Genomic DNA, 1146810 nt, shown 5'->3' with positions numbered 1-1146810 from the left:
AAAATGAGTGCTCAATAATGTACAGCAAATTAATGTAATACTTGGGACTTCAAAACAAGTCATCTGATTTTACCCACCCTGCCTCCCTTTTTCTTTTGTTTGAGTGACTCAAATTACTCCAACCTCCCTTTGTTTTTCCTTCTACTTCACAAAAAGGAAAGAATGATTCGCTATTAAGGGTGAGACTACAAGCCAAAGGGATTCACAGTTTTGGAGAACAAGCATAGCTGCTCTGAAGCCCAACAGTACTGACTGTCCGGCTTCCATCATTCAGCCTGGCTTCAGAGCTCCTCCAAACCCAGATCTACTAAAGAAAGTCCCACCCCAATGACCCTCATCCAACTTCAGAACAGCTTGAAGTACAGTTTTGGAAGGGCGAAACATAGAAGGATGAAGGAGGAGAAAATTCATAAGACCAGGCTGTCATTACCAGTCTGCTGTCAACTCATGGTACAATATCAAATGACAATCTCCTTCTTTAGGCCTCATTTGGTCCTATGCAAGTTAAATCATGTACACTAGAATATAGATTTTTGGGATTTTTCTTTATGGATTGGAAGCTTCTCTTCAAATTTATCCTATTATTTTTTATCTGTAAAAACACATGAAAGTAGAATTTCTCTGGGCAAAGAGGAAGGATCCTGACCAGAGACCTCTTAAGTCACCTTTCCACACTATTCCTAATCCATGGTTCCTCCTGAGCCTTTTCCAGGAAATTCTGGGGTTCCTCAGATAACAATCTGGAAACCTCTGAATTACATGATCTCTAAGATTCCATTCATCTCTAGAAGCTAGAATCGTATGAATTTGGTCTGTCCCCCAAGATTTTACATTTTCAATGGACATACATATCTGTCACACAGGAGAGTATCAGCCATGTGGGGGAAAGTAGAAGAAGAGAGTGATTGGACATGAGAGAGCACTTGAAAGCCATGTCCTGGGGAGGAAAGGGATAGTACTATCGGAAAATGGAGACCTAGGGAATGTGGTCACTGTCTTCAAACATCTGAAGGGTGACTTGGTATCTCTTCACCTCTGTGTCCCCAGTACTTAGCATGACTGCTGGCACTCAGGACATGCTTGCTGAATGATTAACAAATCAATGATTCCACTAGTAAAAGAAAAGCAAACATGTAGTCACTTGCTATGACCAAGGTCAGCTTAAAAAAGGATACTGGAAATGCAAGGTTTAGAATGTTTTATTCTTTTATGTCATACATGTATTTTGTGGTGTGATTCCATGGGTACATATTAGAAGGCCAGTGATTCTCTTTCAAACTGGATGAACCATTATCAGAGCTACTATAGGTTTCCTGCCCTAGGTGGTAGTTTGGGAAAGGATGATCTCTGAGTTTCTTCTGGCTCTGAGATTGTCTGGGTCTCTTCTATATATTTCTTCAATAGGAAACTTATTGAACATCTATTATGTGAGTTTCCTAATGCTTATACACAGAAATCCCTTAAGTAATTTGTTAAATAGCAGGAATAATTACAGCTGACATTTATCAGGGGCTTATTCTGTGCTATCTAAAGCACTAACTGATTTACATGCATATTATGATAACCTCATATCTACCTATAAGAGGCAGATCCTATTTTAGTTCCTTGTTTGAAAACAAGAAAAATAAGGCTTAGGCAATTTTCTCCCCAGGCACTCTTCCAATAAGGGATGATGCCAGAAACTTAAACTCAGGCCAGTGTGACCTCAGAGCCAGCAATCCTAGCCACTAGGCTGGACTCAGTGGAGTTTGCAATTACAACATTCACTTGAACTCAACCCAGTCACACTGAGCTTGAGCACCAAAGTTTAGAGGTCTTATAATACTCTTTTCAGTCCCCTCTTTCCCAGTCATCATTTTGCTTCTTAGTTTAACACTTCTTGGACAAGGACCATCTGCTCTTTCCCATACACACACAAAATCTTCATGTCCCCACCCATTCACTCTTATTGTCCTGTTCTCTCCATCTCCTGCTCAGAAATAGCCCATTTTAGAACCAAGGAAGATATACAAAAATGATCATGACAACTAGGGAGCCGATAGAAACCATTTCTTGGCCCACATTCGAAGGACTTTTGAGTAAATTAAAAGTATTTGGTGAAGAAAGGCCATGTGGCTTTGCTGAGCTACCTGAAACCATTCCAGTCGCCTGGCCATGGGCAGGACTATCAGACTATAATTTATTGTGAATGCAGCAAATTTATTGTGAATGCAGTAGGAAAGACTCTACAAAGCAGGAAATCACTGGAAGTCTCTGTTCCTTCCCCTCTCCTCCCAGAAAATTCTATACCTCCTGTTCTATACCTCTCTAGCTCATGCTCTTCTTCCATTGACCATCTCAACTATTTCACATATGCACATGCACCACACACACACCACACACACAGATTACTCCTCATTTTCTCTAGAGCTCATCTGTAATCTTCTCTTAACCAGGTGAACCAGATACTATATATTAATTGAGTACTGTACTTTTACCTTATTATATTGTTTATATTCTATATTATTGTTGTAATTGGTATTTATACAGCATCTGTTCACTTACAAAGCACTTTTCAGATATGTTCATTCACTTGACGTGCACACATTCTGATGAAAATTGTACTGTATGTCCCTCCTTTTTCCATGAGAAAAATAAAAGGGGCACAAAGACCTTCCAAGAAGGAAGCAAAGTTTCCCTTGTAAGTCATTAAACAGGAACTAGAACCCAAATCCTGGTCTCTTTCCACTAATTCTCCTGATCCTAAGAATCTGATTCCTGTCACTCATATAATCCCCCAGTCATTCAAGATGTTGTAAAAGTTGTCATTTCTGGGTTTATTCTGTTAGCAAATATCTAATAGGCAGAGAGGTAATACAGTATAATGGTTAAGACAGAGACTAAGAAGCCAAACAAATGAGATTTTAATTATTGCTACTTACTAGTTATATAATCTTGAGCAAGTTCTTGACCATCTCTGTAATAACACATTTTCCTCATCTGTATAGTGATAGAGTAATTATGAAGATTAAATCATCATACAGTGCCTAGCACATGGTAAATACTCTCTGAGGCACCTGTCACAAAGACAATGGTGAACTAGGTATGTGATGTTGAGCAGCCAGACAGGTTCCCTGCCCTTCCAGAACTATATCCTGGGCCTTTTCCATGTCAATCATGTCTCATGTGCCCTTCCTACAGGGTCAAACCACTTTGGTCCAAAGCTTCAAGCACTTTGGGGATAAAAGTGATGCTTTAGGAACCTATGCTGCTTAGGAAAGTTCCTAGAGGGCAAAAATACTATGGATTCTCCCCAGCAATTCAAACAATTTCATTAAATTACTTTGAATACCAGAAAATAAAAAATGAAAAATTGGTATTCAGGTTTCCCTAGGGTGTGGACTTGTCACTTACTTTTCCTTACAACCTTTCTTCACCCTTTCTCTGGGCCACTTGACAGACATGTGCAGGCTACTCCCTGCTTTCTGCTCTGGAACTCATCCTGCCTGGAGGCAATCATGGACATTAGGAAGCCCAATCCAGGAACACAGTGGGCTCAGCATCAAGTCACTCTGGCTGATAGCCAGGATCTGCTCCTGGGCCAAGGACAGGTAATTATTTCTGATCTTATCCCTTTACAACTGAGTCCCTGCCTTGGGAGATTGCTCAGCAGAGCCACAGTCTGTTCCTTACTGGGACTGCTTTGTGCTCTCTGGATCTTGTCCCTCTGTACACATTTCTAGGACAAGAAGTCCAGTTCCTGAAGGCCAGCACTTTTGCTATCCAATTCTTTCAGCAGTACCTGCACCTTTTATATAGTCCTTGTGCTTAGATGACCACCCTGCACCTCATGAGACTCCAATCTACTGTCAAGATGTGCCACCTGTACTTCTGTCAGGACGTTGCTTAATGCCATTCTCCTCATGAAACAAAAAGTTCAACTAAACCAACCAAATCAGAGGGAAGTCCTCATGTACTCCCTCTCCCAGAAGCTGTTCTTCCCCCATGCCACACTAGTTCTGTATTCCTGGGAGACTGTGAGACATTCCAGATCCATGGCCTTCTGATCTGAGTGTTGCTTACACAAAGTCCCAAATTCCATTTCCACAAATTTTTCCCCAAACAGGTTGGAGCTAGGAATATCATCGCCAGCATATGTATATGTATGTATGTGTGTATGTATGTATGTATGTTTTCTAGAGAAGAAGTTAGATTCTTCTGACATCCATAACTAGGAAACCTAAAAAAGAGAGATATCCTGCCCAAAACAGAAGAGTCTGAGGTTGAATTTCATGATTCCTGTCTTTATAGATGAGCAATATGAAAGTTCAGGAGGTGAAGTAATTTCATTCTCACAGTGTAAATCAGTGACAAGACCAGAATGCGAAGCCAGTCCTGTGTGACATCAAAACCTATACTCTTGTCAACCATACCAGTCACTCATAGAAAGTTCTTAACAACTAGTGACCCCAAAACAGGTGACACACCTAATGTTTCTTGATATTTTTCTACTTGCAGCTCAGCAATGCCACAGGGAAACCAAAGCCACATCAATGAATTCCTCCTTCGGGACTAAGCAGTGACCCCAAACAGCAGGTGTGGCTCTTTGCAATCTTCCTGGCCATGTACTTGGTCAATGTGGTTGGCAACTCAGTCATCATCGCAGCCATCATGGAGAGAAACCCTGTCTCCACACTCCCATGTACTTCTTCCTTCCAACCTTATCTTTCAGTGGACATCTGCTTTACCAATGTCATTGTGCCAACGATGCTGGCAAACATGGTGAGCAAGAGCAAAATGTCCCCTTTGCCCAGTGCCTCACCCAGATGTATTCTTTGTGACCTGTGCAATTACAGACAGCTTCCTCCTGGCTGCCATGGCCATTGACCGCTACATGGCCATCTGTAACCCCACTGCATTATACCACAACCATGAGCCCCAGGCGCTTGTCTCCTGCTGGTGATGGCATCCTGGGTGGTGTCCCACCTCCACTCACTTACCCACACAATTCTCATGGCTCGCCTCTCCTTCTGTGGGCCCAACATCATCCACCACTTCTTTTGTGATGTCCAGCCACTGCTAATACTCTCCTGCTCTGACACCTCTGTCAACGAGCTTTTGGCCTTCACAGAAGGCTCCTTTGTGATCTTGAGTCCCTTTGCCTTCATTATTGTCTCTTATTTCTACATTGCCCATGCCGTTCTGAAGGTCCCTTCAGGAGAAGGCAGGTACAAGGTCTTCTCCACCTGTGGATCCCACCTCACAGTTGTGGCACTATATTATGGGACTGCCATCTCAGTGTACATTCGCCCATCATCACCTACTCAGTGACAAAGGACCGTGTGGTTACTGTCATTTATACTGTGGTTATCCCCATGCTGAATCCTTTTCATCTATAGCCTTAGGAAACAGGGAAATTGAAACAGGCCTTGAGAAAGCTGACTAGGAGGGCAGAGTAGAATATGTATATTTTGCTTACCCCTAGGAGTTTAATCATTGATTTGACAATCATATGTTAAGTGCCTACCATCTGCAGATATTATGCTAATACATGAAGAAGGCAAATAAATCACAGCTTCTTCTTCCTGAAAAGTACTAATACAGTCTCATAAGCAAAAAAGAGAACAGCTTGCTATAAGAAGTTGTCTTATTATGAAAATAAAATGAGTCATGGTTATAAATATCTTAATAGATTATAAAATGCTGCCCCAACTTCTCCCCTGTTCCTCAGTCTGTTATACAATGCTAGAACCTAGTGGGACCAGAAAAAGGGCCTCCATGCAAGGGAGAAGCCCAGTGTGGATAATCAAAAGCCAAGCAGGTGAGACAGGTGACGACAATGTCAAGGTGCAATACGGTATGGGGAATCAGATCTCAGATGGAATGAGAAAGGTGTCCATGCTTGGGGAAAATCCAACATGAGGTGCTGAAGCACATGCAGGGTGAGGTGGGCAGCAGATTAGGAACATATCTAAATTAGGGTACATAATCCAATCTACAACATATAAATTTATAAAGAAACAACTGATTCCAGGACTGGAGCATAGAAAGTACAAGAAGAGCCTGGAATATCTGTGCGTATTGCTGTGAATCAAGAAAGTGTTCAAAGAACAATGGGAACTATGACAAAAGGACAGAGAAGTAATAAATTATAACCCACTGAATAAAATAAGATACCCATATTTAAATAAGTAAATGAGTAGATGGAAATTTAATGAGAAACTGAGTATTTACATAATTTCAAGATACTACTTCATAAAATATTTCTTACTTACAAAGGGAAAAAATAACTTTATAAAAGCGAAGCCCAGAAAACACCAACTTAACCAAGAAATCAAAATTAACATCATCAGCAATGGAACAATTAAAAATCATCTGTCACTTGAAAGGATGCCTGATAGAATGCAATGAGAAAAAAAAGTATCCCCTCTGAAACAAAGTTTCTCTTATATAATACTCCTGCCTGACATGCAGAGCCTGAATCAAATAGTAAGAAAACAGCAGATAAGCCCATATTGACGGACATTATACAAAATAACTGGCCTGTAGTTTCAAGTGTCAAGTCTATGAAAGTCAGGAAAAGTTTAAGGAATTGTCCCAGACTGAAAGAAACTAAAGAGATGAGTTAAATGTAATGCATGATTCTGAACTGGATCCTTTTGCTATTTCTTTGGTCATGATGACATTATTGGGACAATCAGTGACACTTGAATGGAATCCAAGGATTATAGGTAGTAATTTATCAATGTTAATTTCCTGATTTTGATGGTTGTATTGCAGTTATGCAGAAGAATGTCCTTGTGTGTAGGAAATACATACTAAAGTGTTTGAGGAAGATAGGGTATCAGGCTATTAACTTACTATTAAATGTTTCAGGAAAAGTTCTTTGTACCATAAGTGCAATGTTTCTCTATAAATTTAAGATTATTTCAAACTTCTAAAATATTATTTAATCTGCTCAAGATTTCAATGTCACAAAAAGGACTATCAAATCTGGTGAACATTTCTAAAGAAAATTAAATGTCAGAATATGTATTGACACTGTTATAAAAATTTATTTCCATGAAATAAAGATGTGGTAAATATTTTATAGCAATTATTGTGTCCTACTAACTTTGACTTTCTATTACAATTAATATTCTGTTAAGTTAAATAATTTTATTTACATAATGTGCTAGATCAACTACTGTCAACTCAATTTTACTGCCATTCTGGGAATTACATTTCCCAAAATACCTTTCTCTCTGTGGTTCTGGATTAGAGTTTCCCAAAGTAAGGTACTTGTATGATGTCTGGAATGCAGAAGTGTAGTCAGTGGACGACATTATTACCTGGAGATATATTCAGCCAGATGTATGGACAGATGAAAGATTTACAACAGCTTCCTGGCAAACTCATGAAACCACCTGTTTTGCTACTACAGACTAAGACTGGGGGTGGAAGCTTCTCAGAGATTCTCAAAAGCTAAAGCATCTTCCAGACAAGCTTTTAAAAATCATCTGCCTTGATGTTTCAAGCAAACATCTTCAGTATCAACGTCGCTTACCTCTGTCGGCCACTTCTCTGATCTCTGCTCCTCTTGTTCTTCCAACAATTCTGTAAGCCCAAAATTCCATATTAAACTCATGATATCAGGAACACAGGGTAACATCTGTTTCTCTAACTGACTGATGCAATTTTTAGTGCCAGAAGTGGTTCTAGAAAAACAGGAACTTAAATATGAGAATCTGGAATTGTTTCTACAATCTACTTAAATCTGAAAGTAGTAACGACCTCATCGCTAGTGGAAAATGAGACACTCTTAATCCATGGTTAATCCACGGTATCCAGGTGCAATGAAGTTATAATCACTGCAGTTGCCTGAAAGGGAAGGAAAGGCTTTGGGAGACCATGTAGTTTTAGCAATAAAATGTTATAGTAGAAAGTAAGAGTGGGGTGGACTGGCCCCTTCAGAGTATAATAGAAAACTGAAACAAATGAGAGAGCACGCTAAACCCAATGCTTTAAATTTCCAGTTCAGGAAATGGATAGAAAAACCAAAAGATTTTATGATTTCCCTGGGGAGGAAAAATCCCTTATTTCTTTCGTTACAGAGTTGAGACTTCTAAAATACTAAACCCAAAACCTCACCAAAGGTGAATTACAGTAAAAAAGATATAAACATGTCTTGTATGTTTATATCTATATTAAAGTTAGGGCATTGCAAGAGAGAGAATGGTTCCTGGAGAACCAAAACAAGGATATTACAGTAGATTTGAGTACATGTTAGTCCCAAACACTATTTAGCCTCCTTTGCCACTATATAGTCCTTCCTTTTCTCTCTGAAGAGTTTATCTCTCTTTTGCCCTAAGATGCTATTACAATTTTTACTGAAGTACTCACCTTACAGAAGAATGCTGATTCTCCTCAAGGCCAACTGCCACCACCCCTCCAGACCCATAACTAGACTTGAGTCATGGCAGAAGTGGTGGGGGGTGGGGGGAGTACAATTCTGCACTAAGAGATGCCATACATAACCAGAAGACAAGATGTTACCTATTATATCAGCCAAAAAATGCGGAATATTTAAGGGAATGGATTCTAACGGTACTGGACAAGGGAGGAGGGAAAATGATTTGGGATTGAGCTGAATTTATTCATATGGGTGTACTAACCAGAGATTTTGGATTCAATGTCTTTGCTTAAGTAGGTAAAGGTGGCTCTAACACTTTTCTTGGCTGGTTAACTGAAACCTTGACTCAATGGTAACCAACATTATGTGAAGTTAAGAACTTCCTTGGTATATTATAGAGGAAACCTAGAGATAGGAATGCTAGAGTATATTTGTATGTGCCACCTCCCTGCCCTTAACTATATCCTCTGGGAGTCTGGAGGACATTCCCTTCACCAAGGCTTTGAGAAACACATTGGTTAGGAATGGCTCTGTACTCTGTAGACAAGTATGGCAGTGAAAGATACCATCACTGAAATGGGCTCCCTGAAGTCAACGGAGAGGATGGGATCCCAGAGCAGGAGAGTATTGATGTGCCAGAGACAAGGTGGGTATGGTTACTGTAATCAAGAAAGCTGGAGCAGAAATCAGAATCCACTGGCCTGAAGAGATATTTGGCAATAGCTAAATGATTATGGTGTCCCCAGAAGTGAAATAGATAGGTAGCCTACTAAATTCTTATTTGATTTACATAAGAAAAAATCTCAAGGTCTAGTAAACCAAAGATTGTCTTAAATCATCACAATGCGCAGTCATAGCCAATTCTAAGTTTAGAGCCAAAAGAAAACTGTAAACTATAAATATTCCTAGTAGCCATCCCCAAAGGAATCTGAGAAAGGTGAAATACCCAAATTTTAGGAGATTACTGGACCATGTCTTTTAACTGATACTAATTCCTAGGAACCCAAATACCACTGTGGTAGACCACTCAGGCCAATGCGCTATGGAGATCAGAGGATTACTGGGTTTTTGGCCTATATCCATCTCACAGTAAACACAGCAGAAAGTGAAAACAGGTTTTGCCAACTTAGTGGGAAGGAAATATTGCACAGTGGTTGTGGCGGGCTGATCATGACCCCCTACAGTTGTCCAGGTCCTAATTGCTGGAATATGCTACCTCATATACGATGCAGATGACATGAAGTTAAGGATCTTAAGATGGGATATTATCGTGAATTATCTGGGTAGGCCCAATATAATCACAAATACACACACACACACACACACACACACACACATATATTAAAGGTTATATAAGAGGGAAGCAGGAAGATCAGAGTAAATAGTAGGAGATGTGACAATGGAAGCAAAGGGTTGGAATAATTAAGGGAGAAAGGGACCATGAGCCATGGAATATACGCAGCCTCTAAAAGATGAAAAAGGCAAGGCAATGGATTCTCCCCTGAAGCCTCCAGTAGGAATGCAGCCCTGTCAATACCTTGAACTGAAACTTGTGACCTCCAGATCTGTAATTTTAATTTGCAGTTCTCTCTGTTTGAAATGCCTTTCCCTCAGATACATGCATAGCCATACTTCCTCCCTTAACATATTCAGGTTTGCTCAAATAACACGCAAAACACATGGTCTCTGCCTCCTGGGAACACAGCTAGTCCATATTTTCCAGCCTTTCTTAGAGTTACAGAATGTGGTGGAAAGGATGCACACCACTTTCAGGTCTGGCCCACACAAATCCCCCACCTGCAGTCTTCTCTCTCTTTACCCAGCCACTAGCTGAATAGAGAAGACACTGAAGAACGAGAAGAGGTGTTCTAGTTTGCTAATGCTGTCTTTTCACAAAACACCAGAAATGGATCGGCTTTTATAAAGCAGATTTATTTGGTTACAAAGTTATAGTCTTAAGGCCATAAGCGTCCAAGATAAGCCATCAACAATTGGGTACCTTCACTGGAGGATGGCCAATGGTGTCCAGAAAACCTCTGTTAGCTGGGAAGGCACGTGGCTGATGTCTGCTCCAAGTTCTGGTTTCAAAATGGTTTCCTCCCAGGATATCCCTCTCTAGGCCGCAGCTCCTCTTCAAAATGTCACTCTCAGTTGTTCCTGGGGTATTTGTCCTCTCTTAGCTTCTCCGGAGCAAAAGTCTACTTTCAACAGCCATTTTCAAACTGCCTCTCATCTGCAGCTACTCTCTCAATTTCTGTGCATTCTTCAAAGTGTCCCTCTTGGCTGTAGCAAGCTTGCTCCTTCTGTCTGAGCTTATACAGTGCTCCAGCAAACCAATCAAGGCCCAAGCTAATGGGCAGGGCCACACCTTCATGGAAACCACCCAGTCAGAGTTATTACCCACAGTTGGGTGCGTCACATCTCCATGGAAACACCCAATCAAGGAATTACCATCTAACACTAATAAGTCAGCCCACACAAGATTGCATCAAAGATAATGGCATTTGGGGGAACATAACATATTCAAACTGGCACAGGACGGATCACAAGGAGGAGAAATCCTGGGTCCCTGAATGCCTGCACGGAAACCACATTCACATTGGACTTTGTGTCATCAAGAAATAAACTTTTATTGTGTTCAGCCTACCTCAATGTGCTACTGTAAAGACTGAATGTAATGATGCTTAATAAAGCAATAAGCATAGGACCTTAGAATGTGCTCGATACATGTAATTGATGGTGGTAAGGGAGGGCATGAAACTGTGAAAAAAATAACATGTGACTGATGAGCATTCAATGTGCCTTGATTTGTAAACTCATGATTCTAAGGAATGTGCAAAGTCATTCTTCTGAGTCAAACTGAATTAAAACACTATTCCCGGTCTAAATGGTTTTCTCAATCATCCCTCTCTCCATAGTACCACTCAAGCATGAATTCAGTGGTCCTTATTCTGTACACCAAAAATTTTTTACACATTCCTATTTTATAAAACTGACCACTCCATATTATAATTGCAGGATTACATGTCTCTCTTTCCCTCTCATTAGACTGTGAGAACAAGGACTTGGTGTGATTCACTTTCTTACTTCTAGCATCTAACTTTGTGTTGAATGAGTGAATGAACTGAAGGTTTTAAACAAAACAGTAACATAATGAAAGACAAAAAGCTCTTTCGGGATGTTTTCCAGCTTTCTCATTCTAAAAAGCTGATTCATACAATGGCTGCCTTCAATCAGACATGACAGGAGAGTCTTTAGGTTTCTCTGTTTGCTATTTCTGGCCATATGTATACCTTTATCTTAAGTCTTAAAACACCTTATAAACATAATTATTGTTTTCATAGCACAGGAACAAGAACTGATTCTATTTTGGAATTACTTTTAAAATTCTCTCAAGGCCACTAGCCTTGGAGCGGGCAACAGGTAAAAGAATTCAGTTACAATGGGGAACATTTTTGAAAAGCTGTTTAAAAGTCTATTTGGGAAAAAAGAGATGTGGATTCTTATGGTGGGTTTGGATGCAGCTGGAAAAACCACCATCCTGTATAAACTGAAGCTGGGAGAGCTCATGACTGCCATCCCTACAATAGGGTTCAATGTACAGATGGTAGAATATAAAAATATCAGCTTCACAGTCTGGGATGTTGGTGGCCAGGACAAAATCAGACCTTTGTGGTGACATTATTTACTGAACACTCAAGGTTTGATTTTTGTGGTGGACAGTAATGACAGAGAGCAGGTCAATGAGGCCTGAGAAGAACTAACCAAAGTGTTAGCAGATGAGCTCAGAGATGCAGTTTTACTGGTGTTTGTAAATAAACAGGATATTCCCAATGCTATGAATGCAGCTGAGATAACAGACAAGTTTGGCTTACATTCCCTGCACCAGAGAAACTGGTACATTCAGGCTACTTGTGCCATCAGTGGAGTTGGGCTTTATGAAGGCCTGGACTGGCTCTCCATCCAGCTCAAAAACCAGAAGTGATTCATTCCCCATGCACTGTGGCAAAATCTGCTGGCGTCTTCTGTGTGCATGTGTGTATGTGAGGAGCCAAGCGTGGGTGCGTGGCTAGAAGTGGGAGCAGCTTTCTCACACTATGCCTTATACATGCTGTAAGAAAACCAGTGTTACATTTTAAGAAAATCCAGTGTTACATTTTAAATGCTACTTTCCATTTCAATGGCTTTGATCATTTTGCAGTTGATGGAGGAGGCTGGAGGGCTTACAGGTCTGGAGCATGACAGCTAGAGGGTCTTCAAGGTGGAAGCAGGATGGGAATTGGAGTGTGGATGGAGTTCACTTTGTTGCAGTCCTATGTCTTATATCTCTGCATACCTGGAGTCCTTTTAGACTTTGGTGTCCTTTTTCAAAAAGGAAGAAAATGTCATTCTTGTCCATCACTGCCAGAGCTAGCACCTCTCTTTTCAGTGCTTTAAAGCAAATGATCCTCAAAAAACAAGAGATACCTGCTTGCTGCAGGTGTGAAGAGGTTCAGAATTGAATGTTCCCCTTAAGTTATATTTTAGCCCAGACTTCTGGGTTTAACATGCTTTATTTAAAGGAATCAAGTAAAGTATCAAGACTCCATAACACTAGAAAATTATCCAATCCTTCCCTATGCTGGTTCCTTCCCTTATTCGCTTTTCTTGGGTGGAGACTGTTGGAAGAGTAACCTGGAAGAGGCTGAGTCTCTTTACCAGAGCACCACAGTCGAGCAGAGGGTCCTGCTAAGGAAGTGAGGTGATGGGGCATGTGTGCGTCCTTGCATCACCATCTCAGGTTTCAGGCTTCTGAGACTGCTGCTCCCACTTCTCTGCTCTGTGCTGAATATTCTACACTCAAAGCAAGAGGTTCACCCCTGGGATAGGATCATCACCGTGTACAGTTATCTTCTTCAACTTAAGGTTTTGGTTGGTTTCTATTTCCAGAACCACACACCTGTGAGTTCTGAGAGTTTGTGAGAGAATCAAGAGGTTAACTGGAGGACAAAACTTCTGGCAACCCCTGGTATTGCCCCCAAGTTGGTGCTAAATTTATGAAAAATGCCTCTCTAGTATAGATCACTCTGTGGCACTGACTCCCTCTTCTGGATGGCAATAATATCTTATGAACTCTTTGGAAATGCTTTACGTTGTCCTCAAAGCATTAATAAAAATGGCCTGGGGTTGAGCTAGTTCATTCAGTAGTCTAGAGCTCTTTTACTCAGACAACTGTAAGCCAACCCTAACCACTTCCACTGTTTAACCTTTTTAAATTTCTTTTTCAAAAAAATCTTTACTCGAACTACAGAGGAGGAGAATATGAAGGATGAATTTTAAGAAAAGTAAACATTTATTGATAACAATAAAGTTGACATTTCTAGGAAAAAGTTTCTTACCGTGATAAATGTGGAATGTAGTGCTCTTCTTTAAAATACTGACTTGAAACAATATTCATTGCAGTAATACTGGCAACTAAGTCCAGGTTTGATTTTAACCATGGAGTAATTCCTGAGAAACATTTAGATTGTATACCTCAAACTGGCAGCATCTGTGTCTTATACTTTTGTATTATGCTTAGTACAATGTACCACGTACTGTGCTGGGTCTCATTAAACATTTGTTGATTGGTTGGACAATAAAGAACTTGCTTTGGAAGGAAAAAAAATTCTCTCAAAAATTTTAAAAAGGAATTCTATGTCTGGTACATTCATTTATTAACTTAACAAATGACAATGCAGACCCATGAAGGGCCAGACTGTGATAGATGCTAGGGGATGCACCAGTGAACTGAAAAGAAAACATGACCCTACCTTCATGGAGCAGACTGGCTATATGGGGTCAGCATTACCAGGGTTGGGGAAGTAGTTGGGTCTGTAGAATATCTAAAGATGAGCTAGTACCTTGGAGAAGAAAGTGAGAGGGACCCATCAGAGACACTTTCCCAGTGTAGTCTTTGCACAGCCATGTGGAATAAATGTGGACTTTAAGAGCAAGACAACCCTGGATTTGAATCCTAACTCCAGCACTTCCTAGCTATGTGACTTTGAGCAAGTTATTTAATTGGACTGAGCCTCAATTCCCTCATCTATGAAGCAAGGACACTGTACTTGCAGAGCTACACATACAGTGGCACATAAGCATTCAATAAACACTTATTATTATATGAACAGATTCTCATCCGTGAACTTATTTAATTCTCCAGACAGCCCTCTTTGGTATACAGGTTCTACAAAACACATCTTATAGATGAAGGCACTAAAATTTAAACAGGTAAAGAGTTTGCCCAAAGTTGCAATCACTCATTGATGGAGTGGAATCCAGGAATCTTCAATCCCAGCCCTGAATCCTTTTCAGGTGCCACACTTCTTCTCCCAACAGCCCAGAGACTGCCCCAGGCCCAAACCTTCTCTATCGACCTGTCTTAACCTCCTTCAAAATCACAATGATTAACAAGCTGCTAATGATTTTAAATCTAGAGAAACTTGTCACCATGGAATCCGGAGTTTCCATGGTCTCCAACTCCTCTCTCAAGCCTCTCCCTCTTTAATGAGCTCCCTGGGGATTGTGGATGGAAAGACTGTCTATCTCCTTGGGGTGAGGTTACATGAAAGGCAATCACCATGGTCCAGCTATTCCTTCCTTATCACTTGATGAAACCTGAAGGGGACAGTATGGTAGCTGGGGACAACAGAAAGCCTCATGTTCCCAATGACTGGGACTACACTGAAAGATTACTTCTCTAAAGGAAAAGAGAGAAGTGGCTGAAATGACGCACACAATTCCCAGGGTTAGCAAGCCCTGTCACCTCCCACACCTCCTTCTTTGCCTGATAGGAGAGCTCCACCTATCTACCTAGCCTCCATTTCTCCTCTAATCACCAGGACCACTGAGGTTGAGAAGATGTCTGGACCCTCCAATGACTACCCCGGAAGCCATCATCCCTTTCCTGAGTAAGCAGCCATAATCTTCAACTCTATCACTGCCCCCAAGTCCTAGAATCCTGGAGGCATAGTAACTGAGAAATCATTTTTGTTGTTAGAGAAGTTGTCAGTTTATTTTAAAAATCATACATAAAATACAGGATTCCTGTACACCACCCAACCACCACCACCACCATGCATTGATGTGGAACATGTTACTATTAATGATAGCACTTTTTTCATACTTGTAATATTTTCTTAAGAGTAGCTGCTTTTGTTACAGTTGATGAAAGATCATTAAAACAATTCTATCTAGAGTCCATTATATATGTTATGTGTATTTCTCCCATATATCACTGTTATTACTGCCTTGTATTAGAATCATAAATTTGTTATAACCTATGTAAGAACAATCTTATACTTGTACATCATCTACAGTAGGGTTCACTATGCTGTACAGTCCTATGTTTTATCTTTTACTTTTTATTCCAGTAATATATATGGCCTAAAGTTTCCTCTTTTAACCACATTCACCCATATAGTTCAGTGTTGTTGATTACACTCAAAATAATGTGCCACCATCACCACTATCCATTTCCAAACATTTACAATCAACCTTATTAAAAACTCTGTACAAATTGAGCATCAGCTCCCCATTCTTTGCCTTCATTCTATCTCCTGATCTCCTGGTAAACTATACTCTAGATTTTAACTCCAAGAGTTTGCTCATTATACTTAGTTCATAACAGCAAAATCATAAATATTTGTCCTTTTGTGTCTGGCTTATGTTACTCCAGATAATGTCCTCAAGGTTCATCCATGTTGTCACATACATCGGGACTTCATTCCTTTCTACAGCTGAATAATATTTCATTGGATTTATATACCACCTTTTGTTTATCCATTCCTCAGCTGATGGTTGCTTCCATCTTTTTGCAGTTGTGAATAATGCCGCTATCAATAATTGGTGTGCAAATGTCTGTTTGCATTCCTGCTTTCAGTTCTTCTGCGTATATAGCTAGAAGCAGGATGGCCAGATAACGTGGCAATTCTTACTTCACTTTCTCAGGAACCATCAAACTGTCTTCCACAGCGGCTACACCATTTTACATTTTCACCAGCAGTGTATGAGTGTTCCTCTTACTCCACCTTGTTTCTAACTTACTGTTTTTTTTCCTAGTAGCCATTCTAGTAGGTGTGAAATGATATCTCATTGTGGTTTAGATTTGCATTTCCCTAATAGCTAGTAATGATGAGCATCTTCTCATGTGCTTTTTGGCCATTTGTATTTCCTCTTTGGAAAAATGCCTACTCATATCTTTTGCCCATTTTTTAATTGGGTTGTCTGTCATTTTATTGCTGAGTTGTAGGATTTCTTTATACATTCTGGATATTAAACCCTTATCAGATACGCCGTTTCCAAATATTTTTTCCCATTGAGTAGGTTTTCTTTTTACTTTTTTGACAAAGTCCTTTGATGCACAAAAGTTTTTAATTTTGAGGAGGCCCCATTTATGTATTTTTTTCCTTTTGTGGCTGCGCTTTGGACGTAAAGTCTAAACCACTGCCTACCACACGGTGCTTCCCAACATTTTCTTCTAGAAGTTTTATGGTTCCAGTGCTTACATTTAGGTCTTTGATCCCTTTTGAGTTGGATTTTGTATATGGTGTGAGGTTGGAGTCCTCCTTTTTTTGTATATGGATATCCAGTTTTCCCAGAACAATTTGTTAAAGAGACCATTCTTTCCCAATTCAGTGGTCTTTGCCATCTTGTCAAAAATCAGATGGCCATAAATGTGAGGGTTGATTTCTGAGCTCTAAATTCTATGTCTGCTCTTGTGTCAGTACCCTGCTATTTAATTACTATGGCTTTGTAATAAGTTTTAAAATTGGGAAGTGTGAGCCCTCCAACTTCTTTTTCAAGTTTAGTTATTCAGGGCCCTTTACCCTTTCATATAAATAGGATGATTGGCTTTTCCATTTCTGAAACTAAGGTTGTTGGAATTTTTATTGGGATTCCATTGACTCTATAAATTGCTTTGGTAATATTGACATCATAATGATATTTAGTCTTCCAATCCATGAACATGGAATATCCTTCCATTTATTTAAGTCTTCTTTAATGTCTTTCAGCTATGTTTTATAGTTATCTGTGTACAAGTCCTTTACATCCTTCATTAAATTTACTCCTAGATACTTGGTTCTAGTGTAAATGGAATTTTTTTCCTTGATTTCCTCCTCAGGTTGCTCATTACTAGTATCCTTTTTTGTATGACATCCTTTTTTTTGCAAGGATGAAATCTGAGGTTCAGCATGGCCGGGACTACAAGCCAGGTCATCTGATCCTTAGCACGCTGCCTCCCTTATTTCTTTGCTTAAACTCCCGGTGCCATCTTCTCCTCCACACACTGTTTTTCCTTCCCCACTTTCAAAATGCAGAAATGATTTGGTGTTGGTGGAAAAGAGTCAAAGGAAGGGGGGTTGAAAATTGGAGACAAACAATTAAAGCTGCCCTGATGCTGACAGGTAGAATCCAATCTCTGTTGGCCCTGCCTGGATCCTAGGTGTCCCAAAAGCCAGACCTGCTGAAGTCTTCTCCACCTGTGGATCCCCACCTCACAGCTGTGGGCACTATTCTATGGGACCATCATATCTCTGTACATTCACCCCTAGTCCACCTACTCAGTGACAAAGGATCATGAGATCACTGTTTATCTATACAATAGTTAACCCCCATGCTTAACCCTTTCATTTATAGCCTTGGGAACAAGGACATAAAGCACGCTTTGAGAAATCTGATTGGGAGGGCAGAACAGCATAACTATATTTTGACACTTCTCAGCACTCATTCATTCAGCCATGAATACAGCAGGTACCTGTACTCAATTATGAAAAGAATGCAAAGAAATACCAGTCCATTTCTGTCTTCAAAATTAATTATCTTTCAGTGAGTAGAGATGAGACAACTGCAATCAAAGGAAACTGTACTTTTTAGTAAAAATAAATAAAATGAGTCCTAGATAGAGACACTTAATTTTAAATAGCCATATAATACATATGAAACCTGAATGATACACTTTGGTGCCTCTTGGTACTCCCTTCACAATTGTTACTGAGTGGATACATGCAGCAATCCTGGCCTGAGAAAAGTATCCTTATTAAAGTCACAGATGCCTTAAGCGGGAAATCTGGGTCACACAACTAGGTAGACACCCTAGGACCTGCCAAGTGAAAGGAGAGAGTGAGAGGAATTTAGAATGGATAGTGATAGTGGATGAGGGTGAGGATGAGAACTAACTGTGACCTTAATACCAACTGCGGCAAAGGGGTGTGCATTTCACCCAAACAACTTCTCTCTTACAGTTTTCCCCTGAAGAAGAGAGGATCATGGAGGATCTGCTCACCATACTTGTGTGGAGAAGTGGCTTTGTGCAGCACAAAAGGTAGACAGTGGCAGCTATGAAGATGTACCATTCAGATGTCCTATGGTTGGGAGAACATCTGTCTGAAGACCCAACTACTGGCTCTCTGGGTCTACCACCATGTTTGTGCAAAGTCCATGCTTCTATAGGCTGCTCCCAGGCAATGAATGAGCATGGCAGGGACACCATGCCAAACCCTCTCAGAGAGAGCCAGGACTCCAATGGACAATTTTGTTTCAAGGACTCATTATTAGCCTGGCCCAAACTTTCTTGGTATTTTGCTGCAGTTTGAAACTCTTCCTACCCTAATCATCCTTTCTTTCCTCTTTTCTTCCTCAGGTGTCAGGACTGTATCATAGTCTGAAGACCTTCCCTGATTTCTCCTGCTCCTTCCCAATAAATCTCTTACACACCTAATCCCATCTTGGCATCTGCTTGGAAGACATAATCTAATGCACTAACCATAATCCAGCAAACAACTCCCCTCCTCGGTACATATTATAGAGATACTTGAACAGGTACACCAGGAGTCTGTCCACATTCATAGTAGTATTTCAAAATGAAAATTTAAAGAATAAAAAGAGGAAAGGGCCATTCTAACTTCATTTATTATGATTTTTTATTTTTATATAACTTAACTTGATATAGAAGGAATAGGAAACAAACTTCATTTCCCCAGCTATTTATGCTGAAGTAATGAAGGTTAGGCTATTACTAAAGTAGCAGTAATAGAAAAAAAGAAATGATAAATGATTGCTATTGTGGAGATGTACACCTGAGAGTAATGACGGTATCAAAATGTCTCTCTAACTTTCAAGCAGAAGACTTTTTTAAAAGACAAATAAGCAACAGTTGCAATCCTCAAATCCAAAAATCAATGAAAGTCAAGAGCTGATTGTGGGGATGACTGCACAACTATGTGATGATAGTGTGAACAGCTGATTGTACACTGTGGATGACTGTATGATATGTGAAGAAACTCAATAAAACTGAAGAGGGGAAAAAACACACACAAAAGAAAATCAATGAAAGGTATTTTGTAGAGATTCAGGTAACTCATTTTGTGGCAAAACCTGTCCTGGATTGACATGTAACTATTTAAAAGTCTTTATTTATCTCACTTAGTATGACTATCCATGCATTTCACTTGCCAAAATATCTGTGTTTGATTATGATCGGTAGCCCCTGAACCCACTGGTAGTATCACATAAGAGACAATATATTTACAGTATTACTCTCAAATATTGGAAACATTCCTCTTTCAAAAATGAAAAACCCTAAAGATATTGGATGGGAATATGTGAAACTTTAGCATACAGCAATGAAAAACAGTGTCCTGTAGCAACAAGTATCAACACAAATGAATGTCAAAAACATAATATTGAGTGAAAGAAGACAAATTATTCCATTTACAGAAAGGACAAAAAATAGGCAAATATACTTGATTATACATACATGATTATACATACATATATGGACGGTAACTTTAAGGAAACTGTTCCCATATGTTTTATACACTTTTTAAATATATTACATATTTCACAATCTCATGTATTTCACAATTTTAAAAATCAGAAATAAACAATTTTAAGGAGACTCGGTCAGTGCCCCTATAGCTTCTGCAGATTTTACATATGACATCACTTATCTGAGCCGGCACTTTGAATATGTCATCTCACTGATTATCTACAATAACTATAAAAAGTGTGCACATACTTTACAGATCAGGAACATGTAGCATCTGGAGTCACAGGGGACAAGTGTGTTCACTTTTTCCACATCACATAACTGTAGGAATTTAAAGGCAATGATTGTGTTGATCATCCCACACAAAATCTGCTCTATTCATTTATTATTTACGTGCTGGGAAATTATGGGTTTTCTGGAATTATTAGAATGTGTAGACTCCATGGCAGGTAAGGGTGGAGGAAGGCAGCCCTCTCATGCTCTTGCCCAGGGGAGGGGTACAATGAGCAGGCTCTCAGGGTTTCCAGATCTGGTCACTCTGACACTGCAGGGGCTCACGACTCCAGGGACCAAAGAGGACAGCTGAGAGCTTGGACACTTGCCCCATCTTATTTCTAACTAGGAGGTCTGGGATTGGGTCCCAGGAGACACTCCATGTGAAAAGCCAACAGCTCTTCCTGGCTCCTGTGCCTGAAGTCTTCAGTCTGTGCTGCTGCACCCTGCGGCTCCAGTCAGTAGGACAGGCAGACCAAGAAAGAAGCACACTTAATCTCCATGGTGATCACAGAATCTGAGGTTGGCCAGAATTTCCAGGTAAGGGCTGAGGGGGACATTATACACACACACACACATACACACACACACACACACATGCACACAGAGAGAGGGAGAATTTCTCTCTTATTCCTTTCTCCTTTCTTCCCCTTCTTCACTCTCAGCCAAAACCATCCTGGCTATTCTGATCACCATGAGAAGAACCTTGACTCAGTATTCATAAACTCCCTGAGAATCCAGCCTCAAGTCTCAATGCAGATAAGCCTTCCCCAAACCTTTGGCAATGGCCAAGATATTGTAACTGTGCAATGACAGGGCCCAAGGCTCCTGTACTATGCATGAACAATTCACTCTCAGGCCACACAATCATGAATGGCTTGCAGTACCACTCTTTGCCACCACCCAAGGACAATAACAATTCCCACAGCAAGTAAAGGTTCACCAAGCCCTGTTTTGTTTTGTTAACTTGAGTCTCAGAATAATTGTAGGTAGAAGTTAAATGATTTTACAAGATAATATAGCTGGAAGCTTTGTCATGGTACTACAGAGTCAAGTCATCATTGCCCAATGGTCACGATGATGATATTGATGACAATGGTAGTAAGGAATCTTTAAAAGAAACTTTACAATTTTCAAAGCTCAACTCCCCACAGATAGCGACTAGGAAAAAATAGCATATAAGCTGATGAGCCATTCTAGTTTTCCCAGGACTGGGACTGTATTAGTCAGGCTTTAGTAAAAATTGAGATTATTCTTTCTGACTGCTGAAATCATCAGTTCTTCCTTTAAGACCTTCAATTAATTGGATGAGACTTCTCTCACTGCTGAAGGCAATCTCCTTTGTTGATAAAGATGTAACAAGCCATTGATGCAATAATTGACTAGTGATTTAAATACACAAAATACTCTCACTGTAACATTCAGGCCAGTGCTTCCTTGACCAAACAACTGATCACCATAACCTAGTCAAGTTAACATGAAATTAAGCATGCAGGGACTTTTCAGTTTTAAAACCAGGAAATTCCTGGGCAAACCCAGGGGACTTGGTTGGTTACCCTAGAAGTCACTCTCATTGTTTTTAAATTTCAACAAGAGAAACAATAATATAAAGAAAAACATTTGACAAGCATTTTATATGAGCCACCCATTGCTCTAGCTCTGTACAATCCTTACCTAATTCAATACTCAAAACAACCCTATGAGTTGGATATTATTATCTCCTTCAAGCAGATGCAGAAACTGAAACCAAGAAAAACTGAGCAACTTATTCTATGTCACAGCCCATAAGTGGGCTAGTGTCAAATGAAGGTTTGTTAGATCCCACACAGGGAGTGTGTTTTATCACTACATCAAAGAGCATGGCATAAGCCCATGTTGCCACTGCCTGTTCATGTGTTCATCCTTCCACGCAGTTCCAAATGCAGATGTTAGAATCTCTTGTTTTAATTTCATATAAAAGGTCCTGAAGAAACCTTCAACTAATTCTGGCACTTTGATCCTTTCCACAGTCCTACATGGTAGGTTTATATCCACATCTTACAAGTAAAGAAAATGAAGCTTAGAGGAAGTAAATAATTTCCCAAAATATAAAAGGCAAGTGAGGTTTAGAGCTGGGAAGCATGGTATCTATCATTTTGCAGTGCATCAGGCATCTCAGGTTCCATTTTTACCACTATCACTAACAATATTAATAACTTTTATAACAATTTATTGAAGGCCCACTCTGTGTCAGTGCTCTGAATATGTCATCTCAACGATTATCTGCAGTAACTAAATAAAGTGTGCACATATTCTACTGTCTAGGAAACTGAAGCTCAGAGAGGATAAGATATATAAGTTGCAGAGGAATGCACAGGGAGTAACAGCAGAGAAAAGACACCAATCGAGTCTATAAGACACCAAAGTCAACAGTCTTAATAACAAATGAACTTGATAATGTTGATGATCATGATGGAACCTTTTATTTATAAAATACTTTTGAGTTTATAAAGTTATTTTATCCACATTAACTCATTTGATGTGTCTTCAAATGAAAAATAGGGCAGCTACTCCATCAAACCAAGAGTGATGGAGTCCCAGCTATGACCTATCTGTGTAAACTGTTATCGCTTCTATCTCCCAAACACACACCCACGTGCATGCCTCTGCAGTTGGCTAGTAAGTGCATAGCCCCAAGATTATCTTACTCAAACTTTGAAAGGCTATGAAATAGCTTTTCTATTTAAAAAAAAGATCCTAATACTTAGGATCTTCCCAGCTGATCCAAGTTCAACCTCTTTCAGGAGGGCTACAAGATAATTCAATAGACTACTAGAATGCAAACTTCACCCCATCTAAATCTCTCATTGTCATCAGAGTTCTCACCTCTGAACACAGTTACATGCCTACCACCAACAGACACCAATGCATCTCTGTGACCTTTGAAAAGAATGTGGAAAACCAGACCAAAGACCTCAAATGATGTAACTCTTTTGGGAATCAACCTATATTTAAGCAGGATTTTCCTCCAATTGCTCTGCTATAAATGGGAATCAGAAACCAAACCACCATCTCAGACTTCCTGCTCTTGGGTTTCCCTCAGCACCCACGGCAGCAGCCTCTCCTGTTCGGGCTCTTCCTGGGTATGTACCTGGTCACCATGCTGGGAAATCTGCTCATCATTCTGGCCGTCATCTTTGACTTGCACCTCCACACCCCCATGTACTTCTTCCTGGCCAACCTCTCCTTCACCAAGACTTGCTTCACCTGCACTGTTGCACCCAAGGTGCTGGTGAACATCCAGACGCAGCACCACACCATCTCCTACACTGAGTGCCTCATGCAGATGTACTTCTTCATGGCATTGACCCTGCTGGATGACTTCCTGCTGGCTGTGATGGCATATGACCGCTATGTGGCCATCTGCCTTCCTCTCCACTACACCATGGCCATGCAACCCCAATGTTGCCTGCAGCTCCTGTCTGCATCCTGGCTCTGCTCCTACCTCCTGGCCTTCTCACTAGCTCTCCTGATGGCTCAATTCTCCTTATGTGCCTCCCATTCCATCCCACACTTTTTCTGTGATGTACCCCCACTTCACAAGCTTGCCTGTTCAGACACCCATATCTTTCAGATCACCATGCTAACAGAAGCACTTCTCTCAGGCATGATTCCTCTCACCTGTGTCCTGGTATCTTATGCCCACATCATCCACATCATCCTCAGGGTCCCCTCTGCTGAGGGGAAATGCAAAGTCTTCTCTACCTGCGGCTCTCACCTGACAGTGGTCACTCTCTTCTATGGGACCCTCTTTCTGGTGTATTTCCAGCCCTCATCCTCCTACTCAGCAGGGACTGGAATTGTGGCATCTGTGATATACACAATGGTCATCCCCATGCTGAATCCCTTTATCTACAGCCTGTGGAAGAGGGACATGAAGGGAGCTTTGTGGAGACTCCTTGACTGCAGAAAATGTTCTACTCCATAAAGAGGCCTTCTCCAGTGTAGAAACCCACACTTTTCATAATGACTTTCTCACTAGATTTCTCCATTGTACTTTTGAAAGGCTCACATTCAAGGCAGGATGAAAGCCTGACATGGCCTGACTAGAATAGAACCAACTGGCCAGAGACAGAACTACAGCCTGGAGAGAGGGAGTGGCCAGCAACCCTTACAGGGTGACCTGATTTAGTGGGTATAGGTACCCAAGAAGATTCAAACCAGAGAATTGGGAACCATCAAAACAATGAAAGTAGAAAAAACTTAGATTCTAGGAGGAAACCCAGTCAGCAGCTCAGTCTAACTACAAAAAGTGCTGTCAAGACCCAGGAAGGGTCAAGTACTCCAAAGTGCAGGGACCATTTCCAAATCCAGCTTTGGAAGAAACTTTTCAGGAGGATTGTCCTCCACATGGAGAAGGCTATTTGCTGGAACTAAAAGACAGCAAGAATAATTCTACAGGCAGAAACTAGGCACAGATATATCAGGAGACTGGTCCAAAATCACACAACTGGAATTAGTTCTAAGATCCTGGCAGTGAATGCTTGTTAGTTATCACGACAACTTTTTCATTCTTTAGCTTTTATACTCTGACTTATTATTTGGCCTCTACTGAAAAACAATGCATGTCTATTTTAATAAATTAGTAAAACACAAACAGGTAGGAAAAAGGAGAAAATACTCAGATACTTCCATTTAAAAACAACCACTGTTAGTATTTTAGAACATTTCCCTTCTGTTTTTCTAATTGCTCTTTTACTTATTGAGAAAACACAATAGGTACATTATATATTTTTAACTTAATCTTATAACATGAGTTGTCTCTATATTACTATTAACTCTTACGAACATTTGGCTCCCTAAGATTACATCAGAAGCAAGATTCATGATATATATAACTGTTCGGCTATTCTTGGATGATTAGGGAATGTCTCAGTTTTCACTCTTACAAACAACAATACAAGGAAGTCTCTAAGAAGAAATCATTTTTATATTTATAGTACATTACCTTTAATATTTTCAGAAGTAGAATGCATCGGTAGAACATTTGTTGGGTTCTTTATGCATGTTGCCAAAATGCCCAAATGAGAGTGCCCTTTGTCTACATCCCCTGCCCTTAAAAGTCCATAACTATTATGATAGATAAAAAAGCATTTCTTTGCTTTAGTTTTCATTTCTTTTTTTTATTGGTGAGTGGACCATGTTCCTGAAATGGTAAATCAATTTTTAATTCTCTTATTAATTGTCATATTATCTTCCCATTATCTCCTGGAGCTATTTTATTAACCTGTATAAGCCTCTCTATATTGCACATATTATATCTTTGTTTTCTTTGTCTTGGTAATTAAATGTTCCCAGTTAATTCTTTTTGTTTTGTTTCATTTTGGATTTTTTTTCCTGAAGAATTTTCATTTAATTATATATACATAAGAGGAAATAAAACATTTTCACAAACATTCTCAAGGCTTACAACTATCAAGAAAATGACAACATAAAAGCAGGAGAAATATTAAACACATGGTGGGAGGTCAATTTCTTTTTTTTCTTAAAAAGTAAAAAAAAATCACCATATAATTTAGTAAAAAAAACCTGTACTGAATAACAATTCCTGGTGTATGTACTTGATCAGAAATGAAGACCAAGAATATAATAAAGCCATATGACAATACTCATCTGGCACACTCTATCATGCTACAGATACTACAGTGTTGGCAAAGTTTCTGAAACATCAGCTTATATAAACATGGGAGTCCCTGGTTAGCTGTGCTAAATGTAATGCTCTCTACTAAAATGTCCCCACAATTTAGTTTCACTTAGAAACTCCAGACTAGTTACTGCTTCAGAAAAATATTTGTTTGGCATCTCCTGGACTTTATTCCATTGGACAATATGGACATATTATTTTGCTACCATTAAACATTTTATTCAGCGCATCTCTTGATATAATACAACCACAGAATAATTTCACAGGTGGATTTGCTATCTGTTGAGCACTGACAAAGAATGGAACAGGAAAATATAGAGTGATACCAGCACTTTTCACCAAGGTCCACTTCAAAAGATAATTCATCTTTCTGGTTCCAAACTCCAGTGCACTGCCTCTGTTTAATCAAGGCTTTGACAAAAATTAAAGTTGGCAGCGCCATGCAACCTGCTGAGAGGGGACCCCATGGAGAGCCCCAGGAGGGCATAGGCAACCCATGTAAAGATGTCACAAATGCCAGCCCACTGATTTGCATCAAGCAGGTGAACATACAGTGAGTTCTCAATTCCTTATCTCAGATACGCGAGGCTTCCCATCAAAACCTAATATCTTTTTGATGGTTTAGGGCAAATGGTTGACCATTTTTAGCATATTGTAATGCTTCTTGCTGATTTGTAGTGCCACACAAGAACAAGATAATAAAATACAGTCTGTGTAGCATAAATTCCAAAGAGCTCTTCTGGGCTATGAACATTTCTCAGTTTGATACTGCTCACTCGAGATGGCCTCAGAACTCCGACTTTTCATGCTTCTAACACTAGATTTAGTGCCACAAATGGTTCTTTCTGACTTAAGTCTACAGAAAGATCAGATTCCTGGCAGAGTTCCTCAGCTACATCCAGCATTCCTTATCAAAAGAAGTCTGCCACTACCTCGTTAAGAAGGTTCTGGCTAGCTGCCTGCCAGCAGCCATCTATGTGGACACTGTTAATGTCTGAACCAAGAATTCCTGTCAATGATTTTTACAACCAGAGAATCACTGCTGTGAATGCCTTTGTGGTCCAAGGCTAATTTTTGAAGAGTCCTTTATTCTTTTACAGCACTGTTTCAAAACAAGTGTAAGTGTCCCTGATAATTCAGCATCTTTGCCCTGGCTCTGCAGGATCTTGTGACTGAGACCACCAGCATAGTCGCTGTCACTGAGCTCCTCCAGGCTGGCACAGTTGCCCAGAGCTGGAGGTCTTGTGCAGCACCTTCTCCAACTTGTGCTCCACTATCACACGATGGTCCATGTGGGCAGAGGTGCTCGGCACCCTGGGCTAAGCCAAGACCACACACTGTTCTCTCTCCCTTCCCTAGGCGTGGGGCTCCCCTGCGTCCCAGCTACCCCACGTGCCGGCCCAGCTCGCCGCATCTGGCTGTCCCAGCGACGCCACCGATTCCCAGTTAATTCTTGATCTCTTACCTCTGCAATTATTTTTAATGTAAGGAAGTTTTCAATCTATGTATTACCAAATCATGAGGACTTCCTCTTTGTAACTTCTTTGGCTGAAATTATAATTAGAAAATCCTTCTCTCTGTAGAATTCATGCAACTAGCATTTTTTCAATTTCTTGTGGGACATACTTTTTCAATGATACCATATATAACTTTATAATGAACTCATATAATTGAAGTGGCTCTCTCCTAACACATCCCTGTCATTTTCTGCAAATGATTCCTCTCCATTTTTATGTTGCACATTATTAACAAATATAAATGCTGACTACCTCTTAACTGTCATTCGCTTAAATATACATCGAACACTTTCATTCAGATCCTTTACTCACATTATTCTCTCTCTGGGGCATCTCACCCTTCTCCAGACCCAGTTTAAGTCTCCTCTCCTCTATAATATTAACCCACTCACATGGTCCACACTGATCATACCTCTCCCCCACCCACTTCCACTCTCCCTCTCCCTTTCCCTCACTAGCTCCCTCTCTGTATCTCTCATTAGAAATACTAATTCTTTATGTCAATTTTTTAATATGCATTAAATGTATTAAATGCAGCTACTTCATATCCAAACAGAGTAACACAAACAGACAGGTACACTTTGAAATTCTCCCCTGTCCCCATTCATTTTTATCTTCTGCAGACTACCTTGAAAGCCCTGTCACCTGCAATAGAGACTTTTATGTCTTCTTAATTCATGGTTTCTCAAAGTTGGCACTATTGACGTTTTGCACCAGATAATGATTTGTTGCAGAAAGTGGAGGGAGCCTGTCCTGTGTGTAGTAGGAGGTTTAATAGAATGTCTGGCTTCTATTCACAACCTCTACTTCTTTGTCTGATCTCTTTTCCCTCATCCTGGGGTGGGGAGTGGGTTGGGACACAGAAAAAAGGAATTGGGCCTCTGTCCCTGTCTTTTCATCAAAAGACACAAAGAGAATGAAAAGGCTACTCAGTTAGTGGGAAAAGCCATTTGTAAGACATATATGTGTAAAAAAAAGACTTGTAATCAGAATATTAAAATTTATACAAATCTATGAAAAAGACCAACAAGCAAACAGGCAAAAGCCTAGAAGGGACACTCTTCACCCCCCCCAAAAAAAAGATAAACAAGCGGTCAATAAACATATAAAAAGTTCTTAACCTCATTAATCATCATGGAAATTCACATTAAAATCACAATACAATACCAGAAAACACCCACCTAATGACTTATATAAAAAAACAGTGCTATGTATTGAAAAAGACATGGAGCAATGGGAACATTTATACACTGCTAAAGGGAGTATAAATTGGTACAACAGCAGAATTATTTGGCAGGATCTACTACAGCTGAACACATGCACACCCTATGATCCATTCCATCCCTCAGAATACATTCAAGTGAATTGCGTAAAAGACAGGTGCAAGAATGTTCACAGAGGTGCTACTGGTAATAGCCAAAAATCAGGAGGTGGGGGGAGAACTCAAATATTCATCAACAGAGGAAAGGATAAATTAATTATGGTATATACATATAATAAATTCCTACACAGCAATGAAAATGAACATATGACTGTTATATGTAAATTTATGAATTACTCATATCAACATAACGTTGTGGAAAAGGAGGCAGACACAAAAGAGTATGTTCTGTATGATTTCATTTATATAAAGATCACAAACAAGGAAAACTACCCTTTGGAGTTAGAAATTAGGTGACAGGTACTCTTTGGGAGGGACGAGGAGGAAGAAAGTATCATTTAAAAGGAACCCAAACAGAGTTTCAGGGTTGCTGATCATACTCTGTTTCATAATCTGGGTACTAGTTATATGGGTTTATTCACTTTGAGGAAATTCATCAAGCTATACATGTATGATTTTGTGCATTTTTTATAGTCTGATAAATAATGTGTCGATAAAATGTTTATTCAACAAACATACAAAATATAGAAAGATTAAAAATAAAAGAGTTGAAAACCATATGCCAAAAAATATTAGCATTGCTCTACTATTATCAAACAAATAGACTGTAAGGAAAAAGCATTATTATAGATAAAAGAATGCATCTTATAAAATTGAAATCTTTCATTCACCAGGAAGATATAACAACTCTAAATTTTTTCAGTGTTGAAAAAGCCACAAATAAACATTAAGAAAAATTAACAGATGGATGAGGAGAACTAGACAAATCTACAATGTTAGTGGGAGATTTTAACACACTTCTCATGGTAGTTGATGAATAAATTCACAAGAAAATCAGTAAAGAGACAGAAGATTTGAAAAAAGCAATTAAAAATATTAACTAATGGACACATATAGAGCACTGCACTCAACAATTGCAGAGAAAACATCCTTTGCAATTCCTCAAAGGAAATTTGCAAAATCTGCCTGTTTACTGATCCATAAAGTAAACCTCAACAAATTTCAGAGTTAAAATCATACAGACCACATACAATAAAGCTACAAACCACAACAAAAATATAACTAGAAAATCCCCCACATATTTGGGAATTGTGAAACTCACCTAGGAATAATCTAGGAATAAAAGAAGAAATCATAATGACTATAAGAAAATATTTCTTCTTAATAAAAACCAACACAAAACATTTACAGGAAATTTATAGATTACATGCAAATATTAGAAAAGAAAAAAGGCTGCAAAATAATGAGCTAAGGATCTATCTTTAGAAAAACAACAGAAATTTCAATCCAAGGAGGATAAAAGAAAGGAAATAAAACAGATGAGATTAAAATACATACTAGAGAAGGATCAATGAAGCTAAAAAATAATTCTCTGAAAAGGTGAATAAAACTTAGACACCTCTGGTGGAAATAATCATGCAAGAAAAACACCAATAACCAATAACAAGTATGAAAGAGTGATATCACCCCAGATATTAAAAGAGAAAGGATATTAGGAATCATGTTACACAGATAAATTTAAAATTTTAGAATAAACAGATAAATTTCTGAAAAATACAACTAATCAAAACCAATTTAAGAAAAAACAGAAAACCTGACTAGGTATGATGTTTGATTGATTTGCAGTTGAACACTTTACTAGGCCTTTTAAGTTAGTTTGCTTGGGCCAAGGCACTTTCCTAAAATTTCAGGCCCAATACTTTCTTTAGGAGGAGAGACGTTTTCATCCCCAATTATTTAACAAAATATATATTGCCTCTCTTCCTCTAGTTCTAGTCTCAGGTAGAAAATCCTGTGTATAAATAGTATCTCTATTCTTGTGCATACTCATCTCCCTTATTGTTGTATATATATTTTGTGGTTGCTCAGTAGTGTCAACACTGTTATTGTTGTTTACTGCTTAACTAAAGGAGCCTCTTAAGGAGTACAGATTGTCATTTACTGCCAGATATATAGGTTCCAGTGATCTGGTCTCTGCCTAACTCTTCTCTCTTTTCCATTCTTTGCCTTGCTTATCTACCATTCTCCCCAATGATGCACTATTTCTGATAGCTTTTTCTTAAGCAAATCACACTTCTCCAAGATTTGGAGATGTCACACATGCTGTTGCTTTGTCGGAATACTCTTCCCCTAGGCCTGCATGGCTTGCTACCTCACTTTATTGTTCCACACTTCCTTTGTTTCATTGAGCTTCATCAGTGTCCTTACAGTGACATTGAAAATGCAATCTCCCTTCTTTTTTTCCTTATTTTGTCCTCTTCCTTAAAGGCACTTTACCTCCCTCCCAACTACTTTCTTCCACTAAGGAAATTGAATCAGTAGCCAAAAATCTTTCCTCAAAGAAAATTATTCTGTAAAAAATTCATGAAAGAAATAACTTCTACCTTGCAAAAGTTCTTTCAGAGAATAGAAAATAAGGGAACACTCACCAATGCCCTTTATGATACTAACAACCTCAATACCAAAATCTGGCAAGAACAGGCAAAAAAGTTCAATAACAGACAAATCTCATTCATGGATATAAACATGCCAATCCAAAGTAAAATATTACCAACAAAATTACAACAATGTATAAGAAAAGATAATATATTATGACCAAGTTCAGTTTTCCCAAGAATGTTAGACTGATTTAATATACAAAAATCAAAGTCACCGTATTTACAGAACTAAGAACAAAAATCATATAACTATCTCAATAGATGCAAGAAAAAGCATCTGATATAATTCAATATCCATTCATAAAATGGGGAAAAAGAAAACTTAACCTGATCAAAGACATTTTTTTTCAAATGTACACCATAAATATTACTTAATAGTGACATTTAAATCTTTCCTGTATAAATGAGGAACAAGACAAAATATCAGCTTTTACTTCCCTATTCCACATTGTACTAGAGGTCACATCAGTGCAATAGATGAGAAAAAGAAGTTAAAAATATAAGTACTGTAAAGGAAGAAATGAAATTGCACTTTATTCACAGATGACATTTTCATATAATCATGGTAAGAGTTCATAATGAGGAGTTGTTGACTCATATGAGACAGCAATGAAGGATATCCTTCAGCTAGGGTTCAACATGTTTAGGTTCAACATGAACGAACCAAAAAAGAATAAGTTTGAGAAAAATAAGCAAGTTATAAAGAACATAAAAACAATTCCATTTACATAGGGGACAAACAGGCAAATTCAGAGAATATATAGTTTAGGCAGACATGCACATGTGGAAAAATTAGAAAGAAAAATAAAGGAACAGTACGGAATATTCAGGATAGTGGTTTTCTCTAAAGGGGAAAGAAAGAAATGTGACTGAAAACTGGCACACACGGACTTTTAAAGGTTTGAGCCATATACTACTATATAAGTTGAGCGGTGGAAGAATGGGTATTCATTTTATCATCATTCCTGAAACAGCACATAGATGTTCTATACACTTTTTTACATATAGTTACAACAAAGTAAATAAATAAGGCCAGAGATACCCAGAGCAGTACCCTGGGCCTTGTATACATTTTACATATTAGTATGTCTGCTCTCTGGAGTCACAGAGAACAAGAATGTTCCCTTTTCTACATTACATTAAAAGGTAAGGATTGTTACATGCAATCTATTCTTATTCCTTCCTTTTTACTTATTTTCAGGAACAAACCATGAGTCATCAATAAGAACTGGGCTCTATATTAGAATGCGTGGACAGATTGTCAAGGACTGACTGATTCTCAGGGTAAAGGCTGTAGAGGACAGATCCAACCTGCACCTCACCCAAGGGAAAAAATACCAGGAGCTCTGCCCCCATGGACCTCAGCCCTGGTCACTCTGAGTGGAGGCATTGATGCCACTGCCAGGACACAGAGAACCAGGGCCCAGAGGGGACAACTGGGAGGTTGGACATTTGCCCCAATTTGTCTCTAATTAAGAGGTCTGGGATTGGGTCCCAGGAAACACACCAAGTGAAAAGCCTCTAATCCTGAGTCTTTAGTCTGTGTTGCTGCTGCAGAGAAGACAGGCCTCTGCAGATCCAACCATGGCTTTGTGGAGAGAGAAAGGGCCAGTGAATCCAGCTCCTTGATGGTAACAGCAAGATGTGGGACTGGTCAGTATCTCCAGGTAAGAACTAAGAACGGGGACAGAGAGCAGAGGCTACCTAAGGCACACAAGCAGGTGCATACACACTCATGCAAACTCACATTTCCACATACACACACAGCTCACAGAGCTTCTCCTTTTTTCCTTTATCCATTCCTTTCCTTCCTCCATCTCTGCCAATCATTTCCTCACTCTTCTTGCACCATGAGAATGTCTATCTCTGGGGTTCATCAAGTCCCTGAGAGTCCAGCCTGAGGTCACTGTGGAGAATGGGTCTCAGACCATCCTTCCTCAAGCTCTATCAGTAGTATTACAGTTAATTCTTAGGCTGTGATAGTTAAGTTATTTGGTCAAGTTTACACATGATTTCTCAAGGGTGATTATGATGATGATGATAACGACGATGACGACTCTTGATATGACACCTCACAATTTACAAGCCCACCCTCAGGCAGTGACTGGGACATGAAGACACAGGACAAGTCATCCATTTATTAACAATAACAATAACAGTTAATATTTATTGAGCACTTACTATGTGCCAGCCATGTTCTAAATATTTTACAATCATTTTCTGAATTAATCTTCATAACCACTCCACACACTAGACACAATTATTATCACTTTTTAAAATATGTGGAAACAGAAGCCAAGAAAGATCAAGTGACTTTCTCAAAATCACACAGAAAGTAAAGAGTGGAGCAAGTTGTTAAGACTCCAGAGGGGATACTTTTAATCACTACACTAAACAAGTGTGACAATAGCACACCGTTCCCATTGATGGTTCATTGCATTTGTTTGTGCACACCATCAAACAGGAACATTGAAATCTCTCATTCTGATTGCACATCATGATTCATGAAGAAACCTAACTGATTCCAGCATTTGGTCACCTCAGCAAACCTATCGGGTAGGTTATTATCTTCATCTCATTGATAAGGAAAGCAAGGCTCACAGAAGGCAACCATTTCCCAAGGTTTAAAAGGCAGGTGAGGAACAGAGCTGGAAAGCACTTTTTCTGACGCTATGCATTGCGTTCATGTTTCATCAGCTCCTACTAACAATGACAGTAACAATCACTACCCTTATTGAAGGCCTGCCCTCCATCCATGGGGTCTCAATAATATTAACTTTAACAACTCTATGAAGTAGGTCCCCATGTACAAACTACGTATGTGAGATTCAGAAGGTTAACGTTAAAATGGGTAAGAGAAAGGATTCCAAACCAGTCTCTAGATACTAAAGGCCATGATCTAAACACGGCTGATGCTGATGCGAAAGATGATGATGAAAATGAAAGTAATATGCTCCTTGTTGATAAAGTGCTTTGCCATTTCAAAGTTCTCATATCCACATCAACTTACTGGAATAGTCTACAAAAGCAAAAAGGGCAGAGACCTCCCAACACACACAGAAACCCATAAGTCTCATCATACTCCTTTCTCAAGAAGTTACTCCTTCTTCCATCTCTGTCAATACACGCACACACACCACACACACAAAGGAATACCCAGTATTGCCCACAAAATCCTATTATATGCATGATCCCAAAATAAGGCAATGAAGTTGAAAGAAAAATTCTAAGATTTTTGGGTTTCTTTTTATTAAAAGAAATTAAAACTTAAAGAGATTCATTATAAGTAAATGCAATTTCATCCTTACTAAGGAAATCTATGAGGAAAACCTACCATATTACAGGTGTCTAGAACTCAGAGTAACCCCCATCAAGATGCCTCATTATCACAGTCCACACTCCTCATATTTGTAATATTTGCAAACCTGCAGTTTCAGCCACTTGTGAGTCTCAGTGACCTCCTCAGGGAACAGAGGAAAACAGACCAAACTCTCTGAAATCTATTTTTTAGAAGCTAGTTTTTTTAAGCAGGATTACTAATTCCCTCCCTTCGAAGGAAATCAGAAACCAAACAAGCGTCTCTGACTTCCTCATCATGGGCTTCTCTGAGCGGCTGGAGAAGCAGCCTCTCCTGTTTGGGCTCTTCCTGGGCATGTACCTGGTCATCGTGCTGGGAAATCTGCTCATCATCCTCGCCATCGGCTCTGACCTGCACCTCCACACCCCCATGTACTTCTTCCTGGTCAACCTCTCCCTCATCGATACCTGCTTCATTTGCACCACTGTCCCCAAGGTGTTGGGGAACATCCAAACACAGAACCACACCCTCTCCTACACTGGGTGCCTTGTGCAGATGTACTTCTTCATGGCATTCGCTCTGCTGGATGACTTCCTGCTGGCCGTGGTGGCATATGACCACTATGTGGCCATCTCCCTTGCTCTCCACTACACCATGGCCATGCAACCCCAATGCTGCCTGCTGCACATGGGTGCATCCTGGCTCTGCTCCCACCTTTTGGCCTCCTCACTAGCTCTCCTGATGGGTCGATTCTCCTTCTGTGCCTCCCATTCCATCCCATACTTTTTCTGTGATCTTGTCCCACTCCTCAAGCTTGCCTGTTCAGACACCTATATCTTTCAAGTTATGATGTTCATAGAAGCAACCCTCTCAGGTTGAGGGGACAAAATAAATTCAAACCGGCACACTCATTGAAGGTAACACTGAATTCCCCAGGAGAAGGCACAAATTTGGGGTCTCTGAAGAAGGTGACGATGAATTCACCAGGAAAAACTGGCAGTCAACAATAAAGATAAAAATTGGTCTTTCTGACTGCTGAAATCATCAATTCTCCCATTAAGGCCTTCAGCAGTTTGGATGAACAGATGTCTCATGCTGAAAGCAATCTCCTTTTTTGTTCATAGATGTAATCAGCCAGAGATACAATCAACTGACTAGGGGTTAAATCCATGAAATACCTTTGACCAAACGACTGGACACCATAACCTGGCAAAGCTGACACACGAAATTAACCATTACATGTGGCAATTAGTAACACACTCCTAAACAGCCAATGAGTCAAAGAAGAAATCATCCAGGAAACTAGAAAACACATTTAGATGAATGAAAACGGAAACAAAATATACGAAAATTTACAAGATTCAAGTAAAGCAGTGTTCGGACAAAAATTTTTAGCTGTAAATACCTATGTTAATAAGAAGGATATTAAATTAATAACCTAAACTTCAACCTTTGGAAACTAGGCAAAAAAAAAAAAAGAGAAAATTAAATCTAAAACAAGAAGCAAGAAGGAGACATCAAAGATTTGAACAGAAAAAATTACGGAATTTTTTTAAAGAGAAGCTCAACAAAACCAAACATTGGCTCTTTGAAAATATGATGTAGAGAGAGAGAGAGATACCTACTTACAATTGGTAGGGAAGTAGAATGGTGCAGTCCCTCTGGAGGGCAGTGTGGCAGTTCCACAGGAAGCTAAGTATAGGGTTGCCACATGGTCCTACAATCCAGTTACTAGGTATCTACTGGGAAGAGCTGAAAGCAGGGACACGAATAGACATTTTCACACTGGGGTTTATGGCAGCATTATTAACGATTGCAATGGAGTGGCCCAAGGTATATCAATGGATGAGCAGACAGGCAAACTGTGGTGAATACATATGAGGGAATATCGTGCAACTGCAGAAAGGAATGAAGTCATGAGGCATGCAACGATGTGCATGAACCTTGAGGACACTATGTTAAGCAAAATGAGCCAGAAATGAAAGGAAAAATATTGTATGGTCTCACACATATAAACTAACTATGATGAGCAAACTCTGAGAAATAAAATTGAGAGCATAGGTTATCAGGAGATAGAAAGTAGGCAGAGATTGGGCAATCAATGAATAAGGAGTACAGAATGTTCAATAAGGCTCACTATAAAGGTTCCTATATTGTAAGCTCTTACAGCAGTCACATTTATTCCTGAGTTTTAACTGTTATCTCCAAATACTGAGATACTGCGCTCCTTGTGTATAATCTAGTAGTTCCGTGGAACTCTGGGTTTCTGTGTGACACTTGAGACTTAGAATTAGAGTTCTGAAAGTCATCATTACTCCATACAGCAACTGCTAAAGAAGCTGAAGAAGAGACTAGACTTCAATTAGAGATATGAATGAAGCTGATCTGGTTAGGACTAAGGTGAATCAGAATACAGGGTAAAGGATGATACTGTCTGTATTTGAAAACTTCAACTTCTATATGAGAACAAAGGAAGAGATGTTAATTTTGTCCAAAATTTAAATTTTCTACAGCACACTATCTAATTTAATCTGTCTGGTCAGTTTATTTAAACAACCTAATTACAAGGAACCTAGAATAGGGAATGAGATCTTGTTATTCTGTACAGGTTATTGTAATACCCTGATATATTCCAGAGTATCTGGGGGCAGTAAATAAAAAAGTATTTGCAAAGTCCCTTGAGGGACTGGAGAAAACATGTGGAACTATTAAACTTCCCCACTTGGGGAATTCCTGATATTCTCTCAAGCATTAGGAACTCCCAATTTAGTAAGTCAAGTCCTCAATCTTGAGGCTTGCTGTTATGAAACTTATTTCTGTAAAGGTGAAGCTAAGCCTACTTATAATTATGCCCAAGACTCACCCCCAGAGAATCTCTTCCGTTGCTCACATGTGGCCTCTCTCTAAGCCAAACCCTGCAAATAAACTCACTACCCTTCCCTCTACATGGGACATGACTCCCAGGGGTGTATAAGTCTCCCTGGCAACACGTGATATGACTCCCAGGGATGAGCCTTGCCCTGGTATCATGGGATTAACAATGCCTCCTTGACCAAAAGGGAGAAGAGAAATGAAACAAAATAGTTTCAGTGGCTAAGAGATCTCAAATAGAGTTAAGAGATTATTCTGGAGATTACTCTAATGCAAGCTTCATCCATATATTGCAAATTGCCACAGTATGCCAAGTCCCAACCAACAGTATTCCTGAAAACCCTAAGAACAACCTGGGCTCTGTCTAAGGCTCTATAAAAGTTTTACCTATTTAAGTTTATTTTTTCAGAAACGTAAAGCCTCCAGATGGCTCCTATGCCAGATAAGCCCTGAAACCCAGAGGTAACGGTCTCTCCAAGAACATCAATCTGTTTCATTCCTCTACCCCATAATGTCAACACCCTTTTTCAGCAGGAAGTATTTAGAATGGTCACTGCTCAGATATTCCTAAAGATTCCGAGAATGATCAAATGAGAGGGAGGCAGTTTTAACTGAGAAATTAGGATTTAACAAATGATCATGACTACTGACTCATTAAATAGATATCTCTTTTTAGTTTCTAGTGTATTAGAACAGTCACAAAGAAACAACTGAAATTGTTGAACTGTAATCCAGTAGCCTTGATCTTTGATAATTATTGTATAACTATATAGCTTTCATCTTGTAACCGTGTGATTGTAAAATCTTGTGACTGACACCCCCTTTATCCAGTGTATGGGTAGACGAGTAATAAAATACAGACATGCATGAAAATAATAATAATAATAAGTTGGGAATATGGGGGAAAATATCCCTACATAAACTATGGACAATAACCTTTAATAATCTTTCATCAATTGTAGCAAATGTAACTACTGTTAAAAAACTGTAAAATTACCAAAGAAAAAGTGCTATGATCAATTGCAACAAATTTTCCTCAATGCAAGTGTTGGTGGTGGGAGGTGGATGGTAATCCTGTATTTTATGCATGATTGTTCTGTAAACCCACAACTTCTCTAATAAAAAATGTAAAAGAGAGACGTTCAACAAAACCAAACATTGGCTCTTTAAAAATATCAACAAAATTAACAAACCTGTAGCTATAATGGTCAAGAAATAAGAGAGAAGGCTCACATTACCAAAATCAGGTATGAAACAAGGGACATTACAACTGATCTTACAGAAATGAAAAGGATTATAAGGAAATATTATGAAAAAAACTGTATACCAAAAAATTAGAGAAGCTAGATGAAATGGAGAAAATCATAGAAAGACACAATCTACTAAAAATAACTCAAGAGTAAATAGAAAATCTGAATAGAACTGAAAAAAGCAAAGAGATTGAATTAGTAATAAAAGAAAAGAACTTCCCACACAGAAAAGCTTGGGACCAAATGGCTTCAGTGGAGAATTCTACCAAACATTTAAAAAAGAATTAACATGAATCACTCGTAAACTTTTCCAAAAATGGAGGAGGAGGTAACACATCCTAACTCATTCTAAGACCAGGGTTACTCATACCAAAACCGAACAAGACATCATATCTAATCAGAGCAATTAGGCAAGAAAGGGAAATAAAATGCATGTAGATCAGAAAGGAAGAAATAAAACTACCTCTGTTTGAAGATATATGATCTTGCATAGAGAAAAACCTGAAAAATCTATACACAAAAAATATTAGAGCTAATAAATGAATTCAGCAGGATCGCAGGATACAAGATCAATTTACAAAAGTAAGTTGTATTTATATACACTAGCAATGAATTAAGAAAAAAATTCCACGTAGAGTAGCATCAAAAAGAATCATATACCTGAACCACTACCTCATACCAGATATGAAAATTAACTCAAAATAGATCAACTATCTAAATATAAAAGCTGAAACCATATCTTTCTGATGTAAGGAAAATGTTCAGAGATAGATTGTGGTGATGAACGCATAACTATGTTATCATACTGTGGACAGTGGATTGTATATCATGGATGATTGTATGGTGTGTGAATGTATTTCAATAAAACTGAATTTAATTTAAAAAAAAAAGCTGAAACCATAAAGCTCTTGGAAGAAAACATATGTATAAATCCTCATAAGCTTGGATTTGGCAAGGATATGATGCCAAAAGCACAAGGAACAAAGAAAAATAAATAAATTGGACTTCATCAAAATTAAAAGCTTTTATGTAGCTAAGGACATTATCGATAAAGTGAAAAGGCAAGCTACAGAATTGGAGAAAATACACTTCACACCCAATAGGATGGCTATTATTTTTAAAATGGAAAATACGTGTTGGAGAGGCTATGCATCAAAGCACACTATAAGAAAATGCAAAAAGATAGCCCACAGAATAGTAGAAAATATTTGTAAATAATACACTATTATAATACGGGTCTTGTATTTAGAATATATAAATGGCACTTACAAATCAATAAGAAAAAGACATATAATCAAATTTAAAAATGTGCAAAGGACCTGAACAGACATTTCTCAAAAAAAAATATGCAAATAACCAAAGGGGACATGACAAGATGCTCAGCATCATTAGCTATTAGAGCCACAATGAGATACTACTTCACACCCACCAGGAAAGCTATAATCAAAGACACATAATAAGAAGTGTCGGTGGGGCTGCGGTGAAATCAGAACTCTTGTACACCGATAATGTAAATGTAAAATAGTAGAGCCAAAATCTGCACTCGCATTTCCTCAAAAGGTAAACAGAGTTACCATATGACCCAGCAATTCCATTCCTACTTATATACCCTAGAGAAATGAAACCATATTTTCATACAAAAACTTGTAAATGAATGTTCATAGTAACATTATTTATAATAGCCCAAAATGAAAACAACCAAACTGTCCATCAATTTCTGGATGCCTAAACAAATGTGGCATATATCTATACAAAGGAATATTAATTATTTGGCAACAAAAGGCCTGAAGTACTGATACATACTAAAACCTGGCTGAACATTGAAAATATTATGCTAAGTGAAAGAAGCCAGTTACAAAAGACTGTGTGTTGTATGATTCCATTTATATAAAAGGTCAACAACAGGAAAATCCAATAGAGACAGAAAGTAATTTAGTGGTTGCCTCAGGATAAGGGCTTGGGTCAAATGGAGACTAACTGTTAATGGGAACAAGGTTACTTTTTGGGGTAATGAAAATGTTCTAAAATCGATGGTGCTGATGGTTACACAACTCTGAGAACATACAAAAATCGCTGAATTGTCTACTTCAAATGGGTGAACTGTATGGTACATAAATTATATCTCAATAAAGCTGATAAATAAAAGAGCAGCCAAAACTAAAATATAATGTTAGAAATAGGACAATGATTAAATTCTGGGAGGAGATGTGGGTAAAGATTGGCAGGAGCATACAGAGAACTTCAGGGATACTGGAAATTTTCCACTTCTTGATCCGGGTAGTATCATATGGCTGGTTACAATAATTCTTTGGGTGATATATTTATCTTTTGTAAGGTTTTCTGTGTGTTTTGCTTCACAATTTAAAAAAATAATTTTAAATATACACAATGAGATACCACTGCACACACACCAGAATATCTCCAGTTATGATATCCAAAAGCTCTGATGACGGAAAAGTTTTTCAAGGTTTTCAGCAAACACTTTTAGCAGCAAAATATAATCTGAATGGGCATAAGCCTAGTGATAGACTTTATGAGTTCCATTTAGTGTGACTATCCATTCATAATGTTGGGGAAATACTGTATGTTTGATTATGAAGTGCTACCCAGAATCTGCTGGGAGAGTCATAGTCAACATACAAACAATTCCACATACTATTCTGAATACAAAATACAGTCGGCAATGAGTATTTCCAAAGGGGGATTGTTGACTTGAAACAGACAGCACTGAACATGAATGCCTTACAGTTACATGGAGCTACAAAATGAATAAACATCAAAGCAAAGTACTGAGAGAAATAGGCAAATTACAGAAAAATAAGTATTTAATAATTCCATCCAAACAAAGGACAATGACAGGCAAATTCGGAGAGTACAGTTTATACATATATACATAAATGATAAAATTATTCTAAAATAAAAGAATGGTACAAAATATTCAAGTTAGTGTTTTCCTCTTGTGGAGGGAAAATGAATGTGATCAAAGTGCAGCAGAAGGGGGCTTCTAAAAGACTGAGTCATATGTTATTTAAGCTAGTCATAGGCTATTTAAGCTAAATAGTGGGCACATGGAAATTCATTCAGTTATCATCTATTAAACAGTACTTACATGTTTTATACACTCTTTTGTATGGAAGATGTATTTACAACAAAAGTAAATATATTCATGGGGAGAGCATAAAAAATATATTTACAACCACCCCCCCCCACCCCACCCCAAGGAGCTGGGGGAAGGTGCAGAAGTGTGGGACTTCCTCACTTGGACTGGTGTTGATGTTGTCACAGACATTGGGACTGGTGGTTTGATGTGCCAAGCCCTCAATCGTGGGACTTGCCCTTATGAAGCTGGTTACTGCAAAGGAAAGGCTAAACTTGTGTATGGTTGTGCCTAAAAGTCTCCCCCTGAGTACCTCTTTGTTTCTCAAATGTGGCCCTCTCTCTCTCTAACTGAGCCAGCTCAGCAGGTGAACTCACTGCCCTCCCCCCTACGTGGGACCCGACTCCCAGGGGTGTAAATCTCCCTGGCAACACAGGATATGACTCCCGGGGATGAATCTGGACCTGGTATCATGGGATTGAGAATATCTTCTTGAACAAAAGGGGGATGCAAAATGAGACAAAATAGTTTCAGTGGCTGAGAGATTTCAAATGGAGTCGAGAGGTCACTCTGGTGGACATTCTTATGCGCTATATAGATAACACCTCTTAGGTTTTACTGTATTGGAATAGCTAGAAGTAAATACCTAAAACTACCGAACTCCAACCCAGTAGTCTGGACTCCAGAAGATGATTATATAATAATGTAGATTACAGGGGGTGACAGTGTGATTGTGAAGGACTTGTGGATCACACTCCCTTTATCTAGTATATGGATGGATGAGTAGAAAAATGGGGATAAAAAGTAAATGACAAATAGGATGGGACGGGGGGATGGTTTGGGTGTTCTTTTTACTTTTATTTTTTATTCTTATTCTGATTCTTTCTGATGTAAGGAAAATGTTCAGAGGTGGACTGTGGTGATGAATGCATAACTATATGATCGTACTGTGAACAGTTGATTGTATACCATGGATGACTGTATGGTATGTGAATATATTTCAGTAAAACTGAATTTCAAAAAAAAAGTAAATATATTCAAAAATACTCAGAGTGGCACCCGAGATTTTCTGTAGATTGTATATATTAGCCCTACCTCTGCTCCTTAAGGACATGAAAAACAAGAATGCTCTCTCTTCTAATAACATTTGAAGGCAATGATTTTTACATTGGATCTACTTTCTTTAAAAAACAAAAAAAGCTTATTTCCTAGAGCATAAAGTGTTTCATCCATGAGGACTGGACTCAATTTAGACTTTGTGGACTCCATGACAAACACAGGCCATTCTCAGGGTTATGGATGGGGATGATGGGTCCAACGTGCACCTCACACAACAGTAGTGCCTCCATGGATCCCAGTCCAGGACACTGATTAGAGGCATCTCTGACACTGATGGGACTCAGGGGACCCACAGCCTAGAGGAGACATCTGAGAGGTTGGATAATTGCTCTATCTTGATTAACTAGGAGGTCTGGGATTGGCTCCCAGGAGACTCTCCATGTGCATAGTCTACAGCTTCTCCTGGCTTCTATGCCGGAGGTGTCGCTCCAGTCCTAAGTATTCACTCAGTTCAGCTGCTGTAGAGAGGGGAGGGCTCTACATCTCCAACCACATCTTTGTGGAGAGACAAAGGCATGATAAATTCAATTTCCCTGGTGACAGTGTCAGGGACTGAGGCTGATCAGCATCTCTAGGTAAGAACTGAGGCATAGAGATGGAAGGCAATGAGCAGAGTCTTGGCCAGGCATGCACACAACACACACATACACCTCCCATAGAGCTTCTACCTTTTTCCTTTTCCCCTTCATTTCCCTCCTCCCTCACTGCCAATCATTTTCCGGCTCTCCTGATCATCATAAGGGGTGCCTAGCTCTGGTCCCTCAGAGTCCAGCCTAAAGTCATTGTAGAAAATGCATCTCAGATCACCCTTCCCCACACCCCATCAGTGAACAAGAACTATGCAATAATTTACCCCCAGTCCACTCTGACTGGGATGGATCAAAGAATCACTCTCAGCCACGATCCTAGGTCAATACTAGTAATTAACTCCTCTATAACCATTTACATATCTCAACTCATTCATGCTCTTTCTTTTTAATTTGTGCCTCTGAATAAATGAATGCAATGGAATTATACCCAATTTACTGTTAATGATACAGGGGCTTTGATAACTAAGTTCTTTAACAAAGTTTACATTTGATTTGAGATGCCAAAGTCGATGCTTTGTCACTGGTAGTTATAAGTAGAGATACGCTTTCAAGGGCAGTGGTGGTGGTGACAACAACAACGACAATGATGACTCAATATGACACCTCACAATTTGTAAGCCCAACCCTCAGGCAGTAATCAGGACACAATGACACAGGACAAAGCACCCTCATTTTATTAACAACAGTAACAACAGTAGTTAATATTAATTAAGCATCTGCAAATATTTTACAAATATTATTTAATTTAATCCTCCTAACCATTCCAAACAGTAGATTCTATTATTTCCACAATTAAACACGTGGAAACTGAGCCCAGAAAAGTTAAGTAGCCATTTCAAAAATATAAAGAAAGTAAAGAGTGGAGCAAGTCTGTCAGGCAGGAAGGGAATACTTTTAATTCCTACACTAAACAAGCATGACATTAGCACATGCTGCCACTGGCGGTTCATTTGCATTTGTTCCTCCATGCCATCAAACAGGAAAGTTGGAATCTCTCATTTTGTTGCACGTTATAGTTCACAAAGAAAATTCAACTGATTCTAACATTTGGTACCCTCAATAATCTATAAGGTAGGGTTACTATCTGCATCTTACAGATAAGGAAAGCAATGATCAAATGGTTAACGTTTCTCAAGGTTTAAAAGGTGGTGTGAGGAACTGAGCTGGAAAGCTCTGATACTATCCATTGCATCGTGTGTCCTAGGTTCACATATGTTATCCAATTATAACTTCCATGACTCTACAAAGTAATAACTTGCCTCACTTAAATAAGAGGCAGAGAAGGGATTCCCAACCAGTTTCTATGATGCCAAAACCAGTGATCATAAAACTAATAATGTTGAGATTGAGGTTGATGAAGAAAATAGAAACCATGTGCCCTTGATGATACAGTGCTTTTCAGTTTTCAACGTCCCCATAGCCATATTAACTCATTGGAATGGTCTTCAAATGCAAAAAGGGCCAGGGCACTACAAACACAGAGCAAGACCCCAGAGTCTCAGCTGTCTCCTCTCTGCAGGATGATTCCTCTTCCATGTCCCTCAATAAGCACACACACACTCTCACAAATGCACAGGACCCTGTATGCCCTCTAAATACTGTACATGCAGGAACTTAAAATGAGCTCCACAATAAAGCAGTGAAGTTCAAACAGTTATTCTAAGGTTCTGTTTTTATTTTTAAGAAGAGGAATTAAAACTTGCAGCAGTTCCTTCCAAGTGAATACCACTTCAACCTTATTCAGGCAATCTCTGGGGTAAACTTAACACATTACAGGAGTCTAGAACCCAAACCAACCTCATCATAATACCTCATTGTCAGAGTCCCATACTCCTCATGTTTATACATATTTTCACACCTACAGCTACAGTCATTTGTGAACCTCAGAGACCTCCTAGGGGAATAGAGAAAAACAAACTAAAGAGCTTAGACTCTTAATTTTTAAAGCCTAGATTTATTTAAGCAGGACTTTTCTCTAATTTCTCTATCTTGGAAGGATATTAGAAACCAAACCAGCACCTCTATCTTCCTTCTTATGGGCTTCTCTGAACAGCCAGAGCAGCAGCCTGTCCTTCTCAGACTCTTTTTGGTCATGTACCTGGTCACCATATTGGGAAACCTGCTTATCATCATGGCCATTGGCTCTGATACTCACCTCCATACACCCATGTACTTCTTCATGGTCAACCTGTCCTTCATTGATACTTCCATTACCTGTACCATTGCCCCCAAAGTGCTGGTGAACATCCAGACATAGAACCACACCATCTCCTACACTGGATGCCTCATGCAGATGTACTTCTTCATGGCATTGACCCTGATAGATGATTTCCTGCCGGCCATGATAGCATTATGACCGTTATGTGGCCATCTCTCTTCCTCTCCATTACACCATGATCTTGCAGCCCCAACACTGCCAGCTGCTGGTGGCTGCTTCCTGGCTGTGCTCCCACCTCCTGGCCTTCTCATCCACTCTGCTGATGGCTCAATTCTCCTTCTGTGTCTCCCATTCCATCCCACACTTTTTCTGTGATCTTCTCCCACTCCTCAAGGTTGCCTGTTCAGACACCCATATCTTTCAAGTTATGATGTTCTTTAACTCAGCCCTCTCAGGTGTGGTCCCTTTCATCTGTGTTGTGGTCTCTTATGCCAACATCATCCACACCATCCTCAAGATTCCCTACGCTAGGGGGAAGCACAAAGTCTTCTCTACCTGTGGCTCTCACCTGACAATGGTCACTCTCTTCTATGGGACCCTCTTTCTGGTATATTTCCAGCCCTCATCCTCCTACTCAGCAGGGACTGGAATGGTGGCATCTGTGATGGTCACCCCCATGCTGAATCCCTTTATCTATAGCCTGCGGAACAGGGATACAAAGGGAGCTTTGTGGAGACTTCCTGGCTGGAGAACATGCTCTGCTCCATATGGGATCCTTCCCAAACTAGAAGCCCAGGCTTTTAGACATGCCATTCTCTCTGGATTTGTTGATTATAAATTTGAAAGGCTCACATTCAAGACAGGATGGATGCTAATTGTCACAAGCAGATAAAAGGAGACTCTGACTTGGAAGCACTGGAATAGAAGCAATTTATCAAGGACAGAGCCTCAGCCTGGTGAGAGGGTATGGCCAGCAATTTCTATAGGGTGACTTGATTTAATGGGTACAAGTATCCAAGCACATTCATACCAGAAAGTTAGGAACAACCAAAAACATGACATTAGCCAAGTTAGGAACAACCAAAAATATGACATTAGCCAAAACTTAGATTCTAGGAGAAAGTATAGTTACCAGTTCAGAGTATGAGTAAAAATTCCCATCAACTACAAGAACTGCTGGCAAGACCTGAGCAAGGTCAAGTGCTCAGAGTTTCATGGGCCATTCCAAGCACGATTTTGGGATAAACTCACTGGGAAGGATTGACCTCCATATGGAGAAGGCTAGATCCAAAAGATACAATATTTGCTGGGATCAAGACAGTCACAATAAACCTAGAGGAGAAAACTAGGCACATATAGATCAAATGACTGACCTAAAATGACACAACTGGGATTGTATCTAAGACTCTAGCAGTGAGTGTTTATTAGTTATCATGACTAATCTTTACTCTTTAGTTTTTAAACTTTAGTTTATTTTGTCTGTCTCTAATGAAAAACAAAACATGCTCATATACTAAGACTGTAGGATATAAAGAACTAGGAAAAGGATTACTCACCATTCCTCCATTTAAAGATAACCACTGTTAATATTTTGCTCATTATCTTTTTTCCATTAGTAATACTTTATGTTGATGACATATTAAAAAACCTTTTGAAATAGTGGGTTAAATAAATATACTATTATAATGTCACATGTCTCTTTTCACTTTTCAATGTGGCTACTAGAAAATTTTAAATTTACAAATACTGCTCACATAATATTTCTGTTGGATGGTGCTGCATTTGACAATGAGCTTCATGGCTGTAGGCACTGAGTTGCTTCTTAATATTGTTTATATTCTTAGAGATGATTCTTTAAATGGTATATAACTAGTAATGGAATTGCTGGATCATATGCAGCAATTTTAGTCTCTTCTTCCTTACTTTGCATTTACTGTAGAATTCATTGAAATCGGACTCCTGTCTTTATCAATTACAGTGTATCATCTCAAGAAATATATATAATTATAATTCACATTGGTTTTACAATATATAACCCTCAATTCTCAACTAACAGACCTTCCAATGGCACTGAGTATTGCAATCAACACTCCCTGAAAACTATTCCTTTGGGTTCTGTGACACTACTCTTTGTTGACTGTCCGTTTATATCTCTAATATCCCTTTCTCTATCATATTCATGAATTCATCATTCCTACCCTAAGGGATGTTTGATTTCCTTGGTTTTGTTTTGTTTTATTAAAGAAGTTATAGGTTTACCAAATACTCTGGCATAAAATAGAGCTCCCATATACCACCCTAATGTTAACACCTTGCATTCATGTGTAGTAAGTTTGTTACAATTCATGAATCATTACCTTTTTATCATAAAATCAGAGGCATTGGTCCAAAAGCTTGTGAGGCTTTGTGCGAGCTATTTAATCTTCCACGGGTTACTTCATTTGGATTTCTAGAGTTTGGTGTATAATGACACAAGAATTTTTATAATAAGTGTTTTGGAGGTTCTTGTTCTTGGTGCTTTAATACATTGTCTCATCTGTTCCTGAGAGCTGCCCAAAGTGAGAAGACTGAGATAAAGAAACTTGAGTAGCTCTCTCAGGTTTGTAAGCTGGTAAAAGGCAGATTTCAGATGTGAACCCAAGTATCCTAATTCCGGGAGTTGAGCTTTTAACTATTTTGTTGAACTACCTCCCATAGGTTGTTGTGATGATTAAATAAATTCATGTAAGTAAAGCACTTAGAACAGTAGCTCACACAGAGCAAAAAGTACATAACTATTAATATCTCTGAGAGAAAGTATATCTTAGTGGTAGGGAGCAAGACCCTGTGTTCCGATCCCATATTCTACCACTTGCTCTCTGTATGACCTTAAGCAGGGTCTGTGGTGAGGATTAGACAATTTAGTGTTTGGAGAGCTTGGAATAAGCTTCAGTACATGGAAGATGCTATATAAGTGTGTGCTTTGATATCAAACAAAGGAAGGATGGAAGGTGGGAAGGAGGGAGTCTGGGAGGAACACATGAAGGAAAGGAGAGAAAGAGGGAAGGAAGGAAGGGAGGAAGGAAGGGGTATCATCCTATTTAGTTAGAGTGCAGAGTGTAATCAGGTGAAGAACAGTAAAAAATGAATGAGGTTAGGAGCTGAAAGCAGACAAGATTAACTTTGGTTCTCTAAGTATTTGGGTTCCTGAACAGGAAAGTGACTTGCTAAACTTCAAAAAGAACTTTAAAGGTTGTTTAAACAGTGTGTGGGAAGGGGAAGGAGATGGAAAAAGAGAAGACATTTAGGAGGTAATGAAAAGTTATACCTCCATGGAAACATTCAATCAGAGGTCACACGCTAACCAAAGGTATCACTCACATTCACAAGGTTCCAACCTAATCAACACTAATACATCTGCCCCACAAGATTGCATCAAAGAACATGGAGTTTTGGGGGACATAATACATCCAAACTGGCACAGATGTTTCAGGGGGAAAATACAATCAATGCAAACTAGAGTCTATAGTTAATGGTAACATTGTAAGATGCTTCCATTAATTGTAACAAAGGCAATATACCAGAGCTAATTGTCTGTAAGAGGGACATGTAAGGGAGGGATATGGTATTCTCAGTGGTGGTGATGTTATCTGACCTTTTCACTGTATTTTATTTTTATTTTTCTCCTATCTTTTGTATTTTTATTCTTCCTTTTTTTTCTTTTCCTCTTTTTTGGGGAAGAGATGGAAATGTCCTCATATAGATTGTGGTGGTGAATGCCCAATTATGTGATTATACTGGAAATCATTCATTATTTACTTATGGTGGATTGTATTATCTACAAACAAAACTGTTAAAAAAAATAATAAACAGAGGGATACGAGTGCTGGAGAAAATGTGGAGAGAGGGATGTACCTATTCCCTGTTGGTAGGGAAGTAGAATGGCACAGACCAGCTGGAGGGCAGTGTGATGGTTCTACAGGAAGCTAACTATGGGGTTGCCATATGGTCCTGTAACCCTGTTATTGGGTACGTACTTGGAAGAACTAAGAGCAGAGACATGAGTGGACACTGCACACTAGTGTTTGTGGCAGCTATATTCACGATTTGCAATGGATGGAGGTGGCCTAAGGGTACATCGACTGATAAATGGAATGCGTGAACTGTGGTGTATACATACAATGGAATACCGAGTGGTGGCAAGAAGAAATGAAGCTGTGGGGTATACACCTAGGTGAATGTATCTTGAGGACAGTATGTTGAGTGAAATAAGCCAAAATCGAAAAGACAAACATTATAACACCACACTAATATTGACTAACTATAATGTGCAAACTCAGAGAATTCAATCTGAGAGCACAGGTTATCAGGGGATAGCTTATGGTAAAGGTTCGTAAATTATAAGCTCTTAAAGAAGTCACATCTATTCATGAGTTGTAATGGTTATCTCTAAATTCTGAGATGCTGAGCTGTTTGTATATAACTTAAGTTGGTCCCTGTAACTTCAGGTATCTGTGTAACACCTGAGACTCAGAGCCAGAGTTCAGCAGTTATGAATGTGAGCATTATCCTATAAAGCAAATGTTTTTTTAAAAAGCTGAAAAAGAGATCAGACTTCAATTAGAGATATGAATGAAATGGAGTTGATTAGAACGAAGGTAAACCAGACTAAAGGGTAAAGGATGATATTGACTGTGTTTTTAAACCTCAACTTCTGTGTGAGACCAAAGGAAGAGATGTGTATTTGGTGCAAAATCTATACTTTCTGTATCATGCCATATAATTTAATTTGTGTGGTCAGTTTACTCAAACACCATAATTACATGCTATACTTTCTGTATCATGCCATATAATTTAATTTGTGTGGTCAGTTTACTCAAACACCATAATTACATGGAACCCTGAATAAGGGGTGAGTGCTGGTTGGTTTGTATAGGTTACCACGAAACCCCGATACATCCCAGAGTAATGTGAGCAGAGAGTAAGGATTATTTGCAGAGCCCCCTTGAGGGACTGGGGAAAAAATGTGGAAACATTAAATTTCCCCACCTGGGGAATTCCTGATATTCTCACAAGCATAGGGGACTACCACAGTAGTAGGCCAAGTCCTCAATCTTGGGGCTTGCCTTTATGAAGCTTGTTACTGCAAAGGAGAGGCTAAACCTACTTACAATAGTACCTAAGAGTCACTCCCAGAGAACCTCTTTTGTTGCTCGAATGCGGCCCATCTCTCTCTAAGCCCACTCAGCCGGTAAACTCACTGCCTTCCCGGTTACATGGGACATAACTCCCAGGGATGTGGATCTCCCTGGCAACATGGGACATGACTCCAAGGAAGAAGCCTGGACCTGGCATCATGGGATTGAGAAAGCCTTCCTGACCAAAAGGGGGAAGAGAAATTAAACAACATAAAGTTTCATTGGTTGAGAGATTTCAAATGGAGTCAAGAGGTCATTCTGGAGGTACTACTTATGCATTATATAGATTATCCCTTTTTAGTTTTTAGTGTACTAGAATAACTAGAAGGAAATATCTGAAAGTGTTGAACTGCAATTCAGTATCCTTGATTCTTGAAGACTAGCATATAACTATATAGCTCATACGGTATGACTGTGTGAAAATGTTGTGGTCACACTCCCTTTATCCAGTGCATGGACAAATGAGTAGAAAAAAGGGGGACAAAAAGTAAATGAATAACAGGGGTAAAAAGGCAGTATGAGATTGGGCATTCTCTTTTGCTTCTAATTTTATTTTTATTCTTATTCTTATTTTCTGGGGTAATGAAAATGTTAAAAACCTGATATTGAGGGTGATCTTAATGATATGGCAATGCTCAGGTATGACTGGTTCATTAATTTTCTTTTGGTACAGTAGGAGTATATTAGAAGGAATGAAGTTATCTCAAGATTTTGTTTTGCCCCATTGCTTTGCTTTGTTTGGTATTTTTTTAATTTGATAAATAAATGAATTTTTTAAAAAAATTTAAAAAATAGATTTTGGTGATGAATGAGAAACTATGTGATGATATTGTGAACAACTGTTTGCACACTTTGAATGACTGTATGGTATATGAATATATCTCAATAAAATTGAGTTTAAAAAAATAAAAAATAAAAAACAATCAAAATCTAGGAATAAATCTAACCAAGGATGTAAATGACTTGTACACAAAAATCTACAAAACACTGATGAAAGAAATTTAAGAAGACCTAAATAAATGGAAGGAAATCCCATGTTCACAGATTGGAAGACTAAATATCGTTAACATGTCAATACTACCCAAAGCAATTTATAGAATCAGCGCAATCTCAATCAAAATTCTAATAACCTTCTTTGCAGAAATGGAAAAGCCAATCATCAAATTTACATGGAAGGGTAAGGGGCCCTGAAAACCTAAAGCCATTTTGAAAAAGAAGAATGAAGTTGAAGAACTCACATTTCCCAATTTAAGAACTTATTACAAAGCCACAGTAATTAAACAGCAGGGTATTGGCACAAGGACAGAAATATAGACCAATGGAACAGAATTTAGAGCTCAGAAATCAACTCTCACATTTATGGCCAACTAATTTTTGACAAGATGGCAAAGACCATTCAACTGGGGAAAAAAAAAAAAGTCTTTTCAACAAATGGTATAGTAAAAACTGGGTCCCCAGATGCAAAAAAAAAAAAAGGAGGACCCCAATCTCACAACATATACAAAAACCAACTCAAAATAGATCAAAGACCTTAATGAAGAGCTAGAACTATCAAACTCCTAGAAGAAAACATAGGGAAGCATCTTCAGGACCTTCTGTTAGGCAACGGTTTCTTAGACTTAACATCCAAAGTACAAGGAACAAAGGAAAAAACAGATAAATGGGACTTCCTCAAAATTAAAAGCTTTTGTCCCTCAAAGGTCTTTATCATGAAAGTGAAACTACAACCTACATAATGGGAGAAAATATTGGGAAACCACGTTTCAGTTTGCTTAAGCTGCCAAAATGCAATATACCAGAAATGTACTGGCTTTTAACGATGGGGATTTACTAGGTTACAACTTAAAATTCTAAGGTGGTGAAAAAGCTCCAAATTAAGGCATCAGCAAGAGGATACCTTCTCTGAAGAAAAGCTCCTGTCATCCAGGGTCCCTCTGTCACATGGGATGGCACATGGCCAGCATCTGCTCATCCTTCTCTCCTGGATTCCACTGCTTTCAGGTTCTGGCTCTTTCCATTTCTGAGGGTCCTTTTTTGCTTAGCCAGGGTATTTCCCTCGCATCTCTCTACAAATGTCTCTGCCTTTTATTCTCTCATAAAGGACTCCAGTAAAGGATTAAGACCCACCTTGAATGGGCTGAGTCACAGCTCAATTGAAACAACCTAATCAAAAGGTCCCACGCACAGCACATCTACCTTCACAGGGATGGAATAAAAGAACATGGTGTTTTCTGGAGTGCATAACAGCTTCAAACCAGCACACCACATATCTGATAAAGGATTACTATCCAGAATATATACAGAAATTCTTCAACTTAACAACAAAAAGACAAACAACCCAATTTAAAAATGGGCAAAAGGCTTGAACAGACATCTCTCCAAAGACGATACACAAATATCCAGAAAGCATGTGAAAAGATGCTCAATATCCTTAGCCATCAGGGAGAGGTAAATCAAAACCACAATGAGATACCATTTCAACACCCATTATGATGGCTGCTATTAAAAAAAAAAAAACAGAAAATAAGTGTTGTAGAGGGTGCAGAGAAACAGGATCACTCATTCATTGCTGGTGGCAATGTAAATGGTGCAGCTGCTATGGAAGTTAGTTTGATGGTTCCTAAGAAAGCTAAGTATAGAATTACCATACGACCCACCAATCCCACTACTAGGTATATACACAACAGAATTGAAAGCACGGACTTGAACAGATAACTACACACCAGGGTTCACAGTGGCATTATTCACAACTACCAAAAGATGGAAGCAACCCAGGGTCCATCAACCAATGAACACATAAATAAAATGTGATATATTCATACAATGGAATATTATTCAGCCATAAGAAGGAATGAAGTCCTGGTACATGTGACAACATGGATGAACCTTGGAGACATCATGCTGAGTGAAATAAGCCAGACACAAAAGGACAAATATTGTATGATCTCACTGTTTTGAAACAATTAAAATAAGCAAACTAATAGAGTTAGAATCTAGAACATAGATTACCAGGGGACAAGAGGGGTGTGGGTGGGAAGTAGAGGAGTAGGACAGGGAATGGGAAGTCAAGGCTTAAAATGTACAGGGTTCCTATTTGGAATGATGGAAATGTTGTGGAAATGGATGGTGGTGATGGTAGCACATTATGAATGTAATAAATGGCACTGAAATATATTTCTGAATACAATTAAAGGGGGAAATATTAGATTATATATATGTTAACAGAACAAAAATTTTTAAGAAATCCATGGAAACTACACTACACAAACAGTGAACCCTAAGTTAAACCATGAGCTTTAATTAACAGTATAATTATAAAATTGTGTCATCACCAATTGTAACAAATACTCCACACTGATAGAAAGTGTTGGTGGTGAGGTGATATATGGGAATACTATGTTTAATGCATTGTTGTTCAGCAAACCCACAACTTCTCTAACAAAAATAAAATAAAAAGTAACTATCAAGTTCTTTTCAAAGGCTTAGTCATAAAGTAAGTTATACAGTGGTTAAGGACATGGGATTGAGTCACAGTGCTCTGGATTTTAAGGCCAACTCCACCTTTACTGCCTTAGGGACTTTGGTCAACTTAGAATCTCTCTGTACATGAATTTCTTCATCTGTAAAATGAGGATGGCACTAATGGTGACAGCTATATGATAGGGTAGTTCTGCAAATTAAATAATATAATGTCTGTAAAGAGCTTATAAAGAAGAGGGACATACAGAAATACTTCAAAAATGCTAAAAATAAATAGAGAGAGAGACAGACAGGCAGGCAATACCAATAAATGTTGGCAGGATATGAAGCAGAAGTTTCTTCAAAACACTGCTTTTGAGAGTGTAAATTGGTGCAACAGTAGAATTATTTCACTATATCTGCTAAAGTTGACATCTGCATTGTCCTAGGATCCAGAAACTCCACTCCTAATGATATATCCCCAAAATCCAAAAGACAGGTACAAGAATGTTCACAGCAGTCCTATTTGTTATAACCAAAAGCTGAAAATAACTCAGAAGCCATCAACAGCAAAACAGATAAATAAATTGTGCAGTATTCCCAAAATGCAATCCTACATAGTAATTAAAATAAGTAAACTACTGTTAAATGTAAATATATGGATGAATCTCACAAATGTAATAATGTTGGACAAAAGAACTACGATATAAAAAAAGGCATGAACTAGAAGATTCTATTTATGTAAAATTCAAAAACAGGCAAAATTAGTGAAAAGAGTTAAAAGTTGGTTTTTGCGGGAATGGGGGAAGAGTAGGAATTTAAAGGAGACCCAAACGGGGTTTCTGGGCAGCTGCTCATGTTCTGTTTCATGATCTGGATGCTGACTATGTGACTGTGTTCACATTGAGAAAATTCACCAAATTATACATTTATGATTTCATATACCTTTCTGTATACCTAAACAATTCTTCAATAAAAACTTTAACTTGAAAACATAAAAATACAGAAACATTGGAAATGAAAAGTTTCCATTAAAAATATAGGCCTAGCTATATTATTATCAAATGACTATTTATTTCAACTCTAAAATTTTGAGTGTCTTAGTTTCCAGGCTGCTATGACAAAATATCACAAAATGGGTGGCTTTAACAACAGGAATTTATTGTTTCTTTGTGGAGCTATGAAAATGTTTCAATAATGGATGGTGATGATCGTAGCACAACACTGCAAAAATAATTAAGAGCACTGAAATATATAACTGAAAGTGGTTAAAGGGGGAAATGTTAGGTTGTATACATTGTACTAGAATAAAAAATATTTTTTAAAAATCTATGTAACTGCACAACACAGTGAACCCTAAGTTAAACCATGGATTGTATCAATGGTACAATTATAAAAATATGCTATCATCAATTGTAACAAATGTGTCACACCTATGCAGAGTGTTAACAATAGGGTGGTATATGGGAATCTTGTATTTTATGTGTGACTGTACTGTAAACCCACAATTTCTCTAATAATTTTAAAAAGTAAAAACTAAAATAAAATAAAAAAGAAACAAATAGAAAAATATTTTACAATAAAGTACTGATTTACTTTCAACTATATTCTCTGGCAGACAATTGGGAGAAAGGCTGATATTTCGTTGTTAATTTTAGGGCAATTTTTTCTTCCAATGGTGAAATAATAGGTAATAGATGATCCTTAAATTAGCGTTACACAATAGATAGATGATTGTCTGGCATTGCCAGAGTGAACTCACTTTTATACTGCTCCTATTCCAATGCAACATGATCAGTTATGGATAATACCTATGCTTTCTATATTAAATTAAGAGGTGTCCACTTTTCTTTCATCTTCACATTCTAGGACTACCTTGTAAACTCAATTCAGAATGGTCAAGTTTAGGAGGAGCAGAGTCAGGTGCTACATTAGTCACTAAAAGAAACTAAATGATTGGCATTTAATAAAAAGAGTTGATGACTTGATTTTGCTGGTTTGAAGTTCTCAAAAAGAGACTGGAACCTGCAATCTAAAGTTGTAATCTAACAGCTAAGACAGCATCATGATAACTCTTCTTTCTTTGATTATATCTCTACCACATGAATCCCAGTTCCTAAAATTACCCACTTTCCTCTTACCCCCAACCGCCCCTTTTAGTTCTAAAGACCTTTATAATGGATATATAAAAGTAAATTTTCTGTGGGTTCTATTGTGGCTAATTTTATTTTATTCTTTACACTTTCTATATTTTCTATTCTTTTAACAAGCATTTATATATAAATAAAAGAATGTTATTTCCATTTTGAAACAAAAGTTTACCTGAAAACATAAAAATACAGAAATATTGGAAATAAAAGCTGAAAACCCATACACCATTAAAAATATAGGACTAGCTATATTAGTACTAAATGACTATTCATTTCAATTCTGAAGTTTTTGAGTGTCTTGGTCTCTAGGCTGCTATGGCAAATATCATAAAATGGGTTGGCTTAAACAACCGGAATTTATTAACTCACAGTTTAGAAGGCAAGAAAGGCTTCCCTCTTCCCATGGATAGCATTCTGGCTGGCAATGCTTGCATTTCTCTGCTTTCCCGACATATACCAACTTCCTCGTCTTTAACAGATTCGCCGCTGACCTGCGACATCCCGCTAACTTCCGGCCTCTAGCTTCCGGTTTCTGGTGCCTCCCATCGCTTTCTCTTTATAAGGCCTCCAGGAATTAAGAACCCCCCCTGGCGGCTGCACCTCATGTGTGTATCTTCGCACCTCAGCCAGCCCGCCTGCAGGAGCCCAGGTAAGCCGGGCCGCACCTTCCGGCGACGCGCCCTCGGGACCTGCCCCAGGTAGCTCAGGGCGGGGGTGGTGGACGCGTGGGGCCTGGCGCCGGGCAGGTGGTGCGGCCACTTGCGGTCTGGGGCTCCTCACAGATGCTGCGACTGCTGCGGACAGAGAGGGCAGGGCGGGCGCCTCCTGACTGTTCAGCGCCTGGGAGCTAGCTAGTGAGGAAAGGCCATGTCGTGACCCCTTGAGGGATACAGAAATGAGTGAGCTGCGCTGGGGAGGCTAGCTTGGGCGAGGAGGAGGAGGCTGCTTCCACCTAAAGAGCCAGTAGCGCTGCTCCACCACGTGTGGCATTTGGGCTCTTTTTGGCAGCGATGATTGCCTCTCTATTCAGTGCCTGAGTGCCATGAAGATTACACACCGGGGTCCAGATGGATTTCGTTTTGAGAATGTCAATGGATACAGAAACTGCTCTTTGTGTATGGATGAATAAACTACTGTTGGCAGTAGTCTAGCAGCTGTTTGGAATGCAGCCAATTCCAATGAAGAAATATCCTTATTTGTGGCTCTGTTAGAATGGTGAAATCTACAATCACAAAGAGATGCAATACTGTTTTGCATTTGAATTACCAGCCCAAAGTAGATGGTGAGATAATCCTTCATCTCTTCCTGGGAAGAGATACCTATGGAGTCAGACCTTTGTTCAAAGCCATGACAGAAGATGGATTTTGGCCACGTGTTCAGAAGCTAAAGTTCTTCTTAAAGTGAAGCACTCCTGGACTCCTTTATTTGAAAGTGGAGCCTTTTCTTCTAGTGATATTATGAAGTTTGGGATATAAAGCCCAATGGTCAAGTTGCATCAGTAGAAATGGTTAAATATCATCACTGTAAAGATTATATTCTGCATGCGCTCTAAGAGAGTTGTGGAGAAACTGTTGCCAGGTTTTGAGATAGAAACTGTGAAAAGCAACCTCCAAATCCTTTTTGACAATGCTATTAAGAAACGTTTGATGACAGAGAGAAGGATTGGCTGACTTTTATAAGGGGACTGGATTACAGCTTGGTTACTGCCACCTTGTTGAAGCAGCTAAAAGAGGTCCAAATATAGTACCCTCTCCAGATATTTGCATTTGACATGGAAAACAGTCCTGATTTACTGGCTGCTAGAAAGGTGGCAAACCATATTGGAAGTGAACACCATGAAGTCCTCTTTAATTCTGAAGAAGGTATTCAGGTCCTGGATGAAGTCATATTTGCTTTGGAAGCTTATGATATATTACAATGAGAGAGGCATTTGAGAACTCTAACTTGATACAGAAATTCTCTTATGTCCAAAAGAAGCCTTCGGTGATAGAATAGCCTCAGTGAAGAATTCCTGGTTTAGAATTTCATGGCAATATATTGAACATCAGGTTGATAATACAATGATGGCAACTGCAGCACAAAAATTTCCTTTCAACACTCCTAAAACTAAATAAGGTTATTACTACCGGCAAATCTTTGAATACCACTAACCACGTTGGGCTAACTGACTAACCCGTTACTGGATGCCCAAGTGGATCAATGCCTCTGACTCACACTCAGACCAATTACAAGTCAGCTGCCAAAGCTTAGGTGCTCTCTTAAGTATGGAGTTGAAGGAAATGTTTCTTCTTCTTGTGAAGGATAAGGGGGTTGAGGGTGGGAAGAGGGGCAAGGAGAGCCTATCACCCAGGTTTACTTGGGCATGAAAAAAATAAAACTGTCCACTTAAATTAAAAAAAAAAAAAAAGAACCATCCCTATTTAGTTGGTCACAATTTACCTAAAAGTAACATCTTCAAAAGGTCCTATTTACAATAGGGTTCACAACTACAGTAATGGGATTAAGAACATGTTTTTTCTGGAGTACATAACAATCTACCATTTTCCACTTAGTGAAAGATTTTAATGCACTTCTCTGGGTAATTGATAGAACAAGTCGAAAAAAATCAGTAAAGATACAGAAAATTTGAAACACAAATGCATAGATAGATGACCATTCATATAGATGACCATATAGATCAGACCATTCAACACTTGCAAAGAACACATTCTTTTTCGGCATACAAGGAACATTTGCAAAACATGAGCCGAAAAGAAAATCTCAACAAATAACAAAGGTTTGGTATCAGACAGATCAAAATGCAATTAAGCTAAAAATTAATAACAAAAATATAAATTTAAAATCCCCATATAATTAAGAAATTAAGAATAATTAAGAATTAAGAAACACAGCTAGGAATAATCTAGGATTAAAAAAATAATGTTAAAAATAATTTTTATGTCAATTGACAATAAATATGCTGTATTTCAGAACATGTGGGATGCAACTAAAACTTTATTTGGAGGAAATGTATGGCCATATGTGAAAATGAAAAATATATATATAAAAATAGCTTTCAAGTAATGAACTAAGCATCCATCTAAAGAAGTTAAAAAAATAAAAGCAAAATCAATGCAAGGAGCAGAAAAGAAAATAAGTGATAAACATGAAAGCAAAAAATACTGAAACAGAAAAACACACAATAGAGAATCTCAGAAAAGCTAAAAGATTATTCTTTGAAAAGATGAACAAAATTTAAACCTCTTTGGTGAAACCAATTAAGAAAAAAGTCCACTAATAACAAAAACAGGGATAAAATATGACATCTCTTCAGATATTAACATAAAATAAGAGAATGTTATAAATAATATTATGTCAGTTAACTTAATTTTTAGGTTAAATTGACAAATTCCTTGGAAAATAAAATATAACTTATCAAAACTGATATAAGGAGAAATTGAAAACCTTAACAGACATATAACCATTAAGAAAATTAAATCATTAGTCAAAAACCTTTCCTCAAAGAAAATTCCTGGCCCAGACAGCTAAAAGAGTGGAATCTAATTTTAAAATATTTTTCAAGAAAAAATTAATGCCTATGTTAGAAAAACTCTTCCATATAATAAAGAATGAAGGACATTCACAAACCCCATTTACAAATTGAGCCCGACTTAAATGAGAAAAGCCAACAAGGTCATTACACAAAAATATAATTAGAGGCAGATCTCCTTCATGAATACAGACTCACAAATTCCAAACAAAATATAAGCAAATCAAATCCAGCAATGTATAAGAAAAGGTCATTTATCATGACTGAGTTGCATTTTCCCACTAATGCAAGGTTGATTTAAAATTCAAAAATTAATCAGACATTTTTGTCTTCCAAGTATTTGTCCAGAGGCATCCAAAATGGTCCAGCATTTGACATACCATCAAAAGTTATCCTACAGAAGAAAAAAAAAAGTAATTTATAGTGCCAAATGAAGAGACCTTGTGTGCCTCAGAAGTTCAGAAGGAGAGAAAAGGGTACCGATAGGAAGAATTATTGAGGATATATAGGAAAAAAATTATCCTACAAAAGAACATCTAACAAAACTAGACTGTCCTGAACCCTAGGTAATAGAATTGGTTTTTTGTTTTGTTTTGTTTTGTTTTTTATGCTAAGAAGATTGGGGAGCAGGACTATTCTGGGTATCAACGGGATGGATATCAGCAGAATTTCTGGTGAGGCTCTCGGCAGAGTGGACCACAGGGAACCCCACAAGGTTGTGGAGGGCCCCAAAGACCCAACAGAGGGATGCCACAAATGAACACCCAGCAAGTGAATAAATCTGATTCACAGGATTATGTTTAATCATCAAAAACACACTGGCCAGTGTACCATAATATGTTACCAGAAGAGTTAGTATCTATTTTTCTCCCTTTCAGGAAACTTATTGTAAAGGGACTGTTTTCATCCCATAAAGACAGGACCATAATTGTCAGCTTTATATTACCTGTACATGGAAGGAAACTTTTTATTCTGCATCTTCTGTCCTAAGCATCATTTTGAGCCTTGCACTTGATAGATTCCTCACCCTTGCCTAGGAGTAAAACATACTTTATAGGGTGATAATATCTCTTTAGTGATTTGAAGTAGTTTGGAAAAAGTGAGATTGACTTTTCTAACATTGGATAAAATCTAAAAATCAGCCCTAGGGTTGTTCAATGGTAATTGACAAAACTAAATTATACCCCATGAAAGGAAGATGGAAAGAGTGGAGTGTCGTTTGGCAAAACAACTGCATTTCACAGTTTTCCAGTTAAATTGGAGCACTGAACATTTAGTTGCATACTGTATTAGTTAGGGTTCTCCTTGGAAACAGAATCAATGAGAGATGTCTCTGATTATCAAATTGTAAAAGTGACTCACGCAACTGCGGGAGCGCACGAGTCCAAATTCTGCAGAGCCGTCAACAAGCTGTCAACTCCAAAGAAGACGTCCAACGAACTCCTCGGGAAACGAACCGACAACTTTGACGAACTCCTCAGGAAACGAACCGGCAACTTTGACGAACTCCTCAGGAAACGAACCGACAACTTTGACGAACTCCTCAGGAAATGAACTGGCAACTTCGACAAGCTCCCCAGGAAATGCTTCACTGAGCAGCTGAAGAAAGAAGTGAAGGTTCTCTAACCGTCCGGCTTATAAGCCTCCAATGATCACCCGGACCAAATCCAGCCAATTGCATTCTCTCACTGTGGAAGCACACCCCTTGATGAGTCATCAGTCAGCTGCAGTCAATTGACTGATGATCCGACAAACCAGCCCGTTGGATTATTAACCAGCCTCAAATATCCTCACAGCAATCGTCATGCCACACCACCTAGCCAAGTTGACACATGAACCCAACCATCGCAGTCCACCCCTTGTCAACTTGGCAGTTATACACATCACCTAAAACCATACCTTCAAAATGAACATTACAGCTTATGCCTTATGATAAGGGGATAAGACAGAGAAGAAAGCAAAAATATTTTCTTTACAGACAAATACAAACATAATCATAACAAAACGAGGAGGAAATATTCATGTCATCATAGTCCTCGTTGGTGGCCAGGTGGCAGCCTTAACTTCCAGTTCAATGGGATTATTTTTGTGTTTCCTGGTGGAAGCACTCCTCCTTTTGGAACCAAGACTTGTAGACCAGCAGAGCTTAAACTTGCAGGGACAGGAAGCAAAAATTTCCCTAGTGGACCACTAGGAGTGATAGTGAGTGGTGCTACTCCTGTTTCCACCCCTTGATTCCTGGACCCATGAATCCTGGCTATGGGAGAAACAGCACCATAGAGTGGATGCTGATTCAGAGCATACACAGCCTCCTGGAGAACACTGCCCCAACCCTGCAAGGTATTTCCACCTAGTTGGCACCATAATTGAGTCTTCAACAGGCCATTCCACCGTTCTATCAACCTAGCTGCTTCTGGATGATGGGGAACATGGTAAGACCACAGAATTCCATGAGCATGTGCCCATCCCCTCAATTCATTTGCTGTGAAGTGGGTTCCTTGGTCCAAAGCAATGCTGTGTGGAATACCATGACGGTGGATGAGGCATTCTGTAAGTCCACGTATCATAGTTTTGGCAGAAGCATGTCATGCAGGGAAGGCAAACCCATATCCGGAGTATGTGTCTATTCCAGTAAGAACAAATTGCTGCCCTTTCCATGATGAAAGTGGTCTGATGTAATCAACCTACCACCAGGTAGCAGGCTGATCACCCCGAGGAATGGTGCCATATCGGGGACTGAGTGTGGGTCTCTGCTGCTGGCAAATTGGACACTCAGCAATGGCTGTGGCCAGGTCAGCCTTGGTGAGTGGAAGTCCATGTTGCTGAGCCCATGCATAACCTCCATCCCTACCACCATGACCACTTTGTTCGTGAGCCCATTGGGCAATGACAGGAGTTGCTGGGGAAAGAGGCTGATTGGTATCCACCAAACGGGTCATTTTATCCACTTGGTTATTAAAACCTTCTTCTGCTGAAGTCACCCTCTGGTGAGCATTCACATGGGACACACATATCTTCATGTTGTTTGCCCACTCAGAAAGGTCTATCCACATACCCCTTCCCCAGACTTCTTTGTCACCAATCTTCCAATCATGTTCCTTCCAAGTCCCTGACCATCCAGCCAAACCATTAGCAACAGCCCAGGAATCAGTATACAGACGCACCTCTGGCCAGTTCTCCTTCCAAGCAAAGTGAACAACCAGGTGCACTGCTCGAAGTTCTGCCCACTGGGAGGATTTCCCCTCACCACTGTCCTTCAGGGATATCCCAGAAAGGGGCTGCACTGTTGCAGCTGTCCACTTTTGGGTGGTGCCTGCATATCGTGCAGAACCATCTGTAAACCAGGCCCGAGTCTTCTCTTCTTCAGTCAACTGACTGTAAGGAACTCCCGAAGATGCCATAGCTGTGGGCTGGGAAAGAGAAGGTAAGGTGGAAGGAGTGGGGGCCATGGGCATTTGGGCCACTTCCTCATGTAACTTACTTGTACCTTCAGGACCTGCTCAAGCTCTATCTCGTATATACTATTTCCATTTTATGATGGAGTGCTGCTGTGCACGCCCAACTTTATGGCTTGGTGGGTCAGATAACAGCCAGCTCATGATAGGTAACTCAGGTCTCATGGTAACTTGGTGGCCCATGGTTAAGCGTTCTGTCTCTACTAAGGCCCAGTAGCAGGCCAACAGTTGTTTCTCAAATGGAGAGTAGTTATCTGCAGAGGATGGTAAAGCTTTACTCCAAAATCCTAAGGGCCTGCGTTGTGATTCTCCTGTAGGAGCCTGCCAAAGGCTCCAAACAGCATCTCTATTTGCCACTGACACTTCCAGCACCATTGGATCAGCTGGGTCATATGGTCCAAGCGGCAGAGCAGCTTGCACAGCAGCCTGGACCTGTTGCAGAGCCTCATCTTGCTCTGGTCCCCACTCAAAACTAGAAGCTTTTCTAGTCACTCGGTAAATGGGCTGGAGTAGCACACCTAAATGAGGAATATGTTGTCTCCAAAACCCAAAGAGGCCAACTAAGCGTTGTGCCTCTTTTTTGGTTGTAGGAGGGGCCAGATGCAGCAGCTTATCCGTGACCTTAGAAGGAATATCTCGACAGGCCCCACACCACTGGACACCTAGAAATTTTACTGAGGTGGAAGGCCCCTGTATTTTTGTTGGATTTATCTCCCATCCTCTGCCACACAAATACCTTACCGACAAATCTAGAGTAGTTGCTACTTCTTGCTCACTAGGTCCAATCAACATGATATCATCAATATAATGGACCAGTGTGATGTCTTGTGGGAGGTAGAAATGATCAAGATCCCTGCGGACAATATTATGACATAGGGCTGGAGAGTTGATATAACCCTGAGGTAGCACAGTGAATGTAAACTGCTGGTCTTGCCAGCTGAATGCAAACTGTTTCTGGTGGTCCTTGCTGACAGCAATTGAGAAAAAAGCATTTGCCAGATCAATAGCTGCATACCAGGTACCAGGGGATGTGTTGATTTGCTCAAGCAATGATACCACATCTGGGACAGCAGCTGCAATTGGAGTCACCACCTGGTTAAGCTTACAATAATCCACAGTCATCCTCCAAGACCCATCTGTTTTCTGCACAGGCCAAATAGGAGAGTTGAATGGGGATGTGGTGGGAATCACCACCCCTGCATCCTTCAAGTCCTTAAGAGTGGCATTAATCTCTGCAATCCCTCCAGGAATCCGGTATTGCTTCTGGTTCACTACTTTGCTAGGCAGGGGCAGCTCTAGTGGTTCCACTTGGCCTTTCCCACCATAATAGCCCTCACTCCAGGAGTCAGGGAACCAATGTGAGGATTCTGCCAGTTGCTGAGTATGTCTATTCCAATTATGCATTCCGGCACTGGGGAAATAACCACAGAATGGGTCCGGGGACCCACTGGACCCACTGTGAGACGGACCTGGGCTAAAACTCCATCAATCATCTGACCTCCATAAGCCCCAACTCTGACTGGTGGACCAGGGTGACGTTTTGGGTCTCCGGGAATTAATGTCACTTCTGACCCAGTGTCTAATAATCCACGAAATATCTGATCATTTCTTTTTCCCCAATGCACAGTCACCCTGGTAAAAGGCCGTAGGTCCCCCTGGGGAAGGCTGGGAGGAAGATTAACAGTATAAATTTTTGGCAGTGTGACAGGGTCCTTCTCCAAGGGTACCCGGCCTTCCCTTCATTCAAGGGGCTCTGGATCTGTAAACTGTCTCAAGTCTGGGAATTGATTAAGGGGCCGTGACTCTCTGTTTTTGTAATTCAAGGGAGATTTTTGTTCACGTGGCCTAGAATTCTTCTGCTTATATAGTTCAAACAAGAATTTAGTCGATTGCCCATCTATTTTACTACTTGGTATTCCATGATCCACTAGCCAACGCCATAAGTCTCTGCGAGTCATATTATTTTGATTGCTGGTTTGAGCCTGTTTTCCATTATGGTAGCCATGCCCACCTTGTCTGTGGCGATTAACTGCAGCCACTTGGCTTCTGCTGACTCGGAACCCAATTATCCCCATTGTGTTTAAGGATTCCAGTTCAGTGACAGCAGTTCCTACAGTAATATCTGACCTACAGAGAAGGGCGACTACAGAGCTCTTCAGGGATGATGGAGCTAGTTTCACAAATTTATTCCTTACAGTCCTGGTAAAAGCTGTGTCCTCTGGACATTCCAGGGCTGTATGAGCAGGTCTTCCATGATAAATCCACTATAACATTCCAATCTCTCTAAGCCTTTGAATCCCCTCCTCCACATTGTACCAGGGCAGTTCTGGCATTTCAACCTCTGGTAATGCCGGCCACCTTTTGATCCATGTTTCAGGCAGCCACCCAAACAAACTGTTAACACCCTTTCTAACCCCTCGAGCTACAACATTGAATGCAGAATCTCTGCTTAGTGGGCCCATATCAGTAAATTCAGCCTGATCCAACCTTATATTCCTTCCACCATTATCCCACACTCTCAATATCCATTCCCACACATATTCCCCTGGTTTCTGTCTGTATAAATTGGAAAACTCATACAGTTCTTTTGGAGTATAGCATACTTCCTCATGGCTCACACTTGGTACCTCACCCTTTGGGGCTTGTTGGGATTTGAGCCTAGTTATAGATCTTGAAGCAAAAACTGGTGGGGGGGGGGGTCATGAAAAGAGTTAGAATTATCTCTCAAGCCATTCACCTCAGGACACTCTGTTGCATTTTCATCTCTTAAAACAGGATTAATCTCTCCAGACAACAGAGTGAGGGCTGCTTCCTCAGGGGAGGTGATTACAAGATTAGCAAGCATTGAAGGGTTAATCTCCTTAGGTGCGGGTTGGGTGGCAGGCTCCTTAGGGCAGACTGGAGGCAGAGAAGCTGTTTCCCCAGGACAGCCCTCTACAGGTAAATCTAACAATGACCCAGCAGAATCCAGGGTTCCAATGTCCTCACTGTCATTATTATCAATCCATATGTCCCCATCCCAAGTTTCTGGATCCCATTCTTTTCCAATCAATGCCTTTACTTTAACAGCAGACACCCTGAGAGGTTGAGATTTTAGTTTACGCTGTAAATGTGCTACTCGCACAATAAGAGACTGCATCTGATTTTCAGAAACCTCCAGTCTGCGGGCACAGGATATAAGATTTTCTTTCAGGGCACAGATGGAACCCTTTATATCTGTCATACGGCGTTCAAGTTTTGAATTTGAAGCTTTTAGCTCATCCCTTTCTCTTACAACTGTATCCAAAGTATCTAAGAGCAGCCAGCCAACATCATTATACTTCTTAATACTGCAAAACTCCGTGAACGTGTCGAAAACACTGTCACCCTGAGCCTCACTTCATACTAGAGCACAATTAGGAGAATCAAATGGTGCTATTTTGTGTATTTCCTTTGCCAACTCCTGCCATGGACTGTTAGTACCCTCTTGATTATTGGAAATAGAGTCATTAGTGCTTCTGAATCTAATCAGAGTAGAAAACAAATTGAAAAGCCCATTTTAAGATTCCGTTTTTCAAGAACCATTCCTGGTACCAAGTTGTATTAGTTAGGGTTCTCCTTGGAAACAGAATCAATGAGAGATGTCTCTGATTCTCAAATTGTAAAAGTGACTCACGCAACTGCGGGAGCACATGAGTCCAAATTCTGCAGAGCCGTCAACAAGCTGTCAACTCGAAGGAAGATGTCCGACGAAATCCTCGGGAAACGAACCGACAACTTTGACGAACTCCTCAGGAAACGAACCGACAACTTTGACGAACTCCTCAGGAAACGAACTGGCAACTTTGACGAGCTCCCCAGGAAATGCTTCACTGAGCAGCTGAAGAAAGAAGTGAAGGTTCTCTAACCGTCCAGCTTATAAGCCTCCAACTGATCACCCGGACCAAATCCAGCCAATTGCATTCTCTCACTGTGGAAGCACACCCCTTGATGAGTCATCAGTCAGCTGCAGTCAATTGACTGATGATCCGACAAACCAGCCCGTTGGATTATTAACCAGCCTCAAATATCCTCACAGCAATCGTCAGGCCAGTGCCACCTAGCCAAGTTGACACATGAACCCAACCATCACACATACCAAATCATGCATGGGCCCTTGATCACACATTTAAGGCTGGCTGTCAGCTTTGACACGGCACTGTTCATCATCTGGACAAACTACCATTGTTAAAAACATATAAATTGCTTTTAACAGCTGATACTGTATAAGACAAAGCCAAAATGAAAATTAGGCTTTGACTGGCAATTTGTGAAATATATGCAAAAAATATTGCATGTAATCTGGATGGCCATTTCTGTATTTAGTGTGAAGTATTTAGATACCTTTGAACACTTAACAGTTTCTTTAACAATGAATTTTGTAAGGATTGGTACTCTATATCATTCCTTATGACATGTACATTGTCTTTCACAAATTATTGGATCTTGCTGTAAGGTCACCTAAATTGGTACAGGTACTGATGAAAATCTTTAATGGATAATCATAACTCTTTCGCAGCCTGACGGTTTTTAAAAGAAAAAGAGATCAAATGCCTGCTGCCACCACCCTTCTAAATTACTATCTTTAGGAAAGCACCAGTATGTGCTTTAGATTGATTTCCCTGTTTAGGGAAATGACAGTCAGTAGTTTTCAGTTCTGATGCTATAAGCAAAACAAATAAAACATGTTTATAAAAAAAAAAAGGAAAAAGAAGGTTGGGAAGGCATCAAAATCCACATGTGACATGTGGCCAGGCCAACTTTGAGAGGGTTCCTTTTGTGAGACTTAAGTTATTGTGAGGTTGTCTAAAACAAAACAAAAACAAACAAAAAAGCATGTCATTAGATTCTGTGGTTCTTCTGTGTGTGCTACATTGTCCATGAGAGGATCAAGCATGCTTTCCTTATTGAAGAAACAGAAAATCATTATAAAGAGTTGAAGTCGCAAGCATTTTTTTAAAATGATGCTCTTTTGAATGATAAAAAAAATTAAAATGCTTTTAAAAAATCAAAGTAATTTACCGTATTAACAGAATAAAGGAAAAAAATCATATAATCTCAACAGACAGGAAAAAAGACATTTTATATAATTCAACATTCAATCACAATAAACTCTTTAACCAAATGAAAATAAGAAGAAATTTCCTTAATCTCATTTATAGAACATATCTTTAAGAAAAACTACAGCATATATAACACTTAATGGTGAAATACTTGAATCTTTGCTGTCAAAATGAGGAATGACACAAGAACTGCTGTCAGCACCACTATTCAAAACTTATAGTGGAGATCCCAACAAGTGCAGAAAGAGAAGAAAAATAAATAAAAGATGGATATGTTTTGTAAAGAAATAAACAAAACTGCCTTTCATTCACAAATGGCATGATTGTATAACCAAAATTCCAAATGCGTCTAAACATTAAAATTAATAAGAAATTTAGCAAGATGCAAAAGCAATCCTTAAGTGTATGTCTCTGTATCAGTAACAAAGAGAAATTAAATACTTAAAAATATCAGGTTTAAAATATCATTTAAAAATATCAAGTACACAGAAACGAATCTGATAAAATATGTATAAGACCTCAACATAAAAAGGAATAAAACATTGTTGACATGTACTATTGTTATATCCATAAATGAATATATAACAGGAGTTAGAAGACTAATATTACAAGAGCCTCCTTTCTGAACTGATTATTTGAATCAGTAACTCCACTTAAAAATTCAACAAGTTTATGTGTGCATGCCCAATCAACATACAAATATTGGAAATCAACATACAAATTTAAAAATAAGAAAATTGCTAAAGAAGTAGCTAAGAAATGTTTGAGGTAGTACAAAGTGGGAGGACTTTCTCTGCCAGATATAAAAACCTACTACCAAGCTATAATTAATAAGACAATGAGGGATTGGCAAATGGAGTAGAGGAGAAAGCTCACATATATGACACTGTCGACAGAGGTAGCCCTGCAGATTAATGGGGAAAGAATGGAATTGTCAAAAAGGAGTCTAGAAAACTTGGATATAAACAAACTTGTTGTTCAACAACAACAAAATTAAAAATGAAAAAAAAAAAAAAAAAAAACCGGACCCCTTACTTCACAAGAAGCAGCACAAAATCAATGCAAGGTGAAATAAAAGCCTAAATGTGAAAGGCAAAATTAGAAAGCTTTCAGAAGAGAGTACTGGAAAATATCTTCCTGTCTTCCAAATTAGTTAAGTTGGATTTTAAATTTGTGTCCGGGTGTAGGTCAGGTGTGGCACAGTGGGAAACCCAGGCCATAATGCATGAGGAAAGATAGTTTATTACTCACAGGTCCCAGAGAGAGTGGGGTGACATGAGGGGTCGAAGGGTAGTGCAGTCAGCTCCAGTGGCTCAACCGCCTGTGGGGAGCACACAAGCAGAGGAAGAGGGACCCGAAGGTATATGCCTTTCTTGTGGTCCAGGGGTGGAGGTTTGTAGATTTCCCATGGAAGTCAAGGATTGGTTAGCTTAAAGCAAACTCACAGGAAAAGGGAAGTGGACTGGGGTCTGAGGGCAGTGGGAATAGTAAGTTATCATTTGGGACTAGCTGTGGGTTTTGGGTGAGGTGTGTGTGTGGTGGCCGCAGATGCAGGTTTGGACTCTGGGGGAGTTTATGCCCCAAGACTGAAAAGCTGCTTATTAAATAGGCCAAAGGTTAGTGTTGAGGCAAGTTGGCTTAGCCAAAGTAAGATGGATCCCAAGGCAACATTCAAAAAATTTTGATAGTTGTACACTGACCTTGGATAAAAAGGATTTCTTAAACCAGAAACAAACTAAGCAAAACAAAACAAGCTAAACAAAAACAAAAGTATTTAGGAATCAATCAAATTAAAACAATTCTCAAAAAGCACAATTTTTAAAAGACTGAAGAGACAAGCTGGAAAAAAAAGAAATTATTTTGAACGCATATAATCAACAAAGAACTTAAATCCAGAATATTTAAAGAATTAAATAAATCCAGAAGAAAAAAACATAAATAAATGGAAAAATAGACTCCAAAAATTGAATAGGCACTTACAAAAATAGAAAATAAAAAATAAAAAATATTAAAAATGCTAATCTCATTAGTAATCACTGAATTTCAAATTAAAACCATCAGGAGATACCATCATAAACCCATGTTTTGACAGAATAATAAACCGAACTGCAAGGCAACAAAAGTATTTATCTGAGGTCTTAGAATTGCAATTTGGGGAGCATAGATTCAGGTACCAACTCAAACTGTGTCCTATTTTGGGGCTTTCAAGCAAGGGTTTTTAAAGAAAAAGAGGATTACATAAATTGTTTGTAAAGAAGTATGATTTGTGGATATCTGGAACTTTCCAAATGTCCTTCAAGTTAGACAGTTTTCTTATTTATCTTGTGGTTGGTTCATGGTGTCCAGATGTCCTCAGAAACATCATTGCTTTTGATTTTGCGTACCTTGGCAGTTTGTGATATCTGGTTGAGATGTGCATACAGCGGCCTCTCAATTCCATTTTAAACCTCTTAGGCATAGTAACTCCGTTCTGTTTTATCATTTCTCACATCAGAATGGCTCAACTGAAAAAGACTCATTGTTAGGGGCAGGCCAATACTCTAAGTGAGGGCTGGAGAGGACAGATCCAACCTGCACTTCACCCAAGGGAAAGATACCAAGAGCTGTGCCCTCATGGTCCCCAGCCCTGGCCACTCTTAGTGGAGGTATCAGTGTCACTGCTGTGACACAGGGAGCCAAGTCTATAGGGGACAGCTGGGAGTTGGACATTTGCCCCAACTTGTTTCTAACTAGGAGGTCTGGGATTGGGTCCCAGGAGATACTCCATGTGAAAAGCCAGCAGTTTGTCTTGGCTCCTGTGCTTTGAATCAGCTACCTCCAGCCCTGAGTCTTCACTCTGAGCTTCTGCTGCTGAGAGGCAAGATCTCTGCAGATCCAACCATGCCTTCTTGGGGAGACAAGGGGACAATAACCAACTCACCTTGAAGGTAGTGGCAGGGTCTGAGGTTAACCCATATCTCCAGGTAAGAACTGAGGCATGAGATTGGGGGTACTGAACAGAGTCTCTCTCAGGCACACACTCACATACAACACATGTACACAAACACATACACACACACACACACACACACACCATAGTGTTCCTATTTTCTTCTTCTTTCCTTCCTCCCTCTCAGCCAGTAATTTCCTGGATCTTTTGATCACCATGAGTGGTTCCTAGCCCTGGTGTTCATCAGATTCCTGAGAGTCCTTCATGAGATCATTGTGGAGAAATGGGTATCAGACCATACTTCCTCTAGCCCCAGCAGAGATGAATACTTAGCACCTATGCAATAACAGAGTACAATTCACTCTCTGTGCACTCAGACAGGGGTGGTTCTCAGAATCACTCTCAGCCACCACTTAGATCAGTACCAGTAATTTACCCCTCTACATCTATTTAGAGTTTGCCAAATCATTTCATATCCTTTCTTTTTTTAATTTGAGTCTCTGAATACCTGTATATGATGGATTTGTTTTTACTTATTTTAATGTTAATACAGGGGCTTTAATAATTAAGTTACTTGACAGAGTTTACACTTGTTTAAAAAAAAAGGAATTAAAACTTGAAGAGGTTCTTTCTAGGTTCAGCCTCTCAGGCAATCTACAGGGAAAACCTACCATATACAGGTGTCTAGAACACAAACTAACCCCTATCAAGAATCTCGTTATCATAGCCCACTCTCCTCATATTTGTACATATTTGCACACCTGCAGTTATAGCCACTTGTGAGTCTCACTGATCTCCCCAGAAAATAGAGAAAAACAGACCAGGCTGCTGGACTCTGTAATTTTTAGAGCCTGGTTTTATTTAAGCAGGATTACTAATTTCCCTACCTTAAAAGGAAATTAGAAATCAAACGAGCATCTCTGACTTCCTCCTCTTGGGCTTCTCTGAGCAGCTAGAGCAGCAGCCTCTCCTCTTCGGGCTCTTCCTGGGCATGACCTTGTCACTGTGCTTAGAAATCTGCTCATCATCCTGGTCATCGGCTCTGACACTCAACTCCATACACCCGTGTACTTCTTCGTGGTCAACCTGTCTTTCATTGATACCTGCATTACCTGTAGCAGTGCCCCCAAGGTACTGGTTAACATCCAGATGCAGCAGCACACCATCTCCTACACTGGGTGCCTCGTGCAAATGTACTTCTTCATGGCATTGACCCTGATGGATGACTTCCTGCTGGCTGTGATGGCATATGACCGCTATGTGGCCCTCTGCCTTCCTGTCCACTACACCATGATTTTGTGGCCCCAATGCTGCAAGCTGTTGGTGGCTGCATCCTGGCTCTGCTCCCACCTCCTGGCCTTCTCACTCACTCTCTTGATGGCTCAGTTCTCCTTCTGTGCCTCCCAAGTCATACCACAAATTTTCTGTGATCTTCTCCCTCTCCTCAAGCTTGCCTGTTCAGACACCCATATCTATCAAGTTATGATGTTCATTGAAGCAGTCCTCTCAGGTGTGATCCCTCTCACCTGTGTCCTGGTCTCTTATGCCCGCATCATCCACAGCATCCTCAAGATCCCCTCTGCTGGAGGAAAGGACAAAGTCTTCTCTACCTGTGGCTCTCACCTGACAGTAGTCGCTCTCTTCTATGGGACCCTCTTTCTGGTATATTTCCAGCCCTCATGCTCCTACTCAGCAGAGACTGGAATGGTGGCATCTGTGATATACACGATGGTCACCCCCATGCTGAATCCCTTTATCTACAGCCTGCAGAACAGAGACATGAAGGAAGCTTTGTGGAGATTTCTTGGCTGGGGAACATGCTCTACTCCATAAAGGGTCCTGCCCAGACTAGAACTCCAGGCTTTTAGACATGCCTTTCTCTCTGGATTTGTTGATTATAAATTTGAAAGGCTCACATTCAGGGAAGGATGGATGCTCATTGTCACAAGCAGATGAAATTAAAGGAGACTCTGACTTGGAAGGACTGGAATAGAAGCAACTAACCAAGGACAGAACTTCAAATTGGTGAGAGGCATGGCCAGCAATTTCTACAGGGTAATTTGATTTAATGGGTAAAGGTAACCAAATGGAGTCAAACAAGAGAGTGGGAAACTCCAAAAGAATGGTATCAGACAATACTTAGCTACTAGGAGGAAGCTCAGTAGCAGTATAAGGTAGAACTACAAAGTTGTTCCCAGTGACAAGAAATGCTGGGAAGCCTGGCAGTTATCAGGAATTCAGTCAAGTGAGCTGGGGTCAGAGACAAATGCCAAGCTCCTAGGGATTGGCCTCAACATAGGGAATATGGCAATGAGTAGGCAGACTGTATGCGCTGCCCGAGAGAGCAAGCATAATTCTACCAAAGGAACCCAGAAGCAGAAAGATTAATAAGAGACTTGTCCAATATCACACACTTGGTATTTTATCTTGGACTTTGGTAAGTCATTTGGTTTTTATTTGTTAGTTGTGACAAGTCTTTATTCTTTACTTCTTAAAATCAGGTTTATTTTTTCCAAAAACATCATTCATGCAAATTAAATGTCCAAAATATTTTAAAAATCAGTAAAATAATCTCCTTTAAAAGAAACCTCTGTGAATATTTTACACTAATTCCTATCATCCTACTACACTAAATCCTATAAGATTATTTTAACTCTATCTTATAATATTACTGTTTTCCATATTTTATTAATATTCATGAATATTTGCATAATTAATATTATATCAGAAGCGTGTGCCATGACTTATACAACCATTCTACCATTTTGGATCATTGGATGTTTCTAATTATTTTTAGAAAATTATGTTTCTAATTATAAATAATCATACAATGAAAGTTTTTCTGAATAAACCATATACATAGGTTTCCCCCTCCTACAATAAATTTTCATAAGTGGGGTTCTGGGTGGAACATTTTTTAATCTCATGATACGTGTTGCCAAAATACTTCACAAAACTGTTAATGAGTTACATTCCAACCAGCTGTCCATCGAGAGTGCTCTTTGCTCTGCAACCTTTGCAGTCTTTTGTGTTCCCATTTTTTACTTAATTATTAATATAAGCAAAAGACGGTATCTCTTTGTTTTATTGGAATCTCTTTGATTCCTAAGTTGATTGTTTTCTTAAGTCTGAGAATCAATTTTATTTACTCTTCTGTTATCAATTTCTTCAACGCATTTGATCGTATTAAGGATTATGTAAGTCCTTTATTTATTAATGACTTAAACTTTACTCTGTCCTACTTGTAGTACAAATTTCTCCTAAATAACACTTCATCTTTTTTTTTGACAAAAGTTTTCAACTTACATGTTATTGAATCAATAAACATCCTCTTTGTGACCTCTTCTGCCAGTGTTATAACTAGAAAATCCTTCTCTATGCAGAGTTCATATGAATAGTCCTTTTTTTTTTTCATTTTCTTATGGGGTGCTGTTTTTTAATGGCAGCTCTATTGAGGTATAATTCACATGTCATAAAATTCACACTTTTAAAGTATACAATTCAGTGGTTTTTTGTATATGATGTGTTATTTTTTGATAAAACAATATATTGCTGCTTTTAGAATATCAGATAATTGAAGTGGTTCTCTCCCTTCATATCACTTCTATTTTCTACAAGTGTTCTACAGGTGTTTTCTTTCCATTTCATGTCACATAATTATTTAAAATTAGGATGCTGTATACACCCTACACATTCTCCCTCGGGGCCTTTCTTTCTAATGCTGTTATCCCCTCTGTGGCACCTTCTTCTCCAGACCCACAAAAATTATACCCCACACCATCTGTGACAAATACCTTCTCACACTAGTCTGCTTTAATCACCTGGACATGATATATCTTTCTTCTGAGCTCCACTACCCCTTTATCTATGTATCCTTTTACTAACATTCAAGGGAATAAAGGAAACTGCAGTCAGGCAGGAACACTTTGGAATTCTCCCACTATCCCATTCATTGTAGGGGATCTGGCAGCTAGCTTTGGCAGACTAACTTGAATGCCTGGTCACCTTCAAATAGACGTTTCCTTCTCCCTTCCTTTAGTCTAGGAAACTGTTTTAGGGTTTCCCTATTAGTGACCCCAAACCTACCTTGCCGGTAGCTTTTTAGGGCCCTAATAGGCACCTAGATTCCCTTTCTGATATTAAAAGGTATTTGTTCTTCCTGTTTCCTCCCCTGGAATAATTTTACCCCCAGTATTCTCAGGTCTTGCTCCCTCACTCACTTCCTTCAGGTCTTTCCTCAAGTATCATATTCTCAAAGAAGCCTTCTTTATGCTTGGAAACTAGGTAAATACTCAAGAAATACTTGCTGAATAAATAAATTTAGGATATTCTAAAATTAGATGCTCAGTCTTAACTCAGAAATTCTGGAAGTTCCCTTTTCTGTGAATATAATAAAGAGTATATGTTTATTAAAGGGAATCATGGTAAATATTTCAGAAGAGTATTTTTAGGACCTATAAAACTGAATCAAATTTTTCTTGTTGGAGATAAGTTTAACAATTCATTCCTCTCTCCTCTTCATGAAGATAATAAAATTGACACAGGGGCGGGGCAAGATGGCAGACTGGTGAGCTGTATGTTTTAGTTACTCCTCCAGGAAACTAGGTAGAAAGCCAGGAACTGCGTGGACTGGACACCACAGAGCAATCTGACTTTGGGCATACTTCATACAACACTCATGAAAACGTGGAACTGCTGAGATCAGCGAAATCTGTAAGTTTTTGCGGCCAGGGGACCCGCGCCCCTCCCTGCCAGGCTCAGTCCCGTGGGAGGAGGGGCTGTCAGCTCCGGGAAGGAGAAGGGAGAACTGCAGTGGCAGCCCTTATCGGAAACTCATTCTGCTGATCCAAACTCCAACCATAGATAGATGGAGACCAGACACCAGAGAATCTGAGAGCAGCCAGCCCAGCAGAGAGGAGACAGGCATAGAAAAAAAACAACACGAAAAACTCCAAAATAAAAGCGGAGGATTTTTGGAGTTCTGGTGAACATAGAAAGGGGAAGGGCAGAGCTTAGGCCCGAGCTCAGGCCCTGAGGTGCATATGCAAATCCCGAAGAAAAGCTGATCTCTCTGCTCTGTGGACCTTTCCATAATGGCCCTGGTTGCTTTGTCTCTTAGCATTTCAGTAACCCATTAGATCTCTGAGGAGGGCCCTTTTTTTTTTTTTTTTTTTTTTTAATCCTTTTTTCTTTTTCTAAAACAATTACTCTAAGAAGCCCAATACAGAAAGCTTCAAAGACTTGCAATTTGGGCAGGTCAAGTCAAGAGCAGAACTAGGAGAGCTATGAGACAAAACGCAATAATCCAGTGTCTGAGAAAATTCACTAAACACCACAACTTCCCAAGAAAAGGGGGGTGTCCGCTTACAGCCATCATCCTGGTGGACAGGAAACACTCCTGCCCATCGCCAGCCCCATAGCCCAGAACTGCCCCAGACAACCCAGTGTGATGGAAGTGCTTCAAATAACAGGCACACACCACAAAACTAGGCGTGGACATTAGCCTTCCCTGCAACCACAGCTGATTGTCCCAGAGTTGGGAAGGTAGAGCAGTGTGAATTAACAAAGCCCCATTCAGCCATCATTTCAGCAGACTGGGAGCCTCCCTACACAGCCCAGCAGCCCAAAACTGCCCTGGGGGGACGGCACTCACCTGTGACATAGCATAGTCATCCCTCAACAGAGGACCCGGGGTGCACGGCCTGGAAGAGGGGCCCACTTGCAAGTCTCAGGAGCCATACGCCAATACCAAGGACTTGTGGGTCAGTGGCAGAGACAAACTGTGGCAGGACTGAACTGAAGGATTAGACTATTGCAGCAGCTTTAAAACTCTAGATCACCAGGGAGATTTGATTGTTAGAGCCACCCCCCCCTCCCTGACTGCCCAGAAACACGCCCCATATACAGGGTAGGCAACACCAACTACACACGCAAGCTTGGTACACCAATTGGACCCCACAAGACTCACTCCCCCACTCACCAAAAAGGCTAAGCAGGGGAGAACTGGCTTGTGGAGAACAGGTGGCTCGTGGATGCCACCTGCTGGTTTAGTTAGAGAAAGTGTACTCCACGAAGCTGTAGATCTGATGAATTAGAGATAAGGACTTCAATTGGTCTACAAATCCTAAAAGAACCCTATCAAGTTCAGCAAATGCCACGAAGCCAAAAACAACAGAAAATTATAAAGCATATGAAAAAACCAGACGATATGGATAACCCAAGCCCAAGCACCCAAATCAAAAGACCAGAAGAGACACAGCACCTAGAGCAGCTACTCAAAGAACTAAAGATGAACAATGAGACCATAGTACGGGAGACAAAGGAAATCAAGAAGACCCTAGAAGAGCATAAAGAAGACATTGCAAGACTAAATAAAAAAATGGATGATCTTATGGAAATTAAAGAAACTGTTGACCAAATTAAAAAGATTCTGGACACTCATAGTACAAGACTAGAGGAAGTTGAACAACGAATCAGTGACCTCGAAGATGACAGAAGGGAAAATGAAAGCATAAAAGAAAGAATGGGGAAAAAATTGAAAAAATCGAAATGGACCTCAGGGATATGATAGATAATATGAAACATCCAAATATAAGACTCATTGGTGTCCCAGAAGGGGAAGAAAAGGGTAAAGGTCTAGGAAGAGTATTCAAAGAAATTGTTGGGGAAAACTTCCCAAATCTTCTAAACAACATAAATACACAAATCATAAATGCTCAGCGAACCCCAAATAGAATAAATCCAAATAAACCCACTCCGAGACATATACTGATCACACTGTCAAACACAGAAGAGAAGGAGCAAGTTCTGAAAGCAGCAAGAGAAAAGCAATTCACCACATACAAAGGAAACAGCATAAGACTAAGTAGTGACTAGTCAGCAGCCACCATGGAGGCGAGAAGGCACTGGCACGATATATTTAAAATTCTGAGTGAGAAAAATTTCCAGCCAAGAATACTTTATCCAGCAAAGCTCTCCTTCAAATTTGAGGGAGAGCTTAAATTTTTCACAGCCAAACAAATGCTGAGAGAATTTGCTGACAAGAGACCTGCCCTACTGGAGATACTAAAGGGAGCCCAACAGACAGAGAAACAAAGACAGGACAGAGAGACTTGGAGAAAGGTTCAGTACTAAAGAGATTTGGTATGGGTACAATAAAGGATATTAATAGACAGAGGGGAAAAATATGACAAACATAAACCAAAGGATAAGATGGCTGATTCAAGAAATGCCTTCACGGTTATAACGTTGAATGTAAATGGATTGAACTCCCCAATTAAAAGATATAGATTCGCAGAATGGATCAAAAAAAATGAACCATCAATATGTTGCATACAAGAGACTCATCTTAGACACAGGGACACAAAGAAACTGAAAGTGAAAGGATGGAAAAAAATATTTCATGCAAGCTACAGCCAAAAGAAAGCAGGTGTAGCAATATTAATCTCAGATAAAATAGACTTCAACTGCAGGGATGTTTTGAGAGACAAAGAAGGCCACTACATACTAATAAAAGGGGCAATTCAGCAAGAAGAAATAACAATCGTAAATGTCTATGCACCCAATCAAGGTGCCACAAAATACATGAGAGAAACACTGGCAAAACTAAAGGAAGCAATTGATGTTTCCACAATAATTGTGGGAGACTTCAACACATCACTCTCTCCTATAGATAGATCAACCAGACAGAAGACCAATAAGGAAATTGAAAACCTAAACAATCTGATAAATGAATTAGATTTAACAGACATATACAGGACATTACATCCCAAATCACCAGGATACACATACTTTTCTAGTGCTCATGGAACTTTCTCCAGAATAGATCATATGCTGGGACATAAAACAAGCCTCAATAAATTTAAAAAGATTGAAATTATTCAAAGCACATTCTCTGACCACAATGGAATACAATTAGAAGTCAATAACCATCAGAGCCTTAGAAAATTCACAAATACCTGGAGGTTAAACAACACACTCCTAAACAATCAGTGGGTTAAACAAGAAATAGCAAGAGAAATTTCTAAATATATAGAGACGAATGAAAATGAGAACACAACATACCAAAACCTATGGGATGCAGCAAAAGCAGTGCTAAGGGGGAAATTTATAGCACTAAATGCATATATTAAAAAGGAAGAAAGAGCCAAAATCAAAGAACTAATGGATCAACTGAAGAAGCTAGAAAATGAACAGCAAACCAATCCTAAACCAAGTAGAAGAAAAGAAATAACAAGGATTAAAGCAGAAATAAATGACATAGAGAAGAAAAAAACAATAGAGAGGATAAATATCACCAAAAGTTGGTTCTTTGAGAAGATCAACAAGATTGACAAGCCCCTAGCTAGACTGACAAAATCAAAAAGAGAGAAGACCCATATAAACAAAATAATGAATGAAAAAGGTGACATAACTGCAGATCCTGAAGAAATTAAAAAAATTGTAAGAGGATACTATGAACAACTGTATGGCAACAAACTGGATAATGTAGAGGAAATGGACAATTTCCTGGAAACATGTGAACAACCTAGACTGACCAGAGAAGAAATAGAAGACCTCAACCAACCCATCACAAGCAAAGAGATCCAATCAGTCATCAAAAATCTTCCCACAAATAAATGCCCAGGGCCAGATGGCTTCACAGGGGAATTCTACCAAACTTTCCAGAAAGAACTGACACCAATCTTACTCAAACTCTTTCAAAACATTGAAGAAAATGGAACACTACCTAACTCATTTTATGAAGCTAACATCAATCTAATACCAAAACCAGGCAAAGATGCTACAAAAAAGGAAAACTACCGGCCAATCTCCCTAATGAATATAGATGCAAAAATCCTCAACAAAATACTTGCAAATCGAATCCAAAGACACATTAAAAAAATCATACACCATGACCAAGTGGGGTTTATTCCAGGCATGCAAGGATGGTTCAACATAAGAAAATCAATCAATGTATTACAACACATTAACAAGTCAAAAGGGAAAAATCAATTGATCATCTCAATAGATGCTGAAAAAGCATTTGACAAAATCCAACATCCCTTTTTGATAAAAACACTTCAAAAGGTAGGAATTGAAGGAAACTTCCTCAACATGATAAAGAGTATATATGAAAAACCCACAGCCAGCATAGTACTCAATGGTGAGAGACTGAAAGCCTTCCCTCTAAGATCAGGAACAAGACAAGGATGCCCGCTGTCACCACTGTTATTCAACACTGTGCTGGAAGTGCTAGCCAGGGCAATCCGGCAAGACAAAGAAATAAAAGGCATCCAAACTGGAAAAGAAGAAGTAAAACTGTCATTGTTTGCAGATGATATGATCTTATATCTAGAAAACCCTGAGAAATCGACGATACAGCTACTAGAGCTAATAAACAAATTTAGCAAAGTAGCGGGATACAAGGTTAATGCACGTAAGTCAGTAATGTTTCTATATGCTAGAAATGAACAAACTGAAGAGACACTCAAGAAAAAGATACCATTTTCAATAGCAACTAAAAAAATCAAGTACCTAGGAATCAACTTACCCAAAGATGTAAAAGACCTATACAAAGAAAACTACATAACTCTACTAAAAGAAATAGAAGGGGACCTTAAAAGATGGAAAAATATTCCATGTTCATGGATAGGAAGACTAAATGTCATTAAGATGTCAATTTTACCCAAACTCATCTACAGATTCAATGCAATCCCAATCAAAATTCCAGCAACCTACTTTGCAGACTTGGAAAAGCTAGTTATCAAATTTATTTGGAAAGGGAAGATGCCTCGAATTGCTAAAGACACTCTAAAAAAGAAAAACGAAGTGGGAGGACTTACACTCCCTGACTTTGAAGCTTATTATAAAGCCACAGTTGCCAAAACAGCATGGTACTGGCACAAAGATAGACATATAGATCAATGGAATCGAATTGAGAATTCGGAGATCGACCCTCAGATCTATGGCCGACTGATCTTTGATAAGGCCCCCAAAGTCACTGAACTGAGTCATAATGGTCTTTTCAACAAATGGGGCTGGGAGAGTTGGATATCCATATCCAAAAGAATGAAAGAGGACCCCTACCTCACCCCCTACACAAAAATTAACTCAAAATGGACCAAAGATCTCAATATAAAAGAAAGTACCATAAAACTCCTAGAAGATAATGTAGGAAAACATCTTCAAGACCTTGTATTAGGCGGCCACTTCCTAGACTTTACACCCAAAGCACAAGCAACAAAAGAGAAAATAGATAAATGGGAACTCCTCAAGCTTAGAAGTTTCTGCACTTCAAAGGAATTTCTCAAAAAGGTAAAGAGGCAGCCAACTCAATGGGAAACAATTTTTGGAAACCATGTATCTGACAAAAGACTGATATCTTGCATATACAAAGAAATCCTACAACTCAATGACAATAGTACAGACAGCCCAATTATAAAATGGGCAAAAGATATGAAAAGAGAGTTCTCTGAAGAGGAAATACAAATGGCCAAGAAACACATGAAAAAATGTTCAGCTTCACTAGCTATTAGAGAGATGCAAATTAAGACCACAATGAGATACCATCTAACACCGGTTAGAATGGCTGCCATTAAACAAACAGGAAACTACAAATGCTGGAGGGGATGTGGAGAAATTGGAACTCTTATTCACTGTTGGTGGGACTGTATAATGGTTCAGCCACTCTGGAAGTCAGTCTGGCAGTTCCTTAGAAAACTAGATATAGAGTTACCATTCGATCCAGCGATTGCACTTCTCGGTATATACCCGGAAGATCGGAAAGCAGTGACACGAAGAGATATCTGCACGCCAATGTTCATAGCAGCATTATTCACAATTGCCAAGAGATGGAAACAACCCAAATGTCCTTCAACAGATGAGTGGATAAATAAAATGTGGTATATACACACGATGGAATACTACGCAGCAGTAAGAAGGAACGATCTCGTGAAACATATGACAACATGGATGAACCTTGAAGACATAATGCTGAGCGAAATAAGCCAGGCACAAAAAGAGAAATATTATATGCTACCACTAATGTGAACTTTGAAAAATGTAAAACGAATGGTTTATAATGTAGAATGTAGGGGAACTAGCAATAGAGAGCAATTAAGGAAGGGGGAACAATAATCCAAGAAGAACAGATAAGCTATTTAACATTCTGGGGATGCCCAGGAATGACTATGGTCTGTTAATTTCTGATGGATATAGTAGGAGCAAGTTCACAGAAATGTTGCTATATTAGGTAACTTTCTTGGGGTAAAGTAGGAACATGTTGGAAGTTAAGCAGTTATCTTTGGTTAGTTCTCTTTTTCTTACTCCCTTGTTATGGTCTCTTTGAAATGTTCTTTTATTGTATGTTTGTTTTCTTTTTAACTTTTTTTTCATACAGTTGATTTAAAAAAGAAGGGAAAGTTAAAAAAAAAAAAAAAGAAAAACAAGGAAAAAAAAAAGATGTAGTGCCCCCTTGAGGGGCCTGTGGAGAATGCAGGCGTATTCGCCTACCCCACCTCCATGGTTGCTAACATGACCACAGACATAGGGGACTGGTGGTTTGATGGGTTGAGCCCTCTACCACAGGTTTTACCCTTGGGAAGACGGTTGCTGCAAAGGAGAGGCTAGGCCTCCCTATGGTTGTACCTAAGAGCCTCCTCCCGAATGCCTCTTTGTTGCTCAGATGTGGCCCTGTCTCTCTAGCTAAGCCAACTGGAAAGGTGAAATCACTGCCCTCCCCCCTACGTGGGATCAGACACCCAGGGGAGTGAATCTCCCTGGCAACGTGGAATACGACTCCCGGGGAGGAATGTAGACCTGGCATCGTGGGACGGAGAACATCTTCTTGACCAAAAGGGGGATGTGAAAGGAAATGAAATAAGCTTCAGTGGCAGAGAGATTCCAAAAGGAGCCGAGAGGTCACTCTGGTGGGCACTCTTATGCACACTTTAGACAACCCTTTTTAGGTTCTAAAGAATTGGGGTAGCTGGTGGTGGATACCTGAAACTATCAAACTACTACCCAGAACCCATGAATCTCGAAGACAGTTGTATAAAAATGTAGCTTATGAGGGGTGACAATGGGATTGGGAAAGCCATAAGGACCACACTCCACTTTGTCTAGTTTATCGATGGATGAGTAGAAAAATATGGGAAGGAAACAAACAGACAAAGGTACCCAGTGTTCTTTTTTACTTCAATTGCTCTTTTTCACTCTAATTATTATTATTGTTATTTTTGTGTGTGTGCTAATGAAGGTGTGAGGGATTGGTTTGGGTGATGAATGTACCACTATGTAATGGTACTGTAAACAGTCGAAAGTACGATTTGTTTTGTATGACTGCGTGGTATGTGAATATATCTCAATAAAATGAAGATTTAAAAAAAAATTGACACAGTTTTACTGCAAATCAGTAGTACCAAAATTTAATCACATTGCTGGAATCCAACCTAGCAAATTGACATCTCTTCCAGTGTGAGGTAAAGGAAAGGAGCCAGGAGTAAGGTGAAATCATGGGCCAGAACTCTCCTTTCTGCCCTTTTATATAAAGCAGTTCATAAGATAATAGGGAATGTGAAGACCTTCCTCAACATGATAAAGGGCACCTATGAAAAAGCAGCTGATTTAAAGTCCTACTTAATTGTGAAAGTTTTCCCCCTAAGATTAAGACTCTCATCACTTCTATCCAACATTTTACTGGGGGTCCTAACCAGGGAAATTAGGTAAGAAAAGGAAATAAAAGGCTTCCATACAAGAAAGGAAAAAGTAAAACTGTCTCTATTCTGAGATGACAGGATGATTTATATAGACAATCCTAAGAAATCCACACATAAACAATTATTAGAATTACTAAACAATGCTATCCCTATCAAATTTACAGCTATCTTTTTTTGCAGAAATTGACAACCTAATCCTAAAATCCATATGGAAACTCAAGGTACACAATCTAGCCCAAACAATCTGGAAAAAAGAACAAAATTGGAGGACTCAAATTTCCTAATTTCAAAACCTAGTATAAAACTACAGTAATCAAGACAGTGTGGTACTCGCACAAAGATCAATGGAATAGAATTGACAGTCCAAAAAGAAGCCCTTATGTTTATGGACTATTGCTTTTCTACAAGAGTGCCGGACAGTTTAATGGGGAAAGATAATCTTTCCAACAAATGGTGCTGGAGCAACTGATTAGCCACATGCTAAAGAATGAAGATAGACTGCTACCTCGCACCACATACAAAAATCAATTCAATTTGGAAAAGAGACCTAAATAAACGTAAAGGCTAAACTACAAAATTCTTTGATGAAAACATGGAAGCAAATTGTTATAATCTTGGATTAGGCAATGGTTTCTCAAATATAACACAAAAAAGCACAAACAACAAAAAAATGATAAATGGAACTTCATCAAAATTAAAACCTTTTTGCTTCAGAAGACACCATTAAGAGAATGAATATACAACACACTGAATGGCAGAAAATATTTGCAAATTATATATCTCATAAAAGACATATATCCAGAACATATAAAGAACTGTTACAATTCAACATTTAAAAAAAATTGAACATGGCAAGAGATTTGAATAGACATTTCCAAAGAAGACATACAAATGGCTAAAAGCACATGAAGAGACACTAGGCATCTGTGGTGGTTTGAAATTGTACATACCCCAGAAAAAAATGTTCTTAAATTTAATGCATTCCTGTGGATGTGAACCCATTGCAAGTACAACCTTTTGATGAGGTTATTTCGGTCAAGGTGTAGCCCACCTCAATCAGGATGGGTTTTAATCCTATTAGTGCAGTCCTTTGTAAGCAGAATGAAATTCAGACAGAGAAAAAGCCACAGGAAGCAAAAAGCCGAACATCAGAACCCTGAAGAGAAGGGATAGACCAGGAGACACTGCCATGTGCCTTGCTGTGTGACAAGCTAATGACCAAAGATCACCAGCATCCAGCCCTAGCACACCACAGTATTCAGGAAGAAAGCATCTCCTTGACATTTTCCAAGCCTCAAACTGTGAGCAAATAAATTCCCACTGTTTAACCCAACCCATTTCATGGCACTTGCTTCAGCAGGTAGGAAAATAAAACATCATCATTAGTCATTAGGGAACTACGGATCAAATATACAATGAGATAAAACTTCAGCCCCATGAGGTTGGCTATAGTAAAAAAAAATGGATGATAACAAGTGTTGGGCTCACCACCTGGTGCACGGGCAGGTGAGAAGGCTACAGGCACCCACAGAGCCCAGAACCTTCTTGTCAGCCATACTTTCTGCACTGAGGAGCCACAGGGCAGTGCCACCATGTCCCTGGGTCCCAGGGAACCAGCCTCAAAGAGGAGTCACTGTATCACTCTGAACCTAAAAAAGTGTCATCCTGAAGGTCTCTAAGGACAACAGGGAGCACGCTTCTTGGTGGCAAGATATCCCTGACCCCAGAAAAGCTATGGCTTGGAACATCAAAACAAGGAAGTTTGACCCAACCCCTGCAATCAGACCTCACCATGGAGCATTCATGGACCACCCCCCTCACCCCACCACCCTAAGCAGCAAACCCTACTATCTGTCAGAAACTTTAAGAAACCAGCAATGATATGTCCTAGGACACCTGTCTACAGAGAGAAGGAAGGTACGTATGACAAGATTGTTGAGTTGAAGAAGTCATTACACATGCAGAGAGGTGATGGGGATCTGATGAGAACAAAGTTTTGATGCCTTGAAGAAGAAAATATCAGGGAGGATCCACAGATAGAACAGCTTTTAGAACCAACTCAAGGCCTGTATTTTGTTCGGACTTAGAGAAAGGCCTGATACTTTCTGGGTTGTTAACGGGCTGAAACAAAGTTGGAGCAGCAGTGCAAGGAGAAGGACAGTACCATTAACAAACTGCAGACTGACATGGAGACCACTAACCTGGAGGAGATAAGGATTGCCATGAAGACATATTACAAGGAGATTCATCCTCTCCAAACTCTTTTGGCAAGTTCTGAAAGAACAGGAAAGAAGCCCCTAGTGGAGAGGAAGATGGACCTGAAGAGGCAGAAGAAAATGAGAAGCACTCTCTTGACCTTGTCTAGGAGTGTCCAGGAGTTGACCAAGGGGAACCAGAGTGTGAAGGAGGACATGGACCAGGTGCTGAGCAATTCACCCACCATCTCCAAAATAAAGGGTTACATGGAGTGGATTAAGCTCAAGCTGCTGAGGTGGATTGCAGAGCTGGGGAAAAAATAAATTTGATGGAAAGCCCCAAGCTGCATGCTTCAGAACTGGCCAAGTGAAGCCCCATGGCTCAGCCTGTGTCCAGCTCTGTGGTGCAGACACCACTGCACCTGGACAGCCCTGAGGAGTACAAGCACCTAAGGAGCCTAAAGGGTGAGTGGGCTACCCTGCCCACCCAGCTGCTAGACAGGGACTTGGAACTGATGCAATTAGTGCAGACAAAAGCTGATTTGGAGAAGGAGCTGCAAAATGTGAAGAAAAGTGAGAAAAGAAAGAGAAGGCTTTGAGAGAGGAAATTCAGACACTTACCAAAAAGTTTCAAGAACTGGAAGAAATTAAGAAAGAAGAGAAAGATGGTCCTATAAGTCATGAGACCCCAGAAGATCTCCCAACGTCCCGTCCTACCGGCAGTCATGCTCAGCAATGTGGTATTCCCTGGGCGTCTCTCCCCCTGTGCTGACAGGTGAGGAGAAGATCAGAGAAGAGGGGAGGCTGTCAGAATACTGCAGACTCAGTGGAAGGTGTACAGACCCAAGAAAAGAAGCTGTTCTGGATGAGGTGTGTTCTAGTTTGCTAATGCTGCAGAATGCAAAACACCAGAGATGGATTGGCTTTTATAAAAAAGGGGGTTTATTTGGCTACACAGTTACAGTCTTAAGGCCATAAAGTGTCCAAGTTAACACATCAGTAATCAGGTGCCTTCACTGGAGGATGGTCAATTGCGTCTGGAAAACCTCTGTTAGCTGGGAAGGCATGTCGCTGGCATCTGCTCCAAAGTTCTGGTTTCCAAATGACTTTCTCCCAGGACATTCCTCTCTAGGCTGCAGTTCCTCAAGAGTGCAGTCACTCTTAGTTGCACTTGGGGTATTTGTCCTCTCTTAGTTTCTCCAGAGCAATAGTTTGCTTTCAACGGCCATCTTCAAACTGTCTCTCATCTGCAGTTCCTGTGCTTTCTTCAAACTGTCCCTCTTGGCTGTAGCTGCTCTTCAAAACGTCCCTCACAGTTGCACTGAGTTCCTTCTCTTTGAGTCAGCGCATTTATATGGCTCCACTGCTCAAGGCCCACACTGAATGGGTGGGGCCATGCCTCCATGGGAATATCTCATCAGAGTCATCACCCACAGCTGGGTGGGGCACATTCCAAGCGAATCTAATCAGCACCAAAACATCTGCCCACACAAGATTACATCAAAGATAATGGCGTTTGGGGGACATAATACATTTAAAACTGGCACAAGGTGGCTGTTGTACTTCAGGCGGCTTTCAGGGGACATCTAGTTCAGGGTTAAGTTATTATCAAGCAAAGCATGTGACTCAGACTCACCCAGTATGCTATACTTTCCAAATAAGAGCTCCCCCATACCCTGTGTTCAGAGCCCAGTCTCCCAAAAGGGGGTGGCACTGAGCATGAGGAGGCCATCACCATCATCTAGTCCGTCTTCTGGGCCCCCCTGACTCAGACCTGGCAAAGTGCTACAAGTAAAAGAACAACCACTGCCACTTCTACCAAGAGGAAATCTGTTTCAGCAGCATACAAAGGAGCCTCTTCTTTCACCTCTCCTTCCAGCTTCTCCCATTTGTGAAAACAGTGAAGGGAACAGCAGAGATGCCATGGGGGGGTCAGCCACCAAGGAGTAACCTCCAAGACCTCTGGAGCCAACTACTCCATAAGCCCAGCAGCCCTGCTCAGAGTCCTCTCGTGGCTGCCATTCCACTGCTCCCCCCCATCTTCATGGATGAAGTCAACTCCAATGACCTTGATGACGTTATCATCTCCTCCATCTCTGCCCTGGAAAAGAAACTCCTCCCCCTCTAGGCCTCCAGTGGTTGTCCATCAGACAGTGAGAGATTGTTCGGGACAAAGTTAGGGTTTAAAGACGAAGCCCATTCCAAAGAACATAATAACTAAAGTTGGAAAAATAATTTATCTTGTTAAGAAAAGAACAATAACTATTTAACACATTTAAAAAAGTCTTTGCAAAGAAGTAGAGATAGTGGAAACTTCATACGTTGCTAGTGGGAATGTAAAATGGTGCAGCCTGTGCTGATCTGGATATATTATGCCCCCCAAAAAGCCATGTTCTTTAATGCAATCTTGTGGGGGCAGCTTTATTAGTCTTTTGGTTAGGGTGGAAACTTTTGATTGAGTGTTTCCATGGAGATGGGATTTACTCAACTGTGGGTGATACTTTTGATTAGCTTATTTGCATGGAGGTGTGGCCCCACCAATTCAGGGTGGGTCTTGATTAGTTCGCAGGAGTATTTAAGAGAGAAGCTAAGAGCCAACACAAACCTAGATGCTTGCTGATGCTTAGAGATGGTTGGAGATGCAGACATTAGGACATTTGGAGACGGTAAGCTAAGAGATGAATCTCAGTTTGCCCTGGAAAAGCTAAGAGAGGACCCCCAGATGCTTAGAGAGAAAGAAACAAGGACACACAGGAGCTGACAGAGAAGAGCTGAAACACAACCCAGGACCACCAGATGCCAGCCACGTGCCTTCCCAGCTGACAGAGGTGTTCCAGACACCATTGACCTTTCTTCAGTGAAGGTATCCTCCTGTTGATGCCTTAGTTTGGACACTTTTATGGTCATAGAATGTAAATTTGTAACCTAATAAACCCCCTTTATAAAAGCCAATCCATTTCTGGTATTTTGCATAATAGCAGCTCTAGCAAACTGGAACACAGTCCCTTTTCAAAACAATTTGGTGGTTTCTCAAAAAGTTAAACAGAATTACCACATGACCCAGAAGTTCCACCCTGAAATAAAGATCAGGTTGAATAAAAACATTCTCAGGTTCATGTACAAAGATTGGCACAATAAATTCAATAATAAAAAGACAAATAACCCACTGAAAAATAGCCAAAGGATTTGAATAGACTTTTCTTCAAAGAGGATATACAAATGATCATAAACACATGAAAAGATTATCCAAATCATTGCTTATCAGGGAAATGCAAATCAAAACCATAGTAAGATACACTTCACCCCTACTAGGGGGTATATAATAAAAAAAGATGGACAAAGTGTTGGCAAGGAAGTAATGAAAGTAGAACCTTCTTACATTGCTGGTGGGAATGTAAAATGATGCAGCCACTTTGGAAAACAGGTGATTCCTCAAAAAGTTAAACATTGAATTACCATATGACCCAGCAATTCCACACCTAGGTATATACCCAAGAATACAGATAACATAGGTCCATGCAAAAATTTGTACAATGCTAGAATGTTCATAGCATTATTCATAATATCCAACCTGAAAATTTCAGTACACATTTTTGAATATTTCTATTAACTATTACATAGCTCAGGTCCTCTAAGAAACAAACGCCAAAACAGAATTAGAGTGCATAGAATATCAGCCAAGGTGAAACATATTCTAGACCCTAAAACAAATTTCATCCAATTTTTAAAAGATTGAAGTCATATAAAGTATGTTCTTGAACCACAGTGGAATTCAGTTAGAAGACAGTAACAGAAAGATATCTGAACAATCCCCAAACATTTGGAAATTAAACAACACATTTCTGAATAACTCATAGGTCAAAGATAAAATAAAAAGGGAAATTAAAATCTATTTTGAACTGAATGAAACTGAAAACACAATAGATCAAAATTCATGGGAAGAAATAAAGTAATGCTGGGACGGAAAGTTATAGCAGTGAATGATTCTGTTAGAGAACTGCGGGATACTGATTACGTGCTTCAACTTGGCGGGCCTGGGCCGGGGGACCTGATCAGCCCCTGGGGAGGGTGGTGGGCACGGGCGATAGCGCCCTCCACAGCCCCCCGGGCCTGAGAAAGTGGAGCTGGAGGCAGGCCCCATTTCCTCACCCAAAAACCAACCGTTAGAGGAAGCTTGCCGAAGAGAACCGCTGCCCTTATCTTGCCCGCACACTCCCTGTTGCCAGAGCAACTCCCCCACCGCCAGTGCGCATGCACCGTTGCCAGAGCAACTCCCGCCCGCTGCAACAGCTTCCGCGTCCTCTCAGAACCAATCCTAGCCTTTCTCCCCTCAGCATTACCATTTAAGGCCCTTACACCCCTACACCAACCCCGCCCTCTATGCCAGCCTATATAACTTGTGCTCACCCCTGAATAAAGGCTTTTTGTTCTACCCCCCTGTAAGGAGAGTGTCTCGTTTTTCTCCCTCGCCACCCTCCACACCTTGCACGCCTCCGCCGGGGACTCGGCCAAGTCCCCCGCCTCGCCCTCGCCTCCGGGAAGAGCCTCCGCCGGTACCCACAAAGCAAACCTAACAGCAGAAGGTTCCGTGGGTGCCCGCCCCTACCTAGCTGCGACCGCAGAGAACAAGTGACTCAACTCACTGAGCTAAGATTCCATCTTATGAACCCCAGAAAAGGAGAACAAATTAAGGCAAAGTAAGCAGAAGAAAGGAAATAATAAAGATGAGAACATTCAGTCAAATCCAGTAAAAAAAACAAAAATAGGAAAAATGCTTTGTGATCTTGGATTAGGCAAATATTTCTTAAATAGGACACAGAATCACAATTAGAGAATGAAAAATTGATAAATTGGACTTCATCAAAAATTTTAGATATTTGCCCATCAGAAGACACAATTAATTAAAAAGACAAGCTGAAGACTAGGAGAAAATATTTGTAAGATACATATCTGATGTAGGACTTCTTTCCAGACTACATAATGAATTCTTTAGTCAACTACAGTAATAAAAAGACCAAAAAAAAAAAAAGTAATGGGTAAAAATACTTGAACAGACACTATACCAAAAGAAGTTATATGAATGGCAAATGAGCACATGAAAAGATGCTCAACATCCTGGGTCATCAGGGAAACACCAAATAAAACCATCATGAGATACTACTACACACTCTGTAGAATAGCTGAAATTAAAAAGACTGACAATAGCTAGTGCTGTTCAGGATATGGAGCAACTGAAACCCTTCTCATTGCTGGTGGAAATGCTAAACGGTACAGCCACTCTGAAAAATAGTCTGGAAGTCTCTGATGAAGTTGAACATACATTTTTGACTTCTAGGTATTTAAGCAAGAGAAGTAAAAGCATATGTCCACAAAAAGTCCTATATGCTAATGTTCATAATATCTTTAGGCCTAGTAGCCCAAAACTAGAAACAACCCAAATATCCATCACCTGGTAAACAGGTAAATTGTATTATATCCATACAATACAATACTACTCAAGAACAAACTAATAATGCATGCAAAACATGGATCAATCTCAAAAGGACTATGCTTCATGAATAAAGACAGACACAAAAGACTATATGCTCTATTTCAATTGTATGATATTCAACAAAAAGCTAAATTACAGGGACAGAGAACAGATTAGTAGTTCCCAAGAACTGGGGATAGGAGGAGATCACTGACTGCAGAAAGGCACAACAAAGTTTTTGGAGTGATGAAAATGTTCATCTTGATTATTGTCATAGTTACATGACTGTGCAGATTTGTCAAAACTGTATAATTTGGGGAGGATCTAAGACACATAGAGAGGAATGGAAGCTAGTTAGTCCCCCTGGAACAACTAATGAAAAACCAGGAACAACTAGTAAATAATCTGGAATAACTGCAGGGGGACAACCATGACCATCCACTCATCATACACCAACCTGACTTGGGAGCAATTCCTGAGGTCACAGCATAAAATCCATAAGTAAAAACTGTGGATCCAAGCCAGGAGACCCCTCCCCCCACAGCCTGAGCTGCAAAGCCTTGTGGTGCTACAGAGAAGCTCTCTCCCAGCAAGTGAATATACCTCAGCTGAGCTCCAGCTGGGGTTTTAATTAGTGACTGTGGACTGCTCACTACAAGCTCAAATCCCCAAAAAGCAGAAAGAGGATTTGGGTGACAACTGTGCTTGGAGAGCCAGAGGGTCACCACGGACTAGCCCTGAAGGGGACTTTCTGTCCCTGTTTTGGGTCAGTGGAGAAAGCCTCAGCCATTTTCAGTTCCCAGTGCTCTGACCCAGAAAAGGGTAGAGACAGCACAGACAGAAAGAGACCACTGAAATGCTAATGACCTCTCCCTAGGGGGTCTATCTTCTCTAAGAGGAAAGGTGTGGGGCCCAGCTCTACTACCTGTCTTCCATTCAGAACCAGATCCCAGAGCCTGGGGGAAAACAGTCACGGGCCACACCTCCTTACACCAGTCTGGAGTTACAAGCTGAGAGGTACCACCTGCCGGACAGAAAAGCACAGTGACCTGAGGCATCACAGGGTATATCAATTCTCTAAGACACACCCTTAGTGAAACCAGATATGGAATATTTCTTCCTTCTGGGACCTGAGCCCATTCTGGTCTTGGAAAACCTGATTGGGGTAACCAAGGAAACCATGCCTAGAAAACAGAAATCTACAACCTACACTGAGAAAAATGAAGTTATGGCCCAGTCAAAGAAACGAACTTACACTTCAACTGAGAAACAGGAATTGAAACAACTAACAATAAGTCAATTCAAAAAGTTTAGGGAAGATATGACAAAAGAGATGAAGCATATAATGGAAACACTGGCTGTACATAAGATAGAAATTGAAAGTTCAAAAAACCAACTGGCAGAGTCTCTGGAAATGAAAGGCACAACACAAGAGATGAAAGACAAAATGGAAACATACAACAGCAGATCTCAAGAGGCAGAGGAAAACACTCAGGAACTGGAGAACAAGGCACCTGACACAAAAGAACAGATAGGGAGAAGAATTGAAAAATATGAGCAACATCTCAGGGAATTGAATGACAACATGAAGCACATGAAGGTACATGTCATGGATGTCCCAGGAGAAGAGAAGGGAAAGGGGGCAGAAGCAATGATAGAGGAAATAATCAATGAAAATTTCACATCTCTTATGAAAGACATAAAATTACAGATCCAGAAGCACAGCATACCCCAAACAGAATAGATCTGAATAAGCCTATGCCTAGACACTTAATAATCAGATTATCAAACATCAAAGATAAGAAGAGAATCCTGAAAGCAACAAGAGAAAAGTGATCCATCACATTACAAAGGAAGCTTGATAAGACTGTGTGCAGATTTCTCAATAGAAACCATGGAGACAAGAAGGAAGTGGTGTAATATATTTCAGATACTGAGAGAGAAAATCCGCCAATCAAGAATCCTATATCCAGCAAAACTGTCCTTCAGATATGAGGGAGAGCTTAACATATTCTCTGACAAACAGACGATGACAGAGTTTGTGAACAAGATACCTGCTCTACAGGAAACACTAAAGGAAGCACTGCAGACAGAAGGGAAAAGGCGGAGTGAGAGGTTTGGAACACAATTTTGGAAGATAGTAGCACAGCAATGTAAATACACTGAACAAAGATGACTGTGAATATGGTTGAAAGAGGAAGGCTGGGACCATGTGGGACACCAGAACAAAAGACGAACAATAAAGGCTGGGACTGTGTAGCTCAGGGAAACCTAAGGTGCTCAACAATTATAATCAAAGGTACAAATATGTTTTCACATGAGATAGAATAAATGAATGTCAGCATTGCAAGGTGTTATAAATTGGGTGGCATTGGGGGAAAATACAATCAATGCAAACTAGAGACTATAATTAACAGAAACATTGTATTATACTTTCTTTAATATAACAAAGGCAATATACCAAAGCTAAATGCATATGGGGGGGTAGGGGAAGGGTGTGGGACTCCTGGCATTGGTGATGTTGTCTGACTCTTTATTCTCCTTTAGGTTAATGCTATCTTTCCTTTTGTCGCTTTCTAGCTATCAAGTTTTGTTTTCTTTTTTTGTTTTTCTTTTTTCTTTCTTTCTCCTTTCTTTTTCGTTTGCCTCTCTGCCTTCTTTGACTCTTCCTCCATCTTTGTGGAAGAAGTGGAGATGTCCTTATGTAGATAGTGGTGATGGTGCTGGATACATAAATATGTGTTTATAAAGGGAAACAACAATTGTTTACTTAGGACAGAATGTATGGTGTGTGAACAAAACCATCTTAAATGGGTTGATGAAGAAAGCTTGAGGGCAGTATGTTGAGTGAAATAAGACAGACACATAAAGGCAAATATTGCAGGTTCTCACTGATATGAACTAGTTATAATATGTAAACTCATAGACATGAAATGTAAGTTACCAGGATATAGAATGAGTCTAAAGAATGGGGAGTGGTTGCTTATTATGAGCAGAATGTTCAATAGGGTGAACTTAAATGTTTGGCAATGGACAGAGGTGATGGTAGCACATTGCAAGAATAACTAACACTGCTGAAAAGTGTGTGAAGGTGGTGTAAAGGGTAAGCTCAGAGTCACACATGTCACCAGAAGGAAAGTTGGAGGTTAAAAGATGGGAATGTATAAAACAGTGAATCTTATGGTGGACAATGTCCATGATTAACTATACAAATATTATTAGAAATCTCTCTCACGAACTAGAACAAATGTATGACACTATAACTAGAAGTTAAAAATAGAGAGGCATATAGGAAAAAATATATACCTATTGCAAACTATACACTACAGTTAGTAGTATTTTAACATTCTTTCATGAACAGTAGCAAATTTAATATTTCAAAATTATGAATCAATATGCAGGGGGGCATGGTTAGGGGTATGGGAGGATCTGAGTTTCCTTTTTTTGTCTTTATTTCTTTTCTGGAATAATGAAAATGTTCTAAAAATTGAAAAAAAATTGTGTTGATGGATGCACAGCTGTATGATGGTACCATGGGCAATTGATTGTACACTTTGGATAACTGTATGGTACCTGAACAATCTCAATAAAAAAAACATATAAAAAACTGGAAAAAAAAACTGTATACTTTTTAAAGGTGAATTTTATTGTATGTAAATTACACAATAACCTTTCCCAAAATTCTTCAAGGCAACATAGTTTTGATATATCAATTCTCTGTGTCACAGCTCTCCTTTCTTCTTTTCTTGGCCAGAAATTTAATAATAGCTTTGTTAATTCACAAGCCTCCAAACCTTGGGCTGGTTATAGCTTCTGTAAATGTAGGTATAGTTGGGAAAGATAAAGAATATCTGGAGAGACAGGAAAATGGTGGATTAGGAGAGACAGGGCAAAAAAAAAATCTCCATGAAAAATACTAGATAACAGACAGAGAGTGCTCCAGAACACCAGTTCCAGCAATGCACCAACTGGGCAAGGTATGCTAAATCCACAGGGACTGTGCACTTGGTAAAACCAGAGGTCTGCATTCTGAAATGAGTGAGTGTGCCTGCTGAAGAACCAGCAGCCATGCCATGATCAGGACAAACCAGGGTTTGGCATTTGCAGATGGATTAGTTTAAAAACCAAAAAGTGGTTGCAGATCCAGCAGCGAGAGCTACACAGTGAAATGCAGGAGGAACGGCTTCCCCACAACCCATGGGCATGCCTCAATATCTGGTGTGGACAATGGCCTTTCACACACCCACAGCTAATTGTCTCAGAGCTGGGAAGGTGGAGGTCAGCAAAAAGGGGGAAATAACCATGCCCCATACAGCCATCTTCTGGGTGGGCTGGGAAGTCTCCTGCCAGTGCCGCAGCCCAGAGCTGCACCACACAACCCAGTGTGGAGGAAAGTGTTTCCTGCAAAACACCCACACACCTCCATATCTGGTTTGGATGATAGCCTTTTTCACAGCAGCAGCTAACTGTCCTGGAGCTAGGAAGGCAGAGGTGTGCAGAAAGGGGAAATTAATACGCCCCATACAGCCATCCTTTCAGCAGTCGGGGAATGCCCCTACACAGCCCCATGGCCCAGAAAATTGGAGAATGGTGCTTACCTGTGACATAGAACAGTCTTCCCTCAGGAGAGGCCCTAGGAGGGCACAGCTTGAAAGACGGACCCACTCAGCAGTCCCAGGGACCATACACAAACACCAAGGACTTGCGGGTCAGTGGCAGAGACAAACTGTAGTGAGACTGAACCAAAGGTTTAGAGTCCTGCAATGGCTTTAAATCTCCAGTAACACCTGGGAGTTTTGATTATTAAAGCCGGCTTCCCTTCCTAACTGCTCAGACACATGCCCCACATTCAGGGCAGGCATCACCAACTACACATGGAAACTTGGAGCACCAATTGGACCTCCACTCACCACAAAGACAAAGTTTGGGAGAACTGGCTTGAGGGGAGTAGGTGGCTCGCAGATGCAACCTGCTGGGTAGTCAGAGAAAGTGTACTCCACCAAGCTGTAGACTTGACAAATCAGAGATAATTGTTCTAATAAGCCTACATATCCTAAAAGAACCCTATCAAGATAAGCAAATGGCAAGAGGCCAAAAACAACAAAAAATTGTAAAGCATATGAAGAAACGAGAAGATATGGATAACCCAAACGCAAACACCCAAATCAAAATATTAGAGGAGACACAGTACTTGGAGCAATTAATCAAAGATCTAAAGATAAACAACAAGACCATGGCACAGGATATAAAGGACATAAAGAAGACCCTAGAAGAACATAAAGAAGAATTTGCAAGAGTAAATAAAAAAATAGACGATCTTATGGAAATGAAAGAAACTGTTGACCTAATTAAAGAGATTCACAGTATTAGGATAGAGGAAGCTGAGCAGTGAATCAGTGACCTTGAAGAGGACACAATAGAAAGTGAAAGAACAAAAGGAAGAATGGGAAAAAAAACCTGAAAAAAATTGAAATGGACCTCAGGGATATGATGGACAATATAAAACACCCAAATATAAGAGTCATTAGTGTCCCAGAATGGGAAGAGAAGGGTAAATGTCTACAAAGAGTATTCAAAGAAATTGTTGGAGAAAACGTCCCAAACCTTCTAAACAACATAAATACAAAAATCATACATGCCCAACAAACTCCAAACAGAATAAATCCAAATAAACCCACTCCAAGACATACTCTGATCAGATTGTCAAACGCTGAAGAGAAGGAGCAAGTTCTGAAAGCAGGAAGAGAGAAGCAATCCATCACTTACAAGGGAAACAGCATAAGACTAAGCAGTGACTGCTCAGCGGCCACTATGAAGGCTAGAAGGCAGTGGCATGACAGATTTAAAATTCTGAGAGAGAAAAATTGCCAAGAACTCTTTATCCAGCAAAGCTCTCCTTCAAATTTGAGGAGGAGCTTAAATTTTTCACAGACAAACAATTGCTGACAGAATTTGCTAACAAGAGACCTGCCCTACTTGAGATAGTAAAGGGAGCCCTACCAACAGAGAAACAAAGAAAGGAGAGAGAGAGATGGAGAAAGGTTCAGTATTAAAGAGATTCAGTATGGGTATGTTAAAGGACATTAAGAGAGAGGTGGGAAAAATACATCTGACAAACATAAACCAATGGATAGGATGGCTGATTCAAGAAATGCCTTCACAGTTATAACATTGAATGTAAATAGATTAAAATCCCAAATTAAAAGATACAGATTGGCAGATTGGATCAAAAAATATGAACCATCAATATGTTGCATACAAGAGACTCATCTTAGACACAGGGACACAAAGAAATTGAAAGGGAAAGGATGGAAAAAATATTTCTTGCAAGTTACAGCCAAAAGAAGCAGGAGTAGCAATATTAATCTCAGATAAAATAGACTTTAAATGCAAGGATGTTATGAGAGACAAAGAAAGCCACTACATGCTAATAAAAGGGACAATTCAACAAGACGAAACAACAATCATAAATGTTTATGTACCCAATCAAGGCCCCACATACTATATGAGACAAACACTGGCAAAACTAAAGGAAGCAATTGATGTTTCCACAATAATTGTGGGAGACTTCAACACATCACTCTCTCTGATAGATAGATGAACCAGACAGAAGACCAATAAGGAAATTGAAAACCTAAACAATCTGATAATGAATTTGAATTAACAGACATATATAAGACATTACATCCCAAATCACCAGGGTACGCATTCTTCTCTAGTGCTCATGGATCTTTCTCCAGAATAGATCATACACTGGGACATAAAACAAGCCTCAATAAATTTTTAAAAAAATTGAAATTATTCAAAGCACATTCTCTGATCACAATGGAATACAGTTAGAAGTCAATAACCATCAGAGACTTAGAAAATTCACAAATACCTGGAGGTTAAACAACACACTCCTAAACAATCAGTGGGTTAAAAAAGAAAGAGCAAGAGAAATTGCTAAATATATAGAGATGAATGAAAATGAGAACACAATGTAACAAAATCTACGGGATGCAGCAAAAGCAGTACTGAGGGGGAAATTTGTAGCTCTAAATGCATACATTAAAAAGGAAGAAAGTGCTAAAATCAAAGAACTAATGGCGCAACTGAAGAAGCTAGAAAATGAGCAGCAAACTAATCCTGAACCAAGTAGAAGAAAAGAAATAACAAGGATTAAAGCAGAAGTAAATGACATAGAAAACAAAACAAAAAAAAAATTAGAATAAATAATACCAAAAGTTGGTTCTTTGAAAAGATCAACAAGATTGACAAGCCCCTAGCTAGACTGACAAAATCAAAAACAGAGAAGACCCAAATAAACAAAATAATGAATGAGAGAGGCGACATTACTGTGGACCATGAAGAAATTTTTAAAATTATAAGAGGATGCTATGAACAACTGTATGCCAACAAACTAGATAATATAGAGGAAATGGACAATTTCCTAGAAACACAGGAACAACCTAGACTGACCAGAGAAGAAATAGAAGATCTCAACCAACCAATCACAAGCAAAGAGATCCATTCAGTCATCAAAAAGCTTCACACAAATAAATGCCCAGGGCCACATGGCTTCAAAGGGGAATTCTACCAAACTTTCCAAAAAGAACTGACACCAATCTTACTCAAACTCTTTCAAAACATTGAAGAAAATGGAACACTACCTAACACATTTTATGAAGCTAACATCACTCTAATACCAGAACCAGGCAAAGATGCTACAAGAAAGGAAAACTACAGGCTGATCTCCTAATGAATATAGATGAAAAAATTCTCAACAAAATACTTGCAAATCAAATCCAAAGACACATTTAAAAAATCATACACCATGACCAAGTGGGGTTCATTCCAGGCATGCAAGAATGGTTAAACATAAGAAAATCAATCAATGTACTACAACACATTAACAAATCAAAAGAGAAAAATCAAATGTTCATCTCAATAGATGCTGAAAAAGCATTCAACAAAACCCAACATCCCTTCTTGATAAAAACAATTCAAAAAGTAGGAATTGAAGGAAACTTCCTCAATATGACAAAGAGTATATATGAAAAACCCACAGCCAGCATAATACTCAATGATGACAGACTGAAAGCCTTCCCTCTAAGATCAGGAATGAGACAAGGATGCCCGCTGTCACCACTGTTATTCAACATTGTGCTAGAAGTGCTATCCAGGGCAATCCAGTAAGACAAAGAAATAAAAGGCATCGAAATTGGAAAGGAAGAAGTAAAACTGTCATTATTTGCAGATGATATGATCTTATATCTGGAAAACCCTGAGAAATCAATGAGACAGCTACTAGAGCTAATAAACAAATTTAGCAAAGTAGCGGGATACAAGATTAATGCACATAAGTCAGCAATGTTTCTATACAGCAGAAATGACTGAAGTGAAGAGACACTCAAGAAAAAGATACCATTTTCAATAGCAACTAAAAAAATCAAGTACCTGGGAATAAACTTAACCAAAGATGTAAAATACCTATACAAAGAAAACTACATAACTCTACTAAAAGAAATAGAAAGGGACCTAAAAAGATGGAAAATATTCCATGTGCATGCACAGGAAGACTAAATGTCATTAAGATGTCAATTCTACCCAAAATCATCTACAGATTCAATGCAGTCCCTATCAAAATTCCAGAACCTACTTCATAGACTTGGAAAAGCTAATTATCAAATTTATTTGGAAAGGGAAAATGCCTTGAATTGCTAAAAACTCTCTAAAAAAGAAAAATGAAGTGGGAGGACTTACACTCCCTGACTTTCAAGCTTATTATAAAGCCAAAGTAGTCAAAACAGCTTAGTACTGGCACAAATATAGACATATTGATCAATGGAATCGAATTGAGAATTCAGAGATAGGCCCTCAGATCTACTGTTGACGGATCTTTGCTAAGGTCCTCAAAGCCACTGAACTGGGACATAACAGTCTTTTCAACAAATGGGGCTGGGAGAGTTGGATATCCATATCCAAAAGAATGAAAGAGGACCCCTAACCTCACACCCTACACAAAAACTAACTCAAAATGGGTTAAAGACCTCAACATAAAAGACAGTACCATAAAACTCCTAGAAGATAATGTACGGAAACATTTTCAAGACCTTGTATTAGGTGTTCACTTCCCAGACCTTATACCAAAAGCACAAGCAACAAAAGAAAAAATAGATAAATGGGGATTCCTCAAAATTAGAAGTTTCTGTACCTCAAAGGAATTTTTCAAAAAGGTAAAGAGGCAGCCTATTCAATGGGAAAAAATTTTCGGATTCATGCTCTTGTATATGCATATCCAAGACGTGCAAAAGGAAAGACTGCCTTTGCCACAGAGGCAGGAAGATATTCCTTCAGAATGCAATATTTGAGCTGGTTCAGAAGCAAAAAGAAAGAGTTTACCTGGTAGACAAGGGAAGGATGGACATTTTAGGGAAGAGGAAGATTATGAAGTGTTAGGAGAACCACAAGAAGAATTGGGGTTTGTTTGGATGGGCTTCCAAGACCATAAAGCATGATAAAAGCATTGAGTCCCAAGGAATGGATGGAGAAAGTGAGCCAACAGGACTCCTCTCATTGAGAAGCTTGATTGTCTTCCTCATACAGATCCTGGGGACTCAGCCAAACTTTTCCAATCTCTCTAGATACCAAAGAGTGAGTCATCCCGGAATTCCCATCTCACCAGCTGTCACAGAGTCCCCAAAGGATGTGGAGAGTCTCCATGGACTCTGAGACAGCAGAGAGGGAAAGAGGAGGCAGGAGGAAAACAGAAAGAGGCTATTCCCTCAGAGCCCAGGAAGAGTATAAGTCTTCCTCTTCCTAACTCTGGGATGGGGCACGTCCCTGCTACCTCCACCTTGCCGTTCTCACCATCAAAGCTGGACTGGAGCTGCTCTGCTGGAACAACTCCCCACCTACCACCACCCTCTAGGTAGGTCCTAACAACCCAATAACCACACACCATCACAGTGACAGCAGATAGATATCTCTGGAACAAGGCATATTAAATGTCTGTGTGCTGAGAGGAATGAGCTAAGAACTCAGGGTTGTTAGGAAATAGACAAGCCCCATATTGAGAAATGTCAGGAGGCCAGCCTCGCCAGACTTAAATGTGTTCATGAGTATATTGGGGCCTGGAGAAAGGATGAGAATCAAAAACCAAGAGCTCAGCAGAGAAAAGGGAGTTAGCAGGAAGAGATCTGTAATACCAGAAGCCTAGAGAGCCTTATCAAAAGTTGGAATCCTAAGATGTCAGAGCCAGAAATACTGTCCAATATTGTGTAGGGTTTTGATACTCCAAGTGTAGTGCAGGACCAGCTGCACTGGCATCACCTGGGAGCTTATTAGAAATGCAGAATCTCAGGCCTCTGTCCAGTACTACTGAGGCAGAATCTGTGTTTAACAAGATCCCCAGGTGATTCCTTTGCACATTAAAGGTGAAGAAGTGCTGCTTCTGCTTCCCAAATCAAGCTGCACATCAGAATCACCTGGAATAGTAGTCAAACATTCCGCCTAATTCTACAGTCAGGATTTCTGGGGATTCTGCACAGCAACCTATATTTTCGTGAACTTCCACAGGTAATCCCAGTGGCACCAGTGCATTTAAAGATAGGAACACTGAGGAAAGGCAGTAGCAACAACTAGCTATGCACTCTATTAACAGACCTACTTAGGGTCTCTACCTAGGGACAGCTTTTAAGGAAAAAGAACTGGATTTGGAGCCAGGTGATCTGGGTTCAAGCCCCAATTCTACCCCTTCATGGCTGAGTATCTGGGGACAAGTCTCTTTCCTTCTTCAGAATTCAGTTTTCTTACCTTCAAGGAAAGATACTTCTTTTCAGAAAAGTAAAGGGACTTCAGAGGGAGCTGAGGCTGGAGCCAGAAGAGCTGAATGGGAGCCCCAGTCCTGCCACCCACCAACTGTACTACCTAGAGCAAACCCTCAAGGGATGGCAGCAGGGGGAGAAAGGGAAGCTAGAAGCCAACATATATTGATCCAGACTAGCCCAGGCTGTACTCAACAGATTTCAATAGGTAGAAAACACACATGAAGGCAAATCTTTCTTCAGTTAGAGAAGCTGATCCTGTTATTGGGTTCCCCAGGTACGTGGTTCTCATGTTTCTATAAGAATTATCTTAGGTAGGTGATCAATCACCCTGGTTTGTCTGGGACTGAAGAGCCTACTGGGACACAGGACTTCCAGATTTAAAACTAGGACAGTTCAGGGGAAACTGGGACAGTTGGTCTCCCTAATCATAGGTGTGGCCTGAAATCCCTTTGTTGCAAAATGGGATGTATAATGGACTTCAGTCAGCTCCAGTGAGCAAGCAAGGAAACTGCTTTGATTATTCCACAAGAATTCATTGAGCACCTACTATACTCCAGACACTACCAGATGCTTGCATGGTAATAGGAAAGAGATACTGCCTCAGCCCTTGTGTAGCTCATAGCCCAGAGGAGGAAATTCCTCACAATCTTACTACAAGGTTAAACACTGAGCTATCTTCTGTGTTAATTTTTTTGGGGGGTGAGGGTATGTTTAATTGAATCCTCAATTTACAATTTGCACCAAAATAAATTCCACACAACAAATATTTTACCATAAAAAATGAAACCATAAAAGTACTAGAATAAAAATGTGAGAAAATATTTGCTCAAATTTTCCAGTAGGGCTACCCTTGCCAATGATTCTTGACAAAGGTGGAGAAGGAATGGTGGCAGCAGCCACCAGTTAATGATCCAATGGATCTGTAAGTTGTACTCTCCTGCCTAAGACAATGGAATGTGTAGAAAGAGCACTGAGTTTAGATTCCGGAGAATGGGGTTCCAGCTCTCATTCAGCCTTACTGCTATGTGTGCTGGAGCAAATGGTTCCCTCTCAGAGTCTCTATTTCTTCATTTTTGAAAAAATAAGATATTTGTTATTTCCCTACCTTGCCATCATACACATCAAATGGGTTAACATATATTCAAAAGCACCTTGCATTGCTTTTAAAATGGGTTATTATTATCAATATTATTATTAAAGAATCTTAGCTTCAGAAAGAACACAGAAACAGAGTATTCTAGCTCCTTCATTGTCATTATTTGTTTTTATTATAATAAGGAGGTATATGGTTACAAAAATGCAAATATCTTATGAAGATATAACACTGAAAAGAAAAGTTATACATAATCCCACCCTCAGAGATTATCACTATTAAGAATTTGGTGTATCGCTCTCTCTCTCTCTCTCTCTCTCTCTCTCTCTCTCTCTCTCTCTCTCTCTCTCTCTCTCTCCAGACACCACACATACACATGCGCATATATACACGTGTGTATTTATGAATGTATGTATGTATTATGTATTTTTGCAAAATGAAATGATACTCATCACTTCTACAACTTGTTTGCATTTAGAACTATACCTTCAACATCTTCCCATGTTAAGATATATAGTTCCACCTTATTCTTTTAAACTGTTGCACAACATTCTATGGCATAACTATGCCACAATTTACTTATCCACAATTTATGGCAATATGCTGTAATTTATTAATTCCATATTGATGGATTCTTTCCATTTTTTTCAGTATTACAAAAATACTGGCATAGCCGCCCTTGCATACATATATTTTTATGCCTGTGTAAATATTCCACATAAGCCCCTTTAAAGAATTCCCCAAGAGGAGCCATGCATTAAAGGGCCCAAATTTCTTTCCAGACTAAGCCAATCTAGCCAATATACTTGGCCTATCCCTGAGCAGCTAGAAACAGCTTTGGAATCAAGCTTGAGTGTGATCCTGGCTCCATTCCTTACTCCCTAGATGACCTGACCAAACACAGATCTTTGCTGAAACTTCCTTTCTTTAGAAATGGATTACTCAGTAAATTGTGTTGGAACAACTAGTAAGCCCTCTGGGAAAAAAATTAATTTGGACCTTCACTTTACAACTTGTACCATAGTAAATGCCAGCTGTACCAAATATTTAATCATAAAAATGAAACCACAGAAGAAAAATGTGGGAGAATATTTTTTTTTAAATCTTCATTTTATTGAGATATATTCACATACCACGCAGTCATACAAAACAAATTGTACATTCGATTGTTCACAGTACCATTACATAGTTGTACATTCATCACCTAAATCAATCCCTGACACCTTCATTACCACACACACAAAAATAACAAGAATAATAATTAAAGTGAAAAAGAGCAATTAAAGTAAAAAAAGAACACTGGGTACCATTGTCTTTAACACTTTCTTTTGCAGTGGTATTAATTGAAGGGCAACTTCCTCTAATTGTATCTGTGACCAAATTAACAAGTCACAGAAAAGGCCTCAGTTATGGAGCCCCTGTTTGCATGACAGAGAACCGCTTTCTAGACCATGTGATTCCATCCACTCCTTTCTGTCCAGACACGTGCACTTGCCGCCTGCCCCTTGGCGCAAGCACAGAGGCGGGAGACTGCAAAATCTCTGAGACTCTTTTTCCAACTTGCAGATTTTCTTTCCACTTGACCTGATTCTCTAACTCTAATTCACCACTTTTTGTAGCCTACCATGTATAAAAGTCATTTTACAGTAAATTGCTTAGGATTACACACTAACCACTTTATCAGGCTTCCACGAGTTTTTTTAACCTGGCTTTGGCCAGAGGCTTTTTAAAGAGCCTATTCCTTTATTCACTCTGGAAAATGTTTAAAGACTTTAATATGGAAAATTCAAATTTAGACAAAAGTAGTATAAAATAAAATGAAGCCGATGTACCTATCACCTGCCTTCATTACCAGCCAACTCAAAGCCAATCTTGTTTCATCTATACCCCACCTGCTACCCCAAACACACATACTGGATCATTTTGACACAAATCCCAGATACCATAGCATTTCATCAATAAATATTTTAGAATGTGTCTATAAAAGATAAGGTCTCTTTCTTTTTAACATCATCACATTACCATTATCACATCTAAAAATAAAAGTAATTTTTTAATTTCATCAAATTGTCCAGCCAGGGTCTCAGAATTTGTTTTTCTTTCTTCTTTCTACAATGGTTCACGCATTGAATTTGGAAGATTTGTCTCTTAAGTCACTTTTTAAAAGCAAAAAATTTGGAGTCATCTTTAATCTACCAGAATTATGCCTTATTATTTTTTGTTATTTATATTATTAGAGAAGTTGTAAGTTTACAGAAAAATCATGCAGAAAATACAGAGTTCCCATATACCACCCCTCACACACACAATTTTCCCTATTATTAACACTTTTGCATTGGTAAAACACTTTTGCATGTGGTAACATTGTTACAAATGGTGAAACAATATTATAATTATACTATTCAATATAGTTCAAGGTTTACATTAGGGTTCACTGATTTTATTGTACAGTTCTATGTATTAAATTTTTATTCTAGTAACATATAAACACGTTAAAAATTTCCCTTTCAACCACAATCAAATGTATAATTCAGAAGTGTTACATTCACAGTGTTGTGCTCCCACCACCACCATTCATTATCAAAACTTTTCCATCACCCCAAACAGAAACTGTGTTGCAATTAAGCATTAACTCCCCATTCCCTTCCCCCATCCCAGTCCCTGGTAACTTGTATTCTGGTTTCTGACTCTGTGAATTTGTTTATTCTGATTATTTCCTATCCATGAGATCATACAATATTTGTCCTTTTGTGTCTGGCTTATTTCACTCAGCCTGGCGTCTACGAGGGTCATCCATGTTGTTACATGTATCAGAACTTCATTCCTTTTTATGGCTGAATAATATTCCATTGTATGGCTATACCACATTTTGTTTATCCACTCATCTGTTGTTGGACACTTGGGTTGCTTCCATATTTTGGAAATTGTGAATGATGCTGCTATGAACATTGGTGTGCAAGTATCTGTTCAAATCCCTGATTTCAATTCTTTGGGGTATATACCTAGAAGTGGAATTGCCAGACTGTGCGGTAATTCTAGACTTAACTTTCTGAGGAACCACCAAACTGTTTTTCATAGCAGCTGCACCAATTTACATTCCCACCAACAATGAATGAGTGTTCCTATTTCTCTACATCCTCTCCAATACTTGCAATTTTCAATCATTTTTTGAAATAATATTCATTCTAGTTGGTGTGAAATAGTGTCTCATTGTGGTTTGGATTTGCATTTCCTTGATGGCTAATGATATTGAACATCTTTTCATGTGCTTTTTTTTTCCATTTGTATATCTTCTTTGGAGAAATATCTATTCAAGTTGTTACAGTTTGCTAATGTTGCCCATTATGCAAAATATCAGAAATGGATTGGCTTTTATAAAAGGGGTTTATTTGGTTACACAGTTACAGTCTTAAGGTCATAAAAGTGTCCAAGCTATGATATCAACAAGTATACCTTCAACAAAGAAAAGCCAATGGTGTCTGGAAAATGTCTGTTAGCTGTGAAGGCACGTGGCTGGCATCTGCCGATCCCAGGTTGTGTTCCAGCTCCTCTCTCAGCTCCTGTGCATTCTTCAAGGTGTCCCTCTTGGCTGTAGCTTTTCTCCAAAATGTTGCACACACCTGCTCTGAGGTCCCTCTGTTTGTGAGCTCTTTTTATAGGACTCCAGTGATTTAATTCAGACCCACCGGGAATGGGTGGGGTAACACCTTCATGGAAATTATCTAATCAGATGTCTTGCCCACCGTTGATTGGGTCACATCTCCAACAAAATACTCAATCAATAGGTTCCAACCTAATCAACACTAATACGTCTGCCCCCACAAGATTGCACCAAAGAACATGGCATTTCGGGGGATATAATACATCCAAGCTGGCACACAAGTCTTTTGCCTATTTTTAAATTGGGTTGTTTGTCTTTTTCCCCATTGATCTGCTTTTTCTTTTGTTGCTCATGCTTTGGGTATAAAGTCTAAGAAATTTTGCCTAACACAATATCCTGAAGATGCCTTCCTATATTTTCTTCTAGGAGTTTTATAGTTCTCATTCTTATATTTAGGTCTTTGATCTATTTTGAGTTAATTTTTGAATATGGTGTGAGGTAGGGGTCCACCTTCATTCTTTTGCATGTGGATATCCAGTTTTCCCAGCACCATTTATTGAAGGCACTGTTCTTTCCCAACTGAGTAGATTTAGCACCCTTGTTAAAAATCTGCTGGGCATAGATGTGAGGGTTTATTTCTGAACTCCCATTTGAATTCCATTGGTGTATATGTCTGTCCTTGTCCCAGTACCTTGGTGGTTTTGATTTCTAACTTTATAATAAGTTTTCAAATCACGAAGGGTAAACCTCCACTTTGTTCTTCTGTTTCAAGAGGTTTTTGGCTATTTAGGGCTCATTATCCTTCCATATAAATTTTTTTTTTAATCTTCATTTTATTGAGATATATTCACATACCATGCAGTCATACGAAACAAATCGTACATTCGATTGTTCACAGTACCATTACGTAGTTGTACATTCATCACCTAAATCAATCCCTGACACCTTCATTAGCACACACACAAAAATAGTAAGAATAATAATTAAAGTGAAAAAGAGCAATTGAAGTAAAAAAGAACACTGGGTACCTTTGTCTGTTTGTTTGTTTGTTTCCTTCCCCTATTTTTCTACTCATCCATCCATAAACTAGACAAAGTGGAGTGTGGTCCTTATGGCTTTCCCAATCCCATTGTCACCCCTCATAAGCTACATTTTTATACAATTGTCTTCGAGATTCATGGGTTCTGGGTTGTAGTTTGATAGTTTCAGGTATCTACCACCAGCTACCCCAATTCTTTAGAACCTAAAAAGGGTTGTCTAAAGTGTGCATAAGAGTGCCCACCAGAGTGATCTCTCGGCTCCTTTTGGAATCTCTCTGCTACTGAAGCTTATTTCATTTCCTTTCACATCCCCCTTTTGGTCAAGAAGATGTTCTCTGTCCCATGATACCAGGTCTACATTCCTCCCCGGGAGTCATATTCCACGTTGCCAGGGAGATTCACTCCCCTGGGTGTCTGATCCCACGTAGGGGGGAGGGCAGTAATTTCACCTTTCAAGTTGGCTTAGAGATTTCGCTGATCTCAGCAGTTCCACATTTTCATGAGTGTTGTATGAAGTATGCCCAAAGTCAGATTGCTCTGTGGTGTCCAGTCCACGCAGTTCCTGGCTTTCTACCTACTTTCCTGGAGGAGTAACTAAAACATACAGCTCACCAGTCCGCCATCTTGCCCCACCTCCTCCATATCGGGAGAATATTTTTATAATTTTAAAATGGAAAAGGGACTTCTACGTATAACATACAACCAAAAATCTATAAAGTAAAAATTGATAAATTCAATTACATAAAACAAAAATATGTTTTTGTAGAGAAAGAGACTCTTAAAGTTAAAGCTCTAATGACAAACTGGAAATATATATGTAATTTATATCATAATGAGCTGATTTCCACAAAATATACAGAACTTCTTTAATATACAGAACAAAGACTAAAAATTTGACAGAAAAAATCAGGCAAAGAATATGAACAGAGATTCCCAGAAAAAGAAATACTAATTATTCCTAAGCTTATGAAAAGATGTTCATTCTCACAATAAAATAGATGTAAATTGAAATAAGCCAGACACAAAAAGACAAATACTGTATGATCTTGCTTATATGAAATACCTAGAATAAACAAATTCATAGAGACAGTAGATCAGAGGCATGGGAGGGGTGAGGAGAATGGGGAGTTACTGTTTAATGAGTGCATCTCTGATGTTGGAATTGGTTGTTGGTGATGGTAGCACAATATTGTGAATGTTATTAATACCACTGAATTATATCATTGAATCATACACTTTAAAATGGTTAAAATGGGGAATTTTGAGTTGTATATATGTTAGCACAATTTTTAAAACTATAAGGAGATAATTTTACCTATCAGTTTAGCAAAGATCAAAAAGTCTAAAAACAGTATTGTAGAGAGGGTTAAAAAGCATGTTTTCGTATGCATTGCTAGTGGGAGTATAAATTGGTTCAGCATCATAAAAGAGAAGTTTGACAATCTATAAAATAAAATGCATATACTCTTTGGACTAAAATGTCCACTTCCAGGAAATTATCCCATAGATATTTTTGTACATGTACAAAATGACATATTATAATAGTTTTAAACACTGACTTAATGACAAAAGACTTAAAACAACAGCTATAATAACAAAAGACTTATAACAACTTAAATGTCCATTGGTCATAGACTAGTGAAATATGGTATGGTACATCCATATAATAGAATACTATGCAGCCTTAAAAACTCTTTGTACCCTTCTAGTATGATCACCAAGATACATTGTTAAATCAAAAAAAAAAGCAAGGTAGAGAAAAGTATACAGTATGCTAACATATATGCTTTTCTAGACTATATATTCTTATGTCTGTATATTCATAAAATATTTCTGGAAGGATACTCAAAAAACTGGCAGCAGTAGTCCCCTCTAGGGAGAAGAAATAGAGGACACAGGGACAAGGTAGGAGGGAGACATTCTTTTTGTTGAGTATCTTCTTGGAAATTTTGAATTTTATACAGTGTGGTATTGTTAAAAAAGTAAATTCTTAACAAAAGAAAGAGCAAAAGGGAAAACACTGACCTCTAAAGTTGCAATCCTAAATTTGACTATTGATATTTAAATTTAATTTCTAATGATTTTTTTCTTTGGGAAGTCTATGAGAAATTCAGGGTTGAAACTCGTTGCAAAAGACATGTGCCTAACCAAAGGACAGCAAATGTGATTCATCTGTCCCACCAACCCCAACACTCAGACAGTGACTTCCACAAGCACTTAGATGAGAAAGACTCTAAGGCTAGCCTGTGTTCATTGAGAATGAGTAGCATGATGAATTAGCACTGTCTCCCTTGATCACAGGATGGGAGTATAGCATCAATGTTTCTATACATTCCCCATCCCTGGCCTAACGGCTCCAACCAGAGACTGTTATACCACTCCCATCTAATGAAATTATATGTTCATTTGCAGAATCCTGTGGGAAACTGAGTCTTCCATGCTGCCTGAGGCATATCTAGGGTGGTGGCTGAGAATGCTGAGCCGCAGGCCTGCATAGAATGCCATGCAGGCCTGCCCTGTAAAGATGTAAGCCTTGTGACTATGATAACGATATACACCTGATGTATGTGTCTTGTGACTATGATATACACCTGATGTAACTTGTGACTATGACGTTCCTGATGTAAACAAGATGTACGCACCTGATGTAAATGCATCTGATGTAAACGTAGGTATCTGGTGGGCTCTCCCGAGCCCAAGGATCTTTAGCATATGCACGTGATCTGCTTTAATAAATAGCTGGAGCAAAAATGCATTGGCGTCCACTTGCCCTAGAGGCAGTGGGCCACCTGCTCCCTTAAATCTTAGCTTTGTGTCGTGTCTCATTCCTGCGTCGCCCTGTCAGCAATAGAATCCAATTTTTTTGAAGGGTTAATACCTTTTAGGAAGGTGAATACACAAAATGTAAGTGACTCTGTGGCAGAAAATATCACAAGTCCCTTAACATTTCAGCCAGAGTAGATTGTGATGGCCAGCAATAGATTCATAGAGAAGACAAAAATTGAACTGGGCATTAAAAGATGGCTAGGACTTGAATAGGGAAAGAAGATGAAAGAAAATTTCTGACAAGGGCAATTATTTGAAAAGAGGTACAAAAGGTAGGAATAAGCAGACCTAGCTTTGGAGGCAGGGTCTCGAGAGGAGTAAATAATGAGAAGACTGGACTAGAGCAGAAGGATTTGTACAGAAGAAACAGTGTCAAAAAAGTGCTTTGAGGAGACCCTTGGCTGAGGAGTTTGGACTTATCTGATGCACAGTGGGAATAAAATGTTTTGACTTGGCTTTAAGAAGAAGCAGCATGAGAAAACCCACAGGAACCTGACTAAAATGGGAGGGAAAAGATTCAGGGCTCCATCCATCAACAGAAGCTTTGAACAACCAGTAAGAACAGGCAGAAACAGCTTTCTCAAAGCTCCAGAAAACAGTTCAAGTATTGCAGTGATAGGGCAAGTGCATAATCAAGAAAAAAGTCAACTTAAAAGCAGTAGGATCTGCTGGCACCCTGGCTGGTCCCTGTCCCATCCCTCACTGGCTTGGCACAGAGTCAACCCACACTCTCAGTGCAGCTCCCTGGTCCCATTCCTGAGGGAGCAGAGTAACCCTCAGGTCCATACTGTGCGCGTGTAGTCTGGCTCAATCTGTCTAGTGGGGGGCTGAGGAACTGAACCTGGAAGCTCATCACAGGCTTGCCATCCCAGAGCTTGCATGTGTGTAGAAGGCAGCTCACAGGCTCTCTTACAGAACTCTGTGTAAGAGCATATCAAGTTGAGGCTGCCACGAGTAAGGGATTGCTGGCTGTAGGGCACAGAGTTCAGTGCTTGGACCATGAGGAAACTATTTCCTAGGAAAGAGGTTAGATTCATATCCATGTAAATGGGGAAATTCCTAGGGCCACAGGGGCATGCCCAGGACAAGACACATGTTCAGAAAGGATCAGGAAGGCCCCAACACTTTGGCCTTGAGCTATTCTCTATATTCATTGTGTAGATAAGCTTTGAAAGACAGCACTCCTGCAGGTCAATCTGCAAAGACCAGGAAAGGTGTTTTCTTTTTTTCCTTCTTTTTTTTGTTTTTGTTTTTGTTTTTGTTTTGTTTTGATAGCTCTTGGAATTCAAGGAAAGCTGTCATAAAACTAGCTGGATACAAACTTAAGAAACAAATGTGTTGACATCTATGTTCCAGTAATAACACATTAAAATATTAAAATGTCCAGATTTCAATAAAAGATTACAAAACATACAAAGAAAGAGGAAGCTATGGCCCAAGTAAAGGAGAAGATTAAGGAATTAGAACACATTGATGGGGAGTACCAGACCTGGGACATGCTAGACAAAGACTTTCAAAAAACGGTCCTAAATATGCTCAAAGAGCTAAAGGAAAACATGGACAAAGAACTAAAGGAAATCAGGAAAATAATAAATGAACACAAAAAGAATATCAATAGAGATGGAAATTATGAAAAGAAATCAAACAGAGCTGAGGGCCACAGAAACAGAAATTAAAAATTCCCTAGAGGGGTTCAGTGGCAGATTAGAGCTGGCAGAAGAATCAGTGAACTTGAAGATAAGACAATTTAAACCATCCAGTCCAAGAAGCAGAAGGAGGAAACAATGAAGAAAAGTGAATAGAACCTGAGGAACCTGTGGGGAACCATCAAGAGTACCAATAGGTATACATTGAGGTAGTCCCATAAGGAGAAGAAAGAAAGGAAGGGGCAGAGGGAAATATTCAATGACATAATGGCTGAAAAATTCCTTATTAGACAAAAGACATGAATATACACATCCAAGGCACTCAATGAACTCCAAACAGGATAAACCCAATGAGACTATATAATAAAAATGTTGAATGCCAAAGATAAAGAATTCCGAAAGCCACAGGAGAGGAGCAACATGTCATATCCAAAGGAACCTCAATAAGATTAAGTGCCAATTTCTCCTCAGAAATCATGGAGGCAAGAAAGCAGTGGGATGACAAATTTAAAGTGCTGAAAGCAAAAAACGTCAATTTGAGAATCCTATACCTGGCAAAAATGTCTTTCAAAAATGAGGGAGAGATTAAGACATTCCCAGATAAACAAAAGCTGAGGGAGTTCATCACCACAAGACCAGCCTATAAGAGAGGTTAAAGACAGTCCTGCAGGTTGAAAGGAAAGGACAATAGATAATAAATTGAGGCCACATGAGGAAATAAAGCTCTCTGGTAAGGGTATTGACGAAAGTACATATAAATGCCAGGACTGTTGTATTGTGGGTTTGTAACTCCTTTTTTTATTTTTTACAGGATTTAAAAGGAAAATGCCTAAAATGTAATGATAAATCAGTGGTTTGGAGCTTATAGTGAATAAACATGTAATTTTTGACAAGAGCTGTATTAAAGTGGGGGGGATGGAGGAGTATAGGAACATAGTTGGTGTGTACAGTAGGACCTCATTTTTACTTGACCAGTATGTTCCAGGACCCTTTATGTAAGTTGAAAATCACGCATAATAGCAAACCCCATTATTTAGTATTTCTTATATGAACATACCTATCACGCATGGAGCATCATAAGCCACTCCATAAACTGAGTAGAAAGAGAGATAAAGACAAAAATATGTTCCTCTCCTCTCCTCAGATCACATATATGTCAGTTCATAATTATATATGTGAGATTATTTGATAAAGAGCTCTCCCCTCCCACCAGACTGAAAGTACAATTTGGGCACCATATTTACACCTATATCCCGTGTGGTCATACGATGCTTGTCACAAAGTAGGTGGTTAATAAATACTTCTTGAATAGATAGAGATGATAGATAGATAGGTAGGTAGATAGATAGATAGATAGATAGATAGATAGATAGATAGATAGATAGACAAAGTAGATAGCGATGATTAGACTGATTGATCAATCAATCAACAAATAGATACAGATAGATAGTTGATAGATAGATGTTAAAGGCATTAAGCCCAGAAACTGAAAGATGAAAGTGGAAATCAGACAAAAATAGGGATGTTGGAAGGATTATAAAAGACAATACAATCAGTTTTACCCTAAATGGAGCCAGGAGTCTGAAAGCCCAGGAACCTAGTCTTCCATTTCCTTTCTACTGTTGATTAGCACTTAAGAACAAACACAGAAGCTGTTCCTTATGGAAACCTGAGTTCTCCAGTCTCAGTGGCAAACCCCACACTGAACTACACTCCCCAACACCACAATGCCAGGCTTGCTCCTTTTGAATAGTAAGGCAAAAGAAAGAAGTTAATAGCGAATTAATTCCATGTTTATACACACACACACACACACACACACACACACACACACAATAATACCTGCTTAGCTGAATTTTGGGATCCTTGCATACAAAAATTTCAAAACATCTTAAAAGCCCTGAAGTCTCATTGTTCCAATCTTACAGATGGAGAAATGGAGAGGCCCTCAACGCAGCTCTTCTCCTCACTTTGTGAAGGTGAGTAGTGTTTGCTTTCCAAGTGAAGGGACAAAAACACAGAAGGGGTTGGCCAACAACTGTGCTCTCGATGCATAGCTTCAGCCAGCCAGCTGACTTCATTCATGGAGAGCATGTAGTTGGGGGAAGCTGGAATCCCACTGTTTTCTTTATCCCTAGAAACTGGCTGACTTCCACAATTCACCCCCACCGAGGAGAAAGAGACGATACCTAAAATAGGCATGGTCCCAGACCTCAGGATGCTTGGTTAGGTGAGGAGAGACACTCAGATAATTATAAAATAATGGAGTACGGCCATGACACAGAGAGTCCAGTATGTGAGAATCCAGCATGAGAGGCTTGGGACTGGGGTGTTCAGATAAGTCTCCTTATAAAAGATGACCTCTGAGTTGAATCTTAAAGAAGGAACAACTCTGGATTTGGGGAGGGGGCAGAGTGATGAAATGAGATGCCCTGGGGCCCCTTTTTTGTTTTGATTGGAGCAACCAGCAGTATGTTGTGTATGTGTGCGTGTGTGTGTGTGTAAATGTTTTGTGTTTTTTCAAAAATCTGTATTTTTTCTGCAAATTAATTTTCATCTCAATGGGCTTTTGAGATTTCTCCATATTGATACATATAGGTTGACTCCATTCCTACTATTGATAAACACTGAGTCTATTAATAAACATTTAGCTTTAACTAATGTTTGGCTATTACAAACAGTTCAGAAGTATACATCCTTGTGCATGTCTCCTAGTGTACAAATGTGAGAGTTTCCAAAGGTAAACACCAAGAAGTGGAGTTACTATGGTAGTAAAGTTTGGGGTAGTTAACTGTCAAACTGTCCTCCAAATGTCCCAATTTACATTCCCACAGCATAACCTCACCAACAGGTGATATCAAGCTTTTTCTCATTTAAGCTATGCTTTGTAGGAAGGCCTTTATCATCCTCACCAGGCACAGGTATGTCCAAAATATCTAAATTTCTCTTAAAGGAAGGAGAAAGAGCATTTACTCTGCTCCAGCCCCTGTGCATATACCTATTGCCTCTTAGAACTCTCCAATATAGATAATAGGATTCCGACTTTACAATGAGAAAACTGAGGCAAAAAGAGGTGAAGTGACTTGCCTGAAGTTACACACTAGAAAGTGGTGGAAGCTGGGATCAAAACCAAGTCTGCATACTGCTTAAGTCCATAGTCTTTTCATTGTTTCATCCATTCAACTAACATTTATTCAGCACTGATTATATACCAGATCCTGGAGATACAAAAACAAATTGCATATGTGTGTGAATGTTGTTGATAGGGGAAGTTTAGAGTCATATATGTCATCAGAAGGAAAGCCAGAGGTTAAAACATGGAACTCTATAACTCAGTAAATCTTGTGGTAAACAATGACTATGATTAACAAGACAAATATAAAAAATTTTTTCCGTGAACTAGAGCAAATGTACAAAACTATTTCAAGGAGTTAATAATAGAGTAGTATATGGGAAAAATACACCTATTGCAAACTATGAACTATAGTTAACAGTAATATATTAATATTATTTCAGCAACAGCAACAAATGTACCACATCAATGCTAGGGATCAATGATGGGGGGGTGGGATAAGGAGTATGGGATGTTTTGGGTTTTCTCTTTTTTTTGGGTAGGGGTGGTGGCAAGTAATTAAAATGTTCTAAAATTGATTTTGGTGATGAATACGCAACTGTGTAATGATCCTTTTAACCACTGATTGTATACTTTGGATGGATTGTATGGTGTGTGACTATATCTCAATAAAATTGCATTAAAAAAGGAAAACACATATAGACTGATAATCACAATTAAAAGCATAGAAAAATGAATTGCAGGATCATTCTTAGCAACAGTAATACTTGATAAATGTTTGTTGAAGAACAGACAGACACATAAAAAATATTTCAGTAGAATGGCCAAGTGTCACAATCGATAGATGTTCCGGTACAGCAGGGCTCAAACAAAGCAAAAGTTAAATTTTCTTTGGGTAGACCAGGGAATGCTTCACATTGGACACAGCTTTAATCAAACACAGAAAGAGGAAACAGGTTCTAGGCAGCGGGAATAAGTGCAAAGGCACAGGAGTGTGAAGCAACATTGCGTTTTCTGTGGTTTACCACTACTTTTGATTGCCTTAGAATTGCTTCCTTCCAGCTTTCAGGCAGGGCATGTAACACAATTCAATTCATTAGACCTTTGTTAAATTCCTGTTGTGTGCCAGGCCCTGTTTGAGGTGCTTTATAAGCATTATCTAATTGAATCCCTGCAAAAAACACTTCCGCAAGCTTTTTATTCACATTATACAGATGAAAAAATTGAAGCTCAAAGTGGTGAAAAATCCAGCCCAGAAATACATTCAAATCCTGTGTTCTTTCCACTTCTCACTGTCACCCCAAGATATCAGGCCACTGTCGCACTCTCCATTTCCAGGTCTTATTCCAACTGGAAGATGTCCTCCCAGCAAATATCAAGACCCATAGCTATTGTTTGGATCAAAGAGACTCTCCCCATTCCATTGAATCCCTTTCCTTCCCTGGGAAACTGGAGAGAATATATAGAGAGCCATGGAGCTTTCAGTCCTTGACCAGACTTCATCATCTGTTTAATAAATACATATCGAGCACCTACTTTGTGTCTGGCAGCGTCGTCAGTGCTATTGATACAAAAGTGGATGACAGACAAGACTCCTGTCTTCACGAAGGTTAAATTTCAGTCACTTTGCAGAGTTAGAAACAAAGATTTTGAGATGCTAATTCCCTTGTCTAAAATCACTCAGCAATTTTATGGCATATTTCAATACTCCCAGTACAATGTGCTTTCTCCTCCACCAAAGTCAAGACCTTTCTCTCATCTCCCTCTTGCTTTGCCTCAGTCTCTGTTCAGCAGGATGAACCCAGATAACCTGACCTGGGCCAGGATGGCCCCTGCTGAATTCATCCTCCTGGGCATCACTAATCACTGGGATCTGTGCATAACCCTCTTCCTGGTCCTCCTGCCCATCTACCTGGTGAGCCTGCTGGGAAATGTGGGCATGGTGCTGTTGATCCACATGGATACCCAGCTCCACACCCCTATGTACTTCTTCCCAGCCAACCTCTCCCTGCTGGATGCCTGCTATTCTTCAGCCATCAGCCCCAAAATGCTAGTGGACCTGCTGCTGCCCCGCACCACCATCTCTTACACAGCCTGTGCCCTGCAGATGTTTGTCTTTGCAGGACTGGCTGATGCTGAGTGTTGCCTGTTGGCAGCCATGGCCTATGACCGCTACATGGCCATTGGGAACCCTCTTCTCTATGCAACAGCCATGTCATGGCATCTGTGCCTGGCCTTGCTGGGAGCATCAGGCCTGGGTGGCACAGTCAGCACCTTTGTCCACATGACCTTCACCTTCCGCCTGAGCTTCTGCCACTCCCATGAGATCAACAGCTTCTTCTGTGATATCCCTCCACTGCTGGCCATCTCATGCATGATATTAGTCTCAATGAACTCCTCCTCTTTGCCATCTCTGGCTTCATCCAGATGGCCACAGTGTTGGCTATTGTCGTGTCTTATGGATTCATTGCTGGGGCTGTGATCTGCATGCGCTCAGCCGAGGGCCGTCGGTGAGCAGCCTCTACCTGTGGCTCCCATCTCACAGCTGTGGCTATGCTATATGGGACACTCATTTTCATGTACCTGCATCCTAGCTCCAGCTATGCCCTGGACACCGACAAGATGGCATCTGTGTTCTACACACTTGTCATCCCAGCTCTCAACCCGCTCATCTATAGTCTCCACAACAAGGAGGTCAAGGATGCCCTCAGGAGGACCTGGAGCCATCTCTACTGTCAAGGGCAGGAGCACCAATAAGAGATTTGGGGAGGCCAGTTAGGATGGGCTATGAAGAGATTCAGAGGACACTGTTTCTGGTCCCTGTCACCATGGGTAAAAATGGATGTTCCTCTGGCTTGAATGTCTCTTGTCATTGTTTAAGGGCTACAAAGGGAGAGGAAAGGGAAGCATATAGAAGAGAGGCCAGAACCTGGGGATAATATAGTGATAGACCTGGAGTCAGAACCAAGTTGAGGTTAATGTTGTTGCACTGCCTTAGATTCCCAGTGTCCAAAGCATAAGTTTCTAGATGTTACTAGGTGAAATAACATCATGTTTATGTGCCACCTGTACTTATAACCAGGCCAATTCCCTGAAATGCCAAATGAAAGCTGTGTTGGTTCAAAGTGCCCCCTTTTAGATTCTTCATGGCCAGAGAGTCTGCTGCTACTCTCCTTGATCTCAGGAGAGTATCTTCAGAACTTACTCATGCCAAAGAATGGGACTGGATCTGATTAGGCAAATATCCCTCCCTTGAACCCTATGGATTCCATCCCTCAAGGAAATGGCAGAACAGCATCAAAATGTACACAAGCTCATTCCTAAAATGCCAACAGTTGAATTAGGATTTGGCCAAAGTTAGATTAGTTCAGACATAGGATAGGGTCAGAATTGTGGTTACGGTTAGAATAGGATTAGAATTAAGGTTTAGGTTATGGCTGAGACTAAGAGTTAGGGCTAGGGTAAAACCAGAATTAGGTTTAGAATTGAGCAAATAGGCAATTTTAGGATTGAATTAAAATTATGTAAATTTTAAGGATTTGGATTGTTTTTAATTAGAAGTAGATTTGGGATAAAATTAGGAGTGAGTCTGAGTTTGGGTAAACCTCACCTCATATTAGAAATGTTAGAAATATTTTAGGGTTAGTGTTAGAGTACGAGACTAAGATTCCCTGATCAGGTTTCATTTTTATTGCTAGTTTGAAAGTGGTTAGAGTTTAGATTGAATTAGAGCTCTGCTAGATTTAAGGAAAGTTGGTGTATGGATTATGTTTGTGATAGGCTTAAGTGACAGTCTGTTTATTATTATTTTTAGGCTATAATCAGAACTAAAGGAAAGTTAGGGATACGAAGAGCATTTTAAGTTTCAAATTGACATACCTTGGGTCACTGTAAGAGTTAGTCAGAATTATAGATAATGGTTAGTGTTTCTTAAAGCTTAAGGATACAGACTGGTTACTGGTGGATTTAAGTTTCATTCAGAGTTATGAATATGCTTGGTTTGCAGGGTTAATATATGACTGGTTTGTGTTAAGATTACAACATCCAGAAATAGAGTTGGGGTTAGGAAAGAAAATGCCATAATGCAGAACTCTTGCATAATGGTAACCACAGTGCTCCAAGTCTTGGATCACACTGGACCTTCCAAACCCAGTGCTCTTGGGACTTCTGTCTACCAGAGTTCACAATTTTGACAGAATTTCCTTTATCTCCATGACACAGTTACACATGGGCAAGGTCCAAGGCACTGCCTTCTGCCTAGGAAAGTTTCTCCATGCAGGAGCACAACAAGAGTGGGCCCTGGGAGTTATATGCAGAAGTTTCCAAGGAAAGGTGAAGCATGGCTAAGTGTTAGCTCCAGCCTGACCCTCCTTCCAGTTCCCCTGATTATGGCCAAGATGAGGCCAAGGGTGGACAAGGTATGGGACTCAAACAATGCCTCAATATCACCACCCAGTAGGTTCCCCATGGAGTCTCTACCTTGGGCCCCAGCCAGAGACTAGCCCTGTCCTCTAACCTCCCCTTCAAGGAAAAATAAACTACCTGACACTTAGGCTACAGGAATACTTAAGGTTTTAGCCAGCCTTAGAGTCATGATGTCTTTTGTTACCAGGACCCTCCCTCTTAGTAACTATTACCTTCTTGGAGGTTGAATGGAGAAAGAGATGCAGACAAGACCATATCCTCAAATCTTAGGAAACTTTGTAGGATTCATAATAGGATGACCAACCGTCATGGTCTTCCCAGGACTGAGGGAGGTTCTTGGGATGTGGAACTTTAGGTTTTAAAACTAGGACAGTTCAGGGTAAACTGGGATGAGTTGGTCATCCTGTCAGGAAACCCATTTCCTGATGAACCAGCAGCTTGAGAGCAGACAATGCAATATCCCAAACTCAGCCCAAAGTAGCACATTTTGATGAAATCTTAAATACATTCATTCTGCTTCTCTCTTTCACAAGTTTTTATAATACTTTCCCAGTTCACCATCTCCTCTTACCTCTTATCACCATAACAACCAATAGGCCATGACAAGGATCGGAGGCATTATCAGAAGAGGTGGCAACTGCCAGACTATGAATGTGAGCTTTCTCCCAGTTCATGATGTTTACACTCAAAGAACACCTGCTTGGCCTTTTCTTTTCTCTATGGGTTCTTGGGTTCTCAGCATCCACCGTGCTTAGGGGAAGTTTACAGACAGAGACGGTCCCTCCCATTATCGTGGCTCTGCAGGATGTCCATGTGTCCTTCCACATGTTTAGTATCAGTAGATTAACCAGGCACAACAAATCCTATATAAATCTGACAAACCAACTAGAGGAATCATTAAGTTACATGTTATTATGCTGGGCCTGTTTAGTAGATAAGGAAAAAAACAGAGGAGATGGAGGAACTAGAAGAGAGTAACAGAGGCCAACCTGGAGAATGAAGGAAGAAATCTAGCCTCCTAAAGTGATCTAACGTTCAGTAGAGCTCACTGAATTCTCATAAAGTATTTCCCTTTTAAACTTCCTTCAACACCATTTACAAAGATAGGTAAAGTGCTGAAACATGGGTGGAGTTTGAATAAGCAGAATTGAGGGAAAAGGGCATTCCAGGGGGAAGGATTAGAATACAGAGAGGCAGGAAGATAAAATGAAATTGATGTATGCAAGAGATGCTAAGAAGGCCAATTTACCTGGCTTGAAAGGGGTGTTTAGGAAAAGAAGTAGAGGGAAATTTGAAGATTGAGGATTTAGGAACCAGAGGAACATTCCATGGCTTGGAATATTGAAAGTTCATATGTGCAAAATCCCCTCTGTGGTTTTCTGACATTGAGTCATGCAAAGATATTCCCATATGGAAAGCTACACAAAGGCACAATTCCCTCATACCATAATACACCCACGTCAACACAGTCTCCTTCAAACACAGACCCAATCTCATATCAGAAACATGCATGCACAAAAGAAACACTCATAAGCATGACCACCTGCAGAGACACAGATACAGCTGCACACTCACACACTCAAGTTCAAGAACACCAAACATATACGGTTGCACAGAGACACAGTCACTCTCCACACCCAGGCATACAATCCTACACACTGTCTCACAAAAACACACAACCACATGCAGTGTCCCAGTCACCATAGGCACATTCCCTCCCACACTCCTACCCTTCCTATGAGAAGCCAGCAGACCACTGTTAAGGGGGCAGTAAGGTTGGTCCCTGAAGCTACCCCTGTGAGCCCTGGATTCTGCTGTCCCTGTCTCTGGTCACCCTGCTTGGGGTTCAGGAATTAGTCAGACCCTCTCTCTGGCCCCCATGAGCAGGGCCTGGGTAGCAGCAGCTTCACCATGCATGGGGCTCCTGAATGTCACTCCTACTCCAGACAAACTGGTCCCCAGAGATGGAGGGAGCACCAACCACCTCCTCCATCATTAAATTGGGCCCTAGAGAGGAAGAAGAATAAGGCCCAGAGCTGAGCTGCTTCCTGCCCCAGGGGTGAGCGCCAGGGGAAGTGGAAGGGGTTGCCTCTGGAGAGAAGCTAAGATGCTCCCGAGGCCCCAAACCCTGTACGTGTGGCCATTAACTCCATCCTCACACCCTCTGGTGATGGCATACACCTGGTCCTTGCTGCTGTGCCCACCTGTGATGTGGAGAGAGGCCTGAGGGTACACCTGGAGGTAAAAGGCCAAGCCGGAGAGTGTGTTGCTCTATCTTCGTGTGTGTGAAGTTCTGCATGAGTCATACATGTGAGTATGAGAGTGTGTGTTGTGTTTTTGAGGCTGTGATTGTGCATCACCATCACTGCATGATGGGGTCATTGTGTGGGGGGACAGTGTGTAGGTGGATGTGTCCCTCTAGGGTAGTGGATCCCTGCTGTCATCCATCACGAACCCACGTGCGTGTAGCCATGTAAGTGAAAGTGTGAGGCTGTGGAAACCTGAGACCACGCACAGGATGTGATTTTGTGCTCCACAGTGATTGGGTGTGACTGGGTGTGCATGAACAACCTGGTAGAGTGCTTATCACACAGTAGGTGTTCAGGGAAAGCATGAGTGCACATGGTGGGCCAGTATAGCTGTGATGGTGGCGTGTGCCTCCCTGAATGGGAGTATGTGCATGATTGTCACCCCCAGCCTCTGCACACTTGTGGGACTGCATGTGACCACATGATTACGTGTTTGATTATGCAGATCTGTGGGTCTCTGTGGTTGTGCTTGTCTGTGGGTTTACTTAGGTGTGAATGTGTGTGCTGTGTCCACATTTCTGTATATGATTGTTTGTGCCTGTGTGTTTGATTGTGCCTGAATGTTTGTAGAGTCCAGCTTGAGGCTGTACATGTCTGCATGCTTGCACATGTGTTTTTGTTTGTGACTACATTTAAGTGTTTCTGAAACAGCCCATATATTTGGATATTCTTTGAGACCAACTTAGATACATGTCACAACAGGTCCAGTTTCCAAAAGCAATTTTATAAATTGGCTCCCACCCTCCATCCTACCCACTCATGTGGATCCACTTTCCCTCCTGGAAGGTGGGACATGATTGGAGTTGGGGAAAAGATGCTTTACAGGGAGCCAAAGCCAGAAGATTCTTCTTAACAAACAGAGGAAAGACAGGAAGAGACTAGGGTGGGAAGGTCCTTTGTCTGACTTTGTATTTTCTAAATAGAAGACATAAAAAGAAGCTGGGATCAGTGGCAGAGAGATTCCAAAAGGAGCCGAGAGGTCACTCTGGTGGGCACTCTTACGCACACTTTAGACAACTCTTTTTAGGTTCCAAAGAATTGGGGTAGCTGGTGGTGGATACCTGAAACTATCAAACTACAACCCAGAACCCATGAATCTCGAAGACAGTTGTATAAAAATGTAGCTTATGAGGGGTGACAATGGGATTGGGAAAGCCATAAGGACCACACTCCACTTTGTCTAGTTTATGGATGGATGAGTAGAAAAATAGGGGAAGGAGACAAACAGACAAAGGTACCCAGTGTTCTTTTTTACTTCAATTGTTCTTTTTCACTTTAATTATTATTCTTGTTATTTTTGTGTGTGTGCTAATGAAGGTGTCAAGGATTGATTTAGGGGAAGAATGTACAACTATGTAATGGTACTGTAAACAATCGAAAGTACGATTTGTTTTGTATGACTGCGTGGTATGTGAATATATCTCAATAAAATGAAGATAAAAAAAAACTCAGTGAAATATAATAAGAAATTTGGTTACTTTAAAAAGTTGGGTTATATGTAATTTTTACTTTTTCTCATTGAAACTTTTATATGTTTTCCAAATTTTATTCAAGGAGCATATATTTGTTTTGTAATCAGAAAATAAACAATAAACATTATTTTTACTGTTATCTCTAAAAAAAAAAAAATTAGTATTGTTGATATTCTACCTTTGCATCGTGCTCTTAAATGGCTTGGCATGGCACCATTACCAATGTTATCTGTATTTGAAATTTTGATATTTTGTTCACTATGGACTTTTTGCATTACTTTTGATTTTTTAAAACCTTGCATTCAAATACTATTTCCTGAGTTTTTTGGTGCCCCTTAAATTTGGGGCCCAAGGCAAATGCCTCACTATCCTTCCCTGCTTTAAAACCTGAAGCACACTTTTTCACTTTAATTATTATTCTGGTTATTTTTGTGCGTGTGGTAATGAGGGTGTTGGGAATTGATTTTGGTGATGAATGTACAACTATGTAACAGTACTGTGAACAATCGAATGTATGATTTGTTTTATATGACTGTGTGGTATGTGAATATATCTCAATAAAATGAATATTAAAAAAAAAAAACAATCAAACAAACAAACAAAAAAAAAAGAAGCTGGGAGGTTATTCCTCTGCAGGGATGGTCTCCACATAGTCCACAGCAAGGTCCCCAAATCTGCATCATGAAACTCCTCTTCTTTTAAGATCCCCTCTTAGAGACTTGTCCAGGGTTTATACAATGGGATTCCAACAGGGGGAAAATGTAGGCATTGAAACAAGTTGCCTCTGTTCTTAAGAATTAAGTCTCTACAACTTTGGTAGGTGTGTCCGTCTGTACACAGGTGTGTCTGTCTACATGAGTTTCTCACAAAGAAGTGTGCATTTGCTAGGTGCTTAATAAGTGTTTGATTTCATGAGGAAAGGTTTCTGGGGATATGGGGAGTTAACCAGACTTTTTTTTTTTGTTCTAGTTTTGCTTAAAATCACAAAATATCAAACTTGGAAGTGGCCTTAAAGATCTCTTAGTTCAGCCTCCTTATTTTACAGATGGGGAGCCTAAGGCCCAGAGAGGAAAAAGACTGTGGGAGGTTAAATGACTTGTGCACAGTCACTCCTGTATGCAAAGTCAGTATTTAAATAGTCAGGTCTATTTGATTCCAAATCCATGGTTTTTCTCACTGCTAGGAAGCCTTGAGCAATATAGTTGACCTCACCCTCTTCCTTAGACAGTAGGGAGATGACCCTACAACAAAGAAACAGCTTGGTTATGGACACTTCCAACAAGTCTTCAGAAGAAGCCCCATTCATCCTATTGGGAATGACAACATATCCCAGCCAGCAGCGGTCCCTCTTTGCATTGTTTTTGGTATTGTATGTGGCAGGCATCCTGGGCAATGGACTTATTGTGGCCACCATCCGGGCCAGTCCAGCCCTTCATGCACCCATGTACTTCCTGCTGGCCCATCTGTCCTTTACTGACCTCTGCTTCACCTCTGTTACTGTGCCCAAGATGTTGGCCAACTTGTTGGCCCAAGACCACTCCATCTCTCTGACCGGCTGCCTGACCCAAATGTACTTCTTCTTTGCCCTGGGTGTAACTGACAGCTGTCTCCTGGCTGCCATGGCCTATGACCGCTATGTGACCACCCAGCACCCCCTCCACTATACCACGAGGATGTCCCGGACCATGTGCACAGCCCTAGTGGGGACTGCATGGCTGGTATCCCATGTCCACTCCCTCCTGCACATCCTGCTCATGGCCCGCTTGTCCTTCTGTGCCTCTCACCAGGTGCCCCACTTCTTCTGTGACCACCAGCCTCTCTTAAGGCTCTCGTGCTCTGACACCCACCACATCCAGCTTCTCATCTTTACTGAGGGTGCCGCAGTGGTGGTCACTCCCTTTCTGCTCATTCTTGCCTCCTATGGTGCCATCGCATCTGCCGTGATCCAGCTGCCCTCAGCCTCTGGGAGGTTCCGGGCTGTGTCCACCTGTGGCTTCCACCTGGCCGTGGTAGGCCTCTTCTATGGCACAATCATTGCAGTCTACTTCCAGCCCATATCTCAATATGAGGCAGAGCAGGGTCGTGTGGCCACCATCATGTACACCATCATCACTCCCATGCTGAACCCTGTCATCTACAGCCTCCGGAATCGTGATGTGCAGGGGCACTCCAAGCCCTTTTCACTTGGCAAAGGATCTCAGCTAGTGACTCCTAAGGGTAGACCACATCAAGGCAACCCTGCAACACCCACTCTTTGGTGGTTAATTTTATGTATGAACTTGACTAGGTTATGGTGACCACATGTTTGGTCAAATGCGGGCCTAGCTGTTGCTGTGGAGGTATTCGGTACATGGGATTAACATCTACAATCAGTTCACTTTAAATTAAGGAGATTACCTTCGATAATGTGCATAGGCCACAACCAGTAATTTGGCAGTCTTAACTGCAAGAACTGAAGGTTCCAGGGGTCAAAAGGAATTCTGCCTCAATACTACACCCTCTGCTCCTTCTTGAGTTTCCAGCCTAAGGAATACTCAAGACTTCAATATCACTCTTACCAGAAGTTCCTGTCTCCAGCCTGCCCTACAAAATTAAAACTTGCCAGCCCAACCCTCACAACTGTGTGAGCCAATTCCTTATAACTTACATAAATCTTGTTGGTTCTATTGCTCTGGAGAACCCTGACTGATACACACAGTGACAACTCATGAATTTGATCAGCTCTTCTGTGCTTTTAAAAAAAAATCATAATAGCTATCATTTTCTGAGCACCTACCATGAAACAGATCCTTACCTGATCGTATTTTATTCTCACAACCACCTTTGAAGCAGCCATTATGCTCCAGTTTTACAGAGAAGGTGACTTCCCCAAGTTGACGTAATTCTTATGTGGCAAAACTTGGGTCTTGCCTGCCACATCATGTGCTCTTCCAACAGTCAGTCCCAGGCACTGAGAGAGCATTTTACCATTTTCTAAGGACTTGGAGCTATGTGGGAGGGTGTACATCTCTAGGACTGGCTTTGTGAGAATTGTCACTTTATTTCCCATTGCCAGATATTCTCAAATAAATTAGTGTTTACTTCTCAACTGTCTGGGACAGGAATAAAAGTTCACATGCCCATGGATGAAGGGCTGAGCTCTCCCATTGAACACAGAGTCTGCCATGTGGGAGGCACTCTGGACGCCTGAGATGAATAAATGATTATATATTTTATGCTAACAAGCATTTAGAAGCAGTGCATTTTCTTATTCTCTGCTATGATGACACCTATTCAACTACATGTGACATTCTGTGGACAAAGCCTGCCATGGACATGAACATTAAAACAGTAGCAAAGCAGAGAAGAGCAGAGGAGGCATGGGCTTTGGGGGCAGCTAGAGGAAGCTTTTATGTCATTACTGTATGCAAGTGCTTCACTTTTTTTTCTTCACAAAACACCTGGGTATTCTTATTGCCATTTTATGGATGAGAAAACTAAGGCTCAAGACTGGGAGTCTAGTTGGTAGAGGAGCCAGAACAAGCCTTATACTATTCAAGTCACTCAGGTGCATTTAACTGGGCCTCAGTGAAAGGACCTGCAGGAAGAAATCTCAGACTCTGGCAGGTGCAGCATCTCAGGCCACTGTGGAGACATTTCTGGGTCTTAAAGGCCCTCATGGTGTGCCCGAGTTTTTATTCAACAGGTTTGTGAGGCAGGAGCTTTTATGTCCATGTCTCTCTCCAAGAAAGCCACCCTCAGTCTCCCTGTCCCTCCTACCCCCTACCTCCAGAGAGGAGAACTCAGCACTCCTGGAGCTGGCTTAGCCACGGGCCTTTTCAGCTCCCACAAACAAGCCTGCTGGTAACTAGTTCCAGAACTACCAGGGCATTACCCTTCTGAGATCTAAAAGGATCTTGAAGGTCCTTAGTCCAGTGGCTTTCAAATTTTTTATAAGCAGGAAAACCTTTTTTTCTAGTGAAATCTTACACTGAAACCCAATAAATAGAAGGAAAAAAAGAGCAGTACCCTGTGAGTGAGGTGAGGGTCAGAGGCCTTGAGCCCACCTTCTCAGCCTTCCCCAAGGCTTCTATCCCCACCCTGCAGGGTCCCTGATCTAACACAACTCTTCTTTGACAAATTGGGAAACTGAGTCCCAGAGTGTTTTAAGGGAACTGCCCAAGACCACACAGAGACAGTGGCAAAATCCGGGCTTCCTGCCTGAGCCTGCCAGCACCCTGTAGCTCAGCCCTGCACTGACATTTAGGCCATCCTTTCCTGGTCACCCTTCCTCCACCCCTCAGCCATGTATCTGTTCATGCTGGGAAGCCCGATCCTTGTTATTCTATCAGTAGCTTGTGCCCTATACCACAACCCATGACTTCCTCTGTCTTCTCTAATGCCGGTCATGGTGTGCATCGACCACGCCATACACACCTGTACCATCAGTCCTACCCTATGGTAGGGTCATCTGCTGACTGTCAGGGACCTTGACTGAGTTGTCCCTGCATCTCTAGAGCCTGGCACAGAGAATATGCTGATGACATGTTGTTCACCTTGTCTGTCTTATGATCTTATTTTAAGGTGTCTGCATCAGCAAGGGAGGGACACAAAGGGGTCAGAGGAATTGTCAGTGCTTCATTCTTCTGGGTTGCCAGCCCTTCCTGGCTCATCCTGCTCATCTGACATCTGTCAGCCCAAAGACGAGGCCACCTCATTGGGGGGTGGCTTACTCTCACTGGTCCCCACTGCCCACGTTGCAGCCCAGCCCATCTTCTGCCCTTGGCCTCTGATCACCAGCACTTTACCTGGGCAGGGTCAGTGACTTTGGCAGTGCAACCATCACTGGCATCACAAACGCTATCAGGCCTCACTTTTAACTCTCACAATGGCCCAGTGAGAGATTCCCATTCTGAATGTGGGGAAACTGAGGTGCAGAGAAATGAAGAAACTTGTCCTAGTTTATTTCACTTAGCCAAGTTAAGTCCCAGTTCTCCTGACTCTTGGTAGAGAACTCTTTCCTTCCCCACACCACCCCCACTGTAAACCATCACTGAATTCAAGTTAATAGTGACTGTGCTATGTGCCAGGCCTCCATGCTCCACCTACTTCCACTAGGTCAGGCAAGAGACAGGAATGATGGTCACTTAAATTACCTCAATCACTGCTCCCTGGGCCACCTTCCTACTACACCCTCAATTAGATCTGCCCTCAGGTAGCCTTAAAAGGAGGCATTGACCAGAGACAAGAGGATGGATCGTTACCCTGTTTCCAGTAAAGAGTTCATAAATCCACTGAGCCTTTTTCACAGTTAAAATAAAGTGACCAGTTGTTAACCCCTTAATCAAAACAAATGTGAACAAATGACTGGTTCACTTCGTGGCAGCCAATGTGAAGCTCTTATACTTCTCCCAGTGAGGCTGCTTTGACTCAAGAGGTTTTACAGTCCTTTTTTGGAGGACCTCTGAGCTGCACAAAGAGATCTGCCTCATTCTCATACACCATATTCCCTGAGCTTGTTCTCAAATGACTTTTCACTATTTCAGAATAAACTAAGCCCACTCTCCTAGCATCAAAATTTTCAAACCTTCAGTTTACTCAAAATAACGTGTAGCACTATGAACCACCTCTTCCAGAAAAAAAAAAATTGCATTTCAAGAAAAGAATCTCAGAGTCAGTGTATAAAACCTCATTTCTAATGTAATCTTCATGCATTATAGAGTAAGGCAGACTTTGCTTCTCAAATACAAAAGGGTCCAGCAATTGGAAAGATCTTAGAAGCAAGATTCAGATCATAGATGGTAAATTGATTTCTCCTTCTAAAGGTACAAAAAAATTTCTATAACCCAAATCGTTCATGCAAGGTTTCTTTACACAGAGAAAAATGCAGCCCTTAGATCTGGAAAACAAAAGCATGGAGACTTACTCTCAATGCTGTCTTAAAGTACTCGGGATGGATGAACAGTCCAAGAAGCTGATAGAGCAAGCATTTTAGCTCACTCTTAAGCACTGATTCCTCCTCCTACTCACCTCATTCCCATCTTTCTTCTCCCATCTCCTTCACTCCCTCTATTCCTTCCTCTCCCCCAAGGGCCTGCCCTGTTTTCTCCTTTTTTGCTGCTTATGTTCCTACTTTCTGCCCTTTTTGCTCTCTTTTCCCTCTCGTTTACTATTATCTACCAGGTGCCAGACTCAGCGGTACTAATACTATAGACCCGGTCCTTGCCTTCACATGCACAAATGTAAGAGATTATGATCAAAGCCAGGAGAGAAGTATCAAGTGCTACAGACATGTCAAAGAGGGAGTAATGGCTTGAGATCACAAGGGGAGAGTTGAAATTTATGGAGAAGTGTGATGGATTACATGACCTCAGTTCTGTACTCAGCCTTGAATCCATGTCCTTGGCCACATAACTTGATAGTGCCCTTCAACCACAACTCTGGGCTCAGCATATTAGCAGGCATGACACAGGCAAGCTTGAAAAGAACCTGTGATGTTGGGCTGGTTCACTTGTGTTTCTTTCATTACCATGAGAAGGACATTCCCAGCTAGCCTATTGGTCCCAGGAGGAGGAAAGACACATGGATCAGATCTGCTCCAGCTGAGGTGACTCAGTATGGTGGTTTGAAGCTGTTACATACCCCAGAAAAGGCCATGTTCTTTTAATCCATTCCTGTGGGTATAGACCTATTGTGAGTGGGATCTTTTGTTTATGTTATTTCAATTGAGATGTGGCCCACCCCATTCAAGGTGGATCTTTTTTTTTTTAAATTAAATTCAGTTTTATTGAAATATATTCACATACCATACAATCATCCATGGTGTACAATCAACTGTTCACAATACAGTCATATAGTTATATATGCATCACTACAATCTATTTCTGAACATTTTCCTTACATCAGAAAGAATCAGAATAAGAATAAAAAATAAAGGTACAACAGAACACCCAAATCACCTCCCTATCCCTCCCTATTTTTCGTTTAGTTTTTGTCCCCATTTTTCTACTCATCCATCCATACACTAGATAAAGGGAGTGTGATTCACAAGGTTTTCACAATCACACTGTCACCCCTTGTAATCTACATTGTTATACAGTCGTCCTCAGGAGTTCAAGGTGAGTCTTAATCCTTTTACTGGAGTTCTTTATGAGAGGATAAAAGACAGAAAAGTCTGAGAGAGCTTACAGAGAAAAGACCTGGAGAAGCAAAGACAGGATCTACAGAAGCTCAGAGAGAAAGTCACTGGAACCAGAAGCTGAAAGCAATGAAACCCAGGAGCAAAAGATCAGCAGACGTCAGCCATGTGCCTTCCCGTATGACAGAGGTATCCCAGATGCCAGCGGCCTTTCTTCAGAGTCCAGGTATCATCCTGTTGATGCCTTAATTGGATCCTTTTCACAGCCTGAGAACTGTAATTTGTAAGTGAATAAATCCCCATTGTAAAAGCCAACCCATTTCTGGTTTATTGCATTCCGGCAGCTTTAGCAAACTGAAACACCCAGTCAAGCCCAGCCCAGAATCCCCAAAACCTGCAGATGCAAGATCCATAAGAAACGGTTTCTGTCACAAGCCACTGAGTGGCGGGTGGCTTGTTATATAGTAATAGCTCCCATAACTACCTCTGGTATTTGCCTTTTTGTCCAGGGCAGCATGTCCTGGACCCTTCAATGTCCTGAGGACTGCTCTACCAATACCTACTTGCTTTATCTGTTTGCTTCTTGGGATTTAAATCTTGTTCTGAGCATGCTTCTGCCCTCAAGCCTAGCCAATCTGCCGAGGATTCTGTAAGGTATGAATCATGTTTTTTCTATTAGTCTGGGAGCGTGTGAAACTAAGAGTCACGGATCCCCCTTTTAGACCTAGATACATTTTCTTTTCATAGAGGCTCATTTTCCTTTCTTGATTGTCTTCTTTGTAGACTTCACAATCACTCCCACATCCAAATTCAAGCTACTGGAACATTTTCAGCTCTTCTCTTTAGGAAGGGAAATTGGAATTGGCAAAGGCAGTGGATGCTGGAAGGATGAGTCAAATAATTGTCTTTTTTGACAAGTAGACAGACCCACACACACAGAGAAACACCACAACTCTATCCCTTCCTCTCTCCAAAGACCACAGAACAACTGACAGCTGGTGAAATCATAACCAAGACTGTCATCACCCAACCACACATCATGAAATCAATTAACCACAGACCTCGGAAACCATGAGAGCATGGTAGAAAGTCAGCTAAACATAGACCAATTTGGTACTGGTGGCTTTGCTTTCATTGTACCATTTAATAGTAAAAAAAAAAAAATCGTATGTATCACACATTATTAGCCCCATTTTATAGATCAGGAAATTGCAGCACAGTGAAGTAACTTGCCAAAGGCCACAAGCTAGAAAGTGGTGGAACCAATATCTGAAGCTGAAGTAAGAGAGAGTAAAAGCCCTCCCACCCCCAGTTCTTATTCCAGATCCAGGCTTGGATTCCTCAGAGAACAGTGGAGGTTGGACCCAATGGGAAATTAGGTGTGATGCCTGCTTTGCATCATAGTCTGCTTAGAATCCCCAAAAGTTAAGAGGTCAAACTTGAGGATCTCATGTAGGCTTGGGGAACAGGGAATCTAGAAAACTGAGCACCCAAACCAACATTTCATCACCATAGTCCTAGACTATGTGATAAGTGAAATTTTAAGCCATTGAAGTATAGGCCCCCATGGTCCTGTGAAAATCCCCAAAGTGGGACTAATCACAGGATGTCAGTGACATCAGGCCTCCCTCCTGTCACTTCTAGCTGGCATCAATGACATCTGCAAACTTTGTCCCACCCATTCTCTGAGTCCCTCTTTACTAAAGTGTGTGTATAGAGGGTGTCATTGGTGAAGGGGGTAGAAAGAGCAATTGGTGACTTCAGCTTCACAAGGAGGTACAGATTAGAAGAATTTGTACTTGGTATACGAATGAGCATGTCTGCCAATACACTGGCCTTCCATGGACACTAGCATTGGTTCAGATCACTGTGTGTGGGATCGGGTTGCAGAAGTGAGTGGAGGGGAGGCGGGGCAAGATGGCAGACTGGTGAGCTGTATGTTTTAGTTACTCCTCCAGGAAAGTAGGTAAAAAGCCAGGAACTGCGTGGACTGGACACCACAGAGCAATCTGTCTTTGGGCATACTTCATACAACACTCATGAAAACGTGGAACTGCTGAGATCACCGAAATCTGTAAGTTTTTGCGGCCAGGGGACCCGCGCCCCTCCCTGCCAGGCTCAGTCCCGGGGGAGGAGGGGCTGTCAGCTCCAGGAAGGAGAAGGGAGAATTGCAGTGGCTGCTCTCATCGGAAACTCATTCTACTGATTTAAACTCCAACCATAGATAGACTGAGGCCAGACACCAGAGACTCTGAGAGCAGCCAGCCCAGCAGAGAGGAGACGGGCATAGAAGGAAAACAACACGAGAAGCTCCAAAGTAAAAGCAGAGGATTTTTGGAGTTCTGGTGAACACAGAAAGGGGAAGGGCGGAGATCAGGCCTTGAGGCGCATATGCAAATCCCGAAGCAAGGCTGATCTCTCTGCCCAGGGCACCTTTCCTTAATGGCCCTGGTTGCTTTGTCTATTAGCATTTCAATAACCCATTAGATCTCTGAGGAGGGCCGTTTTTTTTTTTTTTTTTTTAAATCCTTTTTGCTTTTTCTAAAACAATTACTCTAAGAAGCTCAATACAGAAAGCTTCAAAGAATTGAAATTTGGGCACGTCAAGTCAAGAGCAGAAATAAGAGAGCTCTGAGACAAAAGGCAATAATCCAGTGGCTGAGAAAATTCACTAAACAACACAACTTCCCAAGAAAAGGGGGGTGTCCGCTCACAGCCACCATCCTGGTGGACAGGAAACACTCCTGCCCATCGCCAGCCCCATAGCCCAGAGCTGCCCCAGACAACCCAGTGTGACGGAAGTGCTTCAAATAACAGGCACACACCACAAAACTGGGCGTGGACATTAGCCTTCCCTGCAACCTCAGCTGAATGTCCCAGAGCTGGGAAGGGGGAGCAGTGTGAATTAACAGAGCCCCATTCAGCCATCATTTGAGCAGACTGGGAGCCTCCCAACACAGCCCAGCAGCCCAGAACTGCCCTGGGGGGACGGCACTCACCTGTGACATAGCACAGTCATCCCTCAACAGAGGACCCGGGGTGCACAGCCTGGAAGAGGGGCCCACTTGCAAGTCTCAGGAGCCATACGCCAATACCAAAGACTTGTGGGTCAGTGGCAGAGACAAACTGTGGCAGGACTGAACTGAAGGATTAGACTATTGCAGTAGCTTTAAAACTCTAGGATCATCAGGGAGATTTGATTGTTAGGGCCACCCCCCCTCCCCGACTGCCCAGAAACACGCCCCACATACAGGGCAGGCAACACCAACTACACACGCAAGCTTGGGACACCAATTGGGCCCCACAAGACTCACTCCCCCACTCACCAAAAAGGCTAAGCAGGGGAGATCTGGCTTGTGGAGAACAGGTGGCTCGTGGACGCCACCTGCTGGTTAGTTAGAGAAAGTGTACTCCACGAAGCTGTAGATCTGATAAATTAGAGATAAGGACTTCAACTGGTCTACAAACCCTAAAAGAACCCTATCAAGGACAGCAAATGCCACGAGGCCAAAAACAACAGAAAATTATAAAGCATATGAAAAAACCAGACGATATGGATAACCCAAGCCCAAGCACCCAAATCAAAAGACCAGAAGAGACACACCTAGAGCAGCTACTCAAAGAACTAAAGATGAACAATGAGACCCTAGTACGGGATATGAAGGAAATCAAGAAGACCCTAGAAGAGCATAAAGAAGACATTGCAAGACTAAATAAAAAAATGGATGATCTTATGGAAATTAAAGAAACTGTTGACCAAATTAAAAAGATTCTGGACACTCATAGTACAAGACTAGAGGAAGTTGAACAACGAATCAGTGACCTGGAAGATGACAGAATGGAAAATGAAAGCATAAAAGAAAGAATGGGGAAAAAAATTGAAAAACTCGAAATGGACCTCAGGGATATGATAGATAATATGAAGCGTCCGAATATAAGACTCATTGGTGTCCCAGAAGGGGAAGAAAAGGGTAAAGGTCTAGGAAGAGTATTCAAAGAAATTGTTGGGGAAAACTTCCCAAATCTTCTAAACAACATAAATACACAAATCATAAATGCTCAGCGAACTCCAAATAGAATAAATCCAAAAAAACCCACTCCGAGACATATACTGATCACACTGTCAAACATAGAAGAGAAGGAGCAAGTTCTGAAAGCAGCAAGAGAAAAGCAATTCACCACATACAAAGGAAACAGCATAAGACTAAGTAGTGACTACTCAGCAGCCACCATGGAGGCGAGAAGGCAATGGCACGATATATTTAAAATTCTGAGAGAGAGGAATTTCCAGCCAAGAATACTTTATCCAGCAAAGCTCTCCTTAAAATTTGAGGGAGAGCTTAAATTTTTCACAGACAAAGAAATGCTGAGAGAATTTGCTAACAAGAGACCTGCCCTACTGGAGATACTAAAGGGAGCCCTACAGACAGAGAAACAAAGACAGGACAGAGAGACTTGGAGAAAGGTTCAGTACTAAAGAGATTCGGTATGGGTACAATAAAGGATATTAATAGAGAGAGGGAAAAATATGGCAAACATAATCCAAAGGATAAGATGGCCGATTCAAGAAATGCCTTCACGGTTTTAACGTTGAATGTAAATGGATTAAACTCCCCAATTAAAAGATACAGATTCGCAGAATGGATCAAAAAAAATGAACCATCAATATGTTGCATACAAGAGACTCATCTTAGACACAGGGACACAAAGAAATTGAAAGTGAAAGGATGGAAAAAAATATTTCATGCAAGCTACAGCCAAAAGAAAGCAGGTGTAGCAATATTAATCTCAGATAAAATAGACTTCAAATGCAGGGATGTTTTGAGAGACAAAGAAGGCCACTACATACTAATAAAAGGGGCAATTCAGCAAGAAGAAATAACAATCGTAAATGTCTATGCACCCAATCAAGGTGCCACAAAATACATGAGAGAAACATTGGCAAAACTAAAGGAAGCAATTGATGTTTCCACAATAATTGTGGGAGACTTCAACACATCACTCTCTCCTATAGATAGATCAACCAGACAGAAGACCAATAAGGAAATTGAAAACCTAAACAATCTGATAAATGAATTAGATTTAACAGACATCTACAGGACATTACATCCCAAATCACCAGGATACACATACTTTTCTAGTGCTCACGGAACTTTCTCCAGAATAGATCATATGCTGGGACATAAAACAAGCCTCAATAAATTTAAAAAGATTGAAATCATTCAAAGCACATTCTCTGACCACAATGGAATACAATTAGAAGTCAATAACCATCAGAGACTTAGAAAATTCACAAATACCTGGAGGTTAAACAACGCACTCCTAAACAATCAGTGGGTTAAAGAAGAAATAGCAAGAGAAATTGCTAAATATATAGAGACGAATGAAAATGAGAACACAACATACCAAAACCTATGGGATGCAGCAAAAGCAGTGCTAAGGGGGAAATTTGTAGCACTAAACGCATATATTAAAAAGGAAGAAAGAGCCAAAATCAAAGAACTAATGGATCAACTGAAGAAGCTAGAAAATGAACAGCAAACCAATCCTAAACCAAGTAGAAGAAAAGAAATAACAAGGATTAAAGCAGAAATAAATGACATAGAGAACAAAAAAACAATAGAAAGGATAAATATCACCAAAAGTTGGTTCTTTGAGAAGATCAACAAGATTGACAAGCCCCTAGCTAGACTGACAAAATCAAAAAGAGAGAAGACCCATATAAACAAAATAATGAATGAAAAAGGTGACATAACTGCAGATCCTGAAGAAATTAAAAAAATTATAAGAGGATATTATGAACAACTGTATGGCAACAAACTGGATAATGTAGAAGAAATGGACAATTTCCTGGAAACATATGAACAACCTAGACTGACCAGAGAAGAAATAGAAGACCTCAACCAACCCATCACAAGCAAAGAGATCCAATCAGTCATCAAAAATCTTCCCACAAATAAATGCCCAGGGCCAGATGGCTTCACAGGGGAATTCTACCAAACTTTCCAGAAAGAACTGACACCAATCTTACTCAAACTCTTTCAAAACATTGAAAAAAATGGAACACTACCTAACTCATTTTATGAAGCTAACATCAATCTAATACCAAAACCAGGCAAAGATGCCACAAAAAAGGAAAACTACCGGCCAATCTCCCTAATGAATATAGATGCAAAAATCCTCAACAAAATACTTGCAAATCGAATCCAAAGACACATTAAAAAAATCATACACCATGACCAAGTGGGGTTCATTCCAGGCATGCAAGGATGGTTCAACATCAGAAAAACAATCAATGTATTACAACACATTAAAAACTCGAAAGGGAAAAATCAATTGATCATCTCAATAGATGCTGAAAAAGCATTTGACAAAATCCAACATCCCTTTTTGATAAAAACACTTCAAAGGTAGGAATTGAAGGAAACTTCCTCAACATGATAAAGAGCATATATGAAAAACCCACAGCCAGCATAGTACTCAATGGTGAGAGACTGAAAGCCTTCCCTCTAAGATCAGGAACAAGACAAGGATGCCCGCTGTCACCACTGTTATTCAACATTGTGCTGGAAGTGCTAGCCAGGGCAATCCGGCAAGACAAAGAAATAAAAGGCATCCAAATTGGAAAAGAAGAAGTAAAACTGTCATTGTTTGCAGATGATATGATCTTATATCTAGAAAACCCTGAGAAATCAACGATACACCTACTAGAGCTAATAAACAAATTTAGCAAAGTAGCGGGATACAAGATTAATGCACATAAGTCAGTAATGTTTCTATATGCTAGAAATGAACAAACTGAAGAGACACTCAAGAAAAAGATACCATTTTCAATAGCAACTAAAAAAATCAAGTACCTAGGAATCAACTTAACCAAAGATGTAAAAGACCTATACAAAGAAAACTACATAACTCTACTAAAAGAAATAGAAGGGGACCTTAAAAGATGGAAAAATATTCCATGTTCATGGATAGGAAGGCTAAATGTCATTAAGATGTCAATTCTACCCAAACTCATCTACAGATTCAATGCAATCCCAATCAAAATTCCAACAACCTACTTTGCAGACTTGGAAAAGCTAGTTATCAAATTTATTTGGAAAGGGAAGATGCCTCGAATTGCTAAAGACACTCTAAAAAAGAAAAACGAAGTGGGAGGACTTACACTCCCTGACTTTGAAGCTTATTATAAAGCCACAGTTGCCAAGACAGCATGGTACTGGCACAAAGATAGACATATAGATCAATGGAATCGAATTGAGAATTCAGAGATAGACCCTCAGATCTATGGCCGACTGATCTTTGATAAGGCCCCCAAAGTCACCGAACTGAGCCATAATGGTCTTTTCAACAAATGGGGCTGGGAGAGTTGGATATCCATATCCAAAAGAATGAAAGAGGACCCCTACCTCACCCCCTACACAAAAATTAACTCAAAATGGACCAAAGATCTCAATATAAAAGAAAGTACCATAAAACTCCTAGAAGATAATGTAGGAAAACATCTTCAAGACCTTGTATTAGGAGGCCACTTCCTAGACTTTACACCCAAAGCACAAGCAACAAAAGAGAAAATAGATAAATGGGAACTCCTCAAGCTTAGAAGTTTCTGCACCTCAAAGGAATTTCTCAAAAGGTAAAGAGGCAGCCAACTCAATGGGAAAAAATTTTTGGAAACCATGTATCTGACAAAAGACTGATATCTTGCATATACAAAGAAATCCTACAACTCAATGACAATAGTACAGACAGCCCAATTATAAAATGGGCAAAAGATATGAAAAGACAGTTCTCTGAAGAGGAAATACAAATGACCAAGAAACACATGAAAAAATGTTCAGCTTCACTAGCTATTAGAGAGATGCAAATTAAGACCACAATGAGATACCATCTAACACCGGTTAGAATGGCTGCCATTAAACAAACAGGAAACTACAAATGCTGGAGGGGATGTGGAGAAATTGGAACTCTTATTCATTGTTGGTGGGACTGTATAATGGTTCAGCCACTCTGGAAGTCAGTCTGGCAGTTCCTTAGAAAACTAGATATAGAGCTACCATTCGATCCAGCGATTGCACTCCTCGGTATATACCCGGAAGATCGGAAAGCAGTGACACGAACAGATATCTGCACGCCAATGTTCATAGCAGCATTATTCACAATTGCCAAGAGATGGAAACAACCCAAATGTCCTTCAACAGATGAGTGGATAAATAAAATGTGGTATATACACACGATGGAATACTACGCGGCAGTAAGAAGGAACGATCTGGTGAAACATATGACAACATGGATGAACCTTGAAGACATAATGCTGAGCGAAATAAGCCAGGCACAAAAAGAGAAATATTATATGCTACCACTAATGTGAACTTTGAAAAATGTAAAACAAATGGTTTATAATGTAGAATGTAGGGGAACTAGCAGTAGAGAGCAATTAAGGAAGGGGGAACAATAATCCAGGAAGAACAGATAAGCTATTTAACGTTCTGGGGATGCCCAGAAATGACTATGGTCTGTTAATTTCTGATGGTTGTAGTAGGAACAAGTTCACTGAAATGTTGCTATATTATGTAACTTTCTTGGGGTAAAGTAGGAACATGTTGGAAGTTAAGCAGTTATCTTAGGTTAGTTGTCTTTTTCTTACTCCCTTGCTATGGTCTCTTTGAAATGCTCTTTTATTGTATGTTTGTTTTCTTTTTAACTTTTTTTTTCATACAGGTGATTTGAAAAAAGAAGGGAAAGTTAAAAAAAAAAAAAAAAAAAAAAAAAAAGAAAAAAGACAAACAAGGGGAAAAAAAAAAAAAAAAAGATGTAGTGCCCCCTTGAGGAGCCTGTGGAGAATGCAGGGGTATTCGCCTACCCCACCTCCATGGTTGCTAACATGACCACAGACATAGGGGACTGGAGGTTTGATGGGTTGAGCCCTCTACCATAAGTTTTACCCTTGGGAAGACGGTTGCTGCAAAGGAGAGGCTAGGCCTCCCTGTATTTGTGCCTAAGAGTCTCCTCCTGAATGCCTCTTTGTTGCTCAGATGTGGCCCTCTCTCTCTGGCTAAGCCAACTTGAAAGGTGAAATCACTGCCCTCCCCCCTACGTGGGATCAGACACCCAGGGAAGTGAATCTCCCTGGCAACGTGGAATATGACTCCCAGGGAGGAATGTAGACCTGGCACCGTGGGACGGAGAACATCTTCTTGACCAAAAGGGGGATGTGAAAGGAAATGAAATAAGCTTCAGTGGCAGAGAGATTCCAAAAGGAGCCGAGAGGTCACTCTGGTGGGCACTCTTATGCACACTTTAGACAACCCTTTTTAGGTTCTAAAGAATTGGGGTAGCTGGTGGTGGATACCTGAAACTATCAAACTACAACCCAGAACCCATGAATCTCGAAGACAGTTGTATAAAAATGTAGCTTATGAGGGGTGACAATGGGATTGGGAAAGCCATAAGGATCAAACACCACTTTGTCTAGTTTATGGATGGATGTGTAGAAAAGTAGGGGAGGGAAACAGACAGACAAAGGTACCCAGTGTTCTTTTTTACTTCAATTGCTCTTTTTCACTCTAATTATTATTCTTGTTATTTTTGTGTGTGTGCTAATGAAGGTGTCAGGGATTGATTTAGGTGATGAATGTACAACTATGTAATGGTACTGTAAACAATCGAAAGTACAATTTGTTTTGTATGACTGCGTGGTATGTGAATATATCTCAATAAAATGATGATTTAAAAAAAAAAAAAAAAAAAAAAAAAAAAAAAAAAAAAAAAAGAAGTGAGTGGAGATGATCATTGCTGGAAACATCCAGGATGCTGGGACCAGCAGACAGTGGGTGTTCAAATTAATAATTGTCAATGTTTACTATTAAGTAACCAAATAAATTAATGAGTGAGCTACCAATTTTGTGAAAAGCGTGAGGCAAAATGGAAGGTGTTCCCTCTTCCAGAAATATCTTTTCCCATTCCACCTAGAAAATTCCTACTCACATTTAAGGGCCAGTAAAAGAGTCATGAGGCTTTCACTGTTACGCAGAATGCTACAAACAAGGCTATTGCTTAGAATGCCACAAACAAGTAAGAATACTTTAGAATTCACCCTGTGCCTTATTTGCCAAGACAGACATGACAGTTATTTATGACAGTAGCTTGAATAGCCAGACACAGACCTAGAGATTTTCATTTTATTTCCAACCAGTGTCAATGAGGGTGCTAATTCTTGGTTAGGCAGGATTGTCCTGTGCATTGTAGGATTTTTAATGTACCTGATCTCTATCTTCTAAATAACAGTGTAAGTCTCTAATCCTTGTGACAAACTCAAAAAGCCCTCTAAGAGGTGTTATGCCTCTGCCCCTTGTACCCCAACATTGAGAACTTGGCCTAAATAATTTAAGATAATTTTAGGATGATCTTGCTGGGCTCTCAAGTCCTTCTTGTCTCTAGTTTTCTATATCCCAGATGGGGGCATAAAGTCCCTTAAGACACTGGTGCTCAAGCTTTAGCACACATCAGAATCACCCAGGATACTTAGGTCAAATGCATATTCCACCCCCACCTTCACCCCAGAAATTTCAGAACCAGTAGGTCTGGGAGGATTGGGACTACATTTTGAATGAGCAGCCTAGGTGATTTGGATGCAAGGTGGTCTCCACACTTATTGAATCGCTGACCTAAATTGTATAAAAGCCAGACAACTTGAGAATGGCAAAATGGCGATGGCATCCTTGACTTCAGCAGTTCTGAGCTGGTTGGTGTTCAGAGGTGACAGGAATGCTGTAAGGAATATATGACCATGAAAAAGATGGACAGCAAAAGCTTATCATGAACACTTGGAAGAGGAGGTTTCTGTGATTCTTACCAACTTTCCTTTGAGATAACTTTGAGATATCATATTTCTCTCTTCTCTCTTGACTTTATAAAATTAGCAGGAACCAGCTTGATCTTTTCTCCTTTAGTCCAGAACCCTCATGGTATCTAAGGAGAGTGGTTCTTAGTCCATAACAACCCTCTGAACCCCTCCTCTGTGCAACTCCAGCCCTCTGTGTGCACCCCTGCCCTAGTATTCATCACACCCCCTTAGAACTCCTGGTTTGTGTGTCTCTTTCTCTCTCTCTCTTCCAACCACCCCCAACGTACATCACATAAAAATTCCTTCAGGGCAGAAAGTATGCCTGATTTCTCTCTCTGCCTATAAATACCAAGCATGGGGCATGGCCCAGAGTGGACAGTTAGAGAGGAAAGACTGCATGGGCTGGAGATACTTCCAGGTAGATAGAGAATCATTTAGAGTAACAAGATGGTGATATGATCTGATGCCTTTGAGAGGAGAAGGAGAGCTGTATGGAATGAACAGCTGAGAACGTGAATAACTGCAATTTCCTGATCACTGACCATGGGACAGACACCCCTCATCTCTTTCCAAAGCCTTCTTGGGTAAATACTATTATCCTCTGTCCACAGATGAGGCTGCCAATAGGCTCCTGAGTTCTGAGCTTCAAGTTTCTAGGATTGAGTCCTGACTCTACTACCTGCTAGCTGGTTGACCCTGGGCAAATTGCTTAATTATAAAATGAGGATAATAACTATCTGGGCTGATTGTGAGAATTATCTAAGAAAATATATAGAACAATGACCTGGCATGTAGGACGTTTCAGTACATTTTGTTTGAAAGTAGGAGAGACAAAATGTGGAAGAGGGAGGGATCCAAGATGGTGGCATAGAGAGGAGTGAAAGCTAGTTAGTCCCCCTGGAACAACTAATAAAAAACCAGGAACAACCCATAAATAATCTGGGATAACTGTGGGGGGACAAATGTGACTCTCCATTCATCATACACCAACCTGACTTGGGAGGAATGCCCGAGATCACAGCATAAACTCTGTAAGTAAAAACTGCAAATCCAAACCGGGAGACCCCTCCCCCTACAGCCCGAGCTGCAAAGCCTCGTGGTGCTAGAGAGAAGCTCTCTCCCAGCAAGGGCATATAGCTCAGCTGAGCTCCAACTGGGGTTTTAATTAGTGAGTGTGGACTGCTCACTACAAGCTACGAATCCCCAACAAGCAGACAGAGGCTTTGGGTGACAACTGACCTTAGAGAGCCAGAGGGTCACCGCGGACTAGCCCTGAAGGGGACTTCTGTCCCTGTTTGGCTCAGTGGAGAAAGCCTCAGCCATTTTCAGTTCCCAGTGCTCTAACCCAGACAAAGGTGGAGATAGCACAGGCAGAGAGAGACCATTGAAATGCTAATGACCTCTCCCTAGGCGATCTATCTTCTCTAAGAGGAAAGGGGTGGGGCCCAGCTCTACTACCTGCCTTCCATTCAGAACCAGACCCCAGAGCCTGGGGAAAACAGCCACGGGCCACACCTCCTTACACCAGCCTGGAGTTACAGGCTGACAGGTGCCACCTGCTGGGCAGAAAAGCACAGTGACCTGAGGCATCACAGGGTGTAACAATTTTCTAAGACACACCCTGATACTGAATATTTCTTCCTTCTGGGACCTGAGCCCATTCTGGTCTGGGAAAACCTAACTGGGGTAACCAAGGAAACCATGCCTATACAACAGAAAACTACAACCTACACTAAGAAAAATGAAGTTATGGCCCAGTCAAAGGAACAAACTTACACTTCAACTGAGATAAAGGAATTGAAACAACTAATAAAAAGTCAATTCAGAAAGTTTAGGGAAGATATGGTGAAAGAGATGAACTGTATAATGGAAACACTGGGCATACATAAGGTAGACATTGAAAGTTCAAAAAACCAACTGGCAGAATCTATGGAAATGAAAGGCACAACACAAGAGATGAAAGACACAATGGAATCATACAACAGCAGATCTCAAGAGGCAGAAGAAAACACTCAGAAACTGGAGAACAAGGCACCTGAAAGCCTACACACAAAAGAACAGATAGAGAAAAGAATAGAAAAATGTGAGCAACGTCTCCGGGAACCTAAGGACAAAACGAAAAACAAGAATTTACATATCATTGGTGTCCCAGAAGGAGAAGAGAAGGGAAAAGGGGCAGAAGCAATAATAGAGGAAATAATCAATGAAAATTTCACATCTCTTATGAAAGACATAAAATTATGGATCCAAGAAGTGCAGCATACCCCAAACAGAATAGATCTGAATAGGCCTACACCAAGACACTTAATAATCAGATTATCAAACATCAAAGAAAAAGAGAGAATCCTGAAAGCAGCAAGAGAAAAGCGATCCATCACATACAAGGGAAGCTTGATAAGACTATGTGCGGATTTCTCAATAGAAACCATGGAGGCAAGAAGGAAGTGGGGGTGATATATTTAAGATACTGAAAGAGAAATACCACCAACCAAGAATCCTATATCTGGCAAAACTGTCCTTCAAATATGAGGGAGAGCTTAAAATATTCTCTGACAAACAGACAATGACAGAGTTTGTGAAAAAGATACTTGCTTTACAGGAAACACTAAAGGAACCAGTGCAGACAGAAAGGAAAAGACAGGAGTGAGAGATTTGGAAAACAATTTTGGGAGATAGTAGCACAGCAATGTAAGTACACTGAACAAAGATGACTGTAAGTATAGTTGAAAGAGGAAGGTTAGGAGCATGTGGGACATCAGAAGGAAAGAGGAAAGATAAAGACTGAGACTGTATAATTCAGTGAAACCTAGGGTGCTCAACGATTGTGATAAAAGGTACAAATATGTTTTTACACGAGGGAGAACAAATGAATGTCAACATTGCAAGGTGTTAAAAATAGGGTGGGATTGTGGGGAAAATACAATCAATGCAAACTAGAGACTATAATTTATGGAAACATTGTGTTATGCTTCCTTTAATGTAACAAAGGTAATATACCAAAGCTAAATGCATATGGGGGGGGTAGGGAATAGGGGAAGGGTATGGGACTACTGGCATTGGGGATGTTGTCTGACTCTTTATTCTACTTTAGGTTAGTGCTATCTTTCCTTTTGTCGCTTTCTAGTTATCAAGTTTTGTTTTGTTTTTTTGTTTGTTTTTTCTCTCTTTCTCCTTTCTTTTTCTTTTGCTTCTCTGCCTTCTTTGACTCTTTCTCCATCTTTGTGGAAGAAATGGAGATGTCCTTATATGAATAGTGGCGATGGTGCTGGATACATAAATATGTGATTATACAGGGAACCAACAATTGTTTACTTAGGACAGAATGTATGGCGTGTGAACAAAACCATCTTAAAAGAAATGGGTTGATAAAGAAAGCTTGAGGGCACTATATTGAGTGAAATCAGACAGACACATAAAGGCAAATATTGCAGGGTCTCACTGATATGAACTAGTTGTAATATGTAAACTCACAGACATGAAATATAAGTTACCAGGATATAGAATGAGGCTAAAGAATGGGATGCGGTTGTTATATTATGAGCAGAATGTTCAACTAGGATGAACTTAAATGTTTGGAAATGGACAGGGGTGATGGTAGCATGTTGTGAGAAAAAGTAACAGTGATGAATGGTGTGTGAATGTGGTGGAAAGGGTAAGCTCAGAGTCACGTATGTCACCAGAAGGAAAGTTGGAGGTTAAAAGATGGGAATGTATAAAACAGTGAATCTTGTGGTGGACAATGTGTGTGATTAACTATGCAAATATTAGAAATCTCTCTCATGAACTATAACAAATGTATGACACTATAACTAGAAGTTAATAATAGAGAGGTATATAGGAAAAAAATATGTACCTATTGCAAACTATATACTATAGTTAGTAGTTTTTTAACATTCTTTCATCAACAGTAACAAATGTACTATACCAAAACTATGAATCAATAATGGAAGGGGTCATGGTTAGGGGTATGGGAGGATCTGAGTTTCCTTTTTTTTGTCTTTATTTCTTTTCTACAGTAATGAAAATGCTCTAAAAATTGAAAAAAAAATTAATCATATTGATGGATGCACAACTGTATGATGATGGTACCTTGGGCAACTGATTATATACTTTGGATCTTTGGATAGTTGTATGGTATGTGAACAATCTCAATAAAAATATATATTAAAAAAATAAAGTAGGAGAGACAGTCATCAGGGATAAATGGAATTGGGATTTAAGTGCAAAATTGGTTTTCTTAACCACTGAACAACATCCTCCTCAACCACCTCACAGCATCTTATCCCTAGTGGTCACCTCTGCCTTCTTTTTCTCTCCCTCGGCCCATTTTTCTCACCCATAACTGAAAGCTAAGTGTGTGTGTGTGTGTGTGTGTGTGTGTGTGTGTGTGTGTGTGTGTGTGTGCATGTATGAAAGTTAAGGGTATGTTTATGAAAGTTAATTGTATGTATGTTGTATTCATCAAATAACATTTTGTTTTCCTTGTAATTCATTTTAATTATTTAATACTTTCTTTCCTAAAAACGAATGCTCTAAAATCACTCCTATGCAGTGCTAGATATCACCCCTCAGCTGCAAATGTGAGGTCTGGCCCAGCTTCTTAACGGGAAAGAAAAAAAAAAAAAAAAAAAAGATATATATATTCCTTCTCTTCTGCTGCCACCCTGTGGGCACATCAGGTTATAACCAGCATTTCTACATGGGCAGGGCTGGCTGGGGATTTAACTTGATTTTAACTGGTTTTGAGTGAACTCAGATAGCACATCTGAATAGCTATGCGACATTTATGGAAAAGCAAGATAATAAATGCTATTTTGCCCTATTATGGTGAACTCCAGCCTCCTCATACTGCTTTGGGGATTTTCCTCCCTAAGTGGCAAACATTTACTTATGTCAGCTCAGATCAGACATCAGAGGTGACTGGGCTGAACTGTCCCTGCCCCAGAGATGTCATAGTCTAATGTGCAAACAAATACTTGCAGCTCAACTCTGGCAACCATACATGCTCAAGACGGGATTACCCTAGAGGAAAGTGAGACAGGGTCATTCAAGTCACCTGGACTTTCATATTATGGCATGATGACAACAGATAACTTATTGAGATCTTTCTGTGTTCTAAGAAAAATGCTGGATGTTTTGCAGGTATTAACTCATTGATCTTTCATCCTGCCTGTTGTTATGGAGGGAAGACAAAAGCACAGGTAGTACTTGCTGGAGTCAGGCTTTGAGCCCAGTCTGATCCCTCAGACCATTTCTTCACCAACGTTGCCATAACCTCTAGGATCCACCTGAATGTTCTGACTGCTTCTCTCTGGAGACAGGAAAGCCTCATTAAGGATCTGGAGAGGGGGTGAGATTTGAGCTAAATCTCAAAGGATAAATGGGGTTTTCCTGAACTGACAAGGAGGCTCCAGGGTCTTAAATAAAGCTCTGTTCTAACAAGTGGGATCAGGGTTTTGTGTAGGATGGAGACTAGATAAACAGATGACGTTTATGGAATATTTACTATGTACCACACTGTGTTAAGACCTGTAGTTCATTGCACTCGTGTGGCAATCCTCTGAGATAGTTACTACAATTATCCTCATTCGGGAGACCAAAGCTCAGGGGAACAAAGAAATTTATCCCTGATCATCCTCATAATCAAAAATAAATTCTTGGGGTGGAAGGAATAAGGATATGTGGAGAGTCCTCTGTGAATAATTTTTTTATATCATATTGGCTTTCAGACTCAGTAAATGTTTTACAAGCTCAAAAAGTTAAATCAAAAAGGATGGGGCAAAAAGCAGACCCTAAATCTGAATCATACAGAAGCAAATGAATCTACTATAACAAACTGATAACCACACAGAAAGAATTAATTCAAATAAATTTTTAACTCAGGAGGCTACACACCCTTAGCAGGATACACTCTAAAGGACCAAAAAAGAATGGCAAAGAAATCTTGGAAGCTTTAGAGCTGTTGTTGCTTAGTATTATAGACATAATAATGAAACTATTAGGTATTAAATGGCAGTAAAAATCTGTAAATGCTGAGATGAATACTGAATCTGTATATAATTTTCCTTTTATTAGTTGCTACGGTATAAGAATAGCTAGAAGGAAAGAATTGAAATGGTAGAACTGTAACCCACAGCATCCTTTGAAATTTGTTCTATAGCTACTCGTTAAATTGTAATGTGAAAGTTATCACCTTTTTGTATATATGTTATATTTCACAATAAAGAAATAACTGAAACTATGGTACTGTAACTCATAACAACTTTGGAAATTTCATATATAACTACTTGTTAAATCATAAAAAAAAAAATCTGTAAATATGTGGATGTTGGGAATCGTGTTTTCACTGTGGGAGGAGGGAGAATGGGGGAAGGTAAGGAAGAGGCCCATGGCAACTTTAAATGGGAAGTCTCATTATGAAGACATGATTTTTAAAATATATATATTTTTTCCTACTCTGTATACTGAAAGGGCATAGAAACAATGACATCTCAGTAGCAATGAACATATCTAGCACCCAGATTTTACTTCTAACTGCCATTCTCCCCTAAAAGAAACCAGAGCTTCTTGGAAAAATGACTAATTCCAAGTCCTAAGCAGCAAAAGTGCCATGTGATCCTGGGGCGACATATGCCAGAAAGAAAACAAGTGCTCAAAGACGAAGGGGTCAGGACACAGGAACTGGCTAGAAAATGCTCTTGCTGGCCAAACGTGAGACAACTGGAGAATCAAAAAGAATGAAGGCAATTGACACTGGATTTTTAAAAATCTACTCAGAATTAATGATTCTCAGAGAGAGAAGGGAAGATAGAGTTCTTTGCAAAAATTGTCAAGTAGTAAATGTAAAAGGAATGATAGAATTAGAAATCACCTTCTGCATAGCCTGATGCAATAATTTGGTTCAGGCAAGAATCATCCATGGATGCTAAAACTATCAGGTGAAAGGTTATTGGAAAAAAGGATATCCATACAGTCTCAAAGTAGCACATCACAGATACTACTAACAAAGCGGAAAATAATTTTGCAATGTAGAGAACTGGCACTCACCAATAACCAAATGATTAAGCTCAGGATCAACAAATATGGCTTTCCCCTGACTTGAGGCAGCAAGAATTACACAATAACTCTGGTCATATTAGTGCCAGAAATGAGGAAACACCCAGAGAAATCAGAATGTGGGGCATTCTTATAAGAAAATGGGCCTGGACTCTTTGGAAAGCCTCTGACATGAAACACCAACACAGAAACAAAGGTAGCTAAAAATAGACTAAAGGGTCAAAAATGCAAGGTGTGAACCTTCATTGGATCCTGGATTTTTTAAATCTTAAAAGGAATTTTGAGAACAAGTAGGGAAAACTGTATGACTTGTATTTTTGATGTTGTTGAATTCTTGTTAATTTTCTTAGGTGTGAGAAGGGTATTGATTGTTTTTATGAGGGAGAATGACCTTATTCTTAGGAGATGCAGCTGAATTTAGGGGTGAAGTTAAGATGTCTACAACATACTTCCAAATGGTTCAGCGAAACTCAGAAGCAGCAAATGTAGCAAAGTGTTAACTATTGATGAAGCTAAGTGAAATGTATACAGGTGTTAACTGTAGTGATCTTTCAGTTTTTCTATAGGTTTTTAAGTTTTCAAAATAAAAAGTGGATTTTTAAAAGTTCATTGACTCATAAAATGTGAGCTCCCAAGGGTCTTAAAAGATGCTCTAATCCAAACCCTCATTTTACAAAAGGGGAAATTGAGGCCCAGGGAGAGGAAGAGACAAGAACATATGGCTGGTTACTGAGAATGCTAGAGTTCGTGTTAACTATTCTCCCAACTGCTGTTACCCATAGAAAAACCCACCTGCTATTATGTAGGGAGGGAATACAGAGGGACTTTGGGAGGAAAACACTGGAGTCATGTTAGAAAGGGGGTCCCCTCAGCAGGAGCACATTGAGGTCGCAACCACAGCCCAGACACAAGGAGATTCTGATCCAAAACACAGGCAGACACAAGACACTGAGGCTCCATTCAGCTTAATTACATTTTCTCTTCTTTACATTCATTCCTTTATAAGGAATGAAGTTACCACTATATTTCCTACCCTGCAAGGATATGACATTCAATGAGCCAACTTATTTTCATTCTTCACCACTGTTTATTGATCTCCTACCAAGGGCCAGGCACAATTGAGGACACTGGGGACAATAAAAACAGACAACACTTATTTCATGGCTGACGGTGCACTAGGCATTGTTCTAAGGAAAGGGTTCAGCATCTTACCCAAAAAGCTAGTAAATGTCAGCCAGTTCCCAGAGTCCAAGTCCTTTACCACAACATTCACCAGGGAGGAAAACAAAGTCACTGCTTTCATGGAACCTTCATTTCAGAGGAAAGTGAAATATGGAAAACTACTGCAACATAGTTTATGACAGACCTTAATCCATAGGTCAGTGGTTCTGAAACTCAGAATTGCCAGGAATTGTTAAATCACAGCCACAATACTGACTGTTTCAAAACTTCAACTTCCATGTGAGACCAAGGGAAGAGATGTTTATTTGGTGCAGGATCTGTATTTCCTAAACAATTTAACTCATACAGTTTGTTCAAATACCATAATTACATGGAACTTTGAATAGGAACTGAGACCCGGTAGGTTTGTATAGGTTAGTGTGAGATAGCAAGACATCCCAAAATAATTTGGGCAGAGAATAAAAATATATATGCAGGGCCCCCCTGCGGAGCTGGGGGAAAATGCAGAAGTCTTGGACTTCCTCACCTGGATTGTGGCTGATGTTCTCACAAACATTGAGGACCAACAGTCTGGTATGCCAAGCCGGGGCTTGCCCTTATGAAGATCGTTACCGCAAAGGAGAGACTAAATCTGGTTATAATTGTGCCTTAGAGTCTCCCCTGAGTACCTCTTTGTTGCTCAGATGTGGCCCTCTCTCTCTAGCTAAGCCACCTCGGCAGGTGAACTCACTGCCCTCCCCACTATGTGGGACCTGATTTCCAGGGGTGTAAATCTCCCTGGCTACACAGGATTATGACTCCCGAGGATGAATCTGGACCCGACATCATAGGATTGAGAACATCTTCTTGACCAAAAGGGGGATGCGAAATGAAACAAAATAAAGTTTCAGTGGCTGAGAGATTCCAAATGGCCACTCTGGTGGGCACTCTTATACACTATATAGATAACCCTTCTTAGGTTTTAATGCACTGGAATAGCTAGAAGTAAATACCTGAAACTATCAAAATCCAACCCAGTAGCCTTGACTCTTAAAGACGATTTATAACAATATAGTTTACAAGGGGTGACAGTGTGATTGTGAAAACCTTGTGGATTGCATTCCCTTTATCCAGTGTAGGGATGGATGAGTAGAAAAATGGGGACAAAAACTAAATGAAAAATAGGGTGGGATGGGGGGGATGATTCGGGTGTTCTTTCTTACTTTTATTTTTTATTCTTATTTTTTAGTCTTTCTGGTACAAGGAAAATGTTGAAAAAATAGACTGGGGTGATGAAAACACAACTATATGATGGTACTGGGAACAGCTGATTGTACACCACAGGTGACTGTATGGTATCTGAATATATCTCAATAAAACTGACTTTAAAATGAATAAAAAACAAACACAGCCACCCCCAGAGTTTCTGATTCAGTAGGTCTGGGGTGCAGCTCAAGAATCTGCACTTCTAACAAGTTGCCAGGTAATGGTGACACTGCTGGTCTGAGGACCACATGCTAGAACCACTATCAGAGAAGAGCCCCATGAAAAAGGTACTTTTGTTCCCATTGTAAAGATGAGGAAGCTAAGCCTCAGGAAGTGTCGCTGCCTTGCCAGAAGCTACACCACTGGTAAGTGACAGACGTGGGATTTGAACCAAGGTCTCTCTGACCCCAAAGCTCATACTATTTCCACTACAGCTAGGTGATGGATTTCACTTTCTAGGATTTCCCATTACATGTCTTTTCACTTTATTCTAGAATTTCTGTTAGTGAAAGGCAAAGCCAGGTTTTTGTGTTTGTGTGCATAATTTATTTTCATTTTCACTGAGAACAAAAGATTGTTTTTAAACACTATTTTTAAGTGCTTCATTTGTCCAATAATTCCTCTTCTAGAAATCTATCCTATAAGAAAGATCCAAAATACGGCCCAAAATACAAAGATGTTCATTACATCTTTTAACAAAAAAATGAAAACTTAAATATTCTACATTAAGGGACTGGTTAAATAAAATACGATATTTCCAAATGATGGAATATTATGAAGCCATTGAATATGATTTATTTAGAATTTTTATAACATAACAAAATATTTCCAATATAATGTTAAATAAAGCAGAACACAGAACTAAATTTAGTAAGCTCTCAATATTATTAAAAACATTGATAAAAGACCAAAAGGAAAAAACCAGAACACTCACAATATTATGTTTCTAATAATTAATGTATTTTCTACACTTTCTATAAGCACATAATGCTTTTAAATCAGAAAAACCAAGTATTTCTTTTTGTTTAACTACAACAGATATTTTCACAATTCCTCTGCAGAACTTTACTAATTAGTCAGTTCCTGAATAGCCACGATAACTGGAACTGTGAATTTTAAAGCTAATTATTCAATTCCAGACTACATTTTCCCTAACTCCACAATGTACATTTTTAAAATAATAAACAAGACTAAAATGAAAATCATTATTATAAACACCCAGAAAAAAAATATCAGAAAGACACCTGTAAAAAGGTAAAAGGTATTATTTTTGGTTGGTGGAATTATAAGGCTTTTATCAGCTCCTTTTAGCTTAACAATTTTATTACATTTTCTGTAATGAACATCTATTAATTTTGTAATAAAAAAAGCCTTTGCTGTTTTTAAGAGATAACCTCTAAATTACAGTACATAATAGAATATCAATAGCCTAATGTTTCAGAAAAGTATTTAATAACATGAAAAAAAAGTTTATATTAGTTGAACACACTATAAAACAGTATGTCCAGAATGTTCCCATTGTTTTGTTTAAAAAAAAAAACTGTCTATGTATACACGGAAAACACCTTAGAAGGAAATATACCAAAATATTAATAGTATTTAGTTTAGGTGGCAAAATTAGAAATTACTCTAAATTTTCTTAATTTTGCTTCTGTATTTTGGTAAATTTTCCTCTAATGAACATGAATAACTCTTCCAATATGCCAAAAAAATTGTTTTAACAATCTACCTTAAAACTAAAAAGTTACCTTATTAAATAAAAAGATAGAGAAAGAGATAACCAGGAGTATCTTACTGAAAAATCCTCCTTTGAGCGTTCCAGCTCCACCCCAGCTCCACCCCAGCTCTGATTTTAAGATCAAGCCAGATTACCCGAACACAATTTCTAGGACACTGTCTTAAGGATGCTATGTAAATAGTGACTGGAAACAATAACAGATATGTCATGCTAGAGAATCTTAAGTAAACAGTTCAAAAGCCTGGCTTCCTGTTTACACAACTCTAAGTCACTTTACTGCTAGCTACAAGGTGACTCAGCATTCTGATTTAAGCTCAGAATTTCTTGACTTTACACTTAATAAAAGGGACTACAAAGAACAGCTGAACAGACAGAAGACACAGGAAGAAACAAAACTAGACACATGGACATGTGTCTTCTAGCGCAAACAATGAGAAACCTGCAACTAGACTGTCAGTCTATTTCCAGATCGCTATCCTCACTGTGACAGACGGCAGAGTTACATACAGATGTCAGCACCAAGACTTCCTTTTCTGGGAGTAATCCAAATTCCTGTAGAAAAGCTTCCAGGTCCACAGCAAAGAAATCTTCTCCCAGCTGGTCAATGACACGAACAAAATTGCCAATCAATTCACCCCCCTTGTAGATCAGCAGGGCAGGAAGGGCATTCCTGGTGAACTGAGTGCTGGCCCCAATAACTGAACTCTTCACCCGGCAGAATTTGACGGCTGGGTACTCTGTGGCGAGGCAGATCATGCAACCATTCATGGCTTCAGTCCCTGGAATGCCCTCCTCATATATATGGACCATGATGAGGGTGCTTTTCTGCTCTTTATCAATCATGTCTAAAAACCCTTCTCCACTGGGGATCTCAAAAACCTGCTTGAATTGGGGGCCCTTATGAAGCTGCTGCCGCATCTCTTCCATTCTCTGCTTCCGGTACTGCTGCAGAAACTCTTCGTCATCTCGGTCTTCATTCATCAGCGCAAACTCCTTAAGAGTCATCTGCCAGAGAACCCACAAGCAAAGAAGACAAGGAACAAGACACTTGCGATAACAGACAACATGTACTGTGCGCTTACTACATGTGAACCAACATGCTAAACACTATCTATGCAATATACCTCATTGAATTGTTATTACTCCCCATTTACAAATGAGGTTCCCAGACTTTGATCAGGATTCAAATCAGATTTCTCAAAATCCAGATTTAACTATTGTATCATTGCCTCTCAATTCATATAGGCAACATCAGATAATATCACTTCATGAGCTCTTTTTCTTTTTTTGTCAGTTGTGACAACGGAGTAATTATTTTATCCACTCGCAGGTTAAAAAAAAAACAAAAAAAACAAAAAACAAAAAAACAGAAAGACATTAGGAACTTTAAAAAGAACATTTCATAATCCCTACCCTGCATCCTGCACCTACACGAAAACAAAATACTCACACACAGTCACATACACTATCTAAAAATTTATTTTTCTTTTTGATATATCATCAGCCACGTGATGAAATAGTTTTTGCTTTTATCACAGCTGTCATCATGAGTATACCAATTAAGCTGTAGCCTGCTTTTGCTACTTAGTATTATTATATCATAAATATTTCCTCATATTTCTAAATTCTTAGAATAAAATTATATATAATGTGCCACACTTTAACCACTTCCCTATTCCTGACATTCAGGCAGTTTCCAGTCTTCTTCTAATGCAGATAACTTGGCAGGACAAGGAAAGCCTCCCTCTAGACTGACTCATGTGATACGTTGCTTCATTCTGGCCTTTCACCTCGGTATAAAGTAGTAGCTGTTAGCAGTGTGCACACTGCCTGGCGGCTAGCTTAAATTCCTGCCCCGATGCAGCAAAACATCCCTGGCTCCTATAATAAACCCCCAGCTTCGCCTAACTTTGCAAAGAATGGGGTGTGAGGGGTGGGGAAGGAGATTAGAAGAAAACAGACATAATTGTATTATAACACACACCATTCTGAGTTTACCGTTTTACTTATCATTCACAATTTTCTTCCAGTCTCATAGCTCTCCACTCTTCCTCAGCTTACCAGAGTGGCTCTTTCTGACCTATTAAAAGGTCTGATCTATTAAAAGGTCTTTGCTTGAGTCTAATGCCAGAAATAATCCTCCTAGTCAAGGCTAATGAGGCCTTGCTTAATTCTCTTATCTGCTCCCTGATCCTGGCTAGGGTTTCAGCCAACAGCTTGCTTTGGGCCATAGCTAAATGATCTCAGGCACTCCCAGACATCATCCATGGTCAGAAGGGATGAGGAGAAATAGAGATGAGGCTCCTTTTAATTTGGGGAAGGCAGAGAAGGGAGTCAGGGACCAAGTTGCAAATATTTCCAGAGTGTCTCTTTGTTTCTACTGTATTGCCTCACTAGAATAAATTCTCATGATTAGGCTTCAGACGAAATGGAGCAACGTCACAAAAGCAAACGAAAACCCAGGTGAGTATCCTCACACCTCCACTCACTAGCTGTGTGAACCTGAGCAAGTCACCTCCCCTCTCTAACACCGATTTCTCATCTGTAAAACGGGAATGATATTACCACCCTCAGAGGATGATTTTAAGTTTCTAGCCCAAGATAAGTACTCCCTAAAGGACAGGAAACTAACATTTACTGAGCACATTCAATAAGCTAGGCACTGAAAGAGGCATTTTACTCACACAGACCTGTGAGGCAGGGATACTGACCTCTTTTAAACAATGAAAAAAACACACTTAGAAGAGAAGAGGTGATCGTGACAGTGCTGAGATTCAGACTCGGGTACGTCTGAGTTAAGACCTGTCTCTGCACTTTTCCCTGTGCTACACAGCTTCCTGGAGGTCAAATCAAACATCCTCTAGCTCTGAAGAGCTAAGCCAAGTCCTAGCAGCCAGGACAGCTTCTGAGAAAAGCCTGGGTGCCGTTCCTTACCTTCCCACTGATCTTCTCTTGAAGGTCCTTCTGTTTCTGCTGCTCCTCCTCCTCATCCAGAGGGGACCTGCAAGTCATTGCCAGCTTCTTGATCAGCCTTTCCATCTCCCGGCACTGCTCCTCCCTTTGCTCTGTCTCCAGCTGCTTGAAACGGCGCCAGTCATTGATCACACCTTTTGGACCTACACGGGGGTGAGCAGGGAAGAGACAGAGAAGAACGGGGACTGAATTACGGACCAGCTGCTAGGAACTCACATCCATCTAACACTCGCTTTATCTGTTGCATAGTAACACTCAGACGGGGCAGAGTGGTCTACACACAATGATGTCCACTGCAGCATGGTCTGCAATCATTAAAGGACCAGACTAATGCACAACATTAGGAGATAAGTTAAATAAATTCCAGTAGATACTCAAAAGAATATAATTAACTCTTAGAAAAAATGAGGCAGCTCTATATTCCTTTAATGAAAGATATTTGAAATACACTATTCAGTTAAAAAAAGCAAAATGCAGAATATCATGTTATCATCCGATTTTTATAAAAAGAATCCTATGTGTATACATGAATATTAATGTACACTGATATATATATGTGTGTGTGTATACTTGTATATTCATAGAAAAAGGGTTAGAAAGATATATAAACTGTTAACCATGGTTGTCTCTAGGTAGTGGGATCTAGGGGGACTGATAAAAGAGAACTTTTTTTTTTCTTTCTGTATATTTGTATTACATGAAATTTTAATAACAAGATTGTGGCAGGTGGAATGATTGTTCTGTTATTCATGCTACCCACCACCAACACACCCTGAAAGAGGATTATACATTCCTGCCCCTTGCCATGTGGCCTGCAGCACCTCCTGTGGGGTAAATACATACAGCCCCAGCCCACTAATGTCGGGCTTGGCTACATGACTTGCTTTGGCCAGTGGAATATGAACAAGCATGACATGTACCAGGTCTGAGCAAAAGCTTTATGAGTCACTGCATGTCTCCACTAGTCCTCTCTTGCTTCTGTGCTCTACCATGAAAATGCTGTGTACCAAACAGGGGTTACTCCTTCAGCCTAGTTCCTGGAATGAGAGGACATATGCAACAGAAGCAGAGCCACCACTGACCCACAGCCAGCATGTAACAGAATGAGAAATAATCTTCTGTTATCATAAGAAGCTGCAGAGACTTGTGGGTCATTCATTACTGCAAAAAACTAACACAAAAAATCTATATGAAGAAAATGCTAAAACACTATCAAGAAACACTAAAAAAGACTTGAATAAATAGAAAAGCAACATCATGTTCTTAAACATGAAGACTCAACATCACAAAGTGGTCAATTTTCCCTAAATTATTCTATATATTTAATGCATTCCTAATAAAAATACATGGATATACATATGAGTACATCCTCCTAAATTAGCTTCGGAAAAATAAGAAACCAAAAGTTGGAAAATATTGACACCAAAGAGTATTGAAGGGAGACTAGCCTTACCAGATACCAAAACATAAAACACTACAATAATTTAAAACGGTGGGACACAGCCCAATAATAGACAAATAAGAAGAGATACAAAGTACAACTAAAGACCCAAATACAAACAGAAATTCAGTATGTGACAAATCTACATTTCAAAACAATGGAGAAATTATGGATTATCCAGTAAGTGGTACTGAAACAAATAAGCAGCAATATGAGAAAAAGTTAAGTTGGATCCCTTTTCACAAAATGAATTCCAGACAACTAAAATATTTAAATGTAAAAACACAATAAAATCATAAAAATACTAAGAAAAAACACAAGACAATCTTTTTGTAATCACAGAGTGAAGAAAGACATTTTAAGAGGAAATTAACAATCTATAAAGTAATACTTTTGAGTACATAAAACTTAGTATCTTCTGCCAGGAAAACATAAAGGTAAAAGACAAACAAACTAGTAGATATATTTACAACTCATATCACAGATTAATTTCCTTAACTCATAAAGCTCCCCGAGAAGAAAAAGATCAACCACCCAATTTAGAAAATGAACAAAGGATATGAAAATCTCTCTCAAACTTATGAAAGGAGGTTCAATCTCACTCTTAAAAAAATAAAACTACAATAAGTTATCATTTGTCATCCATCAGAATGGCAAAGATCAAAGTTTGATCACAGTACAAGGGCAAGAGTATGGGTAAATAGCATTTTGTTGGTTAAACCAGAAGGCAGTGCCACCTTAACTGACAATTTGGCAATATCAAAATATAAAAATGACATTTCTAGGAATTTATACTACCAATATATGCACACCTGCAATTCATGTGGTATCAAACAACTAGTAATTTGAAGAACAGGATTCAAACCCAGGCCAGTATGGGTTTGCTACCATGATGCTATGGTACACATTTATACTGTGAAGGAAAAAAGCTGGAAGCATGCTTAATGAACTGTTAACAATGGGTTGTCTCTGGAAGCCAGATTACAATTAGGGAGAAGTGATGGATACATTTTTAATGGACATTTTTAAAGCCTGTTCACAGGGTTCAGAGTTTTCCAGTACCTGTGTTAACTGAGATGCCTTCGCCTACCGGATCAGGCTCTGCAGGGATCGAACTGCCAGCCAGGGCACCCCTGCCCCTGTCTTTGTCCTCTGGGTCGCTGTCTTCATCCTCACTGCTGCTATAGAAGTACTGCAGCTTCTCACCCAACAACTTATCATCCAGGGTCGTCATGATACCTGGGAGAGGGCAACAAATCAGGCTATCTGCTGCACTGAATCAAACAGACATGAATCTGAGAAGTAGGTAGGGGGCTCACTTGTGCTGAGGTCCTACTATCTACAGGACCCTAAAAATGATTTTCTTCCCCCATAAAGTTCTCAACCAATTCATACCATGATCCTATAAGATGGGGATTATCATGCTCAGATAAGAGAATTTTCTTTGCCAAGCTCTACAGCAAATGTTGGAGCTGGGACCAGACTCCAGGGCTGCCTGGCTGAAGGTGTGAGTCGCTGTCTTCTGAACAACTGTATATTTGTACATGAGCTTGGAAAAATCTACTTTAGTGACTGGAGATTTTATCGACTCTTATTTTTAGTTTTCCTACCAGCTAAGGCTGCTGAGTAACTGAAAAATTAGGTAAGCATCCTCGGGAAAAACTCAACTCCAAAAAGCAGCATCAAGAATATGATGCTAAGTCGCAGTGTACCTAATCCAATCACCTACCTGTCTCCTGGCTTCAGCCTCCAAATCAGCACACCTTGAGGGTTTGGATGGATAATCACTGAAATCCTATAGACTATGACTGGCTAAAAGAAGGTTCCATGACAAGATTTTTAATAACTCCCAGGTGTTTAAAGAACCACAGATTCGGACCAGGCTTCTATATCTTAAGAAACTGGGCACATTTTGGGAGAAAGGTGCAACCAACTTAGCTCCTCACAGGACTGCTTGAGACCCCAGTAGAATGGTAGAAAAGTCTAGTACTCCTTCCTCTAAGGACCCCAACACTGTGCAGCCTTCATTAGAGACTTATCACCCAGGCCTGTGGCCTGTCTACAACGTGACTCTCCACAACGTGGCAGAAAGCTCTTGAAAGCAAGGACTTCTAATCTCCACCCTCAATGCCCAGAACAAGGCCTCTGCACAAGGTATAAATACAGCCAGGATGAGTGGAGGAATCCGAGGGCACCAGCAGCCAGATAGGGAGAGGGGTGCAAACGAGGTAAGGATTACTGGGAGAAAGGGACAAGTACAAGAAACCACAGGGCAAGACCTCAGGTCGGGATCCATCATGTACCGACCAGGAATGGGCCAAGGGGGCGCAGAGTAGGCGGAGCGAGACTGGGTGGAGGTGCGCTCGTGAAGGCGGGGCCGCAGAGGGTCGGCGGCGAGGGCGGGACCACCCCAACAGCGGCGGAGGGGCGTGCGGACCCCTTAAGAAAGCACAGGGAAAGTGGGGCCAGCGAAATCGCGGAGACCTTAAAGTCACTGGGGTGCGCAAACAATGCCGTTTAACCCAGGCTCGCTGACCACCCTCCCTTCCGCATTCCACGCCAGCTGGTTCTTCTCGACTGACCCCGTCCCTCCCAGTGTATTTACCCGGCTTAGCTCGGTCCGGTTCACTTCGGGCTGGCAGCTCCGGGAACCAAAAGAAGGGAAGCGGTAGGTTAAAAGACAAAAAACGGATCCGCGCTTTAAGCTCTAAAAGCTGCCGGAGTCCCTGCTGCGGGAACCAATGAGGCGGCCTTCTTACGTCATGGCAAACACCCAATTAGAAGAAGCTTCTCTCGGCGGTCGAGGGAGAAGCTACGGGTCCTACTTTGAGACAAAACATCTCGGCAATAAAAGTACGCTTTTGTTTGCTTTTTTTTTTTTTTTTTTTTGATGTCCAACTTTGAGCAATACCAAGAATTTATTTACTCCCCTTGGAAGTTTCCAAAGCCATTCTACATTTTTAAATCGCTTTTTCCACCACATCTATTAATAAGAAAAATCCAGTCTCAGAGAGGTTAATATTTCACCGAAATACACAGCCCTTAAATACAAGACTTGGATTTTTTTTTCTTTTTTTTTTCTTTTAAGCCAAGCCCATGACAAACACAATGTGAACTTCTGGATTGGATTCTGGAACACAAAAAAGGACAAGAGTGGGACAGTTGACAAAATTTAAATAAGGCCTATTAACTAATGTTAGTACTGTATCAATAACTTCGATAATTGTACTATTGTGAGAATTAGATTAAGTTTAGTTTTCACACAGGGTGGCGGCAGCTCAGGGAAACGGCAGAGGGTCAAGAAGCCAAGGTATAATTGGTGGCTGGTCCTCCTGTTTATCCACCTACTGTCCTTGCAAGGTGGAGACTGGGTGGCGGAGGTGGGTAGAGATTCCTAAAATAGCTTCATAAGTTGTTACCAAACTAGCTCAGACTGGCGCTGCAGTTAAAGAACAAAGGAGAGGGGTGGAGACTTGTTTCAAATGTTTCAAGTTTTCGCAGGAGACTTTTTTCAAATGTTTCCAATTTGGGCTGGCTGCATGTTTCAAATTTGGGTGGGCTAGTTAGGCTTGTGCAATAGACTGTAACCTCTGAAGTATCCAGCCACTGGAGAAACAGGGCAGGGACTTGCCGTTAGGTGTAGGGAATAAATACTGCTGGGTCTATTGTTCTGTGCACCAACCCCCCCACATTTTGGTTGGGTGCCCGTTCTTGCAAGATTGTGAATAAATTATTTTCTTCTCCACAATTGGGTGAGCGTATATTTCTTTTAGGAATACTGCTTGTTTCTCACACTATGATTATGTAAAATGTTAACCTTTGGGACTTCTGGGTAAGGAACTCTATACTAGTTTTGCAACTTTTTTAAAATCTAAAAGTATTTCAAATTCAGATATTTTTAAAAAGGTCTAATCCCTGAATTCTTATTGAGGTGTCCAATATGCAACCATGAAGTAGCTCATAGAAAGCTGTGAAAGTTGAATCATCTAAAATATACTAGGAAGACACACTGTTTAAAATAGGGCTCTAATTTGGGTTAGATGCTCTTCATTTATAGTTCTAGGACCCCCTGAAAATTGTCTGCAAATTTGTGCATGTGCATATTTTTCCGAGAAGCTGTTTGTTGAGGTTATCAAGGGGATCAGAAGTCCCTCCAAATTTAAGGACCATACATCCAAGGAGATCCAATGGTGACTTTTTGTATTTTTGTTTGCAGAGTGAATAAACTTATATTAAGCACCTTTGGGTGTACAGCAGACTTGAATAGCAGGCTCATGTGAACAAGCAGACTTTTGATGTGCTTTAAGTGACACAGCTGGCATCCTGCTACAGTGCCTCTGCATAGGAGATCCCTATAAATATTTGTTAAATGAATGTACAGTTAATGCTTTGTTTTAATTTTGTTTTTACTCACATAATCCTGAAGTGGAAAGTGGGGGAGAGGGTCTCTCCCTCCTTGGTGGTTGCTCCTTGTCCTTCAAAATTCACATTAGATTTATGACTTTAATCCTTGAGTAGGCCCTTGGTGCTGCCTAACAATCCTACATTTCCCTGGGTAGATTACTCTTACACCTCATCTCAAATCTTCAACATTTCCTCCTCTCCCTCGACTCAGCTGATGACCTTGATTTGTACTTCACCTGATAAATAGAAGCAATCAGAAGAGAATTGCACTTGCTCCCACCCCCAAATGTACCAAACCACTGCCCACACAGACACACATCTGCACTTATTAAATGACCCCACTAAAACAGGGGATCCCATTCCTCTAGCCTAGTGAAGGACTCTGCTCCTGCAATTGTCTCCTCTCTTGCATTATCAGGTTGTCTTTTTACAGCAAATTAATATGCTTTCATAGTTCTTATCTTTTAAAAAAAAGACCCATTATGATGCTATTTACCAACTTTCAGATTGTTAGAAATCTAAAAGTCAATATTGCACTCAGTGACACTGTGTAGGATACACTGATTGCCGGCGAGGGTGTAAATTGATACAACTTCTATGGATGGTGTGCTGGTTTGAATCTATTATGACCCCCACAAAAGCCATATTCTTTAATGCAATCCTGCGGGGGCAGATTGATTAGTCTGTTGATTAGGGTGGAACCTCTGACTGAATTATTTCCATGGAAGTGTGGATCTGCCCATTAAGGGTGGGTCTTAATTACATCACTGGAGTCATTTAAAGAGAGCTCGCATGGAAAACAGAGTAAGTTAAAATGCCCCAGATGCTTGGGAGCAGACAGAGATGCTGAGAGATACTTGGAGACATTTGGAGGTGCTAGCACACTTTGCTATGGAGAAGCTGAGAGGAACCCAGATGCTTACATGCACAGGAGATGCTAAGCTGAGACAAGCCCATAGAAATGTTGGTTAAAGTCACTTTGCAACTAGAACCCAGGAGCAAAGGATCAGCAGATGCTAGCCACATGCCTTCCCAGCTGCCAGAGGCACTCCAGACATGATTGGCCATTGTTCAGTGAAGGTATCTGTGCTGGTTTGAGTGTATTGTGTCCCCCAAATGCCATTATCTTTGCGGTCTTGTGTGGGGCAGAAGTTTTGGTGATGGTTGGATTTGCTTGGAATGTGCCCCACCCAGCTGTGGGTAATGATTTTGATGAGATGTTCCCATGGAGGCATGGCCCCGCCCATTCAGGGTGGGCCTTGATTGGTGGAGCTATATAAATGAGCTGACTCAGGGGGAGGGAACTGAGTGCAGCTGGGAGTGATGTTTTGAAGAGCAAGCTTGCTAGAGAGGAGCGTCCTGGGAGAAAGCTGTTTTGGGGCCAGAGCTTTGGAGCAGATGCCGGCTGCCTTCCCAGCTAGCAGAGGTTTTCCGGACGCCATTGGCCATCCTCCGGTGAAGGTGCCCAGTTGCTGATGTGTTGTCTTGGACACTTTGTGGCCTTAAGACTGTAACTGTGTAGCGAAATAAACCCCTGTTTTATAAAAGCCTATCCATCTCTGGTGTTTTGCATTCTGCAGCATTAGCAAACTAAGACAGTATCGTCATGTTGATGTCTTAGTTTGAACAGTTTTATGGCCTTAGGATTGTAAATTTGTAACCACATAAACCCCTTTTATAAAAGCCAATCCATTTGTGGTATTTTGCATATGGCAGTATTAGCAAACCAGAACAGATGGTAATTGAGAAATACCAATATTGCAAAAACATGTTCTTTGACCCAGCAATTCCACTTTTGGAAGTTCATCCTATAGATACACTTGAATGGATATCTTGTTTAGTTAAAAGAAAAAAAAAAGAGCAAGGTGGAAAACAGTATGTATTAGTCTCCTGTTTGCATAAAAATGGGGGCAAATAGCATTCTTACTTGCTTATATATGCATGAAGAAAGTGTGGAAGAATATACACTAAATGAAATCATTACCTTTGCTTGGGCAGATGGAATTCAGGAGTGGGAGGGAGACCTTTCATATATAACTTTATATATGTAATTTTTAGTCATCTGAAGGTATTATCAATTCTGTTCCAAAATTAAATTTTAAAAAAGGAAGCCCTCACTTTACTCCCCATCCCTTTCCAACCACTGCCTCACTTCTCCGATCTTACAAAGTGAAATTTCATTGTTTATTTTCGTTTCTCTGATAACCAAGTGTTTTAGTTTCCTGGCTTCTAAAGTAAATACTATGCAATAGGTTGGTTTAAACAATGGGAATTTACTGGCTCAGTTTTGAAGCTAGGAGAAGTTCAAAATCAAGGTGTTATAAAGGGGGTATTTTCTCTCAGAAGTCGTGGCATTCTGGAGTTGGCTGCTAGTGATTCTTGGTCCCTGGCTTTTCTGTCATGTAGAAGTATACATAGCAGCTTCTCCTGGCTTCTCTGGATTCTGTGGACTTCTGGCTTCTTCCCCTGCCTTTCTTGATATATGTGTTTGAATTTCATTCTGCATATAAAGTACTCTAGTAATAGGATTAAGACACATTGTTCTGGTTTGCTAATGCTGCTATTACGCAAAATACCAGAAATGATTGGCTTTTATATAGGGCATTTATTTGGTTACAAATTTACAGTCCTAAGGCCATAAAAGTGTTCAAACTAAGACATCAACAAGAAGATACCCTCACTGAAGAATGGCTGATGGCATCCAGAACACCTCTGTCAGCTGGGAAGGCACATGGCTGGCATCTGCTCTTCCCAGTTTGCATTTCAAAATGGCTTTCTCCAAAATGTCTCTAGGCTTGTCTCTCTCAGCCTCTTCAGCTCTGGTGCATCTAACTGTCTAGGGGTCCTCTCTTAGTTTCTCTAGAGCAAACTCTGGGCTAGCGTCTCTTAGCATCTCCAAACATTCTTCTTCTGTCTGCATCTCCAAGCATCAGCTTTCAATGGCTGTCTCCAAAATGTCTCTCTCAGCTGCTGCTCTTGGGGCACTTTGTCCTCTCTTACTATTAGCAGCAGTCTTGGCCTGTGATGGTTTCTTTTTTTTTTTTTTCAAAAAAATTTTTTTATTGAGATTGTTCACATACCATACAATTATCCAAAGATCCAAAGAGTATAATCAGCTACTCACAGTACCATCATACAGTTGTGCATCCATCAGCACAATTATTTTTTTTTCAATTTTTAGAACATTTTCATTATTCCAGAAAAGAAATAAAGACAAAAAAAAGGAAACTCAAATCCTCCCATACTCTAACCACACACCCCCTCCATTACTGATTCATAGTATTGGTATACTACATTTGTTACTGTTGATGAAAGAATGTTAAAATACAATATATGCAATAGGTATATATTTTTTCTATATGCCCATCTATTTCTAACTTCTAGTTATAGTGTCATACATTTGCTCTAGTTCATGGGAGAGATTTCTAATATTTGCATAGTTAATCACGGACATTGTCCACCACCAGATTCACTGTTTTATACATTCCCATCTTTTAACTTCCAACTTTCCTTCTGGTGACATATGTGACTCTGAGCTTACCCTTTCCACCACATTCATAGACCATTCAGCACTGTTAGTCATACTTATAACATGCTACCATCACCTCTGTCCACTTCCAAACATTTAAGTTCACCCTAGTTGAACATTCTGTTCATAATAAGCAACTACTCCCCATTCTTTAGCCTCGTTCTATATCCTGGTAACATATTTCATGCCTATGAGTTCACATATTATAATTAGTTCATATCAGTGAGACCATGGAATATTTGTCCTTATGTCTCTGCCTTATTTCACTCAATATAGTGCCCTCAAGATTTCTTCATCAACCCATTTTTTAAAGAAGGTATTATTCACACACCATACATTCTGTCCTAAGTAAATACTCAATAGTTCCCTGTGTAGTCATGTATTTATGATTCACCACCATCACCACTATCTATATGAGGACATCTCCATTTCTTCCACAAAGAAGGAGGAAGAGTCAAAGAAGGTAGAAAGACAAAAGAGAAAAAAAAAAACAAAAACATGACAGCTAGGAAGCAACAAAAGCAAAGATAGCTGTTCCAGTTTGCTAAAGCTGCTGGAATGCAAAACACCAGAAATGGACTGGCTTTTATAAAAGGGGGTTTATTTGATTACACAGTTACAGTCTCAAGGCCATAAAGTGTCCAAGGTAACGCATCAATGATTGGGTACCTTCACTGGAGGACGGCCAGTGGTGTCTGGAAAACCTCTGTTAGCTGAGAAGCACATGGCTGGTGTCTGCTCTGGAGTTCTGGTTTCAAAATGGCTTTCTGCCAAGGCATTCCTCTCTAGGCTTCAGCTTCTCTCCAAAATGTCAATCTCAGTTGCTCTTGGGTGGTTTGTCCTCTCTTAGCTTCTCCAGAGCAAAAGTCTGCTTTCAAAGGCCGTCTCCAAAATGTCTCTGTAAACTGCAGTTCCTCTCTCAGCCGCTGTGCATTCTTCAAAGTGTCCCTCTTGGCCATAGCAAGTTCTCTCCTTCTGTGTGAGCTTATATAGTGCTCCAGTAAACTAATCAAGGCCCATGCTGAACGGGTGGTGCCACACCTCCAAGGAAACTATGCAATTAGAGTCATCACCCACAGTTGGGTGGGTCACATCTCCATAGAAACACTCAAAGAATTACAATCTAATCAATACTGATACATCTGCCCACACAAAATTACATCAAAGATAATGGTGTTTTGGGGGACATAATGCATTCAAACTGGCACAATAGCATTAAACCAATGTAGAATAGAGTCAGACAACATCACCAATGCCAAGAGTCCCATATCCCTCTCCTATGTCCCCCCACCCATATGCATTTATCTTTGGTATATTGCCTTTGTTACATTAAAGGAAGCATACTACCATGTTTCTGTTAATTATAGTTTCTAGTTTGCATTGATTGTATTTTCCCCCCAATCCCACCCTATTTTTAACACTTTGCAATGTTGACATTCATTTGTTCTCCCTCATGTAAAAACATATTTGTACTTTTTATCACAATTGTTGAGCACCCTAGGTTTCATTGAGTTATACAGTCACAGACTTTATCTTTCCTCTTTCCTTCTGGTGTCCCATATGCTCCTAACCTTCTTCTTTCAACCATATTCACAGTCATCTTTGTTCAGTGTGCTTAACATTGCTGTGCTACTATCTCCCAAAATTGTGTTCTAAACCTCTCACTGTCTTTTCCTTTCTGTCTGTAGTGCTCCCTTTAGTGTTTCCTGTAAAACAGGTGTCTTGTTCACAAACTCTGTCATTGTCTGTTTGTCAGAGTATATTTTAAGCTCTCCCTCATATTTGAAGGACAGTTTTGCCAGATACAGGATTCTTGGTTGGTAGTTTTTCTCTTTCAGTATCTTAAATATGTCACCCCACTTCCTTCTTGCCTCCATGGTTTCTACTAGAAATCCATACATAGTCTTATCAAGCTTCCTTTGTATGTGACAGATCACTTTTCTCTTTCTGCTTTCAGGATTCTCTTTTATCTTTGACGTTTGATAATCTGATTGTTAAATGTCATGATGTAGGCCTATTCAGATCTATTCTGTTTGGGGTATACTGCACTTCTTGGATCCATAATTTCATGTCTTTTAATAAAAGATAGGAAATTTTCATTGATTATTTCCTCTATTATTGCTTCTGCCCCTTTTCCCTTCTCTTCTCCTTCTGGGACATCCATGACATGTACATTCCTGTGTTTCATGTTGTCATTCAATTCCCAGAGATGTTGCTGATATTTTTCCATCCTTTCTCTGTTCTTTTTTGTGTAGGCTTTCAGGTATCTTGTTCTCCAGTTCCTGAGTGTTTTCTTCTGTATCTTGAGATCTGCCAAAGTATGTTTCCATTATGTCTTTCATCATTTGTGTTGTGTCTTTCATTTCCATAGATTCTGCCAGTTGTTTTTTTGAGGTTTTGATTTCTACCTTACGTATGCCCAGTGTTTTCGTTATATGCTTCATCTCTTTTGCCATATCTTCCCTAAACCTTTTGAATTGATTTAGCATTAGTTGTTTAAATTCCTGTATCTCAGTTGAAGTGTAAGTTTGTTCCTTTTACTGGGTCAAACTTTATTTTTCTTAGTGTAGGTTGTAGTTTTCTGTTATCTAGGCATCTGATTGCCTTGGTTACCCCAATCAGGTTTTCCCAGGCCCGAATGGGTTCAGGTCTTGGAAAGAGGCAGTAGTATCCAGTTTCCCTGAGGGTGTCTTAGAAGATTGATACACCCTGTGAGGCCTCAAGTCACTGTGCTTTTCTGCCCAGCAGGTGGTGCCTGTCAGCCTGTAGCTCCAGACTGGTTTAAGGAGGTGTGGTCCGTGGCTGTTTTCTTCCACGCTCTGGGGTCTGGTTCTGAATAGAAGGCTGGTAGTAGAGCTGGGCCCCACCTCTTTCCTCTTAGGGAAGATGCACCCTCTGGGGTCGTATCATTTGCATTTGAATAGTCTCTCTGACTCTGCTATCTCCACCCTTGGCTTGGTCAGAGCACTGGGAACTGAAAATGGCTGAGGCTTTCTCCACTGAGCCAAAAAAGGAACAGAAAGTCCCCCTTCAGGGCCAGTCTGTGGCCACCGTCAGCTGCACCCTTCAGCCAGAGATAGCACCTGGTCCTCTGGGCTCCCCTTCCCTCCCAGACAGGTCCTCCAGCTCTCCAAGGTCAGTCATCACCAAAAACCTCTGTCTGCTTGTTGGGGATTTGTAGCTTGTATTGAGCAGTCCACGTTTCTTAATTAAAATCTCAGTTGGAGCTGGGCTGAGGTATATTTGCTTGTTCAGAGAGTGCTGCTCTCTAGCACAGCAAGGCTTTGCAGTTTGGGCTGCTGTGGGGGAGGGGCTCTTGGCTTAAGCATGCAGTTTTTACTTACAGATTTTATGCTGTGCTCTCAGGCGTTCCTCCCAATTCAGGTTGGTGTATGATGAGTGGACAGTCACGTTTGTCCCCCTGCAGTTATTCTGGATTATTTACTAGTTGTTACTAGTGGTTTATTAGTTTTCCAGGGGGACTAACTAGCTTCCACTCCTTTCTATGCCACCATCTTCTTCCAACTCCTCAAATCTCCAATGGTTCATTTTAAAGGACTCCAGTTAACTAATGAAGACCCATGCTGAGTGGGTGGGACCACACCTCCATGGAAATAATCTAATCAAAAGTATCACCCACAGTTGGGTGAGTCACATGTCCATGGTAACAACCAAATCCAGATATCCCACAAGATTGGATTAAAAGATCATGGCTTTGTAGAGGACATAATATATCCAAACCGGCACACCCATCCAGATTCAATTGGGCCACACCTTAACTGAAGTAACCTCATCAAAAGATCCTATTTACAATGGGTTCACAGCCACAGGAATGGATTAAGAACATTTTTTGGGGGGTACATAGCTCCAAGCCACCATAGATGAGTCCAGAAAAAAAAATAATGAATTTGAAGTTAGTCTGTTTCTTTTTCATTATAAAAGTGGGTGCAATCCTCTTTTCTGGCTCTCTATATCTCAGGGAAGAAACTAAAAGTCCCTGTCACTGGTCGTCTTTTTTATTTGTAGAATCTTGGCAGGAAGCTATCTACTTCTGGAGGTTGTCTGTTTTGGGAGGCCTTTTAGACAGACTTGGAGTCAGATACTGAGACTGGATATTTAGATTGTAGGACCTTACCCATATTCATACTGGGATATATGTCCTCATGGGTGTATGTTCGAGAGTTTAAGAATAGTTTTTTTCTGTGTGGTAAGAATACCTGAAATTGATATTTGGGAATGCAGCATGCATCTGTTGGGAATATGACTGAAACATTACAATAGCCAAGAGGATCACTCATTTGGAATTTTGGAATGATAGGATAATGAAGTTTTTGTTTAATGAGAGTACCATGTATAATTTATAGTTTTCAAAGTAGTCTACCAGTAATGTGAGATTTTTGTTTGTTTATCTTTAGAGTGTACTGAAGGCGCTCCCTAGTGAGAAAATCCATAAGCTGTTTTGTAACTGTTAAAGCATTAGTTATTTAGCAAGGGAAAATCTAAATCCAATCAAAATATTTACAAACTAGTATTAAAACATATTTAAAGCTTTGAAATAACTGAATGAAATTCATATAAAAATGTTTTAATGCCTTAAGGCAGGGGTTCTAATGCTTGCTTTACTCTTACAGTGTTTCCAGTTATTGTAAAGATAAAACAAGATTTGATCTTCCACTGAGTTTTTCATGTAAAAAAAATTCCAACAATATTTTTGTAAATTAAGTAAAAATTTGTCCCTGTTACTTGGGTTATTTTTTTTATGTAAATATTAAAAGTCTAGAGATGGTTTTGAATGACATCAAGCAATACAAGTGGTCTTTTCCTCCCTCCCTCCCTTCCTTCCTGGAGGTGGGGCAGTTTGTTGAAATCAGACTGCATGTTTAGAAGCCAGATTAAACTACTATTTTTATTGTATTAAAGAAGATTAAAACAGAAGATTAAAACAGTAAGGGCTGCTTCATTATATAAAAGTCAGATGCTTTTTTTTTTTTTTTTAAGTTTTAAAATGTCATCCTCAGTATGGGCTTTAATTTTGTTTTCTGAAACTTTCTTCAGATGATGGATTTTCTTTAACAAGCTGGCATTAAATTTTTCACATTTTTGATCAGTGCATCTGAGGAAATTAGAAAGACTCTTTGCTTTCATAGATTTAGTAATAATATATTTAGTAAATACATTTTTCTTTAAACAGTTCACTGATTTAAAATGCAAGGAGTAAAATTTCATTTTAAGAGACACTTGAGTTTCTCTTATTTTACATTATACAAATGCTTATTATTCTCCATAAGCCAATAAGAATGGAGCTCCATTAATTCTTGAGACTTTATAATCACCTTTATTCTTTTAATATGGTGCATTACACTGATTTTCAAATGCTAAACCAACTTGCCTTCCTGGGATAAACCCTAATTGGACATATGTATTAAACTTTATGTGTGTGTGTGTGTGTGTGTGTGTGTATATTGCTGGATTTGCTAAAATGTTAAGGAGTTTTTCATCTACATTCATGCGATATATGGATCTGTAGTTTTCTTTTTATTTTTATAGTCATTGTGCAGGTTTTGGTGCCAGGGTTATGTTGCTATTAAAAAAACAAAACAAAACAAAACACCTAGTTGAGAATTTCCCTCCTGCCTGCCTTCTGCCTCTGGGGCAAATTCACCCTTTCCACATGCATGAGTTGCTCTGCTCTCTTTGCCTAGATTTCTTGGCTTCAGACCTTGGCTTCCATAGTTCCACCTTTTCTGAAGAAATTTGTCCTTCAACCTGTCCCTTTTCTCTCCCTTTTAGCCCAGACTGGCAGTGGTTCCATTTATACAGATCTCACACAAAAAACCTGTTGGCTTGGCATGCAGCATACAGGGGCCAAAACCATCAGACAACAGGACTTTCCACAAATCCTTTCTAGATAACTCCATCTCCAATCCTGGCTTATACTGAAATGGCTGAGTGATACCAGGTTTCGTTACATGCCCACATGGGACTGTAGCCTTTGGGTATCACTTTCTGGAAGCCCAGAGTTTTCCAGACCATCAATTTCTGGTTTCTTTGAACCCAAACATTCAGTTCTCAGCTTATCTCTTTCCTCTCACATTTTACTATAAGCTGCAAAGAGAAGCCAGGCTGCATTTTCCACATTTAATTTGGAGATCTCTTCAGCTAAGTATCCCAGCTTGTTGCTTTCAATTTCTGCCTTCCATCTGACACCAGGACTCAATTTTACCAAATTCTCTGCCACTTTAAAAAAAGGATTGCCTTTCTTCCAGTTGGCAATGACACATTCATCATTTCTGTGTAAAGCCTCATCAGAAGTATCTTTAGAGTCCATATTTCTACCAACAGTTTCTTCAAAGCAATCTAGGCCTTTTCTATCAAGCTCCTCACAATGCTTCCAGAATCTTCACCTTATCCATTTAAAAAGCTGTTCCAACACATTTGGTATTTGCAAATTCACCCCCCCCCCCACTTCTCTGGTACCAAAATCTGTTCTGGTTTGCTAATGCTGCCATTACTCAAAATACCAGAAATGGACTGGCTTTTATAAAGATTTATTAGGTTACAAATTTACAGTTCTGAGGCCATAAAACTGTCCAAACTAAGGCTTTAACACCAGGATACCTTCACTGAAGAATGGCCGATGGCACCCTGAACACCTCTGTTAGCTGGGAAGGCATGTGTCATCTGCTGGTCCTTTACTCCTGGGTTGCATTTCTCTCTAAGCATCTGGGGGTCCTTTCTTAGTTTCTCTGGGGCAAACTCTGGGCTTCATCTCTTAGCTTAGCATCTCCCAATGTCTTTCTGTCTGCATTTCCAAAGTATCTCCAACATCAGCAATCATCTGGGTCAGCTCTGGAGCTCTCTTAAGTAGTCCAGTGAACTAATCAAGACCCACCCTGAATGCATGGGGTCCACACCTCCATGGGAATAATTTAATCACAGGTTCTATTCTAATTCACAGACTAATCAGTCTGCCCCAACAAGACTGCATTACAGAATATGGCTTTTCTGGGAGACATAATATATCCAAACCGGCCCAACAACTCCTCCATTTTCTGAATGAGCTTCCATAAAAGAGGTATTATTTCTTCCTTAAATGTTTAATAGAATTCACTTGTGAAAATAACTGGGTCAGGAGTTTTCTATGTGGGAGGATTTTTAATAGCAAATTCAATTTCTTTAATAGAGATAGGGTTGTGGTAGGCAATGTCTGAAATGGCTCCTGTGCCAATTATTATTACCTCAGCTCCCAATTCACTCTCCAAAATATGCTCTGCAATAATGGGCAGAATTCCTTTAAGCATCTCTCCTTTGTAGTGAGCACAATGATCAGCGGTAGAGGGTGCTAGAGAGGCATTGCAGGAGGTGGAGTTTTCCTGCTGTCTCTAAACTGCTGCAGTGATGTGGATGTAAGCATATCTGGCAGAGTTCTTCTCAGCCAGGTATCCAGCACATGTGGCCTCTTGGTGACCTTGCAACCTTGGTCTGCCCTAGCAATAATCTTCCCATGGCCCTTGACATGGAAATCGGTATACTGAAGGCCTCCTGTCTGCACTGACACCCAAAGGCCTATCAGTGCTGGAGCCACAGTTCCCTCTGCAGGTCCCTGCACAGTTCGCCTCCAGGCTTGGGGGCTGCTTCCTGCTTGCCAGCAACTAGTTCTGGCCTAGGCAAGCTAGCAGACTTCTCTGCTGTCCAGTGGGCTCTAATGAGGTCCCAGCCTTGGCAAAGGGGCTCCCTTCCAAGTTTGTCTTTCCTTAGGTACCCTCCCTCAGGCATAGCATTCCATATGGAATTTCCTTTTATCCTACAGTCATTTAGTTTAATAATTCTTTATATTTAACTTTCCCTGTTTAACCCACCGTGTGGTTTCTATCTCCTGATTGACCAGACTGATATAGTTCCTAATGATCCCCACCTCCTGGTATTCATGCCCTTGTGGAATCCCCTCCCCTTGACTGTGGACTGAAACTAGTGACTTGCTTCTGAAGAACAGAACACGACAAAAATGATGGTATGTCACTTCCAAGGTTAGGTTGTAAAAGGCTGTGACTTTTTTCTTGCTAGCTTTCTCTCGGGCTCTTCTACTTTGCTGCTCAGATGAAGCAAGCTAACCTATTGGGAGCTGCCCTATGGAGATGCTCATGTGGCAAGAAACTGAGGGCAATCTCCAACCAACAGCCAGCAAAAAATTGAGACCCTCATTCCAAGGTTCCCTGAGGAATTGCATACTGCCAACAATCATGGGCGTGAGCTTGGAAGCAGATCCTTCCCTGTTGGGCTTTGAGATGACTGCAGTCCTGGCCAACACCTTAACTGCTGCCTAGTTGAGAAGCCCTGAGCAGAGGACCCAGCTAAGCCACATCCAGATCTACAGCAACTGTGAGATAATACATGTTGTTTTAAGCCACTAAGTGTTGGGGTAATTTGTTATGTAACAATAGAAAACTAGTACAAGGTTTATTCCAATTTGTCTTTTCATCCTACATCAGTTTTGGTAAGTTTTATTTTTTCAAGGAATTTGTCCATTTCATTTAAGGTCTTATATTCTGAGGTACTAACTACCTTCACAGGTAGACAAAATATGCCAATTCATTTGCTCAAAAAATACTTCAAAATTGTCCACACAAAAACATGTATACAAATATTCATAGCAGCTTTATTTGTAATAGTCAAAATTTTGAAATAACCAGAATGACCATTCAATGGGTGAATGTTAAACAAATTGTGGTATATCCATACTATGGTATTACGACTCAGCAATAAAACGCAACAAACTGTTAACACATGCCACAATCTGAATGGATCTCAAAGAAATTATGCTGAGTGAAAAAAGTCAGTCTCAAAAGGTTACAGACCATACAATTTCATTTATACAACATCCCTGAAATGACAAAATTATAAATGAAGAACACATTAGTGGTTGCCCGTGATTAAGAATGGGAGAATGGGGGAGGAGAGTGGGCATGACTATAAAGGAGTAGCCTGAGGGATCTTTAAGGTGACAGAACAATTCTGTATCTTCATGGTGGTTACACAACTCTACACATGACAAAATTCCATATAACCACACACACACACACACACATGAGGGCATGTAAAGCCAGTGAAATATGAATAAGTTCTGTGGATTGTACCAGTATCAATTTCCTGGTTTGGATATTGTACTATAGTTAGGTAAGATGTTACCACTTGAGGAAACCGGATGAAGGGTCCATGGGTCTTCTCCATTCTGTGTTCACAACTTCCTATGAATCTATAATTATTTCAAAATATAAAGTTAAAAAAACCAATTCAATTAATCCTATCTATTTCCATGGCTTTAAATATCATTTTAAATAGCATCCCCCCTCCCATTATTTCCCATCCTACTCTCATTGAGGTTGACTTTTGAGTAAAGAAAAACCTGAGGAAAGTGAGAGATGTAGTCATGAAGTTATCCTACGGGGGCACGAAAAGCCTTCTAGCCTTAGAGAACAGAAGTGTAAAGACCCTAAGATGGGAGCATGCCTGGTGTGCTGAAGAACATCAAAATAGCCAGTATGGCTGGAGCATAGTAAGCAAAGTACTCAGGCTTTTACTCTGAGTAAGAAGAGAAGCATTAGAAGGGTTTTGAGCAGCGGACTGAAATGTTCAGATTTTACTGTTAACAGGATCACTCTAGCTGCTGTGGTGAAATGAGATCAAAAGGAGAAAAGGGCAGAAGCAGAGAGAACAGGAATCTATCACAACTTAGGTGACGGATGATTGTGGCTTGGACCTATATGGTGAGAAGTGGTCAAATTTGGAATATATTTTGAAGGTAGAGTTGGCAGTTATTTGCTGATGGACTAAGTGTGCACAGGAGTAGTCAAGGGGAACTAACTGAGACGGGGAAGTCTTGGAGGAGGAGGTATAATTTGGGGAGGGAGGGAATACCAGAAACCCAAATTTGGTCATGTTAAGTTTAAGGTGTCTATTAGAGATACAAATAGAGATACTCAGTAGACTGCCCTATCTAAAACAGTCCACATAATGAAAAGGTTAAAAAAATGATTTTGGTGATGGACACACAACTGTATGATGATACTGTGAACAATTGCTTGTATGCTTTGTATGACTGCATGGTATGTGAACGTTATCTCAATAAAATTGAATTATAAAAAATAAAAAATAAAGCAGTCCACAATGCTGAGAATTACCAGCTCCACCTTACACAATCTCATCATTTAGTTGATTATCTCCATGCTGGTTGTATTACTTTTCATTATCTAAATACAGCTTTTACTTACTTCTTGTCTGTCCCTCCAACTATAACGCAAGTTTCATGAATTAGGGACTAGTTCACTCCTGTATCCTCTATCCCTAATGCCTGGTACATAGTAGGCTCTCAAAATATATTTGCTAAAGGAATCACTCAATGCCTGGACATTTGAAGATGGATACTAGTTGATGCACCTGTGCTAAGGACAAGTATGGTTCCCAAACTTTACTGCACACTGGAAACACCTACGGAGCTTCAGAAGTACTGACGCCTTAGTCCCACTCTGAGATTGTGATTTAATTAGTCTGGGGGAGTGATCTGGGCTTTGGATTTTTTTTTTAATATAGTATTTTTATGCAGTTTTGAGATATATTCACATACCACAGAATCATCCAAAGTGTACAGTTGTTTACAGTATCATCATAGTCGCGCTTTCATCCCAACAATCAATTTTTGAACATTTTCATTACTCCAAAAAAAAAAAAAAATGAAAAGTAAAAAAGAACATCCAAAACATCCCATACCCCCCCCCCCCATACACTGAACAGACTTTGGAATTTTTTAAATTCCAGGGGACTGTAACAAGTAGATGTTTGGGAACCACTACACTATGGAGCTTTCAATTATTTAAAAAAAAAAAAAATCTTATAAGTCTTCGTTAAAAGTGCATAGTAATTATTTCAGTAGGTATTAACTATAAAGGAAATAAACTCTTCCTGTAATTTTAGATCCTTCATTAAATTTCCTCTCCTTTGCCTGGATCAACTATCCATGGTTTTTCTCAATAGTCACTTACTCCAGGGTTTCACAAATATGTCTCTTTTCAGCAAGTGTCCAGTATTCTCAGCTAAATCTAACCCACCATAAAGTGTAGATGTCTAATATACTCCCTATGTGCAAGTAACAAGAAATTCTGGTAACTGCTCTCTCCTGCCTTTCAAATCCACCTCTTTCCCTCCATCCCCACTTGGCTATGTTCTCAACACTTCTCACCTAGATTGCTGACCTGGGCTTTTAGCTTGTTAAATCTCAGCTTTGCTTTTCAGACCGCTGCCAAAGCAATCTTTCTAAAACCACAAGCTTGTTTAGACTTTTTAACTTCCAAGATTCCCTAGTAGTCTCTTTGTGTGGTATTCAATGTCCTTCATAGATGGTCCCTATCTACTCCTTCTAGCTTTATAACCCTGGGCAAATTCTCTAAGATCTCTGCCCCAGTTTTATCATTTATGAAATGGTGATAATGATGGTACCTAAATTTATAATATATCTTCAACACTTAGAACTATGGCTGAACATAGTAAATGCTCTAAGAGTTAGCTATTTATATTATTACTGAGTAAATTACTGTTCCTGAAATACCCCTTACATTGTACCACTTATGGTTAAATTTAAGTTCCATACACCACAACCTTCCCCTCTGAGGTGGAAAGAGGGCAGACTTGAACCAAAATTCTGACTCCACTACTTCTAGGTATGTTGACTTGGGCAAGTTACTTAAACATCTCAAAAAAAATCTCAAAAAAAAAAAGGACCATAGTATCTGCAGTGAAGGACTGTTAACATAGAGTGGATTGCTGTGAAGACAGGGTAGGTGCTCAGGGTATTTCCTCCCCTAATCTCTAGTTGGTAAAATTTTATTCAGCCTATAAATCCTAGTCAGAAGTCATTTCTGAGAGAAGTACCTCCTCTGGTTCAACACTCCACTCCTACCCGCCCCATAATTTCCCTTTTGGAGTATCCATACACTCTATTAGAACATAACTCACCGAGCTGGTTATTCAAATTTGTCCTTCCAATGTTCCATACTGTGAGCTTCTAAAGACCTTTAACCTTAATGTGAAGCACAGATAAAGGCTTAAATATGCCACATGAGGGAATGCATAAACCTACTCAAGAGCCAGTGAAAATGGTGTCCAGATCCACTCAGGCTGTTCTCTTCTCATATTCTGAGCCCCCAGAGAACTGTCTTCTACTTCATCTCATACAATGTTCTGTACTAGTTATTTGTCCTATTTTCTGCAGTGGACTGTGAACTCGTAGCATTATCTACATCCTCTTCTCCCTCATAGAAAATGCTCTACATTTAATTAATGAAGTGAGTGACTGACAGAATGAAGGGGCATTTCAACCTCCCTGAATCTATTCATTTTCAAATCCTTCCCGATGGTAAAAGGATGAGGCAGGTGATCATTTCAATCCCAACTCAAGGAGTATCCTGGTAGCTTTGTATACCAAAAAATATACCAAGAAAATCAAGATAAAAAATGCCATAAATTTAATATTGACACTAAACAAACATTTAAGGTGGACAAATAATTTTATTTTGTGCATGCAAATACATGTCAAGTACTGCAAACTTTTTCCATCAATTTTCTCTCTAACACTGAAAATCATGATGCTCTATTCTGTGAACAGCCAAAGCTAATTATCTCTTCACTTCAGTGCTACAGCAAAAACACACAGAATTCACTCTTTGCTATTCACTATCATCACAACCCTCATTGTTTCATCTCTGCCCTCCCCCCATACACAGGTCTTATAAATCCTAGCCTTCCCCCATGTAATCCTATTCCTATAGCACAAAGGGAAACATTACAATTTGGAAATTCAAATTGAAATAAATGGAATAGAATTTATTCCCATATATATTCCCCATTTCATTGTACAGAATTATTTTAAATTATAGTTTTAAATAGAAGCTGAGTATATGCCTTAAAAATGAGCATTAAATCCATCTTAGAGATGGTGCCTTCTTTTTACATGATGGGTGTACACCATCTTTAATTTCATTTACATTTCAATCGAACAATAGATTTGCAAAGAAAATGTCTAATACAGACGTAAAAATATTCACACTAGAGCTTCACAATCGGTTGTACAATTGACAAACAGGCCTCTTTTCCCAAACTTTCCAGCTAAGCAAATTTATAAAATGTAATCAATGCAACAAGAAAAACATTTCTCTTTCACTTCCAGGGAAAAGAATATGCAATAAACAGTATAAATGCAGACAGCAGTTGCTGCAAGCTAACCACGATACTCTCAAGTGGCTGTACAGTGGATATGTGCAGTACGAATAAAAGCCACATGTGTTGTATCACAACTACAGTATAATTGTTTGCCCAGCTAAGAGAATGCATGCACTTCCATGCCTTGGGTTATAATGTGAGGCCTAATTCTTGACAGATTGATGGCATATGTGCAAATGACCTTGGCTTTTGGCAGTACTAAGTGCAGCCAGTGTCTGTGTTCTACTAACTGTTTGGGGATATTTTTAAATTTTTATTAAAAAAAAAGAAAGAACTGCTAATTTCAAACTTGGGGGGAATAACTGCTCTTGGAGTAAAAATAAGACTACACTCAAATGTGGGGTGTTCTGATCTGTGGCTTGGACTCCTTGTATTCCCTTGCCTGCAAAGGGATACAAAGAAACTGCTAGTATAAGGAAGTTACCAGCAAATTTATTCAATTTATCCAGAAAACGGGATACTCCTCGAGCATGTTCATTTGTGTTCTGCTTACCGAAGGGGTCCCTATGTAGAAGTAGTTTTAATAAGTGATCCCATCAACACTCTTCATTCACTAAAACACAAGAAACTAATATATAGTTGCAATGCAACTTTTCCCTTTAATGTTTTGTTACCAATACTGGTGACAACCTGCTTAGAAAATGACTGAAAGAAGCTAGGGAAGAAATACTGAGATTCAAACTGGAAATCACACACTGAATCTATTAACAAGAGAACATAGGCTTTAACATCTAAATCACAATCTAAATTGCAAAAAGCAAGCTAGATGGTTTTTAAAACAATTTTTTTCAAATGTTTAAAAGACCCATTTTAAATTTCTACAAATTGCTATGCAACCTGTAATTTTCTCAAGGCAGTATATAAAATTTGGATGTGCTTTATATACTTAGCATCAACTCAAAATTTGAGTGAAAGTGAGTAGGTCCATACAACTGGAAAACTTCTGTTCTAGTATGGGAGGTTTCATTTATTATTCTTTTACTATAGTAAATAGCTACTAGGGAAAAAAAAAAGTTGGTGTTGTTGACTTAATGAACCACCTTCTCTCAAAAACTAACAATGCATAACTTTCATGCATGACACTGGTTTATCACATGCCACTGAAAGTAAGTTATAGCAGCAAAGACAAGGGACTCTGCTTTGTTCAGGTACCAACTAGAAGAAATACATATGTAACTTTCTCAGAATTCATAAAATGAAATGAGATCATAAAAGAGAACTCCTGATACTATGTCTACAGTATCTGAATGAGGCACATGGACTTTGAAATGAGGCTTAGAAATGGGCGGGGGGGGGGGGGCAAAAACCACAAACAAAAAGAATGAAAGAAAGAAAAAAAAAAAACAAAAACACACCTTTCCTGCTCTCCAGACTGCAGTCCAGTTTTCCCTGATTATTAGACCATATGCAATGTTAGTTACCAACATTATAAATTTCCTCTTCTATTGTTTTATATCCTTTGATTCCAAGCATGTGTGTATCACAATGTGTTGATAAAAGCGTCAAAAAATGCCCCCAAATTTAAAAAACCATAATGTAGGTCTGATTTGTAACTTTTTCCTTTATGACATTAGTAGATAACCCTTTTGAAGAAGGATCATATAATCTGCTCTCTCTTAAGTGGCAGAGAACAAATGTCTTCATGTGACAAACAGAAGGGGGCCACCACACAGGAAAACGATTCAATACAAAATAATGCCAACCCAGAAACAGTTCCTATGTTGTTAGTGAGAAAGAGTGATTTTTTAAGAAAAAGGAGGTATTGTTTTATGGGATCACCTGCTGCAAGACCAGCATTAAGTTGGCAGGTATATACAGACAACTGATGCAAATGTAATTTCACTGGTAAGTAGGCAAACACCTAGGCAGTTTATCCCAACCCCTTCCAGCAGAGCACAACCAAGTTTCAAAATTTCAATTTTAAAATTAAAAAGATATGGTTAAATACACAAGATCAATTTATGTAGTATATATTCACCCTCAGAACGTGCTGAAGATGTTTTGTGTAGTTCTGTTGCACAGAGGGTTCTTTCCCTGAGGGCACATAAGGAGTTCTCAAACTGTTAATAGGTCTCTATTTTGTAACAAAATAGCAATTTTAAAATCTTAAAAAAAAATACATTACCTTCAACATGGAAGATCTCACTATTTAAATATCCATGAAATAGACACACTGGTTTGCATATCCTTTTTGGAATTACAAACAGCAAATAAAGTACATTGGAAGCATTTCAAATGTAATAAGCGCATATTTATAGAAAGGTCCTGATATAAATTATATGACAATCGTGTTCCTGTAACATCCTAGACTAATTTATAATGTCAGAAATAAGTTAATGCAACATGGTTTAAAACTCTTGTTCCTATTCATTTCAGAGTGAAATAAATAAAATGTCTTTGTAGGGATGGGGAGCACTGGCCATGGCAAAAGTTACAGTACTAACCAAATGAAACTAAGTCAAGGCTACTGTGCTGTTATGTTACAAACAAACATCTTCATACACTTGAGTATTAAATAAATGTGTAAGATCTTCCATACTGACACCAGAATATCAAAACTACCCCTTTGTTTCTCAGGTATATTTACAACTTATCAGTCACCTTATGAGCATGTTCATTAAGACAGGTATCAAACACCAGTATTTACTCATTCTGATCAAGAAATTTCAGGGAAACATCAACCCTCCCACCCTGGAAATGTGCACAAAACTTTTTATCAAAACCTTATCTGATATAATGCTGTGATTTTGTAAAACAACTAAATAGCTCAGACGACCAATAACATGATCCTGTTTAAGCATCTTGCTAGCAGGAAAAGCCCTTACATACAGTACACCTGGTGAAAGATCAGCTTGGCTTAAAATATTCCAGTACAATTTTCAGAGTAAACAACTTCACAGAAGTTAATTAAAAAAATAATAATAATAATAAAAGTCAAACTAATCTTAAAGAAACAGGAGAAAAACAGACAAACTGTAGGTAAGGTCACCACGAAGGAGTGCCCAGCTTTTGGTTTCAAAATGTTGACTGAAATTTAGGCTTCATTAAAATACCTCCCACAAATCCTGGACATGACTGGTTGATGCATACTTTCATATGCCAAGTCAAAACAATTTTCAGTCACATTTTAGCAGGGCATAAATTATTCATGTTTTAAAGTGTGAATAAAGTTCAGCCAATGTTCTCTCTTATCACATGGTTTCTAGTCTTATCAAACTAACAATGAGAAAACAAGCAAAATTAAACCTGAACATGAAGTAACAATAAACAATATTTAACCAAGATAATGCAGAGAACATCCAAATTAATTAGTTTAAATTAAAAACCCAGCAATACCATCTTGTTAGTCAGTGCAAACGCTCCATACAGGGTTTTCTCAAGAAAGCTGAAAGCACCTGATTCTTTTGCCAAGTCATCAGATTCAATAATGTACAGGCTTAAATCTGCATTTAAAAAACGGCCATTACATTAGTGCATAATTTATCAAAATTGTAAAAACGATTCTGCATAACTTAGAAGAATTTAATATCTAGTACATCAGCTGAAAGACTTAGGCACTTGGTTATATTTTTAATTACTTACTTCAACAAGTAGCCTGTGTATAAAGGTTAGTAGTAATAAAGCAGAAACTATTCTTGAAAAATGGAAAATTAAAACAAAATTTCAATACTACAGATAAAAGCACTGCACCACACTCCTACATATAATGCAGTAAAGAAAGCTAGTGTATAACCCTGTAAAATTCTATGATAAGAATGCCTAACTTCACTCTCCAAAGTAAAAAATTAAAAAAAAAAAAAAAAAAAATTTAAAAATCCATGCAAAGTCTCATGACAAAAGATAAATAAAGCAGCTGGAATGAGATGGAAATTTTTTCTCAGTGAAACATAAAATAGAAATAAATAAGTTAATTAAGTCTACTTTCACTAGATGTATCATTGTAGGATCCTGCTAGTTTAATAACTGAGTTGTTAATTTTCTATAGAAGCCATTTAAAATAGGAAATGGCTCAGTTACTGCACCGGATTGCTACAAACTCATAAAAAGCTGCTTGAAGCTTAAGTTAAATGTTGTCCAAATTCCAATCACTTCTGGAAAGTGAACATGTTATCCTAGTAAAGTAAATTTTTTTTTTCAGAATGCTAATGCAAGAGGGCTTAAAGTATCAAAGAGTCCACAGGAAATGGATGCCCCCAGTAATATCTTTTTTTTAAAAAAAATATACATTATATAATATATATTATATATATATATATATAAAAAGCTAGTGTAAATGCTTCCATGGTGTGGTCACAAATTTGAAAGATGAACCTCCTTTCAGCTGTTAACCATCTTCCCATTTGCAACCGGTTTTAAAAAGTCGTTTTTATCTTCAGACATAACATGAGTTTTCAGAATCAGGTTGCCAACACTGACAGATGTGGTGATGGAGAGGCAATTTGCATTATTAATGGACACTGGAAGTGGCTGGCTAAAGCAAGAAGTTACTGGCAGAACTGTTTTTTGCTCCTCCCTGTGGGGGGGGGGAGAAATGACATTGAAAACAAATTAGCTTTCAGTGAAAAATTTTAGAGTAAACATGCATGCTTAAGAAAAGTTTCATCAAAATTTCAGAGCTCATAGCAAAGGCACGGCTTTATTCATCAAAAGTATCAGGTCACTAAAAAAGTCCCATTTTCCAAAAATTATAATAAGAAATTGAAATACTGCTAATTTAAGGCCATATAAACTAAAAAGTTCAAGATTAAGCCCATAGAAATACCTGAAGCTGTCAAACTGCAACCCAGTGACCTTGATTCTTGAAGACGAATGTATAACTATGTAGCTTGCATAGTGTGACTGTGTGACTGTGTGACTGTGAAAACCTTGTGGCTCTTACTCCCTTTATCCAGTGTATGGACTGATGAGTGGAAAAATGGGGAAAAAAATTAGATGAAGAATAGGGTGGGATTTAGGTGTTCTTTTTTGCTTTCATTTTTATTTTGGAGTAAGGAAAAGGTTCAAAAATTGATTCTGGTGATGAATGCACAACTGTATGATAGTGCTGTGAATAACTGATTGTACACTGTAGATGATGGTACACTGTGGATGATGACTGTAGGGTGTGTGACTATATCTCAATTAAACTGTATTAAAAAAATTAAATGAACAATGGGGGAAGAGGGAAATGGGATATTTTGGATGTTCTTTTTTATTTTAATTTTATTTTGTGGAGTAATGAAAATGTTCAAAGTTTGATTGTGGTGATGAAAGCACAACTATATGACAATGTGAACAACTGATTGCACAATTTGAATGATTCTGTTACGTGATTATATCTCAATAAAACTGCATTAAAAAAAAGAGATTAAGCCCATAATAGGACTTAATTTTTGGTAGCAATTACAGAAAACGGCAATATTAAAGCCACAAAAATCTTAACATGATTTTTTTAAAAAGGAAAAAGGATTTTTTGTAGTCTAGAGGTTTGGCTACCAGATTGAAGAATCTGATGTTGGAGTGCAAAAACTAACTTGTAACCCAACAAAGAGCAAGTTTCAGGCTACTAATATATATATATAAAATAGGCAATGATTTGACTAATCTGATATATAAATTCCTTTCACAGCATAAAGTAAAAAATGAAATTGAACACTACATCTATTACCCACTGGTCATGAATTGTCTGTCTAACACTCACAGAATCACAGGGTCTTCACCTAAACTCTGTCTCTTCTGCTCTAGCGGTTCCTTTGGATGCTGTTGGACTGGATGCCCATTTTCTACTGCCGTCCCATTCAGCAACTGATCATTTTGAGGACTGATACCAAGTTGTATGTCCAGGATCTCCTTAGGAAATAACATCTATTAATCTCTCAGTTTAAATGTATTTCATACTTCATTTTCCAATGGACAAAAAACACCTAAATATCTAATTGTGGTACTTACTTCGATTTGTTCACCTTGTCCATCAGGTTCATCAGTATCAAGTGCTGAAAGCTCTAACTCAATATCCCTATCAGGCTTAGTATCATTTGTATCTTCTGTATAATCATTCTGTAAATTAAAACAATACTGATTTTATATCTGTAGAAACTGGGATTTCCCTTCTAAATTAAAGTGGAACCCTGACAATATAATTAAATAATTATTTAAGAAATCTGAGACCACAACTTATTTTTACTCAGGTTTTAAAAACAATTATCCATCAGAAAAAGGTATAATAAATGCAGCACTATCATATAAACCAAAGTACAGAAGCATCAAATAAAACAAATACATTAAGCATGAATTTGAGAGGTTCAGTTCTTTACCTCTCCATTTCTCAATTCAATTTCCTTGCTTAGAAGATTTAAAGAAAGGTGTCGGCCTTCATCCAGGGAATTCCACTTCTGTTGCATGGCCAGAGCATTGGCCTCCCTTTGAAGAAGTAATGAGTTACTCTTGGCCTATGGGGGGAGGGTGGGGAGTAACAGCTTTCAACCACAGCTTTCAACTACAATTCTATTTTTAAAAAATTCAAGTCTGAGAAACATAGAGCCTACCTGCTGAAGTTCAATGCTCAAAAGGTCTCCAGTACTGGAATGCTTTCTATGACCAGATAAATCAGTAACAATGAATCTGTCCCTTTAAAGAGAAGTATTTTTATTGTAGTAAAATTTAAATGAAGCAACTAAAGCAGAAGATAATATATTTTATGTAACATATCGATCCTGAAAGCTTCATCATTATTCCAAACGTAAAAAGTAAAATTTTTCAGAAATCCTACTGGGAGTATACATACAAGTCAGAATACAGAATTCTAAAGAATTAAAAACATCTTTACCTTTCAATATAGTGTGCTGATGGTGTGGCCTCATTGCCATATGAACTCCACCTTGAATCAACAGCATTGACATAAGGGACATAGTCTATGGAAATGCGGAAACAATGGTCACATCAGTATATAGATGTGAATGTATATTACTTTTTCTTTTTTTTAATTAGAGCAGCTGTAGGTTTACAAAAAAACATGCAGAAAGTAAAGACGTCCCATATACCCCACCCATCACAAATACAGTTTTCCCTACTATTAACATTTTGCACTAGTATGGTACCTTTGCTACAAATGATGAAACAATATTATAATTATACTATTAACTAAAGTCCATACTTTACATTAAGGTTCACTCTTCATGTTGTACAGCTCTATTTTTTATTTATTTTAAATTTTGAATGTATACTTTTTTTAAAAAGGTCTGTATTTTATCCCAGTAGCCATGTGATCCCGATTAAACCATTTAATTCTGAGTTTACTGTGGATGTTAAATGCAGGGGAAAGGTCATAATTCACAGGGTGAGGATGAAAAAGCACAGTGCCTTTCACATGTCAGGCTAGGTTAAATGGATTACCTGATACACTGATGGGCTTAGTTGCACTTCCTTGGGAAGCAGTTGCTTGAACGGGATCTGTGGTGTGGTAACCTGTACGGGAAGATCTGGAAATTGCGCCCCATTTTGAGATGATAGGTCCATCACTAAAAGGAATAATTGGGTCTTCTTCTTTTGTCCTTCTCTGAGTTTCAAATAAATGCACTCTTCTTTTAACATCTCCACTGTCCAGGTCCTACATAAGCAAAAAAAGATCAATGAAAGGACTGCTGGGACTTGTTTCAGCTAGTAAATCAAGTATATGCTATTAAAAGATATGTAATTAAGTCTTCTGGTAAATTTAACAGTAGCTCTAGATCACAATGATAATCCAATATCTATTTTTAAACCACTGAACTATGCTCAAATAGTTTAAATGTTAAATGCAATTTATTTCAGACTTACCCAAACATAACCCTGCTGCTTACAGATGAGTTATATAGCAACAATATGCAGATGAAAGCATTCAATTATTCTTAGACTTGAGTCAACATGCATTATTCCCTCCCCCACAAAATCATACCATTAACACAGCATTTGAATTAGCAATTACATCTTTGGGCTCTGAATCGATGGCATTTATGCAGGAGCCTATGGTGCCACAAGACCAAGGAGAATAATGGGAAAGATGATCTTCTTCATATTTTGTACCGCTCACACTATCAGAGAACTGATTGGAGGGGAAAAAAGCATAGGCAATTAGTAAGAAACTTAAATTTATAAACTTGTATCTGATGTAAAGTCAACTATGATAGTATACACAGGAGTTCATCGTGAACAATTATACTCTGTCAATAACTACTATTAAAAAACCTCTCAAACAACAAACAGTATTTACACTATTCGTGTATTGATATTATTTATTAGTAGAAAATAGCATGCCTTCTCTTTTTGCTTTGTCCTTTAAGTATTCATAAGGAACCCTTAATTGATACTATCAAAACCAGTCAAGTTTTTATAGCAGTACCATTTCTAACATGAAAAAAATGAAAACACACACACACACACACACACACAAACACACATCACAGTCCCCAGCCTAAAAGAGTTTATAATATTTTTGAGAAAAGAATAATAATATGTGTACACAAAAGAATAATGTGTATATAAAGGAACCTAACTGAAAAACCATGTAGTGTTTAAGTAAAGCACAAAAGGAATTCAGAGCAGGCTCTGGTACCGGAAGAGGATAAATTTTAAAGAGATTTTGAGGAAAGATTACTATAGGACTAGAATACTAAAGCTGTATGAATCATTAAATTTACTTTACTGATTATACAGACAAAAGAACTTAAGACCAAAAAGGCTAATAAATAACTTATTCCAATTCATTTTGCTAGATCTAAGTCTCAGGGAAAAAGTTACCTCCTAAAGCATAGTATGAAAATTGGAAACACATTTTCTAACAGGCAAGTGTCACTTTACTATCAAGATGTTTAGCTGTTTTGAAGAAGTGTAAGTTTTAAGAGATGTACGTAAATCTAGTTTAAGATTTAATGATTTACTGAAATATTTATGAAGTAATATAATGTCTAAGATTATTTCAAAATAATTCAGTAGGAAGATGGGGTATGAAATGAAAAAAACACTGGCCATAAGTTGATAACTATGGAAGCTAAGCAACAGGTACATGGGATTTATTATACTATTCCTTCTACATTTGTATATGTTTGAAAATTTTCATGAAAAGGTTTAAAAATTTTATTTTAGAACCATTAGGGGTGGGGAGTGGGAAATAAATCAGAGGAAACTATTTAAAAAATGTAATGTTCTGAATATAACATATTAACAGTAGTGAAAAACACCAGGGTAAACAGAAATCATCCTGATAAAAAAACTGGTCTGGTTTTGCAGTGTGAAGAGCAATAATTAACAGGGGTATAAGCAGCATGAATAATAAATTAGGCATTTCTGTACCTCTTGTGAAGTAGGGAGGGAAGAAACGCCTCAGAGAGACCAGGATTCAAATCCTAGGTCAGCTACTTACAAGCTTGAGCAAATTACTTAACTTCTCTGAGTAGAATATTTTCATCTGTAAAACAGGGATAATACCTACCTCCTAAGGTTTCTGTGAGAATTAAAAAACAATAACATTATGTAAATGCTTAGTACAGTGCCTGTCATGAGTAGGTGCTCAATAAATCTTATTAACAAAAATCATAAAAATAGTGAGAACTACACTGCTGGAAAGATTTTGAATTCTTGGTGGAAAAAGGACTGTCTTAATGGACTTTAGCATCTCACAACAAGTCACAGTGCTTACACACTCAATGTTTATTGAACTAAACTCAACCAAACACCTAACCATTGGGAAATATCTAACATAGCTAATCCTGGTTTAAATGAGTGCTCTGAAGCCAGTTGTCTGACCTATCCCTAAAACATTAAGTGATTAAAACCTTTCTTACATCAGTGCGAAAGTCTACACTGAATAGAGGAGAAGGCGGTGTTGGTGACTGTGCTGCCACAGGAAGAGTTGAAGAGACAAGAGGTGCTTTCTGAGTGTGATATTGTGCCCACTGCTCTGGCTTTCTTCTTATCTGCTCTTCGTAACTGGTCTTCAAATGACCACAAGGTTCCTAAGCGGGGATAAAAGAAACAATCTTAATCATCTAGGGAGCAATGAATAAATTTATCTAACCTTATGTGAACTAATGAAAACAAATTATTGTTGTTGGGACAAAAAAAGAAAATCATAATACAACCAAGGAAGTCACCATAGCCTATTACCTACACACTTAAAAAACAGTTAATTATTTACTCAATTGATGTTAAAAGTAAAAGTGGATCACTCATTTTTCCAGTTTAAGAAGGTCATTTGTAAATATGTGGGGATACTGAAAAATAGGCACTGTGCTTACATTTTGAAGATTTTTTTCTACCTCCCCATCAGTTTCCTATTCAAATATAATATTTATTGAGCATTAATATGTATCAGGCTCAGTTCTAAGAAGTTGGATTTTTTTCTGATTTCATCCTCATCACAGCTTTATGAGGTAGGTACTACAACTATTTCCATTAAATGGATGAATAAACCGAGGCTTGAGAGGTCAAGTAACTTTCCTAATCATAGAATTAGTAAGTGGAGTGATTTGCTCCAGAGACTGTGCTGCTTTTAACCACTACACTATAATAGCATTCCTATTTCTATCATCACTTACCCTTGGTAAAGGCACAGTTGTCCTTGGCTCACTTGGTGGCTGACAAGCCACTGAATAATACCCATCTAATGAGTTATATCTTTCCCTCAAAGATGTCTGATAGACAGATGAATGCATCACATCCATTGGAGGTAAAGAATTGCTTCTAATAATGTCATCTCGTTGGTACATAGGTGGGCGCCAGATGCGCCTGCTGTCATACACAGGAGCATACATTCCAGAAGGTACTGGAGGAACTGGTCCATACGGCTGCGGAGGAGGAGGCTGGTAAGGAGAAGAATTCATTCGATCTCGAGGGGAAAATGTACTGTAATGATCGGCATATGGCACGGAAGCAGGAGGGAGGGAGGACTCTGGAACATTATTGGACCTCACAAAGCGAGGAACACAAGGAGCCACACCAGCTGGTACCGTTGGAGGTGGTGGGTAGTACCCTTGAAAATTGGAAAGAGGAATATTTAATGTGATCTTAGTAAAATCCAACATTTTATAATGGTTTAAGTCTAAAGTAGCCTTTAATGTGGGAAAATAAAATAAGCTTTGTACCTTACCTTAGTTACCCTGCTTTATGAGGAAGTTACATATTTTCAAGACACCACTATATGAAATCATTAACTTCAATATCTTGTTAAATTACTCCTTCAAAACACACGACAGAACTATTAACAGACAGTTTGTAAATTTCTTTTAGGACACCTATTGCCACAGATTTTGGATTTAGATAATTGATTCTTAACCTTTTTAGGGGCAGAGGTTAAAAACCTCTTTCAAAATCTATTATAAGCTGTGCATTGTCTTACTAAAAACATACATGAGCATATCTAAACAAAACATTTTGCATACCATTTCAGGGGATTTACAGAACCCCCTGAAGCTCATTCATAGACCATATATACTGGATTCATAGGAATGACAACCTTAAAAATACTGGTATACAGAACTCACAGGTTCTTAGGGCAGAAAAGAAACTTGGGGGCCAGGTAGTCCAAAGGATTAGTTTCTTTATTTTGACATTCTAAGTAGACAGAAATGATTCACCCACTTATCTAAAAACAACAAATGTTAAATCACAATTTTTTCTTTTAGAATTACTTAAAAAGTCTAAAATTGTCTAAAATTACTTACCTGTCTGCGGATACTGTGGGACTTCAAACGGTATCTGAGTCCTTGGATCTTGAAAATACTGAAAGTTTTCAGAATGCTGAGGATATACTGGTACTCTAGTTACAAATGCACTGGATTTTGGAGGCACAGAATTCAGCTCTGTTCCAACATTAGGGGGCCCAGCTGAGGTAGCCGCTACATTACTTACAGGAGTCTTGGGTGGAGAACCAACTTTACTGGGAAGAAAATTTAACAAAGGGCAAAGGACAAATCACTGTGACTGTTAAGTCTCTCCCAGTAGGATTTTTTTTATAAAATTACATCGTGAAACCGTTTACAGAAAACACTTTAGACATTTCTATACTGACACAAAAGGCAATGAATTTCACTGTCACCTTACACCGGTAATTCGCAGGGTCACAAAACAGATATATTTTGGTGAGGGCAACAGGAAATGCAAACAAATCCCAGGCACTAATGTGTCCCATCCTCAGTCCTTTTTTACCCCTTCTTTAAATAATTTTCCTGTTCAATAAATTCCCAACAGAAACAATACAGTCTGTCAGTAGAATTCCTTAGGACAAAAAAGACAGACTTGGAAAGAAAGGGTTATTCTATTAAGAATTAGATTCGCTTAAACATAAACTCCTTGAAGAAAGGCCATTTTTGTCTATTTTGTTAACCACTATATCCCCAGCACCTAAAGGCTTCCTGGAACCAAGTAAGTTACTCAGTAAATATTTGTTGAACAAATACAATAGTAGTAGTACCTGGTAACTCATTAAATTGATACAAAATGCAAAACCTTTTATCTTAGTCACAGTAACCATTTTAAAAAATGAAACACACAAATGGATATTCTTTGTTGAATCACTAAATAATCAGCCCCAGATTATGGCTTTATTATTCCCTTTTAAGAAGTCAAACTTTAGTCGAGTTTTAGATTTGTAGTGACTCAAAAAAAAAAAAAAAAAAAAAAATCTTGTTAATGACACAGAAATTCAATACCTTAAATCTCAACCAGATTAGAGGTTTTTTTCCTCAAACTAGAGAAGCCCTTTTCAAACTATAGTATAAACAATGAGGAGTATGGGCTACCCTTAAATTTAGCCCAGGAGATTAGTCTAACAGAGGTTTAATTTTATGTACAGAACTCTACTAAGGTTCTTTGGGTAATAAGAGTAGGTACAAATGTACTACTAACTTAAAGTTTAGAGATACTTATTCTTTGAAGTTAAATAGAGGCAACAAGGAAAATGATTAGGATTTCCTTATAACAATAATAACTAACATTTATTGAGCAGTGACCACATACCAAGCAGTATGCTAAGTGCTTTACATAGATTATTAGGACTTTCCATGTCAAATGTTGTACACCATAACATCTGGATTAGTACTTTGAAGTGGCAAATTCTTAGAATTATCAAGAAAAAAAGGCATCAAAATCCATGGCAGGGTAAGCATTGTCTCATGAAATCATGCAAATTATAAAAATATTCAGACTAAAGGAAAAAGCTAATTTTCAGACACATCCTAGTCAGACAATCAGATTACTACAACTATATCCTAGATGACTTTCAGGATTCAGGCTCTCCTTCCCAACAATCACCCTCATACTTCTGTCCTTTATCTGTGCAGCTTCCTCTATCTGGAAGGTCTCCTTACCTACTACCCACGCTTTTGGAACTGGATCAGGTATCATCATCTCACCTCTAAGAAGCATTCAACAGCACCTCCCTGTAGAATTAGTCATCCTTTTTTCTGTGTTCCCATAACATTTGGAACACGATTCCATTACCGTACCCTTTGGAGTATATTACTTTATCTGTTTACATGTTTGTCCCCCCAACTAGACTGGAAGACCATTAAAGACAGGGACTTATAGTTTGCCTGGTGTTTACCACATAGTAGATGATCCATAATTTCTGCATGAATGAATAAATGCTATGTTCAGATTCATTTTTAAAACATGTTCCTTGGTCTATCATTTAAAAAAAAAATAGATATAATTCATGTACCATAAAATTCACCCTTTTTATAAGTGACTTTTGATATGTATTCACCAGGTTTTACAACTATCACCACTATCTGATTAGGGAACATTTTCATCACCCCAAAAAGAAATCCCATACCTGTTAGTATGCATTCCCCATTCCTCCCTTTCCACAGCCCTTGGCAACCACTAATCTACTTTCTGCTTCTATGGATTTGCCTATTCTGGACATTTCACATAAATGGAATCATATAATATGTAGCCTATTGTTTATGGCTTCTTTCACTTAGCATAATATTTTCAAAGTTCATCCATACTGTAGCATGTAACAGTACCTCATTCCTTTTTTTTTTTTTATTTGTATGGCTGAATAATATTCCACAGAACGGATATAAAAGTTTTACATTACCTTGAGACAACACTTCAAAAGCTCTTCCTAAAGATTATATATATATATATCACAAGGTCTTTGTAATCTGGTATCAACCTATCTATCTAATCTTGTTTTACTCCAGTCCGTAACACAAACCTTCAGTTTTAAAAGGCCGGTCTCCACAATAGTCCATAAAATTACCTACAAACTTGACCTAAGTTTTGCTATTTCCTTTTCTGAAAACTCTCATTATTTCTCTCAGCTATATCACATTTTCCTACCTTTTAATCTAACTCCAGTATTGCTCCATTTGTATAAATGTTGTTCCCATAACTCTATCATAAGTTCCTTAATGGCAGATTATTATTTTATACTTCTTACATATTTCAAACAGTGCCAAAAACAGAATGAGTGAAAAACTAACATTTGCTATCTAGACAAGGATTTCTGATATATCTTTTCTAAAATCTCTCCCAGGGAAAATCATAGGGGCCCTTTGAATAAACAATTTCCCACATCGCATGCTGACTACAGAAGCAGAAATATTAATGCTTACCTAGTCATCATTTATTACATGAAATCAGTATGTGTGCCTGGCACAACGTTTTGTTCCTAGCAGGCATATAACAGATGCTGACAGACTATTCATGGGCAACAGAAATTAAACATGCATTCAACTTATATTTAATATAAGACCCCAAAAGAATATCAAAATATGAGATTTCAGAGTTAAAAGTAACTTTTCAGTTCCTTTCAAAGTTTTCACACTCTATTTTTAAAGCACCAATACCCTTTTCCCAAATGAAATCTTATGCTGAAACCCAATAACAAGAATAGCGACAATATTAATAAAGGTGGCAAAAATATTAATAATAATAGAAGATATTTATTGAGTGCTTACTGTGTGGCAGGAATTGTTCAAAGCACACTGCATGTATTAACTCATTTAATCCTCACATATAACATGCAGAAATGGGTACTATCGATACTCTAATTTTATGAATGAGTAACATGAGAAACAGCACGAAGAGATTAGATTACGTAACTGATGTAAGATCAAACATCTAGGAAGAAGTGAGCCACAATTTGAACCCAAAGTTTGGCTCCAAAGTTTCCCATCTTAACCAGTTCACCTCATTAGAGAGTACGAGTGAGGTGGATGGAATTGCTCTGAATAAAACAGGGGCTGCAGGAACAACATCTCACCTGCTTAGGTAACTACTGAGTTCCTTTCCAGCACCTCTATGGAATTAATTCTAAAGTTCAAGGAAAAGGGGTGTGAAAAAACCCTAACCTGGTCTAACCCCTTTAGTTTACAGTTGAGGAAAACAAAAACCAGAGTTGAAGTGACTTTCCAAGGTCACAGAGCTAGCAATTTAGTTGCACAGTCAGTACTACAACTCAAATTTCTTGGTAGTACTTTTTCTACTACATCAAACATTCTGTATAAAAATTTGGAATACTTTTTACTCAGGATAAATAAAAACACTCAAGGATTTCTAAAAAGGATAAAGAGCTCACATTAATTTATTTTTACCTAATACCTACTTTTCAGTTACAGACTCTGCAGAGGGCCCAGCAGCATTTTGACCATTAGTGCCAACCTTCCCCACTTTCTTCACAGTCTCCAGAGCTCTTAAGGTACTGTCAGTACTACGTGAGATTAGCTGGGATACACTGTTTTCTGCATTTGAAATCCCGTTTGTACTTGGAACAATTTTCCCAGTTGTTTCAGTACTTCCTATGACAGAAATGACATTTCCGGCTGTGGTTGTAACAGTGTTGTTTACACCAACTTTATTTAGAAGAGGAAACGTTCTTACAGTCGCATTGATTTTTTTGTTCCTTAACCGATACCTGTTTCAAAAACAATCAACATATCAGTGAATATTTCACTAAATCTTACTCTGAAGAAAAAGATAAAGGCAATGAGAAAAGATTTTAAAAGGAGGGCACAGCTTTTTAAAAAGTTTCTTCAGCTAAATATCAAATATACTCTATATCAAACTCTGCTGTGATGGATGCCACATGAAAATATGATAAATGCCATTTATATATGTACATAGTATACATATGTATGTAGACACATAATTATTTTAGCAAACTGCACACATATTCAAAGAAGCCTTCTGAGAGAATGGGAAGGGATCCTCTTGAAAACTATGTATAATTAGAATATAAAGTACACTACGTGAAAATGATAGGAACTGGTACCAAATTTAGTTGGGAACACAATTAACAGAAAAAGAATGTAAGAGTTGAAAGCATTTTCTGTTGTTACCAAAGTGTTAAAGTAGCATATAATTTTCAAGAAACAGAAAGCCACAATTCATTCTTAAACGATATGTTCAGTATTATATTTAATATTGTACTTTTTAGATTAGTTTATGCATAGAATAAAAAACATTCACATTAAAGACTATTTTGATATTAAGTTTTTAGTTTTATTTAAGGTGACCAGACATGATACTCTAACATATGATATAATTTGATACTGTATTCCAAGAAAATTTGTTTCCACCTGTATAACAAAAATTTCAGTATAATATAGTCCCTCCAATATTTTAAAGTGGTGAGCAATTACATTACATGAACAGAAAGACACACATTTGGGGTCATAATTACATATACATAAATTAGTCTAATTAACTTTATACATAAACATACAGCAAATACATATAAATAGTGTTTGTTATTATCGATTCTTTCAGAATAGTTTCCCCATTTTATTCCTTCAGTATCTATCAACGCTTTCATTATTCATTCCTTCTCCGTCTCAAACAAACACTCAGTGAAACACAAGCATTTCTACATCAGACTTGCTGAAGGTGGAGTGAGAAAATGAAATTAAAACAACAACAAAACAGGTTATGGCCAGTTACATGTGTCATCTTGTGGGCAGTGGGGAACCAATGACTACTTTATAATTAAGGAGGACATGCGCAGACCTGTATTTTAGAAAGTCAATATGGAGGCAAGGAAGGGCCCAACGATCCTGGGCTTTCTTCAAAATGCTCTCTGAAACCTGCTCTTCATTCTTCACTTCAAAGATTTTTACACAAAATGCCCAGCTGCACCCTGCTTTCCATCCTCAAAGGACAAATTGCAGATATCCTTAAGGTAGTAAAAACACTCTAGCAAGCAAAAAATAAGGTTTGTGAGCCTAACAGAATCACCAATCAAAAGAAAGGGGTTATGAGAAGTAAAATCTTAACCAAGGGAGGTACAGTACATGACAAGTAGGGATATATAGTGGACCCTAGCATCAGAGTAGTTAAAGGCATTTCCCACTAAGGTAAAAACACTTGTACTTAGTTTCTGGGCCTCAAACTTAAAAAACCTAAGTACCCCCTATTCTTTTAAAATAATCATGAGCTCCCGTAAGTACTGACTCCCTTCTTTACCCAGTTTAGAATCCACTATCCACCATTAATTCCTCTCTTGCAAAATACCTTTCACTCCCTTGGTCTACTCCCCCTACTGAGTGTTGTCAACCGGTAAAAACCCTAATTTTGGTTAAACACAATTCTTCACATGCTCAAACTTCATATAGCCGAAAGAAAACTACTGATTTTCTATCGAAAAGCATTTTCCATCTTAGCAAAAGACGCTACCCAGGAAAGTAGGCCTCAAACCTTGACTCCTCTCTATTCTTTATACCCCACATTCAAGCTGACAGTCCTGTCAGCTCTACTTCCAACATATATTCTAAATCTGACCACTTTTCCTCATTTCCATTGCTATAGTCCTAGGACCAAGCTACCAACCTCTGGACCAGTGCAGCTGTTTCTTAACTGGTCTATATCCATGGAGAAGTCAGAGTGACATTTCTAAGACAAAATTAAAATCTCACCACTCCACTTGAATAAAACCTTGTAATGGCTTCCTGTTACAACCAGAATAAAATCCAAATTCCTTATTTCCATTGCCAATCAGACCAACGTGATCAGGCCCTTGCCTACCTCTCCAAACTTATCTTTTACCATTTTTCTCATTCACCATCCTCCAGATGCACAGGTCTTCTTTTCATTTCCTGAACATGACAAGCTTGGTTCCACCTCAATCACTTCTGGAAAGTGAACATGTTATCTGTGCCAGTTTGGACATACTATGTCCCCCAGAAAAACCATGTTCTTTAATGCAATCTTATGGGGGCAGACTTATTAGTCTGTTTATTAGGGTGGAATCTTTTGACTGCATGTTTCCATGGAGATGTGACTCACCCAGCTATGGGTTAATACTTTTGATCAGATTATTTCCATGTAGGTGTGGCCCCACCCATTCAGGGTGCGTCTTGATTAGTTCACTGGAATATTTAAGAGAGAAACTAAGAGCTGATATGGACCCAGATGCTTGCTAACAACTTGGAGATGCTTAGAGATGAAGAAATAAGAACGTTTGGAGATGCTAAGAGATGAAACCCAGATTTTGCCGCAGAGAAACTAAAAGAGGACCCTCAGACACTTAGAGAGAAATGCAACCCAGGTGCAAAGTACCAGCAGACAGATGCCAGCCATGTGTTTTCCCAGATGACAGAGGTATTCAGGAATGCCATTGGCCATTCTTCAGTGAAGGTATCCTAGTGTTAATGCCTTAGTTTGGACACTTTTATGGCCTTATAATTGTAAATGAGTAACCTAATAAATCCCCTTTATAAAAGCCAGTCCATTCCTGGTATTTTGCATAATGGCAGCATTAGCAAACTGGAACATTATCCCAGTAAGGTAAATTCTTTTTTTTTTTCCAGAATGTTAATACAAGAAGGCTTGAAGTATGAGAGAGACCACAGGAAATGGAAGTTCTAAATCACTTATGTTAAGCATGTTCCCACATAAGCAACAAGGCATGGTTTCAGAAGAAAACTATTTGGCAATATAAGAACTCTACTATGCGAACTGACTTGCATCTCTGAAATTCATCCAAAACTTTAAGATTGTATATGATACTTCCATAATAACTAAAAATTAAACCTTTATGAAAGAGAATTCTTGTAACTTACTTTTCAAGTTCTTCTTGGGAATGGGCAAATGTACAATTTGTTCCTCGTGGACACCCCCCCTGCTGTCGCAAATCTCTGCACATGCTAGTCTTGTATTTGCTGTTTGGCTGAGGCTACAAAAAGGAAAACATCAGATGTATGGAAAAGTAAAGATTCCAGCTGTTACCCTTGGAATTTCAGAAGTTCATGATTATATCCTTAATTCTCTTTCACTTGGATAAGTAATTCTTACACTGGAGCAACTACCCTTCCATTATAATGGTATTTCTGTGTGAGCTATATGGTATAACCCAGAGTTGGTATTTTAGATATTTCTTCTCAGGATTATCTGAAACTGGCTCAAATGTTATGTTAGGCAACACAATGCCCATGAATATAAATCAGTTTATTGCTGTCTTAAAATTCTGATAACAAAATCAAACAATTTTTAAAAGCATAAAAAAGATAAGCCATAAGGTTTGTTCACTTAAATTTCCCAAGAAAAGTAGTACACAGTTTCCACTGAAAGTAAAAAATTAAGAAATACCAATTCATTTGACAACTTCAGGATACAGAGCTCAGAGCTGTTTAAGTTTACACAATGAAGCAGAATACTAAAAATGTATTGTAATATATATAATTATATTGTTGCAAAACATAATTTGCAACAAAATCTAAAAGGTCATTATTATTTTTGTGACACTGGTAGGACAAAAACATTTATGTTTCAGTGAATATTTGAAAATTATAATATCTTATAGTACAATGAGGATAGAAGAGTGGAAAGATCACAGACTTTGGAGTAGTTTTGATCCCAACTTTCTCACTTAGGCCAGCATGACCTTAGAAATGTTATTTAACCTCTTTAAACTTCAGTTTGAGAATAGCAATTACCTTGTAGGTGACTGTAAGGATTAGAAATAATATATGTAAAATACTGAACATAGTAACTAGCTCATAGTAACTTAATAAATGGAGATTATTATTAAAATAAAAGATTAAATCTTAACTCCTGAACTTGACAATTCAAATTCCAAACATTTACAAACAAATTCAGTTGGGTGAGAGCAATGGAGAAAAAAAGTGACTATTTCTCCATATCAGGAAAAAATTAGACAAAATGTTTGGAAGGAATCAATTATTTATACTTGGTTCAAAACATTATGCAGTGCATTGAACTCATATCCAAGATACCCTCCAAACTCTTGCTGTGCTTTGAAATGCTTATCAGGTACACTAAAAGAAGAAAAACAGTAAAAACTTATGATGGAGAAGAAGCACGTAAGTCTATTAACCAAACAGCTTTTTTAAACGTTTAGGATGAAACTATGTTACAGATAATAGCAGTCAGAAGTGCAATAAATTTACTTACTTGAGGTGTCTCATGGCCTTTTCTACTATAATTTTGTATGAAGTCCACAAGGCCATGAACCACTGTTTTAACAGCTACCATTGCATTTTCTAGCTGCTCCCAAGTTGGTGAAACAGCATCTAAAATAAGGCACCGAGAGGGTGGGGTGGGGAGAAAAATTTGTTAGCAATAATTCTCTTGTGCTATTTACCTTGAAGGTAGAAAAAGTATAAGCAATTGAGCATTTTCCCACATACCTGGATTAGGGTCTATGTTTGCAAGAAGCTCTAAATGAGGTCTCAGTCTATTTAAGTTAGCTGGATCACCTGTTCGCTGCAGAACAATTGTCAATTCCTGGACACTCTTTGCAAATGATTCTGGAGACTGGAGCTATCAAACAGAAAAGAGAATGGCTTTTACCCTGGTTTTTATGACGCATCTGAATTCAAATGCTTTCATTTAGTCAATATAGCAGGTTTTCAAGTGTCTTCAGATTCCACAATACAAGTATCAATGATGAATTAAATTTTCACCTCAGAATCTGCCCTATGAAATTCATCACTAGACACTTGGAAAACTTATTCATGAGCTTTATTATTTTATCAGTATGCTAATAAAGAATGTAGATAAACCTGAGACTCTGTAAGCATGACTTCCTTTATACCAATATCTTGTGTTTCCTTCTTTGTTGCCTCCCCTAGTTGGTTTCGAAAGTTAAAAAAAAAAAGGAAAAAGACAAGTAAGATCATTTATAAGAATCTGATATTTTAAAATGCAGGAATCTCCAATTAGTTGTCTCTTTTGTCCTTTTAGAAAATTTCATTCTCTTCAACATAAAAGAAAATCAACATCTCTTAATTTCACAAACCTTATCAATGATAGACTGCATGTGTGATTTATGTGCCAAGTCACCATACAGAAGTGAGGACCACTGCTCAGGTGAAATACGAAGCCCTGCTTCCATAGCAATATGAACAATCTGGGCATCATGTTCTCTACGTAATGCCTCATAACTCCGAAATTCCTCTTTCAGCTGCATCAGGGAAGAGTCTTCATCCCTTTTGGTGACCTTAAAAAACAGAATGGAGAGAAAAAACCCATCAGAATTGGACTGCTCTTTTCACCTAAACCAATTCATTCCTTCATTTGGTGTGGAGGGAGTACACTTACTACATATCAGATACCATGCAAAGAAGGAGCAAAGAGAATAGGATAATGTTCTCACACAAATCCTTTTGGGGACTTACATAATTAAACACATAGTTCTTGCTTTCCATGAGCTTAGTTGTGGTAGAGAAAATAGACTTGTAAACAGAAAATTACAGTATAAATTCTATTTATTATAAGGCTCTATGGCAACACAAAGGAGAGGCAATTAAATCTGACTAGTGAAGGCAAGGGGTGATATCAAAAAAGGCTTCCCCCAACTGAAGGCTACAAGAACTGAGTTTAGAAGAATGCATAGGAGTTCCCCAGAAAAAGAAGGGTGATGAATACAATTCTAAAAAGTCACAAACATAAGAAAAAGAAACATAAAAGACCAGAATGCATAGAATTAAAGGCTAAGATGTAGGCAGAAGAATCACAGAGGGTCTTACAAATTATGGTTAAGGAAATTGGATATTATTTTGAAGGGAATGGGGAACCACTTAGGACTTTTAAGCAGGGGAGTGGCATGATCAGATAAAATGTTTAAAAACCATCAGTTTGGAGTTTCACAGGTCCACAGCTAGAGGGGAATTTTGCCTTAGGACAGACCACACATGTGACTGATTTTGATGGGATCTTGTACTTTCTTATTGTTACTGAAATGATTTAAGTTTTTGTGGTATTGTATTAGGATGTTTGTATTTTGTATATGGAAAGAACATGTTTTTCTGGGGTCCAGGGGTTGGAATGTATCGGTGTGTATAAATTATGTCCTCCAGAAAAAGCCATGTTCTTTGATGCAATCTTCTGGGGGCAGATGTATTAGTGTTGATTAAATTGGAACTTTTGGATTAGGTTGTTTCCATGGAGATATGACAACCCAACTGTAGGTGATAACTCTGATTAGATAATTTCCACGGAGGCATGGCCCTACCCATTCAGCATGGGCCTTGATTTGTTTACTAGAACTCTACAGGAGAACTCAGACAGAAGGAGATTGCTGCTGCAACATACTGAAACATTTTGAAGACAGCCATTGAAAGCAGAGTTCTGTTAATGCTTTGGAGCCCAGAGTTTGCCCCAAGAGGCTGATACAGAGACATTTTGGAGAACACCATTTTGAAATGCAACCTAGGAGCAAGCAGACGCCAGCCACTTGCCTTCCCAGCTAACAGAGGTTTTCCGGATGCCAATGGCCTTTCTTGTGAAGGCATACTATTGCTGATGCCTTACCTTGGACACCTTATGGCCTTAAGACTGTAACTGTGTGACCAAAGAAATCCCCTTTATAAAAGACAATCCATCTCTGGTGTTTTGCAAACAGCGGCATTAGCAAACTGGAACACAGGGTGATAAAGTCCTTAATCATTTTTATTTAATGTATATGTGGATTTTCATGTAACATTTTAACCATTTGAGGGAAAAGATCCTGTTTAATATGGTTATAACTGTTGGGTTACACAATTTATATGTGTTGTTTTAAAACTGTTTCATGTTTTTTTACTTGAAGGCTGTGAAGTGCCAAAAAACAATATAAATTCTGTTGCGCTAACTTCTAATCTGAAAATAGGAAACAGCGTGTCAGGTTTTCACTGCTTTCAGTATCAATACTAAATAATGGTATAGTATCTAAGTAATATATTCTAAAGATTCTTATGAGTTCTTCAATTTCTTTAAAGCATAATATTTCTGACAGCAAATGACAGTCATGTCTAGTTGCACAGCATGCACTAAAAAATGCTTCAGGTTGAAACACATTCTCTTAAATGTGTCTGTAGGTATTGAGTCTTTTTACTTCCTCTCAGCCTTATGTTCTCAGCTGTCATTCTGTTTAAGTACTTGTGCATTCTCTTTAAGTACTTTGTCATTTTAATAAACAGATAATAAAAAGTTTTAAAAAATTAAAAAAAAAAAAAAAAAAAAAACCCATCAGTTTGGCAGCAGAGAATAGACTGAGAGCTACAGATAAGCAAGAAATCCAGTCAACTGGTAGGCATACCACATGGTGATTAAGAAATTTTCTGCCATCACAGAAATATCACTAGGGTAGTTATACAGCTTTAATCTATACTTGACTCAAGTGATATTAAGAAAAAAATTCAAAAGTTACAGTGTTTCACAAATTTTAGTGAAGTTGTTTAATTACCCATTCAGGTATGTGGTTAGATTTCTACAACAGATGATACACATGTATTCCTGAACTACTAAAACTTCCAAATGGCCACAATGAAATCTGAAACTTGCTGAGGACCCAGAACACCTAGGACTAGTCTAGGATCTGACTAGATTGTTCAAGTCATTCAAAATATTTGAAAAACAGTTTCCTCAACTATAAAATGAAAATATTTCCGGAATACCTTACTGGTTGTTTCTATTGCTGTTGTTGGCATGGAAGCCCCTGAGAACATGAACATAGGAAAATCAAGTTACAATGTGAGCATTAACAAAGAATATCAGTTTACCATTGATGTAAATAAATCTCTTTGGGGATCTATAAATTTGTTACAGAAAGTTTTGGATGCCCAAAATTCCAAACAATACAATCTTAGGTATGACCAAAGAGTAGAATTTGATTACTTCATAACTTAGAAGTCACAAAAATCTATATTTCACTGTAATAAACACTGAGGAAACAAAAGGGGAAATTATCAACCTAAAGAACAGGAAAAAAAAAACAAAAAAACAAACAAAAAAAACCACACACACCAAAGAACCAAAGGATAGTGGCACTCATCCAAGTACCATCCAGAGTACAGAATTCCCCATGGGCAGCACAAGCATCTCCTTATCTGAGTGAAGATGGACATAGGTGGCTAACAGAGCCTGGTACTATTAAAGTTCTAATAATACAAATCAAAATCATCTGTGAAGCTTTGAAAAATGCAATCTCAGGGCAAAAGAATCAGAAGTCCTGTATTTGAAGGCCATGTAACTGAAAGGTATATATGGTCCGGGAAGATGGCCAATAAGGAGAGACAGACCAAAATTCTCCTCCATGAATAACACTAGATAAAGGACAGAAAGTGCTCCAGGAATAGTAGTTTCAGGGTACATTAGCCAGGAAGGACTTCTACACCACATAGTGAGGATGTAGCTGGAGAGGCCAAGAGACTGCGTTTAGGATGGGTGAGTATTTGGCCCGGAACGCCGCTGGGGATGGGAGGTTGGAGCCAGCTGATGAGCGCAGAAGAGAGCAGCCTTCCAAACCCCGTGCACCCTTCTGTTGGCTGGGGTGATAACTCATTCACAGCCCCACGGCCAGGAGTCCCCATGCTGGGGACTGGTGGTTGGAGAAGGCAGACAAGCTTGGAAGAGGGCAGTTTTCCATGCCCTGTGTATCCATCTCGACAGTTGGCTGGGGAGGTAACTCTTCACAACCCCATGGCTGAGAGCTACTGAGCTGGGGACTAATGGCTAGAGCCAGCCGCCAAGTGCGGAGTGAGCAGCTTTCTAAGCCCCATGTGCCAATATCAGCAGCTGGCATGGGAGATAACACTTCACAACCCCATAATCCCATGAGGGAACTCAGGATTCAGAAGTCTTCTGATGCAACCACTCTTCCTCGACAGAAGCCCACAGTGTGCACAGCTGAGAGGCAAGGATGTTGCACAGAAGTACCAGGAACCCCTACCCAACCCTCCAGGGACTTGCAGGCACATGGTGGACAGGGACTGTGGAGCATTTGAGCTGGAAAGTGAAACACACAGCTCCATAGCTCCAGAGAAGTCTACCTGCAGCCCTGGGAACTGCCAGGACCACTGTGCCCTGGAGCAGATTCCCTGCCACACTGCGCAAGACCTGCTCCCCTCTTACAGGGCGGGTAATCCCCAGTACACACGAACAATTGGCGCACTGAATGGATTTACACCTGGTATGTACCCCGCTCAATGCAGACGAAGTTAGGAGAGAACCGGCTTGAGGGTAAGAGGTGGCTCAAGAGTGACATCTGCTGATAGGACAGTGAAAGTATACTCCAACCAAGCTGAAGCTCTGTGAAATTATAGATAAATTTTCAAATAATCCTGCACATTCTAAAATAACTATCACGATAAGCAACTGCCATGAGGCCAAAAACAACAGAAAATTATAAAGCATATGAAGAAGCAAGAAGATATGGAAAACCCAAATAACCAAACTAAAAAGTCAAGGACACAAAGAACTTGGAGCAATTAATACACAGATCTCCAAAACAACTTCAATGTGATGGCTAAGGACATAAAACAGCAGACACTTAATGGGAATCAAATATACTGCTGATCAAATTAAAAAATATACTTAAGACACACAACAGCAGATTTGAAGAGGCAGAGAAAAGAATCAGCAAACTAGAGGACAGCTCGATGGATTGTGAAAGCACAAAAGAACAAATGGTGAAAAAAACTGAAAATAGTGAAATGGATTTCAAGGAAATGATGGACAACATGAAGCACACAAACATAGGAATCTTTGGAGGTGAAGAGAAGGATAAAGGGTTAGCAAGAGTATTCAAAGTCATTTTTTGGGAAAACTTCTCAAACCTTCTAGATGACATAAATATGCAAATAAAAGATGCACAACGGACTCCAAATAGAATAAATCAAAACAAACACACTCCGAGACATACTGTCATCAGATTGTCAAATGCTGAAGAGAAGGAGAAAGTTCTAAGAGCAGTGAGAAAGAAGCAATTCCCCACATAAAAGGGAAACCATATAAGACTAAGTACTGACTACTCAGTGGACACCAGGGAAGAGAGAAGGCAGTGGTATGACATATTTAAGATTTTGAAAGAGAAAAATTGCCAGCAGGAATTCTTTATCCAGCAAAGATCTCCTTCAAAATTCAGGGAGAGTTTAAAACTTTCACAAACACTGGGAGAATTTATTATCAAGAGCCCTGCCCTGCAAGAAATACTAAAGGGAGCTCTACCAGCTGAGAAAAAAAGAAAGGAGAGAGAGAGGCCTAGAAAAGGGTACAAAACTGAAGTGTATTAGTAAGGATAACTTAAAGGAAATAAAGCAAAAGAGGGAAAAAATAGATCTGACAACCAAAAACCAAAGGATAAGATGGCTGATTCAAGAACTGCCTTCACAGTAATAACATTGAATGTGAATGGATTAAACTCCCCAATTAAAAGATACACATTGGCAGAATGGATTAAAAAATATGAACCATCAATACGCTGTTTACAGGAGACTCATCTTAGACCCAGCAGCACAAAGAGACTGAAAGTGAAAGGATGGAATAATCCATGCAAGATACAATAAAAAGAAAGCAGGGGTAGCAATACTAATATCAGATAAAACAGACTTTAAATGCAAAGATGTCAGACAAAGAAGGACACTATATAGTAACAAAAGAGACAATTCACCAAGAATAAATAACAATCATAAACAATTATGCACCCAATCAGGTTGCTCCAAAGTACATGTGACAAACATTGGCAACAGACGTTTCTCAAATAATCAAGGGAAACTTGAATACACCACTCTCCTATAGACAGAACAAACCACACAGACGACGAATAAGGAAACTGAGAACCTAAACAATGTGATAAACAAATTAGACTTAGCAGACATATATAGAGGGTAACATCCCAAATTACCAGGTTATACATTCTTCTCTAGTGCTCATGGAACTTGTTCCAGGATAGATCATATGCTGGGGCATAAAACAAGCTTCAATAAATTAAAAAAGACTGAAATTATTCAAAGCACATTAACTGACCACAATGGAATGCACCTAGAAGTCAATAACCATCAAAAAATAAAACTATTCACAGATATGTGGCGGTTAAACAACACACTCCTAAACAATCAGTGGATGAACAAAGAAATTGCAAGAGAAATTGCTAACTATCTAGAGATGAATGAAAATGAGAAAACAACATATCAAAACTAATGGGGGAGGCGGGGCAAGATGGCAGACTGGTGAGCTGTATGTTTTAGTTACTCCTCCAGGAAAGTAGGTAGAAAGCCAGGAACTGCGTGGACTGGACACCACAGAGAAATCTGACTTTGGGCATACTTCATACAACACTCATGAAAACGTGGAACTGCTGAGATCAGCGAAATCTGTAAGTTTTTGCGGCCAGGGGACCCACGCCCCGCCCTGCCAGGCTCAGTCCCGGGGGAGGAGGGGCTGTCAGCTCCGGGAAGGAGAAGGGAGAACTGCAGTGGCTGCCCTTATCGGAAACTCATTCTACTGATTCAAACTCCAACCACAGATAGACTGAGACCAGACACCAGAGAATCTGAGAGCAGCCAGCCCAGCAGAGAGGAGACAGGCATAGAAAAAAAACAACACGAAAAACTCCAAAATAAAAGCGGAGGATTTTTGGAGTTCTGGTGAACATAGAAAGGGGAAGGGCCCTGAGGCGCATATGCAAATCCCGAAGAAAAGCTGATCTCTCTGCCCTGTGGACCTTTCCTTAATGGCCCTGGTTGCTTTGTCTCTTAGCATTTCAATAACCCATTAGATCTCTGAGGAGGGCCCATTTTTTGTTTTTTTTTGTTTTTTTTTTAATCCTTTTTTCTTTTTCTAAAACAATTACTCTAAGAAGCCCAATACAGAAAGCTTCAAAGACTTGCTATTTGGGCAGGTCAAGTCAAGACCAGAACTAGGAGAGCTCTGAGACAAAACGCAATAATCCAGTGGCCGAGAAAATTCACTAAACACCACAACTTCCCAAGAAAAGGGGGGTGTCCGCTCACAGCCATCATCCTGGTGGACAGGAAACACTCCTGCCCATCGCCAGCCCCATAGCCCAGAACTGCCCCAGACAACCCAGTGTGACGGAAGTGCTTCAAATAACAGGCACACACCACAAAACTGGGCGTGGACATTAGCCTTCCCTGCAACCTCAGCTGATTGTCCCAGAGTTGGGAAGGTAGAGCAGTGTGAATTAACAAAGCCCCATTCAGCCATCATTTCAGCAGACTGGGAGCCTCCCTACACAGCCCAGCAGCCCAGAACTGCCCTGGGGGGACGGCATTCACCTGTGACATAGCACAGCCATCCCTCAACAGAGGACCCGGGGTGCACGGCCTAGAAGAGGGGCCCACTTGCAAGTCTCAGGAGCCATACGCCAATACCAAGGACTTGTGGGTCAGTGGCAGAGACAAACTGTGGCAGGACTGAACTGAAGGATTAGACTATTGCACCAGCTTTAAAACTCTAGGATCACCAGGGAGATTTGATTGTTAGAGCCACCCCCCCTCCCTGACTGCCCAGAAACACGCCCCATACACAGGGCAGGCAACACCAACTACACACGCAAACTTGGTACACCAATTGGACCCCACAAGACTCACTCCCCCACTCACCAAAAAGGCTAAGCAGGGGAGAACTGGCTTGTGGAGAACAGGTGGTTTGTGGACGCCACCTGCTGCTTAGTTAGACAAAGTGTACTCCACGAAGCTGTAGATCTGATAAATTAGAGATAAGGACTTCAATTGGTCTACAAATCCTAAAAGAACCCTATCAAGTTCAGCAAATGTCACGAGGCCAAAAACAACAGAAAATTATAAAGCATATGAAAAAACCAGACGATATGGATAACCCAAACCCAAGCACCCAAATCAAAAGACCAGAAGAGACACAGCACCTAGAGCAGCTACTCAAAGAACTAAAGATGAACAATGAGACCATAGTACGGGAGATAAAGGAAATCAAGAAGACCCTAGAAGAGCATAAAGAAGACATTGCAAGACTAAATAAAAAAATGGATGATCTTATGGAAATTAAAGAAACTGTTGACCAAATTAAAAAGATTCTGGACACTCATAGTACAAGACTAGAGGAAGTTGAACAACGAATCAGTGACCTGGAAGATGACAGAATGGAAAATGAAAGCATAAAAGAAAGAATGCGGAAAAAAATTGAAAAAATCGAAATGGACCTCAGGGATATGATAGATAATATGAAACGTCCAAATATAAGACTCATTGGTGTCCCAGAAGGGGAAGAAAAGGGTAAAGGTCTAGGAAGAGTATTCAAAGAAATTGTTGGGGAAAACTTCTCAAATCTTCTAAACAACATAAATACACAAATCATAAATGCTCAGCGAACTCCAAATAGAATAAATCCAAATAAACCCACTCCGAGACATATACTGATCACACTATCAAACACAGAAGAGAAGGAGCAAGTTCTGAAAGCAGCAAGAGAAAAGCAATTCACCACATACAAAGGAAACAGCATAAGACTAAGTAGTGACTACTCAGCAGCCACCATGGAGGCAAGAAGGCAGTGGCACGATATATTTAAAATTCTGAGTGAGAAAAATTTCCAGCCAAGAATACTTTATCCAGCAAAGCTATCCTTCAAATTCGAGGGAGAGCTTAAATTTTTCACAGACAAACAAATGCTGAGAGAATCTGCTAACAAGAGACCTGCCCTACTGGAGATACTCAAGGGAGCCCTACAGACAGAGAAACAAAGACAGGACAGAGAGACTTGGAGAAAGGTTCAGTACTAAAGAGATTCGGTATGGGTACAATAAAGGATATTAATAGACAGAGGGGAAAAATATGACAAACATAAACCAAAGGATAAGATGGCTGATTCAAGAAATGCCTTCACGGTTATAACGTTGAATGTAAATGGATTGAACTCCCCAATTAAAAGATATAGATTCGCAGAATGGATCAAAAAAAATGAACCATCAATATGTTGCATACAAGAGACTCATCTTAGACACAGGGACACAAAGAAACTGAAAGTGAAAGGATGGAAAAAAATATTTCATGCAAGCTACAGCCAAAAGAAAGCAGGTGTAGCAATATTAATCTCAGATAAAATAGACTTCAAATGCAGGGATGTTTTGAGAGACAAAGAAGGCCGCTACGTACTAATAAAAGGGGCAATTCAGCAAGAAGAAACAACAATCGTAAATGTCTATGCACCCAACCAAGGTGCCACAAAATACATGAGAGAAACATTGGCAAAACTAAAGGAAGCAATTGATGTTTCCACAATAATTGTGGGAGACTTCAACACATCACTCTCTCCTATAGATAGATCAACCAGACAGAAGACCAATAAGGAAATTGAAAACCTAAACAATCTGATAAATGAATTAGATTTAACAGCCATATACAGGTCATTACATCCCAAATCACCAGGATACACATACTTTTCTAGTGCTCACGGAACTTTCTCCAGAATAGATCATATGCTGGGACATAAAACAAGCCTCAATAAATTTAAAAAGATTGAAATTATTCAAAGCACATTCTCTGACCACAATGGAATACAATTAGAAGTCAATAACCATCAGAGACTTAGAAAATTCACAAATACCTGGAGGTTAAACAACACACTCCTAAACAATCAGTGGGTTAAAGAAGAAATAGCAAGAGAAATTGCTAAATATATAGAGACGAATGAAAATGAGAACACAACATACCAAAACCTATGGGATGCAGCAAAAGCAGTGCTAAGGGGGAAATTTATAGCACTAAACGCATATATTAAAAAGGAAGAAAGAGCCAAAATCAAAGAACTAATGGATCAACTGAAGAAGCTAGAAAATGAACAGCAAACCAATCCTAAACCAAGTAGAAGAAAAGAAATAACAAGGATTAAAGCAGAAATAAATGACATAGAGAACAAAAAAACAATAGAGAGGATAAATATCACCAAAAGTTGGTTCTTTGAGAAGATCAACAAGATTGACAAGCCCCTAGCTAGACTGACAAAATCAAAAAGAGAGAAGACACATATAAACAAAATAATGAATGAAAAAGGTGACATAACTGCAGATCCTGAAGAAATTAAAAAAATTATAAGAGGATACTATGAACAACTGTATGGCAACAAACTGGATAATGTAGAGGAAATGGACAATTTCCTGGAAACATATGAACAACCTAGACTGACCAGAGAAGAAATAGAAGACCTCAACCAACCCATCACAAGCAAAGAGATCCAATCAGTCATCAAAAATCTTCCCACAAATAAATGCCCAGGGCCAGATGGCTTCACAGGGGAATTCTACCAAACTTTCCAGAAAGAACTGACACCAATCTTACTCAAACTCTTTCAAAACATTGAAGAAAATGGAACACTACCTAACTCATTTTATGAAGCTAACATCAATCTAATACCAAAACCAGGCAAAGATGTTACAAAAAAGGAAAACTACCGGCCAATCTCCCTAATGAATATAGATGCAAAAATCCTCAACAAAATACTTGCAAATCGAATCCAAAGACACATTAAAAAAATCATACACCATGACCAAGTAGGGTTCATTCCAGGCATGCAAGGATGGTTCAACATAAGAAAATCAATCAATGTATTACAACACATTAACAAGTCAAAAGGGAAAAATCAATTGATCATCTCAATAGATGCTGAAAAAGCATTTGACAAAATCCAACATCCCTTTTTGATAAAAAACACTTCAAAAGGTAGGAATTGAAGGAAACTTCCTCAACATGATAAAGAGCATATATGAAAAACCCACAGCCAGCATAGTACTCAATGGAGAGAGACTGAAAGCCTTCCCTCTAAGATCAGGAACAAGACAAGGATGCCCGCTATCACCACTGTTATTCAACATTGTGCTGGAAGTGCTAGCCAGGGCAATCCGGCAAGACAAAGAAATAAAAGGCATCCAAATTGGAAAAGAAGAAGTAAAACTGTCATTGTTTGCAGATGATATGATCTTATATCTAGAAAACCCTGAGAAATCGACGATACAGCTACTAGAGCTAATAAACAAATTTAGCAAAGTAGCGGGATACAAGGTTAATGCACATAAGTCAGTAATGTTTCTATATGCTAGAAATGAACAAACTGAAGAGACACTCAAGAAAAAGATACCATTTTCAATAGCAACTAAAAAAATCAAGTACCTAGGAATAAACTTAACCAAAGATGTAAAAGACCTATACAAAGAAAACTACATAACTCTACTAAAAGAAATAGAAGGGGACCTTAAAAGATGGAGAAATATTCCATGTTCATGGATAGGAAGACTAAATGTCATTAAGATGTCAATTCTACCCAAACTCATCTACAGATTCAATGCAATCCCAATCAAAATTCCAGCAACCTACTTTGCAGACTTGGAAAAGCTAGTTGTCAAATTTATTTGGAAAGGGAAGATGCCTCGAATTGCTAAAGACACTCTAAAAAAGAAAAACGAAGTGGGAGGACTTACACTCCCTGACTTTGAAGCTTATTATAAAGCCACAGTTGCCAAAACAGCATGGTACTGGCACAAAGATAGACATATAGATCAATGGAATCGAATTGAGAATTCAGAGATAGACCCTCAGATCTATGGCCGACTGATCTTTGATAAGGCCCCCAAAGTCACTGAACTGAGTCATAATGGTCTTTTCAACAAATGGGGCTGGGAGAGTTGGATATCCATATCCAAAAGAATGAAAGAGGACCCCTACCTCACCCCCTACACAAAAATTAACTCAAAATGGACCAAAGATCTCAATATAAAAGAAAGTACCATAAAACTCCTAGAAGATAATGTAGGAAAACATCTTGAAGACCTTGTATTAGGTGGCCAGTTCCTAGACTTTACACCCAAAGCACAAGCAACAAAAGAAAAAATAGATAAATGGGAACTCCTCAAGCTTAGAAGTTTCTGCACCTCAAAGCAATTTCTCAAAAAGGTAAAGAGGCAGCCAACTCAATGGGAAAAAATTTTTGGAAAACATGTATCTGACAAAAGACTGATATCTTGCATATATAAAGAAATCCTACAACTCAATGACAATAGTACAGTCGGCCCAATTATAAAATGGGCAAAAGATATGAAAAGACACTTCTCTGAAGAGGAAATACAAATGGCCAAGAAACACATGAAAAAATGTTCAGCTTCACTAGCTATTAGAGAGATGCAAATTAAGACCACAATGAGATACCATCTAACACCGGTTAGAATGGCTGCCATTAAACAAACAGGAAACTACAAATGCTGGAGGGGATGTGGAGAAATTGGGACTCTTATTCACTGTTGGTGGGACTGTATAATGGTTCAGCCACTCTGGAAGTCAGTCTGGCAGTTCCTTAGAAAACTAGATATAGAGTTACCATTCGATCCAGCGATTGCACTTCTCGGTATATACCCGGAAGATCGGAAAGCAGTGACACGAACAGATATCTGCACGCCAATGTTCATAGCAGCATTATTCACAATTGCCAAAAGATGGAAACAACCCAAATGTCCTTCAACAGATGAGTGGATAAATAAAATGTGGTATATACACACGATGGAATACTACGCGGCAGTAAGAAGGAACGATCTCGTCAAACATATGACAACATGGATGAACCTTGAAGACATAATGCTAAGCGAAATAAGCCAGGCACAAAAAGAGAAATATTATATGCTACCACTAATGTGAACTTTGAAAAATGTAAAACGAATGGTTTATAATGTAGAATGTAGGGGAACTAGCAATAGAGAGCAATTAAGGAAGGGGGAACAATAATCCAAGAAGAACAGATAAGCTATTTAACGTTCTGGGGATGCCCAGGAATGACTACGGTCTGTTAATTTCTGATGGATATAGTAGGAGCAAGTTCACAGAAATGTTGCTATATTAGGTAACTTTCTTGGGGTAAAGTAGGAACATGTTGGAAGTTAAGCAGTTATCTTAGGTTAGTTGTCTTTTTCTTACTCCCTTGTTATGGTCTCTTTGAAATGTTCTTTTACTGTATGTTTGTTTTCTTTTTAACTTTTTTTTCATACAGTTGATTTAAAAAAGAAGGGAAAGTTAAAAAAAAAAAAAAGATGCAGTGCCCCCTTGAGGAGCCTGTGGAGAATGCAGGGATATTGGCCTACCCCACCTCCATGGTTGCTAACATGACCACAGACATAGGGGACTGGTGGTTTGATGGGTTGAGCCCTCTACCACAGGTTTTACCCTTGGGAAGACGGTTGCTGCAAAGGAGAGGCTAGGCCTCCCTATGGTTGTGCCTAAGAGCCTCCTCCCGAATGCCTCTTTGTTGCTCAGATGTGGCCCTGTCTCTCTAGCTAAGCCAACTTGAAAGGTGAAATCACCGCCCTCCCCCCTACGTGGGATCAGACACCCAGGGGAGTGAATCTCCCTGGCAACGTGGAATATGACTCCCGGGGAGGAATGTAGACCTGGCATCGTGGGACGGAGAACATCTTCTTGACCAAAAGGGGGATGTGAAAGGAAATGAAATAAGCTTCAGTGGCAGAGAGAATCCAAAAGGAGCCGAGAGGTCACTCTGGTGGGCACTCTTACGCACACTTTAGACAACCCTTTTTAGGTTCTAAAGAATTGGGGTAGCTGGTGGTGGATACCTGAAACTATCAAACTACAACCCAAAACCCATGAATCTCGAAGACAGTTGTATAAAAATGTAGCTTATGAGGGGTGACAATGGGATTGGGAAAGCCATAAGGACCACACTCCACTTTGTCTAGTTTATGGATGGATGAGTAGAAAAATAGGGGAAGGAAACAAACAGACAAAGGTACCCAGTGTTCTTTTTTACTTCAATTGCTCTTTTTCACTCTAATTATTATTCTTGTTATTCTTGTGTGTGTGCTAATGAAGGTGTCAGGGATTGATTTGGGTGATGAATGTACAACTATGTAATGGTACTGTGAACAATCGAAAGTACGATTTGTTTTGTATGACTGTGTGGTATATGAATATATCTCAATAAAATGAAGATTACAAAAAAAAAAAAAAAAAAGACATAATGCTGAGCAAAATAAGCCAGGCACAAAAAGAGACATATTGTATGTTACCACTAATGTGAATTCTGTGAAAAATGTACAATGTTTTATACTGTAGAATGTAGGGGACCTAGAGATACCAATTAGTGGAGGGGGAATGATAATCTAATAAGAACAGATAAACTATGGAGGGTAATCTCAATGTTATGGGAATGCTCAGGAATGATTATGGTTTGTAAACTTTCTTGGATATAGTAAGATCATGTTGGAAGCAATAGAGTTATTTTAGGTTTTTTTTTCTCTTATTCCTTTGTTTTCTTAGGGGTTGTTAATTTTCTTGGGGTATGGTAGGAACATGTTGGAAGCAATGTAGTTATTTTAGATTATTTGTTTTTCTTACTCCTCTGTTTGGACATGGTTTATTAATTTTCTTGGGGTATGGTAGGAACATATTGGAAGCAAAGTAGTTATTTTAGGTTATTTGTTTTCCTTAATCCATTGCTTTGTTTGAAATGTTGTGGGGTTTTTTGGTTGTTGTTTGCCTGTTTGTTTTTAATTTTTTGATAAACAAAGTTAAAAAATTGAAAAAAAATCAGTGGAAAAATGGGAGTAAAAACTAAATGACAAATAGGGTGGGATGGGGGGATGGTTTGGGTATTCTCTTTTCACTTTTATTTTTTATTCTTATTCTGATTCTTTCTGATGTAAGGAAAATGTTCAGAAATAGATTGTGGTGATGAACGCATAACTATATGATCATAGTGTGAACAGTTGATTGTATACCATGGATGACTGTATGGTTTGTGAATATATTTCAATAAAACTGAATTAAAAAAATAAATAAATAAATAAAATAATGGGATACAGTGAGGGCAGTACTGGGGGGGGGAATTTATAGCAATAAATGCATACGTTAAAAAGGAAGAAAGAGCTAAAATCAAAGAACTAACGGAACACCTGGAGAAGAAAGAAAATGATCAGCAAACTAATCCTAAAGCATGTAGAAGAAAAGAAATAACAAGGATTAAAGCTGAAATAAATGATAGGGAGAACAAAAAAAAACAACAGAGAGAATAAATAAAACCAAAAGTTGGTTCTTTGAAACAATCAACAAGATTAACAAACCCTTAGCTAGACTGAAAAAGTCAAAAAGAGAAAAGACCCAAATAATAAAATAATAAGTGAGAGGGGGGACATTACTGCAGATCCTGAAGAAACTTAAAAAATTCTAAGAGATACTATGAACAACTGTATGCCAACAAACTAGACAATTTAGAGGAAATGGATAATTTTCTGGAAACACACTGACCAGAGAAGAAACAGAAGACATCAACAAACCAATCACAAGTAAGAATAGCCAATCAGTCATCAAAAAGCTTGCTACAAATAAAAGCCCAGGGCCAGATGGCTTCACAGAGGAATTTTACCAAACTTTACAAAAAGAACTGACACCATTCCTACTAAAACTCTTTCAAAAAATTGAAGAAAACGGAACTCTACCTAACTCATTTTATGAAGCCAACATCACTCTAATATCAAAACCAGATAAAGATGCTATTTAGAGAAATACAAATCAAGAACACAATGAGGTATCTCCCACCAATAAGAATGGCAGCCATTAAACAAACAGGAAACTACAAATGCTAAAGAGGATGTGGAGAAATTGAAACTCTCATTCACTGCTTGTGGCACTGTATAATGGTACAGCCGCTATAGCAAACAGTTTGGAGTTCCTCAGAAAACTAGATATCGAGTTACCCTATGATCCAGCCATTTCACTTCTTGGTGTATACTCAGAAGACCTAAAAGCAGTGACATGAACAGACATTTGCACATCGATGTTCACAGAGACGGTGTTCACAATAGCCAAGAGATGGCAACAATCCAAGCATCCTTCAACAGATGAGCGGATAAAGAAAACGTGGTATATACATACGATGGAATACTAAGCAGCAGTAAGAAGGCACAAGGTCTTGAAACATTAGAACATGGATGAAACTTGAAGACATAATGCTGAGGGAAATAATGCAGGCACAAAAGAAAAGACATTGCATGTTAACACTAATGTGAACTCTGAACAATGCAAAATAAGTGTCTTATAATGTAGACTAGAGGGGACCTAAGATAGACAGAAGCCAGTGAAGGGGGAATGATAATCTAGTATGTGCAGATATATGATATGAGAGTGAAATTAATGGTATGGTAATGGACAGGTATGATAATAGTTCAATCATGGTATTATAAGGATAAGTGCACTGAAGGCAAACATGTTCAAAAGTGGTTGTTTAAAGGCACATAACCCACAGAGTAGCACTAGAAACATAAGTGATAGCATGAAATACTTATAAGGTATGACACTGGTACAGTAGTTAAAAAGAGTGGTATACGGAAAAACTATCTATTATATATTATAGACTATATTTAATAGGACTATCTTACCAGCACTACACTAATACTAGGGATGAATAATTAGTGGCTGATAAGAGCTTTTTTATATTATGATAATTGTTTAAAATTCAGAGTGACGATAACTGTACAACTAAGTGAAGATAATGTGAGAAACTGGCCATTCATCTTGACACAGAATATATGTTATGTGAAATTAGGAACCCACTACTTAATAAATCAGGCCCTCAAGCTTGAGGCTTGCTCTTCTAAAACTTGGGGCTATACTTCCCTCTACATGGGACCTGACTCCCAGGGGTGTAACTCTCCCTGGCAAAGCGTGATATAACTCCTGGGGATGAATCTGGACCTGGCATCATGGGATTGAGAACATCTTATTGACTGAAATGGGGAAAAAAAATGAAACAAAATAAAGCTTCAGTGGCTGAAAGATTTCAAATGGAGTCGGGAGGTCACTCTGGTGGACATTCTTACGCACAATATAGATAACCCTTTTTAAATAACCCTCTTTAGGTTTTAAAGTATTGGATAGCTAGAAGTGAATACCTGAAACTACCAAACTCCAGCCCAGTAGCCTTGACTCTTGAAGATGATTGTACAACAATGCAGATTAAAAGGGTGACAGTATGATCGTGAAAACCCTGTGGATTACACTCCCTTTATCTAGTGTATGGATGGATGAGTAGAAAAATGGGGACAAAAACTAAATGAAAAATATGGTGAGATGGCGGGGATGATTTTGGTCTTCGTTTTTACTTTTATTTTTTATTCTTATTCTGATTCTTTCTGGAGTAAGGAAAATGTCCAAAAATAGATTGAGGTGATGGTACTGTGAACCATTGATTGTACACCATGGATGACTATATAGTATGTGAATATATCTCAATAAAACTGAATTAATTAAAAAAAACAAAACAAAAAAAAAACACAAAAAAACATGGAGCTGTAAAAGGGAGGCTAGGGCATGTAACGGTGCCTAAGAGTCTCCCCCTGAGTATCTCTTTGTTGCTCAAATGTGGCCCTCTCTCTCTCTAACTGAGCCATCTCGACAGGTGAACTCGCTGCCCTCCCCGCTATGTGGGACCCGACTCCCAGGGGTGTAAATCTCCCTGGCAATGCAGAATATGACACACAGGGATGAATGTGGACCCAGCATTGTGGGACTGAGAGTATCTTCTTGACCAAAAGGGGGATGCAAAATGAGACAAAATAGTTTCAGTGGCTGAGAGATTTCAAATGGAGTCGAGAGGTCACTCTGGTGGACATTCTTATGCACTATATAGATAACACTTCTTAGGTTTTAATGTATTGGAATAGCTGGAAGTAAATACCTGAAACTACCAAACTCCAACCCAGCAGTCTGGACTCCTGAAGACAATTATATAATAATGTAGATTACAAGGCGTGACAGTGTGATTGTGAAGACCTTGCGGATCACACCCCCTTTACCTAGTGTATGGATGAGTAGAAAAATGAGGATAAAAACTAAAGGACAAATGGGGTAGGATGGGGGGATGATTTGGATGTTCTTTTTTCATTTTCATTTTTTATTCTTGTTCTGGTTCTTTCTGATGTAAGGAAAATGTTCAGAGATAGATTGTGGTGATGAACGCATAACTATGTTATACTGTGGACAGTGGATTGTATACCACGGATGATTGTATGGTGTGTGAATGTATTTCAATAAAACTGAATTTAATTAAAAAAAAAAATAAGAAGGGAGGCTAGGCCTTTCTAAGATTATGCCTAAGAGGCACCTCCAGAGAACCTCTTTTGTTGCTCAGATGTGGCCTTCGTGTCTCTAAGTGCAACTTGGCAAATGAATTCATTAACCTCCCCTGCAACATGGAACGTTGACTCCTAGGGGAATGAATCTCCCTGGTGACATGGGACATGACTCCCAGGAATGAGCCTGGCCCTAGCAGCAAAGGATTGAAAATGCCTACTGGACCAAAAGGGGGAAAAAGAAAGGTAGCAGACAGAACCTAAGATGGCAGCTAGGTAAGACAGGGGAAAAAAACACCTCCGTGAAAAATACTGGATAAAAGCCAGAAAGTGACCCAGAACACCAGTTCCAGCAATGCACCAGCTGGACAAGGTCTGCCAAATCAACAGGGACTGTGCACTTGGTGAAACCAGGAGTCTGCATTCTGAAATGAGTGAGTGAGCCTGCTGAATGTCCAGCAGCCACGCTGCGGTGTAGGGAAACCAGGGATTGGCATTTGGAGGCAGACTAGTTCTTTTTCAAAAAAAAAAAAAACAAAAAGCAGCTGCAGATAAGGCAGCGAGAACCACACAGTAAAGCGCGGCAGGAATGGGCTGTGCGAATGCCTCAATATCTGGTGCGGAAGCCTTTCATACACCCACTGCTAACTGTCTCAGAGCGAGGAAGGTAGAGGTTAGCCAAAAGGGGGAAAAAACCATGCCCCCTGCAGCCATCTTCACGGCGGGCTGGGAACGCTCTTGCCCGGCACAAGCGCCACAGCCCAGAGACGTGCCAAGGGACCCAATGTGACAGAAAGTGTTCCCAGCAACACGAGCACACACCACAATATCAGGCATGGACAACAGCCTTTAGTGCACCCACAGCTAATTGTCCCAGAGCTGGGAAGGTGGAGCTTTGTGAAAAGGGGGAAATTAACACGCCCCATCCAGCTGTCCTTACTGCAGTCTGGGAACGCCCCTGCATGGCCCGGTGGCCCAGAACTTCTCTTGAGGGACGGCACGCACTTGTGAAGTAGCACAGCCTTCCCTCAGCAGAGGCCCTAAGTAGGGTATGGCTGGGAAGAGGGACCCACTCCGAAATCCCAGGGACCGTACGCCAATACCAAGGACTTGTGGGTCAGCGGCAGAGACAATCTCTGGCGAGACCGAACTGAAGGTTTAGACTCTTGGAACAGTCTTAAACCTCCAGGAACACCTGGGAGGTTTCGTTATTAAAGCTGCCCTGCCTCCCTAACTGCTCAGGCACACACCCCACATTCAGGGTGGCCAGCACCAACAACACACCCAAACTTGATGCAGCAATTGAACCCCACAAGAATCAGATCCCCACACACCACAAAGACAAAGTTGGGGAGAGCTGAATTGAGGGGAATAGGTGACTCACAGACGCCATCTGCTGGTTAGTTAGAGAAAGTGTATGCCACCAAGCTGAAGATCTGACAAATCAGAGATCGGTGTTTTTTATAACCTGAAAGAACCCTATAAGTAAAGCAAATGCCAAGAGGCCAAAAACAACGGAAAATCTTAAAGCATATGACAAAACCAGACGACATGGAGAACCCAAACCCAAACACCCAAATCAAAAGAACAGAGGAGACACAGTACTTGGAGCAATTAATCAAAGAACTAAAGACAAACGAGAGCATGGCACAGGACATAAAGGACATGAAGAAGAGCAAGGCACAGGATATAAAGGACATGAAGAAGACCCTAGAAGAGCATAAAGAAGAAATTGCAAGAGTAAATAAAAAAATAGATGATCTTATGGAAATAAAAGAAACTGGTGACTAAATTAAAAAGAGTCCGGATACTCATAGTACAAGACTAGAAGAAGCTGAACAACAACTCAGCAACCTTGAGAAACACAGAACAGAAAATGAAAGAACAAAAGAAAGAACGGGGAAAAAAATCGAAAAAATCAAAATGGATCTCAGGGATATGACAGATAAAATAAAATGTCCAAATTTAAGACTCATTGGTGTCCCAGAAGGGGAAGAGAAGGGTAAAGGTCTAGAAAGAGTATTCAAAGAAATTGTTGGGGAAAATTTCCCAAACCTTCTACACAATATAAATATTCAAAGCATAAACGCCCAGCGAACTCCAAATAGAATAAATCCAGATAAACCCACTCCGAGACATATTCTGATCAGAATGTCAAATACTGAAGAGAAGGAGCAAGTTCTGAAAGAAGCAAGAGAAAAGCAATTCACCACATACAAAGGAAACAACGTAAGACTAAGTAGTGACTACTCAGCAGCCACCACGGAGGTGAGAAGACAGTGGCATGACATATTTAAAACTCTGAGAGAGAAAAATTTCCAACCAAGAATACTTTATCCAGCAAAACTCTCCTTCAGATTTGAGGGAGAGCTTAAATTCTTCACAGACAAATGCTGAGAGACTTTGCTAATAAAAGACCTGTCCTACTTCAGATACTAAAGGGAGCCCTACCAATGGAGAAACAAAGAAAAGAGAGAGAGATATAGAGAAATTTAACAGTCATATACAGAACATTACATCCCAAATCACCAGGAGACACATTCTTCTTTATTGATCATGGAATTTTCCCCAGAATAGACCATATGCTGGGACATAAAACAAGCTTCAATAAATTTAAAAAAATTGAATTTATTCAAAGCACATTCTCTGACCACAGTGGAATACAAATAGAAGTCAATAACCATCAGAGACTTAGAAAATTCACAAGCACATGGAGGTTAAAATGAGGGGGAGATGAAAACATTCCCGGATACTCAAAAGCTGAGGGACTTCATCACCAGTAGATCAGTCCTATAAGAAATGCTAAAGGGAATTGTGTAGGCTGAAAGGAAGGGACACTGAAGAATTGACTGAAACCACATGAAGAAATAAGGATTTCCAATAAAGATCACATGGTAAATATAAATACCAATTCTACTGTATTTTTGATTTGTAACTCCACTATTTACTTCCTACAGGATCTAAAAGACATAAAGTGTAATGATAAATCAGTGGTTTTGGACTCAATGTAAAATATGTAATTTTTGACAAGAACTACATAATCGTGGGGGAATGGAGGTGTATAGGAACGTAGTTTATGTGTCCCATGGAAGTTAAGTTGGTATCAAAGAAAACAAGATTGTTACAGATTTAAGATGTTAAATTTAAGCACCGCAGTAAACACAAAGAAAGTATCAGAGAATATGATCATAGAGATGAAAAGTAGAGTATGGGTTACGAGAAGTGGGGGGAAGGAACATTGGGGAAATGAGTGTAGGGTTTCTGTTTGGGGTGTGGGGAAATTTGATGGGAAGGTGATGGCATTGCAACATTGTGAAAGTGATTAATCCCACTGATGGAATGCTTGGGAGGGGATGGAATGGGAAGATTTAGGCTGTATATATGTTTCCACAATTGAAAAAAAAAAGGACAGTCTAAATAGATAATGACAATTAAATGCCAAGGATGATCCTGGATGGGATCTGAGGATGGAGGACAGGAGGCTCAAAGAGACACAGTTGGGACATAAGAAAAAAATGAAATATAGAATGTAAGCTTTCTATCAATGTTGAATTTCTTGAACTTCTTAGCTGCGCTTAATGTGATGGCATACAGGAATGTTCTTGTTCATGGGAAATGTATATGTGAACTATATTGTTTGTTCAAGAATGTGTGCAGCTTGCTCTCATATGTTCAGAAGACAGAGCAATAGATGATGGATGATAGACAGGAAGGGAAGGAGGGAGGGAAAGAAAGAAATGGTGGAGTGAGAGGATGTTAAAGTTGGTGGATCTGGGTATAGGTGGAGGGGGGTTGGGGTACACTGGAGTTCTGTGTATGGAGTTTGTATTGTTTTTGCAACTGTTCCTTTAAGTTTGAATTTATTTCAAAATAAAATTAAAAAAAAAAAAAAAAAAGAAAGGTAGCAAAATAAGGTTACAGTGGCTAAGAGACTTCAAATAGAGTCAAGAGACTATCCTGGATGTTTCCTTATGCAAGCTCCAGCTAGACATCCCAACTAGCCACAGTATGCCATGCCTTACCAACAGTAATCCCGAAATACCTAGGTTCCTATCTGAAATTCTATAAAAGATTCACTCACTAAGTTTCATCTCTCAGAAACTTAAATCCACCAGAGTGTTCCTATGCTGGACAAGTCCTAAAACCTAGTGGCGACAACCTCTTTAAGAACAATTAGATGCAGCCATCTTCCCCATAATGTGTTCACCTCCTTCCAATATGAACAAATTAGCGTGGTCGCTGCCTACACACCCCTGAAGATCGAGAAAGTGATTAAGCAAGAAGGGGTAGTAACAGACAAGATAAGATTTAACCAAGGATTACAAATACTGAAACTTTACATAAATATATATATATATTTCAGATATTAGGGTATTAGAATAGCTAGAAGGAAATAACTGAAATGGTGGAACTGTAACCTATAACATTCTTTGAAATGAGCTCTATAGCTATTCACTGAATTGTGCTTTGAAAGTTGTCACCTTTCTGTATACATCCTATATTTCACAAGAAAGAAAGAACTGAAACTGTGGAACTATAACCCATAACAGTTTTTTCAATTACCTGTATAATTGCTTGTTGAGCTGTACTTTGACAGTTAATACCTTTCTGTATGTATGTCATATTTTACAATGATGGAAATAGCTGAAATTGTGGAACTGTAACCCATCATAATCTTTGAAATTTGCTCTCTAACTACTTCTTAAATCGTACTTTGAAAGTTACCTCTGTTAGACGTATATACACATACACATATATACACATATAAATGTACATATATGTTAGAGTTTGCAATAAAAAATGCATTGAAAAAAAAGTATGTAAGAAAGCTAACGTTCTACTACAGATATGCTGAATCAAGATGGAGCCAAGAAATACATACTTTTAAAAGCTCATAGGAGATTCTGATATGTGCCATTCAGCTGAGAAGCACCACACTAAACATTAGAATCATTAACTTTCCTTGTTCTGATTCCATGCTCAGCAAGCGAAGGTCTGATGGTCCTTTACAGGAAAATATCCGCCCATTTGAGAATTCAGATAATTTAAGAATTGCATTTCTCATTACAAATTAGTAAAACTGATAATCTGGTATATCTGACCTTGGTTAGGGTGAGTCTGTTCCTGAGGAAAGAATTTATTGTATGTTCCCACAAAATTCAGGTCTCCGAGCCTATAAAGTTGAGGACCAGACCTTGGACAATGGTGAGTTTACTAAAGTAAATGCCAACCAAGTGAGATCTGTTAGCAGTTAAAGTTAGTACAATATCCTTTTACACTTCCAAAGACTATGCTTTAACATTTTAAACTACAGTGCTGTGAGGATGAAATGACAGCATATAACTGAAATAACTTTCCAAACTTTAGTAAATAATACTTTTTAATACCTTTAACAGATAATAAATACTCTCTAGTATTATTCAAATATCAGATATTAGTAACTTATAGATGTATGACAACCATAAACCACAAATCAGTATGATACCTATGAGGAAAAACCATCCAGTAATAGACAGTGTGAGAACCTAGTCAGTTACTTAAGGATTACAAATGATCTCTGCAATTTGGGAGCTCAGCCAAAAACATTTTTGAAAAAATAGAGAATCATTTCAATTGTTGACCTAAGGACATGAAATCAAGCACTATGACAATCACTGAGATAGTGTCTAAGCCTCATTAATAGAATTATGTGAATTCATTTGAACATACTTCCATCATCAATTACTCATTATCACAAACTGAGCAGTCCACCAAAAAAAAAAAAACACAAAAAACTTCCTGTTTGTCTGTACCAATCTCACTCTTAGGGCCATAAAACCAGCAAAAAAACTTAAATAGCTTTGGTTTCAAATTTAGATGTTCTACTTTCTATTTCCAAGTTCCTGGGCTTTTCTCAAGCCACAGCCAGCAACCAATACTCTTCTAGCATGCAGTAACTTCAAGGATTCAGCCTTCTTTCCACTTTTCTCAGTACCTGTTGCCACCCACTAGCTTTAGACAATGAAACTACACTTCTAAATGTCTTGGAGTTCCTCTTTACTCTCTTTACCAAACAATAAACAACACCTAAATGCAGAGTGGGGCAATCTCCTCAGCTTTTCACTTCCTTATTGCCCCTAAGACAACTTAAACACCATGTTGAGATTAAGGGCTTTAATTCAAATCATTACAGGGAATGAGCTAACAAAAATAATGAGGAAATTACAAGGATTACCAACTCATAAGAAGTTTTCAGTATAGTTCCTTACCCCCTTTTAAGATGGTAAATGTAAATGAATTAGACTTCTGTAGTTCTTTTTACTATTATGAGTTAATTTTAAACTATTTCTTCAGGTTCTCCTCTGTGTTACTGACACCTCCACATTTGTGCTCCTATTACCAATAGGTAGTTTCATAGACATAATCAATGTAGAGGTGCAATGTTTCCTCTCAATTCTAGTAAGCAGTCTGCATTTCTGAGCCATCCAGACTGGGTAACCCCTATCCTAAGAAGACTCTGTCTTACATACATGTGAGTAATTTGTTTCTTAGTACTTACCTTAAAACAAGAAGCTCGATACAGTAGTTGTACAACATGCCCAATACTTGTTTTTGATGCCTGAGGAAATCTTGGTTCTAGTCTTTGCACAACAAAAAGTACCAGAACTTTCCTTGAGAGAGCAGAACCATCTTCTAAGGCCAGTAACACTAGCTTCAAGGCTTCTTCTTGCATAGCTAGAAATATTAAAGTAAGGAACATGAATTTAAGATAAATGAGGAATCTTTTGGCAAAAGTGAATAATGCTGCTATGAACATTGTTGTACATCTACCTGTTCTTGTTTTCAATTTCATTGGGCATATACCTAGCAGTGGAATTGCTAGGTCATACGGTAATTGTATGTTTAACTCTTTGAAGAACCACCAAACTGTTTTCCACAGCAGCTAAACCATTTTATATTCCCACCAGCAATGTACAAGGGTTCCAACTTCTCCGAATCCTTGCTAACTCATTAATTTCCTTTTTTTTTTTTTAATAATAGGTAACCTTTTGGGTGCAACTGGTATCTCATGGTTTTGACTTGCTTTTCCTTAATCATATTGAGTATTTTCTTATATGCTTATTGGCCATTTGTATATCTTCTTTAGAGAGATGTCTACTCAAGTTATTTGCTCACTTTTTGATTGGGTTGTCTTTTTCTTGTTTAATCACAGAACCAAAGATGTCTGATACCTGGCCTAGTGCCTTTCAGGTAAAGGCAAATAAATATGAGGAGACATCCAAAGGTAACATTCTTGAATTATATATAAATGAGGATTTTAAAAGTTATTTTAAATTTTAACTTTGTTTTATGGAAAATTTTTAAAACATACAAAAGTAGAGATAACATGAACCCATAACACAGCTATTACTAGTCAAGTTTCACATACTCCATGCACTTTTTTAGTTTGTTTTGGCTGGAGTATTTTGATGTAAATCTTAGGAAAAGTATTACTTCACTCTTTTGTAGTTTGTTTTGGCTGGAGTATTTTGAAGTAAATCCCAGGCAAAGTATTACTTCACCCTTAAGTAGTTAAGTATGCACTTCCAACAGATAAGGGCTTTTTGTGGTTTGTTAATATAATGCCATTATCACACCTAACAAAAGTAATAATTCCTTAATATCATCCAATATCCAGTCCATGTTCAATTTTCCTGTTTTTTCACAATGTCTTCTTATACTTGGTTTGTTTGAACTGATATCCAAATAAAGTTCACACATTACTTTTGGTTGATATATCTAAGTTTAAACATATACATAAAAAACTATACTAGCTCCCTACCAACTTCCATCCCTGCTTTTAAAAGAAAATCCATTTATTTCTCAAAGAAACTGAACCATTTTTCTGAGGAATTTTGCATTCTGAATTTGGCCAATTCTGTATTTGTAGTGTTTTAAAAATGTGTTCCTCTATCCCTCTTCCTGTAAAGTTGTGTTAGATTCAGAATCTGTTTTGTTTGTTCTTTGCCAAGTGTGCTGGTTTAGATGTACTATGTCCCCCAAAATGCCGTTATCTTTGATACAGTCTTGTGTGGGCAGGAAACATATTGGTATTGATTGGGTTGGAGACTTTTGATTGGATGTTTCCATGGAGATTTGATCACTCAACTGTGGTAGAGATCTTTCATTGGATAATTTCCATGGAGGTGTGGCCTCGCCCATTCACCATGGGCCTTGATTAGTTTACTGGAGCACTACATAAGCTCAGACAGAATGAGTGAGCTTGCTATAGCCAAAAGGGACTCTTTGAAGAATGCACAGGAGCTGAGAGGAGCTTCAGCTTACAGAGACATTTTGGAGACAGCCTTTGAAAGCAGACTCTTGCTCCAAGAGTGACATTTTTGAGGAGCTGCAACCTAGAGAGGAAGGTCCTGGGAGAGTCATTTTGAAACCAGAACTCTGGAGCAGAAGCCAGCCACGTGCCTTCCCAACTAACAGTGGTTTTCCAGACACCATTGGCCATCCTCCAGTGAAGGTACCCAAATAAACTCCCTTTTATAAAAGCTAATCCATTTCTGGTATTTTGCACAAAGGCAGCATTAGCAAACTGGAATACCTAGCATATATCTTACTCCATGTATCACACAGATACATAAGATCTAGCTCTCTCATTTTTAGTAATATTAAGACTGGTCAGTGGGTTCAAACCTTATCCATTCATTATAAATTTCCCCATCAATCTTTCACCTAATGGTTTCAACGGCTACTAATAATTCTTCCCTAGACCCATTAATTCATTTGGGGCTGCACAATTGTGATTTTCTGTCATTTTTTTCTAAATTTATTAGCTGGAATCCTGCTAAAAGAGGAACCATCCCTGAAAAAGTTTGCACAGGAAAGGCAAGAAAAAAAACAAACCGCTTGATTTTTCCCCCACCCTGCCATTTCAATTTTCAGAATTATGTGTTGGAGCCACATAACTGCCAAAAATAACCAATGTTTTCTGCACTACTGTTACGAATTCAAATATTTTTATATATTTCATGTGTTTCAATCCATTACAGTGAATATTTTTATGCTCAAACTGTCCCATTTATGGCCAATGGGAGTTCACTTCTACATCTTTGTCACAAAACTCCAGTAGTTTTGATAGCTTTTTTTGCTTTCTAGCACAAGACTTCCCAGGCTCATAGTATATATTTTTTTACCCTAGAACCCTAATAAGGCATTTGTCCAAAGAGCCCTCCTTTTTAGCAGACAATGGCATTTATTTATTAATGACCATATTCTAGGTGCTATGGTTATTCACTGCTTCTAGGACTTTTCAGGGGACAGACCTAGGAAACAGGCATTTTTAGAAAGAGAAAAGTAAGTGAGTTCGTACTGACATTGCCAATTCAAGCTTAAGACCTGTATGGTTTTTACTTAAATTCTTTGATTTTATACTTGCATCTTTTTATAATGCTGAAAATCTTAGTTCCTGATAGCATTAGCAAAATTTATTTGCTTTATCCTATTGCACATCTGTTTCAAAACAATATCAATAAAATAACAAAAAATATTATTAGCGAATACAATTTAGGATTTATTTTATTACCGACCAGGGTAAAAATAAAAATATTGTGCTCTAATGTTACTCAAAATAATTACTTTCTTTATGGATACATACTTACTTAATGGATGTTTTAGTTTGTTTGTTTTTTTTGTTTTTAGGGATTGCTTCATTTTATTCATTTTTATTAAAATATTTTAAGTTTATTTTCAATGAAAACTGCTTTATAATTACAAAGGACATTTACATGGTTCCAAAGTCAAAAGTACAAACAAGGGTTCATTCAGAGAAGTCTGGCTTCAGTCCTTGGCCTCTTTGCCTTGGTTCCTTCCTCCTCTATGCAATTTTTATTAGTTTTTAAAAAAATTTTCTTGCCATCAATTCTTTTGGAAAATATAACCAAGTATGGAGATACAATCGTATCTCCCTCCCCTTCTTCTATACAAGGTAATATACAAAGCACAATATTCTGTACCTTGCTTTTTTCATTTAACAATGTATCAATGTGAGCACACGCTAGCAGAATATATACATGTTCCTCATTCCTTTCTACACCTGTGTTGCTCCCCTGGTAAGATATACCATAGTTTATTATACCAGTCCATAAACATTCAAGTTGTTTCCAGATATTTACTGTTACAAAGAGAGCTTTATAACTTCATGTATTTTCTACCTTTTGATATCATGTATCTGGGATAGATATCTAGAAGTGGGATTGCTGAGTGAAACAGTAAAGGCAGGCATAAGTAATTTTGCTAAATTTTGTCAAGTTCTTCTCCTTAAAGTCTGTACCACTTTGCATTCCTCCCATTACTGGATAAAAAGTACCTGTTTCCCCACAGCCCTGCCATCAGAGTATACTGTCAAACTTCTGGATATTTGCAAATCTGAAAGGTGAAGAATGGTACCTCAGCTTAATTTTAATATACATTTCTCTTAATATGAGAGAGGTTGAGTATCTCTATATGTTTGAGGGTCATTTGCATTACTGCTGCATGTTGAATTTTCTGTTTATGTCTCTTTTTCAATTGGATTATTGGTCTTTTTTCAATGAATTTTTAAAAGCTCTTTAATAATAGCTATATTGGCCCTGTGTCTGTGATGTAATTTACTAATATTTACCCCAGTTTATCTCTCTTCTTATTGCTTATGATTTTTGTACTGCAAATTAAAAATAAATTATGCAGTCTAATATCAGTCTTTCCCCCATTGCGTCTGCATTTTGAGTCAAAGTTAGAAAAGTGTTCCCTACTCCCAGTTTATAAAAGCTTTCAGTCTTTTATTTGTTTTTAATATTATAATTTATTATTTTTACACATAAGTATTTCTGACCCACTTGGAATTTATGTAGCTATAAGGTACAAGAATGCATCCACATGACTATCTAGTTACCCTAATGACACTAATTAAAATGGCTTCCTTTACAAAAATAAATTCTATCTTGTTTGTAATTCTAAATAAGAAAGGTAAAACAGCAAAATTCCTAGAAGATAACATGGGAAAATACTTCATAACTTTGGAATAAAGATATTTTAAATAGAACATTGGCAGCACTAACCACAAAGGAATCATCCACTGATGATTTTTATTTTCTTTAGAATACTCTAAGTTTTAAAAAAAATCAAGAGGTTAAGAAATTTTTCCTGACCAAAGTTTATTTTTCCTTTACTTACTATGTATACTCTTGGGCCTCCTTGACTCAGTTTCCTAATTTGTAAAATTGGAGCTGTGTCAACAACCATCTTGAAGGCAGTTGAGGATTAACTGAGAAATTTGTTCTAAAAACACTAAAACACTAAAGCATTATCATACAGATTATGATTAACAAAAACTAGTTTATCTCTAATTATGTCAAGATCTGTAAATAAAGAAGATAGGTTGGGTATGGAGATTTTTACCTAGCTCTAGAAATAGGCACTCTCAGGTCCTCAAAGAGAATAACAAAGGCAGACAATCAGTGTAATATTAGTTGTTACCTGGTCCTAGAAACTGGCATCCTCGAGCCCTGACAGCAGCCCATAGATTAGCAGACAATTGCTGAGGGTTCTGGTGCTGTAGTATTAGTTCTGTAACAGTTCTTTCTCCAAGTGAACGGGCTGCTCGCATGGCTCTTACACGACCTTCTTCCTCCACTAGCTGACAGTTTACCAGTGTCACCAGTTTCCTTTGCATTGGACGGCTCAGTGCACTCTGGTTCAAACTAGCTACACCTTTAAGAAAAAAGGAAACAGAGAACTGAACTTTAAAAAAAAAAGGCAGTTTTCATTAACTAAATTTTAACTGTTAAGTTACAATTCCTAAAGAGTCCCTTTTCAGATACTTTCATTTTTCCAACGAGTTCTGTCTCTGTTTATTACTAGTCTGTGATAAAAACGAGCCTTTTTAGTTGCTTCAGATTTTATTTAGGTACCTTGTTCTATGGGTTTATGTGGTCCTCAAAACAGAGTACTTAGGATTTATTTAGTTTGTTCTCTAACTTCACTAAAATGATTGAAATTAAATTTAAAACAGATTGAATGAAATGTTTAACCTTAAAGTATTCATTAATACCTGTTCTAGTTTTTTTTTTATTGTACACAGGACACTCAGAACACTATTTAATAGCAAGCTCTTAGATCCTATTATTTTCTTTTATCTACTCAAGAACATTGTTCCAGTAATTCTCCCTTCTCTGGACGTCACCTACTTTTCCCTCTCTACTTGATAATTTCCATCAACATACAATAAGAACAAGCATGCTGTTATTTCATCCACTTTCCTCTGCCAGCTCTGCCCCATTTCTTTCCTTTTCTTTTGTAGCAAATCCTCAAGAGTGCTCAATACTCACTATCTCCAATTCCTTGTTTAAAAAGCTCTAAAACCTATTCCAGTGAAGTTTTTACCCCTGCCAAAACTGCTCGTCAAGATAACAATTACCTCTTCTTTCCTAAGTCAGTGGTCAATTCTCAGCCTTTATCTTATTTGACCTCTCAACATCATTCAATACAGTTGATTACACCTTACTACTTCAAGCACCTTCTTTTCTTGGCTTCCAGAACACCCAATTCTCTTGGTTTTCTTCCTTCCTTCTCCTTTTCTTCTAATCTTTTTTGCTGGCTTTATCATTTCTCCCTGACCACTTGATGTTAAAAGGCCTTATGACCCAGTCCTTGTTCTCTTCTCTATTTACACTCATTACTTAGGTGCTCTCATCCATTCTTGTTGCCATAAATATCACCTATATGTCAATGACTTCTAAAGTTACAGCTCCTAGACCTCATTCCTTAACTCAAAACTCATATATACAACTGGTCCCTTGATATAGTATCCAAGAGAAGACTAAACAGCCTCAAAACTTAATATGAATAATTGTGCCTAAAAGCCTCCTCCTGAATGCCTCTTTGTTGCTCAGATGTGGCCCTCTCTCTCTCTCTAGCTAAGCCAACATGGCAAGTGAAAGCACTGCCCTCTCCCCTACGTGGGATCTGACACCCAGGGGAGTGAATCTCCCTGGCAACGTGGAATATGACTCCCAGGGAGGAATCTAGACCCGGCATTGTGGGATGGAGAATATCTTCTTGACCAAAAGGGGGATGTGAAAGGAAATGAAATAAGCTTCAGTGGCAGAGAGATTCCAAAAGGAGCCAAGAGGTCACTCTAGTGGGCACTCTTATGCACAATACAGACAACCCTTTTTAGGTTCTAATGAATTGGGATAGCTAGCAGTAAATACCTGAAACTATCAAGCTACAACCCAGAACCCAAGAATCTTGAAGATGACTGTATAAAAATGTAGTTTATGAGGGGTGACAATGTGATTGGGAAAGCCATATGGAACACACTCCCCTTTGTCCAGTGTATGGATGAATGAGTAGAAAAATGGGGGCAAAAAGAAAAAAAAAAAGCACCCAGTGTTCCTTTTCACTTTAATTTTTATTCTTATTATTTTTGTGTGTGTGGTAATGAAAATGTTCACAAATTAATTCTGGTGATGAAGGCACAACTATATAACGATACTGTGAAAGCTGAATGTACGCTTTGCATGACTGCATGGTATGTGATATATCTCAATAAAAATGAATTTAAAAAAAAACAAAAAACAAAAAACTTAGTATGACCAAAATTGATCATGAATGAATGATCATGAATGAATGAGGAAGACATGTTTCTATGCCCAAAATACTCAATGTTTAGTTCTTCCTACCTAAATCTGATATACCTACAGTATTCCCTGTTTCATTTTATAGCAACCCCTCTTTCCAGATGCTCAGCACTCCAGCCAAAAAAACAAAAAAAAAAAACAAAAAAAAAAAAACAAAAAACTTGACTCTGTTCTTTCTCTCATACCACATCCAATCATTTAGGAAACTCACTTGGCACCACCCTCCAAAATATATCCAGATTGACCAGTTCTCACCACCTGCATTGCTACTAACCATGTCACATCAGCCTCTTAACCACACCCTACTTCTCTCCTACTATGACTTCCCAACAGAGCAGTCAGTGATCCTTTTACAACATCAGACTGTGTCACTCCTCTGTTCAAAACCCTGAAATAACTCCCCAATTTCACTCAAAAAAAAAAATCTCAAGTCTTTAAAAAGGCCCATAAGATCACACATTATCTGGACTCACCATTTCCTCTATCCCTCTCACTCATACTGTTCTAGTCACTCTCCTGGGGACACTAGGCATGCCTTGGGGACTATGCACTAGCTATTTACTATGCCGGGAACACTCTATTCCCAGGAACCTACATGACTATCTCACCTCTTTCAAGTCATTGCTCAACAGTCACCTTTTTTAATAAGGCCTATACTGATCACCCTATTCAAATCGAAACCCACCTTTCCACTTTCTTCCTGACATTTCTGATCTAACAGTATTCTTTTTTTCAAAGCAATTATCATTTATAGCATACAATTTGCTTTTTTATTGTATTTATTATTTATTATTTCTTCCTTCACTAAAATATAAGTGTAGGGTTATATAGTGTCCGGCACTTAGTCCATGCTCTACACAATCTGTTCAGCATGTCAGTGAATGAATGAATGAGTGAATGAAATAGACATATTTCTATGCCAAAAATATTCAAAGACGCAAAGCACAGAGCAGGTACAAAATAAGTACTTGATTGATTGATTCTTTCATTCAACAAGTATTTATTAGCCATACAATGTCCCACTGTATATACACTGAAAAATAAAATTCCACTTCTATCACAGCACTTAAAATAATTTATACATCTGTCATCTGTCTCACCAAATAGACTATAAGGTTCATGAAAGCATTTACTTTAACTACTGTAAGTGCTTAATAAAGTTTAATGAATGACGGAATGAATAAATGAATATATGAAGTTGTCTTAATAGGACTTGTAAACTAATATCCTGCTATAGCACTATTGCTTTAATCAAGGAATACAAATATTGTATCAATCTCAATTTATAGCATGCCTAATGAAGTCTTAAATTAGTAACGATATTGGTTATTTTCAGAAAATAGTACAATATTATGTTCTCACTCAAAGAATGTTTCAAGATTTCTCAGGCAAATTCTTTTTCCAAAACTTGTATCATGTAATAGGACATCAATATCAAGTCTTCCAAAGCAAATGAATAAACAAGTCCTACCTTTTCCGCCACTTAGTGGTTTTAAGTAGAGTGCCAAATCCTCAACGCATTTCTTTGCAACCTCATAGTGTTTGTTCTCACCTAGATTACTTAACTTTATTGACTGATGATCTGGTACCTTAAAAAAAAAAAAATTGCAGAAATACATTTATCTAGCTCACAAAAGTATTAAGTATTAAGTATTATTTATATATTTGATGGTTATCTAGGTGAGTATAAAATTATAATATAATATGGAGATAGTATATGCAAAGCCCCTTAAGTGAAAACAAATGCAAAAACCTAGCCAAAATGCTTTCCAAGAACCAAGGACATTATACTTAATAGTAGGGACTGGGTGGATTCATGAAGTGGGGGAGAGAATCATAGTTAATAGCACTGTATCAACGCTAATTTCTTGGGTTTAATAACTGTGCTATGGTTATAAATGATAGTAACATTATGGGAAGCTGTGAAGATTGTACAGGTTCTCTGTGTACTATTTTTATAAAATTTTTTATTATAAATTACTTCCAAATAAAAAGAAGCAGAAAAAAAGGCAGGGATTTTTTTTCTACAGCACTTAGCACCTTCTTACTATATTATTTACTTATTGTTTATGGTGTGTCCCCCCTTTCAAAAATATAAGTAGAAGACACAAGTGTTCTCCATCAAAATCAAAACATGGGTATAAACTGTAGCTGTCACTTCTGTGACTAATCTTGTCCAGTCATAGTTTCCATATCTGCAAAATGAAGATGAAAATCCCTATTTCAGTGCCATTTTGAAATCTAAAAACTGAATTTAATTCAGCAAATATTTATGGTGTACTTACCACGTGACAGGCAGAGTGTAAGGCACTAGGATATATCAGTGATCAAAACACTGCCCTTGTGCGTAGATTTTAGTAAAGAGGAGGGGAGACAACCAATAAATAAAAAATACATAGTATGTTAGAAGGTCATCATAAAAACTATATAGCAAGAATAAGGAAGGTTAGGAAGGCTGGACAGGGGTTGCAATTTTAACTGAGGTGGTCAGGAGAGGCCTCCTTGAGAATTATGACATTTGAATAGGCTTGAAAAAAAAGTGAACATGAGCATTCTAGGCAGATTTAATAAGTCACTACCAAGGCCCTGATATGGGAACATATCTGGCAATTTGAGAATTGGCTAGGAAGCCAGTATGGCTTAAGCAAAACAAGTGAGGAGAGTAGTAGAAGAGGTTGAAGAGGTAATAGAAGCCACATTGTATAGTCCTGTAGGCTATTTTAAGGACCAAATAAGGCTATTTTAAGGACATTTATAAAAGGACTGACACAATACCTGACCCCCAGCAGACAATAAATAAATGGTGGCTAGTATTATTATAAAAAGTCTATAATTTATCAAATCAGAGATGCAATGTTTCCCAAGAGACACCAGTATTTTACACACCACTAAGAAAGAATGCTGCCAATTAAATCATAATACTGAGTACAGATGTACCCGGATTTCAGAATGACTAACTCGATTATAAACCTTGAACAGACATTTTGTGCTTTAAAAGGAAAACTTCTAGTATCAAGATACTGACAAAATGGAGTATTTTAGTTCACTGAATTTTCTAATTAATGATTAATCAGAAAAATCCTTACTTTACACACACACACACACACACACACAGTGTATGAAGTACAGAATCTCATTGTCTTCCTCACCTGTAAAATGGGTGAATTTTACATTTCACCTGTAAAATGAGGAATGTCTTCCTCACCTGTAAAATAACTACTTTAAGAGCTATGGTAAGAATTAGTAATATTAGATGTTGAATGCTTACTATCATACCTAGCACAAAGTCCCTAATTAAATGGAAGTTATCATAAACCTAGGGTCTTGTTCTGATTCAACAAAATGATTAAAAACATGGAATACTCACTATATAGCACGCAGCATAAGAAACTGCAAAATTTGTTACTGACATATACCTCCCTAAATAGACCATAAAAAGGAATGAAGTTCTGATACATGCTACAACATAATGAACCTTGAAGGTATCAAGTTAAATGCAATAAGCTAGGTACAAAAAGACATATACTTTACGATCTTACTTATATGTGAAATACCTAGCAAAAGCAAATTTCATAAAGACAGACAGTAGATTATAGGTTACCAAGGGCCAAGGGAAGGGAAAAAGGAAGTAATACTTAATGGGCACAGAGTTTCTGTTTAAGGTAATGAAGAAAGCAGGAGTGATGAATGTTGATGGTAGCACACAGAGTTTCTGTTTAAGGTAATGAAGAAAGCAGGAGTGATGAATGTTGATGGTAGCACAATATTGTGATTATAATTAATACCAGTGAATTGTGCACTTGAAACTAGTTAAAATGGCAAATTCTGATTTGTGTATATGTTACTACAATAAAAAGTTAAAAACAAAACAAAACAAAAACAAAAATCCTCTAATTGAGGGTTCTAATAGATTGAATTCTGGTCAAAGCTTTGAGTACATTTCTTTTCATATCACATAATGAATAAATATTTATGTACGCTGACATAAAATGTATGTATTTACCAAATGTATGTAGTATCTACCAAAATCACTTATAAATTTATTACTCTAAAATTTATTATTTTGACCACAGAATTGAAAACAAAAATACAAAACTGTAATGGCATTTATAGTTTTGCATAAGGATTTATGACATTATCAAAAGAAAATCTTTCGCAAAATAGTCATGAAAATAAGGTATATTGATACTATTTTTTATTTCTCAAATATCACCAAATATATTTTGTACTGCTTAATAAACAAAGTTCAGTAATTATGACATATACCAAATTAGTAAAATATTGAAAGCTTACCTGGGCTCCAACTAACTGGAGAAGTGCAAAGTTGACAGGAAGCACATCAATATCTGTGTTGATAGCCGTCTGATCAAAAGGACAAGCCTTTCGGTGAAGTTTATTCAAGCAGGTCTTGCAAACTGTGTGTGAACAACCTAAACTGATGGGTTTATGCACATTCTCATCAAATTCATTATAGCAGATTGGACAGGACAGAAATTCTGTCCATTGAGCTGCCTGCACAGGCATTGTGGAAGATGGATGCGCAATCTAGCAGATCATTATTTTGCTGTGTAGTGTTTTGTAAGCTGGAAATGGACAAAAGTAAGAATTAACCACATATTCATCATTTACATTTCAGGAGTTAACTGCTAAAGCCAACTATCATAGCTTCAAAACCTAAAATACATATGAATAATTTGTTTTATTTTAAATCTATTAGCTGAATTAAATTTCTAAAACTTTGTCCAGAAATAATGCCCTAATAGTATTCCTTTCAATTAAACTTTATACTTACATCAGTTGCACATAACAGTATCAAAGCTTTCATGTATTTTCCTTAAAAACCATATCAAACAAGCAAATTTAGTTCAAATTCCATTTTTAGGAACAGAAACTACTTCTGGATTGCTGGGGTTTTTATGTTTGTTTCCCTTGGATAAACACTACTGCAAAAGATAGGCCTAAGAATTAGTGAACTTTGGAAACTATTAGAAACTATTAGATATGAATAATACTATACTGAGTCAAGTGTGAAGAAACAGTTTTGCCACCTGAATGCCCAAGTCAGTCAAGGACATTTTTAACTTGGCAGCTTCCTGAAGGAGGAAATCTCCCAGAACTTGACTAGGAGGCTAAGTGAGGTACTGAAAATCACTCCACAAGATTGTGAAGATAGGGCTATTTGTTTTGAAATGCTGAAGAATGAAAAACTCATAAATGAAAGAATGATGCTGACTACAAAATATGGTACACCGAAGAAAAACAAAGAAAATATTTACTTATTCACATTGTCCTAAAAGTCTTAAACGTGGTTCACAACAGTACTTTTGACAAAACTGTATCATTTAGTGATTGGTATTTTTATTATATTACCAAAAACTGTCAGAACCAAAGAGGACACTATAGAAGAATAAAACATTATTCTCATCATTCAATTCTAATAAAACATTATTCTCATCATTCAATTTTAAAGTAGAAAAAAAGCAAAATATAAATTTCTATCTATGCTATGAATACAATTTGAGAACGATTATATAAAATAAAAGATTTAGTATCAAGACTATACTGTCTTCTAATTTTAAATCTTTAGATACATAACTTGAATATTCTATATTTCACAAATCTTCCTGATCTTCCAATTCAAAATTTATATAAGTCTGACAAAAGGCTCTCTGGTGAAAGAAAAATTTAGGTATTTGGGGCAATTAAACAATCAATAACTTTATTCACAGAACTGTTTACCAATTACAGTATAAATGTAGTCAGATTCAGGTGAGAAAAGTATACAACTGAAAGCATTCTCCATTATCTCAACATCCAAATGAAGAATCCTATTAGCCTTTATTCGAGCTTTTACGTTCACAAAAACTAAGATTCTAAAAACACTTTGGTAAAACTGAATTACAGTGTTTGTTAGGTAAAAAGCACCCTATACAAACTTTTTCTCAAATAGCTCTAATGTAAAATATCTGTTATTTTTTCTTTGTAATTGAGCCCAATCTTGAAAGTCATAATTTACTCCTTCATCCTCACATTGCTACACTTATTGATACCAATATCTAAAAACCAGTTAGTTTGCCTCGAAGTTTAAGCACTAAGTGGATAAACATATTACTTTTAACGTTCACTTTTCTAGGCTGCAAGAAAAGGAAACGGCCTCTGAGGAAAAATAAATTTTATCTTAAATTGACTACTGAGATTCCCAATTTAGTTACTAACTTGAACCAATAAAATGCTTATCAAAAAAAGACCTGCATTTCCACCCCCCACCCCCCCCATAATGGTCACCTATTTGAAAAGCTAATTCAGTGAGTCTGGCTATCTTGGGCCCCCAGGTAACAGGAAACTAGTAGCAAATACATTTTCTTTACTTGATTTTCCAAGATTATCCTGAAATGCTTTACATTAAAAAGTAATTATTGGGAGGAAAAAGCCAATCAAGTTTGAACAACACATAAAAATTTTAATCTCTCATATTTTCACCTACTATATAGTTTTGAAGTGTTTCAAACTATTCCAGAATATACTTGATAGTTTTATATTACAATATCCCACATATGTTTTTAGGAAGAAACTACCAAATTTTCCTCCTGCGAAGTGTTATATTCTAACTTTCTGACACCAAAATTATGAAGCAAAACTTTCCCTATACAATGAGCTATATAGAATATTTCGACTTTCTACAATGTTTTCTTCAGTTACCTTTATCAATAAATTCATAAATTCTAGGTTCTTCAATTAAGAAAATGACAAATTAAAATGAAACATCTAAATCGTGGAAGATGTTTATGTAAGCCACCAAAATGTTTGGTGATAAAATTAGATTTTCATTCCTTTAAGAGATACTTAAAATTTCATCTAGAAAATATTTTTGTAACTATCAAAAAATACTAAAAGTCCTATCATCTTTCTAATTTATTAAAAAAAAGAAATGGATCATGGAAATCTAAGAACATACATCAATTTGTAAAACTTATAGATTTATACTAATATGTTTTATATTACTTGTTAATAAATAAATTTATAGTTAATACTGATAGGTATTCATTCTAAAGATACTTCTCAAACATTTCAAATTGAGATTAAATGGATATGAAAGCCCGTAACTCTAGATACCTAAAGGGATTACTTAAGAGAAACATTCTAATAATATTTATTAACTAATTTTATTTACAAGTTACTAAGATTGAAGAAGGATCGCAAGATAAAGCAAAGGAGTGAGAAATGCTAAATTAGAGGTGGGACCTTAAACTGATTTTTATTCAAGTAATTTTTCAGGCTGTAAGTTTTTTGCCATGAGAGCTAACTCATAATATAGGAAGAATAACAGGCACCTTTCATATGATTCAAATTACAAACTGCTTTATTAAGAGCAAATTACATATACGTAAGTACTGTCATTTTATTACTAGTCCACTATATTGTGCAGTTGGTTCAGGACTATGTCACTTGATTTTAAAATGCCAGAATAAAGTTTATAGCTCTTTCACAGCTGTGTAAGAATAAAATATACAGTATTTTACAATTCTCTGTATAAAGATATAAACACTGTACTACACTTAGGGCTCAGATTTGTCAATTAAAACAATCATTTTAATTCCAGATCACCTGTTTGAGGAATTGAAATTACTGAAAGGGATATTAACAGCACTTCTTGATTCAGAAACCTTAAGAATAATTATTTTGGACTTAGAATTACATCTAAAGCATCGTAAGTGCAAGTTAGACCCTAAGCTAAAAAGACAAAAAAAAATGGAAATATTCTATAACCTCTAAAACTCAGCATCCAAATCATTTCAAAAGGATTGGAGAAAAAGACTCAAATTACAATTTTAACAACTGCTATTACATGTGACTTCACTGTAAGTTAAGGAAGATGTATAACAAGTTTTATTTCTTAAATCCACCATGGGTTCCCTTAAGTATGAGATTTAACTTTCAATACATTCTAAGATGGCAGTAAGATAACTTCCTATTTTAATTAATATAACCAATGTTTTGCTTCTTTAGTGATGACTAGACATTAAAAATACTTATTTTTGAGAGAGCAATTAATTACTCATTTTTGCCTATCAATTAAGAATACCTTTATCCTTCATATTACCAAAGTGTCCTTAGTCCTCTGATTATTCTGGTTGTAAGAGGATACTCTATCAAGATGTTTTTGGTTTTCATGTATCTACTCTTATTCAGATGAATTATTTCTTGGAAGAGTACTTCTGCTCTAGAATAACACTATCCAATAGAAATATGTCACATATGTAATTAAAAATTTTCCTGTAATCATATTTAAAAAGGGAAAAAGAAACAACCTGTTATTTAATCCAATTTATCCAAAGTATTTCAACATGTAGTCAAAATGAAAAAGTATGAATACTTTAAATAATTTTTGGTGTGTATTTTACAGTTACAGCACACCTCAATTCAAAACAGCCATATTCAATGTGTTCAGCTGCCACAAATGGCTGGTACTGGACACAGCAGTACCAGATTGTAAAGTAAAAAAAGTAACTCGAATTTGAGGTGAAAGTCACATTAAGAAGGCTTTCATAAAAACTAGAAACTCTGAGGATCATAAGCATCTAACAGCATTTATGAACCTGGTGCAAAACATTAACTTATTTTTAATTTTCCATTAGCTTTATTTTACCACATGCTTCCTTTCGCCATCATTAGAAAGTGAAACTTCAACTCCGTCCAACCAAAACAATAAGCAAGCATTTATTGTGACCTTGTTGTAAGTTTATTTAACATTCTTAAGTATTGCATACTATTTTTGAATGCAAAATCTTTAGAGAAAAATGCTTTCCCAAAAGAATTTTTTATTTTTCCAAACTGGAAGCCACAAAAGTATAAAAGCAGAAAGTGAATTAATGAAAACATATGTACAAAAAAACATAAGTCTTCTTATGTCAGGTTAACACAGTAGTAAGGATCAGGAGCAACTCAAAGGATCTACTAACGAGCACACTGCAATTAAATCCTCAAAGAATAGAAGACTGTGTAAATTATAACATCTGCTTTTGCTATAAATGACTGTAATACATGTTTAAAATTTTATTCTACTAGCAATTTTCCAAACTTTAACATTTGGAAAAAACAAATCCCCAAATCAACAAAAATGGCAATATTGAAAAATGGTCTTTAACAAGGTATAATGGCCTCTTATTTCGCTCTTCAAAAACTGAATGTGGAAGTAAACAACACAAAAAAGGGATGAGTTAGAACAGCCTCCTAACTTTTTAGACAGATAAAATAAGGTAATAATAGGAAAATACATGAGCTATTCTCAATGCCTCAAAAAACCTTAAGTAAATTTATACACTTAATCATAATAAGGGTGACCAGGTTTACTAACTGTTTCTTTGCTTTTGGGTGATATTATTATCAATTTGGTGTAGTGATATTAGCTTATTCAGGTTAATCAAAAGTTTCTACTGGAACTTAAAATTGTGACCAACACAAAAATAGTAAAAAAGATTTAAGATAAGCACTTGATTTGGAATTCAAAGTCGTTCCAATCACACTGGGATTAGAGGGCTACGGGGAAGAGGAGGAACAGGGGTAAGAGTGGGAATTAAAAGAAGAGACCTAGGTAGGGAGAAAGAATTAAAAGAAGGGAACCTAAGTAGTTTTAAAAACAAACAACAACAAAACAAAACAACAACAACAAGAAGTTGGAATCATTGAATTAGATCTACTTTATGTCCGAGATTAGTTGAGACTATTCTGGTGTTAAGGGTCTATCTGCAGGTATCTTAAAACTCTTCTTCTGTGAATCGAAAGATGGAAATGACAGCTACTCTCATCTCCCCTCTTCCTGAAAGCTAAGGAAATAACAAAGTAGGGCTGCTTCTCTAAGAAACAAAGATGCTTTCTAACATTCTTCTAAGATGGTGGAAGTCTCTTCAAGAGGCTTCCCCAAGAAGGAAAAATGAAAGAGAGAAAGAAGTCCATAGCCTAGGTCCCCTGGCTCTGTTTCATACCATTCATTGCTCCTAATCACATCTTCTGTGCAACCACTTTGGTCCAGCCCTGTATCTCAAGGGAAGTTAAGCCCTCCCAAGGCATTGTTTGGCAGGGTCCCTCTTTACCACTCAGATTGCCTCCACCATCCCTGCGATGGGTCTCGGGAAATTCCACGGAAAAAAACAGAAAAGCCAGGAGAGGATTGGATTCCGAAGACCTCCTGCAAAACCCCTCTTAACTGGTATAAAAATAGAAGGGAGTCTGGCCTTTACTAGGCTGGGTTCTTCAGGGATCGGAAACGTCCACCTCTGCCGGTGTCGACGAGAGGTAGCCATTTGCGCTGCTCGCTCCGCATTGAAAAAGCCCTGCCTGGGTGAGGGGCCTCCTCAGGCCCCTGGCTCACGGTCCGGGTATCAGGTGCGGCCCTCAGTTCCCGACCCTCGGGGCACCAGCAGAGACACAAGTCTCAGGCTGAGGCCAGTCTCCCGCCCGAATGCCGGGGACCGGGGACCTGGGTTGGGGCCCAAGCTGCATCGCTCCCGCCCCCGCCCTACCTGAGGGGGCCCGGGCGGGGTCGCTAAGGGCCGCTCCCGGGATCCCCGCGACGGCGCGGCTCGGCGACGGAGGCGCCCCGTCTCGCCGGGGCAGAGCTCGGCGGCGGTTCTACGACCTCAAGCTCCATCGGGAGCTACAAGGACAGCCCCGTTGGCGGCAGCGGCGGCGGAGGCCGCGACGGGGCCTCCTCCTCCTCTCTCCGCCTCCTCCTCCTTCTCCTTCTCCTCCTCCGCCTCCGCCTCCACACCACGGAGGCGGACCTGGAGGGATCCCGAACTAGCTCTCGCGAGAATATGCTCCTCACCTCACGCGTGATTACACAAGCCCGGGAGTTGGAGTATTAGAAGAGGAAGGCAATAAGCTCCACTGGTCAACTAAATTGTGCATCAGCTTTATTTTGGTAGAGACGAGTCACCTTCGTCACGTGACGAGGGAGCTCCGGCGCATTGTGGGAGATACTGCTAGAACTAGGCAAGCCAAAGGGGTTGACGGGAAACAATCTACACTTTTCATTTGCGCTTTAAACCAGCCACCTAGACATTGGTTCGAGGATCCTGTGTCTGACTCACCCCGTGAATGCGTGGTATCCTTTGGGCAGCATCTGGAACATCTGTGTTCTATTCGGCTTCATTCCCCCCTAGTCAAAAGCTGACCGATCAGATCCCTCAATCCCTCCACATAGATTGCCAAGCAATCTCCCAATTAAAATAAAAATGGAAGCATTTATTTAGCAGGTGCTTCCACATACCTTTACCTCTTACTAAAGAGAAAACTGAGTTCTGCAAAACCCGAAAGAGATCAAAATTCGAGCACAAGAATATTGAGAATAAAAATAAAGAGAACAAATTAAGGGACCATTCGGTGAATCTGAAAACAAAACGAACTCTAAGCACTGATTTAAAAAAAAAATCAAGCACAAGTTCTGCCATTAATATCTTAATGAATATTTGTTTAACCATATTTTCACAGCAAACTGGAAGATGTAATCTTGTTTTTATATAAGGTAGTAACCTTGTTTTTATAGATGAAGAAACAGACTGACAATAGGGCTATGGGAATTAAAATTTATGGACTACTGTGTTAGGTGATAAACTTCAATTTTACTATTTATTTATTTTAGTTTTATTTAGTTTTCATTTATTCCTTAAGGTAATCCTAAAAAACAGATATCCTTTTTTACCGAGAAACCGAAGAACACAGGTTAAGAAAATAACCATGAAGGCTAATTAAACTCAATGCACTTTCCAATATGAAAACAGATGTCTAACAAAAGCAACTGTGGAAGCAAATTTACCACAACTTAGAAGACATATGGAAAAGTAGCTTATACACTAACATGAACTTAAAAAAAAAAAAAAATATATATATATATATATATGTATGTATGTATATATATATATATATATATGACTATTACTGCCAACCTGACAGGGAAAAATCAGTGTATGTTTTCCCTAACATTCATTACTCACACCAAAGGCTTTTCTTCCATGCATTATCCTTTCCATTTTCTTTAAGAAATATACCACGACATTCCAAGAGAAAGGTTCCCGACAATGGTTCATTTGTTTTAATGTTTACCAATCTACTGGATAATGTTGGATGCTGCATATATAAATATATATACTTGATATACACTTGATAATGGGATTTTTCTAAGGTGGCCTGTGTTTACAATTACAATTCCACCCTGGCATTCCCATCACTCCCTATTCTTGCATCATTTTTCTCCAAACCCGTTTTCAAAATCTGACATACACTGACTTTATGTATTTACTGTTTATCTTCCTCCACTAGAATATAAGTTTCATAATGGCAGGGATTTTTGTCTGTATACCTAACTTCTAGTACAGGTACATATTGTAGGGAGCCAGAAAATATTTGTTTAATGAATGATTAAAGGAACAGCCAGCAGAAATTGTTTCCTCCTTTAAAATTCACAGATGTAATCAAAACACAAAGATCTCCATTCCCACCTCCAGTTTATTATTTTGAAGGCATAAACTAGTAACATCCAAAGAAAGAGGGCAAGGATTTTCTCTTACAACGAAGTAACAAGTACCTTGTCAAGATCTTTTATACATCAATGCAGTAAAGGATGAGCTTGAATACAAACATATTTTGCATTTTTCTCGTATCAGAAACACAAACAACTAAAAGAGTATTTTAAATGTATAAATTCTATACTTTACCTTGCCATACCTGCATTTTTAAAAATTCCATTTTCCTGAAACTATTTAGAAACATCATGCAAACAGACACTCTTCTGGGAATGTTTTCAGATCACTCTGTGCTACTGAACATAAATAAATAATAATAAATAACATCCATCAGTTTCACAAAACACCCCTCCCACCACACAAAAATCTCAAAGTGCATTACAAAATATTTCACAACATCTTACAAGGCACACATAAAACTTAAACCGAGTTTCAACCATGAATTTTTTTGAAACATCCAAGATAGTAGGTGCCAGTTTCTAAAAAAGAAAAAAAAACTCCTTTTACTTTTCCCTCTTCTCTGCTCTCAGGAACTCATAAAATCATATAATTTTAGGCCTGGGATTATTTTTAAAATTATCAACAACTAAACTATTATTTTATATGTGAAGCTAAGAGGTCAATGCCCAATGTCATTAAGTAGTGACCTGTGTTATGAAGTCAGTTTTCTCATCTGTAAAATTTGAGAACTGGATTCTATAGTCTCTTCTAGAGTTAAAACTACATGGAAAGTACATTTTTCACAAAGGTATCACAAAAAGGACATATAACATATATAACAATCAACATGATTCTTCACTAAATTCTTATAAATGGTACGAAGTATATTACACTAGAAAATATGGAAGGGCTTCAACAGAAACTAAATATAGCTGAAAACCTACATATAGCTGAGGTGATTAAGGGTGGAATAGAACCTCACAAGTAAGATGTACCCATATCAGGCTTTTTTGCTGAAAGTAGTTAAGTAGTTACTGTTTTTAGAATATGATTTGCCCTGTAATAATTTTATTTTTCATTCTAACATCAAAAAGTTTTGTATTACATGTAGTTAGGGATATTATAGAGCTATGGCTCATGACACAATCTGAAATGTTACTCTCATTTAAGTAATTATACCATCATGGTTTTGCTTGTGGCAAATTTCTGGAAATAAATAATAAAAGTCTAGGTAATGGAGTACCTGCAATATGATTCCATTTATACAACATTCTGGAAAAGGCAAAATTATAGCAATGAAGAACTCATCAGAGGTTGTCAGAGATGTGGGTAAGAAGAGGGGCTGACTACAAAGGGGCAGGATGAGGGAGTTTCTTGGATGATGGAACTGTTCTGTATCCTGATTGTGGTGGTAGGTGCAAAAGTCTATACATGGTTAAAACTCAAAACTATACAGAAAGGTTAATCTTACTGTATGCTATTTAAATATAAATAAAAGGAATAAAAAAGAGGTAGAACAAATATCTTTGGTAAAGTTGAAATTTCTAAGAAATGTAATTTTACAGAGCTTGATCCCAATGATATAATTTTACTGGCCACAAAATTATTAAATGAAACTGTTTTAAATAAAATCAAGAAACTTGGGCTCAATTAATCATTTCTAAAATATGCATACTGGTAACTCATAGAAATAAAATTATTCTAAGGAATATCGGTCCATATATTAGCAAGTTCTGCTACTCAAGTGAATGTGAATTGTGTGCCTTTACAGTTTAAAACAATAGGTACCTTACTGTTTAGTTTAGAATTTAAAAGCAGTTAGTCAAAGTTAAAAATTAAAAATAAAAAATCTCATCTCATCAGCTCTTAAAGGTAGTTACTAATAACTGTGTTTTTAGATTCATTTTCTCTTCCTGTTATTCAAATGCATTAAACATATTATATGGTTGGATTTTACACTTAAATCAGTTATCTAGAGAATCCAAATCAGAATCTGGAAATACTGCTGGTTCCCTTCCATCACAGAATCAAAAATACTTTAAAAAGAACACTATTTCTCTAGGTATACTACTGGAACATAAACATAACATATGAGATGAGAGAATCTTATCCGTTTTTCCATGGCTCCCACAACTCTGGAACTGTTAGAAGTTCAGGAAGAATAACATGTATTGGCAGACCTAAAGATGGAGGGGATGCAATACTACAGATGCTGCATTTCTACAAAAAGACATGGCTAACAAAATGATATATATCAAATGTGTGAATCTAATTACAGTAGATTTTGCCTTTTAAGATCAGGCCTGGGTAGTTTTTCACCACTGTTTCTGCCATGGACAGAGGTTAAATGTTTTTTGAGGGCAGATTTGTGCTTGAAATCCATATCACAACAGTGGCATTTGTATGGCCGATCCCCACTGTGTATATTCAAGTGGTCCTGAAGAGTGCTTTTAGCAGTAAATGTCTTCAAGCACACACTACACTGAAAGGGCCGTATGCCCATGTGCCCTCGAATGTGCCGGTTGAGATTTTTCTTCTGTGTAAATGTTTTCCCACACTGTAAACACAAGAATAGTTTATGCATCTTAAGATGGCGCAAATAGTTTTCAATGTGAAGAAAGCCTCGAGGGCACCTGGGGCACTGGTGCCTCAGTGAATAACCCTCCTCCAGATTCTGAAACTCATTCACTGTACCATGACTTCCTTCCGTATTCTCACAAAATAAGCCCTGGCCTTGATTCCCAGGAACTTCTGCCACTTTGCTCTCAACTGTAGAATTGATCAGTGAATGCTGTGTTTCAGAGAAATACATGCTTGCCTTTGAAGAAGTACAAGGCTGTGAAAATTGACCCTTTTCTACACTGGCTGTACTGATAGATTCCACGTGGAGGATACAAATTTCATTATCTTTAAAACCTATATCTACTGTAGACAGCTCTGGTGACTTCATTTCCTTTCTCTCTGATGTCAAGCTCTCTACTGTAGACTGTAAAGCATGGCTCTCCTCTTCTTTAACACTGAAATCCATGTTTACAGGACTATCTTCTGAAATTTCAATTATCTCACAGTCTTTATCTGAATTTTCTTCTTCATTCTTTACATCTAGATCAGAGGATTGACACAGGTCAGTATGCTGGTTGTTGTTCTTCATAGAAAGATCAATTTCAAGATACTTTGACAAAGCTTCTGTGCACTTTTCCACAATGTGAACCATCTGAAGATAACTAGCAGCAGTCAAATATTTCAAAAGCTCTTTCCTTTTAACTTCAAGTGCTCCAGTATAACAAGAGAGCAACAATTTTCTGCCAACTTCTGCACTTTGCAAGATAGTGATTCTGACATGTTTTGACTGGGTAAGTAAAAACTGATCTCTCATAAAAGTAGAGCAAGCAGCCAAAATCACCTTGTGTCCCTGGAACTCGGTGTCATTAATATAAATTGATACATCACAAAATAAATTCTGCTGTCTCAAGAGATTCATTTGCTGCAAGACCACATCCCCTTGCTGTTCAAATTGGAAGTGCAGAACATCAGACTCTGTAGCCATGGTCACAATCTAAGCAAAATAAAACACAAACATTGACGTAAGTATAGAGAATGCTTTCCTGTACTGAGTTAGTAAAGAACAAAAACAAAAACAAAATCCAAAACTGAATTGGGAAAAAAGAAGACCCAAACTCTAATCTGGGTGCTGTGAGTGAACCCCTATGCCACCATCTTAAAAACCCAGCAAATTATAATGGAATTCTTTATGATCTGATAGCACACTTTTTCATACTTTGTTACAGCAATTATCACACTGAATTATAATTAACAGTTTGTTTGTGTTTTTTTGGTAAATTTTATATGTCTTTTGGTCAAGGACACTATAGATTTTGAACATCCATTAAAAAGCACGGTGCCCACCACAAAAGGAATTTAACATAGTATCCCACTCCCCACCATTACTGCAGATCCTCATTGCCTTAAAACAGGTCTCCTTGATACCACACTCTTCTATGTTCCAAACCATACTCCTGGGTGCCACTAACATTAACTTCCTTTAGAACTTTTGATTTTTAAATTTCGACCTTCTACTTCGAATCTTCCACGGCTCTCCTTTACCTCCAGGACAAACTGACTTCCTTAGCACAGTATACAAGTTCGTTCACCATCTGGCCCTCACACACCGGTATGGCTTTACCTCCCACTCTTCTCTATTTCATACTCGAAGCTTCTTCGATTTTAAATTTTTTATCATTGCCCAGACAGTAACGACCGAATACACCTTTGCATATATATTAGATTCGCGTTTCCAATCCATTTTGGCAGCTAGCGATTCGGTTCTTTAAAGCCCAAATCAAATACCACTTCCGTGATTCCTCCTCCCGTCTTTCCCACAGAATCTGTTGCTCCCAAAGCACAGCGAGATGGTGCCTGATTCATCTGTGTTCCTGCACCGAGCACGGGGACAAGTAAAAAGCAGAAGAGCTTAAGAACATCCGCTGAAGTTAAAAATCGGACACCAGGCGACCTTAAAGATCTCTGCAGCTCGGCACACAGGTCTCCCCGAGCCAAGCTGCCTGGGCCAAGGCCCTCTCGACCAGGTGGTGGCAGCACCAGGTTAGGCACCCGAAGCGGCGCTTAGCCGCCCTCCTCCTCCTCTTCCTCAGACCTCTCAGCCTGCCGGAGTCTCCTTCGGGCTCACTCACCGACTCAGAAACTCAAGACGAAGCTTCCGCAGCAGCGGTGGCCCAAACCGGAAGCCGGACTCAGTCTAGAAGGAAACACATCCGGTATTCTTCACAAGGGGGTGGTCTGAGCGCCCCGGAAGGACATCTTTAGGCGCCTTCCTCCCTCACTTGGCCCCCACCCTTGGAATATTAGAAAGGCGTCCACATTCCAGTGAATCCTGTCTCTCCTGTCCCAGTTTCGGCATGCAAGCCGTTCTTTTTCGTGAGTTCTCCGGGATACGAGTCAGAACCGGGTGTGAAGTTGGTGTACAGCGCGTCGAGACAGGGTACCCATCGCCGGGACCGCTGGGAGGCCTTTATTACTATGGAGGGTGGCGCAGTGCGGCGGCTCTCCTTACTATGGCCATGTACAACGTCAAGGGTGGCTGAGGAGAGGGGAGAGATTATCATAGGAATCTGTATTTGAGATTGCCTAACAAGTGCCCATCAAGATCTGACTCCAACCTCTGGATCTAACTTCATCCCTTCTAATCTGTTGCCCCCTACTTACCGGACAAACCCAGCGTCTGAAATTGTGGCCCTGCTGTTTCTTCTGACATGCCCTATCCCCCCTTCCTCTTTTCTTTCAAAAACCTGTCATAAATCACATCATCCCTGAAGCCTCCCTGAACTGCCCCTAAATTAGCTCCCTCTCAGTTGCGAGCCTGAAATCCCTTTTCCTGCATTCATTATTGCACCTACCACACCTGTATTGAAACTATTTGTGACCCATGTAATTGGAGGTATTTAGGACAGTGATCATGGATTACACTCTTTGCATTCCCCAGTGTCTACACTTAGTATGCAGCTCAAATATTTGCCGAATGAACTTGAACTATTCCTTAAAAGCAATTACTCTACCTCAACCGCAATCAAAAGGTTCTCCAAGAAGTACCTGATTCTAGTAACGAATAATTTCTGGTTAACCCAAATTTTCTTCTGAAGGCAACCCAAGCATTCTTGATTAATAGTGTTTTTAAAAAGAGAAGTGAAGAGAGTATTCCTGAATTCAAATTCAAGCAATTGAAAAGGAAAAGAGAAGGGGAGAGAATGAGAAAATAAATCAGACACTAGAGCTTTAATTGTCACACTTTTATTATGGAAACTTCCCCATAATAAGTGAAGAGGTAGTTCATAGTATGTCTAACATACAACAGATTTAGAACAGCTATTCATCACTGAAATAAGATGTTCTGGGTTGTTTGTTTAGGACAGTATTTTCGAAGCAGTGATACTGATCACCCCCGATTTATAGATCTAATAAAGAAACAAATACAAATGAAAACCACATCTGATTTACCTCAAAGCCAGTTTGGAGTTTGTCTTTAAGATTAAATAATAAATAAATAACTGTGGCACAGTAATTTGTTTTTAAACCAAACTATGGTAAAGAAAGTCGTCTATCTTTTTTAGTTATCCTGGGATCCATAAAAGACAAATGGTGATAACTAAAGTTTCAAAAATTCTCCTCCTCTACAAGAATCTGACTAGTTTTAGAAGTCATTTTCTCCTATAAAACATATTTGATATCAGTAATTTAACTATTTTGCAATACAATGTAAGAAACATGTAAAAACAGGAAAAAAGCCAAGCCCTATCAAAATTAAGAAAACGTCTCACAGAAACTAAGAACACCTCTCCAGCCAAGAAATGGAGGAGACGGTAAATCACTTCAGTGATTTTTATTTGGAAAATGTGAGAACTAAACATTTTTCGGAGACAAAACCATCAAGGTGATCTTTTAAAATGATCAAAGAAAGCAAGGCAATTTTCTTTATTATTCCTAGTATAAAATCAAATTGAGTCCTGTCTCACATGAGATTATGAACTCCATAGGTACAAGGACTATATCAATCTTACCTTCATATCCCTAGTGTTTAGCATAGTACCTGACAATAGTAGGTGCTTCGTAAATATTTCTTAAATGACTGAATGAACCAAGAAACAGTCTCCAACCAAAGAGACCAACTTATTGGAACCCACACTTGTCAGTCTTCAAACCAGTAACAAAAACCGGACATGAATGTTAGCAAAAGAAGCACTCCAAATTGAAATTTCCCTGTGATGCAATGATGTTCTCAGAAAATACCAAAAACATTGCTTGATATGTTGCATAGAACTGGTGCTCTGGTACTCTTTGGCTGGATCATTTAAAAATGAGAATGCTAGGAAGCATCATTAGAGCAAATAATGAGTGTCCTTAAGCATAAGGACTTATCACTCAATGGTATTCTCATTTTAAATCTTTGAAAGAATGAAAGAAACTATGCCTCAAATCAGATTCACATGCAAATGCATCAAATTATAACAACTTCAAAAATTCCATCCTACTACACAAGTGAAGCCTAATTTTTGGTTTATCTACGCATGCACTCTCAGTTTAAAACTGCAACAGAAAAACTTGACGGAGAACTAAATACTGTTTCCAGACAAAATCAGTTTCACATTTGGATCCTTTTCACATTATTCTTACTTGCCATTAATGTCCTTTCCCTCCCTAACCAACACCCAGCAAATCAGTCACATGCTAACTCACTCTATCCAGAAATCAATTAACCAACAAATAAATCCCTTTGTGATACTTGATGGTAAAGTCTAGGCTGTATTAGAGAGCCAACAGGGATACACAAAGGTGGAACACAAAGCTGGGAGCTTTTTGCTAGTATATTATTTTTGATAATGTACTAGATCTTTTTAAGGCTGGGGATAGTGGGAGGAAATGAAGAGACATTAGCTCATATTTAGTCACTCATCTACCTTGGGCAACCTTGGTGAGGTCACCTTTTTGGGCTATGGATGCCTCAATGAAGAAGGTGGAGAAATGACCTCTGAAGGTTCTCTGAGGACCCTAGCACTCTTCATACTTAAACCTAACTCATGGGTCAAAAACAAGTAAGGCTGAAAAGTATTTTTCTTAACTATAACACATGCTTTAGGAAAAATAGTTGCTTGATTTTTCCATATTGGAAGATCAACTTCGTATTAATGATCTATCACTAAGAGATTGCAAGGTGGGACTGTATATCTTCAAGAGGAAAATCTGAACACAAAAATTCCTATTGCTCCTCTCTGATCCACTTAACTTTATTCATCCATTTTAGAAATGAAGGTATGCTAAGAATGAGAATTCAGAGACTCTCATAATACAATGTATAAAAACTGATGGATAAACTCATGGCTAACCTCTGAAGTGAAGTCCAAAGACTACCAAGTAGCCCCTTTTTAGAAAGACTATTATACTTCTGCACATTTTAAGTGTGCCTAGAGCAATCTTGACTTCAAAAACATCATAAATATATTACACATTACTTAAAATTATCTGGCCACCTCTTAGTGGGATGGCCAGGAAAACATTTCCATGTTAAGTGTTACTGAATAACCATAGTTCTGTTGTTTGTATTTTTATGACTATGGTCCTTAGGGTGATCCCTAAATATTTGTCTGCAGGTGTTGCTAAACAATTCAATGACATGAAGTTGGCCATAATACTGTTGAAAAGAGTACCAAACAAACCAAAATACTTTTTTTTAAACCAGTTCCAACACAAGTGCAGATGGTAGGAAGCAGATTCATTCATTTATCAGACACAGATGAATTATCAATAGGCAACCAGAAGTTCTATCATGTATTCAGGTCAACAGCAATATTTATATTTCAGCCTATTTTCTGCCAAAGAAACATACTATGCACTTAGCATAGCATCTTTTAGTGTTGAGTAGACGATGCTATTATCTTGTTTGTACCTTCAGAATGTGCCCGGTGAAAAGCCTTGAATAGTGTCAGTATGAGATACAAGTCAATGATAGGTAAACAAATGGCATACTCCCTTGGGAAATGAAAACAGACACAAAAGCATAAACAATTCAAAACAGAAAATGGGAGAGGGAAAAAGGAAGGCAAGATCACTCCAAGTGGTAAACTGCCTGATCTATTAGTGCTTTGATTCAGCCCCTACAACTGCACAGAGGCTTTGGAGAAGTCAAACTAGCAAAATCACTCCTACAAAGACTCAAGGCTATTGCCCCATTCTCAGTCAGTTCTAATTCTGAGCATGAAGCCCCTGTTCAAGTCACACAAGCACTGTCATTCCTTAAGTTCAGGACTGCTTGGGCTAGTTTACCTGCATCCAGGACCTGTGCTGCATCAGACTGTGACTGACAACCTTTAGAGTCTGTGACTGTTGTACAAGCAAAAGAATCAAAATCCACTGTGAGATCTTGCACATTTCTTTCATTGGCATTATCAAAGCTGTTTTTACCATGCAGTTGTTTAAGGTGTTTCCTTAAAACTGGCTTATGTGCAAAAACCATATCACAATAGTTACACTTATGGGGCTTATCTCCACTGTGAAGGTTAAGATGATCCTGTAAGGAACACTTCTGAGAAAAGGTTTTCCCACAGATCTTACACTGGAAAGGTTTAATGCCGGCATGCACACGCATGTGTCGATGAAGGTTGCCTTTCTGAGTAAAAGTCTTGCCGCAGAGTAGACACATAAAGAGTTTGTGCATTTTTAAATGGTTGGCGTAGTTCTCCAGGTGACGAAACACCCTGGTACATTTTGGGCACTGGTGATGCCACTGTAGGCCTTTGTCTACACCTCGGATATTAGGCCCAAAGACATCTTTTGAGGCCATGATGATGTTATCACTGCCTGCATAAGAAAGGGCATAATTGTGGAGATGATTTTGTTCTATTTCACTTACTCTGTTTTCCACAGTTGAATTTATCAGGGAGTGCTGGGGCTCTGATGAATGTAAAGCAGTGGGTTCAGAAGAAATAAACTGGTTCTGATCTTTTTTACTTCTAACCTCTGAGACATCCCCAATAGATTCTACCTTAACAATCTGAATATCACTGTCCTCCATATCCAAACTGTCTTCAGATGGATGAATACAAGGTGAGTCCTGCTTTGGGGAGCCTCTGGCATCTCCCTGTTGTTCTTTTGACTGGGGAGAAGCACTCTGCTGTTCACATCCCTCTTTACTATCCATTGGCTGTTTTGGCTTTATAAACTTCCACAGGGCCTGCGTGCATCGTTCTACAATGTGGCTCATCTGAAGAAAACTTGCAGCAGTCAAGTAATTTACCAGTTCCATCTCAGGGAATTCCAGCACACCACTATAACAGGATAAGAGCAATTGTCTCCCCACTTCCGAACTCTGTAATATGGAGATTTTCACCTCTCTGGAATCATTCAGTAAAAACTGGTCTCTCAAGAAGGGGGAACCTGCAGCAAATACAATTTTATGCCCCTGTACCTCAATATCATCTATGAGAACTGTAACATCACAAAATTTATTCTCTTCTCTTAATTTGTTCATTTTTTGTAACATTGAATCTCCATAATTTTCAAACTTGAAGTGAAGGAGATCTGATCTTTCAGACATTTTGGCAGACCTAAAGAACAGAAATGTAAAAAGGTTGAATTTAAGGAAATTCAAACAATTAAGAAACTTGGATTTATCTTCCAAAAATAAATTTGTGTTGTCACATCTGCTTATATGTATCCAAATGCAATTTTTCCTTGAAAGAATAAGCTACCATAACAGCTTTCAAAGGCAGTTACAAAAACTTTTACCAACTTCAAGTGTCAATTGCACTAAGGAGTGAACATGTATCAGTGTAAATAGCTTGGCATTCATTCAATTTTTAAAGACACTTAATACAAGAACAATGCTTGCCAAGAGTATTTTATCTCTTCTCAAAGGAGAATTCTATCAGGTTTCAAAATGAAACTAACCCATCCTGAAGCAAAAAAAGTAATTTCCATGAAACTGGGAACTTGATTGTTTTACAAAGGCAAAACACTCTTTTCCTTTGCTTTGTATTTTAAAGAAGTGCAGCCACATTGCTTGCTCCATTCCTGGGCAAACCCTCTTCTGTTTAAACTGATGTGAATTTATTAAATCAAGTATTTCTATGATAAAATGCAAGTCACAGACCTAAAGGGTCAAACTTTGGATAGTGTCAAAGACAGAAGTCTTTATCTTGTGCATTCTGGACAAATCTAAACTCCCTTAAGAAGCATTCTTGATATAGAAAGTAAATACGTAAGTAAATACGTGATACAGAAAAATCAGATGAGCAGTTAGTGGGTACCTGACTAAGAACAGGGTGGATCTAATCAATCCCTAATTGTTTCAGTTCTTTCCTCTTTATTGTAATACATTCATCATTACTCATAATCTGGACTACTGGAAATGCTTCCTAAATGTTTTCCTAGCTTCCAGCTACTATTCCTTCTAATCCAACTTCTACAGCACCACCAGTCATTTGCAGAAACACAGATCTAATTATATCCTGCCTCTTCCTAAAGTCCTTCAGTGTCTTCCCATTACCTAAAGTATGAACTCAAGATTAGGATTAAGATTAAGAACTAGGATTAAGTAAACCTAGTAATAAACATTGGCATAACCTAGTGAAGCATGGAGAGGTAGATGTCTTTGCCAAGAAAACAAAACAAAACAAAACAAAACAAAAAACCCTGTATATTACTCCCTTTATATAGTGAATCCTTTGGAGAAACTTTCCATCATCTGATTCCATACTCTCCAAATGATTTTCTGATCATAACTTGGCTTCCTGTGTTTGTCCCTAAAGGGAAGGATGAGTTAGCCAAGCCATCATGATAATTCCAGTACACCAGTCATTGTAAAAATAATAAACTGGCATTCTGTGTTTATATACTAGTCTTCTATGAGATCAGCAGATACATATGATCTGTCTTTGAGAGACAGCTCTACAATCTCAGAGTTCCAACAAATTCATCTTGAACTTTATGCATTCATCAACCCTTTAGCTGAGAGTCAGATGAGGCAGTCAGCTGTTTCTGGCCACATCTGGACCCTGAAGCCCAATCTTAAATCCTCAAACACAGTATTGTAAAGGCTCATAGAATATTAATTCCTGAAGGCAAAGCCCAGGTCTTATTCTTATTCCTCAGTGCTTGGTGCATGATAACACCCTTGAATTCAACCTTAGCACACTGGTTTCCTCAGTCTGAATACCACCTCTTAGCCATATGTCTGACTTGCCCTCAGGTTTTACTTCCCTGAGAGGTCCTTCCCTGACACCTTAGACTAGAATAGTTGTCACTATTAGGACTATAGCACCCTGTACTTCTATCACAACACTCAAGACACTTCATTAAATACTTGTTTAATTATGAGCCTTCCCCTCCAAACTGAAAGTTCTATGACATTAGGGGGAAACATCTCTATCCGATTCAGTGAGGCTGCAACAGGGAACCTACATCTTCTAGGGCAAAACATTCCTTTTGCTTCAATTCGACTTTACTGCAGCCAGATTGCTTGTCCCATTGCTTGTCAACCCTCTTCTGTTCAAATGGTATGTATCCCCATCACCTAATATTGTCCTAAATGCTCAGCAGGTGCTCACTTTGCATTTGTTGAACCTATAGGATTAGTTTGACAATGGAAAGGAAGAACTTTTGTTAGTAAGACCAGCTTAATGTCTGCAGGAGCATTAGAGACTTGAGACCATGAAGGTCTAGAAAGGAATGAAAATGAGAATAAGGAGTAAGGAAAAGCAATAAAAAAGATATTTCAAAGAACTCAATGACTGGAGATAAAAAATGAAAAACAGGGATAAATAAACTTAGGAGTTCAGCTGAATGAGAATGTCATTGAAAGGTGAAATTTAGCAGGGGGAACTGGTATGGCACAGTATATTAACAAAAAATACATGCATAAAGTATAAATTTTTCCCTTTTATGATATTCTAAATGTACAAATAACGAATAATCACAATAAAGATAAAAACTGCAATGAGAGAGGAGGCATGTTGAGAAGCAAAGGCAGCATCAGAGAAAAGACAAAACTAGTTTCTATCAAGATAGTGAATATCAAATAAAAAGTAAAAATCTAAACGATGCAAGGAATCTATCAGTAATTTCAAGCAGCAAAATTGCATTATCACTGGTCAGTTTTAGCAGTTACAGTAGCTTGACATATTCATTCTGTAAATGATGAATGTTCCAATTTATAGCCTTAAGTTATAACAAATGTAATTGTTTCAAGTGGCCAAAGAAGAGTAGTGTTCTTTTTGAGAGTTTAGCTGGTCCCAAGTGCATTAAAGTTCACTACGATTACCCTCTGGTGAGTATTTTCCTCCTCACACCCAAAAATGAGCATTAATTGCTTCCACAATATTAGGACAGCACTTGCAATGCTTTAGACAACTATCCTCAGGGATACAGTACATTGCTGCTCCAAAGATGAAGCTTTGGAGATTAAGGTTTAGTTTGCTTCTTATCTTATCCATCAATTCACAAGAGATTAACCAAATATTTAGTCAGAGGAGGAACCAAACAGGTATCCAAAGAAAGGCTTGCTTTGATCCGAGGAAAATTTATTGTTTATTTTAGGAAGCTTTCCCTAATGTGTCAACCCTTTAATAATGACTTATTTCCAGGCCACAGTTTATCCTTCAACTGTTTCCTGTCACCAGTTTCTCTTCCCAAAAGACTGTTAGTTATTTGAGGGCAAGGACCAACTGCTATTCTTTACACAGTTCATTCAACAAAACATAGCATAATAATTCCCTCTTTTTTTGTAATTAATTCTTAATGATCCCTATGAGGTTATTTTTGAGCCATGCCAGAGATGTTCTTTATTATCATGATATCCTCTTTTGAGTGTCCTAGGGCAAATATTTTTCTGGGGTTTATTTCCAAAATAGTTTTTACAACCTAAAACCAAATTAAATTTTAAACGAACTTTTATATTTACCTTTTTAACTAACTAAAATAAAAAGGAATCATTTTGTCTCTTATGAGCTGGCTTACTTTTATTTAAAAATAAGAAAAATGATAGCTAACTTTACTGAGTTCTTGCTATGTGCCAGGTATAGTACTAAATGCTTTATCTAAATTGACACATTTAACCCTCAAAATCCCTGAGGTAGGTATTATCATCCCCATTTTGCATACGAGGAAACTCAAGTTTGAAGAACATAAATAACTTGCCCAACTTAACAGAGGCAGAAAGTGTTATGTGTTAGAGCTAGGACTTGTGCCCATGCATTAAACTACTAGGCTAGCTGAAGTTTTATCTTATGGCTAATGGTAAATGGGTAAAGGTTCCAATTTACCTCCTCATATTGAGTATTCCAAACACAGAACCAAGAACATCCACTGAGCTGTACATGTATGATTCGTATACTTTTAAATATTTGTTATGCTTCAATAAAAGGTTTACATTAAGGAAAAAACAAAAAGAACTACTTAGAGCAAGATTTGTGTTACTGAGCTGTATAGTTGTGATTTGTATACTTTTTGGTATATCTGTTATACATCAATAAAAGATTCATGTTTTAAAAAAAACAAAAGTACAACTTAAAGCCAAATACGTGTCAAGTATAGAGGACTTTAATGGTAAGCCATTTATGCATTAGTTCACATTCCTAATCGCATTTTTTGCCCCATCCTTTTTTTCCCTTCCTTTCTCACTTATTTTAACTTTACGTTATTTTATCATCTTTTGCGTATTCATCTTTGTAGTCTGAAACTTAATACCATTTGGAAATAAAACAATATAAATAATGTGTATACTTAATATCAGAATCCTCAAGTGTAGGTAATTCCAAAGATAGTAATAATTATTCATAATATTCATAAAAAATCACTCACATAATCCTAGATTATAGCAGAGCTTCTGGTAACTGAAAGAAAGTAAAGAATTAATCAGGTAGAATAGAGACTTGGTCACCATATTCGATTCATTCTATCCTCAAAACAATTCCCAAATTCTCTCCATTCTTACTATCATTGCAATGGTTCAAGTCCATATCATCTATTGCCTGGATTAATGCAAGGGCACACTAACTCTTCTTCTGTTTCTCTCCCTCATCAAGCCCCAATAATACTACCCCGTTACATTTCCAGAACAGATTTGATTATGCCACTGCCTATTGCTTCATCACAGAGACAAGCAATTATTTCAGAAAACTCACTAAATTCTTTTCAAATTATTGTTTCACCTGGGCATTCAATGCTCAAAGCCTAAGAGATCATGAGATTGTCCAATTTGTCCTCAAAAGAAACTTAGAGGGCCGCTGAAGACAGAAATAGAACACATTACCAGCTGAGTTCCTGACAAAGGGAAACAAAATAGAATGGCACTATACTAATCATCAGGAAAGAGACCTAGGCTCTTAGACTCTGCCTCTGAAAATGCTGCAAGACCCAGTAAAGATGATTATACCTCTCAGCATCTACATAATTATTAAAGTCTCTTCAGACCCTACGTTTTTAAAATCCTTACTTGAAGAGACAAATGGTATATCCTGAATATCAAACTAGAAGGAGAGAAAAAAGTGGGAATCTATCAACTGGATAATAGAAATCAGAAAAGTAGTTGCCTGGCAGTAGAGATAGGGGAGTGATCACTAGAAAAGGGTATAAGGGATCTTTCTGGAATGATGAAAATGTACTAATATCTTGATTTGTATGTTGGTTACATGGGTGTATACATTGTTCAAAACTCATCAAACAATATATTCAAGATCTGTGCATTTTATTGTAAGAATAATGCAAAAAAGGAGGTTAAGGCAAAAAAAAAAAATCCATTCAAGAGATATTTCTAGTAGCAATTTCTGAATATACCACTTCTCAAACATCAATGCAATAGGAATATTCTCACTTAAGATCCCTTTATCTTTGTTTATTTTTAGTTTTCCCATAATTATGTTCATAATAAATGTGCCAACTGATTCAAAAATTTTCCTTTGTTCAAACAGGAGTAATCAAAATTGACCGGCAAGTATTCCAGGTCAGAAAATGTTTATTGCTGTGCTATGGGCAATGAGAAAGGAACCATGGTTTTTGTTTTTTGTTTTTTGTTTTGTTTTGTTTTTTTAATCTCAAAGCCTGTAATAACTACTGAAAAAGAAAGCTTTTCTATTCTGTATCTATTCTGCATAATAAACTCCAAAGTTGTATGCCAGTCTGTTTCCTCATCTACCTCATAAAAGTGCCGTTTTAGAGTGTAGGTCTCTTTCCTAATGCTTAGTCTCATGCCCTTTTATTTCCCTTTGTCAGGAACTCAGCTGGTAATGTGTTCCATTCCTGTGTTCAGTGGCACTACAAGTTGAAAGAAAAGGGGACTTTTATACAGAATAGAAAACTGTTTGTCCCTCAACACCATAAATCATTTTTCAAAAAGGTTGTAATACACTACAGCCTTTCTTTCTATAAACCTCAATTCTTTTTTTTTATGTTGGTTAACTTTCATAACACTACACTCCAAGTTCCCACTCTTTTGTTTTTATTTTCAGTTATAGATAATATATAGAGAAATATATCCTTCCTTGAACTTTTTTGAACATTGTAAATAAAGTAAAGGTCCCCTTTTCCAACTGCCTTTTACTCAGTACACAGTGTGTTCTAAGTTTGGTCCTTCCAGACTTTCCCTCCCACCCATTTTTTTAAATTAAATTCAGTTTTATTGAGATCTATTCACATACCATAAAATCATCCATGGTGTATACTCAATTGTTCACAGCACCATCATATAGTCATGCATTCATCATCCCAATCTATTTTTGAACATTTTCCTTATACCAGAAAGAATCAGAATAAGAATAAAAAATAAAAGTAAAAAAGAACACCGAACTCATCGCACCCATCCCACCCTATTTTTCATTTAGTTTTTGTCCCCGTTTTTCTACTCATCCTTCCATACACTGGATAAAGGGAGTGAGGTCCACAAGGATTTCATGATCACACTGTCACCCCTTGTAAGCTACATTATTAAACAATTGTCTTCAAGAGTCAAGGCTACTGGGTTGCAGTTTGATAGTTTCAGGTATTTACTTCTAGCTATTCCAATACATGAAAACCTAAAAAGTATTATCTATATAGTGTATAAGAATGTCCACCTGAGTGACCTCTCGACTCCATCTGAAATCTCTCAGCCACTGAAGCTTTATTTCGTTTCATTTCACATCCTCTTTTTGGTCAAGAAGATGTTCTCAATCCCACGATGCTGGGTCCAGATTCATCCCCTGGAGTCATATACTGCATTGCCAGGGAGATTTACACCCCTGGGAGTCAGATCCCATGCATGGGGGGAGGGCAGTGAGTTCACCTGCCGAGGTAGCTTAGCTAGAGAGAGACAGCCACATCTGAGCAACAAAGAGGCAGTCAGGGGGAGACTTTCAGGCACAATTGTAAATAGGTTTAGCCTCTCCTTTGCAGTAATGAGCTTCATAAGGGCAAGCCCCAAGATAGAGGGGTTGGCATACCAAGCCATCAGTCCTCAATGTTTGTGAGAACATCAGCAACAATCCAGGTGAGGAAGTCCCCTCCCCCATTTTTAAAGTAACATTTCTATATGCCTAGTCATAGAAAATATAAAGTAAGTGGATGTTTCTTATAAACTGTACCTATTGTTTTATTAACATTTTTTTTCACTTATTGTATTTGAGAGAAATTTATGTTGAATAAATATAGACCAAGATCATTCTTTTTACATTGTTGTATAGAAGTAGGCAAGTTATTTAACTATTGGCCTTAGTTTTCTACCATTCTTTTGCTGGTCTGTTCCTCAAGGTTTCACTAAATTGTGCAAATGTTAGTGTATCCTTCAAAGTTCAGTCCTTGCTTTTTTTTTGCTATAGTTTTCCAAACTTACTTCCCCAGACAGCCAATATGGTGTTTCAACATTTTATTATCACTCTTGTTAAAAACTCCTAAATCAACATCTCCATGAGCAACCATACCCAAAGGTAACCTCAATTCAAGCTAATGAAAAATATCTCCACTAATGTATCATGCCTAAAAATCTTTCATTGTCTAAAACTCATTAAGTCAAAATTCAAATATATGGAGAAAGGCCCAGAGAACAGTGGATGTGAAGGCAAAGAGACCTGTTAATACACTTTTACAGTAACAGATAAAGATGGAATGATGAGCATTGATAATATAAAATTCGAGGGATATTTCAAACTAAGAACTGATGGACTTGGTGAACAAGGAGGGGAATGAGAGAGGAATGGTCAAGATGACTGCAAGATATTTAGTTTGAGTAACTGGGTATCTTTGGTGTCATTCACTAACCTAGGAAATACTGGAGGAGATGATCATGAGTCTGGTCTTAAAAATATTGAATCTGAGAAGCCAGTATGATATCAAGGTTAAGATCCTTTAGCTAGTTGAATACAAGGGTCTGAAGCTGAAGAGGAGACTTGATTATAAATAATAAGTGATAGATCGAAACATGAAAGTAGAAGTTGTTGACCTAAATTGGCATAGAGCAGAAGAGGGCCTAAGATAGGAGGAAATAAAATAAAAAACAAATATTTAACATAAATATAAATCCAAAACTTACCTTCTTCCCAACCAGGTCTCCTCCCAAGCCTCTCCATTTTTTTATCTACAAGCCTATCTGCCCTTGGGTTTTTCCCACTCCTTTGACCCCCCCTATTTAGTCACTGCATAGTGTAGTGGGTAAAACCATGGACTGTGAAACCAGATTTCTTGGGACCGAAATCTGGTCAACCACTTACTAGCTGTGTGACCTTGGAAAGTTACTTAACCCCTCTGTGCTTCAGTTTTCCCATCTAACAAATAGTAATATTACTTTATAGGTTTGTGGTGGAAAATTAAATGAGTTAGTATTTTCAAATGGCTTAGAATAGTGCCTGGTACATGCTCTATATGCTTTTGTCAGGTAAAGAAACAAACTAAGCCTGTCAATTTTTTTGTGTGAAAACCTTATATGAGACTTCTCTCATTTCTATTTAGACAAAACCAGTTGAGTTCCCCATTATTTCATATACCATAACCTTATCACTTTATTATTATTCCACTGAAATTGCTTTCCAAAAAGTCACTAATGACCCCAATAAAATAATGCTATCTTTTTTTCCCCCACATTCCTCAAATACTCTGTATGCATTCACCTAGTAGACCTTCCACAAAATTCTCTTCTCTTGATTTCTGGGACCTTCTTGGTTGCTGGAACCCTGCACTCTTATGCTTCATCTTCTACTCTGTTCCTGATGCCACCTCAACTACACTACTACCACCTCTTCCTCTTTCTGCCTCAACAATTCAATCATCCCTTCTAAATATTTCCTTGTTTCTCAATAGTCTCTTCCTGAGGTCAGCTATTCCCATGGCTTCTACCTCTATGCTGATGACACAAATCTTTACCTTTCTCCTGAGCTCCAGATTTGCATTTCCAAGTCCATGCTGGACAGCTCCAGCTGGATACCCCATTACATCTTTAATTCAACATATCCAAAAAACGAATTTGTAATTTACACTAAGCTTATGGTTTAATTCTGATAATGGCATCACTGTTCTTTAAATGGCAAAGGCCTAAAGCTAGAAATCATCTTTGATACATCTCTCTCCCTCAACATCCAGTTAATCATAGAGTCTGGACACTATTCACTTTGGCATACTTGCCTCCTTTCCAATAACTCTGTCATAATTCTATTTCAGGACTTCATTACTTCTCACAAGGCTGATCCCCTTCAAAATCATCTTCAGTGTAAGTCCCTGGGCTTTAGATAAAGAATCCAGAATCAGTTTATGAATATCCCTTTTCCGTAGGCTGACCTCCAAAAAAAAATGAATTTCTACAATACAAATCTGACCATATCAGTCTCCTGCTCAAACTCTTCAAAAACTTCCTATCTCTTTTAGGATTAAGACTTTCACTATCTGGATATCAGTCTATTTTCCCAACCTCATACTCTATTCTATGCACAAAACACCCCTATTTTCTCCATTTCACACACAAGTTATGCTCAGTCATTTTACCACGGCATTGCAACTGTTCCTTTAGCCTGAAAAATTCTTCACCAATTTATCCTCTGCGGGAAGTACAATTCAGATGTCATTTTCTGAAGCATTCCGAGCAACTGCCCCTTGGGCAGTTCATACACTTATGATTAATATATAGATCGCAGGAGCACTTATTTGTTATATATGATTCTCCAACTTGAACCCGAAAATTGGAACGATATCTTACCAAATCCCAAGTGCCTGGCATAGCCCCAGTAATATAAAAGGTGCTATGGTAACAGGCCAATTTAAGGAAAAGCCCCGGCAAAAGGCTAGAATCTAGGTCAGCACTCCTAGTGACTATCGCCTGCTACACTGAGGTCTTGGGCCGGTTCCCGGGGCTCGTTTTCCCAGGCCTTCTCCAAAATTCCAGAGTTGGGCATCCTAGCCCACTCCTGGGACTTCGGCTGGGGTCCCAGGAGGCGGTCCCTCGGGCATCCTCAGGCTCCCTACTCCAGGAACGAGGAAGGGAAAGGGGCGGGGCGCAGCGTGGGCCGGGCCAAGGGCTCCTGAAGTACCCCCGGTCTAGGCCAGCCCCACGGCCCCCATCCCATTGCGGGTCCTGGCCGTCCATGGCCCCAAAGGGGCTCCATCTTGAGAGACCCCACACCCCCGACCGGCGCGCCGGACGCCTCCGCACTTACGGACCCCGGGGAAGGCCGCAGTCAGGATCCCGCACTACCTGGAGCTCCGGCCCCTCGGGGCTCCGGGAAGGGGGAGGGGCAGGGAACTCGAGCCAAAAGGGGACCCAACGGAACCGGAAGGGCAGCCCTCGGCGGACAAAGACAACTTCCAGGTCCCATGGTCCTCTCCGCCAATCGGAGGGCGACGGGGCCCCGAGAGGGTCTTTACGCGCCGTGGGCGGGGCGTGGGCTGAGTGACCTGAAAGGAGGGGGTTTCGCCGCAGGCGGCTCAAGGAATGGCCTTCAAGGTGCGGCGACCCCTGAGCTTGTGGGATTACTCCGTCATTGCATTGCGAGCCCTTGCTTTGCCGGGTCCCCTTCTCAGCGGCTCCTCTTGAGATGGACCTCGGCAGTCGGCTACCTACATCGGCCCGCAGGGCGCCTCCGCTACTATGATTCTCTGAGCCCCTCCCTTCGAGGTGTGTGGACTTGCCGCGCTGGCTTTTTCAGAACAGAAGGCACATTAACTCTTTTCGCTTTGGGCGGTTGGCGATTCCCAGGAATCCTGCCTCCTCCCGACACTCTCCCAGGGCTATCTTACTTTCCCGCGGCTTCTGTTTCCAAAAACGTGCAGACAGTTCACAAAACTCTGTTGCCAGCCCAGACATCTTTCTTGAGTTCCAGAGCTAACTGCCTAGAAGACATCTCCAATTGGTTGTCCCAGTGTTAATGTACTGGTTGTCTCAAGTTCATCTCCAAACATGTTTCTACTTCTCAACTCTAGTCCTTGTGTTGGTGAACGCCATCATCCACGAGGTCCTCCCGATCAGAATACCTGACTGTCGTTTTAGAGTCTTTTTTTCCTCTCTTCCCCAATCCACCGGATTTTTGCTGTTTCTTTTAAAATACCCCTAGAACACTGTTCCCTTTTTTCCCTTTCTACTGCCCTAATTTAAGTATTTTTCATCTTAGGCTGCCTCCAAACTATTGCCTCCTCCACTGATAACAGAATGAACTTGTAAAAAACTGAAATCTGATGTTTTCTAAGGGCACCCGTGTGTCTACAGGGTGAACTTCAGTTTCCTTGTTTTAACATTCAAAAACTTTCCATTCTGCTCCTGCCTACGTATGACTTGATAGCAGACCAGCAGATACACACCTGTTCAGGCCCAGACTGACTTCATGCAAAGCACAGGCTGGTGTTGCTGTGAGACCAAAAAATATATCAGACACAGCAGTAGCTATGGATTTATTAGGACTTAGGAACAAGACAGATATCTCCAGTGGTGGCCAGTCCAGTGGGATAGCGCTCCACAAGGGATAGGAATGCAGGAGGCAATATGTATATGACTTTAGAACAAAGACATTCCATATAGTATGAGGACATTTGACCTTTAGTATAATCATTAAAAGGATTTAAGACCTCACGTTTTATTAAGATTAATGTTTAAGACTAAGATACAATCAATGCTGTTTTACATCCATGATTGCATTCTTTTCCCTCTGGGAGGTTGTTTACTTTCTTGACCTTTGTCCTGGTTAAGCAGACTTGTACATGCTCAAGGACTTACTCCCATTTAGGAGGCAGCCTGGGCCTGGGCTGCCATAACACTCTAACCATATGTTCTTTGGTACAAAGTCACATGCTGTAAAAGCATTAGGCATATTTGGAAACCAAAATTAATTTTCTATGAATGAATAAGATATTAGGATATATGGCATTAGCAAGCAGTAAGCATTGAAATGGGCTCTATAAATCTATATATAAAATGGAGCCTATGATAAAAACAGTATATATGTCATCACTTGTTTCAGAGGTCAACATTAGCACCACTAACAGTGTATCAAGCACATATCATGGATTGCATCTAACATAATGAAACATGAAGTATAACACTTTACCTATGATGTGTGTTGGCCCGAGATATTTGACTTGAATCCACTGAGTCTTGAGATATAACATCCAGTTTCAAGGAAATATGAGGTCTAGAGGAGCAAATTCAATGACCTTTGGAAGCAATCAGTCACATCCAGAAGGTGGAAATTTTGTACTTCCAAGTGGCCTGGTCTCCTCAATAAACCAGTGTCTTTTTATTTTTCTTTCTTAAGAGCTAGATTTAAAAAGACTTAAGGGATATAGCCAGATGCAATTTGTGGCTCTGGATTTGATACTGATTTGGGAAAACTAGCTGTAAAAAATACCCTTGAGTTGGAAGAAATTTTGATTATAGTTAGATATTAACGAGAGGGAAATGTATTGAAATGATACTACTGATTTGTGAAGTCCAGCAGTAAAGAATATTTTTGGGTTGACAGAAAATTTGAATATGACCTGAGAATTAGATGAGAAGTTTTACTGAAATGAAAAGGTAGCTATTGTTAACTGAAAAACAAAGGCAGATTACTAAATAGAGTGATCACATTTTGTAAAAATATATACACACAACACACAGAAGATTATGCACTAAAGTATTAACAGTTGTGATCTCTGGGTGGTAGGAATATGGTGTTTTAAATTTATTTTAGCTTGTCTGTATTTTCTATTTTTCTCCAAAGCATATGTACTGATTCTGTAATAAAGTTTTATTTTAAAAATGTATGTTAATATTTAATAAATATTTGGTGTCTACATATGAATAACAAAACACATGAACGAATGGCTATCAAAATATTTAAATAAACATTAAAATATTTTGCCAGGATTTCAGATTTTACTTTTTTCCTAATATTTTATCTATTATTTTAATACTTTAAATAGGTATGTATTATTTATTATTTAACTATATAGTGACAATATAAAAACAAAGCTATTTTCATGGGGGAGAGGCATGCAACCAAGTCTATTGATACAGGAGTCACAAAGAGAGACTGAATAGAGCACAGCTATTTTTTGTTTGTTTTTTTAGTTTTCTCTGGTTCATTTCAAATGACTCATTAACCAGGAAAAGAGGATATTCCACTTGAATAAAGAATGGTGAAGAGTAATGAAGAGTAAATATATTAAGATTTAAGTTGCACCATCAATAATTATTGCCTTTGTTATGGATATATCCTTTTCTTCCCAGCTACACTGTAAATTCATTGACAGGCATTTTAAACATTATATTGCCAGTGTTCTGTATTTTCACTTTTGAATGATTTCTGAATCAAATCCCAGCCTCATCTATGAGTAACACTCCAAAACAACCTTGATCATTTCTGACCTCTTGCGTGTCTCAAGTACCTGAAGGCAGCTGTGTTGTAGGCAGTGGCCTGGACTTGGGAGTTAGAAGTTTTGACTTTGATCCCGATGAAATGTTGGGTTCTTTGCCTGATGCACCTAACAGTCAGGAATGGTATTAGAAAGCTCAGAGGAGCCTGGGGTGCCAGCAGGGTAGAAGAAAACACGGTTGTCAAGTCTCTAGACTGAGATGGGTCCAGGGGCCGCAAAAGTCTTCATTACCCTGCTAACCTGTCCTGCCAGGGCTCCAGAACTTCGGACAATTGGACTCCTTATCCTTTAAGGACATCCAGGTTCCACCAGAGTTGCCAAATGATACGGATCAAACGTGGGGTTCTCTGCCCCCACGTGTTCAACAGCCAATTTATGACCCTGGGGTTTCAAAAAGAGAAAGTTTATTGCTACACAAAGCAAGGAGAGCAGATGACCTATTGTCTCAAAATCTGTCTCCCTGAGCCTAAGAAGTTCAGGGTTTTTATGGATTCAAACAAGGGGAGATGGAGTTCTTACCATTAAAACAAGTATCAAGGATTACAATTTACAAATAAAAAGGAGCAGAGCTAAGCTAGAATTAAGAATAACCTTGACGATAACAATACTATGGTCAGCCTTTAGTTCTGGGCTGACTCAAGTTCCTTCGTTAACATTAGGGGGTTGTCTTTGCGATTAAAAGATTGTAAAGTTGTAAAACAGGATAAGGGGGTACAAGCAGGAGCAGTCAAGAGATTTTACAATTTGCAATTCAGTGGGTTTCAGTAATTTCAGGTTATTTCCTTTCGGGTATTGTACAATATATTAGAAAGAAAAAGGCATCTATATAACGATTCAGTAACCATAATTATTTGTTAAGTCTAATTTCTTAGTTACAACTTCTAGACTGAATTTTTAAATTTATGCACAACTCCTTTGTAAAACAAGAAAAATCATACCAGTCTCACAGGTTTGTGGTAAAGCCAAAATGAGATATCCGTAAAAAGACCTTTCACAATCCCTGGCACGCTGCGCCCTCTGTTAAATGCTGCTTGGCAAACAGCTCTTGAACATGAAAGTTGAGCAGGGAGAGACCTTGCTCCACCTCGTCTACTCCTTGGAGTCGTACCCTCCCCTTAGATTCTACAGGTGCCACCAGAGAACTTAGCTCCCATCGCCTGTCTTGCTCCCAGTCTCGGCGGCAGTCACTTAGCTTCTGCCTGTCCAGGAACAGACACTGACGGAACACAACTCCACTCACACTTCCCAAGTGTACACTACACGCAGGCGCAGAATACTGGGGCGGGCTAAAAGCTTAGGCGGGGCTTCGAGGAAAGGAAGTCCCCTCGGATTCTGGTGTTAGGCCAATGAGACCTCTCGGCTTAGCCGAGAGCCTATGAGATGGGGCAGAGGGCGGGGCAGAGGGCGGAAGGAGCTGCTCTCACGTGAGTGGGGGGCGGGGTGGGAGGGGAGAGGGCGGCTGGGGAGGCCAAGGCGGTGGAGTCTCTGGGACGGCGAACGGCGGGCGGCGGTGGAGGAGGCGGCTGGTCGGGTAGGGCCGCGTTTTCCCTGCTTCTTCTCTCACCCTCCCATCCAGCAACCCCGGGAAAGTGGGGTCTTCTGTCGGCTCTGTAGGGAGCCAAGCGTTTTTCTCATTCTGCGGTCTGGGCCAGTGAGGCTGCGCTCAGTTCCTTCGACGGCCGGGGTTCTGAGGGGAACCGTGATTGGGGGGAGGGGGAGGAGGAGCGAGAGCTGCGACGGAGGGGGAGCGCGCATGCGCAGGCGGGAGCGCTCCTTGAGCCCCTGCCCAAACCGGTTCCCCCTGTCCGGGTGGGTGGGTGTCTTCTGAGTCCTGCCTCTGCGGCTGTTCCTCTGGTCCCCCAGGAAAGCCGGTTTGCTCTTCGGCTTTCATGTTCTGAGCCCACTCCTATTGGGAATCTGGCCGTCCCCTCCGCCTCAGTTTCTCCCCATTGCCCTCTGGGCCTGTATCTACGACTTAGGCTGGCTTGGGCCTCAGGCTAGCCTCCTTGGCTGCGCCTAATTTGAAATACAATTCTTGCAGGTTCGTTCTGCCATCTCATGATGGTCTTTCTCATTTTCTCTGCTTGCAATAAAGTGTACCTGGTATTCCATTCCTCCCATCTGCTTTAAGCATTTACCTTCCAAACCTCATTGCTGTTCCCATCTTTTGATTCTCAGTAGACTTCGGGGTTTTAGGTATTGAACCCGAGGATAACCTCGGACTTCCAGGAGTTCGCTGTCCACTGCCCGCTAGTACTTTGGCCCCACTCTTCTAAGATCCAGGTTATTTATCGTCTATTCCTGCTCTTAAAAAATCTCCATACCTTTGGTTACTTTTATTTATCTTAGAAGCAAATGTCCTAGGAGACCTTGTTAAGTGATCATGGTGGTAGTGCTCCGTTGTTTTAAAATCATGTTCCAACTTGATTTTGAGGTCTTTAGGCTTTTGTCGTTTTCTTGAACAGTCAGAGGGGAAAAAATGGCAGAAATAGGGTTTCACAATTCATTTGATGTTTTCATTCAGATAAGCACCTGTATTCTTATATACGTGTTTGGAGTAGTAAGTCGTTGTGTGTGTTTCCGGCTGTTTATTTAGGATGAAAAGTACAGTGGAGGGTGAGTGGAACTGTGGCACATTGAACTGGTCTTTGAATAGTTTTTTTTTTTTTTTTTTTTTTTTGTAAGTTACGTACCAAGGAACTGCGCGTCCACTTTTTTTTTTTTTTTTTTAAACAAGGACCTGTTGCTTTCATTCACTTCTGTATTGACTGGGATTTTAATAATATGTTGGAGGCTTTTAAGTTGAGCTTACTTAAAAAAAAACTAAAAATGAATAGGAGAGAAAGTTATTTATGATCTTTTGTAGATTTCAGTTTGCATGAATAAATTTGAATCTATGATTGATTTGCATGTATTGGTAACATTTAAAATTCCTAAGTAGTTGTAAACAAAACTCAAATTCATGTTAATGTGGTGTACACTCCTTTTCGTTGTGTCAGTTTATAACTCATTTTACAGTTAATTACCTCAACATTGGCATTAATAAAATATATATTTGTGTAGGAAGTTAACCTATCCACTCTACATTTTGGCATAGTGTTTTATTAGCAGTTTACTGATACAAGTGCTTAATCTGGATTACATGGTACTATAATGGGACTCTAAAAGTGAAGACATCTGTTTCCTACCGTTTTTACTACACATTGAGAAAAGTGTATTATGCACACCTGATTATCTATTTGAGAGCACTTGATTTTCCACACAACATAACTGAACTTTACAGCTCAGATTCTTTTAAAGAGGTCATTGTCTTTTATTGAGTATATTTCCAGCTACAGTAAAGGCTACTTTGAAGGTCTCATAATTTCACAGTAATTATTTTAACCAGTAACCTTTGAATGCAGGCATCAGAAAATGATTAAATTGGTGCTGCTGGTGTGCTAAGATTCTGCCATAGGCTGCGTACAATGTTATCTTTGTAATTTTTATTGTAATCAGATATCATTATACCTTTTAAGCATGTGGAATAAATGAATACAGAACTCTTAATTAATCTTTCTTGGAGATACAACTCAAATATTATTAAAGAAGTGGTAATTTAACTAAAGTATTTGAAGCAGAGTTGGTGTGACATTTTAGTGATTTGTGTGTAACTGCCTTGTTTTATTGATTTTCCATAGTCAGATCCTGAAGAAAGAAAATTCAGGGCTAAGGACTTGATGTCCATGGATATACCTGAAAAAACACCACATCAACTTAACAGCTGTTTCTTTTTCGCATAGGCTGATTGCCTAGCTTTTTCCTTTAGTTTTGTGTTGCCTTTAAGATCTTTGTTCTTTTAAAAACTTATATGTCAAAACAGTATTGCTAGACATTTAAACTTACTGACCCTAACAGTTTTGTTGACCCTAACAGTCTTGTTTCTCACTACATGCAAAGATTATCTGAGTAAATATGGCAGGATGCAGGTCATGAACATGTTGGTTTATAGAATTTGGCCTGGAAAATTTCCCCCCCTTGCCAAATCAACTATAATGCTGAAGTAGTAGTCATTAGTCACTGGTTAAGTGAGAATTTTTTGAAGATTATTCTTTCTATCATAAACGAGTTCTGTAAGGCCTACCTTATCCCTTTCTCTGTGGATCAGTAAAGAGTAAAATAAAGCCCTAAATCTGTTTTTAAGTTTGTGTTTTACATTAAATATATGTGTTATCTTGATTCTAAAACATGAGAATCATGTCTTAATTATATGGCTGTGCTGCCAGATTTGGGAGTTATACCTCTCTCCAAGAGTTCATGCATGGTTGTTATGTATCTCTAGTTCAGTTTGCATCAGCTCTGTGTTATAAAACACTACTCCTTGAGATCTATAAATCTTTGTGCCAATAAATTTTTCTGTATAATAAAATCTGGCATTGTTAAGGTACATTAGTAAGTTAGTTTCTGTAGTAACTCCAACAATTTAACTCTTAAAGATTAATAATAATTTGACTCTTCTTAAACTTTCTCTTTTCGAGAAAAGAGAATCTGTATTTACTGTATTTATATTTGACTTTACTCATCTATGGAATGATTTGCTTGCTTGACATTAAATTTGCATAGGTTAAGGAACAGTGAATAAAGCAAACATTACAGATATAAATAATAGGTGATATTCTAAATGGAATAGACTCATTTTATCAGCTGTGAAAGAGAAGGAATATGTTTACTTATTTCCTAAAAGGAGGAAAACTCTTTAGAAACCATAGATTGCTTTAAAATACCTATATTTTAAAATACCTATATTTTAAAATATATTATACATCAGAAAATCTGTTCCAGGAAAAATAAAAGATAAGGACACTTTTTAAAATGTATACTATCAAGGTCAGAATATAATTGACCTTGTAAATGAGTAGTGCATTAACATTAAGCTACACTTACCCTGTGTTCCCAGGAATAGGTTTCTCTTGTGGAAATGGCATCCAAATAACAATATAAATATTTAGTTTCAGAGATACCATGTTGAAGTAGCATAAAACCAGCTTATCTAGAGATATGGAAAATATTAACCTGCTGCTTCATGAAATATTCACAGGGACGTGGGAAAGCCATTTATATGGTTTTATTTTTTCAGGTATCAAGAGTATTGCTCTCAAATAATCAACACAATTAAAGGTGAATTTTTTTTAATTAAATTTTATTGAGATGTATTCACATACCATGCAGTCATACAAAGCGTACATTCACTTGTTCACAGTACCATTATATAGTTGTGCATTCATCACCAAAAGTAATTTTTGAACATTTTCATTACCACACACACAAAAATGATGAGAATAAATATTAAAGTGAAAAAGAACAATTAAAGTAAAAAAGAACACTGGGTGCTTTTTTTTCTGCCCCTATTTTTCTACTCATACATCTATACACTGGACAAAGGGGAGTGCAGTCCATATGGCCTTCCCAATCACACTGTCACTCCTCATAAGCCACATTTTTATACAATTGTCTTCAAGATTCAAGTGTTCTGAGTTGTAGTTTGACAGTTTCAGGTACTTACTGCTACCTATTCCAATTGAAAAGGTGAATTAGTTTGTATGCATTTTATTCTTCTTACCTCTTGTACTTTTATTAGAAGTATCAAGGTATAGTGGAGAAAGTATAAACTTTGGGACCAGGAAAACATGGCTATCCTAAGTCTTCCATTTAGTGTATGACTGAAGGTAAGCTACTTGATGACTGAGACTCAATTTTTTCATTTGTAGAAATGGAACTAATTATGCCTTCCTAATGGAATTATCCTGGAAAGCACTTGGCAATCCACCCCCTCACCCCCCTGCCCCTTTCCTGGATACTCATATTCATAAAAGAATTCAAATGGTTAAGTCCTCTCATTTTACATATGAGAAAACTACAGCCCCCAAATCTTCCAAGTCAAATAAAAAGAGCCAAGGATTTCAACTCCTCGTCTAATGTTTTTTCTTATAACGGATTGTTAATTTTAAAAAGTCCTGATAAAACTTTATTACCATGAGAAAGTGAGAAATGATTCTTAAAAAGTTGGCTTTTTTGTCTTACAAAATCTTATATTCCTTAAATTAAGGTAACTTTTAATTAAAGTGGAATTGAACTAAAAGAGACAATAGTTTAAATAAGTAAATTGTCACAGGCATTGTAGATTAAAATTTGCCTTAGAGTGACTAATTTGCCTTAGAGTGATAAGCTGATATTTCTTGTCTTTAAGTGCAGTAGGCCGAAGATGATTAAGTTTTGTTCTCTTTTGTTTTAGTTTTTTTTTTAAGCTAAGCTGAAATTAATCAGAATGCTTAAATTAATATGGTTATTTTAGCGCACTAAAAAAATTCAGTGAAACAGCTCCCAAATCCAGAGTCAGACTTAAAACAAAGACACATCTATTAGTGGTGGTGGAAAGGAATTTATTTTTATAAAGAAGGAATGGTTTTCCATTGAGTTTTGTTAGATTTGTCCCACCCTTCCTAGGGATAGGCTATAAGGAATTCATGTGAAAATCAGTGCAGGGAAACAGAGTACAGAGATGGGGGCAGGGAGCTAAGACCAATACTGTGTGATTTTAAAATATTTTTTTAAAAATAGTTGTCTTTGTAACCTGATTTTTTAATTTGAAAGGGCTACAAGCCCAAGGAATTAGCCTTCTAGAGCATCTTTGAGACTTGATTCTTTTGCTGGTTCTTGTTCTTTTTCTGAACAGAGTAATCTTATCAGATCTGTGTTTTAGAAGGATAAAACTCAGAGTAGCATAGAGGATGGATTGAAATGGGGAAAGAATGGAGATAGGTACACCAAGGAGAAGGCATTCATAGTCCAGAAAAGGACAGCACCTAGATATACTGGGTTTGGATTGGGTTCTACAATTTTTCTCTGTGAACTAAGCAAGTTGTTCCATCTGTCTAAGCCTCAATTTGTCTGTAATATGAAGTTACTCCCATCTGGCAAGGTTGGTATGAAGATTAGTAATAATGTATATAAAGGTTCTTAGTACCATGTTGGGCTTATAATTGGCACTCAGGAACTGTAAGTATTGTCATTAGGTTTAGCAAGATGATTTCAGCTTCCCGCTTATGTTCACTAAAGCTGTACTCATTTGCTCACTAGTTGAGCAGCAAGAATGGTAAGTAGGGAATGGGGGAGGTTGGGCCGGAAGTGAACAGAGTTTTAGAATCCAGGGTGTGTTTTGTGACTCTGTTTAACTCTTTCAGTTGAGGACTTGGTTAAGAGTCAATCAGGCACACTCAAGGAGAATCCTTTTCATATCACATCATTCCAGTCATCATCCACATCTGTATCCCTAATGACATGCATATAGTGTAGCATGCTCACATTACTTAGACCCTACCAGTTAAATACTGGTAAAAGAGTTTTATTCAGACAACCACATTTATTGAGCACTGCCAATAAATAAGAATATGAAGATAATATGAATAAGTCATAAGATCCCTGTCCACAAGTAGTTTGGAAAAACTGTGTGTGTGCCATTGTATTCCCAGAATTTAGCATGATGGTTTTATACTTAGTAATTACTTCTGGAATGAATGGATCAATCAGTAGGGAGGTAGAAAAGAGGTATAACATATTACTGTGTGGTGTGTGTATGTGTGTGTGTGTGTGTGTGTGTATAATGTAATACATACAATTCTGTGATAGAACTAAAAAACAAAAAACCTTAGGAGCCCTAGATGGAAGTAATGAGTATTGGAAAAAGTGAAGGAGGAGTTTGAATATTTGTTTTATCACTAAGTTGCTGTTGGAGAGAAGAGCTAGTTGGAGACTTGAAGACATTCCTGTCTTAGGGAACAACATGTGCAAAGGCTTGAAACCATAAAAATGCAGGACATATTTGGTGGTTTGTCTGGTGTGATTAAGTAGAAGGAAAGACTAGAATGGTAGATGGACTCCAATGTTTGAAGAACTTTAAATGATACAAGGAGTTTGGATTTTATTTTATTTTATTTTTTTAAATTCAGTTTTATTGAAATACATTCACACACCATACAATCATTCATGGTATACAATCAACTGTCCACAGTATGATCACATAGTTATGCATTCATCACCAGAATCTGTCTCTGAACATTTTCCTTACATCAGAAAGAACCACAACAAGAATAAAAAATAAAAGTGAAAAAAGAACACCCAACCATCCCCCCCATCCCACCCCATTTGTCCTTTAGTTTTTATCCCCATTTTTCTACTCATCCATACAGTAGATAAAGGGGGTGTGATCCACAAGGTCTTCACAATCACACTGTCACCCCTTGTAATCTACATTATTATATAATCGTCTTTAGGAGTCCAGACTGCTGGGTTGGAGTTTGGTAGTTTCAGGTACTTACTTCTAGCTATTCCAATACATTAAAACCTAAGAGGTGTTATCTATATAGTGCATAAGAATGTCCACCAGAGTGACCTCTCGTCTCCATTTGAAATCTCTCAGCCACTGAAACTATTTCGTCTCATTTTGCATCCCCCTTTTGGTCAAGAAGATACTCTCAGTCTCACAATGTCAGGTCCAGATTCATCCCTGGGAGTCATATTCTGCATTGCCAGGGAGATTTACACCCCTGGAAGTCGGGTCCCACTTAGGGGGGAGGGCAGCGAGTTCACCTGTCGAGGTGGCTCAGTTAGAGAGAGAGAGGGCCACATCTGAGCAACAAAGAGGTACTCAGGGTGAGACTCTTAGGCACAATTATATGCAAGTTTAGCCTCTCCTTTGCAGTAACAAGCTTCATAAGGGCAAGTCCCATAGGATTTTATTTTGTCTTCAGTCGGAAGCAATCACTGGTTTGAGAAAGGGGAAGGGGTGGGATATTTGGAGAAATTAATTAAGGGGGCTTGATAATCAGTGGACTACAGAGAGTCTAAAAAGGGAGACTTCTGTTACAGCCAGGTAGAAAGAGAGCAAAGTACTCCCAGTGATGGGAGGGATGGCGAAGAAGAGATAGATTTGAGGTTATGTTTTGAAATAAAATCCATTCGCTTTCCAAGGGAAAATGAGAAAAGGAGTCAAGGATTATTTTGAAGTTTTATCTTAGGTCAGTGATAGGGAACCTAAGAGAAAGAATATATGCTTGTGTGATGGGAAAGGGGTTAAATGGTTTGGATTTGGACATGTGGAATTGGTTTCAAGATGGGTGTGGTGGGACACATGGAGCATAGCCCTTCTGTGTGTTCTCATAACACCTTTTCCATATCTGTATTATTGCAAGCACTATAGTGTATTTGCTTGTTTTCTTTTCCATTTTCTTTACTATAAGTCTGTCAAAGAGTACCTTTTATTCCTCACAATAACCCTATACCTAGAGCCTAGCATATCAGACACTCAATACTGAATAGAAAAGAAAGAAAACTTGAGACAAATATCCATCAGGAGAAAGGACAGCTAGAGCATCATCAGCATACAATTGAATGTTGTAGCCAGGTTAGCTGAGGAAAATGTGGAAAGAAGATGCGGAAGAAGAAAAAGAGGAGCAAAGATGAAATTTAAGGAGTGGGCAAAAGCAAAGGAAACTTAACATGACCACTGCGTGAAGGTAAGCAGAGGTAGAAAATGGAAGGAAAAAGATAACAATTTCAGGATAAGGAAATGATCAGCATTTTCATTTACCTCAGTGGGTAGAAGTTAAGATGAGAACTGAAAAGCATTCTTTTGGTTTTGAAATTTTGTATCCTTGCTGGCTTTTGAACTAGGAGGTTCAGTGAGGGTTTTTGAGATAGGGAAGCTAGACTTTTGAGAGGGACTGTTCAGTGAGAGTGGGGAGTCACACTGAAGTGGTGGAGATGGATGTAGTTATTACTGCCCCTTCAGAAAGAAATTCTCAAGAAAACCAAGGACGTCAAGATTAACCAGAGCCCTGGACTAGTGGCTGGGAAATAGTACATTTTGTTATCTCTAGCATGTCAAGTTTAATTATAAGTGTCACATCTTTTTTATCAAGCTAGGTCACTTATTGGGAGATGACTTTTACCTTTACCTATTGCACAATAGCAAATCCATGCCACCACAAGTTCTCTATTTATGTTACTGCTCAGAATGATGTTAATAACTAGAAACAGTGCAAATACCCCATAGTGCTCTACCCCTTAACAAAATTCAAGTTTTTAAAAACACTGATAATCCAGGAGCCAAATGCTTTCAAAAGACTATCAGAAGAGCCTTTTTCATGCAGTTCTTTCTATTTCACTCCCCATTAGCTGGGTCTAGTGTTTAAGAGGCGATTGAGAAAAGAAAATGAATCTTCATTTGGTAAGACTGAGGTACGTTTTTTGCCATGGCCTTTGAAGTCCTTAGTTGAATATAAAATTGTCATTTATGGTACAGAATAGTGAATTTAGGTATAAAATTGTCACTTACGGTACAGAATAGTGAATTTAGGTAAAAAGCAGTTCTCAGTTTTATTATCATTAGACTGATTTTCAATGAGGAAATTTCTACTGATCTTTTAAATGTCAGCTGGGACATCTCTGAACTTGCACTGGTCCATTTGGCCTGTTGATAATAGTTTAGGCTCCAACACTTTTGTAAAAGAAGGAAACAAACTGAGTGCTTACCAAATATCAGGGGATTCTTAGGTATATTATCTTATTTAAAATGGATAAAAATCCTTACTGTCTACATTATATTGATAGGATGATCAAGTGAGATAAAGCTTGTGTACATTTTAATCTGTCAAGTACTGTACAAATATAAGGCATATTTATTAATTCACAGTATTCCTTTGGAACTTTTTAAACAGATTAGAATGTAAAATTAGGAAATTGATGTTTTTGCCCCCAAAATGTGTTTTCTAAAAGTCAAATCACTTAAATCAATAAATATACTGTTTTTTAATTGGAAGTTAGTTTTTGAAAAGCTATATATAGCTATTGGGTGCTTATAATGCTTTATGTGTATTGGTAAATGCTTTATATATATGTAGTCCTTAGTAATTCTTACAATAAGCTCTATGAAAGTAGATAGTATATCATTTTCAGTTATGGAAACTGAGGCTCAGTGTGACCAAGCTCTTACTATTAATAAGTAGCAGAACCAGTATTCTAACTGGTTTTTCCTAACTCCTAATTGCATGTTTCACTATCACAATGATTACTCTTCTTATGCTAGTCTATATAAGGTAGGCTTACCTTTTCATTGGGTAGCTCTTTCTTCTTTCCATTTTTGTTTGCCATTTATTCTACTTTAATATTTGAGTACCTTCTGTGTGCCAGGCATTGTTCCAAGTGCTAAATGTACAGCAGTTAATGAAACAGGTAAAAATCTCTGCCCTAATGGAGCTTAGGTTCTAGTTTACATGATATTTAGAAACAAATGACTAAAATATAAAGTATGCTAAATGGTTATAGGTACTATGGAGAAAAGTAGGAAGGGGGGTGGTAGTGCAGAGTGTCTTAGGGAGGGAGCTCCTACTTTATTGTCCATGGGCATTAGCATTAGGGTATGAAGCATGAGGAATTAGAGTAGGGGGCTTTTTATGATGACTGATGTTTAAGTAGAGATTAAAAACAAAACAGAATTAGTCCTGATAGTCTCAAGACGGAGATTGTGAATACTCTAGTTTTGCCAGTAGTATACTAAGTTCTCGGGCACTTCTTCATAGTGGAGGCCAGGAAAGGAAAGAGGATTTTATCTAGAGCATTTGGAGTTCATGGACTCCTTTTTCACATCTGCCTATGGAGGCCGGAGGAGTGTTATTGTATGCTTTTTCCTGCAGTACTTAGTGCTTTGACAACTTCACTTCCACTGAGCTATTCAGTTACTTTCAGTTGCCAAAACAAACAGTAAAGTATCTCCTAAAAGTGTATTTTTTTTATCACCTCCTCAAAGAAAATAGGTGGAACTTTAAGCCAGCCAAATCTTCTCGGTTCCATAGTAGAAGTACTGAAGTATATTTTTGAGTCCAGAGTATTATAGAAAGTTGTTAGTGTCTCTGAGATCATAGCTTTAGGGGACTTTCCCAGACTCTTGCTATCCTACTCTTAATCACATTTTTAAAGACGGAAAAAGGACTAATAAAGCGTGAAAACCTCATCTAAAATCCAGGTCTACAAAAGATACCGTTTCCTTTACCCAGTACAGTGTTTTGAAGTAAGCTCTAAATTTGTGACATTAGAACAGCATCATAATCTAAGGATTCAATTTTATGAATTCATAATCTAAGGGTTCAATTTTTGACTTTGTCTCTAACCAGTTACAATACCTTGAACAAGTTACACCATCTCTGTAAGCCTCAATTTCCACATCTGTGAAATAGAGATGTGAAGATTAAATTAAGAGACTCACCATCTAATTGAAATACAACATGTTAGGTACCAGAGAAAAAGGTAAATGCTAGGGAAAAAAGGGAGGCAAATCACTTGGCTCTGGAATGAGAATGAGCAGTTGGATTAAGAAGGCCTACTAGGAAAAGAATGGTTAGATCATGAATGAGTTGAAGTTGATCAAGTACAGAAACAAGTAAACCTCTCTAGGAAGAGGATATTATGAGGGCAAATACCTGGAGGTGTTAAAGTATATATCCTCAGTAAAGACATTAACCCCTTTAAAATGCTCTCCAAGTCTACATTAGCCCCTCTCACAATATGTTCCCATAAATTTCTTTACCCTACATCAGTACCTTTTAGTCTGTATGATTTGTCTCTGTTGGCCAAAGATTTAATGTCTCTTGTTCACCATATTCTGCCCTTTGATACAGTGGACATTATTCATTGAATGGAAGAATTAAAGCTACATTTCTTTCCTTAAAATTTTCAAAACTGCATTTTGAGGTGTTTCTGAAGGCTACATTATGTATTTAGAGTTGGTCCTATGAAATGTAGAGTTGTGATAGCCATTGAACGGGGTATTAGTTTAAGTAAAAAGCAGCAAAATGTCCAGGATTCTCACTTTAGTGGTGCCATTAACTAGTTAAGTGACCTACTTTCTCTACTGGGGTTGCCATTTCCTTACCTATTGTAACCTTATTGATAATTTCTAAATTTTCTTCCAACTATGATACTCAGAGATTGGGTAATTCCTGCTGCCAGATGTTTATCTAAATGCAGACCTTATGCTAAAACATATGTTCGGTAAAAAATTCAAAGCATAAATCAGGACATCTTAACTGGAGAGATTAGGACATCTTAATTGGAGAGATTAAACTCAGAATCACACCTCTCTGAGGTGCAAGATGAACAAAGAGACAGAGCTACTTTTGTTAATTAGTTAAAGCTCCCTTAGTATAATGTTGGATTGTCCTGTTGCTATTTTGGCAACCAAATGGAAACATTGTCTCAGTATGCAGAACCAGATTTTAAAACAGTAAATGAGTTTGAGTTTTATTCTAGGAGTCAATAACAGAATAGCTTTTCACAAGTGACATACTGTTGTACTTTTTGTTGGAGATTTGTGTCTCAAAACTCTCATTGCTAATTTTCATGTTGAATTGACTTCTAAGAAACCATAGAGTGGGAAGATTGAGTTATAAATGGACTTCTGATTTCTTGCTGTGTAAGATATACCCAGCTCTAGAATTGATGCTTGCCCTATCTTGAATTTTTCTGTTTGGTGTTAATGTGAAATTTTGTTTTTAAAAACCTATTGTTAGTTTTTATAATTTAAAGATGAATAATGTTTGGAAAGTTTTTTTGTCCTTGGTGCTTTCAATTTCATATATGTGTACAGCTTTACAAGTTTAGGGATAGAAAACAAATCTAGTACTTCATTATTTTTTAAGCCAAGACTAGAGTTGCAATATATGCCAAAGAAATCACAGGGGCAGGGTTATTCTGAAGGGAATATGTTTTATTTATTTAGTTTGTTTTTGAGGTCTGAATTTTCTTGGCCCCGAATAGTATAAAATTCCTTTAAATCTGTAATAAAAAGCCTAAACTGTAAACAGTGATACTCTTTACAAAATATTTTTGGAATTTTTGTTTGTTTGTTGTTACATTTTTCATGGGTGTTTTGTAAAAATTAGAGCATAATTGAGTATCTAGTAGATATTCCATATGAGTATGTTCATGGTTTTTGTTTTTCAGGCATTTAAAAAATATTTAATCATTCATGAGTTGAGCCCATTCTTGAGTCATGGATGACAAGGCTTCTGTTGGAAAAATCAGTGTCTCCTCCGACTCAGTATCAACTTTTAATAGTGAAGATTTTGTCTTGGTTTCCAGGCAAGGAGATGAGACACCATCTACAAATAATGGAAGTGATGATGAAAAAACGGGACTCAAGGTAAGATTCCATAGCTTAAATTTATTTTGCTTAGCCTTTTTGTTATTTTCTGATTTTTAAATTAAATGCAATTTTATTTAGGTTTATTCATATACAGTCCTTCAAAGTCTACAATCAGTTGTTCAAAGTATCATCTTATAGTTGTGCATTCATGACCACAGTCAATCTTTGAACATCTTCATTACTACAAAAAATAAACTACAAAAGAACATCCAAAACATTCCATTCCCCACCTCCCACCATTGTTCATTTACTTTTTTTTTTACACTCATTCATTGTTTTTTTAACTTTATCAAAATAAAAAACAAAAGATAAAAAAAAGTCAAACAAAACCAAAACAAAGGAATAAGAGAAAACAAATAACCTAAAATAACTATATTCCTTCTGACATATTCCTAACCATACCCCAAGAAAATAAATAAACCATAACCCAACAGAGGAATAAGAAAAACAAATAACCTAAAATAACTACATTTCTGTGAACTTGTTCCTACCATACCCCCCAGAATTAACAAACCATAGTCGTTCCTGAGCATTCCCATAACATTAAGTTTACCCTCCATATCTTACCTGTTCTTATTAGATTACTGTTCCCCCTTCATTATTTGCTGTCTATCGCTGGGTCCCCCTATATTCTACAATATAAATCATTTCTTTTACATTTTTCACAGTGTGCACATTAGTGGTAACCTACAGTATCTCTCTTTTTGTGCCTGGCTTATTTCGCTCAGCATAATGTCTTCAAGGTTCATCCATATTGTAACATGTTTTCACGACCTTGTTCCTTCTTACTGCCGTGTAGTATTCCATCATGTGTATATATAACATTTTGTTTATCCACTCATCTGTTGAAGGACATTTGGATTGTTTCCGTCTCTTGGCAATTGTGAGTAATGTTGCAATGAACATCGGTGTGCAAATATCTGTTCGTGTCACTGCTCTCAGATCTTCCAGGTATATACCTAGAGGTGAAATCACTGGATCGAAGGGTAGCTCTATATCTGTATCTAGTTTTCTAAGGAACCGCCAGACTGTCTCCCAGAGTGGCTGTACCATTATATGGTCCCTCCAGCAATGAATAAGAGTTCCAATTTCCCCACATCCTCTCCAGCATTTGTAGTTACCTGTTTGTTTAATGGCAGCCAATCTAATTGGTATGAGATGATGTCTCGTTGTTGTCTTAATTTGTGTCTCCCTAATAACTAGTGAAGATGAACATTTTTGCATGTGTTTTTTGGCCATTTGTATTTCCTCTTCAAAGAACTGTCTTTTCATATCTTTTGCCCATTTTATAATTGGGCTGTCTGTACTATTGTCGTTGAGTTGTAGGATTTCTTTATGTATACAAGATACCAGTCTTTTGTCAGATATATGGTTTCCAAATATTTTTTCCCATTGAGTTGGCTGCCTCTTCACCTTTTTGACAAATTCCTTGGAGGTACAGAAGCTTTTAAGTTTGAGGTGTTCCCATTTATATATTTTTTCTTTTGTTGCTTGTGCTTTGGGAGTAAGGTCTAAGAAGTGACCTCCTAATAAAAGGTCTTGAAGATGTTTCCCTAAATTATCTTCTAAGAGTTTTATGGTACTGTCTCTTAATGTTGAGGTCTTTGATCCACTTTGAGTTAATTTTTGTGTAGGGTGTGAGATAGGGGTTCTCTTTCATTCTTTTGGATATGGATATCCAGTTCTCCCAGCCCCATTTGTTGAATAGACTGTTATGTCCCCATTCAGTGGTTTTGGGGGACTTATCAAAGATCAGTCAACCATAGATCTGGGGATCTGTCTCCAGATTCTCGATTTGATTCCATTGATCAATATATCTATCTTTGTGCCAGTGCCATGCTGTTTTGACTACTGTGGCTTTATAATAAGCTTCAAAGTCAGGGAGTGTAAGTGGGGAGAAACATGGGGTCGGCATTTGGGGACGGATTTGTTTAAAAACCCTGAAAGTGGCTGCATATCCGGCAGTGAGAGCCATGTAGTTGAGCATGGTGGGGAGTGCCTTCCACACCCCGGGCACCCACCTTTGTGTCTGGCGTGGACGATAGTATTTTGCACACCTGCAGCTGATTGTCCCAGGGCTAGGAATGGCCCACTGCAGCAGGCGGAGTTCCGTGGAAGTGGGAAGTTAACACGGTCCCGTACAGCCGTATTTTCAGTGGGCTGGGAGACATCCCTTTACAATGCCGTGGCCAAGGGCTTCCCTTGGGGATTCCACTCACCTATGACATTGCACAGTTTTCCTCCGCGGAGGCCCAGGGAGTGCGTGGCTTGGAGGGGGGGTCCTGCACCAAGGTCCCATGGACCCTACACCAATCCTGGGGAGTTGTGGGCCCGGGACAGAGAGACTGTGGGGAGTCTGAGCTGAAGGTTTGGACTCGTACAACAGCTTTAGGACTCCAGGAAAGGCTGGGAGTTCTGGATCTTAAAGCCATCTTCCCTGCCTAACTGCTCAGGGCACACTCTCCACCTTCAGGGCCTTTGGTCTCCATTGCACATGGAAATTTGGTGCACTGATTGGACCTCCACAAGGTCCAAAGAAGTAATCAAAAACAACAAGACCGTGGCTCAGGATATAAAGGACTTGAAGACTCTAGAAGAGCATAAACAAGAATTTGAAAGAATAAATAAAAAAATAGATGAGCTTATGGAAAGAAAAGAAATTGTTGCTCAGATTAAAAACATCTTGGAAACACGTAGTGGCAGATTAGATGAAATCAAGGAACGGATAGGCGAAGTTGAAGAAAATGTTCTGGAGAGTGAAAGTACAAATGAACGAATGGTGAAAAAAATAGGAAAATTTTGAATTGATCTCAGGGATATGATGGACAACATGAAGTGCACAAATACAAGAATCACTGGTGTTCCAGAAGGGGAAGAGAAGGGTAAAAGGTCTAGGAAGAATATTCAAAGAAATTGTTGGGGAAAACTTCCCAGCCCTTCTAAACAACATAAATATGCAAATCATAGATTCCCAAGAACTCCAAACAGAATAAATCCAAATAAACCCACTCTGAGACATAGTCTGATCAGATTGTTAAATGCTAAAGAGAAGGAGCAAGTTCTGAAAGCAGTAAGAGAGAAGCAATTCACCACATACAAGAGAAACAACATAAGACTAACTGGTGACTACTCAGTGGCCACCATGGAGGCAAGTAGGCAGTGGCATGACATATTTAAAATCCAGCAAAGCTCTCCTTCAGATTTGAGGGAGATCTTAAAATCTTCACAAACAAATGCTGAGAGAATTTGCTAACAAGAGACCTGGCCTACAAGAGATACTAAAGGGAGCCCTACCAGCAGAGAAAAAAAAGAAAGGAGAGAGAGGTGCGGAGAAGGGTTCAGAACTAAAGAGTTTTAGTAAGGGTACGTTAAAGGAAATAAAGAGAGGGTAAAAATACGTCTGAGAAATAAAAACCAAAGGATAGGATGGCTGATTCAAGACATGCCTTCACAGTAATAACGTTGAATGTGAATGGATTAAACTCCCCAATTAAAAGATGTAGATTGGCAGAATGGATTAAAAAATATGAACCACCAATATGTTGCTTACAAGAGACTCATCTTAGACACAGAGACACAATGAAATTGAAAGTAAAAGGATGGAAAAAATATTCCATGCAAGCTACAGCCAAAAGAAAGCAGGAGTAGCAATATTAATCTCAGGTAAAATAGACTTTAAATGCAAGGATGTTATAAGAGACAAAGAAAGGTGACTATATACTAATAAAAGGGACAATTCAACAAGAAGAAATAGCAATCATAAATGTCTGTGCACCCAATCAAGGTGCCCCAAAATACATGAGGCAAACATTCGCATGACTGAAGGAAGCAATGGATGTTCCCACAATAATGTGGGAGACTTCAGTACATCACTCTATCCTATAGATAGATCAGCCAGACAGAAGACCAATAAGGAAATTGAAAACCTAAGCAATCTGATAAATGAATTTCAATTAACAGACATATATAGAACATTATATCCCAAATCACCAGGATACACATTCTTCTCTAGTGCTCATGGAACTTTCTCCAGAATAGATCATATGCTGGGCCATAAAATAAGCCTCAGAAACTTTAAAAAGATTGAAATTATTCAAAGCACATTCACTGATCACGGTGGAATACAATTAGAAGTCAATAACCATCAGAGACTTAGAAAATTCACAAATATCTGTATGTCAATAAAGTAGCTAATGTGGAGGAAATAGAGTGTTTGCTGGAAACACATGAACAACCTGGACTGACTAGAGAAGAAATAGGAGATCTCCACAAACCAGTCATAAGCAAAGAGATCCAGTCAGTCATCCAAAAGCTTCCCAAGTAAATGCCCAGAGCCAGATGGCTTCACAGGGGAATTCTCCCAAACTTTCCAAAAAGAACTGACACTAATCTTACTTAAACTCTTTCAGAACAATCAGTGTAATACAACACATTAACAAATCAAAAGGGAAAAATCAAATGATCTTCTCAATGGATGCTGAAAAAGCATTTGACAAAATCCAGCATACTTTTTTGATAAAAACACTTCAAAAGGTAGGAATTGAAGGAAACTTCCTCAATATGATAAAGGGCATATATGAAAAACCCACAGCCAGCATAGTACTCAATGGTAAGGGACTGAAAGCCTTCCCTCTAAGATTAGGAATGAGACAAGGATGCCCGCTGTCACCACTGTTATTCAACATTGTGCTAGAAGTGCTAGCCAGGGCAATCCGGCAAGACAAAGAAATAAAAGGCATCCATATTGGGAAGGAACAGGTAAAGCTGTCATTATCTGCAGATGATATGGTCTTATATCTGGAAAACCCTGATAAATCAGTGACACACCTACTTGAGTTAATAAACAAATTTAGCAAAGTAGCAGGATACAAGATTAATGCACATAAGTCAGTAATGTTCTTATACACTGGAAATGACCTTATTGAAGAGACATTCAAGAAAAAGACTCTATTCCCAATAGCAAATAAAAAAATCAAATACCTAAGGATAAACTTAACCAAGGATGTAGAAGACCTATGCATAGAAAACTACATAACTTTACTAAAAGAAATAGAAGGGGACCTACAAAGATGGAAAAATATTGCTTGTTCCTGAATAAGAAGGCTAAATGTCATTTAGATTCAGTTCTCCTTAGCCTTTTATATCCATTGCAGAACTTGACCTTAGCAGGAAAGGTGTGCAGGGACAGTGAGAACATGGATATAATATACTTCTTTTTTTTAAATGCCAAAAAGTTTTATTTATAGTTACTGATAATGAAAAATTTATATTTGATTAAGAATTTTCTGTTTAATTAGCATCTCCTCAATCTTCTAATATCCCTAACTGGCAAAACTAGTAGTTATAGTCTAAACACTTTTCATTCTTTTAGTATTGTTTTCACGTTCCCATGGAATTAGAGGTGCTTATTTCTTTTGGGCCTGATATATTTAGAACAGGGACACTAGCAGATCACTAGTGCTATGTGTAAAAGTAAGTTTTAGGATTATTGAAACAGAACTTTAAATACCTGGCTTTTGATCACTTCTATTTGTTTATCTTCTGACAGCCAAATAGGTAACTACTACTTTCTTTTTCCTTTTTCTGTTATTTTACTGCTTTTTATCAATATAAATAAAAACAAAAGAATAGCTGTTAAAAGCTTCATTTAAAATACAGTAATTTTAAAACATTCCTGTTCTTGTTTTATATTAGTTATTCAATAAGTGTTTATTTAGTACCTTTTATGAGTCAAGTACTAACCAAGTTGATAGGGTTACAGTTGTAAACAAGATAAATAAGTCCCTGTTCTTTTATTCTGGAGCTTTTATTCTAATGGGGGAAACAGACGCTAAGGAAATAAGAAAATAAATGATATGTCAATAAATTTAGGTACCATGAAGAAAAATAAAGCAGGCTAAGTGGATAAAGAGTGAAGGACAGGTATTATTTTAGAGAGGAACTTGAGAAGATGTCATTTGAGCACAGATCAAAATGAAGTAAGGAAGAAAGCCACGGGGAGATCTGGGGAAAGAACTTTCCAGGAGAAACAGCAAATACAAAGACCTCAAGGAAGACCACCCTTTTAAGCCAGAAGCTAGAGCAGAATGAGAAAATTGATAAATAATGAGAATATCCTGAGATGGGCAGTGGCTAGATCATATAGAACCTTATAGGCCATAATAGGGATTTGGATTTTATTATAAGTATGAAGGGGCTTTTTAGAGAGTTTTAAATGGAGATATGATTTAATTTAAGTTCTTAAAAGCTCAGTGGCCAAGAGAGACTTCAGCATGAGAACTTAGGGATCTTTGTGGACCTGTTCCCCACCAAAACTGATGACCATTATTAAAAAAAAAACAAAAACAAAACACATTTAAACTCTCTAGAAAAGGTCCCAAGGACATATAGCAAATGAAGAAACATTTACACAAGAAAATTTCTAAAATTCTGTAAAAGCAGTGAGAATCTGTGGTATTTGAACTGAGACCCACTCTTTCCTTCCGCATCATACCTAGCAAGATAGTAACTCCACTCCAGACTGGTATAGCCGAAAACAGGACTCCAGCTCCCAGTCAGCGGGCTGTCTTTCTAGGGAGCAGGGTGTCAGCATTCTCATCCTGTCCCCAGCTACCTTTTGCTGGGTGACTGCAGACGAGAATTTGGGTTTCTCTTCTTCTATCTATCCCCCACTCTTGGGTCAGAGGCTGTACAATGAGCGAGCGCTGCTGAGAATTCTGAGACCCTGTTCACCCTTTCACTGTTTCGTAAAGTGGTGGTTCTGGCTTGTAGAGGCAAGGTGAGAAATCCTGAGTCTACACAAAGTTATCCACAATCATGCACCCCATAGTAAAATGGCTGAAAGCCACACACAAGGAGAAAATCTTGAAAGCAGCAAAAGAAAGACAGTTTATCACTTACAAGGTAACCCCAATAAGATTGACATCTGACTTCTCAGCAGAAACAATGGAGGCCAGAAGGCAATGGGATAATGTTCAAAGTGCATAAAGTAAAACAACCACAAAGAAACATGCCAACCAAGAATCATATATCCAGCAAGGCTATTCTTCAAAAATGAAGGTGTATTTAAAGATATTTTCAGGTAAAGAAAAACTGAGAGAATTCGTTGCTACCTTTAAAAAAAATACTAAGGAACCTTCTTCAGGATGAAATCAAATGACTCCAGGTGATAATTCCAGTCCACAAAACATCAAAGAGCACCAGTATAGGTAATTATGGACTTGTATAAGACAGTATAAATGCTTATTTTTTCTCCTCTTAACTGATATAAAAAGTAGTTGTATATGCAATATGTAATCTTGTGTCTGTAACGTATGGAAATGTAATGTCATTGCCAATAACAGCAAAAAGGAGGTGGTGGAAAAAAAGCTATGTTTGGACTAAGAAAATGACTTCATATAGTAACTGAATCTACAAGAATAAATGAAGAGAACCAGAATGATAACTACAAAGGTTAATATTAACAAAAGCTGTAAATATATATGTGCTCTCCTTTCTTCTCTGAGTTTCCTTAAAAGACATAAAATTATACAAAGTAATAATTATAACAATGTATTGTTGGGTTTGTAAAATTTTTATATGTCATAGGCATAACAATAATGCCATAAAAAGGAGGAAAAGGGAATAGTGCTGTCCTAGTTTGCTAATGCTGCAGAATGCAAAACACCAGAGATGGATAGGCTTTCATAAAATGGGGGTTTATTTCACTACACAGTTACAGTCTTAAGGCCACAAAGCATCCAAGGTAACACCTCAGCAATCGGGTACCTTCACCGGAGGATGGCCAATGGCGTCCGGAAAACCTCTGCTAGCTAGGAAGGCAGCTGGCATCTGCTCCAAAGCTCCGGCCTCAAAACGGCTTTCTCCCAGGACGTTCCTTTCTAGCAAGCTTGCTTCTCTTCAAAACATCACTCCCAGCTGCACTCAGTTTCCTCCCCCCGAGTCAGCTCATTTATATAGCTCCACCGATCAAGGCCCACCCTGAATGGGCGGGGCCACGCCTCCATGGGAACATCTCATCAAAATTATCACCGACAGCTGAGTGGGGCACATTCCAAGCAAATCCAACCATCACCAAAATGCCTGCCCCACACAAGACCACAAAGATAATGGCATTTGGGGAACACAATACACTCAAACCGGCACAAGTGCTATATAAGGGTAATGTTTCTATATCTCACTGAAATTGAGTTACGATAAGTCTACAGTTGATTCTGATATGTTAATATATGCATAGAAAGTTCTAGAGCAATGACGAAAAGATATAACTCAAAAATATATATAATGAAAAAAATCTATAAATGTAAAGATTTTTCTATATTAAAAAATTTCTGCATTACACATTTCTACGTTAGAAAATATTCACTCAGTTCAAAAGAAGGCAGTAAAGAAGGAATAGAGAACAAAAAAGACATGATACATGGAAAACAAAAAGTAAAATGCCATATGTAAATCCAACTTTATCAATAATAACATTAAATGAGAATGGAATAATCAACCTAATGAAAAGGCAGAGATTGTTAGACTGAATTAGTAAAACATGATCCAGTTACACGCTGTCTACAGAGACAGACTTTAGATTCAAAAATACGAATAGCTAGGTAAAGGGATGGAAGTAGATCTATCATGCAAATAGCAACCACAAGAAAGCTGGAGTGGCTGCACTGGTATCAGTAAAATCCACTTTAAAACAAAAATGTAACTAGAAATAAAAGGAACATTTTATAATGATAAAAGGGTAATCCCATCAGGATGACCGATCTAACAGATACATACATACACCTAATTACAAAGCACATAAATATTTGAAGCATGAAGCAAAAACTGACGGAAATGAAGAGAGAAATAGACAATTCAACAATAATTGCTGGCAACTTCAGTACCACTCTTTCAATAATGGATAGAAAAACGAGCAGAAGATCAGCAAGGAAATGGAAGATTTGAACAATACAATAAACCAACTAGAAGTAACAAATATCTTTAGGACGCAATTCAAGAGCAGGAGAATATAGATTCTCAAGGCCACCTGGAACGTTCTCCAGAATAGAACATCTGTTAGGCCGGAAAACAGGTCTCACTAAATTTTTTTTTTTTTTTTTTTTTTTGGATAAGGTATAATTTATTTGAAAAACAAGTTTGAGCCATATTTAGATAATATATGATCTTTTGGCTTTTTATAACTTTGGCTTTTCATTCAGTGGCAGTACATTTAAACATGTTAGTCAGAACAGAAAGTACTTGTGCCTTTTCTTGGGGGTAGGGTGGGAAGGTGGAGATCTGATTTTTAAAGTCTGTCAGTATCTGTCATTCTATCCTTTTTGGGGAGTAAGAGGAATGTAAGAGTACATTTTATTTTATTTTATTTTAAATCAGTTCTTTTTATTTTATTATTCAATTTTATTGAGATATATTCACATACCATACAGTCATCCAAAGTGTACAATCAGTTTTCACAGTACCATCATATACTTGTGCGTTCGTCACCCCAATCTATTCCTTGACCATTTTCCTTGTACCAGAAAAAGTAAAAATAAGAATAAAGACTAAAAGTAAAGAACACCCAAAACACCCCCCACCCTATTTTTCATTTAGTTTTTTGTCCCTATTTATCTACTCATCCATCCATACACTGGATAAAGGGAGTGTGATCCATAAGGCTTTCACAATTACACTGACACCTCTTGTAAACTACATTGCTATACAATAGTCTTCAAGAGTCAGGGCTACTGGATTGCAGTTTCATGGTTTCAGGTATGCACTTCTAGCTATTCCAATGCTGTAAAACCCAAAAAGGGTTATCTAAATAGTGTGTAAGAGTGCCCACCAAAGTATCCTCTTGACTCTATTTGGAATGTCTCAGCCACTGAAACTTTATTTGGTTTCATTTCACATCCTCGTTTTGGTCAAGAAGATGTTCTCAGTCCCACGATGTCATGTCCAGATTTCATCCCCTGGAGTCATATCCCATGTTGCCAGGGAGATTTACACCCCTGGGAGTCAGATCCCATGTAGCGGGGAGGGCAGTGAGTTCAGCTGCCGAGTTGGTTAGCTAGAGAAAGAGGGCAATGTCTGAGCAACAAAGAGGTACTCGGGGAGACACTTAGGCACAATTATAAGCAGGTTTGATAGTTTCAGGTATTTACCTCTCGCTATTCCAATACATCAAAACCTGAACAGGGTTATCTATATAGTGTGTAAGAATGTCCACCAGAGTGACCTCTTGTCTCCATGGTATATTTAAGATACTGAAGGAGAAGAACTGCCACCCAAGAATTCTATATCCGGCAAAACTGTCCTTCAAAAAATGAGGGAGAGATTAAAATATTTCCAGACAAACAGACACTGAGAGAGTTTGTGAATAAGATACTGGTGCTACAAGGAATTTAAAAAAAAAAAAAAAAAAAAAAAAAAGAACATGTTCTTTAAAGAAACAGAAGTTTTGAAAGAATAGAGAAAAATAGCACATTTTAGAATTGTGCCACCATTAGAAATAGTAATAATCAGTTGACATTGAGGAATGATATTTTTAAATTGCATTGACTTTAGAAAATACTTTTAAAAAGTGAGTTATTCTTCCAACTCAGAAGCCCCAGTTGAGTGTTACTTGTACAGACTTTAGTTGACCACTATTAGTCTGCCAAGTGCTATTTTACACCATAAGGATAAGGACTCCCATTTTGGAAATGTTATGGCCCAGAAAACCTAAAAATATCCCTAAACATGTGAAAGCTGGCAAAAATATAGCGAACATCCTTTTAATTGCTTAGCTATATTCACAGGATAGTGAAGAATATCCCCCAGGGACAAAAACAAAGAGGGAACTGAAGCAGTAACTATACATGTGAGCTGACATTGGGGCTATACTATGGGAATTTACTTTTCTTTATAATGAAGGCTCTTGAGTTTTGATAGCTAAATTGGGGGTTAGGTTTAAGAGAAAAAAGGTGTTGGAGATTAAATCATGTCCCTACAAAAGACATGTTCAGGTGCCAACTCCCGGTCCTGGGGGCATGAACCCATTTGTAAATTAGGATCTTTGAAGAAGTTATTAGTAAGGTGTGCTCCAACTAAATAAGTGTGGGCCTTAATCCAATTTGGATTAAGATTTTATAAGCAAAGGAAATTGGACATAGCAAAGGAAGCCTTGGGGAGTAACCAGAAGCTGGAAGTCAAGGGATCCCAGAAGAGAACTTACCACCATGTACATTGCAATGATGATAAAAAAGTCAAGGAACTCCAAAGATTGCCAACCAAGCCAGAAGGTGCCGGCCCCAGGAGGAAGCAAACCTAACCTCTGAAACCATGAGCCAGTAAATTCCTGTTGTTAAGCCAACCCATTGTATGGTATTTATTTTTTGCAGCTAAGTAACTGAAGCAAGACATGTTGGAACTGAGATCTATTCATAATGCTGGTAGTATTATCATGGGCTGCATCTTGACTGATAGGATAGACTGAAAAAATATAATCTGCTGACAATCACAGAGAGAAATAAAAAAGCTTGTATGTCTTAAATTGGACACTGTTTTGGAGGGTAGTATTGTCTGAGAATTTATATCCACAGGCTTGTCTTCATGTGTGTTGGGATTTTTGTTTACACTACCTGCACGTCCTTGGGTGGATAATACTCTTGAAGTACCTGATAGACAAAATTCCCATACTACTTAGAAGGGAAATACTCACAGAACAGTCTCCATGGCATTGTGCTTCACAGATAACTCTGCTAAAGAAGAGTGTACAATCCAAACATCTAAAAATATATACAGAGAACAATTCACCATGAGCAAAACTAGTAAATCCCAGCAAGATTAAGAACCACCAAAACTTCAGGTATTAGAATTATTGGGTGTAAGCTATAAGATAAATATATTTTGAATGAATAAAGACTTAAAGAAAAAATTGAAAACATTAGAAAAGAACAAAATTGTCAAAAAACTTAGAAATATCAAGTTAATAGCAACTTCTATAAGTGAAAATTTGAGTCAGTGCAATTGAAAGTGTCTCAGATATCTTAAAGAGCAGATTAGACATGGCTGAAGAGAGAATTAAATATGTGGAACGTAGCTCTGAGGAAATTACACAAAAGATAACATTGAAAGATGAGAAACTATAGAAGTACGGTTAAGAGATGGAGATGCGTAAATCAGAATCACTGCAGTTTTTGAAAATGAGACACAAAGGAATTAGAGATCACAGAGCAAGTAAGTAAACATATTTGAGATTGTTAAATACAGTCCAGTATCCAATTTGGGCTTTTGGTTCTGCTTTTGTGCTGTGCTCCATGACAAACCCAAAATTTATAGACATGTTTCCTGGTGGTTCATTTACATTGAAACTGAGCAAAATTACTCAGTTTGAACTGTTTTCATTAGGCTATCACTGCAGTATGAAACAAGTAGTGGGAATTGCAGATTATCAAGAATTTGTCTTTAATTTTCACATCATCTAAGGATTTCTCAAGCACAAACTGTTAGTTTCTAAGCGTGCTTTCTTGAAGAATTAAATCTCTTCCAGAATAGGGTCCCAAACTACCTGAAGTAGCTTTCTTTGTATAACTGGTAGGACCTAATGGATATTGTTGCAGTAAAGGGAAGTAAGGACTATAAAATTAGAAGTTGAAAATTAAGACCAGGAAATGACTCTGGATATTGCGTTTAGAACATTTTGTTCTTTGATTCGTAAAAGCAGTTTTGCCCTCCAGGAAATAGTATTGTAGCCAATTTTACCATATGCGTTATTACCTTTACTTGATATATTTAGAAACTGCAAATGTTATTGCAATAATGCTTCTTTTGCATGTAGATGATAGTTATGTTCTTAGCTTTCTCTGAACCATGAAAGTGGAAGAAGCATTTATTTTTTAAATTATTGTTTCCTCTTTCAAACCTCAGCTCTAGTAGGTGGATCAGTGTTCATTTAGAAATAGCTGAGAGTGGGTGGGGGTGTACTATCACTTACTGGATGCTTAGTAATTAATGGGTACTGTGAAGTGAGAATGAAATTGGACAATCCCTATAAAAATTATCAGATACAGTGCCTAGAATACATATAATAAGTGCCAATAATCAGATAATTGTTTTCTTATTGAACCTGCATAACAACCCTGTGAGATAGATGTTAACATCCTCAGTTTACACGAGACAGTTTTTGCCCACAGTCACATAGTTAGTGTGTGAGTCACGTCTCAAACCCAGGTCTGTCTTAACTGTGGAGCCCAAATACAGCTTCTAATTACACCTACATAGGTACAACCCCATAGAACGCTATTGGAGTCTATGATGTGAATGGTGCCCCTGGGTTTGTGTAATATGCTAGCTCTGAGCCTCAGTTTTCTTTTGTTTTATCACCCAAAATTATAGGTAAATAATTCACCATGCACTCTCTTGTTGAAAACTTTTATGTCTGTGTTTACAGTCACTGCTAAATGGGCTACTTTATGTTCATTGTTTTTCTTTCTCAATTTAGAACTGTGTCTTAATGAACTCTCCCTTCTGTTTTTTTTTTTTTTAATGCCATTTTCTTGAGATATATTCACATACCAAACAAACCATCCAAAATGTAGTCACTGGCTTACAGTATCATAACATAGTTGTGCATACAATCCCATTATCAATTTTAGAACATTTTCGTTTCTCCATAAAAGAAATAAAAATAAAAAAGGAAATCCAAATCTTCCTGTACCCTTTATCCCCGTTAGTGACCAATAGGGTCACTTGTTACTTTTGATGAAAGAGTATTAAAATATTACTGTTAAATATTAGTCCACAGTTTGCAGTAGGTACTTTTTTCCCCATATACCTCTCTATTATTAACTCCTTGTAATAGTGTTGTACATTTGCTCTAGTTCACGAAAGAACTTTTAATATGTGTACAGTGAATCATGGACATTGTCCACCACAAGATTCCCTGTGTTATAGCTTCCCGTATTTTAATCTCCAGCTTTCCTTCTGATGATATACATGACTTTAAACCTCCCACTTCATTCTTCGTTTTCAAGATAATTTTAGGTATTTGAGGTAACTCAAATAAAAAATGGTAACTAGCTTTTTAGTTGCTACTTGAAATGGAATTTTTTTCTTGATTACCTCCTCAGGTCATTACTAATGTAATTAGTCATTACTTTTAGTTTGCCAATGCTGTTGGAATGGCTACTATATCAAAAATGGGTTGACTTTTTTTTTTTCATTGTTTATTGTGGATTATGTCATATATGCATAAATGTGATAACTTTCAAAGTGCAATTTAACATTGTTAGAGAGTCAGTTAAGAATAATGTTATGGGTTACAGTTCTTCAATTTCAGTTATTTCCTTATTGTGAAATATAGCATATATGCAGAAAGGTGATAACTTTCAAAGTACAGTTTAACAGGTTGTTAGGTAGGACATTTCAAAGAAAGTTATGGGTTACAGTACCATGGTTTGTTATTTCCTTGTTGTAAAATATAACATATATACAGAAAGGTGTTAACTTTCAAAGTACAATTTAATGAGTAGCTATAGAGCACATTTCAAAGAATGTTATGGGTTACAGTTCCACCATTTCAGTTATTTTCTTCCAGCTATTCTACTACACTAGCAACTAAGAGAAAAAAATTGTATAAAGATTGAGTATTAGTAATCCTTTGTTAAATCCTACCTTGTCTGTTACTACCCCTTTATTTTAATCACTTTCTCAGTCTTCAGAGATAACTGGGCAGTGACCATCTTGAATTGTTCATATTGAAAAGGGATGTCAGCATTATGGGGAAGGGGGATGCATCTAGTTGATGTTCTTGGAGAGTCCGTTGCCTCTGGGTTTTAGGACTTATCTGTCATAAGAACACTCTGGAAGATTTAACTTTCTGAAAAATAAATTTAGAGAGTGAAACTTTGGTAGTGTCTCAGATAGGGACCAGGGCATTCTTTAACATTTTTAGGATTACTGTTGATTTGGGCTTCTCATACTTTGGCCATTTGGCATATCTGTCTGAAGCTTGTATATGAGTAACCACCATGACAGCCTCCTGACTCTGTTTGAAATCCCTTAGCCACTGAAACCTTACTTTGTTGCCTTTCTTTTCCTCCTTTTGGTCAAAAGGGCACTCTCAGTCCCTCAATGCCGGGGTCGGGCACATTCCTTGAATCCATGTCCCATGTCACCAGGGAGACTCCAGTTCAGGAAACATGTATTTTAGATATTTTCGGTACCAGTGAGTGTTCAGAACCTTGTGGATATAAAGATAACTTAAGAAGCAGTCTTTGCTAGCTAGTAGTTCTCAGTTGGTTCAAGGGGCCTACCAAGCATACATTCTCCCAAATAAGTAGCAATCTTAGAATATCTAACAGGTATGCTAGTGTCATGATAGCCTTGAAGAGAGTGATTAAACCCTGTTGAGAAGGGTTACAATCTCTGAGAGGAGGATACAATTTAAACTTGGTTTTAAAGGATATACTAGAAAAGCAGAGGAGGAGGGCTTTCTAGGAAAGGGGACAGTCTGTGCCAAGTTTGAAAGCTTGAAAGTCTATGATGTGTGCTGGGAAAATTGAGTAGTTTGATATGATTGGTAGAAGACTGGATATGTAGGTTGGGCAGAGTTGTGAAAGACTCACAATATACTTATGAATTTGAGCTTTATCTTGTGGGCTTTGAAGAACCAGGGGACTATTTAAAAATAAGGGAGTGCTCAATCAGAACTATGATTTGCAATTTTAAATAATTTCAAAGTCTATATGAAGGATATATCGGAGGGAGAAAAAGAAGGCAGGGATACCACGTCCTTTACAGTAGGCTGAAGTGAAATGAAAGAGCCTGTACTCTAAGGTATTAGCTATGCAGAGAGATAGGAGAAGGGGAAAATGCATGAAAATTGAGCAATGATCAGTAGGTTTGCCATCTGTGTATTTTCTTTGGTGAAATATCTCTTCAAGTCTTTGCTTCCCCTACCGCCTGGTTTTTTTCTTGGTTGGCTTGCTTGATTTTTTGCTATTGTTATTGTGGGAATTCTGCATATATCTGGGATATACAAGTCCTTTGCCAGATACGTGTTTTGCAAGTCATATTTTCCCAAAGTCTATTAGCTTGTCTTTTTGTTCTCTCTCTCTCTCTCTCTCTCTCTCTCTCTCTCTCTCTCTCTCTCTCTCTCTCTCTCTCTCTCTCTCTCTCTCTTTTTTTTTTGTAACAAGAAGGTTATGTAAACAAGATACTTAACTTGAAGGGAATACTATCTGTAAAGACAGATTGGCCTGCATGTAACAGCTACATATAATGGCTTTACAACGATAAATGGAAAATATTAAAATTCTCCAATTAAACAAAGTATGTGAGGATATTTTACGTTGTTGGTTCTTGTTAAACAGTGAGAGCAAAATTACTTACTGGAATATAAAGATAAGAGCTTAAAGATCATGCCACTTGTTAGTGGACACCTCCTGTCTGCTGCTGGAACACTCACTTGTATCTTTACCTCCATTTCCAACTGTGTAGGTGTGTCTGTCAGAATCTGAATCTCCATTTCCATCTGTGTAGGTGTGTCTGTCAGAATCTGAACCACCTCATTGACAAACCCTGTTGTTGACAGTTGGCTTTCATTAGTATACTAAGTGGTGTATGCCTCTTAATCTTAAACTGCATCACAGAACCTTCCTGTCCCACTGCCTTCAAATTAATGATATTTCTCACTCTTGATTCCTTCCTTGGGTTTTCCATCAACTGGGGTGTCCTCAGCTGCCGCTTCACAAAATAGGTTAACAGGTGTGCACCAAATGCACTCACAAGCAATATCTGGAGCAGCAGAAGGCAGCAGTGGCGCACCCATGTCAGGTGCTCCTTCCCTCTTTCTTGAGTGCCTTAACAATGTCTCTTTTTTTTTTTTAATTCTGCTTTATTGAGATATATTCACAGAGCATACAGTCATCTACAGTATACAGTCTTGTTCACAATACCATCATATGGTTGTGCATTCATCACCACAATCAATTTTTGAACATTTTCATTACTCCAAAAAAAAGTAAAAAAGAACACCTAAAAATGCCATCCCCCCTCTTTTTAATTTAATTTTTGTCCCCATTTTTCTACTTATCTGTCCATATGCTGGATAAAGTGAGTGTGAGCCACTGTGTAAGCTACATAATTATATAATCGTCTTCAAGAATCAAGGCTACTGGGTTGCAGTTCGACGGTTTCAGATGTTTCTTTCTAGCTATTCCAATACACTAAAAACTAAAAAAGGATATCTATATAGCGCAGAAGAATACCCTCCAGAATGAACTCTCAACTCCATTTGAAATCTCTCAGCCATTGAAACTTTAATTTGTTTGATTTTTCTTCCCCTTTTTGGTCAAGAAGACTTTCTCGATCCTGTGATGCTGGGTCCAGGCTCATCCCTAGGAGTAGTTTGATAAAGTCCATTTAATTAATTTTTTCTTGTATGGTTGATTCTTTTTGTGCTCTAAAAAATCTTTGTGTACCAAGATCACTTTTTTCTTCTGTAAGTTTTAAGATTTACATTTAGTTCTGTGATCCATTTTGAGTTGATTTTTATATATTGTGTGAAATATTGGTAGAGATTCATGTTCTTGGATATGGGTGTCCAGTTAATTATTTCAGCTCTATTTGTTGAATTACCTTTCAAACTTTTTCAAAAATCAATTGACCAGCTCGGGGCAAGATGGCAGCATAGAGAGAAGTGGAAGCTAAGTAGTCCCCCTGGAACAACTACAAAAAACCAGAAACAACTAGTAAATAATCCAGAATAACTGCGGGGGGACAAACGAGACCATCCACTCATCATACACCAACCTGAATTGGGAGGAATGCCCATAAAATCTGTAAGTAAAACCTGCAGATCCAAGTCATGAGATCCCCTCCCCCATAGCCTGAGCTGCAAAGCCTCGTGGTGCCAGAGAGAAGCTCTCTCCCAGCAAGGGAATACAGCTCAGCTGAGCTCCAACTGGGGTTTTAAGTAGCGAGTGTGAACTGCTCACTACAGGTACGCATCCCCAAAAAACAGACAGAGGATTTGGGTGACGACTGACCTGGGAGAGCTGGAGGGTTGCCTTGGGTCTGAAGGGGACTATCTGTTTCTTTTTTGGCTCAGTGGAGAAAGCCCCAGTCATTTTCAGTTTCCAGGGCTGTGACTCTGGGAAGGGTGGAGACAGCACAAGCAGAGAGCAAGACCATTGAAATGCTAATGACCTCCACCTGGGGGTTTGTCTTCTCTAGGAGGAAAGGGGTGGGGCCCTTTCCACTCAGAACCAGACCCCAGAGCCTGGGGGAACATACCTCCTCACACCAGTCAAGAATTATAGGTTAACAGGCGTCACCTGCTGGGCAGAAAAGCACAGTGACCTGAGGCATCAAAGGGTGGAGCAATTTTCTAAGACACACCCACAGGGAAACCAGATACTGAATATTTCTTCCCTCTGGGACCTGAGCCTTTTCTGGTCTGGGAAAACCTGATTTGGATAACCAAGGAAACCATGCCTAGACAACAGAAAATTACAACCTACACTAAGAAAAACAAAGTTATGGCCCAGTCAAAGGAACAAATGTACACTTCAACTGAGATACAGGAATTTAAACTAATGCTAAATCAAATCAAAAAGTTTAGAGAAGATATTGCAAAAGAGATAGAGGCTGTAAAGGAAGCACTGGACATGTATACGGCAGAAATCAAAGGTTCAAAAAAACAACTAGTAGAATCTATGGAAATGAAAGGCACAACACAAGAGATGAAAGACATAATGGAAACATACAACAGCAGATCTCAAGAGGCAGAAGAAAACACTCAGGAACTGGAGAACAAAACACCTGAAAGCCTACACGCAAAGGAGCAGATGGAGAAAAGAATGAAAAAATATGAGCAACGTCTCCAGGAACTCAAGGATGAAACAAAGTACAATAATGTACGTATCATTGGTGTCCCAGAAGGAGAAGAGAAGGGAAAGGGGGCAGAAGCAATAATAGAGGAAATAATTAATGAAAATTTCCCATCTCTTATGAAAGACATAAAATTACAGATCCAAGAAGCGCAGCATACTTCAAACAGAAGAGATATGAATAGGCCTACGCCAAGACACTTAATAATCAGATTATCAAATGTCAAAGACAGAATCCTGAAAGCAGCAAGAGAAAAGCGATCCATTACATACAAAGGAAGCTTAATAAGACTATGTGCGAATCTCTCAGCAGAAACCGTGGAGGCAAGAAGGAAGTGGTATGATATATTTAAGACACTGAAAGAGAAAAACCGCCAACCAAGAATCCTGTATCCAGCAAAGCTGTCCTTCAAATATGAGGGAGAGCTCAAAATATTTTCTGACAAACAGACAATGAGAGACTTTGTGAACAAGACACCTGTCCTACAGGAAATACTAAAGGGAGCACTACAGGGTGATAGAAGACAGGAGTGCGTGGTTTGGAACACAATTTTGGGAGATGGTAGCACAACAATGTAAGTACACTGAACAAAGGTAACTATGAATACGGTTGAGAGAGGAAGGTGGGGAGCATGTGAGACACCAGAAGAAAGGAGGAAAGATAAAGACTGGGACTGTGTAACTTGGTGAAATCTAGAGTATTCAACAATTGTGATAAAATGTACAAATATGTTCTTTTACGAGGGAGAACAAGCAAATGTCAACCTTGCAAGGTGTTAAAAATGGGGAGGCATTGGGGGAGGGATGTAATCAGCATAAACTAGAGAGTGTAACTAATAGAATCATTGTATTATGCTTCCTTTAATGTAACAAAGGTGATATACCAAGGTGAATGCAGATAGGAGGGGGGGATAGGGGAGACGTGTTGGACGCTTGACATTGTGGTGGTGTCTGATTCTTTATTCTACTTTGATTTGGGGTTATTTTTCCTTTTGCTGCTTCCTAGCTGTCATTTTTTTTTTTTTTCCTCCTTTTTTTGCCTCTCTGCCTTCTTTGACTCTCCCTCCTGCCTTGTGGAAGAAATGTAGATGCTCTTATATAGATAGTGGTGAAGGTGGTGAACACTTAAATGTATGACCATGCAGAAAACCATCAATTATTTACTTGGGATGGAATGTATGGTGAGTGAACAAAACCATATTAAAAAAAATGGGTTGATGACAAAACCTCGAGGGCAATATACTGAGTGAAATAAGCCAGACACATGAGGACAATTATTGCAGGGTCTCACTGATAGGAACTAATTATAATATGTAAACTCATAGACATGAAATATAAGGTACCAAGATATAGGACAAGGCTTAAGAATGGGGAGTGGTTGCTTAGTATGAGCAGAATGTTCAATTAGGATGAACTTAAATGTTTGGAAATGAACAGGGGTGTTGGTAGCAAGATGTGAGAATAACGAACAGCGCCTAATGGTGTGTGAATGAGGTGGAAAGGGGAAGCTCAGAGTCATATATGTCACCAGAAGGAAAGTTGGAGGTCAAAAGATGGGAATGTATAAAACTGAATCCTATGGTGGGCAGTGTCCATGATCAACTGTACAAATACTAGAAATCACTTCCATGAACCAGAACAAATGTATGACAATACAATTAGAAGTTAATAATAGAGGGGCATATAGGGAAGAACTATGTACTTATTACAAACTATATACTACAGTTAATAGCATTTCAACATTTTTTCATAAACAGTAAAAAACGTACTATATCAATACTATGAGTCAACAATTGAGGGGGGTTGGTTAGGGATAGGGGAGGATTAGAGTTTCCTTTTCTTTTTTTCTTTTTTCATCTTTCACTTTATTTCTTGTCTGGAGTAATGAAAAGTTTCTAAAAATTGAACAAAAATTAGGTGTGATGGATGCACAGCTGTATGAGGGTACCCAGGGGCAAGTGATTATACACTTTGGATCTTTGGATAATTGTATGGTATCTGAACAGTCTCAATAAAAATGAAAAAAAAAAAAATCAATTGACCATATATGTGTGGGTCTATTTCTAGACTCTGTTTTGTTCAATTACTCTATAATCTGCCCATTTGCTATACCACACTGTCTTGTACTTTGTTACTTCACCTGAAACTACATTTATTTTAGAGATGTTTAAGGCGTCTGTCAGGAATACTGTTGAAAGCAAGGAACAGAAACCCCTACTAGTGATTTTAGTTTTCTCGTATAACAAGAACTGTGGAGATAAGCAGTTGCTGGTTGGTATACCAGGGTCCATAAATTAAGCCCACTGGCCAAATCTGGCCTGACACCAGCTTTTTTTTTTTTTTTAATTCACTTTCATTGAGATATATTCACATACCATACAGTTGTCCATGGTGTACAATCAGCTGTTCACAATACCGTCATATAGTTGTGCATTTGTCACCTCGATCTGTTTTTGAACATTTTCCTTACCACCAGAAAGAATCAGAATAAGAATAAAAAATACAAGTAAAAAAGAACACCCAAATCACCCCCCCACCCCACCCTATTTTTCATTCAGTCTTTGTCCCCATTCTTCTTCTCATCCATCCATACACTGGATAAAGGGAGTGTGATCCCCAAGGTTTTCATAATCACACTGTCACCCCTTGTAAGCTACAGTGTTATGCAGTCATTTTCAAAGTCAAGTCTGCTTGGTTGGAGTTTGATAATTTCAGGTATTTACTTCTAGCTATTCAATAGATTAAAACCTAAAGAGGGTTATCTATATAGTGCGTAATAATGTCCACTAGAGTGACTTCTCAACTCCATTTGTGATCTCTCACCTACTGAAGCTTTACTTCGTTTCATTTCACCTTCCCCTTTCAGTCAGGATGTTCTTAATCCCACGATGCTGGGTCCAGATTCATCCCCGGGAGTCATATCCTGCATTGCCAGGGAGATTTACACCCCTGGGAGTCAGGTCCCACATAGGGGGTAGGACAGTGAGATCAACTGCCAAGGTTGACACCTGCTTTTGTAAATAAAGTTTAATTTGAATATCACCACATTCCTTTGTTTACATATTGTCTATGCCTGCTTTCATGTTACACAGGCAGAGTTTAGTAATTGCAACAGAGACCATGAGGCCTGCAAAGCGTAAAATATTCGTTATATGGCCCTTTACAGAAAAGATTTCCCAATCCCTGATCTAAGCCGTTAAGAACCCAATTTTTTTTTTGTTATCCACTCCATCACCTTTGGCTTTTTCTTCTGAAGCCCATCATCTCATGGTCATAAAACATCCACCTTGGTTCCATGCATCATATTCTTTCCAAGGCAAGAAGAGGGGAAAAGTAATGTCATCAGCCATGCTTATTTCTCTTATCAGAAAAAGCAAAAAACTCTTCTAGGAGTTTCCGCAGCAGACTTTGTTTAAACCTCAGTAGCTTAAATTATGTTACATGGTAAACCATAATTGTCAGGGAGGCTTGAAAAGCCAATTACTCACTTGTCCAGCCTGTCTACTGGAGGTAGGAAAATGCCAAAACTGTGATCAATGGCAGCCAATGCTTTTATCATGAATAGCCATTCATGTTAGAAAATAAATTAGGTGGGTAAATCCTAGCCCAGTGGTTCTCAAACTTTATTGTATGTAAAAATCACATGGAATGATTCTATGAAATGGAGATTATTAGTGCCTATGTGCAGACGTTCTTTTTGGGTGGGGCATTTTCAAAAAGTACCAGAGATTCTGGTTCTTATGGGGATCCTCTGAGAAACACTGTTGGCATTTTAGTTTAGGATTTTGATTTGAGGTAGTGTTTTTCAGTACTGGCAGTGCATCAGAATCACCTGTGAACTGTTCTTAAAAATGCATATGACCAGGCTCTGTTCTCTGAAACTTGGATTTAGTTGGTGGATTGGAAGTGAGGAGTGGAGATGGTGATAGAGGGAGGATCAGTATTTGAATTTTTAACAAACTTTCTAGTAATCTTGATATTTCTTTTATATAGCCAGGATTTAGAACCATTGATTGGTAAGATTGGTTCCCAGAAGGTGATCCCAGACTAGTTGTATTACCATCTGTGGGAACATTGTAAGATATGTAAATTATTTGGTGCTACCCCAGATTTCCTGGGATAGGGTCCTACAGTCTGTGTGTCAGCAAGCTCTACAGGTGATTGTGATGCATGCCAAAGTTTGAAAATCTGGAAAGGCATTTCTGAATGTTTCCCAGCTTGGCCTAGGCAAGATTAATTGACTGTCTTTAAAAAACAAACAAATAGACTTAGTTGATTTGAGTTATATGTATTGTAACGTCACAGATAGTAATTTTAGTGTTGCATTGAAGATTCACAAATGAAGTAACTTAATTATTGCTGAGTATTGTGTCTGACCTAATTATGCAAGGCATTTGTGAGGTTGCTGTTTTTAAATAGTTTAAAAAAATCAGGTGTGTGAACATTACTTTTTTCTTGTCTTAAGGTGGAGTTAATTAAATAGAAGATTTGGTTCTTTATTGGATTTATAAACTAGGAAAGAATGCAAGATAAACATGTATAAACACAAAAGACTAACATATAAACATGTTTTCTTTCAGGGAATAGGTGTATTTTCTGTGTTTGGTGAATCTGTTACAATGTAGGTAACCTCATACTCAAAAACCAAAGAAGAAAACACGTAGTCTTCTGTTTAGTTAACTCTTAACTATAGCCTTCACACCTGTAATTACTCATTGCTTAAACATGGAATATAATATCTTTTCTCCATCTTTTTCAGGAAGCTGTAACTATCCTACTATGTGTTATTTCCCTTTCCCCTTGGGAACAATTACTTTAGGTTCAGTTAGGCTATTTTTTGTTCACTCCAGGTGATACAGTATTTCTTGTCCAGTTTTGAAAGAATAAAAGATGTTCTCAGTCCCACAATGGTCAGGGCTCTTTTTTGCATTCATCTCTCTAGTTTCTTTTTCTAGGTGCTTTAAAAAATTTTTTAAATCAGAACTTCTGTAAAAAGAAATTTGATTATACGTGTGGATGTGTAGAAGGAAGCATGGCAAACACTTAAAATTGCTTTGACCCACTTATAGTTCTGTTAGCAATTGCATCAAACATAAAGTGAAATTCACAGAAACGGAAGTTAGCATTGAAGTCAAGAGCCTGAACACCTGCCTGGCTTTTATTTCCAAGGCAAGAGTAGCTGAAGTGTTAGAATTTCCTTCGGAAGATGTATGCAAAAAAGGCTTAAGACTGTTTCCCAGTTATAATTTATAGCCAAAGGCACTTGAAGTTTATAGAGTAATAAATAATCAAAACAATAAAAGACGTTTGAACTGGGTTCCTTGGTAATCTAGAGGTACCTCTGTTACTTGAAATAATCTTTTTCAGGCTTTAGTCTTGAGAAAGACTTCAAATCAACCCCCCTTTTTTCCTCATGATTTCTTTTTTCCTAATTTAATTCTTTTGTTAATGTTTCTAGTATTTTTTAAATAAGCATTTAGTGACTCTGCTGAGTTGTGTCACTTGTAGTTTTCCTTAGCACTGGGCAGTCTCCACTTGATTTTTTCACTTGTTTACTTCCTTGTTGAGCAACTAATAATAAACCATCATGATTCCAGAAAAATAGTTATCATTATTGAGATAGGTTGATTTTTGTAAGGGCTCTTTTTTTTTTTTTTGGTGGTTGTTCAGTTGACTTTGCTTTGTTTTTACCTAAATTGCCTTTTTTTAAAATTCAGTTTTATTGAGATATATTTACATATCATACAGTCATCCATGGTGTAGTCAGCTGTTCACAGTACCATCATATAGTTGTGCATTTATCACCTCAATCTATTTTTGAACATTTTCCTTATACCGGAAAGAATCAGAATAAGAATAAAAAACAAAAGTAAAAAAGAACACGCAAATCACCCCCCCATCCCACCCTATTTTTCATTTAGTTTTTGTCCCCATTTATCTACTCATCCATCCATACACTGGATAAAGGGAGTGTGATCCACAGGGTTTTCACAGTCACATTGTCACCGCTTGTAAGCTACATTATTATACAGTCGTTTTCTAGAGTCAAGACTTACTGCACTATAGTTTAGTAGTTTCAGGTATTTACTTCTAGCTATTCCAATACATTAAAATCTAAAAAGTGTTATCTATATAGTGTGTAAGAATGTCCACCAGAGTACCTTTCAACTCCATTTGAAGTCTCTCAGCCGCTGAAGCTTTATTTAATTTCATTTCACATCCCCCTTTTGGTCAAGAAGATGTTCTCAGTCCCACGATGGTCAGGGCTCTTTTTTGCATTCATCTCTCCATCCTCACTCAAGTGACTCAGACCTTTAAAAATCTGTTAATGTCAAAGAAGTCTCCCTAAGAAACATAAGAGACTGACTGACAGCAGGTATGGTAAAATTTATTACCTACTAGGTATGTTTTTGTTGGTAACTTTTGGAAGCAGAAACGTTTTTTTCTTTTTTTTAAAAAAAAAGCAAGAGTAGCCACTAAAGGTATTTCTAGTAAAAACGTTATTTCTCATCAGATGAGTAAAATTACAAATATTTTAATTTTTGTTAGTTTTGGACATTATAGAAGACTTTAATAACATTGACAATAACATTAACATTAATGTATATTTTTGGATTTCACTCAAATTCACTACAGTTTTTCATGAAAAATTATATGAATTAAGAGAGCAACTACAGCTGTTACTGCAGATCTTGATGTAATCTGTTTTTTTAAATATTCAAAAGTTATCTTTGTATCAAAAGAAATGCTGACAATTTTCTTAAGAATGTAGGCCCATTTTAATCAGTACTGGCCTCTCTTTCTCACTTTGCTGATTGTATGTATTTGTGACCCTTAGATTGTAGGGAATGGAAGTGAGCAGGAGCTGCAAAAAGAACTAGCAGATGTGCTGATGGATCCTCCTGTGGACGACCAGGTGGGGGACAAGGAGCTTGTGGAAAGGTTACAACTGGATGGTGATGGAGATGCTCCTCTTTCTAATCAACTCTCAGCTTCATCCACCATCAACCCCGTGCCATTAGTAGGGCTCCGAAAACCAGAGATGAGCCTGCCAGTGAAACCTGGACAAGGAGGTTAGGATTGCTGTATTGCTTGTATAACTGAAGATTATTGTTTTTAATATTTGAGTGCCATCTCTGAACTAGATTTGGTTCAGAGCAACCAGAAAACATTACTTATGTTCTCTGAACTGGGGGATGAGGAGTCAATACATATGCCGTTATAATTTCCCTTTACATGTATTTCATTTATACCAAAAAAAAAAAAAAAAAAGTAGTTCAGTGACACTGGGGGAATTTTTTTGTAGGTTTTTCCAGGATAGAAGGAATTTGAAGAGTATGCTGGAGAAATGGAGTGGTGACTCGTGGTGAATAGATGTTTGTTCCAGGCTTGTGTTGCACTATGAGAGTGGTTACCAAGTTGAAAGAGGTAGACGAAGGGAAAATAAAGGAGTGAGAGGCATAGTAGGGAAGGAGGAAAAGACCAATTTTAGAAGACTCATTGGGGAAAAAATAGGGTGTTGATAGTATAGATATTCACTGGGAAAGGGAAAGCAGGGGGACAGAGAGAACACAATAAAGTGGCTAAAATGATGAATAAGAAATAATTGTAGCAGTGCAAATAAAGAGACAGATCAGATATAGGATTTTTCAGAGTGGTGAAATACCAAATTTATATTTGGTCTATATCCAAATTATAAAGTCAAAATGAATTAAAAGGCAGGAAGGTGAATCAGATCCAAATCTTAGGTCACTTTTAAGGTTTGGGGCTAATGTTAGAGCAATACCTGAAAAATTTGGTGTTAGTCACAAGAGTTCTAGTATGAAATTTTTGGCTTTCATGGAACCTTTCTTCTGAGGTATGGTGTATTATCTCATTAGTACTTAATTTTAGAACGTAAATGTTACTTGTAGATTTCTACTTGCTAGTCCTATCAACAAAATATGCAAAAAAATTTATCTCAATTGTTTCTTTCAGATTCTGAAGGGTCAAGTCCTTTCACACCTGTAGCTGATGAAGACAGTGTAGTTTTCAGTAAACTTACTTACTTAGGCTGTGCCTCAGTAAATGCCCCCAGGAGTGAAGTTGAAGCCTTAAGGATGATGTCCATCTTAAGAAGCCAGTGTCAGATTTCACTAGACGTAACCCTTTCAGTGCCGAATGTATCTGAAGGAACTGTGAGGTAAGGTCAGCTCCTTAAATCAGACTTCTGACTTGTTTTGGAAAGAAGCATTAATGAACAAAAAACAATTATTTTCTTCATGTAATGGTATTTATTGAACGTTTATGTTGTTTTCCAAGAATTGTAGCCTTCGTAAAAATGGTCACTGATTTATAATAATCTTTTGTAAATATTCTCTCCAACCCTAATTATGCTCAGCACATTAAAAGTTTAAATGTTTTGGAGATAATTGAAATATGTTGTCCTGTGAGTCTATATAATAAGTTAGTTTATATTTTCCATGTTCCTCTAATACAAATACTAGTGGACACATTAATTAAATATGGAGTTTCATGCTGATTTTGGAAATGACAAAAATCTGTTGGTAAACATTAACTATTGTAGTCCAGTCCCTTAATTTTTAATATGAGGAAATTGAGTCCTACAGAAATCTCCTGAACTGACTACCTAGAACAAATAAAAATAGTTAAAAATAGCCAGTCAGATATTTATATCAACCAACTAATTGCTAATTAGCTGAATGGAGCTAACATAAAATAACTCTTTTCTGTTACAAAAGATATATGCTTATTTGAGAAAAATCAGAGAATACAAACAAGCAAAAAGTCAGGAAATACTCTCCCATTGGTAGATACGGTTAACATCTTGGTTTATTAACATTCTCTTTATGTATTTGTATATGTTTATGTCTGTATAAGTGTGTATATAACACATATATGTGTGTATAATTATACATCTTGCAGAGTCGATATTTTTAACAACAAAAGAACTATACATGCCATCCTATAGCATGATTTCTTCACTCAATTTTGTGTTGTGGCCTTCTTTCCATAATAAGAAATAAGACTAAAAATCTTAACCTATAATAGCTACATGAATGGATTGTAGATAATTAACCAATTTCCTTCATTAAACAGTTGTTACTTTTTTATGAGACAAGCACTAGTAGCATATATTAAGCAAGCTCTTAAGGCACTAGCATATAAGGGCTTTACTTATAATTTTCTTATGAATAGATATTTCTTAGCTAAATCTTTGCATATTGTTTTTATTTCCTTAGGATAAATTCCTAGAAATAGACTTATTGGGTCAAAGGTTTGTCTGTTTTTATTACTTTTGATAAATTACCGAACAGTAGAAATACTGATCCAGTTTATACTTTTATCAGTATTATGTGAGAAGAATTCTTCTGATTTCTTTTTTCCTAAACAGACTGTTAGATCCTCAGACAAACACTGAAATAGCAAACTACCCCATCTACAAAATCCTCTTCTGTGTCAGAGGGCATGACGGAACGCCTGAATGTGACTGTTTTGCTTTCACTGAAAGTCATTACAATGCAGAGCTCTTTAGAATACATGTCTTCCGGTGTGAAATACAAGAAGCTGTAAGTCCTAAAGAGAAAACTGCCTGCAAGTAAAGTTTACCAGTGCCTTCCTAGGTTGAAATGTTAATAGTATTTATTGTGCTTACTCCTAAGCCAAATTAAATTATCTAGCTAGTGTTTTACTGATTCCAGCCTTGTTGGACTTAAGTATAAAACAAAGTAAAAGTTTGGTTAAGCAGAACTTTGTTTTTGCTAAGAGTGTTAGAGCAAACAAGTTTACTGCTTTTTGATTGGGTTAGATAGGCATCGTGGTTCCAACAACAACACTTTTGCAAATCATTTGTTTGGAGCTAAACTTAAGACTATTTTTACTGCATAATTTCGTAAGTCTTTTTTCATTTGGATTTCAAGTGTGTATAACCATTTCTTTTTAAAAACCCCTTTTAGTATTGCTTGCTTTGTAGGCCTACCAATTAGATAATTACCGAAAGAAATAAGTGGGGGAAAGATGTAAACACCCTGCCCCCAATCTCCTGACAAAGCAAGACACCTAGCTTTAATAAAAGAATTTTATATTTGTGATAACAGCCTATTTATCTTGTTATTGTGACTTTAGGTAAGCCGGATACTTTATAGTTTTGCCACTGCCTTCCGCCGTTCTTCCAAGCAGACTCTACTTTCAGCTGCTGCTGCACCCCAGACTCCTGACAGTGACATCTTTACCTTTTCTGTTTCTTTAGAAATAAGAGAAGATGATGGTAAAGGTTATTTTAGGTAGGGTATCTTATTTTATTCATTTTCTTTGAATTGATATTAAAGTGATATATTATCTGTGTTGTAAGGGAAACTCTAGGTCAGATTATATAACTTTCATACTATAAAATGATTGCTTTATCGCTAGTTTTTAAACTGTAAGTGATAAAAAGAAATAGGCAAATTTGCAGAGGCAGGATTTCAAGAATTTAGAAATCCTTTCTTGTGGGGAATTTTGTCATGTTATGTTCTTTTAGTCAAACTCAAAGGAGCTGTCTGCTCATTTGAAAGTCAATTGGATTTGTAGCTGTATTTGTTATGTTGTTTTTGTTTGGTTGGTTTATTTAATAACCTAAAAAGCTTAAGACTTTCAAAATCATAGGAAGAGGAGAAATGAAATCTCTGCTGGAAGTCTAACCTTCTATATAAGGTTAGAAATAACTGGTTTTGGTTTTTAAGTAAAATGATACTTCTTTGAATGGTGGAAAGAACCCTGGAATAGAAATCAAAATTTAGGTTCCTTCATCACTACTATTAACTGTGACCTTTTCCAAGTCTCTTTATATCTCTTGACAGTAGTTTGTTTATTAAATGAGGTGGCTAGACTCTAAGGACCTTTCTAACTCTAAAATTCTGTGGTTGCAAAATGACTTGACTTTTTTTTCCTCCATAGTCAAATCACAAAATGAGTGCTTCTTGGGATCATAATCAGTGGTTTTATTTAGAAGTGTCTTTCCTTCATGACTACATCATAAAATGTATGAAATGGATCTTTATCAAAATATGAATGCTTTCTAATATTTCGCTTTTCAATTAAAAAGTACAGTGACTGGTTCATTTATTTTGCTTTTCAATTAAAAAGTACAGTGACTGGTTCATTTGTTAGGAAAACTGCTAACTCTTGATTTCCCTTCAAAGGCTTTGGATTTGTCATGCCATCTGGTGGCTAATTTAGTGTACAGTGCAACGTCAACTTTGATTAGAGCACTAAAGTGTGAGGCATTGTGCTTTCTCCTTAGATACACTTGTTTTCACAGCAACACTGAGGTAGTACTTCAGTGTGCATTCCTTTCCTGGGAAGTGGAAATTATAATCTATAAATTTATTTTTTTTCTTTCTTAAAAAACACAGTAGTTTCTTAATACTGTATTTTTTTTCTTTAACTGAAGATATTTATGTAGTTCTTGTCTGTAAATTCCAATTAAGAATAGGAAAGATTTCTAAAATCTTTAAGAAGAGAGGCACTAGGGTAACTCTTCTCCTTTCTGAGATCAGGCATATTTAAGGTAGAATGGTCACAAAAATCCCTGTTCCATTCACCCTTATACCTAGGAAATACTATTACAGAAAATCCCTGGATAGCCAGATTTGCTTTTCACCTATGTTAGGGCTTTGCTCTCTTTTCTTCATGTGGTTTCACTGAATTTGCAGTTTGCAGTAAAAAAAATAGTATTGTATTAACCTAATACAATGACAAAATTTTTGAAAAGTATATCTTCCTTTTTCATATTTGAACTTCCTGTCAAATGCAATTATATTATCCAGTAATCCTGTACATGTCTGTGAATTTATCTACAGAAATAATCATTGAGGCACCCAAAGAGTTATCAACATGAATATTCTTCTTAACACTACATATAATAACAAATTAAAAAATGGGACTACATTAAATGTTGAACATAATAGAATGATTAAAGTATGATGGTATATGTATAAGACTTACACCTATCCAAGAGATGTATGTATATGTAATTAACCACAATAAAAGATAGATTGTAGTTTTACTGTAATATAAATGCAGACAAAGTACTGTAGGAGGCAGTAATGCACCCATTTTGATTCCTGAAAAAGTATAATTCTTACATTATTACAATTAGAAGCTTGCATGTCCATTTAGCCCTTGGGAAGATGGACTTTTTCCTTTGCATGCCATTCAAAGCATGCCATTCAAACTTTTCTTTTTTCTCCCTTTAATCTACCAAGCAACCCAATGAGATAGGATGGTTGATTTATATTGTCCCTATTTTATATATAAATGCAGGGAAGTGAAACTTAGAGCTTAGTGTTTCTTACTGTATACAGTGGGAATTAAATGCTAAATTACCTCCTTGAATCTAATCATTGAGACTTTAACAGAATCATAAATATAATCTAGATACCCTGACATTCAGTGAATGTCACTTCATTCTACTTTCTGTTAATGTAACTTTTCCTTGCCCTTTAGACTCAGGACATCAGAGACATTTTATATCCATCGTTCTTGTATCAGATACTGCTATGAGATGAGATTATATTTATTTATACTTGAGCATCCATAGATCCTAGAAAACCAGTGTATCCATAAGCAGTTTAAGTTGAAAATTGAGAACGCTCTTTCTCCTCATAGGTAAAAGTTCTGTCAGCTACAACTATTTAACATTTAGTGTGCAAAAGTTTTCTTTGCAAGTGTTTGTCATTTCTAGACTACTTTGCTGAGATTCTTTGATTTTTTAACTCAGGTGTTATAAAATGTTTCTGAATATAACTGCTGATGGACTTTATATTATTTAATTTTATCTCTTCATAGCCACTTTTTAAAATGCAATTTTATTGAAATATATTCATATACCATACAGTCATCCGAAGTATACAATCAATTGTTCGCAGTATCATCACATAGTTATGCATTCAACAATTTTTTGAATATTTTCATTACTCCAAAAAATAAGAATAAAAATAAAAATAAAAGAGAACACCCAAAACATCTCATACTCCTTTTTCCACCGCTATTATTCATTTTCTTTTTGTTCCCCTTTTTTCTCCTCATTTGTCCGTACACTGGACAAAGGGAGTGTTAGCCACGAGGTTTTTTATGATCATACAATCACACTGTATAAGCTATATAGTTATACAGTCTTCAAGAATTAAAGCTGCTGGGCTGCAGTTCAACAGTTTCAGGTATTTCCTTATAATTATTCCAATACACTAAAAGCTAAAAAGAAATATTTATGTAGCACATAAGAACAACCTCCAGAATGACCTCTCAACTCATTTGAGATCTCTCAGCCATTCATACTTTATTTTGTTTGATTTTCTTTCCCTCTTTTGGTCAGGAAGGCTTTTTCAATCCCATGTTGCCAGGATGAGGCTCATTCCCGGGAGTCATGTGCCATGTTGCCAGGGAGATTTACACCCCTGGGAGTCATCACATGTAGGGGTAGTGCAGTGAGTGTACCAGTAGAGTCGGCTTAGAGAGAAACAGGCCACATCTGAGCAAAAAAAGAGGTTCTCTGGGGGTGACTCTTAGGCACTATTATAAGTAGGCTTAGCCTCTTCTTTGTAGTAACAGGCTGATAAGGGCAAGCACCAAGATCGAGGACTTGGTCTACTACAGTGATAGTCCCCAATGCTTTTGAGAAAATCAAGAATTCCCAGGGTGGGGAAGTTTAATGTTTGCACATTTTCCCCAGGTCCTCAAGTGGGCTTTGCAAATACTTTTTATTCTCTGCCCAAATTACTCTGGGATGTATCGGGATTTCACACCAACCTGTACTAATGAATCAGATCTCACTCCCTATTCAAGGTTCCATGTAATTATGATGTTTAAATAAACTGACCATACAAGTTAAATTATATAGCGTACTACAGAGAGTATAGATTTTGCACCAAATAAACATCTCTTCCTTTGGTCTCACATAGAAGTTGAGGTTTTAAAACACAGTCAGTATCATCCTTTTCCATTTAGTCTGGTTTACCTTAGTTTTAATCAAGTCTGTTTCGTTATACCTCTAATTGAAGTCTAAACTCTTTTTCAGCTTTTTAAATATTTGCTGTATGAGGTAATGCTGACATTCATAGCTGCTGAACTCTGGCTCTTGAGTCTCAGGTGTCACACAGATACCCGAAGTTACAGGAACTGATGAGCTTAGCATCTCAGAACTTAAGAGATAATCATTACAACTCATGATTTGATGTGACTGCTCTACAATCTAGGAACCTTTACCATAAGCCTTCCCCTGATAACCTATGCTCTAAGATTCAATTCTCAATGTTTGCCCATTATAGTTAGTCCAAATTAGTGAGGCATTATAATTTTTGTCTTTTTGATTCTGGCTTATTTTACTCAGCATACTGTCCTGAAGGTCCATTCACCTAGGTGCAAACGTCACAACTTCATTTCTTCTTGCTGCTGCTTGGTATTCCATTGTGTATATTCCATTTGTCAGTCGATGTACCCTCAGGCCACCTCCATCCTTTGCGAGTTGTGAATGTGGCTGCCATAAACACCAGTGAGTAATGCCCACTCATGTCCTTGCTCTTAGTTCTTCCAAGTATCTACCCTTGCAGGGTTGCATTACCATATGGCAACCCCATGGTTAGCTTCCTGTGGAACCACCAGACTGCGTTCCTGCTGAGCTGTGCCATTCTAATTCCCTACCAACCGGGAATAGGTGCATTCCTTTCTCCACATTTTCTCCAGCACTTGTATCCCTCTGTTTATTTTTTTAATAGTTTTAGTCACACATCATACAGTTTACCCTAAGTAAACAATGAATGATTCCCAGTGTAATCACATAATTAAGCATTCACCACCATAATCTATATGAGGACATTTCCATGTCTTTCCCAAAGAAAGAGGTAAAGGAGGGAAAGAAATGAAGAATGAAAGTACAAAAGATAAAAGAAAAATAAATAAAATACAATGAATAGGTCAGACAACACCACCACCACCACCACTGAGAACCCCATATCACTTGCTTATATCCCGCTCTTGTAGACATTTATCTTTGGTATATTGCCATTATTACAGTTATTGGAACATCTTACATTAACTATAGACTCTAGTTTCCATTGATTTTATTTTTCCCCCATACCATCCAGTTTTCAATATCTTGCAATGTTGGCATTCATTTGTTCTCCCTCATTTAAAAACTTTCTTGTGTTTGTATATATAATCACAATCATTGACTGCTCCAGGTTTCACTAAGTGATACAATCCCTGTCTTTATCTTCTGTCTTTCCTTCTGGTGTCATACATGCCCTTAGCCTTCCTCTTTCAACTGTACTCATACTCATCTTTGTTCAGAGTATTTCCAATATTGCACTACCATCACACTATTATGCTATCCATTCCATTTGTGGATCTATGCAGTCAGTCCTGTTGAAACTTATGTACTCCTTCAGCATCAAATGGCCGATCTCTAATCTCTGTCTCCTGATAACCTGTGTTCTCAACTCCCAAATTTTGCTCATCATTGTTACTCCATGTTAGTGAAACCATACAATATTCATCCTTTTCTTTCTGGCTAATTTCACTGAAGGTGATAGTGTCTTTTGTCTACCATTTTTTTGGATTTTACATGTTTTGTTTTTATTTTTTCCTCTTTCTGTCTTTTTTTTTAATGGCTCAAGCAATACAAGAATTTCTTTTGCTCCCATCCAACTGTATAGAGGTGAGCAACAGTGTCAGCCTGGTAGGCAGCTCTGCTCCACAAGCTCATTCGGGGACCCAGGTTCCTTCCATCTTGTCCTATATTTTACCAAGGTGGCGTGCTCATATCTATGGTCAAACTGGGTTACTGACTGTTTTGATTTGCCAAAGCTGTTGGAATGCCGTATGCTAGAAATGGGTTGGCTTTTTCAATAGGGATTTGAAGTTTAGATTACAAATTTACACTTCTAAGGCCATGAAAATGTCCAAATTAAGGTATCAAGAGGAAGATACCTTCTCTGAGGAAAGGCTGCTGGCATCCAGGGTTCCTCTGCCACATGGGAAGGCGCATGGCTATGGCTGCTGGTTTCTTCTCTCCTGGTTCTGGTTTCAGTGGCTGCCTCCAAATGTCTCTGAACATTTCTTTCTCAGCTCCTGTGGGTCCTTGCTTGTTTCTCTTGGGGCATCTCTCTCTCTTTCTCTTTTTACCTTTACAGATAGCCTTCATTTCTACACTCTTTTCCAAATCTCTATCTCCTGCCTTTACCTATCTACCTGTAGTGCTCCCTTTAGTATTTCTTAATTGAGCAGGTATCTTGTTCACAAACTCTCTCAGTATTTCTTTGTCTGAAAATATTTTAAACTCTCCTTCATTTTTGAAGGACAGTTTTGCTGGATATAGAGTTCTTGGTTGGCAGTTCTTTTCTTTCATGATCGCCTCTGTGGTTTTTCCTGAGATATCTGTACATATTCTTATTGAGCTTCCCTTGTATGTGATGAATTGCTTTTCTCTTGCTGATTTCAGAATTCTCTGTCTTGGACCTTTGATCTTCTGATTGTTAAGCATCTTGGCATAGATATATTCAGATCTATTCTGTTTGGGGTACGCTGCACTTCTTGGATCTGTAATTTTCTTTTTTTTTAATTAAATTCAGTTTTATTGAAATACATTTACACACCATACAATCATCCATGGTATACAATCCACTGTCCACAGTATGATAACATAGTTATGCGTTCATCACCACAATCTATCTCTGAACATTTTCTTTACATCAGAAAGAACCACAACAAGAATAAAAAATAAAAGTGAAAAAAGAACACCCAAATCATCCCCCTGTCCCACCCCATTTGTCCTTTAGTTTTTATCCCCATTTTTCTACTAATCCATATACTAGATAAAGGGGGTGTGATACACAAGGTCTTCACAATCACACTGTCACCCCTTGTAATCTACATTATTGTATAATTGTCTTCAGGAGTCCAGACTGCTGGGTTGGAGTTTGGTAGTTTCAGGTATTTACTTCTAGCTATTCCAATACATTAAAGCCTAAGAGGTGTTATCTATATAGTCCATAAGAATGTCCACCAGAGTGACCTCTCGACTCCATTTGAAATCTCTCAGCCACTGAAACTATTTCGTCTCATTTTGCATCCCCCTTTTGGTCAAGAAGATACTCTCAGTCCCACAATGCTGGGTCCACATTCATCCCCGGGAGTCATATTCTGCATTGCCAGGGAGATTTACACCCCTGGGAGTCGGGTCCCACATGGGGGAGGGGCAATGAGTTCACCTGTTGAGATGGCTCAGTTAGAGAGAGAGAGGGCCACATCTGAGCAACAAAGAGGTACTCAGGGGGAGACTCTTAGGCACCATTACATGCAAGTTTAGACTCTCCTTTGTGGTAATGAGCTTCATAAGGGCAAGTCCCATGCTCGAGGGCTCAGCACATCAAACCACCAGTCCCAATGTTTGTGACAACATCAACACCAGCCCAGGTGAGGATGTCCAACACATCTGCACCTTCCCCCAGATCCTCGGGGCTGGGGAGGGGGAGGCTGTAAATATATTTTTTATTATCTGCCCAAATTACTCTGGGATGTGTCACTATTTCAGTCCAGCCTATACTAACCTACCGTATCTCACTTCCTATTCAAAGTTCCATGCAATTGTGGTGTTTGAACAAATCGACTGTAGAGTTGTACCATTTAGAAAATTTAGATCCTGTACCAAATAGATATCTATTACCTTGGTCTCATATGGAAGTTGAAGTTTTAAAACCCAATCAGTTTCAACCTTTACCCTTTGGCCTGGCTTGCCCTGGTCTTAACCAGACCTGCTTCATTCATATCACTAATTGAAGTCTGGGCTCTTTTTCAGCTTTTTTTTTTTGACAGTGGCTGTATGCGCTAATACTGAGATTCATATCTGCCGAGCTCTAGCTCTGAGTTTCAGGTGTCTCAGAGATATGCATTGTTCCAGAGACCAATCAGGTTATACGCTAGGGGATCAGCATCTCAAAGTTAGAGATAGGCATTACAATTCAGGGATAGAGTTAACTGCTGTAAGAGCTTACAACCTAGGGACTATTACAATTATTATGTCCATGTTAGGCGATGTTCTAAGATTCAATTCTGAGTTTACACATTGTAGTTAGTCCATATTGGTGAGGCATCATCCCTCTCACCATGTTTTCTCCAACACTTTTACTCCTATATATATGTTTTCCTGTAACTTTATAGAGTTATATTCACATACCATACATTTATCCACAGTGTACAATCAGTTGTTCATGGTATCATCATAAAGTTGTACATTTATCACCACAATCAGTACTTGAACATACTGATTACTACAAGAAAAAAAATTTTTTTTTTTTTAGCAATAAGAAAAAAATGATAAAAAGAAAAATAACATGTCATACAATACAATATACTAGTAAGGACAGCAAATAACACTGCTACCAAGAATCCCATATTCCTCCCCTATATCCCCCTCTCATATACATTTAGCATTGGCATATTGCCTTTGTTACATTTAATGGAGGTATATTACAATGTTACTGTTGACCATAGACTCCAGTTTGCTTTGATTATGTTTTTTCCTGAATACCATCCCCTTTTCAAATTTCTACATGGTTGACATTCATTTGCTTTCCCACATGCAAAACCATTTTTTTATTTGTATATTTAGTAACAGTCATTGGCCACTCCAGTTTTTGCCACGTTATACAGTCCCAGTCTTTATCTTTACCTCTGGTGTCATACGTTCTTCTATCCCACCTCTCTCAGCTTTACTCACAGACATCTTTGTTCAGTGTACTTACAATACCGTGCTACCATCACACAGTATTATGCTATCTATTTCTGTATCTATGCAATCAATCCTAAACATTCTGTAGTCCTTCAGCATCAAATGGCTGATCTCTGCCCTCTTTCTATCTCCTGGTCGCCTATGTTGTCAGCTTTTAACTCCCAAAGTTTGTTCATTAATGTCTTTTCATATTAGTGAGACCATACAGAATCTGTCCTTTTGTTTCTGGCTAACTTCACTCAACATAATGTCCTCAAGGTTCATCCACATTATTACATCATCCATGTCTTTGTTCTGTCTTACAGCTACATAATATTCCATCATGTGTATATACCACAGTTTGTTTATCCACTTGTCCTTTGATGGACATTTGGGCTGTTTCCATCTCTTGGCAATTGTGAATAATGCTGCAATAAACATTGGTTTACAAATGTCCATTTATGTCTTAAGTTTCAGTTCCTCTGAGTATATACCCAGCAATGGAATAGCTGGGTCATATGGCAAATCTATATTTAGCTTCCTGAGGAACCTCCATACTGTCTTCCAGAGTGGTTGCACCATTCTGCATTCCCACCAACAATGAATAAGTGTGCCTCTTTCTCCACATCCTCTCCAGCACTTGTCATTTTCTGTTTTTTGGATAATGGCCATTCTGGTAGGTGTGAGATGATATCTCATTGTGGTTTTGATTTGCATTTCCTTAATAGCCAGTGAAGTTGAGCATTTTTTCATATGCTTTTGAGCCATTTGTATTTCCTCTTCAGAAAAATGTCTGTTCATGTCTTTTGCCCATTTTTTAATTGGATTGTTTGTCTTTCTGTTATTGAGATACAGGATTCCTTTATATATTCGGAATATTAAACCCTTATCTGATATGTGGTTTCCCATTTTGTAGGTTGCCTTTTTACTTTTCTGACAAAGTCCTTTGATGTACAAAAGTGTTTAATTTTGAGGAGATCCCATTTGTTTATTTGTTCTTTGGTTGTTCGTGCCTTGGGTGTGAGGTCTAAGAAACCACCTCCTATCACAAGATCTTTAAGATATTGCCCTACATTTTCTTCTAAGAGTTTTATGGTCTTGGTGCTAATGTTTAGGTCTTTGACCCACTTTGAGTTAATTTTGGTATAAGGTGTGAGATGGACATCCTCTTTCATTCTTTTGGAAATGGATATCCAGTTCTCCAAACACCATTTATTGAACAGGCTGCTGTTTCCCAGTTGCTTTGGCGTCACTGCCTTATCAAAGATCAGTTGTCCGTAGATGCGAGGGTCTACTTCTGAACACTCAGTTTGATTCCATTGATCAGTATCTCTGTCCTTATGCCAGTACCATGCTGTTTTGAGCACTGTAGCTTTGTAGTATGCTTCAAAGTCAGGTAGTGTGAGACCTCCCACTTCATTCCTCTTTCTCAAAATATTTTTGGCTATTCGGGGCACCTTACCCTTCCAAATAAATTTAGTTATGGGTTTTTCTATTTCTGTAAAGTAAGTTGTTGGGATTTGAATTGGTATTGCATTGAATCTGTAAATCATTTTAGGTAAAATTGCCATCTTAACTATATTTAGTCTTCCAATCCATGAACATGGTATGTTCTTCCATTTTTTCAGGTCTTGTTCAGTTTCTTTTAGCAGTTCCTTATAGTTTTCTATGTAAAGGTCTTTGTGTCTTTGGTTAAGTTTATTCCTAAATACTTGATTCTTTTGGTTCCTATTGTAAATGGGATTTTTTTCTTGATTTCCTCCTCTTGTTGCACATTACTTGTGTATAGGAACACTACAGATTTTTGCGTGTTGATCTTGTAGCCTGCTACTTTGCTGTATTCATTGACTGGTTCTAGTAGCTTTGCTGTAGATTTTTCTGGATTTCCTACATATAGAGTCATGTCATCTGCAAATAGTGAGAGTTTTACTTCTTCCTCTCCAATTTGGATGCCTTTTATTTCTTTTTCTTGCCTAATTGCTCTAGCTAGAACTTCCAGCACAATGTTGAATAACAATGGTGATAGTGGGCATCCCTGTCTTGTTCCTGATCTTAGAGGAAAAGCTTTCAGTCTCTCCCCATTGAGTGTGATGTTAGCTGTGGGTTTTCATATATTGCCTTTATCATATTGAAAAAGGTCCCTTCTGTGCCTATCCTTTGAAGTGTTTTCATCAGGAAAGGATGTTGAATTTTGTCAAATGCCTTTTCTGCATCAATCGAGATGATCATTTGGTTCTTCTGCTTTGATTTATTGATGTGGTGTATTATATTAATTGATTTTCTTGTGTTGAACCAGCCTTGCATACCTGGAATGAATCCCACCTGGTCGTGGTGCATAATTCTTTTAATGTGCTGCTGGATTTGGTTTGCGAGTATTTTGTTGAGGATTTTTGCGTCTATATTCATTAAAGAAATTTGTCTATAATTTTCTTTTTTTGTAGTATCTTTGTCTGGTTTTGGTATTAGGGCGATGTTGGCTTCATGGAAAGAGTTAGGTAGCTTTCCCTCTTCAATTTTTTTGAAGAGATTGAGCAGGATTGGGACTAATTCGTTCTTGAATGCTTGGTAGAATTCACATGTGAAACCATCTGGTCCTGGGCTTTTCCTTTTTGGGAGCTTTTTGATGACTGACTCAGTCTCTTTACTTGTGATTGGTTTGTTGAGGTCATCTATTTCTTCTTGAGTTAATGTTGGTTGTTTATGCTTTTCTAGAAAATTATCCATTTCATCTAAGTTGTCTAGTTTATTAGCATATAGTTGCTCATAATATCTTCTCATTATCTCCTTAATTTCTGCAGGGTCGGTAGTTATATTTCCTTTCCCATTTCTGATTGCATTTATTTGCATCTGCTCTCTCTTTTTTTTTGTTAGCCTAGCTAGTGGTCCATCGATTTTATTGATTTTCTCAAAGAACCAACTTCTGGTTTTGTTGATTCTCTCTATGGTTTTCCTGTTCTCAATTGCATTTATTTCTGCTCTAATCTTTGTTATTTCTTCCCTTCTGCTTGCTTTGGGGTTAGTTTGCTGTTCTTTCTCTAATTCCTCCAGGTGAGCAGTTAACTCTTCAATTTTTGCTCTCTCTTCTCTTTTAATATAGGCATTTAGGGCAATAAATTTCCCTCTCAGCACCGCCTTTGCTGCATCCCATAAGTTTTGATAAGTTGTGTTTTCATTGTCATTTGCCTCGAGGTATTTACTAATTTCTCTTGTAATTTCTTCCTTTACCCACTGGTTTTCTAAGAGGGTGTTGTTTAGCCTCCATATGTTTGTGAATTTTATGACCTTCTGCCTTTTATTTATTTCCAGCTTCATTTCACTGTGGTCTAAGAGAATGTTTTGTATAATATCAATATTTTTACATTTGTTGAGACTTGCTTTGTGACCCAACATGTGGTCTATCCTGGAGAATGTTCCATGAGCACTTGAGAAAAAAGTGTATCCTGCTGTTGTTGGATGTAGTATTCTATAAATGTCTGTCAAGTCTAGTACATTCATCATACAATTCATCATCTCTGTTTTAGTGATCCTCTGTCTAGATGTTCTATCCATTGATGAGAGTGGTGTATTGAAGTCTCCAACTGTTATTGTAGGGGTATCTATTTCTCCTTTCAGTGATCGCAGTGTTTGCCTCATGAATTTTGGGGCATTCTGGCTTGGTGCATAAATATTTGACTTGTCTGATATTAATATAGCTACTCCCACTTTTTTCTGGTTGTTGTTTGCATGAAATATCTTTTTCCAACCTTTCACTTTCAGTCTATGTTTGTCCTTGTGTCTAAGGTGAGTTTCTTGTAGGTAGCATATAGATGGGTCCTGTTTTTTAATCCATTCTGCCAGTCTGTGTCTTTTTATTGGGGAGTTTAATCCATTTACGTTTAGTGTTATTACTGTAAGGGCAGTACTTTCTACTACCATTTTGTTTTTTGGAATTTATATGTCATATCTTATTTTTTCCTCTCCTTTTACCTTTCCTGATAATCTTCATTTCTGCACTCTTCTCCAACTCTCTCTCTCTCCTGTCTTTTCCTATCAGCCTGTAGCACTCCCTTTAGTATTTCTTGTAGTGCCAGTCTCTTATTCACAAACTCTCTCAGTGTCTGTTTGTCTGAAAATGTTTTAATCTCTCCCTCATTTTTGAAGGAAAGTTTTGCTGGATATAGAATTCTGGGTTGGCAGTTTTTCTCTTTCAGTATCTTAAATATATCATGCCACTGTCTTCTTGCCTCCATGGTTTCTGCAGAGAAATCTGTACATAGTCTTATCGACTTTCCCTTGTATGTGATGGATCGCTTTTCTCTTGCTGCTTTCAGAATCCTCTCTTTGTCTTTGACATTGGACAATCTGACCAGTAAGTGACTTGGAGTAGGTCTATTGGGATCTATTCTATTTGGGGTACGTTGTACTTCCTGAATCTCTAATTTTCTGTCTTTTATAAGAGTTGGGAAATTTTCAGTGAATATGTCTTCTATTACTCTTTCTGCCCCTTTTCCCCTCTCTTCTCCTTCTGGGATACCCGTAACATGTATTTTTGTGAGTTTCGTGTTGTCACTCAGCTCCCTAAGACCCTGCTCATATTTTTCCATTGTTTTCACCATCTGTTCTTTTGTGTGTATGAATTCGAATGACCTGTCTTCCAGTTCACTGATCCTTTCTTCTGCCTGGTCAAATCTACTGTTGTGTCCCTCCATTGTGTTTTCCATCTCCATTGTGGCCTTCATTCCCATGAGTTCTGCCATTTGTTTTTTGAAGTTTATGAATTCTTCTTTATGGTCAGCCAGTGTCTTCTTTATATCCTTCAGCTCTTTTGCTATATCTTCCTTCATTTCATCAAATTTATTTAGCATTAGTTGCCTCCACTCCTGTGTCTCTGCTGAGCTATTAGTTTGTTCCTTTGGCTGGTCCATGCTTTCGTGTTTCCTGATATGGCTTGTTATCTTAAGTTGTCTAGGCCATCTGATTTTCTTGATTAGTTTATTTTGGAGCTTGTTTTCTATCTTTTACCTAGTGGTTTTCTTGTTGGTTGGCTTTGTTCTCTGGCTTCTGTTATTCAGTTCAACTTATTCTAGACCTCTAACTTAGGTTCTATTTAGTTGATCAGATTTTTTCCCCTCTTGTTTTTTCTGTTTCTTGCTCTGCCTCTACGTAACCTTTTTGTGAGTGGGTCTCCTCAGATATGGTCGACCCTAGTCAGATTTTCCCAGTCTAGTGAGGCCCAGGTCTCATTGGGAGGGTATGGAGTTTTCCTGAGAATGAGACTCTCCTATGAAGCCTTTAGAATTGGTGCTTTTCCTCTCCTGTCCAGCAGGTGGCACTTGCCAGCCCGCAGCTCCCCCACCAGTGTAAGCAGGTATGTACACTTTAGTTCTCCTGTTGACTCTGATCCTGTCGGGGGCGTGACTAATTGAAGGGGGAATCTGAATTCCAGCCCCTGGGGTCTGAGTTCCCAGAAAGAGGACTGCCAGTTGAGCTGGACCTCCCTCCACTCTCTCAATCCTCACAACTCCAGTTGTCTCTCAGGTGCACTATTCTGTTCTCCTCTTTGGGGCATCTCCAGGTAGATTCCTTGGTCAGCCTGAGTTGCCAAATAAAGACGGGGGTGGAGACCTTCAGTAGTGAATACAGAACTCAAAGACACTGTGGGTACTCTGTCTCCCCCCAAACCCAGCCTAGTCCCTCAACCTGGGCTTTCCAATAGAAAATAACCACATATATTACTTTCACATTTAAAAAAAAAAAAATAGAAAAGAAAAACAAGAAAAAGAAAAAAGAAAAAAAAAAAGAGTCTCTTTTAAAAGTCTTTCCCAGCCTGGAAGGTCTGTCAGTGTCAGAATAGAGCATTTAAAGATATGCTTTGGGCTATTGTCTGATAATTACTCTCCAACAGCTGCAGTTCCACCCCTGCTGGGGGCTATTGAAATGCAAAAAGATAAGGGATCAGTGAGAAGCCAGAAGGGACAAAATGTAAGGGAAAAAAAAATGGCTTTTTTGGAGTCTGGGAATGGGTGCCCGCTTTTACGTGCCCCCACTTCTTGGAGCCCAGCCCTTCTTTAGCTCCCCAGCTCCCAAAATTAGTTAATTAATTTGTTAATTAATTCTCAGTTGAGGCTGTGTTGAGCCTCCCTTCTTGCCCTCAGCAGATCGCTGTTTTTTGGTTTTTTTCTCCCCCCCCTTTCAGGGAGCCAGCAGCAAGACAGTCTGTGGTGTCTGGGTGGGGAGGGGCGGCAGACCCCTGGTCCGGGGAACTTACAATGTTCGCTGCGATCTCAGCTTTTCCTCCAATTCCAAACTTGCATCCGATGTGTGACTGGCTACTGGAGACCCGGAAAGCACTGTTTCATATAGTTCTTGGATAATTGCCAGCTGCTCTAGGGGAGAGATGAAATTCTGCTCCTCACCACTCCGCCATCTTCTGGATCTGTAATTTTATGCTTTTCCTATCCTGCCCAGCAAGTGGCGCTTGTCAGCCCACAGCTCCCTACCAGTGTAAAGAAGTGCAGTGTATTTAATTTTCAGTGGACCCTGTTCAGGCAAGGAACTGAGGGTGTCAGAAGCCAAGCTTAGGCTGTTTCTATTTCCCATTCCCCCAGGCCCTGGGGTCTGAGTTCTCTGAGGAAGGGCCACCACATGAGCTGGGTGCTCCCCTCTCTTTTCTTTGGGGAGATAAGCCCTTTAGGGAATTGTCTCCTACCTTCTACATTTGAGTTTTTCCTTTGACTATCTTAACTCCACCCTTGCCTGTGTAAGAATTGACAATTGAAATTGCCTGAGGCTTTCTCTAATGAGCTTAGAGAGAGAAAAACAAGGGAAAACATCAAGATGTCCCCTTTACAGAGCCAGTCCCTGGCCCTCCACATCACCAGAGAAGAACTGGAGTCGGTACCCAGTTCTTTGTGCCCCTTTTCTTGTTACACAGCCCTTTTCCAGTATTCTGAGCTCAGCAGTCTCCAATGCCTCTGTTTTTATTTATTTATGTCTATATTTTTTCCATCAGCCCTGCCTCCTGCTGCTGGACAAACCTCTGGGTTCCTTTCCTGTTTGCTCTGGGATTATCTGTGCTCATAACTTATATTCAGTAGTCCAAGTTTCTTAATTAGAACAAATAAGTTTTCGTGGATAAATTTAATGTTCTGGGAATCCCCAAGAATGACTATGGTTTGTTAATTTCTGGTGGGTATGGTAGGAAAAGGTTCACAGAAATGTTATCTTAGGTTGTCTGTCTTTGTTATTCCTTTGCTGGTTTATAGTCTCTATATTTTCTAGGGGTAGAGTAGGAGCATACTGGAAGTAATAGTTATTTTAGGTTAGGTATCTTTTTCTTATTCCCTTGTTTTGATTTGTTTGAAATTTTTTTTATTGTATGGTTTTTTAATTTTTTGATATAGTTAATAGTTACTTAAAAAAAAAAAGACAGTGAAAAAATATGCAGAGCCCCCCTGAGGAGCTGGGGGAAAATGCAGAGGTGTTAGGCTTTCCCACCTGGATGGTTACTGAGGTGTTCACAAACATTGAGGACTCGCAGTTTGATGTGCAGAACACTCTATCAAGGGACTTGCCTTTGGGAAGCCTGTTACTGCACAGGAGAGGCTAGGCCTGCTTATAATTGTGCCTAAGAGTCTCCCCCTGAATGCCTCTTTGTTTCTCAGATGTGGCCCTCTATCTCTAGCTAAGCCAACTTGGCAGGTGAAATCACTGCCTTCCCCTCTACATGGGATGTGACACCCAGGGGTGAAATCTCCCTGGCAACATGGAATATGACTCCTAGGGAGGAATCTAGACCTGGCATCTTGGGATGGAGAACATCTTGACCAAAAGGGGGATGTGAAATGAAAAAATAGTCTCAGTGGCTGAGAGATTCCAAAAGGAGCCAAGAGGTCACTCTGGTGGGCACTCTTATGCACAATATAGGTAACGCTTTCTAGGTTTTAATGAATTGGAATAGCTACTAGTAAATACCTGAAACTATCAATCTACAACCCAGTAGCTTGAATCCTGAAGAAGACTGTGTAACAATGGAGCTTGCAAGGGGTGACAATGTGATTGTGAAAGCTGTGTGGATCACACTCTCCTTTATCCAGTGTATGGATGGATGAGTAGAAAAATGGGGGCAAAAAAACTAAAGGAAAAGCAGGGTGTGGGGGTTACAATTTGGGTGTTCTGCTTTTACTCTTAACTTTTTATTCTTTAACTTTTTCTGGTACAAGGAAAATGTTAAAAAAAAATAGATCAGGGTGATGAATGAACAACTATATGATGGTAATGTGATCAGTGGATTATATACTTGGATGATTGTATGGTATGTGAATAAATCTTAAAAAAAAAAAAAACCAACACAATTGGAGCTTGGTTGAGCTACATTCCCTTGCTCTCCACAGTAACTGCTTCTTTTTCTCACAGTGAAATTTTGCAGCTCAGCCTGCTGTGCCTGTGGGGAAGGGGTGCCAGCTCTGCAGTTTGGGGAGCTTTCCTTACAATTTTATGCTGTAATCTCAGCTGTTTCGCCCATTCAGACAGCTGTACGATGTTGTCTGGTCACGGATGTCCCCCCCATTAGTGGCTCCAGACTATTTCCTAGTTGTTCCTGGCTATTTACTAGTTGTAACTAAATTCCACACCTCCTGATTTGTCGCCATCTTGCCCCGCCTCCTGCCTGAAAAGCCACTTTTTTAGTTTGAGTAGGTACTCAGAGCTTTCATGTAACCATTTATAGTATATACTAATGATTCTGTTGCCATTATCTTAAAGTTGCAGAAATAAGATGCAAATTAGATTTTTAGCATATTGGCTGATTGCTATAGGCAGATGTTTGCGTTGAAGAACAAAGAATCTAGAGAAAGTAGTTTGTGGGATACAAGATTATTTGGGTAAACTGACATTTTAAGGAATATTTTTGACTTTTTTATTAAGATAATTTATATTACATATACCACTAGTATTGTTTTCATAATTATTACATAGGTTTATAGGATTATCATTTTCTAATGGAAGTGTTAGGTAACTGCTTGATGTTAGCCATAACTTCCTTATCCTTAGAATTTGTAAAGACAGCTTGTGTTGAAATTCGAAGAATCTGTGTTTATCTTTTTCTTAATTATTCAAGCAAGGCAATCATGTATTTGTGAACACCAGTGACCAAATATGAAGGAAACTAACATTTTTCTTTTGAGTTTCCATGTGCCAGATGCCTGCTAGGTGCTTTACAAATATACAATTTAATTTTTGCCACAACAAAACAGAAAACTAAAACCACGTTTTAGGAGGCATAAGAAAGGTTTTTCTAGCTTTTATAAATGCTTTAGTGGATTAAGTGCTGAAGTGAGATGTTACGCAGCATGTTTCCTGTGAAGAGGCAGATGATTTCTTTCATTTTCTCTAAATTATTCCTTGAAAGCCAGGCACAGCAAGGAATCAGATGTTTTAGGTCTTTGCTAAGAAAACTGTTCTAGTACGTTTAATAAGAAAATACTATGCAAAATTAATGAAACCTGTTGCTCTGCAGTGCAGTTCCCAAAGATAAAGATAGACAATGCTTTAAACTGCGCCAGGGAATTGATAAGAAGATTGTCATCTATGTGCAGCAAACAACTAATAAAGAACTTGCCATTGAAAGGTAAGCCTTTTTATTAAGTAGAGCTTAACTCTCAGTTTTTTGTTTTTTGTTTTTTTTTTTTAAATCAAATTGGAATAGTCACATGCTGTATTCAAAAAAGAATTTGCAAAGTCTTTTGTTCCCTAGGGAATGCTTTGGTTAATAAGGGGATAATTGCTTCATCCATTTTGAAGTAGCTCCTATAAATCATCAGCAACTATGCTGACTTCAACTAAGTGATAGTTTTAGGCAAAACATAGAATGTTCTTATCTCAGTTACTGTATTACACTTGATCTTAGCCCAGAAAACCAAGAAGTGATTCTAATTACTATAAAGTAAGAATTATTATCTTGGCAACAGTGATTTATGGAATTCTAATGTATACTTTTTTTTCTATCAGTTCAATTTTTAAGTGGCCTAAGTATATACTCCTTTATGTTACCTTTTTTCCAAATTAATGTCAGATCTTATTTTACAGGTGTTTTGGTCTTCTCCTTAGCCCAGGAAAAGATGTACGAAATAGTGACATGCACTTGTTAGATTTGGTAAGAAATTTTTTTTTATTCTTATTTTTTTGCTGTAGTGTGTATACTATTTCCTCATTAAAGGTTGTTTACTTTGTCTGCTCTGAACCTATTACAAAAACATGATTATAAAGGTGTTCTTGTAAGGAATATACAAAGATAAGGGAATTTCCTTGTTTCTCACTTGCTGTTTATTAGTTTAACCTGGGGTAAGTAACTGCTTAGTCTGAGACTGGTTTCTTGACATACCGTGGTGATCAGTCTTGTTTATCACATAGGGTTGATATGAGAATAAAGGAGATTTATGAGAAAACTCTTTGCAAACTATGATATGCTTAACAAATGGTAGGAGGTATTAGGATTGCTGCTATTATATGAAAATCTTTATAAATTATAGGATTATGTGGTAGTTGTTCACTTGACAAAAGAATTCACTCTAGGATTTAGGTAGAGAATTTCTCTAATATCTTAAAATTTTTATTTGATCTACGAACATTTACTTTACATAAAACTTTTCAGTGACAATTTTATGAATAATTGGTGTATCTTTAATTTTAACTGTAATCATTCACATAGAGTACTACTTTTAAAAAAAAAGTATCTGATCTTTTTTCATATTCTTATCTTTTTATAACTCCTACAGTTGTATTTTTTTAGGCCACAAAATGGGAATTAACTGTTGTTGACTTGGCTTTAACTTAAGGTTTGTTTTTCTTCTTCTTTAGGAATCTATGGGCAAAAGTTCAGATGGAAAGTCCTATGTTATTACTGGGAGCTGGAATCCAAAATCCCCACATTTTCAAGTTGTAAATGAAGAAACTCCTAAAGGTGATGACATACAACTGTGCGATTAGTTTCCCATAATAATATTCAGATTGCTGACATCATACATTTCATGACAACATAAAAACAGAAGTTTTAGTTCCAAGAAGATACCCAAACATTAGGACCACTTGTTTGACCAGTATCCACTGTTTTTGAAATTCTGGTAAAAGCAAAGAATTTGAATAGATGTTTGAGTTTATTATTCAGTTTAACATAGTATCATTTTTTCCCACTCTCCCCTTCTATTTCCCCTTCTCCTTTTTATTTCTTTTTGTTTGTTTTTTAATTTATTTATACATTTTTTGGGAGAAATCTTTTTTTATTTTGAACTTTAACATATGTACATAACAGTGATAACTTCAATGTGGTTTCACGAGTCGTGAGCAAATTTCAAAGAATGTCATGGGTCACAGTTCCTCACCTTTAGCCATTTTCATTATTACAAAATATAATGTACATACAGAAAGGTGTCATCTCTTATGTGCAGCTCAACAAGCAGTCATATAGATAATTTCAAAAATTGTTAGGGGTTACAGTTCCACAGTTTCAGTTCTTTCCTTATTATGCAATACAAGGTATATACAGAAAGGTGAAGACCTTCAAGGCACAATTCAACAAGCAGCTATGGAGCAAATCCCAAAGGATGTTACAGGCTATAGTTCCACCATGTCATTTTCATCCTTCCAGCCATGCTAACACCCCAGCATCCAAAAAATATATATAATTATATAAAGTTTCATTATTCATAGACCTTTGTTCAATCTTATCTTGTTTGTTGCTACCCCTTCCTCTCACTTAATCCCTTACTCCCTCTTCAGGGGTGTCTAGGCAGTGAGCACCCTAACTTGTTCATATTGAAACGGGGTGTCGACAGTATGGGGAAGGGGCTGCATTGATAGTTGGTCTTAAAGGGGTTGTTGCCTCTGGGTTTTAGGACTTGTCTAGTGTAGGACCACTCTGGTGGATTTAAGTTTCCGAGAGATGAAACTTAGTGAGTGCATCTTTTATAGAATTTCAGGTAGGGACCTAGATAATTTCGGAACTACCTTTTTAAAGGCATGGCATACTGTGGCCAATTGGGATGTCCAGCTGGATCTTATATAAGAAAAACCTCCAAGATAGCCTCTTATCTCTATTTGGGATCTCTTATCCCCTGTTACCTCACCTTTTTACCTTTCTCTTTTTTTCCCTTTTGCTCAAGTGGGCATTTTCAATCTCTTGCTGCCAGGGCCAGGCACATTCCTTGGAATCATGTCCCGTGTCATCAGTGATATTCATTCCCCTGGGAGTCATTTCACTCATGGGTGGGGGAGGTTAATGAATTTATTTGTCAAGTTGGGCTTCGCAAGAGAAAGGCCACATCTGAGGAACATAAGAGGTTCCCTGGAGGTTCCTCTTAGGCAGAATTATAAGAGGGCTCAGCCTTCCTATTTACAACCCTAAATTTCACAAGAGCAAGCCTCAAGTTAAGTGCTTGATTTATTAAGTAGTAGGTTCCTAACTTAATATGTATTCTATCCCAAGATAAACAGTTTCTTACATTATCTTCACTTAGTTGTATAATGGACATCTCTCTCAACTTTAAACAATTGTCATAACATAATACATCCCAGAGTTCTTATCAGCTGCCAGTTATTCATCCCTAGCTTTAGTCTAGAGTTGGTAAGATATTCCTATTAATTATAGTCATTAATCCTTAATGGGTAGTTTTTCCATACCATTCTGTTGTTAACCCTCTGCACCAGTGTATACCTTAAATGTATATTGTGCTAACACTCATTTAGGTTTGTGGTGCTGCTCTATGAGTTACGTGCCTTTAACCAACCATTTATGAACGTGTTCGCATTCAGTGAGTCAATGATACTTACAAACCCATTAATGGACCGTAGTCACTCCACCATTCCTATACCATTAAGATCTCCCTTATTATCATATGTGTGCATATTAGATTAAAGTTCCCCCTTCACTAGCTTCTGACTATCTCTAGGTCCCCTGTATTCTACATTGTAAAACACTTATTTTACATTTTTCACAGAGTTCACATTAGTAGTAGCATACAATATCTCTCCTTTTTTGTCTGACTTACTTCGCTCAGCCTTATGTCTTCAGGGTTCATATATGTTCTCACATGTTTCACGACCTTGTTACTTCTTATCGCTGCATAGTATTCCATCATGTATATATACATTTTGTTTATCCACTCATCTGTTGAAGGACATTTTGATTGTTTCCATCTCTTGGCAATTGTGAACAATGCTGCTTTGAACATTGGTGTGCAAGTATTTGTTTGTGTCACTGCTTTCATATCTTCTCAGTATGTACCGACAAGTGAAATTGCTGGATTATAGGGTAACTTGCTGTCTGGTTTTCTGTGGCACCACAAAGCTGTCTTCCAGAGTGGCTGTACCATTATACTGCCCCACCAGCAATGAATAAGTGTTCCAGTTTCTCCACATCCTCTCCACCATTTGTAGTTTCCTGTTTGTCTAATGGCAGCCATTCTTATTGGTGTGAGATGATATCTCATTGTGGTCTTGATTTGCATCTCCCTAAAAGATAGTGAAGCTGAACATTTTTCTCATGTGTTTTGTAGCCATTTGAATTTCCTCTTCGGAAAAAAGTCTTTTCATATCTTTTGCCCATTTTATATTTGGGCTGTTTGTACTATTATCGTTGAGTTTTAGGATCTCTATGTATGCAAGATATCAGTCTCTTATCAGATACACGGTTTCCAAATATTTTCTCTCATTGAGTTGGCTGACTCTTTACCTTCTTGACAAATTCTTTTGAGGTACAGAAGCTTTTAAGTTTGAGTACTTCCCATTTATCTATTTTTTTCTTTCATTGCTTGTGCTTTGAGTGTGAGGTCTAAGAAGCAGCCTCCTAATGCTAAGTCTTGAAGATGTTTCCCTACATTATCTTCTAGGAGTTTTATGGTACTGTCTCTTCTTTTGAGGTCTTTGATCCACTTTGAGTTAATTTTTTACTACAGTGTGAAATAGGGGTCCTCTTTTCTTCTTTTGGATATGGATATCCAGTTCTCCCAGCCCCATTTGTTGAAGAGACTGTTATGTCCCTGTTCAGTGGTTTTGGGGCCTTATCAAAAATCAGTCAACCATAGATCTGGGGGTCTGTTTCCAAATTAGCAGTTTATTTCCATTGATCAGTATGTCTATCTTTGTGCCAATACCATGCTGTTTTCACCACTGTGGCTTTATATTAAGTTTCTAAGTCAGCTAGTATGTCTTCCCACTTCGTTTTTCTTTTTTAGAATATTTTTACCAATTAGAGGTATCTTTCCCTTCCAACTAAATTTAATAACTGTCATTTCCTAGTTTGCAAAGTAGTTTGTTGGAATTTTGGTTGGAGTTGCATTGAATCTTTAGGTCATTTTGGGTAGGATTGACATCTTAATGTGGTTTTGCCATACTAACCATGAACATGGAATATCTGTCCATCTCTTTAGGTCCCCTTTTATTTCTCTTCATAATGTTATGTGATTTTCTGTGTAGAGGTGTTTTATATCCTCAGTTAATTTTATTCTTAGGTACATGATTTTTTTTAGTTGTATTGAGAATGGAGTCTTTTTCTTGAGTGTCTCTTCAGTTAGGTCATTTCTAGTGTATAGGAACATTACTGACTTATGTGCATTAATCTTGTATCCCTTCTCTTTTCTTAATTTGTTTATTAGCTCAAGTAGTTGAATCGTAGATTTCTCAAGGTTTTCCAAGTGTAAGATCATATCATCTGCAAATAATGACAGCTTTACTTTTCCTTTCCAATTTGGATGCCTTTTATTTGTTTTTCATGCCATATTGCTCTGGTTAGCACTATGTTAAATAATAGTGGTGTCAGTGGGCATCCTTGTCTCATTCCTAATGTTGGAGGGAATGCTTTCAGTCCCTCACCATTGAGTACTATACTGGCTGTAGGTTTTTCGTATATGCTCTTTATCATATTGAGGAAGTTTCCTTCAATTCCTGCCATTTGAAGTGTTTCTATCAAAAAAGTTTGCTGAATTTTGTCGCATGCTTTTTCAGCATCTATTGAAATGATTATTTGATGTTTCCCTTTTGATTTGTTAATATGTTGTATTACATTGATGGATTTTCTTATGTTGAACCACCCTTGCATGACTGGAATGAACCCCACTTGGTCATGGTGTATGATTTTTTTAATGTGTCTTTGGATTCAATTTGCAAGTATTTTCTTGAGAATTTTTTTATCTATATTCATTAGGGAGATTGGCCTGTAGTTTTCCTTTCTTGTGGCATCTTTATGTGGCTTTAGTATTAATGTTGGCTTCATAAAATGAGCTAGAGAGTGTTCCATTTTCTTCAGTTTTCTGAAAGAGTTTAAGTAGGATTGATGTCAGTTCCTTTTGGAAAGTTGGGTAAAATTCCCCTGTGAAGTCGCCTGGCCCTGGGCTTTAATTTGTAGGATGATTTTTGATGACTGGGTTTCTTTGCTCGTGATTCCTTTGTTGAGGTCTTCTGTTTCTTCTCTGCTCAGTCTAGGTTGTTCTTGTGTTTTCCAGGAAAATATCCATTTCCTTTAAATTATCTAGTTTGTTGGCATACAGTTGTTCATAGTATCCTCTTACGATTTTTTAAATTTCTTCGGAATCCGCAGTAATGTCCCCCCTTTCATTTATTATTTTGTTTATTTTGGTCTTCTGCCTTTTTGACTTTGTTATTCTTACTAAGGGTTTGTCAATCTTGTTGATCTTCTCAAAGAAGCAACTTTTGGTTTTGTTTATTCTCTATTGATTTTTTGTTGTTGTTCTCCATATCATTTATTTTTGCTTTAATCCTTTTTTTTTTTTTTCTTCTACTTGCTTTAGGATTAGTTTGCTGATCATTTTCTAGCTTCTTCAGTTGTTCCACTTTAGCTCTTTCATCCTTTTTAATGTATTCATTTAGAGCTATAAATTTCTCCCCTCAATACTGCCTTTGCTGCATCCCATAAGTTTTGATATGTGGTGTTCTTGTTCTCATTTGTTTCTAGATATTTAGCAGTTTCTTTTGCAGTTTCATCTTTGACCTGTTGATTGTTTAGGAGTGTGTTGTTTAACTTCCACGTAAGTGTGAATGTTGTAGATCTTTAATGGCGATTCACTTCTAGTTGCATTCCATTGTGATCAGGGAATGTGTTTTGAATAAGTTCAGTCTTTTTACGTTTATTTAGGCTTGTTTTATGCCCTAGCATCTGATCTATCTTGGAGAAAGTTCCATGAGCACTAGAGAAGAATGTACATCCTGGTAATTTGGGATTTAAAGCTCTATATCTGTCTGTAATGTCTAATTCATATATCACATTGTTTAGATTCTCCATTTCCTTTTTGATCCTCTGTCTGATTGATCTATCTGTAGGAGAGAGTGATGTATTGAAGTCTCCCACAATTATTGTGGAATCATCTATTGCTTCTTCAGTTTGCCAATGTTTCCTCATACACTTAAGAGCACTTTGATTGGCTGCATAAACATTTATGGTTGTTATTTCTTCTTGATGAATTGTCCCTTTTATTAGTATATAATGTCCTTCTTTGTCTCTTAGGATATTTAAAGTCTATCTTTTATGAAGTTGGTATTAGTACCCCTGCTTTCTTTTGGCTATAGCTTGCAGGGAGTTTTTTTTTTCTTCCATCCTTTTACTTTTAATTTCTTTGTGTTGCTAAGATATGTCTCTTGTAAACAACATATTGACAGTTCATATATTTTAATCCATTCTGCCAATCTGTATCTTTTTCTAATGCAGTTTTATTGAGATATAATCACATAACATACAACCATTCAAAGAGTACAATCTGTTGTTAACGGTATCATATATTTATGCTTTCATCACCACAGTCAAACTTTGAACATTTTCTTTATTGCAAAGAATAAAATGAAAATTAAAATAAAAAAAGAATATGCAAGACATCCCATTCCCCTCCTCCCCCCATTGTTCATTTACTTTTTTTAATGCAGTTTAATTTAGATATATTCACACACCCTGTAGTCATCCACAGTGTAGTCAGTTATTCACAGCAGTGTCGTACAGTTGTGCATTCATCACCAGAATCAAATTTTGAACTTTTCCTTACTCCAAAATAAAAATAAAAGCACAAAAGAACACCTGAATCTTTCCATCCCCTCCATCCCACCCTATTCTTCATCTAATTTTTGTCTTAGTTTTTCCACTCCTCTGTCCATAGACTGGATGTAAGGAGAGCGAGCCACAAGGTTTTCATAGTCACATAGTCACACTATGCAATCTATATAGTTATACAATCGTTCTCCAGAACCGAGGTCACTGGGTTGCAGTTTGACAGCTTCAGGTATTTCCTCCTAGCCATTCCAACACACTAAAGACTAAAAGGTGCTATCTATATAGCACATAGGATACCCTTCAGAGTGACCTTTTGACTACATTTTAAATCTCTCAGGCACTGGAACCCTACTTTGCTTCATCTCTCTTCTCCCTTTTGGTCAAGAAGATCATCTCAATCCCACAGTGTTGGGTCCAGGCTCATCTCCAGGAGTCATTTCTCTCATTGCCCAGGGGATTCACACCCCTGGGAGTCACATCCCATGTAGTGGAGAGGGTAGTGAGTTCACTTGCCCAGTGGGTTTAGAGAAAGGGGTGCCACATCTGAGCAACAAAGAGGCTCTCAGGGGGGACTCCTGGGCACAGTTATAAGTGGGCTTAGCGTCTCCATTGCAGCAACTAGCCTCACAGCAACTAGCCCCCAGATCAAGGGCTCGGCCCACTAAATTGGGAGTCCTCAGTGTTTGCCGGAAAATCAGCAATAGCCCAGGTGGGAAAGTCAAAACATTTCCACATTTCTCCCCAGCTCCTCGGGGGGAGCCCTGCAAATACACTTAAACTTTCTGTCCATATCACTGTGGGATGTGTCGTGATTTCACCCCAGCCTGTACAGACTCAACAAATCCCACTTCCCATTCCCTGTTTCCTGCACCTATGGTGGTCAAACAAACTGATTGTACAAGTTAGATTATCTAGTGAGCTACAGAAAATAAAGATCCTGCACCAAATAAACATTTCCTCCCTTGGTCTCACACATAAGTTTTAGTTTTAAAACTGAGTCAGTATCGTCCTTTGCCCTTGGGCCTGATTTGCCTTAGCCCCAACCAGATCCTCTTCATTCATCTCTCTAGTTAACATCTGAATTCTTTTTCACCTCTTTCAGTGGTTGCTATATGGGGTAATAGTGATACTCATAGCTGCCAAGTTCTAGCTCCGAGTCTCGTGTCACACAGATGCCCAAAGTTCTAGAGACTGACCAGGTTATACACAAGGAGCTCAGCATCTCAGAATTTAGAGATAAGCATTACAATTTGGGAATAGATGTGACTCCTGTAAGAGCTTACAATTTAGAGACCATTACAATAAGCATTTCTCTGATAAGCTGTGCTTTTAAGATTCAGTTCTCAGAGTTTACACATTATAGTTAGTCTATATTACTGACGCATCATAATGTTTTTCCTCTCCTTTCTTCCATGCTTCACTTAAAATGCTGTGCTCAAGATTCATTCACCTAGTTGTGTGTCTCACAGCTTCATTTCTTCTTGTAGCCTCTCGGTTTTCTATTATATGCATACACCACAGTTCACCATTCTGTTCATCAGTCAGTGTACTCTTAGGCCACTTCCATCTGTTGAAAATAGTGAATACTGCCACCGTATATACAGGTGCTTAAATGTCCATTCGTGTCCCTGCTCTTCGATCTTCCGTGTATATATTCCGTACTGAGGTTGCAGGACCATGAAGCCCACACATACCTAGCTTCTTGTGGGACTACCATACTGTCCTCCAGATAGGCTGCACCATTCTGCTTCCCCACCAACAGTGAATACATATATCTTTCTCTCCAATTTCTCTCCAACACTTGTGTCCCTTTGTTTATTTTTTTCCCTGCAACTTTATAGGGATACATTCAAATACCATACAGTCATCCACAGTGTACAGTTGTTTACAGTATAATTATATGGTTGTGCATTCGTCTCCACTATTAGTACTTACACATTACTCAAAAAAAAAAAAAAAAAAAAAAAGAAACAATAGAATAATAAAAAGTATAAAAGTAAAATAAAATGCAGTGTTTAGGTCAGTCAAAAACACCACTATCAAGAATCTTATACCTCTCCTCTATACCCCTCCCTCCCAGAAATTCAGCTTTGGTATATTGCTCCATTTAATGGGAGCATACTACAATTGTTATTGTTAACCCCAGACTCTATTTGTATTGGTTATATTCTTCCCCCCAGTACCCTCCCCTTTTCAACATCCCTCAAGTTTACCATTCATCTGTTCTCCCTCATGTAAAAACATTTTTACATTTGTGTATTTAGTCACCATCACTGACCATCTTAGGTTTCACCAAGCTACAGAGTCCCAGTCTCTATCATCCATCCTACCCTTTGGTATCACACATGTCTCCAGCCTTCCTTCCTCAACCCCACTCACAGACATCTTTGGTCAATGCACCTACAATACTGTACTAACATCACACAGCACTGCACTCTCCATTTCTGGATCTACACAGTCAATCCTGTTGAACATTCTATAATCCTTCATTATGAAGTGCCTGATTTCTAACAACTTCTGTCTCCTGATAACCTGTGTTCTCAATTTTAACTCTCAAAGTTTGTTCATTAATGTTAGTTCATCTTAGTAGACCATACATTATTTGTCCTTTTGTTTCTGGCTAAGTTCGGTGAACATAATGTCCTCAAGGTTCGTCCACGTTATTATACATTCCGTGACTTTGTTCTGTCTTACAGCTGTGTAATATTCCATTGTGTGTTTATACCACAGTTTGTTTATCCACTTGTCCATTGATGGACTTCTGGGCTGTTTCCATCTCTTGGAAATTGTAAATAATGCCACTATAAACTGTAAACATCAGTTTACAAATGTCCGTTTGTCTCTTAGCTTTCAGTTCCTCTGGCTATATACCTAGTAAGGGAATTGCTGGATCATATGGCAGATCTATACCTAGCTTCCTGGGAAACCACCACACTGTCTTCCTGAGTGGTTGCACCATTCTGCGTTCCCACCAACAGTGAATAAGTGTGCCTCTTTCTCCACATTCTCTCCAGCACTTGTAATTTTCTGTTCTTTGGATAATGGCCTTTCTGGTAGGTGTGATTTGATATCTCATTGTGGTATTGATTTGCATTTCCCTAATAGCCACTAAATTGAACATCTTTTCCTATACACAAGTAATGAGCAAGAGGAGGAGGTAATTGAGGAAAAAATTACATTTACAATAGCAACCAAAAGAATCAAGTATTTAGGAATAAATGTAACCAAGGCCACAAAAGTCCTATACAGAGACAACTATAAGAAACTGCTAAAAGAAAATGAATAGGACCTATAAAAAAGGAAGAACATACCATGCTCATGGATTGGAAAACTAGACATAGTTAAGATGTCTATTCTACTTAAACTGATTTATAGATTCAATACAATACCAATTAAAATCCCATCAACTTACTTGGCAGAAATGGAAAAACCAATAACAAAATTCATTTGGAAGGGCATGGTGTCCCAAATAATGAAAAGTATCTTGAGAAAGAGGAAGGAAGTGGGAGGTCTCTCACTACCTGACTTTGAAGCATACTGCAAATCAACAGTGGTCAAAACAGCTTGGTACTGGCATAAAGATAGATATACTAACCAGTGGAATCATATTAAGTGTTCAGAAATAGAACTCTCATCTACAGACATTGGATCTTTGGTAAGGTAGTCAGGTCAAGTCAACTAGAGCGAGCAGCCTCTTCAATAAATGGTGTCTGGAGAACTGGATTTCTATATCCAAACGAATGAAAGAGGACTCCCCCGACACTTTATACAAAAATTAACTCAAAATGGTTTAAGGATCTAAACAGTGCTAAGATAATAAGATGTGAAGAAGAAAGTATAGGGAAATATCTTACGAATCTAGTGATAGGAGGTGGCTTCCTATACCTTATACCCAAAGCACAAGCAATCAAGAAATACATAAATTGGATCTTCTCAAAATTAAACACTATTGTACATCGAAGGACTTTATCAGAAAAGGCACCCTACGCAATGGGGATAGTATTCGGAAACCACATATCAGATAAGGGTTTGATATCCAGAGTATATAAAGAAATCCTACAATTCAACAAGAGAAAGACAAACAACCCAATTAAAAAATGGGCAAAAGACATGGATAGACACTTTTCTGAAGAGGAAATACAAATGGCTCAATCTATGTCTTTTAACTGGGGAGTTGAATCCATTCACGTTTACTGTGAAGGCATTTCTTGAATCAGCCGTATTATCCTTAGGTTTTTATTTGTCAGATGTATTTTTCCCCTCTCTCTTTATTTCCTTTAAGGTAACCTTCCTAAAACTCTTCAGTTTTGTGCCCTTTCTCCAGCCCTCTCTCTCTCCTTTATTTTTTCTCAGCCATTATTACTCCCTGTAGTAGTTCTTATAGGGCAGGTCTCTTGTTAGCAAATTCTCTGTTTGTCTTTGAAAATTTCATGCTATTCCTCAATTTTGAGGTAGAGCTTTTCTGGATAAAGAATTCTTGGCTGTTAGTTTTTCTCTTTCAGAATTTTAAATATTTCATGCTACTGCCTTCACACTTCCATGGTGCCATCTGAGTAGTCAGATGTCTGAGTAGTTCCCCTTGTATGTGTTGAGTCACTTCTCCCTTGTTGCTTTGAGAACTTTCTCCTTCTCTTCAGCATTTGACAATCTGATCAGAGTATATCTCGGAGTGGGTTTCTTTGTATTTATTCTATTTGGGGTTCTTTGGGCATCTTTGGTTTGCATGTTTATGTTGTTTAGAAGGGTTGGGAAGTTTTCCCCAATAATGTCTTTGAACACTCTTCCTAGCCCTTTACTCTTCTCTTCCACTTCTGGAACACCAGTAATTCTCATATTTTTGCCTCTATGTTGTCCATCATTTCCCTGAGATCCATTTCAAATTTTTCAATTTTTTTTTTTACCATTTATTCTTTTTTTATATATATTTTATTTTATTTTTATTATTATTTTTTTTCTTTTTTTTTGTTTTTTTCTTTTTTTTTGTTTTATGGTACTTTCTTTTATATTGAGATCTTTGGTCCATTTTGAGTTAATTTTTGTGTAGGGGGTGAGGTAGGGGTCCTCTTTCATTCTTTTGGATATGGATATCCAACTCTCCCAGCCCCATTTGTTGAAAAGACCATTATGGCTCAGTTCAGTGACTTTGGGGGCCTTATCAAAGATCAGTCGGCCATAGATCTGAGGGTCTATCTCCGAATTCTCAATTCGATTCCATTGATCTATATGTCTATCTTTGTGCCAGTACCATGCTGTTTTGGCAACTGTGGCTTTATAATAAGCTTCAAAGTCAGGGAGTGTAAGTCCTCCCACTTCGTTTTTCTTTTTTAGAGTGTCTTTAGCAATTCGAGGCATCTTCCCTTTCCAAATAAATTTGATAACTAGCTTTTCCAAGTCTGCAAAGTAGATTGTTGGAATTTTGATTGGGATTGCATTGAATCTGTAGATGAGTTTGGGTAGAATTGACATCTTAATGACATTTAGCCTTCCTATCCATGAACATGGAATATTTTTCCATCTTTTAAGGTCCCCTTCTATTTCTTTTAGTAGAGTTATGTAGTTTTCTTTGTATAGGTCTTTTACATCTTTGGTTAAGTTTATTCCTAGGTACTTGATTTTTTTAGTTGCTATTGAAAATGGTATGTTTTTCTTGAGTGTCTCTTCAGTTTGTTCATTTCTAGCATATAGAAACATTACTGACTTATGTGCATTAACCTTGTATCCCGCTACTTTGCTAAATTTGTTTATTAGCTCTAGTAGCTGTATCGTCGATTTCTCAGGGTTTTCTAGCTATAAGATCATATCATCTGCAAACAATGACAGTTTTACTTCTTCTATTCCAATTTGGATGCCTTTTATTTCTTTGTCTTGCTGGATTGCCCTGGCTAGCACTTCCAGCACAGTGTTGAATAACAGTGGTGATAGTGGGCATCCTTGTCTTGTTCCTGATCTTAGAGGGAAGGCTTTCAGTCTCTCACCATTGAGTACTATGCTGGCTGTGGGTTTTTCATATATGCTCTTTATCATGTTGAGGAAGTTTCCTTCAATTCCTACCTTTTGAAGTGTTTTTATCAAAAAGGGATGTTGGATTTTGTCAAATGCTTTTTCAGCATCTATTGAGATGATCAATTGATTTTTCCCTTTTGACTTGTTAATGTGTTGTAATACATTGATTGATTTTCTTATGTTGAACCATCCTTGCATGCCTGGAATAAACCCCACTTGGTCATGGTGTATGATTTTTTTAATGTGTCTTTGGATTCGATTTGCAAGTATTTTGTTGAGGATTTTTGCATCTATATTCATTAGGGAGATTGGCCGGTAGTTTTCCTTTTTTGTAGCGTCTTTGCCTGGTTTTGGTATTAGATTGATGTTAGCTTCATAAAATGAGTTAGGTAGTGTTCCATTTTCTTCGATGTTTTGAAAGAGTTTGAGTAAGATTGGTGTCAGTTCTTTCTGGAAAGTTTGGTAGAATTCCCCTGTGAAGCCATCTTGCCCTGGGCATTTATTTGTGGGAAGATTTTTGATGACTGATTGGATCTCTTTGCTTGTGATGGGTTGGTTGAGGTCTTCTATTTCTTCTCTGGTCAGTCTAGGTTGTTCATATGTTTCCAGGAAATTGTCCATTTCCTCTACATTATCCAGTTTGTTGCCATACAGTTGTTCATAGTATCCTGTTATAATTTTTTTAATTTCTTCAGGATCTGCAGTTATGTCACCTTTTTCATTCATTATTTTGTTTATATGGGTCTTCTCTCTTTTTGATTTTGTCAGTCTAGCTAGGGGCTTGTCAATCTTGTTGATCTTCTCAAAGAACCAACTTTTGGTGATATTTATCCTCTCTATTGTTTTTTTATTCTCTATGTCATTTATTTCTGCTTTAATCCTTGTTATTTCTTTTCTTGTATTTGGTTTAGGATTGGTTTGCTGTTCATTTTCTAGCTTCTTCAGTTGATCCATTAGTTCTTTGATTTTGGCTCTTTCTTCCTTTTTAATATATGCGTTTAGTGCTATAAATTTCCCCCTTAGCACTGCTTTTGCTGCATCCCATAGGTTTTGGTATGTTATGTTCTCATTTTCATTCGTCTCTATATATTTAGCAATTTCTCTTGCTATTTCTTCTTTAACCCACTGATTATTTATGAGTGTGTTGTTTAACCTCCAGGTATTTGTGAATTTTCTAAGTCTCTGATGGTTATTGACTTCTAATTGTATTCCATTGTGGTCAGAGAATGTGCTTTGAATAATTTCAATCTTTTTAAATTTATTGAGGCTTGTTTTATGTCCCAGCATATGATCTATTCTGGAGAAAGTTCCATGAGCACTAGAAAAGTATGTGTATCCTGGTGATTTGGGACGTAATGTCCTGTATATGTCTGTTAAATCTAATTCATTTATCAGATTGTTTAGGTTTTCAATTTCCTTATTCGTCTTCTGTCTGGTTGATCTATCTATAGGAGAGAGTGATGTGTTGAAGTCTCCCACAATTATTGTGGAAACATCAATTGCTTCCTTTAGTTTTGCCAGTGTTTCTCTCATGTATTTTGTGGCACCTTGGTTGGGTGCATCGACATTTACGATTGTTATTTCTTCTTGCTGAATTGCCCCTTTTATTAGTACGTAGTGGCCTTCTTTGTCTCTCAAAACATCCCTGCATTTGAAGTCTATTTTATCTGAGATTAATATTGCTACACCTGCTTTCTTTTGGCTGTAGCTTGCATGAAATATTTTTTTCCATCCTTTCACTTTCAGTTTCTTTGTGTCCTTGTGTCTAAGATGAGTCTCTTGTATGCAACATATTGATGGTTCATTTTTTTTGATCCATTCTGCGAATCTATATCTTTTAATTGGGGAGTTTAATCCATTTACATTCAATGTTATAACCGTGAAGGCATTTCTTGAATCAGCCATCTTATCCTTTGGTTTATGTTTGTCATATTTTCCCCCTCTGTCTATTAATATCCTTTATTGTACCCATACCGAATCTCTTTAGTACTGAACCTTTCTCCAGGTCTCTCTGTCCTGTCTTTGTTTCTCTGTCTGTAGGGATCCCTTGAGTATCTCCAGTAGGGCAGGTCTCTTGTTAGCAAATTCTCTCAGCATTTGTTTGTCTGTGAAAAATTTAAGCTCTCCCTCGAATTTGAAGGAGAGCTTTGCTGGATAAAGTATTCTTGGCTGGAAATTTTTCTCACTCAGAATTTTAAATATATCGTGCCACTGCCTTCTTGCCTCCATGGTGGCTGCTGAGTAGTCACTACTTAGTCTTATGCTGTTTCCTTTGTATGTGGTGAATTGCTTTTCTCTTGCTGCTTTCAGAACTTGCTCCTTCTCTTCTGTGTTTGATAGTGTGATCACTATATGTCTCGGAGTGGGTTTATTTGGATTTATTCTATTTGGAGTTCGCTGAGCATTTATGATTTGTGTATTTATGTTGTTTAGAAGATTTGGGAAGTTTTCCCCAACAATTTCTTTGAATACTCTTCCTAGACCTTTACCCTTTTCTTCCCCTTCTGGGACACCAATGAGTCTTATATTTGGACGTTTCATATTATCTATCATATCCCTGAGGTCCATTTCAATTTTTTCAATTTTTTTCCCCATTCTTTCTTTTATGCTTTCATTTTCCATTCTGTCATTTTCGAGGTCACTGATTCGTTGTTCAACTTCCTCTAGTCTTGTACTATGAGTGTCCAGAATCTTTTTAATTTGGTCAACAGTTTCTTTAATTTCCATAAGATCATCCATTTTTTTATTTAGTCTTGCAATGTCTTCTTTATGCTCTTCTAGGGTCTTCTTGATTTCCTTTGTCTCCCGTACTATGGTCTCATTGTTCATCTTTAGTTCTTTGAGTAGCTGCTCTAGGTGCTGTGTCTCTTCTGGTCTTTTGATTTGGGTGCTTGGGCTTGGGTTATCCATATCGTCTGGTTTTTTCATATGCTTTATAATTTTCTGTTGTTTTTGGCCTCGTGGCATTTGCTGAACTTGATAGGGTTCTTTTAGAATTTGTAGACCAATTGAAGTCCTTATCTCTAATTTATCAGATCTACAGCTTCGTGGAGTACACTTTCTCTACCTAACCAGCAGGTGGCGTCCACGAGCCACCTGTTCTCCACAAGCCAGTTCTCCCCTGCTTAGCCTTTTTGGTGAGTGGGGGAGTGAGTCTTGTGGGGTCCAATTGGTGTACCAAGCTTGCGTGTGTAGTTGGTGTTGCCTGCCCTGTATATGGGGCGTGTTTCTGGGCAGTCAGGGAGGGGGGTGTGGCTCTAACAATCAAATCTCCCTGGTGATCCTAGAGTTTTAAAGCTGCTGCGATAGTCTAATCCTTCAGTTCAGTCCTGCCACAGTTTGTCTCTGCCGCTGACCCACAAGTCCTTGGTATTGGCGTATGGCTCCTGAGACTTGCAAGTGGGCCCCTCTTCCAGGCCGTGCACCCCGGGTCCTCTGTTGAGGGATGACTGTGCTATGTCACAGGTGAGTGCCGTCCCCCCAGGGCAGTTCTGGGCTGCTGGGCTGTGTAGGGAGGCTCCCAGTCTGCTGAAATGATGGCTGAATGGGGCTTTGTTAATTCACACTGCTCTACCTTCCCAACTCTGGGACAATCAGCTGAGGTTACAGGGAAGGCTAATGTCCACGCCCAGTTTTGTGGTGTGTGCCTGTTATTTGAAGCACTTCCGTCACACTGGGTTGTCTGGGGCAGTTCTGGGCTATGGGGCTGGCGAAGGGCAGGAGTGTTTCCTGTCCACCAGGATGATGGCTGTGAGCGGACACCCCCCTTTTCTTGGGAAGTTGTGGTGTTTAGTGAATTTTCTCAGCCACTGGATTATTGCGTTTTGTCTCAGAGCTCTCCTAGTTCTGCTCTTGACTTGACCTGCCCAAATAGTAAGTCTTTGAAGCTTTCTGTATTGGGGTTCTTAGAGTAATTGTTTTAGAAAAAGAAAAAAGGATTAAAAAAAAAAAAAAAAAAAAGGGCCCTCCTCAGAGATATAATGGGTTATTGAAATGCTAAGAGACAAAGCAACCAGGGCCATTAAGGAAAGGTCCACAGGGCAGAGAGATCAGCTTTTCTTCGGGATTTGCATATGCGCCTCAGGGCCCTTCCCCTTTCTATGTTCACCAGAACTCCAAAAATCCTCCGCTTTTATTTTGGAGTTTTTTGTGTTGTTTTTTTTCTATGCCTGTCTCCTCTCTCCTGGGCTGGCTGCTCTCAGATTCTCTGGTGTCTGGTCTCAGTCTATCTATGTTTGGAGTTTGGATCAGTAGAATGAGTTTCTGATAAGACCTGCCACTGCAGTTCTCTCTTCTCCTTCCCGGAGCTGACAGCCCCTCCTCCCCCGGGACTGAGCCTGGCAGGGAGGGGCGCGGGTCCCCTGGCCGCAAAAACTTACAGATTTCGCTGATCTCAGCAGTTCCACGTTTTCATGAGTGTTGTATGAAGTATGCCCAAAGTCAGATTGCTCTGTGGTGTCCAGTCCACACAGTTCCTGGCTTTCTACCTACTTTCCTGGAGGAGTAAACAACTGTGGGTATGCACGAGTCCAAATTCTGCAGAGCAGTCAACAAACTGTCAACTCCAAAGAAGATGTCCAATGAACTCCTCAGGAAACGAACTGGCAACTTCGACGAACTCAGGAAAAGAACTGGGGTCTTCGACAAATGTGTTCGATGAACTCCTCAGGAAACGAACTGGCAACTTCGACGAACTCCTCCGGAAATGCTTCACTGGGCAGCCGAAGAAGAAGCCAAATTTTATTTTGAAATAAATTCAAACTTACAGGAACAGTTGCAAAAACAATACAAACCCCATATACAGAACTCCAGCATACCTCGGCCCCCCTCCCCCAATACCCCGATCCACCAACTTTAACATCCTGTCACACCACCATTTCTTTCTTTCACTCCCTCCCTCCCTATCATCCACAATCTATTGCTCTGTCGTCTTTTTTTTTGTTTTTTTAATTGCTCTTTTTCACTTTATTATTGTTATTTTTGTGTGTGTGGTAATGAAGGTGTCAGGGATTGATTTTGGTGATGAATGCACAACTATGTAATGGTACTGTGAAGAATCGAATGTACGCTTTGTTTTGTATGACTGCATGGTATGTGAATATACCTCAATAAAATGAATTAAAAAAAAAAAAGAAAAGAAGTCATAAGAGGCTGGCCTGGCAAGGCAACAGAATTTAAGACCTGGCTGCAGTTTCTCTGAAAAGTAAGGCTATGTCTTATTACCATTGGCTCCCTAGCAATTAACAGTAAATTCCCTTGAATAGATAAATGAATGAGTGAGTAGTAAGTACATGCATGAATAAGTAATAAAGCAAAGCTGAAGCTCTCAAAAAAAAAAAAAAAAAATAACTCCTGGTAAAATGTTTTAAATATCTGTACTTAAATATATGCAACCAGTATTTGCATGAGGCTGGCCTACCTCACTTCCTTTACTCCTTTGACTCATTAAATTAGCAACTGTAGTGATAGAATGCCTTCTTGCCAATCCCAATTGTGTTTTTGTTTATTTTTATTTTGAAATAAATTCAAAGTTATAGGAACAGTTGCAAAAACAATACTAACCCCATACACAGAACTCCATCATACCCTGACCCCCTCCCCCGATAGCCCTGTCCACCAACTTTAACATGCTGTCACATCGCTATTTCTTTCCCTCCCTCCCTATCTATCATCCTTCATCTATTGCTCTGTCTTCTGAACATATGAGAGCTAGCTGCACCCATCCTTGAACAAACACTATAATTCACATATACACTTCCCATGAACAGGAATATTCTTTTATGCAATCCCATTAAGCGCAGCTAGGAAGTATAAGAGATTCAACAATGATACAAAGCTTACATTCTATATTTCCTTTTCCTTATGTCTCAACTCTGTCCCTTTGAGCCTCTTGTCCTCCATCCTCCAATCCCATCCAGGTTCATCTTTGGCATTCAATTGTCATCTATTTCGACTGTTGTTTTTTTTTGTTTTTTTTCAATTGTGGAAACATATACAGCCTAAATCTTCCCATTCCACTCCCTCCCTAGCATTCCATTAGTGGGATTAATCACATTTAGAATGTTGTAATGCTCTTTCCCACCATCCATTACTAGAAATTTCCTTTTACCTCAAACAGCAACCCTACACTCATTTCTTAATTCCCCATTGCCCTTTCCCCCATTTTTCTTAACCCATACTCTACTTTTTATCTCTGTGGTCATAGTCTCTGATAATTTCTTTGTGTTTGCTGTGGGGCTTAAAATTAAACTCTTAAATCCATATCAATCTTGTTTGTCTTTGATACCACCTTCACTTCAATAGGACATGTAAACTATGTTCCTTTACTCCTCCATTCCCCCGCCTTTATATAGTTGTCTAAAATTACATATTTTACATTGAGTTCAAAACCACTGATTTGTCATTAGAGTTTGTGTATTTCATATCATGTAGGAAGTAAATAGTGGAGTTACAATTCAAAAATTATTGACTTCTATTTGTATTCCACTGTGGTCAGAGAATGTGCTTTGAACAAATTCAATTTTTTTTTTTTTTTTTAATTTATTGAGGCTTGTTTTATGTCCCAGCTAATGGTCTCTTCTGGAGAAAGATCCATGATCACTAAAGAAAAATGAGTGTCCTGGTCATTTGGAATGTAAGGTTCTATATATGTCTGTTAAAATTCTCTATATGTCTTTCTCCTTTCTTTGTTTCTCTGTTGGTAGGGCTCCCTTTAGTATCTGAAGTAGGGCAGGTATTTTATTGGCAGAGTCTCTCAGCATTTGTTTATCTGTGAAAAATTTAAGCTCTCTCTCAAATTTGAAGAAGAGTTTTGCTGCATAAAGTATTCTTGGTTGGAAATTTTTCGCTCTCAGAATTTTAAATATGTCATGCCACTGCCTTCTTGCCTCCATGGTGGCCACTGAGTAGTCACTACTTAGTCTTATGTTGTTTCCTTTGTATGTGGTGAATTGCTTTTCTCTTGCTGCTTTCAGAACTTGCGCCTTCTCTTCAGTATTTGAGAGTCTGATCAGAATATGTCTCCGAGTGGGTTTATTTGTATTTATTCTATTTGGAGTTTGCTGGGCATTTATGCTTTGTGTATTTATATTGTGTAGAAGGTTGGGGAAGTTTTCCCCAACAATTTCTTTGAATACTCTTTCTAGACCTTTACCCTTCTCTTCCCCTTCTGGGACACCAATGAGTCTTAAATTTGGACGTTTTATTTTATCTATCATATCCCTGACATCCATTTCGATTTTTTCGATTTTTTTCTCCATTCTTTCTTTTGTTCTTTCATTTTCTGTTCTGTGGTCCTCGAGGATGCTGAGTCATTGTTCAACTTCCTCTAATCTTTTATTATGAGTATCCAGAGTCTTTTTACCTTGGCCAACAGTTTCTTTTAGATCTTCTGTTTTTTTATTTGCTCTTGCAATTTCTTCTTTATGGTCTTCTAAGGTCTTCTTTATGTCCTTTATATCCTGTGCCATGCTATCATTGTTTGTCTTTAGTTCTTTGATTAATTGCACCAAGTACTGTGTCTCTTCTGATCTTTTGATTTGGCTGTTTGGGATTGGGTTCTCCATATCATCTGGTTTTGCATATGCTTTAAGATTTTCTGTTGTTTTTGGCTTCTTGGCATTTGCTTTACTTGGTAGGTTTCTTTCAGGTTATAAAAAATACTGATCTCTAATTCGTCAGATCTTCAGCTTGGTGGCATACACTTTCTCTAGCTAATCAGCAGATGGCGTCTTCGAGACACCTATTCCCCCAAGTCAGCTCTCCCCAACTTTGTCTTTGTGGTGTGTGGGAATCTGATTCTTGTGGGGTCCATTTGGTGCACCAAGTTTGGGTGTGTTGTTTGTGCTGTCTGCCCTGAATGTGGGGCATGTGTCTGGGTGGTTAGGGAGGCAGGGCAGCTTTAATAATCAAACCTCCCAGGTGTTTCAGGAGATTTAAGGTTGTTGCAAGAGTCTAAGCCTTCATTTCAGTCTTGCCAGAGATTGCCTCTGCCTCTGACCCACAAGTCCTTGGTATTGGCATAGGGTCCCTGGGATTTCCAAGTGGGTCCCCCTTCTCGGCCGTGTTCTTCCAGGACCTCTGCTGAGGGAAGGTTGTGTCACGTCACAATTGTGTGCCGGCTCTCCACGGAAGCCCTGGGCCGCCGGGCCGTGCAGCGGTGTTCCCAGCCTGCTTTAAAGGTGGTTGAATGGGACAAGTGAATTTCCCCCTTTTCTCTCAGCTCCGCCTTCCCAGCTCTTAGACAATTAGCTGTGATTGCACTAAAGGCCACTGTTGTGGCTGATATTGTATAGTGTTTACAGTGCTGCGGGGTACCCTCCCCGTCAAACAGGGTTTCTTAGTCCGTCTCTGGGCTGTGGGTCTGGCCCCGGGCAGGAGCGTCCCCAGCCCGCCGGGGAGATGGCTGCAAGGGGCACAGTTTCTTTCTCCTTTTGGCTCCCCTCTGCCCCTGTGGCCCTGAGATAATCAGCAGTGGGCGTGGGGGGGGGCTGTCCTCCATGCCAGGCACTGAGGCATTGGTACAGCCCGGTCCTGCCGTGCTTCAGGCACTGAGGCATTGGTACAGCCCGGTCCTGCCGAGCTTCACTGCACAGTTCTCCCCGCAGCCACTCCCAGGTTTTTTTTTCTGTTTTTTTTTTTTTAAAGAATTAGTCCGTCTTTAAACCCCAACTCACCGTTTCCCCACACTGCAGCATGGCTGCCGAACTTTCAGCTGGCTCATTCACTCGTTTCAGAATGCAGACTCCCAGTTGCACCAAATGCACAGTCCCTATGGATTTAGCAGACCTTGTCCGGCTGGTGTATCGCTGGAATTGGTGTTCTGGGTCACTTTCTGGTTTTTATCTAGTATTTTTCATGGAGGTGTTTTTTTTGCCTGTCTCACCTAGCCGCTATCTCAGGTTCCTCCCCGACCATTCGTTCTTTTGTGCTTTCCTCAAGTTTGCTAATTCTTTCCTCTACGTCTTCAAATCTGGTGTTGTGTGTCTCAAAAATCTTTTTAATTTGATCAACAGTATCTTTTATTTCCATAAGATCTGCTATTTTTAACTTACTTTTACAAATTCTTTATGCTCTTCTAGGGTTTTCTTTATGTTCCTTATATCCTGAGTCATGACATTGATATTTTTGTGTACTTCCTTGATTAATTCCTCCAAGTTCCGTGTCTCCTCTGGCTTTTTAATTTGGATGTCTGGGTTATCCATATCTTCTAGTTTCTTCATATGCTTTGTATTTTTTTTTTTTTGTTTTTCTCTCTTGGCGTTTGCTTATCTTGATAGGGTTCTTTTAGGATACACGTGCTCATTTGAACATTTATCTATAATTTTGCTGAACTAGAGCTTAGTGAATGCACTTTCCCTGATCTAACAGCAGATGGTGCTCCTGAGCCACCTGTTACTCTCAAGCCAGTTCTCCCTAACTTCATCTGTACCCCGAGTGGGGTGCCAATCCATGTGGAGGTCCAGTCAGTGTACAACTTTTCACGTGCACTTGGGACCAGCAGTCCTGTGGATCAGGGGGTATCCCTGCATGGTTTTTCAGGGAGTCCACTCAGGACACAGTGGTCCTAGCCATCCCGGGGCTGTGGGTTGAGTATTCTGGGGCTGCAGAGCTGTGCATCTCACCTTCCAGCTAAAATGCCCCGCAGGTCATCTCTGCTGTGTGCCCACAAGTCCCTAGGAATGGGGGAGAGCTCCTGGTACTTCCGTGCCGCACCCCGGCTTCTAGGCTGTGCATACTGTGGGTTTCCATGCAGGCAGAGTATTCACTGTCACAAGTCCGCCAAATCCCAAATTCCTTCAAGGAAGCTCTCAGCCGCAGAGCTCTGAAGAGTTGTCTCCCACTCAGCTGCAAAGTTGGATGCATGGGGTGTGGAAAGCTAACCCCTTCCCCAACTGTCCATCTGCTCTAGTAGCCAGTTCAGGCTCAGGGGCTCCTTGCCATGGGTCTGTGAAGGATTTTCACTCACCATTGTAATCGGGAGGGTGCCTGGGGCATGGAAGGTTACTCCCCTCCCACTGTCAGCTGGCTTCAGCCACCCTTGCCCCAGTGGCTTTCCGGGCCAAACATTCACCCATCTCTAAACACAGCTTCTTGGTTTCTCCAAGTGCACACTCATTGTGGGTGTAGAAGTTCCAGCTGGTGGAACCCTGGCATTGCTGTTCTGGAGCACTTTCTGTCCTTTATCTAGTGTTTTTCACACGGCAGAATTTTGCGCTCTCTCTCCTAATCTGCTGTTTCTCCTCATCCGCCATCTTGGATCCTCCTCCTGATGGACTTTAAAATTTAATTATTTTTGTGGAGAGGTTTTACATACACTCCTAGTTAAAAATTCGAAGAGTCCAAAAGATGTGTAGGGAAAAGTAAGTCTACCACAGTGCCAAGGGCTCCTCCCTAAAGGGAACCTCTGTTACCAGTTTTTTGCGTAGCTTTTCAGGCACAGTCTATGTATAAGCACATTTTTCAAGATATTTCATACTTTTCCTGTATGTCATTTTATGGCTGCATGATATTCCAACCTGCAAATGTAACGTTTGTTTAACTAATGGTGTTATGGAGCATTTATTGTTTTCCCTTCATTTTTCTTTTCTTATTATTAGCTCTATAAATGTCTTAGTTTGCCAAGCTGCAAATACCAAAAAATGGGTTGATTTAAATAAGGGAAATGTATTGATTCACAATTCCAGAGACTATAAGGCTTGCTTCTTCTGGTGTTGGTAGTGTTCATATACTGGCTTTCCAAAATCCCTTGGGCTTCAGTTTCTTTTGGGTCACATAGCAACGTCCTCTCCTTTCTCGGTGTTCCCATGGACTTCCTGCTTCGTACTCCTCCCTATGACTTTCTCTTTATGAAGCCTCCAGTAAGCCAGATTAAGGCCCACCTTTGTTCAATGGGGCTACACCTTAATTAAAAATAACATCTTTAAGAGATCTTGTTTATGACGGGTTCACACCCACAAGAATGTGGATTAAGTTTAAGAGCATGTCTAAATTTGCGTACCTATCTCAGTCTACCTCATTAAATAAATGCATAAAGGATATAAATAAATAGTTCACAGAAGTGATTAGTAGATATGGGGAAAACTTGATGTTAGTGGAAATTAAAAATTTAAAGTATGATACAATTTTTAACCAAGATTTTAAAAGTTGAGAATTCGCATTGATTGTTGATGAGGTTGGCATAAAGAAACCACATCCCACTTTTGAAAAATAATCTAACTGTACATTTCATAAGGTTTAAAGTATATACCACAGTCACTTACTAATTCCACTTCTACGAGTCTACCCAAGGAAAGAAGTCTCAATGCAGCATCTTTTTTTCTCAAAACAGCTCTTTGTCTCATTGCTTTGGATTTTTATTTGCTTGATGATTTTCCTTAAGATATCTTCAAAGTCTGTAATAAAAGTAATGATTTTTACATTAATTATATGAGTAAGTATATTTCTGTCTTTACTATTTGCTTCTCTCCTCTCTTTACAGATAAAGTGCTGTTTATGACCACAGCTGTTGATTTGGTAATAACAGAAGTACAGGAACCTGTTCGATTTCTTCTAGAGACAAAAGTCCGTGTGTGCCCACCTAATGAAAGATTATTCTGGCCCTTCAGCAAACGTAGTACTACTGAAAATTTTTTTTTGAAACTAAAACAGGTACTGTACTTTTCTATAAATGTGTGGAGGGTGGGGATAAGAAAGGAGAAATCACTTTCGGGACTGATTGATCATTTATTGTAGTGTATGTATTAATTAAATCTTTTAAACAGTCGTGTATCTTAAATATATTAAGAGGAGGTACTATCTTTTATATTTACCTATCTATTTAACATTTTTGTTGCTCATCATTTCTTTCTAAAGATCCAGGTTTTTCATCTGGTATCATTTATCTTTGACCTGAAAAATTTCTTTCAGTATTTCTTTTAGTGCACATTTTCTTTTCTTTATCTGAAAGTGTCTTTATTTTGCCTTCAATCCTGGAGGATATTTCACTGGATATAGGATTCTTAGTTGACAAGTTTTATCTTTATCTAAATTTGGGTATATAACTCAGTCCTTTATGTTTAAAGGTGTTATCCCACAGTCTCTGGAAGCATTGATTTTTTTTTTAATTTTTTTCATTGTGGGAAAATAAGTGGAACATAAATTTTGCTATTTTAGCCATTTTAAGGTATATACAGTTCTGTGGCATTAGTTACATATATGATGATTTCCAAAACTATTTCCAAAACATTTTCATCACCCCACACGGAAGCTATATAACCATTTAACAAGAACTCACCATTTCTCCAGTCCTGTTTACCTAACCTGCTTTCTGACTGTCTGAATTTGCCTATTTCTAGTTATTTTATGTGCATGGAATCATAAAATATTTGTCTTTTTGTGTCTGGCTCATTTCACTTAGCCAAACATTTTCAAGGTCCATTCGTGTTGTCACTTGTGTCCAAACTTTAGTCCTCCTCATGACTGAATAATATTCCATTGTATGTATATATGATAGTTTGTTTATCCTTTCATTTGTTGATGTCACTTGGGTTGTTTTTGCTGTTGTGAATAATACTGCTATAAACATTTGTACACAAATATCTGAGTCTTTGTTTTCATTCCTTTTGGATGTATGCCTAGAAGTGGGATTGCAAGGTCTTGTGGTAATTCCATGTTTAACTTTTTGAGGAACTGCCAAAATGTTTTCCACAGGAGCTGCACCATTTTATATTTCCACTTCCGATTTCTCTGATTCTTGTCAAACTTGTTATTTTCATTTTTAAAAAAATAATAGCCATCCTTGTGGGTAGGGGAAGTGGTTTCTTATCTTGAGTTGCATTTTCCCGTTTGCTAATGTTGTAGAGAATCTTTTCATATGCATACTGGCCACTTGTTTTTGTTCTTTATGGAAATGTCTATTCAAGTCCTTTGCCCATTATTAAATTGGTTTCTTTGCCTTCTTGTGGTTGAGTTGTAGCATTTCTTTCTATATTCTAGATTTTAAACCTTTGTCAAATATATGATTTTCAAGTACTTATATTCTGTATATAGTTTTTTCACCTTCCTGATAATGTCTGATGTTTAGAATGTTTTAATTATGATAACGTCCAATTTATCTATTTTCTCTGTTATTCATGCATTTGTTGTTATATCTAAAAATCCATTGCCGGACAGAGAGAGGCGGGGCAAGATGGCAGACTGGTGAGCTGTATGTTTTAGTTACTCCTCCAGGAAAGTAGGTAGAAAGCCAGGAACTGTGTGGACTGGACACCACAGAGCAATATGACTTTGGGCGTACTTCATACAACACTCATGAAAACGTGGAACTGCTGAGATCAGCGAAATCTGTAAGTTTTTGTGGCCAGGGGACCCGCACCCCTCCCTGCCAGGCTCAGTCCTGTGGGAGGAGGGGCTGTCAGCTCCGGGAAGGCGAAGGGAGAACTGCAGTGGCAGCCCTCATCGGAAACTCATTTTACTGATCCAGACTCCAACCATAGATAGACTGAGACCAGACACCAGAGAATCTGAGAGCAGCCAGCCCAGCAGAGAGGAGACGGGCATAGAAAAAAACAGCACAATTATAGGGAGGCCTAGCCTCTTCTTTGCGGAAACAGTCTTCCCAAGGGCAAGTCCTGTGGTAGAGGGCTCAACCTGTCAAACCACCAGTCCCCTATGTCTGTGAGCACATTAGCAACCATCGAGGTGGAGCAGGCCAATACCCCTGCATTCTCTACCAGCTCCTCAAGGGGGCTCTGCATATTTTTTTCCTTGTTGTTTTTTTTTTTCCTAAACTTTTTTTTTTAAATCAACTGTATAAAAAAATTAAAAAAAATAAAAAAATTAAAAAAAACGTACAATAAAAGAACATTTCAAATATTGTATTTTTAAATTTCTATTTTCTTAAGAGATTTCCTGTTTGGGCTTTTTATTTATTTATTTATTTTTGGGGGGTGGTGTAGATTTTCTTTTGCATCCTCAACCGTAATTATAATAGTTTTCGAATCCTTCAGTGCTAATGATAATGTCTGATTAGTCACATTTTTCTGTTTCTTTGTCTAACAATTTTGGATTATGCCTTGGGCATTTAAAATAATATTTGTAGGAATTCAGAGTTCTCTGTTCTAAAATGTATTGATTTATTCATTATCTGGCTTATATCTTGACCAAAATCAAATTCATACTCTTATCTCTCCTCCAGTGTGCAGCAGCTGAAATCTCTGTTCTGTTCTTTCAGTTTTTCTTAGATCCCATTGTCATACTATTACTGCCCCCTTTTTGCTTTCCTTTGTAGCACGATTCCTTGAAAGTAGTAGTCTGTTTTCTCTGTCTCTAGTTCCTACTTTTCATTCTCTTTTATAACTCCTCCAGGCACAGTTTTCCTCCCCGCCTCCCCGAGACTCTGAGACTGCTGTCATTGTGGTCACCAAGGTCATTTCTAAATCCAGTAGACAATATGAGTCCTCTTCTTAATTGATCTGTCAGCAGCATTTGATTCTTTCTCTCAATTACCCCTCTTTCATTCAGCTTTGAGGATATCCTACACTCTTGATTTTTATTCTGTCTCATTATTTACCTCTTCTCAATCTTCTTTTCTGATTTCTTCTCTTATTTCCATAATTTTGGAGTTCCTTGGTGTTAATCTTTGGATCCCTTCTTTGTCTATAGTCACCCCCTTTGTGAGCAACTTTAGTTCCATATTGTCATCTATGTGCTTTTCGCTCACAAATTTTTCTTTCCGGTGCACACCTCTCTCCCAAATTGTAATGTCTTTTATGTAACTGCCTACTCAGCATCCCTGTTTGGTTTTTGATGAGACGTCTCAAAATTAACATGTATCCAAACTTCCTGTTTCTTCCTCTATCCTCAAGGTGGTCTACCTCCCTGCCATTACTATCTCCATTCATGGCATCTTCTCCTAATAGTTACTTAGGCCAAGCATCTTTACTCTTTGCTTTCTCATACCTGACATCCAATCTGTAAGGAAATTCTGTTTACTTTCAAAGCATATCCAGAATCTGATGACTTCTTGCTACCTAGACTTCTTTCACTCTCATCTGAGTTGTCATTTTTCACCTGGATTACTGCAGTAGCCTTTTCACTCATCTCCCTGTTTCTCTCTTTGCCCACTTGTGATCTAATCTCAACATAGCAGACTGAGATTAAAGCTCTCTGACACTTTTTCACTCAGTAAAATCCAAAATCTTTACAATGGCTTAAAAGGCCCTACCTGATCTGATGCCTTTTAATTCGTTCCTGTCTTATTTTTTCCTCATTTGCTCAGTCTTCTCTAAATATACTTTTTTAGGACATTTGCTTTTAACTCTTCCCTCAGCCTGGAATGCTCTTTCTCTAGATCCCACTTCTTAATACTCACCTCACTCAAGTTTTTGCTGCAGTTTACTTCTCAATATTCACCAAACTGTCCCATTTAAGTTTGCAATTTACCTACTCTCCTACACTAGAATTGCCAACCCCAACTCCCCACCTCCCCTGCTCCTTAACTGTTATAACAGGCTGAGTTAGGAATAGAGATTTCTTTTCAGAAATCGCTTGTTCAGTAAGAAAACCAATTTATAAGCATCACTTTGAACATTTTGGAGGTGGGAAAGGACGAGTCTCTGAAGTTTCTAGACTGAGAGATGGTAAATACAAATTAATTGTAAAATATTTTTAATACCAATTTGTATGTTTATGAATCATAGATATTTTCTTCAGTTAGAGTTCTGTCTCTTTAATATTCTTTAAGTGAATATAAATTAAGTTCACCAACCTTGCTTTTCCCTTCAAGTTTTATGTTTCCCAGTCTTGGATTAAAAAACTGGATTTTAGAAACCTACTTCTATTAATCTATCTTTTCATACAAATAAATTAAATGTGTTTAATTTTAATTGCAAGTTTTAAAAAATTCTCTAATATAGTATGTTGTTCTAGCTGCCTTTATTTTTATTTAATTAAAAAATGACTTTATAGTGGAAAGTAGCCAAAGATCTCTTCGTACCTGATCAACTATAAATATATATAGCCTGATATACTACTCTAGACTCCTCTGTTAAGGTTACAGGGTAAACATAGGCTGAGTTGTCAATATTTGTAAAAAGCAGAAGTGTACGTATGGAAGCTGGGAGGAGGGCAGGAAATTCCTGAGAATAATCTTTCGTTTTTCTCCTTATTTGGATGAATCTTTTGTTGTGTTGGGGAATAAGGGGTGGGGGTTACAGTGTGAAAAAATTGAACAAGTTTTTGCTGTTCAGTATTTTGTCTGTGAGCGCTGTTAATCTCATCCCTTGTAACTTAATGAACCAAATTTATTTATTCTGTCATTTATACTCATGGCATTAAAAAGTAATAGAAACTATCACCAATTGAGGACCTATTATGGATATCACTGTACTAGCCACTTTCACTTTTACTGTCTTACATAATTTTCATAGTGACCCAATGAAGTTAAAATAGTATTCTCATTTTATAGATAAGGGGACAATCCCAAAGATGTCAAATAGTAGAATTTATGGGGTGTTGTGGTAGAGAAGATTTATACCTAAGCCTGGTAAGAGTCTCAGTCAGGGCTCTTTCTATAGACTCATGCTACTTTTGCCTTTCTTTTTGTGAGTATTTTTTGGATTTACCTAAAACAAAGTAAGCATAATTTAAAATTTTAACCCCTTTTTTAGGTTTCATTAGTCTGAAAAGGAAACTGTGCTACAGGGCATTGTTTTAAAATAATAGAGTGTTTCTGTTTATTGCCATCAGTATGGGAAAACAATTACAGAAATGTTTTTAGAAATACAGGTTTAAAATTTGATACTTTTCCTTTAACTAAAACTATCTGGTGACTCGGTAACTCCTTTTTAGCCTGGAAGCATTTTATTTCCATGTGTGGGATTGTTAAATTAAGATAGCATCATATTAGAGAAGAATCTCTTAAAATTAGTGAGGAAAGAAAGATTGCTTTCTTGAATTTAAATTTTCAGATAGCGTTTACTAAAAGTGGAAGAAAATAGTCTAAAGACTAGATTTTCCAACTATAACATAGCATATAAATAAACATAACATAGCTTAAAGTAAGCATTCTCAGAACTAAAAGAATTTTTATAGCCAAAGAGACTGTAGGGAGCTAATAATTTATTATAAAATTATTATTTTAGAAATAATAAACATGGCATCTGAAAGACTAAGTGATGTAGTTAAGGTCATCTAGACAAGTTGTTAGTATAACCATAACTACAATCCTGGGCCTTTTACTCTTAATTTACTGTGGGTGCATGTCTTATCTGTGTTTGCACGTGTCCGCTATACAATGATACTTCTTAAGATAAAAATATCAAAATACTTTTTACACCAGAGCTTTTCCACTGCTAAATCAGGAGGCCTTGACATCAAGTTGTTCACTATTCCTGTTGCTAAAGGTGATCACTTGGTTAAGGTGGTGAACACTGGCTCTTTGCTTTGTGAAAGGAGGGTTTTCTTTTTGCAATTAGCAAATAACCTTTGGTGTGATACTGTGCCTACTTCAAAATGGCCTGTTCTTCAACAGCATTTTAACTAATGGTTTTAGCATCTGTTAATGATCTTCCCTGAGTCAGTTGAGCTCATATAAATGTTTTCAGTAGTAATTAACATTAAAGGATTTTCTTCTTTTCTTTTACATTTGTATTTCTTTTATAATGAAAATCTTAATTACAGTAACACTAATGTATTTAATTTATTTGGTTTATCCTGTTTCATCAAAAAATCCAAAATATCCTTATTACAATTAATAGTAAAACTTTTGAGTGAAGTGTAAGATATTATGGAGCTTCTTTTTGTACTTTGACCATGTTCCTTATAAGATTATAAAATTGGGACTTCGTTCAGAATTTATTTGAAATAATTTCTTTTTCATTGTAGTTAACATTTGACATATAATTAGGTTCATCTGTCTCCATTTATTTTCTATTGGGGGCTTTGTTTTTTTTTTCCTTTTTGATTTGACTTACTTGTAAAATACTTACATGGTATAAAAGTCAAAATTATGTAAAAAGGCATATGCAGAACTCTTGTTTTCATCTGTATCTCCTGACCACCTGAACTATGGGTATTGATTATTATTAGTTTTTGGTTTATCTTTCCATTGTTTCTTACTGAAAGTAAAATATTCCTCTGTAAGTTTTAGCTTCCTCTTTACATAAAAATCAGCATAGTGTATATAATGTTCTCTACCTTGCTTTTCTAAAACTAATGTACCCAGTAGATCATTCCACATCAGTATCTAGAGATCTTCCTCATTCTTTTTAGTGGCTATATAGTACTTCGTTGTTTGGATGAATCATGGTCAATTCAACCAGACCTCTGCTGATGGACATTTGAATTTTTTCCCATCATTTGCTATTCCAAATAATGCTGCAACATAGAACTTTGTGCAGGTATTGTTTTGTTTTTTTCAAAGCGCCTCTTATACTAGATTCCTGTTAGTGAAATCACTGGTACATATGGTAAATACGATATAATTTTGTTGTATTTACCAAATTTCCCTCCTTGAAGATTGTAACCATAGAGTTTCACAGTATGTGTAGATGTCTGTGTCTCCTTAGGTTTGCTGAGTGTGGTGTCAAACTTCATCTGATAGGCCATTCCACCCATTCCAGACTGGTTTTCAACATCTGTCAGTCACAGAAGTCCCCCAAACAGATGTTCCAGAGAGTTCCTGGCTGTTTACTGGCTGCCCTAGAGGAGTTACTGAATTCCACACCTCACTATGCCGTCATCTTGCCCCCAGCCTGTGATAAAATTTTCATATCAAGAATATATAAAGAGGAGAACCTAAGATGGCGGCTAGGTGAGACAGGGCAAAAAAAAACACCTCCGTGAAAAATACTAGATAAAAACCAGAAAGTGACCCAGAATACCACTTCCAGTGATGCACCAGCTGGACAAGGTCTGCTAAAACCATAGGGACTGTGCACTTGGTGAAACTGGGAGTCTGCATTCTGAAACGAGTGAGTAAGCCGGCTGAAAGTCCGCAGCAGTGCTGCGGTGTGGGGAAACTGTGGGTTGGCATTTGGAGATGGACTAGTTCTTTTTAAAACAAAACAAAACCCGGGAGCGGCTGCAGATACGGCAGTGAGAACCGTGCAATGAAGCACTGCAGGAGCGGGCTGTAGGCAACGACTCGGTGTTTGGCGTGGAGGATAGCCCTCCCCACACCTGCTGCTGATTGTCCTGGGGCCAGAGGGACAGAGGGGAGAGCCAAAAGGAGAAAGAAACTGCACCCCTTGCAGCCGGCTTCCCACGGCACCCCTCACACACCACAATATCGGCTGTGGACAGTGGCCTTGGGTGCAACCACAGCTAGTTGTCCCAGAGCTGGGAAGGTGGAGCTGTGCTAAGGGGGGGGGGGGTTGAGACACCCCATTCAGCCATTTTTGCCCATCAGGCTGGGAGCACCTCTGCACGGCCCGGCTGCCCAGGGCTTCCCTTGAGGGACGGTGCGCACTTGTGACGTAGCACAGCCTTCCCTCGGCAGAGGTCCTGGAAGATCACAGCTATCAAGCAAAGCAAATGCCAAGAGGCCAAAAACAACAGAAAATCTTAAAGCATTTGCTAAAACCAGACAATGTGGAGAACCCAATCCCAAACACCCAAATCAAACGATTGGAGGAGACACAGTACTTGGCGCAATTAATCAAAGGAATACAGTCAAAGAATGAGAGCATGGCACAGGATATAAAGGACATGAAGAAGACCCTAGAAGAGCATGAAGAAGAAACTGCAAGAGTAAATAAAAAGATAGAAGATCTTATGTAAATAAGAGAAACTGTTGGCCAAATTAAAAAGACTCTGGGTACTTATAATACAAGATTAGAGGAAGTTGAACAACAACTCAGCGTCCTAGAAGACTACAGAACAGAAAATGAAAGAACAAAAGAATGAATGGGGAAAAAAATCAAAAAAATCGATATGGATCTCAGGGATATGATAGATAAAATAAAACGTCCAAATTTAAGACTCATTGGTGTCCCAGAAGGGGAAGAGAAGTGTAAAGGTCTAGAAAGAGTATTCAAAGAAATTGTTGGGGAAAACTTCCCCAACCTTCTACACAATATAAATACACAAAGCATAAATGCCCAGTGAACTCCAAATAGAATAAATCCAAATAAACCCACTCCGAGACATATTCTGATCAGACTGTCAAATACTGAAGAGAAGGAGCAAGTTCTGAAAGCAGCAAGAGAAAAGCAATTCACCACATACAAAGGAAACAACATAAGACTAAGTAGTGACTATTCAGTGGCCACCATGGAGGCGAGAAGGCAGTGGCATGACATATTTAAAATTCTGAGACAGAAAAATTTCCAACCAAGAATACTTTATCCAGCAAAGCTCTCCTTCAAATTTGAGGGAGAGCTTATATTCTTCACAGACAAACAAATGCTGAAAGATTTTGCCAATAAAAGACCTGCCCTACTTTGGATACTAAAGGGAGCCCTACCAACAGAGAAACAAAGAAAGGAGAGAGAGATATAGAGAATTTTAACAGACATATATAGAACCTTACATCCCAAATCACCAGGACACACATTTTTCTCTGGTGATCACGGATCTTTCTCCAGAATAGACCATATGCTGGGCCATAAAACAAGCCTCGATAAATTAAAAAAAAAAAAAAAAAATTGAATGTATTCAAAGCACATTCTCTGACCACAATGGAATGCAAGTAGAAGTCAATAATTTTTTATTTTTAACTCCACTGTTTACTTCCTACAGGATATAAAATACATAAACTCTAATGACAAATCAGTGGTTTTGGACTCAAAGTAAAATATGTAACCTTTGACAAGAACTATATAAAGGCACGGGAATGGAGGAGTATAGGAACATACTTTACAGCTCCTATTGAAGTTAAGTTGGTATCAAAGAAAACCAAGATTGTTATGGATTTAAGAGGTTAAATTTAAGCCCCACAGTAAACACAAAGAAATTATCAGGGAATATGACCATAGAGATGAAAAGTAGAGTATGGGTTAAGAGAAATGGGGGAAGGGGGCAATGGGAAGTTAAGAAATGAGTGTAGGGTTGCTGTTTGAGGTGAAGCGAAATTTCTAGTAATGGATGGTGGGAAGGTGATAGCATTACAACATTCTAAATGTGATCAATCCCACTAATGGAATGCTAGGGAGGGTGTGGAATGGGAAGATTTAGGCTGTATACTTGTTCCCACAATTGAAAAAAAAAAAAAAAAGTCTAGATAGATGACAGTTGAATGCAAAGGATGATCCTGGATGGGATCTGAGGATGGAGGACAGGAGGCTCAAAGGGACACAGTTGGAACATAAGGGGAAAAAAAAAGGGGAATATAGAATGTAAGCTTTGTATCAATGTTGAATTTCTTGAGCTTAGCTGCGCTTAATGGGATTGCATAGAAGAATGTTCTTGTTCATGGGAATTGTATATGTGAGTTACAATGTTTGTTCAAGGATGTGTGCAGCTTGCTCTCATATGTTCAGAAGACAGAGCAATAGATGATGCATGATAGATAGGGAGGAAGGGAGGGAGGGAGAGAAAGAAATGGCGGTGTGACAGCATGTTAAAGTTGGTGTATCAGGGTATCGGGGGAGGGGGTCGGTATGCTGTATATGGGGTTTGTATTGTTTTTGCAACTGTTCCTGTAAGTTTGAATTTATTTCAAAATAAAATTTAAAAAAAAAATCAAAGTAGAAAAAAAAAAAGAATATATAAAGAAATATTTCAACTTAAGAGCAAAAAGACAAACAACCTAATTTAAAAATGGGCAAAACGCTTGAATAGATAGCTTTCCAGAGAAGATATACAAATGACCAGAAAGCATGGGAAAAAAAAAAAAAAAACCTTCATCTGATAGATTTGACAATGGTATCTTAGGGCAGTTTTACTTTATCTTCTGATATGTGAGGGCATCAAGCATTTTTTTTTTCATATGTAGGGTCATTTTCTGTGATTTGTTGATGTCTTTTGCACATTTTTCTCTTCAATTTTGGCTTTTCCTCTCAATTTTTAGGAGCTCTTTGTATATCCAAGAGATTAACCCTTTGAGATATGTTGCAAATATTTTCTCCCTGTTTGTCATTTGTCTTTTGTCTTTTGACTTAAATTAAGGTTGGTTTTTGTTGTTGCTGTTGTTATGTACTTAAATTTATCATTTTCTTTTCCTTTAAATCTTTTGCGTGCCACTACTCCCATAAAGGAAGGAATTTACACATTTTCTTCTATATGTATATGTTTTCATTTTAATGTATTTATTTCATTTAATACATTTAGATCTCTGATTTACTGGTATATTATTCTGGTGTGCTGTCTTAGCACATTCCTGCCAGCAAGCATGTTGTCGCATGTATCAGAACTTTATTCCTTTTAGGGCTGAAAATTGTTCCATTGTATGTATATACCACATTTTGTTTATCCATGTATTGATTGATGAGCACTTGCGTTGCTTTCATATTTTGGCAAATGTTAATAATGCCGCTGTGAATCAGTGTGCAAAAGCTGGTTGAGTCCCTGCTTTTACTTCTTTTGGTTATGTACCTAGAGGTGGGATTGCTGGGTCATATGGTAATTCTAAATTTAACTGTCTTCCACAGTGGCTGTGTCATTTTACATTCCTGCCAGCAATGAAAAAGTGTTCCTTATTTGTTTATTTTTTTAATATAAATTTTAGATTCATCTTATCTAGCTCTGAAAAAATAGTTGCATATTTATTTGGGGAAATTGACATCTTTATGATGTTGAGTAATCTTATCCAAGAACATGACTGTCTTTCCATTTATTCAAGTTTAATTATTTCTTAAAACTTTTTATAATAGAAAATTCCAATCATATACAGAAATAGAATAGTATAATGAATCCCCATGTACTGTTTCCCAAATTCAACAATTAACATTTTTAGTAGCCAGAGTTCTTGATTTACAGGCTGGATGCAGCTTATGACTCTGTTTTTATCTAACTTTAAAAGGTAGTATTGCTCCAGCCACTGTTATTCAGAGAGAGTTTCTTTTTAGGTGAGCAAAATTGTTACATGTATATAGTATATGGTGAAAAGTTTTAAAAGATAGCTATTTCTGATCTTTGCATCGTTTCAGATAGCAATTAAATAATGCTTCTGAGAGCTCTATAACAAAAAATTAAAATCCTATGCCCTGTCATAATTAATACAAATATACAGTCAATGTGTGTCAAATATTTTAATTCAACCCTTCAATGAGAGAACCGGTAAGATCATAAAACTAGTCCTGAGTATTTGAGTAACTTGTATTTATATAGTCCTTTAAAAAAAAAAAAAGAATGTTAGAATAAGTTTTCTAGGTTAAATACAAAAACTGTTTAATGTCCTATAGGTAACCTTTGGGTTATCTTTTCTAGTGGCCAGAAACCATTTGCATACCTACTAGATACAAATCTACAGCTTATCATGTAACTTCCCAGAGTCTGAGACCTTAACTAATAGCAAGTAATTAAGTAAAAAATGGCTTATTCACCTCGAATATTAAATAATCTTTGGTGAACCTGTTATATCAAAGTTGGCAGACCATAGCCCAAGGGCCAAATATGGCCTGCCACCTGTTTTTGTAAATAAAGCTTTATTGCAACACATCCACACTCATTTATTTTCTTATTGTCTGTGCTGCTTTTACACTACAGTGGCATGGGTTGAGTTGTTGCCACAGAGACTACTGTCCCGCAAAGCCTAATATATTTACTGTTTGGCCCCTTACAGGAAAGCTTGCCAGCTCCAATTTAAATAGTCATTCAGGATGATTTTGAAAGGGTTATGTTGCCACTCTCTTGGCCTTACTTCAGGTTTGGGATAGTTTTTCTTAAGAATCCAGTTGAACATTGAGATGATATTTGCTCTGCCCAGTATTTCAGTACCTAATGAAATTCTTATTCTCCCCTTTCTATCCTTTCACATGCTCATATGTCTTTTCTACTTATGGCATTTGAAATTAACCTCCTTTCTGGTTTTCTATGTACTTTTTCTTACAGTTCTCCCTTTTCCTCCTCTGTATTTCACTCTAGTTTTTTTCTTCCTCCTGCTTAAACTGACTATAATATGGGATGTGAGTGTATTTAAAATATTTATTATACCAGTAAAGTTTTATCTTCCCTCTTCTTAATTTTTAATTGAGGTTTCTTTAAACTTTTATGTGCTTGCCTCAAAACAAAAGTAAAATACAAGCCAATTTGAGTTAACAAAATTTTTGTGTTTTTTTTTGTTCTCTTCTCTGCCACCCTGTTCTCTCCCCTCCATGAGTTGTAGCTTTCAACTGAACAGTTTCCAATACTGTTTTAATTAAGGTAAAAGAGTGGAAAAAACCATGGAAGTAAAGAGGTCTTTCTTTGTCCTAAACTTTATGTTTTAGAAATTTTTTAAGCATTTTTCAGTTGTAGTTTTATATGTACCATTGAAGGATACCTTAAAGTAACGTGGAAGATAAAGAACAGTTATGCACACTTAATAAATATTGAGAGCTGGCTGTTTGATGATACAGTGTGAACACCATAATCAAATTGCAGACCTGGAGTCCTGCTTAGTAATTCCTACTTTGCTAAGGTTTTTAAATTTAAACATATGGTTTTCTGTTTAGAAAAGGTTACATTTAGTGTAAGTATTCAAAATAGCACATTTTTATTCTCATATTCTTTATGAAATCAGAAAGAGTTTAATTTTAAGAATTAAGAATTTTACCATTTAATGAATGATTTTTTTTCATCCTCAAGATAAAGCAAAAGGAGAGAAAGACTAATACTGACACTTTATATGAAGTTGTGTGCTTGGAAAGTGAATCTGAAAGAGAGAGGAGGAAAACTACAGCCAGTCCCTCAATTCGCCTGCCACAATCTGGATCTCAGAGTTCAATGATACCTTCTCCTCCAGAAGATGATGAAGAAGAAGGTAAATTGTAGAAAGAGTTTTGATTTGTATTTTCAGGTGGAATACTATGCAAACTATTATAATTTTATCATGGAATTGATAATGGGACATAGCATTAGGAATTCTTAAATAATAATCATGCTGTAATATATGCAAGGAACTGTGAGGAATTTAAAAAAAATGATTAACATTGGCCCTTCCCCATCTGATGCTTGCAATCAAATTGAAAAAGTGAGATTTATAATTAGTGCTTTTTTTGTATCAGTCTAGGACTAGCTTGGTGTATTAGACAGTTTTTAGAACAGATTTGACATAGCTTTCTCCTACATAAATGTTCCTATCTCAACAATTTGATTGGATCAAGTTCACTTTCCAGAATGTGGCTTCCACATATGACCCTTTAACCAAGTATACGTATGTGCCGGTTTGAATATATTATGTCCCCCAAAACACCATTATCTTTGATGTAATCTTGTGTGGGCAGACATATCACTGTTGATTAGATTGTAATTATTTGAGTGTTTCTATGGAGATGTGCCCCACCCAACTGTGGGTGATGGCTCTGGATAGTCTCCATGGAGGTGTGGCCCCACCCATTCAGCATGGGCCTTGATGAGTTTACTGGAGCACTGTATAAGCTCAGATAGAAGGAGCGAGCTTGCTACAGCCAAGAGGGACACTGAAGAATGTGTCTACACATTCTGTATAGACTCTATTCCTGCATACTCTATTCCTACATACATGGTGGGTTCCTTACTTCTGTTTAGTCCATCCTCTTACCCATCTCAGCATCAAATCTGATGATAATGTCCAAGGTATAATAATGTAAAGAAGTTTAATAATGAGTATCATGGATTTCTTAGCCTTTTAAAATCATTGCTCTCGGATAATTATCTTTAGTAGCAGTGCAAATTCATGATGTAATCATCAGAGGTGTAAAGATCTAGACTTTGTTTGGGCAAGTTAAGCCAAGAAATCAAACACAAATAAAAACAAGAAACATTGTTGAGGGCACAAGGAGGCAGATACTGTTGTATGGAACAGGTGGAAATGCAGATTGTTAAAACCGTTTTGGGGGACATCTAGGTAGATGGCGGAATAGGAAAGGCAGAGCTAACTTCTCCACCGTGGAATAACTAGAGAAAAGGCAGAAAACGACTGGGACAGTGGTTCCAGGGTATGAGTGGCCAGAGAGGGACTTCTGCATTGTATAGGGAGGACCTGAATGAAAAAGCAGAGAAATTGTGACTGAAAGGATTGGGTGAGTTTTTTTAGTTGTGACTACCTCTGGGGCTGTCTGCCATGTGCCGGTTGGAGTGGGCGAGAGAGAAACTGTGTACTACTGCACTCCCATCTCCACAGCCAGCTTGGGAGATCACCTTTCTCAGTCCCACAGGCAGCAGCTCCCATGTGGGAACTTGGGAACCAAGAGACTTGTTTTAGCCATGTACAGAGACCTTGCTGCGGTGCTCAGTGCCTACCCCCCAACCCTGAGGCAGGCCACTGCAAACAGCTGGTTTGGAGGAACACTGCGGGGCCCTCACCTCAGGAGGAGAGGGAATGTAGAGCAGAGCTGACCCAACAATTAGCAGGCAAGAGAGACATTCTTTGTTCCTCTGCCTGTATCCTTTCTCCACGGAGACCGAAGGTGCTCATGGAGTACCTGGGCGGAGAGGTGGGGACAAGGGATAGAGCCATGGAAGCACCAAGCGTTCCACTTCTGAGCTAGCTCAGGCCTGGGGAAAGTGAAAATTTCAGTCCCTCAGCCCAAGGTTATTCCACACAGAAACCTGAAAATCACCAGACCCATCGTGCCCTCAAGTTCTCTGCTGAGGTGCACAGTGCCCACCCCTACTTCCGGGACCGGTGAGTTTCAGCATGCATGGAGACCTGGTACATTGACTGGATTTTCACCTGATTTGAACTCCTCTCAGGGCTGCCACAGTCAGGGAGAAGCTGGCTTGAGGGGAGGAGGTCGCCCAAGAGCACCATCTTCTGGGAAGACAGGGAAAGTGTACCAGGCATACTGCTGTTCTGCCAAATCTTCTACAGATGTTCAGATAGACTTGCATCTCCCTCAGGAGGCCTTGGCCTTGGTCTCACTGGGAATTAATCATAAACCAAGTGCCAAAGGAGAACTTCAATGCAAACCCAAGGAACTATAAAGTCTTAGACAAGTGAGGGAAATCAACTTTCAAAATAACCTTGTCAAGTTAATCAAATGCTGAGAAATCAGCAGAAAATCACAAAGCATGTGAAGATGCAAGAAAATATGGCCAAGCCAAATGACCAAATTTAAAAGCCAGAGGAGAAAGAGTTGGGAACAACTAATTAAAGAGATACATATAAATCTCCAAAACAACTTCAATGAATTGGCTAGGGACATAAAGGATATCAGGAAGACACTAGAAGAGTATAAAGAATTTGAAAGAGTAAATAGAAGAATAGCAGATCTAATAGGATTGAAAGATACTATAGATCAAATTAAAAGTAAACTAGAGACACACAAAAGCAGATTTGAAGAGTCAGAAGAAAGAAAAGGTGAATAGATAATAGGGCAATTGAATGTAAATGCACAGAAGAACAAATGATGAAAAAGATGGAAATTTGCAGTTGAATCTTAGGGAAATCATGGACACGATGAAGGGCACAAATGTAAGAATCATTGGTGTCCCAGAAGGAGAAGTATAAGAGTAAAGGGCTAGGAAGAATATTTGAGAAGATAATTGGGGAAAACTTCCAAATCATGCAAATCAGAGAAGCCCCATGAACTCCAAATAGAATAAATTCAAATAGAACCACTACAAGATACATTCTAATCAGGTTGTCAAATGCTGAAGAGAAGGAGAAAGTCCTGAAAGTAGCAAGAGAAAAGTGATTTCACCACATACACAAGGAAAGCCGCATAAGACTAAGTACTGCCTACTCAGTGGGCACTATGGAGGTGAGAGGCAGTGGTAAGACATGTTTAAGATTCTGAAAGAGAAAAATTGGCAGCCAAGAATTTAGCAAAGCTGTCCTTCAAAAGTGAGGGAGACTTTAAAATTTTCACAGAGAAACAAATGCTGAGACAATTTGTTAACAAAAGACTGGCCTGCAAGAAATATTAAAGGGAGTTCTGTTGGTTGAAAAAAAAAGATAGGAGAGGTCTGGAGAAGGGCACAGAATTGAAGAGTATTAGTAAAGATAACTTAAAAAGAGAGAGGGAAAAAATAAATCTGACAAATAAAAACCAAAGGGTAAGGTGGTTGGTTCCAGTACTCCCTTTACAGTAATAACTTTGAATGTGACTGCATTAAACTTTCCGGTTAAAATGTACAGAATGGCAGAATGGATAAAAAAGCTGTTTACTAGAGACTCATCTTAGAACCAAGGAAGCAAATAGATTTAAAGTGAAAGGATGGAAATAATATTCCACACAGCTGTAATCAAAAGAAAGCGGAGGTAGCTATACTAATAGCAGACAAAATAGACTTCAAATGCAAAGATGTCATAATAGACAAGGGACATATTAATATAAGGGACAAGTCACCATGAAGAAATAACAATCATAAATGTTTATGCACCGAATCAAGGAGGTCCAAAGTTCATGAGGCAAACATTGGCTAAACTGAAGACAGCAATAGATGTTTCTACAATAATAGTGTGAGACTTCAATACACCACTCTCTTCTATAAATAAAACAACCAGACAAGGATCAGTGAGGAAACAGAGAACCTAAACAATGTAATAAATGAGTAGACCTAACAGACATGTATAGACTGTTGCACCCTAAAACACCTGGATATACATTCTTCTCTAGCACTCATGGAATGTTCACCAGGAGAGATCATATGCTGGAGCACAAAATAAGTCTCAATAAATCTAAAAAGATTGAAGTTATTCAGAGCACTTTCTCTGAACATAATGGAATGAAGATGGAAATCAGTAACCACCAAAGAACCAGATCTTTCACAAATATTTGGAGGTTAAACAACACACTCTTAAACAGTCAGTGGGTCAAAGAAGAAATTGCAAGAGAAATCAGTGAATATTTGGAGACGAATGAAAATGAGAATACAACATATCAAAACCTATGGGATCATCAAAGCAGTGCTGAGAGAGAAATTTATAACTCTAAATGCATACATTAAAAAGGAAGAAAGAGGTAAAACCAAACACCTAACTGAACAGCTGAAGAAGCCAGAGAAAGAACAGCAAACTAACCCTAACGCAAGTAGAAGAAACAAACTAACAATGATTAAAGCAGAAATAAGTAAACGGAGAAAAAAAAATAGAATCAATGAAATCAAATGTTGGTTCTTTGAGAAGATCCAAGATTGACAACCCTTAGGTTGACTGGAAAAGTCAAAAAGAGAGAAGATGCAAATAAACAAAATCAGAAATGAGAGGGGGCCATTACCATGGTGTTCTGGTTTGCTAATGCTGCTGTTAAGCAAAATACCAGAAATGGATTGGCTTTTATAAGGGGGATTTATTTGGTTACAAAGTTACAGTCTTAAGGCCATGAAGTGTCCAAGGTAGTGCATCAACAACAGAGTACCTTCACTGAATGATGGCCGATAGTTTCCGAAAACTTCTGTTAGCTGGGGAAGGCAGGTGCTTCCAGGTCAGTTTCAAAATGGAGTTCTCCAAAACTTCAGTGTCAGCTTCCAACGGTTGTCTTCAAAATGTGTGTCTCAGCTGCAGCTGCATCAGGGGCCCGTAACTCCAAGCCCGTAACTCCAAGCATCAGTGTCAGCAAACTCCTTCTGTCTGAACTCTTACATAGGGCTCTTGTAAACTAATCAAGGCCCTTGCTGGGTGTTGGGGCCACACCTCCATGGAAATAATCTAATCAGAGTTATCACCTACAGTTGGGTGGGTCACATCTTCATGGAAACAGCCTAATCGAAAGGTTCCAACATAATCAACACTAATATGTCCGCCCCTATAAGATTGCATCAAAGAACATGGCGTTCTTTGTTTGGACATAATACATCCAAACTGGCACACATGGATCCCAAAGAAATAACAAAAAATCATTAGAGGATACTATGAACAACTGTACACCAACAAATTAGTCACTTAGAGGAAATGGTCAATTTCTTAAAAACGCATGAACAACCTATACTGATTTGAGAAGAAATAGAAAACCTCAACAAACCAATCAGAAGTAAAGAGATTCAATTAGTCATCAAAACTTTCCTACAAAGAAAAGCCCAGGGCCAGGTGGCTTCACAGGAGAATTTTACCAAACATTCCAAAAAGAACTGACATCATTCTTGCTCAAACTCTTCAAAAAAATTGAAGAAAAGGGAACACTACCTGACTCATTTTATGAAGCTATCATCACTAATACCAAAGCAGATAAAGATACTACAGAAAGGGAGAAGTATAGGCCAATTGACGTAATGAAACTAGATGCAAAAAATCTCAACAAAATACTTGAAAATTGAATCTAAAGGCATATTAAGAGAATTATATACCACGACCAAGAGGGGTTCATTCCAGGCATGAAGTGGTGGTTCAATATAAGAAAATCAGTCAATGTAATACAACTACATTAACAAATTGAAAAGGATAGATTCCATGATCATCTTGACGCTGAAAAAGCATTTGACAAAATTCAGCATCCTTTCATGATAAAAACACTTCAAAAGGTAGGAATCGAAGGAAACTTCCTCAATATGATAAAGGGCATATATAAAAAAACCCACAGCCAGCATGATACTCAATGGTTAGAAACCGAAAGCCTTCCCCCTAAGATTGGGAATGAGACAAGAATGCCACTGTGCACACTGTTATTCAACATTGTGCTAAAAGTTCTAGCTAGAACAATTAGGCAAGAAAAGGAGATAAAAATCATCCAAATCAGAAAGGAAGAAGTAAAACTTTCATTATTTGCAGATGACATGATCCTGTATTTGGTTAATCCTGAGAAATCTATGACAAAGCTACTTGAGCTAATGAACAAATTCAGCAAAGTGGCTGGATATAAGATTAATGTGCAAAAATCAGCAGTGTTTCTATACACTAGTAATAGCCTGAGGAGGATATTTAGAACAAAATTCCATTCACAATAGCAACTAAAAGAATCAGGTATCTAGGAATTAACTTAACCAGGGATATAAAGAACCTCTACCCAAAAAAAATATAAAATTTTGCTAAAAGAAATAAAAGAAGACCTAAATAGGGGGGAAGATATTCTGTGTTCGTAGATAGGAAGGCTGAATGTCTTTAAGATGTCACTTATACCCAAATCAGTCTACAGATTCAATGCAGTACTGGTCAAAATTCCAACAGCCTACTTGCAGACTTGTTAAAGTTAGTTATCAAATTTATTTGGAAGGGAAAGGGGCATTGAATTGCCAGAAACATCCTAAAAAATAAGAACAAAGTGGGAAGACTTACACTTCCTGACTTTAAAGCTTATTAAAGTGGTCAAAAGAGCATGGTATTGCCACAAAGACAGACATATTGATCTGTGGAATCGAATTGAGAGTTGAGAAATAGAGCCCCAGACCTATGGTCAATTGATTTTTGACAAGGCCCCCAAATCCACTGAACTGGGACAGAATAGTCTCCTCAACAAATGGGGCTTGGAGAACTGGATATCCATATTTAAAAGAATGAAAGAGGATTCCTACCTCACACCCTGTTCAAAAATTAACTCAAAGTGCATCAAAGACCTAAATATAAGAGCCAGTACTGTAAAACTCTTAGAAGAATATATAGGGAAACATCCTCAAGATAGATAAATGGGAACTCCCCCAAATCAGAAGCTTCTGTGCCTCAAAGGACTTTGTCAAAAAAGGTGAAGAGGCAGCCAACTCAATGAGAGAACATACCTGGAAACCATATATCTGTTAAGAGTTTAATATCCAATATATTTAAAGAACTCCTACAGTTCAACAATGAAAGAACAAACAACCCAATTTAAAATGGGCAAAAGGTATAAATAGACATTTTTGCAAAGAGGAAATACAGATTACTAAAAACCGGAACACTTATTAACTGCTGGTGGAATGTATAATGGAAGACGGTTTGCAGTTCCACAGAAAACTTAAATATTGATTTGCCCTATGACCTGGCAATCCCACTACTGGGTATATACCCAGAAAATCTGAAAGCAGTGATACGAACAGATATTTGCACACGATGTTCATAGTAGCATTCTTTACAGTTGACAGAAGATGGAAATAATCCAAGTGTCCATCAACAGATGAGTGTATAAACAAAATGTTGTATATACATATGATCGAATATTATGCAGCAGTAAGAAGGAATCTCTTCCTGAATCATGTGACAAAATGGATGAATTTTGAGGACATAATGCTGAGTGAAATTAGCCAGACATAGAAAGATAGATATTATATGTTTTCACCAATATGAACCCCCTAAAAAATGTAAACTCAGAGTCTTTAAATGTAGAATATAGGGGACCTAGAGATTGACAGAAGCTGGAGAAGGAGGAGTCCTTACCTAATATGTACAGACTGGTTAACAAGGTTGAAGTAAATATGTGGGAACGGATTGAAGTGGGCTAGTTCATTAATGGAATTACAAGTAATGGTGCCTTATTGAAGGGGAATATGATTGATAGGGATTGTTTGAAGTCATGTATTCACCAATTAGCATTACACATATAAGTCAGTTCTTGCATGAACTACTTCAAAGGTATGACACTTCTACAAAGAGTTAATAATAGAGTGATGTTCCAGTTTGCTAATGCTGCCATTTTGCAAAATCCCAGAAATGGGTTGGCTTTTATAAAGGGGGTTTATTTGGTTGCTATGTTACAGTCTGAAGGTCATGAAAATGTCCAAATGAAGGCATCAACATGAGTATACCTTCACCAAAGGAAGGCTAATAGCATTCCGTAAAAACTTTCTTAGCTGGGAAGGCACATGGCTGGCGTCTGCTGATCCCAGGTTGTGTTCCAGCTCTACTCTCAGCACCTGTGCATTCTTCAGAGTGTTCCTCTTGGCTGCAGCACCTCCTCCTGTCACTTTTCTAGGACTCCAGTGATTCAATTAAGACCCACCTTGAATGGGTGGGGTAACACCTCCTTGGAAATTATCCAACCAGAGGTCTCGCCCACAGCTGATTGAGTCACATCTCCATGGAAACAGAGAATTCCAACCTAATCAACACTAATACATTTGCCCCCACAAGACTGCAACAGAGAACATGGCGTTTGGGGAGACATAATACATCCAAACTGGCACAAGTGGTATATGGGGAAAACTACCAACTGCAGAGCTCTCCTGTTGTTGTACATTTAGGTGGTTTGTAATTTTATTAACTCTTATAAATAATACTACTAAATATTTTCATACATAAAGCTGCTTTCTTTGGAAAAGGAGGTAGAATGCAACATATTTTGAGTCTCATAATTTTATAATTAAATAGCTCTTCTCTGTGATTAAATAACATGGACCTATATGGAACACAAAAGAAAATTGTAGAAGTTACAATATTCTACTTAGGACCATTTTTGTTTTCTTTTTTGTATACCTATATACCAAAAGAAATTATGGCTTTATGTTCTCAAGCAAGTCGTTTAAATTTGACTCGTACATTCCCATGTCATTTTAGGGTTAGCATAGCCACCTCTTTTATCCTTTTTTGTGTGTTTTGTTTATTAAAGATAATGATGAACCTCTCTTGAGTGGATCTGGTGACGTATCCAAAGAATGTGCAGAAAAAATTCTTGAAACATGGGGAGAACTGCTGTCAAAATGGTAAGTTATAATAGAATAGTTCTTTTCATGTACAAATCTCATTTTATGTGTTGGGAATCTTACCTAACGACAATATTCAATTTTAGAACCAGTAATAGAAACCTAAGCATGAGGTTCACACTCTGTAACATTCTTAGAGATCTATAAGGGTAGAAGTAACAATTTGAAATCAATTTTAAGAATATCAGAAAGCATTACCCATGCAAAACCTAAAAAGTTCCTGTCAAAGTTCCCATTGCTGGAGAAAATATTTATGCAAACAAAGTTTATGGGGAGGATAAGAGGTCCTTTATATTGTTGACGTTGGAAACCACTGACTGCTCATTCTTAAGACAAGACAGAATAATCAGACAAGCTTTGAGGTTGCTCATGCAATGAAAAGGCGCACGGTACAGACCGTAGGCGGAATGTTTCCTTATCTGCATTATGTACCTAAAGTGACAAAGTAGAGTGTCACAAATACAATGCAAATTACCTGCTTTTCCTACTGATACTTATAAATTCAGGAATTTACCATTAGCTCAAGAGAGAGCTTGACAACGGTGTTATGAAGCACTATCCTATAGGATGTCTAAAAAGAGTACTTTCTCTTCAGGTTATTTATTAATATAACCAGAGACTCCCTAGTAAGTCAAGTTGGTGAGGCCCTTTCTCCCTGTATATATACTGAAAAAAAAAAAATGAGCTTGAAAGTGATCCAAACATCATATAGGCCTGTTCATTTGGGGTTTGATTTTTCTCAGAATTTTTAAGTCATGAAGCCTTTCACTTTATTGTTAGTAAAACTGTATTAGGATTTTAAAAAAATTAGTTCATGCCCTTGAGGAATGGGACTACAAATGGCCTATTAACTGCCTCTAGCACTCTCACAACACTTTACACTTTTAGTAAAACATCTCCACATTAGGAAATGTCAGATATGTAGAGGAAAAAAGGCTAACCAAAGCATGGTTTGTCTTGACACAAGTGGTTTAATAATCGAACTCTGCAAAGACCGCCTCACCTCCACCCCCAGGGGAATAGTTCTCATATATTTTAAATATTTTTAATATTCCTTTAGCAATCAAGAGACAAACCTACTGACTTTCTTGTCTCAATTATATTTTCAGTTAAGTGAATTTGGGGTGTTTGCATTGCTACTGGCAGGAATTTCATCTGTATGAAAAACTTTCTGCTCAAAAACAGAAATGTAATTGAGCCTTGACATGGTTACTTAGTAGTGTATTTTAAATCGTTTAAAGTCAGCATTTAGATTCTAGAATTAGATTTTATTAGATGAATATGTCAGCATTTTACACAATGACTCATTTATTTTACTAATATCTTTTTCCCATCCCTTGAATATATTAGCTGGTTTTCTTTCTTTCTAACTGTCTTTATGTGTTTAAAACTGTTTTTGCTGGTCTCAGTCATATTTTTGGAAATGATACTTTAGTCTCTCTTCTTCATTTCATTTCAGCATTATTATATGTGTATTCTACAGATAGGAAGCACTGCAATATCCTGGTATTTTAGAGCCTTGTAGACCTGTCTTCAGTTACTACCTCTACTACTTCTAAGCTGTATGATTTTTAGCAAGTCACTTAACTCTTCTGAATCTCGTTGTTTAGAAAATAGATGTCTATAAAACCACCATTCACTATTGTAAATTAAAAATAATGGCTGTCATAATTTTAGTTGTAGTACTAGTAGTAGTAAGTTATATGTACTATCTCCACTGTAATAACCTTATGAACAAGTTTCCATTTTTACAAATGAGGAAACTGGCATAGAGGTTAAGTCAAACATTCTAGTTAGTAAATGGCAGAACCAGAATTTTTAGCCCAGTCAAGTCAGATCCCAAAGCTGATTATCTTAACTTGACATTAGATTTTACTGGCAGTACTAGTTATAGTAGCATTGAGCTCTAATTCTCTAAATTCATTTTAGTGTAACTCTTCTTATTGGATACTTAATGTCAGTTTAAAATAGTATGCTTAGTTGGATAGGTAAAGTTAATATTATCAATGACATAAAGTTCTTCTGAAAATAATTTTATCAGGATAAATTAAGCTAAGGCTTAGCAAACCTTTTCTGTAAAATGCCAAATAGTAAATATTTTAGGCTTTGTGGGCCCTTAGTCTCTTTAGAAACTATTCAGTCTGCCATTTTAGTGCAAAAGCAGCCATATGTAATGTATAAAGAAATAAGCATGATTGAGCTTCAATAAAAGTTCATTTATAAAAACAATTGGCAGGCCAGATTTGGACCACAGGTCTTGGTTTGCCAACCTCTGAATTAAATAACGGAACTATTTTTGTTCATCTCCCAACTCTCTAAAAAAGACAATATGGAATTGTCTGTAGTTCTAGCATTGGAGTAACAGCATCGCAGAATTTATTTATTTTTAAATGTGTTGTGCATTATTTTCCTGTATTTCTGAAGAAATTTTGAGAAAAGCCTCAGTCCTTTTTACAATTTGGTAATGATCATTTGGTATCAGTAACTTCCACTTAAATCTAATAATCACAGGATTTCTTCCATGTCAGAAGCCTGCTTTATGGACTCAGTAATGGGGGCTCTCAAATCACAAAGCAGCTGTGATGTAATAGATAGAGCATTCATTGTCTTAGAGTTTGAGGACTACCTCAGTCATTTAATTCACCTCCCTGAACCTCTTTCTCTATCATGAAAGATACTACTGCTTACCTCAGATGTTTATTTTCGGTATAAATGAGATTTGTATGCAAAAGCGCTTTGTAGATTTATACTATAAATATTGCAAGATAAGTTTTTCCCCCATTTTATAGATATGATAAATGAAGGCCAAAGAATTTAGTGACTTGTTTTGATGTTACGTAAGTATGGAGGAAACTTTCTTATATACTGCAGTCATTCAGATATGTGAGTTGAAGTGTAAAGTATCATCAAAAATGATGAAAACATACTTCAAATAGTTTAGTTTAGAGCATACAAATATTCAATTCATTTGTCACTTTTTATGTAGGACCAAGCCCTTGTCTTTTTTTTTTTATTCAATTTTATTGACATACCATACAGTCATCCAAAGTGTACAATCATTATTCACAGTACTGTCATATAGTTGTGCAATCATCACCCCAATCTACTTTTTGAACATTTTCCTTGTACCAGAACAAGTGAAAATAAGAGTAAAAACTAAAATAAAGAAGAAGTAAAGAACACCCAAAACACCCCTCCCCTCCCACCCTATTTTTCATTTAGGTTTTTGTCCCCATTTTTCTGCTCATCCTTCCATACACTGGATAAAGGGAGTGTGATCCATAAGGCTTTCACAATCACACTGTCACCTCTCCCTTTATTATTAGTATGCCACTTGATCATAGTCTTTCTAAATCATTTAGTTTCATTTTCATAAAAATAAATCTAGAAAATCTTCCTTTTACATACTTATGGGTTATGGCTTTATTTTCAGGCATCTCAATTTGAGTGTGAGACCAAAGCAGTTGTCATCTTTAGTAAGAAGTGGTGTCCCGGAAGCTCTTCGAGGAGAAGTCTGGCAACTTTTAGCAGGATGTCACAACAATGACCACCTGGTGGAAAAATACCGAATTCTCATCACAAAAGTAAGGGGATGATAATTCAGTTTGAGCATTAATTCTGTTAGACATTTGTAATAAAAATATCATTGTGGTTATTTGATTTCTAAGAGTTTTTTATAATTGCTTTTGGTTATTCATCTAGTCCACAGTTGTTTCTAGTGATGCCAGAAAGGAGAAGGCATGCTTTTCTTCCTTGAAAGACTTTACTTCAGAGGCAAAGGAAGTCCTCTAGCCTATTGTGTATCTAATTCCTTGTTGACCATAATTACTTTTTCAGTCAGATCAGATGTGCTATATGATATGTAAAGCCTTTTGTTCATTTTAATCCAATTCATACTTCACAGAAATGTGGTCTTGGTGGGAAGGCCTAGTTCTAGTTTCTGCAACTGGAGGAGCATGATTTATAATCTCAAACCATATTCCCTTTTAGCCTGTTCTTCTAAAGTGAAAAGTCATTATCTTTACAATATCCCTTTCTCATGTTCACATATTCCTCACAGTTTTGCAAGTGCAGCAACAAAAACTATTCCTCTTATAAGCATACAAGGACTTAAAGTAATTTTATGCAAGGGTAGGCAATGCTTTTTGCTTTTGTGCCTATGTTATTGGTTTTTGTCCTTGGTTTTTTTTCTTCCTCAACATTCTTGAAGTATATATCTTTAGAAAGCAGTTTTTCCAATGGTATGCAAATCCAAAACCTGTGAATAAATTACTCAAAACCTTCAATAATACATGAGAATTTTTCAATGTGACAAAAAGTAGAACCTCTTTTAAAAATGTTAGAAACTTACAGGTAATAGATAATATCTCTGTAAAGCTGATAATGTGTGTGTATGTTTTAAAGCACTTATAGGGCACGAACAGCATTTGAATATGAAATGGTACCTTTCCTCATCAGGAAATGGCTTTTATTTGCTCGGAATATTAGTGTTCCTTTTGACCATCTTATTTCCAGATAGATGTTTTAAATTTTTTTCAAGAATTAATATTCGGATTCCTTCCATTATATTGATATAATTATTTAACTAGCGTTTATTGATTGCCTGTTAGTACCACAATTCTGGAACTAGGATGTCAAATGCAAAAGCATTTAACTGTCTGTCATATGATAATATGTATCTGAGAAAGCATATGAGAGCCATTAGAAGGAATAATTAATTCTGCCTGGGAGTCTTTACCAGGAATGTAACATTTGAGACAGATTCCAGAAAAAAGCTCCCCAGGCATGGAAGGATGAGAAGAGCATTACTCCAAGTATGAACAGAAACATAGAAGTGAGAGTATGTATAGCTAGCAAGGGAACACCTAGTTGATTATTTTCTTTTGTTGGTGAATTATATTTGGGAAATATAATTATGAATTGTGATGCTATCTTTCTAGTTCCTCTTCAAGTTCTTTGAAATGTTTAGTGGAAAAACATCTAAAGAGTTTAGAGCTTTAAACTGAATGTTTTTTGATATCGCTATTCATACATATTTAGAGACATAAAGTCTCTGTGTTTGATTGGGTTCTGTTTTTCTGGTTCCATGAAAATAGTGACAACTCTTTCTAGAATAGAAACCCAGTAGTTACATGATGTGTAAAAGATTTGCTATTAAACTCTGATATATTTGATTAATGTTTTCTATATGCTGATGTCATGTGCTTTATTTTCACATTAAGCTTTTACTGTTGTACTTATGGCTAGAACCCAAAAAGGTATTTTTTAATCCAATTTTATTGAGATATATTCACACACCATACAGTCCATCCAAAGTATGCAATCAGTGGCTCACAGTTATCATTACAAACTTTCATCATCACAGCCAATTTTAGAGCATTTTCATTACTCCAAAAAAAGAAATAAAAATAAAAAAGAAAACCCAAAGCATCCCATAACCCTGTCTCCCTATTATTGACCCTTAGTAGTGATGTGGTACATTTGGTACTGTTGATGACAGAATATTAAGATATTACTGTTAACTGTAGTCCATAGTTGGCAATAGGTTCGTTTTTTCCAACATACCACTCTATTATTGACTCCTTGTAATAGTGTCGTACATTTGTTCTATTTCATGAAATAACTTTTTTGTATTTGTACTGTTAATCACAGACATCATCCACCACAAGATTCACTGTTATGCATTCCCTTCTTTTAACCTCCTGCTTTCCTTCTGGTGATATACATGACTTTAAACTCTTCCCCTTGTTCACCACACAAAAAAGGTTTTTTATGGGTGAAGATTAGTTGAAATTCCTTGCATGTTATCAGAAAATACAAATTATTTAACCATCAAAATATCAGTGAATGCTTTTAAAAGAAAAAACATTAGTGTTATCCAATACAAGTTGGTATTACTTTTCTTTCCTTTTTTGTCTTCCTGTGATAATAACTAATTGTGTGGAAATGGTGATTGATATTTTTTAACTTATTGTAAATTTTTTGGGGGGTAACCACATTCTAAATTTTTAAAGATTAGTTTTGAGTGAACTATAATTTACATATAATTTACATAACAACTTTGAAGTGTAAAGCTCAGTGACATATTACATATAAATATACTTCTGTGACCACCACCCAGAGCAAGAACATATATCCATCACCTTGAAAAGTCACCTTTTTAGTTGTAACCACCCCTCCTACACCCGAGGAAACTACTCTTCCTTTCTCTTTATAGATATGGTTTTGATTGTTAATGAACTTCTTATAAATGGGATCAGACAGCATGTACTTGCTTGGGTCTGACTTCTTCTGCTCATCTATTTTGGTAGTATTCCCTTGTATGAATAAACCATAATGTTTTTATCTATACTTCTATTACAGATTTTTAGTTTTTTTTCCAGTTTTGGCTATCATGAATAAAGCTGCTATGAACATTCTTGTACATAGCTAGATTTATATATATTATTATACTTATGTGGACACTAGTATTTACATATTTAAACATAATTACTAGTTTCTAGGAGTTATTTATTCTGAACACTGAACATGAGTTTTTGTCAGATGTATACTTTGTAGTCTTAAATTTTACATGTTATACTACCTTAGAGAGTTTTTTTTTGCTTAACTTCTTCTAAAACTAAATTTAAAGCAAGAAAGAGTGGCTTGATTTAGAGAGTAAAGGCCAAAAGAAATTAACTTGGCAAACAAATCTGATGATGTCTTTGTCATCATCTTGCTTTAATTGTCAAGCCTGTCTTCTAAGAGATATATATAGGATTTTTTCCATGTACCTTTTGTAATTCATGGACAAATTGGTCTTTCAGGAATACAAAAAATACGCAGGTATATATTTCTAAGGTGGATCTTATTTTTGTAAGCAGTGGAATTAGTTCAGAGACACTCTTCTCCCTGTTTTCCTCTTTAAATTTCAAAATTGTCAGATTTTTTATCTCTAGGAGGAGAATAATAAAACAATATATACCCTTTTTTGAGCACTTATATGTGCCAGATGCTGTGCTATAGTATTTTATATCTATTATCTCAATCATAAGAAAATTCCCATTTTAGAGTTGAAGAAACAGAAGCTCAGTGAAGTGGAGTAATTTGTTCATGATCACTCATGTAAGTAATGGTACAGACAAAATTTGAACTCAGTACTGTGACTCCAAAACTGGTTCTGTTCCATTAGTCTATATGTCTTTCCTTGTACTCAAATTAAAACTTCTTTATACAGGTATGTACTCATTTAGAAATTTATGTATATGCACAAATGTGATTATATACTTACTAGTCTTTACTTATGTCATTTGTTTTTAACTGTAGTCTTTTATTCAGCCATTCTTCTCTTGGTGGGCATTAGGTTCATTTCCAGTTTTCAGCCTCTAAACAGTGCTTATATGCATGGTTTTAGGTTATCAGTATTTATTTGGCAATTTTAACTTAATCTAAGTGATTTTCTTCTATCTCTGACTTCTCATTTCTATTAGGAATGTCTACTGTATTTTATCAAGAGTTTCTTCACCACTTGTTAAATATGATTTTCTTCTTAATTTGTTATTGGAGTAGATACATAATCTATCGACATATGATAGACTTCTTGATAAATTTTCATGGAATAAATTTCTACAGACCAAGTAATTCCTAATATTTTGTTTTCTGGACTTTCTTGTCTTTGACCTTAGGTTCCCCAGCACGGGTCTGTAAATGAAGTTCTGTAATTAGACCATTCATTTTCTCTTCTCTGAATTGAGGTTGATGAAATAAATGTTTGATCTTCATTTAGCTGTATCATCCTGGAAAATCAGGTAGTGGGTTTGAATCCTGCCCCCTAAAATAGGCCATGATTCTGCTGTTCTATAACTGCGTACTCTTGCTATCTGGTTCTACAAGAAAATAGAGCTATATTGTCTGCTCCCATAAGAATTTGCTGTAGCAGGAATTAGGTGTTATTTGTGAAAATAATTTTAAGTCCTCACAATCCATCCCTGTGAAGTCATTTCCCCCTCTAGTGAGTTTCCATAAGTCTTATCTGTCAAGGGAATTCTAAAGGTGTCCTTGTAAGAGGAGATATTAGTGAAGTTATTATTAAAATTACTATTTGTGTTTTTGACCTACAAATCAGCAATTTCATATATATCAACCTAACAATTACAGGTGAATTTTACAGTCACTTTGCTTGAAAGATCTTCCAATCTAAAAGCAGAATCACCTGGTATTTTATTGGGCATTTGTTTGTACATTCAATCAAAAATATCTTTTGAAAACCTGCTCTGTGCAAGGCCTCATAGATATGACCAAGAATAAAAAAAAAAAGACATTTTCCCTGATTTGTGGGACTCCTACAGTATAGTGGGGGAAACACACAATTAACTAAATAATTACAATGAAGTTATGAGTTATAGAAGAGTAAATACAAATTGCTATGCTGAAAATGTCAGGACGGACTTATAATCTAAGAGGTCAAAAAAGTCTCTTATTCAGAAACTATCCAGGAAAGGGGATTATTGGAGTGGGGAAGAGTGTAGCATGACAAGTGTTGTGTTAAAGTAAGAGGGAAAAGCATGTGCTTAAGGGTGAAAGGAGATATGAAAGGAGTGTGAAAAGGGGAAAAGGCCAAAGAGGTAGTTAGGAGCCATATCTAAGAAAGCCTTGGAAGCCATGTTTAAAATTTTGGGCAATGGAAAGTCATTGAAGCTTTTTAAGCAGACAAGTCATATATTCAGATTTAGAAGGCACTATAATAAAGTGGTTTAGAGTGTCCTTCTCAAATCAGATTGTCTTGGTTCAAATCCTATTTCTACTTTGTTTTAGCTATTGATATTAAGCAATTTAACATCTCTAGGCTTCAGTTTTTTAATCTGTAAAAGGGGATAATAATATTACATTATTTATCGAGTTGTTAGAATTAACTTAGATAATGCGTAAAATAATTAGTACAATTCATAGCCCATAGTAAGTGTAAATAACTGCTTAGCTATTGTTATTATTTGTTTTATTAGTTTTAGAAACATCATTCTGGTTACTTGGATTAGAATGGAGTAAGATGAATTGCAGGAAAACCTATTAGCAATTCAGATGAGGGATAATAGTGACTTGAATTAGAGTAGTGGCAAAGGGGAAAAAGAGATTCTATTTTAGAGAAATTTCAGAGCTAGATCCTTGGCACCAGATGATTGGATGAATGTGGCAGATAAGGGAGAGGGCAGAGTGAAAGATGATCAAACTACTTCAAATCATTTTTGGAATGAGACGGATAGAAATAAACCACAACTGTACTAAAACATTCTATCAGTTAAATAAATCAATACTTAACGCTCGTTCTTACCAGATAATAAATGATAGATAATGCCCAGAAGTGAGCCATATGAATTTGAAGAACCGAGATTCAGCCTTTCTTATCTATAGTAGTTAACCCTCTGAGTAGGTTGGGAGAGGAATAAATAGAATTTGAGCAACGTTTTCCTTTCTTTTCTTTATGTTTCCTTTCTCTTGTTTTGCTTCCTTTTTAATTCTATCATTTTCTTGTTATTTTAATCTTTTAGTGTTAGGTTGAACCATGTATAAAAGTTGCCAGTTTTGTAGGTTAGAAATGGTTAAATATTAGCAATTTCATATGGTTCAATCTTTTATATTCTAGTTGCCTAGGATTTTTAACTAGGGTTATGAGGGTTCATTTTGTGTTAGGTTGACTGAAGGAATTTTGCTGTGATGATGGTAAAAACAAGAGGAACCAAGCCCCTTGAAGTTAGCAACTTCAACCTGCCAATCATTGGCTCTTCCCACATCAATGTAGTTCTGGGAGGACATCGTGTGGCCAGATCTGCTATTGCCTTTACCAAAAGAGATGATATTATTTTAGCCTTTTAAAAACCTGATTATAAAAATAATACATAGAAATTGGAAAGTTCAGAAAATATAGGAAGCAATAAAGAAGAAAATAAAAAATTATGTAATTCCACAATCCAATAAGTAGAGTTGATTTTTAATGTATTTCCTTCTTATCACACACACACAGTCTCTGTTTTTATTTTTATTTTTTTAATTTTTAAAAAATATATCATGACATTTGTGGGACTAAATTTACTGCACGCCCCCTCCCGCCCATGTCATTAATAGTTTGTCTCTTGTAAGGAAACTGTTTTTCTTTAATTCAAAACAAAACATTTAACTCTGACTGATTTGACAAAAACGGCTTTCAGACTTGTTTGTTTCCTTCCTATATGAATATTTTGTAGCTCCTAGAGTGGTTATAATAAAATAAAAATGAAGTTGAAAGAACTGTTATTGTTCTAATAATAATGTAGCAGCTTATAGTTTTATTGTATTTTTATTACATTTTTAATTCTTTCAAGTTATCATCCATTGTAATATCTGATTTTATCAGCATAAATGTCTAGTTTTATACTTGAGAAACCTGAAAAATAGAATGTTATGTACCCAAATTCATAAGTAAGTAGTGGAAAAGCCTGAACTCATTCTTGACTTTCATGATTGCTTTTTCTGTTTACTAGAATAATTACTATCAAAAATCATCCGTTTATTTCTTAAAATGTATTAAGCACTCAATAAATGGGAATAAAAAATAAATAGGGGTGGTAGAGCTGAAGGGCTGGGCTTTGCTGCCTGTGTCTGGTGCCTGCAGAACCCAGAGCCCTCTTGCAGACACTGCGGCTTCTGTATCTTCTGTGAGTCAAGCCCCTTGTCTTGGACTTTACCTGCCCCCTTCCATACCTGACCTCCATCCCAGCCCTGCCCTTTCTTTGCCTTAGAAACATTAGTGTCTCTGTGAGAAATGGCACAAATGGCCGTCAAGGTTGGATAATATATATATATATATATATATATATATATATATATATATATGTGTGTGTGTGTGTGTGTGTGAAATACTAAAGATATTTTTGCCCACTCTGGCTTCTACTCACTGAGCTTTCCCTAGTTTTCTTTTGTAATTTACTAGCTTAGCATTAGGACCTGAGGACAATTCTGTCAACAGAATGAATCCTGGACTCTGGCTTTATACACCCACATTCATTATGGGATCTTTTCACATCTTGTCAAATTGTACTAAGATAAAATAAAATAAATGGGTGGCAAGTGTATAGAATAGTAAGTAGCTCGGTTATCTGGGAGGGCAAAGTGTTTGTGGGGTAGGGGTGCAGAGTTGTGAGATCAGATTGGAAAGCAGTAGGGAACCATCTTTTGGACAATGGAATGCCACAATGAAATGTGTACTTTTAGATATTTAATCAGGCAGAAATGAGCAGATTAGAAAAATGAAAGAGACTAAAAGAACAGATGATAATTAATGGTGGCTTAAAGTAAAGTATCAAACACTGAAAGAACGAAATGAATTTGAAAGCATTGTAGAAATAAGATTCCCAAGATTTGTTGACTAGGAACAGTGCATTGAGGGAGACAGTGGTCAAGAAAATTCCCAAGTTTCATACCTGAGTACTTGAAAACACACTGGAAAGAAAAACAGAATCAAGAGAGGCTTATTTGGTGGGAAAAATCTGTGGTTGAAGTCTCTACAGTACATGCAAGTGGAAGATGTGTGATTAGCAGGCAAATTGTATATTGTAAGGGGAGGTCAGAAGTGAAGACCTAGGCAAAGAAATACTTGTGTAGAGACAATAATTGATGCCAAATCATCATTCCTTTTTTCCAGGTACTTTCACTGCCTTGCATTATGTGTAGCCTCAAAGTATTTGAGGAATACACGACAGCATTGAGTGCCTTAGAACTAGGCAGTCACAGTAAGATGGGGTGCTTTGGGATTTAGAGGAGCCCAGCCTCAAGCAATGTAACACGGTTATGGATTGGTGAGAAAACACTTGGACAGATAAAAGCTTAGCTGTTTAGAAAGGCTATTTTAGTTGTATGTGAAGAAAGTGAGTAAAGATTTATATCTGCTGTGTGCTAGGTATTGTAAGTCTTGTATACGTTGTCTCCTTTAATTCTTAACAACTCTGTGAAATAGGGAGTATTATCCTCATTTTATAGATGATGAAGCTAAGGCAAAGAGAGACTAAGTGATATTAGAGCAAAGATTTGAACCCAGATCTTTGTCTCTTCCATGCCTTTGGTCTTTTTTATTGTGCTACACTTTTCCATGTTTTCCAGTGAGACCTGTCAAATATAGCCATCAGGCTTCTGCTCTAATAGGTTTTTGAGTTCTTTACCATCATGTAATAAATTCAGTGCTTTAAATCTTAAGATCTAATTCATTGAATTCTGGTAATGTGTGGCCATTTGCCTGCAATGGAAAAGCAGATAAACTGTAAAAGGTTGGATCACATAAAATATATCTCCACCTAAGTATGTAGACCTTCTGGAATGTTTACAGATGCCAAAATTAATTTTTTTTCACTTGCTGGGTGGGCTAGTTTGGATGTATTATGTCCCCCAAAACACCATTATCTTTGATGCAGTCTTGTGGGGGCAGATGTATTAGTGTTGATGAGGTTGGAACCTATTGATTCAGTGTTTCCATGGAGATGTGACTCAATCAACTGTGGGCAAGACCTTCCATTGGATTATTTCCATGGAGGTATTGCCACACCCATTCAGGGTGGGTCTTAATTGGATCACTGGAGTACTTTAAGGAGAGCCACACAGGCCCAGATGCTTGCTGCTGATGAGAGACATTTTGAAGATGGCCGTTGAAAGCAGACTTCTGCTCCGGAGAAGCTAAGATAGGACAAATGCCCTAAGAGCAACTGAGAGTGACATTTTGAAGAGCACCTGCAGCTAAGAGGGGACAAAACGCCCCAAGAGCAACATTTTGGAGAATGCCATTTTGAAACGCATCTGAGAACAAGCAGACGCCAGCCACATGCCTTCCCAGCTAACAGAGGTTTTCTGGATGCCAATGGCCTTTCTCCATTGAAGGTACCCTTTGTTGATGCCTTTCCTTGGACACTTTATGGCCTCAAGACTGTAAGTTTGTAACCAAATAACCCCCTTTATAAAACCCAATCTATTTCTGGTGTTTTGCAAAAGAGCAGCATTAGCAAACTTGAACACTGGGTATGCATGATACTTTATTTAGGAGGATGAATTGAGAGTTCAGGTGCACCTGAAGGAAAAAATACTAAAATTACCCATTTTCCATGGCACCCCACTCCCAATTAGTCCCAGTTTTACATTGTTTGCAATAGGCACAAGCAGGATTATGTATTCTAGAAAAACAAAAGCTAATTTAATATCTTGAAACTTCCTGTAATTATCAAGCCTGGGTGGAAATGGGTTTATTTACTTTTCCATTCTTTGCACATTTGTGTACCACTTCTTAGCGCAACTTGAAGAAAGAAATGGCGTCTCAAAACTTTGGACAGTGTCAAATACAGGAACAATGTAATTCCTCTTTTAGATGTGTGCTATTTTTGTAATATTCAGAATGTATGAGATTTTCTTTATTTTTCTCTTAAAAAACTGATTTTAAAGTTTGCTTGTTATTTTGATCATCTTTCTTAATACTTGGTGATATCTGGTAGATCATGAGGAAGAGTTAATGCTGAATTTTTAGCCTTCTAGTTAGAACTTCGTGTGCAACTGAATTATTCCTCAGTTGCTATGCCTGTTCAAATGTACTTTTTATTTTTTAATATTGCTTTGTTCCTTGGGAAAATGCCATAAGAAAATAGGAAGTTTCCCTTTACTGTCATCCCTCTGGCAGTTGTTTCTTTCTAATTCCTGGCACTCTGTCCTGGTTTCTACCCCAGCTTGTTGCTAGCAGTCTCAGTTCTGCTTTTCTGCTAAAAAGGGGATTCCAGACAGACGAGGAAACAGTTTTCAAATGCTGCACTGCAGGTTACAAGCATATTAAATTATTCCCCTACTGTGCAGTCTGGAAATCGGGGAGCACTTCTCTGGTGATGCAATCTATCAAGCTGCTCAAGTTGCCAGAGTATGTGAGCTCATGTGTTTTCTTTCCCTTCCCCCTTTTCTCTCTTTTCCCAAACCCCCTCCTTTCCCTGTTTCCCCTCCTACTCCTTTATCCCCTCCCTCTGTGTCTCAGTCCTGCAGTAAACGGGGCTGAAGCACATTCCTGCTTTGCAAGGCTTTCTGTTAAGGATGTATTGTGGCTTTTGTTTGGATTTCATTGTGCAAAATTACAGGTAACACTCTGAAATTGATCTAGACAGATAAATACCATTGGAATATTTCAGAGAGTCAAAATATTACATTGAAATCAATGATGAAAATAAGTTATCTCAGCTAATGGTAATTATGGTTATATGTTTTCAGAAATTCTAAGCTAATGTGGAGGAATAAAAACTTAAGCAGATTCCTTTTCTTCCCTTAAAATGCTCAAATGAAAGGAAATAGGTGTAGATTGATCAGACTGCAGTTGATTTTGTTTTATGTTGATCACGAAGGCTTGTTGCTGCACCTCCTCTGTAAAGTAAGGACTAGTTTTGGGGGATGCTGCCGGGGTGGAGCTAGCCATGGATAGCAGTACCTGGTGGGGTGGGATGGGATGGGGTAGGGTGGGAAGGGTAATACCAGTCTGACCTAGCCAAGTTCTTTGATAAGGGTTTGTTGGATGTGAAATGTAAAATGCTCTTTCCTTTTCTTCTATCAGCTGTTCAGAGGAGACTCATTGCAACTCTTGCTGAAGCTTCTAATTTTCCTCCCTTCTCTTCTGCCCCTTTCCCCTACCCTTATATGACCTGGAGACATTCTCCCCAGAGTTTGCCTTACTCCCCTGGTGCTATGTATGTGGTGAACCTGCCACTATGGCTGCATCTGGAACTGGCCACACACAACTGCCCTTGGCTCTTGGCTCTTACTATTCCAAGGATTTAAAGAGGAACTGCACTGCAGACAATGCACCAGAACAGCAGCATCAGGAGCTTGGAGACTAAAGCTCCTCTGACATTATTAAACACACACAGAGCTGACAGCAATGACAGCAGCTGCTCCTTGGAACTGCTGGCAGCAGCCAAGCGGCAGCATCAAGTGAGAGAACACTCACAAGCTCAAGATGAACTCCACCTTGGATGGTAATCAGAGTAGTCACCCCTTTTGCCTTTTGGCATTTGGCTATTTGGAAACTGTCAATTTTTGCCTTTTAGAAGTGCTGATTATTATCTTTCTAACTATATTGATTGTTTCTGGCAACATCATTGTGATTTTTGTATTTCATTGTGCACCTTTGTTGAACCACCATACGACAAGTTACTTTATCCAGACTATGGCATATGCTGACCTCTTGGTTGGGGTAAGCTGCCTGGTCCCTTCTTTATCACTCCTCCACTATCCCCTTCCAGTAGAGGAGTCCTTGACTTGCCAGATATTTGGTTTTGTTGTATCAGTCCTAAAGAGTGTCTCCATGACCTCTCTAGCCTGTATCAGCATCGACAGATACATTGCCATCACTAAACCTTTAACCTATAATACCCTGATTACACCCTGGAGACTTCGCCTGTGTATCTTACTGATTTGGCTGTACTCTACCCTGGTCTTCCTACCTTCCTTTTTCTACTGGGGCAAACCTGGATATCATGGAGATGTGTTTCAGTGGTGTGCAGAATCCTGGCATACTAACTCCTACTTCACCCTGTTTATCGTGCTGATGTTATATGCCCCAGCAGCCCTCATTGTGTGCTTCACCTATTTCAACATCTTCCACATATGTCAACAGCACACCAAGGAAATCAGTGAAAGGCAAGCCCGTTTCAGCAGCCAGAATGAGGAAGCAAGGGAAGTGCAAACCTGTCCGGATAAACGTTATGCTATGGTCCTGTTCCGAATCACTAGTGTATTTTACATCCTTTGGTTGCCATATATCATCTACTTCCTGTTGGAGAGCTCCTCTGGCCACAACAATCGCCTTGCATCCTTCTTGACCACCTGGCTCGCTATTAGTAACAGTTTCTGCAACTGTGTCATTTATAGTCTCTCCAACAGTGTCTTCCAAAGGGGACTAAAGCATCTCTCACAGACCATATGTACTTCTTGTGCAAGTCAGACCACAGCCAAGGATCCTTACACAGTTAAGAGTAAAGGCCCCTCAAATGGATGCCCTGCCTAAAATGACTCAGATATTGAGTCATTCTTTGTGTATGTGTGTGTGTGTGTATGTGTGTGTGTTTTCCTTTATATCTCTTTGAATTTCTAGTTCACTAGGAAATCTGTTTGAGCAATAACAAACATCTATTCAAAGTACCTTCTAAGTTTGCAGAAATGATTTTCTAAACAGTATTTTAGAACCAGAAGAATCAGGACGATGAACATAAATTGCTCTTGGTTCCAGTTTTTGAAATGTCATAGAAGTGATTCTGCTTTTCAGATTTAAAATGAATAAAGCCATAGCTCACACCCCTTTCCTGCTGGCATGACTGAACCTTTAAAAAGTCATCATGTTGTCACTTTTCTGGGTTCTTTCCAGCTGTTTGGGCTTCATGTGCAATTTGTTTCTTTTAACTGAATGTTAATATACAGTGATGAATTTAACAGGGTTGAAAATACATATATTTTATATGTGTATATATATGTATATGTATGTATTTGTATGTTTACATATATGTCAAAGTATAACTGCACTGCAAGTTTCAACGCTGTCATTTAAAAAGCTAAATGTTTTATTCTCTTGAGATAATTTTTAATAGGGTGAATAATGTGAACACTTAAACATTAATTTTAGAACTCTGCAGTGAACCATGAGGCAAAAGTGCAATCAAATCATATAATTTATGAAAAACTGAGCTACTTTTTGTGCCCTACTTCGTGGAGAGCTAAAAGAAATGTGTGCATAGAAGCCAATCATGTTGTAATATTTGTGCCTGGGCCTTTGTGTATGTGTGTATTGAGAATATTTGAATTGAGTTGGATTTCTCTTGTCCAGCCAATGTGTTTTAATAAGCTAAAATATTAATTAAATGATAGGGTGATCACTGCCATTTTTATAATGGTGAAAAAATATAAAAATGCATCATTAGTTTTCTGTTCTTAATTTATCTAAAGACTTTTGAAATATTAGAACATCAGGGAGAAGGGTGTCATAAGCAACTGAGTCAGAAGATATACTGTGCATTAACTAGCTCTTTTTTAAAATAGAAGGGAGTTAATTTGTGTTTTCTTTGTGGCTAAATAGTTTCAATTAATATAGTAGCAGTATATTATACAAGTATAATTCTTTTTGTAAAACATATTCTTAGTGCTAAGGAAACCATATTTGAAAAGGGACTAACCATATTCTGGTTAATCAAAGCTTCTTTTATTGCCATGCTGTTTCTGGGAAAATATCCTGTAGGATAAAGTTCTTTCCTTGGGAGCAGTCTGTTGTTTTGTTTGTTTGTTTGTTTGTTTTAAGCCAAAGTACTAACAAAATGTATAGCATTTATTATTGTTCTATAGAATTATTACTAATTGAGAGTGGTGTGTGTCTGTGGTAGTGATGTTTTTGTTCTTAAAAGTGATTATCTTTTTTAGCAAGTGATTTATTTTTCTTCCCAGCAGCTCTGGGCATGAGAGTATATTTATCTCTTTTCTACTGGTTTTAATGTTTTGAAAATCTTCAGGGGACTTATTTGATTTCTGCCTTTGCCTAGATGTTGTAATCTGAATGTGACAGTGGCATTCACTGAGATGGAAGATGGAAGAAACCCAAGGGACATGGGTTAAGTGGATTTCTGAATCCAAGAAAGGAAATGGATGTTTATAAAACAGATATGCTCCCCCCCACCATACACACACACATGTATGACAGCATTCTTACGGTTTTAGGTTTTAGGCATAATTTGACTTTATGTAAGCTTTTTAATTTTAAATAAATAAGTGTAATGTAAACATCCAAATTTCATGTTTGGAGTTCTTTCCAAGAGCTTGCTTGCTTGTCCTTATATTTAGTGCTAGAAAATTTGATTCTAAGCTGTTTCAAAATTTGAACTCATACTGAAATTGCAAGTTATGCTAGAAATGGCTTTGTTAAAATTGCTATTTCAAGCCGAAAACCTTTTCTGCTGGGATTCAGAAAAAAGATTGAACACATTTCCCCTTTATTTTTAAGTGGTAAAGATCTAAAAAACTAAATTTACCTTTTTCATCTATGTTAGAGATGCAGCTTTTCAAATTTGCAGTTTCCTTGTGAATTTTTAGCCCAATAAATATGAGAATCCTAAAGACTTTTAGTTTTTATGGAAAACTGATGTTAAATCAGTAGATTTTACTTTCTTTGGGGGCTGGGCTCTTTTAATGTTTTCCTCCAGTAAGAGTCCATCTTGTGAGAATGAAAAAGACAAAATACCTGTTTAATTTTCAGGTAATGGCCAACTGAGCTGGTCTTCTTTTAATGACTAGAAAGATGAGAACTCACTTTAATAAGAACTTTCATTTATAGATTTTCTACATTCCTTCCCTAGTACCAGATTCAGATGTAATTAGAGACATTTTTTTTTTCACATTGGAATCTATATGAACATCTCAGCCTAAAACGGAAGTAGGGACTAAATAGATAACAGTAATTAAATATATATAAATATCCTGCCTCTTGCAACTGATGCTTACTTGATACCAGGTGTCTTTTCAGTTTATCTTGTCTTCATTGTGCTGTATTAGCTCTAGGTTTCTTCCAGGTATTAAATCCTCCTGTTCCCACATTCATTGTCTATAATACCTTTTAATTTTTATTTTTGGCGTATATGTTATGCTGGGAGGTGGCAATGGCAGAGAGTTATACGGGCTCCTGTGGCTAGGGGCAGTTTCATTGTGATACATTTTAAAAGTTTGTGTTTTCTGTTTAAGTAAAATTTTCATCCTGGCATATTTAATGTAACATCTGATGATGTTTGGCTTACATGCCATTCTGACTACTTCAGAATGAGGAAAAAAAGGTATTTTTAGACTCAGTTACCTTGGGCGTTGGCAGAATGTCTCATTTAACTTTATATGGTACATGACTGATGTCAGAGGAGACAAGCTTTTGGTGATTGTGTTGAAATTATTTCATACAAATTTTGAAATAAGATTATATCATTTGTTGCATTTTTTAGAGAGAGTGTGTGTGTGTGTGTGTAAAATGATTTCAATGAAGATGTTTTTCTTCTTTAAGGAGAAAGGACAAGTGTTCCACTTTGGTGAAACTACTGTCTTACACCAGAATGAGTATTTGAATTTTGGAGAAATTTTGCATTTGGGAAAAAGGTTTTCTTTAAGCTTTATTGCTGGATAAATTCTTTTTGAACCGTTTATAAAGGCTGTTCTTTTTTACTTGAATAATGGTCTCAGAAGTTTAAGGATTTGGAAAACTTGAATTTTTGTAGAATAAATCCATTGTATTGTATTCCACATTGTATTGTAGAATAAATACTCTTTGAACTTGAAAACTAAGCGGCAGGTATACAAGCCTCCCAGATAGCAGAATAGTTTCTCTGAGGGTTTCCTCAGCTTTTCAGGTTTAATTGAAAATCTGCACAGTGGCTTTGTAGGAAATGTCTTCATTTCACTGATGATGTGTTTTTGTATGAGAAGAGATTTGTGAACTAAATTATTGATAATTCAGAATTTATTGTTGTGAGCAGATTTGGGGAAGTTTAAGGATAGAGAATTGTGACACTGAGTTTTTTTTGTCTTCATAAATCATTTTATGTGATTTTTGCATAATTTTTCCATTTTAGGTTGAAGAAGTATTTATAATGAATGTACATATTATTAATATATTTGCAGACCCTGATAATAGTCTAGAAATTTATTACGACTGTAAATGAGTTATTCAGCTTTTCTTCAAAATTTGTGTGACAAAAGGGGAACATGATAAAAATAAACTTTGAGCTGAGAATCAAATCTGGGTTTCTGTTACTGCTTAACTAGTTTTGTAAGTTAGGGCAAGTCCCTTCTCTAAACACTTAATTTCTTCTATTAAAGGAGATAATCCCTTCATACCTCTTAGGGTTACTTTAAAAATTGAATTAATTGATTAATGGATGTTAAAGTACTCTGTAAATTGTAAAGTGCTGTGCAAATAAAAATGATCACTGTTATTTGTATCTGCCATGCTTTACATGTAAGGGAGTCATACATAGTGATGCAGTGCTCTCACATTTTGAGATCTTTGAAACTCAATGATAGATCGCTGCTTCATGTTATTACTAATCCCAAACTTGAGAAGAGAGGCAAAAGAAATCCTCATCCATCTAAAAAGACAGTAGCTTCAAATTAAGCCTAAAACTGCTTTCCTTTATTTCCTTTATTTTCTGCAGACACTCTGAGGGTAAGGGACAGTGTTTCTTCATAAATATCTCCAAAATCTAATGTAGGACTTGACTCAGAAGAGAAGTGTTAGTAAATTTTACAGACTAAATGAATGACCTTTGCTAATTACTTATAGTTCCCAGCCTTTTCTTTTCTGTAAAGGACTATAGGGCAGTGATGCTCAAAAGGTAGTCCAAGAGATTCACAAGCAGACTTCCATTTGGTCTAGACCATTCCAGATGCTGAATAATGAATGGAATTTCTTTTTAGTACCAAGAGACCAGATTGTGGGAATATGAGTGCTCTATATGCTAGGTAAGTTTACTACTCTTGGAAACCCTGTAGCCATGGCCCAAGGAGCATTACTTAATGCTATCAAGTTGCCACCTTGCCACAGTGTGGATAACAAATACATAACTGGATGAGACTTTTTTCTTGGCTCTGAATCCAGATAAGGGAGGCTGTAAAAACAATCACAAGGAAAGAGGAGCTATGGAAAGCCTTGCTGAAAGAAACTGATTCTAATTTTATAGTATTACTTTGTCTCCTTTTTAGTCTTTACCAGTTTTCCAGCTCTTTCTTCTTTTTCCTAACACACTGCTGCAAAGATAAAGTAGCCAGAGGGAAGTGCTTCAAGTGATATTGCCCTATGGTGGAGAAAATTGTTTTATGCAAGGCAGTGGCTTCTAGGGAAAGATTAAGAAGCAGTCAAGAAGAAGCACTTACCCAACAGGCTCTGCTGTTGGTACAAGTATAGCTGACCTCAGAGATACAAAGAAGTATCATATGATCCCTTTCTTGTAGATAGTTTTTAGACACTTCATAAGAAAAAAAATTTTTTTTATGATAATCTTTCAGTAAGCCTCACAAAGTGTCTTTACCTGGAGGAATTTACAAGGCCTGCTGGTGGGACATTTGGCATAAGAGTCCATGTTCTGGGGTGAGTTCATATAGCACCAGTGTATATAATCATAATGCCACTTTATTAGTTTAAAATAAGAAATAAATTCTAGCAATGGGTGGGGAGGGGTGTGTTTCCCTACTGATAGATCCTCGTGGGAAGCCAAATAATATTCTGAAGGTTGCTTAGCGAAGATGGATTCTCAGAACATGGTTCTGTAACATGAGCATTAACTGGTACAGACTAAACCTGATTTGCCATCTCCACACTTGGGAAGCTTTGTCATTGAGATCATAATAAAAATTGAAATCATCTCTGCTTCCAGTACTGACCAACTTACCTTGTAATCGACATATTATTTCTTTAGTTAAATTAAGGTATTTTTTACTTGTCTTTTAGTTCAATTTCTTGAAAGTCTTAATAGTCTTACAAACCTGCAACACATTCTTTTTCTTTAAGTTGGTTTTATATATTGCTGTCCTTATCTTTTATCATAAAAGATAGTGATTTCAGGATTTAATACTCAAAGAGCTTATTCCTTTATTCCTAAAGGTTTGGGAAACAGCTCAGCTTGGTTTTTGCATGTAGAGCCTATACACTGCCTAGTTGGAAAAGCAAGATATAGGAAAATACCTATAAAAATAAACAGTATCAGTCAGATAATTAGGACTGAGACATTAAATATGTAATATGTCAGATCATGTCTAGCAAAAGGGGGCGGAGAGGGGCATTTGAGCTGAAAGGGACCTTAGGAAACTGAAGTTTAGAGTTGCCCGAGTGACAGTGCTAATAAGTGGAATATCTGGGATTCAAATCTGGGTCTTTCTGACTCCAAAGCCTACGTTCTTACCTTGTTTAATTCTCAGAGCAACCTATTTTTATTTAATTCTCAAAGCAACATATTTTACAGATGACGCAATTTAGGCTTAAAGTTGTTAAGAAACTTCCAAGGTTACACTTTTAGAAAGTGACAGTGTTAGAATTCAGATCCAGTTCTTTGACTCTAAAGCCTTATTCTTTACCAATATATAAACTGTCTCCTAGATTTGAAAAATATAGGGCAGACTTCCTTTTAAATATATTGGATTGAATATGCATGTTTAATTCTGTTAACCCCATTAAAAAGAACAGCAAAGATATAATCTGAATGGACAAAGAGAAGTGGAGTAGAGATGATGGCAGATTAATGATGCCAACAAAATTTTGGAATATAGAACCCCAGTGGACAAGTGGTAACTGATGGAGCAGAATGGACAAAGATGAATCCTAAAGTTGGCAAGGGATGAGGGGAGGGGTTGTGCCAAAAGAAGCAAGCTGATGTGCCCATAGAATCTTGGAAATACTTGGGAATTGGAGTCCAAAAATGCCTCTGAAAGTAGGGAATAATATGAGGCTGAAAGCAGAATTGATAGAAAGTTCACATAAGACACATTTAGATACCATGAACTCCCACTCCCCCTCTTCATCTCACTGTTATCCCCATCCCAAGCTGGCTTAAGCAGGCAACTGGGTTTTCACCATTCCAGCAAAAGATGGGATATTTACTGTTTGGAGAGATTGAACCAAAAATACTCTGGATAACAGACATAGCTGAGGATGGGAATAAGGTGCATTGTTAAAAACGTGTCAAGAGAAAGTCTGAATATTAAATAATCAGTCCCTTATCCACTTTACCCCCAGAATGTACTTAGCCAGTCTTACACCCTCTCAGCAGGAGATAAGAGGAGTGTAGTCTGAGGACTGACATTGAGGGTTCCCAAACAAAACAGCCATGTTCCCTGCTTGATCACCTTATGGTGATGCCCATCAGTCATATCCCACTCATGCATACAGAGCTTCTAATTCATTTTATTACTGCCTCTCTTTTAATATTAACAGACAGCCAGAAATCACTGGACTTTTGGGAAAAGCTTCTCACATAAAATACAGAACTCAAAACAGAGGAAATCAAAGGAAACAAAAATAATGTGGGATAGAAGAAAACCTGTGCTCCGCCCTCCCCCCAAAAAATCCCTCTGTAACTAGTTAGAGAAGGTTTTGTATCTGTTAAAGGAGAACAGGATGCCATAAGAAGGAATATTAAGAGAACAAGAATGATCTCTTGAGATTTCAAGTATAAAAAAAAAGACATTTACAAAAATCGACAGAAGAGTTGGAAAATAAAGTTGAAATATGCTAGATAGCAAAAAAGAAAGAGATTAAAAATGGTAGATGAAAAGCAAGAGAATTAGAGGCTGAATCAAGGCAGCCCAATACCTAACAGGATATCCAGAAATAGATTAGAGAAAAAGGGAGGAGGAAATTCTCAAAGAAATATAAGAAAACTTTCCAGAAATGGAGGATGTGAATTTCCATAATGAAGAGGCCAGCTCAAGGAAAGAAAAAGACTCATACCATGGCAAATCATCATAAAATTTCAGAACATTAGGGATAAAGAAGAATCTTAAAAGCTTTTTGGACTGGGGTGGAAGTGGGAGAGTAGACACATGTGCAAAGTATAGGGATTTGAATAACATTGGACTTTCAGTCACATTGAAGTAAGACAATAATGGGGAATAATGTCACAGTTTTGAGGAAAAGTGACTTCCAATCCAGAATTTTATACCCAGACTATCGTTGATATATAAGGTCTCAAAGCATTTACCTGCCTTACATACTTTCTCAGGAGGTTACTGGAAGATATGCTTCCCCAGAATGAGGGATGAAACCAAGAAAGGTGAAAATACAGAGCTGAACAAACAAGAACTCCAATACAGGTGAGAGGTGAAGAGAATTACCATGGTGACAAGGACAGAAAGCCCTAGGAAGAATGCTGTGTGGCAGATCTAGAGAGCAACTAGTCCAAATTGGAGCAGAAAGAAGGGGGGATACTAGGAAGTGTGTATCTAGGAAAAAATAATAGAACTTTTAATAATATTGAGAGGAATTTTACAGTTCTGTCAGGTTTTTAGGGCTAGATACCTAGATACCTAGAAATCCAAACAAAAGATAAAAGCAGTAACTTCTGAAAAAAAGGAGGAAATTGAAGGAGGAAATCTAATCACGAGACATGCACTGTGACTCAGTTATGAACACTATTGATTTAATTAAAAATTTCAACAGAACTGTATTGACAGGATGAAGAGAAGGGCAATGTGATGTGAAACAGCAATAGTATCATCCTCCGTATTAGGAAGTTGGAAGATAATGTCTGAAATTGAAAAAGAAGAAAGCTCTTAAAGCATTTTATTCAGAAATAGGAAGAAAATTCCCCTGAAGAAACAGCCTAAAAAAGATGGAAATGGTTGCCTCTGGGGAGCAGGGAGCAGTGTGGGAGGGGGAAGGATCTGCTGTTTTTCATTATAAGCCTTGTATTCTTTGACCTTTACAACTGTTTAGGTGGAGGAAGCATAGATGGTGATCATATTACTGAGGTAGGAGAACCAGGCATAATAACACTATTTATCTATGGTTCTTTATGGAGCAATTTCCTGTTCATCATCTCATCATCCTCCTAGGAAGATAGGCAAGGTTGATATTATCTCTCCTTAAAGTTGTGGAAACCAAGCTTTAGGGCTGTAAGACCTTTTGATTCCTAATCCACTATGTCACCATGCTCAGAGGAATCTGTTTGAATCTTTTCAGATTTTTAAATTTGGATTTTTACCAAGAGAAGATAGCAGGTACTGGAAAGCATTTTCTTTGACATCATGGGAAGGAATATATGATAATAAATATATGTGTGTATATGCACATGTATAGGTACATATATATATTTTTTTATATATGTAATGAGTATGTGTGTGTCCTGGTATGCAAGTATCTATAATGTATGACCTGTTATGACATCAAGAGAGAAAAGCGGAGTGCTATGTGTTAGGAGGGGAGGGGGCATTAGATAGATTTCCTTAGAAAACAGTATATGAGATGGTCTGGGCTCTGGGTAGAATAGTATTTTGATAGTCTCATATCCCACCCCACCCCCCCCAAACACAAACACATACACACAGATACCCCTTAAATCAGATGGGCATAAAGTATCCAGCTGGACAGGATAAAAGGAACCCAAAGGATCAACAGACAAATGGCCCTGATAAAATGACCTACAATTATCAAACAATGTATGACATGAGAAAGGCAAAGTAAAAAGCACATCTTTATGTTAAATTATCATGATTGCAATCATTTAATGAGAGATATATTAGCTTGTTAAAAAAGAGAAATACAAAAGGAATAGTCTTTTCAAAGTAAACCTTTAAATTCTCTATCAGCTTTCAGTAAATACTTGTTGAATAGCACTGAATTGAATTAGTAAGGTAACATTTGGGGAGAGAGCAGCATGATTTATTTCTGGAATTTCTTCTGTATAAACTGAGGAAACCCCCACTGCGAAAGCCATTTATAGCTAGACTCCCTGCTCCCCACCCCCCACCCCATCCCCCAAAAAAAACTGTTTAAAGGCCATATGCAGGACTCTGTCTCATTGCCTCCTAGGGAGCAGAACATGACCTTAAAGTCTTTTTCATTTTAAAAAGTTCTCGTTCTTCATGATGTGATATTTGTAGGAATAGAAACCATTCCTGCTTAGGTTGTTAACATCATGAATTGTATTGAGGATGTGTGTTGTAGCCTCTAGAGCACTCAGAGTTGAAACAGAATTTACATCCTAGTTCTGGCAATTTATTAGGTAATCTTAATCTGTCTGAATTTCGGAAGAATTCTCTTTTTTAAATGAAAAGACACCAACATTAGAGGAGTCTGCTCAGGATCAGAAATGTGCTACATTAATAGTAAGGGTCTCGTTGTTTTGTTAACTTTATAATCTTGGAACTTTTTTTCCCCTGAGATAAAGTAGAAGCTAGTGAAAAGAGCATGGGTTTTAGAGTCTCCGACCCTTGATTTTCTACTCTGTAAAATGGGATAATATCTCTTCATTAGAACTACTGTGAAAATTAAATACTATCTATCTTATCTAAAATATCTAAAATTATGTTGCGTGCATTGTAGCAGCTCAGTAAAAGATTGCTGCTGTTATATATTTGTCACACAGAGGCCCGAATCTCCCCATGACTTCTGGTGCCTGCTGCAAATTGGCACATAACCTCAGAGAAAAAGCCCTGGGTGAATGGGGAGCTGCCTGGTATGCTTCCTTCTCTCAGGGATTTTAACCCCTCAATCTTGCTGGTGGTGGCTTGCCTCAGTGCCTTCAAACCGAGTTTTATGTTATTGTCTTGCTCTTATAGTGTGTTCTGTAGGAGGGTTAGTCCTATCCAACTCTTAGACTTTAAGATTATTTCATCAAGGAACAGGTCATTGGGGCTTACAGTGAAAGGTTTAATACTTTAGAGGTGGGAAGCATATTTGGGGCTGAAGTGGCAAATAAATGTCACCTTAACTGAACATCTTAAATGAGTTGGTTTTAAGAGAAAAAATTTATGGCAAAAGGCATTTTGAGCTGCAAAGAGGTACTGTTTATATATTTAAGGAATAAAGAAACCATGTAATGTATACTGATTAAAAGTATGTACCCATGAGGCATAAAGACCTGGATTTGAATCCTAGCCCTGCCACTCACTAGCTGTGAGACCTGGGGCAAGATACGTCTCTCTCTTTGTCTCAGTTTTCTTAGCTCTAAACAGGAGTTAATAATCTCATAGGATTACTGTAAGGATTAAACAAACTAATACATGTGTAGCTCTCAGTACAGTGTTTAGCATGCAGCAAGCAATCAGTACTTGTTAGCTGCCGTTGCTCTCTTCCTTGTTAATAGAATAAGTAGAATGGGTGAACCAGGGATTTCACAATGAGGTGTAATGGAGAGTAAGATCAAAAAAGATATAAACTGAGTCCAGAGTAACTGGCTAAGAGGATTGAGTTTAATTAGGAAATGGAGATGGGCTTAATATTTTTGAGTGGATAAATGACATAAATACAGAGTAGTCCTAAAGTGACAGAGCTAGAAGATAGATCCCTTAGAGGTCGTAATCTAGATTCCTTTCACAAATGGGGAAAAGGAGATGCGAGTAGTAACAAAGTTAATGTGTTGTAAAACTGGGACTAGAACCTGGGACAGACTTCTCAGTCTGATTCTCAGTCATGCCACAAGAACAAGTCCAAAGGATTGTTCAACATTTGTCAGGTTGAAATTCGAGTTGCTAGTAGGTTTTGGAAGGAAAAATAAAAAAAAGCACAGAACCAAGTGGAATACGTAATATAGAGAAACAGGTATTCAAGTTTTGGTACTTTCAACCAAACAAATTAGATAAAAAGTTATTTTATTCACTGACAACAACCTGAGAGATGTTTGTTAGGGAAAGTAAAAATAAATGGAATGGTTGGTTCTGGAATGCCTTCATTAGTATTTATATTATTTGTACTGCTAGTGAGATTGGAGGGCACAGTTTTTGCTTAGATAAAATTGAAGATCATTGACTGTCCAGTAACTTTTAAAGGTGCTGAATTTTAGATAGAAAAACATAGAAAGAATTTAATTCCAGAAAAGTCCTTTGAGGCATGTTTTAAACCTTTCCTTATGACATAGACATGAATAGACTTTGGTTGGAATTATTTCCTATGTGTTGAAAAGTTTTAAGTTTTTAGGTAAATAGAGAAAGATATTTATTTAAGCTTTATACATTAATGATAAATAAGATAGGTTTTAAATATTTAAGTATTTGTTTCTTGGTAAGGTTACTTAAGATTAATTCTTTAGTAGAAAAGTTAAACTCTTAAACATGTTTTTTATATATTAGAGCTCCAGAAAACTTCATTTTTGCCTGAAAGCTATATAAAAAAACATAATTTATATATATATAGAATGTTTATGAATGCAAACCTCTTACAGAATTCTAAATTCAGTTCAACAGTTCTAGCAGTTCTCTGATGGACATGTTTTATGACCAATATCATTTAAACATAGATTCTCAATGTCTGATTGTTATAAGGGCAAGAAGTTTCCATAGAATTGTAAAGTTTTATTTCAGTATATCTGGTCATTCTATAGCTGTTATACATTCTTGCTACTCAATAGACACACTTAAATCTCTTGACTTGAGACGTATTATCAGAAAAAAACTAACCTTTTTGAAGTAAACTGTATTACGCATTATGAAACATTCATAGCATTTTGTTGAAAATCATAATTTGATTGGTTAGGTAAAAGTGTAGCTTGAAGATGTGGGGCTTGGTTCTGTGTGTGTGTGTTGTGTATTGAGAGATTTTTGAGAAGCTCATGTTCTTAGCATGTAATACATTGTAAAACTTTAAAGAGAATAATGAATCAAATAATATAATCAGTATTAAGCTGTCCTAAGAGCATGTAATATGCAATTTTACTTAGTAATATAAATAATACAATTGAAGTAAGTATTTGGAAGTCATCACAGTTATCAGAAACATTTGTTCAGAATATGACTTTGTATATAATAATTTTGTGTTTTCTAATTTAGCTGACTCATAAATTATCCCACCTCCACTCCACTTTTTTACTCAGAATGACACTTTGTGTGTTCACTTTAGTCAGGTAAAAGCTCTTGGGTTTTCTTGAACCTGTTTTATGATGGATTGCTGTAAACGAGAATCAGCGATTGTGAAGCAGGAAGGGATTGACAGTGCAGTTAGCATTTATTTATACATGATTTGAGACAGTTTTGCCAAACATTGAGTAATTTTCCTGTGGGAAACTTGAGCCCTAAAAGGAAATGAGCATAGCTAAAGGGTTGCATATCACATGGGATTCAGATTTATTTTTAGACTGGCACCATAATGCCATATTTGGATTGAAACAAAGTGATAGTGGTACTTTATTTTAGTAGAGTCATCTCTTCTGAAGAGACTTTCTGCTCTTCTGAAGAAACCATCATTACATTGTATGCTGTAGATTTAGCATAGTAAGTATATAGCATTGTTTAAAAGTGTATATTAGAGGCAGTTATTTAGCAAGCATTTCTGGAGCAGGCTCTTGATTATAGTTTCTGTAATAAAAGATTCTGTAGCAGTTCATTGATTACATTACATGGTTTTTTTTGCTTGCTTTTTTTGAGGTAAGTTGTTTTCTTTGTTGAGAGGGAAAAGGAGAGGAAATTTGGGGTTGTTATAGTTATTTTATTGTCTTGAAATGTATTCACTCCTTACTAAAGGAAACCATGATAATAGAGAAACCCAAATGGAGAGTTTGGTCTCTGAGAAATGACTGAACAAAAGAAAGATAACCAGCCAAGGTATTTTATATTGAGCTGTATACATTGTTTTGGTTAGCACAGTTTACAGTTTTAGAAAAAACAAACAATCTTGTTGCACCATTTATATTTTAAATACCAGTTTTTCTGCTGTTTTTTCTTTATAATTTCATTGAATTAAAATCATTTATGCAGTTGGTAATATATAATGGCTTTCTGAATTGTTTACGTCTACCATTGCAGATCCTCTACAGAGCACTAACTCCCAAACATAGGAAAACCTATATATGCCAACCATCATAAATCTCAAGTCCGGTGGGAAAGAGCTACTACCGAGGTACCAGGCCTTATGCTACCTGCTGTCTGTGCATTATCTCATTTGCTTCCCATAAACCGTGGGAGGCAGCAACCGTTACATCCGTTTTACAGACAGGGCTATTAAGGATCAGACAAGTTAAATGACTTACCCAAGGTTACACAAGTTAGTTAGAAGCGAAGGCAATGTTCAGAGCCACATTGCCTCACCCTAGAGTTTGTGTTCTCTCCATTACATTGTGCTCTAGGTTGAACACTAAATTCCTTCTTCTCCATTCTTTGTCAGAAGCCTACCTCCAGTCTTTACACAGGTGTGGCCAGATTCTGAAATGCCAGCAGCTCCCTCCATGATTATAGAAATATAGTTCCATTCTGTTCCGTGCTTGATGTGTTGGAACTTTGGAATGGAAGTTTTTAAATAGTAACTACCGATTATCTATACAATATTTGATTTATAGATATCTTGAAGATAAGTTTCTTTTCTCTTTTTGGTCCAGCTTTTGAAGTCTGTTATTAAGTGTTAATCATAAACAATTTTACTAAATTATAGTTTTTGCCTCCAAGAACAAATCACCAGAATAAATACTCAAAGTGCAGTATCTACCCACAAATCCAGTGTTCACTAAAACCCTTGCTATTGCATTGTTGTAGAAGAACAGTACTGCAGGACAAAGCATAGTTCCTAGTAGAAAGGAAAATACTGACTGCTAGTCACAGAGATGAGTGACGGTGTGTTTGCATGGGTATAAACGTATTGTGTTCTTGAAAGTTAAAATTAAAATGAAGATGTTTTTGTATTGTCAGTATTAAATGAGCTCTTCCATTAGATATTTATTTGTAGAATTCTTGTTGATAGGACAACAGATTGACTTGAGGGGCTTTATACAAACACACTATGCCTAAGATATTATGGTACCTTATAAGAATATTTATAATTCAATAACAGAAGAATGTAAATAAGGATGCAATTTGGAAAATAGAGATAGAATGGGAAGATAATACCTACACAGATATGCAGGCCGTGAGATCTCACATAGCGTAAGATCGGACTGTGACTTTGGTTCTGAGCTTCCTTGAGGCCTAAGCAGAAATGAACTCTCGATCATTGTCTGTGAGGAAAAAAAAAACGCATGTAATTTTTTAGGAGAAACAGACTTTTTGATAGAACACTGAGTAATATGGTAGGAGGTCTCCTCCACACTATGAAATGTAAGGTTTCTAAGGAATTTTTTTTGCAGGGTCCCAAAACATGCCAGTTAGCACAGTTTAGGGAAGGTAGTTCTATAAGAGGCCAAGATGCTGTACTTTAAAAGTACATCTATGTAGCAGTAAGATCAAATCAAAGAGTAAAACCCAGGATATTTCAAACAATACTTTTTGTTGTTGTGTTTTGTATTTTTTTCAGATCCAGAATTATTAAGATATGTTGGCAATGCCTGGCATTTAGGGAAAATGCCTTTTCTTTGAATAACTAATGTTTTTAAACTTTATAAAAAAATTTAAAAAAAACATTTCAAACAAAACAAAGGAATAAGAAAAACAAATATCCTAAAATAACTGCATTGCTTCCAGTATGCTCCTACCATATTTTTCAAAAGTATTTTAAAAAAAAGAATAACTTATGGAAGAGCCGCATGGTTTTGTTTTGCTTTTTTCACTTTGTTTTTATGTTTGAGAGCATCATATATTTCTCTGACCACATGTTATTAGGGCCTTAGTTATTTTTGCTTTTTTTTTTTTTTAAATAAATGGTGAACAACCTTCATCCAAAGAAACACTTTTCATACAACTTAAAATAAAATACCCATTTTGAAAGTCTATGTCTTGTCATTTTTAGCTACAAAGAGGCCAAAGGCAAAAACATTTTTTTTATATCAGGAATTACAAATGCTACTCACTACTGATAAGGGAATTTCTTCACTTCTACAGCATATTTATTTGGATTAAGAATGTGGGCTAGGAAGCTAGAACATTTGGGTTCCAGCTCCTAGTTCCTCTACTTTCTAGCCATGTGTGAATTTGAGCCAAAGTGATTTCAAGCTCTTTCTTCATTTGTCAACTTTAAAAGGAATATATAATCTTTCTATATATAAGATGCTTAGAAAAAAGATTGCCAATAGTAAGTGCTATATACATGTTAGCTCTTATTATTGTTACTTAAGTAATTATTTTTAATTCTGTAAAAATGAATTTGTTAGTAGGGAACTTCTTTTAGATAAATGCTCTTAACCTTATTGTTTGTCTTATATTCTCTTAAGAATTTATTTATTCAGAAGTATTTATTGGGCATCTGTCCTGCGTCACGCACTATTCTTGGTGCTGGAAATACACGTGAACAAAACAAGACAGAAATCTCTGCCATCATGAAGCTAACATACTACTGAATCTGTTGAAAGCCCTAAATATTCTTCTTAAGAAATACACAAAACTTTGCTTAACAGTGTTAGAGAATTTATGGTGACCCTGAAGTTAGGCTATACATCTCAGGCCCTGAACCTGCCTTCTTTTTATTTTGCAGAATTCCTGTAATGCATTCCTTAAGATGGTTACAACATTTGATTTTATGAGACAAACTATTTTAATTGTTACTGCTTTTCTTGATCACCCTTTTTGGCTCTATCAAATTAGAAATGCTGTTCGATTTAGCTTGAGCAATTGAAGTACAATTTCCAGATTTTGCAGATTTTTGTAGGAAAATCTTAGCATTTTTCAAACACAAGAGCATCTGTTTTCATAGACTTAAAAGTCTTATTCATTATCTTGGTCATTTAAACAATTCTACTTCTAAAACTTAGGAAATTAAATTATAAATGACTAGAATGATACATACTTGAGAGAATTATTTTACCTCAGGGAGGTTTTCAGTCCTCATTCACTTGCTGTTAAGCATAGCACCTCTTGAATTTCATTTTCCTTCTTTTGGAGTTTTCATACTATCTACTTGGGAGATTTCGAAAAAGGTAGTCTTTAAAAATCACTCTCACAGCCTGTAACTGACTTTTTCAAAGTAAAGTGTAACCCTCCAAAAACCACATTGTTTTATTTCTGTGAAATATATGGTGTAATGCCTTGGAGTAGGGTTTTTGGTGGTACTTCTATTTTATTGTTTTCTTAAGTTTTATATGATTACTTTGTATAGCCTTGTGGGCTAGTCTTAAGAAGAACTAACTTTTATTTGGTAACAAGCTACTCTGGGAGTAATAAACTTCCCTATACTGGTTTTATTTCTCATGGCAGCCTTCCACTGCATTTTCTTTGTTTGGGTACTTTCTTTTTCTTCCTGCCATTCTTAGCTTTCCATTTTTCAGCTTGAGTTTACAAAGGGTGGGTATTCAAAGGGTTTCCTCCGGTTTCCAGTGTACCTGTTAATCCTGAGAAGTTATCCAGTGGGCCAATTCTCACAGTAAAATACAAAAATAGCCACCCAGTAAGATTACAGAATGTGGTACCACTGTGGTTTGAACTAATAGAGACAGCTTTCAAACCAAGATGAGAAGAAAACAGCACAAATGTTATTATTTCCTTAGGTTTTTCTCTGCAAAAGATTTTTTAGAAGAGCCTTAAAAAAAGGTAAGAAAAGCTTCACATTGTTTTTATCATGGACTGTAAAAAAAGCATCAGAATTGAGACCGTAAAATAAATCACCTAGAAATCAGTCACATGAGCAGAGCCTACCTTTGATGGTACTTAATGTTTTTATCACCAGTTTTATTCCACAATTTTCTTAAGTCCAGCATTTTCTTAAGTACCTAATAAGTGTAAATCATTACTGGCACATGAACTTCAAGTGGCTTAACCTCTCTAAACCTAAATTTCATCAATATTGTATAATAAGGTATTAATGCTCTTTTTTTTCCCAATAAACTTTACTTTTTAGAATAGTTTACATATACAGAAATGTAAAAACAGTACAGAGAGTTCCCATATATCCTTCATCTAGTTTCCTCTAATATTAACATCTTATATTAGTATAATACATTTGTTGCCATTAATGAACGAATATCGATAACATTATTAACCAAATTCCATACTTCATTCAAATTTACTTAGTTTTTACCTAGTGTCCTTTTTCTGTTCCAGGATCCCATCCAAGATAACCACATTTAGTTCTTTTGTTTCCTTAGGCTTTTCTTGACTACAACAGCTTCTCAGACATTCCTTGTTTTTGATGAGTACTAGTCATGTATTTTGCAGAATGTCTCTTTGGGGATTTGTCTGATGTTTTTCTCATGGATTATGGTTTTGGGGGAAGAAGACCATAAAGGTAAAGTGCCATTTTCATCATATCATATCAAGGTGTGATGGTTAGGTTCATGTGTCAACTTGGCCAGGTGATGGTGTCCAGGTGTCTGGTCAAGCAAGCACCCCCTAACCGTTACTGCAAGGACATTTGTAGCTGGTTAATAAAGCTGAAGGCTGGTTTATTAAATCATCAGTCATTTGGCTGCAGCTGTGACTGATTACATCAACAAGGGGCGTGTCTTCCACAATGAGAGAATGCGGTCAGCTAGATTTAATCCAATCAGTTGAAGACTTTTAAGTGAGACAGAGGACATTCACTTCTTCGACTACCCAGCGAAGTGTTTCCTGAGGAGTTCATCAAAGTTGCCAGTTCGTTTCCTGAGGAGTTCATCGAACACGTTCATCAAAGTTGCTGGTTTGCTGCCTGAGAAGTTCATCAAACATGTTCATTGGAGTTGCCAGTTTGCTGCCTGCCTTATGGAATTTGGACTCGTGCATACCCACAGTTATATGAGATGCTTTTATAAAATCTTATATTTATAGATATCTCTTGTTGATTCTGTTTCCCTAGCAAACCCTACCTAATACAACTTCATACCGGCAGTGGTTCTTGAGAAACAGAATCTTAAAATGGGCTTTTACAATTGGTTTTCTACAGTGATTAGATTCAAAGGCACTAATGACTCCATTTCCAATAATCAAGATGGCACGGACAGTCCATGGCATGAGTTGGCAAAGGAGATACGCAAAATATCACCATTTGATTCTCCTAATCATACTCTTGTACCAAGCAAGGCTCTGGGTGACAGTGTTTTTGACACCTTCACAGAGTTTTGCAGAGTTAAGAGGTATAATGATGTTGGCTGGTTGCTCTTAGATATGCTGGATAAAGTTACAACAGAAAGGGACGAGCTAAAGGCTTCAGATTTAAAACTTAAGCACCGTATGACAGATGTAAAGATTTCTGTGTGCCCTGAAAGAAAATCTTATTTCTTATGGCCGCGGATTTGAGATTTCTGAAAACCAGATGCAGACTCTCATTGTGAGAGTAGCAGATTTACAATGTAAACTAAAATCTCAACCTCTCAGGGTGTCTGCTGTTAAAGTAAAGGCATTGATTGGAAAAGAATGGGATCCTGAAACTTGGGATGGAGACATATGGATTGGTGCATCCCATAGATTTTGATATGTTGTGTTCTCATTATCATTCGTCTCTATATATTTAGCAATTTCTCTTGCTATTTCTTCTTTAACCCACTGGTTGTTTAGGAGTGTGTTTAACCTCCAGTATTTGTGAATTTTCTAAGTCTCTGATGGTTATTGACTTCTAATTGCATTCCATTGTGGTCATAGAATGTGCTTTGAATAATTTCAATTTTTTTTAAAATTTATTGAGGCTTGCTTTTATTTCCATAAGATCGTCTGTATTTATTTACTCTTGCAGTTTCTTCCTTATGCTCTTCTAGAGTCTTCTTCGTGTCCTTTTTATCCTTTGCCATGCTCTTGTTTTTTGTATTTAGTTCTTTGATTAATTGCTCCAAGTACTGTGTCTCCTCTGATCTTTGATTTGGGTGTTTGGTTTTGGGTTATCCATATTGTCTCATTTTTTCATATGCTTTAAAATTTTCTATTGTTTTTGGCCTCTTGGCATTTGCTTAACTTGATAGGGTTCTTTTAGGATATGTAGGCTGATTGAAACACTTATCTCTAATTTGTCAGATCTGCAGCTTGGTTGAATACACTTTCTCTAACTAACCAGCAGGTGGCATCTGTGAGCCACCTCTTCCCCTCAAGCCAGTTCTCCCCAACTTTATCTTTGTGGTGAGAGGAGGTGTGAGTCTTGTGGGGGTCCATTCGATGCACCAAGTTTGCATATGTAGTTGATGCTGCCCGCCCTGAATGTGGGGCATGTGTCTGAGCAGTTAGGGAGGGAGGGCGGCTTTAATAATCAAATCTCCCAGGTGTTCCTAGAGATGTAAAGCTGTTGCAATAGCATAATCCTTCAGTTCAGTCTCACCACAGTTTGTCTCTGCCGCAGATCCACAAGTCCTTGGTATTGGCAAATGGTCCCTGGGACTTGGGAGTGGGTCCCTCTTCCAAGCCATGCCCTCCTAGGGCCTCTGACTATGCTACCTCACAGGTGAGCACTGTCCCCCAAGGGAAGTTCTGGGCTGCAGGGCAGTATAGGGGCATTCCCAGCCTGCTGAAAGGATGGCTGAATGGGGCGTGTTAATTTCCCTCTTTGCACACAGCATAGCCTTCCCAGCTTCGGGACAGTTAGATGCAGGTGCTTGAAAGGCTGTTGTCCATGCCAGATATTGTGGTGTGTGCGGGTGTTGCTGGAAACATGTCCTGTCACACTGGGTTGTTTGGGGCAGCTCTGGGCTATGATGCTGGCACCGGGCAGGAGCGTTCACAGCCCGCTGGGAAGATGGCTGTAAGGGGACACCCCCCTTTTCTTGGGAAGTTATAGTGTTTAGCGAATTTTCTCAGCCACTAGACTTATTGCTTTGTCCCTCAGAGTTATCTTAACTCTGCTTTTGCCTGGGCCCAAATTGCAAGTCTTTGAGGCTTTCTGTAATGGGCTTCTTAGAGTAATTGTTTTAGAAAAAGATAAAAAGATTAAAAAAAAAAAAAAAGGAAAAAAAGAAGGGCCCTCCTTGCCGATCTAATGGGCTATTGAAATGGTAAGGGACAAGGAGATCAGGGAACAGTCAAGAAAGCAGAGCAGCTCTTCAGACAAGGGTCTTTGCCCTCTGGCTTTGCATATGTGATTGATTCTGCTTTGAGTCCTGCCCTTCTTTGTTTCATGTTCACTCCAAAAAGTCTCTGTTTTTATTTTTGAGTTTTTTGTTTTTTGTTTTTGTTGTTTTGTTTTTTGCTGTTTTTGCTAGCCCTATCTCTTCTCTGCTGGCTGGCTGCTCCCAGATTCTCTGGTGTCTGGTCTCAGTCTATCTATGTTTGGAGTTTTTGGTCAGCAGTTTGAGTTTTCAATCAGAACTGCAACTGTAGTTCTCCCTCCTGGTTCCCAGCACCGACGGTCTTTCTTCCACAGGACTGTGTCTGGCAGGGAGGGGCATGGGTCCCCTGGCCATAAGAACTTACAGATTTCACTGATCTCAGCTGTTACACGGGTTTGGGAGTGTTTATGCAGTATGCCCAAAGTCACATTGCTCTGCGGTGTCCGGTCCACGCAGTTCCTGGCTTTCTACCTACTGCCCTGGAGGATTAACTAAAATGTACACCTCACCACTCTGCCATCTTGCCACCATCTCCTGGATTGGTAATAATGGCAGTGAGGACATTGAAACCATGGATTCTGCTGAGTCTTTGTTAGATATAACTTTAGTGGCCTTTCCTGAGGAAACAGCACCACCCCCCCACACACACCTCCAGTCTGCCCTGAGGAGAGAGCTACTCAACCTCCAGCTTGCTTTGAGGAAATAGCTTCCCAACCTCCCAGTCTGCCCTAAGGAGCTTGCCATCCACCCCCTACCTAAAGAGATTAACCCTTCAGTGCCTGCTAAACCTGTACTCACCTCCCCTGAGGAAGCAGCCCTCACTTCTCTGTCTGGAGAGAGTAATGCCGTTTCACCAGATGAAACTGCAACAGAATGTCCTGAGGTAAATGGCTTGAGGGATAATTCTGATTCTTTTCATGACCCACCCGCACCACCGGTCTTGGCTTCAAGACCTGTAACTAGACTAAAATCTCAGCAGGCCCCGAAGTGGGAGGTACAAAGTGTGACCCATGGGGAAGTATGCTATACTCCAAAAGAACTGTATGAGTTTTCCAACTTATACAGACAGAAATCGGGAATATGTGTGGGAATGGATATTAAGGGTGTGGGATAATGAGGGAAGGCATATAAAGTTGGATCAGGCTGAATTTACTGGTATGGACCCACTAAGCAGAGAGTCTGCATTCAATGTCGTAGCTCGAGGGGTTAGAAAGGGTGTTAACTGTTTGGGCGGTTGGCTGAAATGTGTATCAAAAGGTAGGCGGCATTACCTGAGGTCAAAATGCCAGAACTTCCCTGGTATAATATAGAGGAGGGGATTCAGAAGGCTAAGAGGTTGGAATGTTACAGTGGATTTATCATGGAAGACCTGCTCAGTTGACTGAGGAAGAGCAATCTCAGGCCTGGTTTACAGATGGTTCTGTATGATATGCAGACACCACCCGAAAGTAGACAGCTGCAGCACTGCAGCCCCTTTCTGGCATGTCCCTGAAGACTTTTAAGCGAGACAGATAGAGGACCTTCACTTCTTCTTCGGCTAACAAGCGAAGCGTTTCCTGAGGAGTTCATTGAAGTTGCCAGTTTTTCCGGAGGAGCTCATCAAACTGGTTCATCGAAGTTGCCAGTTCACTACCTGAGAAGTTCATCACACATCTTCATTGGAGTTGCCAGTTTGCTGTCTGTCCTATGGAATTTGGACTCATGCATCCCCACAGTTGCCTGAGACACTTTTATAAAATCTTCTATGTATAGATATCTCTTGTTGATTCCATTTCCCTAGAGAACAGTAACTAATAACACAAGGGTACATAATATCAGTATGACGTGACATGATGTTGGCCTTGATCATCTAGATGGCCGAGGTAATGTTTGTCAGGTTTCTCCACTGTAAAATTTCTTTCCCCACACCCCCTTCCATACTGTATTCTTTGGTAGGAAGTCACTGTGCACAGCCCACACTTAAGGATTGGGACATTATGCTCCCCCTCCTTGAGAGCAGAGTATCTCCATTAGTTATTTGGTATTCATCTCCATGAGAGATTTGTCTCTTCTCCCCCAATTATTTTTTATTCATGTATTTATTTATTTAAGTATGGAATCATGGCTGTTTATTTTATACTTTACATTACAATCCAGTACTCTTTATTTATTTTGTTGCTCAAAGTATTCTAACTTTGGCCATTGGGCATTCTTTCAGTTAGCTCCCATTCCAGTTTGCTAATGCTGCCATTATGCAAAATACCAGAAATAGATTGGCTTTTATAAAGGGGAATTATTTGGGTGCAGATTGACAGTCCTAAGGCCATAGAAGTGTCCAAACTAAGGTATCAATAAGAGGATACCTTCACTGAAGAAAGGCCAGTGGCATCTGGAACACCTCTGTCACCGGGAGGACATGTGACAGGCATCTGCTGGTTCTTTGCTCCCGGGTTGTGTTTCTAAATGGCTTTCTCCAAAATGTCTCTGGGCTCCTCTCTCTCAGCTCCTGTGTGTCCTTGCTGCTTTCTCCCAGGGCATTTCCTTCTAAGTATCTGGACATCCTGTCTTAGCCTCTCCAGGGCAAACTCTGGGCTTCATCTCTTAGCTTAGCATCTCCAAACATCCTTCTGTCTGCATCTCCAACCATCTCCAAGAATAAGCATCTGTTTTGGCTCTTGAGTTCTCCCGAATAGTCCAGTGAACCAATCAAGACCCACCCTAAATGGGTGGGGTCCACACCTCCATGGAAATAATTCAGAGTTATCACCCACAGTTGGGTGAGTCACATCTCCATGGAAACAATCAAAAGGTTTTACTCTTAGATTCGGTTAAAAGATCATGACTCTCCTGGGGTCCATAACAGTTTCAAACTGGCACAGTTCTGTGTCCTTTTGACATATGCCCATCATTGAGGGTTTGTTTTCTTTTGGGTTGGCAGGTAAGCACTTCTTTACTTTCTGATACCACAAGATATTCAGGCTCATCTTGGGTATTTCATGTGCCAATCCTAGAATCAACCATTTCTCCAAGGATCCCTGTTTTTTTATTGATAAGTGCTATAAGAAGCCAAGATCTGGACACTAAATGTGCTCATTGGTGCTGTGCATTATTGCTTCTAGTCTCCCTCAGCAGGCAAAGCAAGGAAATATAGGTGTGGCAATGTCCTTTTTTTTTTTTTTTTAAATCAGGTGACTGGTAACTTCAGCAAACCATGCATTGGAGGTATGATTCAGTAAAGTTTATATGCAAAGCACTTTGCAAAGGGCTTGGCATACAGTAAGGGCTCAAGGAGTAAGGGCAGAGTGGTAGCTGCTATTCTTGGCATACAGTAAGGGCTCAAGGAGTAAGGGCAGAGTGGTAGCTGCTATTCTCTTCCTCTTTAATATTATTGAGATACAATTTTTAGTTATGTATAGACTAGAAGGAGGCTAGGAGAAGTACGTAAATGATTATATCAAAACAGAGCAGGGTAGTTGCTGTAAGAATGGTACCGATGTGGTGTATATATTGGTACAGCTTCTCTGGAGGACAAATTGGCATTGTAACTCAATCCAGAAGACAAAAATCATGCTACATCTTAGGGGCAGTGGAGTGATTGTGGAAACTACTCCTTTTCCTGCAAGAATTATTGTTCTTTGTTAAAGCTTTGTTCACTGCAAAAGAACTAGAACAGCCTGAGTATCCCAAACTAGATTTGCTGTGTAACAAGTTACAATGCATTAAAAATGATAGGGTAAGATAATTGTCAAATAACATGAAAGGATGTTCCCAATATTTTGTGGTGAATAAAACTAAAGTTCAAAACTGTCTAAACCCATTTGACAAAAAAAAATTATGTAAATAGTTAGCTTTATACCCACCAAACATAGTCATAGTTAATTTCTGAGAGGTCAAATTACAGATTCTTTTTCTTTCTTTTCCCCCCCATTTTTTAATAAGAAAGCATAGAAGTTTTCTTTTTGAAATAAGATAAAAAGTTTTCATTATTATACTAAGAAAATAAGAAGTGTTTTTTTCACTTTTAAAATGCAATAAATTGTATCATTAATTTGGGTTTTGTCTGGAGAACAGTTAGTAGCCTGTTTGCTAGCAGTATGGGAAACATGAAGGTAAAATTAAAGGGATTTGAATCCTAACATGAGGTATTCTCAGTGTTTGTTTAGTGAATACATTTTAAAAGTGCTTTGTTTTTAATGAAATTACTTCCAGCATTGCCCACATTCTACCATGCCAGTTACCCCTTTTTCTCTTGAATTTTTAAAGGAGATACATACAAAGGACAGACACGCAAAAGAAAAGTAACAAATGGAGAATAAGGTTTAACTTAAATTGTTAGCATTGGGCTTGGAACATATGACCAGGGCTCAAGCCCTTTCAGTTCTTAATGCACAATCTTTCCACCAGCTACCCACCAAATCCTAAGGGATAGGTAGGTGGGAGCATGCATTTTAGATAGAGCAAAATGTTCCAGGCTGCCCTTGACCCTATTGGTATCCTGGGGTCAGGTTAGTGATCCCTCTATTCATAGAACAGTGAGCATGGAGAAGGAGACATGGGCCTCCTCCTGGTGTAAACAGTAATAGGGAACCAATAATGGTTTTTGATTAGCAAAATGATCTGATCTGGTCATGTTTCAGTAAAATTAATCTGACACAGTAGTGTTGTAGCAACAAAGAGATACAAGAAGATCTGTTAGGCCATTGTATTAGTCTTAGTAAGGAGAAAAGTAGGTATGACCTTGAATGATGTGTGGAAGAATGATGAAAGAAAGAGATAATTCAGACTTGGTAGAGGAAGGATCTCCAGATCGGTAACCATTCATGGGAGCTAGAATCAGGTACCAGTTGGGTTCTGAGCCCAGATGACAGAGAAGTTGGTAAAAACTGCTACCTTTCACAAAAATAGGGAAGTCTTGAGAAACATGACTGGGGGTGGGAAATAGGATTAGTATTTTTTGTAGTGAAGTATGATTTATATATAAGAAAATGTATGCATCCTTTGTATTCAGTTTGGTGAGTTTTGACAGTTGTATATACCTGTGTAACCACCAGCCAGACATGATACAAACATTTCCATCATCCCAGAAAGTTCCTGGGTGCCTGTTTCCAGTGGCTTTTCTCCTTTCCCCAGGTAACCACTTTCTGTTTTCTCTCACCATAAAAAAGTTTTTCCAGTTCTAGGTCTTTTAATAAATGGAATCATCATATAGTATGTACTCTTTTAGCATCTGAGCTTTTGCTCAGCATAATATTTTTGAGATTCATCTATGTTGTTTCATGTATCAGAGGTTCATTTTTATTGTGGTGTATTATACAACTGTATGAATATACCATAATTTGTTTCCCTTTGATGTATGCTTGAGATTTCCAGTTTTGGATATTATGAATAAGGTTATTATGAATGTCCTCATACATGTTTTCTAACCATCCCCCACTGGACATAGGCTTTCATTTCTGTTGTGTAATTCTTACGAGTAGAATTGCTGGGTCAGGATAGATAGATATTTAATTTTATTAGATTAAAAACTGCTATGTAATTCACCAAGGTTGTCGTATCATTTTACACCCCCATTAACAATGTATGTTAGTTCAGTTGTTTCATATCCTCACTAACATTTGATATTGTTTTTTTTAAAGAGTTTTTTCACTTTAGGATTATATAATTCTCCTGAACATAGTTATAATTTTAACAAACACATATAAAGTGAAGTGGCAGCATACAGAGAGAACCTTAGCTGTATATTACTTGCTGGGGATTAAGAAATCTTTATTTTTAATAAATCTCTAATCATTTAATGAATAGCTCGCACAACCAGCAACAGACCATAAACAGTCCCAGCTTCAGTCCTGAAACTGCAGCATGATCACAATGTATCTTACTCTCAAGAGAAAATAAATGATAAACTGGATTTCATTAAATTTTAAGATTTCTGCTTATAATATATATATATATATATTTCTTGCCTATTTTCTTAATGGTTTCTTTTATAAACAAAAATTCTTTAACCCACATTAATATATATTTCTGATATATAGGCTCCCTTTTCTTGTCATTCCTTTTTTTTTTATTTTGCTTTGGTAAATATTTTTTAAATTCAGTTTTATTGAGATATATTCACACATACAGTCAGTTGTTCACAGTACCATCATATGGTTGTGCATTCATCACCACAATCAACTTTTGAACATTTTCATTACTCCAAAAAATAAAAAAATAAAAATAAGAATAAAAATTAAAGTGAAAAAGAACACCTAAAACTTCCCATCTCCCCTATTTTTCATTTATTGTTTTCCCCATTTTTTAACTCATCTGTTCTAACACTGGATAAAGAGAGTGTGAGTCACAAGGTTTTCACAATCACACAGTCACACCGTGTAAGCTACATAGTTTTACAGTCGTCTTTAAGAATCAAGGCTGCTGGGTTGCAGTTCATCTTGTCATTCCTCTTGATAAATTGCAGGATGGTTCATGCTGCGTTTTTTGTTTTTTGTTTTAATTTTATTTTGAAATAAATTCAAAGTTATAGGAACAGTTGCAAAAACAATACAAACACCATACACAGAACTCCAGCATACCCTGGCCCCCCTCCCCCGATATCCCGATCTACCAACTTTAACATGCTGTCACACCATTTCTCTTTCCTTCCCTCCCTCCCTATCATCCGTCATCTGTTGCTCTGTCTTCTGAACATATGAGAGCAATCTGCACACATCCTTGAACAAACACTATAATTCACATATACAATTCCCATGAACAAGAACATTCTTTTATGCAATCCCATTAAGCGCAGCTAAGAAATTCAAGAAGTTCAAGATTGATACAAAGCTTACATTCTATATTTCCTTTTTTTTTTTTTCCACCGTTATGTCTCATCTGTGTCCCTTTGAGCCTCCTGTCCTCCATCCTCAGATCCCATTCAGGATCATCCTTGGCATTCAATTGTCATCCATTTAGACTGTCTTTTTTTTTTTTTTTTCAATTGTGGGAACATATATACAGCCTAAATCTTCCCATTCCTCCCCATCCCTAACATTCCGTTAGTGGGATTAATCACATTTAGAATGTTGCAATGCTATCACTTTCCCACCATCCATTACTAGAAATTTCCCTTCACCTCAAACAGCAACCCTACACTTATTTCTTAACTCCCCATTGCCCCTTCCCCCACTTCTGGTAACCCATATTCTACTTTTCATGCTGCATTTTGAACTCAGAGACTCATAGTCTTTATATGCAATCCATGTTCTATTTCATTGTGATAGTATTCTTCCTGTTGTTTTATACATTTTAGTTGTTATTAATCATTCAATATTAGGGCATTGTTTTTTATTTCATATCTTTAGTTGGAATGTCGTTTAAATTATTCAGTTAATAAGGTTCTTTACATATTTCATTTGGTGCCTTATTCACCTGGGTCTTAACTTGAATTAAACAGATAGCATCAGAGTTTCTGGTTTGACCACATGACTATTGCCATTACTTAGTCTGAAAGGAGCTTTTAGACTTTTATTAGGTATATTTATCAAGCACTGACTGTGTGCTGTGCATTGTGCTAGGCTTTGTGGAGGTTACAAAACTGAATCACAGTTTCTATCTTTAAGTGAATAATTTTATAGGTAAGATAAGATATACAAAATAATATATATTCTGTATGCTCTGTGTGCTATTTATTAATAGCTGTTTATCAGCATGCATGTGTACGTGAGTGTGTGTCTTCAGAAAGAAGACAGCCCCAGATCTCAGTAGTGCTAGGGACTTTGCTTCCTATTACTTCTACAAGTGTCTTCTATATACATGTCAGATACTCTATTGGGACTCTTTATGTATTTGAAATTTACAGATATATAGACATATATAATAAATATGTATTTTATGTAACTCTCACTATGGTTTGAAAGGTATATGGTGATACCTTGTAGGGAAGAGAAGATCAACTTGCCTAAAATTGTTTGGTTTAGTTAGAGACTGAACTAGATTTTAAACCCAGATCTGTCAGACTCTTGATTTATGCCCTGGTTTTAAGTCCTTTAATGTAAATGTGGATTGTGTATGTGCGTGAAGATAGGTAGGTAGGTAGGTAGGTAGGTAGGTAGGTAGGTAGATAGATAGATAGATAGATAGATAGGCAGGCAGGCAGGCAGGCAGGCAGGCAGGCAGGCAGGCAGGCAGGCAGGCAGGCAGGCAGAGTAGTACTGAGAATATTTAAAATCAAAAGGGCTTAATTTATCCTGGGTCTCTTCCATTTTCTGAGTATCTTTTTTTTCCATTTCATTTTTATTCAGAGGTAATTTATATACAATAAAGTTCACCAATTTTAAGTGAACAAGTCAATGAGTTTAACAAATGAGTATAGTAGTGTAACCACCACAAACATGATAGACAGTTTCTGTGTCCCCTCAAAAAGTTCCCCTGGTGCCTCTTAATCATTTCTCTCCTTTCACCCATGGCTCCTGCCAGAAACTGATTTGCTTTCTATAACATTGTTTTGCCTTCTTTAGAATTTCATATGCTTGGAATTATAGAATACGTAGTCTTTTGTGTCTGGCTTCTTTTCACGTAGTATAATGTTTTTGTGATAATCTGTGTTGTTACATGTATAAATGTTTTTGTTCTTTTTTAATGTTTGAGTAGTATTCTGCTATATGGATACACCACCATTTGTTTATTTCTTCACCTGTTGAAAGACATTTGGGTTATTTCTACTTTTTATTATTATGAATAAAGCTGCTATGAACATTTGAATTCAAGTCTTTGCATGCATTTATGTTTTCATTTCTCTTGGGTAAATACTTAGGAGTAAACTTACTGGGTTGTTTGGTAATTTTATGTTTAACTTTATAAGAAACTGCCAAACCATTTCCAGAGTAGTGGTACCATTTTGCATTCCCACTAGGGTTGTATAGGAGTTCCAGTTTCACATCCTTGCCACAGTTGGTGTCTTCGCTCTTTTTAATTTTAGCATTCAGTGGGTATGTAGTAGAAGTTCATTGTGGTCCTAATTTGCATTTCCCTTATAACTATGATTTGACATCTTTTCATATGTTAACTTGCCATTTGTGTATCTTCTTTTGTGAAGTTATATAACTCGGATACAACTCCATTATCATATATTTTTTTATGTATTTTATTTTGGTCTATGCCTTTCCTTTTCCTGTTTTTAACTGTGGATTTTGAATAGTGAAAGTTTTTTATTTCAATGAAGTCTGATTTATCATTTTTTCTTATGATTTATGTCTCAGGCCCCACAAGGTGCCTCTTCAGCCCTCTCTTTGTTCAGCTTCTTCTTTTCCAGTATTCTGCCCCACAAATTCTAGCCACTTTGGTCTCCCTGTATGCTGTTCTCTCTCTCCTCAGCTCAGGTAAAGACCCCACCCCCGCCCTCAGGTCGGTTTCGGTTCCCTTTCCATGTGCCTGCAGCCTGGAAGCTCCCACCAGGCTGCGAGCTGATGCAATCCTAGGTCTCACCTTGGATTTTTTCCTTTTATCAGGTATCACACTCCTGAACTGCCTTAACTGTTGTTAAGACTGTGTTGAAAACTAGTAGTACTATGTACCAGCACAGCTCTTTGGAAAGTAGTTTGGCAAGGTCTTTGAATGTATAATTAGTTTACTGGTAAAAAAAAAAAAAAAAAAAAGAACATAGGTTTTATAGTTAGTATTCATTTCAAATCATGGCCCTGGCCTGGGAACATGATAGACTAGAGGACTTCCTGGACGGGAGAAGAGTATCACTTTTTGTTTTTCTTCTTGAAGCAGGAGTATTAGGCTCTTTGATAGTATGCTGAATATGATATAGAATCACTAAGGAGTCAACTCTATTGTCTTAGCTATGAAGACAGTGAATTGTAGAAGGTTATGTTTCTGTGCACCAGTTCTTTAGCATGTAAGCAAATAAAATTTAATCAAGCAAAAGGTATTAGAAATAGCTGGATGTTTGGTGTGTTTTATGAAGGATTGCTGACATTACTGACACTTGTTCAGTTTTAGTTAACTCATTATAGAAGACAAAACTGTTTTCTCCATTGGCAAATGCTAGGAATATTTTCCCATAGTCTGTTTGGAAAATTCCTTTGATATTTGGTGTTGTAGTTTTCATATTGAGTAGATTGTTATGTGCATTCTTATACCATTTGCCCATTCTTATGCCATTTCCCCATAGAACAAACCCCAGTTAAGAAACTTGTCCTTTCCATTTGAGAAGCTGGTACATGGGCTTCATGCCAAAGGATCAATTAAAACAGAACGTTTTATACCCAGTTTTCCTAACAGGAGCACTTTATCTCCTTCCTTTAAGGTTAGGTTGAGTATTTTCCTATGTGACATTTTCCCAAAGCACATTTCCACTCTAAAAATAGAAAGTTCTCCAGCTGCATTTCCTTGCAACAGGGTGGAATATAACTTGAATTATATTGAATGAAACCGGTAGCTTTTCTTCCAGTTTTTCCCCCCTTACATTTATTTTTGTTTTTACTTGAGTGTTTGGTCTCTGAAGAGGCATTAACCATGGGCATGTGTGTCTGTATGTCCTGGCAACAATTTTTTTTAAGAAATTTTATTGAGATATTTTCACACACAATATAATCCATCCAGAGTATACAACCAGTGACACAGTATCATCATATAGTTATGCATTCATCGCAATTTTAGAACATTTTCATTACTCCAAAATAAAGGAAAAAATAAAATAGAAAGGAACACCCAAACCATCCCATATCCCTTATCCCCCCCTATTATTTATATATATTTTTTGCCATTATTTTATTACTCATCTGCCCATACACTGGATAAAGGGAGTGTCAGTCACTAGGTTTTCACAATTACATGGTCATCTGATAAAAGCTATGTAGTTATACAGTTAGTAAGAATCAAGTCTAATGGATTACAGTTCAACAGTTTCAGGTATTTCCTTTTAGCTGTTCTAATATACCAGAAACTAAAAAGGAATATCTATATAATTCATGAGAATAACCACCAGAATGATCTTTCTACGAAATCTCTTAGCCTCTGAAACTTAATTTTGTCTCATTTCTTTTCCCCCTTTTGGTCAAGAAGGCATTCTCAATTCCATGATGCGAAGGCCAGGCTGATCCCTGGGAGTCATGTCCTACGTAGCAGGGAGGGTAGTGAATTTATTTGCAGACTTGGCTGATAGAAAGAGGCCACATCTGAGCAACAAAAGAGGTTCTCTAGGGGTGACTCTTAGGTATAATTGTAAGTAGGCTTAGCTTTTCCTTTGCAGGAATCAGTTTTATAACAGCAAGACCCAAGATTGAGGGCTTGGCTTATTAAATTGGGAGTCCCTAATGCTTGCAAGAATATCAGGAATTCCCCAGGTGGGGAAGTTTAATATTTCCACATTTTCCTCAGTCCCTCAAGGTGATTTTGCAAATATTTTTTTTATTTTCTGGCCAAAATACTCTGGGGTGAATTGGGGCTATCACATTAACCTATAGAGTAACAAGGTCTCATTCCCCATTCTAGGTTCTATGAAACCACATTGCTTAAATAGACTGACCATACATGTTATATTAAAAAGGTTGCTACAGAGACTATAAACTTTGTACCAAATATTAACATCTCTCAAATAACAATCAAAACTCAGGAACAGATGTGACTGCTGTAAGAACTTAAAATCCGTGAACCTTTATAACAAGCCTCATTGAACACTGCGTACTCCTGCATCAATTGTCCAGTCTCTGTCCACGTCCTATGCCGATACCTGTGCTCTCAAATTCAATTCTCAGCATTTGCTCATTATAGTTAGTTTATATTAGCAAGGTCTTAGAATATTTCTTCTTTCATTTCTGGCTTATTTCACTCATCATAATGTCCTCAAGGTTCATTCATCTAGTTGCATGCCTCACAACTTCATTCCTTCTTGCAGCCATTCAATATTCTGTTATATGTATACACACACAGTTCACCGTTGAGTTCACCCACTGAGGTACCCTTAGGCTGCCTCCATTCATTGCAGATCGTGAATACTGCTGCCATAAACACCAGTGTGCAAATGCCTATTCGTGTCCCTGCTTTCAGTTTTTGCAGGTATGTACCAAATAACGGGGTTGGAGGATCATTTGGCAGCTCTATACTTAGCCTCCTTTGGAACCACCACACTGCCCTCCAGAGGGGCTGCACCATTCTACTCCCCTACCAACAGTGAATAGGTATATCTCTCTCTCCGCATGTTCTCCAGCATTTGTATCTTTCTGTTTATTTTTTAAACAGTTTTATTTGCACACATGCAATCCATCTTTCGCAAAGTATCAACATCTCTCAGTATAATCACACAGTTATGCTTTCACTGCTGCAATCTACATGATAACCATTTCCATTTCTTCTGTAATAAAAAAGAGGAGGAAGAAAATAAATAAATAAAATAGGAGAAACAACAAGATTCCCGCACCTGTCCCTCCTGGTAACATTTTAAAGCATGTAAATGAGAAGACCTTGCTGTGTAGACACGAATAAGTACATAGTTGACCGTTAAACCCTCGCTTTTCCTTATGTTTGCACAGGAGTCTCCCCAAGATAGTGCTATAACCAGGGATATTAACCGGACATTTCCAGCCCATGACTATTTTAAGGACACAGGAGGAGATGGACAAGATTCATTATATAAAATATGCAAGGTAATACCTGTTTCCATAAAAGGACTCAGTTTTGAATGATGGTTTTGGTTCTTTGAAATTGTATAAAAAAACAACTGTAAAGTGTAATTTGTATTTGTATGTTCAAGAATGCAAAAAAGAGAGAAAGACTTCCTTAGATCAAAGGTAACAACACAACGTTAGACTCATTAAAGAACAGGAAATAATTAGAAAATAAAATGGTGGGGGTTTCTTTTCCCTTGTAATCTGAGGATTTTCAGATGACAGTACCCTGGCTCCACATTAAGACTTTCAAAAATTGGTTTTATGTTAAAGAGGCTGTGAGTCCTTTTACATTGCAAACTCCTTTTCAGTATTTACATGGTTAGTGATTAATTTGGCTCCTTGTACATTGTCCAACAGTGGGACATGCTAGTGCCCATCCAGGTGGAACCTTAGGCACTACAGCATAATAAGTAGTGGGAAATGCTTATTTCTGTCAAAGGTCTGTATCTGAACTGTAAAGGAAATGACCACCTGTTTAATTTCAGTGATCCGTTTATTAGATTTTGGTACTTCAGAGTCACAGGGCTAAAAGGAGGAGTTGGGAACAGATTTCTTCCACCTACCTCTATCCTCAGAACTAATCTTTAGTCTTCTGCCCTGAAACTAATCAAGTACTCATTGAGCATCTATTATGTAGTAATTATGGGCAAAGCATGAGATATGTCCTTAAGGAATTTACATACTATTTTTGAGAAGGCAAAACTTACAACTAGTTTTAGGACAGGCTAGCAGTAAAGCTGAGGCTCTCCAGTGATAAACTGGATGCTTTAAATTATAAGTGCAGTTTGAGTTTAGAGAAACATTTTTGGATTTAATTTCCTCGTGGAATTGCACAAAGCTGTGATTTCTATTTTAATCCTATTCTCTGATTATTCTTTCTTAGCCACTTCTCAGTTGTGCTTCCCACTTAAGTGGCCATTCCAGCTATCCCTCATTTACTGCAAAATTTTCCGGAAAGAAATGCTCTGGTTTCTCATCACATATGCCTGCACTCTTCTCTGTCTCATGAAGATCTTTCTTGGATCTCTCTCTGCTCTTGACTCTCCTCTTGCTGGTTATGCTGTTACCACTCACTACTTTACTGATTCCTTCATTAGTTTATCTCTTTCTACCTGGCTTTCAGACAGAGGTCTTCTCCTAGGTGCTCAGCCCATAGTTCCTTTAGCTCTACACTGTCTCCCTGGGCAATCCCTTCTACCCTTAAAGCTTTAGCTGTCACTACTATGTAGATGTTCCCAAATGGACATTAGCTAAGCTCTAAATTTTCAAATGCCAGTTGCTCTCCATGTAAAAGTCTGTTGACAAAATACATCAAACAAAACATGTCTAAAAATAGTTTATTTAAAAACACGTTTTATTATGAAATTTTTTGTATATATACAAAAAATAGTAAAATGAGTTCATATATATCCTCCACCCAGATTCAACATTTATCACCATTTTGCCACAATTGCATCATCTATCCTTTTTCTCTTTTTCCTGAAGTACTTTAAGGCAAATCTCAGACATCGTGATCCTAAATTCTTTATGCATCTCTAAAAAAATAAGGACATCATAAATAACCATAACCTCCTTATCCATATAATAAAATTAACAATAATTCTTTTAATACCATCCAATGGCCATACCATATTCTGATTTCTCTAAATGTCTTTTGTACAGTTTGTTAGAATCAGGATCCAGCAAGACCCACATTCAAACCCATCAGTCCCATCTGATTAGGATCTACCCTAATCCAGTTCAGTCTCATCCTAACTAATAACAGCTTCAAAGATCCCATTTCCATCTGGGGTCACATTTATGTGACTGGGAGTTAGAGCTGGAATATATCTCTTTTGGGGAAACAATTGGTAACATCTTATGCGCTGAGTACTCAATTTAAGAGGACTGAATGAGAAGAATACACCAACTTGGTGAGATAAATACTCTTGATTATTCTCATCCTAAAAATAAGGAATTTAAGTAATGTGCCCAAGATTCAGACCTAAACATAAGAAGTTGTGGGATTTGAACCCAAATCTGACTAATTGTACAGAGTATGCTCTTACTTAACCAGTAAACTCTTGATTAGTAACTTCAAAAATATTGCCAAACTGCTTTCCAAAGAGCTGTGTTGGCATACATTACTATTAGTTTTTAACATTGTCATAACATTACTGTAGTATTTGTTAGTTTTTACTGGTTTGGTAGATGTAATGTGGTACCTCACTGTATCATAAATAGATCATTTCTAAAGCCCTCTATGTACATCTTGTCTTTAGAAAAGTGTATGTGTTTCTTCTGGTCCTGTGGTCCTCAGCCTATAAACATTGATGAAATCAGGAGTATAATTATTGAATTCTACCTGAATTTCTGAAAGTGTGGTTATAACATGTATTTTAAACTATAGTTTCACCAGATATGTGCATTAACCAGGTTGTCATCTAATAACCATTAGCATCACATGTGCCTAAGTGATCTGAATTCTGAAATACCCAATTCTAAATTGATCTCTTGGAACACAGAGGGACCTTGGCACAAAAAATAAATGGAGGATAAAGGGAGATTATCAGAAATAAATTTGTCAAACAGGTAGTAACCTCAAATCTGTAGAAATTCCCTACAGCTTACATGAGAACTGTAAATATTAATCATAAAAACAGGGCTCTGAAATAAGAACTAAAGAACCAAAGAGCAAAGCATAAGAAATGTGAGGTGTCCATATTCTATTAAACATAATATTCAGAGGAGAGTAATCATCTGCTGCCAAGAAGAACACAAAATAAGAATTCTAGAGGAACCCACAAATGTTTTAGAGTAATCTTGCTTATCAGAAAAGTTATTACTGGTATTGTGGAAAGAATTGTATTTTAGTGTCTTTGCCAAAAAACTTTTTCCCAGAAATGAAAATGAATGACATTTACAGTGTTCAGTGAGAGCCTGCTATGTGTGAGGTGCTGGCTAGGTTGACTAGGATAGCACCCCAACCCTTAAGAAGGTTGCAGTCCTGTAGAAAAGATGGACATTTAAAATGCAGTGTGGCAAGTACTGTAATAAACACAATGTTTAACAACTGCCATCAAAGCAGGGGAAGAGAGGGATTAATTCTAGAGGAATTGGAATGTTTGGAGTCTGAAGGAGGTACGGGTTTTCCAGGCACAAGAGGAAAAAGAACATCCCAGGCAGAGGTAACAGCATGACCAAAGACAGGGAAATATGGGAACCTTTTTGAATACCAAAGTAATTTTCACTTAACCTTCCTCGCCCCTTACCTACAGTTCTGTTTAATTTTGTAAAGAAAAAAATCGGGATTGGGGGAAAATGTTGCCATCATTCACTGACCATCAAAATGCTACAGTGGAGTATGGGTAGCATCTGCCAGGCCCTGTGTTCAAAGCCTTGTAGGATGATTGGTCCACAAACAGCCACATTCATTTTCACCTCTTGCATTTTTTTCCTAGGCTTATTCTGTGTATGATGAAGAGATTGGCTATTGCCAGGGCCAGTCATTTCTCGCTGCTGTGCTGCTTCTTCATGTGAGTAGTTAGGTCTCTTTTGTTACCTACACATGGCCTTCCTCAGCTTGTATTAGTCTTAGACTTGAGCATGGTTTAGCCAGACTCTTGAGCTTGAATTTTAACTCCCAGTCTGGAAGCTTTTTACTTAACTTCATGTCGTCACGGAAGAGAAACATGGTGAGAATAAATGACAGTGTTGAAAACTAGTACAACGATAGACTTCATTTTTATTAGTAGGAAAATTGTATAGACTTTAGTCTTGGTTGGACCCTTGGGGATATTTTTGTAAAGTAGCCACTATCATTAATATTTGTTTTGGGATGTGTGTATTGGGGGGGAGAAGGTAGAGAAGTTAGCTTCTTTAGTGCCATTTTATTCATTCATTCATTTATTCACACATTCAGCAAAGACTTTTTCTCTCCAACTTTTTTATTTTGAAAACTTTCAAAGCTGTAGAAAAGTTGAAAAAATACAGTAAATACCCATATATACTTCACCTAATCTGCCAGTTAATATTTTTCCACATCTCTCTTATTCTCTCTGCCCCTTTCTTTTTCTACTCTCTAAACACATAAACACACACATTTTATTTTTACTGAACCATTTGATGTAAGTTGCAAACATCATGATTCTTCACTCTTAAATACTTGAGCATGCATTTCCTAAGGATAAGGGCATTTTGCAGAATACCAGAGTAATACCACAGTCACATCTGAGAAATTCCACATTGATTCAGTGATATCTGATACGTAATCCACATTGTTTTTCCCAGTTGTCTAAGTGAAGTCCTTTATAGCTTTTTTTCCTAACCAAGATCCAATCAAGATTCAGACATTGCATTTTTTTCTCATTTCTCTTTATTTTCTTTTACTCTAGCCTAGTCCCTTGCCTTTTTTTGTGTGTTTTATGCCATTGACAATTCTGAAAAATTCAGACCAGTTGTCTTGTAAAATGTCCCACATTCTTTTGATTTGTCTGATTGTTTCTTCGTTGTTAGGTTAAATGCTTGGCAATAATACCACACACATGATGTCAGCAAAGAGGTTTTGAGCACCTGTTTTGTCTATACTGTCCTGAAGATCAGGGAGCAATAAGATAGATATGGTCCCAGTCCTCATGGATACAGAGCTTAGTGAAGTTGACTAGCTTTAAGCAGATAATTACCAAGTATTTCGTTATTAATGTTTATGGTGCTATCAAGGTATAGTAAAAAGTGTGATACAAGATCGTAACAAGGCAGCTTTTTGTTGCTTAAGGAGCTGGGAAAGGCTTCCCTGGAGAGGTGTCCTTTAAGTGAACCCTGAAGAATGAGAGAGGTATCCATTCTCTTTTGTACTTTTCTTTATCAGGTAATATTTCTAACATTGTTTTAACAACAGTAAAACTTTTAAAAGCAAAAGAGTGTGGAGCAGAGCATTATCAGCAAAGAGTATAGTGCAACATATAGAAGCCCTGAAATGGGGAAGAACTTGGCATATGGAAGGAACTGAAAGAAGGGAGGTGTGACTTGAGCATCATGAGTGGTAGGGAGTAGGAGGGAGAGAAACAGAGGTAAACAAGGACCAGCCCTGAAGGCCAGATGAAGGTGTCTGGATTTTGATTCTCTAAGGAAGGGGAAGTTTTCGAAGGGTTTTAAGTCATTTTATGAAGGTTGCAACACAAGTAAAATAAAAAGCACTTTGTATTTTCTTACTGTGAATCTAGCTTGGTGGTGTTAGTAGACATGTAAAAATGTGATAAAGCTGTGGCATTAATAAAGAGGTCAAGTTTTAAAATTTTGTTTTTTTATTTTAATCAGATTTTATACTTAGAACCTCACAGCCTTTGTCTTTGTTCTCAACTTTAGACCAAGGACATTTATCCCAAGTAGCATAACCCCTTGAAAATGGGTTTCTTGATCAAGTTCTTGATGTTCTGTTTTGAACTCTGTGCTCCTTTGTAGAAGCTTCTTTATAGTAGTGTTATTTGGATAACATCAGTTATGTGGCAGTGTTATCAGTAAGAATAAATGTTTATTTCATAGTGAAGGAAGATGGGGTACAGAAATGCCATCCTAGGCCAGCCCATGTCTCCCTCTGCCTGGAGGGCCATGCAGTTGCCCTCTGTGACAAAGACCCACAGATCTGGCCCTTTGCCCCAAATACCCTTGCCTTTCCAATAATAATCTGTAATGTTTCTGTCATTTATTATTTAATCTGATTTGCTCTTTAGCCCTGCTTTATTTCCAGGGATATTTTTGCTCAACCCACCTCCATCATCTTGCTGCACAGAAGTCCACCCACCTTCTTGGCTTTTTTGAAGGCTTGCTACAGTCACACCAAGCTTTAAATAACATTCCCAACACTTTTTTGTTCTTTTCTCTTTTGAAAACTAGACATCTTGCTAGGTTCAAAGGAAGTATTTTTCCATAAAGCCGTGGAGGATGTAGGTATTATTTTAAACGGGTAACATTTGTAAATGTAAGTGAAGTAGAGTTTTTGTAATACTTGAAGCATTATTGCAAATTTAACTATTCCTTAGAATATGTAACATTCTTCTATAACCAGCTATGTTTTTAACAACCAGCGGAAAAAATATTTTTACTCAAATGAAAATATGTTATTAGAAGGAAACAACAACTTTGCTTGAACAAAGACCTCTTGACAATTTCAGAAAGAACCTTTATGTTCTACACTTTGTGTTCTATTCCTACTCAACTCAAACTATACTCCTTCCAGAGTCTGTTCCTGACTCCCTTAGCAGCCTGTCTCTCCTGCTTCTATGTTCCCGCCGATCTTTCCACCCTAATTCAAGCTCCTTGAGAAAAAGAACTGTTTCTGACACAGATTAGGCATCATTAAATATTTGTTGGTTGAGTGAATGAATGTTATGAAAACAACTATAGGCCCAAGTTGCTACCTACTATTAAATTTTCTGGTGTCCAGATAAGACAATAGAAGGAAAAGTCTAATTTACTAAGAAAACATCTGCACATGTTTTGTTATTTTTTCCCATTCCCTGTTACAGATGCCTGAAGAACAGGCATTCAGTGTTCTGGTCAAGATCATGTTTGATTATGGTCTCAGGGAACTTTTCAAGCAAAATTTTGAAGATTTGCATTGCAAATTTTACCAGTTGGAGCGCCTCATGCAGGTAAAAAGGGAAACCCGTCTGCATCTGACAGAGTGCAGGACTGGGAGAACTGGATTTATGAAACGGTGCCAGGGAGCAGTGGTGATTGCCTTTGCCATCCATGGTTAAGGCGGATTTTATTGTTATCATAACTCACTATGTGGTGATGGTGCCAAGATTAATAAGGTGTGAACCTGATGGGTGTAAGCTGGGTTTTCAATCTTTTAAACACCAGGAAAGTCAAATGACTTTGTAGGGGCTTAACCGCTACAAACTCAATCAAGAAACATTCACCAAGGCTCTGAAGCTGACTGCTTAGGAATCTCATAGCAAAAGTAAAACAGACTTTCCCAAACATTTCATGTTGGAAAGAAAAACTGACCTTCCAAATACTTGTCACCATTTTGGGGATTCCTCTTTTTTTTAGAGCTAGAAAAGACTGGAAAAGAGCTGAGTACCAACTTAATTCCAGATGATAAGTATTTCTTCCCAGCACTCTGGAGGTTTTTAGAAAAACACAAGTATGTAATTTTTTTGGCCTATTCCTGGCAGATTTATAAGCCTCCTGAATGGGAGCTGGACAGCTGGATATGTGCCCAAAACTAATTAGTTTGCTGTTTCAGGAATACATTCCTGACCTGTATAACCACTTCCTGGATATAAGCCTTGAAGCACACATGTATGCCTCCCAGTGGTTTCTTACACTTTTCACTGCGAAATTCCCTCTCTACATGGTCTTCCATATCATCGACCTGCTTTTATGTGAGGTATGTATCAGAAGCCATAGCATTTTGGCTTTCGTTTATAGTGTCCTTCTTGTGTCAACTCTAACAAAACGAAATTTGTACTCCTCAGTTATATTTCAATGCTGGAAAATCCATGTTTGGGCACCTCTTCCTTGGACAACAGCTAATGATCACGTTTTGTCAAAGGTGCTCTCTGCTAAGAAAATAAATATTAGACATTTGTATTAGTTGGTATTAGGTTTGGCTGCATTTAATGAAGAAACTCAAGATAACCCAAAATAGAAGTTTATTTTTCTCTCATGTGAAATAAGTCAGAAGTTCGGCAGCCATCAGCCTTCCATAGTGTATCACTCTCATCCTTATGGCTGAGTTGAACTGCAGCCATCACGCCTGTATAAAGGAAGGAGATTTAGGGGAGGAAGGAGAGTGCTTCCCCTTTTTTTCTTAAAGCGTTTTTTTTACTTTGAACTTTAATATATATACTTAACAGTGATAACTTTTGAAGTATGATTTCACAAGTAGTTTGAGGGCAAATTTCAAAGAATGTCATGGGTCCCAGTTCCACAACATAAGCTTTTTCCATCATTGTAAAATATACATTCAGTGTACTGCTCAACAACCAGTTATACAGGTAGTTTCAAAAATTGTTATGGGTTACAGTCCAGTTTCAATTCTTTCCTTAGTATGCAATATAGGATATATACAGAAAAGTGAAGACTTTTCAAAGCACAATTCAACAAGTAGCTATAGAGAAAATTTCAAAGCATGTTATAGGTTATAGTTCCATCATGTCATTTACCTTCTTCCCAGCTATTCCAACACCCCAGCATCTAAAAATACATATATATTTATATAAAGTTTCAGTATTCATAGACCTTTGTTAAATCTTATTTGTTGCTACCCTTTCCTCTCACTTAATCCCTTTCTCCATCTTCAGTGAGCACCCTAATTTGTTCATATTGAAAGGGGTGTCAACAGCTTGGGGATGGAGGCTGCATCTAATTGTTGTTCTTAAAGAGGATGTTGCCTCTGGGTTTTAGGACTTTTCTGGCATAGGAACACTCTGGTGACTTCAAGTTTCTGAGAGATAAAACTTAGTGAGTGAATCTTTTATACAATCTCAGGTAGGGACCTAGGTGTTTGGGGACTACTTTTGGTAAGGGCGTGGCATACTGTAAGCATTTACTTCCCCTCTTTTTTGTAGAGACTACCTGGAAGTTCTGCCTAGCATTTTCATTTATCTCTTATTGGCCAAAACATAATTACCTGGCCACACCTAATGGCAAGGTAGATTTTATTTTAGCTAGGTAGGAATGTGCTAAAACTTGGGGGTCTACTACTAAATAAAAAATAGATATTGGAGTAAATAACATTCTTTGCCCATTTGAGTTTTGTTTCGTTTTGTTTTGTATGTACTTAATTGCAGAAATAATCTATATTTATTATAGAAATTGTAGAAAATTTAAGTAAAAATAATTTAAAATGCTGTAATCCCATTGTCTAGAGGTATAAATACTATTAATAGTATCAATAATCCCTCCCCTTGTCTGTCCTTTTCCCCCACCACTTCCAGAAAGGTATAGATGAAGAAAGGCAGATTAAAGGGAGCTCTGTGCAGATGTAGTTCAAGCATAAAGGACTCATGACAGAGTAATTGCTGTATTTGGAGAGAGACAGTACAAAGTAAAAGTCTACCAGGAGTTATTTCCTGATAGGTCACAATTTTATGACTCTAATGTTTTAATTTGGAAGCATGGAATACTTTTGAAAAGCATGCTTTCTGGTTGAATATGAGTGGAGGGTAGACAGAAAAATGGAAGAGTGGCCCTACTTTAAGTGGTTTTTTGTTTGGTGACTTTTCAATTTTTATTTTCCAAGATATTCCATTTCTCTACCTATGTTTTCACAATTTCTCTAAAATTGTGGGGTATTCTGAGGATGAACAGCATAATAATACTGATATTAACATTGAAAATGTTATTTTTGTGTTTTCTCTTTTAGGGAATAAGTGTTATTTTTAATGTTGCCCTCGGATTATTAAAGGTAAGCTCAATTACCCGGCATTCTCTGTTCAACATTGCAATATTTTGGTCTTAATCTCATTCTAAGCAGCCATTTATTGCACTCTAGCATTGTCCCTGTGAGTGAATGGATATATGCGAATGGCTCTGACAAAGGCTAAGTATCTTCTAGGGGATTATAAAGAAGCTGAATTTATAAGAGGCTTCTTGTACGTCTTCATAGCAATTTTTTTTCTAAGTGTGGTTGTATTTTCTTACTTTCCTCTTTAAGACTTCCAAGGATGACCTGCTGTTGACAGACTTTGAAGGTGCCTTGAAGTTCTTCAGGGTTCAGCTTCCTAAGAGGTATCGCTCAGAAGAAAATGCAAAAAAACTAATGGAATTAGCTTGCAATATGAAGGTAAAATAATTTTCACATTAATTCAGATTGTTTTACTTAATGTATTACTATTTGTCATCAAGCTATTAATATTAATAGTAGGCAAACATTTTCTTTTGTATTGTGGAACTTCTTACCATTTTTTTTTTTTCCAAAATGCTTTCATATACATTATCTCCTATGAATTAAATCTCATTGCCCCCTTAAACTCCAGGAAAGGTATTATTTTCCCCATTTTAAAGAGTCTGTAGCCCACTGAGAGTCATACAGCTATTTAGTGACAGAACTCAGCTTTCATGATTTCATATGCTATCTTCTAACTTTCAACTTTTATTATGGTCGGAAATTCTCTAAAATAAAAATACTTTGTGAAGAAAAGCCACTCAATTTTATCACTTAAAATGGCATTTATGATGTGTTCAATTCTCTTAAGGTATAAAGATATAGGATCTCCTTGTGATTATGTTATAATAAAGTTGTCTTTGTGCCTCCAGAGGGTAGAACTAGGATCAGTGTGTCAGGGGTGTTGGTGGGGGGATAAGCTTCGCTACCTATTAAATAGAATCCAGACTGGGAATCAAATACTTGAGTTCGAAGATACTTCACATATTTAAGGCTCAATTTTCTCATCCGTAAAATAATATTGAACTTCTCTTCTGGTTCTGGTTATATGTCAGACTGTGCTAACTCAAACGAGCTTTCTTCCTTTAAACCCAAAAAGAAGCTGGGTGAAATATAACCTAAGAGATGTTTAAATACCTGAATGAACTTGAAAGAAAAAAGAGAAATGCCCAGTTACTTTCAGCAAAGTAGTTCAAAGCTGGTGTGCATGTAAGCTGATAACCAACAGCAGATCAGGGGAATATAGAGCCATGTATAGATTTTTAATCATCACGCAGATATAGTGTATATGACTTTGGGCCTTTAGAAGTCAACTGTCACTGAGACCTCTGCATAAAGCTAGAACCTTGGAATGGTTCCTCTATCTTTGAAAGAGGGAATACCTGTTAGCCCAAAATCATAATATAAAATGAATGAGGGATTTGAAAAAGAAGGAAATAGAACTCCTAGAAATTAAAATAATCATTAGTTAAAATTAAAATACTACCTACTTCATAGGTTTTATGGCTGACATTTAATGATAGTTTACCATGTACCAAGCACTTCTTTTATCTGCATTTACATGTCAGGATTAACTACAATATCAGTGCTTAAAATAGTGCCTGGCAATTAGGAAGGATTTAAGAAATGATGGCTACTACTATCACTATATCCTCTATGGTCTTTCCAGTAGATGTCAAACACATACTTTCCAATAATATATTCAAGAATTGTGCACATAGCATAGAACCAAGTGGTTTTGAAATTCTTTGAGTCACCCTTCCCACTTCAGCCTGGTTCAGCCCACAGGAGGATGCCACTTCTTATTTGCTCATGATTTTTTCCCCTCCAAAACATGTTCCTTTTTTAGTGTGCCCATTTCAGTTAGTGATACCTGGCTGTTTAGGCCAAAAACCTTGCTGCCCTCCTTGATTCCTCTTTATTTCACTCTCCACGTCTTGCAAGCCCTATCTTCAGACCATATCCCAAATCTGATCACTTCTTGCCACCATCAGCACTAATACTCTAGTCTTACACACCATCATCATTGCTTTTCTGGATTATTCCAGTAGCATCCTAAATGGTCTTAGTGTTTCCCCTCCCAGTCTATTCTTGATTATCTCTCTCCCTTGTTGAAAACCCTCTAATGATTAGCTTCATATCTCAGAATAAAACTCAGGAATTCTTGCCATGGCTTAATAACCCCTGGCCACCTCTCTGATTTCATCTCACACTGCTCTTCCCACTTCATACACTCTGTCCTCCTTGCTGTTGTCAAGCATGCCAACCAGGTTCACCCCCTGAGGTCTTTGCATTGGCTGGTGTCTCTGCCTGTCTGCATGGCTTTTTCTTCTAGATGTCTACATAGCTTCATTAACACCTCATTCAGGCTTCCACTACATCATGCCATCAAAGAAAGCCTCTCTGTGTACAGTAAAGCAAAGTAGCAGCTCCCCCAACCCTTTTGCACTCTTATCTCCTTACCCTATCTTTTACCGACCTTCCCTCATATCACTTATTGCTATATATTTTTTGTTTATTTGCTTATTGTCTGTCTCCCTCCAGTGGAATGTAAGCTCTGTGAGAGAAAGAACTTTTTTTCTTTTGTTCACTGCTAAATCCCAAGCACATAGAACAGGATCTGGTATATAAATATTTGTTGAATCAATGAATGAATGAATATGTTGTTGAGTTCTACAAAGTGTTTTACAAAGAAGAGTTAACATAGATTTGGGCAAGGCTTAAAAAGAGTTGAAAGTTTTACTTTTTGGGTTTTCAATAGCTTGAAACATCTTAATAATGTATAGATTCTTTATTTCCATAGTCCAGGTGGGAGGTGTCCAATGTCTATTTTTTTTCCTTGCCTATGCTTTCAATGAGTTAAGGCCAACAAGACTGCCTTCCATATATCTGCATAGCACATATACTTTGTGCCTAGATATGTAATTCCTGCTAGCCCTGGAAGGCTTGGCAAGGTTGGGGGACACCTTGGATGATTCCTCTTATTTGCACATCATTTCAGGTGAGAAATTAATTTTTCTAGAAACTGACTCACAGCATGGGAAGCCTACAGATTCGCAGGATATGAGAGAACAAGATTTTTTGCTTAACAGTTAGACAGCATGTATATTTTCATTAGTGATAATTGGGTATACTATGACAGCTATACTTAATACCAAGGATATTAAGACAGTTATCGACAATAGTTAAGCCAATTATCCAGTGATAATTTGCCAGACGAAAAATAAGAAAAATCATTGGCAAGCTGTGTCATGAGCCCTGGATTTTGTGAACTGCATGAGATATGAGTGTTATTAGCACAGAGAGTGTATATGATTAACAGTGGTTTCAAAGCCCCCTTTAGATATGGCAGAGTGGGTTCCTGCTACATGAATGGTTTGGAAACAAGTGAATGGTTTTGGTATAGAATTTAGAAAGGAAACATAAGCTCTGCAACTCATTTAAATCCCATTCCATGATCATCATCATTATTAGACAATCCACAATTGCCACTGGGTATTTTTTATTCAATTTTATTGAGATATATTCACATACCATACAGTCATCCAAAGTTGTTCACTGTACCATCATATAGTTGTGCATTCATCACCGTAATCTATTTTTTGAACATTTTCCTTATACCAGAAAAAGTGAAAATAAGAATAAAAAACTTAAAGTAAAGAACACCCAAAACACCCCTCCCCACCCTATTTTTCATTTAGTTTTTTGTCCCTGTTTTTCTACTCATCCATCCATACACTGGATAAAGGGAGTGTGATCCATAAGGCTTTCACAATCACACTGTCACCTCTTGTAAGCTACATTGCTATACAGTCGTCTTCAAGAGTCAAGGCTACTGGGTTGCAGATTGATAGTTTGAGGTATTTACTTCTAGTTGTTCCAATGCATTAAAACCTAAAAAGGGTTATCTATATAGGGCATAAGAATGCCCACCAGAATGACTTCTCAACTCCATTTGAAATCTTTCAGCCACTGAAACTTTATTTTGTTTCATTTCGCATCCCCTTTTGGTCAAGAAGATATTTTCAATCCCATGATGTCAGGTCCAGATTCATCCCCTGGAGTCATATCCTGTGTTGCCAGGGAGATTTAGACCCCTGGGAGTCAGAGCCCATGTAGGGGGGAAGGCAGTGAGTTCACCTGCCGGGTTGGTTTAGCTAGAGAGAGAGGGCCACATCTGAGCAACAAAGAGGTACTTAGGGGGAGACTCTTAGACACAATTATAACCAGGTTTAGGCTCTCCTTTGCAGTGACAAGCTTCTTAAGGACAAGTCCCATGATAGAGGGCTCGGCACATCAAACTGCCAGTCTTCAATGTTTGTGAGAACATCAGCAACAGTTCAGGTGAGGAAGCCCACCACGTCTGCATTTTCCTCCAGCTCCTCAGGGAGGTCCTGCATATATATATTTTTATTCTCTGTCCAGATTGCTTTGGGATGTGTCACTATTTCACACTAACCTATGCAAACCTACCAGGGCTCACTTCCTATTAAAAGTTCCATGTAATTATGTTATTTGAATGAACTGTGTGAATTAAATTGTTTAGGAAACATAGGTCTTGCACCAACTAAACATCTCTTCCCTTGATCTCACATGGTGTTTGAAGTTTTAAAACTCAGTCAGTGTTGTCCTTTACCCTTTGGCCCGATTTGCCCTAGTCCTAACCACATCTGATTCATTCATATCTCTAGTTGAAGTCTGGATTCTTTTTCAGCTTTTGTAACAGTTGATGTATGTGCTAATACTGACATTCATGTCTTCTGAGTTCTAGCTCTGAGTTTCAGGTGTCACACAGATCCCAAAGTTCCAGGGATCGATCAGGGTGTACACAAAGGGATCAGCATCTCAGAATCTGGAGACAGCCATTACAATTCAGGAATAGATGTGACTGTTGTAAGAGCTTACAATCTAGGGACCATTACAAAAAGCATTCCCCTGATAAACTGTGCTCTAAGGTTCAATTCTGAGTTTACACATTGTAGTTAGTCTGTGTTGGTGAGGCATTATAGTGTTTGCCTCTGTTCCTGATGTAGTTCACTCAAAATACTGTCTATAGGTTCCATTCACCTCGTTGCATGTCTCACAGCTTCATTCCTTCTCGCAGTAGATCAGTATTTCCTTGTATGCACACATCACAGTTCACCATTTTCTTCCTCAGTCGATGTACCCTTAGGCCACCTCCACCCATTGCATATCATGTATACTCTCTCCATAAACACCTTTGTGCAAATGTCCATTCATGTCCTTGCTCTCAAGTCCTCCAAGTAAATGCCTCCTAATGAGGTTGCAGGACCTTATGGCACCCACATGCTTAGCTTCGTGTGGAACCACCCCACTGTCCTCCAGAAAGGCTACACCATTCTGCCTCCTAACCAACAGTAAATACATACATCCCTCTCTCCATGTTTTCTCCAGCACTTTTATCCCTGTTGATATTTTTCCATACAATTTTATAGAGCTGTATTCACATACTATATAATTATCCACAGTACACAATCAGTTGTTCACGGTATCATAATACAGTTGTGCATTTATCACCACAGTCAGCACTTGAACATATTGCTTACTACGGGAAAAAAAAAAAGTGTTTTTTTTAAATGAACAATAAAAAAGATAATAAAAAGAAAAAGAAAATATCATACAATACAATAGTAGGGTCGGACAACAACACCACTACCAAGAATCCCATATCCCTCCCTTATATACCGCTCTCATACTTACTTACCTTTGTTATATTGTCTTTGTTACATTTAATGGAAGCATATTACAATGTTACTGTTGAACATAGACTCCAGTTTGATTTGATTATATTTTTCCCCACTACCATCCCCTTTCTAACACTCTGCATGGTTGACATACATTTGTTCTTCCACATGCAAGAACAGTTTTATATTTGTACATGTAGTCACAGTCATTGACCACTCCAGTTTTTGCTAAGTTAAACAGTCACAGTCTTTATCTTCTATCTTTACCTCAGGTATCATACATGCTCATAGCCCACCTCTTTCGGCTTTACTCATGGACATCTTTGTTCACTGTAGTTACAGTATTGTGCTACCATTGCACAGTATTATGCTATCAATTTCTGGGTCTATACAATCAATCCTGCTGAACATTCTGTAGTCCTTTAGCATCAAATGCCCGATCTCTACCCTCATTCTATCTCCTCGTAGCCTCTGTTATCAGCTTTTAACTCTCAAAGTTTGCTCATTAATGTTAGTTCATATTACTGAGACCATACAGTTTTTGTCCTTTTGTTTCTGCTAACTTCACTCAACATAATGTCCTCAAGATTCACCCATGTAATTATATGTTCCACGTCTTTATTCTGTCTTATATTCTGTCTTAATATTACATTGTGGGGAGAACCTAAGATGGTGGCTAGGAGGGACAGGGCAAAAAAACACCTCTGTGAAAAACACTAGGTAAAAGCCAGAAAGTGACCCGGAACACCAGTTCCAGCAATGCACCAGCTGGACAAGGTCTGCTAAATCCACAGGGACCGTGCACTTGGTGAAACCGGGAGTCTGTGTTCTGAAACAAGTGAGTAAGCCGCTGAATAGCCGGCAGCCATGCTGTGGTGTGGGGAAACTTTAGGGTTGGCATTTGGAGGTGGACTAGTTCTTTTTTAAAACACCCCAAAAGCAGCTGCAGGTATGGCAGTGAGAACTGCACTGTGAAGCACAGAAGGAATGGGCCATGTGAACGCCTCAATATCTGGCATGGATGATAGTCTTTTGCATACCCGCTGCTAACTGTCTTGTAGCAGGGAAGGCAGAGGTGAGCCAAAAGAGGAAAAAAACTACACCCCTTGCAGCCATCTTCCTGGTGGGCTGGGAACGCTCCTGCCTGGTGCCGGAGCCACAGCCCAGAGCTGCGCCAAAAAACCCAGTGTGACAGGAAGTGTTTCTAGCATCATGTGCACATGCCACAATATCAGGTGTGGACAGTAGTAGCCTTTCGCACACCCACAGCTAATTGTTCCAGAGCTGGGAAGGCGGAGCTGTGCAAAAAGGGGGAAATTAACACGCCCCATACAGCCATCCTTACGGCAGGCTGGGAACACCCCTACACGGCCAGGCAGCCCAGAACTTCCCTTGAGGGACAGCGCGCACTTGTGATGTAGCACTACCTTCCATCAGCAGAGGCCCTAGAAGGGCATAGCTGGGACAGCAGCAGAGACAATCTGTGGCAAGACTGAAATGAAGGTTTAGACTCTTGCAACAGCCTTAAATCTCCAGGAACACTTGGGAGGTTTGATTATTAAAGCTGCCCTCCCTCACTAACCGCTCAGATACACACCCCACGTTCAGGGCGTACAGCACCAACGACACACCAAACTTGGTGCACCAATTGGACCCCACAAGAATCAGACCCCCAGGCACCACAAAGACAAAGTTGGGGAGAACTGACTTGAGGGAAACAGGTGACTCATGGATGCCATCTGCTGGTTAGTTAGAGAAAGTGTATGCCACCAAGCTGTAGATCTGACAAATTAGAGATTTGTCTTTGAATAATCCTACATATCCTAAAAGAACCCTATCAAGTAAAGCAAATGCCAAGAGGCCAAAAACAACAGAAAATTTTAAAGCATATGATAAAACCAGACGATATGGAGAACCCAAACCCAAACACCCAAATCAAAAGATCAGAAGAGACACAGTTACTTGGAGCAATTAATCAGAGAACTAAAGACAAACAATGAGAGCATGGCACAGGATATAAAGGACATGAAGACCCTAGAAGAGCAGAAAGAAGAAATTGCAAGAGTAAATAAAAAAATAGATGATCTTATGGAAATAAAAGAAACTGCTGACCAAATTAAAAAGATTCTGGATACTCATAGTACAAGACTAGTGGAAGCTGAACAACAAATCAGTGACCTCGAGGACCACAGAATGGAAAATGAAAGAACAAAAGAAAGAATGGGGAAAAAAATTGAAAAAATCAAAATGGACCTCAGGGATATGATAGATAAAATATAACGTCCAAATATACGACTCATTGGGGTCCCAGAAGGGGAAGAGAAGGGCAAAGGTCTAGAAAATGTATTCAGAGAAATTGTTGGGGAAAATTTCCCAAACAATCTACACAACATAAATACACAAAACATAAATGCCCAGCAAACTCCAAATAGAATAAATACAAATAAACCCACTCCAAGACATATTCTGATCAGACTGTCAAATACTGAAGAGAAGGAGCAAGTTCTGAAAGCAGCAAGAGAAAAGCAATTCACCACATACAAAGGAAACAACATAAGTCTAAGTAGTGACTACTCAGCAGCCACCATGGAGGTGAGAAGGCAGTGGCATGACATATTTAAAATTCTGAGGGAGAAAAATTTCCAACCAAGATTACTTTATCCAGCAAAGCTCTCCTTCAAATTTGAGGGAGAGCTTAAATTTTTCACAAACAAATGCTGAGAGATTTTGCTAATAAAAGTCCTGCCCTACTTCAGATACTAAAGGGAGCCCTGCCGACAGAGAAACAAAGAAAGGAGAGAGAGAGATGGAGAAAGGGTCAGTACTAAAGAGATTCAATATTGGTTCATTAAAGGACATTAAGAGAGAGAGGGAAAAATACATGTGACAAACATAAACCAAAGGATAGGATGGCTGATTCAAGAAATACCTTCACAGTAATAACGTTGAATGTAAATGGATTAAACTTCCCAATTAAAAGATATAGTTTGGCAGAATGGACCAAAAAATATGAACCATCAATATGTTGCATACAAGAGACTCATCTTAGACACAGGGACACAAAGAAATTAAAAGTGAAAGAATGGAAAAAATATTTCATGCAAGCTACAGCCAAAAGAAAGCAGGTGTAGCAGTATTAATCTCAGATAAAATAGACTTTAAATGCAAGGATGTTAGGAGAGACAAAGGTGGCCACTACATACTAATAAAAGGGGCAATTCAACAAGAAGAAATAACAATCATAGATGTTTATGCACCCAATCATTGTGCCACAAAATACATGAGACAAACACTGGTAAACTAAAGGATGCAATGGATGTTTCCGCAATAATTGTGGGAGACTTCAACACATCACTCTCTCCTATAGACAGGTCAACCGGACAGAGGACCAATAAGGAAATTGAAAACCTAAACAATCTGATAAATGAATTTGATTTAACAGACATATATAGAACATCACATCCCAAATCACCAGGATACACATTCTTCTCTAGTGGCCACGGAATTTTCTCCAGAATAGAGCAAATGCTGGGACATAAAACAATCCTCAATAAATTTAAAAAAATTGAAAATATTCAAAGTACATTCTCTGACCACAATGGAATCCAAGTAGAAGTCAGTAACCATCAGAGACTTAGAAAATTCACAAACACCTGGAGGTTAAACAACACACTCCTAAAGTAAATGGTTTATAACGTAGAATGTAAGGGAACTAGTGATAGAGAGCAATTAATGAAGGGGGAACGATAACTCAATAAGAACAGATAAGCTATCATGGGTAAATTTAATGTTCTGGGAATGCCCAGGAACGACTATGGTTTGTTAATTTCTGATGGGTATGGTAGGAACAAGTTCATGGAAATGTTGCTATATTAGGTTATTTTCTTGGGGTAGAGCAGGAACATTTTGGAAGCAAAGTAGTTATTTTAGGTTTTCTGTTTTTCTTAATCCTTTGTTTTGTTTGAAATGTATGTCTTTTGTTGCTTGTTTTAATTTTTTGATAAACTTTAAAAAATTAAAAAAAAATACGTAAACATTTAAACAAAAGAAAAAAAAAAAAACAAGGAGTCTATCTGCTCAAGTCGACTTCCATTTGATCCTTGGATGTAAGAACCATGTAATTACATGTAAAATTAGATTTTTCTGCCTTAAGAATGAATGTCCTATGTAAAATATCAGATGCAGCATGTAAGTTATCTCAGCAGTCACTTCCGCTTTATATTTATTATTAAAGTCATTTACATTTAAAAAAAAAATTCTGCCAACTTTGTTAGCAAGGAAAGCCATTCGATTATTAGTTGTTCTTAAATTGTGACTTGGTTCACTTAGTTATACTTCCTGATTAAGGTGTGAATTGGAAATACTTTGGCTCACATGCCAGTCCAGGAATCAAATACGTATTTTTATTGCCATTGTTCTGTTTTTATTTTAAAATAACTTTTTGATGTTGTAATGTCCAATTGTATAGCCTTTACAAGCATCTCATTTCTTCTTTGCCGTACCCTGTGAGGTAGGTAGGGCAAATCAAGTGTGGAAACCAAGGCTTATATGTGACTCACCCAAGTGCTACCTGGCTGTGTACCGAGAGGCACCCTACTTGAGCCTCAGGCCTTCTGATTCTTCATTCCTAGTGCTTTCCACTCCACTGCACTGCCTCCTCTAATTGCAAAAGTGCAACAAGAATTAAGTTTGGCATGGTAGTATCTGGAATGGCTACAAGATGATGTGTTGCTCAAAAAAAGTCTGTTTTCCTCTCTGTGTCCATGGTTCTTCTGTCTCTAAATCTTTTTCTTTGTCTATCCTTACTTTTCTTTCTCTGCTTCTCTCTTTTCCCGGGCTGTTTACATCTTCCCTTCTCCTTCTTTCTCTTTAAAGGGAGTTTAATATGAAACCGAAATATTTTATTTATTTGTTGAGGGGTTTTAGGTCTCCTCCTCTTAATCTAAAATTTAACATACATCAAAACTCATTTAACTGTCCATTGAATTTCTCACCCCTTTGGATCAGTGACCTTTGACAGAAAAATTGTTTCCACTTCTGATATAAGACCTAAAAGAAGTTCCACTTTGGATAGATTGCTTCAGGAGATCATGAATCGTCTGGGGCTCCCAAAGCTTTTCATACTCATAACTTGGTCATACATGGTCTTTCGAGGAAGAAAAGAAAAAAAGAAAATTGCTAGGTCTTCTTAAATTTTGATTCAAGAAATACATGAGGGCAAGAGTTTGTTTTTTCATGTCTACAGAGGGATTTTTGAGAACAACTCAAATATTTGAGACTAGTTTGGGAAAAGCAAGAACCATGCTAAAAGAGATGGTGTAGACTTTACCCTTTTGCTATAAAATCCTTTTCCTGAGGTTCATTGTAATTTCTGAACCGTTGCTCCTTTGGAATTTATTTCAAACATAAGGTAAATGTGGCAGACTTCAAAGTACCTACAAGAAATTACAAAAATCAAATAGCAATATCTCCACATTAATGTAATTCAAATAATTCAGTATTTGGAGAAACTGAAAATCCCTTGGCATTCAGAAATATTTGCCCTTTGGAGGGATAGTTTCATTTGTGAGCTAAAAACAATACTAGCTTGAACTTCATTCTCTGCTAACATCATTTTTGTAGTCAGTGTTTAACTGTTAGGATTTTCAGCTCTGTGAGGCACTTTCATCAACCTTGTTTCTTGATGTTTTCACAAAATTGTACATTGTGTCTATACACAGTGAACTCGTCTTCACCATGACCATCTGAGATCATTTTACCTATGTTTATACTAAAGCTTAGAAAAGTGTAAGGATATAAAGTTAAGTAATGGCGTTGGGATTAGGTCTCAGGAGTTTGAGATTCTGAAGTCAATGCTTATAGTCTTTGTGCTTTACTATATATGAGGTATTAAATGAGTGGGATAAGAGCCACTTACATTGTTCCATTTTTGGTGATGTTCATTGTTTAAATGATAGGTAACTCATTGTCTGTATCAGAGTTGAAAACTTACTCTCTGTACATCGTAGCTAAGTTCAGCTTTCCTCATAATTAGTCCAGGCGATAGTTTTATTTCTTTGCTTGTTCCTGTCTTTTAGAATTGCATTTCATGGGGAAATTTCTGAATGAGGCTCTGTTTCTCTATAATAGACCCTAAATTTTGCCAGTTGTTGCAAGGGTAGTGGTGGGCACTATCTTCTTATTTTAATAAGTTGGTTTTTGTTGGTCTTATCTGTTTGGTTCCTCTGCTTCTAATTTGCTAAGAAGTAAATTCATTTTAGGAAAATACTATGGTGATAGAACTAGAATGCTAAAGTCTGTTGAGTGGTCTTTGAGTTTGAATCTGAACTATTTGAACAAATTAAATTAAAAGGCTTAGAAATTAAATAGAATGTTTGTCTGTTTAAAGTGGTTAGGAGTGCAGGTCTTGAGTTGCACAGACCTTGGCTCTGATTCTAGCTCTGCCTCTGCTGTGTGGCCCAGGGAAAGTTAATACAACAGGGTTGAATGAGAAAGAAATAAGATGATACCTTTAAAGTAACTACAGCTCTTCTTATGTTGATCATTTTCACATCCCTCAAACACCAGTGCTGTTTTGATGCCTCTGTCCAGGCATCCAGAGTACTCTACTTAAGTCAGTTTATGTCAACAAACATTTATAAATTTTCTTATTTGCCAAGAACTGTGCTCAGTACTGGGCATGCTACAAAAATAAGTAAGAAACAAGAATCAACCCAAATTTGCATTCTTGTGCAGGTATTGCCACTTAACAGACTGATTGTTTGACTTTGGACAAGTCACTTTACCTAGGTAAGTCTCAGTTCCTCAACGGCAAAATAAGGGTGACAGTCCATGCCCTACCCATACTAGAAAGTCTTATGTAAATCTCAGGTACTTTTAATCAGTAACTGAAAAGCAAAGTCCCTGCTCCAGATAGTTTACATTCTTAAGGGGAAGATGGACTTGTCTCAGATTTCATTTAGCTTCCTGTTAATCCTACCATACAAAGCGATGAGGACTGTGGGGTCAGAATCTCCTTAGGATTCCAAACCTCCTCCCACCCCCCAACCCCACTATCCACCCACTCAACCTATACATCTTATTACCAGACACTCTGCTGGGCAGTATATATTTGTTTTATATCATTTGATCCTCATAACAGTATCCTCCTAGGGACTGCTTTGATTTTTACAGATAAGGAAACTGAGTTTTAGAGCAATTAGGCAGCTTGCCTTTGTACACAGTAAACCATCAGAAGAGCCAGGACCAGAGCCTTGGTCTGTCCAGCTGTAGAGCCCAATTTCTTAGTCAGTAGCTGAACCACCTCACTCCTGCCCAAGTCGGCAGCCACACTCACTCCTCCTCCACGTGGGCCATGGCATCACTGCCTGTTTGGGAGGCTGATCAGGGACCAGCTTCCCTGGGGTAGGTAGCACATATTTCAAGAGAGAGAAGTGTCCAGTTCTGTGACAGATTAATAATAAGTGAGTGACTAAAGGGGGGTGGGAGGGGTTGGACTAAATTTGTGCTTCTACCAAAATACCACACTGGAATGTGCCCAGTCTCCACCTTCTTTCTAATTCAAGGTTTCTTAACCTGGGACCATCGATGGGCCTCAGGGGGCCTATGAGTCTTCAGAAATGGTATGTATTATGTTTTATTCAGGGACATGGGAGGGCAACTGCCTCTTATGCTCTTTGATGGGGAGAAGCCGTATGTCTCAGAAGACTCTCAAAAGTGATGCTGTCCCTAACAGCAGTGAGAACCACTGTGCTGATTTTATAGTAGGGTTTGTTTTACCTAAATTACAAACCCAGTTTTATGCCAGGAGATTGTTAACATCCCTGCCTTCCCCAAAAATACATTTGAAAAGAACAAAGATTAAATTTAAATTAATGTTCTTCGAGGGCAAAAATGCCTCTACTTGAAGCTGCAATTTCCCCAGCCTTCTTATAGGAATCAGCCAACAGCGGGTGTGACATAATTCAGAGCTCATAGCTTCCTCTGCTTCCTGAATTCAGTTAAAATGTCATTTGTATAAGTAAGAGAGAGACCCAATGAACTTGGACTTTTAAGAATGAGGACTATGTCTTCATTCGTGCTTATATCATGGATTATTTCATGCTCACTGTGTCCCAGGCCTTAGTAATTTCATAATATAAGAATTACTGTCCTCTTGGAGTTTGCATATTGTGATCCATATACATCTGTGTATCACTAACGCCTAGCAATGAACACTGCACATAATAGTTGTCAACTGTTGGAATATATACATGCCTTATTATGCATCCTTATTCGGAGAAAAGGAAGGCATTGGGCTTGATTCATTCCATGTCTGTTTATTGGGATCATGATTATGTTCCAAGCATTGAACTAGACACTGGAGATACATTGGCAAGCAAAACAGATGTTGATCTATTATATAGTAGGAAGAAAGACCATCACGTTAGCACATAAATTAATTATAAACTCGAATACGGAGGAAAAGGACTTGGCGCTCTGATAATATGTAACAGAAGGACCTTGCTAATAGGGGGAAAGAGGTATCAGGGAAGGATTCTCTAAAGAAGTGATGTCAGATCAATGTTCTGAAAGGTAAATAGGAGTTAACCAGGGTGGGACTCTCCAAGTAGAGGGAAGAAGTATTGTATGGCCACTTCGGTAGCCATTTCCAGTCAGAAGAAAGGTCAAGGCAGGGAAGAGAAGGTCCTTTCTCATGAATTTATCAAGCATTTCTGGGTACTCCTATGGACATGGGCAGGGCAGCAATTAGTGAAACACAGTTCTGGCCTGGAGAAAACATCCGTAATGTGACAGACAGGCTGAGAGGTGCTAGTCTCCTGTAGGTGCCGCCTTATAAGGAGACCTGAATCTTTGCTTTTGCTGCTGGCATCTCCAGGTTCCCCAGCCAGGTGTAGGATGTCAGTCTTTTTCATGGGCTTGTCCCTCAGAGGCAGTCTCAACTAGTTGGCTTTGGTATGCAGACACCCATGCTCCAAAAGTCAGGATCATCTGTGAACCCATTATAAGCTGTGTTGTTTTTATTCATTTATTTTGTGTTGGTGGCAGGGGATTGAAAAGAGGAGGGGAGGAAGAAAGAGACTGAGAATGAGTGAACAAAAGAGGTAAAGAGTGGGGAGAGGAGATTAAGCTAGTGGAAAAGTCAGAACTCTGAACCAGCAAGTTCTGGCTGTGCTGGGCTGCCAAAGATGGTGGAGCTGTGTCTGTGTCCAGTCCTGAGAGGTGACTCCTGAGGACTGATGCAGACGCACAGTGGAGACCATCATCATGAGAAGTGAGCACAGTGCTGTCTTATGCCCAGAGAAGTCCAGAATAATTATGAGAATTGTTTTTAAATAGCATTTATGTTTTTCTTAATTATAAAAATAATTCATACTCAATATAGAAAACATAGGAAAAGAAATGCACATAATCCCATCAACAAATTGTAAGAACCAAATGAGAGAGCAAGTGTAAACCGTCTAGCATTTATCAGGTACTCATTATAATTAGCTGTCATTACAAGGCTGAAGGATAATCAATCCCAGAGCATTGAGAATGAGGCTATTATAATAAGGTATAATGAAATACAGGAGTTACTTTGTAATTAACCTTTTTTTTTTTTTTAACTATTAAAACGTTTATTGCAAAATGGAGTCTAAGAGCAAAGAAAAGTACACATCAAAATGAAATGTATGTCACCAACTTGGATTTCTGAATACATTGTGGAGTTTGTACTGGAATATCAAATTCCAACTTTGAAGTCAATAGCTTACCACGCAAGAGTAAAATTTAAACTTCCATACAAACATCATACAAGATATTTGGCATAGGACTTGCCAGAATAACACTGCAATAGAATCATTGAGAAAAAGTTTTTGTTAAAAAACACACACACACACAATAAGGTGATAATGCCATCTATTCAAAGCTCACACTCTAAGAATATAAACATTTTCTATTATTTGGTACAAAATATTTAAAAGAGTGCAAAAGCAATACGTGCAGGGTATCATATCTGACATTAAAAATTATACTATTCTGCACACAACATAAAATAATTAATGCAGGTGCTTGGAACTCTTGTTTTAAAGTAAAATAACCACATGCCATAAAGTTCCTCATGCGCAATATAGCGCAAACTAAGTTGGAATCCAAGGAAACATCTGGTGCTCCAGATTTCCCTGGTAGACTCTCATTTTTTTTTTCATAACAGAAAAGGCTGCATCTACAGCTATCAGGCAGTGCTACAATCAAAAGAATAGAACAGATTCTTCTCTCTGGTAATGCTTAAAATCTAAACAAGGTAACAGTCATTTGAAAGCAGCAAAAGGGGCCTGATTATAGAAAAATTATACTCTAATATATATGTGATGTGGTGAGACTGCTAGTTTCAGAATGCTACAATGATGTCAAGTGTATCGAAATTCAAAAAATGCATCAATATTTAACTCAGAAAAAAATTTATTTTTTATTTTGAAATACTTTCAAGCTTCATAAGATAGTTACAGAAATAACACAAATCCCATACTGGGAACTCCAGTATACCCCTGTCCCTCTAGATAGCCAGATCTATCCAATTTTAACATTTTGCCACATTTGCCATATTTATCTGTCCATCAGTCTGTGATCCATCTGTCTGTCTGCCAATCCATTTTCTGAACACATAAAGGTGGATTGTGTACATCATGCTCCTTTATATATCGTCATGTACATTTCCTTAGAACAAGGCTATTCAGTTATGTAACCACCTTAAGTGCAGTTACCACGTTCAAGAAATTTAACACTGATACAAAGCTTACAGTCTATATTCCAATTCTTTTCATATGTCCAAAAAATGTCCTTTTGAGTCTTTTCTCCTCCCTTATTGAAATCCTATCCAGGATCACAAATGGCATTTAATTGTCATTCTTTTTAGCTCACTCCTTTTTGTTTGTTTAATTGTGGGAACATATAAACAGCATAAACTTTTCCATCTCAGCCACTCCCAAGCATACCATTCAGTGGGATACGCATATTTACACTGTTACGGTACCCTCATCACCTTCCATTACTAAAAGTTTCCCCAAACAGATTCCTTGCATCCATTATGCATTAACTCCTCATTTTTCCACGCTTCCCACAAACTGTATTCTAATCTCTGTTTCTGTGAGCTTACATATTCTCCAGTATTTTCTTTAGGGCTTCAATTTAACATCCTAAATCTATAACTATCTCATTTGCCTAGATACTAACTTAACTTTAACAGTATACACAAACTATGTTCCCATATCCCTGTATCTCCCCACTTTATGTAGTTCTTGTCACAGATTGCATGTTTATACATCATGAGTCCAAAACCACTGATTTATCATTACATTTTATACATTTGCTTTTTAGAGCCTATAGTAAGCAAAAAGTGTTGCAGTAGTACTGGTAATTTTTTATTTACCCATATTGTTACCCTTACCAGAGATCCTTTATTACTTCATGTGGCTTCAATGTAATTTCCTTTAAAAAATTATGAGAATAAGAATGGGGGGAAGTAATTGTTCTTTACCCCAACAGGAGAATGAAAAATTGGAGAATTCCAAAGATTTGGGAAAATATTTTGTAGGATTTGGTATCAATTTTTTTTTCTTTTGTAAAACACTAGGGGGAGCCTCATACCCACTCCCTCCCTTGTCACTTATGCAGACCAAGGGCAAAGAGCCCAGGAAGGAAATGTTGGCTGCCCACAGCCTCAGTTATTTTCTGTTCCTCTACTATTGATCTATTAAGATTCTTATAAACTACTGATGAAACAGACATTCTATTTAGGCACTTTCTTTGCAAATCACTTTAGGTACACAATAAAAGTTGACCCTGGCATTGGCCTTAAACCACAGAAGATCTGGATTTAAAGATGGCCTGACTTGCTCAAGTTTTTTACCTCACCCCAGGCGTTTAATGGGTATCTTTCCAAAGACTGCAGCCAGGGCATAGTGTTATCTTCCTGCTGCCTTCTCTTGGGCAGCTGCCAAAATCCTGTAATAGAGTTCAGGAGGAGGCAGATCTGTAAGCATCCTGACTAGTGCAGGTGTTTGCAGACTCAGTCAAAGAGCAAGATGTAAAGGGAATAATGGATTAAACATGGAATTTGGCTGACACCAACATGCTGCAGACTTGGGCCTATGCCATCCCTTGTAGATCTCAGATTCTTCATCTATAAAATACAGAAGTTAGACCAGAGTAGCTATGACAGTGCTAATTACCTGGAACAAGGGCTAAGAGACAGCATGGTCATGCAGATCATTGAAGCTTTAAGAATGGATCAACAGAGTGTTAGCTTGTTAATTGTTTAAATTGCAGTTATCTGTTTTATCACTTTCCTATTTGTTGTATCATAATTTTTATAAATATTTTGTAATATGAAAAGCATTGTAGAGAATGGGTTAGCAGATTGGGAGAGGGATGCCCTAGGTTATGGTTTAGATTAAAGAAACAGATGGGGCCAGCCAGAAAAAGAGGGGAGGGGGCCTCTTAGGTAGAAGGAAAGCCAAGAGAATAAAGGAGAGTGAGAGAGTTCCTAAAAGGAGGAATAGATGGGTAATGTTAAATCATGAAAGTTAACAGATTTTGAAATCTAGTTGGGGAAAGGTAGGACCACTGAACAGAGTGGAAAAGGAATAGCTGGCACCCTTCAAGAGAATACCTTTCCAAAAAAAAACAGAGGATACCTTCCATAGACTATAAAAGAGGGAGAGGCCATGTAACAATGGAGGTGAAAGGTATAGACCTGTGGTTTGCATTGGTTGGTGAAGAAAGGCTTTAGAGAAAAAGGACAGTAGTTTGATGAGGTATAAGGGCAGCTAAGTGGAGTAGTCAGCAGAGCTATGTTTTTAAAGGGAGAGAGAATTGTGTCTATTTGAAAGCAGCACAGGAGGAACTAGTGGAGAAGAAAGGTGATAGAGAGGTGGGTGGGATAGTAAGGCACCTACATGCTTGGTCTGAATGGAGTCCAGCTGCATGGGCTCAGTCTCAAATCCACCAGTCCCTAATTGAGTGATCTTGGGCATGTTACATAACCACTTTATACTTCAGTTAACTTGTCTGTAAAATAAGGATAATAGCATATTTTGTAGAGGTATTGTGAGATCACGGGTTTAAAGCTATTAGCAATAGTTTGGTGTATGCTAAATAAAATAGTAGCTTATTATTATTAGAGATAAATCATACCCAGAACTCAGGTAGGAGTGGTTATCTGTGAAATATTCTTTTTAACACTGTCAATAAAAATTTAGGAACCAATTGTACTCAACAAAACACTGTACACAATAGTTATTTTGGGTCCTGGATTCTGATGATTTCCCTCCAAAAATAAGAAACACCACTTTTAAAGTGACTAGAGATAGCAGAGGTCTTGGTTTTATGTGCAGGCCCTGAAGCACCCATCACTTTCTGATACCTTTTAATTTGTGTTCGTTTATCCTGCAGATTAGTCAGAAGAAGTTGAAAAAATATGAAAAAGAATATCACACCATGAGGGAACAGCAGGCCCAGCAAGAAGACCCCATCGAGCGATTTGAGGTTTGTTTACTTATGTTATGAATGATGAGAGGAGCTTTCAGCCTTTCATTTCATGTAATTGTGCCTATAACTAGTTTTATCAAATTTCAGTCCCACTGTTTTCTAGGTTCATGTTTCAGTTTGCAAATGAGAAAGCAAGATCTGCTTTGCTTCAAACCAGCTGCCTAGTTTGTTGCAGTTCAGTGACCTTTCATCACAGTTAATAAGAACTAGCTGCTTGACAGGGTCATTTGAATCAGTTAAGTATTTCTTTATGTAGATAGAAGATAAGTTACTTGTTGATTAGAAGTACATCAGGACAAGCCACATCTCCCAGTTTTTCTATAGGACTCAGAAATTAACTTTTGATGTTTAGTCCTCTAAGAAACTGTCATTTCTGTCTAGTTTGTATTTGTCCATAACTACTTTCTTTCTACTCTTCAGCGGGAGAATAGACGTCTACAAGAAGCTAATATGAGACTGGAACAGGAAAACGATGATTTAGCCCATGAGCTGGTGACTAGCAAGATCGCACTGAGAAAGGACCTAGATAATGTGAGTCTAAACTGGTCCTAAATTAGAAAGGTCATATTAAATACTTGATTTCCCTTTTAATCAAGTGAAGTCCTTGAATTTTAGTGATTGTTGTTCTAGTTGGCTACCTACAAAGTTTTCATTTTGTGATACAACTTGTATTACATCTCTCCATTCATGGTTTTATCAATAATCTCACTACAGTCTTCTCTTATTGGGCATGCAGTCTTTGAGATCCTTTCTCAAGCTAGTTAGATTGAGACACCTTTGAGCTAATTTTTATGCTATCATAATTGGCAGTAGCATTTTATTTTTATAATTTCCTTAACCTCTCCCTCAACAGAGGATTCCTAAAATGGGAAGAGATTTAGTTATCCTGCATATCATGTCTCCTGAACAAGCATTGCTGATTGCAGTGTAGCTGAGTTCCTTACAACTTACAGTTGCATCAGTAGTTTCTGTTGGCAAATGTTCTGTTTTTCTTTGCTTCTCCTAATCTTAAAAATTTTGAAATGATGGTTTTCCTGGCAGGGTTCTTGTCCATTTTCTGTACTACAGGTTTCCCTTAGAAGTGTAATCTCTTTCGTGGTTTAAGCCAGGAGTCAGCAAACTTTTTCTATAAAGGGATAAACAGTAAATATTTTATGCTTTGTGGGCCATATGCAACTATTCAACTCTGCTACTGGTACAAAAGTAGCTATAGACAATATGTAAATGAAGACTATGGCTGTCTTCCATTAAAGTTTTATTTGCAAAAATAGATAGACCAATTTGGTGTGTGGGCCATAATTTCCCAACCACTGACTTAGAGTCTTCTACCAGTGTTGGCTCCTAAGATTGCTTTTCTGCTCCTTGGTTTCCTAACGTTCTAGGGATTGGCTCAGACGGTCCAGGGTTTACAGGGGATTTACATAATCCATTGGACCCTATGGAGTCAATGAATTTCTGGAGAAGGTCCTTGACATCCACTAAAATTGTGTGAAAATTTTGTGCGCTAGTGTATTTCTTTGGGTAGAAAATATGTGCTTTCATTAGAGTCTCAAAGTGTTTCATATGTCAGATGGAGAGAGAAAGATGGGAGTATCTACTACTGGTTGTTATTACTTCTCTTTAGAAATAGAATAATGTGGAGTGGAAAATTTTGGATGGACCTGAGTTCTAATACCAGTTACTCTTCTTTAAAGCTCACCTTGGAACCCTGTAACTGTTGGAAGGTAGAATAATAGCTATGCCACAGGGTAATCATGAGAATTATGTAATTTGATGTATTATATAAAAACCAGAACCAAAAAAATCAGGCATAGGCAGCGTTAGTTCCCCCTGCTTCTCTGATTGTCAGCTACAAATAGCTGCATATAACTGGAAGGCTTCTTTTTCAAGTTTTTGCAGGGAGAGTGTTTTTTTTTTTTTTTTTTTTTTAATTCAGTTTTATTGAAATATATTCACATACCATACAGTCATCCATGGTATACAATCAGCTGTTCACAGTACGATCATATAGTTATGCATTCATCACCACAATCTATTTCTGAACATTTTCCTTACATCAGGAAGAATCAGAATAAGAATAAAAAATTAAAGTGAAAAAAGAACACCCAAACATCCCCCCCATCCCACCCTATTATGTCATTTAGTTTTTATCCCCATTATTCTACTCATCCATCCAGACACTAGATAAAGGGAGTGTGATCCACAAGGTTTTCACAATCTCACTGTCACCCCTTGTAGTCTACATTATTATATAATTGTCTTCAGGAGTCCAGACTACTGGGTTGGAGTTTGGTAGTTTCAGGTATTTATTTCTAGCTATTCCAAAACATTAAAACCTAAGAGGTGTTATCTATATAGTGCATAAGAATGTCCACCAAAGTGACCTCTCGACTCCATTTGAAATCTCTCAGCCACTGAAACTATTTCATCTCACTTTGCGTCCCCCTTTTGGTCAAGAAGATATTCTCTATCCAGGAAGAGTGTTTTAAGGTCATTAACTAACCTCAATGTCTAGAACCTGGAGATCTCACTGCCTTTTGGTTTACCACAGTCTGCTTACCAAGTTTGAGGTTTGAGTTTCCTCCCTGTGGTGTGAATTCCCAGTCTATCCTCTGATCCTCTTTCTAGAAACTCTTTATTGAGGCATTTCTTCCATAGTGTTGAGGCATTTCTTCCATAGTGAGTAGAGGGAAGGGGGATGCACATTGAGTAGTGATTACTGAAGTAGGATCAGAAATGTACACCTAAGATGGCCCCCATAGCAACTGTGGATCATGCAAAAAAGACAAAAAGAAAAAAAAGAAAATGGGAACTGGGCAGGAGCCTTTGTGTTCTACAGTGAAATTGAAGAGGCGCCTTAGGCAGCTTGGAATTTTAGTTTGAGCTGTTGGGTTTTCCAGTCTGACAAGCCCAGTAGTAACACTGACATCCCAGTAGTTTAAAGGTAGATTGTAGGCATCTTATGTTCTTGAAGGCAAAACCATTCTTCAGCTTGTCTTATCCTGACACAGCAATCAAAGAACTAGGTTATGCTTTTGATATCAGAACTGAGAATAAAAATAATAGGAGCTCCCATTTACTGAGGTTCTTTGTGCCAGAAACTAGAAGCATTTTACTAAAATCCAATATATTGTATCCTTACCTCAGCCTTGTAAGAAAAGTAATTTGAGCCTCATTTTTGGATGGGAATTTTTTTTTAACATCATAAAACTTGTGACTCAGAGAGGTGAAGGCACTCAGGAAAAAGTAGAACTGGAACTCTAGCCCAGTTCCAGCTGACTGGAATACCCAGTATTGTCTCCATGGTCAATATGGAAGAAAAAGCTATGGATCGATGTCATAACTACATCAAAAACATAAGTCAAAGAGAATTAGTGATTCTGATACTTAATATCTATAGCTCATGTCTTGAGCACTTACTGAGTGCTAGGCACTACTCTTAAGTGCTTTGTATTATCTAATCCTCAGAATAACCCCATATTGATGAGGGATGTAATTATGATCCCCATTTTACTTATGAGGGAATAGTCAAAAAGAGGTTAAATATCTCACACAGGTCACACAGCTAGTCAGTGGCAGAGACCTCAGATGGAAACCCAGATGACCCGACCCCAGAGTGCATGCCCCTACCCAGGCTGTTTTGTCTCCTGAGAGGAGCAGGGCTTCTGCTACCTTTAGGGCTCAGGAGCTTCAAACTTGGGTACCAATCCCACCCCTAAGCTATTTAAAGTGCTGAGAAGACAGGTCTTCTTCCAAGCCAAAGTGCTGTCTTCTCTTTTCTTTTGAATCATCACTGAAAACTGACTCAGTTCTTCCTTGCACTGAAATTAATAATGTAGTGGCTTCTCACCTTTGCTACCGTTTGGACTTCAGGGACTAGGCAGGTTTTTAAAAGGACTTCATTCCTTTCGACTCTTCTTGCATCCCAGAGAAAATGGTTTCTCTGTTATGTGGCTTATAGAACTTCCATAGCCCTCCTTGTATTTCCTGTTGATGTTACATTACTTTTATTATTCATCATCTGTCACTTTTGTTATTCTTCACACAGTAGTTATGGAGGAATTTCACGTCAGCCGTTTACTCCTTGCGTGACCCCAACCAAACTTTCTCCTCTATGAAATGGGAGTAATAACCAGACCTGACGTTATGCTGAAGGGATTAGAGGGAACCTTTGTAGGTTACCTGGCACAGGGCATGTCTGAGTTCCCTCTGTCATAACTGCTTCCCCCTCTACATTAAGACAGTATTACGTGAGAGGGAAGGAAACAGACTCAGGAGTCCACCTGCCAAGATTTGAACTCTGGCTCTGCTAGCTAGTTCTGTTACCTTGAGCAGGTTACTAAGCTATTCCCATTGAATCACCTTGGCGCCTCTATCAAAAATCAATTGACCCTATATGTGTGGATCTGTGTCTCAATTTTCTGTAGTGTGGCATCTATCTATATATCTATCCATATGCCAGTACCACTGTAGCTTTAAACTAAATCTTAAAATCGGGTCATGTGAATCTATCAACTTTGTTCTTTTTCAAAATTGTTTGGCTATTCTAAGTCCTTTGCATTTCTATTTATTAGAATCAGCGTGTCTATTTTCGAAAGAAAATCCTTCTGGGATTTTATGTGAGGTTGTATTAAATTTATAGATCAATTTAGGAAGAATAGACATCTGAACAATACTTGAACCTTCCAATCAACAGATATGTTATAATTTTCCATTTATTTAGGTTTTCTTTCATTTCTCTCCAGTGATTTTTATTTTTCAGTTTATGAGACTTGCACATATTTTAATCTGTTGTAAATGGTATCTTCTTAATTTTATTTTCCAATTGTTTGTTCCTCATGTAGAAATTCAGTTGGTTTTTCTATGTGACCTTGTCTCCTGTGACCTTGCTAAACTCAGTAGTTCTAGTAGCATTTTTGTATATTCTTTAGACTTTTCCACATACATCATATCATCTCTGAATAAAGACAGTTTTACCTCCTTTCACATTTTATGGATTTTTTTTCTTGCCTTACTACATTGACTTTTTAAAACCTTCAGAACAATGTTGAATAAAAATGATGAGAGTGGACATGATTATTTTGTTCCAGATGTTAGCTATAGGTTTTTTGCAGGCCAGGTTAAGGAAGTTCTCTATTTCTATTATGCATCGAGTTTTTGTCATGAATGGGTGTCAGACTTTGTCAGGTGTTCTTCCTGCAGCTGTTGAAGTAATCATGTGATCATTTCGTATTTCTCCTTAATTCTGTTAATATGGTGAAGTAAATCAATAGTAAACCAACCTTGTATCCTTAGGGATAACCTCATTTGGGATGTCTTTTAAAATATTCTATTGAAGATTTTTGTGTTCATGAGGAATGTTTCTCTAGAGTTTTCCTTAATGTCTTTTTCTGGTTTTGGTAGCAGGGTAATACTGGCCTCATACAATGAACTGGGAAGTGTTCTGAAAGATCTTAACTGTACAACCAGTGGCTCTTGGCATAGTTACATTCACCACTACAGTTAATACGAAAATTTCACATTTCTTCCAAAGAAAAAAAATCCCATACTCCTTATATCCCCCTATTATTGACATTTAGCTTTGGTATAGTGCCTTTGTTACAATTAATGAAAGAAAATGACAGTGTTACTGTTAACTATAGACCTTAGTTTCATTAATTGTATTTGTTTCCCTTATAATACCCTATTAATAACACCTTGAAATAGCAACCTATGTTTGTTCTAGTTCATATAAGAACTCTCATATTTATACATTTAATCACCATCATTGTCTACTCTGGATTTTGCTAAGTTTACAGTCCTAGTTTTTATCCTTTAGCTTTCCTTCTGGTGACATAACACAACCCTAGCCTTGCTCTTTCAACCATACTCACACTTCGCTTTGTAATTTTTACAGTACTGTGCTACTACCACACAGTATTGTACTATTCATTTCTCCTTATTCTTTTAATGTTTATAGGATCTGTAGAGTTGTCCCCTTTTTCTTTTCTGATATGGATAATTTGTGTCTTTTCCGTTTTTTCCTTTAACAGTCTAGCTAGATTTGGTTGCATTTAATCTGTTTTTTAAAAACAGCGTTTGGTTTCATTGATTTTTCTCTGTTGTTTGTTTTCTATCTTATTGATTTCTGCTTTTTATTATTTCCTTCCCTTCTACAGTCTTTAGGTTTAATTTGCTCTTCTTTTTCTAGATTCTTAAAAAAGAAGCTTAAATAATTGACTTTGGACCTTTCTTTTCTAAAATAGGATTTTAAATTTATATACTTGAACTTTTCTTTTTTAAAATAGGATTCTAAATTTACAAACCTCCCTGTAAAGCACTACTTCATCTGCAGCCCACATATTTTGATGTTATGTTTTCATTTCTAATTTAATTATGATCAGAGAACATATCCTTTCTTATTTTAATCCTTTAAAATATATTTATATTTATTTTATGGCCCACTATATGGCCATATTTTGGTGAATGTCCCACATGCACTTAAAAAGTATGTATAATCTGTTGTTGTGGGTGGAGTATTCTATAAATGTCCATTATGTCAAGTTAGTTGATAGGATTGTTCAAATCTTCCATTTTTCTCTCTAGTTGTTCTGTCACTTAGTGAGATACCAGTATGAAAATCTCCAACTTTAATTGTGCATTTATTTCTCCTTTCAGTTATGTCAGTTTTTGTTTCATATATTTTGGCTTTCCACACAGCCAAAATTCACATTATGTCTTCTTAATGAGAAGTAACTCTTCTGTCTTTATCTTTTAACTTTTTATCTTTTATCATATATTCCCTAGTAATGTTCCTTATTCTGAAATCTACTTTGTTTGCTATTAATAGAGTCGCTCAAGCTTTCTTAAAATTAGTGATTGCATGGTATATCTTTTCCCACCCTTTTATTTATAACATATCTGCGTCTTTAAAATGGTTCAAAGTGAGTTTTTTTAGCTGGAATAAAATTGGGTTAGCTTTTTTATTGTCTGACGGTCTCTGCCTTTTAGTTGGAGGGTTTCAACCAATTACCATTAATGTAATTATTTATATGGCTGGATTTTAGTCTACCACCTTACTATTTTCTATATTTGCTTTTTGTTATTTTTTTTCTCTTTTTCTGCCTTCTTTTGGTTTAATTGGGTATTACCATGATTTCATTTTATCTCTGTAGCCTTAGTAGCTGTTCTGGAGCTCCCTCCTTCTCCGGAGCTCTGCACTGCACCATCCAGTCACCTTAGCTTCCCTGACCTCCAAATTCTGCCTCCTTAACCCTTTGACACTTCCATGTTCTGCTTGGTCCAAAAAGCACCTTTAGGCAGAAAGCCAGGATGGTAGTTGGACTCACCTTGTGTTTTCTCTCAGGAACCACAGTCTTGCACTTACTGCTTTAAATGGCTGTTTACTGGAGGGGTGAATGTGGTTCCTGTTACTTTTTCATCACCGTTAGTGGAAAGCTGCATTTATGTTTATTATCACCAGATGTTTTCTCCTCACACTTATGCAAATAGAATGACTGTGTAGTCAGTGAGTGTGAAGCCATTGGAGTATCCTGGTTGGGTCAGCCCAGTAGCCCCTGGGCACCTTCCTATTGGCAGAACATTGAGAGGCAGCTCTTGGAGTGGTGGCACAAATAAATGCTGAGCTCAATGTCAGGCAAACTAGTTTCAGATTCTAGCTGGGCTTCATGCATTGTGAGACCTTTGGAAAATCTCTTCTCTTCCTTGATGGGACAGAAAAACCACCTCACTTTTTCATAATTTGGGGAGTCAAGGTGGGCAGGGAAGTTGGGATCATGGTAAAACCACAGACTCTTGAGTCAGAAGACCCAAGTTCATGGCCTGGGTCTCCCATACTTCTTAGAATCAACCTTGGTATAATCACTATCTACTGTGGTAGCAATAATGATTAAATGAGAGTACATAAACATGGGCATGTGATCCAAAGTAGTGCTCAAAAGATGTTAACTGAGTCCAAGGGAGAAATAATAGGTTGTTCTATTGATATAAAGTAAAGGAAAACCATTAATAGGAATTCCTTTTCCTTCCTAGTATTTCCCGCCATATGATTCTCTTCATTTCCCTTTTGATTGCTTTTTGGGTTTGAGCTAAGAAGGAGATGATAAGCCACTCCTCCAAAAGGGCAGACCTTAACTCTAGGACCCCATTTAACTACATGCAGGTACAGTTTGCCAGTAATTAATGGCCTTTCACGTTTGCATATCATGCCATTCTTAGTTCCCCATTTGAGGCTTGGCTCAGTTACACTAATTTAGCTAGGTGACATCAAAAACACTGTTTAATTTCAGGGAAACCATCATCCACCACCAAGGGAGGTTGTATATAAGCCCAGCAAGACCTTCTTTCTAAACTCTCTAAGAACTTCCACCCCATTTCCTTGACTGCTCTCTGGCACGGTGCAGTCACTCACTCTTCAGTTATGCTTGGAATGTCCATTGTCAGGAATTCTTATGTCAGACACAGGTATATCATTTTCACCTGGAAACCCACAGATCTGCCCACTAGACCTTTCCATGCTTTAGAAAAAGACTTGGGTTGGAGGGTGTCCATTTCAGATAATAAAGGGAGAATGCCAGGAAAGGAGCAGTCTCCTTTATAAGGTGACAAAAACAAAATGCAAAACTTGGTTGATGAAGAAGAGGAAACACTGAGAGTTTGCAGGAAGAAAACCAGAATTTATTATTGCTATTAATAATAATGACAGCTACCTTTTATCGAGTGTTTACTATATGCCAGGCACTATCCTGAGTACTTTTCATGCCTTTTTCTCAGATGAAGAGCCTGTAGCTCAGAGAGGTTCACAATGACTAGTCTAAATGGCACAGGGTCAGTAACCAATGGGAGTTAAACATAGGCTTTCTGATGCCAAAGGCTAAGCTCCTAGCCACTGCCCAGCACCATCTCTGTGCAGGAAACTGGGCCAGGCATTGCTGGATGAGTATAATTTCAGTTCTGATATGAACTTGCTCTGTGACCTTGGACATATTATTTCCTTTATATGGATCAGTTTCCCATCATCTAAAAATGGGATTGTGCTGGGTAATTTAATCCCCTTTTGATTCTCAATTCTTGTGTGACAGCGTATCTCAAATATATGTGTGTTTCAGGCCGAGGAAAAGGCAGATGCACTGAATAAGGAGTTGCTTATGACTAAACAGAAGTTGATTGATGCAGAAGAAGAGAAACGACGATTGGAAGAAGAATCTGCCCAGGTATAGGGAACTTGCCCCTCCCTCACATTTCTATGTGCATTGCAAGTTCTTGAGAGTTAGGAGTTCAGCTGGTATCTTCCTGTTTACAATGAAGAACCTGGAGATAGCTGGCTTCAGTTTCTCTCTAAAGGCTCTTTTATTTACTGTGTAAGCATAATGGTTCTTAATTATTAAAGCCTAGGAGGAGACAGTGGGTCAAAGCCCATCCTTTATTGGGACAGGAGAAATTCCTATGTATCAGCATCGGAGTGTAACAAAGAAGAGGGTTAGCATTTCTGCAGAAGAAAAGCAGATATCATATGTCTGGCTCTTCCTCTACTTACCCTCTGACATCTCCCCCATAGAGTAAACTCTGGAAGTCTGACTCTGAGTCAGCTCTCCACAGCCACTGGGGACACAGACCAGCAGCCACGGGAAGAGTTGTGGGTGCTGTGTGTACTGGAGCAAGCACCTCTCCCCTCTCCCCTTGGTTCTGTGATGGTAACCCCTCCCCTCTCTGTCAGAATGGCCAGAGCATTTCTCCATAAACTGTGAAGGGCTGGAAAGACTACAGTCCTCAGTCTATTTTTGGCTTGGGCTCCCTCCTTAGCCAAGGTTCACAGGTGAAGTTGCACTGATAGGAACGAATTACAACAAAAGCCCCAATATGAAATGGGGATTAAGATTTTCAGAAGGTTTTGACTGTTCTTTCTTTCTCCTGGCATCAAAAACAGGGGATTAGTGCTGCCAAGAGTAAGGGAAGAAGACAGGTGAATTAGAGCCCTTCCAGAATTAGATCAGGTGATTTTTGGAAAGCCCAGCACTAAGCAGTTAGTTCCAGAGCTTCCTTTACTTTTTCCTTAAAATACTGCCTTTTGCTTTTTCATGTGTGCAGTTAAAAGAAATGTGCCGTCGGGAACTTGACAAGGCAGAATCTGAGATTAAAAAAAATAGTTCTATCATTGGTGACTACAAGCAGGTGAGTTCCATGTACCCTGGGGATAGGGTCATATACTCTGGGTGCCCTGGGTGAAATGCATGTATACCCAAACACTTACAGCACTTGCAATGACAAGTTATTTCACTTCATTAGACAAGCTACTTCACATCTCTGATTCTCAACCATAAAATAAGGAAAATCTCTGTCTGGCAGGACTGCTGTGAGGATTCAAGCACATCATGTTTATAGGGTGCCTGGCAAAGTGCATATCATAGCACTTAATAAATAAATCTAAGTCACAGTATTTTATTGGGAGTATTTCACTTTCAGAATTATAGACTTCTATTTACATTTAAGTCATATGACATAGAACCATTTCTCTCCTTGACTGGGTTTTAAGAACATAACTGAATTGGTATTGTTCCTTTCTACACCCTGGATCTTGTGCTGGCTTGTGACTCTTGACAAGCCTCCATGACTCTGGTTGAGTATGGCACCATGGTGGGTTCCTGCAAGTCCCAGGCCAGTGAATGGAGAGATGGCACAGGTGGAGAAACCTCTGCTCATCTGTCAACTCCACACCCCATCCTGTGCTGTAGTAGTCTATTTTGTACTATGTCAGTTCTACTTAGCATATTCCAGCTTCCATTCTAGAATTTATCCTGAACCCAAATTATGCAAATGATTACACTGCTAAAGAGATTATTGTTTTTTATTATGTTTGTTTAGATTTGCTCTCAATTGAGTGAAAGATTGGAGAGGCAGCAGACAGCTAATAAAGTGGAAATTGAGAAAATTCGGGTAAGTCCTTCAACCTTCCTTTGTAAAGAGACATCCTACTTACTTCACTTAATGGCTGTATTCAGCACAACAGATTTTGGGAGGGGGGCAGTTTTACCTTGATTTCAAAAGTAAGAGAAGCCAACAGGTACCAGATAAGGTGTTTGTCTTTTCCAGAAGGGAATACAGACTAGACTAAAGGTGCTCTGGCTTTAGATCTCAGACTACATGTGCTCCATAGCTTCTCCAGGATTTCCAAGTTTTCACTATGGTGGTTGATCACTGCAGTGTACTGAAGGGCCAGACTAAGGTTAAGGAGTCTTGCAAGTAATATATGTGGCTTGAGGTGAGGGTGCAGATCCAGGATCACAGACTATGATTTATCATTTCCCAATGTTGTTCTGTAGAACAGAGAAAACCCCTGTGTGAACTCCTCCCTTCTGCCATAATGGATCCAAATACAATGAGAAGAACTGCTAATGATATTTTCCTGTGTGATTTTTTAAATGTATTTGGTGGGTTTTATAACTTGGTGCTTTCTTTCTTTGACCCATTCCTATATTAGCATACTTGTCAAATTTTACTAAGGGGAGTAATTTACTGACATATGCTTCACTAACGTATTTACAATTTAGTGGACAGGAACATAAGAAAGTACTTTTGACTTAGGTCTATTCTCATGGCCTTATTTACACAAAGCAACATTGCAGGAGAGGCTATGGAGCAAAATTATACCTGGCTTCCATCTTAATTAGAGTTTAACAAGTAATGTCTATTCTAAAATTAATAATGATCATTGCAGGAAATTTGGAAAATAAGAGTAAGAAAAAAATAATTTGTAATCCCATTATCCACAGATAACATCACATGGTGATGCTATTAACACCTGGTGTATATCCTTTCAGACTTTGTTCTGTTTACCTTTAATATAAGAAATTTCATTCATTCTAAGATACATACTTTTTCATATTTATAGCTCTGAAATTGAGACATGTTTTATAATGGAGGGCTTTTTGTGATTTAATTGGTAGAATTTTTTCTTAGAGGAACATAAAATAATGGAGTTTCTTACTTTGATGAAATGATATATATTTTATTTGAGACCATTCTGTATCCTTTTTCTTTCAACTAGCACGTAACCATTTTCCCATGTTATTAAAATTTTTTCAAAAACGTTTAGAATTTGCATACGTCCACGTATAAATACAGCACAATATTATGTAATTGCTTTTCCCATGTTATTAAAATTTTTTCAAAAACGTTTAGAATTTGCATACGTCCACGTATAAATACAGCACAATATTATGTAATTGCTCCCCAACTGTTGGATCATTAGTTTATTGCCCTTTTTTCCTATCTCTAATTCTACAATGAAAATCCCTGTACAGAACTGTTTATCTAGTCATTCTTCCAGAATAGGTTCCTGGAAGTAAGATTACTGTGTCAAGACATAAGAATATTTTTATTGCTTTTGGTATATAATACCAGGTAGCTTTCTCAGCAGTTATCTACCACTTTACAAAGACAAAACAGTTTTTTCAGAAGTTGTAATGCTCAATAGAGAAGCCATCTCTTGGCTCTCTTGGCCTCCCCCAAAAGGAGATACAGTATCCTAAAGGGCCCGTTTCTCTTCTTTCCTCCTTCACATCTGACATTCAATTTCAGCAAAAAGTGGATGACTGTGAGCGCTGCCGGGAATTTTTCAACAAAGAAGGGCGTGTAAAAGGCATCAGCTCAACCAAGGAGGTTTTAGATGAGGACACAGATGAAGAGAAAGAGCTGCTGAAGAACCAGCTGAGAGAGATGGAACTCGAACTGGCACAGACCAAGCTCCAGTTGGTGGAGGCTGAGTGTAAGATACAGGTAAAAGCCTTGGACTTTGGACCCTCACCCTTGATAAGCAAAATGTTCTCTCTTCTGTTGGTGCACTGGGACTCAGACACATGCATGTGGGGCTAGATACCTGATACTATCAGGACACCCCAGAAATCACCTTTATGGTTTGACATTTTTTTTTCCCTTTTAAAACTTTGACCATAATCCTCAATGGGATTGGACTTTGTCATATTGAGAATTACTCACAAAACTTGGAATCTTTGTGGTAGAGAAGAGCACATGCTTTGAAGTCTTTGACCTTACATTAGTTTTGTAACATCTTTGCTCAAATGTGGATGATGAGACTCATTAGATTACGATTAAGCTCGTAATTATCATATGCCCTCCACCTACATCAACATCCTATCCCTCTCTGATAGGATTATTTTGAAGGCTAAAGATAATACATGGCAAGAGCTCAGCACAGTGCCTGAGTCATAGTCAGGGCATTATAAACACAAGCTTTTATATCCCAATTCCCATAACTTACTAGCTCTGTGACCTTGAGCACATTACTTAACTGAGCCTCCATTACCGATGAAGAAATTGGGGCTATTTGGGTCATCCTTAGACTACTGCCTTGCTAGTTTCATCAGCACCAACACTTAGCACAATATTGGCACTAAGTGCTCTTTATGGAAGGAACAAAGTTCAGAACTTCAGGACTAAAGCTTAGGGCCTATGGTCTCCCTTATTCGCACACATTCACTGGGCATCTGCTCTTTGCCAGGCCCTATTCTAGGTGCTGGGACTGCAAAGCTAAGACATGGCTTGTGTGACTGTCCAGGACAATCAGGAAAGGTGTCACCAAGGTAGCAGTATCTGAGCTGTGATCGAAGGCTGAACAGGGATTTGCCAGCTGGAGAAGAGAAAGAACAGTCAGCATTCCAGGCAGAGGGAGTGGCATGTTCAGCAGCACAGCGGGACAAAAGGGCCCTATTAGGGAATCTCAGGAAAATTCCTTCCATGTGGTAGGGGTGGAGATGGGCGCTAAGGCTGGAGAGAGTAGGGGGGTCAAGATTGTGAAAGGTTTTTGTTGGAAATTAATGACACAGTCAGAGCTACAGCATTAGTTCTGTCTTCCCTGTGTGCAGTGGGTAGAAAGGAGAGGGAGACACTAAATTAGGAAGCTGTTTTAATAAATAGGCAAAAAATGAGGAGGAAAGGTCCCAAATCTTTAGGCTTTCCAGACCTTTCTATGCCTCTCAAGAGTAAATAGACTACAAATTATTGCCTTGGCTCGGCTACGGGGAGGCAGTGTCATTGGCACAGGAACCCAGCATCCTCATGTGCATCGTTCCTCTTGCAGGACTTGGAGCACCATTTAGGCCTCGCCCTCAATGAGGTACAAGCAGCCAAGAAGACATGGTTTAACCGAACACTGAGCTCCATAAAGACGGCAACTGGGGTTCAAGGAAAAGAGACTTGCTGAGAGCATCTGCTGCCTCCAGACACCTTCAAAAAAAAAAAAAACCACCTTTTGTTGCCTTCATTGGCCAGATGTGTGATTCTGTGACTTGTCCCAGGACCAGAATGTATCTAAGTCAGATCCATAGAAGCAAGTTGGTAGGTCACTGGACCAGAGTTCATGAAGCAGGCAGCCTTTGGGGCAGGGCTCTCCTAACTACTGATACTAAGACCTGCTAGCTCAGAATGCTCTGGACGTTCTAGAATAAACACTCCTCAGTCTGACCTTCCAGGCCTTTTCTCAGTGTAGGTCACCACTTTACCCAGCCTCAAAGGCTGAGTTTACATTACCAGAGTTTGGGTATCCTTTGGTCTGTTGTTTTTTTTTTTCCTTAACCTTTAACCTTTCTTTTAAAAAAAAAAAAAATATATATATATATATATATATGTAGCGGGGAGCTGAGGATCAGTAACTCAAATAATTCTTAATCTGCTTCAGTGCCAGCAGCCCCCCAGGTAGACATGGAGAAGCACTTTGTTTTAATAGGAGGGTTTCATGGTTATAGCTGAAGCCATCTAGTCTTGTTAAGCTATACGATGCACAGTTTTTGGTTTGGCATTATACACGTTTCTGATCAATTCTATGCAACTCTCATCATTCTTGTTTTTTTTTTTTAGCATTAGCTGCCAAAATGACTTCACAGTGCTGGGATGAGTGACTTGACTGTGAGACTGGATTAGTCGTAATGTGGACAAACCTTATTTTGCTTCGTGTGTCATGTATATACATATATATATATATAAAAATATCTTTTCCCAATATACTCCCTTGACAGTGTTTAAATTCCAGACTAGGACTGCTAATCTGCACAATTTAATTATGTGGTTATTTGGGCACTTAATTTCAAGGTTTGTTGGACTCTGCTCTCCTCCCTGTTGTCATGGGAGCTGTGAAGAGCTCCCTCACTCAAGTTTCCTAGTGTTTTTGCACAACAGGCCATACAAGTGAGAAAGACACTGAGCTGTGTGTTTGTGTAAATGTGCATACATGCAAGGTGCACATACCACCAGGCCACCATCCTCCTGGGCTGTGTTCCCTCCCTGCCTGAGCCTCTGGGTCCTCCCCAGAGTATGGCTGGGTGCAGATCTTACTGTTCAGATGGGTTGCAAGTTCTCACTTTGAAGCTATGGAGTGGAAATTGTAGCACCTTTTCTAAAAAGGAAAAAAAAAAAACTGACTTCTAATTTATATAGTGATAATGCTGACTTAAGCTGTCTCGCAGATAATTTTGTTGTCTTCTCTGCGTGCAGTGTGGAGGTAGCTGGTTACAAGAGGCACTGGTTTGTACATAAAGACACTTGAATTCTTTTATATCTCTTCTTGTTTGCTGTACTAATGCTTGCTTAGGTCATCTGTGATAAGGGAGGTAACAAAGGCAACCCTCTCCCCTAAACCATCCCCTCTGCTGCTTTCTGTCTTTCTTGTTCGGTTACCAAAACAGCTGTAAGCCCATCTAATACGAGGCGTGTGGACATTGTGCTAGGGTAGTTTCAGTGTGTCAACTGTATGAATTGAAATATAAACCAGTAAAATTGTGTTACAGTTTCTTTTGTTGTTTTTATTTTAACAAGCATATTCATTAAATATTTTGGTACAAACAGTGTTTGCTTTGTAAAAACTAGTTTTATCATTATGTGGTCCTCTCCTCCACTCTTTTTCCCCATCTCCCCCTGCCCCTCCCCTCCACCCCCCCAAGCAGAATAAAAAAAGGCCACCCCTTTGTGCTGTCAGATAGGTTTGTGTACACTCAGGCAATGCCTTGACATTCAGACACTTACTGAGCAGCTAATGTGTGCCAGACCATGCAGGACAAGAGAAGATGCAGGTTTTGTCCTTTCGGAGACTGATACCTGTGTATTAATTGTGAGCACTGCCCCTCTCTAAGAAATAAAGTGCTATGATAACAAAGGTGAGACATTATTTATGTATTTGAGGTTTAGGGACGTCCTAGAGGAGTTAAGAATGGAGTTAGGCCTTGAAAGACAAAAGCATCTTTCCGGGCTTTCCAGAGATGGGGGAGGAAAGTCTAGGTCCCAAAATGTGAATGTGGAGAAAAAGCTGAAGTACAGAAAGGCTGTCAGAGTACCCAGGGGCCCAGTTATGCCCTGCCTCGAGTTTTAGGAAAAGTAGTGGCATGGGCAGATAAATCCTAATTTAGAAAGCTGATTCTGGTGAACAGTACATGCACATTGCTACTCCATAGGCATGTAGCTCCCAGACCCTCTACGTCCTCTTCGTTCCATCCCACCTTGCCCCCATTCTCTGCAGCAGGACGAAGAGTCATGTTTCCCTAATCCTCCAGCACTCCACCCATGCCCAACCCTTGAATGGAAGCAGGCCAAGATGCAGACCATTGGCCACATGTCTGCAGGAAGAAGGAAAGATGGTAAGTGGGGAGGGGCCCCTGCCATCTCCCCACTGCACTGAGGCTGGGAAAGTGCCCAGCAAGGCACCTGGCTCATAGCATGTGCTAAGCAGAGGCCAGCACAGGGGCTCTAGGGCACAGCAGGTATCCCTTTGCCAGGCTGGAGGGCGTATTTCTGGGATCCCACACTCCTGGCCAACCCCTTCTCAGGGTAACAAGGGCAAGAGTCCAAAAGGAGCAGCCTGTTCAAGGCCTTTCCAGTCCTGAGGGTCCCTGTATTCAGGAGTATAGGGTTTCAACAGAAATCCTCATCCCTGTTGTGCCCTAGCTCAGAGAAAGGGACATCCATGTTGGAGATACCCAGACTCTAAAGCAGCTCAGTAGTTTCATGGGTATCTCTAGCACAGGGATTATGAACCTTGACATTATTTGAGTCTGGCTATCCTGTGCAATGTAGCTGTTTAGCAGCATCCCTGGCCTCTACCCACTCAATACCAGCAGCACAGCTGCTTCTCCCCCCTCCCCCCCAATATTGCCAAACATTTCCTTGAAGGCAGAAATGCCCCTTAGTTGAGAAGTACTGCTCAAAGAAGTACTGCTCAAGCGTGTAAGCTGAAGCTGTAAAAGTGGATGAGACTGTCCAGAGAATGTACAGATTAAGTAAGGGCTAGATGCTCAGGCACCACCATTCAAGGGAGAGAAGAGGAAAGAGAGGACATGGAGAATGGAGTGAGGCTGTGGGCATCCAGAGAACATAAGCAGCACTTGACCTTAGGTAAGGGCGGGACCTCAAAAGGCTCCTGGGATTTAGCAATTGGGAGATTGCTGTGGCCTACTGAAAACAGACTGAGGTTGGTGGGGTGCAGTGGGGAAGCCAGACTGCAGGGAGTCGAGGAGTGGGAGGTGAGGAAACAGACACAGCAAGTGGAGACTTTGAGAAGCCATGCTGGGAAGGGAAGTGGAAAAAGAAGATGGGTGCTTAGAGGGAACTGTGGTAGGGAAAGAGCAAAGAGCATGAGGCCTGGTGTTGAGACAGCCAGATTCTGGATCTGTGACCTTGGGCACAAATCTTCCCTGACGACTCTCAGGGTTGCTCACAAGGGCAGTGGAAACAGCTGACAGGCGAGTGGACTGTCTACAAAGTCCTGCTGTGGCCTGTGCTCATTTCTCCAGAGCCTTGTTAATAATTCTCAGGGAGAAGACAGCAGCTCAAAGTGAAAGAAAGGAGACAGTCTAGCTCAAAGTCTTCCTAGGACTGCTGCCTCCTCATCTCTTCTGAATTCCAAGTCCCAGAGGCAGGGGGTGAGCAATGAGACAAATGAAAGAAAGAAAAATCCACAAGAGCAAAATTAAAAGCCCAGAACACCACTCCCAGTGATAAAACTGACCTGTTGTGTTGTGAAAAGCAGACCCTATGCAGAGAGAAGTGCAGTACGTGACATAGGCCCCTCCTGGCCTGGGAGAGTCAATTCACCTTTCAGTGCCTACACCTCACTGTCTGGTGGCTGTTTAAGGGATTCTAGTGCCTCAGTTGCTTAGAGCTGTGCCTGTTTTTTAAAATGGAATATAAATCCTCTTCTAAGATTCATTTGGGGATGATGGGGGAACAGGGGAGATGAAGACAGACCCGAGACTTGGAAGCAGACAGAATGAGTGAGGCAGTTGCTCCTAGAACAAAAAGACTGAGCACCAAGTTCTTACCCACCTATCCCCCCACCCCCATTTTGTAGGTGAAGAAATTGGGGCCCATAGAGAAGATCATGAACAGCCCACACTGCACAGCTGGGATGTTAACTCAAACCTCTGACTCCCAGCAACCAGCTGGCTCCTGCTTTAAAATAACCTTGTGGGTAGCAGGTGGAGATAACTATCACATCACTTCATTACAAACAGCACACATAGGAACCCAGAGCCAAGACCCTCAATTCAAAGCCAAGCCATGGACCTTGGATGCTCGACTCACTCAAGAAAGCTAGTTAACCTCTCCAACTTCTTTCCTTATCTACGCAAGGGGTTCAATGCCTAACCCTAGGAGTTCCTAGGTTACTGTTAAACCCTCTGCCTTTGTTCCCACAGCTATCCACTTACCTGGAGGGCAACAGCAGCAGGCCCTGAGCTGGATCCCTCTAGAACCACCTTCCCAGACAGGCTGCATTTTCTTTCCTCATTCATCCAGGTGGGCTGAGGCCTCACTGTAGTCTCAGGTTCTCCAGGCTACAAGGGCAGCTTGAGCACAGTGACCTTACAGGGTGCAGCAGGCACAGGAGGAAGAGCTTCAGCTTTGGATTCAAACTCCTGCTGCCACTTAGAAGCTCTATACCCTTGGGCAAGTCATTTTAGATGAGCCTTAGTTTTCTTATCTGCAACATGTGGGTCAATGCTAATCCCTGAGAAAAGGTATGAGAGGACTGAGAGGGGGTATGTGAAAAGCACCATTAAGTACTGAGGTCTAGGTTTCAGCATTCACTCAACATAACTCACCACATCAGGCTGTCAAGGTTAAACTTATACATTGATAAAACTTTCCCTCACATTAGCAGAGAACCATAGAAATTTAAGGATCACAGACAGGAACACTGTCTCCACCACCCAAACCGCTGGCCATCATCAGGAGCCATGATGTCCTCCCGTCAAGCTTTCTCAGTCCCTCATCTTTGCATGCCTGAGCTGGAGAATCCTAAGGGCCGGGAAAGGGGGACCTACACTTGAATCTTTCATCAAATTCAGATCCTTCACTTAACCAGAGTGAGTCCTGCACAGAACAGTTCAGCCTCTTGCTGTTTAAGACAGAAGCTTTTATTTCTATTCATCCAAATAAGGAAAATGCAACATGTCAGGGCATTACAAACAAACTGCAGCGGCCGGACAAGAGGTTCGGTCTATGGCAGAGTCCAACATATTCAGTGCGAAGGAGCCACAGTGTGGGCGCTGCCTGAGGAAGCTGGGGCAGCAGAGTCCCTTTGGGTGAAGGCCAGGCATCTCTGGGCGAGGAACTGGTGACAGTCCACACATGAAGGCGGCGGCGGTGGTGGTGGCTGCTGCTGCTGCTTCAACAATGCCGGAGGTTTAAAGTTCAGAGTCCTACATGTAATCATTGCCCCAGAGAAGAAGGTTGCGTTTTCCAATTTTTTTGGGTAACAATATACAACAAAGTTATTGCCAAGGACTTTGCACTGCAAATTATACTATTTACACTTGTGTATTCAGAAAAACACAGCAAATACAGATATTTTAAATAAGATTTCTAAAAACCAACCTGACCATCACCATACCATAGTGAGTTACAGCCAAGAGTCCAATGTCATGTATGTACCCATACAGTAAGGGAAGGTTTTCTACCCACAGCTATACCCAACTTTCTCTTAACCTCCCATCCTGGGCAAAGGAAGGGCTAAGGCTGAGCCAGGGCCACCTTACTCCTTAGTGAGGGAGCCCCTTTCTTGAACTGCCCAGGGCTTCAGGTTTAGACTGGCTAACTCCTACCTCCATCCCAAACAATGAATTCTGCTGGGAGAAGCAAGTCTTCAGCCCCTCTCTTCCAGGAACACCATGTACCAGAAAGACCGGGATGCATGGGCTTGGGTGGTGGTACCAACAGGCTGAGCCCGGCTCCAGGCCCACCCGGCCAAGGGCACCCTGAGGAGCAGGCCCATCAGCCTCACTGTTCCCAGAAGTGCCCTCGCCCTAATTATGGCCATCTCAGGAGACCTGTCTTCTCCAGAGGATGTAGCTAGGCCCTGACCAGCACCTCAGAGACCAAAGATTCAGCACAACAAGCCAGACAAGGGGTCCAGAGTGAAAGAAAGGCCTGAGTTCAAAGATGCTTTGGGGAAAACACGATAAATGCTACTGAAGGCTCAAGTATGAGAAGTCTGCCCAAAGAAGGCAGCTCATGACTCAGAAGAAGAAAAGCAAGGCCAAGGCAGAGGTATTCCTGCCTTCACCAAGCATTCACTTTGCCTCCTCAAGCCCAGATGTGATGGAAAATAAGTTCATCTGGAAGCTAGAGGTAGCTTGCAAGATAGCCATAGCCACCCTTGATCCCTGTGAGACAGAAAAGACAGAGCCTTGAGATGCCTGCAATTTGATTCCCCATCTGAGTTTCTAAAAACCTTCCTCTACAGGAAAGGTCACCATAAATGGCAGCTAAGCCACCTCCCACATGGCCATTGCAGGTCCCATCTCTGAAAAAAACACCATATTAAGTGAGCAGGCGAAAAGCAGCACTGAGTAACTCCTCTCAGAAATTAGGACCCTGCCTGATAGGGAAGGACGGTCTAAGCAAGAAATGAGACCACGGTTAGAGGAAGGGAGGCACTGAATTTCTGGTATATCATCAAGTGAAAGAAGAGGTATCTTTGGAACCAGAGCTTTCTGGGCTTTCAAATCACACCTCATGCACAGGCCATCATCACTACTTCAGGGGTCAAGGCTGCAGCCTTAGGGAGCCAGTGAGATGAGGTACACAAGGAGGCTTAGAACGTTCCACATGCATGTCAAGAAAATGAATCTATCTGGACTGATGTGTCTTAGCAGTGACCCACCATATCAGAGGCCTCCTCAAGCCCAGGAAGTGTTTGTGACCAGCAGGAGGAGGGGAGAACACAAACTATCCAGACGAGAGGAAAGAAGCTGAAGAAACAACTTTCTTAATTACAAGTGGAGAGGGAACTTAGGAACAGTCTTCCTAGAAATCTGAAACTCCTATCCCTATTCTTGATTCATCTCTACCCACAGTAAAACAATTCTGATTCCCCAGAGCAGCAGGAATACTTAGGTTCAAGTCAAAAGAGAATTTCCTATCATCTCTTTTCAAAACTAAGCAGAAAAATGAGACAGATAGAACAGAGCCTGGCCTGGGCAAGGCTCTGGTTCCATAAGTGACTTTTGGTGCCCGGAGCCATGCCAGGGCTCGACTGCCTGATGAAAGGCCACACCTGGCATCATAGCTAATGGGACAAACTCCACCTTCTTTACCAAAGGTGGGGGCTGAATCTCCATCTGTGCTAGGCTCACGTTTGTCCTTTTCCCTTCCCTGAACCCAGAAACACACTCCCCAAGAGAGAGCCAGACAAGCCTCAAGACGGCAGCCAATGCGCTGCACAAGCACAATTTCTCTGACCCTTTTTCCTTCCATAACCTTCACCTGAGTTTCAAAGATTAGAAAACAACTTCACTGAGAGCAAGCAGCATCCAGTTTCCTAAGTTTTTAGTGGTTTCCTGCCTATGCACCCACCCTTCCCCCAGCCCCCACCATCACCTGCCATCAAGAGTCCACCTCCCACCAGACCACTGCTCCCCTAGGGCCTGGCAGTAGTCACCCAGCTAGGCACACCTCCCAGGGCTCTTCCCACACCTGCCCCAACTCCCCTCCTGACTTGGTACCAGAAGACAAAAAGCCTCCACAGGCCAGGTGGAAGCTGATTCACAGTGCTGGACCACCAGCCCACAGTGCCTACCTCCTGTCAGCATCACGTTGACTGCAAGAACTGCATCGGGAAGAGCCAAGGGGGGGCTGGTGCCACCACTTCTCAGCTGTGTGATCTTGGGCAAGTGCCTTTCCTTCTCTAAGCTGCATGGGATCCTCACCTCCTCCCACAGGGCTGTTGGGGATTAAATGAAACGGCTCTGCAGGCACTTGTACGTCTTCTTTCTCCAGGCCCTCCGAGGAGCCCCTGCCATGGCACCCACTGTACTCCGTCACTGCACAGGCAGCACCCACTCCTAGCTTGTGTTCAGGTTAAAAGACAATGCTGGCATCTAGCGCCATCCCTGGCACTTCACAGACACTCCCTTCAACCAACCTGGGGACTCTCCTCTGAGGGCAAGGACCCTTGGAGAATATAAAGCACTATATACATTTATGGGTTTTTTTAATTGTCCCAATGACACCAAGTCCACCTTGGGGCACGCATCATGTCTGACTCAACCTCAGTCTTCCCAACACCCAAAAGAAGGCCTGGCTCAAAGCAGTTTTTGATGTACTGGAGCAGCATTTGCTTCTACCTGTTATGCACATGCAGCCTGCCTTAATAGTTGATAGGCTACTTGAAAGTGCAGACCACCATCTCTCAACTTCTCTGAAGGCCTCCCATGTTCACTGCACCCAGGCACATGCAGATAGGAAGAGAATATAAACACCACCATTCTCTCAGATACCCCCTCAACATTAAACTAGAAGAAGCAGTTCGTAGGCCCCATTCTCCCTGGTGGGCACATCCCCTGGCCCAGGGCTGGATGCCATCAGGCGCACCCCTCCTGCTCAGCCAGGCCTGTAAAGTCTCCATCCCTGCTTCTCCACTCCTCTGCTGCAGCCCCATCAGCCTCCCTCATTCCTCACCTGGCCATTCACAACAGCCTCTTCCCCACCAGTCTTCCTGCCTCTCGCCTTTCCCCATCAACTTTCCAAATCGATCCTCTAGAAATCTCTCACCACTGTAGATGTCAGTAATAACTGAAGGGCACAGCACCCAGGGTCTTGCACAAAGTGGCCCCAAACTACACAGTTCCAGCTCTAGCCACTTCAACCCTCCAAACCAAGCCTGGACCCACTAACAAGGAATTTTTTGCTGTCCTGAGTAGGTCATGCTCTTTTGATGCATACTGTGCTCCCCCTTCCTGAAATGTAAATGTAAATGACTCAGCTCTAAGCACTTCTCTTCCTGTATATAACTGCCTCTTTACAGGCCTGGCTCCTCCCCTGGACTGAGTGGCAGACCTGGGAATGGGCCAGCAAAAAACATCCCTATCAGGGAGGGAGGAACTGGCCAAAGTGCTTACTCTGTTCAAATCCCCTGAGCATCTTCCCCTCCCTTCCTGTGCTCTCCATCTTGATCAGAGGCTTCACCTTCTACTCAGTTGTCTTAAGCTAAAATTCTTGACATTTTCTCCAACTGCTCCTTCTCTCCCAACGCAGATCCTGGTAAAAAGTCGTAGGTATAGTGAATGTTTTCTGAATAAATGCATGTACCTAAGAGGGGAGAAGTGGTCTTGACACTGTCACCAATCTCATCAGAGTTCTGTCCACACTGACGTCCTACGGAGGAACTCCCTCTACAGTATCCAAACAATTGGCTTCTTGCTAGAACAATTCTGGTAACATGGACCTCACTTGTTAACATACCTGCTTCCCCAAGGCAACCCAGTTTATTATTAAAGGGGGCAGATTTTAGCTCAAATTGCACAACTGGCGTTCCATAACTGTGTTCTTCCCTCCTGGAGCCGCATACAACAAATAAAAATAGTTCCTTAAAATAGCTGATGGAAGCGTCCATGTTCTTCCCAAGTTTTCCCTTTGCTAGTCTCAACAATCTCATTTCAAGGTGCATTTAGTTTTCCTGAGTCCCTCAGCTGCCAACCTCCACAGACTTTTCAGCTCCTGATGATGACCACCAACTTTCCCTTACCTCCAAGGCCATGAGAGATTTTAGAAAACTAAGCAACCTCTGTGGGACTAATTTATAATGGAAGAAGACTCCAACGAGATCCCAGGCATTGGAGTGCTCTGGAAAGTCTAACTGTGAGGGTGATCCCCTCTTCGGTTAAAGTACATTTTGAAGGCCCAGCCAGGAACAGATGGCAGCAGACAATCAAAAAAATGTTGGTGAGGCTGAATATAAAAAGCAAACTTTCAACAACACATCCCCTCCTTCTAACCCGAGTATCTCTCCAAATGGCAACGGCTAAATTTGCACTTTGTCATAGGGTTGAGTTGTAGTACAAACAAGATGGTTTGTGAAAACTGACTGACTGCAGCTGGCAAAAAACATGGTGCCCGCCTAAGGCTGACCAACTAGACACCTTGCCCAGGAGCAAGCAATCAATCCGTTCTTCCAAAGGAACCAGAGAAAGAATGAGCCAGGAAAGTTTGGATTGAGGGTCGGGTGAGAGGGGACCAGGGGAAGCTGGGCTGGTTTATGTTTCTTTTGTTACAAGACCAAGGATAAATCCCAGAAGTCTGGAAGAAAGATGAGCAGAATGCATCATAGAAGAACTGTTACCACCTGCTTTTGTAAAATAGAATATCTAGATATCAGTCTAGACTACTAATACAAACCACCCATATCAAGCACAGTGCTATCAGAATGTGTGGGCTCTGCCACTTACTAGCTGTACAATTTTGGGCAAGCCTTCATTTTCCTCAACTGTAAAAGGAGAAAATTTCTAGATCCCACAGTTGTGGTGGAGTTCATAACTGATTCCTAAGAAAGGGCTCTGTTAACTCTAAAAACAAAACAGTATAAGATGTGTTATTTCTTCAGTGTGGTTTAAAACCTCACTAATTAAGAGCCACAATGTTTTGCCACAAGCAAGCTAGGTGGTTTGGAAGTCTTTGGACTTCAATTTCCTTGTATGTAGAGACAACAATCCATGCATTGCTACTTCTCCAAAATTCTATGAGTAGGGTAGGAAATGAAATAATGAATGAGAAAGGGTTTTTCAAAGTGTTATATTCTACAAATGCCCAGGTACTCATTCTCCCTCACACACAAGTCAGTGCTCTAAAAATATAACCTGGGTTTCAAAGAAGGTCCTTTCTTCCTGCTCTTCTCCAGGGGTAAGGCTGGTTGGGTAGAAAAATTGCAGATTGTCAGGAAAGATGATGACTTGGGGAGGGTGAGGAGTATCTTTTCTCTGAAAAGGATTCTGTAATCCATCCCCACACCCACTGGCTCCTAAGCAGAGACTCAGCTGGCATCAATTAGCAAAGGAGCTAGCAAAGTAGTTTGTGGAAACGACATAATCAGGCAAGTTCTGCAGACTTGCAACAATTCTGAGATCTCAAAGCCCTCCAAGCCAGGGCTCAACACACTTGGGGCAGACTTAGGGGGAAGACTCCTGTCTCCAGGTCGTCAGCCATTCCCTGAAGCCTGGTCTAGGGGAACCTCCTAGCAATCAGAATAGGCCTCTGCAATGTGCCACCTACCCATCTCTGCGATCCCCAGTCCCCACCCCTACCCCATTTACCGGAAGACATCTCCATACACTCCAAACTTGGGTTGTTGCTCCCCTTCCATGCTGCTTACTTTTACCCAATAAGCCAAAGCCTCACTAGCCTTCAAAGCCTGGCTCAAATCTATTATGGCATCTATCTCAGGCTGGGCAGAGAGCAGGCACTCAGAAAACATTAGCTAAACGAAAATATGCACCTTGGTTTCTCATTGATAAGCAGAAAAACAAGCTTCAAATACAAAAACAACAAACAAACACTTCTGCTTATTTATAAAGCCTTCCAGTCTACCGTTTCAGTTTGTTTTTCCCATCAGACTAAAAGAAAATATCCCAATCCTTAAGACAGGATTACCTGCTCTGAAATGACTTCAAGTCAGAGGGCCTAGATTCCAGCACACTGTCAAGAATCTCCCCTTAAGCCTGGAGCCAGGGACACAGGAATTCTGATCTGATTCCTGGCAGAGCCAGAAGATCCTGTGACAGTTCTGCTTGAGACTCCTGGCTGGCGTTCAGGCCCCTCTTTTAGCTCCTTTTGGCCCACTTGGCCTTAAGCCCCTTTACCTGCATACCTCCTATCTGTTGCCCGACGTGCTCCTCACCTTCATTCCCAGCCTTTTAATCCATAGCAATGGTGTAGTAGAAAGAGGCTTTGGCGTTGAACAGAGCTGGGTTCATTCTTGGATGGATCTAGCCTTAAACAACTCCGAGCCTCAGTTTTTTCATCTGTAAAATGGATAATACCACCTCCAAGAAGGCTGTTTTGAGAATTAAATCAGAAGAATGTCCAACTGCCTGGCATACAAGTGATACCAATTTTAGCACCTTTCCTTCCACTCTTTTCTTTCTCCCATCCCTGCTTATTAAATAAACTGCTGCCCACAGCCCAAAGTGACCTAAGTTGAAGGCTACTGTTAATTAGCTGGGGCATTCAGTTGACACTTTAATGCAGAGAGGCCATTAGGCCAAACTATACAAAGGGTTCAAGGAAAAAGAAACTAAAACAAAGCACAGAGAGACAGGGCTCCCAGGCAGTTCTGAGAGAATGTCCTAACAGCAGCTAGGCTAATCCCATTACCTCCTGCTGACTTTCCAGCAGCCAAGAAGATCGCTCTGGAACCATGTATCTCCAGCTAGTCTGTGCTAGTCAGATATTAAGTCACCTGCAAAGATGGAGGCCATCTTCACCCTACCCACCAGCACAGGCAGCATAGTTTGCAGAAATGCAAACTTCTGTCAAGAAAAGCCAAGACCCTCCTTAGAAGGACCAAGTGATTAAAAGATTAACAACTGATAAAGGCAAAAAAAAAAAAAAACACAACATGCTCTCTTTCAACCTTGGCTGAAAAAGCCAATGATTCCATCAAACAGCCACTGATGAGGAGGAATGGGGTGACTTCTGCAAGGACTTTAGTCATACAAATATCTCCTGGATTTAAGAAAAGCCTCTTGACTACGATGCAAGTTTATCTACTTGCCTTCTTAAAGGTATCCTCAGTCCTTGGCTACAGCAGTTTTTACAAATTTACAGCATACAGAACTCAAACTGTATTCCTCATTTAGTTCACCTCTTACCAACAGACTGGGATACATCTGTCCACTTTTCTTCAGAGGCTCCCGAAGTCTATGGGAATCAGGAATGGACAGTAAACTCTGTGACCTTTATTCAATCCAACCTGGTAAATTTCACCATCTATACTTTTTTCCTCTTGTTTAAAAGTAACTGTCCAACTGTGTCTAGATAGAGGGATAAATAGGTAGACATTGTTTCTAAAGTTAAAAATAGAAGGGAGGCTTCAATGGGGTGGTGAGTACAGATTTTTTTTTCCCAAAGAGACAAAGCTGCAGGGATGCTATTCAGAGAAGCTTCTGAGTCAATAGCCTTCTAAGCATGCCACACGGTATCCTCCTTTCCTTTCTGATATTTCTAAGAACTTGCTTTCTACCTACCAATCACTACTGAGCCCTGAACATTGGGTACCGGGGGTAGCTGTAATCAAAACACACTTTTTTATTATTAGTGCATTGGCAGAAACTTAGAATCAGCAGGCAGGTGTCCTTTTGAAGTTCTAAGCACCCTGAAAACCCAAACCAAGTATTTACAATCCCCTGGCAGCAGACTAGCCAGTGATTTAACTACCACAGCAGAAATGTGAGCAATTTAGCTCAGCTTGAATCTGCAACAACCTCACCACACTACCTCTCACCAGGTCTTTGGTTTATGTTTCTCATCTAACCCCCAGAAGCTAGGAGTCCTCTCCCAAAGCCTGGGAGCTGCCCAAACCAGTCAGCACGAAGGAGCCAACACAGCTCCACCCCAGCAGGCCACATACCTGCTTCTCAACCAACTATGGGGACATTCTTGTCTCCCTCACATGCTTCCTTTTCACCTCAACCAAACTTGGCACGAATAGTCAACATTTACTGGATACTTACTATGTGCCAGGTACTCTTTGAAACAACTTGACGTGTATCAACTCATCTAATTCCCAAGCCCCGTGGGGATTTGCTGAGGAAAAGAATTAATTTGGCCCAGATTCCCACATGGTTTCTATTCCTTATTTCTAGCTGTGCTGTAAATCTTACATAACCTAATTTGCATTATGGTGCTATTTTAAAAAACCTCCAAAGATCACTGCTTCAAGCATCAATGGAAGCTGTTGGTGCCTACCTAAAACTGATAATGTGGGAAAGGATATCTATTCTTACAACTAACTCAACTTGAATTCTTGACTTAACAGTTTTTCTGGAAGATGCTAATACAAAAGGAGAAACTCATTCTTATATAAGAAGTACCATCTCTATGTCCTGAAAATAATTGCTAGAGAGAAGCACATCGGTATTGAAACTCACCTCAGCAGTTTCTTGGCTATGCAGCTGTTACTCATTTACCACCCATCTCCCTTCCAGGCCTCCTAGTAAAAGCTAAGAAATCTATGGTCACTGATGACATGGTATCTTACAAAGTATGGCAACAGAACCTTTCTTGTGCTGGTTGACTTGGGAGCCACCCCACCCCCACCCCCTTCAGGAAGCACTGGCATAAGAGGAGAGAATTACAGAAGACTAGCCACAGAGCAGCTGTTTGCAGGTGTTTTCAGCTTTAACTGCTATTAATGTTTCTGGTTTTGAATCTGCCAGGGTAGGCCCCACATACCTAGGGCTCTGTATTGCTAGAAATCTACCTGCTGAGGAAATAAAAATCCCCCAACTTCTTTCCTCAAACATACTACTGAAAATTTTTTTATCCACTATAGTTATTAATGAAATCTAATAAACAAGGAAATTACAGTGAGTGATTGATTTTAACAGTAAAATTCTTCATCATTGGTCAGAAAAAAAAAATGTGGTATTTAAATTAACTACTCTGTAAATTGCTATACTATAAAAAAGGATTTAAAAGGACTGGAGTATTTGTAATTCATTTCATTCAGTTCATTTTATTGGATTGAGGTCCATAAGCATAAACCAAAGTTAGTTGCAGGCTCTCAAAACTGCCAGAGAAATATTTTAAATGAGTGAATTTCCAAATGATGCCCATTTCAGTGATGTCAGAGGGCTCATATTATTAAACAGGAAAAATGATTAGCCTTTGCCACTGCTAATGCTCTATTTGTCTCCCAAACTAGGATATTTATAATAGGCTCAATTCCACCAACAAGCCTGTTTCCCTGGTACCCAGGAAAGGACCTGGCACATAACAGGCACTCAGCTGCTTGAGCAGATCTGGATTGCACTTGATACTAGTCAGCAATACCTCATACAACCTTTTATAAATGCCAAAGCCATATTAAATGCACATACAGATTCTATATGGGGGTGGGGTGAGGGGAGTTGTTTCAGCAACTTTCAAGTTAGTATAAAAGAAAACTGCTACTCAGAAACAAATATAAAACATAAAATTCATTTAAATCTACATAGATATATCAAATACAGCCTTACTAAAGAACATCTAACACATATGAAATGCATTTATGGGACACCAACTAAACAAAGCATATCCTTTTTAAAATATTTGGCCTAATGCTCACATCGTTTAAAATGAACTCCATGATGCTTTAGGTAAGGTGGGAAATAAAATCTTCTAGCTACCTAACCTGGAAAAGACAGATAACAATAGCCTTTAGTCTATTTGGTCTCTGCAGATTAGGTATTCACCATTCTGAGTCTTGCCAAAGTTGGTTCTGGAAATAGTTAGCTAAATTCAGGCAATTATATATTTTTCCATAGTTACCTTAAGGTTTTGGTTGTTGGTTTTTTGTTGTTGTTTTCATTTTCTATTGCTTTTTTTTTTTTATGGCTTCTTGCTGCTGTTGTAGTGGGACATACAACACAGATCAGAGATCTTCATTTCTCAGAGAAGTTTCTTTCCTTGAGAAACTGGCACTTTGATCCCCAGTTTGTATAACAGCTACCTATATAAATGGACCCCACCAGCAGCACTGTTACCAATCTTGCTGCTTATGAAATTCCAGCACTTTGGCCAAAAGAATGCCCTGACATTAAAATCTTCGTAGGTGAACTGTTCCTACCACTGAATTCTTATATTTAAACAGGTAAATGTATGCATGTAATTTACATACATGTTATATTTTAAGTTTCCATACACATACACACATTTAACCCAGCAAAAGAGAAATTTCTCTCTTGAATAAAAAATAATTACATAGGCATTAAAACAAAAGCTAAAAATAACTATTTTACATTTAGACCATAAAATCTGAAAGGTAATGTGATGACATAAGACCTAAGGGATCAAATACATCATATATGATTGTCATATATGCATGCTGTGTGTAAACTGACTCTTAATTATTTTTCTCTTTAATCAGAAAATAAAAGAGCTTACCTTTTTATACTGAGATCACAGCTTACAGTCACTATATTTCAGCCTATTTTATACAAGTGATATGGCTACGAAGGTCCGAGGAGAACGAGAATAAAGTGAGATAAACGTGCTGAAAACTGCTTAAAAGTATTAACCTGAAATACACAGAGGGTCCAACACCAGTTTTAAAAATACATTAAGGAGGTATTCCCAGCTCTTCAATTAATAACGGTGACTGACTGATTCATGATTTTTAAACATTCACCCAAAATTTTTAAAGAAGAAGAAAAGAAAAGGCTAATACCAGCAAGATCTATCAAGTGGTCTGTTCCCCAGGTTAACGATTTGAGACAGACCACGAATGACTTCAGGAACCATGTAAACCCGACTCCTTGCTGAATTCACTGATCCATGCACTGCATCTTGTCAGCATGAGGTATGTTGGAAATCTACTAGACCAATTACTGTGCACAAGAGACAGGGTGCTCCTGCAGCCTGAAGAAACAGACTGCAAGCTACATCCCTGGCTGGGCATCAACCCCCATGCAGAGGATATGGCTTCAAGGAGGACCTCTGTCTCTGAGAAATTATAATAGCACTAACTGACACAGTTAGGAAAGCAACTATTCAATTCATGTGCTAAAAAAGTTTAAAAACTGTCCGAAGATAGCACAGCTCAAACGCTAATTCTAAGTTCTACATTGGTCTGTAAACTCCTGACAAGAGACTATGCTAAGAGGGGTTAAGTATAGATATTGCTAGGTTTCCAAAGGAAAAGTTTTAAAACAGACATCGTGGCTTTGAATAAAGTATTGCTCTTCTTTAAAATGCTCAGTCACTGCTTTCAAAAAGAAGGTGTCAAAGTGGTATATCTGAAAGCTGGAAAGCCTCAGGGGGTCACATTTCTTTTAAGACCAAGATATAGAAATTGCCATTTCAAGCCAGACAACCTGATGGTTCTAGAAGTCAGAGAAGAAATCTTGAGGGCCCAAGTGAATAATAAATGGTGCGACGCTCAGAGGCTGGCAATAGGGGCTGTCAATGAAAAAACCACCTACAGTGGAGAAAAGAGCAGAGAAGCAAAACTTTATGTTAATTTTACACAATTTGGTGAAGCCAACAGCTTCATTTATATTTCTCTGCTCTTTTAGCTGTAAGTGGAATTTTCATTACAAAATGGAGGGGTGGGAAGGCCAAGGGAGGGACACTTAATTCATTACAGAATTTAAACAGTTGAACTTGCATGGTTACCACTTCTAACAAAGGACTGACAGCTCCATTATTTTAAGTAAAGCAGAGAAATGTAAAAGTTTGCAGCAACTGGGCAGGTTTACAACATGGTTAGTAACTTCCAACAAACAACAAAATTAAAGAAAAAAAAAAAAGACTTAGTAGAAACCATTTGAAATGACTGCCATCATGTTGGAAAACAGCACAGCTCCCTTTTTGCCATTATAGAGGGGTTGAGTTATGAAGCAGAGTCAGCTACTTCAAAAGAATTTGCCAAAGAGAAATCTCCAAAGAGATTCCAACTTGGAATGCAAATTTGAAGATCGTTTCAAGTAACAATACATCTGCAGCTGCCAATTAATAATATTCCAAAAACAAAGAGAAGGACTATTGTAAATATTGAATTAATAAAAACTGGACACTATTAGCCATGCTTTTTCTTCTCAGTGATGGCTCTGTTTCATCCATAGGTCAGCAAAATGAATCAATGAAACATGAAATCTCCCAGCTGAAATGGGCCCTCCTGTTTTTATGTCTAGTCACTAATACACAGGATGAGAATGATAAGTTCACAGCTATTTCCAGCAAGTGATGAGGTTTTATTCAAGTATCACCCACCACCAAAAAAGGAAAAAGGTTAGAGCAGAAGAAATAAACAAATTTTGGGGTAATATACATCTGAGAAGATTTAAACAAATTTAAAACATTTGTTTTAAATTGTCCATTTCACCCTCGTTTAAAGGTCCCAAAGAAATATGGTTCACAAATTTGCCATATTTTGTGAAGCCCATTCTCACTGATAGGTAGTGATCGGCTCCTAAAAATGGAATTTTTACGATGGAAAAAGGAAGCTCAATCACAGTAAAAACAGACATTCATAAGACACATTTGACTTTTAAATATTGACATGGGACCATACTGTTCACTTCATGGGGGTGAGTACCTTAATGAAACCATTCCCTTCTGGTAACATTATAGGCTTTCCAAACAAGGTGACAATGCAAGTGGAAGACTTAAGTCTGCACCCTTTACAGAACAGCACAATGTTACTGACTGATAATTTTTCACCAGCTTAATCAGGTGTCTTAAAAATAAATGCTGACCCATGGCTGAAACCTGTCACTTTTCACAGCAGCACTCAACAAGAACTGGGACAATTGAAGAGCAAGTTTTTATGGGGACCCTGTTGCTGCTTTAGATTCTGATGTAATTGAAGAGGAAAGGAAACCCTTCAATGAATCCCCAAAAAAATCGCTAATCTTTTATCTGCATGAAAAAGCCAGGGAGTGAACACAGTATCTTACAGAGTGAAGAAGGCCACAAGAACAAGAGGGTGATTGATCGATTAATTTATTATTTTTTAAAACTTGGAAATTCAGAAACTAAAATAATCACATTCCTCCTTCCCCATCTCTGGGTAATGCCATCATTTTAATAAGCAGCACTCTGAAAACAGAAGGTAACCTTTTTTATGGGGATGCCCTTGTCCAACAGAAGTACCAAGGGCTTACAAAGTAAGTACACTGGCCCAAGCTAACAATCATCTTTGCTTTGTTTTAGCAGTTTGCATCAAATGAAGGGGTTTCTAGGACTAAGTTGTAATTAGTTTTCAATTCCTTGTAATTTGATACCAAAACATATCAAAAATAATAAGCTAAAACAATATTCAAACCCATATTTTATTGGCTTTAATTACACACTTCAATATTTACAAAGTTAAACTTGAAATGAAAAGTCTCTATAGTATTAAAAAAAATAACTACAGCCCAAATTAAAGTGCCCTGGGCATATACATATCAGTCTGCTAAGAATCAGTGACTGCATCAGGAACCAGGCAGTACTCTGTGTTACAACAAAGCAGTTTATTTGTGATCAGTGTTTGAGACTCTATACATCCTTCACAAATTTAACTTTACATAATCTGATACTTCTCTTAAAACTTAAACTTGGAACTGCTAGACTTTTATTTCCTTAGAACAGAAGGGCTGGTGTAAGTAATTTTCCAGAAATGAGGTACCGTTTCACAGAACTGGTTTCTTTTTTTTGTTTTGTTTTCAAGTTTTAGAGAACTAAATTTGCATTTGTTAAAATCAAAAAGTAGGAAAGATGTTCTTTACAAATAATTTTGATCAAGTATGTGTTCAAAGAAAGCAGGATAAAAAGGCTTTTTCTCTAACATTCTGTATTGTACTGTATAGTTGTTCAATAGGAATTAGCTTCTGTCATTGGCTAAAAGAATGAGTAGTGGGGAACAGGATATGTTGGGAATTTCATAACGGGCAACAGAACCATTCTCTTGGGTAAACCTACAGAGAAAAGAAACGGAGAGGACTCCAAATAAGTTTAATAATCCAATAAAAATTTCAGGTAAAAAAATCTTACAGTAATTATCATTAACCTTTTCCAGATTAGTCAGTCAACACGTACCATTTTGAAAGAGGCCCACAACTCTTTCAGTGATCTATTTTGAAATTGCTCATAATATTTTGATAAATAATAACTTTCCCTCAAAATTAAGATGGCTACATCATAGGAAGAACAATCATCAGAAAGCAATTTCATTTGAGTGACCTGCCATGAATTCTAAAGATCAAAAACAATGCTACTGGATTAATATTCTGACGTGACTCTAAAAATCCATACTGGTTCTCAGTTTGGCACATCACGTATTATAGGAGAAAGAAGAGGGACTGTCAAGATTCAAAGCACAGCTTTGCTGGGCAGGCCTCAGCTCCCCAGAAAGACAGCTCCAACTGGAGCCGTCACAGGGAATGTATCTTCTTAATGGCTATTGCCAAGATTGGCATGGCAAATCTGGAAAGATTAATTACTTCCCTAATTTCATAATTAATACGTTCTTGTGGCCTCACAAACTTCTGCATACTCAAGGATGATTTGAAATCTTCTCCTATTTCTATTCTAATATTTAACCTATGGAGAAATCACAAAGCAGCAACAGCAGGTATTCAAGAGCACCAGATGATCAGAGGGAAATTACCCCACATGCAACAGCTTTACAAAGGCCAAAAGACATATTTACCTTACAGCCAAAATAAAGCATTGTTTTAGTAGGTTTGCATCACAGTAACATTTAAAAACCCAAATCTTTATGTGAAAAATGGGGGGCATCAAATTTCACCAGCTTTGGAAGTCAGTTATATGATACATGGAAGAGAGAAGCCTTTTGAAGTGGTGGGGGTGGGGGCCCCTCAGGTGCCACAGGGTGAAAATAAAATGTTAAAGGAGGAAAGGAGGAACTAGAGAGAAAAATTGAAAAGACTAAGGAAAACCATGAATCTAGATATACAAATCCTTTAAAGGGATAAAACTGGAGCAAATCTATACTAAAGAACCTGAGACCTACTGTATGTGGCCTAAAACCAAAGAGACCTTAAAAACCTACCCTAGGAGGCAGATGACTTGGTGTCACAAAAGACATATATCACAATGAGTCTAGTGAGTCAATACGTATTTGGATATAACGACCAGACCTAATTCACAGGAAGGATGAGTTAGGAAGTCTAGAAGTTGCCTATATGGTAAAAGCAACAAACCAATCAAATGGCTAGAATTTTAGAAGAAATTCTGAGTGAAGGCATATTCAGTCTCCAATTCCTAATCACCCCATATTGCTCCACCTCAGATTATGGGAAAGCCTTTTGACCAAAACTGAATGTACCATAGGGAACATTGAGCTAAAGGATGTAACTTGAGATCTGCCTTAAAGAAAACTCATTTGACCCTTGCAGCTACCCCCAATCTTCCAGGATATAAATTCTCTACTTAGGGGACTAAGTGGTCAAAATGTTCACTTTCTAAGTATTTCCACAGTTATGAAATGAGATGAAGCTACAGTTTAAACAGTATCTTAAGGATGCCTAATTTTCATCCAAACAAAAATGGAAAGCGGACTTATGAAGAGAAAAAAGCATAACGCAAAGGTCTTGAGGCTCATGTGGGGGACTAAAGCCACAAATCACCAAAACAGTGAAAGGTCTTTTTCCCTTCTGTGTACATGCATGTCCAGGTGAGGTTCAACTGACACACATGCACGCACACTCTCTCACACACATGCACACACACACTTCTCGTCTCTCAATGGCAACATCCTGCAGATGGCTGATTCTATAAATGTAGTATCTGAATTAGGAAAAATGTCTAAGCATATCACTGACTCCAAACCTTATTGCCTCCATTGCCACATAAACCTCATTCAAAAGTTATCAAAGGGCCACTAAGGATCTTTCGCATTTGCTTTTATTTTATATTTTTGGGGGGGAGGGGAGACACTCCTACACAATTTTCTAACATATACTGCAGACTTTCTGCAGTAAGCACTCTGATAACACTGCTGGAGACACCCCTTATCAAACTTCTCTCTAGGATCAATGATACCCTGTATATTCCACCCCCAAAGCAAATTTAAGGAAAAGGATGATGACCACAAATTTGAAGTGAGCATTTCCTGTCCCTGACTCAATCATCCACAGTGCACACAGTTCCAAATCAGAAACTTAAATGTAATTATATAACTGGCAGGCAGCCAAGCTAGAAACTGGGTATGGCCCTTCAGTAGTCTTTGAATGGAGTATAAGTTGGCTGTAAGAAGAAACTACTTAAAATCTTTAATTTCAATCTGGTCAGAACAGGCAATTAGAACAAGCAGTCCTTCAATCAGGCAAAAGCAGAGAAGAGCAACTCCAACCAAACCAAGAACCACAAGGTTGTGGCATTTTCAAAGGGAATTTAAGTTGGGTCACTAGAATGAATAGGTCTGAGATCCCTTGAGTCATTTAACAAAAATCCTAGATACAAACTGTGGTTTGGATTGCTGTGGCAATCCAATCAGTAAGAGATATCAGTAAGAGTGGTGTACATACCATAGGCAGGGCAGCTGTGCTGTAAACCATAAGGTGTTCCGTAGCCTAATGCAAAGAAGAAGAAAGCAGATCAGTCCAGGACAAAGGGCAATGGGCAGTGGCCCAACTGGCATGAAGTACCACCTGGCCTGGCGCCCAGGGACCTATGGACTCCTTGCAGATGTTGGACATATGTGTACCATTCCCAGAGTAGTCCTAGCCTAGCTGATCCTTCCATGCCTCTTAGATGCAAAAGCTTCTTTAGAAACGGCCTACAAAGATCTCCTTGACGTATTAGAATATCGTATGTCCTCTTTCTCACTGCACTTACAGGGTTGTATTGAACTCAAGTCTTGTCTGTCTTCCCTACCAGAGGGGAACAGACAAAGTCGTACTCATCTTTGGGTGACCTGAACCTAGCAGAATGTCTTGGCATATAGTAAACACCTCACTAAATATAATTTTATTGAACAAAAATTGTTGGAACCATTCAAATGACCATTTTCTCAAAGTTGGAAAAACAGAACTTTTCCAACTCTCTTTCAGAAAACAGCAGACAGAGCAGGCTAAGGCCTCATGCCCACTAAAGAGGGGGCAACATGATTAGGTTTGCGGGCTTAGGTGCAAGGTTTCGACTTGTTTATATGAATTTCTGGGCTCCAGCACAGTATCTGACAGAGGAAACCCAATACATAGTGAAAACTGACATAAGCCTCAGGTACCTATGAGAAGATTATTTTGTTTATAGAAAAACTAGTACAAAGAGCATGAAGCTTTTGAGACCAATCAGTTCTGGCTCTAGTTTCTCATATGTCTTTAGACATAGAACATCTGAGTCTCCATTTCCTCATCTGTAAAATGGGGAACATCCCTAGATACTTTAAAGTGTTGCTGCAGGGATTAGAAATACATTTCAGTAAAAGCTGCTACCTTTAATCTTTCACTAAAACAACTTAAAATAGATAATAAATAAAAATCACTTGGGTAACCTCCAGGAAAAAATAGGTTTTTAAGGCACAAAATCTACATGGGCCCTTCACGCTACTAGTACTCAAGCAAATCAAGTCCCTTTTTCTTATATATACCCTTTTGTTGCTCAGAATGACTTCTTTCTCCTTTCTGTCTTTGACCACTATTCATCCTTGAGATCAGGGTCAAATATCACCTCTTTTGTGAGCCTCCCCAGGCTTGCTGCTCACTCCTCTGCCCATCCCATGTTAATACGGCTTGCACCATAGTGCTTTGTGTTTATTCAAGCATCTGTTCCTACTCCATCAGACCACGTATATTCTTTGGGGCAAAGTCTTGGTCTTAGTCATCTCTGAATGGCCAGTTCCAAATCTGTTTGGAATGAAGCACTCAAATGTATGCTGGAATAAGTGAACCGCTTTTAGAAACTGACTGAAACATTTCCTAAAGGATGAAGATTTTCCACATTTTTAGTCTAAACAGGCATACCTCGTTTTATTACACCTTTGCTTTATTGCACTTGATTGCATTTTTTTTACAAATTGAAGGTTTGTGGAAACCCTGCGTCAAGCAAATCTATCAGCATCATTTTTACAACAGCATGTTCTCACTTCATGTCTCTATCACATTTTAATTAAGGTATGTACATTGTTTTCTGTTTCTTTTTTTTTTTTTTTAGAAATAATGCTATCGCATACTTAACAGACTACAGGATAGTGTAAAAATAACTTTTATATTCACTGGGAAACCAAAAAATTCACGTGACTTGCTTTACTGCAGTGGCCTGGAGCCAGACATGCATTAACACCAAGGTATGCCTGTACTTAAATCATATAAAACTGGGGGTAGTATAACTAGTCTTGGTGCTTGTTAAGTCATACATTTCAAGAGGATACAATGCAATGGAAATAAGTAGTAGGAATAGAAGATGGAGCCAGAGGTAAAAGAGAAATTAATGCTTAAAAAAGAACTTTGAATATTAAATCTATTTCAGGAAAAGGCAGCTGTTCAGCTAAGGCTACAATTTAAAGCATTTCATCAAAACCTCCATAAAAAGAGATGAAACAAAAACTACTAAGCTGGCCACTGATCAGATGATTGAGGTTCTAATGCTGACTTCACCTTTGACTAGCCAGCTTGACTTCTGAATTTTACCTGATATTTAACCTCTCTGAGCCTCAGAGTCTTCTGCCACAATTGAATTGGTAGGGGAAATTAATTATTTCGTGTAAAAATACCTACTATAGTCCCTGTTGCAATGAATATATTCCACAAATGACATATAATCTATTCATAACCTGAACTGACCTAATGTGGATCTTCTCTGGGCCACAAAAGATCTTCATTTTTAAAAGCTTCAGGAGCAGGCCTTTCACAGAGGTCAATGCAATGACATAAAAGAAGAGAAGCCACTATTGGGCAAAAGAGGCTAGCAAGAAACAGGATATAGATGATTCTTTTCAAGATTACTGCCTCTGATCCAATACCTATTTACCGCTCTAGCGGGAGGTAAAATTTCCAAACTATGCCAACAACAGATTAAACCAGATCAAGCCCAGTGGAATCCATTATCAAAGACAAGAAAGGTCCATCTCAATAACATGCCTATTACTTAATGAAACCTTTTCCTTTTAAATAATATATTGAATGAGGCTAGAAATATTAAATTTCAGTAGAAAATAGTGAGATGCACAGAATATCTTAATTTTTGACGCAAAAACTAGATCAAGCTATGAGAAAGTCATGATCTTTTCTGCCTAGCACATCTTTCTTTGGCCAGTTTCTCTAGCTAAAACTCCCAGGAAATATCTTTGAAACTTCACTTTTTTCATTCTCTATATCTATCATTTTCACTTCCTAAAAATCCCTTCAATCTATCCATTTCTTGCCATCCATCTACTTCCCTACATCCACTGAAGATACCTCCATTGTCTCTTGACTGGCCTACCAGTTTACAATAGCCTTCTAACTGGTCTTGACATACCCACTCCTGCCCCTAAAATCTCTTCTTCATACTACAGGAAGAGTAGCCTTTAAAAAGTAAAATCTGAACTTGTCAGTGTCACTACTGTCCACAGAACTCTTCATGACTTCACACTAAGGATACTAAGAACAAAATCCAAGCCATGGGCCGCCAAGCAAGGTTGGAGCTGTACTGCTTAGCTCACATCACTCCCCACATCCATTCCCCAGGCTCTCTGTCCTCTGGACATTTTGGCCACCTTCTGCTTCTTCAAATGAGCCAAGTTCCCCACCACCAGCACCACAGGGTCTCTGCAAATTCTGTTCCCTCTGTGAAAAACACTCTTCCGTCAAGTGTTCTCTGAATTTACTGCTATTCATTCTTCAAAGGGTCTTTTCTTCAGTGAAGCTTCTGGGGCCCACTAAAGTTCCTCTCTTACATGCTCTCATAGTAATTGTGTCCTCCTTCATCACATTCATTTTACTTTATAATTGTATTTAATTATTTGAGTACTATGTCTTACCCTTTAACTATAAGCCATGTGAAAGCAAAATCCATGTCTGTTATGTGCCAAAACTGGCACATAATATTTGTTGAATAAGTCAATGTACTCTTGATAAGAACCATCTTGAGCACTGCACTTACATGGATCAGCTTGTAGAAGTATAATTTCAAAGCCACATCATTCATACGGCTTCCCAAATGGCCTGTTCTAATTCTTTCTTAGAGGGAAACACAATCTAAGCAAACTCTTAGAGGTATTCCCTAAAACACAGTGACTGAGTAACACCCAATCTTCTGACAACTTCATTTTGATCAACAACTGTAAGCAGTTTACTTTTTCTGATGAAAGTTCTACACGTTCAATACTGCCAAAAACTTGATTTTCACAAGTTAGATGTACATCAACCTCTAAAATAACACAAGGATTAGAACAAAAGACAGGGAGAGGGTATCTTTCTTCATCTCCTGAAGCCATATAGTGAAAATGGAAATATAAACTTCAGAATTGCAAATACCTACACTCAAATCTCAGTTCTGCTATTTACTATTGTTTCACCCTGGGCTAGTTGCCCTAGCTCCCTAAACGTCAGTTTCCTCCTCTGAAAAAATGGAAATAATTTCTACCTTGAGGAAACAACATGAGGATTAAAACCAATCAAGTGAAATAACTTATATGATATCTAGCATACTACTAGTAAGCTCTGGGTAAATAAGATTCCCCTTTCTTTCTTTTTGCATTCCTTTAGCTTTTGATGATTCTCAAACACTAAAAATGGCAGGCTTCACCCCAACTAAGTGGCCTCTTAGCAACTTTTTCTCTCCTATTATACCCACCTTGTCTTCTATGTTCCCACTGAATACACCCTGCTCAGGTGTCCAAACTCCTCAATTTGGGGGACATCTTTTAGATTCCTCATTGTCCACATATGCCCCCTCAACCAAGTACAATATTGCTCATCTGTCATCTCCCTCCAGGAAGCCTCTAGACCCTAGGAAGATTCTGTGAGAAAACTTATAACATTCTATCAGTTCTCTTCTTTTTGAATTTCTGTGTATTTCCATCTTATACCTGTGCTACATTTCCAGAAACCCTGGCATAACTTTGGAAAATGAAAGAGATGCTATTCTTCAAATGTGGCAGAACCTTACAGGTTGTAGCCTACCTGGAGCTATGTAGCCAGGAGCAGCTGTGGCCCCAACAAAAGCTCCCCGTGTTAGAGTTCCTCTTCCTCTGCCCCGAACAGCTTGCACTGCTGCAGACACAGCTGTGTTCACAGCACCCTTTGCCTGTTAAAAATAACACACATTCTCACTACTGAGAGAAACAAGAACCATCATCTTATCTTTTCTTTATTATACAACTTCTGTGAGAAACTTGAGCCCACAGGTGAGACACTGAGCCATTTTGTGACCTTGAACCTTCAATTTAGCAACTATAAACTGAAAATGACACCTATCTAATAGATTATTCTTGGAGAATAAATTGGGCATATAAAAGCATACAGAAAACTTTTTCATTTGAATGTTACCCAGAAAGAGTTGATTTTCTACACACAAATTTCAGTAGTCATATTATATCCAAAGTTATTTTAAACCTGACTAAAGTAATTATAGACAGTTGGTACCTAGGTTCGAAAATCCACTGAATTCTCTGCCCAGAAGCAGGAAGCACCCCAGCAACAAGCCACCTAAAATTAACTTGAATCTGAGTGGGTTTTGTTTTTTCTTTGTTGTTGTTGTTGTTGTTGTTGTTGTTGTTGTTGTTTTAACGATACTAAGACAGGAAGGCCAAAGGTGTCAGTTCCTGCTCCATAAGTAACTGTGACCTCAGGAAGGTCATGTTATTTCTTTAGGCCTGTTCGTCTGCCGTATGTATGTATGCATGTATCATTCATTAAATAAATAGTACTTCTAAAGCCTCTTCTTGCTCTAAAATGCTTGGAACCCTGATGAAATCATGTAACCTCTCTCTAAGGGGGTCTCCCCAATTGTAAAAAGTGGATAATGATACCCACTTTGTAAAAAGAGGTGTGAAAACAGGGTGAAAAGTAGAATAGATAAATCAAGGAGTAACAGAACGAAGGACTGCAAAAACACCCCTTTCCCAAACTGAAATTTTAAGAAAATCAAAGGATGTCTAGTTTTATACATTATACTTATTTTTAAAAGTAAATATGCAACGAAAACTCAAGCTAGAAACTATTAAATTCCCCTACCATAATAAGGTGCAAGCAAAGTGGTAAATTTAACAATATTTCAGACAGCTTTAACAATCAAAGTATACACACCTTTATTGCACATTAAAAAATCTTCATCTTTTATTCCTCCCAGGATACTATCTCTAGTATGACTAAGCAGAAGACAGTTTCAAGGTCGAATGCACAGTGCACAGAGAACAGCCATTTTTCTATTTGGCTGAAATAAATCCAACCCACATATCCAAAATAGACAGCTTCTTGGCTGTCAAATGCATTGAACACACAAGTTTACAGCTTCTGTATGGAAAGTTTCTAAAAATGAGTGAAACTTCATGCAGACTTTTCTTTTTAAGTACAGCCTAGTTAAAAGTAGTCAGGAAGCAACAATCTAGCAGTAGCATAGTGACTCCACACAAATCTAGCCCAAGTCAACTAGAACCAAAGTTAACTGCCCAATCAATACCTACATACATGCTTTTTAAACACTAAAATTAACTGACCAAGTACAAGATGTAACTCTTTCAGAATTTTAAAATATATTTTGTCCTATGTTTACTAGCTGATTTTAGGAAAAGAAAATCCACTTATTCCCTACATGTGTATCTCTGCAATTAAGAAGGGCTTATTTTTATTTCATCTAAGTAAAAGTTATTTTCCCCTGTTTATATTTTAAAACATAGACTTTAAGCAGTGTTTATTATAGTAAATACAAGAAGTTAAATGAACACAAAAACACATTTATATTTTTGATGTGATATACCATAGGAGAATGATCATGGCCTTTGGAAAGAGAAGAACCTGGTGTTAAAGAGAAGCTCCACTATCAATTAGCTATGCTACTATAAGCAAGTATCTTAATTTCTTTGGGCTTCATTTCCTAATCTGTAAAATGAGATCCATTCTACCCTCTTTGAATGGACTTAGCATATGTAAAAGAAACTAAGCGTAATATTTAATACAGAAACTTAATCTAAGTTTCTTTCTATTGGTCTAAGTATTTTAATTGATTTGTTTCTATCACATAATATATTCAGATATTATTACACCAAAACTCTCCATGAGGCAGAGAATGTGTCTTTATATTTACTTATATATCGCTTTCCCTTGCCATCATGCAATGATTTCCCTTGCAATCATTATGAATATATAAATGAGTAGATGAAAGAATCTGATATCCAAACGTATGTAATTCAGAGACCATTATTTCTAAGGACCTTGCTATCATCCTGAGCATTCAGCAACACTGACATTCCCAATGACAGTAAACCCAAATATTCATGGACAGCTCCCCTAAACTAAACAAATGCTAACACCTCATTGAAGTGTGTATCATCTCAACATCTTATTAATCAAGACTGATCAGATGCTAATGGCCTTTTTTTTTTAATTTGCCTAGAAGGACCACATAATAGAGAAGCTCTGACCAGATTTATAGAATTCATTGACCTAACCCAAAGAAACAGTTGCCAAATCTAAGAAAAATAAACTTCAGAAAAAGCTAAAGTGGCATAAAGACAAGAAAAGAAATTTAATTCCTATCACAATTTTTAAGTTATTTCAAAGGTTTAAAGCTTAACTTATACCTGAGGGATAATCTTCTTTTTCTTATTATTTGCTGCATTGGGTCCAGAAAACAGCTTCTCCAGAGCAGCTAAAGCTGCGCTTGCCTTTGCCACTTTCTTATTTGGACCTGCACCTCTGAATTTCTGTCCATCTACTTCTACCTGAAATTGAGAAGAGTGCTTTGCAATTATTCCATGCAATTCCTGTATTTAATTTTAATTTAAATGTATCTCATAACATAGAAATCACCAAAAGTCAAACAGCATCACAACAATTGCTTCAATCTAAAACTTCTTAAAAATATATGTTCAGGATATTATATATCTTTGAGGGGAAAAAATAAGGATGGCTTGGAACTAGATACACACCTCCATTACAAAGCGTTTGTCATGGCTTCCACCAGTCTCCGAGATGAGTTCATACTTAAGACCTCTTCTTTTTTCATTAAGCTCCATTACAGGATTTTTGCCACTTGCTGTGAGAATAGGGCCCTGAGTTCTTACCTAAAAGAGAGAAGGAATGTCAGGGTTCAATCAAGTAATATTTTAGAATATTAAATTTCATATTAATACAATTGTGCTCTGTCTCTGTTGAAAAAGAGACTCAAAAATTCTACTTGAAAGCATTTAGGAGCTTGAATGAGTGATTACCTCTATACAGGAATGGTGAAATAATTTTTTAAACCTGAGGAAACTCTACAAACAGTAAACAATACAGCTGGTAATCTACCTGGCCAGCCTGCTTTCAAAGCAGAGCTGTCCAGCAGACCAATATTCAAAACCAATGTATCCTCACCACTACATGGCACTCCGGGGTCTGAGCTTTGGTGTTCATTATCAAAGAATAACACTCTAAACATTGAGTATAGAATAGCTGGAATTCTGATGACAACTAGGGGTTCATTGTTACTCATTTTTAAGGTCAGGAAGAACTAATTCTCAATTTGGGGTAGGGGAGTGGAGGAAAATATACCTGGCACACCCTTCTCCAGTCTCTTAAAACACATTCAAGGGCACCTAAGGTAAAGACAGTGAGCTAAATACCGTGGTTTCTGAAATGAAAAAAATAATAAAGAAGGCAGTCATTCCCTGCTCTCAAAGAGCTAGAAATCTAGCAGGAGGAACAGGTTCAATATATAATCACTACAAAACAATGTGAGAAGAGTTAGAACACACGTATGTTATGGAAACACAGAAGAACTGCTTTCTATAGCCATCAGGATAGTTTTCCTGAAGGTGACCTGTGAGCCCAGTCTTGAAGGGTAAGTACCAGATCATCATCAGGTGGAAATAAAGGAGAGGGCAATCTGGACAGAAGAAATAGTGACACAAAGGCCTAAGAGAGTGAAAGAACATTTGTTTGGGGAATAGCAAGAAGTTTAATTTGGCTGTTTAAGGAGCGAGGAGAGAGAGGAAGTGTAACACGATCTGATTACAAACGACCTCAATGGTGCCAAATTGTATAGGACTTTGTATGCCAGGAAAATAAACTTTTACTTTATCCTGGACCATTGAAAGACTTTAAGCTGGAAAACAATACAATTAGATTTGTGTTATTGAAAAACCAGCAGAGGTAGGATAGAGAAGTAATTCATCTAAGAGTGTGAAGGCCCAAATGAAGAGAGCCTAGCAAACAAAAGAGAACAAAAATACAACAACTGTAATTTTGAAAAAGGAAAGATCAAAAGATTGCCCTCTCTCTGAGGTCAGAGACCATGCCTGTAATTCCAATACAGTAATTGTTTAATAAATGCTAAAGAAAGTAAAGGAATGCCCAAAAGAATGATTTTGTATATGATTCTGATAATGAAGTTCTTTTAATAATATAGTCTATGCTGATTTGCAAAGTAGCTGATGCTGCAGAAGTAAAACACCGAATAATTTTTAAAGACAATTTAATAAACATTCCTTGGTCTTTTGCAACACATATCACTCTTGAAGAGCTTTTATAATCTACATTTTAAAAATTTCAGGGCAAGGTTCCAGTCCACATTTTTAAAAGGTAAGAGTAATTATTAAAATTATGTCTACGGTAATCACTCCCTACTTTGCAAATCTGGAATCATTTTTATAAAAATGAGTAAAGATAAAAAAATTTGAATTTCTATCCAGTTTTAAATGAAGAATAAGTAATTTTCCCCATTACTACAATAAACAGAAATAAAATATAGATATATATCCACTACCCAAAACTCCATATACTCATGTGACTGTTATGCGCATAGCCAACAGTTTTATTAGCACAGACCTAATAGTCTAAGCCTCATAATTAGTGAGCCCTTTCTTCTCTTAGTATATATATAACAGTTACCAAAACAACATTTTGCCCTGTGATTACCATCTGTGAATGGCAATCTCAAAAGCCAGGCAACATGTCTTCTGTACTCCACAGTATCACAGAGTCAGGCATGGCATTCACAGGCCACAGGGCTCATCAGTTCTCTTCATACTGTTCCACTTGGCACTTCCCAAACATGCACCTTACAACTCCAGGTCATTATACCTCCTATTCTTTCTGCCCACAATGCATTTCCTATACCTCTACACCAAAACACAAAATCCTACTCATCATCTAAAACCCAACTCACAATTCACCTATGATTTGATATGTGTGTTATGTGCTCTGTGTGTATAAGTGTATGTGTGTAAGTCTCACAGTCACTTCCTCCTTTGAGATTTTACATTATAGTATTCATTTTGCAATCATGATGCTTATTATGTTACCTTATCGTCAGTTATATCTTTGGCCTTTCTAGCCCGGGAGCATCTTGAGAGTCTGGACAAAATTTCTATAGCTCCAGGCACTGAACAGACACTGAAAAGAGTTAATGAACTAAAAAAATGAGAGACTACTAAGACCTTATACTGTGATGAATAATGTTCTCAAAAATGCATGGCCACCCAGAACCTCAGAATGTGACCTTACTTGGAAATAGGGTCTCTGCAGATGTAGTTAGTTAACATGATGTTATACTGGATTAGGGTGGGGCCTACATACATTGAGACTGGTATTCTTACACAAAGAGGGAAATTTGGACACAGAGATACAGACACTAAGGGAAAATGGCTTTGGGAAGACAAAGGCAGAGACTGGAGCTACGCTGCATAAACCAAGGAATGCCTGGGGCTACCTGAAACTGAAAGAGTTAGGGAAGGATCCTTTCCTAAAGGATTCAAAGGGAGCATGGCCCTGCCAACACCTTGATTTCAGAACTTTAGCTTCCAAAACTGTGAAAGAATAGATGTTTGCTGTTTTTAGCCACCCAGTTAATGCAGCCCTAGGAAATGAAGGCAGTCCTTAATAAATTCTTAATCTTATTACTAATAATAGTCAAAGCACAAATTAAATTTTTTTTAAAGTACGCTCTTGCTGTACTTTAAAGCCAATTTTCCTTATGTAGAATGCAATAAATGAAGGTTCTGTGAATTCTCAAATGTGCTGTATATACTCTGTATTTGGTTCTTGTCTCATTCTCTTATCTGTGGGAATAAACTCACAGAGCAGGACTTACTCAGAGTTTGAGGTACCTACTGAGTCAGGCTATGCCTTCCTTCATAGCTGGACCAACAAAACGATGACCCATGATATCTCAGATCTTAGCACGAACTTCAAATTTTCCCCACTAGACCCTATAGATTTTCATCCTTCCTCAGTTATTGCTGACAACCCTTAATACATAATAATCGTGAAATACTGGGAGCAGTTTCTGTGACCAGCAATTGGAAAACGGCTAGTTAACTTAGGATGCACTCCTGCAATGGTGTGTTGGGCAGCTATATGGTTTGTTTACAGATTTCTTTTAGAATTAAGTGAAAAGCCAAGATAAAAAAAGTGCATGAAAATATGACTGACTTCATTAAAATACAGAAAAGAGGCTAGAGGAAAATAAACCAAAATATTAATAATGGCTGTCTCTGTGAAATAGGTTTGATTTTATTTATACTTTTCCATATTTCCCAAATGTTCCATAATGCACACACATCATTTTTACCTAAGGAAAAAAATATATTACTATACCTCTAAGGTACTGGAGGTTTCAGTTGTGGAATTTCCAGTATTATTGCTTGAGTTTGAAGACACTATTTCATTTTTGCCTTCATTATCTGATTTTTCATCGGAACTCATACATTCAATATCTGCATCAAAGCCCGTTGGGTATCCCATTGCCTGCAATACCTGTACAAATTAATTAAGATTCAGTCTTATTCAAACACCAGAATTCAGAGAATTAGATGAAACTTTTATATTAGAGGATAAATTGGTACATTCCTAAAGTCGCTTATATTTGTTTCAGCTTTTAACAAATTTTTTTTAAGCTCCTAGAGAGTAAAAGCAACATCATATTTCTGTACGATCCAACTGTACAAATAGGTACTCAAAAAACTATTTGAGGTGCCACATAAATGAGAAGCCAGGCAACCCAGCCTTTATAAACAGTGGCATCCTGTATACAGGATTCTGTCAACACAAATAAAATAGTATTACAAAATATGGATATAAGTAGAATTCTGTACCAAGATACCATGAAATCAATTCATCCAATTCATAAGGAGAATTTGGCATTCTGCTTAACATTTTAAATCAAAAATAAATTCCTTGTATTTATAAGGAGTAAAGCTAATAAGCCTTTTTTTAACATCTTAAGTTTTAAAAGTACTTAAGTAGTACTTTATACTAAGTACACTACCATCATTTGGTTATACCCTCATCAATATTTTGTAAAGAAAACACCTTCTCCACTGCCTGAGTCCTGAAAATATGCTCTGAGAAATCTAATCCCTGGGAGAACAGCTATCAGTCTGGAATCAACATTAACGCTTTAAGTCAAAAGCAAAGCGTCACCAATACATTTGATTTGTTTATTCCAATAAAAACTAAGGACATGTGGTGTTTCCCAATTTAACATATATAGCTATAATAATCTAATGTCAATAATTAGTAAAGATCACTTTTCTCTACCCTTTTCTCACATATTGGATTCATTTATTTACTTGCTATTATAGCAACATATTTTTAATATATTTAAATATGTTTTATATAACTGATGATAATCTTTCAAGGGATACAGTATCCATTTGTAATACAGCATAATTAAAAATATTTCAAATTAAGTCATTTTTCTATGAACACTGTCTAAGTGCTCATAGTAAATGCCAAAAAATTAAAGAACTTCCAGACCTCTGGAACCAAAGTTTTTTTTGGAATCAATATTAAGGACAAAATAATGATGATACCAAAGAAAAGTGAGTTTCAAGTGTGTAGCAAACAAATTCCAACCTAATAAACATATCAACTGAGCTGAAAAAATCACAAGTTGAATCTTGGAAACAAGTGACTGGGAAATCCAGTTGTATGTAAACATGCACCTATCCTCCTGAGCAGAAAGATGATCCTCTCAAAGACTAGAGGCCGAAAGTGAAAAGAAAACTCATGGCACTCTACCCCATGGCTCTCTAATCAAAAAAGAGAAATTCATGGCTTCTGTACAATACATATGCTCAGGGAACCTGATGGCTCCAAGAACCTCCTATCCTCCTGCCAAAGAACCTTCACTCCTTGACCCTCTAGCTGATCTTTTCCTCACAATTACTAACACGCTTTTCAAAGAATGGGAGGGTGACTGTTGTGAGAAGCTGTCATGGGAAAGAACTGGAAGAGGAAAGGGAAGACTGGCCACCAATCTCCATCACTTTAGGATGCCTGCTGCTGGGCTGCCAAGCTAACAAGACAGGAACTGATTCCTTGTTTTGATTTAATTCTTTAGTGTGATCTGTCACAGGTACAGACCCACAACATGAAGTTACTGAGTGAAGAATGCAAGAGTTTTTGTCTTTTGGGACCTACCTTCATAAACAGATATCAGATATAAAATTCTCACACAAACTCAGTTAAGGAACAGAACCTGGTAAAATGTGGAAAAATATGCCTGGCATTTTACACACACACACACACACAGACACACATACATCGATACATATTTTAGTGAATTAATCATTCAAGTGTGTTTTCCTCTTGACCTAGTTATTCTATCTCTAGAATTTTCAGAGTTTAAAAATTTAATACAGTACATATACCATATATTTTGCAATTTCTCCAGTGGAATCTCAAAAGTTTCCTTGTTTCTGCTAAGAAATATAGTTAAGTATTCACACTAAATGACTAAAAATAGCTCCACGTCAATTCAGGTCAGATTTTGCCACCCAGTGAATCTGCATCACTGCAAAGAAATAATATTAAGTATTCACACTAAATGGAATAATAAAGACTAAAAATAGCTCCACATCAATTCAGGTCAGATTTTGCCACCCAGTGAATCTGCATCAAACTTAGAGAAAACTTTTTCATTTTCAGTGCTTTCTGAATTTTGGAGTTGCAGATAAAAGACAGTGGACTTGCATACATTTGAAAAAAAGCTTAGAAAAATACATATCAAAATGCTAATGGTTATTATTTCTAAGTGTTGTAATTTTGGGGATTCTCCCCCTCATTTTCTAAATTGTTTACAATATATGTTACCCATTTATAATAAGAAAAGAAAAGTCAAAAATATTTATGTAAAATAATATTTTAGCTTTTAGAAAACCAGATATAGAATAAAAACTCTGTGAGGGTCCTTAGGGAGACCACCCCAACACAGGAAGGAAATTCTAGAATACAGTTATCTAACATATAAATCTGGGGAGTGAAACTGTGAAGGCCCAGGAAATACTGCAGGCTACTTCTGACTGCGATCAAGTAACAGGCCCTCATAACATAAAACTGATTAAAAATCTTAAGCCAATAAAATATCCAAGGATATGCCTTCACCTCCAGAGCTATTTACTCTGATTCTTAATTTATTCTACCTGGGTGAATCAAAAGTCCAGTTTATCCCATTTCTTAAAAAGGGCAAATCTCAATTCTTCTCAAATCTAAAACTTACTATTCTATCCAAATATCCAAACTCATAAATTCTACCCAAATTGCAAGTCAGGGCAACTAGAGGTATGATGGCCATCTACCCCACACAAGTTGTCAGAGGAGGTCATTAACTGTTCCCTTAGATTCAATGTCATTTAACTGGCATCTACATTCCAGATGTTTGCCAGAGAATTTAAACCCATGTGTACAGCCCCTCTATGTTTACCAAAAGCTAAGTTGAACAAAAAATAATATTCAGAGTGAACTAACCAAAGCATGCCCAGTCTAAGTTCCATTATATTATAAAAATATATTGCTTAAATCAAATAAGAGGAATAGATTGCTTCTAAATCTCGTCTTACTATAAAATTTGCCACTCTACTAACCCCCTTCTCCATATTTTACTGAATTGCAACTTGCTGTGAGGCTACTAGATTACTGTAAGAAACAATCTCACAGAATTTATCACTATTATCATGAATGCCTTTAATGGAAATAATTAAGAATATCTCTCATTATGAAGACTTACCCAAGAAGAGATGACCATCTGATATATATACCAAAACAACTGTGATTCTCATACTCAATTGTCTGTTCTTACGTTATAAAGCATGAACTATATATTTTACAAGATTTTTGACAGTTGCTAGAGCCCTTAGGTCTAAATTTGTGACTCATTCTCAGTACTCATTTATAGCTATGTTATTAAACTGTAACTTTAGTCTTATTGCTGGATTCATTTTCCCCCTCATTCTTGATTCTCTTTCTATCCCACTTTTAACTCGTATTATTTCATCATACTTTACGTACCTCTTTTGTAAACAAGGCAGAACATAAATAATAAATTGTTTGATATTTTTACAGCTTAACAATTTCTATTTTGCTGCACTGTTCTTATCACTACCTGGCATAGTATATATTCATTTGTATATTTATTATCTGTCTCCCAACCCTAACTACACCAGAATGTAAGCTCCATGAGGATAGGGACTTTGTTTTGTTCACTGCTGTACTCCCTAGCATCTAGGGATGGTGCTTGTGTGCTACCTTGACAGTAATTGCAAAATGGAATAATGATGAAAATCAATTATATCATATGCCATTTACTCTCACATACCAGAATTTTTCTTAAGTGAAAACTGATCTTTAATCTTCATGATATTTGATATTTGGGCATTAGACTGAATGAGGTCATGTGTATTATAGAGAGATTCCACTATTTGGGAATGTTCTACAAAACTATATGCAAGATTGAATGGTCCAATCCTGGATGTCATCCCCTATGGAAATATTCTGAAATACAGAAAAAAGGCCATAACACAAAAGGTATTGATCAAATTTATTTACAACAGAAAAAAATCTAGAAACAGAAAAAAAAAATACAATAGGGGAATATTTAAAAAAATAATAGTATGTTCATATTATGTAAATCATATAGCCATTAAAATTATCTATGAAGATTTTAATAACATGGAAAAATACTGATGACATAAATGTTAAATAAAAATGGAAGAAGATAAAATTACATAAACAATTGAGAATGCCTTCTTGACCAAAAGGGGGAAAAGAAAGGTTAAGAAAATAAGGTTTTAGTGGCTAAGCGATCTCAAATAGAGTCAAGAGGCTATCCTGGAGGTCACTCTTAGGCAAACTCCAGCTAGATATTCCAAATGCCCCCAGTATATCAAGCCCTAATCAACAGTAGTCCTGAAAATATTAAAGCATACGTAGGTTCTTATCTGAGACTCTACTAAGTTTACTTTTCAGAAACTGAAATCCCACAGAGTGTTCCTATGCCAGATAAGTCCCAAAACCCAGAGGCAAGAGCCTCTCCAAGAACATCAACCAGATGCATCCTCTTTCCCCATAATGTCAACACCCTTTTTCAATATGAACAAGTTAGGGTCGTCACTGCCCAGATATCCCTGAAGACTGAGAAAGTGATCAAACGAGAAAGAAAGGTAGCAAGAGACAAGATAGGATTAAACAAAGGATTACGAATATTGAATCTTTATATAATTTTTTTTTAGTTTCTAGGGTACTAGAATAGCTAGCAGGAAATAACTGACATGGTGGAACTGTAACATATATCATGCTTTGAAATTTGCTCTATAGCTACTTGTTAAATCGTATTTTGAAAGTTATCACATTTCTGTATATGTTATATTTCACAATTTAAAAATGTTAAAAAAAATTACATACACACTGTGAGCTCAATTTTAAAACAAAAACAAACAAAAAAAAACAGGAAAAGGTTAGAATAAACTAAATACTGTAACTATAAATGGTTTCTGCCTCACAGATGTGCAATTGAGATATTTCTTTCCTTTCCTCTGTACTTTACAAATTCTGTATAAGTAACACATGTTATTTTACAACAACAAAAAGAAAAATTCTGTTATCCAGAGGGGACAAAAGTCTTTATCATAAAAATCTTGTAAAACATTCTGTTAATTTGCTCTAGGAAAATAAACACCTTATTTTCAACATTTAATTAAAAAACAAAAAACAAAAAACAGCATTACTAAGTAAAATAAATACTTTACCTTCACTGCTACGTGAAGTTTTGCTGTTTTCTTGGATGGTCCTGAGGCTTCGTATGTTGTGCCATCCACATCTACTGACATTGTGAAAACTGGGGCATGAACAGGGCCAGACTGAGATAAAAGCTTATACTGAAGCCCAGGCCGGATCTGATTTAGCCTCATTAGTGCATTCATAAGGTCTATTGCTTTACTGTCTAGAACTGTTCAAAAAAAAAAGAGGAATGAGATCATAAATAAACTAGAAAACCATTCTGCTTTAACCTACACATTCTTTGACCAGTATAAATTCATCAGGCTTTTAAAAAAGCAAGAGTTTCAAAAGATGTACTCATATTAATTTCACTTCATAAGTAACTCTAAAATTACTTTTTAAATTATTATGCTACTATCTTGGTAAAATAATCTGCATTGCTGTGTCTATATATTAATTTTAACTTTTCAACTGTCAACTTCTCAGTTAAAATCTATTCTTACAGCTGGAAAGAATACTAAGAGGAATAAAGATTTTACATACTTTTCCTTAAGTTTCGTTTCATCTTCTTACTGGGATCTTTATCATCCCCTAATCCATCTTCAAATGGCCTCTTTAAAGCTGAAGACCCAGCACCTAAAAAAAAAAAAAAAAAAAAAACTGAGACTCTTATCAGTCAAAATAATGCTTTTATTTATTCTGCCAAATGTAGCTAATATGTTTGGTTAGGAAAATCTTAGGTATCATAAAGACCATACAACTTTTTCAGTGATCAATTATCAGACATATGATCTTACAATTTTGAAAATTTTAAAAGCAAATCTTCTTGAAACAATTTATAGTATAATCCCCCTTTTTAAATGTGTTTTTCTATTTTTTCACAAACATATATACAAACATCTATGCACATATTCACACATCTGTGTTTACACATGAACAAAAAAAGTCTGGAAGGACAGTATATAGCAAAATGTTGTAAGTAGTTATCCTTGGTAGGATTTCTTTTTACTTTTGTCTTTTCAAGTATTTACAGAATTTAACATTTATTAATTGTATAAATTTTAAAAGTTTACAGGTTAAAACTTATGCTTTTGAAAATCTGATTATTTATCAAACTATAAAATGTTCTCCTGACTGCCTATTCAAATCGTATTCAAGATTTTATTTACAGTTCACCTCCTCCATGAAGCTTTCTACAGTTTTTCTCTCATATAAACCTAAAAGACTTTCCACAATATCACAAATATAAAGTATAAAATGTGGTCTTGTATTTTTGCTTATTTCCTATGTATACAGATTTTGTACATCCTTAGTGCTCTTTGAAAGTCAAAGATCTTTTCACATTTTCAAACTAACACAAGATTTAAAAACAACCTAATGGGTATGGAACAAAAACTAACTGAACTGATATTAATCAATTTCTTAGATAGAGAGCTGGTTAATAACACTGCATAAGGAAGGAACTTTGCTATTCAAGTTACAAACAATAAGAGAAAAGACATCTGTCCAAGTAGTTTAAAGAACTCTCTGTATCTTCACAGACACAGTTGCAGACACTCCTAACTTAAGCCTCTCTTAAAAATTAGCTGTTGGTTTTTTTCTAAAGGAAAGTTATGCTCAAGAGATTCATGCCTCAAGATTTCCAGATACTTCTAGTGAAAGCTTGTAATAATCCTGAGATTAAATACATATTCTCTGATTATCAAGATTTATTGCCCCTTGGGGTAAACATCGACTTCAGCTTTTGCTTGGGTCAATACTTACCACTCAGGTCAATCAATCTTGATGTTCTCTTCAACAGAAGGCAATATCTGTTAGTATTTTATTTCATTTGCATTACATAAAATTGTGAGTGTGCCCGTCTCCCAGAATGCAGTCTTTAAGAGATAAAAGTTAAAAAGGAACTATGTCTATTCAATCACTCTCCTGCTCATCAAGTTACATTAAAAGCAGCTCCCTGATTCCCTGGAAATCACAAGCTAGCTTAAACCCACAAATTTATCCTCTAAACATCCCAATTATATAGAGAGAATTCCATGGATTAAGCATCATTCTACCATCCCAGTCACTGGAAAAGGGCTGTAAAGTCAGGGGCTAATCATAATAGTAAACAGAAAAAAAAATGGGCTTGCTTTACAAAAACAGGCTTGGTTTTCAACCTCTACAATAATCTAGTAATGAGAAGTGCTCATTTCTGAGACAATTTTTTAAGAAAACATTTGAGTGCTCACCATATGCCTGGCACTGTTCTTAGTATTTTACATATACTAACTCATTTAATCCTTAAAGGTACTGACTGGCTTCATAGAATGCTTATATCGATTCCATTATAAATTCATTATTCATGCACTTGTTCAACAACAAATATTAATTGAGCATCTGCTATGTGCAGGACAATTTAAGGAGCTGGACATTTAACAGGAAACAAAACAAAGTTCCTGTCCTCAAACAGCTTATGCTATAGTGGTACAAACTAATTATAATATGTCAGATGACAGTGAGTGCAATGTAGAAAAATAAGAGAGGCCTGAAGAGGGAGGAGGTGTTGCTATTTTATATATAGTGCTCAGAAAGGGTTCAGTCACTGATGAGGCGACCTTTTAACCAAGACCTGAAGAAAGTAAAAGTAAGCTATTCAGCTATTTGGGGAAATAGAGTTCCAGGCAGAGAAAACAGCAAGTACAAAGGTCTTAAGGCAGAAACATGCTAACTAACAGCATAAAGGCCTGAGTGATTGGAACGGTGTGAACAAGGATGGGGTGGTAGTAGAAGACAAGAAGAGCCAGATCATAATAAGGGATCAGTTCACAACCATAGAAGGGTTCCTCACCAGAGGAACTTTTATGAAGTATCAAGGTTTCACTTACAGTATGTTAATGTAACTACATGAGTAGAGTAAGTAAATCCTATGAAAGCTACTAGAAAAGCTGGTTAACATGTAAAATAAATATGTGTTTCTGGATAATAAAGAATCATAGCGACAAGATTCAGGAGATTAAGGAAGACCAGCATTGGCTTCCACTATGGGCATCTTCCAAATGCAAAAGGGGCCACCAAGAACTGAACAGAGGACTTTCAACAGGCTCCCAGACCTCAGGGGCCCAAACCAAAGTTCAAGGACCACCAAGAAGAGAAAGACCTGGTAAATCTCCCACATTCTGGGTTGGAGCTCTGAAATGCTATACACTAGCAATATAAGGAACTGGAAATAGTGTGAACTTCATAAGGCCTGAAAAGCCCTGCTTTAAAACATCTGCCATCAAAGTGATCTGTGATTGCCAGTTCTATTCATCATCTTCCAGAAGTAAATATAAATCCTCTATAGAGGAAGATAATATTACTCTAGGCTTTAAATTCATTGCAATTTTTCATTTAGAATTTCCAAGACTCATTATAACCAGACAAATGAGAAGACAAGACACTGATAAAAAATCAAGAAAAACAGTGGACACCAATGACAGACCCAAAAGGGAAACAGATAATGGAACACTCAAAAACAAACTTTATTAAAAAGAACAATTAGAACGTTCAAAACAATAAAAGACAAGAGAAAGAATTCTGGCAGAAAATTTGAAACTACTGAGGCAAATGCAAATTTTAGAAATAAAAAATACAATATAAACTAAAATTTGGCAAACATACAAAGGGAAGTAGACAAATCCACAATAGAGGGGAGTTAACATACCTCTTTCGGTAATTAACAGAACAAGCAGACAAAAAAATTAGTATGGGTATATAAGATTTGAACAACACAATGAACAAATGTGACCTTACATATAAAGTACATTCTGATCAATAACTGCAGAATATGCATATTTTTTAAAAGCATGAATCATTTACAAAAACTGACCATGTGGTGGACCATAAAACAAGTCTCAGCAAATATCAAAAGAAAGAAATTATACAAAGTATGTTCCCAGATCACAGAAGAATAAGCAAGAACATACAAAAAAAGAGTTAACTAGAACATCCCCCATCTGGAAACTAAGCCACACCATCTAAATAGCTCATCGGTTGAAGAACTGTTAACAAGAGAAAATTAAAAAAATATTTTTAGATGATAATGGAAATACTAATGTTAAAAAAGTATAGTGCAGGTAGATCTATATTTAAAGGGAAATTTACAGTCTTAATAGTATAAACAATAAAATAAGAGGTTGAAAAATCAATATTCTATTCTTCTACCTCAGAAAATTAAAGAATAGCAAATTAAACCCAGAGAAAGTAGGAAGAGCAACTAAGGATAAAAACAGAAGTTAATGAAATAGAATTCAAGCTTATAACAGAAGAAGATCAACAAAGCCAAAAGCTGATTTTTTAAAAAGGCTAATAAAACTGACAAAATCCTATTGAGAATGCTCCGTATAAAAAGAAGGTACGAAACAAATAAAAGAGGACAACACAGATATTCCAGACAATAAAAAGATAGCAAAATCTTATGGAACTATTTTACTCCAAATATTTTTTTACTCCAAAATATTTTAAAAATTTAGATGAAATGGACAAAAGGACAAATTCCTAGAAAAACACAATTTACCAAAACTGCCATAAGAAGATGATAGTCCTATGACTATTAAGGAAATCAGATCCATAATTTAAAACTTTCCCTCAAAAAAATCCCATGCTTAAAGGTTTCACTAACAAATTCTTGCAAATGCTTAAGAACGAACTAATGTCAATCTTACACAAAATCTTGCAGAGAACAGAAAAAGAAAAACACTTTCCAACTCTGAGGCCAGCATAAATGTGAAGCCAAAACTTTACAAACACATTACAACAAAGAAAAATTACAGGCCAATCTAACCTGCGTTTTTGTGAACTGCTCATAGGAATCTGTATGTAATTGTTCATATAGCAGCTTTACTTGTAATAGCCAAAAACTGGAAACAAACAAAACGGTTAAACAAACTGTGGCTTATCCATACCATGGAATACTACTCAGCAATAAAAAGGAAGGTATTGACATATGCAACCAACTTGGATAGACTCCAAGGGCATTATGTTGTATGGAAAAAAAAAAAAAAGAAAACTACATTCCCAAAAAGCCACATGCTATATAGTTCCTTTTATCATTTATATGAAATTCTTGACATAACAAAATTATAGAGATGGAGAAAAATGGGTGATTTTCAGGGTTTAGGGATGGTGGGAGAAGACGATTGGTTGTGACTATAAAGGGGTAGCGTGAAGGAGATCTTTGAAATGACATCTTCTTTGCAGTGGCTGTTACAGGAATCTACCATATGATAAAATGGCATAAAATGTATACATATACATTGTGACAATGTCCATTTCCTGGTTTTGCTGTTGTACTATAGTTACATTAAGAGTAAGCATTGGAGAAACTGGCCCCTCTATTACTATCTTTGCAACTTCCTGTGAATTTATAATTATTGTGAAAGTAAAAATTAAAAAAAAAAAATCTCTGCTTCGTAGAGAATAAACTACAAGGGTAAGGGCAGAAGCAAGAAGACCAAATAGGACGTTACTATAATAATTCATGTGAGGGATGATGGCAGCTTAAGTAAGGATGGTAGCAGTGAAGAAGTTAAAGAAGTAGCTGAATTCTGGACATAACTTAAAAGTGAAACAGACAGAATTTGCTGTTGGTTTGGTACTGTGAAACACAGAATCCAAGGATGTCCCCAAGTTTTTTGGCCAGAGTACATGGAAAATGGAGTTTCCAATGACTGGGAGGCGGATAACTATGGGAAGAGCAGGTTGGAGATAGAATTAAGGATAGGAATTTGGACTTCAGACATCTTAAGTTGAGAAGTCTACTAGACATCCATGTGAAGGTACTGAAGAGGCACTGAGTCTGAGTTCAAGGGAGGCAGTCTGGCTAGAGATATAAATTTGGGAATCCTCAGTGTACACAAGTTATTTAAAGACAAGAGGCTAGATGAGATCCCCAAAGAGTCAATGTAGATTAAGAAGTCTGAAGACTGAGCCCTGGGAAACTTTAATATTTATATGTCAGAAAGAAGAGGAAGAACACAGATAACTGAGGAAAGGACAGTAGAGCTAGAACCACCAAGAGAAAATGTTGACCTGGAAGTTGAGTGGGGAAAAAAAATTTCAAGTCAGAAAAAGTGTCCGACAAAACTAAATATTGTTGAGGATATAATGCAACAGGAACTTTCCTACACTGCTGGCTACTTCATGTACTGGACTAGGATAACTCCCACATGTGCTGCAGGAGGCATGTATAAAAATGTTCATGGCAGCACTGTTAGTAGTTGCCAAAACAGAAAAGAACCCAAACTTCCTTCAAAACCAGAATGGAAAATTATAGTCTTTTCATAATGGATTAAAATGAACAAAAAATAGCTAAATGCAACAACATGAATGAATCCCAAACAATGCTGAATGGAAAGAAGCCAGTCACAAAAAAATAAGCTCTGTATAATTTTATTTTTATAAAGTTACAGGCAAAATCAAATTAAGTTGTTTAGGATGCATATACAGATGGGAAAGCTATAAAGAAAATCAAGGAAATGATCACTGAAAGCCCTTGGGATGGGGGGGGCGGGTTGGTGGGAGGGATAAACAGATAGCTTCTAAGGAGTGATAATGTTCTGTTTCTTAAATGGGATGGTGATTATACAGATTTACTTAATTATTTTTAAACTACACATTCTTTTACTTTTCTATATATGTGCTACATCTCATAATAAAATAAATATAGAAGGAAAAAGAAGAGTCACCTGTGTCAAATGCTGTATTAAAAAAATTGACTAAGATGAGGACAGAAAAACTGACCACTGAATTTATCAACATAAGGGTCACAAGAGGCACTCTGGTAGAGAAGCAAGGAAGAAACCTGACTGGAACAGGCTCAAAAGAGAACAGGAAGTGAGAAAAGGGAGGAAAAAAGTATAAGCACTCTTTCTAAAAGTATTGCTATAAAACAAAGAAAGGGGCTCTGTTGGGGGAGCTATAAAATATGGCAGGGTTTGCTTTGGTTTTGTCTTTCAGATGGAATATATTATGGCAGGTTTTTATGCTGATAAGAACCAGAAGAGAGGGAGGAATTGATGCTGATGAGGGGAGAGAGAATTGCTAGAATAATGACCACTAGCAGTACAAGTAGAAAGCTGGGTCTTAAAATAAGAGCCTAGACAGTTTATCCAAAGTCAAGGGAGAACAGGCAAAGTGTATGAGGAGATGCAGATGCAGCTGGGTTGATAGACAGAATGGTGACGACACGTAGAAGTTCTCTCCTGAATTACCACTTATCCGGAAAAAAAAACAGAAGTAAACAAGGTCATCAGATGAGACTGAGAGGGAAAAAGTGTGAGATGAGAGAATATGTGCAACAGATATCTAGGAAAATTGGAGAACTCTAAAGTATAGTCTACTTGAGGTTAGTGTCACAGGCTTAAAGGGAGAGCAGTCAAGATGGCTCTCTATCTTTTTCGTCAACCATGTTGAGGAACTTGGTACAGGCACTGAGTAGGCAGAGATTAGATTTCAGTCAGAGTTAGAATTTTGCCAGGAAGAGAAAATCAAGGAGGTAAATAGTAATGCAAGGGAGTCATTATAATGATGGATCACGGAATATAAACAGGGTAAGAACAGAAGTGAAAACATGAGAAAGATGAGGACTGTGAGATGATGACAGTATCCATAGAGAAGTTCAAAAATTGGAGTAAGGTTACCAGACAGAATCACAAGAGGTGACTAGAGAGTGGGATTCTTTAAAGTGAGATTATGGAATGAGTATGGGTACAGTTACTAGTGACAACAAGGTCTAGGGTATGACCATGGAATGAGTAACTGAGGTAAGGTCGTAAAGAAAGTAATTGAGAGAAGTCAAGGAACTGAGAGATCAGGGTTCTGGAAAAAAAAAAAAAAAAAGCAAGAAAAGAAAATCTGTACGCATATTGAAATCACCAAGAATTACAGGAGTAAAGTCTAAACGTGAGTGTTGGGAAGCTAGGTACTAAAAACATGAAAGTATGAAGGAGAACGTAGTAAGAGTCTGGAGATAGCAGCTTTGGTTCCATCATTTTATAGCCAAGGCATAAAATGGTTACGTGACTTATCAAAGTCAAGCAACAACAAACTGTTAGAGCTAAAATGGAAACACTGGCAGTCTCTATTTTACGCTTTAATTAAGACCAGTGGTTTCCAAACTTTTGAAAAATAACTTTAAATTTAAAAAAAAATCAAAATCACAAAGTAGGTTACCTTTTACTAACTAGTGTCAGAGAAAATACAAAGCAAAAAAGGCTATTCAGTGATTGAAATAAAATTTTGTTATTAATCATAAGAAACAGTTTATATATATATATATGCATTTTGAAAATGTTTTTCAATCATTCAATCAACAAACAATGCTTGACACCATCATGTGCATTTATAAATCCACTTCAATAATTCTTTGCCATTGTGTAAGGCCCATACCTCTGGAGAAAACAAAGTTCATTACACACATATTTTTAAAGCATTAATATGTTTGTAATAATGACACAGAAGAATCTGCAATAATCCTTGTCCCTGAGGAATTTATAGTCAAGGTAGCAATTCTCAAACTTTTTGGTCTCAGGATCCCTTCACAAAAGTATTGAGGACCCCAAAGAGCTTTTGTGTTATGAGCTTTATCTATCAATATTTAGCATACTAGAAATTAAAACAAAAAAATTGACATTAGAATACACAAAAACAACATTCCACTGGTCATCAGAGTGATGATGTCATTGCATGTCATATATGGTAGCCTCTGGAAAACTGTACTATACACTCATGAAAGAAAAAATGGAAAAGACAAAAACTGTCTTACTATTATCACAGTTTTGATCTTGTTGACTCAAGTCTTTAGATCCACTGGATTTCTATTGTTTAAATAAATAAACGAATTGGACCACTGTACTATTTTTGAAACAGAAATTATTAGAATAATATTAGTGGAATAGTAATATTAGTAGAATAATATCAATTGTAGGAGGTAGGTTGGGTCATAGAATATATGGTGTTAAATATCCCACCTTCTAATGTAACAAGAGATGGAGGCTAAAACTAAAGGGAGAGAGGCGGGGCAAGATGGCGGACTGGTGAGCTGTATGTTTCAGTTACTCCTCCAGGAAAGTAGGTAGAAAGCCAGGAACTGCGTGGACTGGACACCACAGAGTAATCTGACTTTGGGCATACTTCATACAACACTCATGAAAACGTGGAACTGCTGAGATCAGCGAAATCTGTAAGTTTTTGCGGCCAGGGAACCCGCGCCCCTCCCTGCCAGGCTCAGTCCCATGGGAGGAGGAGCTGTCAGCTCCGGGAAGGAGAAGGGAGAACTGCAGTGGCAGCCCTTATCCGAAACTCATTCTACTGATCCAAACTCCAACCATAGATAGACTGAGACCAGACACCAGAGAATCTGAGAGCAGCCAGCCCAGCAGAGAGGAGACAGGCATAGAAAAAAAACAACACGAAAAACTCCAAAATAAAAGCGGAGGATTTTTGGAGTTCTGGTGAACATAGAAAGGGGAAGGGCCCTGAGGCGCATATGCAAATCCCGAAGAAAAGCTGATCTCTCTGCCCTGTGGACCTTTCCTTAATGGCCCTGGTTGCTTTGTCTCTTAGCATTTCAATAACCCATTAGATCTCTGAGGAGGGCCCTTTTTTTTTTTTTTTTTTTTTTTTTAAATCCTTTTTTCTTTTTCTAAAACAATTACCCTAAGAAGCCCAATACAGAAAGCTTCAAAGACTTGCAATTTGGGCAGGTCAAGTCAAGAGCAGAACTAAGAGAGCTCTGAGACAAAAGGCAATAATCCAGTGGCTGAGAAAATTCACTAAACATCACAACTTCCCAAGAAAAGGGGGGTGTCCGCTCACAGCCATCATCCTGGTGGACAGGAAACACTCCTGCCCATCTCCAGCCCCATAGCCCAGAGCTGCCCCAGACAACCCAGTGTGACGGAAGTGCTTCAAATAACAGGCACACACCACAAAACTGGGCGTGGACATTAGCCTTCCCTGCAACCTCAGCTGACTGTCCCAGAGTTGGGAAGGTGGAGCAGTGTGAATTAACAAAGCCCCATTCAGCCATCATTTCAGCAGACTGGGAGCCTCCCTACACAGCCCAGCAGCCCAGCAGCCCAGAACTGCCCTGGGGGCACAGCACTCACCTGTGACATAGCACAGTCATCCCTCAACAGAGGACCCGGAGTGCACAGCCTGGAAGAGGGGCCCACTTGCAAGTCTCAGGAGCCATACACTAATACCAAGGACTTGTGGGTCAGTGGCAGAGACAAACTGTGGCAGGACTAAACTGAAGGATTAGACTATTGCAGCAGCTTTAAAACTCTAGGATCACCAGGGAGATTTGATTGTTAGGGCCACCCCCCGTCCCTGACTGCCCAGAAACACGCCCCATATACAGGGCAGGCAACACCAACTACACACGCAAGCTTGGTACACCAATTGGACCCCACAAGACTCACTCCCCCACTCACCACAAAGGCAAAGCCGGGGAGAACTAGCTTGTGGAGAACAGGTGGCTCGTGGACGCCACCTGCTGGTTAGTTAGAGAAAGTGTACTCCACGAAGCTGTAGATCTGATAAAATAGAGGTAAGGACTTCAATTGGTCTACAAATCCTAAAAGAACCCTATCAAGTTCAGCGAATGCCACGAGGCCAAAAACAACAGAAAATTATAAAGCATATGAAAAAACCAGACGATATGGACAACCCAAGCCCAAGCACCCAAATCAAAAGATCAGAAGAGACACAGCACCTAGAGCAGCTACTCAAAGAACTAAAGATGAACAATGAGACCATACTACGGGATACAAAGGAAATCAAGAAGACCTTAGAAGAGCATAAAGAAGACATTGCAAGACTAAATAAAAAAATGGATGATCTTATGGAAATTAAAGAAACTGTTGACCAAATTAAAAAGATTCTGGACACTCATAGTACAAGACTAGAGGAAGTTGAACAATGAATCAGTGACCTCGAAGATGACAGAATGGAAAATGAAAGCATAAAAGAAAGAATGGGGAAAAAATTGAAAAAATCGAAATGGACCTCAGGGATATGATAGATAATATGAAACGTCCAAATATAAGACTCATTGGTGTCCCAGAAGGGGAAGAAAAGGGTAAAGGTCTAGGAAGAGTATTCAAAGAAATTGTTGGGGAAAACTTCCCAAATCTTCTAAACAACATAAATACACAAATCATAAATGCTCAGCGAACTCCAAATAGAATAAATCCAAATAAACCTACTCCGAGACATCTACTGATCACACTGTCAAACACGGAAGAGAAGGAGCAAGTTCTGAAAGCAGCAAGAGAAAAGCAATTCACCACATACAAAGGAAACAGCATAAGACTAAGTAGTGACTACTCAGCAGCCACCATGGGGGCAAGAAGGCAGTGGCACGATATATTTAAAATTCTGAGTGAGAAAAATTTCCAGCCAAGAATACTTTATCCAGCAAAGCTCTCCTTCAAATTTGAGGGAGAGCTTAAATTTTTCACAGACAAACAAATGCTGAGAGAATTTGCTAACAAGAGACCTGCCCTACTGGAGATACTAAAGGGAGCCCTACAGACAGAGAAACAAAGACAGGACAGAGAGACTTGGAGAAAGGTTCAGTACTAAAGAGATTCGGTATGGGTACAATAAAGGATATTAATAGACAGAGGGGAAAAATATGACAAACATAAACCAAAGGATAAGATGGCTGATTCAAGAAATGCCTTCACGGTTATAACGTTGAATGTAAATGGATTAAACTCCCCAATTAAAAGATATAGATTCGCAGAATGGATCAAAAAAAATGAACCATCAATATGTTGCATACAAGAGACTCATCTTAGACACAGGGACACAAAGAAACTGAAAGTGAAAGGATGGAAAAAAATATTTCATGCAAGCTACAGCCAAAAGAAAGCAGGTGTAGCAATATTAATCTCAGATAAAATAGACTTCAAATGCAGGGATGTTTTGAGAGACAAAGAAGGCCACTACACACTAATAAAAGGGGCAATTCACCAAGAAGAAATAACAATCGTAAATGTCTATGCACCCTATCAAGGTGCCACAAAATACATGAGAGAAACACTGGCAAAACTAAAGGAAGCAATTGATGTTTCCACAATAATTGTGGGAGACTCCAACACATCACTCTCTCCTATAGATAGATCAACCAGACAGAAGACCAATAAGGAAATTGAAAACCTAAACAATCTGATAAATGAATTAGATTTAACAGACATATACAGGACATTACATCCCAAATCACCAGGATACACATACTTTTCTAGTGCTCATGGAACTTTCTCCAGAATAGATCATATGCTGGGACATAAAACAAGCCTCAATAAATTTAAAAAGATTGAAATTATTCAAAGCACATTCTCTGACCACAATGGAATACAATTAGAAGTCAATAACCATCAGAGACTTAGAAAATTCACACATACCTGGAGGTTAAACAACACACTCCTAAACAATCAGTGGGTTAAAGAAGAAATGGCAAGACAAATTGCTAAATATATACAGACGAATGAAAATGAGAACACAACATACCAAAACCTATGGGATGCAGCAAAAGCAGTGCTAAGGGGGAAATTTATAGCACTAAACGCATATATTAAAAAGGAAGAAAGAGCCAAAATCAAAGAACTAATGGATCAACTGAAGAAGCTAGAAAATGAACAGCAAACCAATCCTAAACCAAGTACAAGAAAAGAAATAACAAGGATTAAAGCAGAAATAAATGACATAGAGAACAAAAAAACAATAGAGAGGATAAATATCACCAAAAGTTGGTTCTTTGAGAAGATCAACAAGATTGACAAGCCCCTAGCTAGACTGACAAAATCAAAAAGAGAGAAGACCCATATAAACAAAATAATGAATGAAAAAGGTGACATAACTGCAGATCCTGAAGAAATTAAAAAAATTATACGAGGATATTATGAACAACTGTATGGCAACAAACTGGATAATGTAGAAGAAATGGACAATTTCCTGGAAACATATGAACAACCTAGACTGACCAGAGAAGAAATAGAAGACCTCAACCAACCCATCACAAGCAAAGAGATCCAATCAGTCATTAAAAATCTTCCCAAAAATAAATGCCCAGGGCCAGATGGCTTCACAGGGGAATTCTACCAAACTTTCCAGAAAGAACTGACACCAATCTTACTCAAACTCTTTCAAAACATTGAAGAAAATGGAACACTACCTAACTCATTTTATGACGCTAACATCAATCTAATACCAAAACCAGGCAAAGATGCTACAAAAAAGGAAAACTACCGGCCAATCTCCCTAATGAATATAGATGCAAAAATCCTCAACAAAATACTTGCAAATCGAATCCAAAGACACATTAAAAAAATCATACACCATGACCAAGTGGGGTTCATTCCAGGCCTGCAAGGATGGTTCAACATAAGAAAATCAATGTATTACAACACATTAACAAGTCAAAAGGGAAAAATCAATTGATCATCTCAATAGATGCTGAAAAAGCATTTGACAAAATCCAACATCCGTTTTTGATAAAAACACTTCAAAAGGTAGGAATTGAAGGAAACTTCCTCAACATGATAAAGAGCATATATGAAAAACCCACAGCCAGCATAGTACTCAATGGTGAGAGACTGAAAGCCTTCCCTCTAAGATCAGGAACAAGACAAGGATGCCCGCTGTCACCACTGTTATTCAACATTGTGCTGGAAGTGCTAGCCAGGGCAATCCGGCAAGACAAAGAAATAAAAGGCATCCAAATTGGAAAAGAAGAAGTAAAACTGTCATTGTTTGCAGATGATATGATCTTATATCTGGAAAACCCTGAGAAATTAACGGTACAGCTACTAGAGCTAATAAACAAATTTAGCAAAGTAGCGGGATACAAGATTAATGCACATAAGTCAGTAATGTTTCTATATGCTAGAAATGAACAAACTGAAGAGACACTCAAGAAAAAGATACCATTTTCAATAGCAACTAAAAAAATCAAGTACCTAGGAATAAACTTAACCAAAGATGTAAAAGACCTATACAAAGAAAACTACATAACTCTACTAAAAGAAATAGAAGGGGACCTTAAAAGATGGAAAAATATTCCATGTTCATGGATAGGAAGGCTAAATGTCATTAAGATGTCAATTCTACACAAACTCATCCACAGATTCAATGCAATCCCAATCAAAATTCCAACAACCTACTTTGCAGACTTGGAAAAGCTAGTGATCAAATTTATTTGGAAAGGGAAGATGCCTCGAATTGCTAAAGACACTCTAAAAAAGAAAAACGAAGTGGGAGGACTTACACTCCCTGACTTTGAAGCTTATTATAAAGCCACAGTTGCCAAAACAGCATGGTACTGGCACAAAGATAGACATATAGATCAATGGAATCGAATTGAGAATTCAGAGATAGACCCTCAGATCTATGGCCGACTGATCTTTGATAAGGCCCCCAAAGTCACTGAACTGAATCATAATGGTCTGTTCAACAAATGGGGCTGGGAGAGTTGGATATCCATATCCAAAAGAATGAAAGAGGACCCCTACCTCACCCCCTACACAAAAATTAACTCAAAATGGACCAAAGATCTCAATATAAAAGAAAGTACCATAAAACTCCTAGAAGATAATGTAGGAAAACATCTTCAAGAACTTGTATTAGGCGGCCACTTCCTAGACTTTACACCCAAAGCACAAGCAACAAAAGAGAAAATAGATAAATGGGAACTCCTCAAGCTTAGAAGTTTCTGCACCTCAAAGGAATTTCTCAAAAAGGTAAAGAGGCAGCCAACTCAATGGGAAAAAATTTTTGGAAACCATGTATCTGACAAAAGACTGATATCTTGCATATATAAAGAAATCCTACAACTCAATGACAATAGTACAGACAGCCCAATTATAAAATGGGCAAAAGATATGAAAAGACACTTCTCTGAAGAGGAAATACAAATGGCCAAGAAACACATGAAAAAATGTTCAGCTTCACTAGCTATTAGAGAGATGCAAATTAAGACCACAGTGAGATACCATCTAACACCGGTTAGAATGGCTGCCATTAAACAAACAGGAAACTACAAATGCTGGAGGGGATGTGGAGAAATTGGAACTCTTATTCATTGTTGGTGGGACTGTATAATGGTTCAGCCACTCTGGAAGTCAGTCTGGCAGTTCCTTAGAAAACTAGATATAGAGTTACCATTCGATCCAGAGATTGCACTTCTCGGTATATACCCGGAAGGTCGGAAAGCTGTGACACGAACAGATATCTGCACGCCAATGTTCATAGCAGCATTATTCACAATTGCCAAGAGATGGAAACAACCCAAATGTCCTTCAACAGATGAGTGGATAAATAAAATGTGGTATATACACACGATGGAATACTACGCGGCAGTAAGAAGGAACGATCTCGTCAAACATATGACAACATGGATGAACCTTGAAGACATAATGCTGAGCGAAATAAGCCAGGCACAAAAAGAGAAACTATTATATGCTACCACTAATGTGAACTTTGAAAAATGTAAAACAAATGGTTTATAATGTAGAATGTAGGGGAACTAGCAATAGAGAGCAATTAAGGAAGGGGGAACAATAATCCAAGAAGAACAGATAAGCTATTTAACGTTCTGGGGATGCCCAGGAATGACTATGGTCTGTTAATTTCTGATGGATATAGTAGGAACAAGTTCACAGAAATGTTGCTATATTATGTAACTTTCTTGGGGTGAAATAAGAACATGTTGGAAGTTAAGCAGTTATCTTAGGTTAAAAAAAAAAAAAAAAAAAACTAAAGGGAAAAGGCTAATTTTTTTGTGGCATCAAAAGGAAAATAAGTGTATTCACACTTGAGTATGTGCTGCATTACAGGCATTTCAGCTAGTCATGTTAACCTGAAAAGAGCCAATAAAGGTGGGGGGGGATATCCTTACCAAGAGAGATAAACTAATTTCATGAAGCCTAAAACTAGCAAATAGTAAAGCTGTGCTTGGGATCCAGGTCACACTGACCCCAAAACTCAGGTTCTTTCTGCTGAAACTCTGAGTTAAGACAGAGTTGTACAAATGGAAGAGGGTGCTGAATTTTACGGTATGCTTTTCTACTCCCTTATATTTCCATTTTCTCTTTCTTGGCTACATAATAGTTCCAAGTATGATAAAGATCATCAAACTGTGACAATAATAAAGTCTACTTTGCTTATCTCTTCTCCTTAGACCAGGTGTCCTCACAGTAGGATCCCATAGTTTATGCACTAATGGAATCTGGCCCACAGAGCAAAATAAGTTCATTACTAATAAAAATAAATGAGAGCAAGCTGATGTGATGTCAGTGATGAGGACAGAAGAGAAGAAAGTCAGAAAACAATAAACTTTCTCATAAATCTCCACCACTGCCAATCCCCATTCCCAGTAAAAAAAAACTTTCATACTCACCTTCTTTATCAGTAACTGACCAGGAATATTTCTGAAAAGGCTTACTGGATGGAAGGGGGTCCATCTCCAAAACTTTATAAATCTGGCCAAAGGCTGATAGTCTGAGTGCATGCTAAAGAACAAAACATTTTATTTTTTCAAATTTCACTAGCCATTCATAAAACCCTTCGAACATCTAGCTAAGAAGACATTAAATGTTGATATTATGACAGCAAAAGTCTCTAACAGGCAAGAGAAAAAGTGTTTAAATAGAATAATTCAGAAAATAAAGTTACAATATCCCTCTCATAAATCACAGTATTCTACCTGTGCACTGTGGGTAATATCTTCTTTTTGTTGAACGGTCATATAGCTCAGAGCATCTGTTGGGTCTCGCTCACAAGGATCATGAAGACCAGGACCCCCTTTGGCAAAAGCAAAACACAAGTAACATTAAGAACTTAGTTTAAAATTCAGTAAACTAACTCAAGAGAGAGAAAAAAACAGCTCCTCAGCTGAGGAGCTAAGTTCAAGTCTGCTCTATTAAGTGGAGGAAAAAGGACACATTCATTCTCACTATGTTTAGCACTTAAATGTACTTATTTTCTGGAAGTCACCTGCATATCTAAGGACAAAATTGGGTTTACTCTGAAAATTTAGAAATGATGAATCATCCAAATTTTTAAAGGGATTACATATGAAAGATCAGACCAAATTTAATTTTTCTAAATTTAACACCAGACTGCAAACAGAATGAACTTCATACATTTTAACCAAACATCTGCATTTTCAAATTCAGAGTTCTAGGTAAAGCAAATTCACAGGAGACACAATATCTTATTAGTACCTTTTATGTTAGTACATATAAAACACAAATTACAATTACTGAGTTTTATAACACTTTTCCAATACTCATTCTAGTTGCTAAAAATTCCAAGTGCAATAACTCCTATGCATCATTTTCCTGTACAGAAGACAAATTTAGCATATACTTAGAAAAATAAACTAAAAAATGAGATTTTTCTGATTCTTCTGCCTCCAGAGTTTGAAACCCTTACCAGGAAGTAGTATTCCAGATGCCAAACACTCCATTACTCGTCTCAAGGCCTCCCCAGCGCCCAAAGGTCTATTACAAGTACCTATAGACTTTTCACATATAAGCTCTAGTGGCTAGAAGATATTAAATTACAAATTAGTACATGCACCAAGTGTTAAAAGGATTCCAGTTAAACGTGAGCTGACATTTCTATCTACAAGGGAGGCCAAAAAGTAAAAGTCAATTTAACATTTAGGGTCCCCTTAACTTTGCCCCCATAGATGTGATTATCAACATTTACCCTAGTCACAGTTTTTAAATCGAGCATTTTTAGATGACATTTTCAAAAAACATTTTTAATATCAAAACTTTATTTTCAGTTATCTTGAAAGGATCACTAAAGAAACTATGGTCACCTAATTGATTTAACAAAGATTTCATAAGACTTTACATAAGTTATTAATAGCTAATAACTAATCAATGTACAAACCCAGCCCACTTATCTCCCACTCAACTTAAGAAACACTCAAACCACAAACACCTCAATGTAAGTTCAAGACTTCATTTCAGACAGTATGTCCCAAATACCACAATTTGAATTTACAAAGGACCAAATCTCCATATTTAAAGAACTAAAAACTCATAATACTATATCAAAGGAATATCTGCTAGATCAATTTATAAATGATCTTTACAGCTTTATTTAACTTGTTTTATAATGTTAATTCTGTCTTGATTGGGTCAGGCAAAATAATTTCCAAATAAGTTTTATAATATACATTTTATACTATATCCATATTCAGGTTAAGTATACTGTTTGACTTTACTTACTAACATGAATTTATTTTAAGTGTCTACATTAAAAGAGAAAAGAAAAGAAGGTATAAGGATTCTTTTACTGGCATAACAGGTAACTTTTGTTGCAAACAGAAGTAGGCACTAAAAGAGAAACGTGCCATTCAAGCAAGCTTTCATGGGCAGTAGGTGAAAAGTGACTATACAAAGTAAAATGTAGGAATATATTTGCTTCTAAAAGTACAGAACCTTTTTGTCATTAAAAATATCTCAGGCTCTGTTACATGAATATGACGAGATAAAAGAGACAGGTTGTATGCACACAAAAAAATAATTAAAAAGTTGCTTCATTTTTTTCCTAGAGCAATAGATAATGCATACCTTAGTTAATTCAGAACAGCTATTTTACAGTAACATAATTTCTATAGGGTTTCTTCTGACTACAGCTTCAGAATTTGCTGTCAATCATGTTTAAGTACATACCCATCCTTTTAATGGTGCCCACGTGGGAACTCTGTTGCACAAATCACGCAGAATACGCAGGACAATTACACATGATTTTAATCCATTTGCCCTTGCCTAAAACAAACAAAATGATTCCAATATCCCTGTGAAGTTTATTTTTCATTTTAAGCACAATGATCAAGGATAAGTTCTTCAAAGTGAATACTAATCTGCCAATCATTCATCAATTATCAAGCAAACCAAAAATTCAAGTTATTAAAAGTAGTAAAATTTTAGTTTATAAAAGGCAGATTTAAAAGTAAAAGAATAATATTAAAATACAGCTTTTTAAACCTTGTGAAAACCCCTACGTATCTTAACTTTGAGCTTTTCTCACCCATGTTTTTATTTTATAAGGCATTATGTAAAATTCAGAGTACTAAGCCACAAAGTATTATATGATAATAAAATATCATTGACTATAGTAGAAGCTAAAGTAGACACTTTACCTAAACTAATTCATTTACTCCTACAGCAACAACCCTATGAGGTAGAAAGTACCCCCAATTTTATATATTACACAGAACCCATTAAGTGGCAAGTCCTCGAAATAAAACCTACCCCAGGCTACAATAACTATAAGATAATAACAAAGAGCCAACCTGAAACCATTTGGCATGTCGGAGCGATGCCAAGGCGTTCAGGCATTTCTGCCTGTCCAATAAATCCGGAGGATCTTTCATCGCAACATTTTCTGATGGTAAAATAGGACAAAGAGAGACATATACAATTTGACCAAGGGGTTCCTGTCAAATTGCCAACAACAAAAAATAAAAAGAACAGCAGCATTTGAGTGAACTAGTAAGACTCCCAGAAGATTCCATGATTATTGTGTTTAATGCTTTTTTTTTTTAATTACATATACTATGATTACTTATGTTAGCCGTTAGAGTATTCTGTGCCCAGATACAACAGGTGCACAAAGGCATTCATTTAGTAAACAAATCAATGACCAATGCTACATGCAATCTGGGATCTTATTAAGCAAGTACATCACAGGGCACAAAATAAGTACACAGCACTTTTTCCTTTGGCGGGGTGTGAAGAGGGGAAATCCAGGACCAAAGGCACAAACAGCTTTTTTTTTTATAGAAGGGAGTTTGACCGCTGATCAGTTCCTAAGGAAAACTGGGGCTTTTTAACATAATAATCAATTTGAGATGTATTCACTCAGAAGACATTGAATATGGCAATTTCTTTTTAACAACTAAATAAACTCATCCAATAAGATGACCATTAATAGAAGCTTTGCCTCAGTGATGAGGAGATAAATCCCTCAAGTATCACTTTGGAGTTCTCTCATCATTTCTTTTCTAAACCAAACTTATTTAAACTACAAACATAAAACATATTTCAAGTGTTATGTACCTATTTAAAAGGCAGCAAGAATATTGCCTAATTACAGCTATCTGAATTAATTTAGCAGTCTAAAATTGGATTAGATCACCCAAAGCAGCGAACTTAAAAATCCAAACATCTGATTAACAATAAATACCCATACTTAGAGAAGATATCACATAATACTAATCCAAACTTGGAAATCCAAATTTATTTTCTCTAAGCTACTTGAAAGTAGGTTTTAAAATTTCTGAAGACTTGGGACATTTAAATGCATACAATATACAAATGTTTCTTGGGGAATAATTCTTTGTCTAATCCAATTAAGTCAGATTCACTGTTTTCTTTTAAGAATGCTCTTAAATGTAGGAGAGCCCACCAAGATCTCTTCCCAGCATAATCATGATAGCAAGAGACATGGTAATAGGTTTGTGTGGATCAACTTATATCATGCAAACCTTTTTAAATGGGAGACAGGATCACTAATACTTATTGTTTTCCTCAGTTATTACAGGACTCTATTATGGCAATTTCAATGTACATTCTAATTGATCAAATGTTATTTACTAAAACTGATCTATTAGAGGAAGAATTGTGGTTCTCTTAACTGGCTACAACACTCTCAAGGCTGAAGTGCTACAAACTTATTTTCTGACCAGATGAGCTCTACAGCAGATATTTGCATTGTTTCCATTTGCCCCTACCAACAAATCACAATACAGGGTTTCATTTCAATATCCCCTTTTCTCATAAAAGGGAAGCCTCAAAAAGAACTGCGCAGATTTATTTATAAAAAAAATAATAGGGGTATTCAATTCATAGGTGATCTAGCTCTTTGACTTAATAATTTTGTGTTTACAGTGACACAAAATACACAACTAACTCATTTAATGTTTTCATGACAAAATGTTTATCAGTGGTCAATACAATCATCTATGTAAAGCTCACATACCAGGTAAAACTACCATAAATGAATGATTAGAATCTTTTTAAAAATTAGACATGGCAAAGGTTGACTGACTGCTAAGTAATATTAATCCCAAGAAAAGGTATGGATCATGCTTATTTTTAAGACATCAATTTTTAAGTTAACACTGAGGCAAGCTAAGTTTTATTCTATCATTTAACCAAGTATGGATGTCAGGAAAAGGAGAGTGGGGCAGAAATTTGGATAGGAAAAGACAAGGCAAAACAAAGCATTTTTTTACTTTCAGTGTCCAAGTGTATAATAACATCTAACTCATTCTGACGTAAATATTTTTAAAGGGGGACAATGGGAAAAATAGCGAGACAAATCTTCCCATCCCAAAGTGTGATGATAACTACAACTGTTCCAAAAAAAAAAAAAAGGAGGTAAGGAGGCTAAGGGGGAACATCAGCCACAGACAGTCAACATTTGGAAGCAGTAGATTCTATTAAAAAGAGATGAAAGGGACAGGCAGTGAACAGAAGACTTGTACCAGATTCCCTTTTACATCATCATCAGAATGAACTTGTTTCTTCATGCTCCGATAATCAAAAAGTCAAAAGATTCAAAATATTTCAATACTCATGTGGTGGCAAACAGCAGAGGAGATATAATAATTCATCTTATTTTATCTTCCTCAAAGTTTCTTACATTGAAACAATAAAAATTCATATGGTACTGCAGTGTTATTTACAAGCCCAGCTTGTCTATTTATTTTATATGATTAGTAACATACAGTTTTGTATATTTCTTTCAGTTAAAAAAAATAACTTCCTTAATGTGGGATCACAGAATTGCTATTGGGACAACTACTACTTTTGGTAGCAGAATCTCAAGTTTAATATTTCTGAATTAACTTTATGTTTCAAGTGCGTGAGGAAGCAGAGTTTTTCTGATTAAAAAGGGATCTTGAAGTCCTTACTAATTAAGAACAATGGAACTGTGATTCATTCAATTTATTCCCACAGTGACCACTGAAATAGATAAGAAACAGCATAATGTGCCAAAAAGTAGGTGGGGAGTAGGGGTGGGGACAGGCAAATAGCAATGAAAAATAGTTTTAAAAGTGTATTACTCAGTAACATGGCATCAGGGCATGAAGGTACATACAACATTCTGAATAATGGAAGCACTGTGAAAAAGAAGTCCATTAGGCCTAACTTTTTATTTGGCTAAATAGTTTATTTGGCTAAAGGTTAGATCAGTGACCAGAATCACGCCATACTGAAGGAAATGTTGGTCAGTTTCTCATGCAAGCTCTGCCCCCACTAACAAAAACAATATACTGGAGATGAGGTTGAAACAAAGCCAGAACATAACTGTGTTAGGCAATAGCTACATGTATGTGGAACCTGGACTCTTCAAAATAAAATAACTAAGTTGGATTATCATAAGGGCTCCTTGACAATCTGGATAAAGCTGAGCTACTGAGTTCAGGCTGAAAGAACTTCCTGATTGGCCTGAAGACCTCCTGGTAACCCCTTCTCTTGAGACCCCTGAGACTTTCCGGAGAGAAAGACATAATGCTCCAAGCCACTGTCTAAGTAAAACATCAGGACACAATAGTATGGACAGGAAAATGCAGCAATAAGGTGGAACAGAGAGAGCACATTAGTAATGTCACTCGGTATGACTTTTTTCTTCAATACCTCAATAGAAAATCAACCACTGGAAAGATAATGGTTAAAAATTTGCCCTGGATCGTATCAGTCTAGCAGCTGTGGAAGGTAGGAAAATAAAGCATGAAGCATCATTATAATCCCAGCTGTCATTTCTAACTTTGAGAAGCTACTGCCTTGACCCCAGCTGGATTCATGCTAGTGAACGTGGATGTTGCCAGTGTGAACTTCTAATGCAAGACACAAAAAAGTACATAAACTCAGGCAACTTCTCCGTGACCCCCTGAAATCTTTCCCTATCCACCTGGCTTTAAATTGCATTATAAAAATAATTAACAGCTGATTTATCACCCCCAATACCAAGAACAACTTCTGGTTTAAAATGACAAGCACCAAAAGAAGCTAAGATTGTGTGATGCTCAGAATAACTAAATCACCTAAAGCATTCATACACTCATTCCAGAGAGTAAAAGAAAAATAGACTGCACTTAAGAGTCAGAGGAGCTGGGTAAAATCAGACTTTCCTCATTTATAAAACAGGGCAATTATCTACCTCACAGAGTTGCTGTGAGAGTTAAATAATGCATGAGGAAGCACTTGGTTATAAAGTACCTTAACACTATTCAATCAATGTATATTGTTTGAGTTCTGAGATGCCCGTTGTTAATGTTTTTTACATACTAGGGATAAGTCCTTTTTTTTTTTTAAATAAATAAATCAGACAATAAGATTGCTACCTAAATTCATTTAACAGACTCTTTTATTCATCACCTCCAATGTACAAAGTACGATGCTAGGTTCTAGGGATAAAGGGATGAAAAAGACACCTACTCTTCAACAAGTCATAAGCTATATAGTAAACCAGCTTATTAATAGCACTGCAGCAAATTCAGTATACCAATTACAATACTACACTTCAGTGGATGTTTAAGAGTTTAACCACCATCTTTAGGGTCAGTTCTTCAGACCTGTTACATACACTCTATTCTCACTGTTAACACAAGGCAATGTGAGTAGGTTGGGTATGCTCAAGAAATCTTTCAAGTACATTGAGGAACTTACCACTATTTATTGAACAACTACTTTGTGTGGGTATTATACAAGTCACATTACATAACTTCTCTCACTTAACCTCAGCACAACTCTTTGAGGTATTTATTAACCACATTTTAAAATGAAGGAACCTACTGAAGGTCACACAGCAATAGCAACTAACAAGAGTTTAAAATCCAAATGCCAAGGTTTTTTCTTCTATGCCTTCTTTAGCAGGAAAGAGGTAGTAATGGGAAAATGGGACCTTCAAGTAGAGGGCTAAAATATGGAGAGAAGATTTACAGCATAGGAGGCAACTTATCTGAGAAATAGTAAACAATACTAAAGAGATTTACTATATAGTCTGGCAATTTAAAATGTAAAGGGTGGTTTGAAATGAGTAGATTCACTTCTGCAGACATATCCCTTAGGAGGTAAGTTTGATGGCTCTTAATATCACACAGTCCTCCAGTTCTGCCTGCTCTCAACCATGCTTTTTTACTTTTTCCAGGTTTAAAGAGAAAGATGTGAAGCATATATGTATGGTGCCTTTGTTTGTTTCCTTGTTTTGGAGGGGTGTGTAGGGAAGTTGGGATACTATATTTTGTGTATTTCTTTTTTCAACTTTGAGAAAGAAAAGGAGTAGAGATGAGAAAAGGGAGTATCTTCCAGTCCTAGAAATTCCTGGAACCTGAATGAATCTTGTGCTTTCATCCCATGCAGCTGAAAAGAACTATACCATTTCTATATAGTGGTAGAAAACAAAGTTTTATATAATTACATAGCCCAGGTCTCAAACACACAATGATGCTTGATCCTCCAAGTTGCCAAAGAACACACAAAGCTGCTAGCACAGAGCAAAAAAAATTGTCTTTGACAAAGCCCAGGTTAGACTGAATGAGCAAACTACAAAAGGTACCAAGTGAGTTAACAGGACAGGGAGGTTAAGGACAATGCAGAAATGGCAAAACAAATCTTTATGCTATTCAAAGGTAAAGAAAGTAACAGGTGTAAAACATTAGACCCAAGGTGATTTTTTCACCTTACCTGGTCCCATATAATGGTATTTGTCAGCTTGTGAGATCCAGTTCATAAAGAGGTTTTAGATCCTTTAGTAACCCAAACAGCTTGAACAGAAACTATGACCGCCTCTCCTTTATTTCAAATTCCATTCTATAATAAATAGTGCTCTAGAAAGGGTGCAGTATGCTAAGAATCTGTTTTCAGCTTCTCTGAATAGAAAGCAAAGTGATAAAGGCAATAGACCAAGCTTAAGGCTGTTGCTGAATGCTATGACAAAATCCCATGTAAATATACAAAACCATAGACAAAAAAGAAGCCTGATGTTCCCTTAATATTTTCAAAGAAGTAATGTAAAGGATGCCTACAAGTAAACATATAATTAACCTAGTCTTTGGCAACTTCAGTCTTTTTCCTGTTCCCCCTAAACTCAAGCAGTTTTGAACAATGCCTATAATTATAACTATACTTAGAAATGGTTGGTTTTACACTAGAGGGGCACGTAGAATACAGTTTATCAGAATAAACATTTATCTTGACACTGCAGGTATCCTTTTGTAGTTCTCCAGTTAATGGTGAACAGTAAAGCTGTTAAAGAAATTAAGCCATTTAAGACTGGTTCTTCAGAGGTACTATAGATATATACAACAAAAAAAAAATAAAGGCATAAACCCAATTATAGATGATATGTACTTTGATTTTTAAAAATGACTCATAAATGTGTCTGGTTTGTATCTCTTGGAAATGGTAAGCTGATTTTAGTTAGTTCAAAAAACTTTTTTTTAAGGAGTCTATCACTTTTAACAAGAGTGACACGAGTCATGTCTACCAAACTCAAAACTGTAATTTCGCTAGTAAATGTCTCTACCCTTATCACCTATATGAAATAAACTAAGAAACTGACCAATATTTCTTACCGCACTGGTATTTCAGGTAGGGGAGGAAGCAATGGGACTTGTTGAAAGTCTACTGGTGAAAAAATAGCAACAGGGATTCCCCACTGGCCCAGATAGGCCGAAGTGCCTCTGAATTGTCATGACAAAGAGTGGCCAGTTGGTCAAAGATCGGATGACACAGGAGAAATATCACATGGCAAGTTTCTAGGGACAGGACTGAGAGGCAGAAACAAGTTAACTTGACAGGATAAAAACATCAGGAAAAAAAAGCCCAGCACAGCTCCATCACTACTTTATAAAACTAGTCATAATTGAATAGATTTCCCATTCTACTTTTATAAGGATGCCAGGACAATACAGCAACTCTTTTTAACTTTAGAGGAAAGACATTTTAAAGCATATTTCCACATATATCATACTCAAAATGTTAATAGGATAAAAACCTCCTAGAAAAAAAATTACTAAAAGTTATTTACTAAAGCAAAAACAATCTCCCAATTTACATCTTTTACTTATAAGGCAAAGCTACACAGGGGCAATTAAGAACACCATAAATCCTACAAAGTTATGTACTGTTAGAAATCAAGGGCAATGAGCAAGTGAGCAATTTTGAAACAATAAATGAGTAAATATGAAAACAATACTGTTTTGGAGCCATTTAATCCTGAAATCTGACCATTAAAGCAAACTACACAGAATATCTTGACTGTTACCAACAATTTAACATAATACCAAAGTAAAGTGAACAGAAATGTTACAGAAATTAAGAGTTGAAACCAACATGATAAGCACAGCTTTCTGAATTAATATTTTATATTTTGAAGTTATACATCTTTGCAAAATATACTGATTAAGTAGAAAGAGAGCCATTAAAAGTATTATGGTGGCATTGAACAAATAAAGGCAGTTACTTCCTAAAACCATAACGCATAGCTAACATAGCATTCAAGAGAGGTCTCAGATGAACAAAATAAAAAATTATATACATGTACCTCCATCTTTCTTCTCCAATTCGTCCCTAATTAGAGGGGAAGTAAGTATCACCTTCAAAGTTAGCGTGGGTTCCTTTATATTCTGAATTATGATAGATGCCTCATTTACACATTGCTCCACTTGGTATTTCTCTTCTGTGAGTTTCTGAAAGTCATCAAGATTTGAAAACAACATCCAGTTAATTAGATTAAAATTTTAAAAAATGAATGTTTGCCCCTCAGTTCTCAAATGTTATTAACTATCTGAATTACTATGCCAAAGCACTGAAGTCCTTAACTAGTTCTTTAAGTTGGGGATAATAATTCTTTCTCCTCTCAACTCAGAAATAAAATCTCTTTCTCCATCTCTCAAAAAGCAACTGTAATGTAAACCATCTATACAATTATTAAACAATATTTAACACTATTCTTTCTAGTATTTGAAAGAAAAATGCCAGCAGCATCATTTATGTGATAAAGGGTACATTGTTGTTCCTGAAATTACTATACAGAACTACTGTAGAATAATAAACAGCTGGGAGTGTTCTCTAAAACAAGCAAGAGAGCAGCTTAAACAAAAACTCCTACTTGGCAAAGATTTACTAATATAATAGTATCTCAATTTTTTAAGAGAATCAAGTAAGCACCATGAAAAAGGATCTCTGCACAGTTACTCACCAGTGAAAAATGAATATAAACAAGTAACTTTCCTTCTCTGATGACAGCTTTCAAGAGATAATTAAGAACTACCATTATGGGATGAGTCATTTGACATCCACAGGGAAACTTAAGTACATTGCTTCATTTAGCATACAATTATAAATACATAATTTAAGGGCCTTCCACAAAATAATCACCCAATTATGGTTATATATCATACAGGGCCTTTCTTGGTGGTGAAATTTAGTATCTATTACCTGACATAAAATAGCCAAACAGAATGAAGACCCTACTAGATCTCTGCCCATCACTGTGCATTAAAACAACTCAAAGCCATTTACATAAAAAATAGCATTTCACCATTAAACATTCCCACGAAGGGATAGGAAAGAGAAAACCCATTATCCTAATTTTGAATATAAGAAATCTAGAAAAGGAAAGGCCACACAGTGAAATGAAAGAAGCAGAACTAGGATAGAGAAAAAACAGAAAACTGTTTACTTTCATTTTGCCACTCAGAGCAAAATGTCTATCAGAGAATAAATCACTTAATTTTTCAACTATGAATGCAGATCATAGTTGAACAGACACAAAGTAATAAACATATGGTATGAGATATGAGCTAGACTAATTTTAAGTGATTTCTTTTTTTGAACATTCTTCTCCTTTGTTCAAGGAAGTTCTAAAATCACCCTGGAAAAGACTATGTAGGAAAAAGGTAAACTACAGCCTCAATTAATTAAAGGTGCTCAAATAACTGAAAGTTTTGCTATGGTAAGTACTCAAGAGAAAGATCTTTAATTCGTAAGAAAACAAGATAGTATCAGAAACTAGTTTCAAAGACCTAAAGATATTTACATCTACTATTAGTTTTCTTTTCTCTGGCCTAAAACAGCTCAGTCTCTTCAATTCTGAGATGGTTTACACAGCCTGCACTGGATCGCCCCCACCCCCAAACATTTGCTGGCTCATTAAGAATATTTTAAAACTGATGGTGCCCAAAAATAAAGACTCTCACTCAGGAGATAATGCAGAATTCACACAGTTGTGATCTGCACAGAGAAAGCTCTATTAATGCAGATTCAAGCTTGGCACAATATCCTGGATCTTCAATACTGGAGAGATGTGACAGACTTTCTGAATGAGAATTCTGACTTATTATAGTACTGTTTCTTAACCGTTTTCAACCCTGACACTCCTGAGGAACATGCTCACTTTCATGGGAAACAGAACTTAACTACAGGGAACAGAAAGTGAAAAGGTTGAAAAAAACCTTTAGGTTGTCATTCTATCATGCCCCTAATATTTCTGACCCTTTGAGCATCACTTTCTTTTGACCCCAAAGAAACAAAGTTCACTATACTATACCTAAAGCAGAAATATAGATTAGATTTTGTGCTGGTTTGAATCTACTATGTACTCCAGAAAAGACAACGTTCTTTTAATTCATTCTTGGGAGGGCAGACCTATTGTGGGTGGAACCTTTGGGTTAGGCTATTTCAGTAGAGATGTGATCCAGTCCATTCAACGTGGGTCTTAATCCTCTTGCTGGAGTCCTTTATGAGAGGATGAAAGACAAATGAAACAGACAGAGCTCAGGGAAGCTAAGAGAGAAACGCCCAAAGATATTTGGAGACAGTCAGTGAAACCAGAACCAAGAGAGAAGGATCAGCAGACATTGCCATGTGCCTTCCCATGTGATAGAGGAACCCCAGATGCCATCAGCCTTTCCTCAGAGAAGGTATCTTCCTTCTGATGCCTTAATTTAGACATGTGCATGGCCTTAGAACTGTAAATTTGACACCTAATAAATTCCCATTGGAAAAGCCAACCCACTTCTGGTACACTGCATTCTGGCAGCTTTAGCAAACCAAAACAGATTTGAAAACAATACAAAAGAGAATTGAAACAAGAGAAGTTTTAACATTCCAAGAACAAAAAGTAGAGTTGGCCAAAAGCTCAACACTGAGCTTACCATTTCTTAAGACTTTATATTGTACTACATAATGCCTATCACTTTCCTTCCCCAAATGATAACAAAAGCACTGAAAAAAGGCAAACAAAACAAGAACCTTAACCCTATGAAAAGACCATAAAACATAATTCTCCATCAAAATTGAAATGGGAAAGCAAAATATGTTCAACCATTTAGAAAAACTTACCTTAAGATATAAGGCAGAATGATAAAAAATAAATAATAATAATGATATAAGGGAAGGTGTCAATAGTTTCAGGAATCACAGACAAAAAAATCAAGTAGATGATCATGAAGGTCAGTTGGTAAATATGAAGAAAATGATACAGTAACAAAGCTAACAAAAACTAATTTAGAATTCTAATTACTTGGGGTAAAAAAAGAACCCTTTTACAAGAAACACAAATAAAAGAAACCAATAGAAGAAAAGGGAGCATTCAACAACTTAAAATTTAGATTTTGTGGGCTGACACCTGTTTTATGCAAGGACATAAGGACTAACTGATGTGAAGTTATCAAAAAAGCTGTAATCTAATTAGACTAATAGCACAAATCTAAAACTGAAAGATGATCTCGGTTTCCCAAGGAGTCCTGCAATGAGCCCTTTACAGTAGGCAGGCTGGCAGGGCAGGCTCTAGGGTAACCAGAGCCCATACTGGCTGCTGCCTTCAGCCCTGAGGCAGCCTTCAGCAGCATCCTCCAGGAAGCATACCCACATTAAAATGTTCTAAATGCATCACGATGTGAAAAAAGTTGGAAACAAGGAAATCAGTAGTGACTTTTCATGAATAGAAAGGCTGGGATAACTGTTATTTATTTTAGAAGTTATCATCTATGAAAGTTTATCTAGGCACTTTTCAATCTTTCAATTCCTTTATGCATTATACCAACCCCTTCAAGAGTTTTATAATGCTGAAAAACCTAGTGTGAAAATCAGGAAGACTCAGCAAGACACAGCTAAAAAGTATAAGAGTTTACCTTAACAGCACCTTAATTTGGTAAATATATCCTGAGTATTAATTCCCAGAGTTTGGTTGAAATGTCACGGATTAGTCACTGACTCAGAGTAGCAGTACTCCTTTTTTCTGTACCTACCCTTACTATTATCTTTCTCTTGCTATTGAATTCATCAAGGTCACTGCCTTTTTACAAATTCTCCTAGAGGTGCAGTTCAACACTGTACTCACCTGAATCTGAATTGGAAGATTATCTTTGACTGTGTTTAACAGGGTCTCTGTGGGTTTGTCTTTGCACATTAAAACCAGCTCCAAGTCCATATCATCTTTAATCAGCAAGCCTTTTGCAACCAGGCCAATCCTCATTACACCACACAATGTCCGACCACCTTGATCCCTAAAAATAAAAGTCTGAATGATTACTTTTACTAACTATTCCCCAAACTCTAACTTAATCACCACTGACTAGATTAAAAAAAAAAAAAAAAAAAAAACAACCCACAAACAAAAAAAACTAAAATCCACAAGTGTGGACTTTATGTACAAGTGTGCATATCCTAGATACACAAACGAAATAAGGGAGTATGTAAATCCAGACATCTAGAAAATCCATGGAAGTCGGTTTCAGATTTAAGGGTCAGAAAGCATCTCTCTTCCCTGAGGGATCAATAGGTTGTCTATTTCAGACTACATGGATTTTTTAATTCTTTACTACATCTATATATTGCTTAAGAAAAGCCAAAATATGGTATCACCACGAACATTTTGTCAAATTGTTTTTCTTAAACCTTCTATTATATTTTAATAGCAATTAAAGAGCATCAGAGAGGAAATCTAAAAACCTGCATCCTACTCCTGATGGTGCTTGCTGGCTCAGTATCCACAAACTATAAAATGGCTATTCGCTATATGAGCTATAGTCCCTTATAACCACATCATTCTAGAAATCCACAAAAGCTTATGGGGAAAGCAGAATAATATGGTACCAGTACACAGCAGAGGAAGAAAGGAACACACCAAAGATATCTGCCAATATTTGCATTTCAAACCCAGTAGTAGCTAAAAGAATAGACACTCAACAACCATCAAGTCATGAATGGTACACAGCAAAAAATGCTCATCCATTCTTGGTATTAATTCTAAAAGTTTCTTGTTGGTTCATTTCCCTTAATTACAAGTGAAAATGTTAACCAACAAATTATTTGTCAGTCAACAAATAAGCAAGCGCTTGAGTATGGAAAGCATACTAAAGGTGATCCAGTCTCTCCACTCCCAATTTACATACACTGCATTTAAGAAACAGGACAAAGCACTAGCAGATTAAGCATCACAAAACTCTGCTTAAAAAGAGAAGAGAAAGTAACACATGAGAATGGACTGCATGCTATATATTCTCATTAAAACCTCACAACAAACATTCATATGGAATACAGAAATGTGAACTTCCTGTAATTGTTCAAGTTCACAAGGAGAGTAAAATGGTGAAGCCTAAGCCTGGATTAAAACACAAGTTGTTTGACTACAATGCTCAGGTTCTTTACATTATACGGCTGCTTCCAAAGTTCAGACGTGGGAGAGGTCAAAGTTGGAGAGATCAAAGCAAAGCAACCTCAAAGTGTGACTTCAGCAGAGTCTTGATTTGGTTACGTAGAAAAAATCATTCTATCTGGAGGTAAAGATTCAGCAGAGTTGGCAAAAGACAGCAGCATAGAGAATGAAATGAAGAAGCGAAGGAAACAAAGTGGCAGTGGAGATAAAACAAAAAGTTATGAATAATCCAGCCACTAGTTCAGTGCCTGGCACACATTAGGGACTCAGTAACATTAAATCAATGAAAAATTATAAAGGTGGTACATGTATAGAAAGAAACAGGATTTTAAAGCAAGTGACCCACGTGTAGGAAATTATTTTAATATTAAGAATAGTCACTTTTCATCATGAAGAAGTTAGCATGGTCATTGTCAAAATATCCCTGAAGACTGAGAGAATGATCAAATGAGGAGTTGTTGTAACAGAGAAGACAGGATTTAACAAATGATGATTACTGAATCATTATATAAATAGTTCTTTGTAGTCTCTAATGTATTAGAACAGCTAGAAGGAAATACCTGAAAATTGTGGAACTGTAATCCAAACCATACTTCAAAATTTGCTCTATAACTACATGTTAAACTGTATTCTGAAATTTATTACTCTTCTGATACATGTTATATTTCACAAAAAAATGTTAAAAAAAAAAAAAGTCATCTTTGATACTTCCTTCCTCTGTACCCATGCCCTCTCATCCTCTCATTCCCACAAATTGTGTACACGTTTATAAATTTTCCCCTCCATAATCACTATCAAAGCACTGCCTTCAAACTAGTTTCTTTTCAGGCTTTTATTACCTTCTCCTCCTAGATTACCTCGATAACCTCCTCTTCGTTGGCCTTCCTGAATAACCTCTGCCACCAGAATAATCTTCTAAAGACACTCATCAGGTGTCAGTCCTCTGCCTATTATTTTCCTTGGCTAACCAACAGATGCTTAAGACATATAGCACACTGGGGGAACAATTTAGAACAGACTACCTTTCGTTCAAATCCTAGCTCTGCCCCTTGTTGCGTAAAGCCAGACGAATTACAAATTTAACTTCTTTGAAACTGTTTCTTAATTTGTAAAACAGCAATAATACTCCCCTCATAGAACGATACTGAGAATTATCACTCAACTTACTGTAAGTTAAAGAATTTAGCCCAGAGACTGGCATAAATTGATAGCTCAATAAACAGCTATTATTCCTTAAACAGCCCCTACACTTTCTCACACCCTGATCTTTGCTAAAGCTTATTTTCCTTTTGCTTTCACTGTCTACCCAAACTGCCTATCCTCTGAACCTATTCCAAATGCTACCTTCTTCTTAAAGCCTTTTCTGATCCCATAACCAGCATATAATTTCCCCTGCTCTGTACTTTCACATCTTATCCTTGGGAAATGGAAGCCTAGATGCTAAGAAAATTGGATCTGGAGCCAGCTAGACATGAGTATGAATCCTGGCTCCATCACACACTTATGGTTCCATGATCTTAAGACATTTAAAGTTTGTCAACCATCCTGAATTACTCTTTTTCGCTAAGTAAATTTGGAGCAGTGAAAATTTCATAAGTAAAATCTGGCTGGGGTGGTAATAATAGAGATTAGCAGGTTTAATGTAAGATAATGTGAAAAATAATATGGTATAATATCTGGCACTCAATAAACTATAGCTATTATTAGCTAGCCAATATTAGCTAGCTTACCAAATTCCAAATCATAATTATGATATACTTGGTCTCATCACCCCTATGTAGAAGACAGCATGATCAAGTGGAGAAACTAAGTCCCAATCAGTCTCAAGTTTGAATAGCGAATCTTAATATCGAAGGCATTGTTAAGCAATACCCCAAACATAGGGAATAACTTGAAAGTAAGAACAGAGGTGTAATATTCCTAATAATACAAATTGTGGGGACCTGTGCAAGTTATTTGACTTCTGAGTCAGTTTATTTTGTATAAATGGGATAATAGCAAAACAAGGTAACACAGTTGTAAAAGCTGTCTAAGAGTGCCTGGCAATAGGTGTATAATAATATAAGCTATCCCTCATATATCATTTTACCCTTTGTAGTACTTAGCACACACCAGGAGCTCAATATATTACCTAACACAATTTTGTTTTTGAAAGATGTGTCTACCTCTGTTTTATACAAAATAAGAATAGAATCAATCTGTACTCCTTGAGTTCCACGACATGCGAAGAATCATAAACAAATGCTAAACTTGAGACTGTTCCACAAAATGGAAAGACTCTACACAGACAACCAAGAGCATCCATAGATACAGCTGTATCAAATATACAAATGAAAGTCTAGAGTACATTATCCTTTAAAAATCTTTAAAACAGTGACCTCACCCATTTAAGCAAAAGTCTATAGGAGTGCTTTCCAAAAGTCTGCCAGCATTGAGAAGAAACAACATTAGAGAAAGATGTATTAAAAAGGCATGAACACATACGCAAGTGTGATTTAAATAAGGAGTACATGATTATTTAATTTGCACAGGAACTCAAATATATACAAGTCAAATTATTAGATAATATTGCTAAATGACATGAACCCCAAATTTACCAGTAAATTTGTAAAGCCATCATCTATATTTGATAATTATTGAATAAATTCATCATATATATTTAAGAAGAAATGATTTATCAAACTAAGACCAAGATTAGATACAATATATTAAGACTTCTTTAAAAAAGTTAAAGAATTATCTTCTTTAGCTAAAAACTGACACTATCTTTCACCTGAAGATGAAAAGGTTAAACTATCTTTTGTTGAAGAAAATCAATTTATCAATACTTTCCCACTATTCTTTATCTACTGTATCACATTGCTTTAGAACTGAAAACTGAAGAAAAATTCCGTAATCTCTGTCCTCAATTTACGAGCTTTGGCCAAAGTAATGTTTTTAAACCTATTAATATAAAACAAATAAGTGTCACCTTTCAAAGTAAGTTATACACTTATTCCAATCATAGTGGCATTACTCAAAACAATAACTTGAAGCTTAGCCTAGCATAAAAAGTTTCATGATCTGACTCCATTATCATTTCAGTTTCGTCTCACTAATCACTACTACTATTAGAAAACTCAGAATACTCGACTATAATTGCTGAAGGGTCTGGTTCCCTCCCATTAGACCTTCATTCATTCCACAAAGATACAGTGAGTATTTACTATATGCAGGCGCTGTGCTAGATCCTGGGAAACAACAAAGTAGACAAAGTCCTTTACCTTACAGAGCTTACACTTTTATCTGGGATATAGAGAGGAAAAATGCACTGTCATAAGCACCCTTAGAAGTAACAATGGGCATAACATTCCAGGATCCTGACTCCTACCTAGTCCAAGTTTAATATGGATCATCCCTTCAAAAATATCTTTAAAATATATTTTCCTGCACGTTTTTTCTACACTAGGATTTTAAAATGCCTAGATCAAAAACACTAGTATTTATTTCAGAATTTAGGAGGCTGAACTAACACAGGAAAGAGATGACATATCAAAACCTTCAAATGTGAAGATTTTAAGAGGCTTAGTACACCCTCAAAAAGGATCCCAAACAGGTCCATCTTCTTTGTCTGACTCCAATCATTATTCCTTTCTTGCTTTCCTTTCAAATTACCTCAGAAAAAAAAATCCACATGACACCTACTTCCTAGTTATAGCCATACATACATGAGAAAACCCAAAGAATCATAATCAAACTTAATCCACTGGGACCCCTCAGGTTTTACCGTGTACTACAGTAAAACATCACAATGGTCAGTTAGTACTTACTTGGAGTAGTTTTCTACGGCCTCATCTTTCTTCACTTCCGTCTCACCCTCTGTTTTTGTGCCTTTATTTGTTTCATCCAACCAATCTGAGACATGTTTAAGAGCACATTCAACAGTAGACACCATATTCTGAACAGCTTCAAGTTCCTCTGGAGATGGATAGATCATTGAATGTTTCACCATAACATGGCGGTCATCATTGGCAAAAGATCGAATAGATCTCTATTAGAAGAAAAAAAGTTAATTATTACTTCAATGAAAGAAATGTTACCTGAAAAGGATTACATATAAATATATTTAAGTCAACTCATAGCATGAATTGTCAAACAGATGAATGTTGCAACAATAAAAAAACTGCTCAGAATGGGAAGTAAAATCCATTCTATTTAACTCTACATCAAAAAATTAGAGAGATTTCATTCATTGTTTTGGTCAAGGTTCACGCAGGTCACAATCGGAGTTCCATACTTGCTATCTTTTAGCTGAACCTAGGCATTCTGAATATCACTTCAGAAAGGGTCATTCATCTCACACATCATCTGCAAGAAACAGACTCTTCCTAGCTTCAAGAGAATGTCTAGTAATATATGATGGTAACTCCAGCCAGTTCTTTCCAAACTGCTGGAGACGTCTGCACCTTGAAAAACTGAAATTTCATAATAGTAATAATGCAAAATACAAAGTTAAATGCAAACACCATAGGAAAACTATGGATCATATTAAAATATTGTTTAATATTTGACATTCAAACCTTTGTGCAAGGTTGTAGTTTTAAAAATAGATTAGCAGGAGACAGCCTAAATTACAGAATAGGGAAAATACACATTGCAAAAGATTCAAATTCCCAAGCTAATTTATAGATTTCATTTTCAATCAAACTCCCCTCAGGATTGATTTACATATACTCAACAAACATAATTTTAAAGCTCATTTGGAAAAAAAAAAAAATCAATGAGAGTATCAAGAAACCAAAACCAAAAAAAGGCAACAATTAAAATAAAATGCTGGCCCAGGAAACTGTAGTACACAGAGCCCAGAAATAGAATGAATTTCATGAGAATTTAATACAGTAGATCATCACACTCATTAGCTACACATTAAAAATCTTTGAATATTTCCAAATTTACAGATATCAAGAAGACATTTATATCATTACACAGCAGAATGAACAAAGATAACTTTGTGCGTTTTCCATAAAGCTGGAAGCACTCAATTTAAAGAGTGTGTCACAGTGTCTTTACTGACGTGAAATTATGTGCTAGTAGATGATAAATACTTTGCTTTTAAGTATTTACTGCCAAATAAAAATTACCAATTATTTACCAGTCTTGCCCTTTTTGTTTTCTTGTTATTTGAGTATCAGTGTTTAAAATCATGACTTTGGAAACTAGCAAATTAACACTACAGTAACATTGTACCCTGTAAGTGAAGAAACTGAAAAGGTATATAATCCTTTAAAATCTTTAATCCCATTATTAAACACAGGACTAAAATCAATCAAAAAGCTTTTTTCTTCCCCTGAGATAAAAACAATCTCTATCTAGTTATTTTTCCTGATTAACTTCCATGACAGGTTTTCCAGTTGGAAACTGTCACAAAGAAACTCACTTTCAATCACTTCATGAGATTTATCAATATATCCCAAAACAAGGAACAAGAAAACAGAAAAGCCATATAATGAATTGAAGATGCAATGTTGTTTGCTAGACTCATGCACTAGCTATGTTTCTCAGTCCTGCACAATGGGGCCTCACCTTAGCAGAGTGACATGATGCTGGGTAACACAAACCCCTGGAGTTTCTCACAAATAATAAAGACTGCCAATGTTAAATCCAAAAATGTTTAATGTAAGAGTCTACTGAATGTGACAGGTCAAGCATCATAAAACAATGACGAAAGGAAGAACTGAATAAATGGTATTAGAAAAAATTGGAGCACAGTCATACTTGCCCATATAAATTCCAAATGGATTTAAGTTAAATATTAAAAATTAAATTGGAAGAAGTAGGAAAAAACAGAAAGCTCTCTCTCAAATCTGAAACCTAAGAATGAAAGTAATAAATGAAATTGGAAAAAAACTGACCAACTACATAAAACACAAAATTCCTATGCCAGGAAATCTAAGCTCAATTTAAAAATAAACTAGGGAAGGAAGTTTCACCAACTATGGCAAATAATACATATATAAGGATTTATTCAAATTAAAAAGAATTTCAAGACAATAAATAAGTGAGCTTGAAGAGGCAAATAATTTATATGGGAGAAAACAGAAGTAACAGTGGGTTGTTTTTCAAATCTCACTGTGCTGGTTTGTATATATTATGTCCCCCAGAAAAAGCCATATTCTTTAATGCTATCTTGTGGGGGCAGACATATTAGTGTGGATTAGGTTAGAACCTATTGGTTCAGTATTTCCATGGAGGTGTGGCCACGCTCATTCAGTCTGGGCCTTGATTAATTTACTATAGCCTTATGTAAGCTCAGACATAAGGAGCTCACAGCTGTAGCTGAGACAGACATTTTGAAGACTGCTGTTGGAAGCTGATGCAGACATTTTGGAAAACGCCATTTTGAAACGCAACTTGGGAGCAAGCAGATGCCAGCCATGTGCCTTCTGAGCTAACAGAGGTTTTCCAGACGCCAATGGCCATCTTTCAGTGAAGGTACCCTATTGTTGATGTCTTACTTTGGACACTTTATGCCTTAAGACTGTAACTTTGTAACCAAATAAACCCTCTTTATAAAAGCCAATCCATTTCTGGTGTTTTCCATTCCAGCAGCATCTGGAACCAGCAAACCAGAACAAATTTTGGTACCAAGAGTGGGGTGCTGCTGAGTTTGCAAATACCAAACATGTTGGAATGGCTTTTTAAATGGATAAGGGGAATATTCTGGAAGAACTGTGAGGAGCTTGATAGAAAAGGCCTAAATTGCTTTTAAGAGACTGTTTGTGGAAACTGGATTCTAAAGATACTTCTGATGAGGCCTAGAGCAGAAATGATGAATGTGTCATTGCCAACTGGAAGAAAAGTGATCCTTGTTGGATACTTCTGATGAGGCCTTGAACAGAAATGCTGAATGTGTCATTGCCAACTGGAAGAAAGGTGATCCTTGTTTTAAAGTGGCAGAAAATTTGGAAAAATTGAGTCCTGGTGTTGGACAGAAGGCAGAATCTGAGAGCAACAACCTGGGATACTTAGATGAGATTTCAAAACTAGCCTGGCTTCTCCTTGCAGCTTATAGTAAAATGCAAGCAGAAAGGGATAAGCTGAGAAATGAACTCTTGGGTTCAAAGAAACCAGAAGCTGACAGTTTGGAAAATTCTGGGCTTCCAAGAAGTGAAACCCCAGAAATTACAGACCCACATGACGATCTGTCCAAACATGGAATCCAACCACCATTTCAGTACAAGCCAGGATTGGAAATGGAGTGACCCAGAAAAGATTTGCGGAAAGTCCTATTGTCTGATGGTTTCAACCCCTGTGTAATTCATGCCAAGCCAACAAGACTTTTGCAAGACCTATTTAGACAGAGATACTGCTGGTCTGGACTGGAGAAGGGACAAATTAAAGGAAATATTTCTTCAAAGACAGCACCATGGAGATTGAGGTCTGGAGTCCAGAGGTCTCAGGCTGTGAGAGTGGAGCAGCCCATGCACGTGGAAAGAGTGAGTTTGTCCCAGAGGCAGAGCACCGGCCTTCTGCCTCAATGCTCAGGAAGAGTGCTGCCACCCCAGACCCCAGAGAGGGTGGAGCACATTCCCCAGGGATTGGGAAGACCCTGGCTACCACCCCACTGTTTGGAGAGGGGAGAGCCTTTGACCCAGAAAGGCAGAGTCGGCTAGCACCCCGATGTTTGAGGACGGTGGGGCCGAAAAGAAGGTGGTCTCCCCAATGTGTGGATATGTTGGAGCACTCACCCCACCATTTGGAAAGAAAACGGCTGCCACATAAGTCTTTGGAAAGGGTTGGACTGCCACTCTCTTAAGCCCCAAGGATACAACCTTGCTCTGTGAATGACTCTCAGACTTTGAAATCTAATGGAGTTTGCCCTGTGGGTTTCAGCAATTGTTTAGGTCCCTTAAACCCTGTTTTCCTTACTGTTTCTCCTTATGACAATGGTAATGTTTATCCTATGAATGTCCCTCCTTGGTTTATTGGAAGCAGATAACTTGTTCTTAATTTTCACAGGTCCAGAGCTAGACGGGAATTTTGCTTTAGCACAAGATCACACATGTACCTGATTTTGATGGGATCTTGTATTTACCTATTGTTACTGATATGATTTAAGTTTTTGTGATAGTGTGATGGGATGAATGTATTTTATATATGGAAAGATCATGTCATTTTGGGGTCCAGGGGATGGAATGTGCTGGTCTGTGTATTATATCCCCCAAAACACCATGTTTTGTTTTGTTTTGTTTTCATTTTTATTGAGATTGTTCAGATAGCATACAATTATCCAAAGATCCAAAGTGTACAATCACTTGCCCCTGGGTACCCTCATACAGTTGTGCATCCATCACCACACTTAATTTTTGTTCAATTTTTAGAAACTTTTCATTACTCCAGACAAGAAATAAAGTGAAAGATGAAAAAAGAAAAAAAGAAAAGGAAACTCTAATCCTCCCCATCCCTAACCAACACCCCTCAATTGTTGACTCGTAGTATTGGTATAGCACATTTGTCACTGTTTATGAAAAAATTTTGAAATACTACTAACCGTAGTATATAGTTTGCAATAGGTATATATTTCTTCCCTATATGCCCCTCTATCATTAACTTCTAATTGTATTGTGATACATTTGTTCTGGTTCATGGAAGCAATTTCTAGTATTTGTACAGTTGATCATGGACACTGCCCACCATAGGATTCAGTTTTATACATTCCCATTTTTTGACCCCCAACTTTCCTTCTGGTGACATATATGACTCTGAGCTTCCCCTTTCCACCTCAGTCATACACCATTCGGCACTGTTAGTTATTCTCACATCTTGCTACTGACACCCCTGTTCATTTCCAAACATTTAAGTTCATCCTAATTGAACATTCTGCTCATACTAAGCAACTGCTCCCCATTCTTAAGCCTCGTCCTATATCTTGGTACCTTATATTTCATGTCTATAAGTTTACATATTATAATAAGTTCCTATCAGTGAGACCCTGCAATAATTGTCCTTATGTGTCTGGTTTATTTCACTCAGTATATTGCCCTCAAGGTTTGTCATCAACCCATTTTTTTTTTTAATATGGTTTTGTTCACTCACCATACATTCCAACCTAACTAAATAATCGATGGTTCTCTGTATGGTCATATATTTATGTGTTCACCACCTTCACCACTATCTATATAAGGGCATCTACATTTCTTCCACGAGGCAGGAGGGAGAGTCAAAGAAGGTAGAGAGGCAAAAGAAAGAGGAAAAAAAAAAATGACAGCTAGGAAGCAGCAAAAGGAAAAATAACCTTCAATCAAAGGAGAGTAAGAATCAGACAATACCACCAATGTCAAGTGTCTAACATGCCTCCCTAACCCCCCATCTTATCTGCATTTACCTTGTAATATCACCTTTGTTACATTAAAAGGAAGCATAATACAATGATTCTATTTGTTACAGTCTCTAGTTTATGTTGATTGCATCCCTCCCCCAATGCCTCCCCATTTTTAACTTCTTGCAAGGTTGACATTTGCTTGTTCTCCCTCGTAAAAGAACATAATTGTACATTTTATCACAATTGTTGAATACTCTAGATTTCACCAAGTTACACAGTCCCAGTCTTTATCCTTCCTCCTTTCTTCTGGTGTCTCACATGCTCCCCACCTTCCACTCTCAACCGTATTCATAGTTATCTTTGTTCAGTGTACTTACATTGTTGTGCTACCATCTCCCAAAATTGTGTTCCAAACCACGCACTCCTGTCTTCTATCACTCCATAGTGCTCCCTTTAGTATTTCCTGTAGGGCGGGTGTCTTGTTCACAAAGTCTCTCATTGTCTGTTTGTCAGAAAATATTTTGAGCTCTCCCTCATATCTGAAGGGCAGCTTTGCTGGATATAGGATGCTTGGTTGGCAGTTTTTCCCTTTCAGTATCTTAAATATATCACACCACTTCCTTCGTGCCTCCATGGTTTCTGCTGAGAAATCTGCACATAGTCTTATTACGCTTCCTTTGTATGTAATGGATCACTTTTCTCTTGCTGCTTTCAGGATTCTCTCTTTGTCTTTGACATTTGATAATCTAATTATTAAGTGTCTTGGCGTAGGCCTATTCAGATCTCTTCTGTTTGGAGTACGCTGAGCTTCTTGGATCTGTAATTTTATGTCTTTCATAAGAGATGGGAAATTTTCATTAATTATTTCCTCTATTATTGCTTCTGCCCTTTTTCCCTTCTCTTCTCCTTCTGGGACACCAATGATACGTACATTATTGTACTTTGTTTCATCCTTGAGTTCCCGGAGACGTTGCTCATAGTTTTTCATTCTTTTCTCCATCTACTCCTTTGCATGTAGGCTTTCAGGTGTTTTGTTCTCCAGTTCCTGAGTGTTTTTTCTGCCTCTTGAGATCTGCTGTTGTATGTTTCCATTATGTCTTTCATCTCTTGTGTTGTGCCTTTCATTTCCATAGGTTCTACTAGTTGTTTTTTTGAACTTTCGATTTCTGCGTTATATATGCCCAGTGTTTCCTTTACAGCCTCTATCTCTTTTGCAATATCTTCTCTAAACTTTTTGAACTGATTTAGCATTAGTTGTTTAAATTCCTGTATCTCAGTTGAAGTGTACATTTGTTCCTTTGACTGGGCCATAACTTTGTTTTTCTTAGTGGAGGTTGTAATTGTCTGTTGTCTAGGCATGGTTTCCTTGGTTATGCAAATCAGGTTTTCCCAGACCAGAACAGGCTCAGGTCCCAGAGAGAAGAAATATTCAGTATCTGGTTTCCCTGAGGGTGTGTCTTAGAAAATTGCTCCACCCTGTGATACCTCAGGTCACTGTGCTTTTCTGCCCAGCAGGTGATGCCTGTTAGCCTCTAATTCTTGACTAGTGTGAGGAGGTGTGGCCATGTTCCCCCAGGCTCTGGGATCTGGTTCTGAATGGAAAGGGCCCCACATTTTTCCTCTTAGAGAAGATAGACCCCCTAGGGGGAGGTCATTAGCATTTCAATGGTCTCTCTCTCTGCTTGTGCTGTCTCCACCCTTCTCTGAATCACAGCCCTGGAAACTGAAAATGACTGGGACTTTCTCCACTGAGCCAAAAAAGAAACAGATAGTCCCCTTCAGACCTAGTCCAAGGCGACCCTCCGGTTCTCCAAGGTCAGTCGTCACCCAAAGCCTCTGTCTGTTTTTTGCGGGATTCATACCTATAGTGAGCAGTTCACACTCGCTACTCAAAACCCCAGTTGGAGCTCAGCTGAGCTATATTTGCTTGCTGGGAGAGAGCTTCTCTCTGGTACCACGAGGTTTTACAGCTCGGGCTATGGGAGAGGGGGTCTCGCGACTTGGATCCGCAGGTTTTACTTACAGATTTTATGCTGTGTTCTTGGGCATTCCTCCCAATTCAGGTTGGTGTACGATGAGTAGACAGTCTCGTTTGTCCCCCTGCAGTTATTCTGGATTATTTACTAGTTGTTTCTGGTTTTTTGTAGTTGTTCCAGGGTGACTACTTAGCTTCCACTCCTCTCTATGCCGTCATCTTGCCCCCCCAAACACCATGTTCTTTGATGCAATCTTGTGGGGGCAGATGTATTGGTGTTGATTAGATTGGAATCCTTTGATTGAGTGTTTCCATGGAGATGTGACTCAATCAACTGTGAGTGAAAGGTTTGGTTGGATAATTTCCATGGAGGTGTTACCCCACCCATTCAGGGTGTGTGTTAATTAAATCACTGGAGCCATATAAAACAGCTGACAGACAGAAGGAGCAGAGAGCAACTGAGAGTGACATTTTGGAGGAGCTGCAGCTGGGACAGACATTTTGAAGATGGCTGTTGAACAGTGATGCTTTGAAGAACACCATTTTGAAACACAACCTGGGAGCAAGCAGATACCAGCCACATGCCTTCCCAGCTAACAGAGGTTTTCCGGATGCCAATGACCTTTCTCCAGTGAAGGTATCTGATTGTTGAGGCCTTACCTTGGACACTTTATGGCCTTAAGACTGTAATTTTGTAACCAAATAAACCCCTTTTATAAAAGCCAATCCATTTCTGGTATTTTGCATTCCAGCAGCATCAGCAAACTGGAACACTCACTATAAAACTAAATAACAGAGAGAAATCCTTGCTTAACATTTTTTCCCCACCATCCAGAACTAAAATATTAGTAAAATTTCTTCTCTAAGGAGCAAGTCAACTAAATTATAATAGCACAAACTTTAAGAAATCAAGTATTGCTTAAGGAAACACCAACACTTTTCTAAGCAACATATTCCAAGCATACTGGTGATTAATATCTTTGCGCATTTCTCCCACTTATAAACTCTTTTTTAAACCTTTTCTCACTTAGGGAAAAAATTCACACAACATCCTCCACAAACGAAATACAAAAGGAAAAAATTCAGCACATTTTACCAATTAAAAAACCAGGCACCCAGAGGTTATGAGCCTCATCAAACATCACAAATTCAATTTAAGTCTGAACACCCAATAAAAAGCAACTTTCTTTGATATTTAGTGCCCCTAATATACCTAACACTTGATGCTGACCTTATTATTTTTAAAGATGTGGGAAAAGTGGGGTTTTTTAAAAACACTCACACATTTTACTCTTATTACCAGTCGTATCACTAATTATATAGTATTGGTTTTGGATTTTCAATTTTCAAAGGAAAAACTGAACTTCAGGTAGAAGACTAGAGAAAAATGACATAATTTCAAGTTCACAGTCACTTAGATTTTTATATAGGTTGCTAAATGTCAGTTTATTAGGAAGTATTATTTATGAACATTTCCTCCTTTGTGTTTAATAATTTATGGTCTGTAGGCCCATGGGGCTCCATCTTGTGGTTTAAAGGGCTCATAATAAATCTGAACTCATTTGCTTTGCTTAAATAGTAGAGTGCCATCTTTATCTGATATACTAGAGCCAAAAATTAACACCATTGTTTTTCACTTGCCCTGACTGGTAACACTTCCAATTTTAGGCTACTGGAATCTTTTAAATTAAGGCATTGTAAATAGTAACCTACCATGGTTTTCTATAGTACTTTAGCTTCTTTTTCCTATCCTTTCCCCTCTTTCTTGTCGTCTTCACTAGACACTGTTTTGTGTGACAGAACCTCCTCATAAGCCTGAGTCCCCTGACAGCTCAGAGTCAATACGGCAAAGATGTTTGAAGACCTGTTCTCTGGAATATACCTGAAAGAGAAGAGAAAAACAACTTTTCAAAAATGCTAATGTACAGTTAGTTTCAAAAGAGTGTGAAGCCCATAAACATGTTATTGATTATAAAGAAATGAACTTAAAGAGAAAAAGTATCTCATTTCAAACAAAAACTTAACAAATACATCCTTGGAAGGTCTAGGTAGAAGAGCCTAGGTAAGGTTAAACAAAGGTGATACAGCCAGAAAAGTAACCCTGCTGGTAAGCAACAAGCTGGCAGCTGGATGACTTGCATTCAATAAGATAAACCCTTTAGCAGACAAAAAATTCAGTCATGAAGCACCACCTGAGAAAGTAATCTACTCTTTGTGGCAACAATGTTACAATTCTGCAGATAAAAAATATCTGAAAATATAACGCCACCATTGGTTGTAACCTTGATGCCATGATCAGAAGGCTTTTCTCATTTGATACTGAAACTAGACAGATAATATGCTGGCATGCTGTTTGTTTTTCAACGCTTTTCATGCTTAAAATTCAAAATGCTTTTTTGGCTCTGTTCCCCTTCATCCTATATGCACTGTTATACCAGACTCCTGAATATTCACTAGATCTTCACTTCTGTGCCTCTGGAATCCCACAGTATATTTCTTCCCATAGATCTAATCATCATTCTTTTACCCACTTTGTTCCACCTTTATGAGATTTTATTTAATTTCAGATAGGATAAAAGTAAGCTCTCCTGAGCACTGATGAGATCTTTATATATTATAAACCCTGATGTTAAAAAAATAAAACAAAATTAGAAAGCTAAAACCAAAACAGAACAGATGCTTTAACTACATGTATATCAGCAGTAATTTACATAACATTTATAAACTCATAAGGCAAACAGTTTCCTCTTCAACTATATATCTTTCCTTTAAATTAGTGGGGGAAACTCCCTCTAAGACTATTACAACAACAATTTCCTAACTCTATCCTAATTTGAAGAGCTGCTCTCTTAAAGAAATACCTTTTTAACTTTCAGCACTAGGAAAGTTACAGGTGTGACATTCAACTGTCCTCAACCCTTCAAATGAAAACAAATATCCACAATATAGTCAAATGATACTCAGCTGTGACCTACAGGCAATTTATTCATCTCCTGTAACCAACTTCCCCAACTTTGGTTTACAAAATCCACCTGAAAAAAGATAGTAATGTTTGATTTTAAAAAATGTTATGTAATTGAGGAGGTTCTAATAAATGGAACTTACTTTGCTTATTACACATATCACATAAAGGTAAAAGAGGAAATGCACATATGCTGCATTCCTAGGGTCTTTCTGTACAAGTAAATTAAGAAAAAGAAACTAAAGCATGATCCTGTCCATGTAAGAGACACCACAAAAATCTTTTCGCTAAAACTGTGCCTTTGGTGTAAAGACTGTATTACACATTTAAAGTCTTAAGCTTCTTCCATCCCCAGCCTATTCCATTCTAGGGGGTTTTCAACATTTCATTGCTTACCTATGAATCCAATAGCAAAGACTGCTATGTGTTCAGTTGATAAGGAAACAAAGTCTACAAACTCTACTCTGTAGAAAGGGTGAAGAAATAAATCAGCCATATTAAGAAAATAGAACAGCAGAAAAAGAAGGAACAATGCTAAGGGAAATCTTTTGATGTGGTGGGGAAATCTTGGACCACCAACATAAAAGTATGCAGTAGAGAGTAACTACCGTAACACACAGATCAATAACCTCTGGGAACTTCAGAGCATTATATAATTATATAATTCCCAAATCATATTCTGTTGGTACTGGAAAGGTATTTAAAAACCACCTGGTACACCCCTCATTCAGTTTACAAATGAAACAGAATCAGTGATACTAAGGTCACACAGCTACTCAGGGGCAGGACCTGATGTAGAACCTAAATCACAGCCCAAGCTTTTTCCCCACTTTATCAATCTGACATAAAGCTATGTTTGGTATGCTCTACTTAGAGCACCTTAGATAGGGAAAAACTGTAATTTTTAAAGTTTCTTTAAAACAAATGGCTACTTTAGTGGATAAAATTCTGGTCTTGAAATTTAAAAACAAAACAAAACAACAACAACAAAAAAAACCCTCAGTTCTGCCACATTAATAATGTGACCTTAGAATGCTAAGTGACTCAGAAAATTACTTAATTTCTCTGGGTCTCAGTGTCCTATCCCTATAAAAGGGGAAATTGTTCTACTCTTATTAATAGCTAATATTTATGAAACTCATACCATATATATCAGGCACTATCTAAATACATTAATTCATTTAATCCTCACAATCTCAATTATTGTATCCTTTTAACATATAATGAAACTAAAGCACAAAGAGGATAAATAACCTAATTAAAATCACAATGCAAGTAAACAGTAGAGCCAAGATTCAAAGCTAGGCAATCTGCTTTAATAATATTTTAGCTCTAAAGACGATGATACTTCAGCTATTTCAAAAAATATGTCTATGTGAATTACAGGGGCCAGACAGCTCACAAGCTTTGGAGTCAAACAGGCCTAGATGCAAGTATCAGTTTTCCACTTAACTTCACTGAGCCAGAGTTTTCCCACCTGTAAAATAGGTGAATAGTTTCTACTCCAAATTAAATGAAACAGGTTTTACAAAAATATCTAATACTATCTGCCAAATAGTATGCATTCAATAAGTGCTTTCTTTAAAAAGGAAAAAAAAAAAAAAAAAAAACCCTCAAATTTCCTGAAGGCATACAAAAACATTTTACTTCTCTCTATAACAGATATTTGTAGACTTCTCTGAGAAACTGAGCTCAGAAAAATGTTAGCCATGCTCTACTTATTAGTAAGACCAGCTATATGTAGCAGGTGGAATACATACATATAGGCACATGTACCATATTTTTTAACCGATCTTTAAAGGTGAAAGGCTAAATTTAGATGTCAGATTATCAAGCTTGTAAAGACAGTTTTTTAATGTATGAATATTAGACCCTTTCCCCAGAAGCAAATCTCAAAACTAAAGAATGGCTATGTTTGCTACATCCAAACTATGAAACATAATCAAATATTTAAGGACTTTTTCTGAACTTGAGTGAAGAGAGAATATTAAAAATTAAGGTAAAAATTATTTAAATAGGCCCTCTTAAAAATTTCAAGTAACATTTTGTAAATAGTTTGGCACAGAATCCAGGAAATCATTTACTCTCAAAACAATAACTGAATAAAAAACTTAAAGATGAATCAACTCAGAACACATAAAGGGAAATAAGAGCAAATAATTATGAATTCCATTACTCCCCCTCCAAATCCTTTCAAATAAATTAAACTTTCTCTATACATTGGCATTAAGTTTCTGCATAAAACTACAAGAAATGAGAAATAATGAGAAAACAATACTGAATTTCAGTATTTTCCTCAGGAAGTTCCCTTTATTCCTAATATAAAAAAGCTATCTGCCAGAAGGCTAAACAGAAAAACTATAAATTATGTATTAATAGCCTATAAAAAATCCTTATCCAGTTCAAAAATCCAGCTATTCATTCCTACCCAAACCCATACAATAGAAGAGCTCAATCCCACCATATCATTTGAAGCCCTGCAACACTAGGCACAAGCCAAAAGGTCCTTTCTCAATTAACAGCATGAACAAGGGTGATGCAATGGCTGCAATCCTAAAAGAAAACGCACTGTGCAATCTGGCTAAGTCATACCAGAATGCTTTTTGAGTACTTAACTGTCGGTAAACAAAATGGAAAGGATCTTATCAAGCAACCAATCAAAGAAGGCGGTAACAGGAAAACACACCTCCACACTTAAATAAACAAACACTAGCCCTTCCCAGTCCCCTGACACACCTTAAGATTTGTCCATATGGCTGGTCACTAAGGAGGGCAGAAAATATTCAGCCAGTTAGAGGACTCATTAGATGAAGAACCGATAATTCAATGCATTTCAACAATTATTTAACGAGCACCTACACCAGGCACCGTTCTAGGGACTTAGAATACATCAGTGAACAAAGAGACAATAATGCCTGCCTTTGTGGTATTAAGTCCAGATGGGAAAAACAACCAAGAACAATAAATATAAAAATAATTAAATCAGATAGTATGTTAGAAGGTGTGAAGTGCTAAGGAAAAGAGAAAGAGCACTCCCGAACAGAAGTTATATGTGGAAAGGAATGCAATTTTAAACAGGATGGTCAGGCCTCATTGAGAAGGTGACATCTGAACAAAGACTTGAAGGAGTGAAGGAGTCAGCCATGCAGATATCTACGGAATTAGCACTCCTGGCAGGGGAACGAGCTAAAGCAAAGACCCTAAGGAAAACTGTGCCCAGTAAATTGGAGAAACAGCAAGGCCAATGTGGCTGCAGTAGGGTGAATGAAGGGGAGAGTAATAGGAGATAAGGGCAGAGAGGAAAGAGAGGAGAGGTGGGGTTGGGGAAACCATAGCACACAGGGTAGAGGTAAGCAATCTTTCTCAAAAGCAACCAAAGGTGATATACATAAAAAAGGGGGGGTATGGCTGTTTTCCAATAAAACTTTATTTATAGGCGCTGAAATTTGAATTTCATACAATTTTTATATTACAAAATATCATTCTTTTTATTTTTTCAACCATTTAAAAATGTATAACCCATACTTAGCCCACAGGTCATACCGAAATAAGAGTGGGCCAAATTTGGTCCACAGGCCATAGTTCGTCAACCCACTAATATGGGGTCCTTCCAGACACTTTAAGGACTCTGACTGAGATGGGAGCCCTTTGAGAGTCTTGAGTAGAGAAGAGATAAGCTCTGACTCATATTTTTAAAAGATCACTATGATTCCTATGTTAAAATACCCTGCAGGGAGGGGAAGCAGAGAAGCAAGAAGACCACTTAGGAAGCTACTGCAAGAATCCTGCTGAGAGACAATGGCTTCAGCAAGGACTTTTACAGTATAGGACATGAGAAAGTGAACAGATTCTAAAAATATTCTGACGGTAAAGCTCACAGGACTTCCTAGCAGACTGGATGTGAGATGAGAGACAAAAGGAGGCATAGGGGTGACTTCTAGGATTTTGGTCTGAGCAAATGAAAGGATAGTGTCACCACTAGAAATAGGGAAGATGCAGGAAGAGGAAGATAAGGAATTCAGTTTTGGACATGCTAAGTTTGAGATATAAGATACCCAAGAAGGCAGTTGGATATGAACCTGGAATCCAAGAGAAAGATCTGGATTAGAGAAATAAATTTGGTAGTCTTCATCATACAGGTAGCAAATAAATTCACAAGACCAAAGGTGATTCCCATGGAGTGGGTGTACCAACGAATGGGACGAAGTTGGAAGAAGGAAGCATATCTACAATCAGAGAAAGACTGGTCTGAGAGTTAGGAAGAAAACTAAAGACTGTGCTGTTCTGAAAGCCAAATAAAACTTAAAAAGGAGAGCAAGACCGTTGAATTAAAAACAAGACCTTTTTGAAAAAAAAACACAGGAAAAGGGGCACAGCATGAGTGGGCATGGAAATCCTGAGTTTTAGTCCTCATTTTACTACTACAGATAATTATAATTCAAGGATGCCTATGTTTGGAAATCTTGTATACTGCTGTATGAAGCAGTTTTACCAGACCAAGAATTTATCCCTTCCTACACTATTTTAGCCCCACTTAGGCCCATCTCTGGGAAAACCTTAACTTCTGAGCACAACCATCCCCCTTCAAAAACTTCAGTTAACTTTTCCTTACCTAAACAACTGGAATTCCATTCAGATATTTGGTCTGGCATCCAAGGTCCTCCATAATACACTGCTAATGTAATTCTTTTCCTGTCATTTCTCTCACCACTGTTGCTCCCGTCAAAACAGAATAATGACTCTTTCTCAAACCACCTTGCAATATGCTACCCACTAGCTTTAAGTTATAACATCCCCTTATCTGGAATGCAACCCCTACTCCATCACAATTTGTCAGCATACTACACATCAAATGCCTATCTCAAATCTACCCTTCCATGAAACACCTAATACTTTAAGTCTGACATTATTTCTTCCTCTTTTGAACCACTCAGCACTTTTTCAACTTCCTTGCTGACATTCATAATACAAAGTTTTAGTTACTTTTATCATAAGCTTTTTAATTAAATGAATTACCTTTATCTCCACAGCACAGGAGAGGCTCACTAAAAATTTGAATTTGACACTAAAACTGTCTTTCCTTAAACAGTGTCATAGCTGCAAAATCTAAGGAGGTTCACATTTGAGAGGTCACCATCTCATCCCACTTATTTCCAGGCAGTCAACATCACAGTACATGCAGCATGTACAGAGAATTTCTGAAACTTGTCCATAAGCAGGAATTCCAACATTTATTTGAATTACTTCCCCTATCTTGGATTATTTCACCTTCTCCACCAGCTCCCCCCATTCCTTCAGGACTGTACTACTTACCTCACTGACCTACTCTCAACAATATTCCTGGCAAAATTCTTGGCTATTTCAATAATCACATAGATGGCCCTTCAAAAATTCTGCCCTCAGAAATGAGAGTACAAGTATTGCATAGTGTCACTAAAATAAGCTAACGATAATGAGCAAACACTGAGAACCGAATTCAAGAGCATAGGTTATCAAAGGATAGAATGTTGGCAAAGACTGGACAACTGATAATTTAGGAGTACAGAATGTTCAATAAGGCTCATTGTAAAGGTTCCTAGATTGCAAGCTCTTTCAGCAGTCAAATATATTCCTGAGTTTTAACTGTTATTTCTAAATTCTGAGATGCTGAGCTCTTTGTATGTAACCTGGTAGCTTCCTGGAACTTTGGGTATCTGTGTGACACTGGAAACTGCAGTGTCTGAACTCTTTCAGAGTTCTGCAGCTCTGAAAGTCAGCATCACTCCATAAAGAAATTACTAAAAAGCTGAAAGAGAGATCAGACTCCAATAGAGAGATATGAATTAAATGGAGTTGGTTAGGAATTAGGTAAATCAGAATACAGGGTAAAGGATGATACTGACTGGATTTTAAAACTTCAACTTCTGTGTGAGACCAAAGGAAGAGATATTTAGCATGAAATTTAAATTTTCTGTAGCACAATATCTAATTTAACCTGTATGGTCAGTTTATTTAAACAACATAATTACATGGAACCTAGAATAATCTGTTATTCTGTACTGGTTAATGTAATACCATGATACATCCCAGAGTATTTTGGACAGAAAGTAAAAAAGTATTTGCAAAGTCCCCCTGAGGGACAGGGATAAAATGTAGAAATATTAAACTTCCCAACCTGGGGAATTCCTGATATTCTTGCAAGCATTAGGGACTCCCAGTGTAATAAGCCAAGCTCTCAGTACTTATGAAACTTATTCCTGCAAAGGAGAAGGTAAGTTTCTCTTTTATTTATAATTATGCCTAAGAGTCACCCTCAGAGAACCTCTTATGTTGCTCAGATGTGACCTCACTCTCTCATTCAACTCTGCAAATAAACTCACTACCCCTCCCCCTACGTGGGATATGACTCCCAGGGGTGTTAAAATCTCCCTGGCAACGTGGGACATGACTCCCAGGGATGAGCCTGGCCCTAGCTTTGTAGGACTGAGTTGCCTTCTTGGCCAAAAAGGGAAAAACAAATGAAACAAAATTAAGTTTCAATGGCTAAGAGAGCTCAAATAGAGTCGTGAGGTCATTCTGTAGGTTATTCTTATGCAATATATAGATATTTCTTTTTAGTTTCTAGTGTATTAGAATAGCTAGAAGGAAATACCTGAAACTGTTGAATAGTAATCCAGTAGCCTTGATCCTTGATGATGACTGTATAACTACATAGCTTTTATTGTGTGACTGTGTGATTATGAAATTCTTGTGACTGACACTCCCTTTATCCAGTGTATGGGCAGATGAATAATAAAAGAAAGACATAAAAATAAATAAATAATGGGTGGGGAAATAAAGTACGGGATGTTTTGGGTGTTTTTTTTTATTTTTTTTTTCTTTACTTTGGAGTAACGAAAATGATCTAAAATTGATTGTGGCGATGAGTGCACAACTATATGATGATAGTATGAGCCAATGATTGTATACTTTGGATGGATTATATATGGTGTATGAATATATCTCAATAAAATTGCATTTAAAAAAAGAAGAAAAATTCTGGTGTCTCAGTTCCTTGTATTCCTTCCCTCCAATGTTATCTTGTTTCCTACCTTAGACATCAGGGCCTACAATCCAGTAATCCCTTCACAGTCCCTCTCTATTTTCAGGCCCTCACTTCTGTCCTTAATCATCTGAAATTATATGGTGCATCATTATATCACTCCCTTGCCAATATCAGCAAGTCTCACTGCTATTCTCACTAGGCAAAAACCCAACTTTGGTTAAAACCAACCGTCTTGACTACACTACACCTGTAGCCCTAGAAAGCTGAATAAGGCTGGAGGGAGGGAGGGAGGGAACACACACAATCATGTTAGTCTTTTTCTAAATTCATGATTGTTGACCTCAAAAAGGCCAACTTCCTATCAGTAGTTCTCAACCAGTGGTGGTACTGGGGATTTGGAAATGTGAAGTGAAGTTTTCTGACTGTCACAATGACTGTTGGGTGATCCTAGCATTTGGTGCCCTGGGATGCTAAACATCCTACCATGTCCAAGAACTGCCCCACTCAAAGTACAAGTAGGACCCCCACTGCAAAAAAAAAACAGTATTCATTTACTCTCCCCTTCTCTGTATGATTATTTCACAAGTCTTCTCTTATCTCTTCAAACATCTGTACCACCTTCCCATCTCCTCACATTTGACTGCCCTGTTTCCTATTTCATGCAAAATACCAACCTTGACACATCTTTATCCATATAGTCTATGAACATGTTGAATTGCTACTATGAATAAATTGTCCCTATTCCTACCTAAAGCTAACCCCTCAATTCAAACCCCATTAGATCCCATCCCCTTCTGCCTAGTCAAGGACATCACTCCAGCAACCATCCCCTCTCCCTTCCAGCATCATCAATTTTCCCCATTCTACTAGATCATTTCTGTCAGCAGTCTCACATTTTAAGAGCACCCATTTTTAAAAATAAAAAAGGAGGAAATATTTTTAAACTTTCCTTGATCTCTGCTTCCCTTTTAGGACATAATTCTTTTAACAAGTTTCTTACAATTCAGTTTCCATTTCGTCTTCTCCTGTTCTCTCTCATCAGACTCTCATCCCCAACAATGCTTCATTTTAACAGTTACACTTAAGAGCCCCTAGGACTTCCATGATATTTAATGCTATGTACAATTCTCAGCCTTTATCTATTTGACCTATCAGCAACAGGGCAAATAACTGCTCCCTACTTTTTCAAATTCTTTACTTACCTTGGCTTCCATTCAAGACAGCACTCTCTCAGTTCCCTTCCTACTTCTCCCCTTATTTCTGCTGTGTCTTTTCTTTCTTCTAAATGCTGGAGTGTCAGACCTCAGCTTTCAGGCTTCATCTCTTCACACATTTCACTGGCAATGCCATTCAAGCTTGAGGCTTTAAATATCATCTGTGTGGTTTGAAACTGTATGTCCCCCAGAAAAGCATATTCTTGAAGTTAATCCATTCCTGTAGCTGTGAATTCATTTTAAGTAGGATCTTCTGATAAGGCAATTTCAGTTAAGGTGTGACCCACCTCATTCAGGATGCATCTTAATCCTTTTACTGGAGTCCTTTATAAACGGGATGAACACAGAGAAAGAAAGCAAGGGAAGCAAGAAGCTGAAAGCAACTAAACCTGGAGGAGAAAGGAAAAGACCAGCAGATACCACCACATGCCTTGCCATACGGCAGAAGAGTCCAGGATCATTGGCAGCCAGTCTTCAGGAAGAAACCATCACCTTGATGATGCCTTGGTTTGGACATTTTTCTCAGCCTCAAAATCGTAAGCTAATAAATTCCCATTGTTAAGCCAACACATTTCAAGGTATCTGCTTTCAGCAGCCTAGGAAACTAAAACACCATCTATACACTTAGGACTCCCTACATATATATCTAAGTTCCTGGTTTACATTCAAATACATACTCAACATCCACTTGGATGTTTAATGGGCATCTTAAACTTAAATGTGTCCCAAAAAAACTGTGACCACCACCACCCTTTCCTCCAAAAAAACAACTTTGCCCCTCTCTTGAGAAGCCTGCCTCTTAAGAAAAGGCAACTCCATTCCTTTAACTGCTAATACCAAAAAACTGGGACCCCTCTCTTACTGCCACATCTCACATCATCAAAACCTGTATCACTTGTACCTCTAACTCTATCTAATATATGACTACTTCCAACTACCTCCACTAGTACCATCCTGGCTTGAGTCACCATTATCTCTCACCTGGATTATTAACTGCCTTCCAAATGGTTGCCTTGCTTCCCCCATGCAGTTTATTCTCTGCAACACCATCTGTGCCAGTTTGAATGTATTGTGTCCCCCAAATGCCATTATCTTTGATGTAGTCTTGTGGGGCAGACGTTTTGGTGCTGATTAGATTTGCTTGGAATGTGCCCCACCCAGATGTGGATGATGACTCTGATGAGATATTCCGATGGAGGCATGGCCCCACCCATTCAAGGTGGGCCTTGATCAGTGGAGCCATATAAATGAACTGACTCAAAGAGAAGGAACTCAGTGCAGCTGTGAGTGATGTTTTGAAGAGGAACAAGCTTGCTAGAGAGGAACGTCCTGGGAGGAAGCCATTTTGAAAACAGAACTTTGGAGCAGACACCAGCCATGTGCCTTCCCAGCTAACAGAGGTTTTCCGGACACCATTGGCCATCCTCCAGTGAAGGTACCCGATTGCTGATGTGTTACCTTGGACACTTCATGGCCTTAAGACTGTAACTGTGTAGCCAAATAAACCCCCTTTTTATAAAAGCCAATCCTTCTCTGGTGTTTTGCATTCTGCAGCATTAGCAAACTAGAACACCATCCAAAGTGTTCTTTTAAAATCTAAATGAAGTCATGTCATTCCTCAGCTCAAAACCTTCCAACTGCTTCCTATCTCTGAGTAAACACCTCATAATGGCTTATAAAGCCCTATAATCTAATTTCCATTAACTTCTTGGCCTCATCTATCACTCTACTCACTCATTCTGCTCCAGCCATGCTGGTATCCTTGCTGTTCTTCAAACAATTCATGCATGCTCCCATCTCGGACCCTTTATATTTGCTGGTTTTCTCCAAATAGCCAAATAATTCCTTCCTCCACTTGTTCAGGTGTCTGCTCAAATGTCACCTTATCATGAGCCCATTCCTGACCACTCTATATAAAATAGTAACCTGCCCGGCAGTGCATCTCTTGCCCTGTTCTACTTCTCTCCAGAGGATTCACCAATGGTATACGTTTACTCCTTATTTTCCCCAACCAGAAGGCTGGACAGACTTTGTTTTGCACTGTACACATAGAAAAACGACTAGAACAATGGAAATACTTTCTTGTACAGCATCTCATTTAATTCTAACAGCCCTGAAACACAGTGAAGAACACGATCAATGGTATAAATTTCTCTCGTGATCTTTTAAAATATAAGAACACAAACGGAGAAAGATGTAATATCATTTGTCTACGATCGCACACTGACAGAGTTGTCCATACAGTAGGGGTCGCCAGCATTTTTTCTAATCCACATCACCGTCCCCATGAGTAAAGCAAAGGTATATATATAATTTTGTAAAGTGATCTTTAAAAGCTTAATTTGAAATGTATTCCTTTAATCCATGACAAAACATCACGCAGCACCAGAATTGTACATATTTAGTAGCTATTTATTTTCTTCTCACTCAAAGGCATGACAGAGGTCATCAGACTATGTTTAGAATTTACAGATCTCATGACAATTCTGACGAAAAAGAAAGACATGATGTACCAACAAACAACTAAGTATTCAAGTATTCTTTGTCCTCCTATGCCATGCAACACACTTAACACTGAAGGGTAAACTAGCACAAGCTTCAAACAATGCCTGATTTTCAAAAGGCCTTCTATTGCCATTCTACAGAACAGAGCCGGACAAAGAAATGAAACTTGGAGAGAGAATGGACACCAACTATTTCTCTTTATTAGGTAGGTTTGCAAAATGACAGCAGAACCTGCAATCTAGTTATAAACAAAAAGCAATGTTAAAAAATCACAAATTTTAAAACAAATGGAAGTCATTTTGTTTTTATCTTGGTAAAATAAACTACAACAAGTTTTAACTGCAAAAAAAATGCATAAATTCATCAAGTAGTAGATCAATACAGTACAGTTTTCTTACATTATACAACAGTGCTAAAAATTAAGATATTAGATTCTTCGGTAATACAACAATTTAATTTCCAGACTCTTGCCACACTCATTCTCCTCTTTCTGGCATCATCTGCCACAGTTGGAAACTGTGTCTCTAGGTCAGAAAAGACAAACAGCTTTTCAGATCAGCTCAATATCTCTGGCACAAATGTGATATTACAATTCAACTCCTTCAGAAACTCCTTTTAGAATATACCCTGATGTAAATCACAAATCACAAGATTAGTACCACTGATACTTATGAAAAGTTATTAGAAAAAATACTTAAATGCTAGATTTAGAAAACTGATAGAGGTAAGGGTAGAGGGGGAAATATGAGATAGGAGATACAATGTAATTAGTGTAAGAGCAATGGATTTAGGGTCAGAAGATTTGCATTCTAGTTCCTGCTCTGGTACTAATGAGCACAAATGAGTGGGCCAATTTTGAACAAATTTCAAACTCTCTGAGCCTCACTTCCTACATTTATAAAGTAAAAGTTTTAGAGTATATCGAAATTACTTTTGAGGCACCTTCTGTTTTCACATGCTTCTGTCATAAACCAGAAATATACAAGTACATTTCTATGAGACAGACTAAACCTAAATTGCAGAAACATCAACTTTTAAGGAATAATCACATTTTAATGATCTACATAAAACTAAGAAAAGACACAACTGGGGAAATTTGACACTGAATATTTGATAATATGGAATTATTTCTGTAGTGTGATAATGGCATTGTATGGGTGTTTGTTTTGGTTCATATCTTTTAGAGATACATACTAAAGTGTTTACAGATGAAATTATATGATCTCTGGGATTTTTCTTTAAAGAAATCTAGTTCGGAGGTTTGAGGGTGATAAAAGTGAAATAAGATTGGCTATATGTTGAAAATTACTGAAGACATATGGGAGGGGTTCTCTTTCTTACATATGTTTGAACATTTTCATAATAAATGAAACAGGCACAAATTTATCAGGAATTTTAAACAGCCACAAATTCATCAGGACTCCAAACAACCAACTTTCAAATTATCTGTAGTAAAATTAGATTTTCATATGTCATATTTTCATTCGGCACAATATATATCCTTTAGAAAAATCCATTACGTAACTGTACAAAACCAAAGCAGGTGAAAATGTAAAAGGATAAAACCACCTTAGGGAACAATTTAGTAATAAAAGTCAAATATATGCATACTCTACAAGCATCAATATTATTTCTGGTTACAGTGTCTAGAGAAACTCCAACATCTAAATGCAAGATGATATCACCAACGTTCACTGCAGCACTGTTTATAATCACAAAATGTTAGAAACCTAAACATCCATCAACAAGATGCAAAAAAGATATCAGTTGTGGTATATTCACAAACAGCATAATACGGCAGGTGAAATACAGAAATACATTTCATCATGGCTAAATGCAAAAACAATGATGAGTGAAAAACTTAGTTGCAGAATAATAGGTATATAAGCCTTTTATATAAGCTTGAAAATACACAGAATAATGTTATATATAATGTACAAATTTTTTTAAGTAATAAAAAATTCAAGGTAATGACAAAATTGGGAGAGTAGTTACTTCTGGGAAAAGAAGGCATAGAACAGGAACAGGGAAGATACACAGGTAGTACATATATGAACTGCTTTTTCGTGGGAAAAAAATCCAAAGCAAGTATGGCAAAACATCAGGGTTTTAAAAAAGCTATGTAGTGACTACACAGCTATTTATTATACTCTTTTTTGTCTATATATTTTAAACAATTTATAATTTCAAAATATTTTAAAAATTATGTCCACATGTGCAAAATATTCAGGATCAAAAGGAACTTTAGTCCTTTTAGGCAAGAAACTACTTTAGCACCTTAGCAAAGTAGCTATTCAATGTAAATTACAAATGATTTTGGATAAAAGACACAAGAAACTTCCCTCATCAAAGATTACAAAATGTTTAAAAAAAAAAAAAAAAGTTTGATGAGACATAGTCCTACCCAGAATTATCTAGAGGAGTAACCAACAACATATGAAGTTATATACACATTTCTTTACCCTAAAATGCATCTCATTCTGCTTTCATTTTCAAAAAATACCTTCTTTCCTTTTCTAAAATTGTTCTACCTCAGAAATCTCAGGCCTTTAACTAAAAATCAAATGTAGTATAAATAAATATTGGCACATAAAATGAGAAGAAAAGAATTTCTTAAAGAAACGAAAATATTGACTATAAAATAAAATTTGAGTATATTAAAATTAAGAACTTATGGTCACCAAAAACACTCTGAAGAAAGTGAAAAAATTGCAACTGATAAGATTTTTGGAAAACATACATCCAACAAAAGATTTAGCTTCAAGAATATATAAAGAGACTTCAATACATCAATCTCATCAATAGACAGGATATCTAGATAGTGGATCAATAAGAAAACAGAGACTTTGAATAGTATGATAAATGAACTAGACTTAACAGACATTTACAGAACATGGCACCCCAAAACAGCAGGATACACATTTTTCTCAAGTAATCATCATTCACAAGGATAGTCCACATGTTGGGTCACAAAGCAAGTCTCAATAAATTTAAAAAGATCTAAATTACCCCAAACACTTTCTCGAATCATAATGGAATGAAGGTGGAAATTAATAATAGGCTCTTAAACAACCAGTGGAAGAAATTACAAGAGAAATCAGTAAATATCCCGAGGCAAATGAAAATGAGAACACAACATATCAAAACTTATGGGATGAAGCAAAGGCAGTGCTGAGAAGGAAAATTATTGCCCTAAATGCCTATATTAACAAAGAAGAAAGAGCAAAAATAGAGGCCTTAACTGCTCACCTAGAGGAACTAGAGAAAGAATACCAAACTAACTCAAAAGCAAAGAGAAGGAAAGAAATAACAAAGTTTAGAGCAAAAAGCAAATGAAATTGAGAACATGAAAATAGAATCAACAAAACCAGATGCTGGTTCTTTGAGAAAATCAACAAAACAGTTGGACACTTAGCAAGGCTGACAAAGAAAAAAAGAGATAAGATGCACAAGAAGAAATAGATAAATGGGATCGCCTCACAATTGAATGCTTTTGCACATCAAAGGACTTAATCAGGAAACAAAAAGGCAGCCTATACAATGGGAGACAATATCTGGAAATCACATATCAGATAAGGGTTTAAAAGCCAGAACATATAAAGAGATCCTACAAGTCAACAACTAAAAAACAAACAACCAAATTTAAAAATGGGCAAAAGACAGACACTTTTCCTTAGAGGAAATACAAATGGCTCAAAACATAAAAAGATGCTCAACTTCACTAGCTGTTAGGGAAATGCAAATAAAACCACAATGAGATACCATCTCACACCTATTAGAATGGCCATTTAAAAAAAAAACAGAAAACTACAAGTGTTGGAGAGGATATGGAAAAACAGATACACTTACTCAATGTTGGTGGGAACACAGAATGGTGCAACTACTCTGGAAGGCAGTTTGGTGGTTCCTCAGGAAGCTAGGTATAGAATTGCTGTATGATACAGCAATCCCATTACTAGGTATATACTCAGAGGAACTGAAGGCTAGCTAGGACATGAACAAACATTTGTACACCAATGTTTACAGAGGCATTATTCATGATTGCCAAGAGGCGGAAACAGCCCAAATGTCCATCAACGAACGAGTGGAAAAACAAACTGTGGTATACACATAATGATGAAATATTATATAGCTGTAAGACAGAATCAACTTATGACACATGCAACAACATGGATGACCACTGAGAACATTATGTTAAGCAAAATTAGCCGAAACAAAAGGACAAATACTGTATGGTCTCACTAATATAAACTAAATATAATGAGCAAACTCTGAAAGCTAAAGTTATCAGGAGGTAGAAAGAGGGTAGAGATTGGGCATTTGATGCTGAAGGAGTACAGAATGTTTAACAGGATTGTAAAAATCAAGAAATAGATAGCACAATAATATCTGATGGTAGCACAATACTGTAAGTATAATGAACAAAGCTGAGTGTAAATATGGTTGAAAGAGGAAGGCTAGGGGCATGTATGACACCAGAAGGAAAGATAGAGAATAAAAACTGGGACTGTAAATTTAGCAAAACCTAGAGTAGACAATGATGATTAAATGTAGAAATATAAGAAAGTTTTTACATGAGGAGAATAAGTGACTATCAACATTATAAGGTGTTGAAAATGGTATGGTATATGGGAAAAAATACAATCAATACAAACTAGGTTCTACAGTTAACACTAACATTTTAATATTCCTCCATTAATTGTAATAAAGGCAATAGACCAAAGTTAAATGTCAATACAGGGAGATATAAGGGAGGGGTATGGGATTCTCATTGTTGTTTCTCCTTTTTTATTTTTTATACTTTTTTTTTTCCTTCTTTGTTTGTGGAAGAAATGGAAATGTTCTCATATCAATTGTGGTGGTGAATGCATAAATATGTGATTACATAGAGGGGACAGAGAGTATGGGATATTTTAGGTGTTATTTTTTATTTTTTTCTTTATTTTGTAGTAATGAAAATGTTCTAAAATTGATTGTGGCGATGAATGCACATAGCATGAGCCACTGCTTGAATACTTTGGATGGATTATATGGTGTGTGAATATACCTCAATAAAACTGCATTTTAAAAAACTGCAGCACCACGAGTCAAGATATCTGGATGGTAGTCTGTATCCAATGCTAGGCAAATCACTTCTTTCTCTTTTTCAACAAAATTCTCATTGATAATACTGATGCCTGTTTTACATTCTTCACTGATTCACTGTGATAACCAAATATAGCAACATAGGAAATGTAAAAAAAAATGAAAACATATATCAAGAGAGAGGATTGTGGGGAAATGGCAGAGTAGGAACCCCCAATAATCAGTCCCTCCACCAAAACAACAATTTAACCAGAAAGAACTGTTTTAGTCAACTATTTTAGAACTCTAAAGTGTAATAGAAGACAGTGCAGCACCCAGGGAAAAGCGACAGAAGGAGAGACTGGTGAATTGTGGTAAATATCAGTGAATTTCACCATTCCTGCAGCAGCTACCATTGTCCATACCCCCGTGCCAGTTTGGATATATTATATCTCCCCAAAATCCAGTCTTTAATGCAATCTTGTGAGGGCAGACATTAATCTTTTGATTGTTTCCATGGAGATATGACTCAATCAACTGTGGATAATATCTTTGCTTAGATTACTTCCAAGGAGGTGTTACCCCGCCCATTCAGTGTGGGTCTTAATTAAATTGCTAGAGTTCTATAAGAGCTCACAGACAGAAGGAACTCGATGCTGCAGCTGAGAGAGACATTTTGGAGACGGCCATTGAAAGCAGACATTTGCTAGCCCAGAGTTTGCCTGGAATAAACTGAGAGAACACCCCCAGATGCTTTAGAGAGAAATATCCTGGAAGAAAGCCATTTTGAAAACAGAACTCCGGGGCAGATGCCAGCCATGTGCCTTCCCAGCTGATAGAGGTTTTCGGGATACCATCAGCCATCCTTCAGTGAAGGGTACGTACCCTATTGTTGATGACTTTGTTTGGACACTTTTATGGCCTTATGATTGTAACTTTATAACCAAATAACCCCCCTGTATAAAAGCCAATCCATTTCTGGTATTTTGCATAACAGCAGCATTAGCAAATCGGAATATTGCCCCCCCCCACGCCCCATGCCCCTACTGCATGGCAGGCAGCAGTGGGGACTGCAGCCCAGGATCCTGACACAGCTTGCTGGTGCCAGAGTGGGCAATGAGGACCTAGTCCTCCAAAATACAGTGATGTGCGATCTGATTGTTGATCACTGCTTTTGATTAGCTACTTCAGATAGCTGGGGAAGTCTGCTCTGAGGGTGGCCATTGTTCCAACCCCTCTCACACAAAAGCAGCAGAGGAGTCTGAAAGAGGCAACTCCTGTGGTTTGTGGGGTTTTTTCCTCTTTTTCTATTTCCTTTTTGGGAACAAAAATAGTTTGGAAAAGTCACAAACCAACAGATCAGCCCTCAAAAACAAAAAAAAAGCAATCCTAGAGGAATAAGAGAACTAGACTTCCAGAGTTATAACAACATAATATTCAGTTCTCAACAAAATAAATAACACAACAACACAAAGAAACAGGAACATATAGCCCTTTTACAGGAAAAAAAGAATTTGCAAGAAACCATCCCTGAGGAAGCTCATACATTGGAACTATTACTAAACAACTTTAAATCAATTGCCTTAAATATGATCAATGACCTACAGGAATCCACGCACAAAGAACTAAAAGAAACTAAGAAACTCTTGCCTGAACAAAATAAAAAGATAGAAATTGTAAAAAGGAACCAAAGAAAAATTTTGGAGCTGCAAAAATATAGTAACTGAAATTTTTAAAAAACTCATTATATGGATTCAACTGTAGATTCAAACAGGTAGGAGAATGGATCCTCAAACTTCAAGACAAAATAGTTGAAATTATCCCATGTGAGGAACAGAAAGAAAAAATAATGAAGAAAAATGAACAGAGCCTGAGGGATCTCTGGGACACCATCAAGTGTACCAACATAGGCATCATTAGAATTCCAGAAGGATGAGAAAGAAAAGGTCATGCCAAAAAAAAAAAAAAAAAGCATTTGAAGAAATAATGGCCTAAAACTTACCAAATCTAATGAAAGACATGAATATACACATCTAGGAAACTCAACAATCTCCAAGCATGATAAACTTGAAGAGATCTACACCAACACACATTATTGCAAAACAGTTAAAATCCAAAGACACAGAGGATTCTGAAAGCAGCAAGAAGTGACTTGTCACACATAAGGTATACCCAATAAGATTTCTCATCAAAGACAGGGGGTGGCATATTCAAAATGTTTTAAAAAAAAAAAATCAAAAAAGAGTTTTATATCAGGCAAAACTATCTTTCAAAAAAGGAGGAGAAATTAAGACATTTACAGATAAACAACAGCTGGAAGAGTTCATTACCAGAAGATCTGCCCTACAAGAAATACTAAAGGGAGTGCTTCTATCTGAAATAAAAGGACATGAGACAATAACTGGAAGCCAAAGAAAAAATAAAGAACACTAGTAAAGGTAACCCATAGGTAAATATAAAATCCTGTTTTATTGTACTTTTGGATTATAACTGCTTTTCTCCTTAAATAACAAACAGGCAAATATGTAAAATAACAATTAAAATCAATGTTAATGAGAATGCAATGAATAAAATGTAATCTGTGACAATAAAAACATAAAGGGGAAGGTACGGAGATATATGGGACTAGTGACATTGTATACTACTGAAACAAGGTTGGTACTAGTAAAACTAGGTTATTATTAGCTTAAGATGTTAATTATGATTACAAAGGTAGCCACTAAGAAAATAACTAAAAAATATAAAGTACAGGAAAGAAGAAGGGAATCAAAATTCTACACTACAAAAGAGCAAATAAATACCAAAAAAAAAAAAAAAAAAAGCAGGAATGGCGTAATTGGAAAACAAAAAACAAAAAAACATATAAGACATACAGGAAACACAAATAGCTAAATGGCAGAACTAAATCTTCCCTCTCCAATTAGTATCTTAAATGTCAATGGGTTAAACTCCTCTAATAAAAGGCAACTGGTATATTGGATGAAAAAAGTATGATCTGTCTATATGCTGTCTACGAGATTCATTTTACATGCAAAGACACAAAGAGGTTGAAAGCAAAAGGGTAGAAAAAGATGCTCCATCCACAAACAGTAATAAAAAGAGCTAAAGTGGCTATATTAATGTCAGAAAAAATACACTTTAAGTCAAAAAAGATTACAAGAGGAAGAAAGATGTTATATATTGATAAAATGTGCAATCCAACAAGAAGATAAAATGTTTATAAACATATATGCACCTCACAAAAGAACCCCCAAATAGAAGCAAACACTGACAGAATTGAAGGGAGAAATAGATAGTTCTACAATAGTTGGAGATTTCAATATACCACAATTGATAGAACATCTAGACAGAATATCAATAAAGAAACAGAGGACTTGAACTAAGCTATTAACCAATTAAACCTAAGGAACATATATAAAACACTCCAGCCAACAACACGTTCTTCTCAAGTGCACATGGAATATTTTCCAGGCAGACCATATGCTACTCAACAAACCAAATCTTAATAAACTTAAAAATTTTTAAATCATACAAAGTATCTTCTCACACCACATGGAATAAAGCTAGAAATCAGTAACAAAAGAAAACAGGAAAATTTACAAATATGTGAAAATTTAAACAACAAACTATTAAACAAACAATGGGTCAAAGAAGCGACCACAAGGAAAATTAGGAAATATCTTGAGACAAGTGAAAACATAAACACAACACATCAAAACTTAGGGGCAATGCTCAGGACAAAGCCTATACCTCTAAATGCCTATATCAAAAAAGAAAGATCACAAATCAGTAACCTAACTTCGCACCTAAAGAAACTAGAACAAGCAAAGCAAATTAAACTCAAAATTAGTAGACAGAAGGAAATGGTAAAGATTAAAGCATAGATAGATGAAATAGAGACTAGAAAAGTAACAGAGAATCAACAAACCCAAAAGTTGATCTTTGAAAAGATCAATAAAATCACAAACCTTTAGCCAGACTGACAAAGAAAAAGAGAGCAAGAATACTAAGAACGGAAGTCAAGAACGAAAGTGGGGACATTACTAGTGAACTTACAGAAATAAAAAGGATTTTAAGAGGGTACTAACAACAATTATATGCCAAATTAGAGAATTTCGATGAAATAGACAAATACCTAGACACATACAAATTACCTAATCCGACACAAGAAGAAACAGGAAACCTCAACAGACCTACGACAAGCAAAGATAATGAATTTCTTATTAAATAACTTCCAAAAAAGAAAAGCTCAGGTTTCATTTCTGAATTCTACTGAAAATTTAAAGACATGTCACCAATCCTTCTCAAATTCTTCAAAAAAAATAGAAGAGGGAGGATTATTTCCTAACTCATTCTATGAGGCTACCCTGGTACTAAAGCCAGATAAAGACAGCACAATAAAACAAAATTACAGACCAATAACCCTTCTGATATAGATTCAAAAATCATCAACAAAATACTGGCAAACCATATCTGATGGTATATTAACAGCATTATACATCATGACCAACTGGGATTTATTCCAGAAATGTAAGGATGTTACAGCATAAGAAAATCAATCAACGCAATAAATCATATTAATAGAAAAAGGAAATAAACCATAATTACCACAATTGATGCAGAAAAGGGATTTGACAAAATCCAACATCCTTTCATGATAAAAACCCTCAGAAACCTGGGATAGAAAGGAACTTATAACATGATAAAGGGCATTTACGAAAAAACCCACAACCAATATCATACTCAATGGTGAAAGCTTGAAAAGTTTCCTCCTAGATAAGGAACAAGACCAATGATGCTTGCTTGTCAAGACTGTTATTCAACATTGTACTGGAAGTTCCAGCCAGAGCAACCAAACAAAAGAAAAATAAATAAAAGGCATTGAAATTGGAAAGGAAGAAATAAAACTTTCCCGATTTGCGGGTGACATGATCCTATATATAGAAAGTCCTGAAAAATCCACAACAAAGCAACTGGAGCTAATAAATTCACCAAAGTTGCAAAGTACAAGAAAAACACAGAGAAGCCATTTGGGTTTCTATACACCAGTAATGAAAAACCTGTAAAGGAAATCAAGAAAACAATTCCATTTACAATAGCATCTAAAGGAATAAAATACCTAGGAATAAATTTAACCAAGGAGGTGAAAGACTTGTACACTGAAAACTACAAAACAGTGCTGAAAGAAATTAAAGAAGACTTAAATAAATAAGATAGCCCATGTTCATGGATTGGAAGACTTAATATTGTCAAACTGCCAACAACTGCCTAAAGCAACCTACAAATTCAATGCAATCCCTATCCAAATTCCAGCAGTTTTTTACAGAAATGGAAAGCTGATTCTCAAATTCATATGGGAATTGCAAAGGATCCCAAACAGCCCAAAAGGATCTTGAAAAAGAACAAAGCTGGAGAACTCACACTTCCTGATTTCAAACTTACTACAAAACTACAGTAATTAAAACCATGTGGTACTGGCATGAGCACAGATATATAGTCCAATGGAACAGAATTGAGAATCCAGAAATAAATCCTTATATCTACAACCGGTTAATTTTTGACAATGGTGCCGAGTTCCATTCACATGCAAAACAATGAATGTGGGGAGAGGATCTAAGACAGCAGCATACAGAGGAGTGGAAGCTAGTTTCTCCCCCTGGAACAACTAACAAAAAAACCAGGAACAACTAGTAAATAATCCGGAATAACTGCAGGAGGACAAATGTGATCGGCCATTCATCATACACCAACCTGAACTGGGAGGAATGCCTGAGATCACAGCATAAAATCTGTAAGTAAAAACTGTGGATCGAAGCCAGGAGACCCCTCCCCCCATAGCCCAAGCTGCAAAGCCTCATGGTCCTAGAGAGAAGCTCCCACCAAGTGAATATAGCTCAGCTGAACTCCAAATGGGGTTTTAATTAGCGAGTATGAACTGCTCACTACGAGCTGCAAATCCCCAACAAGCAGACAGAGGCTTTGGGTGGACGACTGACCTTGGAGAACCAGAGGGTCGCCGCAGACTAGCCCTTAAGGGGACTTTCTGTCCCTGTTTCAGCTCAGTGGGGAAAGCCTCAGCCATTTTCAGTTCCCAGCACTCTGACCCAGACAAGGGTGGAGATAGCACAGGCAGAGAAAGACCACTGAAATGCTAATGACCTCTCCCTAGGGGGTTTATCTTCTCTAAGAGGAAAGGGGTGGGGCCCAGCTCTACTACCTGCCTTCCATTCAGAACCAGACACCAGAGCCTGGGAGAAAACAGCCATGGGCGACACCTTACACCAGTCTGGAGTTACAGGCTGACAGGTGCCATCTGCTGGTCAGAAAAGCACAGTGACCTGAGGCATCACAGGGTGGAGCAATTTTCTAAGACACACCCGCAGGGAAACCGGATACTGAATATTTCTTCCTTCTGGGACCTGACCCTGTTCTAGTCTGGGAAAACCTGATTGGGGTAACCAAGGAAACCATGCCAAGACAACAGAAAACTACAACCTAAAATAAGAAAAATGAAGTTATGGCCCAGTCAAAGGAACAAACTTACACTTCAACTGAGATACAGGAATTTAAACAACTAATAAGTCAATTCAGAAAGTTTAGGGAAGATATGATGAAAGAGCTGAACCATATAATGAAAACATTGAGCATATATAAAGTAGAAATTGAAAGTTCAAAAAACCAACTGGCAGAATCTATGGAAATGAAAGGCACAACACAAGAGATGAAAGACACAATGGAAACATACAACAGCAGATCTCAAGAGGCAGAAGAAAACACTCAGGAACTGGAGAACAAGGCACCAAAAGCCTACACACAAAAGAAAAGATAGAGAAAGGAATGGAAAAATACGAGCAATGGCTAAAGGAAATTAAGGACAAAATGAAAAGCAAGAATGTACATGTCATGGGTGTCCCAGAAGGAGAAGAGAAGGGAAAAGGGGCAGAAGCAATAATAGAGGAAATAATCAATGAAAATTTCTCGTCCCTTAGGAAAGACACAAAATTATGGATCCAAGAAGCACAGCGTACCCCAAACAGAATAGATCTGAATACACCTGCGCCAAGACACTTAATAATCAGATTATCAAACATCAAAGATAAAGAGAGAATCTTGAAAGCAGCAAGAGAAAAGTGATCCATCACATACAAAGGAAACTTGATAAGACTATGTGCGGATTTCTCAATAGAAACCATGGAGGCAAGAAGGAAGTGGCGGTGATATATTTAAGATACTGAAAGAGAAAAACCACCAACCAAGAATCCTATATCTGGCAAAACTGTCATTCAAATATGAGGGAGAACTTAAATATTCTCTGACAGACAATGACAGAATTTGTGAACAAGATACCTGCTCTACAGGAAACACTAAAGGAAGCACTGCAGACAGAAAGGAAAAGAAAGGAGTGAGAGGTTTGGAAAAAAACTTTGGGAGATACTGGCACAGCAATATAAGTACACTGAACAAAAATGACGGTGAATATGGTTCAAAGAGGAAGGCTGGGACCATGTGGAACACCAGCACAAAAGATGAATGATAAATACTGGGACTGTGTAACTCGGTGAAACCAAGAGTGCTCAACAATTGTAAAAAAAGGTACAAATATGTTTTTACATGAGGTAGAACAAATGAATGCCAACATTGCAAGATGTTAAAAATAGGGTGGGATTGGGGGGAAAATACAATCAATGCAAACTAGAGACTATAATTAACAGACACATCATTATTAAGCTTCCTTTAATATAACAAAGGCAATATACCAAAGCTAAATGCAGGTGGGGGTGGGGAATAGGAGAAGGGTATGGGACTCCTGGCTTTGGTGATGTTGTCTGACTATTCTACTTTAGGTTAACGCTATCTTTCCTTTTGTCGCTTTCTAGCTATCAAGTTTTGGGTTTTTTTGTTTGTTTTTCTCTCTCCCTTTTTTCTTTTTCTTTTGCTTCTCTGCCTTCGACTCCTCCTCTGTCTTTGTGGAAGAAATGGAGATGTCCTTATATAGAGAGTGGTGATGGTGCTGAATACATAAATACGTGACCATACGGGGAACCAACGATTGTTTACTTAGGACGGAATGTATGGTGTGTGAACAAAACGGTCTTAAAAGAAATGGGTTGATAAAGAAACCTTGAGGGTATTGAATGAAATAAGACAGACACATAAAGGTGAATATTGTCAGGTCTCACTGATATGAACTAATTATAATACGTAAACTCAAAGACATGAAATATAAGTTATCAGGATATAGAATGAGGCTGAAGAATGGAGAGTGGTTGCTTATTATGAGCAGAATGTTCAACTAGGGTGAACTTAAATGTTTGGAAATGGACACGGGTGATGGTAGCATGTTGTGAGAATAACTAACAGTGCTGAAAGGTGTGTGAAGGTGGTGGAAAATGTAAGCTCACAGTCAAGCATGTCACCAGAAGGAAAGTTGTAGGTTAAAAGATGGGAATGTATAAAACAGTGAATCTTGTGGTGGACAAAGTCCCTGATTAACTGTACAAATATTAGAAATCTCTCTCACGAACTAGAACAAATGTATGACACTATAACCAAACGTTAATAATAAAGAGGCATATAGGGGAAAAATACATACCTATTGCAAACTATATACTACATTTAGTAGTATTTTAACATTCTTTCATCAATAGTAACAAATGTACTATATCAAAACTATGACTCAATAATGGAGGGGGGCGTGGTTAGGGGTGTGGGAGGATCTGAGTTTCCTTTTTTTTTTGTCTTTATTTCTTTTCTGGAGTAATGAAAATTTTTTAAAAAATTAATTATGTTGATGGAGGCACAGCTATATGATGGTACCACGGGCAATTGTACACTTTGGATCTCTGGATAGTTGTATGGTATGTGAACAATCCGAATAAAAAAGAATTTAATGAGGGAAAAAAAAATGAATCATCAAGAACTCCCACTCTCAAATCAATTCAATGTCATTCTCTGCTGAGAAGATGCATGGTAACTCTGTAACTTGATCTTGGTTTCCAGCTTAAAAAAAAATTAAAAACTGAATTTCACCACTTCAAAAAACTTAACAATTTAAAGCTTTTGCTCTTCAAAAGAATCCTGGGCCAGATTTGTTAAAACAAATCAAATACTGGCTTTGCATTTTCAGATATATATAGCTATACAACTCATAGTCATTTTTTTCAGTCTTATCTGGGGTGTCATAATAAAGTACAATATCACTGGGTCCTCAATTTTTGCTGAGGGAAAAAAAAAAAAGAATCAATGTGGCTCCCCACTTCTCACCATATGCAAAAATAAATTCAAAATGGACCAACAACCTAAATATAAGGGCTATTATTATAAAACTATTCTTGAAAACATAGGGAAATCTCTACAGGGCCTTGAGGTAGGCAATGGATTTCTGGATTTTACAAAAAAAAAAAAAAGGATGAGCGATGTTCTGGTTTGTTAATGCTGCCATTATGAACAATACTGGAAATGGATTGGTTTTTTATAAAGGGGGTTTATGTGGTTACAAATTTAGAGTTCTAAGGCAAACCGGATCAAGCAACAAAAGAAAAAACAGATAAAATGGACTTGATCAAAATTGTTAAAAAAAATTTCTATGAAAGGACATTATCAAAAAAAGCTAAGAGACAAGCTAAGGAATGGATGAAACATCTGGAAACCATATACCTGATAAGAGTTTAATATCCAGAATATATAAAGAAACCTTATCTCCAAATAACAGACAAACCAATAAAAAAAATGTGCCAAGGAAATGAATAGATATTTCTCCAAAAGAAGACATTTAAATGGCCAATAAGGAAAAGAAAAGGTGCTCAACATCATTAGCCATTAGAAAACTGCAAATTAAAACTACAATGAGGAGTTGCTCCTCCAGGAAAGTAGGTAGAAAGCCAAGGAACTGCGTGGACTGGACACCACAGAGCAATCTGACTTTGGGCATACTTATACAACACTCATGAAAACGTGGAACTGCTGAGATCAGCGAAATCTGTAAGTTTTTGCAGCCAGGGGACCCGCGCCCCTCCCTGCCAGGCTCAGTCCCGGGGGAGGAGGGGCTGTCAGCTCCGGGAAGGAGAAGGGAGAACTGCAGTGGCAGCCCTTATCCGAAACTCATTCTACTGATCCAAACTCCAAACATAGATAGACTGAGACCAGACACCAGAGAATCTGAGAGCAGCCAGCCCAGCAGAGAGGAGACAGGCATAGAAAAAAAACAACACGAAAAACTCCAAAATAAAAGCGGAGGATTTTTGGAGTTCTGGTGAACATAGAAAGGGGAAGGGCCCTGAGGCGCATATGCAAACCCAAGAAAAGCTGATCTCTCTGCCCTGTGGACCTTTCCTTAATGGCCCTGGTTGCTTTGTCTCTTAGCATTTCAATAACCCATTAGATCTCTGAGGAGGGCACTATTTTTTTTTTTTTTAAATCCTTTTTTCTTTTTCTAAAACAATTACTCTAAGAAGCCCAATACAGAAAGCTTCAAAGACTTGCTATTTGGGCAGGTCAAGTCAAGAGCAGAACTAGGAGAGCTCTGAGACAAAACGCAATAATCCAGTGGCTGAGAAAATTCACTAAAGCCACAACTTCCCAAGAAAAGGGGGGTGTCCGCTCACAGCCATCATCCTGGTGGACAGGAAACACTCCTGCCCATCGCCAGCCCCATAGCCCAGAACTGCCCCAGACAACCCAGTGTGACGGAAGTGCTTCAAATAACAGGCACACACCACAAAACTGGGCCTGGACATTAGCCTTCCCTGCAACCTCAGCTGATTGTCCCAGAGCTGGGAAGGTAGAGCAGTGTGAATTAACAAAGCCCCATTCAGCCATCATTTCAGCAGACTGGGAGCCTCCCTACACAGCCCAGCAGCCCAGAACTGCCCTGGGGGGATGGCACTCACCTGTGACATAGCACAGTCATCCCTCAACAGAGGACCCGGGGTGCACGGCCTGGAAGAGGGGCCCACTTGCAAGTCTCAGGAGCCATACGCCAATACGAAGGACTTGTGAGTCAGTGGCAGAGACAAACTGTGGCAGGACTGAACTGAAGGATTAGACTATTGCACCAGCTTTAAAACTCTAGGATCACCAGGGAGATTTGATTGTTAGAGCCACCCCCCCCTCCCTGACTGCCCAGAAACACACCCCATATACAGGGCAGGCAACACCAACTACACACGCAAGCTTGGTACACCAATTGGACCCCACAAGACTCACTCCCCCACTCACCAAAAAGGCTAAGCAGGGGAGAACTGGCTTGTGGAGAACAGGTGGCTCGTGGACGCCACCTGCTGGTTAGGTAGAGAAAGTGTACTCCACGAAGCTGTACATCTGATAAATTAGAGATAAGGACTTCAATTGGTCTACAAATCCTAAAAGAACCCTGTCAAGTTCAGCAAATGCCACGAGGCCAAAAACAACAGAAAATTATAAAGCATATGAAAAAACCAGACGATATGGATAACCCAAGCCTAAGCACCCAAATCAAAAGACCAGAAGAGACACAGCACCTAGAGAAGCTACTCAAAAAACTAAAGATGAACAATGAGACCATAGTACGGGAGACAAAGGAAATCAAGAAGACCCTAGAAGAGCATAAAGAACACATTGCAAGACTAAATAAAAAAATGGATGATCTTATGGAAATTAAAGAAACTGCTGACCAAATTAAAAAGATTCTGGACACTCATAGTACAAGACTAGAGGAAGTTGAACAACGAATCAGTGACCTGAAGATGACAGAATGGAAATGAAAGCATAAAAGAAACAATGGGGAAAAAATTGAAAAAATCGAAATGGACCTCAGGGATATGATAGATAATGAAACGTCCAAATATAAGACTCATTGGTGTCCCAGAAGGGGAAGAAAAGGGTAAAGGTCTAGGAAGAGTATTCAAAGAAATTGTTGGGGAAAACTTCCCAAATCTTCTAAACAACATAAATACACAAATCATAAATGCTCAGCGAACTCCAAATAGAATAAATCCAAATAAACCACTCCGAGACATATACTAATCACACTATCAAACACAGAAGAGAAGGAGCAAGTTCTGAAAGCAGCAAGAGAAAAGCAATTCACCACATACAAAGGAAACAGCATAAGACTAAGTAGTGACTACTCAGCAGCCACCATGGAGGCAAGAAGGCAGTGGCACGATATATTAAAATTCTGAGTAAGAAAAATTTCCAGCCAAGAATACTTTATCCAGCAAAGCTCTCCTTCAAATTTGAGGAGAGCTTAAATTTTTCACAGACAAACAAATGCTGAGAGAATTTGCTAACAAGAGACCTGCCCTACTGGAGATACTCAAGGGAGCCCTACAGACAGAGAAACAAAGAAGGACAGAGAGACTTGGAGAAAGGTTCATACTAAAGGGATTCGGTATGGGTACAATAAAGGATATTAATAGACAGAGGGAAAAATATGACAAACATAAACCAAAGGATAAGATGGCTGATTCAAGAAATGCTTTCACGGTTATAACATTAATGTAAATGGATTAAACTCCCCAATTAAAAGATATAGATTCGCAGAATGGATCAAAAAAAATGAACCATCAATATGTTGCATACAAGAGACTCATCTTAGACACAGGGACACAAAGAAACTGAAAGTGAAAGGATGGAAAAAAATTTCATGCAAGCTACAGCCAAAAGAAAGCAGGTGTAGCAATATTAATCTCAGATAAAATAGACTTCAAATGCAGGGATGTTTTGAGAGACAAAGAAGGCCACTACGTACTAATAAAAGGGGCAATTCAGCAAGAAGAAATAACAATTGTAAATGTCTATGCACCCAACCAAGGTGCCACAAAATACATGAGAGAACACTGGCAAAACTAAAGGAAGCAATTGATGTTTCCACAATAATTGTGGGAGACTTCAACACATCACTCTCTCCTATAGATAGATCAACCAGACAGAAGACCAATAAGGAAAATGAAAACCTAAACAATTTGATAAATGAATTAGACTTAACAGACATATACAGGACATTACATCCCAAATCACCAGGATACACATACTTTTCCAGAGCTCATGGAACTTTCTCCAGAATAGATCATATGCTGGGACATAAAACAAGCCTCAATAAATTTAAAAAGATTGAAATTATTCAAAGCACATTCTCTGACCACAATGGAATACAATTAGAAGTCAATAACCATCAGAGACTTAGAAAATTCACACATACCTGGAGGTTAAACAACACACTCCTAAACAATCAGTGGGTTAAAGAAGAAATGGCAAGACAAATTGCTAAATATATAGAGACGAATGAAAATGAGAACACAACATACCAAAACCTATGGGATGCAGCAAAAGCAGTGCTAAGGGGGAAATTTATAGCACTAAACGCATATATTAAAAAGGAAGAAAGAGCCAAAATCAAAGAACTAATGGATCAACTGAAGAAGCTAGAAAATGAACAGCAAACCAATCCTAAACCAAGTACAAGAAAAGAAATAACAAGGATTAAAGCAGAAAATGACATAGAGAACAAAAAAACATAGAGAGGATAAATATCACCAAAAGTTGGCTCTTTGAGAAGATCAACAAGATTGACAAGCCCCTAGCTAGACTGACAAAATCAAAAAGAGAGAAGACCCATATAAACAAAATAATGAATAAGGTGACATAACTGCAGATCCTGAAGAAATTAAAAAAATTATAAGACGATACTATGAACAACTGTATGGCAACAAACTGGATAATGTAGAGGAAATGGACAATCTCCTGGAAACATATGAACAACCTAGACTGACCAGAGAAGAAATAGAAAACTTCAACCAACCCATCACAAGCAAAGAGATCCAATCAGTCATCAAAAATCTTCCCACAAATAAATGCCCAGGGCCAGATGGCTTCACAGGGGAATTCTACCAAACTTTCCAGAAAGAACTGACACCAATCTTACTCAAACTCTTTCAAAACATTGAAGAAAATGGAACACTACCTAACTCATTTTATGAAGCTAACATCAATCTAATACCAAAACCAGGCAAAGATGTCAAGATACAAAAAAAAAAACCGGCCAATCTCCCTAATGAATATAGATGCAAAAATCCTCAACAAAATACTTGCAAATCGAATCCAAAGACACATTAAAAAAATCATACACCATGACCAAGTGGGGTTTATTCCAGGCATGCAAGGATGGTTCAACATAAGAAAATCAATCAATGTATTACAACACAAAAAAAGATGTAAAAGATGTAGTGCCCCCTTGAGGAGCCTGTGGAGAATGCAGGGGTATTCGCCTACCCCACCTCCATGGTTGCTAACATGACCACAGACATAGGGGACTGGTGGTTTGATGGGTTGAGCCCTCTACCACAGGTTTTACCCTTGGGAAGACGGTTGCTGCAAAGGAGAGGCTAGGCCTCCCTATGGTTGTGCCTAAGAGCCTCCTCCCGAATGCCTCTTTGTTGCTCAGATGTGGCCCTGTCTCTCTAGCTAAGCCAACTTGAAAGGTGAAATCACTGCCCTCCCCCCTACGTGGGATCAGACACCCAGGGGAGTGAATCTCCCTGGCAACGTGGAATACGACTCCCGGGGAGGAATGTAGACCTGGCATCGTGGGACGGAGAACATCTTCTTGACCAAAAGGGGGATGTGAAAGGAAATGAAATAAGCTTCAGTGGCAGAGAGATTCCAAAAGGAGCCGAGAGGTCACTCTGGTGGGCACTCTTATGCACACTTTAGACAACCCTTTTTAGGTTCTAAAGAATTGGGGTAGCTGGTGGTGGATACCTGAAACTATCAAACTACAACCCAGAACCCATGAATCTCGAAGACAGTTGTATAAAATGTAGCTTATGAGGGTGACAATGGGATTGGGAAAGCCATAAGGACCACACTCCACTTTGTCTAGTTTATGGATGGATGAGTAGAAAAATAGGGGAAGGAAACAAACAGACAAAGGTACCCAGTGTTCTTTTTTACTTCAATTGCTCTTTTTCACTCTAAATTATTCTTGTTATTCTTGTGTGTGTGCTAATGAAGGTGTCAGGGATTGATTTGGGTGATGAATGTACAACTATGTAATGGTACTGTGAACAATCGAAAGTACGATTTGTTTTGTATGACTGCATGGTATATGAATACATCTCAATAAAATGAAGATTAAAAAAAAAAAAGACATAATGCTGAGCAAAATAAGCCAGGCACAAAAAGAGATATTGTATGTTACCACTAATGTGAATTCTGTGAAAAATGTACAATGTTTTATACTGTAGAATGTAGGGGACCTAGAGATACCAATTAGTGGAGGGGGAATGATAATCTAATAAGAACAGATAAACTACGGAGGGTAATCTCAATGTTATGGGAATGCTCAGGAATGATTATGGTTTGTAAACTTTCTTGGATATAGTAAGATCATGTTGGAAGCAATAGAGTTATTTTAGGTTTTTTTTTTTCTCTTATTCCTTTGTTTTCTTAGGGGTTGTTAATTTTCTTGGGGTATGGTAGGAACATGTTGGAAGCAATGTAGTTTTTTAGATTATTTGTTTTTCTTACTCCTCTGTTTGGACATGGTTTATTAATTTTCTTGGGGTATGGTAGGAACATATTGGAAGCAAAGTAGTTATTTTAGGTTGTTTGTTTTCCTTAATCCATTGCTTTGTTTGAAATGTTGTGGGGTTTTTTTGGTTGTTGTTTGCCTGTTTGTTTTTAATTTTTTGATAAACAAAGTTAAAAAATTGAAAAAAAATCAGTAGAAAAATGGGAGTAAAAACTAAATGACAAATACGGTGAGATGGGGGGATGGTTTGGGTATTCTCTTTTCACTTTTATTTTTTATTCTTATTCTGATTCTTTCTGATGTAAGGAAAATGTTCAGAAATAGATTGTGGTGATGAACGCATAACTATATGATCATACTGTGAACAGTTGATTGTATACCATGGATGACTGTATGGTTTGTGAATATATTTCAATAAAACTGAATTAAAAAAAAAAAAAAAAAAAAACTACAATGAGTGCACCCGCTTCTGGGCCCACCTCCAGGGCTCTTAGCGCCTCCGAGGCGCGTTTAACCAAAGTCGAGAAGATGCAGAACTGTTCTTATCTTTTGGTCTCTGGTGCCATGATGTCAAAGCTGCTAGGTGGGGCAAGAAACAGTTGGGGTTGAGCCCCAGCTGGGCTGATGGCTCGCAGTCTTCTGTCTCTTTGGCACACTTAACCTGAAGAAACAAGTAGTGGATTGGCTCCAAGTACAGTATATTTTCCAAGTATGGCAAAGTTGTAAAAGTTACTATAATGAGAGATAAAGATATCGGGAAGAGTAAAGGGGTTGTGTTTATTTTATTTTTGGATAAAGAATCTGCGCAAAACTGTACCAGAATAATAAATAATGAACAGTTATTTGATAGAGTGATAAAAGCAAGCATTGCTATTGACAATGGAAGAGTAGCTGAGTTCATCCGAAGGCAAAACTACTTTGATAAATCTAAGTGTTATGAACATGGGGAAAGTGGGCACTAAGTTATGCCTGTCCTAAAAATAGGCTTGGAGAATGTGAACCTCCAAAGAAGGAGAAGGAAAAAAAAAAAGAAAAAAGAAAACTCCTGAACCAGAAGAAGAAATTGAAGAAGTAGAAGAAAATGAAGATGAGGGGGAAGATCCTGCCCTTGACAGCCTTGGTCAGGCCATAGCTTTCCAGCAAGCCAAAATTGAAGAGGAACAGAAAAGATGGAAACCCAGTTCAGGGGACCCTTTAACATCAGATGATTCAAGTCGCCGAAGGATAAAGAAAAGCGCATATTTCAGTGATGAAGAACTCAGTGATTAAAATTAATATTTATTGTGTAAATATTTTTAAAATAAAAAAAATCTTAAAGTACGAAGTTCACTTGGAGACTAAAGATTACTTTTAGAACTTTTAAGCATAAGAACCCTTGATACCAAATAGTTTTTTTACTATAAAATAGTTCACAGGAAATTGAAAAATAATTTTAAATGTTTCTATCTTAGAGTAATACAAATCAAGATTTGCTAATAACCTTTAATCCCAAAAACAACTAATTTTAATAAGAATAAGAAAATACTATTGCAGAAATACTAGTCTCATCTCAACAAAGAAGGTAGATATTTAAAAGATTTATTTGAGGCGCTCATTATAAAAGCTTTATTCACATCTGATTGGTTTACATGAATACTTTTGAAATATGTTTAATCTTTAAAACAAAAACTTGATAAAAATTGTAAAAAAAGTTGAGTCATTTTTTTATTAAATGTTAATAAAGTTTTCAAGAAAATTTTGTTTTTTAAAAAAACTACAATGAGATATAAGTTCACACACACTAGGACGGATATTATTTTTATAAATGAAAATACTAAGCATTGACAAGGATAAGAGACAAAGAAATCCTCAAGCATTGTTGGTGATAATATAAAACAGTACAAGACAACTGAGGAAAAAAGTTTGGTGGTTCCTCAGAAATTTAAACATAGTATTATCACATGTCCCAGCAATTTCACTCCTAAGTATATACCCAAAATAATTTAAAGCAGGAATTCAGACAGATAGTTTTACCCCAATATTCACTGCAGCATTAACAACATCCAAAAGGTGGAAGCAATCCAAGTGCCCAGAGGATGAATAGATAAACAAAATGTGGTATATCCATAAACTGGAAGGTATATCCATACAACGGAATATTATTCAGCCATGAAACAAAGTGAAGTTCTGGTATATGCAGCAACATAGACAAACCCTGAAGACATCATGTTGAGTGAAACAAACCAGATATAAAAGGACAAATGTTGTATAATTTCTCTTACACAAAATACTTAGAATAAGCAAATCAATAGGGACAGAAAGCAGAATATTAGTTACAAGGGGTGATGGGGGAAATGGGGAGCTATTACTATATCAGCATGAGTTTTAGCTTGGGGCAATGAAAATGGTCTGGAAATAGATAGCTGAAAGCAACGCTGTATTCTCCATGGAGATAATGTGAAAGAATTTTCCACTTAAAATGGTTAGAATGACTTTTTATGTATATTTTACCAAAATTAACAATGAATTGTTAATTATTTTAAAATATATGGGAAGATGGCAGAGTAGGTGAGGCAGACAGGCTTCTCCTCCATCAGAGTAACTAGAAAGGGGCCGCAGGACACCAGAGACCGTGGTTCCAGGATGTGACCGGCCATAGAGGGTCCCCCACAGTATGTGGAGGGGGCACCCGACAAAAATGGAGGAGAGACAACACCTGGAGGGACATGGTGAGTGAGTTCCACATCAGGACCACCCACCCCACCCCAACCCCTAGGCTGGCAGCAAGGAATAAAACTGCCACCAAGCAAGGGAGTTAGCAGCAGCTCTCCGCTCCTGTCCACCTACCTTGACAGTTTACTGGGAGGTGATCCTCCACAGTCAGACAGCAGGGAGCTCCCGTGAGGGAACCCAACAGGCTATGATTGCTCTCCCCCCATGGAAGTCTAGGTGTATGCAACAGTGAGAAGTGGGCAAGGGAGAGGCACCATACCAGGAATAAGGAGCCCGTCCCACACCCAGAGACTCACTGGTGCAAGGCAGGGAGGGCCACATCCCACCTGTGGGGTGCCCTTGATCAGGCTCCTTGCCTACCTGCTGAGGGCCCGCATTTGCAACCCCAGAACTGGGATTCCCAAGAGCACACAGAGATCCGGTGCAATGATTGGTTCCCCACCGATGTGGACTCCACCCACCGCACAGAAGAAATTCGAAGAACACCTACTTAAGAGTGCCACGCGCCAGTAAGTTAGGGAAACTTCACTCCAGCAAGCTATACCTCAATAATGCCACCTGCTGATAGGTTAGGGAAACTGCACTCCAGGAAGCTGTGCCTCAAGAGCACCACCCTGCTGGCAGAATTGGGAAACTGCACTCCAGCAAACCAAATTACACATATAATACTCGATTAATTCTGTACTTCCCAAAATAACCCTATCAACACAAGCACATGCCCCAAAGCCAGCAGAAAATTACAAAGCACTTAAAGGATATAAAAGATATGGACAAGCCAAAAAAACAAATTAAAAAGCCAGAAGAGACACAAAATTTGGAGCAATTAAAGAAGTACACACAAATATCAATAATTATGGCTCAAGATATAAAGGACAATAAGAAGACCCTAGAAGAGCATAAAGAAGAATTTGCAAGAGTAAATTTTAAAAACAGAGGATCTTATGGAAATAAAAGATACTGTTGATCAAATTAAAAATAATCTTGAGAAACATAACACCAGATTTGAAGAAGCAGAGGAACAAATTAGTGACCTCAAAGATAGGGTGAAGGAAAGCAGAAGCACAAAAAAAATGGTGAAAAAATAAATTGAAATGGATCTCATGGAAATGGTGGACAACATGAAGCACAAAATATAAGAATCACTGGTGCTCCCAAAGGGGAAGAGAAAAGGGCTAGTAAGAGCATTCAAAGAAATCATTGGGGAAAACTTCCCAACCTTTCTAAATGATATAAATATCCAAATTAAACATGTCCAAAAAACTCCAAAAAGAATAAATCCAAATAAACTTATTCCGAGACATATACTGATTAGACTGTCAAATGCTAAAGAGGAGAGATGTTTGAAAGCAGCAAGAGAGAAGCAATTCACCACATACAAGGGAAACAACAAAAGACTAAGTAGTGACTACTCAACAGGCAACACAGGGGTGAGAAGGCAGCAGTATGACATATTTCAGATTCTGAAAGAGAAAAACTGCCAGCCAAGAGTTCTTTATCCAGCAAAGCTCTCCTTCAAAATTGAGGAAGAGTTTAAAATTTTCATAGACAAAAAACACTGAAAGAATTTGTTAACAAGAGACCTGCCCTGCAAGAAATACTAAAGAGAGCTCTACCAACTGAGAAAAAAAGAATGGAGAGAGAGGTCTGGAGAAGAGCACAGAACTGAAGAGTTATTAGTAAGGGTAACTTAAAGGAAAAAAAGAGAGAGGGAGGAAAAAATAATAGATCTAACAATTAAAAACCAAAGGATAAATGGCTGGTTCAAGAACTCCCTTCACCATAATAACTTTGAATGTGAATGGACTGAACTCTCCAATTAAAAGATACAGACTGGTAGAATGGATTTTGAAACAGTGATATGCTGTTTAGAAGACTCATCTTAGACCCTGTGACACTAAGAGACTGAAAGTGAAAGGATGGAAAAAGAATATTCCATGCAAACTGCAGTCAAAACAAACCTTGGGTAGCTATACTAATATTGGACAAAATAGACTTTCAATGCAAAGATGTCATAAGAGATATAGAAGGACACTATATATTAATAAAAGGGATAATTCACCAAGAAGAAATAACAATTATAAATGTTTATGCACCCAATCAAGGAGCTCCAAAATACATGAGACAAACATTGGCTCAACTGAAGGGAACAAAAGACTATCTACAATAATAGTGGGAGACATCAACACACTACTCTCTTCTGTAGACAGAACAACTAGACAGAGGACCAATAAGGAAATTGAGAACATAAACAATACAAATGAATTAGACTTAACAGACATATATAGATCGTTATATCCCAAAGCACCAGGATACACATTTTTCTCTAGTGCCCCTGGAACATTTTCCAGGATAGATCATATACTGGGGCACAAAACAAGTCTTAATAAATTTTAAAAGACTGAAATTATTCAAAGCACATTCTCTGACCACAATGGAATGCAACTAGAAATCAACAACCACCAAAGAACCAGATCTTTCACAATTATATGGAAGTTAGACAACACACCCCCAAACATCCAGAAATTGCAAGAGAAATTGGTAAATATATAGATAAGAACAAAAATGAGAACACAATATATCAAACCTGTAGGATGAAGCAAAGGCAGTGCTGAGAAGGAAATTTATAGCTCTAAATGCATACATCAAAAAGCCAGAAAGAGCTAAAACTAAAGACCTAACTGAGCAACTGAAGAGACTAGAGAATGATCAGCAAACTAACCCTAAAACAAGTACACAAAAAGAAATAACAAAGATTAAAAGCAGAAATAAATGAGCTAGAGAAAAAAACTAGAATAAATAAAATCAAAAGTTGGTTCTTTGAGAAGATCAACAAGACTGACAGACCCTTCAGACTGACAAAGTTAAAAAGAGAGAAGACCCAAATTAACACAATCAGAAATGAGATGGGGATAGTTACTACAGATCGTGAATAAAAAAAAAAAAAATCATAACAGGATACTATGTTTGTATGCCAACAAACTAGACAATTTAAAGGAAATGGACAATTTCCTGGAAATATATGAACAACCTAGACTAACCCAAGAAGAAATAGAAGACCTCAACAAACCAATCATAAGCAAAGAGATACAATCAATTATCAAAAATCTACCTACAAATAAAAGCCCAGGGCCAGAAAGCTTCACAGGGGAATTTTACCAAACTTTCCAAAAAGAAATGACACCATTCCTGCTCAAACTGTTTCAAAAAATTGAAAAAGGAACACTACCTAACTCATTTTATGAAGCTAATATCACCCTGATACCCAAACCAGATAAAGACATTACAAAACAGGAATACAATAGGCCAATCTCCCTAATGAATACAGATGAAAAATCCCTAAACAAAATACTTGCAAATCAAATCCAAAGGCACATTAAAAGAATTATATACCATGACCAAGTGGGGTTCATTCCTGGCATGCAAGGGTGGTTCAACATAAGACAATCAATGAATGTAATTCAATACATTAACAAATCCAAAGGGAAAATTCAAATGATCATGTTGACATGCTGAAAAAGCACTCGACAAAATTCAATATCCCTTTTGGACAAAATATGTGAAGAACTCACAAAAGCAAAGCACAAACAACTCAGGAGGAAAAAAAGACATGAACAAGCTTTTCAAAAAAAGAGCAAAACATATGACCAATAAAAATATAAAGACACATTAACATCAAAAGTGATCAAGAAAATGCAAAAAAAAAAAAAAGTTACACACATTCAAGCTGCAAAAATTTTAAAGTCTGATAATAACAAGTGTCGGAAATGACGTGGAGCCCTAAGGGTCTCTTACACATTGCTAGTGGGAGAAAATATTTTGCATTTTTAATTCCATACCCTACAATTCAGGGATTTTACTTCTACGTATATATAAAGAGAAATTTACATATATATAAGGCACATGCATTAGAATTAGAAAGTTCATAGCAAAACTGTTCACAACAGCAAAAATCCTGAAAACATTCAAAATGCCTATCAACAGGAGAGTGACAGAATAAACTATGGTACGATAACACACTGCATTATAATTACATAAAGTAAATCAACTACAGTGGCATGCAAAATATGAAAGAATCCTAAAATTTACCTAATATTTAATACAATATTAGTATTAAGTCCCAAATGATTACAGATAGAACGGTACTCATTTTATTAAATTAAAATAAAAATCAAGATTTACTTTCTAAGAATACATAAAGATGTAATAATGCTATAAAAGAATTTTTTTGAAAAGGAGGGCAAGGTGTTGCCTGCCCTGTATATGGGGTGTGTTTCTGGGCAGTCAGGGAGGGGGGGGTGGCTCTAACAATCAAATCTCCCTGGTGATCCTAGAGTTTTAAGGCTGCTGCAATAGTCTAATCCTTCAGTTCAGTCCTGCCACAGTTTGTCTCTGCCACTGACCCACAAGTCCTTGGTATTGGCGTATGGCTCCTGAGACTTGCAAGTGGGCCCCTCTTCCAGGCCGTGCACCCCCTGGTCCTCTGTTGAGGGATGACTGTGCTATGTCACAGGTGAGTGCCGTCCCCCCAGGGCAGTTCTGGGCTGCTGGGCTGTGTAGGGAGGCTCCCAGTCTGCTGAAATGATGGCTGAATGGGGCTTTGTTAATTCACACTGCTCTACCTTCCCAACTCTGGGACAATCAGCTGAGGTTGCAGGGAAGGCTAATGTCCACTCCCAGTTTTGTGGTGTGTGCCTGTTATTTGAAGCACTTCCGTCACACTGGGTTGTCTGGGGCAGTTCTGGGCTATGGGGCTGGCGATGGGCAGGAGTGTTTCCTGTCCACCAGGATGATGGCTGTGAGCGGACACCCCCCTTTTCTTGGGAAGTTGTGGTGTTTAGTGAATTTTCTCAGCCACTGGATTATTGCGTTTTGTCTCAGAGCTCTCCTAGTTCTGCTCTTGACTTGACCTGCCCAAATTGCAGGTCTTTGAAGCTTTCTGTATTGGGCTTCTTAGAATAATTGTTTTAGAAAAAGAAAAAAGGATTAAAAAAAAAAAAAAAAAAGAAAAACAAGGAAAAAAAAAAAGATGTAGTGCCCCCTTGAGGAGCCTGTGGAGAATGCAGGCTACCCCACCTCCATGGTTGCTAACATGACCACAGACATAGGGGACTGGTGGTTTGATGGGTTGAGCCCTCTACCACAGGTTTTACCCTTGGGAAGACGGTTGCTGCAAAGGAGAGGCTAGGCCTCCCTATGGTTGTGCCTAAGAGCCTCCTCCCGAATGCCTCTTTGTTGCTCAGATGTGGCCCTGTCTCTCTAGCTAAGCCAACTTGAAAGGTGAAATCACAGCCTTCCCCCCTATGTGGGATCAGACACCCAGGGGAGTGAATCTCCCTGGCAACGTGGAATACGACTCCCGGGGAGGAATGTAGACCTGGCATCGTGGGACGGAGAACATCTTCTTGACCAAAAGGGGGATGTGAAAGGAAATGAAATAAGCTTCAGTGGCAGAGAGATTCCAAAAGGAGCCGAGAGGTCACTCTGGTGGGCACTCTTATGCACACTTTAGACAACCCTTTTTAGGTTCTAAAGAATTGGGGTAGCTGGTGGTGGATACCTGAAACTATCAAACTACAACCCAGAACCCATGAATCTCGAAGACAGTTGTATAAAAATGTAGCTTATGAGGGGTGACAATGGGATTGGGAAAGCCATAAGGACCACACTCCACTTTGTCTAGTTTATGGATGGATGAGTAGAAAAATAGGGGAAGGAAACAAACAGACAAAGGTACCCAGTGTTCTTTTTTACTTCAATTGCTCTTTTTCACTCTAATTATTATTCTTGTTATTTTTGTGTGTGTGCTAATGAAGGTGCCAGGGATTGATTTGGGTGATGAATGTACCACTATGTAATGGTACTGTAAACAATCGAAAGTATGATTTGTTTTGTATGACTGCGTGGTATGTGAATATATCTCAATAAAATGAAGATTAAAAAAAAAAAAGTCATTCTTAGTTGCACTTGGGGTATTTGTCCTCTCTTAGCTTCTCTGGAGCAAGAGTCTGCTTTCAACGGCTGACTTCAAACTGTCTCTCATCTGCAGCTCCTGTGCTTTCTTCACAGTGTCCCTCTTGGCTGTAGCTCCTCTTCAGACGTTCACTCTCAGCTGCACTGAGTTCCCTCTGTCCATCAGCTCATTTCTATGGCTCCAGTGACTCAACTTAGACCCACCCTGAATGGGTGGAGCAACACCTCCATGGAAATTATCCAATCAGAGTCATCACCCACAGCTGGGTGGGGCACATCTCCAAAGAAACACTCAAAGAAATCTAATCAACAATGATAACATCTGCCCACACAAGATTACATCAAAGATAATGGCGTTTGGGGGACACAATACATTCAAACTGGCATAGTGTGTGAGAATTTTGTGAGGACTTGCTTTTGCTAAAGTCAGGTGCTTGCAGAATGGCTGCTGCCCCAATTTCTCTCCCTTCTTTTCCCCGTCTCCATTCACCCTTGGCATCATCCATTGGTCTTAATTTGAGTTCCCCAGAACACAGATTCAAGCGAAAGTAGTTTTTTATTTGGGAGATGAAGAAAACACCAATAGGGGAGAGGGTGAGTGAGATGGGGAAAGAAGGGAAATCAATTAATGGAACATTATCAAGCAAGTAAGCATCGTGGGCAACTGGAGCTCAAACCCTCAGGAGAACTCTGGGAGACAGTGTACAACACCGGATTCAGAGTTATCTCACCTGGGAAGTGAGGGAGCTGGGGTATTTATATACCAACTCCTGTCACACAAATTGGCTGAGGGATGCTCCCAGAGGGTGTTAATTCCCCAACATGGCTGTCCTGTTCCATGCATGGGCAGACAGGGCTCCAGCCACCACACAGAGCCTTCAGGAAGGGAAAAGCAGATGCTGTGAAGATTGAGAGGACACAGGAGGGGCATTGTCAGCATCTGCTCCATCTTTTCCCCCAAATTTGCTATTCTGATGGCAAAAGATCACAGACGGCTGAAACATTTTCCTGTTGGCCAATTTTCCAAGTTTTTTTTTGCTATTAAGGTTGCAGTGAAAATCCTTATACATGTTCCCAAATTTCCTATCAATTTTATTGTGGTATAATCATACAATAAAATGCATCTGTTATAAAGTACTGTTTGATGAGTTTTGACAAACATATACACCCATGTAACTACCGCACCAATCAAGATATAGAACATTTCCATCACTTCTGAAAGTTCTCATGCCCTATCATAGTCAACCCCTCTTACTCTGGCCTTAGGTAATCACTGAACTGCTTTCTGTCTTTATAGATTAGCTTTGTCTTTTTTTTAGAGTTTCACATAAATGGAATCAGATGGTGTGTACCCTTTTGTGTCTGACTTCTTAACTCACCTACTGCTCTTGAGATTCTCCATGTTGGCTTTTCATTGCTCAGTAGTGTTCCACAGTACAGATATATCACTATTTGCTTATTCATTCACTCACTGATGGACATTTGGATTGTTTTCAGTTTGGAGCTATACGAATAATGCTGCTATGAATGTTCATGTAAAAGTCTATGTTTTCATTTGTTGTAGGTAAATATTTGGGAGTCTAATTGCTGGGGAATATAATAAGTGTGTGTAACTTTATACACTGCTAGATGGGTTTTCAGAGTGATTGTGCCATTTTGCATTCCCACCAGCAATGTGTGCATTCTAGTTGCTCTACAGCTTTGTCAATGTTTGAGATTGTTAGTCCTTTTAAATTTTAAAATTAAATAATATTTTCCGTTTAACTCAAAAAAAAAAAAAAAGAAAAGAAAAGGAGGGCAAGGAAGCAATTAACAGAATTCAGGCTGATGATTATCTCAAGTTGGAGGAAGGTGTGTAGAAAGAAAACCTGGAAGAATCTATACAGTCAGATGTAGGTAATTTTCAAAGACCCACCTTTTGTTCTGGTGGTGGGTTCACAGGTGCTTATCAAAGTATTAAAAATAAATGTCTATATCAAGATTTTGGCTAATCCATTATCCAATTCTATGCATATTAGACCTACTTTTTGGAAAAGCTTCTTAGCCTACATTAAATTTTTTATTAAACTGAGTTTTAGTCTTCGTGATGGGGGTATAATATTTTTATACAAATCAAATCTACTCAACTGTAAACAGTGATTATACTATTTCCCTGATATGGATTATAAAACTGAACACTGATAAATATAGTATTATAAAACAATATGTATGAGTAATTTGGAGACTACAATTTGACTCCTGGTGTAATATACAAAAGTATTCATGAACTACAATTAATTTAGTAAGTACTCAGCTTTCTATGTACTACAAAGGAGAACAGAAACCTCCATAATCCTTAGAAAATATTTTTTCTTTTTACAAGATGACTTGTTCCTCACCTAAACCCTAAATACAGAGACCAACTGAAAAAAATCTCCCAACTCATAACACGCGCAAGTCAATGCTAGTATTTTTTTCGCACCTCTGGAGCAAATGTAACATGCAAAAATTCTTCCTCAATGCAATTTTTCAATTATAAGAAAACTTAAAATTAGGTTTTTTTATAACTAACTGAGCCACTTAATAAATACACATGTACATATTAAACACTTCAGAAGAAAATAAGATTTAAATAAAAATTTGTTCTAAGAAGTTGCAATTTCTGTGTTTTACTATTTCCAACAATGTGGTATTCACAGAACTTTACTTATATTCACCTATCTCTGAGAGAGGTTTGTGGGAAAACTGTATATAAATAAGAGCTAAGCTTTCAAGAAGAATGGTCTTCAACTGTAATGGGGTCTCCTTGTCTGAATTTCCTATGGGAAATAGATTTCAAATTTTTTAAAGGATGTATTTATTGGCTGCAGGGCTTTAAATTGTCCAGCCATCTAGGTATTATTGAGCAAAAAAAGAGACAAAAGAGAAAGAACAAGTAACACAAGTAATGATGTGAAAAATGAATTCAGTTACTTTGTACACTACAGGTGAATTATTCACCTATCAAACACTCCTAGATCTCCTTGGCTTTCCTGAGATAAATTCTTCACATCACTACCAAGGATATTATCCCCAATAAGCAGGATAAGAACATTAAGGACAATCTAGAAATTGGAATGTTTCCTACCTGCATTGTCTCCAGGCAGGCAAGACACCAATTAGTGAATATAACTGAGACTTAATACACATTCCTGTACAGCAATATATATACAATGCAATTCTTATAAAGCATGATGTAAAGCAAATTCAACAATACAGACAATCCTGTGTAGTTCCAAGTACAATCATTTGACAGATGGAAAGACAGACTCATAAATTAAACAACTTTTATAAGCTCACACAACTAACAAATGGCAGAGATGAAATGCAAACTCTGCTGATTGTACTTCTAGTCACAGAAAATTAAAGGAAAAAAAAAAACAGAATATAAGCCAGAAGCCCAGGGATACAGTATTTAAATAGCTACCCACAACCATAAAGGCCATTCTCCTGGACCTGTGGATTCTGCTAATTGAAAAATAATACTCCTGTCCTATGTGCTTCACAGGGCTACTGTTAGGATCAACTGAATAACAGATATGGAAGTATTTGAAAAGTACAAAGTCTTTCATAAACAGGGGACATTATTCTTCCAACCCAACCAATGATAATGAGTCCTGAACTCAAGAGACAGCAATACAATACCATGAGCTTGTGACTGGTGTTTTCTCTGTCTGCAACAAATCCTGCAATTCAAGAAGAATCCTGACTAAATCTCAATTGTTCAGATTGTGTGATTCATAAATTGAAAAATGCAACCTGGAGGTTCACGTATCAAAACTAGATAGCTTATCAAGACAGAAAAACTGAATAGGTGTTCTGCCTGAAATGGCCTCCCTTCCCATCTCTAACAGCAATAATGATAATGCCATAAATAATAGCAAGTGCTTGCTGCATGCCAAGCGCTTTACATGCATTACTTCATTTAATCCTCAAAAACCCTCAGTGGAATTTACAATTTTATCAGTTTTACAGAGGAAACAACAATTTAGAGAAGTAAAACAACTTAGCTGAGATCAAGCAGCTAGACAGTGGCAGTCAGGATTGGAACCAGACCACCTGTCAACAAAGCTGGAGCTCTCCATGACTCACTCTGCTAAAAAGCCTCTGCCAAAAATTCCCACCCATTGTTTAAGAGGCAGCTCAAATGCCTCCTCTCTCCAGGAAGCCTTTCCTCGACCCATCCCAAGTATAAAATTAATTCTCTCTCTTTATTCTCAAAACACTGTTTTACTTCCTATTTGCTGACACATGTGCCTATCTACCCTACATTCATATGAGTATGAAGGAACATGAAAATCTATAATCACATTATGAATCTTGACTTTATATTTTATATGTACACTTTACTTATTTATTTTATTATTACTTATTTATTTTATTTATTTATTTATTTATATGTACACTTTACTTATTTATTTACTTACTTATTTATTTACTTATTTATTTAATCCTGGCTGACTTTTTAAAAAATTTACTTTAGTCCCTGGGCATAGAGATTACTTTATAATTCTGGTGTCTACATTTTATTCTGTTCCCTTTCCAATCCATGCTAATAACCAGAGACGTTTGTCTGAATATTGACTCCACAATTCCTGGGTTAGTGGTCCTGAACAGGCATGTAACTTCTCTGAGTCCTGGGCTCCTCAACCTTGAATAGTTGTTCTGAGACTAAATAATAACGTCTACTAAGTGCTTAACAGAGAAATTAAATAATTTGCCCAAAAACAGCACCAGTGAGTTACAATGCCAAGATGCAAATTCATGTTTATGTTTGATAACCTATGTGTTATTAACTCAGCTGCCTGATTCCAAAGCCCAATGTTTTTAGCACTATGCTACATAGCCCATCCATTCATTTAGCCTCTCAGATTTTAATTCCTGAGGATGGAGTCAGGGTAGGGACCAGAACCCTGTCAATCCTATTTACTATTTAGTCAGGCAACAAACATTCATAGCATACAAAACTAAAAAAACAAATATATTACTGGCAATAATAAAAAAAGATCCATGAGGGAGAAGACCCTCACCTTCCAAGTGAGACCCTGGCCTCTTGTATCTCCCGTACACAAAGTTAGAGCCACTCTGTTTTGGTTTGCTAATGCTGCCATTATGCAAAGTATCAGAAATGGATTGGCTTTTATAAAGGGGATTTATTAAGTTACGAATCTACAGTTCTAAGACCATAAAAGCGTCCAAACTAAGGCATCAACAGATGATACCTTCACTGAAGGTTGGCCAATGGCGTCTGCAAAACCTCTGTTAGCTGGGAAGGCACATGGCTGGCATCTGTTGATTCCGGGTTATGTTACAGCTCCTCTCAGCTCCTGTGCACTCTTGATTCTTTCTCCCAAGATGTTTCTCTCTAAGCACCTGGGGGTCCTGTCTTAGCATATCCTGGGGCAAAGTCGGGGCTTCATCTCTTGGTTTAGCATATCCAAATATCCTCTGTCAAGTGTCCCCAAGTGTCAGCATCAGCAAGCATCTGGGCATGTGTGGCTGTTTTTAAAGGACTCCAGTAAACTAATCAAGACCCACCCTGAATGGGCAAGGCAAAATCTCCACGGGAACATTTAATCAAGAGGTCACACCCTAGTCAAGAAGATTAATCAATCTGCTACCACAAGATTGCATTAAAGAATATGGCTTTTTCTGGGGGACAAACCGGCACACACTCCTACTACAGTTTGGCAAAGAAAGGATTTCTGAAATCTGATGCCACTTTTCTGCTGGAGATTAGACTCGAGCATGCTTATTCAGTAACCTACTCTCACAAAAGAAATAAGATGCTCAACTATTAGACTGAATTTTTTCAAAATACCATCTTTAACTTCTTAAATTCTCCAATCTCACCATGCTTCCTCCAGGAAGCCTTCTCTGATCTTAACCTCCACCTCTACCTCTTCCCAATCCTCTCTCTGCCCAATTAGGACATATGTCCTCCCAGATGTTCCCACTGCACTAGTTTAACCTTATGTTTCACTGCCTAACTTGTTCTATAACTACATGTTCCTTGAAGGCAGATATTGTATCTTGTTCCTTAAATCAGAGTGCCTCAATAATAGACTCTCAAATATTTATCAAATGTATAAACAAATGAATAAATGAAGAAGATGTAATCATGGCTCTTAGAACTTCTAGTGGGAAAAAATGTGCAGCTCCTCATCATTCTCCATAGTTATAGCACAGCTAGACTTATAACTTAAAGTAGGCAGTCTTGCTATAGGGTTGTCTATCAGGCTCTAGGGAAATAACTGCTATAACCAAACTTGCTTTGCTTACCACCCTTTGGTTGCTGAGAAGCAAATTCAAGCTCCTAGAGTGCGCTTCAATGGGGATGCTTATCAAGATTCATTAAAAAGATACTTTATAACCAGATAATTCATTTAAGGGAATCACTCATATAAATAACAAACACTGCTACCATATAATGCATAATTATATTACCAATCTCACAAAACCACAATGAAATATCACTTCACGCCCACTAGAATGGCTATTTTTAAAAAATGAAATAGTGTTGACAAGGATGAAAAGAAATAAGAACCCTTCTACATTGTTGGTGAGGATGTAAAATGGTGCAGCCACTGAGGAAAACAGGTCAGCAGTTCCTAAGAAAGTTAAATATAGGATTACCACATGACCCAGCAATTTCCACTCCTAAATATACACCCAAAATAATTTAAAGCAGGGATTCAGATATTTGTACACCAATGTTCATCACAGCATTATTCACAATAGGTAAAAGGTAGAAGCAACCCACGTGTCCAACCACAGATGAATGGACAAATTGTGGTATATCCATGCAATGGAATATTAGTCATAAAAACAAGTGAAGTGCCAGTATATGCTACAATATGTATGAACCTAAAGACATCATGTTGACTGAAATAAGCCAGACAGAAAAGGACAAATATTATATGATTTCTCTTATATGAAATACTTAGAAAAAGCAAATTCACAGAGACACAAACTAGAACAGTGTTTACCAGGGGTAGGAGCAAGGAGGACTGGAGAATTGTTGCTAAATGAGTATGACTTTTGGTTTGGAATGATGAAAACAGTCTGGAAATAGTGATGAAAGTTACACAGTGTTTTCAATGTACTCCATCCAAAGATCTGTTTACTCAAAAGGATTTAAGTGATTTTTATATTATATATATTTTACCGCAATTAAAATAAATTAATCAAACACAGTGGCAATGACTTCACACCCACCAGAATGGCTGTTATTTAAAAAAAGGAAAATAAGAAGTGTTGACAAGGATTTGCAGAAATTGGAATCCTTATGCATTGCTGGTAGGAATGTAAAATGGTGCAGCCACTGGAGAAAACAGTTTGGCTATTCCTCAGTAAGTGAATCACAGAATTACCACATGAAACAGCAACTGCACTTCTAGGTGTGCACCCGGAAGAACTGAAAACAGGGACTCAATAGAAACTTGTACACCAATATTCGCAGCAGCATTATTCACAATAGCCAAAAGTTGGAAACAATCCAGATGTCCAGCAACAGATGAACAGATAAATAAAATGTGGTATATGCATGCAATGGAATATTATTCAGCCATAAAAAGGAATGGAGTTCTGATACATGCTACAACATGGATGAACCATAAAAACATGATGCTAGGTTAAGTAAGCCAGGCACAAAAGGCCACATATTATATGATTCCACTTACATGAAATAGCTAGAATTAGCACATTCATAGAGACAGAAAGTAGGTAAGAGGTTACCAGGGGCTGAGCAGGAGCAGGATGGGAGGGGAATTATTACTTAATGGGTTTAGAGATTTTGTCTGAGGTGACGAAAATTTCTGGAAATAGACACTGCCAACGGTAAAACAACATTGTGAATGTATTTAATGCTGTGGAAAACAGTTTGGCAGTTCCTCAAAAAGGTAAACAGAATTACCTTATAACCTAGAAATTACACTTTTAGATATATACCCAGAAGAATTAGAACAAAGGATTGGAACAGATACCTTCACACCAATGAATGTTCATGGCAGTTTTTCCACAATAGCCAAAAGGTGGAAATAACCCAAGTGTCCACTGACAGATTAGTATATTAACAAACTGTCATGTAATCCTACAACGGAATATTACTCAGCTGTAAAAAGGAATGAAGTTCTGATGCATGCTACTACATGGGTGAACTCTAAAATCATTATGTTGAGTGAAATAAGCCAGACTCAAAGAACAAATATTATATGACTTCACTTATACGAAATATCTAGAGTAAGCAAATTCATGGAGACAGAAAGCAGATTAGAAGTTACTAGGAACCAGAGGAGCACAGTTGGGAGTTAATGCTTAATGGGTACAGAGTTTCCGTTTGGGTTGATGAAAAAGATTTGGTAACTGATGGTGGTGATGGTAGCACAACATTAAGAATATAGTAACACTACTGAATTGTACACTTAAAATGGGAAATTATGTGTTACATATATGTTACTATAATAACACTGTGTATATATATATTTTAAAGGATTAAATGGTAAATTTTATGTTATGAACTTTTTAACTACAATAAAAAATAAAATTTTTTAAAAATGACATAGTGGCAAGGCAACAAGACTTGATCACAGAGATCAAGATAACAGAGTAAAAGTAACTTCTTTCAAAAACACTCTCATTATTTGCAACTGAAAAGAGGCCATGATTTGAAGTTTTTCATTTCACGTTTACCTTTTGCAAGTTGTACTTATGCTATAAAAATAAAACTCCAGTCCAATAGCAAAAAAAGATGATCACCTTGGCATTTAAGCCTCTCTCCATTTTTTTATTTCCCCATGTTCCAGAGTGTACAAGACACTTTACACTAATCATCTAATTTAATATTTACATCAGCCCTACAAAGTAAATATCATATGTTCAATTCCCATTTTAAGGTTGAGGAACTGGGATTCAGATGGTTACGTAACTTGTCCAAAAACACATAAGGGCAAATCTACAATCTGAACCCTAGTCTATTAGATTCCAAAACCTGTGGCTCCCTACATTAAAGTGCCTCTTTACAGAGGCCTTAACTGCTTCATAAGGTTGCTATGAATCAGAACTAAAAACAGATCTAAGGGGCAGGAAAAGAGGATCATCCTATAGCTTAAAATATAAGGTTAGACTTCCCATTTACTATGGGATACAAACTCAACTGAAAAGATACAAACTCAACCCCAAAGATAGGTCACTGTTAGAAGTTGACATTTTTCAAAACAAACTTATTCAAAACAATGGAAGAAAAGGATAATTTTGATCATCTGTTAACAGGGTGGGGTTAAAGGTTGGAAAAGTAGATGGGATAGAGGAAAAAAAATGTCTCTTCTTCCAAGAACAGATCACATGCAAAGTTACTCCCTTTTCAATTGAAAAGGAACACAGAGAACACAGAAAGGAAACAGGAAAAACCACCTGACAGTATTTAAAGCAATTGCTCTTCTAAAAAAAAAAGTTTGCCAATTAATACAAAAAAGCTGAACTCATTATTAGACCACACAAGACCTGAAATATAATCTAAGAAACAGTGCATGTGTTTAGTTACTCTATGCTTACAGCATGTCCACACAAGGCAATTTCTCTACTGAAATTATTCCAATCACTGCATATCTACATGATTCTCAATAAAGAGTCACTAAAGTTGAACCTCACTTAAAAGTGTAATTAGCTACTTGTTAGGTTATCACTAAAGGTGCACTTGATTTAATGCTGACTTATTCTAATCTTAAAAGAAAGAAACACAAAAGTGAAGTTCATTCTTAAATTATTTCCCGTTGTCCTTTACTGATAGTATCTGAAGATACCGGCATTTTAATATTGCAAATCCACACTGGCTTCTCTGCCACATGTTTGCTTTTCAACTTCTTAAAGATTAATGAACCTTCATGTAAAGGTATTTCCAGCCTGTCAATCCTGAGGCCCCAATGGCTTTATAGAATTTTCCTAGGAATAAAATTTTAAGAAGGCAATTTTTTATTCTTTATTCTTATGGAGGAAGCATAGTTAGCATCCCCAGGTTGCATACAATTTACTAAACAGATCAAATTAAACAGTACCCTTAGATGATATTTTTAAATTCAGCAACCAGCACAATTCCTTCATCTTTACAGCGTCCTTCTATGATACACTATTTTATCACACAAATTTAACTAACACTACCTCCTTCTCTCTTTTCTGATTAGCGATCCTTAACATAGAAAGTTTTTTTCATTTTTATTTGCTATTATTAACACCTTGCATTAGTGTGGTACATTTGCTCCAATTGATGAAAGAATGTTTTTATAACTGTACCATTACCTAGAGTCCATAAGTTATTCTAGGGTTCACTCTTTTGTGTTTTACAGTCCTATGGATATATATTTTAATTTTTTTTTCTAGTAACGTATTTAACCTAAAATTTCCCCTTTTAACTGCATTCAAATATATACCTCAGTGCTGGTAATTAGGTTCACAATGCTGTGCTACCATCAACACCATCATCACCAAAGCATTTGATTTAATGCTGACCTATTCTAACCTTAAAAGATACACATGTGGTGTCCATTCTTAAATTATTTCCCATTATCCTCTATTGACAGTATCTGAAGAACTAGAAAAAGAGCAAACTAAACCAAAAGCAAGCAGAAAGATTAGAGCAGAGCTAAATGAAATAGGGAATTAAAAAACTAATAGAATGAAAAAAAAGAGAAGTCGGTTCTTTGAAAAGATCAATAAAATTGATAAATCTTTAGCTAGACTGACAAAGACAAAGAGACAGAGTGCAAATAAATAAAATCAGAAATGAAAGGGAGGCATTATTACTGACCCCAATGAAATAGAAAGGACTACAAGAAGATACTACGAATAACTGTACACCAGTAAGTTAGATAAACTAGAAGAAATGGACAAATTCTCAGAAACGCACAAACTACCTAACTGACTCAAGAAGAAATAGAAGATCTCAACAAACCAATAACTAGTAAAGAGATTGAATTAGTAATCACAAACCTCCCACCACAGAAAAGTCCAAGGCCAATTGGCTTCACAGGGAATTTTACCAAACATTCCAACAAGACTTTAACACTAATCCTGTTCAAACTCTTCCAAAAAATTGAAGAGGAACACTCCTCAATTCATTCTGTGAGGCCAACATCACCCTCATACCAAAACCAGATAAAGATACCACAGGAAAAGAAAATTACAGATTATCTCTTATGAATATAGATGCAAAAAGTCTCAACAAAATAAAAGCAAACAGAATCCAACGGCATATTAAAAGAAAGTTAGACCTCCATTTAGTATGGGGACCTCTATCTCATACTTACATAAAAATTAACTCAAAATGGATCAAAGACCTAAATATAAGAACCAAAATTATAAACTCCCAGAAGAAAAGAGGGAAGTATCTTCAGGACCCTGTTGTAGGCAATGGTTTCTTAGACTTTATACCAAAAGAGCAACAAAAGAAAACAATAAATAAATGTGACATCATCAAAATTTAAAACTTTTGTGCATCAAAGGACTTCAACATTAAAGTAAAAAGACATCCTACAGAATGGGTGAAAATACTTGGAAACCACATATCCAATAAGGGTTTTTAATATCCAGAATATATAAAGAAATCCTACAACTCAACAAAACGACAAACAACCCAATTTAAAAATGGGCAAAAATCATGGGATGGAGAACATCTTCTTGACCAAAAAGGGGGAAATGAAAGGAAATGAAATAAGCTTCAGTGGCAGAGAGATTCCAAAACAAGCCAAGAGGTCACTTGGTGGGCACTCTTACGCACAATATAGACAACCCTTTTTAGCTTCTAATGAATTGGGGTAGCTGGTGGTAGACACCTGAAACTATCAAACTACAACCCAGAACCCATGAATCTTGAAGACAATAGTATAACAATGTAGCTTATGAGGGGTGACAATGGGATTGGGTAAGCCATAAGGACCACATTTCCCTTTGTCTAGTTTATGGATGGATGAGTAGAAAAATGGGGGAAGGAAACAAACAAACAAACAGACAAAGGCACGCAGTGTTCTTTTTTACTTTAACTGCTCTTTTTCACTTTAATTATTATTCTTGTTATTTTTGTGTGTGTGGTAATGAAGGTGTCAGGGATTGATTTTGGTGATGAATGTACAACTATGTAATGGTACTGTGAACAATCGAATATACGATTTGGTTTGTATGACTGCATGGTATGTGAATATATCTCAATAAAATGAATATTAAAAAAAATGGGCAAAAGACTTGAATGGACATTTCTCCAAAGAAGATATACAAATGGCCAAAAAGCACACAAAAGGATGTTAAGCAGCATTAGCCATTAGGGAAATGCAAATCAAAATCACGAGATACTGTTTCACACCCACTAGAATGAATACTACTAAAAAAAAACAAAAAAAACTACAAGTGATGGAGAGGTTGTGGAAAATCAAGAACACTCATTCATTGCTGCAGGGACTATGAAATGGTGCCACCTTAGCAGTTAATATAGGGTATATGGGAACTCTGTTATTTTTTGGATGATTTTTCTGTAAACCTACAAATAAAAAAAAAAAATGTGCACCACATTTTATGATGAACAAACTAAGAGATTAAACTGACCAAATTCTCACTGACCTATGCCTTGTCTAATCTGTCTCTAAGCACAGGCCAGGCACACTTTTAAACAAAAACACGATTCCTTATTCACAGAACAAAGCAAAGCTTTCAATAACACTCTCCCAGATCAGGAACTAAATAGGCTATCTGCTACAAATGGAATCATACTAGATTCCATCTGACAATTCAACCTTATCAGTCATTATTTCCAATACACTATCACTTCTAAATCCAATAAGACCAGTGAATTCTCACTTTCAGAAAAAGCTAAACTTATTCCAGCCTGCAGACATGCTCTTCATTTCATTTTTTCACACCAACTTTCACTGAGCATTTACTCTATATGTCCTATATTCTGTACTTAGTACTAGGAGGCTAGAGATAAATAAACATGGATTCTGACCTCAAGGAGTTAATAATATAACAGAAGAGAGAGATACTTGGAACTGATTAGGTAGAACCAAACACTTTTGTACTGAAGTACAAAATCCTAATGTAAGCATGGAGAATGAAGTCAAATACAGATGCAGTCAACTGGAACTCCCATAAACTGCTGGCAAGAGTGTAAAATGGGAACACTACTTTAGAAAAATGTTTGGCAGTCTCTCTCAAAACTGATCATAGCCAGTAATAAGAAATATAATTACAGCCTCCCCCTCCCCAGCCTCGAGGATCTGGGGGAAGGTGCAGATGTGTTGGACTTCCTCACCTGGACTGGTGTTGATGTTGTCACAAACACTGGGACTGGCGGTTTGATGTGCTGAGCCCTCGATCATGGGACATGCCCTTATGAAGCTCGTTACTGCAAAGGAGAGGCTAAACTTGCATATAATTGTGCCTAGGAGTCTCCCCCTGAGTACCTCTTTGTTGCTCAGATGTGGCCCTCTCTCTCTCTAACTGAGCCATCTCGACAGGTGAACTCGCTGCCCTCCCCCCTACATGGGACCCGACTCCCAGGGGTGTAAATCACCCTGGCAATGCAGAATATGACTCCCGGGGATGAATCCTGGACCCGGCATCATGGGACTGAGAGTATCTTCTTGACCAAAAGGGGGATGCAAAATGAGACGAAATATTTCCAGTGGCTGAGAGATTTCAAATGGAGTCAAGAGGTCACTCTGGTGGACATTCTTATGCACTATATAGATAACACCTCTTAGGTTTTAGTGTATTGGAATAGCTAGAAGTAAATACCTGAAACTACCAAACTCCAACCCAGCAGTCTGGACTCCTGAAGACAATTATATAATAATGTAGATTACAAGGGGTGACAGTGTAATTGTGAAGACCTTGCGGATCACACCCCCTTTAGCTAGTGTATGGATGAGTAGAAAAATGGGGATAAAAACTAAAGGACAAATGGGGTGGGATGGGGGGGATGATCTGGGTGTTCTTTTTTCACTTTTATTTTTTATTCTTGTTGTGGTTCTTTCTGATGTAAGGAAAATGTTCAGAGACAGATTGTGGTGATGAACACATAACTATGTTATCATACTGTGGACAATGGATTGTATACCATGGATGACTGCATGGTGTGTGAATGTATTTCAATAAAACTGAATTAAAAAAAAAAAAAAAAAAACTGATCATACCCAGAACCCATGACCCAGTAATTCCACTCCAAGTTACATACCCCCAGACACGTGTACATATGAATACATATATATAACAAGAGACATGTGCAAAAATGTTCATAGCAGGACTTCTTTATATTAGTCAAAAAAGGGAATAACTTATAAGTCCATCAATAGAATGTAGTATTATATTGATTTAATGGAATACTAGACAACAATATGAAATCAACAAACTATTTCTACACACAAGACCACAGAAGAATCTCACAAATGTTGAAAGAAAGAAACCAGACACACAAAACATAACATACAACTTTGGTTATATATATTCAAAACCAGGCAAAACTAATAAATGTCAGAAGAGTGGTTACATGGGATGGCAGGAGATGGGGAGAGTGGGCAATAACTAGGAAGGGATATGTGAGTCTTCTGGGGTGCTGATAATGTTCCACTTCTTCTGGGTAGTGGCTAAAAGGGTAAGTTCCCTTTATGAAAATTCAACATACTGAATACATTTATAATTTATTTACTTTATTATACTTTAACAAAAATTTACTTTAAAAAGATAAGACAGGGAAGAGGAAGACAGGGAAGTAAACTAATATTTTCATTCTACTAAGTAGGAAGCACCTAATAAGGTTTAGGCACTGTATTATATACTCTATTTGGGAATTATTTCATCTAATCACAATCACCTCAGGAGGTAAATATTTGTAGTGTATATGTGTCATTTCTTTTGTCAGCCACACATCTGAACCCCTTTCTGTGCCTGGGGGAATCCTCCATCTTATAAGGCAGAGACCACCTTCAGATAATGATTCAGAAGCTAATGACTCAAAGAACCTGTGTCCTTAATGTACACTCTGGCAAGTGATAGCAGCACAACAGTTCTATTTACAATGTCTAGCATCCACTGCTGGTGTTGACAGTTCAAATTTCAGTGTCTGTGCCTACCAGCAGCAGAAGCAATAATATCTTCCCTGGACTGGTTCTGCAGTATAATTCAGGATAATGTTCCTGGATACAAAACTTCTAAGCCTGTCTCTCCACCCCCCCAAGAGATTCTGTGAGCTACCTAATATCCTTCCTATTTGTACCTTCCTTTGCCAAAGACAATTTCTGTTGCTTGCAACTACAGACTAATATCCCATTTGAGAAATGTGAAAAAAGACTCAAAATTTTGAAAAAGTTTGACAGATTTTAATATAGTTCAATTCACTTACCATATGATCCAGCAATTCCAGTCCTAAATATTTACTCAAGACAAATGAAAATGTATGTCCATCAAAAAATAAAAACATGAAAATGTTTATACCAGCTTTATTCCTAATGGCCAAAAACCAGCAACAGCCCAAAACTCCATCAACTAGTTGATGAATAAACAAACTGTGGTATATCCATATATGCTGGAATTCTACTCAGCAATAAAAAGAAATGAACCCCTGATAGCTGCAATAACAAAGTGACTTTCAAGAGCATTAGGCTAAATGAAAAAGGCAAGACTCAAAAGGAGTCATACTTAGTAACTTCATGCATATGGTATTTTGGAAAACTACAGGGACAGAAATCAGACCAGCTGTTGCCAAGGACTGGAGGAAGGGAACTGATTACAAAAGGGCCCAAAAGAACTTTCTGCAATGATGTAAATATTCTGTATCTTGACTGTGGTGGTGGTGATGGTTACATGACTGAATAAATCTGTCAAAATATATAAAACTGTATACCCAAAAAAGATGAATTCTACTGGATGTAAGGTATACCTCAATAAACCTGACCTTTAAAAAAAAAAAAAAAGACTCGAAACGGCCAAAACTCTGGCTCAAGGTCACATATACATCAAAAGGCAGATTCAAACTCATATTCTAATTCAAGTGCCCACAGTCTTGAAAGTTACAAGAGATTATGCTAAAGGCACAGAGAGGAGGGCAGAGGAAAAGAGATTCCAAGTTGTCCTTTTCTCCCAAAAACTTTGCTTATCCAAATTTTCCAAGGCCTGCCTCAGACACTACCTCTCCCATAAGGTCATCCAATCATTTTCCAATACACAAATATTACTTGAATGGCTACTCTGTGCCATGCACTGTTCTTGACACCAAGGACACATCTGAGAACAAAATAAAAATTGCTGCCCTCATGGAGCTTTCAGCCTAGCCAGAGAGAGTGGACTGGAGGAATAAGCCAATATTCTTAAATATTCATAAATAAGTTAATAGTGTAGGTAATCAAGTATTAGAAGGTGTTAAGTGCTACAGGAAAAAAGTAGAGCAAATTAAGAGGAACACAGAGTGTGGGAGGGACAGTTTACAATATCAAATTAAAGATAACTAGGGTAAGCTTAAATTATAAAGTAAGTTTTAATCATACTTCAAAGAGGTAAAGGATATTCCAAGAAGAAGGAACAGCAAGTGCAAAGGCCCTGAGTCTAAACCATACCTATCAAGTCCCCGGGACAGCAAAGCAGTGAATGAAAGGGGCCAGGGAAAGTAAGAGTTAGAGGAGGTCAAGGAGGTAACAGGGCCAGATGAAGTAGGGCCTTGTTTAACTATTACTGAGTGAAACTGGGAATTAATGCAAGGTTTTGAGTAGAAAAGGAACATGATCTGACATATACCTGAATCATAACACTTCTCACCACCACCATGCTGCCATCATCCTGGTCTAAGCCACCATCTCTCATTGGGATTATTGTAATAGAATCCTAATCAGATCCCCTGTTCTACCTTTGCCTCCCAACAGTCTAGCACAAAAATACAGCAGCCAGAATTATCTGTCCTTCTTTCAAAGCCAATCTCTTTATTTGTGCACTAAATACCATCCCTTCTCAACTATTAAAGAATATAGCTCCAAGAATTCCTCCTCAATTATTCTGCATCACCAATATTTTGCCTCTATTGGTACATTTCCCTGAGCATAAAAACATGTTATTGCTCTCAACTTAAAATATTTTCTCTTGATCCCACTTTCACTGCCAGCTGCTGTCCCATTTCTTTATTCCCCTTTGTAACAAAACTTCTAGAAAGAGTTGTCTGAAGAACAAGATTACTAGAGGAGAACTCAAGGAACTTGGAGGCCAGGGTGTCAGAAGAATCATGTAGTGTAAGTCATCCCTAAATGAATCATTCCAGTCTCTGAACCACAATTGAATTCTTACAATTATCACATAATTTGGCATTCAGTTGTCATTTATAAGCAGCCAATTCAAATACTGGCATACCTAGCACAAGTTCCACACATTTTAGCCTGTTTATTTTATCTATTTATTTATGTAGTAGGTTATATAAATTTCTGAATACACTTCCAGGCAGATAGGATGTACTAATAACTTATTGATGGATGCAGTACCCTGATGAGTTACAAAACTATGCAGCAATAGAATGAAAAGAGGAATGGGTGAGCAACTGTCCTTCCTATATCACATTTATCAAACACAATTTCTCACCATTTACAACTGACTGCCTTTCAGGCTACATCACAAACACAATTCATTTACCAATCATCCTTCATAGTTACTATTCAAAGACACTGCGGCTGATGAGGCAATTTTCTATGTTTGGCTGCAAAGACCAAACACTATTAGAGAAGACAGAGACATTTCAGTTAATCAAAGGAAAGCTTCTGCTTCAAAATTCTTTTAACTAAATTGTACCTTCACATATATTTCTTTAAGAACAAATGTGCACCATTATTTTAGCAAAAAGCATAGATTTTTAAAAATTTATTTCAGGTATTAACAGGGAAAAAGGCACAAGGACCATGTTGAAGGAAAAAAAAACCTATGTTGAGGTCTAAAGCAATTACAAAATCCTCTTTGCCGAACTGTACCTCTCAGTCACAGAATATAGAGAATAAGTGATCTTCTAACCCAGAGGTTCTCAACTCTGGGCATTAGAATCACCTATGGACAATTTTTTTTTTTGGTAATTTTTTTTAAATTAAATTCAGTTTTATTGAGTTATATCCACATACCATACAATCATCCATGTGTACAATCAATTGTTCATAGTACCATCATATAGTTATGCATTCATCAACTCAATCTATTTTTTAAGATTTTCCCTATACCAGAAAGAATAATAAGAATAAAAAAATAAAAGTAAAAAGGAACACCCAAACCATTCCCTCCCACCCCACCCTTTAGTTTTCTGCCCCATTTCTCTACTCATCCATCCATATACTAGATAAAGGGAGTGCGATCCACAGGGTTTTCACAATCACACTGTCACCCATTGTAGGCTACATTGTTATACAATCACCTTCAAGAGTCAAGGCTACTGGGTTGGAGTTTGATAGTTTCAGGTATTTACTTCTAGCTATTGCAATACATCAAAACCTAGAAAGGGTTATCTATATAATGCATAAGAATGTCCACCAGAGTGACCTCTTGACTCCATTTGAAATCTCTCAGCCAGTAAAACGTTCTTTTTTTTCATTTTGCATCCCTCTTTCAGTCAAGAAGATGTTCATAATCCCAAGATGCTGGGTCCAGATTCATCCCGGGAGTCATATCCTGCGTTCCCAGGGAGATTTACACCCCTGAGAGTCAGGTCTCACATGGGGGTAGGGCAGGGAGTTCACCTGCCGACTGGCTTAGCTAGAGAGAGAGGCCCACATCTGAGCAACCAAGAGGTACTCAGGGAGAGACTCAGGCACAATTACAAGCAAGTTTAGTCTCTCCTTTGCAGTAACAAGCTTCATAAGGGCAAGCCCCAAGAGAGAGGGCTCAGCATACCAAACCATCAGTCTTCAATGTTTATGAGAACATCAGCAACAATACCTATGGAGATTTTTAAGCCAGATGCTGAACCCTCACACCCCCTGAGATTGATTTAATTAGTCTGGGGTAGGGTCCAGGTTATCAGTGTATTTTTAAACTCGCCTGAAGATCCCAATGTGCAGAGAGGCTTGAGAACTACAGACATAACTTCTTTCATCTATATCAGCAGTCCATATCTCTCTCCTGTACTTCAGATTTCATATCCAACTGCCTACACATCTCCGTCTGAGGGTCTCACAAATATCCCAAATGCAAAAGTTCAATCCTAAAGTCATATCTGTTTTCTCAAATTTATTTTCTCCTCTGCTTTTTATTCCTTAACATTTTAGATTGTGAAATATAATTTACATACCGAAAAATGAATAAAATATATAAGTAAGGTTTAACAAAAAGTCCTTTTAAAAGTACCCTTGTAACCATGACCCAGATCAAGAATTAAAACACTACTAGCAGAGATGGAAGAAGATAGCGGAATAGAGAGGAGTGGAAGCTAGTCAGTACCCCTGGAACAACTAATATACAACCAGGAACAAATAGTTAATAATCTGGAATAACTGTTGGGGGACAAACATGACCGTACACTTATCATACACCAACTTGACTTGGGAGGAATGCCTGAGATCGCAGCATAAAATCTGTACATAAAAACTGGGTATCTGAGCCAGGAACCCCCTACCCCTACTCTCGAACTGCAAAGCCTCACAGAGCTGGAGAGCAGTACTGTCCTAAACCGCAAAGCCTCACTGTGCTACAGAGCAACACACTCCCAGCAAGTGAATGTAGCTCAACTGAGCTCCAACTGGGGTTATAATCAGCAAATGTGGACTGCTCAATACAAGCTACCAATCCCCAAGCAGACAGAGACTTTTGGTGACAACTGACCTTGGAGAGCCAGAGGACCTCTCTGGGAGGGAGGGGGAGCCCAGAGAACTGGGTGCTGTCTCTGGCCGAAGGGTGAAACTGAGGGGGGGTGCAGAATAACCCTGAAGGGGGGGTCTTTCTGTCCCTTTTTCAGCTCAGTGGAGAAAGCTTCAGCTATTTTCAATTCCCAGCACTTAGACCCAGACAAGGGTGGAGACAGCAGAGTCAGAAACTATTCCCATGCAAATGACCTCTCCCCGGGGGGTATATTTTCCCTAAGAGAAAAGAGGCCGTGCCAAGCTCTACTACCCATCTTCCATTCAGAACCAGACCCCAGACCCTGGGGGAAAACAGCCACAGGCCACACCTCCTTACACCAGTCAGGAGTGACAGGCTGACAGGCACCACCTGCTGGACAGAAAACCACAATGACTTGAGGCCTCACAAGGTGTACCAATCTTCTGAGACACACCCTCAGGAAGACCTGAAACTATTGCCTCCTTCCAAGACCTGAGCCTGTTCTGGCCTAGGAAAACCTGATTGGGGTAATCAAGGAGGCCAGATGGCTAGACAACAGAAAACTACAACCTACACAAGCAGGGGCGAAGTTATGGCCCAGTCAAAGGAACAAACTTATACTTCAACTGAAACACAGGAATTTAAACTACTGCTGGATCAATTCAGAAAGTTTAGGGAAGATATGGCAAAAGAGATGAAGCGAATAATGAAAACACTAGGGCATACGTAAGGTAGAAATCGAAAGTTCAAAAAAACAACTGACAGAATCTATGGAAATGAAAGGCACAACACACGAGATGGAGGAAGCAATGGAGACATACAATAGCAGATCTCAAGAGGCAGAGTAAAACACTCAGGAATTGGAGAACAAGGCACCTGAAAGCCTACATAAAAAAGAAAAAATAAAGAATGGAAAAATATGAGCAACATCTCCGGGAACTTAAGGACAAAACGAAATGCAAGAAAGTACATGTCATGGGTGTCCCAGAAGGAGAAGAAAAGGGAAAGGGTGCAGAAGCAATAATAGAGGAAATAATCAATGAAAATTTCTCATCTCTTAAGAAAGACATAAAGTTATGATCCAGAAGCGCAGCATACCCCAAACAGAATAGATCCAAATAGGCCTATGCCAAGACACTTAATTATCAGATTATCAAACATCAAAGATAAAAAGAGAATCCTGGAAGCAGCAAGAGAAAAGCAACCCATCACATACAAAGGAAGCTTGATAAGACTATGTGGCAATTTCTCAATAGAAAGCAAGAAGGAAGTGGGGTAATATATTTAAGATACTGAAAGAGAAAAACCACCAAGAATCCTATATCCAGCAAAACTGTCCCTCAAATACGAAGGACAGTTTAAAATATTCTCTGACAAACAGACAATGACAGAGTTTGTGAACAAGACACCTGCTCTACAGGAAACACTAAAGGGAGCACTGCAGACAGAAAGGAAAAGACAGGAGTTAGAGGTTTGGAACACAGTTTTGAGAAATAGTAGCACAGCAATGTAAAGTACACTGAACAAAGATGACAATAAGTATGGTTGAAAGAGGACGGTGAGGAGCATGTGGGACACCAGAACGAAAGATGAAAGATCAAGACTAGAACTGTATAACTCAATGAAACCTATGGTGCTCAACAATTGTGATAAAAGGTACAAATATGTTTTTCATGAGGTAGAACAAATGAATGTCAACATTGCAAGGTGTTAAAAATGGGGTGGGATTGGGGGGAAAATACAATCAATGCAAACTATAGTTAACAGAACCACTGTATTATGCTTCCTTTAATATTACATAGGCAATATAACAAAGCTAAATGAATACGGGGGTGGGGACATAGGGGAAGGGTATGGGACTCTAGGCATTGGTGATGTTGTATGACTCTTTATTCTACTTTAGTTTAATGCCATCTTTACTTTTGCTGCTTCCTAGCTGTCATTTTTCCCCCTCTCTTTGTTTTTTCTTTTTCCTTTGTGTCTCTACATTCTTTGACTCTTCCTCCTCCTTTGTGGAAGAAATGGAGATGTCTTATACAGATAGTGGTGAGGGTGGTGAATACATAAATATGTTACTATACAGGGAACTATCGGGTGTTTACTTAGGATGGAATGTACAGTGTGTGAACAAAACTGTCTTAAAAAAATGGGTTGATGAAGAAACCTTGAGGGCACTATATTGAGTGAAATAAATCGACACATAAGGACCAAATATTGCAGAGTCTCACCAATATGAACTAATTATAATATGTAAACTCATAGACATGAAATGTAAGTTATCAGGATATAGAACAAGGCTAAAGAATGGGGAGCATTTGCTTATTATGAGCAGAATGTTCAACTAGGGTGAATTTAAATGTTTGGAAATGGACAGAGGTGACGGTAGCACATTGTGAGAATAACTAACAGTGATGAATGGTGTATGAAGGTGGTAGAAGGAGAAGCTCAGAGTCATGCATGTCACCAGAAGGAAGATTATATATATTATATAATTTGGAGATTATAAGATGGGAATGTATAAAACAGAGAATCTTGTGGTAGACAATGTCCATGATTAACTGTACAAATATTAGAAATCTCTTTCATGAACTAGAACAAACGTATGAGACAATAACTAGAAGTTAATAATAGAGGGGCATACAGGAAAAAAAATATATACCTATTGCAAACTATGTACTACAACTAGCAGTATTTTAACATTCTTTCATCAACAGTAAAAATGTACTATACTAATACTATGAATCAATAATAGAGGGGCAGTGGTTAGGGGTATGGGAAGATTTGAGTTTCCTTTTTTTGTGTGTCTTTATTTCTTTTCTGGAGTAATGAAAATATTCTAAAAATTGAAAAAAAAAATTAACCGTGGTGATGGACACACAGCTGTATGATGGTATACCATGGGCAACTGATTGTACACTTTGGATCTTTGGATAATTATATGGTATGTGAACAATCTCAATTAAAAAAAATAATATATACACATACATACACACACACTCAGAGAAGACCGACTTTAAAAAAAACACTGCTAACCCCTCAGCCTTCTCTATTTCCTCTCTTGCTGGTTTCCCAATTCACCAGTCATCCAGATCAGAAGGTCAGGGGCATCATCTTAGATTCCTCCCTCTCCCTCCAATAAATCATAATTACTGAATATTTACTTCCTAAATATCTCCCTTCTTCTTTCTCACTGCCATTTTCTTAGTCCAGGCTCTCAAGAGGTTTTCTTGTCTCTGAATGAACTGGAGGCAAGTAGGACAATGAAATGATCTCTCAAGGAAACAAATCTGATTGTTTCCTACCCTTCCTTGCTTCCCCATCTTAGCAAGATAAGGTTCTCCATAAACTGGCCCTGATCTCCTGTTGGGGACGATTAAGGTAGCATGTATAAAATCCACCCTCAGCGATGCTGGAGATATGCAACATAATAGCTGGGGCTAATGTAACAACAGTTTAAGTTGCCCTCAGCCTTCTATGGAAGTGATAGCCGTTTGCGCCTAAGATTCACATCTAGGGTGCTAGCTTTACTACCTGCCTTCTACCCGGCAACAGCATCTACCAATCCTGTGCTAGCCTTACATCTGCCATCCGCCCTAGCAACAGCAGCAGCCAATCCTAGGCCGCCACCCGTTCGTACTAGCCACTCCCTCTACCTTAGGGTATATATACCCTGCCTCTTCAATAAAGTTTTGCAGCTTGATCAGAAACCTGTCTTGCTGTCATTCCTCGTGTCTCTTGTCCCATACCATTCCTCCCTCACAGGACTTGGAGCTTCCGTTGAACGTCCCGCCGGCTGGGACAAACTGGCGCCCAACGTGGGGCTCGGAATTCTGTGAGAGACGGAACGCCGCACTCAAGGAGAGAGGTACCTCACACTCACCGCACCCGGGATCGCCGCGAATAAACTCAGTCGTGAGACAAATCCGTTCAGCAGTCAAAGAAAGAAAGAAAACCACACCAGGGATCACCGCGGGGAAGCGCGCTCGCGAGACAGATCCGTTCACCAGTTGATCAGTGTCGGCGAAAGGAACGAAGAAGAAGAAAAGAAAGCAACAAAAGGTAAGCCCCCCCACCCTTATCATGGGACAAGGAATTTCCCAACACGAATTATATGTTAGTCAAGTTAAGCAATCACTCAAGGCACGAGGAACACGAGTTAAGAAAAAAGATCTCACGCGCTTTTTTAATTTTCTGTTACAAACCTGCCCTTGGTTCCCTCAAGAAGGTACTATAGATCACTAGTGCTGGCAAAGAGTTGGAGATTGTTTAAAAGATTATTTTCGAACCTTTGGTCCTGAAAAGGTCCCGGTTACTGCGTTTTCTTATTGGAACCTAATTAATGAAATTCTAAAAGTCCACTCTTCAGCTCCAGACGTTCAAAACCTCTGTAAATTAGGAGAGGAAGCTTTGAGAGAGCACTCTCGCCCTGCTTCAGCATGCGGCTCAGTAATTATTAACATGCCTGAATATCCTTTAAACGAAAATTCTAACAGGGATAGGCCAAATACCCCAACCAGTCAAGTCAGTTTGTCACCCGATCAGTATGAAATCAAACCAAAGGCTAAAATTTCTCCCTCTTTGGAGGGACCAGAGGTTAAAATTTCTCCCTCTTTAGAAAACAACTCCCTTCCTCCGTTTCGGCCACCCCCTTATGCACCCGATTTTTTCAAACCATATTCTCATTTTTATCCAGTCATGCCCTTATCTCAGTTTCATGCTTTAGAAGAAGCCACAGAAAATCTCCGGCTACACGCCGATAATTTTAGAGAAACTTTTAAACAGGAGCGGCAGCATACCGCTGATCTGCTCGCCGACCTCCGGTCGGCAACTCAAAGCATTGCAGCCCTTTCGCTTCCAGAAAATGCCCGCTCATCGCGCCTCCATTGTACTCGCCGCGCCTATGCTTTTCCGGTTACGCGTAGTCAGACTCGAGATTCTCAAAATGGCGTCGCCGGCTCCCAAAATGGCACTGCCGGTTCTCAACATGGTGTCGCGGGCTCCAAAAATGGCGATTCTGGTAGCGATAGTGAAGAGAGTAATAAATCAGATTCCCCCGACTCTAGCGAAGGAGAGCAGGAGGAAGCTAGTTCCACCTCAACTGCTAAATATAAAAAACTTAGTCTAACATATCTAGAGAAATTAAAAAAGGCAGTGAGTGATTATGGCGCTACCGCTCCCTTCACGCTCGCCCTACTGGAGAGCCTTAGTGAAAAGGAACTTATTCCTAATGATTGGTTCCAGCTAGCCAGAGCTGCCTTGTCTGGTGGTGATTTCCTGTTATGGAAATCTGATTATGAGGAGCATTGTAAAAAATATGCCGCCCGTAATGCCCGTAAGGCCACTTCTAAAACTTGGACCTTAAATAAATTTTTAGGTCAAAGTCCCTACCATCAAAGTGATAAGCAGGCTCAATTCCCCCCAGGTCTCTTAGCGCAAATACAAACGGCCGCGCTTAAAGCATGGAAAAAACTTCCGCAAAAGGGCGCTGCCACTGCCTCTCTCGCTAAATTAAGACAGGGGCCTGATGAGCCGTATACTGATTTCCTTAGCCGCCTGCAAAACATGGCTGAGCGCTTATTTGGGGCTAGCGAAAACGAAAGTGATTTTATTAAACACCTGGCCTATGAAAATGCTAACGCTGCCTGCCAAGCAGCAATCCGTCCCTTTCGTAATACTAGCCTTAATAATTACATAAAGCTCTGTTCTGGCAAATGGACGTCACCCATTTTGCCGGTTTTGGGCAACTTAAATATATTCATGTTTGCGTTGACACATATAGTGGATTTATTCAAGCTAGTTTGCAAACAGGAGAAGCTTCGAAGCATGTTATTTCTCATTTACTACATTGCTTCGCTGCTTTAGGCCAACCTAAAATCATTAAAACAGACAATGGGCCTGGATATACTGGAAAAAATTTTCAAACCTTCTGTCAACAATTACAAATTAAGCATATCACGGGAATACCGTATAACCCCCAGGGGCAAGGAATGGTAGAACGAGCACATCGCACCTTAAAAAATGCCCTGTGCCGTTTAGCCGAAAGCACTCTCAATCTCACCAAACAACGACCTCGAGACCTTTTACATCACGCTCTTTTTGTTCTTAACTTCCTAACTCTGGATGATGAAGGACAATCTGCAGCTGACAGACATTGGCATCCCAGAATGCAAACGCAACAAGCCACTGTTATGTGGCGTGACCCCTTAATGTCAGAATGGAATGGGCCTGACCCCGTGATTATTTGGGGACGAGGCTCTGCTTGCATATACGATCAAAAGAGAGAAGGTCCTCGCTGGCTTCCAGAACGGCTGATAAAACACATTAATTCTTCATTGCCGAAACAAACCCCTGAGACACTTCCTTCCCCTCCTCTTAATAATAACCTTTCCAGGGTAGAAGCCTCTCCCTGAGAAAAATGTCTTTCTTTTCTCTTTCAGCGCATCAATAACTCCTGCTATAACCCATCCGGAGACAACCAGCCTGCGCACAACCGGAAGTGGAAAGACGTCCTGCTTACAGGTTTATTCCATCACTAATCACATGAATTACCACTTGAATTACTATTGGCTTTTCTTAATTGGTCTTCTGGCTTTGCTGTTTGCAGCCGGATTAGCAACTGTTGCCCCAAAAGATTGGAATCTGTTAGAAAGATTCCTGCTTGCTATAGCATATTTGTGCATTGTAGGGTGTATTACTTTGCTAGCTTGTCTCCCTTAACAGGGAAGAACCTATAGCCTCTATTAGTATGGCTTTGTTATGCCTACTGCCATTTAAAGTTGCCGCCTTATATTTTCTCCTGCAAAGTGTGCATGCCACCTTCAGCAACTCCAACCCCCATCAGCCTTGGAAATGGACCTTGGCACGATGGGAAGATTCCACAGTTATACAAACCCAAATTACAGCAGGACACCCCTCCTTCCTTGTTTATGCCAGTGATCTAATTAAATGTTCAAACGGCACACCATGCCTTAACAAAGCCCAATATTACATGTGCCCGGCCTCCAACCCCAGAAAACAATATTGCAATACTCCCAACCAGTACTATTGTGCATACTGGGGGTGTGAAACATTAGCCACTAATTGGAAACCTTCCGCCCCTGATCACTACCTAACTTTAAAATGGTCCCCCCTTGGCTGCACACTCGGTAAACGCACCACCTTATCTACATTTGGTGACTCAAATTGTGAAAAATTAAATCTCACCGTACAACTCCCCACTGATAACTCTTGGTTAAACGGTCGGACATGGGGCTTTAGAATCTACTTATTTTCATCAACCGACCCAGGAAGCCTTATTCTAATAAAGAAGGAAGCAGTACAGCAAAAACCTTCTGCCATTGGACCAAATGTAGTGCTCGCGCCTCCAGCTACCCCTCCTATCCCGAGCACGCCAAGCAAAAATCTTTCCAAAATTCACCCCACTACTCCCCCTTTTATTAGCATTCCAATATTGTCGCCCTCAAGCCCGTCCATATCATTTGACAGCCCGCTTTGGCCACTACTCCAAGCCACCTTTCTCTCTCTAAACTCCTCCCAGCCTAATTTTACTCGTAGTTGTTGGCTGTGTTTCTCTGCCAAGCCTCCTTATTATGATGCTATAGCTCTTAATGTTACATTTAATACTTCTAATGAAGACAATCCTTCCCAATGCCCTTGGAATGCAAGAAAAATCGGTCTCACCATGCAATCCGTTCTTCACTCTGGGCATTGTATTGGTAATATTTCTGCCTCCTTAAAAACAGTCTGTGCACAGTCGTCCTCTCCATCGCCTGGCAAATTCTATATCCCCCCAACAGGGGCAAAATGGCTGTGCTCTTCCACGGGGCTTACTCCTTGCGTATCAGCAAAAGCCCTAACTGAAACAGGGGAAATGTGCCTCTTAGTGGCTGTGTTACCCCATGTCCTCTTTCATACAGAGGAAGACCTTTATCACCACTTGGTCACGCAGTCTCCAGCCATACTAAGAAAGAAAAGAGAACTTGTTACGGTTGTTACTATTGCTTCTCTTTTAGGTATTACTGGCCTAGGCACCGGAATTGCCTCTATCGTTCTCCAAAACCAAGGCTTCTCCCACCTAAGAGCTGCTATAGACGAAGATTTAGCCCGCATTGAAACCTCCATTACCCATCTTGAAAAATCCCTTACGTCCCTATCGGAGGTTGTTCTCCAGAACAGGAGAGGCTTAGATCTGCTTTTCCTTAAGCAAGGAGGGCTTTGTGCTGTGCTAGGTGAGGAATGTTGCTTTTATGCTGACCATTCTGGCATAGTTAAGGATTCTATGACCAAACTTAGGGAAGGAATTGAAAATCGCAAACGTGAGCGAGAAACCCAAGGGGGTATCTCCTGGGGACTTAATGGAATCCTCCCTTACCTCCTTCCTATATTAGGCCCCTTAATAACCATAATCCTTATAATATCTTTTGCTCCTTGGGCCATAAAAAGAATAATACAGCTAGTTAAGGATCAAATTGACTCTGCCCTAAGCAAGCCTATTCAAGTGCATTATCACCGGCTTCACCTCGCTGACCAGGGTTTGGATCCAGATCATTTGACTGCTACCCACCCTTACGGGTAAGAAACCCCCTCCTACGGGAGCAGCATATAACTCGAAAGTATGCTTCTAGCGTATGCTATGATTGGTACCGCTGGGTGCGAGGCAAAGCACTGCAAAGGAGGGCCAAAGCAACTAAAGGCCATTTTCGAGCTCCTTGAGAAATATGCCTCATTTGCATAGGGGTTTTGCTCTGCCAAAAACTCCCCTCCCCAGAAAAACAGAGCCACAAACAACTTGGGGAATGAGGCCTCTATTTCCCCCAGCAGGTTAATGCCAAAAGAGTGCTCGATCAGCATTCTTCCTCCATCCTTTTGAAAAACAAAGGGAGGAGATGTTGGGGACGATTAAGGTAGCATGTATAAAATCCACCCTCAGCGATGCTGGAGATATGCAACATAATAGCTGGGGCTAATGTAACAACAGTTTAAGTTGCCCTCAGCCTTCTATGGAAGTGATAGCCGTTTGCGCCTAAGATTCACATCTAGGGTGCTAGCTTTACTACCTGCCTTCTACCCGGCAACAGCATCTACCAATCCTGTGCTAGCCTTACATCTGCCATCCGCCCTAGCAACAGCAGCAGCCAATCCTAGGCCGCCACCCGTTCGTACTAGCCACTCCCTCTACCTTAGGGTATATATACCCTGCCTCTTCAATAAAGTTTTGCAGCTTGATCAGAAACCTGTCTTGCTGTCATTCCTCGTGTCTCTTGTCCCATACCATTCCTCCCTCACAGGACTTGGAGCTTCCGTTGAACGTCCCGCCGGCCGGGACAATCTCCCTTCTCTTTCTTTCTCTCTCTGGCCTCTGATAACCCTCCCCACTTAAAAACTTATACTGCAATGCACTAACCTGCTTACAGTTACCTAAACCTACTACGCCACTTCATATCTTTTTACTGCTGCTCTTAGCTATGGTATATCCTTCCTCTCAGCTGCTGGACTTGCAAATTCATAATTTATCTTTCAAAATCCAACTCCAATTTCTCCAGGAAGCTGTCCCTGACCCCTACTCCATCCTGAATAGTGACTCATTCAAGCTTTGCTATTTCTATACCCTGTTCTTGTTTATAGAATTATTTATCACACATGTAGTTAGAAACATTTTTCTGTGTCAGTCTAGCTTACAAAAGCCCCACATCGCTCTGCGAACTCTCTTCTATCTCACACAGTTCCTCCATCCACAATAGGAGATAAGTTCTTCAAAACCGTGTCCTCATGCACAACTGAACCAGGACAGGACCAGTCAGATTCTATCTCCCAGGAATTTAAATTTAAATTAAGATAGCAAATTGGTGTCTCTGCCACAGCTGTGAACTGTTAAATACAAAACTGAAAGCTGTGCGGGCAGCCATATTCTACCACATATACTGAAAAGAGGAGAAAGCAGCTCTTAAAAAGAAAATTAAACTGATAGGAAGAGTGAAAGAGGGTTAAAAGGAGACAAATTCCTGAGACGGCCTTCCAGGTTTTTGGTTCCAGTCATTCCTAAAACCCCTCTGAATTCCTGCCCTTTGCTTTTGTAAGCAAGACCAGTCTCTTTAGAATATAGCTGGTTTCTAATATTTGCAATGAATGGTCTAAATAAAACAATATTCTACTGAATTTACTTTCTTACACACATCTCTCCTAATTACCCTATTAGTACCATGAAGGCAATGTCTTACTCATCTGCAGGACTAGCACAGACCCTGAAAAACACCGATGCTTAATTAATGACAGCCATCCATGGAACTCTTAAGAGTTGTACATTTTTACATACGTAAATTTTAACTAAAGCGTGTAAATAAGTATTATATCCCAACCAATGATATGCATACCAAAGTGTTTACAGGTGAACAGTAAGGACATAAGCAACTTTTTTGAAATGCATCAAAAATGAGATGGGAAATCAAGAAAAAAATTCCATTCACCATAGCAACTAAAAGAACCAAATATATAGGAGTAAATTTAACCAAGGATGTAAACAAAGAACGTGTACATAGATAGCTCCAAAACATTGATAAAAGAAATCAAAGAACACAGAACAAATAGAAGGACATTTCACGTTCATGAATTGGAAGACCAGATATTGTTAACATGTCAATCCTACCTATATTAGTTAGGGTTCTCTAGGGAAACAGAATCAACAAGAGATATCTATAAATATAATATTTATAAACCTGTCTCACACAACTGTGGGTATGCATGAATCCAAATTCCGTAGGGTCGGCAGGAGACTCCAACTCCAAGATGTTCGATGAGCTCCTCAGGCAGCAAACTGGCAACTTGGATGAATGTGTTCAATGAACTCCTCAGGCAATTAACTGGCAACTTTGAAGCACTCTTCAGGAAATGCTTTGCTGGTCAGCCGAAGAAGTAGTGAAGGTCCTCTATCTGTCTCACTTAAAAGTCAACTGATTGGATTAAATCCAGCTGATTGCATTCTCTCATTGTGGAAGACACGCCCTGCGTTGATGTAATCAATTGCAGCTGCAACCAATTGACTAATGATTTGATAAACCAGCCTTCTGGTTTATTAACCAGCCACAAATGTCCTTCTAGTAATGGTTAGGCCAGTACTTGCTTCACCAGACACCTGGGTACCATCACCTGGCCAAGTTGACACATGAACCTAACCATCACAGTCCACCCCTTGTCAACTTGGCAGTTATACACATCAACTGAAACCAAACTTTATCTCTAAGTAGAGAACAATAACAGACAAATATTTCACCTAACAATATTCTGCTGCCTGAGTACAACCGGAAATGCACTAAATCTCTCCAGAATAGGGTGCAAGTCCTTGGGTGACATTAACGCTTAAAATTGATTTCCTTTAACTTAAATACTGCAAAATGAACAACAGAGCTTATGTCATATAATAAAGGTATAAGACAAGAAAGCAAAGATAATTGCTTTACAAACAAATACAAACATACTCATAACAAAACAAGGAGGAAATATTCATGCCATCATAGTTGTCGTTTCTGTAGCTGGTCATGTGGCCATAGTTCATTTATCACTATCTTCTTCCACTACCCATTCCATTGTTCTCTTTACCCTCAGCAAGCACTTCAGCTGGTTGTGGTTCTTTGTCTGATGCGGTGACCCAAACCTTCATTCCTGAAGTTTCTTGGCCATTGGTAGTCCGCTCTGGATTGGTTTGTTGCAGTTTTCCATCGACTTTAATCACAGGGCATGGTAGTACTAAGAGATGCCCTAGAGGATCTCCTGTATTCCAGGAAAACTCTTCTTTACTTTCACTGTGTAGTTGCAGTGCTATTTCCCCTTGATAGTCAGGATCAATCACCCCAGTCAGTACAGTAATCCCCTTCCTTGCCTGTTGATTCACAGGCATAAGAAGCCCAAAGTGGCAAGGTGGCAATCTTAACTTCAAGGTCAATGGAATTATTGTTGTGTTTCCTGGTGGAAGCATTCTTCTTGTTGGAACAAAGACTTGTAGACCAGCAGCGCTTACACTTGCAGGGACACGAAGCAAAAATTTTCCTAGTGAATCACTAGGAGTGATACTGAGTGGTACCACTCCTGTTTTCACCCCTTGATTCCTGGACCTGTGAATCCTGGTGTTCTAGTTTGCTAATGCTGCCAAAACGCAAAACACCAGAGATGGATTGGCTTTTACAAAAGGAGGTTTATTTGGTTACACAGTTACAGTCTTAAGGCCATAAAGTGTCCAAGGTAACACATCAGCAATCGGGTACCTTCACTGGAGGATGGCCAATGGTGTCCAGAAAACCTCTGTTAGCTGGGAAGGCACGTGGCTGGTGTCTGCTCCAAAGTTCTGGTTTCAAGATGGCTTTCTCCCAGGACGTTCCTCTCTAGGCTGCAGTTCCTCAAAAATGTCACTCTTAGTTGCATTTGGGATATTTGTCCTCTCTCAGCTTCTCTGGAGCAAGAGTCTGCTTTCAACGGCCGTCTTCAAACTGTCTCTCATCTGCAGCTCCTGTGCTTTCTTCAAAGTGTCCCTCTTGGCTGTAGCTCCTCTTCAAAACATCACTCACAGCTGCACTGAGTTTCTTCTGCCCATCAGCTCATTTATATGGCTCCACTGATCAAGGTCCACCCTAAATGGGTGGGGCCATGCCTCCATGGAAATACCCAATCAGAGTCATCACCCACAGCTGGGTGGGGCACATCTCCAAAGAAACACTCAAAGAAATCTAATCAAAACTGATAACATCTGCCCACACAAGATTGCATCAAAGATAATGGCATTTGGGGGACACAATACATTCAAACTGGCACACCTAGCTACTGGAGAAACAGCACCATAGAGTGGATGCTGATTCAGAGCATCCACAGCCTCCTAGAGAACACTGCCCCAACCCTGCAAGGTACTGCCACCTAGTTGGCACCATAGTTGAATCTTCAACAGGCAATTCCACCATTCTATCAACCCAGCTGCCTCTGAATGATGGGGAACATGGTAAGACAAGAGAATTCCATGAGCATGTGCCCATTCCCTCATTTCATTTCCTGTGAAGTGGGTTCCTTGGTCAGAAGCAATACTGTGTGGAATACCATGAGGGTGGACAAGGCATTCTGTAAGTCCACGGATGGTAGTTTTGGCAGAAACATTTTGTGCAGGGAAGGCAAACCCATATGAGGAGTATGTGTCTACTCCAGTGAGAACAAATCGCTGCCCCTTCCATGATGGAAGTGGTCGAATATAACCAACCTGCCACCAAGTAGCAGGCTGATCACCTCAGGGAATGGTGCCATATCAGGGACTGAGTGCCAGTCTCTGCTGCTGACAGACTGGGCAATCTGCAGTGGCTGTGGTCAGGTCAGCTTTGGTGAGTGGAAGTCCACGTTGCTGAGCCCATGCATAACCTCCATCCCTACCACCATGACCACTTTGTTCATGAGCCCACTGGGCAATGACAGGAGTTGCTGGGGAAAGAGGCTGATTGGTATCCACCAAATGGGTCATTTTATCCACCTGGTTATTAAAATCCTCTTCTACTGAAGTCACCCACTGGTAACCATTCACATGGGACACAAATATCTTCATGTTTTTGGCCCACTCAGAAAGATCTATCCACATATTTCTTCTCCAGACTTCTTTGTCACCAATCTTCCAAACATGTTCTTCCACATCCCTGACCATCCAGCCAAACCATTAGCAACAGCCCATGAATCAGTATGCAAATGCACCTCTGGCCAGTTCTCCTTCCAAGCAAAGTGAACAACCAGGTGCACTGCTCAAAGTTCTGCCCATTGGGAGGATTTCCCTTCCCCACTGTCCTTCAGAGACATCCCAGAAAGGGGCTGCGGTGCTTCAGCTGTCCACTGTCGGGCGGTGCCTGCATATCATGCAGAACCATCTGTAAACCAGGCCCGAGTATTCTCTTCCTCAGTCAACTGACTGTAAGCAACTCCCCAAGATGCCATAACTGTGGGCTGGGAAAGAAAAGGTAAAGTGGCAGGAGTGGGGGCCATGAGCATTTGGGCCACTTCCCCATGTAATTTACTTGTGCCTTCAGGACCTGCTTGAGCTCTATCGCATATATACCATTTCCATTTTATGATGGGAGTGCTGCTGTGCACTCCCAACTTTATGGCTTGGTGGGCTGGGCAACACGCAGCTCATGACAGGTAACTCAGGTCTCATGATAACTTGGTGGCCCATGGTTAAGAGTTCTTTCTCTACTAAGGCCCAGTAGCAGGCCAACAGCTGTTTCTCAAATGGAGAGTACTTATCTGCAGAGGATGGTAAAGCTTTACTCCAAAATCCTAAGGGCCTGCATTGTGATTCTCCTATAGGAGTCTGCCAAAGCCTCCAAACAGCATCTCTATTTGCCACTGACACTTCCAGCACCATTGGATCAGGTGGATCATATGGTGCAAGTGGCAGAGCAGCTTGCACAGCAGCCTGGACCTTTCACAGAGCCTCATCTCGTTCTGGTCCCTACTCAAAACCAGAAGCTTTGCTGGTCAATCGGTAAATGGGCTGGAGTAGCAACCCAACCCAAATGAGGAACATGTTGTCTCCAAAATCCAAAGAGGCCAACTAAGCGTTGTGCCTCTTTTTTGGTCATACGAGGGGCCAGATGCAACAGCTTATCCTTCACCTTAGAAGGGATATCTCGACATGCCCCACACCACTGGACACTTAGAGATTTTACTGAGGTGGAAGGCCCCTGTATTTTTGTTGGATTTATCTCCCATCCTTTGCCACACAAATACCTTACCAACAAATCTAGAGTAGTTGCTACTTCTTGCTCACTAGGTCCAATCAACATGGTATCATCAATATAATGGACCAGTGTGATGTCTTGTGGAAGAAACAACCAAGATCCCTGTAGATGATATTATGACATAGGGCTGGAGAGTTGATATACCCCTGAGGTAGCACAGTGAATGTAAACTGCTAGCCTTGCCAGCTGAATGTGAACTGTTTCTGGTGGTCCTTACTAACAGCTACTGAGAAAAAAGCATTTGCCAGATCAATAGCTGCATACCAGGTACCAGGGGATGTGTTGATTTGCTCAAGAAATGATACCACATCTGAAACAGCAGCTGCAACTGGAGTCACCACCCCGTTGAACCCACATCCTTCAAGTCCTTAAGAGTGGCATTAATCTCTGCAATCCCTCCAGAAATCCAGTGTTGCTTCTGGTTTACTATTTTGCTAGGCAGGGGCACTTGGCCTTTCCCACCATAACAGCCCTCACGCCACAAGTCAGGAACCAATGTGAGGATTCTGCCAGTTGCTGAGTATGTCTATTCCAATTATTCTTTCTGGAACTGGGGAAATAAACACAGAATGGGTCCAGGGACCAAGTGGACCCACTGTGAGATGCACCTGAGCTAAAACGCCATTGATCACCTGACCTCCATAAGCCCCAACTCTGACTGGTGGACCAGAGTGATGCTTTGGGTCTCCTGGAATTAATGTCACTTCTGAACCAGTGTCTAATAATCCATGAAATACATGATCACTTACTTTTCCCCAAAGCACAGTTACCCTAGTAAAAGGCCTTAGGCCCCTGGGGAAGGCTGGAAGGAAGATTAACAGTATAAATTTTTGGCAGTGTAACCGGGTCCTTACCCAAGGGTACCCAGCCTTTCCCTCATTCAAGGGGCTCTGGATCTGTAAACTTTCTCAAGTCTGGGAATTGATTAAAGGTCTGTGACTCTCTGTTTTTGTAATTCAAGGTAGACTTTTGTTAACTTGACCTAGAAATTCTTTTGCTTATACAGCTCAAACAAGAATTCAGTAGGTCAATCTTACTGCTAGGTACTCCATGATCTACTAGCCAATGCCATAAATCTCTGCGAGTCAGATTATTTTGACTGCTGCCTTGAGCCTGTTTTCCATTATGGTAGCCATGCCCACCTTGACTTTGACAATAAACTGCTGCCACATGGCTTCTGCTGACTCGGGATCTGATTATCCCATTGTGTTTAAGGATTCCATCTCAGTGACAGCAGTTGCCATAGTAATATCTGACCTACACAGAAGAGCGACTACAGAGCTCTTCAGGGATGACAGAGCTAGCCTCACAAATTTATTCCTCACAGTCCTGGTAAAAGGTGTGTACTCTGGATATTCCAGGAGTGTGAGAGCAGTCTTCCATGATAAATCCACTCTAACATTCCAATCTCTCTAAGCCTTTGAATCCCTTCCTCTACATTATACCAGGGCAGTTCTGGCATTTCAACCTCAGGTAATGCCGGCCACCTTTTGATCCGTGTTTCAGCTAATCACCCAAACAAACTGTTAATGCCCTTTCTAACTTCTTGAGCTACAACACTGAATGCAGAATCTCTGCATAGTACGTCCATATCAGTAAATTCAGCCTGATACAACTTTATATTCCTTCCACGATTATCCCACACCCTTAATATCCATTCCCACACACATTCCCCTGATTTGTCTGTATAAGTAGGAAAACTCACACAGTTCTTTTGGAGTATAGCGTACTTCCTTATGGGTCACTCTTTGTACCTCACCCTTTGGGGCCTGTTGGGACTGCAGTCTAGTTATAGGTCTTGAAACCAAGACTGATGGTGGGGGTGGTCATGAAAGGTATCAGAAGTATCCCTCAAGCCATTTACCTCAGGACATTCTGCTGCAATTTCATCTGGTGAAACAGCATTAATCTCTCCAGACAAAGGAGTGAGGGCTGCTTTCTCAGGGGAGGTGATAACAGGTTTAGCAGGCACTGAAGGGTTAATCTCATTAGATGGAGGTTGGATGGCAGGCTCCTTAGGACAGACTGGAGGTGGGGGGGCTGTTTCCTCAGGACAGACCACTACATGTATATCTAACTGACTCAGCACAATCCAGGGTTCTACTGTCCTCACTGCCATTATTGTCAATCCATATGTTCCCATTCCAAGTTTCAGAATCCCATTCTTTTCCAATTAATGCCTTTACTTTACCAGCAGACACTCTGTGAAGTTGAGATTTTAGTTTACGTTATAAAGCAGCTACTCGCACAATGAGACTCCGGGTCTGGTTTTCCGAAATCTCAAGTCTGAGGCCAAGGCACACATAGAAACCTTTACATCTGTCACATGGCACTTAAGTTTTAAATTTGAAGCCTTTAGCTCGTCCTTTTCTCTTATAACTTTATCCAGCATATCTAAGAGAAACCAGCCAACATCAATATACCTCTTAACTCTGCAAAATTCAGTTAACGCGTCAAAAACACTGCCACCCAGAGCCTTGCTTCTTACACGAGTATGATTAGGAGAATCAAACAGTGATATTTTGCATATCTCCATTGCCAATTCACGCCATGGACTGTCAGTGCCATCTTGATTACTGGAAATGGAGTCACCAGTGCCCTTGAATCTAATCAGAGTAGAAAACCAATTGTAAAATCTCATTTTAAGATTCTGTTTCTCAAGAACCACTCCCGGAACCAAGTTGCATTAGTTAGAGCTCTCTAGGGAAACAGAATCAAGAGATTATAAATATAAGATTTTATAAAAGTATCTCACGCAACTGTGGGTATGCACGAGTCCAAATCCCATAGGGCAAGCAGCAGACTGGCAACCCCAATGAAGATGTTCGATGAACATCTCAGGCAGCAAACTGGCAACTCCGATGAACACGTTTCATGAACTCCTCAGGCAACGAACTGGCAATTTCGATGAACTTCTCAGGAAATGTTTCACTGGTCAGCCGAAGAAGAAGTGAACGTCCTCTATTTGTCTCACTTAAAAGTCTTCAACTGATTGGATTAAATCCAGCTGATTGCATTCTCTCATTGTGGAAGACACACCCTTCATTGATGTAATCAGTCACAGCTGCAGCCAATTGACTGATGATTTAATAAACCAGCCTTCTCATTTATTAACCAGCCACAAATGCCCTTGCAGTAACAAGCTCGTACTTGCTTGACCAGGCGCCTGGGTACCATCACCTGGCCAAGTTGACGCATGAACCTCACCATCACATTACCCAAAGCAATTTATAGATTCAATGCAATCCCAATCAAAATTCCAACCACCTTCTTTGCAGAAATGGAAAAGCCAATCATCAAATTTATATGGAATGGTTAAGGGGCCCAAAATATCTAGAGCCTTCTTGGAAAAGAAGAATGAAGTTGGAGGACTAACACTTCCTATCTTAAAACATATTACAGAGCCAGAGTAATCAAAACAGCATGGTACTGGCACAAGGACAGGCATACAGACTAATGGAATCAAACTGAGAGCTCTAAAATAAACTGTTACATTTATGGTCAACTAATTTTTACCAAGGGGGCAAAGACCACTCAACTGGGAAAGAGCAGTCTCTTCAACAAATGTGTGGGAAAATTGGATCTCGATTTGCATGAAAAAAGCAGGACCCCTACCTCACACCATATATAAAATCAACTCAAAATGGATCAAAGAGCAAATATAAGCACTAGAACTTTTCAACTCCTAGAAGTAAATGTAAGGAACATCTTCAGGACCTTGTGTTAGGCAATGGTTTCTTAGACTTTACACCCAAAGCACAAGCAACAAAATTAAAAATAAATAAATGGAATCTCATCAAAATTTAAAACTTTTGTGCCTCAAAGGATCTTAAGAAAGTAAAACGACAATCTATACAATGGGAGAAAATATTTGGAAACCACATACCTGATAAAGGTTTAGTATCCAGAATACACAAAGAAATCGTGAAACTTAACAACAAAAAGATAAACAATTTAAACATGAGCAAAAGACCTGACTAGACACCTCTCCAAAGAAGATAAACAAATGGCCAAAAAGCACATGAAAAGATGCTTGACATCATTAGCTATGAGGAAAATGCAAATTAAAACTACAGTGAGATATCCTTTCACACCTACTAGAATGGACATGACTAAAAAAACAGAAAACTGCAGGTGTTTGAAGAGGATGTGGAAGAATAGGAATACTTATTCACTGTTGTTGGAAATGTAGAATGGTGTAGCCACTGTGGAAGACAGTTTGGTGGTTCCTCAGGAAGCTAAAAGTATGGAAATACCATACATGACCCAGCAAACCCACTAGTCAGTATATACCCAAAGAACTGAATGCAGGGACTCACAGAGATATCTGCACCCTAATGTGCAGAGAGGCATTATTCACAACTGCCAAAACGCAGAAGCAACCCATGTGTCCATCAACCAATGAATGCATGGATAAAATGTGGCATATATATACAACGGAATATTTTTCATCAGTAAAAAGGAAAGAAGACCTGATATACACAACATGGATGAACCTTGAAGACATCACACTGAGTGAAATAAGCCAGATATAGAAGGGTAGATATTGCATGATCTCATTGATTTGAAATAAGAATAAGCAAACTCAGAGAGTCAGAATTTAGAACAAGGGACAGGGTGAGGATAGGCAACAGAAAGTTAAGGCATAAAATGTAAATGGTTCCTATTTGGAATGATGAAAATGTTTTGGTAATGGATGATGATGGCAGTAGCACAATAGTGTGAACACAATTAACATCACTGAATTACATACTTGTATGTGATTAAAAGGAGAAATGTTAGATTGTATATATGGTTAAACCATGGACTATAGTTAATAGTACAATTACAAAAATGTGATCACCAATTCTAACATGTTCCACACCAATGCAAGGTGGTGGTTGGGTAAATGTATAGGAATCCTGTTTTTTATGTGTAATTGTTCTGTAAACCCACAACTTCCCTAACAAAGAAAAAAAATGCATTGATGGATGGACAGTGGGGTGAATAAATGGGTAGATATTTGATAAAGCATATTCAACAAGATGTTAACTGTATAATCTAGGTTGTAATAACTGCAGAATATATGGGTATTCACTAATACAATTCTCTCAACTTTTCTGCATGTTCAAACTTTTTCATAATAAAATGTTTGGATAAAAATGTAACATCATACATCTGCACTGACTTATGGAAAAGATTTATGTAAATACACATGCTCTTATATTAACTGATGTCACTGCTCTCTGCCTTAAAACGGAATTTGAAAAACTTTAATAAGTACAATAGACAATTTCCTTTCACTGAGTGTTCAAAGTATGTTCTCTCTCTTTCCAGTTCACATGCTTATTTTACAGTGACAGCAGTGAGGCACAATTAAAATGCAAAACTAAATACTTCTAACTGCATGCTTCCTTTAAAATTAGTTTTAGAAAACATAAGAGTTAGTTTGGAAAATTTAAATCATATTTTCTAATACCAAGACCATTCATCAAGACAAAAGAAAAAGTTTGCAGCTTTATACTATTAACTTATTCTTGACAGGAAACAAAAACAAATCAGGAGTAAAACAATCACAGGCTGCTAAAACTGGTCAACAAGACTAATATATGATCCTCTCTCAAAGGGATAACCAAGTCCCAAATAGGTATAGCATCTTGACCAAGGTCAACACACATCTTTTTAGCAAGGCTCAGATTCAAACCCTGGACTTGTGACTAGAAGTCCAGTGCTCTTACTACACTGGTTTGTAGTCTTGTGTCCTTTTTTTTTTTTTCCCCCTTTTTGAAGAGTAACATTACATGAAATGCCTCATCTCAGATAAATAGTTCGTATTTATTCAATTGGCTTAATTTTTTTGTACCAGGAATTCACTTTACAAATACAAGTGAATTCAGGAATAATAATTATGACCAGGATTCAAATGACATATCTTATAGTTCAATGTTAACCGAACTTCATTATAATGACCTGAAGTATTGCCCCATCATTTTAGGCAAAGAGGCATTAATAGAATTTTAATAATACACTTGCCTACACTCCTTTGTCTGTGATAGAAGGCCAAATTTTACATCTGCTTTTCAAAAAAGTGAATAAGCTATAGAAATTGAAGGATAAACCTTTTTTTCTCAATTCAGTGCTTTTAGTTTGTATGTTAAAATAGATTTTTGAAGATTTAGATAACTATATTTATTGTTGCAAAGAGTGCTATTCTAAGTCATATAAAGATCCCAATTAGGCTTCAGTGAGTTTATGATGCAACCACTGTATTTCTACTGATATCATCAGGCAACTGAAAATCTAAGACAAGACTGAATCACTTAAGTACAAATTCAGCAGAACACATTATCTCAGCAAGCTATAAGCCATCAACCAGGTACAAAAAGAATGGTATTTCTTTGTCTGATCTCTACCATTTCACAGCAAAACTAAAGCCATAGGAATGTCTAAAGGGTACTTTACTATATGGAAAATAACTTTAAATTATGCTGCTTCTCTCTATTAAAATTCAGCTACACTAAAGTCAACTCTGTAATGATTTAAGAGTAGAGTGCTCAACAGAAGATAGGGTTCCAAGAAAAATAAAAAATAAGAAAACCAGAATGAGTTTGCTGCCTTTGTTATATTAAAAAGAGAATATGCAGAAGTCTCCATCTTACTTTCCTATTAATAATCCATCTGTACAAATACTTACATTGTCTCATAGTCCTCAGCTTCCAATTCCTCAATCAGATTACCAAAAACGCTGCAGCTTAACATGTACTACACCAGGAACATTTCAAGACTGATGAAATACTCAAAATACCTTAGAATGACACCTTACATCCTCGAGTCAGTGACAAGAAAGGACTCCTCCAACTGCTAACATTTCCAGAGAAAATGTTCCCAATTTCTGGAGTAGCATGTACTAAAATTGTTTTACCACACAGCACTGTGAAATTAACGTAGAGATGACTGCACTGCACAACATTTTTTTATTAAGAGAAAATACAACTGCCTAAGTATTTTAATTCTATTGCCATTTTTTTTTTAAATTTCTGTGACTCGTTTTAAGGTCACTTTATCTACTGGAAGCAAGGGTATAATTAGTTTTAATTCTAAAGAATTAAAATCTGTTAGTGGTGTGATGGTTTGGAACTGCAGCACCCCAGAAAATCATGGTCTTAATGCAAATCTATTTCTGTGGCTATAAACTTATTCAAAGTAGGACCTTTTGATTAGGTTACTTCAGTTAAGGCACGGCCCACAGTGGGTCTTAATCCTCTTACTGGAGTCCTCTATAAAGGGGATGAATAAAGAGAAAGACAGACAATGCCAGGGAAACAAGAGGCTGAAAGCAACGAAACCCGGAAGAGAAGGAAGAGACCAGCAAACACCACCACGTGCCTTGCCATGTGGCAGAGGAGCCAAGGATTGCCAGCAGCTGGTCTTCAAGGGAATCGCCTTGATAATGTCTTGATTTGAACAGTCTCACGGCCTCAAAACTGTAAAACTAATAAATCTCGTTGCGAAAAGCCAACCCACTTCATGGTTCTGCTCTGAGGAGCCTATCAAACTAAAACGCCTGCTATTCCATTAACTGACATGTCTAACTATCATGTCATTTATGAATGTAACGATGACTATGAGGCAATGCGAGTTTTTGAAGTACTTTCTCAATCTTCAAAATAAGATCAAATTATGCCCATGAATTTGGTAAGTCAGTAATATTATATTGGACACACTGTTAAGGGAGGATACAAGAACAGTGACTACAGTAAGCATAAAAATTATTGGATAGAATTTTCTGCCAAAAATGTGTTATGCAAATTGCACTGAGTTTGGAACCATGAGATCTGGATTAAGTCCCAGCTGCGCAACATTCTAGCTGGTTTCCTTCAACATTTAACCTCCCAAATCTCAGTTCTCCCATTTACAACTGAAATACCGTTACTTGTTTTATCTTAATTCACAGGATTGACTGTTATAAAAATTAAGAATGGAATACAAGCAACAACACATTGTAAACTATAGCATGGGGCTGTTCCAGCAGTCCTACTGAAATATATAGTATTACAGCCGTGATGGAGATGGAGACTGCTAATTGTTCACCAAAACACACCCTTTCTCTTTCCTACAAAGTTAAGGAGTTGTGGCTGGGATGAGGTTCCCCACCTTCCAACTGCATTTCCCAAACTCCTTCCAGCTAGATGAAGCCATAAGACCAAGCTCTCAGCAATGCAAGTAAGCAGAAATTATATTTGCAAAGCTTCACATCAGCTACTTGCAAAAGAAAACTTCTTGCCCAGTACTTCCATCTAGGACAATCTAGGAAGTCATCTGTTGCACATGGCAGAGTCTCCACCAGCCTACATCCCTAAAGACCTAAGGGAATGACAGTCACAAACTGATCTGGAACACGTGCCCTGGACTATTATGCACTGTATGATGGGATTTTATCAATTGTATTTCAGGGTTTCAAATTCAGCAATTAGGGTTAATTAGGCTTACCTAATACAATGGCCAACTCCTCATACAAGGTGATGAGTACAACTATAAAATCCGAAACAAGAACTTAACAAGTTTCAAAGGCCCTCACACAAGGTAACACATAAAATATAAAAAATCAAATTCCCAATAAGACAAGTTTCCCAGAAAGGCACTATCTGAGGAGACTGTAGTGCAGTGGATAAGAGAATAGGCCCTGAAGTTAAACTGCCTGAGTTCAAATCCCTACGCCACTATTTCTGTACTCTTGGACTAGGAACTTAACCTCTGTGTCTCACTGATAAAGTAGGAATAAAAGCAGTACTCACCCCAGCTGTCGTGAGGTATAAATGGAAAGAAAAAAAATCTGTAATTTAAGCTGCTTAGCAGACTGCATGGCATAACAATAAGTACTCAGTAAATGTTAGCTTTTAGAATTAAAATTATAAAATCCATCATGATGCTGCAGAATTTCAATGAGCTAGTCATGTATCAAAAAGGAAGACTACTGGAATGCTACCAAAGATTCTCTATAGCCCAATCCATGGTACAAAGTGTTCTAGTAGATATAATTCCCTTAAAGGCAAATTAAGAGCATCTAAGTTTCAGGCTGCATAAATGAAGCATGACCTAAGATCTGGGTATTTACAAAACCATGACAGTGACCAAGAGAGAGCAGCATATTGTACTGAGACAACTCAATTGCAGCACTGGCTGCACAGGGACTCTAATAGCAACGTTTTCACAACAAAAAGAGCCATCCTAGCAACTCACATATGCACATGAATTTATGAACAGTTGAGAGTTAAATAATCTAATGATGTGAAGGGAGACTACCCAAGGAAATTTCAGAAATTTGCTCTGTCTTTCTAACAATAAATCTTACAACATGAAATAGAGCACTATTATTTAAACATACAAAAGAGAATAGCCCCAAAAGATATCAAACATAGGTATATCATAAAAGCACTTCGTATTTTAAAAAGAACAACCCCAAAATAAATTCTATACTAAAATGCCATCTGAAGAGCAGGCATAAGTTCAATAAATTGTGCAGGCAGAAAGGTAAATTCAATTATACTACTACTAAAGTTTCAGAATGAGAATCTTCAAATGTTACTAAAGATTTCCTCAGCAGTGGTAGTAGCATTTATGCTTTAATGCCCCTAAAATTAAGCAATACATAAAATAAAATAAATAGCCTCTAAGTATGGAATGCCTATCTTGCCCTCCCTGCCTATCCAAATCTTACCTTTTTTTTTTTTTCTAGGCCACATTTAATCTCATCTCTGCAATGAGGCCTGCCTCAATGAAGAAGACTACCTGTCTATCTGTACCACAAATTGTTGCACTTTGGCATAAACTGCCTTGCACCCACCCCACCCCCATTTATTAAGAGTATGACATCATCGAGCGCAAAAACTCCTGAAGGACAAGGAGTGTCACCTCCTTTTGCTACACTATTCTTCTAGCAGGAAGAACAACAATAATCAGAGTAGTAACAATGATATCATTTACTGATATCATTATTACTGAGCTAGGCACTATAGATAAAACTATTTTTAGAAAAAAGTTATAAAATATTTGATAAATACAAATTAGTAAGTGAAACATTTGCATTTACGAAGTATGTTAATAAAATAAATACCTGAGAACCAGCCACCCAACTTAAGAACTGTTCTGGTTTTTGGTTTGCTAAAGAATGCAATACACCAGAAATGGGTTGGCTTTTAACAATGAGGATTTATTACCTTACAATTTACAGTTCTTAGGCTGTGAAAATGTCCAACTCAAGTCATCAAAAGGATGATACCAGGACTCTGAAGACAGGCTGCTGGCATCCAGGACACCTCTGTCACATGGGTCAGTGTCTACTGGTCCTTTCCTCTCAGATTTCATTGCTTTCAGCTTCTAGTTCCAGTGGCTTCCTTTCTGAATTTCTGTGGGTTGTCCTCTCTTACCTTCTCTGGGGTTTTTCTCTATACTTCTCTGGGGCTTTTTCTGTGAGCTTCTCTTAATTTAATCTCTCTGCTTCTGTGTGTTTTATCTTATAAAGGACTCCAGCAAGAAGATCAAGACCCATCCTGAAAAGGCAGGTCACATCTCAACTGAAATAACCTAATCAAAAGGTCCCACCCACAACAGGTCTACACCCACAGGAATGGATTAAAAGAACATGGCCTTTTCTGGTCTATATAACAGCTTCAAACAACCGCAACAACTAACATATTACCATTAATGTTGAAGCTACCCATACGGTCTTCACCTTCACAATGGCCCAATGAGGCACTGTGAAGTATGTCCCCAGGGACATACAGGATCAAAGAAGTTAAGGAATTCACCCAAAGTTACAAAGCTATTAAGTGATAGAGCCCACATTCAAAACACCTCTTCTGACCAAAAAGGCCCTTTCCTTCTACCATACCTAACCTCTATTGCCTGGATTTCCTCTACAACTTTGCTACTTAAGTCCAACTTATTTTTCAAGCTTTAAGTCCTCCGAGAAATCTTCAACTACTATAGCTCACACTATATTATTCTTTTTACTTCTCTTTTCATCAGGTTCAATGAAAGCAAGGTCTAGATCTTACACTTCCTTTACTGTCTCCCACAACTATGCTAGAGCCAGAAGAGTGACTCAATCACTTAATATAAACAAGATGCCTTCTTGAATAAACCATTATATTGTTACATATAAAATTCCTAAGTATTATCTGCCCACCACGCCAAAATCTAGGGATTCTGCATTTTCTGTAATGTTATAAGCCTATGAATTCAAGAGGGCAAACTAAAAAGAGACAGAACAACAGAGGATGTGCTTTTACTAGCATTTGACTAAAAGTAAACATCACTAATTTTCAACAGAAAGGAGCCTCTACTATTTGTCTCATCTTTTTTTCCCCTTCATCAGGATTGATATAATCAATGGATATCACAAAATTTTCCTAAGTTTCAGCGAGAGTACTTAAACAATTCATTTTTCTATTTTGGATATAGAAAAATAGTAATTGTACCAATGGCTAAACCTTTCTGGTCTTTGCCTGTTCTGCCTCCATCACTTCCACATCTCACAATGTTCCAGTGTTCCAAGGTTCTGTCCTAGGCCCAGTTGTCTTTTATCATATCCCCTAAGTGACCTCCCTCCCAGTTTTCATGACTCTAAATAACATCTATATACAGATCACCATACTATATCTCCAATCTTGGCCTCTAACTGAACTCAAATAGATGACTGACATCATCAAAATCATAAAGAGATCAAAACAGGACTACAAATTTTTTTCCTAAAACCTGCTCCTCTGCCAAATCTTATCCACCTAATTAAAGAACAATAACAATCAACCCAAGCTTTGGGGTGGAGGAGGGGGGTGCAGGGGAACAAAGAGACAAAGAGAGGCATTATCATTGACCCCTCTTTCAGCCCTCACATACATGCTGTCAACTCTGTCTCCAAAATATATCCTGAATCCTTTCCATCATCATTTTTCACTTGGGCTGCAGAAACAGCCTTCTAAATTCATATCCCTGCTTTTGTTCTGGCCCCTATTTACAGTCCTTTCTCCATACAACAGCTCAAGTCATCTTTTTAAACACTGAACCTTTTTACTTGCCTATTCAAAACCTTCCAATGGCTTCCTGTCATCCTCAGAATCCTCAGAATAAAAATCATACTCCTTACTCCTTTTCCTGGCTTACAAAGTCCTAGCTGATCTGGCCCCTGCCTATCTCACAGACCTCATCTTGTACCACTCCCTCTCTCTCACTTATTACCCTCCAGCCACCCTGTTCTCTTTTTCTGGTTCCTTGTACTCACCCGATTTTGTCCCCTGCACTGCTCTAGCTGTTTCCTCCTCCTCCTGGAATACTCTTCTCCCTTTTCTTTCTAAGGCTTGACATTCAGATCTCACTATAAATGAGATTTCTTCAGAATGGCCTTCCATCAAGTAGCCCACCCACTCTATGTTAATATCAACCTATTTTAATTGACTGCATAGTACTTAACTATGTATTTTCTTGATTATTTGTTTACCATCTGCCCACTGAAACATAAGGCTCAAGGAGGGCAGGGAACATGTCTGATTTTCTACTGCTATATTCACGTACCCAGAACAGTGCCTGGCCCGTAACAGATACTTATAAGGAAGCTGAGTGAATAAAGTAATAAACAAAGGAACATTTGCTTCCATTTCCAGTGCTCTTTTATTAGTGGTGCTTTTTAGGGTCAAAAAGTGGGGGAAGATGGTTTAAAAAGTTTACATTTTGCTAGTTATAAACAATTCTCTCAGTATAATATAAGTAAGTTTACTTAGTTTGAGTACTTTCTCTACAGAATTACTTCTCTCTTAGCTCATTTCCAATCTATTAACATCCAATGGTAAATATTCACCACAGACATAACATAAAGAATGTCAATGTTTCCCAAATTAATCTATAGATTTAATGACCTTCCTCTCAAGGTTTTCTACAGACCAAGACAAACTTATTCTTAGATGTATACGGAAAGGCACAGGACCCAGACTAGCTAAAAAAATTTTTGAAAATTAGAATAAAATGGGAGAAATCACTCCACCCAATCTAAAGACTTATTATACATCTATAGTAACCAAGACTGCATGACACTGGCAGAGACATAAACATATAAATCAATGGAACAGAATAAAGAACCCAGAAATAGAACTGCACAAGTATGCCCAACTGATTTCTTACAAATATGCAATAGCAGTAAGTGGAGAAAGGATGGTGTTCTCAACAACAACTGATAATGAAACAACTGTATATCCATAAGCCAGCACCCTTTCTTCCAAATAACAAGAACTCTGACCTAAATCTCATAGCTTACCAAAAACTAACTCAAAATGGTTCATGGCCTTAAATAACAAAACTGAAGAACTTTTAGGAAAAACATATAGGAGAAAATCTTCAGGGCACAGGGCTAGGTGAATTCTTAGACTTGACACTGCAACCACGATCCATAAAAGGAAAAGCTGATAAATTAGACCTCATCAAATTAAACTTCTGCTCTATGAAAGATCCAGTTAAGAGGATAAAAAGACAAGCTGCAGACTGGGAGCAAATATTTGCAAATTACATACCCAATAAAGAACTTCTATCTATAATATACAAAAAACTCTGAAAATTCAACAGTAAAAATACAAGCAATCCAATCAGAAAATGGGCAACAGACATGAACAGATATTTCATTGAAAAGTATATACCAGTGGCACATAAGCACGAGAAGATACCCAACATCATTGGCCATCAGGGAAATGCAAATTAAAACCACAAGATATCACTACACACCTATCTGAATGGCTAAAATTAAAAAAATACATATTTCATTGCTGGGAGGAAAGCAAAATGGTACAACCACTTTGGAAGACAAGTTTGGCAGTTTCTTACAAAGGCTAAACATTGTCTTACCATACGATCCACGAATCTCACTTTTAGGTATTCACCCAAATTAGTTGAAAACTTACATCCACGCAAAAATCTGCACACAAATATTTATAGCAGCTTTATTCATAATTATCAAAAACTAGAAGCACCAAGATGCCCCTCAAAAGCTGAACTATGATACATCCATACAATGGAATATTATTCAGCAATAAAAAGCAAAATTTTGATACATGCTACAATATGAATAAAACCTTGAAAATATTGTGCTAAGTGAAATAAGCAAGATGCAAAAGGACAAACACTGTATGAGTCCACTAATTTGAAATATTGAGAAAAAGCAGATTCATAGAGAGAGAAGATAGATCATAGGTTATCAGGAATGGGACTGGGGAGAGTTATTGCTTATAATGGTACAGAGTTTCTGTTCAGGGTGATGATAAAGTTTAGTAACAGATGATGGTGGTGGCGGTAGCACAACAGGAGAAATTAATTAATGCCACAGAATTGTATACTTAAAATGGTTAAAACAGCAAATTTTATGTTATACTACCACAATACACTTTTTACAAACCTACCAATAGTAGCCTATCTGGAAGACAGTGTGGTGGTTCCACAAGAAGCTAAGTATGTGAGTGCCATAAGGTCCTGCTTGCAACCTCATCATGGGTTATATACTTGGAAGATCTGAGAGCAGGGACACAAATGAACATTTGCACACTGGTATTTATGGCAACAGTACTCACAATCTGCAATGGATGGAGGTGGCCTAAGGGTACCTCAACTGATGAACAGAATGGTGAAATGTGGTGTATGCATACAATAGAATACTGAGCACCTGCAAGAAGGAATGAAGCTATGAGACATGCAATTAGGTAAATGGATCTTGAGGACAGCATTTTGAGTGAAGTATGCCAGAAAGGAAAAGACAAACATTAAAATGCCTCACTAATATGGACTAACTATAATGTGTAAACTCTGAGAATTAAATCTTAGAGCACAGCTTATCAGGGGAATGCTTATTGTAATGGTCCCTAGATTATAAGCTCTTACAGCAGTCACATTCATTCCTGAGTTGTAATGATTATCTCTAAATTCTGAGATGCTGTGCTCTTTGTGTATAACCTGGTCAGTCTCTGGAACTTTGGGTGTCTGTATGACACCTGAAACTCAGAGATAGAGCTCAGCAGCTATGAATGTCAGAATTACCTCATAAGGCAACTGTTTAAAAAGCTGAAAAAGCGTTCAGACCTCAATTAGAGATATGAATGAAGTGGATCTGGTTAGGACTAAGGCAAATTAGGCCAAAGGCTAAAGGATGATATTGAAGGCATTTTAAAACTTCAACTTCTGTAGGAGACCAAGGGAAGAGATGTTTATTTGGTGCAGGATCTATAGTTTCTGCAGCACACTAAATAATTTAACTTGTACGGTCAGTTTATTCAAACATCCTAATTACATGGAACTTTGAATAGGAACTGAGATCTGGTAGGTTTATATAGGTTAGCGTGAAGTAAATTCTGATATGTCCCAAAATAATCTGGGCAGAGAATAAGGCTATATTTGCAGGGGTCCCCCTGGGGAACTGGGGAAAAATGCGGAAATGTTGGACTTCCCCATCTGGGTTATTATTAATAGTCTCACAAACATTGAGGACTAACCATTTGGTAGGATGAGCCCTCAAAATTGGGGCGTGCCCTTGTGAAGCTTCTTGCAGCAAAGGAGAGGCTAAGTCTACTTGCAATTGTGTCAAAGAGTCTCCCCCAGAGAACCTTTTTGTTGCTCAGATGTGCCCTCTCTCTCTCTCTAAATGCACACGGCAGGTGAACTCATTGCCCTGCCCCCTAAGTGTGTGGGACATGATTCCCATGGGTGTAAATCTCCCTGACAACGTGAGACATGATTCCCCAGACCTGGCATTGTGGGATTGAGAAAATCTTCTTGACCAAAAGGGGGAAGCAAAATGAAACAAAATAATGTTTCAGTGACTGAGTTCAAATGGAGTCAAGAGGGCACTCTGGAGGGCATTCTTATGCACTATATAGATACCCCTTTTTAGTTTTTAGTGTATTGGAATAGCTAGAAGGAAATACCTGAGGCTGTCGACTGCAACCCAGTGGCCTTGATTCTTGAAGACAACTGAATAACTACCTGGCTTACACAGGGTGACGGTGTGATTGTGAGGACCTTGTAGCTCACGCTCCATCTGTCCAGTGTATGGACAGATAAATAGAAAGATACGGACAAAAAGTAAATGAAGAATAAGGGGGGATGGAGGGAATGGAATGTTTTTACTTTTTGTTTGTTTGTTTGTTTGGAGTAAGGAAAATTTTCAAGGGTCGATTCTGGTGATGAGTGCACAACTATGTGATGGTGCTGTGGATGGTTAATTGTATACTGTGGATGACTGTAGGGTATGTGAAAGTATCTTAATAAAACTATTATTTAAACAAAGCAAATACAATTTAAGAATGTAAGTTCATTTAAATCAACTTTTTCACTTCAAAAAAAAAAGCCTATCAATAACAATCCTCCTAAAAACAAAACAAAAAGATGAAATGAGCTATCAAGTCACAAAAAGACATGGAAGAACTGTAAATGCATATTGCTCAGTGAAAGAAGTCAGTCTGAAAAGGCTACACACGGTACAATTCCAACTATATGACATTCTGAAAAAGGCAAAACTATAGAGTCAGTAAAAAGATCAGTGGCTGCAGGGGTTTGAGGGTCAGGGGAAAAGGGGAGCAGGGATGAACAGGCAAAGCAAAATGGATTTTTAAGGCAGTGAAACTATTCTTTTTGCTACTATAATGGTGGATAATAACACTATGTCAAAACTCATAGATTTATTATATATATATATATATATAAAACCACAATAATTATTTTTTAATCCATAGAAATATACAACTATACAACACAAAGAGTGGACCTTAATTGCATAAACATCACATAGTTGTGCACTCATCACCAGAATCAGCCCTGGAAAATTTTCCATACTCCATACAAACAAACTATGGGCTTTAGTTAATAATAATGTATCAATATTGGCTCATCTTTGCAACAAATGAACCACACTAATGCAAATATGAATAAAAGGGAAAACAGTAGGGGAGTGGGGGAGAAAGAGAGGAAATAGGAATTCTCCATACTACCTGCTAAATTTTCTGTTAACCTAAAAAAATAAAATCTACTCATTCTTTTTTTTTTTAAATAGTGAAAACATCAAATGCTGACAAAGATGCAGAGAAAATGGATCACTCATTCATTTCTGCAGGGAATGTAAAATGGTACAGCCACTCTGAAAGAGTATGGCACTGTCTTACAAAATCAAACATGTTTATCATACAACCCAGCAACGGCATTGAAAAATTGGGTTTTTATCTCAGAGAAACGAAAATACATGAACATAGAAAAGCTTGTACATAAATGTTCATGGCAACTTTATTTGTAACAGCCCAAAACTGGAAACAATCCAAATGTCTTTCAACACATGAATAAACAAAAACTGTGGTATATGCATACCATGGAATACAACTCAGCAATAAAAAGGAATAAACTATTGATACACGCAACAACTTGGATAGATCTCAAGGGAATAATACTGAATTAAAAAAAAGCCAATCTCAAAAGTTCACATACTGTATGATTCCATTTATATAACTTTCTTGAAATGAAAAAATTAGATTATTGTTGGATATATTATTTCTTACAACTGCATGTGAATCTATAGTTTTCTCAAAGTAATGTTATTTAAAATTCCAAATATATGTTCTCTGAAATCAAATATTTCTCCTGAAGGGGGCTGACAAATTTCCCAGAGCAGTGGTTCTCAACCTCAGATGCACATTAGAATCACCTCAAAAAATCCTGATGCTTAGTCAGTCTCTCAGACCAATTAAACTAGAATCTCTCAACGTGAAACCCAGGCATATATATATATATATATTTAGCTCATTTAGCTCCCAGGTAATACCAATGTGCAGCCAAGATTGAGAATCAGTATACTCCAAAGCATGAAAGTCAGCCAGATTTTAAAGCAACCCTTATTAGCATGCCAAGAGCACTATTAACAGATGTTAAGGATCTCGTCATTCACAATTTGCTAAAATCTTAGCCACAAAAAAAAGACAATAGTTCATTATGGTATGTTTTTAACTAAAAGTCTTACTTGGCAAAGGGGTTTGAGTCAGAAGTTAAACTCTAGATTCATTTTTATCTATGAAACTTATATAAATACAAAAATGGAACTATTAATCTGTCTTTCCAAAACCTTTAAAGCATAAGTTACCATATTCCATGTAGGATTTAACCTAAAATCAAAAGTATGTACAATAATCTCATGACTTTCACAAATTTAACTAACTACACACAAACCTTGAAAACAGGTACTGAACAAAACCATTTCAAGTAAGTGCCCTTTTCCACCTGCATATGAGAAGGCAACAGTGATAGCAACACAAAAAAAATTGATTTAAAACTAAATGTCGGTGAGGAGGAAGAAGATGGCAGCATAGCGAGGAGCAGAAGTAAGTTAGTCCCCCCCCACCAGAGCAAATAATAAACCACCAGGAACAACTAGTAAATGATCTGGAATAACGGCTGGGGGATGACCGTGATTATCCACACATTGTGCATTGACCTGAACTGGGAGGAATGCCTGAGATCACAGCATGGAATCTGTTAGTAGAAACCACGGATTCAAGCTGGGAGGCCCTTTCCCCCACGGCAGCCTGAACAGCAGAGCCTCGCTGTGACAGAGAGCAGCACTCTCTGAACAAGCAAATATACCTCAGTCCAGCTCCAACTGGGGTTTTAACTGACAAACATGGACTGCTCAATGCAAGCTGCAAATCCCCAACAAGCAGACAGAGGATTTTAGTGACGACTCAACTTAAAGAGCAAGGGGACTTCTCTGTCTCACAACGGGGAGCCCAGAGGACTGGGTGCTACCTCTGGCTGACGGGTGAAACTGAGGGCCGTGGACTAACCCTGAAAAGGGGCTTTCTTTCTCTTTCTCTCTCTCAACCTGAGTGGCTCAGTGGAGAAAGCCTCAGCCATTTTCAGCTCACAGCGCTCTGCAGTGGAGAAAGCCTGGGTTATTTTTCAGCTCCAGTGCTCTGACCCAGACAAGGGTGGAGATAGCAGAGTCAGAGAAAAAAAGAACCTATTTAAATGCAAATGAAATCTCCCAGGGGGTGGGGGAGGGAGGAATCTTCCCTTAGAGGAAACAGGTGGTGCCCAGCTCTACTACCCACCTTCCATTCAGAACCAGACCCCAGAGCATGGGGGAAAACAGCCAGGAGCTACAGGCTGACAGGCACCATCTGCTGGGCAGGTGAGGAAAAGCACAGTGGCTTGAGGCCTCACAGGGTGCGTCAATCTTCTAAGACACACCCTCAGGGAAACCGGATACTGAGTATTTCCTCCTTCTGGGACCTGAGCCTGTTCTGGTCTGGGAAAACCTGATTTTGATAACCAAAGAAACCAGATGCCTAGACAAGAGAAAACTACAACCTATACTAAGAAAAAGTTATGGCCCAGTCAAAGGAACAAGCTTACACTTCAACTGAGATACAGGAAATGAAATGACTAATACTAAATCAATTAAAAAAGTTTAGAGAAGATATGGCAAAAGAGATGAAGGCTATAAAGAAAACACTGGGCGTACATAAGGTAGAAATCAGAAGTGCAAAAAAACAAGTGGAAGAATCTACGGAAATGAAAAGCACAACACAAGAGATGAAGGACACAATGAAGACATACAACAGCAGACCTCAACAAGAAGAAGAAAACACTCAGGAACTGGAGAACAAGACACCTTAAAACCTACACACAAAAGAAAAGATAGGGAAAAGAATGGAAAAATAAAAGCAACCTCTCAGGGAATTCAATAACAATATGAAATGCATGAATGTACGTGTCATAGGTGTCCCAGAAGGAGAAGAGAAGGGAAAAGGGGCAGAAGCAATAATGGAGGAAATAATCAATTAAAATTTCCCATCTCTTATGAACGACATAAAATTACAGATCCAAGAAGTACAGAGTACCCCAAACAGAATAGATTTAAATAGGCCTACACCAAGACACTTAAAAATCAGATTATCAGACATCAAAGACAAAGAGAGAATCCTGAAAGCAGCAACAGAAAAGTAATCCATCTCATACAAAGGAAGCTTGATAAGACTATATGTAGATTTATCAACAGAAACCATGGAGGCAAGAAGGAAGTTGTATAATAGATTTAAAATAATGAAAGAGAAAAATCGCCAACCAAGAATCCTATATCCAACAAAACTGTCCTTCAAATATGAGGGAGAGTTTAAAATATTCTCTGACAAACAGACAATGACAGTTTGTGAACAAGAAATGTACTCTATGGGAAATACTAAAGGGAGCACAACAGACAGACAGGAAAAGACAGGAGTGAGAGGTTTGGAAAACAAGTTTGGGTGATGGTAGCACAGCAACTTAAGTACACTGAACAAAGATGTCTATGAACATGGTTGAAAGAGGAAGGTTAGGAGCATGTGGAACTCCAGAAGTAAAGAGGAAAGATAAAGACTGGGACTGTATAACTCAAAAACTGTGATAAAAGGTACAAATATGTTTTTTCATGAGGGAGAACAAATGAATGTCAACTTTTCAAGGTGTTAAAAATAGGGAGGTACTGGGGGAAAAATACAATCAATGCAAACTAGAGACTATAACAGAAACATCGTGTTACGCTTCCTTTAATGTAACAAAGGCAAAAGCTAAACACATATACGAGGGGGGCCATAAGGAAGGGGTATGGGACTCTTGGCATTGGTAATTGTGCCAGTTTGAATGTATTATCTCCCCCAAAACGCCATTATCTTTGATGCAATCTTGTGTGGGCCAACATATTAGTGTTGAATAGTTTGTAATTCTTTGATTGAGCATTTCCATGGAGATGCGACCCACCCAATTGTAGGTGATAACTCTGATGAGATAATTTTCATGGAGGTATGGCCCCGCCCATTCAGCATGGGCCTTGGTTAGTTCAGTGAAGCCCTATAAGAGCTCAGACAGAAGGAGCAAGCTTGCCACAGCCAAGAGGGACACTTTGAAGAACACACAGGAGCTGAGAGAGGAGTTGCAGATGAAAGACACTTTGAAGATGGCTGTTGAAAGCAGACTCTTTCTCCAGAGAAGCTAAGGGAGGACAAACGCCCCAAGAGCAACTAAGAGTGACATTTTGAAGAGGAACTGCAGCCTAGAGAGGAACATCCTGGGAGAAAGCCATTTGAAACCAGAACTTGGAGCAGACGCCAGCCACGTGCCTGCCCAGCTAACAGAGGTTTTCCGGATGCCATTGGCCATCCTCCAGTGAAGGTACCCGACTGTTGATCAGTTACCTTGGACACTTTACGGCCTTAAGACTGTAACTTTGTAACCAAATAAACCCCCTTTATAAGTGCCAATCCATTTCTGGTGTTTTGCATTCTGGCAGCATTAGCGAACAGGAATGGTCATGTTTTCTTACTGTTTATTCTACTTTAGTTTAATGCTATCTTTCCTTTTGGTGCGGCCTACCAATCATGTTTGATTTTTTTTCCTTGCTTTTTTTTTTTTCCTCTTTCTGCTTTTTTTTTTCTTTTGTCTCTCTACCTTCTTTGACTCTTCCTCCTGCTTCATAGAAGAACTGGAGATGTCCTTATATAGATAGCGGTGAAGGTGGCGAATACATAAATATGTAACCATACAGAGAACTATCAAGTGTTTACTTAGGACAGAATGTACAGTGTGTGAACAAAAGCATCTTAAAAAAAATGGGTTGCTGAAGAAAACCTGAGGGCACTATATTGAGTGAAATAAGTCAGACACATAAGGACAAATATTGCAGGGTCTCACTGATATGAACTAATTATAATATGTAAACTCATAGACGTGACATATAGGTTACCAGGATATAGAACAAGGTTAAAGCATGGGGAGCAGTTTCTTATTATGAGCAAAATGTTCAACTAGGTCGAACTTAAATGTTTGGAAATGAACAGAGGTGATGGTAGCACGCTGCAAGAATAACTAACAGTGCTGAATGGTGCGTGAATGTGGCAGAAAGGGGAAGCTCAGAGTCACGTATGTCACCAGAAGGAAAGCTGGAGGTTAAAATATGGGAATGTATAAAACAGTGAACCTTGTGGTGGTCAATATCCATGATTAACTGTACAAATATTAGAAATCTCTTTCATGAACCAGAACAAATGCATGCCTCTATAAACAGAAGTTAATAATAGAGGGGAATATAGGGAAAAAATACACATATTGCAAACTATGTACTACAGTTAGTAGTATTTTAACATACTATCATCAACAGTAACAAATGTTCTATACCAATACTGTGAGTCAACAATAGAGCGGGGGTGGTTAGGGGTATGGGAAGATTTGAGTTTCCTTTATTTGTCTTTATTTCTTTTCTGGCATAATGAAAATGTTCTAAAAATTGAAAAAAAAGAATTAATTGTGGTGATGGATGCACAGCTGTATGATGGTACCCGGGGCAACCGATTGTACATTTTGGATCTTTGGATAATTGTATGGTATGTAAACAATCTCAATTAATTTAAACAAAAAAAAATTTTTAATTAAAAAAATTAAAAACTAAATGTCATTCAGGAACAATAAACACACCCAAACAAACCCACATACCGCATAATTCAACACATCCAGGCAGCAGTAGCTAAGGAATGGAACATCATGGATATTTCAAGGATCTTGGCAGACTGAGAGACACACAAATTTCCTTTGCTTGTTTATATATGCTTGTTACATTACCAAAGTTGTTTTTGGTTTTTTGGTTTGTCTGAAGTTTTTTGGGGAGGGAGGGATTCCAATTATACTATATAAATTATTAACTTAAAAGAGATTCTCAGCCCAGGAAAATTAAGTACAACAACAATAACACTATATAGCACAACATGTGACAGCTGTCTGTTGGTTAAAACACTAAAGTGATAAGGTCATTTTTAAATATGTATAATCTTTTTACAAGTTCAGATAAACCTCCAATTATGGAGCTACAAACCACCAGCTATTCAAAGGAAAATTGCAGATAAAATATTGGCTGTCTGTCAGTACAAATGAATGTTTTTTCCCTCAAACAAGCTTTGTAAGCCACAATACTCTTTGAAAAGTGACTATAACTGTATTATTCAATCAAAGAGTAATGTTATTAAAAAGTAAAGGAAAGTCAACTCCTGGCCTAAAACAACCTGTAAAAGCCTACAAACTGTTCCCTGCCAATATAGTAAAGACAAAACCAAAAATGTCACTGTGGAAAGATCTGGAAAATTTTAATTCATTACTATTTTACAATAATTTCATCAAGCAATTAAGTGCCTCAATAATTAAAAAAAAATAAGCTTTTGACTCCAAATACCAATCAATACAGTAACAAAAAAAAGAAGTAATCAACACACACACACGCACACGCACACACACAAGCTGTCCTTCAAAAAATAGTAAAATCCTATTATGGTCCCAAAACATTTTCTTCAACTTACTACCAAAATAGGAAGTTAAAGGAAAGCATTTTGGAGAGAGACATGGGTTCAAATCCCAGCTCTACAACTTCTTAGCTAGTAAGTGATCAACTAACCATTCCAGGCCTCATTTTTCTCATTTATAAAATATTAACACCATCATTCACCTCACAGTGAAACTGTTGTAAGGATCTAAAGAGGTAATGCATGTAACGTGCTCAGCACAGTGCCTGAAAGACAGTAATAAGCACTCCATAAATGGAAGCCAGAATAGCTCAATTACTACATTCAACAAAATATTAACAAAGAATCTGGGTATTTTATCTAACTGGTAGATTAGAGATAACTCTAAGTTGAACAAGCTATAACAATAATAATAATAATAGCAACTGATATATGAGTGCTAGGAACTTTGTAACTTTTTAAATCCTTGTAACAATTCAATAAGAGAATAACAAAGCACAAGTTGTAAAGAAGGTACATCAGGAAGCATTAAAGTATTTCTACAAAGTCTTGGGTGGAGATGTTTTCTCTGGATATGCATATGTATGTACATATTTCCCAAAATATTTCTCACATTTTATTTTATAATATTTTATTATTTCCCTGGATATTTTTATTCTATTAGGAGAATTTTTTTAATATAAGCAAATGGCATATTACTCATTATCTATGATCTTGATAGATTTAACTTAACCTTGTTTCTCATCTATAAAATTGGGATAACATTCTAAACCTACCCATTGCAGTAAACAGTGTTTTTTTTTAAAAAAGGGCAAAAAATAACTTGTAAAATTACTGGAAACTGAACATACAGCCCTATAAAAATAGGGTAACAATATGAGAATAAAAATAAAAACTATAACGTAATTTTGCAAGCCTAGCTTAATTACTCTATTGAATTTTCTAATCTAACCTCACTGATGTAACTGAAGAAACACTCCACTTAACCCATCAACAGAACAGCCTCCTCTCTCTCCTTCACCTACTTAAAACTCATCTTACTTAGCACCACACGTCACACTTGTTAGAGAACATTGCATTAGCTACCTTTCAAAATATTATATATATATAATTATATATATACATACATCTCTTATCTCTCCAGCTAGATTAGAAACTACTGAAGAGAAGGAACCTTTTTTCATAATTCATATCTTTAACAATACCTTCATGCAACACCTTGAAGCACTCAAATATTCAATGCATTTCATTTCAAAATTAGGCTGCTTTTTATTTCAAGGAATAAGATGGTTTCAAAGACTTAGACTTGTACACTAGTCCATTCCCTACAGTAATTTCCAAGTTACCTAATATTAAAACTGAAATCTGCAAACCAAGTCACTCCCTTTAGTTCATCAATTTGTCTAAGTCTACAGTTCTAACTCTGCCAAGTGTGGTCCAGGGACCCATGGAGTGCAAAACCCTTTCAGGAGTCTGCAAAGTCAAAACTATTTTCACAGTAATACTAAGGTGCTATGTACCTTCTGAAATTCTTGTTCCCTCATGAGTGTAGTTTTCTAGAGGCTACATTATGTGTGATGATATTATATAATGAAACGGGTCACATTTTAAGATCAACATAATTCAGCTGAACCAGTATTTTCCAAAAGACTAATGCATAATGCTATAAAATCATAAAAGGATAAAAGATTCATTCAAAATCCAAGATGGACAATGGATTTTAATGTAACAGAAGACATGAAGTTCATGTATGGTTTCAGATTCCATTAAGAAATTACCATTGGTCAAGCTTTGGTGTAGATTAATATCCACAATTATCTGAAAAGGCTATGAAAATATTCCTCCCTTTTCCAACTACAGATCTGTATGAAGCCAAATTTTCTTTTTCTTATACTTCAACCAGAACAACATATCACAACAGACTGAGTGAAGCAGCAGCTATCAAAACTCAGCTGTCTTCTATTAAACTAGACTGTAAAGAGGTTTGCAAAAATATAAAGCAATGTCACTCTTCTCATCAAAATTTTCTGTCTTGGAAAAGTTATTTTTCATTAAAAACACCACCTGTTTTAACACATAAGGGCTTATTTCTCTGATTTTTAAATAAATTAGTAAATATTTAAAATTTTTCTCAGATATCATTTCTAATAATATAATTATCTACAGATAAACACAAGATCTTTAGGATCCTCAGTAATTTTTAAAAGTGCACAGAGGTCCTGAGACAAAAAAAGTTTTTAAGAACTGCTGCGTTCCCCATACCAGTATGCTCTGACCATTTCACTAGAGAAATGCAGAGATTTCCCATGAAGGAACTATGTGAACACTGTACCACTTTGAACAGTAGTCACTAAGCTCCTGATGAACATTCTCTGCAGAAAGCAGGCCTCCTCAAATGAACCAACAACTTAGGTTTTTCAGCTTTGGCAAAAACATCAACCATACTCATTGATTCCCACTTCATAAAGAATAATCACTTAGCCATAAGACCTGTTCTAAGTAATCAAGAGAAACAGGACAACACAAAAGACAAGCATGTATTGAGCCAATAGCATTATGCCAAGCACTGTGCTTAACCTGCATTATCTCATAATCCTCATGACCCTGGAAACAATGTATCGCAGATCAGGAAACAGACTCAGACTTAGTTGCCAAAGGTCACACAGTTAATAAATAGTAGAAATCAGGATTCAAAATCAGGCCTGTGTAACTCCAAAGTCCAGTGCTCACTCCACTCTACTAGGATACCTTCCTAACACTACACTGGTAATCACACCTGTCACATTCTGTATGTCCTCAAGTAAGTCATAACCTGTCTCAGCCATTTTTCTCCTCTATAAGAGAGTTAGTCTGGCTGATTTCAGAGTTCCCTCCATGGTCCATCACAATCTCAACCTAACAGTTATAGAGAAAAGGCCCTTTGTACACTTTTCTGAACTGAACAAGAAAAACAATACAAATAATGGGGAAGTAATGAGTAAAATTAATAGCTTTTCATGCTTTAAAATTAGCAATCACCATAAAATATATGATAAGACTGAGCAGGCATTGTGCACTTCTTTCATACCAGGCAACCAAAGCTTTCCTCTTTGATACAGGCTTGGGCATTAGGCCAGCAGACATCTGTGAAGGTGAATAATCACTTGTTAGCATGCTACACTGGAACACCTAACTGAAGGGATTTCTATAGGGGAACAAATGCCTCATGGCTAGCTTCTATAGGAAGCACCACCTATTCTTTGAGGTAAATTATACAATATTCAATGGAAATATCTGCCAAGCATCTCTGAGCAAAGAAGGGCAAGCTGCAGGAAAGAGTGGAACACAAAAACAAAAACTCCAAGAAGAAATGTATTGTTTGCAGGATGGTATACATTATAAGATGAGGTTTTACTATATTTGCACTATGTTGATATTTGTCTAGGGTATTCAAATCTAGTCTTCTTCCTTAACAGATACAATCTGAATACCTACTATGTGCCAGACACTGTGCTGAGCTCTTTACAGACATCCAATTCTACACTGCAGAGTCGTGAGATATCATATCATTTGTAAAAGATAAAAGCAATGAGATTTAAAGAAGTTAAGTAACTTTGCCCAAGGTCTTACACCTAGTAAGTGGCAGAGAAAGGATGTGAAAACAAATCTGACCAATTGCAAAGGCTACAATATATTTTTGCTGGTTCAAGAGAGAATGGAGAGAGAACCTAAGATGGTGGCTAGGTGAGACAGGGCAAAAAAACACCTCCATGAAAAATACTAGATAAAAAACAGAAAGTGACCCCGAACACCACTTCCAGTGATGCAACAGCTAGACAAGGTCTGCTAAAACCACAGGGACCATGCACTTGGTGAAACCAGGAGTCTGCATTCTGAAACAAGTGAGTAAGCCAGCTGAAAGTCCCACGGCCGCGCTGCAGTGTGGGGAAACCGGGGGTTGGCGTTTGGAAACGGACTAGTTCTTCTTAAAAAAAGAACAAAAAACAAACAAAAAAAACCCAGGAGCAGCTGCAGTTACGACGGTGAGAACCGTGCAGTGAAGCACAGCAGGAGCAAGCTGTACCAACCTCTCGGTGCCTGGCATGGAGGATAGCCCGCTGCTGATTGCCTCAGGGCCAGGGGGGCAAGGGGAAGAGCCAAAAGGAGAAAGAAACCGTGCCATTTGCAGCTGGCTCCCTGGCGTGCTGGCAACACTCCTGCCCGGAACCGGACCCACAGCCCAGAGCCACTCCAGGAAACCCAGCCTGACGGGGAGTGAATCCCGCGGCACCGTGCATGCGCCACAATATCGGCTGTGGACAGTGGCCTTGGGTGCACCCATAGCTAGCTGTCCCTGAGCTGGGAAGGCGGAGCTGTCTGAAAACTGGGGGGGTTGAGACGCCCCATTCAGCCATTTTTGCATCAGGCTGGGAGCGCCCCTGCATAGCCCAGCAGCCCGGGGCTTCCCTTGAGGGATGGCACACACTTGTGACATAGCATAGCCTTCCCTTAGCAGAGGTCCTGGAAGATCACAGCTGAGAAGGGGAGCCCGCTCAGAAATCCCAGGGACCCTACATCAATGCCAGGGACTTGTGGGTCAGCGGCAGAGAAAATCTGTGGCAAGAATGAAATGAAGGCTTAAACTCTTTCAACAGCCTTGAATCTCCAGGAGAACCTGGGAGGTTTGATTATTAAAGCTGCCCTGCCTCCCTAACCACCCAGACACAAGCCCCACATTCAGGGCGGACAGCACCAACAACACACCCAAACTGAGTGCACCAGTTGAACCCCCACAAGAATCATTTCCCCATACACCACAAAATTGAGGAGAACTGACTTGAGAGGAATAGGTAACTCGCAGACATCATCCGCTGGTTAGTTAGAGAAAGTGAACACCACCGAGTTGTAGATCTAAAAAATCAGACTGGCATTTTTTATAACTTGAAAGAACCGTATCAAGCAAAGCAAATGCCAAGAGGCCAAAAACAACAGAAAATCTTAAAGCATATGATAAAACTAAATGATATAGAGAACCCAAACCCAAACACCCAAATCAAACAATCTGAAGAGACACAGTACTTGGCACAATTAATCACAGAACTACACTCAAAGAACAAGAGCATGGCACAGGATGTAAAGGACATAAAGAAGACCCTAGAAGAGCATAAAGAAGACATTGCAAGAGTAAATAAAAAAAAATAGAAGATCTATGGAAATAAAAGAAACTGTTGGCCAAATTAAAAAGACTCTGGATACTCATAATACAAGATTAGAGGAAGTTGAACAATGACTCAGTGTCCTAGAGGACCACAGAACAGAAAATGAAAGAACAAAATAAAGAATGGAGAAAAAAATAAAAAAAATCGAAAAAATCGAAATGGATATCAGGATATGATAGATAAAATAAAATGTCCAAATTTAAGACTCATTGGTGTCCCAGAAGGGGAAGAGAAGGATAAAGGTCTAGAAAGAGTATTCGAAGAAATTGTTGGGGAAAACTTCCCCAAACCTTCTACACAATATAAATACACAAAGCAGAAATGCCCAGCGAACTCCAAATAGAATAAATCCAAATAAACCCACTCCGAGACGTATTCTGATCAGACTGTCAAATACTGAAGAGAAGGAGCAAGTTCTGAAAGCAGCAAGAGAAAAGTAATTCACCACATACAAAGGAAACAACAGAAGACTAAGCAGTGACTACTCAGCAGCCACCATGGAGGTGGGAAGGCAGTGGCACGACATATGTAAAATTCTGAAAGAGAAAAATTTCCAACCAAGAATACTTTATCCAGCAAAACTCTCCTTCAAATTTGAGGGAGAGCTTAAATTTTTCACAGACAAATGCTGAGAGATTTTGCTAATAAAAGACCTGCCCTACTTCAGATACTAAAGGGAGCCCTACAGACAGAGAAACAAAGAAAGGAGAGAGAGATATAGAAAATTTTAACAGACATATATAGAACCTTACATCCCAAACCACCAGGACACACATTTTTCTCTAGTGATCACAGATCTTTCTCCAGAATAGACCATATGCTGGGACATAAAACAAACCTCAATAAATTACAAAAAAAAAAAAAAAATCAATATATTCAAAGCACATTCTCTGACCACAATGAAATACAAACAGAAATCAATAATTTTTGATTTGTAACTCCACTATTTACTTCCTACCGGATATAAAATACATAAACTCTAATGAAAAATCAGTGGTTTTGGATTCAATGTAAAATATGTAATTTTTGACAAGAACTATATAAAGGTGGGGGAATGGAGGAGTATAGGAACATAGTTTACGTATCCTATTGAAGTGAAGTGGGTATCAAAGAAAACCAAGATTGTTATGGATTTAAGAGGCTAAATTTAAGCCCCACAGTAAACACAAAGAAATTATCAGAGAATACGACCATAGAGATGAAAAGTAGAGTATGGGTTACGAGAAGTGAGGGAAGGGGCAATGAGAACTTAAGAAATGAGTGTAGGGTTGTTGTTTGAGGTGAAGGGAAATTTCTAGTAATGGATGGTGGGAAGGTGATAGCATTACAACATTCTAAATGTGATTAATCCCACTAATGAAATGCTAGGGAGGGGGTGGAATGGGAAGATTTAGGCTGTATGTATGTTTCCACAATTGGGGAAAAAAAAAGACAGTCTAAATAGATGACAATTGAATGCCAAAGATGATCCTGGATGGGATCTGAGGATGGAGGACAGGAAGCTCAAAGCGACACAGTTGGGACATAAGAAAAAAAAAAAAAAAAAGGAAATATAGAATGTAAGCTTTCTATCAGTGTTGAATTTCTTGAACTTCTTAGCTGCACTTAACAGGATTGCATAAAAGAATGTTCTTGTTCATGGGAATTGTATGTGAATTATAGTGTTTGTTCAAGGATGTGTGCAGCTTGCTCTCATATGTTCAGAAGACAGAGCACAGATGATGGATGATAGAGAGGGAGGGAGGGAGGGAAGAAAAGAAAGAAATGGCGGTGTGACAGCATGTTAAAGTTGGTGGATCGGAGTATCGGGGGAGGGGGGTCAGGGTATACTGTGTATGGGGTTTGTATTGTTTTTGCAACTGTTCCTGTAACTTAGAATTTATTTCAAAATAAAATTTAAAAAAAAAGAGAGAGAGAATGGAACTTCATCCCCAGGTCAAAATGGAAAAGCAATATGTAATATTAGAGCCAAGTTACAAGGGGCTTTTACAATTTTTAAATAAAAGTTTTTAAAAGCTTGAAATTCATTTATGGAATATCTACTGTTTAGATATTGGCAAAAGTTACAAGGTCACTGTCAAAAATCTATACTCTTGGGTAATTATCAATACACAAACTTAGCATATCTGTAGTTGGCTGCTATTGCTATAGCTAACATTCTTATTATGCTCACATACCCTAAAAAAAAAAATCTCTTATGTCCAAAATAGCCACGAAGCTATTTTTTACATGATAACATCCTTCCTTACCCAAAACCTAGCAAGTTGCAGCAAATTAATCCAGGGCCTCTTACTCAAGAGAAGAGAAGTCATGTCTTTCAGGACAAAACACAGGAGACTTTTGAAGAGACAAGGTTTAAGAGGTGTCTTACTAGCCACTTTCAGAGTAATGACTGAAAATTAGTTTGCCAAAAGTTCTTTCAAGCTTTAAATGAGCTAAGATGATTGTTTTTAGAAAATACAGGCAAAGTTTAATTACAAAATCCTTCTACACAAACAATACGAGTTTATTCATTGGAATTTAACCACTACTCCTTTTTTGTTAAGAGAAATTGTAAGTTTACAGAAAAATCATGCAGAAAACTCAAAGTTCCCATATAACTCCCCCCCACACACACACACATAGTTTTCCCTATTATTAACACTTTGCATTAGTGTGGTACCTTGGTTACAACTGATGAAAAATTATTATAATTATACTATTAACTATATATTTTTACATTAGGGTTATTTTCAAAAAGTATCTTGAAATGGGAAATCAATCAAGTTCCAATACTGTTAAGCCTAATCATTACTCAAGCAACTTAACTTATGAATTTAAAATAAAAACAAAGATCCACTAAAAATAAATGGGAAGCAAAAAAGAAATGAAGAATTTCTAACAGTAATTCTCAGAAGCTACATTCCAATATCTCCTAATTATTTATAATAATATCCATTAAAGAGTTTCAAAGATTATTTCCTATGTTGCCTTTCCCCCTATCACATACAAATCACAATTGGTCAGGGAAACATGGCTGCTATTGGACAGATACTGAAAGGACCAGAAAATTCGAATTCCCTTTATTCATACACTTTCCTCCTAAGACAGTACCATGTCACCCATATAAGCTGATTCCCTCCATTTGTTGCTTTTTACCTGTTCACTGTCAGATTTAGTGACGAGAATACCCAACTTTCAGAGCCAAATGGACATGGATTTGAACTCTAGATCCAGCACTTACCAGCTAAGTGATTGTAGACTTACTGAACACGTTTTTGTTTTCTCATCTGAAATACAGTAACCATTTTGAAAGGCTAATGTGAAGATTGGAAATAACATGTGTAATGGTCGTCTACTATTAGTATTATTAATCAGTGTGTTCCTAGCACCTTCTTTTTTACTGTTGCTATTGTTTGTAAGTGTAATACATCCATTACTAAATAACAAATGGAGGATTTTATTTCTCATCAACAAATCAGAGATGGGTGGTGAAGCAGTAGAGGCAACCTCTCATACAAACCTGCCATATAGTCGACCTTACTAGCCACAGTGAAGATTTTTTTTTTAATTGCTTAAAACTTTCTGAGAGGGAATGAGAAAAAATAATCTAATTTTTCCTATTTAATATTATGAGGTGCTAGCCATGTATGCTGGTTTGAATCTGTTATGTACCCCATAAGATTTAATCCAATATTGTGGGGGCAGACCTATTGTTGGGTGGGACCTTTTGATTAGGTTGTTTCCATGGAGATGTGACCCAGCCCACCCAAGGTGGGTCTTAATCACCTTGCTGGAGTCCTCTATGAGAGCATAAAAGACAGATGAAACTCAGAGAGCTCACAGAAGCTAAGACAGAACCCCAGAGACATTTTGGAGAAAGCCACAGAAACCAGAAGCTAAACCTGGGAGAAAAGGACCAGCAAAATCCAGCTATGTACTCTTCCACATGAGAGAGGAACCCCAGATGCCACTGATCTTTCTTCAGAGAAGGTATAGTGCTGTCATTGCCTTACTAGGGAGATTTTCATGGCCTGAGAACTGTAAATTTGTGAACTAATATATCCCCATTGTAAAAGCCAATCCATCTCTGGTATATTCCATTCTAGCAGCTTTAGCAAACCAAACACCATGTGACCAGCTAACCTATGTTTATTCAAGGTTTTCTGGTTCACATTTCTGAAGAAGCTGCCTGATACGGTGGAAGGAGCCCAAGAATGGTGGTCAGGAAATCCAACTCTAGCCCCAACTCTGCCACTAATTAGGTGTGTGATTTTTGACAAGTCCCTTTACCTCTCTGGATATATCTTGGATTCTGCATCAGAGAAAGAACAAAAGAGGCCTAAAAGAATTACAAAAATTCCTCACAAGATTAAGATTTTATACTTTATATTCTTTCCAAATTAATCCCATGAAATAAAATTACCTAGAAAAAATGTTTAATTTTTTGCTTAATCTGACAAACTGAAATCCACCACATTCCAATGAGCTGAAAAATATAAATTATTCTAAACAGAGAAATTTTCTCATTTCAGGACAACTGGGTCCTACTGACTTCTATTTTCTGGAAAACAAAAAAGAATCCACAGTGACAGTGCCAAAATCATATTCACTGACTCTATGATCTAAGTACAAAAGAAAAGATTTAATGCGGAGATGACTAATATGAAAAGTTCAACGTCACCCTTCTAAATCAAGCTGGTGAGCTGTAAGTTTTTAATTAATAAACTCAATGATGCCTTTTTAGTCAATGATAAAGAAATGCCAAGTATAAATATGCATCAGTAGCCTATAAATTTTGTATACATTAATCAACATTATTTTGCAAATAATTTGTTTTTTTCTGTGTTGCTTAAAGTACATAAAAATGCCTCCTGCTACACTCTGAAAAGATACAAATCTAAAAGAACCTCATTCTGTTCTTGAGTTTGCCTAGAACAGAAGCTAAATCCTCTGATATCTTCCGGTATTTTGTTAAGTACAGACTGTTAAAGAAATGTTTTGGCAACTGTACTGGTTTGTATATACTATGTCCCCCAAAACTCCATGTTCTTTGATGCAAACTTGTGGGGGCAGACATATTAGTGTTGATTAGATTGGAACCTATTGGGCACAACCTTTCACTGGATTATTTCTATGGAGGTGTTGCCCCACCCATTCAGGGTGGGTCTTTATTGGATCACTGGAATACTTTAAAAAGGGTCACACAGGCCAGACACAGAGCAGCTGTGAGTGACATTTTGGAGATCAACCAAGAGTGACATTTGGAAGAGCAGCTGCGGCTAAGAGAGGACAAAACACCCTAAGGGTGACATTTTGGAAAACACCATTTTGAAACGCAACCTGGGAGCAAGTGGACACTAGCCACGTGCCTTCCCAGCTAACAGAGGTTTCCCGGATGCCAATGGCCTTTCTCCAGAGAAGGTACCCTCTACTGATACCTTACCTTAGACACCTTATGTCCTTAAGACGGTAACTCTGTAACCAAATAAACCTTCTTTATAAAAGCCAATCCATTTCTGGTATTTTGCATTCCGGCAGCATTAGCAAACCAGAACAGCAACTAATACCTTAACTACCATTAATTAGGTTAGAAGCCTTGTCTTCCTCCAACCTGCCTCAATGTCCTAAGGGGAGAAAAAGGGTTTGGCATGATCATGCCTACCTTTCAACTCAAATAAGCACTGCTTTCATCTCAACAAGGTGATCAAGGTTATTAGATGGGAAATTCCATCTAGTGTCTTCAAAGAAGTGTTAAGACAGACAATGCTTAGATATCCAAAGCCAATGAAGCTCTAGTAAGTAAAGAAGAACTCAAAGGATAACACAAATTGTATCAACCTACTGAGAATTCATAAAGTACTTTACAAGGTAAAGCAACTTATCTAGCAAACTTTAGTGAAACAAGTTGAGTCACCTACAAATCAGGAAAAAAGTTCACATGCCTTAACAGTTTTGTAAGATCAATTTTCTAGATTCAGACCCTGCAGATAAAAGCTATCAAATCTTACTTCTCTTTCTGGCAGTTAGCTATATTAAAATGAAGCAACTAAAACCACAGATCTACATATTTCCTAACGATTCCTAATTTTCTTTTCATTAGAACTACAACCTGGATGTCCCACCACCTTTGCAAACTCAATACCAAAACTAACCTAAACTTGCCTCCTCATCCCACTTCTCTTGGGTCTCTTGGGTCCCCTACTTCATCATGCCTGCCCATCAACCATACTTCAAACCTTGTAGTTGTCAGATTTATAATTCAGCCCTCGTACTCACTTAGCAAGTTCCATCAGTTCTAAAGCATCCTTTCTATACTCACTTTCACTACCATTATCAGTTTTTTCCCAAATTATTACAATAGCACCTTAATCACTGTATTATGTATTTTCAGTCTCTTTTCACACAAAGTTGCCAAATTCAAAAGGATACTCCTGATAATGTCATTCTTCCACTCTTGCTCAAAAACCTTCATTGAAGCTTACTGTTGACAGAATAAAGTTCAAATTACTTACATTCACATTCAAGGCATTTTATCAGCTAGCTCCAACACTTCTCTAAACTTATACTCTATGAATTCCTTTCATGTTCTCTCATCTTTACCTAAAATGAACCACATGTTATTTCCCATACAAATCTTGAGCAATCTTATTTTGCTAATGCTATTCCCTCCATATGGAATTCTCTTCCCCATTTTCTCATAATTGATTCTCAGCAGGATGGCTCAACACAAATATCACATATGACATTCTCTCTGAAGCCTCTTCCTTATTCCCCTCAGCTAGAAATAATTTCTCCCTCTTCTGAATTCCTAGACCAGGTTATATCTAAGGCACTTACCACTTTAAAAAAATATACATGTATCATACCATCACCTGATTTAAAAGAATATAAGCCTTTAAAGATCAGGGTCTATCTATGATTTACCTTTGTATCCTCCAATGCAACTAGCACAGTACCTTAAACATAAGAAGGCCAAAAACTATGATGAATAAATTAACAATAAAAACTATTATTAGTCTTTAAAAAGGATACTCATGAAGATGAAAAACAGAAATACACCAAAAAGACTTAAAGGCACATAGTATTCCAAAAGAAAAATTGAAGTTCCAACTACAGCACTACAATAGCATTCTTTACCAACTAATAGATTACAGTTAAGAAAATAAAACTTCAGTCAACAAATAGTCACGTGACAACTAAGTGCCAGGCACTGTTCTAGAAGCTTGGAATTTACAAAAAACAAAACCAACAAACACCCTTGCCTTCGTTAAGCTTATACTCCAGTGGAAGGAAAAAAACAATAAGCAAAGTAAATAAGTAAAATACATTGTAAGTTAGATAGTTTACGTGATATAAAGAAAGGGTAAGAAATAGGAGTTAGGGAGAGCCATAGAAGGAGGAGCTGTCATTTTAACAGGGAAGGCCACTCTCAGGAGGGGACATATGAGCAAAGACCTTTTGAAAAAGTTTGACAGAGCCAAACAAATATCTGAGAAAGAACATTCTAGGCAGAGCAAACAGTAAGTACAAAGGACCTGAAGCAGGAAAATGTCTGGCATGTTAACAGAACAGTAAGAAGGCCATTGTGCCCAAGATGGAGTAAACAAAAAGAAGAGAAATAAAAGGAGAAGTCAGAGAGGATATGAGAAGGGATCAGATGATATAAAGCCTCAGTAGGACTTTATTCTTTACTCTGAGCAAGATAAGGAATCACCAGAGGGTTTTGACCAACAGACAAAATCTGACTTACTTTTTTAAAAGGATCTTTCTTGCTACTGTATTGAAAATATACTATAAGGAGCAAGCATGCAGAAGAATGAAATTGGACCGTACCTCACACCATATGCAAAAGTTAACTCAAAATGGATTAACCATAAAAGTCTTAGAAAAAAATACAGGGGAAGTCTTCAGGACCTTGTATTTGGTAATAAATTCTTAGATAGGACACCAAAAGTATGCGCAACAAAAAGAAAAACAGAAAAATTGGACTTCGCCAAAATTTAAAACTTTTGTGCACCAAAGGATATTATCAAGAAAGTCATAAGACAATCTACAGAATGGGAGAAAATAGTTGTAAATCATTTATCTGACAAGGATTTAATATTCAGAAATATAAAGAACTCCTACAACTGAACAAGAGACAGAGAACCCAATTTTAAAAATGAGCAATTAGAACAGACATTTCTCCAAAGATATACAAATTGCAAGAACATGAAAAGATGCTCAATATCATTAGCCATTAGGGAAATGCAAATCATAACCACAATGAAATAGACAGTACTTCACACATACAAGGATGGCTATTATTTCAAAAAGGGAAAAGAACAAGTGTCAGTGAAGATGCAGAGAAACTGGTACACCTGTGCATTGCAGGTGAGGATGTAAAAATGTGCATCAACTGTGAAAAACAGTTTGATAGTTCCTCAAAAAGTTAAACACAGAATTACCATATGACATTACAATTCCACTCCTAGGTAAAAAGGTACAATTCCACTTCACAGCCAAAAGAACTGAAAGCAGGGATTTAATCAGACGCTTGTACATCAATGTTCAAAGAAGCAATATTCACTAGCCAAAAGATGTCTTAACTGTCCATCAGTGGATGAATGGAAAAACAAAATGTGGCATATACAAGCGTGATGGTTAGGTTCATGTTCTAGTTTGCTAATGCTACTGGAATGCAAAACACCAGAAATGGATTGGCTTTTATTAAGGGGGTTTATTTGTCCAAGAGAACTCATCAACAATCAGGTACCTTCACTGGAGGATGGCCAATGGTGTCCAGAAAACCTCTGTTAGCTGGGAAGGCATGTGGCTGGCTTCTGCTCCAAAGTTCTGGTTTCAAAATGGCTTTCTCCCAGGATGTTCCTCTCTAGGCTGCAGTTCCTCAAAAATGTCACTCTTAGTTGTTCTTGGGGTGTTTGTCCTCTCTTAGCTTCTCCAAAGCAAGAGTCTGCTTTCAACGGCCATCTTCAAACTGTCTCTCATCTGCAGCTACTCTCTCAGCTTCTGCGCATTCTTCAAAGTGTCCCTCTTGGCTGCAGCCAGCTCGCTCCTTCTATCTGAGCTCATATACTGCTCCAGTAATCAAGGCCCACGCTGAATGGATGGGACCACACCTCCATGGATATTACCTCATCAGAGTTATCACCTACAGTTGGGTGGGTCACATCTCCATGGAAACACTCAAAGGATTCCAATCTAATCAGCACTAAAACATCTGCCCCACAAGACTGCATCAAAGAATATGGCTTTTTCTGGGGGACATAATACATTCAAACCGGCACAGTTCATGTGTCAACTTGACCAGGTGATGGTGCCTAGCTGTCTAGGTCAAGCAAGCACTGGCCTAACCGTTACTGTAAGGACATTTCATGGCTGGTTAATAAACCAGAAGTCTGGTTTATTAAATCATCAGTCAATTGATTGAATCTGTGACTGATTACATCTACAATCAACTAAGGGAGTGTCTTCCACAATAAGAGAATCTAATTAGTTGGATTTAATCCAATCAGTTGAAGACTTTTAAGGGAGAAGAGAGAACTTTCACTTCTTCAGCCAGCTAGCCTCCTCTGGGGAGTTCACTGAAGACTTCTTCGGAGGTGCCAGCTCGCAGCCTGCCCTACAGAATTTGGACTCTCGTGGATCCCCACAGTTGCATGACACACTTTTATAAAATCTCATACTTACAGAGATCTCCTGTTGGTTCTGTTTCCCTAGAGAACCCTGACTAATACAACATGCAATGGAATATCATTCAGTCTAAAAAAGGAATGAAATTCTGATACTTGCTACAACATGGATGAACCTTGAAAACATTATGCTAAATAAATTAAGCCAGACACAAAGAACAAATATTATATGACTTCATTTATATAAAATATCTAGAAAAGCAAACTCATAGAGATAGAAAGTAGATTAAAAGTTACCAGAAGATGGGGGTAGGGGAGAATGGGGAGTTACTGCTTGATGAGTACAGAATTTCTTTTTTGGGTGACGAAAAGTTTTGGTAATGGATGGTGTTGATAGCAGCATAACATTGTAAATGTAATTAATACTACTGAATTGTATACTTAAAAGTGCTTAAAATAGCATATTTTATAATATATACACATGCTCCCAAAATAAAATAAAATTTATATATAGATGAAGAAATGCAAGATTAGCTCCAGTCTAGAGCTAAAAATGTGGGAGTCAACAGCACATACATGGCATTTAAAACCATGAAACTAGATGAGATCACAAAGGGAATGCAACCAAAGAGCAGAGAGCTAATGGGGCATTCCAATATTAAGAGGGAGGAGTAATGAAAAACAAAAGACACTGAGAAGAAGCCAAATAGGTAGGAGAAAAAACAGAAGAGTGTGGTATTCTAAAAAACTGTTTCAACAAGTGGATCATCCACTGTACCAAATGCTGCTAATAGGTCAAGTAAGAATTTGCTGGTTTTGACAAGAGCAGCTTCAGTAAAGTGGCAGTGGTGAAAGTCTCACAGAGTGACTACAGGAGCGAACTGAACTGAAGACAAGTAGAAAAAACTTTTTCAAGATGTTTTGCTATAAAGGAAAGCAGAGAAATGGGGTACTAAATAGAAGAAACAGTGTGGTCAAAAAAGAGTTGTTTTTTACAAGGTAGTTGAACTACAGCATGTTTGCACTGACTGAAATGAACCATGAGACGGGGCAAAATGATAACGCAGGAGAAGGGCGGGAGAATGATACCAGATACTATTTCAACCGTTATAGAATTTCACTAGAAGTGTCAAATAGCCCAATGAAGGGAAGTTTCAAAAGGCTAGTGAGCTTTAATTCCAGAGCCCTGTTTCTCTTTTTAATACTAAAGAAGGGAGAAAGGCAATCCATAATTCTAATTCACATGTCACAGGAGACTCAGAAGAGAGGTTGGGCCATACACGAAAAACTAGTAAGCATTTTATATCTATTATTTCATTTAAGCTCAAAATAACTTCATGAGGTATTATCTTTATGATCTAGATAAGGAACCAGAAGCTCCGAGAGAGCAAGTAACTTGCTTAATGCACAAAGCTGTTAAGTGGTACAGCTACAATTTAAATCCAGGTCCTTCTAAGTATTAGATATAGAATTATTATTACTTTGGGAGGTTTATAGTTTTTTTTTATTATCTGTTAGAGATACATAGTGAAATATTTATAAATGTATGTATATGATGTCTAAGACTTGCTTTAAATACTCCAGCAAAAACAAGGAAAGTAATTGTGAGTTGGGGATAGATACAAGAGTGACAAAATGCTGGTAATTGATGAAGCTGACTGATGGGTACTTGGAGGTTCACTATACTGTTCTTTTACGTATATTTGAAAACTCCATAATAAAAAGTAAAAATCCAGGTCCTTCTGAGTCATATTTCCTCATCACTCCCAACTTCCCCTAAATTTCCACTCAATTCCCCCTTCAAAAACAATGTTATGTGAAATCAAGATATGAAGTGAGAAGTTTCAGGACTACATACCCCCAAAGAAGCTTTGAACCAGCAAACAGATAGAAACATCTTTCTCAAAGCTCCAGAAAACAGTCAGAGGACTGCATTAACAGGGAAAACGTTCATCAAGAACAAAGCAATTTACAAGCGGTAGGATCTTCTGGCACCCTGGTTGGCCCCTACCCCACCAGGTGGACACATAGCCAGCCAGCACTCCCAATGCAATCCCCAATGCATGTTCCAAAGGGATAGCAACAAAAACCCTTGTGCACATACTGGGAGCATGTAAGTCCAGCTTGACGGACTCATCCCAGAACTTGCCCTAGGTGTAGAAGGTGGATCACAGGGTTCTCCCACAGAACATAGTGAGAGTGCAGTCAAGCGGCTAACTGGGGCAAGGGACTGCTGGCTGTAGGACATACAGTGCAGTGCATGAGGCCATGAGGATACTATTTCCTAGAGAAGAAGGGACATCTGTATCCTTGTAAATGGGGGGAATTCCTGGTGTCCGCTGAGCATGCCCAAGACAAGAAACAAACACAGAAAGGGTCAGGGAGGCCCCTACTCTTTCGCCTGGAGCTGTTCTCAAAACTCACTGTATGGATAAACTCTAAAGGACCATATTCACACAGGTCAATCTGTAAAGACTGGAAAACGCATTTTCTTTTATTCCTTCTTTTGTTTTTCATTTTTTTGTTCTGCTTTTTTTTTTTGGAGGTTTTTTTTTTTTCCTTTTGTAAGCTTCCAGCATTCAAGGATTCAATGAAAGCTTTGTCATAACACTAACTGGATACTGTGCTGGTTTGAATGTATTATGTCCCCCAGAAAAAGCCATATTCTTTGATGCAGTCTTGTGGGGCAGACGTTTTGGTGCTGATTAGATTTGCATGGAAATGAGTCCCACCCAACTGTAGGTGATAACTCTGATAGGATATTTCCATGGAGGCATGGCCCCACTCATTCAGAGTGGGCCTTGATCAGTGGAGACATATAAATGAGCTGACAAGCAGAGGGAACTCCGTGCAGCTGTGAGTGACATCTTGAAGAGGAGCTACAGCCAAGAGGGACACTTTGAAGAAAGCACAGGAGCTGCAGATGAGAGACATTTTGAAGACAGACGTTTAAAGCAGACTCTTGCTCGGGAGAAGCTGAGAGAGGACAAATATCCCAAGTGCAACTAAGAGTGACATTTTTGAGGAGCTGCGGCCTAGAGAGGAACATCCTGGGAGAAAGCCATTTTGAAACCAGAACTTTGGAATAGACGCCAGCCACGTGCCTTCCCAGCTAACAGAGGTTTTCCGGACACCATTGGCCATCCTCCAGTGAAGGTACCTGATTGCTGATGTGTTAACTTGGACACTTTATGGCCTTAAGACAGTAACTGTGTAACCAAATAAACCCCCTTTTATAAAAACCAATCCATCTCTGGTGTTTTGCATTACGGCAGCATTTGCAAACTAGAACAGATACAAACTTAAGAACCAGACACCTAAAACTCTAAATTCCAAAAATAACACATTAAAATACCAGAATAGATTGAGACCAAAGAGGGAGCAGCAGCCTCGGCCTGCAAGGCAGCCGTGATGGATCCAAGATGGCGACGGTGACCATAGCTGTAGAACCTGAGTCGCCCTTCCAGCAGGCTTCCTCTCTACTGGTGGGCGCGGGTCGCTGGCCCCAGCAGTGGCGCCAACAATAACCCAGAGGCGTGGCGACCGCTACACGGAAAGGAGTGGGCGCACGCAGCCCTTTGTCAAGGGGGTTGATGGGGCCCGGTGGTAGTGCTTTGGCAGCACCTGCCCACAGATACCAGTAATGAAAGTGTTCGAAGATTGATTGTAGCGGTGAGTGCACAGCTGTATGGTGGTGCTGTGGACAGCTGATTGTGTACTTTGGATGACTGTATGGTTTTAATGTTGATACTATGCAAATATCACATGCCCTGGAAAAGTCTGCATACATTGGAATTATCTGTTCCTAGAAGGTCTGAAAACATTGACCTGTGAAACCATCTGGATTTGTCCATCATTTGGGGAGATTCAATGAAAAAAAAAAAAGACAATTCTGACTGTTTAAAAATCTGGAAGAGGATATAGCCTGGAGACCCTGCAAATGCCAAACTGAAGACAAGAAATATCAGGTAGGAATTTTCCATCCCAGACCAGCCAGCCACCTCCCCTCCCCCTCACTTGGTCTCCATTTGGGAAAGGCACAGAAACAGCAGCAGACTGGAACCCTCCCACCAGGGACACAGATTTTAAAGTCTCACAGCAGTGAAAAATACCCTCCCTATTTGAACACCCAGTGGCAGGGGAGGCCATTTCAAGGCCCAGATCTGTGAGGGACAAAGACACTAAAAAAATGTGGACAAAGGAGCATTTCAGCCCTGGGTCTAAAAGCCCTTCCCCCAATGTTGAGGGAAGCAGCAGCCGGCAGCATTTCCTTGCCTAGGAGACAGCTGGAGTGCTGGGTCACAGAGGAAGTACTTTGCCACAGGTGGAGCCCCACATTGAGCCAGATTTTAGCCAATAAAATGAGGGCATAGGAATCCTGTAGTTTCTGGCCTGCTGGATCATACAAAGCCTGTGCTCAGAGGCAAAGCAGCCCCTGAGGACAATTAAGTTACCAAACAGCACCATCTTCTCAACAGTATGGAAAGTGAAAGGAAAGAAAATACTTTCTAAAAGAGGATTCATAACCTTTAATAAGAGCACAGAAGATGGTCTACATGCCCTGTATGGAAACCCAGCCCTCTTTTGGCTGAGAAATTGGGAAGATCCAACTGTTAAAGCAGGACCCCAAACCAAACCCAGGTATTGCTATCCAGTGGAACATAGAGCACCACTGGAAGCTAGCAGATTTGTATTTCCATACACACGGATCTTGCTCAGGGGGGTGCCCAGTGCCTACCTCTCATCTCTGTGGCAGAAAACAGTGGACACTTGATTTTGGGGGAAAGACTGGGGGGCAGAGGCAATCTGACAACTGGCCAGAGAGGGAAAAAAAGAAGAGAGAGAGGTCAAAGTCAACCAACATGAAAACCTTAGGCAAAAGAGGGAAAACAACCTCCAGAATAAACCAATCAAGAAAATCAGATGCCTAGACACCAGCAAAAAATCACGAGCCACATCAAGAAATGAGAAGATATGGCCCAGTCATTGGAAGAAACTAACATTTCAACTGAGATTCAGGAGTTGAAACAACTAATTATAGATGTTCAAACAAATGTGTTTTTTTTTAATTCAATTTTATTGAGATATATTCACATACCAAGCAGTAGTGCATTCAGTTGTTCGCAGCGTCATTATGCAGTTGTGCGTTCATCGCCAGGGTTAATTTTTGAACATTTTCATTACCACACACACAAAAATAATAATAAAAATTAAAGTGAAAAAGAACAATTAAAGCAAAAAATAAAATAAATTAAAATAAAATACGAAAATATCCAGGTTTCAACAAAAGATTACAAAACATACAAAGAAATAGGAAAAGATGGCCCAGGCAAAGGAAAAGATGAAAGCATTAGAGACCATCAGTGAGAAGGATCAGACACAGGACATCCAAAGACTTTTAAAAACTGGCCCTAAATATGCTCGAAAGCTAAAGGAAAACTCAGACAAACAACTATAGGAAATCAGAAAAAGGACAGATGAAAACAAAGAGAATATCAATAGAGGGATGGAAATTATGCAAAAGAGTCAATCAGAACAAAATGAGAACAACAGAAATTAAAAATTTCCTAGAGGGTTTCAACAGCAGATTGGAAATGGCAGAAGAAAAAAATCAGTGAATTTCAAGAAAAGGTAATTGAAATATCCAATCTCAAGAGTGGAAGGAAGAATGAATAAAAGGGAATCGAGTCTGAGAAACCTGTAGGACACCATCAAGCATGCCAATATACAAATTGTGGGAGTCCCAGAAAGAGAACAAAGAAAGGGGCAGAGAGAATATTCAAAGATATATTGGCTGGAAACTCCCAAATTTAATGAAAGACATGAATATACACATCCTAGATGTTCAACAAAGAAACACACACACTACCTACACTAACTCAAGAAGAAACAGAAGATCTCAGACCAATAACAAGCAAAGAGATTGAATCAGCAATTAAAAACCTCCCACATATGTCCATCAACTGATGAACAGATAAATAAAATGTGGTATAAAAACTCCCAACAAAGAAAAGCCCAAGACCACATGTCTTCAATTGGTAAATTTTAAACATTTCAAGAAAAATTAACACCAATCCTGTTTAAACTCTTCCAAAAAACTAAAAAGGAGTGACTACTCCCTAACTCATTCCATGAGGCCAACATCACCCTAATACCAAAGCCAGATAAAACTACCACAAGAAAATTACAGAAGAACATCCCTTATGAATAGTGATGCAAAAATCCCCAACAAAATACTACCAAACTAAATCCAACAGCATGTTAAAAGAATTGCGTACCATCATCACGTATACAAGGGTAGTACAACATACAAAAAAATCAATGTAATATACCACATTAATGAAATGAAGGGAAAAACCAAAGGACCATCTCAATTAACACAGAAAAGGCATTTGAGAAAATCCAGCACCCTTCTTTACAAAAACACTTAGAAAATTAGGAATAGAAAGAAACTTCCTCAACAAGATAAAGAGTATTTACAAAAAACCCACAGCTGGCATGCTACCTTAACGGTAAAAGACTGAAAGCTTTTGCTCTAAGATCAGGAACAAGACAAGGATGCTCACTGTGACCACTATTATTCAACATTATACTGGATGTTCTAGCCAGAGCAATTAGGCAAGCAAAAACAAATAAAAGGCATCCAAATTGGAAAAAAAAAAAAAAAAGCACACCTCTCCCTATTTGGATGTGACATGATCCTATATATAGAAACCCCTGAAAAATCCACGACAATGTTATTAGAGCAAATAAATGAATTCAGTAAAGTGGCAGGGTACAAGACCAACACCCAAAAATCAGTAGTGTTTCTGTACACTACTATTGAACACTCTGAAGAAATCAAGAAAAAAAAAGTCCATTTATGATAGAAACTAAAAGAACCAAATATCTAGAAATGAATCTAACAACAGAAAACTACAAAACATTGCTAAAAAGAAATCAAAGACCTAAATAAACAGAAGGACAGTCCATGTTCATGGATTGGAAGACTATCGTTAAGATGTCAAGTCTACCCAAAATCATTTACAGATTCAATGCAATCCCAATCGAATACCAACAACCTTCTTTGCAAAAATGGGAAAAGCCAATCATCAAATCTATACAGAAGGGTAAGGCACCCCAAACAGCCAAAACCATCTTGCAAAAGAACAAAGGTAGAGGGCTCACACTTCACAATTTTAAAACTTGTAACAAAGCTACAGTAATCACAACAGCAGGGTTCTGGCACAAGGACAGTCATACAGACCAATGGAATTAAATTAAGAGTTCAGAAATAAACCTTCACACCTCCAGCCAACTGATTTTTGACAAGAGTGCCAAATCTACTTTATTGGGAAAAAATAGTTTTTACAACAAATGATGCTTGGAAAACTGGATATCCATATGCAAAAAAATGAAGGGAGACCCCTATCTCATACCTTGTATAAAAATTAACTCAAAGTGGATAAAAGACCTAAATATAAGAACCAAAATTATCAAACTCCCAGAAGAAACAGGGAAGCATCTTTAGGACCTGTGTTAGGCAATGAACTTCTTATTCTTAGACTTTCTATCAAAAGCACAAACAACAAAAGAAAATACAGATAAATGTGACTTCATCAAAATTGAAAACTTCTGTGCATCACAGAACTTCAACATTAAGGTGAAAAGACATCCTACAGAATGGTGAAAATATTTGGAAACTACATATCCAATACGGTTTTAATATCCAGAATACAGAAAGAAATCCTACAACTCAACAACAAAATGACAAACCACCCAATTAAGAAATGGGCAAAAGACTTGAATAGACATTTCTCCAAAGAAGATACACAGATGGTCAAAAAGCACATGAAAAGATACTCAACATCAGCAGCCATTAGGGAAATGCAAATGAAAACCATGAGATACCAATTCACATCCACTAGAATGGCTACACAATTTAAAAAATGGAAAATAAGTGTTGGTGAGGATGCAGAGAAATAGGAATCCTCATACACTACTGATGGGAATGTAAAATGGTGCAGCCACTGTGTAAGACAGTTTGGTGGTTTGCTAAAGCTGCCAGAATGCAAAATGCCAGAAATGGACTGGCTTTTTCAAAGGAAATTTATTAGGTTACAAATTTGCAGTTTGATGGCCATAAAACTGCCCAAATTAAGGCATCCAGAGAAAGATACCTTGACTCTGAAGAAAGGTACCCGGCATCCAGGGTTCCTCTGTCACATGGGAAGGCACCTGGTCACGTTTGCTGGTCCTTCTCTCCAAAATGTCTCTGCCTTTTATTCTCTCATAAAGGACTCCAGTAAAGATGATTAAGACCCACCTTGAATGGGAGGGGTCACTTTTCCATGGAAATATCTAATCAAAAGGTCCCACCCATAATACATCTGCCCCCCAGAAGAGTGGGTTAAAAGAACAACAGTCTTTTATGGGTTACATAACAGATTCAAACCAGCACAGGGAAGTTAATACTTAATTGGTATAGAATTACTGTTGTGATGGAAAAGTTTTGGTAATGAATAGTGGTGGTGGCAGCACAACATTTTGAATGTAATTAACACCACTGAATTATATATTTAAACGAAGTTAAGAGGGGAAATTTTAGGTTGTATACATGTTACCAGCATAAAAACAAAAAAAAAAGAAGAAAAAGGACTACACAACACAAATAGTGAACCCCAATGTAAACTACGGATTGTAGTTAATAGCACAATTATAATATTCTTCTTTCATCAATTGTAACAGAAGTATCACACTAATGTAAAGTGTTATAATAGGAATGGTATATGGAATTCTGTATTTTCTGCATGGTTTTAATAAACCTACAGCTTCTCTAATCAAAAAATAAAACAAAAAGATGCTCAATGTACTCCAAACAAGATAAACCCCAATAGACCCTTGCCTTGCCATGTTATAATAAAACTGTAAAAAACCAAACAGAGAATTCTGAAAGCTTCAAGAGAGAAGCAACTTGTCACACACAAGGGAGCCTCAATAAGACTAAACGGGAAGATGGCGGAGTGAAGCGTAACCAGCTTCCCCTCCATCAGAGTAACCAGAATGGGGGCGGAGGACACCAGGGACCGCAATTCCGGGGTATGACCAGCCACAGAGGGTACTGAACAGTACATGGAGGGGACACCCAACAAAAAACAAGGAGAGCTGGTAGCTGGAGGGTCCCGGTGAGTGAGTTCCCGTTCCAGATCGCCCCCAATCCCCAGGCCAGCAGTGGCAAAACTGCTGCCGGGCAAGGGAGTGAGCAGCAGCTGTCCACTCCCGTCCACCTACTTTGATGGTTTGCTGGGGGTGATCCCCCAGCCAGACAGAGGGGAGCTCCCATGAAGGAACCCAGCAAGTGGCAATTGCACTCTCCACATGGAAGTCCACGGGAGTGCAATGGCAAGAAGGGGAAAGGGAACAGGCACCATACTGGCGACTGGGAGCCCCTCCAACACCCGGGAGACTTGCTGGTGCAAGGCAGGCAGAGAACTGGCAGGAAGGGCCCACGTTCCACCTGCGGGGTGCCTTTGATTGGGCTCCCTGCCTACCTGCAACATGCGCCCATGTTGCAGCCCCAGGAACCGGATTCCCCAGTGCACACCAAGATCAGTGCACTGACTGGTTCACTGACTGGTTCACCACCCCGTCTGGACTCTGCCCACGGCAAAGGAAAAGTCTGGGGAAGACCTACTTCAGAGCTCCACCTGCTGGTAGGTTAGGGAAACTGCACTCCAGAAAGCTGTGCCTCAAGAGCACCACCTAGCGGGTAGAATTGGGAACCACACTCCAGCAAACCAAACTATACACAAATGTTCAATTAATTCTGCACTTCCCAAAACAACCCTATAAAGACAAGCAAATGCCCTGAAGCCAGCAGAAAATTGCATAGCACTTAAAGGATATAGAAGACATGGACAAGTCAAATGAACAAATTAAAAAGCCACAAGAGACACAAAATTTGGAGCAATTCATCAAAGAGGTAAACACAAACATCAATATTATGGCTCAGGAAATAAAGGACATGAAGAAGACCCTAGAAGAGTATGAAGAATTTGCAAGAGTAAATTTAAAAATAGAAGATATTATGGAAATGAAAAATACTGTCGATCAAATTAAAAATATTCTTGAGACACATAACACCAGATTTGAAGATGTAGAGGAATGAATTAGCAACATCAATGATAAGATGAAGAAAAGTGAAAGCACAAAAGAATGAATGGAGAAAAAAATTTTTTTAATTTGAAGTGGATCTCAGGGGAATGATGGACAACATGAAGTGCACAAATACAAGAATCACTGGTGTTCCAGAAGGGGAAGGAAAGAGTAAAGGGCTGGGAAGAATATTCGAAGAAATTGTTGGGAAAAACTTCTCAACCCTTCTAAACAATATAAATTTGCAAATTAAAGACCCCAACAAACTCCAAATAGAATAAGTCCAAATTAACCTACTTCAAGACATACACTGATAAGATGGTCAACTGCTGAAGAGAAGGAGAAACTTCTGAAAGCAGCAAAAGAGAAATAATTTACCACGTACAAGAGAAACAACAAAAGATTAAGTACTGACTACTCAGAGGGCACCATGGAGGCAAGAAGACAGCGGTATGACATATTTCAGATTCTGAAAGAGAAAAATTGCCAGCCAAGAATTCTTTATCCAGCAAAGCTCTCCTTCAAAATTGAGGAAGAGTTTAAAATTTTCACAAACAAATGCTGAAAGAATTTGTTAACAAAAGACCTGCCCTGCAAGAAATACTAAAGGGAGCTCTACCAGCTGAGAAAAAAGACAGAGAGAGGTCTGGAGAAGAGCACAGAATTGAAGACTTATTATTAAGGGTAACTTGAAGAAAAAAAGAGAGGAAAAAAAAAATAGATCTAACAACTAAAAACCAAAGGATAAGATGGCTGGTTCAAGAATTCCCTTCATGGCTATTATATCCTCTCAACACAAGAATTACTATATCATTTTAATGTGTTGTGGCTTCCATTGTTGCTATTGAGAAGTCACCTGTGCTGGTCTGAATGTATTATGTCCACCAGAAAAAGCCATGTTCTTTGATGCAGTCTTGGGCAGATGTTTTGGTGCTGATTAGATTTGCATGGAAATGCACCCCACCCAACTGTACATGATAACTCTGATGAGATATTTCCGTGGAGGCTGGCCCTACCCATTCAGGGTGGGCCTTGATCGGTGGAGCCATACAGATGAGCTGATGGGCAGAGGGAACTCAGTGCAGCTGTGAGTGACATTCTGAAGAGGAGCTATAGCCAAGAGGGGCACTTTGAAGAAAGCACAGGAGCTGCAGATGAAAGACATTTTGAAGACAGCCGTTTAAAGCAGACTCTTGCTGTGGAGAAGCTAAGAGAGGACAAATTCCCCAAGTGCAACTAAGAGTGACATTTTTGAGGATCTGCAGCCTAGAGAGGAACATCCTGGGAGAAAGCCATTTTGAAACCAGAACTTTGGAGCAGACGCCAGCCACGTGCCTTCCCAGCAAACAGAGGTGTTGCAGACACCACTGGCCATCCTCCAGTGAAGGTGCCTGATTGCTGTGATGTGTTTACCTTGGACACTTTACGGCCTTAAGACTGTAACTGTGTAACCAAATAAACCCCTTTTTATAAAAGCCAATCCATCTCTGGTGTTTTGCATTTCAGCAGCATTAGCAAACTGGAACATCAACTATCTGTAGAATTGCTGTCTCTTTGTAGGTAATATGTCTTTCTCTGGCTTAGGATACTGTATTTACCTTTGAGGTTTTTTTAGTTTCACTGTGGTGTATCTAGGTTTGGATTTTTTATTTACATTGCTTTAGAATGAGAATGGGATTCCTCATTCTCAGGATAGATATCTTTCCTCAATTCTGAAAAATTCTCACCTGTTATCTTTTCAAATATTGCCTTTTCCATTTTCTCAATTATTTCCCCTCATTTCCATTAGATTTATGTTGGACTATCTGACTATAACCATCATGCCTCTTATTGTTCACGTTGTATAAAATCATATTTTTATTTATTTAACTTGCAAAAAAGAGCATAAAGTTGGCATGGAAGGACTCATTGAGACTCATCTAACTGCCATATTGGCTAAATTACCAAAAAGATGACACTAGAATTTTAATTTCTCCTAAGGACTATTAAAGAAGTAAGTCCTTGAGCAACTGGTTAAAATGTGGCTCTCTTAGAACACATCATTTTTTTACCTACTCCCCCCAAAAGACCCTAGCCCACCATAAGTCGCTTAAAGATCAGTGCAAAATCAGTAGAACCCCCAGAGCATGGGATTATTTATTCAGGAAGATCAACAAAAGTACCTTCAAAGTACAAAAATGATAAGGTAATCATTTCTAAGGAAACTTCTTTTTAAAATAGAAAAGTTGAGAAGATACTACAGAGTTCTCCTATACTTCACACTCACTTTCCCCATATTATTAACATTTAACGTTAGCATGTGTTTTTGTTTTCTAGGCTGCTCAAAGCAAATACCATGAAATTGTTTGCCTTGAACAATGGGAGTTTATATGCTTATGGTTCGAGGCCAGGAAAATGTCCAATTCAAGACGTCACAAGGCAATGCTTTCTTCCCAAAGACCAGCTTCTGGCAGTCCTTGGCTCCTCTGCCACATGACAAGGCACATGGCGGCATCTGCAGTCTCTCCCTTCTCTTCCAGGTTTATAGTATGGTATATTTGTCACAAGTAATGAATCAATATTGATACATTTTTATTAACTTAAGTACACTTTATTCAGATTTCCTTAGTTTTACCTAAAATCCTTCTTCTGTTCAAGGATCTCATCCAGGATACCATGTTACATTTAGCTGTCATGCCTCCTTAGGCTCCTCTTGGCTGTGACAGTTTCTCAGAATTTCCTTGTTTGTGATGCTCTGGACAGTTTTGAGGAGTACTGGTGGGTATTTTGTAGAATGCATCTCTATTGGAATTTGATGTTTTTCTTATGGTTAGACCCGAGTCATGGGTTTTGGGCAGAGGGAAGACTACAGAGGGAGCATCATTTTCATCACATTGTAGCAAGGGTATATACTATCAACATGATTTGTCACTGTTGATGCTAACCTTGATCACCTGAGACAATGCTTATCAAGTTTCTCCATGGTAAAGCTATTCTCCCCACTTTTCCATACTGTAATCTTTGTAAGGAAGCCACTATATACAACCCATACTTAGGGAATGGGGAGTTATGCTCCCTCTCCTCACAAGCAGAGTATCTACATAAATTATCTGGAATTCTTCCGCATGGGAGATTTATCTCCTTTCATCCATTAGTTTATTCAATCATTTATTTATATCAGTATAGACTCATGGATTTTTTTTTATAATTTGGGTTATAATCCAGTACTACTTCATTTATCTTGTTCCTCAAATTGTCCCAGCTTTGGCTACTGGGAGCTCGTTCAGTTATCTCCTGTGTCCTTTTGACCATCTGTGTGTGTGTGTGTGTGTGTGTGTATTTTGAACACTTACTTTCTGGCACTACAAAATGCTCCAGGCTTACCTTGTATTTTTATTGCCCCAGTTCTGAGATCAGTCATTTTTCCAAGAAGCCCTGGTTTCTTTTATTAGAGAACGGTACTGCAAACCAACATATATGGGTGCCAGATGTGCTCATTGCTACCGGGTGTCATTGCTTCTAGACCCTGTCAGCTGACAGAGCAATGAAATATATGTGTGAAAACTATTCTGTGTATCCATGTATCTACACATATTTATAAATATTTCTATATATAACCATACTGCTGAGTTTTAAGAGTTCTTTGTATATTCTGGATAAAAGTTCCTTATTAGGTATGTGTTTTGAAAATATTTTCTCCCAGTCTGTGGCTTGTCTTTTCATCTCTTAGCAGTGTCATTCCCAGAGCAGAAGTTTTTTTGTTTAAAATAAAGTCCAATTTATAATTTTTCTCTCTCATGGGGAAAAAAAAAAAAAAGAAACCCTTCACAGTAATACCTTTGAATGTGAATGGATTAAATTCTCCAACTAAAAGATACAGACTGGTAGAATGGATTTAAAATCTATTGTTTACAAGAGACTCATCTTAGGCCCTGTGATTCTAAGAGACTGAAAGTGAAAGGATGGAAAAACATATTCCACATAAACTGCAATCAAAAGAAAGCTCGGGTAGCTATAGTAATATAAGACAAAATAGACTTTCAATGCAAAGATGTCATAAGAGAAAGAAAAAAGACACTATATATTAATAAAAGGGATAATACATCAAGAAGAAATAATAATTCTAAATGTTTAAGCACCCATTCAAGGAGCTTCAAAATACATGAAACAAACACTGGCTCAACTGAAGGGAGCAACAGACACATCTAAAATAATAGTGGGGGACTCAATACACCACTCTCTTCTATAGATAGAACAACTAGACAGAGGAACAATAAGGAATTGAGAACCTAAACAATATGATAAATGAATTAGATTTAACAGACATTTATAGATCGCTACATCCCAAAGTACCAGGATATACATTCTTCTCTAGTGCCGATGGAACATTTTCCAGGATGGATCATATGCTGGGGCACAAAACAAGTCTTAATAAATTTTACAAGACTGCAATTCTTCAAAGCACATTTTCTGACCACAATGGAATGCAACCAGGAATCAACAACCACCAAAGAACCAGATCTTTCACAATTATATGGAGGTTAAACAACACACCCCCAAACAACTAGAAATTGCAAGAGAAATTGGCAACTATCCAGAGACGAATGAAAATGAGAACATAACATGTCAAAATCTGTGGGATGCAACAAAGGCATTGCTGAGAGGGAAATTTATAGCTCTAAATGCATATATCAAAAAGCAAGAAAGAGCTAAAACTAAAGACCTAACTGAACAACTGAAGAGACTATAGAATGATCACCAAACTAACCCTAAAGCAAGTACACAAAAAGAAATTAACAAAGATTAAAATAGATAAAATAAAACACCGAAATTTAAGATTCATTGGTGTCCCAGAAGGGGAAGAGAAGGGTAAAGGTCTAGAAAGAGCATTCAAAGAAATTGTTGGGGAAAACTTCCCAAACCTTCTACACAATATAAATGCACAAAGCATGAATGCCCAGCGAACTCCAAATAGAGTAAATCCAAATAAACCCACTCCGAGACATATTCTGATCAGACTGTCAAATACTGAAGAGAAGGAGCAAGTTCTGAAAGCAGCAAGAGAAAAGTAATTCACCACATACAAAGGAAACAACATAAGACTAAGTAGTGACTACTCAACAGCCACCATGGAGGCGAGAAGGCAGTGGCATGACATACGTAAAATTCAGAGAGAGAAAAATTCCCAAGCAAGAATACTTTATCCAGCAAAACTCTCCTTCAAATTTGAGGGAGAGCTTAAATTTTTCACAGACAAATGCTGAGAGTTTTTGCTAATAAAAGACCTGCCCTACTTCAGATACTAAACGGAGCCCTACCTACAGAGAAACAAAGAAAGGAGAGAGATATATAGAGAATTTTAACAGACATATATAGAATATCACATCCCAGGTCACCGGGACACACATTCTTCTCTAGTGATCACGGATCTTTCTCCAGAATGGACCGTACGCTGGAACATAAAAACAAGCCTCAATAAAAAAAAAAAAAAAAAAAATTTGTTCAAAGTACATTCTCTGACCACAATGGAATACAAATACAAGTCAATAACCATCAGAGACTTGGAGAATTCACAAACACCTGGAGGATAAAAATGAGGGGAAGATGAAAACATTCCCGGATAGTCAAAAGCTGAGGGACTTCATCACCAGTAATCAGTCCTATAAGAAATACTAAAGGGAGATGAGCAGGCTGAAAGGAAGGGACACTGAACAACTGACTGAAACTACATGAAGAAATAAAGATTTCCAGTAAAGATCACATGGTAAATATAAATACCAATACTACTGTATTTTTGATTTATAACTCCACTATTTACTTCCTACAGGATCCAAAATACATAAACTGTAATGATAAATCAGTGGTTTTGGACTCAATGTAAAATAGGTAATTTTAGACAAGAACTACATAAAGGTGGGGGAATGATGGAGTATAGGAACATAGTTTATGTGTCATATTGAAGTAAAGTTGGTATCAAAGAAAAACAAGAGTTACAGATTTAAGACATTAAATTTAAGCCCCACGGTAAACACAAAGAAAGTATTAGAGAATATGACCATAGAGATGAAAAGTAGAGTAGGGGTTCTGAGAAGTAGGGGAAGGAGCAATGGGGAGTTAAGAAATGAGAATAGGGTTTCTGTTTGGGGTGAAGGGAAACTTCTAGAAATGGATGGTGGGAAGGTGATAGCACTGCGACATTCTAAATGTGATTAATCCCACTAATGGAATGCTAGGGAGGTGGTGGAATGGGAAGATTTAGGCTATATATATGTTTCCACAATTGGAAAAAAAAAAGACAGTCTAAATAGATGACAATTAAATGCCAAGGATGATCCTGGATGGGATCTGAGGATGCAGGAGAGGAGGCTCAAAGGGACACAGATGGGACACAAGAAAAAAAGAAAAAGGAAATACGGAATGTAAGCTTTATATCAATGTTGAATTTCCTGAACTTCTTAGCTGCACTTAATGAGATTGCATAAAAGAATGTTCTTGTCCATGGGAAAGGTATACGTGAATTATATTGTTTGTTCAAAAATATGTGCAGCTTGCTCTCATATGTTCAGAAGACAGAAAAATAGATGATGGATGACAGATAGGGAGGGAGAAAGGGAGGGAGGGAGGGAGGGAAAGAAATAAACGGTGGTGTGACAGGATGTTAAAGGTGGTGGATTGGGGTATCGGGGGAGGGGGGTCGGGGTATGATGGAGTTCTATGTATGGGGTTTGTACTGTTTTTGCAACTCTTCCTGTAAGATTGAATTTATTTCAAAATAAAATTTATTAAATTAAAAAAAAAAAGAAATAAATGAGCTGAGAACAAAAAAAAAAAAAATAGACAAATCAAAAAAACAGTTGGTTCTTTGAGAAGATCAACAAGATTGACAGACTGTTAGCTGGACTGACAAAGTCAAAAAGACAAAAGGCCCAAATAAACAGAATCAGAAATGTGACAGAGATAGGTACTACAGATCCTGAAGAAATAAAAAAAAATCATAGAGGATACTAGGAACAACTGTATGCCAACAAGCTAGATAATTTAGAGGAAATGGACATTTTCCTAGAAACACATGAACAATCTACACTGACCGAAGAAGAAACAGAAAACGTCAACAAACCAATCACAAGCAAAGAGATCCAATCAGTCACCAAAAATCTACCTACAAATAAAAGTCCAGGGCCAGAAGTCTTGACAGAAGAATTTTACCAAACTTTCCAAAAAGAAGTGACACCATTTTCCTGCTCAAACTGTTTCAAAAAATTGAAGAAAAAGGAACTCTACCTAACTCATTTTATGAAGCTAATATCACTGATACCCAAACCAGATAAAGACACTACAAGAAAGGGAAACTATAGGCCAATCTCCCTAATGAAAATAAAGGCAAAAATCCTAAACAAAATAGTTGCAAATTGCATCCAAAGGTACATTAAGAGAATTATACACCACAACCAAGTGGGGTTCATTCCTGGCATGCAAAGGTGATTCAACATAAGAAAATCAACGTAATTCAACACATTAACAAATCAAAATGGAAAAATCAAATGATCATCTCTACAGATGCTGAAAAAGCATTCAACAAAATTCAATATCCCTTTTTGATAAAAACACTTCAAAAGGTAGGAATTGAAGAACCTTCCTCAATATGATAAAGGGCATATATGAAAAACCCACAGTCAGCATAGTACTCAACAGTGAGAGGCTAAAAACCTTCCCAAGATCAGGAACAAGATAAGGATGTCCACTGTCACCTCTAATATTCAATATTGTGCTAGAAGCTCTAACCAGAGCAGTTTGCCAAGATAAAGATATAAAAGGTATCCAAATAGGAAAGGAAGAAGTTAAATTGTCATTATTTGCAGATGATATCTTATATTTGAAAAATCCTGAGAATTCAACTGCAAAGCTGCTTGAGTGAATAAACAAATTCAGCAGAGTGGCGGGATATAAGATTAATGTCTTAAGTCGGTAATGTTCCTATACACTAGTAATGACCTAACTGAACAGGCAATCAAAAAAAAAAAAAAAATTCCATTCACAACAGCAACTAAAAACATCAAGTACCTAGGAGTAAACTTAAACAAGGATGTAAAAGCCCTCTACATGGAAAATTACAAAACTTTACTAAAAGAAATAAAAAAGGACCTAAATAAGTGGAAAAATATTCCATACTCATGGATAGGAAGACTAAACATTTTTAAGATGTCAATTCTACCCAAATTGATATACAGATTCAGCGCCATTCCAATCCAAATTCCAACAACCTACTCTGCAGACTTGGAAAAGCTAGTTTCATATTTATTCGAAAGGGAAAGGGGTCTTGAACTGCCAAAAACATCCTAAAAAAGAACAAAGTGAGAGGACTTACACTTCCAGACTCTGAAGCCTACTATAAAGCCACAGTTGTCAAAGCAGCATGGTATTGACATAAAGATGGACATATTGATCAATGGAACTGAGTTGAGGGTTCAGAAATAGACACCCAAATATACAGTCGACTGATTTTTGATAAGGCCCCCAAGTCCACTGAACTGGGACAGAACAGTCTCTTTAAAAAATGGGGCTGGGAAAACTGGGTAGTCGTAACAAAAAGAATGTAAGTGAACCCTTACTTGACACCATATATAAAAATTAACTCAATGTGGATCAAAGACTTCAATATAAGAGACAGTACCATAAAACTCCTAGAAGATAATAAAGGGAAACATCTTCAATATTAGGAGGTTGCTTCTTAGACCTTATACCCAAAGCATAAGCAATGAAAAAAAAAATAGATAAATGGGAACTCCTCAAAATCAAAGGCTTCTGTACCTCAAGGGAATTTGTCAAAAAGGTGAAGAGGCAGCCAACACAATGGGAGAAAATATTTGGAAACCATGTATTTGATAAGAAACTGATATCTTACATATATAAAGAAATTCTACAACTCTACAGTAGTACAAACAGCCCAATTACAAATGGGCAAAAGATATGAAAAGACATTTCTCTGAAGAAGAAATACCAATGGCTAAAAAACACGTGAAAAAATTTCATCTTCACTAGCTATTAGGGAGATGCAAATCAAGACCACAAATGAGATATCATCTCACACCAATAAGAATGGCTGCCATCAAACAAACAGGAAACTACAAATGCTGGAGAGGATGTAGAGAAACTGGGACTCTTATTCATTGCTGGTGGGACTGTATAATGGTACGGCCACTCTGGAAGACAGTTTGGCGGTTTCTCAGAAAGCTAGATATTGAATTACCCTATGATCTGGCAATTCCATTTCTCAGTATATACCCAGAAGATTTGAAAGCAGTGACACAAACAGACATTTGTACACCGATGTTCATAGCAGCATTGTTCACAATTGCCAAGAGATGGAAACAATCCAAGTGTCCTTCAACAGACAAGTGGATAGACAAAATGTGGTGTATATATATACACGATGGAATACTACGCAGCAGTAAGAAGCAACAAGGTCCTGAAACATATGGCAACATGGATGAACCTTGAAGAGATAATTCTGAGTGAAATAACTCAGACACAAAAGAAGAGATATACTGTATGTTACCACTTCTATGTAGTATCTGCACAACATAAAATCAATGTCTTATTTTAAAACTTCAAATTCCATATGAAACCAAGGGAAGAGATGTTTAATTGGTGCAAGATGTATATTTCCTAAACAATTTAACTCGAACTGTTCGTTCAAATACCATAATTACATGAAACTTTTAACAGGAAGTGAGACCTGGTAGGTTTGCAAAGGTTAGTGTGAAATAGCAATGCATCCCAAAGTAATTTGGACAGAGAATAAAAATACATGTGCAGGGTCTCCCTGAGGAGCTGGGGGAAAATGCAGAGGTGTTGGGCTTCCTCACCTGGATTGTTGCTGATGTTCTCACAAACATTGAGGACTGGTGGTTTGATGTGCCGAGCCCTCTGTCATGGGACTTGCCCTTATGAAGACCATCACTGCAAAGGAGAGGCTAAATCTGCTTATAATTGTGCCTACGTGTCTCCCCCTGAGTACCTCTTTGTTGCTCAGATGTGGCCCTGTCTCTCTACCTAAGCCAACTTGGTGGGTGAACTCACTGCCCCTCCCCCCACATGGGATCTAACTCCCTGGCAACACAGGATATGACTCCCAGGGATCAATCTGGACCCAAAATCTTGGGATTGAGAACATCTTCTTGACCAAAAGGAGGATGTGAAATGAAACGAAATAAAGTGTCAGTGGCTGAGAGATTCCAAATGGAGTCAAGAGGTCACTCCGGTGGGCAATCTTATGCACTACATAGATAACACTTTTTAGGTTTTAATGCATTGGAACAGCTACATGTAAATACCTCATACTATCAAACTGCAACCCGGCAGCCTTGACTCTTGAAGACAACTGTATAGCAATGTAGCTTACAAGAGGTGACAGTGTGATTGTGAAAGCCTTATGGATCACACTCCCTTTATCCAGTGTATGGATGGATGAGTAGGAAAATGGGGACAAAAAACTAAATGAAAAATAGGGTGGGGGGTGTTTTGGGTGTTCTTCTTTACTTTTACTTTTTATTCTTATTTTCACTTTTTCTGGTATAGGGAAAATGTTCAAAAAATAGGCTGGGGTGATGAATGCACAACTATACAATGGTACTGTTAACAACTGATTGTACACTTTGGATGACTATGGTAATGTAAACATATCTCAAAAAAATTGAATAAAAAAAATCAATCTCTTGTAAGAAAATTGGGGATCTAGTGATAGACAGTAGGGAGGGAGGGGGAATGATACTCTAATATGTTCAGATACGTTAATGATGGTGAATTCAAAGGTATGATAATGGATAGGGGTGAGCATTGTTTGTTAATCAGATTTTAAGTATCAGAGATGTATGGAAGGTGAATAGGATTGAAAGGGGTTGTTGAAAGGCATGTTTCCCACAGATCCACACCACAAATATAGATAGGTGCTTGCATGATATACTTCTAAGGTATGACACTAACACAGAGAGTTGACAACAGAAGGGGATATGTGAAAAATCTACATATTGCATACTAGGGACTATAATTAATAGGAATACCATACTAGTAATACACAAATACTAGGTACCAATAATTAAGGGTTGACAAGAGCTATGAGATGTTTGGGGTCATGAGAATTGTTTAAAATGGAGATTCATGAGGATTGTACAACTAAGTGATGATAATGTGAGAAATGGATGGATTATCATGGACATAATACATGCTATGTGAACTTAGGAACCTCTTACTTTATAAGTCAAGCCCTTGATACTAAGGCTTGCTCAGTTGAAACTAATGGTTGTAGAGAGGAGGCTAAGCTCACCTGTAATTATGCCTAGGAGTCACCTCCAGAGAACCTCTTTTGTTGCTCAAATGTGGACTTGCTCTATCAAGCCTAATTCTGCAAATAAATTCATCACCTTTTCCTCGATGTGCGACTGGACCCCCAAGATGAATGCGCCTTCCTGGCAACATGGGACATGGATTCTGGGAATGAGCCTGACCCTGGCATCAAGGGATTGAGAATGCCTTTTTGACCAAAATGGGGAAAAGAAAGGGAACAAAATAAGGTTTTAGTGGCTAAGCGAATTCAAATAGTCAAGAGGCTGTCCTGGAGGTTACCCCTATGCACGCTTCACCTAGATATGACAAATGACCACAATATGATAAGCCCAAGTCAACAGTAGTCCCGAAAACCTTAAAGAGTGCCCAGATCCCTATCTGAGACTCTATAAAGGTGTCACTCACTAAGTTTATTCTTCAGAAACTTAGATCCTTCAGAGTGCTCCTATGCCAACTAAGTCCCAAAACCCAGAGGCAATAGCTTCTTCAAGAACATCAACTAGATGTGCCCCTTTTGCTCATAAAGTTGATACCCATTTTGAACATGAACAGGTTAGGGTGGTCACTGCCTAGACATCCCTAAAGATCGGGAAAGTGATAGAATTAGAGCAAGGGGTAGCAATAGACGAGATGGAATTTAATAAAGGCTTATGAATACTGAATATTTATATAATTTTCTTTTTCTTAGTTGCTCGAGTATTAGAATAGTTAGAAGGAAAGAACTGAAATGGTGGAACTGTAACCCATAGCATCCTTTGAAATTTGTTCTATAGCTACTTGTTAAATGGTAATTTGAAAGCTATACCTTTTTGTATATGTGTTGTATTTCACAATAAGGAAATAACTGAAACTAATGGTACTATAACTCATAATAATTTTGGAAATTTCCTATATATCCTACTTGTTAAATCATACTTTGAAGGATAATACCTTTTTGTATATATGTTATGTTTCATAATAAGGAAACAACAAACTGTGAAATTGTAACCTATAATATTCTTTGAAATTTGCTGTCTAACCACTTGTTAAATTGCATTTGGAAAGTTGTCACTTTTATGTATATGTGTTCTATTCCACAATTTTTTAAAAATGAAAAAAAAAAGATTAAATGTCTATTTCTCATTGGAAGTCATGGAGACAAGAAGGTGGTTGGAAGACAATTCAAAGAGCTGAAAGCAAAAAATTGCCAACCAAGAACTCTATATTTGGCAAAACTGTCTTTATATAAAATGAAGGAGTGATTAAGACATTCCCAAATAAACAAAAGCAGGAGTTTGTCACCACTAGAAGAGCCCTATAAAAAATGCTACAGTAAGTATTGCAGGTTGAAAGGAAAGGACAGCAGACAATTGACTGAAGCCACAGGAAGAACTAAAGATCTCCAGTAAAGATGATGACGTGGGTAAATATAAAGATCAGTACTACTGTATTTTTATTTTTAACTCCACTTTTTACTTCCTACAAGGATCTAAAAGGCAAACACATAAAATGTAATGATAAACATATGGCTTTGGACTTATAAAGTATAATGTGAGAAGCACTACATAAATTGGGGCAGGGGACAGAGAAGTAAAGGAACAGTTTGTGCATGCTAGTGAAGTTAAATTGGTATCACAACAAATGAATCTGTCACAGATTATTTACGATATCAAATTTAAACCCCATAGTAACCACAAAGAAAATATGAGAGAATATGCAACTCATAGAGACAGAAGTAAAGTACAAGTTGCCAGGGGTAGGGGGTAGAGGCAATGGGGAGTTAATGCAAAATGAATGCACTGTTTCTGTTTGGAGTGAAATGAAAGTTCTACTAATGGATGGTGGTTAGGGTACTGCAACATTGTGAATGTGATCAATTCCTCTGAATGGTATGCTTGGGAGGGGTTAGGATGGGAAGATTTTTGTTGTATATATGTTTCCACATTTAAAAAGAAAGAAAAGCTAAACCAAAGAGATAATGACAATTAAGGGTGAAAAAACTAAGATGGCGGCTAGGTGAGACAGGGCAAAAAAAACACCTCTGTGAAAAACACTAGATAAAAACCAGAGGGTGATACAGAATACCGGTTACAGCGATGCACCACCTGGACAAGACCTTCTAGTTCCAAAGGGGCCGTATACTTGGTGAAATCGGGAGTCTGCATTCTGAAATGAGTGAGCGAGCTGACTGGAAGACCCGCAGCCGTGCGGCGGTCTGGGGAAGCCGGGGTTTGGCATTTGGAGACTGACGGGCTCTTTTTCTTTAAAAAAAAAAAAAGGGAAAAATCCCGGAGTGGCTGCAGCAGCGACAGTGGGAACCACACAGTAAAACATAGCAAGAGGGGGCTGGGCCAGCCTCTTGGCATCTGGCCTGGAAGATAGCCCACTGCAGATACCCCTGGGGCCGGGGGAATGGAGGGGAAAGCCGGAAGCCGAGAGAAACCCTGCAGCTAGCAGCTCATTCCCGGGAGGGCTGGATAAACTCCTGCCCAGGGCCGTGCCCACAACCCAGAGCCCCACCAGTTGTCCCGGAGCAGGGAAGGAGGAACTGTATGAGGAGGGGGGTGTGGAGACGCCCCGTTCGGCCATCTTTGCATCAGGCTGAAAGCAAGCTGGCACAGCCCGGCGGCCCGGGGCTTCCCTTGAGGGATGGCGCACACTGGTGACGTAGCACGGCATTCCCTCAGCAGAGGTCCTGGAGGATCGTGGCTGGGTGGGGGGACCCGCTCGGAGAACCCAGGGACGCTACGCCAAGTCCGGTGGTTTGTGGGACAGTGAGAGAGAGGGTCTGGGGCTGAAACGAAATGAAGGCTTAGACTCTTGCAGCAGCCTTGAATCTCCAGGAACCTGGGAGATTTGAATATTAAAACTGTCCTTCCTCCCTGGCCACCCGGATACACGCCCCACATTCAGGGCGGACGGCTCCAGCAACACACCCAAGCTGAGTTCTCCAACTAAACCCCACAAGAATCATTTCCCCACACACCGTGGGGACAAGGTGGAGAACTGACTTCAGGGGTATAGGTGACTCACAGATGCCATCTGCTGGTTAGTTAGAGAAAGTGTATGCCACCAAACTGTGTTTCTGAAAAATTAGATAGGTATTTTTTTTTCAACTTGAAAGAACCCTATAAGGCAAAGCAAATGCCAAGAGGCCAAAAACAACAGAAAATCTTAATGCATATGATAAAACCAGATGATATGGAGAATCCAACTCCAAACACACAAATCAAGATATCAGAAGAAACACTCTACCTCACACAATTAATCAAAGAACTACAATAAAGGAATGAAAACATGGCAAAGGATTTAAAGGACATTGACAAGACCATGGCCCAGGATATAAGCGACATAAAGAAGACCCTAGAACAGCATAAAGAAGACATTGCAGGAGTAAATAAAAAAATAGAAGATCTTATGGAAATAAAAGAAACTGTTGGCCAAATTAAAAAGACTCTGGATATTCACAATACAAGACTAGAGGAAGCTGAACAACGTCTCAGTGTCCTAGAAGTCCACAGAACAGAAAATGAAAGAACAAAAGAAAGAATGGAGAAAAAAATCGGAAAAATCGAAATGGATCTCAGGGATAAGATAGATAAAATAAAACGTCCAAATTTAAGACTCATTGGTGTCCCAGAAGGGGAAGAGAAGGGTAAAGGTCTAGAAAGAGTATTCAAAGAAATTGTTGGGGAAAACTTCCCCAAACCTTCTACACAATATAAATACACAAAGCAGAAATGCCCAGCGAACTCCAAATAGAATAAATCCAAATAAACCCACTCCGAGACATATTCTGATTAGAATGTCAAATACTGAAGAGAAGGAGCAAGTTCTGAAAAGCAGCAAGAGAAAAGCAATTCACCATATACAAAGGAAAGAACATAAGACTAAGTTGTGACTACTCAGCAGCCACCATGGAGGCGAGAAGGCAGTGGTACGACACATTTAAAATTCTGAGAGAGAAAAATTTCCAACCAAGAATACTTTATCCAGCAAAACTCTCCTTCAAATTTGAGGGAGAGCTTAAATTTTTCACAGACAAACAAATGCTGAGAGACTTTGCCAATAAAAGACCTGCCCTACTTCAGATACTAGAGGGACCCCTACCAACAGAAAAACAAAGAAAGGAAAAAGAGATAGAGAGAATTTTAACAGACATATATAGTACCTTACATCCCAAATCACCAGGACACTCATTTTTCTTCAGTGATCATGGATCTTTCTCCAGAAGGGAACATAAGCTGGGACATAAAACAAGCCTCAAGAAATATTTAAAAAAAAAAAAAAAAAAATTGAATATACTCAAAGCACATTCTCCAACCACAATGGAATACAAATAGAACTGACTAAATTTTGAACTGTAACTCCACTATTTACTTCCTACATGATATAAAATACACAAACTCCAATGACAAATCAGAGGTTTTGAACTCAATGTAAAATATGTAATTTTAGACAACTATATAAAGGTAGGGGAATGGAGGAGTAAAGGAGCATAGTTTATGTGTCCTATTGAAGTTAAGGTGGTATCAAAGAAAAACAAGATTGATAGGGATTTAAGAGGTTAATTTTAAGCCCCACAGTAAACACAACGAAATTATCAGAGAATATAACCATAGAGATGAAAAGTAGAGTTTGGGTTAAGAGAAATGGGGGAAGGGGCAATGGGGAGTTAAGAAATGAGTGTAGGGTTGCTGTTTGAGGTGAAGGGAAATTTCTAGTAATGGATGGTGGGAAAGAGCATTACAACATTCTAAATGTGATTAATCCCACTACTGGAAGGCTAGGGAGGGGGTGGAATGGGAAGATTTAGGCTATATATATGTTTCCTCAACTGGAAAAAAAAAAAAAAAAGACAGTCTAAATAGATGACAATTGAATGTCAAGGATGAGCCTGGATGGGATTGGAGGATGGAGCACACGAGGCTCAAAGGGACACAGTTGAGACATAAGGAAAAGGAAATATAGAATGTAAGCTTCGTATCATTGTTGAATCTCTTGTACTTCTTAGCTGCGCTTAACGGGATTGCATAAAAGAATGTTCTTATTCATGGGAAGTGTATACATGAATTATAGCGTATGTTCACGGATGTGTGCAGCTAGCTCTCATATGTTCAGATGACAGAGCAATAGATGATGGATGACAGATAGGCAGGGAGGGAAAGAAATAGCAATGTGACAGCAGGTTAAAGTTGGTGGATTGAGCTATCGGGGGAAGGGGGTCAGGATACGATGGAATTCTGTGTATGGGGTTAGTATTGTTTTTGCAACTGTTCCTATAACTTTGAATTTATTTCAAAATAAAAAATTAAAAAAAAAAGAGATAATGACAATTAAATGCAATACATGATACTGGATTGGATCTAAGTACAGAAGAGAAAGGCTCAAAAGGACATTACTGGGACATAAGAAACAAATAGAATATAGAATATAAGCTTTATATCAATGTTAAATTTCTTGATAACTGCACTTAAGGCAATCACTTAAGTGAATATCCTTATTCTTAGGAAATGTACACAGAAGTATTTCGTGTTCAATGATTATGTGTGCAACCTGTTCTCAAATGGTCAGAAGATGGATGGATAGATGGATGGATGGATGGATGGATGGATGTGAGGGAGGAAGGGAGGAGAAAGAAGGGAGAGGGGGTAGGCAAGGGTGGCAAAATGTTAAAATTGGTAGACATGGGTATCTAGGGGGGATGGGGGGATGTTGGAGCTCTCTGTATGGGGTTCATATTATTTTTGCAACTGTCATTTAAATTTGAAATTATTTTAAAATAAAAAGTTTAAAAAAAAAGTTATGTACTTCACAGCTACAAACTTTCTTATCTTTAATCCTCACTCTAATACTTCTAGAAGTACTCTAATATTTCTTTCTGTAAGTTAGAAGTATTATTACAATTTCGCACATGAGGAGAAAGATCACGCAACTAGTAAACAGCAGGATCAGATCTCAAAGCCAAGTCTTATAGTGTCAAAAACATTCTTCTACCACCCAGAACAGCAACTGAGGTTACAGGCATACCTGTAAGGAAAGTCCATCCCAGTGCCAGTCCTTATTCTGATTCAATAATACTCCATAATCCTGGGACCCTGACCATCAATGGGGAAGGAAGAGAGATAAGCATTACCCTACCAGTCCTTGAAAAGACTTGTACTTAAGAGCTTGACTGAAAGAGACAGGTTTCAATAGTGTTCAGTCATCAACCTTCCTTGCCAAATTCAGAGACTAAAAGGAATTTGGTATACCTCTTCTGAAAGGGTATTCTAAAGTCTGCTTATCTCTATTCTAGGGTCAACTCCTTGTGCCTCCATTTCTCTAAATGTAATATTCTGCTGTTCATCTATATTATATAGCTATGTAAACCCTTTGCTCTAGAAATAAAGGACACTACTAAACAATAACATTGACCAAGTTCAAAAGCCAACTCTATAATTTCACATTTACCACAAAGCTGGCAGATCAGAAAACATCAGAGTTAATACTTAAGATACCATCTTTTTAAAAGTCTCATCATTAATACACTTGATATCTGTTCTTCCATGCTAACCTTGACATTATCAGCTCATTTCACAGCTTACTTTAAAAACAACTGAGAAATATGCATAACTAGGGCTCCAGATGTGTATTCTCTGTAGCTGCTAACCTAAATTATCAAAATTGCAACAAATTTCTCCCCTGGTTCACTAGCTTTGCTAACTAAAACTGAGTTATCAAGAGTTATTTGAGAGTTATTCAGTATTTAATACTTCATTATGTTAAAATGTACATTACCTAAACTGTACTGATTAGATGGAATGTTTGATGAGTTTCAGATTTACTTGGAATTATAAACATTATAAGAATGAACTGCCTCCATCTTAACTTCTGGAAACAACTTCCTTATCAGGTCACCACCTAGCTGTCTTAAAACTGACCGATTTTCAGTTAGGATGACCGAACACAGGTAATCAAAGTTATTCACTTCATTTTCACATTAAGGACCAATCTACCTACGAAGGATCTATTCTTTACTCAAAGCAGTATTATCGAGCCCTACAAAGAAATCTTAGGTCTGGCATAAAATGAGATATTGAGCCTAAATGTCAATGAATGTTTGCTGAATTAAACTGGCAAAACAAGTTAGCACAGTGAAAAAATCTAGATAAAGTCTTTTAGGAAAATTATGATTGCTATTATGTCAATAGAACTAAAATGGTTAAATTAAATTCATAAACAAAAGGCTGATCTGCCCAATAGAATACTGTGAAAAGCCCTGGCACCTGGAAAACTGCGAAGAACAGGAATTTCTGCAGGTACAGTAAGAAACTACATCTTATCCATGACCCAGAAATGCCTTAGAATTTATTACACAACCTGCTGCAGAATTCTCACTTTTCAAATGGAAATGAACCATGAAGTCAGAATGCAAAAGGCTGTGATTTTTGTTATTGATATAATCAACAGCACTCTTTCAAGTTGTGATAAAGTTAACTAAAAAAAGCAGGTGTTTTACATAGTGTTCATTATGTCAGAAGTTAAGAGGATCTGAACATCAAATAACTAAAATTTAGGAGAGTTTCATTCACTCAGCCACACACATACATGGAATATCTTTTGTGAGGTAAGCAACATACTTCTCAAAAACAAAGCACTTAAAGGACACTTAGGGCAAGAAATAACTTAAATTAGGCATAAAAATAACAAACAGGTATTTGGTCACTATTAGTGCACGACCTAAAAACTGGATTAAAGATTTACAAATCTTTCAGGCTCAAACCATTTAATTATTTATATCACCATTAATCTGGTCTCATTACTTTACTCTTTTCTATTTTAATTGACGTAAATCTAAATTACATCTCTCAATAAAGTTTTCTAAAATTAGACTGGACTATGAAGTCTCTCCTAATTACCCATCAGAAACAGTTTTTTTGATAGCTGAGCAAATTTTGAAAAACAATAAATCTTCCAATAAAAGGATCTATGCAAAACAAATGAAAACAGAACAACAGTAAGATGGGTAATAATGTCCAAAAGTTATATAAGAGAGTAAACTATTACAGTAGATTAGCTAACACAGAAAGACTACTATCAGAAATGGGTACTACTAAGCTCAAGGCAAATTAAATGTCTAAGAAAACAATATTTACATTTTTGCAATGTCAATCATGAAGAGTACCTGGATGCTTTATACACCTAGTAAACCAAACTACAATATTTAAAAAGCATTTAAAAATCATTCCCCCTCAGACAGAGCATAACCTTCCAATGAGTTTGGAAATGGCAAATTAATGGGCAATTATTTGATAACTAAAACTTAAAAAAGGAAAAAATATTCAATAAATAGAACAAGGAAACATTCCCAGTGAAGGGATAGTGTATTTTTCGCTTTAAGTCACTGAGAATCAGTGAAGTTTCTGAAAAATACAAAGGAAAATGTATTACATTATTATTCATGATTTAAGAATTGAATTCACTGAGCTAGAAAAGACAGTACTCTGTCTCATGGAAATTCATGTTTGGAAACAATCTTAGGATACAGCTAGAATTCGGAATGCCTCTCACAAGCTTTTGCTCAGACTGAAGAATTCAAATCCGTACCAACAACTCAGCTACAGACATATGCCAAGAAAGATAAGCAGACAATAGGGCAAAGAATGAACAAACTTCAATTTGCAGACATCTCTGATATTCAAAGAAGTTTCATCTCTATCCAAATTTCTCACTACAAACTAATGGTACTAATTATTATTCAACCATTCTAAATGTTGGGGGGGGGGGGAATAAAAGAATAACATCTATCCCCTATATTTACATAATTCTAGTCTTCCCGAAAGACATAAACTTGTTTTATATAAACCATCTGAATTCTCATGAGAGGCAGATAAAGAGTCAGGTTTCTGGAGGAAAAGCAAGCACAAAGGGATTAAGTATCTTATTCAGCAAGTCACCAGTGAAAGTAAAACCAGAACCCAATTATGTAGCCTACAAAACCTAAATAACCTGTTTTCCTTGGTTCATAAACTCAGCAGAATATTTTAGAGTGCCTAGAAATTATCCCAAGCCAAAGAACACCTTGACACAAGGCACAAAATCAGAACACTATGCCAGAATTGAGTATTTTGAGCAAGAAAGTACTGCTTGCTCCAAATCAATAAAAGGGCTAACACAATGAACTTTAAAAATACAAAGAGGATCATGGAATTGAGAAAGTCTTCTTGACCAAAAGGGCAAAGCAAAATGAAACAAAATAAAGTTTCAGTGGCTAAGAGATTTCAGATGGAGTCAAGAGGTCATTCTGGAGGGTGTTCAAATGCACTCTATAGATATCCCTTTGTAGTTTTTAGTGTATTGGAATAGCTAGAAGGAAATACAGTAGCCTTGATTCTTGAAGGCTACTGCAACCCAGTCGCCTTGATTCTTGAAGACGATTGTATGTATATTACATGGTGTGACTGTGTGATTGTGAAAACCTTGTGGATCACACTCCCTTTCTCCAGTGTATGGACAGATGAGCGGAAAAACAGGGACAAAATTCAAAAATAGGGTGGGATGGGGAGGATGGGATTTTTTAGGTGTTCTTTTTACTTTTATTTTTATTCTTATTTTTATTATTTTTTTTTTGGAGTAATGAAAACATTCAAAAATTGATTGTGGTGATGAAGCACAACTATACAATAGTACTGTGAACAACAGATTGAATATATCTCAATAAAACTGAATTTTTTAAAAAATGTCTAAAAAAAATATGAGGAAACAAGGGTCATGTGGAGAGAACTTTCATGTCACCCTATTCATTTTATATCTTACTACTCAAATTCTCTGCCAGGGTGCCAAGGGGGTCAGAGACATGCCCTATAATTATATTCGATACATACACTGAAACTCAAAATCCTGCTAAGAGTTTCAATCAAAGGCATATTATACTTTAAAATCTTTCCCTCCAAAAATAAGATCTTATAGCAATACTATCAGGGCATTATATTGCTGCCTGCAATGATATACTCCAAATTCAGATACAAAAATCATTAGCTTCCAGTTTATTTTTACAACCTTATATTTACAGATTCAGATTACTTAGTTTGATGCTCTGTTCAGTTACCATTATATTTAGGTAAGATTTCCACTTCCACTCAAACTTACTATTTGAAGGTACAATAGGTGCATTAAGGTAATACCTAAATTGGCAAAAGAAAAAAAAAACTAATCAACCCACAAAATCCTCAAGTTACCAAGGAGACCTTTTACTTGAAATCATACAAGTACTTCATTACACATTATATGAAATCCACCACAGGGCAATAATTGAAGTTATTTCTGCACCATGATTAATTTATTTTCTAACCAAATCTTAGAAGACTGACTTTTCAACTGTCAGAGGAAGTTTTCCAAAATTCTAGGAAATCCTGCTTACTGAGGCAGTCTCAAAGCAGTGTCCTCAATCCTTCCAAATCCCAAAGAATCTAACACAAGCCTCAGAACACGGAACGAGACTTGTGCTGAAAGTGTGTGCTCAAACCCCTAAAGGTTATTTCCCATGTGCCTGGCAAGCTGAGGACTGTATGTCCACACAATCCTAGAAGTCCTTCCTCAGTAACACTAAAATTACACTACCCAACTCAAATCAAAATACCAGAGAAACAAAAAAGTACCTGGGGATTGGGGTGGGGGAGGGAGGAGGCCTCTAACCAATTTTTACTTAGACTTTTTGGGAGACAAAGCTGACAAACCAGTATCAGTTATTCACACTTTGAACAAATTAGAGTTGAAGGGCTCTACCTCTGCCGCCTTCAGAAACTAGGTGTATATTACACTACTGCTGTCTGCCTTTAGCATGGGAGATATTACATCACCCAATGCCTGAAAATCTCCCCATGACCCAAAAAGCACCAGGTATCTGAGACACAGCACCAAAGTATTCCTTCCTCTCTCTCACACAGTCTTCAAAGGCTGGGCCTTCTCTTTTGCAGTATGTTCACAGAGATATCTGCCCTGCACCTGCTACAATCCCATTTCTATTCATTCTTGGCACTCTACCCATAATCTTGTATGGTGCTTCTATCTGCCCACTTGTCAGGCTAATGGGCTAGGATAAAATCCCACCACACACCTCCCTCAAACCTGGGAGTATGCACTCGGCTGTCCCTTACCTCTTCCCCATTCACTGGGATCTGAAACTAAAATCAGGTTTCATGGTATCTCTGATTCTAGAAGTATGAACTTTCAGGTATGGTACAGGGCATAATGTTGTCCCTTTTCCATTAACATCATTCCAGGATCCACATCTCCCCAGACTCTCCAGTTCTTTTTAGTTCAGAATTTTTCCCTCCCTTCAGTTTTTTTCCCCACTTTTGCACTCTATTTCTTATACTTTCAGTGATGTAAAAATTTTGGTTCCTTTACTCTCTGAAGACTCAAAATTTTCCACTCCCTCCCCACACTCCAGCACCCTGGGCCTTCCATACTCTCACCCCCAACTTAAGCAACCTCTCCAATCTAAAGTCATTTCCTCCCCTAGACCTGGACATCCTACTTCCCCTACCACCACTCCAACCCAACAGAAAACCTATCCCTTTCTAGTCACAGACATTCCCACACACATCCCTACTTTGCCCTTCCTTACCCCATTATAAGTACTAGGCATTCTTCTACATCCCCTACCCAAATATATTCTGTCTTCCCCCCATATCTTCCACTATTCCCTGCCTACCCTCTTCTCCCTACCACACAAAATCCAGTGCCCCAAACCCGTGTGTTCCCTACCTCCACATACTATACTTCAGACCTGTACATCTTTTCTTCCAATCTATCCCCTTTTGGCCTACTTACTTCTCTTCACACACATACAGACACTCACACCCTCCATCTCTCTCCTCCCCTACTTCCCGCCACACTTCCTGTCCCAAAAACATTTCCTTCCATCTGTCCTCACACCTCACCTGCCACTCCAAGAACATTTCCTTCACCCCCTACACCTTCTGCCCTCCATCTCACACACACTCCATGGCCCCAACCACCTCCCCATCCCCATCACCCTACTCCACTGACCCTGCTACTTTCTTAAACCTCTCAAACTCAGTCCCTGCGTCAATCACCTTCCACCAAACACTCATCTATTCTGAGCATCACCACCAGATACCCACCATTCTCCTTTCACATGGCCCCTGTCCATCCTGTTTCAAACTCTCCTGCCTCTCTTCTGTCTCCCTTACACATCTCCTGGCCAGACACTTTCCCTTTCACCCTCCTCACCTGTATCCTGAAGCCTCTGGGCCTACCTTCCTCCTGCCTGAACACCCTCCATTTCCATCACCATCACTCAGGAGACATCTAGATACCTTTCTCTCTTTGCCCTTTTCATGCTCACCCTGCCACATCTGCCCCTACCCGAACACCCTCCTCCATCTTTTCCCTTCACGTTCATCCACTGGCCTTCTTAATGCCTGCCCCCTCTCCCTCTCACATGCAGCCATAACCGGGGACATCCTCTCCTTCCATTCCTCCCTCGAATCCCCAATCTTCTCCCTCCATTCCCATCACACTCGCCCCTACCCTCCCCAAAGCCCTCTCACAACCTCCAGATCCCTCCCCCCAGTGTACCACCCCCACATCCGCCAGAATGTCCTCCATCCCTCTCTCACTTACCCTGCCCCCGCCCCCACCCTCACCCCACACACCTGCCCGAAGGTCCTCACCCTCCATTGAACCGGATCCCCCCACCCTCCATTCTCCCTCAAAGCTGCCCACACCTTTTGCCTGCCACCCCCACCCCCACCCCAAATCCTCTCCACCAGCTGCCCAGAGCCCCTTACCCTCCATCCTACCCAAAGCTGCCGGAGCCCCGTCCTCCCCCCCCAGCCCCCACAGTGCCCACGCCCTCTCCTTGCTCCGGGCCAGGGCCCCGTCCCCCACGAAGGTGAGGAAGGCTGCTCGCTGCCCTTGCCCGAAGCGGCCGGGGCACCGCAGCAGCGGCAGTGGCGGCCACAATGCTGGAGCTACGGGAGCCGGGAATGCTCGCTGCTCGCCGCCTCGGCCGCCTCGGCCGCCGCGGCTGCTAAGGACGCACAACAAACAATGCGGGGCCCGGGCCGGCACTGCCAACCGCCTCAACCGCCGCCTTAACCGCCGCCCGCCCCGGACGGCCCGCCGCGCAGGCGCCAGCCCCACCGCCGCAGCCTACCCGCGCCGCCGCGCTCTGCCCGTGCCCGGTCCCAGCTCCCGCTCCGCCGCCGCCGCCACCTCGTCCGCCCGCGTCTCCGACTCCTCAGCCCAGCGACGGCGGCTGCGGCGGCTGCTGCCCTGGTGGCGCTCGCCGCTCGGGTCTCCGCTTCGGCGGCGGCGGCGGCGGCGGCCAGCACGTGACTCCACCGAGCGCGCCCATTGGCAGGACCAGGGGGCGGGCCCCGCGGCTGCCGGGGAACGGAAAGCCCGCCCCCTTGTTCGCCGCGCGCCCCCTCCACGCGCACTCTGCCGCACCTGAGAGCGCCGGCCAGCGCCCGCCGCCGCCGTGCCGCGCAGCCGCCTGCGCCAAATGCGCACCTGGGGACGCGCAGGGCGCACACGCTGGTGATGGCCGCATGCACCTGCGAGCGGCCTCTTACGTAAACTGCGTCCCCACCTTCCTCCCCTAGTCAGGCCTCCGCCCGGTGCAGCACCTGAGGACCGCTGCGCTAGCGGCGTAGCTCCTGCGGGGCAGGGACGAGTTATCCTGGAAGGCGAGAGAAATGCACGGAAACTTCGTAACTTCCGAACCTGGAAGAAGCTCCCCGCCGCTGCCGCGAGCCAGCCACCCGGGGTTCAGTGACCCAGTGCTCGGTGTTCCGGTCCGCACACCAGCGACTAAGCAAACGGAGTGAACTCCACAGTGCCTCCAGGATGGAGGAGGGGGAAACCAGTGGACCCTTACATATTAAAAGGTTCGGGTCCCCCAGACTTCGTCCTCCCTACACTTGGCAGCTGTATGACCTTGGCCACGTTACCGAACACTCCGAGCCTCTGTTTCCTCGTCTGTGAAACTGAGACAATAATTTCGACATAAAGAGTTTGGGGGAAGATGGAATAAGACAATAGGCGTGAACTCGGCACCTAACAGGAGCTGAACAAAGTTGCAGCTTAGTCAGCAATCACCTCCTCTTCCTCCAACCCTAATGGACCTCCCTAGGATTGAGTTTGGGGCCAGGAACTGTCTGATCTCCTTATGGTTGGTTCAGACTTTGGCTGACCACCTACCCGCATCGTATCTGGGAAGGTGCTGGGAGGAAATGAAGGTTTGCTTTTTATTTTAGAGTCGCTGGCAGGCCCCTTCTTGGTGGGAGGGAGCACAGACCCATTCTTTCATTCATGCAACGGGCACCTTCTGAGAACGAGCTACAGGCTAATTGCTGGGATGCACAGGCGAATGAGACAGTCTTTGCCCTAAAGTAGTGCCCAGCATGGGGAGGAAAGACCTGACTACCTAGTGCCAGAGCAGAAGATCTCAGAGAGCCAGGGATGGAGAAGAGATTTCCCACAACAGCCTCCTTGGGTTACCCCCACTCACCTTCCTACCATCCCAGGCTCAAACATTTTAACAGCTGTGCTTTAGTCGCAGTATAAACACTCTAACACAACTTTAGAAGCCTTGATGATCTGGCCATAAGCTTCGAAGTACACCTCGCCAGCTTCATCTCGCAGACCAAGCTTCCCTTTGTCCCTCCTTCAGGCCAATCTGACTCTACTGCCAAACTGAACCACAAAACTGTAGTTCCCAGATCATGCCCAAGTCTGTAATACCTCTGGGCATCCTGAGCCAGGTTCTAGGCTCCAAATCCTTTCTACATCCCCTCCCCACCCCTGATGGCCACACCTTCCCTTATCCCCCTGACAAACTTGACTGCCTCAGGAAAGTCCCTCTGCTTTACCCATATCCAAGTTAAACCAGTATTCTTGTCACTCTAGATCATAATTGTCATTTCACTGTCTGTCTCCTCCCTGGATTGTAAGCACCTTGAGGACAGGGTTGTCTGTCTCCCTGAGTGAATAAAGGAAGGCTGCACATAAGATGAGATCAGTAAAACTGGGCCCTGCAGTATAAATATGAGTCTGCCAGGGAGAGAAGAGATACTATTATCTATGTGTGTGACCTTGGAAAACTCAGTCTCCCTAGATCTTAGTTTCCTCAACTGTCAAATGAGACACCTCATAGGATTGTTGTCAGTATCAAGTAAGACAATACGTCTAAGGTAGTAAGGGGCCTGGCACTTTGTAATTATTTAATTATTATTATTATTTTAAATAGGACCACAGAGCATTAAACATTCAATGGTATCTCATTTCAATATCTTTATTTGGGTTTATAATTTCACTCATGACAAAACAAAAGCATGCAAATGATAGAAAAGTTGCAGGAAAAAAATATATTTCTATAATGTGTATGTTAGATTCTGCCTAAAAAAAGGTCTAAAAAGATTAGACACCAAATGCTACTGGTTATGCCTGGAAAGTAGAATTGGATGTGGGGACAGGGACTTTAAACACTTCTGCATTATTCTAATTTTTATAACAATAAATAAATATATTTATATTTATATAAATACATATAAAATACATTTTAACATTATTGAGGTGTATTTTACATATCATAAAATTCACCCAGTTCAAGTCTACAATTTAATGATTTTTAATAACTACCAAATGGTTAAACTATCACCATAAATCAGTTTTAGAACATTTTCATTTCCCCATAAGATCCCGCATGCCTAATGACAGTTAATCCCCCAATTACAGGCAACTACTAATCTACTTTCCATCTCTCTATTTTTGCTTTTTCTGGGTATAGTTGATACATTTTTTAATAGAACATTTTGCAAAAAATAGTAAAATATAATCTAATCCCACCCAGTGATAATAATCACTAAATATTTAGGTTTATTGTTCCAACATTTTTCTATGCATAGAAACATGTATCTTTTACAAGATGAGATTATAATATATCTTCTTTTTGGATTTTTTTCACTTAATATAAAGTAAAGATGCCTCTTTTTGTGTGACTAAGTACACTTCTGCATAATGTTACATCTTAAGTATCATTTAATTAAACCCAACCCCTATCTTGGGTATTTGGGTCTTTCGCATTATTTTGCAAAGGTAGTAAATATTTTGCGGAAGGTAGTAAGTATTCTAAAGCCCTTGAGCTTTGTGAGCTAAGTCTGAAAGCCAGATCTCCTGTTTCATCCATTCATTGCACAAATATTTATTAAGTAGCTACTATGTGCCAGGCCCTGTGCTAGTCATTAGAAACACAAAAGTGAGCAGAAAGCTACACTACCCTCATGGGATTAGACGCCAGTGGGGGAGACACGCAGCAATCAAATAATAACATTAAATAACATGAAATGGCCCACGAAGAAGGGAGTGGCCAACTCTCACAGGAGGGGAGGGTCTGGGTCCTCAAAGGCTTCTCAGAGGAGGTGCCTGTAGAGCATTCTCAAGCACAGCACTGAGCCATTTGTATAAAAGGCCCCAGAAAAGGATGATGGATTGCCTGCCCTGCATCTGTGGTGCACAGCGCTTCACAGTTCCTAAAGTCTTCACATCCTTAGCTCACTTGGCCCTCCCATCTTCCTACTGCGGTGAAGAAAAAGAAGACACTGAGACCCAGAGAGTGGACATGAATTGCCCAAGATTACCCAGTCAGGAAAGAGCACAGCTGAAGGTGGACTCTGGTCTGACTCCAAGTCCAGTGCTCTTGGTCCCAAACCACACTGTCCTCTGTAGAGGGTTCTCATCTGAAGAACCACACTGAGACAGAGATGGAAAACACCTGGAGCTGCACTCTTCCAATACAGTAGACACTAGCACATGTGCCTCTTTAAAGTTAAAATAATTGAAATTTAATAAGAAAAAATTGGGGTTCTTATTGCATTAACCACATTTCAAGTGTTCAGTAGCCACATGTGGCTAGTGGTCACCATATTGTACAGCACATTTTCATCATTCCAAAATTCTCAATTCATCAGCACTGACATAAAGGAACAACAATAATATAATAATGATGATAATAACAGTAATATACCTTATTTGTATATTATTTTCCAAAGCACTTTCTCTTGGAGGTAGAGCACTCAGTCTGGGCTTCTTGCCTCTTCATTTCCCCACCCATCCTCCAAATGTTGGCTACCTCTATAGGAAGAAGCTGAAGACAGAAAGGAGGCTGGTTGTACCATGATTGGGGATTGGGACATGAGGAATGTGGCATCCCTCAACTTCCTGCCATCAGATTTCTAAATCTACCTGTACCTCCATCCATTCTGTCTTCCTTCCTTCCTTGTACAAAAACTGCCTCCTCTCAGCAAAGGCCACCTCCTTCCCCTGTGCCTGGATGCCCTCCCTTCCTGCCCTCTAAGGAGTTTTACTCCTTAGTTAGCCCCTCTCCAGTATGGTTAGCCTCTCTCTCTCTCCAGAATTCTTGCCAGTATTATCCAGTCTCTTCCAACATTAAAACACTAAATGAAACAAGATCCCAGGTGATTTATTTGCACCTTAAAGTTTGAGAACCATTGACCCAAATCAACAGCTATAGGTGCCAGCTGATACAGGTATATTTTGTTGGCAATGCAAAAGCCATAAGCAGCATTGCCGTTGCTGACATGATTCTCTGAAATGGTGAATACCTCTTGGCAGCATCGACAAAACAAGATATAATTTTCATTTGCTTTGCATAGTATTTTACTCCCTGGAATATTAAAGCCATGCTAAAATGTTTTTTGTCTATATGAAAAAGGATTAGTTGTTAGACTCAGGTAATTGCCCAACAACAGGACTTTGACCTACATAAATGTGCAGTGGGACATTCAAGAATCATGTGTTACTGTCCATGCATTGCAGGACACTTAGCATTCCTGGCTTCCCCCCAGAAAACATCATTATGACAATCCAAACTTAATCACAAATGTCTACATGTCCCCACTGAGGACTAAGGCTCTAGACCCACTTTCAAATACTCAGGATCTCTATTTGGATGTCTCTTATGCTGCTCACTCTGTCCATACTACCAATGTTATCCCTAAACCCCAAACCCCAAACCCATTCCCCTCACTGTTCCCCATTTCAGTTCCTTTATTGGGACAATAGTAGCTACTGACACTGAATGATCAGTATACTGTAGGTTCCATGGGGCAGGATGTTTGTTTGATTTGTTATAGCAGTACTTAATAAATATGTGTTGAATGAATTTTACCATTCTCCTTTCCCACATAATAAACCCCAAAACATTTTAGTGGAGGGCCCTGGGAGAATCGGCAAGAACAGAGCAGGGATCCCTGGTCGGGAAACCCATTTCTTACAGAATTTCTTCTAATATTCCTAATACTTCTGTCAGTCCAAGATGCAAAACAACCCAGAGCTTCTACTGAAACATTCCCATGGAAGTATTGTCACCAGAGAGCAGAATGAGGGAGCCCCTCTGGGGCTTTCTTTGAAGTCTCACATTTTATCTTTAAAATCCATGCAAATTTTTCATTTTAGTCCCATGTTCATTTTAACATGAAAAGAGGGTTTTTAATTACTTCCCATTAGGAGGAAAATCCAAAGCCTGTTTTCCCAACTCCAGCCTAAATTCACACTCTGGGAAGATGTTCCTTGTTTATCCTGTGGCTGAGTATTTCCTGGCACGCCACCAAAAGTCAACATTTATTAAGCACTTATTGTGTGCCAGGCAGTGCATTAAGCACACTTAACATGCATTATGTCTTTAATTCTCACAACAATCCTATGAAGTAGGTATATTTTTATCTTAATTTATAGATGAGAAAACTAAGGCTTCAAGAAGATAAGTAATTTGCACAAAGCTAGTAAGTGGAAGACCTGGGATCTGGGACTCAACTCAATGCTCTCAATCACCGTGCTGCAAGTTCCTAGACTTTTAGAACAGGAAGGCTTTAAGAAAGCAGGAAAGCCGTAAGAAATCATCCAACCTCAGTATTTCACACACCGGCAAAAGTACCAAGGTATCTGTGGGCCTCTGAGCGGACATTTTTCAGAGGTCTACAAATTTGGAGAGAATTTTTAAAATGTATGTCTTGGTTTCAGTTATAACCTATAATAATAATAATAATAATAATAATAATAATAATAATATAAGCATTTTCTGGCTCTCCAGAACAACCACCTTGTAAATAATTCAAGGCATCCAAATGTAGTGCTCTCGGTGAAAGGTAATTGCATAAAGTGAGAGAGTTTAATGTTAATGTTAATTACAGTTATCTTAGACTGGGGGTCAAATTCTCAGGAGTTAGCAAGAAATTGTTTCCTTTAAAACAATGGCAAGGGATGCTAGTGTTGGCTGAGGAACTCAGCTGAGATGTCAACTGGAGTCCTCACATGTAGCCTCTTTGTATGTCTTGGGCTTCCCACAGTGATGGCTGCCAACCCCCTAAAGGCTAGGCTTGGGACTGGCCCAGCGTCATTTCCCCCATGTTCAATTGATCGAAGTAGTTGAGGGCAGCCCAGATTCAGGGGGTGGAGGAAAAGACTCAGTGGGAGAGTGTTATGAATGTACAGTGTCTTCGTTTCCCATGCTGCTATGTAGCATACAATGGGTGGGCTTCAACAACAAGAATTTATTGGCTCATGGTTTTGAGGCTAGGAGAAGTCCAGAACCAAATCATCAGCAAGGCAATGATTTCTCCCAAAGACTGTGGCATTCTGGTTCTTTTAAACGGGTTCACACCGTCAGGGGTGGATTAAGATTAAGATTATGTTTTTCTAGGGTACATAACTCAATCTACCATATACAGGGATGAAAGAAATTGATAGCCCATACAAGGAAAGAGACAAGCTACCATAGATGGGTACAGTGACAATTCTGGAGCATCAGGAAATGTCTTCTCCCCTTTGTTCATTACACCTTATAAACACCTCTCAAATCCATCCCCTTCTCTCCAACCCTTCCACCATTATCTTAGTCCATTTCTGGGAGAGAAGCGCCCTCATCTTCCCTATTCTGTTATTGGATAATTGTCACACATTCTCTGAAAGTTTTCTGGAAGACCAGATAGCCAAGATAAAATGAGCCACTCAGTAAGGTGAAACTACTCACTGACTCACTGAAACATTTAAAGGGAAGAATTGCCAGGTCCTCAGAGTCTGCCACTGCTGGTCACTGTATTCCTTTCCTAAGCTTACTTCTTAAAAACAGGTCACAGAGACTGCCCTTGCTGAGTCCTAGTGAGTTTGGGTTTCTTTAAAAATAGCTTGTTTGTCAAGTACAAAAAAATAACATCTGAGACATTTGTTTAAGTGTGAAATACACCTTTGTCATGATTCAGTACTGGCTGAACAGAAGTTTATTAAACTTTGCAAAAAGAAAATTTTTCTCTTGCACTAAGAAAGCCTGAGAGATGACAGCTTGGGAATGGGAGGGGTGGAGGGAGAGTTAGGAAGAAAAGAGACAGGTGGAGCAGAAAGAAGAAGCAGTGAACAAATCTCTCTCATCTCTGTAGCTTTCCCGTGCTGTTCCTTCTACCTTGAACGACCTTCCTTGCCTCACATGCTTGGTAATGGCTAGTCCTCCTTGAAGCCTAATTTAAATTTCACCTCTACAAAACCTTCTCTGACCCCTTCAGGCAGATGTATTCAATCCCTCTTTGTTCTCAGAGCACTTTGTACACATCTTTATTATTAGCACATTGTATTGAAGTTGTCAGTTTGCAGGTCTGTCTCTCTGCCTAGACTGTGAACTTCTCATCAGCAGGGACACTGTGAGTCGTTTGTGAACCCTTCTACCTGAGCCTGGTACAGAGTGGGTGCTGGGAAAGGTTGTTGATGAGAGAGGATCTCGATGCTTTAAATCATGAAATGACTTCTTTCTTTCCTTGTTCTACTTTCCAAATGGCTCTTGACTCTCCCCACACTCTGCTAACACCATATCTTTCAATCTACCTACATCTGAGCTCATATGCCCCACCTTCATTCCGGATACAATGAATGAACTGTCCTAGTTGCTACCTAAGGCCAGCTGCTCCCCGTGTCCACTGGATCACATGCCCTTTGTTCCAGCAATTGTCCCCCTTTCTCTGCATCACTGATGTTTTCTCCTTTCCAGTAGATTATTTCCACCACTATACAAATACACTGTACTTTTTCTCATCTAAACACACACACATACATATACACACATGCCTTCCCTTTAACCTACATTCTTCCCAGCTACTACTTCATTTCTGTGCTGTTATTTCATTCTCTCCTCAACCCACTCCATTCTGTTCCATTTAATTTTGCCAGAGTTACCAGTGACTTCCGTGTTGCTAAATCTAAGTAGTCCATTCTTCTGCCTCAGCTTGCTTGACTCCTTGGCAGCAAAGGACGCCGTTGATCCTGTCCTCTTCTGGAAATAATTTCTTCCCCAGGCTTCCAGGATTCCACATCTTTCATCTTTCCACCTCACTGGCCACTCCTTCTCAGTCTCCTTGACTGGATCCTCCCTGTCTCCTGATCTCTAAGTGTTGCAATGTCCCAGGGCTTCCTCTTCAGACCCCCTCATTTTCAAACCCACTCACTAAGTGATTCCATCCAGTCTCATGATTTTATGTAACCATCTTTATGTCGATAATGCCCGAATTTCTATTGGCAACCCCAACCTGCACCCCGTACTCCAGAATCAATGGCTAACTTCCTACTCAGCATCTGTGCTTGGAAGTCTAATAGGAATCTCAAACTTATATCCAAAACCAAACCTGTGATCTCCTGTACCCACCTGGTCCTTCCCCAGGGTTCTCCATTTCAGTAAATGGCACCACAATTCACCCAATTGCTCAAGCCAAAAGCCCTGGAATTCTTACTCTCTCTTTCTCCCATGACCCATATCCAATATTTTAGGAAACTTTGTTGGCTCTGCCTTCAAAATATACCTAGAATCTGACCTCTTCTTACCACTTTCCCTGCTACAATTATCCTCTTGTTGATGCCTGAGTATGCTCAATAAATATTTGTTGAATGAAAATCTGACTGAATATCTCTTCCCACTCCCCCTAGCTCTAAGGCTATAAATTTGTAACCTAATAAACCCCCTTTATAAAAGCCAATCTATTTCTGGTATTTTGCATAATGGCGACCTTAGCAAACATGAACACAACCCATTTCTGGTATTATTGCATTCCAGCAGCTTTAGCAAACCAAAACATCCCCCATGCCTAGAAAAGTGCCTGAAACACAGAAAGGTATTTTTTGTTTGTTTGTTTGTTTTTCCCATTTGCTTTGTTTTGTTTGGAAATGTTTTCTTATTTGATAATTAAAGTTTTTAAAAAAGGAACTTAGGTAAAAAAAAAACTGGTGAAATTTGAATAAGATCTGTAGTTTAGTTAAAAGTACTCTATGGATTTTAATTTCCTAGTTTTGTTAATGCACTATGGTAATGTAAGTGGTTAACATTAGATGAAGGATATATGTGAAATTTCTGTACTATTTTTGCTACTTTTCTGTAAGTCTAAATTTATTTCATAATAAAAGTTTGTTTTTTTTTTTTTAAAGAAAGTGCTCAATAAATATCTGTTGAATGAAAATCTGACTGAATATCTCTTCCCACTCCCCCTACCCTAGGCCACACTTCAGCACTTTACATCTGGGTGGTAGACTGCAAAATAGGGCCACAAATTCTTCCCGTAAAATGCACGCCCCTCTGCAGTGTGACTTTGTCATGCCTCCTATCAAGAGGTGGAATTTATCCCCCACAACCACCCCCCTTGAATCTGTGCTGGCCTTATGACTTGTTCTGGCCAATAGAAAGAGGCAGAAGTGACATGATATGACTTCCAAGGCTAGGCCTTAAGAGACGTCTTGCAATGTCTGCCTTCACTCTGTAAGAACACTGCCCCAAGACCACCATGCTGAAAAGAAGTGAAGGACGAAAGACCCTTTGGAGAGAAAGGTCAAGCCATTCCAGCTGAGCCCAGCCTCTAGCCAATACACCAGTTGAATGCAGCTGCCCAGTCCACCCGTAAAATCATGAGAAATAATAAATCACTATTTTAAGCCACTAGATTTTGAGGGTATTTTGTTATGCAGCAACAGATAACTGATGCAATCTGGATGGTTTCAGTAGCCTCCACTCTGAGTTCTCTTCATCCAGTTTTACCAACTCCAGTTTCACAGAGTGATCATTCTAACTTGAACCTACACTGGCTTAACAATTTTATTAAAATTCTTCAGTAGTTCCCCATCTTACAGGACAATATCAAGCCTCCGTATAGTAATGAATGAAACCCTCCCTGATCCAACCTCTGCAGACCTCTTCAGCTTCATCTCCAAATTCAGATGGTATCCTCTGTGGGTTAGACCCTGCCTGGGAGTAGCAGTTTTCAGACTCTCTGCTCATCAGCATTACCTGGGGAGCTTTGAAAAATTCCAGTGTTCAGGCTTCTGCCCCAGAGACTTAAATCTAATTGACCTGAAATGGGACCTCAGCAACAGTATTTTTTCAAAGCTCCCATTTGGATTCTAATGTGTAGCTAGGGTTGAGAATCATTGAGCTAGCTGATCCAAAAATGTATTTTAAAAGTGCTGATCTTGACTTCAAGGAAATTCTGAAGCTTCAAGGAAAGATTGAATTATGCTCAGTGCCCTTTTAGCATTAAGTAAGTGATATTGTTCTAAGTTTTGGGAAATTGGTAATAGACTATATGAGAGCATTCTATATTATTTGAAACATTAAATTATCAATACTTTATTTCCTCAATTCTAATACACACCTTTTTCATATTTTAATGTTTATGAAGTCAGACTCCATCTTATCAACATATGCATATATTTAATGTTTCTTTATGAAAAAACAGTCATTAGACTAATGATGTATCTTTTTGCCAGCAGTGACTTACAATCAAGGAAACAACTTTCTAGAACATACCATTTTTTAGTTTGCAAAGTGCTGTCACCTCTTTGATCTCAGTTGATCCTCCCATCAACCTGGAGAGGTGTAGTTTTTTTGTTTTTTAAATTTCATTTTACGGTTTATTGAGCATTTAACTTGAATCAGGCACTGTTCTAAGTACTTTGCAAATACTCTCATTTAACCCCCAAATAATCTCATTTAAACCCCACAGCAACCCAAAATGTGACCACATTTTATGCACAGGGAGGCTGGGGCCTGGAGATGTTAAGTAACTTAGCCATGGTCACACAGCTGGGAGGCTTGGGGAATGTGCAGTATACTCTCAGCACAGCATGGGGCTGTCAGGAGGTGGTCCTTCCTGCTTGTTTCGTTTCTCGGAATAAAATGCAGATGCCTTAGCATGGCATTTAGGCCTTTTACAACAGTCCCAAACCTATATTGCAAATGTAATGAAAAATCCAGAGAACCCTTGCAGAGAAAGGTCATCAGCTGAGAATAAGAATCCCAGCAACATTAAGGGCCCACCATGTGCAGACACTTTACAAACATCATCTCTTATTCTCCTAACAACCTGTGTGAGGGTATTTGTAGGCGGTCACTAAGTGCCCTTCACCTTTCTTCTGTTATGAGCACCTTGTACTCCGCTTGGGATATCACCTCTCCCCCACAGTTTGTAGTCTTACTGGGACTGTCAATCAAGATGCTCCTCCCTCCCCTGGCTAAGGGATGGTCAGGTGACCCTAGCTAGGCCATCAAATTCTCCAGGGACTTAAAACTTGAAGAGAGTCATGCATGGTCAGAAGAAAATGGAAAGAGTTCAAAGACTTGAATAATCCCAGGAACAAGGCGGATAATAATAACAATATTTACTGAGAGTTTACAACTTATGAGGCATTGTAATTAGTGCTGTACAGACATTAATTCATTTAATTCCTGCAAATTCCTATGGCCCAGGTCCTGAAACACTCCCTGTCTTCCCTACCAGATGGTCAAACCAAGGCAACAAGGCAAGGTCACACAGCTATCACGTACAGTGCACAGTCCGATTTGAACGCAGGCAGCCTGAGTGCCTCAGTTATATTCTTCTTTATATTCTGTCCCTTGGGTCTTTTCTTTCTGAGCCTGGTTCTTTGTCCTTCCCTCTAATTCAGTCATCTATACCTCAGCCTTCCTAAAAATCCTCCTTTTACTCATGAGCAAGAGTAGGTTTCTGTCACCTATGACTAAGAAACTCTAACTAATGGATGTATTATTATTCCTACTTGAAGGTGAAGAGTCTGAAGCTCTGGAGAGGTGAAATTACCAGCTAATAATAGTAATCATGATGATGATGATGACGACGATAGCAGCTAGCATTAATTGAGTGCTTACTAGTAGGCTCAAGCTAGGAGATTTACATAAATTATCTCACTTAAAGTTCACAACAACCCTATGAGGTAGAGCTATTTTTAAAATTTGAGATATAATTCACATCCCATAAATATTCACCCTTTTAAAGTATACAACTAAGTGGTTTTTAGTATATTAACATAGTTGTGCACTCATCTCCCCTATCTAATTCCAGAACATTTTCATCACCCTAAAAGAAAAGAAATGGAGCAGTCCTCACCATTTCCCCCTTCCCCCAGCCCCTGGCAACCACAAATCTACTTTTTGTCTGTATAGATTTGTCTATTCTGGACATTTTATATAAATAGAATCAAATAATATGTGGTCTTCTGTAACTGGTTTCTTTATCTTAGTATAATGGTTTGAGTTCTTCCATGTTACAGCATGAATCAATACTTCATTCCTTTTTATGGGTAAATAATATCCCACTGTAGGATATACCACATTTTGTTTATCCATTCACTAGTGGATGGAGATTTAGGCTGTTTCCAACTTTTCGGCTATTATGAATAATGTTGTCATAAACGTTTGTGCACACGTTTTTTTCATGAACGTTTGTCTTCATTTCTCTTGGGTAATTACCTTGGCATGGGATTGCTGGGTCATATGATAGCTATATGTTTACTCTTTTGAGGAACTGGGTAGGGCTATTATTATCTTCTTGTACAGATAAGGAAATGAGGCTCAGAGAAGTTCGATTGCTCAGAGGCACACAGCTAAAAAGCAGCTTTTGAGTGTGATCTGGCTGTCTCTGGTCCTGGGAACAGACATCACAGCCCTCCCTGAGAGCAGTGTTCCAGAAACAATCACTAACAGGGTGGGGATTTACCAGCAATTTTGACACCTTAGGAATTAATGCCATCCTCAACCCTCAGCAAGACACACATCCATTATTGTTATTATTGATAGTAATGACTGCCATTTGACAATGAGTCTGTTTTTATACACTATCTCTAAGCCATAAAACAGGGAGGCCTAGTAGGGACTTGGGAGTCAGACAGCCCCCAGGTCTGTGTCTTGCTTCACCATGTACTAGCTTTAGACTTTGGACTTTTCTGAGCCTCAGTGTCCTCATCTGTAAAATGGGGACACTAACGGTAACTATCTTATAGAATTATCATAAGTTTGCACAAGTTGGCTCATGCAAGAGCCCAATAAATGCTAGTAATACCAATTAATTGTAAAAGCCCTCTAATGTAGATGTCACCCACCCCTTCACCCATTTTACAGATAAGAAAACCGAGGTGAAAAGATTTGAAATAACCTAACCAGGATCCTGAAGATAGAGGCAAAGCTATGCTTTTCCATCTCTGCTGTTTCTGCTACTGTTCTGTCCCTGGCTCTTCCCACTCCACCTGTGGATCACTTGGACACCTGGGATTTCTCCATCTTGTTCTCCTTGTGAAAACCAAGTGAGCAGAACTCACTGGGGTCCCTACTGATTCTCTGCTTATATCTTCTTCCCACCTAAATCTGGCTGTGTGTCTCCAGGACATTCCTCCCCCAGGAACTCTAGCCAGAGATCAGTGCCTAGCAGCTTGGCATGCTCCATAAAGACAACCTGATGAAGTAGAAAAAGCATTAGCTTTAAAGTCCTGAGTTCAAATTCTAACTCCATCACCTAGGCAAATGGCTTAATCCTCCTGATCCTCAACTTCCTCACAAGTCAAGGGGATAATTTTTATACTTTGCAAGATTGCTAGGAAGATTTGAGAGTGTGTGTAAGGCATCTGGTACAGGTGCCTGGCACACCAGAGTTACTCAATAAATGAACACCTTCTCTATGCCTGTTCCCTTGAGGGGTGGCAAAAAAGATTGAAGTTGAGGCTACTGGGAGACAAAGCTCAAAGATGGAATCCACAGGGCTGGGAAACAGCATGGCAGCTGGAGTGAGAGCAAGGGAGGCTTCAGGGGTGGCAGAGATCAAAGACTAAATTATGCAGACTATTCCTTTGTTCCTTGTGGTTTGCACTTGCCTCAGTGCCTCCTGGGGTGTGAGGAGAGACAAACTCACACCATATGTGCACAGATACACAAAGGCACACATGTACAAACATGCACACAAACCTAGTTGCAAATAAATACACCCAATCACACTGCACTCACAAACACACACACAAAGATGTGTATGTTCACTCACAAGAACGTGTGTATAGGCTCCAAACACATACTCTTCTATGTGCTCGGGCAGGCATTTGGATGCTCACGAACCCACAAATGTATAAATGCACAACCAAACAAGTTCATGCAAGCACGCATGCATGCACAGACACACATGTTTACACCACAAGCCCACACAGGCATGCACACAAATGCTTGTCCATGTGTGTGCATACTCCCTTTTCAAATCCCTAACTCTAAATAGAAGCATAAGTTGCAACATATGTGCCTCCCTGTCCTTAAGAGAGAGGTGGCTTTAGAAAGACAGCTTTTCAAAAGGATGTAGGGAAACCAGCAGGGATTCCCGGTGCTGCAGGGAAGGTTGAAGTGATGGGGGGGTGTCCAGCAGCTGGGTGAAGGAGATAGGGGGAAAGTGGGTCTCTTAGGGAAAGGAGATGACCCTGGAGCCACCTATCATCAACCTGAATCCAAATCCACTAAAAGTTTATATGAGGGGCCCTGAGACCTATTGATCATAATGTCTATTCACATCCAAATAAGGCTCAAAATGAGCACTTAGCATCTCCTATAGGTCAGGTACTGTTCTAAGCCCTTTGCATACGTTAACTCATTTAACCCTCACAACAATAATAAGGGAGGTAGCATTATTCTTAATTTTCAGATTGGGAAAACTGAGGCACAGTACTCTCCCTCTCTCCCACTTTCCAAATGATGGGCTACACAAATTCTGGCTAGCTCCCCAATTTTTGAGTACTTCTCTGGATTTGTTCAGATTCTTCCATTGACTGTTCCCCTCCTCAGTACTGAATACTCTGCTGCTCTTTATTTTGTCCATCGCTGGGGGTCCCTGCCCTCTGCCCACAGGCTGAAACTCCTCTGCCTTTGCTCATTCATTCATCATCATGCAAGGCATGAATCATTAACTCATCCTTGGGAGGGCTAATTATGTTTCAGGGGTTGGGGTGGGAATGGGGGAAGTTTAAGACATGCCTCACTGGGAAAGAAACTTTTTTTCTACAGCTTTTTTGAGGTATGATTAATATACAATACGCTGCACGTATGTTTAAAGCATACGATTGGATGAGTTTTGAGATAGGTAGTCACCCATAAAAACATCACCACTATCAAGATAATGGGTAACCACTGTCTCCAAAAGTAGGAAGGGACTTTTAAGATAAAACATGAAGCAGAAGTTTTCCAGGTGAAGGGGACAAGAGGAAGGGAAGAATATTCCAGAGAAAAGGGACCCACCAGCTGTTCATGTAAGACAAAGTAAGTTTCCACTGAGAAACTGAAAGAGGCTCCAAATTGCTGGTGCACAGTTTCAGGGGCAGCACTGGCTCAGTCTCAGGCCTCTCCCAGCCTCTCCATCCTGCTGCCAGGCCGGGGCTCAGGATGAAGGAAAATGGTAGAATTTTTCCCATGGACTGGGGCAGCATGGTTCTCACCATCTAGGGAGGCTCTTGCAGCCTATTTCTGGAGACTGAACCTGCAGAACCTACAGAGGCACACGCTCTTGACTGTGTATTCAGTCAGCCTCTTAACCGTTTTTTTGTTGTTATGGGTTTTTTTTCCTGTAAATATTTTTTTAGTTGGTTTTGATATTACTATTTTGAATGTATTTTAAAATAGCCATAATCCCAACTACCCAGATACAACCAACTTTAACCTTCAGGTATACATTCTTCCAGACCTTTTCTACACCTAATTATTATATTTTTATATTATTTGCTTTTTTTTAAAGGGATCATACCAAATGTGGCATTTTATCTATATTTAAAGTTTTAACAATGTATTATACACACGCTCCCATTTCTATAAATACAGTTCTATAACAATATTTTAAACATCCTTTTACTACTGTATTAAAAAGAGTGCTGTGATAGACTTTCTTGCAAGTGCACCTGTGCACAACTCCTTACTTTTTCCGTAAGCTATCTCAGGAATAGACTTCAACATTTTAAAAATCAGCTTTATTGAGTAATTGCACATTCTAAGGATTTTTTTTATATATTGCCAAATTGGCTTTCAGAAAGACTGAACAAAATTACACTCAAATTGGCAGTATTTGAATGTTACTTTTACCATACTATTGCCAGTACATATTGTGTACTACCAAGTTTTTCTCTAGATTATTTGCTAAAACATAGCACCGCAATGCTGCTTTAATTTGCATTTTAACTAATCAGCAAGATTGAACATTTTTCATGTTTACTAGCCATTCGTATCATCATTTCTATGCTCATCGATTTCCTTTACCTTTTTTTAACTTACAAAAATAATTTCATGCTTTTTCTAGTTATTAAAACACTAAATGCTCATTGTAGAAAATTTAGAAAATAATAATAAATATAAAGAAGAAAATAAAAGTTAGTCAGAATTCCACAACCCAGAGATAGATACCTATATTGTAGATTTCTTTTCATAAAGAGATTATTTCTTTAGTATAAATTCTGGGAGGCAAAATTTCTAAAGCAAAAGACATGAAGTTTTTTTTTTTTAAGGCTTTCGATATATATTGTCAAACCCTGTTCCAATTTGCAGTGCCATCAACCATATAAGAAAGGCACCTCTTTTCCACACTCTCACCAACACTGGGTATTAAAATATTAGGTGAAATAAGTCATTTCATTGTTATTTTCTTTTTTTATTATTACAAATGAGCTTGAGCAACAGACTGTTCATGTACCTTACTTTTCCAATCCCACTGGCAGTGGTAGAGATGGAGGAAGTACATTTTCAGTACACTCTTTCTGTCTTTCTCCACCACTTACAGACTGGGCACAATGGTTTTTAAACCATGGTTGTTGATTAATCAGAATTTTAAGATAATTTTAGTAATATTAATAATCTCAGTGAAAAATCTACTAGTCTTTTCTTCCTCCAGCTTTGCCCTCTTGCAGTTGCTCTCTACTAGCCCTCAGCGCAATCCTTTTAAAACCCAAATCTGATTGTGCCACCTTCTGCCTAAAACCTTCAATGGTTCCCTATCATCTGCAGGATAAAGTCCAAGCTCCTCGGCCTGACATTCAAGGCCCTTGATGGTTTTGTCTTCACCTTCTTTCTAACTGTGTCTCCCTTGGATCCCCCAAACCCCACCTCCCTGACCCCACGCCTAATGTCTTAGCCACATTGGACTCCTACGTGCTGTTTCTATTCTGATGTACAGCCTTTTCCTACACTATTTTCCTTGCCTGGAATCCCTTCTTCCTTAATCACCTGGCAAAGGCATCCTGAGCCTTTGAGCTCCAACTCAGTGTCCACTTTCCTGATTCCGCCAAGACAGAGAGAGCATCACTCCCATCCCTGTGCCCCGTAACACAATATTCACATCTCATCATGATTTGTTCGTCTACCCAGCTCCTCTGCTGCACTGTGTGTGAGTCCTTAAGGAAAGGAACTTAGTTTTACTTGCATCACCTCCCCAGTGCCCAGACTAGGGCCTGGCACAGAGAAAGGGCTTGATAAATGTTGGAGTGGGAGAACTGTGTCTCAGCTAATTTAATATTTGATTATAGAGTGCACACTCTGACACAAAAGCTGTCACTGAAGATGTATAAATTAAAACACAAAACTTCTCATCAAAATGTCCCCCAGGAACGGCTAGGTCAGAGCAGTTGGCTAGCTGCTAAGGTGTTTAATAAAACCCCAGTTAATTAACAAGAAAAAGATTCCTTTGTGATTTGCTTCACAGCGGAAGGAAGCAAGAAGCTCCTGCTGAAAACGAATCCATGTTTCGTTCCAGGTTTCCTTTAGAACTTAGAGTTAAAAGTATTAAGGAGAGAGAAGGGCTATTTCTGACCCAGGCTGCCCTAATTCCCCTGAGTTAGGCATTGAGACACATATCCTGCACTGATGCTGGGAGAATAAATGGGTACGATCTCTTTGGAGAGCAATTTGACAGTATGACAACATCTATACCTCTGACCTAGCATTCCACTGCTAGGAATCTAAACTACAGAAAAACCAGTTCAAATGTACAAGAGTAGGCATAAAGGATGACTTGCTACTGTATTGTTTGGGGAGAGAAGTAGCAAATGATGCTTTTTAACCAGCCATAGAATGACAAGCAGATGTTAAAAAAAAGTAAACCACATCTGTATGTTCTGAGATGAAAGTGAAATCCTCTAAAGATTCCATTTTGCAAAACAACAAAACTATGTACATGTATACATACATGTATAAATACACACACATATGGCTTATAAAGGAATAAGAAAAGATCTTGCAGGATACACATCATGCCTCTGCGGAGAGAACTGTGAGGAAGGTAAAGGAGTACTTTCTCTTTTTATTATCAGAACTGTGGGTTGTTTTAGTTTTTACAGGCATATATTAATTTTATATTTAAAGGGAAAATAAACAAAGCCTTTTACAAACCAGGCGCCCAACTATCTTTTCAGCCTTTATTCACAGGGTTTCCTGATTCCAGAGATAATAATCACTAAGAACTACAAGGTTTTTAAAAAAATTTTTTAAGACATATCATGCCCATTATGTGGTTTGATTTATCACAACAAACCCATGATAGATGCCGTTATTATCATCTCCATTTTACATATCAGGAAACTTGGATATCCATGACTTCTGGTCTTTAATTTGCCAAATTCACAAAAAAAATATCATATCCAACATTACTGCAAATGCTAGAAAATAGGCAGTCTACGTTTCTGCTAATGGGACTGTAAATTGGTACAAGCCTTCTGGGGGAGAAATTTGACAATGCACATCAAAATTATTTAAAATCTGCATACCCTTTATCCTAGCAATTCCTTCTCTAGAAATTCATCCCAAGGACATAATTAAGGATGTGTACAAAGATTTAGCTACAAGGGTGTTCATTTAGAAGATCTCATGATACTGAAAAAATTGAAACCACTTAAATATCTAAGAATAGAAAATTACTTAAATAAATTATGTTCCATTCATATGAAAGAAAGCTATAAAGTCATTAAATAGTAGTGAAGAAGCATACTTAATGACAGAGAATACAATTCACAATGTGCTTCTAAAAGTAGGTCACGAATGGTATATACTACTTGAATTCATTTTTTGAGAAGGAAGGAAGGGAGGGAGGGAGGAAGGAAAGAAGGAAGGGAGGGCAGGAAGAAGGAATTAGGAATGATGGAAGGGAGGGAGGGAGGAAGGGTGGGAAAGCATCTGTGATATATATGAGTGGATAAAAGGTGGGAGAAAGCACACCAAAATGCTAGTACTCTGGGAGTGAGACCACAGGGTATTTTTTTTTCATTTCTTCCTTTACTTAATTGTGTTGTCACAACTCCCTCCTGCTAAATTTCTTACAGTGAAAGTGTATCACTTTCAATAAGATAATATTGTATTAAAAACTTTTAAGAAGATTCATTTCCTTACTCTTTCCCTTGAAGTGAGTTTTGTGGTCCTGTCTCTGTGCCTTCCTCCCTCTCAGATCCCTGCCCTCTCCAAGCCCCACCCCCAACAATGCCCATTCTGCAAGACCAGCTCCTCCAGGAAGTTTGTCATGATCTCCACCGGCTTCTGGTATCTATCTTTTGCCTTTCTGACTTGCTTGTCTAGTCATGTGACACCCTGTCAAAGCATGCTGATACTTGGCTCATGAGCCCAGAAATAGGTCTGACTATTTACAGAGCAGGTATTTGGATGCCTAAAAGTCCAGCAGCCATCTAAAGTCCCTGCCTCTGGCATTCACCAAGAGGCTCTCCTGCTCACCAGTCTCATTCTGTTCCTTGAACTTGGCTCACTAATCCCGTGGCTTTGTCCCAAAGCTCCTGGCACCACTTGGGCTCAATTTTTACTGACCACTGGTCTGCACATGATTTGGCGTCACCTTCTGGTGGCATTGATGTTCTGGGAGATAATCAAAGCCACCTTCTTTTGGGCCCTCAGGCCCTGTACCAATCACCTACACTAAGGCAGGGGATGATGAAAACCACAGCTCTCATTTACTAAGCATCTACTATATGCTAGGTGATTTATATATCAATATCCTTTAATCTGCATAATAATAACTATAACTAGCTCTTACTGAGCCCTTACTCTGTGCAAGCTACTGTTTTTACCCTTTACCTGTACCCCATTATAGGAAAAAGAGACACAGAATGGTAAGTTGATTTGCTCTAGGTCACAGAGCTAGTAAGAAAGGGTGGTGCCTCTTGCCTGACTGCCAAGTTCATGCCCTTAACCACTGCTCTATGCTGCTTTTACAACCATCGTCTGGAATAGGAATGAGAGATGAGAAAACCAAGTTTTAGCAAGGTTAAGTCACAGTTCAAGTTTCCTTCAGCATAGCCTCAGAGGGAACTGAGAGCTCCACATATGCTGGTTTTGTGCAGAACTGGGTAAATAGGAGGCTCACCAAAGGGTGAGTCTGGTGTGGGCCAGAAATGGGGTCAGGATTTCTGCCAGAAAGACAGGGATACAGGGCTAGCCTCCAATCCTGGTAGGAGAAGTGAAAGCTGGGTAGGGAAGCTTCCCAGGCTCCCTCCACACCAGAAATCTACTTACCTGTCTGGGACAGCACAGCCAGTCCTACACCTCACCCACCACTGATGGCTTCCCTTGGCCCATGTGAGGCTGTGTCTGCTTGGAAAGTCCATGGCCATCACTGTTCACCTATGAGAACCATGACCTGTGGTGAGCAAGAGCAATGCTATTTCTCACCTCCAAGGGACATAATAAAAACCCAGATGATTGATCCTGGGTGCCTAAGGCAGCACAGTTTGGACCCCAGAGTTCTTGGCTCAGGTCTTGTTTCTTCCACTAACTTGCACTGAGCACATCACTTTCCCTCCTGGTGCTATAACAGCTCAGGGATGTGGAGTGACAGCATGTGGGGACGTGTTTTGAGAACTAGCAGCAAGAATAGCTGGCATCCTCATACCCTACTGATAAGAAAGTAACATGGTGCAGCCATTTAGGAAAACAGTCTGGCAGTTCCTCAAAAAGTTAAACACTGACTTACCATATGACCTAGTAATTCCACTCTAGGTATATACCCAAGAGAATCAAAAACATACTTTCTCATGAAAACTTGCGCACAAATGCCCATAACAGCATTAGTCACAGTTGCCAAAAAGTAGAAACAACCTAAATGTCCGTCAACTGATGCATGGATAAACAAAATGTGGTATATCCATACAATGGAATATTACTTGGCAATTGAAAGGAATAAAGTACTGACACATGCTACAACATCGATGATCCTTGAAAACATGATGCTAAGTAAAAGAAGCCAGACACAAAAGGCCAAATATTGTATGATTCCATTTATATAAAATATCCAGAATAGGCAAATCCATAGAGACAGAAAGCAGATTAGTGGTTGTCTGAGGCTGGGGAAGTTGGGGTGAAATGGGGAGTGACTGCTAATGGGTACTGGGTTTACTTTTAGGGGTGGAGAAAATGTTTTGGAATTAGATACTGATGATGGATGCACAATCTTGTGAATATACTAAAAATCAATGAAATGTACACTGTAAAATAGAGAATGTGATGGTATGTGAATTAAACAAAAAAAGGATAGTTTGCATTTATTTGGTTATCACTCTCTTCCAGGCTCTGTGCTAAGGTCTTCCCATATATTACTTTACTTAATTTCATAACAATCCTATAAGGGAAGAACTCTCTGTGTCCGTATTTTGTAGATGAAGAAACTTAGGCAGGAGAACATTCAAAACCTTGTCCAACATAGCAAGGCTACAGTGCTGTGCAAATGCATGCACCATCTTGGAGATGCCACAGTACTTTATATAACATTTTCATATGACAATCTCACTGTCCATCTCCCCAACCAGGCCATGGGGCCTGGGAACCAGATGTCTTATTCACTGACTCTCCAGCTCAAGGCCTGGTCATAGGCCTTTGTTGAATGGATGGAGCATTATGCTTGTCTTTGCCCTCTCAGCTGGTTAGCAGAAAAATCGACTTTTCACAAAAGCACCGCATCCGCTGGGAATCTTAAGGCTGCCATGTGCCGCCTCCCTTTCACCCTGAGGTTACTCAGACAAGAAGCAGGAACCACCTCAAATCGAGACAAAATGCATTTGTGGTTTTGCAGGAAAGTCGTTGGAAGACAAAGTCTGTCTTCCAAGGCCAAAGTTGCTCCAATTCCGTTTACTTAAAGTAGAAAGAAGACAATCTCTGCCCCGGTGGGTCTGAGCCAGCTTGCAGGAAGGAGGGTTTTTGCTGAGCATCCACAAATAACCACAAGAAAGAGCAGACGGGAGACAGTGGGAGCCAAAGCAAACATTCTGAAGGCAGAGATAATGGGAGAAGGTGGAGGAGTGGGAATAGGCCTCTTTGGAGGCCAAGAAGGAAAGAGATCTGAAAGAAAGGGTGGGATGGCGGGAAGCACCCCAGCATTTATAAGAAATCTGGTAGGAAGCCCTGGAGAGCCGGCACCGGCCAAGACTGAACTGAGCTGAGTTCCAGAACCACAGCCGGGCCCAGCCTAACTCCCCCTATGGCCTCCGCATGGGCCTTCCAGAGTCCAGCCTTGCCCCTTCCCCATCATTCGCTACTTGAGCCCCAGAGATCCTTCTAGAACATAGAGTGCTCCTCTCTCTCCGCTGCTCAAAACCCTTCCATGGCTTCCCATGGCTCCCCATGGCCTAGAGTTTAGAGAACCACCCCCGACTTGGCCTTCCAAGTTCTGTGTTCAAATGCTGGCCCCGGCCCACCCATCAGCGTTCCTTCCCCTCCTCTCCCTGGAATCAAACTACACCAAACTTCTTTCCTAAATGAACACTGCCTTTCCCTTTTTTTCTTCAAAAAATTATTTTCTCTTTTTCACAGATATAAATTTTGCCTCCTCAAATAGATCCTTGAGGGACTATTTTTTCCACTTCGACTCTCCCTCGGTACCTAGCCTGGTGCTGGCCATGGGATAAATTCTTTTTTTTTTTTTTGATTAAATTCAGTTTTATTGAAATACATTCACACACCATACAGTCATCCATGGTATACAATCCACTGTCCACAATATGATAACATAGTTATGCGTTCATCACCACAATCTATCTCTGAACATTTTCCTTACATCAGAAAGAACCAGAACAAGAATAAAAAATAAAAGTGAAAAAAGAACACCCAAATCATCCCCCCATCCCACCCCATTTGTCCTTTAGTTTTTATTCCCATTTTTCTACTCATCCATACACTAGATAAAGGGGGTGTGATCCGCAAGTTCTTCACAATCACACTGTCACTCCTTGTAATCTGCATTATTGTATAATTGTCTTCAGGAGTCCAGACTGCTGGGTTGGAGTTTGGTAGTTTCAGGTATTTACTTCTAGCTATTCCAATACATTAAAACCTAAGAGTTGTTATCTGTATAGTGCATAAGAATGTCCACCAGAGTGACCTCTCGACTCCATTTGAAATCTCTCAGCCACTGAAACTATTTCGTCTCATTTTGCATCCCCCTTTTGGTCAAGAAGATACTCTCAGTCCATGGGCTAAATTCTTAATTGCTGGGAGAATTAAGTTGCCAGAATGATGACTAACAGAAGGATTCTGGACAGCTGACCTGTCTGGTCCATTTTTATACAGCTTGATGTCTTAGGCTGGGTTCATGGTCTTCAGCTGGGATCCCAAGAAACAGAACCTGAGAAAAGGATTGGGGTCCAAATGGTTTATTTGGGAGGGGAGCAGCAACATGAGGACATTCACGAGCAGGTCACCATTCTAAGCAACTGGGGTTGGGGACCTCTGGGAGAAGGGTTGAAACACAACTGTGGGTTGAACCCACCCCAAGGGGCAAAGCAGCTGGAGTATTTATCACTTATCTCCCACTCATCTTGGCTGAGGGCGGCTCCTGGGATTTAGGTCCCAGGCTCTTGGGGCCGGCTTCTGACTCAGGTGATAGAAACCCTGCAGGCTGAGAGGGACAGGTTCTGCAGCAGGACCCCACTGGCAGCTTCCAGATGTGTGCTAGGGGATCGGGCCAGGCGATGACAGCAGCCGAGATGCTTGTTGGTCTCTGTCTCCAAATGTGGGCCCTCCTCTCTTAGCCTCTCTGCCTTTGCTTGTGCTGTTTCCATGCCTGGATGGCCCTCTCCCAGGTCTCTTCTCCATTAGCAGTTAAACTCCTATCCTATGCTTCCCTCATGACCCGGCTCAAACATTCCTCTCTCAAGGAGGCTCCTCCTAACCCACCCAAGAGGAGTTTGTGCCTCTCTCCTCCTGGCTCCCGGATACCCATCCTCTGCTATCAGCTGTACACAGACAGCCTGTGGTCATATCTGCCTGCCCCTCTGGACCATGAGTTCCGTGAGGGTGGAGTCTCCGCCTGATTTATCATCTCACTAGCACCCAGCAGAGTAGAGATGTCCAGTGAGTGACTTCCGAATGAATAACTGAACGAATAAGCAACAAAAATAAAGATAAAAATAACATTTATTGAGTGCTTACTACATGCCAGATACTGATCTTTACATTCTTTACCTGTGATAACTTATTTAATTTCACAGCCACCTATGAGGTAGGAACTATTGTGATCACCAGTTTACAGATGAGGCATCTGAGGCTCAGAGAACTTAAGGAACTTGCCCAGGGCCCCACAGCTATACGTGGCTGAGGGTGGAAGTGATTGAAAGGTGCTCCCCCGTCCCTCAGGAGCACCACACCCCTTGCTGTCAGGCCAAGGACCAGAGGCCACCGGCTTGCCCAAGATGCTCTGAGATGTGGTAGGTGTGAAGGAAAAAAACGGGGGCTACAACGCTATGTCAAGCCCCAACCAACAGCATTCCTGAAAACCCTAAAGAAAACCCCGGGCTCTATCTAAGACTCTATAAAAGTTTTACTTATTAAGTTAATGTTCCAGAAACTTAAAACCTCCAGATTGTTCCTATGCCTTGCAACTTAGAGTATTAGTCTCTCCCAGACCACCGACCAGTTGCATTCCCCTATCCCATAATGTCGACACTCCTTTTCAACATGAAGAAGTTTGAATGTTCATTGTCCAAATATCCCTGAGGACTGAGAAAATGAACAAATGAGAGGGAGGAGGTGTAATAGAGAAGTTAGGATTTAACAAATGATTATGACTACTGAAACATTATATAGTTATTTTTTTTTAGTTTCTGTTATTTGAACAGCCTGAAGAAATATCTGAAATTGTGGAACTGCAACCCATAATATACTTTGAAATTTGCTCTATAACTACCTGTTAAATTGTATTTTGAAATTTATCACTTTTCTGGGAAACATGGCCTGACCTTGCACCAGTGAGTTTGAGAGGAGCTGGGAATGGGATCCTATGAGGAACAGCTGGGGAGGGAGGTGGGGGCTGTGCAGCAGGTCACACGGTTGCCTTGAGAGCAGTTGTGACAGCAGACTCTCCCAGCCACACAGCCCCTTACAGGTTTCTAAGGTGCTTCTTACCTGTGATCCCGTGTGCTCCTCAACTTACCCTGACCCCAATGATGTGGGAAGATGTAGGTTATACGAGTCTGTACAAGGTCACAAATCAGAGCTGGGACTTCAGATTAGGTATGTCTGCCCCCAAGTGCATTGCTCTTTCCACTGCCTCTTAGTTCACACTCCTGCTATGATGCCAAGCAGATCAGACCTTGCTTTCCTTGAGGGTTGGGGGAAGAGAAGACAGGAGATAGAACCAACATTAGTCAAGCTCTCACTATGTGCCAGACAAATCTCATTCCACCCTCACCATAGCCTTACTAGAAAAGGATCATTACCCCTTTTCAAAGTTGAAGAAACAGAAGCTCAGAGAAGTCAAATAACTTGGGCAAGGACACACAGCAAGTGTGTGGCGAGCTAGGACTGGGACCCAGATTTGATCAGGCCTTAGAGCACAGAGTCTAGTAGGCTGGTGGGGAAGAGGGTATTAGAGGGATTTATGAATTAGATTTTGACAAGTTGCATTTGGCAACTTCACTGTTTACCTACAATCTACCAATCTTTATGCAGTTCATACATAGAAATCCTTCACTCCATAGAACAGCAGACAGGCTGCCTGAGAGACCTGTAATCAGGATGATTTGCCCTACAGTAGGCAAGAGGCACCCAGCAAAGGTCATGGGTAAAAGGAGGGCACCCATTGCTTCTGTGGCCAGGGGCTGCCAGATGGACTGGCACAAACTGTCCCCAAAGCTTGCACCTCAAAAGATAGGGGGCTTTGTACAGTTCTGCCAGGGGTTAGGAATGGGCAGAGATGCACAGAGGCATCTCAAAGGACGAGAAAGGATTTTGTTTGCCTTTGGAATCCTGCCTGTTTCATGAAATTTTACTTGGCCTCTGGGGAAAGAACTAGCTGTGATGCAGAAGGAAAAAAAAAAAGTTCATCTCTTAAAATGTGAAGACCTGAAGGTGCTTTCTGGGGATTGCACCAAGATAAATTCAATGGTAAAAGAGATGTCCATTCAGAAAGGATGAACTTTGCTTGGGAACCACAGGACAGGTTTAGGGATGATTTTTTTTTTAAAGAAACATGAGAGTGAGCTTTTGCAGCGACTGTTTATGTTAGCTTTTAAAGAGAGCTGGAATTCTCTTTATGACATTAGAAATTGTTAGGGTTTCTAATTGAAAGCACATACTAAAAGACACTTAAAAATTAAAGACAAAAGGTTATAATTTGTTTTTTTCTTGCAGAGTTGTCCAAACACATTCATTTCCACTGTCTTACATGATCTGTGCAACCCTAATATGGAAGAAGAGTGGCAAGGATTACATTTATTTTTCTTTTTAATGGCTTTATTGAAATGTTATTCATATATCATACAATGAAATCATTCAAAGTGTACAATTCAACGGTTTTAATATGTTCACAGAGTTGTACAACCATCATCACTATCCAATTTCAGAACATTCTCAAAATGAAAAACTATCCATTAGCAGTCATTCCCAATTCCCCCCATCCCCTACCAACCAACAATCTACTTTCTATTTCTATGGATTTACCTATTCTGGACATTTCACGTAAACAGACTCAAATAATATGTGGTCTTTTGTGTCTAACTTCTTTCACTTAGCATAATGATTTCAAAGTTCATCCAAGTTACAGCATATATCAGCACTTCATTTCTTTTTATGGCTGAATAATATTCCATTGTATGGATATACCACATTTTGTTTATCCATTCATCAGCTGATGGACATTTGGGTTGTTTCCAGTTTGGGGCCATTATGAAAAATGCTGCTATGAACATTTTTGTGCAAGTTTTTGTGTGGACTTGTATTTTCATTTCTCTTGGGTATGTACCTACATTTCTGTTTTACAGGCATGGAAACCGAGCCCCTGAGAGGTGAGCTGCTCTAAATTACCAGGTAGAGCACAGAAGAACTGTCCTGCTAGCCTAGATGTGCTTGATTTCAAATTCAGTGATCTTTCAACTACATTAGGCTTCACACTCATACTCATGCAAATTCATTCTCACACACATCAGCACATGCACAAACAATAATACTTCTCTGAGCACACTGCTTTGCCCAGAGTGCACAAGTTCAACAAAAGCAATCAAACAGAAGTGGTATGATGCTGAGGGAGATAAATGAGACTTCCAAACAATAAATAAGTCAAAACATTGATTTGAATATGACTGAGGGATAGACCAAAAACATTTAAAGGGGTATAAAGAGGTTAGTGAAGAACAGATGGCCCAAACTTGGCCTTCAGTAGCATGAACACAACTTCTATTGATTGCGACGAGAAGATTGCTGGAAATGAATGCACTTTACCAGAAGAATAGTAAGCAAGTCAGAGATGTTTACGTAAAGAGAGCCGCATTTGAAATCCGTACAGGGTTCTCCTCTCAAAAGGCTTTAACCACCCAGTTCCTCCCTGAGGGCTGGAGAAGCTTACATAAGCAAAGTTGCTTAGAACTGGGGTTTGTGCAGGAAGATTTGATTTCACCATTTCTGTGAGTGAGCGGGATCAGAAGCTATTCTGAGTGGCCTCTAAGTAAAAACACCCAAATCATAAATAAAGAAGTCAAGCGTGTCCAGTGGCTATATCAAATGTGACATTCCTGAAGAATGTGTGAACATGGTATCTTTCAAGCTGCCGATTCTTAAAAGAAGAAAAAAAAGCAATAGAAAATACCTTAGTCCCAGACAATCATAGAATCTACTACAGTTAAAACCTAATATAAGATGATGTATTCTAGGATGTAAGGGAAAAAGTAGCATTGATAGAAGTGCTAGATTCAGCCATTCATATTTATCGTTTGACTCTCTCTGTCCCTATCATTCTGTCCCCACTGTTCTCTAGCCCCTCAAACTGCTTCATTTTTTCTTGCTTTCCTATTGTTCCATGAATAGATGTGTATTGTTTACTTACTTATTGCCCATCTCCTCTACCAGACAGTAAGCTCCAGGAGGGCAGAAACCTGTTCTATCTTGGCCACTCTCCTCTCCGACTCAGATGATGGTTCCAGCCTCCCAAATCATCTCCCTGATTTGCTCCTTGCCCCTCTCCAATCCACTTTCCACAAACCGGGTCATGTCATTTCCCCACTTAATGTCTCTAGGGTTTCCCTTTGACCATGAGACATGGAAGGTCATATAATGAGGGGTGTGTGGGCTCCCCGTGCTGGGTCCCTGACATCAGGCGGCCACGTATGGAGACCCTTGCTGAACCCCTCTCTTGCTTAGGGGATCTGACTTTTCTCCAGGCACACCCCTGATTTCAGCACCCCTCCTTTGGATAGGTTTCCTCTGATCAGTCCTGGAATAGTCTCCAACCAAGCTGGGCCACTTTCCCTCTTGCCTCCTCACCTCCCTCTAAAAACATAGGCTTCAAACTGGCTCAGGCTCAAGCTTACCAGCAGGTCAGGCCTGTCATCCAAAGCCTGACAAATGAGCTAAAGTATGCAAGTTACTTAGCTCACCTCCTGCCATATGTGAGCACTCAAACCATGGTAGTACCTAACTTTTTTAAAAACAGCTTTAATGAGATACAATTCACAGACCATAAAGTGCTCCCTCTTAAAGTGTACAATTCAGTGGTATGTTCACAGAGTTGTGCAACAATCACCACTGTCTATTTCCAGAACATTTTCATCACTCCAAAAGAAACTCCATTAGCAGTCACCCCCCATTCTGCTTCTCCCAGTCCCTGGCAACCTCCAATCTACTTTCTGCCTCTATGGATTTGCCAGTTCTGGACATTTCATATAAATAGACTCATATAGTATGTGGTCTTTTGTGTCTCACTTCTTTCATTTAATATAATGATTTCAAGGTTCATTCATGTTGTAGCATGAAACAATACTTCATTCCTTTTTATAGCTGAATAATAGTCCATTGTGTGGATGTACCACATTTTGTTTATCTACTCATTAGGTATTGGGCATTTGAGTTGTTTTCACTTTTTGGCTGTTAGGGTAAATGCTGCTGTGAACATTTGTGTACAAATTTTCATGTGAACACATTTTCAGTTCTCATGAGTAAATACTTAATAGTAGAATTGCTATTTCATATGGCAGCTCTATGTTTAACTACTTGAGGAACTGTCAAACAGTTTTCCAAGGTGGTTGCACCATTTTATAATCCAACCAGCAATGAATGAGGGTAACAATTTCTCCACATTCTTGCCAACACTTGCTCTTGTCTGTCTGTTTAATTTGAGTCATCCCAGTGGGGGTAGCACTTAATATTAATTGTGCATTCTCGGGTAAATTCTATGCACTTGAGGGTCTATCCACCCTATGTGTTGTCCATCTACCACCATATTGGACCTCTACCTCGCTCCCCCCCCTAGCATCCCAGGTCCTTTTCCTGGCACTATACCTACCTTTTTATGCACTGAGACACCCCTTCCTCCTTGTGCTGTTGGTGGCTGTCCCATGGCAGACTAGACAAACAACCTCTAACTATATGGGGCCATCTGCCTGATGAGGAAAACTGCTGCTGTCTGGGGACCAAGGCCAGCTCATGTTGAGCCCAAGTTACCTGTCCTTCTAGATACTACCTGGGGCAGTCATAGCTCTGATCTAGGTCAGTCCAACAAGCAGTTATTGATGCCTGGTGATAATGATGTGGGCTAACATTCATTCAGTGTCTGCCTTAGGCCAGATACTGTGCTAAACTCTTATATACATGCTGTTTATTAATCTTTACAACAATCTCACAAAGGAAACATTGTTATCATTTCCATTTTCCTGATGAGGAAATCGCATTTCAGAGGATGTCATTTGCCCAGGGACTCACAGCTTGCAAATGCTGAGATATAAATCCCAGATTATCTGAGGCAGTATCTCAATGTTTAATCAATAAGCCATATCCTGCCTCCCCTGTGCTTCTGAGAAGAATTAGGTACAGCCTGTGCCCCTCTTCCAGGTACCAAAATCGATATTAGTTTCCTTTTGCTGCTGTTACAAGTTACTAGAAAATGAGTGGCTTAAAACAACACAAATTTATTATCTTACAATCTGGAAGTCAAAAATCCCACATGGGCCACACTAGGCTAAAATCAAGGTGTTAGCAGGGCTTTAGAGGAGAATCTGGAGTTCCTTTCTGGATGCTTTAGGGGAGAATCTATTTTCTTGCCTTTTCTAACTTCTAGGGGCTGCCTGTGTTTCTTGGCTCATGACCCCATTCCTCCATCTTCAAAGCCAGCGATGGTCAGCTGAGTCTTTCTCACATAGTCACTCTTACCTCTTAGCCTCCTTCTTTCACTTATAAAGACCCTTGTGATTACATTATCCTGGATAATACAGGACAGTAATTGCTCTCTCTCTTAATGTCAGCTGATTAGCCACCTTAATTCCTTCTGCTACCTTAATTCTCCTTTGCCATGTGACCCAACATTTACAGGTTCTGGGGATTAGAGCGTTAATATCTTTGGAGGTCATTATTCTGCCTACCACAGGGAGCTCGGGGTCTAGGTAGGAGATAGATAGGAAAACAGATCTTTTCAGGTGAGGAGGCTCTCAATAGAAGGAGGATGTGCTGACATCAAAGCTATTCTAGTTAATAATTTCACCATTTTCCTCCTGGACTCCCGCATCACCTTATTGATTCCATAGTCCACCTGGGGACAACCCTTTTATCTTAGAGTGTTTTGCCTCCTCTCTCCCTGGCTGATACCCAGGATGTAAGTGATTTTGATATCTGCCTGATCTCTTGGTGATAGACATGGGGGAGGGACACTCAGGATAACGTTTATGCCAGAGAGAGATGGCCATAAAGCCTGGATTCTTTCATATTTGTGGGTGGGCTGCCTCAAGAGTCCAAGACCTCTAATGTTGACTTAGGAAGACCCATCTCAGGACAAACAGCCCCGAGTTGAGGGCAAAGATATTGTAGAAATTTGACACATACTATCATTAGCAACTATCACCATTTGGGGAGGGAGCTGAAATTTGATGTGAGGCTGTGAAATGTGAGAATGGAGAAGTTTCATTTTTGCTTGTTTATTTGTAGTTAATAATCTTTCTAGGATGACCACTTTGGGGCTAAACTAGAGGAGAGATAACATTCTGCAACCATATGGGTCTCTCTTTCATTTAGCTCACCCTAGGAACAAAAAGGACCAAAGCTACCAAATGGGGCACCAGGTTCTCAAAACACTTTTTAAAAATGTGGTAAGTGTGCTGATACATGCTGCAACATAGATGAACCTTGAAGCCAATGTGCTAAGTGAAAGAAGCTGGTCACAAAAAAACACATATTGTATGATTCCATGCATACAAAATGTCCAGAATAGGCAAATCTATAGAGACAGAAAGTAGGCTATGGTTGCCTAAAGCTGACATGTTGAAAGGATTGGGGAATGACTGTTAATGGATATGGGGCTTCTTTTAAGGGTGGTAAAAATATTCTGAAATTAGATGGTGACTGCTGCACAATTCTGTGAAAGTGCTAAAAACTACTGAATTATATACTTTAAATAGGTGACTTGTCTGGTATGTGAATTATTTATCATTAAAGTCATAATTTTTAAAATGCGGATAAAGGTCAACTAAGACAGTGGTATAAGATACTCCAGGGTGCTGCTTGTCTACAGTCTCTTTGAACAACTAGTAAAAATTGGCGGCACAATCTTCCTCAAAACCCCAGAAATCAGTTAAAGGGATGCAATAACTGGGTGAGTGCAAAATCAAGAAAATAAAGTTTTAAAAATGGTAGGAAAAGCTCCTGGGGCCAGCATGGTATGGTGCCAGCCTGTGTTCCCATTATGGGTCCCAGGCACTGTTCTAGAGGGAGCAGAGCAACCCCTATGTGCATACTGGGATGCTTATGTGTCAGTGCCAATCTATCAGATAGCAGCCTGAAATACTGAACCATTAAACTTTGTCTCTGGTTCACCCACCAGAACTTGCCCTGCAGAAAGAAGCAGCTTATGGACAGCAAAAACAGTATAACAAATAATTAAGTTATAGTGGCCTGGGGCAAAGGATTACCTTCTCTTAGTCAAGCAATAGAGCACCTGGGAGGGGGAGAAAGTCAATTTCATGGAGAATAGAGGGGACATTCAAATTCCCATAAATGAAGGAATCCTACGGCCATGAGGAAATGCATGCTCAGGACAAGACACAGGCTCAGAAAAGGTAGAGAGGATCCTGCATGTCACATTTGCCTTGGGCTGATCTTTTAGATAGGAGGGCCAAACTCTGAAGAAGAGCACCAGGCAATGCAGAGATAATTTATGAAGGTGTGTTTTGCATTATTTGTTATTGTTGATGATGTTGTTAGCTCTTGGCATGCAAGGCAATCTCTGTCATATCACTAGCTGAATACAATATTAAGAAACAGACATCACAGTGAATAATTCCCAAGGTTAACATCTTAAAATATTAAAACGTACAGTGTGCAGCCAAAGATTACAAGACCAACAAAGAAACAGGAAATGATGGCCCATCCAAATGAATAAGATAAAAATCCAGAAACCATCAACAAAGAAGACCAGACTTTGGATACACCAGATAAACATTTTTAAAAAATGGTCTTAAATATGCTCAAGGAGATGAAGGCGAATACAGAGAAAGAACTAAAGGATATTATAAAAAAACAGTGATTGACCAATATGAGAATCTCAGTAAAGAGATAGGAATTTTTAAAAAAGGAGCCAAACAGAAATACTGGAGCTGAGGACCACAGAAACTGAAATTAAAAAATTCCCTAGAAGGTTTCAATAACAGATTGGAGCTGGCAGAGGAGAGAATCAGTGAACTCAAAGACAAGACAATTGGAATGATTCAGGCTGAGGAGCTGAAAAAAAAAAAAAAGAATGAAAAAAGGAAAAGAGTCAAAGAGTCCCGTGGGACACCATCAGTGTACCAATATACATATTATGGAAGTCTCAGAAAGAGAAGCAAGAGAGAAAGGAGAAGGAAAATTCAGAGAAATAATGGGAGAAAACTTCCCAAATTTAATGAAAGAATATGCACATTCAAGAATCCTAATGGGCCTCAAACAGGATAAATACAGAGAACCATGCCCAGACACAGAGTAGTCAAACTGTTGAATGCCAAGGACAAGCAGAGAGCTCTGAGAGCTATAAGACAAAAGCAACAGCTTATGTACAAGGGAGTCCCAGCATGATCAATGCTGATTTCACATCAGAAACCATGGAATCAAGAAGGCCATGGGACCAAACATTTAAAGTGCTAAAAGAAAACAATTGCCAAACCAGAATTTTATATCCAGTGAGACTGTCTTTCAAAAATGAGGAAGAGATTAAAGACATTCCCAGATAAACAAAAGCTGAGGGAGTTCGTCACCATCAGACCTGCCCGACAAGCAATGCTAAAGGGAGTTCTTCAGACTGGACACTAGAGAGTGGATTGAAGCAGCATAAAGTAATCAAGTCCCTCAGCAGAGGTAACCATATGGCTAATTATAAATGCCAGTACTATTGTATTTTTTAGTATGTAACTCTACTTTTTACTTCTTACAGTTTCTGAAATTCAAGTACATAAAAAGTAATGATATGTCTATGGTTCTGGATATAAATGTATAAAGATATAATTTGTAACAAAGACAACAGAAAGATGGAATGACAGAGGGGTAGTGGAACAGTGTATGTGTATGCTATTGATGTTAGGTTGGTATCAAATCAAACATGACTGCTGTAAGTTTAGGATGTTAAATTAAAACTCCATGCTAAGCACAAAGAAAATATATGAAATATATATACAGAAAGAAATGAGAAGGTATTCACAATGCTACAATACACAAATAAATATGGAAGTTGACTTTAACAGAAGAATCAAGAGACAAAAAAGGCATAAGACTTACAAAGACAAAATATCAAAATGGCAGAAAAAAATTCTGCATTATCAGTAGTTACTTTAAACGTAAATGGATTAAACTCTCTGTGCTGATTCAATCTCTTATGTACCCAAAAAAAGACTATGTTCTTTTAATCCAATCTTGTGGGGACAGACTTATGGTGGGGGGACCTTTTGATTAGATGATTTACATGGAGATGTGACCCTGCCCATCCAAGGTGGGTCTTAATCACCTTGCTATAGTCCTCTATGAGAGGATAAAAGGCAGAGATGTGTTGAAGAGGGCTCAGAGACACCTAGACAGAAATGCCCTGGGAGAAACAAGCAGAGAGCTGAGAGAAGCTAAGACAGAAGCCCAGAGACATTTTAGAGAAAGCGACGGAAACCAGAAGCTAAACCTGGGAGATGACCAGCAGGCTCTGGCCATGTGCCTTCCCGTGTGACAGAGGAACCCCAGATACTATTGGCCTTTCTTCAGAGAAGGTATCATCCTGTTGATGCCTTAACTGGGACATTTTCATGGCCTTTGAACTGTAAATTTGTGAACTAATAAACTCCCATTGTAAAAGCCACTCCATTTCTGGTATATTGCATCCCAGCAGCTTTAGCAAACCAAAACACTCTCCATTCAAGAGGCAGAATAGATTTAAAAAAAAAAAAAAAAAAAAAAAAGCACGATCCAGCTATTTTCTGTTTATAAGAGAAACACTTTAAATTCAAAGACACAAGAAATTGAAAGTGAAAGGATAGAAAAAAATATACGATGTAAATAGCAACCAAAAGAGAGAGGAGGTAACTATGCTAATATTGGATAAAAAAGACTCTGAGTCAAAAACTGTTAGGAGGGCTGTGCTGGTTTGAATCTGTTATGCGCCCCAGAAAAAACATGTTCTTTTAATCCAATCCTGTGGGGGCAGACCTATTGTGGGTGAGACCTTTTGATTAGATTGTTTCCATGGAGATGTGATGCTGCCATTCAAGTTGAGTTCTAATCATTTACTGGTGTCCTTTAAGAGAGTTTACAGAGAGAGAGAGTTCAGAGAAGCTGAGAGAGACACTTTGGAGAGAAGCTAAGATATGTAATCCAGAGTTTGCCCCCAGGAGAAGCTAAGAGAGAAGCTAAGACAGAAGTCCAGAGACCATTTGGAGAAAGTCACTGAAACCAGAAGCTAAACCCAGGAGAAAAGGTTCAGCAGAACTAGCCATGTGACCTCCCATGTGACAGAAAAACCTCAGTTGCCATCAGCCTTTCCTCAGAGAAGGTATCTACCTCTTAATGCCTTAATTAGGACATTTTCATGGCCTTAGAACTGTAAATTTGTGAGCTAATACCGCCCCCCCCCATTGTAAAAACCAATCCATTTCTGGTATTTTGCATTCTGGCAGCTTTAGTAAGCCAAAACATGGGCCAAGGAAGGTCACTATATACTGATAAAGGGGCCAATTCAGCAAGAAGACATAACAGTTATAAATAGAATAACAAATAAATATGCATCTAATAACAGATTCCCAAAATATGCGAAGTCACTGCTAACGGATCTGAAGAGAGAAATAGATTGTTCTACATAATTAGTAGGAGAGTTCAATACACCATTTTCAGTAATGAATAGAACATCTAGACAGAAGATCAATAAGAAAATAGACTTCAGTGATACTGTAAACCAACTAGACCTAACAGATACATACAGAATACTTCACCCAAAAGCTGCAGAAAACATATTCTTCTCCAATGCACTTGGATCATTCTCCAGAATTGACCATGTGATAGGTCACAAAACAAGCCTCAGTAAATTAAAAAATATTGAAATCATGCAATGTATCTTCTCCGACCACAATGGAATGAAGCTAGAAATCAATTAACTGAGAACTAGAAAATTCACAAATATGTGGAAATTAAACAATATACGCAAACAACTAATAGTTCAAAGAAGAAATCACAAAGGAAATTAGGAAATATCTTGAGATGAATGAAAATGAAAACACTACATACCAAAACTTATGGAATGCAGCAAAGGCGGTCCTGAGAGGGAAATCTGTTGCTCAAAATGCTTACAATAAAATAGAAAGATCTCAAATCAGAGACCTAACCTCATAACTGGAGAATCTTGAAAAATAAGGGCATACAAAACCCAAAGCAAGCAGAAGGAAGGAAATAACAAAGATTAGAGCAGAGATAATTGAATAGGGAATTAAAAAAAAAAAAATAGAATCAAAGAAACCAAAAGTTAGTTCTTTGAAAATATCAATAAAATCAACAAGCCTTTAGCAAGACTGATGCAGAAAAAAAGAAAGCAGATGCAAATACCTAAAATCAGAATGAAAGTGGGGACATCACTACCAACTCCATAGAAATAAAAAGGATTATGAGGATACTATGAACAACTATCTGCCAACAGATAACCTAGATGAAATAGACAAATTCCTAGCACTCACAAACTACCTACACTGACTCAAGAAGAAACAGAATATCTCAACATAACAATAACAAGAAATTGAATCAGTAATCAAAAACCTCCCCCAAAAGAAAAGCCCAGGGCAACATGGTTTCACTAGTGAATTTACCAAATATTCCAAGAAGAATTTACACCAATACTGCTCAAACTCTTCCAAAAAAATTGAAGATAAAGGAACATTTCTTAACTCATTCTATGACATCAACAGCACTCTAATACCAAAGCCAGAAAAAGATACAATATAAAAATAAAATTTCAGACCAATATACCTTACGAACATAGATGCAAAAATCCTCAACAAAATACCAGCAAACAGAATCCAATAGCACATTAAACTAATTATACAACATGATCAAGTGGAATTTATTCCAGGTATGCAAGGCTGGTTCAACATAAGAAAATCACTCAATGTAATATACCACATTAACACAATGAAGGGAAAAAAACGATCACCTCAACTGAAGCAGAAAAGGGATTTGACAAAATCCAGCACACTTTCTTAATAAAAATACTTTAAAATCTAGGACCAGAAGGAGAATACCTCTACATGAAAAAGGGCATATATGAATACCCCCTGCTAACATCATACTCAATAGTGAATGACTGAAAACTTTCCCTCTAAGATCAGGAAAGAAGACAATGATGACCACTATCACCGCTGTTATTCAACAATGTATTGGAAGTTATAGCCTGAGCTATTAGGCAAGAATAAGAAATAAAAAGTATCCAAATTGGAAAGAAAGAGGCAAAACTGTCCTTATTTGCAGATGACATGATTGTGTATACAGAAAATCCTGAAAAAAAATCTACAACAAGCTCCTAGAGCTAATAAAAATACAGCAAAATGGACTTGGGACAAGATGGCGGCATAGAGAGGAGTGGAAGCTAAGTAGTCCCCCTGGAACAACTACAAAAAACCAGAAACAACTAGTAAATAACCCAGAATAACTGCAGGGGGACAAACGAGACCGTCCATTCATCATACACCAACCTGAATTGGGAGGAATGCCCGAGAACACAGCATAAAATCTGTAAGTAAAACCTGTGGAACCAGGTCGGGAGACCCCCTCCCCCATAGCCCGAGCTTCAAAGCCTCGTGGTGCCACAGAGAAGCTCTCTCCCAGCAAGCGAATACAGCTCAGCTGAGCTCCAACTGGGGTTTTAAGTAGTGAGTGTGAACTGCTCACTACAGGTACGCAGCCCCAAAAAACAGACAGAGGCTTTGGGTGACGACTGACCTGGGAGAGCCGGAGGGTCGCCTTGGACTCCGTCTGAAGGGAACTATCTGTTTCTTTTTTGGCTCAGTGGAGAAAGCCCCAGTCATTTTCAGTTTCCAGGGCTGTGACTCTGGGAAGGGTGGAGACACCACAAGCAGAGAGTGAGACCCTTGAAATGCTAATGACCTCCACCTGAGGGGTCTTTCTTCTCTAGGAGGAAAGGGGTGGGGCCCTTTCCATTCAGAACCAGACCCCAGAGCCTGGGGGAACATGGCCATACCTCCTCACACCAGTCAAGAATTATAGGCTAACAGGCATCACCTGCTGGGCAGAAAAGCACAGTGACCTGAGGCATCAAAGGCTGGAGCAATTTTCTAAGACACACCCACAGGGAAACCAGATACTGAATATTTCTTCCCTCTGGGACCTGAGCCTGTTCTGGTCTGGGAAAACCCGATTTGGATAACCAAGGAAACCATGCCTAGACAACAGAAAATTACAACCTACACTAAGAAAAACAAAGTTATGGCCCAGTCAAAGGAACAAACGTACACTTCAACAGAGATACAGGAATTTAAACAACTAATGCTAAATCAATTAAAAAAGTTTAGAGAAGATATTGCAAAAGAGATAGAGGCTGTAAAGGAAGAACTGGACATGTATACGGCAGAAATCAAAAGTTCAAAAAACCTACTAGTAGAATCTATGGAAATGAAAGGCACAACACAAGAGATGAAAGACACAATGGAAACATACAACAGCAGATGTCAAGAGGCAGAAGAAAACACTCAGGAACTGGAGAACAAAACACCTGAAAGCCTACACGCAAAGGAGCAGATGGAGAAAAGAATGAAAAAATATGAGCAACGTCTCCGGGAACTCAAGGATGAAACAAAGTACAATAATGTACGTATTATTGGTGTCCCAGAAGGAGAAGAGAAGGGAAAGGGGGCAGAAGCAATAATAGAGGAAATAATTAATGAAAATTTCCCATCTCTTATGAAAGACATAAAATTACAGATCCAAGAAGCGCAGTGTACTCCAAACAGAAGAGATATGAATAGGCCTACGCCAAGACACTTAATAATCAGATTATCAAATGTCAAAGACAAAGAGAGAATCCTGAAAGCAGTAAGAGAAAAACAATCCATTACATACAAAGGAAGCTTAATAAGACTATGTGCAGATCTCTCAGCAGAAACCATGGAGGCAAGAAGGAAATGGTGTGATATATTTAAGATACTGAAAGAGAAAAACCACCAACCAAGAATCCTGTATCCAGCAAAGCTGTCCTTCAAATATGAGGGAGAGCTCAAAATATTCTCTGACAAACAGACAATGAGAGACTATGTGAACAAGACACCTGCCCTACAGGAAATACTAAAGGGAGCACTACAGGGTGATAGAAGACAGGAGTGTGTGGTTTGGAACACAATTTGGGGAGATGGTAGCACAACAATGTAAGTACACTGAACAAAGGTAACTATGAATACGGTTGAGAGAGGAAGATGGGGAGCATGTGAGACACCACAAGAAAGGAGGAAAGATAACGACTGGGACTGTGTAACTTGGTGAAATGTAGAGTATTCAACAATTGTGATAAAATGTACAAATATGTTCTTTTACGAGGGAGAACAAGCAAATGTCAACCTTGCAAGGTGTTAAAAATGGGGAGGCATTGGGGGAGGGATGCAATCAGCATAAACTAGAGACTGTAACTAATAGAATCATTGTATTATGCTTCCTTTAATGTAACAAAGGTGATATACCAAGGTGAATGCAGATAAGAGGGGGGATAGGGGAGGCATGTTAGACACTTGACATTGGTGGTATTGTCTGATTCTTTATTCTACTTTGATTTAAGGTTATTTTTCCTTTTGCTGCTTCCTAGCTGTCATTTTTTTGCTTCCTCTTTCTTTTGCCTCTCTACCTTCTTTGACTCTCCCTCCTGCCTTGTGGAAGAAATGTAGATGCTCTTGCTTAGTATGAGCAGAATGTTCAATTAGGATGAACTTAAATGTTTGGAAATGAACAGGGGTGTTGGTAGCAAGATGTGAGAATAACTACAGCGCCGAATGGTGTGTGAATGAGGTGGAAAGGGGAAACTCAGAGTCATATATGTCACCAGAAGGAAAGTTGGAGGTCAAAAGATGGAAATGTATAAAACTGAATCCTATGGTGGGCAATGTCCATGATCAACTGTACAAATACTAGAAATCACTTCATGAACCAGAACAAATGTATGACAATACAATTAGAAGTTAATAATAGAGGGGCATATAGGGAAGAACTATATACCTATTACAAACTATATACTACAGTTAGTAGTATTTCAACATTTTTTCATAAACAGTAACAAGCGTACTATATCAATACTAGGAGTCAACAATTGAGGAGGGTTGGTTAGGGATAGGGGAGGTTTAGAGTTTCCTTTTCTTTTTTTCTTTTTTCATCTTTCACTTTATTTCTTGTCTGGAGTAATGAAAAGTTTCTAAAAATTGAACAAAAATTAAGTGTGATGGATGCACAGCTGTATGAGGGTACCCAGGGGCAAGTGATTGTACACTTTGGATCTTTGGATAATTGTATGGTATCTGAACAATCTCAATAAAAATGAAAAAAAAAAATACAGCAAAGTGGCAGGTACAAGATCAACATGCAAAAATCAGTAGTGTTCCTATACACCAATGAACAAGCTGAAGAGCAAATCAAGAAAAAACTACATTTACAATAGTAACTAAGAATTAAATAGCTAGGAACAAATTTTTTTAATTTAAATTCAGTTTTATTGAAATATAGTCAAATACCATACAATCTTCCATGGAATACAATCAGCTGTTCACAGTACGATCATATAGTTATGCATTCATCATCACAATCTATTTTTGGATATTTTCAGCTAGGAACAAATTTAAACAAGGATGTAAGGGACTTACACCTGGAAAACTACAAATCATTGCTAAAAAAAAAAAAAAAATCAAAGAAGGCCTAAATAAATGGAAGGACACTTGTGTTTATGGACTGGAAGACTAAATATTGTCAATATGTCAATTCAACCCAAAGTGATTTACAGATTCAATGCAATCCCAATCAAAATTCTAACAGCCTTCTTTGCAGAAATGGAAAAGCTAATCATCAGATTTACATGGAAAGGTAATGTGATGGTTTGGAACTCTATGTACCTCAGAAAAGTATTTTTTCAAGTTAATCCATTTCTTTGGATATGGACCCATTGTAGGTAGGATCTTTAGGTGAGGCTACTTTAGTTAAGGTGTGATCTACCTCATTCAGTGCGAGTCTTAATCCTTTCACTAGAGTCCTTTAAAAGAGAATAAAATTCAAATGAAGTGAGAAAAAGCCATGGAAGCAAGAAGCTAAAAGCAAGAATAACCAGAAGAAAAGCAGATGCCGCCACGTGCCTTGCTATGCGACAGAGCAGTCCAGGATCTCTAGCAGCTGGTCCTCAGAAAGAAAGCATCATCTTGATGATGTCTTGATTTGGACATTTTCATGGTTTCAAAATTTTAAGCTTGTAAGCTAATAAATTCTCATTGTTAAAGCCAAGATATTTGATAGTATCTGCTTTGAGCAGCTTAGCAAATTAAAGCAGATAAGGAGACAGGAACAGCCAAAATCATCTTGCAAAAGAAGAAAGAAGATGGAGGAATAATATCACACTTCCTGATATTAAAACTTATTACAAAGCTACAGTAATCAAAACAGCCTGGTACTGTTAAAAGGACAGTCATATAGACCAATGGAATCAAATTGAAAGTTCAGAAACAAGCCCTCATATCTATGGCCGACTGATTTTTGAGCAACCAAGATCACTCAATAGGGAAAGAATAGTCTCTTCAACAAATGGTGGTGGAAAAACTGAATAGCCTTATGCAAAAGAATAAAGGATGACCCCTACCACAGATCATATACAAAAATTAACTCAAAATGGACCAAAGACCTAAATATAAGAACCAAAACTATAAAACTCCTGGAAGAAAATATGAGGAAGCATCTTCAATACCTTGTGTTAGGCAATGGTTTCTTGAACTTTACACCAAAAGCACAAATAACAAAAGAAAAATAGATAAATGTGACTTCATCAAACTTTAAAAGTTATGCACATCAAAGGACTTCATCATGAAAGTAAAAATATATCCTACAGAATAGGAGAAACTATTTGGAAACCACATATCCAATAACACTTTTAATATCTAGAATATATAAAGAAATTGTGCAACTCAACAACAAAAAGACAAACAACCCAATTAAAAAATGGATAAAAGACTTGAATGGACGTTTCTCCAAAGATGATCTACAAATGGTCAAAAAGCACTTGAAAAGATGCACAACATCATAAGCCATTTGGGAAATATAAATTAAAAATACAATGAGATAACATTTCATATCCACTAGAATGGTTACTATTAAAAATATATGGAAAATAACAAGTGTTGGAGATGATGCAGAGAAACAGGAACACTTGTTCATTTTTGTTGGGAATGTACAATGGTTTAGCTGCTGTGGAGGAGAGTTTGATGGTTCCTCAGAAAATTAAACATAGACTTATCATATAATCTAGCAATCTTAACTGAAGCACGGATTTGAATAGTTATTTGCACACGGATGTTCACAGTGGCATAATTCCCAACTGTCAAAAGATGGAAGCAACCCAAGTGTCCATTAACAGAGGAATGGATAAGCAAAATGCATAAACACACAAGATATTATTCAGCAATAAAAAGGAATGATGCATATGACAACATGGATGAACCTTGAAGACATCAGGTTGAGTGAAATAAGCAAGACACAAAAGGACAAATACTGCATGATCTCACTGATATGAAATAATTACAATAAGCAAAATCGTCAAGTCAGAATCTAGTATATAGGTTACCAGGGGACGGAATGGGGATAGGGACTAGGGAGTTAAGGCCGAAAATGTATAGAGTTTCTATTTGGGATGATGGAAAAGTTTTGTTGATGGATGGTGGTGATGGTAGCACAATACTGTGAATGTAATTAACAACACTGAATTAAATATTTGAATGTGACTAAAAGGGGAAAGTTTAGGCTGCATATATGGTACTAAAATAAAAATTAAACAAAAATCCATGGAACTGCACAACACAACAGTGAATCTTAAGTTAAATCATGGACTCTACTTAAATAGTACAATTATTAAAATATGCTTTCAACAACTGTAACAAATGTTTCACACCAATGCAAGGTGTTAATAAAAGGGTGGTATATGGGAAGACTATTTTTTTTAAATTCAGTTTTATTGAGATATATTCACACACCATAAAATCATCCATGGTGTACAATCAACTGTTCACAGTACCATCATATAGTTGTGCATTCATCACCCGAATCTATTTTTGAACATTTTCCTTATACTGGAAAGAATCCAAATAAGAATAAAAAATAAAAATAAAAAAGAACACCCAGATCATCCACCCAGTCCCACCCTAATTTCCATTTAGTTTTTGTCCCCATTTTTCTACTCATCCATCCATACACTGGATAAAGGGAGTACAATGCACAAGGTTTTCACAATCACACCGTCCCCCCTTGTAATCTACATTGTTAAACAATCATGGAAGACTATTTTATGCATGATTGTTCTGTAACCCCAACTTCTCTAATAAAAAATAAAGAAAAATTCTAAAAGCAAAAATAAAAACAAAAACAGAGGAACATATAAACAAAATGTAGTATTTACATACAATGTAATACTATTCATCTGCTTCAGAAAGGAATGAAGTTCTGATACATGGGACAACATGGATGAACCTTGAAGACATCATGTTGAGCGAAATAAGCCAGACACAAAAGGACAAATCTTGTATGATCTCACCGATATGAAATAATGAGAAATACAAAATCAAGAGTCAGAAACTAAAATACAGGTTACCAGTGTCCAGAGTGCAAGTAGGGAAATAAGAGTTAATTTTTTTACAGAGTTTCTATTTGGGTTGGTGAAAAAGTTTTGGAAATGGATGGTAGTGATGGTAGCATAAAATTGTGAATATATTTAACACCACTGAATTATATATTTCAATGTGGCTTAAAGGGGAACTTTTAGGGTTTATATGTGTTACTAGAATAAAAATGAAAAAAACAGGACTGTACAACACAAACAGCTAATGTAAACCAGGAACTATAGTTAATATATAATTGTAATAACATTTTTTTCATCAATTATAACAAAGTTATGACACTAATGCAAAGTTTTAGAAATTGGGAAAACTGTGTGTGTTGGGGGGTTGGTACATGGTAACTATTTTCTGCGTGCTTTTTCTATAAACAAACCTACACTTTCTCTAAATAAATAAATATATAATTTTCTAAATGTGGTAAGTGTGTAAACGTGCTCTGGGGACAGAGTAGGCATCTGTTAGTCAAGATTGGGCTTTGGGAAAGGCTTTCCAGTGAAGATAACTCTATGGCTCCTGATGAAAGATGAGTAAGCATCAAGTAAAGAAAGATGGAAAAGGCATTCCAAGCAGAGGAATTGGCATGAATAAAGATATCCTTGGAACTCTCCTTCCAGTCCCAGTCTGCTTGGATCCAGGGCTTGATATCTGATTGTTGACTGATCAATATATGATCAATGGAACGATGGGTGGATGGATGGATGCAGAAGCAATGTAGGCATATATAATCCAATTAATACTTATCTCAGTCTTTATGGAGCACTCCCTGGGTGTTTTGAGTTATGTTGGCAGCTTGGAGAGTGTCATAGAAAAACAAAGGATGCCTTCCAGGGAGTTTGCAGTCTATTTGGGAAGAGTCCCAGGGCTAGAGCAAAGGGCTCAGTTGTGGAGCCACATTGCCCTTGTTGCTAAGGGACTTCAGGCGAGAGGGAGATCATTTAGGGGGTGGGCAGAGAAAGAGGAATGAGAGAGGTAGCCTGGAGTAGCCTCACCTCTTAGCCCTGCAGGGAGAAAAGAGCCTCAGAGCAGGCCCTCAGAACACCTGCAAGGCATCTTGCTTTACAAGGGAGAGCCCCAGGCCGAGATTTAGGAGACCTGGGTGCTCATCCCTTTGCCACAGAACTCCTGTGTGAACGTGGACATGTCACTCCCCCTCTCCAGACTCAGCTCCCTCATCTGTGTAACGAGGAATGCGAGCTAGAAAACTCTAAAGTCTCTTGGATGAGGCCACGTTGGTGGGGTGAAGGCACAAATAGCATTTACATTTCATACCAGGCAGTGTGGTGCAGAGGAAAGAGAATTTCTGGATTCTCATCCAGCTGCACCCCTTCCAGATCCAAGACCTTGGGCAAGTGCCTTAACTTCCCAAGCCTAGTTTCCTTCATTTGCAAAATGAGATTATTAATACTTATCTCCCAGGGTTGGTGTGAACATTGAAATAAATAAGAAAATGGACATAGCTATAAAAGAAAAAGTTAATTCCTTTTCCTTGAGTTTATTTCTCACTGCTTCATGTACACATTTTAGGGTCTTGGTCCATGCCATATTCCCTTTTCCTCTGAGAATCTCTAGCTCCCAGGACCAGTGGCCATATTAATACCATGTAACCCTGCTCCCTTGGTGATAGTTGATTGACTCAGAGGGCATCACCTGACCCAAACTGAGCCAATCAGATTGCATTCAGAATTGGGACAGAAAAGCCCAACAGCCTCTGTTGGATGCTTGCGTCAGCAAGTAATTCCTTGGAGGGCCAAGTTTGGCTGAGGAAACACAGGAAGGAAGGGAGGGGGTGGAGGAAGAGGGAAGGAGGGAGAAAGGGAAGAAGGAAGGATTCCTTCACCATGCCTTGACTTAATTTAGCCTGCTACTAACTGATGTAATCAAGAAGTTAGGCTTTAAGAAACAATTATGATTACTGAATCATCATATAGGTATTTCTTTTTACTTTCTAGTACATTAGAATAGACATGGAAACACCTGAAATTTCTGAACTGTAATCCTTGATCTCTGATGATGACTGTATAACTATATAGCCTTTATCTTGTGATTGTAAAAACCTTATGACTGACCCTCACTTGTACCCCTTTATCCTTTTTTCATCTTTAGAGTCTTATGATCACTAAAGACAGCCCCTAATGTTTATTAATGAAGAGCTTTGAGTCAGCCCAGAACTAACCCACTCCAATTCCAAAGCTACCTTGCTACACAGAACTGGATCTAAGTAAAATTGGCCTGCCTGACACGCACAGCAGCATAAACTTTAACCCATAAGTGACCTATACCTCATTATAGTACTAAAAATCATGCCCATCATCATATTAAGGCCGCCGTTTTCTTACATGCATTCTGTGACTAAGCATATAATCGATCTGCACATGCTCAATAATTAAATCATCATCTCAAGCCATTGTGCTCATTATCCTAAAACTTGCCTATCTTTTGATACAATAAAACTCTCGGAATTACTGCAGTTCGAGGAGACAGATTTTTAGGCCAATAGGCCATCTGATCTGCTTCATGCCTAGCAATCAACTCTTTCTCTCTTTGAAAGCCCTGTGTCTCAGGAATTGGTCATTTGAGCGCATTGGGCAGTGAATCCACTGCTTTTGATTGGTATCACCGAGGAATATGTCTCCTGGAACTCATTTCTAAACCGTCCAGATTGACGGCAGGTGACCTCATGACTGATGCCAGCACAGAGCAGCAGGGTCCTTGGAGGTCTATCCCTCATAGGGACCCCTCTGGAAAAGAGAGGGCTCGGGCAGATGAGAGGAAGGACCCAGCTGCAAAGTGCTAGCGTTTTCCTGGAGTCACCTCCTCCCGCAGGGCCAGGGATTAAACGGGGAGTGTGTGGCTGCATTCAGGAATGGGTTCCACTCAGGCGGCCCTTTAGGGGACAGGAATCCAAGCCACCTGGCTACACCCTGTAGAGACTGGAATGGAGTTCAGGATCAGGAACACCCTCAGGGTCCAGTGCTGTTCTCATGTCCAGGCCAGTGCCAGCCGCCAAAGCAGTTCCCCCTTCTAGGGCCCCTCCGTTGGTGCCTCCCCCAGCCCACCCACACTCCTCTCCTCACCTTCATTCCACCTTCCTGCTTCTCATTTATTCCTGGCTTCTGCTTACTGCCTTCTCTCTGTGTCTTTTGGCTTCTGCCCTTGCAAAAACAGAGCTCTGCCTCTCTCCGGAGGTTCACCCTTAAACCCACCACCTCCCCCACAAGAGAAGCCCTGTTGGCTCAGGTGGTCACTGTTAGCCCTGCTGGGGTTAGGCTCTCCTGACCTGCTGCCTCAGCGGCTGCTAGTCCTCCCATGGCTGACAGCCTTTGCCTCAGGTGCACACATTTATCCATCTCAAGGGGTGCTCACATGGGTAGCTTTTTCCAGAAGGCGCTGTGGGCCTGGCAGGCTCTCAGAGCATGATACATCTTTCTCCAATACAGAAAGAGAAGGAAAATGAGATTGTGGAGATGGATATGTTTTGAAAAGTATAATGGGTTGTACTGGCACAAAATAATATTAATTATTGATAACATTAACAAGACCATTATTGTCACTATTAGTGGAGATTTTGCTTCCCTAGAACTAGTTGGCCAGGAGCAGTGATTACCAGGGACCATGGTCCTTGACTCCCAGGCCCTCACCTGGGAACTTGCTGGGACACTCACCCTCCCTCTGCCTCTCTCATTGGTGCTGCACCTTCCAGAATCCTCCATACCTATTTCTTGCCTCTCACTGGTGCTGCTCTGGTTGCTCCAAGCTTACCCCACAGTGCTCATAAATCTCCTTTTGTCTCCCAAAAGGTTCCAGTTGTTTTCACTTTAGAGCTGCTTTCACTGGGGACTCAGAATATTCCAAAGGGCTGGGAGACCAGCTTTCTCTTTTCAACTTTGCTTACATGGAGTTGGGGGTTGTGGCAGCCCATAACGAATTCACAAGTTCTAGCCCTGCTGAGAGAAGGACTCTTTCTTTGTTGGAATTCCAAATTCTAGAGAAGGGATCATAACTGACTCAACTTGGGTCAGTTGTCCACATTGGGACAATCAGCTGTAGCCAACGGTCACATATAACTATGGCAGCCAGGAGCCTATCTCTGTAGATAGGGAGTGGCCAACGGTTGAAGGGGTCATTGAGAGCCAGGCAGACACCTCTAATGATGCCAACCACAAGTTCTTTACCTTAAGGAACCTGGCACACATCTGAGGGCTGGGGCATGTGTCAGAGTGAAACACTGTGCCACCAAATCTCCTTTCCCCAATACCTCCAATACCTTGAGCAGTGACCCAGGCTGGCATTTGGTCACCTTGACTCTCTACCTCCCCATGGAGCTTCCTACAGACAGCCTTTGCCCACTCCCCCTTTACATCTGAGTGTTATCCTTTATGCCTTAGGGCTTAACTCTCAATTCCAAAACTCCCTTTACTTTTTCTGGAGTCCAAGGGATCAAAGGATGGGGAGGGGCCAGCTTGTCTGCACAAATGTGGTATTCCTAGCAGTTGGCCTTGACACCCAAAAGTTCCCTAAGATATGCACATTAGGTACTCCCTTCTCCTGCCTCCTGAGACAACCTCCTCCTCTTCCTCCTCCTCCTCCTTTTGGTAACAGCTTTATTGAGATATAATTTACATACCATATGACTCACCCATTTAAAGTGTACAATTCAACATTTTTTAGTATATTCAGAGTTATGAAACCATCACCAGAATCAATTCTAGAACATTTCACCACCACCCCCACAAAAAAAACCCCTTACCATTTGGCTGTCACTCTCCAGTCCACCCATTACCCCCAAGCCCTAGGCTACAACTAATCTACTTTCTGTCTCTATTCTGGACATTTTAGATAAATGATATAATACTATAGATGGCCTTTTGTGACTGGCTTCTTTCACTTAGCACAATATTTTCAAGGGTCATCCATGTTGTAGCATGAATCAGTACTTCATTCCTTTTTATAGTCAAATAATATCCCATCTAGGATATACTACATTTTGTTTATGAATTTGCTGACAGACATTTGAGTTGTTTCCCCTGTTTGGCTAGTATGAACATAGCTGCTTGAACATTTATATACAAGTTTTTGTGTGGACATGTTTTCATTTTTCTTGAGTATATACCTGGGCATTCAATTGCTAGGTCAAATGATAACCCTATGTTTAACTTTTTGAGAAGCTGCTAGACCGTTTCCAAAGTAGCATCATTTTAGAAACCCACCAGCAGTGTGTGAGGATTCTGATTTCTCCATGTCCTTTTCAATCCTTGTTATTATCTCTCTTCTTGACTGCAGCCCCAATGAATTCTTATTGTCCATCCTTGAAGGCTCCACTCAAAGGCCACCTCTTCCATGATCGCTTCTCTTACCCAACAGCTTCTCTCCTTGGAACTCTCCTCCTGCCTCCCAATAGTTCCATGTAATGGGGCATCTATAACTCAAATGATAACACAGAGGGGGCCAAAATTAAGACCAGCTCCTTTGTGGCACAGTGATGTGGTTTGAGAAGAGCTCAAGACAGCCTGAGTAAAACCAGCTCCCCAGAAGCTGTTGTCACAGGTGAAAGTTTCTGTCAGAGACACTCCTCTGGTATAAGAGACTGACCTTGAGCTTTTCTTTTTGAGGCAATGTCAGGGTTCATTTGGTTGTAAAACAGAAATTCACATGTCTCCATGGTAGAGAACTTCTGTGCTTTGTTTGTTTGCTTATTTTGCTGATTTAGCATTTCTTAGGAGTTGAGTTATATCCCTCAAAAAGATATGTCATGTATCCAAATTGGGAAGGAAGAAGAAAACTGCCATTATTTGCAGATGATATGATCTTATATTTTAAAAATCCTGAGAATTCGACCACAAAGCTACTTGAACTAATAAACAAATTCAGCAGAGTGGTGGGATATAAGATTGATGCACGTAAGTCGGTACCGTTCCTATGCACTAGTAATGACCTAACTGAAGAGGAATCAAAAAAAAAAAAAAAAAATTCCATTCACAGTAGCAACTAAAAAAATCAAGTACCTAGGAATAAACTTAACCAAGGACATAAAAGACCTCTACCCAGAAAATTACAAAATTTTACTAAAAGAAATAAAAAGGAACTGAATAGGTGGATAATTATTCCATGCTCATGGATAGGAAGACTAAACATTTTTAAGATGTCAATTCTACCCAAACTGATCTACAGATTCAATGCAATTCCTATCAAAATTCCAACAACCTACTTTGCAGACTTGGAAAAACTAGTTATCAAATTTATTTGGAAGGGAAAGGGGCCTCAAATTTCCAAAAACATCCTAAAAAAGAATGTACTGGGAGGACTTAAATTTCCTGACATTGAAGCCTACTATAAAGCTACAGTGGTCAAAACAGCATGGTATTGGCATAAAGATGGACATATTGATCAATGGAACTAAATTGAGAGTTTGGAAATAGACCCCAAATATATGATCAAATGATTTTTGATAAGTCCCCCAAATTCACTGAACTTTGAACTGGGACAGAACAGTCTCTTTTAAAAATAGGGCTGGGAGAACTGGAAAGCCATGACAAAAAGAATGAAAGAGGAACCCTACCTCACACCCTATATAAAAATTAACTCAAAGGGGATCAAAGACCTCAACATAAGAGACAGTACCATAAAACTCCTAGAAGATAATGTAGGGAAACATCTTCAAGACTTAGTATTAGAAAGTCGCTTCTTAGATCTTACACCCAAAGCACAAGCAATGAAAGAAAAAAATAGATAAATGGGGACTCCTCAAAATCAAAAGCTTCTGTACCTCAAAGGAATTTGTCAAAAAGGTGAAGAGACAGCCAACACAATGGGAGATAATACTTGGAAACCATGTATCTGATAAGAGACTGATATCGTGCATATATAAAGAAATCCTACAACTCAACAACAATAGTACAAACAGCCCAATTATAAAATGGGCAAAAGATATGAGAAGACATTTCTCCAAAGAGGAAATACAAATGGCTAAAAAACACATGAAAAAAAATGTTCATCTTCACTAGCTGTTAGGGAGATGCAAATCAAAACCACCATGAGGTATCATCTCACACCAATAAGAATGGCTGCCATCAAACAAACAGGAAACTACAAATGCTGGAGAGGATGTAGAGAAACTGGAAATCTTATTCATTGCTGGTGGGACTGTATAGTGGTACAGTCACTCTGGAAGACAGTTTGGTGGTTTCTCAGAAAGCTAGATATTGAATTACCCTATGATCTGGCAATTCCACTTCTCGGTATATACCCAGAAGATTTGAAAGCAGTGACACGAACAGACATTTGTACACCAATGTTCATAGCAACATTATTCACAATTGCCAAGAGATGGAAACAATCCAAGTGTCCTTCATCAGACAAGTGGATAAAGAAAATGTGGTATATACGTACGATGGAATACAATGCAGCAGTAAGAAGCAACAAGGTCCTGAAACATGACAACATGGATGAATCTTGAAGAGATAATTCTGAGTGAAATAAGCCAGACACAAAAGGAGAGATATTGTATGTTACCACTTCTGTTAACTATCTGAACAATGTAAAATCAATGTCTCATAATATGGAATATTGGGGACCTAGTGATAGTAGCTAGTGAGGGGCAATGATAATCTAATATGTTCAGATATGTTAATGATGGTGAATTCAAAGGTATAGGAATGGATGGGGTGACGATAGTTTGTTAATGGGATTATAAGTATCAGAGCTGTACTGAAGGCAAATAGGAATGAAAGGAGTTGTTTAAAGGCATGTTTCCCACAGATCAGCACCACAAATATAGATAGGTGCTTGCATGATATACTTCTAAGGTATGACACTAGTACAGAGAGTTGAAAACAGAAGGGTATATAGGAAAAATCTACCTATTGTATACTAGGGACTATAATTAATAGGAATACCATACTAGCATTACACAAATACTAGGGATCAATAATTAAGGGCTGACAAGAGCTACAAGATGTTTGGGGTCATGAGAATTGTTTAAATTTGGAGAGTGTTAAGGATTGTACAACTAAGTGATGATAATGTGAGATATGAACGGATTATAGTGGACATAATATATGCTATGTGAACTTAGGAACTTCCTACTTTATAAGTCAATCCCTCAATGAGGCTTGCTTGCGTGAAACTTATGGTTGTAAAGGGGAGGCTAAGCCCACCTATAATTACGCCTAGGAGTCGCCTCCAGACAACCTCTTTTGTTGCTCAAATGTGGACTTTCTCTCTCTAAGCCTAACTCCGCAAATAAATTCGTCACCCTCCCCGCAATGTGGGACAGGACCCCCAAGATGTTGAGCCTTCCTGGCGACGTGGGACATGGATTCTGGGAATGAGCCTGACCTTGGCATTGAGGGACTGAGAATGCTTTTTTGACCAAAAGGGGAAAAAGAAGGCAACAAAATAAGGTTTTAGTTTAGTGGCTAAGAGAATTCAAATAGAGTTAAGAGTCTGTCCTGGAGGTTACTCCTATGCAAGCTTCAGCTAGATATGCCAAATGACCACAATATGATAAGCCCAAGTCAACAGTAGTCCCAAAAACCTTAAAGAATGCCTGGATCCCTAGCTGAGATTCTATAAAAGTTTCACTCACTAAGTTTATTCTTCAGAAACTTAAATCATTCAGACTGCTCCTATACAGCTAAGTCCCAAAACCCAGAGGCAATAACCTCTTCAAGAATGTGAATTCTACAATGGAATACTACGCGGTAGTAAGAAGGAACGAGGTCGTGAAACATGACAACATGGATGAACCTTGAAGACATAATGCTGAGCAAAATAAGCCAGGCCACAAAAAGAGACGTATCATGTGTTACCACTAATGTAAACACTGTGAAAAATGTAAAATAAATGGTTTGTATTGTAGAATGTAGGGGACCTGGCAATAGCAAATAATGAAGGGGAAATGATAATCTAATAAGAACAGATAAGTTATGGAGGGTAAACTTAATGTTCTGAGAATACCCAGGAACTACTATGGTTTGTTAATTTCTGGGGGGTATGGTAGGAACAAGTTCACAGAAGTGTAGTTACGTCAGGTTATTTGTTTTTCTTCTTTCTTTGGTGGGTTATAGTCTGTCTATTTTCTTGGGGTAGGTAGGAACATGTTGGAAGCAATGTAGTTATTTTAGGTTATTTGTTTTTTCTTATTCCTTTGTTTTGGTTTTGTTTGAAATTTTTTTTATTGTTTGTTTTTTAAAATTTTTTGATAAAGTTAAAAAAACAATGAATGAGTGTGAAAAAAAGTAAATGAACAATTGGGGGAGGAGGGGAATGGAATGTTTTGGATGTTCTTTTTTATTCTAATTTTTATTTTATTTTTTGGAGTAATGAAAATGCTCAAAGATTGTGGTGATCAAAGCACAACTATGAACAAATGTACACTTTGAAGGATTGTATGTTATGTGACTATATCTCAATAAGATTGCATTTTAAAAAAAGAATATGAATTCTCTAATTCTTAGATGTTTCCCCCTTGCTCATAAAGTTGACACCCCTTTTCAGCATGAACAGCTTAGGGTGGTCACTGTCTAGACATCCCTGAAGATCAGGAAAGTGATCAAACTAGCGGAAGGGGTAGCAACAGACAATATGGAATTTAACAAAGGATTATGAGTACTGAATATTTATATAATTTTTTTTCTTAGTTGCTACAGTATTAGAATATCTAGAAGGAAAGAATTGAAATGGCAGAACAGTTAACACATAGCATCCTTTGAAATTTGTTCTATAGCTACTTGTTAGGTTGTAATTTGAAAGCTGTATCTTTTTTGTATATATGTTATATTTTGCAATAAGGAAATAACTGAAACTATGGTACTATAACACATAACAACTTTGGAAATTTCTATATATCTACTTGTTGAGTCATATTTTGAAAGATATTACCTTTTTTGTATATATATTTCATAATAAGAAATAACTGAAACTGTGGAACTGTAACCTACAATATTCTTTGAAATTTGCTAACTACTTGTTAACTTGCACTTGGAAAGTTGTCACTTATATGTATATATGCTATATTTACAATAAAAAAAAAAAAAGACACGTCATGGCTTAGTCCCATGAATGTGACCTTATTTGGATACAGGGTCTTTGAAGTTATGATTTGTCAAGATGAGGCTAAATTGGATTGGGGTGGGCCCTAGTGCAATACGACTGGTGTCCTTATCAGAAGAGCGGAATTTAGACACAGACAGAGCAGTCACAGGGAGAGCTCCGTGTGATACAGAGGCAGAGACCAAAGTGCTGCAGCTGCAAGCCAAGGAACACCAAGGACTGCTGGCAAGACCCAGAATAGAAGAGGCGAGGAAGGGTTCTCCCCACAGGTTTCAGAGGGTCCACGGCCCTGCTGACACCTTGACTTTGAACATCTGGCCTCCAAAACTGTGAGATGGGAAATTTCTGTTGTTTTAAGCCACCCAGTTTGTGGTATTTGTTAATGGCAGCTCTAGGAAACTAAGGCGGCATTCATTTCCCATTACTATGAAAACAGCAGCCTGATTTTTGTGATTTGAAAACCATTAACCACTCCCCCCCAACTCTTAATCTGTGCGGTTTAGGTGGCCTGACCCCAAACCTCAGATCCAGAGGTAGACACATGGCCCGCTGGTGGCTGGTCACAGCGAATGGTCCAGGGTGGCCACGGGACCCAGTCTAGGCCAGTGAGAATGAGGCCTGGGACCTTTGCTAGATGAGCCAAGTTAGTAGATACACCAGTGTCATGGTTTGGCAAAGCTGCTGGAATGTAGTATACCAGAAATTGGTTGGATTTTACAATAGGGATTTATTAACTTACAATTTACAGTTCTTAGGCTGTGAAAATGTCCCAACTCAAGGCATCAACAGGATGATACCTGGACTTTGAAGACAGGCTGCTGGCATCTGGGACACGTCTGTCACTCGGGAAGGCACATGGCTGGTGTCTACTGGTCCTTTTCTCCCGGGTTTTATTGCTTCCAGATTCTAGCTTCAGTGGTTTCCTCTCAGCTTCTCTGGGGCGTTTTCTGTGAGGCTTCTCTTAATTTCATCTCTTAGCTTCTGTGTCTCTTAGCTTTTGTCTTTTATCCTCTTATAAAGAACTTCAGAAAGAGGATTAAGACCAACCTTGAAATAGGTGTGTCACATCCCAATTGAAATAACTTAATCAAAAGGTCCCACCTACAATAGGTCTACACCCACAGGAATGGGTTAAATTTAAGAACATGATTTTCTGGGGTACTTAACATTTTCAAACTACCACAACTGGTTTTCAGAGAGAGAAAAAAGAAGCAAACATGCAGAGAAAAATAGAAATGAGATTGTACAGCCTCAGAAAGGGGGTGGGGGTGGGAGTGGGGGGTGGAGTCAGAGGCATCCTTACCATTTTCTGTGACTTTTGGTTGTACTTCCTGCAGTGAATTCCATGACATTCCCCATTTCTCATAATCTCTTTTATTTGAAATTCTGTATTAATCAGTGTGCATCCAATTTTACATGTCAGAAACTCAAATCAAATTAGCTTAAACAAGAAAAGAGAACTTACTAACTCACATATTGGAAAACTCAAAGGATGAGTTCAGGTATGGCTGGATCCAAGATATTAAATGGTATCAAGACACGGTCTCTTTCTCATCAACCTCTGATTTTCTTTGCATTGGCTTCATTCTTGGGTAGGTTCTTCCCATGAGGTAAAAAAGATGGCCCTAGCAGCTCCAGGTTTTCCTAGAAACCCCTCAAGAAAAAGAGCCCCTCTCTCCCAATGGTAATCAAGCCCAGGGATTGATTACCATTGGGCCCAGGATTTGCCACTGCTGGTCATGGCTGTTTACTTTCAGCCAGTTGGGGGTAGGGAATAGGAGGTGGGGAGAAAGAGCAAGTAAGGGCATAACATTTATTTACTACCTACAGATGCCAGACCACTGTTAGAAACATCCACATGTGACATTTGCCATTTACAACTTCAACTGACTGCCTTCTAAGGAGAGCCAATCCAGTTAAATGAAAGCTCCTTTCTGGGACTGAGCCCTTCATGGGCCTGAACAGGCAAAGATGGGCAGGATTTCCATAGGCTCTGAGGAAGTTAAACTGTTCTGTCTAGAAGAGTAAGAATTTGGAGGAGTGAATGATGATAATAACTAACACCACTGAGCCAGATACGCAATGCTCAAGCTAAGTGCTTCCCATGGACTGCTTTATGAAATCCTCACCACTAACCTTTTTATCTTATACTTTTTATTATCCTCACTTGCAGATGAAGTTGAGGTTCAGAGAGGTTAGGTAACTCCTGGATCACATAGCTGATAATTGCAGAGCCAGACTCACAGAGTCGGGCCCTTGCATTTAACCATGATGTTATTTTGCCTCTCAAAGAACAGAGATGCAAGAAAGAAGGTGAAAGGAACCAGAAGAGTCTGGGGAACTGTGTGAGGCAAGGAGCCCCATGAAAACTTCCTGGGGATGGGTTGATGAAAGAACTTTTAAGAACAAGATCGTCCAAGGTTCATTTAAAGCTGTTTTAATTGTAGCTCTTTAAACTACCTCTCTCTGACTTCCCTAAATCCTCCCCAGTCTGCCTTAAACACAAATACTTTCTGTGGGTGGGTTTTTGGTAGAAATAGAGGAAGGGGCTGGCTGAGTTCCATGTCGCAGTCCTTGCTGTGTAAAAATGAGACAGCAAGCCAGAGAGTAAACGAATTTAGCAGAAGTGGCCACTGCTCCAGGGCTTGAATGCAGAGGGGAGTGTGAAAATGCAAGCCACTCTGGAGAGAAGTTTTGGTGAGAGTGTTGAATTTCCAAGGGCTGTGGAATACAGGTTTGAAGGATATTTTTGAATTCATAAGGGAATGGAGATTCCAGCTGAGAAATGGGCGAAATACACATGGCAAACCAAGGCTTAGGGGGGCCCCAACCCTGAGGGCATTGGCTACCTGTCTAGGCCCCCAGGCCTTTGGCCTTGGGCTGGAGTTTGGGCATAAAGACTGTTTATGTTCGGGCATGGATGACTTAGTTAAGGAAGAGGCCAGGGAGGGGAAGCTCTCAGCTCTCAGCTTCTGGTTCACAGCGTACACGCTCTTGTCAGAGCTGGGGCATGAGGATAGAGTCAGATGCACATCCCGGGGCAGGGGGTGTCTGGGTGTCGAGTCCTGGAGAGTGGCTGGCTCGGCTGCCTTAGGTGGGAAGGGTCCCAGAGCCAGGCATGTGGCTGCATCTGAAGACAGGCCTCAAGTGGCTCCCACTATGAGGAGAGAAGAGAAGGGCAGGGAGCCAGGCAGAACTTGGCAAGGGGATAGGACGAGGGAATGAAACCAGGCTGGTAAACTCTGATGAGGAGAAGGTCTGGAACGCTAGGCCTGGAGGGGGAGGGCAGCGCTGGCTGGAGGGGCTACTGCAAGCAGCAGCCAGAGCAGGGAGGAGGTAGGTGGCAGGAAGCAGGGAGGTAAACTTGTCCTGCTGCCCACCTAGGCAGACTAAAAGGCCATTAGGTTTCCCAGAGCAGCAGGCTTGGTGAGAGATGTGTCTCGTCAGCTGCCAGGAGGGCGGGAGTGAAGGAGCAGGCCTGGAGGACCGCCAGGAGCCAGGTCTGGCGGCTGCATGGCTCTCAGGCAAGCTCCTGCTGTTTTTCCTTCCTTTTCCAAATGCTGACGTCTCCAAAGTCTGTTCTTTTCCCCTCTATCCTGATGATTCCCAGATCTCCATCTTCTGCCCTGAGGTCTCCTTGAAATCCTCTCAATTTCATATGCATCAACCCCTGGATGTGCCATGGGCTGCTCAAATTCGGAAGGCCCCAAACTGAACTCCTTTCTGCAGCCCCAGGGATGGGGAGCCAGAGGGGATGCATGCTCTTTCCCACACCCTACTCTTCTCCTTGCTTCTCCCCCAAGGAGGTCGGTTGCCAGTCGCCCAACCAGGCCTTTTTTACCAGGGATGGGCACTGGAGGAATCCTGTCCTACACTTGGCCATGTCTCTAGGTCTCCTGCTAATGCCCTCTCTTCTTCTTTTCCCACTGAATCTGGCTGTGGTCCTTCCTCTCCCCTCCCATCCCACCCAAGCAGCAGAAGTGGTGGGCTGAGCAAAGGCCGGAGGTATGCTTTGGCTCTGCTCCCTCTCTCCTCTGGCAGGCATATTTGCATGACCTCACCCTTCAGCCTGTCCCACCTGGCCAACAGAAGGTGATGGGATCCTGAGATTAGGGTTTGGCCTTGGAAGGAGAGGGGATCTGGGGCAGGGTGGGGGGCTCAGCATTGGGTTTGGGGCAGAAATCCACCTAACAACACAGTGACTCCATGTTTCCCACAGTAATTTGCTTTCTGGAGATATCACTCCCCAGGGACCATGTGGGGAAGGGTGAGTGGAAAGACAGAGTCAGACCTTCCGGGGTCCCTCTGCCTAATGCCATTAAACAAAACCTCCCTCCATCCTTATTTCAAATCACCTTTTCTCCTTCAAATCTAACTCCCTTGTTGTGTTTGCTTTGTAAAGAGCTTATTAAGGACTTCCAGCTCATTGGATTACAAATATGACACAATTTTACTTTCCTAATAACTGCTACTAACCGGGCTCTGTGAACCCATCTTTCCTGCTGGAGGTTATGTGCCTTTGGAGATACCTTGGTCCAATTTCTAACTTTCAGATACTTTGGGTTATGAAAGCAGTCTCATTCTGGTTTTTAAGAGTTGGTTGTTTTAAAACTTCAGTCTCAGATTTGACTCAAAACTTTCTTCTTCCTCAACAATGCAGTCTAGGCTTGAAGTGTGTGTGTGTGTGTTGGGGAGTGCTGGAGGAGCAGGGTGGTCTATCACAAACACGCGTACACATGTCCCTTCCCTGGGCTCTCTTCTGAGGTTGGATGGTTGGGTCAGAGGAGAAGGAAGAGGGAAAGAGCTGTCTCCTTAGTCACAGCCAGTGAGAAGTTTGTGGTTCCTCTTTAGTGGGTTATAGCTGCGGTGGACCCAGTTCAAAGCCTCTAGTAGGGGGAAGCTGCTATACCCACAAACCAGGGACTCAGTTCCTGGCCCTTCCCCAGGCGCTGGCGGTCCTTTCCCAGACAGAGCTGTACCTTTCATTTAACCCTCAGCTGCACCCTAGTCACATCCCCGTGGAACCCACGCTGAGAGGGCACCAGTGAATCTTCAGCTTCCTATCCCTTCTACTCTCCACCGCCTGTACTCCTCTGGGCCTCTGAGGACCAGAACTCAAAGGGCCTTACCTGGAACCCCCTCACTGTGTCCCCCCTGGTGGCCTTGGGACAGGTGGCAGCCCCTGGCTGAGCAGACATCCAACCAGGGAATAACATCCCCTTCTTGCAGTCACCCCCAAGCCTTACAAGTAGCATTTTTGGTCTCTGATTTCTCAGCTTTGGGGAGAACCACCGCAGACCCCTCTCTGCTCTGCAGGGTCTTCAGGGGAGTGGAAGACATTTTCTTGATCCTGATCAAAAGGCTCTGATGTCTCCAGATGGTAAGTAAAAGCCACCAAACCAGTTGGGGACATGGAGTCTCCAGGCGGGCCTCTCCGAGGTGGTCCTGCACTGTTTGGGGACAACAGGGCAGAAGGTTCCTGCCAGGACTACCCAGGGGGCTGTTACACCCACCTTCCTGAGGCCCTGGCATCTCCTCAGCCACCAGGCTGGAAACCAGGGGTCATCAGAGCTGCCTTCCCCTTCTTCTTCCTGTTTCCACAATACTTCCCTGGTCATCAGACCCACTTCCCTGCTCCAGGTTTGGGGCTCCATCATGTCTCACCTGGACAATGGCCCCAAACCCTTTCACAGGTTTCCCCGCCCCAGTTCCTTCCCTCCAGGGGCGGTGGGTGACCTTCCTAAAACATTAGTCTTAATGACACCACTCTGAGGGCCCCCGCCATTACCTGGGGAATAATATTCTCACTCTTTCTGCATTCTAGGCTTCTCTCAATTTGACCCCTCATCACATCTCCAGCCAGGTACAAACTTGCACCCACTACTTAGCCCCTAATGGCAAATAGATTTCCTCTACCGTTCCCCCTTGACAATTGCTAGTGACTGGCTCCCCAGAGCACTGTGTTGAGGGCTGCAAGGCTGAATCAGGGCTCAGGGGGGAGACCAGGGCTTTGATCCGTTCGTGAGGCCTGCCATGGGCCCAGGAGTGGAAAGGGTGGCCGATTAGTGAGATTTTTGCCACCCTGCTCTACTTTTATCAAGCTGTCCACCTTTTCCCATCTGAAGTCAACCCTGGACTCCCCTTGGCCTTCTTCATGGCCTATGATTGGGGAATGGGGGCTCACAAACCAGGTGATTAGCACCTGCACTCCCCTCTCTCCCAAATTTCCTGCATACTCCCACGTGCTGTCTCCCCTGCCGAGACTCCCTGCTACCCATCCTCTATTTGTCAAATCTCTCTTCACTACTCTGTCCTATCCTTCCATTTTAACTGGGGTGACCATGCATCTTAGTTTGCCTGGACTTACACGGTGGTTCCAGCATAATGGTCAGTAGCACACCTTTTGCTTTCATACACGTCCCAGTTTGTACTGTAAGCACATGTGCTAGGAGCACACACACCCTGGCTCTAACATATATCCCGCTAAAGGCTCTATGTCATCCTTAGGTCTGCCTTGCCAGCACCCAGCCCAGTGTCTGGCACAGATGGGGATTGCTGGAGTGGGTGGAACGGAACTGATGGGAAGAAAGAGAAAACAGAACAGTAAGAGGTGGGGAGAACTGTTGTCAATTGGCATGTAGACACAAGACTCTGAGACCTAAGTGGGACAGTCAATAATGATATCAGAGTAGAAACCGGGGCTTCCAATCAAGCCTGCAGTTCAAGTCTCAGAGGGGAAGGGCCATGACAGAGACACGCATGGAGGGAGACTATAAAAAAACTGACTGAGGAAGGCCTAGACCCTGCTAGAGTCATAAACAGAGAGGTCTAAAAATACAGCTAGCAAAGAGGAAGTGGGCACAGCTGGGGGGCTGAGCTCAGCCACCAGGGGTGCTGCCTGCTCATGGTTTCCCTTTGTCCAGGTGTAGAGGGGGTACTGGCCAAAGCACTGAATCCTCGGTGTCTTCACACTTGCGGTTTCCCGTTTGGAAAGTTCTTCCTCCCCTCAACTCCTCCCCCAGCGAACTCCTCTTCCTGCAGCTTACAGGTTAAAGGACCTTTCTTCTAGAAAGCCTTCTCTGATCCGTTCCCCCATCTCCAACACACATCCTGGATATTAACTCTTCTTGTTATAATCTCTCTGAACTTTCCTTGACAGTTCTGTCATCAGATCATTACTTTGGTGATCATCTCCTAACGTCTTCCTCCCTACTTCACGTGGGTGGCTAAGAGTGCTGTGTGACCATGGGCATGAGACTGCACCTCTCTGTGCTTCTGTAAAAAACTTCCTCATCTGTACAACAGAGACAGTGCCCACAGCTGCCCTGCTGGGTCTTCATGAAGGTGACATGAGTTGATGAGAATGGAGTGCTTAGAGCCATCCCGATTCATTCAGTACTACTGCTGCGGGAGGGCAGGGCCAAATCGATCTTCCAACCCCATCTTGTAGCATTTAACAAGGTGCCTGGTGCTGAGCAGAAACTTAATAAATGGTTGTTGAATGAATGCATTTTTATTTATATACCACATTGTCCCAAAAAGACTTGAGGCCACAAGATGACATATGTCATTGAGAGCTTTGTGAATTTTAAATTGAGCTCAAAAGCTAGTTGTTACCCATAAAAACCCCTGAGCTATCTCCATTAGTAGCCATCCCTCCTAATCATAGCCCCATGTGGCTTGAGCACCTGCTGGGCCTGGCAGCTCCCTGCCTCCCAGTATACCTGTTTGTCTCTGGCTACAAGGAAATTCTCTGTCCTATGAAACTGAACTGAAATCTGTCTCCGTAACTTCCCATTGGTTCCGGTTCTCCCCTTGGGGCCTCAGCCCCCCTGCCCAGGAATGCCTCTAAGAGATTTGAGGATGAGGATGTCCCCAAGCCTGGGACTGATTTATTGGTTGGGGAGTGAGAGTGAGTGCCTGGGGGAGATGCCCTGGGCTGTCTGTCTCTCCAGCCCTGTCCAGACCTCTGAGGGGAAGTCGGGGAGCGAGGACAACAGAGCCTTATTTTAGTTAAACTGTCATTCTTGGTGGAATCCCGGGGAACCTGAATAATTGACAGTGTGGTCAGCAGCTGACCGCTGACTTCAAGCGTGGTGAAAATCAATCCGGTCAACATTTACTGCCCCGGTCCCAGGAGGCCCAGGGGTCAGGGGTCGGAAGCACTGCCCCTTCCTGAGTCCTAACCAAGCCGTGTGACCTTGGATCAGGTGGACCCACCTGGGTGGCTGAGCCTGCCTTTTCCCCAAGGACCTCGTTTCCTTATCTCTTCCCTGGGGCTGGAATCCATCCCTCAAGGGGCAGCTGAACAGGAAAGAGCTGTGTAAACTACGGTGAGGATGTAAGCAGTTGTTGGGGGAAGATGATGAGTCTGGTTTGCAATGTGCTCCAGTTTGAGGTGCCCTTGAGCAGTGTGGAGGAGAAGGTCAGGCCATTGGGTTGCTGGGTGTGGGGCTGAGGAGAGAGGCTGGATGGGAGTGGGAATTTGGGAGGCCACAGCAGTGGATAAGGTTGTCCAGAGTGGACAGAGTGCAAGAAGAGGACCCCACACAGCCCCTGGGAGACCACCGACATTTGAGGTATGGCTATGCACCCAGGAAGAGGAGCCCCTGAGAGAGACGAGAGAAGGACCCTCGGAGAGAAGCCCCAGGAGAACATGGGTCAAGGTCAGAATGTGGAAAGTTGCTGAAAGGTCAGAGAAGGTCAGGACTTTAAAGGATCCACTGGACAAAGGGCCTGTCAGTGACCCCTGAGAGGGCAATTTTAGGAGAATTGTAGGGTGGGTAGTAGAACCTGATTTTCTTTTCAGTGGGATCTCTAGAGGCAGGATTTCATAAGGGTAGATCTCATGAGGGTAGATCTCATGAGGGGAATTTATGGGTTCTCACACATTGACTAGAAACCCTGGATGAGGCCCTGACCATTTTTTAGGAACACTTGAGATTTTATCCCAGATTAGCTACTATTTATAGAACTCTTAATTTTTAATCTGATAGTTAAACCTTTTTTCAGTTTGGCCCCTGATATCTCCTCTAGCCTCAACTAACATCCCTCCCTTCCCCCACTGCAATCATCTAGGAAACTCCTATTCACCCTTCAAATCCCACTTTGCAAATCACCTCCAACCCCAGGCAATTGCAGACACACCCCTACGTAGAGTTAACCACTCTCCTCTGTCTTGTACATTCTTTTTTTTTTTTTTACATCCATCCATTCACAGATGTTGACTGGGCCCCTACAAGGCCCAGCTCTGCACAGGGTCTGGGAATTTCATGGAAGTAAGACAAATGACAAACCCAATAGCTAATTACCTGAGGCAAAAAATGGGGAACACAAGGAAGCAGTGAAAAACAACCATGCCACAGCTGGGCCTCTGGAGAAACTAGAACCAGGGACCTGGATGTGGCCAGCTCTCTCTCCCTTTCTCTCTCTGTCTTCAACATCCCTCTCCCACTCAAACTGGCTTCCTCTCCTTTGTGGAAACCCTGACTGCCCCCAGCACCAGGGAGAGTAAAATCCCCATCCTACTCCCACTTTCAGTTAGAAAAAGACAAGACAAGAACAACTGCCAGAAAGTGGCCTGAGTCAGATGCCCACTTCTCCTGAACTGGTCAGCTCCAGGGACTGGAGACTGAGGGCCTGTGGCAACATGGCCACTCCTGCTGAGACCACTCGGATTGAGTGGGGAGAGGAGCTGGTCCCAAAAGGGAGGGGAGGGATCTTTCCAGAAGAATGCTGGGGTGGGGAGGGGGACGAGTTGGGCTCTCAAACAAGTGCAGGTCTTCCCTGTGGAGGAAGGAACCCTGGTACGAGCAGTCTGGGAGCACAGTCTGCTGAAATCCTCATCCATTCACTGCCCTGGACTCCTCTGGCTTCTGGTGAAGCCTATGGACCCCTGCTCAGAAAAATGTTTGTAAATGCATCTGATAAAATACATAGGATTACAAAGAAAACCAGTTGAGGACTTTGAGCCATTGAAGGCATGTGAAAAGACACAGGTTAGAGTTTTGCTCAGAAATCTCCTGGGAAGAAAGAGATGGAAACCTTGGCCTTTCCCTTTGAGGTTGGAATTGCTAGACCTTTCTGGGGTCTGAGGTGGTCCTGGTAACACTGGCAGAAAAAAAACACTAGAGGGAGAGTGGCTGTTGACCCAGGCCCAGAACTAAGACTACATTCGTCAGGGTCCTGGGCTGCAGCTAATAAAGACTGTCTCTGCACAGCACTAAAAGAGCTGTGTGGGAAAGGATCAGGTAGCTCATACAAACGACAGGGAGGCTGGAGAAACAGGCTCGGCAGGAACCAGGAGAATTAAGATCCAGCCAAGGTGCCACGTCCTCAGAGGTCCTGCTTACCAGCTGGTCACCGAGGAGGGGCACCCCCAGCCATGGAGATGACACACCACATGCCACTGGATGCACGCTGCTGCTGCAGCCTTTAAAAGTCTGACTGACCCCGTGCCTCTGTGTCACTCTCCAAAGATTCAATGTCCTGGGAGGGAGTGTCCATTTGGCCCCATGTGGGTCATGTGTCTGTCCATACTCTTAGCTGCTGGGAGAGTGGAAAACCTGCTCCATTCAGGGGTGGGAGGTGGGTTCCTTCCACCACCTTGGGAGGCCCCCAAATAGATGCTGGTCAATCAAAGGGGTGAATGTTGGAGCTGGTTCTGAGGTGTGTGTGTGTGTGTGTGTGTGTGTGTGTGTGTGTGTGTGTGTGTGAACTGAAAAGCTATGTCATCTCTCAAGTGCATTTCCGCTGGGTCTCTACAGTGGTGTGAAGTGACGTGTAACCCAGGGGAGAGTGGCTTCCTCCTTCTCCCCTCACCCCCCGCCTCCCCAGATGAAATATTGCTGGGCTGAAGCAGAATATAAGGCCTCTCAGGAAGTGAGCCAGACTTCCCAGTTTTTTCTCTGCAACCTTTTAGTAACGGGGACTGCTGACTCCTTTTGAACGGAGTTAGCAAGGAACCTGGGAATCTTGGGCTTATTATGGGGTTGGTGTTTCTCCAGGGAGAGGCAAATGGACTTCCTGTGATTAATGGGCTAGGGGATCAAATAGGTGAATCCTTATTCTGACCCCCTGAGCTATGTTTGCCAGTGTCTCCTACCACCGTGGCTTTAAACCATGGGCTCCACAAGGGCCTCTCCCATCTCAGCTGTCACTGTTCCTGCAGCATCTGGCCCAGGCCTGACACCCAGATGCCCAGACTGCCTCTTCTTAGGTTTGAGACTTAGGTTTTGCTAATGAAGCATGAACCAAAGTGACATGGGTCACTCCAGGCCTAGCCCATAAAAACCTCCACTGTGCAATCCCCCAAATTCTTCCCACATCCAGCTGAAAGCAGATGACCTGAGGCACTAGGGGAGGACATAGCCACAAGAGGGAGGGAGCCTGGGGCCCTGAATCACCACTTGGAAGACCCAGCCGCCAGCCAGGATCACCTGTTGTATGAGCAAGAAAGACAACTCCATGGTGCACTGAGACTGGGGGGTTACCTGATACAGCAGTGAGGGTTACACTAATATACTCAGAAAGTGGTTGCTGAGCCAAGTTGTTTTATGGTCTTGAATGAAGCATTGCCCCATCCTGGGCCTCAGTTACCTCAATTATATCAGGAGGCCAGACCAGGTAATTCTAGGGACTCTCCCTGCTGGGGGATTTTAGCTGCACGCACTCACACACACTCATGCACACCTGCACACACACTCCTTCCTGGGGGCTGTTTCCGTGGGGACAGCGTTCCGGAACCTTGTTCATAACAGATGTCAGTATAACCAACACAACCTGCCATAGACCCATAAAACGTGATGGCCGACTCCAGTGATAAACTATGTCCGTTTCTGTGTCTCTTTATCACTTCCTGGATAATAAAAGGAATTGTATTCTAATCGGATGCTTTTCTTCGATCAGCCTGCAGCATCCTCACACTTCTTTCCGCACACAGACAGCACTTCAGGGAGAGAGGAAGCGGCAGCGGTGATTGGTATTGCCTTATGATCCTTTGGGACTAAATGGTCACCCTTGTTGCTGTTTTCCCCAACTCCTCTGGGGCTGGCGGGAGGAAGAGTGCAGCGGAGAAGGGAGGAAGAGCAGGAGCCGAGGATGATTTATTCCCAGGCTTCCTTCACGGTTCCTCTTCCCTTTCTGGTGGGGTGAGTGGCACTGGTGAGGCTGGCGAGAGTGGCAGGGGCTACAGATCACACAGGCTCTTGGATCATAAAAGGGCTCACGCTTATTCTGTACCAGGCACTGTTCTAAATGTTTTGCACCTATTAACTTGTTTAAACCTCAGGATAACGTTTTAGGGGTCCTCATTTTACAGGCAGCAAAACTGAAGCACAGAGAAGTTAAGAACTTATCCTAGGTCACACAGCCAGAGAGGAGCTAAATTGCTGTCCTCACCCACCCAGCTCTGGCTCTAGAGCTGCCTCTTCTGAGACATACAAAGCAGAGGAAGGAAGTAGCAAACTGAACACAGAATCTGCAGTGATTCTCAGCCGGGGGTGATTTTACCCCAGGGGACATTTGGTAATCTCTAGAGACATTTTGGGTTGTCATGTCTGGGGAGGAGCTGCTACTGGCATCTAGTGTATAAAGTCCAGAGATGCTGCCAAATATCCTACAATGCTCAGGATAGCCCCCTCCCTCCCACTGAAGAATTATCTGACCCTAAATGTTCTTATCATAACACTGAGAGACGCTGCTCTGAAGTCGGACAGGCCTGTGGCCTCTGCCACCTCCTAGCTGTGTGGCCCTGGGCAGCTGACAGCCCCTCTCTGAGCTTCAGTGTCCTTATGAGAACTTTGGATGTGACGACAATGAGGAAGCCCAGCACACAAGAAGTGCTCTTTAATTACCACATGTTTTTTTGTCTTATTCTTCACTGCCCTTCCCTACCTCTCACCTTGTGCTAGGCCCCACCGCATTTCTTCTCCAAGAAACATAACCAGGCCCTTGACCGTGAGCCTGGGAGAGTTATGAGTTTATATTCCCCTGCTCCCTCCTGAATGTGCCGATGTCTTCAGCTCCCCTAATTACTTATTTAAAGGCTATCGATTCCTTGGGCTGCTGCTGACAGGCTTTGCCGAATTGCATGTCTCACAAATAGCAGGAGAGCCCGGGCTTAGCGACTGGGGCTGCAGCCTCACATAACCAGGCGGGGGGTTATTTTCGCCTGGGATGCTTCTGAAATATTCATGTGCTGATTTAAATAACAAGAATATCAGAGCTGGAAAGGGCCAGAGAGATCAGATCTGGTCCAGAAGGGGAGGCAGCGGGAGGCAGTGGGAGGGAGCCCTGGCAGAGGTGGAGAGTGGTAGATGCAGATGTAAGACTGAGGCTAAGACCTTGGACTCCATGTGTGACCTTGACCTTGGACAGGTCACTTTCCCTCTCTGAGCCTTTGTTTCCTCACCTGTAATGAGGAAAAGGAGGGTTGTGAGGCTGAAATGATTATATAAGATTAATCTTAGCGCATGGTAGGCCTTTCTGAGCCTGAATTTTGTCCTCCAGAAAATTCCTAGGGTTGTTAAGATTATATGAAATGACAGATGTGAACACCTTTTACCAGGCCAGGGACAAAGTGATGGCTGACAAATGTAAAATGTGTTTCACTGACATTTATTACTGGCCATTGTGTCCCAGGTGCTGTGCTAAGTGCTTAACAGGCCATAGCTCCCTGAATCTCCCAACGACCAGGGCAAAAGCTATTGTTATCTGAGTCCCAGTGGTGTGCTCTTAAACTATCTAAAAAAAAGCCAAAAAGCCCCAGTTTGTAGTTTGCCAATTTCCACTATAGCTGATTTTAAGCTACTAACATGATGTCACTGAACACACTGCTGAAAAGAGATGGCACACACCACTGGATCTCTGTCTTACAGATGAGGACATTGAGGCTCAGTGGCGATTTGCCCAAGCAGGTAGCTGGCTGAATCAGTTATCTGCCTCTTACCTGCTCCTGGGATTGAGTTGGATGGGGTCTCTAGGCTCCAAATGGGAGTGACTTGGTCAAGGTCAAGTATCCTAATGGGCCAGACTGGGTCGGGTCCCAGACCTCCCTCTCTCCCAGTCCAGCGTTCTTCCCGTTAGGTACTCCGGCCAGCCTTGGGGCCACACCTCCCTTCCCTCTCACCCCAAGCTTGCTCAGGAAGACAACAGAACCGTACTTTATGGAGCTGGGCCCTCACAAAGCTCTCTTATTGACTGCTCCCAACCAACCAGTGAGGTGGGAACTCTGATTGCCAATTAACAGAGGAGCAAACTGAAGCGCAGAGAGGTGAAGCTTCACACAGGTGAAGCTGTGTGAGCCCAGGCAGCTGGGTCATGATAGAACTGGGATGCACACCCAGGTCTACACTTGCTCCAAAGCCCACATACCTTCCTCTCCACCATCTGGCCAGTCCGTCACCCAGTTCACAGATGGCTCCATGCATGGAGGGTTTACATGGAAACCCTACAGGCATCATAGACCCATTAGTCTCAAAAGCCCAGTCTCTTTCCTTGTCTTAGTGGTATTCAATCTTGGCTGTATGTTTGAATCAACTGTGATATTAAAAAAAAAAAAAAAAAAATCAACAATCAGGCCCCACATCACACCGTTTGAATCAGAATCTTGGAAGTGAGGCCCAGTGGCTCTACTCTTTAAAAGCTTTCTGGGGGATCGTGGTGGGCAGCCAGGGCTGGGAACCTCTGCCCTGTCTCTTTCCCAATCTTGGTGCCCCTCCGAAGAGGCAATTGCTGATAGGAAAGCTTCAGACCTGAGGGTAAAGAAGGATTCCCCAGTGCTAATATTCATACAGTCCTTGAAAAGGCCAAGAACATATTATAGGGAGAAGGAATTGTTTCTGAAGTCTGAAATGGATATGCATCCACTTCAACTTCTGCCTGGCAATGGGGGCAGGAGGGCAGATTAGTCCCTCTGCCACAGAACTGACCTCTGAGACTTGAAGGCACGGGACAACCTCAAAATGGCAGCCTCCTCTTCTTTCTCTGCCTCAATAGCTTCTTTCCCCGTCACTTATTCACTCAGTCACCAACCATTTTTGAACTGCCTAGTGTGGGTCAAATACTGTACCAGGTGCTGGGGATATAACAAGTGAACAGGAAAAGCAGTCCTGGCCCTCACGTAGCATTCAGACCAGTGGGTATAATCAGACGAAGAAAACTTGTGTTCATCCCAGTTCTTGGGAAGAGATAATCTTTGTTCAGAAAAATGGGTGTGGGGAGAAAGCTGTAACACAGGAGGCAAGAGGACAGATGTTGATGTCTTGCTCCTGAGAAAAGCGGAGGAACTGGTAGAAAGGGAAGAGAGCCTGGGATGGATTCAGAAGACAGGGAAATTGTACAGGCGCCGGATGGCCACAGCAGCAGGGATCCTGACTGTACCTGTCTGACAGCTTGTGTGGCTGCAGTGTAGACCTCCAGCATATGAAATACTGCAAGAGAGTGCAGTGCTCATGCATGGTGGTGTGAGGGACTCAAAGAAGAGTTCAGTGTCACTTGAGGGTTAACATTCTGCCTCCAAGATACGTGGAGAACATGGTCAAGAATGTGACGAGGCTGTGAAAAAAAGATGTTTCTGGAGGTTTGCAGAAACCCCAGGGGTGGATAGCTTTGCCTGGATCTGGAGGTCAAAGGCCCCAGGTACCACCTGAGTTACATGGGGAGGCAGGCCTTTTGTCAAGTGATTGCAAATAAGAGGCACATGAGGGAGAAGTGCATGGCATGATGAGAGTTTGGGGAAGGGGGAATTGTAGTCACTATTTATTGAGCAGTTTTTATGTGTCAGGTTTTGTGCCACAATGCTATATGCATCATGTCTTAGAACCCTCACAACCATCTCATGAGGTAGGATTCATTATTATGCCTGTTTTATAACTGAGGAAACAGAGGCTCAGAGAGGTGATGTGACTTGCCTAAGGACACACAGCTGGTATGTAGCAGATCTGGGATTTGAATAAAGACTTGGAGCTGATATGAATGTGGGAACATCTGAAAACCCATGCTCAGAATCCCTGCCCTGTAGAAGCCTCCTAGCCTTCTATTTCTTCCTTATTAGAAAGCCCTTGGCCCTGTGGATAGGGGAAGGGACAACTTGCAGGCACACCAGGCAGAGATGACCCAATAACAAGTGAGTGTTATCACTCCCGTGTTATAAGTGAGAACTCCAGCTCAGCAAGGTGAGGGAACTTGCCCAAGGTCACAGAAGAGAAAGCCACAGAGCTGGAATTGAAACCCAGGTGTACATGATTTAAATCAGGTTTGCACCACCCCATGGCTGTTTGAAGGCAACAGCCTTCACCTGCCCTCAACATCATGGCTGTTCCCTCTGGCAATAATGAGGGTGACAGGCCCTCCAGATGGGGCCTGCAGAGCAGGCAGATGTCTGGACCTCAGAGCAAGGTCATGTGCAGCCCAGGAGCTTGCCACCACCCCAGCCTGGAGAGGAGAGGCCACCCACAGGGAAATCTTTAAATGGTGTCAGGTTCATTGCCTTTGTGGTGGAAAAAAAAAGGCAAAAAGGCAAGGAAGACAGGCCCATTCCTGCTTAACTTACACCATCCTGCTTGGCTGAGTCAGCAATGCAGAGGCCTTCCTGGCCACAGAACAGAATTGCAGGAATCTGCAGATCTTTTGGAATTTCTCAGTACTGGCTGGCATGGGAGGTGATGGAGAACAGAGAGAAAAACCAGCTGCTGTTTTTATCCTTCTGACGCTGGTTTATGCCTCTACCCACTCCCACCTGCTTCTTGTCCATATCTTTGAAAGGCCAATGTCTCGGACTTGCACAGTACTTGACAGTCTAGCAAGCCCTTACCAAGAGCTTTACAGTCCCCAAAGTGATTTATGAATTTGAAGTGCTTTTTGGATTATAAAAAACTAAACTACAATAGACTCCTTAATGAGTCAACAAGCAGAAAACACTTTGCAAGTCTCAATGTACTTTATAGTTTACAGCATCCTTTGCAGCCAAAAAGTGTTTGCCTCTCCAGAGAGGACTTTATAGATTGCAACCATGGTCACACTCCTTACTTACCTCATTTACACTGCAGAATAGCTCCAAGATGAAGGCTAATATCTCTCACTTATATGGCGCTTGCAGTATGCCAGGCACTCTTATAAATGTTTTAGGTATGTTAACACATTTCATTGTCACAACAACCCTTTAAGGTTGGTACTATTGTTATACCCATTTACAAATAAGCACATTGAGACACAGCAGCATAAAACATCTTGCCCCAAATCACAGGGCACCTGGACTTGAGGCATTGACATTTGATAGGATGAAGGTAGGTTTTGCACCCATTTGTCAGATGAGGAAAATAGAGGCCCAGGGCTCTGCCCTGCTTGCTGTGTGACCTCAGGCTGATCTTGGAATATCTCTGGCTTCTCTTTTCCTTCTCTATACAATCAGAGGGATAAGCCCTGCCCTGCCCTGCCTTCTTTCCAGCTCTGAACAAAAGCAAGGTATGGAAGTGACTGTGGTGGCTGGAGTGGGGCACACAGCCTATGCCCCACCTTGGCCAGCTCCCTGCCTGTTTATCCCCTTCTGGGGCCAGGCTGCACTCTGTACAGAAGGCCATCTGGAGGCCTCTGCTCAGGCCTCCTGTCTCACACAGGGAGAGGGAGGATAGGGTGGTGGCGGGGATGGGGGGATGGAGCAGGGAACTTCAACAAGGGTGAGAAGGGCCCCAACTCAGGAAACGGAGCTGCAGAGAGGAGAGTGGGCTTCCCTTGAGAAATGCCTGTCTTCTGGGGGTGTCCTCTAGTGATATTCCAGAGGAACTACTCAGCCAACTCCCTAGCCCATTGTACAGATGGGGAAACAGAGGCCCAGCAAGTGTGTGTGGGGGGGGCTCAGGTCAGGCAGAGAATGGATGCAGAGGTGGGACTAGAATTTATCTCCAGGCTCTTCCCAGGGCCCTTGCTGGGGCTCTGGCTTTTGATCTGACAAAGCCTTGGACTCTGCATTTATTCATTCATTCATCCATTCAGGTAGTCAGCCAGCCAGTGACTCAACAAACATTTCCTGAGCACTCATTATGAGCCAGACCCTAGAAAGAATAATGGGGATATAGATTAGGATCCCCACACTCATGGAGTTTATAGTCTAGAGCTGTGCTGTCCAATAAGGTAGCCACAAGCCACATGTGTCTACCAAGCACTTGAAATGTGGCTCACCTGAATTAAGACGGGTTGTAAGTGTAAAATACACACTGGATTTCAAAGACTTAGAATGAAAAAAAAAAACATAAATTATCTCAATAATTTTTTCATCTCAATTACATGTAGAAACAATATAGATGGTTAAATAAAACATTATCAAAATTAATCTTCATCTTCTTTTTTAAATGTGGCTAAAAAAATTTTTAATTACATGGGTGGCTTGCATTTTATTGCTATTGGACAGCACTGGTCTATACAGAAGAACTGAGAGTGGACAGATGACCGCATTAGTCATCTTTGCCTTATGCCTCACACTGGTCAGAGGCTGATCAGGAATATGATCAGGGGCCAAGAGATGGGACAAACGTTTATTTCCAGCTCTCCTCAGTCAGTGCCTCTGCCAGGAGTCCTTCAGAAACTCTTCTTCCTCCATTTTCTTTTCTTCTACCTCAGAGCTGTGAAGCCCACTTCCCTTACAGTCCTACTTCACACCATCACCTCCGGACAGCCTCCAGCAAGCCCCAAGCCCCCAGCGTGCTGTGCTGTCAGGGTCCCAGCCCTGCCAATTCACCAGAGAGGGCCAGCTACATGACAGGCCCAGGAGGAGGTCTCTCACGGGCCCTTCTGAACAGCCAAGCACTGTTCTGGGACCAGACCACCTGCAGATGGTAGTGCTGCCACTTAATAGCTGTAGCCCATCACCCACCATAGCCCACCTGATTACAGCTGTGCTGGGGGCTTGAAGGGGAAACATGGGAGAGCCGATTAACAGGAGAACCTGATCAGTGGAGAAATCCAGGAAGACTTCCCTGAGGAGGTGGCACTTGAGCTGAGGTCCCAGGGGTAAGTAGAAAGTAACTAGAAAGAGGGCAGGGCAAAGGGAGCAGTAGGTGCAGAGGCAGAAAGTGCTTGGCACTGCCAAGGTTCCCAAGGTGTCAGAGCGACTGGGGATCAAAGATCCAGGGCAGAGGCGAGAAGTGAGTTCCAGGGGTGGGCATAGGTCAGGTCACAGGGCCTTGAAGGCTGCACAAGGGAGTTCTTAATCTGGAGGGCAATAGGGAGCCATGGAAGCCTTATAAGCAGGGGAATGCCTGGAAGCCTCCAGCTCTCTCTGGCCCTGGACAAGGATTGAAAGAGGCAGAGCCTGAAGCTGACTTTCTCTTCTCTCTGAGAGTTGGTCTCTCCTACCAGGTGCAACCCTCCAGAATCCTGGCTTCTCTGCCTCCTTGCTGTGTGACCTTGGCCAAATGACTTACCTCTCTGTGCTTTGGTTTCCTCATCTGTCAAATGGAGATAACAGAAGTGACTCCCCCGAAGAAGACCCAGTGATGCAATGCTTGTAAAGTGCTGGGCACATAGTAGGCCCACAAATAGTTGTCCTCTTTCCTTTTTCCTCCCCTGAGTTCCTGCCACAACTGTCAAACACCATCCCCCAGCTCCGCAGGCAGCAGGAAACAGGATCAGAGGAACATTTCTGCACCCATCAGAGTATTTATAGCCGTGTTCTGTCAGCCCGTTGTTGTTTTTTGGATGCATATATATTTTTACATTCTCCACCGTCACACATGGTTTCTCGGTGTGGTTGAGAAACGGTGGGGGTGTAGGGTGGGGTGAACGACGGATGCAGAGTGGCAGCTGTAGGAGGTGAGGACAGATGGCCCAGAACAGCAGAGCAGGACCAGAGGACCTAGCCGAGGTCACTTCCCTCCCAGCCCAGAGACCATCAGTGGCTCCCCATTGCCCTCTGTGGTTCAAGGGCCACACGAAGAAGCCCCTGCACACTCCACGGTGCACACTCTTCTCTGAACCGTGCATTAAGCAGGGGAAAGTAAGCTGGACTTAGCTGTGCCTCTCGCCAGCCCTGTGACCTTTCCTGTAAAATGGGAGCAATAATTCCAACTTCACGGAGCTACCATGAGGATTAAATGGAACATCAAATGTAACATGTCTAAAAAAAAAAAAAGAAAAACAATATCAAGGGTCTGACCATGACTAAACGGTAGTGGCTCCTATTGTACGCACTTCAATCTCAGGCCTTCAAGAGGCTTAGTGTGGGCCACCCCCTCTGGCTACCTCGCACCCCCGTCTCCACTTACAGGAGCCCTTCAGGGTCCAGCCCCAAGGCCACCTCTTCAGGGACCTCCCCCCAGGCCTAGTGCTCCCAGTCACTCTTCCAGGGGACTGTGAGAGTTCTTTGCACCAATATTCTCTGTCCTCTGGAGACAGATTGCACACACACTCCTTGCTCATAAAAATAGTCTGCTCCTTCACCGGTATAATGTCTTTCTGTTCCCATTCTATACTCTGGGTTAGTGGGCACAGTGTCCACATTCTACAGATGAGGAGGCGATTCAGGAAGGGAAGTGGGTCATCCAGTATCTAATCAGTCTCCGGACTTCCATGGCTATTGCTATTAGTAATTATGAGCATCGTCCCGACTCTGTGCCAGGGAGAGTGCCTTCAGAAGAAATGAAGGGTGCGGGAGCACTTCCCTCGGATCCCTTCCCCAACCTCGGAGCTCTCCCTGGCTTCTGACCTGCCTTCTCCCAGCTTGAGAGCCCAGCGTCCCCCATTACCTGCCTGCCAGGGGCCAGGTCCTCGGGGGCCGGGGCCGGCCGCAAACCCCCAGTTCTGGCAGACTGAATGGGGCGGCGCCAGCTGGGGGGGAGGGCACTGTTGCTAGGCAACAGCCTGGCAAAGAATTCAAGCATCCCCGAGAGAGAAGAAAAGGAGGCCTTTTCCTGGGAGCGGGAGGTGAAACAAGGTGGTGACGGGAGGAAGGAGAACCTCCACCTCTTCTAGTCAGCCCCGCCAAGGCCTCCAGCTCACCTTAGCTCCCTCTGACCCTCATTTTATCCCTCACTTGTTTACTCACCTTTTTGTTCATTCATTCATTCATCACTCAAGCTCATTCACTGATTAATTAGTTTATTAATGTACTCATTCACTCAGTGCCTGGGTTCAAAACGTGGCTTCACCTGCTGTGTCTCAGTTTCCCCATCTGTGAAATGGGTATCCTAATGGGATCTACCTTTTAGGGTTGTGGTGTTGTGGCAAGTGGTGAGAGTGTGATAAGTGCTTGCTCTGTTCGCTCTCAGTTTAGTGGGAGAGACAGACAAGGCCACAGGTGAGTCTGCAGGTGTGGGCTGCGCTAGGGGAGAGGACAGAGTGTGTCCTTCACAAAGGAGATGGCACCAGGCTGGGTCTTGAAGAATAAATCCACCAGGTAGAAGAAGTGCTGGCAGGCTCAGGGGCTGGTCAGAAGGCTGACTGCGGTAGAGAAAAATTTCAAGGAAACAGGAATGGGTCTTAGAGGACCTTAAATGTGGCCCGAGGTCTTTATCTAGAAGATGATGGAGAGCCTGTGTTTTAAGTCAGAGAGACACCATCAGGTTTGCATCTTCAGAACCACACTGTGGAGGCTGAAAGGGGCAGTGGGGCTGTGAGGCCTGTAAGGGGGTTGACCCAATGGCTCAGATGGGCATGATGGGCTGGAGCAGGGGCAGGGGCTGCGGGCACCGTGGGACTGGACAAAAGGCCTTGCCCATCACGTGCCTCAGATTACCCTCAATTGTTTCACAGGTACAGTAGGGGAATGTTAGTACCTGGGCTGTGGACCTGACTCTGTAGGCTTGCATTCCGATCCTTTATTTACTAACTCTGGTCTTGAATGACAGATTCAACCCCTCCTGACCTCGGTTTCTCCATCTGTAAAATGGGACCTAGCAGAATCAGTCTTCCTGCATCAAGTGAGGATGAAATGAGACCACGTGTGACCCTTGCTGGAAACACAGTCAGCTTTCAACAGTGGCAGCAATTACTGTTTCTTGGTGTATGGGTGGGTCCCAACACTCCCAAGGAGGCCATGCAAACCCTCAGGGCCAGAACCCAGTTTCTCCTCCTTTTTCTCTCCTCCTTGCTCCACTCTCCTGGGTCTGCCTACAGTTTCCCACCTCTACACATTAGCTCATGCCAGTCCGTCCCCCTGAAATAACCTCTCTCCTCTTTCCTAAATTCCTGATATGGTTCTCCACTGTTTCAGGCCCCAGCTGGAAGGGTGTGCAAAGCAAATCTGGGGGGAGAGTTTCAAGACTTTTCCTCCCCCACCTACTTCCCGCTGCACCCTCAGCCAAGGCCCCAGGACCTCATCTCCTTGGAGGTGCCTTACCATGCCAGCTGGCGCAGCTGGGGTAACCTCACTGGCTGCATTATTCACGCTCCCCTCTGTCCCCTGGGGCCAAGCCCATGGGGCCTATTTCAGCGGAGCTTTTTTGCCTATGCCCTCCTGGTGGCTCAGAGAAACCCCCAAAGAGCCAGTTCTTATTATACCCACTCACAGCATCCTGGGCTGCTTTCTTCCAGCACTTATCACATTGGCCATGAATTCATTATTTGTGGGCATTTGTTTAATGTGTGGCTCCCCTGACCGCCTGTGCACTCCAGCCTGTTCCCCACTCTGTTCCCAGCAACCAGCCCAGCCCTGGCTCACTGCACAGTCTTGACTGGATGGATGGATGGGTGGGCGGGTGGAAGAGTCAACAGTGTGGAGCAGATGGGAAAAGCAGCCTTCCTTCTTACACATATAAGAACATGAGGTGGAAGACCTCATAGCAGGAATTCTGGGGGTGAGTCCCAGTGCTGTGAGCTTGAGCAGGCAACGTCCCTTCTCTGGACACAGTTTCCTCATCTGTGACATGCCTGTTATAAAAGTGCCCACCTCAAGGAGATGGGTGTGGGGATCAAATAACATGAACTCAGAGACCTGCAGAAGCTCAGTGGCCTGCCTGAGTTTGGGTCCAGGTCTAGGTCACACTTTACACAGACCCATGGACCACCCGCCACTCTTCCCCTGACTCCCCCACTGCCCTGTGCAGGCTCAAGGACTTAGTGGGCAGCCTGGGGCCTGGAAGCCCCTTAGAGCCTGTCTTTGGGAGACCAGCTTGAGCCTAGATCCTGCAGAATTACAGACTGGCCCAGGGTTTGATGCTGGTTCTGCCAATGGTGGAGGCACAAGGCAAGTCATTTCACCCCTCTGAGCCTTGGCTTCCTCATCTGTGAAATGGGTGGGTACAGAAGCCCACTGGTTGCTCTGAGGAGGCAGTGAAGCCATGAAACTGACCCACGGCCAGCATGTGCCTGGGATATACTCCTTACTTAAAAAATGGTGGCTATTCTGAGTATTTTTATCATTCATGTCTCAGAGTTTGGTTCTCCATAAAGAAGATTCTGTTTAATTGTTTTGAAAAAGATCCATTTGTGAAGTGAGATTCTACGACACTGACTTCCTGGTTGGCCGGGTTGTCAGTCATTCTTCTCCAATGAGGTTCACTCTGGTCCTGTTCTGAGTCTAAGTCAGACTCCAATCTCCTTCTGCCTCCCACTCAGCATCCCTTTGCTTTGTCTCAAGTGATCCTCTGCTTTCCTTGGGATGTCTGAGCTCTGTCTGGGACCAGGATCAGGGCTCAGTCTACGGCGAAGTTAGGGCTCAGTTCATAACCAAGGTCAAGGCTCAGTCTGGAACTAGTATCTGCTTGGTCTGGAGCAGAATCCAGGCTCGGTCTGTAACCAGTACTGAGGCTTAGTCTGACCAGGATTAGGAATCTGTTGGTGGCCAATTGAGACCCAATTTAACACGCAATTGAACTCAGTCTGTGACCAATATCTTAGACTGGGTTCCCAGAAACAGCCTCTGAACTGGAGAACAGCTTGCACTTATTGAGGTATGCCCCCAGGAGATACACCTGTAAGGAAGTAGGAGGGCAGGACTGGGCAAAGGGAGAAGCTGAGCCACACTGAGGTGGTAACTGAGACCCCTCTGGGGATCTTGGAGCTGTGAGGGCCCTTCAGAGTTGTCCCGGTTGAGGCAAGAAGCTGGGCCTTTGTAGCCCCACATCAGTCAGGCACTGGGCTGCCTCCTGGCAGGGGGCATAACCTTGAGTGAAGCTGAGGGCGGATCACAGTAAGCCACCAGCAGCCAACGTTCCCAGCGGCAGGGGGTGGGTGACTGGCCCCAAAAAGGGGCTCTGCAGCACACAGTATCCCCTCCAACCAGCCCAGGACTCTGGCGTGGCCCAAGGCTGAATTCAGCCAGATGCTGGGAGTGGAGGAATGAGACACAGAGACTGGGCATCCCCACAGGGCAGGACCTTTGCCCCTGTGTCCAGCACAGGGCCTGGCTGGACAGCCCAAGCCTCAGCCTGCAAATGAAGGAAGAAAAGAAAGTGTGAAGTGGGCTTCTGTGCCCCTCTGTGTGGACCTGATGGTCAGGACTTATTTCCCTCAGAGAGGGTTGGCCACCTGCCTGAGATCACACAGCTGCTCAGGGCAGAGCCAAGGACTGGAATCTGATACCAGCTGAGTCCAGAGCTTATATTTTCTTGACAACACCAGACTGTGAGCTTATTAGAAAGCAAAAGCTGGGAGTGGGAGAAGGAGAGCCCCTCCTCCCAGTTCCTAGCTCTGGCCGGCCTGCCAGGACCCACGCCCAGGGGAGGGAGCGGCATCTTGCAGACGGGCGGCCCTTCCTGGGGAATGAGGCCCAGCTGGTGGTTTGCAGGCCTTACAATCTGTATAATTCATTTGCAACCAAGTCTGGGAATTAGAAACCGTTACTGGATGATTTATTTAACAGGGGCTGCTGCTGGGGTAAAGGGAGGACTTTGAACTATAAAAGGGAAGTGCATGTCGTGTAGTGGATTAGAGAGACCCACAGACCTAGGTTCCTTTTCTGGTTCTGCCTCCTGTCAGCTGTGTGACCTTGAAAATGAGACTGAACCTCTCTGTGTCTTGGTTTCCTCAGTTGAGTTTGAATTTGGAGGGTACTTAGAATCATACTGGGTTCATAGTAAGAGCTTTTTAAGTGTTTGCTGAATGAATAAATGAAAGCTTACAAATAATAGGAGCTTACTTAATTGAGCATTTACTTTGTGTCAGGCCCCATGCTAAAGGCTGTCCATTATCCAAGAGCACTCAGGTAAAGGAGGTTTTGTTATTATTGTACCTCCGTTACAGATGAGGAACTAAAAGCTCAGACAGGTTAGGAATCTGTTCCAGCTCACACAGCGAGGACCTGGCAATGCAGGGATTTGAACCCTGCCAAGCCTCTTGGACTTCTGGGCCTTTGGACTTAACCACACTCCCAAATCATGTATCTGGTACACAGTTGGTGCCTAATAAACATCTGATTCTTATTTTATTAAACATTTCCCTTCCTCCCCAAAGCACTGCCACATTGATCATTGAATTTGACTCTGACAGGCAGTCAGGGTGGAGATCGTGATCCCTGTTTCTCAGATGAGGAAACTGAGGCTCAGTGTCAGCCCCAGATGGAACCCAAGTCTTTCAGGGGCCTCGTAGTAACTCTCCCAAAGTGCAACGCAACAGCACAACTCTGGATGTGTCTGCCCACCCCCTAGACTATGCTTCTGGGAGAGAGGCTGTGTCTTTGGTTCCTGTTGTATTTCTAGTGCTTGGTTCACAAAATGTCCTTATTAAACAGGTGAATGAAGGAAGGAAGGAAGGACTCTTAAATCCATATAGTAGAAAAGGAACTCTCTCCTTCCATCTCTACATTGCCCTGTCACGTACCCTCCATAAAACACCCACATGCACACACACTCACACACTCCTACTGGGGGCTGAGCCAGGGCTGGGTCCAGGGGCACCTGCTGGCTCCTCAGGGAGCTCCTGGGCACCTGGATATGAATCGACCTTGGCACTTCTGCCAGGGTGGAGGCCAGTGTGTTCTCCTTGGCTTCCCAAGGGAAGAAGGGTTTGCCCACCTCAGCTTCCCAAGCACTTGCAGAGGACAGCAGGGGCTCCTGGACACTCCAACCTGTCCTTGTGTATGAGCAAGAGGAAATGGCTGCTTTTCCCAGACACAGGCTTTGCTTGTAGGGCCTCACAGAACTGTGAGGTATACCATATGTGTGTGTGTGTATTTGTGTGTCTGTGAACGTGTAGGGAGGGGTTCTGTGTGTTGATGTGGATGGCATGTCTGTAGATACATACTGGGAATATTTTTTAATCTTGTGGGTGTTTTCTGTGTATCTGTTCATATCTGCCTCTGTGTGGGGTGTTTGTATTTATTTGGGTATTTGGATCTGGATCTAAATGTGTGCATGAGCTCATGTGTATGCTGTATGTGGACACACATGTGCATGTGTGTGAAAGTTTTTCATAGGTACTGGGTGCTCTAAGGGGCATTGTGTGAGTGTACAGATGCTTCTGTCCAGGCAACTGTACATCCATGAGAGTGAGTCTGTTTATGTTGTGGAACCTCATATGTTTGCATACCTGAATTTGGGGAGTGTTCCACGTATGTGTGGTTGTTGTGTACACACTCTTGGAGTGTTCTTAGAGAGGTCCAAGTTTGAGAGTCAAGAGTCTTTGAGTGCTAACTGCGCCATCCACTCTGTGCAACTTTGGGTTAGTCTCTGCCCCTCTCTGGGCCTTGATTTCTCCATCTGTGCAGACAGCTAAATTTTTGAAGTGGGCCTCACATTTGGGGTTCTCAGTTCAATTAAAGAGACAGTTTAAATTAGCTCTGCTGGTATGCTGGCATGTTTTGTTACAGGTTATTAAAATCCTGTTAGCATTATTTTGGGCTTTGGTTTATTCTGTCCATGAGATTTAATAGGAAATGGATCTCCCATTTCAGCATCTTCATTTGTTCTGCATTTTTGTTTTCATGAAATTTTAAAAGATTGTGCCATTTAGACTTCAGAAGGGAGACCATAACTTTTCCAAAATTTGTCATTCCACCACTCCCCACTCTGCAGCTGGAGTGATCCTTTGCAAATGCCAAGCTGCCCTGACATTCCCCAGCAGAAAGCCTTCCAATATGCCCCACTGCTCTCTGGAGGAGTCTGAAAGCCCTGATGGCAGCTCCCGTCCTCCGTGGCCACCTCTCAGCCATCTGCCCTGCTCTCTGCATTCCAGCCGCCTCCTACTCATTCCCCCATTCCTTGAACCTGTCAGATTCTCCCCACCTGGAATTCTCCCTCTGCCTGGATTGTCTCCTGCTGCCCCTTGTGTCCCCCATGCCATTTCTCTGGCTGCCTCCTTTTCATCCTTCCTCCTTAGGAAGCAGAGGATTTGGCTTTCTGGTTCAATGTCCACTTCTCCGCTAGAACGTGAACTCCGTGAGGATTGGAAAGTCTGGTTCTCCCTTGTCCCCCAGCACCTACCATGACACCCGGCAGACAGAAGGTGTTTAACAAACCCTTTGCCAATGAATGAATGGACTACATGGAGACCCTAAGAGCTCGTCCAGCTTTGGATCCTGTGATAGTAAGACCCTGATCCTGAGGGCAGAGGGGTCCACTGGGAGCAGCTGGCTCCAGCTCCAAGTTACCCTCACCACACTCTGTCCTGAATGTCAGCAGACCCTGGACTCATGCCAAGCCCTGACTTCACCCCACACTGAGCCCTGACATGGAGCTCCTCTGATGAAATAGACACCAGAAAGAGTTCTGGGCTGGGAGTCAGAGATTTTAGTTTGAGGTTTAGCTCTGCCCTAATTTCCCGAGTGACCCAGGTAAGTCTCTGTCTCCATGCGGCTCAGCCTCACGAGTGAAATGGGTGCGTCTTCAGAAAGAACAGAGCATCATTCAAATGGTGGAGCAGACCTCAGGCTGAGCATCCCACCTCCATGCCACTGGTGCTACCAGCACCAGAATAATCCTGAGCGGTTCCAGAATATGTGTGGGGGCTGGTGGTGGTGGTGGGGGCTCGTGGGAGCCCCTCCACCCCCAAGTTTCTTGTAGGAAGTGTCAGAAGGGGGTTTGGAAAGGCTGCTTGCACACCTCCAGTTAGGAAGCCCCTTTTGACCTGGATGCTCCGACCCATTCCTGACACCCAGTAGGGGCGGCAGTTCTGGCTGGGGTTGGCGCTGCCTCTGACCATAGTGTGACCTTGGGCGAGTCTCTCCCCTTCTCTGGGCCTCAACCTGCACGGGGTGAGGTGCAGGGTGAGAAGGGGCAGATTGTCAGCACTGCCCAGGAGAACTGGCCCATCCTCCCCTTCTTGCCTGCAGCCCCTACCGGCTTCCCACCTAAAGAAGACCCCTCCCCATCTGCAAACCTGGTAGATAGAGGATGAGGCGGTCCCAGGACTGTGACGCTATTACACGTGGGTTAGGCCCTGCGAGGGTCCCTGGAGCCTGTGTCTGAGTGGTGGGGTGGGTTCTGCTTCCCTCCTGGAGGGAGGGGGAGGCTGGTGGGAGACAGGAGCCTAGGCCTATCCTGGAGCTCCCTCTAGTGTCTCCATTGGGGCCTGCAGCCGCTCGTTCATCCTGGGGCCGACTGGGCGAGCTCGCGAGGTCACCTCGCGGGTTCCATGCTCCTCACTGGAAGTTGGATTCCGGAGTGCATTCTGGCCTTCTCCCCTCCTCTGCCCCAGTGGACAGCAAGTTCTGTTGCTTCTGCCCCTCTAAAGCCTATCCCTGCTCTCCACCCCCGACCCTTGCCCTAATTCAGACCTCATGGATTATTTCTGCTCTGCCCTCTGCAATGCATCCTCTGCACTCTTCCCAGAGGGAATCTGCCATGTGCAAACCTGACCTTCCAGGGCCCCCCAGTGCCCCCAGGACAAAGTCTAACCTCCTTAGCACCTTAAAAGCCCTGTGTCTTCTGTCTTCTGCCCCCCACGGCCTCATCCCCTTTTGCTCCCTCGTCACAGCCTGACTGCAGGTAATCCTGACTTGTCTGCAGTTTCCACTCTCTCACACTGGAACTTTGCCCATGCCGGGCCCTTGTCTTAGTCTCCTAGGGCTGCAGTAACAAAGCACCACAAACTGGGTGGCTTAAAACAGCAGAAATTAATTTTCTCAGTTCTGAAGGCCAAAGGTCCCAAACCAGAGGGCTGGCAGGGACATGCTCCCTCTGTCCCCTGCTCCTTTCCTGGCTTCCAGCAGTGGCTTGCTGACAATGCATGGTGTTCTCTGCCTCAGTCTCCACGTGGCTCTCTCCCCTCTGTGTCCAAATCCCCCCTTCTTATAAGGACACCAGCCATATTGGATTAGCCCCCCCCCCCCAATCTGGTTTGGCCTCATCTTAACTAATAACATCTCCAAAGACCTTTTTTCCAAATAAGGTCACATTCATAGGACCAAGGGTTAGGACTTGAACGTGTCTTTTTGGGGGACACAATTCAACCCAGAACACCCCTCGGTCAGATATGCCTTCTGCCTCTTCTGCATGTGGAAAACTCCTATTCATACCACAAGGTCCTGCCTCCTCTGGGAAATTTTCCCCTGGCTTCTCTGTCCTTGGAGCTTCCCCTGGGCTCTGGGCAAGCACTGTCTGTGTATCTCTTTCCCACTAGATGGGAGCCAAGGCAAGGGTGGAATGGCTTTTATTTATGTATTAACCACCTACTATGTGCCCTGACTTAGGCTGAGTACAGCGGTCTGTGCTGGCTACTAAACAGGGTGTGATCAGAACTGGGTCTTAGAGGGAAGCCCAGGGGCTATGGGAACACCAAAGAGGCTCTGCCTGAGCTTGAGGGGCAGAGCAGGGATCAGAGAAGGCTTCTCCAAGGAAGTGGTGCAAGGAGTCAGCAAGGCCTTAATTCCGGTGGAGGTGGGATGGGCATTCCAGGGAGTTGGCCCCTGGAGCAAACACTTGGCAGCAAGAAACAGCCCAGTGTTTGTGTGTGGGTGGGGGGGGCATTGATCTGCATTTGTAGGGAGGCAGGCAACGGGCTGGTTGGGCCCACTTTGGGCATCAGGCCTGAGATTGAACAGGTGAGGGACACCATTGAGGGTTTGGAAAAATCCCTCTGGCAGTTGGTGTAAAACCCAGGGACCTCCTAAGGATTGTTTTGGAAATTTGTGGGGGGTGTTTTCAGTTATCATGATGACTGGGGATGGGGGAGCACCACTGTCATTTAGTGGGTGGGACCCAGGATGCTAGACACCTGTGAGCTACAGGACAGACTATACCATGAAGAACTGTCTCTTGTGCACTTGATTTGTGGCTGTCCTGCCGGACGTTCACGTAGAGGAAAATGCCAGTTTATAATTATCTGACCCTAGAACCCATGTCTGGATTATCTGTAAATACAGAGTATTTTTGCATGGTTTTAACACACACTGAATTTGCCAGAGATGCAACTTCCATGTAAGGTGAGGGAAGACTGCTCCTTATTTTACCCAGAGTTTTCACATTTTGCACAATCATCTACTTGATGGCAGCACTGCCTGTGGATTTGAGTTGCAAACAGGTTGCTCTCTGTATTGGTCTGCATTCATGGCTGCTGCAATCAGGGGGTTCTCATTATTTTATTGTCTTCTATCATAGTTGTTAAGAGTACTTACAGTTTGAAATACTTATCATCTTAAACTACTTTCCCTATTCATTCATTTAACCAACAATCCTTTAGTCTTAGCATGTGCGAGGCACTGTTCTAAATGATTACTTACTTAGTCCTCATAACAAGTCTATGAGGTAAGGCGTTGTTATTATCCTTTTTTTTTAACAGGAGAACTAACTGAGGCACAGAGAAGGTCACACAGCTGGGAAGTGGAAAGGCCAGGATTTGAACCCAGGAAGTCTATCTCTAGCATCTGTGCACTTCACCATTAGTCTAGAGTGACATTTCATTTAGGGCATTGGGATGATATTCTTTTGGAAATTAAATGCATGAAATGAAATTATTTCATTTCAAGGTAATGAAGGATGATACAAGATATTTGTTATGGAGGGAGTGGTGAGACAGGGTTAAGAAGCACTGGCAGAGAGTTCTTGAGAGAGCTGGGCTGGGAGTGAATAGAGGGCTGGTCCCTGAAGCCTGGGCATCCTAGGGAGAGACGTGAGAAGGGTAGCAGTTGGGAGCAGAGCCCGATGAACCCCAACATTTGGGGGAGGAAGCACAGCAAGGAGCGGGCAGGGAGATAGGAGGGAATCCAGGGGACAGTGGGTTAGGAAGCCAGGGAGAGAGAGTTCCAAGCAGTAGGGAGTGCATGACAGTAAGTGGGCCTCGGAGAGACCTGGCGAGGACAAGACTGAAGGTGGCCCCAGACCAGGCCACAAGGGGAGCATAGCTGCCTGAGCAGGTGGGAGCTGATGCAACAGAAGGGGCCTCCAGCCAGAGCTGGAGACAGAAACGCACCCCAATGCAGAAAGAAGGAGAGGGAAGAAATACCCCGCCCCTCTCCCCACTCCAGCCCTCCTTCTCCTGCTCAAGCCTCCCAATGGCCCCACCCTTAAGGGAAGCAGGGAGGGGAGCCCGTGACACAGTCAACAGGGGAGAGAAGGGCCAAGGATGGATGTAGGTGGGGGTGGGGATGGGGTGGGGGTCCAACCGGATAACCAGCACAGGCCTGTGAGGGAAGCAGCAGGACTCTGGGGGCGGGCGGTGGGGCAGAATTCAGGGCAGGGGTCCCAATGGAAGAATCTGGGGGTGTCCCAGCTGGGAAGCTCCTTGGCTGTGAGAAGCCCCTCATCACCATCCCCTCCCCAAACAGGCCCTGGCAGCAGTATCCACTCCCTTGTCATAATCCTCCAAGGTAGACCATACTGTCCCCATTTACAAATGGGGAAACTAAAGTTCAGAAAAGTAAAAATAGACCAACAAAAACTTGGCTAAGGGTACAGAGCAGAATCAGGATTCAAACCCAGGTCTGCATGATGCCAGAGCTAGGGCTCTCACTGCTAAGCTTTGCTGCCAGGTTACTTACAGTCCCCTGAGGCACAGAGCATCCCACCAGTTCTGGGCACCCGAATCTGGGTGCCCTTTGGCCAGGGAGAAGGCAGCAGATAGTTTTTGAGCTGGGCAAGAGGGATGGTTATTCGAACTACAGCGGAAGAGTCAGGCGAACCAGGGTTCACATCCCGCCCCTGCCACTGACTAGTTGTGGGGCCGTGAGCAGCTGGCCTCACTTCTCCGAGCCTCGGTTTCCTCATCTGTAAAATGGGGACAGTACTGATCTTGCGGTGTTGTCAGGAAGTTAAATAGGGTTTTGTTGTACCCCCACCCCTTGCCCTTCTCCCAGTGAGATCGGGGCTCTGGGGAGCCGGGTGGGGAGGAACCCCGAAGTATAATCTCCTCGGAAGGGCTGGCCCACAATTAGTGTCTCTATCCAGATCCAGACAGACTGTCAGGAAGGTCTGCCCGGGGTCTCCCTGGCCTCCTCCCCCTTCCTCTCAGGGGCTTCCTCTGTACCTACTTTTGGTTCCCGCCCCCACCGCCCCCACCTCCGGACCTGCGCGACCTCCCCGTCTGGCCGCTAGGTGGCGGGAGGGAGCTGCAGGACAGTGCTGGGGGAGCGGATCGGACCCGAGCTCGCACCTGGCGCTCTTCCCACCTCCACGGCTCGTCATAAAAGCGTGCGTGATTGTGTCTGTGTGTCCAAAGGGACCTTGGGGCTGTGGGTGCCTCGCCGTCCTCCTATTCCTCCCCCGAGGCTGCCTGGATCTATCGGGAATCTCCGAGAAGCAGAATAAAGGGAACTTAAACATGTTCAGCATTAGCCTATCCGCCCATCAGAGCCTCATGAGCTGGAACTGCTGTTACCTCCATTTTACAGAGCAGGACACCGAGGCCCAGAGAAAGAAGTCAGGTGCCAAGGCCACTCTGCTGTTAAGTAGCAGAGCTGGGCTCAAACCCAGATCTGTCTGGCTGCAAGGGCCTGGGCTTTTCCCACCTGCGGGAAGGGGGAAGGGGGCTTTCCCATGGGGGCAGGGGTGTCTCCTGGTATATGTGAGGAACTAGGAGTTAAAGGTGGATTTGGGAGGGGGAAGGGGCCCAGAAACCAAGAAGCAACCCCCACCCCGGAGAGAATGAGACTCCAGGGTGGCAATAGGGCGGATGGCAGACAAGGGACATGCACTCGGGTTCTGATTCCTGCCCTGAGCTGTCTGAGACCCAGGGGTTTGGCACTTTCCTGAGGCTGGAGGACCAGCATGGCTACTGACCACCCAGGTCCTGTGTGATGCCCACTGTGCCCTCTCCTGTGCTTGCACGCACCCTTGCCCATTCCTCTAGTGCAGCCTGGAGCTCCCTCTGTCCCTACTCACGTCCTGTCTTGCCTGACTGACCTCTCAGGGCAGAACCCAGCACAAGGCCTGAGTGAGATGTGAGCACAGTCCATGGTTATCGAATTGGGCCAAATGGGTTGTGCTGGCAGGGGCCAGTAGCTCATTTCAGGGAAGTTCCTTCCCATGGGGATTCTTCCCCCACTGGAGCTGAGGGCAGGAGAAGAATAGGTTGTTTTTATGTTGTCATGCCTCTGATGTGACCTGTATCCCTGGGTCTGGGTCCCCCTGAAGAAATCCTTCTTTCCACCCAAACTTTCCCCTCTCCAGCCTTCAGCCCTGAATCAAGCAAACCTCAAGAGCAGCAGGAGACTGTAGGGCTAGACAACAAGTAGGACTTCCCAGCAGGAGCAAAGGAAAGCTTGCTTAAAGCTCCATCATTCAGTGGAGTAGGCTGCCTTGCATTGCAGTAAGGTTACTGGAGTTGCAAACAGCTGAGATAAAAATCAGTAGAAAGAGCAAGGCTGATTGGGAGAAATGGAAGAGGCTCGGTTTGGCTGGAGGTGCAGGAGGGCAGGGGCCCCACAGTGCAGGGCTGAGGTGTCTAGACCTTATCCTGAGGGCAATGGTGGGTGGGGCCACATGTGGCAGGGTCTCCAGCTGCAGAGTGAGATGGTGCAGTTTGGATCTTAGGTCTTTGTGTGGAGAAAGGGTTCCAGAGGGAGGGTAGTGAGGAGGCTGATGAGGTCGTCCAGGCAAGAGATGCTGGGTTTGAGGCAGGGTGGGGCCAGAGGGAATGGAGAGGAGAGTGGGGTGGACAGACATTGAGGAGGTAGCATCCAGATGATAGTTAATTGAAAGTGGGGAGTGAGTAGGAGGGTGTCAGGCTGCATGGAATTTGGGGGTGCCCCATGACCGAGGTGGGGAGCACTGGCGAGGGGGGAGCACTGGCGAGGAGCAGGTTGGAAGGGTGAAGATGAGCTCAGATAAGGACACGCTGAGGGGGAGGGACTGGGGGAAGCTACTGGTGGCACAGGCCTGGGCTTAGGAGAGAGGCTCCGACAGGAGCAACAGATAGGGGGTGGGGTTTCGGACGGGGGGGGAGCAACTGAGGACGTGGGAGTAGCTGGCACCCCCACCCCCCACCCCCGTGAGCAGGGACGCCCCGACGGCTCCTCCGCAGAACAGACATTTCTCAGAGTAGCTGAGGCGGCGAGTCCTGAGAGGCGGGAGGAGAGCCCGGGTCAGGGGGGCGGGAGTGTCGGCACCGAGAGACAAGGGCAGCCCCTCGGGGGGCCCCTGAGGCCTCCCTTGCAGCCTGGGCTTGGGGACGCGGGCTGAGGTCTGGGCGACGGGGCGGGTCAGACCCCTCCTCTAGAATCTTCCGCGAGGTGGAGCAGCCTGGGAGGGCCGGGCTGGGGAAGGAGGCGGCGGCGGGAAGGAGGGGCCGGGCCTCTGTCCACGGCATTAGTGCTGGTTGGAGGGACGAGGGGGGTGCGGAGTCGCCAGGCCGCCCGTTCCCACAGCCGCCGAGCAGAGCGCCGCTGCCATGGCGCTGGCGAGGCCTCGGACCAGGGACCCCAGGCCCCCGGCCGCCCTCCTGCTGCTGCTGCTGCTGCTGCTGCCCTGGGCCCCCGCCCTTGCCCTCCTGGCGGGTGAGTTGGGGCCAAAGCCTTGAGGGGGTCCAGGTGTGTGTGTGTGTGGGGGGGGGGGGTGTCTGTCTCCCAAGGCAGACCAAGGCCTTGGCTACTGGGGCTGAGGGTGGGCTGGCCCGCGTGGGAGCCAGGCCAGGCTGCCGGCTGGGGCACAGGCTGGAGTTGTGGGGTGCAGAGGGGTGCACGGCTGTGAACCACTGGAACTCATGTGGAGCTCCAAGGAGGTGAGTGTGTTCTGCGGCTTGGAGGCTGTTGCCTATGGAAGGGTCTCTGGGGGACAGATTTGGGTGATGGGGTGGGCATGTATGTCTTGGGGGAGCTGTGTGTGTTGTAAAGTGTGTGTTGTGAAGTCTGGCGTGTTGCATTCTGTAAGGGAAGTGGGGTGTTGGGGTTGGGGGAGCTCTGGGATGTGAGGGGCTGAGTTTGGGGAGTGGAGGGTAGCATGAGCCCCACCCTAGAGTCTGTTCTGAGCCATATGCTGGGTTGTGGGGTGCAGGTTGTGGGTGTGTTAAAGTTGTGAGGGAGGTGGAGCTGTCCCAGCATGAGCTTTGAGTTTGTAGGAGGAGTTGTGGGTATGGCGAGTTGTGTCTGAGTTGTGGGGTGAAGTTGTCAAGTAGGCTGATCTGCATCTTTGCTCTAGACATGGGGGGCTTAGGTGGAGGCAGTGGACACCAGTCCAGTGGCTTGGGGGTGGAGAAGGGGAAAGGAGACCCAGGGAAGCCAAGCATCTGCCTGCACCCTCTCCACTTGTGTGTTAGCTCTGCCTGCACTGGGGGTGCTGGCGATTGCTCTGGGGTCCTGGGGAGGTGACCGGGGACTTAGACACACATGTACGTCCTCTGCTGCCCCCTCCCCGGTTTTTCCAGACCAAGTTGAATGCACTTGCCAAAGCCAGACTCCTGTTCACCAAGCGGTTTTTGCTTTTGTCCAAGTGGATTCACATGTGGGGCCTGGAATTTCTCCTGGGGGATCTGGGGGGACGCTTTGTTTTGGTCACTATGGCTACAGGGCCAGGCTGGGGAAGTCCCCCGCCCCCACCACCACTGGCTGGAAGAGGGAGCCAAGTGGGGTTGGATGGCCTGGGCTCCCCTGTGGCTGGGGGAATATGACTGCCCCCCAGCCCCGAGCTCCTCAGTCTTCCAGGGTGTGGGAGTCGAGCTTCTCCAAGTCCCTACCTGGGGCCTTCTTCTAACCTCTCACAGGCATGCACCCACAAAGTTTTTGTCCCCTTACTCCTCTCTGCAGAGAAGTGAGGGGGGTGAGGACCCCATTTTGCAGTGGAGGAAACTGAGGCACAGGGAGGGATGGGGCTTATAAGCTGGGCTCTGAGATGAATCTGGGGCATGTGAGAGAAGCTGGGGGCCTGCTCTCTGCTCTCTGTGCTTGAGGGGTGTCAAATCCTGGTCTGTCCTCTGCTGTGCAATACACACATGCACAAATACACATGCACACAGACACTCACACACCTGCATGAGGGAACACATCGCCACCTGTACAAGTGTCCACAGGCACACGCAGCCCCACCTGACACACACCCTTGCAGAAACATAGCATGTATACACACATACCAATGTGCACACAACAATGCACATGTGTTGGCATGTGTAATTCACACCCACGTATACAGGCACATGGACCCTGAGGGAGAGTAACAGGTCTTTGCTGAAGAAGGGAATGAACACTGATATATATGCTCACCCACACACAACTCCGCTGGGGTGGCCAGGGGCAGCCTTTCCCCCTGTGATTTCTGCACATAGAACCCCCTCCCTGGGAATCCCTGAAAGCTGGGGTGGAGGTTCTGTAGGATTGAGCAGTTCTGGATGCCAGTACCCAAGGCCCAACTGCCAGGAAGGGTGTGCCTGACTAGCACAGGGGCTGGGGATTGTGTCGTTTGAAAACCAACTTCCATCCCAGAAAGGGTGGGGGTTTCTGGAGGCCCTGGGCCCCTGGCTCTGCTGCCCACCCCTGCCAGATCCTGAGCTGGGCCCCTCCACCCTGGCCCACTCTGCCACAAAGGCCCAGCTGGTTGCTATGGAGAGGACCAAGCATCTTGGAGTACAATGAGGCACATTAGGCCCTCACAGCCTCACCCCCCCACACACACCCCACTTCCCCCACCCCCGTCCTGCAACCCGCACACCCAGGGAGCCTGGCAGACAAAGGGGCAGCGAGTCCAGTCCCAAAGCCTGGCCCCTCCTCCAACCAGAGCTGGAAGCTAGTGGAAGAGACACACACACTGGACTGAACCTCAGCATCCTCCTGAATTGTTGGTGCTTGCCCCAAGTAAAGATTTGTTGATGAATGAATAAATAACATCAGCCATGACATGGCAGGCACTGGGGTGCTCAACAAACATCATCAAATGATATTCTCATAACAGTCCTATGAGGCTGACTCTGATACTCCCAGTTGAGAGAAGGGGAAAACGAGGGCCAGAGAGGGTCAGTAATTTGTCCAGAGTCACAGAGCTAGTCTGTGGCCAGGGCCACAACTGGACAAGAAGACTGCGGTGCTAGCCTATGTAAAGTCATTTCTCTTTTCTATATCTTTGTAAAACAGGGACAAAACTGCTTCACTCTTAAGGCCTTTACAAGAATTGGATTAGAAAGTGCAGTGGTTCTCCAACTTAGGTTTTGGCACAGAGCCCCCAGTTTTAAAGCAAACTTTAAATGGAAGCTCATTAATAGTTAATAATGAAATAGTTAAAAGTGGTTTGCTCTGGAGGCAGGACCAGAACCCCATCAGCTGTGTCTTGCCCTTGCTCTGGGAGGTACCGCCAAGGCCCCAGCACTCTGAGCCTACGGCGTGTAAACATCAGGATGTGACAGTGCCAGGCACAGGCAATACATGCAATCTGTGACAGCTATTGTTGTGATTACTGTTATCAAAAAGTATGCCTTTTATCCTCAGGGGGTAAAAATTTTGTAAAAAAGCATCCCAAACTTCCCTGCCTTCTTAGAGTAATTTACCTCTGAGGCAGTATTTGTAAGCCCTTATTACATTGTACAGCCTGACTTTTGGGGCCTAGTGAAGGGTGCAAGAATCTCCCATAACTTAAGACATCTTAAATTGGCTTCTCAGAAATAGTTTCTCTCTTGCTTTGTCAAGATAAGAAGCTTCCCCAAATCCACACTCAGTAAAACCCTTCTCATCACCCACTGGGAGTTATAACTCGACCCATTGTAAGTGCAATCGAGTAAGAGTTACTGAGGCCTGAATCGCAGAGGGATTGCTAACAGCTGGGTTCTGGGGAGACAGGAACGACCACCTGCTTTGCCTGGGCTGCTATGGGAACCTTCGCTCTTGAAATTCCTGTAGAGACTTTTCCCAGTGTCTGCGTGAGGCCGGGCTGGAATATACTCAAATGAAAATAGATAGGTGGCAATTTAGAGTTTGCAGAGTGGGAATGTGGACCGCTCTGAAATCCGGAGCCAATATGATTCTTAGTTTCTTTGAAGGATATTCCTGGGCAAACTTGTCAATCTGAGTTAGAAAGCTAGAAATTTTCCTAACAGCACCCAGGTTTTGGGGTTTGAATCAAATTTAACAAGGTAATCATAGATGCAAGGCGTGTGGCACAGCCCTGAGCCCATGGTAAGCGCTCAGTAAACGGTTGCTATTATGTTATTACAATCTTTCCATGGAGAAAGTTTCCTACCTGGCAGCGGATGAGGGGTAGGGGCTCTGAAGTCCCTCCTGCCCTGCCCAAGGCAGGCAGCAGGGCGGCAGGTCAAAAGGGAGGGGAGGGTGTCTGTTAATCCCTTCCCTGCCAGGTCCGCCGGGCAGCCCCAGAGGTCAGGAGGGATTTGTAAAGATAAGCACAGGCCCCTCGTCGCCCTGGCAACAGGCGCCACCCCTCCAGCCTGGCCCAGGAAACAGCTCCACTTCTCCCCTGCAGCCTCTCTACCCGCACCCCACCTCTCCTCCTCTCCGCCCTGGGCGGGTCTGGCCTCCTCCGTTCACTTCTGGGAGTCAGAAAACCAAAGGTCAGCGGTTCCCACACCTCAAAGTGCAAAGGAATGCCCCGGGGAACGCGCTGTTCTGCAGATTCTTGGGTCCCTTGGGTTTGAATCTCTAGGTTTGGCGTGGGCCCAGGAATCTGTATCCTTACTACAAGCCCCAGGCGATTCTGGAAACCCTGGAGTGGAAGTACTGGAGCCACAGGACCTGGGTTCGAATTTCAGTCCCTCACTGGCTGTGGGGACTGTATATATAGTTATTTCATCTCTGAGCCTCCTGCTATCCACTTCATAAGGTAAATGTGAACATTAATTGAGATGTTACAGAAAGATGGTTATTCCTCACAGGCAGGCTTCTGGGTGCTCTTACTCACCTCTCTGGACGGGCAGCTCACTTCCTCTCTGCCTGGCTCTGACTTGAGAAAGGCCTTCCTAATGCAGAGCTGGATTCTGTCTTCTTTAGCTTTGTCATTTAGGATAAAAGACCATCTGCTCCCAGATCCCGGGAGGAACCCCAAGAGTAGGCAGATAGTGATTAGGTGCCATCCTCACCCCCTTGGTGTCCTTTCCCCAGGCGCTATCTCCCCAGGCTGGTCTCTGTCTCCTCTAAAATGGAGGGCTCTGAACTGGCAACAAAGCTCCAGATTGGGGCGTGGGTCCCTTGGCCGGCACCGATGAGGGGCAGTGCACTGTTGGGATTAAATGGCAGTCCCGTGAGTTGGGGCCCTTCGTGATGGCAGTTATGATGACTGCTCTCCTCCACCACAGCCACTGAAGCTACAGCCCAGTCCTAAGCAGGTGGTGGGGCGAGGGCTGGCCTCATCACAACGGTAATTAATGTCTGACCGCTGCCCCTCACTGGGAGCTCGCTGTGTTGCCAGCACTTTACACACATCATGTTGGTGGCTCCTTATAGCAACCCCAAGAGGTGGGCACTGCCAGCACTCCGGGGGCAACCCAGGGCTGCCTGATGCCCCAACCCCTGTTCCCCACGGAGTGTGATTCCCTCCCACCCCATCAGCCTACAGTTGCTGCTGGACACTGACCCCTGGGTGTCTAGCCCTGGAGGACTCACCCTTAATTGCTCAGCCACAGTGGTGGGGGGTAGGAGGAAGAAACAATGGGCTAACATAAGCCCCTTTGAGAGGTGCAGAAGCCCCCTGCCCACCCCCTGCCCACCCCCACAGACCAGGCCCTGGGAAAGGGGGCTGGGGATGGATGCACAAGCTGGGGAGGGTAACTGTGGGCTGGACCCAGAGCCCTCGTGGCTCACCTTTGCCTAATAGTATTTCAGCGCCTCCACCCCTCTGCCACATGCCTGGCCCTGAGTGAGTGCAAAGGCCTCCCAGTATGGGAGTCTTGGAAGAGTGAGCCCATGTTGAGCTGTACCAGGTGCTTGGTGCGCCTGGGGGTGGGAGGGGAGTCTATCAGTGTCCCCTGGCTCACTGTCCCCAGGCTGCTGTGGCCTGACTAGGAAGGGTAGGGGTCAGGCCGATGGACAGCCCTGCCTGGTGGAATGCAGATGACGCCTGAGAGGCGGCCGAGTCTTATCTGGGGGTCTTCACCGGAGTGGGGGAGGGGAGGGTGCAGGGCCTGGAGCTGTTGGGGTCTGGTTAGTGTCTGGATGACAACCTGGGTGGGGGAGGTGCGCCTCTCGGAGCTCCAGGTGGGGGGGGGGTGTGCCTCCTGCACTCTGTCCCCCTCTGCCCATTAATAGCGACAACCACCACTTACTGCTTTCCTACAACCATGGGAACTTGAAGCAGGATGTGAGGCTTTGAATCCTTCTACTATGCCATGAAGCATGTACTATTATCACCCCTCTTTTCACATTGGGAAGCAGAGTCTCAGAAAGGAGAAAAGACCTGCCCAAGGTCTCCTAGCTCATCATCTCCTGTGCCAGGATTTGAACACAGGGCTGTTTAACTCCAAAGCCTGTTTTTATCCAGGCATTAAATTGACAAGGTCTTTGGGAAGCTAGAAGGGGGAAGGGAGGGAGGCTGGCTCTCTGGGTTTCCAAACCATTCTTTCCACCCCACCTGCCCAAGCTGGTGACCCTTTAGCAGAGGGAGCGCCCAGTGATGGAGGCCAGAGTCAGGACTGAATACCTGCTCTGGGCCACGTGACCTCACACCTCAGGCATTTGCTAATGGGGGGTAAAATGAGGGTTGGGGATCCCCTATGAGAAGTTCCCAGGCAGGCAGCAAGGGGAGGCAGAGGAGGATGGGGATGAGAGCCTGAGCCTTTGAAGTCCTCTGTCCATCCTCCAGAGATCAGGACCATCTCCAGTTTCACACAGGGATGGAGTTACCGACCCCCCAGGAGGAGAGGTGGAGGGGCCTCTTGGGAGGGAGTGGGCTCTGCAGAAGGGGAACCCAAGAGGCGCCTTCCGTCCTGGGTGGGTGGAAGCCTGTCCTGGCTGCTATGCAACCTCAGGCAAGAGTCCACTTTAGTTCTCTGAGCCTCAATTTGCTCTCTTGTAAAATGGGTCTGACAGTCCCTGTCTCAAAGTTGCACTGCTGGGATTCGATGAGCTGGTGGAGGGAAAGCTCATACACAGGGTCAGTGAGTGTCTACTGGCTGGCTCTGCTCAGGGTCACAGGCTTCCCTGGTCCTTTTTCTCTCTGCTATGTAGACACCCCTAAAACCCTTCCCAATTCCGGGTGTAGAGGAGTCCAGCCTGCTGGGACCTGGCTTGTAGACCCCCTGGCCCTCCCTCCATACTCCTGAGTACAGTCAGGCCCATGCTGCTTTCCTGACTGGGGTCTTGGGATGGGCTGAGAGTGTGGGAAGGCCCCTGCTTCTGCCTACCCTGACCAGCCATTTTCCCCTTTCTACAGGAACGCTGCCTTCAGAGCCCCCGAGTGCCTGTGCCTCTAGCCCGTGTCCTCCAGGGACAGCATGCCAAGCTACAGAGAGTGGTGGCTACATCTGTGGGCCCACAGAATCCCGGGGCTGTGCCACCCAGCCATGCCACCACGGTGCTCTGTGTGTGCCCCAGGGTCCAGATCCCAATGGCTTCCGCTGCTACTGTGTGCCTGGCTTCCAGGGCCCACGCTGTGAGCTGGACATCGATGAGTGTGCATCCCGGCCCTGCTACCACGGGGCCACCTGCCGCAACCTGGCTGATCACTACGAGTGCCACTGCCCCCTCGGCTACACAGGTAATGGTCCCTGCTGCCCCAGGAGCAGCTCTGTGATGTCGATACCATCAGAGGTTGTTGGGTGTAAGCATCTTGAATTCAGCTTTGACTTTAGTATAGAGACACCTCCAAGCATCCTGGAGGCTCTAGGATATGAACGTGTATATACTCTTGGTCTTGCTATAGTACTGACACTTCTCAGACTAACCTGGTAGCTCTGGATGAGAGCACATATGTGCAAGAGACACTTGACAAATGTTATTTCAGTCCCTTCTACAGAGGTCAGTTTGGTGCTGGGGCTGGAGACACCCCTCAAGCATCTCTAGCAGGACTAGAGTGCAGATACGCCTGATTTGGCTTTAATGTGGACATCCCAGACTCTCCCAGTATTTACTCATTCCTGATCTGTGTCAAGCTGGAAGGCTGGCAACTTCTGGCTCATCTGATGGTTCTAGAAGGTTGTAGTGGAGACTCCCTCTTCTGTGGGCATCACCCAAAGCTCTAGCAGAGACCCTCTTGGTCTCATTCAAACTATAATGTAGACATACCCCCAGGGATCCCTGCTGTCTCCAGAATGGGAAAATGTACATTAAAGTGCTCAGAAAAGTGAGGGCATTTAGTAAATGTTAGTTCCTTCCTCCAGAGTATAGAGCTGTCCCCATCCCATCCATGCTCCAAGACATAGATGTCCCAGAGTTCCCTCTCTCCAGGCCTGATGTCAGGAAGTTGGGTGTGGCTGGGGACAAAGACAGGTCCAGAAGCAAGGCTAGGTCTAGGGTAGTCTGGAGTCTGCAGTGGAGACATTCTGGTTCTACTTGAACCCTGAACTCATGTAACCTGGCCCTGAGGGCAGATGGGGGTTTGATATCACCCCGGAACAAATGGCACAAGTTAGGGGGCTGGGTCCCAAGGAAGGGGGGATGTAGCAAAGAGATGGCTCTCAGCACACCAATAAGAATGGGAAAGATATGGTTCGATGTATCTTTCTCATTATTTGAGTGTCTCAGTGTCTGTAAAAGTATGTATGCGTGAGTGTGGTTCCCGTTAGTTGGTGTGTCTCCTAGTATGAAGGACTGCTAAGGCCTCTATGTGTCTGTCAGTATCTGTGGGCTTCTTGGCCCTGCGAATGTGTTTATATGAAATGTACATATGCAAGTGTTAGCAGGTGTGCGCACACCAGGATGTGGGGTGCTCAGATATTCTGTGTAACTTTTGGGTTGGCTGTGGATGTGAGTGGGGGCAGCATCTGTCATGACTCATTGCTCTCCTCTCCTTCCCTTCCAAGTTGGGTGGGGGAGGTTGAGATTCCAGGCGGCCTGGGCCTGGCTCCCCCTGGCACAGAAAGTGGGAGTGGGGCTGGGGTGGGAGGAGTGAGGGAGGGGTCAGAGGAAGGAGGGGACAGGTTTTGTGTTCACTGAGTGGGGGGGATGTTCCAGCTGGAGCCAGCCAAGTCCCTGATCCTCCCCCAATCAAACCCACTGAGGAGGGGGCAGGGCCTGCTGGAGTCTACACTGACATCTGGGTCCCAGGATGAACGCAAGTGGTATACCTCCAAGCCCTGAGATTCTGCCACTTCCCTCACCCTTCATCTCCACCCTCACCCTAGAAGGACCGCCCAATCATCCTGGTTTGCCTGGAATGTGGGACTTTCCGTTTTAAAACCAAGGCAGTGGAGGGAAACTCAAGAATTGGCTGCTCTACTCCAGCATCTTCACCAGAGGCATCTATGATATTTCTCATCCCTGGGGTCCTTCCCCAATCCCCTCAAAGTCAGAGTGATGCTTCTAAAATGTAGCTAGGACCACATCACTCAGCTGCCTACAACCTTTATGATGAGGCCAAATTCTGTTACCTGGCCCCCAAAGTCCCACCCTTCCCCACCCCTGCTTCACTTCCTCCCCTCTCCCCTTTGCTCCCGACCGTCCATGCAGCCCCCAGCCCCAAGCAGGACTCTAACCCGCATCTCTCTGGAATCCGACCGCTGCTGTATCTCCAATCCTAACCTAGTGACTGTCCCCTTACCCTTCAAACGGCTCTTCCAAGAAGCCTTCCCTGGTTTCCAACCCTCCCGGCCAGACCCTGGCTCTTGCTTTCACAGGATCCCGTTCTTTCCCTTGTTGAGCTTAATATAATAAAAAAATTAGCCCTTGTTTATATAATTATTGACATAACATCAGTCTCCTGGGCTAGAATTTTGGCGCTCCAGGATGGCAGCGATGTTTGCGCCAATGCCTGCCTCCGGAAACACCTGCTGTGAATGAATCAACGAATTCGGTTTTTTTTCGCTGCTTCTAACAGTCTGGATCATTTCTGGCCCGCTTGCCCGGCTCGGCCTCTTTCGCCCTCCCTCTGGGTGTCCATCTATCTCTCTCGTGTCTCCGATCCCTGTCCAGGCGTGACCTGCGAGGTCGAGGTGGACGAGTGCGCCTCGGCGCCCTGCCTGCACGGGGGCTCGTGCCTGGACGGCGTGGGCTCCTACCGCTGCGTGTGCGCGCCGGGCTACGGAGGCGCCAGCTGCCAGCTGGACCTCGACGAGTGCCAGAGCCAGCCGTGCGAGCACGGGGGAGTGTGCCAAGATCTGGTCAACGGGTGAGCGAACGACCGGGCTGGGGTCTCTCCGGAGACAGGGGGGCCGGGGCCTGAGGCGGGAAGGCTGGACGGTGGGCCCCAAGGATCGCCACGAGGGGCTAGGAAGGGTGGGTGTGCTTGGGTGTGCGTGGGGGTGGTCGGGCGCACTCTCAGTTCCGGCTGCACGGCCCCACCCCAGGTTCCGGTGCGACTGCGCAGACACGGGCTACGAGGGCGCTCGCTGCGAGCAGGAGGTGCTGGAGTGCGCCTCCGCGCCCTGCGCGCACAACGCGTCCTGCCTAGAGGGCCTCGGGAGCTTCCGCTGCCTCTGCTGGCCAGGTGTGTGTGTGCGCGTGCGCGAGAGCGCGAGCTCGCGACCCAGCGGGCGAGAGCGTGCAGGGGGCGGGGCACGGGCTGGGGCAGGTGTGTCTGTGCGCATGCGCGAATGTGACCTGCGCCCTTAGTGGACCTAGCAGAGAGAGAGAGAGAGAGAGAGAGAGAGAGAGAGAGAGAGAGTGTGTGTGTGTGTGTGTGTGTGTGTGTGTCTCCGCCTTCTCTCAGCCTCGGTTTTCTTATCCTCAAAATAAGGCTAATAATAGCACCTGCTCCTAAGGTTGTAGGAGAGTAAATGTGGTAAATCCTGTGAAGCGCTTGGAATAGGGCTTGGCACGTAAAAGTGCTCAGTAATGATGCTGATGATGCTGATGAAGGCATCATCCCCGTCAATGTGTCTGTCCCTCACATTGGTTCCCGTGTTCTAAGCTGGACCAGGCCTGGCCTGGTGGCAGTGGAGGGACGCGGACTGCCCAGCCGCGTGTGACCTGATGTCCGCGTGTGCGCCCCCCAGGCTACACCGGCGAGTGGTGCGAGGTGGACGAGGACGAGTGTGCAGCGGCGCCCTGTCAGCACGGCGGCCAGTGCCTGCAGCGCTCCGACCCGGCGCTCTACGGGGGCGACCAGGCCGCTTTCCCCGGCGCTTTCAGCTTCCGCGATGCTGCCGGCTTCCTGTGCCGCTGTCCGCCGGGCTTTGAGGGTGAGGCCCCCCCTTCTGGGGAAGCAGATCCACCAGTATCCTCGATGCACGGGGAGGGACCCCGGGCCGGGCTCGAGGCCTAGCCCTCTCACGGCGTGCCACTCGGCCTGCACCAGCGCCTCCCTCTGGGCTTCAGCCTCCCTGGTTTCAAAATGAGCCCTTCCAGCTCTGGTCTGGCGCTGAGGCGGCAGGGGGGAGTCACAGCTGAGCCTCTTGCAGGGGACGACTGTGGTATAGACGTGGATGAGTGTGCCTCCCGGCCATGTCTCAACGGAGGACGCTGCCAGGACCTGCCCCATGGCTTCCACTGCCAGTGCCCGGATGGCTACACAGGTGCCTGGGGTTGGGTGGGTGCTGGGCAGGGCAAGGCAGGCGTGGGATGAAAAGGTCCCCCCTGGCTGACGTGTGAAGGCTGGATTGTTGGAGAACAGGGAGATCAAAGATGAGGCCAGCAGGGGGTGGGGTGGGGGTGGGGGTTGAGCTGGGACCTGGGTTTTGGAGGTAGCAGAGGAGAGGACTGATGGGTTTGAGAAATATTTAGGAGGGATGCTCCCCAGGTCCTGGGTGCTTATTCCCTGGGTGAGTGGGAGGTGTCAGGATAACAGCTGTTTCTGCCTTGGGTGACTGCTGGCCAGAGGACGCTGCCTTCAGCCTTGCACCTACTGAGCCCACGTATGTGTGCAGGGGATGAGCCAGGGTGGGCTGGTGGGCTAAGGCTGAGGGGTCTGCAGGGAGGACAGAGGCAGTGTGGCCAAGGACAGAGGAAGAAAAAGATGGGTGGGAGGGCTATGGAGAACTGGAGGGTAACATCTGCAGATGGGTGAATTTGACCTTTGGGGAGCTGGGGTCCACTGGGCAGGGAAGGGGGGCATCAGGGGTATACAAAACTCTCCCTGCCTTGTGTACATATAGACACACAGATACTCTTCCACACGGACACTGGTGAACCCAAGGAACTTGCACACTTGCTGAGTGTCCCTGCCCCCTCTGGAATGCCTGGGATACCTCCCCCACTCCCGCCTGCATTCCTGCTCGGGCACACTGCCTCCTCTCCCTGGCAAGTTTCCTGGGCACAAGCTCCCCTGCCCGGTGGGAGGAAGGGGTGACCACCACTGAGCTACCCGCCCTCACCCACCTGGGAGAGGCTGAAACTCAGCATTCCCTACCCCAAGTGCTCCTCCAGGGATCCCTGAGAGCCTGTCCTCTGACCCTGAAGGCTGAGGTTCCCCAAGAGCAGTGGCCACAGGGGTGCCTGGCACACAGTGGTCTCACCACAGCATGCCTTCCCCCGAAAAGCACTCTGTGCATTTTATTTCCTCCTTTCCACAGCCCCACGAGGTTGGGATTTCAAATCCCCATCCCATAGATGAAGCAGTGGAGGCATAGAGAAGGGATGACATCCCCCAGGTTCACCAGTATCAGTGGGAGCCCAGCTCCTCCCCAAGCTGAGCTCAGCTGATGGGTGACAGGGAGGTCAGGTCTCTGAGGTCAGGGGCTGGGAGGGGACACCTGGCTGTGGGGCTGGGTTCCTTGCTGCTGTCCAGTCCACCCCCCATCCTCCCTTTGGACTGTGCTGGGTGTGGGTGAGGCCAGTGCCTGGCATTCCTCAGCTGGCTCCAAAGGAGGCGGCTGGCCCAGGTGGGGAGCTCGCTTCCCCAGCCTCGGTGCCTGCCCACCCACTCTTGGCCGGGTCTTTGGGGAATGCAATGGGGCTTCAGTTCCTGTGGACTTTCCTTGGGGGCCTGTGGCTCCTGGCAGGTATGGAGGACAGGGCCTGGGGCAGGGGGAGGTTGGGGCTGGTGACTGGTGGTTCCCACAAGGAGGCTGTGTATTTGTGGGCCAACTGGGCTGACTTCACGTCCTGGTAGCTTCCCTGGGCCTGGGTTTCTCCAGCTGTGATATGGTGGCAGGGGGGCCTTGGTGGTTTTGTAGAGGCTCTGACTGAGCTGAGGCTGGGCTATGACCTCTTGACCCAGGCTGGGATTTCAGCACCTGATGTGGGAGCTCCTAGAGGCGAGGATGAGGGGCCCCTTCACGGCCAGCACAGGGGACCCTAGGGCAGAGGGAGCTGCTCTGAGTGCCACAGATGCATACATGCACCCCAAATCTCTCCTCCATTTCATCACTTCACCTGCAAAAGTCATGCCAGGCCCTTTGCTGGGCACCAGAAACATGTTGAGGCCTCAGGAGGAGGTCCCACCTGAGTAAACAGATACTTTCAGAACGGGGCTCTGGGGAGCTATGCCTAGGAGTGGGCAAGGGCTTGGGAGTGAGGGTGGGCAAGGAGTTGGAAATGACTCAGTGGGGTAGGGTTGGGAGTCAGAGAAAGCCTTCCAGGGGAAGGATCCTTTGAGTTTGGGCTTTCCCGGATGAATAGGAGTTTGAGAGGCAAGGTGAAGGAGGATGAAGCATTCCAAGCTGAGGGAACAGCATGAGCAAAGCCCTAGTGGCAAGACTTCCCAGGAGATGCTTGGAGGAGTGGGCAGTTCAAGGTTGGTAGGGAGCAGGGTTGAGGCTGTTGTGACTGGCAGGGTCCAGCCTTTGAGGGGTCTCACATGGCCGTTGGGTGCTTGGACCTTAAGCAGCAGCTGATGCTTTAGAAAGAGACTTCAGGCTTCTGGCAGGGGTGTGTGAGAGGGTTCTGAGGCAGGCGAACTGGAGGAGGCTGGACAGTGGCCTGGGGAGCTGCTAAGGCAGGGACTATGACGGGGAAGAGAAGAGGGGATTGAAGAAAGTTTAGGGAATTGAATCCACAAGCCATGGAGACTGGCTGGACAAGGGAGGGGAAGGGTGTCATTTTGGATTCCAGCCTCCGGGAATTTCCAGGTACCATGAGAAAATCCTTTGGGAATGGGTTTGGTTGATAGCGGCTGAGGTCCTATCCCAAGAGACATGTAACTTCTGGGCTGAGATTGTGGTACCGGCCCGGGGTGCTGAGTCTCATTTGTTTCTTCTGAAGGCTTGACGTGTCAGGAGGACGTGGATGAATGCCTGTTGGAGCCCTGCCTCCATGGTGGGACCTGTGATGACACGGTGGCAGGCTACATCTGCCAGTGCCCAGAGGCCTGGGGTGGGCATGATTGCTCTGTGCAGCTTACCGGCTGCCAGGGCCACAGCTGCCCACTGGCTGCAACCTGCATACCCATCTTTGAATCTGGGGTCCACAGTTATGCCTGCCGCTGTCCACCTGGTACACATGGACCGTTCTGTGGCCAGAATACCACCTTCTCCGTGGTGGTAGGGAGCCCTGTGTGGGCATCGGTGCCAGCTGGTGGCCCCCTGGGTCTGGCGCTGTGGTTTCGCACCACGCTGCCTGCTGGGGCCTTGGCCACTCGCACTGACACGCAGGATCGCTTGGAGCTGTCATTGGCAGGGACTGTGCTTCAGTCCACACTCTGGAGCCATGGCTCTACCGTGCTCACCCTGAGGCTGCCGGGCCTGGCTCTAAATGATGGCCGCTGGCACCGGGTGGAGGTGGCGCTCCACCTAGGGACCCTGGAACTGCGGCTGTGGCACGAGGGCTGCCCTGCCCAGCTCTGTGTGGCCTCTGGTCCTGTGCTCCCAGCTCCCACGGCTTCCACGTCCGCACTGCCTTCTGGGGTCTGCTCCGTCCAGCTGGGTGGCACAGCCTTTTCGGGCTGCCTTCAGGATGTGCACGTGGATGGGCACCTGCTGCTGCCTGGGGATCTTGGCCAGAATGTCCTCCCAGGCTGTGAGCACCATGAGCATTGCCAGCCTCTGCCTTGTGCCCATGGAGGGGTCTGCTTCGACCTATGGACTCACTTCCGTTGCGACTGCCCCCGGCCCTATAGTGGCCCCACGTGCAGTGATGGTGAGAAGAAAGCCAGGTGGGAAGGGGGCTCCTGAAATCTGGGCCCTAGGGGCAAGGCCACACCCTCCCTCTAGCCCTCAGGCCTTATGCCTAGCACCTTTTGTCCCTGCAGAGGTACCTGCTGCCACCTTTGGTCTGGGGGGCACCCTGAGCTCTGCCTCCTTCTTGCTCCACGAGCTGCCAGGCCCCAACCTCACCGTGTCTTTCCTTCTCCGCACGCGGGAGCCCTCTGGCCTGCTGCTCCAGCTTGCCAACACCTCGGCATCTGGCCTGACAGTATTCCTGAGTGAGGGCCAGATCTGGGCTGAGGTGCTGGGCAGTCCTACTCTGGTGCTCCCTGGGCGCTGGGATGATGGGCTCCGCCACCTGGTGACGCTTAGCTTCGGGCCTGACCAGCTTCAGGGCCTGGGGCAGCAGGTGCATGTGGGTGGGCGGCTCCTCCCTGCCGAGGCCCAGCCCTGGGGTGGGTCCTTCCGTGGCTGCCTCCAGGACCTGCGACTCAACAGCCTCCACCTCCCTTTCTTCCCCTTACCACCGGGGAACTCGAGTGAGCCTAGCAAGCTGGGTGGCAGGCAGACCTGGAATCTCACCATGGGCTGTGTCTCTGAAGACATGTGCAGTGTGAGTACTCTGGGGTTGGGAGTGGGGGCTGGTGCGTTCCTGGGGGTTAGCACATCCTTTTGTAAGTGAGGAAACTCAGGCTCAGGGGGTCAAGTGACCTGCTCAAGGTCCCCCACTGCTAGACAGCAGAAGAGCAGGATTTGCTTTGCCCCTTCTCTGGTCCAGCTGTCCTTAGTCCTGCTGATTCCCATACCCTCCTCTCCAGTTCTGGTCTGAGATAGACACCCTGACCCAGGCATAAAGCCCCCCTAGCCTTTCTGCAGGGGCTGCTTGAGGGACAGGGAAACCGTGGGAAAGTGAGCTGGCTCATGGACAAAGCAGCAGCCTGGAACTGGAATGGCCTAGTTGTGAGCTCTGGTTCCTCTGTTTACTGTCTGGGTGACTCAGGCATGTGGCTTCCTCTCTTCAAGCCCCAGTTTCCTCATCTGTAAAATGGGGATGTGGGCAACTTCCTTTTCACTTGTTTGTAACATGTTACTATGCCTGTAATGGGTGTTCTTAGTAGTGTTCAATAATCACTTCTATGATTGTGGTTATGGTGGGGCAGTGCCAGCCCCAGGCCTGAGCTGACCTCTGAACTGTTCTCCCAAAGCCCGACCCCTGTCTCAACGGTGGGACATGTCTTGTCACCTGGAATGACTTCCACTGCACCTGCCCTGCCAACTTCACAGGGTCCACGTGTGCCCAGCAACTGTGGTGCTCCAGCCAGCCCTGCCTCCCTCCTGCCACCTGTGAGGAGGTCCCTGATGGCTTCATCTGTGAGTGTGTGCCCTGGGTAGCTCACAGGCACTGGGCACCCAAGCTGGGTTAGATTCTGCCTCTGCCCTCAGGGCTGATGGGCTATGGACCACGGACCACCCACTGCCTGCAGAGGGACAGAGGCTTTGGAGGAGTGAGTGGGGCTTAAGGGGAGAACGTGTCAGAGAGCGGGGTGGGCAGCAGATTCAAAGGTCCGGAAGTCTGTAAGAACATCTGAAACGCAAGTACTGAGAAGGGTGCAGCAGGAAGTAGCATGCAGAAATTGGCAGACCAGGCAGCTGAAACTTTATCCCAAGGGCAGTGGGGAGCCACTGAAGGGTTTTCAGCAGGAGTGGGGCATGTTCAGATTTGCATTTAAAAAAGGTGACTGGCTTCAGCAAAGCTTGAGCCTTATGGATGAGAAAGGGTGGCTTTCAAGGAGGGAAGGGGTTCGATTTTGGGGTAAGGCCTATTACTGCCGGTCTGTGACCTGGAGGCAGCATGACTGGGTGGATGGATGGCTGCTGCCCTCTCCCCTGACTAGAGATGGGCTTGGGGCGTAGGGGACTTACACATACTACCCATACGCTTGGAAGATCACCCCCCGACGTCCTCTCCCTTTCTCTCCGAGGTGTGGCCCAGGCCACGTTCCGCGAGGGCCCCCCAGCCGAGTTCAGCGGTCGCAACGTGTCGGCGGCTCGCAAGCTTGGGGACCTCTCTCTTGCCTTCCGTACGCGCGACGCGGAGGCCGGGCTTCTGCGCGCCGCGGCGGGCGCTCATGCCACGGTCTGGCTGGCAGTGCGGAACGGCTCGCTGGAGGCGGGGGTGCGCAGCGGCCGCGGCCTTCCTGGCGCCGTGCTGCCCGCACCCGGGCCACGCGTGGCGGACGGCTCCTGGCACCGCGTGAGCCTGGCCATGGAGCGCCCGGCGGACGCCGCGTCTCGCTGGCTGCTGCGGCTGGACGGCGCGGCGACGCCCTTGGCGCTGCGCGGCCTGGCGGGCGACCTGGGCTTCTTGCGCGGCCCGGGTGCCGCGCGCGTCCTGCTGGCCGAGAACTTCACGGGCTGCCTGGGCCGCGTGGCTCTCGGTGTCCTCCCGCTGCCCCTGGCGAGCCCGCGGCCAGGCGCGGTGTCTGGTTCCGGAGAGCGCTTCGCAGCTTGGCCGGGAGCGCCAGCTCCGAGCCTTGGCTGCCGCGGCGCGCCCGTGTGTGTCCCCACGCCCTGCCTGCATGGCGGTTCCTGCCGCGACCTGTTCGACGCCTTCTCCTGCGCCTGCGGCCCGGACTGGGAGGGCCCACACTGCGAGGCCCGCGCCGACCCGTGTCGTTCAGCGCCCTGCTCCCGCGGCCGCTGCTATGCTCGCTCTGACGGCAGCTTTGAGTGCCGCTGTCCACCCGGCTTCGTGGGTCCGCGCTGCAGGTGCGGGTGGCCGGGTGGCAGGGGCGATGGCGACCTGTCAAGGGGGTCCTATTGGGTACCTGGGGCAGAGGTGGGGTGAGGGCACCAAGGGGCGAGGCCTGGAGGAGAGGGCCCCTGGGGGCGTGGGTTACGTGGGGAAGTTGCTTCTCTTCTCTGAGCCTCTGTGCCCTCATCTGTGAAATGGGGATGATTGTCCTTGAGTGTTGCCAGATGACATACAGGATGCCCAGTTAAACTTAAATTTCACACAAGCTCTTGTCAGGGTATGGGATGGGGTGGGAAGACCCAGAACTAGTCTTGGAAGAAAATGGGAGGCTTTCCCTGCCCACCACTGATGCCCCTCTGCCATCTCCTCCTGTCAGGTCGGAGAAGGGAGAGGAGGAGGGGGGAGGGGGAGGGGGAGGGGGGAGAGGGATGGGGGAGGAGGGAGAGGAGTGGGGGTCAAGCCTTTGACACCTGCCTTATTCAGCCTTTTGGGAGGAGGGGTTGCCCTTCCACTCTGCCCACTCCCTTTGGAGCCAGCCTTTTGGATGGTTATCTGGCAGAGGCCTGACCTCCCACCCCACCCAGTGTCAGGCCTGTTTTGTGTTTAGGGCCAGACTTTAATTCTTAGAGTTCTTGCATTTCACCCGCTTCTCACAGGACAAAAAAGTTCACAGCCCCAGTTCTAGGGGTTGTAGAACTTGTTGTGGGGGTGGGGGTGGGGGCTGGAGCAGCAGAGTGAGCTGCCCAGGCCCTGGGTCCCATCCCTCCCACATCAGGACTCTGATGACTCCTATGACTGCTATCCAAGTCTGCGGCAGGTGGGCTGAGAATTCCACAGATGTGAGCACTGAGGCTCAGGTCACCTAAAGTCACGGGGGAGTAGGGGTGGGACCCCATCCCAAGCGTCCTGCCCTCTGTGCTTTCTCTCAGGTTACCTGTCCTGCTGGAGGAGTGTGGCCAGAACTTCACCTGCCTCAACGGAGGCCGATGTGAGGTTGGGCCCTGGGGCGCCAACTGCAGCTGCCAGGGGGGCTTTGTAGGCCGAAGGTGGGTCTGACACTGGGAGTGCTGGCAGGTGGGCTGGTGAGTGTGAAGAGCTGGGCAGGGCTGGGCCTTGGACCCTGTCCAACTAGGGCAGGGGGTGTGGGTGTGATTTGATCTTTGCTCATTGCTGTCATCCTTCACCGTCATCCCAGTGCCGATGGGCCACCATTATTACTTGGGTTCTTTCCTTTTGGGGCTTCTAAGACCATCCTCTGCAGACACCTGGGAAGTAGTTGCCTTTAAAGCACTGTCCTCAGCCCACCTGCATCAGGACCACCTGGGGATACCGTAAAAGTGCAGATTCTGGGCCCACTCCAGGCTGAGGGAATCCGCCTCCGTGGGAATCGGATTCTGATGGGAGTGAGAGTCATTCGCAGTCATGAATGCTGGGGTGAAGGGGGTGGTGGGTGATGGTCACATTCAGTTTCGGTCACCTGGCAGGGCAAGCCAGGCAGGGCCTGTGCATGGGGATGGTGGATGCGTACACTCTGATGCCTGTGGAGGGAGGGGGGTTGGGGAGGTCGAGCAGCTGGTGGGAATAGGAGACATCTGTGGGGGGAGCAGCTTCCTCAGTTCCACCCCCCCTCCTCCCTCCCCAGGTGTCAGATCCCTACCTTCCCCTGTGAGGCCAACCCCTGCTTGAACGGGGGAACCTGCCGGGCAGCTGGTGGGGCCTATGAGTGTATCTGCAGCACCAGCTTCTCCGGCCAGTTCTGTGAAGTGGTGGTGAGTGATGCCAGTGGGGATGGGGTTGGGGGGCTGACAGAGGCCTTTTCTGTACTTTAGTGAGATGATGTTGGGGGAAGGGGAAGGAGAGTGTACAGCACTAGTGGAGCTGTTTCTGAACCAACCCAGTTGGGGGAAGTCGGGGGGGGGGCGCTGCAGGGGAAGGAGACTCAGGTACCTTCCATGTTCCCCATGTAGGATGTATTTTTGCTTTAGGGAGCGCCTCAGACTGCCTCTCCCATCCCTCAGCGAGGACATTGGTCCCCTGGCTGGGCACTGGTCAGGGGCTTTTTCACCATGCCCAAAGTTACAGGAGGGCAGTGGTCTAGGCCCAGGATTTAAAGCCTACAGGATCCTGGAGTTCTTGGGATTTAGGTTGGTGAATCTGGGAGTTTATGATCTCTAGTGGTCTGGTCCAGGATTCTGGAGTAGGAAGATTCCAGAAGCACAGGATTCTGAGCCATGGAAGGCTCAGCCACCATGAAGGCAACAACCCCCCCTCCCACTCTTGCAGGGGCGCTTACGTGAGGAGATGCTGAGACAGAGGGGAGCCAGGAGGCAGCTTGAGCTGTTGAACCCCCCTTCGCCCCTGCCCACAAAGGGGTTGAGTAGACCCTGCTGGCCCAGCCAGCACGAGCTCACAGTGGGTGCTGGTGGGATGGGCAGAGGAAGCCACAGGAAGGGCACCTGGGGAGCCTTGATCTCCACAGGCTTCTGGCAGCTGGGTTATAAACCCGCAAATCCCCTCTGCTTCTGGGGAATGTTTCCTTTCAAGTTGAACGTTTATAGCCTCTGGCTTCCCTCCCCCTCCTCCTTCTTAGGTAGGAGAGGAAATGGCTTTGCAGCTTCCCCAGAAGCACCCAGGGATGGCTGCAAGTGAGGGCCTTTTATGGCCTGGACGAGTTTACCTCTCCAGCCTTCGAATCCTTTCTCCAGGGCTGGGAGAAGAGAATTCCAGGCCTGTAGAACCTTTGATGGAGGCATTCTGGGTGCCTGTGACTGGAGACTAGGGCGAGATTTGCTGGAGCCTCCAAAATCTGGTCTGTGTCTCCCAGGGATGAGCTCAGTTGAGGGGCTAGGGCTGTGTCTGGTGGGAGCAGGCCAGAGGGGAGGTAGGCCCTGGTGGGTTCTGACCTGGCTGCCAGCCCGGCTCAGCTGCCCTGCCCCGGCCCCGCCCCCACCCCGGGCCTCCTGGCCCGGGAGCATCTCCTGCTGCTGCGCGAAATGCCTCCGTCCTTGGTGTTAAGCACTGGTCTCTAGAGACACTAAAAAATCAGGCCATCTTCTGGGATGGTGTGGGGAATAGTCTCAGATTGGATGAATTTATTGTGAAAGGAGGAGATGGAGCAGGGGCCAAGGATGGCGGTGTGGGTGTGGCATGGCATTGGGGCACCTGGTGGTGGCTTGCCAACTCACTCATCCTGTGTCAGGGGAAATGTGGGCAAAGCCTCTGTTTTCTAACCTAATATTATTGAGCACCCACTGTGCAGGCACTGCTCTGGGTCCTTTGGGGTATACTGTTCAAAATAAACAGATTCCTGCCCTCCTGGAGCTCACTTCCATTTCACCAGACTGTTGTGAGGTTTATGTGGAATCCCATGCACGGTGGTTCTTAGCTCATATTTGGTGTTCAATAAATGTCTGTTTTCTATACTTCTGATAGGACCCCTTTGTTTTACAGGAATCCTTTTGTAGTGTCTCCAACAGGGCCCCATCCCCAGTGTACCTGCTTGCGTACTCCTGGAGCCAGGTCTCCTTCTACCTCTATTTTCAGCTCTGATTTTCCGGGAAAGTCCTTGTGCCCCCAGTTCTCTCCTCTGAAGGGCCTTCTCTCCTCCATGGTCTTAGGCCTCATTGTTGCGTCTCTTGCAGAAGGGCCTGCCCCTGCCGCTGCCGTTCCCACTGCTGGAGGTGGCGGTGCCAGCAGCTTGTGCCTGCCTCCTCCTCCTCCTCCTGGGCCTCCTCTCAGGGGTCCTGGCAGCCAGAAAGCGCCGCCAGTCCGAAGGAACCTATAGCCCGAGCCAGCAGGAGGTGGCTGGGGCCCGTCTGGAGATGGACAGTGTTCTCAAGGTGCCACCTGAGGAGAGACTCATCTAGGCTTGGCCTGGCTGCTGGCTCCAGCACCTGAGGGGTCCTCAACTGGCAATTTCTACCTGGAGACCCAAGGAAGCCATTTCCAGGAAACTGCAAGGAAGTGGCTCATCAACTGTAGGCCTTGGAGAGCTGCTGTAGGGCCCAGGATGCCCACTGAAGAAGTGTCCCCTTTGCTGGTGCTTCTGCCTCACCATGGACTGAGGAAAAGGGGGAGCAACTCAGGGAAGCAGTGAGGGGCCTGGGAGGTTGTGGACATCTCCATCTGGCCTGCTGGGTTTTGCCCCAGTATGCCCTGGAGGGACACCTGTGGGCCTGCATACGGTGTTTTCAGAAGTGTGTGTGAGCACCCACCTGGGATGGGCGTGTCTGCAGATGTGTTGGCCCGCAGATACCAGTAGGAGTGCCCTGGACAGGGCTTGTGGGTATGCTCCATCTTTCATAGGGTGTGTGTGTGACTGTGTAGTGGGCATAGGCAATCCCATGGAGGAGGACACCTTGGGGACAACCTCACAACCCTGGGTTATGGGAACTGGTGATCCAAGGCTGCACATTCTCAGGAGGCTGGGCCAGGGCTTGCCCAAGGATGAAGGCTCCAGCTTACCACCTCCAGATACTGCCCCTGCCCTGGAGGCAGCTGGGAAATCGGGGGGAGCTCATTTGCTTGAGGCCTTATGGGCTCCTGATTCCCAGAACAGATGCTCCTTCAAGCAGAGCTGTCTTGCACCCTGTGCCAGAGCCAGCCGTGCACGGGAACCTCAGACCACCAATGGCCAACGTCTGTCCAGGGCAGCCCTGCAGGAGCAGGAAACGTGCCACCTGGAGCTTGCCCACCTTGCTGCTGGGAGTGGTCTTGGTTCTGTGCTGCTTCCCTCTTCCGTTTCTGGCTGGGGAAAGCACCCCCTGCCACCCTCACAGGGCTGCTGTGAGGATCAGAGGATGACAAAGGGGACAGAACTCTGGTCCGATGTGAAGGATTGGGTTGTCCTTTTAGGTCTGGAAGTGTCAACACCCCTGGGTGGAGCTGAGGGAATTCAGGTGGGTAAAAGGCCTCTCTCGGGGTGGCAAGAAAGCAGAGGGGAATGAGGATGAGTGGGTGACCCTTTTGGCTCAGGGAGGAGACAGTATGCCCCCAAAACATTCCCCAACCACCTCTGGTTGTCCCCAGCTCCCTGTGCTCCCGTGGCTGCCTGGTGAGGCCACTCCTCCACCTGCAGAGCGGTGGCCTCTGAAGATGGCTGTTGGGAGGATGTGGGGGAAGTGCCCATATTGTTTGCTGAGCACAGGTGCTTGGCAGACATTGGTGGTGCTGCTGTGTCAGGGCTCTTTCTGCCCTTAATTTCTAGGCTGTAGACACAGGAGGAAGAACTTGCTGCTTTGCTTCTAGTCCTTTCCCCGGTCATGCGCATCAACACGGTGATCTCCAGCCCCAGCAGGCTACCCCGATGAGGGCCTGGCTCCTCTGAGCAGTGTTTGAGCTTCACGCGTCTCTTTAGTCCTGACCTGGAGTCATGCACTTTCATCCTTCCTGCTTCTCAGGCCAGGAGACTCTATGACACTGGTGTTGACTTTACTCAGCTCCCCTCAGGGTTTAGGGCAGCCCCCAGAAGGCTCACGAATCAAATCCGAAGAGGAGCTATGTGGAGATTTGGGGGGGAAGGGGTGGATTTAGGAGGTTGTGGGGGTCACAGAGGCTGGGACAGGAAGGGCCCTGGTCCTTATGCTGTAGGAGGTGGGGCCATCTCTCCCCCAGCTTTCTCCATGACCCCCGGGAAAGTAGGGGAGGAAGCATCTGCTACCAACAACTTGGCCACAGCTGGTTCATTGGTTTGCTTTACTTAAGTCAAGTATTTGGCAAACCTGTGTTAGTTGCAGACTCCTTCAAGGAAAGATATTTTATATGGAACCCCAACATATAAAGTCCAGTCCATTTTGGAGGGCCTCACATCCTCCTCCCCTCTGTTCCCCCTAACGGTTCATTTTCAAAGGGCAGCCCAGGTAGGGCAGAACAGGGTCCAGGGTGGCTGGGGTTGGGGGTGACTAGGTGTGTTTAACACCCACCACCCACCTTGGGTGCTTGGTCCAGATCTTCCTTCCTAATACAAACATCCAACAGAGGTTCTGATTCCGAGGCTCTGCTTTTGCCAATTAAGAGAACTGCGGGGATGAACTTCCAGGCTTCTCGTTGAACTTGTTCTCTCCTGGAACCTGGGTGCCCTCAACACCGTCTTGGCCTGCAGTCTTGCTTCGTGGACCTGGCAGGCCTGTGCATGCCTGTGACCAGACTGATGCTCCTAACAGCTGCCCACCTGACAAGCTCCCCCCCACCATGTCTGGCTTGCAAGGGGAAAGGGGACGAGTTGAGCTCAGAACCCTGACTGGGTCAGGCTTTGGAGTTGGCCAGGGTTCAAATCTAACTGCTTTTGAGCTCAGCCTCCACCTCTACAGAACTGGGGTGATAAAGATGGCCGAGGCCAGCCATTGAGGCTTGCCAAACGGGGCCTCCTCTCTTTCTACTCTCTTTCTAGAACTTCCTCATTGACACGGGCCTACCACCAGCCTTCTTCCCAAGAAGATTTTATTAAACACACACTCAAAATTCATTCTTGGGTTTGCAAATTCAATCCAGCAAGTGGAGAGAACAGTGCTCGTGTGAATGAGTGCTCATCACCATGCTCCCAGCACGGCCGGGGAGACCGTGGGGTGGACTTCACTTGCCTGGCGCCCTCCAGCATCTCTCATCTCAGCCTCTGGTCCACTAGAGGCCCCTGATGGAACCAGAATCGGTGCTGAAGCTCCTGAAGGCCTGGGAGGGTCCCACGTGACCCAGGCATGACATCGCTCCCCATTGCAGCCAGAGGATATTCCAAGAAGACCAAGAAAGAAAGCCTGCCCTTGGGGTGGCTCCTAGAGGTCACGAGCTGTGTGCCAGCCTGGCAGCTCCTCAAACCCGTTAGAGCAGAACCTCGGGGCCAGCCCTTTAGTTCTCAAACGCTCACACAAAGCAGCAGCGGCCTCCAGCCTCTCAGACACTGATGGTGCTCCCCAGGGTTACGGGGCCTCCAGAGACCCCCGTGGCCCAGTCAGACACCCCTGGGTAGACTGTGTCTGACCATTCACAATAGGAAATGAGAATCAGGTCAAAATGCTAACAATTTCCTGCATGTTTCAGATGGTTGTTTTCTTAAATAGACCATATTTTAACTTGGTTTATGGAAATCAGTCAATTTCAAGATACATCAATTCAGCAAGGTAAAAAAAGAAAGATAAAAGAAACAATAACAAAACATTTCAATTTAACTTTAGTGCCCTTGGCCACAGGAATTTCTATGCTGGCGAGAACGTGCATTGGGTGGGGAGGGGATGCTCCGGTGTCCAGGCTGAAAGACACCAAGTCTGTCCACTCCCCTGGGGGCCTGGAGAAGGGCTCAGGGCCACTGCTCATTCCTGACCCAGGGGGGCTCCGGCTTCTGTGACCCCCACATCGGTTGGTGGCACTAAGTTGACCTTTGAGTTGGAATCTGGGCTTCTGCTGCTTGGCTCCGCCTTCGAAGCCCAAGTGACAAAAGGCCGAGCCCCAGCTTCGACCGTGATACAAGAGACCAGAAGAACATGTGTCAGAGTGACAGAGAGCTGTACGAGGGTTGACAGCCCCTCCTAACACCCTCACATTTACATGTTTTTATTTTTTCTTCTAAAAATCAGAGTTGCTGGTGCTCCCAGCCCCCAAGCAGGGCTGGTTGGGGCTGTGTTTGGCTATCACCAGGGATCCCAAGGATCCCTCAGCCCCCAAATCCCTACTAAGCCCAAAACAACTGAAGTTTGGGGGTCGGAGTGAGGACTTGGGAAAGAACGAGTGTGTGTATTGCTAGAGAGGGTTTGGAAGTGTCCTGCCAGATCCTCCAGCCCGGGGCAGTGGTGTCCCTTACTACAACTGCCCCCACCCATCTGTGTTTCGTGCAGATGCACTCACGCTGAGGGTAACACCAACAAGTGTGCCTCCAGGTGGGGTCCTTGGGTTGGGACACAGTTGGAACAGGAGAGCTGAGCTCAGAGGAAAGGCCTGGAAGACCCTCGTGGCTGTTCCTGGGAGGTTTCCAGAAGGAAGGTGGGCAGGATGGGTTTAGGGCAGTCAGTGGCCCAGCTGGCCTCTTTAGTGCAAAACCCAAATCCAGGGTGCTGGGGATGGGTGGTGGCAGGGTCAGTTCCCAGGTGGGGACCAGTGCCTTCTCCAGTGGCCACACCTCAGAGGTGTGGAAGAGGAGGAGGGGGAAGCAGAGAGGGGCCCAACCCTCCCCATCAGCAGTGCCTGGGCAGAAATGGGCAGAGAAATGGGGACGGGGGGCAGGAAAAGCAGAGGGCCGGCTCACGTGGGCACCACAGCAGTGGGCTTGGGCACAGCGCTCGGGCCTCTGCTCGCTCCCCCACTCCTCAAGGGCCCTCGCTCACTCGAATGTCTCCCACTGCTTCCTGAGCTGCTCCACTGAGCCTGGGGCTGGGGCCGGGCTCACGTCCTGCTTGGTTTTCTGTAACAGATCTTCAAAAGGATCTCTGGCCTCTCGAAGAGGAGCCGAAGGCTTCAGTGCTGGCTCCAGGCGCTGGGGGGGTTTGGGAGGAAGGAGAGGGGGCTCTCCAGGCCTCCGTGCCAGCCCCTGCTTGGCCTCTGCAGCTCTGGAGCTTGAGCGGGCCAGGGGCAATGTTCGGATTCTCGAAGGGGCGACAGCTGGGGGGCCCAGCGGCTGCAGGGGGCTGGTGTGAGTGCCCATGGGCATGTGGCCAAAGAGGTTGGGCATGGAGAGGGCAGACATGGGCTGGGATCTATGTGGGGCACAGAAGCCAGAATGTGACAGCAGGAGGCCAGGTGTAAAAGGTGGCCCCAAGGGGGCAGGAGGGGCCCCGAAAGGCCCGGCTGGTGTGGAGACCAGGGGCACGGTGGGCAGTGCTGTTGGCACAGATGGGACAAAGGGGTTGAGTGAGGGCTGTGGGAATGGGGTGGGGGTCCCTGCAGGGGGGAAGCTGAACTGAGGGGTGAATGGGGTGGCTACATTTGGGGCGGTAGGACCTGCTGGAAGGGTGCTGCCCGACCAGGCTGTGTTAAGTGGGTCCAGGAGGGCAAGCAGGGTGTCGCTGCCCATACCTGTAGGCCCTGGGGCCAGGCTGCACGGCTGGAGCAGTTCAGTGGGGCCGTGAGGGGCTCCACCGGGGAGAAGCCCTGGGAACGGGGCTGGGCTCCAGGCAGCTTGCTTTTCTCGTTTGGCCTGTGGCCGCTCTGAGGAGATGTCACCAAATGCGGCACCAGCAGCCTGGAGCTTGGCCAGACGGGCAGTAGGTGGTGGGGGCACGATGCCCAGCTCTGGGGTCTTCCTGCCCTGGGGTCGGGGAATGGTAATACTGCCCAGAGCGGGGACAGGTGCCTCCTCCTTGTCACTGGGGTTCAGGATGCTGTCCCGGTTCTGGGGCCTGTAGGGCAGTGCCAAGGAGTTCCCGAGCAGGGCTGAGGGCTTCTCGGGGGAGGCGGCAGGGGGCTTTCTGGGGATGGCCATGTCGTCCTGGCCCAGGCTCCAAAGCTTGTTGTATGGATGAGCAAGTTTCAAGGCCGCCGGCATCCCCCGGCTTCTCTCGCTCCCGCCCAGGTCCAGCCTCTGTGTGGAGGGAGTGAGGGAGGCAGTGACCACGTGGTGACCTGGGACTGATGGGAAGGAAATGCGTGCCCCTTCCCATGCCCCTCCTGTGTGCCAGGTGGTGGGCGGCACCAGGCCTGCACTCCCAGGCATGTGGGCAACTGGCTCCCCAGGCAGATGGGGAGATGAGACTCAGAGCTGTTGGGGACTTGCCCCAGCTCCCCAGCAGAGAACTCAGGTCTGTCTGAACTCCAAGCCCAGGCTTTTCTCATCATGTGGCCCAAAGGGATGTCCTTTTATGCCAGTGACTGCCAAGTAGTTTAAGGAAAACAGCTTCACCTACCAACTCTGCCCTTTGTACTTTTCAAAATTTGTGGGCACCCTTGATGGCTTATGAGCCGAAGAAGGTGGAGCTTGGGACTGACCGAGGAGAAAGTAGGAGGACCAGGTTCAAGTCCTGGCTCTGCACCTACGAGCTATGTGACCTCAGGCAAGTCTCTTGGCCTGAGTTTCCTCCTCATCAAAATAGGATTAGCAGTCCCTTGCAGGGGAGCGCAGATAAATTCTTGGACATGTGGGAGCTTTGTAAATTTCACAGTGTGACCCAAAGACTGCAAGGAGGCACAGAGAAGGGAGGTGACTGATTGTAAGTAACACATGGTCAGTGGTCACATGGGAATAACCCAGAACCCAGGAATTCTGATCCAAAGACTACCAAGAGCCTTGGCAGGGATGGGGGCAACCCCAATTCTGCCAGGGGCCAAAGCCCCTGCCTGGGTGTCAGACTGGGGGTCCTGGGGAGAATAGCATGGAGCACCAGCCCACCTCTGTCAGATGCATAAGCAGAAGTGGGGGGGAGGGGGCAGGTTTCCATCAGGCTCCAGCATCTTCTCCAGTGATCACTGTTGGTAGCCTGGCTCTTGACCCACTTGGCGGGGTCTGGAGTCAGACTGAACCTGCATATTGGGTGAGGACCTCAAAAAAGCTGCTGTTTCTCCCTCAGTCTCCTTCACTGTCAAATGGAGGGTTCTGCCTCACATGTAGAAAGCAGCTGGCCCCCAGCAGGTGCCCTCCCCTGCCCACACCATACCTGATAGTCAAAGCTCCCTGACTGCTCCCTCAGGTCTTTGGGGGTCCGAAGGTCCTCCAAGCTCTTGGCCTGGCCCAGAGGCTGTAGGGGGGCCTCCACGTTCAGGCTGCTGAAGATGTCTTCCAGGAGGTCGATGCTGGCCACCCGGTCCGGAGGAGCTGGAGCCACGGGTTCCCGAGCCCGCTGCTCTGGACTCGGCACCTCCTCGCCTTCTGCGCTGTCAGACTCTTTGAGTGTCCGGTATGGCTGTGGCCTGGGAGGAGACAGGGCAGGCTGGGTTCTCCCACCAGAGTGTCCATGGGAGGAGCAAGCAGTCCCAGTACCCCAAGAACTTCTAGTCCTTGAGGAGCGTGCCCAGCAGCCTTTGAGACAAGGGGGTGCCCTGGCGCACCTGTGAGTGCAGAAGTCTGGGCAGCCACAAGGGTGTGAGCTTTGCTCTCAGACCCGGGTCTGAATTTGGGCCTTGCCTCCCACTGTGTGACCCTGAGCAAGTGGCTTTGGCTCTCACTTGCATTAAGGAGTCCTGAGGAGGACTGCTCAGTCTCCCCAAAACCACAAGTCCCATCATATAACTGGCTAATGGGCCTGCAGACAACATATGAGGAATGGGACACAAGTGGAAAGAGAATACACAGGCAGACACCTTCCTGAGCCCACCATCTGCACTCCTAACCACCCCCCTCCCAAATTCAGTGATTGACAAGTAGGTGCCACAGCAGTGCAGAGTGTTGGGTCCTGTGACTCCAGGGGAACTGAGCTGGGAAACTCTCCCAAGGGCAATAGCCTGATGAGTTCCAGGATCATCAGGGGAAACCGTCTGGGCTTCTGCTTGTGCCGACTCACTTCCAGCCCTGGTCTTGCCATCTGCTTGCTGTAGGACCTTGAGCAAGTTACTTAGCCTCTCTGAGCCTCAGCTCTCCTCATCCCAGAGTGCATTTTCCTTGCAGGTGCTTGTGAAGACTACAAGAGCAAAAGCAGAGCCTGGCACACAGCGGGCATGCAGAAGCTGTTAACAGCATCAACGACCCACCAGTAAGTGTGGCTGTCAGAGGGGCCAGCTCTGTACTAACAGCATCAAAACTGTGCAGCAGCCCCACACTTAGACAACAAACAGCTCTTCTTGCCTTCCTTTCCCACAGGCCTGAGGCCCAGGGCACCACTGGGTGTAGGCTCCTGGGTAAGCCCTGGCCTCTAGTGCAGTCACCAGCCATCAGCCTCTCTGCCAAAAAACAGGAGACCAGGGACGGTGGGGGCAGGGTGCCCCCTGCTGGCCCCCGGTGGGCTCACATGGAAGGGCCGCTCTGGGAACCAAGGCAAGGGACAGACAAGGGCGGGCGAGTCCCAACAACTGGCGGGGACTCCAGCAGACTGCACTATCTCGCTAGAGATGGCGCTCACACCCCACTTTATAGATGAAGAAACTGAAGCCTAGAGAGGCGAGGTAACTTACCCTTCGTCACACACAGCATGTGACAAAGGGAAGCCCAATCTGAGACTCCCACAGCCATTGAGAATAAGCCATCTGACCAAGGAATTAAAGACCCTTTAACCAAGTTGGAACATAATGAGGGAGATAAAGGAGTAAGTGGGCTTCTTAAATTTAAGGAAACGGTGTTCTTTTAAATCCATGTCGTTTTAATTCCCTTTTAAACACACACATACTCTCACACAAAGGCCTATCCTGATCTTTGAGGTCATGGAGTAAGAAAATGAGTATTATCCATTGTTTAAATAATTAAGGCATTACTTAATTTAAAAAGCACGTGAAAGAGCTGAGCCCTGGACTCTGGGGAATGCAGCTGGCGAGTTCTCAGATGTTACCCTAGGAGGTTACCTTTTCCTGAACGGTGGATTTAAGTTGATACATGATTAATGTTTCTTTTCCCAATGAGTCTATCTTTAATTGGTAATAGAAAACAATAACTAGTACATAAACCTATGATATCAGAGATATTATTGCTTAATACAAGGCTAATTCCAAGAGGTTTAAAACAGAAATTTTAAAGAAAAAGAGTCAACTCATGTACAGGAAGGGTGGCATGTGACGCTTGGGAAACACTGATTCAGGCCCCCACTCGCTAAGTGAGGACATCAGGAGGGGTACAACTTGCTTCTGCTCACAGGTGAGCTAGCTGGTGGCAGGACAGGGCTGGGGATTGTGTCAGGATGGCTAGGTTAAACCCTCCTACCCCTTGGGGGTGGTGGCAGGAGGCTGGCAGTCTAGAGGAACCCATGGGCCCAGCCCAGGGAGGGGGCTGTGACCCCGGGTGGGATCGGACCCCAGGACTTCCGCGGGGCTTTGGGAACAGGGAAGATGAGGATTGTGAGGGGAGTGGGGATGGGGATCTCCTCTTCTGTAAAGGTAACAGTTCACTCCCCAGAGGGCTGCTGTGGGCAATGTGGGCACCTTCAGCAAAGGCGTTTCCCTTCCCTTAGAGGCACCCATTCAAAACACTCTCACGACCTTGTTAACAAACAAAAACGAAGGAAAGCTGTCTTCTTCTCAATCCTAGATCTGAGAAACCCGTGGGTGAAAGGGCACTAACCGGCAAAGAAAGGAGAACCACAGAAGCATAATTATTTTTTGGGGGGAGTGGGGGGTGGGGAAGAGGGGGGCAGTGGCTAGATTATCTTTTTTTCCTAATTATTATTACTGCTATTTGTAATCAGTATGAGGTTTAGGCTACAAATAACAGTGATAAATATAATTTTTAAAAACAAACCAGGCAGATCAGTAAAACATTTGGATATACCGGCACTAATACACACATTCCACATCAGTCAAGTTTTGGTTTTTTAAAACTTGAAATCAGAGCCCTCCCATCCCCGCTGGCTGAGAGGTGCCGAGATGGCGGGCTCTGGGGCGACAGTCAGGCTAACTGCAGACAGCGCGGCCTGGTCTCCCACCGCCGGGGCGGCCACTCCTGCACCTCGCTCCGCGGCCACGGTCCCCGGGGGCAGGTGGAAGGAACGCCCCGAGAGGAGGCGCCCGAGGGCGGCATTCCCTCCGTAAGCTGGGCCCCGGGACCCCGGCCGGCAGCAGCTCCACACCCCCTCCCTCCGCGGCGGCTCTGGGGAGTCACCAAGCAGAGCTCGAGGCAAGCGTCTGGACGGGAAATGAAAGAAGGAAGGAGAGACCATTCAAAGGGAGCGGAGAAGAAAAAGCTTTCGGTGAAGCCAGCGCTGGGGCCCTCTTGCCGCTGGCATTCATCGTCAGAGGAGTCTTCGGAGAGGAAGACCGCGTAGTGTCGCAAGGGCTTTACCAGGCTGGGGCGGAGAAGACAAAAGAGAGAGAACAGGCAGTTAGGGCGGCAGCATGGGAACGCCACGCGGTGGGTGCGGAGGGCTCCGGGAGGTTCCCCTGGGGCAGGCCAGAGGGCACGCAGGGCCGGATGGGCCCCAAACCAAAAAGAAACTGCATCTGCCAAACGTCAGGAGTCTTAAACACACAATCCAGACCTAGACGTTCTCTTGTAGCAGAGAATTATGCAGAAAGATGTTCATCACTGCTTTGTTTAGAATACTGAAAAACTGAAAGCAATCTATATTTCCAGCAGTAGGAATCTATGAAATGAATTATAGTATAATTGACTGAATATTATGCTCCCAATTAAACATAATGTTCATAAAGAAAATTTTTTAAATGAGGATGCTGAATTGCAATTTTACAGCCTTCTCTCTTGTCTATGTACGAAAAAAACAAACGGAAAAAAGACTGGAAAGGCATGTGTCCAAATGTCACCAACAGCTAGTGGGATTATGGGTCATTTTTTTCCCTCTTTTTATTTTTCTATGTCTTCTACATTTTTTTACAATGAACATATCTATTTGGATAATCAGGAAAAAAATAAAGAATACAAAAGTTAAACAGTGAACCATGTGGAAGAGCACTCGGGAGAAGGCCCTTTTCTGATTAGTGGCTGCTCTCTGGAGTCTCCCTCAGATGCCTCTTCAGAGAGTCTTTTTCATCTGTGATGTGAAAATTAAATATTCATTGTTATAAAAAATACATCTCCCTTGTCAGCCACCTGTGAGCTCTACCTCTATAAACACAAACATATACACAGCCCAGAGAAACTTGGTGCCCAGCTCCTATAAATTATACACTGACCAGGGCCCGGGGGAGGCCGGGTGCCCAGGGGAGGGGTGGACCAGGCAGACCTCGGCTCACATCCTGGACCGTGGGCTGTGGCTTGCTCCCCCGAGCCCTGGGAGGTGGTGCTTACACTGGCTGGGGAGGAGGGACAGGAGAGAGGAGTCAGGCTATCTTCTCTCCCCACCTCCGACCACAGCAGTCTCCTTTCTTTGCTTTATATGACAGAATTCCTTTAGGATTTTATTTCAGGAAAGGGTAATGTAGGGAAAAAAAGCACAGGAAAATCACTGCTGGAGGGTAAACAAGGAAGAGCAACTGGCACTTGGTGGACTATGGGAGTGCACTTTGACGGGGCTTGGCCACTCTCCCCATCCCTGGTGTTCATTCTGTTGTTACCCCAAGAATCTGCTGTTCTTATAAAAGTAGGACCGCAGCTGAATCTCGAGTATGTGCACTCCCCCCATGCCCTCATTTCCTCACAATGCCCCCGGAGGTTAGCAAGGCAGAGTTTGGTCTTGTGTGGAAGTGGAGGTTGAGGCTCAGGGAGGGGAAGCCACTGGTCCAGGTTACACACCCGGAGGTGGCGGTTCCAGGGCTCCGTTCCTTCCTGGGCTGTCTTGCTGGATGTTAGAGACAAGACCAGAGAGAGCATGGGCCAGGAGGGGTTCTGTCCTTTGGACTCAGTAGAGAGGGCGGGAACAGGTGCCCTGGCCAGCCTCTAGGCAAGGAAGCCTAGCTCTTGGCACTTCCACAGCACCCAGACATAAAACAGTGGAGCGCCTTGAATCTCAAATCCATCTTGCCCCTCTCCTGCAATTTCACTGCAATCAGCTGTGGGGTGACTATGTCCACTGAGTAAAGTTTTAGGTATAACAAAGTTCAGACATCTGTAGAATTATTTCCTCATCTGCTTAAAAGCTAGGGGAACCTCCTCTAGCACTGGGTTGCTTTCCCGAGCAGGTGAGGAGGGGTGGGGTGGGCAGCACACTGGACTCGTGCTCAGCTCTGGGGAGCTGGTGGAGCCTGCTGGGTGGCGGGGTGGGGCCAAGCCTGGGCTCCATGCAGGGCAGACACAGGGCTGCACATCTGGCCCTGCCCACCTCTGAGGACCCTCTTGCCCCACACTCTCCATTTAGCCACACCTACTGTCTCTGAGCACACGTGGCCCTTTAACACTCTTCCTGTCTTCTTTGCCTGGTGAACTGACTGCTCTTCAGTCTTGAAGACTCAGCTCAGATGCCACCTCTTCTAGAAAGCCCTCTGAGGGTTCCCAGGCTGAACTTTCACCCCAGATGAAGCACGCTTCTTCCTGTGCTATGTGCCTCAGTACTTCATAGCTACCATTAAACCTCTTGCGATTGTTTTTTGAATTGAGTTCCTCAAGGGCAGGAGGCTAGCTTGTTTTTCTCTTTATCCCCATCACAGCAATAACTTGATGGAGGTTTGCTAATTGAACAAATGAAAGCAGGCATGCTGGGAAGGTTTCTCTGGGGAGATAAGGTGAGATAAAATTGTCCCCTCTCTGGATTCCCTCATCTATCCTTGGAGGTGCTAAGACACCTCTGTGGAGATGTAGGCTGGGACCATGTAAGGGGGGGAGGTATCAGGTGGATTCGGCCAGGTGGGAGCCTCAGAAAGATATTTAAAATAGTATCCACAAGTAGGCCCCATGCCAGGGACTTTACAGATGTTATTTCTACCTCTTACAACAGCCTAGCAGTAAGGTATCACTGTACTGATTTTATAGAGAATGACACCTTCATGAGTCTGTCTGTCTGTCTGTCCATCCATCCATCCATGCTCCCAATGAAGCATCACTTTCCAAGTGCCTGTCATGAGCAGGCCCAGTGCTGAGGCCTAGGGATTCACTGGTGGACAAGAGAGATGTGATGATGCGGCTCTGCCAGGAAGCAATGAGCTGGGATCCCAACACTAGGAGCTGTGCTTTCCCGTCAGACAGGTTGGTGGTGGATGGACACGACGGGGCCTGCATACTTCTGAGTGGATCAGACTGAATGAGGTTCCCAGGTGGTCCTCAAGTCCATCTTGAATACCTTTCTGACATCCATTCGAGCATGGGCCTCCTCCTCTGGATTTGATGAAAAGTACAGGTCACAGATAGGCACATAAGCTGAATGCCACTAAACCTGCCATGAATTTTTGGATTCATACACAGCAAAGGGCCTTTGTGCTGGACTGGGCCTTGGCTTTGTCATCCAAACTGCTGCCGCTCAGGTGCTGTCAGAATCCAGCACCACTCACACTGGGGTGATTGCGGTGTGGCAGGGGGTGTGGGCTGGGAGTAGAGAGAAGCCTCAATTTCCAGCTCACACCAGCCTTCCTCCTCTAGGACAGGCTAGTTAGGCAGTAGCTTCAACAAGAGGCCCAGGGTGGCAGGGCACCCAGGTGAGACGTTTACCACATAGTTTGGTCTGTTCAGAGTGTTTTCAGGTCCAGGCTCCAGGTCACATGGATGGTGATGATGACACTAGCAATGTTTACAGGTGTTGGGTTAAATACTGTCCATATAGTTTCTCAATAATTCCTCACCATATCTTCATTTTGCAGGTGAAGAAATCAAAGTTCAGAGAGGAAGAGTCACTTGCTTAGGGTCACACAGCAGCTAAAGGTACAGCCAGGAATTGAATCTCTAAACTACTACACAATTCCACCTCTTGAGTTTCATGTATTTGAAATAATGAAACAAGAGGTAGGGTATTTCCCACTCTACTTTTAATAAAAGGTGAGATTTCAAAATAAACTTATTTAAATTCGGCTGCTCATGTTCTTCCATGAAATATACAGTCAGATATTTATCAGAGATAAAGGATGAACCATTGAAAATCTCCAGTTTTAAATTTTTTATTAGCTTAAGGCGGAATAATAAAAAAAAAAGTGTACCTCTTCCCTCATTAACCCAATTCAGCTACTACCCTGCAGTCTGCCACCCACCACTTGCCTAGGTTTTATTATACACAAAGAGCTGTCTGTGAAAAGGCAGGTCGTGGCAAACTTGGCTACCCAGCAAGGGCTGCCCGAGTCTCGGAGAGAAAGAAAGGCCCGCTGTCCATCACCACGCAGGCCCCCATCATCTCCCCATGCTGCTCCCGCCTCTGCCCACCTCATCCCCGCGCAGAGTTACCATGCAGATGACTTCCCGAACCCTTTCTAATGTTTGCTTTCACGTGTCGCCGGTTAGCGCACGTGTGTGACAGTGGTGACAGGCGCGGCTGTTGCTTTTTAAATACCATGTCAGAGACAGGGCGTCAGGAAGGGGGACGTGCTCTGTGGCTCTCTGCTGTGCCAGGATTGCATGGGCTCATTTTTTAATGAGGAAGATCTGCATCTCGAGAGTTTTTTCATGTGTCACATTGCGTGGACAAATCAGCGGCACGTCACGCTGGCCCAAAATGAAATGCTGACAAATGTAGATATTTCAAATTTAATTGACATTTAAATGTACTTGAGATAAAGAAGGGAAAAATCAGCAAGGACTCGGTCTCCAGAGGTAATGAAGGGAGCTCGGTGATCATTTTTTAAAGGATCATCTCATTCCAGCACAAAGGATCTTTACTTTGAAAATGGCTCAGATGCTCTGGTGTCCCTCAGTTACGTGGCTCCTTTGGGGCAGATGAGCAGGGACAGACCCAAGGTGAGGCTAGGTCTTGCCTGCCCAGTGAATGCCAGTCTCTTCCACCGTCCTCCACTTCTTAGTTAGGTGACCTTGGAAGAGTCATTTTACCTCCCTGAACATCAATTTCTTGTCTGTAAAAGGGGAGTTCTACACCCATCCTGATAGTCCTATCCTACAAGTTAAATGAAAATATTTGTAAAATGCTTTCTTAGTGCTTGGCACATAGTGACTATTCAATTACTTGCCACATTCACCTGTCAACCAATAGATTCTGACCATTTTCATCTTGTGCAGGGTCTTCCCTAGGGGTTCAAGGTCAAATAAGACGGTCCCTGTCTTCAAAGACCTTCTCAGTCAAGGTCAGTGCCCTCAGCTGGGAGCATCTTTGCACACCAGAAGCATCCGGGGGAACCCCCACGCTAGAGGTTCTGCAATGCCCCCACTCTCCATTACATGACACACTCTAACCCTCCAGGCCACATGTTGAGCACATTTATAAACACACACAAAAAAATAGAAAAAGGCTCTGAAGCAAAACAGAGTGGAACCAGCTTGGTTCCACAGAGGAAGCTCCAAAACTATTCCCACAGTGACCCAGGGAGGAAGAACTGGAGACAGATATGAGAACCTGCCATACATAGGCTCTTAGTACTCAGCTGTATGTGAGGATATAGAGAAATGGCATAGGGTTCTAAACAATAACGACGAGAAGGCTCACTGCCATGAAGAGTCACAATTACTACTAAGAGGGTGTGTTCAACCTACCAGGTGAACTGGTCTAGGGGAGATGGGCGAACGTGTGTATTCAGTCCCTCCCCACCCCAGAAGGCAGCAGTGGGGGTTTACCTGCCCCAGGGGCGCCTGGATGAGGCTCCACTTGGGGGGTGATATAGGAGCTGGTCTTTTATCACAATGTTGCACAACAGCCTGGGGGTGTTCAAGGGTCTGGTTCACTGAAGCAGCTGCAAGTAACCCTGTGTCTCTGAAGAGATGGGGCATGGGGGCTTGAGGTCAGGGTGGGGATTTCAAGAGAAGAGGCTGGCTGAGTTGGCAGGGGCCAGGTTGTGGGGGGCCTCGCATCAGAACAAGGAGTGAAGGAGATGTGAAAGGTGGGAGGTGACATGAGGCCTCAGGGCTGCAGGCATGGTGGGCAGTGGGGGCCTTACTCCGCTCTCTTGGGCTGTCATGCTCATTGCCTTTCCAATCTTCATTCGTCCATCTGCTTAACTGTTTCCCAAACTGTATGTTCATTCATTTATTCTTTCTTGCAACAAAAATCCCTAGGGTCAATTTCACATACGCACCCATGTCCCAGGCATGCCCTGAGAAGTCCTTCCAAGCCCGCTGGGAGGACACACACAGAGGCGGAGAGGGCCAAGCACAGGCAATGGCTTTCACTCATGTTCCCACTCTCCAGGTTTTTCTGTGGAGGGAGGAGGAAAATTGTGTAGCTTGTGCAGAACAACTATCCCTTACCCTGAGGATGTTCTCTGCCTGCCAAGGGCCTAAGTTTGGAGAATGAATGCTGGAGAATATGGCAGCAGCAGGGTGGGAGGTGAGGCATATTGCATATCACTTTATCATATCATGTCATATATCATCTGAGAGGAGAGGGAAGGGGAGAACAAGAAGGGTCTGGCAAGAAAGCAGTGGATGTGGGACCCAGCAGACCTGGGTGCAGGTCCTGGATCTGGCTATCTGGGTCACCAGGGCAAGTCACCCCACCCGTAAGAGCCTTGGTTTCCTCTTGTGTTCAACAGGGCTAATGCAGCATTCACTTTGAAGACCGGGGGTCGGGGGTCGGTTAGGGTTAGAGGAGGTTAACCAAGATGGCACATGTTAAAGTGTGGGGCCCATAACAGGCACTTGGGAAATGGTGATGTGGACTCTCGAATAGGAAGGGGTCTCAGGGCAGCACAAGCTTTCAGGGGGTGGCTACAATCAGTCGAGTTTTGAGGACAGGGCACGCTTTCCTAAAGCATTCCTAAGGGTGTGGCTTTTTGGCCAGAACAAAATCCCCCCATTGTGGCAGCTCCTGGGAAAAGTCCTTCCCTCTGAGGGCTGGGCAGAAACGGTGGGAGAGGAACAGCCCTGTGTTTTCCTGGGCTGCTGTAGATCCTTGGAGGAGGTGGGGAGGCAGGCTCTTCCTTGGCAGTTCCTGCTTTTCCAGTCTGCGCTCGGGCTCCATGTTTAGCTTCTGGCTTGGCTTTGTCTCCAGGGCCCAGAACCTACTGGCAGGGAAGGGAGGGGCGGCCTGAGTCAGGTCAGGAGCCTCCCACCTTGCTAATCGGGTTCTGTGACCTTCTGCTCGAGTGTTTGGACTTCCGGCCACTCAGGGAGTGAGTGGTGGCAGCCTGCCAGGGGGTAGTGCTGAGACAGCCGGGGCCTGGAGCCCAGCTGGCATCTTGGAGACTTGCTCCTGGGGCTGGTCTGGGTTTCTGGCACTTAGAGGGGCAGGGGAGGGGCTGGTAGTTTTATATTCACATCTGAATCACACCTGGCACATAGCAGGTATTCTTTACCCATTTGGGGTTGTTAACTGACAACTCTCACCCATCTCCAAGCTGCTGGGCTGTAAGCTCCGAACTGCCTTCAGTGATTCCTTTGTTCATTCATTCAATACACATCCCCTGAGCAGAGTATGGGCTAGACCCCCTTCTTGGAATCGAAGAGTCAAAGCTGAAGGACACACTGCTCCTGCCCCCAAGAAGCTCACAGATTTCTGGTGTGTGTGTGTGTGTTCATGTGTGTGAGATGTAAATAGAAAACTACATCAGGGAAGCCCAGGGGATTGTGGGCACAGGAAGGGGGAGCGGGCGGTTCATGTGGGAGGTGTCAGGGAGAGTGTCAGAGTGGGGAGCTATGGCAGTCACTGCAGGAGACAAGGCAGGAAGAGGAGCCTGGGGCCAGAGTGGGGAGAGACTGGCATGTGTGCTAACTTAGAATGCTAGAGTAACTCCTGTGGGCAGTTTCCTAAACTGTGTTCCTTGATATATTAATACACATCCTGTTTAAAAGGGCAAAGGCTCACAGGGTCTCAGGGCTGGTAACTGGTGGGCCAGGATGCTGACCCAGGTCTGTCTGATGCCAATGCTGTTTCCATGCTCCAGGCTGCCACCCAAGCAGCAGCTTACTGGCCTGCAACCCTGAAGCCACTCTGGGTCTGTGTAGGAGGGCAAGGGGCTCTAACCCTGCTGCAATCCACAGTCAGGAGCAACCTACAGCTGAGGCCATGCTGAGCCCAGGTCCTGAGGAGAATGAGGGAGGAGCAAGTTCTTCTGCCAGAGCACGTGTGCAACTGGGCTGAGGAGATCCTATTGCAAAGTGCTCCCAGACCTGGTCTTTGAGCAGAGCCCTCACTAAATGATTCTGGCAGCTTCTTCTGATCTTATTTTAATCTTCTGGGGCCTTGGGTTCTGGGGTCATGCAGTGCAATTCAGATGATCAGACTCTCCAATTTCTAAGCAGCTTGGGCTGGCTGTTTGGTAAACGGACTGCCGGCCCAGCTAGCGCAACCTGCAGTTTTTCCTTAGCTGGAAGGATTTCTAATGCTGATCACATGCTCCTCTGGGTCCTCCAGACCATCAAAATCCCACGGAGTCCACAGTTCTGATGGGAGTATAAAGTGGTATGTTCATTTGGAAAGGTATTTAGAATATGGAGAACTCTCCCTCTATGACTGGTTAAGGGCTTTGGTGTGAAGCTTAGCTCTGCTACTCAGTAGCTGTGTGACCAAGGGCAGTGACAGCCTCTCGGACTCTCAGTTACCTCTTCTATAAAATGGAGCTAACAATACCTGCTCCCCACAGATCTGTTGTGAAGAAGAAATAAAATGGTGTACGTAAAGCGCTTAGCGCATAGCTCTTAATGTAGTTATTAATCATTCATTTTCTTATAATAATACAAAAATAAGAAAAAAGTTCAAGAATGAGGATGTTTACCCTGGCACTTTTCATACTGGTGAAAATTTGGAAGCAATCTACAAATTCAATATGCAGGGACATGGTTAGGTAGAACATTTACATACACAATGGGGTCTTCTGTAGTCACCCCCAATGGGGGTTATAAAGACACAGAAAAAGCCCTATGATCTAACACCACAAGGAAGGTACAGCTCTGTAAAGTATACATAGGAAAAATACTGGAAGGAATCTATAGAAATGCTAATAATAAGTAGTGAAATTAAAGTAGTGGGATTCAATGTGAATTTGTCTCTTTTCCCTAACTTCCAAATGGTCTACAAGGCTCTTGGTTATTTTTACAAGCAAAAAAGATAATTTGAAAAGAGCAGATTTTGGATGAATCTTGCCAAAGGGATGAGCGGGATAACGGTGAGTAGGCCCCTGGTGGCTGAATTGGAACCAGTCTTACACTTTACAACAATAAAACTTCACATACCCAGGATGCAGCCCATGTGACACGAGGGTGTTCTGTGCCTCACCCAGTAGGGCACAAGGTGTGCAGCTGAATCAAGAGCTCAGGATTGCAGGTGGTGAGGACTGGGCCCCTCTTAGACCCACCACCAACTGCAAGCCCCTTAACCACTAAGACTTGGAAGACAGCCCTATACTTCTGCATTGTTATGAAGATTAAATAAGGCAGTGGTTCCACTTAAATCACCTCCTTCTGTGCTCTTGGCAACTCCAGGAGGGCTCCTGCTCCTGACTGCTGCCTCCCAGCAAGCACTTCCCGAGTGGCTGAGAGCAGCACCTGGGGATCAGCACAGCCACTCCCTGCCTTTGGCCTCAGTCTGCACCCAGTGTGTGGCACTGAGGGAGGTGGCCTGATCACAATGCTGCCTTTCAGAGCTTGCTATTGTCTCTTTCTCAGCATGAGGTACCTGGCAAGCCTAAAGGAAAATAACCTGGAACCTGGCGGCCACGTGCCCTATGGCTGAAGACAATCAAGGCCCACCTTGGCCAGGTGGAAACTGTGAACCGCACTGCACCCACTGCAGGAGCCACCGTCCTCAACATTCAGAGAAGCACAGAATCATAATTAGGTTCTTAGCAAAGCCCAGATGGTGCAGAAGAAAGGGTGAGGATGAAACCTCTGTTATCAGACAGCTGGGGTCAGAGCTGATTCTACCATTTTCTAGAACTGAAACCTTGGGCAAGTTACTCAAAGTCTCTTTCTGAGCCTCAGTTTCTCCATCTGTTAAATGGGAAACCTGTTAAATATTAATTCTTTCTCTTTCCCCAAGTAGAAACCACTCAGGCACCGGTGGCCATTGCTTCTTTGGCAGTAAAAGCTCTGAACAGCCCTCATCCCCGAATTCCAGCCTCAAGAAACCACAGAGGAAGGGTGCAGTACCAGGCAAGTCATCTTAGGACACGGCTGTCTCTTTAGCAAAGCCAGACTAAAAATGGACCTCCATGGGCCCTGTCTCAAGGAGGGCAGTGGGGTGTAGCAGAGAGAATCTAAGCAAAATTTTTAATCCTGGCCCTGACACTTTCTAACCAGGTGATCTTGGGGACACTGACCAAATAAGTTTTCTGAGCCCCAAGTCCCCACTCTCTGGAAGGGAAAGCTCATACCAGTCTAGGGGGACTAGAACACAACAGATGCACAAGCACACTTCCTGCCTGCTGGCCTCTAACCCACAGCCCCCGTTGCCTAATTCCTCCTAACTCTTCCTGATCCCTCCCAACCCTAACCTTACTCTAGGGAATCCCCCCAGGCATTCCACCAATCTTGTTCTGAATAATAATGCAGGTAGTTAATACTTCCTGAAGAGAAATATTAACTGAATATTAATCAGTTAAAGATAACTGAAAAGCAGCAGGAATGTTTTCCCTAGAAATCTTTCAGAAGTATTCTTCCAATGGCCATCAAATGACGTAAAGGGGTAGCAAACCTACCCTTGATTTCAGGAAGAAAAACTGGCACTCATTTTGGGAAGATGCAAGTCAACAAAAGAGTTAGTATGGGGACCGCCTCTTAAGGCCTCCTTTAAAAAATCCTGTGCACCTTGTACCTAGTAGGGTTTCAAAGATATTTGCTGAATGAATGGGTGATGGATAGATGGATACGTGGATCAATGAAGATGGACATCAGCTGGAAAGGAAGAAAGGACTTCGATGGACGGATTGGCTGGAGAGAGACAGCCGATGCTGCTGGGTGTGGATGAATCCCCAAACGCTGAGCTGCCGTGGAGACCGTCTTCTTAATCAGCTCCATCTTGCTGTCCACAAAGTTAATTATTTAATGTGCTATTTAGAAGTGTGAATTAGAGCAAGAAGTCAGGAGGACTGAATCTCCTCCCTCAACTTCAAAGATTATGCATCCTTTCTGCTGCTCAATTCCTCTATGTTTCTGATGCCCTTTGATATTCCCAGTGGAGACAAAGATCAGTGATTGAAGAAAACCCAGCCAGATTAAAGGGTCAGGCATTGCGTCCCTGTGCCCACATGGAACCACCCCCAGCACAGGCCCATGAGGAGTTGGCTCCTGCCTGCTGACTTGTCTTCTCACATCTCCCAACACAAAGCTGATAGATTGGTGGAGCTGTTTCCTTTTCTCCCCCAGAACAATATTTTGTGAAAAGTCTGTTTTATTAAAATATTTTCCACTGGATGCTTCCTGTGTTTCGAGAAGTTGGTCTTGCCAGCTGGAGCTGATGACAGTTGAGAAAAACACATCGAAGTGCTGTTGTGACATGGCATTTGGAAGTGGAGGAGCATGGGGCGGGGAGTAGCATGGGAAGAGACGCAGGAAAACACCCGTGTTGCACCAGAGATGTCACTGGCATTATGGGCTAACAGGCCCCTCCCCCCACTTCATTAACAAAATGTGAAAAGGAAAGAAACCCTTGGAATGACGTCCCTAAATGTGCTCCTCCATCTCCTTGTGGGCCAGAGCTGCTGTGCTAAATAGTCACAGAGAACCTGTCATTTGTTTTCTATCACAGCCAGTTTGCCAACCTAGCAAACTGGCCCCCATGCTCCCACTGGCTCATTTCAACCCAAATGCATCCCGAACAGAAGTCCAAAACATGGGCTGTTGCAAAAAGAAACTGAGAATGACACCGACACAGTTCAGATATTAACCAGAACACTGGGAATGTCAAGGCACTGGCTCTGGCATAAAAGTCTTTCCCAACCATTGAGTCTGAAAAAAACAACAGAGTACATACATGTGAAAAGGAAGTCCAACCTCTAATAGGGAACCTGGCTCCAAAATAAGTAATGCTTTTCTGTAGAATGTGGAGTGTTGTTGGGCTGGGTTATTTTTGTGCACTGCAAAAATATGCTGGGTTTGCATTTCAAATATCTACAGGCCCATGACCCGTATCCTGGTATGGCGACTAAAAGGTTTACCCCAGTTTTAAAGAGATGACTTTTAAAAAAAGTGACTAATTTCATCATGGTAAGGGAAAACCTTTAGGGTCTGAGGCATTCTGAAGCTGTGCAGCATTTTCTCCACATGGGGGCAATCACAATCCATGCCAGTCATGGCCCAGGAACTATCCTGCAACGTTCCCACCATTCTATTGTGCAGAGCAAAAGTTAAATCTACACTCAACTTCAGGAGCCCTCTATTCCAAATTTTTGCATAACTAGGCATCTCCTGACAATCGGAGACAGACAGACAGACACGCTTCAGAGCTTTCTTGCAAGATGGGAGGGGTTGCAAATGTGTAGGCTGGTTCTATAAAGTACACAGCACTCTCAAGTATTTCTGTACTGTAGAATGCTGGGGGAGCTGAAACATATCACAACCTGGGTTGGACTACAGCTTTGCATTTCAGAACTGTTCCTTCCTTTTGACTCCTTTTCTGCCTAGGACCGGCCCTCTCCTTTCACTTCTTTCCCTGAGAACTTTTCCAGAAGCAGAGCAGACATAAGAGGAGATCCTCCTCTATCCACATAGGATACATGGTTCCCTGGAGTAATTTTTCTGATTCCCCAACAACCCTAGACCGAGATGAACTGATGCACATCTTCAAGGCCTTACAGGCAGCCAGGCTGTAGCTGCTGAGATAAAGAGAAGCACGGCACAGAGGAAGTACTACCTTGTCCAGACTGGCTCTAGAATCAGGTGGCTGTCTGCAGCTTTAAGGCTTGCCCTGTTCAAGTGGCTCAGCCTTGGCCACTGCTTGTATGCCTATCTCATTCATTCACCCTATCCAGCCAGCATCCACTCAGTGATTTACCCTAAGCCGGGTCCTATGCCAGGCATTGTGCATAAAACCCAGTGCTTGCCCTTGAGGAACTCTGGGTTGGAGGGAGGTAGATAGTATGAAAAACGATAGTGGTGGAGGTGGAAGAGTGGGTAAGGATGGTTGTATGAGTAGATCAGAGCTGCAGAGACCCGGGGCACCAGCAGGCCTAGGCAGGTGATGGCCCTCCTTAAATAGTTTTCTTCCTTGACTAGGTCCCTAAGTCTCTCCTGCTGACCTTATATCTTCAGCATGAGAAAGGACCTTGGACCTTCTTCTGAGCCTGTGCACGTACGTACATACCCTGTGGGCCTCACCACTTAAAACCCAGCCCAGGTGCCCAGCTCTCTGGCCTCTGGGGCCTCCTGCTGGTGTGAAAATGGGACCAAGTAGAAGCCAACACTGAAGATCAAGACTTGCTCCCCGACTGACCTCTTTGTGAAATGCCTGCTCCGGGGCTGCAGGGAGGCCTTTTAAAGGTGGGGGCTGCAGGCTTGGGCTCCACAAAGCGCCGGCCCTGCTGGGTTCTTGCAGACAGAGGGGAGGGGAGTAAGTAACAGGGTACTCACTGCTCAGGGCTCGAGACGGACATCCTCCGGCCTTCCACGGTGATGTTGCTCTTCGGTCTCTTAACAACATGTGGACGAGGAGGACGCACCTAAAATGGGAACAGCGGAAAATCCCCAAGAACAAATGAATTGGAAAAGGTGTTCAAAAACATTTTGAAGATGTGAATAAACGGCCCTAAAATAAATATTTAGGGCCCCATTTATCCTGGAAACATCATCATTTAATTTGCAGCAGATGTATACACTGGAATTCAGAGGCCCACTCAAATCAAGAAAGTTCTGGAGAGCTTGGTCTCCTCATCTGCAAGATGCGGACAGTTCTACTGACCTTCGTGTAGGGCTGCTGCGAGGACTCAATGAGATAATGTCTACACAGGGCTCAGAACAAAGGGTCCTCAGTAATGATACATTCCTTCTTGCCCTCCTCTGGAACCCAGAAACAGGTTTGGCAGAACAAAAAGGTTTCACTTAGATATTGTTTTTAGGGTACACTTGCGTATTTTGCTCTTTTTACAAGCGAGTTGCAGGATGCTTGTCTTCCTCTCAAAATGGAGGGGAGAAAAGCAAATAATAGCATTAGAGGACGCCAATGAAAATCAGCTTTCTGTTTCCAGGGCGTCCCTGTGCCCACCTTCCTGAGTACAGCTCAGCCTGGGTGCTGCATGCCTTGTGTAGCTACACTCAGCAACGCAGATTCGGTGCGAGGGTCGGCGGTGGGCATATTTGTAAGGGAAAAATATACCACTTCTTAATCCCTCTGCCTGTGCTTTAGTGACAAGATGGTATTTTTCTGACCTGTCGCTCCTGAAAGCCAGGGAGGGGGCCCATAGAAAAAGACATTTCCCCTTCCCAACCAGGACCAGTGATGGGTGTTAGGCTAAGAATTTCCAGGTGCCCTTAGAAGGATACTCATTTGGTCCAATCAACATTACGTGGCTGTAAATTTGGCACCGTCATGTCCGAACATTTCCAGTGCTAGAGAGGGGCTGGGAGGAAGCCGAGTCTATCTGTGAATTTCACTCCAATAAAAACGACTTGAGCAGGAGAGCAGGAGGACCCGCATTCTCTCTGCAGATAAGAAGACCAAGGTAGCAAATGTCACAATGGCTGAGTTTTGCTGATGAGGCAGGAAGGGAGAGTGCGTGAACACACGCAAACACGCACACTCCATTTCCTGCCTGCTCTCTTCAGTGGACACCCCCCAGCAATTTGTGGGCAACACAGAAGAATGGCTTGGGAACAATTATACAAGTTGGCTGCATAAAAGACAAATCTTTATAGAGTCTCATCAAACCTGCAGGTCTCCGCGTGTCTAATCTAACCAAAGTTTTTCCTTTGGGATGGCCAGTCAGAGCTCAGCCTTTTTTGGCAAATTGGAGATGTGGTAAAAGCTAAATGCATTCCACCAAACTTGCTGTCTTCTTCTGTGAGTTTATTGTGAAGACTGAGAGATGATGCAACAAAAGCGTTAACATGGGGTCTAGCACATAGCAGGGGCAAAGTAAATGCTCAGCCTGCTTCTCTTTGACCTGGATTTCCTCTGTTTCCTCTTACTAATAATAAAAGGAAGACCTCTGTGGGGAGGAGGTCTGTCTCTGAATCTGAAGATGAGATCCATGATGATCTTGTCCTTGCCTAGCTATGAGCACAAGGCCTGGTCACTCAGGGAGATTTCTAAAAAACAAATGTTGCTGCTTGGAATCTAAGAAGTGCAAGATAAATGTTACTATTATTGTCATTGTTATTAGAACAGGGCCTGGCTGCCACACAGCAGACATTCAGTAAATATCTGTTGAATAAATGAGTGGATATTTTCCCGATCCATTCTGACCCTAAATTGGTTTCTCAAGCCAGAGAATCACCTGGCTGGAATGAGCCCCCAGACTTTGCCCCACAAAGGTGAGGGTGTAGTTGGGGTGAGGGAGAAACTCTGCCCCTGTCCCAGGAGGCCCTGGGTCAGACATTAAGGCCTGTCAGTTCGTCCTTGCACACGGCTGCTCCTTGCTTCAATAAAGGCGGGTTAAGAATGTGAACTTGTGGCTGAAACGGGGGGGGATTAAGTTTGTGGCAACTTCGACTGAACTTGCAACGTGGTAAAACATGGGGAAAAAGAACAACAGAGCTAATTAGACGAGCTGAGCTGTCAGAGTGCCGCTGAATGGCTCAGCGCCAACAAACAAAAGGAATGGGTTGGCAATCAGCAGGATCGATGGAGGAGACTGCTTCATTAGGGATGATAAAACAGAGCAAGGAGAGGGAAGGGGGAGGGGGCTGGGGAGGTGGGGGAGGGAGCCCAGGAAGGCGGGGGAGGGAGGGAACGACACCACAGACCCAGGGACAGTCAATCACCCACACAGTTACAGACACACCTAACTGGTGTGGACAAAGCCAGACACAAAATGAGACTCACAAACAGACAACCATCCAGAGACATGCTCAGAGTCACAGAGGCTCCACCACACATGCAAGCTCACAAATGCACACTCACAGAGGCAGGCACAAGAGGGGAAGGCGCGTGCATGAACCACACATACACACAAGGGTCATCGCAGACAGCTAGAGCCACAACCCGGCACAGTCACACACAGACCAAATGGTTTAATTGAGCCTGAATCGCAGGACGATGCAGACAACCGGCTCGTCATATTTCAGCGATCACATCCATCTTTCTGGGGTACTTAGGAAGGGTGGGGGCTGGGGATGAGGGAGAAAACCACACACACACATACACACACACACACACACACACACACAACCGCAACTGGCCCCACCACCGTGAGGCTACCAGCAGCACCAGGGGAGAAAATGCTAAACAGGGATTTAGAGCTCTGTTCAAGGGGGACTTGAGGGGAAAGTTGGGAAACCAGCCAATTCCCCACTGGATTTAAAACCTGAGAAATCTAAGTCGGCAGGGTTAAATGTGTATTGAATACAAAAGCACCAAGTACATTTGATTTTAATGGTGAGCAAGAAATAATAAATACAAAGCTTATAAAGCACTTCACATGCGGGCTGACCACAGCCTGCCTTTCCGCTGTGTGCCCCAACCCCACTCCCCTTAGTACACGAGACACTGGTAATGCTTTCTTCTGCTCTTTCCTTTTTCTTCTTTTTAAAAAGAAAATCCAAATCCTCTGCTGACATCTGAACTCCAGCCACAGGTGCTAGGCTACAAAACTGCTCCCAGAAAGGCTGAATGGCCAGCCCCCCATGCCCCTGCCACGCCAGGCCAACCACTGTACTTCTGTCCAGAATATTTGCAGCCCTTGCAAAATCTGGCTGGGGGGCCAGGAGCTGGGCATCGCTTGGGCTTATGGCATGGCAGTTTGTCAGCCTGTCCTCTTAAGGTTCCATACCCAGTTTCTCCCAGGTTCATGTCTAGTGTGTAGTGGTGCCCACTGGAAAAGCTTTCATGGAGGCATGTGAACAGCCCCTAGGGCCCTGGGACTGTGGGACCCCAGAGGGCCCAAACTTTCTAGGACTCCTGAATCAGGCATGTAGCGATCCTGCTTGGCAGAAGTTGTTTGGTCTGTGTCCATTTCATACTAGGGACTGTGCTAGGCACTCTATGTATATGACTTCACTAACTCTGCCAGGTGGGTGTTGCTAAACCTATTTTACACAAGATGAAACTAAGGCTCAGAGAAGATAACAGTCTTGCCCGAGGTCACACAGCCAGGAAGTGGCCAAGCTGTGATTCAAACTGAGTGGGCCTCTCTGACTTCCAAGCCCAGGAGAGCTGGTGCTCCTAGGCACCCTGCCTCTTTGGGGCACCATAAATCAAGGGGGGCTAGTCACTTCCTGTGCCAGCACCATGGCAGAGGCAGTGCGATTCACAGCTTTCTCATGGCAGTGTTTCTTCCCAAGTCTTTGGTGGACAGACGATGTGGCTGTGCACACACCCCACTCTGCAGGAGTCCTCACAATGGTGAGACTACACAGACTCTGCTGCAACTGTCTTTAAGACTTAACGTTTTTCCAAGGGGATCAGTTCTGCCCCAAATCATGCTTTTCAAGAGATTCTCTGCCTGCCCTGGATCCCAGGTCTTTAAGGGGAATCCTGAGACGCCCACAGGATAACTCCGGCTTACGGGGAGGCCGCTTGGTTAGGAGAGAGAAGAGGCTGTGGAGAGGGGCAAGGCTCAAAGGCTGGCTTGGCCTCTTGTCATCTCTGTGGTCTTGGCTGTAAATCGGGGAAACCATATGTCTCCTCCAGGTTGTTGTAAGGATAAATGAGACAATAACTATGCAGGTGTGTAGCACAGTCCTAGACACATAAAAGGTGCTCAGTAAATGTCAAGGCTCTTCACCACCTCTCTGTCCCTTCCAGGACCCAACACTGTCCTAGAGATTCCAGGAGGAGCCCAGGTGGCTGCTGCTGATTATTTTTTTTTCCTTCTCAATTTTTCTTCCTTCTGCCCCAGTACTTTATACTAAGTCCATCTCCATTTCCATGGAGATGGAGGTGGACAGGGAGCTTGATGGTCTGCAAAGAACACAGATTCTGGAGTCTGGTGACCCCACTTGCCAGTTGAGGGCCTGAGGTTAAGTTACTGAGCACCAGTTTTCTCCTCTTTTCAATGGGTGATGACGACAACTACTTCACAGGGCTATTGGGAGGCTCAATCATGATGATGCACTTCAATATGATCTGCCAACCATAACCCTGGGCAAATGGTGGTTATTAATCAGCTACTAAGCTGAGCCACTCCATGTAAGTTTTAAGATTTAAAAGTCTGTTTAAAAGATAAGAACCGCTATTGTGTTAGGCACTATAATAGGTTCTTCACAAATATTATCTACATTCATTTTCACAAAAAGCTCTCTGAAAGAGGGTATTTTACAGAGAGAAAAGTAAGGCTCAGAGAGCCCAAATACTTGCCTAAAGTCACAAAGCTGGTAGGTGGTGGAATGGGGATTCAAGCCTAGTTCTGTCTGCTTCCTAAATCCATGTTGCTAATCACTGAACTGTATCTCTCATGAAGTCACACAAGGCTCAGCCCTAAAGGGCTGCCTGTCCCCAAAGGAGTTTTTGTGTGATTTCTGCTGTTTGTGCCTTCCTTCCAATGACAGTGAGCAGAAACGTTCCAGCTCTTGATGGCTGCACTGCTAGGGGTTTGTGCTAATTGTGCTTGGACTCGGGTAGAGGATGGAACCATCCCTGAGGCCACCCAGCAACTGGAGACTCACAGCTGCCAGCGGTGACGGTGAAGTTCCCACCCCGGCCGACCCTCTAACGCCCACACAAAGTAGGCATGGGAAGGAAAACAGTGCCACAGCACATCCAACATCCACGCAGGGAGAAGCCACCCGATGATGCCTGGCGCATGCACTGCGGATTAAAAACAGATGCAATTCAGCCTGGTCACCTGCACCGCTCAGCCCCACACCTTTCACAAGGCAGATTTGGACATGGTGAGAGGGAGTGGAGACGCCAGTTTGTGGGGAAATCTGATCCCAACTGGGCGGGAACCCTGACCCCTTTTGCTTGGCTGCACGAGTGGTGGCTGCCTTGAACAATAGACAGAGAAGCTCTTCTCTTGGTAAATAGGACCTTGATGAGGTCCTGGCAGGTTTCCCACTTTAAAGGCAACTGCTAAAGTTATTATGCCTCAGCACTGCCAAAGTCTGAGCTCACAAGGGAAAACGACTTCACCAGTGCATAGCCCAGGATCCACACCTGCTCTTTTTCCATGGCATTTCTCTTTAAAACACATGGGTCTCTTTACCACCCTCATCCATGCCCAGGTGTCAGTGGGTTTAACACATCTGTCCTGCTTTTCCACCCTCACTTTGCACTTTACGTGGGGCGGTGGATCTCCACGTGAGGCCAGAAAGAGGAGGAGTAGCTTCCCCATCAGAGGGTGTAGCCTCCGCCCTCGGGAAGGTACATCAAATGTGTTGCCAAACCCAGATCTGGCGGGAACGAGACCCCTGCTGCCAGACTTCTGCTTCCTTTGTGAGGAAGAGGCCTTTGGAGCAAGGCTTTAAAGCTCATTGGCTGGGAATATGGATCAACCTCCAAGATTTGCTCAAACGACGCACACACGGCAAATACACCGTGCAGTGGCCCCCGGCTACCTACAGCTCTGACTTGCAAGTTGCCGAACTTGTTCAGAAAAAAGGAGAGAGAAGCCCAGAAGATGCGAGTTCAGGTTCATGCCACGCAGAGAGGGAAGCTGGAATACCTAATTCCCATTTTTCTCTTGCAAGGCAGGAGGATTCAAACTTCCAAGGTTTAGTCAGGCTGGGGGAGAATGGCTCAGGCAGTGTTAGGTGGGGGAGAGTGGGACCACCGGCTACTCACGGGCCTCGATGAGCGCTGTATCTTGGGAGGCGGTGGTCGAGTGGGACCGGGTCTTTCTGGCTGCATTAAAGTGGAAACTTGAAACATCAGTATACCCTGAGATGGTTTGATGGATTTCCACTCAGCCTGAGAAAAAGCATCAGACACCCGAGGCAGAGCTGGTGGGCCTCGATGCCCCCTACCCCCGTACCCCCACAGTCAACTGGTCACAGGGTTCTACAGTTTTCATTTTCTGAGTTCATCCCTCTGCCAATTCTTTACTTCTGGCCTTGTCTCTAGTCCAGATTACTGTAGTCATCTCCCAACAGGGCTCTCTGCCTGGTCTCATCCAGTCCATTCTCTATCCTGGCCAAGGGGATCTCTCCAAAATGCGGTCTGACCACCCCGTGCCCACAGGTCAAGATCTGTGGTGCCCCTGCCTGTTCCTGAGCGGCAGCTCTAAGCCCTGGGCTGGCATTCCAAATCCTCCAAGTCTTGGGCCCTACCGTGCCCCACACAGACCTTTCTCAACCTTCGCCCACGCCCACCCACAGACAGACCCTCCAATGGAGCAGGGCTCTCTGCCTGCTTTCCTGCCTTCCCCTCAGGGTGGAATGACCTACTCCATGCTGATCTGCCTGGCCAATGTGTACTTGTCCTTAAACTCTGCCCCGGTATAGCCGCCTTCAGGAAGCCTCCCCAACTTGCGACCAGGCCAGATGCTGCCTCTGGTGTCCCCACCGCCTGGTGCTCCCTGCCATGTGGGACTTATCACACAGTATCTCACCCCTTATCCCCCCTGTACTATCTTTCGAATGTTTGTTCCCTTGAAATATTAATTACTGTGCCTGCAGAGTTTGTGTGGGACTTGGAAAATATAGCAGCTCGATAAATGGCTGATAAACAAATCAAATTTGCATAAAGAGTTTGGTTTTTGATGTCATGATTTGAAATCAAGACCCAGAGCACAGACTTCTTGGCTCTACCCTCAAACCCTTTATCTTGAGTGCCAAGCTTTTGTCCTCTCAACAGCCTGCCCATCTAGATGCCCTGGCCAGGTATGAGAGATGGGTAGGCATAGTAAGGAAAGTAAAAATTCACATACTAGACACCAAGACCACATACCCACAGCAAACCCTGGAGGTTTCCAATTGGCTCTTTTCATCCACCTGCTCAGTTCATGAAGGTCTATCACTATTTGACAGAGTCTACACCCACCCTGTCCAAACCAGGAGTCACTAGGTATATGTGGCAAGTTTCAATTAAGACGTAAGTGAAAAAGACACTCTGGATTTTAGAGATTTAGTATAAAAACGCAAAATATCTCATTGATAATTTTTATATTGATTACATGTTGATATGCTAGTATTTTGGATATATTGGTTTAAATAAAATATATCATTAAAATTAACTTCACCTGTTTCTTTTTATTTATTTTTTTCATGCAGCTACTAAAATATTTAGAATTACCATATGCGGCTCACATTTCTCTTGGACAGTGCTGATTTAGAGCTTTGCTTGGGAGGAGTGATACTTAGGGTAACAAACCTGCCTTAGAACTCATTTTCTACACCAGACTCCTGGAGGGTGGGGACTGTGTCTCAGTTGTCCCTGGATTCCTGGTGCCCAGCACGGGGCCTGCCAGAGCAGCCTAGGGGGAGAACTTGCTGAGGGACTCGCTGGAAAACCGAGTTCCCTTGCTTATGGAGAGCATGTCTGGATGGAAATACACTATGGCTTCCCAGCTAATGGCAGAGAACCTCATGCTTGGTGTTCATCTTTTAGTTGGATGCTACCTGGGGGGACAGGGGTGAGGGCACTGCCACCCACTAAGTCATGTCTTTTTACCTTCATGGCCTAAGGGAAGTGTATGGTGCAAATCTGGGACAGAGCCCGCAACTCACACTGCTCATCAGGAGGAAGTAAAATGATAGGGAGTGGGGAGCCCATCCCCTCCACAGGGTAACAGGCCGCCGCTCTCAGCAACGCCTGGGTCAGGGTCAAGGTGCCCCACTTTTGCATCCCACCCCCCAAGCCTCGTCCACTCTATTTCTGGATGACCCTCTTTTCCAACCCCACTGCCCTGCTCCAGTTCAGGCTTCGTCTCCTCTGACCTGGAATACCCCCATTCTGGGTGGGGTGGTGGGTGATGGCCTCTGGAGTGAAGTGTCTCAGGATTGCTCCCCAACTCCCTCACTTACTATCTGAGTTACTGTGGGCCTGTTATTTAACCATCCTGAGACTTCCTTTTCTCATCTGCAAAGTGCAGGCACTAACACCACCTTCTGGAGAGGACGGCTAGGAAGATTCAACTGGATAACGTACATCAAGTTCTTCGTACAGTGCTGGACAACAGACATTAGCGACTGTTGCCATTAGCAGCTTTCCCTGTCTTCAGCCTCTCTCCCTCCTAATCCATCTTCTATACTTGTTTACATGGTCTTAAAAAATAATACACATCCAGTGTGCACTTGCCAGCTTACACCATCTCGGTGGAAGGCCAGCATGTCCCAAATGTCTTCTGAGAAACACCATCCTGGAAGATGCATTGTGTGAAGGAAAGAAAAGGGGGTCCCCAGCCACATAAGTCTGGGAATGCTGTCTACCGTCTTGCTCCTTTTGGAGTCACAGCGACTGTTAGCACAGAAAAGGCTGCTAAATTTTGCAACAACCCCCTCCCCCAAAAGCACACAAACACCTATTAACTCTTATTTTTTTTCTTAAAGTCCTGTTTCCTACATTATTTGAACACAGGCTCTGTTTTCTCTATAACAGCCCTTAATATTCCTTGGTAAAAGCTGCCTGGTGCTAAGTGAAAGAAGTCAGACACAAAAGGTCATATATTTCATGATTCTGTTATACGAAATATCTAGAATAGGCAAATCATGGAGACAGAAAGCAGATTGGTGGTTGCTAGAGGCTGAAGGGGTTAATGGGGAACAACTGTTCAATGGGTTTGGGGTTTCCTTTTGGGATGATGAAAATGTTTTGGAACTAGATAGAGGTGATGGTTACACAACATTGTGAATATACTAAATGTCACTGAATTGTTCACTTTACAATGGTTGATTGTACATTATGTGTATTTCACCTCAAATAAAAAAAAAAAAATGCTGCCTGAGGCATTTCAGGTTCTAGCCCCAACAATCTCTGCAATCTGGTTTCTGGAACCTTCTCTGCCTCTCTTCCCCCCATCCCTGCCCCTCCTTCTCACATCCAGCCCTACTCATCCACGTGTTCTCCCTGAATGCCTCATGTTCTCTTGTGTTTTCACGCTGGTCCCTGTGCCTGGAACATCCTTCCTTTTCCTTTTGTCTCACTTTTGATGGCTCCTATTCATCCTTCATCTGGCTCAAGTACCACCTCTTCCAGGAGGCCCTCCCTGCCTGCCCCCCATCCCTGAGCAGTGTGGGTCCAGTGCTATGCCACCATGTATCCACAGCCTCAGCACTTAGCACAAAGGATTGCAATTATTGGTTTACTTGTCTCGTTTCTCTCTTTATTCTGGGGTCTAGTATAGTTCTTGGTACATAATAAGTGCTCAGTAAATTATTTTTGACCTAAACATCCTTGCTTATAAGAGAAAATCAACAAATGTTAATTCTCTAGATTGTGCAGTTAACTTTACCTCCTTTGATGAGGAGGTGCGGGTTCTTTTGCAATTGAATTTATAAATGGTGGGAGGAAAGCAAACTCTTGACCACAGTCAACCTAGAAGCTAACGCAGTAACCTGAGGGGGTGGGGATGGGGTTAAAGATGCCAAGAAAGAGTAATGTGGTACAAGGTGTCTTGGCGCACCCAGATAGATAAACACAAAACCCGGCAAAAAAAACCAACCAAGACCAGGAAAGCACACTGCCCTGTCATCCCATGAGTTTTCCCTGTAGGTTGCCAGTGCCAAGGGTCACCAGAGGAAATGGACATGGAGATGGGAGTGGATCTGGAGAGGGAGCTGTACCCCCTAATCCTGAGTATACTCTGATGCTGGAGCACGTGACAGGGACACCTTCTTGGGGTGGTCACCAGAAGAAAGGTGAACTCCCAGTGGGTGTGCATTAAAGACCCCCCTGGGACTTGGGGGGGCAGGGAGAGCGGACGGTTGCACTAATTATCAGGATGCCCTGCCAAGGAGCCCATGGCCTCTGGGGACCCACGCTGAGCCTGGTGGCAGGCAGGCACCTGGATATGCCCACAGGATCTAATGGTGATTGTATGAGAAGCAGTCTTAGGTTTCGGGTAGTGGAGCGTTTGATCTGTAGACAGTCCTCTTGGCTCCAGCAGAGGCCCCGGGTGCGGCTCTAAGCCTAGTTTGCTAGCTGAGTACCCTTGCAAAGCCAGTGGCTTCCCTGGGTCTCATGTCCTCATCTGTGGGTGTAATCATGAAACCCCACTGCAGGGATGCTGGACGTTTAAGGCACTTCACAGAGGGTGGGCTCACCAGGGATGTGCTGCTACAAGGATGCTTTTGCTTCTGGGAAGCAGGAGATAGAGCACTGGGGCTGCTGGGCCATGGTGGGTGCTGTTTCCCAAACATGTGGGGTGGATTACAACTGGGGACACAGACTGGGGACAGGTGAGTACTCTCGGGACAGTTAGAACAGGGGATGAGTGGCGGTGACGGGGGGGGGGGGGCAAGGGCAGGAGGTAAAAAGAAAAGCTTGGGAGCGGTCAACTCAGAAAACACACCGTCTTCCAGAAAGTGACCTCAGTGCTCAGGAGGCTGAACCCAGTGTTAGCTGAAAGTGGGGACTGTGACCATGTGAGGTGAGCCACAAGAAGACTGCAGAGCTGGCTGGGACTTTGTTCAGTGAGCCAGGAGCAGTTCCTCCCCACTGACAGAGAGCTGCCTGAGGGCAGAGGCCTTGTCTGGTGCCTCTAGTTCTTCTCTGCACCCCCAGCCCACTGCCCAGGGCCTTGAGTCCGATCTTGTCTATCTCTTACGGCTCCAGGTGGCAGGGAGCATATCCTTCCATGGATAGGGCAACACATCCGAGAGAGGTAAGCGGCCCACTCTAGCAACCAGCTGGTAATGGGTAGAGCTGAGGGTGGGAATCCAGTGCCCTTTCCACCGCTGGAGGAGGGGAAGGGAAAAGCAGCAGAGCCTTAAAGCAGAAGGAGCAGAGGATGAAATGTACGGGTTTGGGTGCATTATACATAGTCCCCAGTTCTCTGAATGGATAGAAATGCAGCGACACTAACGGCTATTTCTTGAGTGAGTTCAAAAAGGTCGGGCCTTTGGCAGTCTTTTGCTGAGAAGAGTTCAATTCCACAATTCACGTGCCCCTTCCTGAGCTGGGCCATGACAGCAGAGTTGGGAGGGCTGGAGGCTGAGGGGGCACCTGCCTTCCCGGATAGGGGGAAGGGTGGAAAGACTCCTTCTGTGTGTATCTATGGAACATCCCTGGGCCAGGGCCCAGGGAGTCAGAGTTAAGTAAGATACAGCCCTTATCCTTAAGAAATGTATAATCTAGTGAGATTTGACCTCTATCAAAGGGAAAATAAAGACTTTCTTAGAGTTAAATGAGTATATGTGGGTCCAGACCCCAAGAAAAACACGGATTCATTCCTTGGTACTGTCCTCTTCTAGTTGGGTTCACTCTTGGCGTGGCCACCTGGGGAAGTTATTTAACCTCTCTGAGGCTCAGTTCAGTCTTCTGTAAACTGGAAATAACTGCTGAGTCATAATCAGTGCTGTGAGGATGACTTGAGAGTGCAAATAAAGCTGAGTGAGGCTCTTTCCAGGATCCTGATGAGGAAATGGGACCATACACTTTTCTGTCCCACCGCCAGATCCACAGTTTATCCCAGAAAAGTCCAGCAGATGTGAGGAACTTGGTTTTCTGAAGGAGTGCTGTCAGCAAGGCTCTGTTGAAGGAGACTGGATTTTAATAATAATGTCTTCTATTTATATGATGCGCTTTCCTTTCAAAGCACTTCTCTCCTTTGAGCCTTACATCCTATGGCGAGGCAAGTTAGGGAAGCATTATTTCCCTGTTATGGAGACAGGGAACAGGAGGCCCAGAGAGGTTAAGGAACTAGCATATGGTCACACAGCTAGTACTGGCAACTAAAACCAGTAGGTATTCTTGGTCTATCGTGTTATCCTTTTCAAGTAAAATTTCCAAAGTCATCTAGAATCCTTTCTGACCTGGTTTTTCTAATCCTTCTCCCTTTTGAAGTTAGAGGCTGTTGTTAAAGATATATGCCTTAGAGAAAAGACCAGCTAAAGAGTGACTGACGTCTCCCCCTTCCTTCCTTATCCCAACATCTCTTTCCAGGGCCTTCTAAAGGAGGCACATGATTCATTCGTGCATTCATTCAACGAACAGTGGGTTTTACTCTATGGCAGGCACAGGGGTACAGCAAGAACAAGACATGGCCCCTCCTCTCAAAGGACACCCACTCTGATGAAGGGGACCGGCAAACCAAGAACAAGTTCAAATGCAGGTGGGACACAGGGATGGACAGATCTGTGGAAGTAGAAAGAAAGCATTTTTATCCCGGATGGAGGTGATGGAGAATTCAGGGTCAACTTTTTAGAGGAGGGGACCTGAGTTGAGACCTGAAAGGCCAGCAGTATTCTAGGCAGAGGATACAAATAGGGTGAAGGCATGGAAGTGTGGGAAGACCAACTGCATGGCAGGGGAGAGCCACCGTGGTCCAGCAAGCCTAGAGTGAGGGTGGATTTGATGATGGGGCAGACTGGGATCTTGGTTGAGAGGTTGGCAGGTATCAGATAACATAGGGTCTTTGAATGTCAGGCTAAGAAGTTTGGATTTTCTCTTGAGAACACTGGAACGGATTAGGCAGGGAAGGACACAAACAGAGACACAGAACAAGAGAGAACTTGATGTTCTTGGTGTCAAAGAGGGATGGGAGGTATTTGGGTGGGCCTCTAAGGACAGATAATCCCCTCCAGCCGGGTCTGCTTAGGCCTCTGTCTTGTCAACTGACCGCCCCAGCCGTGTTTCTGCTGGGAGGTGTGTGACCATGAGAGAGGGTAAGGCTGGAAGTGTGATTGATGTGGAGGTCCCAGAGAAGCAAGGGACTCTTCAGCCTCTGTCAGTCTCTGCCTGGTCCTTGGTGTCTATATCTGTCAGCCGTGTGGGCCAGGTGAGTATGCTCATTGGATACACTTATGAGGACAGCATCTGATTTGCAGTTAATTTGTTGATGCAGCAAAACACAGTTTCCAAAAGGTCAGGAGGGGAAGCCGTGTTGGAATATCAAGTTAATTACTTGGGCAGCATGGATGAGTAGGTGCTCCAAACGGGCTGCAGGGGAGGGGGAATGCTCCCCTGCTGGGTGCTGACTCCAGGGCAGAGAGCCCAGTGTGCATGGAGAGGGGCTCCTCCAGCCTGGAGCCGCCAGCCAGCGCTATGGGTGGGGCCAAGCACTTCCTGGCTACTTGTGTTCCTGGGCCTGACTGTTGGCATACTTGGAGCTTAGGGAATCCTCATGCAGGGAATTATGACTATTACCCCCACTTTGCAGATGAGAAGGGGTTATGATTTGCCCAGGTCACACAGGGCAAGTTTATGGCAGGCCTTTGGAAGAGGGGCTTGTCTCAAGTTAATTATGACTGGGGCAGGGACCCTGTGATACATGTATGGGTGTGTGTGTTGGAGGGAGATGTTTAGGAACAAATACGTGGATTCACTCAATCAACAATGGAGGCCATACCTACTACCTTGGACCATCTTTATAACAACCTGCGAGGTCAGAATCAGCATTCCCATTTCACTGCTGGGGGGTACCCTAGGAGACTCAGAAGATAAAATGTCAAAGCCAGTGGGGAGACAGGCCAGATCCCAACGAGGATTAGTGGTGCAGGGCAGGAGGTGGATGAGAACAGATGCCCAAGTGGCTCTGCTGAAGGCTGGGGGCCCCACATGCAAAGTTTTGGGTGGGGGTGCCGGGGCTGGGGGCGTCCTGCCTGGGGAAGCAGCTAGGCCCCCGCAGCTCTCCTTCACAAGAGCTGAAGAAGGCAGGGTCTGCCCAATGACAGCTGGAGCCTCCAAGGCTGGCCCCAAAGGAGGTCTTAGATCCTTTGTGTCAATTGTCTCCTGATTTGTGCCTTCCCCTCCTGATACCCATATGGCCCAGATGGAGGAGGCCCAGAGGCCCTGGTGTCCCCGAAGGGGAAGGTGGATAGACTCTGGGGACATTTCAGATGGTCCCAGAGCTGCACCCCAACCAGATACGGTGCCAGGAATGGAGAAGATAAGAGAGCACATTCACAATTAAACTCTATCACTGTTTAACGAGGAAAGAGTTCATCTGGTTAATTTTCCTGGCTAGTAGCCGCATGAATGCTCTGACCTACACATGAAACGGACCCAGTGGGGAGGAGAAGACAGAGCTCTCTGTAGCTTTACAAAGGGCCTGTGGGCTGAGAGCAAGGCTCCTCTACTCTTCGGGACTGGAAACCTGCCATTATGCAAGGTATGGAAATAAAAGAGGGCTTCTTTTGATATGCCTCCAAAAAGGAGCATATTGAAGCTATATTTTTGTAGAGCGTCTTCTTTGAAATGCCCAACAAGCTCTCTCTGGTCCAGCTCTTGCCTGTCCCCCAACTCCTATCATTATTTCCAATCCTCTTAGTCCAGTCTCGACGAGAGCGGACCCTGCTTGTGGGGGAGGATCGAATGCTTCCCTCCACTGCAGGGTGTCAGTGAGGACAGCTGGAGGAGACCAGGCCCTGGTGGCAGACAGCACTGGGGCAGCCCCCCCCCCACCAGGTCACTCAGCAGGGAATCCTGGAAGCCTTGGGCCCCCAAAATTTTCAGAGGCAGCCGGCAATCATTTCGAAGGGAGCACCTTTGCCAGACGTGGCATGGGATGGACTTCTATATCATGGCCAAGGAAGATAAATTCAGCTGGTGAATGCCCCACCCACACACGGCAACAAAAAGGGGCCTTTTCATGGGAAAGGAAGGGAGGATGGGAGGGGCACTCTAGAACACCCATGACGGGCCAGGTGTTACTCAGCATATCCCAGTCAGTCCTAACAACTCTGGGAGAGAGCACCATTATGATCCCCATTCTACAGACAGGGAAGCTGAGACCTCTTGCCCAAATTTACACAAGAGGTGAAGCTTCTTGCCCAAATTCACACTGCATAATTGGGAAGTTGGAGGGGCTGTGATTCCATCTCTGGTAGTCTGGCTCCAAAGTAAAGTTTCAACACGCCCTACAACTTGCCGACCTGAGGTGCCACCTGTGAGGGTGGCATTCAGGATTTAAGATGGCCCTCAAAGAAAGGTGGCAGCACCTGCCACCAGTTCTGTAAGCAATCATCTTTGGAGAGGGAGTGCTTAAGGTTCAGGCACTCGTCAGTTGCCTCAACAAGTCACCTTCTGAGGCCCTTCTCTCAGGCCGGGCCTGGGCACTTTCTTTGCCGTGAGTGCGTGCTCAGCTGAAAGCCGTCTCAGACTGGTCCTGAAGAGCAGTGCATTCTTCCCTGATGTTGACAGGAGTAGTATTTTGTAGTGGTGCTGGTTAATTTGTAGTGGCATTTGTGGTTTGAAGTCTTGTCAAGATCCCTGATTACTTCCCGTACAAGAAGCTCGGCTGATGGGGAAGTTCACATGCTGAACAAAAGCAGCGAGGCAGCTGTGAGTGAAGGCGGCGAGGGGGCCGGGTGACCCTGGCTGCCTGGAGGACAGAGGCGGGGGAAGGAAGAAGGCCAGCAGTGGGGCTGGGGGAGGGGAGTCTTTTGTGTTTAGTCGGGTGCAGCTGCACGGTCTGAATGGGTGGCATCCCATTGGTGGCCAGAGGTCTAGCACCAGATGTGGCTGCTGGCTGGGCAGGGGCATGGAGCTTTGTGGGCGCGTGCCATTCTCTGCCTAGAAAGAAACAGGAGGCAGGCACTTCCCTGCTACCTACACCAGGAGAGCAGGATAGTCACCTGGGATGCCATTACGGGTGCTAAGGAGACATTCCCAGGAGTGGGAATGCATGGTGGGGTTGGAGGAGGGGTTTCTGGATGCTGAGAGAGATTATCCCATTTTGCTATCATCAGGGTTTACCGTCTTTTTTAGCCCTTGCTATATACAAGGCCCTGTGTTAGGAGCTCTACATGTGAATGGTCTCTAATGATCTCAACTACACTGAAAAGAAGGTGAAAGCCCCATTTTACACATGAAAAAACTGAGGCTATGTGGCACAAAGACTTGCTTAGGCCAGGCCTCACAGCTAACAGGTGGCACAGTCCAGGTTTGCCTGAGCCCGAAGAAGCCCACACTCCTTCCACCAGCCCCAGTACACAAAGGGCAGAAGAAAGAGGTTGAAACATTATCTCCCAGAGACTGAGGGTGCTCTTCCCTCCCTGGGGGCACCCCCCAGCCCTGCAACATCCTCTGAGTTTTTTGTCCTGCTAAGTCTTTCCAACCGCACAGAGAGCCTGGTCTTTGCAGCCACATGCATTTCACCAGGCCCATGATCCCTACTCGATGTGAGTTTCCTCAATGCATTTAAGAGCCAGGGCCAGCTCAGCAAATCCAAGGCTAATTTATCATCTCTGGAATGATGTCCACCCCGAACAGTATGCCACTAGAAAATTAAAATAAAAACCTTCTCCTCATTTTGCAGCTGTACAGACAGGAATGCACAGCATCTCTGGAAAGGGGACTCAGTGACCTCTTCCAGGCCAGGCAATTAAACAGCTTCCAAACTGCTCTCCCTGCAGCCAGTGTCCACCCAGACTTCTGTAGCCCAGGGGAGCGCTCTAAAGCAGGGAGCTGCTCACTTCCCTGTAGACAGTCCTCTGCGAGCTCTTCAAGACCCAGCCTCTCTCTGAACCTGCCCACCAGCAGCCCCTTCTTTGTAGCCCTGCTAAGATCCTGCCCTGCTCCTCTTATGCCACCAAGCTTCACACTACACTGGCTGCTCAGTATGCCTCTCCCTCTTTCCCATCTCACCCCTCAAGATGCTGTTGTCCTCCTGAGAGCCCCCCACCCCCACCGCCTTCTTCCTGGCTCAACAAGAGTTGGTCCTTCCTTCTTCCATCCCTCCCCTTAAGGAAGCTCCTGGATCCTGCACCACAACCACATAGGGTGTGCTCATCCTTCTAGAGTCCTCTAGAGGGTGAGATCCTTGAGGACAGAGCTGTGTCTGCTTCATGTCTGCACCCGTGTCTCTCGGCACAAGGCCTGGTGTGTGTAAGTGCAGCGTGAATGTTTTTGCCCAAGAGTGTGAATCAAATCACCAGTAAGGCCATCACCAAAGATGTGAATAAGACTAAACCAGTCATCGTGTCCATCATTATAGATGCTCTGTCCGCAGGGCTGGCAACATTTCTGCTGTGCTTTGATCAGGAAAAAACTCTCCAACTAGAGGTATTCTGGCCCCATGGCCATCCCCAAAAGCAAGAGACTTTGAATTCAATGCAAAAGTGTGAAGCTATAGGAAGCTTAGATGTGAAATATCCCCAAATTTCCCCAGTGTGTCTGTTAAAGAAAGACAGTCAGGTTCACTAGACAGGTTTTTTTTTTTTCTCCCTCAGAACAAATGGATGGAGAACCTGGTTTTAAAATTCCTGGACCCTGGAATACATTTCTATCTGTGTCAGAGTCTACCCAACCACCGCCTCAGCAGAGTTTAAAATCCTAGCTAATAGGTTAACAACTGTTTTTCTTCAGCTTCAAATGAAGAATATCAGAAGGCTGGGGGAATATGCAGCTCTCCAATTTGTACGGACTGCACACAGCTCCCTGCAATGTGTGTTTGACAGGACTGACATTTTGTACCGCTGTGAGATGGGAAAACGTGTGACATTTTTATTCATGGTGGCGTACGCCCTTGTAATGATCAGCTCTGGTCGATGTGCTTACCGCAGCAGCCCCTGAGCCCTCGGAGAACAAACAGGAACCCAAGGTGCCAGCAGTTCGGCTGCCTTATTAAACACCGCCAGGATCCTAACGAAGACCAACTGCTGGAAAATCTCACTGTCAAATCCTCAAGGACATTGTCAGCGCACAGCTAACTGCATATATTTTTCATTTAAAATACTGAAATCCAGCATTGTGCCATTACAACCGAGGGGAGGGGCACTCACTCCAGTGGCCATTCTGTCAGCTGCTTCTTTGGAGCTCCAGATGCTAGAACCAGATGCCCAGTGGGGTTCAGAGCTCAAAAAGGGGCAGCAGAGACAGGGAACTGACTTCCCACAAACTCAGCCCTACCTTCAGGGTGAATGGCTGAAAGTTCCGAGGCTCTTTTAAGAGTCACTTGGAAAGTCAACCCACTGGCTCCCTCCACAAGCAAAAGCGAATCTGCATAATTAGAAAATCCATTTCCTACCCCAGCCAACCATCTTCCTGAAGGTGCAACCCATTACATCCTGCAACTTGGGGCTAATCACCCTTCTGTTTGGCGGCAGACCTTAAGACATCTGCAGGAAAACACAGCCGGGGTAGGTTTCACACCCTGGCAGAAAAGCTGTGTGTCAGGATGTCCACCTGCAATCTCACCACTTTCCTCAATTCAAAGTCCTCGAGGTCAGTGTGCAGGAAGACTCCTTCCCTTTGGCGGTCATTTCTAATGCGGATGCACACTGATGGATGGAAGCCAATCACTTGGCAGACCCTCGGAGCTTCTTGTGGTTCTTAAACTAGGTGATTTGGTTATGGCTGCACACACTAATCACTAATGCATCGACATATTTATTTTGTAACCATGTATGATTTATACAGAGCCTCTATTTCCATGCTTTGGCCGTGATGCACCAAGACACACTCTGCTATTTATTTATGGGGCCCTTGACGAAACAGGCCTAACAAGACGCCTGTGCCTGGTTCTTGCAGGTTGCAACAAACTGAAAGTGGGTGGCTAAATCTGCCTGTTCTCCATCCATCATGGGCAGAAGCTTGCATTTTAAGGGGCTGCCCATAAACTTGGTTTAGCATAATACCGTACATCATCCCTGGCAGAAATGACCTGGGACGCGGAAGAGCTGGCAACCTAAGGAGCAGGAGCCATAATATCCCACACCCTGAAATGGGGAGTGGGGTAGAAAAAGCTGCATAGTTACAGGACCCAGAGAGAGAATAAAAAGGAAGGTGGTTGTTGGATAGCTCTGGGGCAAAAGCAGGACCTTTGGGGTAGAGTGAGCTGTACTCTAGATCCTTCTTCCCTTCAGCAGAGCCTTTCCCCCTGGGCTGCAGAGGGAGCTGCCCACTGTCTCCACAGACCCCAAAAGACACTTCCCTTGTCACGGGCTGCCCCTCAAACCTCATTAGGGCATGTCGGCCGGAGGAAGGGAAATGAAGCCTGTGTTTGGTCTTGGGTCATTCTAAGATGAACTTCACTAGCAGCCCCGGAGGCCACACAGACCATGGAGGGCATCCAGCTGACCACCAAGTTCTGTCTGTTTGGTCTTTCAAATCTTCCCCTCCCCATTATCCCCACAACAAATGTTCTAGGTCAGGCGCCCACTAGGCTCTTGCCGGAACAACTACAGCAGCTTTATTAATGGTCTCCTGGTCTCACCCACTTGTATCCCTTCCCACGGTGGCCCAGAGTAAATGTTCCCAAACGGCCTATCTGGTCCTGCCATTCCCCAGAATACAACCCCTCAGTGGCAACCAGTTACCCACAGGATAGGCTTCAAACCCCCTCCCCACCAAAGACTGGCCACTGCCTCCCTCCGCAGTTTAGCGTCTCTCCTCAAACTCTCCTGCCTCTGCATATGCCTTTCTCTATACCTGGAATGCTGCCTCCTCTGGCTCTCAGGTTAATATGCAGCTTGTCTTTCAAGAGCCAGTTGAAATGTCACCTCTTTGGTGAAGCCTGCCCTGGTTCCCCCAGGCATCCTCAGGCCCCCTTGCCAGCCAGTATGCCCAAGTCCACTAGCACTTCTCCTTCTATATGGTTTAACTGTCTCTCCCAGACAGAGAGTGCCTTGAAGGCAGGAAACACACCTCATTCCTCTGTGACCCTGGAGCCATGGACAGGGCTTAGCACCAGGCATGCCCCAGTACAGGTTGAGTAAGTGAAGAAGGAAGCATGAGGGAAGAAAAGAATAATTCAGAGTTCTACTTGGCAAGAAACACCATATGATCAGGACTTTTAGTCACAAAGACAGGAAGGAAGCAGGGGATGAAGAAGCCTTAGGTGGTGAGTGTTGGGTAATGGAAAAACTGGTTATGAAGAAAGAAAAATCTGCTGGAATGTGGCCTCCCTGCAAGCCCTCTGTCTCAGTCTCTGCAGAGGTAACAATCCCCTGGTCATCAAGTCTGGGAAGTCCCCGTCTTCCGTCCTTCTGCTGATTGCTTCATAAGGCACCACCTTGCCAACGTTCAACCTGCTGCCCATCTGTAAACACCCACTCTCAACCCCTCCAAAGAGTGCACATGGGATCCACCTAGAAGGGGTTTGGGACTGGGTCACCCCAAGGCGGGCTGGAAGGTGGCTGTAACCATGAGGCCACATGGCTGACGGGCGGCCACACCTCAGAAACTCAGTGCAAATTGCTTCCAGGCAATGCTAACCCCCCACCACACTTTGCATTTTAAGTGGGATATAATCAACAATCCCTTGGGAGAAGTCCCTTTTATAGATTCTCTTTTCATACTTCTATTACATTTTTAAATTCTTTGCTGTATAAATGAAATGTGATAATATTCCGGAAGACATGGAACTAAGCAGACCAACAATAAAACTATCCGGGCAAAACAATTACCTAAACAGGGAAACGGTCAGTGTGATTTCTCAGCTATCAGCATGCTGCCTTTGGTGCCAGGGAGCTGTGTCACCGCCATGCTGGCTCAAGGTCATGAGAGCAGGGCAGTGAGGCAGAGGAAGCAAGGGTTTGGAATCTCAATTCCATCCTGCCAGTTATCCCTGGCTGGCAAGTCTGGGGAAGATAAAAGTGAGAAAACACAAGCACCATGCTGAACACACTGCTGGGCACATGGCAGGCACTGGCAGTGTAGCTTCATAGTCAAGATAAAGCAAAGTCCCAGGTCCAAGTGCACAGCCATGAGTCTCAGCAAGGAGGGAGGGAGAAGCAGAACCAAGTGACCCTGACCTCCACAGTCACCCCGAGCGAAATTGCTGGGTTCTTAAACATGCTCCAAACCACTGGAAGTGACGACCAAGTGCCTCAGGAACTGGGGGAACTAATCAAGAGGGCTCAATGAGGGCTAGGTGAGAGGGGTAGCTTTGAGTGAGAAGAGCACCTGGGCTAAGGCATCAGACAGGCCTGATTTTAAATTCTGGCTTTGCACTTACTGTGTGACCTCAGACAAGTTGTTCAACTTCTCTGAGTGTTAGCTTTTTGGAATACTAATAACTGCATTGCTTGTATAGGGAGAATTAAGTGAAATGATGCTCATGGAGGGGCCTGGCTTGACATGGTAAGTCCATATCATAATGAAAACATCCCCAATTCATCTGACCTCTCCCTACCCTGCTGTCTCTTGCTTCGTCCCTATCAACCCTTCTCCTGGGCTTGGCCACGTTAGTAAGTTACCTAGTCCACTGGCATTGTCCAGCTCTGACGGGATTAGGGATTGATGGGGATAACACGACAGGCAGCTCCTGGCACAGCACTCCTGGGCCACAGGGTGGAGACTCCCCGTGCAGCCATAGACACTGAGCCGACTCTCCTGGAGGATGTCAGTGCTCGTGGGATATAATTTATTTTCAATATTTTATGTTTTTTTCCCTTTCCTACTGTGATAAAATCCCCACCTTTGGCACAGACAATTCTAATCTGAGAAAATGCCTCCTCTGGTCTCGCTGAATCAGATTTCCTGCTCTTGTCCTGCTGGGCTCAATATCTCCCTGGCAGGGACCTGGATTCTGTGCAGCTTCAGCACAGTCCTTAAAAAAGAAAAAGCTCTTTCCAGGCTGTGGTCACCTGGCAAAGAGGCCCTGCAGTCCTGATTGGGGGGCCTCAGGAGGCCCGTCACTCATGACATGGCGCTGAGTGCAGGGATTCTAAGGTGAACATAGACATGCAGAATAGCAGCCACCCATTTGTTTGGTCTTTCCTGCTCTACTCAACTAACTGGCTACTCAGCGGCATGAAGAGTGAGCAGAACTGCCCTCGCCCCTTCCCCTGAAGCATCACCATTTGTGTGTTTCCCTCCTCACCACTCAGTCATTCCCTAACCACTCACAGGGCAACTCCTCTGTGCCAGGCTCAGGGGACAGCGTGTAAGTGCGCCACCACCGGGCAGGTGCAGGGATGGTGCTGGCCTAGAGCAGAGAGTGACCACTCTGCTTGCAGAAGTCAGGGAAGGCTTCTTGGGGAAAGGGGTGTTTGAGGTGGGCCCTGAAGGGTTGGTAGGATTTTGTCAGGAGGAACAGTAGAGGAAGGACATTTCTGGTAGCGGAGATGGTGGAGGTGGTTCATCTCTGGGTCTGCCAGTGCCCAGCATGGGGTTTGGCCTGGAGCAGATGCCCATCAAGAGCTGCTGGATGAAAGAACACCATAGGAAGGCCTCTGTCCAGGGTGGGAGTAAGTAGGAGCTGGTCAAATATGAAAGACGCAGGTGCTTCCAACACAGGAGGCCCAGCTGTGGTCAGGGTATGCTTGGGAGATGGTGACTTCTGCAGGGCCCTGTGGGCTGGTTATGGTCTCTGAAGCATATAGGGAAATCAGGGCCCAGAGGGAGGGAATCCTGGATGGCTAAAGAGCTGGCCTATGGCATATTTGCTAATGTTTACTGACATCCCCAGTGCCTCAGAGTCAGGTCAGGGAAACACAGTCCTCCCTACCTTTCCCCGCCCAGGGATATGAGGGATGTACAGATGCAGAGAGGGCTCAGGAGAAGTAGAGGCTGGCGCCTTGGTGGAACTGGGGTGGGGCAGGTTTGGGAGAGTTCAAGGAGAGATTAAGACATTCCAGGGCAGATGTCCAGTGGGCCGAAGCACGTGAAAACAGGGATAAATTAGAGATGCGGGAAGAAAGGTGGAGGTGCATGTGAGTGTCCCACAGAGTGGAGAGAGTCAGAGGAGGCAGGCCAGAGCTGGGGAAGAGCTCCATCTAAGGGAAGGGAGGACCAAACGCAGCTCCCAGACACAAAGCCTAGGCCATCCTTCCTGGTGGGACTCTATGCATCATTCAATCTGCCATGCTCCAATTCCTGTAGCCAGCCAGTCCAATTTTCACTTTTTTGTGTATTTTAGTTGGGCTTTCTGGAGACTGTAGCTTGGGCCGAAGGAGTGATTTAAAAGTGAGAATTCTCCACTGCAACCAGCTGGAGAAAGCAAGTGGAACTGCCTGATCCAGGTGCAAAGAATTCTGATACCTGCCACCTTCACCCTAAAACATCCACTGTGCTTGGCTCTTGGAACCTGCACCATGTAGGTGAGACAGTCTAAAGAAGGCTCCTCCTACCCATCCTAGTGAGCTAGGAAAAGGAGCTCTCTGCTAGTCCTTGAAGCAGATGAAGAGCAAGGGTGTTAATTAAACATTGCATCTATTTTGCAGTGATTTCCAGCAAGTCAACAGTGATGAGGTGATAGGCACCTCTTGAGGATGCTGGCAGGGAGCTGCTCTGAGGACCAAACTGGTTGGAGTTTAAAACAAATGAAAAAGGGACTTTGAGATGTCCCATGACATAACCATACAAGCACAAATCTGCTCCTTTCAAAACTAACCAGATGGATTCTGTCCATCAGGAATAAGTCAAACCACCTGCTATGGGACTGGGCTCCCCAAAGCCAGGGACCACATCAGCGTCACCCGTTTTCACGGACACGGCACAGAGTAGGTATCAGTGATTACTCGCTGAACAAATGACCTAGGTTCTTGGGTTCTGTCCTTCTCTGCTCCTGACCCATGGATTGCAGCTGACCCAGCCATACTCCATTCCTCAGAGACTATCACAGGCAACCATGGACAACTCTGTTCATCCCCATAACCCAGTGACTCCTGGCTTCTGTCTCCCTGGTCTGCCATGCCCTGACCTGCCATTTCTTCTCTGTCCCTTCTCCATCTGGTGCCCAGGTTGGCTTATGACCTCAACTCTCAGCTCTGCAGATTCTCTTGGTTTTAGGAAACCTGCAGATCTGAGTATGAACCCTTCAGTGCCATCAGATGAGAGGACGAGAAGCCAGGGTAGTGTCGCCTGTGTGGGCTTTGTGGACATTTGTCAGTTAGATCTGTTCTCTCTTCTTTTGGTAAGAAGCTCCTGACATCCTTTCCAGGAACTACCCTTTCCTTCTCTCTTAGGTATATGCGTCAGGTGAATTCCACCCATGGAATTCAGAAAACCCTTGGACACAATGATTGGTCTGAGATGGGCATATGATCAAAGTTGGCTCAACGAGTGAATCCCACACCTTCTGCAGGAGTTATGAGGAAGTAGCACTCACTTTCCTGCTGGGAAGGGTGTGGTGTGGAGCTGCTGCATCCATCTTGCCACCAACAGGGAAATGTTTGCCTGAGAAAAGCACCAGCACAGAAGGCAAACCCAAGAAATGCAGCAAAAAAAGCCTAAACAGGTCTGACTGACATGATATGATACCTGGATCAAGCCATACATGAAGCTACAGTGATGAAACAAATTCTCTTTTGGGTTTTTGTCTCTTGCAACCCAAGTACCCCAATTCATAGATTCCCTCTGGGGCTGGACTGGCTTCTGACAAAGTCTAATACTAACTCCTGTACATGTCCGGTTTTGATCTTGTATTTTATGCCCTCACACACTAGGAAAGCAACTAGAATGCTTTTGGTGTCTAATCGCAGGTTTGGTGTGCAAAATGTACACCAGGTGCAGGATACTAGCTTTCTTGTCTTGGTGCCAACCAAGGCTCAGAAACATTAAGAAGGGCCCAAGATCTGGAAAGAAACCAAGAATAAAGCCTTATTTATGTTCCAATATCCTGGGATCCTGGGCCACCTGTCCAGACTACTGTTTTGTCCATGTCACTATGAAATTCAGCCAGAAACTGCCATGTTATTAGCACAGAGCTGGGGTAAGAACGTGAGCTTTAGAATAAATAACATGGCTTTGATTCTTGACTCTGTTGCCCCTGAGCTGTGTAACCTTGACAAGTCCCCATTCTCCCTGAGCCTGTTTCTTCCTCTGCAAGTATGGATAACACCTGAGACCCTCACATGTGTCTGGAGTTGGAACATAGTTGGAACTCAGACCTATTTCTCCCAGTCTTGGCGCAGTGGCTGGTACGTGGTGAGCAATGTGTCCCCGTGCCCTTCCCACAACTGCTCTTACACCACCCCAGAGCCTGACTCCTGAGCTCTCTGACCTTCTTCAGTTCTCTGTAATGAGAGGAATAACATCTGGAGATAATGCTGAATGCTTAATCAGAAACCTCCTGAATCTTCAGCTTGATCCTTATGATTTTCCAGAATCTTATTTCTCTTTTTTGATTGGCAAGTTTTTTCTCTTGAATCAAATGTGTCTGCTCAGAGGAGAGAACCCTGGCCTTTTTAACCTTCCATGAGAAAGCAGTTTCTGGACTAGACTGGACTACAGAAAAGCAAGTCTGCATGGAAAGAGAGGTCCAGCCAGCTACCCTAGACAGAGAGACCTGACAACCCACCATCAATTAGGAACCATGCTGCTTTTGGTAATGGCAGCGAATAAGTCAAAACAACTTTGGACAGCCACCCCCAGCAGGGGTGAGGCAGGGTTGCATCGTGGTCACCCTGCAGCTGGGTCAGAGCAGGAGGTGCTGGAGAGAACAGAGGCAGGGAGACCACTGCAACAGCTCCTGCTTTCTCATGTGAAGACCTGGTTGAAAAGAGCAGAAAACAGAGGAAATGGGAAAGGGGGAAAGATGATTTGGAAACAACAAATTTGTTGAAAGAGAGATATGCCAAGGGCTCTGCCTTGAGGATTATCAAAGCATGGGTAGTGCGTTAGGCCAAGAAAATTACTTTGCAATGCAGGCCATGACTCCTGCTTGCTTACTCATGCCTGGTGACTTCTGCTCCCAGCCTGCCTCAGGGTCCCTTCTGCTCAGGAACTTGGGCACTATCAACTGCTATTTTCAGCCCCAACTCCTGGCCATGGCAACAGCACCTCTCCTTCTGCCTGATGATGCACACCCTTCACTGGTTTTAGATTTGGACTTTCCCACCAAGAGCTCCAGGGGTGCAGATGAGTTATAACTGTGCGCATGGAAGACAGCTGCCGCCAAAGGGAGTGAGTCTTCTGAGTCCCAAGATGATGGTCAAGCACTGGGAAATAGGGCTGGTTGGGAGGCAAATCAAAGACACATTTGATTCAAGAGAAAAAACTTGCCAATCAAAAAAGAGAAATAAGATCCTGGAAAATCATAAGGATCAAGTTGAAGATTCAGGAGGTTTCTGATTAAGCATTCAGCATTATCTCCAGATGTTATTCCTCTCATTACAGAGAACTGAAGAAGGTCAGAGAGCTCAGGAGTCAGGCTCTGGGGTGGTGTAAGAGCAGTTGTGGGAAGGGCATGGGGACACATTGCTCACCATGCACCAGCCACTGCGCCGAGACTGGGAGAAATGGGTCTGAGTTCCAACTATGTTCCAACTCCAGGTGGATGACTGACAGCCAGCTCCACTTTTCCATGCTGGGGAAGGAGACTGATGTTTCCAGAGGGCCCATGTGTCAGCACTGAGCTGGATCCTTTACAGCTAATATCTCATTTAATCCCTCTAACAAATTATTATCCCCAGTCTGCAGATGAGGAAACTGAATTTCACTGAGGGTAATTTATGCAAGGTCACCAGCCAGTCAGTGACAGAGCTAAAATTTAAATCCAGAGCTGCCTGACTGAAAAATCTGTGCTCTGCCCACTCTACCACACTGCCTCTATCCACTGGTCAGCATTTGCCTTTTAGCAGTTAAATTTTGGGAAATGCCATGTGGGAAATGCAGTGGGGGTAGAGGCCAGGAGGCTGGTTAGGAGACTGTGGAGTAGTCTGGGTGGGTGAGGATGGAGTACGGAACCAAAGCTGTGACTGAGGCAATGGAGAGTGGGGAACACAGTGGTGTTAAAGAAGCAGAAGAGAGAGGCTGTGAAGAGTGGAAAGAATGGACCTAGGCTCCTGGGTGGGGGGTAGTGCCATTTGCGGCAGGAGATGGAGGAGGGATGGGTCTGGGTGGGGAATGTGTGTTCAGTCTGGAGGCCTGTGGTTTGCAGTGTCTGGGGAAATGGGAACACTGCTTTGGGAGGCAAGAACTGAATTGAAGGGAACTGAGTGTGACTTCTAGGCTCAAAGGAGCAGAAGAAATTCCTCAGGGCACTCAGAGCCAAGGGTGCTGAGAAGGTATTTGCTGACTGTGCAGCTTCTCCACCCCAGGCCTGGCACTAAATGACCCGGCTCAGGCCCACAAAGCCAGAATTCTCCATCCGTATAAACAAGCAGTCAACCATATTCCAAGAGCTGCTCCTGGTGGGGGTACCCAAACCACTCTGTCGTGGGTCTCTGGAAGCCAGATAGTGTTTGGTTTCAGCCTCAGTTTAACTGGCTTTTCAAACTTTATGTTAAAAGAGTTCATCAACCTTTGCTCAGTTGGCAGAAAAATAGAGGCAGCTTTCAATGCACACCTTTTGGAGTTTATCAGATTGAAAGACAGACAATGACTCTGTTAGCAAGATCAATAACTTAGGGGAATACAAAGAAGGGGACGCCAGAGGGGGTGTGCCATGATGCTCTTGGGGAAGCCTTGTCCTACTACTTCGTAGCAACGCTCAGCTGCTGAGGAGAAGCCCAGCTCCTTGCCAAGGCCCAGTGTTGGCCAATGTCACTGGGTTCTCAGTCAGTCCAGTCCCTAGGCAGGGAGGGAGTGCTGCCCAAGGTTGGGAGAAGTGGAGGTGCTGCTGGCTTTGGAGTATGAATTAGCTGCTAACTCAAGCAAACATTGTCCGAGCCTGTTCCTCATATGTACAATGGGTTTAAGACCTTCCTTAGAGCAAGGGCAAAGAAACTGAGCATGTGCCACAACCCTGGCTCTCCTGCTGAGCGCCCAGTGCACAGGCTCGGCCTGCTGCTGCTGCTCCTTGCTATGAACTTTTGGGCGGCCCAGGCCCTGGGGGGCCCTGGAATAACTCAGCGTTTTTAATTCAGAGCTGAACTTTTATCAAGCTAATTTAGCCTCAAGTCTAAAGTACTTTTCTCCTTTCAGCTTTAACAGTTAAAAAAAAAGTTGGCATTTTTATCTCCATATCTCCATCTGAATGTCTCCTGAGCCTTATTTCTCAATCGGTTCTGAGTATGAAAGGGGAAAAAAAAAAAAGATGTTATTTAAAGCCTCTCTAAACCTAAACATTTTCCAAGGTAGGAATGAGCATTCTCAAGTTATCTGGGATATTTTGAAACTCTTCAAAAGATCATTCATGATAAGGATGCAAAGGTAAATTAAAAGTCCACTTATTTTGCTCTTGTCTGGAATTACATCAACTCAGACTCATCACAAGCTCTGAGTAGCATTATATATGTCTGCTTTGAACACACACAAATTGTTAGTGAGTTCAGTTTGCTGAAAAAATAGCTTTTAAGCACAGGGTTTAACGTGAGACTATGGAAAGTGGCCCTGAGGGTGAAAAGGTGCCTCTGGGAGACCCCCCAGAGCCCTGAGCTCTCCTCTATCACTGCTCTTATCACCCTGGGGGAGGGGGCCGGGGTCCATTTGCTGATCTGTCTCCTCATTACAGCTTGAGCGCCACAAGGGTGGGGACTGTAGACTTATTTATCTCATTTCTTTATTTACATTACTTATTAATATTTTTTATTTGTATTTACTAAGACATTTATCTTAAGGAGTGAAATCTACCATAGAAATGCAAACCCAAGACAAGGATATTTCTGAAAGAGAATGTACTACCTGGCTAGCTCAAATTATTCTGCCAGAACCCTCTGGCTTTAACAGGCATATCAAACAGCTGAAGCCCCAGCTTGGGGAGGGAGGTGGCATGAGCTCTGGAGTCACACTGACCTGGGTGGGCCCCTTCGGATCCCTAAGCCCCAGTCTGCATCCATACAGTGAGACTGATGGTCCCTTCCTCAAAGACATCCGGCACCTGTGTTTCCTAAGAAGATTGTGTATACCATTGGGGCTACAATGAGTGGTTTACGTGATAGACGGATGAACATTCAAAAACAAATGTTTTAAATGCCTTAGAAAAAAAATTGGGTGACTTCATCAAACCTGTAATTTTACCAGTGTCATAGCTTAAGATGAGGCTCAAGTTGGTATGGTTCAGGTCTAAGTCTATTTTAATAAAAATATGAAGTAAACAACAGTACAGTTGGTATGGGACTGTGGCAAAAATTTTTGAAATGATACTAAAAAGACTGTGTTTGAGAATATAAAATTCCTAAAAATCATGCTTGCCAGTAGTAGGTGCTCTAGAAATGCTATCTGCTATGGTCAACAGCCCATCAAATCAGGTGCCCCGGGAAGGATTAATGGACAACCTACTGGCGTGGGTGGGTGGGTGGGTGAAGGGGCGGGGGTGGGGGTAGGGAGAGTTAAAAGAAAGGGGCCTGCGGTTCTCCTGGCCCATCCCCCCTGCAGCTAATCTGTCACCTAATGAAGAAGCGGCCGGTGCAAGTGAGCTGGCTGCCAGTTCACTTACAGCAAACTGATTAAGAATGTTCAACCAACAGCAGACTGTAGACCTTTCCAGCGAAAATAAATAGAGTGTAGACTGTATGCAAATGTGTTTGTCACTTTGACAGCACGTCTCAATTAAGGCATCTCACGGCTGTGGGTAGGCTCTGCGGCTGCAGCTGTAAGGAGAGCCCGCTGCATGGCTGATACTCGGGGCTTGACCTTAATCCGCATGCATGCATTAAAAAAAATCCTGCCTTCCTGTACACTTGCATAATGCTGGCAGCCACGTGAGGGAAGTGACAAACGGGGGAAAAAAAGCCACTTTCATCCTCTCCAGTTTACAGACCTGTGAAGGCATAGACAGCTCTTATTTCAACAGAGTTTGGGGTGGCTTTTTTAATTGTTTATCCCCCACCCGCACACATGCAATCGTATTCTGCATTTAGCTGGGAATGACATTAAAGCATCTCTACTTCTTGCCGAAATGGAAAGAAGGTCTTTCTCCATTTCAAATAGGGCCTCCTTTTTTTGTGTTTCAAAAATGGAATGTTGAACACCATGAAATCCCTCTCCCCCGCCCCTTCTTTCTCTGTAATGGGCTCCAAACTACAGCAAGGGGCTCTTTTCATGGGAAGGTTAGCGTGTGCAGGAATGAGGACAAAAGAAAGCAGGAAGCTGGCTCTGGCATGTCACGCTGGCGACAACCAGGGGCTGCTCTTTCAGCAAACATAGCCAGGAACTGGGGCGCAGATTCTCTCTAACAGGGCCTGAGAGCGGAGAGCAGCAGCATTTCTGGGGTGAAAACACCAATCCGATTTGCAGATAATCATTAACCAAATGGGCACTGCCCCGGGGATGCTTCTCTCTTGCGCCACATTTCAATTTTATAACATCCCTTTCAAGTGTAAAATCAGAAAAGCGGGGGGGGGGGGGGGGGGGGGGGGGGTGAACCTCCTCAAGTTAAGAGATGTGTGACTGTACTATCTAAAAATATCAATCAGAGAAGAACGACTCTTATGTTTAAACAAACTCACTCCTTTCACTATAACTCACAGCAACAATTTCATTAGTTTCTTTAGTTTCTAAATAGCTCAATGCCTGGAACATAGTAGGCACTTGATAAATGTCTGTTAAAAACAGGAACATATTCATGTAGACTTCTAACTCTTGAAGTGGTGAAATAATCAAATTATAAAATCATAAAGGCTATTTTGCTTCATCTAACAAACGGTTAAAGATTCAGGTGATTTAAAAATAAATAACTTTGTATATTCTTATTACAGTTGCATCTTGATAACAGGGTCATTTCTCATAAACCACAAAAAACCATGACTTTTGCTGATCAAAAGAGTCAATCCAAGAGAGGATAGAAGGGTACCCAATTTCTTTCTCACCAAAACCATAACCACTGATAGGAAATGGATAAAAATTTCATGTTCTAATACAGAGTACAATGTTTTACTTAAGGGAAACAAATCAAACAAATAGACCATCTTTCAAATACTAAGGTCGAAGAAAATAGTTGGTTAAGGAATTGGATCTCTAGAATTGTAGTGGGTGCTGACTCTAAGAAGCATGCCTCCTGATACTGATTTTCAGGAAGTACATTAATAAAGAACTCCTAATTGATTTTTTTTTAAGACTTTGCTTGTTGCCTTTTATTTGAAGGTGCAAAGAAGGGCCTGGGATGCTAAAGTGTTCTAATGAGATGCTTAGCTAACAGAGGCACCTTAAATGGAGTGTCTTGGAGTGGGGGAGGCAGCAGCTGCATTTAATGACTTCATTCAACAGTGGAGCTACTTTATGACCAGAGCCATGCTGTCTCCTCCAAATTTTTGAAAATTAACCTTCAAAACATTTTCACACCAAATAAACATTCAAAGATGTGAAAAACTCCACAGAGTTCCTTTATCATGGGGAGCTGAAATGAAAAACCGTCTGCTATATGTGCTATAGCTTCTGTTAAACAAAAAACAGACTGGTGAAAGGGCCAGGCTGCATACCTGTCCAAAGTGGACTGTGATTGGCCTCCGGTCTTCTCGGAGCTTGGGATCCTTGGCCTCCACCAGGGGGGACGGCACAGTCTTCGGCAGCTGCTCTTCGGTGGTGGGGGTGCAGCCATTCTCGGTGATGTCCTGCAGGGAGAAGGACGGTCAGGGCTTGGTGTCGTGGTTGTGGCACCACCATTCAGAATACCAGGAAAAAAATCATCTGTCATCCCCTATCTTACGCAGCTATTTTCATTTTTACATATTCACTTGTCCATGTGCAGACATTTAAAAATTACTTGCAATCACAGCTCATGTATAATTTTTTTACCCTGCTTTTTCCCATATATTATAAACATCTCCATGCTGCTACATAGTCATTATAATGATAATTTTAATGGATGCATAAAATTCACTGAGTGGCTATATCATAATTTAATAAACCAATCTAATACTATTGGGCATTTAGGCTGTTTCCAATTTTTTTTACTTTATAAATGTCACAGTGATAAATATTTCAGTTTTTCTTTCTTTTGGATGATTTCTTCTATGGAAATTGCCAGGAATGAAATTACTAGGTCAAAAGATATAAATATTTTTAAGTCTTTTTATTCCGTCTACCAAATTGCTTTCCAATTTACACCAACTACCAGCAATGGATGTGTTATCAGTTTCACGGTACTCTTGTTAGCCTTGCCGTTTTAAAAATGTATCGCTAATTTAAAAGGTGAAAAATTAGACCTCATTGTTGTTTTAATTTGCATTACTTTGATTATCTGTGAGTGCGGACATTTTTTCCTTGTTTGTTTACTGATGATACTGTTTGGGAAAACAATCTGTTTATGCTCCCTCTTTTCTTACTCCCAGTTTTCCTTCCAGAGAATGAAGAGACTGAAGGTGGAGTTAGGATTCTACGACTCGGGGAAAATTTAGGGAGCCAAAGTAAATTCACATTTAATTTGTTCTGAAGAATGAAGTCAAATTATAAGAAAAAGCAAAACCCCAATGTGCAAAAGGCAGGTTCTGGTTTCTCTAGCTAAAGCTGGCCACTGGCTCTACATATGGGTTAATTTAGAATGGGATGGACTGCATATGCAATAAGGAACACATGATTTATTAAAGTGAGGGGAACTGCTTAAATCCTCATTCGAACAAAGCCGAGAATAAATGTACAAATAAATAACATGAATATCATCATTTTTTCCTACATAAAAATAACTCATAGACAGAATTAAATAATAAATACAATTTCTAATTCTTTACTAAAGTAAATACACATTTTGGTCTTCAAGACACACACCTTTCATACTCACTAAATGTCACTCTTAACTTCTCAGCTGAATAGAGAATGGTGCGACATGGAGAAAAGTGGTCCCTTATTGAATAACAATGCATTAAGGAAGAAATACATTTAACATCTCAGAGACTCAGTTTTCTCCCCTGTGAAACGGGGATATGGTAGCTATGAGGATTATTAGATACTCAATAAACTATAGGAATTATTATTATATAGATACACTGTATAAATTCACCTCATATACCTAGCTGCCTACCTCCCGGCCTCCTTTCCTAAGAAACTGAGGCTGCCTGCAGAGAGGCCAGCCCTGATGTGTCTCTGTACTGCTTGATAAACAGCATGGGGAGATGATGACCTTCTGGTTTTTGCAGGGAGGGCTTGGATCAAGCGGCCCATGACGGCTTGGCTAGTTCCACCCTGGCTGAGGTTCAGTGATGAGAAAGGCTGCCGACAGCCAATTAGAAACAGCTCTTTTGGAAAGGGGCTGCCCTAATGTGCTCAGTTCAAGAGGAACATAGAGGGGGAGGGGCTCCTTCTGTCCCAGAAAGCCACAAGGAGCAAAAGGAGCCTTTTGACTCCAGATTGGGGAATTGAAGGAATAGACACAAGGGGTTAAGTAAGGCCAAAAAATAACAAATTCACTTTTAGTTCAGGAAAATATATAGTGGGGGAGGGCGGAAGGCAAGGAGAGAGGGAGGCAGCGAAGGAGGGAGGGGGAGAGAGAGAGAGCATATGAAAGACAGAAGTAGGTAGGTAGGTTGGCTGAAAAAAATGGAACTGCAAGGTAACATGATAAAGAAATATAGGTATTATCTGACAACTATGACGTTAGCTATTTTAAAAAAAGAAATGCATGTGGTAATTTAAGCTATAAGTAAAGATACTGCCTTTTAGCTTTATTTCTTCCATTAAGTAGCTATGTGACCTTTCCAATCCCCTCAACCTCTCTGTACCTATTTCTTTATTTTTATAATGCAGATATCACCACCTGCTTGGTGAGCTTCAATGCTATTAGGAGGATGGATTAACTGAATGAGATTGAGGAGGCTTAAAAAAAAATATATAGTACTAATGCTAGGATTGTGGAAAATTGGCTGAGTAGTAAGCTCCAGGAATCAGTCAGTCCACCCAAACTGGCAGGAAATGTCTAAATAAACTATTTTGAAACTCTGGAGTCTAGTGGAACACTCGGCAGCATCCAGGGAAGAGCTGGATAAAGATGCTGGTAAATTGTGGTAAATATTGGTGAATTTCACTCTTTATGCCGTGGCTACCATCTCTTACCTCCCAACTGTGCAGCAGGCAACAGTGGAGACTGCAGCCTAGGTTCCTGGTACAGCTTGCTGGTGCCAGAGTAGGCTATCAGGACCTAGTTCTCCAAAATCCGTGTGTGTGCGTGATCAATGTTTTTGATCAGCTACATCATATCACTGGAGGCATGGCTCTGAGGGTGACCACTGTTCCAAACTCTACATTCCCACTCAGGCAAAAGTGGTAGATAAGTCTTAAAGAGGCAATACCTATACCTTTTCTCTCTCTCTCTCTCATTCTCTCTCTTTTTTCTTTTCACTCCCTGTTTGGGAGCAAAAATAGTATGGAAAAGGCACAACTGACAACTCCAGTCCTTAACAACAACAACAAAACTGGCAATCCCAGAGGAATGGGAGAACTAGATTTCCAGAGTTATAACTACATCATACTTAGAATTTCCAGTTCTCAACAAAAAATTACAAAACACATGAAGAAACAAGGAAGTGTGGCCCATTCAATGGAAAAGAAGAATTTGCCAGAAACCATCCCTGAGGAAGTGCATACCTTGGAACTGCTGGTCAAAGACTTTAAATCGATGGTCTTAAATATGTTTAATGACCTAAAGGAATCCATACACAAAGAACTAAAGAAAATTAAGAAAATGTTGACTGAAGAAAATGAAGAGATAGAAATTATAAAAAGGAACCAATCGCTTCTTTCCGACCTGGTCTAGGCAGAATGGCTCCCGCAAAGAAGGGTGGCGAGAAGAAGAAGGGCCATTCTGCCATCAACGAGGTGGTGACCAGGGAGTACACCATCAACATTCACAAGTGCATCCACGGAGTGGGCTTCAAGAAACGTGCCCCTTGGGCACTCAAAGAGATCCGGAAATTTGCCATGAAGGAGATGGGAACTCCAGATGTGCGCATTGACACAAGGCTCAACAAGGCTGTCTGGGCCAAAGGGATAAGGAATGTCCCATATCATATCTGTGTACGGTTTTCCAGAAAACGTAATGAGGATGAAGATTCCCCAAACAAGCTCTATACGCTGGTTACCTATGTACCTGTCACTACGTTCAAAAACCTACAGACAGTCAATGTGGATGAAAACTAACCGCTGATTATCAAATAAAATTATAAAATAAAAAAAAAAAAAAAAGAAACCAATCATAAATTTTGGAGCTGTTAAAGTACAGTAACTGAAATGAAAAACTCATTAGACAGATTCAACAGCAGATTTGAAAAGGCAGAAGAATGGATCCTGAAACCTGAAAACAAGACAATCGAAACTTCCAGTGTGAGGAGCAGAAAAAATAATGAACAAAAATGAGCAGAGTCTGCGGGACCTATGGGAAACCATCAAGGATGCCACTATATGCATCACTGGAGTCCCAGAAGGACAAGGGAGAGGGGAGGGGAGAAAATATTTGAAGAAATAGTGGCCTGAAACTTCCCAAATCCAGTGAAAGACATTAATACACAGCCAAGAAGCAAAACAAACTCTAAGCAGGACAGACTCTAAGAGATCTACACCACAATCTCATATAATGAAACTGTCAAAATCCAAAGACAAAGACGATGTTGAAAGCAGCAAGAGAGAAGTGACTTGTCACATACAAGGGATCCCCAATAAGATTAACAGCAGATTTCTCATCAGAAACCACAGAGGCCAGAATACAGTGGAATGGTATATTTAAAGTCTTGAAAGAAAAAAAAAATACCTGTCAACCAAGAATTCTATATCTGGCAAAATTATCTTTCAAAAATAAGGAGAAATTAAAATATTTACAGATAAACAGAAGCTGGAAAAGTTCATAACCAGAAGACCTGCCCTAGAAGAAAAGCTAAAGGGAGTTCTTCAGGCTGAAACAAAAGGACACCAGACAGCAACTAAAAGCCATATGAAGAAATAAAGAATATTGGGAAAATCCTGTATGATTGTACTTTAGGTTTATAACTGCTTTTATCCTCTTTGGATGACGTAACAGAAAAATGTGCAAAATAACATTTTAATTCTATGTTAATGAGAATAAAATGTATAAAGCTATAATCTGAGACAATAAGGGAAGGAGATATACAGAAGTAGCGAGTTTATATACTACTGAACAAGGATGATACTAGTTGAACTAGGTTGTTATTAGTTTCAGATGTTAATTGCAATTACAAAGGTAACTACTAAGAAAATAAATAAAAAGTAAAGGGAAAAGGAAAGAAGAAGGGAATCAAAATGCCACACTACAAAAAAGCAACTAAATACAAAAAAAGGGCAATTATGGAATAATTGAGGAGCAAAAATTATACAAGACATACAGAAAACAAATAACTAAATGGCAGAAGTAAACTCTTCCTTCTCAGTTATTACTTTAAATGTCAATGGATTAAACTCCCCTATTAAAAGGCAGAGGATGACAGATTCAATGAAAAAGCATGATCCATCTATATGCTGTCTACAAGAAACTTTAGGTACAAAGAAACAAAGAGGTTGAAAGTAAAAGGGTGGAAAAAGACAGTTCATGCAAACAGTGATAAAAAGAGAGCTGTAATGGCTATATTATTGTCAGACAAAATAGACTTTAAGTCAAAAAAGATTACAAGGGACAAAGAAGGATATTATATATTGATAAAAAGGTTCAATCCAGCAAGAAGATATGGCGATTATAAACTTATATGCACCTCACAACAGAGGCCCAAATTACATAAAGCAAAAATTTACAGAACTTAAGGGAGAAATAGATAGTTTTATAATAATAGCTGGATACTTCAATGTATCACTTTCAATAACTGACAGTACATCTAAACAGAAAACCAATAAGGAAATGGAGGACTCAAACAATGCTATTAACCAATTAGACCTAATGGACATAAATAGAACTCTACCCAAGTTCCCAAGTACACATGGAACATTTTCCAGGATGGACCACGTATTGGGTCACAAATCAAATCTTAATAAATTTAAAAATGTTGAAATCATACAAAGTTTCTTCATGGACCACAATGGAATAAAGCTAGAAATCAGTAAGAGAAGGAAAACTAGAAAATTTGCAAATATGTGGAAATTAACCACTATTAAACAAAGAATGGGTCAAAGAAAAAAATCACAAGGGAAATCAGAAAATATCTTGAGGTGACTGAAAATGAATAGATAACATACAGAAATTTATAGGATGAGGTAAAGGCAGTGCTCAGGGGAAAATTTAGAACTCTCATTGCCTACATTAAACAAGAGGAAAGATCACAAATCAATAACTTAATTCACACCTAAAGAAACTAGAACAAGAAGAATAAACTAAACCCAGGTTTAGTAGAAGGAAGGAATAGTAAAGATTATAAAGAGATAAATGACATAGAGATGAGAAAAACAATAGAGAGAATCAACAAAACTCAAAGTTGGTGTTTTGAAAAGATCAATAAAATTGGCAAACTTTTAGCCAGACTGACAAAGAAAAAGACAAAGAGGACACAAAGAACTAAAATCTGGAATGAAAGTGGAGACGTTGCTACCAATCTTACAGAAATAAAAGAGTTATAAGAAGATACTAGGAACAATTATACACCAACATATTAGAAAACTTAGATGAAATGAACAAATACCTAGAGATTTACGAATTACCTAATCTGATGCAAGAAGAAATAGAAAACCTAAACAGACCTATGACAAGTAAAGAAAATTAAATCTGTTATTAAAAACCTTCCAACAAAGAAAAGTCCAGATTTCATTGCTGAATTCTACCAAGCATTTAAAGAAGATATAACACAAATCCTTTTCAAACTCTTCAAAAACAAACAAATAAAAAATAGGAGATTACTTCGTAATTCATTACCCTGATCCCCAAACCAGAGGATGACAATACAAGAAAAGAAAATTACAGACCAACATCCCTTATGAATATACACGTAAAAATCCTCAACAAAATACTGGAAAAAAAAATCCAACAGTGTATTAAAAAGATTATACAGCCTGACCAATTGGGGATTTAGTCCAGGAAAGCAAGGATGGTTATATATAAGAAAATCAATGTTATATACCACATTAGTAGAATTTAAGAAAAAACACCAATTGATCATCTCAGTTAATGCAGAAAAGGCATTAGACAAAATCCAACATCCTTTCATGATAAAATACTCAGAAAACTAGGAACAGAAAATTCTCAAATGATAAGGGGCATTTGCGAAAACCCCACAGCCAATACCACACTCATGCTGAAAGACTGAAAGCTTTCCCCTTAAGATCAGGAACAAGACAAGGGTGACCACTGTCACCACTGCCATTCAAGATTGTACTAGGATTTCTAGCCAGAGTTATCAGGCATGAGAAAGAAATAAAAGCCATCAAAATAGTGAAGGAAGAAGTTAAATTATCCCTACTTGCAGAGGATCTGATGCTATATATAGAAAATCCCAAAGAATTCACAAGAAAGCTACTAGAGATAATAAATGAATTCAGCAAAGTTGTAGGATACAAGATAAACATGCAGAAGTTAGCTGGGATCCTATACAATCTGTAAAAGAAAATAAGAAAACCATTGCATTTACAATAGCATCTAAAAGAATAAAATACCTAGGAATAAATTTAACAAAAGTGGGTGAAAGACCTGTGCTCTTAAAATTACAAAACGCTGCTGAAATTAAAGAAGACCTAAATTAATGGAAAGATAACCCATGTTTATGGATTGGAAGACTTACTATTGTTAGATTTCAAAACTGCCTAAAGTGATCTACAAACTCAATGTAATCCCTATGAAAATTCCAGCAGCCTTTTTCTTTTCTTTTTTTTTTTTTTTGCAGAAATGGAAAATATGATTTTCAAATTCATATGGAATTGCAAGGGGTCCCAGATAGCAAAACAATCTTGAGGAAGAAAAAAGTTGGAGGACTCATGCTTCCTGATTTCAAAGGTTACTTCAAAGCTACAGTATTTAAAACAATGTGCTAGTAGTATAAGGAAAGATATATAGACCAATGGAATAGAATTGAGAGTCCAGAGATAAATCCACACATCTAGGCCAGTTGATTTTCGACAAGGATACCAAGTCCATTCAACAGGGAAAGTACAGTTTCTTCAACAAGTAGCATAGGAAATGCTACTGGAAATCCACATGCAAAAGGATGAATGAGGACTCCTACCTCTGACCATATATAAAAATTAATTCAAAATGGATCAAAGACCTAAATGTAAGAGCAAATATACAGAACACTCACAAGAAAACATAGGGAAGTATCTTCAGGATCTTGTAGGCAATGGATTTTTAGATTTTACACCAAAAGGAGAAGCAATACAGGACAAAATAGATAAATTGGACTTTTGTGCGTCAAAAGACATTATCACGAAAGTGATAAGGCAACCTACAGAATGGGAGAAAATCTTCGTAAGGGTTTAATATCCAGAATATTTAAAGAACGCCTACAACTCAACAACAACAACAACAACAACAAACTAATAAAAAAAGGGGCCAAGGATTTGAATAGACATTTCTCCAAAGAAGATACACAAATGGCAAATAAGTGTATGAAAAGATGCTCAACATCAATAGACATTAGAGAGATGCAAATTGAAACTATGAGATACCACTTCATACCCACCTGGATGGCTAATATTAGAAAAGCTGAAAATATGTATTGGTGAGGATGTGGAGAAATAGGAACCCTCATATAGTGTTGGTGGGGATGTAAAATGGAAAACAATTTGTTGGTTCTTCAGAAGTTAAACACGGAATTACCATATGATCTGACAATTCTACTCCTAGGTATATACCCCAATAATTTAAAACAAGGACTTGGGCAGATATTTGTACACCAATGTTCATCACAGCATTATTCAGAATAGCTAAAAGGAGGAAGCAAGCCAAGTGTTCATCAAGATATGAATGGATAAACAAAAAGTGGGATAGCCATACAATGGAGAATTATTTAGCCTTAAAAAGAAGTGAAGTGCTGGTACATGCTACAACATGGATGAACCCTGAAGACATCATGTTAAGTGAAATAAGTCAGAAACAAAAGGATAAATATCATATGATTTCTCTTATGAAATACTTAGAATAAGTAAATTCTTAGAGAAGAAAGCAGAATAGTGCCTACCAGAGGTGAGGGAAGGGGGATTGAAAAATTATTGCTAAATGAGCATGCATTTTGGTTTGGGATGATGAAAATAGTCCAAAAATAGATCGTGGTGAGAGTTATACAGTATGTCAATGTACTTAACATCAAAGAATTGTTCCCTTAAAATGGTTATTTTTATGTTATGCATATTTTACCACAATTAAAAATAAAGCATTTTAAAAAAAAGATACAGTACTGAGCAAACTGCAGGTTAGATCTGCGTCCTCTGTAAAATGGAGAGCACACCATCTGAAAAGAAGAGCTTTCCAGTGGTGAGCACCTACCAAGAAGCAGGCCCTCTTCCAGACCTTTGACTTTCATTATCACACTTAGTTTCCATTAACAGTCACAAGCTAGAAAAGATTATCCCTCTTTATACATGAGGAACTAGGCTCAAAGAGGTTAATTTACCCAAGGCCACGTAGCTATAAAGTGGAAGAACCCAGAGCTCTAGGACTCTGGCATCTATAGCATAGTAGCCCGTAATAGCACATGAGAAGGTCTTTTGAATTGAGGAAGTACTCAAGTCATTAGATACAATCTCCTCCTCCTTGGAAACCTGTGATGCTTTGTACCTCTTCTGTTACACAGATCATATTGTGCATGCCTTATGTTATCTGTGCACTTACTTATCTTCTTATCCCTATAGGCTATGAGTTCTGTGGGGTCTGGGGTTCTCTGCCCCAGAGCCTTGAATCTGGTACATGCTCTCAAATAAATCTTTGTAAAATTGAGTTAAACATTTAGAAGGCAAATGCATTCAATATACAAATGGATTTGTGCCTTAAAGAGCAGTGCCGCTCATTTATTTTATTTAGTTAGAAGATATAAAGTTGCAAAAAGACTTCTTACAAAGTTTTGCGGCTGGCTAGCCCCACCAATTTTGTAACTTCACGATTTCTTCCACCTGGGAAGGAGGACTGCTCCCTCCCATGATCTTAGAGGGAGCAGAGTGGGGGGTGCCCAAGTCAAGAAGGAAAGAGGGCCAGTTCACAACCTCTACTGTATCTACCAACAGAGTTCTCACACACAGTAGGGACTCATAACATCAGCTTCTGATAACATGATTAAAAACACTGTGGCATAAGAACTAACCGAGAAGCAAAGGGTTTGGGACAACAAGCACTCTCATATCCTTCTGTGGGAATACAAACTGTCACTTTATATCAAAAACGTAACAGATGAACATGTCTTTTGGCTCAGTAATTCCATTTCTAGAAATTTATCCTAATGAAATAATTACGAATTCCTGAAAAATTTTACCTACAAGGATATTTTCCTAGAAAAAATTGGAAGTAACTCAGAAGCCCAACAATGGGATTGAATAAATAATGTCTGGTATATATATCCATCAGGTAAAAGTCTATGTAGCCATTTAAAACAATTGCATGTGGAAGAAACATCTAGTGGTCTGGGAAATTTTCAGGGTAGAGTAAGTGAAAATGCAGGTTATAAAATAGGTGATTATTTTATTTTTTGCTTGTGTGATTTGTTGAATTTTCTCCAACACACATGTATTTTGTTTGTAAACAGAAAAAAACCCAACTTCTAAATGTCATCAGAGAAAAGAAAAAAACAAGAAGTTGACAGGGAGGGTAAAATTATTCCTTTCCTAAGGGTCATGCAGTAGGAAGAAACTAGGCTGAGCTGCAGATCAGAGTCTACCACAGGGTGATGTATCTCTTTCCAGGAGGCCTGCAGCTTGGCTCAGCACCCTGGGGTTCTACCATTTCCTATTCCCTGGTAAAACAAAGGAGTCAGAAAAGAATTCAATTCCTATCACCTTTGCTGAGCTTTTAATATAGTTCAGTCACTGGAGACAAAAATCATGAATGGGATCTAACCTCCACCCCTCTGTGGAGAAAGCAGGCAGAGGCAGAGCATATAGCAAGTCCGTGGTCTCTTAAGAATCCATATGAAGTCATGTTGGCATGAATCCAGGGTCTTGGGCGACCAGGAGGAAGAGATTAATGTCATCTGAGGCGCTCTGAATGGCCTTGGGTAAGAGCCTGGGAAGAGGTTGGACATGGAAGGAGCTGAGGTTAGGAATTCATCAGGCAAAGATGTGAGCCCACAGGAGGAAGAAGGCAGGGCCTGTTGAAGGAATGGCAGGTGGCCCAGTGGCTAGGGGTGTTCCACGTACTTCCCAGCCAAGGAGTTGGCAGGTCTGAAAGGTCCGGAAGGTTTTAACCAAGGGAATGACTGGTCAGAGCTGTGTTCTAGAAACATTGCTCTGGTAACTGTGCGGATGACCTAAAGAGAGGTGATTCCATGCCAGCCATGTCTCCGAATATGTATCCAAGGGTGGGCAGATTTGCTTGTTCCAGGTGTGGGATGTAAGAAAATGGACAGAATGGAAACTTCCATTTACTGAGTAGTTACTAAGCATTGCCATTAAAATCCATGATCTCTTTTAATCTTGGCAACAATTCAGTTTATGGATGAAGAAAACTATGTTCAGAGAGGGTTAGTAACTTACTCAAGGTTACACAGCTAATACCCAACACAACCAGCATTGAACCCAGCCTATCTGCTGCAGAAGCCTAAACTGTATATCATGACGTTGGTGACAGTTTAAAGACCCCTACAGTTGTGAGTCAGAGGCTTTATTCTGATTGCTCATGGGAAAACTACCTGTCTCAGATCTCTAATTTCTGCAGCACCCTTCTTTTCCAAGTCTACTTCGTACAACTGCAAAGGCAAATTAAAATACAAATACTGATATCAAAATAGCATCCAAACTTGGAATTTCTATGATTGAGTTTGAAGCATATTTTACTGTGTCTGGAGACAGGTAGCTGACAGTTGTGTGATAAGGTGTTAAAATGTCTGTTCTACAAGAGACTACCTAGATCTCCCTGCCCCACACATGCTTACTCACTCCCTTTAATACACTGGGCAATGTTTGGCCAGAAACTCAACCCTGTACTAAACCAACTGTGAATCTGTTCCCTTCAATCACAGAGACACTCTAAATCAACAAACTCGATTGTCTTTTAAGATCAAAGATTTAGAAATTTTAAAAGTGCTGTGAAATGGGGCCACTTGACTAACTTGTTCTGATACTGAAGAAAAAAAGATATTTTCCAGGGGTCCCTCAATAGGCAAGAAATTACATTCTCACATGACTCTCTTAACGTTCCCTACAGATGAGGAGGAACGTGTGTGTGCGGGTTTGCATGTGAGCACACGGGTGTGGGTGCAGCCACTGCTTTTAAAACAAGGCCCTTTAATGACAACCTTGTATGGTGCTGCAACAGGAATGCATTTTGCTGAAAGCACAAGTCCAGCCATGCAGCGTTCTTCTGCAGGACAAGGCCTGGCAGACAGAGGCTCTAGAGCAAAGAACTACTTTCTCTCTTTAGGAAGCAAAGGCTGGAAGGCATCTCTCCCATTTTTTCTTCTTCCTAATTTGAGCAAGTCAGACTTCAAAGGAGGCCAAGCTATAGAAGACTTGACCACCTTGCTCCATTTATCCAGAGAAATATGTTATCCATCCTTCTTTTTTATTGTTGGGCTGAAGCAGAACAGGTATGGAATAAAGCCACACTACAGAAACTATTAACAATTATTTGCCAATGGTCACACGGATACTCTGAAAGCGCCTCCTTCAGATGCTTTGAAAATCTGCAGCACAAATGAACAAGGGATGGAGATGGGGGCCCTGCTCAGTCACATTAGAGATGGACGCTCCACACACCACGGTGACCTCTCCACAGGTCAGCCCCACATTTTCTATTTGCAATTCAAACCCAAGGCGAGAGCAGAGGGGGCAAGGTTGGGCTCTTGATTATATCTGCGAGGTCACCATTGCTATGCAGAGTTAGAGGAGGCCAGGTGGCAACCCAGTACATTTGAAAATTGGATCTTTGTTGGGAACTGCCTCAATTCTGAAGCAGAAACCAAACTTGAGATGCCTGTATTAGACATGTCTGGGAGCCACATGGATATGTTGCCATATGAACGGGAGTGGGGGGGGGGGGATGAGGACAAAAGAGCAAAAGAAATATTTCCTACTGCAGTGAATGAGGTCAGGTGAAGCCAAATCTTAAATTGGCTCAAGAAAGGGGCCTGGAGAGCACTGCAGAAGACCCGAATCCTGTACACACAGAACAATGCTCGAGTTTCAATTACAAAATAGCTCTTCCAAGAACAACTGCAAAATATCAAGTCTGAAGAGATCTGTAAAACTGAAGGGGGAAAAGTGAAAATTGAAAAGGGTGCACTAATAGATCTGTCAACAGTCCAATGGTGACAAGTCACATTTCTATAAAATGCCTTCACCATTTATGTCACCTGAAATGTACTGACACTCTCTATAGAACGTTATCTCCTGAAGCTATTCTTGAAAAGACTGGCAGGGGGAAGAGGAGAAGGGGAGGGGAAAATCTGCTTTAGATACAATTGAGGAAAGGAAAGAGGCAGAGCGTGGAAAGGAAAGAGGAACAGTGTGGAAAGGAAAGTGATCTAGATTGTTTAAATGAAACTTTGAACAGCAACATTAAGAAACCAGAGCTTAACTGGTTATTTGCAGAAATGTGACATATCATAAAAAGATTTTTTTTTCAGGCAAAAAACTTACATATATCAGCGAATGGGTAAAGAGATGTCTCTTGCTTAATGGCTGGAATATAGCAAATCTGACCAATGAAGGTGTACCTGTCCTGTGCACCCAGGAAGGACTCCCTTCCTTGCTCACCTCAGGTAATATTTCCATGCCAACCAGAGCCTAGGATCTAGCCATCAAGGAGGGAAAATTTGGTGAGAAAATTCCTCCTCCCTGCCCCTCCAATTTAATCTGCAAACAAATCCAGCTATGGTGACTGGGATGGGCAAGAAAAAGGTACATTTAGGGACTTAGACAGCATCCAAGTACAGAATTCCACCTGCCAGTCACCGACAGGGTGCAAGAGACTACAGTTAAGGCAAGTCTGGATTTATTATACGATTTTTATTTCAGGACTTGTATCTCAGCTGTTAAAAATTCAATTTTGGCTGAAACTATGAATTGAAATGCTTAGTCAGAGCAAATTATTTTCTAAGTAAAAGAAATGAATCAATCCATTTGACCATTTCAAGTTAATTAGAAGTGCTTTCTGACTTCATAAAATTAAAACTGGTTTCAACTTTTAAAAAACTGCCAAGATAGACAAAGGCCTTTATTAGGCCTGACCTACATTTGGGGTTATGGGGATAATGAAGTAAGTGATCCCAAACACCTTTTGGAAAACAGAACTTATTTTAGGAGGGCAGTATGAGTATTATGGTGAAAAGAGCCCAGACTCTGGAAGTAGATGGATTTGGGATCTAATTCTGGCTCTGTCAGGCTCTAATAGTGTGACTATGGGCAAATTACATCACCTCATAGAACCACTGTGCCTTTACTGATGAAATGGGAACAATACCCTGCAGGATTGTTGTAAGGACTAAATGCGAACGCTTCTAGCACAGTGCCTGGACCACCCATGGCAAGTGCTAAGAAAGGGTGGTGATAATAATGATGATGATGAGACTCATAATAATATAAAAAGTTCCCTTTTTGCTACTATATTAACCTCACTGTACAAGTCTAGAGAGTCAGGTCAGGGCAATCTTAGCCAGAATGGAGCCAGTACGATTTCATTGAATTTTACTGATGATTCAAGAAGACAATCTGAGTTTCCCCCTTCCCCCGCCAAGTCTCAGAAATAAACTGCTGAGCTCTCCACACTTAATCCCCTTTGTGCCCTGCATTTGTATGGTGGCCACGTGCAAGCTGGAACCACTGGAGTCATTTCCCTGGAGATGCCTCTTGGTTTTGGGGACAACCAGCCATGGGGCAGAGGTCAGCTATAGGAGGGGGTGTTGTCGGGATGGGGAGGCCGAGGCAATTTCTACAGACCCTGCTGAACCCTGAGCCCAGTGGGGTGGGCAAGGGACAAACTGACAGCGGCAACTCTGAACTTTGTCGCCTTTGTGGGTTTAAGCCAGAGTCTTAAAGTTATTTGAAGATAGTTTTTTGTCTGTGAATATTTATAACAGTGTGAAAACTCCCGGACAGCTGGTAATGCATTTTGAAGTGTGCTAACAACACTGTATCAAACAGCCCTCTATTGATCACATCATACTTTTTTGTGGCCATGCATTTCATACAAGGTGCTTATACATTTTGAATAAGAACTGCAAGTACCTTTTGCTTCAAGCGGTTTTTCACCTCTTTTATTCCCATTTTTGCATGATCTTTTGCCTGCATGAAAAATTAATTTAAGTTAAGATTCCTTTTCTGTTTCCAGCAGGGACTATGCTTGATTTCAGTCCGTCATGTATCACCTTCTCTGATTACTAGAAAAAGGAAGGAAAAATGGGATCATCAAGTCGAAAACATAATGGCTATGAAAACAAATACAATGTTAAAAGGTTAAAAAAAAATCCCTTAAAGAGGCTGCAGAGATTTCATTTTTTGCATTTTGATGGCATAGATTTTCCCCCCTTCCGAAGCCTTTATGAAGCTCTCTATAATTATTTATCTCAGCAACCTGGTAACAGCTATGAGTAAGAGTAGAGCAGCTGCTTTTCTGGCTGCAAGATTCAGAATATCCATTACATTTCACCAAGGCAGAGCCTCAGGACGAATTTTCTGCCCAGGCTGAATGGCCTGAACAGACACATCACTGGGTTTCTATAGTGCCATTTCCTAGATCTCATTTTGGCAGACACCCTGGTTTTTATTTCATGTCATTTTAAACCCGAGTGGTTCAATTGGCAGCCACCCACCCCATTAAAATAAGTACAGTTTAAGCACAGAAAGGATTAACAAAATTAAAAAATGGAAATAAAACAAAACCACTCCACTTAAGTGGCTCAGATTCAAATTAGTAAGCAGGAGAAATCACAAGAAAAAATACTTGAGGCTTGTAAAAGATGGAGCACCGGGAATTGAAGGGATTCTCCTATTTTCCTTCTGCTGTGGGCAAGGGTCTCACAAACAGTGCACTTCCTATAGGGCAATGATGAGAGAGATCATGACAAATTTGGGAGAAAAATTACGGGGCATGTCCCACGATGAACACTCTTCAGTGACCCGCAAAGCAGCTGCTTTATTTTGACTCATAATGGAAATGCATGTAGGAAAGGTTCTCCAGGACACCCAACAGACAATGCCTCTGTGTCATAGGGATGCAAGCATGGGGCAGCATGAATTTTAGCTGTCGAGTATACAGTTTAAAAGCTAAAATCAGTGGCCTCCCATTTTTCTATCAAAGCACATGTTAGCAGCAACACCTTAAAATAAAAATGCCACCGAACTGAACATAAAACATCAGTGCTAAAGAATTCTAAGAGCACTGGGAGACTCAGAACACAGCACAGTGGCACCCGAATCATTTCTATAATACAGGATCAGGAATATGTAAGCGTCTCATGAGTCTTATGACAGTAAGGAACAGATCTGTTTGGATTCTGAGACCAAGACCAGTACTTACAAACTTATAAACAGTCTTCATGGCTGGGTTTGCTTTCGTTTTTACAGTATTCAGAATAGCTCCACTTCCTTTCTATAATAAAAATATCAATTAGCAATCTGGACTGAAGATATAGTAGGCTGACACCAACAAAGATCTCTTCTCTTCAACCAAATTAAGCAACACTTCAAGAGCAAGTAATTTAATTATAAAAGCAGGCCTAGATGGTAACTGGCCCCGGGAAGTTATGGTTATGGTATCATTATGGGTGGGTATTTGGGGAAGTTAGTCTTGGGAAGAGGATGGATAATCATTCTTTGTGATAACTAACTCTAAGGGGAAACTTTAAGTTCAGTATTTTGATTGGCATCTGTTCCCTGGCTGGAAGGAAAGCTCATCAAGCTCTCTGGGGGAGGGTTTCCCCATAATAATCTACAGCTCCTCAAGAAATTCTAGTTACAACAGTGTTAAGGTAAGTTTAATAACCATGGAACGTTACAGCCAACACCAAGCTGGGGCAGAAAATTCAGGGCCTGATTAGCTGGGATTGTCTAGCTACTTTGGAAATATGCCACCCTCAGTCATGCACCTTCCTTTCTTCATCCTGGTTTCTGTGTTGTTTATTTTAAATCACTCTGGTATGCTGCACTCCTTAACATCTAAACCTTCAGAAAAGGAAAGAATAAATTACTAAAAATGTTAGCCATGACTTTAGTATGAATCCGTAAATTCAGCATGCCAATTTCTCACTCACTTTCTTTAGGAAAGCAGGGGAGGAAGACAAGGAGGGAAGGCTTTCCCATTACATAAATGAGGTAATGAATGGATATGAAGCACAGAAGCTATATCTGTTTTTTATTGTTCTCTTTCCAAACTCTAGTTTTCAGTTTGTTCATCAATGCATTTTACAGTCTTATCTGTCTAGACATTTTGTGAGGGCTCAGCTGACTGTGTAGCTGTCCCGTATTAGGCTCTGAAGGTACTGAGCCACTTGAGATCAGGTCCCTTCCTTCAAAGATCGCCAGCCCAGTGGGGTGTGTGTGTGTGTGTGTGCACGCGCACCAAGGTGAGTAATCACAATATAAGGTACTAAGTGCTAGAGTAGCTGCATGCACAGGGTATTAAGAGATATAGACCTAGAGATGATTCATTATTTTGAGGGCCTGGGAAGGCTTCAGAGGATGAGACATTTGACCTGAACTATGATGGACAAACAGGAGTTCACGTGGGGGATAGGAGGGAAAAGAACATTCTAGGGACAGGAAAAGCCCATAAGCACATAAAAATGTGTTTTCTGAGAATAACAAGTGGTTTAGAATGGCTGGAGCACAGGGTATCATGGGAGGAATGGTAAGCGAGCTGGGGAGACCAGATGGATCCAGATCACAAAGGGTCCAGAATGCCAGGCTAAGAGGTCTACCTACACTCTGGAGGGTTAATTAATCAAATATATCACAGTCAGATTTGTGGTGGTTTGGGGAAGTAATTCTAAATGATATGTGGAAAACAGATTTGAACAGAGAGAGGCTGGAACTAATGGGTATATAAAAGAATAAGACACAGCATTGTAATTGTTGGGTCTAACTTTTAGCACACATTTTGCTAACGGCCCACAATAGAAATTCTGAGCTTTAATTAAAAACATTACAATTTGACCTAGAAAGCATTCTACGTTGTAGGACAATATGAAATTTTCATCTACTAATTTATTCCATACTGCTTTCCAAAATTACTCAGTATCCTATTTAAATTGGTCCTTTGGAGTATTAAAACTCCCTTTACCAATCAATCAACAAGTTCTTATTGCTTGTCTATGATTTGCCAAGTGCTCTGTTTGGCCATACAAGAAGAACAAAAGAAGTCTTTCAGCGAGGAATTGCTGACTCTTGGCCAGCTGTAGCCAGTTCCAAGGGACCCACCTTGGCAGTGGTGTATGTGGCCTACAGGTGGGAGAGAACACTTATCACATTATGTTGGAGTTGTCTGTTTATGTGCCATCCTCCCCAACAAGACAGGAAAGAGCTCCTCCAGGACAGCCCTGTGTCCTGCTCCCAACTGTATCCCTAGGACCCAGCAGAGTATCTGGCACACAGTCTGCCTCTGGTACATACTCACCGATAAATCAATAGAAAAGAAAGGCAAGCATTTGAATTCTTTAGTGACTTCTGAAACCCTAAGCACCTGGCTCTTGACCCAGAAAAAACTGTTTACAGCAACAGAGAGGGGATGAAAACAATCCTTCAGTGATGTGCTCTCCATCTTCCCAAGAACCTTTCCAATGAAAATTATTGCAGAACAGCAAGAGGAACAATTTGTGGTTTCCCTACGATTACTACAATTGCACTGGCCCTAGAAGAAGACCCCCTGAAATGCTCTAATACAACATCCTATTCAACACGCTTTGACTGGTTTCCTGAAGACAAGAAACCTTCTCCTGCCTTTCTTTTTCCCACTAAGGGATGGCTTTGGACAGTCTCCTCCTCATCTCCAGCTGGCATGAGAATGAGCTGGCTTTAGAAACAAAAGTCTTTGCAGTGGAGGGAATGGAGCGTTCTGGGCCTAATGGCAGTGTCGCGGGTGCAGGGGAAGCAGAGGGCTGCCAGGAGGCCCCCAAGGAGGCCCTGGTGGCTGAATGGATGCACACTTACCCGGACTGTGGAGAGCCACTGATGGTACAGTTTATCACTGCCTGGGGAAAGAAAAATCAGGGAAGCTGTCATCTAAAGAGGTAAATTTCCCTCAAGAGTTTCTTAAATTGATTACAACATATAGGGCTTGAAAAGCTAAAAATCTGGAGAATCACATGGAGGCTCCCATGGCCCACTTCCTGAAGGAGAAAGCAGTGAGTCGCTGCCACTGGTTATCTTTCTCAGAGATTTGATCATAAAGGTCCACCAACCTAGACTACCTGTGCTCTGACCACGAGAAGCTCCTGAGGGTTCCCTATACACAACTTTCCTCAGTCCTCCACACCCTTGCAAAGATTGCTCCCCTTGCTTGGTCACCGTTTCCTAGTCTCTCTTAGTAAACCCAATAGTCAGCTCAGAAGTCACCTGTTAGCTCTGCCTTACTCATTCCTCTCAACAGCCTTCTAGAATGGGTAATAGCTATTCAAAATTCCATATTCTCTGAAGTATGTGAGCCACCCCAGGGCAGGAACCACCAGTGCTGTGTTTCCTGAAGTAAGCACTTTGCTGGACATACTGGACACATACTCAGCTTTCAATACACTTGAATGGAAAGAAAGGAGGTGTTGGTGGTGAACTCTGTTCATTCTATCTGGTGGGATAAAGAGCTCTTATCAGTAGATAGTTTTTCTAGATGTTCTGAAGGATTTAAATTAGTCTTGCAACTTGTAAAGTCCCTTTACCCCAGAACTCAAACTCTGCCTCCTTTGCAAAACTTTTACATTATGCAGTGAGAACCAACAGAGCCCTGTTCTGATCACATGAAGGACCTGATTTACCCCCTTTCCTGCAGTGGTTTAATTTCTGTTTGTCTTTGGTTATGCATCTCTCTCCCACCAGACTATAAGTCCCTCGAAGGTAGAACTGGGTCTTCCATTTCTTAACTTCACAGGGCTCTGGACACAGCAGGTGTTCAGGAAACACTTATCCACAATCCACTATTGCTGTCTGCAGATTGGAAATAGTCCAGCAGGAAAAAGCACTGGTTTTATTAATTCACTGTGCTCTCCATGCAGCATAGGCTGCTCAGGCCTGTGAAAGGGGTTTGTAGGTGGACAATGTGCCTGCCTCGAGGAGCTTATGAACCCCCCCCACCCCGTTGGATCATCAGAATGGTCTGGGCCAGGCGCGAGCCTGGCAACAGGAGAAGGCCAGCAGCTCGATTCTTATTATTTTGCATCTGGTTTTGACTTTGCTGCCATTGCTGGGACTATGAGATTTGGGAAGAAGGCCAGATCAGGATTCAGGAGGCAGGGGCAGACTCCACCATCTCTCTGGGCCTCAGACGCCCCCTCTGAAAAATGAAAGGATGGTCCTTTTGTTTAAAGGTCCAGAGGGAGCCTGGGCATTCTGCAATGATTTTCATGTCTTAAAGAAACATTGACTGAACACTGAGTCTATGTCAGGATGTCCTGGATGCCTGTACAAACTTTTCCTTGTGGACTCTGATTTAATCCCAGCAGAACTCTCATGAGGTAGACAACGTTACTCTCAGTGCACAGATAGTAAAACTTCAGCTAAAAGAGGTGAAATGACTCGACCAAGGTCTCACAGCTGGTAAGAGGCAGAGTCCTGATTTCAATCCACGTCTCTAACTCGCTATCTCAGGTGATCTCCATGACATTATACTGGCTGCTATATTTAACTAGACTTTGTCTATCCAGGGGAAGTAACTGACCACAGGACAGAGGATATCACATGGCCCAATATGAATTTCATCAGAAAACCTAGAGGAACTTCCAAACATTTCAAGGCCAAGGTTGGAATCAGTCTCTCCATACCACCCAATGAAGGAAAAAAAGAAGTCAAAGTCACTGCCACCCCTGGCTGAACACACTGTAATTAATCCACAGCAGCCCATCGCCCAGAGAAGGAAAACGAAAAGCTTCTCACCAGCATACTCGCCCGTGTTGATCTCCTCTTCAAAAACATCACTGAAACCTTCACCAGAATTAAGAAGGTCTAATCGACCATCAATAAACTGTAGGAAAAGCACAAAGTTTGTACAAAGAAACAGGGGTTTAAAAAAAGCCATTCTCTGGCACCTTAGTGTATGACCAAAGAACGACCAGGTATTCAAGATGGGAAAGATCCTTGAAACTGAGTTTTCAAAAAGTGAGTTTCAACAAATGAGTTTCTTAAAAACTGGCTGTGGCTTTATGATACTTATAGAATTGCATGATTTATTTGCTAAGGTTCTGTTTAGTTGCTGACCATCCTCCTCACCCAATCCCCTTTCCCAGACCATGAGCCTCTTTAGGCTGGGGCTTGGGTCCCCTTCACGCCTGCAGACCAATGGTTATTGTGGAAACAGCTGTAGAAATTCCCGTCAGGGATCCAGACACAGGCCAAGCCAGGCTGACACTAGGGAGGGCTGAGCACCTGTTTGAAGAGCTGCAGCTGCGTGGCATTCTGCAGGAACTGCCTCATGGCTCCGGAACGATAGTGGGACACGAAGGCTTCCTCACAGAAGGTGATTGGTTCCTCCTGGGAAATGGAAATGGGGAAGAGGAGGGTCAGGAACAGAGGGAAAGCTACTGGTTCTTAAACTGCTTGATCATTTACCCAGTGAAGTGGCATTATCACAATGTCATTCGTCTATGGATGAGGAAGAGTCATCACCCAGTGTCACACAACTGGTAGGAGGCAGGGCTGGGCCCTGAGTGTCAGGTTCCAAACTCCACATCTCTTCCATACTAGCCATAGTTAGACCCAAACAGCATGTTAGTGTGGCATGCCTGCCAGTGTAATGATTTCCAAACTTTTTGGAGTGGGAATTGTTTATTCAGAGAAAGTCTTATGCAGAAGATGCCCTGCTACATAAAGCTGGGGGGTAGCTGGGCTTTCCTTGCTTGATGGCCTTGCCCCCAACCCCACCTCATCTTTGAAAACCATTAACACAGTGATCCTAACCAATAGCAAAGCATAATTTCAAAATAATTATTTACTTCAAAAAGCAAGGATAACCAAAAATAAAATTTACCATCCAGTCATTTTTGACTTTATGCTTTTTGGTAAGGAAGCTTGCTTTTACCAAACTACATTTTATGAGTCAAGAAAATGATACCTTAGGTTTAAAAAAAAAAAAAAATCCCATCCTTGTCTAGTCAACGCCTTAATCCTTCTCTGAATGTATGTGGAAGGTTCATCTACACAAACAAATCTTTAATTTCAGTGATATATTCTCAATTCTGAAAGATTGGACTTTTATATCTTGAATTGAATTAAAGGAATTCCCCCTTCACAGACTTAGTGGTAAACTCCGAGATGTTTTAAAACTCCACTTTTATCCTGTTTTAACAAGTTTCGTGAGCACTGAAATTTATTGTCCAGCTGCCACAAGTTCCAAGAGTTGCTCCTGCTTAGATGTAGCTAACACTAGCTCAGCAACTGGGCAGATGTATTGCACAAGGGCTGCAAGGATGCCCCCCAAAATTAGGGTGGGGGAAATATTTATTTTTATACATTTACACCCTACTTAATTTTATAAAGGAGTTGAGGCAGTTTACATGTGCCACCTAAAACAACAAATTAAAAAAAAAAAACTTAGGGCTGGAAATATATATAAATATATAAAATTTATTTTTTTGGGAAAAGAGTATCTGGATATTTAGATCCTATATGGTTTCTAAAATTAAGTTACAAAACTAGTTCTGAGCTTCCTGGCTGCTGAAGCAAGAAGGGAAACATGTTCAGATACAAACTTTATATTGTCTATGAGAAAAAAAGCATCCTGGTCCCTCAGGAAAGGAACAATGTTTCTCATGCCATTTATTAATGTGGCATGAATTTACATTCTTTGTTGAAGTGCTGAGAGAGATCACCTAGTGATAACCAACAGAAGAAGCCCAGCTAGAATTCCATTCCTGTGGCCTGGAAGCTTTGTTTCTCACCCTTGGGACCACAGCAGAGCAATTAGATCAAGTGATCTAATCCATGCCCACTATGCCATCTCTACACTGATGGCTCCTGATAAATATCATCAGTTCAGACGTTTTTCCAGAGTGCCAAACCCATGGGTCCCAATCTCCCCCTGGATGGCCTACTGGTACCTCAAGACCAAACTGGTCAAAACTCCAAATTATTACCCTACCTGGACTGCACCCTAAATCTGATTTTCTTTCTATTTCTTTTTTAATGTTATCATTGTCCACAGTTATCCATGGCAGAACCATCAGATTTCCCAAGTCCCTTCCATTTTACCCATGAAGTGTCTCACATGTTCATCCCGTTCTCCATCCCACTACTCCGTTGCAGACTTCAACTATAATGATATTTATTAGTTAACTATAGTGTCCCTCTCCAGTCTCGTTCCTCCCAGCCTACTCCAATTCTTCTGGTAACACTGATGTCTAAAATGCAAATCAGAATACATAATTATCCCACTCAGGAATGTCAGTGGCATATGTATTACATCTCTGTGCTTATTTGAGTAATGTCTGTTTCTTCCACTAAACTGTAAGGACCATGTGGGCAGGAACAGTGCCCAGTTTGCTCAACCTTGTAATCCTGCAGCAGGTACTGCACACACAAAAGGTTCTGTGTGGGAAGGAAAGAAAAAGTCCTAGCTCTTAAGCTAGGCAAACAATCCCTTCTGAGACTGCCCCCAGCTTTCTTTTCCAGAGTCTTGTATTGTCACTTTCCATCTCCTCCTCCATGTATCTATGCTCACACCCTGTGTCCTCTCCTCCTTCCTTGCTTCTGCCTGAAGCATCCTCTGTGCGGCAATCACTTGTACCCTGCTTGGAGCCCCCACAGTGCTCATGCACCCTGGGTGTTGGGGTGATTGGTTTACAGTGTTTCCTGTGACCAGGAGCTCAAGAGGATAGATATCCTGCTGGGCTCATCTCTACACTCCCAGGAACAGCGCAGAGCTCAGCACCCAGGTAGAGCTTAGGGATGTTGGCTAAAGTACCACAGAATGAGCCCTGTGGTCTTGGTGTGGCTGAGTCACCCCTCGGCCTGACCATTAAGGGGTTTCAGCGCATGATGCCAGGTGAGTGACACTTGTGTCCAAGGATTCTGGAGCTGCTCAGAGGAACTGCTCACTGGACTTGTTAGTATTCACTCTCGTGGCTTTGACCAGCATTGCCAAGAAGGTGAAGTCTGTGGAGGGACCAAGAAATTCAAGAGAGTTTGCAACCAAATTTGTATGTAAGGGTAGGCTGAGGCAGGATTTAGCTGTAGGTGAGCTAAAAGAGTTTCAGGAGGCACAACCACTTAGGGCCTGTTGTTTACTTACTTGAGGTGACACTCCCCTGGATCAGATGTTAAAGGGCATGGGCAGGGATGGGAGAGATTCGGGGGTGGGGGAGGGGATGTGACAACGGGGGCTTTTTCTGAAAAGAACTTGAAAAACAACATTGGGAGAAGGGTCAGATGAGGAAACAAACACTACTATATGATGTAGTGCTACTGGGGTGGGATAGGGGGCAAAATGGCCCAGGAGTCAGAAGAGGAAAGGCCTAATCCTCCCGGGGGTAGGGTGGGTCAGAAAATGTGATAAGTGGGCACATTTCAGCTGAGCCTGCAAGGGTGACCAGGAGTTAGGTGAGCAAATCCCCTCTGTTAGGGGCCCAATTATTCTCTCCTAATCCTGCTGAAAGACAGTGACATTGTTACCCAGAGTCATGTGTAAAGGTCTGAACAGCAACAGGTACAGAGGACACCCCTGGAGTTCCTCACCTTCTAAGAAAACGACAATAATCACCGTTCACATGCTCTGTACTAGGTACTGTTATATCCTTCACCAATTCTTTTTATCATGTTGACAACCTTAATGAAGCAGGGATTACACTTAAATTTTACGGAAGAATAACTACGGTACATTAACTTGCCAAAAGTCATACTATTGGTGAAAGGTAGAGCCAGGGTTTAAAACCTGGTGGACTCCAAAGCCCAGTTCTCACCATCATGCACATGGTCCACTGTAGACCAGCTTTTCTTTGAGGGCTCAATTCTGTTTGCCCTTGGACATCTGCTGGAAAACAAGGGAGTTCTCTAAAAATCTGAAATCCTTCAGGTTCTTCTGGTGCACATGCAAAGCCCCAACCACACAGAGAAATAGTTCCAGGAGTCGGCAAGCTGCTGGGAAGGCTTCTCCATCCCTCTTCCTGCAGCTGAAATGGCGGCCCCCACCCCACTCTCTGCTGAGGAGTAGTAAGACAAGGTGTCTTGTTAATTCCCTCCTTTGGAAGAAGTGCTGATTTAGTTTTCTTGTTAGGCTGATTAAACCTTTTGTCTTCTTAGGCGACACTCTAGGAGCTGAGACTACAGGCTGACAATGTTAATTCAGAGAAGTCAGGCTGTGAGTATTCAACCTAAGATCGCATTAGTAGAGTTTTCCATCTATGACCCGAAGGACAGTAAAACACAGCTGCTAAACCCTATCAAGGACTTTGCTACAAAAAAGACAAGTTTTACGCCAAGATCATCTTCTTAACATATGAAATCAACAGAAAACTCCATCACTAATGAGTCGAATCACTGTTAACAGGTGAAGTTGGTGATTCCAAAGGTTTCTGATACTTCCAGATTTAAATGGCTTTATCCTCAGCATTGTGGGTACTGGCATAAAAATAAAAATAGCCCACCAGATTCTTCAGCAACCTTCCTCATTCTGCTGACCTATACTCAAAGGTTTAAATCCTTATTGTCCTTTACAAATACAATTTTTTATCAAAAATTTATGTGCATACTTACTCTGCGATCCTAAGAAAAAAGGAGGAGTCTACTCTTTACGGATCTTGCTTAAAATTTTAAAATAATAGCTTTGGAAGGTTCATCCATCCAGACATTTCTTAAGCACTTATTATGCGCTAGGCTTTGTGTTAGGGGAATACAAAGATGAATAAAATATAGTTCCTAAAAATAATATTTGAATGAGGGATAGGGAGGGGATGAAGGTAGAGACGTTACAAGGAATGGCAGAATGTTGACAGTTGTAGAACCGGAGCAATGGGTACATAGGGGTTCATAATACTCCTGTTTACTTTGTATAAATTTGAAATTTTCCATATATAGTTAAAAAGACAATACAGTTCCTGTTCTCGATGAATCCAGTCTAATTCAGGGAACAAATAACTACAGTACAGCGGGACAACTGATGCACCAGAGGGCTGTCTTTTTTTTTTTTTTTTTTTGGCTTTGGAATCCATTTAAAGTAACACAACCTGGTGGAGAGAGAACATGTCTTAAAGACCTGGGCTTGAACCTTGACTCTGACACGTACTAGCTATATGAGCTTAGATGACTTAACTTGTCTTTCCTTCTCTGTGGCAATTACACAATGCTGGACCATCTCACAGGGTTGTATGTGGATTAAAACAGAAGAAAATTGTGAAGCACCTTTCTTAGGTCCTGGCCCACACAGGTTTTAAACAAACGTTGTCCTTGAGAGCACAGACTGTGACTTACCAGGGCTGGCTACATCATTTATGGGTCCCAGTGCAAAATGTATATGTGAAAACACCTTGTTCAAATAGCAGGGAAAAAAGTGCCATTAAATCATAAAAGTACCACACTAAAACAGGAAGCTTTTTCTTGATCTTTCTAGACTTGTCGTGGTGCTTTATTTGCTGTTCAGTGTTGTTCAAAGTAAAGAAAAAATTAAATTTTAAATCATTATGCCAGTTTTAAATGCAAATATAAGAGCATTTAACTCATGTATAATTTTGTTTCATATGTATAATTTTGTTTCATAACTTGCAAATACATATGTATTTTGTTCTTAGCAGACAGTGGAAATGCTATACAAAACTAACTCAACTGTTTTTTATTTCACATCTTGATATGTGTACATTCTACTAACACTTTCTACCCTGGCTCACTGATGAGAAAGGAAAAGGAACTATGGTTGCTCTATCTTTTCCTTTCTTTCCTTCTATGTCGTCATTTTCAGGATATGTGGTTGGCTAATATAGGGAAATAACATGAAGAAAGAAAGGACCTGGTAGGTTTCCTTGGACATTCTTATTTACTAGAACAGCCCTGCCTGTTTTCTGGGTTTGAGACAAGTTCCAGTTCTAAGGGAAACGTGGCCTGTCTGGGCTGTGGGTGCCTCTACTTAGTCGTAAGACATGAACACTTGGCTTTGCACTTGCGTCTTGCTGAACTTTTGTGCATCATGGTCCACTGGAATTCTGTGCTCATGGAGCACTGTGAAGTTACATGCAATTGGGGTGGCAAAGATCCAGGGAGGACATGCATTTTGTGCACATCTCTGCTCATGTGCATACCTCATTGTCCCACTGGATTTCACTTATGAAACACAAGTTCAAAGATAAAATTATTACGAGTCTCAAGGTGGTGACAGCATGGGGCCCTGTGAGACCAGGCCAAATCTCACAATTCTTTTCTCCCCTTTCTCCACAGGTTAACTATTCTGCAGGTAACTCTCTGACTCGGCCTGCTAGAACAGCCTCAGGCAGGTTCATGGAGTTGACAGAAGGGGATTTCTAAGCTCCTGAGCTTTGCACTCAAGGCTCTTCATGACTTTACCCCAGCTGACTTTTCTTGCTTTTGACTTCCCGTCTACCTCGTTCACATGCTCACCTCCTCCTTCAGTAATTCTGCACTGCTGTACCACACCCCAACCACATCATACACCCCCATGCTCCTGCTCACTCTTCTAGTTTCCTTCTCCATATTCTTCTTGTGAAAACTTTACTTGATACCTTCAGATAAAGTGGCTCCACTTCCTCCTCTATGTCTTCACATCAATCCCACCTGTGCACAGGCCAGTTCCCTCACGGCCACAAGTTCTGAGAGGGCAGGCGCTGATCGACTCTGTTGTTTCTTTGGCCTCAGGCCCAGTGGCTGGTGTGCAGCAGGCATCAGCCGATCACTCCAGGAGGAGGCTGATGGGGAAATGGGACACATACCTGGGTTCCAGCCCCAGTTCTGCTCCTCATAGCTCCTCATTCCCGCCACCCGTAACACGTGTAGAACACCCCCTGCATCCTGGGATTGCGGGTGCATTAAACAGGGATGAATGAGAAGGTGTAGGTTAGTAGTTCTCAACCTTGGCTATGCATTAGAATCACTGGGGTGCTTTTAAAAACCCAAATGCCTGGGCCACAGTTGTTTTTTTTTTTTTTTTTCATAAGCTGTTCTTAATGGAGTTTTCCAGACGCTGCCATACAATACTTACATCTCACTGACCAGAATTTATTACATGAATACCTAGATGCAAAAGAGGTTGTGAAAATGTGGTCTTTATTCTGAGTATCTGTAAGTCCCAGCTGAGACTTGGGATACTATGATTAAGGAAAAAGAGAATATAGTTTCGGGGTGGGATGCACAGGTGCCTACCAGGAGCCAAATACCAGGTTATGTACTGGAAATGACTCTCGTCCATACTGATTTGCTATTATTCAAGCCCATTGTTTTTCAAACTTTAGTGTGCATCTGAATCACCTTGAGGGTGTGTGAAAACAGATTTCTGGGTATCATCCCTGGAGTTTCTGATTCAGTAGGTCTGGAGCAGGGGGTCACTGAGAATTTGTATTTCTAGCAAATTCTGGGTGGTGTTAATGCAGACAGTCGAGGGACCCCACTTTAGGAACCAATATTCTAACACAAAGCCAAGTCCTGTGGGCCACAGTTTTTAAAACTACCCAGATGAGTCCAACAGCCAAGGCTGAGGACCACTGGTGCAGGTGAAGGTGAACTAGCAGAGTGTCTAAAAAATCAGTGTCAGTTTTTAAAGTTTAAGAATAAGGAAGCAGAATAAAGTGAGCCAAGGAATCTTGTCTCATTTATCACCAGCAGTCCCTTTCAGCTTGCACTGGGTGTAAATACCTCCAAATTCTTAAGGTAACACTGAAATCATTGGCCAAAGTGCAGCATGCCATAGACCTTGCTCTGAGGTCTGAAAAGTGCTTTTATTCCCTCCCCCAGGGTAGCCAATAGCACCCTCACCCACCACGTGGAAATCTCATGGAGCGGGGTGGGGTAGGAAGGTGAAGGGTCTGTCTCTGCGGAGCACAAAGGGATCAGGAGAAGACGCTCCTGGCTCTGGACTCAGCACCACTCCCAGAGCTGAAAGGATCAGGCTGTGTTGGTCTGAAGGGTTTCTCCTTACAGCATCAGATGTGGCTGCTGCCAAGGAGCCAGGACAAATTCCCAGCCAACACAAAAGACACCACTTAGCATGGTGTCTGGCCTAGAGGTTGCCAAATATTATTTACTTGAAGTCAGGCAGAGGGAGAGTTGGAACAGCAAGATTAGATTACAATAACTTCGGGTTAGCCAGAAGCAGGCATGAGTATAGGGGAAGGGAGCCAATGTCAGCTGAGCACTTGCTCTGGCCCAAAAACCCGGCATGCTTGCCCTCTCCGACTCCTCACCAGAACTCTGAGACAGTCATAAATTATACCCATGTTACAGAGGAGGAAAGAACACCCACCAGATGAAGCATTTTGCCCAAGATTTCAGAGCTGTGGGTCTGGATGATTCCTGAGCGTGAGCAAGTTCCTTCCCCAACCCCAGAAGCACAGTGTGGCTCACAGTTGAGCGCCTGGTTACCAGCGATCCGAGTACCAAGAGGGCAGACTTGGGAAGGTGGGCAGCTGCCCCGCCACAGTCAGAAGGCTCTGGCAGGGCTGGGGTGGCAGGACCTAGACAGCTTTCTGAACCATTTGTGCAGCAGCCCAGGCACGCCAGGGACGGACTACCAGCCTGGGACCCTGTCACTGTAACAAGCCCTAAATGAAGAGCCAATGTCTCAACATGAAGCCCGCTGTTAGGATGATTTAAGTTAGGGGAAACGTGGGTGTCCGACAAGAGCTACTCGGACGATTTGCAGGGACAGAGACAGCCGGGCTGACGGTATTTGCCCATTCTGGCCTGCCGCTCTGGTATTGACAGAAGCCCCCACCCGCACTTGCTAGATTACAGTAAAGACATTCCAATCACAGGCGCACAGGCCCACGCCTCCCCAGCAGCCCCATCCCTCCGCATTAACCGAGACAAACAGGGAGAAGTCAGGAAATTCTGATTAGCACAGGAGCGGCTGATGAGACGAGAGGCCTGTGGAAGCCGAGGAGACACAATGAAGTTGGTCTTCATGCATACTAGCTTAAGATTTTCTTTCCATAAGAAATGGAGATGGGAATCGTCTAAAAGAAAAGCAGGTGCGGTGATTAAAAACAGATCCCACTGACTGAACACTGACCCTGTGCTAGGTGGCTTGACATGCATTATCTCACTCATTCTCCTTATTCCCCTGAGGAAGGTGTTATGATGGTCTCCATTTCGCAGATCAAGAAATTGAGGCTCAGAAAAGGGAAGCCACTTGTCTAAGGTCACAGAGCTGGTTAATGACAGAGCCAGAGTTTGAAGCAAAATCTATCTGACCCCGGTGCTCAGGCAACACATTATTATTTCCCTTTGCTTACAAGATATAATTGCAAGACAGTATTTGACAGATCAGCTGCCACCTGGGGCTGCTCTAGTAGTGATTCAAAGAGATGGATTTCAGCATGGTGATGAAGAGAGTAGGCTTTGGAGAAACAAGCATTGAGTTCTGATTCTACCACAAACTTGCAGAAGCTAACTCACCTCTCGGAGCCTCTGTCCTCTTACCTATAAGATGGAAATAATAACTTTGACCTCGTGCTTATAGCACTCAACAACACCCTATTGGTGAGTTTATGGAGCAGTGGCTGGCTCAGCACAAGCAACCACATGAGAGGGATGCTGAGTATCCCAGGGCTGCAGCAGAGCCACTGCTCTCTCCCAGGTACAGAAACAAAATGGGGGACAAGCTAGATCTCAATACCAGATACCTCCTGGCTCAACACATCGGCATGTGTTAGAGTTGCCTGTCACTGGAAGACACATTCTGGTTTTTAACACAATGTCGGTTACATTCCCAAGTTTCAAGACAGGATGTGCCAAAGTGATTACAGACAAGGATTTCAGTTTCCTGAGAGTGAGGAGAACACAGAGAGCACACTGGAAAGAGTAGGAACTTTGAGGGCCTGGTGGCCCCCAGGGAGAAATGTAAATCAACCTGAAAAGTGGTAAACAAGAGAACCAACATTAGCCGTTAGCTGTGCCGAGGGACTCATGGATCAAAAGGCAAAGCAACACGGAGGTAAAACGGAGGAAGTGCAAATTAATATGTAGAGATGAAAGATCTCAACCCTCTACCTGAAATGAGAAGACCTCACTAGAGATATGCTGTCCACCAGTACCTCAGTGACACGTCCCTCTCATGGGTTCCTTCACAGCATTTTTCACTTATTATTACCCCCTCTCCTGAATGTCAGCCCCGTGAAGGCAGGGACCTTGTTCAGTTGTTTCCTGCTGAGTCTCCAGCACCTGAAACAGGCAAGCTGCACGGGAGGCTTCAGAAGAACATTTTTAGGCAACGAACAAATTGTGAAGTGAAAGAGCATGAGAAGAGTCAAAACACCTGACTTGGTCTTAACTCCCTGTCCTACTCTAAGCCTCTGTTTCTTCATCTATAAAATGAGAAGGGGGCTGAGCTGGAAAATCTTCAAGGTGTTTTCTAATGCTAATGTGTTGTTTTTAGACATTAAAAGGCCTTTCTCTATGAGGCCTTCCATGGGCCCCTCACAGAGAAACACGTCACAATGCAAAGCTCTCCACACAGAGTTGGGATGCAGAGTCAGGACCAGAGAAAGAACACTGAAGGGGATGCTGGCTCTGCTACTTACCACCACCACAGTAACTATTTGTGGTTGTAGTTTGGAGACTCATAACAACTCTGTTAAGAGGTTCTTTATTATTATTTTATAGACCAGAACATAGAGGCTGAGGGAGAAGTGAGTTGCCCAAGTTCACAGAGCTTGGAAGAGACAGAGCTACACCTGAAGTCACTTATGTCTGGCCCCAAAGCCCAGGTCTTTCCTGTGACATCCCAGGCCTCTGGGCATGCTCAGTTGCCCAAACACAGTTTTCCTCTGGGTTTCTGGGGGGGAATGTGAGATGTGGCACAAAAATGTCCTTTTCCATGTACTGCACCCCCAGTCCAAGGAGTCCAGCGTGTCTGGGTGTGGATTATGCGTTACCTGGGGACTTGAAAGAGAGGCTTAGTATAGCTCAGAGTTCTATGAAAAAGCATGTGAACCCCTCTGAGCCTCAGTTTTCTCATCTGTAAACTGGAGATATGACCAACTTTGCATTGTGAGGTTTAAAACGACAACAATGTTTATCAAGGTATTAATATTGAATAGGACATGGCAAGTCTTCATTGGAGGTTAATGTCCGTCACTCTCTTTTGGATGCCCTTTGAGAGCTGGGGGTCACATCTGGTGTGGAATCTTCCTCACCTTTCATTAAACAAATACTTGTGATTGGAGTGCTGAGGGAGAACAGAAAGGGTGACTGTCAGGTGGAGTGGGGACCAAGAAAGGCCATGTGGAGGAAGAGGTGATATGAAAAACCAAGCCTCCAAAGAGCAGCACATCTACTAGGCGGAAAGGCAGGAGGAGAGCATGAGAGGAGGAACTGGGCCAAGACAAGGCCGGGGCTGTTGGTGTACTGCAAGGAGCTGGTGTTGCTGAAATTTGAAGGACACGTCACAGATGGCGTTAGGTGTGGGAGATGTTGCTACTCTGCTTCCTCATCTGTGAGCATCCTCCCTCAGAGCTTAAAGATACAAGAACTGCTTGATGCTGCACCCTTAGAATACACAACTGTTGAGGAAGGCACACAAAAAGTAATTACTTGGTTTGTGCAGGGCGGTTCTCACCCGAGCATTCCCTACCAAGCTGGGAACTGAGCCTTGTGTGTCCAGGGGAACAGAATGCATTCACAAGGAAACTTACTGAAGGGGCTTAATTTACTCAGAGCCACATCCTCCAATCCAGCCCCTATTGGCCAGACTGCTCAGCAGCCAGCATGTCACTGCCCTTTTCAGGGTTTGCACTGCCTGCAGAATCAAGTAGAGTACGGAGTTGGAAAGAAGCCCTCCAGGGCACCACCCCTGCCCATCTCGCCAACCATAGCTCCTTGCTTCCCCTAAACACCCTGCATTCCTATAACAACCTGAAGCTGTTCATCATTCTCCAGATGCGTCAGTGAGTCTCCTGTCTTGGCAGGTCCTCCGCCAGGTTTCTGCTTTCTCAGGCTCTTCACAGTGTCACAGAGTTCATAACTCGGGGACAGCTGCCTTGGAAAACTCCCCTGGGCCTTCTCTCTGCCTTGTGCTGGGTTAGGTCCTCCCTCGGGGTTCCCACACCCCCTATGCTCACCTCTGCCATAGCATTTATTGCCACCCATTGCCATTGCCTGGTTACCCCTCAGGCTCCTCACTAGCTAGTGGACTCCTGGTATGGGTGGTGTCTCACTGATCTCTGCCTCTCCAGTCCCTAGCACAGTGCCCGGGCTGCAGCAGGCCCTCAGATGCTTGTTGAATGAATCACCACACTGCAGATCTAGCAACAGGAACATTTTGGAGAAAAAGGCAAACAGGGTGGAGAGCAAGACAAACTGACTGGGGATGTGAGGACTGGGGTTGGAAAGACGAGAGAGGGAGGGAGGAAGGGAGAGAAAAAGGAGAGAATGGAGTGTGTGTGTGGGGAGGGGCAGGGTAAGGAGGGGGGAGGCAGGGAACACCATCTAATTAGACCACATGTGCAGAGCAGCATCTGGCTCAAAGCGCAGCAGTTTACACTGCTCCTGGAGTTGTCGTGGAGACAACCACATGACCAGCCTGGAGCTGAGACTCAGGGGCAGCAATCCAGATGCACTCCTAACATATTCTGACAGAGAGCAGATGGGCAGCTATTTGCAGGGCCAAAAAATGCCAACTCTGCTCCCCTCCAGACCTGCATGCCCTCACTGATCATTTTCATCTTGTAAAGTCATTCTTATCTGCCCTGGAACCTCTAGTTTCTTTTGTGTAGGAATCAGCGTGAAAGCTGCTATTTTTGTAGTTCGCCAACCATCACAACTTCCGGCCGGTTCCTGTGGGTGAGGAAATGTCACCACCTTTGATGAAGGGGTCCCCCAAGACCAAGCTCCTCTGTCGCAAGCCCTCTCCACATGCCCCACCCCCAATCTCTTTCTTGATTAAAAGCGTCTGAATTCCTCACTCTTTAGGCCCCATTTAACCGACTCAGGCTTGGTTGCAATGCTCTAGGCAGTATGGGAAGAACACAGGGCTTCGGTGGCCAAGCTCCTGCTCCACGGGCACTTGGATTCCCTAAGCTCAGTTTGCCTGTCTGTAAAATGGGGTCTGTCACACCTACTTTCACAGGATCAATACAAGGATTAAGTTAACTAATTATGGAAGAGCACTGAAAATTATAAAACTGCATATCAATGTTAGTTTTTATTTTAATGGTAATTTTCTACTAGGATAAAAATCCTCAAAAATTTCAAGCAGAACGTTCCTATCAGCTAAGTAGTTGGAAAATGATAAAACCTTAGGCTCTGTATGAAATTATACTTTATTATCCACCCACATGCATGACAAATGTCTCTCTTTAATGTCTTCAGTGTGGTGGAAAAATCTCTGGCTTTGGACAATGAGGTTGGGGTTTAAATTCTGGTTCTGACACTTGCTAGCAGTATAATCTTTTGAACCTCAGTTTCCTTATCTATAAAATGAGAATCATCATTCTTTTCTTTCATTACAGTTGTCAGAGTTTACTGGGACAATATATGTAAACTGCCTAGCATATAGTAGGCACTCAATAAATGTTAGTTCCATTTCCCTTCTCCCTGTTCATTTAATTGAATCAAATAGGACTGAGATTAAGATTGAGAAAAAGTTATGTTGAAAAGCGTGGGTTCAGCTAGACTTGTTTTGAATTCTGCTTATTGGCTCTGTGACACGGGGGAGGTACGCAGCTCTCCCAGCCTCAGCTTCCTCTTCTGGAAAAGGGAGGGATAATAATAAGATAATAATAGGACCCAACTCATCACACTGTTTGAGGTTTAAAGGAGGTAAGAACACAAAGCAGTTAGCATTCAATAAATGGTCGTCACTATTTTCCTCCTCACCCCTACCTTTTGGGAAATGTGAGACCTTCTATGTGGATCTAGCCTGGGGCACAGATGGCACAGTGTCTCAAGAGAAACATGGTTTACTTTTGGATGTCTGGGAAGTAAAGTGAAGTGACGATCACCGCTGGTGGCATGGGTTGCTCAGGCGTGCACCAGGAACGCCAACCGGCCAAGGACCCCAGCCTGCTGCATGAGTGGCACGTGGGCTGGCTGGTACAGGTGCAGGGAGGCTTATTTATAAAGCACCACAGGGGTCCCTGCTGCCAGGCACATGCCTGCCGTCACAGGTGTGGGGAAGGCCTGGCTAAAAATACTGTTAACGTGGGTTTAACGTTGCCCAGCAGAGACTAATGATTGTTTTAAGTAAATATTAATTACAAGAGTCACCCAGTTAGAGTGCCAAAGTGGCATGAATGTTCCTTCAGCTACATATGTAGGTGAAGTCATCATTTGGGGAGACAATTTCTTTACAGCTCCTGGAGGGAGTTATTTAATGGCTGGCATGCTCAAAGTATTTGGAGGATTCCTGGTTAGAAGGTTTGGTAAGTGTCTTAATATGTAAGTTACAGGGATTTCCTTATTTGAGAGATGATCTTCCTCGGATCAAATAGCTGATTCAGTTCCTCTGGACCTGTTACTATGAAGAATTGTCACAATGGTGTGGAGAGCACAGGTTTGATTCAAGGCCCAACATACTGGCTGGTTAATTTTGGGCACGTATCTTGGTCTTGGAGCCCAAGAGCCCGGATGTGGGGGTCACCAGTCTTAGATGGTGTTCTGGTTCTAGTGCTTACTAGCTGTGCCTCTTGGGCGTGCTTCCTTCCTCCCCGGGTCTTGGTTTCCTCTCCTGTAAGGAAAGTTAACATTTGCTGATCACGTTGATTAGTGGTTCCTAAGTCTGGTAATGCAGATTCCTGGGCCCTGGCTCAGACCTTTACAAAACTTCTCAGGTGATTCCACTGAATCTGGGAATCTGGGTAAAGGAGGAAGTGGTGGTGGTAAAGTAGAAACAAGAGCAACAAGCACCTACAAGTGCTTACCATAAGCCTACCAACCAAGGGCTTCATGAGCATTCACTCACTTTCAATCCTCATAACAACCCCATCAGGTAGGTTTTGCTGCTATCCCCATTTTACAGTAGGGAAACTGCACAGAAATGTTAGGTAATTTATCCAGGTTCACAAAGGCAGGATGTGAACCCAGGTGGTCTTGCTCAGGTCTATGCTTGGCCACAGAGGCACATTACCCGACCTCGATGGGGAGCTCCAAGTGGGCTTAAGAGGGCTCTGCTTCTCTTCTCATCACTGTGTCCCTGGTTCCCAGGGCAGAACCTTCCACACGGTAGGTAATCAACAAGTTAACTAAACTTTTAGGCCTTTCACATGGATCTCACAACATCCCAAGGAAGCCAGTATGACTACCCTCCAATTTCAGATGAAGAAATCAAGAACAGGATAGTTGGTCAAGCAATTTCCAGTCATTTCAACAGTGAGTGGTGGGACTGGGATTTGATTCCAAGTCTGGCTTGCACCTTTATCTCCTACTCTAGCTTACTGGACATGATAACCAATTTCTGCTTCTCAAGATGAATGTAAGGATTAAATGGCCATGAGACCGTCTTATAAACTAAGTGGCTTTGGATCCTTCTGATGGACTGCCTCAGTTTCTCTTAAGGTGATTAGCTTCAAAGACAATGAGGCTCAATAAACATTTGCTGAGTGAATGTAAACACCAGTTGAGATTAAGAATTGAGACAGTGACCCCACAAAGTTCTTGGATAAGAGCAGTGATCTTGGATACTACGGATCTAAATCTGGGAAAACAACTGTGGAAAATAACAGTCGTAGGCAAGACCAAGGTGTTCACCGGTCAGGGCCCCAAGTCTGGAACCTGGTTTCATGACCTTTTTGGCTCCTATTCTCTGTGCCTCAAATCCCTTCAGTGGTAGACAATGCTGAGAATGGAGAGTGGGACTGCATCTGGCCCAAGAGGATTTGGGGACAAAACCCAGGTAACCAAACCCGACCACAGAAATCCATTGTGAATATCCCAACCTCTGTTGTTACAGTCGCATTTTGAAGTTTTCAAAAGCCTTTTGGAGGCTGTCAAGGCGGCAAGCATCCAGGGGATGGGGCTGAAGTCTGTGCCTGGGGGCACCATGGTGGCTGTGACTTCCAGCCATTTCCCTGCCGGAGGCTAGCCTACAAAATAAGGGCAGTCTGCTTCCCAAGAAACGGTATGCCCCTCCCAAGCCTGCCACCAGCAGCTGTCTCATCTTAAGAATATCAAATTACCAGGACTATTCTTCCTTCCTAATAATACACCATTATTACAGCAGCTATTTACAGGGTGCCTGCTATTCACATTCAAACAGTATTTATTCTAGTTAGAGATACACATGCTGAAGTGTTTAGGGCAAAGGGTACTGATATCTTCAACTTACTTTGAAATGCATAAAAAATACAATGCATTAATGGATGGTTAGCTTTGTGACAAAGCAAGGATAATAAAATGTTAATTGTTAAAATCTAGGTGGTAGGTGTATGGATGTTCACTGCAAAATTCTTTCACCTTTTTGGTATGATTGAAAATTTTCATAAAGTGGCAGGGAAAAAATTTCACAAGGGGATATGAAGTGCCAGGGCTTTAGAGGGGCAAGGGTGGCGGCGGCAGGTGTGTTATTCCACAGTCCACTAGTCTTCAGGGTTCACCAAACATGACATTGTGTTATCCAATTTATTGCTGATCCAGTAACAGGGAGGTATTAAGAGTGAATTACAAATGAAAAACAAACTACTTATGGCACACCTACTACATGCCAGGTACTGTTTAAGCACTGGAATACTAATGACTAAACCAGTGGGAGTTCTTCCCATCAGACAGCAGGAAGACCATGCAAGCAAGCAAAGAAATAAATAAGATATGGGCAGGTCACCAACCTCCCTTTTACAGAGGAATATAGCTCAGGGAGGTTGAGCGACTTGCCCAAGTCCATGTAACAAGTAGGTGCAGGTGGGGGCTCACATCCAGGTACACCTAAGTCCCAAAGTCCGAGTTCTTTTCTCTGTGACCTGCCAGTTTTCCAAATGTCACTACTATTGCCAACTTTCATTTGCCTTTTTTCTTTTTAAGGCATTATAGTGTTTGCCTTTATTTCTGGCTTTCATTTGCTTTTGATGACAGAAGCTACAAGGAAAATGGGTATCCAAAGATCATTTCCAAATTTCATTCCAGTCATTCTTTTCAACCTTGCCCCTCAGACTAAGAGTTGCTTGAAAGTCAGCAAACCAATTTTTTTTGTTTTAATCCTTTTCAGGTGGGAAACCCTTCAGCTTTTAAGGTGGCTTCCCAATCATTGTCTCACTTAATCCTTACACCATCCTGAAAGATGACTGGAATTCCTGTGGTTATCAGCCCTCTTTGGCCCGGGAGGCCTGAAACTCAGAGGCTGAAGTAACTGGCTGTTTGTGCCCAGACCACCACTTCCCTCCACTTCAGGACTAGTGGGGATGAACTGAGGAGTGGAGGGGTGTGTGAGTGGGTGTGTGTGTGTGTGTGTGTGACAGCGGGGGGGGGGGGTGTTGTTGATTAATTTGGCAGAAATAAAAGAGAAGTGTCACAAAGAAAAATGTGGAGGACAGAATTTTGACTGGAGAGTTCCATGGTCTTCACTGGCCACTTGGCCTCCCTGCCCTCCAGGACCCAATAGGCCCTTTGACTATAATCCTCTGTATTAGGGTGAAAGGATTCTCCCTCTTGCTCTGGTGATACACTGGGAACTTTTCACTTCTTGCTTCCTTCAGAAGCTAACTGCAGGGTAGGTAATGTGTGGTTCTGGCCAGGAGGACTGTCAAAAGACCATTTCAAGAAACCCTAGAATGGGCTTTTATTTGGTAATGATGAATGGGGAAAACAAATGTCAGTTGAGTTCATTTTACTAGCAGTATATTCCCTGGTGTCAGGATAGACTGAAAAACAAAAAACAAAAACATGGACTGTAATTCAAGATACTTATAAACAAAGTTGTTTTAAGAGAAATAAAAGAAAATAAGTCTCTGCGAAAGGGCCACCTATTTTACTTTCTAAATATTTTTAACCCCTGAACTTTCCATCTGACCCTATGAGGTTGTCCTGGTTGGTTCCCAGGCCACCTCATCTCCTGCTGGAATGTGGCAATTGCCTCCTCCCTGGGACCCTGCTTCCAGGCTCTATCCACCTAATCCTGCTGTTGCACCACCCTTTAGGGATCTTCCTAAAGCACCACTCGGAACATCGGATTGCATCACACCTGCTTAAAGTCTTGAAGTGCTCCTCACTCTTTGTGAGAAGGTCCAAGGCTCTTCTTAGCTTGGCATGCAAGCCTCCAAAGGCCTCTCCAGCTGCACCTCCTGACATTTGGCTCTGCAAACCAGAAACCCCAATCATGGTAAACTGCCTATAATTTCTCATACACTGTACACCATGCTGTGTCAAACCTCCATGCTTTTTCCTCAGGCTACTACCTTTAGCCTGGGAACTCCTTATCTCCCTTTTTCCCCAGGCTAACTCCTACTCATCTTACAAGGCCAAGCTTGGGGGCCATGGCTGCCAGGAAGCCGTCTCTGTCCCCTCAGCCACCCCTCTCTGGGCCTTCCTCTGGGCTCCCAAGGCACCTTGAGCTCACCTGTATCATACTACCCAACAGATGCCTGCTTACCCACCAGCCTCCCACCTGAGGATGTGAGCTCTTCACAGATTGAGAGGGAATAGTCTTAACTGTCCATGCCTTTCTCATCAAAAGCACACGGCCAAGGGGACAGTGAAGAGCATAGAACCCCTACCCAGCACACAGCCTGGTATACAAGTGGCACTGAATACATGTGTGTTGAATGAATGACTGAAAGAAAAAAGAATGAATGAATAAATGAGCAAACCATTTACAATCCTGTATGGAAGTAAATCCCATGAAATGAAGATGCTGCTGAAAAGTAAAAGAATACCAAGATAGTTCAAAACAGACTCCCCTTTCCTATAATTATTCCTGAAGCAAAGCTACAATTACAGACACAGGCGCATACACACGTACACGTTGTTTAAAAAATTCATAGAATGCTTCCAACACTGATTTTTTTTTTTTTTTCTTATTGGAAACCTGTTTACAATCTTATCCACTGTCAGTCTTAAATGTCACTTTTCAGAAAGATGGCCAGGAGAAATTTATTTTCAAATTGAATCACACCATGTTCATGCAGAGAAGTGGTTCATGCAGAGAAGCGCCTCTTTTGAATCCTCAAATTGGAGGGAATTCAGCGAAGAGAAAGTGAATGATTAGAATCTGTAGAGGCTGATTCAGAAAGAAAAATTATGAAGCTAAAATATGCACAGGTGAGCTAAACAGCAGCTATTAGTTGGTGGAGGTGGCAAAAGCAGGGATGGCAACTACCTAGAAACCTACCAGAACAATAAGGGTGCACAGAAAGAGGGAACAAAATGAAATGGGGGATGGGAGGTGGGGGCGGCTCTAAGCAAGGAGAAAAGGAAGCTCACCTTTACTGACTGCCTTCCTGTCACATGTGCTGTGGAAGATGGCCTCGCTTGTTCAGCCTTTGCTCAGTAGCTATCATCTTTCCTACTTTAAAGATGAAGAAACTGAAGTTCTGAGAGATTAAGAAACCCAAATGAAGTGGTGGAATCAGATTCTACCAGTCACTCTGCTAACCAGCTGGTGGCTAAGAAAAGGTCTGCAGTAGATATCACTGTCCCTGTTTTTTTACAGGAGTGACGGTGATCAGGGAAGGCTTCCTGGACGGGTGAACACTTGAGCTGAATCTGACTAGGCTTCTTGGTGCTGGTTCATAAAAGAGCTGTCAGAGTTCAAGAAAGTGGGTCTGGGAGGTTTTGAACACACCTGTCCTCCCTGGCAGATCCTGTGCCCTAATGAGGCAGGGCAGTGGGCACCTGGCATCCCAACACTTCCCCACATGAGCCAAGTTACCTTGGGCCAGTCTGAGTCCCAGTTCCTCCCCCAGAAAACAAGAGTTGATACTGCTAACCTCTTGGGGATGCTGTGAAGACTGAAAGCACTGGCACATAATAGGAACTCAATATGTACATTGTATTTATTTTTTTAACCTAAACATTATACACATTGTCAAGCCAGGTGTCCTTACCTATCATTCCCTCAACCCGGCAAATGTGTACTCGTCCTGCAGGACCCAACTCCTGTGACTCTGCTTTAGGGAAACCTTCCAAATTCGCAAGGAAGGGTAGTTGGTCCTTGACTTTTTGTTCACTAATTCAGCAAGTAGTTGTTGACAGCCTATTGTGTTTGTGTTACCCCTGAGGATATAATGATCAGCACAATTGGTTTCCTAGGGTAGTCAAGCAACCTCACAAACCAATACTTACAACCCTGGATAAGGGCTTTGAAAAAGAAGTTTCCTCGGTGTGTGTCTAGGGGGGTGGGGTGGGGTGAGCACATAACAGCGTGCCAAGATCCTATCTGGAGGCCATGGGAAGGTTTCCAGGGGAAATGACACGTGATCTGAGAGAGGAAGGTTAGCAGGAGTCCTCTAGGCCTTCGTGGGTTGGAGGAGTGCAAAGGCACTAAGATGGAGCTAAAAGGCGGCCAGAGTGGTCAGAACGCCAAGTGTGACGGGGAAGGGATATGAGCCAAGGCTGGGGAGGGTGGCTGGGCGTAGATCATGCAGGCCCTTTCAGGTAACGTTATCCTATAGCAATGGGAAACCGCTAAAGCCTTGAGGGGTAGATATTTCCTTCTGAAAAGATCATTTTGGCTTCAGTGAGGCCAGTGGCCTGTAGGATAGGCACAGTGGAGGTACGGTGCTCACTGAGGCAGCTGCTAAGGGAGGAAATGATGGATGCTAAGAAGGGCAGGCATGGAAACGGAGACATTCACAAGCTATTTTAGGGGGGAGACTGACCTTCTCCCTATACCAAGCTGAGCACCCTGGAGAGGCAGATAGGACCAGGTGGGCCTCACAAGTGCCCCTCTTTCCTCAGAGCCCAGCAGAGGCCCTGAGCAGGGACTATGCCTGTTTGTTCACTGTGGACTCCCCAGCCCCAAGAGCAAGGCCTGGCATAGAGAAGGTGCTCCAGGGATGCCAGCAAATGGATAGATGTGGCTGGTGGGCCAATCTGGCTGCTCAGCGACTCCGCCTGACTGCCTGATGACCCCTGTGACAGTCTCTAAGAACTCAGAAAACAAACTTCAAGCAAACCCTGGGCCTTGTGTGCATGCCTGTGTGTGCAGACAATTCTATTTGGAAAGCACAGGATTCCCAGCTCAGGCCTGGGGACTCTGCCGGGTGCAATGGCTCTTGGCTGACCTGATGCTTCCACGCTCAGTGTTTGTCAGAATCTGTTCTGTGTTCCATCTGTCACGAAGGAGGTCCCTTGTGCCGAATGATGTCCCATTCTGGAAGGCATCTGAGGCAGGACATGTTCTGGGGTGGCTCGGGTTCTTGAGTGGGACAGCCTGGGCTGAGAATACTGGCTCTGTACCTCACTGTTCATGTGACTGTGGGAAAGTTTTTAGCTCCCCACGTCTGAGTTTGTCATTTGCAAAATGGAGATAATGCAACCCACCTCAGAGTTGTCATGGGGGGCAGACAGACTATGTAAAGTACTGGGCTCAGGGCCAGGCATGTTATAGAGGCTCAGTGATTGGGAGCTGTTATTACTGACCTTGCTCAACATATGGTTTGTTAAAAAAAAAAAAAAAAAAAGATTCATTTTCAGTCTCCTAGGACTATACAGCAAACTGGTTAGTGTCTCCTAGTAACTGCTGTCAGTTGATAGTATTAAATACAACATTTATGCATGTTAAAATTTGTCTGAGTCCAGCCAGAGTGACCAACTTGGTTCTGTCTGAGTTGGGAGACTGCTCTTTTGGAAGCCTGTGTTTCTATCTGAAGAGTTTCTCATTCAGAATCCAAGGAGCCCATGCCAGGAAACTCTGTCTTCGTGTTTCAAGCCATTTAATAAGTCTCTATGTAGCAGGCCACATAGAAGGGAGAGAGCTTGGTCTTTGCAGACAGATGGATCTGGATTTGAATGCTACCTCTACCACCCAGCAACTGGCAGCCTAGAGCAAATCTCTTGAGTGGGGCAAAGGGCCATGGTGAGGACCTTATCCTCGAATACCAGTGTTCTCTGATTCATCAGAGCATGGGCAGGGACAGCCACCCAGGGATTCTTCCGGACTGTCCCTTCTCTGCTTTAAATCTTTCAATCTGCCCTGCCTTTAGCACCACTGTTCCTCCCCAACATTTATTGAGAACCTAGATGCACCAGGTACTGTGTGAGGAACTGGGCAGGGTGCAGTGGACACCCTGCATTTGAGGGTCCCATGCCCTGGCCCCTGCCTACCCTCGTCCTGCTTCATCCCCCCTTGCACCCCCACCCTGCCCCACAGCACACAACCTCAACTCCAGCCGTCCTAAGTGCTGCAGGTCTGTGAATGCAGAGGGCATGCTCGCTCGCCTCAAGGCTTTTGCTTGTGTTCCTTCAGCTTGGATGGTCCTTGCCAATTTGTCCACTTGGCTGACTGTCATTCCTGCCCCCTCCGAGCCTCACAGAGTCCTGAGCTTACCTCCACAGTGGTCCTCAGTACATGGTATGGCATGAAAGGGAGGCCCTGGGCAAGAGTGGGGAGCACACTGGCTGCACAGACCCTTCCCAGCTTGTGACCTGGGGAAAATGATGTCACCTCTCTGCCCTCAATCTCCTTTTCTGGAACACAGAGGTAATAATGTCTGCTTCAAAGTTTTATTTTGAGGATTACAGAAGAACTCATCATTGGATTTTGGCAAATGGTTGTCATTATAATTTTCTTCATAGCTTCTTGTCTGTCACTCTAACTCAACTGTGAGCTTCCTGAGGGCAGGAGCTGTGCCTCTGTCATCTCAGTATCTCCAGTGTGAGGGGCAAAGCCTGGCACGCTTGAAATGAGCAAGCGTGAAGTCATGGGGATATGTGTCTCTTTAAATCAAGAGCCTTTTTGGCAGTGTTGAAAGAGTTAATATCTGGTAGTGATTATAAACAAGCCCCATTTCAGCTCAGCACTATCACTGGGTGTGAGTCACAAGGCTTAGCAGGTGTGGGCAATAATTAAAGGCTTCAGCAATCTACCTGGGCAAGGTATTTTTGCCTCTTATTCCAAAGAGGAAACTCTCTCTATGGAGAGCAGAGGAGCTCATTAATGAGACTAATTAGGTGTAAAGGGGGTAGAGGCTGGCATCAGCTGCAGCTTGGAGGAGCTAATCATTAAGCTCTGTAATCTCCTCCACTGAACACAAGCAGATCAGGCTTAGGGGCTGCGAGCATGGCTCCCACACCTGAGTACCTGACCACAGGCTATTGGTGAGGCAGAAAAGGCCTTACCTCTCCCCCTGCCATGCTCTGTCAGGAGACACAAAACACACACACACCACCCCACATGACCCCCAAGGGGTCAGCTTCCAGGAAAAGAAGGCAGCTCATCCAAGAAGATGCTTATCCCTTAGGGTTCACTCACCTCTGAGGAACATGTACATGTGGGGAAGTTGTGCATCGGGTTTTGCAAGAAGCTTTCTTGGATATAAAGAATGGATCAAAGAATCTCCTTCTTGTCTTCCACATGTAGAGGATGAAAACCCTTATGCTTAGAATACTGGATTTTCCAGCCATCACTAATGCTAGCTGGCCTTGGAGTAGATTTCCCTTTCTGTATCTGTCTCCTCCACTGGCCCATGAGCTCAGTGACCAGCGGACTTGGGGCTGACTCCTCCTGGGATCTCCAGGGACTGGCACACTCAACATGTCTCGGATACAATGGATGCATGGTGGGATGGATGGAAGGGAGGACGATGGGAAGTGAATGGATGGATGGATTTTGGTGTTGACACTTTTCTCAGCTCCATGGCTTTGACCAAATCACCGTCTCTCTGAGCCCTAACTTCCTCATCTATAAAAGGAGCATAATAAGATCACGGCTGCAAGAGCATTTCAAAAGTCTACACTACTTATAAAAGCAGTGCACTTGTAATTGTCAGTTTAAAATTTCAGTAAAAGGAGGGAGAGGTTGATCATCAGGAGAGTGGGAAATAATTACAATAATGTCCCCATACTGGACTCGATTGAGCCAAAAGGCAATGCATCCTTGAGCAGAGAGACTTGCAACTGGAAAACTGGGCTCTCAGTTGGCTGGTGCCAGGGGCATCTCTGAACTGTTTTACAGAGATCACTTACCTTGGCTTTTGGCTCTGCTGCCAGCCCACCTGGGAGGCTTTCCATCTCAGCTCCGATGCCCTCAGAGACTCTCGGGAGACAGGGAAGGAAGCAGCTTGGCTCCTTGCCTCCCCCATGAGACTTGCTCCACAAAGCACAGCTTCCATCTTCTATACCTGCAGCCACTTCTGACATTGCCCTCAGCAAGCTGGAACCAACTGAGCAGTATGTGTCCAGCCAATAAGCCCTGAGCATCAGTTTGCTAGTGACGTCCTCCTTGTTTTTAGAGCTTAAACTCTGACATGAGCACCTTGGTGAATCCTTCCCTGATACGCAACACCTCACCCTCCATGTTAATCCCCACATCTTCTGTGGTCCCTCCACCCTACCACTGACCACTACCAGGTTACATGTTCACATTTTTGTCTCTTCCACTCCAATGTGGATGGGAAGTAACAAAACCTCCTTTTCCCATTGGAGCTGATCTTGCTACCCCCACTCAGCTACAAAGGTGGGCATGAGACCCTGGTCTGGCTAACTGGAGGATCCTATCCTGTGGGCACAGTGATTGGTTTAGGGTGGTCTGGATGTAACCCAAGCTGGGTCAAGCAGTCATTCTGAGAACTGAAGAATAGATAATGGAAGTCAAAGGGCTTCATTTCAAGCTATAAGGGCCACATAGTCAAAGAGAGGTCAACAAGACTTTACACTACTCTTTTGAGCTCCTGGATCCAGCCATGCCTGTAGCAAGAGAAGCCCTGGACTCTTCAGTTACATGAGCCAATAAAGTCTCCCTCCCACTTTTTTGCTCAAGTTAAAGTTGGACTTCTACCATCTATAACCAAGAGAAGCCAAGCCACGGTTTAATCAAGTCTAGGGACATTTCAGCCAGCCTGCAGGTTTTTTTGAAATTTTCCTTCTCAATATTACAGCTGATACTGTCCTAACTAGAAAAGAAGAGTCTTCATACTTATTTTCCCCCTCCTATGTCTTAGTTGTGACTCAAGGTCACAGTTCTTTGTTTTTTCCTCTTTGAACCACAAGCAAAGACATGTCAGGACTGAGGCTGCTCTCAGACTAATGCTTGTGGCCCTCAAATCTCTTGAATGCAGTTATTCTGTGGACACATTCTGGCCCCAAATCTACTTCACTAAAGAGCCCTGTTTCTCAAAGTTCTTTTCTGAGATCCTTAGAATGTTTCCCACCATTTTTCTGGTCTGAACAACAACAACAAAATCCCCCCAAAATAAATATATACAATGTCCTGCAAAATCTATAGCTTTAAAATAATTGGAAAAAAAGGAGGTGGGATAGTGCAAAAGACCTGTTTTCATTGACAGTACCTGAAAGGGGACTGCTGCAGATATTTCTGGCACCCTGATTTTTCAGACACATGTTACTATCTCCATTTCACAGATGAGGAAACCGAGGCTCAGAGAGGGTTAAGTAAGTTGCTCTCAACCACGCAGCCTGGCAAATGCCTTCTCCTCCTCTTCCCCCAATGCCAGCACAACCATCCTCTCCCATGTGAGCCAAAGCCATTTCCTGGGATCTCCAGCACAGCACCAACAGCCTCCATCCAGAAGCTACCACAGGGTGTTCTGCTGGCTACAGGTCAACCTCCACCATTAGACAGGATCTTAAGGGCAGAGACTGCTGCTCATTCATCTCCACATTCCAGTCACCAGCACAGGGCTTGGCCCAGAGCACGGCTGTGATAAATATTCGCTGGAGTAAATAAATGGATGGTGGAGTCACAATTTGAACCCTGCTTATTCAACTGCGAGCCAGGCACTGCTTCCCCCTCCCCCAGCTGCCTCCACAACTGCCAGCACCTCTGAGTCTCCCTCTTGTTCTTCCTGGAGGGAGCTGGGCTGGATAGTGGAAGTGGTTACAAGACCAGAGGGAGTACGCACAATGGTAATAAATATGTAAAACCCAGAATTCATTACATCCAGCTGATTCCAAATGCTAAAGACACTACATCCTCTGAGACAGAGCCCAATGAAGAAGTCTGGTTTGTAGCAGACAATTTGAGAAGTGGACCAGAATTGATTGCTCTAATCCATACGGTCATCCTCTTCTTGATGGGCAAGGTATCCACAAAGCTAACCATCCTGTTAATTTTGTGGCTAAGTGATCACTCATCCCTTTCCCTACCTCAGTTGTAGTTCGGTAAAAGACCTGGTCCTGTGGTCCCTGAGACACCTCCTCACCTGATGGTCCTAGACTAGAGACCTGCTGGACACAAACCCCAAATCTGTAAAGCAGGAGGATGTAGTTTTCTTAAAGACATAGTGTTAAGCGAGATGTTAATGTTACATAAAGTCTGTCCTCTGGAGGGGAAGGGAGAATGCTCCATCAACCAGAAATAAAATGAGTATCTCTCATGCAGTGAGCTTAAAAACAGGCACCTTCTTGTGGAGCCTGCCTTCATCTGTCATCCCTACAGAAAGGGAGAAAGGGCCTGCCGAGTCACCCAGGAAAGACAGCTAATGCTTACAATTTGGCCAGCCAAGAGGGCTGCAAATGCTCCCCTCTAGCTTCCCACATTGCCAACATTTCCTATAGTGAAAGCTTCAAAGATTAGAGAAGGGAAAAAAGATTTCCCATCTGCCCTATGCCAGCTGAGAGAATATCTTCCTGTTCCCTCTGCTACACACACATATACATGTGTGCACATGCATGGCTGGAGGAGAGAACCAAACCCACAGACCTAACTGGAAAGGAGAAAGGGGACTGGGTGAAAACCACAGATGAGAGTCATGCCAAAAAGCAAGGGGTCTGAAGTTCAAGGTTCAATTCCTATTTCTTGCACTTACTAGAATTAAAGAAGATTCAGAGAGGTAGTGCAGGTAGAACTGCCAGTGCAGCAGTGTGCACCCATGGGAAATTTTCCCGCCTGCCAATCCTGGCACTCACTAGATCCTACTGACTAGATTGAACCAACTATAGGAAAGACTATCCTTCAGCAACAGTCAACAAGGCATGGATTGAAGGGCACCGGACAAGGCCCACTATCCCTCCTCACCTAAATCCCAAAACTTCTTCCCGATTGATTCTGCTTCAATGGCATGCACTCTAAATAAAATTCTCCCTCTGCCTGTGGCACTGAAGACCTCGATTAAATCTTCAATATCATCTGAAAGAAATGTAAAGTTCAGTCATGAACACTTCAGTGAGAATTAGTTCATCCATTTGGTGGCTGAAACACTGAAAAGAGAAAGCAGTGAAGAATAAGTCATGTCACATTTTAAGTTGTTTTTTTTTTTTTAATAGATCATCAGGCAGCTCAGGGGTGGGACTGGGAGACTACTTTAGACACAGGACAGACTGGTTTCAGTGAGACATCTGGAAAAACCTCAGACTCCAAGGGCAAAATGGAGAAACATGGGCTGAACGACAACAGTTGAATAGTGGGTTTGTAACTTGTATCGAATTTTCGCCGAGGTGATTTGTGTATGCAGTAGAACTCCCTACTTGTTCCAATTCCAACCAATATCATCAATTGTGAGTTTGATAAAAACATAGAAGAATGCTGATCAAATCTGTAAAGGAGATGGTGACAGATAAGATTTTAAAAGTTCTTAGGAGACTGGAACAATGAGCTGAAACTAATAAGTTGAGATGTATTTGGGACAAATGTAAATTACTACACTTAGGTTCAAAGAATCAACTCTATAAGTACTAGTTAAAGCTGATCTGTTTTAAAAGCAATTTAATGCTAGGTTTAAGAGAGGCAGAGTTTTATGTTCCATACATGCTCAGCAATGGCCAATAGTATGATATGGCTCAAAAAAGAATCATGTAATTTTAAGTTACATTAACAGAAGTAGAGAATCTCAAGTTGCACTGTTCAATAGAAAAAGAAATGTCACATATGTAATTTAAAATTTCTAGTTGCATATTAAAAAGGTAAAAAGAAACAGGTGAAATTAATTTTAATAACATTTTATTTTACCCAATAAATACAAAAACTATAATCACAACATGTAACTAATATAGAGAACTATTAATAAGTTTTACATTATTTTTTCATTGTAAATCTTCAAAATCTGGTGTGTATTTACTTTCACATCTTCATTCAGGCTGGCCACATTTCAAGGGCTCAACAGCTACATCTGCCCAGCGGCTACCATATTGGACAGCTTGCGGCTAGGGTAAGGGTGGTACTCAAGGGAAGAGTGAGGGACAGCCCGAGGGTAGATTAAGAAGGGTCCACCATGCTCTGTTCTTATCAGACCACATCTGGAAAATCTGGTTGCATACTAGATGAGCATTTTAGGAGAGACATTGACAAATGAGAGTCCTCCAAAGAGAAGGCTTAGTGGAAAAGGATGTGGTCTTCCAATATTGCTAGGAAAATCACAACAAGTGATACTAGTGTTATGTGGCTGCGGAGCATAAAACTAGGACTTGTGGATGAAAACTGTAGTAAGAAAATTTCGGCTCTTTGTAAGTATAAGTTCCCCTGACCCTGGAATTGTGTAAGTGGAAGCCAGATGACCTGCTGAAGTGGATATATGCATTGATAGGAAGTTGGATGTCCTTAAGGTCCCTATTATTGCTGAGATTCAAGGCTTTGGTATACTGAGTATGACCAATATACTGGCTTATTTTGGCCAATCCTTGCAAGTTACCTGCGTAATTCAGCTTGTCAGATATAATCATTGTGGGTCCTCTCTTTGCACAGAGTGTAAGTGGGAAGGTACAGGCCTTTCCTCCAAGAAGCTTACAACTGAGGGTCCATAATGAATAGTCCTCATATAATGTTCTCAATTTGCTGGTTCTTGGCTGACTATAGTGGAAAGAAAGAACTACAAGCAGAGTCTCAGAGCACTCTGTGTGAGTGCTCTTCCTGCCATTCATGTGTCCCATCCTGAATTCCCAGGGAAAAACTATACTTCCAGTTAAGATTCTGGGAAGCCCAGATCTTAACACTGCTTTGAGTGTCTCACTATCTACTGGTCATTTCTACTTAAATGTGCCATGGGTCACTCAACATCAACATGTCTCAAACTACTCCTTATCTTGCGACCCTTATCTCCCAACCTGTTCCTTTTTGATTTCCAATTTGAGTGAATTCACTACTGAGCCAGTTGGCTCTGTCTCTGGCCCCTGGGTACCAGACCTCACAACCTAGAGGGAGAGGTACATATAACTCTGATACAGAGAGGTACATATAACTCTGAAACAGAGGGCATCTAAGGGACCACCTTGGAGAGAGACAGAGGAAGAAGACAGAGAAGAATACCACCTCGGGCACCCTGGGAAAGCCTCACAGAGAAGGGCTTCCTTTCCTTCCGCAAACTTTCATAGGGTTTATTATGTGTCAAGCTTTCCACTGGGCACCAGGGACCATCAAGTACTCTGATGTGGCCTCTGCCTTCGACGCACTTTCAGCTTCATGGGGGAGACAGGCGCACAGACAAGGGCAATAAAGGGCTTGGCATGAGGACAGAGGCTTGCTGGGTGTAAAGGAAGCACACAAGAGGAAGGTGTTGATCCCACCTGGGCTGTCAGGGAAAGCTTCAGAGAGCAACAGAGGGGGAGTGATGCTTGTGCTGAACCTTGAAACCTAGACAGGCAGACCACGGAGATTGTTCCAGGCAAAGAAAGAGCAGAAGCAAGAGCCTGGAGCAGGACAGCCCAGGGCACTCACAAACAAGTCACTCCTTAAGGGGATTTGGGGTGACAGGGGAGGAGAATATAAGGGAAGTAAAAAGAGGAGATCATGGGCCAGATCATGAAGGTATTGGATGTCAGGCCAAGGAATTGAGACACCACCCTGTAGAGATTGGGGGTCATTGGAGGGTTTTAGGATGAGATCTGTCAGTAATAATTGTACTTTTTTTAATACAAGAATTTTTTTTTTTTTTTGTTTTGTTCTGCCTTCATTTTAGTAAAACTGAAGCATTATCGAGCTGGCAAATCATCTCTGCATCCCAAAGACAGTGTGACATGTGATAATGACTGTGAAGCGCAGCTAAGCCTGTTAGCAGGAATGACCAGGGAATGGGAGGCAGGACTAATGCATTACCCTCCGCCATCATCTCTTTGTTTGAGGATCATTAGGAAGGGAGCCGTTAGAAAAACGCTGTCCAGGTAATAGGAGGGATACAGGTCTTGGCAGGGCTGCATTACCCATGGAGAAATTAGCAAATAACATTCAAAGAAGAAATCAGGGGCTCCTGTGCTTACCCAGTGAGGCTCTTGGGGAAGAATAATGACACATGTGGCTACCACCTGAGGAATGCCTGATGAGGCAGCAGACTTACCCAACATTCTGCTACACGTTTCAGGTGAGCAGAATTGCCCCTCCCGGGCAAGGCCGTGATCCCCAGGCTCCTCACAAGAGCTGACTTTTTATCCCTGAACCACTCTCCCAGGCACTAGGTTATGTACCAGAGATGGCATGATGACTAAGGCATGGCCCCTTCCTCAGGAAGTTCTCATTCCCTGACACGAAGGCATCAGAGCCTTAAGGGAGGCAGGACAGGCCCCATTATCCCCACTCCACAACTGTGGGCAATGGGGGGAGAGGGTGGGAACCCGGTTTAGTCAGGCACCCAGTCCCTGCTTAGCATCAAGTTCCTGTTGTCACAGAGCATGAACGAGGAGAGATGACTCACTGGTCAAAATGAAAACTCTGAGGGTTGGGAACTGCCATTATGCAAAAAAAGGGGCTGCTCCCTTCCTAATTCTCTCAGGATTTGGACATCCATCATTCAAAAGACACTTAAAGAGTGCCTATTACATGCCAGGTACTGAGATCAGAGACTAGTAAGTCACAGCACAGCCCCTGCCCTACAGGTGCCCAGCCTGGTAAGGGATGCAGACAAGTCACTGTGGGTGGGTGTGTGTGTGTGTGTGTGTGTGTGTGTGTGTGTGTCCTGGCAGGAGGCGGCTGGAGCCTGACCGTAGGGATACTGTGTGTGTGTGTGTGTGTGTGTGTGTGTGTGTGTGTGTGTCCTGGCAGGAGGCGGCTGGAGCCTGACCGTAGGGATACTGTGTGTGTGTGTGTGTGTGTGTGTGTGTGTGTGTGTGTGTGTCCTGGCAGGAGGCGGCTGGAGCCTGACCGTAGGGATACTGAGTGCCTAACCAAGGAGAGTGAACTGCGTGGTGCAGCCTGGTGCTTCTCTGACAGGGGTGTGCAACCCTGAAGGATTGTAGCTTGGGCCAGGGGACTGATAACTGGGGATCAAAGTTGGACACTCTGCCCTTAGCGGCACCCAACAAAAGCTTGAGAAGCCCTGATGTAGGTGATAAAGAGCTGCTCAAGAGTTACAGGTGGAGGTGGATAGGGTGTGGAGAGTAGACTGGAGTCCGGGAGGCCAGAGGGTGCTTGTGCTACCACCACCCATGAGCAGTTGCTGCCTCTCTTTCCTGTTAGCAGTTTGAAAAAAACAGCAGGAATCTTGGGGGGGAAAGCTGGGATTATCTTTCTCTGGAACTCTAAAAACATTCTGCAAATGCTTCTGGAGCAATCCCCTCCACCAGGGGTGCTACATCCTGGGGAAACAGGGATCTGGGCAGGCAGCCAGAGGTTCTTCACCTGTCCTATTGGAATGGCAGGGCTGAGGGTCTCCTGAAATGACAACTGCTTCAGTGCCAGGAATATTCACGTCACCTTGTATTGGTGGAAGAGTTTCCAAAGATAAGGCTGGATCCCCCAGAGTGTCCTACTCATGTAATAATATTATATCCTTACAATGGCTCCCCAAAGGGAGCTGGGGCAATATGAGTGTACGGGCCCTGGGGCTGGCCTAACCTGGGTTTAATTCCTGGTTCTGCTGCTCACCAGAGTCGTGGGGTTCTGGATATACAGTTGCACCCACCCTATCTGATCACACCTGATCTATCCATGAAGTACACAGGGTTAGTGGTATCTCAATTTCATAAATGAAAAAACTGAGGCCAAATGCCTTTTGGGTGATTTACACAGCTTTCAAGAGTTAGATCTAGGGCTGACCCAGGACCCCTGGTATCAAGTTCAAGATCTTTCCACAGCCTCTGGGGAGCCTTGGCCAAAGATGGCTCAAGGTTGCAGAAAATACCCGCGACAGTGCAGCTAAGAATACTGTTCCAGTTTGGTCCTCTGTCACAGCTTTAAGCCAGAGCCTCCCTATTAAGGAAACAGAGTCTGCCAATCCCATTTTGCAGCCTCTGTACAGCTTCCCTCTTGGCCTAGGAGTTCCACCCCACTTCAGCAATGTCCTCTTCATCTTTTAAGACCTGCCTCATATGTTACCTTCTCCTCTGAGAAGCCTTCAGTCTTCCCTTTTATTACTTCTCTTGTACATTCATCTGTTATAACCCACATTGTCTCACTCAGTGAAAAAAAAAACAAAACTTCTTTCTCCTTGGGGACAAAATGTTGTGCCTTAATCATCTTTTTATCACCAGCGGCCGGCAGAGCTGTTACACATTGGGAGCCAAATGAATGCTTCTCGAATGCATAAACTTAGCAAGGCCAGGGCTTCTGGAAGTCAGATATAGCCCCAAGAGGATAAACTTTCATTAATACCGTGGAGCTCTTCTCTCCATGAGGAGACATTCCAAATGGTACATGCGGCCGACTTGCACCATCACGAAACAAAGGCCTCTTTCTCCTCAACAGAAAAAATTTTTAAATCATGGAGGATCCAAATTGCTATTTTCTCTAATATGAAAGACATCTTGGGGGGCAGGAGGGAAAGGGGAGTGAGCAAAATGTCAGGTTTGCATGGTCAGGGATCATGATACTTCCACACCCCGGAAGAATCTGCAGATCAATATTAACCAAGCAATTTCTCAATCCCTTTAAAAGGACCATAGGTCAGACTTTGGGATTCTTTTGAAGGTAAGTTAAGAGTACCACTATGAGAGGCTCCTCCAGTTCTTGTCCATCCTTTTCTTCTAACTTCCCATCTTGAACTATCTTCATGGCCCATGACAAGTAAGGAAAGCAACTATCTGAGTATTTTAAAGCACTGTTTTTCTATTGTTCTAATGGCCCCAATAAGGGCACCATTGTTCCTTAGCGGTATATATGCTTCATGCTAGTAATTAGCTGTCAGAGAGGAAGCGACAGCAGCCTAATGTTGCCCGCTCAAATCATATTAATGAAATGCAATCCACTCAAATGTCCTGAATGCATATCTGTAATTGCATTAAGCAGAGAGACTGGGGACATCAGGATCAAACTTCAGTCTCTGAACAGAGCGTTACGATCAAGCACATTAATCCATTATTTCTTCAGAATCTGACAGCCAATTAATATACCAGACCTTCACACACCAGGCAAAGGATTGATGTCCCTGTCATGATTTTGTTTTCTTAAAAAAACCATTAAAATGACTGTTTGTACTCAGGGATGTCAAAGTAAATGCTGGGTGTAATGTTTCTAATCAAAATCAATTGTTCAAAGGTGGAAAGGTAAGAAATAAACTTTGGAGGCTCACTGCTATTGCTCCCGAAAAAGGAAATATAAAGATCTGAAAGCCTCACTGCTTTCCCTGGTGTTTTTAACAAAAAGTAGCTAAAATTAAGTATAGTCAGAGTTTAAATAACAGCTTCATCAACTGATTTTGAATAGGACATGTTGGGCATGGGTTCTTTTAAAATTTATTTATTTTAACACAAATGGGTCTTCATTTCAAGCATTTCACTGGTATTTACAATCAAGCAGGTAAATATACAGAGCAATCTTCCAGTACTGAGTTTTCCCACTTCACTTCACAGAACATACTTGGTTAATTACCAAAGATGCCTCACACAAATTAGGACTTTTGCTGGGCTGGGAAGGCAAAAATGAGAATAAATACCTCTTCAAATCTGCAGAACTGCACAAATGTCCTATGAATCAGCCCTACTTGGAGGAGTCTGCAGGTCAGTAGTACATTCAGGACTGTGATAAAATTTAATTAGAAGCTACTATTAGAACACTGATATTGATGTCCTAGAGCATGTAGAGAAGAAAGGCAGCCCATGTACTGCCAGTGCCCTTGGTGGAACTGTCTTCACTAGGCTGCTCGCACAATGCTGCAGTCAACCTTGCTGCTAAGACTGCGCAGGTGATTGTGTGTGGATGGCCAGGATCTCTGCATCTTCTCTGGGCTTCCCAGGGATTGGAACCCTCCCTGTCTGCTTCTCCAGTGTTGTCTCCCACTATTCCCGGCAGCCTATGTGTGTTCCAGCTCCATGGCCACCAGTGCTGCCCACTCCACATTTTCCTTGGGTAACAACTGTCAGCATAGAGCTCTGACATCCCTCTTTTGGGCTGGGTTTGGAATACTTTCCGTGTGGCTCCACAACCTCCACATTTCCCTTTGTGGCAGCGCTCACCGCACTGTATTGGAACTGTCTGTTCCCATGGCTGATTCCCTTATTCGAGTGTGTGTATCTACAGTAAACCACCTAACGCAGGGTCTGGCAAATGGGAGTGACTTAGGAAAAGCTTGCTGAATCCAACAGAGCCTGGACATTTTTAAGGCTCTAGACGTGAGTTGCCAAGTTGCTTCTATGCTCCTAACAGCAGCATAGAAGAGTGCCTTACGGGCATTATTCCAATTGTAAAAACTAAGTATGTTGAATCTATCTCCTATGGCTAGCCATTTAAGCACTGGGATTTTTAGTTTGATTTCAATAGTCCCACCTCCCTTCCACTTAAAAAAAAAAAATCATTCTACTCCTCAAATGAGTCTCAAACATTGGGAAATAGGGCACTGATTTTATAGGCACTATCACAAAAGTAGCAGTCACTTCATCAACACGGACCCTATGCTGGGGGGAGAAGGGTGGTAATTATTACGCAAAGAACCTTAAGAATGTATATGGAAATATATAGATTATGAAACAAGATGTCTGCAATTTTAGGGTTTGTGTCAGAAAGACACTTTTAATAGAAGAATTTACATGCTGACAACTAAATGATAGTTTAAACATGTAAAGCCTTGGGTGAAATAACTGCTGGAGAATTCTAATTATAAAGAGTTCTGTACAATGCAGGAGAGTGGGGAAAGGATGGAGGGATACTTCCCCTTTACAGAGGGCCTACTATATGTGTTCTAGGCACACAGGAGCTTTATATACATTCCCTCATTTAGTCTTCATGACTATCCCTATAGGGCAGGAATTGTTATCCCTGTTATACTAAGGAGATCCAGGGAAGTAATGTAACCTGTATAAGATCACCAGTGTGCTGGTCAAGAGCAGATATGCATCTGAACCCAGCTCTTTCTGGCTCCAAAGCCCATCCTTTTTTCCATGCCATGTCTTGCTCACCAAGGGTCAACAGATTTTCTCTTGTGAAAAACTTTTAAAGACCATGTAAGCAAAATATTATCCAAAATATCTGGGAGCTTGGAAGAAGAGGCACAGTAAAGATGTGTGCAGAATAGTGTAATGGAAGGGCCAGGGTTTTGGGAGTTCACACCCATTTTCAATACTTGGTTTCTTCATGTGGATTACGAGAACAGCACTGCTTACCTTAAAGGGTTGTGGGGACAAGCTAATGTACTTAAAATATGATGTCTAGTACATGACAATGATTTTTTTTCCAGTCCTTTCTATACACCACTGATCTAATCACTTTATATATATATTAACTCAATTAATCCTCACAATAACCCCAAGAGGTAGAGACTATAATTCTTCCCATTTTACCGATGAGGAGACAAAGTACAGAGGAATTAAAGACTTGCCAATAGCACTCAGAAATGTCATTTGGACCCTGCAGTCAGCCTCCAGAGCCCATGTGCTTAACTGCTACTCTCTCTTGCCTACAGGTTGATGACAGTGATGGTGATGGTGGTGGGAGGTGGTGGTGATCATTCACCCTACAGGATCAGCTCAGTCTCCTCTTCTGGGAAGTGCTGTTAAGCACCCCCTTCACCGGCTGAGCTGACAGCTCCCACAGCACTTCTAGTCCATATAAAACACCTTGGCTCCTCTACTTATCCATGAGTCCTTGGCAGGCAGGGTCTGTGCCCTTCCCTCCCATATCCTCAAAGTCCAGCATAGAGCAAGCATTCTGTCACTGCTGACTGAATCGATGAGCAGAGAAGCATGGGCAAATGAAAGCCCCACACTCATTCTAGGGGTTAATTAAAAAGCAGAAAGACCCCAAATTCCTTATAATTTACCAGGCTTCATCATTTGGGCTATTTTATATAAAGCAGGCTACCTGGGTGCTCCAAAATCTTTGTCTTTAAATTAACAAATAGTTGTAAATGCCAGCCAAAGAAGACAGACACAAAAGGCCTTCACAGGTCACCACATCTCAGGATTCCAATCACAGCAGCTAGCAGACAGGGTGGGATTAAATGTTTCTTAAAAGAAAAGTGAGCCAAAAAGAGTAACAACTTCACACTTTGTATGAGTTCTGCTATTGTCCTTAAGTAGATCATCAATATTCAGTCCATGAGAGAAACACGAACTCATCAGGCACTTCCCCCTGTCACTGTTTGGCAAACTCCTGTTTATCCTTTAAAACCCACTGTAATGATCATCTCAATAGATGCTGAAAAAGCATTAGACAAAATTCAGCATCCTTTTTTTGATAAAAACACTTCAAAAGGTAGGAACTGAGGAAACTTCCTCAATATGATAAAGGACATATATGAAAAACCCACAGCCAGCATAGTACTCAATGGCAAGAGACTGAAAGCCTTCCCTCTAAGATCAGGAATGAGACAAGGTTGCCCGCTGTTATTCAACATTGTGCCAGAAGTGCTAGCCAGAGCAATCCGGCAAGACAAAGAAATAAAAGGCATCTGAATTGGAAAGGAAGAAGTAAAATTGTCATTATTTGCAGATGATATGATCTTATATTTGGAAAACCCGGAGAAATCGACAACAAAGCTAGTTGAGCTAATAAACAAATTTAGCAAAGTACAGGATACAAGATTAACTCACATAAATCAGTAATGTTCCTATACACTAGAAATGACCTAACTGAAGAGTCACTCAAGAAAAAGATTCCATTCTCAATAGCAGATAAAAAAATTAAGTACCTAGGAATAAACTTAACCAAGGATGTAAAAGACCTATACATAGAAAATTACATAACTTTACTAAAATAAATAGAAGGGGACCTAAACAGATGTACAAATATTCCGTGTTCATGGATAGGAAGGCTAAACGTCACTGGAACTCTAATTCCTTGCTGGTGGGATTCTATAATGGTATAGCCACTCTGGAAGACAGTCTGGAGGTTCCTTAGAAAACTAGATATCGAGTTGGTGGGAGACATATAGAGAGCTCACAATAAGGCATGATGAGTGCAGTTACACAAGTCTGATCAAGTAACCCAGAAGAGGGAGAAATTATCTCCATTTGAGGGGTTAGGGAATGCCCACACAAGATTATATCAAAGATAATGGCGTTTGGGGGACACAATACATTCAAACCGGCACAGAGACATAAAAAGATGGAAAAATATTCTGTGTTCATGGATGGGAAGGCTAAATGTCGTTAAGACGTCAATTCTACCCAAACTCACCTACAGATTCAACGCAATTTCAATAAAAATTCCAACAACCTACTTTGCAGACTTGGAAAAGCTAGTTATCAAATTTATTTGGAAGGGAAAGATGCCTCAAATTGCTAAAAACATTCTAAAAAAGTAATACAAAGTGGGAGGTCTTACACTTCCTGACTTTGAAACTTACCACAAAGCCAGTAGTCAAAACAGCATGGCACTGGCACAGAGATAGAAACACTGATCAATGGAATTGAATTGAGAATTTGGAAATAAAACCCCAGATCTTTGGTCGACTGATTCTTGATAAGGCCTCCAAACCTACTGAACTGGGACATAACAGTCTCTTTAACAAATGGGGCTGGGAGAACTGGATATCCAAATCCAAAAGAATGAAAGTGGACCCCTACCTCACACCCTATACGAAAATTAACTCAAAGTGGATCAAACACCTCAAAATAAGACAACACCATAAAACTCCTAGAAGATAATGTGGGGAAACATCTTCATGATCTTGCATTAGGAAGTCACTTCTTAGACCTGTATACCCCAAGCACAAGCAACAACAACAAAAAATAGATAAATGGGAACTCCTCAAAATTTAAAAGCTTCTGCACCTCAAAGGAATTTGTCAAAAGGTGAAGAGGCAGCCAACTTAATGGGAAAAAAATATTTGGAAACTATGTATCTGATAAAAGACTGATATCTTGCATATATAAAGAAATCCTACAACTTAATGACAATAGTACAAACAACTCAATTATAAAATGGGCAAAAGTTATGAAAAGACATTTCTCTGAAGAGGAAATACAAGTGGCTAAAAAAAAAACATGAAAAAATGTTCCTCTTCACTAGCTATTAAGGAGATGCAAATTAAGACTACAATGAGACATCATCTTACACCAATTAGAATGGCTGCCATTAATCAATCAGGAAACTACAAATGCTGGAGAGGATGTGGAGAAACTGGAACTCTTATTCATTGCTGGTGGGACTGTATAATGGTACAGCAATCTGGAGGTTCCTTAGAAAACTAGATATCAAGTTACCATATGATCCAGCAATTTCACTTCTCGATATACACCCAGAAGATCTGAAAACAGTGACATGAATAGATATTTGCACACCGATTATTCACAAATGCCAAGAAATGGAAACAATCCCAATGTCCTTCAACAGATGAGTAGATAAATAAAATGTGGTAATATTCACATGATGGAATACTATGCAGCAGTTAAGAAGGAACAAGGTCGTGAAACATATGACAACATGGATGAACCATGAAGACATAATACTGAGTAAAATAAGCCAGACAAAGAGAGATATTGTATGTTACCACTAACGTGAACTCTGTGAAAAATGTAAAATAAATGTTTTATATTGTAGAATGTAGGGGACCTAGAGATAGACAACTGTGCCAGTTTGAATGTATTGTGTCCCCCAAACGTCATTATCTTTGAAGTAGTCTTGTGGGGCAGACATTTTGGTGCTGATTAGATTTGCTTGGAATGTGCCCCACCCAGCTGTGGGTGATGACTCTGATGAGATATTCCCATGGAGGTATGGCCCCACCCATTTAGGGTGGGCCTTGATCAGTGGAGCCATATAAATGAGCTGGCTCAAAGAGAAAGAACTCAGTGCAGCTGTGAGTGACGTTTTGAAGAGGCACAAGCTTGCTGGAGAGGAATGTCCTGGGAGAAAGTCATTTTGAAACCAGAACTTTGGAGCAGATGGAGCAGCTAACAGAGGTTTTCCAGACACCATTGGCCATCCTCCAGTGAAGGTACCTGATTGCTGATGTGTTGCCTTGGACACTTTATGGCCTTAAGACTGTAACTGTGTAGCCAAATAAACCCCCTTTTTATAAAAGCCAATCCATCTCTGGTGTTTTGCATTCTGCAGCATTAGCAAACTAGAACAACAACTAGTGTGGGGGGAATGATAATCTAATAAGAACAGATAAGATATTGAGAGTAATCTTGATATGGGAATGCCCAGGAATGATTTTGGTTTGTTAATTTTCTTGGGGTATGGTAGGAACATGTTGGAAGCAATGTAGTCGTTTTAGGTTACTTGTTTTTCTTATTCCTTTGTTTTGTTTGATTTTTTTTTAAAATTTTTGATAAATACACTATATATATATTAAAAAAACCCCACAGTAGACACACCTCCTGGGAAGCTTTCCCTAACCCCTCAAATGGAGATAATTTCTCCCTCTTTTGGGTTACTTGATCAGACTTGTGTAACTGCACTCATCACACCTTACTGTGAGCTCTCTATATGTCTCCCACCAACAGCAAAGATGGTGTCCTCTTCATGCCCATGTCTCCTGCTTGGAGCTCAGTGCCAAGACTAGAGCAGGAGCTCAATCAGATGTACTGAATTTAATGCAAGGACATCTTCCCCAAAGAAAGGGCCAGGTCCAAGCCTAGGTTTCTCAGCTCCAGCATCAAAGACAGAATCTAACCATTTGCCTCAACTTCATCTGGAGCCAGAGTGCTGCTGCACTGAAAGCAAAGCCCACTGATATTCTAACATGTCCATACAGAAACATTCTATATGTTTAAGCAATATGAGCAACCTACTTGGAATTATTTAGGGGGAGCAGTGAGCAGACAGACTGAGGCTCAAATCCTGACTCTGTAATGTCTAGCTGTGACTTTGGCTACCTAATGAAGCCTCAGTTTGCTCATCTATTAAGCAGGGATGATACTGCTTACCTTATAGGGCTGCTGGGGAGAGTAAATGAAATAATGCTGATAAATTTCTTCACCCAGTACCTGGAAGAGGGTGAGTGCTTTGGAAAGGTGGCTATCTGGGGCAGGCAGTTTAGCTCAGTTTAAGAGTGTGGACTTTGGAGTCCGTCAGATGAGTTCAAGGCCTGATTATCAGTCATGTTACCTTGGCATAGTCAATCACCCTCTCTACACCTCCTTCTCTTTACCCATCAAATTGGAACAACAGTAATACTGTTTGATAACAAGGAATACTTGGGAGTGTATGTCAAAGTACTTAGCATGCAAGGCACTTAGTAGGCCCTCAACAAATGACTTCAGGGACCATGGAAACTTTTAGCAACAGTTGTCATCTTCTGCTGCCAACCTCCTAATACAGAGCCCATTTCTGTGCCAGTTGCCAATGTTCCCTATGAGTTCTTGAAAGACTGCCAGGCAGATGATTTTATATATCAGCGTCTGGCTGGTCTCATTCTTGTAAGACTCACATATCAACCTTGAGAAGGTATGGATATATATATGGATATATTCAGAGGGGGCTTCCCTTGAAATGCACCCTGAACAACTACAGGTATAACCAGGTGTCTAAATACTTTTGACCCTGGTGATGTCCTCCCCTACCTTTCCCCAACCCGGCTTCAATCCCTCCTCCAATGCAGATTGGATCCTTTATTTCTACTGGCTATAGCTCCCCAGTGGATCCTTGTCTCCAGCTTTAAGTCCTAAAGTCAGTTCCACAACATCAACAGGTCTTCTGCCTCAGAAGGGTTCGATGGTCAGCAAGTCTAGGAAACACTGGGCTGAACCAAGTTTAATAAGGATAATTTCCAAGGGATGTATATAGCCTTTACTGAATACTGTGCACTTCCAAAAGGGAAACCGAGCAAGCTGCATTCCCAGGGTCTCTTGCTCACAGAACCCTTTTTATTCATAGAACACCCATTGCCCACCAGTTTGAAAAACACTGGGCATGTTCCTTAAAAGGAACTTCCTTTCTAGTCCCTCCCCCCTGAGCCCACCCTCAGGTTTCAATCATGCAGAACTCACCATTTTGCCTCAGTACGTTGCACCCTTCATTCCCACGTGTCTCTGCCTGGAATGAGTTTCCCCTTCCCCTCTGGTGAAACTGGACTAACCCTTCAGATGCAGCCGTAATATCCCTTCCTCTGTGATACTTGCCCCTCACCCCATCTTTCCTACCCTAACCTCTGGGCTACACTGTAGGGATGCCCTATTTACTGGGTTTTCTCCCCCACTGGTAGGTAAGGAAGGGCCCTCAAAGGAAGGACCATGAATGATTTGTCTTGGCACTAGGCCTGCACAGATTAGGTACTCAGTAAATGCTGAATAAATACTTCCCGAATGTCAGAAAGGAGCTGTTGCAAAGTAATCAAATTTTTAAAATATGAGTTAAATGCTTTAGGTTTTATAGACTTAGAGACTTTCTATTTCTCGGAACATAAATCCTTATCACCTGACTATAAATTCCTAATGGATTTAAAAACATCTTGTACTTCCTGCTCTGCTGAATGCAGAATCTGAGAAAGGCAAAGTCAAGGGGCCTTTAGAGAGCCACTGACCCTGCTCTGTCATTTTAGAGATAAAGAAACTGAAGCCCCGAGAAAGGAGGGGCTTGCCAGGGTCAGCTCTCCCAAAGCCCAGGCCAGCCCTCTTTCCCCTGCAGCTCCTCTGACTTCTGGGGCAATTCCTCAGGAGTATGGTGATGACTCACTCAGGGCCTTACAATCCAGCTACCTCCTCATCTCTAGCTGAGCTGAAGAGAACTCCATAATGACACCAAAACATTCTACTGGGTAATTATGCACCTAACAGCCAGGATGAGTTGGGGCACTATAGAAAAGGCTACAAAAGCAGTGACAGCATGACACGAGAAAAGCCAAAAAAAAAAGAGTTTGGCTGGTATTCATCCTTAATGTTAAATGATGAATTCTTTAGACAATTACACACTTCTTCTAGATAACTCCAAAGAAACTCTGTGATAATTTGGCATCAATATCCAACTTATGTTACCTAACATATTTTAACAGCTACAACTCCCTGCATGAGATATTCTATATGGACAGATCTATGGTGATTGGCAAATTACAATATGTACCAGTACAAATGCTTCTATGGAATGGGCCTTTATGTAAATATGTGCTATTTTCCCAGAATCTATGCTACTTACATACACAGGTTGCTGTGATCTATATGTAAACAGATGCACCTTGAAGAAGGTAATGTTTGTTGTTAAAATGACTTGGCCTTGTTTCTTCTCTAAACAACGGATTGTGAGGCAGGATTTGCCTATATCTTGAATGTAGGCAACATGGCTCTAAAAGAGTTAACACACCCTATCATAAGTCCTAACAAATTGAATCTTATTTAATTAGATATTGTATTGGGGGGGGAATGAAATAAAATTCTTTCATTAACTTAACCAAACTCCCTTAAAGGCAACAATATGTTCCTCTCTGTCAGGACAGAATGGAATGAAATCTTCATTTTAATTGGGGTCAGATGAGGAGCCATTTGGCTTCAGATGCTTTGTTTATCAGCCCTGAGCTTTATGGCTGAACCGGAACGTGAAATATTCCATTACACAACCGTTCCACTTAAAAGCCCACTTTCTCAATGATTTTTCATATGTCAAATGCTTTGAAATCTAGAAATAGAATATTTAAAGATCCCCTCGTGACATGGTGACCCCAGATGGCCTTGGGTCAGGTATGCTATTACTTCTAACCAGCACTGGCTTCTATTAGACTAGTGCCCTGTAATCAAGAAGAGTAGGCTGGGAATACCATCCACTGTGCCCCTGCTCCTCAATGTCCCTTTAATGCACCTGAGCTGAAAGATTCCAGATGTGACAAGCATTTATCTAGCACCTACCAGAAGCCAGGCTCTGAGAGACAACACAGAGTGGCGATAAAGAGCAAGAGCTCTGGAGCTAGATACTCTGTATTGGAATTCCAACCCTACTATTTACTAGCTGTGTGACTTTAGGCAAGACACTTAACCTCTCTGTGCTTTAGTTTGCTCATCTGTATAAGAGGAAAAGTAACAGTACTCACCTCATAGGGTTGTTGTGGGGATTAAATAAGTGATATGAGTAAAGGGATTCAAATAGTACCAGGCACAGAGTCATTATTATTACTATTATTATTAATAAATATTTCCAGATTTATCCTCACAACAAGCTACCGAGATAAGGGTAACAGACTGTTTCACAAATGAGGAAATAGACTCGGAGAGTGGAAGTCACTTGTCCAGGGTCGCATTGCCAGAAAATGACAGGGGAAGGATTTGAACCCAGGCCAGTCTTAAGTTCAGGGCTCTTTCCACTAAATGATCTTGCTCTCAGGGAAAGCAGAATAAACACATATTCAAACTTGAGAACCCAGAGATGGCTCAAAATTGCCACACCCTCTTTAAAAATGACCCACTTACGATATTTTCATATGGGTAACATGGCTGAAAGGAACAAATTGGTGACCACTACACTATTTTCTCTTAAGAGATCCATAACTTATGTCTAAAAGGGAATCCTAAATAGTTTTCTTATTTTCCACAAAAAGATGACCTGCAATCTAATGTAGTAAATGATCCAAATTTTAAAAATTGGCATCTTTATTATAATGGAGTAGTATATTCTTCACACTTTCATGTGCAAGTTTCTATGCAGCGAGTCATCCAAGATGATTATGTGAGATTATGACTTCTCCCCTCCCAAATGGATTCAAGCAGAAAAATACCAATACAGAAAAATTATTTTTGTCTTAAAATAACTAGTATACAAAGAGTCAAAGACAGTTTCCATTTCCACTGTGAAAAATTCACTTGGTTTTATTCAGTTCTCCTTAAAATGTATTCATTCAGAAAACAACTTATTATTTGTAGCTTTCAAGTTCTAGCTTCAAAATCTATCCAGAGTTTCATGATTCTTTTTAAGCACATCAGCAATGGGTTAATGATGACATTAACTGACAGCTCTTGAATAACACAGGCAAAGAGACATGGAACTGAGAAAATACTTCCTTAGCTAGACCTGGAAAATCCAGAGCCAGTATTATACAAGACAAGGCACCTAAAGTGAAACTGGGAAAGTAGCAAGTTTTGGCAAAAGGTGCATTTTTTACCTTCATTTCCAGTGATGACAGTGAGATCACATTGTCTGTACCTTATAGGAGAGAGTCAAATTCCAGCATGTCTTTGAAATTTGCATTCACACATGCTTACAGAAAACATAGTCATTTAAAATTAAATGCATTATTCATGGCTCATAAATTCCAAGACGACACCCATGAAGTTCTCTCCATACATTTCCCTATCTTCTGTGAAATGCTCTGTTCAGGAAAATGTAATAAAATGAGCCGTTTCTGCAACTTCACAGCAGGTATTTTGGTTTGATAGGAATCGTTTTTTTCTTTACAATTTTCACATAATGCCATGATCTCTGACAAATTAAAAAAAAACAAGTGGACATCCACATGTATATAATTCACTAATTGCACATTTTCAGTGAGGAAAAATGCTTATTTAAAAAGTTATTGATTCTCTGAACCAGAGTTCAAAGCAAAGGTGGCATGAACATCTAAATAAATATCAAGGAAGTGTTAAAGGTAACCAGGGAGGGACCAGGTGAAATATGAAGTGTTAACTGTACCTAAAAAAATATGATATTATAGAGGAAAAAGACAGACAGATATACTGAACTTCCAATTATTGTAATGTTGTCTTCTTCCTAACACGTTTTCAAACTTGAAAAAAAATCACTGAAGCCAGAGTACCCCCGGCTGTGTCCTGCCTACATTTCATGTTCTGTGTGCACGCAGTTTATTTAAATACAAAGTAAAATTAAGAATTACAAAATGCACACTTCAGTCACAATATACCATCAGCTGCCAAAAGGCACAGTTTAGAAATGGAACATGAAAAGATGAAGGAAAGAGATTAGAGGAGATCCTTTTGTCTCGTCTGATTGGGTAATAGGGATAGGATTTCAAAACCGAGCAGGCGATGGTTCACCTGATCCTGATCACATGCAAACACACACAAGCACACGTAGGTAATTTGCAAAATTAAGACTCCTGATGGACAATGGATGTACACAAAAAACCAAGAATAGACTTTGGCTCTCAACGCAAAGAAGCAAGGCAAATTTTAGGAAGCCTAACTTTTCTAGAAGAGGTTCACCAACAGAAAGCACAGAAAGCAAAAGGTTGTCAAGGGTTGGTATCTTTGCTATCCCTGACAGTCCAGAGGGCTGTGAAGTCAGGTGGGCCTGTCTTCTAAACTGCCACCAGCTAGCCCACTACACCTCTCTGAACCTCAGGTTCCTTATCTATAAAGTGGAACTACAAATAAACTACTGGGAAGGGATGTTGGAGGATTAGAGATAATGTAACACAAGGTTTGGTACATGGGAGGTGCGTAACAAACAGGAACTATCAGCTATTGGACCGTCTTCTTTCCTGATGTTATTTTCTGGCCTTTTCTCCAGACTGCAGATGGATGACACTACTCCTCCAAGGGAGCACACCTTTATAACTCTTGGGGAGCACCAAAGAAGCCCCTACAATTTTAGATGAACCAAGAGATGAAAGCCTTCCAATTCACCAGCTCCAGGCCACACTTCCCTGCCAAACTCCAAGACCTCTTTTCCCAATTGCACACCGAATACCTCTACCTGGATGACCCACATGTTCCTCAAACTCCATACTCCAACTTGGAACCTTTTGTTTTCCCTCAGCCAAGGGAATGGCCATTCATCTACTGCCTGATTATGAGCGCAGGGTCAGCTCCAACTCCTCCATCTCCTTTTCCCCATTCTGAGAAGCCAACTACTTTAGATGAATCTACCTGTAAAGTGTCTACAGGTTTCTCTGCCCCTTTACTTCTTGTCATCCATCTCTTGGCCCAGTGAAGCTGTCCTTTTCAAAGACCTGGCTCAAAAGTCCAGAGAAATGTCCCAACCACAGCCTCCTCCCCACAGTCCCAACAGCACTGCCTGGAGCTCTTTGGACCTCTCTGCTTCAGCTCTGGAAGACATGGCCATCATACAATTTGGCTCTTGTCTCTCCCACTACTGAGAGCACCTCAAAGTCAGGAACTCTCATTAATCCTCATGTTTCCTGCATCTACCCCAGACCCATATACAGGGTGCCAGGTAAGTGGGTTGAATTTGTTGATAACGCTACTTTGTGCAAATTACATACACATATAAGCTAAACTGATAAAAGGAAATACTGGCTTGAGTAACAGGAGAATGAGCTTCAATGGACAAATCTCCAATTGTGTGCCACACAATCACTTGTGCGGTACTTTTCACTTTAATAAGCAAAAGCAGCCACATGAGATGGGTAGAGTGGGGATTACTATTACTCCTGTCCACAGGTGAGGACGTCGAGGCTCACAGAAGGAAAGTGACCCAGATAAGAAAAAGTGGTAGAATGAGATGTGACCCAGGTCTTTTGGGTTCTATCCTGTTGGCGTTTCCACTGTACCATGCCACCCTCAGCAACCAGAAGTGCAGAAATCTTAGTTCCTGCTCATGGTTCCAGCCAATGCTGTTGATTGCTTCCAAGGACAAGTGTCGTGGCACTGAGGCTTTTCCTAGCATGGGCTAGGGCTGGGGATGGGGGTGGGAGGGTAGCGTGGGGCAGAGAGGGATTACTGTTCACTAAGATAAGAAGATTACCAATAATTGGAACAGTCCAAAGATGGAACAGGTTGCTTCAGAAGGAAAGTTGCTCCATAGCATCAGAGGGATGCAAGCAGAGGTTAAAAAGCCTCAAGGGGGGATGTTGTAGAGGAGACTCAACAGTAGAACACATGACAGGGCCTTGGGATTCTTAGATGCAAAATATTGCTCAGAAAAATAATGTGATCTCAGAATAGGCCAGGAAGCAGGCTGTGCAGAAGGCCGCAGAAGAGCTCACAGCTAAACCCCTCTTCCTCTGATTGCCAAATTTCTACTCATCCCATACAAATATCCCTGCCCCTGGAAGGCCTTCCCAGAGCCCCTCACTGAGAAGAGGAATTCTACTCTCCTACCTATGCAACTCTTCTGTGAAGAGCCCAGATGTCAGAGGCAGTTAGACCTGGCTCCAGGCCTGCTCTGGCATTAGAAGAGTGGCCTCAGGAAAGCTACTTTATTGCTCTGAGCTGAGGTTACTCACTATGAGGAGCCAAGAGCTACTCCAGGTGAAGTGCTCAGCACTGTGCCTGGTGCACAAAAAGTGCTCAGAAAGAGGCAGCTGCCGCGATCTGCACTACAACAGCCTGTTTAACTGGACTGGGCTGTGCCAAGGACAAGATGTCTGATTCAACTCTCTATCCTGGTCTCATCCTGGCACAGGGCTGAATACAGGGCTCCTTGGCCCGTGTTGGCTGAGGATGAACAAGCCAGCCATCAGGTGACAACTGCAGCAGCAGCACAGTAAAATGAAGACTGGCTTCAGAGCAGACCTGGGTTCTGGCCCCAGTTTAGCCACTTACTAACTCCAAACATTGGCCAGCTCACCTCATATTTTCAATCCCCAGTTTCTTCAACTGAAAAATAGGAGACTGATAACAGCATATGCACCTCCTCCCTTACAGTTTGCTGTGAGCATTACAGAGGGCTTTGTGAACCAGAGAGTGCCAAGCCAATCAGTTACTGTTTGTCACAGGGAGAGACTGGAATGGGGACAGGGGAAGAGAGAAGAGCTGTGGGGCTGGGGGCTGCTTGTGGTCCAGTGTCCCTGTGGCTCCCAAAACAAAACCCAACAGTTATCAGTGCCTTGTGACATGAGGGTCTCTACTTTGCTTGTATGTGGAAGCTGTGTGCAGTCAATCACAAGGGAAACCAAAATCAGAGAGGAAAATGACAAAGGGAAAGATAGAGAAGAATACAGAGGATCGAGTAGGTCAAAGTGTTCCTGGAAAATAAAAGCTCCAAACAAGAACCAGCAGAATGGCAAAAAGGCAAACAGACGATCAAAAGCAAGAGAACAAAATGCAGGCCAGGAAGTCAGTGCCAAAGAATTGATTAGTCAAACATATGAATCTCTCATGCTGAAGCCGAAATATCACAGTTCTGGCTCCTCACTGTGGAGCCCTCTCCTCATAATGGGAGATATGAAGAGGCTGGGGAATAAAGCAACTTTCATTTTCCTCCGTGAACGCAGAGGGCCAGGCCCCATGAGGACCTCGCCTTGTGCTGGCTTCGAGGGGGAGCGTGGCCCCTGGCCACGGGAGTGGGGTGCGAGTGAATGGGCTGGCACTTGGCTCACTTCACTTGAAAGCTCAGCAGCCTCTATAGAAGCAGATCTCGGGCAAGAACAGCATTCTGGAACTTGGACTTGTAGATTCAAATGAGGAAAGGTGAGTGTCCTTCTTGACACTGTGGGGACTAGAGTTCCTTCACTTCTCTTTTCAGTGTTCCTTCCTTGCTGCATGGGTCCACTGGCTATTCCAGCAGCCAGAAATGACAGAGCATCGCACAACTCCAGAAAGCAGAAGCCAGAAACCTAACGGAACTGACGTAATTGGAAGATTCCCAAATCTGTGCAGTGGCCCTGAAAAGGTGTGAGTAAGTTTGGTTGGCAACACTAAAGAACACTGATAGGCAGCTTGGAATAGAGGAAGGAACAGGACATTTGTAGCACACAGCCAGTAACAGCTGTGTGATCTTGGCCACTTTATCTCGCCTCTCCGAGTCTCAGTTTCCCAAGGTAGAAAATGGGGATGATATATACCTCAAAGGTTGTTTTGAGGATTAAATTAAACAAGATGTGAAGGTGCCTGGAAGTGTGTCTGCCTTCTAGTTGTGGTGCAATTTAGGTAATTGAAGAAATGCTGCCATATTTAAAAACATTCTGGTATTCTTGAAACTAGAGAATGAACTATATAAGGTGTAGCTCTTTTTTGAATGGGCCACGAGAACTTTGATCCAGCACAGTTTACTACTAATGAAGTGCTGTTCTGAGGCATTTACCTTTTGGCCTTTCTTCCCTGGCTCTGTGAGGTGGCCCTGGCCTGAACTCTGGTTTCAAGGAGCTGAGAGCTAGGCCCAGGGTTTCTGTTTACTCAGGGTCTCAGGACAGCCCAGTCCTCCTTGTTTACTCCACATCCACAGTGAGAAACAGCCTGGCACAGGGAAGGAGCTCAGGCTTTGGAACCAGAGATTCATGTTGGAAGTTCAAATCTACCCTGACTAGCTGTGGTAAAAGGTCAGTTTCTAAGTTCCTCATATATATTGTATGCACATGTTATTGGAAATTTCAAGAAGGAAATACATTTTTTTTCAGGGTGAGTCCCATTGCTACACCGTAATTTTCTCAGTCAAGATCTCTATCTCTTTTCTTGGTTGCTGAGAAGGCCAATAAGGTCCAGGGTAGAAGGACATCAGAGCTGGAAGACTCTGGATTTTATCCAGCCCAAACTCATCCTTTTACTGTTAGAGAAACTGAGGTCCAAAAGCGGAGCCCTGGGTTGGTGCTGCTCAATCTGGCTCCAAAGTCAAAATACACAGGCTATGCCCTTGACACTGGTAGGAATGGCCCAGCTGGCCGCTTCATGGACAGGATGGATTGGTCACTACAGCTGGACTTCCTGCTGACTGTGGAGAATAGTGTGACACACCCCGATGGTCATTTCTCACACTGCCCACTAGGATGTCTGCCTAAGGGAGATCTGAGATGAAAACGCAAAACATTCCTCACAACTCAATGACAAAAACACAAACAACCCAATTAAAAAAATGGGTAAAGGACTTGAATAGACATTTCTCCAAAGAAGATATACAGACGGTCAATTAACACATGAAAAGATGTTCAACAGCATTAGCCATTAGGGAAATACAATTCAAAGCCACAATGAGATCTCATTTCACACTTACTAGAATGTCTATTATTAAAACAAGGGAAAAAGGAAAAAAGAAAAACAGAAAATAACAAGTATTGGCGAATATGCAGAGAAATAGGAACTCTCCTGCATTGCTGATGGGAATGTAAAATAATGCAATTGCTGCAGAAAACAATTTGGTGGTTCTGCATAAAGTTACAAATAGAATTACCATATGACCTGGCAATTCCACTTCCAGGTATATGTTGAAAATAATTGAAAACAGGGACTTGGACAGATATTTCTGCATCAATGTTCATCACAGCATTATTCAGAATAGCTAAAAAGTAGAATCAACCCAAGTGTCCATCAACAGATGAATGGGTAAGCAAAATGTGGTGCATACTTAAAATGGATTATTCAGCCTTGAAAAGGAAGGAATTTTGATATATGCTATGATACGGATGAACCCTGAAGACATCATGCTGAGTTAAATAAACCAGACATAAAAGGACAAATGTTGAACAAAATGAAGAAGTATTGCTTAATGGGTACAGAATTTCTGTTTGAGGTGATGAAAAACTTTTGGTAACAAATTATGGTGATGGTAGCACAATATTGTGAATATAATTAATATCACAGAATTGTACACATGAATGTGGTTAAAATGGGAATCTTTGTGCTGTATATATGTTATCACAATACAAGAATTTAAAAAAATAAAAACCCTTCCTCATCTATCTGCAGCCTTGCCTAGCATTCATCCCCAATACCTCTGCTGTCTAAGATAAAAGATATAGGGAGGAAACAGTAGGAGATAAATAGCTGCTATATATATGATACTCAAGAAAGTAAATGTCAAAATTCATTTTAAGAATTACCAGTTTAGAAAAATATTTGCAATCTATATCATAGGCAAAGGGCTTATTAACCTAGAAGTTCTTAAAAATCAAGAAAAGGAATTATTACCCAATAGAAAAATGGGCAACACAGTCATACAAATAACTTACAGGAAAAGAAAAACAAATTACCTTTAAATGTAAGAAAAGATATTCAACCTCACTTGTAATAATACAGATGTAAATTAAAGTTTCACTGAAATGCCACTTCTTAGCCATCAGACTGATAGCAATTTGTAAGTTTGGTAACATACTCTCTTGGTGAAGCTGTGGCAAAACAAGAAGGGAATGAAAAATGATACAAACCCTATGAGGGGACTTTGACAATATCTAGCAAAATTATATATGCAATTACCCTTTGACCTAGCCACCCTGATTCTAGGACCCTACCCCAAAGATATACTTAGAAACATACAAAATGATATATGCACAAGTTCATTCATTGTGACATTACTTGCAATAGTAAAATCCAAATGAACATCAATAGAGGACTGGTTGAAAATACTGTGAAATGTCCATACTATGGAGTACTATGCAGTTGTGAAAAAGAATGATGAAGATCTCTATACACTGCTATGGATTGATCTCCAGGATATATTAAGTGAAAAAAAGTAAGATGCAGAACAATGTATTCAGTAGCTACTTTCTGAGTAAGGGAGAAGACTTATAGGGGGAGGGATGAATTAGGGTAGAAAGAATTCTGATGAAAATACAATTACCCTGAATATACCTTGTGTTTTTTTTTTTTTAATTTTGACATCATGTAAAGGGTTCACATGATCAAAAAACCGAAATTAAATTTAAAAAATTCCTTAAAATAAAAAAAAAAAAAAAACGGAAACAAATAAAAAACCTAACTATATACCATCTTGGCGATATAATCAACCAGAGAAAATAATTATTACAACAGACCCTATAAACAGCATACTGACTGTACATCCTTGGAGAGGTAGGAGTATGGGGGTATTCTTTAAGGACAGTAAAAACAAAGAAAATCATACAGTTCATTCAAGAAAATTACTGTCAGCAATGATTGATTTTATTACTTTAAAACTATTTTATGTGTATTGTACAATAAAACAAATAATTAAATTGTATTAACATTATTTGGAACCAAGATTCTCAAGATAAGAGATTCAAGAATGAAATTTTAAAAGTTAAAAGTAAAATCCTTAAAACTTAAAATTTGAATAGAAAATACCAGCATGAACTCATTGCTTTTCCCTCTTTCAAAAAATACATGTCTTAATGCTGTCCACTGAAAAGATCTAGAAGAAATGAGAGTCTAGTAGCAATGAGCAGTCCTGGTGTCCAGAATGTGGTCTCTAAATATCATTCCCCACTAAAAGAAACTAGAGCTCATGAAGAAAGGGCTGATTCTAAACCTGGGGCAGGAAATGTAAAGGGTAAGCCTGAGGCACCTTGTCACGTAAGAATAAGTAGAAAACAATAAAAAGGTGAGGGGACTGTTCTAGATTTAAAAGGCACAAAAGAGATACAACAAAAAATGCATGTGTGATCCCTGATTTGAGATCAGATGTATTAAAAAAGAAAGTTATAAAAGAGATTTTGGAGCAAACTGGGAAAGCTGAGTATAGATTGTAATATTATTGTTATCAACTGATTATGATACCATTGTATCAATGTCAAATTTCTTGAGATAATGGTATTGCAGTTATGTACAAGAATATTCTGCTTTTTAGGAGATACAGTCTGAAGTATTTAGGACCGAAGTGTCATGATGCCTGTAACTTACTTTCAAAAACAGAACAATAACAAAAAACAACCAGAAACAAAATAAAATAAAAGTGGGTGTATGTATATACACACACACACAGTGGGGGAGGGGAGAGAGAGAGAATACAGTAAAATATCAATTACTGGTAAACTTATGTAAAGGGTAAATAAGTATTCATTGTACTATTCTTTCAACTTTTCAATAGGTTTGGATTTTTTAAAATAAAAAATTGAAGGAAAAATACAATGTCAGCTTTTATTTTTCAAAGATGCTTATAACTTGTGCTGATTTGAAGCTGTTATGTACCCCACAAAAGGCCATGTTCTTTTAATCCATCCCTGTGGGGGCAGACATATTGTGGGTGGACCTTTTGGTTCAGTTGAGATGTGACCCAGCCCATTCAGGGTGGGTCTCAATCCCTTTACTGGAGGTCCTTTATGAGGATAAGAGAAAGAAAATGCCCTGGGAGAAGCAAGAAGGACTCACAGAAATGGAGAGAAACGCCCAGAGACATCTGGAGTCAGAGAGAACAGAAGCCAGGAGAGAAGGATTAGCAGTCACCAGCCATGTGCCTTCCCATGTGATAGACGAACCCTGGATGCCAGCAGCCTTTCCTCAGAGAAGGTTTCCTCTTCTTGATGCCTTAATTTGGACATTTTCATGGCCTTAGAACTGCAAATTTGTAACCTAATAAAACCCCATTGAAAAAGCCAACCCATTTCTGGTATACTGCATTCCAGCAGCTTTAGCAAGATGAAACATAACTTTAGGGTGAAATGAAACATCAACTGGAGCTGCCTTAAAATACTCCAGAAAAAAAAAAAAAAGTGGGTCATGTGGGGTAGGAAATAAATGAAACAAATATGATAAAATGCTGATGGTTGTTGAATGGGAATGGGTACATGGGGGTTCTGTACTCGGTATATTTGGAAACCTTCACAAACCAACATAAAAACAAAATAAAAAAGTTCAGAAAAAGTTATTTGCTAGCTACAAATTTTCAAGAGGGTTAATATCCAAAATATATAAAAGGCTCATGTAAACAAAAATAAATAAAAAATACTGAGAGCGTAGCAGATAAATCGGCAAAGAACAGGGTTCATAACAGAAAAAAATAAATTCCTGGCTAATAAACATGGAAAAATGTTCAATGTCACCAGTAATCAAAGAAATTAATATTAAAACAGAATTCATTACTTTCCACCTACTAAATTAACAAAGATAAAAAAATACAAAAACTCCTAGTTATACCACAGGGTGATGGTAAAAGGAATGCTGGTGAGAATGGACAATAAAAAAATTTATGGAAAGTAATTTGGGAAGTGTATCAAAAATCTTAAAAACACACATCTCCTTTAATCCAGCATTGGAATTCCTGGGAATTTAGCTTACAGAAAAACTCTGAAATGCCAATGAATCTTTATGCATAAAATTGTTCATATCAAAATAACAACAAAAAATCTAAATTTCCTTCAACAGGGGCACAGTTAAGTAAATTACACATCCAAGCAAAGGAATTATATAACCATTTACAAATGATAGTTACAGCCAATTTTACATGGTGTGAGGAAACTCTGAATAAAGAGTATGTGGGGGGAAAAGAAAAAAAAAAAGTATCGGCTAGATGAGCTCTATGTAAAAAGGCATAAAAACATTTGGAAAGAAATGCACCAAAATTTAATTCTGGTCACCTCCAGGTGGTGGGAATATGAGTGACCCTTTTTCCTTATGCTTTTTTGTCCTTTCCAATTTCCTACAATTTCCATTTTCAACAATGAAAAGGTATTAACTTTTATAATCAGAAAAAAATATACATTATTTTTTAGATGTTGTCTCAACCTGTTCCTTTGCTCTGGTGTAAATTTTTATGATTGCTCCTGTTATTATAAGACGAGAAACTTCACAAATGACTGGCTAGCCCCGAGTGTCATTAGGAATTCACCTACGTGGGATGGATTTTAACTAGCACAAAAGACCCTATAAGTAGGAACATTCAAAGGCAATTAGTCAGTAACATTATTATAAATAGAAAAGCAGCCAAATAAATGTTTCCTGGATATCATTAATTTAGTTGTAAAATAGATTCAGAGTTACTCTGATAACCCCATATAAAGAAGGCACTCATTATAAAGACAGCCATGTGTTCAACAAGAAAATGTAGAGGCAGAGATGGCTCTGCTGTACACAACTAAGATATTCTCATGGAGACAGCAGTTCGCAAAATATCAACCTCAAAAACAAAAGCTTCATCTAGGAAAACAATCCCAACACAATGCTAACTGAGTTGGTCCAACCTACCTAGCCCAGAATTCAGCTCTTCTCCTCCCTGCTCTAGCCTGGTCTCTTCTGAACGCTGTGCCCAAGAACAGGCCACTTCTCAGAACTTTTTTATTTGTACAGTAGGCATAATCATACCCACTATATAGGAGTTCAGAGAAGACTAGACAAGGAAGGCCGTGGAAATGTCTCCAGTGCAGTGCCTGGCACATCCTACTGACTCCATCTCTGAAAAAGCTCCTTCCCCTCCATTCCACTGCCACCATCCTTGTCCATGTCATCAACATCTCATGCCCGGGTGAACACAGTGTACTTTTAATTGCTCGTGTGCTTTCACATATGCTTCTGTCCCAGCCAACAGTGTGATTCTCAAAAAACCCCTCTGTTTTTAAAACTCTTCACTAGTTTACCACTGTACTTAGAATAAAATCCAAATTCCTTTTTCATGGCCTGCAAGACTACATGATTCAGCTCTGCCTGCCTCTAACTACCTGTGCCACTCACCTCCTTGCTATGCTTGGAACTCCCTGGTTTCCTTTAGTTCCTCCAAATGCCATGTTTCTTCCCTCCTTCTGCCTGGAACCTTCTCTCTCCCTAATCCAACAGGGTTGGCTGATTCTTCTCCTTCACCTCTCAGGTGAAATGTCATCTCCTGCAGGACTTCCAAGAACACTCCATCTACAATAGGGGCACCGAACCCTGTTCATTTACTTTGAGGTCAGATGAAAAATTTTAAATAATACATTCATCTATTTCTTTATTTTCTGCCTATTTACTTCCCTAGGATGTAAACGCCACAAGACAGGGGATCATCTGTTTTTAATCACTACTATTGGCTACCTACCTAATCCTCATCCCTTCCTCTCTCTTTCCTAACAGAACCCCCATTTTGATCATGCCCCCATCCTCCTCAGTGAGGACAAGTGTTTCAGGTCCCATCTTTAAAGCAGAGAGTGCATCCTCATGGCTTGGCCAATAGGGGGGGTCTCATTTCCTTGCTAGCAATTGGTTAAGGCATGGGACTAAATTCTGGTCAATGACAAATGAGGTTACTAGGAGAGATTCTGGGAAAGGTTTTCTGAATCTCAGAAGACACCAGGAGAAAGTCATTTTGCTGCCTTTGGATACTGTTAGGATGTGATACCTAGAAGTGCTACATTCATCTTGAAGACCACGAGGGCAGCCTGCCTGGTGGCACGGCCAAAAGGCTGAGACTGAAGATTCCAGAATGAAAGACTGAGTCCTTGACATCATCGGTGACTCATTCAATTAACCAACCACACAACTACGTACTTCTGACCCTCTCATGATCAATTCGTTTCAGCCAGATTTCTGTTACTTGCATCTGAAAGACCCCAGGTTATCCTACTCTGTCTCCACCACCTAGTATAGTGCCTGGCACATAGCAGGCACTCAGTCAAACTTGTGTGAATGAATGAATCATGTGCTCAATGTAGATTATTAAGAAAAAAAAACAGATCTTGCTGCTTGAGTAGGTTTTATACCATTTCTATGAGAAAGTATTCAGTTTCTGTTTTTCCTCCATCTTTTATTTATTATTCAAAGTACATTTAAACTGTAAACACCAATCTCTTGACACTGAGCTTACAGAAATGCAGTTCACCAGGTGAAATTTTAGGTCCCTTTGCATGCCAATGCTATACTTCTGCCTTTAGGTACAAGTGCATTCCAAGTTTAAATTCATTTTATAAATATCTCAGGAATTTTCAGGAAGAAAAGTCTTCCACTGTCTATTAACTTTCCTAGAATAATACAGGAAATATTTTAAATGCATATGGAGAATCTCTTTCCAAATTTGCCCCACGGGAAGTTAGTAGTTAAAAGAGGCTTTGGAGTCAGAGCTGGATTTGAATCCCAGCTCTGCTGCCTCTAGTTGTTCTGACCTTTGGTAAGTTACTTACTAAGCCTTGATTTCCCCATTTCTAAAATGGGGAAATTTTCCAATTCATCAACTTTTTTTGTAAGACTAAGTGAAATACTTAGGACACTTAGCTTGGAGCTTAGCAAACTGTTAGTGCTTAATAGTGGCTATAGTTATGATGAAATTGTTCCCATGATAATCCTTAAATTTCATGATTCCTTAAAGAAGGGTTTGTATGTTGCAGGAGATGGGAGTTGGCTAAATGTCACGTGGCACAAGTCAGTTGAAATCTGGCTTCCTAGTGTCACCAGAGCCTGGCCTCCCTCCTGGGAGACACAGTAAGACCCAGTGAAAAGAGTCCAGGCCTTAGAATTGGTCAGATCTGGGGTCTAATCCTGGCCATGTGCTCACTGGCTGTGACCTTAGGTTCAACACTAAATCTCCGTGCTTTAGTTTCCTACAACAGGGATCTACAACAGGGATCATACCCCCCCTCACCAGTGTATTCGGGGATTAGGTTAGAGACACATGGAAAGTGACTGGTACAGTGCCTGGCACACAGGAGGAACAGAATGCATGCTAACTCCCTTCCATTTCCTTCAATATCAATTTTTCCCAATCACGCTTAGGCTAAAATCAGAAGTTCTCACTGCACAATGAACTGGGCCCTCATGGCAGGGGGGTGCAGGAATGGTACAGCTGGCTTTAAAAAGGTGACTAAATTGCCCAACAACAGCAAATACATATAATAAACCTACCCCACAAATGTTTTCTTTGGTTTCGAGGCCCTGCTGTGCCTGCATCCTGCCATCCCCTTGAACATGGGGGTCCGCACTGCTCATTCACACAGAGAAAATTGGCAGACCCCTCTCCCCCATCCAGAGCCTCTTCTTGTGCCCTCTGCCCGAGAATGGCAATGTCATAGAGCAAGGGAGCTGCACAATACCCAGAGATTTATGAAAACACGCATCTGAAAAAGGGAACGCTGTGCAGCAAGTGGTCGTGTGGGCAGGCCTGGTACATGGGAGCAATTAGAGCAGGTTCGCAACAACTCAGTGCTGTTCTATTCAATTGCTTAAAGAATTGCCATAGCAACAGCAGCCACACATAGTAAAGTGGCAGCAAGACGGAGCAAACACTTGAAAAAGACTCTCTCTTGTTAACCCTCCTCCCCTCCCCAAAACGAATAAAGGGCCATTTTGTTTCCCTAAAATAGTCTTCCAATCAGTGCCCACACTTCATGCCAAACTGGGTGTCTTGATGCCCATGTTTGTTTTCTTCTCCTTCGTCTTCTTTTTTCTAATAATGATACCACCAGCTACCTTTTAATGAGCTCCTACTATGTTCTGGGCCCTGAGCTGGTGAAAACTTCACTTAATAATTCAATCCACCAGCATTTACTGAGGCATATTATACTTGTACTGGGAATGTGAGACATCTTGGACACTTCAGGCAAAGAGCTTGAAGTCTAGAGATGATGGAGCCATAAGCAAATAATTATAGCCATGTGGGACAGTCAAGGAAGGCTTTCTGGTAGGGGCGGCTTCTGAGCCAAGTCTTGAACAAACACTCAGTAAGCACTGACAAGGTTCTAGGGATATAGATATGAATAAGAATCTCTGCCTTCCTTCAAAGAGCTAACAACCATTATAGTAGGGGAGAGAAACATGGAGGCAAAGTATTAATATGAGGCCACATCTAATTGCTAGCATACAAGGGTTAGGAGGCCACATTCAGTAACTTACTTGGCCAAATCAAACTGGAGGATTTCATGAGGGATGGAAGGGTCGAACATTCAGAGTGCTTCCTCCTACCAATTGATGACCTATCATCAGGGATTAAGTCACGCCCCCCATAAAGACGTATTCAAGTCCTAACTCCCAGTCCTGTGGGTGTGAACCCATTTGTAAATAGGACCTTTAAAGATGTTATTAGTTAAGGTCTGGCCAAACTGAATGAGGGTGGACCTTAATCCAATATTGGCTGGAGTCCTTCTAAGCAAAGGAAATTGAACACATAAATAGAAGCCACAGTAGACAGATATCACCACCCTACAGAGACAGAGATCAAGCCAGCACCAGAACACTAAAGACTACGGAAGAAAGCAGGGCCTGGCAATACCTTGATTTTTGGACTTCCAGCTTTCAAAACCGTGAGACAATAAATTCCTGTTGTGGTATTTGTTATAGCAGCCCTGGCAAACTAAGATGGCTATGTTATGGTGATGGCCAATAGTATAACTCCTCTACATGTTGGAGAACAGGCAGGAGACCCCAAAAGTATGCCATGTGCTCTGCTGAGTACTTCATGTTCCTCGCCCTGTTGAGGAAAATGAACGTCACAAGAACCCTGGAAAGTGTAAATTCTTATCCCATGTATGGAATAAGATGGGGAAGCAAAGATCTTATAGGTGTGACTTGCTTTCAGGTTCACATGGCTGGTAAGTTACAGAGTTAGGAATCTGAATCCAAGTCATCCTGGTTCAAAAATCTGTAGCGTTATGGAGACTGAAAGGAGATCTGTCATTCCCATGGGCTGGGGGGAATGGGTATAGGGTTTCTGTTTGGGGTGATAACAAAGTTCTAGAACTAGCTAGAGGTGATGGTTGCACAACATTGTAAATACACTTAAAGTCACTAAATAGTATACTTTGAAATGGTATATTTTATGTTATGTGTAATTTATCGTAATTAAAAAAAAAAAAACCTGTTCTGTTTATTTGGTATGGTGAATAGATTTATATTGATAGGGCACAAGCAAGTTCATAGCAAGTTCATAGCATGCTCAAAGCATGTTCTTGAAATATTAAGAGTTGAGATTGAAAGATATTTCATGCCATAAATTAACCTACTTCTAATGAAAAGGAGAATAAGCAAAAAAGTTAAAGATAGAATTACCATATGACCCAGCAATTACACTCCTAGGTATAAACCCAAAAGAACTCAAACAGATACTTATAATGTTCATAGCAGCATATTCACAATAGCTAAAAGGTGAAAACAATCCAAGAGTTCAATAGTTCATCAACAAATGGATAAACAAAATGTGGTACATGTACACAATGGAATATTATTCAGCCATAAAAAGGAATGCCGTTCAGCTACATGACAACACAGATGAACCCTGAAAACATTATGGTGAGTGAAATAAACAAGGTGCATAAGGAGACATACCATATGATTTCACTTCTATGGAATATATAGAAACAGCAAATTCATAGGGGTAGAAAGTAGATTGGGGGTCACCAGGGATTGGAGGAAGGTGGGAAGGGGTCAGTTGTTGCTTGGTGGGTACAGAGTGCTTATAAATTTTGAAAAAAAAAAAAAAAAAAAAAAAAAAACCCAGAAAAAAAAAAAAACCCACTAAACATAAAGAGGGGCAGCTGATGACCTTGCTGAAAAGCTCTCAATACCTGAGATGTTTGGTGGTGCAGTGCAAAGGGCTCTGCTGCTTCTGAGTGCTTTGATTTGGAAATGAGAAACTGGTTTGAAGGTCAAGGTTTAGAATGAACTTTCCTGGAAGTATTTCAGTGTATGGGATATATGCAGAAACCATATGGATCTGCTCTTTGGAATCAATATCATAGTCAATAACCATTAGAACTCTTTTAGGTCCGAAGCTTGAGTTTCTAAAAGGTGATTACAGCAGAGGGCCTGAAACTCCCTTGCCGACAACTACGAAAACAATGGAACAGGCCCTTTGTGCCTGTAGAAGTGGCATGATGATATAAGGCGTGACTGGAGAATGCAGCTTGAGAGAAAAAGAATGAAGGATCTGGTGGCATCTCAGAGATAAAAAATAAATGCAAACCAGGGTGCTGAGTTGGCCCTGAATGGCAGATCTTTTACTTAATTACCCAATGAGAAACATTACTCCCTTTCTGGTGTCTTTCTAAAAGAGGCCGTTCACACCGGGCTTTTTATAGGGGGCTCAGAGATATCGAGAATAAGACACAATATCTGGCACATAGTAGGCACTCAGTAAAAAGCCTCTGAATAAATGCATGAACAATACCCTCAACGATACGCCTTCAGCAAACACAATGAGATGACTCAAAAAACTTTCAGTATCTGTGGGCTCGATAGGATGGTCTGGCTTACTTCAGGAATAAATTCTAGAGTGGATCTAGAAACAGAGGTTGCAAACTCAAATGCCCTCATGGGTCCACAAGGAATATAAATGAGTGAAGAGGGTGGGATGTAAGATAATAGCAAGTAGGGGCAAACTCAGAGTAAGCATGCCCTGTTCCCAGTATTTGGAGCTCCCTGCCCCCCTCCCCCCCAATCTAAGGTTAAAAAATACTATTTGTCAAACCAAACACATTTAAGAGTTGAATATGACCCACAGTCTGCTTGTGTTGACCTCTGCAAGAGAAATGAACGGTCTACATTAGTTTTCCCAACAAGAATCCCTCAGCAAGTAATGTCTCAAACTGGACACTGATGGAGGCTGGACAGTAATGGTTGAGGGTTCTGTCTTCAGAGGGGGGTCGGAAGGGCCATTGTTTTGTCCCACTGACTAATGGTACATTTGTACTTTCATGTTCATTAGTGCTTAGATGAGCATACAGGCAAATGAGTATGCATTCTCATTATGGAAACTGAGGAGCAGAACCAAACAGCTACCCTGCAGAAGACTGGGATGGACTTTAATCAAAACTGTTCCATACCTGGAAAGCCAGGTAATTACTCTTTATTTTAATAACTGAGAAAGGGAAAAGGACAGGGAGTAGACAGGTACTGTATACCTCTTATGTGTTATGCATTTAATAAACATTGGTTCACTGACTTCTCTGATGGAAACACCCTGGAAAATAGGTATAATCCCCTGGTTTTACAAATAATAATACCGAGGCTCAGAAAAGGAGGATATATGCTTAAGGTTACATTGCCAGTGGGCAGTAGAGCTGGGATCTGAAACCAGATAAGCCTTCCTTTCTCAAGCACGAACACACCTTCCATTTCTATAGAGGCTGCAGAGGTGGGCACAGGAGAACCCAGAACAGTGGAAGAGACACTCTTCAGAGAGAGTTCTATGTTGAAAGGGGCTCTTTCCCCCAACTTTCAAGGCTGGCTATTAGCCACAAACTGGAATGCTGGGTTACATTTTACCTTCTTTGGGAGAATTGGGAAGATGACTAAAGAAAGGAGCACAGCGAGAATCTAGCCTCCTTTTTTGAGGGCATCCCTGAAAAATGTGCTAACCGTCTAAACTCCGAGAGAGAAAACACTATTAGCGAGTTAGCCTCAATCACCTGTGTACTAATGTAGGCGGCAGACAAATGCCACAAGCCAGAAGGGCAGAGAGAAGACTGTCTTAACTGGATCCCTCTCTCTCTGATCAATAACTCACTGAACAATAATCAGCCAGCATTGTAACCCTGCTCTACAGGAGCCACAGAGGAAAATAATTTAAGAATATGCTCCAAACACAGAACAAAACAAGGCCGACTGTGGAAAGTCCAGTTCCTTCTCATAAACAGGTAAAACCTCCAGCATTAGGTCAAAGAAAACCGTAAACCTATCAGGCTCACCCAGTCAGTGCTCTCCACCATTCCCCATCCAAACCTTCTTCTCTCCCCGCACACTGTTGATCTTTGACCTACTATGCCCCCTACCATTGCCCAACACACAGACACACACTCCTCTGGTTCGGACTTCACAGAAAAAACAGAAATCAGCAGACAGAAACTCCCACCTGCCAACCCCCACATCTCTCGCACCTAGATCCCCACCCCTTCTGGCCTCCTACCCCACTGATACTCCAGCAGAGGGCCAGTCCTCAGCAGCAAGGCCAATCCACCCACCTTTTTTTGCCACACCCCTTCCTTCCCAGGTTCCGGTTCTATACCCTTTTTTTCCCAGGCTCTTTCTCATCAGCATTTTGATGTACTCAAGTCGCCAATGTTAAAGCAACAGACACACTAAATCTGCCCCACCCCCAAGCTTTCCTTAGCCCTACCTTTACCATCTGGCTATCAGCATTCTCTCCCTCCCTCCTCCTACCAGCCACAATGTAGTCCAGAGGAGTTTCTAGACTCTTACCTCCACCACATCTCCATTGAAACTGCTCTTACCCAAGGTCTCGGAGATCTTCCGGTGGCTAAAACCCACAGGGGAGTTTCTGTCTTTAACCAACTAAGCTTTCCTAACTGGTATCAGACGCTGTTTATTAAGAATTCCCATCCCTTAGCCTTGGTAATATTGTGTTATCCTGGTTTTAGTGACATCTCTCTGAGTGTACTCTCTCCAACTCTTCTGACAGTTTCTCTTTCTTTGGTAGTCTCTTAAATATAGATGTTTTCCGTATTATGCTGTCTTTTCGTCTTGCTTTCCCTGTTTCATTACTTATCATGCATATTTTGACATCTCTCAAATCTGTATCTCCATCCTACCCCTCTCTCTTGATCTCCCAGATTCATACTCAAAGCTGCCTAATTGGACATCTCTTGGATATTCACTGATGTGTCACACTCAACATGAAAAAACTGAACTCATCTTCCCCTCTCAAACCAGTTCTTCCTCCTCCATCCAGTGAACAAGAACAGCTTTACTCACCTGGGTTAGTCTTGCCTTCTCCCTCTCCTCTCCATTCACTCAATTACCAAGTCCTATGGATTCTACCCCCTTAGGTTTCTCAATGCCCATCCACTTCTCTCTATCCCATAGTCACTTTCCCAGTCCAGGCCACCATTATCTTTCCCCTGAATAATGGTAACAGCTTCCTTGATGGTCTCTGTCTCCAAGCTTGTCTTCCTTTTAATGGTTTCTCTTCTCATTCTACTGCCATAGCTACCTTTCAAAAGTACTTGCATATTCACGTCACTTCCCTGCTTTAAAAACTGTCCCACTGGCCTCAGGATTCATTTTAAGCTGCTTGATATGGCTTATAAACTCCTCTCTGATCTGATCCAAGTCTACCTGTCAAGTTTTCTCTTGCCATGCCCTCCCTTGTGCTCTCATTGGTATTCCGAACTATCGCTCTTTCACCTTAGGCCTGTGTCCACATTACACCCTCTGCCCGGAGAATGGCCCCTCCCTTCTTTCCCTGGCAAACTCCTGCTTACTCCTCAAATCTCAGCTGGGACACTAATTCCTCTGCAGTGCCTTCACTGAGCCCCAATTCCCAGTTTGTTACCCCTCCTAGGATATCACATATTATCTTCTACTTCCCTGATACAGCATTCATAAAACTATATTTTAATTACCTATTTGTTAGTCTTTCCACTGCTGTCAATCCAGTGTCCAGTATAGTGCCTGACACACAAAAGGGGCTATTTGCGGTTAAAATGACGAATGGATAAATAAACAGAAATCTCAAAGATGCATTTGTCGTTTTTTCTTTGTTTGTTTTATTTTGTTTTCTTTAAAAAGCCCTTGCTATAAGAGTGCATAATCATAGGATGGTAGAAAAACACTAGATTTGTGGTATGAATCTGCTTCTAACCTTGATTCAGCAACTGACTTGCTCTGTGACTTGGGATTGGTTGTTTAATGTCTTAGAACCTTAGTTTCTTATCTCTAAAACATATTACCTCTAATACTGTATTAATGGGATGACATGTGAAAAGCACATGTCACCATGCAAGGTACACAGTAGGCATTAGAAATGTTTTTAAAATTAAATGAAAAAGTCTAATTATTCAGAAAGAACACTTTGAGGAGCATGAGAACAGAGCTGGCTGGTAACACACATGACCAGCACTCCATCTGCAGTGATGAAAGAAAACTAAAGGCAGGAGCCACAAACCAACTCAGTATCAAAGCTACTCTACGTAAAGGAAACGATTCCTCCAAAGACATTAAATAAGAACTAAGTTTCCACACATTTTTGTCTCATTACTTTCTTAGTAAGTCTTTGAGGGAGTGAAGCCATTTTTCTTGGGCAGCTTTTCTGGTACACTGTTCTTGGAGGAAACCAACATTGTTTATTTCCTCCATATTGGGGGCTGCTTAACAAGAACTGAAATGAAAAGATAAATATTTGCCATATATTTATTAAAGCCCAATAGTGTGAAAAAAATCATCCACATGAGCCCTCAAGCCAGAATCCTGGAAGTCATTCTAGACCATTCCTTTCCCTCTAGGCCCACATTTTTTTTGACTGATTGAGTCTACCTCTTAAATCTCTTTTGGATTTGTTCCCTTTGCTCTATTTCCACCACTTCAGAGTTCAGACCTTGGTTTTTCTTACTGAAACAACAGCCCTCTCACTGGTCTCTTTGCTTTGGTCTCATCTCCTTACAACCAGCTTCCTCAGTGCCTCCAGAAATGCAAATGCCTTATAAAATGCAAGAATTCCCTGCTTAAAACTCTTAAGTGGTTCCACTAACTACAGACTGAAGCCCAAACTTCCAGTGAGGCATTTACACTTCCACACACTGGCCTCTACCTTTCTAGTGTCACCTTACCAAGACACACTCTATAATCCAACCAAGCAAAACTCGGATTTTTCTAAATGCTTATGTATGTTGTTCCCTCTATTTGAAGTGACCTTTTGCTTTCTAGAAAACTTCTCCTTCAAGACTCATTTCAAGTAAGTATCTCTTCCTCTAGGAAGCTGCCCTTGACCTGTCTTGGCATCTCCTTTTGTGCTCCCCTCTTATCTAGTACTTTTTCACTATAGTCTTCACATACTGTATTGCAATTGTTTTTCATGCTTGTTTTCCTTATGGGTCTGGGACTGAGAGATACTTTGTCATACAAAAGATGCACAATAGAATATTTTTTAAATGAATGACTGACTGACAAACTAATGTGTGTAATCTTTGGTTATAATCCCCAAGATGGGTGGTGTGAGCTCCTAAAAATGTTACTGAACTATTTGAGAAACAATAAATACAATAAAAATAAATTATAAGTGATATGATGTACACAGAAACAAATTGTGTGAGCTTGGGCCCTCCCTTTCCCCACTATAGTGATATTTGACACCTAGCACTCTGTGGGAGCTTAACAAATGTTGAATAATAACAGCAATAGACTTTTCTATATTTATAGAACAACATTGTAAACGTTTCCTCACTTCCCTGTTGCTGAAAAATTCTAGGGTTAACAACATCTGCCCAACAAAACAAAACCAAAATTCTGCTACTGAGAAGGGACAAGTGGTATACAAACAAAACTTGGTAAACAATCTCTTTAGATAGCCAAAAGAATGGGAAAGATGGAAATTATGTACCCTAAAAGATAACAAGGAACTAAAGTTTGCTTTTTTAGACACAGCCTAGGATGAAAATGGAAAAGGGACCAAATATAACTCGTGACACTTCTCAGATCTCTATCATATAACATCTTGCATAGTCTGGGGCTCAAGTCACATTCATCCCCTCAACTGCATCCACCCACACGACAGGATAACGCTGTGATCTGAAATGAAATACTGTACTGGGATTCTAACTTTGGGGAGGGGATGAACTCATTAATTCACAAATGAAAGAATACAGGTTAGGAATTAGGCAGACTTGGGCACAAATCCAGGTTTTACTTCTTACTGGCTATTTTACGGAGGGTGAAATCCAATCTCAGTTTTTAAAAATTTTAATCTATAAAATTAGGAGAATATGAGCTCTTCTGGAAGATAATATAGAAGGGTTAACCAGAACAAAAAGCACAGAGAGACCTAGAGCAAAAGAAGATGAAAGAACAGAACATGGATGGATAATATATTGGGAGGCTCCAACATGTTTACATAGGAGTGCTCAAAATTAAAAACAAACAAACAAACGCAAGAAAACCAAAAACTAGGCTTCACAGAGAAGTTGTTTTTGAAGAGTTAATGGCTGAGGATTTTCCAGAATTAAGGAGAGATGTGAGTTCTTGGATTGAAAAGACACTATGTGTACCAAGCAGAATAAATAAAAATAAATCCATCCCTAGATGCATCATGACGAAATTGCAAAATATAAGGTTAAAGAGAAGATCTTAAAAGTTCCTACCGGAACAAATGATGGATTTCTACAAAGGAATGAGAACTGGATTGATAACAGACTCTGCACCAACAAAAACAGATGACAGAATACAGTGGAGTCTTGGAAGGGCAGAAAGAAAATAACAGTCAACAGACAATTTCAAAAGTGAAATTCACAGTATGCTCAAATTGTTCCCTAATATCTCAATCACACTGGAACAAATTTGTGTTGTCAAAACAGGAGTTACAGCAAACTGACTGTATTTCCTAAAATCAAGAGCATTATCTTACATAATCACAATGATCAAAATCAGGAAGTTTAGCATTGATACAATAAAAATCTGATCTGCAGACCTTACTCAAAGTTTGTCAATGGTCCCAATAATGTCTTTTTATAGCAAAAATCCTAGATCATATATTGCATTCAGTTGTTCTGTTTCTCAGCCTTTAATTTAGAATAGTCCTTCAGTCTTTCTTTGTTGCAAGACATTAACATTTTGTAAGAGTACAGGCCAGCTATTTTGTAGACTGTCCCTCAATTTGGGTCAAACCCTCTACTCTTACCTTAATATATCACTTTTGGCTAGAGCACTAATTAATGGCTGAAATCTTCCTGAATGTGATTCAAGTGTGGAGGCAGGGTCTTTTATCATAGTTCCCTTTGAAAAATCAAGTGAAATCTGCATTGAGAAACCTAGAAAATGGGAGTTACCTAACTGCCCTTAAAATAAACGTCCCTTCTTTTACGTGAATTAAAAACTAACAGACACAGAAAACCCGTTCACTACAGAAAGTAATAGGCTTACCATACACCCTACTCGCTCACTTGACAGTCATTGTTAGTCTGACATTGGGAAGTAGACATCACTCACCTGACAGTCATTTTTAGAAGTCTGACACTGAGATTAATATTTTAAGAAGGCTGTTGTGATTGGCAGAGGAAGATGGGGAACTATCATTTTTTGAGCATGTACAATATGGGAATTATAGATACACATTATGGTAATTATGCATTTAATCCTTACAACTCTGAAATTGGCATCAATGTCCCCATTTTAAGGATAAGGAAACTGAGCTAGGATATGGTCTGTCTTACTCTAAATCTTATACTCTTTCCCCCATATTTCACTGTAGCTTCTAATAAGCTCAAGTATTTGACGCATATTAATTAACAACAACAAAAGGAACCAATAAGGTTGCAGCCCAGGGCACAGCATGAATCAAAGAAGCGGCATCTCAGACATGGATAAATAAGGCTGCTACTGCCTTACCCAGAGTTGGCACTCATAGACAACAACCAGGAACACAAGTACATCTGGACATTTTATGTAGCAAATGCAGGGTTGCAAGTTTAATATATGGTGAATCATTTCATTTTGGCTCTCTGAGTTTCTGCAGTTGAAATGTTTTTCCTGCCAAAAGAAAAGCATATTGTCTATGTATTGGAATCATTTCTTAGCTGTGAGGTTGTACAGAGCCCCACTCTGTGTCAGCGCACAGCAGGTATTCAATATATATTTCAAAAATCATTTTGAAGATGGTTTTTACTTATTCTAGTGGTGTACTTTTTTCCCAACAGATTTTTTATCTTGACTAAAAAGAAAATAGTACAAATTCAATGAATCACTCACTCACTCATTTATTCACTCACTCATTTATTCACTCACTCACTCACTCACTCTCCTTAGCATACCAAAAACATGGCTATGGAATCTAAAGGAACGTTCTACTTTCCTCGGCATTCTGAGGTTTAGAACTGGAAAGAATGGTACTGCACTGGAACCTGACCTTCTCAGAGTCCAAAGCTGACTTGTCATTCTCTGTGCTGTAAGTGGAGTTCTGAAAGACAAATCCTTGGGGTTGCTGACTTGTGATTCTTTGTGTGTTTCCACCTTGTGGGGTGTCTGAAGTGCTGGGAATTGGAGAGAGAGTTGTTCAACCACCCGAGTAGGTCTTAGAATGGGGAGCATGATGCACTATGGACCCAGCAGCATTCTGAGACTGTGCTTAAAGCTGCAGGGAGCAGTTCACCTGTCCAAAAGTGTCTCTGAATTGTTTCAAGGTCAACAAAGTAAAGGTTAAAGGATGTGAATTGGATTTTCTGTGTTTAGTTACTAAAAATATGAAGACTGTCCACTTATATGGAAGTTGAGCCACCCCATTTCTCCCACAGCCACTGTGGCAACCCAGAACCTCAACAAACTTTAGGATTCTTGGGAAGTTTGAAACACATTACACTTGAGTGATCCAGGCCTTGCAATCTCCGATCTGGACATTAAACATAATATTAAGAAATTAAAGAATTTGGAAATTATTAACACTTATTTTGTAATTCTATTGAGTGTCATTAAATTTAACATGTAATTTTTACATATATGAAAGCCTATATGTAACCTTCACTTGCTTTACAGTGTCTTGGTTTAAGAGCAAAGTTCTACCTGACCTTCTCCTAGAAATAAGATTCACAAAGACAAAAATTGGAGGTAGAGAAAGAATCTAGAAGAAATCCTGGTTTTTCTCTTTCCCTCACCCTACCCATTAACAAGTCCTGTCACCTCTGCCCCAAATTATACCCTAAGCCTCAGTTTCTCTCCATCTCCACCTGGCCAAAGTGGTTTTACTTCAGCTCCTTGACTGTTCCCCAACTTCTAGTCTTGTGATCCGCAGCCCTCTCCACACAAAGCAGCCAAAACAAACTTCTTAAAACTTAAATCAGATCATGCTATCCATCAGCTTCAAGTTGCTCCCATGGTTTTTCGCTGTACTTAAATAAAATCCAAGTTCTTTCCACGAGCCCACAAGGGACTTCATGATCCAGCCCCTGACCAAACCTCTAGGACATCACCTCCTATTACTCTTCTCTGTGTTCACTGTGCTTTAGTACACTGCTTTTCCTTCTGTCCCCTCAACAGGCCCAGGTCATTCCTGCCTTGGGCCTCTACACTTGCTGTTCTGCCTGGAAAGCTCTTAACTCAGATATTTGTATACCTGTTACTTCTCATCATCCAGGTTTCAGCTTAAATGCCACCTTCTCAGAAGAGAATAGTAGAAAAGTACACCCCCCACCCCCAACCCTGTCATTCACTATCCTTACAGTATTTTCTTTTAGTTATAGCATTTGTCACAATCTGAAATCATCTTCTTTCATTTTTTGTTCATGTTTTCTGTCCGTCTTCCTCCATAGAATGTAAATTCCATGAGGGCAGGGACTCTACCTGGCTCATTGCTGTATCCTCGGAACTTACAATGGAGCCTGGCACAAACTGGCACTTAATAAATGTTTGTTGAATAAATGAATGAGATGGAACAAAACTATGCAAAGATAGCCATACTTAGTAAATCCTGTATAACAAGGGAAGTAGAACAGGTAAGACATGATTCAGCTGTTAAATGGGCTAACATATGGTAACATATGTATGATGTGCTTAGCAGTAGGTATTCAACAAATCTGAGATCCCTTCTCTACTGCCCTGTAAACCCAGTTAGATTAACAGGACAGAGTTCAACCTGCCAAGGTCATATACCAGTACATCAGTGGAGCTGAGAATTAAACCCAGGTTCTATTCCACACAGAGTTTCAAGTGCTCCCTGCTGTTTCTTATGTCTGATAAGATTAACAAGACATAACTATTAAAAAGTAAAACATTAATAACAGTCTTGGATGGAACTTCTAGTCCTGGCTTGGTCATAAGTGATCTTTGTGACTTTACCAAAGTAACCACATTTCATCTATAAAATGAAGGGACAGGGAAGGCTTGTTCCACCTCTGTCTCTCTCTCTCACAAACGCAGAAGCCAATATAGAAAGGCTTTTACAAAAAGCTTGTTCCTACACAAGGAGCTATGATTATCACTGAGGTCAAAGGGGGGCAACTGTCTAGCAGAAAGGGGGCTCCACTCTTAGCCCTGCCACTTATCACACTTTCAAAAGATATTTGACCTCTTCCTGAACTTCTTCAGGAACAAATGGAAAAATGGAAAAGGGGGACTCTGGGAATTTGGTGTCAGTGGCAGCAGCAGTAGCATGGTTTTTCAGTCTCTTCAAATCCCCATATAATAAAAGCAAAGGGGCTAGATTGCAAAACTTTAAACCTATGAGCAACATTTACAACAAAACTAGGTGACAATGAACCCCAAAATGAAAATGAGTACAAGCCATCAACAGACCTACTTGGTGTCAGTATCTATACTGGCAGATCTGAGAAGTAGCAAACCTCAAAACAGCCAAAGGGACTTGCTAGAAAGCTTGGTAGGCCAAGTGCAAGGGACAATGTAAGAAGAACCGAAGGAGCTGGAGCAGTCTAACCCCTCTGAACTCTTGAGGGAATATGTCAGGACTCCCTTCCATAACAAGGATCCACACTGGAGAGAAACTGCCGAGAGTGGAATCAAATTGAGCAGGATAGGAACAAGAAAGAGGAGGGAAAAAAGGTCTGGAGCAAAGTGGGGGAGGGGAACACAGCCAGGAAAGCTAGAAAGCAGCTGCCGAATTTTTGTACAGTAACAAAAACATAAGAAAGGGTAACTCTGTTAAGTTAGCAAAGCTCTCCCGAACCCCCTCTTACTCTGAAGTTCAGGAAAATTAGTTTTACTCAAAAATGAATAGCACAGCATTGAGGTCAAATTCCATACAAAGTTATTATAAGAAAAAAGAATGAGCAGCGTATCATTCCCATAGACAATGAAAGCAGGGCAGAAAGAAGTGCCCACAAAACAGATGAAAGTTCCAGCCTACTATGTCAAAATGATCTAAAAACATTAAGAAAATGACACAAGACATGGAAGAACATGTACCTGATTTATAAAAACTTAGAAATTTGGGGGGACAGAACTCAGGAAAGAATTAGAAAAAGAAGAAAAACTCTTTTCAGAAGTGAAGACCAAATTAGAAAGAATATAAATCAACTTAACAGATAATGCCTTAAGGAAAACTAAAGAAAAGGAGGAAAACTTTAAAAGATAGAAATGAAGAGGAACACTATCTCAACAAAAATAATAAAGTGTTAGAAAAGAAAGAGATAAAAGAGATTTGAAAGAAAGAGGAAAATATTGAAGACAGGCAAAGAAGACTGAATATATGGATAAGGAATAACTGAAGAAGAAAAACAAAGCAAGGGAAGAGAACTGATGTGAAAAACTATAATTGAAGAAAACGTTCCTGAAATTAAAAAAAAAAAAAAAAAGATTTGAAACTACATGTTCCAAATATGTTGAAAGAGCACATAGCAAACCTGAAACAGACCCAGAGTGAATGACCATCAAGAGATAGTCTAGTAAAATTACTGGACTTCAAAGAAAGAGAAAAAAATTCATTGGGCATCTAGTAAAAAAGAACATGAGACTTATTAGGGAAAGAAAATTAAGATTACCATTAGGCTTTGGAAGCAAAACTTTTTGTCAGAAGAAAATGGAATAATACATTTAAGATACTCAGAAAAGAAAGAACGTACCAAGGATTTTATATCCAGCAAAACTGGCTTTCATGTATAAAGGGCACAAAATACTACTATTGATAAATAAAGTAATTAAAAAAAAATACTAACTGAGGGAATATTGTTTCCATGATCCTCTTTGAGCAATCTATGAGGGAGCAAGCAAAATGACTGAAGAGACCATACCATTGCAAGGTTGGTAACACAGAATTACCTGAAGACTAAGGGAGGGCTGAGAGGGAAGGGTATAGTGTGTAACGGCTGTATGTTCTAGGGATGTAAATATAGTTCAGCTAGTCAAAAATGTGGAGACAGGAGAGAACAGGTTTAAGGTTTTCGGTAATCATGCTGGTAGTAGTATTTGTACTGAGACTGTCGAATGTGAAAATAAATGAGCAACTATGGGATACTCTAATTCTATTATCCCTTGTGCCCTTGAGAACCAGAATTCTCAGCATGGAAGAAAGGCAATACAAACATAATAGAGAAAATTTAGATGAAAGCTCCATAGTGTGAAATTTGAATTGGATATATCAATATGAACACACAAAGTATTTGTGTATATATATATATGTATATGTATATATTTCTAAGCTCTGTCCACTGAAAAGACAAAGAAACAATGACCAACTCAGTAGTAATACGTGTCCTTGGCACCTGCTTTTTGGTCTTGAAATACCATTTCTCATTAAAAGAAACCAGCTCTTCTAAAGAAATGGCTGATTCCAGGTTTGGGACAGGAAATGTATAAGCTGAGACTGGAATATCTTGCAATATCAGATAGTAAGGTAGTTATCAAAGACTACCAGGGTCATGTAAAAAAGTACTCAGGCACCAACTTGAAGAAGTTCTCAGTGACCAAAGTTGAGATAGTCTGAGCTTCAATAATGATAATAATTGCAATAGACTGAAACTTATCAAATATGTTTAAATTCAGGTGCTCATGATAACATTAGGATAAAAAAGGAATGTCACCTTTGGGAAGAACCCCAAATGCAAACGGGAACCAATTTATTATATTAAAAACTGGTAAGTAAAGGGAAAGAATCAAGCCTTTATCCTGCCTTTGCTATATAAACTGTACCACTGGGTAATTAAATATTAGATGAGGGAAAGTGCTTCTTTATAAAAATATTCAAACCAGTAATTGAAAAATAAATGATAAACTTGGAATATCACCGTTTTGAAATTCCCATTGAATGAACAGATATTGGCATTAAGCACCAATGGCTACTAAGATCACTGAAAGAGACACAACCAGACCGAATGTGCCAAATACCACTGGCAGTCTTGCCAAAAGGATTGAACCAGAGTTTATCTAGACTCTGAATCCGACTACCAATTAGCAGGAAGTACAGAGGACAGAGAAACATGGTGAACTGCACCATGATTACACAATCAGCAAAACTGACACTGGAAAATTCTACAGGTAAAACAGCTCAGCTTCTTGAACAAACAAATTGCAATGAAAAAAAGGCATGGAGGAGGAAGCTGTAGTTTAAAAGAAAATGAAAAAGTCACAAATTTCTTTTTTTTTTTTTTATTAAATTCAGTTTTATTGAAATACATTCACACACCATACAATCATCCATGGTATACAATCCACGGTCCACAGTATGATAACATAGTTATGTGTTCATCACCACAATCTATCTCTGAACATTTTCCTTACATCAGAAAGAACCAGAACAAGAATAAAAAATAAAAGTGAAAAAAGAACACCCAAATCATCCCCCCATCGCACCCCATTTGTCCTTTAGTTTTTATCCCCGTTTTTCTACTCATCCATACACTAGATAAAGGGGGTGTGATCCACAAGGTCTTCACAATCACACTGTCACCCCTTGTAATCTACATTATTATATAATTGTCTTCAGGAGTCCAGACTGCTGGGTTGGAGTTTGGTAGTTTCAGGTATTTACTTCTAGCTATTCCAATACATTAAAACCTAAGAGGTCTTATCTATATAGTGCATAAGAATGTCCACCAGAGTGACCTCTCGACTCCATTTGAAATCTCTCAGCCACTGAAACTACTTCGTCTCATTTTGCATCCCCCTTTGGGTCAAGAAGATACTCTCAGTCCCACGATGCCGGGTCCACATTCATCCCCGGGAATCATATTCTGCATTGCTAGAGAGATGTACAACCCTGGGAGTCGGGTCCCAAGTAGGGGGGAGGGCAGCGAGTTCACCTGTCGAGATGGCTCAGTTAGAGAGAGAGAGGGCCACATCTGAGCAACAAAGAGGTACTCAGGGGGAGACTCTTAGGCACAACTACATGCAAGTTTAGACTCTCCTTTGTGGTAACGAGCTTCATAAGGGTAAGTCCCATGATCGAGGGCTCAGCACATCAAACCGCCAGTCCCAATACAACATTTCTTTTTTAAATGGCCAAGACTACACTTTAGTATTTAGGGATAAACATCTGGGTGATAAAACTACCAAAAACAAAACAAAACAAGAAAGTCAGAGTAGTGGTTACTTATGGCAGGTAGGAAGGGGTTGTGATGTGAGAGGTTTCTGGGGTGGATAGTAAAGCTCTATTTCTTGTTCTGGGTTGGGGCGGTCTTTTAATTCTATTAAGCCACTCATGTGATTAAGGAGTGTTTTTTCAAAAATCTGTGTTTTACTTTACAACAAAAAATGTTGAAGGGATAATAACACCTATCTAGTATTGAACATCAAAATTTCTTTGTAAATAGCATCATGATGAGAATTATTACCATCCTTTTCATTAAAAGATGTATACTGTCTTCACTTTGAAAAATAAAACTTCACCTCTACTTCATTGTTTATAGAATAGAATGTACAGAAAACCCAGATATAAACTCATGTTATTTTTATACATTTTAAAAACCAGTATTATTGAGTTCTTTCTACATGCCAGGCACCATACTTATATCATCCCATTTAATCCTCACAACAATTCTATGAAGCAGATTATGTTTATTCTCCCCATTTTACAGATGAGGAAACTGAAGCACAGAGAGGTTAGTTAACTTGTCCAGGACCACCTGATTAGAAAAGTGGCAGCACCATATTTGGAATCCAGATCTGACAGATTCTACTGGGCAGGTTCTATATTTGAATCACCTCTTTTCTCCCAGTGCCTACCACTGTGCGTGCTACAGACTAGGAGCCCAATATCAATTTCTGGAATTAAACTGACTTATTAAATCCTGAAAGTCAGAAAACAGATAGTAAGACAATGCAAGTTACTACCTGTAGTGTCACTTCTTGGAAGTAGAGAGAAATGAAGCGATGGGTTCCTGTGAGCCCAGCAGTCTATGTGACTGCTCTGGGACAGACTGGTCTCTTTGGCACCAGGGCTTGAGTCCAAGCTGGCAAGATGCTTTCTGCATTGAGACTAAACGTGCTTGAGAAACCAGAGGGAGAGTAACAGCTGCATGCTGCTGACAGCAGGGAGTGTAGCAAAATGTTTTCTGAACCCCAGGATTGCAAAGTCACCATCCTGACACATTGAATTATCAACTCCAGACCAAGAAGCAAGATGCTACAGTTGTGTTTCTCACTAGATGCTGGAGGCCAATGACCAAAGAGGATCAGAAGCAGCATGGGACCGGTGGAAAATCGTGACCTCTAGACAGACCTGGTTCCCAGTCCAAGCTCTCTTACCAGCACCCACCCTCATCCTGGAGCCCTCTCTATCCCCTTCCTCAGCTTCCCGTTTCTGCTCAACCCTTATCACCTGACACATTATACATTAACTTTCATCTTTGTTTACTATCTTCTCTTGCCCTTAGAATGTGAAAGATTTGAGGGCTGGGATTTTACTTTGTTCCCTACTGCATCTCCAAGCACCAGAACAGTATCTAGTCGAGTCTTGGTAAATATTTGTCCAAAGTTGTCGAATTAAGTTATTTCAATTCTCTCTGCTTTAAGTTCTTCATTTATCAAATCGGGGATAAGGCCATGCACATTTAACCAAGAAAATAAAAATAAAGGGCAAGAAGCAGGGGAATCAATAAATGTCAGTTTCTTCCCTCCCATACTTCTTTGGATAACAGTCACCAATCCAGAATAAAATTAATCAACTCGGGATAAAAGTTCAGAGAAAAGATAATGACCTTTTAAGCTGGCAATTGAGTTTCTCAGGACAACTGCAAAACCTGCAGATAATTTTTAATGTTATGAAGATGAGGGTACAAATAAATCTTGGTAGGAATATGGGCAAGCACATGGCTTATGATAATGCCAATGAGCTGTGACTGAAGGGGGCAGGATGAGAGAAGACCTACCAGGTCACATCACTAACACGGACCGGCAAACCAAACATAAATAATCTCTGGTTATGGCTTTCCAAAAATCCTGCCACACCTCCACAGAATGTGACTGCTGGTGAATTGGGCACTCACTGTATAAAAAGGGAAGTGGCCTCTGTGGTTCGTTGTGGAGGACAGGGAAGACTAACAGAAAACGAGAACTTTACATCTGTCATCTCTAATTTCTTAAAACAATTTTACTAGGATGGATTTTTTATTCCCATTTAACAAATGAAAAACCTGTGGTTCAGGGAGGGAGTGATCCTTGAGGTTTCACAGCTCTTAAGTGGCAGCTCTCCTGGAATCTCAATTTTCTTTAGCCTGCACCAAAGCGCTTTCTTTGATACCTTTGGAGTACCTCTCCAACACTTGGTTGTTCCATTGTACCTTTTACACGCTCCTCAACCCCACAACCCCAGGAAGAGTATACATTAAGATAAGAAATTAGACATCTGCTAGATAATAATTGTTAGCTAATACAGCTTCAGCAAATTCACTGACGTTTGGGGTACTTCATCAACATGTGGATTTCTCACATTCCTGTTAGCTCCAGGCTAAGCCCACAAAGCTTTAAATACTTCGTTCTTGATTCATTATAAGAGAGGAAGCCCAGTGAAGGTATCATCTAAGTATAATCTTTCCTCTATTTTACAGTTGAGGAAATAAGGTTCAGAAAAGTATAGTAAACTGTCCAGAGTCACAGAGCTGAGAAGAGTCAGAGTCCAGGTTGGCACCAGGTCTAACCAAGGATCAAAGAGCTTTTCATTTCACCATGTTGTTTATTATTTGCCTGGGGAAAGGGAAGGGGTCACTAAATAGTTTTAATATCTGGGATCAGGAAGTGCTGGTCTGGAACCTGTTTGACCTCAGACCCACTCCTCACTCTTTTGCCCTGCTCTTTACAGAAGGGAGGCTGACCTCTGCAAGCTGAATAGCCTGGGCTCCCAGATCAGTGGCTTCCTGCAAGGCTTTTTTTGTGAGTGCTGAAGAGGAGGAGGGAAGGGAGAAGCTGAGTACTATCCCACTCCCTCTCTGCTTGGGCGGGTTGTCCGCAGTGGCTCTCCTCCTCCATGGCTCAAGTGCCCACCAGACAGACCTGCCGTGGCTCCAGCTTTAGTCAAGTAACCTGGTCCCTGGACCCTGAGAACATCAGACCTGCCGTGGCTCCAGCTTTAGTCAAGTAACCTGGTCCCTGGACCCTGAGAACATCATCTCTGGATTTCCTTGCTGCCCTCTTTTGAGTCTCAGCTGCTCCATCACTGTGTTCCTTGCATTATTTCCCCTCTGCTGTAAACATCTGAACACTGATCAAATTGACCAAATTTCTGGACAAAAAGGGGACCAAGTGGCAGCCTGTGGGGGTAGCTAGGAAAGCCAAGTGATGGCTGGGCTCTGCATCTCATGATTACCTGTTGGCCAAAACTTCTGTCTTGTCAGACAAGAAATGTTTTGTAGAAAGAACATGCTTTTCTTTTACTGAGGTTCATAGCGATGAGGCTGGTGTCAAATGAACACAGCTGATATTCTAATGCCATGGTCTCAGAGCAAGAAAAATTTACCATCATACATTACCAACAGCAGTGTTTCCCAAACTGAGTAGTGAGGAGTACTAGATGCATGGAATGTTAATAGGTATTTTTGGGGAGAAAAGGGTTTGGAAAAGTGCTGAGTTAATGTTAAGCAGATTTCTTTACTGCAGAGCTTCAGTAATGTGCATTGTAAATCTCCAAAAAAAGAGTTACAGTACGGGATGTGTGGCAATTCCAAATTTTACTTGATCATGGGAAACATATCAACGTCTTGTAAATCTAATATTTCAAGGAACAATGTTCTGGAAATGTTGGTTTCTGGTATTGGTGCTAAAACCCTTTAGTGGACTTCAAGGTCTTTCATGGACAGGAAGCCGATCACTCTTCCACTTCACCCTTGGCCACACTGCTCCCTGTCTGTGCTCCAGCGACACAACTATTTACAGTACCTGATCATAACATGCAGTTTCAAGCCCTATGCTTTCACACAACTACTTCCTGCCCCCCTCCCGTTCCTGGGAACTGCTATTTCTCCTGGAAGGCCCCATATTCCAGGTATACCCTTCTCTGGAAAGCGCTCCCTCAACACTTAGGTGGAAGTAGTTAGTTCTGCCTTTGAGCATCCACCATCTTGTACAACATTCTACTACAGCACTTAAGACAACTTACTGCAACTCTTTTACTTTCTGCCCCTGCCCCTAAGAACAGTGACTCAGTCTTATTTGCCAGTATGTACAAGCCAGTGCCCAGGGCAGAGAGGGCACCTGGTTAGGTTTGCAGCGTGAACAAGTATTCCAAGATTTAAAATGTTTACATCATTTTCTGGTATCAAGGCTTGATTATAAGCGACTTAAAATTCAGGGTAAATCAAATAAAAGTTCCATTGTTAAAATGATAATGATTAACCATATATTAATGTAGCTATTTTTACTCTAACAAAAATTGATTTTTTAACTAAAATCCTAAAACGAACTGAAAAACAACTACCAGCAAGAAAGCCTGGCACATGGATTAACAGTGCTGTGAGAAAGCCAGCCACTAGGTGTCAGCCCAGGAAAAGAGGAGGGAGGGCCACACTTTTTGTTTAAGTGTTTTACTTTTTCATCCAATTATCACCATAAATATCAAATATTTAAACAACAAAATATTAGGCAATTAAAATTATCTATTAAAGGAATGTTTTTAAAAAGATATCTAAAATTTTGACATTTCCCCTTTGCAAAGTAGTTTATAAATGGTGTTAGTTTAACCTGTGTTTATCAAGAAACGTTTGCACAGATTAGAGAAATTGACTCCTAAAAGGAAACCAGCTCAGTTGTCTTCTGAAAATGCCCTCAAATTGTATGTAACATGGACCATATGGTAATCACCACTGCAGTGAGTGGTCAGAGGAAAGAGCGTGGTCGCTAGAATCAGGCAGATGGAGGGGTCCGAGTCCTAGCTCTGCCACTTCTTGAAAAGTGCCATAACCTTTCCTAGCCTTGGTTTCTCATCAGTAAAATGGGATTATGCCACTCTCTTAATATGGGGGCTGTAAAAATCAAAGAAGGGGATATATGTAAAAGCTTAGCATACAATATATTCTTGATATTCTTTTTTTCCCTTAAGACTTTAAGCCTTAATGATTTATTTAATAAAAATGTGTTTCAGCTTCTGAACAACTAAGGATTTTAAAACTAAGGGCTGTTTTAATTTCATTCATTCAACGGATAGCTCTTGAGCACCTTCTATGTTTCAGGCTCTGTGCCAGGGACACAAGAGTAAATACGATACTCTACTGCCTTTAGGAACAGGCTTTGCTTTCTTTGTGGAAGGGAAGAATCAGAACGAATGTGATGTAGCTTTTATTTCAGAGAATGTACCCACACTCCACAGAAAATCATTGTAGATATATGTACAAGGTAGAGATGGGGGAGGAAATCTACAATTTTATCCTGTAGTCATCATAAATACCATAATTTCTCCCACCACCCCTCTATCTTACATTACTGAGCCCCTACTATGAGCTAGGCACATAAGAAAGAATAAGACAAAGTCCTCCTGTTCTTAAAAGCTCACAGTTTACCTTATGTACATGAAATCATATGTCACTGTTACAGGCTTTAAATCGTTAAGTACTATCACTGCTTGAAAATGAACCAGAAAGGTTTCCTTTTTAGAATCCCATTGAAAAAGACCCTAAAGTGCACTCATTTTGATATGAAGCACTGGCAAAAGCAACCATTTTTCTTTACTGTTGCATCCACAAAAATACAGAATTAAAACTGCCACAACAGAGTCAGCTTAATCCATTAATATTGTACTCCTTTCTTGTATTTTCCTCATCAGAACTGTTTCCTACGCATGGTGATTTCACAGAGGGTGATCCTCTCCAGATCCTAAATGCCTATGGTTAGCTACCATGCAGCTGTGGGTTGTGCCTTTGCTTTACATTTGTGCATTCACTGTGTGATGTTTATGTCAGATTATTCTTCTTAGTGCTCTAAGATGAAGCTGTGGATGATTTTTTGTTTTTTAAACCAAGCATGTATATTGTGTCTTACAAATACTATCGCAAGTCTTTCTGAAGCACAGCATGAGGAAACAGGTATCTGTCATCATTTGTTCAGCCATTCACTCAACAAACATTTAATGAGCACCCACTAAATACTAGACTATGCAAGGGACACCAGGTATATGAAATATGGAACCATCCTAAAGGAGCAAAGTAAGAAAGGAGTCGGCGTTATTAAAATGAGATGAAGTTAAAGCCTAGAATTCCCCCTGGAGAGTCGAAGATATACTACCTTGTGTTTTATTTTTCAACCATTTCAGAAATATGAGGATTTCATTTTGATTATATTCACTCATGCTCTTTGAAATCACTTAGTTAAGCTTGATCATAGTGTTTAAGTAGATTCCCTGCCAGTTCTCATCTTCTCTCAGGGACTAACTTTTCTCTTGGGCAGCCTACTTCTAGAACAATGGTTTTCGGTTCAGCAAGCATTCACTGTGTGACTCGGAGGTGCCAGGACTCCCAGTCTGTGTTCCTAAGGAACATCAGTGTCCCCGTGAGATGGATAGTGGAGATTTGAGACCGGTTTTTAACATGATGATATGTTCCCAATAGGTAAAACATGTTTTGATGAGATAGAAAAAATTCTCAATCATATTTTCTCTTAAGCATTTTTAAAAATTGGCTCTAAAGTATTTTAATTTTAAACCCTTGATACCTTCCATCCCCATTTGCCTGTAAGTGCTGGTGAACAATAAACATGAATAAATAAGTACCGAAAAATATTAAAGGAAATAACTAAATATATGATTTCTTATAAATCCTTTATGTATCATTTGAGATACAAGCCACACTTTCATAGTTAGTTCAAAATAGAATTAAACGGGTCAGAATTTCATTATGTTTTGCATGGTTTTGAGTACTCGGATACTTGCTGAACACATACAAACACCACTACTATAGAATGTGGCAGTCTTACTCTCTCCTCTCCCCGTTTCACCTTCCAATCATCCAGGACTGGTCACCATCATTTAGTTAACATCTACTATCAGCAAGACACTGTTCTGCTGTTAAACAAACATTATTACTGCTTATCTCAATCGTCCTACAAGGTAGGCATTATCAGTCCCAATTCACAAACTGAGGCTCAGAGAGATTATGTGACTTCCAAGATCATCTTCTAGTAGATGACACAGCCAGGGTTAAAACCCAGGTGTGACTCTAAAACCCGCACTTGGTGTGGTTATAGCCACACAACTTAGAGCCATGGAGCTGAAGCAGTGACCCCTGGAGAGCTAGTGGTGGAAGCACCTTTCCTATTTCTGCTCATTCCCAGGACACAAGCTTGCCTGGGATGAACACAAAAATGAGAAGGTGATAACCAGTAAGTTTAAAAAAATGTATTTATATTTATTTTCAGTACAAATATTCTTATTAGAGTGTAATCAAAATATTAGTGACCATTTAGAAATTAGAAAAAAAAAATGAAATATTACCATAGTCCCACTGAACTAACCTACAACTACCTCTCCAGTCCACCTTAGACTCCCGGTGTCCATATAACTGCTTAGCTCAGGCCTGTGAGTTTTGGCTCTAGTTCCCTATCTACTGCCTCAAAAAACTGGAAAATAAGAAAATCTGTCACAACCTTTTCCTATTGACTATACTCATGGGTATCTATGCATGCTTCAAAAAGATACTACCATCCACTTAAAAAAACCATGGGCCCTGAAGACAGATCTGGTTTCATTCCCAGTTCTACCTTTCCCAGTCAGTGTGGAGAGTTTCAGAGCCTAATCATGGGCACATAGGCACACACACCAACCCTTTCCAGGCTTCATCTTATTTCCCCTTTCTCCTAGTTTCCTCTCTTCCTTATTGCTTATCTTGTTGCATACTGTACGTATTGTTTTAAGGGTTTCTCAAACTCTTTTTAGTACAAGATGGAGGTGAAGAAAAATCAATAATACCCCTTACAGGTGTTCTAGGTACCTTTTGCTTGCCTATGTGGAGGACAGGGAGTGCAAACCATCAGGGGTTCTTAATTCTTTCCATTTTGAGTCGCTCTTCGGCTGAGTCAACTGAAATCCGTCTCTTTACAACATCGTGAGAAGCTGGCAGCCAGTCAGGCTTCTGCATGGCCTTCTACTCAGAGGGCTTTGAAACATAGCATTTCAAAGCTTTATTCACAAAGTTATTTAGGGGAATTTTAAATATAATACCAAAAGACTACAATAACCTAAATATCCAACATGAGAGAGGGATTACAGAAATTATGGTAGCTGTACTTGATGCAATATTCTGCAGCCAAGTAAAAATGCTTATAAAGTAATGTTAATGGGAAAAACAAACTTTTAACTTACATTAGATTGCAGCTACATAAATAACTTTGCATAGTGAAAAAATAATTAAAGTGAATACACAAAAGGTAGTTCAGGTAGTTGTAGGTTAGTTCAGTGGGACTATGGTAATATTTCATTTTTTTTTCTAATTTCTAAATGGTCACTAATATTTTGATTATACTCTAATAAGAGCATTTGTACTGAAAATAAATACATTTTTTTAAAACCCATGAGATCAACAGTGTTACTCAGCAAGGAGACAGATACATATGATATTTTTCAACCTGCTCCAACACAGCTTCGTGTATTCATGCTTGAAAGCCAGGCTATCAATCTGTTTTTATTTTAACTTCTCTGTCTTCAAGGGGTTTTAGGTGGATAAACATGACTCAGGAGAACCATGTGCAAATTCAGGGTCTGTAAGTTGGATGATGCCAGTGTACCCATGGCTGAATCTGGAAGCCTGGCCTCTTGGGATGGGTAAGAGAGCAGGACTGGAGTGAGTTGGCTGCTGCCTGCACAGCCTGCTTCATGCACTGGACACAGGAACTGTCTGCTTCCTGGTCTACCCCATCCGCACCCCAGCGTATGTTCTTGGTGGGCAGGAGCTCTGCTTCATTCAGCCCTGACAGGGTCACACAAGCTTGTTGAATAAACAACTCCCATTAGTGCTCCATCTATGCTAGCCTTTCTGCAGATATCAGGGCAGGACAGGATGTAGCTTAAAGCACCAATATCCGAGGATTTTGTTCTTCAAGCTAACATTTACCAAGGTCCGGCAATGTGCCAGACATGAGGAGAAGCACTTTCACATGTTCCGTCTTAAGTCCCTGATCAACCCTGTGAGGTGGTTCTGGTCCCTGTATGAGCTACAAAACAAGAAACCCTGAATGGAGAAAGGGATGAAATTAAAACACATAATTCTATTTTTTAAAGTTCTGTAAAACTGAGGTCACTGTGCTATGAAATGTCTTTCAAAGGGTATGGGTTAGTCTTATTCAGATTTCATGATGACATAATTTTAAACAAAGAGTGAGGTAAAAGTGAGGTTCTTTAAAAAAAAACTTCATTCATTCTCCCTAGAAGGGAAAAGGGGAACATTCAAGGCAAATCCATGAACTACAATGCTACATACATCCTCCAAAAGTTGCAGGCTTCCAACAGGAAGGGAAAAGATCCTTGGCCCAGCAATTAAAATCATTTGTCTTTTATCCCTTTCTTGCCAAAAAGGACCCCAGCCCTAACTAGTTAATCCCTAACACACACTGCTACTCCCAGAGTTGCCAGGCAACTGGTAGGCGGTGTGTCAGAGAGCAAGAAAGGCCTAAATAAATGAGCTGGAGCCTGGGCAGCTGCTTGACATGGAGAAAGGCAGTTTCTCCGAATGGGCAGCCTGGCTGCTTGTGGTTCTGTCCTTTAAGTGGAGAAGAACAAGTTGGTTTGGCCAATATTGTTAAATATCTTGGGCTTTGCACGTGATATTCTCTGGGTGACTGAAAAAATGGGTCACATGCCCTGGTGATTTGCAGACACCCTCCCCTCTGACAGCCAGCAGCACCCTCCAGCCTAAAGACAGAACAGGACGCAATGGATATACACTGAACAGAGGCCGAGGGCCACCCTCCTGTCTCAAAGGCCTCTCGGTTCCTTAATTTCCTTCATCCATCCTTCCATCACTCTTTCAAAATATACTCACTGATGCCTACACTGTGCCATGAACTCGTGCCAGGTACTGGAAATGCAGGGACAAAGAGTTATTAATGTGGAGTATGAACAAAGATGGCAGCGGGGTGTGGTGGGACGAGCTGCTTGGGTTTTGGAGTCAGGCTGACCTGAGTTTGCAGTCTGGCACTACTCCTTACCAGGAAGCCATCATCCATCTGAGCCTCCATCCCCCATCTATAAATTGGATAAGGGGCAATGGCTTCTCAGGATAGCCAAGGGAAAGAATTGAGATTGTGGGATGTGAAGCAACTCAGAGTTGAACAGCCCTGGCAGGGTGGGAGGCCAATGAGCAGGGAGAAGGCTTGGTTGTGGCTGAAATCAGCTTGGCTTCTCAAGACCTCTTTGAAACAATTTACTTGGCCCTGAAGAGAGAGACACCACCAGTGAGTCAACACAGGCCTTCCTCGCCCTGGGGTGGACACATAGCTCACCCCAGCACCCTCAGAAGGCCAGGATGGGGAGGTGCAGCCCAGCTCCTGCACATGGCCATGGCTCAGGAGAGGAAAGAAAACAAAGCTCAAGAGTTTCCCTTAGCCAGCTGCATTTGAAGTTTTTCTAGTAGGAAAAGAAAAGAAAAGGAAAAAAAAAGTCCAAGGAGTTCAAAATTTCAAGTGAGCTCTGGGCCGGAGACGGGTCTTCAGACCAGGTGGTGGAGGAGGAGTTGCCCATCTCTGTCTCTTGGGCTTGGGCTCAGCCCCTCCTCACAGAGCAGCTTGGAGGGTACAGTCCCTAAGCTGCTCCAGGCTGCTCTGCGTCCTCCTTAGCAGAGGAGGTGAGAGCACCTTGCAGGGCACTCTGCCCTCTGAACCTTGTCCTGGCCTCGACACTGTACATCTGCTGCTCTAGGCCCTGCCCTTGTCATCTGCCTTAGAGACTCTCCTCTCCAGACTACCACCTGTTTCCGGACTCCAGTTTTCCCTCACAGTATATGCCATGGGTCTTAAATATACTCAGATTCTTTGACCCAGTAAATCCTCTTCAGGGAATCTGCCTAAGGAAATCTTCTGACTGTGTATGAAGAGTTATACAAAGATGTCCATTACAGTGTAGTTTAAAATGGTTACGTTGCCGACAATCCAAAGAAACAGTGTCAGGATAACGGGGTGGGTCTCTGCACTGATTTCAGACCTCAGAAATTGCTAAAAAAAATCTCTGGGAGTGGGGCCCTGACATTTGCATTTTTTAAAGCACCACAGGTGATTCTGATTCGCAGCCTGTTTTGAAAACTGGGATCACCTGATGGGATGTGTGCAGTGATTGTAACTGATGTTTAAGAAGCGTTTTTATATGACGTGAAAAAATGCTTATGACATACTAAAGGCAAAAACAAATAAACAACTGGAATATTGGACTGTTTTCCCAGGAAGATCTCAACTGTCTAAAAGAAAATAAAAAAATAAAAAACAAAACCAAAATGAAACAAAATCAAACCCAAAACCCTAGGACCTAGGTGGAAACATACTAACATGTTATTTTAACTCCAGATGATTGGATTATGGACTTTTTTTTTTTTACACAGAGAATGTTCAAGTTTCATAACTAGAGAAAAAACTAAAAGACAAGTAGCCTGGGAAGGCCCGCTCCAGGCAGGCTCACCCAAGGCACTGTCACTCCCAGCCTGGAGGCACTCTCCCCTTAGATTACAATAGCTGACTTGCAAGCTCACAGGGGTTTTGCATTCATTATTTTAATTAAGTTTCAAAACAACCTTGCATGGGAAGTGTTGTCACCAGTTTTTCAGATGAGGAGAATTTGCCAGAATTAAATCTGTGGTTTGAATACCATTTAGGTAGCATGGTGATGACCTTTGGCTCAGTGCTCTGTGGGAAGGTTTCAGGCCCTATGGCTTCCCTCTTGGCCTTACAGAAATGGCGAATTCAGGCTAAGAAGAAATCCATTCTGGCACAGGTGAATGGGATTGAAAGCCCAACAGCTCCGCCATTGTTCCACTGATTCTAAGACACAAATTTTTTTCACATTGTAACATCTTTGAAATATGGATGTGCCTTACAAATGATGGCATCCTTCAAGTACAATTGGCAGCACTTTTTCCCATTCTTAATGGTACCTAAAATAATGGTGCATTCTATGACTGAATGGCAGCTTGGGGTTGATGAAATGTGGAATGTTTATAACCAAACTCATCATCCTACCTTCAAAATTATATTTTTTAATGGCTACATAATCTTCTATCCCATGAATATACTTTACTTAACAGTTGCCTTTTATGGGCCATGTAGTTGGTTCCCAATTTTTCTATTATATAAATACTGTTACTGTGAATACCTTTGCATTAAGCTTCCTATTTTTCTACTCGTGATATCAATTATCACCCTCTCCCAGGTGCCCAAATCTTGGGAGACATTTTGACATTCCCTTGCTGGCTGATCTCCCATATTTTGTCTCTTACTGAGTCTAGTCTTTTCTTCCTTTGTGGTACTTTTTCCTGGAGTAACTACCTGAGGACTCCATTGTGAGTTCCCGTAACGGTCCCCTAGCTGGTCTCTGCCCCCAGCTTCCCTTCCAGTTGATCACTGCACTAATGCTGAAACATGACTAACTGCATCATATCCCTGCTCAAAAATTTATCCTATCTGCAGGGTGAAGTTCAGACTCCTTATTGGCATCCAAGGCGCTGAAGCATTTGGCTCCAACCTCTCCTACAGCCCCATCTTCTCACCCAAACTCATTACTCTAGACAAACCAGCCTACTCGCTGGCTTTGAGGGGGCCTGTGGCAAGCCTTCACTCACTCTACACCACAACATGAAGGCATTCTTCTTTCTTTTTCCAAACCCTACCCATCGGATCCAGTCCAAGTTTCACCTTTCTTGTGAAATGATTTATGACTCATTTATACTCAACCTGGAGATATAGAAAGGACTGGTATTCTTCCTCTCATTTTGCAGGTAAAGAAACAGAAGTTTAAAGAGATTAGGTGGCTTGCTGAAGGTCCTGCAGCTAAGAAGCGCAGAGCCAGGCTTTAGACTCTGGGTCTTCTATGCTTAAATTGCCTTTCTGACACCAGGGCAAGTACACCATCAACTCCACTTGAAGAGGAACTTGTGCCTGGATCACATACCCAGAAAATGTTCCTGAAGGCAAAAGCCTCTGGATTCTAGACATACACATGACAACAATGAGAGCAAAAATACTTCTGTCAATGTTTCCGGCAACCCAAGGAAAGGATTAAGCCAGCTGTCCACTCCCCATTTTAGAGACGAGGAGACAATGATATTTTCCTTGACTCGTGCTAGCATGCAAAACAAAACTTAGATCTGATTTGGCTGGGCCCAAGATCATGCAGAGAATCAGTACTACCTCACTTCAAGAAAGGCAGGATATGGGGAACTTGCTGTAAGCTCAAGGGCTTTAAAAGACCTAAGAGAAGTATTTCTTGGGAGGCAGAAAGTGAGTACATCCCTTCTATTATTAGGTGACACTGCACGAAAGCTGAGGCAGCCAAGAAAATAAGGCGCCAGTGTTGGATGGGAAACCTGGATGATGGTGTCATTCAGCTGCTGTTCCTGAGTATCCCCTGCCTGGCCACTTCACAGAGACTATGCCCTGGGTGAATGAAAAACAGGTGTTTGCTATTATGCTTTGTGTTTCATTTAGACATGATGGAGTCATAGCAGTAAAAAGATACACTAACAAAGTATAATTGCGGCTCATGAGGAAGTATGTGTGTGACCACAGTTCACGGTCTGAGATTTTACATGAAATGCATTGCCTGATATCCACTCACCTTTTGTCATTTTATTTAATAAACCACTAAGGATTTAAAACAACAACGACAACAACAAAACAGAAAAAAACACCCCTGGCCCCCAGGCAATGTACCCTATGCTGTTCCCTCACACCCCACTCTGGCTAGGCTGGGGTGTGGCTGCCAACCACCCACCTCCCCAGGAAGAACAGAGCAGCTGCAAAGTCTTCCCTGAGATCCCGACGGAAAAGGACTCTCAGCTAGGTTCCCCTCCAATGTTCTCTCATATTCTGGGATGACCCAGGTCTCCAGACAAATTTTTCCATTCTCCTGGGCCAGGAGGTCAAGAGCAGGCTGAGGAGAGGGTTATCAGATGAAAGCTTTTCCCTGAAGCTGGGAGACTTAGGTTTTAGGGGAGACCTGATGTCTTCATACCTTCATAACTAACCACCTCATAGGGCAGGCAGGGGACATGGATGAGTCAACTGAGGCTCAGAGAGATGGACGTGCTGTGGAGGCAGATAACATCATTTCCCAGACCACAGTGTGCTTTGTAGTCATTTATACCAAGACCAATTATAGGAGCCACTAAGAAGTGAATCCTCAGGATGCTTTGTTTTCTCATGTGTGAGCAGAAGTCCCTTTGAAGGAAAGGGGGCAGTGAGGCACACTGGGAAAAGCATGGGTTTTGGGACCATCTGGCTCCTCCGCTGGTTAGCAAGTCATTTCTCTTCTCTGAGCCTCAGTTTTCTCCATGGAAAGTGGAGACGACCATCACTACCTCATAGGCTTACTGTGAATCCTCAATGAGAGCAGGCGTGTGTTAAGAGCCTGGTGCTGTCTCTAACATGCAGTTGGTATTTACTGTCCAGGAGAGTATTAACATTCATAGGAGCAGTGAGTGTTTCACATATGACAGCATGGCTGCTTTGTGCTCAGAGGTAGGGCGAGGGGAGGACACTGCTGCTGTTACCCACACACATATTGCTTCTAGGTAGACTCAACAACCAGAAGAGTCATGGGATTTCTTAGCCTTGACCAAACATGGACTCTAAAACATGCCAAGAGCCTACTCACCGGCTCAATTTTCAGAGCGTTTCGGTAGCTCCCGAAGAAAGCAGCCTGGGCCTTGAGGAATGCTCTAGCCACACCATCACCAGTGGTTGTGGAGACCTTCTTCAGTCTGTTCTTCAGTGAAGAAATCTGGTAATGGAGATAAAAGATGCACAGGTTGAGGACAGGGTCAGAGCTAGAAAATACCTTAATGGGGGGGTTGATTTGATATCTCAGCTACTGGGAGAACAAAAATACATTCAATATTAGGTCAGGTTTTTGAAATCTGAATGAATGGCGCTCCTTTAGAGAACATCTAATAAAAATAAAATCAAAGCCATTTCCTGAGCAGTTACTATGTGCCAGGTGAGTGCTCTCACATACATTTTCCAATTTAATTCTTACAACAATCCTGTGAGGAAGAGTCTCAGAGAAGCTCTTCCGAGGAATAAATCCAAGGAATAAATTCAAGATGTAGCCAAATAGGAAGGTGGATCAAAGTCTTGTAATCTGAACTCCAACTACCCAAAGACTTTTAGTTTCAATTCCATTCTCTCTTTATTAGAAATATTAGAAATAAATGGCTTATTTATATACCTCATACCTGAATCTCCAAAGGGCTAGTGGCAGATTATAGAAACGCATTCAACAGATTAAAACAAAACCAACAAGAAGAATGGGAAAAGAAGAAGACAAGAGTAAATTTAGTTTAGAAATGTCTTAGGTCTTACATGGTGGCTGGAAATGGGCTGCGAATTTGACTTAATAGCCTCCTACCAGCCAAAACAAAGAAGGAAACATGAAAAGTTGTGAGAATCCCTGGATCTACATATCACAAACAAACCAGTCAAACGAACACAGATTTTCCTGAAAGTGACAACTAAAAGAGACGTTTCTCATGAGTCCTCAATGTGTGGAAAGACTGTTTGATATGGTGGCTGTTGCTGTCAACATCAGAGACAATACAATATTAAGCTTCCCAGAATGTTTCTCTGCTACTTTGAAGCTGATACGTACTTGCAGAAAAGGCCATGCTCTTTTAATCCATCCCTGTGGGTGTAGACCTATTATGGGTGGGATCTTTTGGTTAGCTTACTTCAACTGAGATGTGACCCAACCCATTTAAGGTGGGTCTTAATCCTTTAATAGAGTCCTTTATGAGGATAAGACAGAGATAAATGCCCAGAGAGCTTGGAGAAAAAAGCCCCTGGAAAAGCTGAGAGAGCCACTGAACCCAGAAGCTGAAAGCAACAGACCCATGAGAGAAGGACCAGCAGACACTGGCCATGTGCCTTCCTATGTGACAGAGGTATCCCAGATGCTGGCGGACTTTCTTCAGGGAAGGTATCTTCCTGTTGATGCCTTAATTTGGACATTTTCATGGCCTTAGAACTGTAAATTTGTAAACTCATAAATCCCCATTGTAAAAGCCAACCCATTTCTGGTATTTTGCATTCTGGCAGCTTTAGCAAACTGAAACAGTTCTTAATATGCATCTCATTCATCTTGGGGTGCCATATTGCACAACTTCAGGGGACACCATGCATACTGTGTTCTATGTGAAAGTACTCCTGGAATTGTGCAATGACCTCAAGTCATTCATTCACTCAACAAATATTCATTACTTCCTGCATGCCCAGGACTATGTTAGGTGTTGCAATAAAGCAGGCCAGACATGGGCCCTGCCCTCATTAAGCTTACATTCTAGTGAGGAAAACATCAATACATGCAATATTGCTACTGTGATGCACCTACAATAGAGCTCACCAAAGAAGATTCCTGGTGGGAAACAGGCTTGGGCTGAGATCTGACGGATGAGTTACAGTAGTTACTAGGCAAAGAGGAGAGGGAACAGTGTGTATAGCACAGGGAGTAATATGTGCAAAGGGCTCTGTACTGAGACGGAATTCAGAGAGTGGAAAGAACTGTGACTTAAGAGGAGAGAATGAGAGGGGATGTGACCTAAAATGAGACTGGAGAGAAAGGCAGGACTTCAAAAGGCTCAGGAGGCACATTAAAGAACTTTCTCCTTCATTGTGGAAAATCAATGGAAAGCTGATGATTGATTTTAAGCCATCAGGTGGTATATCAAGAGCATGTTTCAGGGAAACTAATTTTGTCAGGGGTTTATATAGAGTACTGTGTAACCGTCTGACATTATTAAAGGATAAAATTTCGGGTAAAATTTAAGGATAAAATAGAAAATGAGATACAGGTGGTCTATGAATCATCTACTAATTTTTAGTACGACTGAAAATTATTTTTCTGGGCAGAGGATCTGTAGCTTCCATCAAATTCCTAAAGTTGTCTATGAACCTAAAAATATTAAAGAATCATTGAACTGGGATGGACAACATACATTTTAGAAATGCTCCATAGATATTTCTTGTTACTAAGCTTCTGATAAGGGATTTGTTTTTGCAGCTTCATTGAGACATATTTCACATACCATAACATTCATTCATTTCAAATGTACAGTTCAGTTAGTATATACACAAGGTTTGCAACCATCACTACTATCTAATTCTAGAAAATTTTTGTCACCTTAAAAAGAAACCTTATACCCATTAGCAGATAATCTCCATTCCGCCCTCCCCCCTGCCCCAGACTGTCACTAGTCTACTTTCAGTTTCTAAGCATTTGCCTATTCTGGACATTTCATAAATGGAATCAGACAATATGTGGTCTGTTGTGATTGGCTTCTTTCACTCTGCATAATGTTTTCAGAGTTAAGCCATGTTATACCAAGTGTCAATAATTTCCTTTTTATGGCTGAAAAATATTCTGTTGTATGGATATACCACATTTCATTTAGCCACTCATCACTTGATGGACATTCGGCCATTTCAACTTTTTGGCTACTGGGAATAACGCTGCTACGAACACTTGTGCACAAGTTTTTGTGTGGAGACGAGGAATTTTGAGTCAAAAACCTGAAGGACAAAAATCCTCTGTTGCCATGTCTTCTGCAACGAAGATACCTGAAAGGCCACAGGAAACCATGGAGTGCTGTGTTAGCACACAGCAAACCATCAATAAATGTTAACTGAGTCATAGGGAAAAAATCCGATGCTGTCACTAAAGGGACACACCATGTGTTTAGAATGAAGTGAAGGTGAGACTACCGTCCCCCGGTAAGTCAGAAGTCCATGGAGAACATGCATCTGAGAACATGCTACCCAACCTCTGCTCAGAGTGGACCAAGGAAAACAATATTTCTCTGGAAGTGGTTTGTAGTATGTCCCAAAACCTGGTTAGAAATAACCAGATTATTGTGACACCTTCCCCTCCAATCCCCCCTCTCCCAGGACACAAGAGCCCAGAGCTACTGTGTGAGAGCCCACAAGGGTTCAGGCCACTCAGCACCCAGGCAGACGCTGCCATGGACTGAAAACTTGGAAGAGCAATATGAAAAAGAAACATGCTTTATTAAAATGTTAAAAATATTATGCGCTCCCCACCCAATGATAAAAATCCTGCCCCTCCTGGGGACTGGAGTGACATTTCCATCCTTTGAAATGGTGCAAGCCACTGTCGCTCTTCCTCAAAGGCCTTGGGCCACCTGTGCCGCAGATTATTCCTCACTTAACCTTGCCTGGCCTTTCTCTTTCATTCAGGAGGTGTTTAATTACCTCAGATTCACAACACTGCACTTCAGGTGAGCCTCTCCTAATGGCCTCATTATCATTTTACACAAAGAAGTAGTCCCTGATTGTAACCGAGCCAATACCCCGTGTGTGCCTTCCTGCCGGCCCCAGCTGGTCTGAAACCAGCCAAATGGTCCTGGGCTCTTGGTGCCCCTGTGGCCACTTAGGCCAAGACTTCTGAAGACTTCCCTCAACCGCAACATGGAGAAGCTTTTGTCTTGACCTTCGGCACTTCAAACTTTGAAGCTTGGATTACGTGTACATCTGGTAGCTGGTGGTAGCACTTTGTGCTTTAAATAAAAGTGAGGGCAGAAAGTTTAAGATTTAAATAACCCATAGTCATATATCTAAAGCTTAACTTACCCTGAGTACTCCTGGGAACACTGGTTAAATCAACACTGGGGTTCAACAGGGGTAATTTGGGGGTGATGGCAATGCAGGGATGGCTTCCTCCTTTAATTAGGTTTCACAAGAGGAGGACAGAAAAGGGAAGAGTGAAAAACTGAATTCATCAGCTTTTTTGTGAAGCTACCCCTCCTTCTCTTCTGTGGTCCATCTTGGCTACTGCAGCATCACCTAGCCAGTTTGCCAGACCAGATACAGGGATGTCATATTCCAGACTTCTCCTTTTCCCCCCATCATTCTCCACTTCTCATCAACAGCCTCCTCACCACCACCACCCCCTTGCCCTGTCCAAATATGTCCTGAGTCTGCCCTTTCCTCCCAGTGCCCATGACATTGGCCCTACATGGTTCAGCTCCATCCATCTTCTCTGGCCCAGATTGGTGAAAGTTTCCTAAATGGGTTCTGCCTTCAGTCTCTCCTTAATGTCACCCACCCACAGCTGTTCCAGCAATCTCAATAAAATGCAGATCTGATCACTTACCTCCCTCCAACAAAACCCTTCAATACTCCCATGCTTCCCCATCATCGCCTTCAGGAACACATCCCCCCCACCCCACCCCTCCTCAGAGCAGTCTATGAGGTTTTCCTCAGTTTGCCTCCCTCCTCTCTGCCCCACTTAACATTATACTTGTCCAATACCGAACTGCACAGAGACCAGAAGCATACACTACTATTCCTTTGTGCCTCCAGCCATACACATGCTGATAACTCACATGTCCCTTGTCCCTTCCTGTCCTGCTTGTGAACACCTATTCACTCTTTGAAACTCAGCCCAAATGTCCATTAATAGGGCCTGTTAAGTAAATTATACTACATTCCCACAAAGAAATACTGCAGAGCTGCTAAAAAGAATGTGGTAGTAATTAATGAACTAATATGAAAAGTTGTTCATAAAATATCGTCAAATGTGGGGGAGAAACACAAGTTGCAAAGCAATTTGTACAGCATGAGTTATTTAAAGAATTATATATATATATTTATATATGCGGTAAAAACGTAAAATGCCATGCATCAAAATTAAACTTGTAGGGATGCTTTCCCTTTCTATTTTGTATTCCTTTGATTATCCTTTATAAAAAAGCATATATTACTTTTATAATAAAGAAGTAAAGTGTGCTATTTTCTTAACAGTCAAATTGCCTGAGGTTAAGGGAAAGAGAATCTAGATGCCCCCTATCTGTGAAGCCTTCCCTGACCCCTGAGACAGGGTTAGTGATGCCCTGCCTGGGCCCCCACAGACTGTGTGGGTGGTTCAATGGTGAGTTCTCACCTCCTGCCATAACCTGGGCTTCCTGAGGTCCAGCACAATGCTTGGCCCAGTGTAGTCATTCAGCACTTTCTGCTGAGTGAAAGGACAAGTGGGTGTGCTGACATGAAAGGCATTTCCAATGGCTAAGCCTGTCTGCTTGGAGGAACGTCTAGGATCACATTCTTCGGAAGATCAGTGATTGATCGTTAGAAGAAACTGGCTTCAGTTGGGAAGGATTAGGGGAGAAATTGAATACTCACTCTTCTGCCACAGATGGCTATTGCTAAGATGCAACCAAGATGGCAATGAAAACGAACCTCTGGATGCTGAATGAGTTAAACTAGACCAGGCTATGCAAGACCAAAAACTCAACATGTTCAGTCAAATGCAGTTTTCTCCCAACCCCACCCAGCAAGCACCTTGTTCCTCTTTTAATTGATAACTGTTGGTTCTACCTCTCCAGTCTCTTGTCTTCATCTCCTCTCTGAATTGCCACTGCACTACAAGTGGCAGAGTGCAGCGTCTAAACCACATATGTCTAGGTCAAAGACTGGAAACCTGGCTTCCCTCCTTTCTTAACCTTTCTGAGCATTAGTTTCCTTTGTTGTAAAATTAGGTCTCTGCAACACACATGCATTGTGAGGATTAAAACATGATAATGGATGTAAAGAGCACTGAGCAGAGTGTCTAGAACCCAACAAAAGCTTAATACGTGGGAGCTTCTTGTTATTAGTCCACATGTCATCTTACCTGGACTACTGCAATAGTCTTTGAACTGTGTTGCTTCCTCTATTTTCTTCCTATTCTAGTCCATCCTGTGCACTGAGTTATCCTTCTAAATAAGACACTGAATCACATAGCTCCCTTCCTCAAAAATTTTCAGTGACTCCCTAATGCTAACACAATCAAGTCCAAATTCCTTAGTATAACAGTCAAGGCTTTCTATGGGCTTGGTTCGAGCTCCATTTCCAATGCAGCCTTCTACTTGATTTCATAGGCCTCAAAACCCATCCCTCAGTCTGGAATACCTTTTTTCCAATTCTGTATCAAAACCCTTCTAGTTTAAAGTAAAAAAGATGGATATACATCCAAAAACTCTTATGATTAAGAAAGTTTGTTTAGCAATACTCAGCTGCCTGAAATAATTACTTCTCAAATAAAAGATGCATACACAAATATAAAAAAAAAAAAAGCCTCAGACTTTCTGTCTGAATGAATAGCTCATTCTCAGGTACATTAGCCTGGTCCTTTGCTGGTACCCAACCTGTGCAGGCCCTGTGCTAGAGGCGTGCTGGGAATAGAGCTGCATTCGACCAGGGCTCAGGTCCTGAGAGCTTCCAGAAGAGCTCTCACAAGACCAGCCGCAAATTAGCTTATACTTCTTGAAAAGGTGCTATCACATTGGATACATCATCATACTATTGTTTAGCCTTTTAAATATCCAGCAATTTCACATATCTTCCTCTCTGTTTGGATGAAGATAACCCTAGCAAAATATATCAGCAGCGAACAAATATAGGTTTATTTCTTTATGGCTAGGATGCAACTGTTGGTGGGGTCCTAGCCTGGCCTACAAGGCCCTATGTGATTTGGTTGCAGCTTCTTTAATATGTTAGGCTCCTGCATCCCCTCCAGATCTTCAGCTGCACCCTCTAGTCACACTGGCCTCCTTCACAACCCAGGACCCTTGGATGGGCTAATTTCAATGTTTGGAGTGCTCTCACCTACCATTACCCTCCTGCCTGGAATTCAGTACTTTCCATCAGTGTTGCTAGCCCACAGGTGGCTACAAAACACTTGAGATGTGGCTATCGTGATTGGGGAACCGAAAGTTTAATTTAATTTAATTTAAGTTAAGTCAACATAAATTTAAATTTAAATAGCCACATCTAGATAGTGGTTACTATATTGGATAGCACAGGGCCCTAGGTAAATTACTACTCATCCTTCAGATCTCAGCTCAAATATCACTTCTGCAGCCTGACTTCCCAAACTAGAACCAAGGTTCCCTTGTTATATATTCTCACTGTACTTTTTTTTTTTCAGGGACAAATAGAAATGTGTAATGATCCATGTTGCAACAATCCAATTAATGTTTGTCTCATCTATTAGACTGAATGATCTATGGAGGCAGGGACCATATCTATCCTCAGTGTAAAAGATGGCCCTGAAGAATTAAGGCAAGTTTCCCCAAATAAACCATACATGAATGCACTTTGTTCTGAACTCCACCGGGGAACATCTGGGTCTAGAGAGGGGAGAAGGGCTATTGATTTGTTTCCTTTTTCTTAGGGGTACATAAACATTGGCTCCCTCTGCTACCTCCCCACTTCCAATGAAAAATGATTCAGGGTATCTTCCTATGCCTTTGTTCGTTCTTGCCTAAAATTTGAAGCAAAAAGTCTTGATGTGCAAAGGCAATCCCAGCCCACTCTCTTTCCCAGTAATAGTTTCTGGGAAAACCAGGAATTCATCAGGAGAAAGAACAGGAACTAGTATTTATCAAGCACCTTAAAGGCACCAAACACCATGGCAGCTATTTTTACACACAGTGTCATATTAAAATTTCAGAAGAATTGGACTATGTAGGCCTGGTATCCCGGCATGGTATCCCCACTATATAGATAAGAAAAAGTGAGATGCAGCCCAACGTCATACCACTAGTGCAGCAACAGGCAGAGGCAAAGTCCAGCCCAGGTGGGTTTCACTCCAAAGCCTGTGCTGTTCCATTAATTCTCACTGCTGCCAGGATTTCTTAACACCAGCAAATTATATTTGTCCATGGTACTGGTTTATTTTTCCCCCAACTTAACACATCTCCGTATTGCTTCCTCTCATTCCTTGCTTTTTGGTTTCTTTCTTGAGAACTTGCTTGTACCTTGACTTCAGTTGGCTTTAATTGCTTCTTCTGCATCCCATTGCCCCCTCAAAGATCTGGTTCTGTGGGGGTACTGGTTATGCAGAGTTCCAAGCCAGAGTAGGCTTTGACCCCAGGGGACCAGGTCTCTGCTCCCCCATCTCTCCTGACATCTTGTGGGTTGTTCATAAGTCAGAGTTGGAGGCAAGTGCTACAATTCTAAGCAGCTTTTTTTTCCTGTCAAGACAAAAGGATCAATTTTCATTACGTGAATGGCTACTTCGCTATATGCTATAGTGGCTCTGCTGAGCATCCTAAATACAAACAATCAGATCCGTAGGATAACATTCTTAGAGTAAAAAAGTACAATTTTAAAACAACAAAAAATGTCCCATTTCAATACCTGCCAAATAAAGCTCAGGAGGAGTCCTGCCCATCCTAGAGCACACCCTCCCTCCCCCATGCATTTTAATCTCAGTGCCTCGGCACTTTAAACTGAAACACACAGTGGCAAAGCTTTTTTCTACGCATTTGTGAAACTACCTTCCTCCAAATGCTCCCTTCCTCCCGCAAGAGGAAGTGAAATTGTCTTTGTTTTCCCTAAAAAACAATTTAGCTTTAACACCACACACACTACCACCACACACTTAAAGTAAATGTGTATTTATATTATTAGGTGGTCATTCAATAAAGAGAATATTTCTAACCAAATATGTGCATGCATATATGTATATATATGTATGTATCCTAAGAACATTTTTAAAGAAGGGTTTTTTCCCCCATAGTTCTGGCAGTTCAGGTTTAAAGGTCAGATTTAAACTATCACCATGTTTCACAATGCAATCTGTGCAGCGCTGCGTAATGAAATGGTTCAGTAAAGGTGCTCTTGGAAATTCTTTTAATTAGGTCTAAGGCTTTTCAGTTGTCAACATGAATAAACCAAGAAGCAGTCTCTTGCAAACATAACACACAAAATTAAAATGTAAGTTACCTTTGAAAAAATGGATATGCACTTGCAAAAGGAAAGTTATACATGTTTTTTGCAACACAGCCTGTGCCAATTTTTAAAAAATACCAACATCTTTCAACAGCATGGACCACGAATTGAAAATAAAGGGGGTGCTCTATTTTTTAATGAACTAGGGCACTAATGAAAATTAATTCAGTTCTAATGAAGATTATTTGGAGGAAGACTAAAGTTAAGCATAACTAAAAATGTTTATGAAGAGACTAACAACTTTCTTCGTGAACAAAAGTCATCTTTCCGTTTAACTATAATTAATTCTACATAGTGTTATTTCAGACATGTGAATGTCCCACAATGACTCCTGCAAACAGAATAACATCTAGAAATGCATCAAAATGCACTTTTGCGCTCAGCACCACTCTCTGAGGCCTAAAAGACGAGCACATCACAGCAGGCACATAACCACTTCTGCTTTTCAAAGCTCTGTTGATAAAGGAAACCACCCAGATTAGGAATATTTAGCCACCAGTTCAGAACTGAGTCTAGAGATTGAAATTTTCAAAATGAAAACTGCAAGAAAATGGTGGATTGCTTGGAGAAGTCGGATTGTATTTGCACTGAGCTCTGTTGGAAAAAGCAAAACTAAACAAGCTACTCCAATCACCACCGGGGGTTCAGAGTTGGATGGACACAAAGGTCCATTCAGCAAATGCAAACTGGTCCTGAAATTTGAAGTGGATGGCATAACTTGAATAGAATGATGTCAGCAGGTAACACAGGTGCAATAAATCAAAGCATTGGCTGAACAACCAATGAATTTTGTCTAGTGAACCTTGAGCATGAGGTACAAAAACCCATAATAAATTTGATTTACTGTGGGTTCAGTTAGAGCTGAGTTCAAATCCTGACTCAGCTGTTTGCTATTGGCTGGATGTCCTTAGGCTAGTTAACCTCTTTTATCTATAAAAAAAGGGGGTGAAGTACTCTCCTTTTTTTTTTTTTCCCCCAGGATTTAGGTTTCAAAGCCTCTAGCACAGTGCCTGGCACAAAGAAGGCGACTACAAGATGGTGATTACTCTTCCTCACTAGCTCAATTCCAAAGCAAAAACTACTCAAGCCATTATTTTAGCATAAAAAAGAATAATGGGCTTACAATTAACATTTTTCAAGGGCATCAATAATTGACTGTCACTCATTATGCTGAGCTAGTGGATTTATTTAGTGACCCAAATCTGGCATGTATTTGGGAGTTAATGAAGTGCTTGGTATTTACCAAGATAAAAGCAGGATTTGTCTCAGCAACAATCCTGGACTGAATGGATATAGATTTCCATGCCTAGGGAGGAAGCCAGGATGGATCCTTGGTGGATCACATGGATATATCCACTCAGAGTGAGCTATATCCCAAGGGGATCTGGGCATCTCCACCATCTCAGAGAAGAAAAAAAACAGGAAGGGGGGGGTGGGAAGTGTGTGTAATAGATGTGTTTCACAGTGTCCCTGCTGTGATGAACAACTTGATCCACTTACAGTTCCAAACACATGATGCATAAAAGAGCTGACAGAAATTCAATTCTTGCAAAGAAAAGCATCTGCTCTCTAGAGGGAATGGCCAAATATTAAGCAGTTTTAAGGCAGGGTAAAGACCTAGAGGAGCACACTTCATTATCTAGATAGCCAGAGTAAAGAAATGCCGAGGATTACAAACGAATGAAAAAGTAGTCAAGATTGCAAGCATTAATTACCCAGAGTAAAATGATCCAAGTTAAATCTTTGTTACAACAAATATTAAACCCAGCTGTGTTTATGTAGCAGTTGTGAAAAAGAAGAAAAAAGAAATCCATGTACAATATCTGTGAGCTCTGCCAGTTAATTGAATTCGCTGGCAGCACTTCCTCCACCACGAGCCAAACATCCTCAAAGATAAAATGTAGCTTTTAAACAGACCTGGGGAAAATGGAATCAAGAAAATTCAACCAATAAAACACAACTCTTTACTGGTATAAAAGTAAAGTAAAATTCAGTAATGAAAGGAAGGAAGTCTCTTAAACATTTATTGCATTCCAAAGCTCGGATTTGCGTTTTATTGCTGTGGTCTCTTCTGATGTCCCCCAGTGCTCCTGCTCCAGCATCTTTAATGAAGTCCCATAAACTCCCATAAATACTCGATTGTTGACAAATCATACACACACGATCGGGGCAGTGTTCACTGGATCATGATGCTCCTTCCCTTCACTGCATGAAATTTACAAGTCATACAGTGGACATTTCATGGAGAGTGACCCAACACAGAACAGAGACCTACAGAAAATTCCTTAAAACATGAAGGAAAAATGACTTGACATTGGTAAAATGGATAAGGATTCTCATTAGCAAACTGTCTCCTGATCCATTCAGTGTCAGTAGATTTGGGGTGGGAGGAAGCTTTGGCAGAGTCTGTGAACTAAAGAAGCAAGAGGAGGTTGGACCAAAACTCTACTCTTGGTCTGGGTTAAAGTGGGCACTAGCATGGATCAAGAATCTGGAAATATCCTGGACTCACTGCAATGCAGATCTTATCATATCACATCATTCCTTGGCTTAAAAATCTTTGTTAATTTCCCACTGCCCCCCAAAATTTTAACTTGTTTTTATGATAGAAGGCCATTCCAAATTTGGTCCTTCCCATCTACTTCTTTGGTCTCATCCTTTGTGCCTCCCTACCACACACCCAATGTTCCAGCTGAACCAAACTATTACTCCTTGTTCAAACACATTATACTTTTGTTCACATTTCCAGCCTCCTTACAGTCCATTTCCACCTTCCAGGATGCTTGTCTCTCTTTTCCAGGTACAGTGACTATTTCTTACTCATCTCAATGCCCCTATGGCCCAACACACTTAGCACACACCAAAAAACTTTGGCTGAATTAATGAATTTCCACTGCTGAACTGGCTGTTGGGACTGCCTCTTTGGGTTATTCTGGACCAGGAATGTCCAGGGACTATTGTGGATGGAAGCAAAGCTGCTGATATAAAGTACAAGTGGTAGGAGAGTAGCAAGAGATGACATAGGCAAAGCAGATAGACAGTGGATTATAAAGGGCCATATAATAGAGCTTGACTTTGACCTAGAGAAAAATGAAGAGTCATTGAAGGGTTTTAAGTTGGGGGGTGGTATTCATGTTTCAGAGTATCTCTTCACTTACAGCATGGAGAATGGACTGGGATTGGGGAGTGAGAGAGGCAAGATTGGCAGTCCAGCTTCCATTAGCTCTTCTACTAACCAGCCTGTGACCACAGTGAGAATAAGGCTCATGTCTTAATCATATCTGTATTCATTATACTTAATCTAAATCCTGACACACAGTAGGTGCTCAGGAAATGCATGCTGAATGAAAAAACATTCTATTAGAGTATAACAACAGTATATGCATTAATGTGGCCAAAGGCTTTAGACCACAAGAGTACTAAGTCCACAAGGCCTATACACATAAAGATTTATATAAGATATTCAATATAATCAGAGCTTGTCCATTTCCCCACTCAGCATTTTTATTTCCTGTTGGTATTTTAAGAATGCATTTTTGCATGGTTTATTATTCGTTTGAACATTTCCCAGAAAGACAGCTTACTTAGCTCAGACAGTCCATGAGAAACTAGTCCCTTGCTTCTGGGATCAAATGCATTACTGATTCACAAGGTAGGATCAGACACCAGTTCCTAGGATGCTCCACAACAGCATCTGTAGTCTGAGGGCTCTGGGCCTTCGGAGAACTATGGCACTGAGAAACTTGGGCCAATGAAGCCGTTAGCAATGGCCTAACAAAGGTGAGGCCATCTCTGGGCAGGTGCTGCTCTCTATCCAACTGGCATGCTAAGTCACAGTACTTCAGGGGAGAGACAGCAAGCAGACTCTGGGTTTATTTGAATCTGGGCCTCCCTGAACCAGTTTTGCCTTTGAACTCTCAAAGTCAGTCAGGTACATGGCAATGCTCAATTTTAATGTAATTTGAACCAGCCCTGAGGTCACAATTTAACAAAACAGTGTCATTTGTTCAGTAAACATTTATTGACTATTTCTTAAATATTGAGCCCTGGGATGGATCCAAAGATGAATAAATGATGGTTTTTAGTCCCTGCCTTAGAGGCGTCTACAGAGAGGGCACAAGCAGACAAAAATAATTCCATTATAGCATGACTAGTGCTATAACAGAATGATGTGCAATATGCTTTGAGAATACAAAGGAGAGAATTAACTACTGAGGGAGGGTCAAGGAAGACTTGATTCTACAAAGACTAGAAAACTGATCAGACTTAATAGAGGCCAAAGCATGGAATGCAATTAGGAGGTCACGGCCAACCTGTTAGCTTTATAACATGAGAGAAACATGATTTGCTAACTCTAACACAGAAAACTGGAACATCTACACATTCGCACATTTTTTTCCTTTATTATAGTTTTGTGGGGGTGGATATTTAAAAGCATGTATCAAAAGTCTTAAAATTTTACATACTCATGACTCAGCAAATTATATTTTTAGGAATTCATCTTAAGGAAATGATGTAGAGATTTAGCTACAAACATGTCCATTACACAAGTTGGTTAAAATAATGCAAAACTGGGCATTATCAGGAGAGGACTGGTGAAGTGTATTATGGTATATATTCATACAGTGGAATGGTAATTCATTAATTAAAATATATGAATTTTAATGATTAAGATGGCCACAGTATATTAATGGCTTTCAATATTTTCACTGTAACAGAGCAATCTACTTTATTTTGCAAACCAGTATATACTTGTGTATATTTAGCTAAAGAGTTCTATGAAACAATTCTTATCCATATAATGTGCAATGCACTCTGATACTTTTTATTGAATTCCATTTAATTCAATTTTATTGAGATATATTCACATACCATACAATCATCCAAAGTGTACAGTCATTCACAGTACCATCATATAGTTGTGCATTCATCACCCAGTCTATTTTTGAACATTTTCCTTGTACCAGAAAAAGTGAAAATAAGAATAAAAAATAAAGTAAAGAGGGCGGGGCAAGATGGCAGACTGGTGAGCTGTATGTTTTAGTTACTCCTCCAGGAAAGTAGGTAGAAAGCCAGGAACTGCGTGGACTGGACACCACAGAGCAATCTGTCTTTGGGCATACTTCATACAACACTCATGAAAATGTCGAACTGCTGAGATCAGCGAAATCTGTAAGTTTTTGCGGCCAGGGGACCCGCGCCCCTCCCTGCCAGGCTCAGTCCCGTGGGAGGAGGGGCTGTCAGCTCCTGGAAGGAGAAGGGAGAACTGCAGTGGCTGCTCTTATCGGAAACTCATTCTACTGATCCAGACTCCAACCATAGATAGACTGAGACCAGACACCAGAGAATCTGAGAGCAGCCAGCCCAGCAGAGAGGAGACAGGCATAGAAAAAAAAAAAAACAACACGAAAAATTCCAAAATAAAAGCAGAGGATTTTTGGAGTTCTGGTGGACACAGAAAGGGGAAGGGCGGAGCTCAGGCCCTAAGGCGCATATGCAAATCCCGAAGAAAAGCTGATCTCTCTGCCCTGTGGACCGTTCCTTAATGGCCCTGGTTGCTTTGTCTCTTAGCATTTCAATAACCCATTAGATCTCTGAGGAGGGCCCTTTATTTATTTATTTATTTTTTTTTAAATCCTTTTTTCTTTTTCTAAAACAATTACTCTAAGAAGCCCAATACAGAAAGCTTCAAAGACTTTCAGTTTGGGCACATCAAGTCAAGAGCAGAACTAAGAGAGCTCTGAGACAAAAGGCAATAATTCAGTGGCTGAGAAAATTCACTAAACACCACAACTTCCCAAGAAAAGGGGGGTGTCCGCTCACAGCCACCATCCTGGTGGACAGGAAACACTCCTGCCCATCGCCAGCCCCATAGCCCAGAGCTGCCCCACACAACCCAGTGTGACAGAAGTGCTTCAAATAACAGGCACACACCACAAAACTGGGCGTGGACATTAGCCTTCCCTGCAACCTCAGCTGATTGTCCCAGAGTTGGGAAGGTGGAGCAGTGTGAATTAACAAAGCCCCATTCAGCCATCATTTCAGCAGACTGGGAGCCTCCCTACACAGCCCAGCAGCCCAGAACTGCCCTGGGGGGACGGCACTCACCTGTGACATAGCACAGTCATCCCTCAACAGAGGACCCGGGGTGCACAGCCTGGAAGAGGGGCCCACTTGCAAGTCTCAGGAGCCATATGCCAATACGAAGGACTTGTGGGTCAGTGGCAGAGACAAACTGTGGCAGGACTGAACTGAAGGATTAGACTATTGCAGCAGCTTTAAAACTCTAGGATCACCAGGCAGATTTGATTGTTAGGGCCACCCCCCCTCCCCGACTGCCCAGAAACACGCCCCACATACAGGGCAGGCAACACCAACTACACACGCAAGCTTGGTACACCAATTGGGCCCCACAAGACTCACTCCCCCACTCACCAAAAAGGCTAAGCAGGGGAGACCTGGCTTGTGGAGAACAGGTGGCTCGTGGATGCCACCTGCTGGTTAGTTAGAGAAAGTGTACTCCACGAAGCTGTAGATCTGATAAATTAGAGATAAGGACTTCAATAGGTCTACAAACCCTAAAAGAACCCTATCAAGTTCAGCAAATGCCAAGAGGCCAAAAACAACAGAAAATTATAAAGCATATGAAAAAACCAGACGATATGGATAACCCAAGCCCAAGCACCCAAATCAAAAGACCAGAAGAGACACAGCACCTAGAGCAGCTACTCAAAGAACTAAAGATGAACAATGAGACCATAGTACGGTATACAAAGGAAATCAAGAAGACTCTAGAAGAGCATAAAGAAGACATTGCAAGACTAAATAAAAAAATGGATGATCTTATGGAAATTAAAGAAACTGTTGACCAAATTAAAAAGATTCTGGATACTCATAGTACAAGACTAGAGGAAGTTGAACAACGAATCAGTGACCTGGAAGATGACAGAATGGAAAATGAAAGCATAAAAGAAAGAATGGGGAAAAAAATTGAAAAAATCGAAATGGACCTCAGGGATATGATAGATAAAATATAACGTCCAAATATAAGACTCATTGGTGTCCCAGAAGGGGAAGAAAAGGGTAAAGGTCTAGGAAGAGTATTCAAAGAAATTGTTGGGGAAAACTTCCCAAATCTTCTAAACAACATAAATACACAAATCATAAATGCTCAGTGAACTCCAAATAGAATAAATCCAAATAAACCCACTCCAAGACATATACTGATCACACTGTCAAACACAGAAGAGAAGGAGCAAGTTCTGAAAGCAGCAAGAGAAAAACAATTCACCACATACAAAGGAAACAGCATAAGACTAAGTAGTGACTACTCAGCAGCCACCATGGAGGCAAGAAGGCAGTGGCACGATATATTTAAAATTCTGAGTGAGAAAAATTTCCAGCCAAGAATACTTTATCCAGCAAAGCTCTCCTTCAAATTTGAGGGAGAGCTTAAATTTTTCACAGACAAACAAATGCTGAGAGAATTTGCTAACAAGAGACCTGCCCTACTGGAGATACTCAAGGGAGCCCTACAGACAGAGAAACAAAGACAGGACAGAGAGACTTGGAGAAAGGTTCAGTACTAAAGAGATTCGGTATGGGTACAATAAAGGATATTAATAGAGAGAGGGGAAAAATATGGCAAACATAAACCAAAGGATAAGATGGCCGATTCAAGAAATGCCTTCACGCTTATAACGTTGAATGTAAATGGATTAAACTCCCCAATTAAAAGATATAGATTCGCAGAATGGATCAAAAAAAATGAACCATCAATATGTTGCATACAAGAGACTCATCTTAGACATAGGGACACAAAGAAACTGAAAGTGAAAGGATGGAAAAAAATATTTCATGCAAGCTACAGCCAAAAGAAAGCAGGTGTAGCAATATTAATCTCAGATAAAATAGACTTCAAATGCAGGGATGTTTTGAGAGACAAAGAAGGCCACTACATACTAATAAAAGGGGCAATTCAGCAAGAAGAAATAACAATCGTAAATGTCTATGCACCCAATCAAGGTGCCACAAAATACATGAGAGAAACACTGGCAAAACTAAAGGAAGCAATTGATGTTTCCACAATAATTGTGGGAGACTTCAACACATCACTCTCCCCTATAGATAGATCAACCAGACAGAAGACCAATAAGGAAATTGAAAACCTGAACAATCTGATAAATGAATTAGATTTAACAGACATCTACAGGACATTACATCCCAAATCACCAGGATACACATACTTTTCTAGTGCTCATGGAACTTTCTCCAGAATAGATCATATGCTGGGACATAAAACAAGCCTCAATACATTTAAAAAGATTGAAATTATTCAAAGCACATTCTCTGACCACAATGGAATACAATTAGAAGTCAATAACCATCAGAGACTTAGAAAATTCACAAATACCTGGAGGTTAAACAACACACTCCTAAACAATCAGTGGGTTAAAGAAGAAATAGCAAGAGAAATTGCTAAATATATAGAGACGAATGAAAACGAGAACACAACATACCAAAACCTATGGGATGCAGCAAAAGCAGTGCTAAGGGGGAAATTTATAGCACTAAACGCATATATTAAAAAGGAAGAAAGCCAAAATCAAAGAACTAATGGATCAACTGAAGAAGCTAGAAAATGAACAGCAAACCAATCCTAAACCAAGTAGAAGAAAAGAAATAACAAGGATTAAAGCAGAAATAAATGACATAGAGAACAAAAAAACAATAGAGAGGATAAATATCACCAAAGTTGGTTCTTTGAGAAGATCAACAAGATTGACAAGCCCCTAGCTAGACTGACAAAATCAAAAAGAGAGAAGACCCATATAAACAAAATAATGAATGAAAAAGGTGACATAACTGCAGATCCTGAAGAAATTAAAAAAATTATAAGAGGATATTATGAACAACTGTATGGCAACAACTGGACAATGTGGAAGAAATGGACAATTTCCTGGAAACATATGAACAACCTAGACTGACCAGAGAAGAAATAGAAGACCTCAACCAACCCATCACAAGCAAAGAGATCCAATCAGTCATCAAAAATCTTCCCACAAATAAATGCCCAGGGCCAGATGGCTTCACAGGGGAATTCTACCAAACTTTCCAGAAAGAACTGACACCAATCTTACTCAAACTCTTTCAAAACATTGAAGAAAATGGAACACTACCTAACTCATTTTATGAAGCTAACATCAATCTAATACCAAAACCAGGCAAAGATGCTACAAAAAAGGAAAACTACCGGCCAATCTCCCTAATGAATATAGATGCAAAAATCCTCAACAAAATACTTGCAATTCGAATCCAAAGACACATTAAAAAAATCATACACCATGACCAAGTGGGGTTCATTCCAGGCATGCAAGGATGGTTCAACATAAGAAAAACAATCAATGTATTACAACACATTAAAAACTCGAAAGGGAAAAATCAATTGATCATCTCAATAGATGCTGAAAAAGCATTTGACAAAATCCAACATCCGTTTTTGATAAAAACACTTCAAAAGGTAGGAATTGAAGGAAACTTCCTCAACATGATAAAGAGCATATATGAAAAACCCACAGCCAGCATAGTATTCAATGGTGAGAGACTGAAAGCCTTCCCTCTAAGATCAGGAACAAGATAAGGATGCCCGCTGTCACCACTGTTATTCAACATTGTGCTGGAAGTGCTAGCCAGGGCAATCCGGCAAGACAAAGAAATAAAATGCATCCAAATTGGAAAAGAAGAAGTAAAACTGTCATTGTTTGCAGACGATATGATCTTATATCTAGAAAACCCTGAGAAATCGACGATACAGCTACTAGAGCTAATAAACAAATTTAGCAAAGTAGCGGGATACAAGGTTAATGCACATAAGTCAGTAATGTTTCTATATGCTAGAAATGAACAAACTGAAGAGACACTCAAGAAAAAGGTACCATTTTCAATAGCAACTAAAAAAATCAAGTACCTAGGAATAAACTTAACCAAAGATGTAAAAGACCTATACAAAGAAAACTACATAACTCTACTAAAAGAAATAGAAGGGGACCTTAAAAGATGGAAAAATATTCCATGTTCATGGATAGGAAGGCTAAATGTCATTAAGATGTCAATTCTACCCAAACTCATCTACAGATTCAATGCAATCCCAATCAAAATTCCAACAACCTACTTTGCAGACTTGGAAAAGCTAGTTATCAAATTTATTTGGAAAGGGAAGATGCCTCGAATTGCTAAAGACACTCTAAAAAAGAAAAACGAAGTGGGAGGACTTACACTCCCTGACTTTGAAGCTTATTATAAAGCCACAGTTGCCAAAACAGCATAGTACTGGCACAAAGATAGACATATAGATCAATGGAATCGAATTGAGAATTCAGAGATAGACCCTCAGATCTATGGCCGACTGATCTTTGATAAGGCCCCCAAAGTCACCGAACTGAGCCATAATGGTCTTTTCAACAAATGGGGCTGGGAGAGTTGGATATCCATATCCAAAAGAATGAAAGAGGACCCCTACCTCACCCCCTACACAAAAATTAACTCAAAATGGACCAAAGATCTCAATATAAAAGAAAGTACCATAAAACTCCTAGAAGATAATGTAGGAAAACATCTTCAAGACCTTGTATTAGGCGGACACTTCCTAGACTTTACACCCAAAGCACAAGCAACAAAAGAGAAAATAGATAGATGGGAACTCCTCAAACTTAGAAGTTTCTGCACCTCAAAGGAATTTCTCAAAAAGGTAAAGAGGCAGCCAACTCAATGGGAAAAAATTTTTGGAAACCATGTATCTGACAAAAGACTGATATCTTGCATATACAAAGAAATCCTACAACTCAATGACAATAGTACAGACAGCCCAATTATAAAATGGGCAAAAGATATGAAAAGACAGTTCTCTGAAGAGGAAATACAAATGGCCAAGAAACACATGAAAAAATGTTCAGCTTCACTAGCTATTAGAGAGATGCAAATTAAAACCACAATGAGATACCATCTAACACCGGTTAGAATGGCTGCCATTAAACAAACAGGAAACTACAAATGCTGGAGGGGATGTGGAGAAATTGGAACTCTTATTCACTGTTGGTGGGACTGTATAATGGTTCAGCCACTCTGGAAGTCAGTCTGGCAGTTCCTTAGAAAACTAGATATAGAGCTACCATTCGATCCAGCGATTGCACTTCTCAGTATATACCCGGAAGATCGGAAAGCAGTGACACGAACAGATATCTGCACGCCAATGTTCATAGCAGCATTATTCACAATTGCCAAGAGATGGAAACAACCCAAATGTCCTTCAACAGATGAGTGGATAAATAAAATGTGGTATATACACACGATGGAATACTACGCGGCAGTAAGAAGGAACGATCTGGTGAAACATATGACAACATGGATGAACCTTGAAGACATAATGCTGAGCGAAATAAGCCAGGCACAAAAAGAGAAATATTATATGCTACCACTAATGTGAACTTTGAAAAATGTAAAACAAATGGTTTATAATGTAGAATGTAGGGGAACTAGCAGTAGAGAGCAATTAAGGAAGGGGGAACAATAATCCAAGAAGAACAGATAAGCTTTTTAACGTTCTGGGGATGCCCAGAAATGACTATGGTCTGTTAATTTCTGATGGATATAGTAGGAACAAGTTCACAGAAAGGTTGCTATATTATGTAACTTTCTTGGGGTAAAGTAGGAACATGTTGGAAGTTAAGCAGTTATCTTAGGTTAGTTGTCTTTTTCTTACTCCCTTGTTATGGTCTCTTTGAAATGTTCTTTTATTGTATGTTTGTTTTCTTTTTAACTTTTTTTTTCATACAGTTGATTTAAAAAAGAAGGGAAAGTTAAAAAAAAAAAAAAGAAAGAAAGAAAAACAAGGAAAAAAAAATGATGTAGTGCCCCCTTGAGGAGCCTGTGGAGAATGCAGGGGTATTCGCCTACCCCACCTCCATGGTTGCTAACATGACCACAGACATAGGGGACTGGTGGTTTGATGGGTTGAGCCCTCTACCATAAGTTTTACCCTTGGGAAGACGGTTGCTGCAAAGGAGAGGCTAGGCCTCCCTATATTTGTGCCTAAGAGTCTCCTCCTGAATGCCTCTTTGTTGCTCAGATGTGGCCCTCTCTCTCTGGCTAAGCCAACTTGAAAGGTGAAATCACTGCCCTCCCCCCTACGTGGGATCAGACACCCAGGGGAGTGAATCTCCCTGGCAATGTGGAATATGACTCCCGGGGAGGAATGTAGACCCCGCATCGTGGGACGGAGAACATCTTCTTGACCAAAAGGGGGATGTGAAAGGAAATGAAATAAGCTTCAGTGGCAGAGAGATTCCAAAAGGAGCCGAGAGGTCACTCTGGTGGGCACTCTTACGCACACTTTAGACAACCCTTTTTAGGTTCTAAAGAATTGGGGTAGCTGGTGGTGGATACCTGAAACTACAACCCAGAACCCATGAATCTCGAAGACAGATGTATAAAAATGTAGCTTATGAGGGGTGACAATGGGATTGGGAAAGCCATAAGGACCACACTCCACTTTGTCTAGTTTATGGATGGATGAGTAGAAAAATAGGGGAAGGAAACAAACAGACAAAGGTACCCAGTGTTCTTTTTTACTTCAATTGCTCTTTTTCACTCTAATTATTATTCTTGTTATTTTTGTGTGTGTGCTAATGAAGGTGTCAGGGATTGATTTAGGTGATGAATGTACAACTATGTAATGGTACTGTAAACAATCGAAAATACGATTTGTTTTGTATGACTGCGTGGTATGTGAATATATCTCAATAAAATGATGATAAAAAAAAAATAAAGTAAAAAAGAATATTCAAATCACCCCCCCCACCCTATTTTTCATTGAGTTTTTTGTCCCCATTTTTCTACTCATCCATCCATACACTGGATAAAGGGAGTGCAATCCACAAGGCTTTCACAATCACACTGTCACCCCTTGTAAGCTACACTGCTATATAATCAACTTCAAGAGTCAAGGCTACTGGGTTGCAGTTTGACAGTTTCAAGTATTTACTTCTAGCTATTCCGATACATTAAACCTAAAAAGGGTTATCTATATAGTGCATAAGAATGCCCTCCAGAGTGACCTCTCGACTCCATTTGGAATCTCTCAGCCACTGAAACTTTATTTCATTTCGCATCTCTCTTTTGGCCAAGAAGATGTTCTCAATCCCTCAATGTTGGGTCCAGATTTATCCCCAGGAGTCATATCCCGCATTGCCGGGGAGATTTACACCCCTGGGAGCACTGAACTCCATTTTAAAAAATGCTTGTTGTGACTCACTAAATGACCCATTAATTGGTAACCACTTGTAATTTGATGAATACTATTTTTAGTTTGATAAAGTAAAATCCCAGTGACATTTAGTAATCATGGCAAAAGGGACAAAATGCTTGGCACCCAACACCCAGTATATTGAAGCTGTAATGTGCACTGAGTTTCTCTTGTCTCTCTTCAAAAAGGGAACTGTGATGTTCAGATACTTGCTTTTCCAGATATTGGTACAAAGTGGAGAGCTAAATGTTGACTAAATAAACGAGTTTTCCAAGGTTGAATGTTCAACCCTGAATGTATACTTGGCTCATTCATTCATTCCACAAATATTCACTGAATGCTCCTACAAGACTTGAACTGTGCCAGGACTGTGTTCACAACCATGTAGAGTCCATTGTTTAATAGGGGAAAAAGTTATGTAAATAAACATTATGATATAATAAGTACTGTTTTTTTTTTTCCAAAAAGAATAAGAAGAAGACAGAGAAACTATAGTCCTGAAGACATACAAACCATAAAGCCAAAAGGCAAGACATTCAAGCGTTTCCGATGAGAGGAAGAAAGATAATATTCTCCATTATAAAAATAAGCATATCAGAAAATTTGGAAAATAAGAGAAAAAAATGTTACTCCTAACTTTACCATCCTAATACAACTCTATTGGTAATTTGGAATTTCTTTTTTTTAATCCTTTTCCTCTGTGTATCATCTGTGTGTGTGTGTGTGTGTGTGAGTGTTTCCATTACAGCCATAGCACATATGCCATTTAATATTCTACTTTTTTTCACTAAATTGTATCCTTAGCATTTCCTGTGTTGTCCACATTCTTCTTAACCATCATCTTCATAACCATCATCTTCATAACCATCATCTTTAGTGGTTAGTACTCCACTGAATAACAGATTACTTTAATCACTCTAATTTTGGATATTTAGGTTGCTTTCAACTTCAGTTACTATAAACAATGCTCTTTGGTTAGGTGGCTTTCTCCATTTAGAAGTATCTGTTGCATGTAACCCTAAAAGCGGAATTACTGGATCAAAGGGATTATGCATCTTGCCATATAAGAAACCCTGTTTTAAAAGAGCACCAATAGGTAACCGAAAGCATGAAGTAAAAGAAAGGAGAGAGCAAGCAAATGGCAAAGGCTTCAATCTATATTTGCATATGCAAAAGCTTACAAATTGAGAACCCAGGAGGACCAGAAAGGGCCCAACTGAGCCCTGAGAGACTTTGTTCCCCAGTGAAGAAGATGGGTATATGTCTGCGTCACTGGAAGAATGGAAGAATTTAAGCTACCTTTCACTAAGCTTTTGAAAAGCCCTACAAACTACCCATTGGCTCACCAATTTACTTTTAATTCTGTTGAAAGACTGTTTAGGAAATAGGGGAGCGTGCATTAGGTCTTTTCTCAGAAACCACATGGGCTTGAGATAAACATGAAGCCTGTAAACAGGCCTTTAGATCAATAAATAAAAGATGGAGTATTCCTTCCATACTCCTCTCCTCCAAAATCCACAGCTAGGGAATAATGCAGTAGTCAATGAAAACAATTCATATGCAAGTTTCATGGAATCCAGCAAAGCACAAAGACATTGACCTTGCCAACCTCACTGTTTTTTTTTAAGGGTGGAAAAAGCTAATAGATAAGATTATAAAATTTGAGAATAAATTGTCTAGGCATCTAGCAAAAATCCAAAGCTGCCCTGCCTCCAAGGTACCTTCTGCCCATATTCATAAATCATAATAATCAGCAGAGCTGCTCTGAAAGCTACTCAATATTGGAACCCCCTTTTAAAATTAATTGCCAAGGCCTCTTCTTGTTAAAAATAAACTTTATTAAGTCATAACATATATACAATAGAATACTTTTTGACAGATATGCCAGCAGTGTAACGACCACCACACTTGAGAAATGGGACAATTCCTTCACCCTAAAAAGTTCACTGGTCTCCTTTTGCAATCAATCCTTGCCTCTCCATCCCAAGGGAACCACCAATCCATTTTTATCCACTACAAATCAGCTTTGTTTCTTCTAGAATTATACAGAAATGAAATCATATAGTATATACTCTTTTGTGTCTGGCTTCTTTTGCTCAGTGTAATGTATTTAAGATTCATCCATGTTGTTTTGTGCATCTGTAGCTGGTTACAATAGAATATTGACTAGGTGATGACAAATAAGGGATTTAACACATTACTTATCTATTAACCAGTTGATGGACATTTGCATTCTTTCCAGTTACTGTTTACTATTAATTAAAGGTTCTATAAGCATTTACATACAAGCCTATGGACATACGTTTTCATTTCTCTTGGGTAAATACCTATGAGTGGAATTGTTGGGCTGTATGACAAACTTTATAGAAAACTGCCAAATGGTTTTTCAAAGTAGTGGCATCATTTTATACTCCCATTAGAGTGAGGAGAGTTCTAGTTCAGTTGTTCTACTTCCTCACCAACATTTGGTACTGTCAGTGTTAAAAAAATTTTTGTCATATTTATTGAGGTATAATTTACATAAAGTAAAATTCACTGCTTTAAAAGTGTACAGTTCCGTGTATTTTGAAAAACGTACACAGTCATGTAACCATTAGCACAATACTCCTGTCATCCCTGTCCCTAAATTCCCTTGTGGCCCTATATAGGCAGCTCCTCTTTCCACCCCCAGCTCCTGGCAACCATTCAACTGATTTCTTTCTTTGTAGTTTTGCCTATTCCAGAATGTCATATAAATATATTTGAGATTCATCCATGCTGTTGCATATATTAGCAGTTAGTTCCCTTTTATTGCCGTGTAATATTCCATTTTATGGCTACACCATTTGTGCTGATTTAGATACATTTTGTCCCTCACAAAGGTCATGATCTTTTAATCCAATCTTGCTGGGTGGAACCTCTTGATTGAGTGTTTCCATGGAGATGTGACTCACCCAACTGTGGGTGAGACCTTTGATTAAGTTATTTCCATGGAGGTATGGACCCTGCCCATCCAAGGGTAAGTCTTGATTAGTTCACTAGAGTATTTAAGAGAGCTAAGAGCTGACATAGACCCAGATGCTTGCTGACGCTTGGAGATGCTTGGAGATGCAGATAGAAGGCTGTTGGAGATGCTAAGCTAAGAGATGAAGCTCAGAGTTTGCCAGGGAAAAGCTAAGAGAGGACCCCCAGACGCTTAGAGAGAAATGCCCTGGGAGAAAGAAGCAAGGATGCACAGGAGCTGAGAGAAAGGAGCAAAGACAGAAACTCAAAGACATTCTGGAGAAAGCCATTTTCAAACACAAGCAGATGCCAGCCACGTGCCTTTCCAGCTGACAGAGGTGTTCTGGACACCATCAGCTGTTCTGCAGTGAAGGTATCCTCTTGTTGATGCCTTAGTCTGGACACTTCTATGGCCTTTGAAATGTAAGTTTGTAACTTAATAAATCCCCTTTATAAAAGCCAATCCATTTCTGGCATTTTGCACAAGGGCAGCATTAGCAAACTGGAACACCACTGTTTGTTTATAGATCCACCAGGTGAAGGGCATTCAGATTGTTTCCAATTTTTGGTGATAACGAACAAAGCTGCTAAAAATATTCACATACACATCTGTGTGTACATAAATTACCATTTCTCTTGGGTCAATACCTAATAGTGGGATTGCAAGGTCATGCAATAAATGTATATTAACTTTATAAGGAGCACTCAGCCTTTTTATTTTAGCCAGACTAGAGGGTACACATCGGTACCTCACTGCAGTATTAATTTGCACCCTCATGACTTATGATGCTGAATATCTTTTCATGTGCTTATTTAGTCATTTTAATATCTTCTTCTGTGAAGTGTCTCTTCAGATGTTTTGCTGACTTTTTAATTGGGATGTCTTATTATTGAATTTAATTTAAAAAAATATATTCTGGATAAAAGTCCTTTTTCAGATATAAATGTTGAGAATACTTGCTCTCAATCTGTGGCTTGCCTCTTCATTTTTAAAATGGTGTCTTTTGAAGAGGATATTTTTTACTTTTTTTGAGATTCACTTTTCTTTTTGGAAATCACTTTTCCTCTTATGATGCATGCTTTTTGTGTCCTATCTAGGAAATCTTACCCCAAATTCCTGAAGATTTTCTCTAATATTTTCTTCTAGTCATTTTGTAGATTTTATGTTTAGGCCTATAATCCACTTAGAGCAATATTTGCATGAGCTAACTTTTTAAAGTAAAGGTGTATTTTTTTTCCATATGGATATCCAGTTGTTCCAGAAGCATCTGTTGATAAAAAATTATCCTTTCCTTATTGAATTATTTTGGCCTATTTATTGAAAATCAGTTGACCATTTATGTATGGGTCTATTTGACTCTGTATTCTATTCCACTGGCCTATATGTTTTTATTTTCCTGATTACTATAACTTTATAGTGAGTCTTGAAAGAAGGAAATATTAGTCCTACAACTTTGTTCTTCTTTTTCAACATTGTTTTGGCTATTCTAGGTCCTTTACATATTCATATACATTTTAGAGTCAGCTTGTCAAGTTCTATTAAAACAAGCCTGCAGGAATTTGGCTTGGGATTATGTTGAATCCATAGATCAATTTAGGGAGAATAAACATCTTAAAAATATTGAGTCTTCCAATCCAAAACATGGAATATTTCTCCATTTACTTAGGTCTTCTAAAATTTTTCTCAGAAATGTTTTATCACTTTCAGTATACTAATCTTGCACACATTTTGTTAAATTTATCCCTGAGTATTTCTTATTTTGTATACAATTTTAAATGTTAGCTGTAAAAATTTCATTTTTCAAATGTTTCGTACTAGTGGGGGATATAGAAATACATTTGATTTTTGCATACTGACCTTATTCTGCACCTTGCTAAATTCATTTATTATACTCCTTAGGATTTTCTATATACATGATCATGTTGCCTGTGAATGAAGACAATTTTACTTCCTTTATCTAATGTTTAGGGCTTTTATTTCTATTCCTAGTCTTACTGAGCCAGTTAGAACTTGCAATAAAATGCTGAATAGTAGTGGGTAAGAGCAGACATCTATTTTTTTGCTGCCATTCTTAGGGGAAAAGCATTCATCTTCTACTATTATACATGATGTTAGCTACAGTTTTTCCCTAGATGCCCAATATCATGATGAGAATACCTAGTTTGCTTAGAGGTTTTATCATGAACAGGTGTTGAATTTTTTCAAAAATACCTTTTTTGTATTTGATTTGTGGTGGATTTCCTTTTGATAGTTTGTTGATAGTTAACATGGATTAACCTTCATGGATAGTTATATCCATCTGATCCTTTTAATATATTGCTGGAATCAATTTGCTAATATTTGGTTAAAGATTTTACATCTATTTATTAGGTATATTGGTCTGTAGTTTCCTTTTCTTATAAATTCCTTGTCTGGTTTTAATGTCAGGGTAATTGTGACCTCATAAAATAAGTTGGAACATGTTCCTTCCTCTAATTTCTAAAAAAGTTCACATAAGATTGTATTAATTCTCCTTTAAGTGTATGATAGGATTAACTAGTGAAGCTCTCTGGGTCTGGAGTTTTTTTGTGGGAAAGTGTTAATTACAAACTCAAATTACTTTAAAAGATATAATGCTATTCAAGTTGTCTATTTCTTCGTGAGTTACTTTTTGTAATTTGCGTCTTTTAAAGAATTTGTTCATTTCATCCAATGTGTCAAAATTATACATAAAAAGTTAATAATATTCCCTTATTTCCTTTTTACTCATTTTTCTTTTTTAAAATAAAGTTTTTATTTTTTGAGTAATTTTAGGGTGATAGAAAAGTTGCAAAGATTGTACAGAGACTTCCTGTATACCAGTTACCTAATGTCAGTCTCCGCCAAATCACCATCTTACATTAGCACAATGCATTTGTCAAAACTAAGAAACCAATACTAGTACATTATTCTTAACTAATTACAAACTTCATTCTCATGTCACCAGTTTTTCTATTAATTTCCTTTTTCTATTCCAGGATCCCATCCAAGAGTCCACATTGCATTTAGTGTCACGTCTCGTTAATCTCTTCTGATCCATGACAATTTTTCAGTTTTGAAAAGTACTTATCAGCTATTTTATAGAATGTTCCTCAATGTGGTTTGTCTGAAGTTTTTTTGCCATGATTAGACTGGGTTTATAGGAAGAATACCACACAGAGGTTATGTATCCTACTCATCACATCGTATTAGGAGGGGCATATATCCATGTGACATTACTGATGATGTTAAATTGATCACTTGGTTCAGGCAATGTTTGCCAGTGTTGTCATTTTCCCCTTTAAATGCTATACTTAGGAAGGGAGCCACTAAGTCCAGCCCAGGCTTAAGGTCAGGGGTGATGGGGAAGAAGATTAAGCTCCTGTTCCTGAAGAGGAGAGTGTCTACACATATTACTTGGAATTCTTCTGTAAGGAAGATCTCTCTCTTCTTTTCCACCAACTCCTTTTTTTTTTTTTTTTAATTCAGTTTTACTGAGATATATTCGCATACCATGCTATCATCCATGGTGCACAATCAACTGTTCACAGTATCATCATATAGTTGTTCATTCACCACCCCAATCTATTTTTGAACATTTTCCTTATACCAGAAAGAATCAGAGTAAGAATAAAAAATGAAATTAAAAAAGAACAGCCCCCATCCCACCCTATTTTTCAGTTTTTGTCCCCATTTTATCTACTCATCCTTCCATACACTGGATAAAGGAAGTACGATCCACAAGGTTTTCACAATCACACTCTCATCCCTTGTAATCTATATTGTTATACAATCATCTTCAAGAGTTAAGGCTACTGGGTTGGAGTTTGGTAGTTTCAGGTATTTACTTCTATCTATTCCAATACATTAAAACCTAAAAAGTGTTATCTATAGAGGGCGTAAGAATGTCCACCAGAGTGACCTCTTGACTCCATGTGAAATCTCTCAATCATTGAAGCTTCATTTTGTTTCATTTTGCATCCCCCTTTTGGTCAAGAAGATGTTCTCAATCCCATGATGCCGGGTCCAGATTCATCCCCGGAGTCAGGTCCTACGTAGCGGGGAGGGCAGTGAGATCTCCTGCCAACAACCAACTCTCTTTTGCATGACGTATCTTTTTCCACTTTTAAACTATCTAACTCTTTAAATTTAAAGTGGAAGTTTTGTGGACAGCATATAACTTGGTCTTGCCTTTCTATCTAATCTGATAACCTCTGTCTTTTCATTGGAGTATTCAGACATTGCATATTTAATTATCAATATAGTTGGGTAAACCTTGCCAATTTTTCTGTTTTTCCCATATGTGTCAATTCTTTCTCCCCTGCCCCCTCCCCCATCTTTTGGATCTCCAATATTGGCTTATTAGCTAAATACAGTCTATTCCCATTATCTGTGTCAGTTCTGTCCCTTAACGTTCTGGTGAATACTGAATTAGTGAATACTGAACCACTGACCCTAGGGGAAATAGAGGGTTAGGTTCCTGTAAGCCTCCGGTCACATTTTTGTCAACCCATCAAAACGAACCTTGTTTCATGTGTGTTTTTGTTTAAAGCTACCTTATATCTTTGGCTTCCTCCTTAAATGTCCATACAATGATTCCCTAGGAAATTCTTTGTTCCATCAGCTTTTTAGAGAATGTGCCTATTTAATCCCATCTAGACACAGTATCATTTCCTTCAGAATATTTTAGAGCAACATTTAAACACAGTCTATGAATACAAATTTAAGCAAGTTTAATAATAACTCACAATGGGTAATTGGAGCTCATTAAATAAGCTGTTGATTCATTAACATTGAACTCACAGCCAATGGCACTGTAATTCACGATTGAATTATGTATAAATGCATGTATTTTCTCCATGAGGCGTATCACAGCCTTCTTGTTTAGGAAACCAGACAGCACTTACTACTACACTTGGGAGCCATTTTAAAAAACAAAATCACCAACAAAAAGTACAAATATGTGAAAAATGTGGCACTAAGTTTACCACAAAAAGGACACTTCTTTATAACATGGGAGCTGAAACAAGAAGGCAGAGTGTTACCTTGTTTGACCTCAGCTGGGAACGTGTGTGTGTTGGGCAAATGAAATTTTTGCCTTTCTGTGCATAATCATGAATGGCCATGAAAGCACAGCAAATTCTTAACTTATTACAGTCTACTTTCAAATATTATTTACAATTTTACATATAATGTAAGAATCTTACAGCAGCATCCTTCTATTTTCCACCCACCTTGGTCCTTTGTGCTACTGTTGTCATTTTACATTTTACTTCTGCCTATGTTATAAACCACAAAATAGGCTGGTATTGTTTTCACTTTAAATACTCAATTATCTTTTATAGAAATCAAAAAACAAGAAAAGAAGTGTTTGGTATTTACCCACATATTTACTATTTCTGGCATTCACCATTATCTTATAGTCCAAATTTCCCTTTGGTATCATTTTTTCTTCCACGTGAAGAACTTCCTTTAACATTTCTTGTAGGTGCAGATCTGTGGGCAATGATTTCTTTCACTTTTTATTTGTCTAAAAAAATCTTTATTTTGCCTCCATTTTTGATGCATAATTTCACTGAATGTAGAATTCTAGATCCACAAAAATTTTCTTTCATTATTTTAAAGATGCCATTCCACTATCTTCTGACTTATGTAGTTGCTGACAAGAAGTCTGCTGTCATTCTTTCTTTCTCTTCTACATCTTTTTCTCTCTAGCTACTTTTAACATTTTATCTTTATCACTGGTTTTAACTGCTTCAATGAGGTTCAATGAACTTCTTGGTGTTCTGAGTTTATTGTTTTCATCAAATTTAGGAAAATTTGGCTATTCTAATTTAAATATATTTTTCTCTTTCCCCATCCTCCTGGCCTCCTAGGACTTCAATTACTTGTATATTAGTCTTCTTTATATTTTCACACTGAGGTTTGGTTAATTTTTTCCAGTCTTTTTTCTTTCTGTGCCAAATATTGGATACAGTTTCACGGCTATGTCTTGAAGCTCACTGATCTTTTCTTCTGCAGTGTCTAATCTACTCAGTCTCAGCCAGTGACTTTTTCATTCCAGATATATTGTTTTTACCTCTAACCATTCCCTTTCATTCTTTTGATATCTTCTCTTTCTCTTCTGATTTAGTTCATGTCTTCCTTTAAATCCATGAGTATATTTATAATCTCTACAATAGTTATTTTAAAGTCATTGTCTGCTAATTCCATAATATCTGTTCTTTCTGAGTCTGCTTCTATTGACTAATTTTCCTCTTGGTGATGGGCTACATTTTCCTAATTCCTGACACATCTAGTACTTTTTTGATAGGCTGTTGGATATTGTGAATGTTATGCTGAGTGTTGGATCTTGCAATCTTCTTTTAAAGAGGGGTTGGGGTTTATTTTGACAAGAGGTCAAATTTCTTGCACACCGGGCTTTAAAAAGTTGTACATAGGTACAACTTTTATTAAAGTTTAACATACATACATATATGTGCACATACCATTGCTGTACAGCTTGTTGAACTCTTACCCACATAACTGGTACTCAGATCAAAAAACAGCACATTACCAGCACCCCTGAAGCCCTCTCTCATGCTCCCTCAAGGCTTGTTTTTAAACTCTGTTAGGGAGAGTCTAAAGTAACCTTTACTCTAAAGCTAATTCAGACCTACTTTCAATGCCTGGCCCTTCTGAGGTCTCTACTGATTGTCCTGAGTGTTCAGTAAGGTCTCTCTGCTCTGGCTAGCTAGCAGATTATTGCCAGCCCTGTTTGAGCTCTGAGAATTGTCATCTTATAGTCTCCTGTCGGGAGTTTCATCTTACACATGGGTAGATTAGTCTTCAGAAGATCACTCAAGGGGACCTAATACAGATTTCTGGAGCTCTTTCATTGAGTAGTTTCCTCCTGTCTGGTACTCTGACCCACAAATTTAAACCATCCCTTCCCGCCAACTCAGTTCTCTGACCCCTCAACTCAATAAGACCGTTGTGCTCTGCTGGGGATCCCTCTCCTGGCACCAGAGGTTCAGAAAAAGCTTCAAGACAGAAAGCCAGAGGGATTGTAGGCTTCACCTCATTTGTTTACTGACTCTTGGGGATCATAATCTTGTACTGCCTGTTGTACAATAGATGAAAACAGATTTTTTAAAAACATATTTGTCCAGTAATTAAAGTTGTTAGTGGGGGTAGGATAAATCCATTTCCAAATGTTCCATCATGGTTAGAAGCAGAACCAAGACCTCTTTTAATAAAACTTCCAGCCTGGATACCATGTTTAGCAAGATTTCATCTACCAAAATAACTCAACCCATATGTCCCTTCCATCCTTCCATCCATCTATTCAGTGGATGCTAGATCCCTGGGGAACAAAGACAAATAAAACTTGATTGTATCCCAAAGAGCTCACAATAAAAAGGAAAAGCCAGAAAAATGTAATATGTAATCATACTGCTGGGTGATAAGTACAAGTACATAGGTACAATTAGAGGCAGTGGGAACACAGAGAAAGGGGTGGTTAAATCTACCTGGAGATCTCAGGAAAGGTTTTACAGTAAAATGTCTTGAAGAATTAGTAAGAGACTGAAAGACGGGGTAGGACATTTGGGACAAAAGAAATCTCATATGCAAAGTATTAAGGTATGAAACAATGTGTAAGTTTGGGGAAACTACTAACAGTTTTATATTATATTATATATCTATAATATAAGGTTTGAAGCAGAGAAGGGGTGGAGGGAGAGCTAAAGCTCTGAAAAACAAATAGGGGGGTTTAGGGTCACATCACAAAGGAGGACCTTGAATGCCATGCTAATCATTATTAGCACCCTTAATTCACCATCAACTACTACCTATTGTGCTCATAGTATATATTTTACATATATTATATACTATATTTAATTCTCAAAACAATTTCAAGGAAACTAAGGCTCAGAGAGCTTAAATAATTTTTCTCAAGAGCACATCACACAGCTAGTAAGTGAAGAAGTCAGGATTTGAATACAGGTGTATCTGATTCCAAAGCCAACAAAGGAAACCTCTAACCTCTAAGCAATGGAGAGCTATAGAAGCGTTTTTGTCTTTAGAGAAATCATGTTCATTGATAGAAAAATAGTTAAATTTATATTTTAGAAAGGTTACTTTGATGCATGAGGAAGAAAGACTGGAAGAAGAGGCTGAAGTCCAAAGCACCAGTTTAGAGGTAATAGTGCAGCAGAGAAATAGGGCTTGGGATTAGGTGGTGTTGAGGAGGGATGAGAAGAGGACAGAGGCAGACCTGTCAGATACAGTAAACAAGCAGCTTCGGCAAAAGGGGGAGAGTATGAGATCCACTGGACCTGCTGATATGCTTAAAGTACCCAGTCCAGTGCCAACTGCAGGGGACCCAAAATGAGCAGGACATGACTTCTCTCGAGGACTTGATAGCTCATGTAGACTTACAGAATCAAATCTATGAATTCTATTGAAATATAAGTATTTCCCTCCCTCCCCATTACTTTCTTTGGAATCCTTAACGGAGTCCAAAGCCCCATGTTGGAAACCACTACAGTGGAATATTCTCAACCCTGCGACAAACCAGCTTGCAAACTGGAGGTCCCTGTTGTGCAGGCTAAGGACCGCCAGGATGTGGAGGGTATTGACTGTCCCCCAACACTGCCTGTGATTACTAACAACAATTTTTATTAACAACATATGCAGGTCCATTTATCGAACACTGACAACATGCTGAGCACTGTGCCAAGCATTTGATGAACACTATCAATTCATTTATTTGCCACAACAATCCTAATGGCAGCTCTGGTTTTCCTGTTTTAAAGATGGAAAACTGAGGCCACCTCATTAATCATTAAAAAGGCATCTCAGAATCTGCCATCTTCAGGAAGCCTCCATTACCCTCATGGAGATTTTGTCCTTCTCTCCTCCAGGTCTTTCTGTGCTTGATTCTGATTTTCTTTGTGACCCCTACTATGCTATAACACAGTGTATATATATATATATATAAAATTTACTGTCTGTTTCCCCTACTGGAATATGTTCTTTGAAGACACAGACTGGCTTTGCTTTCTCTTTGCTGCCAAATGCCCAGCATGGGGTCAGAACACTGTCTACCTACAGATGGGACAAGTCAGTCCACTGCATGGTTTCTGAGACATCAATCACTTGTCCCATGCTGCCCCAGAGCCCCTGCCCAGTCCTTGTGCCTGATGTACCTCATGATCACTCACCACATTTACTCAGCAGTTGCAAGGTTCATGCCTAAGATACCAATGGCTGAAAGAGAGTGTTTCCATTGAAAGGGAGCAGGGTGGGAACCTCATATTCCTTGGACCAAAAGAACTCAAATTATGGCCAAGAAGCCCTCAGATACCAACTGAGTACTCTGTCCTGACATTATTAGCAGCAAACCCTCACACTTGTACGGTATTTTGATTTTTCTTAGTTCTGTCATCACTCTGTCTCAGTGGGAGGCGGTATAAAGAGAGTGAAAGCAGCACAGGCTTTAGTGTCATCCAGCCTGGGGTTCCAACATCAGCCCTGCCCCTTCCTAGCCATGTGTTTTTTGGCAAGGCATCTATTTTTCTGAGGTTCTTTTCTTCCTGTAAAAAAGAGAGAATATCTACTCCACAGGGCTATAATGCCATGGAATGAGATCCTAAACCCAGAGGTGGCTCTGCAGACTGACAGAGTTGGGTTCACATCTTGGCTCCATCTCTTTCCAGCTCTAGAGTAAAATGGGAGCAAGAAAAATACCTTCCTCACAGTGGTGTGAAGAGTAAATAAAGGGTCCATGACAAGCATTTAGCTCAGTGTCTACTACATGGCAGCACAATGGATGTTAGCCAGTGTTGAATTATGTCACAAATGAAACTGATCTTAACAGAGCACAAATGACTCCCCAAAAGCCTCACAGTGAGTTAAGAGTAAAACGGCTTGAAATTGTGTTGCAAGCCACTCTTCAGCGATCAGCAGTCTCTTCTGAATAGCTAACCCCAAGTACCCCCGGAGCTCCTGGCAGCAATGGAACGGCAGTGCCTACTGGGTAAGGCACTCTACTCACCACGACACAAACCCCAGCTCCATGTCAAGTCCACATGGCCAAGAACATCGAATCCTTTCAGACTAGGAGTCGGAATAACTTTATAGAGCTTCGAGTGGGCAGAACCATGGTGGTCAAACCAGAAATATCAAAATCCAACTTTTCTGTGAACCTCAACCTTCCTCATTCTTATGAACAACAGGGGAGAATGGGTCTACTTCAGACAGCTGCCCCTGAGGTAGCTCTGAGTAAGAACATGAGACAGACATGTAATCAGATGTTAGCATGGTAAACATGGCAGCCACTGATTTTTGTTAAATAGAGTCCACAATCTGTCTCGAACTGAGGTAACAAAGAGAGACTTGGAGGACATGCAGCCACATTCAGAGCACTGGCAGCAGGTAACCTACTACGGGGGGAAGGCGGTTTTGTTTGATAATAGTCCAGGAAAAAAAATGCAGCTTCGAAGTGCCCCAAATTGTTCACACTGAAAACCCTTCCCACATGCATGGGAAGCGGTCCCACTCTCTGGAGATGTTCCTACAGAAAGACACCTCACCTCCCCACTGCCGCCCTCAGCTCCCACAAAAGGAGGAGTTGTTTAGCACCTGGGGTCACTTCACAATCTTTCAGATGAAAGACAAGAGCAAAAAGTAAAAGATACAAAAATAAAGACTCAAAACATAAACCACCCCAACTTTCTATGAGACAAAAGCTTCCTGAGGGAATTCAGCAACTGACTGAAGTTCTTAGGCCACAGGAAAACCCTGGCCGTCTCCTTTCCCACTCCATCTCCCACCAAAATCACGTTCATTTCCATTCAGCTCAAAGGAGTCAGAACCTCACGAGCTCATTACCCACCACATCATTTGGGAGGCTCTGGAGGTCATCAAAAGGGGTTTCCAGGGTGTTGGTGTCCACATTCAGGATTACAACATCATCCAGGGCCATGTTTCTGACTTTCTGCAAGTAAAAAAATCCAAAAGAGAAAGCCATGAAGCACCATCAGGACAGGGACGTTTAGGGGACTAAGGAAGAACACTGACAGACACGTGACAAAGGCCGATTCTGTGGCAGGCCCAGCACAGGGTGCATCACATTTGTTAGCTCATTTAACTTTCAAACACTCTGTCAGTCTGTATGAGCATCCCCGAGTCCCAGGAGTGAAGATGTGTTCGCAGAGGCTAAGTAACATGCCCTTGGTCACAGAAAGAGGATGAGAGATCTTCACACCCCAACATGATTTTTTTCCCACATTTTCCAATTCTTTTTGGTCAGAAGCCGCAAGGTTTAAAGCTCTGGCCCCAGAAACTCTGATATACAGCCGGACTCTCATGACACCCACATTCAATCCATCCCTTGAATTCACCAAAGGTTACTTGTCTCTCTTTTGGATCTTGCCAGTCTTGTACATGGAATATGGCATATGGCTTAGGGTTAACATTTTTTTTAAACATTAAATAGGAAATTCCCACTTTCAATTTGGTTCCACTTTCCATAGAAATATAACTAGTAATGGCTCAGAGGCTCTGGCCATAAAAGGGGTGAGGGAGACTCATGCCTACCAGGTGTTCATGCTAGTAGAAACTTAGACTTTATTTTACCCTGTTAAATAGAAAGACTGTATAATTTATTGTCCAAACTGGGACACTTCTGAATGTGAAAGAAGGCAACAGGTATAAAATAGGACATATGGTCACCCTATACAGAAGGAATCAATTTCAATATTAGCTACCCTCAGAGTCACTGCACATGACTGTGCAAGTATGCATGGTCCAACAATGCCCAGCCAGCCAAGCTGGGCTGAAATCTGCCAACCATGAGCCTGACGAGTGGTATCAGTGAAGAGGGCCTTTTCCTAATTTACCCAAGAGCACTGTGCAGGCTAGCGATGGACTAGCCTAAAGGCTGCTAAGCCTAAGTTTGTTAATGTCCTAAAAATGGATAACAATTAAAATGTACTGCCGGTCCATTAATTCTTGCTGTGTGCTTTACTTACTTTATCCCCTATAATTCTTATCATAACCCTGAAAGTGTACATTATTATCCTCATTTTATGCAACTTGTAGACAATGAGGTTCACAGAGGGAAATAAGTGGCAGAGACAGCAGGAGACTGGCCGCATGCACAGCCCACGCTCTTTGTACTGCACCATCAGCCTCCTCATCAGGTTCCCCGAGTGAGACTGGCCTCCTCCCAGCCCCCCTCTCTCTGACTGCCTGCTTCCCCCTGGTGGGCTGGGGACTCCTTCAGGGGCTCAACTGTTTAGCACACCACTGCATAATAAATGGCACCTGTGAATGTGCTCGGCACGTGATGAGTGCTCACTAATACTGGCTGACGTTTGTTCTCTCTCAAACCCCAACTTCAGTACAGAACTTGGCACCTAAGTAAACATTTTGAGATTCTTCCCAGCAGGAGGGTGGAGCCATGCTGGTCAGAAGCCTCATAGGGTTGAAAAAAACACTCCCAGGCAGAATCGTGGAATCTTTCCACTTAAGATGACCAGGAGCCTCAAACTCCTTTGCTATAGATTTCTCCAGGCATCGGGAGCTATCCATCAGTTGGTAAACATTTACAAAGTGCGTACTATGGGCCCAGACCCAAGAGAAGGGACAAGACTGCCTACTTCTACTTTATTTCCCTTCCAAACCCCAACACTTACATTAACTGTCTGCCTATAGGATAAAAAGCTAACAGCAAATGGAGAAGCAGTTGATAATAAAACTAATTGGTGTTTTACTGCACTTTTTGTTTTGATGTTGTTTTTTTTTTAAAAACCACAATCCCCATTTTACCAATGAGAACTAAGAATGAGATTCACATTGGTTCAGTGAATTGTCCCAGGGCTCCTTAGCAGCCTCGCTTTACATTCCAACAGGTTAAACATACCAAGCAATGTGCCAGCAGGAAGTTACAAAAATAGCACTGACAACAATCTTTTTCACTTATATGACATTTCAAAGCTCACCCAGCACTTTCACACAGATTCTTTCATTTCATCAGTTTAGCTGGAGGCGAAGCATCACCACCCCCATTTCAGAGATGAGAAACCAAGGCTCACATAGGCAAAGCAGCTTGCCCCCAGGTTATGTTGCTATAAACTGGCTTCTCCATCTGAGAACTGGCAATGGTAACTGTGACTGCCTTCAGCCCACATCTCCCCTGGGCTGCTGTGAGGATTAGAGGTAGCCTTGCATAGTGCCTGGCACACAGTAGGGCTAAAGGGACAAGGCTGCTGTTATGACTTTTACAATGCATTCAATGGCTACAGGCAGCCTGAAAAGCTGTAGTAGCAATAGCCTAAGGGCAAAAATCCTTCTGGTGCTTCTTGGTAATTGCTGGGCTCTCACTTCAAAGGCCAAGACACAGTCATGGGAAACAGAATCAGACCTGGCAAGAGAGGCTCTACCACTTGGCCAAGGATACCAGGCCTTGACAACTGAGCCGAGGGCCACTGCACCCAGAGTCACCAATTTTGCTGCCTCATCTGACCTTCTGCTTAGCCCTTACAGAAGGCGGTGGAGTGAACAGCCACTGGAGAGTGGCCTTCTGGGCCCAAAGAGTGGGGTGTTGTTTCCCTGCTCCTAGTGGGGCCCCAGCAGCACAGACCAGACCTTGTGGGCTCTCCGTGGCTGGCCTGGAATAGGCTTTTGATTTCTTCCCACTCCTGGCTGGAGGACTTCACAGTTAAGCTGTGTGGAGTGTTTACTTTTCCAACAATGCCAACAGGCTGAAGAACAGGAAAAAACCTGGCCCTTTTTCCTGGCTTAGCAGGACAGAGTCCCCTTAGAAACTAAAATGGCCCAAATACCAGGGTCCAGGCAGGAGCTGGGTCGGCAGAGTTTCCTCTTGCAGGACAATGCTGCCCTCCCGGTGGCAAGGCCTCTTCCAAAAGGGCTGGCAAGAACTCAAAGGCCTTCCTGAAGCTCAGTGTTCCCGAAGAAAGAATCGGAGACCAGCTCAGCCGGATGGTCCCCTTTCCCTCAAAGGCTCAAGTCAACAAGAGGAATGAAGAAAGGCAAACAAAACTCAAACTGGGAGTGGGGGTGGGGAAGTGCCACTGGAGAAGGAAGCTGCACTACCGAGTGCCAGCTCATTTAATCCTAACAGTGCCATGGGGGAGATGCTATCACCCCCAGGGTAAGGATGAGGAAATGGAGGCCCAGAGAGGTCAAATAAATTGCCAAAAGTCACACAACTAGTGAGTGGCAGAGCTGAATTTTGAACTCAGTTTGGATTCCAAAGCCTAACTCTTTCTTAAGATACCCCAAATCCAATGCTCTATCTATGTAGAGCACGCAACTGTACAAACAGTCTTGGGGCCCTCTTTCCCTTACACGAAGCAAAACTTTTCTTTTGTATTATAAAAATTACATATGCCTATTGTAAAAAAATTGGGGAAAATAAAGAAGCTCAAAGAAGAAAATTACAGTTACCCTAATCCTTGTATTTGGAGATAATGTTTTGGTTTATTTCCATTCGTACGCCACACTCCTCACTTTGTAAAGATCATTTCTAATTGCTAGAATGTTTCGCTTCATGGAAACAAATCCAACCAAGCCCCTTTTGTTGGCTGTTATTTTCAGTTTTTTGGAAATTATTATATATAATATTGTCAGGAAATCAGTAGACATAAAAGCTTTGTGCTTCAGGATGGATTCCTAGAAGCGGAATTTAGTTTCCACTTCTTCAAAAGTATCCCTCACAAAATTTGAGAGAGATATCTTTACTTCCAATTATTTTAAAGTCATTTTATCCACAGCTTGTGTTTCCTACTCGAAGTGAAGAAAAATCAGCAAAGACACGAGCAGATGTCAAAATAGTCCTCCAAAAACCTTACCCAATTAAAACACTTACTGGTACCACAGCACACCGAGACAGCTCTCCGGTAGCTTGTCCCACCAACACATTCCCTCTCTTTTTAGTTACAACATATGCCAAAGCTCCTGCCAGCTGCAAACCCTCCCCCCACCAGACTCTATAGGATTTTTCCCAGAATGAAAAAAAAAAAAACCAAAAAAACAAAACCCCAAAACACACAAAAAAAACATACTGACATGCACACCGGCTTTCCAAATGGCATTTCTTGTACAAAGAGACACACAAAAATGGCATCTTCCCATAAATATTGTTAATCAAAAGTGTCTTTCCCTTTATGCTTTGTCACAGACTTAGCCTGACCCCTGCCTTTCAGGTCACAGAAAAACCACAGTATGAGAGATGGTCAGGGATGGTCAGGGACAGCTGAGAGGATACAGGGTATAATATAAGCTTCATTGTGGCTTGACAATTACAAGGTAAGCTGTCTCAGGCAATTTACTTAACCTCTAAAACCCCCATTTTTTTTCACCTGTAAAATGGGGATCATGACAATACCTACCTCACAGAGTCACTGTTAGGATTAGATAAGCAAATGTAAGTAAATGATTTAGCTTGATTCCTAGAACATCCATAACAGGCGTTCAAGAAATGAAGGCTCTCTTGCCGCTCCTTCAATGGTTCCCTAGAACCTCGCTAAGCATGGCTAACCTAAAGCCAGAGTGCCTGAGGCTGCAGTAAGTTTTCCATTACCTGTGTTCCCCTGTGGTTTATTCATACAAACAGAATAACATGTCGATCATAGTTATGTACACAGGTATCCGATTCCTCCCCTAGTCTGTGGGCTTCTGGAGGTTAGGAGCCAGATCTCTGTCCACTAAGCTTATACCCCAATATGTGGCCTCAGCAGGTAATTCTTGAATGAATAAATGAACGAGAGGCAGCAGGGCATAGAGATGAAGAGCGGGACCCAGAAGCCAGGCTGCCTGAGTTCTAGACCGGCTCCACCACTCATGAACTGCGTAAGCTTGGGCAAGTCTCTTGATTGCCCCATGCCTCAGTTTCCTCATCTGTAAATAAGTTAATATTTTTAAAGTATTTAGAGTAGTGTCTGGCACAAGGGAAGACATTGTACTTCTGCTAAATAAAAATGAACGATCATTTATGGATGATGGAAATATTCTATATCTTTATTGTGGTGGTTTCATGAACGTATGTATAAAACTGTTAAAATTAATTGAATCATACGCTTTAAACGGATGGTTTATTGTACATAAATTACACCTCAGTAAAGTTGATAAACACATTAGCACTATGTCCAGAACATGGAATAAAATTACAAGAGACCATAAAAGATAACAATGCATTTAAGACTGTGAATGAATAGCATCCAATGAGATAATCTTTCCCAGGACCATCACCCAATGTGCATTCTGATTTACATAAAAATGCAATGCCCCCTAGGGATTCTGGCAAACTCCTCTACACAAAGGTGGGGTCCATTAGAGAATATCTTTACCTTTGGTGTGTCCCACCTAGCCAAGATTTCGTCGAGCTTTATTTTCTAAAGTTGGGAGTACAAAGAAAATGGGTTTTCCCTCCTAACTATAAAATAATATCAGCTATGCTTGTTCAAAGCATACCAGCCCCCTCCTCTCTGCATTTCCAGAGAGGAGACTGAGCTGCCTACAGCAAAAGGTAGGACTTACAACCAGGCCATAAAGTGAAGGAAAAGGGTGGGCACCAGTGGCATAATCCAGAGGATCTGAAAGAGTGGTAAAGAGTGCATGGTAGTTGCCTGGCTGAGGGTGTCAGGGGCTTGATGTGGAGGAAAGCAGCTGGTTCTGGGCAATAGATTGCAGCTAAGTGCTGGGCTTCCTATCTAGAATGTTAGCTGTAGGGTTCAGAGGGGTGATGAGCATGGAGTAACTAAGCCTGTACTCCGGGAATCTTTTCTGTTGTCTTTATACTGGGGGCTGTCTCTTTAGGGCAGAGCTATGTTTTATTTGTCTCTGCATCTCCAGTGCCCACCACAGTGCCTGAAACAAGGCAAATGCACATTAATTGGAGAACGAATGAAACACTTGCAGCTGGATCCACTCTACTGGGAGGCAGGCCTTGCAGCAGATGTCACTGTAAGTACAAATGGGCTGATCGGAGTTTGCTCAAGGAAGTGTGATGGGAATAATAATGATAGCAATGATAATCATGTAAAATTAGTATGATTAATTACTGTAGAATTAATTTGCAGATGACATGGAAAGAAAGAGCCATTACGATGGTGGCTAAGACCATGAATTCCAGAACAAGATAGCCAGATTCAAGTCTTGTCCCTGCCACTGCATGACTTTCAGCAAGTTCTTTACCTCTGAGCCTCAGTTTTCTTACCTATAAAATAGGCATAAGACTACCTACTTCACAGCTTTGTTGTGAAGATTAAGTGAGGTAATATGTGTAACAAATAATACCTGATGTGCATCAGATGATCAATAAATAACTATTACATATTGAGTCTCTATCCTTGCAATTTAAAATTATGTCAATAAAATGTACTGTAAGAATCTAAACAATGATTTTCAGACCAAAGGTTGAAGCCAATAAGATTCCACTATTATAATTCTGTGCTATTAAAATTTACACTACCACCAATCTATTGTTCTTTTCCTGTTTATGTCTAGAGAGATGATGAGCATATTCTCTGGAGCTAGACTGCTTAAGTCTGAATTCCAATTCAGCCAGTTACAATTTTGCTACCCTGGGCAAACTAACCTCCCTATGCCTCAGTTTCCTCATCTGTTTAATGACATCAAAGGGGACTGACGAGGGAGCTCTAAAAGGCAGCATCACGTACAGCCCAGGCAGCCTGCAAGGAGGCAAGGGTATGGGGTTTGCAGTAGCCACCTACACTGTGGCTTGCGCTGCTGCTTAGGGCACTCCTGGGGCTCAGTGGAGGTGTGCTCTCTGTCACCACGGCTAGGGGTCTCTTGGGGCCCAGTGAGGCCCAGTGCAGTGTGGATGGCCCTACTCTGGTGCCTGCCCTCACCCTTAGGCTCCTCCTCCTGGCCGCCATTCTCAGGTGCAAGAGGAGGCCCAGACCATCCAATGGAGGGCCAAATTTACTTTTTTAAAGCAGTTTTTTTAAAAAATGCAATTTTATTGAGATATATCCATAGACCATACAAACCATCTGAAGTGTACAATCACTGGTTCACAGCATCAGCATATAGCTGTGCACACAACCCCATGATTGATTTTAGAATTTCATTACTCCATAAAAGAAATAAAAATAAAAAAGGAAACCCAAATCCTTCCATATCCCTTATCCCCACTATTACTGACACATAGTTTTGGTGTAGTACATTTGTTACCATTGATGAAAATAAAGTATTAAAATACTACTGTTAACCATAGTCCGTAGTTTGCAATAGGTACAGTTTTTCCCAAATACGGAGGGCTACTTTTAAGATTATCTGAAACGGTGTTCAAAAGATTGACACATACCTGAGTGCCTCTATGGACCTCCTGGGAGGGAGGATGGGCTCTGCCAGCATAAGTGCAGTGACGGATCTAAGTCTTTCCCATATTAGGTTTGTAAACCTTCCCACAGAATGGATGTGGCTCTCTGCTGTTTGGTGTTCACCTTAACACTGGCATCCCTTCCCTAATAAAATGCTGCAACTAACATGACAGGTGCTATGAGAACTGTGGCAAAAGCAAGATGAGGAGTTCCAATATTGCCTCTCCAAGGTCTGCCAAGATGTGTAGAAAACACCAGGACTAGCTCAGCACATTCAGGCATGCGAACCAACAGTGGAGAGCTTGTTTGGCAGTGTTATATACTTAGGATGTAAACCATACCTGGACAGCCAAGGAGCCATGTGCAGGTGTCACTATGATCTCTGAAGAAGAGGCTGACAGCTGGTAATAGCAGATGAGAACCAGAGAACATATCATTTGACAAAGAACTAATATTTTTGAAGCATAAAGCTTTCTTATTTTGTGACAGGATTATTTTAAGACCTTGCAAGACTTTATATTTTGACAGGGTGGGTGGGGAGGGTATGCCTTTCCTCACAGGTATCTTCCTGGGAGATGCTGCCTTGGTATGCCAAATTGTCTTGCCCCATCCCAGGAAGAATGTGTGTTAAGGGGAGATTTTTTGAAAAGAGAAGGTCTGCAACTCAGTTTATGCACTATATTTACTAAAAAGAGGTTGTTCCAGTTTGCTAAAGCTGCTGTTATGCAAAAATACCAGAAATGGATTGGCTTTTACAAAGAGGATTTATTAGGTTACAAATTTACAGTTCTAAGGTCATAAAAGTGTCCATATTAAGGCATCAACAAGAGGATACCTTCATTGAAGAAAGGCTAATGGTGTCCAGAACAACTGTGTCAGCTGCGAAGTCACGTGGCTGGAATCTGCTGGTCCTTTGCTGCCAGGTTCTCGTTTCAAAATGGCTTTCTCCAAAATGTCTCTGGGCTTCTGTCTCTCTTGGCTTCTCTCTCTCAGTTTCTGTGCATTCTTGCTTGTTCCCCCAGGATGTTTCTCTCCAAGCATCTGTGTGTCCCATCTTAGCTTCTCCAAGGCAAATTCTGGGCTTCATCTCTCAGCTTAGCATCTCCAAACGTCTTCCTGTCTGCATCTCCGAGCATCTGACATCTGCCCACCCTGGGTTCTCTTAAAGACTCCAGTAAACTAATCAAGACCCACTTCGAATAGGTGGGGTCACATCTCCATGGAAATCATCTAACCAAAAGGTCTCACCCAAAGTTGGGTGGGACACATCTCCATGGAAACAATCTAATCAAAAGATCCCACCCATAATAAGGCTGCCCCCACAAGACTGCATTAAAGAACATAGTCTTTCCTGGGGTATACAACAGTTTCAAACTGGCACATTACTGTGATGGTTGGGTTCATGTGTCATCTTGGCCAGATGGTCAAGCAAACACTGGCCTAACCATTACTGCAAGGACATTTTGTAGCTGGTTTATTAAATCATCAGTCAGTTGATTGCATCTGTGGCTGATTACATCTAAGATCAACTAAGGGAGTATCTTTCACAACAAGAGAATTTAATCAGTTGGATTTAATCCAGTCAGTTGATTTTTAAGGGAGAGAAGAGAACTTTCACTTCTTCAGCCAGCTAGCCTCTCTTGGGGAGTTCACTGAACACCTTCATTGGAATTGCCAGCTCACAGCCTGCCCTATGGAATTTGGACTCGTGCATCCTGCCCTACAGAATTTGGAATTGTGTACCTTCACAGTTGCGTGAGACACCTTTATAAATCTCATAATATAGATATCTCCTGTTGGTTCTGTTTCCCTAGAGAACCCTAATACAGAGGTCAAATGTAAATGTTCATTACAAGACATGCTTAACTTTATCTTATTTGGAAATATGGGAAATCCTCACTTAGATATTTGTTTGTTATGAATTTTAAAATACTTACACATTTATGCCTAGAAGGATCCGACTTTATTTTTTTCCTTTATTTTAATTGCACATAATATTCCATTTCTTTATAACCCATTTAGCATATGAATATGCCATGCTTCTATTAATGACAGGACTAGCTACGCAAAGCTTCCATGTCTGTTTCTATTGTAAGCTTGGAACCATCAGCCGGTAACCTTTTAGGGAACATATTATGTAATATGCATAGAAGGTGACATGAACAAGATTCTGAAGTACAATCATTCTCATTTTATGAACCACCCATATGACAAATGTCTTATTTTGCTGTAAACTTGGTCTAAATTGGATACAAGATTCAATGAGACAAATGAAAAATTGTTTAACATAATATACTTCAGAGCCCTATTTGCTGTTATGTTTGATGTTTATTGCCTTTCCTCATAGTAGATGCTGGGATATTTAAAAAATATCCACCAGTGATTTTAATAAAAATTGTTCTTGGGAAAAAAACAGTACTGATGAAGAAATAAAAGATCTCACCAGACCAATAACAAGTAAGGAGATTGAATCAGTAATCAAAAGCCTCCCAAAAAAGAAAAATCCAGGACCATATGGCTTCATTGGTGAATTTTACCAAACATTCAAAGAAGACTTAACACCAATCCCACTCAAAGTCTTCCAAAAAATTGAAGAGGACACAACACCTCCCAATTCATTCTATGAGGCCAGCATCCCCCCAATACTAAAGCCAGATAGAGATATCAGAAGAAAATTACAGACTGATATCTCTTATGAATACAGATACAAAAATGCTCAACAAAATCCCAGCAAACTGAATCCAACTACACATTAAAAGGATCATACACCATGAAGAAGTGGGATTTATACCAGGGATGAAAGGGTGGCTCAATATAAGAAAATCAATCAATGTACTACACCACATTAATAAATATATATATTAAAAAAAAAAACCACCAATGCCTGATCATCTGAATTGATGAAGAAACGGCATTTGACAAGATCTAGCACCCTTTTCTTGATAAGAACACTCAGAAAACTAGGAACAGAAGGGAACTTCCTTGATATGATAAAGGACATATGTGGAAAACCCACTGCTAACATAATACTCAATGGTGAAGGACTGAAAGCTATTCCCCTAAGAAAGGAAAAAGCAAGGATGCTGACTATCACTGCTATTTGACATTGTGCTGGAAGTGCTAGTGAGAGCAATTAGGCAAGAAAAAGAAAAAAAAAGCATCCAAATTGGAAAGGAATAAGTAAAACTATCTCCATTGCAGATGACGTGATCCTAGGTACAGAAAATCCAGAAAACTATAAAAGAAAACTACTAGAGCTAATACAGAAAGTCAACAAAGTGATGGGGTTCAGGATCAACACACAAAAAATCAGTGGTCTTTCCATATACCAGCCATGAATAATATGAAAAGGAAATCAAGAAAAGAATCCCATTTACACTAGTAACTAAAATAATCAAATACCTAGAAATAAATTTAACCAAGGATCTAAAGAACTTATACATGGAACACTACAAATCATTGCTAAAATAAATCAAAGAAGATCCAAAAAAAAAAAAAAAAAAAAAAAGAAAAGAAAAGAAAGATATTCTGTGCTCAAAATCTTGACTACATTAAGATGTCAATACTACCTAAATTGATTTACAGATTTTACAAAATCCCAATCAGAATTCTATAGCCTTCATTGCAGTAAAGGTAAAGCTAATCATCAAATTCATAAGGAAGGGCAAGAGACCTCAAATAGCCAAAACCATCTTTAAAAAGAAAAACAAAGTTGGAGGACTCCCGATTTCAAAACTTATTACACAAAGCTCCAGTAACCAAAACACAAGGACAGATATATAGACCAATGGAATAGAATTGAGACCACAGAAGTAATCCACACATCTACGGCCAGTTGATTTTTGACAAGGATGCCAAATCCACTCAATGAGAAAAGAACAATTTCTTCAATGAATGGTGCGGGGAAAACTGGATCTCTACATGCAACAGAATGAGGGTAGACCCCTACCTCATACTATACACAAATTAACTCAAAATTGATCAATTACCTAAATATCAGAGCTAAAACTATAAAACTCTTAAAACATAGGGAAATATCTCCTGGACCTACTACCCAAAGCACAAGCAATAAAAGAAATAAATAGATAAACTGGACTTCATCAACATTAAAAACTTATGCATCAAAGGATTATCAAGAGAGTGAAAAGACAACCAGTAGAATGCGATAAAGTATTTGAAAATAATTTATCTGACAAAGTTTAAAATCCAGAATATATAAAGAACTCCTGAAACAACAATAAAAAGACAAACAGTTAAAAAATGGACAAAGGACTTGAATAGACATTTCACCAAAAAAGATATACAAATGACCAATAAGCCCATGAAAAGATGATCTACAATCATTAGCCATTAGGGAAATGCAAATCAAAACTGCAATGAGATACCAGTTCACACCCACTAGGATGGCCATTATTAAAAAATGGAAAATAACATGTTTTGGCAAGTATGCAGAGAAATGGGCACCCTTCCATATAGTTGGTGAAAATGTAAAATGGTGCAGCCGTTCTGGGAAAAGTTTGGTGGTTCCTCAAAAAGTTAAATATAGAACTACCATATGACCTGACAATCCCACTTCTTGGTATATACCCACAAGAATTGAAAGTAGGGACTCAGACAGATATTTGTACACCAGTGTGCAGAGCAGCATTATTCACAACTGTCAGAAGGTGGAAGCAAACCAAATGTCCATCAAAAGATGAATGGATAAACAAAATGTGGTATATACATATAATGGAATATTATTCATCCTTAAAAAGGGAATGAAGTTCTGCTATATGCTACTATATGGACAAACCTTTTAAGACATCATGTTGAGTGAAATAAGTCAGACACAAAGGGACATGTAGTTTATGATCCTACTTATATGAAATAGCTAGAATATGCAAATTCATAAAGACAAAGTAGAGTACAGGTTACTGGGGTGGGGACGGGGGGAAATGGAGAGAGTGCATAATGGGTACAGGATTTCTGATTAGGGTAATGGGAAAGTTCTGGTAATAAATGGTGATAACGGTAGCACAACACTGAATGTGATTAATCCCTCTGAATGGAATGCTTGGAAGTTGTTGAGATGGGAAAGTTTATGTTATACATACATTTCTGCAATTTAAAAGAGAGAGAGAGAAAGAGAGACTAAAGAGACAACGAGAAATTAAATGCAATCCATGATCCTGGATATAATAATGGAGGAGAAAATGCCCAAAGGACATTATTGAGACATATGAAAAAAAAAAACTGAATATAGACTGTAAGCTTTATAGCAATGTTCAGAAAATAAATGGGTAGGTAGACAGAGGGAATGATATATGGATAGATGGATAAAATCATAAAGCAAATGTGGCAAAATGTTAAAAGTTGGTGGATCTGGATATCTGGGTGGGGGGAGTATATTCTCTGTATGGGTTTTGTATCAGTTTTGTAACTGACTTATGAGTTTAAAAGTATATCAAAATAAAAAATTTTTTAAAACAAGGACCGACACCCAGAATGGTGTTTACCTTTGGGTCAGAGGGAGAAAATGACTAGAAGTTGGCCCAAGAGGGACTTCTGGTGGACTGGTAATGCTCTGTTTCTTGATCTGGTGGTGGATTCATGGGTGTGTTCACTTTGTGAAAACTCATCTAGTTGTATACTTAGGGTGGCTGTACTTTTTCCTGTGAATGCCACACTTCAAAAAAAGTTTACAAAAAGTAACACCGATTTCATTGGATTGTTAGATTAAATGAGTTAATATATGTATAGTACCTAGGATAATGTCTGGTATATAATAAGCATTGAATGTAGGCAATTATTTGAGGAAAGAAGTTAACAGAATAATAATTCTACTGATAAAGAGGATTCAATCTAGAACATATTTCACTGTCAGAAAATTTGTTTGCAAAGGTAGACATCTCCAAGACACAGATTGCTTTTTCAATCTGTCCTGCCCCTGCTCCAGTGAAGAGCAAACGTCACAATCACTGGGTGCCTTCTGAGATACCTTTGAAGTCTCAAGTCAGCTTGCTTTTGGAAAATAGCAGGAATGAGTATGAGGAGCATGAATAAGATGGACTGAGCTCTGGATTTTTATCTTCTTCAATTCTTGGTCACAGGAACTAAGGCAGGTTATTTTGACCTAGTCAAAAACAGGGTTATTGCCACTTGCTACAAAGGGTTGTGAGAAGATTAAGTTAAAAAAAAAAAAATCAACAGAAACATTTATTAACAGAATGCACCTATGTGGCCATGTTCCCTTCTGCCCTGGGTGCTGGCATGGACCACAGGTGGGCCTTCTCCGTGCCAGGACAGTACCCCAAGCCCAAGTAAGCACAGCCTCCTCTCCTATAGTCAAACCAGCATATGAGGCAGCACCTCTGAGACAGCAACTGGGCTGCCAAGTAAAAGGGATGGGACAAGGTTGATTTCTTGCAAAGACACTTTGCTTCAAGACGACTCAGCATCCTCTTAAATCGGAGCATTATCATGCCCACAGAGTGCTTGTCAGTGGCTCAAAGAAAATCCAGTATAAGTTCATCCCTCTGTGAGAGAGGCAGAATTGCTGTGCCTCTGAACATAAGACTGTATGTCCCTTACGTGTGACTTCTTGGTAGCTCTCTCTCTTTTTTAACCTTGAAAGGTGGAGGATATGGTTAAAATTAAACCAAAAACTACATCCTAATATTTGTTAACCAAAACCTTATCCTAAATATCTGATGCTGGACTTCCTGCAGTTGCCTCTTGTCCTTACTATGCTCCTACACCCCCAGACCACAGCTAACTTTCCAGGGGTCCTTACATGTCAGGCTTGGGTTACACGCTCTGCATCCATCATTTTCCTGACTCACAACAAAATTAGCAGCTACTAGTTATTGTGTTCCTCCCACAGCTCAACCCTTTACATACAGCATATAATGTAATCCTCACAACACCCTTGTGGAGAGAAAACGAAATTGAGGGTCAGAGAGGTAAATGAAGCAGCTTGTCCAAAGTCATACGGCGAAGTAATGGAGCTAAACACCAAACCCAGGTCTGACACCAATACCTTTGCATTATTGATTGCACCACATTATTTGCTCTGATATGTTATTTCAATCAACAAACCATTGAGCAACCGTAATGGGATAGACACTATGTAAGGCACAAAATTTCCAGGGAGGACAGGTTTCCTAAAGAGTCTTAAACCTATTTGATGGATGAGGAGTCTCAAGAGAATAAATAATTTGCCCATGATCTTACAACTGGGGTATGTCAGAGAAACGACTTGAATCTAGGTTCCACAAGCCAGTGTTCTTTCCATAATATAGCACATTTGAAATGTGCTCAAATACAAGCTCATATATATATGACTAGATAACAAAGAACAGCATGGGGAGCTGGTGGCCTCCTAAGAGGAAAGAGAAAAAGAAATGAGAAAGAAAGCAGAAAGGACAGGAAAAGGAAAGACAAATATTCAGGTACTCTAAACTCTTTATTCCTGCCTGAAATCTTGTATATACAAAGAGAAGACTGACATTTCCCTTCCCTTCCTCAGGCCCCAAAGGTCACTGAGCTGCCAAGCTGTTGATAAACATAGTGGTTTTTCTTTGGAGCCAGGAGTCACTGATTTGCTCCTTCCTGCTCCACAAAATTAAAAATCTAAAATCCGACAGTTCAGAGGACCCCTGAAAACACCGTTGGAATTTCCCAGTGTGCTTTAAACAGAAACAGAAGCTTGGCAGGGGAGGGAAGTGGTGTAAGCACCTCACAGGTCAGGCCAAATCCACACCGACAATCATTCATAAATCCACGGATTTTCAACGCAGCTCAACAAAGGAGCTATTTCTCCAATGGTGCCTCTCCATACCATCCATCCAGTGGATATTCATTCACTCATTCATTTACTCACTCACTCACTCATTTCGTTGGTCAGGCATTTGGTCTACCAGTCATCCATCCATTCATGTCAAATTTATGCTATGTTTTAAGGACACAGAGATGACTAAACCATGATCTTTGAATTCAAAGGGCTCCTAGCCTACTTGTGGGAGGGTGTGGATGGGGAGGGGTGATGGTGGTGATAAAACTATACATCGATTAATCTCAGAAAATGCACAGCAATATATAGTAGGGAGGAAGCGCACTTCGAGGGAACATCTCCATTCAGGAAAAGCTTGCACGATTCCCTCCCCTCCATGTGGGCAAGAGTATTTCCTGGGTGGTCCAGGGCCCAGAGTCAGAAAGTCCTGGCTCTTTCACTTACAAGTGAAGTAGCTTCAGGCAATGTCCTTAGCCTCTTTTAGCATCACTGTCCTTCTCTGTGAACTGGGGATCGATCATAATCCTTACTTTCAGAATTGTTAGGCAGATTAAAAGAGACACTGTAGGGCAGGGATTTCATTTAGTACCAGCCATAAGGCAGAAGCTCAATCAATGCTTGGCTGTGCCAGCTCTCCTGGCAGCCCATTCTACATCTTCATCCCAACACTGTGCCTTCACCCAGCCTGGCCTCCTCTCTGCTCTCCAGAATGGAGGACCTAGCCCATCTACACCTCTCATTCCACTGGTGTTTGGAGTCAAACTGAAGCACCCTCCCCGCTGGGGAGACTCAGTTTCCTCAAGGGTGAAAAAAGGATGTGAAGGATACCAACACCTTCCACCACTGTAGCAAAACATAAACAAGAGATGAGATGGAAAGAGTACTTGTTAAGATGTGAAGCATGACCCAAATGTCAATCACAATTATTTCCATCTTGCAAGAGCCCACTCTTCTCTCCTACTCCCATTCCCACGGTATGTTGCCTTATCTAAGTTCTAAGCTAAATACAGTGGGCAGCACACATTTTGGCCTTCAATTATAACTTGTTTAGTGCTGTTTCTAATTGTTTCATATGTGGCTGCCACTTTTCCCTTAAAATAACTTTTTAAACCTTACTATACTTTTACTGCAATAATATTTACCACTGTCATCTATAAAGCATGGTAGAGATTTAAAACATACTATATTTCAAAATATATCTTGACCAAAAGGGGGATGTGAAATGAAATAAGTTTCAGTGGCTGAGAGATTCCAAAAGGAGTTGAGAGTTCACTCTGGTGGGCACTTTTACGCACAATATAGATAACCATTTTTAGGTACTAATGACTTGGAATAGCTAGCAGTAAATACCTGAAACCAGAACCCCTGAATCTTGAAGATGACTGTATAACAATGTGGCTTATGAGGGGTGACAATGTGATTGGGAAGGCCATTTGGACCACACTCCCCTTTGTACAGTGTATGGATGGATGAGTAGAAAAATGGGGGAAAACACACACACACACACACACACACACACACACACACACCCAGTGTTCTTTTTTACTTTAATTGTTCTTTTTCACTTTAATTTTTATTCTTATTACTTTTGTGTGAATGGTAATGAAAAAGTTCAAAAATTAATTTTGGTGATGGAGGGACAACTATATGGTGGTACTATGAACAACTGATTGTATGCTTTGCATGAATGCATGGTATGTGAATATATCTCAATAAAATTGAATTATTAAAAAAAATATATGTATTATTTCATCTGATCCTCAAAGCAATCCTGTGCAACAGGCATTATTCCCATTTTACAAAAGAGAAAACTGAAGTTCCAAAAGGTGAAGTAATTTCGTAAAGCCCCAGAGTAATAGCACAGTTTGGATTTGAGCTTGGGATGGCTGACTCCCCTCTGTAGAGCCCTCTCTACATTCTGGGCACAGAGTTGGGCAGAGAGCAGTTGCATAATAAATACTGAGGACAGCGACCATATCATATATTTCTGTTGTGTCCTCCATGGATAGAACTTATCAGAGTGCTAGACACGTAATAGCAAGCAGTCCCTAAAAGCAGCGTCAGGATAATATTTTCTTTTCTACACATTAAAACACTTCACATAGAGATGATTAAAATGATCTTTGAAGTCAAGGAGATCGCAGCCTACTTGTGGAAGGCATGGGCTGGGGATGGTTGTGGTAAACCTATATACCAATAAATCTAGAAACGGCACAGTAATATATAGTAGGAGAGGAATAGACCTCAAACTGGATTTGAATTCTGGTCCTGCTAATTAATTATTAACTGTGAGACTCTGGACTAGTTACTTAACCTCTCTGTACCTAAATTTCATCACCTGTGAAACAGCGTCACCACTACCAGAGCACAGAACTCTGAAAATTAAATAATGAATGCAATCCACCTGGGAGGTGATTCGAAAATATTATCCAGTTTGAAACAATGAAACTATAATTTAAGAGTTTCACTGGGGTATAACGGGATGTTGATTCCCTAGTCCCAAAATGGTTTGGGGTCACCCTCTCATAAAATAGGGTCTCATTCCTCCTACTGAGCTGCCACTTGCCATCATTCATTCATCGCTAAGCACAGCAAACCGGGACTCCCATCTCCACCTGCCTTTTATTTGAAACGTCAATTTTTAAAGAGTGGAGAGGTTGGAAACCCAATTTAACAAGCACACTGGAACATTGTTTATTGCCCCCATAAACATGGCTTAGTGAGAATTACGGACTTAATCAGAGTGAACTTATCTCCCGGTGAAAAGGAACACTTTAAATTTCAGAAATGGCACCTTTACTGTGAAAATCTCTTAACTTTTCAAACAAACTACAGGGGGTCTTAAACATATGGGCAGTAAAGGGGCAGCCATTCCCGTGATTTGTCTTGTCAAGCAGCCTGAAAGTTCCATAACAACTTTAATGTCTAGGAAAAATATTTGGAAAATCATATTCAGGAGATATGTCTCTTAAAAACATACACACAGGGTCTGCTGAGTGGAAAGTCATATATGTATGGTTGCTTGCGACTGCCCAAAAGAAAGGACTCTGGAGTCAGAACAGGGGGTATTTAATTAGCAGCAGTGTTGAGAAAGCCCACCTCTCCTCCTGCATGTAAGATTAAACATTTAGCAATGGGTAATATTTTGGTGCCCTGCTTTTCAGAAGAGAGGGGCTACATAAATCCAAAAGGCTACTAAATGGTTTGTATGATTCTTCTTGATAAAAAGCATTTCCAGAGTATAGGTCCTGTGAACCCCAACTTCCCAATCTGAGGCTTCATTAGGGCCTTGCCGATCAGTCCAGGAAAGGGTTTCATAAAGATGCCCCCATCTTGAAGAGAATGTTTCAACCCGGCTGCCAGAGGCAGGAAAGGCAACAGATATAAAATTTTATTATTTCATGCCCCAGTAGCAGCCAGGAGGACTTAATGAAATTGCCAAGATTTACAATCTGAAATAGCTATTGCACAGACAGATATGGTTAAAGGAGCTGCGTCCTCTGACCTTTCAACCCTTTGATCCTCACACAGCAGGTGGCCTGGAGCCCCCTCCTGGGCATCTTCCCTCTCTTCCAACACTGCCCTACCTTGATGTGCAATAAGCCTGACCCCACACAGGTGACTCTCACCGTGCTTATCACCAGCAGCTGTGGTTAATGGAACAGCAAAAATCACTTGGCCTGGGATTCTAACTCTGAGAAGGGGGAAGAGTAATCTGCAGTGCAGTGTCCAAAAGATGCTGAAATGAGGCTCAATAATTTAGCAACAAGTCTAGTAGTTTGAGAATGCTTAACAGTGCCACAACTAAAAACTGTCTTGTCTTTCAAAATGGAACCCTGGTTTTCTGCAATTTATACTTTGAGTTAGAAAAAAATCACCTTTTAAAAATAAATCTTAAAAAAAAAAAAAAAATCAACCCCCAAATCCCCAAATGCATCTCTCAGAACTTCCCTAAAACCATGTGCCACAAATTTATACCAATGAAAATCAAAACAATTTTTGGAAACCTAAAATTGACTGTTTTCAGTTCCATGAGATTTCATTTAAAAAACCCCATATGCCAAAATGTCCAAATTCTCTTATTTTAAAAAATTGGGACGACTTCCAAAATCATAGCTATCTTTTCCTTTCTTTCCTTTTTTTTTTTTTTTTTTTAAAGCTAGGGATGGATAATATGCATATGTACTTATCAAGCTTCATCATTTAACCCATTCGGTCAGTACAAATTATCTGCAGTCAAATGCTGAAGAGGGAGGATGTAAATTTATTACCAGTGGATCTTACAAAACCTTGACTCCTCTGCATCAAGGTTTAACAGATATTATATTTAAGAAAGTGTCCAGGAGTGTACGTAACCCCCATATGCAGGTTTTAGCTTTGGTCAGGTATTTGAGTTTATGGAAAGAAGGATTTTAGGCAGGGCATATAAACCACTCTGCAGGATTCTGATAACTTCCAACCACAAAACAAAACTTTGATAACACTGTTGATAATACTTTAGCCCTGGGTCAATGCCTTTGTTTCTGAACAAACACAGTGTGGTGGCCCCCATTTTTACCAGCGACAGCCAAAGCTTGGATCATTAATGTCTGAATCCAATGGGAAGAGAAAAAAAAAATTTTTTTTGCACCTAAATGCAAATATCTTAAGTATTCAATCTAAAATTATTTTGAAATCAGTCAAGAATCAAACAATATGTAAAGAGAGGTTTATAGACTAATTTAAATCATGCTTTTGTCTATGGATGTTTAAATTTAGTACAGAGAAAAATTTATAAAGAAATCAGTTTAATAGGGGGAAAAAAGTTCTGGTTACTACATCACACAGTTTGACAACTTTGTATAAAACTATTATTATGTTATCCTCCCAAGAGATGCCAATTGGAATACTCTATTAATAATATCTTTCACTGAGTGAGGGTCTACTAATGTGCATGACATTTAACCATGCAATTTTTAACTGTCACTCCCTTAAGGTAGGTGTCCCTGTTTTGCAGATGAGGATGTTAAGAAGCAGATGCAGAGAAATTCAGTGATTTGCCCAAGTTATACCGAGACAAATGGCAGAACTGGGATTCAGACTCAAGACCACTGCCTGCCCAAACAGCCCGTGGTCCACTTTCTCTTTTTTCCCAACAAAAAAGCAAAATACAAACAGAACAAACACCACCACATAATAATTTGTGCAGAAGACGTTGGATTTCCGCTTGCCTACACATTACCGTGGCCCATTTAAAGGCCTTCTGAATCAATTATTTTAGGTCATTAAGAGGAAGTTTAATTTGGTTGACAAACACCCCTACTGTGGTGACCTCACATATCAACAACAAATGCCTGGTGGTCACAAACCCGAACCTTCAGACGGCTGGCTGAGCATGGTGTTAAACAAAACCACATGCGCTGCAATTCCAAGTGGGATTTGGCTAGGCCAAGGGTACCTTTCTTCAATCATCACACCACTGGTCTCTAAGCTCCTGCAATGGCCCTAACCCTAATCACTTGCTAGGAGTTTAGGAAAAGAAGTCACCAGTCCCATGTGGCTGTGCTCAGTAAAAAAGGGCTTTTAAGCTAATTTCAACTTAGAAAAGGCCAAACGTTAAAAAAGAAAAAAGAAGGCAGAGTCAATTTTTATGTGGATAAATCGTTAAGCCTTTTTTTAAGGGAAACTTACCAGTCCTATACCCATGTAATATTGGTAATCACTTCCATTTATTTGACACCTATTCTGTGCCAGGCACTAGTCTGTGTGCTTTCATATATTTTCTCCTTTATTCCTCATTTAAAAAGTCCTACAAAGTGGAGAATCTACCCATTTTACAAACGAGGAGTCTGAGACTCAAAGAGTCACCTTAACATCCCTCCCCATCTGCAAAACAGGGGCACTTACCTTAAAGTGGGGACAAATAGAAATTATATGGCTAAACTGTCATACACATTAGTAGATTCTCATTCAATGGTAAATATTAACATATTTCCAATTGGTATCTCCTAAGAGGGCAGTGTAATCATAGTTTTGTACAAAATGGTCAAACTGTTTGATGTAGGAGCCGTAACTTTTTTCCCCTACTAAACTGATTTCTTCTTTAAACAAAAGGAGCTTGTTTAAAGTCACCCATTAGGAAGGAGGTGGTGGAGCTAGAATTTGAACTCAGGTCCTCATGACATCAGAGCCCAAGAGCTCTTTCCACTGTGCTATGTAGCTTCCCACATGCTGCTCTTTACCTTGATACAAAGGGAATTTGAGTAGTGCAAGCTTCTCTTGACTAAACTGTTTCCTTTGAAGTTGGTTTTAACATTGCTAAATGGAACATACATATAGTGACTGCAAAGTGATGATAGGAAAATTGGAAAACAAAAGCATCAATGATGGTTTCACATTTTCTACTGGGATTCTCTCTCACAAATTACCCAGTTTTTTTAGTCTATAACAGAGGGTTATCTCATCTCATAAGAGAACATTTCAGTCAGAACAAATTAGACTGAAAATGCACTGACTGCAAGAGATACTTAAATCAGCTAGAAGTACTTATTCCCTATGATTACATAAATTACAACTAGAGCTTTAAACTGTTTTATACTAATTCCAACATTAGGAGAAGTGGCATTTAAGAAATCACCCTTATTTTAAAAACAGATGTCACTGCAAAGAGAGAGCTTCCAAGAGAAATCCATCAGGCTAAATCCAGGACAACCTTCAAGGAAGGCCTAAGTTGAACAGAGCATGCTGAATTTTCACTCTGAATCGTCTGTATGTGACAGAGGTTCTTACATGATGATTTTGCATAATAACAAATACAATGGTAAGGACATTCCAGGAAAATGAAGATACTGTCCAATAACTTGTTATTTTTACATAATAAAGCAATCTCCAGGGCTTCATTGATCTAAACTTTGCCTCTGATTTTTATATTTTTAACTACAAAGACTAATCTTTGGTATGGTATGTATTTTTAACTTTGAAATATTTTCAGTCTTACAAGACAGTTACAAAAATAATACAAACCCTGTACAGAGAACTCCAAACATACCCCATACCTCTCCAGATACCCAGAACCAATTTTAACTTTTTGCCCCATTTGTTGTATTACTCTATCCATCCATCATTCTATCAATCCAGCTATTCATCTATCTTGTCTATTTACCAATCCATTTTCTGAACACTTGAATGTAGGTTACATATATCATGCTCCCTGAACACTTTTAATACTGCCATGTACATTTCTGAGAGCAAAGGTATCCACTTATGTATTCACCTTAAATGTGGTCAAGTTAAAAAAATTTAACATTGCCAATAAAGATTACAGTTTATATTCCAATTTTTTCATATGTCCCAGAAATGTCCCTTTGTGCCTTTTCTCCTCTTGTTAGAACCCGCCTAGGATCATATATTGCCTTTAATTGTCATTGTCTCTTTAGGAACTCTTTTTTTTATTTTATAGTGGGAACATACATACAACATAAACTTTCCCGTTACTTAATCCCATACCGTTCAGTGGGATTAATCACATTCACTATGTTGCAGTACACTTACCACCTTCCATCACTAAAAGTTTCCCATCTACCCAAACAGAAACCCTCATTTTGCATCCCCCCTCCCCTCTGCCCCTGATAATCTGTTCTCTAAATTCTGTCTCTTTGAGCCTGCATATTCTCTGATAGGTTCTTTGTAGTTACTCTGGGGCTTAAATTTAACATCTTACTTCTATAACAATCTCATTTGCTTTGGTACCAACTTCAATAGTACGCACAAATTATATTCCTAAACCCCTCTGTCCCACCACCTTTATGTAGTTGTCATAAATTACATGTTTATACATTATGAGTCCAAAACTACTGATTTCTTATTACATTTTATGCATTTGCCTTTTAGGTTCTGTAGAAAGCAAAAAGTGGCATTGCAAATCAAAAACACAATAGTAACGTCATTTATATTTACACTTGTGGTTATCCTTCCCAGAGATCTTTATTTCTTCATGTGGCTTCAATCTATTGCCTGTTGTCTTTTCCTTTCAAGCTGCAGGACTCCCTTTAGATCTCTTATAGGTCTGGTCTAGTGGTGATGAACTCCCTTAGCTTTTGTTTATCTGGGAATGCCTTAATCGCTCCCTCATTTTGAAAGATAGTTTTGCTAGACAGAGACTTCTTGTTGGCAGTTTTTTGCTTTCAGCATTTTAAATATGTCATTCACAGCTTTCTTGCCTCCATGGTTTCTGATAAGAAATCAGCACAATCTTATTGAGGTTCCCTTGTACATCTCACATTGTCCCTCTCTTGCAGCTTTCAGAATTCTCTCTTTATTTCTGGCATTTGATAGTTTAATAATAATATGCCATGACATGGGTCTATTTGGGTTTATCCTGTTTGGGGCTCGCTGAGTGACCTGGATGTTTATATTCATGTTTTTCATTAAATTTGGGAAGTTTTCAGCCATTATTTCTTTGAATATTCTCACTGCCCCTTCTCTCTTTCTTTTCCTCCTTGGACTCCCATAATGCGCATATTGGTATGCTTGATGGTGTCCCACAGGTTCCACTGGCTCTGTTCACTTTTCTTCATTCTTCTTTGTGTGCCTCAGACTAGATGATTCCAATTATCTTATATTCAAGTTCACTGATTCTTTCTTCTACTAGCTCCAAACTGCTGTCAAACCCCACTAGGGAATTCTTAATTGCATCTCTCTATTGATATGCTCTTTGTGTTCATCTCTCACTTTCCTGATTTCCTTTAGTTTTTTTGTTCATAGTCTCCTTTAGCATATTTAGGACCATTTTTAACAAAGTCTTTGTCTGGTATGTCCCAGGTGTGATCCTCCTCATTAAGGGATTCTAATGCTTTAATCTTCTCCTTTGCCTGGGCCATCACTTTGAGTTTTTTTTGTATGTTTTCTAATCTTTTGTTGAATCCTGGACATTTTGATATCTTAATGTGTTAATACTGGAATTAAGACTCTGAGGTTTCTGTTTCTTAAGCGTGTATCCAGCTAGTGTTATGACAGACAGAGATTTCCTTGAATCCTTGAATGCCGGGAACCAACCAAAAAAAAAGAAAAAAAGAAACACCTTTCCCAGTCTTTGCAGATTGACCTGTGCCAGCACTCTCCTTCAGGGCTTGTCCATGTAATGAGTTTAGAAACTGGCTCCAGGCCAGAGTGTAGGGGCTTCCCTGGTCCTTTCTGCTCATGAGTCTTGTCTTGGGCATGCACATGTGACCCCGGAAATTCCTCCAAATGTCCCCTCTTCCATAAGAAACAGTTTCCTCATGGTCTGGGGCTCTGCATTATGTGTCCCACAGCCAGCAATCCCTTGCCCCAGCCAGCCACTGGACTGCAGCACTGCGTAGGAGAGCTCAGTAGCTGCCTTCTACAATGCTGGGCGAGTTCTGGGATGGTGAGTCCCTCAAGCCACCACCAGACAGACTGGGCCAGACATACACGCTCCCAGTATATGCATGAGAATTAATCCTCTCCCTCTGGAACCAAGAACAGGGAAATGCACTGGCAGAGGGGGTCAGCTCCCAGCTGAGCTGGTAAGGGGTGGGGAAGAGGCCAGCCAGGGCACCACAAGATCCTACCACTTCCAGGCAGCCTTTCTCTTGATCCTTTTTCTTGCTTTCCCTGTTACTGCAGTCTTTTAACTTTTTTTGGAGCTTTGTGATACAGTATTTTTAAAAAGCTCTTCACATGTATTGTATCAGTTAATTCTCACAGCTCTTTGAGATAAATAATATAATCTTAATCTTAATTTTAAAGATGAGAAAATGGAGCCTTGGAGAGGCAAAGTAACAGGACCCCAGTCACAACTGTAGACTTTTTCTCTGAAGGACCACAAGGCCTCATCACAGTCCCCAGAGCACAGCAGGCAGGCCCTGCTGGGAAGGAAAAGCTCACGCAAAGGTGGAGGCCTCTACCCAGGATCAGGTGGTACCAGGGACACAATCCACACTGTCTGTTGGAAGGATAGACAGGGCAGAGGCTTTGGGGTCTGACAAACCCATTGTAGCTCAGGGACTAGATGTAAATTAGTTCACTGCTCTGACCCTCAACCTCTCCATCTGCAAATGTAGGTATTTCTTACTTTGCAGAGAGATTCTGAGGAATGCTAGGTAAAGTACCACGTTTGGCACCGAGCAAGGACTCAGAACATGTGAAAGTTTCTTTCCAACCCTCTCTTTCTTGCCAAAGCTCTCCCCATGAACCTGTGACTGTAAAAACCAGGTGGAAATTTTCATGCAAATATTGCCTTTATATAAAACAGGAATAAGATTACTTAGCACTAACAAATAAATCTCACATGGAATTTCTCAATTCTTGGGAGGACACATATAAAAGCCTCCATTTATACCTGAATATAATTATGGCTCACAGTCTTACATGAATCACAGCAGTTACAAATGTGAACTACATTTTACTACTGTCTAACTGTGGAGTCCTGTGAAGAAGCAAAATGGTACAATGGTAAACAAGAAATGCTCTCCTTCACTCACTCTGAAACTGATTAAAAATAAATATTCAAAAACAGGAACAAAGGATTAAAGACTTTCTATGCCAGGGGCAAAAAATGAAAAGAAAAATACAGTTAAATTGGTGCTAACTCATATGACAGAAATTCAGGTTCTTTGAGATGCAAAGGAAAAGAAATGTTACCTTTCTTGCCTGTTAATAAGCAAACCCTATTATTTTGTGAAAAAGCTCCATAGTTAAACAGGGAGCCCCACTGTAGACACAGAGAAATGTGGCCTCTGGGTTCCGTCCCCTGAATGTGGAGCTCAGGGCTCTTCCAACCATTTGGTGAATTTGCAAAGCCAGGCCTTCGTAGATAAACGATGATGAGCAAGAGAAGAATGTCTCGAGCTCAGCCTGTCTTACCTTGCATCCTTCGAATGCCTCTTGGAATTGCAAGGGTTGAGGGGTTGGGTGTTGGGGAGGTGGCTACTGGCCTGTGAACTTGGTACCTGGGTCTCATTTCCCTTGCTCCTACTACCTGGAACTACCACTTAGTATGTAGTATAAATTTATTGCCTCAAACTGGGGTATAGAAAGAATATCTAATGTACAAAAATACTTGAAAACAAGGGGGAAAGACAAAATCCAGTAAAAGTGGCGCTTAAAACCCTGAATAAAGCCATCAATATAAACACCTCTACCATGGGTTGGCAGCAAGGGAACCATTTGAAAGCTCACATCTGAATTTTATATACAAGGTTTTGGTGTGTAATTTACTTAAGAATTACCTTGATCTTTACAAATATCAATTTACTTTATTAACATGGTTACACAGTTTCTAAGCATTTTATATGGAAGGACTATTTTTCTAATGGCCCAGAAGGAGAAGGCCTGACCATGTCCATTCCCTATTTACACCCTTCAATGGCTCTCCATTGCCTTATAAAGTTCAAACTCTTTTACTCAGCTTACAAGGCCCTGGATAGCCTGGCCCTTGCCTGACTACTTCTGTTCTCCCCTTCTCTATAGCTCTGGGCTCCTATCAGACACTAAATTACTCGTATCTCCTGGAAAGTACCATGGTCTGCACCTTAAGTCTTTACAGATGCTGTCCACTCTTTCCTTGGTTTACCTACTTCTTATTTATCTGTCAGCCTTTAGTTTAGGCATTCTCTTCCTCTGAGAACTATAGCCTGTAAGGCTGGATTCGGTTTGATATCTCTCCTACCAAAGCCTATGGCATCTCAAATTCACTGCAATTACTTTTCAACTTGTCTTTATCTGCCTAAGACAAAACTCGGAGGGTAGGGATTATGTCACATTTCATACTTTATAGTGCGACCTTAGTATTGTATAATGTCTGATGCACAGAGGCTCGCAAAACACAACTGCAGAAGGGAATGTACGTATATTGAGCTACATGCCAGACGGGGGGTAAGGTGCTGTATATATAAAGGACTCATTTATTTAAACTTTACTGCAATCCTAAGAGTGCTTATAGATAACTGTACTTATAGATAAAGAAAGTAAGATACAGAGACAAGTATGTTGCCTGAAGTTAATGCAGTAGGTGTTTGGAAATGCATTTATCAAATTCTATAGAAGTGCCTTTCCCAAACCTGATACAGGACCTCCAGAATTGTAAACCCAGAAAAAAATGGGGCAGGTACAAATGATTTTTGTTGAAACCCTTTTCCCCAAAGGAACGAAGAAGATAACCCTTGGGACCTAAGGGTCCCTGAAACACAATTTCAAAGCTGTCCACCTAACAATGTAAATGGCTTTAAGGCCACTGAGGAAATAACAGCAATGGTTGTTGGTATTTGTTGAGCTCTTTATGCACCAGGCTCTGTGCTACGTACTTGGTATGCACTCTCTCACTGGGCCCTCCTCACAATCCATACGAGAGATATGGCTGTTATCCACATTTTATCAGTGAGAAGACAGAGGCACACAGGTCAATTACCTTGTCCAAGATCACAAAAGCAGGCAGTAGGGGGGCCAGAATCTAGATTCCATGTTCTAACCACTATGCTTCCTTGCCTCTGTGTAGAGGTGGAGCTTCTTTTATAATCTAATCTGACTCTCTTTCTGGAACTGTGTCATTGCTATCGCCCTCCCTTCCTCCTTCCTCATTGTTCTGCCACCAGGAATAATACAAAATACCTTCTGGATACATCCCTCATGTCACTCTGAAATTTGTACACAGAGCATTATTTGTGAGGCTTGGAGAGGAAGGTCTTCATTTATCAAGTAGGGGAAGCACCATCATGACCTGGCACCTGCTACCAGAAGAGGGGCTGCATAAATGTCTCCTGAACTAAATTGAGATCATTTGAAAGAAAGGAAATAGTCACTGTGTAATCTGGCCATGTTTCCGGATTTTTTAGCTGCCAACTAACATGATCATTCTCTCCAAGAAGAAACTAGGGCTATGCCAATACCTTTGGGCTTTCTGCTAACTTACCACTAGCCTCAAATTAATGTGTAAATGAGAGAAAGAATATAAAAGGCAGACGGAGTGGTAAGAATGACAGTCAGCCATAAACTTGTCACTTTAAAAGAAAGGTGAACTATTTAAGGTGAGTAGGCTACCATTTAACAAATAGCAACAGCATCCTGTAGAAGCATGAAGACCAGAATTAGGTCTTTCTCCAAAATAACCTTTTCTCAAATGAGAATGCTAGGTTATAATTTATATTTCTCTTTGTGTAACAAATTTGAATGTCATAAAAATGGTTAAAAAGTCTTCCTATGGTAGCTTTTTCTAAACTTTTATGAACATCTGCCACATTCATTTGAAGTTTAAAAAATTCTGGCACATATGCAAAGGCATAATAAGGTGCCTATAGCTTTCAAGAAGAAATAACAAGACAGTCAAAAATAAGCCTTTTGCTGAATTGCCAGTAAAGAAAACTAGTATGCAAGAAGAGATGGGCCTTCCCAAACTCCTTCCTTAAAGAGTTGCCCTTTGGCCCCAGGTATGCGCTCTTCCTGGAGCTTTACAGTCCACGGTTCCTGGAGGAAATCTCGGTGGGAAGCATCTCTTTCATCTGAAGGTTATAATAGAATCAGATAAACTCATTCAGAAAGCACTACCAGGGCACTCTGAGTCTGAGCTGAAATCCATGGGAGGAGATTAGAAGACTGAGTTTCAAGATTTGGTTAGTTCACAGCTGCCCAACACACCCAGAAAGTGCTTTTTTTTACAAAATAAATTGTTTGGAAAGTGTCAACTGGCTCCAAGAATGGGATGGCTACTATCCTTGATAATGTTTTTAGAGCTGACCACACTGGAGTTTAGCATGGCAAACCCCTCCCCAACCTCAGTCAATCAACAGAGTTCTGCTCTATCTTGACTAGTGCATCCCAAACCTTCTCACTTAAGGTGCTTCATAGGCTGAGTGGAGTGGACGTGCACCCATTCACCAAAGTGCAAAACTCTGACTCACGTTTCAGCTTCAAACTTTATGTATATTTTCCATTGCATGTTTTACTACAAAAGGCCTTGTTTTAAATTACTTAGAACCATATAACAAAAAGTAAAAAATTTACTCCCCCACCTTTAAGTAAAATTATGGCACTGGGTTCCCTGAAAAAGGTGATGCCTACCTAAGGGCCTCTAAATGCCTTCCGGATTGTATCTTTCCAAGTACTCCCTCAATCTTTCTTTTCAGAAAGCATTCACTCACATGATACTACCTGCTTGGCTCCCTGCCATGGGCTGAGGGCCCTACAATGAAGTATAGTCCTGGTTCTCAAAGAACTCATGCTCCAGCGGATGACACAGAGGACAGAGAATCGAACAGCTATCAACCAGAGCAAGGTATAGTAAGTGAAAGAACATCAAATGGGAGGACTTCTTGGAAGAGATGGAGAAGGGCAGAGCTTTTCCATGCAGCAGAGGAAGATTGTGGATATGTTTACAGATCAGTGAGAACAATAGCTAAGAAAAGACAGACATAGGACAGAAGGTTTGAGAGCAGCAGAAAAACTGTGTAGTTTTAGGGGCAGTGCAGAGATAACTGCACTAAATATAGAGACTATGGACCAAATTTCACATTCATCTACTTACCCTTAGGACCTAGCAAAACGCTTGGAATGTAAGAGGCCCTGATTTCACTTATCGAATGAATGAATAAGGCTTTGCAAGAATCCAAGAAAGCAAAGCAAAGTGTCAATGAATGCAATGAAGAAGGAACGGGTGAGAGACGTTTCAGAGACTTGGTGCCTATTTAGAGAGAAAGAGTGAGGAAGAGGTGCACCCAGCCTTGCCCAGCTTGACGTATTGGTGCTATTCACAGGGACCGGGAACACCGGAAGGGGAATGGAGTAGCTGTGAGTGTGTGTTTGTGTGTGCGCGTGCACGCACACACGTGTTTAAGACATCTGTAGTATATCTACGTGAAATTCAATTGGCACTTGAAAATCTGGACTGGAAATTCAGAGAGAGGCAGGCCAGTGTTAGAATCAGAGATAAGAGTCGTTGACGTTGACTTGGTTGCTGAAACAAACAGCCTTAAACAAGGTGACTGGAGGGCATGCAGAGAAGAAAAGAAAGCCGGAAGGTACAGGGATGCAAAAAGGAGACTGAAAGTTGGGAGGAAAGGCAGAGAGAGAGCTGTGTACCCTGACAGACCAAAAGGTCTTTAGATTGTTTCAAATTCTACAAGTGGCACTAAAGGTCTACTAGAAAATATTCACTTTTAATTTTAATATTTCATACAGTAGCTTTGAATATAACACCAAACCTGACAAAGGTAAAACATAGAAGAAATCTCTTCAATCTGATCTAAATACATCATCCAAGATAGTCCATAAACTGTGTACTGTATGTGCTTAGGGCTGGGTGATGACAGGGAGGAACTGTTAACAGAATGTAGGAGCCACATGGCCGTCCTGTCAAATTAGAAATTTGAGCAGATTTTTGTGGTCTATTTTGATCAAGATTCTCAATGTCAAACAAACAGGTTTTTCGATAACCAACTTGTTTCATTTTTGTAAGCACAATAGCACAATGTGCAACAGATAGTGAAGAAGCAGGTGGTCCTCGTCGACGTGAATGAAGGGAACAGAAGAAGAGAAGTAGCACTTCCTTTAAGACATGCAAAGCATCATCACAGACGGACATGGTTTCAGATTTTCCCTCTGAGAGCTTATCTCCTCTGCAAAACAGACAAGTTCCCCCACCTCCCCCCAGGCACTTTTCTCTAGTGCAAATTTACACTTTTTTTCCTGAGGAGGGAAAGGTTTAGGGATCATGTATAACTTGGTTCAAACTAAAGGTATTTACAAAAGCAAAGAATAGTCCTTTAAAAGAACTGCTATATAATTGGTACAAACAGAAAGCAATCTGGCATCAGATTCATAGCTTTGACCAGGCATTTCTACTTTAGGGGTTCTATGCTAGGGAAATAAATAAAAATGCAGATAAGCTTTATGCAGAAAGATGTTCACTGTAATGCTCTTTATCACAGTGAAAAATTATAAACAACCTAAGTGTCCAACAGTAGGAAAATGGTTAAGTTTGTGATGTATCCAATAATGGGATGACATGTAGCAAATAAAAAATCAGTATTACTGAGAGTGGATAAAATCATGTAGAACCCCCTTATGCCCTAACGTTCAGTAAAATAAAGGCATAAAATTATACATACATATAAATCATATATATATAAAACAGATCAATTTATACAAAAATAAATATTCATAGGATATAGCCTAGGAAGAATAGTAAAACGCTAAATCTGGAATATATTGTGGATAATTTTAATTTTCTTCTTTAAACTCCCATAAACTTTTTTCCATAACATTTTCTACAATGAAAAATGTAATATTTTTATAGTGATTTAGAACAAACATCATTTTGAAAAGTGAAACATTTCCCTCCCCTCGTTCAAACCCTTGAAGAACCGTTTTCTCCCGCCTCCTCTGCCTTCAACCCCTCACTCATGAAAATTGACACCCTCCGGCAAAAGTGGAAAAATACTGAAAACAAGAGCCCAGTGGAAAGGGTCTTGGTTGAATACTCAACGCTGTGCACCTGGGAGGGGATTGTACATAAGGTGATGCTTCGACAAGCTCCCATGTGTAGTAGAGCTGTGACTCCAGACACCGTGTCTATTTCACTGCTTTGTAGCAAAATGAAATCCCAAAGAGAGAGATCTAGGAGGAAAGAAGCCAACTTACCTCCATTAAACTTATATGGATTCCTATGAGGTAGGGCATGGGAGCACTGTGGAGAGAAAGAGACACACAGCTGCTTTAATATCTGTTGCTTCCGACAGAAAATTACAGATGGTTCACTATTTGGAAAAAAACTGTTTTAATAAACGTATGCACAGTTACATTTCCTTTCACAACAAAAATCCTAATATGACATTTTGTTCCCAAGCCTAGAAACTTCAGAAGAATTTCAAAATGCGGGCAGCCTTGGCAGCAGCATGGGATGGTAGGAACAGCACCAACCTTGGTGGTAGTCTCTAAATAGCAATTATGTGACAGCAGAGCCTCAATTGCTTTATCTTTAAAATGGGATATTGGGCTCTAACTAGCAGGTTGCTATTAGAATGAGAGAAAATATACATAAAATGACTAGTACAGTTTCTTGTGCAAATGAGAACTATTATTGCCACAATTATAACAGAAAAGGAAGTTAACGAGATCAAATGCCGGGCATTACAACACATCTCAAAGAAGAATATTTTTATTTGCTATTTCCTTCTGCCATCAAGAGATGTGATCTATCTATTCAGAGACAACAAAGTACCTGGAAATATGCCAGCAAGCATCTCCTCCCCAAATACACTCATGCCATCCAATGACATCACAATTTACAAACCTCTTCTAAACACTTCGTTCCCAGGGCAACGGGTTCTCTATGTTAGACTTAAGCAGGGGATAAGAACCCAACTCCAAAGTTTTAAAACCTGACCATTTTGGATGGATTGTCCCTTCCTTTGGTTTTAGAAGTGTGTGTATGTATATGTGTATGTGTGTGTGTGTGTGTGTGTGTGTTTACGTACACACTGTCATTCATAATATTACTCATCAATGACATATGTGCTAGGCATTGTATGAGGAACTTTAAATACATCTTTTCTATTGCACACAAACAACCTTGCTATATAGGTATCATTCCCATTTATAGAAGAGGAAACAGACCTGGAGAGGCCAAATTGCTTGCCTAACACACAAAACTAAGTAAGCAGTAAACCTGGGATTTGACTCCAATGTACACGTTCCTTCCCCTGTGCCACACTGTCTTCGTGATACCAAAGCTAACCCCCCAGCCCCACTCCTGCACAACCTTCTTTGTCTTCAGAGAAGGGTTCGGGCGGTCTAGGAGCAGGGAGGAAGGGAGTGACTGGCAACTTTCCAGCATATGCTGCATCTTGTGAAAGGTACAGAGGGTATTTTATTATCCTAGAAGAAAGAGTGCATGACCCTGGCTCAGACTGGGTGACCAGAAAACTTTCCTCGGGGACACTGGGGGAGTGGGGATGACCAACATGGATGACTCTCCTGGGAACAGGGTTGGGGAAACAAGGAGTGGAAAGAAACAAGAGTGATAAGAAACAAGGCAGGAGAAGTTTGCTTTCAATTGAATATTAAGTATTTTAGGCTTTATCTTGAATGCAATACATACACAATGAAGGTTTTTAAACATCAGATGCACATTTTAAAGTTGCCCAAACATTTAAAAATAAGAAAGAGCACAATTCTCTCATTACCAAATAAAATTCTTTAAGCAAAAATCCTTTCCCAGAGTATAAAATGTCCTCCTTACTACAGATCTCAGCAGTAATATATCCTGGGAGCCTGTAAAACAGACTTGAATATTAGCAGCACAGTTTGGGAACTATTCTAGACTTTTGTATTTGATAATAGCCATAGAAAGAACCATATGCACAACTGCAGTAAAAGTGGAGTTGTCCTTTCTTTTCTTCTTTTTCTTCTTCTTTTTAAGGAGAATCTGCTGTGCACATTCAGCTTCTTTTCAGTTCTAGGGGCAAGGAAATGCCCTATGTTTTTTTTCCCTTAAAACTGTAAACCATTAGTTTAGCTGCCAGCCACACAAATAACTCAAACTTCACAGTGTGCCTGGCTCTGCTGTCCAAGCTTATTCCAGTGTACACTGCAATGAATGTGTTTCTAATTAAGTAGCTTCAGGAACACGGCAGCTTCAATGTCAAAAATACAAAGTCTGAACCACGGCAGGAAATCTTAAGACTGCAATGTCTCATCTAGCGCAACCCTGCCTAATATAATGAAAGGAAGCAGGAAGAGTGCAGAATTCCCGAAAAATGGCCACTTCTTAATGTGTCTAGCAGCACAGCCTAACACGGAAGGGAAAAAAACTCAAATCCGTAGTATTTAACCAAATCTTATCAACTTTTCCAGCTCTTACATTTAATCATGCAATTGACCAATGACCCTGAGTTTTAATTAGAATTTCAAAACTGAAATTAACTTCCAACATATGAATTAACAGAGAAAAAAAGACATTCAAACAAGTGTGAAAAAAAGGTGAAAAGAAATACCTACAGCAAAAGCCCTTTGTATAATTTAACCACAGGCTTTTATTTAAAAAAAAAAAAAAAAAAAAAAAAAAAAAAAAAAAAAAAAAAAAAAAAAACTTTCCAGAATTTGAAGTATGTAGGCTTAATGCCATGCCCTTTTGTCCTGCAATAAAATCAGTGATGCCCTGAAAGAGAGGAAAAAGGAGGCTTACAGAAGTGATTGCAGCTGCAAGATGAAACAAAGTGGGACCCAGTCTCCAGGCATCTTTAGGTAGGCATTTTGTTAAACCCAATAATTTTCCAAAGAGTAATCATGGCCTATCACAGAAACATAGTTTCTTAGCCAAGTATTGTTAGGGCTGCAACTGCTCTGTATTTAGAAAATATTTAAAACACATTTATTCTGAATTCATAGCAGCTCCATGTTTTGTATGAATGCAAATTTGGACAAATACCTTTTACATTGCCATCATTGCTTAAAAAGCCTCAAGTACATCCCCAAATCTATTGCATTTTTGCTCTGCAAATATATTCATTACAAATTCCAAATGTAGGGAATGAGAGGGAAGAAAAAGAAACCCAGATTCTCTTTAGCATCTCAAAGTCACAAATATATAACTGGGTAATTCTAGGTATGTTCTGAAAACAATTTCTAGACTCCAAATATTTCAATAGTTACTGCAGCTACTGACTCATTTTCTTTGGAAACCTGCTTTTCTTTGTTTTTTTTACTATAAAGAGAAATCAGGGGGTTGCAGTGGGGTGGGGAAGACCCACCCATCCATGATCCATCAACTTAATAGAACTACTTTTATTTTTGCATTATTCCCTTCCAATATCAGCCCACTTTCCAAACATTTTTATATCTTTGAAATAATAGAGTGAAATTACAGAGTGTTTTCTCAATGGCTATGTTTGCATTTCCCATATTGTTTACAGTCTTTGTGATTATTATTTTAAAGACAACATAATATTCCTCCAAGTATGGACAAACCATAATTTGGTGAACCATATACTTAGAGGTACACATCAAGTAGCTTCCAACTTTTCACTATTTTAAATAACACTGTGATGAAAATGAACAATTTCACATACATGAATTCGCAGATAAGCAATTACTAAGTCAAAGGGCATGACCGCTTTTCATATATTTCAATACATACTGGCAAGGTATTTTCCAAAAGGGAAGTACCCGCCCCAGTGCAATCTTTCTGGATTATTGCAAGGGTTACTGTAACCCATGAGGTGCCTAGCACAGGCCCTGCACATGATAAGTGCTAAGTGACTGTCAAATGTCCAAATGGGTTCTCTTCGAGTCCCTGGCACAGCTGGCACCACCAAACCTACTCTCCCATTTCTTGTTCCAGCCATGGTTCTGAAGGATTCTTGGGTCCAGGATATCTGGTGAACCCTTTGTGAGGACAGTGAGACTCAAAAATGAATGTGAGAGGCTTGAAATGCATCATCTCTAAACAGGGGGTTTCTGACTTCCAGACATTCTCTCCGGTCATCTGTCTACACCACTGAGTTCAGAAGGGTTGTTTATCACTTTCTTTAGGAGGGCACCTTTATTCTTTATGTACCACCAAAAATGGAAAACTACCAAGTAAACTATGATTCACTGTTTTCTTAACACTTAGTGTTTTTTTTTTTTTTTATTTGTTGAAAGAGTTCTTGACTTTAGACAAATTTTTAAAACCACTTATCACTCTCTGGCATACATAAAAAGGAAAATATAGCAAAGTAAATTGGTTAGGCTATTCCTAAAAAGCATCACATTCAGTCTAACTCACTTGAATTCTTTTCTGACTCAGAATCATTAATGTCCATGTTTTTCCACAGAGAATCCCAGTAATAAAACATAACCAAACTGCCTCTACTAGAAGCTATCTTCTTTTTTAGGTCCCATAAAGAACTTACCTGTTGCTTTTCAAGAAAACATGAATGCAAATAGCTGCTTCACAAATAGCAAACGTACACCTTGCTTCCTCTGCTCTGGTGCCTTTAAGCATTCATAGTGACTTTACATTTCTATGCTGAATCATAGCGCAGGTTTGAAGACATTTTAAATGGCAATTAAACACAACACATGCAGAACCAACAACACACATAGTTAAATTAAAGCAGCAATAGCATTAACAGCTATGACCAAGTTCATGTCTAGGCAGGCCATAACAACTGTGTCACAATTGCTGTGTGGCTGACAGCGACTGTAGGATGTCACTGGGCACCTTATCTGTATGAGGCCTTCGCTCTCTGGGAACCACTGCACTATGTGACTTCATCAGTTACATCCTGGAGGAATAAAAGCTACTCTTTGTTCCCTCTCCCCTACAAAGGAAAGGGGATCTGTTGCTGGTGTCAAGGCAATGACAATATAATGAACCTTGCCTGTAATGCTATCTTGAGCTTGAACCCCCCTAAAGGGAAAACAAACTAATACTTATTGAGCTACTATAACCCAGCCACCGGACCACTTTCAGGTATTACTTACATACAAAATTCTCAAACGTTATTATGAGTTCAAGTAGTATAATATATGCAACCTGCTCTCAAATGTTCAGAAGATGATAAGTGGGTAGATAGATAACTGATAGAAAGATAATAGATATAGTTGAAAGAGAGAGAGAGAGGGGAGGGGAGGGGAGGGGAGGGAAGGGAAGGGAAAGGGAAAGAAAGGTACTGCAAAGGTAGCAAAATGTAAAACTGGTAGATACAGATATCTGGGGGTGGGGGGTTGTTGGAGCTCTCTGTATGGGGTTTGTATTGTATTTGCAACTGTCCTGTATGTTTGAAATTATTTCAAAATAAAAAAAAAAAAAATCCAAACCTACTTTGCAAGGTAGGGCTATTATCCACATTTTCAGATTGCTAAACAGGCTCAGAAAGGTGATATAACTTGCCCAAGGTCACACAGCTTAAGTGATGAAGCCAGGATTCAAACTCAGGGCTGCTGGACTGAAACCCCATGTTCTAACCATACTTACAGTGTGTTTTCAGTATGAAAGCCCAAAGGAAGCAAATGTTGGGATACAAAGGGGCTATTCACCCTATTCTCTTATGAACTCTGGGCCTGTGGTGCACAGGGCTTCTCTCACAGGTAAATCCTACTACATGGGCTCATCCCTAGCAATGAACATGCCTGAATATGGATACTGCAGACTTATTAATGATCCATAGTCCCCATTCATTATTACTGCACTTTCACAATTTGTTTAATTCCTTTCCCCCAGATAACTAGGGCCCTCTTAATTATGTTCCCCTGAGGTAAGTGGCTACTAATTGGGAAAGAGTCAGGAGAAATAAAGGAACACTAGCTGCTCAAATACACAAAATACAGCTCCCCAAACAGAGGGGGAGGAGAGAGATCCCAAGGGTGGGAAGGGGCTGGAGGCCCCCCCTAACTCCCATCTTTCTCCCCAGATGACTATCACCTATTTGACATCAGGAAGGAACAAAGCTTAGGGGTGCCCAGGGATCTGGAAAGTCCACTATTTTTCTTTTCTTTTTTTCCCCTGCCATTATAAATGTCTAGTTAGCATTACAATTTATACATCACAGCACCCATCTTACCTCTCAGATGCACAACACCTTTTTAAGCAAACACACTGATTTGCAAAGGGGGTCCATTCCCACAGTCCTTCCTTTTCAAAGGAAAGGAAACATTTAAAAGAGGAGGTATTCATTTGAGTTGTTTTTTGTTTTGTTTTGTTTTTTTAAAGAAACAAAAAGCATAAACACAGCTTCTCTTACAGTTTTAAATTCTGCTCTGAAATAACAAGGCTTAACATTGTTAGAGAGGTTAAAAGACAAAAGAAATGTTCACCTGTTGGAGAACACAAATCATCACAGATTTGTTTTTACTGATGCTCTACAGGCTAACGGCCACTGTCACCCAGGGAGCCACAGGAGCAGTCAGCACCAGGCTCAGTGCTTGTCAGAACTTTCCTCACTAGAACCTCAAGACAACAGTATGAGTATTACTATTACTACCATTTCACAGATGAAGAAACTAATGTGGTGGACACTAAATAACTCATCCAAGGTCACACAGCTAATAAGTGGCAGAACTGAGACTAGAACCCAACTCCATTATACTGAGACAAAAAAGCTTACTGTTTTCCAGGGGACCATTTACAAAGCTGGTGGAAGAAGGGGAAGGAGGGTAGGAGTTTTCCTCTAAACTGTTCCCTGAGGGTGGGCCTGCAGTTGTGCCAAGTCCTGGGACTCTCCACATTCTCCTGGACTCCCCACTCCATCAGCATGAGCCCTCTTGTTCCAGACTTGCCTCTATGCTCTTACTCACACGGTGTCCCCGGGTTGCTCCTCCTTGAAATCCTGCTGCCTGGCAAGAGCCACTTCTCAGCTCACCCCAGTGGCTGCTGACAGCTCACTTTTAGAGGCTATTGTCTGGGTTACCTACCTGGCATAAAACAAGTGCTAATTTGTATGGTTATTCTACATTATCAATCAACAGAAGAATTGTACCCGTTTCCTGTTTCCCAGAGGCTACCATGATGCTGCATGCAGAGCAGAAAAAATAAAGACAGAGTGCACACAAGATACAAAGGGCTGTGCGGGATGCTCTAGTTACCTTATCTCATTTAACCCCCAAATAATTCAATGTATATCATCCATTTTATAGGTTAGAAAAACAAACCAAAACAGATACTTGGAAAGGTTTAAAAAAACTTGCCCTGGTCACCCAGTTAATGCTGATTCTAGCCCAAATACTTGTACTTCAAAGTCTCATGGTACTACTTTCTAATTTAACTTCTTTTAACCACTATGCTACACTTAAGAAAAAATGGCTATTTGATCATTGTAGCAAAAAATAAAACAGCAAGAGGATACTTTATAGCCAGAATAAAACTACATTTTTATTCATCTGGAATTAATTCATCAATACTCCTTTTTGTTCTAAACAGTGTTTAAGACAGTTTTTATGAATGTGCCCAATATAGCCACAAAGTAGGAAAAGAAATAAGGGCAAAGAGAAAAAATAGAAGCTGGGGGGTGAGGTTAGGACTTCAAGTTCATGCTGTGAGGTTCTGTACACCTGCTGGGATGTCCACAAATTTGGCTTTGAGCACTCTAGCTGCCAACCCAAAGAGGGAAACAGGATCAGTAACATGATTTGTGGTGTCCATAAGAGAAAAATAAACTAGTCACTCAGGAGCTTGAATTTAAAAAGGCAACCTGTAAGGGGGGAAAGTGAGAAAATTAACATCTTATGGGACAATTTATTTCCCATATGCTGGTCAGTTAATCAACAGATATTACTATGTGTCACGCACCACGATTGGCTGGGCACAGGGGAGAAGAAAACATAGACCAGGTCCCTGTCTATTTGGAGCTTACACTTAATAGTAAAGCAGACAGTAAATAAGCAAATTATTCTATGTGTGCAAACTGTAGCAAGGAGACTTCCAGGGTGCTGTGTAGCACAAAACAGGCAGATCTAAGATGACCTCATTTCATCTTCACCACAATCTTGAAAGGCTGATTTCCATAATGTACAGAGGAATCTACGGCTCAAAGAACCTAAGTAACTTGACAAAGCTCACAGCTGATGAGCGGCAGAAAATATGGCTTGCAAAGTAGAGCTGGAGCAAATACATGAGTTAAGCAAGCTCTTCTTATGGAAAACTCCTCTTTCCTGGTTTCCAACCCAACCCACCCTGATTTATGAGCAATAATTGATCTGTGAGGAGATCATGAGCAAGTCTAGATCAGGAAAGGAGGCAGAGACTATTGAATTTTCATTTGCAGTTTCAGCAGCCAGAGCATCACAACAGTGGAGGTGTGTGGGATGAGCTCTGTGTGGAGGGATGCTAATACAAGACACATGTAGGTCACTAGAACTGATCAGGAAAAGAGGGAGGAGGGAGGACTTGCCCTTCTGAGCATGGCTCTGTGGCTTTCTGGGGTAACCTTGGCAGGGGGAGAGGAGATGTCTTCCAGAGCTCCAAGCCCCTGGACCCAACTGAAATGAACACATGAGCCACAAAGATAATGCCTGCAAGAAAATCCAGAAAGGTCAACATCAAAGCCTGGAATAGCCCATCCTTTTGATCGCTCCTCAGTGTACCAAAAGGAGACAGACTTGGGAAACATCAGAAAGGGCTTTATGGCTAAGACCATGGCAGCAGGAGAAATCCATCACAGAGGAAAGGCAGGAGCCGGGCTCTCTGCTGTCACAGAGGATTCAGTGAGAACTATTATAGCCAGAACAAACTGGCTGTGAAAGGGAAGTCCCAGGCTGTGGGCCACCAGCAGCCCATGAAACCCACGCAGGAATGAATAAGGTATGAAAAAATGAGAATAGAAAAAGAGAAAGATGTTTATGGAGAAAAAAATCAAAAGAAAGTCACAAAAAGAGTATAAAAAATTCAACATGCAACTAATAAGAGGGAAAGATTTTTCCCTTTTTGTTTTTCTAAGACTAAGGTATCCCACTTACCAAGACACATAGCATCCAAAAATCAATTTATCCAATTATCATTTTAGCCTTTTCTTTCAGTCTTTCAAATGTTTAAAGGGAAGACAAACCTGCATTTGTTGAGAGATTACTCAGAGCCTAGCACTCTGCTGGTGCTTCAGCATATTTTCCCTTGTGCCAATAACTAGGTGAGTCAAGAACACCAATTACAAATGCCCTGCCATGGGGTAACTGCTCCACTGCTGCAGCATCCCGGGGGTGGTGGTTCCTGCTCCACTGGGGACCTACGGTTTCCAGGAACATATCTAGACTGTCTTAGATACAAAGACCACTGCACTATGCCTTGGACATTCCAGAATTTTCTAAGTGTCAATTTCAAGCCAGGCTTCAGGTCAGGAAGGAGTCAGGAATTACATATAGAATGTATCTCCAGAAGCAGAAAACCAGGTCAAGTCTTGGACAGGTAAGCAGAGGTCAGAGCCAGATACGTCCCAAGGAGGCTAGTGATGCTAGCTATGCTAACCAGAGAAAAACATTTTGTAGAAATTTTGGTTTTCACTGAATAAACTTTTGAAAGGTTAAAAAACTTATTGGCAACAAGGATGAATTACTTTACTAACAACAATAAAGCACTCATTAAATCTCCAGTGATTCTGGGATTAGTGGTGATGATTGCACAATCCTGTGAAAACATTTAAAATCATGAATTGCACACTTTTAAAGGATGAACTTTATGGTATGTGAATTATATCTCAAAAACAAAATCTAATGAAGAACTTGAAAACAAATACATTTTTCTATAGAATCTATACATAGATTTAGATAAAGATATAGAATCTATAGTATAGATAATGCAAAGAGCCCCATGCTTCTTTCTCCCATTTTTAAAAATCGTCCAAAGTATTTTCTAAAAGCTCTTGGCATTTTCAGTTTTGGGTACTGCTGAAGGAAATGAAGGTGGATCTTGCTGTAGGGACATCATCAGTTAACAACCTTGTTTTAGGTGCTACTTGGTGCCAGACTTTTTACGAAGATTAGCTAAATTCTTATCTATTTTCTTGGAAATGACTTGTAGATGAGAAAACCAAGGCTCAGAAAAGTTATGTGACCCACCTAGAGTCATGTATTCAGTAAGACCAGAGCCAGGATTTGGACCCAGGACTTTGACTTCCAAGCCTGAATTCATTTCTACCACTCAATCCCTCTAGTTCAAGCCTGGGGTCAACTTTAGCCAAATATTAGCCAGGGCTTAACCTATCTATAATTCACCTTCATTCAGCAACATACACTGTTTGCTCACTTTCTAAACATCGGGTCCATCACAGACCCAATTTCCCTTCTTCTTTCTGAAACTGAAATCCTGGTCTGTATCCTCCCCTACTCCAACCAGATGAGCTCCTGCCACAGGGGTACTACCTCTTGAGTACTAGACCTGTCTTGGTCTCTCACAGCTTCTTAGCTTAAAAATATATATTTTCTCAGCTCTCCCTCTCTTGCCTGGACACCTGAGTTCTTTTGTGAAATAATGTTTAGTCATCTCCAGAACCATCTGTGAAATTCTATCTTCCTATGCCCAGTTCCAGGGACATAGAAGGCACTCATAAATACTTGCCTCATGATGGAAACGAAAACAGCTTTCGCTTACTTGTAGGAATCCAATCTTTAACAAAGTGCTACATAACCCAGAGTTTGGCATATATAAGGATTCTGAGCCAAACCTGCCTACCTAATCCATGTCTATCCTACCTGGGTGTTGTGAATTGTAACTGGATTTTGTTGGAATATATATAGTCTTTAGGAACATAAAAACTAGTACTTACTATTATGGAGCACCAGCTTTGTGTCAGTAGTAATTACTATTCTCATATGACAGAAGAGAAAGTAGGCTTAGAGAGGTTCAGTGATCTCAAAGATAGTAAATGGGGAAGCTGGGATCAAAGCCAGGTTTTTTTGTTTCCTCCACACCACACTTCCATTGATTTTTATCCCTGCCATTGAGAATATCAACAACCTAGCTTAATTTAGCATCATCTTATCCTCTATGCAAAATTGCATGGCATCAATGAAAACAGTGATTAGAATGGATCCAGCTCCAATAAACCAGATGTCACTTCATGGCCCTGTCCAGACTGATGCCCCACCTATACCCACGTGAACTGTGTGTCCCCAGCTCAGATATATCAGGCTTTTTTTTTGCTAAAAATCCTAGATGGAAAACATGACACAGCATGTGGGGGTTGCTTCAGAACCCTATATACAGCACAAAGAGCCTAGAAATAGTAGCTTTCACAGAGAATCCGAGAATCCCCACTACGAAAGGAAGAATGGCTTCCAGAGTCACCTGGAAATGTCAGGAAACATAATGCAAAGTCAAATATATACTCCAAACCATCATTGTACAGATCCTATTTAATTTTTTTTATTTCAACCATACTCTCAGAGAACATCAGGAGTTAGCTACTAACTTGGCTCTTGACCTTGATGTCCTTTGGGGAGAAATATGAACTTGTCCCGATTTGCTCTGGAAATATTTTATTACAAAGGTGTTTTAACAAGTGTCCAGAATAACCCAGTTATACAATTCAACTTGGGAACTTATTTGTGGTCCTCATTTAAGGCTACTTCTGAAAGAGGAAGAGGGAAAAACATTTACATGGGAAATACCATATGGCTTCTATTGGGACCTTTTATTAGCAACATTTAATTAGCATAGTACATAATAAGTGCTCTAGAAATAGCTGTTGAATGAATGCATGACAGCATAAGTCTACAATTAGCAAGTCAACAAGAATTACTACATGAAAAACTTTTTTCACAAAATCTTGTGATATGTACAACTTATTTTCTAACTCTTTGGAGGGCATTAGTAAGGAAAGCTTGAATATTAGATGGCCTTGGATTTAAAGTGTAGATCTACCATTCCTTAGCTGTGTGACAGTGGGTAAGTCACCAAACCTCTCTGAGTTTCAATTTCCATTATAACAATGGAGCTAATAATATTTACCTTATAGCTTTGACTTTGAAGATTTGCAATAATGTGCATAAAAAAGAGCTTGACACACACACGGTAATCAGTTGATGGTGACTGTTATTATGAAAGGGAATAAGGATCCTCCTTGACAACTTAAACCTTTTGTTTCAGAAATGGGAAAGCCTTCCCAACATTGGCCACGGTCAGTACTGCCATCAGCTAAGGTTGGGAATGTTCTCATTTTCACTTTCAAAGTCAAGGGAATGGCACAGATCTAAAGTAGAAAGAAACCAGCAGCACATGTTTTTAAATATTCATAAGGGCTGGAAATGTCTTACTCCTTTCGTTTTCTCTGCCATCTGCTTTTGTTTCTTTTCTTTTCATTCTTATGCCACAGCTGCAAATGAAAACAACCATACAATAACTCAAGTTAAATAAAAAAAAAATCAAAATAAAAACAATCTGAGGGGCAAAAAAGGAAGATGAATTCTAAGAGTTCTTTCCTGAGCTCATAAGGCAGCCAAAGTAGGAACAACGTTTGAAGTGAGTTAAGCCTTTTGGAAACCAAAATCTATGCTCCATGTTTGTAAGAATCATAACAACCACCATTGAACGGCTCCTATGTACCATTTGATGACCAATATCTCTAATTCTTATAGCCACTCTTCAAAGTAGGTAAAACTTATAACCATTTTACAGAAAAGGAAATTGTAGATCAGAGAGCTAAAATAGATTTTTAATGGTCGTAGTTAATGAGTGAAGAAATTGAGATCTGACCCCAGATCTGTCTAAATCCAAAACCTAGGCACTTTCCACTCTACCTCCCTCTCCATAAATGGGAACGGACATGAAAAAGTTAATTTGGGAAATATTTAGGGTAGACTATTTGCACTAAACTGATTTATTCAGATAATTAAAATTTGTGATTATAGCTCTAATTAAAGTTAACTCAGATAATTGGTTGTTGTATTTGTGAATGTGCAGTTAGAGTCTTCCACATAATTGTAGGGTTTTCAGCATCATACTTTCCATTTATTTGCTGCATCCCCAAGCTTTAGTCAACTGGCCTCTGCCCTACCCAAGCCTGTGGTATAGCTCTTGGGGTCTCCGGACCCAAGGAACATGTCTTATGGTACCAGCAACAGGGTCTGGGCTCAACCCCACTTAACATGTCTTTGTCCAGTAGTCAATGAACACCTCACCTTCAAGTGTAGTGTAAAAACCTCTTATGGTATACACTGTTGTCCTGAAAACTCCTAGCAGCATGTACCTGAAGAAAAACTGGCAGCAGTGGTCCTCATGTGTTAATTACACTTGCGAAGTCTATTATGCATAGAAAGGGCACCTGCTGGCAGTGAAAATGACTAGAATCTGCCCTTCCTGTGCAGGGAGTAAATTGAGAGTTCATTTCTACAGGAGATAACAGTTTTCAGATTCCATTTCATGTATCCCCTGCATGGGGATGTACTTAACATTTAAATCATCTGCAGAGGAATAAACCTCCTTCAAATTTACATGTTTCAGGATCCTAGCACTTTACTTAAAATGCTAGTTATCCCTGCTGGCTCTAACCACCAAGAATTAAAGTCAAAGGTGGCGAAAGTCACCGAGCACAATACAACAAAGTTATTAGCACTGACTCAAATTTCATGACATTCGTAGTTTCTGACCAAAGAAGTGGTAGTTGGCTTAAGGTGATCAAATCAAGCTCTGATTGGAGATCTGTTTTTTTCTCATGGGGTCTTTTATTTAATCTTTCTTACATTTTGCAGTCAATAAACAGACACTAATCCCCACCAGCCTGCAATCATCCTTTGGTCAAATGTCAAAATGTTCTTTCATGAAAACAAGAGACCAGGAGAGAGGCTGCTGTCATGCAAACACAGACACTTTCAAGATGGAGCATAACCACAAAACCCACCAGGCACGGAAAAATATCAATCCAACTTTGATTTTCGGGAGTGGAATTTTGGGGTGACAAGGGCTTAAAAGCTTTCCTTGCCAAGTCTTCCCTTTTAAGTTAGATCTGCCAGCATCACTGTCCTTCGTCAACCTGGTAACTCAGATCTGGAGAGAGCTAGAGTTAGAGATCACATTGAAATGAGGGTCATGGAGCAGCTGTCACATAAAAGAGTAAAACGTCTAATAAATCCTCCAAGCAAACAAGAAACGGGGGTTGGGAGCTGGGATGGCTTTGGAAAGGACAAACGGCTAGTATAAATACTGCTTTTTAAAATAAACTTTTCAAGTACAAAAATGATACTTTTTCATTATAGAAATATTAGAAAACCTGGACACTAAAATAAAAATTATGCAGAATCTTCCTCCCTCCTCTCCCCAGCAAATCACTGTTAACATTTTGGTACATTTCCTTCCAGGTTTCTGCCTCTCTATGTGAATGCACATACACCTAATTTTTGTGTTTTGTACACACACACACATACAAATACATAATTTGTTTCTTTTTCAAAAATGGAATCACAGTACATGTCTGCATTGGGACAAGTTACTAGCCCTCTTGGGATCCTGGTTTACTGATCAGTGAATCACAGGATTTTTGGAAGAATTAAATGAGATCACAGATGTAAAGTAGATGGTGCAGTGCCTGGGACATAGCAGAAGTCCAACAATGGCAGCTGTTACATGGATCTTACAGAGAGAGCATTTTCCTCTCCACAGTTCTGGGAACATAAGCTGCTGGTTTTAAACCAGTTAACAACTTAGCAACCAAAACTGTTCAAATAATGGATAGCTATTTGAGAGGCAGGAGGACTACATTGACTGTCCCAGCTCCACCAATCCCTGCACACAGAAGCCCTTTGGTATTCCTGTCTGAAGCACCCAGGTAAGTCTCTTCTAGGGAGAACTCAGAGGTGTTCCTTTAGAGTACATGTCTCGGGTGTAGTGTGCATGGGAGGCCTGTGGGGGACCTTGAGGCACAGGTGTGTGGAGAAGGGACCTGTGTCTGTGTATGTGAGTATGGGAGGCACGAGTCCGTGAAGGCGGGAATATGTCTGTGGGGGCGGGGGGGCCATGTGCCTGTGAGGGTGCTGTGCACCTGTGTGAGGGAGCTGGCAGCAGGCTCTATGTGCTAGAGGAGCTGGTGTCACTCTGTGAATCTGTCTTAAGGGACATATGCCCCCCTCCCTGCCTTCTCCTACTTTTTCTCTCTATCCTCTTCACTATCTCTCTCCCTCCCACCTTCCTTGGGGTATGTTTGGTTCTTTCTTTTCCCTCTCATTCCCCTTGTCTCCTTCCTCCTCTCTGAATGTCAGGTCTGCGTCTGCCTCCCCTCCTCCATCTTTCATTAAAACAACAACAAACACTACCAGATGGCAAATATGGCCCTTTCCTTTGAGATACATGGTGGTGAAAAAAAAATGATTGTTGGTTCAGAAGCTCAAAAGGGGCAGGAAGTGTAAGCAGAGGTCTAGTTTAAGGAATGGGGCTCCTGATGCCAGAGAGAAAAGAGGTTTCAGTTGGTGTTCTAGTTTGATAATGCTGCTGGAATGCAAAACACCAGAAATGGATTGGCTCTTATAAAAAGGAGTTTATTTGGTTATAAAGTTACAGTCTTAAGGCCATAAAGTGTCCATCAATAAAGGGTACCTTCACTGGAGGATGGCAATGGTGTCCAGAAACTCTCTATTAGCCAGGAAGGCATGTGGCTGGCGTCTGCTCCACAGTTCTAGTTTCAAAACAGCTTTCTCCCAGATGTTCCCTTCTAAAATGTCACTCTTAGTTGCCCTTGGGGTGTTTGTCCTCTCTTAGCTTCTCCAGAGCAAGAGTCTGCTTTCAACGGCCATCTTCAAACTGTCTCTCATCTATAGCTACTCTCTCAGCTTCTGTGCATTCTTCAAAGTGTCCCTCTTGGCTGTAGCAAGCTCGCTCCTTCTGTCTGAGCTTATATAGTGCTCCAGTAAACTCATCAAGGCCCATGCCAAATGGGCGGGGCCATGCCTCCATGGAAATTATCCAATCAAAGAATTACAATCTAATCAACACTAAAACATCTGCTCACACAAGATTGCATTAAACATAATGGCGTTTTGGGGGACATAATAAACCCAAACCAGCACAGATGGATCCCAGAAAACCCTTAGGAGACAGAACCCAGGTGGAGGTGAAATCAATGGCTTTGGACAGACTGTTCTTTCTTTCTCAGGGATGATAAGAAAGAAGAAGACAGGGACTAAGCCTTGGGAACAGGGAAGAAGGGAATAGTGGGAATACAGACCATATGGCTTCTCCTGAGCCTTGGGGGCATAAGGAAAGAAGAGGCTAGTGCATGGCAGGAAGAGGGAGGGGGTAGGATAGTGGGTGTGGGGCTGGTGAATGATAGAGGAGGAGGAGGAGGAAAAGCTAAGGTTACACAGAACTGTTCCTAGTGGGCTCTCTAGGAATGGCCTTGTGAACTTCTCCAGCAGTATCTGGCAAACAACAAACACAGAAGAGGGTAACAGGTGCCCAGGGTCAGTAGAGAGGCCAGAGGAGCAAGAGCTTCTAGGGAATTGGTGAGAAAACCTAGAATAGCAGCTCTCTCATGGATTTTAGCACCTTGCATGCAAATAATCTGATTGTGTGCCTGTTTTCCACACCTGACTGTGAGTCCTTATAGGTCGAAACTCACTCTCATCTGTCTGCCCTGCACTTAGCAGGGAAAAGTTACTGAAAAAGCTCATAAAGGTCCAGGGCAAGCAGGAAGACCACAGAACGAGAAGGGGGTTAATTAACAGGTAGAACTGAGAGAGGGCAATAAGGAGGTTGGTGGGGAAAAGACATGGTAAAGAGACAAGGGATATTCAGAAGAGAGGAAGGAGAAGGAGAGGTGGCAAAAGAAGGAAGTCAGGATCTTAGAGCAAAACTCTACATCGGGGGAAATGGAGCAAGTTTCAAATAGTCCTTTAGGACACAAGGCATGACACCCTGCTGAGAGGTTGATAGTGCTTTTCAGTCTACAAAGTGCTTTTGCATATATACTATTTTATTTCATCCTTGAAACAACTCCAGGAATAAGGACCACTATTTTTACCCCTCTACAGATAAAGAGATTCAGAAGGGCAAGTCACTTGCTTTTAGCTGCTCAGCTGGGCAGTAATGGAGCTAAGACAGGGACTCAGATGTCCTCCTCTTGGCCCCATCATGTTTATGCAACCACATGGCCTCTCTAAGGGAGGGAAATGATTATTTCTATGGATAACAAAAAACAGCACAATGTGAGTTCAGTGGAGTAAAGGAAGGTCAACAGTGTAGATTTTGAAGCCATTAAGAATGGTGTGGAATGAAGTAGAAATCGTTGACCTCTCAACAAATAAGGGATGGAAGTTCTGGAGCAAGCATACAACAGTGACCTATGTTCTTAGGAAATGTGATAGAAGCCAAAAGACAGAGGAGAGCTTGCCCCAGGCCATGGCAATGGGGTCAGGGGTATGAGAACCTTCTGACTGAAGCCTGTGAGCAGAGGGAGTAGCTTCAGTTGGAGAGGGTTCAATGTTCTACAGTCTCCAAAGAAAGGGAGAACATGACACAGGGGAAGGAGGCCAAGGATAGCCCTGAGGCTTACAAATACTGAGGAAAAGAGCAGGTTCAAATATTTACTGTAACAAGGTGGATTCATTATGAAGGGTTGTCAGTGAGATGACTGTAGAACAGGATAGAGATTTCAGCAAAAATTACGACTGACCTAGGACCCACTCTGAACTAATAGTAAATATCTTGGATTATCTGTCATTAAGCAACGGGACTGTGGTCTTCAAATGGGTCCCTTTCTCCGAAGCTCTCAATCTCTGGCAACAGTTGTTGCCTTTTTCTACTCATGTATAGTGCTCCCTTATCAACTTCTGCTGACTTGAGCTGTTTAGAGGCAATGTCTTTAATCACATTACACTGGGGAAGAGAAGTTATTCACAAGGAAAAAGGATCTAAATCAGTCACATAGGCAGTTTTTTTTTTTGGTAATCTACTGAATACAGTGATGATGATGATGATATTTTGGCAGAAACATTCACTGAGCACCTACCAGAAACAGCTTTTCCACAGGTTTTCTAGCATCCATTATCTCATTTCATCTTCATATAATATACACTAAACAATTTCACTTTGCAGATGAGGAAATAAAGTCTTAAGCCCAGTGACTTACTTGCCCTAGGTTAAACAGCTGGAAGGTGGGAGAGCTGACTCTGAAGCCTGCCTTCTTTTCACTACAACATGTTCCACAGAACAGAGAAATTCTCATCAGAAAACTTTAGAGGGTTCTGAAGTCTGTCTTGAGCTCCCCAACCACAAGCAAGAGCAAGTCTTAAGGAGCGTGACAGGGCATGGCTGAAGCCTGAGGACCTTGGGGATCTCAACTGTTCTTATCACCAGCTCCTAATTTATCGTAGGAAAAAAAATTCCACAACCTCTTGCTTGGTGCTTTGGCTTCCCCAAATCGAGAAATGGGAAAAGTAATAACAACTCTCTTGAACACTTAGGAATGTCATGAAGACATATATGAAAATTGTTTGGAAACAAAAGGGCCATGCAATCAGGTTGTCTAAAATCCAAATGTCATTTTGAAGTCAGTATTTTTAATTTATAGTCATCTTTCAGGTTACAATCCTAAAACTCCTGGCCAGTTCATGGAGAAGGAAAAGGAAGTGACAAGGAAAGCAGCAGCCTTACCAGCAGTATTCCAGCAGATGTGGTGGCAGGACGGGGATGTACACATGCTGCCAGTACATGGGGTAGAGCATGGCGGCAGACCCATGGATGCAGGCAGTCAACTGCAACAGAAGCACAGAGATTCGGGACTGAAAAATCCAAGTGAGGAAAGACTACCATTTGGATTTCAGCAATAAAATTAAATGCATATTCATCAACATATTCAAAATAATAAATGGAAAATCTGGATAAATAATTCTAAGCTTCATTTAATTTCTAAATGAAATCACCCTAATTCAAATTAATAAGCACTTTCTTAAAAAAAAAAACAAAAACTTTTTGTTCTGGTTGCCCAGATGTGGCCCCTCTCTCTCTAAGCCCACCTGGCAGGTAAACTCACTGCCCTCACCCCACTAAGTGGGACATGACCCCCAGGGGTGTAAATCTCCCTGGCAACATGGGACATGACTCTTGGGGATCAGCCTGGACCTGGCATCATGGGATTGAGATAGGCTTCTGGACCAAAAGGGGGAAGCAAAATGAAACAAAATAAAGTTTCAGTGGCTGAGAGATTTCAAATGTAGTGGGGAAAGGTCATTCTGGAGGTTATTTTTAGATGTTATCTAGATATCCTATTTTAGTTTTTAGTGTATTGGAATAGCTAGTAGGAAACACTTGAAACCCTCGAACTGCAACCCAGTAACCTTGATTTTTAAAGACGACTGTATAACTATGTAGCTTACACAATGTGACTGTGTGATTGTGAAAACCTTGTGGCTCACACTCCCTTTATCCAGTATATGGACAGATGGGTAGAAAAATGGGAACAAAAATGAATAGGGGGGAAGAGGGAGATGGGAAGTTTGGGTGTTCTTCTTAGATGTATTTTTATTTTTTTTTGGAGTAATGAAAATGTTCAAAAATTGATTTTAATGTTGAATGCACAACTATATGATGGTACTGTGAACAAACTGATTGTACACTGTGGATGATTGTAGGCTATGTGAATATATCTCAATAAAACTGCATTTAAAAAAAAGCTAATGCACAACTACAGCCAAAAAGTTAGAAAATGGAGAAAAGGATTAAAGAAAATAAGAGACACTACCATCTGAATATAGTTTAACATTTTGGGATATTACACACACATACACTTAGGCTTCCTTCTCTAATAAAATTGGAATTACTGTAAATACAGTTTTTTTTTTTTAAAGGATGACATTTCCCCACATACCTAATATTTTTAGAAAATCTATCTTTTAATGATTGTATAACATTCTACTCAATGAACTTCCCAAACTATATTTAACCATTCCTCCACCATTAAATTATACATATTCAGATTAGGTCACCAATTTTTCTACATGGTTCTTAGATATAGAATTAAGAGGAAAAGGTTATACATATTTTAAGGCATTTAAATACAATAATATAAATATCACAAATTATAAATATAATAAAGAGATGAAGGATGGAGGCTGTTTATACTCTCCCTGCTGCATACTGGGATGTTGACCTCCCTGCCCCTTACCAGCACTGAGCATTATAGTCAATTATTGGCTTTAGAATTGAATCTGTCTTGCTTTTATTTTTATTACCTTGATCACGATGGAGGCTGAATACTTTTCATGTGTTTCTTGCCTATACTTCTTAGGTGAATGGTCTGTTCATATTCTTAGCCCATTTTTCCTGAGTGTTAGTATTTTTTAAATTGATTTACAAGCAAGCACTGATGATATGTAAAGCTACTAATCTGTGTAATATTTTGGAAAGTAATTTATCCTTATTTAATTTTCCTTGAATTTTGGGGTGAAGAGAAGGTTTAAACAACTACTTAAACAAATCTTTTCCTTCATGATGGTTTCTCCACTGTTTTATACTAAGAAAGTCTTCCTTTCCCCCAGTATTAAACTCTTTAATCCATCTGGAATTACTTTAGGCTTAAGAACTGGAGGCGAGAATTTACTGTTTTCTACATAGTTAATCAACTGCCCCAGCACTGTTTCCTGCCTAATCCTTCCTTTCCCCATCCTTTTGACATGCACCCTATTTTATATCCCTCCCCTACTTTTTTTTTTTTAAGTTTCATTTTTTTATTTTTTATTTTTTTATTAAATTCAGTTTTATTGAAATACATTCACACACCATACAATCATCCATGGTATACAATCCACTGTCCACAGCATGATAACATAGTTATGCGTTCATCACCACAATCTATCTCTGAACATTTTCCTTACATCAGAAAGAACCAGAACAGGAATAAAACATAAAAGTGAAAAAAGAACACCCAAATCATCCCCCCATCCCACCCCATTTGTCCTTTAGTTTTTATCCCCATTTTTCTACTCATCCATACACTAGATAAAGGGGGTGTGATCCACAAGGTCTTCACAATCACACTGTCACTCCTTGTAATCTACATTATTATATAATTGTCTTCAGGAATCCAGACTGCTGGGTTGGAGTTTGGTAGCTTCAGGTATTTACTTCTAGCTATTCCAATACATTAAAGCCTAAGAGGTGTTATCTGTATGGTGCATAAAAATGTCCACCAGAGTGACCTCTCGACTCCATTTGAAATCTTTCAGCCACTGAAACTATTTTGTCTCATTTTGCATCCCTCTTTTGGTCAAGAAGATACTCTCAGTCCCACGATCCTCCCCTACTTTTTAAAAGCTGGATACATCATGCAATCAGAAGCTGGTACAATTTAAAATTTAGGAAACAAAAATAATATAATGGCATAAAACTGCTACAAAATTCAATATAGTGAAGGAAGGAAGAAAACCAACACCTTTAGAGATACGGCTATGATGTGACAAAAGCCAACAATACATGTTTCTTTCTTTTTCCTTTAATGTTTCTTTGGTTTCTGGGAAGTCTGTTCCCATGAGGACTTTGCTTCTTTTGGAAGCCATTAACTTGGTTTTGCTGACAGAAGGACATTTACGTGGTGAAAGAGTGACGTGTCACGGCCTAGTTAAAAGAATCCCAGAGGTTAGCCTAACATGAACAGCTTTAAATTGGATATTCTGCTGATGTTTTACAGTTGTGAGAGCTGTGTATTAAAGCCAGGGCTGCTATTTTCTTGCCTTCTTTGCCCTCCAGACCCTGTCCTTCAAATCAGGTACATACATGCCAAATACAAGACACGATCCAACAAGCTCACTCAAGAGCTATTCCCAGCAACTCTGCCAAGGCTCAAAGGTTTAAATCCATCCTTCTCTGATCCATTTGCTAAGTTTCTCTAAAAAGGAGGCTGTCGTAGATACATGGCCAATCCCTTCAGGATTAGAACAGATGAAAAAATCTTTGCTGGTGTTGAGTGAATGGAGAATGAACCAACTTTACCCCTGAAGTCAGGCTGGAGGGTTACACTGGCCTTGGGCCCCAGCGCTTTCTGTCCATCCTTTAACCAGCTGCCAGGCTGCTCTTACTAAAGTGCAGGACTGGTTATTCTTTACTTACAAGTCTACCCTGGCATGTCTGGGGCAGGCATGTCTCCACAAGCAGGTCCTCATCTACCTGTCAAGCTCCATCTCTGGCCACAGTTTCTACTGCCTTTCCCAAGTTTTTCCTTAGATGGAACCATTCGCACATTCTCTCCCCTCTCTCTCAGTACCCTCCCCTAAACTGACCGGGACTTTTGCTCCTGGCAAACTCCTCCCATCTCTGGTCCCCGCCCAGCACTACCTCCATCTGTGAACCCTAGCATGGCTCTGTTGGGCAGATATTTCCATTATATTACAAGACTGCAACTCACTGCATGTTTGTCCCCACATTGTAAAATCTAGAAAGACCCCATTTCTCTTTCATTTCCATGTTCTCAGTGGTACAACATATAATATAGATGTTAGTAACTGCAATGTTTCCTGAATTTAAAAAACCCAACAACTTCTACTTAGAATATATTCACCATATAAAGATAGTTAGTGGCCTGGCTTTTAACTGTATTAGACCAATAGTTTCATGAATATCACTGAGTGGGTAATATGACTCAAATTCCAAAGCAATAACAGCAAACTTAGATACACAAATATGCTTCTTTTGGAAAATCAAGCCATTCATTCCCTCACCTATTTGTGCAAGGTTATACCTACTCGATAACTTTACAACACATCAAATAAATAAATAAAAGCAATTGAAATCTATAAGGTACCATGCAAATGTAAGGTGACCTCATCATCATGAATTTATGTGTAATTCTGTTTGGAAAAGTCATTTAGAAAACTGTTCTGGTTGAGACAAAATTTGACTACTTGTGTCTTTTTTGCTTAAATTGACTTGGGTCAAAATACTATTTAATGTGATAAAGTGGCAGAGGTCTTATCTTCATTCAGACAATGTACTTTTTAATGTCTCCTTAACCTCAAATGCAAACCTACTAAGCTAAAATGCCAAGATATTTAAATTACTTATCCCTTATAAAAATCAATCTTTTAAATGTGTTTTAAAAATCAAGCTTTTTAAGGTGTTTGATCATTTCATTAGCAGGGTTTCTAAGAGCCAAATCTCAACAATTGGGGTAAAATGCATTCACCCATTGGATTAAGAAAACAAACAAACAAAAAGGGAATTGTTTGGCTCTTTTCCAAAAAACTAAATGGCACAAACGATATGCATCATTACTTAGGATTAGCAGCTAAGTGAAATACAAGAAAAGTTTTAGGATATACCTATGCTTAACCAGAAATAACACATTATGTTCTGTAAATTATCACTAGTCATTTATTTAAAAATAACTCTAAAATGTCATTTCTAAAACTAAGGGTCCTAAAGGCCTATGCTCATTCCTTATAGAATATAAAATTTAAAAGTAACGAAAGTATACAATTTGAAATGTAGTCAACAAAGGGGTATTGTGAATATTTAACTGAAGTGCAAGTTGGGGAAAATGATCCTATCAAAATCTCACTCAGTGGGAGCACAGAAAGATAGTATGTGTAAAATTTGCCCAAAGTCATTAGTCACAATGAATATTCATCAGAAGCCAATTATCAACCCCATTTAATGACACCCCAAAACATTTTGCCCTGAAGCAGCTGAACAGTCTAAGACTCCAGACAAAAGTAGACATATTATATAGCTAACAGCCAGTCTAGCCAGACACAGATTGTAAACCACTGGTGGGTTTTGGGACGGATTTTTGCAAATTCTGTCCTCAAATAAAGGTACACAAGGTCAGTTTTATCTTGGAGCTTTATAGATGGCTCCATTCATTTTGTCTGAAGCAAAAGTAGAGAAAGGGAGAAGGCAGTGGGCTAGGACATGAATGGGGAGAGATCAGTGATAGAGTTGGAAAAATCACAAGGATACATTTATTTTCAGTTTAAGGTATTTCTCAGAGATAATGCCCAGACTGTAACAATCTTAGACTCCAGTGATTCCACTGATTCTTAATTGCAGGTCTGCAACTTACCATGGAATAAAAATAAGAATCCTAACAGTACGTACACCAGATACCACGTTAGGGGTTTAGGACGTTGCGAAGTATTATTTTATAGGGATGGATGGTTGGATGGTTGGAAGGAGGGAGAGATGAAAGGAGGGAGGAAGAAGAAAGGAAGAAAGGAAGGGAAAGAGGGAGGGAAGGAGGGAGGGAGGGAGGGAAGAAGGAAGGAAAGAAGGAAGGAAGGAAGGAAGAAGGGAGGAGGAAGGGAAGAAGGAAGAAGGGAGGAAGGAAGTCAGACTGATGGATGTGTGTGTGTTTATCACACTCCGCAGATAAGGAAACGGTCTCAGAAATGAAATTACATGCCCAGGGTCACATAGCTAGCAAGTGACAGAACTGGGACTCACAGCCAGGTCTGTCAGACTATAATGGATACTATATTTTCATAATGCATAAATTAACTTAAAAATTTTTTATTGAGTGATTATTCTGTGCCTTACACTGTGTGAGGATATTAAAATAGATTGAGATACTGTCCCTGGCAGCAATGCCAAACTACATAGGAATGCATTTGCCTTGCTGTTAGATGACCAAATATCTAGGGCAAAGTACCAATAAAATAAAATAATCATTTTTAAAACAAACACAAATTTGATAACTTCCTGCAGATTAGTTACATTTAACGAAGGTGTCATAGTGTCTTTTAATTCCCAGGAAATTCTAGACAATGAAGTGATGATTATTAATCAAAAGAAAAGATTTAAATCCCATTTAGGGGACATATATATTTGAAAGTCCTGCTGTCTGTCATGTTCTTCCACAAACTTGTATGAAAACGTCCACTAACTCTCCCATGATCTGAGCAAGTCACTTCTGCTCCTGGGTCTCAATTTCCCAACACGTAAAATGAGAGGCTGGCCCACATGATCTCTGTCCCTGCCATAGCTTTGACAACTGAAAATTACAGAGGAATGGTCGTCCTTTGACAAGAAGGATGTTCCTCCTCTTGTCCCAGCTTACCTTCTGGGTTAGTGATACTGACTAAATACAAGTAAAACAGGGTCAGTCTCAAAGTAAGTCTTGCCACAGAGGGCCACCTGGAATTCACACACCCTCTAGAAATACCAATTTTCAGCTACCCCACCTCTATCACCTGACTATGGAGAGCACAGACTTTCTCTACGGTTGGTTCATGGTAATCTGAAGATTTCAGAGCCACAGGATTTTAGGAGACCAAGATCATGGGATTAAAAACGTGAGCTCCTCAAGGACAGAGACCACATTTGACTCCTCTCCTTATCTCCTGCCAAGCCTGACATGGAGCAAGGACTCGGCAAATGTGTGGAGAATGTTAAAATGCCTCTAAGTTAACATTATGAGGAACCGTGGGCAAGACAAACAGGCATTTAACAAATTGCGATTGCTTAATACATTATAACTATAAGCGATCGGTCTCTAAAAGGTATTGAGACTCCAAGTTCTAACAGCTAGAAGACAAAATCAGATGGTCACAGTCACTCTTCACACACTGGAACTCAGAATGATAAAAGATCAAACTTATACCTACTTCACAGGGTTAGAAGTATTTGGATTCCTCTTAGCTAAACATCAGGATATTGATAAAATAAGAGTAAGAAAGAATACCAGATTACTAACTTTTTAAAAATTTGTATTATTAGAGAAGAAAAGACAGAGCACCCATATACCCCCCTCACACATGGGGTTTTCTCTATTATTAACACTTTGCATTAGTGTGGAACCTTTGTTACAACAGATGAAACAATATTATTATAATTATACTATTAACTATAGTCCATCGTTTACATTGGGGTTCACTGTGTTGTACAAAACTGTGTTATTTTAAAATTTATATTCTAGCAACATACATGCACTCTAAAATTTCCCCTCTTAACCACATTCAAATATATAATTCAGTGCTGTTAATTATGTTCACAATACTGTCCTACCATCACTGTCATACATCACTAAAACTTTTCCATCACTCCAACCAGAAACTCTGTACCAAATAAGCATGAAGTCCCATTCCCTACCCCCACCACGGGTACTGAGAATCTATTTTCTAGTTTCTGACTCTATTATGAGTTTTCTTATTCTAATTATTTCATATCAGTGAGATCATACAATGTTTGTCACTTCATGTCTGGCTTATTTCACTCAACATAAAGTCTTCAAGGTGCATCCATGTTGTCACACGTATCAGAACTTCATTCCTTCTTATGGGTTGTCTTTCTTGTTGTTGAGTTGCAGAATTTATATTTTCTGTATATTAAACCCTTATTGGTTATGTGGTTTCCAAATATTTTCTCCATTCTAGGTTGTCTTTTTTTACTTTCAGGATGAAGTCCTTAGATGTGCAAAAGTTTTAAATATTGATGAAGTCCCATGTATGTGTTTCTTTTCTTGCTCATGCTTTTTGGTATAAAGTCTAAGAAACCACTACCTAACACAAGGCCCTGAAGGTGCTTCCTTATGTTTTCATTTAGGAGATTTAGAGTTTTGATTTTTATATTTAAGTCTTTGGTCCATTTTGAGTTAATTTTTGTATATGACGTGAGGTAGGGGTCCACCTTCATTCTTTTGCATATCGATATCCAGTTTTCTCAGAATTTGTTGAAGAAATAATTATTTTCCCATTGAATGGACTTGGCACCCTTGCCAAAAAATCAGTTGGTCATAGACGGAAGAAGATGGCAGCATAGAGAGGAGTGGCAGCTAGTTTGTCCACCGGGAACAACTAATAAACAACCAGGAACAACTAGTTTGTCCCCCGGGAACAACTAATAAACAACCAGGAATAATCTGGAATAATTACAGGGGGACAAACATGACTGTGCACTCATCATACACCAGCCTGAATTGGGAGGAATGCCCGAGATCGCAGCATAAAATCTGTAAGTAAAAACTGTAGATCCAAGCTGGGAGACCCCTCCCCAATGACCCAAACTGCAAAGCCTCACTGTGCTAGAAAGCAGTACTCTCCCAGGAAGTGAATATAGCTCAGCTGAGCTCTAACTGGGGCTTTAATTGACAAACATGAACTGGTCAATACAAGCTATGAATCTCTAACAAGCAGATGGAGGCTTTTGGTGACAATTGACCTTGGAGGGCTGGAAGGTGACTGCGGACTGGACCTGAAGACGGCTTTCTGTCCCTATTTCAGCTCAGTGGAGAAACCCTCAGCCATTTTCAGTTCCCAGTGCTCTGACCCAGACAAGGGTGGAGACAGCATAGGCAGAGACTATTTAAATGCAAATGACCTCTCCCTGGGGGGGGGTATCTTCCCTAAGAGGAAAGAGGTGGTGAGGTGGGGCCCAGCTCTACTACGGACCTTCCATTCAGAATAAGACCCCAGAGTCTGAAGGAAAACAGCCATGGGCCAAACCTGCTTATACCAGTTGGGGGCTACAGGCTGACAGGTGCCACCTGCTGGGGGAAAAGCACAGTGACTTGAGGCCTCACAGTGTGTATCAATCTTCTAAGAAACACCCTCAGGAAAACCTGATATATTTCCTCCTTCCAAGACCTGAGCCCGTTGTGGTCTGGGAAAACCTGATTGGGTTAACCAAGGAAACAGATGCCTAGACAACAGAAAACTACAACCTACACTAAGAAAAACGAAGTTATGGCCCAGGCAGAGGAACAAACTTACACTTCAACTGATACATAAGAATTTAGACAACTAATACTAAATCAATTCAAAAAGTTTAGGGCAGATATGGCAAAAGAGATGAAGCATTTAATGAAAACACTGGGCATATATAAAGAAGAAATAGAAAGTTGGAAAAAACAACAGGCAGAATCTATGGAAATGAAAGGCACAACACAAGAGATGAAAGACACAATGGAAATATACAACAGCAGCTCTCAAGAGGAAGAAGAAAACACTCAGGAACTGAAGAACAAGGCACCTGAAAGCCTACACACAAAAGAACAGATAAAGAATGGAAAAATATGAGCAACACCTCTGGGAATTGAATGACAACAAGAAATGCAGAAAAGTATGTGTCATGGGTATCCCAGAAGGAGAATAGAAGGGAAAAGGGGCAGAACCAATAATAGAGGAAACAATCAATGAAAATTTCACATCTCTTATGAAAGACATAAAATTACAGATCCAAGACGCACAGCATACCCCAAGCAGAACACATCTGAATAGGCCTATGCCAAGACACTTAATAATCAGATTATCAAATGTCAAAGATAAAGAGAGAATCCTGAAAGCAGTAAGAGAAAAGCGATCCATCACATACAAAGGAAGCTTGTTAACACTGTGTGTGGAGGATGGGGGAAGATGGCAGATTGGTGAGCTGTATGTTTTAGTTACTCCTCCAGGAAAGTAGGTAGAAAGCCAGGAACTGCGTGGACTGGACACCACAGAGCAATTTGACTTTGGGCATACTTCATAAAACACTCACGAACACGTCAAACTGCTGAGATCAGCGAAATCTGGCAGGGAGGGACCCACGCCCCTCCTTGCCAGGCTCAGTCCCTTGGGAGAAGGGGCCGTCAGCACTGGGAAGGAGAAGGGAGAACTGCAGTGGTGCCTCTTATCAGAAACTCATTCTACTAATCCAAACTCAAACCCTAGATAGACTGAGACCAGACACCAGAGAATCTGAGAGCAGCCAGCCCAGAGAGAAGAGACATGCATAGCAAAAAACAGCAAGAAAAACTCCAAAAGAAAAGCTGAGGATTTTTTGGAGCTCTGGTGAACACAGAAAGGGGAAGGGCAGAGCTCAGGCCCTGAGGCTAATATGCAAATCCCGAAGAATAACTGATCTCTCTGCCCTGTGGACCTTTCCTTAAGGGCCCTAATTGCTTGGTCTCTTAGCATTTCAATAACACATTAGATCTCTGAGGAGGACCTTTTTTTTTTTTTTTAATCTTTTCTTCTTTTTCTAAAACAATTACTCTATGAAGCCCAATACACAAAGCTTCAAAGACTTGCAATTTGGGCAGGTCAAGACAAGAGCAGAACTAAGAGAGCTCTGAGACAAAAGAAAATAATCCAGTGGCTGAGAAAATTCATTAAACACCACAACTTCCCAAGAAAAGGGGGGTGTCCGCTCACAGCCATTAGCCTGGTGGACAGGAAACACTCCTGCCCATCGCCAGCCCTATAGCCCAGAGCTGCCCCAGACAACCCAGTGTGACGGAAGTGCTTCAACTAACAGGCACACACCACAAAACTGGGCGGGGACATTAGGCTTCCCTGCACCTTCAGCTGGTTGTCCCAGAGTTGGGAAGGTGGAGCAGTGTGAATTAACAAAGCCCCATTCAGCCATCATTCCAGCAGACTGGAAGCCTCCCTACACAGCCCAGCAGCCCAGAACTGCCCTGGGGTGATGGCAATCACCTGTGACATAGCACAGTTATCCCTCAACAGAGGACCAGGGGGTGCACGGCCTGGAAGAGGGACCCACTCGCAAGTCTCAGGAGCCATACGCCACTACCAAGGACTTGTGAGTCAGTGGCAGAGACAAACTGTGGCAGGACTGAACTGAGGGATTAGACTATTGCAGCAGCTTTAAAACTCCAGGATCACCAGGGAGATTTGATTGGTAGAGCCACCCCCCTCCCCGACCGCCAAGACACACGCCCCATATACAGGGTGGGCAACATTAACTACACACGCAAGCTTGGTACACCAATTGGACCCCATAAGACTCACTCCCCAACTCACCACAGAGGCAAAGAACTGGCTTCTGGAGAAGAGGTGGCTCGTGGATGCCACCTGCTGGTTAGTTAGAGAAAGTGTACTGCACGAAGCTGTAGATCTGATAAATTAGAGATAAGGACTTCAGTTGGTCTACAAATCCTAAAAGAACCCTATCAAGTTAAGCAAATGCCAAGAGGCCAAAAACAACAGAAAATTATAAAGCATATGAAAAAAACAGACGATATGGATAACCCAAGCCCAAGCACCCAAATCAAAAGATCAGAAGAGACACAGCACCTAGAGCAACTACTCAAAGAACAAAAGATGAACAATGAGACCACAGTACGGGATACAAAGGATATCAAGAAGACCCTAGAAGAGCATAAAGAAGACATTGCAAGACTAAATAAAAAAATAGATGATTTTATGGAAATTAAAGAAACTGTTGACCAAATTAAAAAGATTCTGGATACTCATAGTACAAGACTAGAGGAAGCTGAACAACAAATCAGTGACCTGGAAGATGACAGAATGGAAAATGAAAGCATAAAAGAAAGAATGGGGAAAAAAATCAAAACAATTGAAACGGACCTAAGGAATATGACAGATAATATAGGATGGGTGGGGCAAGATGGCGGACTGGTGAGCTGTATGTTTTAGTTACTGTTCTAGTTTGCTAATGCTGCAGAATGCAAAACACCAGAGATGGACTGGCTTTTATAAAAAGGGGGTTTATTTGGCTATACAGTTACAGTCTTAAGGCCATAAAGTGTCCAAGGTAACACATCAGTAATCAGGTACCTTCACTGGAGGATGGCAAATGGCGTCTGGAAAACCTCTGTTAGCTGGGAAGGCACGTGGCTGGCATCTGCTCCAAAGTTCTGGTTTCAAAATGGCTTTCTCCCAGGACATTCCTCTCTTGCAAGCTTGCTCTTCTTCAAAACCTCACTCACAGCTGCACTCCGTTTTCTCTCCTTGAGCCAGCTCATTTATATGGCTCCACTGATCAAGGCCCACCCCTAATGGGTGGGGCCATGCCTCCATGGGAGTATCCCACCAGAGTCACCACCCACAGCTGGGTGGGGCACATCTCCATTCAAACAACCTAATCAAAAGGGTCCAACTTAATCCCCACTATTATGCTTGCCCCAAAGATTGCATCAAAGTATATGGCTTTTTCTGGGGGACATAATACATACAAACTGGCACAGTTACTCCTCCATGAAAGTAGGTAGAAAGCCAGGAACTGCATGGACTGGACACCACAGAGCAATTTGACTTTGGACATATAACACTCATGAAAACGTGGAACTGCTGAGATCAGCGAAATCTGTAAGTTTCTGTAGCCAAGGGACCCGCACCCCTCCCTGCCAGGCTCAGTCCCGTGGGAGGAGGGGCTGTCAGCTCCGAGAAGGAGAAGGGAGAACTGCAGTGGCAGCCCTTATCGGAAACTCATTCTACTGATCCAAACTCCAACTATAGATAGACTAAGACCAGACACCAGAGAATCTGAGAGCAGCCAGCCCAGCAGAGAGGAGACAGGCATAGAAAAAACCCCATGAAAAACTCCAAAATAAAAGCGGAGGATTTTTGGAGTTCTGGCGAACATAGAAAGGGGAAGGGCAGAGCTCAGGCCCTCAGGCTCATATGCAAATCCCGAAGAAAAGCTGATCTCTCTGCCCTGTGGACCTTTCCTTAATGGCCCTAATTGCTTTGTCTCTTAGCATTTCAATCACCCATTAGATCTGTGAGGAGGGCTTTTTTTTTTTTTAATCTTTTTTCTTTAGAAGCCCAATACAGAAAGCTTCAAAGACTTGAGATTTGGGCAGGTCAAGACAAGAGCAGAACTAAGAGAGCTCTGAGACAAAAGGCAATAATCCAGTGGCTGATAAAATTCACTAAACACCACAACTTCCCAAGAAAAGGGGGGTGTCCGCTCACAATCATCATCCTGGTGGACAGGAAACACTCCTGCCCATCGCCAGCCCCATAGCCCAGAGCTGCCCCACACAACCCAGTGTTACAGAAGTGCTTCAAATAATAGACACACACCACAAAACTGGGCGGGGACATTAGCCTTCCCTGCAACCTCAGCTGATTGTCCCAGAGTTGGGAAGGTGGAGCAGTCTGAATTAACAAACCCCCATTCAGCCATCATTTCAGCAGACTGGGAGCCTCCCTACACAGCCCAGGAGCCCAGAACTGCCCTGGGGGGACGGCACTCATCTGTGACACAGCACAGTCATCCCTCAACAGAGGACCAGGGGGTGCACGGTCTGCAAGAGGGACCCACTCGCAAGTCTCAGGAGCCATACGCCAATACCAAGGACTTGTGGGTCAGTGGCAGAGACAAACTGTGGCAGGACTGAACTGAAGGATTAGACTGTTGCAGCAGCTTTAAAACTCCAGGATCACCAGGGAGATTTGATTGGTAGAGCCACCCCCACTTCCTGACTGCCCAGAAACATGCCCCATATACAGGGCGGGCAACACCAACTACACATGCAAGCTTGGTACACCAACTGGACCCCACAAGACTCACTCCCCCACTCACCACAAAGGCAAAGCAGGGGAGAACTGGCTTGTGGAGAACAGGTGGCTCGTGGACGCCACCTGCTGGTTAGTTAGAGAAAGTGTACTCCACGAAGCTGTAGATCTGATAAATTAGAGATAAGGACTTCAGTTGGTCTACAAATCCTAAAAGAACCCTATCAAGTTAAGCAAATGCCAAGAGGCCAAAAACAACAGAAAGTTATAAAGCATATGAAAAAACCAGACGATATGGATAACCCAAGCCAAAGCACCCAAATCAAAAGATCAGAAGAGACACAGCACCTAGAGCACCTAATCAAAGAACAAAAGATGAACAATGAGACCACAGTACGGGATACAAAGGATATCAAGAAGACCCTAGAAGAGCATAAAGAAGACATTGCAAGACTAAATAAAAAAATAGATGATTTTATGGAAATTAAAGAAACTGTTGACCAAATTAAAAAGATTCTGGGCATCACACTACAAGACTAGAGGAAGCTGAACAACAAATCAGTGACCTGGAAGATGACAGAATGGAAAATGAAAGCATAAAAGAAAGAAAGGTTAAAAAAATAGAAAAAATCGAAACGGACCTCAGGGATATGATAGATAACATGAAACGTCCGAATATAAGACTCATTGGTGTTCCAGAAGGGGAAGAAAAGGATAAAGGTCTAGGAAGAGTATTCAAAGAAATTGTTGGGAAAAAGTTCCGAAATCTTCTAAACAACATAAATACACAAATCATAAATGCCCAGCGAACTCCAAATAGAATAAATCCAAATAAACCCACTCCAAGACATATTCTGATCACACTGTCAAACACGAAAGAGAAGGAGCAAGTTCTGAAAGCAGCAAGAGAAAAGCAATTCACCACATACAAAGGAAACAGCATAAGACTAAGTAGTGACTACTCAGCAGCCACCATGGAGGCGAGTAGGCAGCGGCATGATATATTTAAAATTGTGAGTGAGAAAAATTTCCAGCCAAGAATACTTTATCCAGCAAACCTCTCCTTCAAATTTGAGGGAGAGCTTAAATTTTTCACAGACAAACAAATGCTGAGAGAATTTGCTAACAAGAGACCTGCTCTACTAGAGATACTAAAGGAGCCCTACAGACAGAGAAACAAAGAAAGGAGAGAGAGACTTGGAGAAAGGTTCAGTACTAAAGAGATTCGGTATGGGTACATTAAAGGATATTAATAGAGAGAAGGGAAGATATATATGACAAACATAAACCAAAGGATAAGATGGCTAATTCAAGAAATGCCTTCACAGTTATAACGTTGAATGTAAATGGATTAAACTCCCCAATTAAAAGACATAGATTCGCAGAATGGATCAAAAAAAATGAACCATCAATATGTTGCATACAAGAGAGTCATCTTAGACACAGGGACACAAAGAAACTGAAAGTGAAAGGATGGAAAAAAATATTTCATGCAAGCTACAGCCAAAAGAAAGCAGATGTAGCAATATTAATCTCAGATAAAATAGACTTTAAATGCAGGGATGTTATGAGAGACAAAGAAGGCCACTACATACTAATAAAAGGGGCAATTCAACAAGAAGAAATAGCAACCATAAATGTTTATGCACCCAATCAAGGTGCCACAAAATACATGAGAGAAACACAGGCAAAACTAAAGGAAGCAATTGATGTTTCCACAATAATTGTGGGAGACTTCAGCACATCACTCTCTCCTATAGATAGATCATCCAGACAGAAGACCAATAAGGAAACTGAAAACCTAAACAATCTGATAAATGAAGTAGATTTAACAGACATATACAGAACATTACATCCCAAATCACCAGGATACACATACTTCTCTAGCGCTCACGGAACTTCCTCCAGAACAGAGCATGTGCTGAGACATAAAACAAACATCAATAAATTTAAAAAGATTGAAATTATTCAAAGCACATTGTCTGACCACAATGGAATACAACTAGAAGTCAATAACCATCAGAGACTTAGAAAATTCACCAATACCTGGAGGTTAAACAACACACTCCTAAACAATCAGTGGGTTAAAGAAGAAATAGCAAGAGAAATTGCTAAATATGTAGAGACAAATGAAAATGAGAACACAACATACCAAAACCTATGGGATGCAGCAAAAGCAGTGCTAAGGGGGAAATTTATAGCACTAAACGCATATATTAAAAAGGAAGAAAGAGCCAAAATCAAAGAACTAATGGATCAACTGAAGAAGCTAGAAAATGAACAGCAAACCAATCCTAAACCAAGTAGAAGAAAAGAAATAGCAAGGATTAACGCAGAAATAAATGACACAGAGAACAAAAAAACAATAGAGAGGATAAATAACACCAAAAGTTGGTTCTTTGAGAAGATCAACAAGATTGACAAGCCCCTAGCTAGACTGACAAAATCAAAAAGAGAGAAGACCCATATAAACAAAATAATGAATGAAAAAGGTGACATAACTGCAGATCCTGAAGAAATTAAAAAAATTATAAGAGGATACTATGAACAACTGTATCGCAACAAACTGGATAATGTAGAGGAAATGGACAATTTCCTGGAAACATATGAACAACCTAGACTGACCAGAGAAGAAATAGATGACGTCAACCAACCCATCACAAGCAAAGAGATCCAATCAGTCATCAAAAATCTTCCCACAAATAAATGCCCAGGGCCAGATGGCTTCACAGGGGAATTCTACCAAACTTTCCAGAAAGAACTGACACCAGTCTTACTTAAACTCTTTCAAAACATTGAAGAAAATGGAACACTACCTAACTCATTTTATGAAGCTAACATCAATCTAATACCAAAACCAGGCAAAGATGCTACAAAAAAGGAAAACTACCGGCCAGTCTCCCTAATGAATATAGATGCAAAAATCCTCAACAAAATACTTGCAAATCGAATCCAAAGACACATTAAAAAAATCATACAGTATGATCAAGTGGGGTTCATTCCAGGCATGCAAGGATGGTTTAACATAAGAAAATCAATCAATGTATTACAACACATTAACAGTTTGAAAGGGAAAAATCAAATGATCATCTCAATAGATGCTGAAAAAGCATTTGACAAAAGCCAACATTCGTTTTTGATAAAAACACTTCAAAAGGTAGGAATTGAAGGAAACTTCCTCAACATGATAAAGAGCATATATGAAAAACCCACAGCCAGCATAGTACTCAATGGTGAGAGACTGAAAGCCTTCCCTCTAAGATCAGGAACAAGAAAAGGATGCCCGCTGTCACCACTGTTATTCAACATTGTGCTGGAAGTGCTAGCCAGGGCAATCCGGCAAGACAAAGAAATAAAAGGCATCCAAATTGGAAAAGAAGAAGTAAAACTGTCACTGTTTGCAGATGATATTATCTTATATCTGGAAAACCCTGAGAAATCAACAATACAGCTACTAGAGCTAATAAACAAATTTAGCAAAGTAGTGGGATACAAGATTAATGCACATAAGTCAGTAATGTTTCTATATGCTAGAAATGAACAAACTGAAGAGACACTCAAGAAAAAGATATCATTTTCAATAGCAACTAAAAAAATCAAGTACCTAGGAATAAACTTAACCAAAGACGTAAAAGACCTATACAAAGAAAACTACATAACTCTAGAAAAGAAATAGAAGGGGACCTGTTCTAGTTTGCTAATGCTGCAGAATGCAAAACACCAGAGATGGATAGGCTTTTATAAAACGGGGGTTTATTTCGCTACACAGTTACAGTCTTAAGGCCACAAAGCGTCCAAGGTAACACCTCAGCAATCGGGTACCTTCACTGGAGGATGGCCAACGGCGTCCGGAAAACCTCTGTTAGCTGGGAAGGCAGCTGGCATCTGCTCCAAAGCTCCGGCCTCAAAACAGCTTTCTCCCAGGACGTTCCTCTCTAGCAAGCTTGCTCCTCTTCAAAACATCACTCCCAGCTGCACTCTCTTCCTCCCCACAAGTCAGCTCATTTATGTAGCTCCACCGATCAAGGCCCACCCTGAATGGGCGGGACCACGCCTCCATGAGAACATCTCATCAGAATCATTGCCCACAGCTGGGTGGGGCACATTCCAAGCAAATCCAACCAGCACCAAAACTTCTGCCCCACACAAGACCACAAAGATAATGGCATTTGGGGGACACAATACACTCAAACCGGCACATTCCACCCCCTGGACCCCAAAATGACATTATCTTTCCAAATACAAAATACATCCATCCCACAACAACATCACAGAAACTTACATCATCTCAGTTACAATAATCAAGTACGAAATCCCATCAAAATCAATTTAGGCATGGTTAGTCCTAAAGGCACAATTTTTCTTTAGCTGTGGATCTGTGAATTTAGAACAAGTTATGTGCTTCCAATATACAAAGGACAGACATTCATAGGATAAACATTTCCATTGCCATAAGGAGAAACAGTAAGGAAAACAGGGTTAACAGGAGCAAAACAGTTCCTAAAACCCACAGGACAAAGTCCATTAGATTTCAAAGTCTGAGAGTCATTTACAGAACAACGTTGCATCCTTGGGGCTTGAGAGAGTGGGAGCCTAACCCTTCCCAAGGGCCTTTTTGGCAGCTGTTTCCTCTCCAAATGCTTGGGTGAGTGCTCCAGCATATCCACACATTGGGGAGACCACCTTCTCGGCCCCACCCTCCTCAAACCTCGGGGCAGCTCCCGGATTCCCTTCCATCTCCGGGGCACACGGTCAACCCCTTCAGAACAGTGGGGTGGCAGCCAGGCTCTCCCCAATTCCCTGGGAATGTGCTCCACCCTCTTTGGGACCTCGGGTGGCAGAACTCTTCCAGAGCATTGAGGCGGAAGGCCCGCCCTCGACCTCCAGGGCAAACTCACCCTTTCCATGCATGTGGGCTGCTCCGCTCTCCCAGCCCGAGACCTCCCGACTCCAGACCTCAACCTCCATGGCTCTGTCTTTGAAGAGATTTTTCCTTTAACTTTTTCCTTGTCTGTCTCCTCCAGTCCAGACCGGCAATGGCTCTGTCTATAAAGATCTTGCAAAAATTCCGTTGGCTTTGCATGAAGCACGCAGGGGTCAAAGCCATCAGACAATAGGACTTTCCACAAATCCTTTCTGGATAATTCCATCTCCAATCTTGGCTTGTACTGAAATGGTAGCTGGGTTCCATGTTTGGTTACATCCTCATGTTGGGCTGTAGCTTCTGGGATTCCACCCCCTGGAAGCTTGTAACTTTCCAAGCCATCAGCTTCTGGTTTCTTTGAACCCAAGAGTTCAGTTCTAAGTTCATCTCTTTCTGCTCTCATTTTACTATAAGCTGCAAGGAGAAGCCAGGGTATATCCTCCACAGGTAGTCTGGAGATCTCCTCAGCTAAGTATTCCAGGTTGTCACTTTTAAATTCTTCCTTCCATCTGACACCAGGACTGAATTTTGCCAAATTCTCTGCCACTTTAAAACAAGGATCGCCTTTCTTCCAGTTTGCAACAACACATTCATCATTTCTGCTCAAGTCCTCATCAGAAGTATCTTTAGCGTCCATATTTCCACAAACAGTCTCTTTAAAACAGTTTTGGCCTTTTCTATCAAGCTCCTCACAACTCTTCCAGAAACTTCCCCTTATCCATTTAAAAAGCTGTTCCAACATGTTTGGTATTTGCAAACTCAGCAGCAAAAGCACCCCACTTCTCTGGTACCAAAATCTGTTCTAGTTTGCTAATGCTACAGAATGCAAAACACCAGAGATGGATAGGCTTTTATAAAACGGGGGTTTATTTCGCTACACAGTTACAGTCTTAAGGCCACAAAGCGTCCAAGGTAACACCTCAGCAATCGGGTACCTTCACCAGAGGATGGCCAACGGCGTCCGGAAAACCTCTGTTAGCTGGGAAGGCAGCTGGCATCTGCTCCAAAGCTCCGGCCTCAAAACAACTTTCTCCCAGGACGTTCCTCTCTAGCAAGCTTGCTCCTCTTCAAAACATCACTCCCAGCTGCACTCTCTTCCTCCCCCCAAGTCAGCTCATTTATGTAGCTCCACCGATCAAGGCCCACCCTGAATGGGCGGGACCACGCCTCCATGAGAACATCTCATCAGAATCATTGCCCACAGCTGGGTGGGGCACATTCCAAGCAAATCCAACCAGCACCAAAACTTCTACCCCACACAAGACCACAAAGATAATGGCAGTTGGGGGACACAATACACTCAAACCGGCACACGACCTTAAAAGATGGAAAAATATTCCATGTTCATGGATAGGAAGGCTAAATGTCATTAAGATGTCAATTCTACCCAAACTCATCTACAGATTCAATGCAATCCCAATCAAAATTCCAACAACTTACTTTGCAGACTTGGAAAAGCTACTTATCAAATTTATTTGGAAAGGGAAGATGCCTCGAATTGCTAAAGACACTCTAAAAAAGAAAAATGAAGTGGGAGGACTTACACCCCCTGATTTTGAAGCTTATTATAAAGCCACAGTTATCAAAACAGCATGGTACTGGCACAAAGAAAGACATACAGATCAATGGAATTGAATTGAGAATTCGGAGATAGACCCCCAGATCTATGGCCGACTGATCTTTGATAAGGCCCCCAACGTCACTGAACTGAGTCATAATGGTCTTTTCAACAAATGGGGCTGGGAGAGTTGGATATCCATATCCAAAAGAATGAAAGAGGACCCCTACCTCACATCCTACATAAAAATTAACTCAAAATGGACCAAAGATCTCAATATAAAAGAAAGTACCATAAAACTCCTAGAAGATAATGTAGGAAAACATCTTCAAGACCTTGTATTAGGTGGACACTTCCTAAACTTTACACCCAAAGCACAAGCAACAAAAGAGAAAATAGATAAATGGGAACTCCTCAAGCTTAGAAGTTTCTGCACCTCAAAGGAATTTGTCAAAAAGGTAAAGAGGCAGCCAACTCAATGGGAAACAATTTTTGGAAACCATGTATCTGACAAAAGACTGATATCTTGCATATATAAAGAAATCCTACAACTCAATGACAATAGTACAGACAGCCCAATTATAAAATGGGCAAAAGATATGAAAAGACAGTTCTCTGATGAGGAAATACAAATGGCCAAGAAACACATGAAAAAATGTTCAGCTTCACTAGCTGTTAGAGAGATGCAAATTAAGACCACAATGAGATACCATCTCACACCGGTTAGAATGGCTGCCATTAAACAAACAGGAAACTACAAATGCTGGAGGGGATGTGGAGAAATTGGAACTCTTATTCATTGTTGGTGGGACTGTATAATGGTTCAGCCACTCTGGAAGTCAGTCTGGCAGTTCCTTAGAAAACTAGATATAGAGTTACCATTCGATCCAGCGATTGCACTTCTCGGTATATACCCGGAAGATCGGAAAGCAGTGACACGAACAGATATCTGTACGCCAATGTTCATAGCACCATTATTCACAATTGCCAAGAGATGGAAACAACCCAAATGTCCTTCAAAAGATGAGTGGATAAATAAAATGTGGTATATACACACGATGGAATACTACACGGCAGTAAGAAGGAACGATCTCATGAAACGTATGACAACATGGATGAACCTTGAAGACATAATGCTGAGCGAAATAAGCCAGGCACAAAAAGAGAAATATTATATGCTACCACTAATGTGAACTTTGAAAAATGTAAAACAAATGGTTTATAATGTAGAATGTAGGGGAACTAGCAATAGAGAGCAATTAAGGAAGGGGGAACAATAATTCGAGAAGAACAGATAAGCTATCATGGGTAAATTTAACGTTCTGGGAATGCCCAGGAATGACTATGGTCTGGTAATTTCTGATGGGTATAGTAGGAACAAGTTCACAGAAATGTTGCTATATTAGGTAACTTTCTTGGGGTAGAGTAGGAACATGTTGGAAGTAAAGTAGTTATCTTAGGTTAGCTGTCTTTTTCTTACTCCCTTGTTATGGTCTCTTTGAAATGTTCTTTTATTGTATGTTTTTTTTTTTATTTTTTTTTATTTTTTTATTTTTCATACAGTTGACTTAAAAAAGAAAGAGAAAAAAGTTAAAAAAAAAAAAAAAAGGAAAAAAAGATGTAGCCCCCTTGAGGAGCCTGTGGAGAATGCAGGGGTATTGGCCTACCCCACCTCGATGGTTGCTAACATGACCACAGACATAGGGGACTGGTGGTTTCATGGGTTGAGCCCTCTACCAAAGGATTTACTCTTGGGAAGACTGTTGCTGCAAAGGAGAGGCTAGGCCTCCCTACAATTGTGCCTAAGAGCCTCCTCCCAAATGCCTCTTTGTTGCTCAGATGTGGCCCTCTCTCTCTAGCTAAGCCAACTTGAAAGGTGAAATCACTGCCCTCCCCACTACGTGGGATCAGACACCCAGAGGAGTGAATCTCCCTGGCAATGTGGAATATGACTCCCAGGGAGGAATGTAGACCCGGCATCGTGGGACGGAGAACATCTTCTTGACCAAAAGGGGGATGTGAAAGGAAATGAAATAAGCTTCAGTGGCAGAGAGATTCCAAAAGGAGCCGAGAGGTCACTCTGGTGGGCACTCTTACGCACAATTTAGACAAGCCTTTTTAGGTACTAAAGAATTGGGGTAGCTGGTGGTGGATACCTGAAACTATCAAACTACAACCCAGAACCCATGAATCTCGAAGACAATTGTATAAAAATGTAGCTTATGAGGGGTGACAATGGGATTGGGAAAGCCATGAGGACCACACTCCCCTTTGTCTAGTTTATGGATGAATGAATAGAAAAATAGGGGAAACAAACAAACAAACAAACAGACAAAGGTACCCCGTGTTCTTTTTTACTTTAATTGCTCTTTTTCACTTTAATTATTATTCTTGTTATTTTTGTGTGTGTGCTAATGAAGGTGTCAGGGATTGATTTAGGTGATGAATGTACAACTATGTAATGGTACTGTGAACAATCAAATGTACGATTTGTTTTGTATGATTGCGTGGTATGTGAATATATCTCAATAAAATGAAGATTAAAAAAAAAAAGTAAAGACAAAGCAAAAAAAAAAAAAAAAAAAGACTATGTGTGGATTTCTCAATAGAAACCATGGAGGCAAGAGGAAGTGGTGTGATATATTTAAGATACTGAAAGAGAAAAACCACCAACCAAGAATCCTATATCCGACAAAACTGTCCTTCAAATATGAGGGAGAGCTTAAAACATTCTCTGACAAACATACAATGACAGAGTTTGTGAACAAGACACCTGCTCTACAGGAAACACTAAAGGAACCACTGCAGACAGAAAGGAAAAGACAAGAGTTAGAGGTTTGGAAAACAATTTTGGAAGATAGTAGCACAGCAATGTAAGTACACTGAACAAAGATGACTGTGAGCATGGTTGAAAGAGGAAGGTTAGGAGCATGTGGGACACCAGAAGGAAAAGAGGAAAGATAAAGACTGCTATTGTATAACTCAGTGAAACCTAGGGTGCTCAATGATTGTAATAAAAGGTACAAATATGTTTTTACATGAGGTAGAACAAACGAATGTCAACACTGCAAGGTGTTAAAAATAGGGTGGTAGTGGGGGGAAATACAATCAATGCAAACTAGAGAGTATAATTAACAGAAACGTATCATGCTTCCTTTAATATGACAAAGGCAATATACCAAAGCTAAATGCATATGTGGGGAGGGGCATAGGGGATCCTTTTTAATTTCTTTGAGGCCAATAATGCACCCCTGCATTTCTCATATTAGTTATTTGCATACTCCGTCTTTTTTCCCTTTGTCAGTTTAACTAAAGGTTTGCCAGTTTTATTGATCTTTTCAAACAGCCAACTTTTGTTTTAATTGATTCTATTGTTTTTTTTATTCTCTATTTCATTTATCTCTACTCTAATCTTATTATTTCCTTCTTTCTGTTCACTTTGGGTTCAGTTTGCTCTTCTGTTTCTAAATCCTCCAGTTGTGATGTTAGGTCTCTGATTCGAGATCTTCCTTCTCTTTTAACGTTAGCAGTTAGTGCTAAAATTTCTCTCAGCACTGCCTTTGATGCATTCCATAACTTTTGGTATGCTGTGTTTTTGTTTCCATTTGACTCAAGATATTTCCTAATCTCCTGTGTGATTTCTTTTTTAGGCCATTGGCTATTTAAGAGTGTGTTGTTTAATTTCCACACATTTGAAAAAATTCCAGTTCTCCCTCTGTTATTGATTTCCAGCTTCATTCCATTGTGGCGGGAGAAGATACATTGCATGACCAATATCTTAAAATTTACTGATACTTGTTTTGTCGCCCAACATATGGTCTAAGCTGGACAGTGACCCATGTGCACAAGAGAAGAAAGTATATTCTGTTGCTGTTGGGTGAAGTGTTCTATATATGTCTATGAGGACTAGTTGGTTTATATTATCTCTTAAGTCTTCTATATCATTATTGATCTTCTGTGTAGATGTTCCATTCATTATTGAAAGTGGTGTATTGAGGTCTCCTACTGTTAATGTAGAACTATCTTTTAAGTCCATTCATTTCAACCAAGAATCATAATATGTAGAAAAGTTGTAGAAAATGTTACATGTCTTAGAGAAGTTGTTAGCCTTCTCAAATTTTATTTAATTACAAACCATTTTTTGCAGTCATTAGGAAGTAAATGGTACCATTATTCAAACAGTGTTTTGGTTTTTGTTAGTTTTTTGTTTTTATTTATTCTCAAATGGAAGAACCATTATAATAAGATCAGCAGAACATTTTAAGTAAAATTTTGTAGGGACTCTATAAATCAACCTATTCAAACCTCCCAAGGATATGAGGAACACCTTTAATTATAAATAGCCCACCTACGTTCAAATATAGCTTACTATATTTAATGGGGAAAAGAGTTTGGCTATTTAAGAAACTGCCAAAGATGCGTTAGCAGAAAGGCAAGTTAGAAAACTTTGGAAATTAAAGAACCCGAAGTTGATCTTCAGCTAGTCTAGACAGATGCTGGACCAGTCAGTGGAAGAAAGACAGAAAAGAGCAAAGCTTGTCCTCCTTTTCTCAGAAGCCAGAATATAAATGCTTCTTTTTTATTTGGGGGGAGGGGGTATAGAGGTAAATAATCTTTCTTAAAATAGTTTCTCTTTTAGTTTTGTGAAACATATCCTATCCCTTGTTTCTCCAGTGTCCTCTGGGGAAAGAAAGGAAAAACAACAACAACACAGAGTCAAGCAGAGTGCCTTCCCCTAAGAGCAATATCATCCCAGTCAAGAAGATTATTCAGGCTATCATCTTCTTACTTAAAATCACTTTTCTCTCTTTCCTTTGTTTTTTTTTAAAGCTACCTACTAGCTAGAGTAATTAGAATAAGTTATTAATCAGGACAACAAACTTTTGTGCCAAGATTTGACAACTTTAAAACATCAAAGCAACTAAAACTGCCAGAGAAAAGCTTTAGATATCAAAGCAGACTCAAAAAGGCATAGTACAGTAAATTAGGCCATAAATAAGCCTGTAGCACCACGAGTGAGGAAAACACAACCTTTTCTATACGATGAAAAAGAAAAAGGCAAGGTTGCACCGGGATTGATAAAAATTCATTAATAAATATAGAGACAGAAAGTACGCTTCCACTCCTGCAATTCTGTGCCCATGATGTAACTAACTGATGGCAGAGTCAGAACCTGGGTTGAGGGTCCTTCCTAACATGCAACCACTGTCAATGGATCAATGTTTCACTCAAAAAGAATTATATTTGCATGTTCAACTTTAGTATAAGGGGATATTTATATTTCTTTGAAAATATTTCAAAGATCATAATTTATGTTTAGCTAATGGATTGACACTATTGCTTTAATAAAGAATTGCATTTTAATGTAATTTTATTGAGATATAGTCACACACCATACAAACCATCTGAAGTATACAATCAATGGCTCACAGTGTCATCACACAGTTGTCTGTACATCACCATTATCAATTTTAGAACATTTTCATTACTTCAGAAAAGAAATAAAAAGAAAAAAAAAAACAATCCTCCCATACCCCTTTATCCTCTGCTATTATTGACCCACACTACTAGTGTGGAACATTTGTTACTGTTGGTGAAAGAATATTAAGATATTACTGTTAACTATAGTTTGCAATAGGTACATTTTTCCCATATATTAACTCCTTGTAATAGTGTTGTTGATTTGCTCTAGTTCATGAAAGAACTTTTTAAATATTTGTACAGTTAACCACAGCCTTTGTCAAGAACTGAATTTTCAAAGAAAGAAAGCATATCCAAAAAGGATAACCTATTTGTCAGGTATCCATACATGGAGAAGTGCCTAAGGAACTATTTATATTCTAGAGTTACTGGATGTGCAGGCATAGGAATAAAAAAAAAAAGGAACCTCTCATGTACAGTTTTGCTGGACAAACCCAACCTTTTACAGTAAACTCAGAGATTAAGTTATATCATCACCATCATCACCATTTAATTAGCACTTACTATCTGCGATTCACTGTTCTAAAAGCTACATATCTCTTTAATACATTTAATCTTCACAACAGCCCTACGAGGTGGGTACCATTATGGTCCCCATTTAACAGATGAGAAAATTAAGGTTCTTAGATGTTAAGGAATTTGTCCAAGGTCACAGAACTAGTGGCAAACCTTGGATATGAAAGCAGGTCGTTTAGTGTCAGAGTCTGCGTTTAGCTCATGCAAAACTGCCTCTGTGCTATGATCTGTATTAATATGACAATGATTATCCACTATGTGCACATAGCATGCCCTCAAGCAATTTAAAATATGGTGAGAAAGATCAAAATGAAACAACCAAGTTCAACACAGAAGCATTATAAACGAGGTCCTATAATAGAGGTTCTCGTATGTTAACATATAAAGAAAGAATCATTAATTCTCCCTGGGGCAAGAATCAGGCCTACTTCACAGAGAAAGAGGCATCAGAGCAGAGTCTGGAAGGATGAAGACAGAGAAGATGTTAGTCCTTCTCCCTGCCAGGAGGCCCATGAGGTAGTAATGGTGCGTCAAGTGAACATAGCAGCATCTTGGGCCACTCAAGCTCTATGAAGTGATGACTGTGGGCCTCAAAACAAGAAATGACAATTTAGTCAATGACTATGTGACTAATGAGAAGTGGGTGGATGTGGAAACCTCATGAGTTGCCATGACTATTTTGTTGCTTGGATTCATTTACCACCCACTACCACCAGTTATACTAACTAAATCTTCAGAATTCTTCCAGGATTTCTATCATCCTCCTTGCTTCTGAAAGTGAAATCAGGGTTTACTGCCCCATAGGATGAGATTCAGAGTCAACAATAGTTGACTCTGAACTAGTACTAATAGCACAGGAATAGGCTATGTGCTTTCATGATATCTATGATCACTGAAACTTTTCAACAACCCAGAGGTAGGTATTAATTCTATCTCCATTTTACAGAAGAGGACAGAAAGGCTCAGAGAGGTCAAGTGACTGAATCAAGACAATATGGTTAAAAAGTGGCACAGGGAGGATTATGTACACAGCAGAGGCAGAAATGGAACAAAACTATCCTTACTTGAAGTCTAGCCTTCTCTCCTCCAGCCTTGCTATCCTTTTTCTTCAGAAAAAGATACTACCAGCAGGCCTGTCTCACTTATCTAGCTAGTAAATTCTGTGCCATTATCAATGTAGCAGAAAAGAAAAAAAATGTGAATTTTAATAGGTTCTGTACCAATCCCTGACTGCATGGTCTAATCTCCTATCATACTACCTTGGCTCACCAAAGCCAGCACACTTTCAGCCTGCAGAAACAACAGAGAAAATTACACGTGCTTGTTCCAGCTGACTACATGTGCTCGAACTTCTGTAACGGAAGCCACAGCGATGTCTGCCAAAGTAGGTGCCATTTAGTGCTTTTCAAGTATACTAAGATGTCAGTGACTTGAAAATTTCCCATTAGAGCTTTTAGATGGAGATTTTATTCATGGGAATTATATAAAAACAAGCTTTTGTCCTATAATCTAAGGAATATACAAATTACCAACATGAATAACAGAAACAATAAATAATATTTATTATAAATAATAAATATGTTCTTAATGAAAAGGTTAAAAAGAAACATCACCATTCTACATCTATGCATACATATGTACCCAAAATTACACTGGTGAACTGCATAAGTAACCAACTTTACTGAGTACTTGATTAGATTTTACTTAATTCTGTCCTGTTCTAGACTAACCAACGCCAAAATGAATAATACGATGGTACATGGGGTAAACTATAAACTATAGTTAATACTATCTTAATATTCTTTCATCAATTGTAGCAAAGGTACCACACTACTGCAAAGTGTCAACAAGAGGGAGGTATATTGGAATGCTGAATTTTTACGTGACTTTTCTGTAAACCTCAAAATTCTCTAATTAAAAATAATGTTTTTTTAAAACTGGAAAAAACCTCTCCCAAAGAGAAATATGGAAATAAAGAATTTTTTAGGGCTAGTCTGTAATCATAAATGTCTTCCAAACAAACTTGATCACTCTCTGTTATGTGGTCTAAGATGAAAATTAGTGAGTGATGTTATCAACATGGCAATGTAAGACACCCCTGAATAAAGCTCTGCAGAGATTCAGTGAATAAAAGGACAAATTCCATTTGCTTAGAACTCTGGAGGATGGTAGAGACCGGAGAAGGACTCCACACACATTGAACTGAAGAAAAAGAAAAATATCAGGTAGACAAATTCCATCCCAGATGTGCCAGTCTTCTTCCCTCCCACTCATTTGGTCCTGTGCAGCTTGGGAGCTGCTCAGAGGCAGTGGCCAAGCCCTCACACCTCCTGCCAGGCACTCAGACACTAAAGCCACTCACAGCAGTGAGTTAGAATTCCATGCATATCCAGGCACAGGGACCCAAGTCCACAGAGACCCAGGGTGGAACACAGCTGCTGAGGAGAGCTGCATATAAAAGGGTCCCCGGGGAAAAAAAGAAGGGAAAGAGATGGTGGTAGAATGTCAGCTGCCAAATGGTGCATGCACTGAATCCAGTTACTGCTGGATGAACTACCTAAATGCAGAAAGGACTTTTCTAGAGTGACACACCTTTCTGGATTGACCCCATCTTCCTCCCCAGCACAGGATACCCTAACAAGGAAGAAACTGGAAGAAAAACCTCACAGAAAAAAAAGACTGGGGGGGGGGAGCTACACTCAACTGCTGTAAGACAGGAGGGTTCTAGAAATGAAAAGTGTAAGGAAAGCGGGACACAAAGAGTAAGGGAGAGAATTTAAATTCTGGGGAGAAAATTCTGCACAAAATCAAACAGAACAGATCAAGATTCCTGGAGAAGGAAGAGAGGAAATGAAGCTGTCTCTTGGAGGTGAAACAATAACCCAAAAAGTGCAATCTTAAAAATTGTACCACATATGCAGGGCAAAAATCTGATGAAGAAGAGCTGAGAAAATCTGATTAGTTAAATTTGGCTACTCTAAGTGTCTAGAATAAACATCAAAGAAAAGACTTAACACAAAGTCAATCAATAATGAAACTCCAGACAAGAGGGAGATAAAGACCCTCAGAGTTAACTACAGATAATCAGATTCCTAGGCATCAGCAAGAAATTACAAGCCATACTAAGAAACAAGAAAATATGGCTTGGTCAAAGGAACAAATTAAAACTTCAGAGGAGACACAAGATTTAGAACAACTAATCAACAAGTTCAAACTAATTTCCTAAATGAATTCAAGGAGATGAAGGAAAATACAGATATAGTGCTAAAGGATATTAAGAAGACAATGTGAGATCATAAGAATTTGAAAGTGTAAAACGAAACGTAACAGAAATTATGAGAATGAAAGGCGAAATAGTAGGGATTAAAAATATACTAGACTCTGTGCCTCTCTTTGCTTTTGAGAAGATGGAAGCTTAGCTGCTCAAGTTGGTGCTGTTTATATGTCTGGGTAACATTTGTCGATCACCCATTGCAGAAATAGTTTTCAGAAAACTTGTAATTGATCAAAATATTTCAGATAATTGGAGGACAGACAGTGCTGCAACATCCACTTATGAGATAGGAAACCCAACTGATTACTGAGGACAAAATTGCATGAAGAAGCATGACATTCCTGTGAATCACATTGCCCAGCAGGTTACAAAAGACTTTGCCACATTTGATTACACACTACGTACGGATGAAAGTAAGCAAACTTTCGATTTCTACCTTATGTATGCCCAGTGTTTTCATTAAACACTTCATCTCTTTTGCCATATCTGTCCTAAACTTTTTGAATTGATTTAGTATTAGTTGTCTGAATTCCTGTATATCAGTTGAAGTGTAAGTTTGTTCCTCTTCCTGGGCCATAACTTCGTGTAACTACAACTTAGTGTAGGTTGTAGTTTTCTGTTGTCTAGGCATCTGGTTTCCTTGGTTAACCCAATCAGGTTTTCCCAGACCAGAATGGGCTCAGGTCTCAGAAAGAGGAAATATATCAGGTTTCCCTGAGGGTGTGTCTTAGAAGATTAATAAACCCTGTGGCCTCAAGCCACTGTGCTTTTCTGCCTAGCAGGTGGCGCCTGTCAGCCTGCACTCCAGACTGGTGTAAGAAGTTGTGGCCCGGGGCTGTTCTCCCCCAACTCTGAGGCCTGGTTCTGAATGGAAGGTGGGTAGTAGAGCTTGGCACCACCTCTTTCCTCTTAGGGAAAATACCATTTGCATTTGAATAGTCTCTCTGCCTCTGCTATCTCCACCCTTGTCTGGGTCAGAGCACTGGGAACTGAAAATGGCTGAGGCTTTCTCCACTGAGCCAAAAAAGAGACAGAAACCCCCCCTTCAGGGCCAGTCCACGGCCACCCTCAGTTTCACCCACTGGCCAGAGATAACACCTGGTTCTCTGGGCTCCCCCTCCCTCTCAGAGAGATCCTCCAGCTCTCCAAGGTCAGTCATCATCAAAACCCTCCGTCTGCTTGTTGCAGATTTGTAGCTTGTATTGAGCAGTCAACATTTGTTAATTAAAGCCCCAGCTGGAGCTGGGCTGATGTATATTTGCTTGTTCAGAGAGTGCTGCTCTCTATCATAGCGAGGCTTTGCAGTTTGGGCTGCCATGGGGGAGTAGCTCTCAGCTCAGGTCTGCAGTTTTTACTTACAGATTTTATGCTGCACTCTCGGGCATTCCTCCCAATCAAGGTTAGTGTATGATGTATGGATAGTCACATTTGTCCCCAGGCAGTTATTCCATATTATTTATTAGTTGTTCCTGGTTGTTTATTAGTAGTTCCAGGGGGACTAACTAACTTCCACTCCTCTCTCTGCTGCCACCTTCTCCTTCTCTCAACTATTATCTTAATAAGTAATTAAAACATCTGTTTCTGCCCCAAGTCAATATCTGAGCCCAGTGAGACTTTTAAATAATCTAACCTCTTTATTAAGTCAATACATATAACTTGATGGACAAATATCCTCTATTTACCTATACTACCTCTCTTTTTACCCCAGGGCCTTTTATTGAATTAGATACCCCTAGTCATAAAGTTCACATCTTGACTGGAAATATTTTGATTCACACATAACCAGAGTGCACACTTGTATGTTAGAAGGACAGAAAACACAATGATTTATGGAATAAATATTTAGCATTATTCTTAATTTTTGTTTATCTAGTCTATTTCATGAGGAAGTTACCTTTTTGCTCCCATCTGGACCACCCTGCCTCTGAAAATTTAATTATATCTAGAAAGGACACTATGCTGCTTCATCTTATGCTCACTTCAACAAAGGGGTTTGTTTTATATGCACAAATAATCCAAATGTCAAATACTAGATATTTGCTTAGATGGGAAAAATAGTTTAAGAAGCTGAAAAAAGAGAGTTCTATTATGTCGAAGTTCTTAAATATGTTGTATTCTATAATCAATGTTTCATTCACAGAAGAATATAGGTAATTTCTGTGTACTCTGAGATAACTGTAATTTCAAATTCATTTGGATATATATCAGAAAAGGCTGTTTTCAAATAACCTGGGGACTATAAAAATGCAATTGAGATAAAAATACAAATGAAAACAGACTAGAGACACACAACTTCAGATTTGAACAGGAAGAAGAAAGAATCAGTGAAGTAAAAGAGAGAACATCAAAATCATACAGTCAGGAGAACAAATAGAGAAATAATAGAAAAAAATGAGCAGCATCTCAGGGATTTGAGTGACAGCATGGAACATACAAACATATGTCATGGGTGTCCCAGAAGAAGAGAAGGGAAAAGTGGCAGAAGGAATATTTCAGGAAATAATGCCTGAAAATTTCCCAACTCCTATGAAAGACATAAATGTACATGTCCAAGAAGCACAATGTATTCCAAACAGAACAAATCCTAATAGACCTTCTCTGAGATATATACTAATCAGAATGTCAAATGACAAAGATAGAGAATTCTGAAAGCAGCAAGAGAAAAGTGATTCGTCATATTACAAGGGATCTTCAATAAGATTGTTGGTTTCTCATCAGAAACCACAGAGGCGAGAAGGCAGTGGTAAGACATATTTAAAGTAATGAAAGAGAAAAACTGACAGCCCCAAATTCTTTATCTGGCAAAACTGTCCTTCAAAAATGAGGGAAAGTTTAAAGTATTCACAGATAAACAGAAATTGAGAGAGTTCACCAACAGAAGACCTGCCCTACAAGAATTACTAAAGGGAATTCTGCAGGTTGAAAGGAAAAGAGAGGAGAGAGTGCCCTGGAGTAGTACGAAGAAATGAAGATTATCAGTAAGGGTAATGAAAAGGATAAATGCAAAACACATTAGTTCTGTATCCTCAATACACAACCCAACTCCATAATTCCTGTAAGGGTCAGAATACAATTGAGCAATAAAAAGGTATTTTCCTGATACTTGGAATGCAAAATATAAAGTGGTAAAGTGGGATAAAAACAATATAAAGAAGGAAAACAGAAGGGTATGGCAGCAGAGAATGTGTATGCTATTGAAGCTAAGTTGGTATTTTTTCATATTAGTAGGTTATAGATATAGGTTGTTACCCATAGGTTACCCAGAGTAACCAAAAAGAAATTACTTTAAATATATACAGAAAGAGAAATGAGAAAGGGATCAGTCAGATACATCACAAAAGATCAACTATACAGAAAAGGAGATAGCAATAAAGGAAAAAAAGAGATAAAAAAAAAATATGACATATAAAAACCACAGGATAAAATGGCTGAAGTAAGTACGGCCTTTACAATAATAACACTGAATGTTAATAGACTAGACTCTCAATCAAAAGACACAGATTGGAAGAAGGTATAAAACAGCATGATCCAGCTCTATGTTGTTTAGAAGAGACTCATTTTAGACCCAAAGACAAAAATAGGTTGAAAATGAAAGGTTGGAGAAAGATATTCCATGTATATAGTAACCAAAAGAGAGCTGGGGTGGCTATACTAATATCAGGCAAAATAGACTTTAAGTTAAAAGCTGTTAAAAGAGACAAAGAAGGACACTATATATTAATAAAAGGGGCATTATACCAAGAAGAAATAACAATCATAAATATTTATGATCAAACCATAGTTCCCCAAAATTCATGAGGCAAATACCAGCAAAACTGAAGGGAGAAATAGCTCTACAATAATATTTGGAGCCTTCAATATACCAGTCTGATCAATAGACAGAACATCTAGACAGAGGATTAATAAAGAAGCAGAGAATTTGAATAATATGAGAAATGAACTAGACCTAAAGACACATACAGAACATTGTACTCCAAAACAGCAAGATATACAGTTTTCTCAAATGCTCATGGATAGACCACTTACTGGGTCACAAAACAAGTCTCAATAAATTTAAAAAGACTGAAATTATACAAAGCACCTTCTCTGACCATAATAGAGTGAATCCAGAAATCAATGACAGGCAAATAACTGGAAAATCCAAAACACATGGAAGTTCAATAACATTCTCAAAGAAGAAATTGCAAGAGAAATCAGTAAATATATTGAGTAAATACATTGAGACGAATGAAAACAAGAACACAACACATCAAAACTTACAGGATAGAGTGAAAGCAGTGTTCAGGGGGAAATTCATAGTCCTAAATGCTTACATTAAAAAAGAGAAAGCAAAAATCAAAGACAACTGCATGCCTGAAGTAACTAGGAAAAGAATAACAAACTGATGCCAAAGCAAGCAGAAGATAAGAAATTAACAAAGATTAGAGCCGAAATAAATGAAAGAGAAAATAAAAAAATAGAGAAAATTAACAAAACCAGAAGTTGGTTTTTTGAGAAGATCAATAAAATTGACAAACCCTTAGCTAGACTGATAAAGAGAAAAAGAGAGAAGACACAAATAAATAAAATCAGAAATGAGAGGGGGTACATTACTATGACTTCACAGAAATAAAATGGACGGTATGACCAACTATATGCCAACAAATTAGACAACCTAGATAAAATGGACAAATTCCTAGAAACACATGAACAACCTACACTGACTTTAGAAGAAGCAGAAGACCTCAAAAGACCAATTGCAAGTAAAGAGATTGAATTAGTCATCAAAAATCTCCCAACAAAGAAAAGCACAGGACCAGCTGGCTTCACAGGTGAATTCTACCAATCATTCCAAGAAGAATTAATATAAATACTGCTCAAACTCTTCCAAAAAAATGGAAGAGAAGGGAACACTATCTAACTCATTCTATGAAGTCAACATCACCCTAATACCAAAGCCAGATAAAGAAACAAGAAAAGAAAATTACAGACCACTTTCTCTGATGAATACAGATGCAAAAATCCTCAACAAAATAGTAGCAAATCAAATCCAACAGCATATTAAAATACACACCACGATCAAGTGGTGTTCAACACAAGGGTGGTTCAACACAAGAAAATCAATTAATATTATACATCACATTAACATGAAGGCAAAAAGCCACATGATCATCTCCATCGATGCAGAAAAGGTATTTGACAAAATCCAGCATCCTTTCTTGATAAAAACACTTAGAAAAATAAGAATAGAAGGAAAGTTCCTTCACATGATAAAGGCCATATATGAGAAACCCATAGCTAACATCATACCCAATCATAAAAGACTAAAAGCTTTCCCTCTAAGATCAGGAACAAGATAAAGATGCCCACTGTCACCAATATTATTCAACATTGTATTGGAAGTTCTAGCCAAAGCAGTTAGGAAAGAAAAAGAAATAAAAGGCATCCAAATCACAAAGGATAGTTTTCCTCTTTGCAGATGACATGATTCTACATATAGAAAGTCTCGAAAAACGACAAAAAAGCTACTAGAGCTAATAAATTAATACAGCAAAGTGGCAGTATACAAGATCAATACACAAAAACCAGTAGTGTTTCCATACACCAGTAATGAGCAATCTGAGGTGAAAATCAAGGGAAAAAAATCCATTTACAGTTGCAACTAAAAAAGAATCAACTATCTAGGAATAAATTTAACTTAGGATGTAAAGGACTTGTTCACAGAAAACTACATAATATTGCTAAAAGAAACCAAAGAAGACTTACATAAATGGAAGGACATTCCATGTTCATGAATTGAAAGACTAAGTATCATTATGATGTCAATTCTATCCAAAATGATTTACAGATTCAATGCAATCCCAATAAATATTCCAACAGCCTACTTTCCAGAAACGGAAAAGCCAATTATCAAATTAGTTGGAAGGTTAAGGGGTCCTGAATAGCCAAAAACATCTTGAAAAAGAAGAACAAAGTTGGAGGACTCACATGTCCTGACTTTAAAACATATTACAAAGCCACAGTGGTCAAAATGGCATGGTATTGGCACAAGAATAGATATACTGACTGATGCAATCAAACTGAGAGTTCAGAAATAGACCCTCACATCTATGGCCAACTGATTTTTGACAAGTCTGCCAAGTCCACTCAACTGGGAAAGAATAGTCTCTTCAGCAAATGGTACTGGGAGAATTGGGTATCCATAAGCAAAAGAATGAAAGAGGACCCCCATCTCACACCTTATATAAAAATTAACTCAAAATAGATTAAGAATCTAAATATAAGAACTAGGACTCTAAAATTCCTAGAAGAAAATATAGGGAAGCATCTTTAGGATCTTCTGTTAAGCAATGTTTCTTAGACTTTACACCCAAAGCACAAGCAACAAAAGAAAAATATAGATAAATAGCACCTCCTCAAAAGTAAAAACTTTTGTGCATAAAAGGACGTTGTCAAGAAGGTGAAAAGACAATGTACTCAATGGGAGAAAATATTTGGAAACAACATATCTTATAGGGGTTTAATATCCAGAATATAAAAAGAAATCCTACAACTCAACAATAAAAAGATAACCCAATTTAAAAATGGGCAATAAAACAGACATTTCAGCAAACAGGATATACAAATGGTTAAAAAACAAATGAAGACATGCTCAACATCACTAGCCATTAGGGAAATGCAAATCAAAACCACAACGAGATATCATTTCACACCCACTACAATGGCCCCTATTAAAAAAACAGAAGACTACAAGTGTTGGAGAGGATATGGAGAAATAGGAACATTTATTCCCTGCTGGTGGGAATGTTGAATAGTGCAGCCACCATGAAAGATAGTTTGGCTGCTTCTTAGGAAGCTAAGTATAGAATTATAATATAATCTGGCAATCCCGCTTCTAAGTATATATCCAGAAGAATTCAAAGCAGGAACTCGAACAGATATTAGCACACCACTGTTCATAGCAGCATATTCACAATTGCCCAAAGATGGAAGCAACCCAGGTGCCCATCAACAAAACAAAATGTGGTATAAACATACAATGGATGATTCAGCCATAAAAAGGGATGAAGTACTGATGCATGTGACAACATGTATGAACCTCAAGGACATTATGCTGAGTGAATTATGTCAGACACAAAGGGATAAATATTGTATGATCTCACTGATATGAACTAATTCTAATAAACAAACTCACAGAGTTTTGGTTTAGAGAATGGGGAGTGGATGCTTAATTTGCACAAAATTTCTACATAGGTTGACTATAAAGGTTTAGAAATAGATGGGGGCGATGGTAGCACATTATTATGAATACAATTAACAACACTCAATTATATAGGTGAATGTAGTTAAAAGGGGAAATCTTCGGTCATATCTGATACTAGAACAAAAATTAAAAGAGAAAACATAAGACTGTAAAATACAGTGAACCCCATTGTAGACAATGGACTATAGTTAATAGTATCAGTATAAGAATGTTCTTTCTTGAATTATCACAAATGTACAATACTAATACAAGGTGTTAATAATAGGGTGGTATAGGGGGAAAATACACCTAATGTAAATTATTGACAATAGTTAATAGTACTATTTTAATAATTTGTCATCAATTGTAACAAAGACAACTGCTGTTAAAAAAGAAAGAACAAATACAAAAAATGCTATCATTAATTGTAACATGTCCCACACCAATGCAAGGTGGTGTTGGTGGGTTTATGTATGGAAATCCTGTATTTAATGCATGATTGTTCTGTAAAATTTTTTTTAAAAAAAGAAACTAGTCTAATGATGCAAATTAACAGCAAAGAACAAATATTATTTGTGTCTTAAAAGAACTGTGTAATCAATGGTTTGCAAATCTGGCTGGCTAGCAATCATTTGGGGAACCTTAAAAAATATACATTCTGTGGTTCCATACTAGACCTTTTCAACTCAAATGGTTGGTGTGGTACCCAAGACCTTACATTTTTAACAAGCTATCTAATGATTCTGATACAACAAATCCATGGATCTGCATTTAGGAATCACTAACAATCTGAATCTTATGCCTAGTCCAGTGTTTGAAGCGATGGGAGAGGAGACAGGAAAGGAAGATAAGAACTAGTAGGGAGTATGGCTGATGGACGTCGTATCAATTTTAAAGCATCACAAATTAAACTTTTGAGGCTCTATATTATATTACAGATTCTCTGGAACATCTCAAGGCTCTTCATTCTAGTTACAGTTCAACATGAACAAGAGAAAAAACAATTCAGACATAATTATATGAAGAACATGGCTCAAAAGCAGTTAATTGTATTTACATTTAAAAACCTGAGAAAAACTACATAAATAAAACATATCAATCTTCTATCCCACTTCCTGTCACTGAAAGTTTCTTTCATTTATTTATTTTAACAATTTTTAATATTCTCTGAGCTATGATAAAATTTTATGTAAGGAGATTAGAGAGGCTATGCTTTTTGAAAGCTGGAGAATCTGTTTTTCATGCCACTTCACTGCATTTTGTTCAGGATTTCCCTCTTCACCAAAAGGATTAGTTTTCTTATTTCAAATACACTTCTTAGGTTGTGAGTGTGAACTAGGTTAGTCTATTTTTTAACATATAAAAGATGAACAAACAAAATGCTCGATTTATTTTATTTTTTAAATAGAACACTAAATTTAGCCGTACAATTCTCCATTTGGTAAGTTTCCAGTTACAAGGTCTTGGCTTCCCTTGAGCACAGTTTGAAACAAAATAATGCAGTTTGTTCCCACCGCTGGAACATGCAGAGTGGAGTGTGGAGGCAAAGAGGCCCTGGCTTTGGTCCAATATTTCAAACCCATCTTAAACTGCAACTCTCATCTCTGCTTCAGGGGCTCAGAAAAACAAACAGGATTATTTATTTCTAGTCCAGGAGAGCAAGAAAAGCTGTATACACATCATTCAGATGCCAACCCATTTCACAGGCTGGCCTAGTCATGCCTAGGGAGAGTTCATCAGCAAAGAAAATAAAATGAAGTTGTAAGAATGAGATTAAGTTTAGCTTTCACACAGGACAGGTGTGCCTAGCAGGGTGGGGCAGTTAAGGAATTGGTAGAAGGTTAAAAAGACAAACTGTAATCCACAGTCAGTCCCCCTGCTTATCTGCCCACTATCTACTATCCTTGCAGGGTGGAGCCTCGGAATAGAGGTTCTCAAAATAGCCTCATAACCCCTTACCAAACTAGCCCAGACTGTCTCTAAAGAGGCCTGGACATACCCATTACAGTCAGGGGTGGAGATTTGTTCCAACTGTTCCTAATGTTGCAAATTTGAGCAGAAAGTATTTCAAATGTTTCCAATTTGGGCAGGCTGCATGTTTCAAATTTGCGTGGGCTAATTAGGCTTGTCGAATAGAATGTAACCTCTGGAGTATCCAGCCAATGGAGAAACAGAGGAGGGACTTGCGGTTAGGTTTAGGGAATAAATACTGCTGAATCTATTGTTCTGCGCGCCAAACCCCACATTTGGTTGGGTGCCTGTTCCTGCAAGGCCGTGAATAAATTCTTTTCTTCTCCACAATCGGGTGAGCGTTTGTTTCTTTTTAGGAACAGTGTTTGTTTCTCACAAAGTCAAATCTGAAAAATTCCCTAATCCACAAACTGGCCCTTCTTAGTTCACAAGACCAGAGGGTGCCAAGACTGTGGATGCTTCTAGTGGGGGTGGGTGAATAAGACTGGGGCAAGATTGGGAAGGTAGTCATCTCATCACCTGACTACTAAGGGCCAGTCCTGAAGGGTGCTGGAGGGGAGACCAAAATATCACCCATCGCTCTTCAGGCTACCAGTGTCCAGGTCCTGCTCGAGTCCTACATTCTTGGGAACTAATTTTTGTTTATCTATTTAGGAAGAAAGAGACAGGGAGAAGATATTAAGGTGTTTTTATTTGTAGGTTTATTTTCTAAATGAGGTACAAACAGAAAAGTTGTCATTCTTTTCTTAGTTATGGGTACCACACTAATAATTAGGTGTGGTGGTTCAATTAATTAGTTAACAGTCTTGCCACTAAACCATGCCTCCTTCCTAAGAACTCATTTTTAAAAAGCATCCACTGAATAAAACAAATATTCATCTCTTTGGAAAACAAGTATGCCTTTGTCACCATTTAACTGGATGTTGTTACTTTTCAAAACTTCTCACAGTCCTCCTAAATTATAGAGGGGAGTGATTTAGGACCAAGATAAATAGGGGCCAGAGTTAGGGAAGGTGTGCCCCAGGGACCCACGAGGGCTGTGCTCACAGAAGTGATTCGGGGCAGGTGTGGCTGAGAGACACTGTGTCTAACAACATGCAGACACAGTAGACTGATTCTGAACAGTGTTCAGGGAAATAGGGGCTTTGGCTAATTAGAGTGAGTGTGCCAGTTAGAAATCCATACCAGCCTCCTGTTTCCCTGAAGCCTAGCATGGTGCTGGGCACACAGGAAGTGCTCACCAAACGTGATGTGAAAAGCTTAAATGTGCATTCAAAGGCCAAGGCTAGGCTGAGGTTCTTCCTGTAGTTTTAGGTACACATCAAGAGAATCCGGCCAAGAATATTTTTCCAGGTGCAAGTGTCAAAATGAACTCATGACAAATGCAGAGTTACCAAGGAAGCAGCAGTAGGTAATAGGCTTGGGATTAAAACCCAAGAGAAATGGGTTTTAATCCCATATTTGGTGCTCATCTTAGACAAGGCACCTCAATTTTATTAGTGCAAAAGAATAAAATCAACTGGCTCCTAGGTTGCTGCAAGAATTAATGAAAAAAATATGATAATTACATATATATATATACACGATTAGCACAGTGCCTGGCACATAGTAGGTGGCTAAAAGGTTACCTTAAAAGAATTTTAAAAGGGTGTGGGGGAATGTTAGGGGGCATCCCAGGCACAAAACCTCCATAATAAGTATTAAGTAGGAGTTTAAACAAGGGTGTTCTATTCTCTTAATCCACAGATGCTGTCAAAGCTCCTCTTTGGTTCTTGGAGCTATTTATAAGCTACACAAGAAATTCCTCTAATTACTAGAAAATTGAGACTTATTTTTACCTAAACTAGTATTACCCAGCTCTACTGGCCAGCTTATCACCAGATTTGGCTCAGAATATCTCTTTGGCTCTTTATAAGAATTTTTTAATTTTCTTCATGAGAATGGCTATTCCTAACAACATACCTTTGACTCTTGTGACAGCTGCTAAAGAAGGGTTCTGAAAATAGTTTAAGTAGTGATATCAAATAAACATAACCTGGCCCTCAACAACCATTTTGAAAGGGTTAAAATTCATTTGTAGGCATAACTCCTGAATGTTTCTCTGCTTCCCAGAAGCCAGAGCCTCACTTCCCTGACACTGCATCGAATGACCTGTTTGTGTATGACCATGGGCAAGTTACTCCAACTCTGAGCAGATACGCCTTTCTATAAAATAGGGATAATACAGAGATACTATAGTACAGATGGGGAATTACCTGCTGTCCATAGGAGTTACCAAAAAGCAATACAAATTAAACCCAGATATGAAAATATGGAAGAAAAATGGGGTCTTTGTGCTACAGAAATAACACCGAAGTCTTTACATTAGAGAACAAGATTAAGTTAAACCTTCCCTATTTATCACTTACAAAGGAAAAAAGTCAATACACATTAACTGAGCAAAGAGAACAAAAACTTACATTTTTCTTATACAAAATACCACAATGTTATTGACCAAGAAAACCTGAAATGCATATTACCTACCTGTGAACTATATATTCCTGGGTTTGTCTCTATTGATGCAGTCATTTTTATAGAAGATAGCACTCTGGGGTGTTCACCAGCTTTTATCTTTCAGATGCTTGATAGCTCTGAGGAGCATTAAGCCCTCATCTTATCAATCAAAATTGAGAAAAATATAGTTTGATGAGGTATCACAGGTCACATCTGGATCGTCAAAAGAGGATCACCAGAGAACTGCGAGCTAAAACAACCTTTGCATTTTCCCCCATGTAAAGATAATAATAATAATAATAATAATAATAATAATAATAAAACACTACTGCAAAAATAAAAAGGCAACAATTGGAAAACGTTTTAATTCTGAAATTGGAGTCCTAAGCCTAGATAAAACTGGTATCTACTCAGCTACTTTTACCCTGGAGAAATTGCACATAACTGGTGGGGATGGTGTTAACTGCATATGAGCTATAAGGAGATGGCCCCGCAAAGAGGTTTCCACCATCGATCAGTAAAATTCAGGCAGAGTTAAGAATCAACGATTTGTCTAAAGACTTTTTAAAGTCAAGAAATTCATGATTATAACTTAAATAATAATAATAATAAAGGCCTAAGCAGCAGTCCACCTCATGATTCTCCTTGCCCTTGATTCAAGGGAATCATATTCAACACGGTATTTGCCTTATTTCTAAATAACTGTTTCTTGATTTCTGAGTTTTAAACATTGAATTTGACTTCTCATCATAGAAGTTATCAATGTATTATCAAACACATACATAGTACTTACTATGGGGCAGGCCCCGTCCTAAGAGCTTTACAAGTATTAACTTGTTTTAATTTTACTTGACATGAGGTCACTGGTGACCTGAATAAAAGCTGTTTCAGTGGAGAAGTGGGGACTAAATCCTAACAGGAGAAGACTGAGGAGAGAATGAGAGGAGAAGAATTAGACAGTAAATAGAGATAACTCTCTTGAGGAGTCTTGTTATAAAAGGGAGGAAAGAAATAGGATGATAAAGGAGATGTCAGTCAAGGAAGTTTGTTTTTAATTTTGGGAGATACTATATCATTAGCATCCTTGTATGCTCATAACAAAGTACCCAAGCGAAAATGAGGCAGGAGAGAAGAGCTCATTGCTGGATTCATTTCTTTGAGGTGGCAAGATCAAAGAGATTATTCTCCTATTTGTCTTCTAAAAGTTTTAAAATATTGCCTTTCACATTTAAGTCTTTGATCCATTTGGAATTCGGTTTTGCATATGGTGGGAAATAGGAATTTTCTCCCTCCCCCCTCCCCCAATTATATGGAAAAACCAATTATAAAAAAATCCGTCCTTCACCATGGAGTTTACAATGCCACTCTGTTGTATATAAAAAGCCCGTATACATGTGGTCTGTTTCTGAGCACTGTATTCTGTTTCATCAATCTAGTTGTATATCCCTATGTCACTACTAGTATTTTATTTACTATAATTTTAGAAAAAGTTCTGATATCTGGTAAAGCAGGCTTCTATAACTGGTTCTTTTTCTTCAAGTTATGTCTTGGCTATTCCTTTGGCTTTTCCATATTAATTTTAGAATCAGTTTGCCAAGTATTCTGTAGAAACTTGTTGGGATTTTGAATGGAAATTGTATTCAAACTATAGATCACTTTGGAGTGAAATGACATTTTCAAGATATTGAGTCTTCCTATTCATTAGCATGGTCATGTTTCTTCTTCATCTTTCGGTGACTATATGTTTTTTTTTTTTCTTTTAATATGCTAAAGTATTAAGTTATATTAATATATTTTCTAGAATTATCAACCTTACATTTCTAGAATAAATTCAAGTTGGTTATAATGAATTCTATTTTTTGTACATTTGCTACTATTCTATTTAAAATTTCTACATCTAAGTTAACGAGTGAGACCAGCTGATGATTTTTCTTTCTTGGACTGTGTCATTACGTGACTGAATGTTAAGGTTAAACAAGTGTCTTTTTCAAGTCTCTTAAAGAGTTTGTTTAAGATTGAAATGATCTGTTCCATGACATGTTTGATAAAACATACTTATAAAACCACTTGGGTTGAATGTTTTATCTGATAAAATATATTTAACTATTGATTCAATTTCTATAAACTGACTGATCTATTCAATTTTCTATGTCTTCTTGAATCAGTTTTCATAAATTATATTTTTCCATCTATTTCAGCTAAGTTTTCAAATATTGGTAAAAAGTTGATACTAGTATATTCTTACCATTTTTAATCTCTGTTGCATCTGTTCTTTGTGCTTGTACATTTTTTCCTTTATTTCATTTTGGTTTAGGAAAGGAACAGAAATAACTTTGTATGTTTAGTTTAATCCACTACATTTATCTGAGCAAAATCACACAGAAGATACATTCTTCCTTATCTGTAAGATTACAGTAGGTTCTGTTATCACCTCCAACTGTTGTACTGAAGAATAATTGAGTTAATAGATAATAATTGAGTTAATAGATGCAAAGTGCTTAGGGAAGTGCTTGGTACATGTTAGGGGCTCAACAATAACATGATCATACTACAGATAATTCAATTCCACTTGAGATAATGCCCTGTTGGTTCAACTGCAGTTTAATACTCCAAAGCGATAAGAGCTGGTTGTGGACTAGATTCTTTCAATTACACTCTCATTCCACTGAGCCCCATAAAGAGCTAATTCTGAAACTCAGTCTGGGAGCTCATGCCCTGAGATTATCAACTGCATTTATGGATTAAAATAAAATTCAAAACAAAGCAAGAGATCTATTGCAGACTGTTTTTTCTTTGAGGGCAGGAGCCATGCTTTGTTACATACTACATGCTATGAGCAATAAAAAAAAAAACTGAATTCTTGAAAAGCAAACAATAACCAAAGAAATAATAAAATAATGAAGTTATGATGAAAACCATAAAGAAAACTGTCTACAGAGTTTTCATTAGTAGGTGCCTTTTATTCATAGGTAAACATATAACTGATCTCATACGTAGGGCCTTCGTTTGGGAAATTTCCAATATAAAAAGGTCTTTCTCCTCTTTCTAACTGAGAGGTACTGTACCAGTTTGTATATATTATGTTCCCAAGAAAAAGCAATGTTCTTTGATGCAATCTTGTGTGGGGGCAGACATATTAGTGGGGATTAAGTTGGAACGTTTGGATTAGGTTGTTTCCATGGAAATGCACCCCACCCAACTGTGGGTAATAACTCTGATTGGATAGTTTCCATGGAGATGTGGCCCCACCCATTCAGCATGGGCCTTGATTAGTTTACTAGAGCACTATATAAGCTCAGACAGAAGGAGCGACCTTGCTACAGTCAAGAGGGTCACTTTGAAGAACGCACAGGAGCTGAGAAGAGAGGAGCTGCAGATGAGAGACAGTTTGAAGACGGCTGCTGAAAGCAGACTTTTGCTCTGGAGAAGCTAAGAGAGGAGAAACGCCCCAAGAGCAACTTAGAGTGACATTTTTGAGGAACTGCAGCCTAGAGAGGAACGCCCTGGGAGAAAGCCATTTTGAAACCAGAACTCTGGAGCAGACGCCAGCCACATGCCTTCCCAACTCACAGAGATTTTCCGGACACCATTGGCCATCCTCCAGTGAAGGTACCGGATTGTTGATAACTTACCTTGGACACTTTATGGCCTTAATACTATAACTTTGTAACCAAATAAATCCCCTTTATAAAAGCCTATCCATTTCTGGTGTTTTGCATTCCGGCAGCATTAGCAAACTAGAAGAGGTACTATCAGGCATTCTTTTCTAGTCAATTTCTTAATGTAAGTTTTACCTCAAAAGAAAAAAAAAAAAACCTGAAAATAGGTACTGAACTATCCTTAATAATATGCATAATAAATTACTTAGAGTATACCGATACCTGCGATTTAATTTGAAATGAATTAAAAAATAATATGGCCTGATGGATGGAATAAGGGATGGATAGAGGGGCAAATATGTGATAAAGAAAGCCTAATAAAATGTTAATGCTAGAATCTGGATGAATGAATATGGCTGTTCACTGTCAAATGCTTTCAACATTCTGTACATTTGAGAATTTTCATAATAAAATATTGGGAAAAACATTAACTCCTATAAATAGCAAATTAAAAAAACTAAAATAAAATAGGTATGGAAAATATTTATATTATACACATAGCAAAAGTTATTATAATATGTAAAGAGCTCATTCCAATATATAACATCAGACCCCTTTAAGATAAATGGGAAAGATATTAATAAAATACAGGTAGGAAACAGATCCAAGGAAAAATATTCATAGTTACCTCTAATCAAAGAAATTAAAATGAAAGCAAACCTGAAATACCATTTTACACCTATTTGATTAGCAAAATTAAAATACATATGCAGGAACACACAATTCTGACAAGGCTGCAGTGAAAATAGTTCACTCAAATACAGCTGGCAGCAGTCATTGTAGTCAACCACAGCCTACTTGGGAAGCAATATGGAAGTTTAGAAGTCATAGTGCTGGTCAAGTCCTTTGACCTGGTGGTCCCACACCTTAGAATATGAATTACATCAGTCAAAAGAAGCCGAAAGATGTACTTTGCAGTATTATCTATTAAAGGAATGAACTATGAACAATCTAAGTAACCAGCAAAAGAAGAAAGATTTAGTAAATGATGGCATAACAGTATAATGGAATGTAATAAAGGCATTAAAAAATTACAATGATGGGAGCTTATGTGGAAATATGTAAAATGTTTATAACACATGATTAAACTGAAAGCTATTAATGATTATGCGACTAGCAGAAAAATTAAATGTGCATTGTCACTATAAAGGAACACAATTAACGAAAATGACATGTTAGCATGTGAGGGAACTGTGGCTAATTTCCTTCTGTAAAATCTTCTTCAATATTGCCAATGCATCTTTCAGCTAAAATAAAATAACTTAAAAGCCCATCTACTCACAGTGCTCAGTTTGCTGCAAATGATGAGTATCCGCCGTTCGTACAGCATACTGGCATACAGGTGCAACATGTTGTTTACATCCACAGCCACAAAATATTCTGTCAGATTTCTCTAGGAGGAAGAAGAAGGGAAGGTTTGTGGTTTAGTTTGTTTGTTCTTATTACAAACTACCATCTAATAAAAGCAGGAGAGAAACAGAGAATAGTCAAAAGTATACTCTCCTTCCCCTTTCCTATTCTTTCTACCTGGGAGACCAAATCTCACTCATGTACAAAATCGTCAGATGTAAAGTTGGGAGAGAGTTTAGAGACGAAACAGTCTGAGCAATTACGTCTTTGTGTGGTGATTACAGTTTGTAACATGAGGTCATAAGTGGCACTGCATTTGGTCTTGCTAACAGTTCCGTAAGATAAGCAGGACAGGAATTGTGCAGTCTTACAAATGAGAAAAGCAAGGGCTTAGTTAGAGACATTTGCCAACATCAAACAGTCTAATAAGTGGCAAAGACAATTCTGCAGCTTAGTTCTTGACCCCAGATTCCAGAACTTTCCCTATGTACTATGCCGTATGTCTAAACAAAAGAAAGTACCCCAGGACCAAAGTGCTTCTGGCACAGAGCCTATTTCTACGCAATAGATCCCACTCATGCAAGTCAGGTGTGCTCCTTTCCTGTCATCGCTGCTGGTGTCCCCTACTTCCACAGTTTACATCCTCTAAAATGGCTCGCCTGGCAATAAAGCAATTTCAAAGATATACATTTTCCAGGTATTTCCCTCAAAAGGCAACAAGAACAACAAAAACGAAGACAAGTAGCAGCAAGTTGTAACAAAGTAGTGTTTTACTGTGCTTTTTTCTCCAGCCTGGGCTTCATTCTTTTAATTAATACCACAGATTGGCACTCTTCAGATTTCAGAAAAAAATGTAGTGCATTTCATTTCTGCACCCCTTTTTATACCCACCTGTCTTTAATAATCACATATATATGCTAATTTCTTCAATGTTACAGGTTTTCAAAGCCATACAATACAATCCTCTGAAAATAATGGGGGTTAGGGAAGGAAGGAATGCTATTTCCAGCAGTTGCAGTTTATAATGATTAAAGCTCTATAAACCACAAATTCAAATAAACCAGGTGGATTTTATGTGCAAAACACCACAAAGTGCTTTTCAACAATATTATGGGTTGGGAACAAGAATGGGCATTTATCTTATGATTCATTATTGTTTGACTGGAGTACCAGGTTAACTGCTGATCTTTAAAAATAAAGAGCAAGTGAATTATTAGCCCCATATTACTGATTGACTACCAAGTGCCAGGCACTGTACCAGGCACTTTGTATGTATAATCTTATGCAATCCTCAACAAAAATCCAATGAGGTTTTATTTCTTCCAATATAGAGAGAAGGAAATTGAGTTTTGGAGAGGTTCAGTAATTAGTGAAGTCAGAATTTGGACTCAGATCCAACTCCACAGTTTATACACTTCCCTTCACATTACACTATCCCTCTATGATGTGCAAGGACTTACATATATTATTTCACCTAATCTTGAAACCATGCCTTGAAGTAGATATTATCCCTATATACAGATGAGAAAACAGAGGCAAAGAGATGTGAAGTAATTTGACCCAAGTCACACAGTAAATGATTAAAGTGTGACTCAGACTGGGCAGATCTATCTCTAAATCTGTGCTCTTTTCTTCATACCATTCAAAATGGCAGGAAAAATTGTATTCAAAAAAGAAAGCAAAGCATAGAAACAAAGCAGAATCAAAGTATGCCTAAAGAAAAAGAACATCTTTTCTTTTAAAAATTATAGTTGCCCCACTTATCAAGTAATCCTGTATGTCAGGCAATAGGTACACATTATCTGTGTTATCTCTAATCTTCTCAATGACCCTGTGAGATAGGCATCATCATTTGCATTTTATAGATGAGGAAATCAAGGTTCAGGAAGGTTAAGTTCCAAAGGCCACTCAGCTAGGAAGGGCAGAGCCAAGTTTCAAGGCCAGGTCTTCTAAAATTAAAACTCATACTCCAACTATCATACCAACTTGCCTTTTAACAAATTTGATGACAAACAAAACAAAAAATGAAAGGGAGTCTGAATTAGCCAACAAGCACATCTCTTTCCGGGTGGACTGAGGAGCGCTGAGCTAATGATGTCAGGATGGGGTTTGCTCTGAAGACAGTGACATGGCAGAGCTCTTGCAAACAAAAACACAAGCCCTCAGCTGAGCATTTCTGTAAAAGCTTAACTGCTGATGAATTACATGAATTTTTCTTTTAGGAGAGGATGGAAGTAAAAAGAAAATAGAAATGAGGAGCTTAAAGAAGGCCAGAAAGCCCATTAGCACTTTTGACAGATCCAAAGATAACTCTGAAGCCACCAAAATGCGGCCTCAAGAGTCTGCCAAGAAGCTTCACGCTGGGTAGAAATATGTTACACAGCTTGCCATCCAAATAGGGAGACACAGCATCAGAGACAAATTCTGCGCCTTATTTTGGTGGGAGGGAAAAAAAAAAGCAAAGGGATACTTTTGGGGATAGGGAAAGGAATGTCTCTGAAATAAAACATCCCTTGATTGAGGCACAGTCCCCATCTCCAATTAGGTTCTGGGGGACTCAGGGGCTTATTCCAAAAACTACACAGGTATGTTAAAAATACGTAACATTTAGCCAAATTCTTTCTAAACTGTCGTGTACTTTTTTTTTTTTTTTTTTGGTATTTCTCATCCCATCTGTGCTGATTACCAAGATATTTGTGTCTAAACAGAAGCTGTCTTTCTTATCTGCTTCCTCCCCTGCCTCTTTCCTTCTGGGATGCCACCCGCCTGAGCGGGTGGGAGTGGGTGGGAGCAGCGACAGCCCTGGGAACCTCGCTCAGCCTTGGGTGCACCTGTAGGGTAGAGAGGGACTTTGGGAGCAGCTGTAGTTCCCACCAAGCCTCAGCTCAGTGGAATACCCCTTGGTGAGAGGGATCCATGCCCCCCACCTTTCAGCATCCAGTAGCTTGGGCCACACCAATCCTCAATTCCTCAGACCTGCCATGATTTTTCGCATCCCCAGGTCTATACTTCTGGCTTTTCATCTGCCTAGAATGCTTTTCTCTTCCTAACCATTTACCTTTTGAGCTCCAATGTTGCCGCCTCCAATGTCAACTTCCTATAAATCAATCTCTCCCTTATGTTTCCACGGTAATTTGTCTTATAATGACTCAGTTATAAGTACATTTTTCCCTTTGAGTAAAATTACGTACCCAATCATGTAACAGTTTGATGAAAGAATGAATCAATGACTGGAGGAAGTGACTGGCTAACAACTTCACTTCTTTTCCTTAGCTCGAGGGTGAGCAGTGTGATGTAATAAGAAACTAGCCTGGAGGAGGGACAAGTGGCACATGAAGAAGAACACAGAACCTGGCCTCAGAAAACCTGAGTCTGAATCCAAGGAAGTGATCAATTGCCTAGTACTGCTGAAGGGCCCATGGAGAAAGAAGTGATACTGGAGACTTTACAGAGGCAAGCAAAACTGCTATGACAGTGGATTTTTAAGGTATCTGTGACTACATATTAAAAATGTAAATAAATAGATAGTTTGTTCATCAGGTAATCATGGGGAACTCTACACAGAAGCAAGTGTTCATTTCACAACCAGGTCAATCATATTCTTAGATGAGGTTAAGATCCCAAGGAGAAGCAAGAAGAAGAGAAAGCTTCCATGGCAAGTTATCCTGGGTCAAAAATGCAGCTAGAGGGTATTAGAATAGTTAGATGGAAAAAATTGAAATGGTGGAAATGTAATCCATAGCATCCTTTGAAATTTGTTCTATAGCTACTTGTTAGATTGTAATTTGAAAGCTAAACCTTTTTGTACATATGTTGTATTTCACAATAAGGAAATAACTGAAACTATTGTACTATAATACGAAAATAATTTTGGAAATTTCCTATATATCTACTTGTTAAATCATACTTTGAAAGATACTACCTTTTTGTATATATCTTATATTTCATAATAAGGAAATAACTTTGAAACTGTGGAACTGTAACTTATAATATTCTTTGAAATTTGCTCTCTATTTGTTATATTGCACTTGGAGAGCTATTGCTTTTATGTCTATATGTTATATTCTACAATAAAAAATACGATAAAAAAGAATGCAGCTAGAACATATTGTAAGCTTATATGTATAAAAGACAGTGTGTCACTCTCTCATAGCACTTTGCTTCAGTGAAACTAAGTCCTCAACCTCCCATTTCTGTCTTGTAAAATCAGGAAATCAACACATACTTATTTAACTCTTATAACGTGCCTGGCAAGACCTGGGAGCTGAGACTGCAGAGGTAAACAAGACATGACTCCTATTTTCCAGGAGCTGAGTCAGGGTGGGGTGGAGAGGGGTGGTAATGGGGGTGTGCAACACCAGATGCAGAAACCCAGTTGCAAAGTGTTGTGGTCTATGCTGGCTCTGGGGTTAGCCAAGAAGGAAAGATTTACTTTGCTCATTGGGTATGGAAGGAGGGGCTGGGCAAGATTTGATAGAGGAGAGGACATTTGGTTTGGGTCTCCAATAGGGGTTCTCTCAGTGGACGGGGGAAATGGTTTTCCAGGCAGGCAGAGGCAAAGGCAAGGAGGCAGAAGGAGCTAGAGGCAGGTAGGGTAGGGTGCAGGGCAGGGGACTGGTGGGACAGGAGAGACTGGTTTGGATCCTGTGGGGGTCTAAACTTTACCCCACAGGTAACAGGGAGCTGCTGAAGGATCATGACATGTTCATACTTGTGCTTCAGAAAAATCTTTCCAGAGGCTCTGTGGAGGATATATAGGAGAGAGCAAGCAGGAGACAGGGCAATCAGTCAATAGGCTATTGCCATAGTCCAGGAAAGAAATGATTAAAACAAACTATTTAGGCAAGAGCTTTGGAGATGGACATGAAAGACGTCTGTACAGTGGAATCACAGGACCTGACAATGATTCAGACCTGGGGAGTGAGAGAGGAAGACTATTAGATGACCCCCCAACTTTCAGGTTACTATGTATCACACTTGTTGTCCACTTGTCCAAACAGTTTTTTAAAGGGAGAGTTCATTTGTTTAATAAAGGATAAATCCTCCTTCTTAAGAATCATCATTCCTGTCAAACATGGTGTCACTGGCCACCTCATCCTAGGCCTAGTGCCCAGGATTATAATGCCACCACAGCCAAGCCTAAGAAATCAATTCCTCCTTTCTCTGCCAATTATTTCCCTGTGCGACTTACCTGCTGGGAAAAGAAACCTTCCTTAGTGGGACTATTTCCTAGTGTCCATGCTCAAAAGGTCTCAGGTTTTTTAAGAGCCAGCATGTTTTTAGGCTTAAGGACATTCCTTTTCAATTCATGGATTTTAAGCAGTATCTCAATTATAACAACAGTTATTTCCCTGTGAACATTCCCTATCTACCTGATATTTTTACAGGCCCACACAGTAGGAACTGGGTAGCAGGGATACAAAGCTGACCACTACACCCAACCTGGAAAGGGCTCAAAACTAAGGAAGATCTCTGGTCAACAGGCACAGAGCAGTCTGGAAGTTAAGTGTCACCTTGCACATGCTCATAGATTCTCCAGGCTTCAGTTTCCCATCCCCAGAAAGAAATCCAGCTCTAACCCTGTGTGGTTCTAATCCACACAAAGAGGAAGGGAATGGCACCTGGTAATACTCCACTCCCCCAAGACAAGCCTTATAATGGCCGGTCCCTCCAGGATGTCCCTGCCAGCACCACCAATCCAAGTGCCTGGGGAATTCAGGCTGTGATCTAAGCCCGGGGTTATGAAGCAGGTGGGAGTGGGTGTGGGTGTGGTGATGGGGGGGCTGGAATGGGCTGGGGATGGGAGGGGATATGGTGGGGCTTAGAAAGAAAGCGTCTTAGGTTCAGTACCTTAGGGAAATGAGATAATCCCCAAACCAAAGAACCGACTCTAAGCTGGGTACTCCTTGGAGCCTTCGAAACAGATGCTAGTCCGCCCCACTGTCTGTCAATTTATTAGTCTTTGTGACTTTCAGCTTCATACCCACTACAGATGATAAAGACCTACTGTACTGTGTCTGGAGGAGGCTTCCAAAGGCAAGATGCTTGGTTTTGTTAATAGATCTTGTTTTCTAAAACGCCTACAGCTCGTATTATTTTACCATAATGGAAATCTGTAAAACCAATTTTTTTTTTTTTAAAGAAGAATTCAGGTCACTTAGTTGTGTGGGATTCCTAAAAGGGAATTAATTATAAATTCAGATTCTACAAATAATCTGTCTGAGAAAGAATCCACAACTTCAAATAAGCAATCAAACCAGAAAAGTGTATTACAGGAAAGAAAGCAGAGTTTACCCAGAGGTCAACTTTCATCCCTGTGTGGTTGGAAAAACCATTACAATAAACAATTAGCTGACAACACTTAAGGGCAACAGTGGAATTCTCTATAATCTCAGTACTCAATACGTCTTCTACTACCAACTCAACTTGTTTATTTTTGAAAGTCACGATGAGTTCATAAATCTTTTCTATATCATGGAGCATCTTTTGACAAAGTGGAATCTGGGCAATGTTATGTGTTTAAGTGTCCATTCTAAATGCTTTCCTTGCATCATTAACCACTTGGTATGACACCAGCCAGATAATCAAGACAGGTTTGTTTAATATTCCTAATGAAGTTCTATATGATTATCCATTAATCAAAAGTAAACTTCAAAACCTGGCCCCTAAAAAAATTCCCTTACACTACTAGTTTACAATGTAATTATTACTATATATTTGTTCATGATCTGTGGCTTTTTAAAATGCAGGTCAACTGTTTAAAATTTATAAAAATTTATGCTCATTTAATTATTGCCTGCATAAAATTCACTCCTACATGTGTTATCTTGATAGACGGAGAAAACCCTGATGAGCAATTATATAGTGATAGTCTTTCAGTGGAAAGAAAGAAAATATTTTTATAAAGAAATTGTGGAAGTAATGAGAATTAACTTCAACAGGGATCTAAAAGCGGAAATAATTAATTTTCTTAAGTTTTGCTTTTCATTGATGTCTTGCAGACACATTGGCCCAAAAGCAAAGTGAAAAGAACTGCTGTTTTCCTTCCCCTGGAAGTAGCGGCTTTGCTAATTCATTCATTTGGTCATACATTCTATAAATATCTACTGCAAGTCTATTATGTTCTTGGCACAGTGCTAATTATGGAAATGCAATAATGAAAGAAATACTGATCCCTGTCCTTATGGAAGGAGAGATGACATGAAACAAATGATGTTGCAAAATTAATTATATTATTTACACTTATGGTGAGTGATTTTCACAAAATGTTTAGGGAGCTAGTGGGGTTGGGGTTCCAGAAGCCAGCACCATTTCAGTGCTGGAAACAGACAGACCTGGGTGTTAATCCTGGTTTGAGCATTTATTGGTTGTGTAATGAGGGGCTAAGTTACTTCACTTCTCTGGACATCATTTCCTCACCAAAACGGGGATGATGATAACCATACCATAAAGCTGTTATGAAGATTTCAGGATATATGTGTTTGGTACACAGTGATGTTCAATAAATACTAGCTCCCTTCTCTCTTTCTTACATTAACCCTTCTCTGAAGCTGTCCAGAAGAACACGATTATCTGGTGACAGAATAAAGTTCCGTATCTCAAAGTCCTTTTACACTTTTCTTGGCTATTCTCCTAAGTTCAGCATGTTCCTTAGAGGAAACAATCAATAAATATTTATGGAACATTGTTACAGAACCTCCTATATTACTGGTACTGGAGATCTAGACTCTGTTCCCTGCACCAGTTCTAGGCTTAAGAAATTCTGGTATCAACCAGGCTTGCTTAAGAGACTTTAAAAAGTGGCCAAATAGATAACCTATGAAAAGTAAAGTATTGATCTTTACAACCAAGAACATTAAGTGAAAACCTAGAAAAGACCAGCCCCAAGGAATAATGTTCCCCAGCCTTTAGCTACAACTCAGCCCTCAAGAGAGGTAAGACTAGAATTCTTGGAAAATTGAGAGATGAATGGGGGTGGGTGGGGGCTGGGAGGTGAGACCATTTAAAGCAGCATCTAGGCAGGATCAGGCATTGTACTTGTTTTGTTCATTTGTTCCTCATGCTTTTTCTCCATTAGATAAGGATACCAAGGCTCAGAGAGTATATATGGAACTAGCCCAAGGGCCCAGCATGGCAGAGCCCAGTGTCTGGCTGTCTCCCAAACTCATGTTCTTTCCACTACAGCAGACTCTCTTGTATTAACAACCCCACGGTTGTTGCTTGTTTCAATTTGCGATGCAGCAATTTAGTCATTTTAAATTAATCCTTGAAAAATCACCAAGAGATTAAAATGCAAATTTCAGCATGGCTAGAGCTCAACAGTAATTCTATGTCAAAAATCACACAAATTGGTCCTACAAAAGTTCAGATTCTCCTTAGAGGAATAGCTTTCCCGCTTCGTTTAATATTCGATATATAAAAAATAACTTCCTTTCCTTTTTCCTCACAAACATAAAAAAAGTCAACTCTAGAGAGGTAGATGGTATAGTGGAAACAAAATGCTTTAGTTCCTTACAAATCTGGGCTGCTACACCCTACTCAGGAGCAGACCTTGGGCTGGTAATATCAGGTCTATGAACTCTGTATTCCTCAGCAAAAATAGGGTTCACATCTATCTATTACAGAGTGCTGTAAGTATTAAAATGGGATCATGTAAGTGAAGAGTCTGGCAGATTATTATTCCTAGTTAGAAACAAACAAGTCCAACTTTTTACTGGTTTGCAAAGGAGGGTTTAGGGGACAGTGGGCCATATACAAGGAATTGTTTCATTAGTGGCAAAACCAGAAGAGGGCATGTAAATTTCAAAAATGGTTGGGGACGGGGAAATGGCATAAAGGTGGGGCTATCAAAAGACAGTTTTTGTTTTCTTTTAAACTATTCTTAATCTTAGTAATTGTGGTTTTGAAAAATTCAGAAATTATCAGAACTTTCAGGTACCTTACATTTAAATTCTTAAGGAATTCTTTTGGTCTTTAAAATAAAAAAAATTAAAAAAGATGAATCTAAACTAGGTAATACTTATATTATAATACCATTTATAATAGCAAAACATCAGAAACAATCTAAATACCTACTAGAAGAGAAATCATGGAAAAAATATTTCTAGTAATATATGGTGGATTAAACATATACATTTATGTTGTTTCTTTTCTGATGCCACCCCCCCTCAAATAAAAGTCACAGTAAAACAACTTTAAAAGGAACAAAAAATAGGAGAGGGGACAGAAATGGAAAAGGAATGTCAAAATTTTGGAAGCCAGAAAGCAGATGTACTAAAGCAATGGTTCTCAATCCAAAGCCATTTTGTCCCCCAGGGAACACTGGCAATTTCTGGAGACAATTTTGGTTCTCACAACTGGCTGGAGGTGTGTGTGCAGGCATGTTGGCATGTGTGCACGTGCACGATACTGTCATTAGCGGGTAAAGGCCAGGAATGCTGCTAAACATCTTAAAGTGCACAGGACATCCGTGCACAACAAAGAACTAGCTGTCCCAAACAGTCAATAGTCCTGAGGTTGATGAACTACATACAGATAAACGAGTTGGCAGACCAGAAAAGGCTTGAAACCCAAGGCAGGGAAGGTGAATAGGGCAGCAAACATCAAGCCCTACTTACATGACAGAACTCCAAAAAGGCTCAGGAATTGGAGATAACAAGAATCTCTAAAGGCTAGAGGAAGGGTACAAATAAAAAGAGGAGTAATTCAATCCTAAGATTATCCTTCCCCAGATCACTCAACTAGTCAACTGGCTTTCCTGCACCCCCTCCAGAAGAATCAATGTTTACTTTCTAGGGGGACTGAAACAGAAAGACTTGGGGACAACAGGCATAGCTGAGAACAGGTGATAAAGCATTAAATTGAAAGCTGAGGAATTCAATGAAAGTATGCATAGTAAATGTTAACATCCAGTAACCACCACGCTCCCCCCATCCCATCCCACACACTCAGTTTTCAGCATATTGGTAATGAAGCTAACACTTCCTAGCAAGAGGCTGAGAGATTCATCCCTGAGAAAGCTGACTAGTCCAAAAGAAAAGATTCTCATACTAACATTGAGAAACCCCTCCCCTGCCCAATATAGTCGAATCCATCACCTACAATAAAGTCCACCAAGGGACAAGTACCGTTCATGAACACAGAGCTTTCATTCAGTATTTTAGCACCTCATGCTTAAATGTGACTGGGTAGTCAATTGAGGAAAATGTGTACCATAAGACATAGATCAAAACAAACAGAGGAAAGTTGAAGAAAAAGACAGTGTAGGGAGAAGGACCATTTAAAAAAAATCCGTACCTAAGAGCCTCAGAAAGAGAAGAGAAAATATTGTATCCATGAAGCAAGAATAAGCTGGCATTAAAAATGGAGCAATTTATTGAACAACAACAAAAAGCTCTTGGGTATTAACAATATGATGGCAGAAATAAGAAAATCAAAAGAAGGGTGCAAATGTTAGTTGAAGAAGTAGAAGGAAGACTAAAAATAAGACGGAAAACAGGAGAGAAAAGATCAGCAAATTAGAGAATCAACATAAAAGGTTTAACATCCTACCACAGACATACCAGAAAAAGAAGACAAAACATAAAGAAAGTTTTCAAAGAAATAATGTGAAAAAATTTCCCAGCACTAAAGGACATGAGTTTCCAAACTGAACAGGCCCACCAAGTGCCTAGCACAAAAGATAAAAAGCAGACTCATGGCAAGGGACATCACTGTGCAATTTCAGGATACAAGGGATAAATAAGGGACTCCATAAACAAACCAGGAATCTGAATGGCTAAAATTCCTAAGTTGAAACAGATAAGCTAGAAGTCAATGGAGCAATGTCTTCAAAATTCTGAAGGGAAAGTGATTATCTGGCCTAGAATTCCATACCCAATCAAATTATCAATTAAGTATAAGAGTAGAATAAAATCATTTTCATGCAAGGTATGAAAATATCATCTCCAAGCTTATTTCCTCAGGCAACTACTGAATAAGGGAGTAAAATCAAGGAAGATGTGAAATCCAGAAAGCCTTTTATGACCAATAGGTGTGCAAGAAAGGAAATGTAATCATAATCTATTACCTGATTCAGCAAGTTCATTGATATGTAAACATTAACTATTGATTTAATTAAAATTTTTATAGATAGAGGAGATGAGGAGGGGAAATACATCACTGAGAGGTGTGTAGGTATCTGTGCGTGTGTGTGTGTAAGTGTGAGAGAAGGGGTTAAGAGTTACAGGTGATAAAAAAACCTCATCTTCTACAGGAAAATCAATAGATAATACCTGAAACAGAAAAAAATTAAGATACAGCAATATGGGCATGTAAGTTAAAAATGTGGAGAGAAATACTAGAAAAATATGCTAAAAACATGAAAGTAACTGCCTCTAGGGAATGGGAAATATGGAAAACTTGGAAGTTGCTGGTTTTCATTACTAGCTATGTGGTACTACGTGACTTTTTTAAACCATTAATTTCTTTCATAAGAATAAAAATACCATTAAACATCATTCAAAAGGATAAAATATATAGATAAGAATAGTCACAAGAATACACGGATATAAAGACATATTTGATATGGTCCCCATTATGTGTTTTTAAAAAGGTAGTTTCTAAAAAAATTTTTTTAATCAAAAGAACTCTTTTTGTGCTAAACAAAATTATTACCTGTTCCAGTTTGCTAATACTGCCATGTGCAACATACCAGAAATGGATTGGCTTTTATAAAGGGGGTTTATTTGGTTACAAAGTTACAGTCTGAAGTCCATAAAGTGTCCAAGGTAAGGCATCAACAATTGGGTACCTTCACTGGAGGATGGCCATTGGTGTCTGGAAAACCTCTGTTAGCTTGGAATGCATGTGGCTGGTGCCCGCTTGCTCCCAGGTGGCATTTCAAAATGGCGTTCTCCAAAATGTTGCTCTTGGGGCGTTTTGTCCTCTCTTAGCTGTAGGTGCTCTTCAAAATGTCACTTTCAGTTGCTCTCCAAAATGTCACTCACAGCTGCACTGCTCCTTGAAGAAATTTTCTTTCCATTTGTCCCTTTTCTATTCCCTCCAGTCCAGACTGGCAGTGGCTCTGTCTATACAGATGTCACAAAAATTTTGTAGGCTTGGCATGCAGTTTACCGGGGTCAAAACCATCAGACAATAGTACTTTCCATAATCCTTTCTGGAGAACTCCATCTCCAATTCTGGTTTGTCCTGAAATGGCGGTTGGGTTCCATGTTTGGTAAAATCCTCACGTGGGGCTGTAGTTTCTGGGGTTCCACCCCCTGGAAGCTCAGAGTTTTCCAGGCCATCAATTTCTGATTTCTTTGTACCCAAGAGTTCAGTTCTAAGTTTTTCTCTTTCTGCTCACTTTTTACTATGAGCTACAAGGAGAAGCCAGGGTACATCTTCAACTTTAAGCTTCAAAATCTCTTCAACCAATTCTCCCAGATGGTTTCTCTCAAATTCTTCCTTCCATCCGACACTAAGACTCAATTTTGCCAAATTCTCTACCACTTGAAAACAAGGATCGCCTTTCTTCCAGTTGGCAATGATACGTTCATCATTTCTGCTCAAGGCCTCATCGGAAGTATCTTTAGCGTCCATATTTCCACAGTCTCTTCAAAACCGTCTACGCCTTTTCCATCAAGCTCCCCACAATTCCTCCAGAATCTTCCCCTTATCCATTTAAAAAGCCATTCCAACATGCTTAGTATTTGCAATCACAGCAGCACCCCAATTCTCTGGTGCCAAAATCTGTTTCTTCTGTTTGTCAGCTCATTTATATGGCTCCAGTGATTTAATTCAGACCCACCCTGAATCGATGGGGTAACACCTCCATGGAAATTATCCAATCAAAGTCATCACCCAGTTGGGTAGGTCATATCTCCATGGAAACCTCCAATCAAAAGGTTCCAACCCAATCAACACCAATACATTGGCCCCCACAAGACCACATCAAAGATAATGGCATTTGGGGGGACATAATACACCCAAACTGGCACATTACCTAACCTCCAATTTAAACAGATGGAAATTAAGCTGCTCTGAATAAAACAGGATCGGGAACCAAGTATACTGGCCAGCCAGCCATATATCCCCCTCAGGCAACTGCAGGGAACCAGGCAGCTGAGTTTGAAAACCACTGCCATTATAAAATGGAAGGAAGGAAAAACCCAGAACATGATTTTCTCTGACATGTGAGATTATGAGTGATTTTCCTTTTTCTTTGTGTGGTACATACACACACATACCTGTTCTATTATTTAGAAAAGCTTAAATAATAATTATCTATTCTTGAATGTGCCTATAAACCCATTCAAACCTGACACATTTGTAGGGGTGACAGTTAAAGATGGTCAACAGAACTTTGTTAATCTTTTCGCATTCTTATCATTCTGTATTCATATTTCCTTTTTCTTAGATTGACTACTTATATTTTTCTACAAAATTTTCTAGTATCACAATTTTCAGATTTATTGGCAGAAGTTCCAGATTATTTTATTATTCTTTTCAAAAAATCAGTTTTTAGTCTTATATTTCAATTTTACTTTAATATCTTCTAGCTCATTAAATTTTTTTTTTACATTTTTAAATGCAATTTTATTGAGATACATTCACACACCATATAGTTCACCAAGGCATACAATCAATGGCTCGCAGTATCACCATATAGTTGTGCATTCATCATCACAACCAACTTTAGAACATTTTCATTACTCCAAAATAAAGAAAAAAAAAAAAAAATCCCATACTCCTTATCCCCACCCCTCTATTATTCATTTACTTTTTTTGTCTCCATTTTCCTATTCATCAGTCCATACACTGAATAAAGGGAATGTGAGCCACAAGATTTTCTACAATCACACAGTCACACTGTATAAGCTAAATGGTTATACACTTGTCTTCAAGAAACAAGGCTACTGGGTTGCAGTTCAACAGTTTCAGGTATTTCCTTCTAGCTATTCTAATACACTAAAAACTAAAAAGGGATCTCTATATAATTCATAAGAATACCCTCCAGAATGACCTCTTGACTCCATTTTAAATCTCTCAGCCAATGATCTTTGTTTCATTACTCTTCCATCTTTCGGTCAAAAAGGCTTTCTTAATCCCATGACGCTGGGTCAAGGCTCATCCCTGGGAGTCCTGTCCCACTTTTCCAGGGAGATGTACACCCCTGGGAGTCAGGTGATGCGCGCCAAGTGGCAGAAGGACTACCGAAGCTACAGCCCAATGTGAGGATGTTACCAAACATGGAACCCTGCCACCATTTCAGTACAAGCCAAGACTGGAGATGGAATTATCCAGAAAGGATTTGTGGAAAGTCCTATTGTCTGATGGCTTTGACCCCTGTATGCTTCATGCATACAGGCAAACTCACCTTTTCCATGCATGTGGGCTGCTCCGCTCTCCCAGCCCGAGACCTCTTGACTCCAGACATCAACCTCCATGGCTCTGTCTTTGAAGAAATTTTTCCTTCAATTTGTTCCTTGTCTGTCTCCTCCAGTCCAGACCGGCAATGGCTCTGTCTATAAAGATCTCGCAAAAATTCTGTGGCTATTCTTTTTCTAGCTTCTTGAATTGAACATCAAGTTCTTTATTTTCTATATTTCTTATTTACAACAAAAGCATTCAAAGCTATGAATTTTCTCCTAAGTATGGTTTTGGCCACATCCCTTAGGTTTTACTGCTTAGTGTTTTCACTGTCATTAATTTCTAAATATCCAGTTTCATTTTTTTATCCTCTTTAACCCAGTTGTTATTTCAAGTAGATGAATATTTCTAGAACCTTCATCAACTTAATTATTATTAATTTCTAATTTTATCTCATTGCAATGAAAGAGAGTAGCCTGTAGGAGTGTAACTTTCTCTTCTTTGAGATATTCCGTGTGATCTAGTAAGTGATCAGTTTTTATAAACATTTCAAGGCATTTGGAAATAATCTCCCAATTAGCCTTTTCCTATTGATCTAAGTTATGCCCTCACACTGTTCTTCCCTCAGTACTTTCCAGGTTGTTTTGGGTTCCTCCATTGCCTATAGTAAATTGAGTGCTAAGTATCAATGATCATTTCCTTTATATGGTAGTAATTCCTCAACTTTTCCGGTTCATGGGAACTTCCTCTCCCATTTAAGAGACTTTTTTCCCCCTTATTTCTATCATTTCAGAGGACTTTTTGGAGAGATGAGAAGTAAAATTATAGGCTCAAAGTATAGTACAGTATATAAGAGCTCAACCTCTAGAATCAGACAGACTAATGTCTGAAATCTAATTCTACTAATTCTTTGCTCTAGGACCTTGAAAACATTACTTCAATTCTCAGGCCTCGTTTCCTTTTATAAATTTAGAGTACAGTACAGTAATTACCACTTAAGCTTGTTAAGAGGGGTAAATGAGAAAATGCATGTAAAGCACCAAATGCATCATCTGACAAGCAGTAGCTCTTAATAAACAGTAGCTGTTGCTGTTGAAATCAGAACTGTGGTCCGAATATTTTATTATTTAACATTAAACAAAAAGGAAGCAATGTTTTCCATGTTAGCCTCATCATATAGATTATAAACTCTTAGGATATACTTGATAATTTCAACATGATAAGGCTGTTATCTAATCACAACACTCCAACCTAACTTCATTAATTAAATTTGATTACTTGGCATTTGTAATCTGCCTGTTCTATAGACAACACTTAGTAGAATTTCCTTTCTATGAAACTATAGTAGCTTTGGAGAAATATACCACTTATTTAAAAAGTAACCAAGTACCTAAGTGGTGGCTAGACTACATTGAGTTCTATATAGTAGTATGTATAATCAGAGTAAAATATTTTGAAGTGTCTTAAGACTAGGGTAGATATATCACTCAGCTTGTTCAGAAGGGGAAACATTAATTGTCTGTTCTCTCAGACTCTTGTTCTCTGCTGGGGGTTGGTGTTCTGACACATACTCATAAATACTCTCTCTTAGATTCTTTTAAAAGTGAATATACATACATTGCAATCATACTTTAGTATATCTATCCTAATTAAAAATACTCTCCATGGAAAATTCTTTATATAGAAATACTTTATTTACAACAGCAAAAACTAGAAATGACCCAAATGTATTACAGTGGTGGAATGGCTAAGTATATTACACAGCAAATGGAATATTATGCAGCCAGTAAAAGTTATTCTATTTTTTTTAATTAGAGAAGTTGTGGGTTTACAGAACAATCATGCATAAGCTACAGGATTCCCACATACCACCCTACCACTGACACCCTGCATTGGTGTGGATCATTTGTTAAAACTGATAATAGCACATTTTTACAACTATACTATTAATTAAAGTCTATGGTTTAATTCAGGGCTCACTGTGTACTGTAGTTCCATGGATTTTTTTTTTTAATTTTTATTTTGTTACCATATATACAATCTAACATTTTCCCCTTTTAATCATATTCAGATATATATTTCAGTGCTGTAAATTGTGTTCATGATGTTGTGCTACCATCACCACCATCCACCACCAAAATATATACATCTTCCAAACAGGAACCTGGTACATTTTAAACCTTAACTTCCCATTTCCTATCCCCCACACAGTCCCATGGTAACGTATCTTCTAGATTCTGACTCTATGAGTAGCAGAAATGATTCTCATAAATGAAAATGGGAAAATGCTTATGTCACAGCTGATTTTAACTATGTAAAAAATACATCCTAAAAAGACGGGAATGAGACAACAAAACATTGATGTAATTACCTTTGAGAAGTATGAATAACGGTCTCTCCTTGTCTTTATACTTTTCTATACTTTTCCTATATTCTCTATTTGATTATGCTTTTATAATGAATTATTTTTATAATGGGAAAATATATCCTTTTATTTTCTTTAAGAAATAAATAAGAAGCAAAGAAGAATAACAATGAACTTTTTCTCCCCCAAAGTACTCACATTCTCAGGTATGCTGGGAAGTTCTCGGGTATCAGGCACAGTAAAATAAGAATGCTGGAAAAGAAATTCAAAAGCTATTTATTTTTGCAAAAAAGATGCAATAAGCACATTATTCAGAATTCAGCTAAAATGGTATTTCACTGATAGGATATGCCCATGGAACATTTTCTTTGGATAATGTTGGATTCAAGTCAGATGTATTAAAACATCAGTTTGGTAGCTGGAGCTTTTTACTACAAGAGATGAACTTCTTTGGGAGGCCACAGATGAAGAGTTCAAAAAGGTTAAAGGCTAAATTCCCACATTCGCAGGTTTCTGAATGCATGAAAACTTCAGGTTCATAGTTCATTGTTCAGTGAAGAAAGTGGACTCTAAAGACCAAATATCACTAGGTTCACTCAATAACATTCTTTACCAAGTGTAGTAGATCAAGATATGTACTCCTTAATCTGCATTCCTGCATTGTTAGTTAAGGTGTAGCCAACTGAACCAGGGTGGGACTTAAACCATACTACTGGAGGCCTTATAAAGAGAACCCAGAAGTCACATAATCCAGAATAGAGAAGACATCACCAAGGGATGGGAAACAGAGATACAAGCCAAGGAATCCCAAGAATTGCTGGGTAGTCACACCAGAAGGCTACAGATTCTGGAAGAAAGCAAACCTTGCTGAAATCTTGATTTTGGATTTCTTTCACCTTCAAAACCATGAGTCCATAAATGCTTGTTGTTTAAGCCAACCCACTGTATGGTATCTGCGACAGCAGCCTGGCAAACTAAGAAACCAATCAAACCTACCATTTCATTTCAGCACCTGAGATTACATCCATCTTTGAGCTGCAGCCCAAATCAGCCCCCAAATCTCAAATGATGTTTAAGGATTGTTCCAGCTGAAGGACTGCTGCACAGAGACCACTGCGGATGGCTAATGGTGGAGAAATTCTGCTCACTATGTATGTGCTGCAAATAAGCTTCCTGATTTCCAATAGAATCTCCAGTGAAGGGAGCTAGAGACTCAGTGGAGTTGAAAAACTGACCGGTTCAAAGAACTGGCATCTCTGTATTGTAACTAGCATGTGTCCCTAAGTTAAACAACAGGCTGAATAATGACACCTCCTCTCCTGCTACTGAAGACTCAGAGGACAATGGCAAGCAGGAATGGAAAGAGACTGGTGCTGGCCAATTAAAGATAGGATTGTGCAAAGGCCAGGAAAGGTCACAGGCAGAGAAGGTCAGCTTAGCCATGGCGTAAGTTCAAACCTGGACCCCCAACTGAAATTTCAGGAAGCTCCCTACCCACTCTTTATTCTTGGATAATTACAAAGTTTAAGGAGGACTCTAGAAGAATGAGTTGTATAGGCTTCCAGAAATGAAAGGCCCTCAGGACAATTGTAATAATGACAATAACAACAATAGTAGTATGTGCTACCTGTCTAATATTCACCAGATATTTACTGAACACTTGATACTGGTAAGCTTTACATCAGGCACTTTAAAACTATTATTTCTAATTTACATAAATTTTAAGATAGATATTATTATTTCCATATTACACATGGGTAAATTAAGGCTCAGAGAGGTAAAGTAACTTGTCTAAAGTCAGGGAGTTAGTAGGTGGCAGAATTGAGATCAAAACCAGGTCTTTGTAATTACAGAGCTTTGATCTTTCCACTAAGACTGTTAAATCTGTGCTTCTTAGGTGTAAATTAAAGTCACTTGAATTAAAATAATAAACTAGAAACTAAAAAGCAAAAGAATCACAAAAACGTAACTTTAAAAAAACCTTCTACAATGCATTATTTAAAAATCTGTGGGTCTGTGTCAAGATATTACATGTGAAATATTACAATAGAGATTATGTAGTACAGTAACTAGTTGATTAACTCAATTTAACAATGAGCATTAAAATAGGGAAAGTAAAATACAAGGTTCAAATTTCACTTCATGAGCTAGCAACTTCTATACCAAATGGTTAGAAAGGATTTCTAGGACATGTTCAATAAGGTATGTCCACAAGGCAGTGGAGTCATAAAGCAATGGTTTGAAATAGTGATGACAAAAGACACAGAACTACTTAATAGTTATGCGATCTTAGGCAAATCCACTTAAGCTCAGACCTTCAGTTTTTGAATTTGTACATGAAAACCATAATATCTACTTCCAAACTGTTGTAAAGAATAAATGCTAAATATATGATGTACCTAGCATTAGATAAATGCTATTTTAATAAAAATTATTATTATTGCTGTCAACTGTTATTTTTCTTAATCACATATCAGAAACATAGAAATAGTCTCTTATAGAGAGTGACTAAAGAAAAAAAGTTCAGGATTGCCATCTTTTCAACATTTCAGGATTGATAATCTAGATGAGACCAGCCCTTCAAAATTGGAAATGAAAAATGGAAAGAATTCCTAGTGAACAGGAAGGAAAGAAAAATATCTGCCTTTACAGATCCAACGGATTGTAAAATAGTGAGCCAATGCAATTCTAAAACCAAGACGTCCCCAGGCTGTCCTTTGAGATTCTGTCTTGCTCCATTGCCCGTGAAATGCTGAGGACGTGGGGAGGTCAGAAACATTCCTAGAAACCACTAGCATGAAACAGCTGCACCACCCCAGCAGCTCCTGCCCCTAAGATGGCTCCTCCTTGAGACCTGGCAGGCACGCTGCTTGTGCAGCCATTTAGGGGTAAGAGTGGGCCTTTCTCCCCAGCAGCTGGTGACCCAGCCGGGCTACCTGTCCGAAGTCATTAGGGACGAACACGGTGAGATCAAGTTGCTTAGGAAAAGGGACCGAGACAAAGACAAAGTTGTTTAGCTATCCAGCAATGACTGGGGCAGGGTTAAAGCTCATTTGTTCATCTTTTCCAGACAAGTCTCCCTTACGAGAATTTCTGGCCTGTTCAGGAACAAAGTCCCCTTTCTTCCTATGCGCTATTAAAATGAGCAAAAATCTCTACAAGTCTTCCTTCCTTCCTTCTTTCCTTCCTTCCTCCCTCCCTTCCTTCTTCCTTTCTTTTCTCTCTCTCTCACTCTCTCTTTTTCCACAAACACATTGGCATAGTGGAAAGAACTCGCTCTGAAGTTAAGCCCTTGGTTTGATGACCCAAATTCTTCATTTATTAACCACATGACCTTGGATAGGCGAGTAATTTTTCCTTTCTAAACTTTAATTTCCTCATCTATAAAATGGGAACACTAATATCTATTTTATAGAGTTGTTTGGAAAATTAGAGATATATACTTGGCATAAATAAGGAACTTAATAAATAGATTTATTATTAGTTATTGGTAGTAATATTGCTTTTAATTTGGCTGTCACCATAAAAAAAAATCCTGTTTCTTCAAGAGGGAAGACACCAAGATAACCACTGAATAAAGACTACCACTTTCTAGAAAGCTGAAAGATAAAACTTTTTAAATGTCAGATCCCACACCATAGGGGCAATACCTGTAGACAGTAAATAGCTAGCTAAAGGGTGCCCAGCTGAGAATTCCAGTGAAGATGACAACAAAGGTTTAACCCATGGAATTAGAGAATTGCAGAAACTGAAATATAGAAAAGATTTCCTAGTCTCTTTTGAAGACTTATCTCACATATGAGGACACTGAAGGCTTCAAGGTTAAAGGTCTTGATTACTGGCAAAACTACAAAAGGACTGAAATCTCCCAATCTGTAGTTCAGAGAATTTTCTACCCTATCACATGGCAGAACACAGAGCACATATTTTAAATAATTCAAAGAAACAATTTTTACTGTAGGTCAGGAACCATACTAGGTATTCCCTGCATCTGCCCTCAAGAGACACACAGTCTAGTCTGGGAAAGAGGAAAACAGATCATTCCAATATTGTGTGACTAAGTCCCGCAAAATGCACAAGATGCTTGAGGGCAAGGGAGAAAGTCTTCAAGTCTTGGGGTGTATCAAGAGGAAGATTTCTCTGGAAATAAAATCTGAGTTGAGTTATGATGGATGAATAAATGAGAGCAGTGCTGAAGGCTCAGGGGGCAGGATGGGCTCCAGCATAGGGGCAGGTACAGCAGTCCTGGGGGACAAAGGTTAAGGCAGGGAACCCCAGGCAAGGGGCTGAAGACTCAGGCAGGTGCCAGCCATCCTATTCCAAGCCCAGCATCTGCAATCCTGGAGATGGTAGTGATGGGACGACAGCCAGGAAGAGAGAAGGCTGGGGATGTTTGGAACCCATTCCTCATGGAATCCCAGAGAAAGAAAGAAATCCAACTCCCTGGCCTGCCTTGAGCCCAGAGGTCTCAGATCATTCTGGGGTAGGGGTGTGGGAGGTACAGATAAGCAAGCATGCTCCTGTTCAGCTAACTCTCTCTCACTGTTAATAATGAAATGGATTCTCAGTGATTAATATTCTGCCCCACTTACCATGCTGAGATTAACAGATACTCCTGGGTCAGGGACGGGAATTTTGTGCAGGGTTTCAAGAAGCTCATTCCGTTGACTCTCCTGAAAGAAATAAAAGGCCTAAATAACAAAAGCAAGGCTGAGCCCTTAGTCAGAGACCTGTAGGGAGGTCTGGCCATGGACTGACCAGGGAGATGCTGGCCCCAATACAGAAATAGGTTGGATATTCATGTAGGGTTAGACAAAAGACACTGCTTATGGCTCAAACAAAAGAGCCAAATAGATCCTCCTGCACCAAGACTGACATTTTCTACTCAGTGAGACACCTACCATGCCTGCCTTCTAGGTATCATATACCATAGCTCTCAGCAAATCTTCCCTTCCAGTCCATAGTGGCAACTTTTAAATGCAAACACTCCTAGCTTAGGGGGCCTGGGTGGTGGAAGAAACAATGGTGACACTATAGAGCTTGTCTTCATCATTAACCTCAATTAATTTTATTGAGTGTTCACTGGGTACACATGGCAGCCTCCAATTATGGAAAGTTAGAAATGAACTACATACCACAGCACACGATATCGGAGGGTGGCTGTGAATTTTAATTAGCGAAATTGGGCCACAGAATAACACACAAAGCAGTACAAATTATTCGCCCGAAAACAGATTCACCTTTAAGATGCTCAAAAGAACACTGCTCACAGAATTATCCAAACGCCCTTTCTTTCACCTTGTGGAATTCTCTGTTAATATAATAGGAGTAAGGTTGTATTTGCATTCCTTATCTATTTAATCAACACAACTACCCCCACTTTTTAAATGTGAAAACTGAGGTTCAGAAAGGTGAAGAAACTTGGCTCAAATCAGCCAGTTGGAAGTTGCACAGCTGGAATGGAAACTAGGTCTTCTGTATTCCAGCTCAGAGCCCTCTCCACTGTCCTACAGCTGTCTTTGGTATTGTGAATGTAAGGAGACGAAAAGGAGGATTAGACTAGACTATAAAGCTTGTTCCAATATGTCCTCTGTCAAATCACTCAAGTTTCTGACAGAGGAGAGGAATGAACTTGTGTGTGCGTGTTCAAATTTGCTCTGAAACCATCTCAAACTTATAAAATAGTTGCAAAACGGTATGAAAAACTATTTCCTGAGCTATTTGAAAGTGAGTTGTCAGCATTATGTCCCATCATCCATAAACACAAACAAGGATAGTCATCAAATTGAGGAAATTAATATTGATTCAACATAACAATCTAATCCTCAGAACCCAGTTGAGTTTGGCCAACTATGCCAATAGTGTTCTTGCCAGCAAAATAATCCAGTTCAGAATTATGGGTTGCCTTGAGTTGTCATGTCTTCTTCAGTTTGGAATAGTTCCCCAGTCTTTCCCAGACTTGTGTGACCTCAACAGTTAGATCAGACATTTTGTAGAATGATTCCGTGATTTTCTCAAGATTCATATTTCAATTTGTCCCTTTATTGATGGATGTTTACTTTGTCCATTTAATTAATTCATGATGTCTCCATGGTGAGGCTATTCTTTTTCCTTTTGTATTCAGTAAGTACTTAGTGAAAAAATACTTTATGTAAGTATTCCACTCCCCATCAAACTTTTTTTTTTTAATCTTCATTTTATTGAGATATATTCACATACCACGCAGTCATACAAAACAAATCGTACTTTCGATTGTTTACAGTACCATTACATAGTGGTACATTCATCACCCAAATCAATCCCTGACACCTTCATTAGCACACACACAAAAATAACAACAATAATAACTGAGTGAAAAAGAGCAATTGAAGTAAAAAAGAACACTGGGTACCTTTGTCTGTTTGTTTCCTTCCCCTATTTTTCTACTCATCCATCCATAAACTAGACAAAGTGGAGTGTGGTCCTTATGGCTTTCCCAATCCCATTGTCACCCCTCATAAGCTACATTTTTATACAACTGTCTTCGAGATTCATGGGTTCTGGGTTGCAGTTTGATAGTTTCAGGTATCCACCACCAGCTACCACAATTCTTTAGAACCTAAAAAGGGTTGTCTAAAGTGTGCATAAGAGTGCCCACCAGAGTGACCTCTCGGCTCCTTTTGGAATCTCTCTGCCACTGAAGCTTATTTCATTTCCTTTCACATCCCCCTTTTGGTCAAGAAGATGTTCTCCGTCCCATGATGCCGGGTCTACATTCCTCCCCGGGAGTCATATTCCACGTTGCCAGGGAGATTCACTCCCCTGGGTGTCTGATCCCACGTAGGGGAGAGGGCAGTGATTTCACCTTTCAAGCTGGCTTAGCTAGAGAGACAGGGCCACATCTGAGCAACAAAGAGGCATTCGGGAGGAGGCTCTTAGGCACAACCATAGGGAGGCCTAGCCTCTCCTTTGCAGCAACCGTCTTCCCAAGGGTAAAACCTGTGGTAGAGGGCTCAACCCATCAAACCACCAGTCCCCTATGTCTGTGGTCATGTTAGCAACCATGGAGGTGGGGTAGGCGAATACCCCTGCATTCTCCACAGGCTCCTCAAGGGGGCACTACATCTTTTTTTTTCCTTGTTTTTCTTTTTTTTTTTAACTTTCCCTTCTTTTTTAAATCAACTGTATGAAAAAAAAGTTAAAAAGAAAACAAACATACAATAAAAGAACATTTCAAAGAGACCACAACAAGGGAGTAAGAAAAAGACAACTAACCTAAGATAACTGCTTAACTTCCAACATGTTCCTACTTTACCCCAAGAAAGTTACCTAATATAGCAACATTTCTGTGAACTTGCTCCTACTATACCCATCAGAAATTAACAGACCATAGTCATTCCTGGGCATCCCCAGAACGTTAAATAGCTTATCTGTTCTTCTTGGATTATTGTTCTCCCTTCCTTAATTGCTCTCTATTGCTAGTTCCCCTACATTCTACATTATAAACCATTTGTTTTACATTTTTCAAAGTTCACATTAGTGGTAGCATATAATATTTCTCTTTTTGTGCCTGGCTTATTTCGCTCAGCATTATGTCTTCAAGGTTCATCCATGTTGTCATACGTTTCATGAGATCGTTCCTTCTTACTGCCGTGTAGTATTCCATCGTGTGTATATACCACATTTTATTTATCCACTCATCTGTTGAAGGACATTTGGGTTGTTTCCATCTCTTGGCAATTGTGAATAATGCTGCTATGAACATTGGCATGCAGATATCTGTTCGTGTCACTGCTTTCCGATCTTCCGGGTATATACCGAGAAGTGCAATCGCTGGATCGAATGGTAACTCTATATCTAGTTTTCTAAGGAACTGCCAGACTGACTTCCAGAGTGGCTGAACCATTATACAGTCCCACCAACAATGAATAAGAGTTCCAATTTCTCCACATCCCCTCCAGCATTTGTAGTTTCCTGTTTGTTTAATGGCAGCTACTCTAATCGATGTTAGATGGTATCTCATTGTGGTCTTAATTTGCATCTCTCTAATAGCTAGTGAAGCTGAACATTTTCTCATGTGTTTCTTGGCCATTTGTATTTCCTCTTCAGAGAAGTGTCTTTTCATATCTTTTGCCCATTTTATAATTGGGCCGACTGTACTACTGTCATTGAGTTGTAGGATTTCTTTATATATGCAAGATATCAGTCTTTTGTCAGATACATGGTTTCCAAAAATTGTTTCCCATTGAGTTGGCTGCCTCTTTACCTTTTTGAGAAATTCCTTTGAGGTGCAGAAACTTCTAAGCTTCAGGAGTTCCCATTTATCTATTTTCTCTTTTGTTGCTTGTGCTTTGGGTGTAAAGTCTAGGAAGTGGCCGCCTAATACAAGGTCTTGAAGATGTTTTCCTACATTATCTTCTAGGAGTTTTATGGTACTTTCTTTTATATTGAGATCTTTGGTCCATTTTGAGTTAATTTTTGTGTAGGGGGTGAGGTAGGGGTCCTCTTTCATTCTTTTGGATATGGATATCCAACTCTCCCAGCCCCATTTGTTGAAAAGACCATTATGACTCAGTTCAGTGACTTTGGGGGCCTTATCAAAGATCAGTCGGCCATAGATCTGAGGGTCTATCTCTGAATTCTCAATTCGATTCCATTGATCTATATGTCTATCTTTGTGCCAGTACCATGCTGTTTTGGCAACTGTGGCTTTATAATAAGCTTCAAAGTCAGGGAATGTAAGTCCTCCCACTTCGTTTTTCTTTTTTAGAGTGTCTTTAGCAATTCGAGGCATCTTCCCTTTACAGATAAATTTGATAACTAGCTTTTCCAAGTCTGCAAAGTAGGTTGTTGGAATTTTGATTGGGATTGCATTGAATCTGTAGATGAGTTTGGGTAGAATTGACATCTTAATGACATTTAGTCTTCCTATCCATGAACATGGAATATGTTTCCATCTTTTAAGGTCCCCTTCTATTTCTTTTAGTAGAGTTATGTAGTTTTCTTTGTATAGGTCTTTTACATCTTTGGTTAAGGTTATTCCTAGGTACTTGATTTTTTTAGTTGCTATTGAAAATGGGATCTTTTTCTTGAGTGTCTCTTCAGTTTGTTCATTTCTAGCATATAGAAACATTACTGACTTATGTGCATTAACCTTGTATCCCGCTACTTTGCTAAATTTGTTTATTAGCTCTAGTAGCTGTATCGTCGATTTCTCAGGGTTTTCTAGATATAAGATCATATCATCTGCAAACAATGACAGTTTTACTTCTTCTTTTCCAATTTGGATGCCTTTTATTTCTTTGTCTTGCCGGATTGCCCTGGCTAGCACTTCCAGCACAATGTTGAATAACAGTGGTGACAGCGGGCATCCTTGTCTTGTTCCTGATCTTAGAGGGAAGGCTTTCAGTCTCTCACCATTGAGTACTATGCTGGCTGTGGGTTTTTCATATATGCTCTTTATCATGTTGAGGAAGTTTCCTTCAATTCCTACCTTTTGAAGTGTTTTTATCAAAAACGGATGTTGGATTTTGTCAAATGCTTTTTCAGCATCTATTGAGATGATCAATTGATTTTTCCCTTTTGACTTGTTAATGTGTTGTAATACATTGATTGATTTTCTTATGTTGAACCACCCTTGCATGCCTGGAATAAACCCCACTTGGTCATGGTGTATGATTTTTTTAATGTGTCTTTGGATTCGATTTGCAAGTATTTTGTTGAGGATTTTTGCATCTATATTCATTAGGGAGATTGGCCAGTAGTTTTCCTTTTTTGTAGCATCTTTGCCTGGTTTTGGTATTAGATTGATGTTAGCTTCATAAAATGAGTTAGGTAGTGTTCCATTTTCTTCAATGTTTTGAAAGAGTTTAAGTAAGACTGGTGTCAGTTCTTTCTGGAAAGTTTGGTAGAATTCCCCTGTGAAGCCATCTGGCCCTGGGCATTTATTTGTGGGAAGATTTTTGATGACTGATTGGATCTCTTTGCTTGTGATGGGTTGGTTGAGGTCTTCTATTTCTTCTCTGGTCAGTCTAGGTTGTTCATATGTTTCCAGGAAATTGTCCATTTCCTCTACATTATCCAGTTTGTTGCGATACAGTTGTTCATAGTATCCTCTTATAATTTTTTTAATTTCTTCAGGATCTGCAGTTATGTCACCTTTTTCATTCATTATTTTGTTTATATGGGTCTTCTCTCTTTTTGATTTTGTCAGTCTAGCTAGGGGCTTGTCAATCTTGTTGATCTTCTCAAAGAACCAACTTTTGGTGATATTTATCCTCTCTATTGTTGTTTTGTTCTCTATGTCATTTATTTCTGCTTTAATCCTTGTTATTTCTTTTCTCGTACTTGATTTAGGATTGGTTTGCTGTTCATTTTCTAGCTTCTTCAGTTGATCCATTAGTTCTTTGATTTTGGCTCTTTCTTCCTTTTTAATATCTGCGTTTAGTGCTATAAATTTCCCTCTTAGCACTGCTTTTGCTGCATCCCATAGGTTTTGGTATGTTGTGTTCTCATTTACATTCGTCTCTATATATTTAGCAATTTCTCTTGCTATTTCTTCGTTAACCCACTGATTGTTTAGGAGTGTGTTGTTTAACCTCCAGGTATTTGTGAATTTTCTAAGTCTCTGATGGTTATTGACTTCTAATTGTATTCCATTGTGGTCAGAGAATGTGCTTTGAATAATTTCAATCTTTTTAAATTTATTGAGGCTTGTTTTATGTCCCAGCATATGATCTATTCTGGAGAAAGTTCCATGAGCACTAGAAAAGTATGTGTATCCTGGTGATTTGGGATGTAATGTCCTGTATATGTCTGTTAAATCTAATTCATTTATCAGATTGTTTAGGTTTTCAATTTCCTTATTCGTCTTCTGTCTGGTTGATCTATCCATAGGAGAGAGTGATGTGTTGAAGTCTCCCACAATTATTGTGGAAACATCAATTGCTTCCTTTATTTTTGCCAGTGTTTCTCTCATGTATTTTGTGGCACCTTGATTGGGTGCATAGACATTTACGATTGTTATTTCTTCTTGCTGAATTGCCCCTTTTATTAGTATGTAGTGGCCTTCTTTAAGTCTCTCAAAACATCCCTGCATTTGAAGTCTATTTGATCTGAGATTAATATTGCTACACCTGCTTTCTTTTGGCTGTAGCTTGCATGAAATATTTTTTTCCATCCTTTCACTTTCAGTTTCTTTGTGTCCCTGTGTCTAAGATGAGTCTCTTGTATGCGACATATTGATGGTTCATTTTTTTTGATCCATTCTGCGAATCTATATCTTTTAATTGGGGAGTTTAATCCATTTACATTCAACATTATAACCGTGAAGGCATTTCTTGAATCAGCCATCTTATCCTTTGGTTTATGTTTGTCATATTTTTCCCCTCTGTCTATTAATATCCTTTATTATACCCATACCGAATCTCTTTAGTACTGAACCTTTCTCCAGGTCTCTCTGTCCTGTCTTTGTTTCTCTGTCTGTAGGGCTCCCTTTAGTATCTCCAGTAGGGCAGGTCTCTTGTTAGCAAATTCTCTCAGCATTTGTTTGTCTGTGAAAAATTTAAGCTCTCCCTCAAATTTGAAGGAGAGCTTTGCTGGATAAAGTATTCTTGGCTGGAAATTTTTCTCACTCAGAATTTTAAATATATCGTGCCACTGCCTTCTCGCCTCCAAGGTGGCTGCTGAGTAGTCACTACTTAGTCTTATGCTGTTTCCTTTGTATGTGGTGAATTGCTTTTCTCTTGCTGCTTTCAGAACTTGCTCCTTCTCTTCTGTGTTTGACAGTGTGATCAGTATATGTCTCGGAGTGGGTTTATTTGGATTTATTCTATTTGGAGTTCGCTGAGCATTTATGATTTGTGTATTTATGTTGTTTAGAAGATTTGGGAAGTTTTCCCCAACAATTTCTTTGAATACTCTTCCTAGACCTTTACCCTTTTCTTCCCCTTCTGGGACACCAATGAGTCTTATATTTGGACGTTTCATATTATCTATCATATCCCTGAGGTCCATTTCGATTTTTTCCATTTTTTTCCCCATTCTTTCTTTTATGCTTTCATTTTCCATTCTGTCATCTTCCAGGTCACTGATTCGTTGTTCAACTTCCTCTAGTCTTGTACTATGAGTGTCCAGAATCTTTTTAATTTGGTCAACAGTTTCTTTAATTTCCATAAGATCATCCATTTTTTTATTTAGTCTTGCAATGTCTTCTTTATGCTCTTCTAGAGTCTTCTTGATTTCCTTTGTATACCGTACTATGGTCTCATTGTTCATCTTTAGTTCTTTGAGTAGCTGCTCTAGGTGCTGTGTCTCTTCTGGTCTTTTGATTTGGGTGCTTGGGCTTGGGTTATCCATATCGTCTGGTTTTTTCATATGCTTTATAATTTTCTGTCGTTTTTGGCCTCGTGGCATTCGCTGAACTTGATAGGGTTCTTTTAGGATTTGTAGACCAATTGAAGTCCTTATCTCTAATTTATCAGATCTACAGCTTCGTGGAGCACACTTTCTCTAACTAACCAGCAGGTGGCGTCCACGAGCCACCTGTTCTCCACAAGCCAGTTCTCCCCTGCTTAGCCTTTTTGGTGAGTGGGGGAGTGAGTCTTGTGGGGTCCAATTGGTGTACCAAGCTTGCGTGTGTAGTTGGTGTTGCCTGCCCTGTATATGGGGCGTGTTTCTGGGCAGTCAGGGAGGGGGGGGTGGCTCTAACAATCAAATCTCCCTGGTGATCCTAGAGTTTTAAAGCTGCTGCAATAGTCTAATCCTTCAGTTCAGTCCTGCCACAGTTTGTCTCTGCCACTGACCCACAAGTCCTTGGTATTGGTGTATGGCTCCTGAGACTTGCAAGTGGGCCCCTCTTCCAGGCCGTGCACCCTAGGTCCTCTGTTGAGGGATGACTGTGCTATGTCACAGGTGAGTGCCACCCCCCCAGGGCAGTTCTGGGCTGCTGGGCTGTGTAGGGAGGCTCCAAGTCTGCTGAAATGATGGCTGAATGGGGCTTTGTTAATTCACACTGCTCTACCTTCCCAACTCTGGGACAATCAGCTGAGGTTGCAGGGAAGGCTAATGTCCACGCTCAGTTTTGTGGTATGTGCCTGTTATTTGAAGCACTTCCGTCACACTGGGTTGTCTGGGGCAGTTCTGGGCTATGGGGCTGGCGATGGGCAGGAGTGTTTCCTGTCCACCAGGATGATGGCTGTGAGCGGACACCCCCCTTTTCTTGGGAAGTTGTGGTGTTTAGTGAATTTTCTCAGCCACTGGATTATTGCGTTTTGTCTCAGAGCTCTCCTATTTCTGCTCTTGACTTGACCTGCCCAAATTGTAAGTCTTTGAAGCTTTCTGTATTGGGCTTCCTAGAGTAATTGTTTTAGAAAAAGAAAAAAGGATTAAAAAAAAGGGCCCTCCTCAGAGATCTAATGGGTTATTGAAATGCTAAGAGACAAAGCAACCAGGGCCATTAAGGAAAGGTCCACAGGGCAGAGAGATCAGCTTTCCTTCGGGATTTGCATATGCGCCTCAGGGCCTGAGCTTGGGCCTGAGCTCTGCCCTTCCCCTTTCTATGTTCACCAGAACTCCAAAAATCCTCCGCTTTTATTTTGGAGTTTTTCGTGTTGTTTTTTTTCTATGCCTGTCTCCTCTCTGCTGGGCTGGCTGCTCTCAGATTCTCTGGTGCCTGGTCTCCATCTATCTATGGTTGGAGTTTGGATCAGCAGAATGAGTTTCCGATAAGGGCTGCCACTGCTGTTCTCCCTGCTCCTTCCCGGAGCTGACAGCCCCTCCTCCCACGGGACTGAGCCTGGCAGGGAGGGGCGTGGGTCCCCTGGCCGCAAAAACTTACAGATTTCGCTGATCTCAGCAGTTCCACGTTTTCATGAGTGTTGTATGAAGTATGCCCAAAGTCAGATTGCTCTGTGGTGTCCAGTCCACGCAGTTCCTGGCTTTCTACCTACTTTCCTGGAGGAGTAACTAAAACATACAGCTCACCAGTCTGCCATCTTGCCCCGCCCCTCCCCCATCAAACTTTTAATGTAGTTATTTACTTACTTATATTACTATGGATACATGGTTTCCTAATTTATTCAATGGGTTATAATCCTTTGCTATCATTGTTAGATTCTTTTAATGTAAATTTTCTATTTGATGCTTTAAAATGACATGTATTAAGGGCTATGATTAAGAAAAAAAATGTACTTGGAAATACTTTCAATAATAATAGTAGTAGCAATTTCAATAATAATAATTTCAAGAAATATTTCTTTCCTGAACCATTTGAGAGTAAGTTGCAAACATCATGGCCCTTGGTACCTAAATACTTCAGTATATATTTTTTAAGAATAGGGATATTCTTACATAACCATAGCCCAGTTGTCAACTGCAGTAAATTTAAAATTAGTACACCATTTTTTCTAATCTACCATCAGTGTTCTGATTTTTATCAATAATTTTACCAATAATGCTCTATTTAGCATTTTTTTCCCTTTAGTCCTAGTTGTCATGTCTCTTTAATCTCTTTTAAGCAGCAACATTTCTACAAACTTTCTCTGTATTTTATGACTGTTTTAGTTTCTTGGCTACTAAAATAAATACCAGGCAATGGGTTGGCTCACGGTTCAAAGGCTGCTAGAAGGCTTGCTTCCTCATAGGGTCGGTATCTTATGGCTTGCTGGCAATCTTTGGGGTGTTTCCATCACATGGCAATGCACATGGCAATGTATTCTCTTTTCTCTTCTGGCTTCTGTTGACTTCTGGCTTAACGGTTACTCACCATGACTTCTTTCTGTCTGACTTTTACTCTGCCTATAATAAAGGACTCAAGTAATTTGTATTAAAGCCCAAACTGGTTTAATTGGGCCACGCCTTAACAGAAGTAACATCCTGAAGATATCTTATTTACAATGGGTCCACACCCACCAGAATGTGGACGAAGACTAAAAACTTGTTCAACTGGGGTACACAATCCAATCCACTTCAATGACATTGACCGTTTTGAGGAATGCGGTCATTTAAAAAATAGTTCTTTACTTTTGGGTTGTCTGATATTTCCTCACTAATAGATTCAGGTTGTGCATTCCCCAGATGGAATAGTCTGTAAGTGATGCCACATCCTTATCAGGTATCACATCTGGAGGCATATGATGTCCATCACCCCTTGTTGACGTTGGTTTCAATAACAAAAGGGCAACAGCTTAAGTAAAGTCCTTCAAAGGAAGAGGCCTCTTGATGATATAATTTCCTAAAAACTGTTTCCAAAATTCAGTTTGATGGTGTTTCAGTCTCTAAAAAGGAACTATTCGATGTGAATGTTTACCTTAATGGAATGAAGTAAAGCAAATATGTCCTAACTTCACCAATTGTTCTTTTGACTTGAATTGTTCGGGCGCCATTGGTTCTCCATTTCACATAGGATGGAGACTAGGCCAGGGTATATGACAGGCAAAAGTCCACAGCTAGGTTAGGTGTAAACTAGAGATTTGGTGTTCCTAGGTATCCCAGGAAGGCCCTCCATCTGTCGCTAAGCTTTGAGAAATGGAAGCCCAAACCTTGTGTTTACTCTCAATCAACTGGGAAATTCATGAAGGAGAAAGATGGTTCAATAGATGTCAACCTGGGTGGAAATCTCTGCTCTCATGCCACTGTCTAATATTTTCACATTCAGCTTGGGTAAAGAAATAGAAGGAATCCTTACCCAACTTTCAGGGAAAACTGAGTAGAAAGGAATGATTAACACTGAGTCTCAAGATCAAAAGAAATTTTGATAAACTGAACCTTTACAAGGTTAAGTATAAAGTGTACATGGAGTACCACAGAACTAAATAGTGTATTCTCTTGATTCTAAGAGGTTTACTTCCCCACCTCTTATTGTTTCTGAACTTTAGATGCCTCTTAAAATCTACGTCAAAGGCAACTAGCTGGCAGTAGGTAGAAGCACTGAAAATAGCAACCCTACCCGTATGTAGATAAAGGTTCGACTAATTACCACATTGTTTTTTCCCCCACCCTTGGTAGCTCTGTACAGAAAACATTTTTTTAATTGAATTACAATTTACATATATTAAAGTTCACCCTTTTCAATGTGCAGTTCCTTGAGTCTTAACAAATGCATACAGTAGTGTAACCAGCACCAAAATTGAGATACAGAGCAAATAAAGTCGTGCTCCTTTGTAGTCAAACTCCTCCCCACCCCAGCAGCTCCCTAGCAATCACTGATCTGTTTTTTATCCTTCTAGTTTTGCCTCTTCCAGAATGTCTATAAGTGCAGTTATACAGCATTTAGTCTTTCTGTGTCTGGCTTCTTTTGTTTACCAAAATGCATTTGAAATTAATCCATGTTGTATGCATTGGTAGTCCATTCCTTTTAATTGTTAAGTAGTATTCCATTCCTCTTTATTTGTTTTAATGCTCAGATTGTCCAGATATGACTAGTGGGAGCTCTTTGGTCCTTTAAGCTTGATTTTGCATCCTTCTGACATGCCTCTATCATCTTTTGAGCACTTCCTTACTTTCTGGCACAAAAAGATTTTTCTGGCTCATCTTATACTTTCCTTGCCCTAGCATGTGGAATCAGCCATTTCTTCAAGGAGCCCTAGTTCCTTCTAGTAGAGAATGGTATTTAGAAACAAGATCTGGGCATGAGGTATGATCACTGCTACTTGGGTATTGCTGATCCTAAGTCCCTTCAGTGGACATAGCCAGGGAATATATCAGATGCACACACACCCACAATAAACACTTGTATCAATATTCATTTCTATATCTATCTACATATATTGAAACTCATAGGTTCACATTGATGGTTCCAATTCCAATACAACATGGTAATCATTCTAGTTTCTTCCCTTTACGTATGTATAACTACCTTCAACAGTTAAAAAAAACCTTCTTAATACATTTAACTATTTGTATGTAACAATCTGAAATTTGCATGTACCTTGTCCCTGTCTCCCTCTCTACCCAGATGCCTTCCTTGCCCTACTCAGACATTGCTTGACACCCAGTTCAGGGCCACCACTGTCCATTCCCCACAAACAAATGTCCTCCTTACCTTAGGCTCCAACACTCCCATACTGGGCCACTGCTGCTACCTCCGTTTCTGTGTGGACACCCACTAGATCTCATTTGAGTTCTGACATCCAGTGCCAAGTCATTGTCATCATTCTCCCAAACAAACCCCCTCCTCATCCCACTTGGGGTCCAACATCCTGAGCCAAGCTGCTCTCTGGCTGAGATGCCCTTCTCACCCCCACCACCCTTCCAGGTGGATATCTTCCTTGCCCCATTTAGCCTCTGATAACCACTGTGGGTAAATGACCCATGCAGACACCCTCATCATCCAGCTCAGGCACTGACCCTCTACACTAGCACATCAGGGTAACCCCTCCAAAACAGAAGCTTCCCCTGCCCAACCTTACCAATGACTTTTAGAAAGCTTCCTGTCCTAATCTGACGACCAACACCTTGAAACAATTAAGCAAGTTGTAGGCAGAATCCCTATCAACTGTGCTATGCTTTCTTTTACCAGAATAAATTTTTTAAAAGGGGATTCTGGGCTCACGGGAAATAGATTCCAACCAAAAACATGTTACTGATCTCAGGCTTCAACACACTGAGAGGCAGGGCCCTTGCTAGAGCAATGGCCCACAGGGATAGTGCACCGGTTTTATAAGGTAATGATCCTGTTTCCCCTCCAATTTTAAAATGTTAAGAGTCTGCATGTTATACAATTCTATTCATTAAAGATATCTTTCAAATTTGAGTGAAAATCTGAATGTATGACTAAAGTGAACTGAGGATCAGAAATCGATGAACACACCCAAGGTGACCTCTTAACCCACTCATCAAAGAATAAATCACTTCTTTTATGATAGACTTCCCTGACATCTACATAGCTTTTCAGAGTGTCATTTCGATTAGTCATTCCTTTCATTTACCATGGCCTCTAGAATTCATTTGCCAGTGAGTAAATCTAACTTGAGGGAAAGACTTGTCCATTAAATACACCAAAATGAAGAAAATGCCTTATGCTCAGGGATGCTAATGGCTGTATTGCTGATATTCGTGAAAAAAGTCTAATTAGTGAATATTCCCAACAATAGGTAAATTTTTCATTATTTAAGGTACATGATAAAATGTTATAAAGCCATGAAAAATATTTGCAACCTTTTTAACAGTACAGGGGAAATGCTTCTGTTATAATGGTACCAAAAAGATGTGGGCTACAAAAGGCTAATATAGTTCCAGTTGACCCTTAACATCTATCAAGGATATTTTAGCATACCATTTCTTCCAAAAGTACAGTAAGATACAGCTGAACATTTTAAGTAATTTTCAGACCCTTACAAAAATTACTGTAAAGTATAACAAAGCCTTATTGAAATGGAAACTTGGGACAACTAGGTCATTTTGTCATTTAAGTGTCGAACTTGCAAACCTCTGCTTTGTAGCCTGACATGAACAATTCAAATTTGTGCCTCAACAAAATTATAATTTAATACATGTCATGAACTTTCAGGGTTGCATGGGAATATCAGAAGCTATGAGTATTAACTATGTCAATGCTAAGGGTCTATTTATTATTTAACTCAAAGGAAAAATAAAGGAAGAAAACATTCCAAAATGCTTGCAATACTTATCTTAGGAAGAAGAGTAGAAGCAGATTAGGAGTGATTTTCATTTCCATCCTACTATTTTCTCAATTTCCCAAACTTTCTATAATAGGCATGCATTCCTTTTTTGATAAATGTTTTGGCAACATGTAAGATGTGAACCACTTTTATTATCATAAAAAGTAAATGAAAGTTTACTTGTTGAAACGAATAAAATAAAAGGCAAATACCTGTCCTTTTGTCGTGTAATCTGCCAAGATGTTAAGTAGCTTATAAAATACTTCGAACCAGGGGAGATAGCTGGGGGAAGAAGAGGAAACACACGAAATATTAGTATGCAGGTCAAAAAACTTAACCAGGAGCTAATTCACAATTGGTACCTTAAAGTTTCTCTCTACATCCTGAAAAGCCTTCCTGTCATAGGCTATGCTGGAAACACAGACAGGCAAAATGCTAATTATTTCTGGGATTTAAAAAATTGCCTTTGTAAAGGGGAGAACTGAATGTCTGTTATAAATTATTCCCATGCCTTAGAGCTAGAACAGGTTTATAGAGAAGAAATAAAGTAGACTCTTCAATCAAGAACCACCCTGAATAGCCCCCTGGCCTCTCCCACTACACTCACCCTTCCCAGGAAAGCTTCTATTCAAGTTTCTAATGATTGGACACACAGAGCCATACACATAGCACTTATACTCCGGGCATATGCAAGGTGTCCTGAAGGCCTCATGAGTCCCAAACCATATCAGACACTCCAGCTATAATGCACACCCTCTATACTTACTGCAGGACAAGCACTAATTCCCTGTCCCTACCGCCCTCCGTCAGATCCTGACCTTTGATCCCCTGAATTCTGAAAACAGCAGGGCTGCTGACCTTACCCTTGTAGTCTGCCCTCTGTGTGACACTTAGAATGGTCCTCCTAAAATGCCAGCCTAAATCACACTCTAGAGTAAATTCCTGCAATGATGCCCCATCACCACAGGATCAAGTCCATACTTCTTAGAACGGCACCTGAGTTTCGTGACCACCAGGCCCTTGCCAGCTTCTCTAGCTGTCCTCGTGCTACTTCCCCATTAACATACTCCAGTCATTGCAGCCACACACAAAGGATCTCCAAGCATCATCTTGCTGACCTGGTGTACACTCAGCCCTTTTATCCCTCTGACTCTCACGGTCTAGTCCAGCTGATTTCTACTCATCTTCCCAGCAGGCCTCCACCCTCTCCCTGCCTCACAGGCCTTAAACCCCTCTCTTCCGTGTTGCCCTAGTCACTGTGCATCCTTCTGAGATAACATTCTGCACACTACGAAGCACTCAATGACATGTCTGTCTTCCCAACAGACTACAAACTGAGAAGGATCTCATCTTTCTCCACTTTGCCCAGGGCCAAGCACAGCACCTGGCACACCTTCAGTGCTCAGTGTTTACTAAACAAACAAAACTGAACAAAGACTAACAGCAAAGGCACATTAGTACTATAGGATTATAGCTGAAATGTATCCCCCACTTCCAAGAAGTATTGTCTCTTAATTTAAATGACTTTGTTCTCTATAAGAAACTTTTCCAAAGTTCCATCAAATAGGCCCCATGAGAAGAACGTCATTCCAAGTGCTTGCTGCCCTAACCAGGCCTGCCTTGCTGAGCTAAGCATCCATTCCAGATAGAGCTGGACACCACTTAGAGCTCCGATGCTGTACGACTACATCCTGCCAAGGAAAGGGAAATCAGCACCCTGCACAGATTACCAGCTGTACCGCTGAGGGTAATAAATGAAGTGAGAGGCAATAGAGAGGACAGATAAAGTGCACAGTCTTCCATCATTAATGTCTGAAGCCAGCACATGCTACTGTAAAATTTAAGTAGCTTATCAAAATATACTGATAAGCAACTTAACTTTTCACTTCTATGACAGTATTATCACTTATGTTAATATGTTTCAGTCAGCTCTGGCAGCTGCATATTGACTATTACAGAGTAAATGACTGCTGCCACTTTACACAGCATTTACTCTGGCAGAGCAATGTAAACATTCAAGAGGGATTAGGGAGGAGATAAGTCTCTCCCTTCCTATTCTGTTAAATAAACTTCAGCTGAGTTAAAAGCCATTATAGTAGGAATAAGAAATCCCCTCAGAAGGAAACTCTTGCACAGATTAGAGGAGCCTTAGTAAATAAATTCAACTAAAGAGTACAGATATTTTATTTTCCTGGGAGAAAGATACCATGTTAAATCCAGCAACTGAAAATCGAGGGGCAAGAGGCAGGAGCAAGAATAGAAAACACTTCCTTGCAAGGAAATTGGAGCCTCAAACAAATGAGAGAAAAGCTGAAGTCACATTAGGAATACTTCATGAAGTATCTGGGGCAGGCTGGATTCTGTGATACTTTAGGACTGTCGTGCACATGGAAGCATATGGAAGTCTGGGAGTTGGACAACTGGGTTTGACTGACCAACCTGTCTTGGGTACGGAAACTCAAGCTTCAGTGTTTTTATCTGCTGTGAGGATGGACAAAAGCATGTGGTAAGGGCTGCCTAGCTCACAAGCAGTGCTCAGTTCTCACACACAGCCTCAGCCTCTCTAAATCAATTCTTTTTAGCTACGCTAAGCACAACCATCGACCATGCGAGGGTTTGCAGTTACCCTGGAAATTAGCCATTTTTTTCCCTCTTTGGCCTGACCAGACACAACTGTTCCCCACATGTTGTCCCCTGTGCACTGACAGATGAATATCTAGTGATGGCAGTGTTAAGATTTTGAAACCAAAACCCAGCTGTCTTCTTCTTCAAAGAGTCCCTGTTTTCCCCTGTTGGGAGGCCAGGGTTCACAGCTGAACTTTATCCAGTGGCGTTTCCTGTACTGCTTCATTAGTGCTGGCACAATAGCTTCGTGCTGCCTGCCAGGTTGCAGGTGAGGGTATGGAGAGCCTCTGCTCCATTTTGTGCTTGTCTGTCATCATTGAGTAAATAATACTTCCCCATTCGGAGACAGGAAACAAACTCTCAGCTAAACTGTTCCTCCCTGGACATCGAAAGGAGCTCAAAACATCCCTGGTCCTGCTCCACTTGCTTCCTTTATGCAGTCACTTGAGCCCTCAGGACAGAGTATCACTCTGGCCCCAAAGCTGGGGCCAAGAAGACAAATAACAAATGGTCCTTGCACTCAAGAAGTCCATGGTCCCAGTTGGAAAGAGAAACACAAATACAACTAAGTGTAATAGTTTGGGTGGGGGGAGCTGGAAA

The 1146810-nt window shown here is 40.3% G+C and overlaps 16 protein-coding genes, 1 non-coding gene and 7 pseudogenes across 51 annotated transcripts in view; 16 read left to right on the top strand and 8 right to left on the bottom strand.

Annotated features, from left to right (window-relative positions):
• The first annotated feature begins 4504 nt into the window (after positions 1–4504).
• LOC119545288 lies at positions 4505–5378 on the top strand (annotated as a pseudogene).
• Positions 5379–11813: 6435 nt separating this feature from the next.
• On the top strand, positions 11814–12050 carry LOC119505092 (ADP-ribosylation factor 2-like). Its single transcript, XM_037797762.1, has one exon. It carries the CDS (start codon positions 11814–11816, stop codon positions 12048–12050), a length of 237 nt encoding a protein of 78 aa, XP_037653690.1.
• An 11422-nt stretch (positions 12051–23472) lies between these two features.
• LOC119545286 (olfactory receptor 1G1-like) lies at positions 23473–24402 on the top strand. Its single transcript, XM_037850798.1, has one exon. It carries the CDS (start codon positions 23560–23562, stop codon positions 24400–24402), a length of 843 nt encoding a protein of 280 aa, XP_037706726.1. The 5' UTR covers positions 23473–23559.
• Positions 24403–26253: 1851 nt separating this feature from the next.
• On the bottom strand, positions 26254–27410 carry LOC119505682 (annotated as a pseudogene).
• Positions 27411–35049: 7639 nt separating this feature from the next.
• LOC119545285 (olfactory receptor 1G1-like) lies at positions 35050–35631 on the top strand. The gene has a single exon (XM_037850797.1). The coding sequence runs from the start codon at positions 35050–35052 to the stop codon at positions 35629–35631; it is 582 nt and encodes a 193-aa protein (XP_037706725.1).
• Positions 35632–45771: 10140 nt separating this feature from the next.
• Positions 45772–46729, top strand: LOC119545284 (annotated as a pseudogene).
• A 10882-nt stretch (positions 46730–57611) lies between these two features.
• Positions 57612–58544, top strand: LOC119545283 (annotated as a pseudogene).
• Positions 58545–69963: 11419 nt separating this feature from the next.
• On the top strand, positions 69964–73450 carry LOC119545282 (olfactory receptor 1G1-like). Its single transcript, XM_037850795.1, has 2 exons — positions 69964–70048; positions 72570–73450. Exons 1-2 carry the CDS (start codon positions 69964–69966, stop codon positions 73448–73450), a joined length of 966 nt encoding a protein of 321 aa, XP_037706723.1.
• A 12457-nt stretch (positions 73451–85907) lies between these two features.
• Positions 85908–88405, top strand: LOC119545281 (annotated as a pseudogene).
• A 29460-nt stretch (positions 88406–117865) lies between these two features.
• LOC119505504 (olfactory receptor 5C1) lies at positions 117866–118827 on the top strand. The gene is given in 2 exon segments (XM_037798316.1): positions 117866–118442; positions 118445–118827. Coding segments are annotated over 2 exon segments (960 nt in total).
• Positions 118828–125541: 6714 nt separating this feature from the next.
• LOC119505737 (olfactory receptor 1K1) lies at positions 125542–126491 on the top strand. The gene is given in 2 exon segments (XM_037798636.1): positions 125542–126439; positions 126442–126491. Coding segments are annotated over 2 exon segments (948 nt in total).
• A 25754-nt stretch (positions 126492–152245) lies between these two features.
• Positions 152246–160619, bottom strand: PDCL (phosducin like). The gene is made up of 4 exons (XM_037798466.1): positions 160480–160619; positions 158937–159113; positions 156395–156576; positions 152246–154465 (listed from the first exon to the last, which is right to left on the bottom strand). Exons 2-4 carry the CDS (start codon positions 159106–159108, stop codon positions 153914–153916), a joined length of 906 nt encoding a protein of 301 aa, XP_037654394.1. The 5' UTR covers positions 159109–159113; positions 160480–160619; the 3' UTR covers positions 152246–153913.
• A 13843-nt stretch (positions 160620–174462) lies between these two features.
• RC3H2 (ring finger and CCCH-type domains 2) lies at positions 174463–242791 on the bottom strand. 5 transcript variants are annotated; one of them, XM_037851163.1, is made up of 21 exons: positions 242544–242791; positions 236317–236606; positions 233495–233612; positions 229859–230092; positions 224910–225085; positions 200294–200494; positions 199683–199815; positions 199447–199565; positions 198096–198208; positions 194645–194953; positions 190752–190966; positions 189627–190060; positions 188874–189044; positions 186989–187135; positions 186448–186661; positions 185882–185966; positions 185601–185682; positions 185370–185504; positions 185005–185112; positions 184757–184902; positions 174463–175060 (listed from the first exon to the last, which is right to left on the bottom strand). In XM_037851163.1, the coding sequence occupies exons 2-21, from the start codon at positions 236545–236547 to the stop codon at positions 174847–174849; spliced, it is 3585 nt and encodes a 1194-aa protein (XP_037707091.1). In that variant the 5' UTR covers positions 236548–236606; positions 242544–242791; the 3' UTR covers positions 174463–174846. The 5 variants fall into 5 exon arrangements, with proteins under 5 accessions (XP_037707091.1, XP_037707090.1, XP_037707093.1 ...); XM_037851162.1 differs by having other exon boundaries at positions 184757–184905; positions 242544–242790; XM_037851165.1 differs by having other exon boundaries at positions 184757–184905; positions 187019–187135; positions 242544–242790.
• Positions 199899–200009, bottom strand: LOC119505801. The gene has a single exon (XR_005210841.1). It is a non-coding gene; the product is annotated as a small nucleolar RNA SNORD90 (small nucleolar RNA).
• A 1671-nt stretch (positions 242792–244462) lies between the features above and the next one.
• Positions 244463–269092, bottom strand: ZBTB6 (zinc finger and BTB domain containing 6). 10 transcript variants are annotated; one of them, XM_037797209.1, is made up of 3 exons: positions 268787–269092; positions 267861–268229; positions 244463–248040 (listed from the first exon to the last, which is right to left on the bottom strand). In XM_037797209.1, the coding sequence occupies exon 3, from the start codon at positions 248029–248031 to the stop codon at positions 246757–246759; it is 1275 nt and encodes a 424-aa protein (XP_037653137.1). In that variant the 5' UTR covers positions 248032–248040; positions 267861–268229; positions 268787–269092; the 3' UTR covers positions 244463–246756. The 10 variants fall into 10 exon arrangements, with proteins under 10 accessions (XP_037653137.1, XP_037653138.1, XP_037653139.1 ...); XM_037797210.1 differs by having other exon boundaries at positions 267861–269092; XM_037797211.1 differs by lacking the exons at positions 267861–268229; positions 268787–269092 and adding an exon at positions 264663–265494.
• Positions 250276–264722, bottom strand: ZBTB26 (zinc finger and BTB domain containing 26). 5 transcript variants are annotated; one of them, XM_037797200.1, is made up of 3 exons: positions 264663–264700; positions 258849–258880; positions 250276–254596 (listed from the first exon to the last, which is right to left on the bottom strand). In XM_037797200.1, coding segments are annotated over exons 2-3 (1338 nt in total). In that variant the 5' UTR covers positions 258851–258880; positions 264663–264700; the 3' UTR covers positions 250276–253260. The 5 variants fall into 5 exon arrangements, with proteins under 5 accessions (XP_037653128.1, XP_037653127.1, XP_037653131.1 ...); XM_037797199.1 differs by lacking the exon at positions 264663–264700 and adding an exon at positions 260684–260732; XM_037797203.1 differs by lacking the exon at positions 258849–258880 and having other exon boundaries at positions 264663–264722.
• A 210-nt stretch (positions 269093–269302) lies between the features above and the next one.
• On the top strand, positions 269303–469937 carry RABGAP1 (RAB GTPase activating protein 1). Of its 4 annotated transcripts, none has more exons than XM_037798308.1 (26): positions 269303–269379; positions 281883–282081; positions 307777–308011; positions 308916–309120; positions 310333–310507; positions 311064–311221; positions 329180–329290; positions 329749–329815; positions 330520–330622; positions 354192–354361; positions 367421–367595; positions 376207–376300; positions 379734–379884; positions 425334–425447; positions 428912–428986; positions 431975–432100; positions 432703–432846; positions 434827–434868; positions 435118–435246; positions 453987–454079; positions 454503–454613; positions 463190–463294; positions 464169–464252; positions 464943–465014; positions 466659–466856; positions 468178–469937. In XM_037798308.1, the coding sequence occupies exons 2-26, from the start codon at positions 281932–281934 to the stop codon at positions 468298–468300; spliced, it is 3210 nt and encodes a 1069-aa protein (XP_037654236.1). In that variant the 5' UTR covers positions 269303–269379; positions 281883–281931; the 3' UTR covers positions 468301–469937. The 4 variants fall into 4 exon arrangements, 3 of the variants coding, with proteins under 3 accessions (XP_037654236.1, XP_037654237.1, XP_037654238.1); XM_037798309.1 differs by lacking the exon at positions 269303–269379 and adding an exon at positions 277077–277399; XR_005210750.1 differs by lacking the exon at positions 269303–269379 and having other exon boundaries at positions 281932–282081; positions 468178–468434; positions 468954–469937.
• GPR21 (G protein-coupled receptor 21) lies at positions 389707–396030 on the top strand. Its single transcript, XM_037798312.1, has 2 exons — positions 389707–390405; positions 390873–396030. The coding sequence occupies exon 2, from the start codon at positions 391275–391277 to the stop codon at positions 392322–392324; it is 1050 nt and encodes a 349-aa protein (XP_037654240.1). The 5' UTR covers positions 389707–390405; positions 390873–391274; the 3' UTR covers positions 392325–396030.
• Positions 469938–473466: 3529 nt separating the features above from the next.
• Positions 473467–700600, bottom strand: LOC119545109 (spermatid perinuclear RNA binding protein). Of its 4 annotated transcripts, none has more exons than XM_037850717.1 (19): positions 700449–700600; positions 551893–552061; positions 542713–542933; positions 537587–537752; positions 533786–533930; positions 526524–526615; positions 525901–525996; positions 524645–524756; positions 523914–524011; positions 523608–523719; positions 507725–507817; positions 507211–507410; positions 501782–501940; positions 498133–498267; positions 497785–497925; positions 495167–495290; positions 490589–490633; positions 484500–484633; positions 473467–473782 (listed from the first exon to the last, which is right to left on the bottom strand). In XM_037850717.1, exons 2-18 carry the CDS (start codon positions 551893–551895, stop codon positions 484629–484631), a joined length of 1947 nt encoding a protein of 648 aa, XP_037706645.1. In that variant the 5' UTR covers positions 551896–552061; positions 700449–700600; the 3' UTR covers positions 473467–473782; positions 484500–484628. The 4 variants fall into 4 exon arrangements, with proteins under 4 accessions (XP_037706645.1, XP_037706644.1, XP_037706643.1 ...); XM_037850716.1 differs by lacking the exon at positions 473467–473782 and adding an exon at positions 483676–483747; XM_037850715.1 differs by lacking the exon at positions 473467–473782 and adding an exon at positions 483929–484397.
• LOC119545280 lies at positions 584913–585728 on the top strand (annotated as a pseudogene).
• An 88538-nt stretch (positions 700601–789138) lies between the features above and the next one.
• On the top strand, positions 789139–823995 carry CRB2 (crumbs cell polarity complex component 2). 8 transcript variants are annotated; one of them, XR_005219119.1, is made up of 14 exons: positions 789139–789287; positions 796090–796413; positions 798786–798981; positions 799160–799299; positions 799808–799993; positions 800213–800326; positions 802953–803825; positions 803938–804446; positions 805039–805204; positions 805816–806602; positions 807518–807634; positions 808231–808357; positions 810230–811486; positions 811795–813748. XR_005219119.1 is itself a non-coding variant. In XM_037851266.1 (14 exons), exons 1-13 carry the CDS (start codon positions 789182–789184, stop codon positions 818170–818172), a joined length of 3711 nt encoding a protein of 1236 aa, XP_037707194.1. In that variant the 5' UTR covers positions 789139–789181; the 3' UTR covers positions 818173–818191; positions 823824–823995. The 8 variants fall into 8 exon arrangements, 6 of the variants coding, with proteins under 6 accessions (XP_037707194.1, XP_037707193.1, XP_037707191.1 ...); XM_037851266.1 differs by lacking the exons at positions 810230–811486; positions 811795–813748 and adding exons at positions 818107–818191; positions 823824–823995; XR_005219120.1 differs by lacking the exons at positions 810230–811486; positions 811795–813748 and adding an exon at positions 807836–807991 and having other exon boundaries at positions 808231–808358.
• Positions 813643–1146810, bottom strand: part of DENND1A (DENN domain containing 1A) — a 669505-nt gene continuing 336337 nt past the window's right edge. Inside the window, exons 6-24 of one of the 5 annotated variants that reach the window (XM_037851268.1) lie at positions 1143798–1143867; positions 1129579–1129659; positions 1125185–1125238; positions 1108202–1108312; positions 1062281–1062381; positions 1043872–1043917; positions 1011992–1012093; positions 975702–975827; positions 886571–886675; positions 886082–886169; positions 884150–884190; positions 881523–881594; positions 880232–880288; positions 865429–865560; positions 839927–839986; positions 833620–833708; positions 820298–820426; positions 817160–817412; positions 813643–816090 (exon numbers count right to left, since the gene is read on the bottom strand). In XM_037851268.1, the coding sequence (XP_037707196.1) occupies positions 814894–816090; positions 817160–817412; positions 820298–820426; positions 833620–833708; positions 839927–839986; positions 865429–865560; positions 880232–880288; positions 881523–881594; positions 884150–884190; positions 886082–886169; positions 886571–886675; positions 975702–975827; positions 1011992–1012093; positions 1043872–1043917; positions 1062281–1062381; positions 1108202–1108312; positions 1125185–1125238; positions 1129579–1129659; positions 1143798–1143867 (2914 nt within the window). In that variant the 3' untranslated portion in view covers positions 813643–814893. The remainder of the gene's footprint in view (positions 816091–817159; positions 817413–820297; positions 820427–833619; positions 833709–839926; positions 839987–865428; positions 865561–880231; positions 880289–881522; positions 881595–884149; positions 884191–886081; positions 886170–886570; positions 886676–975701; positions 975828–1011991; positions 1012094–1043871; positions 1043918–1062280; positions 1062382–1108201; positions 1108313–1125184; positions 1125239–1129578; positions 1129660–1143797; positions 1143868–1146810) is intronic. The other 4 variants (XM_037851271.1, XM_037851269.1, XM_037851270.1 and 1 more) reach the window with 4 other exon arrangements.
• Positions 868665–869111, top strand: LOC119545594 (60S ribosomal protein L31-like). The gene has a single exon (XM_037851275.1). The coding sequence runs from the start codon at positions 868700–868702 to the stop codon at positions 869075–869077; it is 378 nt and encodes a 125-aa protein (XP_037707203.1). The 5' UTR covers positions 868665–868699; the 3' UTR covers positions 869078–869111.
• LOC119505081 lies at positions 1013203–1019854 on the top strand (annotated as a pseudogene).

This window comes from Choloepus didactylus, chromosome 10 (assembly GCF_015220235.1).
Source record: "Choloepus didactylus isolate mChoDid1 chromosome 10, mChoDid1.pri, whole genome shotgun sequence".
Lineage (NCBI taxonomy): Eukaryota > Metazoa > Chordata > Mammalia > Pilosa > Megalonychidae > Choloepus > Choloepus didactylus.
Note: the sequence above shows the minus strand (reverse complement) of the source record. Positions and strands in the feature narration are given on the sequence as shown.

Coding starts and splice junctions, on each gene's coding strand:
- PDCL (XM_037798466.1), bottom strand. CDS start 159,108: ATGACGACCCTGGATGATAAGTTGTTGGGTGAGAAGCTGCAGTACTTC. Junction 156,577..158,936: donor AGGCATCTCAGTTAACACAG/GTACTGGAAAAC, acceptor ACCCCCGTGTAG/GTCCAAAAGGTGTGATCAAT. Junction 154,466..156,394: donor AAGAGAAGATCAGTGGGAAG/GTAAGGAACGGC, acceptor GTTCTCTGGCAG/ATGACTCTTAAGGAGTTTGC.
- LOC119545285 (XM_037850797.1), top strand. CDS start 35,050: ATGGGCTTCTCTGAGCGGCTGGAGAAGCAGCCTCTCCTGTTTGGGCTC.
- LOC119545286 (XM_037850798.1), top strand. CDS start 23,560: ATGTACCTGGTCACCATGCTGGGAAATCTGCTCATCATTCTGGCCGTC.
- GPR21 (XM_037798312.1), top strand. CDS start 391,275: ATGAACTCCACCTTGGATGGTAATCAGAGTAGTCACCCCTTTTGCCTT.
- LOC119545109 (XM_037850714.1), bottom strand. Junction 507,818..523,607: donor GTCAGTTACTGATAAAGAAG/GTGAGTATGAAA, acceptor TTTTTTTTTTAG/GTGCTGGGTCTTCAGCTTTA. Junction 490,634..495,166: donor TCCTGGCTACATAGCTCCAG/GTAGGCTACAAC, acceptor TCTTTGCATTAG/GCTACGGAACACCTTATGGT.
- LOC119545594 (XM_037851275.1), top strand. CDS start 868,700: ATGGCTCCCGCAAAGAAGGGTGGCGAGAAGAAGAAGGGCCATTCTGCC.
- CRB2 (XM_037851261.1), top strand. CDS start 789,182: ATGGCGCTGGCGAGGCCTCGGACCAGGGACCCCAGGCCCCCGGCCGCC. Junction 796,414..798,785: donor CTGCCCCCTCGGCTACACAG/GTAATGGTCCCT, acceptor ATCCCTGTCCAG/GCGTGACCTGCGAGGTCGAG. Junction 803,826..803,937: donor TGGCCCCACGTGCAGTGATG/GTGAGAAGAAAG, acceptor TTGTCCCTGCAG/AGGTACCTGCTGCCACCTTT.
- RABGAP1 (XM_037798308.1), top strand. CDS start 281,932: ATGGATGACAAGGCTTCTGTTGGAAAAATCAGTGTCTCCTCCGACTCA. Junction 311,222..329,179: donor GATGGTAAAGGTTATTTTAG/GTAGGGTATCTT, acceptor GTTGCTCTGCAG/TGCAGTTCCCAAAGATAAAG. Junction 434,869..435,117: donor TTGCCCTCGGATTATTAAAG/GTAAGCTCAATT, acceptor TTCCTCTTTAAG/ACTTCCAAGGATGACCTGCT.
- LOC119545282 (XM_037850795.1), top strand. CDS start 69,964: ATGAGGGGTCGAAGGGTAGTGCAGTCAGCTCCAGTGGCTCAACCGCCT. Junction 70,049..72,569: donor AGAGGAAGAGGGACCCGAAG/GTATATGCCTTT, acceptor TTCTCTGAGCAG/CTAGAGCAGCAGCCTCTCCT.
- RC3H2 (XM_037851162.1), bottom strand. CDS start 236,547: ATGCCTGTGCAGGCAGCTCAATGGACAGAATTTCTGTCCTGTCCAATC. Junction 189,045..189,626: donor CAACTGTGCCTTTACCAAGG/GTAAGTGATGAT, acceptor ATCCCCGCTTAG/GAACCTTGTGGTCATTTGAA. Junction 184,906..185,004: donor GACAAGGTGAACAAATCGAA/GTAAGTACCACA, acceptor TTATTTCCTAAG/GAGATCCTGGACATACAACT.
- LOC119505092 (XM_037797762.1), top strand. CDS start 11,814: ATGGGGAACATTTTTGAAAAGCTGTTTAAAAGTCTATTTGGGAAAAAA.